This window comes from Lagopus muta, chromosome 1, assembly GCF_023343835.1.
Source record: "Lagopus muta isolate bLagMut1 chromosome 1, bLagMut1 primary, whole genome shotgun sequence".
In the NCBI taxonomy this organism is placed as follows: Eukaryota; Metazoa; Chordata; class Aves; order Galliformes; family Phasianidae; genus Lagopus; species Lagopus muta.
The window spans coordinates 64508159-65622046 of NC_064433.1; the positions used below are offsets into that span (position 1 = coordinate 64508159).

Genomic DNA, 1113888 nt, shown 5'->3' on the forward strand with positions numbered 1-1113888 from the left:
CTTCCCTTCCCTTCCCTTCCCTTCCCTTCCCTTCCCTTCCCTTCCCTTCCCTTCCCTTCCCTTCCCTTCCCTTCCCTTCCCTTCCCTTCCCTTCCCTTCCCTTCCCTTCCCTTCCCTTCCCTTCCCTTCCCTTCCCTTCCCTTCCCTTCCCTTCCCTTCCCTTCCCTTCCCTTCCCTTCCCTTCTTTCTCTTTTTCTCTTTCTCTTCCATTCCATTCCTTTTCAGCTCCATTAGTTGATGCATATAGGGGCTGTGACCAATCCTTCCAAAATAATTAAATGTAAGAAAGTAGTACATTTGAAGAAACTTTAAACTCTGGAGATAAACTCCTGCTCTATGCAAATAAATTATCTTTTGTTTTTGATTCTGTGAGGGACAGATGAAATTCCAAGCACATACACAGATAGTGTTAATAAGATACCCCAAGGCACAACAAAATATAAACTAACATAAATACTTTGAGAAAATGTAATTCCTGCTATTCTATGGCTTAAGAAGGTCCCAGATAGATGAAATGGCAGTGAATCCTTCTCACATGGGCTAAATGGGCAGGAAATTACCGGAGTTTTAGTGTATGGTATAGACCAATTGGTCTATAGCATGGAATACATATCAAGAAACTCCCTTTGTGCCCTATGCAGTAGGGAATAATAATCAGGGCTGGGGTTTGGGTTTTTTTTCCTTGTTTGTTTGGTTTGGTTAGTTGATTTGTTTTTTGGGCTTCCAGCAGCTATAATCAAATGGCTTAAGAAGCTCTTTCTTGGTTGTCTGCAGACAAACCTAAGGTCCTCTGCACTGGACCAAATATTCAGCTAAACTGAATACATTGTACTCAACCAAATATACACATAGTGTGACATATGCCCTGCAGCAAGGTCTTCCGAATGGGTTTACTCTTGAGATATTTAAGATAACTCAGAGCAGTGGCTCACTGATGCTTAACACCAAATCGATACTACATTCCTTATAGCATCTGATCTGACAGAAATAAAAGTTGAACAAAGACAACTACTGCTTAGTGTCGTTCAAGTAATAATTTGACTAGACATGAGAAGGTATGAGATTTAGCGGACATCAGTGTGGTGGGCAAAATACTTTCAAGTACCGTTTTTTACTGTCTATGTACAACTTACCTACTAGAGTGAATGCAACATAAGTGACAAATCCTGGTAATTTTTCCTTGTCCATGCTCCATGCAAAACTTAAAATATCATGATAGTACAGCATTTTTTTAATTAAGTTTTTTATTTGTATTTGTTGTTATTACTGCAGCACATGACATAAACTAAGTTCCCAGTATATTGACTACCTATAGTGTGTAGAATACCATACAGTCCTTACTTGAAAAGACTGACAGCTTAAGTTCATGAAAAACTCAGGCCCAATAAAGCTTCACATCTTGTCTACAGTCAACAAGAGAGATTGTGGCAGAAGCCATTGAAGAATTCGAGGGCAAAATCTAGCATCACTGGAGTCAGTTGCAAAACTCTCACTACCTTCAGCGAAACCAGGATTGAAACTGTATGCTTCTGCTTTGTACTCCTTTGCTCAGATGAATCAAATCTGGCATTTTGTCGTATTTCTACTCTTTGTACCTTTGCACCAAACACGTTTTTCCTGTAACTCCTGTTTATGAACTGATAATAATATGAGAATATAATTAGGATGTAACTTTGTGAAAATCTATTAATCTCTGTCCAGAAACTCACTAATTAAAATAAGAAATCTTTTACAAAGATATGTCCAAAATTTACATTGTGATGTTTTTTCACAATATATCCTGCTTTGAAATGCTACTTCAACACTTATTGTCCTTTATCCTGCAATTCTACTGGTGCATTTAATGAGACATTTCTTTCAGATGTAAGTTGCTTCTTTAAAATAAAGAGAGTTAATAAACCTGGAATAAAGGACAGTCCACGTAACAATGCTGGCAGGCCAAGGTAGATCCACCTGAAATAAAAGATGTGCTTTGTGAAATATGAGTATTCATGAAAAAATAGCTAAATTTGTCACCTACATCTTATTGTGATAATTGCCCAGATGCTCTAAAGCTGGTGCCCTGATCCTGGATCTCAAGGAAGATGAACCAATAGTAGAAAAAGGAATGTATCAGTGGCAGTGAAGTGGCTATTTACATCACTCAGTTTCAGGCAACTAATTTAACTAGATAAGTCAGCCACTGTTACCTAGCCACAGTCTCCTTGCAGCTTTCTCTGTAGGGAAAAAGAGAAAGAGACCTGAAAAGGGCAGCTTAGACAAGAGTAAAACTTCTGGATAGTCATGTGTTAGCCTTCTTTCAAAACCAACCTCTTTACATAGTATTATACAGAACCAGTCTGAGACATTAGTTGAACGATTCCTGCAGTGCTTCCTGAAGGACTAAAAAAGGTATGAAATGTAGTCGTTTAGATCAAATTCCAACTTGTGTAACTATATAACATCTAAATTTCCCCTAGAAGTTCAATTCAAGTACTATTTCAACAGGTTGGTTTTTTTCAGATATACAGTATAAAGAGACAAAAATATGCCTGACATTTTTTCCACGAGAGTTTACTGATTTTAGATCTTTTCATCAGAATTTAGCATTTAAAGGTGTGTTCTCCTGAAAGATTGTGAGTGAATGTAATTATGGTTCCAGAGAATTCCTGGCTAAAGGATATTCCAGCATCTGTGACAAAGGCTGCACTCAACAAATGAAGCCAGTACAAAGAAATGTGTTGTGTCAAATTTATAACATAGGAACAGTTTGTCTACTAGAAGTATAAGGAGAGCACACAATTGCACCTATGTGCATTTAATAATACAGCAAGGAGGAGAAAATAGTATGAAGTAGGAAATATACCTGTATTTGACTATGTCGTATATTCTACATGCTCCTTCTCCGCCACAAGACTTAGTACCCCATTTCATGCATGTGGTATCTATCAAAGCTCCAAAAAAAATGGGAGATGGAATTCCAGCTAGAAAGGATATTAGCAATGTTTTAGTGAATAGCACTTTTTTTTCTGATTAGCAAATGCACCAAAGATCCTACACTGTTTCTTATCTACTCCATCTGCCCTGTCATCTTCCAGTAAGAGCCATGTTTTCTTATTCACCTATCTTGAACAAAAGATTGTATTTCCTGTTGCATGTTATCGAATGTATTCATTAAAATATGGACTGTGACTAAGAACAAAACTCAGTATTTACTCTCATCAGTGACCATACTGCTGTGTTCAATGAACACTTGGTAAGAGCAAAAAAATGTAGATGACTCTCAGATGAGTGCCAGATCTAGACAGCCTATTCCACAGTATATGAAGGCTGCTCTGAAAATAATACCTCCTGTTTTATTCTGTTGGCCCACAAGGCTAGAGCTGGATGCTGGTGGTATGGCAGTAGAGGCTGAACCTTCCCACCAGTATCCCCTTAGATTTTATTGCTATGTGACAGATGGCGGCAGAGGGGCAATCTGACAAAATGGTGTCTGACATGGAATTGCATGAAACAACGGTGTGTCACTGAATTCTTCCAAGGAAAAAAATGACACCCACTGACATCCACTGACTCCTGCTGAACATTTATAGAGAGCAGAGTGGATGTGAGCACAGTGAGGTGGTGATCAGTACATTTCAGCAATGGTGACAGATGTGAAATGCAAAAGACAAGTCGTGTTCCAAATGGCCACGCAGATGTTTACAAGCGTGGTGTGCAAGGGTCTCGTTCATCGCTGGTGAAAACGCATAGTTAACAGTGATGACTGTGTTGAAAAACAGTGCTCTGTATTCGAGAATTTGCTCTATCAGTGTTACTGCATTCTTTGGATCTGTTGTAGTTTCCATGGAAATACATAGGAGGCATTACTTTTGGAACTATCCATGTAAATAAATGACTGTTCTCATTTCCAGTGTTGCCTAGATCCATAAAAAAGGAAAAAACATTTTCTGTTCAAAGGCATTATACTGAAGTATACTCCTGTGTCATGCTCTTATGGGTCCTGGTGTGATCCATATAGCTGCTGCAGACTAACCATGCTTCTGAAGTGTGTTAGAGCTTTTCTTACCAAATACTCTTGCAGCTAGTTCATGGACACCCACTCCAAATGACTTTTCTTCAGGCTTTAGAGACCTGTATTGTGATTATATTGTAAATAGATTAACAGAGGTGACCTTAAAAATATAAATACTTTTCCATTTTTTTCTTTTCAATCAAAATCTTCATCACATTAGGTCCAAACCATTCCTATTAGACGAGTGTTTGAAAGAGTTCATTATCTTCATTAGATGAAATTCCTAAACTAGGACTGCCAAATCACAAAACGAAAAGCCATTTTCCCAGTATTATTCACTTGGACAGAAGCCAGCATGAAGTCCAAGAATGTACAGTGGCTTTATCAACATCATGTTGATGTAATCAATACAGAAATTGGTATTACACACCCCTATATTCATTCAGGGTAAAGCTGATAGCCAAAGCAACCAAATCTAGCACAACACCAAACCTTAATAAAGCACAGAAATGACATAATAGTTTTTCTTTTCTTCCTCCCTCAGTGCACAAACCAAAAACTTTTATTTCCTGGGGTATCTGACTAAGAGTAAAAAGTCCTGTAGTTTTTCTAAGGTATGGACATTATACTGTACCTTATTAAGACCATGAACCCAGGCATTGCTGCTAAGGAAAAAATGAAGCTGCCAACTAATTGCAGTATTAAAAAATATTGAAGCATCTTGTCACAGTTTTTTCCTTTGTCACATTGGCCCAGAACTGCAGAGGCATTTTGAAATGGAAATTCTGAGGCTGCAACACAGGTGCAATTTTCAAATACCTGCCAAAAGAGTATTTTAATCACACAGACTTGTCAGAACTCACACACTGAGAATGACATTCATGCATTTGGCACCTAGCTCACTCTTCCTGCTCCTGAGTATTTTGCACACATGCAGCACTGTACTGTGGCCTCTTAACCAGTCTGCCAGGCACAGGTCCAACTTGTGCTGTGTGGGGTTAGAGGCAGGGAGGGAGCTGTGTTGTTTTTACATAGCTGGCACTACACTTCCTCAAGAATGCCACGATCAAATGAGCTGTTACATTCCCAGCACTGCCTGCTTACATGGTTCTTCCAGCACCATTAGATTTGATTCTCTTTTTCACAACCAATATTTGTGGGGTTTTTTGTGTTTTTTTGTTTTTTTTTTAATTTATAGGAGAAAAATAGAATTAAATCCATGCTATAGACTTTCATTTTGAACAAAATGTTCTTGTGCACTCAAGATTCCAATTTGCCATACTTTGAAAACAATTTCTCACACTATTTTAAGTTTTTTAATTTCCTTTTAGTTGAAAAAAAAAAAAAAAAAGAAAAAAAGAAAAAAAAGACTCTTCTTCACTATATTCTTTAATTTACATTTAATATAATTTTCATATTCTATTTGGAATTTCTGATTCTATCCAATGAATTTGTCCAACTCTACTTATTACCTTAATCCAAGTAAAAGTACATCCCCTTATACTGATATGGCTATTTCTCACCTACTGTGTTTCATAGCTACACCATAATAGAACTGATGCTTTACCACACTTTTTCCAGTTCCTGTTGAGGCCTTACACCCAGCCAGACAAGATGACACATAAGTGATTCCATTGTTCGCACAAACTGGGTCCCACACTTTAAGTGTGCAATTACAATCTCTGTTGCAGTCAGCAAGTAGAGTATTTTCTGCATATGACAATTGATCTATTCTGAAATACATTTAGAAGATGAGGAAATATTTTAGTAGTGAAATAACTATAGTAACTCTTTGAAGTTTTGTTCTATTCTATTATTATTCTATTCTAGCTTGAAGGTTGAACCAACATACACAATCCTACATGCTTCTGTCCTGGACTCGGAATGCAGAATTATGCCTTTCTGTCTTTCTACTGGCTGTTATTTCATATTACTCACAGTATATCATATTACATTATGTTATGCTATCTATTAATAGGTGGGTATGCATAAGCTACAGATTTTTTCTCATCTGTGACATGTATGTTCTTGATTGTCTCTAAATATTAAATAAAAGTGCATGTTCATTTTCCAGACACATGGCTCACCCATAATGATTAATAGCAGGCTTCAAATCAAGAAACTGCAGGTAAGATACCCTCTTACAATTCCTTAGAAATAAAAGTTCTGTTGAATTAAAGGAAGATATTGTTTCCCTCTGTAATTCTGAAACTGCATTGATGTATATTTGATTTGACACATATATTTAACCTGCTGTTACTTTGCTTGAATGTATAATTAAATTAGCCAAAGAATTAATTTGAATGTGCTGCTGTATGAGAGTGGAAACTAAAATGTACCTGGCTCTGTTTCTCAAAACTGTGGAGTTCCTGGTTAATTCCTGGCAAGAAAAATCCAGGTTGCACCTTAAAGAACGTACCCTTCATAGGAGACCGTTAGGCCGGCAACTGGTGAAGTGTCACAGATAGTCCAAAAGGCAGTAAAGTACAGAAGGTAATCCAGAAAAGTTACCCAACATGCTATATGTGCAGCCTGGTAGGTATTTATCTTGAATTTCTTCATAAATAAGCCTCCAAAAAAGTACCCAAGGCATATAATTGGTATGTTGTAAACACCTATTTTAAAAATTAAAATGTCCATGTTAAAATAAAGAAGGACAACATCAAAGCTACTTGTAAAGGGTGACTGTTTTGCAATGACTCATATAGCTCCTGTGACTGAGTAGTTTAACTAAAGTTGGACATGATGCTCTACTAGTTCTCTTGCACACCCAAAACGTCTGTGGAAGTCAACAGCAGCTGTGAACTGCTAGGAGAGCTGGAGGGTAGAACTAAAATGATTCAGTGGAAAATTGCTGTCTGCAGTTGCAATGTAATTCCAGCACACATACAAAACAGGGTTTTGGTACAGCCTTCCTAATTGTGAGAGAAACCCAGTGGGAACAGGCCTTGAAGCACACTGAGCATCATGGATAGAAGGAACACAGATTAAATTTCGGTACGGGTTTGTTGAATGTGCTCTCATTCTTCTCAGCTGTTAGATACCTTAATGAGGAAAATAGTGACTGAAGGACATTTAGGAACTAGTTTAACATCATCACCATATGGTTTTGTTGGCATTGCTCAAGGCAGTGTTGGTTCTCTAACAATCTTTGACTGTCAGTGAGCATGGAGGATGCGAGGAAAGGGGAAGACTATTGAATGTGACAAAGGATTCTCTCAAAGAACTATATACGTAGATACAGAAAGGAGCTTGTCTTTAAAAAAAATCCAACAATGTAATGTCAGCGCAAAAAAGAAAGGATGATATTTACATGCCTTTGAATGAACAATTTCAAAACACTGGCAACAGAGAATTATAGTAATACTTATACAGTCTGGGACATTGTGTTTTCCTGGGATTAAAGAAATTATGTGGCTGCTGTGGAGATAAGCACTAAGTTAAGGAACAGAAGTATGGCTAGATGTATTTTAAGATTTTCCTTCTGTGGTGATGCAATAAATTCTAATCTAATTAAGCCAGAGCAGTTAAACAAGAGAACACTGAGAATTTAAGAATTGAAAAAGAGGAGCTGTAAGAAGGCTCTGACACTTTCAGGGTATTTGCTTTGTGCCACAACCACTTGCCATTACTGTTTCCAAATGTACACAGCCTTCTTGTCCCTGCTCATAGAAAAAAGACATGCTCATAAAGAGACATAAAAAAACATTTGGTCAGTGCTTTCTTCCCATGGAGTTCTGCGTGTGAAAGAGGATTTGTTGGTTTCAGAAGACTCAAGAACATTTGAAGAGTAGAGATGACGGGAAGTATTGAATTGGCAATTTTAACTACACGTACACTCAACCCATCTGTGTCTTAAGAGTGTTAAAAGCATTGTTTCCATGAACATGAAATATACCCTCTACTTTAAAGAATTAGTTTTAAACAAAGATGATATAAGCATTGATCTCTCACACATTCTTAATGTGAACTAAAATAACCTCTCTGAAATCAGTGGTTCAAGTTTTACATCAGCTGAACTTTTGTAGAATCATAGAATCACAAGGTTGGAAAGGACCCACAAGATCATCTAGTCCAGCCATCCTCTTATCACCATTACTACCACTAAGCTACTAAACTATATCTCGTAGCTCCTCATCCAGCCTCTTGAACAACAGAATCATAGAATCACAAGGTTGGAGAAGACCTACAAGATCATCTTTCTGACACAATTCAACTGACGAAAAGGGGATTATTAAATTTTTGACAGAAAAACAGAAGATTCTTAACAGAAAATGCATGGCTATTTAGAAATTTTTTTAGTGTGGAATTTGTCATTTATAGAAGCATTTTCCCTTATGTGTATGTGTGCATACGTACATTAATATACATTCACGTGTGTATATATATACAGGGAGTTTTAACAGAGGTATGGTAGAACAGAATGAAGCAACTTTACCAATTAAAAAGATGGCATCTGATGCAGATTTTCCAAATTGCTGTTCCAGATATTTAGGCATGAAGGATATCATGCCAAGGAAGGCGCTGAACTGTAGCACACTTATAACTATAAATAACATATAAACTGGGTTGCGAAGTAAAGCCTTGAGGAACGGGAAGAAATCTGAAATGAAATAATGTAATGAGTTAGCATGATCCTTTATGAAATGAATCATACGTTGTTCAGTGTTGCTAAGAGGAAAAAGAGAGGATGGTGGTTCTTAAGTGGATCAGGATAATTCTTGTGCTTTGCAGACACCATATTTCAAAGATTTATTGGTTATTTCAGGCTACCCTGACATGTTTCTTCTACACAGAGACAGCCTCTCACACACTTATCCTCGGTAAGGCTACTGCTTATGCAAATCATAGTGATAATTTGATCATGAAAATTTCAGGAGACTTTTAGCTTTTCAGTGTCTGAACTTTGCACTTGCGGACTGACAGCAGCAGCTACTCCACTATCTTTCCTACTACTTACCTTAGCCCATGCCCTAAAGCGTTCACAAAAATCCTTTTTCTGCAACTGCCAGGCAAAGGGAGTACAAAGAGGAAGGGGTGCAAACACACTAGGCACTTATGATTACATGCACCAGACATGCGATTACAGAATCAGAATGGCCAGGGTTGGAAGGGACCTCAAGGATCATGAATCTCCAACCCCCTGCCACATGCAGGGCCACCAACCTCCCCATTTAATACTAGACCAGGCTGCCCAGGGCCCCATCCAACCTGGCCTTGAACACCTCCAGGGACGGGGCATCCACCTCTCTGGGCAGCCTGTTCCAGTACCTCACCACTCTCTCGGTAAAGAACTTCCCCCTGACACAACCTAAATCTCCCCTCCCTCAACTTAAAACCATTCCCCTTGTCCTGCCGTTATCAACCCTTTCAAAGAGTTGATTCCCCTCCTGTTTGTGGGTTCCCTTTAGGTATTGAAGGGCTGCAATGAGGTCACCCCGCAGCCTTCTTTTCTCCAGGCTGAACAAGCCCAGCTCCCTTCATAGGGTCTTCATAGGGGAGGTGCTCCATTCCCCTGATCATCTTTGTGGCTCTCCTCTGGACCCTCTCCAACAGCTCTCTGTCTTTCTCGTACTGAGGGCTCCAGACCTGGACACAGTACTCCAGCTGGGGCCTCACAAGAGCAGAGCAGAGGGGGACAATCACCTCCCTGTTCCTGCTGGCCACCCCTCTTTTGATGGAGCCCAGGATACCATTTGCCTTCCGAGCCACAAGAGCACACTGCTGGCTCATGTTAAGTTTTTCATCCATCATGACCCCCAGGTTCTTCTCCACAGTGCTGCTCTCAAGGATCGCTCGGTTATGACAACTATTAGCAATGTGGTAGAAAAGGCCTGAAAAGGGAAGTGCTTTCAGTCATTCCCATCAAATGCTCAAAGTCTGCATTTTCCAGTCTTCAGCTAAGTAAAACAATGAGAAACTAATTTATACTTGTAATGTTTTGTAATGTCTTTTCTATGTGCAATGTCTATTAATTATTGAAACAATAAAAGAAATTTAAAAAAAACAAAAAACAAAAAAAGAAATAAAAACAATAAAAGAAATAAAGAAAATACAAAAAACAACAATAAAAATCATCATTTTATAATGTTCTCTATTATCTAATGTGCTGAGCTGACATCAGGAAACTACAGGAAAACGTGAACTTGTGTACAACAGTGATAGTTCATCTATGCACTTATATTTCCAACTAACACAAAAATACTAGATTTTTAAAAGCAGCTTCCTGCAGGTATATAGTTTCTCAGGCCTGCAGATCTGAAAAACCACAGATGTGAACACTGCTAACAGTAACATGAATAAATGTAAATGAAATAGATTTTTGCTTAACAGTCATTCAATGTTTATGAGACTTTTAAGCATCTGTCTATTCCCTTTGTGGCATTAAGTTGGACTCAAGAAATGCACCAGCCTTGTGCTGCTTTCCAGCTTTTCTACCCAGTGAATGTGAGGTACAAGCATCTAACATCTGCTACTTGTCCAAAGTTGCACTCACCGAGGTGTAGTATTCTTAACTAGATTTCAGTGCATTAATCCCAGCAGGAAGAAAAGCTACAAATCCATATACATCTGAAGTGTCGCAGGGAGAAAGGGGTGAATTCTGATCCTGAATCTATGAAACCTTCTGCCTCTGTGAAGAGACATTCTAAATTCTAGCTCAAATTCTTTGTACTACAGAGAGTAGAAAATCATAGTATGCATTTTGTACCTTGGACATATTTGTTTTTTTAAAAATGCATATTGTTCACACCTTAAGGACAAAACTAAGACAAAAATAAAAGATGGTATAACTTGCCTTTAGCAATTTCATACATGGTCTGTTTGGTTTCCTTTTGCTCATTTTCTTCCAATAGTACTCCTTCTTTTTTATGTGTCTCAGACTCATTTGTTTCCCCTTCCTTCACAAGTGACCTGGGCAAAAACCAAAAAGGTAGTCCTGCAAGAAGATTCACTAATCCACAAATCAAAATGCCCAGCCACCATGCTCCAACCCAGCGGACATCAGTAGGTGTTATAGTTAGCTCCCCTAAAAAGGAAACAAACAAACAAAAAAAGCAATGGCATCTCAATTAGTTTATAAATAATTTTTCTTTCATTCTTTGTTTTTCTGATCACCTCTGATGTATTTTATTAAAAGCACTTTAAACATTTAAACTGAAACTGACAAAAGAGAACAATTCTCCAATCTTCTACTTATTCATCTAGCAAATTTCATCATTTCAGCCGTTTGTGCTAAATTCATTTTAGCCTTTTCCTATCTTAACCCAGATGATGCAATCATTCATCAAATAATTTATATTCAGATTCATTCATGTGTGTGTGAACTCAGGGCTTTTATTGGATTGAATATCACATTGGCTTTTTTCATTCTAAAATACCAGCAAATTAAAATGAATATACTTCATATTTGAAGTTAATTCAGAACTTCATATTGCTGGTTGATAGACCATTATGCCTACTGATTTACATAAAAGATTTTATATATTCAGTGTAAGATTTTACATATTAATCCATCACCTGCATCTACAGATTCCAGATCAACAAACAGTTTTGCACAGAATGATGCCAACAAGAAACCAAGAAAGGGGCCAATTACTGTTGCAGTATGTAGACAACCTAGAATATGAAAAGAGAAAACATGCAAAATCAAAACACAGACATAAATACTTTCCTGAAGTAATTCTAGATGCTTAGGATAGCTGTACTGGATAAACATTTAGAGCAAAAAATGACATTATTTCAACAAATAGTTAAATTACAAGTTCTACACTACTACTGCTTCAATTCAATTTAATTCAAACTGCACTGTTTAAATGCAGTAATGTCTTTCTTCTCTCTTCTTCACTTTTGTTTACTTTCATGTTTGTTTGGGGGAGGGCAATTAGCATGATAGGATAGGTTTACCCTGGTAGAAAGGTGAATTCTCTGTTTTGGCAAAATCTTCCAAATACGAAATGCCTAAAGGCATGATGGGAGTTTCACCCATTCCTCGTATTAAGTTTCCAACCATCACAAATATCCACAGCAATGACCCAGACTCCTTCTCACACTCTGTGAATAGAAAAGAAACCAGAATTAATGCTTTGATTCTACCAGTTACGTTCTAGAGATGTAGACAACAGCTAACTGACAGTTTAAACTGTGATTAGTAGATCAGTCCTCTAAGAGATGGATATAAATAGTTGCTATACTCAAAAGGCTCCAGAATAAAAAGAAGCTATTGCGCTTCCTGGAGTAGAGTTCAAATCCCTTCTGTCTCCATGCCACATCTTGTCTAAACACCTGTCAGTCCAATCACTGCATAAACTAGGACTCTTCCTGTACTCGTCTCCCTCATCAAAGCTACCATTTCTCTGACAGATGTAAGAAAAATACCCCTGAACAACAGTGATATAGGGATAAATTTATCTTGTCTTACAGATGAAGGTCTTTCCAACATCCTTTTCTGTTTCAAGATCAGTGCTAACTTGTCTTAAGGTGAGGCAGGTCTCCAAAAATTTAATGCAATGCAAGCAAATCTTGGAATGGCAAAAATAATTTACATTTGCTAGGTACAACTGCTATTTTTATCTTACACTAATATTATGCCATATGTTTCATATCAAATTAAACAGCAACATGGACACTTATACCTACATTTTTCATTTAGAAAAAAGCTATTTTTAAAAGGTTTTCTTGCCAGTTCATAGCATGTCTCTGCATGTATCAATTTACTATGGTCAAACTGCTGAGATCTCATATGGGACATGTGTAGGATACTGGAAATAAAACACTTTGTTTCAAACTTTCTTAATTAAAAAAAAAATAAATTGCTAGAATTGATTTCTTAAATGAGAACAGTTTACTTAAAAAAAAAAAAAAGAAAAGAACAATAAGAATGTATGCCTTTTCATATTCTTCTACAATATTCCAAAGAAAGGTTTTTCAACTTTCTTCAAGTTTATGCCATAATTAGTGATGTAGTAAAGACCGAGCTTTCAGTGGTCTCCCTTAGAATAGAATTATATTCTGTGAGAGGTCTCCCTCTCATAGAATTAAGGTTGGAAATGACCTCTAAGGTCATCTAGTCCAACCATCCTCTTACCACCAATATTGGCTGCTGTACCACATCCCTCACTGTGACATCTACCCATTTCTTGAACACCTCCAGGAACAGCGACTCCACCACCTCCCCAGACAGCCTGTTCCAGAGCCTGACTTCTCTGTTTGAAAATAGGCTATTCCTAATATCCAAACGGAGCCTTCCCTGATGAAACTTAAGGCTATTACCTTTCATCATATCAGCAGTCACATGGGAGAAGAAGCCAAACCCTACCTCGCTACAACCTCCTTTCAGGTTGTACACTTGGCCACCTGGGCACACTCCTGTCTCATGTTCAGCTGAGCACTGACTAGCACCCCCAGATCCTTTTCCTCCAAGAAAGTGAGAGCAGTGCAGAAGTAGTGTTGTTCTACACTTGCATTAAACAAAATTCCTGAAATTTCTAGCTTCTTTGTCTTCTTTCAAACTGATAGCTGGATTCAGATTGATCACTTCTAATTTTCTGAAGTTGATAAGCCTCCAGAAAAGCACATAGAGAATAAATTCCTCTGAGAATTTAGCAAAGCCTTTGTAGCCTCCCAAGACAAGCTACCAAGGAAGCCCAGGCAGTTCAGACTAAATGCTTCCCTCTGAGGTAGTTGAATACCAGAGAGATTAATCCCATCCTCAGTGTGAGGATTTCATGTTGTCTCTGTCACTTTTGACTTCACAGTAGTTACTTTTATGCATATACTATTGCTAGTGAACATGCATGTTTCAGTCACCCAGGTAAGTGTCAGCCTAGTTTATGTTATTTCATCTGTTCTTTAAAAAGATTTGGGAGCTCCTTTTTTTGTTCCATCTCTGTTTTGCATTACTTTATATCTTGTGTGGTACAGTAAAAAAAAAAAAAAAAAAAAAAAAAAAAGAACTTAGTTCCTTCCACCCATTGTCCAATTAATAATTTCTCACCTCCTTACAGTGTCATAGTATTTCGAGTTTTAAAAAAGGAACGTTTCTAAGAAAAATCTCATGTTATATGTCTCTGAAGTGGAATGATAAGGATATTAACCAAGCTGTTCGGATGCTGTGGAAAAATGCATGAAACGGAGCTACAGCTGTGGAGTCACAGGCTAAGAGAGAACAAGGCAAAAACTAAAAAATATAAATAAAAGCGAGCTAATAAAAAAATACTATTTACTTAAACACTGTAAAAACTGAGGGAGAAGAAGTTGTAGACATAGGAAAAGTCATACCCGTTGATGGTTCCTCTGTAGGTAAAGAGAACAAGCTTTGGTTAAGATGGCACAGAGGCACAACTGAAGAATTCTCCTGTGGTGAAATGCTGCTTTCAATATGATACCTGTTTGAGTCAAAGTAAAACACGTACAGACAGAGAACAAATATATGAGTGAGGAGCCTCATAAATCTGTTTCATGAAGCTACCTGAAAGAGGGGCATGCAGCTATAGCAAGAAGGAAATGCACTTCAAAAGTTAACTCAGAATTTATAACAAATCAGACTAGGAACAAAAGAAACCAGTGCAGTGTTTGATCCGGACAGTTACCTAGTCTCTGGCATAATTTTGTAACAGATGTTTCAGAGAAGATGATGAAATACCTTAATGAAGTCTCTCATATCATCTTTTCCCCTCTTCTCCCTACATTCTAATCCAATTTACACCTTAAGCAGAGGGTGCCACCGGGGCTGTCAGAGCCATACCACATTGGGTGTAACTAGAGGGCCTTCTTTTCTCCAAAATAAATCTCACTGATTAGAAATTAGACAAGCCTAAATGATCATTTTGTTAAGTCAAGAAAAAAAAAAGTGAGAAAGGGGCTAAAAAGTCATTATGGTCCGTAAAGGCCTTGCCAATGCAGCGTTCAAGTTTGATCTCTCAGCCAGGGTCCAGACCAAAGGCATCTGAAAAATCATCTTGGATTGCATGTTCAAGTAGATAAGATGCAGTGTGACTGCATTGTATTTTCAGAAAGTCCATGCACGTGGTAGTACAAGAAGTAAGACAAGGAACAGCAAGGCAAGACAAGGCAAGATGCCCAGCAGAGTGGTGACAGTCCTCAGAAATGATGGCTGACTTTTGAAGCCATCTCATAAGCAAAACAATCAAAGTTGCTCTGCAACTGTTTCATCACCCTCATGCTCAGCAATTCCTCACTCATTAAGTAATCACATTCCAGTAGGAGGAGTTGCATATTAAAGCATGTAAGGATCACAAGAAACTGTTGTGATTTAACCAAATATGGCAGCTCCAGCCCAGGGCTGCTCCCTAAGGGTTCTTTAAGGTCTGAAGCTCCTTCAGACCTCATCCTCTGCTTCACCACAGTCTGCTCCATGTTTCCATGGGCAAACCTGCTCCCTGGTGCCCATAGGCTGCAGGGAGACTGCCTACTCCACTGTGGGCCTCTACAGGGCTGTAGGGAGTTTCTGCTCCTCACCTCAAACACCTCTCACCTTCCTTGATGCCTGTAGGGCTGCTTCTCTCCCATTTCTCACTCCTCTTTCCCAGCTGCTGTTGCACAGCAGTTTTCCCTGTCCTTAACTCTGCTCCCTCAGGGACACAACTAGAGCAATTCCTGGCTCAGCTCTGGCAGTGGCAGGTCCCTTTTGGAGCAACTGGAGCTGTATGAGATGGGGCAGCTCCTGTTATATTCTCACAGAGGCCATCCTGCAGCCCTCCCTCTGCTAACAAAGCCTTGGCCTGTGAGCCCAGTATACCAAAATACTCACCTTCCAAATAGGAAATGAGGAAATGATGTCAAAAGACAGCCAAATGCAAAAACCGTGCAGCCCAAAGCAATTACTTTGGGTCTGTGAAACTTTCCTCCAAAGTAACTGACAAATGCTATCAGCAGCAGGTTACCTGCAAAAACAACCTGGTTTGTATTTACAAACAAAGGCATTCTTTTACCTTTTAAATCCAAGAGCAATTCTCATTATATGTTGTTAGCTCAACATCCATTCCTTCTCCTATAAACCTATAAAGACTGTAACTAGACAGGGAACTGGTTAAGTGGTGCAGTTATACCCTTCTATCTGTGATATTCTTCTGAAAGACTTAACACCACATGAGAAGAACTTGAAAATTGGAGACAGAATAGAAAAGCCATTATGGTGAAAGAGGAGGTTTTTGACCACACCTGTGTAGAGAAGAAATTTCTCACAACTTTATGTAGAGATTAGGCCAAGGACTACAAAATAAGAGCTGCTTTGGAAAGTTACTCTCCTGGGATACTCTATTTAGCAATGTGTGGGAAAGTATATATTCAGAGATACATATTCAAGTGTTTCTGTACTGAAAATGTTAAACATGAGATGACATTCCAAGAAAAGAGGAATAATAAATTGATATTAATTTTAGTAATAATTTAAGAGGAATAAAAAGATTTTGTAACTAGTGCCATTTCAAAATTCAAATGAGATTAAAAAAACTGGAATGTCTTAAGTCCTTCAACAGTAAAAATTTGCTAACTGTTCAACTTCTAATTTTGTGATCGTTTTATCAAAACAATGAAACCTTATCAATGACTGGTGAGCATAATGTTCTGAAAAAAACAGCATCTTTTTTATGTACAATTGCTAAACTGACTGCATTGAACCAGTAGCTTGAATGAAAGTTGAATAGATGTATTTGTACAGTCCTAATAAGATCTTATATCTACACTTGCACAGTCTTAATAAATACTTCATGCCTGGCACATACACTGATCTTTAATCATTTTAAATGTTAATATGATGATTCGTAGTTACTTTACATTCCTGGAAATATGAACACCACAACTTGCTATAGAAAAATGCATACGAAAGATGATCTATTTAAAATAATAAGTTTTTACTTAATTGATCATATTTTTATATAATTAATCTCGGTGATTTAATATTTCTTAAACTCTCCTTTTCAAAAGCAAGAATATATTCTGGGTATTCAGTCTCAGTCATAACATCGAGTTGCCTGATAAGACTGCTTTGCAGGCAGCAACATGGTGTCACAGTTTCTCCTACTTGAATGTGCTGAAAAGGGCCTTGTGTCTCCTACTCACCTGGGTGTACTAGCCTCTGCAGGTCATTTCCTCAGCTGAGCCAGGGATCATAAAGATCCAGACTCCAATTTTAAGAGTGTAAAACATGCTTTGACGATCTCCTCCGAATTGGGTCTGAGGTCAAAAGTCTTTTGTTTAGCTTTTGTGGCAGTGGCAAGACTTAAGCCTGTCACTGTGCAGTGAAGCTCACTGATAGATTTGAGGGGCACTAACAGTAGAAACCTTATTTACAATTACATGGGTGTAAAAACTTAAAATACTATTGAGTTTGAGTAAGGAGACAATCCACTTCAACCAACTTTGAGGTCACTGATTAAAAAGAACTGTAAAAATACTGACATGAACTTACATTCAAACTGGGTCTATGCAATCATTCTGTTTTTGTTATTTATTTATTTAGTATAAAGCTTATTAAATAGTTCTGGTTTGTTAGTTGCTCTGTCATAGTGTGAGAGTGTACAAGTTAGCTAAACAACCTCTAATCCTAAACATCCTCATATAAGTTGTTGTGTTATTTTCCAAGATACTCATATGTAAGTGCTAACACAGGCAGTAGAAGAAAGTTGGTCACTATGCTGTCGCAAACATCCACTGACAGATTGCTGATGGGCATGAGAGTCACTAATACATAGTCAGCCAACATTTTACATATTCAAGGAAAAATAAATATTAAAATGAGTAATTACCAATTTCAAAGCTTCCGTTAATGATCCCCACTAAAGATGCAGGAATATTGAATTGCTTCTCTATCTGTGTGAACATGCTGTTCAAGTAAGCACCAGTCATCGTTTTACCAATAAATGCAAGTGACAGCGCCAGCAGAAATAACTAGGAAGGGAAGAGTAGATTGGATGAATTCAAAATTATATATTTAGGAATTTACATGGTTGTTTTCCCACCAGAGATGTGCTTCTAAGTAAAACAATTCAATACTTTCTGATCTACTTATAGAGGAATACAATGTGAACTCAAATCCCATTAATTAGCTTTGTCCACAGAGTTACGGCTTCACTGAAGCAAAAAGGAAAATGAGGACATAATTTGTTCTTCACCTGCTCCCAGTTACCAAGACTCCAAAAACCTTAATCCCCACTTGTCCAGCCAAGTCAGGCGCAGTGCAGCCTCACCCAACGGGACCCTGCTGCAAGATTTCCCTCTGCAGGACTGTGGAAAACCTGCAGCCTGAGGACATAAGGTTTCCTGCTCTGGGTGCAAAGCTCTTGGCACTACGCTTAAGGCAGCAGTTGGTAGGATTCTTGCAGAATTAAGATCGTTGCCTTTGATAGAATTACTGGATTAAGTAGCTGTTCTGTCTCATCAGTAGAGGTTATGAGCCAATTTCAAATATAGACAGTAAAAAGTGTGTCCTTTCTGACAAGAATCTGGTAGTAAGTGACCATGAGAAAAAAAAAAAAAAAAAAGAGAGAGAAAATAAAATTATATATATATACTGCAGCATTCAAATGCTTTAAATTTTAGGGTTATTAATAAACATTATTTGTGAAATGAAATCAATAGCATTTTTAAATACATCTACTACGATAGCTAAAAAGCATGGGTAATGTATTTGGGCTTTGAATCCTTCTTACATCAAGCTATTTTTTATCTCTTTATAGTGCTTCTTGACAAGCTGAATAGTCTGGGGTTACAACCACAGCCATTTTTTACTTCCATGTCACTACTGGCTCATTTCACAAGTCTATAAACAAATGGTAATCGTGCCAGACTAGAGGGATCACACAAGTTCAGAGGTGGAAATTCAAAGGAGCAATCAGGCATATCTCTAACACATCACAGAGTTCAGGGACGTAAAAAGCAACGTATTTGGTTTCAAGTTTGCTTGACCTCAGTGTTCAAAGCATTAACGATAAGAAACAGAATGTTCATTCATTCTAGATTTTAACTCCTACTGAATGACTGTAAGTGCAAGTACCTGTGGCTCTGCTCATACAAAATTGTGAAAATATTTCTGTACCGTAAGCCTGGAAATGCCGCAGAATTTGTCGTCTGCACGTGGTTTCCGAGTTTCTTTCATGTTGCCTTTTTGAGTCAATCCTGATGTCTGAATCTGCCTACTGATCCCTTTATAGTGTTAAAAAAGACAAAAGAAAAAAAAAATTGGCCTACGTTTGCAAAAAGTAAAAAATAAAAACAGCATTTCTCCTGAGATACCTCATATTTGATCACCTTGTTCAAATAATTGTAAACCAGTCTAACAGTAGTGGATTCCAACAGAACCTATAAGCATATGCATGTACATTTTCTAATTGAGAAAATTTGACCAAAAAAAACATTGACAAACAGCGAACTATTTCACATCAGATGCTCAATGCTATCAGCACTATACAATCAATGCTTTCAGCATTGTCTCACAGCATGTAATGATGAACTCAAAGTATGGTGAGATGACACCTGAAGGAAGATAAAAGTATGAGAAGATCAATGAGACAGATGCATGAAACTGTATAAAAATGGTGAAAAATGGCCACAGGCCAACCAGAAGGTAAAGAATGGAGAAAAGAATCTTAGGAAGGCAAAGTAGTTTGTAACTGTCCATACTGCTTCTCAATCTTCTTCACAAGCATTTGGATTGAACACTGTGGGAGATAACACTCTGAACATTTGTATGCCTGGCTGACACCTGTCTTCTGTGGTCTTTCGCACCATCCCTGTCCCTGCTAGCCATACAAAAGACATTTAGTTCTGCTCTGCACATTCTGTTGAGTTATCAGCTCTTCCACTTGAACCAATGTAAGTTCATTAATTTTAGTAAAAATTGGACTGAGGCCTAGTTTCTTGGCATTAAAAGCATTAGAACAACAGAAGTAGAAGTAGAACAACAGAAAACCACAAACACACACACAAAAAGAAAAAAACAACCACACCATAACAATTTATCCCAAGTTATGAAAAAAAAATTCCTCCCTGTCTACATTTAGTCATCTCCACCTTAGGTTCACGGTTAGAGCTTCTCATACTGCTAAGCCACGTGCTTTCTTACACATTTTACCAATTTCCCAAAACTTTATTTAAAGAAGGAGCAATATATTCCAGGTACTTGGAATATAGTGACCTCTAAAAGCCACTCCACATCTGCTGCATTCCACAGAGAGTTAAAGAACATCAGTCAAAGGATCCTAAGGACTACCAGAAGGAATTCATCAAATCCAGTTATTCACTACAGTTCCCTACTGCCTGATGATGTAAGCTGAAGAAAACCAGAGAAAGTCAGAGCCCTACCTTACAGCTGGAACAGATAGAGGCTCATTTCCCCTTTTTCCTCTTAGATGCGCTTTCAAAGTTCTACCTTGCAACAACTGTTCTTCTTAATGTGTTCCACTTCATGGCTAGGAAGCAAGCTGCCCTTGACAAGTCTGCCAATAGAACTCAATTGCCCTTTTACATTCTTCAGCCCAACACCCTCTCAGCCAATCTTTTCACACACTAATTTCTACAACAATGTTAATCCTCTCAAATGTATTTCTTCATTAACTTGATTCTTGGCAAATTCACGGGCATGAACTCCTTCCATAGCCACCCGTACATTTCCAGTCTTCAAAAGAGTAACACATTATTGTACTGTTCCTGGAAATAATTAAAAATTAAGTGTAGTTGATCAGCAACTGAGACAATTGATTCTGTTTTATAGTTTGTACTTCTGCTTTGTTTACGGGTGTTTACTTGTGCTGTGTTTTGTCATTAGTATTAAAATGTTTGTGGAACAAGCAGGGAATAAGGCCTAGCCCATAAATATCCACAAAAGACTGGTCCTGCTTGACCAACCTCATTTCCTTCTATGATCAGGTGACTGCCTTATGGGTGAGGGAAAGGCTGTGGATATAGTCTACCAAGACTTCAGCAAAGCCTTTGTACCCTGTCTTCCACGGTATTCTCCTGGAGAAGCTGGCAGCCTGTAGCTAGTATGGGTACAGTCTTTGCTGGGTAAAGAACTGGCTGGATGGCTGGGCCTAGAAAATAGTGTTGAATAGAGTTAAATTCAGCTGGCGACCAGTCACAAGTGGTGCTCCCCAGGGGTCAGTACTGGGGCTGGCTCTGTTTAAGATCTTTATTGATGACCTGGATAAGGGAATTGGGTGCACCCTCAGTAAGTTTGCAAATGACACCAAGCTGGGAGGAAGTGTTGATCTTCCATGGGGTAGGAAAGCCCTACAGAAGGATCTGGACATTCGATCAATGGGCTGAGGCCAATGGGATGAGCTTCAACAAGACCAACTGTCGGGTCCCACACTTTGGTTCCATGCAGCGCTACAGGTTTCAGGCAGACTGCCTGGGGTATTAGTCAACAGCCAGCTGAACAAGAGCCATTAATGTGCCCAAGTGGCCAAGAAGGCCAATGGCATCCTGGCTTGAATGTACATATCATGTGCTGCCAGGAGCAAGGAAGTAATAGTTCCTCTGTACTCGGCCCTGGTGAGGCCACACCTTGAGTACTGTGTTCACTTTTGGGCCACATCACTGCAAGAAAGACACTGAAGCCCTGGAGCATGTCCAGAGAACAATAAAAATGGCGAAGGGTCTGGAGTGCAAGTCTTGTGAACCAGGATCTTTCAGACTGGAGAAGAGGAGGCTCAGGGGAGACCTTATTACTCTCTACAACTGCCTAAAAGGAGGTTATAGTGAGGTGGGGGTTCTTGTAGGTAACTGGTGATAGGAAGAGAGGTAATGGCCTTAAGTTGCACGAGAGGAGGCTCTGTTCAGATATTTTAAAGTTATTCTTAGAAAGAGAAGTTGAGCACTGGAACGGGCAGTCCAGGGAAGTGGTGGAATCACTATTCCTGAAAGTGTTCAAGAAAAGGATAGATGTGGAATCAAGGGGCATGGTTTAGTGGGCATGGTGGCTGCAGGTTGACTAAATGATCTTAGAGGTCTTTTCCAACCTTAATAATTTGATGATTTCACAGCAAAATATGCTTATACAACTTTGCATCTTCTCAGAAATTTTGCATTCGACTTTAGATCCCAATGAATCTTTTATGCCTTTTCTTAATATTAATGTGCTTTATTCAGACTGTAGTACACATGACATGTCAAAAGATGAGCAGCGGGCAAAGAACGCAGTCCCTATTATCTGTCTTCTTCTGCTCCTCAGAGTTGGCAATAGGATTCTGTTGCTTATTGTACCAGTCCCTGCATTTCACTAGTGCTTATGGGACACATCATCTGGCTTTACAAGATTATTAAGTGTGTGAACTGATTAACAAAATAGACAGAATGATGAATACCAGTTGTGTTCCTGAGGTTGCTTTCCTCAACTTTAAAATATTTTTTGTCACATTTGGTCAAGCAGAACTGAAGGCAACATAATCCAAGATTCTACATCAAGGAGATATACATGTATAAATCTTTTAGTTTAGGTGTATTTTTATTACAGTTTAAAACCACTTTACAACTCACACTGCAGTTTCTGCAACTAAAGATGAGCCAATAGTGTTCTCTATCCTGTCTCCCATCTCTCTGCTGTGCACTCCCATTGCTTATTTTTTACTTCCTGGATCTTCTGCAAACCTCTAGCTCGTTAAATAGGCAGAAAAAAAAACAACAGATTTCCAGGTAGTGAACTGATTTGGCCCACTGAGTGGTTCAGCAAGTGTCAAGAAAAAGTAGGAATGTGGAGCAAAGAACTTGAGAAGAAAGGAGAAAGTGAGGATGAAAGCAAAGTAGGAAAGGGTGAAGAGTACCTATCTGAGCACCAGTGATGCATTATGTCACCTCAAATATTTGTAGAGGAATGATCGCAAGCCCTAACCTTAGCTGCCCAGGCCAGCCCTGAACACAACCCTAGAATCAGCACAGTTGTAAGGAAATTATCTCCTTCAGTGAGCATCTGTCAGCATTTCTTTAGCCAACAGCAAGATGAGAGACAGCTTATGCTGCAAGGATATTCACACAGGGGGCTAAATTTTGTAACAAATCGCTTGGGAAGTTTGTGTGGGCCAGGTGAGACTGTATTTATCCAAAAGTTTGCCCTCAGGTTCCAATTCACCTACCAGCTATAATGTAAAAACCTGTCCCTGCATTCTACTCCTAAGTCTGCAATATCCGCTGAACTTTCAGGGAAGAGGTCAATAAAATCCCTTTTACAAGAACTTACTCCTTCCTTTTCTGCACTGAGTTTGGAATACATTTATGCGGGCTAAGAATAAGTTAGAGGTAAGTTACAGGTAACATCACAACTTTTCCAGCCACCTCCACTACAGAACAGAATTTCCTTTCTCTCATCACAAGCAGGTCAAGAAAGACCAACAGAAATCAGCCCATCTGCAGAAGGCAGCCACTTTGCATGAAAAGCTAAAGAGCACAATGCAGATGGTTCCGCTACAGGCTGCATTTATAAATTAAATGTGTGAAGGATAGTGGATATAATTTAGCCTAAAATATAAAAGCATACATCTTGTGTGGATCAGAGTAGGCATAGGCTGTGTGGCTGACAGCAGACAGGCTACAGTTGAGAGGTGGGAATTTAGGCCTGTTTGTACTGTTTGTACACTAAATCCATAATCATGTTGCAGTTTTAAACAACATTTCACCTTAATGAACAAATAAAAAGGAGGGGATAAAAAAAGGATACATGTGGATTTCAAAGTCTTGGAAGTAATATTCTGCCAGTTGCCCTCCCTGAGTCCCAGTGGACCATCTTATTTTCAGTGTAAAACACATCCTTCATTTAACTCAGCTTAGTCAATTGGGTAAACAGATAAGTTCACATCTTGTTTACAAGTTGGACTAAAAAATAATGAAGTAACTAATTATTAGCAGAGAGCAAATAGAGTATCTGTCGGGACTTTTAACTAATTTATCGTGGCAGTTGCAAAAAGCACTTTAAAATGTTGTTTCACTAAGCACAGTTCAAACTGTTACCCAAATGTAAATACACTAATGCTGGATTGAAACAAAGGAAAGGAAAAGATTCTCAGGGCAAAACAATCAGGTACTTACAGTTTTGAGAAGATTTTCAGAAGAAATGACTGATATTGTACACTTAAACTTTTGCTTTTATTCTGAACAGTTAAAAATTAACCCAAGTATAATTTACTGCAGAATTTTTTCTTTTGGCAGTTACAGATGTACACTTCGGAGAACCCACACAGATACAAAAGACACAGGCTTAAAGAGTGTACAGAACTATGTACATTTACAGGATGAGGCAATGTCTGAGCAAAGGATAACGAGAGGTCAGACTGAAAGACAGCAGTGAATCTGAGTTTCTCACATTTAGGGAGGTTGTTTAAGATGAGTTACTAGATGGAAAGCAGAACAACCATAATCACTGGCTATGTTTTGCTTTCTTGGAATTATTTGGAAGAGAGTGTAGCTCTTTCCAGGTGACATAAAGCACTTGCCTCTGAAGCACAGTGGCATAATACTACTCTCCCTAACATCTCCAGCTGCAAGTCTTGTTGTGTTTCTTCTTAGTATAACATCTTCCTGGATCAATTTTTGAAGCATTTAATTTTAACTACGTACTGAATAACGTAGGCATTGTCAGTTCTCAAAAGGGGCAAAGATCCTCATGACTAGGCACTGCAATATTCACTAGGGTCACCCTCGCTTTTAGGACAGTAGTTGGGTGACGTCAGTGCACTGTGCAGAAGAGAGGTACAAAAGCTGCCCATGGTCACACACCGCTGGGGCAGTGCTGCACACTGGGTGCTGCTAGTTATTGATTAGCGGATGTTACAAAACCAAAGAGTGGAAAGTCATTGTGACTGTGATCAAAGCAGGCAGACATCAGACATGGGACTCAGGAGAGAGACTCAACTACTGGTGCTGAAGCATGCTTCACCTGTGACCCTAAGTGTCTTGATGGCACACATTCATGTATGTTTCTCACACAGGAATGCACATGAAAAAGCCTAAATGCAAGGTCTACAAAGTTTGGTGAGGGTGGGATTGGGATGAATGAGCACCTGGCTCTGAGCACAACATCCTTGGACAAGGCTTCTCAGATTTATTCTAGCTGAAGGAGCACCCAGCTTTGCACCCTGGACTACAGTATGCCCCTTAAGGTTTGTCAGCTTGATGTGGGGAAATAGCAGACCAGCAAAGTCTCATGTACTTAGCAGTATACTGCTGTACTGTAAAACATTTTAATTCAAGTTACTAATAACAGTCTCTGCCTTTAGGCCATCTAGGCCTTAGGCACCATACAGCCATTTTTTAGAAGTTCTGCTGATGACCACCAGTGACTGAGAACCCCAGTCTGCTCAGTGCTGCACCACAGCAAGAGGTGAGGCACTGTTCTCCATTGTTTCTTAGAATAAAAACTGACAAAGGTAAATGACTGAAGGCATACCTTCTCAGTTGTCACACACTAGAAAATATCTCAAGAAAAAATCTTTTAACATTCCTCCACTGTGAGAAAACCTTCTTCCTCAGAAGACATACATTTCACAAAAGTTACAGCCCTGCTTTCTGTTCTTTCTTCATGATGGCCTCCAAATTATACCTGATGACTACCTGTACTGAAATTTTGCTTATATAGTATAACTAAAATTCAAAATTCTGTTTCTATCATTCATTTCCTTACAACAAAATCTGAGGTAAAATATTATTTCCCATTTCCCATTAATTTGAAGGTTTTCTTGCATTTTATGTTTTCCTCACATACCTATTGTTTCCAATGGAAAATACTGCTTTTTGTTTGCAGAACAAAGTACAATGATAAAGCAAGACTGAACAGTGATAGAAAATGGCTTAGTATAAATCTGCCTTAACTCAGTATGATCATCCTTTCTTCCCTAATACAGCATCTAAAGATGATGAAGGATGAGGACACTGCCCATCCAAAGAAAAGTTCTTCAACAGAGTAAGTCAGTGGCTTTGTAGTATTCATTCAGCTGCAAAGTGAGTTCTCTCTTGTATCATCACTGGGTGCAGAAGCCCTCTGCTCATAACTATGTCTTGTTTTATGTAAAACAGAAGTCCTAGCATCATTAAAGCATTACTCCTGCTTTTACATTAAAAATACCAAAACCTCAGTAGTCTAATTGGAATAATTAGCTATGAAAATCTGACTGCAAGTAATCAAGAGAATTGGTTAGGAAAGTGCACTTAGAACTTGATACCTATTTATTGTAACTGATCGGAAAGCAGAACATTAGATCCCAGTGTAGCTGATCTTTTCCCCATGCTTACAAAGGTTAGTATTCCTTTCTTCCATCTCTAATTCCATCCATTTTTAAATATTTCATCTCACATATATTGGTAGGATATATTCTACATAAGTTTCATATTTTAAGCAATGTTTGCAGAGAGTAAAGTGGCCATGATTTTGACTATAGAGATCCCTATTTTCAAATAATGTTATCCGTCATACCTATTTAAAAGTATCTAGGTGACAACAAGTGCTCTCTTTCCTTTAGAAATAATAATAATTAAAAAAAGATAAAGCAGCAGCAGAAGAAAATACTATCTTGTCAAAAGCTGAAGTACTCCTCATGATGGTAGCTTTAATTATTGCATACTTCATCTCAATTGACTTCTGTAGTTTAACGATTCACATTTTCCAATATTCATATTGCCCATTCCAGAAGATTTCTTTTTGTATGTGCTACCCAATTTGATCAGTTCAAACGACCATACCTGCAAAGAGCTTATGGACCTATGTGCTGAACCATCTAAAAAGTCAAAGAAATTTAACTTACTGATGGGATTGGGTATGAACTGAGTTTATATTTATATGAAAAATTAAGAGAGAGATGTTTCAAGGGCATAATCCTCTGGATATGTACATGAGCACATAAGCACATACACTAATGAATCTTAACAAGAACAGTTTGCATTCATGAAAGATTAATACAGACTTTACTCTTCGGTAGTGTTCTGTTTTTCTGTGGCACCATGAGAAGGGAAGTACTGAATTATATGAATCCTGGCTTCATAGACCAAGGATCTTAGAGACTGCTGCTTACAAATCAACAAATGCTATATATCCATATTATTAGCTCTACAACCCTAGAGGAAGGCAAGTGCCTTTTACTCAAAAAACCACATAGATTATTCCACTGAAAATAGTGTTTTCCCAGAAAAGAAAAATAGACTAAAATATATATATTTATTTGATTTTTTAGCTACCTGTGGGTGCTACAGAGCTTTTGCATTTTCTCAAGCATTTTGAAAGCTGAAGGATATCAAGGGAACATTTTTATGGTAAGTGCACGTTCTCATTTTTAAAGTAGATAATTGTAGCCTACTTTATATGGTCTGTGTGTATAAAAACGAGTCTGAAGTAACAAATCTCTAGGGACCATACTTGAGCACTTTGGTGGGTGGACTCCTTCAGTTTCTGAACATTTTCAGTGGTTGGATGTGCTTAGGTACCACTGAGAGGCACTCACTGTGCATATCTTGACCTTTATAACTTGCTTTTATTTCACCTCAGAGGATTCAGCAGGGGGACTGAGACGTTGTCTGAAGGTGAGAAGTCACTCCCAGTTCTTTCCCAGGTGTCAGCAACATGCACACATAAAATTCCACTCCAAAAAAGATCGGAGCAGAGATTTGAAATTCACATGAGTTCATAAATGTACACTGTTTAATATTCACTGAGTTCATGTAAAATTCAGTAAGCATGGAATTAAGTATTTTTCTCTACTGTGACTAATTTACAGATAATACAGTATTACAGAGCATCTCTGATGTCCTGGAGTATTGAATTTTCATCTATCCCTATCTCATTTGCACCGAGTTCACTCCTTCCTGCATTATTAGTCTACCACTTGAGAAATTGAGAATTTACATATTTTCTTGTATCTGTGGACAGATTTTGAGGGACACTCGTCATTCCAGTGCTCCAATAAAAGGAAAATACCTTGAAAGAGTAAAATATTTGTATAGAATCAGGTATACTCTATTCTTAGCAAGTAGTTTCGTTGAAGATCCTCATATAGACTCTCTCAATAAGTGCTAGAGACAGATATTTCCAGAGAGCAATTTATCTTATCTTGAGACAGCTGTCTAAAATGAGTGGGACAAAATGGTCTCTGGAGGTGCTTCCTTTCAATTTGAAAGCCTGAAGAACTAGCTTAGCTTAGGTAACTAAGTTTTAGACAAGTAAAAATAGGTCAAATGACACCTATCCTTGATCTCTCTGCTCCTTATGTCATTCTAGACCTACTTGTCTTGGCCAAGGAACAAAAAAGGCTGCCAGCAAGTAACTCCCTAAGATCAGAACCTCTTTACAATTGCTTGTGGAGCTCAATTGAAAATGCAGATTTGCTCTAAATTTTCAATTAAAAAGCAAAAACAACTATTGGTCTTAAACAAATGTTAGAAATAATGATTAATTATCTATTCAAGATACACAGGTGACTTTTGGCCTCAGCCTAAGTATGACACTGAGGATTAAACCGCTCTTTTCTAGCAGTGTGGTAGCATCCAACCACAGTTGAATATTATTTGGGAAAAACTAGACATATGAGCTATGTCTCCACAGAACTAAACACTACAGCAATCGTGGGTTTCACATCCTACAGGACGTAGTATAATAAGATGGGTAAGGATGTTGTGACACAGATTATTTTCCCGGTCATCTCCCCCACCAGCTCTGAGCTGGACTGAATCCAAACAATGCCTTTCTCAGTTGTGTCTCCTGAGATCTTCTTCCCTACTGCAAGCTTATCAGGGGACACAGTAGAGCTTAAAACGTTAGTCCTCACTTGTACTGACTGGGACACTGGCCATCTAGCACTGTTCTAGTTGCACAGCCATTTTCAGTCAGATGGAGGCTAACAGAGACAACTTCTAACAGGGACAACGTGGGATTTTCTTTGTTGTCCTCTGGTCTTGGTGCACACTCCAAAAGCTTCATTGCAAAATTAAACTTTTGAACAGAACAGCCAAACTGAACCTGAAAACCTCAAAATGTTGTTTTTGCTTTCAGCTGCTCAAATGGGCCACAACATCTGCTCAGACCAAATAAACCTCCTCCCAGTATTTTGGAAACCTACTTCCTCAGAAGATAGAGATGAAGAATGCAAAAAATAAAGAAAGATACAATAATTTAACAGTGCATTCTTTAATCAACAATGTATTTATTCTAGCAGTGGTTATACTAGACTGGGGTATGCTGTGGGAGCCAAAGGATCTCACTGCACTGGCCTATGAAAAGATCTACAAATGAGAGCTTGATTTACCCAAGCTAGGCAGAAAAGAACCCAGCTGTATTTAAAAAGTGGAGCGTTGTTGGTTTTTTTCCCTGCAAATGCAGAAATACAGAAACATACAAGTCCTTCTGTTCATTTTGTACCTAAGTTCAGAATTAGTTTGAACATAATATGCCGCTTTCTTTTCTCTCACCTCATCGGAGCACATTTGTCAGCTAGAGACGAGGTGAAGATTCAGATCTGCCTTTCATCCTTGACTCTAACATGAACTCTGTGCATTCCTCTTAAAACCAACATCATCTCAGTTTTTTCTCCTGTAATACAAGAAAAACAGAAAGAAGTCATTTATAGCATGCACTGATACCTACATGGAGATAATCCTGTCTATGTGCAAAACACTAATGGTTGTTTGTTTTCATAATGAACTATATTTATTTAAACTAAATACTGTCATAACACTGTTTCTTTCTTAAGAAAGCAGTTTACCACATTGATTTCTACACGTATGAATGCGTTGTTTCTTGGTTTTGGTTTCGCAAAACAGGCTCAGGTCTTTCAGGCTTGCGGCAAACTTTAAAAGGACATAAAATTCTTCATTCTCCAGAAAATCTGCCACAAGGCTGGAAGACATTCTGTTACACAAACTTCTATTTTTAAATGTTAGAAAACATTAATGTTCCAACTGTCAAAACAGCTTTTCAGAATAAATTAACTACTTAAAACAAAATGTTGAATAGCTAATGATATCCTTTTGGGCAGTACCTCCTTTTAAAAGTACAGATGGATTTGTTTTGTGTTCAGCTTGTCAGCTTTCCACTAACAAGGCATATTGGCTCATGAACCTGCTTTAAGAGAAGTTAAAGGAACAAATGTACTGTAGGTTGACTGGCAGTTCAAAGGCTTCAAAGACTCTCTGGAGCCTTTTCCTCCAAAAAAAAAAAAAAAAAAAAGACATTAACTATGATTCATCAATCAGTGGTTTATGTAACCTGAAAGCATTTCACTTTTGCTATTCATCAAGTCCCCAAGTTTCTTGGTGTGTGATAATACTCTTTGTGTGCAGAGATGCCATCACACAACTGGTTAGATACCGGTTACTAGAAAATGCTTACAGGTGATACACCTGGCCTTTCTAAGAGAACTCTGAATGTGGACTTCAGCCTTAAAAGGTGAGAAATATCCTCATCTAAGAGGGGAATACGAGTGACATTTCTGTGAATTGGGCACATAGCTCTGCACGTACATTTGAGCACAACTTTCTAACTACAGACACCTCATTTCTTTTACATGGGTGATTTTCATAGGATCTCCCTTTCTTGCTCAGAAAGGTTTAAGTTGCATCAATTATACCTCCTCTTTTGACAAGGGAAATTAACTGACTTCAGAAAACTGTATTTTTCAGATTTCATCATTAAAAAAATACTTCACCTCCATGGTAGCCACTTATTTATGGTTCTTTTAACAGTTGTTTAATCAACCAGTGCAAACTATTGCAAGCATTATAAAAGGCAACAGGACAATACATAACCTAGAGTAGTAGTCCGTAACGATTCATTACACCACGGAGCATACTATGAGAGTTTATAACTACTGCTTATAAAATACTTTAAGAATGTCTTGAACTTTTGTTGACGTGAAATTATATGAACTTATGTTATGTTGATGTGGAATTACATATAAAGCTGCCAAAGTTGCTCATTTTTTCACACAATATCAATAAGCATGAACAGTGTGGCAATTCGAAAGTTTCTGGAAATGAAATTAGCAATTTCCAGCCTGGAGAAATGCATCAGGAAGGGCTGTAGTGCTTCTGAAAAGGGTAAAAAAAGGAAGCCCACAGTCACTAGAATCATAGCCATAGCCAGAAGTTTATCACTGGCTATGAAGACCATCAATCTAGGCAACAGCTTACACAATACAAAAGGTTCGAACCCAAAAGAAGAGTTCATGCTATGCATTCTAAATAATGTTTAGTAAGTACTCGGCACTCATAGATTTAAAAGATTTAAAATCTTTAAGTGTGTGCTTCTCTGCTGTTCTGCACAGGGTTCTTTTTTGTATCAAATGCTATGAAAACATATTTTCATCTTAGTCCCATGAAAACTGTAGCATTTGTTGGCACAAAACGCATTAATATGAAATTATTTTAATGTGTTGACAACATAAAATTTCCAGAGCCTAATTTTCTTGCAGTAATATAGTGTGTTCAGTTCTGCACTGGGTATTTGATTCAGTGACAGTTTCTTGCAGAAGGCATCACCTTTTGAATCAGCCACATCACTTGTGGTATGTCTTCTGTTGTCAGGGAAGATCTCAGCCAAAAATGGAGTGGTGGGTAATCAGATGGAAACAAGCAATATTTGTTGTAAGAGACACGACTGTAAAAGAGCCAAAATGCACTAATCCTGGTACATATGCTGAATTTCTAATGAATTTTTAATGACTTCTTTTGGTAGAGAGACAATTTAATGTACTGATTCATGTTCCCTGTGCATATCAAAATCTTTTCTCATCTCCAAGTAGAATGAAAAGGTCAGGTCTTCTGCTCACATACACAACAATGCAGGAATACAGTAAATGTAGCCCTATTGCACTTCTCTTTGAAGGAGGGCTATCTTCTTTTACAGCTACATGTGTTGACGTACCATAAATAAGTTAATTTATGTTTCATACTGTTGTCAACGAAAATCCTCCTACGTAAACTAGTACTCTGCATTTGCCCCTACAAAAAAATTATTACTTACGTGACTGATTCCCAGTTCAGCACAACTCTCTCTTTAAAACAGGAGAAAAAATGCCACTATTAATGGCAGAGCTGTCAAGACAGCATCATCTGAAAGACTCAGAGTGTTTCAAGACAAAGCCAAATTGTCAATCTCTACTGCAGCTTGCAGAGGGAGGAAAAAAAGAGTCTGATTGTTGAAAGTGAAATAATGTAAAAGAAAACTTAGTTCAAACTTATGCACTGTATCAGGTAAGAAGGGCTGATGTGATTCTGTGTAGATTTACTTTGAAAACCATCGGTTTCTCTTACTGATGAATGACTCCATTTGCTCTGTACTTTTTAGGTATGGAGAGTAGCTCCTGGTCTCACAGAATCTTCTATAATTGCCTGTGCTCTTTATAAGTTGTTGGGGTGCAGAAGAGGGATAGGGATTTCTCACAGTAACACTTGGTAAATCAGAAACAGTACTTCTTCACACACCTAATTCCTTAATCTTTTTTGAGGTGCCCATGCAAGTTTGCCTATTAATAAGAATCCATATACTACTGTACTGTGGTATGTACCATATTACAGCAATATATCTAAAAGCTGAATAGCTTTCTATAGATGAATTCTTATAGATAGCTATGTTAGTTAATGGCTGTAGCAGATAGCAGTGGATAGCTTAGGTTACAAGAAAGGAAGAAGGGCAGTAATATTTTATGTTACCTAGTCACCTTTAGCACTGTCTAGAGCCTTAGTAGGTGACATTGATAACCAAAGGAGAATTCAGCTTTTTCTTCCATTTCTGGAAATGAGTTGAAGGACAGGGAAAAAAAATGTCAAGAACTTAAACTATTTGTTGTATTCAGAGGTGAATTGTTAGATGCAAGCCAGTAGGAGCCTTGCAACTAAAGCTCTATAAAATGTAAGCAGGACTGGCATTAGGAAATATAACTCACCAATTGTGCTGTCAATTCTGACTTTTCTGATCTAAACACAGGATTTATTCTGCTTGCTTGGGAAATTCCCAGCTATAGGAACTGATTCAGCACAACTCTCTTGAACTTATGCTCTGAGCAATCATTTGCAACAGCCTTTGTAGCTACATCATTGTTCTGTCCATGATGTGAGCTGAGTAGCATAACACAACATAAAGGCCAGATTTAAGGTTCTGCTACATATCCAAATTACTTCATTCCATTTGCTAGTCGGTTCCATGAATGGCCACCATTTCTGAATTACCTCAGGTGGGCAGTTGGACTTGATGATTTTAGAGTTTTTTTCCAACTTTGGTGATTCCGTTATTCTATGATTCTACGATTAACTTTGTCTCCATTAGCTCTTCTGCTGCTGCTGCTTCCAGTACTCTTCAACAGAGTTAACTCCAGTTTAGGGACCAACAAGAAGAGCTGTTTGAGTTTCTGTCACTGCTTAAATGGCCCATACCAAGTAGGAGTAACGAATGTTAACCTCAGATTAATGCCTAAAGCTTTTCATTTTCTGTTTTAATACAGTAGGCAAACTAAACTGTGAGTTATTCATTCATGTCTAGTTCCTGGCAACTGAGAAACAGTGTAATTTACTGAAGACAGCCAACTTATACAGCAGAACGGCATCTGGAAAAGTGCACATAACAGCTAATAAGGTTTTTTTCTGACTCTCACAAATAGAAAGAGTGTGCTGTTAACATTACTAAGCAAATATGAAATGCAGAAATTAAAAAACAGTCATTAAAAATGGAAAATGGCTGTCCGGAAGAGGATCAAGAATGGCCAAAAAAAAGCAGTAAATGAGAAAGAGAGGCAGACAACCTTAAATGTCAGGTTATTGAGAACTTAGGAAGCTAATGCACCCATGATGGAACTCCTTTCACATACCTTTAGACACCATCTACAAAGGAGCAAGCTTATAGTCAACAAGGAGAAACAGGCACAAATCTGAGCTGTTTTAGACTCCCACATTAGAAACACACACCAGAGCACTCTATACAGCTCACTTTAGTTAGAAAAATCCCACACCCTGGTACATAAGAGCAGCAAACGCTTGAGACAGGACTGACTCCCTGTTCCTCTGCTGCCAGTGCACTACATCGCAGAGCAGGTTCATCCTCTTTCAAGTCAAGATGTTTACCCAGGAAGTTTCCAGAAAGGACTGGAGTATTGACATATCATATCCTCTGGGTTCTCTGTAAACCTCAGATCTGGTGTCTTCTTACCCTCATATAGGCCCAATATTTTAGACAATTATTTTTATGCAGGCTTAAATGCCAGTACAAATACATACAATTATCATGTAACTACCCAGGGTAGAGTCTGCCCTGTGTTTCTTTCCTAAGAATACTCAATACTTTCCTTAGCAAGATAACATTTGTTATGCACAGAATTAAGGTGGTGTTTTGTTTTGAGATCAGGGTTATTGAACTTCATCAGTGTTAAAGACAGATTTGAAACCACTTCAGTTAAATGGTACTAACTGCACGGTACTTTGGGCCAGGTTCTTGACATTTCAGTCATGAATATTTCTGCTGTAAGAGATATTCTCTGATTTCAGATTTCATTCTTGTTTGTGTGCAAAAGCACTATTTCTGCTTCAAAGAACGTGCAACAGAAGAAGTAATGTCTTTGATTTGTTAACATTACACCTGAACAAAAAGCCGGAGAGACTTGTCACTAATTCTGGCAAAATGAAATCCAACCCAGGAGAAAATGTAAGGGTCCTGGGGCATCATGAGCACAGTTTCATTTCTACAATACAATCAAGAATACCTCCTTTCCATAAAACATTAGGTGCTCCCCATGGCAGCTGGAATTGGGATCTGAGATTTAATGCTTCTTTGAAAATCTTGTTTAACTTTTCTTATGTCCCATAGCTTGATTCAGTCTTGGTACATCCCTTACATGCCTTAAAAAGTATCTGATTCTGAATAACAAAACCAATCTTCTCACATCTCAGATCAGAACTGCATCTGATATATCTACACTTTATCAGGAGCTGGAATAACCTGTGGCTGCTTTTTCACAAGCACTGAGCGTGCAAGCCACTCCTGAGAGCCAGAGGAACCCGGACCTCTTCCTGCTCCATTGCACTAAGGTATTCAAATTCAATGTTTAAGCTGTGAATATGAGCTGCTGTTAATTATTAGCCAGATTATTGGCATAATTATTTTTTGGCACAATTCTATCTCTGTAAAATGGGTCTAATCATGTTTTCAGTTCAGGGGAGTGAAATGACTGCAGTGATACAAAATGCCACAGCATTTTGAAAATGACAGCAGAATGTTTTTCATTCCAGTCAAATGCTATAGTGAACACATCAATAAGAACTCCGTGGAGAGATAAACTTGTCTCTGAGTTGCACAGTACACACTGTCATGGTGAAGACATAGCAGAACTATTCTTACTTCTTACACACTGGGACTGTCCATCCAGGACGGAAGGAAAGGAATCTAGGGGGGGAAAAAAAAAAAGTATGTGATCATATCATTAAAAACAGACAGCAGTATATTCAAAAGCAGAATCCCACTTTTTATAACAACATTTTATCACTTGCAATAATCTTATTGACAAACTAGCTACTATATTCACTGTGAGAGGATTATATCCTAGCTAAATGTCCTTTCTGCATACAGCCCAAGTAGCACAGATGACCAAAGAGAGGCAACAGTGGAGCTTTGGTTATTTCAGTACAAAATCTGCTGCTGCAGACTAAACTGACAAAGGTGGCTTCCAGTTAAGACAATGCACTTGGCACAGAGGCAGTTAGGAATTAACTCCTGTTGTCTGGCAGTACAGAAGATGCATGTGACAATTTCCTAGCACAGAAAACTTCAGCTGTGCTTCTTAGCCCCCATAAGTAACTGAAAGACCAGTTTTCCAAATGCATTTGGGCACCTAAAGGTACACCTGAGGACAATCATTGTCACCTGCCTAATTCCCACTGAAAAATATGCAGTCAGGTAATTAATTTTAATTTTCATTATCTAAAAGAAAAAAAATAAACCTAGTCTCTTAAAAGCTGTGTATTTTTTCTCTGAACCACGCTGTGTGGACACTAGAACTAAATGTACACAGGCAGCCTTTGTTTCGGCGTTTCCTAGCTTTTTAATATTAGTCTTTCACTTCCTAAGAATACCATCTGAAACAATTTCCATGCATGAAACAATGAATCTACCAGTATTAACAAAAGATTTTACATTAATAATGAGAGAATTTTCATTCATATTCATAGTTAACCAAAAAATGAACATGATTTCTATGTTGTAACTCTCACACTATCTGTCAATTTCAATCATTTCCCCTCTTTTTGTATGCTTCACTTAGCTTTCATCCCCTTGAACACGTTTTTCTATTTTGATCATCGCATCCTTCTACAAGAAACCTCTTCAACGTTGTCTGTTTTCTAATAAGTCTGTTTTCTTATATTTCAGTGATCCGTTGCCTCATTTACTCCAGCTTTCCCTATAACTTATGTTACCTTATTTAGCCCTTGAAAACACCCACGGGGAATATTACCTCAGCATCTTATCACAACTGTAAAGCTGAAGCTACGATTCTGATGTGCAATATGCTATTATCTTCAGGAAGGCATCCTGCATATACTAGGCTAATATTTACCAGTGTGCTAATGTAACGATGACCAAGCTGCCTCTGCTCCTCTCCGGGGCACCTTCTATCGATACGGATGGGAATTAATGACAGTCTCTCTCTCTGCTGCCTGATGTCAGAGCTGAGAAAGGTGTGAAGGGTATATAAGAGCTGTATTGTCAGCAAGGAAGTGGGGAAAAGGGATACTCCAGAGCCAGGTGCAAGCGTGGAACTGTGGCATGCACCCTTCTCGCTAACGCAGGTGTGCTTCTCCAGTTAGCTCCCTGACCATTACAAGGTAAACACTTTCCTTTTTTCTTATTTAAGATGCAATGCAATAGATGTGCTTTTAGGAAAACGTGTTCCAATGATTAATCAACAGCATTTTTTCAGGAAAAGGCTAAAATGACTTCAAGGTAAATTGCACTTGGGACCAAAATTTGAGATCAGAACACGCCAGGAAATGCAAACTCGAGATATGGGAAAGGATTGACACTATTAGATGAAAAATAAATGCTTACTGTTGAGAGATTTCTCTCTGAATTTGCCTGTCACTAAACTTGTGGGAATCATTTTTTCACTCTAGCCTATGAAAAAGAGCAGCTACTGTTGATTTAGGACAGAATGGTCATCAGTCACAGGATATGCTGAGGAATATTTGGCATTGCTCTCAATTCTCAATCATTTTTCTTTTCAGAAAGTTTGGAAGCAAAGATGTGTAACCTAAAGCTGTCAGTTTTCTTCATTGTACTTTCTGTCACCCTGAGCTGTTTGGAAGCTACATCTATTGAGAAGTGAGTAATAAGTAATCATATTTATTTCTGTATAGGGGTAGCTTTCCAATTATTGCATGAATTGTTTTTACTTTCATGTCTAAAATAACATGAGCAGAAATAGAGCTATTCAGTATCACAGAGTATTTTATCGTTTAAAGATTATTATCTGTGAGTGACGATCTCTCTGATGGGACTTCCAAGAGGCAAGAGTGGATACTGCCCATAATGTCACAGAACACACTCTCAGGACTTAGTGAGAAAATGCCGGGACAGCCAGCAGCAAAGACAAAAAGGTATTGATTTCTCATGCTTCTTCTTGATGTATCACAAGTAAAATGAAGTAAAATGAAGTAAAATGAAGTAAAATTTAAACCGGTGATATTCTGTTGAGATTCTTCATGCCTCTTATTTCTCGTAAAATACTCTTCCTGTAAACAGAGCCACTCCATAAGCAGGATAAAATGTAAATCCAGAGAAAAAAGTGGCACATCATTTGTTACTTCACAATTACAGCCCTTCCACAAATGAAAAAAGCTTGCAAATACTACATTACCTTGAGAAGTAAAGTCTATCTTTTTTAATTTTTTTTTTTTTTTTTTAATTTAAACATCAAATCTCCAAGCCTAAAGGAGAAATAAAAAGAAAACATATCCTGCTTAATAACACAAGTGCTTTGACAGAATAGAATTCTTTTAAAATTTAACTACTTCCTGACATTGAATAATATTTCATTAGTGTTACATGCCAATTTAATCATGGGAAGAATGAAGAAAAGAAACTGGCTCTGATAGAGTTTAAGTAGTCTGAAATACATACATTCATGTTTATAGAGCCCTAAATCCAATTTCAGGTAATGTTTTGACTATAAAATAACATTTCAAAAAGTACTTGCAATTTCTGCTGAATGATAAACAGCACTGAATGCTCAGTCTTGCCTTTTGAACAGTACTCTTTCAATGACAGTTCTGCTATAGATAGACTCGGTAAATATATGTAGAGTTATCTGTTTCTTTCAATTAAATAAATATTACCATATAACAATTTGGCTCCCTTCCAAAATAATAATGGAGACTACCTGCATTTATACAGTTCTTGCTTTTTAAAAATCAATATATATATATATGTATATTGTAGTAATCAAACACAGGGCATCGCCTCTATGAGTGTGGTATGCCTTACCTGCTTTTTTGAGATGTTTGTATACAATCTTACTGGGTGAAGTGTTTCAAAGCACATATTCAATTAAAGGCTATAGATCAGAAAGCTAAAAAGCTAATAGACATAATGGTTTCAGCCAGTCTTGACACTGGTTAGAAATCTGGTAACTTCCTGTAAGAACTGAGGTTTTAAACTTGGAGTGGCAGGGTCTGATTTGATACCATTAAAGAAAAGGAGAATTCTGCCTCCACTAACAAATGAGGATTTTCATTATAAACAGTTGCTGTTTGAACCCCATATGTTAAGGGCTTCATTAAACTCTTTTTAAATAATAGAAATACCAAGAAAAATCTATGAGGAGCTATATCAAACCCTATGCAAACATTTAGTTAAAATATTGATTGCTTAAAAATTGCTGCCTATTTGCTGATCAAAACTGGTATGCTACAGACATTTCTCTCATAATTGCTATTCCATTTGCATTCTTAGATTAGCACAACTAACTCTCAAAGAATAGATGACATTTGAGATAATGGATTTAGTCAATCAACAGGAAAAAGTATTCATTGGTAATTGCTCAGAGTTTGAAACTAAAATTGGAACTCTTCACAGTGAATTTCTACTGAAAACTGCAGTCTACTCTATGCCATGTTAATGTGAAGAAACCAAAGAAAATTAACAATAATTCTGTAAGCAAGTGGCCATCAAATATTTATGTGTGGAGGAGAAGCAGAGTAGTTTCAGAAGTTGTAAAGCCTGTGCTCTTTCAAGCCAATCATTGTATTGTGTTTAAAACAAAGATCTAATGCTGCTTAAGTCCTACACAGCATTTGTAAATGGTTGGTTCAGAGCATTAAATATTATTTTTAGGTAAGGACTCTTCCACAGGAACTCTTTAAAGCCTTATCCAGAAAATGATGACCTCCTACACAATTGCAGATGTTTTAACAAAGATGTGGCCCCTTTTCACTATTGAAGAAATCCCTATTAAGACAGAACTAAATCCTCAGTGGTACTGAAGCCAGCAGCGGTCGGCAATATCTGCCACCTCTCACATTAGATGGCACAGCTGGGAGAGCCTTCTGGCTCAATCCATTTAACATGGACTGAAAGATCACTGTTTGGTGAGAGCAGGGTATGATTTGGAGGGAAGAAGAGAACTAAATACATGTTAGTGGTTGCCATTACATTAGTAATCCTCATGATATCAGCAAGAGCTCTGAATAGACTCAGAAGTTCAGCTTAAAGGTAAACATTTAGTCATTGTTTTCACTTACTGTCTTAACTATACTATCATTGGAGGTTTTCTAGATGTCATAAACTGCTATTCTGAATATCAATAAAAATGACATATGACTGTTAAGGTTAGCATTTAAATAACCCCCATCATTAAAACTGATAATAGCATACAGTGCAAAAAAGAAAAATTCAGGCACAAAGTAGGTGGAAGGAAGATTGTAATGTTCCTGTATTTGTGCACATATTAAAAGAACTCTCACATTAGCACAGTTCAAAAGCCTTTTAGAAGCAGCACACCTGATTGCTCATCATTTGACTTCATTACCTCATCTTGGTTCTTTTTTTTTTTTACATTAGTGGTCACCACCTGGAGAAACGGAAGTGCAACACTGCTACATGTGTGACACAACGCTTGGCTGACTTCTTAGTTCGTTCCAGCAGCAACATCGGAGCAATTTATTCACCTACTAATGTGGGGTCCAATACATATGGAAAGAGGGACACAGCTGGGCTTTTAAGCAGAAAATCCCAAAACAATACAAATCTTTAGGGTGTTGTAATGACTATCAATACAGTTTTAGTTAGGAGCTCAGTTTCTAATGTAATCTTTTGGTCAATTATTACTTGTACAGTCTTAACAGTGCCTTGTTTTCTTTGTGTACGTGTATGTAATTTATGCATGTGTAACATCATGCATAGGCTATTTCAAATCCTTTAGAACTCCAGAAATCTGCTTGTCAAATTTCTTTGTAAAAAACAAGAAACAAAAAACTATAATAAATGGCAGAATAATTCCAACTTTTTTATTATTTTATTATTATTATTAAAAGGCTAAAAAGATAAACATGATGTGTATGTCTTTATAGTCACAGTTTGGTGAGAAGAAACCATTCATCTTAATTAAGACCAACAAAAAACAGAACACTAAAAGAAGTTATTTCCTAATTTAGGTAAAACAGAAGAATCTTCTGGTTTGGAAATGGTTACAGAGCCTTTTTTTTTCCCAGGTGAAAGAACAATTAGATGAGATATTATGGTTGTACAGTCTGATTATTAGACTAATTAACTGCCTTGTCTCCCTCCACCATTAAGAGCCTGAAAATAGCAGAAGTAGCCTTGCAGTGTAGGTTTCCACACAGTGAGGATAGGATATTAAGAGTTTATTACTCTTACTATAAGATGGTATCAGCAAAAGTAAGCATCACAAGCATATCTTCATTTCAAACTGGTAGAAATACTTCTCTTTGAGTATTCCTTTCCTTGAACTTAAGTAATAAAGAGAAAAAAACAAATGGCAATTCAGGTATCAAAACATACCATAGATGTAAAGTAAATCTGCCTTCTGGCATACAAATATTTCTACCAACATTCAAGAAAACTAGAGATGGGCAGATCATAATGGAATTCTGACAGTGTCATTTTGTCCTACCACAGTCCAGTATCAGTGCATGCTAAATAACCATATTTGTTCCTTTAAAATGCTAAGTGAACTTTCACAGAGATAACATCAGTGGTTGTTTAATCCAGTACTTTCTCATTGGGACTTCACTATCAGCTGGAAAATATGACTGTTCAATTAAGAAAAACATTCAGTAGAAGCTCAGGGCTGGAGAAGCAAGTGAAATCTTAATTGTCATTGTTTCATTTGCCTCTGTCATAAAGAATGCCTCAAAATACAAAAGACACATTGCAGAGTTTAATATTACATGGTACTTTTCCTTCATTCCACAAATATCACATGGGAATAAAATTTACTGAACAATTTTTCTGCTGTAAAACTGTTACCGATTACTCTGTTGAGAAAAGTTTCACTCTTCAGCAATGTTCTAATGAATATTTATTCTTAAAGTTACTGAGAAAATCATTCAGATGGTATTAAACTTGTATCATATTTCTACCAGCTTGAAACGCTTTCCATTCAAGCTATTTTTGAGATATGTTAGGCAGTGGGTTTAAATTGTTTTCCAGCTAGAATATTCACTTTTCAGTAAGCAAACAAGAAAATGACAGGATAGCTTTCAAATGTCACCATGACATTGTTTGTACAGAGGAGTAACTAGGAATCCTCACTGCAAGTGGGTGCTGATTTCTAGGCTAATCCCAGCCTGAAATATGTACAATGCGTTAAGCATCAACTTTTGCTCTTCAAGCTGCCATATGACAAAACAAAGCATAGACTATCTATGCTTAGTTGCAAGGGAATTGTATACACTACTTTCTGCCCTATGCCCTTCCAAACCTGAAAGGTTCAACACTAAAATCTATTTATCGTGTTTGCCTCCATTTGACAAAATATTTAAAAACATTACTCATCTCCCAAACCAGTGAACCATCTCACGTAACTTCAACTAGCCTGTCGTCAGCTCACTCCTGCTACTTGCTGGAGAAAGGTAGCTACTTCCAATTTAGACACAGCTTAGACACCTATTTTAGGATGGGATGAATCATGCCCTTGAAGAGCCTCTGTTTCTTCACTGACAATATAAAGTGTCTAGACAATTAGCTAAAATGGGTACTTTGACTGCAGTTAGATGGCATGAATCCAACTTTCAGTTGATATGAACAGTTCAACTTAAAAAAATGTTTGGTACAGCGAAACACACAAAAAAAACTTTCAGGCTCCAAATCATCAGAGTGACCAAATTTCCCATTCTGAACTAGAGTAATAAATTCATCCATTCGGAGCACCTTGAGGAACTGCCTGCAGAGTTGTATCCTCATACGTATCTTTGAGAATGCAACTCTGCTACCCTTCCTGCTCCTGCGTAGTTACCACCAGTTGCACCTAGACTAGTTAAAGAAGAAGGATCTAATCATGGTAAGCCTGGATAAAATACTTAGCACAATAGTTAGAGATTAAGTCAGTATAAGAGATGGATTTAAAAAGAAAAAAAATGCATGTAATCATAAAGCCCCTAAACAGCATAATTTCAGACACTGCAGAACATGAAGACTGTTGGGTGAAGCCTAAATAAAAAATAAATAAATAAATAAATAAAAAATTCCTCTAAACACGTCTTAAAATCCCAATATGTATTCATCTGGACCTCTGGGAAGATAAATATTTGCTGAGAATCAAGTCTCTGCTCTTTTTCATCTGGACACTCCACAGCTTTCAGAGAAGAGGAAAAAAAAGAAAAATCATAAAAGATGAAAATCAATAATGTAAATTATGTGACAAATAAGGCCATTTTCTGTTGAAAAAATAAAAGTATTAGATATCTGCTTTCTAGTGGCTCCTGCTGAGTTCTCCTTAAAAGAAACAAAATAGGAAGATAGTATTTATTCTCATCAAATTAAAGGGGGAAGAATAAAAATCATCAAACAAGAAAAAGCAACGTTAAGAAAAAAAAGATTATATGAATATCAGAAAAGAATGAAATGATGAAATGTCCCTTAGAGTCTAATATTTCTAAGGAAATACGGCAGTTTCATAAAAGGTAGGTTCATCATTTTTGATGATAAATTGAGTTGTGGTAAGAACTCAATTTGTCTCCAAAAATTAAGAAAGCACACGATATTTGTGCAACATAAAATTCACTTCTATTGAATAATAACTTTTGGATGATTAGATTCTATTTGTATTTAGGAAATATCAGTATTTTTCATATACATAATCTGGGAGATAGCTTCAAACACTGTGCTGGGAAAGCTTCCATTCCCTTCCAATGGGACAGTGTGATTAGCAAGCCGTTTGGATTCTACTGAATGATTTTCTAAAACTATTTAGAGATTCATACATTGACAGTATGAGTAAAATCCACTTCCTGTAATGAACTACTGAACATCTTCACTAGCAGTTGTCTTCATTTTCTAGACTTGTGCTGTGTTTAATTCAAGCAGCTCACATACCAATATAGTTTGATAGTTATGGTAGAATCCTTTTCTTTAGAGTAACAAGATAAAGAACTTCTGCTGTCTAGCTTCATTATCACATAGAGAAAGGACTGCTCTACATGGCTTTTATAATGCAACTAGCAAAAAGCTGTAGTTATGTATGACACATCTTGCTGTATACTGAATATAAAAATAATGGTTGAAGTAACTTGAAATAGAAGTTTCCTGAGGGAAATGACAACTTCTGTTCCAAACATCTTACAGTTACTTCTATTTTTCCAACCTAATAAGAAAAAAAACAAAAAAACAAAAAAAAAACCTCTACAGAAAAATAAAATACATTTGAATTATTTTTGAGGTCTTTGTATGCTTCAATAACCAGACTCAAACACAGACCTGAAACCCACAGTTTAAACTAGGCTTCAGTTTAAGAACAAAGTCCATCAAATCTGGATTCTGAGAACTATATAAATTGGTTTCCAGCTTCAACTGCAACAAAAATAAAATATTTTTAATTTGGTCAATTAAAGAAGTGTTTCCCTAACTAAAAACTGTCTTTGAATAAAATTGTTAAAAATAATTCTCAAACTAGGAATTTACATTATGCATGCCATCAAAAGTTGAAACTCATGGCATCAGAAGCTGACCAAAGAATGAAACAATGGTGATGAGACAATAGTTAGAACTGCTCTTCATCATACCACATATTTTCACTTTGAATGCTGAAAAAATTGAACTGAAAGAACACATTTACATGTATTTAGTCCCTAACAACAGGCTTGATCTGAATAACAACTATGCCATAAAGTAACCAATTTCTAGATATGATTTTATAAGTACAAAATCCATTTAATTATTCAAATTAAGGATCTTGGACCTAATTCTTCTTTAATAACATTTTTACCTCTATATTAAAATACTTGATTTGATCTAGCATTACAAATAGTGAAACTGTTTCTTACCATCTATTTTACAATATTCTTAGCATAAAAGATTACTGAACAGACAGCCTGAGACCAGTGTAGAACAACTGATGACACCAAGGTTGATAGAACCTGGTTACATTTGTTCATTCCCAAGTTTTGATTAGGGTGTCATCTATGGACTGCACTGTATTTTTGTCACATTTTGTATTTTTGTCATTTTTTTCTATTTTTGTTGCTGTTTTCAAAAGGAATTAAAATAACTGGAATGTATTAAAATAATTGCATTAAAATGTAAGTATCTACCCTAAAGCATCTGCAAGAATAGATTTTTATTTATGTGGATTGAAACAGCTGGAATAATATTGAAATTAAATGTTGCTCAATATAATTCATATAATAATTAAAACCAGCAGAAGCTCCTTTATTTACACTGCCAACAGAAGCAGATCATGGTAGTCAAACAGGATAATTTCTCATTCAATAAGCAGCCCATGTGGAAGAGGTCGAGGTGGGACCTCCCTTCATTTTGTAAGGGGAATTGTGTAAGAATTTGATCAGTCTATAATTGTCAGTCCAGCACTGAAGAAGCTGAGGTACTCAACTGTCAGAATACAGGTCATTTTTAAAAACCGTTCTTGGATGAGCACATTACTTACGCTGCATACGGAACTAGCCACTGAGGATTTAGAAGAAGAAGGAAAAATCTTTTAAATGTCAATTGGCAGATATTATCTAATGAGGTTCAACACAGCCAAGTGCAAGGTTTTGCACTTAGGCTGCAGGAATCCCAGGCTTATATACAGACTGGGAGGAGCAGTCCTTGAGAGCAGCCCTGCAGAGAAGGACCTGGAGGTCCTGGTCGATGAAAAACTTAACATGAGCCAGCAGTGTGCTCTTGCAGCTTGGGAAGCAAATGGTATCCTGGGCTCCATCAAAAGAGGGTTGGCCAGCAGGGACAGGGAGGTGATTGTCCCCCTCTGCTCTGCTCTTGTGAGGCCTCAGCTGGAGTACTGTGTTCAGGTGTCTAGGTCTGGAGCCCCCAGTACAAGAAAGACAGGGTGCTGTTGGAGAGGGTTGAGAGGAGGGCCACAAAGATGATCAGAGTGCTGGAGCACTTGCCCTATGAGGACTGGCTGAGGGAGCCAGGCTTGTTCAGCCTGGAGAAGAGAAGGCTGTGGGGTGACCTTCTTGCAGCTTTTCAGTACCTAAAGGAAGCCTATAAGCAGGAGGGGAATCAACTCTTTACAGGGTAAATAAGGGTAGATAATGGCAGGACAAGGGGAAATGGCTTTAATTTGAGGGAGGGAAGATTTAGGTTGGATCTGAGGGGGAAGTTCTTTACCAAGAGAGTGGTGAGGTGCTGCCCTGCCCCTGGAGGTGTTCAAGGCCAGGTTGGATGGGACCTGGGCAGACTGGTCTAGCATTTGATATGGAGGTTGGTGCCCTGCATGTGGCAGGGGAGTTGAAGCTTGTTAAATCTTGTGAGATTCACTTGGGTCTCTCTGGCTGGCATCTTGTCCCTCGGGAGTGTTGACCACACCACACAGCTTGGTGTCATCCACAAACTTGCTGAGAGTGCACTCAATCCCACTGTCAATGTCATTGATTAAGATGTTAAAAAGAACCAGTTTCAGTACAGATCCCTGAGGGGCACCACTCAACACCAATCAACAATTGGACACTGAGTCATTGACTACCACTTTCTGAGTATGATCTTGTAACGAGTTCCTCATCCTTCAAACAATTCACTTGTCAAATTAATATCTTTCTAATTTGGAGAGAAGGATGTTATGTGATCATGTCAAAGGCCTAACTGAAGTCCAGACAGATGATGTAAGTGGCTCTTCCCTTGTCCACTGACTCATAAAAACCCACAGGGTTGGTCAGGCAGGACCTGACCTTGGTGAAGCCATGCCGCTTACCCCATATCACCTCCATGTACCTTAACACAGTTTCCAGGAGGATGTACACCATGATCTTCCCTGGCACAGAAGTGAGGCTGATAGGTGAGTATTCCTTGGGTCATCCTTTCTACCCTTCTTAAAAAATGGGGGTAATATTGACTTTTTTCCAGTCACAAGGTACTCTACCTGACTGCCATGTCTTTTCAAATGTCATTGAGAGTGACTTGGTGACTACATCAGTTGATTCCCTCAGGATTCTGAGATGAATCTCATTGGAACCCATAGACTTACGGAAGTTCGGGTTTCTCAGGCGGTCAAGAACCTGATTTTGCTGGGGGCATCCCTCCCCCTGTTCCCACATTTCAAATCATCCACTTGAGGGCTGTATGTAGAGCAGTTGCTAGTGAAGACTGAGGCCAAAAAAAAAGTTGTTGAGTACCTCCACCTTCTCTTTGTCTGTTGCTACCAGACTGTCTGTATTGCTCACAGGGGGGATACTTCCTCCTGGATTTTTAGTTTTCTGGTTGATGTACCTTTCTTATTCTTCATTGCACCCCTTGCCGAAGTCCAGTTCCAGTTGAGCCTTGGCTTTTCGGACTGCATCCCTACACAGCCTTGCAGCATCTCAACACTCCTCCTAAGGTACATGTCCCTGCTTCCACTGCCTGTGCATTTTCTTCTTGCTCTTCAGTTTGATCAGCAGGTCCCAGTTCAGCCATGCTGGGCTCTTGCCTTCCTTTCCAGTCTTCCTCCACCTAGAGATGGAGAGCACTTGTGCCCTAAGGAATGCTACTCTAAGGTCTGCCAGCTCTGCTCTACTGCCTTGTCCTTGAGAACAGATTCCCAGGGGGTGTGGAGCCAGGAGCTGGACTCACTGATACTTATGGATACCTTCCAACTCGGGATATTAAACGATTTTATGCTTATTGAGAAAAGACATTCTAAAAACATTCTTCAGTCCACAGATACTTGTTGTTAACTCCCTTTTCTTTAGGAAGCCTTTTCCAAAAATCAAAAAAGCAGATGTTACCACTATTTTTCCTACTAATTCTTGTCTATCATACAGTAAAGCTTGCCAAGAGGCTTTGTGTGCACTCCACCAGATAATGTACAGCTAACAGACCAGATATAAGTATTGGAAAAGACCTAATCACAGAATCACAGAATTGTAGGGGTTGGAAGGGACCTCCAGAGATGATCGAGTCCAACCCCCCTGCCAAAGCAGGTTCCCTACACCAGGTCTCACATGTAGGTGACCAGGCAGGTCTTGAATACCTCCAGAGAAGGAGACTCCACCACCTCCCTGGGCAGCCTGTTCCAGTGCTCTGTCATCCTCACCGTAAAGAAGTCCTTGAGCACATTTGTGCAGAACTTCCTATGCTGCAGTTTCCGGCCATTTCCCCTTGTCCTGTCTCCACACACTGTTGAAAATCAAAATATCATTTCATGAACCCAGAGAGTATAAACAGTAAATAAACAGCATGGTCCCTCAATTTATTTCTGGAAAGGAAGAAGTTTTTCTCATTATTTATTCAGTGTTTTCCAAGCTCAAATTAAGGCAAATGAAACACAGCACTGACAACATTAATACAAGCTCACAACCATGTACATACTGAGCGCTGTAATGTAAAGCCACTAGACCATGATATTTGGAATTAAATAACTAAAGAAATCTATTTCATCCTAATATTCATCCTCTTCATTCCACACCTTAGCAATATAACTTCTGTGAGTCACCACTCCAAGCAGCAAACTAATTTAAAAACAATTCTTTCCACACTTTCAATATTGAACAATTGGTTCTGGAGACAGATGACTTCACAGATGATTACAGTCACCATCACCCTCAGTATCACTTTGAGCTGGGTCAGTCTTAGTGTCTGAAAGGAAGCTAACATAACTAGCCACATAACTAGTCATTGTCCAACTCAACAGCAATGGGTGAGACAGTGGTTTTCCAGAACAGCATACTGCAAAACTTGCTCCATAAAATCAAAAGAGAAATCACTCTATCTCTAGAAGTGTGTTCAGGTCTCAGTCCAGCAGATGTAAAAATAATTTTATTCAATTTTTCCTTATAGAACACATGGGAATGAAAGAAAGAAGGAAGATCAGTAAATAACTAACTACGGCTTTAGAAGAGTACAGCACAGTCAGCAAAACCTTCTAGAGAAGAGATATTTGCATGTTTTTTGAGGTTGTAGGCAGACACCACTTCAAACATACAATAACTTATCAGTCAGAAAACTGATTTGAATGTATGGCCCAAGTGGCTGTGCAGAAACAATGCAGATTGATTCAATGACCACACAAGGTAACAGGAGAAAGAAGCAGAGATTTCCAACATTAAGGTAAAACTGAAATCTTGAAACAAAATGGTGAATATATTATTGTTGCTTAAAATAATAACTTTTGCCCTGAATTCACAGAGAATTTCAGAGACTTCTCTTGAAGCCATCAACTTTAATGTATCTGTATTCTTCTTCAAAAATATTCCATCTCACATTCTGGTAACTAGCTTTATAAAACATCAGCAAATTATGGGCACATCTCATTTCTGATGTGATTTTCCACAAAGCTATCATTCATGTTAAAACCACTTCCAGGTCTGGCAAGACAAAATTTGACCACAAGAAGAAATACTAATAAACTAGGAAATATCTCGAGTCAATTTCAGGCTCAAAAGAGAATAAGAAGAATGTCTGAATTTGAGATTTCACATAATTTCCTTTACTATAAAAGCGAAGTGGAAATTCTGTGGAAGCTCTGCAGCAAGGAGCCTTGGCACACAGATCATTTCATTGACACTATGTGCACGCACACATACATACATGCATATACAGCACAGAGAAAAATTCTGCAATTTCAGGTAAATAGGTTTTTTGCATTCTCAGTTGTGGGATAAAAAACTGAATTTCCCAATTTCTGCTTAGTTTCAGCATTTCATTATTTGAGGGCTGGAACATCTCCCCTGCAGGGACCAGCTGAGAGAGCTGGGGCTCTTCAATCTGGACAAGAGAAGGAGGGACCTTATAGAAGCCTTTAAGTACCTGAAGGAGACCTACAGGAAAATTGAGAGGGACTTTTTATAAGGGCAGGCAGGCAGGCAAGAGGGGAAATGGCTTTAAACTGGAAGAGTGTAGGTTTAGACTAGATATTAGGAAGAAATTATTCACTGTAAAGGTGAAACACTGGAACATGTTGCCAAGAGAGGTTGTGAATGCCCTCTCCTTGGAAACATTCAAGGCCAGCTAGATGAGGCTTTGAGAAACCTGGTCAAGAGGAAGGTGTCTTTGCCTATAGCAGGGGGTTGGAACCAGATGGTCTTAAATGTCCTTTCCAACCCAAATCATTCTATGATTCTGATTTATTATAGTATTGCCAGAACTAATATCAATTCTTATCTTTCTGATAATTTATTTTGTCAAAATTCTTTATGACAAATGTAAAAAAGATACAAATATCAAGAGCTTGAAATCAACACACATTATTACATGGTCTGCGAAGTGGGGATGAATTTAGAAAGCATAAATTAGTAGTATTGTGTTTGCTGGCTTTGTAGGTAAAGTCCAAAAAAAGGTAAGGATAGCATGCTGAAACTCAGGAGGTAAGTAATGAGCAGTCTAGAGAAAAAAAAAATGGAAATCTCGGAGATGCAAGTATAAATAGAAAACAGTTATGGTGAAGGGAACCATGGAGGAGATAGAACTAACTTTCTGCATCTCCAGAGACCAAAATGCATTCCTACAGAATCATGTCAACACAGGAACTAAACAATTTTGTCTGACTCTCAGGGACTCAAAGAAAATGGAGAGCTCTCCCACACAAGAGCTAGTTTCATGCTAGAGCTGAAACCCATAGTTTCTTCATTTAATCATCATATTAAGCAACAGATTTTACTGCATAAAGACTCTGGGATTTAATCTACTGCAACTACATGCCTGTGAAAATAACCAAGATTTGTATGTCTTAGGAAATTCTGCTCTGTACCCTCTGTGTAGAAATGCAAACAGGAGACTCTTGCAAGATCAATCATAATCATAAATTTTACTGCTCTGTTATTATACTTTATTTATTTATATATCCTGAAAGGACTGGAGATTGGGTATCTGACTAATGCTAGGGTGATAAATTGCTCAGAGAAGAAATCTAAACCTAACTGTGAGCTTCTTCCTCATCTAAACACATCCATCACATTCTAATAATTTGAAGAACAGTTCTAATCAAAAGCAGTCTGGACTTTTTTTAATCCAGACAACAGCATTCAATGCAGATTCGTTGCCCAAAATAAGATTTAGTTTGTTGGTCTGCATTACCATTAGAACTACAGAACTAGAACAAATCACTGCAACAGAAGCTTTTCTATTTCCTACAAAATCTTTTTTTTCCTCGAAGTTTGCATAATGATGTCTTATAACTGAAATCAAAATACTCACCAAATGAGCTGGCACAGAGTGTGCACTCATTTTACATGCTGGGTATGCACGATGCCCTGTGCCTCGAAACCTATTAAATATCTCTTCAAACAAATGCCTGTTATTTTGGACTGACAGAGGCATAAAGAAAGCATGTATTTGCCCTACCATTTTCCATTGTGGTTTGCTACGAAATATAAACACTGCTCATACATGAACACTGTTAACTATTTCACTGTAGCTAGAGGCTGGCAAGTGAGTAGACCTGAAAATCACACTGGTGATCTGCCAATCTGTTGATAAAACCATTTCATCTGGGAAAAAAAAATATGGTACCTTTAGCAATTTGGATTGTCAAGGTATTGTGGATTTCTCCTTTGCAAACAGTGTAAGTTTGATACTCCTATCCATGCAAGTCTACAGGGGTTATTTAGCCTGACCAATTTTTCAAAGTAAAGCTAACTTAGAAGACCTTACAAACAAAACTCAGGTACATCACATACCAGGTGAAACTTCAGCACAAAATATGTCTCAATAAAACCCAAATGCACAACCATAAATAATGATTATATTTTCTACGGATATATCACCCTTTGCCACCCAGTATCATTTTCTGTTCTTCTTGTTGTACCTGCTTGTGTTACTCACTTACAGATGCACTCTTTAAGCCCATGAATTTTTCTGTACCTTCTGTGTAAAGCTTTTACTTTTCAGTGTATCAAAGAGTATTGTTGAAGCCACAGAACTCTCCCTGTGCAGTTATCTTTTCCCAGTTTGCAACTAATAGTATTAAATCATATGGTAAATTCTTCTAGACATGTCCCACATTCTGAGCTGGCACAGCTTCTACTCTCCTGTCCCTCTTGCCTCATAGCCCCCAGGTTGTTCTAGAGGCTTATGGCAGCTATCTTACTATGCTGTAACTGAGCACAGGTAGAGTACTTGAAAGATGGAAATCACTGCTACTGGGAATAGGATCCTGCTGCAATCTGATACTACTACCTAAGAAATCAAAATAAAACAGAAGCAGCTGCCCACGTGAGCACAGTTAGGCAGCTGAAGCCATACAACAGAAAAGACTGTTATACCTTAACAAAACAAAACAAAAACAATTACCAGTGCTTCTAGTGAAGTACAGAATAGCAGCAAATTCCACAAATGAGACTAAGTTATAATCAAACAAGGAAAGACTGCTCCAAGTCTACACTATGATAAGAATATGAAAACCAGTTCTGATGGCAGTGCAAAAGGACCCAGTGCCCCCATTGTACCTCCTCTATGAGAATGGATCCCTTCCTCCCTTTTAACTCCATATCATTAGCACACAGACAGTTCCCAGTTGGCAAGCCATAGGGTATTGATTACCATTCCCACTCACCTTTGGTCCAGGCTGTACGTGATAGATGAGTGAGAGCTGTTGGCTCAAGAGAAGCAGCCCCACGCTGACTCCTAACAGCCCCAGAACTGCAGAGTTTGTCTCTGCTCCCCCACCCAAGTCTACCCTCTCCAGCAAAGCAGCAACATCCAAGTTCTGTGTTCAAGCTGCTCTCTCCTCTTTCAAAGAAAACTTACAAAAGCAGCTGCAAGCCCAGGAAGACAGCCAAGTTTGTTTGCCCTTGAAAGCAGGTGGTCATACGAGGCAAAAGACAAAAGGAACCGAAAACTCCTAAGGAAAAAAATATTCACTGCCCTCTAAGCATTATTTGGAAACTCGAGAAGCTGGGCAACAAAATGCTGTTTTCACAATCCCTATGTGAAGATTTGGTGGTTTGTTTTGTTTTTCTCCTTAGTTCACCACAAATAAAGAAATTACTAATGCAAGAACACACATATCGTCAAGGAAAAAACACCATATTGATGAGTTGAGGTTCACTCTCGTTAACATAATGTTTTAAAGAGACAAGTAGTTCCTTTACACAGTGCCGGAAATCCCCTTAGAATTAGAGTTACAGCCTCTATAAACCCAGGGTTAGCAAAGAAGGTAAAGGTCCGTATTTAAATAAGTTTCACAAAGGCAGACCTGAGATTATGAATGATCTCATACATACACACATATGTATATGTATCCATCTGGCCCAATTGCAATAATGTCCACAGGTGACTTTTACAAGTCAGCCAAAGGGCATTTCTACAGAATAAAACTTTCACGAAATAGAGGAGACAAGGACCAGCTACTTGGAGAGCAGGCCTTACTGAGATCTCCCCAAAGGTGGTGAAAAAGGAGACGGAGAAGCCTGCTTAGCCACCTCTTTCACATGAGAATTTCAAATGATGGCAGTATTGCAGCTGGCAGCATTTCATTGTGTGCTATGAAACCTCTGAAAACTACAACATAAATGACAAAGCAGAGAGTAAAGTATGCTCTAGTTCACAGCATGCTGTTCAATGGCCAGAGTGCAATGAATCCCTCTCTCCCTTGCCTGCTTCCCTTTTTCTGGAGAGCACTTTGGGCTGTACGCTGTCTTTACATCCCCTCATTTGTACTGATGGCAGAGGTAACCATGACCCAGGTGCAACACCTTGCACTTGGATTTGTTGAAACTCATGAGGCTCTCCTGGGCCTACTGCTCAATCCTGTCTAGGTCTCTCTGGATGGCATCCCATCCCTTGGCATGTCAACTGCTTGGTGTTATCCACAAACATGAAGAGGGTGCACTCAATCCCCCTGTCCATGTCACTGATGATGTTAAAGGGCACTTTAACCTCTTGATACTCACCCATGAGGGACAACACTCATCACTGATCTCCATCCAGTCATTGAGCCACTGACCATTAGTCACTAAATGTGATCTCGTAATTAGTTCCTTGTCCATCAAACAGTCCACCCATCAAATCCGTATCTTTCCAATTTGGAGAGAAGGAGGTCTTCTTTAGACTTGGCCAGGTAATAAATCTCTTCGAAGCTTTCAATGCTTAATGCATCTTATGCTCTTCAGCCACATATAAACTTCACGCATTCATAACACGTGTTGAACTTCTGTTCTATCTAGATGTAGGAGGAAACTGTCCAAACAGAAAATGTTCTAAATCTTTTACAAAATACGGTAATGAACCATGACCGATAATTTAAGATGAAATTTCTCCTGCCCCTAAACGCAGTTACCTGGACTCTAATTACTTGGCAGTAATATTAACTGCCCGTATTTGAGGTGTCAGTGCTTATGACAGTTTCATTGGGGCATTAAATGAAAAAGTGAGCAGTGACAATGGCTTTGCTTTCTGCTCAAAGGAAAAACTAAGGTGAAAAATCCTGGATACTGCTAAATTCACAACTGAAATTCACAGGAGATGTGGATGCTGGGCACCTCCCAGAAAAATGTGCAATATGTTAAAAATTGCATATCACTTAAGAAATTAATAATTCACACTCTTTAACATAGGCCAATTACCCACCTGCTTAAAGTCAACATGTGCTTCTGAGAAGTCAATATTTTTCCCATATTCATTCTGCCTTCAGTTCTTTTTCAGCTACAACCTTACTATCCCTGATGCTCCTGATGCTCCTCAATCTCAATGCCACTCCCTTTTGCACACTCTTTTCCCATACATGTTGAAGTCTGCATGTGATTCCATCTTTAACTTTTACCTGGCTAAAAAGGAAAAGTACACAGAACAATAACAAAATAATACAATTAAATAAAGATGTTATTTTCCACTCCTCTACACTGAAGCCTTTTTACAGGAATGTAGGAATAATGGTGCAATCCTTCAGTTTTGAGACAAGAGATGAGCAGTGTACAAGTACGAAAGGATTTCTTTTTGACAACCTAGAATTTACTTGTGGGCATGAATTTTCTTCCTATTCACAAGCTAGCTCCAGCCTTCAACAAACTTCTGTGTCACTTGGGGAAAAACAGAAGGCAAGAACTACTGCATCCCACTAACAATCTCATGAAGTGCTACTGAGTCAAAATTTTACACCAAACACTCAAACATCAAGTGAGATAGATAATATATGGCAGTGTAATTATGATTACACATTAACCAAAACAGTAACAATTTGTTTATTTTTTCTTTTTTCTTTTTTTAACAAAATGCCTTTAATTAAGGAAATTGAGAAATGAGAATGCTCCTAACATTATTTCTAGAGCTCACCAACTGGCTGAATTTGCTGGAAAAGATACAAAAATACTAGTCAGAACAAAGCAATGAAACTGAACAGCCATGCCTTCGGTGTTAAAACAACCTTTGAAGGAATCTTGCAGCGTTAGCTAACCCTAACACCAGATCAACTAGCTAAAACTCAACTCCTACTCACAGAAGACAGAAACTCATTTCCCTCTGTAGTTGCAGAGGGTAAGCCAAACCTCTGAGCTTTCCACCTGTCATTCCTAGGGAATCCTCTCACTGTCAGCTTTATACTCTCATTTCTCCAATTTTCCTCCAGTTAAGCTGAACAGCCAATAGATATATAAGATTCACATAAATAAATACCTGCTCCCTATTTAAGCATCGGCAGATGCAGCTGAATTTGGGCCCTGCTATGTATTTCTTTATACACTTGTTATCAGTATGAACTTCACAGATATTATTTGAAAATTGGAGTTGAGGGTTTTTCTGGTCCAGAAGAGCAAGACAGAAAGAAAAGTTAAAAGTAACAACAAATTAAAGGCATTCTTCTTCAACTCTTTTTGCCAATTACTAGGTGTCCTTGCCTCCTTTTTTTACGTCCAAAATCTGAAAGAGCTACATGATGCATAAACAGTGCTGCAAACTTTGTAACACTGCAGTGTCATTTACAGCTAGAAATACTCTTTCCTGCTTGAGATTTTGAGCAGGATTCATATAGCCATATACATGCTGCAGGAGAGTAAGAGCTGAATTTTCATCAGTGAATTCATTACACTGCTTGTTTAATCATAGTTACCTTTGAGTAAACTGTCATTACCAGACATACACGTGAAATTACAACCTTCAGGTCCATATGGTTTGCAATAAACAATCACTGGCTTTAATAATGTAATAATATAAATGTTTCATTTATTCATTTACTGGTATAATTATCTGTCTTTATTGCTTATTATCTCTGACACACTACTTAAAAAAAAATTCTATGAATATATGCTTTGGTATGTCTGAATTCTGAATTGATGTAGATTTAATAGATTATTGCAATATGAAAAATCTTTTACAGAATGTGATGAAATCCTGCTTGGAAAAACGTGTTTATTAGCAAGGGCTTTAGAGTGCCCATTAATGCAGACCAGAGACTCTTAAATCATTTAATGCAAAATATTATCTTACTCTTTTAAAGAGATATTATCTTATCTCTTTAGTTACCCTGTTAACACTAAAAAGGACTTGCTTGCTTTGTCAACTTACTAAATGTTCAACAAGAAATACTGGAGTGTATGAAAAGGCACTTTTTTTTTTTTTTTTTTTTGTTAAAATACCTTAAGGAGAAAGACTTATTTATGAATGAACCGAAAAAAAGATTAGGGAACTTTGGGGAGTTGGATTTAATGACCTTGAAAGGTCCCTTCCTACTTAAACAATTCTATGATGACAGTTTTTCCCAGTTTTATTTGGGCAAATGTAAATGCTACTTAACATAGTTATGGTAAACAATGTCAGAATCTGGCCAGGAAATATTGTTACATATTACAGAATTATATAATGCCTTGGGTTGTAAGGGACCTTAAAGCCTGGTCTAGTGGTTGGCGACCCTGCACGTAGCAGGGGGATTGAAACTAGATGATTATTGTGGTCCTTTTCAACCCAGGCCATTCCATGATTCTATAATCCAGTTCCAACCCCGTGCTGTGGGCAGGGCTGCCACCCACCAGCTCAGGCTGCCCAGGGCCCCATCCAACCTGGCCCTGAGCACCTCCAGGGATGGGGCACCCACAGCTTCTCTGGGCAGACTGTACTGGTCCCTCACTGCCCTCTCAGTAAAAAATTTCTTCCTAACTCCTAACCGAAATCCCTCTCTTATAGTTTGAAACCAGTTCCCCTTGTCCTATCACTATTAAACTGCAAGAAATTCATTTCCCTCCTGCTTATAAGCTCTCTTCATGTACTGGAAGGTTGCAATGAGATGCCAGAGCCTTCTCTTTCTCCAAGCCAAACAAGCACAGCTCCCTCAACTTTTCTTACATATTGTAAAACAGTATGTATATAAAAATAGAGATGTATTGTTATGGATCTTTTTAAACAAGAAATCTACTCCTTGACTTTGTAAACTGAGATGGCTTAAAGTCAAAAGAACTGTGCTGATTCACACTCCTGGTTCAGTCACAAATGAATACACAGGAATTCTGTATTTACTTAGGAAAAAATCCAAAAGTATTAAAAAAGGAAAAGGGAAACAAAAACAAAAACCAACAAACAGAATGTATCTTGAAAGATACTGGTCAGATGTGGATTTTTGAAGGCAATGTCCTTATTATCTTTACTTACTTAAGGCTCCGTTTTCTGGTCCCAGTAAAATGATTGTTAAGATCATGGTTATTCTATCAAAACAGGTTTTGATTTTAAACCTTGACCACTAAATTTAAAATGCTATAAATTCTACCCAGAAGATAGGACCATGCTGACCTTTTCAAAGAAATTATATGACAAAGGAGAAACCAATTCTGATAGCTTTCTGCTATTAGAAAAAAATTACATGTTGAGCCTCTGATGCACCAGCAGAGTTAAATGACAGCATCTGTGTTAAAATGAATCATCAAAAGGGACCAGTGTAAAAAACATTGCGGAAGAGTTTCTCCCTCTGCAAATGATTCATGTATCTAATCTTAGGGAGGGGAAAAAAAAGATAGGAAGTTAGAAAACTCTGCAGTTGGAAAATGAGAGGCCAGAAGAAAGGAAGCAGGCTTATTGGCTTTTTTGATAGGTAATTGTATACTGACTATACCTGCACAGAAAATGAAATATTGCTTGTTATATGGATTATTGCCGAGTTGTACAAAAAGTGTTGCAACATTCACAATTATTTGTCTCAACTTAATACTATTCATAGTTTGAGGAGATTAGTTAGGTATAGGTTATCTAAGATGGCAGACTCTAAAAGTCTTCCCACAAGCACTAAAGATGCACTTGACATTTTCCTCTGCATCAGATGTGCAAGAAACATCATACAGCCAAATGGTCACCATTCCTCTGCTCTTATTCATACTGGAATTAATGTTACATAGTGGCACAATAAAATAACAAGATGAGAAGCAAAACCCTTAAGGCCTAGCATGGAATAAATCTCAGAGTTAACAGCAGAACTTTCAGAGCACAGGAAGGAAGATGCACTTGACTTGCTAAGGAAAATACACACTAGTCTAGACATTTATGCAATACAGAATTCTGAAACTCAGCATTTCAAAAATAAGTTTTTTCTAAATATTTTATGAAGTTACTCAGCCTAATTTTCCTTGCAGCCTCAGTCTTGTGCTGCTGGAATCATGATCTGTAAGACTTTAATGGAACATTTTTAAAGTAATGGGATGTTTTTATTTTATCTGTGAGAGCATCCAATTTTTCTATTGGGATCTCTGTGCTAAAGACAAAGATGTTACAAGTAAGTTACGGCCCATCCAAATCCCTGCAATTAAAGCCTCCAGGTATTTCCTTATAGTTGAAGTGCTAGATTTTTCTAAGCCCATAGTTCCAAAGATGTAAGGGAGGTAAGTGGAATATATTTCTAGCTGCAAAGATCACTCAACCAGTACATCTGATGAGTAATCTCCTGGCCTGCATTTGTAAAAATAGTGATATATCTCCTACAATTTCATTTATTTCCACAAAGGGTTATTTCTGAGGTTACTCTATCCTCCCAGAAGAATGAGATTTGAGCTGCACATGATACTTGCAGAGGTTTCCTGCCTTAAAAACTTCTCAATTGCTCAGCATTTACACTGCCATTGCTGTCAGAAAACATGGTCAGAGAAGGAAGATCAGTCCTCAGAGAGGATGACCAAATGTCATTGAAGTTTTGGATATCAAAGGAAAACATACATATCTACTTAGGGAGTAAGAGCAATTCCCTAAACGTGGCAACATTTATTCAATCTGCTTTGTATCCAACATCAGCCAGCACTGTTTTTTCAGGTGCAAGCTTCAAATTTATCCAGAGCTACATGTTGGCAAAACAAAGCATGCAAAAAGAAAAAATGAAAAAGAAACATCCCAAAAAACAATTTTCTTTTCTGGAATTCAAGAGTTGAGCCCTTTAAATAAAGAATAATGTGTTCTGTAACTGTGAAAAAAAAAAATTACAGCCACTAAAGAATACTTCCTATCATTTCTATGTCTCTGCAGACAGCCCAAAGCATGTGGTGTCAATTTCACAAAGTCCTCCATTACAGCAAGTTGAAATAATCTTACCATTTCTGTACAGATGAAAAGAAAGTCACACACAAATATTATCTTTTTCAACCCCCTAGTCTGAAGACTTAGGATGACCAACGTCCATTTCCAGAACTACAAATCACAGTGTGACTTGCTGTCACCTGTCCACCTGTGAAAATGTGTAAAGCCTATTGAGAACCTGAAAGTGGCTACAATATACCACGAAGTAACACACACAGAACACTATAAAAAGCAGAAAAATAAACGAGTTAAGTAAAGAAACTTAAATCTATTTTATACTCGTGAGCCTACTAAACAGTCTAGATTGTAAACATTATCTCTGCAAGATTCTTAACCAGAGACCGTGAGAGCCTGAAAGAATGTTCCCAAGGAAATTCACTTTGTGTCCTTTCTAAGTTTATGTAATTTTTAGACACTGGAAGAGCCTTTGATCCAAGACTGTATTACTGAACACGTACACACACAGAGGAAGTACACTGTATTTCATTTCTGTTGCACAGGATATTTTTAAACTTACAGTCAGAGCTTTAAAAACAACCACATACATAGAATTACCTGCATATACCCCAATTTGCCATACTTTACAGACGTCACACGTTACTACCTTGTAACAAATTTAATATTTCAGTGTTTTAAAATACCACATAGAAATTATGCACCAAATTAGATTAGTAAAGGCAAAGTATCTGTGAAAGCAAAGCAGGAAATAAATACAATGTGCAATATACACTACAGTTGTTCATCATAAGGCCCTGAAGAAATGATTAAAGATAACGCAGTTCACAGAAGAAATTTCTGTCTTTGACGGTTCCATTTATCAACAAACAAGTTTAGCTCCATGACAAGACTACATTAAAAGAACTATTAAGTTAAATGTTACCAAATGCTGTTTTGTTTTTGCTATCAAAACTTGTTGCTGTCAGAACCGCTAGCAATGTCACAGGCTTGTACAGATAGAATCAAAACTGGTTGTTTTAAGCTATTATTAAAACACTGTTTACACACAGCATGGATAGAAGTTATTTTCCATTATCTTCTGCCTCTAAGACAAGCCAGGGAATAGAAAAAACCTTCAAAAATTAAAGGTTAAGTCTTTATCATAGATGAAAATCACCCTGAGGAGGATCATTTGTACTGGACTAAATCACTGGTGAACAACTTGTGTATATTCTGTTGATATGCTGAGCTGTCTGGTCACATCAACAGAACAACAATGCTAGGACCAGTTGCAGCAATACTGCTAGGATGGACACCTGAAACTGATCTGTGGAAGCAAAATGTTCAAAACACCTGGTTAAGTATTGTCCATAGAATTAACTTACGTATTATTTATCATTTCTTCCAGGTCAACAAAGTAAAAAAAACAATTGATCTATTGGCAGAAGGGATAAATGGGCATCTCTGACTGCCTTTAATCTACCAGTAGCCTCCTGGGTTGACACTAGTGGACTTTGTCGAAAGAAAGCTGCAAACTCATTGGAAGGTCAGCTCATATCCTCTGTTCAGCAGTCCCTGCAGCAAGCTAATTTCAGCACTGCACCTGGACTTGACTTCAGCAGGAACTCATTGCCTGACTCCAAAAGGTAGCCCAGAAGGAAATTAACCTTAGCAAAACAGATAACCAGGGGACCAGGAGATGAGTAAGAAGTGGGAAGAACTGAGAATGAACTAAAACATGCAGATTGGTTGTACTAATATTTCTGTCAGGCTTAATTTCCATGTCTGGCCTCACCTGGGACACCCTCTGCACAGGAGCCCTATTGACAATATTGCCTTTGTTTTGGTGCACCTGGTTCCTGGCTGATTCTCAGGTTTCTGCTGCAGTCACGCCTCATGATGGACACACATGGACTGCCTGAACGGACCTGGCTCATCACCACTCCTAGCCAACCTCTCCACAGTGACTATCTTGTAGAGCTGTGGCTGTGGGTGAGAGAAAAGCCTACCTGTGGTCTCCCATGAGATCTCATTCAATACTTTGCTGCTGACTTGCTAATCGAGTATTTCCGTCAGCTTTGAATGCTAGTTAAAAATAAATAAATAAATAAAAAGTTTGGATAAAATGTTGTTCTGAAAACATTATTTCTAAGGCGGTCGGGAGACCAGAAAACAGAGAGTGATATTTGTGATACTTGCTGTCTAGCCGCTGCTAGAATGCAAGAGAGGAATGAATAAACACACATACAAAAATAATGCTATGGAAAAAAAAAAAAAATTTCTTTCCTGAAAGAAAATAATTTCCCAAAGCTAAATTACAAGCCAGACAATTTGCTGAGGTGGTGCTGTTCTTGACCTAGCTGGAAACAGCCTTCGCCTCAGCCATCACGCTCTGTCCAGGGGCAGTGCAGGTGACAAACAGAAGCCAGTGGTTGTCAACTGAGCAGCATCAAAACCTCTGATACTGTAAATTGCCCCTACAGAACTAATCCAGCCTTACGTATGCAGGCATAATTAATGTGAAGTGACACAACTGTGATCTGATAATGAGGTAACAGAAGTGTCAGAGTGCTTTCCGGTGCAGAGATAAATGATGTCATTTCTATTTCAGGAGGTTTGAGGTAGAAGAAAGCTTCAACCGCACATAGTGCCAAAGAGAAAAGGTATTATATCCAAGAATAAGAAAAAATATTAAGCTACAGCTATATTGTAAATTACCCACACAAACATTTGGGCTTGTATTCTTGTGCTATGCTATTTCATTGTGCATACACTGTCTACACCTCTATTCTTTGTATGGATCCTGTCTGAGACCACAAGTGATACCTAGGTATATGGGCATCCCAACTATTGTTTCACCCTCAACACGGTTGTTTCACAAAGTGTTTACAAGGTGGCTGGGCACTACAGGACTTGGATAGTCCTTCAACAGCATTCAGGAAGTTTACTGTACACCGTATCCGGATCTTCTTTGACTCCAGTACGTGCTTTCCTATTGTCTTCTACTACCCAAGCATTTGGTAGCTTGACCAACAGATTGTTGAAGACTACCAGGAAAGATTCTAGACTGCAGCTCATCCCTGCTCTGCCAAGTCAAAGATGTTTCTGGTATGCAGTTGGCTAAGAAGCCAAATGCATGAATTGCTGGTGACAGCAAGAGGTAGGTTTTAGGCCTCACAAATGAAAAGTAAATTACAGTTCTAGCAGGGCTTATGCCCTGATAAAGAGGTACATTTTCCTCCTGAGGAAAGGGTCCATGCCAGTGCTGACTAGACCAAGCACCAGTAAGGGTGACTGTGTATGTATGGGCAGACAGACGTTCACATGCCTCTTGCAACTTGATCCTCAATAAGCCATGCCAGAAATTTGATAATTCCAGCTTTTACCATCAGAACTCACACACTGTCTGAGAATTCATGAATTCACTTGCATTTTCCTCCAAAACTACATGGGACAAATAATTAACCATTGCATTATTCAACCACAAGTACCAGAAAAGGTAATAAGGAGAAAAGATGATGAACTAGCAGTAAGCCCCCATGTTTTCTCATTGTGCAGGTTACAAGTTTCAAGAATGCTTGATAGAGGATAAGAAAGAATATTGTCTGTGTCTAGCAGTCAGTAAATCCAGTTAAAGTGTTCATATGTTTCTCCTCCTATGTTTAGAAATTCTATTTGCGTAGGTATTCCATAGAATCATAGAATCATGAAATCATTGAAGTTGGAAAGAATCCTTAAAGGCCATCTAGTCCAACCCCCCTGCAATGATCAGGGACACCTGCAGCAGATCAGGCTGCTCAAGAGCCCCATCCAACCTGACCTTGAATGTCTCCAAGGACAGGGCATCCACCATTTCCCTGGGCAATCTGTGCCAGTGCCTCAACACCATTACTGTAAGGAACTTTTTCCTTATTTCCAACATAAATCTCCCCTCTTTTAGTTTGAAATCATTTCCTTTTGTCCTATCCCATCAGACCCTACTAAAGAATCTGTCCCCTTCTTTTTTAAAACCTCCCTTTACATACTGAATGGTTGCTATCAGTCTCCCCAGTGCATCCTCTTCTCCACCTCTCTCACAGGCTCTCCTCACAGGGGAAGTGTTCCATCCCTTGGATCATTTCCTGTTGTCCAGTCAGTTCTAAAGAACTGGGAAGCTGCCAATTTTTCATTTTTAAAAGTTAGCATTTGCACAAGGCAAAGAAACAATAACCCGGTCACCCACAGGGTGTTATATTAATATTTTATTTGGCAAATACATCAATCCTTACCCCAGAACAAATCATACTATTAATGAAGTAAAATATTCCCCATGCAGATCAGCAGCTCCTTCATACCAGGAGCTTAAAAATAAGTGCATTGTCTACTTAAAGAACAAAAAATACGCCTTGCAAAATAGTACAAAAGCTCTCACGGTGTTTCATACCCCAAATTAGCTACAAGCGCCTAACAAACAAAGCATTAAAAGGGTTTTATCTGGCATAAATGAGTACACAGTGCATTACTAACTTCCTATCTCTCTCAGGACTCTAGGGCATTATTGATAACGAAAGCATTCTCTGTCTGGAATTAATTAAAGACACCATCAGGATCACAGGTCCTCTCAGCCATGTCTCATGAAAAACATGGGACTCATGCTCCTGTTCTTCCACTTCATGCCTCTCACTGCAGTGTCAACACTTTTCTATCACTGTAATGTCCACTTTTCTTTGTCCTCCAGGCACTTGATGGTGTAGTACAGGTGATCAATGCACCTCTAAAGGAGAAAGTGAATGAAACAGTGCAGTAGTTGGAGCGACATAATCAACTGCAGAGGAGTGCTTCTGCCACGTGAGTTAATGAGCAGCTATACAGTAACCATTTGACTGGCATCTGTCTCCAGCATGCAGTTTGCCAGAAGAATTCCACCCACTGGGTTTGTTTCCCACTTGCCATACACTGTGCAGAACACAGCAAGCTGCATCATGCAGGTGCCATATGCAGTGCATGCATCCGAGCAGCTGTGCACATTTCACCAGTTCTTGTTTTCCAATAACTGCAGTTACAGCAACTGCCGTGAATGGGACTGGTCCTGGACATGTTACTGTACTATTAATTTATTTTTGAGTATAATAGGTCAAAATGATAATGCTTGGCACAAAAGCATTTCCTGGAAGAAAATTATAGTAGTAATCACTTAAAAAAATACAGAAAACATATTAAACTTGGATATATTGTAACAGAGAGGTGGAAAATAATGTTTTGGGATCCCACTGTTGGTGTTTCCATTGTGGATTAGCTGTGGCAACAGTTTTGTAACGTGTACCAGCAGCAAGTGGTTCTGAAGACTTTAGCTCACATCAAGGTAGAAATCAATGAAAAGCTGCCTAATAAATGCACTTGCAGCAGTTGTATGACACAAAACAGGCAATGGTCACCATGAACTGAGAAAACAGTTAAAGAGAGAACTTGGGTGGGGCAGTTCCAAATATGATACAGACTAGGAGAAGAGCTCATTGAGAGCAGCCCAGTGGAGAAGGACTTGGGGGTCCTGATGGATGAAAAGCTGGAAATGAGCCAGCAGTGTGTATTTGCAGCCTGGAAGGCCAACATTATGAAGAGCCCTCACAGAAGTCCCATCTAATACTGTACAACTTTGGGATTCCACTGGAGAGATGTTCTAAGATTTTCTATTCTATCCTTTGTTTCTTTATAGTGTTAGCTCCAATAAATGGCATTTTGAGTCATACTTTACAGAGCCTGAGTGCCTTTGCTACTGGAATCGTAATGAACCAGCACCTCCTAGTGCCAAAACATTCAGATGTTATCCCAGAAGCAAGTCTATAGTTTTAAAAATAAATCAGATTTACAGCATTATTATTTCAGTAATATTATATCTTCTGTCTTTCATGTGAAGCAAGTACTAACTGACAACAAAATTGTCTTGGAATCTTTAATGTCACTGAGCCTATAAAATGTTTTGTGGTCTCTTATGGCTTTATCACTTCTCTGATTCCCTACCGAAGGCCACTCAAATAATGTGTGATTTTCAGTTCATCTTTATCATTCTGTCAGTGGACTGAGCGCTTCTTGCCTCCCTCTGCTGTTTCACTCTGAACAACCTTTCCATCTGTTTGAGGAACTGAAGACAATGAAAGAAAAGAATTCCTTGTAGTATTTAGTGCTATCAAGATTTTACTGTCATGATCCATACTTTAATTCATTATTTGTGACTGGTACATTAGTCATATCCCCTGACAAAGCCTGCCTAAATCGAGAAAAGCCCAAACACGCTTACAGAAAAGGGCAGACGATGGAAATATGAAATGCATCCCCACTGGCAGGCAGCACAGTCTGCTTTTCACAATTAGAGCTGTGATAGATGGACTTGCACTGTTCTAAAGTGTGATGGCAATTTAGCAGAGGACAGGGTAGCAGTGACCCAGTCAACCTGTTACTGCATGTCATTTTATAGAAAATAGGGACATAGAAAAATCATTTTGCTTTACAGACAAATGGATTTCTTCCAGTTTTTTTACAGACTCCTCCAAGTAAATAACTTACCCATTTATGCACTGGAGAGAAGTTTACAATGCCCATCCCCACTATTCAAGTAAGCAAACCTCTGGAGAAGGGAAAAGATGGGAGTTGGCGAGAAAGGCTCCTGTCCCACTTAAGTTGCTTGCATCTATAGAAAAGGTTCACAGTCCTCAAAGCTGAAAAAGAGTCAGATGTGCCTATAAGCAAAGATCTGGTCCATTTAACTCTACATCGTGCAAAATCTTCAGCAAGAAAGAGCAGGTTTCTGCAGTGGGTGTGCACAGGCACCTCCATGTGCAGTGGATATGCACAAGGTGCACAGGCACCTCCACCTGTTGACCTGATCTATCAACTACATGTCTGTGATGTCTGCTAGGGTACCAGACCTGGGATATGGTGGAAGGACTGCCAAAGTTTGTCTGACTACTGCCTCCTGCTTTTATTTCATATTCAATATCTTTGATCATGATCTGGATGACGGGACAGAGCATACACTCAACCAATTTTCTGATGACATGAGACTGGGAGGAGAAGCCGATACATCAGAGGGTTGTGGTGCCATCCAGAGGCATGTTAACAGCCTAATGAAATAGGGTGACAGGAATTTCATGAAGGCCAGCAAGTACAGTGTCCTGCACATGGGTAGGAACAATTCCAGGTGCCAAGAAACGCTGGAGGTGACCTAGATGGAAAGAAGCTTTGAAGAAAAGGATCTGGGGATCCTAGTGTACACCAAATTGAATATGAGTCAGCACAATGCCTTCGACACAAAGAAGACCAAAGGTATTTGAAGCTGCATTATGCAAAGTATTGCCAGCAGACTGAGGGAAGTGATCCTTCCCCTCCAGCACTGGTGAAACTGTATCTGGAGTCTTGCGTCCAGTTTTGTGCGCCCCAGCACAACAAAGACATGAACACTCTGGGAAGAGTCCAACAAAGGGCAATGAAGATGATTAAGGAGTGCATTTCATCCATAAAAGGAGGCTGAGAGATCTGGAACTTCAGCCAAGAGAAGAGATGGCTCAGGGGAGATATCATGGATTTGTTAAATATCTGAAGGGAGAGCACAAGCTGGAAAGCAGAAGGTTCGCTCTGAACACCAGGAAACACTTCTGTGCTATGTGGGTGATGGAGCACTGGCACAGGTAGTTCAGAGAGGCTGTGGAGTCTTATCATTTGAGACCTTTAGAAACTGTCTGGACATGGTCCTGAGCAACCTGCTCTGGGTGACACTTCTTGAGCAGCAATTTGGATCAGATGGACCCAAAAGTTCTTTCCAAGAGCAGCCATTCTTTGTGAAGGCTTATGCAGTGACATGGGCACGTGATGGGTGCACAGTGACTCCTCAGAATATTAGGAGTCCTAGTTTAACAAATAATAAAACCTGCTTAATAGCAGTCATCTACTTGCATAGTCTTACATCCTCTGCTATTCCTCTTACACATATGCACTAAGAAGCTTGGCAAAAAGTCGCATGAATGCATTTGCAATATGTTACTGATACTAAAGACAAATTAATTGTATTCCCTATACAAATTAAATACTAGCACATCTCATAAAGTTTTCTACATTTAACATCCATGTTCTGTCAGTTAGGAACTAAGGACTTTGTTCACTAATTGTGAACAAATATTTTCAGTCCTAATTTGCCTCATTGTCTGAAATGGTTTTTTACATTTTTTCATGAATAGAAGCAATGACTTTTTTTAGTTTGCTCAAGCAAATGCTCTAAGTAAAATGAGTTATCTTGTCATTTATCATAAACTGGAAATGAAATCCTTGGAGGGTACGCTTTTACTTGGTGACGCAAGTCTGTCCAATTTTTTTTTTGTACTGTTTGGGTCAGGTCATCTACTCAAGTAATTTATAGTGGAATGGGATGTATTCAGAGAACAAAACCTAGTTTGTGATCAAAATGGTCAGCAATTGCCTGAACTATGATATTACCTCCAGTGCTACATAAAAGTGTCTTTTTTAAAAAGACAAAATGAAAGTATTTGTAACTAACTACCATCAGGAAGTCACTGTTTGGAGGACTGATTAAAGTCCTGATAGAAACAGCCTGAAAAGACAACAGCTTTGAAATAGTGTCACTTCCGTGGTGTACACAATGAGTAGTCTCATCTTTTCTTCCAAGAGAGAAAAAAATAAGTGTTGAAAATTTGTATTAAAATTAAGAATGGACTTATATGCTGAAAAGTCCAAGATAAACTGGATTGTATAAGCTTGAATCCATTTTAAGTAAATAATATACAACAATTGGCACTGCTGGGCAGTTTACCTGCCCAAAAATAAAAAATAACAAAAATAAATAAATAAATTAATAATAATAATAAAAAAAAAACGAAAGAAAACCAAAGTCAGCCTCTCTGATCTCCACAGAGCAAACTGCAAGTTTACCCCCACCAGCCCCCTGCAGGCTCCTTCTAGCTGTCTCCTTTCTGAACAGCAGTGGATGCTTGCAGAGGAAGCACCATATCCTGCAGCACTGCTGCATGTTTGAATAGAGGACTGGTTGGCCTCTAGAGTCCTAAGTCTCTGGACACGAGCGTCTCAAAAATGATAAATAGCTCTCTAACTGCTTGTTATGCTCTATTTCCAGTCTCTTAGAAGTACACAGAATCAAAGAATCGCAGAATATTCTGAGTTGGAAGGAGCCCATAAGAATCAGAGTCAACTCCACCCTCCACAGGGGAGCACTCAAAAATCAGACCATGTGTCTGAGAGCACTGAGGTAATGTCCTGCCTTCGAGATGCCACTGGAGGTAGCCTACGAGATAAAGAATCATAGAATCATAGAATCGCTCAGGTTGGAAAAGACCTTAAAGATCATTGAGTCCAACCACCACCTAACCATACTACCCTAACAAGCCTCCACCCAAAGTCTCACATCTTCATCTTCCTGCTTTCCGGTTAAGAAATGCAGAGAGGCTTGGGTGTTTGTTCGTTTGTTTTGTTTTTCACTCTTTGTCTTAATTGCTGGCCCTCTACTCCACGATCCGCCGACAAAGTCCGGCTAAGAGCGGAAGCCAGGGCCGAGCTGCGCGAGCTGAGGAAGTTTGGGTGCCACCGCACACCGTAGGCAGAGCGCCGCCGCCACCTTCCGCGTCTGGGCGAGGAAGCGGCAGTGCTTTTCTCCCTCCTTGCCGCTCTCGGGAGAGGCGGGAAAATGGCGACAGTCCCCGGCGTCGCGCGGAGCCGCTTTGTGGTGGTGGGCGGAGGCATCGCCGGAGTTACCTGCGCCGAGAAGGTACGGGCTGTGGGACCACTGCCCGCCGAGCGCATGCGCGCCCTCCGCCGGCTGGCGGCCCGTGGGTTCGTTGCGGTCAGCGCCAAGAGGGGATTTGGGTCCGTGTTTAATATTCCAGGAGACTATTTGCCTGAAATAGAACTATACGTAGTTGCTGTGGCCCCATCTCACAATTAACGTTTATGATCATTAAGACTGCTTTAAAAGAGATCAAAATTTATTGCTTTCCTGATATTTTCTTCCAAATCTCACAGCGAGTGCCTCTTTTTCATTTATACATGTTTCCCGATCAGATTCTTATGTGATGACTGAGACTTGCTGCTTTTGCTCATTCTTCCTGCATCAAGGAGATGGAATTTGATGATCTTTGAGGTCCTTTCCAACACAAACCATTCTGTGATTCTGTTTCCCAGCCACACAGGAAACACAGTTGGAATGAGTATTAGCAGTCTAATAGCATGTGTTTTAATTCATGGAATCACAAAGTTGCAGGGGTTGGAAGGGTTCTCTAGAGATCATCAGGTCCAGCCCCATGCTAAAGCACATCCCCACAGCAGGTTGCACAGGTAGACATCCAGACAGGTGTTGAATATCTCCAGAGGACACTCCGCAGCCTCTCTGAGCAGCCTGTTCCTGTACTCCATCCCTCTGACAGTGAAGAAGCTGCAACCCTGATGCTTTCTCACACAGACTTTTAGGACAATCTCCTCCTTCCAGGCAGTATTGCAAGGGTTAAGATTCAGTGCAAGTTTTCACTGAGCACCACGTGTAATTCCATCCTCATGTACAGTGTTTTCTGTACATGCCTGGAAAGGGTCTTTTCAGAGAGCAGCACCTTCATTGCCATATTAATGTATTCATTAACCCCATCAAAAATGGCCTCATGTGTTCTGGAGAGCTTTCTATTCTATGCTCTACATGTGTAGCTGCTGGCATGCATGAAATAATAAACCAGAAACATTGAATACAATCTTTCTCAGTCTTGAGACTAAGGGTATAATTCTCTGGAATGAACACCTTGTCCATCATACTGCATTTTGGGTATGCACTTCGGGCTTCTCAGGCTGCTCTCTGATAGCAACCATTGCTTCAGCTCTAACTTAAAAAAAATGCACAGTCAGGTAATTTTCAAGTACATTTAAAACAGCCTGACTGAATACCTTTTTCTTTTTTCTTTTTTTTTTGAGGTTAAATTTATTTCCTATGTTATGAAATGTTTCATGTCTCAACCTAATTTCAACCTTCCCTATTTAGTTGCAACATTTCTTTCAGGTTTGTCATTTTCAGGTTTATGTTTTTCTTTACACCCACATCCATATGTTTGGATAAACTTAATATCTTGTGTGGCAGATTTCTAGTACTTAAAAAGATAAAGGAGTGGAACAACATCAAGGGGACTGAACGAACATTTCAAACAACCATTCAGTCTGAGTAAAAAGAGAGGGATAAACATTAGAGCGTGTGTAAGTGGTACAAAGTATGTGATGTTGGTGTAAAAAGGTCTTAAATGCATCCGATGGTTATTATCTGATCCCGTGCTTTCTATGGCATTCTGTAGGTTTTTTGGAGACTTTTTTATAAGGTACACCTGGGAGCAGCTGCAGGGGCACACTGTGCTGCTCTGTTGCATGAACTTGTCAACCATTTTCTTTTCTGTCAACATAAAGCATACAGCTACAATGGGTGTGAAATACATATTAGGGAGTCATGCTATACAGGGTGTATTACATGACGTTTTTCACATATCCTCATTAAATGCATTTGTATTTTATGCCAGAAATGTGGCTATGTGGATCTCCCTTAAACCAAAGTCTTGGTACTTTGACCTTCAGGTTCTTCCCATCTGAAGTACCATCATAAATGCCCATTTGGTCATGTATAAGACAGAACATGCTTCCTGGTGGTTTTTACAACCGTCTTGTTCATCTGTAGGATACTGGTGATAAGGAACCTGGGTTCTACTGTGGCTGAGCAATGCAGCACTTAAGGTGGAAATTCTTCAGTTGCTTGCAGCTTGTAAGAGTCTTGTACTGTACTGCTTACCAGCATTCTGAAGATGATCCACTTATCGGTTTACTAAATTACATTTAAATTAACCAACAGGAATCAGTATTTCCTCTGTCAAAATGAAGTCTATTAAAAATCATAACAGAAATGCAGGGAATCTCCATAAATTGTGATGAGAGTCTTCCAGCAGCCAGCCTTTAGAATACAGTGAAAATATTCTTTTGAGTAGTCTTTCTTACAGTGGCTGCAGTAGTTGAAGTTGTATGACATAAGTCTTGGCTTTCCCAATTTGATTCATTTCAGTTATGTCCTTCTTCCGTAGCCTTGAAACACTGTTTACCTGATCCACATTTAGGTAATGTAGTGATGTATATTACTTTACTCCAGTAATTTTATTGTGTTTAATTCAAATTCTGTTGATGACTACTTGCTCATCATGTTTTCTGTTTCTTTACAAGCTGGCCATGGACTTCCCGTCAGAAGACATTTTTTTAGTGACAGCTTCTCCAATCATAAAAGCTGTAACAAATTTCAAACAGGTAAGAAAGCTTTAATTTTTGTTACAGTAAGACATCTTCAGAAGTCTGTCCTTGTACAGATAACTTTAGAGTCTAATCTTGAAAGTGATTGTGACTGTGTGTTATTTTGTAGTGATTCATAATCATTACTAAGTTCTCAGTGAATATATTTACAATATTAGTAAATGACCAAAGATTAAATTGGGTGCTTACACGATATAAGTGTTTAATACATTTCTACTGAAGCATCATTTCACTGCTTAGCTAATGGGAATGCTCCATCTTAAGCTCCAAAATGATATCTTTGGAATAAATTATTTAAGAAATTTAGCCTTGCTAGTAGATCTCAGATTGCCCACCATTCTTATAGTAGTAATACGTTAGAATCTCAGGCAGAATCAGACTTCTGACATGTAACAGAAAAGGAATATCCTTCTGTGAAACTGTGCTCAATTTCATCTTCCATAGCTGGTGATTCTTTGCTGCTGTTTTTAAAAATAAAATAATTCCATACTTGAGTTCAAATTTCTGGCTTATAGGTTCATTAGCCAGAGGTACTCAGATCTTACAAGGCACTGCTCTTTTTCCCACCACTTGGGAACAGATTCTACAGTAGGTCATGGGAAGAGTTGGGCTTGGATTGCCCAGAATTCAGGATGAAAAGCTGCAAGCCACTTAAGCTAGTCCATAGCAAGTTAGGTTTTACCACCTGGGGAAAGTTACCAGCCTTCTGCTTGGTATTTGTGTTTTTCTGAGAAATGGTACATAATACAAATATATCATAGTACAGGTATGTCTTAGGACTAGTAAAAAAAAGTTATTATTTCTTTTAGGTCTGCAGGTCTCAGAATCAGTTTTCCTGATGTATTGATGCTTATATTCAAATTTCAGAAGGGGGAAATTTAGGCATAGAGATTTAAACAAAAGTTTTTGCTGTTAGTAGCTGTAACTGGCTGCCAGTATCTGAAGGCTCTTTGTGAGAATGCAAGGTAACACCCAACTAATGAATCTCGAGCACAGATACAGATTGGTCAGAGAATGGCTTGAGAGCAGTCCTGACACGAAGGATGTGGGAGTGTCTGTTGATGAAAGATTCAACATGAGCCAGCAATGTGTGCTTGCAGCCCGGAAGGCCAACCGTATCCTGGGTTGGATCAAGAGAAGTGTAACCAGCAGGTCGAGGGAGGGGATTCTGCCTCTCTACTCTGCTCTCGTGAGACCCCACCTGGAGTACTGGGTCCAGTTCTGGGACCTCCAACACAAAAAGAACATAAAGCTGTTGGAGCGGGTCCAGATGAGGGCTATGAGGATGATCAGAGGGCTGGAGCACCTCCCCTATAGGGACAGGCTGAGGGAGCCAGGGCTCTTCAGCCTGGAAAAGAGAAGGCTCTGGGAGACTTTATAGCAGCCTTTCATTACATGAAGGGGGCCTATGGGAAAGCTGGGGAGGGACCTTTTATAAGGGCATGTAGCAACAGGATGAGGGAAAATGACTTTAAAATGGAAGAGGGTAGGTTTAAATTAGATATTAGGAAAAAATTATTTACTGTGAAGTTGGAGAGACAGTGGAACAGGTTGCCCGTTGTGGTTGTGAATGTCCTCTCCCAGGGAGCACTTAAGGCCAGTCTGGATGGGGCTTTGAGCAACCTGGTGTAGAGGGAGAGCCCTCCCTGCCTGGAGCAGGGGATTGGAACCAAAAGATCTTAAAGGTCCCTTCCAGCCCAAACCATTCTATGATTCTGAGTTCTCACAATGCTGACTCTGGTGGTCGTGGGTATCCAGGACAGGCATTTACATATTGCAGAGATGTAAAGTCTGTAATTTGTATCAGCAGAAGTTTTGGCAAGTGAAGTGTAAGGGAATAAATAAGCACTGTTTGAAGGCAGAGCATCTAAGTTTTGGACATGTATACCTTAAGTTCTCTTTGAATTGCAGAGGTGTTCAGTTCCTAGCTGTGCACGAGATTGTTTAAATACCCTACAAAGTAGAAGGCCTGAAGGTTCCTATGCAGCTGTTTCCTTCTGGAACAGACCTCAGTTCTGTTACTGAGGTCATAACTTACTGGGGTGTTTTCCAAGTTCTGTTGTTTGTTTGTTTTTTCACTAGTCTCTAAAATATCTGATAGTGACTACATATGTGCTGCTGAGTAAATGCTCTGAGGAGATCTTGAATCTGTTTTGCATGAACATTTACCTTACACATCTTACTTACAAGTTGGACAAAAGTAAGCACTTTTTCTGACATAAGGACCAAATTACCTGCAGCATGAGGTTGAACTGTTGAATGTTAGAAGAAAATATCACTGGGTACTTAATTTTTTAAGAAGGGAAAAACATAGATGCCCTTTTGTCTAGAATGAATGATTCTCTGTGCTGTTTTGAACAAAATGTTCTTCCTCCAGAATACTAAAGAAAGATGCTTGCATGGGAGACCATGTAACATCATTGAGTTACTATATGAGAGTTTTACCAAACAGGTCAACAGGGTCTTAGAAACGCATCCAGTAGATTAAAAATGCAATGTTGCTAAGTCTAATTTTATATATATATATAAATATATATTTTATATATATATATATATAAAATATATATAAAATAAAACATTATAGCAGTTAATGTATCCATCAGGGTAAATAGCTTTAGAACTACAATTCTCTGTATTACTTTGATCCTTTACCAAGGACATGCACAAAAGGTTTCTATGCATAAAAATGTACTTTTGGCAGTGACGGTAACATGATTCAAGACAATATGGTCTTTATATTATTAGAAATTCACTTAATACTTTTTTGTTGGTTGTTTTTTTTTTTTTTTTTTTTTTACAAACTTCAGAAATTAAAATGGATTATTCTTATTTTTAAATCTCTTTCTGCTTCTTCCAGGTCTCAAAAACACTTGAGGAATTTGATGTAGAAGAGCAACCAAGTTCTCTATTAGAACAACGATATCCTAATATTAAAGTTATCCACTCTGCTGTAAAACAATTGAAAAGTGATGAGCATGTAAGATAATGTTTTCTCTTTTTAACTTATCATGATTTTGGAGGTAAAAAAAAAAAAAAAATCTGAGAAACCATTGAATGATTTTGGCATGAAATTCTGTTCAGCAACGTTCTGTTTATTAAAATGTAATTTACTAAAAATTACCAGAGAGTACCTCTGTAATAGACATGTGAAGTTACAGCCTGAACCAGTGTTTGAGCACCTGGTGGGAAGGCAGGGCCAACCCAGGGGAGCTCAGGTGTATGCAGTGCACCTAGTGACTGGAAGAGGTGGAGCCAGGATCCATCCCTTCCCAGACCTCGTGTAAGGGTTGGAAGTGAAAGTAAGGGGTCTCTTACTGGAGATCCCTGCCTGCTTGAGGCATCCCAAAGATAAGCAGCTTTTATCCTTTGTTTTTGTGTCCACAGTTGCTGCATTTGTGCTTGTCTTCATTTGCTGCAGCTGAAGACTGTGCCAGCCTGCTATTATCACTGTACTCTTCTTTTAATAGATATTTATGGTGGTGTTCTCGTAGACTGTGGCTGCTTGTTAAATGATTATAGATCAAAATTTAGTTGTTAATCAACAAACTGTGCCCTTTTGATTCATATTTTCAATACCTTGGATTTGTGGTATTGAATACCTGGTTGGAACAGGAGGGAAAACAGTCAATTAAACCTATATAGTTTATCAGTGTAGATGTCAGAAAAGTTCTGTAACCCTTAACTGTGTGTCTTTGTGATTCCTGAATTACAACTTGTTGATATAAAGGCCAAAATTTTAACAACTTTATGATGTATAAAAAACTAGTTCTCAAAAGAAGCAGCATTTCTACCTTTCCTTTGTTCTTTTTAACAAAAGAAACGTTGCAGGCAGGAGCAATGCACAGTACATACATGTCCTCTTTACTGTCCAAGTCAGCTTGATATGCTTGCTTTGTTTTAATTCAATGATTATCAGAAATTCATGTTCAGGTCTCAAACTGTTCTTGCTCATTTTAAGTTGCAGAGCTGTGACTTCAGTTAGATTATAAGGCTGCTTGTATTGTGACCTAAACTGTTGACTTGTAGCTTCACTCCTGTAGGGTTATAGTTTAGTCTAAGTGGATTCCAGTAGCTCATGTAAATGGATTTTGAAGGATCTTTTTCCTCTGTTATCTCAAAATCTTTAAACCTCCCTTTGTGTGAAACCGCTGTAAACTATTTGGCTTCTAGTTTGGAAAGCATCAAACAATACTTTAAATTTAATGTGACTTCGTTGCAGAGTGATGTAGCTTGTTTAGCACCTACCCTTGTCTTCAGCAAAGAACTAAATGTGCAATCTTTCTAAACTTTATTCTGGGTAGCACTTAGTTAATACACTACTGCAGTTCTTAAGGTAAGAGAAGTCAAAGAGTGTAGTGTCAGTCTCCAATTGTGTGTGTGATTATTCATCTATTAAAAATCATAAAAGACCCAAAAATGTGTTGGTGTCATAAAGCCGTACTTATTTTTTCCTAATAAAGCCAAAGATCTGGATTGCACAGTGTTTTGCTCTTACAGCTATCTTACTACTATCTAGAAGTGTTATGAGTGGGATTCTTATTTGCTAATACAGAGTAGTGCACAGGTCTACATCTGTTGCTGGGGTGGGGGGACACTAACAGATAGGAAATGGATTCTTTCAACACAGATGGTGAGTACAGGGTGCCACCAAGAGGTAATATTTAGATTCCATCTGTTTGAAGTGTACGTGTTCCATTTCATCAGTCACACCATATCACATATTTAGGCCTGTCAGTGTGTGGTGAGGTAACATGAATGAAATAAGTCATAATGAGAGAGTGAAAGCTTGCTTGTTTTTAAGAAGCCAGTGCAACCTTTTAATACCTGCAAAATACACCAAGAAAAAAAAAGAAGCCAGTGTTGTTTTATGTGTCTCCAATTACTTCTTTTTTCCCCTTAATTTTTAACAGAAAATTTTCACTGAAGATGGGAGAGAATATACATATGAGAAACTTTGCCTGTGTGCTGGAGCAAAACCTAAATTAATTTTTGAAGGAAACCCATATGTATTAGGAATTCGGGATACTGACAGTGCACAGGTAAATGCATTTTGGACTTGTATGTGTGTAATATATTCATCTTTCTGATGGGAGTTGCTAAAAATGGTTGCAGGGTGAAACAGAGGAACATCAAATGCTATTTATTATTTTATGTCCTTAAATAGAACGTTTTCAATAGCAGAGAAAGCCTTCAGAAACATTAAATAATTGGTGACTAAGTTTATCAAGTTAATAAATGGTTCATAGATTGTGTTTCTAACAGAAGAGTCCAGAATAAAAGGTGTTCTTTTGCTCTCTGGGCAGAAGCCAACCTGAAAATGCAGACAGGAAGTAGGAACTTCCCTGAAAAGGTGCACCCAGTACATTGTGTGAAGGGCTGCTTCATAGTGACAAGCAACCATGGGTGGACTTCTTTTGGTTGTACAGAAAATAATTACTATTGTAATCCAGGATGTGAACTGCAAGATGTTTTTGTGTGTTGCTGTTTGTTTTGGATATTAAAACTTTACCTGAGGTTACAAAATGGAGAACTAAAAATAGAAGCTATATTGGCTTGTTTCTTTTATTTCTCTCACCACTAAGATTGGATTTGGAGACTTATTTCTTTCTAAAAATTTTTGGGGGCAAATAAAAATAACTTCTCAGATTTTCTACAGATCGTTTATTTTGCTCCTGAATTCTAATCAGGAATTCTTACTTTCCTAAATGTCTGTATCTTTGCTCTCTTAATGCTGTAAAAATCACCTTGAAAATTATACTTACTGTGATAAAATTTGACTAAGAGATCATACAATGCTAATGGTCTCTGGGACATAAAGCTTTTATGGATTCTATTATGGGTTCTGTCAGTTTGGCTTAAATGTAATTACTTAACATTCTCCTGGCTCAGCTTGAGACTTACAGTGCTGCAGAAACAATTTCATCCCTTAATGTGATAGAACTTCATGGGTTCCATTGGCTTCTTTAACAGATTCTTAGCATAAGTAAACGTTTATCAGTAGTTTGAGAAAATGAAACTAAAACCACTGAGAGAAAGTATAGGAAAGGATATATTTTATCAATGTTCCTTCAATTGTTTTCTTTTCTGACACAGGCTTTTCAGAAGAACTTGGCTCGAGCTGAGAGAATAGTAGTGGTTGGTAATGGTGGGATTGCACTTGAATTAGTGTAAGTCAACAACTAAGTTATAAATTCACATATGCAGATAAAATCTTTAATAGTTTGATGTTCAATCATGTGTGCATGAGTTTGGAAGAAGGTTGACTTATAAAGAGCTCTTAATCAATTTTTCTACTAAATGCCTTAAGAATTGTTTTTCACCACATAGTGAAGGGTGTTGTCACAAAATTCAGACAGCTTTATAAGAAGCTTTGACATACAGATATGAAGAATATACAGCATTTTTCTAATCTGGCACCGACAGATTTCTGCTTATGCTAATAACAGTGATATTTATGTTACAAAACTTCTCTACTTTCTAGAGATAGGAGATGTAACAATGAAACAGCTGTTCTTGCATCCAGCCTGATTTAAGTTGATAGAGCTTCTGAACTGTCTGATATGGCTTTTGTTGTAGGGAAGATACAGTCTGACAGATTGTGAAACCATTTATATTATACAATTATGTAGTCTTGTTTTGCAATGTAGGGAACTGTTTTTTAAATTGGACATATACAAACTTGATGCTGGTTGGACTTGATGATCTTGAAGGTCTTCCAGCCTACATGATGCTATGATTCTGTAAATCCTCCTCTGCGTTGCAGTCCGTGTTCCATCTGATAGCATCTTTGATGGACAGGAACGGTTCCAAATACCAGTTGTCAGCAGTGGGCAGTTTGGAGAAAATGGCTGGGTTTTTTCATTGTGAGGAACAGGAAATACTAAGCATTATTACTACAGACTTGATCTACCTTTCCCTCCTGCCATAACAACAGTTGTTTGTAGTCATGAGAAAGTGGAAGAAGAAAGGTGTCTCTTCTTTCTTTTGTGGCTTCCTGAAGTAAATATATAAAGGGCTGTAGTGAATTTGATAGGTTTGGAAGTCTTGTTCCTTATTTCTAGCTTCTGGAATAGAAACTTGCAGACTTCTTGTTGTCTTATTCAGAGTCATAGATCCTTTTTTGGGTACTGTCTAATTTTATCTGTTGTTTAAATGCTCACAGGTATGAAATTGAAGGCTGCGAAGTAATCTGGGCTATCAAAGACAAAGCCATTGGAAACACTTTTTTTGATGCAGGAGCAGCTGAATTTCTTATTCCAAAACTGACTGCTGAAAAACAAGAGACTCCAATTGAATGTAAAAGAACCAAGTATACAATGGAAGGTATTGTGCTTCAGTCCCCTAGCACTACAGCAATGCTGAATATTAAAAATAGCCCTGAAAACAGTTAATTTAGCAGGCTGTAATCATGGTTTACTATTATAAGCTATTGCAGTCTTTCTAGCTCTTAAGAGCCCATTCTGATGCCTAGCAATAGCATGGTTGTTTCAGAGGCAAGTGCAGTAATAAAAGGCATAACACTGAAAAGTGATAAATGCTTGTTTGGGTTTGATTTAGGTATTACTTAGGTATTAGGAAGAAGTTTTTTACACAGAGGGTGGTGACGCAGTGGAACAGGTTGCCCAAGGAAGTTGTGGATGCCCATCCCTGGAGGCATTCAAGGCCAGGCTGGATGTGGCTCTGGGCAGCCTGGTCTGGTGGTTGGCGACCCTGCACATAGCAGGGGGGTTGAAACTGGATGATCTTTGAGGTCCTTTTCAACCCAGGCCATTCTATGGTTCTATGATTTGTCTGCAAACTAATGATGTTTGGGATTTTGCCTTACCTTACCTTGTTTGTTCCATGTTTCTCCCCCTCTTTTCGTAACCAGATCGTATTCCTCTTGATTCATAATTGTTGGTCTGAATTCAGCAGGCAGTGAAGTATGTGTGCTGAATCTGATATTCTCCATCTCTCTGTCATCAGGAAGTGAGAAGAAAGAAAGGGCCGCAGCAGCATCTGACAAACTGGGCAGTGCTTTGGGCCCCGACTGGCATGAAGGCCTACAGCTGAAAGGAACCAAAGAGGTATGTTTGTGATCTTGCTTGCATTTGTTTAATTGCTGTTTTATGATGATAGCATTACAGAACTTATGATGATGAAATGTAACTTTCAGGATTATTAGGATGAGAAAAATGAAATGTGTTTGAACTGGTTCACTTACCAGAATTACAGAGAAAAATGTGTTAACAGAAGTCGAATTGCTTTCTATTTCAAGAGGGAGGTGGCAAACCAGATCCACTGAATGGTTTCATCAATTTCCTATTCAGATTAAACATAAATGATGGTTTGCACACCTCTCCAGGACTGGTGTCAATCCTACCATTAAACAGAAGCAGTAATACGTCCACTCTCTTCTAGCTGCTTTAGATATATTTTCCTATGTGAAAAATAGGACAGTATAACTTGCACAGGGGTATAGAGGTATTATCTTTATCATAAATTATGATAGAAAGTGGAAGGACTTAAAGTTCTGCAAGACAGTGTAAGGGAACTATTGTGTCATAGTCTGAACTATAACTGGTCACCTGGGAAAAGGACTCAGCCTTGGGAGCACAGGTGAAGGCAATTCATCTGTGTGACTGGAAGAGTAGAGCCTGACTTCACCTCTCTTAGACCCCATTTAAAGGCTGATTGCCACTGGGGAAGGATCTCTTTCTGGAGATTCCTGCCTTGTGGAGTTTTCCCCTGTGATCCCAGATCTTCAGAGACAGGTGAGCACCTTTCTTTTTCCTTTGTAACACCATTCCATTTATGCCAGTCCCTTTGTTTCTACGCTCCTGTATCACCATTCCACTGTGACCTTTCTGATTGTAACGGAGAGAGAATTTTTTTGTTGTTGTTCTGTTAAGTTCTGGATTTCCCTCTTGTAATGAAAAGCACCAGTACTTTTGCATAAGGTTTCCTGATCCCAAATAAAGTATGCAGAGGCAAGCTAATACTCATCTATTCAATAGAGATACTAACATCAATGGGAGGCAGCTGGCCAGTAGAGTGTCTGCCCCGGGGTTACCCCAGCAGATAACATCTCACCAGCAGGCTGCTACTGGTCACTTAACTCCCTTAGTACTGTGGCCATATATATAACAGCAGGAGACAATAAAGCACCGTGAATCAGAATGAACCAGGTCCTTCACAGAAAGCAAGGAGACCTGTACAGCTGCACAACAGTTTCTCACAAACACATTTCTTCTAGCTGTGTGCAGAAGGTAGAGGCAGATTACTTGCATTCCCAAGGTAACAGACTAGTCACCTGTTCAGGCTGTGATCTGTAGCTGGCTAATATGCCTTGTGATAGGATGGGATATATGGTAATTGTTTTTTGTTTAGTAACACCTCAATTTGGAGGAGGTGTTACTAAATTACTAAATAATACTCTATTATTTGCTATAATATTGCCAATTAATTAAAAATTTTGACAATCTTTCTTTAGTTTTCTCATAAAATACATATTGAAATACTATGTGAAGTGAAGAAAATACACTCACAGCAAGAATTTATACAACTGCAACAGAATTCCTTGGCTTTTCCTAAGGAGGGGAAGAATGTAGAACCAGATGAAGGTAGGTGTGACCAAAAAAAAAAGTGAGTGCCGGTGCTGATTAGGAAAGCATGCTGAAGTAATGTTGGAGCATGTTTGAGCTTGATTGCTTTGTACTAAAGAAAATGCAGATTTGAAAGAACAGACCTTTACTTCTGTAAATTAAATGGTGTTCTAGCAGTTTTCGTAGAATCATAGAATGGTTTGGGTTGGAAGGGACCTTTAAGATCATCAAGTTCCAACTCCCTGCTATAGGCAGGGACACCTCCATCTAGACCAGGTTGCTCAAAGCCTCATCCAGCCTGGCCTTGAATGCCCCATTTGTAGGAGTTGAGGATTTATGGGCTATATTTACTTTACAAAATGCTATGAGACAGGCTTATTTTTCAAGAGAGTCACCTAAATATTGTGTGTAAAATATTTGTTCCTGTGGTGATTCAATAAAAGGATTTGATTCAGGAAAATTCAGAGAAAGCTGCTAGTGTGACTGGCTCAGCTCCAGATCTCATTTTTTTTTTGGTCCCAAATGAAATGAAAAGGTTTTATAGGTAATCTCTATATTTGGAAAATATTTTTTCCTATCTAATCAACCAGATATCTCAAATTATTTTCATTTCACTTCCTGTAATAAGACATTATTAGAATATCTTCTGTTGGTTATATTCTCAGGGCAATTTTTTCCCCTTTTTCAGTTCAGTGGCCTGTATATGTGGAATTAACTAATGGAAAAATTTATGGCTGCAATTTCATTGTCAGTGCAACTGGAGTTGTGCCAAATGTGAAACCATTTCTTGATAGCAATAATGTAAGTATTTACTGATTTACTTCAAAGTTTGAGCTGTTTGGGTTTGGTGTTTTTTTTTTTTCCTTCTTTATTTGTACAGGAAAATGAGCTCTTTCAAATGGTTTATGCTTCTCTTGACGTGAAACATTGATGTACAGCATTTCAATATAAGGCTGGTATGCTGAATTCTGAAATGCAGTACTGATCTGTTCTGAAACACAGTGAGAAGAAAGTGTGGGTTGGTAAGAAATTCTACTTTTGCTAATTTTATTGCTCGTTTGAAGGGTTTGACAAGATTCAGGTAAGTTCAGCAGGGGGTTGGGTTGCATTATAATATGGCATGGTAATTCTGCATGTGTAAGTGATTGCAAAAGTACTTTGTTCTGATGCTCTTCAGGGAAATCTGTTATATTCCCTTAAAAACAAAGTTCCCTTAAGATTGGGATGTTTGAATGTGTTTCTGCCTTTTAATCAGTCTTCTCTAATTGAGTCACATTAGATGAGCTTGAACAGTCATAAGTTGTTTACGCTGTATTAGCTTTTCTCTGTTGTTAAATGGAGTCCATAAGAGCACCTTGCTGAGTATGAATCCCTATCTTCAAATGATTAAGTAGAAATTTTAAAGGAGAGTCTGCAATTAAAAAGTAGCAAATGAGGCGACCACCTAAGATAGATAAAGAAAATTACTCAGTTAAAATTACTGTTATTCTTCTGTGCTGAGCTGTGCAAATCCTTAAGTTTGCTATAGGTGAAGATGGAGGCCTTAAAGTAGACAAACACATGCACACATCCCTGCCAGACATCTATGCAGCTGGGGATATCTGCAGTGCGGCGTGGGAACACAGCCCTGTGTGGCATCAGGTAAAACAAACGGTACAGCTGTGTGCTCAGTAGTAATCTGTGAAGTAAAATACACAGTTCCTTAGATGTGAGGAAAAGCATTATTGAGAGGAAACCATTGGGTTAGTAGATAATCCTGGGTGTGCTGATAACAGATAACTTTATCTATGTGGCTAAAAGCCAAGTTGTTCATCTTTCTATGAAGAAAATACGCTCTGTGCTTTCATTGCATGCCGACAAGTATCGTGTACCTTCCCTTTTCAGATGAGACTGTGGACTCAAGCTAGGCAGATGGGATGGTATGCAGCAAAATGCATGGCAGCAGATGCTTTGGGGGAGTCTGTTGATCAAGATTTCTGCTTTGAATTGTTTGCTCATGTAACAAAATTCTTCAACTACAAGGTAAGTGTATCTGTTTTTAATCACTGAGTAACATGCATTGCTTGTTTACATTCAATTGCTAATGCTGAACAGTTGGTTTAATATTGATGAAACAGTGTTCTCTGTATAATTAAGATTTTCTCTGTTCATGCTGGCTGAATGCTGAAACTGAAAGGGACAAAGGTATCCGTTTTATTTCATTAAGATTCTGTTCATGAAGAAATTCAATACAATCAAGCATGGGAATTAGCTCATTATTGCTTTTACTATCATATTTCAAGGTGAAGGTTTTTAATTACACTGTGGCTCCCAGAACCAATGGAAGGCAGACTTTCTTTTTACTGTTGGGGCAAATCCCTGTTTACATCTTTCTTTTGAAGCTTAGAATGTTAATGGTGAGAACACTAAAAGCCGCTGCAATGTTCTTATGAGTGGTTTTTCTTTTTTCCTTCTGCTAGGTGGTGGTTTTGGGAAAATTCAATGCTCAAGGCTTGGGTTTAGACCATGAACTAATGCTGAGATGTACCAAGGGACAAGAGTATGTTAAAGTGGTGATGCAGAATGGACGAATGATGGGAGCAGTGCTGATCGGTGAAACGGACTTGGAAGAAACTTTTGAGAACTTGATTTTAAATCAAATGGACCTTTCAGCTTATGGTGAAGATCTCCTGAATCCAGATATTGATATAGAAGATTATTTTGATTGAATGAAAACCAATTTCTATTTTGTATACAGTTTTAATACTATTTGTCTTCTGAAATGTCTTCTGGGGTTTACCAGAAAACAGGGAGAAGCGCGATTCTTTATTGAGATCTTAGAGTTGATGTCAAATTAGTAGAAGGCAAATAAGGTAGATCTGTGTAGAAATGCAGCAGTAAAAGCAAGCTGATTAATGTTAGCAGTGATTTGATCTAGATTAGATGAGAATATGGAAGCAGGGCTATTGTATTCCTGAAAAGCAGGCTTTGCTGTGCTGTTAAGATAGCACTGCATTCAGTTCAGGGTGGTCTTCACTGTTAGAAAGAATGTAAATAAAGCACTACATAATGCATGTTAAATCCAGTGCCTTCCTACTGGGGGAAGAGCCATGTGTAATGTTCTACAATCCATTCCATTTGCATCCTTCTGCTGCTAATAACTTCAAGGACTTGGCTCAGGTTCTAAGTCTCCTGTTCCAGCTAACAGCACCATCACTTTCAAGCTGGCACTTAAAGCTTTTGCCATCTGCAATGTAGTTTGCAAATACAGAACAAACTGGATGCTTTATGTTTGTTTCAGGTATTGTGGTAAAGCTGAACTGATGCCATCCTGTGTGATTTTCAACAGGAGCAGTGTGAAGCCACTCCAAAGAAGGGTTGGCACAACACCACTGGTGGCTGTCACCTGCAGAGATCTTATCAGATATGTAGAGCAGACTGCTGGATGTATCTTATTAGGTAGATGGTACTGGGTGCCATTCTGAGTGCTGGAAAGAGAGTGGCCCTGTGCACAAAGCTGATATTGGAAGTTTTGCATTTTCAATACCAATTGTTTTGCTGTGTGTTTTGAAGATTTTTCTTAAGCTTTTCTGTGATTTCCATTATGCTGATGGGGTTCAAGCAGAGAACTATTGCAGTCAGATAAAGAAGTCATTCAGGAGGTTCTTTGTCCTTGCAGCTTTCTGCCCTCTCCTTGCTTATGATCATGTGTGTTGGTTCCAGGAAGGAATTTCTGGAGGTAAGAAATTCAAATTTGACTTTTGGTCACTAATATAAGCCCCCTTCCTGCAACTTAGCAGAATGTTTTAAGATTTATTTTTTTATTTAAATTATTTTAAATATAAGTCTTGAATTATAACACACTTCCTGGATGTATGTTTAGTTATGGAAGATGTACTGTAGTCATCATGATACATATGCATGGGTTTGCATATGTTACTTTCTTTGTGACAAGTAATAATAATTACACTAAGTGCCTCATTTCCTAGTGATAAAATCCAACTATTTAAGCTATTCCTTCGCATTGTCTTTGTATTCATGGACACAAATTGTTTCATACTTGATTTTGATCTGCAGTTGAGTTACTATTTAGGATTGAACTATGAGTATTTCTTTGTACAAAGTTGGCATTATATGCTGGGACTTCTCCCAGAAAACTACTCTAATTATTTTGAAGAGAATGACTGTTTAATTAAATGAATTAATTCTATTTTTGGCAAAGCTTTCAATTTATTGATGCATGAAAACTCTAAGCTTCAGTCATGGAGTTCTATCAGAAAAATAAAGCTGAAGAGCTTTACTTGAGTAACATGGAGTATTTTTTGTGTGTGGAATTTGAAGTTGATACACAGCTGAGTGCCTACAAAAACGTAGCAGATCAAGCATTCAAACACATATGTGCCTAACTAGCTCTTGCAGTCAGTAGTAGCTGTGTCTTTCCCCCTGTGGTAGCACAGTTACCTTCTTCTGACAATACTGGTGTACGTGTGCGTCTAAGGAAGCCAACTTTTTATGTGCAGTAGAAATACATACATTCTTCTGGCATCTGCAGCTCCTCTGTGAAGGAAGCAAAAAGATCCTGTAGCTAAAGATTTCCTCAAATCCATAGGGATTGCTGAGGAGAGATCATGACCCATAAAAAATGCCACAGTTGAGCCAGGAGGGTGGTACAGGTCACTGCATTCCCATGTTAACAGTGAAGTTAGGCTTGAAAAGAGAGAGGCTTCCTGGCACTCAATTATATAACAAAGAAGGTAGAGTTAAGCAAATAGAACAATACTGTCACACTTTAAATAATCAAATTCAGAAGATTGCTATATAAACACATCATTCAGGACTGAGGAAAGTAGAAATGGAAAGAAAACTTGTAGTAACCCCACCGCTGCAGAAAGAACTGAAGCTCTTAACATACCCCAGCATTTGTGGGTGCTAAAAAGCATCAGCTTTTTTTCTTCAAGAGCTATTTCATGTCTGTGAAACAATGCTAAGCTACAGATTTTGCTCCTTGTTTGGAAAGGAGTATTACTTTCCTCATCTTCACTTACTGTATGAAAATGAACCTTCCCAAAATTTATGGTAATTAGTCAGATGTAAATAGTTATATAGCAAGAATGTTGTGTTTAACAGCAGCTCCTCCATAAAGCTTTGGTGAAATAGATTTAAATCATTTGTTAGGAAGCTGCACATCTTTTTCAGCTAATTTTACTTAGTAGGTGGCAAAGCTTTTGCTGATAACAGTTTAAGGATAGGGTTTGTTTAGTAAGAAAGAGGTTGCAAATGCTATGACTAGCTTTATAAGGAAAGAGCTCTAAAGGAGAAGTTAAGCTGAATGTTGTTTTCAAACCAGATATTGCTGGTGGTAACAATGTACTGTGCAGTGACCACTTGCATTTAAGACTAGCAGAAAAACAGAAATTTGTGATCAAAGCTGCAAGCACAGTTCAGCCTAAGGCATAAAAGCTTGTGAAAGGCTAACTGCTGTAGGTTCCCTTAAATAAAGGTAAGAGAAGAATGGTCATTTGGTTCTAGGTTGAGTTCAGTCTCAAAGGAGTTGATGAAAGTAATATCCTGGTTATTGAGTTTATCCAGCAGCAATTTGTAATCCTGATACTAGCGAGTTGATGTATGAGGACTGCTGTCAAAGTAAAGCTTCCTGTTGGCCTACAATGTCAGAGACAGATATTGGTGGGATGGCAGTGAAAGTTGAACCTTCCCCCCAATATTCTGTTACATTTTGTTCCAGTGTGACAGATGGAAGCATCTGACACAGAAGTGCATGTGAAGCCAAGGTGTGTCACTGAATTCCACCACGTGGAAAAAAATGGTATCCACTGACATCTGTTGATGCTTGCTGAATGTTTACAGAGACCAAACAAGGCTGTGAGCATAGGGACATAGTGGGTGGTGCATTTCAGCAACGGCAACAGCGGGTCACAGGGGCTGGTGCAGTTTTCACAAGCATGGCATTCAGGTTCTGGTTCAGTGCTGGAGAAAAGGAATAGCTAATTGTGGGGACTGTGTTGGAAAAGTGTTTTGTAGCTGAGAATTTGCGCTATCAAACAGTGTTAGTGTGCTCTTTGTATCTATCGTGATTCTCTTTAAAATAAACACTAGGCATTACTTTTGGAGCACCCTACATTAGGTCAATGTACATTTATGTTCTAGTTTCTGAGAAGGGGGAAATCCAGAGCCCTTAATCAAGGAATGGACTAAACTTCACTTGAAAAAAGCTGAGTGCTAAGGTTTATAACCTGGTGGGGGCATAACATTTACTTATCTGCTCAGGTGCAGTCCACCAGGTGACTGAAAAACCCATTTTTAAGTAGGGGAGAAGAAAGGATAACCCAGGGAAATACCAACCTGTTAGCTTCACCTCTGTGCCAGGGAAGATCATGGAACAGATCCTCCTGGAAGCCATGCTAAGGCACATGGAGGAGATGGAGATTATATAGGATAATCAGCATGGCTTCACTAAGGGTAGGTCCTGCCTGAGCACCCTTATGGCTTTTTCTGGTGGCGTAACTGACTCAGTGGACAAGGAAAGAGCCAGTGGTGTCATCTGTCTGGACTGCAGTAAGGCCTTTGACAAGGTCCTCCAAAACATCCTTCTTTCCAACTTGGAAAGAATTTGACGGGTGAGGAACTGGTTCTGAGATTGTACCCAGAGAGTGGTGGTCAGTGGCTCAGTGTCCAGATGGAGCTGGATGATGAGTGGTGTCCTGCAGGGGTCTGTGCTGAGGCTGGTTCTTTTTAACATCTTCTCAGTGTCATCAGCAGGGGCATCAAGTGCATGCTCAGCAAGTTTGTAGATGACACCAAGCTGTGAGGTGCAGTTGACATGCCTGAGGGATGGGATGCCATTCTGAGAAACTCAAGCAGTGGGCCCAGGTGATCCTCATGAGGTTCAACAAATCCAATTACAAGCTGTTGCACCTGAGTTGTGGTAACCTCTGCCACCAGTACAGGCTGGGGGATGTGAGGATAGAGTGGAGGCTCTGGCAGATGCTGAGATGGGCATGAGCTAGCAATGTGCCCTCACAGCCCAGAAAGCCAGCTGTATCCTGGGCTGCATCATAAGAATCATGGCCAGCAGGGTGAGGGAAGTGATTCTGCCCCCCTGCATTGGTGAGACCTCAGCTGCAATATTGATTCTAGATGTGGAGTTCTCATTACAGAACATAAACCTGTAGGGGTTTGTCGAGGAAGGGGCCACAAAAACGATCCAAGGGATGGAATGCCTCCCCCATGAGGTCAGGCAGAAAGAGATGGGGCTATTCAGCCTGGGGAAGAGAAGGCTTAGGAGAGACTGATAGATACCGAAAGGCCTCTAAAGGGGGGTTATAAGAAAAAAAGGGACAGACTCTTTAGCAAGATCTGTTGGAACAGGACAAGGGGAAATGGTTTCAAACTAAAAGACAGGAGATTTAGATTAGATGAAAGGAAGAAGCTTTTTGGTGTTTTTTATTCTTCCCCCCCCACAGTAATGGTGGTGAAGGACTCAACAGGTTGTTCAGAGAGGTGGTGGATGTCCTTGCCCTGGAGACATTCAAGGTCAGGCTGGAACAGACTCTGAGCAACTTGATTGAGGTGGAGCTGTCTCTGTTCAGTGCAGGGGAGTTGAACTACTTTAAAAGGGTCCCTTCCAACTCAAACAATTCTGGATTCTATGATTCGACTTCTCAGTCATTATCTCTAAGCGAACATTCTAGTTTACATGCTTACTGAAGCTCTTAAAAACTTTGAAACAAAGCAGTAATCTTCCAATAAATACAGGGTGTAGTTCTTTAACAGTAGCTGCAGAACAGAGAGGATCAGTACAATCCTTTGTGATACGATAGCTGGAGTTCTGGGTTCATTTTTAGACTTCCTTGTTAAAGAAACTGATGCAATATACTGAGTCCAGCAAAATGCTTCTAAACTTTCTTGTGGCTTGAAGATAACTGGATTTGTTCCACATTAAGAAAAAGGCTGGATGGCATGGGAGTGTTGTCATCTTGTCTTTAACTGTCTCCTGGTAGAGCACAGTATGAGGTCCAGCTTGAGCACAGTAAGAGGTAGGACATGAGGCAAGAGACAAGTCACAATAGGAAATAAAAGCTCTAAGAAATTTCCGTTTTTGTTTTTTATTTGTCGTTGTTATGAGCTGGTAAAACACCACAACAAGTGCTGAGAAGGGTTGTGATATCTCTGTCCTGGGGGAGCAACGAAACTCAGTGAGATGTAGCCCAGAGCACGCTGTTCTTAGAGAACTGAATTTGAGCAGTGAAGTTGCGTTGGACAAGCTGAAGTCCCCTTCTAACATGTGTGATTCTGCAACATTTACTATAGTTGTTATTACCAGCTACATTTTCTGAAGAGTTAAGAAAGGCAACATGATCAATATTTATATATTATAGTTGTCACTGTATTGTAAGATACACACCTGTTATTTGATATCAAGCATTCTTCTCTTGACCAGAAGATCTTTGCTAGATTTGAGGATTTTAAAGATACTTGGTTCCCTTTTTCTAACTTAAATTATTTTTAAAAAAATCATATACAAAACTCGGTTACTAAAATACAAAGTGAGCTTACATGCTGGACTGTCCATGGAGAGGTAAACATCATAATGAGATCCTAAATGCAGTCTGTGTTACTCAGTCAAGTTCTACAGGTTGGTCAGCTCCCCCTGCTTGAAGCTTAGGCTTCTTTGCTTTTAAGTTAGTTCCACAGTTATGCCGCTTACGTTCTTGTGACTTCTTCACCGCTGAATCTTGGGTAGTCTTTGGAACAGTCTGAGCATTTTCACTGCTTCCTTCTGAATTTGAAGACTCGGATGGTTTGTTCTGTAAGTCATAAACAATTCTGTTAAAATTCTAAGTTTTCTTCTTTTCTAGTGTTCTCATGCAAAAGAGATGACAGCTATCTTAAATAAATTGAACAGATGCCAACCTCTTAAAATAAGCTCTATGTAAATACAGATATAAATACCCGGTAAACGCTTTTCTTGCTGGCTGTCCCTTGTATTGTGATGATGTGTGCCTCATTTTTCAACAGACTTGCTTTTGGTCCTATCTTCAGGTAGGATATTGTAGCAAATGCCGTGAAGCTGAAGTCTTCCCTGAGTAAATTAAAATGGTTTCATTTGAGAAGGTTGGAGACAAAGTCAGTGTGCAGGGGAAAAACAGGACACATACAGTAATTGTTCTGATTGATGTTCGAGGTGGCAGCAACTTGATTCTGCTTCACTTAGCCAAGTAGATAGTCACTGCATCTGGTCAGTAGTTAACACAGTTTAGTTTGCGGACTTTTATACATATACAAACACCCCCCCCAACATAGAGCCATGTTAGAAAAGGAGCACTTTTTCACTATGCTTTCTTAAAATTTGAGTGCCGCTTCCCACATTAATCAGCCTGTCCTATCTTACATTCTATGTGGTAACCCAACTTACTTTGCTTATCCATGGCATATAAATAAGACTCACTATAAATAGCAGACTTCTCCAACACAAAGCTTCCTGCAGATCTAAAGGTTCCACTTACAGAACTGCAGAAGCCCCCAGATTTTTTTAAAATTGAGAGAGTGTTTCAAATGTTCCTACAACTTGTTTTAACTTACTCAAATAGAAACATGGTAATCCCCTGTTTGTTTGCTAAATACATTAAATGATTCTGAAGGAGATGACAGAACATCCATTAATATTATATGGAAGCAACATGACCATAATTAAAAATGGCTATGAATTGTAAGAGAAGAAAGTAATAATCTTCCTACCTCAGATACTGCTGCAGCAGTAAATGGGCAATAATTCTCTCCAGTTCTTCTCGAGGGAGCTTTGGTGGAGTTACTTCAGCCACCCTGAGTTTTGATAAACCTTTTCCAGACCAAGCATCAATTAACTTCAGTGGAGTGAGCTTCTCACTCATGTTTTCTGCTTGCTCAAGTATCTTGATTAGATCCCTGCAGTATTCTGTGATATCCTTTTGCTCAAGTGCTACAAAAAAATCAATAGTATTTAAAATGCAAATCATTTATAGTTAGTTTCCGTATGCAAAGTAGGTGCATATATAAGTACTTCTGTATGAAAAGATAAATCTACAAATACATGTATCTATGTGCCATATAATGCCAATGCTTTCAGTGCTTTGTTTTGTTTTTTGAACTGTAACTTAAACTGATCTGTAACTTCTCCTCTGTCCATGTGGGACTTTTTCTACTCACACTTACATTTCTAGTTCATTATAAAAACTCTGATCCTGCAAATATTTTTAGGTGTTTGTATTACAAACCACATAAATTATTTCAAAGCCTTATTTACAAGGCATAATATTTGTACAGTAGCTATTACATTGTTCTGCAACTGGATTCCTTTTCCTTACCTATAACATTTATTATAGAAAGATTAGAGAGCAAAGAGGAACTGAGGAACATGCTCAAGGCATGTTTCTTTTCTCAAGGCACTTACAAAATAAGAGATAAAAATATATTTAATTGTACAAATCAGCTTCATCATGTAAAATTTTTCAAGTACTCATCACTACATTATGCAATGCTTCACAACAGATAGAAGACAATGAGTTGGTATTTTCCACGTTTTATACAAATTATCTAGCATTCAAAAAATGTTAAGGTGTTTTTGTGTGTCTCAGAGATCCCCAAGACTAATTATTTCTCAACATTCTTCTGAAAGATTTCTCAGCTTTATAGGGCATTTCCTATCTCTAAGATATGGATTCCACTTTGTAAGCATGACAAAAAATACTCTGTAATTTTCAGAGACTCGCAGCTTTCTGGATGGGCACAAAAAGTGACAGTTAAAACAGCAACAATTACCACAACAGTGTATTTTAAGCTAGCTACCCAACAGTGCTTAGGATGCTTGCTGGCAAAGTAATAAAAGAAATTAAGTACCAGAACTGCATTCTACTGAAGACATCCTCTTTTACCACACTGCAGGACTTGTTTCAGCTCCTCTACCAACCTCCCTGCACGTCTGGCCCATATGGTCCCACTTATAAACCCAACTTCCCTCCAAAGGAAAAGCATACTCCAAACCAACACTGTGCTATTATGGCTGACATCCAGGATTTTGCTACATTAGTGTGCTCAGCTGTCACATGCACAGTGCTGATACAGGCAGGACTCATGAGCACGCAGTACTGAAATCCCTAGAGATTTTACCAGACAAGTTGTAAAAGCACAAACTGTGCCTTCTCAGAGCCAAAGTGTGAACAGGTTGATGGGGAAGGAGCAGGACAATTCCTGGAAATGCAGCTTTTGCACCCCTAAGAAAACCCTTAAACAAAACAGGACCCAAACCGATCTCCCCTAAGTCTCATATTCACTTCTGGAAGCAGATGAACTGCTAAGCCTGAAAGATATCTCAGGCAAAAAGCTGTACAAAGATGTATCCTGCTAAATATTCCATAATTGGCAACAAAAAGTCAATGAAAACTGATCTCCATAACAGAAGTTGCAACTGGGTAACAGGCAATACATCAAGCATACTTTACAGAAGTTGCTCACAGTCACTCTAAACTAGATTATTTTTAAGCCAACCTTTTCCATGTGCTCTGTCTTTATTTGTAAAAACAAATTACTTACAGTTTTCTCTACAGCAGTTATCACACATTCTGTTGCAACTTGCAGACTCCCATACTTCATCAAAATGACGGGCTATGAGCACCCGGCGGCACCTGAAAGAACAGAAGAGCAAAGAAGGGCTATAGAATACAAATTTATATGCAAGCATTACAAATCATGGAAGTAGTGAAAAGAAATTATCCTGGTAAGCTTTTATCTCTAAGCAAGCATAAAGAAGTGTCTCAGGAAAATCAAAAGATAAATACCACAACACGGTATTCTCTGTCAGTTACGCTAAGAGAAGTAATTAGCTTTCACTAATATAAAAACTAGTCTGTAAACAGCATGGTTAAGGCAGGAGAATAAGTATGATTTGCAATTCCAATAGAATGAAATAAATCTTTTAATATAAGCTAATTCTTAGACTGAGCCCAAGAAAGGCTGCTCTGAATGCCATTTAAAAACAAAGCGATCAAGCAACTGAAGTAACTCACTTGCTCGTATTCTGGCAGTAAGACACCATATCATACAGCTTCTCTTGCCCCACATTTTCCATCACTACCATTGAGCTGATTCTGAATATATCTCCAAAACCATAATACAAGATGCAGTCAGCTTTTTGGTCATCCCTACCTGCAATACAGTAAGACAAACAAAAGATGTAGACTTTAAGCACAGTCCGGTACAAATTCTAATCACATTTTCTTTGGCTTCTGTAGCCTCACATAGAGTACACCACTGTAACAGACTACTAAGTGTAACATCAGCCAATAGAACACAACGTGATACAGACTAGAAACAAAATAGATGTAGAACAGTCTTTTACAGCTACACAAGCAAACTGAAAAGTCTGTGGAAGGAAGGTTCTGAGTCTTGAACTACTAAAAATAACACTGATGTGATACAGAAATTGAATGCAATCACCATTTTCTCACCTTACATCTCTTGGAAAATCCTATCCAAATATATTCTGAAGCCTAATTCATACTCTATTAAAAGATACTGTGACCTTCAAATACCTTATTAGGTATTCATAATGAATTGAGAATTACGATTAAACAAAATATTCCATTTAAAACCAACTGTGACTTCTACAGCTGAACTCAGATAATCTTTCTGTTGGCCACTCCTCCTGATGATGCGATGGGTACTCTCCTACTGTTTGCAAGATCCAAAGAGCAGAAAGGGTCTAAAGAGCCTATGCTTGATAAGAGTTTAACATAAAAAAAAGAGAGGAACTACTTCACTTGGGCAGCCAACTGGGAGGAGAAAGGAAAGTTTCATAAACTAAGTGATATGTTGAGGCAAATGAGTAGCAGTACTTAAAGAATCCCCCTCAGAAAAATCCCATTTAAATTAAGTAATGGAAAACATATAAAAGCCTACTGTAATCACCCTGAGCTGATAAAGACTGTGAAACAACTACTTAGCACCTGTAAGACCCCTGACTTTACAATATTTATAATTCACGTTAACTCCTGCACTATCTAGAATGAAACAGGTTCTAGTGTAAGCAGAGGTCATCATTTAGCGTGATATGGAAAGACAGCCATCAGAAAGAACTGATCAGAGTTCTGTACAATCTTCCTACTCTGAACTGGGACTCTACAGATGGGTAATATGAAGACCTGAAAATTCTAATAATGGAAAATGAATTATTCAAGTAAAAATATGACATGGTATTCAAGGCTACTGAGAAAATTATTTTGATTTTAGACTATCAGAGATTTCTGAAAATAAAAACATCCTTTTATTTAAATAGAAGTATTTTTTAGTACAATTAAATATTCTCAAGTCATTATAGCATTTATGTGAAGTATAAACTCATGGAGTGAAGCAGCTGACAGATGCATATGTACTTAATTGAGTTTGAAATTTGAATCCAGAGAAAAACATTTCACTTTTGCTACATGGACAGTAACAGTGTATGAAGAAAAGTCCCAGAAGATATTTCTCCATAATGACTCCACAAACAAGTATGAACACATAGCTTAATACTGTTTGGCTGATTCATGCAAACAGCTTTGCTCCACTAATAGCCAGGTTTAACTAGCTTTAGTTCAGCACAGTAAGTACAGAAGCAGAACAACAAGAACAAACTCCCGCAACTTTGACGGCTCTTATCTTTTAGGCCAGCATGTTCTACCATGGAGAGAGTTAAAATCTCAACCAACTGCCCTTTTGGGCCCTTAGAAAAAAATAAAAGCTTTCCTCCACATACACTGAAATCTGTTTTTGAAAAAAGAACATAAAGCTAATAACTAAACAGGAAACAAACAAACCAAAAAGCATTTTTTTAAAGCTCTTCCAGCTATTTAATCCTGCTGTACAATTTAGTGATTAATCCTTAAAATTCATTGCCCCAGGCCCCCTGTTCCACTTTTATTTCTGTGGCCAGCAAAATTCAGACAGAGATCACACATCATCTAGAGATTCTGAGCAGATTACACATCCTAGTTGCTGTGCTAAGGAAAAAAAAAAACTGCTGTGACAAGTCTGATCAATGTCATTTTGCTCTGGTAGGCCACAGATGCCAGAAAAATCAAGTAACTCAACAAAAATCTGCCTGAAGGGCTGGACACTCAGCTATTTTTGCTACTCTGCAGTACAGAGGTTTGACATCCAAGAATGTAGTTTGTATCTGCTTTACAACATCTTTATGAAGGGCAGAGTGGTGGAATACTTTGGAATTAAAATCAAAGACAAAATACTGCATGTAGGTCTGAAATGAAAGCATAATTTTATTAGCCAAACAGATGTTAATGGATGCTTTGCTGTTTCCTACAATACCTGCACGTCCGCTCTCTTGGTAGTAATTCTCCATTGACTTGCTCATTGAATGATGAATTACAAACCTCACATCAGGTTTATCAATTCCCATGCCGAAAGCAACAGTTGCCACTACAACCTGAAATAAGGTTAAGAAACCATCAAGGTACCAAGTTACAATTTGTTTTAATGAGACAGAAATCTGTGAGAAATATCTGTTTAACCTGAATTTGATTTGCTGCCCATCCTTTATGAACTTTGGTCTTATATTTAGCATCCATGTTTGCATGGTAAGTTCCTGCCTTTATTCCTAGTTTCTGCAAACTGATGGTAACTTGTTCAGAGTCCTTCTGAGAAAAACAGTAAACAATTCCTGCATAAAAGAAAAAGATGCCTTATTATAATGCCATAAAAAACAAACACACCCTACGATCCCCAATGCTTAAGAAGAAAGAAATTGTGAAAGTTTTATTCATTTACAAATAACTAGTCAGTAAATAGTCTTTGTACCTATTCAGTATGCAGAATTGGTAGCCACAAGAGGAATTTAAATAATCAATCTGAAAAAGACAGAATAGGTCAAAAGCAACACAGAAGCTCTCCTATCAAGCTTCTTAAATTTAGGAAAAAAAATTGGCTTACCTACCTTTTGGGGGCTTTTTCCTACCGTACAGGAAAACAGTTCAACTTACAGCTTTAGCTTGTAGGTTAAAGAGAAAAAATGGATTCCAATCTGCATAATCGTGGCAGCGATTATGATCAAGGAAGACAATGCTTTTTAGTCCTCATGTGAAGTAGTCCTTTACTAAAGGGACCCATTAAGTCTCCTACGGCATCTGACATCTCATCTGAGATTTCAGATAAATCAACTTCTTGTCAATTCGGACTAAACCTAAGATGACACACTAAGTCATGCTGTTTTTCATCTTCTTAGTACAGTTCTGTATACAGAGAGCTGCCCTGTATACACAGGTGCAAAGTTATACATCAAGGACAAGCAAAGACTGCTGCTCCAGAAAACTGGGATCTGTTGCTCTTGTAAATATATTACTTTTGATGTGCTATATATCTATATATGTAGGGTGCTCCAAAAGTAATTTCTCCTACTTATTACCATGGAAACTACAACAGATACAAAGAGCACAATAACACTATTTGATAGGTTGAATTCTCCAATACAAAACACTATTTTTCAAAGTAGTCCTCACCATTAGCTGTGCATTTTCTCCAGTGTTGAACAAGAACCAGATGGCGCACTCATAAAAATGAGCACGGTCATTCAGAACATGGTTTGTTCATGCCACTGTCACCACTGCTGAAACACACCATCTCCACTGTGCTCACACCCATTCTTTGGTCTCAATAAATGTTCAGCAAGCATTGATGAATGTCAACAGGTGCCATTTTTTTTCCACATGGAAGAATTCAGTGTCACACCTCTGCTTTATACACACTTCCAAGTCAGACACCATTCTATCAGACTGCCCCTCTGCTGCCATCTGCTTTAGGGCAACAAAATGTGACAAGATATTGGTGGGAAAGTTCAACTTCAGCTGCCATACCAATGCCTCAGATGTCATGGGCCAACATAATAGAATAGGAGGCATTACTTTTGGAGCAGCCTTCATAATGTACTGAATGCACAAAGTCCAGCTTTTACAGTTTTGCCTTCATCACAACAAGTGCATTTCCCCATTCATCCATCCATTCTGGGCACTGGGTAATACATGAATCTTATGATCAAACACAAAAAAGAATTGTTAAATTGTTACTAAGTGTATTAACACAAAATACATGGGAAATATATGAATTCAAAGCATAAATTCAAACCTCTTTTCTGACTTGTTTTTACAGTCTTAAAAATTATTATTATTCTTACCTGCGTAAGCACTGTTCTACATACATCAACACTGTATCTTCTGAAGTATTAAAACAGACATTAATTGTAAGAAAAATAAAACAGTACTGAATGGAATGAGTGATTATTCAAGGTACAGATCTTACTAAATTTGGAATTTCTCTGTAAGTTTAAGGATCACTCGAAACAATTCATGTAATGCTAAATGCTATTTATAATAGTACGGTTTTATATCGTTTACCTGAGAGCCCTTTGTATCTTCCATTAATGATCTTAACAATGTCCTCAATGAAATCTTCATTATTTGAAGGTTTATGCCGAACCTCAAAAACATAATACACACATGCCAGAGAGGTTGGCAAGCAAGCTGTTAAAACAATGCTTTTATCCTACTTCTCCAAGCACTGTAAATACAACTGTTCTGTCATTTAACCAAAACGGCTACACTCTCATTACTAAGAGTCAGATTACATCTGAAAAGCTCACAGGATGAAAAGGAAAACTAAGATGCCATGAAGAACAGTAAGTCACTGTCATACAGTGCAGTACAACACACTAATTCATGCCTTTTGTAATGATAGGACGTTTCCCAACAGATTGCAGCAGCCTGAAACTGCTCATCTACCCCTCCCCTGTATATGGTCCTATATGGTAAGCCTTGCTCAGAAAGATCAGGGCAGCCCACATTCCTATGCAAATGACAGCAGATCCAGATAAAGACATTAAAGAGCACTGCCACTCAGTTGCAGGCTAGATATGAATAATACACGTAACTGGCAATCTATCCCGAAATTCATCAGCTGTAAGTTACAGAAGATAATATGGCTGTGATGCACTTAAGCAGACATACCTCATAGTAAAGATTAGGCCGGTTGAAAGACGCAGTAAAGGTAATGCATTTCCAAATGTGTAAAATATTCTGAGCATCCTTTAAAACATGATTTGTAGCAGTTGCAGTTAATCCAATCAAGGGAGCAAGGGGAAACTGTCTTTTCAAGATACCAAGGGATTTGTAGTCTGAGCAAGAATAAAAAAAAGAATATTAAAATATTATTACACTGCATTAAACAACATACAGATTACTTTGCAGGTATTTTTAAAACCTGTTGGTTGGGTTTTGTTTTGTTTTTGTAAACACAGCTTTGCTAATAAACAAGAAATGTGGAATTTGGATAAACAGAACAGAGTATACTAAGGAAAGATTCAAACTTCTTTATGAGCAATTAAAATGTATTTTATCAATTCCAAAGGCATTATCATCACCTAACTATCTTAACAGAACACGAGACTTTGCATCCCAGAATGAGATCCTTTACCTCATCTAGAGTGCTAAAGACTGGTCTACAAAATTGCACATTTTTCCTGTAGCAGAAGACTAGAGATGACTGCATGGGCTTTATTAAAGATGATATCCAAAAACAGTTTCAATAGCAGTCTTTTCAGAATACTAACACCAAAAAGGACATTGAAATAGCCCCAGCTTGAATGAATCTAGCTACTGGACAAGGATAGAGTCGCTTATGAACAGAAGTTCTTGAGCTAACACACATTCCTGTTATACCTAACTATGGAATTATTTACTTAACATATGAAGAAAGCACTTAACTTTATTTCAGGCCTAACTTACTATTTATTGATGCCTGAACAACCCCGCAAATTGGATTTCTAAGGAGCATACCTGGTCTGAAGTCATGGCCCCACTGACTGCAACAGTGGACCTCATCTACAGCAATGCGAGCAAGACATCCTGCTTGATAAGCTTTCTCTAGCTTTGACATGAACATTTTGCTCTTTGCAATCTTCTCTGGGGTCACATAAAGGAGCTTCAGTTGTGAATTTCTGTCTAGCATCTGCGTATGAACCCACTTCACATGTTCCTGTTCAAAACAAAAGGAGAAATCAGGCGTGGGGAAACTAGGACAACACACTGAAGTTGTTTATTGCTGGGATTCTTAAGAGGTTATTGACAATTTGCATAAGGTAAACAACAGAGAGATAAACCGTTACACAGTATTTACCACTAGTGCAAGTCTTGCAAAAGACCACTATATATATAAAACACTAATTTTAATACTTGGAAAATCTTTCACATAAGTCTGAAAAACAAAACTATTCAATTTTTGTTTTTGCTTCAGCATCTGTTGTCAGTATTTTCCCATTAAACTATAATGTATCAAGCAAGCCTGTGATACTACAAGGATAAAATAATTATTTATATGCAACAAGGACTCCCAGCTGTAACCTGTATTACTGCATTTTCAATATGCTCCACCTGAAAGCTGGCTGCAAGTCTGGCAAGTAGCATCAGGCCACTAAGCCATCAAATTCATTGTCATGTGCAATTTAATGACCATGGCCTCCTGGTAGTCAGGAAAAAAAAAAAATCACTGCAAAAAGTAATTGACTAATAACACACTGGGAAATAAAATACTTCTTGCCCTTGGTATTAAACATTTACCATCCCAAGGGAAGACAAAATGCTGCATGTAAAAGCCTGCACTGCTCAAGAAGTCACTGGCAGACAAAATCACCTCCTCCAATCTTCTTTCATGTCTAGAAATGCAGTAGAGACAGAAAATAAACACCAGCCAAAGGTCTGCACATCCTTTAAATAACCCCACATAATCTACCTATTCCATGAAAGCTGTTGGTCTCAATTGTGCCCTTGTTATTAAAACAAGAATGCTATAAATTCATTCATGTTACCCATACCACAGCACACAGCTAACAAGATTCTGCTGATAGCACTGGCTGCTAAAACTGTGCCATTCAGTGTTCATAAATAACCAACAGAGGAAAGATGCGAGCTTGGGCATAAAATCTTAACAGATGAACATACCTTACTGCTTGAAGCATTTAATAAAGTTGCAGAAATGCCAAGCTGTTCCAAAACCATGAGCTGATCTTCCATAAGTGATATCAAAGGACATATCACAAGTGTAAAACCTGTAATAATAAATTATCTGTGACATCTGAACCATTAAGTTTGCATGCTGTCACTTCTAACACTTTTTTTTTTTAAATAATGCATCAATCCTGTCCTGTTAGAACTGCCTAACAGGAGCTTAAACTTTACATAGCTAGTAGCTGATTCCTCTCCTAGATAGCTGATAAGTGCATGGTCACACATGTCAGGGACATTTGATCAACTGACTATAACATGCACCTTCTCTTAAAATCTAGAACTAAGATGCAAAAAGCAGAGTATAAGGACTAACATACAAAACAAAGCAAGTTAAATTCACAGCTGTGTCATGAGGTGACGTGTAATTAAGCAATGCTAGATAGTGATAGGCTTGATCTTTGTAAATAAAGAAACTTCCACGCAGTCAGAAGGGTTATTTTTTCCAAAAGAAGTTTAAAAACTACAGCTGGATACTTGTTTTTTGTTGTTTTTTTTGTTTGTTTTATATATGCACAAAGCCTCTCTCAAATAATCTGGAGCTAAAATACAGAAAAATAACAGTTACTGATATTTGAATGATTTATAATCACAGAATCACAGAATTGTAGGGGTTGGAAGGGACCTCCAGAGATCATCGAGTCCAACCCCCCTGCCAAAGCAGGTTCCCTACAGCAGGTCGCACAGGTAGGCATCCAGGCAGGTCTTGAACATCTCCAGAGAAGGAGACTCCACCACCTCCCTGGGCAGCCTGTTCCAGTGCTCCGTCACCTCACTGTAAAGAAGTTCTTGCGCATGTTTGTGCGGAACTTCCTATGCTGCAGTTTCCAGCCGTTTCCCCTTGTCCTGTCTCCACTCACCACTGAAGTAATGATAATACAAAGTAATCTGTATATTAAATTAAAAGCTTAAGAAAAAAATATAGTGACAAACATTAAAAAACTTCTTCCAGTGTTTAAAAATATGAAGTAATGACAGGAACATATGCAAATGATTTGACTCACATCTAAAAGGCTCATCTATTTTAAGGCTGCTCCTTTAAAAAAAAAAAAAAAAAAAAAAAAAAGAAAAAAGAGCAACGCAAATATTTCCAGTAAATCTCTCTTATCTTTGCTCTTTTTTCTCTTGCTTAATGTCAGGTATCAGGGCAGGTTCAGGTTGGATGTTAAGAGAAAATTTCTTCTCAGAAAGAGTGGTGATGCATTGGCACAGGCTGCACAAGAAGGTGGAGTCACCATCCCTGGAAGTGTTCAAGAGCCGTGTTGACGCGGCACTGAGGGATGTGGTCAGTGGGTTGGTGGGGATGGGCTGATGACTGGATGATCTTTGCAGTCTTTTCCAACATTCATGATTCTATGATCAGACACCAATGCAACACGCATTCTCCAAAGAACTTCGTAAGGGGGAAGCTAAATTCAGTTGTTTATACATGGCCCCTCCTCCTCATACGTACCATCAGAACAGACAGCAGGCAACTGATAACAGAGGCTCTTCCCGCCACCTGTAGGCATGACAAGAAATATATCCTTTCCTGCCATTGTAGCATTTACTGTTTCAAGTTGCAAGGATCTAAACTTCTGGAGTTTAAACTTGTTTTGCAGTGCGGTTTTTATCTTCTCATACCATGGAAAATCTGTAAAGGACAAAAAATGCATTTTTATCCATTGTCCTAAAATACAAGGGTAACTTACATATACAGTAACTAGAGTAGAAAGTGACACACCTTTTGATGCAAGAGTTTTCAAAGACTCAATAAGGGTACAAAAACCAAGTCTGTATAAACTAATTTCTAGTTGGTGTACCTTTGAAAACCCTATGTAAATGCAAACTGATCCACCTCCAGACTAAGGGCTTTCATTTACATATTAATACTAAAAACTCATGAACAGATGAAGCACTTTAAAATGCTAGTGATTAAGTCAATTGGTTACTACAAAATTAAAGGGAAACAAGAAGCCCATCCTGAAAATAAACAAAAGCAGACATGGAGTCCTACAATAGCCTTACTACATGGTTGCCCAAATGCCTCCTTCATACAAATGCAGTCATTGCAAGTAAGATAATAAAGGTAGGTTTATCATTTGTTCCATATATTCCAGAGATAATAAGCTCTGGGACTTGAGGTAGCATTGCTTCCTTAATTTACAGAGATCACAGCCAAGTCCCAGGGCTCTATGAGAAAAAGGAAAGCCTCCCGTTGATTTCAATAGGCTCTATACTGAGAACAAATTCTGCTATACAGTACATACAAACACAGCACTTGATTGAAAAAAACGTTAAGTTTTAAAGCACAGGAGAAAAGACCCCCAAAATATATCATTTTGTTCAATAGCACTGATCTGAAATTACACAGTATCAGTATTAAAAGTTAAAGAGGAGGAAAATGATAGAGAAAAGATTTAATTGAATTTGCTAGTCATAACACGGTCTAAACCAACCAGCCATCCAGATCTTCAATTCATGTTCACTTGAAAAACAGCACTTCCAAAAGAACAGCAGCCCTCACACCACCATGGGACATTTGTAACTTGAACTAAGTCTACAGTACTAACATTTTCTACAATATATATATTTCTAAGTCAGCATCTATCAAATTTGCATCATTAGGCAAGATAGTGGGGGTATAAAACCAACACTAAAACCACTGGTGTCCTACCCATTCAAGCAAAAAGAAACAGAGACAGTAAGAAGCAACTTTAAGAATGCAAGATTGTTACCAATAAAACCTGAAAACATCCAGAGTAATTATTTCCTGTTTATTTTTTATCAAAAAACAAGCACTGCAATGTATCCAGGTTTACTCTTGGATTATTATTGCAAATACAATTAAGCTGTGACTTTGCATCAAGGAAAGAATAAGAGTAGTTGCTGTGGTTTAACCCAACAGACAGCTCAGCACCACACAGTTGCTCACTCACTTCCTTATTGCAGTAGGATGGGGGAGAGGATTGGGGAAAAAAAGCAAAGTAGAACTTGTGGGTTGAGATAAAAACTATTTACTAAGAAGAAAAGCAACAGAAAAGGAGAATTATAATAGAAATGATAACAATGTAATACATATTTACAAAACAAGTGATTTACAAAACAATTGCTCGCCATCTGCCAACAGCTGTGCAGCCAGCCCCTGAACAGCAGCATCCCTCACCCCAGCCAACTCCCCTCAGTTTCATAATTTCCTCACATGATGTCATGTGGTATGAAATATCCCTTTGGTCCCCTCCCCACTTCTTGTGCAGCTTCAGCCCTCTTTCCTAGCAGGACAATATAAGAAATTGAAACTCTCTTGGCTGTTTATAGCACTGTTCAGCAACAACTAAACACTGGTGAGTTATCAATATTGTTTTTCTTTCGAAGACAAACCATGGCATCCTACCAGACAGGGAAAAAAAAACCAAACAAACAACAAAACAACTCTGCCCCAGCTGAAACCAGGACAATAGTTATTAAAGGCCATTCTTCTACACTAGAACTCAGCCTAGAAGAACTCAGATTAGTGTTAAATGCCCAGTAAAGTAAGCACAAGATTATCCTGTGTAAGATGGTAGGCCACCCAGCCGAACAAAATAGAATGGAACAGTATCACTATCCAAACAGAGCTCTGTACAACACATTGTACCCCTACTAAATTAAATGGTTTCTATGTTAGAATATTTGCAAACCTGTTTTGTTCCACGCCTCAACTGAGGTTTCGGTCTCTTTACTTCCCCCTGCTGCTGACTCTCCCGAGGACTGTTTTATCAGCTTTTTCAACGTCATCTTCTTTTGAATGAGTTCTTGCTGTTTATCCAGCAGCTCCTGAATCTGCATCTCCACTGCCTGCAGCTCATTTTCAATGGAAAGCAATTCATCCTCTAGCACTGATGACAAAAACAAGGCAGAGGCAAAAATATTAATACGAATAACGTATTTCACATGTTGATTGAGAACAATCAAAATTAAACACAAACCAAGAGCATCTAGAGAAAAAGACAGCACGCTAAACCCACTGGTAAGATTACAACATCTTAATTTTTGTATGTACCATGTAAAAATTTTTCACAATGCTTAATGAGGTATTTCATATACTAGCAGGCTGTATGAAAGCACTTATGTACTCTACATTGTCACCTCTGATACAGTGTATGAGATATGCAACACTTGCACTGGCTACACTGATTAATAGAGAAAAAGTACATCACAATCTTATGTTTCAGAAGTGGATTTTCTCTAGAGAAGTACTTGCCATCATTTTCTTTTCTGCAGATACAGGTTGGGAAATGAAAATTGCATCTGCCTGATAATGAAGCTGAAAGAGTTACAATGAACACAGAAGTACTCCAGCTAGTTTCAGTGTGAGCTCAGTGTTAAAACATTTTTAGTAGACTGCATTTACACATAAGAATCAACTTTAACCTCACAAAGCAAAAGTCTTCTGAAGATGGAAATAGAGACATTAGCAGGAATGTTTCATGCTATGTTTTATGCACTCACATCTTATCTTTTGTGCAGATCCAGAGCATTTGCTAAATGTCAAGGTTTGAACATGGAGGACAAAAGCTTTCTGTGAACACAAGCCATTCTTCAAATCTGAAAGAGCTGAAGCAAACAATCCCCAAATGCCTGACTCAGATAAGCGAAACTTCGGCAGGAATTTGTCTATACATCCTTATGTGCCTCTATGTGAATTACAGCTTGTATTATTAGGAATGGTGCAGCGAGCAGGACTAGGGAAGTAATCCTGCCCCTGTGCTTGGCACTGGTGAGGCCACACTTTCAGTACTGTATTCAGTTTGTGCACCTCAGTACAGAAAGGACATTGAGGTGCTGGAGCAGGTTCAAAGAAGGGCAACAAGGCTTGTGAAGGGGCAGCTGAACAAACTGGGGTCATTTAGTCTGAGGAAAAGGAGGCTGAGGGGAGACTTGCTGCTCTCTTCCAATATCAGCAAGAGCAGGGTTAGTCTCTTCTCACTGGTGACAGGACGAGGGGAAATGGCCTCAAGTTGTGCCAGGGTAAGTTTAGGTTGGATATCAGGAAAAACTTCTTTACAGAAAGGGTTGTGAAGGTCGTGTTGGAACAGGCTCCCCAGGGAGGTGGTTGAATCAGCACCCATGGATGTGTTTACAAACAGTTTGGATGTGGTGCTCAGGTACGTGATTTAGCAGAAGGCTGTTAGAGTTAGGGTAGTATGGGTAAGTTGTGGTTGGACTCGATGATTTTCAAGGTCTTTTCCAGCCTGAGCAATTATATGATTCTATGGGCTGTGCTCTAGAACTCAACCCCATAAAACGAAAAAGTAATAACACAGTATGTCAATCATGTACCATCATTTTCAAGCCAGGCTAAAAAAGCATAAAAAATATTTTTTCTTTTTCCTCCAAAATACTAGGCTTGGTCCAAACATAGCAGATATGATGAATTGCTTACAGGAAAAAAAATGTTTCACATGCAAAAAGCTTTACAAATGGCACAAAATCAGGATATTTGTCTTTCAAAAAGTCCACTGTTACTCAGCAGGAAGGAGCTGAAAGTGTTTTATAATACAAAGCTTATTTTCAATACACTTAAAGCTAAGTACTTCCCTTGGAAAATCAACTTCAATTTTAGTTTTTATTCCAAGAAACAAAAACATTATGCAGTTTAAAAACAAGAAACCAACAAAAAACACAAACATGGCAGGGTGGTTGGACCAGATCATCTTGAAAGGTCCCTTCCCAAACTATTCTATTACTCTATGAAGACATCTTTCTCTTCGAATCTGAAGTATAACAACATAGATCTAATACTCTTTTCTGCATACGTCAAATTCCTATAAATAACAATCAATAAATCAGGTGATCATGTTTGTTAACCAAAAGACAGCAAAATGAACACAAAGTGCTAATTTTGGATTACCTTCCACAGCTGTCATCTCTAGAGAATACAGAGGGCTATCCTCAGGAGAATTTACTTAACCAAGTAACTGTCACTAAGAATAAAACAAAGAAGAACAGTTTCATTAGTAATCCTTCTAAAGTTAGAGCATAGTTACTGCAAGCAATTTGTCAATATATGAGGTGCTAATAGAACAGGTTAAGCACTGGTACATTTGACCCAACCATAATAAATAAACTAAACTATACGACAACACACTTTTTCCCCTGCTGCTAAAGGTGCAGGGGACTTCACACAGATGTGAAGTTATAAACAGCTCTTAAGGTTACACAGAGCCTTAAGCTATAAAGATCCTCCAAATGGAATTGAGAGACTTTTGACCAAGACTAAAATTTTATGGAAGTCTTCCTCATCCCTTTAACAGATGCATGGTGTAATTTAGACAGGTCATTCACCCACATTAGAACTACCTTTTTTCAGTTCTGTTTGAAGACTACTTTACATAAAAATCAGAACAAATTACAATGCATCCATTAAAAAAATACCCACAATAACACTTAGAGGATCTTCCAGGAGAAAGTAGAAAGACAGTTTGGTTCAGAGGAGAGTGATTAGGTCATAAATGAGACAAACTTAGAAACCTAATTGCTGGCTTAACATTTGAATGACACCCTTTGTTGTAGTATATACTAGCAATATAAATCTTAAGAAGCTTAATATTCTCTAAACCTCGGGTAATTCTCAACGATTTATTGTATATATGCAGAAGTCAAATCTGAGGGAAGGTGTAACAGAATTCAGAAGATCTTCACTAAAGCTAATCCTAAAGCAAGAGATATTTTACTCAGTTCCTACAAATAGGACAGAAATGTATTTAAAAAAATATGCAAATAAAGGACTGAATTTGTCAGATGATGTTGTATTTTAGAAGTTGAAGGCCCACACTTCACAGAGAAGCTGACAGTACTCAGCAGCGTGTCCACATCTCCTACAAAATCCAAGTCATACAGTCCTCTCTCCATCACCTGCCACTTGTACAAAAGTATTTGGAAATGTTAGCTTCTTCCAAGCACGGGGCAAGTAGGGACATGCAGAAAATAAGTAGCTATGGAACTGACACCCTGTAAATGTAATATACTTCTATTCTCCAAAAATAAATGCAATCATCACAAACAACACTATGCTGATAGCTCATTAAGCATAAGACATCTTCTTATCAAAAGAGTGGGAAGTGAATGAAAGTGACCGAGGAAAGTAACCCCTTGTGCTGCTAAAGCTTTACAAGTCTTTAGTTCAGCTCCTACCTCTAAAAGAAGCATTCAGTATACCTTATAATTGATTCTGTACCAACGCTGCCAGCAAAGAACCCATTTGACTCTCAAATATGCAGCTCTTAAGACAATGAATAAAGACAAACTCATATCACACAAGCCATAAGCAAACAAAACACAAGTGGAAGCATTCTACCCTGTAGGCAGTTGTACCCTACTGTAAAAACAGAAAAATTACTACAATCATCCCATTATACCCTTACTTAAACAGCCCTCTGGAATGGAGAAAGGCTGCTAAGCCATGCCCAAGGCATGTTAGTGATATGTGTCACTTGTGGCCCTGAAGATTTAAATCAGTGTCCCATCACTGGCAATTTTCCTACCCCACCTTCTATACAGCCTCAAATAAAAGCCCCTCAGTCCAACTCTAAGAGAGCAATGCTAATAAGATGCTATCAAGGAAAGCATCCCTACAGTTACCCTGGGCTGCATCAAGAGGGGTGGCCAGCAGAGCAAGGGAAGGGATTGTTTGAACACTGGGCTGTGCATGGAACAGGGATGTAGTAGAGCTCCTGTTGGGAATGGCACTGTGCATGAGACGGGGCTGTGCATGGATTGAGGCTCTACATGAGCACTACAAAGCTGAGGGATGAGCATGGGATTGTGCATGACTTTATGGTATGGGTAGTAATGGAAATGGAGATGGGTTGTGTTGGAGCTAGAGATGGAAACAAGAACAGGACAGAGCTCCAATGTTCCCACCCACACATCCACCAAGGTCAAGGATGGTGCCAAAGCTGCAGCCCCCAAAACCTGCTGTGCTCCACAATGGGGCTCTGTCTCTTCTCCCCTTTCTTTTGCCACCTTTGTACCCACAAAACCAATGATAAGAATCAAACAAATACATGCATGTATTTTCTCATGCATGCACATATAAGTACCCAGAAGAGCTCTGTAAAGGGATCTCCTTATCTTGCCCCATAGAAATAGCAGATCTGCTCTAAAAGATAATAATGTATTATAATATAATACTATTATTAATAATATTATTATTAACTATAACAAAAAAGGATGGGAAGAAAACTGTTTCTCAATCAGCTTGCAGCTGCTGTGAATGCAGGGCTCAGGTACAGCAGTGGCGTTTCTGGTGTGCCCTGGTCCAGTTTCTTGTTAGAGGGGAAAAGAATAAACCATGTCTTTCAGAACTCATTCATCTCCCCCCACAACTCTTCTTTAAATAAAAAAATAAATTTAATTCACACCTGGTATATGCAATCACTGACAGAAATAGTGCAAGTCTGTGTTTGAGCATTGGATCCACCACATTGGATCAGTTGTGTTTGAGTCAATGAACCCTATTGGTCCCTTACAACTCAGATATACTAAGATTCTATGACTGTTCTCCTGTACTCTGCCCTCACGAGGCCCCTATGGAGTACTGCATCGAGGCTCAGAGCCCCCAGCACAGGAAAGACACAGAGCTGTTGGAACAGATCCGGAGGAGGCCATGAAGATGACCAGAGGGTTGGAGCACCTCTCCTATGAAGAAAAGCTGAGGGAGCTGGGCTTGTTCAGCCTGGAGAAAAGAAGGCTGTGAGGTGACTTCATTGCAGCCTTTCAGTACCTAAAGGGAGCCTACAAACAGGAGAGGAATCAACTCTTTGAAAGGGTAGATAACCGCAGGACAAGGGGAAATAGCTTTAAGTTGAAGGAGGGAAGATTTAGAATGGGCATCAGGAGGAAATTTTTTACTATGAGAATGGTGAGGTACTGGAACAGGCTGCCCAAAGTGGATACCCCATCCCTAGAGATGTTCAAGGCCAGTCTGGATGGGGCCCTGTGCAGCCTGAGCTGGTAGGCAGCAGCCCTATCCGTGACGGGGGTTAGAACTTCCAGCCCAAGGCACTCTGTGGTTGCAAATACGAAGGGAATAAAACCCACAATAACACCCTTCCTTAGAGACAGCTCCCTCACTCAGCAATAAAACCCCAACACGTACGCCCATAACATCTCATTGTGAGAAAAATAAGTAAATAAGCAGAAAAATACCTGAACTCACAGGGAAAAGCGTGCACCACCTGCGGGCAGAGCATTCCGCAGACACGCGGGCAGCGCCCACCTCAGCGTAGCGAGTCCCGCAGCTCCCGAGGCCCGTGACGGAACCGCAGCGACCACGCGTGCAACCTCTGGCCGCGCCTCGCTACGCCCGCTCCCACGCGGCCACAGGCACCCCACGGCTGCCGCGCCCTCCCACCTGCCGGCCGGCTCCCAAGTTCCACCCCTCCCCTGCGTCCCCTACTTCCGCTGCCGGCTCCCCTCAGCCAATCACCTACAGCGAGACGAGCGCGAGTATCACCACGCGCTGCCCTCTCCCCCAATCCACGCCGACGTTACGAGCCTCCCGCTCGGCGGAACGAAGGCGGAGGGGCGGAGCCACTCGAACAAAGCGGCTGCTAATTGGGCGCCGGCCCGCCAATCGGCGCTGTCCTTTCAGCCGGCGGCGAGGCGAAGGGGGCTGCGTGTTTCCGGAAGACGTGGCCGTTGTCGCCCTGCTCCTGCCGTTCGGCTCTTTCTCCTTCCCCGCCGTCGCCCCGCCGCCACCATGATCTCCCTCTCGGACACGCAGAGTGAGCGCCGCGCCCTCGCCCCGTTGGCTCCCGGTGGGAGGGGAACGCGGGTCTCCCGCCGCGGCGGAGTGGCCGTCGGAGTGCTGGCGGGAGGGCTGAGTGAGCCCGGCATAGGGCCGCACGTGACGGACCCACCCCAGCGCCGCGCCCTTTGTTGGCGCTTCTCGCTTTCGGAGTATGGGCGAAGCACGGGGCCGGGTGGTGCGGTGGAGTCGCTGGGAGGGTCCGGCTCAGGCGGTGATTGCCGGCGGTAGGGGTGTGGGGGCCGAGAGGGAGCTCAGCTGCTGCTGTCAGCATCGCTGTGCTTTGAGGGACGCTATGGATGCGCTCATACCTTGGGGCGGCGGTACTGATGGGGCTCGTGGGGTGAAGCTGAAAGCGAGGGGGGTGTGAGCTTAGAATAGAGCCTTTCGGGGCCCTCCCAGCATCTTCAGGTGGGCGTTGGTCAACAGCTCTGCTGCTGCCGGCGTCTGCTTTGGGATGTGAGGTGTTTCGAGGTGGTGGTGTTGCTGCCTGGCGGTAATGGCAAGAAGAGAATGAATGAAAACTGACACTGGTACACAAAAGTGAGAATTGGCAGATGTCTGTTATCCCGTATGCCTCCATGTGGACGTTAATGGTTTTGAGTAAATACATATCAGTGTCTTTACTGTTCCTTTTAACTTTGTTACTGAATGGAGTGTTTGCAGGTGACATAGAAGGGGTTTTAAGGTGAGCAGCAGGCACTCAGTCTGAAGCAAATGAAGAACAGCTTGGACCTGATAGTAGTTTTGCTTTCCCTGACTAGGAATAGCTGGGGTTAAAGATGCTGAAAGGGAAAATTGAAAGAAATCAGAGGGCTTATAGGCATTGAAACTGCAAAGAAAAGGAGAATGTCATTCTTTTATTTAAGTTAATGCATCATAGAATCACAGAATCACAAGGTTGGAAACGACCTGCAAGATCATCTAGTCCAACCACCCTCCCATTCCTATCAGTGCCACAAGCTACTAAACCATACTAAACCATCATGCATGATGCATTCTCAGTATAGTTGTCATAAAAGGAAATGAGTGTTGTAATGTTGCTCGAAGGAGGACAAGTGTGAAAGCTGTAGGGAAAGGAAGTTTAACTTGATAGCAGAGCACTGAAAACACTGGTGAACCAACTGAGGCAAAGGATGTAAATGGGCAGTAAAGCGGGTTAGCAACACACAAGGTTAATGACTTCCTGAGAAATTCAGGTGCTATGCTCTGCTACTGGAATGGGTGTTAAATTTTAGAGCTAATTCTTACGTATATAATTTGTTAAAACCTTGTAGGCTTCACTTTTGCCCATTCCTCCGTTGTCCCATCCAAAGTATTCATTGGGAAAAAGAGCTCTGTTCACTGTTTGTACTTGTCTTAATTTCTTTTTGGGACACTGAGCTGTTAGCTTTAACTCAGAGCTGCGAGTAGTAGATGTAGTGTGAGGCTTTTGAATTTCAGCATTTTTCTAAGATATTTCTTCAGATGTTTTGAAACTCACTTCTGTTTGGGAAAATACAGAATTGTAACACAAAAAATAATTACTTTTATAAAAAAGGTAGTGTGTAGTACCGTCCCTTAACTTTCGTAACCAGTCTATCTTAAGACTTAGTATTTGCTAAGATTTTGGTGCTTTGCTGCACTACTCACACAATTCATGGGGTTTCTGTAGGAACACTGGGAATGTGTTGATCCCTCCCCTCTGCAAATTGCAGTTATTAAAGGATAGCTGTCACATGGCTGGAATGTGTATCTGCATTTCTAGACACTGAAAAAGTTGTATTTGAGTGATATATAGGAAGGCTTTTATGTCATGGGAGAAAGCATTCTAACAGTAGTTTATGCCCATCACAAAACTTCCTAGCTTGTTGTTTGCCAAGACTACAAAATGACAGGGCCAGACATACTTGACTTGATGTTCTTTGGAGGAAAAAAAAAACAGAACTAACACAGTTCTGATGTGATTGGATTGGTAACATTTACTTGAAATGAATCCAGAACTACTGCCCTCCATTGCCAGTATCTCATCTGCTTTCAGCAGTAACTTTGGGATGATGAGAATGGTGGGCATTTTTTTTCCTGTGCTAACCAGAGAGTATGGTTGATTTCTAAAGGGAAACTGAACCCACTGTGGCAGTAAGTGGTTACAAATGGTTTTCAAGTGAATCCAGAAGTGTTAGAGCTGTAATTGCAGCAGCTGTTGGGAGTTAGCTTCTGTTTCTTGCTCGCACCCCACTTTGTACTGTGTCTGAAGAAGGAATGAGTACTCGCTTCCCCTGGCAGCATATTTATCTTATTGGCAGCTGGTAATTCCTTTGGAATCCTGCCTCAGAGTGTTTTCTTTCCAGAATACAGATTGTTTCTGCTCTTCTAAAGTAAAGAGCACTAGAAGAAAGGGCAGACTACAATTCCTATGTTAGTTTCAGTCAGTTGATTCAGTGGAGATGCAATTTGCAATTCACTGTTTATTGCAGTTCATTGTAAGAAAGTACTGTAAATGTCTGCAGAGAGGTAATTGTCTTGTAATGATTTTAATACAGAGCGGTTAAAATGCTCATAGTAAAGCTTTAATGTGGCAGACTTAATACCATGATTTAACACCATGCGGTCAGCAGCCTTGCTGAAAGGAGAAGTTGGGGAATCTGGACGTTGCTGTAACAAATCTCTTTACTCTGAGCTGTTTGGGAATTTTTTGTTGTAAATTAAGCATCTGAAGTTGACAGTGTTATGATCCTTCATTCCTGAGCTCTTCAGGCAATGTTAAATGGTATGTTTTGCAGTCAAAAGAGCAAATAAAAATACGTTTAGATATCTCTTCCAGATTTAATTTGGCTAGTGGTATCAGTGAAGGGCTTTTTGTTTGTTAGGCCTAGGCCACACAAAAATACTGACATCTTTAAAGTATACTGGATTGCCAGCCTGCCTGTATTAATACTGTTAGTTAATGTTGTTTTTGCTAGCTGTGTGTTTGTCCAGTATATTTCTAAATTCTCCAGTCATGATGGTGAGTGCGTGGATAAACACCAAAGCTTTTACAGCTAAGATTGCTTCTGTTCCTGTTATTTCTTGTATTCGGTCTGTGTGAGAGTGACAGGAAGGCCATAGGCATTTAATTTTAAAGGTGTGATGTACTTCTGTGTATATTCTTCAAAATACCTCAGAGGCTATTGTCAAATGATGGTTTTAATCGTAGCCTGACATTTCCAGGCAAATGAATCTTCCATCCTGCTCTTGCCTATCCAATATTTCTTGAACAACCTTGACCGACAGGCAGAGCTCAGAGATAGATACCGCCTACGAGTCCTGTGAAAACTGACAGCTGGCAGGAGACCCAAGCTAATGTTTAACAGCCATCAGCATGTGTTATATGGAAGCAGCCTGCAGCATTAATCTGTGTTGCATTTAATCCGGAAGTTGGGAAAATGGGATTGCCATGCATGTAACATGGAACGTGAGGTCTCAGGAGGACGAGGTACTTGTGTGTTTGCAATAAGCATTATGGGATAAGAGTTGCAAATAGAAAACAAGGTTTTATTATCTGTTCCCAAAATAGTCCTTGCTAGCAGTAAATCAAAAGGGATGTTTGCCATATGTGTATATCCATACATGCTTTTGTTGCATTCAATTTCAGTACATTGTTAAATTGATCCTTTTTATGATAAGCAGTTCCCAAACATCTCTTTTTCTGGTATTGAAATAACTGGTTTATACAGGACTAGCTTTATTTGTACGTTCAGGGAAATTTTTAAGTAGTCATGAAATAGTCTGTGAGCTTGTCTATGAATTTAAACTTCCTGTGTGTTGCATCTTCCAAGTTTGTATCAATTTCTAAGCATGAGTTTTTCCTGTTACCATGTTATGTAATATACTTAATTTTATTTCTCCTTGCAGAGATCGGAATGGGTTTAACAGGTTTTGGAGTGTTTTTCCTTTTCTTTGGAATGATACTCTTCTTTGACAAAGCTCTTCTTGCTATTGGAAATGTAAGTGTGTATCTTTTAAGTATATATTATAATTAAAAATAAACTTAGAAGATTATATATTTTCAATTAGAAACTGGGTCATAACAGGTACTGTGGTAACTTAGTGTAAAGGAAGAGTTATGCGCAGTGATCTGAGTGAATCATTTTCTCTGATTAACATTAGAGAAGCTCACATCAGTCTTAATGTTGTATCTCCAGGTCAGGCCTGTGGTATGTTGGTCTGACAAGCAGCAGCTTGTCCTACAGTTATGCTGATGCAAATAAGACTTCTAGATTAGCTATCATTACTAACACTTTCTTTTTATGGTCTTGTAAGGTAACTGTAAAAGCTAGGTATCTATTTGAATAAGAATGCTGATGGTGTGTTCTGTGCATTCTGTTAAATGCTGTTTTGCTGTGCTTTATTAGGATGGAGAGAAGCATGAATTGCTGGTAATGGCTTAGGAGAGCAGATCACCACAACAGAAAGCTGAAATATCTTCAGTTTTTACCAAAATGAAATTTTTGCTTAAGCAGGATAGAAAATAAATCCTAGGTCAGGTACATAAAATAACATGGTGTTTTCTAAATCTGATACTGCTGTGCCCCAGCTGTTGTCAGCTTTGCCAGCCAGCGAGCCCAGCTTGATAGAGATTTGTGTCCTCCTTTGATTACCAAAAGTCTGTGGACAAAATGGACCAGTTTCAATCTGTGACAGCAGTATCAACTACTGCGGTTTGTTGGATGGAAACTCTATAAATGTTCTTCGAATTTGGGTGCACACTGAAAAAGTAGAGAATAAAACAGTGCTTATATTGCTGTGTTTCTAAGATAAGGTGGAAATGCAAGATCCAGTTTGGGGAAAATAATGAGAATGTAGGTAGGAAGAGACGGTTAAAAGCAGTGTGGTAACCAGAGATAACACAAGAAAAGTTACTATATATCATTAGAGGAAAGTTTAATTATAAAAGAGAAGGGGTAAAAGGCGGTAAGGAAGTAGCTTCATGTTTGTGGTTTGTGTTTGTTTTCTGGTGTTTTTTTTTTTTTTTTTACATAACATAAACTTGAATTTCATCTGTTAGTTATGAGTAAAATCTGAGATGTAATCTCTTTCCAGAAAAGATGTTGCCCAGATGTATGCTTACAGATTAAAGTAATGCTCTGCTGCTGAAGGATACTCAAAACAGTTTTAGCTAGGCTAGACTGCTGTGATGATGGTCAGCCTACACTGGAACTAGTGAATAGTAGTAGCCTGTTACACAGACAAAATTAAGGAAGATAGCTGATAATGCCCTTCAGCTTTTTTCTTGTTTTGCCTTTGCAATGATCGGCACAAGCTATTGAAGATGACCATCATAGGGTGCTTCTGAGCATGTCTGTTCCCAGTTATAGGAGTCTTAGCTGTTAGTGATACTAATCTTCAGTACTGACTGCAGGTAACGACTGTATTTATATTACAGGAAAGACAGCTGTTGTCACCAGGTCTTCTGACATGATTATGCTTGTTAGAGGCCACGAAGGTAGACTCTTAAAATCACTAATAAGTTCTCTCATTGTTAATCTCCATATTAAAATAAGTTGTGCAAAAATGCAGTCTAATTTTGTAGATTAATAATATGTGCTTCCATTCTAAACTTAGGAATGTATTTAGCTGTGTTCTTTATTTGGTTGGTTTTTGTCTCTTCTAGGTTTTATTTGTGGCTGGCTTGGCTTTTGTTATTGGTTTAGAAAGAACATTTAGATTCTTCTTCCAAAAACACAAAATGAAAGCAACGGGCTTTTTCCTGGGTGGTGTGCTGATAGTTCTGATTGGTTGGCCTTTAATAGGAATGATTCTTGAAATTTATGGGTTCTTCCTATTATTCAGGTAAGACTTGCTTCAAAATTGCTTTCTATATTGATGTATTGAGGAGCACATGTACTTGCTTAGTGTACTTATTACAACTGGGAAAACATTCTTTGAGTGTTCACTTCTGCTGGATTTTGTTTAAAGCTGTTGGGTTATATTTGCAAGAAGTGAAAAGGTTCCAGGACTCAAATTTGCTGATGTTGGTGAGGCAGATATCAAACTGACTTCTGGCAATGTAGCTTATATCTAATCCAATAACTGTACAGCTTCAAAATATTTGGGAGATCAAATTGTTGTAAGTGCCAAGTTTTAAGTATTTCCATATAAAAGAAAACTAAAATGCCTATATTTTCTTGGTTTTGTTGGTTGAGTTGTTGGTCGTTCGGCTTTTTTGGTGGAGAGTTTGTTCTTTGAATTAATAAATGAGGCAAAATATGTGCTTACAAACATCTTAGCCTCCAAACCTTGCAGGTGAGGAGGTGGCTTCTGTGATGTGCTGTTGTGCCCTGTTTGCAATGTATGAGATGCTGGTTTTGGTTACTGATGTCTGAAACGACTTAAGCATTTGTTTCTCCTCTATGTAGATGTTACATACTTAATAACATTACAACAGGTATGTTGCATCTGTTACAACATGTCATTTAACTTACAATTAATTGTAAGGGTGAAAGAACCTGGGTTGTTGCAACATACCATTTATTTCCGTGGTTGAAGTTCCATACTTCAGAAAACAAAGTAAGAAAGTGTGTTAATATAAGTAAGAAGGGAAGATTTTGTTGGTTCCTGGACTTCTCTTTTAAAGACAAAATTCCATCTAATGCTTATTTATTTAACATAAGGCCCACTGAATTGTTATCTCAAAGTCACTAGGACTACATCTTACCCTGAAAAGTGTCAACAACTGATAAATAATTCCAAATGAATTTTTAAACTTGCCTCTAAACAACTTTTCCTACTTCTTGATACTTGCTAAGAATTGTATCTCTTGTTACAGTGCTAGCAAGTTACTACTTCAAGCAAAGCTCTTTGTTTTGCTTCAGATTTGTCAGTATCAACTGTAATTATGTTTTTGGGAACTTTTTGTGTGGTAGGTGCACTGTATTATACTTTATTTGGTCTCTTTATTTATTTATTTATTTTAGACCACTAAAACAATTCCACCAGAATTTTTGTGTGTAGACAGTTCTCTTGTCCAATTAGACTTCTTGTATGAAGTCATCTTTCATACTCTGTAGAAGAAATTGCACGAAGCAAAGCTTTTAGGTACTGGTAGCCAGGAACACTTAAACAGTTAATAATGATAATACATGTTTTACTGCAGTGAGAGAGATGCAGTTGTGATTTTACTCTGGATTATATCCAGAATGTCCTTCCCTTTATTTAGCGTACTGCCAGAAGTTTCCTATCAGAGGTTCAGTTCTTTGCCTTTACACATTCAAATTGCATTCCCTGGAGACAGCTATTACAGTACAGTCTCTTTTCTCATAGTCTAAACTGCTCTCAGAGCCTTGTTCAGATCAAAGATATCTGAAGTTCTTGTTAAAGATGCTATCCTAACTATAATGGCTATTTTGCATTCTTGGCTACACCAATTACACGTCTGTCTGTTAGAAGTGGTTTTTGTGCCCTGCATCATGGTACGTAGGTTCAGTGTAATGATCTGGTCTTTAAAAAAGAATAATAATATATGGATAGCCCAGGGAGGAGGGAGGACTTATTGGTATTGATATGATCCAACAAAATTGTTTTTACCAGCAAGAGGATGGTGAATAGTGAAATTCCTCTGGTCAGACATGACAGGTGGATTTAGATGCCAATCCTTATTCTATGCTGGGAAGTGTATAGCTCAGCTAGAGAACATACAATGCCAGTACCAGCTGAATTGCTGCAGTTGACTTCAGACAGCTGAGATACTGCCACAGAAAATCCTTCTTCCTGCTGCAGGGACAAACAGGTAGTGCAGGGGCTAGACCCTGCCAGCTGTAAAAGGCAGCAACTCCTGGCTCGTCATTCAAATTTCTGACACTACATGTATTTGTCAATTATGTGAGTGCACAAACATGTTGTGCTTAATTTTCTTTAATCGATTAAACGCTGCCATATCTGGTTTCAAAGTGGATTACCTAGAATTACCTTCCAAGTGTTTTTACATTGGATATAGGAAGATGAGTGATATTGCAAGAATGTATTTCCTATAAGGTTAAAAAAAAGTTATCTCAATGTTTATAATAATTTTGAGAAAGTAGATGAGAACATCAGTTCTCTTGACTAAGTTGGATATTCATCTCTTAGTTAATTCTCTGAACAGCTGATTCTGAGGGTTGCCAACTATGAGGAAAATGTTTACCTCAATTTAAAATAATCTTTCTGTTTGTTTGTTTTTTCTTTGCTAAATGTCTGTTCATGTACTTGGTGAAGTAATTTTCAGTGAAGGAATGACAGCACTTGAATTTCCAGTTCTTCAGAGCAACGTTAGAATAGTTTGTTTATAAAAACTAATACAATATTTTTATCTAACCTAAAGGGGGTTCTTTCCTGTGGTGATTGGCTTTATTAGAAGAGTTCCAGTCCTTGGTTCTCTCTTGAATTTACCTGGTATAAGCTCGGTAAGTGTTTGGCACTTAATGTAAAATGCAAGGCTTTTGCTATTATTCCTATTTCATTACTATTGCAGTAGCACAAATGCATTGGGAGTAAATAAGATACAGCTTTTTGTAACAATGAATTTGAATGTATTACTGCATAGTTTTTGAACGGTACAAATAACCCTCAAATAACCCTCGTTCCCAGTGAGAGGCTTTCAAATGTAAAAGAAACAACACCTTTGCAGAAGCTGCCCCTGCTTAAGCCTTGTGAAGGGGAAAAAGCCCTGGATTGTGAGTCAGGATTGTGACTATGAATACTGGTTCCTGCCTCACTGCTGGCCCTAGGTGACCACAGACAGGCAAACCGTGCAACTGTTCTGTTGTGCCTCTTCTGTTCTGTGCCTCTTCTCCTGCCTGTCAGAGAGAGGCATTTCTCCTCTTTGTGCAGCATCTGGATGTATCTAAGAAAAGTAGTCTGTAGTAACAAAGAGGTTTGCACAGTGTTAATTTGCAGCTTGCATGGTGAATCCAGAAACTCTCATTATGCATAATCATTCATCAAGTACAACATTTATTCAGGCCTGCTGTAACGGATTGATTCTTGGCTATTTACTAAGCTCTGTACTTCTTCAAATGCAGTTTTCCATTTTCTTAACTAAGTAACCAGGGATTCTTATCTAAGTAGCCAGTAAATGGGTGCCAGAAAGATGGTAATCTAGGTAGGGTATTTTGGTCAACTGCTTTTACTGTGATAATTTCTGTATGTATTTTAACACAAATGTTTTTAACCCTGGTTTTGAAAGCTACAGTTTTAATAGCTACTGCTTAAAAATTTATAGGGGACGTAACTAAGAGATATATCAGTCTGTATTTTAAAAATCAGTTTTCAAGATCATGTGTTCCAATTGTACAGCTTAGGCCACGTTCTGGCTCATCGTTCATGATCAATTGAATGTTTTACTTGTCAATTGATCTTGTCTACTCACGTTTAATTTGATCATAATGGGGTTAAATCTTCTTTTAAAAAGATAATTGTTAATGTTTTATTCAAAGCCTACGTAGGCTCAGAAGAGAATCCACAGTAATGGTCAGTTGAAATATCTTACTTGGTCTTCTAATGCATGTGTGGCTGATACCGCATTGTTTTGTTTTAATCATTAAGCTAGCAGTGGTATCTGTATTCTTCTATTTCCTTTTTCATTCTCTTGCATCTTCATGTTGCACTGTTAATGTCTTATATAAGAAAACATGTCATCTAGAAACACAGTTGCAATGCAAGATTTTTAATTTCACAAACTTAAATCATGAAACCTTGGTGAGTACTACTCTCATTTTCAGTTACATACCAACTGTGCAAACAGCAAGTTGCATCTGAGACTAATTAAATTGTACATAAGTGTATTGTAGCTTAAAGCTTCTTTTGTTTCTTTTTTGCAGCTTGTAGATAAAGTTGGAGAAAGCAACAACATGGTATAATGACAAGAGGGCAGAAGACTGATTCTAAACTTATTGTATTATTTATAAAATCCTTTTGAAGAATACTCAGCACAAAGATTAAGTTGTGTACAAAGGAAAGGCTTGTAACATTCTTTACATAACAGTTTAAATTAAAACGTATAGTCGACAGTATACATTAGAAGCTGGGCAAGTATGCTTCTAGGAAAAGTAACTCCAGAGTTCAGGAAGTAAACTGAAGAGGTGAAAGTCATGGAATAACTCACATTACAACTGTTCAAGACTGTGTTTGTTGGTTTTGGAAAAGGTAATGAACCCTTCCGGATTTAAAGGTGCCTGTACTTTACCTCCTCATTGTGAAGGTGCAGTAGAGCAAACAGGCCTCCATTTTTAAGGTCACTCCAACTTCTCCAACCTTCCTCTTGTTACCCTCAGAATGCAAAACAAACAAACCAAAAAAAAAAAAAAAATAAGCAGAGTACAGAGAACTTGTGTAACAGGAGATGCACCTTTGCATGAAAGTTGAGATGACTGTTCATCTCTAAGTATATCATGACTAAAAAGGAAATCCTGCACACTTCTGTTGTATGCATTTCTGTAAATATGTGGTTGAAATAAAACATTAAGATAATGTTTCAAAGCCAAATGTAAGTTGACTGTATTTGCCTTCCATTTTGGAATATGCAGAAGGTCAGTCTTCAGTAACTTCAGTCTTAAGTGTTGATTCCGAACATGTAGAGTTCAACAGGGAACTCTAGAAACTGACTTACACTCCTTCCAGTTTGTTCTTCTTGAGTCATGTTATGTCTGCATCCAGGTGAGAATGTAGCCCCTTCTCACTAACGTGGAAACTTCAAAATGTGTTTGGTTAAAAAAAAAAAAAGCACTTGGTTACGGTGCTGACATGGATCTTGTGAAATGTATCTTATCAACATATGAACCTTTTGTTTTTAAATGGTTTGAAGCTAAGGTTTCTTTGTTTATTCTGGAACTACAAGTTGACGTTTATTTTTTACAGTAATAAAATGAAAACTTAAAACTCTGTGTATGTGAGTCTCTGGGGAGCAAATTTAGTGAATGGGCTAATTAACAATCAAGTGCCAATCTCAGCGTTACATAACTTGTTCCTTGAGTTATCTTCAAACCTTCAAATAACTCAAAACTTGTATCTGTCATAACAACAACTTAGCCGTTGCCTGGAGTATGTGTCCCCCACTAATGCAAAGGTCACGTTTCTGCTTCTCTTGGAATGTTAAACATTGTGTACTTTCAATAGATACAGCTATAGATACCTAACAAAAAGTGATCATTAAGTGATCACTGCATTTGTGAAGGTTTTGGGGATTTTCTGTTTTAATGTTCTTTTTCCCTTCAAATGTAATCCTGAAAACTTACTGAAATGCAATGATAGTATTTCACCTAGCTATGTAGTCTTAAAGGCCTAATGACTGATCTTATTATTATGCAGTTAAAATTGGTATTTTTTTCAAAACATCTTTTAAGAATTCTCAGATACTGTTTTGGAAGTTGCTACAAAGCTTTTTGTATAAGGCACCAGTGTTTTCTCATTGCAGCTGCATTAATGTTAATGGAATGGCTGTGACCTAGTATTTCTAACTCCTATATTTAATTAGTTTCCTTCTCAAACAGGCACAAAATGATTCACTGGGAGGAAAAAATGCCATGACAGTTAGTGAACAGTATCTGAGAAGACACATCAGTGTTTTCTTGAATGTTTATATGAAAAAGTTGGCTATATTTGCCTGATAGCATGTGTTACATATGGACTAAATGTGACTTGTGGCTCCTACCTCAAGAGATGAACCAGTTTTAACTGTTCCTGCGGATCTGTTGTGTGTTAAATGACTAGAAATAACACTACAGCTGTTCAGCAAACTCATCACGTTTGCTTTGGTAGAGCAGTAGTCTGTACTGTGGGAATCAAGTGCTGTTTAAAGCAGTGTTCATCATTTACATTACAAGTCAGCTACCTGAAGATTTTTCTTGTCTTTTGAAAAGTAAGCTGATGGGACAGGTGGATCACGCCATGTGACTGGAGCTCTAACTGAAAGCAGATAGCTTGGTAAGCCGAAGTTCTTTCATCGACAAGAAATCTGACATCTTTCAGTGGTAATGAATGCATTACTGTGTATTATCTTTTAGCCCTCTGGAATTGAGATGTAGTCAGTTCATCTTGCTCCTGTTTAATTTTTTGTTTTAAATGAAAAGTCAATTTTTGTCAGTTTTGAACTGTTGTGAAATGCATCTGAGGGAACAAAAGGGTATGCTGAGTTTCACAGAGTCTTAATCCCTCAAGGTAATGTTGTCTTTTAGATGGTTTTGCCAAGATAAATGTGGGTGGCAGCAATGGTCTAAACTACTTAGCCTTAAATGTTTCTGTTGTTTAAAAAAAAAAAATCTCTAACAGAAACATATTTGGAACGTTTCCTCTTTCATATGTAATTTATAATTGCTGCTTTAAAAAAAAATTGTAAGGGTGGATTTCATTCTGAGCAAATGGATACTGTAAATATACTTGTCATATCTTGAATAAATGGTTACCTTTTTCTATAATTTGTCTTTGTGTCTCTTTACACCTGAATGCTGAGAAAACGTTTTGACAGGTATTCCTTTCCAAAGGTTAAGGAGTATGTGCTTTTCCATCTTATGGTGATTTTACTTTCATAGTGAATAGTCTTTGATTAATCTTAATTTAAAAGTTTGTCTCTTACAATAAGTATTCTTTTACATAAGCATCTGCCCCTTGCTTTTGTAGGCATCTTCCTGTACATAATAGGGTGCTGCTTGATCCCAGGGGCAATCCACTGACAATGCATAGCTTCCAGGTGAATAGGACATTCTCAATTGCAGTGTATGATGTTTTCCATTGCTTTGTTGCTCACTACTGTGTAATCCTGAGCACCTTGAGCTTTAGTACTTTGGTCAAAATCTATTTCTGAAGACAAGAGCTACAATCGCAGTCACAATCCCAGCTGTTTTTCATGTTCTAGTTTCAAACATCACAACGTGAAAATCACAATTAGATTGGAAACTTTGCTAAACTACCATGTCCTCTTCATGCAAGAAGAGAGGAAATAAGTGAAAGTTTAGGAGAAAAAAAGATGTGTCTAGAACTTATGTCAGGTTCTTATCCCTCTATTTCAAGCACACAAGTGTGATCTCTGTATCCCAGAGAGTGGCCTGATAAGCAGGCTTTGTTATTCTGTAGTGATGTGCAAGCTTGCATCCCACTGCTGTGGATTTTCATAGAGAAAGTAGAATACCAAAGCAGGAATTTAAATTTGTTGTTGAGGTGTGCTTGTTCTAAGTACTAGGTGGTGCTCTAAAAACTTAGTTTGACTGAAGTTTTAGCCTTTCTACTAGCTTTGGTAAAGTTGGTTATATCCTAAGAAGGTGGTTGTATCCAAGGAGTTAATGCTTCCTGGTTTAAAAAAGAAAAAAAAACTCCGAGTACACCTAGTTGTATCTGTTAAACTGTGAGAGATATAATCTAAATCTTTGTATAGTTTATGGCCAATTACTTTTGGGGAGCCGTTGCCATTTATTAACCAAGAATACTTTGACATTGTTATTGCTCACAATATGGTACTGCTATTTTAAGAGACTATCAGCAAGGTTATAAAAGACATCTCTGCAGAAGATGTCACAAGGCAAGACTTTATTTGATTACTTTAAAGCAATCTCCTTGCCAAGTTTCAAGCTAATTTCAAGATATAGGCTATTCTAGCTGCCACCTTTCTGGTTTGCTTAATTATAAAGCTGAAAAAGTAAAGTTCACTTCCCTATAATGACTGTAGGTTTCCCTGCAGTCCCTTTTAATATGTTGCTACCAGCCCTTGGTCTCCATCTCTGGCTGCTGTGTCCTGGCTTCCTTTGGCTATTACTTCTACTCTTCATGTTACCATTATCAGCTCTGACAGCACCAGTGTGCCATTTCCAGTCTTTTTTAATAAACAGTTTTGGCTTTTGTGGCCCCCTATTGTTCTCAGCTTTATCCCTGCAGTATTGGTCTTGGCACATTAAAACATTTCAGAAAATCTGCAACTCGTGCTTAGTCTAACAGGGATTCTGAAGTTACCGTAATCCCCGTCCAAGCAAATTTCAACACATTTTTAATATGCTAATGCATCCCCCTCAACTACGTGATAATTTGCAGAAAAAAAATGACAGAAGTGATGCGGAGTAATTTAGTGTGAAACTCATGATGCCGAAGTCGGGATTTGTAAACAGATCTTGAGATATATCTCCAAGATGCACGCGTGTGATAGAGCCATCCTTAGCAGCTAGTTTATCTGCTCGCTGAAAGCTGTGTATCTGCCACCCTGCAGCGGGGCCGCCAGGGGGAGCTGCGAGGAAGAGAAACGTCGGTGCTTCCCAGAAACGCTTCTTGGAAATTTTTGGTCAGTCTGCAGTATTTCTGTGGAGTCTCTGTAAATTTCAATTTAGACTTGGTGAACTGCCTTGTAGTTTTAAACCGCCAAATGAGTGTTGAACTTTTTACAGAGAGCCACTCACTGTGAAACGCGTGGAGCTGGCCTGTCTCTCAGCTGGCAGCGTTCAAAGCAGTCATGCTGAAATTCGAGGATGAATGAGGACAGTCAGCATTCAGCTTGCGACAATGCAGTTGCCTGACCGTCTTCCTTTCTCCAGTCACTCAAAAGCTCTTCCACTAAAATCAGAAAAAGCATGATTTGCAGTTTATACTGTTTTAGTGTGAAGGACATTTTTGGTAAAAAAAAAAAATTGTCCCCCTCCTTCCATCCCATTATGTCTGTCTTTCAAAATATATGTCATTTTCCTCTTCAAACAGAATCACAGAGTCATTGTGGTTGGAAGGTGTTTCTGGAGATCATCCAGCACAAACCCCCTGCTAAAAAAGGTTCCCTACCATAAATTGCACAGGAAAGTGTCCAGGAGAATTTAGACTATCTCCAGAGAAGATAACCCCACTACCTCTCTGGGCAGCCTGTTCCAGTGCTCTGTCATCCTCAAAGTAAAGAATTTCTTATGCTCAGCTCAAACTTCTCCTGTTCCAGTTTGTGCCCACTGCCACTTGTCCTGTCACTGGCCACCACCCAGAACAGCCTGGCTCTATTCACCTGACTCCCGCCCATTAGATATTTGTAAGCATTGACAAAACCCCCTTCTCTGTCTTCTCTAGTCCGAACAACCCCATGTCTCTCAGCCTTTCCTTTAAAGGAGATGCTTCAAGCTCCTCATCATCTTTATGACCCTCCACTGGATTCTCCCCAGCAGTTCCCTGTTTTTCTTGAATAGGGGAGCCCAAAACTGGATGCAGTACTTCAGACATGGCCTCAGCAGTTCTGGAAAGGGGGAGGATTGCCTCCCTTGACCTGCTGGCCACACTCTTTTCAAGGATACCGCTGGTATTCTTGGCCACACGAGCACACTACTGTTTCATATCACTGTTGTGTACATGCATGAGGATGTGCACGTGTGTTTCCATGGGACATACGTCATGCCTCGTTACCGGCTGAACTTGGAAAGGTGGGAGCTGCAGCTGCACCTATGGGTGTGAGACAGAGACATCCAGATCCCCTGGACATCCCCTCCAGGGGGAACCAAGATGGGTTCCAGTAGACAAGCGGCAGAAATCAAATCCCCAAGTTCTTGAGCTTATCAAAGGCAGCAGCATTATAATATCCCTTAATCCTGTCCCTCCAGTATGAGGAAATGTGGGAACTACCGAGTCTTCCAGTGGCCTGGCTGGCTGCCTGTTATGTTGAACTATCTAGTGTATGTGAAAGATTATCCTAAAATTGCAGCCTCCTTTCTTTCCCAACCTCCCCAAATAAAAAGACAATAGCTTCATTTCCCTTCTTCCATTTTTTCCAGCAGGCGGGGCAGGGGAAGAAGCAGCTCAGCAGTTATGGCATCTTAGGAATTACATCAGGTATGGGAAAATGGGCTGACTGGGAATCATCTCCCTTCCCTGAAAAGGTGGAAGATTGGATCGGTTTTGACAAACGCTCTGGAATCACTAAGGATGCATTCGGTGGCGCCAGCTGAGGTGGGTTCTGCTGTGTGCTGGGCCTCTGCCCCTATGCACAGCTTGCAGTGGCTCCCACACCATGCTTTCTGCCTCCGGTAGCACCTAACTTCCACCAAAAAGTCTCCTTGAAGCCCTCAGTCCATCAGCATTGTGCATGGCAGGCAGCAGCTGAGGCAGGGTTGTCAGAACCTTCTGGAAGAGGCGGGAGGAACCTGCAAGCCACCCATGGCCATGGCCGGGGAGGCTGTGAGGAGAGGCAGAAGGTGAGTGGCTGTAAATTGAGCTGGAATCAACACTGGCAACAAACTCTGTTCCTGATTAACTCTTGGGTTGTTTTTCTTGACTCTTGGGGTAGAAATAAGTGACAGGCTCACAAAGTGCTTATTGTGTAAAAATGCTGTTTTCCCAATGCAGGAGGCATGGTGTTTGTTCCCAATTTCCATTACCCTTGCACAGAAAAACTTTTCCCCTTCAGCCTTTTTCTTGGTGTTCTCCTGGTTGTCAGGTGCTCTGTTACCACGTTCATCTCTTTTTATGATATTTTTAGATGTTTCTTTCTCTGAATTGATTGTGCAATCTGTAGTCCTTTACTGTGATGCCAGCTTAAGCACTTTCCACCCTTCAGCACCTACAACAATTTACTTCCTCCTCCTACGCTTTTTATCAGGGATTTTTTAAACCCAGATCGCTCCAGTAATCCATTTTACACAACACAGCCCACACACAGTCAAGTTGGTGCATCTGAGGAGGTGGCAGAATGGCATGAAGATAGGCACGAAGAAACAAGCACTGGGGAAAGGTGCTACTACAAATAGATCTGCCCTGCAGATTACACTAAAACCTTACATCTCACTCAAGCACTTCTTCAGAGCGGTGATAGGAGCTCGTAACTGAGAGGGGCTCCCGCACCTCCATCTTCTCATTTCTGCGAAGAACCCCATTTGTTTCTTTTCCAAAATGGAGACCAGGAGTTGGTGCCACCAGTTTCTGTTTATTATTTCAGCTTCTCTTATTATTTGATTGTACGCCCAAGATACTAAATGACCTATCCCCTGAAATACAAGGACTGCTCTGAAAGGAAAGCCTCCTATTTTATTATGTTAGTCCATGATGTCAGAGGCAGATCTTGGTGGTATGGCAATGGAAGTTGAACCTTCCCACCAATATCCCTTTGCATTTTGTTGCTGTGTGAAAGATGGCAGCAAAGAGGCAGTCTGACAGTATGGCATCTGACATGGAAGTGCATATGAAGCAAAGGTGTGGCACTGAATGCAAAAAATGGCACCCACTGACCTTCCTTGACACTTACAGAAGATTAATGGAGACCGAACAGTGAATGTGAGCATAGTGAGGCAGTGGATGGTGCATTTCAGCGGCGGTGACAGAGTTGTGAAAGACAAGACACATTCTGGATGGAAATGCATAGTTGTTACACCACAAAATGAAGAACTCTTGTTCATTGCTGGCCAAAATGCATATCTAATGGTGGTGGCTATATGGAAAAATAGCATCTTGTAGCTGAGAATTTATTCTATCGAATAGTTTTATTGTGCACTTCGTATCTATTGTAGTGTCCACAGAAATAAATAGGAGGCATGACTTCTGGTGCAACCTACCTAATTAAACCAACACAATTTTTTACTCTAATGTCTTGTATATATGCAGACATTCACACGTGCACACACACAAATTACAATTGGTATAATACATGGTTGTTTCTTGGACGTTTCCTACATGCTAGGAAACTTCTGCAGCACCGACCTTATTCGCATCCAGAGGTTTGTCTTTCCCTCAGTTACTTCACAATTTTAAGAGCTCTCCAGAGCCATACTTACAGTCCTGCAAGGCAGCTATACTGAAATTGCGTCCTGCACTTACTCCCTTAATTCTTAATGGATTTAGTTTTGTGACTGAAATTGGCCACAGATCTTCCCTGACACATATATTCTAAATGGAAGATTATTTGGGGGGGGGAGGGGGAGTAGTAAGAAGCAGCAGAAGGACTTTCTTGCAACCACAGAAACTAAGGAAGCTTTATTAGAAAAGCTAAGGAGAAGAAAAGTATTTAGAAAGATCAAAATACATCATTATGGTATTTTTGAAAGCGATGCATTTTGACATTTGAATAGCTTTGGAACACATTTCAAAAGAGCACAATTTACAAAACAAAAACAAAAACAAAAAAACTTCCAAAATTGAAGAAGTTCAAATTCAAATTGAAACAGTGATTTTGTCAAAATTACACCTTTTGATTGGATAATAATTTTCCCACACTTTACCATAGAAAATTCTAAAATCTTTTGTTCTCATTCCATTTCAAAAGGAAAAACAAAACAAAACAAAACAAAACAAACAAAAAAAACCCCACAGAATCCCAGATTTTTGTTAAATGAAAAAAACACAATTTCTACCCAGCTGCACCCTATCCTCTTTGGACAGACAAGAGTTATAAAAGGAAACCTTTGAGAATGTATCAGGCTATGGGTTTCTGCCTTTCATTCACTGTAGAACTGTGCAATTACATAAGCTGCCTCCTTCAGATTTCCCCATATGGTTTTTATAAAGCTTTTTCATTTTCCAGACTGTAGTTCCTCATATTTCTGTGTCTAAAATGTAAGTTTATTCAGTTCTCATTTAAATAATGTGCATGAGTGAAACCCCTTTGGCCAACTGCAAAACAAAATCTACTCATGAACCCAAAGCAAACTGGAGGAATGCTGTGCTCATCTGCCCACCAACAAAATGAGTGGGATGTACTAATTGCAGGGTTTCTGGCTGTTTACATACATCATCTGTGTGTAGGGACCCAGGTGTCATAGCTCATGTTCACCTTGTGGATGTCTCAAACTTGTGAAAAGTCTTTGCAATGGAAGCATATAAATTACTGAATTCTCTATAGCTGTGAACAACTTATTCATTAAAACTTCTAAAGTTTAACAGCACTGTCATGCATTCACAGAATGCCTTGCATTAATGGAAAATCTAGCATAGAAATGAACAATGTCCTCAATCAATGTTTGAGGGAAGCTGCGTAGCTTCTCATTGTTTCGGTCTCATTTTTCTGATTTTTATTTCAGTTCAGGGCCATCTCAACTATAAATGAAAATAACACTTCTTCATGGTATGTCTGAAGAATTTGATGTTTTGACTTTGCAGTAGCAAACATTGTCTGCAGCTCAGATAACATTTCTCCTTTCCCTTTATTTTCTGGAGGAACTGTAGAAGTTGTAGTAAGGAATGAAAAAAGATGTTTGGGTAAATATGCATCAAAGGGCAAACTCAGTATGACTTGTGTAAAAGGAAGTCCTGCCTACCTAGTCCAGGAATTTCTTTAAAGGATTCCATGAGCGTGCAGACAGTAGAGGTCTCAGTGGCTGAATTTACAAAAGACTTGACAAGGATCCTTACGAAAGCCTTCTGGAAGATAAGCTCTCAGGAAAAGATGCTCTCATGGCTACCCTCGTTGATTGGTTAAAAGATGAGAAATAGATGAGAGGGTGCAACTGAGAAAATGATATGGAAATGGAGGCAAATGGAGTAGAGACAACATTTTCTGATGAGATTAAATCCTTCAGGATAATAGTCTTAAAGAATTCAACAAAACAAGACTTATTTACAAAGAGATATAGAAGGACTTTCTGCAGTTGAGTACAGGTATGTCAAAATAGCAGGTAATTATGTCTGTAAATATCATGGAATCATATAATGCTTAGAGTTGCAAGGGACCTGTAAAGGTCATCTAGTCCAACTGCCCTGCAGTGAACAGGTACTGGGTCTGATCCAGCCTTGCCTGAAAGTCTCCAGGGATGCACCAACTGCATCTTTGGGCAACATGTACCAGTGCCTCACTGCTCTCACTGTAAAAGACTTCTTTCTTGCATACAAAGATATAAGTAAAGGATATAAGGATACAAAGGAAGTAAGGGTATAAAAGGATGCACATAGTTAAAAAAAAAAAAGGAAAAGAAACAAAAAAGCAAAAACTAAATTTATAGAAACACTGATGGATTATGAATGACCTTGGATGACCTTGGAATTGTTTTTAATTATTTTTGTAAAAATATCAGTTCAGCTCAGTGCTCAGGAACAGTCAGATTAGGAAACAGAACATCATTAGGAAAATAAATAGAAAGGAAAACATGAAGAGAAAACCTGGTGACCTGCAATTTCAATTTGCATCTAGTTCATGTGCCCAACCTAAAGAATGATCAAAGCATGTAACTATTCCTATATCTAGACTAAAATGACTGGGACACTTCATCTGGCAAAAGAGATGACTAACAGTGGATTCAGGAGCAGCCTGAAAAATCACAAATGGCACAGAGGAAATGAATATTTTCAGCTTATTTTCTGTTGATAGTACTTCTCACAATATCAGAAGGGAGCAGGGAGTTTCTCATGAAATTTTCCAGTGGGTAGATGAAAACAAAGCAAAATGAAGTATTTTTTCCTCAAAACAGAGGCAAGCTGTGAAACTCGTTAACACTAGATATCATAGATACCAAATTTTACATGTGTTCAAAGAAAAATGGATAAATTAACAGAAGGAAAACCCATGTGCAACCATTAAGCATGAATCCATCTTTTAGGAAACTGCTATGGCACAAACATCTTGAGGCTAGAAGAGTACAATGAAATACTCCTAGATGTCTGTTCTGTTCATGCAGCTCCTCTAGGCCTTGATCCTGTGCATCACCAGAGGCAGCATACTTGATTAAACACACTTTTGGACTGCCACAGCATTGCTGTTTCTACGTCGTGTTTGGAATCTGAAGTTAATTGATGGTGAATGGATTGAATTGCCTCATGAGCACTGAACAGCAGTTATCACAGAATCATAGAATCGTTTGAGTTGGAAGGGACTTTCAAAGGCCATCCAGTCCAACTCCCCTGCAGTGAACAGGGACACCTGCAGCAGATCAGGCTGCTCAGAACCCCCTCCAGCCTGACCTTGAGCATCTCCATGGGTGGAGATCCGCCACTTCTCTGGGCAACCTGTGCCAGTGCTTCACTACTCTTACAGTAAAAAACTTTTTTTGTTCAATCTAATCCAAATCTCCCCTCTTTTAGCTTGAAATCATTTCCTTTCTCTTATCCCAACAGACCCTGCTAAATAGTCTGTCCTTCTCTTTCTCACATCCTTCCCTGAGATACTGAAAGTTCTCCTGACTCCTCTCCAGGCTGCACAGCCCCAGCTCTCTGCCTGTCCTCACAGGGGGAGGTGTGCCATCCCTTGGGTCATTTCTGTGGCCCTCCACTGGATGATATGCATCTGTTTGATGCTTCCTTACCGCTTCACCTTTCTGCTTTGCATCTTTAACTCCATCTTTCTTTTCTCCTAAACAGCCATCACTATTCCCATGAGCTTTTATTTTGGGTGGCATCATTTACCTGTTCCTTTGGAACCCAAATGATTGTAATTCTGCTGAATGGCGCTTTCTTACCTGGCTGAAAAGAAGTGGTAGACATGAGATTTACTGCTGTTTCTATAATCTGTCTCCAGTGCCACACAAGAGAGAATTCCTATGCATCACACCAGGCACAACCTGACACTTCTGACAGCAGAACTGAAACGAACAGCATTCTACAACTACTCTCAGGCAGATCAGAGGGAGAAAACGTTTATGAAAACAGTAATGGATGAAAAGACTGAACTGCAAGATCAGTAGAGATGAAAGGAAGCGCACTGTGAACATTATGCTGGGGTTTTCTCTCAAAAGCTCCCTGTGGTACAGGTGCCCTAGCAGTAGGTTGGCCTCTGCCATTCGCTGCCCTGCCTGCAGCTGCTGGCGACCTGCCTGACGGGTGCCAGAGCAGAAAGGGCAGCGCTGGTAGAGCTGTAGTGAGGCACAGGGCGGCGGGAGGAGGCCGCAAGGTACACGCTGGGACGCGTGGCGATGCCGTTTGGCTGTAACCAAGGCGGGCCCGTGGGTCCTCGCGGGGTTCCCCGCCAGTGGGAAGCGGAAGGCCGGGGGAGCTGCCGTGCGGTGCCGGCTGCGAGGTGCTCGTTGTCAGCGAGAACGGGAGGAAATGACTCAGAGCGCGAATTTCTCAATGCTTGCTGAGGGAGAGGGGACAAAACGACGGCACTGCCCGCGGCACACGCGTCCATTCAGCCGCTCGGCTGCCTGCTCTCGGTGAGCGCAGCAGGGCCGGGCCGGGCGGGGCGGCCGGGAGGTGTGCGCGCCTGAGGCGGCAGCGAGGCGGGGCGGTCGCGGCCCCTCGCCGCTCTCCAGCGCCCGCCGCCGCGCGCGCCTCCCTCCGCCCGCTGATGCAATCGGAGCCCGCGAGCGGCGGCGGCGGCCCCGGCAGCAGCAGTCCCAGCCTCGGCGGAGCCCGGGCGGGGATCGGGCGGCGCGCGGTCCGCATCGCATCGCGCGGGGAGCGGCGCCGTTCGGCAGCACCATGAAGGTAAGCGGGACCGCTTCTCCGCGATCCCTTCGTCCGTCCTGCGGGAGATACGGAGTGGCAGAGGGACTTTCCTCGGCGAACAAAGGAAGCGGTGGTTCACGTTTCTGACGCTCTGATGTTGCTTTGCGGAGGAGAATTCTGTCCCCGAGATTTATCGTTTGAGACTGGGAGGCAGGATGCGGTGTGATTCGCTTTCCATGCTGTTTCATTGCAGGCAGCGTACGTGGAAAAGAAATAATGAGTAAGGAGGGGGGAGGGAGAGCGTATCATTCCCTCCGGGGGATTTCTTACACTTTATTCGTACTGTGGGAGTCTTAATGACTGAAAATAAGAGAACCATCAAGGGCACGATCTGCCGGCAGGCACTGTGCCTTCTTATGCCCACGAGGTCTTTATAAGTCTCGGGGCTGCCCTGCTACTAAAATAGACCATGGGTAAAACCCGGTGACGTGTTCAGAGGTTTTGAGTAATTTCGGGGACAGCTTCAGATAACGGAAGAGCTGTTGGGAGCGAATGCTAACGTGAGAGATGAGAATCTGTGGGAACTCTTCTTTTACCAGTCATGCTTATGTTCTGCTTAGCGAGGCTGATCTGAGGATTAAATGGAAGCCTTGCTTGTCAAGGCAAAGGGCATGGAGGTGGCAGGGTGCTTCCCACACCCAGGGAACATCACAGCTCCTTTATACTCTGTGGGGCAGCTTCATGAATGAAAGTCCTAGGGTTTTGAAGAAGGTCTATGCTGGGCTGACTGTGAACTTCACAGCTACAGCCTGCTCCCAAAGTTATCAGGTGAGGAGAACAAGACTGGCTTATTTGCTATCCTTGGTTAGCTCTAACAGATGGAATGTGGGTACAACAGGTATGTGACTAGCAGGGATCTTCAGCTGTTTTGCTGCTGCTGACAAGCGTTACTCTCATCCCACCCGAGGGCTTGCTAGCATTTCTCTTCCCTGGGTGGGTCTGGCAGTGATGCAATGCTCCAACAATGGCAGGTCTGGAGCAGGTGAGTGCTTTGGAGGAGCGTGAGAAGCCCTGATGAGTCCCAGCTGCACTTTCTGCATTTGGAGAGAGTGGTGAACCAACGGTAGCAGAAGAGTGATCTGGAACTGCTCAGGGAAAACTACCAAGTAGCTTCTCCCTGCCAGTGTGAGCAGGGCCAGAATACAAGCCTGCCAAAGAGTGAGACATGTCACATTTTCTACCTCTTATGTTGTACTTGCTGTGTGTTGAGGAAAGAGGGCTTGATCCTGGTTTCTTGGGGCATTATGCAGCACCTGACAGTAATGTTTTGGCATGCCCATGCAAAAAACAAGTAGCAAACAAGCCATAGACCTGCTTGCTTTCTCACAGCAGTGCTAACTGTGCTATGTATTTTTACTGTGGAGAATACAATACGAAGCAACAGCCGCAGCAGAAAAAGATCTGTACAGTCCATCACTCTCAAGTCGTGTAGCCTTGGGCAAGTCAGCTCTGTCTGAGCCCTTTACCCTTTATTTGCCTCATCTGTTCAGACTGCAAGCTCTTCAGGGCTATGGCTGTCAGTGTGTATTTGTAAAGCATGCATCAAAGGTGCAGAAAATTACCATTTGATTATCAGTTCTTGAAAAAGAAAAATGAAAAAACCCAACCCAGTACATTTATAAAGGTACCAGTAAACAACAGTATTGTTAAACTGCTAATCCCTTCACCTTATTTATCATTTCCTGTCTTTAGTCTCATCCATTCCTTGCTCCATTTCCACCCTTAACTCTCTTTTTCAGTCCTGCTTGAAGGAATCTTATGTATAAGAAATGAATTGTGCTGATGGTTTCTGCAGCCCTGCCTTGTCCACTTATTGCACTGATTGCTGCTGACAGGCCTAGTTCTCCTAGCACTGTGCAATCCAGTGGATGCTCTGATTTTTTCCATAGAAACTGAATGTTGAAATTTGCTAGAAAGTCACATGCAAAACAGAAGATTACAAAATTAGAGGACAGGTTTAACACAGTTAAAGCAAGGACCTCTACTGCTGATGATAGAATGAAGGAACTAAAGGGGTAGCTCTGTTTACAGAATTTGCACAATTTGCCTTCGTAGGCCGTGCTCCTGGGAACTGGCATCTTCATGTCACTACAGTGACATAGTGTGCACCCTACAATGTTTGACAGTCTCATAGGACTGTAGAATGATTCAAGTTGGATGGGCCCTTAAAGACCATTCAGTTCCAACCCCTTGTCATGAGCAGGGCTGCCAACCACTAGACCAGGCTATCAGGAGACCCATCCAATCTGGCCTTTAATGCATGCAGGGAATGGACATCTGCGGCCTTTCTGGGCAACCTGTTCCAGTTCCTCACCACCCTCACAGTGAAGACTTTCCCACTAACATCTAATCTAAATCTCATGTCTTTCTTAAAACCACTCCCCCTTGTCTTGTCACTGTGTGCCATTGTCAAAAGTTGGTCTCCATCTTGTTCCTAAGATCCCTGTAGGTAGTGGAAGGCTGCCACGAAGCGTCCTTAAAGCCTTCTCCAGACTGAACAAGCCCAGCTCCTTCAGCCATTCTTCACAGGATAGGTGCTCCAGCCCTCTGATCATCTTTGCGGCCTCCCCAGGACCTGCTCTAAAAGCTCCACGGCTTTCTTGTGCTGAGTGCCCAGGCCTGAATGCAGTACTCCAGATGAGGACAGAGCAGACAGCAACAATCACCTCCCTCTCCCTGCTGGCCACCCCTCTTTTGATGCAGCCTAGGACACAGTTGGCCTTCTGTGATGCAGGTGTGCACTGCTGGCTCATGTCCAACTTTTCGACCACCAGGACCCCCAAGTCCTTCTTCTCAGGGCTGCCTGAATGAGTTTTTCTCCCAGTCTATACACATGGATGGAATTGTAGCAACCCAAGTGCAGTATCTTGCACTTGGCCTTTTTGAACCTCATTAGGTTCTCCTGGGCTCACTTCTCAAGCTTGTCGATGTCCCTTTGGATGTCATCCCTTCCTTCTTTGGTAAAAAAAAAAAAAAAAGAAAATAAATTATATGTATATATTTAGTCCACATGTGAGCCACACACAGGCCACGAGCCAGCCGCATGCAAGCCATGCACCAGGCATTCAAGCCACTCCATACTGATTGTGACATCTGATAATAAATCATGGGTTCTCAACTGTCTTGATGCCTGTGATGCAGAGATTAATTGTGTGACCTTTTCCTTAAATGTCTAAATTCTGGTGACACTTGGGCATAAATCAAAGTAGTGCGTGACCATAATTTGTTAGTCACTGATACACCTGCAATTTGATATTTCCACATTTTACATTGCGATTAAATGGATGGGTGGTCCCATTTACCTTGGAAACAATTTTATTACTTTATGACTTTGTCCATTAAAGGGGCAGGTAGCGTTACCTCGTAGAAAAGAGCACCTGTTGTAGAATGACAATTTAGCAAACATTACCGTATGCTCCTGCAAATGAAAATCCAGTGTTATGCTTATGGAAAGGCATTTAATGTTGCCCGTTGGTGTGTACTAAACAATCCAAATGAGTTAGTTTCAATTGCTTAATTCATGTTGCCTTTAACGCAATCAAGAAGTTTCACCTATCTGCTTTTTGTACATCTTGGCCCATAGTTTATTGTTGTTTCCACAAATTAATGCCGTAATGCCCTACAAGAGAGTTGCTCATTTACTTATCTTCCCTTGAGGACTGAAGTTTGATCCAAGTTTTATTTTGGAATATACCCCATGCATTAATGAAGTGCACCATGTGAATTCTAGTTAGGTACACAGCTCCTGCTTGTTCAGTTTCCTTGGTAGACCATTTCAAACACCGTTTGATAAAAGGGCTCACTGTAAGCACAGAAGATAGACTGCTTTTTTCTGGCTTATGAGCTGAGGTTTAATTCCATCAGGTACTAATGTTCACTGAGATCAGGGCCACACAAACTATGTATGCTTGTTTAATTATTAAGTTATTGTCTTACATGTCATCACTTCTGGAATAAATACTTGAATTTGTGTTATTCTTACAGAGAATTACCTTTTTTAAACTTTGATGTTGAAGGGCTGAGAGAACTGAACTTCTTCGATCAGAAGAAGAAACTTTGGGAAGACCTAACAGCTGCCTTTCAGAATGTCTAGGGAAGTATAGAGATGGAGCTGGGCTCAGCAATGATACGTGGCAGGAAAACAAGCAACTACAGCTTAAACTGAAACAAAAGAGACTCAGGGTAGAAAATACTCTGCCCATAATGACAGTCAAGCAGTAGAATGGGTTGCCAAGAGAAACTGTGGTCTCCATCCTTGGATCTCTCAAAACCCAGCTGGCTAAAGCCCTGAGAAGGCTCATGTGAGCTCAGAGCAGAGTCAACTCTGGGAGCGTTGGACTGGAGACCTCTGCAATCAGGTCTTGCTGTGATCTTGGGCTCTGGAAGGAGTTCCTCAGTAGAAAAGCTTATCGACTAAGAGATATGTGTATTTTTTTAATCCAGTCTTAGTCTTTCACACAGTAGTTTAGGTCAGTACGTGTTTCTCCAGGGCTCTACTTGCTAGCCTTTTCATAGTTTACAATGAACTCTGCACATAGATGGTCTTGAAAGTCACCAATATAGAGACTTTTTTTTCAGAAGGTCATTTCTTTAACATGTCAACACAGTAGTAATAATTTGTTCTTCTGTAATACTTCTCTTCACAAGATTACTACCTTATTTCGACCTTTTTTTCCCCTTATTATCTTAATTACCGTTTTAGGACCTGTGGTACAGTTGATAAGTACTCCCAGAAGTGTGCCTGCCACTGAGGCAGGGAAGAGGAATGTACCTCTCTCTTACATTGCTAACACCTTTCCTCGAATTGCTTGTGATTTTTTCTCCCATCAACTTTCAATAGCCAAGGTGGTACTTTTTCATAGAAGCAGAATAAATTTTGTTTTTGCTAGATGCTTTTTTATTGCAGTAATTCTGTAAAGAAGAATCATTATAGGAAATGGCCATAAGAAGGGAAGAAGTATAACAAAACTTCCAAGAAAGCTGGTACTGACTTTATGGGAATAGCTAAGAGATTCAAAGGTCTTCCTCTTAGGGCTGATTGATTTATTGCTGCTGGCTTTTTAAATGTACCTTCTTGTTGAAATAAATTATTGACCAAATTATATGAAGCACCTAAAAGATTAAGATACCTTCTTGGATTCTTCAGAGTATGAAATCTAAACTATTAGATCCTAAATATAATACACAAATATGCCGTATAAAATTGCATTCTTTTCAATAAAATAATTCACAAGGCTTTATATAACTGCCTATCATTATACAATATATAGAAAATTGTATGAAGTTCGCTTGAAATTAGCAGCAATAGTATAATTCCTGTTGAAGTGTGCAGCTTCTCACCCTAATCTAAGCAGTAAAACAATAGCTAGCTTTAGTCAAAAGTCAGTCTTTCTGAATCCAGCCCTATGCTGTGGCATTAAACTTGGAGAACAAAACCAAAAAAACCCTTAAAACTGCAAAAAAGTATTGCCTGAAGCATAGTGGTGAAAGGAATACTGTGGTTGTGTAATATTGTGAGTGTAATGTGAGCCAAGTTTACTTCTTCCCTAGAATGCAGCAGTTGCCGCATAGGGCGTTACAGCACACAGTGACTGCATGGCTCTGGTTTCTGCCACAGCTGTACAGATCCATGCACGCAGAAAAAAAATGATGTTGTATTCACGTGCTTTTGTATTAGAGACACTTATGTGTCATTGTATAGCATTTGCTTTCTAAGCAAGGAGATGTGCTAGTTACCTATTTATATGTACATGGGAACTAAATTGCAGACTACCGTAAACTGGATTAACCATCTTCAGAAACAGCAGCGCAGTTTGTGAGACAAGCAGAAGTAATTTTTCCATCCTAGGAAGTCTCTTGTTTTTGTAACTGTAAGGGAAGTCTGTTCCGTTGCTCAGCTGTACTGGGTTTGGTTCAACTCTTTCTGTATCTTCCTAACTTTTTCTGAATCAGTGTTTTTTTCTCAATCTGATCCTGTGCTATGGCCCAGTCTGTGGCCATAGCTTAGTTCTCAGCATTTCACAGGGCTCTGTTGAATACAAAGCCAACTTCTGCAGTCTGTGCCTTTTTCGTATTAACAGGTGCCTGTGCCAGTAGATGATTTGAACATTTATAGGTTGATGCTCTTCTTGAACCCAGAAACAGCTCAGTAACATCAGCGTTCATTTCTAGTTCTCCAGTGAAGTGAAAATGCTGCATTTACAATTGTTTCCTTTCAGTTCTTCTTTTAAGTGGTTCTCACACAGCCAGTGGTGTTTTCCTCTTGTCAGTTGGCCAAAACACTTATTGTGAAAGATGCATGAAATTAATGTTCTGTTCTGCCATTCCTAAGTGAGTTGGATTCCAGCAGGACAAATCAGACCCCATCTGAAAGTGTTTTAAGATACCTTTTAGTTTCATAAATTCAGAAGTAATGGAGACGTTCCAAGTCAAGAGCACTGATACTCATGTAGGTTGGACAAAATCCTTGGTTCCTGGAGTTGTTTTAAGTCATTTATCAATTTATAGCATGGGAAGTTGATTGTTGATACAGATGTTGAATCATAAGAGGACAAGCTTAAAAGAATTCCAATAAAAAGAATAAGTCTTCTTACCTTTGAAATATTAAGAAATGGAACTAGTACTACAGTTATTTTTTCTAATAGAAGCTTTATCACTCTTAACTTGTGATGACCATGCCATAGTTTTGGCAAAGGGCTGGTTGCTTTGTGTTCCTAATGTGAGCTTAATGCTGACACCTCTACAAATACCTCATCTGTGACCAGACTGTTTCAAGGACACTTTTAATGTGCTGAGTGTTATTTTGTTCTTGAGTTTCTCTGGGCACAATCCAGTTTGCTCCGGGCACTGTCAAAAAATAATAAGTGATTTCAGATAAAGTACTTGCTCAGAGAGTGTTTAGAAAGGACATGTAGGGTAACCTTATTGCTAAAGCATGACAGCTAGAATTTTGGAGTGCTGTGAAGCATGATTCTTCCATATCTTTGAGTTGTTACATAGAGGAATATGCACTAAACAGGTGGAGTATCTGACTTTTCTCTAGTCGAGAAGATTTTTACTTCTTTTGAGCTGACATCATCAATGAAATCATCTTTTTGTGGCTTTTTTATGTTGTTCATGCTGTGTTTTTCCACGTTCAAGCAGTACTGTAGTTTTGCCTTTTTTGGATTGTTATAATCTTCTATATGACAATTTACATTTGCTTAATGTGGTGGGCTAGACTTACTGCCTCTTACTGAACTCAAAGACTGTAGAACAAGAGAAGTTCCGAGCATATTCTGAGCTGGGTGACTATGGTGCAAACACACATTCCCACTCTGCAGGTTGTTGTTGATTTGAATAAGAAAGCAAACATCAGCATGGATACCGTCTTTAAGCATGTTCCCAGGACTTCTCTGCAGGTTAACTCTGTTCCTAATGCCCTTCATGCAAAGAGAAAGGCTTCAACTTTCTTCCCGTTTTGTTTTGTCCTGTTAATTGAAAATTTAGTCAGTGTTTGAGCACACAGCAAAAGACAATCACAAAGATATAACCCGGGCTTTGTTAATAGCCAGGGAGAGATCTCCCATTCCTACAAACCAGTTATGCTCTGTTTAAAACCCAGCTGTGCTAGTAGAGACAGGACGTCAGCCGCCATTACCTGTGTGCTCTTACACAAGAAGCATTAGCTTCAAGTGAGGAGTGCACAGCCAAAACCACATCAGTAACTCCTGCTTGTTCTTCCCTGGGAAGAGCTGCAATGGATGTGATGGGTATGTCTGCTTAAGGAAGAGGAGCTGTGGATTCAGTTCCTGGGGAGCTGTGCACGCCCTGTGCCGTCATCTGTCAGCCTCCCCAGGAATTCTCTGAAGCAACTGCCAGCACGTGTTGAGGTGTGCCAACAGGGCAAGCTATGTCTAATTTTTCTACCTGTATAAGAGTTCCTTCATTTAAGTGTTCTGGCTATGAAACCACTATTCATTTGTTAGGCTGCATTTTTTATCTGGAACAAGCATAGAATGATTGCAGGCATTGTGGAGACTAGCCTACCATCAGAATTCAAGAAAAAGCACAGTATTTGCAACACCTTAAGCCAAAGTCTGCTGGATTTCTCTTTTTCAGTTTTTTGGGGGTTGTGAGGTTTAGCTTTCATTGTGCATCTCATGTACCTCAGTCCACTGCAAGCTTTGGAAGTTCAATCCAGGGTCTTCCTGCAGCATGTGGCAGCCTTCTAGGCAGAGCAGAGATGTAGGTGTTTGCAGTTCTGCCTGCAAGCCCAAAGCAGGGACTCTGCTCAGCTATTTCAAAAGACCACTCAGGTGCGTAAGGAGGCAGATTAATAACAAATTCTCCTCTGAGTAGATGTGTGGTTTTGAACTCATTCAGATCCTAGGTGAGATAGCTGCTGCTATGCTTTATCAACTTCATCTGCTGGACACATAACAGCCAAACAAACTGCTTGGGGAGCAAGGAATGGGCAACACTGCACCACAGGGTTAATGCAATTCAGAAATCATGCTTCTTATGCTTTTGCACTGGTGGTATTCGATACTTGGTGATGAATTAAATAGGCTGTGCAAAGTTATCAGGGCAAGATGTGATATCAAGCCATCGTATGTCTGCCCTTTACAGACCAGCAACCACATGCACTGTTGCATAACATTTTATTGTGCTTAGAGTTACTCGAAAGCCAGCTGCATAAGTTACTGGTTTATTATTTCTAGTGGGAGTGTATGCTGGATTTAAAAAGTTGCTCCAAGAGTTTTGTTTGTGGTTTTTTTTTTTTTAATTATTTCCCCAGAGCTTCTGTTTTCAGTGTGGTATTCAGCATTGCTCTGCGTCTTACATAAACCTTTATTCCAGTGCAAAATGGACTTAAATGGGACACGGTCTAAGCACTCAGAGAATAGCTACAAATGACCCTTACACAGGCCAGAGATTTAGGCCAGACCCTGTATTTCTTTTGATTCCTCAGTAGTTATAAGCAAGCTAAGCAAGCCTGGAAAAAACAGTATTGTGACCTTAAGAACAGGATTTCATCTGCTGGATTTTTCTTTAATCATGTCAGTTCTCATATTGGAATTCATTGCTGTATCTGCTGTGTTGTTTTGTTTTTTCTTTTTTTTTTCTTATTGGTTTTTTTTGTTGCTTGTTTGTTTTTCCACCCTTACAGTCTACAGTGATTTATTTTCAAGATACAGAAGCCTTGGTTTCCCCCACTAAATTATCTGCTTCCAGTTCTGTACCCTCAGTAGCTCTTCAGACAATGAATTTGTTTGTTTCCTCTGTGAATGCATTCATCTTATTCACATTATCGTTTGGTAATTACATCAAGCCACTTGCTCTGGTAATCAGCTGCAAATCTGTGTGTGTTTTCTACCATCAGAGAACTCATAAATAAATTTTAAGCTGTATTTCATGCATCTTTAAATCAGAGCTGTACTTGACCTTTTCAGCTGTACCAGAATACAAAATATGGGCAGTACAATTTATGCTGAATCCCTGAGGAAAATAAGCAGAATACATTTCATTGTGCTTAGGCTCATCTTTGCTGGTATAACAGTGCAGTTAATATATCCCGTAGATCTGATCAGTATTACTATTAAATCTTATGGCGCTAATTTAATACCTGGTGGTGTGGAAAGATGATGAAAGGAGAATACTAGAGAAAAGGTAATGAACACAAGTTTCTTCATGGTTAACAGCAAAGCTCATCAACTGTGGTAGCGAAGAGTATAAGGTGGCATTTATGCTCTTTCCTGTTGACAGTATGATGTGAAAGATCCCCTATCAATGGGAATGGGGCCTGAACACCATAAAACCATGATGACTGAGGATTTTTGTTTTGTTTGAGCAGTAACCGTATCACATAGCCATAAGATGCTATCTGTTTAGAAAACAGATGCATTAATTTATAGGCCAAAAAGATCCAGCTAGCTGCTTTAATATGCTTTTCTCTATGCCATTCTAGCAAACAATGCACTCGTTAAAAACCTAATTAATGCTAGAGCAGGCAAACAAACCAACAAAAGAGGCACTTAGAGGCACTGTTCATAGGAGTTAGAGATGGAAGAGATCCATTAGGTCATCTGCCTATTCTCATAACAGGAGAACAGGGCTGTTTTCTGAAATCAGAAGAGGGTAGTGAACTGAGCAAGGGGGTGAGGAAACAGAGAGGAGGAAATGGTCCTGAAGACCGATAGCAATAGGAGGGTCATAAGAAGGAAAACCAGCAAGGATGGGATGGGCTTAGAAAACAAGGTTAAAGCAGATTGCATTTGGAGGTTATTTGCAAAGAGGATTTCTTTAGAGTGCTTACCTGTTTCTGTAAAGAAAGTAGGATTGTTATGATTGTGCAGAAGATGTGTCAGGACAGCACTAACCACGGAAAAAGGGTCACTGAACACAGATGTACAGCAGCTTTGTGTTCTGTATTGACCTGTGTTGATGGTAAGCCTTCTGTACTTTCCAAACAGGAACGATCACGCCGTACTGCATAATTTACAGCTCATTTTGTTAATTTTCTGAAGTATCTGGTAATTTTATCCTGAGGATTAATAGATTCCTACTCAGGTTCTGCTATCTAAGCTGTGAGATAATAGACTATATTAATTTCCAAGTTAGTTTGTATTTCTGTTGAGGTCTTTTCTCTGCACTAGCCTTCTTGATAAACCAGTTTGTCCAGTGTGCATTTTTTTGGAGTTGCAGAAGTAGTTCTCCTTCACCTTGGGTAGTCTTCCTGCCTTTCAGGTAAACAGATGCAGACTTTCTTGTACAATGAACTGGGCATTACTGAGCTCATGCAAATATTAATTTAAGCACTGAGTCAAAGAACTGGCATTCTCTCCTGGACAGGTTTCTCCCTAAAGTGCTGACAGCAGTGACTCTACATTGGCAACATACTCTTGCTTTTATTTAATCTCATGACACCAAATTAATCTGCTTTTAAAATTGTGACATAACTAGTAATGTTACTAAATATGACTCTTGGGCAGATTATCCAAATATTTCCATTGTTTTCTGGTCACTGTTTATAGGTTTTTCTAGCCAATAAGTTGTGTTCAAACAATCTCCATTATTTTATTTAAACATAATAAAAACAGTGGTGCTTGTTTTGAGAGAAACACTTTTCAGTTTATTTAAGCTACTTAAAATGCTTTCTATTAAAGCAAACAAACTACTCAAGCCAGAAGATAAGCCTGCATAGTCTTTTGGAGTACTTCAATGATAATCTATTTAAATTCAACTTTAATTTATATAGTGCAGCTGTCTTGACTAAAAAAAAAAAATTCTTATGTGTTCTAAATTCTGATACTCTCCCACTAATGCAAAATCATAAAGGTCATCATTAAATTGTGTGGAAACTTTATTCTTCTGCTCTGCTGGATGCCTCATATCCAATGTACATTGTGTTACCAACATTAATGCCAGCTCAAAGAGAAGGATTGAAAGCAGCCATGGTAAGGTGATAACGCTCAGCTATCAGAAGACATCAGTGCAGATATGTCAGATAAGAGTACTCCTTTTCCATTCCTTTCCTTGGAAGTGCAGAAAGCAATGCAAACAAGAATTCTTGGTGAACTAAGTAAAAAGCTAAGCACCAAAGTTGCTCATGCTGAATTGTCTGTTCTTTTCTTTGGTTGGATTTTGGTGGGGGTTTTTGTTTGTTTGTTTGTTTGTTTGCTTATCTTTTTGCTTTCCCATGATGCTGAACTGTGTATATATTGAGGCGTATCAATGGAGCTGCTCTGGGATTTGTGCTGTGTGTGTTGTTTGAATACATTATTGAAGACTGTCAAGCCAAGAATGCTCCAACCTAAGATACCTCAAAGGTGTCAGTTTGGCTTAATAAGTGGTTAGAAATACAAGTTAAGAATTAGTCTTCTTGCTCCTTCTGTCTTGTTGATTTTGAAAAGTGTAGATTTAAAGGAAGTGAGAGGAAGCTTCTCTGTGGTAGTGTGTAGTAAGACATGCTAACATGTAAATGACTCAGCCTGATGAACCTACATGGTGATACTGGCTGAGTAACACATACCTGTATGTGCATGTTCATGTACATGCATGAGACAGAAATACACTTAAAAATATATTTATATCGTGCAACTGTCCTATGACGGCTGAGGTAAAAATGCCTGTCTGTTAGATTCCAGGAATGAGCTTCCCCAAGCTCTGGAAGTCTTTAATCATGGTCATTAAGTAAATATCTTTTTAGTTGGTATTAAAAATGGTGTGATGTGACTCAGTGCTACAGTAGTATCCAGAATTTCTCTCAGATAGTGAATGGATCTTATTTTTAGATCTATGAATATCTATTCATATCTATTTAGAGCTATGAGCATCGTTAATGTTGTTTGTTGTTGTTTTTGTTTCTTTTTTCCCTGCAAATTCATCTTCTGTGTGTTGTGGCTGCCAAATCATGTTAGCATTTTCTGGGGGTAGATGAAAACTGTTTTAAAGACACAGAGACACACTGTATGACTGTAGCAGTACACAGAATGGGTGTCATTTCTGTGTGTTGGACTCTTTTACATCTGGAACAGAAGGAAAACTCCAATCTTTATGGCTTGGAATGCAGGGATACCTGTCATCAGACACTTGATTTGGCTTGCCTTAGGCAGTACTATACTGTAAGATGTATATTAAATTTATTGATCTACTAGATTTCTGGAATCTGATAAGTATTTTAATTTCACTGTTCTCACTGTGTAAATCAGAGCATGAAAGATTTCTTAGACGCTTAATAACCAGAAGCAAGCAAGGGGAAAAGCAGTCAGAAAATGTTTTAGCTTGGAGAAATGTCTCAGAAAGGTCTTTATTGACAACTGTTTTTCATATGACATTTGACTGAGAAGAATTTTCTTTTCCATCTTCACTGGGGCCTGATGACTGTACAGGACATTCTTGCTTCTCAGTTTCCCTGCATGGCAGGAGATGGGGCCACCTTTGCAGAAGGAACCAGACATAACTGCAGCTGTGTATCTCTGCTTATTTGCTTCTTTGTGTTCTTGCCTTCCATGATGAGCCAAGAACTGCCAACAAATGCCTACCTCCAGTTCCTTCCTAGGCAGCAGCATGTTCGGTTTCTGGTGTCCCTGTCCCTGGCACTCCTCTGTCCTGGATGCTGGTGCTGTTGATGAAATTCTGACCCTGCAGAGATGTTGGAGCTGCTTGTGGTTTGTCGATATTTACAGTGGTTTTTGCACAGAATTTGAGATTAAATGCTTACAATCATTTTATCAAGAAAGCTGATCTAATACTTGGAGTCTTCCATTTTGTAATTCTGGAGAAAATACCTGAGAACACTGCCAAAAACAGAATGAACAATGATGAAGATTGGCAACACATGAGCTCAGTGGGGAGGTGGAACCAAAAAGACAATGAAGGAGTTTGTGAAAGTGCAGATCTTAGATATTAGAGCTGTTTGGAAAAGCTGCCAGTAACAATTTCCTAGCTGAAAATGTGAACTCTATAGAAGTTACATGCAATATATTTATTTGCTCCTGCCTTCCACTCGAGAAAGTTTTCTGTTCCCCAGTGGTGAGTAGAGTTAGCAAACATCATAGAAAAATAAGCACAGTACTGATAAAAGAATCCTTTGAAAAAAAAAAAGATAAAGTACATATTGAGGCAACTGTAATTTTTTTTTTTTTTGGTGAACCAGTGCCAGTTTTTTTATTAAATGATGTGTAATACACTGCAGGCTAATTTGCAATTTGCAGCTTGAGTTGAAATCATCTTCAGTTCGTATTTCATAAGTGAGAACTAGCGTATGGGATAATGGGGTAGCTAAATCCTAAGAACAACAGTTTGACACAATCACAGTTTATAGATTAAGTGATCCTAAATGAGAATGTTGTCATTGGTTCTACCACTGGGTCTCAAAAGCCACCTAGTGTGAGGGTGTAGGAGGAACTTGGACTCATGTGGTCTGGCTCTAGGAGTATTTAGGCAGTATATCCTTTCAGGTAGGGGTTTGGTGACCTGACTGCATAAAAAAGTAGGTTCTCAGATTTGAAGAAGCCATGAGCAGCAGGAGGACACCATAAAAGATGAGCATAACTAGAGACATGGAAAAATTGAAATAGTGAAGTTGATTGCAAGTCAGTATTTTGGTTACAGGGTCTCATGTCTGTAACAGCCGAGAAGCGTTGATTGGAACATCCTAATACTAAAAGATATTGGAAACTCTTATGTCTGATGGACCAAATGCAAGGAGTGAATGTTTGGGTTTGGAGACAATCTAACGGGTGAAAACTTTAAAGTATGAAAAATGCTGGTAAGTGTTACACAGGAACAGCAGTCCTTTGCATGTTGGGATGAGACTAATGCCTATAATCATGGAATCATGCAATGGCTTCTGTTGGAAGGGACCACTAAGATCATCCAGTTCAACCTCCCTGCCATGGGCAGGGCTGCCATCCACCAGTTCAAGCTGCCCACGGCCCCATCCAACCTGGCCTTGAACACCTCCAGGGATGGGACATCCACAGCTTTGCTGAGCAGCCTGTGCCAGGATTTCACCACCCTCTGAGTAAAAAATTTCTTCCCAACATTCAACCTAAATATCCCCTTTTTTTAGTTTAAAAGAACAACTACATATGCTATGAAATGTTGCTAGCTCTGTACAACTTCATGTGACACCTTAGGAGCTATCTTCATCCTTATGTAATGCCTTGATACTTCAGGCTGACACAGGTTTTAGACAGCTGAATCATTTTGAGGACGCATTGACCCAGTGGTTTAAATGTATCTTTAGGATAACATCAGTGTTGTAATGGATGCAGTTTTAAATCTACCATGCTATTAAACACAGAGGGCATATTTATGCTTGGCACATCTCTCTTGGCAGTGTTGGCACTAAACCAGGGAGCAATTTTCTCTATTGTATTTAACAACATGTTTCATATTTAAAAGCCATGCATGGAGCCATTAAAATATGACTCCATCTATTAGAAAGCAATTGTGGTATGCCTTTCTACTACTGTGGGATTAACTCAACATAATCTCAGTGTGGTTAACAAAGGCAATTAGCTACTTGCTTTAAATGTAAGTTACATCTGTGAAACTGAATGACTTAATGGAGAATGGGATTGGCCCCATGGCACACGCTCAAAAAATGAGCTGTTGACTTCATTGAGTTCAGTGAGAGCTGTGAACTAAATGGCTGAGCCCCTAAAGACCATTCCCATAGGCAATCCACACTTGAAATTCACCTACAAGCTTTAAAGATGAAAGAGAAGATGAAACAACACCCAGCTGCTGTCTCTTCTGTCAGACACTTTCTTTACGATGACTTTGTGAAGCAGAGATGGGAAGAAACTGAAGAATCAGGACTGAGTACTTATTTTAATGGCGTACCATGAGTACCGTGATTGCTATTGCCGGTAATTATTAGAAAATCCAATTTTATGTTCTAGATATTAGACAGATGTCACAAATGGAGCTAAGGCTGCTTGAGAAGTTTGTGCTTATCCTGCTGGCAGTTGATGTAAACACAGCCTCCATTCTGATTCACTGCAGCACAAATAAAATTCAGTTGGCTTAATTAGTCCTATCTTAGTATTAAGTACCATCTTAATTGTTTGATCTCCTTCTATGTTAAGGTCACCTGCTTAATGGATTAAGGGAAGGCTGTAGATGTAATCTTTCTGTATGTTAATGAGGTCTTTGATAGTTTCCATGCATCCTTCCTGACAAACTGTCCAGCTAGGAGAGCTCATGAACAAGCTCACACTATGCTGGGTGATCAGCTGGCTGAATGGCAGAGCTTGGAGGATTGTAGTGAATGGGGCTGCATCTGCTTGGTGATGGTTCACCAAATGTTCTAGAGCCAGTCCTGTTCAGCATTTTTATCAGTGATCAGTGAGCACAAATGGAGTGCATTCTCAGCAAATTGGATGATGACACGGATCTGGGAGGTGCTGTTGAATTCCTGGAGGAACAAGAGGGTATTTCTTGAAATTAATAGTTGGTATTTTGTTGTTATTTATTTGTGTATCTCTGCAGATAAAAGTCTAGAGATCTAGAGCTTGGTTCTTACCGAAGATCATTAAATTGATATTAGAGCCATTGCTTCTACTTTCTTTTGAGAGATAAAATTCGATCTGAGATTTCACCATTAAAATAAGTGAATGAATGATGAAAAGAACATGACAACTAAAAAGATTAATTATTAAAACATTTAATTTCCAAAGCCATTAAATAAATAAAAAAAACTAGACAACAGAGAAGGTTTATTACTTAAACATCTTTTCAGAACTATCTATGACCTCTCAACTTACGAATCCTGTAAGTGATGCTGCTGTTCCCGCTGTCTGCAGTGGGTTCTGTGCTAGGGTGCCCAGCCCATCATCTGCACGTGCCCTGTGAGAGCTGCAGGTGCAATTTGGGCAGTATGGGACTGCCCATAAGGTGACATCGGCATGGCTGCCACCAGTGTTGCTGTTGTTGATGAGGTAAGGAGAGGCAGGGCTCAAGGAGCCTGCAGCTTTGGTGTTTGTGGGTGCCAGGAGGTTTCTGCTGCAGTAAGCCGGTTGTAGAACTGGGTACTGTGTAAGGTGGCGGAGCACAAAATGGCACCTGAGGTCTGGCTGCTGCTTGGTGACAGCAGGGAGTGGGCCAAAGTGTGGCACTTTATCCTCCCTGCTGCTGCAGCAGGGTATGGCAGGGTTGGAGCCGTGCTGGATTGGGTGGTGGCTTCCTTATGGTGCTTCAGTGCCGCTGTCTCTGTGCCTTCTTCCTTTGCCACTGCCAGTAGGCTTTTCTCTTGCCCTCTTTTAAGGTAAGGTTTTAGCAGAAATTATGTTGGTGCATCATAAAGACATTTATGATTTCTTTCAGCAGATCCTCCTTTAGTTAATGAAGAGAAGTCTGTAGTTGTGATTGCATGCCTCACTATAGAAGGTTGAGCGGGAAAAACAAAAAAGGAAGAACAACAGAGGAACAGAAGGGCTGAAGCTGATGGAATGAAAAGTCCGGAGGGTCATGATGGCCTCTCTGGGATTTTGGGAACAGAGAGAGAAGGAAGTGAGATCTGTAGCTGGGTGTTTGCTTTATCTTCTGTTGGTAGCAAGCCTGCTATCCATTAAAGGCCCGATGGAGATACCACTCTTTTCTCCTGTCTGCCGTACTCCTATGGTCTGCAGAAAGGGGGAAAATCATGCAGTTTGCTTTGTGTGCGTCCTGCTTTGCATCCCATGCAGCTCCAGCTCCTAGGATGTGGTGGCTGCTACAGATTCTGGGGGCCAGGTCTCCCTGGCACTGCCACCCACCTTGCATCCTTGGAGTGAAGTCTGCTCCCTGGAAAGCCCTTGAGGCACCAATATCAGACTGACCACAGGTTTCCAGTGTGCTTTTCCTTTAAAGAAATGAACTTTCGACATGGAGCTTCCTGGGCAGGGGCTTCCCAGCTGAGGCACAACACAGCTGATCAATGAGACTGTCAGAGGCAGCTACCAAATGATGAGGAGCCCAGACCCTTTTCTTGCAGAGCTGATGCCTTTCAGCCTTGGCATCATCATCCCTTAGTGCCTCTGTCCTTCCTCACTGTTTCAGACAGCCCTGTGACCAGCCTGACTGTCCCCATGCTCACCCATCCCCTGCCACATCTCAGCATCTAGCTCACCCTTCCGCCACCCTCTCTCAGCAGTGGCACTTCCCTCTAGTCATTCTCCACCTTCCCTTTGTGGCCCATCCCCCAGGCATCAAAGATGCTGCTCCGAAACAAGAAATGCTGTCAAGCTGTATTTGTCTCCTTCCATGCATGCTGTTGGTTTTAATATCACTGGCAAGGAAGGTGGTCCTCATGCAGGAGGGCCCACAAAGGCTGATGCTTTGAAAACAGGATTTTCGTTGTAGATAGATGGCTTGCACCTGTGCTTTTTGACCTTCTGTTGCTGAACAGAACAACTGTCACTTCTTTTCTTGTAGTTTTTTATTTTAATGTGATCAGTGGCAGGACAGTGAAGTTCAACATAATAGGTAACTCAAAATACTTTGAGTATGTATTTTTATAGATGAGCGTTCCTTATCACTGCCTTTGTTTAATAAAATCTTTTTCCTCTCTCTTCTGTTCTCCTAGTCAGGCATTTCTGAGAAAAAGGAAAACCAAATCTTCTGGGATGAATGCCTTAGTAGAGGCAATGTGATCTGATGAAAATGTGTAAAAACATAATGTATTTATTCAGCTTTGAATAAAAGGTGTATGATGCTGTCTATAGCCTTACTGCACTTCAGATTAATAATCCAGTCTAAAATGTTGTCACTCCTGCTAAAACTCAGCTGTGCAAAGTAATGCAACTGAAGTAAAACTGTAAGCGTGGAAGACGGAAAATTATGCTAAGAAACTACAAAGAATGATCTTTCCAATATATTTACTGATAATTCATTCTATACAGTCTCAAAAATAATTAATTGAATGTGTATCAACCTTTCTGCAACACAAATTGAATTTGATTTGTATTCCTTCTAGGGCTGTCAGAACAAGTGCATGGCCGGAGGATGTTCAGAGGAAGCAACAAAGCACATGACTGAATCTTTCAAGGTATGTTGTTTGCTAGAACTTGAGTGCCTGAGGGATTTCAGTTGGTGTCAGAGAGCATCCACAATGTGGCTGTGACTGTTTTGCAGGTGTTCTTTGTGTTGGTTTCTTTAAATATTATAATTCTGTAAGAAATTCTGTAAGTTTTTTTTTTTCTTTTTTTTTTTTTCCCCCCAAAGTCTACGTAACACTTTATTATTTGATAAACTTTAGCATCATAAATGGTTTTCAAAAGTAGTTTTTTTCCATCTGGTCTCAAAATTGCAGACCTACAGATCTCAGGACGGTAAAGCGCACCACAGCTCTGGCACGTTTTCAGCACTCAGCTAGCAAACAGTGCTATGACAGTAAGGAATGCTGAGCAGCTGCCAGGAACTGATGTGAAAATGAATCTATTTTTCTTTAATCTTATGCTTCAAACTGGGCTCAGTTAAGATACCATGGTTTTCCTTTGCCTTCTTACTGAACGTAGTGCTGTTAACTAGCAATTAATTTTAGACAATGTATGGGCACAGATGTCAACTTAAAATTTTCTGTTGGAAATATAAAGTCAATCAAAATGTGTCCTTCTGAATTCTGCCTTATGTTCTTATTCCTTTTTATTCTCCCCTCTCCTTTATACTTCTTGTCTTTATTCCTTGTGTCACGCACGTAATTTTTCGTCCCCTTGCTTTGCCTGTTCTACAGTCTTTTAAAAACCTCATCTATCTTTTGCATGTGTTTAAAAATAATACTCCAAAACTGTTGACCTCTCTTGTGCTTTTTCAGCAGTTCCTTTCCAGTTATTCCTGTTATTGTCAGCAGTAAATGAGATGAAATTCTAACAATACACTTTGTAACTGTAAAGTTCTTCCTGACTTTTTGGGCAGTGTCATGCTGTGTAGTCTTCTGAATTATGCTTAAGTAGTTATTTCCTTTTTAGCTGTCATGCTTTAACCAGTATGGAAAATAAATGCTGCAGAATATGTGTTGACCTCCTTGATAAGATTTATTCTGCTGCTAATCTCATCAAAAACAGCAAAGAAAACTTTAGAGCCCATGACTACAGGATTAAGACATGCAGCAACACGCCATCTAATTTTTTTCCCCTATTCTCAACCTTTCTCAGTTCCTCACTTCCTCATTCGTTTGTATTGTGTCTCTCTGGGAGTTTTGCACAAGGTTAGTTTTGTTGGTTTTTTTTTTTTTGGCATGACTTTTTAGCCCAAATATCTGCTTTGGCAAGTGGTAACATAAACAGGCATCCATCTAGTTTCGAAACCCCAAGATTGCACCTGTATAGAGTGCAGAATTTTGTGGATTTGCCTTTAGCAAACAGACAAGATAGATCTCAGTAGGTTCATTCAGTAGAGTGTACTAGTGTATTTAAAAGACAGAAGTTGCTTTACAGAAAGGAGAGTCTTGTGTAACTCTACTGTTTCCTCTCAGTGGTTGGCTGAGTCCAGAAGGAGCATAGGCAGAGTGACAGCAATCTCTGCTAGTGTTTGGGTCATAGGTGAAGTGGGCATAAATTGAAGTAGACTTGAGACAGATTTAAATTTTACTGGCAGTCAAGAAGGTCCTTTTCCAAAGCTCCAAGTATTGAGTGGCACAAAGTTGGATTTAATCCAGTTCATTTTCCATCTATGCTCGTATGTCAGCCAGCACGGCAAATCATTTTACTATCCTGTGTGAGGGGAAGTATATACTAGCAGGTGGGACAGATGGTCATAAAAGGAATAGAGCTAGAAAAACAGCTGGCCTAGGCTGAAGTCTAATTTGTAAGTCCATTCCTGCCTTCTGACTGTGTTTCTGCAGATTAGCTGCAGTCACCAGAAAGGGGTTTCAGAAAATATTGTACCGCAGGGCACGTGTGTGTAAAAGTTAGGGACTATTGCAGCTGCTTGCTGTGTCATACGGAATTGTTTGCAGACTGTTTAGCTTCATTATCAGATTATAAAGAAAAAAACTTCATAAAGGAAAAGTAACATCAGACAAAAACAAAATAGCCTGGATTAATTCTAGGGAATTTCACAAGCACATCTGGGAAAGAAGGTTGTTTACAACTTAACAAACGATACATAGCGGTATTTCAAAAGAATCAAGTTGGCCCATGAAGCTGACTGTGCTAAAGCAAGCATCCAGTAACTGAGATAATCCAAGTTTCTGAGAATGGAAATGCAGTTAAAAGGGTATGGTATTGTTTTATGCTTGTATAAAACATACTATTTAAAGTGGATGATGTGAGTGTTGGAATGCCACATTACCTCTCATTTCTTTTTAGAATGCAGTGCTGTGCTTTCTATGTAGAGAGAGCTTTCTTGACTTTTATTGTAGTTTCTATCTGACTTTAAAAGATGGAATCACAGTGTCCCTATATATTTGCAAAGGAAGGAAGGAATGTAACATATAGGATCTAGGGAGCAGTGAGTCACTATGCCAGTGGATTGCTGTTTTCAATTCTCATGGACTTCTATTAAGTCAGTAGGTCAGAACTGGCTTTGTTTGTATTAACTGTGACAGTAATTCCTTAAGTTGACTCACTTTTCCAGTTAAAAGTCTAATCTGGACTGCTCTGTGATTTCCAAGATACTGACGTATTAGAGTTGACATATGACCAGTGATCCTGGAACAGATAAAAAATGTTGAAAAAAACAGCATATGCTCTACAGTTTCCTGTATTGCATAAAACGTTCAATCTCCAGGAGTTACCTACCTAGCGCTTTCCTTCCACTAGGGTGAAATCTTCCTCTCTCCTTTCACATGTATGAAAATGCATACAAATGTGAAAGTACATATATAAACTGGTTGTGGTTTGTGACTGTAATCTAAGAAGCTATACTTGAAGCTTTTGTGCGTTGTGAGCACTTCTAGGAGGAGCATTGAAGCCTCTAACTGAACATGTAGTCATCCTTTGTACCACTGAATATATTTCAGAATGTTGAACTGAAAAATGCACGTATCTGGTTTTGCTATTGTACATCATTTTGTGTTCCTTGAAACAGCCATTTCTAAGGGACTTCACATCGATGATTCAAAATTTGATAAGCTCTTCAGTGCATTCATTCTTCTCATTGTATTACCACAAGGCAGAGAATGTTGTATGAGTAACGCAATGCTGTGTTTCCACATTCATTCTAATTTGCTTTCTCTCAATGTGTGTATGAACTCTGATTTTGAATTCATAATACCAAAAGCATCTTTGGTTGCCTTTTCTTTCTCTCGTGTTGTCAATCCCTAAGACGGAAAGATAATTTTTGTTTTTATGCAACTGTCATGGAATACCTTTTCTCTTTTGGGAAACTGATATATGAAATACGGTAAGGATGTATTATATAGTCTGTTTCCTTGTTTTGATTATCTGAAGCAATTTAAAATTAGCTGGAAATCTAATTAGCTTTTCATTGTGTTGCAGTTGTTAATGGTGCAAATCAGCTCTTTTAATTTTTAAAAGCAAAATGGCGCAGACCTTCCAGGGAATACTGGCTGTGCCAAAGCAGAATGAAGTAGCTGTACTTCATGAGTGGATCTGGATTGATTTGCTAATCTTAGGAGTTGTGGCAGTGTAATGAAATATGTGTAAGTGGAGTTTCTGTGTGTGAATGAATGGCTCCTCATGCTACTCCAAGTAACTACGAGCGTTCATGCACGGTCCCTGCAGGCAGAGCCAGTCCCAGGCTCCATGCCAGTGGGATGTGAGTCCGTGGCAGACTGAAGCTATGTGGGCCAGCCAGGACAGTGCTGGGCTCAAATAATCCCTGCTGAGATCTTGGACTTGCTAGGCTGAGAACAGTGCTATGCTAATATGTTTGCACGGCTTCCAGTTTGACACGAGCTGGTGTCTAACAATGCAAGACAGCAGATAGAGTAAATTTGCTGTAATGATGTATGCCTTAGTATTTATTCCTTGCATTGCTGTGACATTTTAGAGCCCAAGCTGTGATCTAACTGTTGCTGTGCTAAATATTTCACAACTTACAGCATGAAGATTATTTCCTCACTGTAGGTATAGCCTGCAGATAAATAGCCAAAATCATTGACAGTTTTTTCCACAGAGATCTAAAGCTGTAATGTATTTTACCTTTGAAAAATGAAGAAAATGAAAATGTAATTCCACAGAAGGCAGACGCTGCCAATTAAAGCTTTATGTACACTGATTTTTTTTTTACAGGGCTCTTAACACAGATGTAGCTGTTCCTTGTAACAGGACCTTCAGCTGCATGTTTTGAAACACGTAGCCTTTCACTGAATGACTGTGAGCTTGGATGGCTTTGTGCAAAACATTGTGCTGATTCTGTTTCTCTGCCTTGTTTCCCATTCTTGACAAATAATGTAATAGCACTGAAGATAAAGGTTGTATCTTCGTCTGGAAATATATTAAAATTGTAAATAAAGTCATATTACAGGACTAATCTAGGCGGTTGAGATTTAAGTTATATATTACTGCATTATGCAGCTTTTCTTGTTAACTACTATATGTTAGAAAGAGTTGGAAACATTCTTCTTTTTTCCTGCAGAGGAAGATATCCCTATTTTCAAAGCTGTATTTCAGTGGAAGCCTCCCTAACAGTAGCATTTCCTACGTTTGTATTAATTAGACTTCATTATTTATTGTGATTCACTGCCATGATTACACCACTCACTGAAACTCGAGTGACCCATCCATTCTGACATACCAAGCAGTTCAGCTTTTTTTTTTCTTTTTTTTTTTTTTTAGAAAAACATTGCCTTTATGAAAATGTTGCTGACAAATAAAGAATAAACAATTCTCCAAGGCTGTTGTTGTTCAAAGAAAAATGTTTCTCTGCCGAATGTGCTTCCTTCCCTTCCAATGCAGCAATTACAAGCATAAAATGTAACATTTAAAATTGTCGTTTGATGAAACATCTATATAAATTCTGAACTAATTGGCTGTGTCATGGTGGCATAGCACTGGGATATTGTGAGAGTTCCACTTCTTCAAGATGTTGGGAAGAATGTAGCACTTTTATTCTCGTGTTATTTTTTTAATGTGAGCCTATGGATCAAGAGAATGCTGAAATGTTTTTGGACTTAAGATGTACATGCACTGTAGTTAGCAAATCCTGTATAAGGCTAACAAACATAAAGCAGTTTTACGTGGTCTATATATTTTCATTTCTCTTCCTCTCTCCCTTGTTCTCAATTTGTCATGTTCTGCCAAAATCAATTAATTATTTACCTGTCAAAGCATATGGGCACTCAGTGATGCTTTTCATCATGTTGCAGTTGTTGATTCTTCTGTTACTTTTTTTTTTTTTTAAATGCCCCGTGTTTCCATTTTAAATACTATATTAGACCTCATTTTGAATGTTAATTGATCAGATGAAACCCAATGTGTTGTTTCTTAGAACGACATGTCAGCTAGTCCATTTTCCTTCCCACTCACAGTGGGACTGTCACTGGCACCTGATAAGGTCAGCTGTGATTTATCTGCTTAGTGCCCTGCTCCCCTTTTTTTTCTATGAAAAAAAATGTATTTTTTTTCATGACCAGTCTGAATCTCCTAAGCTGAAGCTCTATCAGTTATTGTAGACTGGGTCACGTTTGTGTAATTTCTGCGGCAGTGCACAGCTTTAGCCACTGTTGGCCAGGTTAGCAAGCTAAATGCCAAATCTGTTGTTGTAGCAGTCTTTAGGTTTGTAGCAGTATTTAGTGTTTGTGACGTGGCCGTTGGTTTAGAAAAGGTCCATCTGATTTTATCTTCAATCTGCTGACTTAGCTTTCCATCACTGGAAATAACGTTTGCCTTTTTTCATGCGTTGGATTGAAATGATTGGAGTGTAATAATATTATTAGACTGCAGTTTCTTAATGCATGCTTATGCACCCTAGCAGAGGATGTATGTGCTGCAGAATTTCTTCAGGAGGTTTACGATCAAATATACATCCTTCACTTTCACCTGCCAAGCAGGAAACCAGCTACAGCAGAGAGAAAATTAAGTACCAAATGGTTTCTGACATTCTGCATCCACACAGACATTGCACAAAGCTGAGCAGCGCAGACTGTGCACAGGTGGAGGATGCACTAATGTTGGTCAGTATTGCTGTTGTCATTTGAAGGCAGATTGATTTTTCTAAATCAAGACTGTTGTCATCCAGTAGTAGCAGTAGATAGTGTCACCAGAGTAGCCAAGAAATGCTGCTGAGCAATGGCAAGTATAATTCACCAAGATTTCTTCGTGGTAGGCTTAGGAATGATTTCCCAGCAGTCTACAGTTAGGTTTCTTTTGCTATGGGGCACCTCAACTCTACAGCAGCATTTGACAGCTGCCACAGCTTTATTCAGTTTTGGCTTGAATGGAGTTGGTGGCATGAAGGAGTTCTGTATTTGTCTTCAGATGTCTAACGACCCCCTAATCGCTACAGGCAAAAGCAAATAGGTTTTCTGAGCTGTAATAGAGAAACGGATATTCCCATTATCTGAAGTTGTAGGATTTGCAAATAAAGCTAATTGCCATCAGCAAAGAACAGGAGCTTTTAGCAAAGATAAAAGAAAAATGCTGGAAAAACAGCCAGAGAACAGTTTTGCTCAGTTAAGTCATAGCACAAAGAAAGAGATACTTTATCTTCTTTTAAGTAGGAGCTTAAGAGCACGGAGATTGTGCAAGGCTCTTAGATAATTCCTTTTGTTTGTGTACTTATTTTTTCCCAAGGTGTGAAAAATAGTTTTTAGAATGCAAAATTTTAGCAGGGATTCCTTACATATAACTATGAAATGCATACAATGTGTGTTGTTTGTACTCATTTCCAAGAAATCTTTATTTTCCCCCAGTCTCACTGTGTTATGAAGTCCCAGGTCTAACATTAAATCTTTTCATTGTTGAACACATATAAACAGGAACTGAGATTTAGGAAGAGAATTTATTTTGGGGGTTTTTCTTTTCTATCAGGCTCCACTGGCCTTTCTGCTTGCTCCTGAAATCATCCCTGTCATCTACCTTTCGTGAACTAATGGCCTACAAGGCTAAAAGAATTTTATCTTAATCTCATATGTAGTACCTGTTTGTAGGGAACTACTGAATAGAAGGAATTTGCAAAACAGGGCAGTTTCTGTGGCAGATCAAACTGTGAAATTTATTGCAATTTATAAAACTTACCTTCTGCCTACCAGCATGAGTAGATGGAGTAAGAGAAAAAGACAGGTATGGTTAACTGAGATTTAAAAATTATTCCTTCAATCTCTGCAGAAGAGACTGTATGTGAAAGTACTTTATATTCCCAAAAGAAGTTTTTATTTTGAAATTCCATAGGAAATGATCCTTGTAGTTCCTTTTCAGCTTAGGATATTCCATGGAATGCCTCCTTTCCATAAATCCACCTCCCTGCATGTTTGCAATCTTATTAAACTAGGGGTAAGAAGATTTAATTGTAACTGCCCATTACTTGGGCATATGAGATTATGATTCTATTCTTGGCTGTCCACATAACATGTTTGTGAGTGGCCAGGTCACTTAGGCCAAATATTTACAATTTCTTTGTCTGAAATTTAGGTTTGCAATTCATTTCTTCTATCAGTAAGGCTTCTTAAAACTAATGATGTATGAAATAGAAATTACAGTATTTCCAGAACCCAGGAACAGTAGCATCTCTAATTTTTGTGCACCAAATTTATACTTCTGTATTTTTCATGCAGCATTATTCAAACATCTGAAGCACTGCACTGCTCTACAAAATTGTGGTAGAAGTGAAATATCACAGATCTTGCTATTCCAGTTATGTGTCACAGGCCTCAGCTTGTGTTAGACTCAAACCTTCTTCTAGGCAAATGTTCTAAAAATGGAACATTGTGTTTATGCTACAATGCAGAAATACAGCAGTTGTAAGCAAGCAAAAGCACAGCAGCAGTAATAATGTTAACCAAAGTGCCAGAGGTTTTGAGGGAGCAGTATATGCTAATAGTAAATAACATGAATAATGTAAGTAGTTAATGTGCTCTTTTAGTAGGAAAGGGCCCTAGTCATTTATTTGTGGGAATGTTTGAATATGAATCTGAGAGGACTTCCTGTGGAAGGAATCGAGCTATTATGGAATTGCTGACTGTGATTTCACTTATCATTCTATATGGGATTGCTTCTTTCTGAGCAAAAGCTCCAGTATATCTACATTGTAGACATGAAGTGCTGTAAGTGCCAAAGAGGATTTTATGTAACTAAGCTGACCAGCAGTAGCAGTGAGCTGCAGCAAGTGGTCTTTCAGCCTAGACTGCATTAAAGCCTGCTCATACTCCTTTCCTGCCACCTGACAACTGTTAGTAAACAGTAATAGTTAACATGACCAAAATGTAATAAGGTGTCACTGTCTCATTTTTGTTACCATGAGTAATGGTCCAATGTTGTGGTTTACTTTTTAGGTACTAGTCATATTTTAAATGTTTTATGTAATTCTTTGAAAAATGAGATACTAGATGACTGTTTTTAGTAGATCCAAAAATACCATTAGCTGGAGATAGACCCAGTTAAAATGAAATAAGAGTTTTCTTTAAGATTACCTTGATATCAGGCAGAAGATTTCCTTGTGATCTGCAGAAGTTCCTTTTCTTCATCTTTCTTTAAAGATATAGTAGATTTATAATAGATTTCTACATGAAATAGTAGACATAGTAAACACAATAGTAAACATAGAAATAGTTGACTTCTGAAACTTGTATCAGTGGAGAACAAACTAATGAGCAAGGGACGAAGACTGTAACAAAAACTACAATGAACAAACAACAACAACAAAAAAAACAAGAAAGGATTCCTAATCCATTTAAGTTAACCAAAGGAATTGAAATGCATGTGGCTGTTAAGATTCAGGTAGTTTTGCCTCCCTTACAATCCAAACTTTTGCAAAGATGGAGGAAAGGGCCTTGGTTAGCTTAAATGACCTTTGGATCAGATCAAGGGGAGTTGGTGCAGGACAACATTTGAGTAAATATGGAAAAACTCAAAATGTAGTTAGTGCCATTGAAATCAATTGCATTTTGCTGTATCCATGTGCTTGTGTGTTTTGTAGGCCTATTTTTTCCTGTGCTTTCTCTACAAGCTAGCCTGACTGTAGCTTTCCAGCCCTTTAATATAACTTCTGATGCATTGTGGGAGCTTCAGATTGCATTTTAAGCTGTGCTGCGTGCCCTTTTCATCCTCCAAGGCAAGAAGTTTAAGTCAGTTCCAACCAAATATCTGTTACATCATTACAGCAAGACAGTTTTTTAGTGCCTGCCTACTATTGCAAATCAAACATTCCTGCATCAGAGATGGAGCATCCATCAGGTGAGGGGAAAGGTTATAGAAGTCAACAATGTGCTTCTTTCCCTCCTCCCTTTCTTCCTGTTGCTTGAGGGGCGCAGCAGAAGCTCGTCCTTTAGTTTGACAAATATTTGATAAATATCTCTTATGAATAGTTTAGATACATGCCTTGCAGAGGATGGCGTCCAGACAAAGCTAGACAAAGTCCTTCTGGCCATATTTTTGGTTGCTTCCATGACTGATTCACAAGTGATTCAGAGCCTTGCCTCCCTTTTGGTTTGTCACTTGTTCTGTTTTTTATTACCCAGTGTACTGTCAACCTGATGCAATATTTCCAGGCCCTAGTCCAATTACATGTGCTAACAAGTATTCCCAAATGGAGTTTCATGGAAGCCTTATGTTGAAAAATTTCTGGGTATTCTCCCTGAGGCTGCAGAATATAGTTTTATATTTTGGTTCTCTCTCTCCCTCTCTCTCCTTCTCTCTCTCTCTCTCTCTCTCTCTCTCTCTCTCTCTTTTTATAATAGGAAAATTAGAATTTTCTTCCTGCTTGGCATAAGTTCCATTTTCAAGCCTCAGGCTCTGCAATAATTTAAAATAAGTGATTGTAGGATAGTTTATTTTACTGTTTATACTTGTAAACTAGTAATAAATTCCTAAGAATTTATTTAACTGTCTTATTCTGTTTGGAGTTAATATAATCATTATTGATCTTATTGTTTATGCTGTAGACTTTATTACTGTGATCAGTCGTACCTGTCTTAGCTCTGTGCAGAAAGTGATGGTCTCTGCCCCAGAAAACAAGCAGTCTGTTTTAAAGAATGTGACATGAGAAAATAAACAAAAGCAAAGGGCAGTGGTTTGCCCAAGATCAGCACAGAAATCTCTCATTTTTTGCTTAAGTAGACTGTACTGCTGTCGTGTCTGCTAATGACTAGTGGATAGAGCTGAGAGATAGTAAGTCAGGCAAATTGAGAGCAAAATAAGAACTGCAAGAAGAGGTTGCCTCCACTGGAGCAGTATTCAGTGTTTCTATTTCTAAGGCAAGACGTAGGAATAGGCAAACAACTTAGTGTTTGTTTTCTCCCAGTGGAGGAGAAAATAACTGGTTACCCTAAAAAGATGCACAGCCCTTGTGACCATTTCCCACTTCCTGCAGCAGCACTGCGGCTGTCTGGTCTGATGCCCTGATGGAGGAGCTGGCGTGTCATCCCTGATTTCTCAAGTTTGGCAGTAGCTTGGTACAAGCTATGTTCGTTTGTTCAGTACTGGCTATTAAACATGATTCACAACATCAGCCTACAGAAAATAGGACTATGTGATGAGCACTCTTCTGGATCAGGTTGCTGTTCTCTGTGGCAGCTCAGAATAGCTGCTCTGTGGAAGCACTTCTGTGCTTCCATGGCTAGCCTGAACCCTGCCACAGGAGGCTGCTGGGCTGGTGCCCAGTGACAGAACAGGAGGCAATGGGTACAGACTGGAACATAGAAAGTTCCATCTGAACACAAGGACGATATCATTACTGTGAGGGCGACAGAGCACTAGAACAGTGCACAGAGAGGCTGTGGGCTCTTCTCTGGAGATATTCAGAACCTGCTTGGACACTTTCCTGTACAGCCTGCTGTAGGGAATCTGGCTTTAGCAGGGGAGCTGTGCTGGATGATCTCCAGAGGTCCCTTCTAAACCCTACAACTCTGTGATTCTGCAAGTATCCAATGGATGAGCCTTCTCAGCCTGCTGAGAAAATTGCTTAGGTCAGCAAGAAATAGGGGCAACATTCCGCCACCTGCACCTTGACATGTGGAAGGAGAAGGAGCTAAATGAGCTACAGAAGAAAGGTGGCGATCCGCTCCTTGACACAGCAAGGCCAAAAAAAAAAAACAACTTGCTAAGATAAGAGAGCATTTCAGATTCCAGAGGCTGTGGAAAGTGGCTTGTTGCTTTGCCTAGTTAGTATCCCAGCCTGCTTCCCCAGCACTGCTTCTCCATGCAGTACACATGTCCTCAGCCTGCCACACAGAGGCAGCCTCATGTTAAGGTGGACAGGCAGAAGGTGTTGAGGGAGGTAGCTCTTCCAGCAGGAAGAATGGATTCCTGAAACAGGGTGTGTGTCTTGGGAAGCGTCCAATAGAAGGCAATGATGAAGATGCAGCAGCCAGAAGGGCTGAAGGGCAGGAAAACAACATCCTCAGCTCTGGTGCTCTCCTCCTCATAACTATCCCGTTTTGTCCCCTGATCTGAAACCCTGAGCCTGGTTCTGCTCAGCTCCTCCAGCTACACTTTGTTGCCTCTCCCCTCTACAGTAACTCCTTGTGTTCTTTGTAATCTCTTCCTCAAAATCTGCTCTGTGTCTGCAATCACATTCACAGGAGCATAGCCAAAACAAGTTACTCAATTTTGTCTATGCTTCCTTATCTGTTACTGCATCAGAAGGCCCTAATCTTTCCTAAGATATGCTTAAAAACTCAGCATAACTAATTAATAATTAAAGTTGCTTTGTGATCTTAAATGATTCACTTTGACTAGCAGTCAGGGAGGTTACCTGTTTCACAAGAGATTAGTCTTATGGTGTGATGTCAGTGTTTTGAGGATGTCTGCTGAAACTTGCTATTAGGGTTAGGTACCGTGTAAGGCTGCATTACAGCTGAGACTGTTAGTTCTGTTTGTACTGTAAATGACTGTAAATGACTGAAATGTTTGGCCCAGAATAGTGCTTTGAAAAGTTCAGGTATGTGAAGTGAGTTACCCATTATACTCAGTACACTGCTCCTCAGTATACTGCTTATGGTCTAGTAGTTTCAGTGTGGTGAAAACAGCCACACCTAATGACATTTGGGAAAGAGTAGGATGAAATAAATAATCTCTCAACCTGGACATCTCTGTAGGGTTTAGCAATGGGCATAACAGCTCAGACTGTCCAGAGGCTGCTGTCAGCTCCAAATCCCCTTATGCCTATTGCAGAGGCTGGATAGAATGAACACCAAAGTGACATCTTGGCTACGGGCACAAGAATATCTTGCTACAGCTTTGGGTAAAATTGACACTGATCAGCATGTCAAGTTAATTTGACTTAGTTCATAATTTGCAAGATGTGTTTTGATCAAAAGATGAATTTTAGTTTCAGGAGGTCGTAATACATCTTCATTGTTTGGGCTGGTTAAAGCTTTGCTCTGGAAGTCATGTTGGTATCAGCAGGCACTTCTCAGATAAGAGGCCAAGGCTGCACTGTGCGAGGAAGGGATACCCCTAAGGATGGGCTCTCCAACCACTCCCAGCCTCACTGGTTTGATTGCTTGGCATGATGTTATTATCACTCACATAACAGAGACTCTTTCCGAGGATCTTTTGAACTCCAGGTCCATCAAGCTGGAGGAATACCTTTGGTGACAAAACTGGATCAAATAAATACCAAATGCACCTACAAAAGGATATTTGTGCTTATGGCTGCAGCTTGCTGTTCCCTCTGTGTGCGCTTGTGGGCCTGTTAGAAGAGCCACTTTAAAATCCTTCATTGCCCTTAAAGGATATTTGTTAATAGTTAAGCTTATCAAGCTGTATAAAAAGCTGTCTTACAACTAGCTGTGGTGCTGCAAATGAGGATGAAAGAAACTGTGGTAAAAATCAGCACATGGATGGGATTTGTAAAGGGTCAAGACTGCATACGATAATTCCCATCCTCAAACCAGTTCAGTGTAAAGATAATCACCTTAATGAAAGTGACCTGAGCTTAGACAGGAGTCCTGACTTCAGGGAGTGCCGTTAATTCCACTGGCAGTATGAATTCTTTAGAAGCTGAGATTCAAGCATCTTTGCCCTGAGATGAAGCCAATGATGTAATTGTGTTCTGATTTCTTACTAAAGCCCCATCAACAACCTACTCCTCCATAAGTGTTTTCCTCAACACAAAATTGCATTGTGTAGAACTCCAAACACTCCTTTGTGGCTTTAATTTTCATTCACAGTCTTCTGTGATATTTTTTTCAGAGTGCATAATAAGAGGTTATAAGGTAAGATTCATTTTTATTTTCAAGACATCGTTATTTCCTGCTTTTTCCATTGGAGCATTGACTGTCTGCAGGATAAAGGGTTTTAAGAGTATTTATATACTCTTGTAAAACTCAAGAGTTTTAAGAGTATTTGTTGTTTCCTCAGTTTATGCATTAGTTCAGCCAGGCTAATGCACTGTAATATCCACACAAGTCCTGTAATTGGAGACAGTTTGAAACAAGCTTTTAGCTACTCATGTGCTCCGGCTCTAAGTTAATTTCACATCTAAGCTATTAGAGAGAACAACAGCAACAAATACTGCCAATATGAAACAGGCCACTGTTCATTAAAGACCTCTCGAAAACCAGGTTATTTACAGAGAGGAGTGTGTGTGTGCTCTTTATCAAAAGTTTGAGACCAATCTTTTTGCATTTTGTAAAGTGCATGCTGGGTCTGAAAAGTCAAAATCAGTGGTATCTCTGGCAGACCTGTTTATTAGTGCTCATGCAAGTACTTGAACAAGTATCTGGTTACTTGCATTCTAGTCTATTCTTTATGAGCACAGAAGAGTAAGGTTTCTCGTGGGGGTCTGCAATGTGTTGTGAGTCTTGTTAGGAAAGAACATGGAGCTTCACATGGGATTGTTTCTTGAGTTCTCCCTTGCTCTCTGATTGGAACAGCTTAAATGTTTAGATATTGTAGAAAGGAGAAAGTGGATTGAGCTCTGTGCACTTCATAGCCTTCTCCAATTGTTTTACTCCTTTATGTGTATGAGGGAGAGTGACTTGCTAGAGATCTTGCTTTCCTTCTTCCCATTGTTCTCAACAATGACAAACACCATCCAAGCTTCTATAAAAAACTTTACTGTTTCCCCGCCTAAACCAGTTACAAAAATCTATGGTGTATTTCTGCGGCTAGTCACAGCTTGCAAGGGAAAGTTGCTACTGTTCATGCAGGGAAACATACAGCCTTCTTTCTAGGAAAATACAAATGTGGTAGACGTGCTAACATGACCCAAGTAATCTGCTGACTCTGATCTCTGTCATAGAAATTTTTGTCTGGTAATTTTCTGTTTATCTGTGTGTTTTGTTGTTTTTTCTTCACCTTGTACTGCTTCCTCTACTTAAGAGTGCTTCAGATAATGCTAACACCTTCCAGTCTAAGCAGCGCTCTACACATGCAGCCTTAGTACCAGTACCAGTTACTTAGAGGTAGCCACCGTTAACAGTTCTGTCAATTAATATATTTGCAGATTTGAAATATTATATTTGTCCATGTTCACTGATGTGGGCTCATTTTTAAATAAGTCTGATTTCATTATTTTGTATACATTTTGGTTTCATGTTCCTCCAGGCTTCAGACTTGATTATCACCCCAGCTACGACTCTCAAGGAAAAACCAGACCCAAGTGGTTTGGTATTTGGAACTGTGTTCACTGATAATATGCTGACAATTGAATGGTCCTTGTCTTCAGGATGGGAGAAACCTTGTATTAGACCACTTCAGAACCTCTCCTTGCATCCAGCCTGTTCATCTCTGCATTATGCTACTGAAGTGAGTACTGAGTCCTTTTGGAAACCTCACTTTGTTTCATTAGCTTCTGAAACCATAGCTTTGTAATACATGGACAGTTAATGCCTTAGTATCCAGTAACTTTTTGAGCTGTTAGTGATGTCCTTCCAGAATATTTCCCTTATTTATGATAGGATTATGTTTATGTTGATAAAACTCAGATTTAACTCTGGTGTGTGGATTCCAGCTCACTTAATTTCATAGCCTGCTTGAAGGTGAGAACTTTCTTATATGGTGTCGAATTCAATTGATGAGGAATTCGATCTCACTGTCAGAGGGTCAGTCTAGTTTCTGTCATTGATGTAACTTAGTGAAGCCCTGGATAAAACTGTTGAGATTCTAAGAGCAGCTTTAATGTGGGGACTGAATGTGCACTTTGTGAAGCTTATTTTAAGCTGTTTTGAAGGTCCATGGCTTGGATTGTAGGATAGACTAGGCAGATGCTTGTTTCCAAACAAGTCTGGAGAGTTCCAGACAAGATCTGAGGCATTCAGCATATCCAGCTATATTCAAGTAGAAAATATTCAACAAGGAACTTTGGAAAATGAAATGTTGAGTCGGAAACCAGCGTGGTTAATAGTTTCCATGCCTAGCTGCTTTCTGTCTAAAGCTGCCTTTTGTGTCTCCAGAGCAGCTTCGGCTGTACTCGCATCTATGTGAGAGCCTTGCTAGGATGCACTGAACTACATGTGAGCGTAGAGTGGAAATGGAAGCCTGCTTCTCCTTCCACCTATGAGTAGGTGGGGGTCTGATGTTAGTGGAGATGATTATGCATCTTTATTATTTTGTCTTTTTTTTTTAATTATTATTATTATTTTTTGGTAATGGAAGGGAAGGATCAAGCATTTCCCTTCTTTCCCTTCTTATTTGAGCTCCTACCTTCACCGTTTTTTTGCGTTTGCTGTTTTTTCTCACCTAGTCACCAAGCCTCCAGAAGTCCTATGTCAATTATAATAGGCCCTTGTCATTAATGGTGCAGCTCTTGATCTGCCCAAGGAGCAAGAAACCACGCTGGAGTCCCAAATCTATATTTCACTCTTAGTAGCATATTTAATGCTTGGCCTCTGGCCCAGTTTGAAATCATTGCTAATATGAATATGCTCTTATTTTTTTCCATTTTTTTATTCTTTTACCCTTACTGCATCACGTTTCCTCTAGACAAGAGGACAGACAGAGGAGAATCTGGTGCCAATGCTGTGGCTCAATGAATACGCAGTGGGTATAAAAAAAATGATGAATTTGGCATTCCCTCCCCTTTTTCCTTGCCCTTCATGATGCAGTGTGATAGACTGGATCTGCTGAACTTCAGATCCAGCTTCTGTGATGTACGGATGCCAGACAGTATTGTTTGCACACTACTGTAGTGACTAACCATCAAGCAACTGTAACAGTTGCTTTTATTCACGTTAGGCATTTCTGGAGCACATCACTGTCTCCCTTTGTAATGAGCAAGAGGTTTTGCTGAGCTCTGGAAGGTTAAAACTTTTTGGAACAAAAGATTTAACAGCTTGAGAATACTTTGTGTTTCAGTAATGAAGTAATTCTTATTTCTCTCAAACCATTGATCAAATCTTAGTAGTAACATTCCTTCCTTTTCCCTTTCATTAAAAGTTCTGTAAATGTTTTTGGGAGAAGGGTGGGGGGAAACAACTGTTCTGTGATAAGAACATGTAGCATTACGGAAATGTGGTATTAGCTAATAACACAATAAAAGTCATATCCAGGTATCAACCATTACACCAGCTATGCCATTGCTTACTAAGATAGATATTTGTTTTGTTTTGTTTCATTTATTATTTTTCTTGTAGCTGCAATCTTACGAACTGTTTAAATTTCAAAACAGTGTACAAAACTTTTAGTAAGCTTGGCATTAAGATAGAAAGGTGGTACAGATTGAAAACAAAAAGTGCTGGGTTCTAATTCTAGTTCTGCTGCATAACTGTATGTATCTAAGGAAATTTGCCGGGATTCCTGCAACCCAGTTACAACCCAGTTAAAATTTGTCATGTGGAAAGACCTAACTCTGTCATGGGAACATACAAAAGCATTCTGAACACTGCATTTCAGTGATCCTAATGGGAAAAGGTTGTAGAATTTGATAACAATGAAGAGTGTTGTATTAAAAGCACTATACAAAAATAGAGTTCTTTTTCCAGAATCAAAAATCTGCATATTCAGTCTTCCAACCATATAGAATGTATTTCCAGACATTTTGGGGGAAGCAAAAGAATAGAAGTGATGCAATTAAATTTATGGAACTTCTAGTGAAATTTACTGTACAAAGAAATGCTACAGAAAATAGGCTCTAAAAATCTAAAATCTGTAAGCATGAATGACCCTTCAATACTTAATCTAAATAGTAATTTTACATAAGTATGTATCACTGATCACATGGGTGATCTACCTATAATTAAAACTGAAAATTATCAGTCTATAACTGCAAATAACTCTGGATATTCTGTGGGCATTTGGGTGCCTTTGCTGTTGTTTGTATACAGGTAGAGTATTCTACTGGGAGGGCACTTTTGGGACGAGTTTCTGGTGAACTTTCTGTCAGTGCTAACCATTTGCATTCTACAGTTTGATGGGGTAATTGTGACAAAGCTTCCTTTGAAGTAGAGAAAAACCATTCATCTGCATTCTTCCTCTGGTACAAAGCTGGTGCACTTGTCTCACAAGCTAACTAAACCCCATTCTACAGCATAGGGACATATGGGGGAAATGAGTGACCAAGATTTCGCTGCAGCTACACTAAGATCTGCAACAGAACTTTTCTATAAGAAAGAGTATTGTTTTACTTCAGCCTTTGATATCAGTCAAGGTATGAGGGCACAGTTAAGTCAAACACATGCTACAAATTTTAATGGTGGTAACCAAATTATGAATTATCAGTAAGTTCCTTGACAGGAAGATGTATAAGAAGCATGGATAACTCATCTTTTTTGTACAAACATCATAATGCTGCTTTACAGGAGTGTGTTGCAAAGATTAAGTGGTTAGCATTTATGCTTTGAGTACTGTGAACAGGAAAGTGAAGTTCGTTCGTTTCCAAAAAACATGTCCTACTTTTACTTGGGTCATCATGGGATAGCATGCCTCAATTACTATTTGATTTCTTTTCCCTCCTTTTTGGCTTGGTAGTTGTTTGAAGGATTGAAGGCCTACCGTGGAGTGGATGGCAAAATCCGCCTGTTCCGGCCAGGCCTCAACATGGACAGGATGGCACGATCAGCAAGACGAATGACTCTGCCAGTACGTAGCTAAGGCATCTTACTCTCCTTAAGTCAGAGCATATGTTTATTTTCAGATTGCAAATCTACGAAATTTTATGGTAGTACACTTCTGAACTACACTAACTCTTGAATAGTTCTCTTAAACTTTAAGAGATCCTATTCAGTGAATGGTTTGAAATTATTTTTTCTGTTAAAAACGGTGTTTTCCTTTCTCCATTGTGCCTCAAATAAATACAGTCTTTTTTCTGGGGATGACCATTGTTCTGTAGGTACTTGCATGCAGACTATGATTAAATTGCCTCTGTCATGACTGTTGTTACTTTTCTTTTTACCTCAGTTAAACCCTTTCACATCTGAGTGCCTTTTTTGTTCGTACTGGAACTTGATGCTGCTTTTAGAAGTTGTATATTGGCCAATTAATTTCCTCCTATGCTTACTTGCTTTGCAGTAAGTCTGGGAGTCTTACTGTGCCCATTGGAGCCATAACCAAAGGGATTCTTCTGCTTTTTGCAGAAGAGTGGGTTCTGGAGCTCACAGCACCTCCTGGGAAGTGAAGGAGTTGGCTGCACAGGGAGTTCTCTCCGTGTGCTTTGAAGGCAAGAGGTATCAGTGGCTCCTTTTTTCTACCTCAGGAGGATGTTTTGTAGCATCAGGAGAACATTAAGGATAGTGTATAAAAAGGAACAGAGTCAAAGACAGTGGGATCTTAAATCTTTTAAGAAATTAATTTGAGGAAGTTATTGTTGTCTTCTAAAACCTATGGGCTGATGAGGTGTTCAACATAACATGTGGATCTATCAAGATGACAGTGTTTGGGTTGTATTCCTTAATTAGATTTTTTTGCTTTCTCTTTTCCTTCTTAGTGCTTTGACCAGAATGAACTGTTGGAGTGCATCCGGAAACTTGTGGAAGTGGAAAAGGAGTGGGTCCCATACTCAACTGCTGCTAGCCTGTATATCCGTCCTACCTTAATTGGAACTGAGGTTTAAACTTTCTTTTTTAATTTTTAAATTGAGTGTATTTAATCATTAGGCAAAAGCTTTCATCCATATAGGAAAATACACAGCAGTCACTAGGTAAGAGTATGACAGTTGGGGCACAAATGTTTCACCTGAGTTAGTCGCCTGTAGCGCTACTTAGCAAATTTATATTGACCACACCACCACCTAGTGGACGCACTGGTTCAGAACACAGAGCAAAGTGTTTCAATCGCCTCTTCTAAGCAATTACAGTAAAATTTAAATAAACTTCGTTTTTATACTAAAAGAACAAATGCCTTTTAAATTTTAAATGTTAATGTATGCCTTTAAAATGCTGATAGCACGGGGAATATGTGAGAGAACAGAAATTTGCTCTGTAGAGTTTTGAAAGATTCTTCTACAAGAAACTCGTAGCAGAACTAACAGTGTTAATTTGTTCTTGAATCCAGACTTTAGCTGAGACATCAGCTAATATCAGCTTGATATTAGCACGTGCTCTGTGAGCTGCATGTGAATATAAGTGAAGCGTGTGGTATTTATGAAGTTAATTAGAAACAATTTATTTTAGTTAAAACTTTACGTTTTTTCTTAGTAGAAAGAGAGAAAGCTATAACAGAAGAGTGTAGGACAAAGCTACTAAAGAATATATGATTCCCAGTTAAGCAGGTCACTCCTCTGCGATGTCTGTATCTATACACGGCTGGCCTACTTTAGCATTATGCATTTCACACGTGCTTTAGGACTTCATTAATTTAATCTCTGTAAAGTAGTTGCAAATTTTCACATAGATCACCATTCAGCAACTGTGTAAAGTATTAATGTTTTTTGTTTTTTTTTTCCTGTTTTGTTTTGGAAGTTCTTTTGCTGTTCAGCTTTCTTTCAGGTTAGCCAACTGGTCTTTCTACAGTGTCATGTTGTCTTTGAGTTGAAATACTTGGCTAAATATTTTTCAGATTAACCCATCTAGGAAAACTAATTGTTACAGCTACTGAATAGTTGCATTAGAATGAGGCAGTTCTCCATTGTTTAGTATTTGCCTTGTTAAAACTTTTGCTGGAAGATTAAGTTGGACAGAAATCAAAAGCACCCTCTGATACAACTGAGGAAGGCTTATTTGAATTTTCCAGTAGTTCCATGTTTACACTATTATTTCACCTCCCAGACTAGCTTCATGTACTTTGTGCAGAATATTTGCTTAGAGTTTTGGTCCTGTTAAATAACATTTTTTGTTTTAGTGGAGACCTAATCTAAGAAACCAAAGATGAGCTTGTAGTTTTCAGTGGACTAGTTCCTATGAGAGGAGAGGAAATAGTAAGTAGCCCATTTAGCTGCATTCAGCAACCCAAGAATTGCTTGTAGGGCAGGACCTCCACAGGTTCATTTCAACCTAAACCATTTTGTAGTCAGTTTTGACTCGGGCATGGGTGTCCAACTTTTTGACTTGCCTGGGCCACACTGAGTTGAAGCAGAATTGTCTTGAGCTGCATACAAAATATATAATACAGTTAATATATCTAAGTAGCAAAACTTCTTTTGTTTTTTTTTTGTATAGCCTGCAACAAGAATAGAAAACTAAGTGGATTAGATACATGGTCTAGAGCTTTGCTAAAATCACACAGCTAAAGAGAATTTTGACTTCGACGTATGTCAGACTTTTCACTTTCATCTTTAAATGTTGCTGATGATGACCTCAAGTGTGAGAAGCCATCAGAGGGGGTGCAGGAAACAGGTTATTTCCTGTCCTGTTTGAACCATTTACAACAGACAAATCATTTTAGGCTGTCACTCTGCACAGAGACATCACTTGACTCTCCAGCAGTTCCAGTTCTAATAGGCATTGGCTAATTCTTGTCACTAATGCTGACTGTGGTTTCTCCATTGTTGTTATTGCTAGTGGTGGTCTTTCCATCTGTCCTCACATGGCTTCACATGTCACTACTTTGATTAATTCATAGAATTACAAGTGGTTTTTTGAGGTAATTTCTGAATTCTTAAATAGCTTCAAGATTAATATATAAATAAGTAAAAAAGCCATAAGTGAATGGAATAAGTGAATGGAATTCTCAGCATGTAAAATTAGGTCTATATTACTTCAACTGGAAAGGAATTTAGGTAAATATTTCCTCTTCATTGCAGAACTTCGCATTGTTCTGGTAAAAGCACTCCCTGTTGTGGTTCACTGAAAGTGTTTCCAAAGGTAATTATACATCATCTAATGTTTGGAGCAAAGTTCTCCAGTAACTTGCCTTGCTTATATTTCTTATTTTTAGCCATCTCTTGGAGTGAAGAAGCCAACTAAAGCCCTACTGTATGTCATACTGAGTCCTGTGGGTGCTTACTTTTCAAGTGAATGCTTTGATCCAATATCATTATGGGCAGATCCGAAATATGTAAGAGCCTGGAAAGGAGGAACAGGAGATTGCAAACTGGGAGGGTAAGTAAACCTGATTCTGAATTTGTGTGGAATCTTCATATACTTCAAAAAAGAGATCATTTTTTTAGTGATGAATCTAAGCCAGCAAAAATAGAAGTATTAGATATAGTAGTTAAGCAAATAACGTACTATGACAAGCATTTCAAAACTGTATTTTCTTAATACTTCTTACACAATTCAATTGCATATTTTTTCTCTGGACTTTTTGGAGAGAGAATTATACATCACCTCAAGTTGAGAAATTGGGCCTGGAAAATGTCCATGCAATACTCTGACTGCTTCCCTTGCAGAAGTTGACACTGCAGACACAACTTCTGTGACACAGCATTCAGTATAGCAACCTGCTGCCAGCTGGTTGAACTTCTGCCTTAGCAGACTGTCTTTGAGAAGCCATCTGCAGTAAGCTGGTATACAAGTGTCTGTGGAAAATCAGGAGACAATTATCTGTGTGTACGTGACCATGGTCTGGCAGTTTTCTGCTGAACTAAGCCAAAGCACCACTTAACATAGTGGTTACTGTCCAGGTACTTGAGTTGTCTGAATGAAGCTGCTTAGGACCTGACCAGAGCAAGCAACTTGGATGTTGTTAGATAAAGTGATTCCATTATGTGTACTTGGTCATCGGTTTAAACAGAGATTCTGTTACCTTCCCAAGAGGTTTCTTTCTAGGCAAGATGTTAGTATTTGTCAAATGCTGCCTAGCTGAGCTAGTAGAATAATCAAGTGGCAAGAAAATTGCCTTCCTTTACATTCATTCTGATGTTTTGAGATTTTTAATGTCTACTTGTGGGGTTTTGTTTTGTTTTGGAAATGTATTATTTCCTGTACACTATTTTATCAGCTGTTTACAATGGGAATGCTCTGGAATGACTGCTGACTTGATTTGCAATTGTAGCCCACAGGGGAGATGTGAATTCAAGAGCAGTCAGAACTTCAGAGCTGCTGTCTTGAGCTTGTGATAGCCATTGAAGATCAGAAGTGATAGGGTTTGTGTTTTTTTCCCCTTTAGAGCAGGTACAGGGTAAACAGTAATTATGAAGTCAGGTTCACCAGGTAGGCAGCATTTTACAAAAACATTTGCCCCTCCAGGATAGAATTCATCAAGTCCAGTCTATAGCTTCTGGAGCTACTAGTTCAGTAAATGTCTTTTACTAGACAGGAAACAGCTCACCTTTGAAGATTCTGTATTCCAAGAGATCTAACTACCCATTTATTCACCTGACATGTTAGATGAGGTGGATAGTCTGAGTTTTGCTTTTTAAAAGCCATGAGCTGGATGGAAATTGTTCTCTCTCCAGGATCCCAACTGCTACATAAGGATAAATTATTTGCTAAGCTATCTTCTTGCAATGACTGAAGCATCCAGAAAATGGATAAAGATTTGTTTTTGAGAAAATTTGAATGAGTGTGTTTCAGCTGTTGATGCTGCTTAGCTCTTCACAGTTTTTGACTTGTAGATGCAAAATGATTTAGTAAAATACCAGGAAAGTACTTCCAGTAAAGTATCTCAGGGAGAAGCAGTGATTAAGTAGAGCACTTGTTCATAAAGGACATGTGTACTGAACCATCCATAGAAATAAACAAATACTCATCCAGACACTCATTATCTGTTTGCTCTTTCTTTTTGTTTCTGAAAGGAATTATGGTTCTTCTATTTGTGCTCAGCAAGAAGCCCTGGAGTTAGGCTGCCAGCAGGTTCTGTGGCTGTATGGAGAAGATCACCAAATAACCGAAGTTGGAACAATGAATCTATTTCTCTACTGGATAAATGAGGATGGAGGTACAGTAACACACAAAATGAAAACTATAATAGAATAGACAGTTGGGACAAGAGTACAGTTATTCATACTATGTGTACAAGGATTCTAGAAGTGAATTTGACCCCACAAATACTTAATAAATATTTAATAAATACTTAATAAATATTTAATAAATATTTTTTGTGGTAGTGGGATAGTTACCTTCTCCCGTAATTCATGAAATGATGGTTACGAGTGCAGATCATAAAATTTTTAATGAAAATGGCTTAACAAAATGAATGTCTATTCTGTTCTGAAAACTGGTAGGTGACTGTTAATCATACCATTATAAAAGAGATGACCTCAGAGCAGCTATGAGCAAAGCATGTTGATAACGTACTAATCTGCTGAAGCAGTCCACATGTTCAGGGTGTAGTCATACAAAGGATCACACTGCAATTCATTGTCAATTTTAGATGATGTTTCATCTTGGTGTCGTGTCAGAAACAATGCAGCCATGCTAAAGGTGCCTTATGGTTGTGCAACTCTCCAGATCCTGTCCCTTTCACATAAATGGTTCCCACTGTCACTTTCCAGCAAGTGATATGTTCCTGAAGCATGACCAAAAGTGCTTCAGCATCTGACTGATAAAGCAGTAATCTCTTTCTTTGAAGAATTTGAAATCTAGTGGAGGCAGACAGAAATATATCAATCAGCATTCCACATCACTAGTGTTCTGTTGATACTTTGAAGATATGCTATCATTCTTAAATATATTTTTTCCTTTTTGCATCCCCAGTCACCTGTGAGTGTTGTACATGTTGCTTAGAAAACTATCTAGTTAATGAAGAGCCATTTATTTTGGTGTCTCAGAGTTCAGCATCTCAGAAACACCCACAGTGGTTCAGAAGTGCTGGTTCAGAAGACTACATGAGTTTGAGTATTTGCAGAACTGAGCCAGTTTATCTGGTAGTGAATGGAAGAATGCTTCCTGACTTTTATGAGTTCTTGCCCTCCATGAAAATTGCTAATTTTTTCATGGCACCATATGCAGAGTTTAATTTCTGGTTTAGCCAGAGTGCCATGGCTACCTTTGAAAATTGACACTTTTCTGACTGTGCTCATTGGAATGCTGCTACCTGACTCTCATGCCCAGTTTCTTTTCTTGTTCTTCTACAAAATCTTTAGCATTTCTTTAAGAAGAGAAATTATGTTCCCTCCATGCTGAATGAGCCTGTGAAGTCTTGTGAATGAAACTGTAAATATGACAAATCTTGTTGTTATAGCAGCAGTGGACTTGTCAGTGTATTTAGATGCCTTGTGTAACTTTGCTAGAGAGACATGAAAATAGATACTGGCTCATTCTAGCCAGGGAAAGGACAGTGAAGGGGGTACATGATTAGAATTCAGTGTTCTTATTGTACTTAAACCAGGAATATGCTGGAATTACCCAGCTGCAGCACCGTTCTTTTCCAAAGATCTGCCAATCACTGTGTTACCAGTGTACAACTGAATAGTGCCATTGTGAGATGGCTGTAACAAACAACTTATAATTCATGCCACCCAAGCTAACTGTATACTGGCAAACCTGCCATTTCACACGACATGGTCATTAGCATTGTTGGAGCACTTTGCAGTCTTTCAGTGTGGTTACTAATGCTTAATTTGTGATATCTTTGATTGAAAAATCATTCCTGCTGACAATGTGTGCCATCATATACCTGCTTATAGCCTTACATTGTGATTTAAAGAGCATTTGCTATTATTTTCTCTTACTTTGCAACAGATTCTTAGGCAGTGCATTTGTTTTGTTATGCAAATTCTGCAGCTGAGAGAGTGATCTAACACAAAAATAGCGAGGCAGAAATTGCAAATGATCATCAAAAGGAAAATGCTCTTGTTTGTGTGTTCAAGGGTCACTGCAGGATAGTCTGAATGTGCTCTATGTGGTGTTGTAACAAACCAAGTTTCTAACTCAGTAAAGTCCAAACTAAGGAATGTCCATACTTCCAATGACAGCAGGCTTTTCTTCTTTCTTTTCTCTTCTTGTTTTTCTTGTTTCTTCTTTGCTGTATATTTTCAGTTATAGCATTGCCTCTAAACATGACAAGCTGGTTTGGAGACAAAACAACAGAGGAACCTGAAAAAAAAGTCTCATTTATAACATCGTGGAGGTAGTTGGAGGAAACTACTCAATTTCTTGTAAAATTGTATGCCATGCTTTGTGCTACTTATATGCCCACTGCTCCTCTGGCTGAGGCTTTCTACTGTTTCATAAATAAAGGAGCATGATATTCCATTCATCAATGACTGTTTGCAGTTTATGCTGACAAAATGAAAATTTTAGTCACCCAACCGTGCTTTCCACCTGCCTTTTCAGAGCACATAACAATCCCAAGAAGCTGTCGACATTGAAACTCCTGTTTCCTTTAATAATATCAGTTCTTCTGCCTAGAATTTAGGCTTGACTTTGTGAAAAAAATGTAGAATTTAAATATATGTCTAACCTGAAAGTTGCTAATTAGAAAAGTTCTGCATTTTCCCAAAATTGAATTTCTTAAGAATGATTTGGAACCATCTGGGCTCTACTTCTAGCTTTACTGATAAGACGTAAATAGCATTCAAGTATTATTTAATGTTCTTGTGCTGTTATTAAAATTGGGAGAAACAGTGCTCACTTCAAAATAGCACACATTAAGTTAAACTTTCTAAAGAATTCTCTAGTACATTCAGTTAAAATACCAGGCAACTTGATTTTTATGTTTAGTATTATTTAGATTATTAGTATTAGTTTAGATTATTTCTACTGCATGAACGTGTTTGAATCATATAATTTTTTGAGTTGGAAGGGACACTGAAATGTCCTTTAGACCAACTCCCTTGCAGTGAGCAGGGACACCTACAGCTCAGTCAGCTTGCACAGAGTCCTGTCCAGCCTGTCCTTGAATGTCTCTAAGGATGGGGAATCCACCAGCTCTCTGGGCAACCTATTCCCGTTATCAGGTAGGCTATAAAGAAGGTAATTATTGTGCCTTCTGCTGCATTAGAAGCTCATAGCAAAAGGATAGTGGAGAGAGCAGCTTGATCAAGGTGCTAGACAGAGAAAAGGAAGGAAAAGTAATTGAAGAATGTAAATCAGCTGAGAAGCAAAGATGAAGTGATTTCATGAGGGAAGAGTAGAAGAAAAGCCTAAGGGAAAAACAAGGAGGAGACAGAAATAGAAAGGGCCAGAACAAATTGGGAACAGAAATCAGCCATTTGTAATAGTGAAATTAGGGTTTCCTGGGTTCTCTTTGACCCTGAAGATCACATGGTATCTGTTATGATTTTGGTAAAAATATAGTATAGTATATTTCTCTGCATTGTTATGGTATGACTAGTACTGAAATCGTATTATCTCATATGTTCATAAATGAAAGTGTATAAAAATGGAAGCTTTGTAAAATGGAAGTCTTCATTTTAAAAGTACCTTTAAGCCCTCTGAGGGAGTTTCTTAGTTATGGCATTCTGTAGTAATTGGGCACATCAATATGACAGGAGGATTGATATGATAGAAAGGTGCTGTAAGGGAAGGGAAAAAGATTGCTTATTCATATCAGAAGATTCCAGGTTTGCAGAGGAAAGCTGCACCAGAGAAGGATCACCAGAAAGAGAGCCTTCCCCAGTGGCAGTCAGTCCTTAAATGAGTTCTAAGAGAGGTGCAGCCAGGCTCCACCCCTTCTGGTCACACAGCTGAATTGCCTTCATCTGTGCTCCCTGGGCTGACCAGGTCCTTTCCCCAGTGCTCAATCAGTGGTTCGGGCCATGACACAACAGTTCCCATACACATGCCTATACCATACCTGGTGCAATGGGACACCAGACTGAAAAGTGCTATTACTTGTGATACTATAGCAAGTAATAACAGTAGTCAAATGAAGAGAAACCTCAGCGTTTTCCTTCAGATGCCTTTTTTCCCTTTTCTTGTTGCTATAATTTTTTAGGCGTTTAGCCCATCAAAATAACTCAGAAGGCGAATTGAGCCTGTGAGCTCACAGTCTGTTTTCCTGGAGATGGACAATCTGATGTCATATGGAGACTGCTTTGGCATCAATTCACAGAGAGAACAAGCTTTTTGGCATGTGATGTTGTTTAGTATTATTATCTCTGCTGGGTACCAGGGGGAGCAGATGTTCCTTGCGTGGCCCCAGGCTGGTAGGCATCATATGTGGGCTTGACAAAATTAGGCAGAGCAGACTATCTGAAACATTAAGACTCCTGCATCCTGTCTGCTCAGTGCTGTTTAGGGGCTAGTTTGTCCTGGCATCTTTTCAAAATAGCTCATATCACTGAATATATATTGTTAAGCTTAAACAGGCTAAGATTTGTGGCAAAGTCACCACAAACAGAATGTTTTCAGGTGTGTAGGTACAAACTTTGGCATTACGGTCCATGCTATTCTAAGCTTTTTGCTAGAGGAATGCTCATATGTGGCTTGTGTCTGCAGAGTCCATAGCTGGTGAGCTGCAGAGCATCAGCTTTCTAGGGTTCAGAACTGAGGCCTGTGTCTCACTGAGAGTTTTAAATGTCTTCTTCACTTGATAGCTGTGTCAAAATAGGACCTGATAGGCATCGTGATTAGGAGTGAAGAACTTTGTGTTGCTCTTGACTGTGTGGTAAATAAGAGACAGCTGCTATATTTAGGAATTTGGGATAGGCTGGAGAATGACACTATTGGTGAGTCAAACCGGAGTAGAATATATAGCTCATTTTAGAGCAGCTCACTTAGACATTTTGGCATGATAGTTTGTCTATTACATGTGTGCATATAAGGGACATGGAAACAGGTCAGAGAATCTTGTAGTTATAATAAATCCATGACTGGTTGCATTAAAACTAACAGATATTTCCAAGAGAATGCACAATAAGTAACAAATTCAGTGAACAATTTTATTTATTATCCTTTGTTTCTCCTATTTCACCCCAGCTCCTGAAGTCTTGAGAAGGAGAGAGCCCATGCTGTAGTTGCCTTTAATCTGTATATGCAGTGGCTGCCAGGCAACGTTTGTGCGGATTATCCACCTGACAGTTGAAAACAGAGTCCTCAGCTGCTAAGTTCAGCTTGGTCTCTCTCAGTGCAAGGATGAACAGCATGTTTCTTCCTTCTCATTTCCCCGACCTACAGAAATTTTTTAAGACTGCTGCTTTTTCAATCTTGGTTCAAACAGCCTGGATTCAGTGATTGTTTGTTGGGACGAGTAAGGGTCATAATGGCAACATAAAGATGCATATCGTCTTCTTTGATTTGATCTCACCTAGGTGATGTAAAAAGCCTTCATGGCTTGTAAATTCTATAAAGAGCTTAATATCTTTAAGAGAATAGAAAAGATAGTGGATTCTTATTGGGAAGAAAAAATGGTTAGAAAAAAAATTATGAAGAGAATTACTGAAAGACCCACTGACTGTGAATTTAAGTATTTACCAAGTATGGATCACTGTATATTACTGCTAGTAATTAGCAAGTGTTGGATCAACATTTATGTAATGTTCTTTTTCTTGAAAGCAAAAACAAGCTAACAAACCAAACTGGCTGAACAGTTTTAGTTGTTGGTGATTTTGGAATTTTACTGGGACTGCTCTTTTTGAGTAAAGACAAAATTAGGAGAAAAAAAAAGACATCTAGACCAAGAGGAAAGATCATTAAGGTGTCTTCCCAAGAAGCGTTTACCAAAGTTTTTACTGGTTTGCTAGTTCAGTAAATAAGCCTCAAAATTCCCTGCAAATGTTTCATTTTAATGTTTGGAAGTAGAAATACTGAACCCCATGTACCTAAATAAAGTAAAGCAGTTCAGAGAGAGTCGTCATCTGCCCTGGCATTATTAAGTATGACTTTCTTTTGTGTCTCTGTAGTCTGAATTTGAAGACTGAGCTGTTCCGGTAACTGCACAGTGAATCCATTATACACTGAGGCATAAATTTTGCTACCAGGCTTTAGCCATATATTAATTAATTAATTAAATATATTTATTCACCATCCAGTCAGGTATATTTGAAAGGTTCCAAACACTCAACAACTTACTGTAGCTGAATTTGTGCGATTTGTGTTCATACAGAACTCTGAGAATTTTTCATATGACAGAGTTAAAATTTTAATTTTGATTTTTTTGTTGTTGTTGTTTATTTTGCTTTATTTCTCTTGTACGTAACAGAAAATGAACTGGCAACTCCACCTTTAGATGGCATCATCCTTCCAGGAGTGACAAGACAAAGCATTTTGGATTTGGCATGCAACTGGGTGAGTGCTTTGGCCATGCCAGTAGTGGTTTCAACTCTCGTAAAATCTACTAAAGTAAGCATTCCTGCTGCTCTTTTTCCAAAAGTTCTATCTATCACATGGAACAATACTGAACTTGTTAGCTCTGTATAGTATTTAACATGAACTTTCTCCTTAAGTCTACTATCACCACTAATATAAAGCAAGGATATAAATGATTACCATATATGATCACAGCTGTATTTTATTCATCAGCACCCTATATCTCCACTAATTTCTCATGGTTTCATTCAAAGTTGTGTTTGGGAAAGAATAACAGGAATAAGGCATGTTGTGATACTTTTGCTCTGGTATTCTCTAAGCTTCCAACCACATGTAAGCTGAAGGACTTCCTGAAACACAGTTCGTAGTTAAGTCATTTAAATCCAACTCATAATGAAGAGAGTTAAGCATAGAATACACAGACATACATAGAATCACTAAGGTTGGAAAAAGCCCACAGGATCACCCATTACCAATAGTTCTCACTAAACCATATCCCTCATCACAACGTCCAAACATTTCTTGAGCACCTCCAGAGTTGATGACTCCACCACCTCCATGGGCAGCTCATTCCAGTGCCTGCAGCCCATTCCAGTGCCTATGCTGCAAGGGGTAGGTACATTTTTTACTTGTTCATCTGCATTGAACTGTTACGCATCTTTACTCTTACTAGTACTCCTGCAGTCTGGAATAAACCTAGTGTAGATATGCATATGCAATTCTCAGTCATGTCTCCTTACAAGATAGACAGTTGTTCCCACTTGCTAGAACTCCTGTCTCCTTGTTTGTCTACTTTCTTCCTGACTTGTATTTCCTCACCTACCTGAGACCCTTCTTACATGGTGTCTGGTGTCCCAGCCCCTCTCTCCAAATGCTCTTCTATCCAGCACTAATAATATTTTTTGTTCTCTTAAGCACCTCTGTTCCATATTTAAAAGCATGCATTTAAAGCAGGGGCTAAGCTTTAGTTTGGCCTGCTAGGGCAATGAAGTCTAAATAAAACCATGAAATTGAAAGTTCAGTGTGTATTATTGTTCTTTAAAAGCTTCCCATCAGTAAGTTGCTATTCATTCTTCAGCCCTTACAGAAAGCAAAACATTTCCTTTCTGGAGACTGTGTCCCACATGAATTGCTTTACTAATACCTGCTATACAGTTAATTTTTGTGGATGACAGCTGCATACAAGCATGCATCTAGTTGGCATTACAGGTAGAATTAAAAAATGTATGTTGCTTAGGAATTGTCCAAGAGTATAATGCCAAGTTCTTACACAAAACCGAGTCAAACCTCACAATGTTTGAGATCAGAAGTTGTCAGGTCCTGTGTGATGTAATCCATGACAAATTAAGCTGTATTATTCCCTAATACAGTATTGATATTCTGTATCAAGTCAATGGAAAGTGCTGCTTAATCATCAGCATTGTACCTAGCAAACCATTGGCTTTCTTGAAGGCCATTTTTTTCGTTAGTCTATCTTGAATGTGAGGTTTGAAAAGATCGGAAGATCACAGCCAAAATTTGACTGATTGCAATTGGGCTACGTAAAAATACTAGATAGTTCTGTTAGAGATGTTTCAGCAATGAGAAACAAACAAAAAATATGTTTATTTTTTAAACATTTAAGGTTTTTTTTGCTTTTTTTTTTTTATTCTTCTTGTGCAGGGAGAATTTAAAGTGTCTGAGCGTTACATCACTATGAGTGACCTGACAGCTGCCTTGGAAGAGAACAGAGTGAAGGAGATGTTTGGGGCTGGAACAGCTTGCATTGTATGTCCTATCTCCAAAATTTTGTATAAGGGCAAGGTAAGATAATATCACTTTCCTTTCATCTCTAGAATTTTTTTCATAATTGTTTGCTGCTGGAAAAACAGACAAACAAGCTGCAATAACAGCAAAAATCACCATACAGGTGAGATAGAAAAGCAGTACTGTCTGAGGATCGTGGGAAGGCACAAGTATGTTGTTTGCTAAGTGAGTTGCTGGTATGTTGTGAGAAGAGAAGAATCCCTCTCATCTTCCGGTCTTTTTTTGTGTTTTTTTTCCTGCTTATAACTAAGCAAAGTCACAGAATCTCAGTTCCTGAAAATGTGTGTAATAGTTCCCAGTCTGATGCGAAATACAGAAAAATACATTTTTCTACCTTTCTTTTGTTGAAAGTTTTTTTCAAAAATACAAGGCTTCTAGAATAGGTAAGAGGAGAAAGACTTCTGTCTGGAGCCAAATTTGTGAGCCACTGCATTCATTCTTCCTTAGATATATCTGTTTTTCACCCCTCAATGCAGGGAATCCAGCTGTGGTACAGGAGTTGTGTCAGGAGAATCTGCTTCTACGTATTGTGCACCATATGGGAGATTTCTCTTGTAGAGATGAAAGTTCACAGGCATTTCTTTAGCCTGTTAGGCAGAGTTGATGCTATTAAATGAGCACAAAATTAATTCATAAGCCTGGAGAATTTCAGATGCATACATAGGTGCTTTGTTGCATCAAATATGACATGTACAGCAAAACTATGTAAAGTGATAGTTCTTGAATTAATAAGATGGAATAAATGTACTGATATTATGTGCTAAGATAATTTGAAAGACATCCAAGTGCTAATCTTATCAACTATAAATGTACTTGTTGCATTTCTGCACAATATACTCTGAAATGAAATACTATGTATAGGAGTTCTGTTCCAGCTTGTACAATTTATTGTCCATTTTGGACAGATCTTTTGGAAAGCTTGTATTGGCCTTTGTTTGAAAGCAGCAAAACAGTACAACTAATTTAACTTTTCACTGGCTGAGCATGCTCTCCTATAAAATCATTACAACAAACTTGGAAGTAGGACTAGAAAACTTGTTGCCTCTAAGGTATTTATGTGTATATAAAGTTATATGTTAGTTCATCTCTCTGTCTCTCTCTTTCTTTCTCTCTCTTGCTCTCTCTCTCTCTTTTCATCCCCGCTCCCCCTGACCCCCTCTCCTTCATTCAATGTCAGCATTTGCACATTCCAACTATGGAAAATGGACCTCAGTTAACCACCCGAATCCTGAATAAGCTGACTGATATCCAGGTAAGATATTTTATCTTCTTTAATCAGATAAAATGGTAAATGGTGACAATGTGAAAACCTTGAAACCTTGAAAATAAGTATTTTTTTTAATATTTCTGTAGACACTGTATTATGTCTTTGCTTGGTGTGGTTATTCTATCCATTTTTTTCATTATCTTGAAAAAATATGACGCAGATTTTTTCCTTGTTCATCTTCCAAACTGGATAACACTGTTACAAGTTTCTTTTTAAGGGAAATAAATAAATAAATAGATGAAATGTTATTATAACCACAATCATGAATGAATGTGGGCTAATCAATAAAGATAAACAAAAACATTCAGTAGGCACAATACTGTCTTCCTCATCACAGAATCATAGAATGATGTAGGTGGAAGGAACCTTAAAGACCACCTAGTTCCAATCTCCCTGCTTGTGGGCAGGTTTGTCAACCACTAAACTGGACAAAGGTTGTTGCCCAGGGCCGCATCCAACCTGATCTTGAGCACCTCCAAGGATGGGGCATCCATAACTTTTCTGGGCAGCACGTGCCAGTGCCACAGCACTCTCTGAATGGTGATATCTAATCTCAATCTCCCCTTTTTTAGTTTAAAACCTTTCCCCCTTACCCTGTCATTATCAGACTATGTAAAGAGTCTGTCTGCCTCCTATTTCTAAGCTCCTTTTAGGTACTGGAAGGCCACGGTTGGGTCTCCCCAGAGCCTTCTCTTCTCCAAGCCGAACAAGCCCAGCTCCCTCAGTCTTTCTTCATAAGTGAGGTGCTCCAGCCCTCCAGTAGTCTTTTTGACCTCCTGTGGACCCACTTCAACAGCTCCGCCATGTCTTTCTTGTGCTGAGTGCCCCAGGCCTGGATCCAGTACTCCAGATGGGACCTCGCAAAAAGAGAGCAGGGGGGACAAACACCTCCCTCTCCTTGCTGGCCGCCCTCTGTTGATGCAGTCCAGGTTACAGTTGGCCTTCTGGACTACAGGCGCACACTGCTGGTTCATGTCCAGCTTTTCAACCTCCAGGACCCCCAAGTCCTTCTCCTCAGGGCTGCTCTCAATTAGTTCTTCTCCCAGTCTGTACACCCTGTTACCATCAAACAGGAAGGAGATTAAGAGATGGGGAGGAATGGAAATAAGTCTCAGCTCGACTTCCTGGTCTGGTTCCACCCTCTGATTATTACCTTCTACTGAGAGTTCAGGCTGATGTTCAAAAAACGTGCAAATGTGGTACTAAGGAACATGGTTTACTGGGCAGTATTGGCAGTAGGTGAATGGTTGGACTAGGTGATCTCAGAGGCCTTTTCCAACCTTAATGATTCTGTGGTTCTACATATTTTGCTTTTCTACATATTTTTAACATTCATAAGTGTTGGTCTCCAGCACAACCATATTTTAACTTATATAATACTTTTTTTCCTAATACTGGTAACTCAAATTATGCAGCAAGACCAGCTGACTGTTCTTCACTAGGAGGATAAGACAAGATCAGTGTCCCTTATTCCTTAGGATAATATTGGACATTACAGGCTGCAACTCAGGGAGAAAATGAGTCTTAATATTCTTCTGTTACCTTTGTGTTGGTGGCTGAGTCAACTTTCACAGAGGCAGAAAGCAGCACTACTCCTGCACATTCATCTTTCAGCTGTGCTGACTTAGTGGCTTGAGATCTGGATCTTTCTCTAGGAAAAAACATAGAGATCTTTGGTTCTAACTTTTATTATTTGTTGAGGGGAGGGCTTAGTACTTCATGTTCCCAGGTAAATTACATGAAATGTTATGATCTTACTACATGAGATACATAATAGTTATGCTCTAGAATCCCATATGTACCACAGTTCTGTTTCCTCTTTCTTATCCCCAAGTGCCAGATACATCACATCTAAAATCTCTGTTGATGTCCATCGCTTTATGTATTGTCATTTGTCCAGTTTTATGTCAAGGATAGGCTATCTACCAGTTCTATCAGTATACTTTTCACTGTGATACAAAGCAATCACTGTTTCCATAGTGCTGTGCTCTGTGTTAAAGACATCTTCATTAGTATGTCAAGGATATATCTTTAAAAGCACTTGTATAACTCTTGTGTTACCTTCTGATGTCTAAGTGATGCTTCTGAAATCTGTGTTGGGGCCTTGAGCAATGCATGGTTAGTTTGAATCACCACAGAAATATTTCTAATTGCAGTCCTGAAACCGCTCAGCATCAAAAAGAGTTGAAGTCAGTACTAGCACGTTCTTGGATGTCTTATGTGACAGGCTAGGTACTGTTGGTATTACAAGACTAGTAAGTGCCTTCAGTAGAAAAATGGCTTTTGAAAATCCAGAATTGTTTTGTGAGACTGCACTGGAATGTGGGTCTTTCTCCCTTGATCTCCAATAGATAGTGAGTGGACTATCAAGACATATTTATGCAGCCTGTTCCCAGAGGCTGCCTTCCTTCTCTACTCCTCTTCCCACACGTGTCCCGCCTTCCCTCAAGATTCAGGAGGAGGCTGCAGTGTATACTGCTTCTAACCATTATGTTCCTTAGATCTTTATACCTTATAGCTGTGCATGCAAAATTGAGTGTATTTACATGTGTTCATTAGTTGCAGGTGAACAGTAAATCAATCACTCCTGAAATCTGCTGGGTTGTTACATACAGAGATATACTTGTATTTCTGTGTCTGCTTCTTTAAAAAGCTGAGGAAAATCTGCACACTTCATTGTTAGAAACTTTGTTTTAAAGGGCATCACAGCTGCTTCCCTCTAAGGGTCGATCAGTATTTGCTGGTTACATATCTGCACTTCCCTATTTGTGAAGAGATTAATTATATCCAAGTGGACCTCAGATTCTCATTCAGAAAACATTTCTGTAACACACAGAATGGAGTATATCATATTCCTGAAATCTCAAGAGATTTTTCAGGATTCTTGTGAAAGATATTTTATATATTCCACCAGGAAGGGGGAAACAAAAATCTCTTTGCAGCATCACGGGACTATTGTCATATCATTTGGCTCTTATTCCAAAGAATGTGCAGGTTCAGAAAAATAAAATGCCATGGAAATTACAGCCAGACAGAACTTTGGTCTCTGTACCGTGGTCTTGCCTAAACTAAGGCAAAGTATCCATTTCATGTTGGACAATGGGCATTTGTCAGACAGTGCTAACTATCAGTACCAACACTGTTGTGCATTTGCAAATGGCCAGGAGGTGCAGGAATCCATATCCAGTGTCATTTTACTGGTTGTCTTGTATACAATGCATGCTTGTTCAACATTTTCAGATAATCTCAATTATTGTGTTTTTAAGTCTGTTTCCGTGCTGCTCATTGTTCATTTGTAAGTCTCCCATGTTCAACAGGATTTCTCTGGATATGCACAGCTGTTCAGTGGGAACTAGAGCTAGAGTGACAAATTAGAAACTCATGGGCAGAACTGATTTCATTTCTCATGCCAGTTGAGAGAGACAGTAGTCATACTGTGATATACATTTACTTTCCTGTCATCAAGTGGAAATAGTGATTACTTAGGCTGATAAAGATTTTGGATTAAATAATTACGTTGTCTGCAGTAATAGTGTGTTTATAAATGATTTTGTCATAGAACACTGTCTTCTGCAACTGGTTGAGTTAGAAGATGTAGAGATGAGATTCTTTTCTCTAGGAATAAACTCACTGAAGTACCAATCCAGTGTTTTTGTGATTTTGCATTCCATACTTTGAGAATAAACAAATGTTCTGTGTAGTCTTTAAAGCAGAGATCATGATGTAACTTGGAAGGAGTGGAGAGAAGATAAAGTGTACTGTTCATACTACTGTGAGATATAACGCAATTAAACACCATAGTCAAACATAGCAGTGAAGTAAGATTTAGTTAAAAAACATAATCTTTTTCAAATTGCATCATCTAAATGGATAGGCCAGAGGAAAACAGCCAAAGAAGAGTTATGGATGTGTTAATTTCTATCTTTGACAGCGTCAGAAAAGGAAATTAAATCTTCTTTTGTTTTGAAAATGAAAGCATCTTGACAGTGATCTGAGCATCTTCACTCTCTCTTTCATTCTGGAATTGTGTTCAAACTGTTGTCAAATGGCCACTTAGACCACCCCTTGCAATTTCTGAAATTTTCATCAGAGCAAGATATGGTAGTACCTAAAGCTATCAAAACTTCCAAGTAATCTTCTAGCCTTTCTCTGCTTTCTGATTTATGAGGGCTAGGAGAGTGACTGAGAAGGAGTGTTGTGAAGGTCAAAGACGTCTCTTTTTTTTACTGTCATCCACATCAAAATTGCCTCACATTAGGATAATGCAGTGCTTTGTGGTTAAACTAGTGATACGTCTACTTCTTCTTAAGTACAGTTCACAGGGCTACCACACTGTTACCTGGGAACATAAGCTGGTGATCCTTTCAGCAAGTAATTTTAAATAAGGTCCTCAGTAGCACCATAGCCGTGTTTAATCAACTGCATCACAGACTGCAAAACTAGAAAAGCATTATTAGTGATGTAAAGAAGAAGTAGATATGATACATGCAGAGGTCTTTTAGAAGGTTTACTTGCTGGACTAAAGAATAAAACACAAGTAAGCTGAATGTCATTTCTTTGTGGATCTAGAATTGTTTTTTCCTGACTCGTTTTGATTTGGAGATGTTCTCCTTTGTCTGCTCTAATATGCCTTTTATCTCCTTTCCTGTTGATACATAACATGGATTTGAAGGAAATTCCTCTTGTTCTTGCTTGGAGGGATTATCATCAAGTGGTATTTTCAGCTTATGTGAAGCCTTTAGAAGCAGTACTTTATTCTTTGCTTGGAAGTGTTTTCAAGCTCACTGAACATGGTACTATAAAAGGTGAAGGGCTCCCAACCTACGTCTGCCACTAGTCTGTCCACCTCTGCTTTACTCAGACATGAGCCATATGTGCATTTCTGGGGCTCTCTGGAGTGTTGTGTGTAGGACTGGTGACGAAGAGCTTTAGAACACAAAGCCAATTCTATGATTCAAAGTGCTTCCTTGGGACTGCATCCTTCCACGGAAGTGAAACAGCTTCATGTAGTATTCTATTCTGCCTGGTATATGGGAAGACAACTTGTTTTATTTGGGTTGCAATTCTCTCTAACTGCACTCTGTGGTATTTGTGATTGGTTTTATTTCACATTCAGTCAGAATGTAATAAAAAGCCACCTTAAAAATAGAAAGAAAGAAAAAACAAATGTGTCTGTTTACTGGAGCTTGAGCAGGGGCATAGTTAAGAATAAATTAGTGAACTGACCTCTGGGAATAACTGTATTAAATTGATAGAAGGCTTTAACAAAGCAGGACTATTCTCTGTCATCTCTAGTTGTGTATTTCTGGTTCACTCATTGGGAGATGTAAAAAGCTGCAAGGTACCTTTAAGCTTTTCTGAAATAAAAGACAGAAGGCATACAAAATAATGTAAACTATTAGGGTGGTGGGTTTGGATCTTTCTGAAAGTAGATTTAAGAAGTTCACAGAATCATGGAATGGCTTGGAGGGAAGAGACCCACCCAATTGAACTCCTTGCTGTGGGCAGGGCTGCCATACAACAGCTCAGGCTGCCCAGGGCCCCATCCAACCTGACCTTGAGTACTTCTGGGGATGGGGCATCCACAGCTTCTCTGGGCAGCCTGTGCCAGAGCGTCACCACCCTCTCTGAGTAAAGAATTTCCTCCTAAGTTCTAATCTGAACTTTCCTTCTTTGTGTTTAAAATCAGTCCCCCTTTGTCCTATCACTATCTGCTTGTGTAAAAAGTCAGTCTTGTTCCTGTTTATAAGCTCCTTTTAGGTACTGCAGTGAGTTCTTCCCACAGCTTTCTCTTCTCTAGGCCAAACAAGCCCAGCTCCCTCAGCCTTTCTTCATAGGAGAGGTGCTCCAGTTCCCTGATAATCTTTGTGGCTTCTTCTAGACCTGCTCCAACAGTTCAATGTCTTTCATGTCCTGGAGGCCCAAATTATCATCATCCTCATCATTGTGCATTACTACTTTTAACTTCTAAAACTCCTTTTTTGGTTTCTTTCAGTATGGAAGAGAAGACAGCGATTGGACAGTGCTGGTGTCATGAAGGTGGAAGAGTTCAGACCCTCCCAACAGAATAAACACAAATAATGATAACTTCTGTAGCTGCCTGTGCGTAGCCTAGTTTCTGCATCAGTTTGCTCCCTGGGATGATTGTTTCCACAATCCAGTGAATATGAACACAATCGTTTTGTTTTCTACTGTAATCTTGTTAGTAGAAACCTGTCTTCTTGGTAGAGGTGCTTAATGTTAGCAATAGATCTTTCCTGATGGTTTTCTTAGTGCCTCCTTGTGTCTTATGTACAGTCTAAAAACTTGTAAAATGCTCTTCAACTGCTCTTCAGTTTATTTGGTTTATTTTAATTGCCATTGCCAGCAGAGCAAGTTGTATAAAGCAGAGAAATTGCCTGTTAGTTGTCCACAGGGTTCTATTGCCATTATTCTGCCTTTTGCTCTGTGTTCAAAAAACAATTAAGTTTAACTACATGCTCTGTCCTTTTCTAACCTGCTTGTATGGGAATTCCTGAATTTTTGTAGCCTCGCAGATTCCGTCATCCATATTCTGTCAGATAATGACTCCATCCTGTAGCCCAGATGCTTAGCATGGATCTAGCATGCAGCATCTACTTGCTGGCCTGCTACTTTTACCTCTGTGGAGATAAGCAGAGACTGGTAGGGCAGGACATACCTCACTAGCAGTTGAATACATCCTTCAGTACATGATGTCCAGAGCTGAGCCAGACCATGCTGACACCAGAATTGCCCTTTGTCTGGCATAGCGGAGATCTGGGAGCTGCTGACATAGTGTCGCCTTCTGGGTGAGTGCGTTGAAAACACAATTAAACAACTGTGGTTGTAGAAGTTGAACCACTCTTCATTTGGTTGAAGGGAGAGCAACCAAGCCTTTGGATTGGGGATCGATTAAATGGATTTTCCTTCAACATCCAGCCAATGTGATTTAGATCAGCAAAAAGTTTTCTTGTTCCCTTCACCACTCACAGGACCTTTCTGTTTAAGGAACAAGCCATGTTGTCAGCAGAAATTATCTAGCTCAAGGAGGAAAGGGATTTAATTCAAACTCTGTTTTTCATTTTGATTAAGTATGAAGTTATTCGTATTCTGCTGCTATTTGGGCTACATGCTCTATATTACTTCTGCAGTGAGGGAATTAACTTCTGCAAGGATTCACTAAGAAATAGCCTGTAATATTTATTAGCTTTCTTTTTTTGCACGCAGATTTGTCAAATAGCTTTAGGATATCTCTAGTCAAAAAGATCGCTATATTCTGTATCAATATTCCAAAGTGCTACTTCAATGTAAAACTGGTGGAACTTCACTGATACTAACAGAGTTCTGTAAGAAGTGAAAGTAAAACATTTATTTCCATGCTTTGTAGTAGGGGTGCACCAGTATTAAGGGAAATTCTTAGCACTTTATTTTACTTTTTTTTAAAGAAGATTCAACAGTATTTCTCATGCTTTATAGGTTCTTTGTAATTACTGACATTCATTAACATAATTTATAAAGGCAAAACATAATTTCTAATAGACCACCCATGCCTTATTACAGCTGTTGTAGGATCATAATGTATGGCTTTTATCTTTAGATTTTTTGGTGGGGGTTAAAGGCAACCCATACTTAGCGATCAGTTACTTTGCTTCCTCAAATCATGACTTTTGCTGTCTTTCACTGTGACCCAATCTGATTTTTTTTTAATGAAGAGCAGTTGGAGGTTCTCTCTGGTAATGTAACTACTGTTAAATTGTTGAACAGTTTTCTCTTTAGAATACAACTGCAAGCACAAAATTTTGTTTCACAGTAGCAATAGTACTGTGTGTTCACTTTTCTGACCATCCGAATCAGTATAGTGTGCTGGTCTTTGTTCAGTATCTTAATATGTGCTACAAGCTGCTAGTAGTTTTCCATTTTTCTTTAAGAAGATGGGTGGAAAAATATGTCAAGGTGCAGAGTGGGGTAGGGAGTTTTATCCAATGAGGCAAGTGTCGTAACTAAAGAGTGCCTTTAACTAAAGCATGGCATGGAGCTTTCTGTTACTGAAGTCTACAGTCCAAACCCTTACATTCATCTTGAATTCAGCAGCGTAACGAAAAGTTGTAATAATCTCACTTCAGATGTGTGGAAAAGTGGATGTATGATACCTTCACATCACGAAATCTTGATCGAGTTGATGGGTATCTCATATCAAAAATCCCCATGAAGGCATGATTGTACCAAGGTCACTCTATTCGCTAGTCAGAATGAGTAAGGACCAGTTTGAAGAATTATTTTACTGTGGTGCAGATCTTGAAAGTTAAGTAAAGCTCTTCTTAAATTGGATGCAAATAATTTAATGTGAGGAAACAAAACAGTTTCATTTATTTGGTGTGCACTGCTGCCTGTACTGACCAGGGAGACATCATTCCTTTTGTTGCACATACTGAACTGATGAAGACTTCAGAATAATAAAGTTGAACCTGGAATGACCCACAGAAATGCACAGGCTTTTCTAGCTGCAAGAATTGAAACATAGTGTATGTATAGTCAACTGTTCTTATCATTTGGTTACTTGCTTTATTCTGGCTGTCAACTCAGCATTGTGGTTGTTGCTAAATCCAAGTGGATAGATTCTAGATTTTAGACTTTAAAGCCTAAATAAAGGGAGATGTCAGGTCAGCATCATACAGGAAATTCTGATCTTGCGTGCTGTCCTATCCCACGTTCTGCCACTGTTTTTTATCCTGTTAACCAAAGGAAAGAAATAATACATGTAAATAATTGTGTTTGGTATTGTGTTCTTCCTATTTTTCCCTGTAAGATTTAGGAGGGAGCTGTGGAATTCCCTGAGCTAGTAATAGATTGTAAAAGAACATCTGCACATCTCTCTTCCATGTGCCCTATTTGTTTAATTGCAGCAAATTTACATAGAAAGTGAATAGTACATCATAACTAGGCAATTATCCATTCTTACTCAGTTAGTTATGGTTCTGTTAATTGATCATTTAAGATTTAAGATAATGTAACATTAGAATTTGAGATTGTTCAAAGAAGATCAACAAATTCATATTGTTGTCTGATGTTTGCATAATTGGTTGCAATTATTTAATGTCTAGCTGGATTGATCAATTGAGACTCAGCCTTTTCACATTTGTGCTTTACAAATTCTGATCCTTTAAAATGATAATGATGAACTCTAATTTTCATCTTTCTTTCCCCCTTCATTGTTTTGATTATTATTTTCAGTATTCAGAGTGACCTTAATTTTCAGTTTGGTGAGTATGATTTAGGCTTGGGAAAGAAGTCCTTCAAATGAGAGAACATCTCATAAAATTGGCATTTCATGCAGGCTGTTCTGATGGCCAAGAGTTATGGTATCAGCAACTGGTGTTACTTAACTAGAGCACTAATGAAGGTCCCTGCTTAGAATAGATAATCTGTTCAGCCCATAGTGGTGCAAAGCGAACATGACTTTTCTGGGGCGTAGAAAGGAAATCTGACAAGACAAAAGCCAAGACAGTGAGAGATCTCTCCAGCCACCTAGTTTACACCTGCCCGACTATCTCAATCCAAAAAGGAGTTGTCCTCCATTGCTCTTTCTTAGATAAACTCTTGTCTAGGGTGTACCTAATTCATTAGGGAGATATAAATTGATCACTCCCGTATACTTACTTTATACTTACTTTTCCACAGGCGTGAACACTGGTGGTTTGGAAAAAATGGGTATTTGCAAGGGTGATTTGGAATGTGAGTTCTTTGAAATATCTGTGTAATACATAGATTTCCAAGGAGAGAGAGAAACAGCTGGGATCACAGATGATCCCTTAGCAGCCTGTTTAAAGGAGAAACTCTCTTGAATTCAGTGTCCTCTCCAAAACAACGTACAGAATCTCAGCAGATTGCTTACAGTGAACTGTCTCTGGATGGTGCCCAGCTGCAAAGTAGATCACAAAGATGGTATCCCAGTCTTTTCGACTATGGCTACGTCAGACTTTTCTCTCTGTATGGGAATCACCGTACTAATAGTTGTGATGTCCCAGTGGCTTGTATACTGAGAGGTGGGCAGGCATAAATGTTGGCTGAGTACATCCTGAAATCAACCATTCTTTTCTGTCTTTTTCTCCTTTCCACATAGATTTGCAAACCCTTTTCCCCTTACTGTCCTATTGTACTGTCACATAATTTCATGGTTATAATGACCATTTAAGCAAATTGTGCGTTGGTTTTGTTTTTAGCAGTGGTGACAATTTACTAACAAAAAAAAAAGTGTTGTATTCATCTTGCAGGTGTGATCAGGGATCAGAATTGCGCTTTACAATCTGAATGTGTAATGATTGAACAGACTGACACTGACTCTGTGACCCTGAACAAAGAAGTTCTAATTTCTTTGTAAGTGCAGAGTAGTAGTAATACCAGTCATATTGCTTTTAACTCTAATCCAAAGTTATTTTATTACAGAACAAATAAGCTTCCCCAAAAGCTTTCTAAGCAGCAGAGAATGATGCAGTGTACAGTACAGTACTTCTAATGTAGAATCATTAAACTGCAGCTGTTCTGAAGGGACACCTTGTAGCATTGAGACAGACTTCTTTAATTATCTTGGCTACAAATTTTGTGAATTGCATTCTTCAGCAATTGGAAGATGTCAAGCCTCTGTTTTACTGTGTTTTATCACTACCTTCAAAATTTGGAAAAATAATTTATAAGTTTTGAATCATTGTTGAGCTGAGTCACTTCTTAATTAAATATATCGGTAGTTGTAGTCATAATAGCAAAATAGATTACTAATACTGCATTGGTGGAAAACCATGTTGCTGCTGTCATTCTGCTTATGCCTTGCTTTCAGCCTAATAGTTATTTGAAACTGTTTTCTCTTAACCATGCAAAATCTCAGTGCTGTCTATGGCAAAATTAGCAAATATGTCTAACTCCATTAACAAAACTTCTGCTTTACTTTGAGCTTCATCAGTCAAGTACATTAGGACCTAGGTGTGCAGCAATACTGAATTAGAGTAGTCAAGCCTTAGGCATATAACAAAATTAGCGTTAGTAGCTGAGATGGAAATAAATATCTTTGACCACACTAGCAAGGTTTACCATACCCAACATTTCTGAATAGTGATATTTAAAGTTACTAGTAGAAATAGAAATAGAATAGTAGAAATAGCTAAATTTTTGTGCCTGTCTTTGAACACGAGCTTACACTGTTTTTTGCTTATCACAAAACTTAATTTATTGTGTCTTATTTCTAGCACAATTCCTAATTCTCATGCCATGCTTTAAAAAAAAAAAAAAAGAAAGAAAGAAAGCGTTTCATGTGAACAGGAGGATGTTAAGGAGAATTTAAGACCTTTTGTAAAGAATTTTGAAACTCTTTAAAATATCTTCTGGGTAAAGTTAAGGTAGGAGAAGACAACTTTATAGAAATAAGTATACACTATAGTGTACCAAATGATTTTCCAGTGCTTTGTGGAGTCCTTCACATTATGTTTCATCCTCTTTTCCAGGATCTCTGTTGTTATTGACCAAAGAGGTGCGCAGGGAGAAGTAGATAAAGTAAGCTTAGTGCTTTTTTTCTTGCAAGCAAGAGTTGGGGAAGTTTCTAAGAGCTGGTTCTCTTGATATTGCTAACTCTTCAGGACTCGATTTTCTCATGCTTGTAGCAGTCATTTTAAGTGTGAGATGGAAGAGCACAGAAGTTATCTCAGGCAGTACTGTTGTGAGGGAGCAGATCTGTTTTCACTTTATGATCCCAGTGATCAAGATATGAACGGTAAGAATTTTGCACCTTTTTAATAAAAAATTTCATTTTAGGGCTGTGACACAGTGTTACTGAGCTATTATCTTACACTATTATATCTCAAGAGATTACAAGAAGAATGCAAGTGTTCTTTTTCTTTATGTGATCACCTTCCTTTATGCCAAATCTCTTCTTTATTATGATTTGGTCTCTGCTAGAATTGTGGTCTTTTGAGTGAAATACCAGATTTGTGGTGTTTTTATTTTCTCTCTACTGTCCAGTTTTAATGCCTGCTGGATTATTTTGATAAGTTTAAAGTACTGGCAGCAAATACCAGAGCAGAAAGTGAAGTGGAAGTCTTCTGCCTCAGAGTAGATGTGCTGGGAATTAGTAAAATTATCTGTCTCCTTACTTCGGTCAAAATAGGAGTTCAGAAGAGTATAATTACCATTCTCATTGAGTCCAAAACAGAGACTACCCAGGTATACCAAATGCCTAGCAGCATGCTAGATTTCTGTTCATGAATGCTCCTATTCAGTTGCTTAAATGCTTACATCTGTGCCTCTATTTTCATAATTTTACCCCTCGTAGCATAGCTGAAACCTGCAACACGCTTCTATATGCCGTGAAACCATAAAATAATAGATTAAAACAAACAAGTATTGCTCCAGACCATATAAAACCGAGACACTCTTTTCTACATGTCAGTGGCCTATTTTGTTCCTGTAATTTCTGTTTATCTTCTAATGGCCTAATAGCTGACAAGACCTACAAGTAGGAGACAAGTATATTATTTCCCATAGATGAGGATGTTGACAAAGAATGAACCTATTCCTTCTGTCTCCTGGAAGATGGCTTTTACGCTATCTGTTGTCGACAGTAAAGAGTGGCAGAATGTCAGATGTTCTTTGCCACAATGGAGACTTGAAGCTATTTTAAACTATTTCTATCAGGCCAGTACATTTGGAAAGATAAAAGTCCCGGTCTACCTGACCTTCAAGGCATTTAGAAGGATGCAGTAGTAGTTCTTGGAATGTAGCATGTAAGCAGTGGGAAATTAGCAACATAAGGGTGAGAAGTAAACACCTCTGAAGGGTCTCTGTTGTTTTAAATGTTAAAGTTAACAGGGTATTTTACAAGGATCTGAGCATATAAAAGCAGTAAAGGGCAGATGTGTGAGAAAATACTGGATAAACTAAAGGAAACTCTACCTCATTCTTCTCTAAAGGTTTTGTAGAAGCACAATTAAACACTCCTAACGGCATTGTTACATACAGACCATCTGGCATGAAAGAAACACTTTATATTTGTATGTCTATAAATCCTGTAATAACTGTATTTTGCTGGCAGTAGAAACAGTCTATACTATTTGCAGTTTTCCTCATCAAATCTGTAATTATGCAATGTTTCTGTCTCCAATAAAGGAATTTAATGGGCACCTGTTTGTAGCATGTTATGAAATCATCATTGTTGAGTACAGCTAACTAAGCATAATTATCTGGTAGACAGGAGCGGTTGCGGAATGCATCTCTTGAAGGCCGGATTGGAAGAAAAAAGGATTACTGAATGAAGTGTGGCCTTTAAGAACAGCTGAGCAAGATGCAAGTGGTGAGAGATAAGTCTACGGTCAAAATGCAAAGCCCACGTTCTGGCTTCCACTGAACTCCTTGGGTATGGCACTTAGAGGAAAGAACGAAGCCATAATAATGGCAGGCATCCACATAACCTTGCCAAGCCTTGAGGTTGAGACGGTTGTTTCACTAGAGTAAAATGTTGGACAAATCGAGTGGCAAATTACCTACCCACCAGCCATGTTGTCATGAAACAGCTTATAATGTGTCAGGACTATGTAGCAGTGATTGAATACAGCCCCCATTCTAAGGGTTTTGGGGCGTTGAACACAAGTGAGGGAAGAAAGCCAGAAAACAACTTAATACTTGGAGCACTTACTTCACAAGGCAGTTTTGATAGTCATTACTCTAAAGCATGTCAACCAGTGGGAAGCCCTTTGAAGGTGGAAAGCACTGAAAAGTGTGTCATTAAAATCTTGACATTTGCCATGTGTAGTAGCTATATTTACCAAAATACTTGACGTATTCCCCTCTTTTCAATGCAGGGAATACTGTGATTAAAGGTAGAACTGATCTATGCTGTGGTAAAATACACATCAGGGTACATTTTCCATCTGGCTGGTTCTGTGATTTCAAAGAAGGCTGGCATGGATACAGGACACTTTGAAGAAGCTGTAGACAGGTAAGTACTAAGAGTTGTTAATTACTGCTGGGAGAATAAGCCTAACATGTCAGAATCAAACTTTATTCCCATATTTTGACCTCTCCACTTCTATCCTAAGGGACCTTTTCATAACTATAAACTTGAGCTTCACTAAAATTTCAAAATTCACTTTTACCAAGTAGTAATAATTTGAGAACTGATCCTGAAAGGGGTTGAGTGGGCTTCAGGCACAGACAGACCCACATTTTTAGGTAAAATTTGGACAATCCCTTTTTCTTTCCCTTTTGAAAAGTCAAGTAATTGACAATTGTTTTATTTAATAAAACACTTATTGCAGTACTATCACCAGTACTGCACTCACACAGGTGGAGAGTATTGATTCCGAGGATGCTGTGATAGTCTCTTATACAGCCGATGTGACTAAAAGAGGTTTAAAAGTATTACAGGGGAAGGGTGAAGCAAAAACTGCGTACAGAACAGGACAAAGAATTCAGGTGAGAGATTCCAGCAAGGGCAGACAATGTAATAAACAGGCTAATTTAAAGGGTATATCAATGAAAACCTATGCAACCTGGTCTAGGGTGGCTGCTTTGTCAGAAGGGTTGGACTATAGATGATCTCTAGAGGTCCCTTCCAGCCCCTACAATTCTGTGATAAATTTTAAATTTCAAGGTTGTGTTTTTTCCTTCCTTTTGCTCCTTTTTTTGATATCCTGTAATTAGAATGCTATTCCTGATGGAGCTGCCGAAGAATTACTCTGTTGCCACAAAGAGCAACATATTCTGTAGTAGTATCTTCGTTATACTGGGTGCTTCTCCAGAGAGGAATTAATAAAGGACAAAAATGTGGGAAGTGTCACACCCTCTAACCTGAGGGTAAGAAAATGTAAGAAAATGTTTCTCCTGAATTCTACACATTTAGGACGTTAAATTTAAGATACTAAGCTCTCAGCAGTGCAAGTGCCAGGCTATACAAGACAAAACCGTTTGTCATAACTCGTAAGTGTTGTCATTCAAAGAAATTGTGATTTGAAAATAACATCAGACAGCCTCTGCTTTGTGATTTTTTTTTTTTCATCCTGCTCATGCAACGACTCTTTTCAAAGCTTAATTTCTTGACCAATTTGTACTATTAGTAATTTATAGGAAATGACTCTTTACTTTGGTGGCAGTGTAGGCCATTATTTTTGATAGAGTGAGGTAAAGGGAATCCTATACAAGTCAAATATCTAGCTAAACTCAGTGTTCATGTGGTAAATACCTGATGTTAAAGGATAAGCAGAAAAGCAAATGTTTTAAATCTATGAGTTCTAACCACTGTGTTAAATACATCCTTTAATTTTAGACACTTTACGTATCAAAGGGACTTGATAATGACATATCTTAAATAATCTTCTGATTGAGTGAGAAATCAATCACGTCCAAAGCACACGTGCATACTTGTGGTTTACAAAACAAGTGACTTTAGAAGAAGAAACTGCTCAAGTTGACACTGATGTGATACATGGCAATACTGACGAAGTAGGGATTTTTTATGTCCTTAGCAGGCACAGCACAGTGAGGATGTACAAAGTAAATAACATGCTGGGAGGATGTCACCAGCAAAAGCACTATCACCCATACAACAGCTAGGGCTGTTCTGACTTTCACTTTTTACAGGGAGGAAATTAATCTGATTTACTGCACGTGAGAAGAAAACCAAGACTGACTGACTTGCCTTTTAGTGAATTTTACGTAGCCCATCACCAGGCAAAGCCAGTGGAAACAGTACCATTCTATTCAACTGGCTCTGGCTCAGACCCTGACTTGAGGTGACTTTCATGCTTTGAGCTGCTGATGAGAATGGCTCTTCCTATTTCTTGCTGCTCAATGCCTGGTTTTCCCTCTGTGGCAGTATTGCTGCTGAAGCAGTTGCAGTCTGACCACAGAAAGGGAGGCATGTGCACAGAACCCACCTATGGGAAGAGCAGGACTGCCCTTTAGCTTTGGCTGAGTTTCTAAGGGGCCAAAGCCTGTTAAAAAGCCATACCCATATGAAATATTAGGACTTGATTATCTTCCAGGTGCAAGCTACTTTTATTATGGCTCTTAAACTTTTATGCACCAGACCTTGCTTAAGTCATTGCTGAATTCTGTGTTCGCTTTTTTTGTCTCGTTAGCTCATGCAAACCTTATTCCTGAGCAAGGACTGTAATATTTGCTTTACTGTAAGGTCCCAGGTTGGCAACTAAATGAAAATCTGAAGATGTTATGTCTTCATCATAAAGGTATGGATGAAAACTAATTAGAACAAACAGTGAAAAACACTTTAGTCTTTTTGGTAAATCTCAATGCCTGAAAATGTGAAGAAAAAAGCTACAGCTCAGACTGCTGACCCAGTATTTGTTTGCTCTTGTGATGGAGCTGTGACCACTCTGTTTCTCGGATCCAACCAGCTAGTACTCACGTTGCTCCCAAGTGCTTATAAACATCATTACCTTCCTCCACAGCAGGGTATGTTGTTTCTAATATACCACGCAAATAATGGAAAACCCAAGTGCTTTATCAGCTGCTGCTATTCGTGTCTGAAAATGCCCTCCCACAGACATCAGCCACTAAGCATCACTCGTAGCAGAAGATCCCTTTGGTATTCTCTCCATTACATGTGGAATATTTTATGGCTCTTGAGGAAAACCTGTTGTGCTTGAACTTGAGCTTGACTCAGGGTTATAGATCCTCCCTAATCCCTGCTGCCAGTCATTTTTACAGAGCTTTCTGCCCCTGAAGGGGTAGGGTCAGTGACTCACAGTCGAGGAGAGGCCTTATCTGTAATGACCTTGTTGTACTAAAATATTTACTTAGTTATCAGGTGGCAGCAATCCTCTATTATACAGGCTTGCAAAGTCATTATGAGTATTGGGTAGGTGAGACGAGAGTTGGTTATCTATGATAAATTGCCTTGCTGAGAGAAATTACATTTTCTCTCGCTCTGTTTCAGTATCTTAATCTACCAGTGGTGATAGTGTTGGGCTGGGAAGTACTAATAGCTGCTATCAGGTGAGTCATTAATCTCAAGGTCTTCAGATTTATCGGTAGCTGTGCCAAGAGCTTTTCGGACTGCAGAGCTTGTTGCCTGTGTGTTGTGTTACGGTGGAAAGCAGATAAAGATACCGGTACGTATGCTGTTCTGAAGGAGCAGACAGTTTGGGGAATGTGATTTTCATGGCAGGGATTCCTGAGTGATGACCCAACTTTCTGCAGTTTGGTCACACTTTGTTTTTAACAAATAAACAAAGTAAAGAAGTAATGTTACTTAATTGATTCCCCGTTTTTTTACTATCATGGAAGGAATTTGGAGAGACCCCGAATGATGCTGGACTTTCACCCTTGGGCAGTATGAGCTCCAAGGAAGCAAAGCATTACTTTGTTTATTTACTTGTTTGACTTCAGGGAGAACAGACTACAACCCATCAGCCCAGGCAGTTTTATGGAATGGTATATGTGGGAAAGCCTTGCAACTGCTGCTGGCATTATCACACAGAGTGTAACCAATCAGCAGACTTTTCTAAGTCAGATGGGTACTCTATATTTGTAAGATCAGTGTTGCTGTGTCCCTCCCTTACCACTCCTTACCTCTGCTAAGTTGAATCCTAAGAGCTCAGTTGCACTTTTTACAGCTGCTTGACTCTCAGAGTCCCTTGGAGGGATTCCCTTTGTTAATCCACGTGCTGCTTCATGAACCTGACACAAAAGAGGTATTATTCCATATTTAATTTCACATTTCAGCAGCAACAACAACAAAAGCCAACATGTACTATTGGTAGGCTTTTTCAGTAGTAGGACAACATCAAATCAGCATCTGAGACAGATGTTGATAAGAACATTTGTCCAAAAGTCCAAATTTTGGGAACATCTTTATGGAAACTACCAACATTTTACAGTATAGAATAATATTTAAACACAAGTTTTATTTTCTGAACATGCACGTATCTCTGCCAGACCTTGCAGCCTCCTAGTGGAAACTTTTTCCTGGAAAGAGAGAGTGACGTGAACAAGGGTTTATTATTATTATGTGATGGTGACTTAAGCAGCAGGAAGAAGAGCCAACATCATCTGACCCAGGGAGGCTATAATGAAGTTGTCTGTGAAGTTCAGGGCAAAATTCCTCTCTGCTGCGGAGATCCTTAACCTGCTTTAACTGCTATGTCATTTTCTTTTTCCTCTCTGATGATAAGACACGTACTGTCAGGAAAAAATAGTTTTGTGATTTTGTGGGGAAAAGAAGAAAAGCAATTTTCCACGGAAAAAGGAGAATTATGACTCACAGATCATCAGTAATCAACCAAGACTGTTGTAACAATTACTGTTTCATTCACTCATAAGATTATTCTTGAGACCTTTTTGCAGGAAAACTGAAAATCAAACTGAATTATGGTAAATTGCTAAAACCATGTTGGCTTTTAACGATTTATTTTTAAATGACACTGCTGCTTTTGGTTTCCTCTGCAGTGCATAATGTAAGTTTATCAGATAAGAAGTGATTTTTCGTTAGGGAAAAATTATAAGCAATCTGGAAAGGAAGAAAAGATTAGTGGTTATCCATGATCAATTCCTTTCAGTGCCTCTGAGCAAGGCAGGTAACTCTCTGATCTCCTATTTTCCAGCTGTAAGAAGGGGGTAATAGTTCTCAGCAAGTGAAGAGACTCCTGTGAGGATAAATGCATGAGAGCAGGCTGTGTGATCAATGAGCAGTGGAGGGCCATATGGAACCGAAGACAGATTCCACCATGGCTGCCTTCTCCACATTAATTTATAATAGCAAGCTTACTCTTTCAATTAAACCTTACAATCACATTTCTGCCAAGCTTGGTGTTGCTTCCAATTTCAGTGAAACTTCACAAGCTGGAACGCTGCCTACAGCTGACAGGGAAATTTAAATGCAAGAAAACCAAGCTTATGCATGGCCAAACCTTGTACAATTCCAGGCCTTGTCAGTCTCTGGTATCGATTCTGGTTTAAACAAATAAGCACCCAGTTCCTTGTCACCTAACCCTGGAAGAGTGTGCTTCACCTAAATGTTCTGCTCTGAATCCCAAGGGATTATGAGTGTCCAGTAGCAATTTATACTGACTAGGGGCATCCAAGCACAGTTGCTTCTCTTTGTGAAAGGGTGCTTTGCTTGGCCGACTCTTTTTCATGTAGACCAAACATAACCTGGACCTCAGTGGACAGAAACAGGTTGCAAGAGGAAAGTCTTTCTGTGCCTACTTGTTCAGTGGCTGTATATTTTTGCATATACGATTTTTAACTGAGGACCAGCTGTTTTGCAAGCATAGTTAACCAGCATAGAGTCAAAGGTTCTACACAGCTGAGACTTGAAACGTTTACTGTGTTTATTTTTGTGATCTTCACCCAAGCCCACAGAACTCAGAAACCCCATGGCCATCTGTGGAAAAAACTGCTTATTGCTTAGGAGAGAAAAGATGGACTAAAGTTGCAGTTCAGTGACTTAACCAAGACTTTTCTGGTCCAAAATTGCCTGGCTGCATGTGCAGGCCAGTCCATAGCCGCAAGAGCCTTTTGGTGCCTGTGTATTTTAGGGAAGAACGAAGCGTTGTGGCTGGTCGCCGAGCCAGGCCAGGCAGGATGTGGTCAGGCTGGCACTGCATCTATACCTGCAGCACAGTGCCCCCAACAAGGAGCCCATTCTGACACCACCTTCTGGCTCCTTTGTGTGATTCCTTTATTTAGCTGACCACAGCATCTCTGGGCGTTAAAGATGAGGTAAGCTGGCTGACGTGGAGAAAGTAAGACCAGTATTTGGCCTCTTCTTTCTTGCCCGCAAAGGAACTATTTTTGATACTTAAACTCACACTGTAGTCCTACTGGAAAAAAAAAAAAGAAAAAAAAAAGCAAAGAACTTGTTACCAAAAAGCCTTTTCCATGACCTCCACTGTAGAAGTAAGAGCTGACATCTGCCCTGGCAGCCCAGCAGTCAGCATCTGTTATGTTCATGTCTGTATCTTGTCCCTGCTTTGGCTCTTCTAGGTTAACCCAGTTCTCAGATTCCTGAACTGCAGGAACATTTGTTCCCTGATAAAACACAGAGCTCCCAACTTTTCTTCATTTAACTTCAGCCTAAAACTTATATGGTCTCCAAAGATCAGGCTGTGACCCCTCTGATTTCCACGGACATAATAATTCTAAGGTTGTTTATCACAATTTTAACTTCCTGGGCAAATTATAAGGAGAGGAGAGGAGAGGAGAGGAGAGGAGAGGAGAGGAGAGGAGAGGAGAGGAGAGGAGAGGAGAGGAGAGGAGAGGAGAGGAGAGGAGAGGAGAGGAGAGGAGAGGAGAGGAGAGGAGAGGAGAGGAGAGGAGAGGAGAGGAGAGGAGAGGAGAGGAGAGGAGAGGAGAGGAGGAGAAAGAGAGAAAAAGAAAGAAGGGAAGAAAGAAAGAAAAGAAAAAGAAAGAAAGAAAGAAAGAAAGAAAGAAAGAAAGAAAGAAAGAAAGAAAGAAAGAAAGAAAGAAAGAAAGAAAGAAAGAAAGAAAGAAAGAAAGAAAGAAAGAAAGAGAAAGAAAGAAAGAAAGAGAAAGAAAGAAAGAAAGAGAAAGAAAGAAAGAAAGAAAGAAAGAAAGAGAAAGAAAGAAAGAGAAAGAAAGAAAGAAAGAAAGAAAGAAAGAAAGAAAGAAAGAGAAAGAAAGAAAGAAAGAAAGAAAGAAAGAAAGAAAGAAAGAAAGAAAGAAAGAAAGAAAGAGAAAGAAAGAAAGAAAGAGAAAGAAAGAAAGAAAGAAAGAAAGAAAGAAAGAAAGAAAGAAAGAAAGAAAGAAAGAAAGAAAGAAAGAAAGAAAGAAAGAAAGAAAGAAAGAAAGAAAGAAAGAAAGAAAAGGAAGGAAGAAAGAAAGAAAAGGAAGGAAGAAAGAAAGAAAAGGAAGGAAGGAAGGAAAGAAGAAAGAAAGGAAGAAAGAAAGGAAGAAAAGAAAGAGAAAGAAAGAGAAGGAAAGAAGGAAAGAGAAGGAAAGAGAAGGAAAGAAGGAAAGTAGAAGGAAAGAAGGAAAGAAAATCGCTTGGCATGTTTTCTGTTCTCAGTAGCTTCCTCTGAGTAAACATGGTGCTGCAAAAGAGAACAGTGAAGCCTCTGTGAGGTAGCAGTGGGTTTTTAGACATGCTATGCATAATCAACCTCCAAGCCTGGTTACAACCTACGTATGATATACTGTGCTCTTATGTCTATGTTTAGGTGCATTTTATCAGTGTAGGCATACAGCCACAGCTCTACTCTGAAGCTGCAATTTTTGTTTATACTGTAAGCCCATACCTGGCCACAACCCCACACAGGAAAAGCTATACTGAGAAAAGCATACTTCTGCAAGAACAACAGAGTCATTTCGGGCTTCGGCTGGCACAGCTCTGCTGGGGAAATCACAATTCACCATGCTCCTAGTTGGCATTGCTGGTAGCAGAAGTTTGGAACAGAGTTGTAGTCTCACAGGACTTTCATAGCTCAGGAAGAACAGATTGCCTTTAAACTTACTGATCCCAGGAGGCTTAGGTCTTTGGTGTTTTCTTTACAGCCCAGGAAGCTTGTGTGAGCTAGAATAGGCTTTTGCAGAGCTTTTGTAATGCACTGTGATTTGTTTTAGACTAGAATATCCCTTCTTCACCCTTAACTACTTAGTTATCTACAGGAGCAGATTTGTATATTGTCCTCTCCAGGAGATTATCTGTAACCATTTTTACTCAGAACCTTTCTTTTTCCCTTTTTTACCCGATAAAAGAAGTTTGCCAAAAGATTGGAAAACTGGGTCTTGTTACTGTTAACTTTGTGGCTTTAAATCTTGTGCAGGAAAAAAACTAACCTTCCAGACAAAAGAGTATTCTCTTTATCCCCTGCCATCCAGTACCCTGCTGCAAAGGCAAAAAAAAAGCAAAAACACAGAACAGAGCTACAGAGTGTATTTAAACATGAAACCATCTGCATCCATCCTGCCAACAAAAACAACAGTATTAATCCATTTTGTACTAATTTGAAATTTTTAGTACTATGTTTCTTCCAAATCAAGCAAAAACTGAAATAAAATCCCTCTTATGCTGAAATAATGTACAAAAGGGAGCGTTTGAGAGAGCCTAATGGAGAATGGAGCACAGTCATCACCATCCAGTTATGAATGGGAATGGAATGGAATGGAATGGAATGGAATGGAATGGAATGGAATAGGGCAGAACAGTTCCCTTGAGAGGCCTACAAAGACCATGGAGTCAACTGCCTGACCATTTCAGGGCTAATCAAAAGTTAGTTTCATTCTCCCCTTTCTCTGGCAGAGCTGGTGAGCCAACCTGATTGCTGCCATTGCCTTTATGGCTGCAGACCCTCTGGAGCAGTGTTGCTTCAGTGATTTAAGGCTGGGCTGGATGGGGCCCTCGCAATCTGATCTAGCACTTGATCTAGCAGTTGTCAACCCTGCCTCTGACAGGGGGGTCGGAACTTGATGGTTCTTGAAGTCCTTTCTAACCCAAGCCATTATGTGGCTGATTCTTTTCTCAGTAATTCCATTATGTGGCTGATTCTTTTCTCAGTAATTTTTACATCCATATCTATTGAAGACATAACAGCTAGACTACACACTTCTTGTATTTGCAGGTGATCTATAGCAGAACCTTGGCTTAGTGTTTTCAAATGTCTACCCATCCATCTCCCTGATTTGAGTTGTCATTACTGTGAACAGCCTTCACTGTTGGCTTTTTTTTTTTTTGGGGGGGGGGTGGGGGGTGGGGGGGTGGGGGATGGGAAGGGAGGGCAGAACGTCACAATGTGATTCATTGATTACAGTGAGAAGCAGAGATTAGCAGCATTGTAACTTGGTGCTAACATGTCATGAAGCTAACACACATCAATTCAGATGTTTTCAAGTGTTACATATGGGACCGTGAAAAGACTCTTCTCCTGCCATGGAAATTGACACGCCCTAGTTTCTAACCCTTGTTTCTCTATAGGATTTTTCAGGGCTCTTGTCTTATTAGGGATACGCATTTGTCTCAATATCTCTGAAAAGAACACCATCAGTTTTATTAATGACTCTTCAGAAGCATGGTCCTCTCCTCACCAGCCAGCAGTGCTGAGCACTTGGACTTGGTCCCTTTACTTTGTGTTCCCCAGTAGGACAGGTGATAGAGGCCATGTTACCAAGGGTTGGGGCCTGCAAACTGAGCAGGGCCCAGCTTTGTGGTTGTCTGTGGTAGATGAGCAGGACAGAGGATTTTTACCAAGGTACAAATGGGATAATACATGGAGAAAGACATGAATGTCATAGTATTTCATGGCAAGTTTTAATCAAGAAATCTTATAAAGCTACAAGAAAGCTGTCTCTCACAGTAGATCTCCAAATGAAGAAATTTAAAAGGATCACAGCCCAGACCTATGGATGCCTTTTCAAGAAAACTGCAAGGCTTCACCTATGGGCTCAAAGCAGAAGAGCTCCAGGAGGACACGAGGGATGCTTTGGCTGCGCTGCTGAAATCCTACAGACAAGGCTACCGTCAGGAAAGGGCCTTTCTCGCTTTCTCACTATACTAGTGTTTCATTAGTTAACGATAGATGGCGCTAAATTTCCACCTGTCCAACTCTGTCAGCCAGAAAATGTATTTGAAGTAATTAGGCCTGCAAGATAACACTTAAAAGGGTTACTGCTGAAGTTGATGAAAGTGTGTGGGCATAGAGAGGCAGGAGCGCCAAGATGCTTCACCAGCTGGAGAAGTCTTAGGTGAGATAGTCTGGCTGCCAGAACAGGCTGCCAAGATAGTCAAAGGGAAGGAGCCAGGAACTGGAGAACGATTTGCAAATTCTTGAGAACAGCTATTGCGATCCTCTTGCTGGCTGGGTCAGGTAATGCCTGTCATTATCAGTGATTGAGGATCCTGGACCAGAAGTATTAAAATCCCACTAGAGATTCTCAGTCCAGTGGGTGGCTTGCCACAAGCCCTCTGGTTCTGGGATTAACCCACCCACAGCACTCAGGTTGTGTCTCAGTGATGTCTCTTGGAGTGAGGCCGTGCTGCAGGACCAGAGGGAAGGGCTTGGGGAACTCTCTGGCAGTCCTGATGGCTCATCCCGTATGGCTCCTGGTGAGGAGTGGGAAACAGGTGAAGTTATTTCTTGCTTGAAGCAAATAGGAGAAGAAAGAAGCTTCCCTATGGCATTTTGTACTCCTTTTCTGATGGTAGCAGGGAACACCCCCCTGAGTGTGGGGCTCGGTGCTTGCAGTTTTCATTGCACTGTTAATTTCTTTTGTACGACAGTCCAGCATCCTGGAGGGGGCAGGTACAGGTGAGGAAAAGGACAGGACAGCATACTGCAATAGCAATTCACTCTCATGCATGCTGTGGAAATGAGATTCATAGGAAAAGAGGTTGTCCTGCTGGGAGCTGGAGCACAGCTGGTGCCATATGGCCTTTTCCATACTGCTCGGTTCGCTATCCTCACCTGGCCACTCCGAGCAGCTGCCTGCTGCCCCCCAAGGCTTTCTTCCTGCTGCTCAGGCTGCCCTCATGCAGAATCAAGTCGAGAGCCTCGCCTTTTTAAAGTGCAGATGTGATGTTACTTAGTGAAGAGTGGAGTAGGGAGAGGAGGGGTGTTTGCCCTGCTTACTTGGGAGGAGTACATATCACACACTGCTGGGCACCTGTGGGTGTCATTAGCCTTCAGTACTTTCCCAGAGATGCATATCACAAAGACTGCTCACAAACTTGTTTTCCTAAACAGCTTTTCCCTCACAGACACACCTAAGCATAACTTGCAGGGCTTTTTTTCTTTCTTTCCTTTTTTTTTTTTTTTTTTTTCCTCCTCTGACAGATAATCTCTTCCTGCATTTCTCATATGGCTTTTCCTCAAAGCTGTTTTGCACAGTAGAGTTTTGTGGGTGATGGGTGCACTGAATTCACACTTTGTGGTATGCTTGTTTCTTTATGAGGAGGGCAAGGGCTGGCGCTGCTGGAGACAACACAAGTGAAGGTGTGCAGAAAGAAAAGGAAAAGCCCCAAAAATAAAATCCTGACCAAGGATGTGAATTGGGAATGAAAGATGCAGAGACACAGCAAAGAACATAGACACATTTTGCTCGGGGGCATATCGGTACCAAATGAGGAAGCTTTTATCTCCTCTGTTTTTGTTACTTGAAAATGAAACCTATCAACTTTGCAAAATAATCAATATTAGTTAGATCTGACCCTCAGTGCAGTGGCACCTCAGGAAGAAAAGCACCCACTTTTGCAGCCCAGCCATTCAGAATGTGACTTGCTTTGTGTACGAGGAAAAAGTTTACAAGGCTCATCTGGACTCAATCCTGCATCTTTCCAGCCAATTGCATTCTTCATGATCTAACTGTCCTCTTCCTAAATAATTCCTACTTGTTTAGAATGTTACTGTTTACCACTTTTGCACCATCAAAGCATATATATGTATAGTGAATCTGAGGCTTGCAGTGTGTAGCCCAGAGGGTTGAACATGGAAGCCAGTGGTGTGCTCTGCTCCTATCTTTGCCTCTTGTCCCTCAGTAGATCAGAGAGTCATAGAACCATAGAATGGCTTGGGTTGAAGATCGTCCAGTTCCAACCTCCTGCTGTGGGCAGGGCTGCCACTCACTAGATAAGGCTGCCCAGGCCCTCAGGCAATCTGGCCTTGAACGCCTCCAGGGATAGGGCATCTGGGCATCCATCTATCCACATCTTCTCAGATTCCTTCACTCAGGGCTTCAGTTCTCTCTCTCTGGCAGTACTCTCCTTGCAACAGTGGTGTGAAAATGATTGGTTGCATCTCTGTTCAAAGACCTAGTTAGAAGTATTATTATTATTGTTATTACTATGATGGTAGCTCTCTGAAATACTTTGTCAAGGTAAATATTGCCAGAAACTGAGGCTAGAGAGTTAAATGAGTCCTCCCGCCATTAGCACACAGTTTCCTGTCTGCGCTCACAAAACCATCCTGCAACAGCCTGTGGAAAGAGTCTCCTGTCTTTGGCAAAACCTTAAAAGCCCCAATGTAAAAGGTCCTTAAAGGCCCTCCAGCATCAAGGGATTTGTTTACAGGAAGGCTATGGTGCACGCTTTTGGGTGGTCATGTGTGGAGTCAGGAGCTGGATTTGATGATCTTTATAGGTCCCTTCCAACTCAGCATATTCCATGGTTCTGTCTAAGATGGAGAGAACTGCAGGCACTCAGCTGACTGCAAGTGAAGGCCGATGCTCTTGGGCTGCCTGCCGGTGGCTCTGGGAGCTCTACTTCAACATCAGGGTTAGGAGCACGGCTCTGGGCGCTGGTGGCTCGTGCTGCTCAGAGGGGACAAGAGGCGGCTGAGCCGCTGAGCGGCAGGGTGCTCCTCTGCTTTTTCATATCCTCAAACAAAGGGTGTATAGAGCGGAGACTAAGAGCCATAAACCCGGTGTAATCAAAATACTGAATGTTAACCGTTAAAAGCAGTGTGAGCAAAAAGACTCTGAAAGAGTTATTAAATAAAAAAAACAACAACACAGTTTTCAATTACTGCTAAATGAAGCAATAAATGCACGCACAGTTAGTGATGTATCTTAATTATTATTCCAAACTTCTGCATTATTAGTAATGCACTCTGGCGGGTGAGAGCAACAAGCTGCACAGGCAGCAATGTTCTCCAGTGCCCCCCGGCCTCCAGAAGGTGTTGCTGTTACACAGCTCTCTTCGAGACACTCAGTGCTGTGTAGAAAGCAGGGTGGAATTAAATGTGGTAAGGCTGGATAAAAAATGTAAACCATACTAAGTATATAGAATCCAGTCACAAGGATTTCTATTATGTGAGGGAAAAAGAGCCTTTAGTGTAATATGTGTCCGCAGTATAAATAGTTCAGCAAAATGTAAACACCAAATATTTCCACCAGAGATCTTTGCAACCTCACATACAGTAGCCCTACTTTTCTTTTTCGTTAAGGACTTCTTTTAATAAAGGGGCTTTTGTGGGCCGATTTGGGAAAAATAGCGGCCACCTGTAACTTTTTTTTTTTAACCTAGCAGTACATACAGTACATCTATCAAAAGCGAAGGAATTTGAAACCTGCAGACTTTTTAAAGAAGCGAGTTCCACACATGATATAAAACAAATGCCATGTGTGCACCAAGCCAAGCAAATTAACAAAAGGGCAGGGGCATTTCCAATATTGCTTAAATAACTCAGGCTTAATAATGGGCTCTTTTCACACATGCACACAAAAGCCGAAATGTGTTTAAGAAGAAAAACATGCATTTTCATTGTGTGCTAAGGCAAGAACCTCGATTTTTTTTTAGAAAAGCCATTAACCCTGAGCACACAAATTCTCTGTGGGCTTTCTTAGGGGGTGAAGGCAGCACCTTGATGTAGAGCTGTTCTCTGCAGGTAGAAGGGAAAGACCAGTTTGCTCAGACTGTTGTGCACTGCTTGCCTTCAGGAGTGCTCTCCTGAGGCCCCTTCCTCACATGGGAAGCATCACAGACATCCCCTGGTGCTGCTCTCAGTGATCAGAGAGATGTGGAGCGCTGTGTGGGTGAAGTGACTGACGTGGAGTTCGGTGTTCAGAGGAGCAGAACTCTGTTCCTGCTAGAGCTAGGTTGCTGGGTTTGGATGCTCAACATGTTAACCATAAAATGTTCCTAAAGGTGGCACCTTAAAGTAAGGGAAAGGGGGTTCAAGTTAAGCTACTTTTCCAAGCCAGTGCCTTATTTTCCACAACCCTGGATAAGTTATTCACCCTTCCCTCTGTGAGAGCGGTCACCTTCAGCTCCTGGTGGTCAGCATGCCAGTGGTGAATCTTGGTGGTTTCCTTCTGTTAGAATTTCCTGAAAAAGGAAAAAATATTTTTTAACACTGTGGTCCTCATGTTTTTCAGTCCAGTGGAGACTGAAGAGACAAAGAGATAGGACAAAAAGATACCAAAAATGTGACTCATGCAGGAAATTTAAAATTAAGCGTTGGTTGATATAAACAGCCTTTTGTATAGAACTGTTGTTCTCAATCTTCACTGGCTTTGAATAAGCATAGAGCATGCCACACTTTGCTTTTCCTGTTGGCCTCCATTTAAACTTCTCAATTTCCTGTGGCCGCAGCAACATTGAAAGGTCCTGTGAATAAAACCTTCACCCCCTCTCCATACAAAATACAAAGAGCCTCTACCACAGATCCAGTGGAGACGAACTCGGACTTCTCTGCCACAGTGATAGAGAACTCCCTGTGACCACAGCACTTACGAATTCCTGTCTTTGGACTTGAGCCCCGCAGATCTGATTGCACTCAGCCTGAGCCTAAGGAGTGAGGTGCCTCTGCATTTTGAAGGGTATCTGGAGTTGTCTGTGACTTTTACGTGTCTGAGGCATTATGGACTTTCTGAGCCAACTGCTTGTTGCAGCAATGCTCCAGAAGCTCCCCAGGCAGCATTCTGTCAGTGCTGAGGGGCATCAGTGTGAACAAGAGCCACCTACACCCACAGAGGTTATGTCACAGTAGGGGAACCCTGAGCAGTCAACTTGGGTTTATTATAGTCCCTTGTGCAGCCAAGATTTTCCCTCTAGCTAAAAGAACTTTGCAAACGTTATCAAATAGCTCTATGATTTAAGATTTTGTTCCCGTTTTGAAAACACAGAATTATGCCAGAGAAGCTAAGTTGTCAAGGAATCACAGAGAAAGTCACACCAGGGACGTGAACAGAAATGAGTGGATCCTCATTCCTCTTTTCTAGCCATTTTTATCCTGCAATTTTTTTTTCTCAGTGGTCTCCTATTGTCTTGCCATGAAATTAGATTTGGGGTTTTGAGATAGGGACCTCACCTTTCTTTTTGTCTGTTACAGACCTCACGAATTGTTACTCCCAGGGAAATAACGAGTCTCATGAGCATTATTGGTGGGTCAGACATTCGGCTGCTTAGTTATGTGATTTCAGTGCCCTTCAGTTAGATCCTGAACTCTAATTGAGCCTTGATTGCAACAGTTCATACACACATCCACATTACTGGGGATCAACAAGCTGCTGTGCATCAGCTGAACAATGGCAGCTTAGATGCTGAGGCCTGACACTGCACCAGCTTTTCAGTTTTACTGAGCAAATCCTCAGCTATAAAGCACTATTTTGCAACAGTCTCCACCATCAGTTATGCATTTTCACCTGTGATGAACAAGAGCCTGCATGACACACTTGCGAAAATCTGCACCAGCAGAGATGACACACCACACAGCTGCTATGATTGCATCATTGCTAGGAAAATGTTGCCCATGCAGTCCAAATTTCAGGGAATGTTTAGGTGTTGTGTTGAGGGACATGGTTAATAGAGAACTATTGATGATAGGTGGACAGTTGGACTGGATGTTCTTGTAGGTCTTTTCCAACCTTGGTGATTCTGTGATTCTATGAAATTTCTCTATGCTCATATCCAGTTGGTCTCTATAAATGTTCAGCAAACATCAGTGAATGCTAATTCATTCTTTCGATTTTTTTTCACACGGAGGAATTCAGTGACACACCTTTGCTTCATACCCACTTCCAGGTCAGATACCTTTTTATCAGACTGCCCCTCTGCTGCCATCTGTCACATGCCAATAAAACGTAGTGGGATATTGGTGGGAAAGTTCAACCTCTCCTACCATACCACCAACATCCAACTCTTATGTCATGGGCCAACATAATAAAGTAGGAGGCATTACTTTCAGAGCAACCCTTGTATAATATCCTAGTAAACATGAAACACAATTGCCTTCAGTGGACAGGTTCATGAATGTTTAACTTTATCCTGTACTTATGCACATATCCTGTGTGCACTGCCCTGAAATGGCTGATCACCAGCAGCCAAACTCTGCCAAACACCATCCTTAAAAAAGGAGACCTGTGCTCCCTGTCACCAGCTGCTCTGGCACAGTTGTTGTATACCAAGATGAAGCTCCTGGATAGGCGTATATTTGTTATGGTGTTCATTAATATCAAACAATATAGCTTAGTGTAACATCTATGCTTGTACATAAACCTATGTAATTAAAAGGAATGAGCCATTACAGTTTTCCATCACTTAAACCTTCTTCACTTGTTCTACTTTGAGTGGTACTGGGTTCTTTTTAGATCCAGTTGTGGCAAAGAGCTGGGTAACTACTATACTGTTCAAGAAACAAGATATCAGATTTTGGAAAGGACCTTTTGCTAGCTTCAAAAGAGTAAACTAGTTTGGCATTGGACTGTTTCATTCAGTACTCTAAAGTATAGCTAGTTGAAATTCAGTCATATTTTCCTTCATTTATTTCTTAAATTTGTTACTTTTTGAAATAAACAGACAAAAAAAAATAGGAGATGTTTGTCAATTTTAGTTGACATTTTTCTTTTTCAGTACAAAAAAAAAAAAAAAAAAAAAAAAAAAGAAAATGTGAAGAAAAAGAAAGGGAGGAAATTAAACAGAAAAAAAAACCAAAACCAACACTAAACCATGAAAGTGAAGAAATTTAAAAGGAGATGACACTTATTTGTAAAACAGTCATGTTTTTAATGAAAAACATATTTTTTTATATCAAAAAGGCCTTCAGAATAAAACAATGCAGCAGCTTTACTACACAGTTACCTGCATTGGTGCTGATTTCCCTGACGGGATTCTCCATTACTTGCTATTGTGATGAACATTCAAACTGTCTTTGGTGGGTACAGTTTTCCCAATGTGGCTGCCTATGTTCTTGACCTGGTGTTTGGTCTGCATGAATCTGAGATAGCTGAAAATAGTGACTGTTGCAGAGCTGCAGTAACCTCCTCCTGATCTGAGCCTGCTCCTCACTTCTCCTCAGCAGGCAAGTCCAGCCTCAAAAACCAATAGACTGAATATTTGAAAGGCCTCTAATGGGCAAATGGATCAGTCAGATTTCAAAGCAATCTCTAGACTGCCTGTAGCAATATAATGGACCTTCTTGAATAGCCCAGTAATAGAGCAATCCCCAGTCTCCAATATGACCAGCACAGGTCACTGCCATCTTTGGCAGCCTGCATGAATAAGGAAGGTCACAACGCTGCCAGCTGGCAAAGCCGAAGCAAAACAATTTCATCATATGGATATTTTTTGTCCTGTGCAGGAAGGAAGAGTTTGTGAGTAGTCATCAAGCTGCAATCTGTAAGGTTTTGGTTTGTTGTTTTTTTCAGTGCTGAGCAATCTGATCAGTCATCCATACTCAGTGACTGAACTCGGTGTGTCCCAGGGCCAGCTGCTTGTGGCCTCTGTGCCTCTCAACTAGTCATCAGTTAAGCAATGTGTTTTGTCCTTCTCCAGACCAGCTAGATTTTAACAGGCTGCCTTTGTGCTCTTCCCTCAGCAGTTTCAAATGTATCCCTTATGTATGAGGGCTGTGTGTGTGACATGTGTCCTTCTTCCTCCCTTACCCTACACACTTGCAGCACCTATTGCAGGATGCAAGCTGAACCTTGCTCCTGCTGTTGCTCTCCCTGGTACCAAAGAGCAGATTTTGGTGGGGAAATGACCCACACAGGGCTTTGCTGTGGGCTCTGCTGGCAGGCCTTTGCAGCAGAGGAGCCCACAGCTAATCAGCTCTGCCTTCACCACTGGATTTCACAGCAGCTGGAGCCATGACCCTGGGGAGGTAGGGATGATTCAGCTGTAGGACAAACAAGGAATTAGTATAATTACAGTAAGAAAGAAATATCATGAGCTCCTGTGTCTTAGCCCACTCCCCTTCTGTAAGGCTGTATTAAAAACAAGACCCTGTCCAGTGGTTTAGAGAGGAAAGTCTGATGTGTCAGGATGAAAAATAGTAAGAACTTGTAGTGGGGCTGCCTTTAGGCAGGGCACAGCAGTGAGGAGGCAGTGGAATTCCCCTGCACTGCATTGGCATTCATGCAATGCCAGAAGCCTGTCACCAGCAGCTCTTTGGCATACCTGGCCCTCTGGCCTACTGCAGGCAGCTACATCAGTTTTGGGGAGAGGCTGGGGGCAGCCTCTATAATGAGGGCTGAAGGGAGCACAGAGCAGGCTGCACAGGGCCTGTGGGAGAGCCCTGGCGGAAATGGCTCCTTCTCTCCGTTGGCCCAGCTCTTCATCCTTTGCAAGCAAAATGGCGGAAATCCATTCAAGGATGCAGCAGCTTTGGCGGGAAGGTGACAAACTTGCTGTCCATTCTCTGGCTTTTGAACTTTCAGTGCACCAGGAGTGCACGCTGATCTGTGAGAACCCTGAGAACCTTCTGTGGTTGATAAATAAATTAAGAATATCTCAGCCTGACAGCATAAAAAAAAAGACAGAAGAGAAACGTCTGGCACCGCTGCTCAATTCTCAGTCCTAGCATGTAAACGCCTGGTGAAGTACCTGGGATATTTCTTCATCCAACATGCCACAGGATCTGTTTGTTATCCGAATGATGAAACTGCCACCTGAGGGCGAGATCTTGTTGAGGCAGGAGCTTGAGATGGGGAACCCACTGACCAAGATAAGGCAGTGTCCCCAGCTGCTGGTCCCACCACGTTCAGGTCAGTGTGAAGCACCTGCACTGTGCTGAAAGCCCTCCTCACTCAGATAATACTGGAAAGTTTTAAAGTATGTATATGCTGTGCCAAGGGCCTTATGAAAACAAACAAATCATAGAAAAACCATCTCCAAACCAACTAAACTTACTAAAGTGGTAAAAAGAGAGGAGGATTGCAGTTGTCATCTGACTAAAAATGCCTAAAAGCACTCAGATGCAGTCATACGCTGGATATGATCTGTGTTTACATGGGTAGTTTCAAAGTGCCAGTCAGGAGTGACAAGGTGGGCACCTGAGGGGCATGCATTGCCTTCATAGTTGGAGGGAAATAATCTGTGATCCTAATTGTCCTTCATTATTGCTTAGCGTTATTTAATCCTTCTATTTCAATAATGCCCTGAGGCTTTGATTAAGAACTGGCAGTGAACTCAAGTGCAGTAAAACTGTTCTCACTGTTACTGCAGTTGTTCCCCATCATTGGAGGAATCATCTTTCCCTTAAGTACTCTCCTGTCAGCAGCTTGCCCTCTGAACAATGAGATATGCTTACTGGACGTTTAGCCATGGCCTTTTACAGATCAGTCACAGTACTTAATTTTGGTTTGTGTCTGCTTTTGGAGATGCAAAATGCTGAGCAGTCAGTGCAATTGCTGCCATCATTTGATTTCAGACAAGTTTGTGTTCGTGGCTCCCAGCTGTGGTTTCACTACTCCTGGTAGGTGACCTTAGGTTTCTCTGGAGTCTTACTCTGCCTTGTACAAGCAGGGGAGAAAAAATAGTATGGCTCTATATGTTAGCTTTGAATTTCAAAACTGCAATATATTTTTTGAATTTAACTCTTGTTCTTTAATACCTATCACAGGCGTATATGTTATGAACAGTAACAGCGTCTCGGGATTTGGGGATATGTTGCTTAGTTTAATTATTCTTGTCACATCTACTTTGTTTATAATGATTTGTAGTTCTCATGTCCAGTTTTTTTTCTGCTGAGTCACTGTTATTGAATGGAAATATCCCAACCCTTACCCTTGACTGTTTACTCAGTAAGTGCCCTAGTAAAGTGTGGGCAGCAGTAATTCAAGTTCATGCAGTTTCCATAAGAAAAAACTTCACTAGCCTCAATCAGTTTTAAATAAATAGATAGATAGATAGATAGATGGATAGATAGATAGATAAAACCCCACCATGTGAAATCATAAAATTAATCAAGGTATTTTAAAAGGTGAAAAGGTTGACCTAGTTTAGCTGAGTTTGACCACTTAGCATATCTCTTTGAATATCTGTATTTTCCTCATGAAATGATATCATGCAATTGAAAAACTATTGTTGGTAAGTTGGATATTTGGGCTTCAGGACTGGCTTAAGTTGCCATATGACATTCCCAACCCAAGAAACCTGGATAGATTCAGTCCCTATCAGAAGGCACTTAGTGGTTCATCTCTTAACATCTCTTAAAACAAGACATGTTGTCTTCTTTTTCCTCCACAGCCTACAGTTAATTAAACTAGGATAAAAGAAATACACCAATACCTGTGTCGTATCTACTTGTGAAAATCATTCTAGTGCAGACCTCTTGTCTTCACACTTAAGCACATTTCTACCATTAAAGAATAAGCAATCTTCAGTGTCCTTAGATATGGGCAGGTGACCTGCAACAAGTATACATTAAAAATCTGTTGAAAATAGAACAGTTACAAATAAATCTAGATGAAGAAAGGTATGATATATGATGAGAAGTGCAGGGTAAAGAGTTTGAACTGGAAAACAAATAAGGAGGTTGTTAGTATCAATTATAATGTCTTTATTTATCCTAAGAAAGAATTAATTGAGGATAATTATTATTAACTCACTTTTCTAAAAAAAAAAACAACTATAGCATAGGAGCCCTCTTTATCTATGAATTATTTTTTAAATTTATGAGGCAGTTGTGAAGCATACTACCACTCTGGAAATACAAACACCACCCACTAAGGAAAATAAGTGTTAAAATTTCCCATTTTCAAGGGGAGAAATGGAGACTGAGGGGATTAGTTTCAGAGTGGAGACTGAAAGCCAAGCATCTCAATTTCCTGTTTCTTTTTCTGTAGGCCTTAGCCCATCCAGTGAAGATGTCCTTGCTTGTACAGAAAATATGGGATGCTAAAAGCTTTCCTGAGAAGCCATTGATGACAGTTCAAAGAAAAAATACACAGATGCTGTAAGCAGTAAGTAGTTACACATCCAGTATTTTCCATATTTTGCTTTGTTCATAAATATTGATCCAGTCTCATGAATGTATGAAATGCTTCAATAATTTCTGATCTCCAAGTTTAGTTTCTTGAGTCAGTCGTAAGAAAAGTTTGGGATCTTAGCATCCCAGAAACTCTTTTTCTTTTTTATTTCTCTTTCCCTCTCAAGTAATACACTAAGGCTAGCCAAACTTGAAAACATTTTGAAGCTCAAGAAGCCAAGGGGTTAATTTAATTTTTCAAGCTAAGGATTTGCTTATCACTTACTTAGCATCTTAGCCATTTACGCTGCTATGACTGCATGAAAGTGTATTTAGATAGTCACTTTTTTCAGTTTTAAGTGATTATTGTAGTGAAAAATCAGATCTTCTGTCTTCTCCCAGCATTGCTAAGGAATGGATGACAACCCACTTAATAATTCAGTGTCACAGAGTGGTTGCTTTAGCTGAGTACATTCTAATCAATATTAGCATCAAAATAACTTTCTATTAAGTTAGATGTTCCTGAGTTTTGAGGATTGTTTTTTTGTTGTTTTTGTTGGGTTGGGGTTTTTTCAGTAAATGTTGGAAGAAATAGTATCCCATATTGGTTCTGTAATTAAGATATGCATATGTTGACTCCAAAGATCCCTAATTACATCTGCTTTAGGGATGCTATTTGAGAGAAGATAATTGTATACAGTTGCTGCAGAGACAGTAGAGGAGCTTAATCTGAAGTGTAGGAAAAATTTAGAAGAGTAGCTCTGGATCATCATTTATGGTATGAATTATTTTCTGCAGATATTACTGAAAACGTGCATTGTCCTGCACAGCGTGCATTGTCTGATATATTTTACTACAAAGTGATACTTAGATTTTAGATGTAGAATTTGAACTATCAGCTTCTTCTTGATTAAATAAATGACAAAATTTCCATAGATTTTAATGGTGCAATCTGAAGTCCCTGAATAATAGATGCACTAAAATGGCTTTCAGCAGGTACTTGGCTTTTTTTAAATCCAAATATTCCTGAACTGTCCTAAGCTTCATGAACCAAATTCAGCTCTACAAGCATATTCCTAAGTCTAAACATAAAACATAGTCAAAAAAAGACAGGCAGCTGTGTCAGGTGCATGCTAGAACTTTTCCATAGAAATTCTTCCTTTGCATTTGATGTAATAAAACAAAAGGTCTGAGAAGTGCATAGTTTGAGAATAAAAAGGAATAATGCTGCAGCACACTAGAGTCTTACGGCAGGCTGCAGAGAAAGAGAGGTGATGAACAGGAATTAGAGACAAGACAAAATGGCCACAGTCTGCATTGACTAGAAGAGTCATCTTGAAATGATCTGCGATTGGATGCTGCCTGGTGACATAGGCAGAATTTGAAGGAATGCTTCCCGCCTGGTCACTGGCAAACTTGCAAACAGCTAGAGTTAAAAATTAACAATCTGACAACAAGTCAAAACACACTGTCTGTAAATCAAAAAGTACTGCTTCAAACTCAGCCAAATCTGGCTGCTCCTTTATCCCCCACAACCACCATCATAATTACAGCAGCTGATTTTCCTCACACCCACCTCAGTGATTTCTGGGGGTTTTGGCCAGGTTTTCATCCCCATATGATTCAGCCTACTTTTACTTATGTTTAGCGCATTGTGTAATAAGCAAAGCTTACATAAGCTAGGCACTGTGGCTCCAGCTTCAAAAACCTTCATCAAAAATAGGAGATCAGAAGTGAGATAGCAACTCATGCAGTTGCCTTCTTTCAGCATGGATACAGATTTAGCTGTCTTTGGGCTAAGTGCTAGGCTGATTCAAATCTGTGTAGAATCGTTAATTCCTATCTAGTTAAGGTAATTTACATCCTGCTAAAGATCTGGCTTCTCATCAGGAAGTGTCCCAGTATTGAAACCTTGACACTAACTAGTTAAAAAAAAAAAAAAAGAAAGAAAGAAAACAACCTAGGATGAAATTTTGGCACGTTAAAGTGAGGGGGAATTTCCTCATTACCACCAGATAAGCCCCCCCCGTCTTACTCCAGAGCAGCCAACTCTTTGAAGTCAAGAACTGCCACTATGGTGTGCCTCTGTTCCTGCCATCTGTCCCTGTCAGAACAGGCCGCAGTTCTGCTCCAACTCACTTCTCTGGAAAAGGTAAGCAGAAGCAGCCAGTTCCTCACCAGAAGATATCTGATTATTGATGGAACTGATACAAACTGGATTCAGTGAGGTTTAGGTACACAGAACATTTTCATATGTCCAGACTGTAATAAAATTAATCATATTACTCTGCCATCTTAACAGCAGTGGATTAGGGTATTTTACAATAAGTACTGCAAAAATATAGAGTAGGAAAAGGTTATGGGGCAGTGGATATTATCTACACGATATCTAAAAGCCTGAATGTGCTCTTTTCCAAAGGTTAAGTTAATTCCACTGGTATCATTTTGAGTGATTTTTTTTCTAAAGAAAATACGTTTTCAGTTGTTGGGTAAGGCTGTGATCACTGCTACATTGATGCAGACCTAGAATTATGCTGCTAAAGTTAGTAGAGCTATTCAAATTTTGGCTGCAGTAGAGATCAATCTCTGCTCCTGTATTTTAGAATATCTGACTTCTTATAAAGCAGGTGTTCCATACTTTGTGTAAAATAAAATCATGAGGTACTGATAGCAATGAAGGAGTTAAATGAAAAAGCTCCCCTTAGAAAAAACGCTGAGTTACAACCCAGGAAATTTCTGTATTTAAGATTGGAGTTTTTTGTTTGTTTGTTCTCTTTGTCTTTTGTTGTTGTTTGGGTTTTTGCTGCCGTTAGTTCATTTCACTTTTACAGTCTAATCTTTCTCATAATGGGACAGACACATAGCCTTCGTTGGAAGACTCCCCCTAGCCTGTTGCAATATTCATAAGGCTGTGCTTTTTAAACATGCTGTAAGATAGTCTTAGTAAAACAAAATACATCATAATTTATTGTTCCAAGATTGTCGATTCAATAAACTAACAATAATTTCCATGGAGATTAAGAGTTCTGGGACTGTAAAAGTCTGTTTAACTGAGCTTTAACTAGCATTGATTCGAGTATTCAAATTGTCCCAGTACTATATAATTGCTCTTTATAGGTAAAATGCCCTCTGCTTTGCAGGGGACACTAAAATAAACATTCAGCCAGAAGTGAAAACGGTTCCTTTAAAAGGTAGGATTATTTTGTTTTATTTTTATTTTTAAGAGAGAAGAAAGAATTTGTGCAATGCTTTAAAAAATGCTTTAAAAAACAGCCAGCTTTGGCCAAAGTACCTTGTTAGACTGCAAGGACAGGCATGCAAAACGTTGCTATTGTTCTGAAAGGTGCAAGATATAAATATAATACTTACATCCTTGTATTTGACTATATCCAAATGAGAAAGCCTTTTTCTGTTGTTGTTCTCAAGTGCCTTTCCACATTGCACTGAAACAGCAGGTGGAAATTTTTGTTGCATGCACTTTTCCCTTTCTCCCTTTTGTTTCTGAAGTGCCCGTTGAACCTGTTCAAGGTAACTGTGAGCCCATGTTAATAATTCAAGCAAAACAAGCCATACATCCAGATTCACATTCACCATGCTGAGTTACCCAGAAAGGAACATTTTGCCACCAGGGTGAAAACAATTGATTTAGTCCACAAGCAATTGTTTTGTTTTAAAGTTGAATACGTAGGACAGTTACTTTCTTTTAGGCAGATTTATGGTACGTTTATCTTCTGATAAGTATGATAATGCTGCTTTTATTTTATCCACTGTTGATGCAAACAGATTAGCAGTACCTTTTCCCTCCTTTGGTTTTAATAAAGCATTCAGCTGCTAGAAATGTCACTTAGAACCATGAATTTGCAATAATTAAAACAAATTATGCATCTTAGTAACCCAAGGTAGATGATTAATGCAGGTTTTACATGATTGTTTGTATTAAATTGTTTCTCCAAATGCAATTCAGGAATTTGAAGTTGTCAGATTAACTGCTGTATTTACTGGTCTGTTTGATTAGGTGAGCATAGTTTTATATTCCCTCTTGGAGACCTAAATAGCAACCATTTCCTACCAAAACAGCACATGAAACAAAGGCCCCATTCAGAGGACTAGTCAGAGTGGGCAATGCTCTATAGCCCTTTGTATCCTGGAACAACACAGTTACTGAAGTGCCTCTAAAAGGTACAACAATTTTTTTCATTTTTATTTTGTTTTTAAGAAAGTAATAATGACTATTATAATAATAATAGTTGTAATATTACATTTTTGTCTAAAGGTAAATATTCCATCGTAAATTAATGGGTTAATTTCATTACTGAGCTTAAAGACATCTCTCAGAGGTCTGTATGATTAATACTGTAAAACAGGATTTAATGAATGCTGTTAAAAGAATGGCTAATATTCATTTGAAACTTTAATTCACGCTGCCAGAGTTTGTGTCCACTCTGAACTCTTTTCATGGACATTCATGCAGTTGAATTTTAATAAGCATTCTTAGGAAATGAATCCTAGGCTTGGATGTGTGATTTCTTAAGCAGAGTATATTATATTTTTTTCCTTTTGGAGCTTTTTGAACCAAAAACATTGTCATAAAAGCCAATCAAGGAAGAGAAAAAAATACCATGTGACTTCACCCACTCCCCTCCTTAAAAAACAAGTGCATAATAAGCACAGCTTGAACTTTGATTATCACAGTTCAAATATCAAGACAAATGAAGTGTTTACAGAAGGTTTTGATGAAAGCTGTTCAGTGCTTTTCTATGTCCAGAAGAGATACTACAAAGAGACTACATATTTTTCTCCTAGTTTTATGATAACTTTTTTTTTTTTTATCTTCTCAAGAGCAGCTTTGCTGGGACAGTGGAAAAAAACACTGAGGAATACTGACATATTGTTAATAACTTCTTGATATTTCTGGGCAAAGCCAACCTTACTGCCACGTCGTTCCTGAGAAGGGAGGGAAATGGGAGGAAACAACATCCTTGGCCTTCTTTTGATGCAGTCTCTTCTTCCTTTTGAAGGGTAACTTGTGATAACAACAGCCACAAACAGCAGTGGATGCCGGTTGGCTCTGCCTTCAGCATCTTGTTCTAATGGTCAGTAGCATGCCTGGAGGGAAGCCAGATATATATGGGAAGAGTTTGGTAGGAGCACATTTACGCACAAGTGGATTGCTTTAAGAAGCAAAAGGGACAAACTGTTAGGTTCATTGTTAGCTTTAAAGTGTGAAGACAGGACCAAGAGATTGCATTTTTGGAAGAGAGGACATAGTTTCATCAGAGCAGGAAGTTTCTGAGTGAAAAATTGTTGGAAGCTGGGAGAGCATTGTGGAGAAATATCCCTTTCTTGCTCTATTTTTATACTCTTTCCCAGGCATCCACTTCTGGCCACAGTTGGAAACAGGACTGTGAGCCAGATGGTCTGACCTACTGCAGCTTTTTGCTAGTTTTTTTTCTTGAGAATATCTACTCTGGAGAAATGTGGTCCCTTTGCCACTCGTGTGGCCATATATAGACTAAAGCTGCATTCACAACATGGGATTTCGAGACATCAGAAAATACCTGCTGTCACAGTGCTTTATTATTCTGGTTTGAAGGAGTGAATCATCATGTATGATAAATACCAGTGAAATTCAGATAAATTATTGTAGCTTTCCAGCTCAGGAAGCTGTGAAGTCTTCAGCAGCACTGAATCCAAGTAGCTTTGGTGAGGAGACTTGGCTACTTCTTTTTCCTCATCCTTATGCAGAGTTGCATGATGCTCTGCCTGGTTAGCAGGAGCGATGTACCTCTGGGAAGTTCATGCAGCTCGGTACTCTGGATTGCTAAAACTATTTTAAGGCAACAAACTGCTGGAAGAATAGAGTGAATATGTTCTCAGCTATGAAGACACATGCCTCTCCTCCATAGGCATTTACAGGAGATGCCACTGCAACATGTTGTTTTTCTTCTAGGATCCCAGGTAAACTTTAATAAGAGGCTGTCAAAAACGGGCACACTACACCCCAGTCTGTCTCCAAGTCATAAGCAGTAAAGGGGACACAGCTGGGATATTAGCTGCATCACTACACCAGGATTGAGACAAGGATACAAGGATACTAGATGCAAGGATACTAGATATATATTCCAACTGTAAGAATTGGAAAACCACTTGTTGGAGAATATCCATAAGGTCTCAAAAATTTCCTGGATGTTGGAGTAAATGAGGTGATCAGAGTCTCCTACTCTGAAATATGTAGTGGCTTGATTCAATACACTGTTACTCTGATAGTCTCTAGGACTAGATAGCTAATTACAAATATATAAACAAAAGGGGGAGTCTTCTTCAGCAAGTAGAAATGTTGGAACACTGGGGGAAAAAAAATAAATCTTTTAGTTCAATTTATTAAATTTCAATTAGGAATTTACAGCTCAGAAGGGCCCATACTCCTAATGAAGATATATTTCAGCTGGTAGCAAACTATTCCTCGTCCTTTTCTGCAGTGCTCTGGGAAAGCCACTTGTATAGCAGCCACGTACAGAAAAGTTGCCAGGGAAGCTGGACTGTGATTTTAGTTTGAAAGAAATACAGATGCTAGGAAACTGCTGTCACACCCAAAGATCATTAACTGTACAATGGTGCAGTATATTCCTGATGACCTTGGTGGCTCCATGGGATTTCAGTGACTTCAGAAAATCCATGACACAAACTCCAAGTGCCCCATCCAGATGAGCTTTACACCACCGCCACCGTTCTCCTAAGAAGCCTGTGGGAGCTACTTCAAATCCTGGAACAAGAGGCAAAACAGCTCTGGTTTGTCTTGTGCCACTCCCAGAAGGCACCACTGGGAAATGGAGTAACCAGTGTCAGTGGGACATTGTTTGACAAACTGGGACAGTTAGTAGGAACAGCAGCGAAATCTTCCATTCCTGCATGCATCTACCTTGAAGGCTTAACAAGCTTAAGATATGATTTGAAGCGAGGCATAAACTCACCAGTTGCAATCCTGCCAAGTCTTTCTCCTGTGGTGGTATTTTCTGGTATTTTTATTTAAATTCCAAGAACAATATTTCAGAACATGGGTATTTTTAGGAGTGCTTCAAGTTGAGCAGCTGAACATCACTTTTGCAGGAAAGCCTGGTTTGATCCCAAAAGGAACCCAGCCTGCTGGGTGATCTCAGGATCAGATCCTTGCCATACACCCACCCAACGTCTCCTTGGTCTTCTTGCAAAGTTTTTCTGAGCTTGTCTTTAGAGATGTCTGTCATCCACCTTTTTGTATTACACATAATGGCCTATTGATTAGTACACCTGTTTCCACTTCCTTCTGACTGATAGTCCTTTTCCTCACCTGATCACTGCATGTAAAACATTGTCCCTTATTGGGGACCAAATCCTAGCTCTCCTCTCTCTGGAGCAACTGCCCAGTTGCTAAGTCATTAACTCACTGAAAATGCTTTTCTTTACCAGAGCAAAACAAATCCATTAACGCCAAAGGCACTCAAACAATTTCTGAAGTCTGTTCCAGAAGAGCAATGAAACACTCAAATATATAGTTCAAAACCTGACAAAATAACTGCAAATATGATGCAGAAGTTGCACGGCCAATTAAGAGTATGCTATTTTGATTTTATTAGCATTGAAGCATCCACAGATGACATAAGAACTTTTGACAAAAAACAAGCAAAGAGAAAGAATGCAAAAAATGATAACAACAAAAAGAAACAAACAACAAAATCTAAAAAGTAAGGTGCTTTCTACTGAAGTTTTTCAGTTTTTCAGTGGACATTGATTTTTTTCACTGCACCACGAATCTCCAAAATGACTAAATTCCACAGAAGATGTCAATCTCTAGGTCACAGGTGGCAATTATTTTAACAGTGCTGAAAAAACATGTGTACTGAAAAGATATATATTCTTGAAATGGAATTCTCAGTGCTACCAAGTGAAGTTAGACTAATCTGCTGCTGCTGAATGTCACTGTATTTTGGAAGCTAATTTCCTTTGAAAATCCCAGCACAAAGGAACATCAAAGAGCAATGACTGAACATCATATTATTGTGAAATAAAAAGAAGGGAATAGATAGTGAAGAGCTTTTATTTGTTTGTTTGTTTTTCCTGTAAGACTCCATTGGCAATGGAAAACTTAGGGAAAATTACAGATGATAGAATCTATTAAATAGAGGTACTATCAAAATATTTGTGGCTTAAAAACTCAAGTGTTTTGTCTCAACAAGGTTCAGGGTTTTTTAAGGAAAAATAACTATTGCAAATGATGACTAGCAAAATCATCATCAAAAAATCAGTCTTCTAACAAACATTTCAGTGGAAATCTTTCAGCTATTTAAAGATTTGCTACTGTCTTAAGGCAGGGACAGGAGACTGTGTTGTTTCTGGCACTAGCTTGATCAACCATCAGCTGGAAGAGAGGGTCTATCTCTATGGGATGGATGAATTCCCAGAAAGAGGAAGTAACATGGGAGGTTTAGGAAAAGATGAGGAAGATTATTTTCCCTTTTCTGGTCTGCTGCAGGGTGAAAGGAAATGAGACACATCCCAGATCAAATCCTGCCCAGAACGAACAACCTGACTGCATTATCCTGGACACTTTATTCCAAAACAATCCACGCTGGAGAATGCTGTTGCTGATGGTGGCCTCATATGGCATAGAAATAGCTCAGCTCTCAACAGAAAGGCTGATTTTTGGAGGGTTAATAGGTTAAAAAAATCTATTACTGAGATTTACAAAAAGAGAGATTTTTGTTGTCTTTAGTTTGCTTCCAGTGCCTGCATGGAGTGAATTTTTTCCTTCCCAATTTTCATGGGATCAAAGGCGGGTCAGTATTGAGCATCTGGAGATCTTGTTCAGTATCATTGAAAGATGAAAGCATTTGGTAAAGAAATCGTTGAGTGTCTGTTTTTACCAAAGTATTAACAAGAGTACTGCCCCTAACATGAATCTTACTGACACAAAAGGCTCCTTAGCTATTAATATGAGCTGTCTGGCTGATTGTGGAAGAGAGGGGGAATTTGCTGTAGTTCACACACCTCATCTGTCGCTAACCCCGCAACAACTCAAGTACTATTTTTTGGCATGGCTATTCTCACTTTAGGCTTGCCTAGCTCTAGAGGCGAGTAGGCAATCTGAGCTAATTCTGGAACAAATGTATAACATGAGATGGCTAACTTTACTGAATTACTTTACAGTACAGCATCCTAAATAATAGCTCTTGTTGCATGAGCCCAGCTTTACACATATTTATTTAAAATACTAGAGCAAGCAGATCCCTCTGCACAGAACAGTTTTAAGAGGTTGTGAGGGACATATAATTAAGAGTTATGAATAAAGAAATGGTTATATCTCTATGGTGTCTAACCTTATGCTTAGAAGGGCAGAGTTTGAATGTCTGCTGGAATTTTTGTAGATAACCATAAACAATGGTTGTTGAGTGGATTAACATGCTGCCTTGTCTTTTGCTGTCTGTTACTGATGACCAAAAATGGTTTGCAATTGTGGAATGTTGTGGTATATACAGTCCTGGAGCTCAGAAGCTTTAGATGCGCTGGTAACGATTGAATCAGTGAGTTAATGAATCTGTGAGATCTGGCATTGGCATCCCTTAGTTCACAGCAGTCAATAATATATAGACTCAGTGTGTATACATGCCGAAGCTTAATTTGCAATCCTATTTAGAGTGGAAAAAAATGCCACACTTTAAAAAAAAAATTGCAAACAGAGTTCTTTTCACAGTGGACAGAGAACACTTTTAAACAGAGGAAGCACAATATCCCTTTTCATAGCAAGAGATCAAATGTCTGCAGAAGAGTTTAATTTATACTTCTTCATGTGCCAGAGCTGTGTCTGAGACATTGCAGCATTTCAGTTCCTTCAATCAGGTCATAGTTTCCAGCACAGATGACTTCATCCCTTTTAAAATAGAACAAATAGAATAAATGGAATTCCACATAATCATGGTAGGAGCTGGGATTATAGGAAATTAAAACACATATTTAAAAGCAGAGGTCTGTGCGGTAAATAATCACGACACAGAGTTTGGAAAGCAGTGCTTGGTCTCTTCTCAGCAGTTAATGGGCAACCGGGGTCTTTGGCTCAGAGCTTTCTGTAACGTGGGGGACGTGGGTGTTTCCTAGAGGAGGATGATGAACGAGAGTGATGGTGGATAATGTGCAGTATCACGTTTTTAAAAGTTGCTCCCTTTCCAGAAGTTATATTAAAATAATGCCACACGACTCTGACGCAACATGGACAAACACTGGCTGGTGTGAATTGGGTATGGGCTCCATAGCCCATGCACTGCCATGTGGGGAGCACTGTTTTCATTGCTTTCCCTAGTTAGGTCCTCTGTTCCTTAGCTGCTACAGAATATTTCACATCTCCCTGCCACGGCTCTGCGTTGGCAGTCGGAGAAAAGGTGTTGATGAATTCTGTCTCAAATTTCTGCCTGTCTGAAGAACGCCCTTATAAAGTACCAGCATATATTATACTGATGTCCCCCAAACAGACAAGTAGCTGACTGCATCCTGAATGCTTTGAACTGGTGCTGTAAGACAAGTGGTTTGTGTATTCATTACAACAGGAGAAAATGAAACTAGAAACATGTTGTCCTTAATTACAGAATTTGCCCAACACTGCCTTCATTGTGATCTATGTTTGGCATAAAAAAAGAGCTACCAGTAACTTACTTGTAATATGAAAAAATTGCATCAGAGCTATTTTATTAGGCAACATGCAAACACACAGTGAAGATGGTCCTTGACCCCAAAGGACTGTTTTGTCTGTGTAAGTGAAAGAGAGACTAGGCTATTACATGTATTATCTCCAGTCACAGAAGAATTCAGTAGCAAGGCTGGGAATCAAATTCTATTTTCTAGAGATGTAATCCCATGCCTTTAAAGATAGGATCACTCTTGTCATGGGTGTTTTATGCATGCGTATACAATAAACGTGAATACATTCACTTTTGTCTAGTATAACATTCAGGCAAGACTGAGAATCTGTATCTTGCATATTTATATCTTCTTTCTTTTTTTTTGTTTTTTTTGTTTTTGCATCATGTCTCACTGTGGTAAAGATTACACTGACAGACTAATTCCGTTTGGGAAGGTTTCTGCTTAAAAGCAAGTAAAACTCTGAAAGGAAAGGCAAATTCATCACTGGTGAGTTGGCTGAATCCAGTCACATGCTATATAATATAACTTATCCTTAGGAATTCATGCCTCCAGTGGGCCTGCCTACCAGATAAGCTACAAGATGAAAGTGAATTGCACAAGATTCTGGTGCCCAGAGCATGCACTTCAGTCTCTGTTACTCCTTTGTTCAAGCAGATGCTACACGAGAAACGACATTCTCTCTCTCTTTCAAAAAGGAGTTAATCGAAGGGAGATACACAGGTAAAAGTTTTATGCATGCCACTCTGCTAATGCTGCTGAACATTTCAAAAGTGTACTTTGAAGTAATTTGTGTTGTCTCAGCTTCTCTAAAAGTTTACCCTGGATTCCTTTAGTCGTGGAAAATAGAACTCTCTTGCTTGATTTTGGTAAATGTGGTCTTCAAAAATTATAGCAAACACAAGGCACTGGTTTGCTTTTGTAGCTCCAAGTTGATGAAAAGACTTTTAATGTATTCTTGTAGGTGTAACCATGTGTCATAAATATACCCACCAACAAGAGACAAACCCTAACTCAAAAATAACTGTTAATTGATTACTGAAAAAAAGAGAAAAAAGTTAAAAAAAAAAAAAGGACAAAACTGAAGTGAATAATGTTAAGAGGTGTTAATTTGTGGATTTCTGTAGGTTTTGAAAAGCCAAATTGAGACTGCATGGCATTACGGATGTGTAACATAGACTGTGGGTCATGTGCCTTATTTGTATAAATCAGCATCGTTACACTGAGAGTCAGGAAAACTGTGCTGTGGCCCAGCTGAGAAAGTGGCTCGTGACTCTGAACACGTGGTGATCAACAGCAGTTTTTGTTTGGTTTCATTTATTTGAGGAGTGGGGAGAGAAATGAAACTAATGGGAATTTGCTGGACTACTACTCAATCTGTAAGCATTTTCCTTTTCTGTGTGAAGGATACTGCTGCTCCTGAGTCGTGCAAACTGAGTAAGAGCAACGTTTCATGTCTGTACCGAACTCTAGACCCCTAAGCCTTGGGAGCCCTGGCAATGATGCTAGGAGATCATATGATCCCCAGCAAAGTGATTCCAAGTAGGCAGCAGACAGTAGCCAATATTGGCAGCCAAGAGGGGCAGTGCTGGCAGTTCTGTGCATTGTCCGAGCTTGCTAAATGGACCCTCTTGCCATGCAGAAATGCAAGCAAGTGCAACATGGCTTTTCAGAGGCAGGCAGAATTTTTTGCAGTACAGCTTCTTTCCAGCTCTGTATATTTAGCTCCAGAAGAAACAACTTCACAAATGTGTCAAAAAATTGAGATTTTGAAATTCCAGAAGAAACGTTTTGACATTTTTATTTGAAATGCTATGCTTTGTTTGTTAAATTTTACATACATTTATAATTTTAAAAATAATTATCTCAACAAATCCAAGAGCAAGATTTCTTTAGGTAGAATAAAATTCCTGGAATGTAAAATTAGATGAAAAAATTGCTTTTGGTCTGGGCAGAAAAGTGAAAGATCATTGTGGTTAAAAGCTTCTCAGCTTGCCTTTTCTTGCTCTGCTCTCCCCTGTGTGATTTGGCAATGCATACAGGGACACTCAATGAGGAACAAATTCAGAGAAGGGCCATTAAAGTATTTGTTGAGATGGATACAAGATGACAGCTGTCTCTAAACTACTGGCAATCTAATGGGAATGTGGAAAGTGAGGTGAAGTGTACCTTTGCCTTTGGATTTATGGCAGAACTGTAGCAGAGAATGGCAAAGGAAGAATTAAGTGAAGGAAAGTCAGAACCAGGATAGCTGTATGTATGTATATGTGTGTTATTTTCAGTACTTCAGGCCTGCTTTTGGGATATACCTGCTAGGCTTTAGTAGCTTTTTGCCTAGAGTTGGTAGAACAAAAGGTAGTTACCATTATGAACCATGGCAGCCATTGGAGTTAACACAGGGTATGCAATATAGTGTGCTACAAACACCAACTAACTGAAGCTCTTCCAACACACCACAAGTGCTCTAAAACAACAGCAAGCTCTGTGAGCATGGGGTATGACTTGGAGCAACAGAAAGCACCACTGTATCAAAGCCTTCACCTGTTGTAAGGGCTGTAGTCTTCCTTAGGGTGAAAGAACAGTACTTACTAGTAATCAACTGAAATTGCTATGCAGTTATGGAATCTGGTATGCAGGCAGGAACTGGTACATTTAAACCAGTGATTTCTTAAAGTGACAGCAGATGAAGCCGTTCGTGTAGCACCACTCAATCTCCACTTTTCATTTTGTAGATATGTCTAGTTCTCAACCTTATTGTCTACAAATATTTTCCTCCTAGCAGAGACCCAAGTTGTTGTATGGGGGAAAAAAAAGAATCCTACTACAACTGTTAGTTGATCTCAAGGTGCACTGCAAATTCAAACTTTGTAACTCAGGTTCTCTTTGGACCCTAATGTACTGAATATCTCCTTGACTATACAGACGTCACTTTGACATTTTCTCCATACTGTTCAATCAAGACATAGCATAGGAAAGGGTAAACTCACTTTTTACACATTAGTGTAAAAGACAAGGTATGTGCAATGTGTCTGAGTTAATTGTGCAGGAGTAACGTGGGGCCAGATGCACAGCGATTAATGATTGAACTGAAGCCAGAGATTCAGCCCTTAACTTTTCAGAACTCCGACTCCCTGATGTTGCCTCTCCCTCTATCGCACTGCATTAGCTTAAAGCATAGCTGGAGCGTTCCACGGTTGCTTACAAAAAAGGATCTGTGTGGGAAGGTGAAGGAGGCTGGTGGGGGCGACAGGCAATTCATGGGGAGGGAAAAAAACAGGGCTGGAAAAATCAAGAAATAGAACATAAGGGGGAATTGCATCTTTCCCTATAGCTGAGTGGGATACTCTTGGCATTTCTGCCACTATGAAGTGCTGTGTGAAGTTATATATTGGCTCACCTCTTATTCAAATCATTTAAGATGGCATTTCAGAGGCTGCAAACATTTTGTTATCCTGTCCCTAGTTACGTACTGCTGCTTCACAAATGGTGAAACGTGTCTTTTTAACTCCATGCAATGTTGTCCAAGAGTTCTGAAATATTCTGAAGTGTGGATAACATATTTTTGTTGTTGTTGTTATAATGAAGTTGGCCATTTAAGAACCCCTTGACCAATTTGCGTCACCTAGTTTTTTCATTGAGGACTATAAGAACTGAAGGAAATGGAGTCTGAAGTTTCTAATTCCAGACGTTTCTTAGAAAATGACATTTGAAACTTACAGCAAAAGTGTTTTCCATCCTATTCTGACAAAATGAAATGGTGACACAGACTTAAGACCAAACTTTCTATATGTTACTTTCCACGGAGACCACACATGGAAAATTTAAGTGCGGAATCCATTTCCGCACTCACAGTAACAAGAGATTAGAGTGGAATCTGAGAGTATTTAACTGAAGTGCCTACTCTTCTCCAGATTTATGTCCCTCTGACACACACACATATTCACACGCATAGAGATCTATTACAGCGATGCAAAAAACACAATTTGCTAACAAACAGGGCAAGCCATTTTCATATTAGAGCATATATTTCAGAGCAAGTGAGGGAAACAGGGGACTCTCAGACTCTACTGCATGATAAATAGTTGTTAGCTAACAAGATCTATTTTTCAACCGTCAGAGTGTGTGTGCATATACTCACAGAGGTGGTATGCCGCTGCATCTGCAGTGAATTTGGAAGCCATGCAGATAGATATATACCCATGGGCAGAGCCAGAAAGATAGGCAACTCCCAGAACATGTGTTCTTGGGGAATGGCTTCAGGGAGAACTGCTTTGATGCCCACTGTGGGTTTGCATAAGAGGTGGCTGCTGAGAGTGGGAGTACAGTAAGGACTGAGAATTCCGGATTTCTCTTTATAATCTCCTGAGAAGCATACAGCAAAAGATATATTATAACACGCAGTCCATCTCTGTGAAGTTGCTGGTTTACCTCCTCTCTAAAAACTTGTGAGTTTTAACTGATGTTTGTAAAACTTTCCATGCTGGCACAGCATGTGCTATGGTAATGTAAAAAAATAATTAGTGTAGCTGCCCCATGTTGGAGCTCTGAGTTATCTCTAGAGCTTGATCCAAAGCCCACTGGCTTGCCAAAATCTGGCACAGGTCAAATCATTTGTGAATGCTAAAGCGCACTGCAATGCCGCAAGGCCGAGCTGCCTCCCTGGTGTCTGACCCCCAGTTACACAGGGAGTTAATGAGGCTTTAGTCTGTGCAGCTGAACGTCTTGTAGGAAAATGTTGGATTTGGATGGGGCTGATGGTTGTCTGTGCAGCTTGCTATGTATCTCCATTAAGACACTTCTAAGCTGTGTCACAAAAAAAGCTGCGTGCCAGAATGGATTTGAACACAAGGGGAAACCTTTTGCTCTCTATGGCTCCCTGAAAGGAGATTGTGGCAAGGGGGAGGTCGCAGCGATAGGACACAAGAGTTAATGGCCTCATATTGCACCAGGAGAGGTTCAGGTTGGATGTTAGGAAAGATTTCTTCTCAGAACGTGTGGTGATGCACTGGAACAGGATGTCCAGGGAGGTGGTGGAGTCACTGTATGCAGACATGTTCAAGAGACATGGAGATGTGATACTTAGGGCCGTGGTTTAGTGAGCATGGAGGTGATGGATTAACAGTTGGACTAGGTGATCTTAGCGATCTTTCCCAACCTTAATGATTCTATGAGTCCATGATAACTGTGTCAGTACAGGCAGCGATGCTTGATCACAGCACCTGTGAGCGAGGTGCCAGCCACCAGGGCTGTGCCAGGGCCTGGCCCCAAGCACTGGCGCTGCCGCAGCACTTGCCAGACCCTGGCCTGCCAGGAGGACCTCTGCAAGGTGCAGCTGCTCCTCCCAGCCCTTTCCTGCCCTTCTGAGAGGTGTTAAGGCAAACATCGCCCTGGCCAAGCAAGTTGCGTTATTTATTGGGGGCAGCTTTTCTGGCAGCTGAGTCCCAGACTTCATTAGCTTTACCAGAGCCAAACAACTGGATGTATGTTTCCAAAGGTACCATAAAAGCTTGGGCAGTATGGCTATTGAGTCTGCATACACAGCACCTCATGAAAGTAATCTCTTGTGAGTGCCAGAGTCCTGCGTGCCAAAGGAAACAGAGAGAGCCTTCTCTGGAAAGAGGTGGTGACACTGACAGGTATTAGTGCATTGATTACAATGGAAACATTTATATGTTAATTTATATTAGTTGCAAACTCCTCTCTCCATCCCCCACCTTGTTTTGCTTTTTTAAAATTATTTTTATTTATTTATTTATTTTCAAGAAAAAGGTGGAGGAGGGAAGTTTTTATTATTGCTGATCAGGGAGTATTACTGCATCTCTCCCATGGCATATGTTCATATGCCTGTGGGCTCACACATACAGCGTTCTCATTTCAAAGCTAGAACAGCTCTCTTAGCTATTTTTCTTTTCCCTTCTTCAGGACTTCAAGGAGCGAGTAGGATGTAGTCTCAGAGTGAGGAGGCTTGGTTCTGTGCCAGGCACTACTGACTTACCATGCTGTCCCTGAATAAGTCACCTCACCTCTTTTATCCTTCATCTTGCCACCTGTAAAGGAAGGAGTGTGATATTTTCCTTCCTTTTATTAATTAACTAGCAGCACTTTAAAAATTCATAGACAGAAAGCTTTCACGTAATTTTTTTTTTTTTTTTTTTTTTTTTTAAATTAAAACCTGATTGACTTCAGGGCATTGTAGAAATCTCCAGAAATGTGCAGTATGAGTCTCATCTTACATGATTACTGCAGCCTTGTTGTTTAAAATAACTTGCATCGTATGAAATGCTACTCTGCCTATTGCAGGGGATGTGACATGGAGGCAGCCCTTATCCAGCAAGGTACATCGATGGGACAGCATTTAGATAAACCTCAGCTGAGCACTGGAATTCTGCTTCACTGAATGCCTGGATAATAAGATTTCACCTTAAGTGTCAAGAAATGGGCATCTTCTCAAAGTGGGGTTTGACTCTGTACTATACTGTAAAAGAATCCAAGTTGCAGGGAATGCGTGGGGAGAAAACCTCTGACATTTGCCCCAGCTTTCTGCTTGTTGCTCATCTTTTCACTTGTCTATATTTATATCATAGAGGCTTACAGATTAGGGATGGAAAGGGATACCTGGGCCATCCTACTTGTTTTTTTGTCGTTGCAAAGTTGTCTCAGAACGTATCTTATGTTTTGTGTGGCTGCACAAGTCAGAAAAAGCACAAAGATGAGAACAAAATGAGGGCAATTGCCCACCCAGAGCTCTCCATTCAGGCTTTCCGGCAAGCCCTTCTTTCAGATGGAAGAAGAATCAGATGCTGCGATTCCTGCTAATTTGAATATAAGCCATTTTTGTATGCAAAGGATTGCTGACACCAGCAAGTTTCACTGTAATGATTACTATGGAAACGTTTATCTATAAATATAAAATTCTTTAAAGCTTAGCCTTTTATCTTTATAGAAAAAGGCCTGTTTATGTCACTTCTAAGCTTCCAGCTTTAATGTAGACATGAGCTGTTCTCATGCCAAACAAGATAACCTCAGTGTTAGAGCTGTGTGAGCTTTGAAACATGGGAATTTGAGCTAAAACTATTATTTTTTTTTTAATATAATATTAATAGCTGAATGGAAAGCATTTTAAAATGCCTTTCTAAGCCCAAAGCTGTAGTTCACTAGCATTCTTCTCTTCTGTAGGTTATATTGTAATGCTGCTTTTATGGAAAACCTGCTTTCAGCTGCCAGTCAGTCCTTCCTTAAACTCCATGTGTGTGTGTGCATGCACACACGTCTGTATTTGCGCTGTGATGAGGCTTGTGGAAGTAGAGAAAAACTGGAGAAGTCACTTAGTCATTAACCTTTTTTCTTTGGACTGTTTTTCAGATGTTGCCTTTCAAAATCTATGTAAAAAAATACGGATTCTAAGTTTAGGCCCCCAGAAGTCTTTTTTTTTCTTTATTTTTCCTTTCATTCGTCCTTGATTTTTTTTATAATTATAATTTTATATATATATATATATATACTGGGTTTTTTTGTTTGTTTGCTAATGTCAAGAGATACAATTGTAAGTGAATAAGTTAGAGATTTTTGTTTTTTAAAGCTTACACTGTAAAGGGTGCATTAAGTAAAATGGGAAGTATTATCTTTTCCTTCACATTTCTAAGATTTTTTTACAATAATTTTCCTTTATTTCTTGATTTACTCTTGAGAAATACATGTATTTCTTATTTTATTTTTTAAAACATACACACATTCTGCAAGTACTCACATTTGCGGATATTCTAAATGAACTCCATTAAAGGTACTCTCAAATTGGATGAACTCATAGAGTTTGAGCAATATATGTTAAAGGGTGTTTCACTGAACACCCTACATTTTGAAGACAAAATTTGAAACGTTCATAATGTTTTCAGGACTAGATCCCCACTGACTTTGGGAACAGGATTAATGGCAGGGACAGAGTAGAATTGTATCTGATGATCATCAGAAGGTTAATTTGTTACTGCCAGGGAGCAATTGGTAGCAGCAACCTTGTCTACAAGGGCACAATTCGTATATATGTATTAAACTTCCTCTTTGTGTAGGTTTTGATTATTAATGCTGATGATTTTTTCCCCTCTACATTTGAGTGAATTGAGAAAATGGACAATTAAATCGTTTATTTAAAATTCAGCACTATCCAGATGAACAAAGTTAAGTTCAAGCATAAAGGGGGCTTGAAGTATCTTTTGTTCTTCCAGTTTTGTAGGAGGAATGGGCAGATCATTGGCATAATTTAGACACTGGGGAAAGTCATTTTTTAGGCTACAGTCTCTTTCCTGGGTTGCTGTAGGGACTGCAGTCCTAACCGTAGTCCTTTCTGCACCAGTGTTTGAGAGGAGGGGATCTGTTCTACGGCACCGAAGAAGCTGCTGGTGGTGATCAGTCTGATCTTGCTGCTTTATTCGCCCCTTGTTCATTTTTCTTCAGGTACTCTCACCAGTGGACTGTTACTGAAGTTCTTTGAGATCTTAAATGGAAGGGCAGCTGAAGCACACACACTCCCAAACTCAACTGGAATGTAGATACCTCTGTCATCCACGCTCTGCTCTTCCAACTTTGTTTCCTCTTTCTTGCTCTGAGCACAGCAGCAAAGGGGCCAACTGGACGCTGTTAGTTAATTGAACAGATTGCCTGCAAGTAAAAGATATAAGAGCCAGCATTAAACCGTTAAATAGGACGTGCAGTAAAAACACAACAATATACGGTGGCTCGTATAGGGCTGAGGGAAATGCAAATGTTAAGATCTCATGTTGGATTCAGAGAGGTACTCCCAAATTTAGAAGCTTATTTGAATCCTATCCCAATAATTCAAACTCGTTAGATCTGTAAAATTAGTCTGTAAATCTCACAGGAAAGGCCGTGGGGTGTTTCAGCACTTTCATTTCTGCTCCTGGCAGGAACATGAGTATTAGTACAAAAACATAAAAATGGCCATGAAAGTAACTTTTAAAGCAGTAGCAGCTTTTTATTCTCTTTCAAATCCTACTGAAAGGATTAAAGTTGTAGGAAAAGATTGAGCTTACTTTCTATTCAGTCCTAATTGGCTTGCCCAGCCTTAATATATTAAACCATACATTGTTAATGTCTTTATCAAATCTTTATTTCTTGTCCCATTTCAAGGTTCAGATCACGGTCATCAGTCCTCACCAGAAAACAGCCTCCTTTCCTAGAGCTCTGCATTGTAAACGCAGCAGTGATTAAACTAGGAGCCCTGAGGGTGGGATGCCAGTACCTGGAAGGGCTCTGGGGGAAGTTCCCCAAAGTCAAGATAGGAATATCACTGAGAGGGACTTGCATCTGTAGTGTTATGCACATCCTCATGCTGTTGGACTTTCCTTCATTCTTCTTCTTCTAACCATTCTCACTGTGGTGCTCCAGAAGCACCATGGCCAAGATGAATGTGACGGGGGAATGGGCAGTGTGCTAGCTGGTTAATGCTGGTTAGCATTTTGGGACATTAAGTAAATGACATTAACACCAACCATTTGCACATACAGTGATGCAAGTAGGGCACCTTTTCCCTCCTCCAGAAGATAAAGAGTACCCTGCATGAAGTGAGGAAAAGTCCAACAGATTTTACCTTCACTGGCAGAAATAGCTAATACTGCAAGGCAGCAATATTGCAAGGGGTAATATTGCATGGTTGGTGTTCTATGTTTGTTCATATTGGAATTCTCTGGCTCTGCATTCTGAGGAGGTACACGTGTTTCACGCACCTTGAAGATGTCCACCCTTCTATTTCCAGCACAGTTTTTGCAAATGTAATGCAAAAAGAAGACATACACATATTGCATGTGTATCTACATGTATATGAATATCAGACCAGAGGTTTCAATAAAGAAGTCAGTTAAGACTTGGTAACCCAGTTCAGTCAACATCTTCTTTGCTGGGGTACATCGTTGTGATGTGATAGCACACGCCATCCCTCCTGACATACATGAACATGGAGGCCTTTAGTCTTCTGAACTGAGTACATCACAGAAGGACATGAAGGTACTGTTAACTACTAGATGCATCTAAGTAACTAACCCATCAGGGCAGGCAGATGTAATATTAAACAGCTACAAAGTGCTCTTTTCAAGCCAAATGTATTGCTGTGTTTCTTTGTGTTCTGTTTCCATATAGTTTGCAATGCAAGTACCTGTTTCCATTCACAAATGGATAAGCATAAGTATGCATTTACTCTTCCAACTCTGGGAAAAAGATTGCTAACAGGCTGACATTGAGGGGGCCCAATGTACCTGGAATAATATGAAACACCTTTTTTGTATGTATTAGTTTACATACAGTGTTCGGGAAACAGGGTGCAGAAACTTCCTTCAAACTCCAAGAACAATAGCTATTGTTGGTTGTTGATACGGCATGAGCTCATATCCAGGATACCGAGAAAGGAACTCCTGACTACAACAAATAATATATTTCTTAACTCCTGGCATGAAAGAATGTATTTATTGTTTTTGTGAAGAGAGGTGGGGAAATACAGCTCCAAAAAGAGGTGGCTTGCATGGCAGGATAAAGGCTCTGATTTCTTTTTTTTTCTCTTTTATTTCTGTTAAAAGTGTAATTAAGGAATTTCTTATGGGAGAAAAAAGTTCCACAGTTGGGTTCCCAACAGCCTGGATCAAAACCTATATGAATTTGACTGCATTATAGGAAAATGTTAAGATTAGTGTGACAAGTCTGTAAAGCTATTCTTTCTAACTGCTTTTTTTCTTGCCTACGTCTCAGTAGGGGTGGGAAACAACTCTTCACAGAGCTCAGAGCTCTTGGCCAAAGTTATACAGGAATACATTTCTTTGGATTTTTAACGAGTTTATTAGGGTAGAGGAGCTTCTTTAATGCTCTGTCCATCAGTCCTTTAGGAGCATGGCCTTAAGTTGTTTGAAAAAGAAATGTGCAGAGCCCTGGCTGTTCTATCTCAAACTGACACGCTAGATTTAGTGGATACTCATGGCTAAATTGTGCACTACAAAAGGAAAGGACTTGAAGGGAGCCTAATCTGTAAGTGGTATGCGCCAGTTAAAACACAGGAGTGGGAGTTCGGGGGCTCTGCAGCGTTTCTGATAGTGTGGCACCAGTCACGTCACTTAGTGGAGGAAAAAAGGAAGCAGCTCCTTTCTGCCCAGCATATCCTCCACCTCCCTGGAGCATTACCTCTTTTCATCCCTTAATGCTTCCATAGAGCCATCTGGAGAATTTTGAAGAAGCAAAACTTTGTCAAAATATATCATTTCATTGATACATGTTAGTCTCTGCATAGCTTTGCTCGGGTGGCATTTGGGTTCAGAGGGAGCACTTGCTTGTCTTGCTGGAGGTCTGGACTGTGTAATGCTGAAGCTGAATCCCTACTACTCTCTCCAAGATGAGCTCTAAGCAGTAACTTGGAGTGTGAGCTCCTTTGCCAAAAACACCCAGCCAAAACCAACATGCATGAGACAGTGTCCCCTGGGAAACAGGCTCGTTTTTCCTTGTCCTGAGACAAAAGCAATGGGCACTCAGAACTATTATCATTTTTTTTAATGTCTTCTGCACTGACATTTAATTTTAACTGCTCAAATGGCTATTTCAGAGGTTCTGTACATTTATGTTGCTATATAGATGTCTTGTAAGGGCAAGTATTAAGCCTTGAAGCGACGCTTTTCAAATGAAGTGGTGAATTTTTAAGGATAAGCTCAATCAATATTATAAACCCAATAAATTCTAGGCTCTGGTGTCTAGCAGTGGGTTCTTTTATACTATACATGGTTTGAGGCACCAGTTTCTTGTAGAACTATATACTATTGGCAATTGTGCTGTATAGATGTCACAGAAATAAGACTACAGCTTTAAAGGCTCCATATAAGAGGTGAAAAATAGTGAGTGCCCACTGATGTGTAATTTTTTCTCATTCCCTTTTAATTACTTGCCCCTGCTAAACTGAACGATTTTCAAAATACCGAAGTCTTTCACTAACTTTCAGTGAATGATTCTTAGCAAAAACTCAGAGTAGTTTTTAATATGTGCACTTTACATTTGCTACAAAGGAACATGGCTCTCTTTTCGTTCTCTTCTTTTCATTCTCTCTTCTCGTTCCACGGTTGCAAGACTTTAAAAATAAACTAGTGCAACATTGCAAATGAGATAAGATGCATACTTTGACATTTACTTTTGTTTCTCCAAATTTTGATGAGAAATTTAAATAACTTATTCCAAGACATGCCTAGGAAGTGGTAAAGCTGTGCAGCGTGTGGCTTCGAGGCAAAATGGGTCTTGTTCAAGTCAGTCTGTAGGAAGAGGCCAATATTTGCTCAGCCTGGAGCTGCTGACACACTTAGGCCTAACTCTTGATTTTCTAAGTGAAAAGCAAGGAATTTTGGATGACGCTTGTTCTGTGTTTTTACATTTACTCTTTTTAAGTACACACAGGAAAAGAATGCAAAAGAAAGCTAAATGCCTGGAAGGCAAATTTAAGTGAAACTGCCACCTAGCTCTAAGGTCCCAGGGCTGTGATGCTGGAGGGACATTGGGCAGATGTTTGGCACCCAGCCCAAGCCCCTGCACACACAGTACTCGCCTCCAGTCTACCAGTAGCAAGGTCAAAGCCCTCTATTATGTCCTACATTTAACTGTGCTGACAAACCCCAGTCAGCTCTCCCTCTGTAAAAATTAACACATATGGTATTAAAACCACTTAGCAGAGGAACAGCATCCTTCCCAAAGCTCCTTACATGTGCCAGCAAAGATGCACGTAACCCACAATCTATCAGAAATATGGCTTTGTTCTGATAGTGGAAAGACAAACTCCTTTAAAATTAGCTTGGGTTTAATGTGAGTGCTACTGTATTTAAAGAATAAGAATACTTGTCTCCTATTGGTTAAGCAAGAGCAAGTACCTTATAGGATTTTCTTCTAGAGAATAAGGATGTCTTGCTGTAGTTTTGTGCTGAAATGCTGACGACATTGTATCTAGTCATAGAACATTCTTCGGCATTACTGTTGTTTCCTTGTAATAATGTTTGTAATTCATTTACAGTGCTGAGAAAAGCTGTCTAGTTTGAAAAAATAAAGCAGCTCACTTGACAGATAAATAATCTCTGAAATATGCAGAGACTTTGCTTTTATTTGAGAACACTTTTCCAAATGTTCATATTCCAAGGCAGCCAACTGGACGGTTCAGCTAGTATAAATCTGAGCAAGAAATAGCCTTACAACTACCTCAGTAGGGCTATTTTTGTCACTTTGGAAAACAACAGGGATTGTAGGTTAGCAAGTTTTGTCTTTGACAACAAGCTTACATAGTCTATGCTTTCCATTGTACAATCCAGCTACAAAAGCTGCTCTAAGGACTACCTTTTAAATGTTCAATTGTAACTTTGCCAAATTAGAAAAACTAAACATTCCTTCCTACGGGAAGAAATCTTGCCATCATATCTTTTGATGTGTCTGTATCTCCTCTGACTATTTTACAGCAAAAAATCTAAGTACAGACGATACTCAATCCTCCCATGCCAGTATTTTTCCTGTTGATCTTGCTGCCAGTTCCATATCAATGTTTATAGACATTCTCTTTCTCCCCCCCTTCATACTTAGATTCCTGTTAACGAATTGCAGGGAGTACAGCTGAGCAAGTAGGCAAACACTGGCTGCTGTGGGATGATACTGAGACAAGTAGCTTAGAGTTTTATTTTTAAACAAATGGATTAAGCATTTCTGTTAATACAAATAGTACCACAGTCTCCAGACACTATGCTTCTCCGCAAAGGACACTCATCATCTGGGGCTATGATTCAAACTTTGCAGTATTAGGACAAAGATGCTATGAAGTGCATCGTGAGAAGATATTTTTTTTTAGGTACCAAAGAGTAACGTCTTATTGCAAACATAATATTAGCAGTATATGGTTCCCATTCTATATTTGCAAGTCTCGAGGTAATTGTTATCCTCCAGATCCAGCAGCTCTCATGTCAGAGAGAAAAAATGTTTTCCTTCATTTAGCCCTCTCAGATCTTTAGATCTACCCCTTATCTATTTCCGTAAGCTTAAGTGAGGAGACTAAAAATTATTTCATGCTGATTCTATAGCAGAAGCAGCACTCCAGTTTCTGGCATCGGTTTGTAAAGTTCACAGAAAAAAATAGGGAAGAAATATGTAAAAACCTATGTAGTGTTTTGTCTTCCAGATTCTGGTACAAAGATAGGACTTAAAGAATTCTCCTGAAGGAAATTAAAAGTGTCATGGAGATTGGTGAGATTAAAATTCAGTCTTAGAGGTAGTTCAGAGTTCCCAGACTCATTCTACCATGCTGTCTATGCTAGTACTTGCAGAAGAATGGCCACATTCTTTCTTATAATGATTAGGGGCCATACCTCTCAATGAGAAAGCCATACGAGAAGGCTACATGTGAAGGAGATGGTGGAACCAGTCCCTCTGGTTCTTGTTAAAATAGCTACCTTTACAGGTAGGTGCTGAAAATATGTATTAGATAAAAGTATTTTTTCAGAGGTCATTCTGAAATCTTCTAAAACATCATGTTCTACCCATAAGGTGACAGACCTTTTAATTCACTTTCCCTTTTTGTCACTTGTAGCTTCATTTTTGTGACTATTGCAAATCCTTTTTATATACTTTGGATCTCTACTTGTATGAGTAACTCTTAATACAAGCATAATTCAACATCTCTGACTTTCCAAAGGCAAATTTATCTGAGCTACATTGCAGAATTTCAGGTTGTTTTTGTTTTGTTTCTTTGCTTTTCTAAAAACATGAGAGGCATGCTCAGGAAAAATTCCTCTGCTTAACCTGATGTACTCCAGAATAATACAGCTGTTATGGTTAAGAGTTTTAACCTATGTAAAGACAGAAGATGTATGTTAAGAAAATAAACATCAATATAAGATGCTATCTCTGTTACGTGATTTGCAAGAGAATCACCATTATGATGGCATAACTTTGATGGAATTGGAGGACTCCACAGAAAGTACTCACGTAACAGATAATGGGAGAACCAAAACATAAAATCCCAAGCTTCTTTGCCAGTCAATATAGATAAGGAAATGGAAAATTGATACTAGAGTGGAGGCTTCCAATCTGTTCTGTTCTTCCTAGAATATAACAGTCAGAATGTCACCTAAAGCAATTAAATGGTTTCACTTTCATCAAAGTATTGCAGTTCCTTCACAAAGCTGTAGGTGTGGACAAGTCAGCAAGACAAGGTAAATTCACATGGCTCTTAAAAGGACTCTACAACCAGATCTCTGCAGCAGCTGCCCCTCAAAGCTATCTCACAAAAATAGCTGTGATCTTGCCAGGACTGACAGATCTGGTATCCTCCAGTGCTCTTAGTTTTTAGTTTTATAGCTGATAGCAACTTTAAAAAAATATGTTTTCCTAACATAGGGAAGAGGCTTTATCTTGCTATGCCATGTGGATCTCTTTCCCACCCCCTTATGCTAAGTATTTGGAAGCCCTCCAGTATTTCCAATATTTGCACTCCTGCATCCCTCTCTACTGCTGTTATTTTACCATGCCGTATTTAAATTCATCAGATTATAACTCCTTTTCTCAATGAGTAACTGACTATATCTCAGGAGTGAGGGGTACTCTGGACATACGAGATCAAGTCTCTGATGTTATTAATGTTTCTATAATTATGGGAAAACCTGCCACAGCTTCAAAAGGAAAACCAAGTATTCCTTTCTCTAGCTTTGCTTCCGCCTGTAGTTCTGCATCCATATGCCGTAACAGACATGACCACAGTCTATCTAGAGGTACCTCATTAAAATTCTCCTCCAGGATGGGAGAGATCCAAAAACAGGCACCTGGATTTAATAATACAGAGGAAGGATGAAAATCCAAGGCTCTTCAAGTCTCATTTGACCGCTCAAATTCAGCAGCTATTATCTATACTGTATGGCTGAGGACATTCCTGGTTTTCAAAAGAAAGCTGTGATTGGGAACAAATTGAAAACTTCCAAGCTTACCTCAGTGAAGAGGCAAATGCAGTATTCTCTCACTTCAGTGTGAGATTTAGTCAGGAATCTGCTTTGGTGTGCTTGGTGGGCTTATATTCCCCAGCCTGCATATCTGTTGTCCGTGGTAGACACTTCTAATTAACAAGGAACAATACAAGAGCAGGATAGGCAATAAAGTGTCAGTTAAGTGAGAGGAATCTGATTTCTGATGGTATTTTCTGGCACGCCCAAATGGAGGAAGGAAAATGCTCTTCTGCAAGTTATGGGCTAGCTATATTATTCAGCACCAAAGCAGCAGCTTTGGCTAACGTTTTGTTTTTCATTAATGCTTGTCAAGGCCCTTCTTTTCTCAACTGTATTTTCCCCAAATGTAATCAAAGACATTGAGCAGAAAAAATAAAGCGTTATTTCAAATGGCAGAACCTAGCCCAAAACACTCTTTTTTGCTAAAAACTCCTACTAAAAGCAAGTTATAGCAACGCTCTTGAGTCTGGAAAATACCCACATCCATATGAGTAGCCATATGAGTTAGATAGAGCCAACCATTAAGGAAGCTGAGTTTACAAAGACCATAACATAAAGACTTACAAGTAACACCTGCCTGTTTTGCATCCAGCTGGTGTTCTTATCCTTTAGCTAAAATTGACTCAGGTGGTGCTGCTGCTGCTAGAGTGAACAGCTGAATGTGGGAGGGAGAAGAATCTTCTAATCCACTGTGATCAGACAGAAGAAAGGTGAGTGTGGGTCAAAGACACTGTTGTAGAGAGCAGGGTGTAAAACCTACAGCCAGTTCTCTGGTGGTGGGAATTAGTAGTTCCTGGGTACAAGAGAGTAATACAGTAACTTGTGTAGTGTGCTGCAAAACAGCTGTTAATTTGTTTGAATTCAGCCCTGGTAGCAATGACCTACTTGTAAGAGCACAGCTAGCAGGGGAAGGCTTGGGCGTGAACCTCTTGTTTCTGTTCTGCTTTACCTAGTCTCTTTTAAGTTTTCTCCACTTAGTGATAGCTGATTAGTTTATAACCTAATTAAATTTGGCTTTTTTTTTTATTTTTTTTTAATTTGGTCATCTTTAGGGATCTCACTAAGGAAAGACCGTAAAGATGTAGTTCAAAGCTTTGCCTGATGAAGAATCCCATCAGGTTTTCTGCTGCCTCATTCAGGGGAGACCCAACCTACAGGGTTTGCTGCTGGTTAGTGTTCAGGCAATGTTACAACCCTCTCCCTACCTCAAATAAGATATGGAAAAGTAAGGAGCTGGTGGAGGCCAGGAACTCCAAGCCTGCTGAGCTGAGTGATGCTCCTGTTCCTGCCCTGAGCATAACCAACAGCCCTGTAGTATGCTGTTTAACTCTGGCTGCACTCATAGATGCATCATTTTTGAGAGGTAAAACTTTTTTTTTTTTTTTCCCTCCTCCTTTTTGGGCTGTGATCATTGCATATAATGCAATCATAAAATAAATTATAATCTTCAGATAGGTTGATAATTATAAACGAATAACCAAATCATCTGCACTGCAGCTGGGCATAGGAGGGCCTGGCTAACATCTTAGAAAATGAAAAGGGGATTTTGAAGAAACATTTCCTATTAATTTGTGCTGCCAGTTGGTCTTGGAATTCCTGTGGATATTACTGGGAGTCAGTCATCTAATTACAAAGGGTCTTCAGTGACCTGTTTGATTCTTTTACACAATGATGGTTAGATTCACAAGTTTCAAGAGTGTTATTTTTAGTTCTGCCTCCCTGGAAACTTACTACTGTCCATACACCTTTTTGTAGGGACTGTTTTATATTAAATATAGACATTTATGCAAGTCTTATTGTTGGGCTTGCTGTTATTTATTTATTCGTAATGTAAATTCAAGGTTGGAATTGACTGCAGGCGCTGAAGTGATGATTTCTTACAGTAACTGGAATCTATGCAAAAACTCTCATTTCTTTCTGCTTTTGAAAAATCTTGGCCTTCAGATTTTATTGTGATGTCCTTACTTGGTCATCCAATCAATAGACTGACATATATTTGTTTTATTTCTCTTGCTATAGGTTAATTTTGACCTCTGGAATTCAGTAGAGAAATAAAACAAAATAATACTGCATGAGATAAAATAAACTCTTGCAGCATTAGTTGAAAAGCCGAAACTGAAGGGCAAAGGTGGCAGGAAAGGAGGCACGGTACATAATTTCTGATGGAAAAATTCACAACATCTCCCAGTAAATGCATTCAAATCCATTTCAAGCAACTAATAGTTATTTATTTTGATTTGGGGGGGAAGAGGGGGGAGGATTAGCAGTGGTAGGAGCTATGACTTTAAAGTTAAAACAGTATAATAGTCTGCTTAGGAAGGAGCATGGCTGCTTTTCAAGCCTTGCATGTTTATTGCTTTCTACTACGTTGGTATCAATATAGCAGACTGTATTTGTAGGCTGTAGAAATTTAACAAAGCAACAGCTACCACCTTCTTAAAGGATATTAAGTTTTGTTTACTTTATTCTTTTTTTTCCCTCTGAAAAGTAGATGCAGCTCTTTAGCCTATTTCCTGTCTAGTCTCTGGAAATAATACTCTAGGTCTTAGGCTAATACCTCACTGAGAGGAATCACCTGCCTTTGCTTAGTCCACAAACAGGACTAGTTAGGTATGCGGACTAGCTTGTGTTAGAGCTCATTTGGGCACCACAGGATTTAGAGCTGTAGCCATTCAGAGAGCATTAGCATTTTGAAAGGTTTAACCGACAAAAGCACGCTTGTGGCTCAGGGAATACAGATGCTGAGAAAATGTTTAAATTCATGTAATGATTTGAATCTTCAGGACCACTTGATTCACCCTTGCAACCTTGTCTCTAGACAGTGCCACAGGCTTAACTCACCTGCCAAGAAGTGTGAGCGTTCCTTCGAGTCTCTGTAAAATGCGTCTGTGTGCAACTTTGATAGCTTTTACAAGGCATAAAATTACTGTTCAGAGCAACTCCCTTCAGCTACTTTTAAGTCAAGTGAAGTAAGAGTAAATATTTCTCAGCAGGTTGGCATTCCAAATGCCACTTCTCTTTCTGTCTTTGGAGTCCCTTTATATTTTTGTATGCATTTATTTCATGCAGGCTCAAGCTGAGACATTTAGGGGTCAAGGGAAAGTGAGTGTGGAAAAATCACAGAATGCTCTCGATAAATATTCACCAATATGGTAAATTCCATGAAAGCATGGTTTGTATTCTTCCTTAGGAAATATGAATATAGTGAGAGAGAAATGCACATGAGGAATTTTGTTATGATAAATGAGAAAAATTTATTTTAATCTTGAGATTTTGTTGGTAATTTTAGTAAATACAGCTTCAATTAAACGTATCTATTACTGTTTTCTAAGGTGATAAATATTGATTTTTCTGAGAAAGAAACTACACGCTGGCATGATGAACATTGCCCTAACACTGATTTTTATTGCTAATGTAATTAGCAATGTTGTATTGGCCTTACAGGCAGTTGAGGCAGGTGCTCTGCTCCAGAGACACATTGCTCAGGAGCAGGGCTTGGCTCACCAAAGCATGCCAGTAGATGGTGGAGAGGCTTCCACTATGCTATGTTGCTCCAGACTTCCAAAAGGGAACCTAATACTGTGAGTTCTTGCCCCAATCAGAATAGAAACATCCTTGATCTAAATGGCATGTAGGTTTTGCCATGCTGCATGGGACACTGCTGTACCAACTAGTGCTGAAGCCTCAGGACTGCTATGATGAGTCCATGTCTCAAGTACTTGTGTATGGTTATACGTCTGCTCTAGCAGTAAGCTTGGGTTAAAGCTTGCTCTATCTTCTATGTGAGTATTTCTATTCTATTTACACCTTCTTCAAATAATCACAGAATGGCTTGGGTTGGAAAGGATATTAAAGATCACCTAGTTCCACCACCTCCTACCATGGGCAGCGTTGCCAACCACTAGATCAGGCTGCCTGGATCCTCATCCAACCTGGTCTTGAATACCTCCGAGGATGGGGCATCTACAGCTTCTCTGGACAGCCTGTGTCAGTGCCTCCCCGCCTTCTGAGTAAAGATTTTCTTCCTAAGATCTGAACTAAATTTGCAATTTTTTAGTTTAAAACTATCTCCTATAGTCTTAATCACTATCACTCCATGTATAATGTTGGTTCCGCCTCCTGCTCATAAGCTGTAAGAACTTGTAAGAGGCTGGAGACCTCTCTAAACCCAGCTCCCTCAGCCTTTCTTCATAGGAGAGGTGCTCCAGCACTCTGATCATCTTTGTGGCCCTCTGCTGGACTTGCTCCAACAGCTCCACATCTTTCTTGCTCAGGGAGCCTGGTCCTGGACGATGGGGTTTTACATGGGCAGAGTACAGAGGGACAGTCCTCTCCTTCGCTCTTCTGGCCAGCTTTCTTTTGAGGCACCCTTTTTTTGATGCAGCTCCTCCTTCTCATGTTAGCAGCTTCCACATGTCTGAAAAATATTGACTAGTTGTGTTTTCCACATTCATGGAACAGATTTTCATGGTAGCTAATCTCGGTTCTCCCAGTTCCACACATGCATTGGTGCATTGGGGTCTGCTGCGTTGATCTGGGTCAGATCTGTCTCAAAACGAGCAAAGCTTGCTCCTTCTCTGTTCTAATGGTGATGGTTCACAGCCTTGGAAGAGTACAACTAACTCAAAGCTTAAGTCTTTTTCAGTCCAATCTGCTTTCCTATAAAGCAGATAGGATGTTCTCTTGTGAGTTTGTTAGCTAGACCATATCTTACTTGAAAATGGGGGAAAAAATGGGCAGTCTCAGGGATGAGTCCTTTCCAGGCACAGGATCAAAGGATCGAGTGCGAGGTCTGTGAGTAGAGCACAGGTAAGTTAACTCTTTAGACAACCTTAGACATCTCAGGTTTCGCTGTGCCTCCAGCAAACACCGTCTCATCTGGAATCAGGATGATCAGTGCTCTGGAAGATGGATTTGTTGTTCTTTGTTCAAAAGATGTACTGGATTTGCCTCTTTCCCCCATCTTAAAAGGAATCTTTTTTATCTCACTATGCACACTCTGTTCTTACTCACATTTCAGATTCTGCTTACTTCCTTACAGTTCCTTAGATTTGTTTTCATTTTTTCTAAAATCATGTTATCACCTTGTTTTAACTGATTAGTGCAGAAAAGGGCTGGATGAATAATTCATTACGTATGATTTAATCAAAGAATTTACGTGTTCTTTTGTTTCATAAAACGGCTGCAAATATATCAAAGCTTTATTTCAGTTGTTTGTTTTTGCAAAGTTATTTTGCCAAATAATTGCGATAAATATTTCTTTGTGTTGAAACTGTAGCATCCTTTTTGCAAGAATTTGACGTGGGTACCTATCACTATTGCAATGTCAGTACAAACAAGGGGGAGTTTTAATAGGTTGTTTAATTTCTGCCTTTCCCTTCACTTGAAGATCCCAAGGATAGGTACGTTTTGGAAAGTGGGAGGGAGCCAGATTGCTTCTTTTCTAATCCTGTATTTGAAGATTTAGGAAGACGATCCCCTATTAGTTATACTTCAAATTCTAATTTTAATTCTTTTAGCTTAAATGAAGATATTGTACATTTGTCTTCCATTTTTACCTTTCTAAATTCTGATGCTTATCTTTCTGGGGTCCAGGTTATTAGGTATGCTTTCACCTAGGAAAGCAGTATTGCTATCTAATTTTTCTTCATGTATGTCTTGCATTTCATCTAAAAAAGTTAGAGAAGAAGATGGCGTTTATTATTTGCAAAGTTTCAGTCACTCTTTGAAATCCACAGACAAGTACTGCAGCTGGTACAAGCAGACATGAGATGGCAAAAGTGTATTTGGTGGAGGAAAAATTTAATAGCTCTGTGCAAGAAAGGTCTGGAATCTGGGGGCAGTGGATGGGCTCTCAGCACTTCTTTTGGTGTAAATGGCTAAACTGATAATGAAGCATTAGTATCTGGCAGTGCCTGTTATCTGGACACCAAAGCACCTTTGGCAACAATTACCACCTGCAGATTTAGAGACTTACAGGCACTTGTGTGTATATACATCATTTTTCTTTTTTCTTTTGTACTATATATGTATGAATGCGTGTGTTTATTTTTAATTTTAATAACCATTCCAGCAGAGACTGAGGGAAGATTTACCCTCTTAAAATAATGGCAGAGATAGCAAATCAGATGGTAGTGGGGGGAGGAACAGCCTTGAGGAGGCTGTTTATGAAGGCTTTCATTCCATCGTGTACCTTGGACATAGCTCAAGTGAGGGAGAATCTGCTATGCCAAATCTAAACTTGGCCCTGGAAGAGGCAGATAAGGACCTGTGCCTAGTGAGAGCCATGGGAAGAATCATATTTGGAGACAGGCACAGCTGATTGAATCAAAGATAGTGATAACCTGTGGATCAGACTATGCATCTTTTTGACAAGCATCAGCTGTTCGTTCCCAGCCTCTGGGTGACTCCTTTATACCAGATGCAGTATTTCAAAAAAACAATTGCTAGTGATGTGGATTAGAGAGAAAAAAATGTAAATTGGAAGCAACCCAAGTTCCAACTGTGCAAGGGTGTCCCATGGGTCAGATGAGAGAGACTGTTTCCCAGGAATCACAGGCCAGATGACATTTGCAGAAAATGTGGAGGCAAAGGCTATTAGAAATGGAATTGTCTGAATAGGGGGAGGCCACATAAGAGGAATTAAAATTTGCTAATGCAGTAAGGTCACAATTAGCAACAATTAGAATCCCCAGGGTGGGGAGCTACCTCTAAAGCGGTGCCAGTGTGTGTCTGGAGACACTGACCACAGACAAAGGATCCAACATTAGTGATCCCTGGAAAACAGCAAGAGTGGAAGACGTATGCTTTGACTGCAGGAGTTAAATAGATGGCTACTGCCCATCAGCTACTGCATGCAGCGGAAGTCCAGCTGCTTATCCGAACAAGGCTGCTGCCTAGCTACATGCTGTTTTAAGCTGGATGAAGCAAAAATAAAAGCAAATGTGATACAACTTACTGAGGTGCAGTTAGTGGAAAAATCGTACGTCTAGAGAAGAATTTCAAAGCCTCTCTCAAAAGAGAGAGTCAAGAGCTTTGAGAATGACTGGCCAGAAGGTTCTACCAATCACAGCTAATGGAAATATATAAGCAGTTGCTCATGTATTTTTTTTCACTGACATGGTGTTTGTAAGACTGCTCAAAAGAGGGAGTGTTCAGAGTGACAGTTTCATGTCCTGCTCCTCAGGAGCAGTGTGTAACATGTGCCCGGGTGTCAACATGAACTTGTGGTGGGTTTTGCAGTCTGAGATATGCTTTGTGCGTCTACATCTATTAGTACCAGCAACATCTGTTTAATAAGTTCAGAGAAAGCCTGAGTATATTTTTGGACCCCCTAGAATATATTCAGTGTCTGTGAATTGCAGCAAGATTTGTTCTTTCTCCCACACTCTGTCTCCTACACAAATGGATAGCCATCTACCTCTGACTTCCCCTCCAAGATGACTTCTGGAAAGTCTCAGTTCCACATGAGTTAGTGCATAGGCAGAAACAAGAGACTCCTACACAGCCATCTGCAAAGATGTGTGATAGTGCTGAGCTTTGGATCTGAGACCCAACTCAAGGGCTCATTTCCAGAAAGGTGAGGGACAAGTGAACACATGAAATGAAGCTAACTAGTTCCAGGCTACTAGGGAAAAGATGGAGAACCTGATGTCATGCAGAAAGAATGTATAGTTACAATATGAATAATAATATTTAGAATATCTGTGGGACATTATAGCTAGTCACTGAAAAACAAGACCTCATCGCATTGTGGCACGTTGAGAAGGGAGGATTATGAGCACTAGGCCTACCTGAGAAGCAGTCCTAGAGATCTGCAGGAGAGGACCTGCTAGGAACACTAGCAGGTTCCTCCAGCTTGTAGTTTGAACTCAGCTGTACAGAAGGCGTTGCTGATATGTTCTCAGGATGTCATACTTTTCCATTAATTTACCAGTGTTGAAGACATGACCAACGTCCTATCAATCAAAAGCTACCTTTGAATGGTGCCCTATGCAAATGGCTCACAGGGAAACCTGGGGTGGGCTGTAGCTGCTTGGGTATGGAAGGGCTGCAGTAGTGTCTGAACTTTCATTTGCCTTTTCACATTGGAGAAGTTTTTATGTCACGGAAGGAGAGGTTGGGAAAGAAGAAAATTAAGGCCTATGTTTACTAAAACAGTACTAGTAAAACAATTCAAATCAAGTGGTCGTTTGCTGCCTGGGCAAAAAAAAAGTAACATGTATTTTATGCTTCAATCTGCCCCAAAATGTGCATGTTTATCATTGAGGAAAATCAGGCCTGAGAATTCCAGCCCAATGTACACAGCAGCCTAGCAAACAAGCTGGGAGTAGGATTTCACTTTTGGTATTGTGATGTTTGTTATAAACTCCTGTGGAGATCTTCATGTGAATCAACCTCAACCACAAACTCTATTAACTCCAACCAACACAATTACTACAGCACCAGGATAGATGTAAGACCTCTGTTGCTAGATCCCCTAAACTCACAAATCCTTTCCTTCAGTGTTTAGTTTGGAAGGACAATAAACAAGATGCAAGATAACAAAGATTCAAAGTGATACAGGAAGATTAATAGACTGCTGTTTTTCTCATCATATTAGGGAGAATATCTATGACCCCTTTCAAAGACAGTAAAAAGAGGAAATGCTAGTTTTAATGTAACTCAGCCAACTGATGGGAGTCATTGCTCTGGGATACCTATCAGCCCTGAATTTTAATAGATTTTGAGAAAGAGAAGTGGGTATATTTAAAGGGATGGGAAGATTAGAAGATTTAAAGCAGAACCACAGAGTGTTGCACTCAGAGTTGTGAAGATGAAATCTAAGCACAGATTGATAGAATCAGGCAGATGTTTCTCTTTGGGGTAAATCTTCTTGTAATTGTCCACAAGGGTTTCCTTGCCCTTTCCTTTGAAGCTTTAAAGTATGACTGCTGTCAGAGATGGCAGAAGAGGTATCACTGTCAGCTCACCAGGCAGTTATGAAGCTAAAACCCAGTAGAATGGCTTAAGACAGCTTGTGATGCAAACATCAGAAAACAAAAGTTTGCAGGCATGAAGGCTGAGTAATTGTAAGCATTTGAAGAGTAAGGTAACTCAGTTTTATCCGAAGAGTCTACTTAAGTTTTCATTAGAAGGTTTAGGTCTTCTTCATCAGAGCTTATTGTCAGTTTGCACATCCATCTGCCATCTACACAGGACTTAAACTGTCAGTTTGAATTAACAGGACTCACTTTGGCCTGGAAAATGAGTACTTGCTGTTTGGAGGAAGAATTTTCAAGCCCTCTTACCCTGACTCAGAATACTTTAAGGCAGTGAGAAGTATACCACTCTTAAAGAGGAGGAATTAGTAAGGACAAGGTAGAGACACTTCCTGGAGTGTCAAGTGCTTCATGGCTGGACTGTGATAGGATAAATGAATAAAATTACAGACTTCCATTATGTGTGGGAAAATGTGTGTGTATGTGTATACAAGCATGTATATGTCTCTCTTTATATGGATGCTGTATGAGTGAACTGAACTGTGGACAAGATGTGCAGATGCTATGCCACATAATGCTGTGAAATACTGAGTTCAGAGCCAAGTGCTGCAGATTCTTTTGTTTCATTTATTTTCTTAGCATAGGAATAGTTGATCTGAAACCTGCAAGCAGTTTTATGTCCATAAGAGTATTAAGCAAGAAGTTTTGATATGAAATCATTATCTTCCCTCTTCTAAATCCAAATACTAATTGCAACCTTGCTGTGAGCCTACAATATTAAGGCTATCATAGCCATGGCAACCAAAAGCAACATTAAATGGAATACATATCCGCTGCACAGTATTGTTTTGTTGTTTTTGGGCAGTGGGCAAGCCTTTCTATTCAGCAGCCGTGATAAATAGGTCAAAAGAACTTTCAGTTCTTCAAACCTCTGAGCTATTTTGCCACATATGCTCTGCTATCATATTATTTTGTGTATCTGTATAATTAATTTCAACGCAGAACGGTTTGTTAGTCCACAGATGCAAATAAAAACGCAAATTAAAATTTCAGCATAGATTTTACAATAGCCCATTTACGTTTCAAGATTAAACTCATAATAAAAACTTTTGTGTAGTTATAATTGGACTGATTTTTCTTAAAACTGGGAGATAAAAATCTAGATAAATAGCCTCAAAAAGATATTGTGTTTAAGAAAAGAGCGCTTCAAATGAGCTGCTTAAAGTCACCTTCTGTGCTTTGCATGATAATTGTAATGCAAAATAACAAACAGAGCAGGGCACCAAGCACAACACTTCAAGGATGATATTGTGCCATTTATATAAAGATAATTAGGCACTTAAAAACAATCAATACCAGTTTAAGCCCCCCTCTCGCTCAAAAAAATGAAAGAAAAACGTGGGGTGTGCAAGGTAAGCTTACTGAAATAAGTTTCCATTTGCACGATACTCCTGAGGGCATACATCCCTAATGATCTGTCTGGCTCCAAAGCATATGAGTACACGCTGAAATTAATTGCTGGGGACTTGGCAGAACACAATAGTTCTGTAGGCCATGAGTGATATTTCAGATGTGGATATATTTTACCTGTTCCTGGGTATATATGAAGGTTAGTTTTACCTGGAAAAAATGCAGCTGTGCCCCGACTGTCACACAGCATAGAGGAAATCTTATATTAGTTAAATAACTTATTGCTTGAATTGCTTATTCCAGTTTTAAGAAGCAAGTGTGTGAAGAAAGCTGTATCAACACGGGTGTCTTTATGCAGGTACAACTGTATCCATGCTAATGAGATTTTTCTACCAGAAAACAAAACAAAACAAAACAAAACTCTAAAACATTGTACCTTAATTCAACGATATTCTGTCAGCAAAAAAAAAAAAAAAATCTATTCCATAATGTAATATTCAAGTGTGTATATAAATGGTTAAGAAAGGGCTAATATAATCAAATATCATTAGCAGGGGCAGAAACTACTGGGAGGTGTTAAGAGATTGGCTTATAGCAATAGTCCTGTTGGAAGCAGTAATTATCTAGCACATGATTGCTAGAATACTTTTTTAGCAAATTATTTATAAGCATGTTTTTCATCTAGATTATAGCAAAAGTTGTTCAGAAGAGAGCTTTGCATCAGTAAAAAATGTTATCAATACAAAGCTCTGAAAAATAATTTTCACTAAGTCTTGAAGTTTTGCTATTAATGGTAGAAATGTGTATTAACTGGTAGTTTGTGTATGAAACGACAAATAATGAGTCCATTTAATATGGAGTAATATATGAGTTTCCTACCATTGTGTTTAAAAGTAACGAGACTGGAGGTACAGTTTGACTGTACAGTCTCGAGAGAAGGCAGGACCTGGCCTGAAAATCAGCTGGGATCCTGCCATTTTGTGGAAAATCTCTCTGTAGCTCTTCCACTTGGCAGGACTCCCAAACATCTCCTCTGCTGCTTGCAGAGGGCAGCAATGGTGCCAGCTGGTTGCTGCTGCTTAGCCTTGCTCAGAGTGCAGTGTGCTGAACCCAGTGCCCTCGAGGTGCATGTTAGTCCTGTCTGAGTGCCTCCTGAGCACCTGAAGTTGCAGCTCTTCCCCAGATGGGGTATGCCATGAACTGCTATAGTGTCTGTGCCACAGGCAACTCATCCAGCTACTCTTTCTTGGCCACAAGATCATTTCAGGCCTCCATTTCCCACTTGTAGAGAAGAAATACTATTCACCAGTGCATCAGTAAACACTGTAAGGATGAAGGCACTGAGGATACTCTTGCAGTTACATCAGAAGTTCCAGTCACAATTTTTGAAAAGACTATTTGGCTTTAGTTGTTAGTGAGATAATGTAAATCAGAAACCTCTACAATGCTCTGAGTACTCTGACACATTACTGAACAGCTTAGATGGAAGTGAAATTGTATCTCTGCACTTTGCACATGTTCCTTGCATGGGAAGGAATACTTGTCTTTTCAGGTCAGCATGATTGGCAATTCTTTTCTGAGCAATAATTCAGAAAAGGATTTCTGTGATGTACTGTAAAGCTGAACAAGGAATTGTAGACTTGACAGTTATTAGTTGGTCTGAAAAGATAGATTATCTCATCTCACAAGCTGCATCTACCATTATCCTTGGACTACCATGCTACAATTATACCATAGTTAATACTCAGAAATCAGCTTGTTTACTGAGAAGACATAGCATTTTAATTTACTCCATTAGGGCTCAGTGTACTGCTCAGCAGAGTTACTGTAAGTCTTCCATTTATCCTGGGCATACTCAGAATCTTAACAGGAGATTCATGAAGCTGCTCGCTGTACTTCTTTAGATTCAATCTTGCTCATCCAGATTTTCCCATGATACCAGCATTGACCCTCGACTTTGTGTCACTGCTGTAGGAGCAAGAGTAAAGGTAACGCTCATAAATTAAAATATCCTTAAACTGTTTTGAAAAAAACATGGAAAAATTAAAAAGCTGATTGCACTTCCAATAGCAATCCTGTCAGTAATTTTTGAAGAGATAAATCCCGAGAATTCTAAAGGCACAGATTACCTTAACTGACGGAAAGAAGCTTCAAAGGATCAATAATTAAAATCAGTAATATGTACTGTGTATGTACAGAATTTAAAATTTTGAGCTCAATTCAAGAGATTATTTTCTTCATATAGTACCTAAGAAGATATTCAGATACATCGATATCAGTATTGTAAAATACATTGCCCAGTTGCAATATACTCAATGACATTAGTCTTTTTCTTCTCTTTTTAATAAATATTAATTAAAGATAACTGTAATCCCTGCTAGTGCTTGCCAGGGGCCGGCTTCTTGCAGGGCTGCTGTGGGTCCGGGTCACTGCCAGCCCTCCTCTTACGGGGCCGCCGGGCCCTCGCAGGCGAGTGGCCAGGAGCGGAGGGGCTGCTGCCCTGGGCAGAGGGGCCTGATGCTGCCGCCTCTCGTTCCATGGGGCTGTGTGCAGCCAGGCTGTGACTGGGATCCTCGCAGATGACAGCCTCTGGTGTACTGAGCTGCTCCTCTCTGTTGGCACTTTCAGTGTTGCTGTTGGATCCTGGGACTGATGTAACAGCCCCAAATGGGGCTGCTGTAGGACCAGGGGCAGCCATAGACCTGTCCTGCCCCCTGGCCGCAGGGCCCTCCTCCTGCCCTCCGGACACGTGGAAGCCCTGGAGGCCCCGCTGCCTGTGGGCCTCCTCACCCCACCGGCTCACGAGGGCGTCCACAAGGCCCCGGATGAGCGTCTCCGCTCGGTCCCCCAGGGCAGGCCGCAGCAGCTGGATCAGGGCCTCGCTGTCCAGGCCGATGTGACACAGGGCGTTCAGGATGAAGCTCTCCGCCGCCATTGCCTCCCACCACTGTGCCCCAAAGACGGCTCGCAGCTCCTGGCGCAGCCATGGCAGCACAGGGTCGAGCATCTCCCGGTGCTGCCTGAACAGGGCTGCCCAGACCTCCAGCAGGAGACCGCCCACCATAGGCCTCTCCTCTGCCTCCACAGCCTCCTGCTCCTCTGGCAGCAGCAGAAAGGCTGGAGGGGATGGCGCATCGTGCTGGGGGCTGTAGATGTGGGTGACGCCTGCCTGGAAGCAGGCAGGAACTGGTGGTGCTGGGGGACAGATGACGAAGTCCAGGTCGTCGTCGTCGTCCAGCTCAGCAAGCTTAACGACTGCCATGACTCTCCTGCAGAGCGGGCAGGTCTCTTTCTGCTTGGCCCATCGCAGGATGCAGCTGAGGCAGAACTCGTGACGGCACGGTACTGCGTAGGCAATGTCCTTTCGCACGTCACGGCAGATGGGACATGTCCACGCCTCCTCTGCTGCCATGGTCTTCACGCCGTGGCCTGATGGGGAGTGAAGATGAGTCGCTCTCCCTCACCAGCGCCTCAGCAGTGGAAGATGAGCACTGCAAGAGGGAGAGAGCCACAGTCATTCCCTGTCCCAGAGACAGACAGAAGAAACGTCCTGCTCCCTCAGCAGGAAACCCTCCAGACCCCACGCCTGTGCTGCCCTGTGCCCCACGCCCTCACAGGGTCAGACTGCAGCCCCGGCCCTGGCAGTTCCCCCATCCCAGAGCTCGCCCCATGGCCACCCTGGGGGACGTGTCCCCACGCAGCTCACCTGTGCTGCTGCACGTGCACCCCGTGGGGCCCCGGCTGCCTGAGCCAGGCAGGCCAGGGGACTACAGGTGAAGGCTGTACGGATGGGCACTGAGAGCAGCTGCCAGCAGTCCCCAGAGCACAGCCCAACACACAAACCAAATCCTCGCTGCGCCTCCAAGCCGCACACACTCGCTCGGCAGGAGTCCAGGCACGAGAGTGACTGGGCCAGGCCCTGCCAGCGCCCAAAGCTTGGTGGCGTCACAGCCTGTTGCTCAGTGATGTCAGTGCCTCGTCCTTGTGCCATCGCAGCACTCCCCCCGGCAGCGCTGCACTCATGTGTCTGCACACGGGGAGCTGCACTGTGCATTTGTATGCCTGCACATGGAGCATCGCTCACATGAGGGAAGGATAAGAGACCCGGGACTCCTCAGCACTGAGGAGCCGGAGGGGGGGGAATCTTACTTCTGCTTATAAATACGCAGTGGAAGAGAGTCAAGTGGGTGTGGCCAGCCTCCATTCAGCGGTTCCCAGGGAGAGAACAAGGGGCAATGGGCACAAAATGGAACGCGGGAAGTTCCATCTGAACACGAGGGAAAACTTTGTAATGTGTGCATTACAGAAGAATGGAAGAGGCTGTCCAGAGGGGCTGTGGGGAGTGATGTCTCCTTGCGTGCAGATATTCAGAACTTGCCGGGACATCTTTCAGGGCAACCTACGGTGGGAAACCTGCTTTAGGACAAGGGTGGGATTGAACGTGATGATCTCTGTAGAGGTCCCTTCCAACCCGAAAAATCCCCAGGCTCTGTGTCATGTGTAGTTTTTTTTCCACTTTATTGTTTTGATTAAAGGGAAGTGCAATCCCTGCTAGTGCTTGCCAGGGGCCGGCTTCTTGCAGGGCTGCTGTGGGTCCGGGTCACTGCCAGCCCTCCTCTTACGGGGCCGCCGGGCCCTCGCAGGCGAGTGGCCAGGAGCGGAGGGGCTGCTGCCCTGGGCAGAGGGGCCTGATGCTGCCGCCTCTCGTTCCATGGGGCTGTGTGCAGCCAGGCTGTGACTGGGATCCTCGCAGATGACAGCCTCTGGTGTACTGAGCTGCTCCTCTCTGTTGGCACTTTCAGTGTTGCTGTTGGATCCTGGGACTGATGTAACAGCCCCAAATGGGGCTGCTGTAGGACCAGGGGCAGCCATAGACCTGTCCTGCCCCCTGGCCGCAGGGCCCTCCTCCTGCCCTCCGGACACGTGGAAGCCCTGGAGGCCCCGCTGCCTGTGGGCCTCCTCACCCCACCGGCTCACGAGGGCGTCCACAAGGCCCCGGATGAGCGTCTCCGCTCGGTCCCCCAGGGCAGGCCGCAGCAGCTGGATCAGGGCCTCGCTGTCCAGGCCGATGTGACACAGGGCGTTCAGGATGAAGCTCTCCGCCGCCATTGCCTCCCACCACTGTGCCCCAAAGACGGCTCGCAGCTCCTGGCGCAGCCATGGCAGCACAGGGTCGAGCATCTCCCGGTGCTGCCTGAACAGGGCTGCCCAGACCTCCAGCAGGAGACCGCCCACCATAGGCCTCTCCTCTGCCTCCACAGCCTCCTGCTCCTCTGGCAGCAGCAGAAAGGCTGGAGGGGATGGCGCATCGTGCTGGGGGCTGTAGATGTGGGTGACGCCTGCCTGGAAGCAGGCAGGAACTGGTGGTGCTGGGGGACAGATGACAAAGTCCAGGTCGTCGTCGTCGTCCAGCTCAGCAAGCTTAACGACTGCCATGACTCTCCTGCAGAGCGGGCAGGTCTCTTTCTGCTTGGCCCATCGCAGGATGCAGCCGAGGCAGAACTCGTGACGGCACGGTACTGCGTAGGCAATGTCCTTTCGCACGTCACGGCAGATGGGACATGTCCACGCCTCCTCTGCTGCCATGGTCTTCACGCCGTGGCCTGATGGGGAGTGAAGATGAGTCGCTCTCCCTCACCAGCGCCTCAGCAGTGGAAGATGAGCACTGCAAGAGGGAGAGAGCCACAGTCATTCCCTGTCCCAGAGACAGACAGAAGAAACGTCCTGCTCCCTCAGCAGGAAACCCTCCAGACCCCACGCCTGTGCTGCCCTGTGCCCCACGCCCTCACAGGGTCAGACTGCAGCCCCGGCCCTGGCAGTTCCCCCATCCCAGAGCTCGCCCCATGGCCACCCTGGGGGACGTGTCCCCACGCAGCTCACCTGTGCTGCTGCACGTGCACCCCGTGGGGCCCCGGCTGCCTGAGCCAGGCAGGCCAGGGGACTACAGGTGAAGGCTGTACGGATGGGCACTGAGAGCAGCTGCCAGCAGTCCCCAGAGCACAGCCCAACACACAAACCAAATCCTCGCTGCGCCTCCAAGCCGCACACACTCGCTCGGCGGGAGTCCAGGCACGAGAGTGACTGGGCCAGGCCCTGCCAGCGCCCAAAGCTTGGTGGCATCACAGCCTGTTGCTCTGTGATGTCACCGCACTCCTTGTGCCACCGCAGCACTCTCCCCAGCAGCACCTTCTCCTGGGTACAGCTCTTTCACAGAGTCTCCAAGGACTTAGCTGTGCCTTCTAGAGGCCTGTCATGTATCGTCCTACCTCCCTTTGTCATTTCCAAAATACTTCTTCCCCTCCCCTTCTCCCCCTTTTTTTTCTTTTTAAACATGTTTGTAAAGTCCTCAACTTCATATTAATGTATTTTTCAGATATTGCCTCTTTTTCTTTCCTTAATTTGCTCTACCTTTTCTTCTTGCCCTCCTTTTACTGGACTATTCATTTGATGCACAGATCTTATTTTTTCTCTGATTAAATTACTTCTAGTCTTGAGGTTATGTTTCTTCTGCTTCTGCATCAGCAAACTGTAAATTTTTCACTAATATGTTATGCGGAAACATTGTTCCTCTTTAAACAAGTTTTTGTTTCCTTGCTTTGGGAATGTTTGGGAAATTCTTTCCTCATTTCCTGTTCCGCAAGCTTGTTGTTGTGTCCTTGTGTTGTTGGATTTTGTTGGTTTTCTTTTTAACCTTTCCCTCTGTCAGTTTGGGAATATCTTTCTTCCTAGGATGAGTAGTTTTCACTGGTAATCACTCTTACATTTCCCAAGGGGAGCAGAGGGGTTGGAACTAGATGGTCCTTAAAGGTCCTTTCCAACCACACCATTCTGTGATTAATTCTGTGATTGTCTTCTTTGATGACCATCCCTGTTGAAGGCTAGCTTCCCTGTCTGCAGGCTGAGCGCTGCATGCGGGACGATATGCCATTGTACCATCCCAGGAGACATGCTGGCAAAGAAATGTGTCTCAGTCACAATACCATTCCATTCTCCTCTCTTGGTCCAGAGAAAACATAATAAAGGTGCAGTTTACTTCCCCCTGCCTGTCTATGGTTCCCTTGGCAAGTGTGGTGTGAGCAAATTCCTCTCCGTCTCCATTCATTTGCAAAGGCACAAAAGAAAAGAACAATATCTGCATTTTCCACTGTAACTCACACAATATGTTGGTAGGCAGTGTGGCTAGACGGGGATTTGGGGAATTGTTCTCCTGCTCAGGACTGAATGACAAACTCTTCTTGCAAAAGCAGTCTGCTGGTGTCATTATACTGAGCTGTCAGTGACACACCTGGAGCTGCCTGAGGATGAAAGGCACTTGATAACCAAAATGTGTGCCCTTCAAAAGGAATTAGGAACCATTCGAGCAACAGTGTAAATTCAACAGTGCTGCCGATAAGCTTTTCATGATTTCACTGTGTGTTATATATGCAGAAGAATGGAGGATTAACCTCTCCTTAATGTTTTGCAATTTAGATAACAGAAAACAGCTCTTCTTTAACCATCTGCAACCTCTTTCTTTCTTCCCATTCCCCACAAGCTAAGAAGCTCACTGTGGCAACATCTACCTTGGGTGTATCACAGGAAACTTCACCTGCAGAAGTGGCTTCAATCCTCTAACTTACCTAAATGTTCTTTAATTTTTTTTCTTTGATATTCCAATCTTTATCCTTATTCTATTATTAATACTAATTCTGTGGAGCATTTTTTCATAACTAACTTTTTGTATGAAAATGGGAACAAGGAAAGACATGAGAATGTGTCAGCCTTTCATCATCTACTGTCCTCCTTCATTAAATAATTAAACCATTCTTTTCATGGCTTTCTACTTTTGTTGTCATATATATTAAAAGTAGTGAGAAATAAATGATATTCTTCTTTCTCTAGAAGTTGGTCACTTAAAAGTTGAATTATAGTATTCATTGTGGAGACGAGTTTTAGATTTTTTTTTTATTTTCAATAAATCTAATTTTCAGAACTGATCATCGTCTGTACTAAGGGAGCTTTAAGAAGCTCATTTTTAATATAGCTTTGAATAAGAAAGTTCTGAAAGCAGAATAGGTTCCCTTGAACTGTCAGCACTGAGTTGTTTGAAATAGAGAGACAAAATAGTTTTGGTGTCCTGTTGTCTATTTATTTAGAGATTGAATTCTCCCTTTCTCCTGGGTATGAGGATTCAGAGCTGGAGCCATCAGGTCTGTTAGAAGTTAGGAGTAAAGGAGCAAATCTGAATCCTCTCTTTTTTTCATTCATCGTGAGCAATGGAAAGATAATACCTTACTGCTAGAACTGTTAGCTGTAGGTAGAAGGGAAGAGTGTGTAAAGAGAGTAGTAAAAAAGAATATTTGGATATAAATATTCATGTTTCAGGGTAAATTCAATGATATTAGGAATAAATTACCAGCTAAAGATACACTTGATTGATTTTGTCTGAATTTGTTTTATAATATTTTCACATAATTTCATTTATTCTTTCCTTTTACTGCACTAGAGGAAAAAAGAAAAAAAAAATTACAGCATATGAGAAGAACATGGGGAAGTTTTTAATATAATGTTAATAATAGTTGGTATTTAATTGAGATCCTATCTTTAATCTTTTCTTCTTTTCCCCTACCAGTGTTTCATCTATATTCTTATTATCTTGTTTTCAGTACAGAATTATCACCCACTGGTTTTCAATTACAGCGATGCCCATATTGATTCTCCCCTTGATTTTAACTCGAAGCTGAAAAATTACTCACTTAAGCCAATAAACGTAGATGATGTGGTTAGACTCGAGTTCCTTTTATAAAATAATAAATGAATAAAGAAGAATGATAAGCTTAGAACGATTCTGAGTTACAACAAACTGGTGTGGAAATTCGTTTAAATCATTTGAATTCAGAACAGTGTTATAAATTTATGTTTATCTTCGTGGTGTGGTAAGTGATCCCTAAGGACACAAAACCTATGTCTATAATTCTAAATTACATTTGTCTGCTAGTATTTGGGAGCTGAGAGCACCTGGCAGATAATGGGTTCTGCCTGTTCTTCAAGAGAAGCTTCCAAAAACAGGGTGTCTCTATGCAAAGTGCCTACTGGGAATGGTCCCTGGTCCATGCTAGCTCCCAGAATGCAGCCAGGAATTGTCTGGTTGAATGCCAGCTGGCATGGGCTGAAATCACCACTCTTTTAGTTAAATAGCAGAGATGAGCACATTCCCGGGCTTGGGAAAGTTCCCAGGCACTGCTAAATTTACTAACACAGATGTAGCCAGAGAGCATTGTCCCATCTAGAAATTACATCTCTTCTCCAAATGCTTGTGTGCCTACCTATCTTTTAACACACCAATAGTCCTATGATGCAGTGATAACAAACTACAAGCTTACTACAAGCTTGGCTGTGGCAAGTACATTCCAAATGAATTCAGAAGCTGAACAGAAGGGGTAAAAACAGTTAAAAGTCATTAATTTCACACACACAGTCAAAAATACAGATTGAAAAGGGGAAGTTTCCAAACTAGATAAATAGAGATCTTTCATAATCTCAACATTGGATATAACAACTAATTTCAAAAAATTTTGGCAGCATGGTTTCTAGTGGAACCCACTCAGATGCACACACCAAAGAATTGATAGGTATGAGTGTAGGTGGGATTTCTCCACAGGAGATGAGAAAGACAGTACGACTCAACTGGAGGAAGATGTTGAGTATCTTTAGAAGAAAATCACCTTAATTAACTACAGCCACAGTGATCTGGTGTTGGTAATCCCAGCTGCATCCAATTCGTGCATTGTTAGTACTGCCTTTGTGCACACATGCTTTGTGTTGCCAGTGCTTGGATTTCTACATGTAATCTCTCCTTTTTCTTGAGGGTGTTCATTGTTCTTGCTCATTTGTTACTATGAATTTAATAAATCCAAGACTGCCAATCAGTAATGACGGTTACAAATATGTGGGTCAAGGTTTTCTGGCATCTTCTTGTAGTCCTAGAAAAGCTAGAGCACCCTCACCAAAGAGGCCTTTATTGAGGAGCAGGTCCCTGATGAAAGTTTTGGTGCCATCACGCTGCTAGGTGTCTGTTCTGCCCGAGTCTCTAGCTGAGTTGTGCTTCTCAGAGGGGTTCTCCCAACAGACAGTCCTGCTTTTTCATGGGTCCAGGTGTATTTGCCCCATTTCAACGTCCATCTCTCATGCTTAAAATTAAATATTTGCTTTAACAAATGCAAAGTTTCCCTAGATTTGGCAGCGCACAGGGTTCTTTTTATACACATAATTTCTCTACTTCTCATGCATTGTAGCAGCTTTCCCCTCTTTGGAAACATTCCAGAAAGCACCTGTATGCACTTGCTGATTTGTGAAATGCCAGGATGGTAGGTTGTAATTTGCCAGTTCATTTCTTCTCTGAGAGTAAATTAATTGAATTGATAGCAGTATAATTTATGATTTTATACAGGCAACATATATCTCCTGTGGTACTATTTTAGCATTAGGATGGGGTAAATGAGTCATAACTAATTATGGAGCGATTACTGTCTAGGTAGAGATAGGAAATGAAGGCTTCTCTTTCCATTCTTTCTGGGAGACCTGCCTCATGAGAAAGGTACCTCAAACTGTTGCCAGTCTCCCCTGTGTGTGTTTGTTTTGCACTTTGTGTAGCTCAGTGTTTGGGCTGGAGTCTTTATAGGGTTTGAGAAATAGCAGAAGACAATTTTCGTGAAGTAACTCACGATTACATGCGAGTAACATGTATTGCAGCCTTTTGTGATGGAGCAGGCATGCTGGTGAAGGGTTCAGGCTTGTTGGCTACTTCTGCATATCATACATATTTTCATTTTTCTTCCTCCTCTGACAGTTTCTTACCTGGAATTTATTTTTCCTTTTTAGGGTTACACCAGGAGGTCTGTGACTCTATCTGAGCCTGCACAGAGGCTCTCCTCTCGCCCCACCCACCTCATGCTAAAACATTTATTTAGACTATAGTACCCTCTACACCATCAGAAGCCTGTTGTCGTTTCCTGTGAAACACCTCAGATGCCAAACACAACCCCAGTGCAGCCTGAGGAAATGGTGTCTCCCACTGGGGATGCTGAGCATACATAAAAGAGGACTGTGTTTTTCCAAGGCACCTGCCAGAACCTCACTGACATTTTCAGCACAGGAAAATATTTGGCATTGGACAACTGTTCAGAAGCTTTTCCCCTTATAGGTAGTAGAGAATGTTCCCTTCTTTAAATATATTTATATAATTCTTTTGGGCCTACCCATACCTGAAAGATTTCGTTTTTTTCACAGCTGTGAAAGCCAGGGAGTTTACCTTCTCAGTTCCTATTTGTTCTCTCACTCCTCGCAGTGAACATATCCAGTTCTTTTTAACCTGTCTTTCCAGCAACTTGTGCTGCAGGATGCTGTTTGTTTTTGCTCTGTCTTCCAAGAAGTCCCCTTAGAAGCGTAACATCGCCTCTATTTATCAGACATACATTCTTCTAAGTGCACCTCGCAGCATGCGTATTCTTTCTCTTCCATCTTTATCAGTCATAAAATGCATGGAGATAGGATCATTCCTGCCAGTGCACAGGTATTTCAATTTTCCATCTTTTCTGTCAACCGGCAGTTCGAAGTCATGATGTTCAATTGGCTCACTTGTATTTAGTGTAAAATTGCCAAACTTCCAATTTGCTTTGAAATTTTAGTGAAGGGTAAGCTGATGGTTTAACTCCTGCTTATACAAAGAATTCCTGAAAGCTAGCTGGCCCTGTGTTTGTCACCTTTCAGTCCCACTCAGTTTGCTGACATTAGTAAAAATACAATCCAGTGCAGTTGCAAATGCTAGGAAGTATCTTAACTTATGGCCATGCCTTTGTGCCTTGGTCTGTGGGTGGTTTTTTTTTTTCTGCATTTTGTATTTTCCATTAAGTCTACTGAAGAGGTAACATAAATTTCATCCACATCCTCATAAATGATGGCCACATATTCTGTGCACCTTGCTATTAACCTTGCTCTTCACACTGCAACGTATGGTTGTTCTGTTAAGATTTTCTATACTTCAAGGATTTCCAACAGTCTCTCTTAAGTGAACTGGAGTTCTTAATCTATCGTCTCACACCTATCCTTCAGCTCTGCATCATTTACAGATTGATCCATCCCTACTCCTGTTTTATACCTTGTTCTAAGACACGTGTAGATAAAATTAGAATGCAATATTCAAATGCCTCTAATGCAGTTTTGTTTTTTTCAGAACCAGTCATTGTCAGAAATAAATTAGTCTTGGTATCTATATATATTTACATAACGTGCTTTGTTTGTAAATCCAACATTGTACGTGGAGAGTTTGATATAGGCTGTTATCACCTTTCATTTTTCTGGACAGTTTCAACAAACAAGGGTTGTCTATCTGGCTCTTAAGCAATTGACCAGAGTCCAAGATTTGCTTTCCTTCACTACTGAATTCTCATTGATTGTAAGTCTTTGCGTAGTACGGAAGACAGTGTATTTCAGCAAATACATTATGGTGGGTTGCAAAAGGGAAGGAGATACTACCATAGTCATGAACTGTGTTGTCAGGACATGCTCCTTCATCTTATCTCATTCTATACAAAAATGCAGATAGAATATAATTAGCTACTTCTGAGGGGAAATAAGGGCCATGTTCTAGGGAGATGAAGTGCTAAGCAGACGTATATAGAAAGTGTTAGACTATTCTTAAGTACTATGGACTAGGGGAAAAAAACAGCACAGAAAAGTAAGTCTTAGTCAGAACAGTTTCTTCAGTACTCAGGTTCACTAATTCTGTGACCTAACATGCTTTCTGCACTCAAGAAATAGCTATACCTCTAGTTTGATAAAATTGTACAAGATAACATAAAATTGAACTGCACCATTTGTCTACTATTCATCAAAATGGGACTTAGAGTGTCAGCAAGTGGTGAGCTGTACAGTGCAAACGACCATTACCAGTTTCAATCTATTGTCCTAAAGGAAGGAACAAATAACGAGATCACGATGTATGTTTTTCAAGGGTTGAGGCATTTGTTAGGAAGTACAAATTGGAAATCAAGTCTGAAGTGAAACTGAAACAACCATCAGACAACAAGAAATTTCCTTTTAAAGAGAGAGCTGGAAAATGAACGCACAAAGGGGTTATTTATAAGGAAGTTTCCTCCCCATAGACTGGATTACTAATAGTCTGTGGTTTAAATAAATGCAGTAAACCAGTTATAAATATTAATATGTTGCTCCACAAAGTTTTAAACTTTTAGAACTCTGTTTTACAAACTGGCCTTTTCTTTTGAGGGGAAAAAGTTTTTCCTTTAACACAGGGCAAGGGGAAACCAAGAATTACTGAATGAAGGTTTCTTTTAATATATTCAGTAAAGATTCCTGGCAGGTAAAACTCGTTTAAAGGAAACACATTTTTTTCATGATCTTCTGAATTCCCATCTGTACTCAGACAGTTGTATTTACACTCTTACATTCTTCAGGAGCAAAAATTCTCTGATGTGAAACTCTAAACGAGTTGTGCATGAATGCTGTTGAAAAATGTCTGTGTGCAGGATATTTGTTGAAAATGACAGTGGTGTTCACCATGATAGCCTCATGTAATCAGACTCCCAGGGTACCATATGTACTGATCTAATAAGTTGTTGCAGCCCTAGCTAAGGAGACAGGGCTCTTTTCATGAAGTTATAACGGCTCAGAAGGTCCTCAGTTTCTTTACTGATCTGTCAAACTCATGGCAGCTAAGATAACTGTGTTAAAGATTTCTGTGCCTGGGAAATTTAAGTATACCAAACCAAAGCAAGGAAGGAGGGGAACTGAGAGCAAGAGAGATATCCAGTAAATGCGATTAATAGGAATTCGAAGTTGCCTAAATGGCTTGGAAAAAAACAAAACAAACAAAACAAAACCAACCTAACAAAAAAACCCCTAACTCCCAACTTGCTGGCACTTCAAATGCATCAAAGTGCAATTTTGGATTTGACAGATTTAAAATCTTGGACTTCTTAACAAACCTCTTCTGTCCATGATCTTTGCCATGGAGTTTGCCTCCCACTTAGGTACTGACTTCAGTGCTGCAGTAGGGTTTCTCTCTTCAGAGACTCTGATCAACTTCACAGGCTGACAAATCCAGGTGGTCTTTGGAAAGTCCAAAGTAATAAGCTGTTTTCAGATATCAGTAAAAATGCAGTAAACATTCACTATATCAGTAACATCAGCAGCATTACATCAAAGTAATTCACTTGCAGCAGTTAATTTTGCAATATTTTCTGCAAGACAGTAGAACTGCACTTCAGGAACAAAAAACATATGTAGCAATTCTCCAGGCATTGTTTTTGACTTTTTGGATGGCACCATATGCAGGTTGTCAAGATTTCAAACTTGTCATATTGTCACTGTCTTTGTGTTGCAACTTCTGAAATACCAGAAAATAAGTTATCATTGCTTCTTGTACCCACAGAGCATCAGACAGTGACTTCATGATTCAAATTGTCAGCATATGCTCTTATGTCAGCATATGTTCTTAAAGTATCCTTAGAAGATTAACAAATCTAAAGGTTTTCTTTGTAGCAGATAATCAATTTATAGCAGTGTGGGGAATCTCAGGACTTCCAACACGTTTGTATCTATACGTGAATAAGGAGTGGAAATGTGTGCATGACAATTTCAGTAGCGGAGAGTGCATAGAGAAGGATGCATCAAAATACTTGAAAATACGAAGCCTGGCGCATTTCAAAGCAAACACAGGAATCATACTGGTGCTGGATGTTTATGCAAAGCTTTTTATGTGGACATACAGAAGCAGTGCAGTATAAGGGTTCACAACAACAAGCTTAGGAAGTTTCTGCAGTTAAGTCCCAGCCAGTCAACGACAGACAGCCGTGATATGCAGACTGCCTCCCTTCTCCGAGTTGTTTTAGGTATTTGCTTGTTTATAAGGACTGACAAGAAACTGTGTGGTGTCTGTCTCCTGTTTGGGTGGCTGGGAAACAGATTCCTTGCATGCAATACCAGCCGCTCTCAATTGCCTGGTATGGAATTCCAGAAGCTGTAATTACAGATAATGTAACTCAATTTTCCTGTCAGGAATCTGCTATTTGTAGTACCAGCAGAACCAGAGTGTGTCACATCCCTGCTCCACTCCAGCCAAAGCAGAAGCAGTTGTCAGGGTTGCCAAGCATCCTTGCACAAGAGGGATGTAGAGGAAGAATATTTTGTATGTTATCTGGTGATCAGCATGCCTAAAGGATTACCTTGTGCCACCCCACGTGTTGATACTGCAGTGCACGCATTCTGCAACTTGGTAGAAGTAAAAAAGCAGCTCATCTGCTGTGATGTAATCTGTAAAATAAAATAATAAAACCAAAAACAAATAGCCCACTCAGAATGAAAAGATCTACTCTGCTTCGTATGTTGTGCCCCACACACTGGTGTTCTTCTTCCTATATAGAGTAAGAAGTTCTATTTGAGTGAAGAGGTATAGTTGGTCAGGCCTTCAGAATCAAAGCTACATGCAGATTCTAAATGAAAGCTGTTACATTCCAGGGTGTTGCATTTGTTCTAATTCATGCATTTAGCAAACTAGGCCTCTGGCTCTTCCCTCTCCTTGCAGTTAAGTATTGCCTTGGTACCATTAGGGCCCATAAGAAAAGACACAATACAAAATTCTGGGGAGGTGCTGAACTCTGAACTGTGTTGCCTGGGACTAAACACTGAAGCTCAGAAGTAAAATGTCATCATTAAAACAAGTGGAAATAACAACTGGACTTCTGTTTAAAAGTGAACATCCAGATGCCTGCTGTCAGGGAATAACCGCTATCGAAGCTTTTTTCATTGATTGAAGGTCATCTTTTCTTTTCAACTGACTCTTGAAAAAGAAAATTGATTTTCCCCCTCCATGCATAAAGGAATTTAACATACATGGTAAAACAAAGAACCTTTACTCATGTTCCAGAAATCCAGTGGTTACTTATGACTCTCTTTAGTTTAATTCAGGTTAGAACAACTGGCCATTGAATCTGCCTCTGACAATCTTTCCTACTTATTCAATTCATATATCCACCGCACAGTTATGTGAAGCAGAGACATCTTTATGTGCAGTCACCTGAAAAGTGTCCACTGTCCTCTTCCGGTCTTACTCTGAATTTTGGTTCTTAACAGAGATTAAAAACAACTTAGTGGAACATGGGAGTAATATTTTAGCACATGCGGATGAAGTGGCTCTGAAGTAGCTCTAAAAACATTGTGATGAGTACTTGGTAACTTCTAGAGATGTCAGGGATTCCATTCACTGCCCTGTTTTAGTCAGACTGGAAGCAAGGCATAGGATGTTAAAACTGTTGCATGCTTGAGTGGAAATCAGGACAGATTTTCTTGGGAAGACTGGAGCAAGAAAATTGGAACAAATGAGGTTATAAGGGACCTCTGGAGGTCATTTAGTTTAATCTCCTGCTTGATGCAAGGCCAGCTTGGTCAGGTTTTCAGGAATGTAAATAAGTTTTGAAAATCTCCTATGATGGAGCTCTTACAGTTCCTCTGCACCTCTCCCACTTCTGCACCACCTTCATAAGGGAGATGTTTTTCCATTAGTTCCTTGGTGCCACTTGCTATCCATCGCCTCCAGTCCTTCCTTTTCTGTAAGCCTCCGGGAATTTCTTCTTGATTCCCTCCCTGTCAGACAGATAGCCTGCTATTAGGAGCTCCAAAGCCTGAACCAGCCCAATTCTCTCAGCCTCTCCACAAGGGCAGGTGTTCCAGGACATGACCACCCTGGGGGCCCATTGGCGATTTTCTCCTGTTGTTGGTACCCAAAGCAGGACATCAAATCCCAGCTATTTCACAAACACCAAGTAGAAGAGAATAGCCATATCACTTGACCTGTTAGCTGCAGTCTTACTAATGCAGCTGCTGAGACATGTAACTTGTATTGTCAACTGATTAATTTTGCCTTCATGCTATGCTGAAAAGCATGCTATGATTAGAGATAACATTTATGGAGGCAAGGAGGTCAAAGAAATATTCTTGTGTCAGACTATGAGAAGCATCCCTTCCAGCAAATTTACCACTGTGCAAGACATTTAGCATGAAAGATGAAGAAAGGGGCAGTGATGTAAACAGAAAAAATATGAGCATGAACCAAAGAGAGCTCACAATGAAAACACACAAACACAAAGAAGGAATCAGTGCATGGATGCTGGATCTCCTTACCAGAAATGGAGATCATTTCAAACTGATACAGTGACTTCATGACTCTCATGAAACTAAAAGCTCAAGTACAACGCTTATGTATTATGAAATACATAAATTTAGTCTTGAGCTTTACTTCTTGAATTCCACATGGTTGAGCTACATGGATAGGCATTCAGTAAATTAACAATCTACACAACTGTACGCAATTGTGGATAGATGTGTGTCTAGGCTTCCCAAGAATTAAAAAGAGGAATCTTGCTGTAATTCATGTTGATTTGATAGTTTCTGCTGCCTCAAATTCATCAGGCTTATTCTGTGCTCTACCCATTTTGCTGCAGGATACCAAATCAAATTCAGGATCTTGCTCTCAACTTTTTGTCTGCAAGTCTGAGCTTGCCCTGTTGAAGAGGCTACCAGAAGCTCCAATTTAAATAACCAAATCAATAACTTTTCTCCTTGTGTAGAACTTAACCCTAAAGCAATTAAGCTCTCATTGGCCATTATCTTGAACTGGGCAAAGACACCAAGTTTCAATGACTTGAAGTCATCACAGGGCTCGTCTTGGCTACCAAGCTTTCTCCAGAACAAAGCCACAGAAGCATCCAGGGCTGTGTACCTTCCCTGCAAAGTCCTTCAGCTCTTTGGGTGGACAACAGAAGAGGAGGAGACTTGCTGAGGTGGGCAGCACTGCCTGAGGGATAAGTGTACGGGCCCACTTGGTCAGTGCACTGAGCTACTGCTCCAATGCACTGAGCTACTGGAGGACAGACACGTAAATGAAAACAAGTGTAGAGCTGATTGCTTGTAAGTGTTGCCAGGATTACAAAACAGAAGCTTCACCATAGAATGGAGAGATTCTCTTACAGTGATAAACTTGTAGTACGCACAGTGATCTCTTCCTTTCAGGAAACGCGTGTGTTCAGCCAAAAGGAAAAACCACATGATTTGAAGCATTCATCTACTCAGCGACCAGCACAACTTGCTTTTCCATGAATATTAAGAAAATATCATAAGGCAATAATGCCTGAAAAAATGCACAAAATTTTCTAGCAGGTACCTTCACTGCCTTCAAATCCTTGCTCAACATACTTATTTTCCTCCCTTTCTGCAGACTTTCAGTTTTCAATCAAAAGTTAAGTAAATGTGTTTTCAGGTACTAGTGTTTATATAAAATGTTTTCATATTTCTAAGATGCCACTTCGTACAAAGTTATATAGAAAAAACAAGTTTCTTTGCAGTGGCATCATACTATAAACTTGACCATCACTATATTTTTTCCCCCTTTACCATTGTCTGTCTATTTTGCAGTATTTATGTAATGGAATTAATGACATAAGTGAAGTAAGTAGGGAACGTATTAGACTTACTTCACACTTCAGTTTATGAGTATAAAAATAAGAAGGGCTTGTTAAGAAAATGTTCATATTTTTAGGTTTGTGTCCCGTGGAAGGAAAAGTACTGGCAAGAAGAACAAACATTTTGAAAGTACATAGTAGTACTGAGTTAAATGTGAGGACTTGAGAAGTAGGGGGAAATTTGCAATTATTCCCACCTGTTAGTCTTTAAAAACTGAAAGTGCAAGTGCATTGCAGTCACAATACATTTATTTTTAAGCCTAGTGTTCCTGAAGTAGCTCACCTTGTATTGTAATTCTGCCAGGAAACCTTTCCCAGGAATATTTACTTCTCTAGGTGCTGAGCAAATGCAATCAGAAGACTTTTACCAGCACATTCCACTTCAATTTATTAGCAACTGTGAATAGATGTAACTGCAAGCTCTGACATCAGAGAATAAAAAATGAGCAGTGAATGATCTTCATTCTGCATTTGACTTTGGATGAATGGAAGTGCCCCAGATTCGGAGTTTGCTGTAATAGTATGGCAAGCCCTGTGAGCCATTCGGTTCACTGGCTATTGTGTTTCTGTGTGTCTAAGGAGTTAATGGTGGTAGAGGTCCCTATTCTTTCTTCTGCTTCACTCCAAGTCTCATTTGTTCTTTATGCTTTTTCCAAATGAAAAGGTACCTGTTGTGCTCTCCATCTCTCTGCTCAACACCAGCAATATGTAAATGCAGTTGTCAGTGCATGTTTTTCTTCTCTCGTACTACAGCAGTCAAAGAAATACAACTTTTCCATGTAGTAAAGGAGTTAGAAAAATGAAGCTTATTCATCTTTGAGGTGTGGATGATCCCCTCTTAGGTCAGTTGATGGCCCAGCATGATTTTATATATTTCTCGAGGCCCCTTTACCTTTGAAACATCAGGGAGAATGATCTACTGATGTGTTTTACAAAGGTCAAACCAAAAAGGTTGCTTTAGCAGTGTGTGAACATGCAAAATGCAGCTGGCCAATAATTTCTGACATGAGTACACTGTGACTGTAAGAGGACATGCCTTTGGTGGTGTGACAGTAAAAGGAGTATGCTGTAACATATGAAAACACCTACATGATGCTTATCTTGGGTAGGGATCCCCACTGTATTTTGAGTGGATGTGTGAGTCTCAAGCAACAATGATCTAAATAATACTTAGTGGCCTTGCTGCCACCCATCTGATCATGGCTAAGAGAATTCCATTGTAAGAGCTTGCTGGGGCTCGTGCTTAGATATACAGAATGAGCAAATTCCACTTATACCTCTGTGGACTGTTGGTATGCTTATTTTAAAATCCAGAAGATTTGGTACAAAGATTGCATGGCATTGGCTGCCACAAGCCAGGTCAGTGAAAGACTGACATGAAGTGCTCTATCAGCAGCAGTTTTCCATAACTGCATGCAAAAGAATTATTTTCAAGTGATACAGTAAGTGCTACAAGATGTGAAGATCGGTGGAACATGCTAGAGATGTGGTTCTGTCCCCCAGGATGCAATTGCTTTTATCTGAAGCACTGGATGCTCAGCAGAAGAACACGAATTCATGGGATGATTACAGGACAAGATATGTCTGAAGTGTTTGTCAACTGCTCTCAAAATAAGCCTGCAAGAGATGGCAGAGTACTTATGGAAATCTACTTCATTCTGAAGCAGTGAACCAGCTCACGTTTTTTCCAAGCAGTTCAGTTCATGACAAGAGCTTCAAAGAACATTCTGAAAACTAACAGTTACACTGAACCTAAAATATTAACACTTTTAAAGGCATTAAAAACAATAAACTGATTATTGTATCCGAAGACCTGAATGTGCATCTCTAAAGGGGGGAGGAAAAAAGGCATACACAACAATACAGTGCCTTCACTGCCAGGAGAAGAATGCCAATTTGGGTTGTGAAATCATTAAAAAAATCATCTGTTTTCTGTGATGCATTATCCAACACTTAACATCTTAAAACTGCTTTCTCTGAATGTATTTTTCTTCCAGTTCAGCGTTGTACCTTTATGTTTTGCTACTCATTAACAGGAAAAGAATTTAACATTTCACTTTTGTTCTCCTTTTTTACTTAATTTTGGTTTAGTCATTTGGAAGAAGAAGATGCAGAGATAAACAGAGACTCTGTAAATTGTGCATCCATTGTTGAACCTACCCATCGCTAACCTTCACCCTAGGAGACGTGATGGACACTAAGGCACCATATCCAGTATTTCAAAGACCATGCACAGCATATCCGAAAAATGGCTGTGTCATTATTTATGTTGTACAGAACGAATGAGTGATTCAGAAAACGTCACGGATGATTAAAAAAGGAAAAAATGGATTCTGTTCTCCATACTGCCCATAATTTTTTTCTATGTCCTCATACAGGTTTCATCTTACAAACTGCTAAGTATATGCTTTTTGGGTGACCCAACTCACTCCAATGAGATTCTTCTAATATATACAAGCACTATATATTCAATATATGAAACTGATTTCAGGAAGAAAGAAGGCCTTCAATTTTGCATGCTTCATTTCCCATATTCTCAACAACAAGAGGATATGTTTATTAGTTTTGTGAGTACATATAATTGTTTGAGATCTGAAAGGGAAGGTTTCAGCAAATGAGATGAAGATAGAGGTAGCCAAAAGACTAGGATATAAGGTACAAGTGTAGCTGAAATGATGTAATGAAAGGTACCCATTTCATGGATAAATCCCTAAAAATTCCATAATTTTATCAAAACATTTCATCATCAAATAATTTTAAGCTCTAAAACAAAAGAGTATTTTAAGGAAGGCTGCCTGCTAGAAGGAAAAAGGACATCAGAAGAAAAATATTTATAAAATTTGGGATGATGGGCTTTTTGTTCAACATTTTTTCTAAAAGGTTGTCCATCCTTAAGCATATCTGTAGATGAAAATGAATTATCTAGTTTGACACATTGGTATCATTCAGAATTCTTATTTAATTTGGAGTTTGTTAGGTAGATACACAACTACAGTAGTTACAACTGGCCCTTGCAGAGACATCCTTTGTCACACAAAGTAGGAGAAAGCTGAATGTAAAGTAAATACCAGGTTCATTCCACTTTATTGCTTAAAAGGATATCAATTTTTTTGACCACTGTAGTGGGTGGTGGTTATTGTTGGTTTGTTTCAGAGTAGTTTATCTGCGAGGTGTCAGCCTAAAAATCTTCCATGTAGCGATCCTGATATGAGTAACTGTACCGAGTGTGCAAAGAGAGCAGAAGTTTTACTTGGAGATGTGCACTACTGAAAAGGGGGTTTGTTGGCTTAAATGACTGGAATTTTGCTTTTTTTTTTTGCTTATCTCACATCATAGTTGTGTACTTTACAATTCCACAATAGAAACTAAAACATTCCCTCAATACATTTTTAGTTACAATAACCTATTACAGTACACTTGCCATACAACAAAAAATAATCAAAGCAATAGGGATGAAGCTAAAATCTATGTTAAAAATAAAATATCTATCCATAAATATGAAAAATAATTTTCCTTCAGTCCACAGAATTTCTTTTCTTTGTAGCAGTATTGATACCTGCAGTGAAATCCTTAACTTGACTTCATGTTGCCCAAAAGAGAACCAGTGAACAGCTGCAATTTGGTCACTTGGTCATTCCAACTAACTTTACATTGAAGTTATTCTAAGTAAGTTCATACCAAAATGTTTTGGAGGAACTTGGCATAATTATCTAGTCTACATAGCTAATGCAAATGTGAAAATATAAAAAACCCTTGGTGTCTTGCTACTGCTTTAACTGTGTTGCTCATAGAAAATGTTTTGCCTAGACCCATTCTACTGTGAAAAGGGAGTTCACCAGTCACCTTGCAGTAGGAACATCCTGAGGTCTCCCTACTAAACTGCTGAATTATGTAATGCTATCAGTATTTTTGTATTCTGAAAAATGTATAAAAATATATATTTTGCCTCTGAAATACTGGGGTATTTTTCTCCAGCCTTTGTTTCAGGAAAACATGAAGAAGATAATAGTAAATAGCTGCTGGAGGATATTTTGTTCATCACTAGGAATCCTCTACTGGAAGGATCTTCTTTGTTGGCTTTTCAGGTTGTTTTCATCTTAGGCCAGATGTCACCAAACAGAAGCAGACGGGAGGCAAGAGGGGCGCGCCACTTTTACCTGATCATTCAGTTCATAAAATAGAGCCATTGCACTCTGTTGTTCATCCATGGAAGGAAAACACTTTCTGTCTTTCCTGAGTTACTAAAGCTTCTCTCCGAAGCTGTAGTTTTCTTCCACTTAGTCCCTTTTATTTTGTAACTAGATAAAATACAATGAGTTTAAAACAAAAACAACCTTTTAATTTACATACTAGTATGCTGCCGCAAAATCATTCCCTATGAATAGACTCTTCAAAGGTCTTTGAAGTGAATAATGATAAATTCAGTGGTGCATTTGGTTGAACTCCATGCTCTGCTTGTAGGCTTTGGGTAGTTTCTTCCTCCTCAATCTCTCATGGCAGCTTTCAAAATAATCTTGTTTTTTTTTTTAACATGTACTGTTAAAGTACACATGAAGATCTAGGCCTTTTGAAGAAAAAAAAGGCTTTATTTATAGGATTGATTTTCTTAACTTATCAACCCCAAATGAGTACGTCATGCATGCTTATTGCTCCTGACCATGCATAAAATCCACAAGAATAAAAGGAAAATGGAAGAATTCCTACCCATTCTTACGTACACATGGTTTTTGGTTGAGTCTGGCACTTGCTCATCTGCTGTTACCTGTCTGAAGGCAGACAAGTTTTGGAACTGGATAAAATGAAGAAGCTGGCAGTGGTACAGCTGTGTCAGACAGCAGGCACAGCAGCTCTGAGTTCTGTTGTTTGCTGGCTGGACTTCCCTCTAGATAGGCTAATCTGTCCTGACTATGGAGCTCTGAGTCAAGGGGTAAGTAGGTCAGTCCTGTGGAGGTGGACTCTATTTTGGGGGAAAGGAACAGCAAAATTAATCACAGATACATCTTCTCCAGCATACAATTCACAGAGATTAAATGTTCTACATTATAGCTACAGATAAGGTGAGTTTGGGGACATTTGCAGCACAGAGCCAGGAGCAGCTGCTTTCATTTTTACTGCCAATACCAAAAACCCTGGTGGTAAGGATATCTTGGTGAATTTCAACTTCATGAAATTATGGGCAACATAGATAAGACAATGGATGAGAGGAATGTACATGTATACATATAGGAAGCACAGACTGAATAGCATATATGGTATGATACATATAAACAGCATAAATATTACATAATTGTATGTACAATTAACTGTATGAAGAAAAGTTGTGCTTTGCCTCAGGCGTATGGGAAATTGATGGTAAAGCTAGAAATTGAACAAAACCTTATGTGTTATATGGAAGTTCATTCTACTCTAACTGCAGCAAAAAGCTAAAGGAAGGTTTATTCCTGTATTAATTCTCATTTTTCAGGCAATGTTGCCCTTCTAAAGATATCCCTTCAAAAGATGGACCTTTTAAGACTGTCTGCAGATCTGGACTCCCTCAGATTAACTGAGGGCACACATTTCAAAGGGAAGTGGTGTTCATGGGGAATTCTCTGCCAGCAGCCCAGATCTCAGCCACAGAAGTAAAGGATAAGTAGTAAAGGAGTTTAAATTTCCTCAAGCTGCCTTCTGTTGTGCTTCAGCTTTGATCTGCCAGGATTACCTTGAGAGGTGGGAAAAGGAGTTAATTTTCCACTTTTACTTGACACTGCCCCTTTCTCTAGGGACTGCTGTTAGTGCCCTCTACCAGCTAGGTGAGCTGAATGCAGTGCCAGAACCCAAATTTCTGTGGTGTTGACTGATTTGAAGTGCTCTCAGATAAGAGAAGCATCTGATGATTGTCATCAGCTGCAGTATAGCTGTTAGCCAACTACAACCAGCGAGCAGTCTTTCTAGTCCAAACAATCTGTGATGTCACCTTCTTTATCTCGTCTTTTCCCATGGACCCCTTGTGGCCCAGCAGAGACTTGGTCATTAGGGATCGCCCTTGAAATAACCACCTAATTACCTCTTTGTCTTTTTCCAGGTGTGCTTAGGCGACTTATACTCTGCTTATAAAGTTAAATCAGTTGTCTTACCATGTTCTTTTATTCCCTTATATTTTGTCTTTGGAGTCATATTTAGCTTTTTTAAAAAAATACTGTTATCATACACCACCCTTTGGTTCTGCTCTTGTAGCACTTGAACAAATGGATTCTCAGCCATGGTATAGGCTCATGACTTCTTCATTAATACAAATATTTGGTTACAGAGTACAGTCTCTCTGTTTTTAAACAACTGTCAAATGGGAGCTCTCATGTACTTTCACTGTTGTCAGCTGCTACAAAGGACAGAATAGCAGATGGTAAAATGGACTAGAAAAAATGACTAACCATGACTTGAGCTCTACTTCTGTGTAAGCAGAAAGAGGGATCAGAAATAATCCTGTTCCTGCCTCCTGGCTCCATCTTTTTTACAAACCTACTGCCCCCAGTACCCTGGTTGTCTGCATGCTCAACACAGGATCAGGCTGGTCTCAGTGCTGTGGCAGGCGAACCAGCCTGGCTCGCAGTGGCTGTCATGGAAGGAGAGAGCTGGCAGAGGAGCATGAGCCAGGGTGTGTGTGACCTGGTAGTACCTCACTTTCAGAGATGCCTTGCTGAGGTTTGCTCCTTGACTGCAGTGTCCTGTAGTAGACACTCAGGTACCATGGTACCATGTGCTATTCATCTGTGTATTTACACCTCAGAACATCAGACATACATTGCAGACTGTGCCTCAAGCAATATAAAGGATGAAAACAGAGATATATTTTTTTCATCTGTGGCAGGAAGCCCATCTGCCCATCAGAGCTAAAAGCCCAGGCAGTCAGATGATCACAACTATCTTTGAACTTATATAGGTATTTGTGATAACCTCCAGGACTTTCAGTGTGCCTTGACTCTCATAGCAATATGCATTCAGATCAAGAACATCTTTAAATCAAGTGTGTAAAAAGCCAAATACAGCTTCTCCACCAGAACCAAATCCTTTTGGCAGAGACCAGCCAAGCCTAGCACGGTCTGTGCTTGGGGTAAGCTTCCTTAGCTCTGCTCCCAAGACCCAGAGGGCAGATAAAATAGCATCATGGCAATTCCTAATAAATGCAATGAGTCAGTTCCTGTTAATGATGAGACCCATGTGAGCCTGAGTGAGATCATTATCACTGATTTCCATTTTCATTGCTCTTGCTGGTGATTTAAGAAAAGGGGATATCTTCATTTTATTGTTGTTGTTTTTGTTTTTTAAGCTGTTGTCCTAGGGAAATAGGACTTAAACAGTGATGATCTTTGCTTCTCTCTTCCTTTTCCCTCTCAGGAATTTTCATGCGCATTAACAAGGTTTAGTAGAAAGACAGCAATTTCAAAGTTGCTATGTTCATCCAAGCTCCATGAAAATGGGTGACTGGATGGGAGAAACAGGCCTTGTTAGTGCTGTGAAGGTCAGAAAGGCAACCCTCTATTAGTCACCAGAGAATCCACACCTCCTGATGGCAGAAAAACCTTCAGAGTTTGCATGTTATTAGATGTCATCTACAGAGATACATCCATTGGAAACAAAAAATAATCTTGCTGCTATCAGAAAAAAAAAAAAAGAAGAAGAAGGAAAAAAAAGCCCTAATTTTTAATTGTATGAAATCCGTCCTATAACAGAAATATCTGTATTTTGCTCTGTAGGTTCATATGCTCCCATTTCTCTGTACACATTAAGATCTAAGGTACTCACTAGTGGGAAATATGTATTATCTCCCACAGGACTACAGTTTCTCCTTCAGTACTAACATATTAAAACTAGACTTCTTAAACATTCATATTAATTAGTCTGTAAGGAACCATTATCAAAATATGGTGTGAATACATAATTATGAGGGTGTGTTGTCTGGCAGGAAAATGAGACTCTTATCCTGCCTCCTCCAAAGTAAATGGCAGCTTCACTGCTAATTTTGTTGTAAGCATTAATGAGCCCTAAGGCAGCAGAAACAGGAGATGTTTTCCCCTTCCTGCCTCTCTGGAAGCACTGTCCCACCCTTGCTGAGAAAGCACTTCGCTCCTCCTGGGAGGAGAGATGGAAAGAGAAGTATTTGGAGGCTGTTATCAATATTCATGTACAGCTGGAACTCACAGGCCCCATTCCCTGCTGAAATGCACCCCTCACTTCAGCAGGTCTCAACCTGCTGAGGCCAGACCTCCTCAGCGGTCCTCAGGCCAGACTGGAGCTGGATGTGCTCACTTGAGGTGCATCTTGTTTTCGAAGCCACAGACTCTTCTCCAGCATAATGGTTGCTTCCATCACCTCTCCTGTGGCCTGTGAGATGAGTAGGAGACCACTTCAGCTTAGGCTGAAACTTCTGGGCAGTCCCAGAAGTTCAGACTGTGCCATTTTGCTGGGCTTACAACAGGCAAAACATCACTTGTCACAGGTTAGTGCAGTGCCGGCACATAGAAGATGCAGCAAGCAACGTGTTAACTTTCAAATAGCAAGCCCACAGTTCATCTCAGATTAAGATCTCTTCTTATTTGGATTTTCTTGTTTGTTTATTTTCCCTTAGGTAAAAAATAACATAGTCTAGGAGATGCAGCATGGGACTGGAAAACTGCAAAGAGATTTTAGATCTTTTCTGTCATTTATCTGTTTGCAGCTTTGGGAGAACATTAAGATATTATTTCTCCAGCCCCAACTACTGCCTTGTCTATAATTTGCTGGAAAAGCTTTCACTCCTGTTTCCTGTCCCCAGGTTTTCCTTCTAGTTGACTTAGCCACATGAAAAAACAATGGGTTTTGCTAGCACAGGAACATCTCCCCCATGTAGCCAGCATTTCTTTCTGTCCTGCAGCTCCCGTGTTTCCCATTCAAAGTAGCAAAGTTGCACTGCAATGGGAGGAGCAAAGGCAGAAGGTGGACTTGTTCCCAGATGCTGTTTTGCTGCTCTATCTGAGTGCTGTTGGTAGCAAGTGCCAATAGAGTTTGCAGTATGTCCAAAAACCTGGGTGCTCCATCTCCCAACTGCTGCCCCGCTGCTTTGCAGAAAGATGCTCTGGCAAGAATCTCAAAGTTGATTACATTTAGCATGTACTCTGTGCTGACCTAACTGGACCAGCATGCTTAAAATCATCATCAGAAGTTTTTCAGTCTTGAGGCATTACTGACTACTGTTGCAAGGCAGGCAGCCTTGGGGATGAAAGTTCCATGTAGTTGTGTAATTGTGTATTTAATTGTGTACATAATCTTGACGGGGGCAGTACAGACCTCCCTTGAATGCTTTGCTTAACAAGTTCTCACAGTGATCAACATCAATGACCCTGGTGGTTGTTGGACAGTAGAGGCTGGATTGGAAAACTGTGGTTTTTTTTTTTTTTTACCAGACCATCATTGCATATCATTAATAGTGAAGGACATTTGTTATTTTAAGAAAGCTGAGTGTGCAGCAGGGTTTTCCACAGGGCGTGCTGTGGAATTTTCTCTGCATTTGCAATGAGTTTTTAGAACACCCTTGTAACACAGGGGCTTAACTTGTCTTTTTTTGCACCTAAGTTACCTATGAAAACTTACTTGTCCTTTAGTCGCCAGTCACTAAAGCTGAACTGCACTTTTGAGCAAGTGGAGAGAAAGAATCTATATCTAGTCAGCAGCCTCTTAACACTCGAGTATCACCCCTTTTTCATTAGAATTTACTACACTTGAACATTTTGTTGGCTTTTAGGAGAGTGAGAAGTTGGAATATGTTAGGAGTTGAGGGAAAAGCTTATTTTCACCCTCTGTCTAAATGTTATATATCCTTGGGATAGAAGTCTCCTGAAACTCCCAGTGCCAAGAGTTCGGTTGAGATGTACATAGCCAGAAGCAAATTCTCAAACATGGGCTGCATTCACCAGCTTTCCCTTTACCAAGCAATATTATTTCTGTGAAATTAAACAGCTAACAGTGCCTACAAAATGAACATTTCCTAATCAAATGCAGTGAAGTCAGGACTGCATGTTGATGTGCTCAATAAAGTGCTTAAACTTGGGACCTAGCACAGGATTTGACTATGGCAGTGATTATTTAACTAGAAAATGTCATTAAAGCTGCAAGTGGAGCAGGCTGCTATACTGACTGTACCTAGCCACTAGAGAGAGACATTATCCCATGTAGTAAACTGCAGTGTTTCACTCTGAACGTCCAGGGACCTCTTCTCAGAGTTAAATATCCTGTTCCTCTGGAGTGGATGACACACTGACTATGGGAAGGCTGCGGCTGGGAGCTCGCTGTATGTGTGTGTACAAGGAGGTCATTCTGAAACACCCTAACGGCGACAGAGTAGAGAAGGTGTTAAATACACATCTAGGTATTTTTCAGTCAAATCAGCTCACACCTGAGGTGAGATGAGGAAGGAGCAAGTTAACTTGTTCTTTGAAGGAGCAGGCAGTACAGCTGCGCTGTAAGTGCAGCTAGCTTCTTGCAGCACAACACTCAGGCACATAACAGAGTTCTCAGGTTTTATAGACAGACCAATAGCCAGAGCTTGTAAAACATGCACTGAGCTTGCTTAAGTCTATATAGTTCTGCACACGTTGTTGTAGATCCTTCAGCACCAGAGGTGCTCTATGGTGTTTGCTGAAAATAAGTAATGCTGGCCTTGCTTTGACCAGATATGTTATCAACCTTGCTTTCTCTTCTGGATGTTGCCTGCCCTCTTCCACATGTAAACAGGGTGGATTGCAGCTGGCTGGGCACAGTGCCTTTTGCACTTACACACCTGTTTTTCTCACCTCTTCAGGTGCTGGCACCAGCTTTGTGTGGCTCCTGTGTTGATAGCTGTTTTGTGATGGCTGCGTGGAGCTTTGCTGTGCTGTGGGCCACAGGCTGTGTATCTGCTCTGGTGAGCAAGTCCTCAACATGGGCTGCCCAGCCCTGAGACCAGCAGGTGTTCATCCGATCAGAAACTGGGCAGAGAACTGGGCAGGCTGGAAATTCACAGGAATCAATAGCGGAAATGTTCATAAAACTAACGCTATGTTCAGGTAGCTGATAAATGTCTGCTGCAGACTCGGATAATGCCCGGAGGTCAAAAGCAGCACATTTGTTTGTAAAGTCTGCCAAAACATTCAAGCTTCCAAGCACAGGAAAATGTAGTTGAAATAGTGGGCATGGCTACTGGTGGCAAATGTAGGAAGTCTGCTCATGCAAAGAATGCATCTGGGTACAAAAAGGGCCCGTCCTGTGCACAGGCAGGATAGCGCCTGATGCAGAGTGGACTTGGGTCTTTAACCTCAGTAATTTTCTGCCATTGGGTGCCAGCTTTGATTCTGAGAAGGAATTCCTTGAGAGGGCAGCAAGCACTGCCTCCTTGATTTGATCTTTGAGTGCTGAGCAAGGATCTGAGAGTAGGATCAAGTGGTGGTTGTTTCCCACATGATTAGTTTTATTTTAATGTGAGGCAATGAGTGACACCAGCAAGGTATGAGCTTTTGTGCATGCTATTTAAAAGTCATTAAGAAATTACACAGTTCTGCTTTTTGCTGAACATTTAAACACTAGATAACAGGCATTTGATTTATGACTTCTAATTAGATTATTTTGTATCAGTTCTTCAACTTTTAGCTAGAGTTATATTAACATAAGCTCTATTTATTTGCACCTGTACTTCCTCTTAAATTCTCAAAATAGAGATTCACATGTGAAAATCCCACTGCTTCACAGACTGCCTTGAAAATCTGAGTAGTAGCACTTCACTGCTATGAAGGTACAGATTCAGCTAAATGCAAACATTCACAGAGAAGTCTCAGCTATGGGTTTCCACTAGGACTTAACTAGGTGTGTGTTGAAAGTGATTATTCTTTTTTTTTTTTGTCTTGCAAATTAGCAAGCATTCAACTGAGAGAAGTCCTCAATCATCATGCAGATAATAAACTGTAAAATCCCCTTTTTTCTTCGTTTTATAAAACAGCACACCCTTTAGCACATCTTCAGAATTAATCAGTTTTAAGGTTTGATTACGGTAAGGCGCTGTAATCTGCTGCAGCATTAAAACATTAAAATGAAACCTCTTAAACCTCCCCCTCTTTTGAAAAGCTAACCAAGCGTTGTTGCAGGCAGGACTGCTGGGGGTGTTTCCTGGCCAGATGTGCTGATTCTGAGAAACTTTTCTAGAATTTGGCACCATACTTTCTAGCATCTTAAACTGTTTCACACTTCTACTTTTACCACGTTTTCTGACTACTGGAAAATTACCTATAAACGTGAATGTTTAAATTAAAAAAACAACAACAACAACACACCACCCGTGTTATATATATGTATCACACGGATGGTGCAGACAGCACTCCAAAACCATGGAAATCAGTAGAGTTTTGACATTATGCACTGAGTGAAGAATGTAGAATTACATATACAAAACTACCATCTTGACTGCTGATATTAATCTCCCAAGATGAGAAAACAATTCTGAACAAATGTAAAAGAGAAATGCTACCCTCAGCTTATGTGAGAACAGAAAATGTACAGGATGGATTTTCAGCAGAGAGAAACGTTTTCTGCTTCTCCTCAGCCTTTGGAACATGGAAGAGGACATGGCTTTCTGCTTCCCCATCTAGGCAGTTGTCCAGCTCTAGGCCGTATTTCCATTTCCATTTTCAGTATGCATCCGTCATCCCACCCTAAAACTCAGTAGGTCTGTACTGTAATGCAAAGGGAAAGGGAGGAGGTTCAGGAGCTTTCTGAAGATTTGAAGAGCTAAGCTGCGAGGGCACTTCAGTTTTCTCATTGTGAAAGAAGCCTGTGACAAAGTTCCAGCATTTCTGTCTACCAGCTAAATCTAGCTTCATTACAGACATGCATAGGCACTACATAATTAACCTGACTGGCAGAGTGGTCTTTGACAATCTACTTTTTGCCAAATGAAAGAAAAAATACATTTTTGAGCCCTCATCAAAATACAAATGACATCTTTTGGACCTTCAGGCACTTTTCCGGAGCGTGCTTAAAAAGTGACTGCCTGTTTTCATTTAGCTATGGAAGTGACAAAATATTGAAAGAGCAGCTGTCTTGGCAACACGGACTCCTGCCCAGGACAAGAAGCACACATGAGTAAGCAGCCACTGCTCTGTGTACTCAGGGCAGTTTTCATCCGCGTGCCAAGGAGGGGATGCTGGGAACTGAGGTGGCCAGTGCTGTGTGCTTATACACTCATGCTGTGTATATATACTTAATCAATTTCCTTTGCTGCTGAGTGTGCACTTCACCTTTGAGGAACTCTGAGGGTAAGCATTTTCACTGTTTTGAAGATGGGGAAATTGAGATGGGAGAACGTCAGGGGCTTGCCTGAAGAGGGAAATCCTGGTTAGACCAGGACAATGCTTACAGGCCTATGCTCACACTGTGCCAGCGCAGCACTGTGCAACACAAACACATTTCAGCTCATTCCCCTTTGGGGAGGGGAACAAGATCATCCAAACGAACAAGCAAATTGTCCCATTTCCCAGAACGGGAGTGCATACCATTAAGAGATCTGTCATAAAACAGAAAGGTAGGCTAGGCTTGTACCTGTCATCCTTTTTTTTCCTTTCTGTTAATTATGTTGTTTCAGAACCCACTTTCTAAAGAACTTCCTTACTGAAGTGGCTGTTTGTTAAAAGGAAACTTCTTAGGGTGGCACAGCTGAATTGTGTTCTTGTTGAAGTAGAACAGGATGCTTGGCCCGAACCTGATTTCCTTCATTTCACTGTGTTCTGTTACCAGCACTTTCCTGCCTCCTGCACTACAAAGACAGCGACACTGCATCTCTTCCAGCACGAGGCTCTCGCAGGGATGCGCGATCAAGGAGATTTTCCTTTATCAGGCACAGAGGGAGTGGGGATGCCCGTAGCTCACCGTGGGCAATTCTTTTGAGGCACAGTTTTTCCCTTTTCCCACTAGAGGGGGTTACACGTTCTGACTCCGAGCGCTACGACAGCCCCGGATAAGATAGAGCTGCCTCTTGCCCACCTATATTTTTTAGCTGATAGTTACCTCATAAATACAATAATGAGCTGGCAGCACTAGGACTCGAGACCTTAATAACCATTAAAGAAATCTTTAATTACAAGGAAATTAGAGAGGTGTCTGTTAAGTGCTTGAATTTGCAACCTTCTGTCCACAAAAAAGAAATCCGAATGCTTGCCTGAATCATAGCTAACTTCCCACACACTGCTTATAAGCTATATCTTGTTTATTTCTGCATACATTACTCTCAGTAAATGATTAGATTTGTCACCCATGACCCACTATGCTGTTTGCAATTATTTCTTATATTAAATTAATCACTATATATTTACTTTGAGAAATTATGTATATCGATGCACGCGTGTGTACAAGTGCACGTGAACACATGAACTCTCCTAACTGCCTCTACTCGTGTATGGCAAATTGGAAATAAGTGAAGTAACTGCGTTCAAGCCAGAGGAGCTGTGCTGATGGGAGACTATCAAAAAGAGTGGGGGAAAACCGCTATGCAAAGTTTGATTTCCTATTTTAACCATTTCTGCTAACTTTCTGAATTTTGGGGGTATGGGAAGTCTAATCTCCATCAGCAGAGGTGCGAACACTTCTATGTTTTGAGGTCTCTGAGGTGGATTGTACTTGCTTTGCTTCTTCCACCTCCCTTGTCTGGGTGGAGTACAGTATAGTTCAATAGAGATTCTTGCAGCACAGACTGTCCTTGTACCTTTGGGGCTCTGTGTGGTAGTAATACTTCCCAGACAACTACTTAGCAGAGTCAGATCCTTCGTGAAATATTTACTTGGTGAAAATAATTCCCATGGCTTGTGGCGTTTTCAAGGGTAATGTAAAGCCTTTCTCTTATGCAGTGAGTTTAAATTTGTAGTAGCTAATTTTCAAGGAAAACGAAAGCTTTCACTATCTATATAGAAACAGAACTTCCTGCTGTTTGGGTCCCTTCGTTTTTTTGGGTTTCTTTTTTTTTTGCTTGTTTGCGTGTGTGGTTTTTGTTTGTTTTGTTTGTAAGAATTTCTATCTCTAGTTTCCATCTGATCTTCAAAATTTGTCGCTCTCTTGGCTTTCTGCTCTGCGCTGTGTTTTGCCTTTCATTGCAAGGGTTTCTCCATCTTTTCTGGTCGTCATTAATTCTCAGCAGAACACATCCCCAACAACTTTCAAGCTGGAGTTGAATTTACAGATCCATTGTGTCTGAGTTCAAATTGAGACAGAAATACTCACTTCTAATCTGTTAGATTTCTGAGGTGCTAATTACTTTACCACCTTGCATTTGCCTCCCAGTGCAAATTGGCAACCTGAATGCTATGAGGAAGTCTTTTAATAATCTTTTAAGAAAATTATATGGAGTAATTTATTTCTGCAGTGAGCAACTTGATTGAGGAGGGGATCACTGGGGCCCAGACAGTTGTGACAGTGGGGATTTCCAGCCATGAGCACTTCAGCTGGACAACAAACCAGAATTGTACATATTCGCAACACAGCGTTAAATAATCTTGTGCATTTCTGTACTTTTGTCTGTAAGTATAGTGTTCTTTATCCACGTATATAAAAGGAGGTAGACTGGAGCTTCCAATATGTACACATTTGACATCCTATCTTGACTTTTTGATTCTTTTCCTTGCCCTGCTTATAATAAATTCAGGGACACTGTGTTTTACGTAAGCACTGTGGATGATGATCTCAGTTACACCTTGTTGCAAAAAAGCAAGGCAAGATGGGAGGAAAGCAGTGCTGCATTGAAAGAAACCACCCCGTACCTTCATGGAATGTGTACACAAACCCTTACTGGCACGCAAATGAAATGTGTTTTTTGAATTATTACATTGTTTTGTCTTCTGGGCTGCCTGGAGTTCTTCCAAGTGCAGCTGACAAAGGATTGAAGAAAGGATTCAAAACATCATGGGGAAAAAAAGTCTTTGCTACGGACTAGAATGGCTTCTGGTGTGTTGCCAGGTACGCAGGGGAGGGTGTGCCAAGCTAATGCAGTGGCAGCAGTGAGCCCCACACAGATGCCACACAGTCCTCTCTACCCAAACTGGGGAGGCTGAGCAAGGTGCAACAGAGCAACAGGCTGGGGAGGAGGCAGCAGCGTCCCTTCTGTGCAATGCTTTGTGTGCGCAGTTTGAGACTTTTCCTCGTGTTTTCTCTTGGTTGCTTCTGCTTGCCTTCCTCCCCTCTGCTGCCAACCAAAAATACGGTTAATCATGAAGAGAAAGATTTGTCCAGTTAGACATCAGTAAACCATCTGGACTTACAGACAGCAGACGGATAGCTGTACCAAGTAGAACTGATTTTCTTTCTTTACATAGACAGAAGAACCTCAGTAGTGAACTGGCTTGCCTCCAGAAATCAAACCGACCCAAACAGTGATAATACCCACAGAGCCCTGCTTTTCATACCACCATATCCAGGTTTGTGATTTTGATCATATCTTCAGTTCAAGTTCTGTATCGGGTTGCTTTCACTTTGGGAATCAATGAAGGTCGCTCTGGGCAGCTCTAATTGTAGGTTTCATTGTACAGATACAAGTATTCAGTGGCTGCAGCTTTCATTGTATAGATAGAAGTGTTCAATGGCTGCTCCCACACGGAAACACATAGTTTAACTAAAATTATTTTAACAGTACCTGAACCTTAAAGCCCCTTGGCTGTTCTTTTATAGACATTTTAGCTGGTTTTGTCAGAAAGGGTGTGTTAATGATAAAGCAAAATACCACATGATCATGCGTGTGCTTACTTTCCTTCCTCGAAGCTTATGAACCTTTCATTAAAAAAAGAAACCAGACAGATATACTTTGTCTCTCAGTCTCTCAGTCTCACAAGGACTCGACCTGTGGACTGAGTTTATAGTGGGTACAGTTTACCCGTGTACTGCCTCCAGCAGCCACCGCCGCTTCCTACCTAGAAGCTTCTCAGTTGCATTGAGCACGTGGAACAAGTGAGGAGATGCACAAGCATGTGGAAAGCCCAGCTGCCACCCTGCCAGGTGACAGCCCTAACTGTGGACATGTGGCATTTTCACATGCCCCCACCAGCCTCCTGAACAGGCTTCTTGGGAGAACTACCCCCACCAGCATTACGAGTACCAGTGGCCAATACGTGAGGAAGGCCCATGAGCACTTCTAGCTGCTGTCCATCAGACCCCACTGATCTCAGCTACCAGAATGATAATAATTTTCAACCAGTGATATTTTTCATGAACGCTACAGTTTGAGAGGAGCATATTTTCTGATCTGCTGTCCTTCTCTCCCCTATCTGCCATAAGATGATTATAATCAATTGGCACTCATACAGCACATTTGCTAACCAGCCAAGGATCTTTAAAATAGCTTTACCTACTTCTGTTCTCCTTTTTCGAAGCAGGGAAGTTGAAGATGGGGGAGCTGACAAGCCTCTCTCCAGGTCACATGGGAATCAGTGATAGAGATGCATCTATCCTATCCTAGATGAATCCTGAACTGGTTAGTTTCATGTGCTGGGTTTTCCTCTGTGCTTAACTTAAGCACTTTCTCTCCTCCCATTTCTGTCTGACATCTTTTACCAGATATTTGCTAATCTCAGGATTATGCAGGGAGCATATTTTCAGTCATAGGATGCTCACATGCTTCCCAACAGGGAGAACGCAAGCACTCTGTTGCATGCTTGTTGCTGATACACTCACACACACACACACACACGAGCAATGGTCGGGAACTGATCAACAGGGAATTGATTAGGCCAAGAGGGTGAAGATATGAGCTGGTAAATTACAGTAACAAGCAGGATTGCACTTACCATCTCTGTTGAATGAATCTGTTCAAAACCCATCGTTCCTCTCCCTGCAAAAATAACGTTCATCTGTGTGCATTCTTCTCTGATGAGCTGTGTCACCACTGAAATGGTAATCCTGCCACTTAGCAGTGAGATGGTTTTTAGGAAAACAGCGGGTGAGGAGGGTAAACAGGTTGTAGTGGAAGGTAACATGAGAGTAGGAAGGGTGATTAGCTTTCAGTGTCATTCCAACAATTCAGCAACTAAATAGACTGTAACTCTGAACAAAGGGAACTGAAATAGGAAAAGATAGCTTTTCCAACTCCTGCATGCTTGAGAGATGCTGTCTGCTCCAGTGTAAAACACAGTAACCTGCTACAAGCTAAATATTAATTATCTTATTATCCTGAAAGTCATGAGCCTTTCAAAGCCCCAAAAGGCTGGGAAGATTCAAACGACCACAAGTGAAAGTTTGCTGCTTTAAGGTTGAGCCTGTATGAGGCTCCTCCAAACCTACTTCTGAGATCTCTTTCCTCTTGTTCCAGGGATTTTGTCAGCCCCTTTTTTTTCTCTCTAGTCAGTCTCTGCTTCCCTATGGTTGCTGCTTATCTCACAGTCACCTTTGTCTTTGAAAGCCTTCTTGCCCCAGAAGGAAATTGAATTAACCAGTAGTGGGTGCCTGCTAGCTGAGAGAAGGGGTAAAAATGCTGGAGGTGAGTCAATCCTGCTTGGCTATCAGGTTGGATATTAGGAAAATCATCTTCTCAGAAAGAGTGGTGATGCACTGGAACAGGCTGTGCAGGGAGGTGGTGGAGTCACTGTCCCTACAGGAGTTCAAGTAACATGGAGATGTGGCACTGAGGGACGTGGTTAGTGGGCGTAGTTGGTATGGGCTGATGGTTGGACTGGATGATCTTTGAGGTCTTTTCAACCTTTAGTGATTCCATGATTCTTTGAGTAGGCACGGTGAGGATGAGCTGATGATTGGATTTGATCTTAGTGGTCTTTTCCAATCTTAATGATTTTATGAATCTATGGTACTTTGCTATTAAAGTACTGCTGTTATTTAAGAAAGAGAAAAGAATATTCCAGATATAAGCAGCTGGATTCTGGGTGGGAAGGACTACAGCAATATTATGTTTGGAGAGCCCTTGCTAAAAACTCTTGGATTTTCTCTTTGTCTACAAGTCTGGTTTCTAATCCCAGCTTCAGGTTGACAAGGAACAGGCCTGCTTCTGGCTTGGAGGGGTAGATTTTTGCAGAACATTTTCCAAAGAGAAATGTTTGTCCCAAACTTTTCAGTTTGCTCTGAAGTCAGTAATAAACAGATAAATAAATAAATAGGAACTAACTCCTCACCTTCCCCATCAGGCATTTCAATTACACTGTCAGAAGAGAAAATAAGTTCATTTAAACCAATCCAAAACAAGAGCTGTCTTTTTCATTCATTGTCAGGTTGTCAGTAACAGTTTTTCACATAAACATTTTTGGAAATAGGGCATTGGTTTATTTTCCTCTTTACTTCATTATTATTGGAGATAAATAGTTCTACATGAATTAAAAAAAAAGATAAAAAAACTCCAAACACTTTGCTTACTGACCTTTATTTTTTTAACAGTAGACTTGCAATTGAGACATAAGTGTTAGAATGACTAAGAGTGAATGGCTGATGGGACAGACGCTCTCCTTGAAAGCTTCTACATTCTGGAAGCAGGACCACCAGTATACAGCATGTGATGAAAAATATTGCTGAAACAAACCTTTTTTTTTTCTTAATAAAAGATATACAGTAGTGTAAGGATATTTTTACGACTGCATGTATGTTTCGTTTGTGGGTGGTTGGTGGGGTTTTTTTTTTGACTGAAGTTATTTAGGGACACATAGAAGTGTCGTTGCTTCCAGTCAGATAGCAGGTATGTAATTGCTTTTAAGCAGTTGCATCACCTTTGTGACAATTAGGATCTGTGTTTTCAGTGCGTGCACTGGAAGTTTTGCTCTCCTTCAGACAGAAGGGTTTAGATGGCTTTGATGCTAAAATTAGAATGCTGAAATGTTTTAGGAATACCCGTGCCTTTGATTTGATTAGCTGCGCTCTGATTCTCATTGAGGTTCAGTATGGGAAACCTGTAAATGACTTGCATAGCTTCATATGTTTATATGTTTTTGCTACCTTGTGTTGCTGATATCTGGCACTTCCTATAGCTAGATGGTATTTGCATATTGTATATAATTATTGTTTATGTACATTATGTTACATTTCTGACTTAAATGGATCATTACAAAAGCTGTTAAGTTCCACAAAGTAGCTCTGCGGTATAAAATGCCACGATGTAAATTACAGCATAATTATCATGTGTTTCTTATACTGTGGACTATTTGTTTGTACCACAGAAGTGTAGGAAAACAGTAAGAAAGTAATGTGTTTGTTTGTTTGTTTGTTTGTTTGTTTGTTTGTTTCTCATGTCATTATTTGTAATTTCTAATGCCGCCTTCTACAACCTGTTTCCCAACCAGTCAGGCACTTGTTGAAATGGTAAGGAAGTCTGAACAATTTGATCACAGCTGAGGACAGTTCTGATTAGACACACTAAGAAAATGAAAGACAAAAACCAGTCTCCTCTTCTGGATGCAAGCTGGCTACCAGAGCAGTTCTGACAGTACTACCCAGATAGCTCAGTTCATTTTGGAGCATCCAGCTGTGAGGTGACACACTTAATGCACCAGCGATCTGATCCAGTATAGAAAATCTTTGGGGCTTGATTCTCCTGTGCCTCTCACCTTGTGCAGTCATTTGTAGAGAGCAGCCCGAATGCTTACACACTGTAAAGCCAGAATACGAAATATTTTGCACTCCTTATCCTTCTCCTCATATGAAGTAAGACAAGCTTCAAGCTCCAAAGAGAATTCCATTTCTGTGGAATTGTACCACTGTTTGTTCTCTTGACTGGTAAAACATAGAGGAGCACGAGCCTTCTGGACAGCAACCTCGAGAGCATTACTGTAGGACAGGTTGAGAGCAACAGAACGCGTGCGTATTTAAAAATGTGCAGGTCTTATAATCAAAACACAGCTTATGACAAGTATTAAACCTGAGCTTTTCTCCAGAAATTCAGATGTTGCTTGTTGGTTTAAAGTGTTGTTTTCCTAACCTAGTAATCATTTCAGAAGAGGAGTTTCAACGGCAATTTTAAATCAACGATTGCCCCGTTCCAAATACAAATGACATCTCATTGCATTTCAGCCTCCTCTCCTCTTTGTTTTTATGATAGTAATTCAGAAATATCAGAAGCTGTGTTACTCTATGAAGGATGGGAATGCAAGAAAACGGCTTTGCATTAAAAATGTTGTAACAAAAACAGTCCGTGCTCTACGATTTTTCAACCCATCATCGCCGATTAACAGAATGAACTTTGCATTCATTCAGCATCTTTGGCTGGGGAATTTGCCACTTCCTTATTTTATTTTATTTTTATATTTGTTTGCTTTTCTCGAGGGTGCTATTTACATGCTGGATCATAAACCTATGGAGAACGTGCTGCTTTTAAAAGGATCACACCATGTTTTTCAGATTCATTTTACTATTAATTACTGCACATTAATAGAGAAAAAAAAAAAACCCTCTATATTACAGCAATTGATTGTGTTCAAAATTAGTGACTTTTGGCAGTAACTGGGAATTGAGTCATTTTTCTGTCCTTTTCCAACATTTTTTCTTTTGTTTTCATGTAAGAACTGTAGAAATACGAATCTTTATAAAACAGTATACATAAATTCCTGTTCCTGCACTAATGAGAAGACACTAAACACTCATTCCTGCTAAATCTTCCTTACAGGAACTGGCCTCTATTTTCAGATGACTTGATTACCTCCTTTCTTTAGTTGATCATCAGTTTTAGAAAATGGGACTAGGTTTAAAAAGACCCAAGTACATCTGCCCTCGGAAAACTCTGTGCCATCTGAGTCTCCTCAACATGGAGAGCTTTCCTCAACCCCAAAATGCTGATCACCTTGAAGACTTCATGTCACAGTCCTTACTTGTGTACACTGTGCACAGTGCTGCACAACACTGGTGTACCCGCATTGTTTGGGGTGCTGCAAGTACCATACTTGCACTGCCCTAATGGTCTGCCCTGACTAATTAGTGCTAAATGACCCCCGGAGCTGCACAGGACACATTCCTAGTGGTGCCCAGATATCAGCTGGCATCCTGGGCTGGTTCTCTGGCTTTGGTAGGCACAGAGATGAAGCTCTGAAGGTATGGGGATTTCTGTGCCTTAAGGTACAGTATTTCTTCTCCCTTTGCACCACAGCATGAAACTATGGTCTAGGGATGCTATTACTTGGTTGCAGTGCCAAGAAAGGTCTAATTTTCTATTCTGCTGTGGTTGGAGGAGGCATAAGATGCTTTCCTGGTCTTTGTAGCAGTATGGCAGCACAGGTAGGCTGAAAAGTTGGGTTTGGAAATTGAATATATGATGGGTTTGGAAATGGAATATCTGATGCTACATGCATTTATTAATCTGTTGGAATTTAAGGGAAAATTGAGATAATTTCCAGCATGAAAGGAAACTAAAGTTGGAATAAGAAATCAGGTACTTTGCAACTGTGTGACTAGGAAAGAAGCAAATCTAAATGAAATGTTTGGGGGTTTAGGTCCTCCTTCCTATTCTGGGGGAAAGGTTGAGATGTGAGCTCATTTGGGAGGGATTCGGGAGGATCTGCTCTAAACTGGAGCTCTGTAATCCCTGCATCGGGCCCAGTTGACTGCTTGACATGTGAAAATATTTTGTTAATGAAGTTCCAGCCTGCTTCTTAAATCCATCCTTGTGACCGCCTTTATTCATCTGTGTGTCCTGGGAGATTATGCTTGTTTTTATATATGTGAGTGATCTCACTGAAATCTAAGAGTTACTGATGGTAGAACGGGAGATGAGGGTTGCTTAGGCAGCTCTTCTCTTTTTGAAAGAGAATTCTTTTAACATTTAATTTTTGCTCAGCATGGACAACTAAAAGCAACTGGTTGCCTTTTCTGACCGGCTTCTTTTTATCTTTTTATTTCACGCACCTGCTACAGTTTAAATTACAGAAGACCTAATCAGCATTTAATTTAATCAACATTTCCTGTTTCTTTTGGATTTCGTATCCACCTTCTACTAAAAATTAACATATTCCTTATTTAGTTGGTAAGATCTAAATGTGGTATCCAAACTGCATTTAAGCACAAATCCATCATTTTCAGTTTGAGGAACCAGCTGACTAGAAAACGTATAGAGCCCCATGGAGGGACACCACAGCAGCACACTCCATGCTCCCTGGGAAAATGCTTGGATGTCTTTATGAAATATCATAACTGGGTCTCTCTGTTGCCTCTAGGGAAAGGAGTTGGGACCCACAGAGAGGCAGATTGCTTCTATGTCACTGGCAGAAGCTCTTCCTTCTGGCGGAAATCAGTGCAGGTAACACCCTGACTGTGGTACAGAGAGCGGATAAAACACCCCAAAGTCAAAGATAACAGTGATGCTTTGATAAGGGCCGCAGAAGGGAGTTCTAGGACTGACACGTTCTGACATGGAAACAGAGGTTTTTAAGTTCCAAAGTGGTTTCTTCATTTTGATAGGGCTTCACTGTTATCACAGTTGCTCAATAATTTGATTAATGTGGCATAAGGATAACACTGTTCTGTAGGACTTGGGCTTTGGAGCAGTCATGTATACATCTGAGCAGCGGTGACAAATAATTTCCATAGGAGAAAAGTTGCAGTTTACATCAGTTCTTGTGAAAATGAGTGAGCTAAGACTTACTGTATGAGAATGTGGGAATTGTCTGAGTTTCCTTAGGAAGATGGGGCTTGAAGGCATGTGTGGCAGCTTGCAGAGAACGGTAGCAAAGAGGTGAAGTCAGGAGGAACCGGAGACTGCTCAGCACAAGCAGAGATCTACCTCCGTGTTTTTTCTCTATGGAGTCAGCACTAAAGATATAACTGATAACCTTCCAAGCACAGGGGTTGGGGGTAAGTTAGTGAAAGGGGACCTGAGTACAAACCACCATCACTAAGAAGGCACAAATTGATTTATTGGTGCACACCGCTTGTTGTACAGACAGGCGATACCTGTTATTTAAACACAGCTGCGTTCCATGAGTTCAGCTAGAACAGGCCCAGACTCCAGCTGTGCTTCCCTGGCGTTCAGAAAGCAGAAGTTAGCTGGAGCTGTGCAAATTTCCCATCGACAATCCGTAGCAGCCTTTGTACGGTAGCTCCTCTCGTTGGGTAAGTCACGCCGAAAATGTTCTTTTGTGCTTTCTGCAGTTATTCAGGGTGGAACAGTGGCTTGAAGCTGTGCTCCCAGCTGTGTCCAACCCGCGTGCACTAACATTCAACATCTTGTGTTCTCAGCTACGCACAGCTAAATAAGGGTATGTCTTTGGGTTCTACTGAAAAGCATTTGGTTGACTGACAATTTTGAAATGAGTCAATACAGAGATGGTAACATCCTTCCTTTATTTAAAAAAAGAAATAAAATGAACAGCAGAACGTTTCTTCAACAATAAATAGTGAAGGGGAAAAAAAAAAAAAAAGAAGGATTATTGGCATTCACAATTACTGTTTTTAAAAGTGGTTTGAAATGGGATGATAGACTCCTCGAGGGCTGAAACATCTTCCTTATTTAAGGAAACCTCAAATCGAGCTGGTATCGGGCCAATGGGGCTTTTTTTCTTTTCTTTTTTTCTTTTTTTTTTTTTTTTTTTCTTTTCTTTTCTTTTCTTTTTTTTTTTTTTTTTTTTTTTGTAATTCTCTTTCCCACTGAACACCTTAATCCTATTGTAGAAGTAGAAAAACACAGCTCCCGTGGAGAGCATAATACAATCTCGCACCATTGTGCTTTTGATCTGAAATAAAATGCACCCACATTGAGCTTTTTCTCTCCGCTCCAGATTAGTTTTGGACCCAACCACCCTCATTCCTTTCTTGTGCTGAACTGCAAGCAACTTCGGTGTGATGTAGGGAGGAGTTGGCACAGAGCACGAAGGGAGGGGGGCAGCACTTATCAGTGGGATCCATTGCAACAGGGAAGTGTTCTGAAAGGTGTGGGCAGGACACAGCTACCTCTGCCAGCCTGGCTGCCAGTGGAGACCAAACAGATGTGACTGCCGGTGTCGGTGGCCGGGGGTGCCACCATCACAGGGGGGGCTGGCAGAAAGCAGTGGGGACTCGATACAAAGCACTCAGAGAGCCGTATGAGAGCAAAGGGGCCGGCGCGGGGCAGAACTCTGCCATTCAGGTACCTTTCTCCTGTCTGATCCTGGTGCAGGTGGGGCAGGCTTGGGGCGGTGCTGGGGGCACGCTGTGCTGACGCAGCCTGGCCTGCCTCACCGAGCATTCCAAAACACTACAGCGATCCCTCTTCTTTTCTCCCCCTCAAAGTTCCTGCCCTCTCCACGCCTACGGAGAAGTCTGAGGTCTCCCTGAATCAGCACTTGGGAGGAATCTCTCTGCCGTTAATGGTTTGCATCTTTTTGCATCAAAGGGTAAAAAATCACCGAGGGACACACGCACACAGTGGAAAGATCACACACAGCAACGCATCCAAGCAGGGGAAAAAAAAAAAGAAAAAAAAAGAAAAAAAAAAAAAGGTTGTAACGCTCATGAATTCCAGATGATGACTTTTTAAATCCCCGAGAAGGCAGCGAGATTGTTTGATTGTTCCCGTTAATTACTGGACGTGTCCCAGGATCACATATTTGTAGGAGATAAGGCCGCCCTCGCGGAGATGAACGCAGCCCCGCTCTCCCCGCTGCCCACGGGCCGCCGCGGGCGGCCGCAGGTATCGAGGGGCGAGCGCCGCTCCCGCGCCCAACGGGGCCGCTTCCCCTCGGCGGTCCGAACGGAGAGGCGGCGGGGAGCAGAGCGCGGAGCCCCGAGCGCGGCGGGACGGGCCCCGCGACGAGCGGCGGGGGGAGAAGGCGGCCAAGAGGTAACGCGGAGCTGCGGGGCAGCACGGGGGGCGCTGCGGGACCCCGGCGGCGGCCGTCAGAGGAAGCCGTTCGGAGCGGCCCCGAAGTTCGAGCTCCGCTCCGTTCCCCGGCGCTCGGCCCGCACGTGCGCCCGGCGCGGGATGCCGGAAACCGGGGGTGGAAGCCGCGAGCGGGCAGCGGGGCGAGGCGGCCGGCGGGCACCCCCGAGGCTCCCGCCGCGCGCTGCTCTCCGATAGCTCCGCGCCAAGTTCCCGGGGCGGGGGAGGCTCCGAGGCGCCGCGCTCCGCCCGCCCCCCGCCCGAGGGATGGGGACGGCAGCGGCCGCGAGCGGGGACGGCGCGCGTCACTCCGGCGGCCGCGCGGGGAGGGGGCGCGGGGCGGCTGCGAGGGAGCCCCGGCGTGCGGCGGGACCGCCGCCTGCCTCCTCCTCCTTCTTCTCCTCCTCGGGGTGCCGGGGGCGGCCAGACACCGCGCCGAGAGCCTCTCCTCCCCCATTGTTCCCGGTCTCTCTTCTTTTTTCTTTCTTTCTTTTTTTTTTTTTTTTTTTTTTTTGCCTTTTGTTATTGGCACTCGCATTGTGTTGTTTGTCTCTGAAGCCGCCTCATGACCAGCAAAGGGATTTCACCTCGTCCTTGAGAGAGAGAGAGACACACACAGAACGAGGGAAGGGGGGGAAGGAGCGCGGGGGGAAGGAGGGCAGCACGCGGCCGAGCGCCCGTCCCCCGGTCCCAGCCGCGCCCGGAGGACACTCGGCGGACCGCGGGTAGGTGCGCGCCCAGCGCCGCTGCAACCCGGGGCTGCCGGCGGGGCCGGGCGGGCGGCGCGGGCGGGGGGCGGCTGTCAGCGCGGCCCCGCGCCTCGTGCCCGAAGTTGGGCGCAACTCGTCCCGCCCGCGCCCGGCGGCTGAGGCTGGGAGTCGGCAGCCCGGACGGCGGCAGAGCGGGGCGTCGGGAAAGTTATGGGGTTCGTTTTGAGCCCGGAGTGAGCGGAGCCGTCCGTCGGGAGGAACGTGACCGGCTTTTCCCCGGGGATGGCATGCTGCGCGGCGCTGTACTTTGGTCAGGGGTAGAGCCAATGGGAAGCTGTGGGATTTTGAGTAATAAGTGTGGGAATCTGCGAGAGGAGTAGGTCTAAGAGCGATTTGTTTTCTTGCTGCTGATGAATAATGGCCCCTAGGCATTTTTTATTTATTTATTTTTTTATAAGCCAGCAGGCCAACGAAATAGGCACGTGGGAGATCTGTAGGCGTCCGACATCGCAGCCATCCGCACGGCAGCGGTGCGGTGGGGCGGGCGGGAGCGCCGGGCACGGGGGAGCGCCGCTCCGGGGCGGGAGACCCCCGCGCAGCGCCAGGGATACCCCGCGGTGAGAGGGGGAAGAGGGATCGAGCTGCAGAGACGCGTTCTGCTCCATCTCTGTCAAAGAATGGAGTACGAAGCAGAAGTCAGCTGGAAAAAACGTGAAGTTTTATTCTGGTTGCGCTACTGGAATTAAAGTAAGGCGGTGTGTCCCGGCTTCCCTCATCCCCATGCAAAGAAAGCTGGCAGCCTGCAGCCCTGCCGAAGTGAATCTCTCAGGTCAGAAGGCAGTTTTTCTCACACGAGGGGCTGTACCAAGTTCTTCGCAGCCTTTATCACTTGGAGGCACCTGAAAGCAGCTGCTTGCACCCACTGCTGCTCCGTATCCCCTCGGTCCCACCCGGTACTGAGAAGTATGGCACTGCTGCGGAAGTGGACTTCTTGGCCTGAAAATAGAGTTCACAGCTGCGGAACCGGGAGCTTTTTGTTACTGTTAGCTATCCCATTTGACAAGGCTGTTCCCAGCTTTGCTTCATGAGGCTTTCCAGCTGAAATGGGAAAGGCTGGCATCGATTCGGTGCGTTCCGTGAATGGGTAGCGCGGCTATTCTGACATAATTCAAACACGAGAACCCGATAAACACGTGGCCATTATGTGTGGAAACCCTGCAGCAGAGCCTTCCGGTTGAACGTAAACTGTTTTGGTTGAGAATTACACTAGAAGGAGCACAAGACTTGAAAGCCACAAGTGTCTTTTGTAAACAGATGGACGTTCGGGATGTATCGACTGCCTCAAGTTAATTCAGTTAACATGTGTGTGCACATGTATCTCATTTTGCCTACTCCGTGTTTTTATAAGGGATGGAAGCTATGTGTGCTTTTTAGAAGGAAAAGCATGCGAGTTCTGTCGGCATCTGCCCGAGCTCCAGCTGTAGGGGCTCTTAAGGACTGCAGCTGTGCTGCTGTGATCCTGTGGTAGCAGCTCACTGCTGCCCTGTTAGGTGGGCAGGTACTTTGCTCGTGAGTTTAGAAATGGTAAGATCCATTTCAAGTGTCAGTATGATGAGAATACAGAGGAGGGCTTAAACATGCATCTTGCTGTGTGCTTCTGCCCTGCGTGCTGCCTGCCAAAACCGGTTAGGTGGAGCAATCCTATTAAGCTCTGCATTGTGTGCAGTGGGGTAGTTCCTTGGTGCTCAGGAGCAGCAGCTTTCTGTTACTTGTGGTGAAAATACACTGCTGTGCTGCAGGAAGGTTTGTGAGCTAGCTGTCACCACATGAAGCACAGGAGGAGATGGAGACTTGGCATCTCTGAGGCGCTGCTGTGTGCAGTGTGTGTGCAGGAGCCCTGTCTCTGCCTGCTGCTCGTCCTTACCCTGGGATGCACACTGAGATGTTGGCATATAGATGCGCCGACAAACAGGGCGTTTGGTGAAAAACAAGAATTCCAGCATTTAGGAGAAAGTAAATGAACAGTCCTTCTAAAAATACAACAGTCTGCTGCAGTATTGCCAGAGCGCTGCTGTGATGCCGTTGTAGGCTGTCATATTTTTTGACCATTGTAAACAGATACTTTAAATATTATTACTGTAAGGATTTTTCCCGTTAGCAAAGAGGATTTTTCACTGTTTCCTACGTAAGAATCCTCTCCTGTTCTTTGAAGGGCACAGCCCAGCTTGCACTGAAGGCAGTGGAAAAGTTGCCTGTGAAGGAAGCGGGCAGTGGGGCCTTAGGCCAAAAGAGTGGCCTTTGTGGAGTCTGTGAAGTCTTCTGTCCTGGAAACTCCTTTTTTTATAATTTCAATTTTGTTGATGCATTTATTCAAAACAGTAGGAATGGTCTAATTAATCAGGATCCATTATCTGGATACAGATCTGGTCTAGGCAGTGTACTAACGTAAGCCTGAAACAAGAACACAATCCTGCCTGGTTGTGCTGAAGCGCTGTGAGCTTTTGGGAGCTTTTTTCCTCTTTCATGGCATGCTTAGTTCAGATTAGGAAAACTTCCTTTTAGATCCGTGACCAAACTGTGGGACTGTGGGAATTTAAAGCAAGAGCTGTTTCCGTTTGTGAAATTTAACAACAGATAAGAATATTCAGGTCAAGACCAAAGCTCTGCAGTCACTCCCACTTGTCGTTATGATGCAATTGCTCCTTCATTGGCATTTTGTGGAGAGTGGAGGCTGCAGACACAGTGGATTTCAGAATGCATGTGTGCAGTCTGTTAAAGTAGCTCAAGTTTGCGTGACGCTTGCTCTGGTGATGGACATCATGAAGAAGTGTAAGACTGTCATTCTTGCAGACCCTTTGCCTGTGTTTCTGGCCTCTTCAGGAACATAGTGGACACAAGGCACGCACACAGTACGTTCTGTAAATGGAAGTGTGTTGTTCAAACGAGTTTTTATTGCTTGTAGAGTGCACATCCTTTGTAGTTGCACACGTTTCCAGATGAGGAGACTGTATGCTTCATGACAGCTTGAGGAGGGTCTCCTCTAATATTTCTGACAGCTTTATTTTCCGTCCACTTCAGCCTTTTCCTTTCTATTTGAGCTGCAAACGTAGATTGAGACTCAGGTAATACATAAGAGGATCCTTTAATGTTGGCTATTTTCAGAGGCACAAAGGACAATTACTTTCTCTTCCTACTAACCTCCTGCTGGCTTACTAGCTGCTTGGGAGGCTGGTGATTTTAAGAATACCACTTACCCAGTGCATCAAATACCAAGTAAATCTTTGCTCACCAAGATTCCAGTTCCTACACCCCGTGGTAACACCAAAAATTGAACTTGAGTGGCCCGGAGCGCCAGCTCCTACTGTGATGACTCATACAACCATCAGCACTTTTTAGACTTAAATTTGATCCATTGGCCCTGAGCAATGCTGACAATTGCCAGCTAAAAGACCCTTCAGAGAATTGTCCTTTAACAGAAGTCTTTTTTTTCCCCTTGTCCCATTTCCTGTTGTTCTTTTAAATAAAAAGAAATCCTGGTGACAAAGCTAACGTGTATTCTCTGATTATTGTTTTTCAAAAAAGAGTATTTACCTATATTTCAAGGAAAAGAATTGCCTGAAAACTACAGGTCAAAGTTATTTTATAAAGGCAGTACTCTTTACTACTGCACAGCTTCCTCAAGCAAAAAAAAACTCATACAGTTTAAAATCATATTTCTGTGCATGAGTACTCAATCCTTCGAATGGCTTTTGTTGAAATACAGGGGGAAGCCTGTACTGTGTTAATGCTCTGTTAATAGTCTGATAAAGGACACACTGAACACTTAACACCTGCTTTTTTTGGTTGTGAGTGTGTCCTGCTCGAAACCCAGCAGGCTCAGCTGTCCATTGCACTGTGTTATTGTGAGTATCACTGATTGACAGCATGCAACCCACATAAAACCACATCCCTTGGGAGAGGTGATTTCCATTTTGTACTCTGCTGGTCTATGGAGGAGTGGTCCAGGTTCTACTTGAAATGAGTCTAAAGGCTCTTGGAAAGCTCTTCATTAGGCTTAGGTTTGCTGCCTAGAACACTTGCCCCTACTGGTTCGTTCCCAGTGATGGCTGCCTGCTTCGAGAAGTTGTTTTGTTAACATCTTTGAGGAGTGGGGGCAAAATCCAGTTTTACTCACGCTGCTTGGAAGCCTTGAGCTGGTTGTCATACAGGTACAAATAGGGTTTGTGGTTTCTGTAGGGGGTGAGTGTATAGTGCAGGTTCAAATTCAACTGAGCGCCATGCTGGGTCTTTTAGCAGTCTGTCTAAACACATATTTAATTAAACTGGTTCAAACTCTAAACTAGGGCTGTGGAATCATCCTTTTACATTGCTATAAAGTCTTTCTGTATGAGTAAGCTTTTAGCTTCATGAAGAGGGCTGGGGGACACAGTTGTAATCCTCAGCTAACCAATTAAATACTTAATAAGGAACTAAAAGTTAATTTTACAGTCTGTTTAAAAAAAACAACAACAGGCAAAATAAGAGTTGTGGGGCTAAAGTTGTGTCTCTGGTCAGTGGATGGAAGAGCTGCTTCTCTTAGCCAGCAACACCATTTTCATGTTACAACCGACTTTGCAGGAGATCAGGCCTAATGGAACAGATTTATACGTAGAAAAAGTCAGAAACCATTAGAAATCAGAAGAAAATTAGGAGCGGTGTAGTTTTTGGGAAGTGCAATAGATTTCAGAGCAGCCTGGATTAAAAACAGATACTGACTTCTGTATTGAAAAACTATTTAAAAGCACAGAGGAAATACCTGTTCTGTAGCAGCGATTCATCCAGCAGCTCACACTGATGGAGTCTCTTGTGCACCTGCTTTGTAGGGAGCTTGGGGACAGGAAGGTTCCATGCAAGGACACCCATTGTGGCCATTCCACATGCCTGCTGTGCACGTACAGCCAGTAAGATACAAGTGTGTTTTCCCTGAAATAGGATCTTTCCTTATGCCATGGTGTTAAAGATGAGGCTTTTCATGCCAAAATATAGGCAAATGCATAGATGATGAGAAGAAATGAAATATATGCGTCGATTACACTTCCATGCAATGATAGAGTGGACGCATCTGCTCTGAAGGATATGCAAAATAGATATCTAAGTTTGTGGAACCACAGGAAAGTGGGTGTGTTAATGCAATATTCTGGTTCATGATTCAAGTGTGGGAGAAGTTTGTGTTTTATATGAGAGACTGAGCTCTTTTCTGTGCTTCTGGTTGATTTTATGTTTGTCATTATATGCAGCTGGCTGCCAGAAGCAGGGCAGTCTGATTCTGAGCAAAATAAATGATTTGTTCTGACGACCGAGCATTTGCATTGAGGCACCGCGGCACGTGAAGTGCATTGTGGTTGAGATTAACAGATCTGGGACAATTCATTAGTTCAGGTTTGCGAGCCAAGCATAGATTACTCAATCAGTACTCACACGTGTAGGGAGAGTTTTGTAATTCTCCCTGGAACCTGTTGCTGCCATCGGCTTTGTGCCTTCTGCTGGTAGTTGGAAGTGGCAGAGCTGGAACAGAATTTACTGAGGTGCTCGTCACTTCTGTGAAACAGTTTCCAGATGACAACTGAAATATAAGGAGGCATTCCTCCAGACAGGGTTGCCGTAGGTAAGTAATGGTGTGGATGCGATGATGGAAGTTTCGTAAGTGTAGAGGAATAATATTAACTCTCATGAGAGACTGCAAATGAGTAAATGCTGATGAATGTGTGCAACTACGTACGTGTGAATTTAGTGTGTGAGAAAGGCAACTGACAGTTGTGAAACCAAAGGCCTCTCTCCATCAGGGCAGTGATTGACTAGGGGGATGTTTGCCCCCTGTCACTAAATGCCATTAGGCCAATGTCTCGCTTACTGAGACAGGGTAGCAAAATCCATGTTTTTACAATAAGAAATGGGGCAGAGGAAGAGTAAGATACAGCCTTACACCTTCTATTGTGTTTTTCCCTGTTCTTTTAGTGACTGGTGCATTGTGCTGGTACAGAAAGTGGTTCCTAGTGAGAAGTATCAAACTGAAATGAGGAGGGAAATGGAGAAACCAAGAGACTCTGATCCTTAAAAATGTATTGGAGGTTAAGGTGATCCACTGCAGACAAAGCAGCACAAATACCAGCAGCAGTCTGGCACCTGAGCACCCCTGCAGTGCACACAAATACAGCATAAAGAAATAGCAGTAAGAGGTTATAACTGTTGCACAATTGTGCCAAGATTTAGGAATTCATACAATATTTTACTTTCTGCCTTCGTTGGGTTTAAACTGTTTTTGTGTATAAGAAGGAAAATTTTATTCGTATAACCATGCAGCTTCAATATAATTAATTTTATCAATCACTACGTCTTGTTCCTTCTGATCTTAGGGTGTTTGGAAATGTCTCTGTCTTTTCATTTCCCTTTTCTAATTCACTCAGAATATTTGAATTGGAAAGCTGTCTTATATGGCCCCAATGAGGAAGAGTATGTAAGTCTATACTTAACTTGAGGGATATGGCTTAGTTCAGTTAAACTCTGCAGAATGTGAGTATTTGCATAAGTGCAATGCTTGGTTAGAAAACTCAGATTTCAGTGCAGCCAGAATCCTGTTTTGAAGGTAGCTTGAATGGTAGGCACCCTTTTGACCTTTTGGGAGATTGAGGTGCTGAAGTCATTCATATGAAAGGAAAAAAGGAAAAAAAGTTTGTTTCCTAAATTCTCCCTGCGTTGTTAAACATTAACATTAACTCCCTGTTCTAAAAATCTGTGTAGACTGTGGGAAGTGTGTCTTAGGGATGCTCTTCAGAAGCTTCAGAGAGTGCAAAATGGATTTCAGTTCTGAGCAGTGATACTGTGGGCAGGGATGGGCTCCCCCTGTCCCTTGTACAGCACATCAGGCCAGATGGGGCTTCATCTAGCTGGTGGTTGGAAGCCTTCAGGGATGGAGGTGCCATAGCCTCTCCACACAGCTTTTGGGTTGTTCCGCTGTGTCGTCTATCTCTAATTGCATTTCATTTTGTGTTGTGTTGCTGTTGAATACATGCATTTGTTTTTTAATGCTTGTAGGCTTTTTTTTCCTGATTCAATACCAGGACAATAATGTGGATACTTACAAGGTACATTGCAGAGATTAGGACATGGGAGGTAAGCGTTATGGGCCTAGTTCTGTACCTGCTGCCGTCAGAGCAGACTGTTATTTGTTTTAGATGACTGATGCTAAAACCCAGAGGTGGTGACCCTTTGGAAGGTACATCCACTCAAGCATGTGTCCACATGGGACCTCAAGAGAAGTGGAAGGAAGTTCAGCGATCAGCCTTCTCTGGTGTTCAATGGGCTTGGGAACACAGCTGTTTCAAAAAAAACAGCTGTTTCGAAAAAACACCTTTTATAAATCTGAGTGAAACACTGGTGGTCTTGCTATTAATTTCCTTTATCTAGAGGTATAAGATTTTGCCCTGGTTTTGCTGTTCAGAAGGTTTGGAGTCCTTTCAGTGATTTGATAGGTTTTGGTTCAGCCTGCTGTGCAGTTTCCCATTTGGAGCTTATGCTTCTTCCAGCTCTCTTCCCCTCTCCTGCTTTGGAGAGGAACAAGTGGGGTGTTTCTGTGGAGCTGCAGACTTTTTTTTTAATTGAATGAAATGCATCACTTAAAGAAAATGGGCATGCGTGTGTGGGGGGAAGTGAAAGTATGTTAGTTTGTTTTTTTTTTATATAAAATATCACCTGCAAAGTGCTTTTAAATAAACCCCTATGTAACCATGTATGTTTTTTTTTTTCACTTGAAAGACACTATCTCCTTCTTCTAAACATTTGCACAGCAAAGTAATGCATTATTGCATTTTCATAAATAATTGAAAAGCAACTTAAAAGAAAGTAGGCCAACAGAAAAAAAAAAAGAGTGTCTGTTTCAAATTTGAGAGAAGAAAAATATGTTTCCTTCTTGATAGCAAGTCAGTTAAATGTTATTAAATCCCACTCTCCCACCCCAACATGACCAAAGACAAATCTGACAATTGACAGTTTTAATCTAAAAGAGAGAGAGAAATGGGGAAAAAGGCTATAGAATGCTGAGCTGGTTTTGTTTTCTTTTTTTTGTTGTTAAGAAGAGCAGTTGTGACCCCCTTATCAGTTTGCAAGTGACTGAGGAGCAAATCTCTGGAGGTCTGCTGGTTGGATTTTTAGTACATTTCTCAATGCTGTGCTGTAATAATGCAAGCTATTTTAGAACTGTGCATACGTTAGTGTTCTGGCGCGGCATGATACAATAATGTGTGAAAAAGCATAAGATCACACCTTGGTGAAACTTGCAGATTTCCTGCATAATCCGACAGTGAGCTCTTGTCAGGTTTTGACTATATGTAAAGTGAGAATAAAGTTTCCAGAAGCAAGCGCAGGCCTTGGATGCATTTCTATGGCTGCTCAAGGATTTTGGCCCTGACGTGGTTATGAGTGTGCCTGACTTGAAGCGCTTGAGTCTTGCTGTAGCCAACGGGCCTCCTTCTGTGCTTCAGATTTGGCACACGCCTTCAGGCCTTCGCCGAATGGGAGCCTCGTTTTTGCTAGTGCTGAGAAAGATCAAAGAGCCAGTGTAAATAATTTCTTTAAAAAAAAAAAAGCAATCAGTCGCTGGGAGCTGTTTCCAAGTAACACAGCGATGCGTTTTATCTGGTGGCAGAACCAGGGGCTGTGTGTGGTAAGAGCCCAAAGCTTTTCTGGCTGTGCCTGAAGCAGGTGGGAGGCCAAACCTCCTTCATCACTCATGGGCTTGCTGCAAGGCGAAGACCAGGGCCTGAGTCTCAGCCTGGTCATCGTGGTGGTTCCTGGCTGTTCATTTATGCTGTATCTGGAGGTACATACGTGTTGCAGGAATTGCTGAGGCTCTGAGGCTTCTGTCAGGTTGTGAAGCGTCGCTAGGAGGGTGTAATGGTAATTCTCTGTAGCCTTGAGATCTCTGTTGCCAGCATTAACATGTTGCTGTGCAGTTTCTTAAGATTAGAGCTCCTCAGTGAGTTCACCCCGATCAGATGAATGGAGGCTGCAAAGATAATCAGTGTGTGTGCATTCTCCCCCACTTTCCTCCCAGATTCACTCAGTCTCCTTTGTTTTTTTTTTTTTATAGCCAGCACGGCTGTGTTTGAAGTCACTGCCCACCATTTCCAAACGGTGTGATGCATTTGTCAAGGATCTGGAATTTGGGATACTTTGATATAACTTGGTGCAGGCTTTGTAGAAACACCTGACGTGTTTGTTTAGTTCTTAAACACCTTCTGTGCTTGATTTATCCTCGCAGGTTGTCAAGGTATTCAGATGACCTGAAAGTGAGGAAGTATGAGGGAGCTCAGCTGGCAAAAATCCGACATTGAGTCTGACTGTGTCTCAAAGTTTCTTTGCAGTATTGAGCCCAGGCTGTGTAGGAAGTGAAGAAAACCTTCCTCACCTTCGCCATTGTATCCAAAAGGCTCTGAGCAACATATTTTTTTCCAGGTGATGAGCAACCTAGTTAGCTCACATTGTTTAAACCCAGTGCCAGCTCTCCTTTGTTGAAGTCACAGTGGGAATTGGTGAAGTCCTCATGTTCCACTCTCAGCAGGCTCAGTGCTAGAGGTGCTCTGGTGGTTTGGTAGGTTTCCTCAGCCTGAGGAGCCACAGTCAACCGTCTGCAATGAACTCCTGTACACTAGCATTATCCAGCCTTTATTGGAAGTTCCTCACGTTAGACACTACCGTTTAATATGGTTCTGAAGGCTAGCTTCTGGTGCAGTAGGCTTGCAAATGTTAACTTTGCTGGATGTTTCCAAGGTCCTTTGTTATTTGTGATCACCAGAGATTCGTGGATCTTGAGGTTAAGGATGCGGAGGATGCTGAGAAAGCGGTGTTATTTTCTGTTGGGAATTTCTTTTTCTTTGGCTGTCCCAGTGGGTATCTTGTGAGAGTAAGGCCAGGCCTATCTGTCTTGTAGAGGCTGAAAGATAGTTTTTTGGGCATAAAACAAAGTCATTTTGTTGACACAGAACAGTATGCATCACTGTTACTGTTTTACATTTTTGTATTTGTAAGAACAGCATATTGATGGCTGTGTGTTAAAACTCTGTCTTTTAGTGGCTTGTTTTCTTTCCGAAAAAGGAAGAAGACTACATTCTTACTGAGAAAGAACCCGAAACGATACTGGAACAAGTACAAGGGCTGTGTTCATACATGATCAGATTCAGGAAGATTAGGGCACTGTGTATAAATTGCTTTCATGTTCGTTGGGTTAGCAGCTGTCAAATAAGTGATTATAGATGTTGGCAAACCTTTTCTTTCCGTAATCACTGTGAAGCAGGGATAGAAATGTAACAGATGCCATTTAATATGGACCAGCACCTAGGTTCTGTTTCGGGGTCTGGCTTTTTACAGCTTTGTGGCCAAAGTTTTGGAGTGTCTTTAATTCCTTACTACCTGAAAGTGGAGGTGATAGTTTCTTACTTTACAGGAGATATCTGAAGCTCTTTGTTAAATAGTTTGAGAGCCTTTGATGAAAGGTATGAAATACATGCAATAGCATTAAGGATAAGATTAAACAGAACAATTGTGCTCTGTCTGAAGATGATTATTACTCCCGTACAAGTGTTAACTTTCTGCAAGAAATAACGTGTCCTTTTTTTAATTTGTTAATTGACAAGGCTTTTGGATACATGGCACCATACTTGCAGTCCTGTTGAAGAGCAAATGAAGCGTTGTGATTCTATTTTTTACAGCATAGGAGTCTTCAGTGACTCATTTAGTGTTTGTAATGCCTGTGACAGATTAAAAAAATCGAATCAGTTACTCCCAGTGAGACGGATACACTCAGCCAGACCCTATTTGAGAGTTACTTGCAGCACTGTTAAGACCAAAGTACGCATCTTCCCCTTCCCCCCCGAAAGAATCCAGCTTATCATGAAATGTTTATCAGAGCCATATAAACATTTCTTGACTGCTGAATTTTGAAGGGAAATTCTTTTGGTCTAACATATGTATCGCAAGCAAAACTCTTCACAGCTTAGAGAAGAAATAATTAGCTTGGTTACAGCCCTACTTATTACCAAGCATGCCAGCATCTGGCAAGGGTAGGGCGATCTGGGAATTCGCTGCTTGAAGCCATGGAACAAAGTGTTCTGATCCGACCCCAGCAAGCGAGTCCAGGACTTGAACTGGAATCTTCAGGAGCAGAAAAGTCTTAAGTGTCTGGAAAATTGGCCTGTTGAGTCACCACGCAGGCACTAAAACAAAACTAATTTTAAGCAGGTCAGAGTTCAGTGATTCCCTCTGGAATCTAATTTTTTTTTCCCCTTAAAAAAAAAGTCTCATGTTTTAAGTGAAAAGGGTCAAAGTTGATGCACTGCTACAATTTTTGAATGCTTTCCCTTAAGAACAGCCACCCAGGCTAGGATTAGCATGAAGGGCTTCTAGGCTGGCACTTCACTGTCTGGGTTAAAAATATTTTAAAGCAGTAAGTGCAGTCAGAACAGAGAGAGAGATCCCTGGGAGCCTTCCTGTTCAAAAATGTGCGAGCTCAGGGCAGCAACTGCAATGTAATTTAGGACAGTATATGCTTCATAGCTTTAAAGAATATTGTCTCTTGTTAATGTTACATTGGAGGACAGTGGGATAGTGGTAATTTTAGGGAGGTGGTATTCCTGTTTGTTTTACATTGAAAACTTCAGGATAAATAAAAAGAAGCATGAATTGAGGAAGAAATGTGACTGCTGAAACCCAGCAATGAATCCACTCTGAGCAGACTGTAGAAACAACAGGGGAAGGTGGGCATACAAACATTTTCGTGGGAATGCAGCTTCGAAAAGAGCTTAGGAGACAAAGGCGAAATCAGGTACGTACTTTAAAAGGCATGTGGGCAAACTTTTGTCTGTGAGCCCAGTGAGGAGCCTCTCACATGAAATTACAAAATGTTTGGGGGGATCGAATGACAAAAAGCTTGTATTGCTTTTCCATTGCTGAAGAAATGGGGCTGTCTATAAGCAGAAGTGATTCAAATAGCTCTTTTCAAAAAAGTGCTCTGGAAAGTGAGGGAGATTTTTCATTTCCATTCCTTTACGAAGATTATTTCCTTCTTTTCCCCTTCATGTCTCACAGAGTTCCCTTTAAATCTGCAAGTGAAAAGGATGGTCTGAGCTACCTAGGGAGGCTCGAATCTGAATTCTGTTTGTGTCAGGCTCTGTGAGCTTGGTGATCTCTGTTTATCTCTTAGGAAATAGTTGTGCTTGCACAACACTGCAAATGCAATGTGCAGATGTCAGGACAGCTAAAACAAAGAAGGCTGTCTAGGAAAAGCAATGCCAGACCTAATGGCAGAGCGGAGAAGCAGCGGTGGGGACTTGTGCCTTCTTTTCTTCCTTGTGTCTCTGCGTGGCCGTAGGTAAATCTCCAGGGCAGACTGCAAGCTCCTTATGCTCAGTAGCGTGTTGCAGCTCGTGCAAACCGTGCTGTTGATACGGGGTGTTTGTGGGAATGGTTGCCCACCTGGGCACCAAAGTTTGCACTCTGGTTATCAGTTCAGGAGTTGTCTTGTGAGTGACACCTGTCCCATGGGACTTCCTCTCGGATGTGCAGTGTCTGTTTGATGTCGGGCATTTTGAATGGAGGCGCTATGAAGTGTAATGTTTATTAGGAGAGCCTCAGTCCGCCTTGAAGTCCGACATGAAGTCACTGGAACACTTTCCCTCCGTGTCCATACAGGTGCGCAGTGTGTGAGGATTTGCATGGGAGGATGTGTGAAGCTCTGAGATCCTATTTGTCTTCCAGGATATAGCAAGGTTCAGCTTTTGTCAGGCTTATCGACCATAGTTTACTGAAATATTTATTTCAGTTTAGGGGAAACTTAGTGACATGCAGTTGCTTTTGCATTTAAGATCACGGTTTATAGCCCTTTGAAGTCATTATGTTTGAAGGGAAAAGAAGTGCTTAAGGATAAGCTGAACTTGAATTAAATTGCGTAGGCTGATAACAGATTGAATTTGTGGTACGGCTCGTTTCGCTAAGGAAGTAAGTCAAGCAATGAGTAATGCTGGGTCGACTCGTATCATAACAGGAGGTGGTGTAGTGCATGGCAGCGGAGTTTGCTGGATCTGAACGATGGAACTGGTTCTTCTGACTTCAGGGATGGTGGTGGAAGGTAGAAAGTTAATCTGTGACTTGTATAACTTTGTGATTCACAAGCATAAAGCTGAAATAAATTGGGCTGGTTTCCAGGTCCAGTACTTTCATTTCCAGTGATTGAGTACTTCCAAACTACAAATTGTTTTTTTTTGCTAATGGGTGACCCAGTGGAAACTTTGCGACAGGGCAGACTTTTAGGGAACCATGAGACAGAATGTCTTTTAGATAGTTCCCAGGTATAATGCTGATTAGTATTTTTTTGATCTTTACATTAGGAATTCCACAGTTGTCCTTCTATCCAGCCACCCTTTAAACCTTACCCCAGCATAAAAGGGTAGCAGTATGCACATGCTGTGCTGATCCTTTTTGTTTAACTGGCAATGCTTTTACACTCAAACTAGCTATCAGGGTATGATGGGTCAACAGGATCGTTCTCTTATCGTGAGGCACACCTGAAATATCTGCTTAGGCAGTGCTTGTGATTTCTCAGCAAATGTTCAGCCCAGTGGGGAGCTGCAGGACTCACCTCCATCTCCCAAGGGTTAACAGTAACCTATAATAATAATCTTGTGGCACAAAAATGCTTCTTTTTATGCATTACCTACTTCCAGAGGCCTAATTTAGGTTTTGTATCAAAATGGATATCACAAACCTCTGAGCTTCCTGCTGAGAAGGAAAGTGCTACCGAGAGACATCGTTCTCCGTTATTCTTCTGGTGTCCGGGAGGGGTGAGGAGGCAAGGAAACAATTGCTGATATCTCTAGCAGTAAGTATAAATAGTGCCAGGGTGGGCTGCGAAAGTAAAACAGTTGGAGGGCATTGTTCCTGTGAGAGCCTGACCCTTGCTCTTTGTCAGAAACGTATGCGCGTGTGTGCTTCTTCATTTATGAGGCAATTTACAGATCAACAAGAAATCAGTTGCATTTTGTACCTGCACAAAACTTTCACCTGTCATTAAAAGAAAAGAATATTGAGTAAAATGAGAGCGTGTTCTCCTGCTTCAGTGTGCAGGCAGCGATGTTCAAGGATCGGCGTGCATGTGTCCCTGCTCTCTCTGTGCACGTTTCGTGCCAGATTCTGCTGCAGATCCAGTTGAACTGTTTTCATCAGTTGCTTTCCTCAAGAATTTGTTTGTTGAATGTTTTCATATACAAAAAGTTATGTTTGCATTTTTGTTTCTTTGCTGTAAGAAGTGCAAACAGGGAAAACAAAAGCTGTTTTTTAAAATGAAAAGGTTTTGGAAATCAGAAACGCTTGCTGAGCGCCCAGATAGTTTCTTCCTATTTAGTATTGATTTTTCCATTGGAAACACACGTGAGAGGAAAGGACAGATTTTAACAAAACATGAAAAATGCTCGTGTTTCACAGTTTCCAAGCAGTTGCTGTTTTTCCCTGCTTTTTCTGTACGGAATTTTGTTGTGTGGAGCTTGTCCCAAACCTGTCCTCCTTCTCCTGCCCCATGGGTTGAGCAGCCCCTGCCTCACAGCCCACTGGCATATGTCCCTTCCCCTCTCTCCACCTCCTGTGTTGGCGGTGCCCAGAGGGAAGATGGCGTGACATTGCTGCTCAGCTGTTGGATAGGGGAGTTCCTGGTGCTCCTGGCTCCTTGTGTCTGGCAGTCTCAGGTGCCAAAACATGGATGTGGTCGGCCATGGGTACAGCAGAGTGCTCTACCTCCTGATAGGGTTTATTCCATTGACTTCATTGACGCTCCTGTTGGGCTGTATTGGCTTTGGCCCTCTGTTGCCTGGCTGAGGCCAGAAGTAGTCGTGAAGCAAACAGTGCTCACCAACCTGAGCTTAGAGGAGTGAATGCATGGTGGAGAGCGTGGTGGGTGTGAGCTGTGGTCGTGCTCTGCCACAGCCTGGGCAAGTCCTGCGATGCTTTCTTCCTCAGTTCTCATGTGTTCAAGGACACACAGGCTTACCATCGCACTTGGGTGTTGCAAAAATTAATTAATAGCTATTTGCACGATTTTAAAGTAATTTTATTTTTATAACCCTAAGTAAACAGGAGCTTAATCAGTTATTTTTTCTTCATATTTGTGCTATAGGAAAAACCTACTAATTTATTTCCAAGCGCATGACACACAGAAACTATCTTCACACTTCTAAGTGGAGCTGGGGCTCAATGCCAACACTTTTTTTTCCTAGTGAATCTGGTATACTTGTACACTCATATAGAACGGTACAACCTTACAGTTTCACTCAAGAGGTGGAATTTTTTTCTTCTGCATTTTTGTACTTATAAGCTGTAAATACCAGGCGCTTTTCGTGGGTTAGATTATTTGGTCCTCACAACTGCACGCATTGCCAATGTCCTTTAGCATTTCTTTGGAGTAGTTCTGACTAGTAAACAGTAAAAATGTGTGGTTTTTTTTTTCTCCCATGTGTTCTGCAGTCTCCTTATACATTAATTATTGCATTTTAGGTATCTGGGGATTCAGGAAGGAGAATGGAGACAAATATAATTGGGAAGCTTGTCACCTCTTATCCTCTCTCATGTGTGCATGAGGGGAAGCCCCCTCGTAAACTGATTTGGGAAAGAGGACCAAGTCATGTCTTGCACCTGATGCGATGCTGGAAATGTTATGCAGAGCACTGGTTTAGCGTGGAACATCTATGTGCAGTAAGGCAAAGGAAGTCAGAGTTCGTGCCTGTGTCTGCATTTGCTGTCATAAGAGGGTTAAATAACACCTAAGTGGTTTTTTTCCTTTTTTCTTTTTAATATTTTTACTTTATTTTTAAAAATTTCCTTTGTTTTAATAAAGTATTTTTTTTTCTTCAATGAAGTGAGAGAGGAGAGTAATATGCCACTGACATGCTTTGGGATCTGAAGCTCCTGTGGACCCCATAGGATGTCAATGGACTCATTAAGATTTAGCCCAGTTGTATGCATTATTCATAATATACATTCACAGCATGCACCCTAAAGACTGTCTCCTGTGAATGCTTAGTCAGAATCATTTGCATTCTGTATTATGGATCCATAATATAGAATACATTTAGTGTATTATGCTTTACACATATTTGCAGCCTTTACTGTTCTGGAATATGCAGAAAATGTGCTTAAAGAATAGAATGCAGTTGTGTTTTGTTGCTCCATAAAAACTAATGTATAATAAGGACCCCGATGGAAATTAATTATTGTGTATGAGCAGTGGACAGTTGTTTTGTTTTGGTTTTTTTTCCTCTTTATTTTCAGTGACGTTTTGAATTTACTTTTCTAACATGTTGAAGAGGTGTTTTAAATTCTGGGCTGATATCTTGTTTTTGTTTTGTTTCAAATACATACAAATATCATTTTTGATGTGGAAAGTTGGCAGATGATGAAGCATCAAATTGAAGCTGAGATGCTTAATAATAGTAAGAGTTGTTTGCTCTGAGTTTGCTCTAATCCTACAAACATTATTTCTGCTGTACATGACAAGACGAAGGAATCAACAAAACACCACATCAGAAGATTAATTCTCTTCCTGTCATTTGCAATGTTGAAGCTCTTATCTTTTCACTTTTCCTCAGCTGCCATTACATCATGGTTATTGATCTGATCTCTTTAGAAGAGATCTAGAATAACCCAGGCGTGTTCCTAAGGATACTTCTGTGCTAGTTTCCTCGGCTATTACACAGAAATGACAGAAATGGTACTCCTTAAAGTCCTCTGTAGCAACTGTTTGCATAGATTTACTCCTTTGGTACCCTGTCAATGCTGACAAAAAGTATTCCTTTGGATAATTTTGTTATTACAAGAAAACTGCATTTTTTGGGTACCCGAAGAGTGAAGTTGTGGAGATATATGGATTACTTTCTTTGTGCAGAATCTTTAAGAGATCATTATTCATTATTATGAAGTGTTTTGCAGTTTGGGGACCACAAAAATATTTCCAGCTGCTAGGCTGTGCAGAGGAAACTGCAGACAGCAGAAAGAAGTAAAAGGATGGGAGTTGTGAAGCCAGGGCAAAAGCCAAGATCTTGCAGCATCTTTTGCATGCCCATTGTCTTTTGAAAAGCAGCCCCTGTGCAGCTTCAGAAAGAGACAGTGAATGTAAGACTTCAGTCTCTTTTTCAGGGCTGTGCAATTGAGTTCTAAGATGAAACAAAGGGGCAGATGGTGAGATCCGTGTCTCAGAAGCCAGGCACACGATGGGCAAAAGTAGTTTTCCAAGCTTAGGTGTATACAGTGCCGAAGGACATCGCATGCCTTTCTGTGTAGCTTTTTTCCTAAATGTTGTAATGCTTGATAAAAAGCCAATGCTTATCAAAATAATTAAAGCAAACAGTCCTAATATCACGAAAGACTGAGAGGGTTTTTCCCATCATTGGCTAAACACAGGTGAGTGTTTTGGCAAAGTTGGGAATTTGGGATAAAATGATTTCAAGCTCTTAGAAGTATTTATATTAACTTTTTTTCCCAGTCGTTTTTCCTGTTTACCTTTAGGCAGTGTTCGTACACACATGCCCTGAAGGAACAATAGAGTCTTCGCTGTGTCCAGCAAACTGGGAACTTATCCTTTGGTCCAAAAGCAACTGTTGAGTTTGTGATGAAATAGCATCTTAAATACACACATGTCATTGCTTTTTTGATGTGAAGGGATAGCCAGTATTCGATCAGAAGTTTTCACAATTGAGAATTTTCAGTTTGTTTATAAATACGTATCTTGCAGCATGCCATTGCTGTTACTTGTTCCTTTTGCTTAGCAATTGACAGTTCAAGATGTTTAAGTCCTGTTGCATAAAAGCAACATGTTTCTTTTTCTTTTATACAAGATGTAGTGCAGTGGAATTCTGCTCTGTGAGTATGGCAGTATAAAAGCAATCACTGTAGAAGTGGTAACCGTATTGTTTTGGAAGTGAACGTTGTTGGAACCATTGCCAAATGGCTTACTGTCCAGGAGAGCAAAGCTGCCCTTCCATCTAAGCAGCTTGTGTTACTGGTGCATACATGGGGCGAGGGATAGAAAAGAAAGATAGAAGTTATGGAAATTAAATCCAGATTTCTCTTAGCTTAGTACTCAAATTTTTCCTATCATCTCCCTTGAGTCCTAAGCTCTACTTCTTTATGCTCTCCTATTCCCTCTACTCCCCAGCCCTTGGTGCTGCCCTGGCACTTCTGTGCTGCACTCTTTCTTCCTTGCTGTGCTCTGAAAGCTCCAACATAAGTATATGCAGAAGAGATTATTAGTTTGGTCCCTGATTCGTACTTTCAACACTTGCATTGTTGATCCATCTCGTTAGTTGGATGCAAGGATCTGAGACCTGTGTGAACATATTTTTTCCCATTGCAAGTGAAGGAAATGAGAACTTAAGTAGCGCTTGAAAAACAAGACATCAAAATACCCCTTTCAGATTGACAAATATGCTTTGTATGCTGAACTTCTGGCATTTTCTTTTATTGTCTTCACAAATACCACTTGCATTTCAGCAAATGTATCGTCATCTTTGATAATTCTGAGAGCTGCTTCGGGAAAATGAGTAGAACATGCCTTTTAGCTCATCTCAGCTCAGAATACAGTGCTGTGTCTATGACACCATGATCTCCAGAGCATTTTGCAGTTCTTCTCCTTCTGTTTTTCTCTTGAGAAATCTATATTCCTACTGTAAGATGTGTAGTAGTGCAATGAACGTGGGTTTTTTTATTGTTATTAGGCTTACAATGTGGAAAATGAAGAGTTTGATTCCAACTGTTTTATGAAATTTCTAGGAAACTCTGAGCAGCTTTATTTAATATTTGCAATATATGGTTTTACTTTTGTAAATGATTTTAAACGGTGTAGCAGAAATACTAAGTCATGGCCTAAAAAATTGATTGAGCACCTGGTGGGAAGGCAGGGCCAACCCAGGGGAGCTCAGGTCATGCAACATACCTGAGTGACCAGAAGGGGTGGAGCCAGGATCCACCCCCTTCCCAGACCTCATTTAAGGGCTTGCAGTGGAAGCAAGGGCATTTTGCTAGAGATTCCTGTGTACCTGAGATCTTCTGAAGGTAAGCTTTATTTCTGTGCCCTACTGTGGCTGCTGTATTTGAGCAGATCTTTGCTTGCTGCAGCCTAAAACCTTGCTGCTCTGCTGTTGTTGCTTTCCATTGCATTACGAATAGTCTTTCTGCAATAAACAAGTGTTTAAGTACGAGCTAGAGTAATGAGCACTGTATGTTAGCCAGACTCACGAGGAATGGCAAGAAGTGTCTACTTGTATTGTGGTAGTCTTTGTGCCTTCGTATTAGTAACTTGCTGAACAGAGTACCTCCATAGCAGGCTTCAATTCAAGACTCTTCAAGTACTACATTATCTTTATTAAAATTATGCTATGGAAAGTAATTGTTTGCATGGATAGATCTTAAAGAGTTTTTGCTGGGTGACCTACCACATTGATACTCCATTTTGCAGGTGGAAAGGGTTTGTGTTTTGACTTTGGATTCTTTTCTCCAGTAGGAAAGATGGCCTGTCCAGTTATCTGACATTGTTCTCTGCTTTATTCTCTTGGAATTGTCTGTCTTTTGTCCAAAATCATCTGCGATGTATTTCTGTCTATCCACCATGTTAAAAAAATCTACTGGCAGAATTCTCTCATCATGGAATTTCAAAAATAGTAAATTTCGATTTTCCTTTTATCAGCCTTTCTAGTTCAGAATCTGTGACTTTGAAACAGTACGATTCAGTGCTTTAAAAAAGAATCTAAGATTTTCATAAGATCACAGGAGGCAAGGCTTTAAGGATAACACCAGGGATTCCAAGACAAAAGAGAAAATTCCAGGGTATTTGCAACCCCGGAGCTTCTTGGTACGTATGATCAAAAAGGGCCACAAAGACTCAGGTTGCGTGCTCCTACTGTGCAGAAGATCTTTCACGTTGTGATGCTTCATGGAAGTGTAATATTCAAAGAAAAAAGTTAAGATTGTCTCTCTCAGACTCTGGTCCCCACACAGTAGAATAGGAGTGGAGGAATAATGCTGAGACCAATGGAAAGTTGGCATTCAGAAAAAAAAAACTGGTAATGCCAACTTCCCTTTCTGCTTAGGCAGAACTATTGAAGAAATATTTTTTTCCCCCAAAGTATCATTGAAGAGGAGGTACAGATTTGCACATAATTCTGTGCTTGGCAACTTTGCCTTGTGCTCTTTGCTTCATTGTTTGTATCATCAGGAGGGCAAGGTCTTCCACTTTGTCCTCTCCTTCTTTACAAGAACTGCGAAAGTCAGCCATGTTCAGCCAGTATTTCAGCTCCCAGGGTGGGCAAGGCACCATCTTGTGTGTTCTGGGTTTTGTTACCAACCTAAAATACTCTGGCCTCTGATATAACTGTAGAAATAATTTCATCTGGTGTTTTTGGTGTGTGCATGCAAATTTCTTCTAGAGATAATACCACTAAATGACTGCTTTGTTTTGTTGTGTTTTCAGGCTATTGCTAGTAAAGCTTGAATTCAGGCTAGAACTTGTTGCCAGGCTGTCCCTTCCCTGCTACTGCATCTCATCCTCAGCCCAATTAGCAAGGTGTACAGTAGCATGCCTGTTATTTGTTCCTGATCTTAAAACTCTAAAGTTGCTTTTCACTGTTTTCTCACTTTTGCTGGCTTTACAGCAGTGGTGCTGATCTGTTCTTACTGATGCATCTGAGTGTTCAAACTATTTTTATAGCAGCAAAGGAAGAAGCAAAGATGAGACTTTAGAGCTACATTCGTTCGTGTCTGTGTTATTTTAGTACTAAATCTCAATGATAAATATTAGTATTATTGTTGATTAAAATATGCAAGGAGAGGTTTTAGTTCTCTTTTGAAGATCAGCTTAATACTTAATAGGGGAGACAATACTTAATAGGGGAGACAAGAGCCCTTGTAGAAGGGTAAAAGCTGAGAAGCCTAGTAGATATGTGCATTTTAAATGTGTGCCATGTGTGCTGAGGGTGACTTGGTTCACACAGAATATTTGTAGTCAAGTCAAAAATAGAACTCATAACTTGCATGCTTGTGCTTCCTTAGTCCAGTTCCTTCAGAAACAAATCTCCACATTACTTAAAAAGAACAGAACTGAAACATGACTGCTGGAGTCTGCGTCTATTGCCTGTTGATGTGGAAGTGAGAGTCAGGAAGAAGACGGAGAGGTGGTGGGAATTAGGATATTGTATTGGGAAGCTCCTATGGATGTTCTGAACACTGTACCTGCCCTGCATGTAGTGGTTTTGGCTTCATGGCTGTTTGTCCAACATCTTATGTACTGACTTGCAACAAATATTTCCAGACCAGTGCTGGTGCAGTGATAATGTATTACTGTTGTTCACCAAAACCAGAGATTACATGCAGAAAATAAACTGCAGACAATTGCAGTCTTGTTTGCAGCTGGCTTGTTTCCTAAATATTAATACTAATACTACACTAAAAAAGTAAAACAATTTGAAATAAGTGGTTGGAAAATCTGTACAGGTGTAAAAGTTAAGCATATGGCAGAGCAGAGATTGCCAATGAAAATGACAGATGATTAACATTCATTAAAACTTTCAATTAACACCTTGAAAAATTCCATAAAATAATACCACATATAAATAATGTGTGATGTCTCCGTGCACTTTTAACCAGTTTTTAAGGGAAGGGAAGAGAGGGAGTGAAAGATGGGAAATGTATTGTAAAAGTACTTAATATAATGACTTTTTACCCTCCTTTTCCCCCTTCTTCCCCCCCCTTTTTTTTTTCTTTTAGGAGTTCAGTGGTCTGTTGTTGAATAAACTGAGTTTAAGCTATCAGTATTTGAAAAGATTTGGCCTGGGTTGCAGTTAGTTCTTTTTCTTCCTAAGATGAGTAAAGATTTTTTTCTTATCCTTTTCTTTTCTTTTCTTTTTCTTTTTTCACTCTGAGCATGAGAGAACCTGCAAGAAACTGTATGGCAGTGTGAAAGATGCTCTAATCAGTTAGCTAATTACAGAGATCAGTACATGACAGTAGCTGCAGTCCTGTCTTCACAGCCCTCATCATCCACATGCCTCCTAGCTTCAGCAGGATCTCTCCACATTATGGAGGATTCTAGGTCTGAGCCTTTTCTTGTTGATGCACGCACATGAACTGAGGATTTGTCTCATCTAAGTAAGCTTTGAGACAGTGAATTAAAAAGTAAACATTAAGAAGCTGACTTAGATGTCAATTCTTATGTCAACTGTTAATTATACTGGAACAAGCTTCCAGAACCAGACATGCCCTGGCTGCCTTGTCCAGATCTGTAATTCTGGAAGGAATGAAATGTCTTGGTCTTGCCAAAGCATGTGAGTGGTCTAGACACACTGTAAGTGAATTCATATGAGTATTCTTTGAATCTTGGGATTTGAGTGCTTTATTTCCAAAGAGTCCGTTGACACTGAGGCTTGCATTCTTTTTCTCAGCTCTGGAGGACTTACTGTGTGTATGACTGAGTACTTCTGTAGACCTGGCTAGGCTCAAGTGTAGCTGAACTATGCGGTTCTGGAGATCTATACTTGAGATGAGATCTGCTCTGTTCCATTCCTATTGGATGTTCTTGCTCTTTTTCCTTAACCATCTTAATATGTTCTTTGTAATTGGATCCAGTAAAGGAACGTGTAGCAATTTAAAATGTTTACAACCTTCTTCCTTCTTAAAATGCTGTTTCGTAGTGCTAAGATGCATGCCTCAGTGTCATGTTTTCATGCTGTTCTGTTAGAGCTCTGCCCGAGGTAGTTAAGGAATCGGGCAGAATGTATTGATGGCTTGTCAAAAACACTATGAAATTGTAAAGTTTCATTGGTAAAACCATTTGCCTTTGGTGTTGTGAGAGGGATGGCGGGATAAATAAGAAGGTTGCTTTCTAAAATGCCAATTAAAATGCTCAGTACCCACGTGGGCTGTTGTTGTATACATGTGGTTAAGAATTATTTTGCCCTATTTTGAACTAAGTTGTTACTTTCAATCAAATGCTGGAAATACTGAGAAGACAGCATGGTGGACTTGAGGGGTGGAGTGATGCTTCCTTCCAGAATGTAGCATTAGGGTTGTATTTCATATGCTAGGTTGTTGGGTTTTTTGGGTACTTGAGGATGAAATGTCTGCTGGAAAGACTGAAGGAGACAAATTGGGCATTACATGTAGACAAACTCTTTGTGTAGCATGCATGTATGCATGCCTGACAGTTTCCTCCTAGAGGGGACCTCAGTTTTGTTCTAGAAGAAAATGAGGGAGAAAATGTTTTGAGCAGTGTTGGTGATGAGGGCACCTCAATGCAGGAGTAGAATAGGAAGTGAAGTCAGTCAGCTGTAAGGGTGTGTGTATGTACATGGTGAGGACTAAATGGATGAGCTGACTTGAGAGAAGTGGCATCAATTTAAGCGTATCTGAAAGGATCTTTAGCTCTACATACAGACTTGGGAACTCCTTCCTGAAATAGCAGGCAGATTATGGAGTATAATTAAATAAAATTGTAAGTAGAAGCATCAGGTGAAGAATGGCAGAGACAGCAAATCAGTAGAATGTAGTATCTGAGTGCTCTTGGATTTCTGTTTTCAGAAGCGATCAGCAGTGGTATCTCTTGGCTTCCAGAAGGGCAATGGGAATTTTGTAGCTGACGTCAATGGGAGTGGAATGAGGCTGATGTTAAGTGCTTTTTTTAAAATCCCGTCCCTGGTGTACAGGCAGTTTCAATTGTTTTCCCTGATATTTTTGTGGGGCTTGAGCAGATCAAGGAGGAAAAAATAGTGCTTAAGACAACAAGTTGTGGTTGTGAAACTACAGTGATGACTCGAAGAAAGGCTTTGAGGGCAGCTGTAAGTATTGAGACTGCTGTTAATTAATGTTATGGATTTGACTAGATTTTTAGTATCAAAGCTGATGCCTCTCTGCTTCACAAAGGTCATCTTTGATAAAGCCCACCCTCCCTGAAACAAGAAAATCCACTGCGGTTCCACCCATTAGCTCCTGATTTGCTGTAAATAGGGAGAATTTTGCCCTTTGGATTCTTCTGTGTTGGCCAGCTGAAGCCCTTACACATTCATGTGTTTGGTGTGGGACATAGAGCATGTCTTTTTCCTACAGCATTTTGAAAGGCTGGTTCACAGTGGAGGCTTTGCACTGTGATGTCTGGTCTTCATTGATCCACGTGTCTGATACTGACTGACTCAAATGACCAATATGTAGCTTGTGGAAGGGCTGTTCAGGCCTGAGCCTTAATTTACTCTAGCAATCTAGGTTAATCTCTCACTCTGCTAAGGCCAGTGTTGAAAGATGACTCCAAGGAGCAAAGGAGGGGAGGACAGGTTTGAAAATGGGTGCAGAGTGCACTCACAAAATGCGTGTCTGGAAATGCTGAATTGTAATCTCTTCATTCCTCTCTTGCCATCATTTTTGATTTCCATATCCCAAACTATTCATTAAGTATTGAAACATATAACAATAAGAATTTTTATAACAGGAGAAGTGTTGACTTTAAAAGTGTTTTTAGTTAAGCAATGGGTGATGCACTTAGACTTGGAAATCTTGTAGTTGGACAACTGAGGGTGAGGTCAGGAGTTACCTCTGCAGGCATTGTCCACATGTTGGAATGCGCTCTTATATGCTGTGATAGTGGTGTTCTCGAGGTATGTGGGGGAAAAGCTGGGAGTTTATGGGTCAAAAACCGATTAAGGCGATCAGCCTTTGTCCCATCTCCAGGGGACTGCTTCAGGAGAAATCTTTGTGGAATGTAATGGCATTTGTTGAGCAATGAAAAATTTACCCTTGAGCCTACAGGCTGCTCTTGTGGTATTTAACACGCACAAAAAGAAAGATAACCTATGTTGTTCCCCCCCACCCAAGGCAAAAAAATAACTGTTCAATTCTGGAAAGAGTGTGTTATACTGTACTTAAATTGTTGATTTTCAATTGGGTGGTTTAAAAAAATTGAGAGAATAGTCTTGGTGCATGTAAACTCAGGGATGCAGTTACCCTATTGTTCAGCAGTTGTGTACCAGTGCATGCAATGCAGTATTTTTTTAAATTATAGCTGTGGTATAGCATGAACAAATTGAGCCTTTCATTGATTTCACTGATGTATATATTTCCATGGTTTATATTCTTTTAATAACACTAGCCAAAACAAACGTGCTCTTTGCCTCAATTTCTTGTTAGTAAGAAATTATGAGGTTTACATGTGTAGGTTTATCCCTTTTGTACCCATTCAAATCCTTACCTACTCTGAAATCCCTGCATATAAAGAGCACTGAAATCACGATGAAGTGCAGTAGATTTATAAAAGTGGACTCCTTAAGACGTTGAAGTCTGTGAGATGAGATAACTTCCTGCTCATTCAATCACACACATGAGCTCTTGGTGTAAGGAGAGTGGCAGAAGCCTTCTATATGGCAAAGGCAGCAGTCATGTCAGACATGTGCATTCCCTCACTGAGTTGCTTCTGTTTTCTACCTGTGGTGTGGTGTTTTTTTTTACTCAAAGTGAAATACTCATTCATTAAAGTACCAATTGTGCAGATTTTTCTGCAAGAGGACCTTTATGCCTGCTCTTGAAACAGTGTGGAAGCTGATGAGGCTTTGCATGCGGCGGGCTGCACATGTGTCTGACAGGACTGTGGCCAAAGTTCTCTGGCTCGTGATCTGAGAAGAAAGTGTTCATCCTTCAAATGGGAAGACGCTGTTTTTTTTCTGCTGATGTGTATATATAAAGCCAGAGATGGTCTTTTGTTGGAGAAGAATTTTGGTATTTCTTTAGTTCGGAGCATATCATGTCATAGTGTCATCTGAGTTTAGCACAGCATTTGCTTTCAGTGTTGGAAAGCCAAAGCTCTCGTAAAGATTTTAAATTGTCTGGTATTTAATCAGTTCATAGACTGTGCGTGCTTGAATAGTAAGCACTTCTGAAGAGCTTGCACCTTTAAAAAAAAGTGAAGTACACTGATAATACTGCAGAGCGTAGAGAGGTTTAAAATTATTGGAGCACTTAATTTTTTCTATAATTGCTTCAATTTGAAGGGAACTAGGCAAAATACCAAGCTGAAAATGAGTTGCATTAATTGAAAAATTCATCAGTCAGAAAGTAGGATTTAAACCAAAATGCCCAATTAAAGTGAAAACCACACTAACACTGTTAGAGCTGAAGCCTTAAAGTGATGAGGCTTGTATTCCTCTGTGCTGGCTGTTGACTTCTGAGGATTTGGGAGCAGCCTCGTGCATTCGTCTTACTGAAGGCAGCCAAGGAGTTGAGGGAGAGCCTGAGGCACGCTGCTTAGAGCAGAAAGCAGAGCACAGGGGAACCTTCTTGCTATGCACCACAGTGGGTAACCAGTGTGAGCATAGATCAGCTCGAGGTTAAAATTCTTTTGTTGTAAGCCGACAATAAGCTGAAATATTTAACACCACTGTGCATAGCTTATGTTGGGTGTAGGGTTTTTTGGCACTCCACAATTATATTTCATAATGATTTAATGATCCTTATTTAAAACGAGAATGGTATAAAAAGTTGCATCACTTGAGAGAATACCACAAACTAAAACAAAAATCGGGCATATTGCTGCGGTTCATGGCTCTTCTTAAATTCTCAAGTCAATAAGTTTACCATTAAAGTCTACTTTGGCTGATAGATAGTCTGTTTTTTTTCTGGTCTGTCTTAAATTTAGCATAAGCGCTGGCTGTTACTAAACAAGGGAAAGCTAGAAAGAAATTGTTTGTTTTTGAAAGAGGATGACTTATTAGTGTGCATATTCTACATCACTGGAACATAGTTGATCCTGGCAAATGAGGCTGGACCACATATGGTTCCAGTACATCATGTGGTAGATTTTCATATGCTAGGTATTACAAGGTTGTAGCAAGTGAGTAGTGACAAATGTGAGAGGAAGGAACTTGGGGTGCTCTGTGTTCTGTATGGAATCTGAGAACAGGTGATGTGTTGGTCACTGCTGGCTTGCCATGAGGGCAGCACCATTTGTGTTTTGCCTGTGATCCCTGGGATGGCAGCAGTGATGTGGGCAACGGCAATTTCTCTGCCTCGGCTCCTCACTTCTCTGCATGGTTGTTGCTGGATGCTGCTTCTCTGCATCCTTTGCTTCCCTGTGTTCTTTCTGTGTTGTACACATCTTCAGTTTTATGCTTGAGGAGCATTTCAGCTCAGGTCTAGCCTGCTACAGGTAGTTTTCAGCTACTGACCTGAGGTTGTATTCTGTGAAATGCTTTTTACGGGTATGTGCGTTTTATTCCAGTAATGTGTGCAATAAACACTAAAAATTTCAGCACCTAAAGTACTCAATAGCAACGTTAGATGACAATTGCATACCAGATGTTTATGAATGATATTCTACTTCCATTCTTTTATTTCCCTTTCTTTTTCACCCCTCTATTGCTGGTGGTATTATTAATCATCCTCAGGAGCATATATATTCTACAAGTTGCTATGCTGGAGGTTAATACTTTAAATAGGGAAAAATAACAAACTTGTGACTTTCTCACCTGCACCTAAGCTTATCCTCATTGCAAAATGAAAAAAGTGAGAGGAACAGCAGCGATGGTTAGCTATTTTGTAATTCCACTGCATTTTGATTAGCCTATGCTCAGTTTGCTTGGGTTTGTATTTCACTCAACGAGGTGGATGCCAATTCAGAGAAATGTAACTCCAGCTGTGTTTCTGGAGGAATTTCACCATTCTTTTTTTTATATTGGAAACCAAATTCCTGCTATTAAGCAGTGGCAATGAGAGAGGGGTAAAAATAAGCTGGTCCATTTTGAAACTGTCTGTTTTTTGAAGGGTGTTTTTATTCTTCCATTGTTTTGTAACCGATAGTATTGTAACGAATTGTGGTCCAGTGTGCCTATTTATCAATAAAGGTTATTTATTTATTTATTTTACTTTTTATTTCTTATTTGCCTTAAAGAGGTACAAAGCTGCCTTGTGTGATCTCGCACTGTTCCCCCCAGTACTTTTATTCCTTTAATGTGTATCAGTGAATATCTGTGAATGTTCCCTAAGATGGTGTTTGTGGATGTGTTTAAGAGCTGTTTGGATGTGGTGCTCAGATATATGATGTAGCAGAGGGTTGTTAGAGTTAGGGTACTATGGTTAGGCTGTGGTTGGACTTGATGATCCTTGAAGTCCTTTCCAACCTGAGTAATTCTATGATTCTATGATTTGATTGTTTTGAGAATAACTATTTTGGCGCAGGTACGAGAATGGGTCACAAACATTACAATCATTAATCCTTCAGTACCCCACATCAACATGTGGAATACATTGGGTTTTTTTTGGCTTTAACAATCTTTTTTTTTTTTTTTGCTTCCTCATAGGATCACAGTATGTTAGGGACCTGTGCAGGGCACGTGGCACAACTCTATACTGAAAAGACTGACTGGCTTTGAAGTCAGATCTTGTTTTTGAAGTTAAATCAAGTTGCTCAAGTCATGAGTCACACCAAGCTCCTATGAGGATTAGGCACCAAGCTGGTAAAGTATGGTTGTACAGATTTCCTCCTTGTAGCTTGGCCATATGCACTTCCACAGCCACCCCTCACATCAAGGCCCTGGCAAGAGATATGTAGACAGGCTGGGTGCTCCCTGCACCTTCTGTATAAGGACCAAGAACCTCCTGCATCCGATCTCACAGTGCTGAGTGGCTGATGGCCACTGGTACCCGGCCTCTGAAGAGGCTTCATGGAGTACAGGCTCCACAGCTGAAATGAGTGGTCTTACTTGTAGGGAGGAGACTTTATTTTTAATGCAAATATGGATGTTCTCATCCACACACTCATTAATCTTTTCAAATCCTGCCAAGCTCTTTTAGATGGTTTCTTAAGTTAATTGTATGTTACAGAGTGTTTGGATCTTTTTATGTTTCTTGAAAAAGTGTTTTAAATGTTATATGCCACTTAACTGAATGCCTTGCAATAGGAAAAAGAAGTAAACATCAGCAAATGATCTCTGCACCATTTACCATTTCTCAGTAATGCCCTCTATGAACTGCAGAGCATTTTTATCAGAATGTCATGTAAAAATATTTTATGCTTCTGAGTATGGAGGTAAGAGGAAAAAGGTTCCTCCTGATTTAAGCATTTTAAGACAGAGTAATAATCAGTGCAACTCCCTGGTAAACACTTGTTAAAACATGGGGCTTAATACATCATTATTGACTCAATCCACTGAAGATCTGATCGGAAGATCCATCTATCCTGTGTTACCAAGGTATGGTCTTGTTATGGGAGTTGTTTTTCCAGTGTTTTCAACTGATAATACTCAATGGTTGTGGACTACTCCAAGAGTATGGTAGCGGTGAAAAGTAAGTGAATTAGTTATCCTGAGGTTTGTTTTTATTGGGACTTTGTGAGATTTCTACAAAGCAACAATATCTTAACATAGTTGCCAACTACTAGTCTGTCTTACAATCAATGAACTAAAAGGAAGGACTCAAACAGTGCCTGTGTAATGACCTCAGTGATACCAGAGCGGGCTGTCATGGTGTGTAGAGTGGTCACACCTCCTTTTTAGTGCTTGATAGTTGTGTGGGGAGCCAGAGCAAAGCACTGACTGGCTGCAGCTTAGTTTACTTTTCATTGGCACAGTCTGTCACACAAGCATCAGTAACTGTCCTAAAAACTTAGAAAGAACATGAGGCTGAGGTTCAAAAGGAGTAAACTCTTTCAGGTATACTGGCTTTTGCTTTGGGTCCCTGCTTGCCCTGCTTTGGTCTGAGCTACCGTGCTTTGAGCACAGTGGGACCACCTATCTTCTGACTGGAATTTTTTGTGATCCTATGGAAGGAATTGTGGAAATGAAGCATCTTTATGAAGTACCTTAGTAATGAGTTAGTTTTTTTTCCTAATTCCAGTGTGTGAGGTAACCGGAGGAGATATTTTTGCTTGGAAGTCAGTTGGATGGAAACTTGGGTTCTGGCTGTAGGATGCAGTTCCTGGGAAAGGCAGCCACATGGATGAACTGGCTCTGTGCATCTTAGTGGCTGATGAGGAGTATGTGGAGCCTGTAGCTGGTGGTGGTGGGAGGAACTGCCCAGCAGGAGCTGTGAGTGCCATCTTTTGGACTGACATACAAAAAAGACATTTTGGGGAAGCACCATTAAGGGGGTTTATTCTGTCTGTAATGGCACAGATGTAGTTGTCTGCTTTGAAGCCCCATAGGGGCAAGAATTTTTTTACATGATTGTGAAACACTGTGCTGCAGAAGGATATGGATATAGAATGTATTGCAAAACAATAAAACAAGTGAATGGAAGAAAAGTCCCTCAGGGTTGTTGAATACTCAGATGCAGACAAGCTCTGCTTTGGGACACTTGCGAAGTCTGCGAGCTATAGGTTGTAAGAAGCTGGGAGTCTACACTGGACAACATACTGTATTTCACTCTTGGAGTTGCTTTCTGGGTATGGCCTCCCAGTTATCACCAGAGGATGAGGAATGGATGGGCCCTTTCTCAGCTTTCCTGTGACTCTTCATGCAGCCCCTTGAAGTTTTTTTTTGAAATCTGTTTCACATAACTGTGTGAAATACAGAGTGTAGTGGAACTGCTGATGCTCTGCGTGATAAGAATATGCCACTTAAAGATGAACAAACTTTGAACTGCCTGATAACTTGCACTGCCATTAAAAAGTAAGTAAATGTGCTAAATATCATCATTGTATTTTATTATTAGGCTTCTGTTTGCAGGAACAACAGTCATCATAAAGTTAATAGAGTTCTTGATTGCTGAAGATAGAGCCTGCTTTAGAGTGAATCCATCCTACGCTGGGCTGCTGACTTGTACTGAAGTGTGTGCAGGTTGTGTTGTATGAGAGCTGTTCCTCTGAGACCTTCATAAAAACTAGGTGAGGCTTCATGAAGCTCTCCTACTGTTTAAAGCTGACACACAAGACTAACAGAAAAGCAGGGAATACTGACAAAGGATTTATGATGTGGGTTGAGATGCAGTTTGTAAATGACAAGGAATAAAGCTAAATGCTTTTAAAAATAAATTCTCCTTAATGTTCCTTATTTTAAAACAGTTCTTATGATATTTATTAGGAATTACAGGTCTGAGCCACGCACTGAGGTCTCTGTGCCTTTGCAGAACCCAGAGCAACAGAGTTCCACGGCAGCATAGAGCTTTGTCCACCGAGGTGCAGCTGCAGTCCTGGATGCAGCTGCTGTTTGTATGCTGCTCTGAGCTGCCCTGGATTGGAGCCCCAGTTTCACCTCTGCTTCAGGGCAGGGCTGTGCTCTGATATGCTCTCTGCTCGTGCAAAGGGCTGTTCTGTGTGGATCCAGAGTCTAAGGCCTGTAGTGCAAAATTGGTTAGTAACCCTAATGTTGTATTAGCTCTTGGACTTTTCCTCCTGAAGCCTGGTCATATTTGCATTAAAGCTCATACTCATATTGAAGATGGTAACAAAACCCTTCTTTTCTGTGAGCAGGACCTGATTTTTAAGAGGCATCATTAGAGTTGCCTGTGTACTTCTTTTATGGACTGTAGAATTTGCATAGTTTCATTTAATCTTATAGACTAGCTACGGGCTTACATTCTTTTTCAGTGTCTTGCTGGTTTGTTTTCTCAAAGTGATGGGCAGGCCTTTCCCAAACAACTCTGATCCTCTAATTGATCTGGTTTTGGAGCTCCCATTGAATGTAATAGATGTCCTGATCCTGTAATTGTTCCACGCTCAGAACAGCATCTATTTAAGCTCAGTCAAGTCATATAAAAGTGTCTTTTTTCATCCCTTCCAGCACAAAATTGATTTCATGCTTTTCAGTCTCTTGGGGTATTTATTAAACCATTATTTATTCATTTAGCTAGTTTATTATTTAATTTTATACTCAGATGTAACTTTGGTCTCCTGAAGGAAAAGTAGGAAACGTTTCTACACTTTCATCAAAAAGTACTGATGTTCTTGCCTCTTTTTAAGGTACAACACCACTGTGCACGTTGGAACAACAGCAGCTAACAGCTCTTAACAAGAGGCAGGAATAAAGGCAGGGGGTAGCCAAGACATGAGTGTTGAAAGGCAATGTTCTTCAATGTTGGAAAAGTAATAAAAGGTCAGAGTGAAGCTCAATAGAAGAGCCATTATGAAGGGAGTGGGCAGAATTCTGGTTTTATGTTGCTGTCAAGAGTTTGGATTTGTTTTCTTTCCATGCTGACGAATTTTAATTAGTTTAATTGGTATTATTATTATTTGCTTTAGCCCATGTAGCTTTACTAAATGTGATTTTAAATATTCACAACTGTAAAAGGCTACATTTAGACTTTTTCTCCTTTTGTTTTATTTTGAACCTTCTGTATAATGAATTGTGAACCAGGAATTATTGTTTAGTATTTGCTCAGAGCCAGACTGTGCTACTGTAATACAAATGGAATGGCAACACATGCTGTTGTTAACTCCCTAACCCCTGTAGGACTGCTTAGAGAAGGGTAACTGTTTCATGTACTGTTCAAAAGTCCTTGTCATCCATTGAAATCCACAGTGTCTGCAGCTCGTATTGAAATCTCCATTGACCTCCATGCCAGCAAACTTAAATCAGCTGTGACAGCTTTTGATAACATTATCTCAGAATTTACTTTCTTGCCTTTAATGAATTTGAAAGATATTTCTGCCTCCATTAGTTATGGCAAAAGTATGGTTTGAAAATAGGACCATTAGAAGAAAACATGTATGGTGTAAAGATATACCTACTGGGTATTGATGTTAAAATGAATCACAGAGCCACAGAATGGCCAGGGTTGGAAGGGACCTCAAGGACCATCTCCAACTCCCCTGCTGCAGGTGGGGCCACCAACCTCTCCATTTAATGCTAGACCAGGCTGCCCAGGGCCCCATCCAACCTGGCCTTGAACACCTCCAGGGATGGGGCATGCACAGCCTCTCTGGGCAGCCTGTTTCAGCACCTCACCACTCTCTCTATAAAGAACTTCCCCCTGACGTCCAACCTAAATCTTCCTTCCTTCAACATAAAATAATTTCCCCTTGTCCTGCAGTTATCTATCCTGTCAAAGAGTTGACTCCCCTCCTGTGTGTAGGCTCCCTTTAGGTATTGAAGGGCTGCAATGAAGTCACACCACAGCCTTCTTTTCTCCAGGCTGAAGAGTTCCCTCAGTCTGTCTTTGTAGGGAAGGTATCATCTTTGTGGCCCTCCACCCTCCTCTGGACCCTCTCCAACAGCTCTCTGTCTTTCTTGTACTGGGGGCTCCACACCTGGACACAGTACTCCAGCTGGGGCCTCACAAGAGCAGAGTAGAGAGGGAAAATCACCTCCCTGTCTCTGCTGGCCACCCGTCTTCTGATGGAGCCCAGGATACCGTTTGCTTTCTGAGCTGCAAGAGCACACTGCTGGCTCATGTTAAGCTTTTCATCCACCAGGATCCCCAGGTCCTTCTCTGCAGGGCTGCTCTCAAGGACTGCTCCTTCCAGATGCCTGGGATTCCTCTGGCCCAAGTGCAAAACCTTGCACTTTGCTGTGTTGAACCTCATTAATGCATCAATAATTAATGCATCCTCATTTTACTTTGGTTTTAAGCTAAGAAAGCAATTCTGTATGATGGAGTGCCTGTGTAAAGCACAGCCTTCTCTTTCCTCCAGAATTCACAAAAATTTTCTCTGCTGCTATGGAATTAAACACTACAGCTCTCATTTACCTCAGAAGCAGATGATCTGTGCCAAAGGCTGAATGCGTGGAAATCCCCAGCTTGAAAGTCTTACGATGAGCCCCACATGCAATCTACTGCTGCCTTAGCAGAGGTTAGTCTTGAATGTAAGTGGCGAGTACCACAGCTGACAGGAAGATGCTCAAAAGATGCAGGTCCCCAAATAAGCAACTTATTCCTTCACCATTTCCTCTTCCATTATGCATGGGGAGGAGTTTTCTGTTTCCTTTTGTTTTCATTTGTTTTTGCCAAATGCAGTTGACAGAGGAAAACCCTTCCTTGCCTTCTCTGGATATCAGCATTCTGAAAAATGATAGTGAAATGCATTTGGACTCCCCTTCAGGTCCAGAGGTTGAAGTTTTAAGCAAGATTGCAATTTTCAATTCTTTACATTTTCAATTAAGTTTGCCTTTTTCCTTCTGCTTTTTAAATTTATTTAAATTCAAGACGGTTAGACTGGCATGTTTTGTGAAATTTGTTTTGTCATTGGGAGAAGGAAATGTTTTTCAATATTTAAATCTAATTGAAGGCTGGCATATCCTTTTTTGTTCTTTTTTTAACCACTCCAAACATGTACTTTTCAGATTCTTTCTTCGCTGTGTAAATTTCCCCTATGCCCTTTCTGGTTGATTTTGTTAGCATGGTACATTCCTTTTATGGAATTCTGCATTTGAAATTTTTTGTTCTTCTGTGGTTTCTTAAGATGGGAGTCATGGCTGCTTACATCTGTCTCCCTTTGGGTACTGCATATTGTCTTATAAGTGGGAAATTGGTCTTGTTTCCTTCTTTTCCTAGCGAAGAATCAAAGCTTCCAAGTTGTCCCTTGCCTTAACTGGAGCTGCTGGTAGAAGTTTGCCAGAGAAAACTTCTTTACACATTGTGGTACTTGATAGTGCTGCTCAGTACACATGCAGTGAGTGGGAGCCCTGAGCACACCTCTTTGCAAGCTGCTTTGGGATTATGATCCCTCTGTGGTCTTTAAGTAGTGTACTGGTCCTTGCTTGAGGAGTTTACAGCCATGTTCTGGAAGATGTATTCTTTGCACGCATCTGCTATGTTTTCATAGAAGCTATGTGTATTTCCTAACAAGATACAAATGATGGACTTGGTATTCTTAGTGCTTTATCCCTCTGTCTTCAATCCATTCTCCTGCATGTCTTTTTGCTTTCCTTACACTGCTCTCACGTTAACTGTGTACTGTAGCCATTGCTGTCCATGATGTATTTGCTTCAAAGCATTTTATTTGTTAAGAGAGAGTTGGATAATAAGTAATTAAAAAAATTCCAAGCATGTGACCATTTGATTGGTAAGTTTTGAGTGCAGTCCTACCATCATAATGAATGAGCAGATCCCACAGAATAATACAGTGGAAAAATTATCTTTGCACAGGGAAACTCTTCCAAACAAAATCAATCTTGATGGCTGTTTCTGTGAAATGAAATTAATAGGCCAAGGTTGGAGATCTAATCCCATGTTAACATTTTTCATGGCACCATGAGCTGTGTATCATGCTTTCCTCATGCAGTTGTGACCATTTTTCATTTCACTATGACGTACGCAGAAACCAAAAATGTAGATGAAATTTTAGGGCTGTTACTGAAAGCTGGGGTTACTTATGTAGTTAAGTATTTTTTGTGGTTGTTTTTTATCTGTTCTTCTACTAAGATGATACTGTTTTGTCTCTATCACAGGTTTACTTCTGTGTTTAAGTAAATTGCTATTCTGCAGGGCCTACTTTAAGGATTACAGGAAAATTTAGCTTGGGTATTTAATACAATGAAATGACTTTTTTTAAATCTAATTGCAGTTTGTTGTCCAGCTTAGAGCTTTAAACTTCTTGTAAAACACTGCATAAAGTACTGGGAGTTCTTGTACTTCCTAATTCTGTCTGGCATTTACAATAATTCTTTCACTATCTGTGAGGGTATGGCTCCTAGCTCTGCCAAGACAGACTTGAAGGCCAATCTTCTCCATTGATATGAATAGGAGACTTGCTGTTGATTTGGGGGGAGTTGATTCAGACTCTTTATTGCTTTATTGTTTCACCTTTGCAAGCTGAATTCCAGGCAGTTCTCCATGGTAAAAATCTTCGTGCTGCTGAAGTCAGTCGGGTATTTCCTGTGAAATTCAAAGGAGTCCAGATTTTAACTAGAATGCTTAATACTCACAGTTTAAGATAAACCCTAGAGCTGGAAATAGGTTGACTTGGACATTCTGCTTTGAAACAGACACAGGAGATTAAGATGGAAGAAAATTTCCATACTGAAGCTTGATTAAGGTCAGAGTTACTATTAGATGCTTGGTGTTAACTACAGCTGTATAGGACAGAATTTATCAAAGTCTATTAGCCTATTAAAGGAAAGCCTGCTATGTGTCTGAGTAGTACTTTACATCTTGTTTTGTGGATAATTAATTTTGACTAATTAAACTACATATATTGAAGAAAGGACACAGTAGACAGTATGTGCATATGAATGAACATACGATTAAGTTTCACTTAGTTGTAAACTTAATTTTATGTTCATTCATATGAAGTATTTTAAGAGGCAGTATTTCATGTATCTGTGAGCCAGCCCAATCAAAAGAAAACTGTTGAATCTGATGATTGACTTGTAGAAGCAATGGAGGCCCTGGGAGATTCTCCATCTGTGAGCTGCGTAATTCTCTTGTAGCTTTCACACCCACCACCAAAATCAGAACAGGAATCACATCTACATAGGTATCCAGAAAAGTCTATAAGGTAGTTCATGCATCTAATAAAGAATTTAACTCATATGGTCTCTGTATGAAAGTATGCACAGGCACATTCTAATATATATATTCATTTATTTCTTTAGTCTACATGTGTGATATTCTCCACTTAGAAAGGCCAAGGTTGATCTGTATTTCACAAACTTTTAATTTTTATTTTTTAAAATCCTTTTAACAATTACCAAGTAACTAAACTCTTAAACTGGTTTTGTCTGCCCCAGGGGTTTTTTGTCTTCCTCTAGTTGTTGAAGGGAAATCTGAACCTAAGAACACTAAAGAGGAAAAACATGTCTTATCTACTTGTCACGGCATCTCTACTTTGCCATTCTTTGCCACCCAAATGTGACAGGGCAGCACAAAAATGTGTGAAGTCTGTCACAAATGGCAGCCAGAGCTGGGAATTCAGGAAAATGAGCTTTGCCTTTTTAGGCTTTCGCGTTTAAATCCTGTAAAGTGCTGAGTGCCTTCTGAAAGCTTCTACTGCGCCTGCTCAGCATTATTACACTGGAAACGTGCACCTTTTGGGATTCAGTCTGTAAAATACTCATCTTTTATGTGGAACCCCTTGTCAGGTATCTGGCATTGGAGCATGGTGGCATGTTCCCTGCACTCACATGCATGTTGTGTAGTTGATGCATCATATGTCCCAAATTGCACCCTTTGTTCTACATGGTCAGAACAGCATCGCCCAATGCAATGGAATTATTTCCTTGGAACTGAAAAGGCGTTCATGATTCCATGATGTATGTACCCTTGATTCTTCTCCGAAGTGCTGTCTTGTGTCTAGTTGTGTCCCACATCTGCAGGAGCTCACAAAACGCTTTGACTGAAGAGTCTTGATAGTGTGATAACAGCAAGCATCACTGAACAGGATCACTGCACTGATCCTGTTCTGGCACCTAAGAGAGAGCATCTGGGCACTAGCAGAGGTGGGCTGTTTTAAATTACTAAGTGACACTCAGGTGTTTTGCCAGTCTGCAGCCATTCAATGGGTTACACTTCAGTTTCCAGTCAATCTACACATCTATGTGTCTGTCATGTACATGTGATTTTGATTTCACTGGCAGTACCCCAGCAGCACCAACCCTCCCCCAGTTGCAGCTAGGCTCTTCTAAGAGAAGCACCTGCATGTGACCCCAAGAAGCTCTGTTTAGGCAAGACAGCATTGTTGTAGGTTTTGAAAATGATAACTATCTGCCCTGCTGTGTCCTGTCTTCTAGAGCACACAGTAGCATCTGCTCCTTTCCTTCCAGGAGACAGGGGTGGCTCTGACATCTTCCCTCCCTTTTTTTCGCCCCCTCACAAGGCACTACCTTTCAGTTGCTTGGAGGGCAAGCTGCTTGTCTTTCATGTTGAGTGTCATGGGTAGGGTGAGCTATTGCATTTGGAAGGGAGGGGGCTGAGGGGAGGGGGGAGAGTGAAATGCAAACATCACCACTATCCTCAGTAAGAGATTTAGATCTCAGTGTTGGCATAAAAAGGTCGTCTTGGGCCTGAGGGTTTTGACATTGTTCCTTTAAGTTAGACCCACAACATAAACTATTTTCAACACTTGCCATGAAGAACAAATGACCTTTAGTAACTTGCCTAGAAGACAAATAGTATGTTAACACAATAAATATACTTTGCTATTATCATGCTTCTTGCCTTAATCTTCAATTAGAAATCTTACCTTCTTTCTTTCACGCAAAGGACTGCATTTTCATGCTTTAATTATATAACAGTTATTTATTTGCCATTTATGGGATTGGTAATATACCATGTTAAATCTAACTATACAGTAATTTTTTTTTTTGTTCAGGGATAGCATTTTGTACACGTTGCTCAAAGTGAGCTGGATGAAGTGTGTGTGTGAAGGGGGGGATAGCAAACAAGCATCGTAATGTGGGTCTACTGTAAGAGCAAAGGAAGGGAGTCAAATGAGCAGACAGTTCAGATCTGGTGCTGGGCGGAGTTTTGGCATCATATAAAATGATCTGTGAGATTGGAAATAAAAGACAACATTTTCTTGATTTACATCATTTACGGTAGGTGGTATGGACATGAGCGTGCTGACTTCTGTTCTGGAAAATGAAGGGCTGGCATCATCCTTGTGCTCGTTTTTTATTTCAGAGTTAGGTTTCCAAGCTGTGTTGTTATGAAACTGTTAACTCACTGAAGGACCAGAAGATGTGTCATAAGTTGTCCAAGGATGAGAACACCAGGTAGTCTGCTAGGGATGTTCAGACTGTGACTTGGTCATCTCAACTCTCTGCTCAAGGCAGTGAAGTGCAAGGAAGAGAAGTCTGCAGTATGCACATGGAAGGGAAGAGCACCTTGAGAGAGAAAAGGAGAAAAGAGATGAGTGTATCAGCTGTACCAGTGCAGTGCTGCTGCATTCCTAAAGTAGTGGAGAAAGGAGGGAGGCATTAGATGCTTATGAGGAGCTGAGTAAAGTTTCTGTCAAGAAGAAGACATAGAGGATGTCGCTGCCACTCAGATAATACCTTGAAGAAGGGAGAAGATGTTAGTAGTAGGAAAACAGATGATGAAAGGATGGCATTGAATGTGGTCAGGAACTACTTAGAAAAAGAAGAATGAATTGTCAGTCACAGAAGGAGTTCCCTTAATATTAGTAGGGCTTAGAGGCTGGAATGATCTAACGTGTAATGTGGAGGCTTGTTTGACATTCCTGAAATTCTGGTTAATTATTTCTAGGGTTGATACAGGGCTCTTCACCCTAAAGAAATCCAGAGCACTTTATGGAAAGGTAGATTTTTCAGTTTGCTGATTAATTGGGGATTATAGTTGTTTCACACCAGATAAAGATATTTTGGAGGAAGATTTTTGAGGGGGTTGGAAAAGAGAAATCATTTGTTTCAGCTGAGCAGAAGTTATTTAGCAGAACCAAAATTAAAAGCTTTGTGTTGAGGATCTTCTATCTTTTGCAAACTTACTGAATAGGTTAGTAAAGAACTTATAAGAAAAGCCTTTGGAAATGAACTAATGAAATACCTGGAGTTGCAATAGCATTTTTTGCATCTCCAGAAATTTTTATTTCTTCTTTTTCGATTAGATTTCTAGCTGAATCTGGTTTTATACATAAATTGGTTGTCCTTGTTTTTAATCATCAGCTGTAATAATTTCACTTTTTCCTTATATGTTTATGCCCTTTTGTGATCATTGAAGTGGGACTTAAGTAGAGCTGGAGAAATGTGCTGCTGTAAGGCAGTTTTATTAGGGGAAAGCTGAGCTGGGGAGAAGGACCTTAAAGTGGAAGGAATCAAGGGATGAACTGAAAATGAGTGAGGACTGAAAAGAGTTGGACAGTGTAATGGTGACAGTTACTTCCTAGAGTAAAAATAAGATTAAGAAAGTGAGGATTAAGGATATGAAGAAGAGGGAGTCAAGAGGAAAAATGGCTTACTATAAAGTCAAAAATAGGACACTCCACCTTTATTTCAGTGAATACTTTATTTCTCCTTTTCCCTGAGAAATACTGTATATTTCTAATTTTGGAAAGGAGAATAAGATATCTATTTTTAGGAATTCTAATGTTTCTGGCTGCTCAAGATTCTGCACTTAAATACAGGAGAAAAATACAGCAGTGTAAAAGCTAGTGGAACTTAAGAAAATACTTTTGAAAAACACGACCTTAGTAATATCTAAACTTTCATGTCATCCTACTTCTGAAGGGACAACACAAGGCCGTTATTGCTTAAAAATTTCGTATGAACTACAGCCTTAGTCCTACAAACACTCAGAGGTCATTGGCAATTTTGTTTCTTTTAATGGAAACTGATACTCCCATGCAATCAGGTGACACTCGAAGCTAAAGAGTTGAGGAAAAGACTCAATCTTGCTAGACTTGTGATAAGAAATGATGAAAGTTGGGTCTGCTTTTTCATTCTGGTCTTTGGCCTCAAGAGAGAATTTGCCCTTAAAAGGCTTTTTGAGTGATTTTTCTTGAGACATTACAACTGTATGTGCCTGGGCCCTGGTTTAGGAAGCCTGGGTTCCATTTATTTAGTAGACAAGACTATTAGAAACTGAAAATTCCTTCTAGCAATTTTCAGTCTCGCATTTGTTTTTTTTTTTTAATTTTTACTGAAAATTAATCAGTTAGAGCAGGATAGTCATCTTATTGGCCCTTGGGTAACTCCTGAGGCGGGTTTTGCTGATCTGTCTTTTGATTGTTCATCCTTTTATAGAACAACACTAGGAGCCTTGAGGATATGTCTGACTAGCAACCACAGTCAAGCATTCTCTGTGTGAGAAGGGGAAAGGTTTATTAAAAAAAAAAAAGCAGACCTGGGTCAGCAGTACAAATGGGGAAATGACACCAGCGTGGTGGTGAGACTGAGGATTTCTGCTTCACTGGTAACTTCTAACTTTCTTTTTTAAATGAGTTTTAGACGTGGATTTTCAGATGAGCTCTTTGAAGTGGAGACACAGCTATGCAAATTTCTCTTTTACAAGAAAATAATACGAGGGAAAATTAAAATGATCCCTGCTTTCACTCCTCTTTACTCTTTCCTTTTTTTCTCTACCAGTGCTGTATACTGAGAGGGATGTGGTGTTTGACTATTATGTCAATGGTCCAGCAGCAGTCAAGCAGAAAGCGTGTCATTGTTCTTATTAGCACCCCACAGCCTCATCAAACCAGTGCTCCTGTGTTGGTCAGTTGTCTTTTAATGACATACTGGGCCGTAATCCTAAGCCCAATTTGCTAATGTCATTTATATTTTGCAGCTGAATTAGTGAAAATGAAGTCTGTGCCAGGTATTTCAAGGGTTATTCTGTTCTGTTCTTACTTGAACAAATAAGTGGTATTGAGTTTGGGGTCTCTGTGTCATAAGTTCTTGTTCTTAGGAATCATTTTTTTATAGAACATGTTATTTGCATTTGAATATCTTTTCATTAAATTCATATTTCTGTCTCTGTGATATTATTTATAAATCTGGAAATCTTGCATTCTTATAGGTCACTAATGAGTTATTTCAAACTCTCAATTTTAGTTGGTTGTTCTGGGTAACACTAGGTAAAAACTGTATTCATTCTATTTAAGAAAAGTTTATGGAAGTTTTAAACAGAGCTGAAGTCCTGCATATTGAAATTCATTTTCATATATGAGTAATAAATAAAGAAACATTGGTGGAGGCATGACAGACACATTTATAAGTTTGATTTATAAATGAAAACTTGGAGGAAAAAGACATGTTTCCTTCTGTACGTCAATTTGGGGAGCAGATATCTCTTTCAAGTACTATAAAAAATAATAGGCTGGCAGCTCAACCTCTGAGCAGACCTAGAGCAGCAGGATCCACAGAAGTTTAAGCTCTAGGAAGCTGACACAAGGAATAGCATTGCTAGTGCAAGAAGAGGTAATTCTCAGAAATACCCAAGTGGCTGAGTATTTAAAACCAAACAGCGGTATCAAGAATCCTAAGGAAAAAGAAAAAACACAGGAGTACAGGCAGTGTGAATCAGGTATACATCAAGCATATGAGAAGCTGGAAGAGGGCAGGAGGGAGTTGCTGAGGAGGAACACGAGATGAATGAAAATTCTCCTCTTCTGGAGGAAATAGACGGTAGGTAAATAGTGAAATGCTGGTTATAAAGTATCGCTATCTGCAGAGGACTGTTTCTCCATTGCTACTGTAGAATTGCTTTAGTCATTCAGAGCAGAGCAAAGTGTGTACATAGCCCCAGTTTGTAAATTTAGCGGAGTCCCAATGTGTTTGCATATGTGCAAAGTGGTAAATATGCCTTTGCTCTCGGTCCTCTGGCCAAGTAGTCTGCATTATGCCCCTGGCAGCCAGAAGCCATGTAACTGACCACGGCATGGCTCTTTGCCCTGCTTCATGGCTATGGATACAGAATGCTTTGCTGGGAATAGTTCTGGGATGTGACGCATATGACTATATTTTCTTATTTAACTAGACTGAACAGTTAGTGTAAGACAAAGCAGTTATACAGGGTAGATTAACGTGAGTGATCTTTCTCCTAGTTTATTAAATTTCTAAGATGTCTATGAAAGATGAGAACCAAAAACATGGAACACAGCTAGGGTTGTTGGACTTCTGTGACCTACTGTATGGGAACTGCGGAGTCAGGGCCTGAACCTCTGATCACCTGAGGTGAGCCATGAGTCAGCCAGAGGAGCACAGGTGAAGGCAATTCACCTGTGCTGCCAGAATGGGTTGGAGCCTGGCTGCACCCCTCCTAGACCTATTGAAGAGCTGGCTACCAGTAGGGAGGGATCTCTTCTGGAGATCTGCTCTGCTGGAGTTTTGTGAGTGAGCCCAGGATAGGGGTAAGCCTTCTATTTATTCTCTTTTATTATCATAATCTGCTTTGCCTAACTCTCTTGTTTATTTTGTGATTATAGCATCCTAATATTCTTTGATTATACACCTACAGAGTGAATTATTTGGTGTACAGTTGGTGTACTTAGAGTAAGCTGGAGTTGAGAACAGCAGTAGTAGAATGGTAGGTTGGAATTTTATGAGTCAGAAGATTTAAGTTCATTGAGAGGCTTCAGGAGTTTTGTTGATTGTGGGAAGAAACTGAAAGTTGATGACACTTGTTTGGTAGAAATACTGGAAGTGCCTCAAAATCTTGAGCTTGAGGAAAAGGAAGTCAGAAGCAAGAAAGTAAATCCAGTATGAGCACTCAGGAGAAGAGGGAGCTCAGTTCTCCAGTATGAGCTTATGCTCTGAGGAACATAAGGCAAATCTGGTTCTTGCAGCCACAACTTGGTTGTGCCAGCACAGGATTAAATAGAATGAGTGTGGAAAATGGGACCGTCACCTTGAATATAGAGGTTGGAAAGTGAAACTGCACTTCTGAGAGGAAGTAACTCAGAATACTAATTGGCCTAATGGGTTTCTCAGGTTTTGTATTTTTCTTAGCTTAAACAGAAAAAAAAAAAAAAACACGTTTCTATTGAAGAGATCAAATTGGAAGTAGATAACATGACAGTAATACTACCTGGTCTTATTGCCTGGTTTAAGTATAGTGCCAAATCAGAAAGGCAATGAGGACCTCCAAAAGCACAGAAGTGTATGGCAGGAACTGCAGAGCTTTCAGTATGGCCTTTCTGTGTAGGAGAATGTCATGTTGGCTGGCAGGTATCAGCTTCAGTAGAGTTGCAGTAGAAAGTCTAGCCTACAGAAATAAACTAGTAGGGCTCTTCAGCAAAAACACTGTCACTACTGCTTAAAGATTAAACTTGCACAGAATCTGGGCTACTCTTATCCAGGTAAAGAAGAGCCTTAAACATGAGCTGGTGCCAGGAGCTAACAGCTGCTTTGTCTGCAAAAACATCTTCGCCCCCCACTAAAACTTTATTAACAGTTGTGTAGCTTCATCAGTGGGAGTAGTGGCAGGAGGCGGCCTAATGTAAACACAGCACAGGTGGCTGTGTGGGGATTTTATCACAAGGGCATCTGGCCCTGTTGTGAACAAAGCTACATGTATAAGCAATCCCATGATTTCTACCACTGGGGGGAACAGAGCTGGCTTTAATAATGGTGGGAATGGCTAGAGAAAACAAGTCAGTGTCGCGTGTGAGAGCGATGGAGCCTTGTCCTCACTGTGTGTAAACCCTTCTTTGTGTCTCATTCCCAGCTGGCCAGGTCAGGCTGCTCCTTACTGAGATACAGAATACTGTTCACAGATCACAAATGGTTTTTAATTTTAGTAGTGGGGAATTGTTGCTGTTCCTCATTTAGCTCAAAGGTAAGATCTGAGAGGCTGAAGCTCTTTCAGCCAGGCAGGCTGAAGCCCCAGTTTGGCTGCAGAGGAAATCTATTACTCATTTCCTGCCTTTACTTAAAATAGAGAACACCTTGCTGCCCTGCTGTGTCTAAGAAGACACATCATCGCTAATCTTTTTGTCAGAATAATAAAAGTGTCAGAAGGGGATTCCCCCGAACATTTGATGATTTTCTGCTGCACTGCTCTGGCAGTCCCAGAATAGCCCTGCAAGAATCTGCACTGAAACGGGAAGTTGAAGAGTGCGAGCCAGGCTCACACATGCCTCTTCTGCTCTGGGCTTACTGGAAACTTGTGTCTTTGTTTCAAGAAATGAGCGAGAGGGCAAGGTAGGAGAGGGGCGATGGACTTCTGTCCAGAGAAAAATGTCATTAAGGAAAGGAAGAGGAACTGCTCCTTCTCGAAGAAGAACTTGAGGGGAAGGTAGTGAAATGGACCATGCACAGATTCACTCTGACTCCTTACCCATAACACAGGCCAGTTCTCCAATATGCTTAAGATATGCATGGCTTTCATATTTGTATTGCAATTCTAGATAAACGTGTACGGTTATGCAGCATGAGAGCTACTACCGTGGACTAAAATAATTAGTGCTATGGGGGGCTTGTACAAACTGAGCTTACAGATGTGGTATGCTGGCCTGGAGACAGTTGTGTGAACAAAGTCATTTCTGCACTCACAGGAAGGTGAGCAATAGATCAGTGGACATACTGGAATTTGTATCTTTCACTCTGTTGGTACAGATAAATAGCACAGTTTTTATATGTTGAGAAGATAGAAACTTTGCCAACATATGCTAACAGCGTTCTAACTTGAAGGCATTCAGCTCTCCTTGGCTGATATTTGCAGTTCTTAAATTTGGCCTGCTTGTGAGCGGAATCTGGCATTGGTGCTGAGGCTGGATTTAAGAAGCATGTGTTCAGGCATGGAGTCTTCATGACTCCAGGCACAGGAGTGATGGTGCACAATGGAACTCTTGAGCACAGAGAGGAATCGAAGATCTTAGCCTTGTCTAAGTGCCTGTGCAGACCCCTCCAAGAACCTTGCTTAAAATAGCGGTATTGAGCACTGAAGATTCTGGGCCTGGTGTCCATTGTTATAGTTACCTAAATTTTATTTCTGAGTAAGTGAAACTTTGCAGTGGAGAGGACATACCAGAGAAGTCCTGGAGATCAGGAGCATGCCTTTTAAAAGCTTTGCATTGAGCATGGGGCCTGCCTGAGCAGTTGCTGGCGGAGAAATAAATACACTGATTACCTGGTATAAGAAAAAAAATCTTCAAAATTCATTCAAAACTTGTGGTATGCTTCAAAGGGGTGTTATTTCTACACCCTAATGTTAGTTTACAGATAACAGACCACCACTCAGTCAATTCTGAGTACACTAGTGTAGTGGAATTTCTGAGTCATGGCTTGAACCAGTGATTGAGCACCTGGTGGGAAGGCAGGGTCAGCTCAGGTGCATGCAGTGCACCTGAATGATTAGAAGGGGTGGAGGCAAGATCCATCCCTTCCCAGAGCTCATTTAAGGGTTGGCAGTGGAGGTGACGGTATGTTGCTGGAGTTTCCTGTATATCTGAGGCCTTCCAAATGTAAGTAGCTTCTTTGCTTTATTTCTGTGCTGTATTTGGGCGAATTCTCATTTCTTGTAGTCTAGTACCTTGTTGCTCGGCTGTTGTTGCTTTGCTTTCCATTGCATCACAATTAGTGTTACTGCTATCCTCATGTTGACAGCTGAAATACCATTTGCTAATAATTGAAATGGAAAATAAAAACCCAGATCCATAATTAATATAAATCATATTAGTTCTACAAGCTTCAGTGAAACTTAGTAACTTGATGTCATGCCCTGTGCTGATTTGTGGACAGTGTTTGAAGTGAATAAGAGTGATGTGGTGTCACAATATCTCATACTACCCGTTAGCATTTACTGCTGTTCTCCAAATACCACTTGCATACCATTTAAAATAAATTTAACAGTGTTGAAAGGAATAGACCAGTGTGCCCCTGCAGTGTAGCATTGCTGCTCCAGACAGGAATAAGGAGGCTTGGTGGAGGAGCGTTTGTCACACTGTGTTCTCTGACAGGTGTGCATTGTATGCACTGTCATGGAGGAAAGCCCTGGCTGCAAGGCTTTGCCAGGGGCCCTCACTTCTGGCTTATGTGCAGCTCCTGCCCCTTGCCTGTTTTCTGTACTCTCAAAGGAGACTGCATAGGGCTTTCTGGAGGTGGCGAGACCATGGCCCTGCACTCCAGGTGTGGGAGATGCTGGTTAGCAATGAGCAAGCATAAAGAAGGAACCAGTTGCATGTCTTGTGTACACCATGTAATACTTAGCAATGTCTCCTGTGGGCTAAAACATGCATGAAGGTATCGCAACATCTGTGTTTTTACACCTCGTTTGCCCTGCTGTTCTTGATTAACAGCAGCTGAGTTGTAAGAGGCTACCATCCCTTTAGACTTAGTAGAAGTAATTAATAAGTGAATAAGTACAGGGAGAAAGAGAAGACAGACAGATTTTTAGCTCTTTGTGTTTTGAATGAGAAGAAGAAAAAGCTGTTTTTTTTTTTGGTTTTTTTTTGCAAATGGTGCACTGTAATACTGCCTACAATAAGTGGTGCTTGAATGCATTAAGGGTCTGAAGTAAGCCTATGAGTGTCAGTAATTCTAAGTAATTCTAGAGTTCAGGCTGTGTTAACATCTTGAATATGTCTTCCACTCAGAAGAATACTTATGCGTACATATGTGTATGTGTAAGCATATAGAGTGCAGCGTTATGTGTTACACTTCTAGAGTATGAACTACATGGACATTGCAGCTTCCTTTTAATGTTCTTCTCTTGCAGAAACACCATTAAAATGACTAAACCGTGAGTTCTGTAGTTCTCATTTTTGTTGGAGAGTCTCTCAGGGGGAGGAACTTTTTCTTGCGTGATTTCAACACTCTGAACACTGAGTTTTCAACGAGCTTCCTTCATCTCTCTGATAATGAGCAGTGCAGAAGGTTGAATTCTGCCCTCAGCTGTGCCGAAGCAGCTGCCATTGGCTTCAGTGGGAGCTGCATGTGCACGTTCAAGGGCAGAACATGGCGTGTCATTCTTAGGTGCACGTAAATGCTGTTGGAGGCCGTGCTGAGGTCACATAGTGTTGCTGGCATAGAGCCTTAGGAGATAAAGTGGGCTGTGTTTTATCTTTCTCAGGATGCTTGCTTTTAAGGCCTCTTGTGTTTTCAGAGATGAGGGTGTAGACTTAGAGTCTCTTCAGTTGGTGAATATTTTTTTTTAAATTATAGCTAATGTGTTAATTTCTTGCTGTGAACTGTGCTGTAACACTGTTGTGTGCTGTTGATCAGCTCCTGGATTCCTCTCCAGAAGTGGCTGCATTTTTAGAGATGAAACACTATGAAAATTCTACAACCTGGGAGATGAATATATAATTGCAATCAATAATTTTTAGCCTAAAATATATGTATTTTTTTAATACAATGCATATTATGCCCTGGAATGAGATCAGGAGAAAGAGCAGTCTGTAGAGCTTGGGTATTTTGCCGTTCTGTGTAGCCAGAATGGTATTGAGGAAGCACTACTGAAAAGTCAGTGCCTTTTCTTATTGCTTCATGTATGGTGAAAGTATGGAAATTAAATTGGGCTCCACACTGAGTGATTCCATGTGCTGGAGTCTCCTCCTATGTTGTATGTTCAGGTTCTCTTCAAAGAAAAGAATGAGTTAAGAATGAGTTTTCAATTTGCCTGAGTGCTGTTCAGGTGAACTTAAGAGCACTGTGATTACGCCTCTTAATAAATCTTTAAAAACTAAATCAGCTTCTGAAATTAGTGAATGTCTCATGGGACAGTGGTCCAGAAACCTGTGTGTGTATAGTATGTGCATTTGTCAGTGCATACATACAAGTGTATATATGTCCATTTACACACACTGACAGATGTGTTATTTTGGTGTTTGTAATTTTAATGAGGTTATTTTGTGTGAGGCAGAGGTCCTGAAACTGTAGAATAAAGCTATAAAAATAAAGAATAAAAGCTAATTCTGTGGCATTATGGTGTGTTCTAAGGACTACGGGTATAAATCTTCTTGTGTTTCAGTTTTTTTAATCCAAATGATGAATATCTGAAATGCCAAAATGTTTAGGCATTCTCATCCAAATGATATGAGTAAGAGGGATAAGTATTCTTCATTTGAGGAAAAAATTACATAGTTGCAATGAACAGAAAAACCCAGGGCTAAACCTGTTGTTCTTCACTAAAAATATAGTATTTTGTCCAAAGTCTCTCTTAAAGCCACCTGTGATGCTAGACGAGGCCCCAAAGACATATTCTTGGCAAAGAACATTTCCTTGACTATGTACTTTGATTTCTTTTTTTTTTTTTTTTTTTTTTTTTTAATTTTCTCCAGAAAAGAACAGCTTACTGAAGCAATTCCATTTTCAGGCTTTTTTTTTTTTCACTTGCTTGAATGATGGGTGGAAAAATTCCATACTGAACTTGACTTACTAAGAGCCACATCTCCAGGAAAGCAGGAGACCAATATTCAAGTAATTCAAACTGCTGTAGAGAACATGAAGTGGAAAGGACACGGAGCAAAAGCTGCTGTAGTGGTGCTGGTTTAGTTAGCTCAGCGGAGAGGAATCTAGTTAGTGTTGTATTAAAAATTCAGAACATTGAAAGCTAAGGAAAATTGTGAGTGATTTAAACTTATTTTTACAGTTTGGGTCTGATTCAGTGATACTCTTTTTTTTTTTTTTCCTGAATCCAGCTACCAGAAATGTTTTTGTTGTTCCTTTTGCTCTGTGTACTGCATGTGAGCTTCTGAGTGCGGCTACAATAGGACACTGCTCTGCAGTGTAAGATGTCTTCAAAGGGATTCATGGAAGACTGTTTTGAATTTTTCTTCTGAAAAATGCCTGCTCACTAAGCAATCATGAGCTGGAAAGTAACTTCAGTAGAGGATTTACAGTGAAATTGCCCCTTCTGTTACTCCATGGTCTGCATGCCTTATTTGCAAATGGAATGTGCTGTTCCAGTTCTGCCCCTGTTACAGTGAAAGAATTTAATATGAAGCTCACTGTTTCTTTTCTTCTGTCCTTTTGTCAAAAGCTCACGCTTACTGGAAAATACAGCACGGGTGGTGTGTCTGAAGAATGTGCATTAATGATAGCAATTATTGCCAGTACAATAAGGTATACTTCCACCAGCAATGTAAGTGGCAATGCAGAGATGCGGGGTTAGTAAGATGTGAAGAAGGAGCTCAGTCACTGCTGTGGATAGGTTCCTTTTGGCTGGTTGCATGCCTAATGCCATGTGGTGGTGCTCATACGATCCAACAAGGATGGCTTGGTCTTTGAGTCTGTGCAGGGTTGTTCTCTGCTGCAGAGCCATAACTAGTGACAGTGCATGTCTTGGTGTTGTGCCATAGCATCACTCAGGTGCTTCTGTTGATGAATGCAGAATACAGGATGTGGAGGCTGGATAGATGGGAGGTATTGTTCCTTCACTTCTCTCTGCACTAATAACTTACATGTTATAGATCATCATGGCTCAGTAATCATCCGGCTGTATTTCTGGTATGAAAATTGGTTTTCCTCATGACAGAAATTGGTGCACTAATTTAGTTTTATTCCTTTTCTTGAGACGGTACTGTGAAGAGTTTGTCATCCAGATGGATTTATTCAAGCACTGTATGAAAATGGCCATTACAAAAAATAGGCACAGTCCTGCAAGTCATGATGTAAAACTTGACAGGGACAATGCCGTAGTCACATAAAATAGCATTTGCTGTTCTGCATTCAATAAAGTGCTCTTATTTAGGTATTAGAATTGAAAACACAATTTACTACTTTGGGGTTTGGATGAAAACTAAAACCAAAATCTTTTCCAATGGAGAAAAACTAAGTATGAAAGATCCACTGGTATTCTATAGGGCTTCCAAATTCCAGCATATGAAATTTCTGCAATGTTCCAAGCGTGTTTATACAGTCTCTTTTGTAAGTAGCCAAAGAGCGTTTCTGCTGCTGCTTTAAGAATTCTTTTGGTTAAAAACCACATCACCACACTGTGATATTCGTTGTTGCTTATTTATTGCCTCTAGTTTGTCTTACTCTCATCCTACTTGTGATTTTATTCCCAGTTATTGCTGCTGTTCTTAATAAGGTAAGTTTTTATTTGGTTTTAGCGAGAGTTCCTAAGACAGAATTACAGTGAAGTGCTACTTGGGGCTTCAATTCTAAAGTACTTTAAAATAATTTTGTTGGTAGGTTACTTACATGTTTCTTCTGGAAGGAGCCTGATAATTAACAAGGGCAGTCAGATCATTGAAGGAAAGTTGTTTACATCATCTGTTGTGTTGTGCTGTGTAAAAATGTTGCTGAAAGCTTTGCTACTGACTTAGCTAATAGGAGGGCAGGAGTAGTAGTTAGAATTTAACATCTATTTTTAGTGCAGAACTGTCCCTTAAAACATCTAGAAGACAGGAGTATGGAGTGGGGGCAGGAATGGAGGAGGGAATACGTGAGAGTTTAGATTTAAATTGTGTTTATTCTTTGGGCTTTGATTCTTTCTGCTAAAATTGTTGCTTTAGGTAATGTGAAATACTGAGATTGTTTTGAAGAGCTAAAACTTGATGGAATATAAATACATATTTGTCTGATATGACTTAGGCATGAGGAACTAAACTCAAATTGTGAAGTTAATAGGTTCTAGATTCAGAAGTCAAACAGCTACTTTTGAAAATTAACAGCTGTGGTTGTAATTTTAGCTGTTTGAAACAATTTTCATACAGACCAGAAGAAAGCCAAATTATTGTTTCCCTGTGTGAGTAATCTTTTGGTACAAAAGTCATGGCAGATTTTACCAGGCGTGTTACTAAAGTAATTGCCACCATTAAAAATCAGCAAAAACAAAACACCTGGTGATATGTAAGTGTGGACTGATTGTAAACATATCCCTTATCCACAGTGAGCCGATAATACTGCTGCACGTATATCACTTGCTGCTATCTGATGTGGCTGCTGACATGATGCTAGCAGTAGGCTACTGCTACTATCCAGCTTTTCTGACGTATTTTCCTTTTCGTATCTTATTTCCCACAGCATAATTCTTGTAGGCATATTTTGGTGGCTTTGGCTTGTAGTTCTTGGAAAGCTGCTCTATCTTTGTCCTTTTTCAGGCAACAACACCATTGCTGTTTTATGGCAGTACGGGGTTTTAATGTTTGAAAACCAATGATATGGCCTCTTCTAAATTGAATTAGCCCAGCTGTAGTCTGTTGTAGCTGCTGATCTGAACGCTGAAGTCATTCAGTCTGAGATTCCCAGCCTGCAGCACAATACATTGTGCTGTTTTGGTAGTCATGAAATTCCCCTAAAGTATATACTGATGCTTGTTTTTGATGGAGAATGTCTGATGTTCGCAGTTATATTAACAAAATATTTGAAGGCCAAAGAGATTGTACTTGTGAAGAAGTTATTCTCTGATGTTGTTATCATTAAAGCTGACTGAAAATGTTCCATTTCAACTGATTTTCGGAAAGCTGAGTTCTGAGAAATGTATGTAGGATAATTTTTGCTTTCCAGTTTCAGCAGAAAACAGGAAACTCTTTGTACGTGGATGCTGCTGTGGTGTCTCACTGGAGTTTTGGGTAAACTGTACCCTGCAGATCTGTGCCTGGGCTTTGCTGTGCTTCCCTGAGTACCCATAACCACTTCGGTAGGGTCAGCACTAAGCACAGCGTTGGTCACTGAGCAAGATGTGGACTCTTCTGTCAGTTCTGTACCATATTTCACACTGTAGAATCTAGATTTCTTTCAGCAGAACATTCATCATGTGACCAGCACCTGTTACATCTTGAGTATCCAAAAGAATATTGTGAGTCCAGTGCAAGTCTTTGGGTCCTTTGTTTTACATATGACACATGTTTTACATAATAAGACTGGGGAAAGCCGAAGAAGTTCACTCATCAGGTAGCATGAGAATTATGAGGCTTTTCATAGACTCTTATTTCACTGAGAGCTGATGCCATCTTATGATCAGCTCCTGTAAAAATCCTGCCTTCTGCTATAGCATTACCATGATGATATAAAAGCCTGCAGTGCTAAGTGGAAAACAATGGACTGTGATCCTGAAATTTTAAATGACATTTGAATATGATAGGAATGTGCTGTCTAGTGTCCCAAAGGACCTTGGTATTATATCTGAAATTCTGTGGAAGTCAGAGGTGGGTCAGAGCATGTGGTTTATGATTCTGAGTGTGCTGCATCTTGCTGTGCTGGAGGACTTACTAAGAAGAGTGTGGGGACATGGAACACTTGAATTGGAGGGAAGTGTTTCTGAATTGTGGTTTTCTTGCTTGCAGCTTGAATTTCATTTTTTTTTTTTTTTTTTCATGTAATGAGACTGTTTTTGCTTTGTTGCCTTACTCTGCAATGGTATGTGTTTTCATGCAAATAAGTGATTTTTGTAAGCTCTGTTTGAAAAGGAGTTATTGGGATTTGTCTAAAAACCTGCTTCTAGTATCCTGCTTCTGTAGGTTCTTCATGATGCTTCTGTGGTCCATTTTTACAGAGCTGATAGCTAGATGAAGATTTAGACTTCAACCATTGCTGTGTGATAGTAGCTGTGATGTGGGTACCATACCACACCACATGACATTTTGCACTACATTACTGCAAAAAGAAAAAAAAACCAAACCCACATTATTTTCACTGCAACTCCAGGTTGGATTTCAGGCTCACTGGCAATGGCTGGAGAACCTTTTTTGTAGTTTTTTTTTTTAAACTTCATTTCCTTTAAAACTTCATTTTATTTTGTTCTCAGACTCTGTACTAAATTCACTGAGTCATGTGAAGATTTCACAGAATGGGATGCCACTGGTGTGTGTGTTTGGCCCTGCAGAAAATTAAAATCAGAGTCATTAAGGTTGGAAAGGATGTTGTTAAGTCCAGCTGTCACCCTCTTCTTAACATGTTCACTAACTGTAACCCTCAGTGCTACTCTCCATGTTTCTTGATCACCTGCAGGGGCAGTGACTCCACCACCTCTTTGGGCAGCCTGTTCCAACGCATCACCACTCTTGCTGAGAAGGAATTTTTCAGCATCTTTCTTCTGAGAGGGCCCAAAACTGAACACAGAACCCATGGTCCAGCCTCACCATGGCTGAGTACAGGGAAATGATCACCTCCTTAGTCCTGCTGATTATGCTATTTCTAATACAAGCCAGAATTCCATTGGCCTTCTTGGCCACCTGGGCACACTGCTGGCTCGTGTTCAGCTGGCTGTTGACTAATAACCCCAGGTCCTTTTGCTCTGCTCAGTCTTGCATCCACTGTGCCCTGAGATTGTAGCATTGCCTGGTGTGGTTGTGGCCATAGTGCAGGACCTGGCACTTGGTATTGTTGAACCTCAGCCCAGTGACTCAGCCTGTTCACATCCCCTTGTAGGGCCTTCCTACTCTAAAGCAGATCAGTGTGTCTTCCCAGCTTGATATCATCTGCAAACTCAATGAGAATGCCCTCAATCCCTTCTTTCAGGTAATCAGTAAAGATACTGAACCCCAATAGTGATCCTGGGGAACACCACATGTGACCAGTTGACAGCTGGATTTAACTCCATTCACTGCTGCTCTCTGGGCCCAGCTGTCCAGCCAGTTCTTTACCCAGCAAAGACCGTATCTGTCCAAGCTATGAGCTGCCACTTTCTCCAGGACAGTGGTGTCCAGACAGTGTCAAAGGCTTTACTGGAGTCTAGGCAGACTATATCCATAGTCTTTTGTGCATCTACCAAGTGGGTTACCTGGTCATAGAAGGAGATGAGGTTATTTAAGCAAGACCTGGCTTTCATGGAAGAACCCACGGTAGCTGGGCCAGGTTCCCTAGTTGTCCTGCACATGCTGCGTGATCTCACTTGACAACCTGCTTTGTGACCTTCCCCAATATGAAGGTTAGGCTGACCAGGCATGTAGCTTCCCTCCTTGGAGGCAGATGCTCAGAGGGTGGGGAGTCTGGAAAAAGCAAGGATAGGAAGTACAGTGTTTTTCCAATGGACTGAACTGTAGCCATGCCTGCTCACCTCCAGAAAGCATCTATTCTCCTGCTTTGCTGTCTCCTGCTGTCAATCCAGAGAGTGTCTCAAACTTCATTTGCGCTCATTTCACACAGAGTTTGCTTATCAGTCTGAAAGGCGAGTGTCTGATCTTCCCGTTTGCATGCTTTCACTTTTAAGATCTTCCCTTTCTTATGTAAAAAAGGCAATTAGAGTCGTATCTGTTTATTTTAAACAAAATGGCTGTTAATTAGTGTGATCAAAAACCCTGCCATTGTAGACTATGGGTTTCACTTTGTAGTTGCACTAAATTGCGTACAGTTTGGTGCCAGCTGACATGATAGCAACACAAAGTCTAGCTTTTTTTTAACTTAATGAACAAACAGATTTATGAGGCTTTGTTATCTTCTGGTTTAGATCTATAGGTTCTGAATGCATTATTTAGAGTTCTTGTTCCTTAATGACTAATGTCATGTTGTTACTTATTAAGAGTGCTTTAACTTGCTGAAGAAGTTTCCATCTCTTTTGTATCCCTTTTTTGTTTTTTGTTTTTTTTTTTTTTGATGGCTTAATTAAACAATGTCTGTTGTACACAAAACAGTTCAGATGTACCTCTCTGGTTGCATTCAGATTTTCAGTCACAAACTTTGTAATGCCGTCGTCCTTGTGAGAAGACTGGATGTTGTCATCCCTTAAAATGAGAGTAAGGGCAGTTCCCTATCTCTTGCCCTCTGTTGCTTCCTGCTATTCCTTCATACACCTGAAGAGCGATCACCACAACAGTCCACATGGTTCCAGAAGGTGTTTTAAGGAAGAAATGACATTTTATAAAAGATTTGCTTGCCTTCTTTTTTTTTTTTTATTACTGTTTTATTGGAGAGAAGGTGTTCATTTCAGATATTTTAAGTCTTTTTTTTTAATCTGGTGTTGTAACTTCTAATTGTCATTGAAACAGTGACTAAAACTGGCTAAATGCTGGATTTTGCTCAGGAGATCATCTGCTCTTTTCACCACGGGAGAACTGGGAACTGCAGTATATCTTCTGGAACTTACTTTTGTATGACTGTATATATCCCCATCGCTGAAGTTTCCATTGCTTCATTAGCTAACCGTTTTGATGTTAACTTTGTCTGTATGCTGATAGAAGGCCTGAGTTGACCCAGAATTTCTAAAAGTAGCTGATTATTCAGGTATGTCATTATTTCTATGCCTTTTTATCTGTTGGTCATTATTGAAGGATTCGAGTGAAATCCTTATTTGCATAGGGAAAATCAAAATTGAAGTCAAGTCATAAGCAAAGTCAGTGAGCTGGCATAAATTTCTTTACAAGAAGGTATAATCAGATCATTTTACAGGTTTTGCTTTCACTTAAAACTTTGCGTTATGTGTAATTCTTGATTATAATTCTCATAAAGTGGATGTTTAATTTAAATATGCAAGACAATTGGTACTTTTGCATATGGTTATATTTGAATATTAAGCCATACGCTATTTCATACAGCAAAACTGAAGAAAATGTGATTGCTAATAAAGAAGTTCCACAGACTAGACAGTCTGTATTGACTTGAGGACAGAAAGAGAAGAAAAAAACCAAACACTTCAGAAGGTTGATAAGAAAACAAATTGACAGTACTAAAAATGTTAGTTTCTTTTTCCTTTTTTTTTTTTTTTTTTTTTTTTGGTAATTGTTGCATTTTTCATTTCCAAATTAAAGAGAAAAGAAAAAAAATTGGAGAAGCCTTTTCACAGAGGTTTTTTATTTGAGTCAGTGGAAGCAATGTATTGAAATAAAATAAAGCATTCTTTTCCTGTTTTAGCACTATGAAGCACTGAGAAGCATCAGGTAAAATAAACTTTCAGACACTAATTTATCTTTGCATGACAAATTTGTTTTCAGGGCTGAAGATTTAAATGGAAAATTTTCAACTTCATCAATTAATTGTTTTCTACGTATTTCAAAATGAAATGAAAAAACTGGTGTACTTATTGAAAACGTTCTCTATAAATTAAACAGTAATTTACAACAGTAGTCTTATTTGGAACTTTTTTGACCATATCAACCTTAATTCAAGAACAAGAGATTGGCCATTGAAAAGGACAAGGAAGAAATGTAGAAAAAGTAAGCATATTAGACATTAAATGCAAATAACTTGTGGATCTATTTTAATAAAATTTATTTTCATAAAAATCAAGGCTTACTAATTAAGCTTCTTTGTGAATGCTTGAAGTGTGAAGATATGGATGTGTTTCCTGTCTCCTTATTTTGTCACTTATGCCATGATCTACGTAGTTAGGAGACTGTATTTGAAGAAAAGTCTCTTCAGACAAATAATTTCATAATTGTTCAGTTCAGAGAATTCTTTACCTTTTGATGAAATGGCTGGTATTATCAGTTCTCCATACTGGTAAACTGGAATATTCTATTAATACAAATTGTACAGAGCTATAAAAATTGATGCAAGTGTATTTTTCATGTGGCACTTAATTTACATATGTTTTACGTTTAATTATCATATATAATATTTTTTTCCATAGAGGTGATAGAAATGGGGCTTTGATCCATTGGAGTTCTTCAGCAGATGCTTAACCTTAAGCACATGAATAATCCCATTGTTTTCAGTGTCTTTAATCTATGCCCTTAAGTGCTTTGCTGGATTGTGGCCTAGTATAATTATATGTTTGCAGTAACAGTTGCTTATTAAAAGCAGTTGTTAGATCTCAAAAATAGTATAAAAGAAATGCATGAAAAAATATTAAACAGTATTGCAGAAATACACAAAGATAGTTCCAGAATCCTTACTTGTTTGTCATCGCCCATCACAGTGCAGATTGTGCTTTTTTAAATACTCCATTAATTCATGAGGCCAAAACCAAGACATTAAATAAGATTCTACAGATCATTTATGTAAAAATTCAGGATATGCTTAGAAAAATTTTGTTATTAATTCTGGATTCTGTCACAAAGGCGCAGTTTTGTTCAATGTCTGTGTTATGTGTCATTCTAAACAATTCAGAAAGACTAATCATTAGCTGCAGTTTTCTGCAAGACCTTGGTTCTTTGTCAGATAAGAAAGACTGAGTAAAAGTGATGTTCCTCTGTTAGACATCCTGGTCTCTATTTCCAGTGTTTCATCTCTGTATGCAGTTACTGCTTTTCCCATTTCCTCTCTTTTTGATCCTGGATCTGTTCTGTAATGTTCCATGCTGTTTACAGCCTGTGTAGTGTTCTCTAACCCAAAGCAAACATTAAAGACTTAGGTTAAATATGGTATTACACCCTGATAATATATTCTGATGGTGTGTGAGTGACACTGTCCTAATAGCCACCCCAGCTGCATTTCACAGGTGCCTGCTATGAGAATGCTTTGATTTCAAATGAGAAATGCTCTGAAGTTTAGGGTGACAGAGATGCATGAGGTTTACACTGACATGTTGAGGAAACCACTTGCGTGGGTCAAACACAGTTCTACATGCCAGTGCTTATACCTGCAGCTTTGTGCTGAGATCTCCTCTATCTAGAAGTCAATTTATTTACTTTTTTCCTGATCAACCTGCCCTCTGAAGCACTTGTTGTGTTTATTTCACCATGAAAGGCCACAAAAGTAGTTGCTTACACACAGTTTTGCCTGGCCTCTTGTATTTCAGAGCCGAAGCTTTGGGTGTATGTTAGGGATTTGTCCTCCTGCCCTTAGAACATGAGCGGCTTGTCTGGACTGCCTGCCAAGTTCTGTGTTTTCCAGTAATGGAAGCATGTGTGAGTGAGCATGCAGCAGCACTTAAAGGGTAAAGGCAATGTGAAATGATCTGTAAATATCACTGTTGTGTGTGATAAAAAGCAACTCTTCTCATGGCTGCCCAAAGAGTCCAGCAGTACTGAGCAAGTGCCATGCCTCTCTGAGTAAACTCAGGGAAAACGTATTCCCTTCCATAGGACTGAGGTGGGGCTGTATATAGGCAGGGTCACTCACATCTGACCTGGCAGGGGCACCTCTCCTTCCTATTAGCTCTGCAGTGCCTGCATGGGTGCCTTGTGGGAAATGTTCCCCAGCTCCCCATCCCCTGCCATTTATGACAGTGCTGTGTGTCGTAGCTGTGTGAAGTTGTGCTGCTTGAAAAAGGTGAAAACGCAGCGAAAACTTGTAAGAAAAACCCAGTCCCTTCTGGTTGAAGTAGCAGAGTCGTCTCCTCCCCCACCCACTTGGGAAGTAACAATCTCCCCCTAGAAATTAGTTCATTAGTGTGTATTGCTATTCATGCAGGAAGGTGTGTGATGTCCTGCGGCTGTATGTATTTGAGTAGAAAATGTCACCTCCTATCAGATTCGTAATACTCCCAGCCTGTGCTGGCCCAGGGCATGCAATCTCTTGAGATCTTCTGTAATGCACAATGACTGCATCGCTACAGCTGAATCAAAACTTGACTGCGTTCAAGGAGAGGATAATGGTTGCCACCTTATGCAGCTCAGATAAATGACAGTCTGTGGAAGGTCACCGCTTGCTGCGCAAAGTCTTCCACATCTTGCGAGAGGAAGTAGAATCCCACTTTCTGCTTGGTGCCTTTGCTGCTCTCCTTGCTCACACAGGTGGAAGCATTAAGATGAAATGGGCACTCAGCAGTGTGAGTGTGCGGCTGTACGATTTGGACGTGGTTCTTAAATTGCCCTTCATTGTCAGAAGCTGTTAAGCTGAGGAGTGAAATATGTGTCATGAGTGGCAGTCGAGATCACTAATTATCTCTAATTCTCTACGGGGGCATGTGGAGGTGAGGCTTTTGCCCGTACATTGGTTGGAACTGGAGGAGAGGGAATGGGTATGCATGTGACGCCAGGGTGCACAGTGGACAAACTGGGTTTCTGTTGTCTTCTTTTTCCATGAGTAGGCCGAGGTGTAGCTGATAGGAGCTCTGTGCTGGAGCTCCCAGCCCTGGGCAACCCCATTGCAAGGGTCAGTGCGCATGCAGGTGGGAGCATCCTTCGTTATTTCAACAGGGCTGATCAGCCCTTTGCCATTTCAGGCATCATCCTCTTGCTTCACAGAAAGGCAGAGAGTGAAGGAGGTGTGTGCTGAGGCTGGGCGGGGTGATCCAAGCCATTGGCAATCTGCGCTAGGAGTTGCTCTCAGCCATGGTTAAATGCATTTGCAGTGATACAGGAAAATTTTTGCAGCCACCAGCCCTCCAGTTGAAGCAAGACTGAAAAATGTAACACAGCATGCCCTAATTCGCTTAATATGGTCTCTGTCCGTAGCTCCCCACTTGCTGTCTTACAGTAAAGCTGTTCGGTTTTTCTACGTCCAAGCAGAACGGGAAGATTAAGCATGCTGTTGTGCTGTGTAGTTTCTGGCAGAACTTCTTTGCTGCACAGGCTGTAAGATGCGTTTTGTTTTATTTTCTCTTTTTTTTTTTTTTTTTAGAAAGGTACAAAGTACAGTGACAGGAACTATCATATTCAATTGGACATGCTTTCTACAGATTTGTTAAGGATTTACTCTACACATTTGTAGCATTTAGTTGCCATGGCAATGACCTCGGTGCAAGAGGGAACAGCCTTTAGGTTGGACCTCAGATTTTCCTTTCATTTCCATTTAATTTGATTTGACTGCGAAATGTCACTTCCATTGCATTGATTAAGCTTCATTGCGGCCACCAGCTCTGTTAGAAAGGTTAAAGGGCAGGCCAGTGGCTGTCATTTTTCTTCCCCCACCCTTTTCTGATATCAATATAGATGGTTTTTTTTCTGAGAAAGAATAAGGTTTTACCCCATGGTGCTCAGCAGTAAAAGCAAAACTAATGCAGCAACAGTTTGAAGCTATGCTAACCTGCAGCTTCCTCATACCGGTACTGTAGCATTTTAAAAAGCCACGGATTTGTTTCCTTTTTTTCTTTCTGACATATGCCCCCACCCTGAATAAATAACAATGAATGTGCCTTCCAACTCCAACCACCATATTTGAAGAAGGATAGCCGTCTCTTTTTCAAAATCTCTGTTATCTGTGGGGTGTATAATAGCTTCCTGCTGACTGCTTTGAGGCCAGTAATTAGTGTGAGCAGGACTCGGAGGATTCCCCTTTGGATGGGCTCTTTTGAGTCTGTTTGGTATTTGCTGAGTGAGCACCAAGTGTAAAAAAGCATGCGTTGGGATGGGAGGCTCAGAAGTACACCTCGACCGAAGCGGGGACTGCTTAAATAAGCAATTCTGTTAGTGGCAAACAAAATGAGCACTATCATGGTATTCTTCAGGAAATGTTGCAGTGTTTTTGCTTTGAAAGTGATACTGCCCTTCTGCTGAATACAAAGATATAAAAATTGTTCTATGTTTATACAGAGTTCCTCCTCTTGGTGTGCCTTAAGACCTCTGTCTCGTACTGCGTGGGCTATCGAGGACGTAGATAAATTAGTATGTTTGTTTAGGTACTGCAGAGCCTAGGTTACCTCCTTCATATGCTTCTCTGTAATACCAGGGACACAAACCACACCAACAAGCTGGCTTTCTGCTCTCAGCCAAGTTTTCTGCCACGTGCTCCATCAGCTAGAATATCATCTCAACGTGTGCGTATTGCATGATATCTGAAGTTAAGAATCCTCCTGCATAGTTTGGTCAAAACTTGAGGTTGAGAGTTCTACGGTTGTAATGAATCATGTATCCGATGTTCACGTTGAAAGCATTGAGAAACTTTGTTTTGATCTTAGTAGAGCTAAAAACAGTTCTGTTACTGGATTTCAAAGTTTGTGCAGTTGGATAGAAATTAATAAAAATAAATCAATTATTAGAACAGCTGGTAGGGTAGGAAAGAATGTAACAATGACTTGTTAAAGCAGGCACTGTGAGTGTAAGCAATTAGGGTAGTGAGGTTGTGGCACTCAGAAGACAATGGAGAGAATCCAGCCACGTAATATATGATACAAGGAAAAAACAAACAAAAAAAAGTAGCGTGCAGAGCTTAAAATACTTGGCAGCTGAAGGGCTGTTTGTCTGTCCTGACTGAGCAGAGCTCCAAGACCCTTCATTTTTGGAATAGAGGGCTCAGCTGGTGTGAAGGCAGCTCTAGCCCTGTATGGGCAGGTGTGGAGAATCTCCTGGCCTGTGATTGGCACACACTTCAGAGCAGGGAAATACAGTCATATTCCTTTTCTTTTTCTTATGTCTGCTTTCTTTTCTAAGCCACGCAGCACCTGGGGTGAGGGCCACCCTCTGAGGGAGCTGCTTTCCTGTCAGTGGTGACCAGGGCCAGGTGTGGGAGCATGCAAATGCCTGAGGTCGTGCATCCATTCTTGTTCCATTCGAAGGCGGAGTGGGCCTGACCTAGAGGAGAGACTTCAGAAGGAAAATACTTCTTTGTGCACCCAGATGTGTTGTGAGGAAGAGGAGGACTTGACCAGGCAGCCTTGAAGCTCAGAGCTTCATTAGCAATAAAGAGGAAGGAGCAAATCAGCTGGCTGTGCCTGCCAGAAGAGGGATGCACAGGCCTCACACTGAGGGTATCAGCCATTCTCTCCTCCTGTGAGCACCCAGTCACTTTGACTCCTCTGCTTGCTTCCAAAAAGCTGAAAGGTGAGAGGGAGAAGGAAGGAAGGGAGGGAGAGAAAGTAGCAACTTTCTGTATTAAAGAATGAGAAGGAAAACATAAGGTAAAGCTGCAATAACTCACTGCAGCCCAGTTGGTAGCCTGCAGGATGATGCTGTCCGACCTCCTTGCTTTTCTGCTGTGGCCTTGTGCTGGGACATGAGAGGTGAAGGAGGGAAACCAGGTGTGAAATCCAGCAGCTGCTGAATAGTTTTGCTTAACAATGCAACTTGTCACCACGCCACACAGGGAGAAAGAGTTTGGCACTGCTTGAGCTTGCCAAGGTGTCTCAGACACCAGGATCCAGCTCACATGTTTAGTAGTGTTCTCTTGGCCTGGCTTTGGAAGAGGCAATGTTAGCTTTCAGTTGTGTATGTATCTTTTTGATAAGATGTTGCTGACATTTTCGGTTCAGCTTACCATTATTTGGAAAGAACATCAGTTTTAGAAGGGAGGTGATAGCTTTTCCTTTTGAAAAGAATAGTGTCAATATTCAAAATATAAATGCAGACACTGTAGCCTTTCCCAGAAGGTGGGTTTGTCTGTGGAAATTCAAAAAAGTTTCAAAAGCTCCAAATCTCAAACATACTTAGAGCATGAAATATTGGCTGAAAAGACTTGACAGTTTCTCTTCGTGGTGTCTTAATCATAGAATCATAGTATGGTTTGGGTTGAAGGGATCTTTAAGATCAGTGTTCAACTGACCTGCTATAGGCAGGGACACATCCCTCTAGAAGAGGTTGCTCAAAGCCCCATTCAGGCTGGCCTTGAGTGCTTCCAGGGTGAAGGCATTCACAGTGCTTGTATGTGGATTGTGGTACTTAATTTCCTGTGCAAAAAACCCTTTGTAGATTATCAGTGTTGGTATTGTTAATTTTTTGCTGTTATTTATGAAATATTCTTGAGTAAACTGGTTTTATGACTAAATACGGTGTTTGGTTCTTGCTCTTAGTGGTTTGGTACTACAGCATCGAACGGCATCATTCACACGCCTCTGTGTCATCCTCTCAGTTATAAGCAGTGTATAAAAAAAAAATAAATGAAGCAGGTGCAAAAGTTAGAAGCTCAATTCTGAAAATCCCTTTTATACTGTAACTCAAATCTTTGTCCAAAGATTTATTTTGTATTTATTTAAATATTTTATTTTTAAAATTTAATTTAATTTTTTTTTTTTTTAGAGTGCAAAATTAGAATGCTCCTTCTGTCACCTGAAGCCTATGGGTCAGGCTGGGAGTGATGCAGATGCTGCTCCCTGAGGCAGGTGTGTAGGGGCTCACCAGCCACCAATTCTCACTTCCTTTGGAAAAGCCCAGAGCAGTAGTAGAGATTAATTGACATGTTGCTCTCTACCTTAATTTGATTCTGAGTTTTTACATTATGCCACTGTGAAAGATGCTGTCCCACTCAGATAAACCATATTTGTCCTATTTACTCACTGAAGGAGAGGCTGTTTAATTCCACTGCTAAATGTGAGCAGGATCCGGCAGTTCCAGCTTCAACACTTTTTTTTTTTTCTTCTCAGCAGGAGCCGAGTATTGGCATTTCTCCCACATTATTGCTCCTTGTTGGTTTTTTTTTCTCAAGTAAAAAAAGCAAAAAGGAAGATTAAAAGGAAGAGGGAGACAGATTTGAAAAAGGATCGTTAGCTCTGAGGTCTGGTGGGACCTTCTTGGAAGTATTCACAGCCCTGTGTCACCTATGCCAAAGTCATACTGCAGTTTTCAGAACCTTTTATAAACCCCAGCATCTAAGAGCTCTGCATCTTTCTTGTTTTCTGTTTGTTTGCTGTTTAACAGGAACAGCTCATAGTAAATTTTGCCTTTATCTTTCCTCACTGGAGTTTAACAATTACCTTGTCACGTTCCCTTTTTTCAAGTCACAGGTTGCTATTAATACCTTGGCTTTTACTGTTTCACAAAACATTTGTATAGAGGCATAAAAGAGGAGTCTCCCCTTGTTTCAAGTTTTATTACTAATTTGAATGCAATGCCAGGTTCTTAAAAATTTCCAAAATAGGTGAGAGCTATAAATAAAGCTGAATGTGTTACTGTTTTGGGGGAGAACTGTGGAACTCTCAGTTTCTTCTTCCAGCTCGGCCCTAGAATAGATGCATGCTGTTAGTTTTTCACTTGGGGCTTTTAGATTCCATCAGACCTCAAACTTAGAAAAAAAGATAAGAAAAATTTTGCGAACTGAAGATTGAGTTTCATGCAGATATGAATCAGCCCTGATACCTTGGCTACGGTCATCATGTGAGTATGCTGTCATTGAAGCACATATGATAAATCCAGGAATCAAACCGAACAGACTTGTCCACTGTGCCTGTGAGGCAAAGCAGAACAAAAGAAAATTTTTGCAAATGTCAGAATTAATATTTTCAGACAAAAATATTTTTTAACCGTAGTCTCTTGACTACTCCATTCAGATTTTGAGATGCAAGAGGACTACTAGGGTTCTTAGGCAGCAAGCCAGTATAAATACTAAAAATAAGAGGAAATTATAGAGCTGTTTTCTTATTGTTAATATTATAACACATCTTCTGTTGGGTTTCCTCTCTGCAGGGCTCTGTGCTGCAGTAGGTCTGTTTACCTCTGTCTCCTGTTATAAACATAATTCCAAAGACTCTGTACTGCAGAGCTGCTTCCACAGGCTGTGCTAAAACCTTGCACACAATTGAGCAAATCTGAGTGAGCAAGTAAACTCAATTCCCAATGACAACAGAAAAATTAAGTCAAGCATTTAGAGAGATGTGATTTGAGGGAGTTTATAATGCTTGTCTATGAGTCTTTAATGTCTGAAGGATCCGAGTCTGTGTTTATAAAGAACTCTTTTCACGTTGCCACCACTTGCTTTCCTTTCTGCTTGCAGAGATCTTAAAAAGATCTCGAGTCTTTGTACTTCAGATTGCTTTTGTTCAGAGTTGTCCAGTGTTTCTCCCCTTTTATGTTTTTGCACTGTTTGCTTTGCTGTGTGCGAGCATGCAGCCTGGGCTGTGAGTACTTTGTGGGTTTTAATGTAAAATTCTGATGGGTGAAATTGTGCATATCCTTCTATTCCAGCCTCACTTTTTTCTCTGCAAAGGAGCCAGCAAAGGTAAAATGCTGCTACTAAAGATATAAATAAATCATAGAGTGGTAGTTTTGTAATCAGTTTAGCAGATCTTATTCTAGCTGATATATAATGTTGTGTTTGGCGAAAAAGAAGAGAAAGTAAAAATGAAATTATATTTATCATCAATTTTATTAATTATGAGAAACTAGTTCACAAATACACAGGAGTACTATCTTCAGCAAATCCTTTGTCGTCTTGTTTGTTTAATAAATTAGATGGATGTACCAAATAGCATGCTGCTGGGACAACATTAATTTTATTATAGAATAAAAAGTAGAACTATTAGTCTCTGTTTCTGGCATGTTTGTAAGCTGTCTGACCTATTTTCTTCTCCTACCCCTTTCCTGATGCTTACCAAACTCCCCTTTCCTATGCCTAACATAAAATTCTTACAACTAAACTGGCCGATAGTCAGCCCTGGAGACATTACCCAGTATCCTGGCAAATGGATAAGATATATTGTTTTATATATTTGTGCAACAGGGAGAGACAGCTTCATCACTTTAAGCAAGGGAATAATCTGTTTACACTAGAGGAATAGGCTCACTTGTTTTTCTTGCCTTCAGTTGTGGAGATATTTTCAAGAGGCGATAGCTACCTCATTTTTACCAACAGAAATAGCTGGATGGTTTGTCTGAAATTTATTCTATTTCAAAAGAAGAGTAAGCCAGGAAACTGCGCTCCTCAGCATCCTCAAGACTTATATAATGCCTAATATGGACTTTTAAAATTAAAACACTGTCTTTGTGGTTAGGTTTTTACTACTGCTTGTATTCAAGAGTTGGAAGAGTATCTGGACTGTTTTTAAATTAGATTCCTTGCAAAAAACACTTGGAATTGTGTTGTCACCGGGAAGGAAAAACGGGCCTTTAAGATTGAAGGAATGTTTTGATAATGGTATTGATGTTCCACATCTTCAGAAATCATGAGTATGGTGACAAGAATCTGTCTCAACTAAGGAATCTTAGATGCATGGCAAAAGTAATGAATCTTGTTGTTCCTTTGCTTTCTCGTTTTGTGCAATTGGTGATGACTTTCTGGGGTCAGTGCTTTGAAAGAAGTAATGTTATTTATAGTTTGAGATGTGAAAATAAAAATAATCAGTTATGCTTAACATTACACAGCTTGGAAATTTCTGTCATTTTTTACTATGGGGAATGGCTGCAGGGAAGGGCAAGGTCAGGCCAGTTTGGAAGTTCCCGAAACTTAAGTCACCGTGTCCCTGAGGCTGAGTTATTGTACCCTTCTCTGAAGGTGGGCAGAGCATCCCACTAGGGTGCCCACGTGGACTGGCATGGATTTCAGTTGAACAGGTGCAGGGGAATGGCTCAGTCCACACCTTGAATGGGCATTCCTGCAGTCTTCAGCTTGGCTTGACTGTCTTTGTACGTGGCCCAAGGAAAAGAAGCACCTTAGTAGCAGAGTTAGAAATGCGGCCCCATGTTGTCTGATACCCAGTTCAATGCCTTAACCAGCAGACTGTGCTGTTTCCTCATTTCAGTCATCATCAACCCCTATTTCTCAGTATTGTCTATACTTCTGAATCTTTTTCTTACATTACCAAGGCCAGTGTGAAATATTTGGATGCTGAGGAATTCAAGTTCTGAGGGATGATTGTTTCATTTTTGTGCATAATTGTAGTAATACTTGTTTTTATGTCCTCTGTAGTTTTCCTTTTGGAAGCACACTGTGAACTTCTTCTGATTAATAGTCAATAATGCATTTATAGTGGATTTGTGATGATAGTGGATCATTTGAGAAAGCTGAGGTTGTAAAATACGATACTGTCTACCATTCCAGTGGTTCATACTTTCTTTTAAATGTGCCAAAAGAAATCTTAATCTTTGTCTTTGAGATACTGTATTTTAGGGTGTGTTTCAGCCTTGCTAAGCTATCTGGGATGAATTTTCATTACAGTGCAAGGTGCTGTTATTGTTCCTGTACAGCAATGGTGAAAATACTGATTTTTCATTTGTATTCTTTGAGCTTTGTATATACCCTAGAGGTAAATAAAGAGTTTATGAAGAAAGGTTATATTTAAGAGAAATGGATATCAGTGCTATGAGATTATACCCGTGACAGATGGTTGTAACTAAAGCTACATCTTTGTGCTGAAAAGCTGAATGAAACAGTATTCAGATTTTGAAGTAATGTTGGCTTCATTTCAGTGGGACTTTTGCCTGAGTAAGAACAGACTAAAACTCACTAATGACTCTAATTTTTCTTATCAGTTTTGAGTAGATTTAAAAAATGGAAAATCTTTTTTTTTTTTTTTTTTTTAATTTTTAATTTTGGATTGATACGATTCCAGCAGAAAGCACGGAGGGGTTGTTTGTTTATTTAGGAAAATGTGTGCAACATTATGCCTTTGTTCCTCTGTTTGACAGGATATAAAACAACATGGTTTTATTTGTACTGAAAGACAAAATGTCTTACTCTGGAATTCATGGAAGACTTATTTAAATCATTTCTTTGGCTCGTGGTTTCAGAGTTGGTCACGAACCTCAGAAATTCTTGAGGTTCAGTCTGGATAGTTACATAAAAGTTCAGATGCTAACCTTAAGCACATCCAAATATCTTTAGGCTGGAAATCTCTACAAGAGCATATTTCCCCTTGACTTGTCTAATACAATGAGTTCAGTAAGGCTACACCCTGGGGAGTTTCGGCCCACCATGTAGTGTGTGTGCTTTAAGTGCTCACGCTCAGCCACAAGGGTATTTTTAATTTCATCTTGAGAAACTAAACTGAGGGACTTCACAAATGAAACCATCAGGAAGACAAGGTTAATTCCGACCGCTGTTTGTGGGAGTATGGTGCCTTCAAATACCAACACATTTTTTTTTCAGTGGTGGCATTTGGAAGAATAAATGAAGTGTGACTCCCGGCATCTCTTTAGTTGCCCTGAAAATGGAATGTCAAACAGCATATAATCATCTTCCTTGTTTAAAGAAAGAAGAGCAAGTGAGAGACCTAGTTTTCTGTTTGTGTCAGTTTTTGGATGTCTTAATATCCTATCTTGTCTAATTTTCCAGAGAGTGATAATAGAGTTCCTGTCAAATTAGAGGTTACAGACTTTTTAACCTATGTCACAAAAAAAAACCAAACACCCTACATTACTTGTTATTACCATGAATATAATCCAAATAAAAATTTGGTTTTTACTGCTGTTATGCTGAAGGTTGCATTCCAAGCATATAATTTTATTCATTATAAATTCAGTCTGATATTGGCCTCCTCCCCTCAGTCCTTTAAAAGAAAGGCTGAATATGATTTGGAGCAAACCTATCGCCGATTGGTCTGGTGAGTACAAGTTGGGGCTCAGCCCCTGCGCCGCCGGACTGAGCAGGAATTACTGCCGTGCTGTGGCCTGTGGCTCGAGGGTTTAATGGATGCAGCAGAGAGGCTATTTCAAACAGGCTGACCTGCTGTCACCATCTGGGAGGGAGAAGGGATGAGCCAGGAGGGTGAATTAAAAGGAGCTTAGGTGCCCCACGTTGTTGCTTTGCTATGATAGAAGCCTGACGTGGCGATGCTGATTTGCGTCCAGCACAGTGCTAATGTGGCACTTTGCCTTAAGCGCTGGGGGAGCCGCTGCTGAAATATAGAGAGCGGGCAAAGGCTGCAGCTGATTTAAAATTACAAAAGCCTTGTCCTTTCCAATGGGAGTACAGCAAGCGTGACTTACCGTTTGGCCAAGTTTTATTCTGATTTGCATGAGTTCCTACAAGTGTAAGGCCCTATTTTCAAGCTTATAGCAAATGAGGGATGAATAGAAGTATCTCATTATTGCCTGTTTTTGGATCAACCTCCAAATTCCCCCGGGACTTCTGCATCAAACTCTGTAGCACCCGGTGTTCACAAAGATGCAAATCCAAAACTGTGTTTTTCTGGTTTTGTTTTAAATCAGGTGAGCATCACATGCTTCGGTTTTGTGATGAGAGTTTTTGTACTGTCCTAATTAATACAGTGTGCCTGTCCTGGACCTTTGAAGTAAGTGGGAGTTCTGCCACCAATTTAAATAGGAGAAGGATTTGAGCCAATTTGAACAGAAGTTTTCACTTATCTTAGTGCCTAATCTTCTTTTTAAAGGGATGTGGGAGTATCAGCACCTCCTACGTAACGCTCAGCAGCGTGCAGAAGTAGACTAGTCTGGTCACTTATGGAGGCCCACTTAAAACCAGTAGGATTACTCAGGTGAGTGACAAGGCTTTAAGAACAGATTTCAGGGAAGTTAATTCAGAGTGCTAAGTGACATTTAACCCATCTGTGTGAATATTACCAGTTGAAGCAGGCCACAAAATGATTTATAAATTGTAAGATTAAAAAAAAAAATCCTCTCAGTATTTTTCATGCTGAGTTGTCAGGGTTCACACTTTCAAGGGTGCTGCTTCTTTTTTACATGTGTATATATATATATTTTAGCATAAGCTAGTAGCTCTGTGTCTTTGTTAAATTGGAGCTCATCTTCCTCAGGAAGCAGAGCAGAACTTTAAGAGAAATGCCAATTATGAATCTTATGATAAAATCACAATATTTGACAACATTGGCTCTGTGTAAATGTGCTTGTAGCTTTATAGTACTTTTTCCCTGGAGAAAAACAGTCATCTTTATTCTGTCTCCTGGAGTTCTGATGTAGCTCCAGAGTGGCTGACGGGAATATGGCTGATTTACCAGAAAGCTGGCAGCCTCTTACCGTTGTCTTAGGAGGGTATCACAAAAAGGCAAGCTGCTGGAAGGTTTCTGCACTTCACTGGAATATTTCAAATATCCATAAATTGAAGACAGTGGAAGACTGATGTTCCCATTGTGTTTTTTCTCTTTTTTTTCCCCGAGTGCAGAAGGAGCTCATAGAAACTGACTTGCTCTAGTCTGCCACATCAACCCTGCTTTTTCCTGAATTACCAGAAAAATGGTGCATTGGAATTTGTGTACTTCACACATCACTTTAGTCTTCATGCACCATTCACCTGACTAAAGCCTTGCTGCCAGCAACATTCAAGTCTTTGTATACTGTGTTAGCTTTGGGGAAGACTTGGTCCTCTAGTCCAAGTCCTTGGTCCTCAATCTGTAATGGCAGATTACAGCAGATAATGGACAAAGTTCCATTCATTTTTAATTTAAAGGGTGTCTCTTCCCTTAGACATCAATTTTCACACAGAAGAAGAAGGTAACCAACACTGTAGGTATTGCTATGCAGGGACAGAACTGGGGGATAAAAAACACAAACATTTCCTTGGTGCATCTCCGGCTGCCACTTATTCTAAAACAGGCCTGCATTTTAGAAAACAAAACATCTTTATGGGATTTTAAATAAAATGTAAAAGATAATTTTATACATTATTTGAAGCAACTGCAGTGAGGTTTTTAGTGTAAAGTTTTTGTTTTTCTCTGTTGCATTGAAGCCAGCTGATCTGCTAGTTTGAGTGACCTCACATTCCTTAAACGTGCTCATAAATCAAACCAAGGCCATATATTAAAAGCTAAACTCTGATATTAATTCAAAGGAGGGAAAGTTTTATACATAGCGGGATAAATACATAGCTGAACTCCTAGGGCAAACCTTTTGAGTTCTTACTTATATGTAGCAAAACTATATTCTTCTAAGAGTCTTTTAGAGTACCTGAAAGTCAGCTGGATGCTATGGTACTTGAGGTGAATATAGTTTGGAAAGACGTGCCCTAGAGAACCAGTAATTATTTTAATTAGTGCAAACATGCAGATTAAAAGAAAAAAAATATTACTTGAAAGTTATTCTTGTGATAGTCTCTAATAACGGCAGTTTGTCAACATTGTTCAATGGCATCGTCTCAATGGAACATTTTGCGTGTGATTTAGTGGGAAAGACACAAGGCATCAGGTTTGCGTTAGTAAGTTAACATGTCATTTTAATTTTGGAAAGTAGTGATGTTTCTGGGTCATACGTGGATTTTGGTCTCTACAAATACTTTGAAAACCCAAGAAATAGTTAGCAAAGTTGTGTTCACTTTACGAGCAGAAAAACAACGATAATCAGAAATACAGTGGTAAAAGATATACTTACTTTTTATACTTCTGGGGTGGGAGTGGGTGGTTCAGCAGTGGGTAACTACTTAATATCCACTTTAAATATTATCATTTATTGTTATTTACAAGAACAGCTCCATAGAAAATGCAAAACAAAAAAAAAATACCCTAATTTTCCAAGAATTCAAAGCGTATTGTTGCTGTCTGCTTATAACTAAGTGTGCTGAATGAGCAAGTCCTAATCCTCTTTAGCACAGAGCCACTGGTCATTTCTCTTGGTATGAGTGAAGGCAGACTCAGTATATAAAGGCCTTAAGTAAGCATAAGTAGCAGGTGTCTCCAGGAATATATATTTAAAAAAAAAATCATAGTCTGCAATTGGATGCAAATCAATACCTTTCAAAGCTGAAATGCTTCTACTTTGAAGAATCAGTAAAGCGTTTTTGATGGCAAGTCGAAATGAAATGTTAAAAATTGAGATTTGGGACTCACAGTTCAAAACAGAACAGCGTATTTTAAACCCTCTGGTTAAAGAGTTTATGTATAGGAGAACACTGTTCACAAATGAGTTATTCAGAAAGGCGAGCTCAAGGCTACCTTTCATCTGTTCCTTTCTGAGTGAGGAAGGACCTGAGTAGAGGATGATTCAGAGATAGCGTTTAGTTTAGATGCTCTGAATTATTCCTTGAGTAAGCTTTTATCTCTCTACTGGTTAGCACTTACCAAGAAGATTGGCTTCTTGGTGCTTGAAGTTACTTTTGTTACTTTTCCTCATTACTTGCTGATTTTTCAGAAGTCTTCACATCTTGCATTTAACAAACAGTAACAACAGAATTCAAGTCTTCCTAATTACGGTCCTATTAGACCTGAAACAAGATGTTAGCCTTTTTTTATTCTTACTAAACACTTTCAATGTTGTCCTTATCAAACATATTGTCACTTCCAAATAATTGTTTCACATTCAATACAGAATGTAGCTGGGTGTACTCAACTCAATTATAGAAGTTATCTGTTCCTTCAAAAGGTAGGATAAGCCTTAAAACAGACTTTATATCAGTAGTTAAAATGGCCTCTCTTAGATAATAAGTTGGAAGATAAAATGTGCTAACAAACAATGACAAAAAAGAAAAAGAAAAATTATTAACACTAGTATTTAGGTGCATAATGGTTAACAAAATCAGTTTTGCTGTACAGACTCTGAACAAAATTCTTCAGTCTAGTATTAGCATATAATTAAAGATCTTGTGACAGGAACCACATCATGGAGGAACACTTGACTGTATTTAGTACTGTCTAGGAAGTTTACCATGTTAGACCAGTCCAAACTAAAATGACAGATCTGGTTTAAAATGATGAGCAGCTGATGCTTCTTTCTGCCTTTGCACCTTCTGTATTTCCACTTTAGCTTTTATCATTATAGCTGCTTTTGAGTCCTTGTAAACTCCATCCGGGAGCAGTCTTCACAGAATGACCTCGCCAACAAAACCTTATGTGGTACAAAGCTTGAACATACATTGGAAGATTAGGAAAAACAGAACATAACAGGTTATGGCTAAGGAGATAGAGCAAATGCAGACACACACACACACACACACACACACACACACACACACACACACACAAAAAAAAAAAGAGAAAGATGGCAGTAGTCTGGATTAGTTGTGCATATATTAGGCTTTTGGTTTTGGAGCAGTAGTGAGATTTTGAAGCAGATCTTCCTGATCGCTTTTACTTTCCTTGGTAGCTTGAACAGTTTGGTGTGTGTTGATCTAGATTCTGCAGGAGGAAATTTAAAGTTTTCCTTTCAGAAACAAACTGCAAGTACTCTGGACATCAATGGAGATGGAATGGTCTAAACCAGTGCTGTTTCCCTTGAAACTAATTAATGATGAAAACAGTGAGTACAGATGATGAGGCTGAATGCAGTTGGTAGTAACTCTGAGCCCCAGATAATGCAGGTGTGGGTACCCCAGCATAAACTGCTGTGGTCTGGTTTTCTACTTCTGTTGCACCAAATTGCTTGCTGATGTGGACACATCTGAAACATGTTCCTTAGTGCACCAGCTGCCTGGTAGTTAATATGTCCTTTGTCAGTATATCCTCTGTAGGCACCAAGGCAAGGAAGGAGCCCTGATAGAGGATTTGTAGGAGGACAGAGCTTTAATTAATCACAGAATCAGAATCACAGAAAGGCCTGGGTTGGAAGGGACCTCAAGGATCATGAATCTCCAACCCCCCTGCCACATGCAGGGCCACCAACCTTCCCATTTAATACTAGACCAGGCTGCCCAGGGCCCCATCTAACCTGGCCTTGAACACCTTAAAAGAAAAAATTATCTCTTATTTAGACATTAAACTTATTGGTCTAAGCTTAGACTAAAGGAGTATATGGCTTGCCCAGTTTGACATAAGCAGACTGAAATTAGTGCAAGTTCTGAGTGCCTAGCTCTCTATTTATTCTTCATTATTTTGCTACCATTCCTGAATGCTGGGCTCAGGCCTTCTCTATTTGCAGCTGAAGTTTGAAATGGATTTTGAATTAATTGGAAATAGATTAGCCATGTCCATGTAACTTCTCTCTCACTCTCAAGTGAGCCATTCCCTCACTTCTCTTAGCTGCTTTCCTTAGAATTTTTGTTTCTGCCCATGCCGCAATTTTTCACACCTTGTTTAGACTTGTGTTTTCTGCAGCTCTACTGTTTCAAGTTTCCTACCTCCTTTAGACCACAAAGCACTTCAAGAAAGGATTTCCATGTATTATATTTTGTTCTGAAAGCCTTATCTCATAGGGACATATTTGCCATTTTCTTTTTTTTATATATATATACATAAAAATTATGTTTCAGAATCATTATATATGCAGCATTCTGCTTCCATAGCCTGGGTTAAGATCTCTTTCTGAAACTACAGACAATAAAGCATTTTCCTTAAGAAGAGTTAACAATGTGATAAATACCAATGCAGTGTTTCAACACACTTAATTATTTCTTTTTTTTATTGTTTATCATCATTTTGTCAACTTTCCATATCATTCCCCACAATGCTTTGTGCTAGATTTTCTTTGAAAATTTCTTTCCTCTGAACTTACTGTGAACTTGTCTGTAAAATACAGCCATAAAATGCCACTGACAAAACAAAACCAAAATGCTCTATTCACTAATAAAAGAACAACACTCAAGCTTCTCTCTCATCCCTCACAAAAAAAAAGAAAAAAAAAAAAAGAAAAAGACAAAATTCATACAGAGAAATAGTTTCTAATTGCAGGTATGAAGCAGATTGTGAAGGTAGAGTAGAAAACAAGTCATCAGTCAGGAGGATGTAGTTTAAACCAATGCGGAATTCGAGCTTCATTATATTTGTTGTCCCTACAGTGATGGCAATTGATTGTCAGCAGTGTTGGGATTAAGCTTCGTGTGATTGAAGAGGAGGAGGAGGACTGTGTTCCCTGAGATGTTCTGTGGGAGGAGAAGGATTATGCATGTGCATTATGTAATGAGGAAGAGGCTGGAGAACTTGAATGTGTACAAGGAGGAGGTGGGAAGATTATCTTTTGATATGAAGGAGAGAGGGAGGCTGTGGTTCTGATCCTTGAGGAAGCATCAAAGATGCATTACCTACTTGTATCGCCTGCTTTTCATATTAGAGGAGGTGTTTGTTTGTTTGTTTGTTTGTTTCTTGATGTGGAAGAAAGATAGGTTATGGAAGAGGTTGGAAGGCAGAGGGTGATGTCAAGAGGCTGAATTGTGCTAATCTATTAGCCCTGACAGAGGGCTGGAGTTTAAACAGAGTCAGTTGAGTTACCTGGAATGCTAATCACTGAATATGGGATGTCCTTGTTGTCTTCCAGAGGACCAGAGAAAGGGGATAAAGAAGTCTCAAACACTGGTTTGGGATGATGCCCTGTGATGAGCGTTGGGCTGCTGCCAGGGCAGGGAAGTTTCTCTAGGGACTTCTATGCAGAGAGAGAGAGAGAGGGAGGGGGAGGGAGAGAGAGGGAGGGAGAAAAGACAGGAAGGGGGAACCAAGTTGGCAACATACCAAATTTTTGGTATTTGGGAAGGACAGGGTCATAAGAGTGAGACCCCCTCCAGTGATCACCTCTCCAGTGAGATGTTTCATGTGCAAGGTGGGAGTGAGATGGCATTAGTAGCACGTCTTCCTTCACACTCTCAGCCTTCATCATGTGTACGCCTTGAAGCTGCTGATGGCTCGCATGGAGAGCCCAGGGCTGTGCCACAGCCATGGAGCCAGGCATGCTGTTTTCTGTTCTGGCACATTGTTGGGAGTTGGTAGCGTAGTTTTGGCTGTGCGTCAACAGCTTTCCCCCAACAGGTCTTAGAAGTGGTTTGGGAGTTAGCACAGGCAGGCCAGGTACTGGTCCTGGTGATCCTGCCCTGTTGAAGGACAGGAAGGAGAATTCAGCCCCATGGTTGCTAACCAAGGCTCTGTTTACCAGTCATGGCAGGGCCAGTACTGGCTACAGATGGCTCCTCCGTCCTTGCTCAGACAGCTTCTGTCCTTTTCCCCATGCTAGTGGGAAGAGCATTTGAGGAGGCTAAGCAGCCAGTATGGAGTGAGAGGGGGTGTTCTGCCCCCTGCTTCTTGCTGTCTCCTGACTCAGGGAAACCAACACAGGGAAATCTAAGCAGAGTCCTGGGAAGCAGTATGGGGAAATGTGGAAGGCTTTTTAATTTTAACTTTTCACATACCAACAAAAAGTCTATTCTGACTTCATTTGAAAGGACAAGTAGAGGCTGAATTGCGTCTGTCCCAGAAGAACCATGAATTAAGTCTCTGCAATCAATGACAATTCTAACTTTGGAAACAGGCACGAGCTGGTTTTTCCAAGTGATTGAGTTACCACAGTTTAAAAGATTTTCAAAAGCAATTGCAACAGCCTAAGAGCATCCACACAGGAAGTTACAGCTCAGCTGGCGCATGGCAAACCGTGAAGCTGTGGTAAGTCTGTCTTACCATCATGTCTGTGAATGCTTTGTAGATGCATTTATCCTGAGTGCATTAACATTCATTTTCTGTAATGTTGGGCTTAGGCGTAGCGCAACTGAGTGAAGAAGGCAAAGATAGTCTTACAGACTATTCCCAAGAACTATGTAACAATAAATCAGAGCTTGGATGCTTTTATATTCTCTTTATTTTTTTTTCCAAATACTACTTAGACTGTAATAACACCTAATTATGAAATTCAGCTGTTGTGTAGTGCTTTTTACTCACAGATTTCAGTGCTTTTTGCTCACAAATTTCAAAGTACTTTATCAAAGAGGTAAGTTATGATTATTGCTATTTTCTGGGTGGAAACATGACAACAGAAGAGGTTAAGATCACTCACCCTAACAAAGATCAAGCTGGAATAATATGTGTGTATGCTTTTATTCTGGGTCCAGTATGTTGTCCATTGAATCTTAACATCATTTTTATGAGCGTGAAATACTGAAGAGTTCTTAGTAAAGGATTAAGTGGAGGGTTTGCTGGTTGCTCGGAGGATCAGTGCTGAACCTTGAGGTCTCCAAGAGTCAGAGTCCAAGTGTAGATGCACAGGGGGAGATAGGCCCGTCGCCTTGTCCGATCTGCTATATTCTCTCTCCTCTATCGGGAAATGTGGCTGTGGGAGCATATGCCATGTTTCCCCTTTTTTCTTGGCTCTGCTTTTGGTCTGAGAAAAAATGGTGGAGGTAGAAACTCTACTTAGGCCCACTCCCAGTTCCTGACCTGGTCTGGAGTACTTAGAAATTTCTGCACAAGATTCTGTCCTGCTCTTTGTGGAAGCCAAACAAGGCCCTAAGGGAAATGTACATTACATAAGGAGGTATCTCCCGTGTTTCTGAGTGTCTTGTTTTTATGTTTGGACCAAGGTTTGGAATGATTTTTATTTTCTGCATAAAATCAATAATTCTTCCACATGTTGTCATGTTGTGGAAGGTGCCTGTTTAAAGACTGGGGGAGAAGTTACCCCACTGGCTTTGTAAAGCAGCCCCTCTTAGAAAAGGTGGAATTATTTCTGGAGAGCTGTCATAAAGAAAGCAGAGCTTTAATGCATGATTTATGTAACTCAGAGAAGGTGCCGTAAGTAGTCAGGTGCAAGGTGAGGTCAGTGGTAGGACAAAGAGTTTACAAAGCCTGCTCTATGCTCTTCAAAGCCTGTGGATTTACAGTAGCTTTTGTTTCTCAATGCCTTTGTTTTTTAGAAGTATGATCATTTCCATACACTCGAATGAAAAAAAAAAAAATTACAAAAGGTTTCAATATACAGTAGTTAATTACTATATTACAAGTTCTAATTAAATTCTTGGAGATTCTGTAGAGTATGATGTTCATGCCAAGAGGGACATATCCTGTCCTTAAGTGAATACATGTTCTTGTCAAGTTAACTTATCTGCATTTTACTCACATGAAATATTCCTCATCCCTTGCTTCTTGACACACGTGACTGATAAATGTTTTAGAGGCACATTTAACATTGATATTTTTGTCATAGGAAATGACAATGACTTCAATAATTCCCAGACTTTATTTTATATAAAGTGACACACCATGTGATGGCAGACTCCCCAGACCTTAATGTAAGCCACACGCTGGTAAGAATATATACTGCATCAACACTTGGTCTTAGACTTGGTCTTAGTGTGGTGCAGACTTGCACTTCCAGTGTTCTTGACATGTGTTAGTTGTTAAATGTAAAGAGTGTTAATATTAAAACAGAGCTTTTGGATGCTACAGAGGTTGAAAAAAGTCTGTCACCATTCAGTTGTGTTTGAGACATTTAAGGAAGAAGGTTTTTTTTTTTTTTTACTTTCTTGTAATCAAGTCATCTGAGAAGGCAGATACAGTCGAAAGATATCTAGATCATTATCATGTCATTTGCAGATTTAAATGAAGTGTTAAATAGAATTTTATGAATTCTTTTACACTTTCTATCACAGATCTGTCAGGGTCATGGGTAGGTTTATTGTTTTTTGTAATTCATATTTCTAGATAAAGATATAAGTCCTAGTTACGTGTGTGGACAAATCTATCTCAAACATCTTTACTCCTGAGAGAACTTCTGTATTCAAAAACCAATAATTTTCTTTTCACGTTGAAATAGATGGGAACAATCATTCTGCTTGACCTTAGAGTTCTGTTAGATCGGTTGTCTCTGGGAATTATACGTGTGTGTGTAGCTTAATGACAGCAAAACTCAGCTGAATGAGCTTTGTGTTGGCCTCATTATTCATTTAATATTAAACGTTTATATTATACCATGTCAACACTCCTTCTGAATTTGGCCCCAATTCAACTTAAACACCTGGCTACTTTTAAGGACTTTATTGAGCACTTACTCAAATGATTACAGCTATGCACTTGCTGAATATGGGCCTGTTCATGTCACAATTAAACACTAATGCAATATTTAAAAAGTGTGTTATACTGGCAGGAAGCAAATGGATTTGCATGTACAGTAGCAACATCTATCTGATAAACTGCATCTTCATTTGAAAACACTACAGAGCACGGCTGGGCAGCCAAGTGTCAGGTATTGATTATGCCCACGTTAGGTGAGAAGTCGTTTGTGTGCTTAGCACAGCCTATCCCAGGCTTGGTTAAAAATGTTGTCGTGTTCTTTGATGCTTCATTTTGACTTGTTACATGGATCAGAAGTGAGCTTTGAACTTAAATTGCTGCTCAGAGCTGCTTGAAATTGCTTTGTTCAGTTTATGATGGTGCACAGTGCTGAGCAGAGCGTTAGTGAGAACCATGTACAGTCTGTGTGATTACAGGATTGTTTATTTATGTGTTTTATTTGGTAGGTCTTTCTTTTCCCATACTGTACAGGTTTTTGGTTTATTTCAGTATTTTTTTTCTATATGGCACGGTTCACAAGAGACAAGTTCTACCTGTGAAGTTAGTTTTGATGACAATGTCTTGTTTTATAATACATTGCCTTCCATGCCGGTGGCAGTAGGCCAAATAGGCTTACCTTATGACTGTGAGTAGATAAGTGGCATTCTGTCATGAGCAAATGAAGCAGAGTTTGACCTGTTCTAACATACGCAGTATTTATGCAGTGAAATGTCCTCATAGGTGTGGAAAAGCTATTGCAGAAATCTCATGAATCAATGAGAATTAGCTAAGGATATGTCTATAGCTTTGCACAGATAAATGCTTCAAAGAATTGAATGCCTGCTTTTTACAGGGGACTTACTTTTTGCCTTTTTCTGATGTAGGGCAAGAATTTTGGAGAAATGAATTGCTCTCTTCTGTTCATCAGATTCACTTCATAGTTTTTATTGAACGCAAAAAGCCTTACATCATTTCTGTTTCTGTTGGGTCAAGCTGAAAGCAAGCCAAGTCAAGAGGGTTATGCTGATTTAAATGCCGGCGTGTTGATTTGTGGAAGTTGAAGTGGTGGCCCGTTGTACTTTTCAATAACCTTTCTAAACCAGCCCACCATTCTTGTCTTTTTCTGATCAGAACGAAAAGAGAAGCTTTCAGAAATTTTCATGTTAAAAAAAAAAAAAAGCAAAAAAGCCCACCCTCCCAGAAGTCAAGTCTAACCTTGAGAGAAAGACAGCACTCCAGAGCAGTTCATAGCCCTGAGGTTAAGGTGCTCCCTTCAGACATGTGGAATTGTGGTTCAGGCTCTGATCTGAGGCGGGGATTTGAACTCACAGCTTGGGTGAGCATCGCTTTGTTGGCCTGTGGCATGTTTGGTGGTTGGCTTATTCTGTTTCCTTCAACTCAGTTATTAGGGACTTCTGCAATCTTGCTAGTGAAGCTAGTCAGTTTCCATTAACAACGTTTTCAATTAAAATGCATTTAACTGAAGAAGTTGGAATAAGTACTACAGCTGGGTAAATTCTGGTTAGTGTAGAAAATGCAGCAGAGACGGAAGTACAGCAGCAGCTGAACAAGTAAATCATTTTAGGCTGTGAGGAGCGGACTCTTACACCCACTGGGAATCCTTTGAACTTCAGTAGAAGGGGTTGGGATCTACACTAGCAAACTGCCTTGCAGTGCTGTCATCTGCAAATTGAATTTTTGCTGTAGGGAAGAATCAGCACTAGAAACATATGTAACATGTGACCTTTGATTTTATTATTTCTTGTTACACTTCCATAGACTTTTTTGTTACTGATTTTATTTGGAAGGAAGGATTTTCCCTGGTTTTCCAGTTCAAATGATTTGTAATTTCACTGCAAATGTAGTATTGCTTCCTAGTTGTTTGCAGAATAATTTTTTCCCCCTTAAAAATGGAAGTTGTTTGCCCCAGCAGAGTGAAATGCCACTGTCAGAATTAGCGATCCTCTGTGTTCTTTCATAATACAGCATCAAAAAGATCAGTTCCTTTTGCTTGGAGTCATCTGTGTTGAAGAAGAGTGGAGCAAGGTGGCATGACTTGGAGGTTTCAGTGGAAGAGAACAGCTCATTTTTTTTCAGACAAGATCTGGGGTTTAGCTTTTTCATTAGTCAAAGCACATTGGAAGATTTTGACCAATTTTTGTACTTCTTAAATCAAACCCTATGCTACTGGCCTTTACTGATGATGATAATCCTGATTTACAGTTGTATCTGGTCAGCCGTCCATGGGTGGTGGTGTTTCTTTATTGTGTGTGCAGAGTCTCATGTGGTAGGGCTCTGGTATTGCCTGAGGACTCTTAAGAAGTAATGAAATACAAATGATGTCCAGGAGTAGTGATTTACACTCCTGTTATAATACCTGTGAAATTGTTGGACCAAACTGGGAGCTTTGGCATAGCTGCCTTAAGTTATGGCAGACATAATCAGAAGCTTTTCCTTTCCGTTCTCATTTATCTCTCCTTTCTCCTTTTCCCTTCCACTTTCAATATTTCTTTATTGAAATGAATTACTGCCATACTCCAATCCTTTTTTAGTTTTGTTTTTCAAACCTATTGTTCCCTGTTTCAAGTAAAGCATTTCACATGAGATCTATATTCAAAGTGAACACATACGATAAAACAAATTGTTTCAACACTTGCTTGCAAGGCCAAGAAAAGGAGATGCTGTAGTGCAAATTACCCTTGCAAATGCTCTCTAAAAAGCTAATAACATTTTTCCCCCGAAAGGATAGTTCCCAGCCATAAGGAGAGTTTCTCTTTCATGTTCATTTGCCACACAGATTTATAAAATGATCCCAAATCCTTGCATAGGCTGTGAGGGATTGCAGCTTTGAACTGCTGAATTGGAAAAGCTATTAATGGAAGAGGAGAAGTTTTCAATTTCAGTCAGATGGTCAGGATGGTATAAGCTCATCCCTCTAAGTTTTGGTGTATGATGGAAGGCTGGTTCTTCTTTGTTGATAATTTTCATAGCAAGATTCACAAGGTTTTCTGTTTAAAGGAATTAAATGAGATGATAAGAATGTAAGGAAAAATCATTAACATGTTCATTGCTTCCCTCCCCCTCCCCCCCCCCCCCCAAGTATAAATAGTCATTTTAATTTACTTTCTGTAGAACATGGTGTAATTGGAAACTTTTCAAAAACAGAATATTAGGCAAGTGGTCAAAATCTTCAGAAAAAAGGTCCAAACATTCTGCATTGGAGCTTGTCTTCCACGCAGGCCTGTGGGCAGCACCAGGGATGTTCATTTCCCTGCCAGATTTGGGTGCTGGTGTGTGATATTTTCCCTCTGTACAATCCAGCACAGCATGCAGAGACAGCCCAACAGCTTTTACTTGCATTTAGCCCTGTAGCAGCTAAGGGTGGGAGCCAGGTGCCTGGCCGCTAGTATAAGCAAACTGTATTTCCAACCCTACAAAGACTCTGGAATTCTTCTTCCTTGCAATGTTTTCCAGCTATGCACATCTCTCCTTTATCATTGGACTCGTGATGGCTCAGTGATTATACAGTATTTCAGAAATCGGAACTTGGCCAAATTACTTTTCCTTCGTGCCATTTAGACAGAAGGCTTTCATAAAAATTAAACAGTAAGTAACTCGTGTGAAATTGCACCTTGCACTTACTGCTTTTAGTGGTGCTGGGGTGCACGATACTCTGAAAATCAGTAATTGGAATGTGTATGAATGAATGGCTATCACCAACTTCTCTCGTAGTTCCCTTGCATGCCTGGGATAGGCTTGAAGAAGGGTTCCTTCCATGGGCAGAGTTTTGCACGCTCTCCTCTTCTGCCTGGCCTTCCCCAGTGGCTCAGAAGTGCACTGGCTGCCAAGCACAAGGCTTGCAGCACTAAATGACGTTGTACAGGCTCCAATCAGGTACCCAGGGGTGGCAGCACTCTTGCTTCCAACCTCTCTTGGATTTGAAGCAGATACTGAAGACTTGCCAGTAAGAAGCTCTATAGACTCACCTTGTGTACACTGAGATAGATGAAACTGGCAAGGGTAGCTGCTGTTTCCCCTCTCTTAACAGTTTATGACATCCTTTTGAAGCATAACATGTGGCGCTGTGTTCTTCTGCAGGAGCCAGTCCTATCTCCTTCCCCCACTTCCTTTCTGCTGTTGTTCTGGTAACTGACCACTTATCGCATTTATGATCTTTGTAATTGAAACTGAGAAAGCCTGTGGCAGGTAAGCCCTGCGTCTGTGTGTGCTTGCTCTGATTTCTTCCCCCAGCCCTAAAACCACAACCCTTCCCCCTCTCCCAGTAACAGCAAACCCTAAGCCCAAATAATTCGCAGAAGCCTTATGCTAGTGTGTATTTGATTTTGTTTGCAAGCTTGTCTTGTGACCGGCTCTCAGCGTGGGAAGAAGCAGGGAGTGGGGGAGATGGAGAGAGAGTTGTTGCAACATATTTTAACATATGTGCTTTAGGCCTCTTGGTGGACTCCCTCTTGGGAAGAGGGGAGGGAGCATGCCCCTAAGCAGTTGGTTGGCTTTGCTTGTTTCTATAGCAGCCTGAATGAGAAAAATCATGTTTTAACACTAATATATTCAACCCAAAAAAAAAAAACCCCGTAACAATTACAGGAAGAGTCTTTTTTATTATTATTAAAGAAATTGCATTAAAGATGAATGAGCATATATTGGAATAATTATGTTTTAAGGTGTGTAACGTTAAAAAGTACTGAATGGAATATCGACTGTTTTGTAGGAACAGTAATAATGAGATTTCTGTCACCTAATCTTACAATAATTGGGTTATTACTATGCAAATGAAGGTATTACTTAAAAATAAAAAAAAAAAGAAGAGGTAAGACAGATCCTCGAGGCAGGCATTTATCTATCCTTAAAGCTATGCTGTCGATTCTCTTCAACCTGAAGATTTTTTTATTTTTTTATTTTTTTAACAGTTTGGAGATGCTAATTTCATTATTTTTTTCACCTATGTTTCCTATGAGAATGTTTTTTGTTCTCCCCAGGTAGCAAATGGGGACTAGTGGGTTTTGTATATTTTCCAGTCTCTTAAGGATTCCTTTAGGAATAATTTGATCAAATAGCTATGATTATTACCTTTTTTGTCTCCTCTTTGAAATAAAATAATGGCTTGTATATTTTACTGGAGATCTTTATGGCAGAATCACAGAGAATATACATAAATTATTTTTATCCTACTTTCCCTTTGGCGAAGAATAACTGAGCGGCTTGTTGTGATGTTCTTGATTTCTATTAGTTAGGAAAGTTTACTTACTGGCAGGTTACTGGCCTTGAAGAGGAACTGGGGAGTGCTCGGCATTTGCGTTTATGAGTTTGAGATTCACAGAATCACAAAAGGAAAAGACCACTAAGATCAACGAGTCCAACCATCAACCCACTGACTCTACCATCTCCCCGATCAGTCTGTTCTAATGCATTACTGCTCTTCCTGAGAATTTTTTTTTTTTTCCTAATATCCAACCTGAACCTTCCCTGGTACAACTTAAGGCCATTACCTCTTTTCCTACTGCTGTTACCTGGGAGAAGGGGCTGATCCCCACCTCACTGCAACCTCCTTTCAGGGAGCTGTAGAGAGCGATTATGTCTCCCCTGAGCTCCTCCAAGCTGAACAATTCCAGTTGCCTCAGCCACTCCCTTTAAGTCTTGTGCTGCAAACCCTTCACCAGCCTCTTTGCCCTTCTCTGGACATGCTCCAGGGCGTCAGTGTCTTACTTATTACTGGATCTGCCAGAGGCCTGATGGTATTTGCTCCGTCCCTGGTTGTTAGAGGTAATATTTAAGATTGGGCCGCTGAAGGGAATTTTCTTGTCTCACTGTATTAGTTTCTTTGTAATGCATAATATCTGTAGAAACTTTGTTTGTAGGAAAAAATGTGCTCATGAAGTCCTTCTGAAGAGTCTGTTGCTGCACCGTGAATGCTGTGTTTATCTGTGTAAGTTCAGACCATCCTTGCACAGTTCTGCCTAGACGTGCTACAGTCACACTTCTGATGGCAGAGTATACATCCCTTAGGAGGTGCTGAACACTTGGAACTCCCGCTGACTTCAGTGCTCCCAGTTTTCAGTTTATGTCAGCTGTGCAGATGTGTTGCTTCACATACCAGTAACATTCAACCAGAATGTTACTTCTTCTGTTAGCAATTTACTCTGGAAAGCAATGAAAGATTTAGCAGTTGGATTTCAGGTAATTACAGTGTATTACTCCATTGTAAACTCTTTTGTATTGCCTCCCTTGATGTTCTTCTCTATGAGTTCATGGTGACTCTTACTTTCTTTCTTTTGGGTTCACTCTGTACTGGAGCCCGTTTTTAATTATACTTAATTTTAACACTATCAGCCTTTTTTTTTTTTTTTCCCAATGCTTGACTTCCAAGAAAGGTGGAGGAGTGTAGTCAACCAATATGGGCACAGAGTTACCACCCGGGTTCCTAGGCAGACAGCAGCTTAATCTCCCCTAATTTTCTGTCTTTAGTACAAGTGGGAGGTAATTGCATCTAAATTTTACCTATTTCATAGGTAGTTGATGGAAGTGATATTACCTCATTATATACCTACTCATAGTACGGGGTGAACATCAGCATACTGAGGGCGCACTTATTGATTAGCAGACATAAATTAATCAGGATTTTTTAGGTGATTGGTTTCATGAATTAGTAACATGGTGCTGTATAATTTTACAAAAATGTGCTTTGATAAGCCTCTAGGTCTTTCAACACTGAAATATTTCACATTACTTGTAAACTTTCACACTGAAATAAAAACAGTAGTTTTGAGTTAATGCCCGCGAAAGGGGAGGCATCTGTGTGATACAAGTTACTGCCTGTCCATACCTCATGCCACCAATAACTCCCTCTGCATGTGCTGCCGGTATCATTTGTAAAGGAGAAATGTTGGTGAAAGCTGTGAACTTCCACAATGTCCTTGAACACAAAAACAACTGACTACACATTAACAGCAGTGTGAGGTCACACATAGATGTTCCTGGGTACCTGCCATCCATCCAAGAGAAAGCTGTTAAGCTAATAGGGGTTCACAAAGAGATAAGTCCTTTTATTGACTCTTAACTGACAAATTTTCCTATGCTCAGTGTATTAATTCTGGTTTGATTAACAGCTCTGAAACAAACTGAGCTATTGACCTCATGGACCACAGGTTGTTTAACTTAGTGATCAGGAAAACCCTTAGCTGGGTGTACCTGAAAACAAAATCCCGCAACAGTGATCTTAGTTTACATTCGAGTTGCAACAGCATTGTGTAAAAGAAAATTCACTATAATAGAAATAGCAAGATGTTCAGAAAAGAGGACTTGTGTAATTTCTTACTGGAAGGGTCCTATAAAATGTCCACTTGGCAACCCCTAATCCTTTGCTTCACCATTGCTCCTTAGAAGGGTCATGGTTGGACTAGCTGCAGAGAAACGATACGAAACCATTTTCCAGAATTCACAGTTTAAAAAAAAAAAAAAAAAGTTTGAAGCTCAAAAAGATGATTCTGTTTAAAATTTCATTTTAACACATATGCATCCTGCCCTGGTGATTGCTGGTGGTTGCCAGGAAGTTCTCAAAGAAATCTGCAAAATGTCTAGGCTGTGTAACAGACGGGAGTGCTGGAAAAACAAAAAGTCCAGGGAGTTTTAGGTTTCTTTCTCTGTTTTTTTCCAGGAGTTCTGGACTGTTCACATAATACGTGTGAAGCTTAAATTCTTGCTTTATACCCATTTGAATAAAACCTCCAAACCTTTACTGAGTGTGTTCTTCCCTTGCAGTTGCAGGTTGCAAACAGGTCAAAGTGCCTCAGAAAGCTGTATACTGCAGAACTGAGGAGTGGACAAAATAAGAATTCCTTAGAAAGGAGTTGAAATTTAAGCGACTACTTATGTATGCTTTGGTTAGTACTGCCAGTGTGAAAGTCCTATGGGATAACCAGGTAGACAGGACCATCTTCTGGCCCTGGAACCCTGGCCCAACTGGGAGTGCTGGGGCATCCCGCCCAGAAAAGGGATTGCGTTTCTTTTTTTGCCAGGTGGCAGTTACTGCTCTAAATGGGACCATGAATTCCCATGCTCATGTCAGAGCGGAGGGAAGGAGAGACAAATTCTATATTTGGCCCACATTCCCACGTGTGCTTTAGCAACTGGCTGCACCCATGTCACTTTTTTAACTCCACCTTTACCAAGCCTCCTTTGACAAGCCACCACATTCCTCTGGAAAATTCAGAACAGCATGGAAAGCAGTTAGGAATTACTGAGAGGGCTGCAGGCTGGCACCAGAGCTGCATGAGATTGAACATCCATATGGAGAATGGGAGGTCTTCCAGGAAGTATGGGCCTTGGGGAGCAGAGAGGTGAATATGGAAGATAGTAGAAAAGGTAGCTCAAGGACCTATGCAGGTACTTAAGTTTGTTGTTGATTTTCTTATTTTAACTTGATATTGGTTTCTTGAAGGTTGTTGTATAGCATTTGATGACCGTTATTGCTAGCAGGTGTAAATGTGGTCTATAACAAACCAAACTTGTCAGCAGTTTTAACATCTATGCAGAAGAAGTGGCATTTCACTGTTTTTATGTTAAAACCCATGCTGATTTTTGTGAATCTGGTGTTGAGGAGTCCATGTGCCCAAACAGATTTTATGGTCTTTTCTAGTGCCTTTAGCTGTTGCTACTCAACAATTCTATTAGCTATTTTATAGTCCGTCTCTTTTTTCAAAGGCAAGTGAAGAAAAAAAGAAAAAGTCCCCAAATGTCCCATCAGCATGTCTAAAGTCACTGCTGTTGAGTCTTCAGAAGCAGACGGAAAAAAGGTTTTACCGGTTTTAAGATGAAGTAAAACTGGCTGAATTGTGTTTAGATAGAACAAGATTGGTTGGGAATGAGATGTGGGAGTCATCAGCACAGAGGTGGTGAATTGAAGCCATCATTCCTCAATGGTGTGAAAATAGAGAACTATAATGCATATAATTGCTCAGATACTACAGGGACATTAAAAATACACGGTATTTTATGTAGCATAGCAATTTATAAGAATGCAGTAGCAGTTAGTGCGAGGGTAGTGGGGAAACCCTGTAATTATTTGGGACGTGATGTTAATAGATCCAATAGTAAGCTGACATGCAACTCTAAATAATTCATTTTGTTTTACTTTTTGCTGGTTTTGTTGGCTTCCCTCTTTTGTCTCCCTCTGTGTTTTTCATTTTAAACTCCATCTTCCCTTTCCCTTACTGTTGGGTGATTTCACCCTCTTGTGTGGTGGCAGGCAGATGGCTCTCTCTGCAAATAATATTTAATGTTCTTCTGTCACTTGGCCACTGAGCACTGTTGTAGCAGTAGGGCAGTTGAACTTGCTGTGTGACGAGTATTAACACACTTGGCCTCTTCTGGTGTAGAGTTTGTGATTCCAGCCTTGCTTATCATCATGCTTTTTCCCAGGAGACCGTGCAAAACACTTGCTGAGGCACCAGGTCAGCTGTTAAAAGCTAATTCTCAAATGGGTTCAGCTCTCAGTCCATATGTGGCTAACCTATAAGTGGGAGTAATTTAGACATTTAACCAGATAAAAATCCATGCTGCAAACCAAATGAAGATGTTATTATAGATTCATGATGCATTGTTTTTATGTGTAGCCAAAGATATTGGTACATTTCAAAGGGAGGAGATATGTAAAGGTATAAAAGTTTGTAGATGTAACCTAAATAAAATGCTGTTATTTTAATTTCAACATCTGGTTGAAAATATTTATAGATGGTGTAGGATAATGTCCTTCCAACTAAAATTCTGGAAGGCGTAATGAGTGGAAAGTAATTTCTGTCAACTTTGGATTTCTCTGAACTGAGCAAAGTGTAAGGAATGACTCGCCAGGGATACTGAGAGAGATAATCAAGTTAGCATTGTAAGTGTGGTGAATTTTTTGCTCCTGTTTATTGGTTGGGGCTTTTGTCCTTCTCCCCACTTCACGAAACTGGCGTCTTCTTGTAAGTATTCATGCAAAACTTATTTCAGTTTCACGCTGTGTCGTTTCATGTCCCTTTAGTTTCCCTTAGACTTCAGTCTATGAATAAAACCCAAGCCCCTGAACGAAACTCAGCTGAAACCATGACATTTTGCATAGTTTCCACCAAAAACCATAAATTTGACCTAAGTTCACTCTACATTTGGCCTGGATACACCTAAATGTTACTGTAGCCCTAATGAATTTTTCTGTAAAACTGTTCCTGGATGACTTAGATTTCTCTATGCTCTGACTTCTGGGGGCACAGGGTTTTGGTGTTGACCTACAAAATTGATTAGCCTCCCCTGAAACATCTGTCTAAAGTGCATCTTTCTTTATTGTGTGATTTGTGAAGAAATACAATAAACAGAAAAACAAACCCTGCTATGCCTCTGTGACAGGAAAGGCTGTAAATGCAGATTGTGTTAAATGTCCCTCTGGGCATAAGTAGTGTGGGTTTTTTTTCTTTTTTAACATGGGAGGAGCCTGAGGGACATAGCATGGTTGTTGGAGTTGTTCATTGCATCAGCAGTACTTCAGTCTCTGGGAGTCCATTTTTACATTAACGGTTCTATAATCTGGGAATTCATTTTTATAATTTGACAAGTGAAAATCACTCTCATGGTACTTGAGCTTGAACCACCCCTTCTCCCTGAATTGCATCTTTCAATTGCCGCCAAGCTGCAGGTAGTTTGGGATGACTGTTCTGCCAGGAGCATGAATGGAGATGCACTCCCTATGTGTACAATTAGGTGCTGCTGTATTTCTTGCAAGCTACGTTGAATGCTTTGATCCATAAGATCCAGATCTTTACCTTTATACAGCTTCCAGAGGTTCCCCCCACTGACGCTGCTGTTGGATCAAGGAGTTGCACTTGTGGCTGAGCTGAGCTTCTCTGATTTTATTTTGGTTTGGCTTGTGACCCCAATTGTCAGGGCTTTCACCTCTGATTTGGGAGCCACTGGCTCAGGCAGTTTGTGCTGTGTTCTGGCAAGTTGCCATTTGGGTAATTATATACTGTTTACTTTTTGTATCTTCTTTGACTTCCAATCTGGGAGTCATTCCACTTCATTTCTTCTTGTGAAGTGGTGCTGTTGCTGGGTTGTTACGGTCTTTTTTAGGAGTGGGCTGCTTCTGAGTAGCTGGGGGACGCGGTGGCTATTTGTATCCGCAAATAATTGCTGGGTGCTTTGGATTGCAAGGAAGTCAGCCTCTGTGTCTGTGGATGCATATGTTCATGTGCATGTGTTTATATATAGCTGTTGGACTCGGCCAAGCAATGGTCTTAACGAAGCTAGTAACATCAGGGTGCAACAGCTCTGATCTTCGTTAAATATCAGCTAATTCGTATGGGAGTTTCTCTTTTTGCGTCTCCACATATGACTGTGGGATGCTGTGTGGGGGCCCAAGGTTTCTAGTCAGGTTCTAAACCGGAAGCTTAATATGTGGTGTGTATTTCAGGTTACATTTGTTTTCTTTCAGTAAACGTTAGTCCAATTTATTTCTTCATCTTTCAGAGTAGTGGTGATGCCATGCATCCACTGGTGGCCTTTTCTCTTTGTTCTGGAATAAAATAGCTTTACCAGTGTTGTTGGGTGATTTTTTTTTGGCAGTAATTCAGTAGATGACAGTATTACAGTCCAAAGTCAGAACTTTAATCCTAGCCTGTTCCTTGCGTAGGGAATTAGTACCATTTTCATTTGAACTCTGTTAGAAGCCTTACCTCTGCTGTTTTCTTCAAACCAGAGAACCAGCTTATAATACAGACTGGATTTACGGTTTAGGAAAGGTGAGTATCGCATTTGACTCGTACAAAACATCAGTATCTGCACCTTGATGTTAGGTGGGAACAGCAGCCTAAGAGCTGAAATCCTCCTCCTGACCCATTTGCCTCTATTACGTTAATAACTGTCATTTATGTAACATCTTTCATCACGCTGAATATCCAAGCAATTTACAAACACGTGCCTCGATTCCTCAGAGAAATCTGCAGTTAGTCAGGTTTAAATTTGTCTGGGGTCACTGAGGTTAATAACTCAATTCCTTCAAAAGGTGCCGTGGTTTTAATGACTGCGGCTCTCAGGACCTCTGAGACTGCCGTGCCGAGCCGACCACCTCTGCCTGCAGGGTGCCTGCAGCAATGTGCTGGCATGCTGACCGGCACCATGCAGCCCAGTGGGAAGAGGGCTACGTAGAGAATTAGCCACACTTGCTGCAAGAGCTTCCCCCGTTTACAGTGACCATCCACCTCCACATTGACCCATCTGATGCTGCTTTCTGAGATGTGGGTGGGTCAGGTATTGTGGTAACTGGGTATGTTTGTGTGCTGTGGGTTTTTATTAGGAAAACAAAGAAAGTGAGAGAGGAGAGAAACTTACAGAACCATCGTACTTCCTAAACTGAGCTTTAGACGTAACTTACCTGTTTGGCCTTACTGTAATAGTTCCAGGGAATTATGATTTTAAATTAGTGGAAAGACTGAGGGCATTTATGAGCCACGGTGACTTTGAAAATAGATATTTATGCAGATGAGTACAATGTGTGCATGCTGCAATTCACCACTGCCTAACTCCAGATGTCAAGCACTTCACTGTTCCCAGTACGTAGACCTAAAATATGCGCTTGTGCATAACATAAACTTGGTTTTAAAGCCACTCGCATCTAGACTGATGATAAGAGCTGGGTTACATCAGTGTACTACTTGCATGACTTCTTGTTCTGGGAAGTATCAAAAAAGATTGCTAAAAGGAGTATGTCTTGCACTGTTTCTGAGATTTAAAAGGTTAATCTTAAAGAAATAGATGTCATAACATGTAGGACTTTGTTTCATTGTGACGGATACACATTATTTATTGCGGAATTCAGATCCTAATGTATTAAATAATATCCAAGGATCGTCTTGAATTGAGCTTTAATTTTAAACAAACAGAGCCTTTTGGTGTCAGTTAAATATACTCTGCAAGAGAGAAAATCAAAAGAGAAAAAAAATGTTAGCAATTAAGCAGTGTGTACAGTGATTACATTTGAGATATCATGTTTAATGTTTACATTCTCCTATTAATTTATCTGCATTCATAAGCCATTCAAAGATAGCTGCATATTTATCCAAATGACTAGTAAAGTAAATGCAATTGATGAGACTTTGACTATCGAAATCATTATAATGATTGCTGGCATTTCATCCGATATATGCAAGTAAAGAGTATTAGTGTAAGTGCTCTTACAGAGTATTCTCATATGAACTGTGCAGTAGAATGTCATAGTAACATGTTGCTGCAAGGCTACTCACAATTAGTCATTTAGGTAATATAAATATTACTTTACAGGATTTATCCATGTATCGGTGCTTCTCAGTTCTGTCGTGTGCTACGGAAGTGCCTTAGGGGTAGATAAAGACTAGTATCTACGTACAGTTTGATCTCCTGGGGAGGAGCAGGGAAGGACTTGGAGTTAGGACCTCAGCTGTGCTCTGGTGTGGAAGTACTTCGTTGGTTGTCTTCTGTGGTATCACTGCGGTTTGCATAACTACTGATGTTTTTAATAGATGCAGTTTTTCTTTGGGCAATTTAGTACAAAACACAGATCAAAGGCAGAAATTGGTACAGTACTTGTCACTGTGATTATAAGAAAACTTGTCACCTGCGCTTGAGCTGTTGTCTTAAAATAACAAAGAATGTCATTAAAAATAAAACATTATTACCCTAAATATTCCTGTTACATAACAGTACTACTTAACAAATAGTGTATTTTGAGCTGTTACCAGTACTTGTGCCAAAAATATTGTACGGCTTGATTCGAATTCCATGCTGTGCTCGGTAACTTCGGCCCTTTAGCAAGAGTCAGCGCTCAGTGCAGTATGTCCATGGCAAATCTGGAGCCTGATTTGGAAGCTTACACCCAGGGAACCCATCTCCCGTTTGGGGGCATGGAGCCTTATGTGCTTGAGGATTCACCGTTCCTCCTGTAATGGCCATTTGCCACAGAAAGCTGCTGGGGGTTGTTCTCTGACCGCCGGCATCAGCCCTGCACAGCAGCCGAGACATTCACCAAGTAGTTTTCTGAATAGCTGTAGGCGAGCTGCCCCGTGGCTTCAGCGTGCTCAGAGCTCTGGGCTGCAGTGCTTTAGATAGCCACGGACTGTCTGCACACATCAGTAACAGCTCAGCACTCGCAGCATTATTGGCCATTTCTTTTCCTTACCTAGACTTGGCGTCTACTTGCGCAGTTTGGGGGGCTGAGGGAATAATTCTCCATGAGCAGAAGTTCACAGAATGCCCAGGGTGAACCTGAGGTTGGAAGGGCTTCAGACTTGTGAGGAATTGAGTGCCAGGCTGTGGTTCATGGGAGCTGTCTTCCTGCCTGCATGAAGTACTTGGAATACCCTTGACCACTGCTGGGTGTTGTTTCTCTTCTCTACAGAGTGCAGACGTGGTGAGAGTATGAAGAGTTGACTTTAGTTATCCTTAAAGTTTACTAATTGGAGAAAATACAGTGACTATCGTCTGGCTGACCTTTGAAATGCGCCTGAGCGTTCTGGGCCTCGCTTTGTGTGCAGACGAGCAGAGGGCCAGCGAGTGAGCAGCTGCTGTGCAGGCACCAACAAGGGTTAATCGGCCTCACAGCCGAACAATGGAGACGGGGCAGCTTTAAACGAAATGAGCTGAATATTTCATTCGGCCACTCGGCTGCCTGCTCCAATTGCCTCCTTTGCTAAAACGAGAGCTTAATCTAAAGTGACAACAACATCAGTTTCTGTGTGCTCCAGTCACACAGAACATGACTTCCTTAACATAAACACTATTTACATGGACCGTCTGGATATAGCAGGGAATCAGGAGCGTGCCCAGCAAAGACAGAGGCTACAATGAAGGACGAATAACAGGCAGCTGAGAATTAACATCAGCAAATGAAAGCCTGACCCTCACAGGGCATGTCCCTGTTACATTTTAAAGCTAGAAAGCCTTGCACCGGTAACCTTCCTTCCAGTAAAGACTATATAATTTAAAAGAAAATAGTACCTTTTCAGCTTAGATACTTAACCAAATGCATTATGTCTGACCCATTTTCCTACTCGATCTGACACAAGATGAAGGACCCCCAGCTGCAATTACTGGTCTTCTGAACAGCTGTAACCGATAAGCCCTCCTTCTGCTCCCATCTCAAAGAGCTCCCACTTTTAGGCAGAAGAGGGAAGATGCTGCCAAAAGGAAGCTGGGGGCCTAGCCCAGTTTCACCCCCAGCTGCTTGGAGCAGGCCTGTGTGCTGCTGGATGCCACCTGAAGATGCTGCCTTTGACCACCTGGCTGCTGTGATGCTCCTGGTAGGGAAGGTTATGCTCCAGCTTGGGGTAGCGAGGCCAGTATAGCTTCTTCCCATAGGCTCCATGGGGCATGTTCTCAAGATGTAAATGCTCATGGCTCTCAGCTCGACTGGGGAGCTCTGTCCCAAAATCGAGGGCTTGTCCTCCTCTGATCCTTGTATAACTTCAATGCTGCTTCATTTACTCCAGCAGTATCTTGGTTTGTTTGTTCTTGTTTTTTATTGGAGGAGGGTGGGGATAGAAAGGAGTTGGGGAGGTATGGAGAGAAATTGTTGTGTATTTAGTTGATTGTTTTTTGTTTTTTTGTTGTTGTTGTTGTTGTTTGTTAGTTTAATATGCCAATGGAGTAGTGAAGCATTCATAGTCCTCAATGTGGTGTCAAGCATTTGAAAAGGCCTCCTTTCTGAGAACTGCAGAAAATGCAGTGAGGGAGGGCAGTGTGAGAGGGAGTTTGGTTTAGTGTGATGCTCATTATTGCTAAGGCCAGGAGAGGTGCAACATCTTTTCACTCTGGTGGCTTGATCTTGCTCCAAGAAGGAGCTCTGCTTCTCTATCTCCCTTTCAGTGGATGCTGGAGCTGCCGAAGCAGTGGTGTGAATATGATGGTGAGCGCCTTCTTCACCCCAATCTCTCTGCGGCCCTGTTATTCCCTCCTTTCTTCTCCTCTTCCTCCTTCGCCTGGGCTTGCTGTTCACACATAGTCTCTTGTTCAGCTGGACAGGCAGGGCATTGTGCAACAGAAGGTCTGTCAATTCCCCTTTGGGAAGAATTTGGAAATTCACTTTTCTTGACAGCTACTTTATGCTGTCAGTGGCTCAAGCAGACATTATTCAGGATGGTTTTTTTTTTTTTTTTTTTTTTTTCAGTTTTTTTTTTTTTGCAGTTTTTGCTGTCTTCAAATTAGAAGTTAATCTTAGAAAAATAAAAAAGGAAATGTGGGATAATTTGGTGATGTGTTGAGCTCAGCAGCATGATCATAGGGTATCTAGATCTTAATCACACCCTGCAGTTAGCCTTGAGAAACAGGGCAAGATGGTGTATTTGGATGCAGTTTTGTTCTCCATGTGGACAGATATATTCCCTCCTTTCACTTAAGGAGGGACAATAATCTATCCAATTGAAGAAGAAATTTTAGTTCCAGTCATTGAGTTAACAGAAGAATTTACAAAGGTTATTGATGCCAAAGTAGTTTTTTTTGTCTTGTTGGAACATTTGCTATATTGGAAGACTGGAACATGCTGGTACTTACAGCATCACTTAATCTTTACCATCTTTTATTACTGATTTTTAATTATTATAATGTAGGAAGATAGTGAGTTGGAGAAGATGAATATTTGCATGAAAATATGAGAGGTCCTGCATGTACAATCCCAAAACTGAAATCCTGAGCAGTTCTTCTTTCATATTAAAGACTAATTACAGTTGCAAAGTTAAGTGGACTATGTGGCACTAGTTATTTTCTTTAAAACATACTGTAGTTAACTTTGAGGTGCTGTAGCTTCACTTTAAAGAAAGAACACAGATCACTTATGGTGTCAATACAAGACTTAAAATAGTAGCCAAAATCTGTGCTTTTTGATTCTGTCTGACTACCATCTTTCCTTTTTCCTCACTTTCAGTTCCAGAATGGAGCGTAAGCAGTCACAGACTTACAGAATTACAGATGTATTCTTTACACCATCAAAAAACAAGGTCTACTGTTCTTGAGATGCAATGTGCTGGCATTGGTTCAAGAGCTAACACTTCTTTGAAGAGAGCAGTCACTAAAATCAGCTCATTGTTGAAGTGCAAGGGAAAAAGATGAGACAGAAAAGGGACGATGGAGATTTTTAAGGGTCATCTGAACCACCATCTCTGAAGTCACCTTTGTTACATAACGTTGCTGGCCACCAGCTGGAATGAGGGACTTCCAGAGGTGCAGAACGTGAGTTGATACTCCTGTTTCATGAGACTGCTTCAGCTGAAGGATTAGTGATCATGTTATTAAGTTTGCTTCCTAAAAAGGCCGCTCAGAGCTTGATCCTTGCACTGTAAATAGCTCTCACAGTTTTATCCCTAGAAACAGGCATCATGACTCTCTGCCTTGGTCTGGTGGCTGGCTGGAGATGGCTATTAGATGAATAGGAGATGCATGTCTCCCTGTAACCATTTTTTGAAAGAGGCGCCGAAAGGATATATAAGAAATAAAACTGTAAGAAAAGCATCTCTGTACAGCTTTATGTGTATTCAGTATTATTCCATGGGAACAGGCAGTTCCAGAGAGTTCTCTGTTCTCAGGGGGATGTATGTATGGTATGGCATGCCCTTACAGCTTCCAGTCCAAATCTTCTGCCTTGAAAAGAAGAGTGATTTGGCGATGTCATGTAGTTGATGTTAGGAAGGCTGAGCTTCTTTCTGCAGGGGCATAAACTTGGATGCTTCAAGGGAGTGTGTGTGCTGAAGGCAAGTAAGCTTCTTCAGGCTCTTACATCCTCTACATGGGGCCGAAGAGTGTGGTTCAGGGAGTGTAAGCCCTTTGGCCTGCATTTCTGCAGGTAGGGGAGCATAACGTGCTGGCCTTTGTGTTGGAAAGTCACTCTTGGATATTAATACAAGTGATTGCTAAAAAAAAAAAAAAAATTCCTTTTCTAAGGATTACTAATCTGTCCATTAGTTGTATGCTTATTACATAGTTATTAAACATAATGAATGTATTTTTTAACATGCAATAATTATCTAATTAAATATAAAGCATTAGTTTAAGTAGGCTAGCTCTCATACTGAAATGCTGTCTATTACAAGTAGATTTATTGAGGATTAGCAACTACATAATAGAGCTGTATCTATTTCACGATTGTTAATCCTCAATGAATGTTTTTAATAATTAATTGGCACTTAACTGAAGGATTATGTTCATTGTGACAGAGTTTATGAAGCAGTAGAGCTTTTTTTTTTTTCTTTTTTTTTTGGCGGACAGTTAGGTGCCAAAGGAAATATTCCTTTAATAATCATTATTAAATAATCATTTTTTAAAAAACAAATATAAAAACACACTATGGGGGGGGGGGGGGTGTTAATATGTTACATTTAGTAGCAGAATTTTATTTTTGTTCTTACTGGAGCTTGAAAGTTTTGTTTGCCTTATGTAGGAGAAGAGGCTGAAGTAAACAGCTGCTTAGGCAGCAAGATTTTTTATGCTGGAAAATAGTTAAATTGGGAGTGTTGCGGTTAAAGATGTGAAATAATACAGTGTGACTGATAAAGGTTCTTCGGTGTTTAAATGTTGTTCCTAGAATCTTTATTATGCATTTGATCTAGTAAATTAGAACATAAATGGAAGACAACATAGAATTGTGACTCAGTGTGTTCCAGGAACATGTCCTTGTTTCATCTATTATAGAGGATACAGAACAAAGTTATATGTTCTTACTTGAGCACAAGGAAGCACTGTGAATTTTTCATAGAGTCATTTATGGAGGCAAACAGGAGCAAACGTATGTCCTGTCCATTTAGTTAGGAGACACTAGTCCTGACATCCATTTAAGATTTCAGCTGTTAACAACTATGATGTCTGAGTCAGTGGGATTAATTGCCAGCCATTACCTTGCACTACTCCTGAAGATTTTACATAGAAAGAAAAATTGTAATGCAACCATGAGGTTTTCTTGTGAATACTTAATGAATTCCTGTCATTAGTCCACGTACATGCATCTGTACCCAGGTACATGCAATGTGTGGCTTCAGAAATAGGTTGATCTTTATGCTGTGTGTTTTCAAATGGAAACTGATTGATCAAAACAAATAACAGATAATTTTAGCTGTTAACGCAGGCTATTGATAAGTATGTATTCTGCTGACATTATAGAAGACCTTTAGGAGAAATACACTGAACTTTGTGCAAGTTTCAACTCCTTTTCTGAAGAACTGGGTGGGAGAAAGGGTGAGTTTGTCTGTGAATGTAAACATCCATGCATGTATCTTTTTTCTATTTTTACAGCATAGATTAAATTTTCCATCTTTTTAAGTGAAGCCATACTACAATTTGCAGAAGTTACTGGGGGGGAGTTGCTAGCAGACTTTGAAATCTGCGCTTTTTGAAAGAGATGATTTGTTGAGTGCTGTTAAAATGTGATCTTTCTGGATTGGAGTGTGGTTGAATCGGGATGTTTTTTTTCCCGATGAGTTTTGGAAGTGATAATGATAGCATTGTCTCTTTTTGATAGTGTTGGAAATGCCATTGGTCTGTGGGGCTCAGAACAGTTTGGAGTGGTGTTGGAGGGGAGCGAGGTGGTTTGTAGTTACTTTAATAGAGAGAAATTTTAGGAATTAAGATGAGGCAGAATTTAGAGCCAGTCTAAGGCAAAGTGCTGGTGTCTTCATCAAGCTTAAGGTTTCTGAGCTCGTTTTAATTGGAGAGACCCTGACAGCTGCTAAGGCCCTGGATGTGCAAGTTCTGTAGGATCACAAGACTTCATTGTGTGTCATGTGGGTGACAATCGCTGTCATACGCAGCTCTGCAGGCCTTAAAAAAAAAATAAAAATAATAACATTTACAAAAAAATCTTGTTGGCGTGTTAATTGCATTTTCCAAAGGGTGGCAACCCTGGCTGCCCACAGGACTTGGCAGAGTGCAAGACAAAGCCAGGCTTTCCCCCTAAAGCTTAACAGCAGTCATGTTGCAGCAGCAGCTGCTGCAGAAGGTGAATGTAGTGACGATATTGATGAGATTACTAATTTGTTTAGTAGACAGGGAATGAAGATTCGTCTGTTGGCTGTCATCATCCATCAGCCGTATGTTGCCCCAGGCAGCGGGTATATGCTGTTAGCCTGTTACTAATTTTACTTTGTTTTTTCTCAGCTTAGTTCTTTTCTTTGGTTCATTTCATTCATTTGTTGTGACTGAAGACTAAACAAGAAGGAAAAAAGCCCACTGCTACCTCTCTTTGTTTGTCAGAGCAGGTACCCTACAGCACCTGCCTGCAGCCTCTTCCGTGCCAGTTAGCTGAAAGCTGGCGGCGAGAGGAGCATTGGCCTACAAGGGAAATAAATGCCTTCCAGGGCATACGACGTTTTCTCTAGGAACTGCAGTGGTATCTGTATTTACCCTTCAAAGTCACTAGGTGAGAAATACTTTGTCGTGAGTCAGTGCTGCACCAGCCTGCAAATGAACTGGTGATGTCTTGGCATTTTTGTATGTGTTGATGCACTGCGTCATTGCGTGTGCTGTGACGGTGTTTGCCATGGCTGCTTGCTTGCGTTTGAGGCTTCCTCAGTCATTCTCGTTGGACTTCTAGCAATGGGCAGGAAGTTTGTGCAGAGGAATCTGGGGGGCAGTAGTATTAGTTGAGAGTTAGTGGATGTTTTTTATCCTGTAAAACTTGAATCTGGTTATAATTTTGCAGCAGACCAATTCTAGTGGAAGTCCTTTTATCTGTGCATTATTTGACTTGGATTAAGCTTTCCAAATTGAGCATCCATGTCAGAAGTGATGTTGACTATTATAGCTAAGGAGTCAGTTCCTACTCTTGTCATTAAATCTGTCCCATAACATTGTCAAACTTTTCATACTCAATATAGGCTTACTGTTGTGTTTATGAACAACTTCCGGATCTATCTGAGGTAGAGATAAAAGAGGAGTAAAGGTTTTTAAGGCAGCTTAGTTGCAATGTCTCTATTTAAAACATATTTATTTATTACATTAATATACTGCTGATTTTTAGTGGCACTTTTCACAGCTGTAGGTATTTGCTGAGTTTTGCAGCAACTCTGGGAAGTACTAAAGAGCCATCCACAGGGAAATTGGAGGTACTGTTGTTATGGAAGTCATTGTATGACCTTGAAAGATTTAGTAAAAAAAAAAAACCAAAAAAAACCCAAAAAAAAACAGTAGGTGATGGTGAATTGTTCGTTTGTTTTTATTTTTTTTCTGGCTACGTCACTAGCTTTGTCTCTTCCTTGCCTTTCCTCCTGTCTATTTCTTCTCCCAGTAAATACCAATTTGTGGCCCACATCCTTTGTTCTTCACTCATTCATAGTAAGCAAATTCTGATGATGACAATACCATTAAATGGGATTAGTCTTGTGGCCAGCAGTATGTGCTTCCTACCTGGAGGGCTGGCAGAAGTGGGATGCCTGTAACCAGCTTGTTGTTGTTGGCTTTGCTGGGCCCTCTTGAGCTTCCACTTTGAGGCCATTCTCCTGCATGCTCTTTATCCAGCATCAGTTCCTGGGCTCAGCAGAGTTCCACATCCCATGGAAGGACCTTGAGTGGCAGCTTCCTGGCACCTTCCTGCCTGCATTCAGATGCTGCATCCAAGGAGAGACGAGGTATCCTTCTTGCTGGGCCTTGGAAGAGGTTGAAGATCTCCAACATGTGTGGCTTTCAGTGGTGCCTCCTGGGCAGCATGGCTCTGGCTGATGAGGGATCTCTTAATGTCTGTGTTGACAGCTTAGTAGAAACTATGTACTGATCCAAAAACATCTGAGTTTATTTACATCATCACATAGGAATAGCTGAGTATTGCCGTGTAATGTCAACATTTTATGAAGTTACAAAGGGAATAAGATAGGCTCAAGGGAATTTTAGGGAATAGATAGATTTGTAAGTCTTGATAGTCGCACTTATTTTTATATATATATATATATATATATATATATATAATTATTATTTCATTATAATTATATTATATATAAATTATATATTATATATAAATATAAGTATAATATATATATATATAATATATATATATAAATAATATATATATTTATATATATATATAAAATACATATATATATATATGTATTTTAAAGTGCTGTTTGCTAGGTAGACCTTTGAATCAGGCTTGTGGCTAAAAAGCCACAAGTTTAGCGGAGGGGCAACTTTAGGCAGACTTGGGAATATTGAGATCCCAGTTTTGGAACTTGGTTCATTAAATCAGCTTTCTGTGTGTAAACAGCTTCAGCATGCTTTCTGGCTGTCTTTTTTATTAAATTTATTATCAATTTTTCAGTGCAATTGTTGATACATGTCTAACATAGTTTTATTTTGCTATTTTTAACTACTGGTTTTGCTTTCATGAGAATTGCTTGCTGCTACCTATCTACAATATTAGAATAGATTTATTTCATTCTTACTGAGCCCTATGTGGGGGCAAAAGTGGCTGCAGAGAAGGTTTCTAGAAGCAGCCAGGCAGGAAATATTCTCAAGGATTAGTGGTGCAAAGAAGAGCGCAGAAGGAGTGCTGAGGATGGCAGCAAAAACAAGGTTGTAGCTCACAGCTTGGCATTGGTGGTCAGTGAAATGTTCTTCACTGCTGAAGTTGTCGGTGGGATGAGATATACAACATGGTCTTCCTTGAGCAAAAAGAAAAACTCCCTGTGTGTCCTCTGGCCCTGGATTTGGGAGAGATGGATGCAATGCTCAAGCTTTCTCTCAAAAGCAATCACTACAGAGTCTTGATCTTTATTTTTATTTGCTGAATAGATAGCAGAAGGAGTCTGATACATTTGCGTGTTACATGTGCTTGTGTTTATACTATTGAAATCTGAAATGGAAAAGCACTTTTCCAGCATGCCATAAGGGTAAACAGTATTGTTGGACTATATGGGGGAAATTGCTGGCTGTTGAGTTTTGAAACCTTTTTTTTCATATGTAGTCATGAAGTGTCCAGGTGCATTGTGAATTTCTGGTCCAAAGCTTCAAATAGAACTTTTTTTCTGCTGAAAGTGTGGTGATGATTATGATGAGATCCTTTGTGAGGTGAATTATAAATTCCTGAGGTGAAAAGGGGTTTTGCTGCCTAGGAATGCTCTCTGGTAACTTGTTAAATAGGCAGGAGTAAAGTTGGTGTTTCTCCTTTTGAACTGACTTCTGTGGGGAAAAAACCTATCAAGAATTGATGAGAAACGCACGAACCCTTTCTGTGAAATACCACCGTTAAAGGATGGCAATATTTTGAGTACTTCCAGCTAGTTACAAGTCTTTTATCAAAGTGTTGTTTTTGCAAATTGTTTCTGTGCATTGCGTGTGTGTGTGTACTTAAATAGAACAAATTATAGCAGCGAGGGAGGAAAGGCATCCTTCAGTAGGTAGCAGTGCAGCGCTTTCTGTATGTACACACTGGGGACTGTGGGGTCACATCCTGTGGCACACAGGGATGAGAGGGGAGAGGAAGGCAAGGCAAGTCAGTAAAAGGGGGGAAAAAGTAAAATCAAAGGGAGAGAAGCAACGTGGGGGGATTTTGCCCCTGTTAGCGATGCCTTTAGCAGCAGTGTGTGTACCCCGAGGATCTCAAGAAGGGGCAATGTCGCTTTAAAAGCAGTAGGGGGTTGGAGCTGGGGGAGTGCTCACAGCAGTAAGTATAACACAGCTGTGCTCTGTTTATGCTTAGGCTACAATAAAAAAGCTATAAAATGTGAGATGTCATAGCTCCACTTTGCTTTATTTATACTATTTCCTCTGAGCACTGTCACACTGCACATTCATCTGCTAAGTTGCAGCAAGAATGGAGATTAAAATATCACAGCTCAAAATAGGAGTCAAGCGGAAGGAGATTCATCATGGCCCTATTAAAAATATGTAAATATGGGAATGAAGTCATTTTAAAGCTGTATGGCTCTCCTCCTCGGTGGGCTGAGGAGAGCTGTGAGTGATGCGCTATGCGAGTGACAGATTTATGGAACTTGTTCTTCTTTCTATTTTTCACTTCATTCCACCAAAATACTTTTAAGATTAAAAATATCAATTTGAATTGCAAATTTTATCTGTGCTATATATATGCATACATATATATATATATATATATATACACACACACACACACACACACACGTACATGTTTTTAAAAGGTTTTCTTCCTAACTGTTGCCTAAACTAATAGTGGGAACAAATATTGTTCCCGACTAAAAGGGGTTGGAAGCATGGTTTGATGTTGAGCTTGCCAAAGATGAGATTTGCCCTCCTTGAGGGCTTTTCATCTGGGGTCCCTGGAGCACTCTGGCATCGTGATGTCAAGCTTCTTATACCCTCAGAGACAGAGGCCTCCTTTGCCCTCCTTCTGCAAAAAGTACATAGAATACTTGCAGCTGCAGTTCTCAGAGATGCCCTGTAGCTCCCAAACCATGGTATTTTTAATGGACGTCTGTTCTTTTTCTCCCCTGCAGCTACTTTGAAAATGGAGCTGGGGGAAGAACTCAGAAGTCCCCGTTTCTGATTGCTTTCCATAAGCACTGTGCAAAGAGAGCAACCTCCACTAGCAGGAGCTACGCTCTTTTGAACTTTGCAGCGTGCATGTGGTCTTTGATGTGGTCAAATATAGGTATGAGTTTTCCCCTGGAAGAATGAGGCACAGATGTTACAAGGTATTTGAGAAACGAGGGGTTTTAATTAATACCCCAAAGATAGTAGGACACCACCTAGATATTTCACCTGAGTTCAGTTCTGCAATCTAGTTTTGAATAAAGAAGGTGAAATGTGCTGCCTCTGTATAGATTTGTGTTTTGTAGGTCCGTGTGGGTGGGGTATAAGGAGAAGAAAGCCAAGGGGAAACCAATGGCTGCTATGTTAGTGCTGTCTCCTGGAATTGCGCTGTGAGCTGGGGTTGTAAGAAAAGCTGGGAACTGCTTGGTGCACCTTGACCAAGGCAAAGCAGGTATTAGCTCTGTAACCTCTGCAGTCATTGATCTGGTTTGCCTTTGAAGAATTTTACGCATCTATTCATCTAAGCAGAATCACTGTTCGGCATTTATTCGACATCTAAACATATGGAGAAATTTCATCCAAGCGAGGGATTCAAAATTATCATTGGAGATTGTTGAGAAGAAACAGCTTTCCTTTTTTTCTCAAGAAGATGGTATTAAAAAAAAAAAATCCAGGAGAAGTAACTGAACAACTATTACAGTTTGTTACTGTAGCGTTAACTTCCATCCTTAGAAGGTGGAACTTTGTGGATAAATAGAGATTCAGGTGCACCTCTGTCCTGTAAGCACATTAGGTGTAGCACTGAGATCTGAAGGTGTCAAACTACAGTTTAGTCTCTGAACAGTCATGCTGCTGGGGCTGCCAGGAGTGACCCTTTCCCAAAGTACTTGTCTTTTTCTTCCCCTTCTGTTTTGATTTGCTTCAATCAGATGATGGATTATTTGGATGAGGAACCAAGACTGAAATTTTTCAAGTCCCTGTTCGAAAGTCATTTTCAAAAATAAACTTGGGAGTAGTTTGGGAAGCTGCATCTCATTGGAAAACCATGGATGTGTACACAAAAAAAAGTGCTTTGTAATCTTTTGTACTGTATCTCTGGCCTTATATTATTGCATAGACTATAAATTTTCAGGGTGAATGCTTTTCATTTAGCTAATGTTTTTGCTTGATCTATGTTTCTTGAAAGAAGGCTACTGATATATGATGAGAAAAGGTTGTAATTTCAATATTGTGATCTCTGATGAGCAATAGGTCTTGTGGTGGGGATCATAGTAAGTGCTGCTGTACTTCAAGATCCAGATAGGTTTGGAAAAGCATCAGTCCTTTTGCTGAGATGGTATTGGGGTGGAGAAAGCTCATGAACTCAGATTACATTTCAGTGGAGTTCTTGTCAGTCTCTGAAAAATCACACTCTTTTCATGCTTCAAGTCAGTGACAGTCATGGTTCTTTTCAAAATCTTATCCCTTGCATTCCTGAAGTAAATGTCTGACTATATACATAACCTGAAGTGTTGTATCTCTTCCATACGCAATGCTGCGAAGCTTCATGTTTAAAAACCACAACTTTTTTTTCCCTATAGTTAATTATTTCTTAGGAGGAAAATGCTGATGCTATATTAATGTAACTGGTAATGAATTTTATTCCAAAATTTTAAGACTAAAAGCCTTAATCTTAAGGAGTAATTAATAGTAAATTATAAATATACTAACCAGTGGGCTCTCTGACTCTTAGGTCTAAGTTGTATACTTCTGCATACGTATATAGCTTCATAGAGATGTCTTATTGGTTGATTGAATTTCCATATGAAACGGTCCAAATATTATGCAAAGTTTAGCAAGCGCAGCTATGCGACATTTGGTTAAAATAAGAAATTAACTTTGGAATTATTTCTTCAATTTGAACATCTTAGCCAAGACAGGAATTTGATCTAATTATTTGGGAGTGTCTTTAAGAACATCTTAGCACTCTGCGTTCAGTTGGTTATGAGAACCTAACTTGAGACTGAGCTATATTGGCAGTTTCTGTGATATGAGTTCTTGGTTGCCCGCAGTAATCCGTCCAGTTGATATAACCTGCAGCTGTTGTTGTTTCTTTGAACCCAAGTGAGGAAATATTAGGTAAGAAGTCAGTGTTGCTATGTTTCTCATCCTCACAAGCAATGCCAATTTTAAGTGAAATGTCATACAGCTGGGCTGTGCTGAATAATGAAATACAGGTAATCCAATGAATCCACTGAAGGATTGATATTTGCAAAACATAGGGCTTTCCCAGGCACACTGTATCAGCTTAGCTAAATATGAAAGACTATTAAAGCTTGAAAATACAACAGGGTAAGCCATTCACTGTGCTACATTTTAATGAGAGTTTCCTAATGGCAGTTGGTTGACACTCATGCTTCACAGCCTTTATAGCATTCCTTCAGTCTATTTAGGAACAGTCTTAGTGCTTACTAGGCCGAGCCTCGACATTTCAGTGAATGCTGCCCTGATTATTATTTTTTTTTAAAGGAATACAATATTTTGAAGTATTCTTAAATGTTAAAGTATTCTCCAAAACATTATGTTTGTACACTGCTGTTCATGCTGTGGAAGTCTTTATGTGGACAGTTAGATGTTTTTATCCATGTCAGTGTTTTCTCTGTAAAGGAGTAGGACTTTAAAACTATCTGAACTAAGCGAATGATTATCAAAATGATTGCTCTGGTGAAAAGCGTATGAGAAGTTTAGTACAAAAAAAGTATAAGGCTTTCTCTTTATTGACCTTTTTGAGGCAATTCACTGTTTTGTTTTGTTTTTAATCAAATAAATGCAATTGTATCAAAGGGTGTAGAAGAAATACATGGAATAAATGTTATGATCATTTTGAAATAGCTATGTTGGTAATTAAAAAGGCCAACTTTTTTTTTTTTTTTACTTTCTCAAAATATGCCCCAATCAGTTACTTCTACAATGCTCCAGAGTTTTGATAGCACAAATTATTTTTTCCCCATTGTTGTGTTTTTAAGATTGTAAGATTTCCTATTACCATTCCATGTGTATCTTTTCTTAAATCAGTAGTATGTGGTATAAGGCTGTTGGTGTGGGTACACTTTTTGCTCTGAAGAGCTAAAATACCTGTGTTAACTGGTTAGTGCTCTAGTCCTGTTACAGGATTAAATGTAAAGTCAAAACAAGCTCTTTTCCTGTGAGTCACCAGCACTTCTGCCACCTCAGAGGGGGGAGAAAGGAGGGTTGTTTTTTGTTGTCATTCTCTGCCCCTAGGAATGCAGGTAATGGATGTACTTCAGTTTAGGTCCATAGTATATTTAGCTAGTGACTAAGTAAGACCATGCTCTGTTTTCAGTTCGTTTGTATCTCGTGCATCACACATTGCAAGGCAGCAGATCTTTGTTTCTTCTTGAAGTCTTCAGTGATTTCATAGGTGGCCTTTTGTACTTCAAGTCATTAGCCATGTCTTTTCTGAAGGGCAGTTTATTTCATCCTCTTCTGTTTGGTCCACCTTCGGTTGTATTCATTAGTAACTTATACCTTTGTGTTTGCTCAGTTGCACTGGGACCCTTTCCCTCTTCTGTTCTACCAACCTCTGCAGATGAGAGGCTGTCCCATCACTGCCCAGCTTCTGATTCCCCCAGGACTTCCATATGCAGCTTAGGCACAGACTGGTCAATGAGGGACTGTAAGTTTTTCCTGAGCTGTGTGGTGTGGCCCAGTCCCATGTGTTTCTGCATCTTGTGTTCTAATGCCGTAATTACTTCCACCGTATATATTTTAATGTGGCTCTCTGCTGACTACCCACAAAAAATAACTGAATAATAAGAGCAAGCAAAGAAGCTGAACTGGAAGCTTCAGGCTTAATGCAGAGTTGGCATCCAAGTTAATAAAAGGGTCAATTTTCTTTTTTTTTTTGTTTTTTGATGTATTTGCGGCTCCCATAAGCAGGAAAGAACATGCCTCCCTCGTTAGCTTTTGAGGTAGGCTTGCTAGCCATAATTGAGGAACTGCAGGCAGTGGTGGAGCAACTGGTAATAAAAATGGATGGAATACATTCCTCTGGTGCCTGAAGCTGCCTGGCTGCTGTCCCACCGCTGCCCAGGAGCACATCTGTATAAATTACAAGATTCTGCAGTGACCACACATCATTTTGGGGGACCACACAGATGTGGGTTGCTTGGATGAAGCAAGTGATCATCCTGGCCAAACCAGAGGGGTTACAGAGCAGATTCAAGCACTTAGCAGTTAGTGAGGATGATTTAGACGACAGGAAAAATCTTTTTAAAGTACAGTTCTACAAAATTCAGTAGAGAGAATGGAGTAAATGACATTACATACCGCTCACCTGCAACCCCTGCAGAGACAATGAGTTTACACTTAAATTTACAGCTTCCAAGGATAATGAGGAGCTGTAACTACATGACTGTGCCCTGGAGAAAGAAAGAAAACTAAAGATAATGTACTACTTACTAGCTAGCCTAATGATGACTATGAGACACTGTACTATTAGTGCTACCATGTGAAACAGTTTATTGAAAGAGAGAAGCTTTCTGCCTCTCCTCTCCTTCTCAATAGAGTTGCAGTTACATTTTCTCATTAACTAATACAGCATAGATAGGAAGACAGATCCTTCCTTGGGATGTGTTTTTTTTTTTTGTTGTTGTTGTTTTTTTTTCCTTGTCCAGCAAACATCACAGTTATGTTTCAGGGAATAAATAGAGTGAGAGTAAATCTCAACTGATTTTTTTTTTTGGCAGAAGTTTTCACTAACAGTATGGGAATGCAGTGTCAAGCTGTAGAAATAAATAAATAAAAAGAAAGCCTCTACTTTAGAACAACAGCGATATTAAAAAAGAAAAAGAATGTCAGTGTTTAACACTTAAATATTTTATTGATTTCTTTTCATTGCAGCTTTTCTGGTATGAAAATTAATAGGGAAAGTATTGGGTAAGCAATAGTTAGAAATTCTGTTTTTTGCAGAACATGTTTTATCAGAATGTTGTGATGTCAGGTTGTCATGTTAATGTACTTCTTAAATTAGACTGGTTACTTGGTTTTAATACCTTTATTCATGGAATCCTTATTGTATTAAGAGTGGTGTAAATAAAATATTTATATTGCAGGAATGACTTGACATCGTTTTCTTTTATTAATTAAAGTCCAAAGAATTGTAACGTCTGTAGAAATATTTTCACAAACTCCAGAGACCTGAACCCTGCCCTCTAAGAATATTCAGATATATCCTCAATGCTGTTGGTTATGCTACTGTTCATTTGGGTAATCAGCATAACTTACAGATTCATCATACTTGCCTATAATTAAACTTTATTTTCAGAAATATGATGATAATTGGATTTCTCAGTCAAGACAACTGCTGACACTGGTGTAAGAATAACTGCACTGAGAGGGTCCTTGAAGTCTGACGTGTGGTGAGCATAGTGTTACCCCACATGGCTAGGATGGCACCTGGGGACTGAACTGCCTCAGGAGAGGAGCTGCTGAGCAGGGAGCCGTCTGCAGTGAGGTAATACAGACAGTGTGGGGCATAACCACCCTTTGCTGGGGTGTATTTCTCTTTTGTAGGAGCAGAATATTTGTCATGGCAAAGAAAAGTAGATGCAGTAGATGCTTAGTAGAAATCAGCAATATTCCAAGGGTGATGTGTTGTGCAGTAATTTTTCTCACAGAATTGCAGGTTAAACACCCAAAGGGCAATAGCAGAGCTCACTGTGGAAGTTCATGGGGATACATGTCCCTACCTCTTGCAGATGCCATCCGTCTGGTGCAATGGTGCTTGCACTGAGCTAGGGTTTTGCAGGCCCAACGGGAGGGAGCCTGTACCCCTTCTCGCTACCATCTAGACAGGTTCCAGCAGGCTGCTAAAGGTTGTTGCTCTGCCTGGAGTGCCGTCTGTGATGGGTGGTGGATGAATGCGTCCCTTCAGGGCTCAGCTTTTAGCTTCCATGGCTGAGTTTCCTCTAAATCTCATGTGAGAGGCCTGAATGCTCTTTGGGCCTGACCTACACCTTCCTGAGGCAAGCAGGCACTGTGGCATAGCAATGGTAAGGGATGTTCAGCTTTTCCAGAATAAGCACTGACTGAAGCCAAAATCCAGATTTCTTGCATGAATGGAGTGCACGCAGTACAACTTCTAAAATGTTTATTGAACCAGTACAAACTGAAGCCACGTCATCATTACCGCTGTCGTGACTGCGATCTCCCCACTTGGCTGCACGGGGACTGCTGGCAAGATCTGCCCCTGATACTGATCTCTGCTGCTTTTGTGAAGAAACAGGTGGCACCAAATTTTTCCTTTTCCTACTGGAACTATCAAATTTAGGGAATGGTAAATTGCATTCACTCAGAACTGCTGTAAATATCTTCTTTTATCTATCTCTAGAGTTTCCTGGGACAAGACAGCTTTGTGCCACCCATAAGGAGTGCAGATTCAGTGTAAAAGATGCTGCTGATTGGAGAGGCACTCTGCTTATTGGACGACTGGAAAAAAGAGTAGAATGATTGAATGAAGTTGCTATACCTTGATTAAGAGAAATATATTGAAAATAGTACTGTAACAATTGCTTTTTAAAGTAGAGGTTTAAATACAAAGGGATAAAATACAGTTGTCAACTTTTCTGTATACTATGTATGAAGCAATCCATGTGCGTTGTACCAGTTTTATTATTGACACAATAAGCTCCTTAGGCTTTAAGTGGCACATTCCTTATAGTGTAAGGCTTTTTCTCTGCCCTTATATGGTATACGTGTAAATATAAAACAATAAAAAGAGGTCCATGTAGACAAGTACTGTATTTTTAGGGGTAACCAGGTTAAGAAAGAATTAAGCATTCACATAAATCATGTTGGACAGAGATTTATAAGGTATGTGTTTCATGGAATATGCCAGCCACTAGCTGCCTACAGTCTGAAAGAAATTTCCTGTATGACAGGTAGTTACATTTCAATAGTCTGCATGATGCCTTGTACTTCTGAGCTGTCAGGTTCTGACTACTGCAAGGATACTGGATGGAGAGCTACTCGATCGAGCTACTCGATCTGGTAATAAAAAGAGCATATCTTTTTCAACTTTTATTTTTCATATCTGCAATTACAGTATTGTTTCAGGAGTTCAAAAGAGAAATATTTTTTAGCACTAGTGTTATGTAAGATCTAAATGGTATCATTATCGTGAGTTCTTTTTATTCTGTTTTGTGTGTTTTTCTCTGCTTCCCTTTGCTCTCAACCTCATGCTAAGGTACAAACAATGATAGTGTCAAGACTGTTTGCACTTGCCTGTGTGGATGTGCCAAATATGTACTGAAGAGTGATGCTTCTGCAAATGCTTCCCTTGTATTGTTTCATTAGGTAGCATCTGGGACAATTTCTTTAGTCTCCAGATGCTAATTACTTGCTTTTAAAAAAGAGATGAGTATTACAGATTGAGTAAAAGCTGTCCTGAGCCAGACAGTGGGATGTAGGCATGCAAGTCTGTCTGTAAGCTTGCAATCAGAGCTCCTAAATCTCTTTGACTTTGTTATAATTTTGTCTCTAACTCCTTATGAAGTACAAAGCCCTCACATAGTAGGGGTGTAATAGCAGTGGTTATTTTGTTTCAAGTTTGCAAACAGACCTCAAGGTGTCCTTGCCTTCTGATTATGTCCACTGTTACTGTGGTACAGGCTAGATTGCATTTTGGCTATTCCCTGAGCACTCTAAGTCTGTAATGTTTCATTAATAACAAATGACATGATATAGAAATATCTTCATTAAGAATGCTGAGGAGCCAGCTTTGTATATTAGGGTACAGTCATAAGGAAAGTAGCATCCTCACCCTGCCTGTATTTCCTAGCCCCTGGTTCTTACCGCTTGAGGTGCTTCTCAAAACTTGACTCTTGTTGTTGCCCTTCACCACATTCCTGGACAGGAATACATGCATTACGAAATACATGTTTTGTTATAAACCATGCGTATGTTCCATCACAGTGCTTCCTTCACTGATATATTACATGTTTCTCTGGTACAGGAAAGCATAGTGTAAAACCAGAAGTAGGCAAACTGGTTTGTTTAAATCAGTAATTTGAAACTTTATGATGTGGCCAGAATATCAGGTTAAAAACAATTCCAGGCCTTTCACTTTAACATGTACTTCTGTATTTGAATGTCTTCAGGAACAGAAGAAAAGATGTCAAAGTTAGAACTGATTATTACGTTAACTATTGCAACCCAGGGCCAAGTGCATGCTGTTGGTCCTGGTCTCTGTGCTGCGTAAAGTAGACAGAGAGAAGAGAGAGCCTCATGCAAAGGACTCTGGGCTCTTTTGCTCAATCCATGGCGGCTTGCAGTGGTCTCTGGCCCAGTCCCCAGTGTGTTGGCCAAGAGAGCAGCTGTCATGCTAACTTGAGGCAACAGCAGCCTCTCGTGCAGTTTCTGCCTGGAAACGAAGAGAGAATATTTGAAATCTCCTGAGAGCGAGTTTGTCCTTAGAAGCTCTCCTCTGTTAGGAAGATGTGATAGTTGAGTGAACTATGGGAATGGATGGGCAGCCTTCTGCAGAAAGCCTGGGAGCAGAAAGCTTCTGTGTTCAGCAGTGAATTTAAGTTTGTAAGCAAGTGGTGGTCACGTAAAACCTGTATTGCTCAGAGGAATTGAACCAGGCTCTTAGAAACTTTGCTGAGATTGTGTAATGAGAAAATACCAAGAAAAGGCTGTAGTGGGGATAGAAATATGTCTTTCTGAATTCAGCCTCTGGGAACTGAGAAACAGGCAGACCCTGAGTGCCCAGTGAGTCCCAGCCTGGCCTGTGGCTGCTTCCTTGGGTACGGTGCCTGGGAGGGCTGGCCTTCTCCAGCCGTGGCGTGGTCTTGGCTATGAGGTTTGTGCGGGGCAGAGCTTTGGTGAAATGGTCTGGTCATATGGGCCAAAGTTTTGGTCATTTGGGCCAAATGCTGCAACTTTTGGAACATATTTTGTTGTGGCTGCATGCTTGCTATGAGTTGGGGGGCTTTTGTGTCCCTTGATGGGGGGCAGAAATGAGGGCAGCTTACCTGTGTGGGTTTATGAACAGCCAAGTCTGTTGTGCACCTCTGCATTTGGGTTGCATAGGGACGAGCTGCACATTTGGGTGTGCAGTTGTCTGTCTGTACTTTTTCCTGAGACCTTTTTCAGAAGCTGTTAATTGAGAGTGACAGAGAAGGACAAGAATATATTCTCTTCCACTGAACCACCTTTCCTATCAGTACATCAGAAGACTGGCAAGATATTAAATGCAATAGGATTCTCCCTACAAGGGGATATATTTTTCTTCCTCAATTAGTTCTTCTGTGGGAATAAGTAAGTATAATGCTAAAAATGAAAATAGTTCTGGATGTGTGCCATGCTTTCAGGTTAATTTAAAAATGGTTTCGTGATGAGGAGAATTTAAACTTCTTGGAGCCCTGCTGCAGACACTATTACTCAAACAAGTGCGTGTTTTCAAAATCAGGAAAGGGCTGAATGCTGAGGAGCCTTCTCTTGCTTTTGCTCTTAAAGCACAGTGCGTTCAGCATGTGGAATATTGTGGGAAAGTCGGTTTTCATCCATTGACAGTGTTTAATGTTCAGGATTTATGGTAGCTTCTGTGTGTATACACAATAGGCATTTTATAAATTAGATTTTTCATAGAGTAATACAATACATAAAGGGTATTACTACAAGTGCAGCAGCTGGCTATATATTTTATATAGTGTAACCAGTAGGAATGCAGAGGCCTGCTATGTTATCTTTCCTTTAAATGCTGTAGGCTAGGTGCATCACTTATGTAACTTCATTTACTCCAAATATTATTGCATATAGTGGCTATGAAAAGGGCCATCTAAATTTTGCAATACTGAAGGCTGTAATGGCAGTTTTCCAGAAGCCCTGAGCTCTGCATGTGATTTGCATAAAATATAGCATGTTTTTTCATCACAGATAAATGTATGCTAATAAGATATATATTAACTAGATGGATGTGTACTAATATTATGTGTTTTACCAATAATAACTCGGTGATTTGTGCTTTCTTTACAACATGCCTTTGTTTTCAATCATCGTGTAAGATTTAATTTAGAAATTATTTTTTGGGAGACTGTGATGGGAAGGGATGTGTTTCCTCAGGTATTTTTTTATTTTTTTAAATAAGTAGCAAATACATATTTGTTCAACCAGGAAAATCTGATCTGTAGCATTCCTCTGTGAGGAACACATGACTAAAAAGATGATGAGGGTATAGATGCCACCAGTGTGTGTGAAAGAATCTCTTTCCTGTAGCGCAAAGCGGAAAGGGCATTATCTGGCCTTTCTAAAGGGCATTTTAGCACGATCCCTGTGTTTCAAATCCTGGATGAGGACTGGATCAACAAGCAGTAATCAGCAGACGTGGATTCCAGGGAACAGGCATAGTGTCTAATGACTAAGTGCAATGATTAGTGAAGGTAGGATCAAGACAGGACCATAATCCCCAGAACAACCGATATTTCTTTTTTCTTCTTCTTTTTTCTTTTTTTTTCCTTTCAAAGCTAGTTAATACTTTGCCCTTTTAATTATCTTAGCGTCAGCGAGAAGTGCCATATTCTACCTGGTTCTCATTATTCCAGCAAAAGCTTTAATTTAAATACTTGTGAACACATAAAACAGGCTTCTGAACACGAGGCTTTTTTTTGTTGTTGTTTAATATATATACACTTTTTTCTCTTTTTTTTTTTTTTTTTTTTTACATCTCTGGGTTTTTATCCATTTTATAATAAATTGAGAAATGTGCAGGTCTCTGAAGCAATGCAGTGTGCAGAGCTCTGCTCGTGATGCCCAGGGTGGATGTTGCAGCTCTTGCTCCAGGTGCCGCAGCCCCAGGGGCACCAAATTATGAGCGGATCCCCACCAGCAGTTGCTGTGACCTCCGAGGTCTGGGACAGAAAACTCCATAGCTTCACCTCTTTGCTTCTTCTCTCTATTCAAAACTTTTGCCATGTAAAGAGAATAGAAGGAGTTGACTGGTCGTACTTGACTCTTTCAATTCTAATCAGCAATTTGAGCAGCCTTGAGGTAAATAGAAGAGAAAGAGAGAGTATGAAGTGGTAAGGATGAGCTGTGGAAAGAAGGAGTGAAATAGAGTTGAGAAAAATTGTATATAATTAGTGAAAGAAATACATGCTCGTTATTGAAACTGTGATCACCAAAAAAAAGCTCAGAGACCCCATCCTCTAAGAGCTGTTTTACTTTTGAGCACTGATAACCCAAACTGTGTGGGTTTTGTTCTTCCAGGTCTTCCAGCAGTAGTAGTTATGATTAATGCTGTGAGTGGTTGCGGCAAGAAGTAATGCTAATTTCAGCAGGGATTGTAATGCCTTGTTTCATTTTGCTTACTGTTTTGATTTTGAAAATTCATTTGGAATTCATAATGCAAGCAGAGCATTTTTGCAGTGGTTAGAGAACATCGACCTTTCTGAGTTATTGGCTGTTAGGAATGGTTCTTTCTGAATTTAACATTGTTTTGACTTATCAAAATGACTTGCTATTGTGAAAAGTTTACTTGTATAGCTCTTCCTAATCAAATCTTAAGCAGGTAATTACAGTGCTTTTATTTATCTTTGCTGGCCTGTCTTTTGTTCTTATCCATGGAAAGATAGAACAGGGAAGGAAGATGGAATGGGGCCATTCTACAAAGCCTAGGCAATGCAGACATGACAGTCTGATGCACCATGGAAGCTGTAGTCTCTTTAGGGATCCCAGCATTTAAAGGAAATTGAGAACATGAGGAACACAAATGACAGTTTTGCTGAGAAGCTATGGAAGTGTTTTGAAGTTTAACTTTGATTTTCTGCCCCTTGGAGGATGTATTTCTGGGGCTTTTTCTTTTAAAGATCCCAGTAACTTCTAGATTGTTGGGAACTGCTTGAACAGTTTTTGCAACAAATATTCTTCCATAAATAATAAATTCAAGTAGGAAGCTTCTTTGCAGGCAGTGGGAGCTGGTGCATGCAGGGGAGCAGGGCTGTCACTTCATGCTTATCGTGACTACTGGAAGATAGCTGTTAAGCACATGTTAAAAAGTTAAAAAGAAGGCATTGGTGTAAGCTGGTCTCTGTACAGAATGACTGTTTCTTTTTAATAATGCCCTTTTGGATGTGGTTCCATTTTTTTTTTTTTTCAGATTGTGGTGCTATTTTACATAGTTCATCTGTAGAAGGATTGAAACAAGCAAAGACAGACAGAAGATGGTCTGAACCATTCGAAATGTGCCTGTTTCTGATACTCTGCATATTGATACAGAAATAATCTGAAAGTACTTCCTTGACCACAGCAGCAAGTGAAAGAAATTGACTTTAGTTAGGCTTTTTCTCAGCATGTACTGTAGATGCATTGTGTACAATGAGACAACCATGCAATAGCTTTTGGTGATGAACTGCTACCAGATAGGCACTGGAAATCAGGATAGGTGATTCTATGGAGCATCATTTATTACGGGTGGCTTTAGTCTCTCTTTCGCCCGTGACACTGCTCTGAGCTGTGGTCTACCCTGCTGATGGAAGGAACTCCTTGTTACTTCTACCTTCTTGCTCTCAATTCTTTTTTATATTTTCAGATCACCTTTGAAACATGGTGATAGCAATTGTTTTTTCTTGAGCTCATGTTTGGTAATTTGCAGGTGACTGAAGAGCAGCTGTATTTGATTTCTCTGCCCCTGAAGATACTTTCCAAAAACAGGAACATGAAAGGCATGTTCTTTTTTCCTTTGTTCTTTCCCCGATGTCTGATATTTTTCTTTGTCTCTTATTTTTCTGTACTCACTGCTCAATATTTACTTGCGTTATCCACTTAGGATAATCATATGTTGATATCTAGTATGCAAATTGAATTTAAACAACGGAGGACTCAGGGTTACTTTAGAAGCTTTTTGCGTACACTGCACTCTTTTGAAGCTTCTGTACCAGTGAGTATTATGCTCAAGAAACTTTGGGGAAAATGAATGATGAGCTAAACCCCAAGTTTATCCGGTTTGGTGATATCATGCAAAAGGACACAGTACAAGAATTTCAGGTTTTTTTTTTATAAACACTTTTTCCTACAAGAACATGGAAGAACTCTGGTAACCATAATAGAGGGCAGAGGTCCCACAGAGACCTTCTTTACAGTGGATACCAAGCCTTTGCTTTGTTATGTGGTGAAGGGGGAACCTACTATCTTGCAGGTCAGAGGTGAGGTTTGCTGGATGTGGCTAGCTGCATCCCCACAGGTGAGCTGTCGCTATCACTTTACACCTCCGAACTAATTTATTGTCAGAGCAGTCCCTAGATTTACAGGGAGATGATGATTTAACTGATTGTGATAATCACATGTTTGTGGCTTTCAGTTCAGGTGAGTGTCCACTGTTTCAAACAAATATTGTCCTATGCTATGCAGATTTTAAAGCAGAAGAGTTTCCAGACAGATTCAGAAATAGCAGCAGGCTGTCTTTTTATTAGCAAGGTGCAAAAACCAAACTTTGAGGGGGATGACAAGGTGGTTCAGCAATGGAAAATTATACTGTTCTACTACTCTCCAGCAAAAAAAGAAAAAAAACATGTTGAGTAAAATTAGCAATGGTTGTTGTTCCTTAGAAAAACTATTGAAAGAAACAAAAATATTTTACTGGTGCTTTAAGGATTTTTCCTCCCACACTACCTATATATTTTTTGATATAACATGTTCATTTTCAGTTATGGTTTCTCTTCAGCTTTTAGCTTTTCCTTTCTTCTACGGGGAAAAGAGCAAGAGGGAAAAATGAATGGAGGAAGGGAAAGATGGATATTCAGAAAACTAAATATATTCCAATACTAAGTAAGAATTTGAAAATTTTTACTGAATGTAGAAATTTTCTTAGTCTGAAAAGCTGCACTTCAAAAATATATATATATATGTTTTAATCTCATTTCCACCCATTATTTTTGATTATTTTATTCTATCAGTAAAATACAGACAAATGCAAGACTATGGGTAGAAAAACTTGTTGTGTGCTAGGAACTGTGAAGTAACAACATATGCATCTGTGAAATGACAGAGGAAATTTTAAAGAGTAGTGGCTAGCTGAACTGAAACTTCAGCAATATGCAAAGATCAGTTGCTAACAACTGAGAAGAAGTTGTGAAAATGTCTTTGGATTGGTAATGATGTCAAGTGGGTGGAATCGTTCCTTCTCCAAGAGTATGGAATAGGTTGGTGCCTTCTGTCAGTGAGCTGGGAGCTGCTTATGCTATCCAATGACTGGAAAAAAAAATCAGCCTTTGGTATTTTTAGCAAGTTCCATGCATGCTGTCAGTAAAGAGTTAACAGTAGTTTGTGGTTGACTGCCTCTTTTATATGCTTGTGTGAAGGAAGTAGTAAGGAACTTGTTTCCTCTTGCTTTATTGATGTTTTCTTTCATTTTCATTCATGAAATTCAAAACCTCTCAGTTAAATAATGGCAAATAACAGGCTGTTGCTTTTATTAATGCACATTTGGAGAATAACGAAAGGGATGTGTAACCGGTTGAAATACTGCACTTGGACAGTCAATATTGCAAGACAACAGCAAAGCCCTTGCTATCTCCAGATGAACAAATGGATTACTTTTCCACTTGGGCTCTGCTAGCTCTTCAGGGTGATTGAATTTGAAACCTCTTTCCCGCTTAAAAGAAACTCATGGAAACAGAAAAATATCGTAGAATCATAGAATATCCCAAGTTTGAAGGGATCCAAAATGACAAAATCTTGACATCACCACCTATACAGTCTTTTCCTTTTGAATATTTTTGTTGTGGTCATTTTCCATCCTAATTCCAATTAAATTTTCAAGAGGAAAGGTCTCAGATCTGGGATTTTAGTATTTTATTTATCACAGCTTCTCTTCTTGGAGATGGTGAAGCTATGAAGTCGGCTTGCCCTGCGATGGGTGTCAGCCACCAGGCATCCCTGGGAGGCTGTATGAGCAGCACTGCGCTGCACTGCACTGCATGGCTCTTGGGAGCAGCCTGAAATTGCGAAAGGAAGGCTTGGCTCCATCACAGCCCTACACCAGCACAGCTGATGAAGAAGGAAGCGTTTGTGCTTATCTAACCGGTATGGAAGATGGTCATAAATGGCAAGGCAGTGCAATGATTTAGTTTCTGACCAACTTTGTTTTTTTCTGTTTGTATGGATCAGGCGAACTTTCCAGACGTGGGACATGTTTACTAGCTTCTGTAGTACTTTTTTCTTTTACCCTGAGTTTTTTCCCATAGGCTTGTTCACAGCAGCACCCACTGGAGGTAATGAGCAGTGACAGTATCACTGCGGCTTTCTCCCTGGGGAGCCAAGCAATGTTGGCTCCCATAAGCCAGCGCTGCAAGCAGTGAGGTTTTATATAAAGGGTGGGATGCCTCAAGTCTCCAGCAGCATGCTTGCTGTCAACTAGGAGAAAATGCTTAAATGAAGAAGCTTAATTAACCTGGTCAAAGCAAAGCCAGGTTTTGGTTTACTCAGCTACTGTAATGGCTTCTGAGAATGACACAAAGCTTAGTGCAATCTAGTTTGTTTAATTCCTGAAGTAGTTCCATTGTAATCCAGGCCAGAAGTAGAGCTGTCACGATAATGTGAGCATATTCAGCGGAAGGAGCATGAGAGTCTCTTTTTAGCAGAAATTCCAGCCTAGGCGTATGAAAATGTGGTATTAAGAGTATAAGAAGTTCCTGCCTAAAGATGTGGAAATGGCACTGGCATGGCCTTCTGACTGGGAGACGGCTCAAGTGAATGTGTGAGACCTGAGAGTTGTGCTGCTGTGCAAGCTGGGCTATAATTTAGCAAGCTGACAGGAGGAGTGAAGTATCTCCTCAATATCTGTGTTTGGCAGAGGAGATGAATGCATACATCAGGAAACAATGTTTAAGTGTTTTATTTCCTTATTTCAGCCTGTCAAACTGTCAGCATAGTTAATGGCCACCAAGAGAGAGTGAGGGGAAGGGAGGGAGGGGAGGAGGAGGATAAATGGAAAGAAACAAAGGTGCTGCGGAGGCTGGAAGAAAGGAGAGTGGGGAAGGATTAGCAGGGTGCTGAGGCTTAATGCTCGCTTGTACACAAATGTCCAAGCAACCTCCGTCAGCGCCGACGTCCTCTCCCCTCCAGCCCCCCAGGAAATCTGTAAGGATAATGGATGGCCCAGTATGCCGAGCATGGTAACTTGATTTTGCAACATTAATTTTGTTGCAGTAGTACTTGGGCCCGCAGCCAGCGCGGCATTTAAATCTGGTATGAAACCCTGCCCAAGTGGGTTCCAGGCAGTGAGCTTGAGTTGGCTTGTCCAGAATCAGAAATACTGAGATTCAAGCAATTTCTCTGTAGCATTTTACAGGCTGTCTGTAGCTGGACTTCTTTTTTTTTTTTTTTTTTTTTTAAACAAACAGGGTTTGAATTGTTACTTTATTAAATATAGGGAGAGATATAAGTGTCTTGGGACTTAATTCTTGTTTTTGACACACCCTCTAAAGTCAGTACAAATGGAATGCTTTTCATAAAAGAAGTATTTTTAAGATGAAGCCAATATTATGTATTATGTTCATTGCATGGAAACAGAACCAGAGTAACTTTTTTTTTTAGTACATCAAAGAATATTTGGTTCAGCAACTGCAGGGAGGAGGAGAACACAAATTGTTCCTGTGCTTTATTCAATGACGACAGTTTTTCACTGCCTTGTTAAAGCACATGGATTGGCAGGAATAGAACTATGGTGCTGCCACAAAAGGTGGAGTTGGCTTTCCACACCCTGCCTGATGGAGCAGCTTCCAGACTGTGTTTCAGAGGTACGGAGCCCAGACAGTACATGTTCCATGCCGCTAGATGGACAAGCTGTACAAGGCACTGTGGGGAGCACATGCCTGGTTTATGGCTTTACTCCCAAGCAACAAAGCCATCCCTTTGCTCCAGTGCTTGTGCCTCAACTTGGATCTTGTATCAGGAAGGGAAATAGGTATTTGGAGTAGCCTCAGGATGTATAGTAGGGATCTTGAGGGAAGGACTGAGTATTGCCTGTGTCAGTAGAGTTAAAGGACTGCAACCTCTTCCACATGAACCCATTATCATGTCATGCAGCGTTGTAAGGGTTGAGTTTGATCTGGGCACAGTCAAAATGTATTTTTCTTTGGCACAGTATTGTTGTAAAGTGTTGTGGGTGTTCTACCCAAATACACAACTCTTGTTGATTATTCCAGCAAAACTCAGATTAATTCTGTCATTGTTTGTTTTGCCTATCTACTGCTTTTAAAAATCTGCTTAAGTCAATCAAGCATGGGTAAAATAAGGAAAGGGTGATGCAATTGTTACCAACATATTCTAGTGTTTTTGTTACACTAATGGTCACAGATTTGTGACCCTTTTTCAGTAGTCATTTTGTTGGAGTGGAGTCTTAAGAGTAGCTTTGGAAGAGAATAAAGTTTATGGAGTTTTACAGGAAGTTTTTGGTTACAAGTTTTGGAAATGGAGAAACACTTGGTGTATGTTTTTGATAATGGTTAATGAGTGACAGAGCCCATTGAGCAGTGACTAAGTCAGATCTAGTGATGTTGGGCTGAGGGGGAGCCTTGGGATTCAGGACAAGCAGCCAGGGGCTCAGTGCAATGGAGAAGGGGTGCCGAGGAAAATTGGAAAGGTGGGTATGTGTTAAGGAAGGAAAGGGATGAGGATGATTTCTGCTGTGGCAAGCGAGTAAGGACGAGAGTGCTTTTATGAACACGTGCCCTTAGATCAAGTTTCTGATGGCTTTATAGTGACACTCAATTTGAACTCTTCATGGTATTAGAAGTGCTTTGGTTTAGCACCCTTAGAATGAGATCTTGTTTATCGTCACAGAGGTAATTGAAAGGATAAAGCCAGGGCCTAGCCCACAGACTTCAGAAACATTGTCAGTGAAATAAAGTAATGCTTTTTAAAAAACGCAATTGTTATCCAGCCCATGGGCCTTGGCACATGTACAATCATGTCCCCAGGCACTGTGGTCTCAGGAGATGGAGCAGGTTAAGAGAACAACATCTACTCAAAACCTGACTGTGAGGGGTTTCCAGTGACTCAGGGCAGATGGGCAGTGATTCAGCAGTGTGCAACCTGGCCGGGTCAGCCCTGCACTGCTGGGAGAGCTGAGCTGCCCCTGAGACTCTGCTTCCAGTAAGACAGAACATCCATGCTTCATTTAAAAAGTGCATGCTTCATTTCAGACCTGTAGCAGCATTACTAATATCTGTCTGAACATGAAGACAACTCTATCTGCATATTTAAATTTTACATATGATTTGATGCAGGCTTGAGTAACCTTCTATGCTAAGCTATCATAGGAGCTCAGTGTTAGTTGATAGCTGTGTTTCACCCTTGCGTTGAGGTTCTGTGCTTTAAGTAGACAAACGACTGCAGAGTGCAGGTTTGTATGGCTGGAAGGACTGAAGAACTCGGAGAGGAAGAGCCGTGGTTAGTCAGCCTGTTCTCTAAAGGAAACAGTTAATGTGCTTCACTGGAAACTGCTTCACATTGTTCTCATTCAGGAATATACATAGGAGACATTTTTGCCAATAAAAGCATTAATTCCTGGATAATGAGGAGTCCTTGCCATTCCCATGTGAAAGCTCTGCCAGATTGGTTCAGATGACTCCACCTACTAAAACTATGTATGCTTATGACATGCACTGCTTTAAGCCATAAATAAATCCGTGGCATTGTGCCTGTAATAATCTTTCTGTAGAGCTGTACAGCCTGCTACTACCCATTAGCTGATGTATTTATTGTGCTTACTGTTCTTTTCCATTATTTCTGTAGCATGAGTGTGATGGTATCTGGTAAAGTAATTTTAAAAACATTGTTGAAAGAACAAAATAGAGATCATGTGAAGCACCCCTAAAGGTAATGCAGCTTTGTGTGGGCACACAAGTCATTATTGTAGATCAGCTCGTTGCTCATATCATTGAAGTTCTTCATCCGTACACACACACTGTATGTATGTAAATCCAAAAACAGTATTTATTTGTGATATTTTTAAGCTCATGCATTTACATAGCTGACTGTTGTAACAGTAAAGTGAATACAAATGCATGGGGTTCTACATGTGGAGATGTTCATAGGGAGAAGTTATTTTAGTATATAGAAGAATGTGAATTGAAGATGCCGTTGTAATAGTTTCAGGACTATAGCCTCTGAAACTGTAGTTTCAGAAAGGGGCACAGGTAATCTTGTATACTTATATAATGAGGTGTTCAGAAGTAAGGAAATACCAGCTGTATGATACTGTTCTATTGTTTTTATATGTTGTTTTTTAATAGTACTAAAAGAAGAGTTCTACAACAAAAGCTTTTTTTTCTTTTTTGTAATTGTGTTAAAATCTTGCAATTAACAATTAGGATTTTAAAAATAAAGGGTTTCCTCATTAAGCACAAGTGACCGGAAGACTGATATCATAAATCCCAATTTCTTTTATCTGTGACTGTTTACAGAGCACTTCTGCTGGTTCTTAGGATTAAACAAACAAAAAACCTTTCCATTCAGGTTCCAAACTGTCTTGAAGACTTCCTACTTTGCAGCTCTTTCTGGTTCTGTTTTTAATTCTGTTTTTAAGGCTCTGGGAGAAAAAGAGAATCTACCGCCTGTGGAAAGAGGGACAGGCCACTCAAAATGAATACAGGGAAGTTGTTAGGATGTGTAGAGGTGAAATCAGAAAGGCAAAAGCCCAGCTTGAATTTAACCTAGCCGCTGGTGTGAAAAGGAATAAGAAACTCTTTTATAAATACATTAACAGTAAGAGGAGGACAAAGGAGAATATCCACTCTTTGCTGGATGAGGCTGGGAATGTGACCACTGAGGATAAGGAAAAGGCAGAGGTTCTGAATGCCTTCTTTACGTCTGTCTTTAAAAGTCAGACCAGTTATCCTCAGGATACCCCTCTCTCTGACCTGGTAATATCGGCCGGGGAGCACACTAACCCCCCTGTGATTCTGAAAGAAACAGTCAGAGACCTACTGCTCCAGCTGGACTGTCACAAGTCGATGGGGCCAGATGAGATCCACCCGAGAGTGCTGAGGGAACTGGCGGAGGTGATAGCCGAGCCGCTTTCCATCATCTGTCAGTGCTCCTTGTTGACTGGTGAGGTCCCAGAAGACTGGAGGCTTGCCAATGTGACTCCCATTTACAAGAAAGGTCGTAAGGAGGATCCAGGGAACTACAGGCCTGTCAGCCTGACCTCGGTGCCAGGGAAGGTTATGGAGCAGATTGTCTTGAGGGAGATCATGCGGCATGTGCAGGGTGACCGGGGGATCAGGCCTAGCGAGCATGGGTTCATGAAGGGCAGGTCCTGTTTGACCAAACTGATCTCCTTCTATGATCTAGTGACCCATCTGGTGGATGAGGGAAAGGCTGTTGATGTGGTCTACCTAGACTTCAGCAAAGCCTTTGACACTGTCTCCCACAGCATTCTCCTGCAGAAGCTGGCAGCCAGAGGCTTGGATGGGTACACTCTTGGCTGGGTAAGGAGCTGGCTGGAGGGCCGGGCACAGAGAGTGGTGGTGAATGGAGTCAAATCCAGCTGGCGACCAGTTGCGAGTGGTGTTCCCCAGGGGTCGGTGCTGGGGCCTGTCCTCTTCAATATCTTTATTGATGACCTCAATGAGGGCATCGAGTGCACCCTCAGTAAATTTGCAGATGACACCAAATTGGCTGGAAGTGTGGATCTGCCTGGGGGTAGCGAGGCCCTACAGAGGGATCTGGACAGGCTGGAGAGCTGGGCTGGAGCCAATGGGATGAGTTTCAACAAGGCCAAATGCCGGGTCCTGCACTTTGGCCACAACAACCCCAGGCGATGCTACAGGCTTGGGGCGGTGTGGCTGGAGGACTGCGTAGAGGAAATGGACCTGGGGGTATTGATTGATGCTCGGCTGAACATGAACCGACAGTGTGCCCAGGTGGCCAAGAAGGCCAATGGCATCCTGGCTTGCATCAGAAACAGTGTTGCAAGCAGGAGCAGAGAGGTGATTGTTCCCCTATATTCAGCACTAGTGAGGCTGCACCTCGAGTACTGTGTCCAGTTTTGGGCCCCTCACTGCAAGAAAGATATTGAGGCCCTGGAACTTGTTCAAAGAAGGGCAACGAAGCTGGTGAGGGGTCTGGAACACAGGCCATATGAGGAGAGGCTGAAGGAGCTGGGAATGTTCAGCCTGGAGAAGAGGAGGCTCAGGGGAGACCTCATTGCTCTCTATAACTTCCTGAAGGGAGGTTGTAGTGGGTTGTAGTGAGCTGGGGGTCGGCCTCTTCTCTCGTGTCATTAGTGATAGGACCAGAGGGAATGGTTTCAAGCTACGGCAGGGGAGATTCAGGCTGGACATGAGGAAGTATTACTTTTCAGAAAGGGTGGTCAGGCACTGGAATGGACTGCCCAGGGAGGTGGTGGAATCACCGACCCTGGGGGTGTTCAAGGAAAGACTGGATGTTGCGTTGAGGGACATGGTTTAGTAGGAGCTATTGGGAATAGGTGAACGGTTGGACTGGGTGATCTTTTAGGTCTTTTCCAACCTTGGTGATTCTATGATTCTATGATTCTAATTGGGAACAAGAACTTTCTCTGGCGCTTCTGTGCTAAGCACTGGTAAAGGTGAACTATTTAAGTATTTATTCAGTTAAAGTAGAGATTCTTATGTTGCTGTTCACTGCAAAAGCAAATATTCTATGATTTGTAGTAAGATGGTCTGTGTTCTCAGTGGGCGTTGTAGGTATATTTCACAACTACCTGGTGAAACATAGGCAAAATATTTTTTCATGTTAAGCTTAACTGAGGAGTTGTTTGTATGGGTGCAGACATTTGAAAAGGGAGGTGTTTTTTGTTTATTTTTTTGAGGTGTTTATGAAATAGCAACAACACACAAAGAACTGCGTACTGAGGATATACATTAACCTGCACTGGGTGCACGTGATTTGCTGAGGCACTGTTAACAATTGCTGGGTTTCTGATAAGGCTTCACAGCCTTTCTGGAAGTAGATGTTGGGCTCTGTAGTAATGCTCAATTATTTGATCTTGAACTGGAAAAAGCATAGGAGCATTGTTGCATCTAGGTATTTACAGCGTGGCATTTGGGCATCTCTTCCAGAAACTAAATACTGTTAATTCCAAAGTAAATAAAGGTTTTGGTGCCTGCGTGGGACTTTGCTGAAGTCAGAGCAGCTCAGTGCAATGAGGCTGGAGGGCTTAGAGGGCAAAATCCGCTGTCAGCCAGCTAACACTGCAGTGAACACGGGCAGTTCTTGGCAAACACTGTGATACTGTGCCCACATCCCCAAGTTGTTGACATAGAAGTATTATATGTTTACTGGGAGAATAACTTCTCTTGTTTGGATGTATTCTCTTATGGAATTAAGAAAAAAACATAGCCGAGGGAACCTTTTTCATTTTTGATCTAGATGCATCTGGGGATAATTTTGTACAATAGGAAAATGCTGATATATCAGTCTTCTGAGAGACATTGTGTCTACATAAAGGCTGAATCCTAACCTATCCTCTATGTACTTTGTGATGAAAACTTTCGTTTCTTGTGCCTTAGGAATTTTGTCAATTGTATTTCACACACAGTGCTTTCTATTCAAAACAGAAAGTATATCACATACTGGCAAATGCACACCCTCTTTTAATTTTACATTCACTAAAATGACTTAGTTACTGAGGGCTTTGGATTCATTGTCTGCCATTCTGAGACATTTTTACCTTTTAACACCATTGTACTTTCACACCATATTGCTTTTTTTACAGATAGGGAGGGAAGTATGGTCAGAGAGCAGGGATTCTTACAATTATCACCCTTTCTGGAAACACCATGATGTTAGGTTTCAGCTATGCCCACTGTTTTCAAGCCCCTCTACATTTCTTCCCTCAAGGGTGTTATTGAACAAATAACTTCAGCAGGAGCTGCTGCAAGAGCTTTTTTCAGTCAAGCATTCTAGGAGTCCAGATTCTTGGTTTCCTGTTTTGATTCTGCTACAGAACCACTGTTATTTATTTGTCCCTTGACTTACCTATCTGTAAAATTGTAATGCCGGTATTTATCTTCAAATTTGGTGGAGACTTACAGCCTGCCAGGAACTAAAGTCGATGGGAACTATTTGTCCCCCTGTACGTTTGAACCAGACCTCTGGTGCACTGGGGTTTGCTGAGTCCTTGGAGATCCTCAGATGAAACCAGCTGTTAACTATGAAGGATTACTTCTATTTGCACAGTGTTATGGTCATAAGATAAATTCAGATGAAGAGTTCTTGATCTTGGCTGTGAATAGTCTGAATTAGACATAGCACAACAAGAATAGGGATTTTTATTTTTAATGTGTGGGGCTATCTATATAAATATATATGTACAGTTCTCTGGAAGTGCATCAATAGGATGCTTTACATTCTCAACTTTTCTCATCATTTTACAGCATTCTGGTCATTTCTGCAACTGGAAACAAAAAGTACAGAACAAATGAGCAACGACAGCAAAAACAACAACAACAAAAAAACCCCAAACACCCAGAGATCAAAAGATGTACAGCTGCAAATCTCTTAGTAGATCTGCCTGCTGCTCTGGGTTGTTGGAGTGGCTGTTAGTGCTGATCGGATTTCTGTACCAGAGTCTGGGCACTGTGACCCTTTCCACTGGCACTGGTCCAGTAAAATTCTACTGGTGCAGGGGTTCCCATTCACTTGCTTTGGATTTGGCCTCAATTACAGGAATGGGAGGAGAGGAGGAAAAAAAAAAAAAGGCAGAGAAAAAAAACCTGCCAAGAGGAGCTTCCTTTCTGGTTATTAAAACAACAACAGAATTTATCCCTGTTTAGTGTAGATTTTGAGATTGCTTTAGCGACAGGAGTTCTGCCACCTGTTCCCAACAGGATATTGTGCAAATAAGTAGAAAACTGGTAATTGCTGAGTAATAAAATACACACGTGCATTTACAAAGTGAATGTAGGTAATCTTTTCAGTAAAGGAGATAAGCTGTCTCAGCTCTACTGATCACTCAGAGAATGGGCATCTTTAGTGCAGACAAGACAGTCAATAAATACTTGTTTTCATTCACTTAAAGGAACCTCAGCAGGCAGGTTTGAACAGAAAGTCTTGAGCTTGTTTTGAAAAGAAAAAACAAACAACTGAGTAAAATGTCTGCAGTGTATCCTCTCCTTTTTTTTTTTTTTTTTTTAATATATATATATATAATTTTTATTCTGCTTGTGCTACTGCTTGCAAATGGGATAGTGAAGTTTTGCCCAGAAGTGATGCTAACTAGCCAGGCTTCTTCATGCTAAGATAAAAATTGGAGTAGAAGAAGTTCAGTCTGTGTGCTGTACAGATCAGAGTAACTCCATGCGCATGGTGTGCATGGATGGTGGTTCTGTGGCCTCAAGGATCTTACCTCCTGGGTGGTGTGGCAGCAGAAGCAAATATTTATTACCATTAATAAATTAGGTTGCACCTTCAGCGAAACCTAAGTAAGGAAAAAACACCTCAACAGCTGGGAGTTGTGCAGGGTCGTCAGCAGGAAGGTGGACTTCCCAAAGGCATTTTCCCATTCTTTCCTCCCCAGGCAGCTGTTCTGCCAGACCCCTTCTTAAACAGAGGAAGGCTCCAGAGGAAGCATGGAACTGACTCTTGGCTTACAAGACGCTCTTCTTCTCACAGCTGATAACTAGTGATCAGGAAGATACTACCTGAAAAAAAAACCCAACACATTTTCATTTGCTGTAACCTGGGGTGTCAGAGACTTCAGAGATAAAATCCTGCTGTTTAAAATCTATATTTTACAATATCCCTCTAGATCGATACACCGTTAGAACAGCAACAGTGCAGTCTTTGATTCTGGTAGCCATAAAGGGGTTAAATCATTTTTGGCAGCCCGTTGATCATGTAAAACCATAAAGCAATTCCAGTAGAAAGAGATGTGTAGAGGTAGAAAATATCGGACCGAGTGCATGCTCTCTGCGGATAATAAAAATTACCCACTTTCTCACAGATGTCGAATCTGGCTGTTTTCCACTAAAAATTTGGATTGCATATCAACTATCCAAATTATTTTAGTGTCTGTTGAAGAGTGTGTTTGGCAGGCTTTCCAGTAGGAAAATAGGAAGTCGATTTGAAAACATTAATGCTATTTGAATACAACTGCTTAAGCCGATTGTTCTTTAGATGAACTCCCGTGGAAACACACTCTGCCCTGAGAGTCCCCAGTAAAAGTCTCCAGGTGGAGAAAGGGGAGATGTGAAATCTCTGTTTGAGGGGGCTGCCTCAAGGCAGGGTTTACCTCCCTTTTGTCAAGCAGGAATGCAGAAACAGTTGCAGGCAGCCTCCTTAAAGAACAGTATATGACAAGTGGACAAGCATTTGAAAGGAGCAAGAAGTAAGAAGGGAAGTGTGGTCATTGAAGAGAGCAAACATACAAAGTACCTGTCTAGCTTTTTGGGCTCTGAATAAACTGCACTGATTTGGGAAAGGAGGGTGAATCATGGAGGGCTCCACAGCTAAGATACAATGGGCAGATACCATTAAAGTTGTGAGATGGGAATTAAACTGGGAAGACAGGACAGCATAGGAAGCAGTCACAGGTACACCCTATTTAAAATGGGGTGTCTGCCTCAAGCCCATCCATCTCAGAACCACGTGGGATTTTGATGTTCTGACTGACCTGTGAGAGAAGCACTCAGCTGTTTAGCACAAAGTTCTTTGCATCTTTCTCTGAAGCAGAAGCAGGGTAATAAATCCCTGCATGTGTGGCAATGCTTCTATTCTTAGGCTGCAATTGGGACACAATAGGATGAAGTTAAAGTGGGGAATGTATCAGAAGAACAGACTGAAAATTTCCCGATGCTGAGTTTGGCAAAAAATTAACTTAAACACATGGGTCATGGATATCATAAAATAGCTGAAAACTAAATAACAGGACACTGATGCACTTCTGAGAGGAAGTGATGGAAGTGATGTTCTGGCAGGCGCTTCCACTGGCTTTGACAAGCTGTTTTGAAGCCAGCAAAAGTTAATATTTCTAGCAGGGGATATAGTCAGAGTAAGGTTTTACTGAGTTATTCACAGAACAAAATGTGAATGGGAAAAATAACCAAACCCACCGCTCTGATTGTCCCAGTACTGTTCTAAGCTCGTTCTGTCAAATCTGGACAATGCCTCATTCCACTGGGCGTCATGATGGATGCTGGTTGTCTGGCATGGACTGGGAGTAGAAGCAGCAGAACAGAGCTGTTGTACAAAGTTGCCTTGATTTAAAATCAGTGCAGTGCTGACAGTGCAGCAGAATATTCAAACTCCTGTGGCTCTTCTGTTTGCATCTCCTATCTTTTTCCTCTTACTGAATGCAAATATGCCATGACAGAAGAGTGAAGTCCTGCACTCCTGGTTATTGTCATTACAGTGTTGTCAGGAAGATCAGTGTTTCACTATTCTATATACTATATGCTATATACTATATGCTATATACTATATGCTATATACTATATATACTATATACTATATATACTATATACTATATACTATAGTAATCACTATTGCTCTAGTATGAAATGTGCATGAGAGAGGGAGTTACCACTGCAGTAAGCTTGTGCTCCTCCAGCCAAGTGCTGCTTCTGCCACTGATCTGTCACCACACTGATACTTCTAAAACACTCCACTTAAAAATCTATGACTTTTAGTAAATTTGATCTTTTGATCTATTTTTTTTTTTTTTAAGTTCTTGACATAGTGAAATTGCTAGAAATCTATTGCTGCATTTCAGAGAGGAAATCAGCATTTCACCTTTCAGAAGACTATGGAGACTCCTCCAGTAGAGGGATCAGGCCAGCTGTTCCTATTTGACCCAGGCCAAATGAGGTTTGCTGAGGTTGTGTCCTCAGGAACTACCTACTGAGCAGCTTCATGCCTGTGCAAGAAGTCTGGGGTCCTTGAGCTGGAATGGGTCATGGAACATGTTATAGAGGATCGAAAATTCACTTGAATTGTTAGTCTGGAAAAGAAAAAAGAGTGATAGATGTCTGACATTTTTACAGAGGATGGAGGGGTGGGAGGTGTATTCATCAGGTTATGATTAGATTTATTTTTTTCTGTTTCTTGCCCATCCTTTAGCTTTTGAGTAAAAAAATGTATTCTCAGATACTTAGATGGCCCACTGGAAGTCATGAATGATCTGTGGAGTATTTGAAAGGCTTTATGACGTGTCTTATAAAATTATGACCACTGTGCCTTTGTGGATAGGTACAGTCTGTTATCTGTATGCCTTACAGCATTGTCTACTATATTCATTTGTTGTTGTGGCGCATAAGGTGTTTATTGTAGAATTCCTGCAACAGAACTTTGGCAAAAGGCGTTCAATTTTTGTTGCACTGTCCATGGTAGAGAATGCCACCAGCCTGAGTGCCATATTCAGTTGAGTTTTTCCTCTTTTTTGTCAGGCTATCGCGCAGAGAATAGGTGAGATAATTCAGCATGTGTATGTGAAACTTCCAAAGTTGCTGCAACACGTAGATAAATTTAGGTCAAACCCAAAGCAAAGCTATCCCTGATCATCCAGGCCTCAAACAGGAAAATATTGTCGTTATCAAGTTGGACATCTGGTAAAATAGCTTTTGGGCCTCTTAATATATGTTCACAGGCTCAAAACCACAACAATTTTTCAGTTCTGTCTTATGTAGTAAAGGTTGTTCATGCATAATTTCAGGCTGTTTAGTGTGTATCTTGTGCTGCTTACCCATCTGAAAGGGACGGGTGAGCCAATTTGACTTTAAAAAGTCCCTCAATTTCTTACCAATATTCAGTGTCAAATGAGGCTGCCAAATGTGCAAGTCTTTTTGTCAAGATGGTTTGCTTGGATCTGTCCATGGGCCTATCTGTTAAAGACCTCCATTACATACCATTTTACATTCTTTCATTATTTTTTTGTTAATAGATTTCAGGCAGATTTCAATATTTAACTGCTTTCTAAGCTTTCTTTATTTGGAAATTGAGAAAGTAAGACAGCATCAAATCCTGATGCTGTGGTGGAGTCCAGGTCCAAATCCAGTGTTTGGCTTTGTGCTCTTGCCCAAAGATTATATGGGAAACTGCTTTTGTCGTTCCTATCGTTTGAAAACAGGAAGTTTCAGAAATTTCATGAAGGAGTCAGTTTTCAGGTCTTTCAACCTCAGTCCCAGAACCTCAGTTTTTGATGGTTGACTTAAGACTATAATGAGACTTTGAATTTTTTTTCAGTGATCTAGCAGAACCAAGGCAATTTGAACAAAACACTAAACAACAACCCAGTGCTCAAATTTACACAGTCCTTTAACTTTTGGGCATACTTTTTATATGTAAATTAGAATGATTAGATTGCATTTCTTCTAGCAGGCTAGGCATAAATGTCCTTGATCTTCACAAACATACAGCTGGTGGGTGTTATAACACTCGGCTCGCTGAGAGAAGTCTCTAAAACTAAAAACTATTTTCCGATGTGGATAATAAAATGCCTTCCTGCTCCTTCATATGGTTTTAACAGAGTATCAGGGTTCCAATTCATCTTAACCTGCTTTCCAGATTGCTTGAGAAATCAGAGTTGAGAGCACAACTAGCTTAGAGCAGTCTAGATTCTACAGGTTGTAATCAATCAAAGCAGATCAGGGCTTTAGATTGTTCTCAAACTATATGGAAGCCTATTATTTGAGATACTTTTGCCATCAAAGCTTGAACTCATCTCTCAAGGATTAGTAATGGAAATCTCATGATCTCTTCCTTTTTGATCTCACTCTGTGAGATCTGTGGCTTGGCCAGAGGTCTGATTGTCAGAATTTTCAATTTGTTTCATATTTCATCTTAACATGGGTTGGTGTATCTTTTTTTTTTTTTTTGTTTTGTTTTGTTTTTGTTTTTGTTAACCTTCAGTTGAAAACATTATAGCAAGTTGGTTGGTGTATGGGAGCTGCTGAGTCAGGGCCTGAACCTCTGATTGATCACCTGAGGTGAGCCATGAGTCAGCCAGAGGAGCACAGGTGGAGGCAATTCACCTGTGCTGCCAGAATGGGGTGGAGCCTGGCTGCACCCCTCCTACACCTATTGAAGAGCTGGCTACCAGTGGGGAAGGATCTCTTCTGGAGATCTGCTCTGCTGGTTTTTTGTGAGTGAGCCCAGGATAGGGGTAAGCCTTCTATTTATTCTCTTTTGTTATCATAGTCTGCTCTGCCTAACTCTCTTGTTTATTCTGTGATTGTAAAATCCTAATATTCTTTGATTATACAGTTGGAAAAGTTATCACTGGTCAGTCCTAAAATAAGAAAATAATATGATATTACAGAATTAGCAAAGTGAGGCATTAGCAAGTGTATGAAGGCAGTACATAATTTTATGATTATTTCTCTCTCACTCTGCTCATCCAGCTCTAAGTGAATGTGATAATAAGACAGGCACTTAAACTGAGGCTTTCTCTTGATGCTCAGTATTTCTCTAGTTAAATTTTTTGTGTTTAGATACACTACAGTCTCAATAAGGCTTGTCTTGGTGATTATCTGTTATTTTAGCAGGGATTTCTGCTTTCCTTTTTTGGTTGAGCGTTGTTCAGAACATTTTTTGTCTGTCTGTTTTTTCAGGATGTTGCTATTTGTTTGGTGGCTTGGATTTTGCAAATGTGTTCTGCATTGCAAAATAGAAGTGACTTGCCAAACCCATATGTTGTGGTGTTACATGTATCCTTAATGATAGAGGTGAGGCCTTCCTGTTGTTCACCGGATTGACCACCTCTTCATAACTTGGAATTTGAAAATCTCACATCTCCGATCAGTATGGATTTAAAAATAGTTGTTTTGACTCTCAGACCAGTTTTTGCAATTAGGTGGCAAAATCAGATCCATATCAGGCCATTGAGCAGCCAGATCAGTAGAGCTTGCTGGTGACCGTTGGCTGAGTTGATTTACATCATTTCAAAATATGTACTCTTTAAAAGTATGCTTGCTTTTACAAGAAGTATCTCACTAAAAGAATGCCAGCATGAAGATGACACCTGCAACTACCCAGCTACCTTTGAGAGGAGGAGATAAACTTTTGCCAGTTCCTTTGTCTGTAGTTCTTTGTAACTGGAAAGTAGAACTATATTTTCATTTATGATACTTTGCAGGTAACTTTTAGTTTATTTAAGTACTTACTGGAAAAGGAACTCTGTCCTTTGAGGCCTTTTTTAGGTGGGATGATCCTTGCTAGCTTTTGAACAAGATTTGTCCAAGAAAATAAAGCAACTTAACAGAAACAAATAATAAAGCAGCACATTTTAAATGAGCTGTGTTCTAAAGGCAAATGTTTTTACCCGCACCCACATATATGTTAACATACAGAATTAGTCCTAACCTGCCAAAAGAAGAAGATACCTCACACCTTTCAAAGATGCAAATTGTCAATTAACAAAACAATGGAGTTCTAGCCTTCCTTTGCTGAGGTGCAAATTGATAATAAGATTGCAAGGAAAAGCTGGTGGTTTTCCATTTAAAATTTAGTTGAAGATGATGGCTCCCCAAGGAAGAAGGGGAGGGAAAGCGGTGAAGTTCTACAACCAGTTCTACACTGGGAAAAACCTGCATGAGGAGCACTGGGATATCACAATGACTGCTATAAGCGGTCTAGTTTGCATACAATTAATTGTGACAACAGTAATGAAAGCGACATGGTAAAATTTAGTTATGTTGTCGAGTTGTGAAAAGTAGAATCTGAGAGGTAGAAACCACTTTTTAATCCCATACGTATCATGTGCCCTACAGTGAAGATGATGATGAGAGAAACTGCAAATGCTGTGTGTGATAATGTACCATCAGCAGTCTCATCCTCATTCTACCCGTTAAGCTCTGTTGTGTATTTATCCTAATGTTTCACGCACCCCTGAGCTGCTACCAGTTTGTTGTATCCCAACTTGCCTCAGATATATTTAAATCTTTCCAAATATGAAATTTTGCATAATGACTTCTACTTGTGTTTAAGAGCAAATAAGTAGTGAGAGCTACCACCAGCTTTTCTACTAATAAGTTTAGTGTCCGATGCTCAGGAGACTGTAAAGTAGGGTTGTGTACACCGGGATTGCAGGAAGTTCCCGTGTTAAAAGTTAGAGAGGGCTCAAGGAAATGGAGATCTGCTTGGAATTATCATTTGAATCAAAATCTGAAGAAGGGATCATAAATTTCTTCTACTTCCTACTGTCTGGTGTTTTTTGGCTAAGTAAGGAGATTGGTGCCTCGTCATGTCCCTTTGTGGTATGTATGAGTTTGCTGTTAGGTACTAATGAGTATTGCTGGCTTTTACTGGAAGTTTTGTTTCAATTTCATTTACCAATGACTGATTCCAGACATTGTCTACATTTTAACATTGGCTTTCTCTCAAAAAATCAGCATTATATTCAGTCACCTTCCACGATTGAGAAAAGAATCAGATGCTTAATTTGGATAGATTCAGTAGGGCTTGTATATATTCATTTTAATTTTGTTCTTCTGAATTCTTTTCACTTGAAGTTTTGTTACTATGGGAGCTGAATTTTGGAAGTAGAAGAGTAATTTAAGGATAAGACTTTTTTTTAATAATCTGAATAATTTGCGACATTTGACAAATATATCTATGTATAGCCTGGGATTCTAAGACTGGTTGGAGTATTTGAGACTGTTAATTTGAATCCTAGCTGTGTGATTAAATGCCCTAGATATCTTGGAAAGTTTCAGCCATAATTATACAATTTTAATGAATTTGTTGCTCTTGAAAGTATCGAGTTGACAGCTGCTGAGGATGAAGCCCTGGCTGGCTGCAGACATGATAGGTAGTGCACTGCGGAGCTCCGAGCACAGTACTCAGTTCACAACTAGACTGCAGAGCACTCTGTAAATGCGAAACTGAGCTTCCCATCCTGTCAACAGAGGAACCAGATTTTATTTGGGGGCAGCAGGCTAGCAGCAAACACCTGACATCTTTCCCTCATTTCTGGTCAGTGTTTGATGGTGCATAGCAGTCCAGCAGGGTGTTGTCACAGCCCTCGTCATGCGAGGAGGGCCGGAGGCATACTGGACGCTGGCACTACTAGTGAGAGAGCTCTTTAGTCTGCATTCAGGGAGCGTACTAATCCCTCTTTCAGGTGTCCAGTTTTGGTATCTCTTATGTATCTTGATTAGGGCTGAATAGGAGATTTTTATTCTTAGTGATGTAGTGGCTTGTTGCATTTAGCTACCATTTATTATGAACTAGGCCTGGACCTTGAATGTTATCTGACTTCTCTGAAAGCAAGCCCTCTTGAGTGAATGTGGTGTTTGACAAGTAAATAATAGTGTATGGTGCCATTTGAACGTGTTTTAACCTGCTCTGCATAAGTTTCCTCAGCTCTGGTGCATGTATTTAAAGTATGTAGGATGCAGGACGTGTGAGGATGTGGCCGTTTGTTTATGCATGCAAGGATTTCTTAGACGAGATTTGTGTTGATACCGCTCTGCGTAGCACTTTATCATCCTGCCTCAGGTACAAAGGAGTATGGAATCTGAAGTTTGGGGGTGGACTTATTTTTCAAATAAAATCCACTGGGGCCAGCACTTTTGTGCCTTTTTGTGTCTTGTGAAGCATGTGACATCTAACCCTTTATATCCTTTTTTTTTTCTTTTTTTTTCCTAAGCTATTCATGTTGGCTGTCGGGCAGGGCAAATCAATCTTCTCTAAGTACTCTTTAATCATAAATCTAGATGTATTAAGTTAGCTATTACCTAGCCAGTGGTAGCCAGAAAGGGAAAAAGGCAGGAGGGAGCAGTTCAGTCATCATGACTGAGCTGTGACTGGGATCACAGGACTGCTTGCTCTGTGCACCTTAACTTCAATGATAGTTTTAGTTTTCTTGGGGAGCTCCTTTTTTTTCTTCCCTCTTTTTTTTTTTTTTTTTTTTTCTTTTTAAAGAAAGAAACTACTTTAGAATTCTGTCTAATTAGCATGCTTTGCAATGTCTGTCTTGTGTGCTCCGAATGTTCATTTCCTTCAGCTTACATTTCCCCTCTGGTTTTCAATAAATCTTGGGGCACCTTTGTATCCTGCCATCTTTTCTGCTCTTTTTCCCTAGAGTGTTAATTCCCACCCCCTGAATATCTGTAAAATCAGCATTTTATTTTTACCTCCCAAGCAGCTATTGCCATCAGCTGTTTTAAAATAATGGCTTTAGATGTATCCCTTATAGTACACTGACCCTTCTATCTGGTTTATCATTAATTTCCAGAGATTTGTTCCAGCCTTGAGCTAATTCCTTCCCCCCCCAGGGTCTTGAGTTAGAAAACACACTGGAACTCACCTCCTTGTTCTTTTGTACCTGGGATATCAGTCATATTGCCAGCCTCCCTGGCACATGGATGCATTCCAGTATGGCTGAAGATATGCTGAATGTCCTTGGTTGGCTTCTGTTTTGCATATATGTGTATATATATGTACATTATATATTCAAGCTTCTTATTTCTGAGCTTGTATCCTGGTTGCATGATTCTGCTTCATTCAGGTGGTGGAGACTGCCTAGTGTGGCTGGAGTGCACCTGAAGAGCTGAGTGGGAGTCAAAGATGTCAGCAGCATCACTGAGTGTGAAACACCTAAGTATGCCCGTGGCAGTGGGCATCATGAAGGCAATGGGATGTCAAAAGGCTTGTAAGCCACCAGAGCAAGCAGCTCTCCTGTTGCCTGTGCTAGAAAGCTGGTTTTTTTTTTCCTCTTGAAAGTTAAAATAGTCAATATGACTAGTCCTTTGGAGGTGTCTCCCATGCCCGGGTCCATTTATGATTATGATATTCTATTCTTTCCTAAAATCTTAAAATTACAACCAACTTTTTCCAGGAAAAGGACTGAAAAGGTTGCTGTGTTGGAAACCATTCTATTGTAGCTGAGGTTCACTGCAACCCTCTGCTTCTTCCCCTTTACTGCATTGTGCACACTACTGTTTAGACTATGGTTGCAAGTATAATGTACCCATATCTCTGCCTCTGAAAGCAACTTGGGCTGTCAGTGCTGTCACCCCACTGTATTTATGAATTATAGCCCACCTGACACTAAAAAAAAAAAAATAATAATAATAGGGGGAGGAAAATACAAAGTTCAAAAGAGTGAAAGTCTTGATACTGATTTAAATACTTTTAGAATTGCTTTGTACAGTTACTAGAGTGGTTTAGTCACCTTTGATCACATACACAAAGTGCATCTATGTATATGAGGTTAGAAATAATGAAGTGTGTGTTCTATATTGCTTCTTGTTTGCAAATCTGATGCTAACTAAATTCAGTTGTAATCTGTGAGGATCTGCAGGCACTTCAGCTGGCAGAGCTAATATGTAACAACAATACAGACAAATAAACATTTTGAAGGGAAAACATCAGTTCTGTACTCCTTACAGTATTTGTTGAGTTCGAGCCTTCAAACACTGGGGCTGCAGCTTAAGTACAACTTAATCCCTGTGTCAGTTTTGGAAGGATCACACTACTTATGATGCTTGGGAAAAACTTGCCCAAGTATGTCTTGGAAATTTTGTTTCCTGCATGGATCTGTGTATGGAAACTCCTTTTGGGAGACAGAAGAAGCCACAAATCGTGTGGTGTCTTATGGTAAACATGTAACAATGAGAGCTGTGGAAAGGTCAGCACCGTGCTTACAGGTCTGCATGCCGCTGTGGGGCATACATGGAGTCATCGCTGTACATTCCTTCGCACTTGTGCCCCATATCCTTGAATGTTTATACCTGCAATCTCAAATTACTTAGAGCTACTATCTACTAATGCAACACTAGAATACAAATGTACAGAATTTAAAAGAGCCTTGACTAAAATAATTCTAGGACTGACTTAAAAATGTTAGGGTTAATAAAAAATACGTGAGCGATCTCAGATTTTGCTGATGTCTCACCTTCAACTTGCTGGTTGGGATTTGCCACACTGGAGCTGGGGCGAGATGTGTGGTGGCAGCATGGAAACAAGGCATTGTGGCAACCATGTTTTTGGTGGGGAACTGGCACATCGTCTCTGCAGATGGTGAGATGCTGAGCTGGAATATGTATGTGAAGCAGCACCAGCCTGCGTTGGAAAGAGAGGTTTAGTGTAGGCTGCAGGAACAGTATTTAAAACCCCACAGCAGCAAAGACACCTGATAACTTTTTGGCGCTGTTTTGAGACCACTGAAAATCAGAGTATTCCTGTGGGATTTGTATTTAAAAGAGAGGAATTTCCAAATCGTTTCGGGGTGGTGATGGGTAAATTCTACTGGAATGCTGCAATTTCTGCCTATTTTTGTTAACTGATTCAGCCTTTCGAGGTCATTTAGGGTGGATTGATATGTTCTCATTCTCCTTATGTGCGGCTGTGCAAGGATGCTGCAGATTGCAATAAATGGGGAAAGGGAAGGAGCAGATTGTCCTACCGGAAAGTAAAAGACTCTTTCAGGATTGTGTAGGTTGTGTAATTTGAAGATCAACATTGCTTATAGTGAACAGATGGAGAGGATGATTAGAAGATACAAGTGCCCTCCTATGCTATAAGCCCAATGTCAGATAAACTACCTCTACAGAAAATTATCACTTTCTGAAATTCTGGGACAACTGTAGGTTGCATTCTATGAAATCAAGAGAGAGAACTGGTGCGAAGAGGAGGAAAGGATCTAGACTGTTAACTGTGTGAGACAGGATGCTTAGATTCAAGGTGGTTTTAGTGTCTGGGAACGTGTGGCATTGTTTTTATGAAACTGAGCATTCGGAAGTTGCCATTATTTCAATCCTGGAGTTCACTGTGGCTATCATTAGTACAAACCAGTGTGTTTTTTGGTTTGTTTTTTTTTTTCCTCCTATCATTGAGGGCATGCTCACCTGCCTCATGAGGTCTGAAAATACTGTTTTTATCACGCATCAGAACACGTACGTTAAAGTTTAAGCAAATTATGCATTTTGTGACATATGGCTCTAGTGAAAGTATCTGAGAACCTCTGGTTGAGAGTGGTTTGCCAGTGTGTATACAGCGTAACACTGCACAGCATGTAGTTGGCTTTCAAGGTTATGTATTGTAGGGTTAGGTGTTATTTGTCTGTGTGCATGTTATTTTTTGTTGTTGTTTTAAAGATCACAGAAACACCAAGGTTGGAAAAGACCTACAAGATCATCCAGTCTAACCATCCACCTATCACCAATAGTTCTCACTAAACCATGTCCCTCAACACAAAATCCAAACGTTCCTTGATCACCTCCAAGGTAGGTGACTCCACCACCTCCCTGGGCAGCCCATTCCAGTGCCTGACCACTCTTTCAGAAAAGTAGTATTTCCTAACGTGCAGCCTGAATCTCTCCTGGTGCAGCTTGAAGCCATTCCCTCTAGTCCTATCACCAGTTACATGAGAGAAGAGGCTGAATCCAGCTCACTACAGCCTCCCTTCAAGTAGTTACAGAGAGCAGTAAGGTCTCCCCTGAGCCTCCTCTTCTCCACACTGAACCACAGCTCCTTCTGCCATTCCTCATAAGCCCTGTGCTCCAGACCCCTCACTGGCTTTGTTGCCCTTTGAACCCACTCCAGGGCTTCAATGTCTTTCTTGCAGTGTGGGGCCGAAAACTGGACGCAGTACTTGAGGTGCGGCCTCACCACAGCTGAGTACAGGGGAGCAATCACTTTCCTGTTCTTGAGGCAACACCATTGCTGATGCAAGTCAGGATGCCATTGGCCTTCTTGGCCACCTGGGCACACTGCTGGCTAATGTTCAGCCGAGCATCAATCAATACCCCCAGGTCCATTTCCTCTAAACAGTCTTCCAGTCACTCTGCTCCAAGCCTGTGGCATTGCCTGGGATTGTTGTGGCCGAAGTCCAGGACCTGGCATTTGGTCTTGTTGAACCTCATCCCATCCTCTGTAGGGCCTCGCGACCCCCAGGCAGATTGACACTTGCAGAAGATGCATTTACATAGTGGGTGACAGTGTTGTAAAGCAATGGGCAGCAACTGGAGAATAAATGATGGGTATTTACTGAGTTGGCATAAATCTCCTGACTGAGACTGAGGCATCTTTCTCTGGGCTTTCTTGGCAAAACTATATACTCGTCACCAGGATCCTGGTTGGAATCACTACTGTGAGAATTAGAAGCACATAAAATGTAAAGGTGGAAAATCCCATAACTGAGTAAATACATGCCAGTGTCTGACCAGCACTTGGTAGGCAAAACAGTCATTGTCAGAGCATGTATGGCAAAGTTCTTAATGTAGCTCTTTCTTCAAGATCCGTAAGGGCTGGAATGAGGATTCTGCTCGATAAGCACAAAAAATATTGAAATCAGGAGTGAAAGCCACGTTAGCAAGTTAAGAGTTCCCTAACGCCAATGGAAAGTCTTATGTCACAGCCCTAGAAGCCAAAGTCATCTCTGGCAAGTGCGTAGGACAAAGTCAAAAGCAATATCTGCTCTAGTCCCACCTTCTTAAAAAGCCAAGAAGTGATCATCCCTCAAGCTCTTACTAACAGGAGAGCCTCTGTTCAGGGCCCAGTGCAGGAGCACCACGTATTTGTGCACGTGTGCTCCAATCCACAAATGGCTCATACACAGTAGATGCTATTTAAAATGTTTCTTACCAGCGGGTAAGAAGCTGGAGGTGTTGACACATACTCTGTGTACTTAAAAGAACATTTTAACTGCTGGCAACTTTTGCAGCTTATTCTGGGTGTTGGGAAGTATAATGGCAAGAATATTTTGCACAAGGAGAAGAGGGAAAGGGGTGAAACATGATGGCATAATATTCTGTTTTAGCAGTACGTATGTATGTTCATATGTGTGTAAACATACCCTTCAGAATCAGAGTATGCAGCAATATGAAAGATGTTACTGACACGTGTATAATGTATGGTATTACATACAGAAACTGTTAAATGAACACTAAGATTGTGAAGTCAGGCACTCAAAGCATGGGAAATGCCAGAATTAGATTTGCCTGCACAACCTTAATTCAGCCCCTTTGTGCATATGCATTATGATAGTCTTTAATTACATGATCTCATATCAGACCACTGAAATGATGGTGCTGACATAAGAAGGTATTCAATATTGTTTTAATCGTTATTGTTCACGTGGCCCTGTGGCAGGCATATTCTGCTCACATTCAAACCCTGTCTTTAAAACAGCTATTCCATAATATAATGCTTATAATAAATACAAGTGAAAATTGCTAACTTCCTGAAGTACTTCTCTGTGATTTTTATCAGTGAATTACCTGAACATTATATAGATACTGATTGGTTTTCACAGTATCTACCTTGGAGGTATTGGATCCTTTTTACAGATGGGAGGATGAAAACTTCTCAATTAGCTCGGGTTCTATGTAGTTGGCTACAATGGACCTAAACCCTGGCGGCAATCCAGTTCATTTCTTAATCTGTGGACAACCTTAGTCTGTTTTGATGTATGAGGCCTGTTCTGAAAGTAATGCCTCCTATTTTATGATGTTGGCCCATGTCAGAAGAGGCTGCTGGTGGTATGGCAGTGGTGGTTGAACCTTCCTACGTGAAGCGGGAAGTGCATGAAGCAAAGGTGTGTCATTGAATTCCTCCATGCAGAAAAAATAGCGCCCACAGACATTCATTGACACTTGCTGAACTTTGCAGAGTGCGAACAGTTCATATGAGCACAGTGAGGCAACGATTGGTGCATTTACAGCAACATGAAAAACAAGCCATGTTCCTCACAGTCATGAAGATTTTTCTGAGCACGGCTTGTGTGAACAGACTGTTGTTTGTCGCTAGCAAAGCACATAGCTAATGGTGGTGACTATGTCGCAAAATTGTGATTTGTAGCTGAGAATTTGCTCTATCAAACAGTGTTTCTGTACTTTTTGTTGTAGCTTCTGTTGAAATAAATAGGAGGCATTACTTTTGGAGCAACTTACGTATATTCTAATTTGTCAGCAGGCTTCCCCCACCACCTCAAAGTGTTTGAACCCACATCCCTTGGAAAAACGCCCTTCCCACTTGGCCTGGAGAAACAGTGAAAGAAAGCATTTTCTGAAGCTGAACTGCTCTGTGTCCCACATAGCAAGAGCCACGAGGCAAGCCAGAGACTGAGCTGGCCTGGCAATGCTATAGAATAGATGGCAGGCTCTTGGAGGGACTGAATTTTCAGCATGGTGATTTGATGCCATGGAGATACAGGCACAGGAGGAGGTTCTAAGTAGAAAAGAATCCTTGCTGGAGGTGAAGTTCTCTTGGAGTGCTCAGAGCAGAGGAGCTGAGGGCAGGCCTGATGGCGGCTGCAGCTCCTGACAGGGAGCGGAGGGGCAGCGCTGAGCTCTGCTGTGTGACAGCGACAGGGCCAAGGGAACGGCATGGAGATGTCAGGGGAGGGCAGCTGGGGGTCAGGGACAGGGGCTGCAGCACAGGGCGGTGGGCAAGGCCCCAAGCTGATGGAATTTTCAAGGGGCGTTTGGACAGCACTCTCAAATACAAGTTTTGAATTTTTGGTGGTCCTGTGAACAGCCAGGAAGTGGACTTGGTGGGTCCCCACCTGCCTGTGATTCTAGGCCTCTGTTCTATCGGTGTATACACAAAACTGTTTTGTTTGAGCAGAATTCATCCTGCCACTCAGCCTCCATTGGATGTAGAGGGGAAGCCAATCACGTCTGGGCCAGATCTGAGTTTTTGAAGTGTTTTTTTTTCACTGCATTGTAACTGTTTGCATCAATTTACTCCAGAAAACACCGTCTACAAGTATATGTTTGGGTGCATTAGGTCAGAAAGTGGGGTATGTATGTAAACTGCAAAGGTTTTGGTTTCCTGCAAAATCGTCCTCATTTAGCTTGTGAATCTCTGCTCTCTTCAATTCTCACATTCCTGTACCTAAAATTAATGAGTTAATGGTCCAGCAGGCAACTTTAAGTATTCAATTCATGTTCATTCCTAGAGCTGGCTCTTCTTGGGTGATATCCATTTGGAAAAAATTGGAATGTGATTGTGTAATTAGAGAGTACTGCGATGCTTATGCACGAAGACTGAAAGCCCATCCTTTTTATGAGTAAATTAGGAATGATTGTACGATCTTAAGTCTAGTATTTTGCAACTGTTGAATGTTCACTTTTATTTAGCCTTTTTTTTTTTAACAAGAATATTTTTGTAATGTAAAACTGGGAAATAAGAAGGTCCACTGCCCTTTCCCTTGACTGAGGTCATCACAGAGCTGTTACTTACAGATACTCAATAGAGAGCTCTGCCACTTGAGCTGGTGGAGTAATTGCTGCTACTAGGCTGTTTGTGCTGCAAGCATCGCCACCAAGAGATGCTTCTGTTAGTAGTTTTGCCCAGCAGAAAATGGAGTGTGCTGGCCACAAATCCAACATGTACCCCAGACTCTGGGCTTAGAGTACCCTGGCAGTGTTGACCCATTCTGCAACACACACTGAATTAGCTTTCTTCTTCACCTGTGCTCCTCAGCTCCAGCTGACCACATTACTCCCTTTTTCTCAATATTTTTTTTTCTTTTGTGTGTGTGAGCTTCACGTCTTTTCATCAAGTCAAATTGCTTCATCTGTCTTTACTACTTGGAATCAAGCAGTGGGACATGAAGTTTACCTCTTCCTAGTGCTGGTCTAGTGCTAACATCTGGGAACTTGCTGGAAAGAGCATTTGGAGGAAAGGCTTGTGAAGCCTTTGGGATGAAGCAGTTTGGCTGGCATGACAGGGATCGATGCCCAGTGTAACAGGCTCATGCATCTATTAATGCTGATTTTCAGCAGATCTTTTCTGCAGATGTGCAAACTGAGAGCTTTGTCTTCCTGAGACTTACAAATCATTCAGGTGGGCGATAGCAAAGGGCATGTCTTGAAAATGTCATATTGATGAGATAAATTTCAAGGACAACGGTGCTGTAAACAGTGGTGTGAACTACGTCATTTGGCAGCCAGGGCAACCTAGGAAAAGGCATGTGTCTCAAGTCATAAATGGTACTGCATCTAGCCATGGGAATTCAGATTTTTAATTTGAATACTCACTGTCGTGGTATTAGCTGCTACGTTTATTATCTATAAAATATGTATTTTATTAGGATATCCCCATGTAGGAGTGGGGCGTTTCTGTTGAGATGATAGTAAAGCTTAGATCAAGTCGCAGTATGCTTCCTGCTGATACTTAGAACAGGTATTTGTAGAGAGATGCAAACCACATCACAGGGCTTTTACAGTGAGGACAATCATAGAGACATAATGAATTACTCCAGATTTTACTTTATGTTGTACTATGGATCTAGTTGGGCTGACTGGCTGTATGCACCACAGCTGCTAAAGTAAGAAATACTGCTTTGCATTCAAGGAAGCAGATTTTCATGGTTGCTTCTGAAATAAGCCAAAATGTAGCAACATTATCAGCGGTATCAGTTTTCAAAATAATTCATATTAAACCCCTATAATTCAAGTTTTGAGGGTGTGCAGTGCAGCCGTATTTGGAGGTTCTAGTCAGTCTGTTGTGTTGGTGATTATATACTGTGAGAAAGGATGAGGATTTGCTACTTTGCCAGCTTTAATAGAGGCGAGGTAACTAATTTGATTCTGGAGACTCTCATCATGAGTTGCTTGAAGGTGTTCAAATTTGCTTATGAAATAGTCCCTTCTGAGCTAAGGAGATGGAAATGAGACACTAAAAGGCTTTCTTGAAGTGCTTCCATGTTTCTCAGCTCAGAACATCACATTTGATATTAATATTAGGTACTGAGGCAAAGTCATCAGGTAGAAAAGGGAGGAAATGTAGAAACAGTCATTTTCTTACGTTTCCTCAGGACGCTATTTTGAAGCTTTAAAAAAAATTCATGCTTTGCTGATGAGGCTGCTGTAAACTGGGGAAGTGGCAGATGTAATTTAAGTCCCAGGGCCCTGCCCTAGATGAGGTCCAATACTGGCAGCATACATATTGCTTATACGAAAGCGAACAGATGGATACATTTGGTCAATTCTGCTGGGTTCATATGGAAACCTTCAGCATTTTTCTTACTATTTTCAGTAGAATACTTAAATCTGTTATCTGCGGAGAGTCTGTAGTTGCCCATAGTGGGTGCTTTTGTAGCTTTGACAGGGAGCGTTTCTTACTGAGGATTTCAGGTCAGATATGTTGTCTCCCTTTGTGAAAGTTGTCCCTCCCCAGCTGTTCCCTCCTCACCATGCTCAAGGACCACCTCAGCTACTGGAGGAGTGAGCTGGATTTTTCTCAGCTTCTGTGCCAGGAGAACTGTCAGCTGAGTCTTAATCATGGAGTTATTACTGGTAGTGAAAAGGCAGGAAAGAGAAATCCAGCTTGCTTTTCAGATGCTAGATTGATTGCAGAGTTTTGGTTTGGGTTATTGTTGACGAGGGGGAGAGGAAGGAGGAGATAGGGAGAACAAAAACATTGTATTTCTGTTAATTAAGAAAAACACTAATTTTCTGATACTAATTCATGTTAAATTCTTGCTGGCAGTTTTTGATGGCTCTCAATTCAAAACAACTGAAAGCAATCAAATGAAAGGAGAAGAACAGAGAATCGAAGAGGAGGGGTGAAGCTCTGTTAGAAGAATACAGCTTGTTAGTATTTAGTCTGGGGAAAAAAAGGTGAGATTAATCAGTAACTTGTATTTTGAGGGTCCTTGTAGGTTAGTAGGTGTGCACATACTTAATTATCTAATAATACATGCTATCTATTGCATCATGGAAATAATTGAGCCTATCATACTGGTGTGCCATCACTGCATTATTGTCCAGCTGTCTTTTCTCAAGGGTATAGCATGTAAAAATATATAAATTGAGTTTCAAGACACTATCAGTGACAGCTCTGTTTAGCATTACAGTTCTTAAAGGAAATTATTCTTGCATTTGGAATCGCATAAAAGATGGGATACTTTTATCAGAAAGTTTCAGTTTGAAGCTTTTCAGGAAAGCTGTAAACAAAACAGAGTAAAAAATGAAATCCCTGATATTAAAAGCATGCTTCTACGAAGATTGCAGTTACGTGAGTGCTTCTTTCTTTTTCTTCTTCTTTTTTTTTTTTTTTTGTAATGAGACAATTTAGACATTATGGACAATTTTTTTTTTTATTTATTGAAAATGGGGATTAGAAAAGAGGAGTAGAAGCTGAGCTCAGTGGGGGAGAGAGAGAGGGCTTGATTTTGACAAAGTAACTTCTCTATACCCACCTCATCCTCTTGAGCTACGCGCTTCTCACAACAACAACTCTACCCGTGTTGGAGAAATTGGCCATCTCTCCATATCTGTTCTGCACATTTTGTTTTGATGATAGTGGGTTTGGGGATTAACATGGGTACCCTCATCAGAGCGCAAGACACAGTCCAATACAGAGAGATCCATCTATACTACTTTAAATACACTTGTTAACAAAGATATAGTAGTCATTCTCTGCTATTCATCATATTCACACATGTGGGATGGGCATTAACAGATTGAGCTACATCTTTTCATTTCAATTCTGTAGCAGTGTCTCTATGCAGTAATATTCTATGTAGTAATAATTTTTTTCCTATTACAGATTTTCTAACTGTGTTAATGGCAACAGGCTGGCCACAGAGACATTCGTGAGAACTACCTTTGCAGTGACATTTAAACAATTTATTTGATCTTGCTTTTGCATATCTGCTCATGCCTTTTTTTACTCTGTTGTCGACCTTAGGAGAAGGCTGTATATAATTGTGGGTCTTTCAATCACATTTAAGTTTACAAAAAGCTATGCAAATTTCTGCAGCGTGTTATTTCTGAAGTCTTTGGTATTTGCAGTGTGTACATGGTCAGGTGGATACCCCTTGACTGCAAGGGTCTGTTTAAGTAGAAGCTGCCCAGCAGCTCCAAGGCTGGTTGCTGAGAGCAGCTGTGACTTAGCTGAGGATGCTGTCTGATAAGGGTGTGCAGCTGCTGGAAATCTACCTTGGCTTGCTTACCTAAAGCAGGAGGTGCTGTCAATATTCACTTTCTGTGTATGCTAATAGAAAAAAATAGAGCAGAAAAGGATTGATGGCATGGAGATTTTATGTATCTCACAGTTTACCATGTTTTAATAATTATCAGTTGTAATTTAGAGAAACTGAAATGTACAGATTTGTGGCTGAAGGTTGTTTTTGATGTGGGAGTGCTGTTGGCTAAAAGCCTAAAATGAGGACTTTTGTTTTGTGAGGACATATTTCATCCTGTGCTTGATGTAGCTTCACCCATACTTGACCATTTGCAGGAGAGCTCTTGGAATGAGCATGGTTAAAACCAATTACTGGTACTATTGTTGCTATGACCTGCATCTGTTTCTATCAGAATAAAACATTCTAGTCTAAAGAGTTGTTATAAAACCGTGTGAGCCACAAAACAAGCAGAGTGAAAAGCAAGAAGTTATCTCAGTTAATTGGAAAAAATACATTTGTCAGTTAATTGATTTGCATAAGTCATAGGACTGATTTTACAGAAGTTTTTGTTCTATGGAAGTGATTGGGTAGGGAAAAATTTAGGAAAGTTGCTGAATTTTTATGTCAACAATAACATTCCCCTTCATTAAAATATGTATTAAAAACATTGGATGCTAGTATCTTCGAAATGTCTATACATGGTTTATACTGTTATATTATGGCCCTTATATGGCAAACCACTTGAAGCATATGATTAACCTCTTTAATTTCTGTTGAAATAATTAGTTTTCACTAAAAGATAAGCTCCTGTGTTTTAAGTTTGTCATAAATGTTTGTAGGATGAAGTACAACTTTATTTACTGTATTTCATGCCTATCTTCATTTCCCTCTCCTAGCTGTGAAAAGCAGAGTTACTGCCTCAGAAAGTAAAGTAAAAAGAAAGCTGGTCACTTCAGTGGGTCAAGCAGCTGTCCTTAGCTTGTGTTGTCACACAACGTGTTGTTACTGAATTACGGAACTGGTTTCTTTGTCCATGTGTAATAGCCTGTCTACAAACGATAATAATCACGGTATGTGTCACATTTGGTTCTCTGAAGCACTGAAGCTTCTCTGTTGAAGGGGAAAATTCAAAGCAATCATCAGTTCTCCTAAAATTGTCGGTTTTGGTTTCCACGTTCATACCAATTTAGTGCCTGGGTCTGATTTTTCCATTATCCCACATCTTATATGCAGCCATGGTTTGCTGTCTGAAATGAGTAGTCCAACGATAAGACAAGGGAAAATCAAGCTTTCTATCCTAAGGGTAAAGAAAATTATATGTAGTTCAACTTTCTCAAGTGACAACATTCATTAGGCTGCTACTACAGACAATTGTATGTAGGCACTGATAATTTGGTATTTTCAGGGCACTTCCAGTAGAAAAATCACAAATTAATGTTTGCAGGATATGTTTTCTTGGTGATTCTTTCATGTGTAGCTTTTAAAAAATCATCTGTGGAAATGTAAACTCACAGAAAGCTAAACCAATGGGCCACTCGGACTTTTCTCAGATTTACTATTTCTTTTGCCTCCTTCCTTTGGACGTGTGTTGCCTAAAGCTTGCCTGACTCGTGCCTATATTGTGTGCAGTCCCATCTGGTGTCTCCATGAGGACCAGTCTGACTGTTGCAGAGCAAAGAGTATCCTAGCCATCTCTAGAGCAAAAAGAAAAGAGATAAAATGCGGAGTTGAAGATACTGAGTGCATCAGGAACACATTACTGATTATTTTTTTTTCCCTCATGATTTTTTTTTTTTTTTAGTTTGGTTTCATTTGTTCGGGCAAGTTTCTTGCCATTTACCTTTGCATTTACATCTCCTATTGATTGGCAATTTTTAAACTGTTTATTGTGCTCTTTTGTTTAGCTTTTCAAGAGCTAAAACAAAAGCCACCAGGCCCTGTGAGGGACACATTTGCATGCGGCGAGCGTTGCCCGAGGAAAAAGTAATTGCTAATGCATATTTATGTGGCACAAATTTGCCATTTGTTTATGCATAAAATTATCAATAGTGCAGGGCGGCCCAGCCGTAGAAAATGGTGACCTTTTTAGCTTAATAAATAGAAATCAGCTGTTATTGTGAAGAGATCAGCCATTTATTCTGTGTTGAGGGACACTGTCGGGAAAATGTAGATTGGTGCCGGCAATATCATTAAATGGAAGGCCAGTGACCCTTTCGGTATAGTCTATTATACTTTATCTAATAGGGGATAAATGACTCTGGTTGGCAAATAGATTAAAAAAAACAAAACAAAACAAAAAAACAAAAAAAAAAACCCTCTAGACTTCTCTTATTCCTCAGCCGTACGAACAGGTAACAGGTAGTAAGTACTGAGGAGGTAATGTTGCACAAGCTTGCTGGTGGTATTTTTCTAACAGAAATGTAACTTAAGAAAAATAGTAACAAAACCTGGGAAAAAATAAACCACTATCAACACACGCAAACACAAAAACAACCCACAAACTCACTCTACTTAAACCAGTTTTGACCATTTTGGTTTGGAGTAGGTACAGTGACTGAAGTCAGCCTATGATTCTTCCACGTTTGCATCACTAGAATTTGCCAGATTATAACTCAAGATACTGAAGGCCTTGTTTGCTAAAAGGTTGCTCAGGAGCTGTAGCAAAAATCTTGTGCTTCTCCCCTAATAGATTTCAACCTCAGGAAGTTCATGTGAAAATGAAAGTGCATGCTAAAGCCCCTGTGTTTCTCTTGTTCTGCTCTCTGTAGTGTGCTACACCATACATAACTGGAAGCAGGTTTATCCACCCCACAGGTGAAACTTGGAGAGAAGTGAGTCACAGTAACTGTAATTGGTTGTATTTTCTGTGCCTTTGTGTGATGGGCTGGACATTTGATTTTTTTACCCCTGAGTAATATCCAGTAGTGTCTGTGATGGCAGTATTTTATTTCTGAAGTTCTCTGTTAGATGATGAGATAACCAGACTGACTATGTAGATGAGGGTATGGTACATAAGATGAGATCCCACCCGTTATCAGTGTAGGACTGCCTGCCTCCAGCTCCTGCTTTCGGAAACTCCTGCTGTTATCTTGTGCTGGGAAAAGGGCAGATCAGAGATCTTTGCTCTATCTGCTTCCTAAAGACCTATCACAAGCTAGGCTCATCATTGCAGGAAAGCCACCACAACATTGGTTCTTCAGTGGCATCTTCCTGATGGCTTCAGTAAAGCTGCAAGGAGGTGAACAGGACACAGAAATCTGCCAGCTGCATCTCTTGTGGTTGGGCTTGGAGGCACAAGCCTTGAAGGCTGTGTCAAGTCTGTTGTTTTCATCACTATCCAAGTTCAGGAACAGTTGTTGTTTTTTGTTGTTGTTTTTTGCTAAAAATGAATAGTACATAATATGGAAGATAAAACACAGTATAGGATATATTACAGAGTATATAATATAGTACACTGTAAAACCATGACAGAAGACTTTGTTGAGAATGTGTGCTTCTGTTCTAGTTTTCTTCATGCCAACAGTTTTCCCTTGTACCAGGACAGTTCTTGTGTCTCCTGTTTGTGTTTCTTGGTGCATTTAACTCCTGTGCACAGAGCTCTTGCCTCTTTCTGGAATGCTGCTCTTGCAGTCATCCCAAGATAACAGTCCCCAAACCATGCTGCAGAAACAAAGGTACAGTCAGATGTGTTATGGAAACAGAGAGAAAGTCAAAGGAATGGTTGGAAGTATACATCTTCCTGGATGTGTCCTACGGAAACCACAGTTACGGTGAAATGAAAATTAATTGCAGAGTAGGACATAGCTTTCTCTGTATGGTGACAGATCCTCTTTTTGCTGGTTTTGTCACTCCACTCAGAACCATAATCAACAACCAAAGTTTCTGAAATCTCTGTAAGCATTTGGAGACTGCATTGTCTTCTTGTTAATAAACTGCTATAATTAGATGGTATTTTTACCACTATGAACAGATTTTTATTACTACTTAAATTGATCTTATTGGCTTATTCCAAGTTTGTGGGTTTTTTCCCCCCCACAAAGGGTCCTTTCCCATACAGATATCCCCAGCTCTGGCCCTGTAAAAACTCTTTGGCTGTACATCAAGGCTCACAGCCTGTCATTAGCCTCAGTTTTACTTTCTCTTTTTGAACAGTCATAAAATAACCCCTTTGAAGTATGGGTTTTTGATAAAACTAGATATATTTACATAGATAAAATTAACAAGTAGAATATTCTTAAGTGCATTGTGTGGAAAGAAATGGGGGACCCACACTGTTATCAACTAACCTGGCTGTGTCTGAAATTCTAGCTCAGGACATTATTACTGTTTCTACAGTTAAAGTGGTAGTAGTTGTTATGACTACTTGGTTTTTTGTCATAGCTGTGCCTGCTGAGGTGCTTAGGCCTACTTTTGGTACTTTGAGGTGCTGGTAGGGCCTGCTATCTGGTAGGTCCTGCAGATCCTTCGTGTTTTTTTTTTTAAATATATATTATTATTTATTTTCAAAGAAAATTTTGCTGACTTATCTTCACTGAGGACTGATTTTTTTTTTCTCCCTCTTCTTTAATATAATTTATTTGAAAAGCCCATAGAGATACTCATCTTACCAAGAGCAAAATTCATGTTTGAGGAAACTTCTGTGCAAAACATTGAGAAAACATTTTTGTTTTGCTCGCCTGACTGCTCATAAACAAAATAGGAAATGGAGGTTTATCTTCAGAAAGTCTTCCTGCGTGGAGAAGTCAGCACTGAACAAGGAATCTTTTGAAACCTCTTCCACTAATCTACCCTTGGTGCCTCTTGTGTTCCCTGAGTGCCATTGGAGCTGTAGGGTTGGCAAAGTAATTACATGCATTTAAAACAATAGAGAAGAAAGTGCTTGGGTTTAGATATGGTTACTGACTTCACAATTTGGTTGTGGGTTTCTGGACGTTTGGTTTTTTTTTTTTCCTTTTTTTTAAACTTTATTCATCAATGTTTTTTATTCCAAAACTGCTCTTTCAGTTAGACTAGATTGATATTAATACATAATTATAAGATGGCTTCAGAATGCAAGCCCTGACTGCCCTGCCCTGGCCTCCTGAGGTGGTATGTGGGGTGGACTTGGTCATGTGAATGCTTTTTGGTCGCAAAGATGGTCTCAGAGTGGCTGGTGTGAATATGTTCTTGTCATCTGGTTAAATAGCAGCAGTTCCAAGTAGTCTCTATTTTCAAACCCCTGTTCTGATGTGCACTTGGGAGGTCTGTGTCCTTTCTTCTGCCTTGAACAAACTGAGAATAAAACAGCAGCAGCCACAGCTACGGCAGGTGCTTGGAGTCATCTGGGGTGCACTGCGCATCTGAGGTGGGGATGAGGTGGGGTTTGGGATGTCACACTACCCAGCTTTAGTGGTTGAAGTGTTGGCCTTTCAGTTGCACTTGGGGAAGATGCCATCTCAGGAAGCTCAAGTGTGACTCAGAAACCCATAGTGTGTGAGTAACCCATAGTGTGTGAATAACCTCCTAGCCACTGAGTGACAGCTCAAAGTAAAGGCAAATGCAGAGGACTTTGAGCTCCCAGTCTCATCCTTGCATCGCTAACCATGCAAAACAGTCTAATCATGCAGGCATCTTATACTGGTGATATAAAAACAGAATCAGCAAGTGTTGGTTAGGTATTTAAACACTTCAGAAGAACAGGAATATGTAATTCTGTCTTCCTCCTAGTTTGAGCTTCGTATTGATTTATCATGAGAAGAGGTGCCACTTGAGTTCTAATAATGTCTAGTTTTCTTTTCTTTCTTTTTTTTTTCCCTTTTGCTATTACATATTTCTATGGCAGCTTTTACATGTGATATATTTTGGGTCACACATTAATTTACACCAGTCTCTGTTCTGCAAAAAAGAGCTCGCAAACTAAACAAAAAGGAATGAGGAGGGGGAAGTCTAGCAGAGCCCAGGCTTTTGTTTCATGTTTTGGATGCATTTTCTTTTTAAAATAAAATTGTTGATATGCATTTGCTTTTATTTTTCTAGCCTTCCTCTTGCTGATGACCGGGTTCCTGTTTGATCCTGTTTGTAAGCTTCCGAAGACTGAAAATAACCTGAACTCCTCTGCATCGGGTAGGAAAACAAAATCCTACAGAGACATACTGCAATTCCTCTGGAGGGCTAGCAATATGGAAGATGGGTGTGAAGGTAGAGCTTGTGGGGAAAAAAAAAAGGAGAGGGGTTCCTAGGTTACCACAAAAGACATGAGCGTACACAATTTTTCTCACCCACTTTTTCGGACTGGGGAGGAGTGGGCATATCTATAAATGAGAAAGACTGTTCCTCATGATGTGTATTTCAAGTATAGATGCCTGAAGTTTATCTGTACTGTTACTCATTCAAGCAAGGGCTGTCATTCTATTTGAATGTATTCAAAAAATATAATTTTGAAAGATTTAGCGGAGTTGAGTATCACATAGAAATTTACTGGTGAGATTAAAAAAAAAAAAAGAATCCCTACATTATTATAAATTTTTGCGTATGTATGTTTGTGTGTGTATATATGTATATGTATATATAAAACATTGGTCTTGATGCCTAAGTAGACATATAAGCACTAGATTTTTTAGAAATGCTTTATAAAATGACATACCTTTCAGTTAGGGAGAGTGGGTGGAAGAGAATTCAGTAAAATGTTACTGTTGGCCTGACAGGAGCTCCAGGTAATTCCACAGTTAGAACATCATCTTGATCCCGTAGTAGTCTGTGCTTTACCTGGCTGCCATGAATAGTAAATATTTGCAGAATTATGGGTTGATGGTCAAGAACCTCCTTAGGGTGTGTTTTGGTTTTGTTTTGTTGTTCTTTATCTTGCTGTCAGGAAGAGTGGAACGTGTGAAGTGCTTCTGAGTGCAGGGAGATTATCCCAGGGTTAGGCTTCACCTAGTCTGATCATGTTGCTGTCATAGTCACATGTTCTTGCATAATTTGTCCACATGCAGAGGGCTGTTCGTGGTTCTTGTTGGGTCAAAATTTGTAATTAACTCCAAATGGTGGGTTTGTGAGAATAACTGATAATATTCTGGTGTAAATCACTAGTTTTATGTTTTGTAGTGGGGCCTACGGCATGTACCTGAGGTGACAATCCAAGTTGTGGCATTTTAAAATGAGCGATTTAACACCAAAAAGTTTTGTGATTCACTTTTCTAACTGTCAGAAGTCAGTTGTGACATTCATGTATTTCTTCCTCTCCTAAGTAGTATTATCAAAGAAGAAATCGCTAATTTACCAACCAATGATTAATAATCAAGGAAGTAAAACTTCTTCTTGAGAGGGAAAAAAAAGTAATTCTTTGCTGAGTTGCTGAACAATTTTAAATAATGTAAGCTCTCCACGTACTGAGCAAATGATCGGTTTTTTTAAGGCTTTCATTCTGAGAAGGGGTCACCAGCCTTTGAGAATGAGCCACTTTGTTGACAAATTTGTCCTCTAAACCGAATGGCATTAATTAGAACGTTAAGCTGCAGATCCTTACTTTTTGATGTGGGTGGGGTTATCAACAAAAAAATCATAATAAATTTGATTGAAGATGATTTTAAAAGGTCTGCCACCTGTAGATAAAAATGTGCATTACTACACATGATAATTACCAAGACTGAAAGCCGTGACATGATCCATTGACCTTTTGAAATCAAAACACTTACTATAAAGAAAAAAAAAGGCACCAATTTCTCCAGCTATGTTAAAATAGGACATGTCTATATATTCAACTGTATTGGTGCACTGTAATATATCTAGGGAAAAAGACACTTTGGATTATCTGTTGGGCTCAAGTTTCCCGTCTTCTCCTCTGCGGGTTTATAAATCTCTGACTGATTTTGTATGTGTTGAGAGATCTTTTTTTGATCTAATGAAATCGCTAAAAATATTCAGGTGTCTGAGACGGGAGCAAAACATCTCTGAGCCACCCTACAAAAATAAACTAGTTTTGTGTGTGCAGGATGAAAGAGTACAGAAACAGATTTCAGCTTCAGGCTTTCTAGAGGGGCATTTGCGGTGAGGGAGGGGAGAAATAACCCAGCAACTATCATTGTAAAAATTATGAAAAGCATTTTGATGGTCCTTTTTAAAGTCAGTTCACTAAATGGGGGCCAAAGCAAAAGCCTGAAAGGCAACTCGTAGCTTGCCATTAACAGCATAATCCCATCGCTGCTGTTTGTGGTTGAGAATGAGTGTTACTGCGTGCAGTAATGGTGAGAAAAACTAAAGGGAAATAAAGGATGTGAATGAAGGATTCTCTGTTTTCATATGAGTGCTTGGAACACCAAGCAAGCGAAGAAGCAGCAATTTTCGCTCAGCTTAATGTAATAGAAGACCACTGCACCCAAACTGTCTCAGCAGAACTTCCTGCATAATTAGATTGTAAATCTTCTCAACTGAGGAAGTTTTGCCCAGGGTCAGATTGTCTAAGTAATAATCCATTCTACATAAATTAGAAGATTTGAACTGCTGGGATACCTTATTACATTAGTTTTGTTTTTATTCTTAATATAACTGAGGAGAACAAATGCAACAATTCTTTTTCCTCTTCTTCTTTTTAATTATGTTTCATCTCTTTAACTTTCAATTACCTCAAAAGGCCTTTCCTTGTAGGTTTTGGATTTTTCCTGGGCAATGATGATGAAGCTGCCATCTAGGCAAATTAATATATTTTTAATATACTTTAGAAAGTGATACCAGTGAATCTTTTGGCCACCAGATTGTGTGATATCACTTCCTTTGTGAAGTATTTACCGAGAGATGCTGCTGCTCCCTTATTGTGCTTGTGTTTTCTGTGATGCTGAAGTTTTACCTCACACTGTGACTCCTTTGTTCTGCAAAGAATAGAATTGCCATCTTGAGGGTAAGAATTAATGGACATCAATTTACCAACAGTTAAGTTTTTAATTCAATTATTTTCTTTGAGGAAAATGAGACTGTGGGTACTTGACTTGCATATACAGCTGTATGTAAAAGAGGCAGGGGGCTAAATCCTGAGGTCATTTTTCAGTCAAAATTCACCCGTGGGATTTCAGTGTTTGACTTACGCAAAGGGAACAATTTGCAGTGTAACATCAATTAATGTGTCTTGTTAGTGGTGGGTTTTTTTGTTCTATATATGACTTACCCTACAAAATGGAGGAGTGGACAACAATTCAAGAAAACCTGTACTTTTACAGTAGCTCTAGAGGTTGTTATTGTATTTCAAAAAATTAGAGGGTCATTTGAGTTGGAAGGGACCCTTAAAGGCCATTTAGTCCAACTCCCCTGCAGTGAACAGGGACATCTACAAGCTCAATCAGGTTTCTCAGAGCCTGGTCTAACCTGACCTTGAGTGTCTCCACGGAGGAGCATCCATCACCTCTCTGGGCAACCTGTGCCAGTGCTTTACTACTGTCATCATTAAAAACTTCTTCATTATATCCAGTTTAAATCTCTCCTCTTATAGTTTGAAACCATTTTCCTTTCTATCACGACAGACCCCGCTGAAGAGTCTGCACCCTTCTTTCTTTTGTATTTTTATTATTACATTTTACGTTTTATTTTTGTTTTCACTCTTCCTTTTTACATAGTTAAAGCCATATTGAAGAATCAGGCATATTAAAACTTTGGGACTAGATCCTCTAGATGTCTGTGTGCACTGCATCATTCCCAAAAACAGGAGAGGAGATGTAGAGGGACTTCTGAAAGGGCTTGTGAAGGTGCAGACTGGAGTATTGTGGACTGTTATGTGTATGCACAAGGTCTAGACCTGGTAGAAGGATTGCAGAACTGGTCTGATCATGATGGGGATTCTTGGAGATTTTTTTTTTTGTGCAAGAGTTGAAGCAGTTTACAGAAAAGGAAAAACCTATATGACAAGGAGGTCAGCTTCTGTTGTTAATGATATTTTAAGAAGTGTTAGTGAAAATCCATGTGTAACATTATAATATAAATAAACAAAGAAATGAATATATATATATATATATATATATACACACTTTTTTTCAGAGAAAATGGAAGCAGTCTTGGGAGGGGGAAGTATGAATTCCATATTTTCAATCCCTATGCCCAAGGGTAGAAAAATTGAAAAACTGAATTGGGTAATTTTTGGATTTGAAAATACAGGAATGCTTTGATTGCCTGATTCTGTCTGCTCAGCTCCCTGCTAATTCTGTGCTCGGCTTACTGGCAGAGCATTGGCAGCTGAAGGCAAAGTCTAAGTTCTGCTGGGGACATAAAGGGGTCCTGAAAACAGATATATTCCCAGACCAGAGTCACCCTTCTCTCAACAGTTGTGCAAGAAACAGCACGTTTTTAATTTTTCTCTATTGCTGTGAGACCCTGGTGGCTGTAGGAAAGCAATACCACTTAGAAGACATGAAGGAAAGAAACTAAGGATCTGTGAAAGGCCTTTGAAACTGGTATTTTGGGAAGACATCACAGTGTTCAGGTCCCCCTGGAAGCACATGTGAGGAATGGAAGTTGGGAGATAGGTCCAAATAAAAAATAATGTCTTAAAATCCAAACTCGCTGCCATTACTGCCATTTTAATCCTTATAGAATTACTTCTATGTGTTTAAGTTGTTTATAATTATTATTTAAGAGCAAGTAGCACTGTCTTTTCTCAGGAACTCCAGAGATAAAGAAAATCAGAAATCAGACCTCCAGACTACTTTTGAGGCAGAAATAATCCAACCATTATTTCTGGTGTAAAAGGTTTGTGAATAGCATCATTTGCCTAGAAGCTGTTTTCCAACCTAATAACTCCCAGAATAATGACCTAAAACTGTTTCCAAGAGGATTAAGGCCCATATAACTATTAGGAAATATAAGTTTTTGAAAAAGGCTATTTCTGATTGGCTGAGAGGTGAGTTTTGATTTAAGTTAAAGCCGCTTGCTTGGGAGCATCAGTTTCAATCTCTCTGAAGTCAAAAGTGGTGAAGTAATCCTCTAGAGAAGGATTGTCTGAGGGTTATTTTATATATATATGTATATAGAATATGTGTGTATGGAGATATTACTTATTGCTGTAATGACCTCAAAGATGGTCATTTAACCGGGTTTTTAATCCGTTTGGGAGGGAGGTTTTAATCTTGGGCTTTAGTTTGCCTTGGGGGAAAGAAAAGCATTCAAAATGGGCTGAGATAGCAGCTGGACACTTAGCTTGTTGGGTAATCATCACCTGAACACTCTTCCTTGGAGAAACCGAAACAGAGAATTGACTGTCTCCTATGGTATGGGTGTAGTTTTAAGGTTGCACACTCGCTGTGTGTGCCTTACTCCTGTTAATTGCTTTTTTAGCTACTGTGATCTGTTAAGAGGGGGGAGGAGAAAATGTGGGCTCAGAGTGACTTGGGAATATATGCAGCACAGGGGTCAGGCATTAACAGTTAGAGGAAAGCATGGATTTGCGGCTGAATCCCTTTGATAGAAGTACAACTCAGTGAGCAGCTCTTTAAATTGGCAAAACTTCCCAACTGTGCATCAAAATACTGGTGACAGACTTTTGCAGAAGAAAGCACGTGAATTCTCACTGAAATGGTAGTCAACCACTTTTTTTTCTTTTACCTTTTTGAAATAATTGGAGCTAGTGCCATAGCTTCTATTGGGATCCCCAGAGTTTCAGCGGATCTTACTCAACTCCCTGAAACTACCAGGGAGTTCAGGCGGCTTTCTCACTGAGTGCTTTCACTGCCCACACTCAGGATTGTTTTGTGTACGTCCCACAGTCACATAAAGAGCTGAAAGCAAGATATCTGGCATTAGCAGGGAAAAATAAAATTGGTTTAGTTCCATAAGCAATGAGTGTCACCTGTCATCCGGGAATTTGTAATAATGTGCTTGTGCTGGATTAAATCTGGCCTTGGGTAAGGTTGGTCTTATGTGCAACGTAAAGGTGAGTTAGCAAACCTTTTCACTGGGGAAAAAAAAAAAAGCCAAATTTGAGAGAGTCTGAAATCAACATTTAAGAAAGCAAGGAAAATATTTTATCAGTGGTGATATTTAACAAATAGCTGAACTGGAGTCTGTTTGGAAAATCTCGCTCTAATAATTTTTTGCATTAGTTGATTGTAGCCACAATAGGGACAGGCAAAGAAATGTTTGCTGATCAGATCTATGGCCAAATTCTTACTTCTAATGCAAGATGCACAGTGCCAAAAATCTGATGCATATGCTTATGAAAGATTTTTCTGGTTCTATATGTACTATAAATATATCCCACATGGCTTTATACAAAGCTCTCTGTTATTTCAGTAAATCACAAGATACTAAGCCAAATCCAAAAAAGGTGAAGCTCCATATAAAATTCTGTAACATTTTATGACTTGAAACTCTCTTTTAGAATATATTTGTTTCATTACTTTGTGGCTTTGATGGTCTCAATAAGCTTGGGTAAGCTTGAAAGAGGCAAAAAATCTTTTCACAAAGTTGTCTTGTTGCGATAGGCTAGCAGACAAGGAGAAAAAAAAATCCTGGTATGTTTTTTTTTTTTCCCCAGTAGTCTGGATTTCAGATTAAATTAAGGAAAATATAGTTTCTAATTAAAATAAATTAAGAAATACTGCTGCTGAAGATGTTGCTTGGTGTCATTGAGTTTTGCTAAACTGTTTGCCTACTTTGAATATAAGTCTTTCCTGGGTTTTCACAGTAAAAATCTGTGCTTCCTCTATTCCCTAGTGGTCCCCAAAAAGCATGTTTTGCAGCTTTGTCTCTCTAAACCTGTAGACAGGTCTGTATGGTGGCCCTGTACCTCCTCAGCATCTCCCCATGCAACCATGAAATTAAACCTAGCAGTTGTCTAGATGGTTTATCTTTTTAATTTAAGAACATTGAATTCCAGCATTGGAGTCTAGAAAGATTAGAAAAGAGAGTGGAAGTGGAGGAACAGAGTTTGGTAAACCTGTGCAGTAGAATTGCAGTTATTTTCCTGCTACAAGCAACAAGTCACTCCTGTTCTTCCCATTTAATCTCTACCCCCTGCTGTATCAGAGGCAAAGGAATTTGAATTCCTTTTCTTTTTATTGTTCTTGTTGTTGCTGTTTTGTTGTTTTATTTTTCTGTTGATATTTAGTTTTATTTTCCAGCAGCAGCTTTATGTTTCCAACGTAAGGAGCTGTCATGATTGGTGACACGGATAGACTATCGTATGATCAGTTGATTGCTTGTCCCTTGCCCATAATCAGAATTACACCTTCTTTACTGCATTTTTTTCCACATACACAAGCTTGTGTTCTTTCTGTAGCTGAAAATTTGAGCTACTAAACAGTCTGCTCCCTGCCATGCATTGTCTGGTGCAGATGCTAAGAAAAAGCCAAGGATAAACCAGGCTGATGTTGTTACTTATACTTGTGACGCCGCGGTGGTGATTACTGGGTTTGGGAAAATTTCAGGACAGAGGTATTGCACCATGCAGTCAAGGGGAGTATCACTGGAGGTGTAGGGCTAGGTAAGCAACGAGGGCAGTACCAGTGAAGCTGGGCTTTTGGGTCTCACAGGCAGGTTTCAGCAGTATCTGTAAGAACAGTGCTCTGCATCTTTCCGAGCTCCTGCCTCACTGCACATCTCCATTGGGATGCCTATAGGGCAGCACCCTAGGGCTGCTCCTGGGCAGTGGGCTGGGAACCTCCATGGTGGGAGAGCCAGGGCTCCAGCAGAGCCAACCTGGGAGACAGGAGGGCTGACGGCTTCGAATTCTGCGCCTTTCAAAGGGTTAAAGCCAAGGTGCTCTATTGTATTAATGATGGTTGTCTCTCTGCAGAGCCCATTGGGCTCTTTCAGGGGCCTCTCAAAACAATGAGTGCAGTGAGGCTGTTCTGTCTAATTACTCCAAGACAGGGATGCTAAAGAGGAATTAATGACAGTTGACAAGTGCAATTAATAATTATAGCAAAGCCGGGAGTCATGCAGCAGGCAGATGACAATAACAGGGTAACTGTACATGACAGCTTTCATCCGTTCCCCCCCTCCTTTCTTTCTTTTACCCTTTAATGTGAGCTGCTGCATGCACCCAGGCCTTGCTGCGCGCTGACAAGGAGGGAAAAGGCGCCGAGATCTGGTCACTTGGCTTTGGCTGAGTTCTCACTTCCCCTCAGTCGCTCCCTCTTAAAATAAATAATAAAAATGAAGAAAAAAAATAAAATAACGGACAGCAGCAACTTAACGGCACAGGCTTCTGTTAGCTTTCACGGTCAGGTGTTGACAAGACTGCTTAAAATTCATGTTGGGAGATTGGAAGGAGAAGGGGACAGGGAAAGGCAGCAGCAAGCTGGAGTTGAAGTGGGATTTCCATATCAAAGGCCAGGCCTTTGGCTCTGAATGGTAATTAAAGTACCCAGATTTCATCTCCTTGGTCAGCTCATGAAAAGGAAAAAAAAATTAGAGAGAGGATTTTTTCACTCCCTTTAGACTACAGTACAGCAAGCAGTAAATTAAATGAAAGTTGAGCTAAAAGGTGCCTAACGCTTCAATCTTTTGCATCTAATAGAAGCTATGATGTTTTTAAAGCATTTATTCAGTTCACATCTTCATCTTGCTGTGATTATAAAGGATATCATGTCTGCTTACATTTATTGGGCACACATCTTGGCCATCCCAGGGTTGTAAAAGGATTTCACTTTGCATTATGTTGCTGTTGTGTTATGGCCTTTCGGTTAATTAAAAAAAAAAAAAAAAAAAAAGAAAAAAGCCCCAAAAAACCAACACGTGGGGAAGGAGAAAGGAGGCACATTTCTCTGTAATTCCTGGCTGGTCATTGAAAGAACCACCAACACTGGGAACCAAATAAATGCAAATTTAATGAAGCATGGGGAACCGGTAATGAGATACAACAGCCTCTCACCTTGAGTTTGCTGGTTCAGATCTAGACCAGGGCGCTAGGAGAAGTGGCCACAAACCAGCAGCCACGTGGCAGTAAATGTGCAGTGTTTTGTCACCTCAGTGCAGTTCCCAGTGGCACATAGCGATGAAATGAAAACTTGCCTTTGCTAAGGGTGCCTCTTCAGGGACAAGGGCTGTGTGAGCTCTGGATTTTTCTTGCCGCTCGCTTGAATCCTGTTCAAGTCACACTGAGCTGTAAAGTGGGGCACCCAACACAACGGTCTCCCCTGGCTCTGGGTTCCAAGGTCTCTGAAGCCATGGATTTCACCTTTTGCAGGCAGTGGGTAAGCGCCTGAAGCATGAGAGTTGCACAAATGTTGCTGGCATCCTGTTTTGCCCTCCAGTTTCTCTTTAGGTCTGGGCTTGCCAAGTGGCCTCTCAACTCCTTGGCCTCCTGCCCCTGGGTTTGCACCTCAGTAGGCCCACGATCGCACCCTCAGGCCTTGAGGGAAAAACCAAGTTCAGATCTTCTCACTTCTGCTCTGTTGCTACAGCAGGCGGAAAGTATCCCAACCTTGAGTTTCAGAGTTGTGTGTGTCTAATTAAAGGTGACCAGACTGGGTCTCGTTTACCTGCAGGCTGAGTCAGAGCCTGCCATAACTCACTGGAAATGCATCTCCTAGCCCTATTGGATGCTGGATCAGTTCCCTGAGTTGAAACCCTGCCGCCTGAATGTTTTGCTTCATCTTCCTGTAGTTACATCTCAGCTATTACAAATGTAGGCCTTCTGACATGACCATTTTATTATGGTATGTTATAGATGTAGGTAGTGCAAGTGGTGTCCCTTCTGTATTAACATAGCCGCTGTGATAGAAGGTGTGGAAAGAAGTTGAAACAAAACTTTTGATAATTAAGATCAAAATGTGAAAAGACACAACAAATGGTAAGAACGTAAAAATGAGCCAAACTAAATTCTAGCTGAACTTAAAGCCACCTTGAACTTCAGAGGTTTACAAACGCAGACTTCTGTTCTAAATACTGGGACTATTTTTCTTCTTTCCCTCCTCTTTTTCTTCCTTTCTTGCTCTTTTACTTCTCTTTACCTCTCTAAGGCACTCTCTCCTTCCCCTCCCTCCCCCCCTTCTGTTCAAGTGCATCATTTTCTGCTATTGTGTTTAAAAAACTCTGCTGCAGGGGCTCTGACATGAATAAAAACGTAATCCTCAATGTGCCCATTGTGCACTCTCATTTGTTTTTGCTGTATCGATTTATCAGCGGAGGGAAATTACTTGCTGGAAGAGAGGATGCCAGTCAGAATGACATTTATTTCATAGTACAAGGAGGCTCTCCAGCGTGTTTCCATGTAACCCAGATATTGGAGCTGTAAAAGGGCTTGTAACAAGGTTTAGTGCTATGATTAGATCGTGTGGAGCACCTTGCTTTCATAACAACAGGCACTTGGCTGGAGCCAAGGCCTCAGGTTATGGTCAATTTTTTTTTTTAATTCCTTTTTTCTTAATACAGAGTATGTAGCTTGCACCCCACAATACCTCTCTGTTCAAAACTCAACCATGTAAACTTGTGAAATGTGATTTCATATTTATAAAGGGTCTTTATAAAGAAGCCTTTGTGTCACAGAGCTAAAAGGCGAAAAAGATAACATATTTACTTATTAATCTCTTTAGCATTGTGCTTCCTTGCATTTCTGGTGAAATAACCCCGTGATTTTAATTCACCAAAGCAAATCTTTTCCTCCAGAGGTTGTAAGCTATAGTTGCTCAAGGCTAATAATTACCTGTAAAGATGAAGCGTATTCCTTGTCCTAAACTATGACAGTCATATACATGTTGCAAATAAAGATAGGGTTCAAGAAACTGAATCCTGGCCACAGTGTTGGTGTTCAGCTGCTGTTCCTGGACAGTTTATACCAAGGGCTTTGCTGTGCTTTCTTGCAGCCAGTGTCTGTCGAGCTCAGAAGCCCTTTTTCTACAGCATCCAGCATCAGGTGGCTTCAAGGGAGACCCCGGAGCCCAGAACAGGCTGTCCTCCGATGGGCTGCCTTTCAGCAAATTGATATTGGCTTATCCTGTGCAGCATTTCATGTACATTTGGATACTCTCTCTTAGAAGACATTCTTAAAAGGCTTGACATATTTATGGCTCTTTAAGAACCTGGGCCTGGAAATAACCTTCTGCGTTGTCAAGCTCTTCCTCCTAGCAGGGATATTGATAGCATATAACCTTCATTAATTTCCTGTGATTTTATTTATTGGCATAGATGTGAAGTTGTTGCTCATTTCTTCAAGTCCGTGGCTCTCTCTCTTTGGCTTACCCCAGGTCAGGAGCTCCTGCAGTGCATATGGCATGGGGCTTTGGGGTGAGATGTGCCTTGTCATCTGGGGGCTGTTCCTGCCCTGAGCTGTGATTTTGGCAGAGAGTCCACAGCACCTGGCTATGGTTGCAGCGTATGGAAGCTGGCAGTAAGGAGCAGGGAGTTGTGTCTGCAGTGAAGGTTGCTCAACACATTCCATCCTAAAATTCTTCTGAGCTGTTTTTAGCTTTGCCAAATGATTTCAGCTTTGGCTTATATTTTCCATTTGGGGTGATTGCTTCAGACATTAAAAAAAAAAAAAAAAAATTAAAAAAATTAAAAGGAATTTTCAGCCAAAATAACTCAGCAGTTCCAAAAATGAGAGAAAAAAAAAAAGTTGTTTTGCTTTTTATTAAGAATATTCTTCTCACTGTCTTGACAGGAAGCTCAGCTCCCAGGTTACAAAGCTCTAAAATGCCAGATTTTTTTTATCCAGCAATTTCTTGTAACTTGTTCAACTAACCTGGGGACCTCCTTGCTGGACTGGAACCAGGCGGGTGCTCACCCAGTGTGGGTGAGCTGAGCTAGATCAAGTCAGCCAATCTGACTACATGGCTTTTTCCCACTTTATACAGAGGATAATGCCGTTGCCACGACGCTATCCAGCTGAGCTCTGACTGGGGCTGCATTTGAGCTGCAGTTAGCTGGGGATCTGTGCTAGCTAAGCTTGACCTGACCTGAACTGCTTCTTTCTAGTCTAGATGAGATGTGTTATTTTCCTCCTAAAGTTCAGGTCAGACATGCAGCGAGAGTAAAAGAGAAAGAGTAATAGTGAACTGTAGAAAAGAAATAAGATGGAATAAGTGCCTAGCAGAAGCAGAGGATGGTACTCTCGCTTTTGGTATATTTGGGAGCACGCACGCAAATCTGCCTGATGGAACTTGTTGCAGCACTAGGAGTGTGGCTCTCCTCTGCAGCAACAGGCCAGGGGTATTTGCTGGAGTGCTGGAGGCTTCCACTTCTGCAGGCGGGCAGTGACACTGCACTGAGGTAGCAAAAGACTGGCGAGAGGAAGTAATACTCATCTGGGGAGTAGGACATGGAGTTTGTGGGTACATGGTTCTGGTGAAGGAAATGTTAGCATACCAAGGACTGAGGAGGATGTGAAGTAGGTTGTAATAGCCAGAAAACCATCTTGGTAGTGTGCTGGTTTGCACTGGGGAAATTTGGTATTGTTTAGGAGTGGTCTCTTCCATCAGTGCAGTAGGCAATGGGAAGGTTGACTAGTTTGTTTTCTGCATAGCCAGCCAGCTATATTTTGAATGAGATGTGGGTATTGGTAACAAACTAATACAAGGAAAAACTAAGTCAAAATGGTGTTGTTTAAAAATAACTCCTTTGGTACCACAAAGTCTAAAATTATTTAGGCATATGGAAATGTATGTAAAATCAATACACTACTATGTCATTTTTTGCGTCAGAATCAGTGTGTGTCGGTGCTGACAAAATGGCATGCACTACCTTTCCCCATCTGTTCCAAGCACATTTAGTGTAGTGCCTTGAAAAGCTTTTGCAAGTCATGACATAAATACACAACTGGATGGTGAAACAGAGTAGCAATCTAGTGAAACCTCCTTTGAAGGAAATTGTTTTAATCCTTTTCAGGCAAAAATATTAATTAAAAAAATAAAACAAAAAAGAAAAAGAAAGGTTTTAATGTAAGAGTTTGAGTGTAGTAACATTTACCAGCCATATCCATGTTAAACATTTCTCACCACCACCACTACTATATCAGAAAATAGCTTCCAACGTGGATAAAATCCAAAATCAATTAGTTCAGTTTCACTTTTTTTTTTTTCAAATTTCATTGTTAGTTTTTTAAAGAACATCTTCCAGATTGTCTCTAAACTTTGCATGAAAATTAATTTAGTTAGAAGTTTCTTGCCATTTGCATATTCCAGCCTAGAGGAGCTGCAGATTTGCAGAGACTGCTGGTAAAAATAGTAGCATGAATTCCCACACAGTAGTACCTGTGTAGATCTTCAAATGTCATTCTTGTTAAGTATTTACATCTTATTGTTTTTTTTAGGCAGAACTGTGCTTGAACCATGATGTGCAGTATAACCATATCACTCTCCCTTACCGGATGAGTATTAGATGTCCATTCATGTGACTTTAATAGTGATTTTACATTTGTACAAAAATGTTCTTCTCAGAAATACACAGAAATGAAAATATCTTCTAATAGACATGAAGAAGGCTTAGGCAGGTATCTCACTATCTGTACCTTATCCTGAAATAGGACTCTCTTTACATGCCCCAGGGTCATTGCCATTTCTAGGGCAGAGTATTCACAATTCTCTAGGCAACCTGTAGGACATGGTTTCCAAAAGATTCTCATCTGAGGTTTTCTTTTTTATCTATGTAACTTGACTATAATTACTTCTGTCTACTTCATAGTTAACTGGGAGCACTGCTGGTACAACTGCTGCTAGTATGCACTTTTCTTGTCCTCTTGTCCATCACTGTTATCAGAAGGAGCTGCAGATGTGCAGAAGTGAGTGTCTGAAATGAGAGCAGAGTAGGGAGTTTAAAACCACCTTTGTTTTGTTCAGTGTGGTGCAAGCTGGCAGAAACTTAGTGGGACAAACACCTCAGGGATTAGATAAATAAATGCTTGTAATTGTCTTTGTAACAGGAGTAACTGTCTATGTAATACCAATGAAAGACTAGGAGAAGGTAATGGAAGTATGAATAAGTACATTATTGTGGTAGGTTTCTCTTTAAGTCCTTTTGTGGTTTGAGAACCTCCAGATTATTAACAGATTCTGGGGCCAAAGGGAATGCATGTAGTCTGGTTCCTCCTATGGCAGTTTTTAAAAATAGATCTCTAATTTTCTGCATCAAAATGAATGAAATTAAAAGTATTGTACAGGTGCAGTTTCACACTAGTTATTATTGTGATTTTTATCTCATTATTTTTTGCTTACTATAACATTAACTTTGGAAGATATTTGGAGCAAGAGCCAAAAGCAATGGGAAGACCTGCCTTTTGGCACAGCTAAAACAATTAGTTAGAAGATCTTGCACTGTGATGTTTGTTCATCTCTTCACCATTGCTGAATTTTGCTTTCACTTACAAGTGTGAAGCAGCAGATTAGACACTTCCAAAGACTCATTCACTGTGAGGTTTTGCAGGTGATTTCAGTTTAATGCAACCAGATAATTGTAGCTGTGGGGCTTGGCTAGGTTATAAAGCTGCTAATCCAGACAATATTATCTGATCACATGTTGTGCTTATATGAGAGACCTCTGCCTTTAATAGTCTCTCCCCGTGCTTGTAAGTGTTTTTTTTTTTTTAGTTTCAGCAGCCCTATAAAAATGAGACACAGGCTAAGATTAAGCTCTGAAACAAGTCACTGAAGTTATCCAGTGCTTGATTATATTCACTCTGTACATGTAATGCACACAGTGTGTGTCATCTAGCTCATCATGCTAACATGTACATTTTCTTCCCAGTTTTAAAAGCGTGCAAGGTGGTGGGCACTGACAACTCTGAAAAAGAAGTATTTGGCTAGAGGCCTACACGCAGCTGTAGCAGATACATGGTATTGCTTTGTAGGCAGTTCTATTAATTTGCACGGTCAGAAACCAAGTATTTTTATAAGTAAATGTGTAATTGTCAAAATTGTGGCATAACACTGATTTGAAATAAGGTTTTTGGGGGGAGAGAAAGAAGAGTGAAATGGCTTATCAGCCTCAAATCTAGTCCTGTCATTTGGCAATGTTGTTTGCACACCTTTAGTGAAACTTCCCAAGAATGGGCTCTCCCATTGTTGTTAACTATGTGATCGAGATAGAAAGTGGACAGTGTCTGAATTCCTTCTGAAATAGCCAACACAATATGTCCCCTAGGCTTGGTAGAATTGCTCTGGCTGGAATTCTGAATTTGAGAAGAGCACTGGTATAATATTCCAGTGATTTGGTATGTGAGTGAAGGAGATTTGTAGACTGCTAAACCTATGAAGTTCAATAGCTTCCAATTACTCTTCTGCATGCCTCTTTCTTCAAGCCCATGAAAAGCCTGGCTGAGCACCCCTGTGTTCTGAGGAATAACGCTGGCTTCTCAGCTTCTTCAAGAAAGTGATCAGACTGCATGGCATGCTCCTAAGAATAGAAGTGCCAGGCCATTCCCTTGGAAAACTGGCCATGTTATTGTGCTCTTCTTTGTATTCTTATTACAAGATACAGTGTACTCATGTGGCTGCTTTGAACTCCTTATCAACAAGTCTTTGTAAGAGGCAAACTCTCAGAATTAAATGAAGTAATTAATCCACTTACACTTGGTCAAACTTGGGTGAAAAAAAAACCCACAGCACTAACCACCATAAAGCCCCCCACAAAACAACAACTGAAAGAAAACCACACTACCACAACCCACCAACTGGAGCTGCTCTTCTTGCTTGAACGTGCTGGGCTGCTTTTGACTGTGCACTGTGTGGACACACCTCACTTTCAGCCCTTGACCTAGCATCAAGCCTTGTTCTCCCTCCTGCTCCCACAGTAAACAGGCAAAGTGCTGTTTAAAATGCACTGAATCAAGTTGCTGTTGTCTCAAGAAATCGTGATGGCAGCAGAGAGTTAGCCTCAAATAGCAGAAGTCAACTCACTGTATATTTTTGGTCTAATTCTCAGCTTGAATTAACTTCAAGGAAGCAAATGAAATACAAAATTGGGATTTTGCAGTACTCAAGTCTTTGGCCATCAATTTCAGTAATTTCTTTTGGGGAACAAGAAAGACCCAACACTTACCCCATAAAATTTCAGCTAAATGTATTCCGTTAAAAATTTTATTTAGTTTTAGGCAGTATTTGGCTCTGAGTTAGCAAAGACTTAGCAAGTTTATATGTGTATAAATAGTTATTTCAGCTTCAGTGTGCCTACTGATGTGTGTAGAGTTGACACTTGTTGAAGTCTCTGGAAGATGTATGCCTAACAAATAGCACCGGGGAACAGTAATGTCAAATTTGTAATTAAAAATCTTCAGGACCAGCAAATTTCTGAGATGTTCAGTATCCTTTTTGTGAACCTCAGAATATCAGCTGGTTTTGGTGAAAATCGTAGTAAGCAATTAGCTTGCATCATAGAGGCTAATAGTAACTGAACCTCTTGGCAGATTTTGTGATGGGATGATTTCCTGTCTGTGATAAAAGCCAAATTAATTAATAAGAGACTTCTTTTTTTTTTTAAGATCACTTACAGACACAGTCATTTCACTGTCAGAGTGTATAAAAGTGAAGAATTTGATGCCTGTGCTCTGTTACCTTACACTTTGGATTTTTTTTGTAAGAATCAATCTGATGCTGTTCTGTAAGTAATGCCTTCTGTTTTATGATGTTGGCCAACAATGTCAGAGGCAGATGGTGGTATGGCAGTACAGGTTGAACCTTTCCACCAATATTTCACTAGATTTTGTTGCCATGCTGTTGCAGGCAGCAGAGGGACAGTCTGACAGAATGGTGTCTGACATGGAAGTGCGTTTTGAGCAAAAAATATCACTGAAGTCCTCCGTGTAGAAAAAAAGGCATCCATTGACATTCACTGACTCTTTGTGAGTGTTTATGGAGACTGAACAGTGGATGTGAGCACATTGAAGTGGCATGTGATGTGCTTCAGCAGTGGCAACAATGTCATGGAAGACAAGCCATTTTCCAGACGGCAACACACAGCTGTCACAAAATGAAGAGCATCTCAATCAACTCATCTGTGTGAATTGGCAGATTGTGACCAGGGAACTACGTACAGAGCTAAATATTGGCTTCATTCTATTGAGAAAGATGGTGGTAGCATGGGAATATCACAGAGTTTGTGCCGGTTGGGTCCCATGAATGCTTGCACAGGAAAAAGAAGAACATCGTATGCAAGTTTGTCAGAACCTACTGAACCCATATAAGGCTGAAGGTAACAGTTTTCTGAATCACATCATTACTGATGGTGAGTCATGGTGTAACCACTATAAGCTGGAGTCAAATCAGCAGTCCAAGAGTGGGGACATGAATTCTCCTTCAAAGAAAAAGTTCAAGACACAGTTCTCAGTGGGTAAAGTGATGTGCACTCTCTTTTAGGATAGGAAAGGAGTGATCCTTGTGGATTTCCTGGAAGCTGGACAAACCATCAGCTCTGGTCACTACATTGTAACAGTGTCTAAGCTGAAGGTTTGAACTTCCTGAGTCAGACAGTAGAAGAAGACAACCTTTCTCTTGCAACATAATAATGCCAGGCTCCATATCAACTGGAAAACTGGAGCACATTGCCAATCTCAGCTAGACTGTCCTACCCAGTGTATAGTTCAGATTTGGTGCTTTCTGACTTCCATCTGTTTGGACCAGAGAAAGATGAACTGTGTGAGCAATGTTTTCTTAGGAGTGACACCATCATAACAACTGTGAAACAGCGGGTCACCTCCGCTGGTGCAGATTGTTAGTGTATGGCATGCAGGCTCTTGTTCATTGCTGATGAAAATACATAGCTAATGGTAGTATGTTGCAAAACAGTGTTTTGTACCTGAGAGTTTGCTCTAGTGTTATTGTGGTCTTTGTTGCAGTTTCCATGGAAATAAATAGGAGGCATTACTTTTGGAGCAGCATGCATATTTGCACCCTGCTAAAGCAGCTTTTATTTTGAGAAAGAAGTCGGTGTTCTGCTTGAGACTTGAACAAATCTTATGAACACAGTTCCTTTTATTTGCTCTTTTTATAAAATTTAAAGATTTTTCTTCCATTTCAGAAGGTCCAAATGGTTCTGTTTGGATAAGCAAGATTAGCAAGATTTGGTTCTAAGTTGCATTGCGTTGGATGATGCTGCTGCTTGCTCTCAAAATCGTTGATGTTTGTTTTCCTGTAGAAGATGATGATTGTAAGCAGGTTTACTGCTGGCTGCACTTCCAATGTGCTTTAGCTCTGACCTCATTGCTGCGGAACTCATTTAGTTCCTGTTATTGGTCAGCCTTTATGGCTTTCCTGAGCATCTCCAGATTCAGCAAGGTAACCAGAATGCTGCAGTAGTGGCCTCAGCCACAAATGATATTGGCTACCCCTGGGGTGTAGTTGAGTGTCTGCGCCTCATGGTGAGAAACGGTGTAATCACACAAGCAAATTGTGGTAGTGATAGTGAGCAGCACTTCTTGGGGCAAGAAATGAGTTGCTGAAAGAGAGAAGAGTGAAAGAGCAAAGAAATACTCTCCTAGGTGTTTTAGTTGCATTTAAGCGATGGGACTGATATCTCCATGACATGAAAATTCAGCTGTCTAGCACTGCAGTGAGATGTGTCTGGAAGAGAAGACATTGCTTTCCCGTTTGAAAGTGTAGCTTAATAATGCATCCAGAAGGATGGAAAGTCTCCAGACCCTTCTTCCAGTTTATGCCCATTTTTTCTAACATGAGACACCGCTGAGGCGCTGGCCACGATACCAAAGGGCTTTCCCTCCCTGTCCCTTGTCCTTGTTGTACAGTGAGTAGCAGCCACTCAGGGCTCAGTGCCCTGCGCAGGATGACAGAGGAGTTTTCTGTGCTTCTCTCCCACGTAGCTAAACATGCCTGGTGTGCAATGGGCTCTTTAGCTGTTGTTTTGCTCTTGTTAATTTTAAACGTGGAAGGCTTTGTCTCTTTTGCTGAACTGTGAAACACATGCTGATCCTTCTGAACAGGTGGCCTAGAAACCGAATGTTTATGCGTCTTAGTTTTAAAGCACATGCATACAATAGTATCGTTTGATCTTACCTTTGAAAAGCTCCCCTCATCATTCTTCTGAGCAACCAGAAAATACTGTAAATGCTTCATCCTTACCTGGGGCCCATACCCAGCCTTAGGACTCCTTTACCTCTGTTCCTGTTCCCATTCCCTATCAGGAGCAGTGATGTGCGAAATGTGGGCTGAAACTGTTGCTGCCTAAGGCCGCTGTCTAGGCTGAGAATAAATTTGATCAGCTACACAGTTGTATTTTTCAATGGAGCCTCCATTTCTTCTGTTCCTTTTCCAAGAGAAACAGAAGTCCAAGCAAATGTGCACAGAGTGCCTCTGGCTTTGTTAGGCTTCCACAAGGAGACTCGCTCTGTTCCCTTGAGTTTCTTGTGCTTCACCCACTGTTGGGGTATCTGGGGTCTTGGGTAGAGCTCAGTAGGGCTCTTCCGTGCTTTCTCGAGTCTTACAATGGAAATGCAGTGCTGCTTGGCATCCCGATTTTATGCTCTGTGGAACTAGCCATTTGACAAGAAGGTAAGGTAAACATAAAAGGCAGCTTAGGTGCTCCAAGGTATTCTGTCCTGCATCCAGTTGCCTTTTCAGTAAGGTGCCAGTCTGGAGCCGTTCCCTTGTATCAGAGGGGTGGGCACAATTCAGCAACAGCTGGATTTTCAGCTCATTGTGGTTTGGGCAGTGTTTGTGGTTTGTTAGTGCTTGCTGTCACCTCATCCATTTCTTTCTGCCCTATCATCATTCCTTTTTGATTTCATACCCAATGCAAGCCTTACTACCAGCAGCATTGTATCCTACCTGGAGCTCCCAAAGAATAACAGCCTGAGTGGAAATCAGTTCATGAAAAGTCAGAGATCAACATAACCTTTGGCTCCTCTCTGCCCATGAGCGGCTTTGAAGAGGAAACATGTCCTCTTCTGCTGCCCTGTTGCCACACTCCTCCTTGCTGTTGGGGAGCAAATGAGATCTTACATGTATTAACACCATGCTCCTGGGCATGCTCCATGTGCAAGTCCCCGGCAGCCGTAAATTAATTAAAAGTAGACAGAAACCATAGAAAAAAGCAAGTTCCCTTCCCCCTCCCCCCGCCCCTCTTTTCCTTTCTTTCTCTGTGGGTAAATAGCTAATTCCTTTGTTCCTTGCCGCACTATTTCATTTCTGCCATCATTGTCCTCATTGTTCTCTGAAACAGGAGGGGTCTGGGCCAGGAGCAGCCAAGGTCTTGGCTAATGACGGGAAGTCTTTAAAGTTTGCGCTGCATTTCATCTTCTCTGTGGGAGTTTTAGGACGCATCCAGTGTTTGATCCCCACCGTGCAACTTTGCTTCTAGTTAATTAACAGATCCCCATTACACTCTCTCATCTGCAAGCACATGGGAGGCCTATCAGGAGGTAATTCAAGGCCAATCTGAGTGATGGCAGAAATTAGAGAAAATGGTTGTTTTAGGGTTCTAACATTCAGAATAAAGCTCTCCCTTTGCAGAGGTGCCCTGTAAATTTGGGCTTGTTTGTTTCCTTGTATCACTTTAAGTCTTTAAGTGATCTCCTATGCAATCAGGTCTCTTTCGGGGGTTTGGTTTTTAGGAAGGGTGGCTGGGAAGGCAGTTTATTTGTTTTGCTGCCGCTTTGCTGTGCTGGCAGCCTGTGTGCCGTGCAGTTTTGAGGGCCAGTTGAAACGAACCACACTGTTATTAGCGAGATGTTTTCACCTTCCTTTCATTCCCTGCTTCCTCGTTCCCACCAAGCCTATTATACAGGTTACAAATGTCTTATGGCAACTTTTTTAGTGTTGAGTAAAACCTCCACAGGCCTCCCAGCTGCAGAGCTTTGTGAGGCTTTCGACTAAATATGACATCTCTCAGGAGTGCAACCTTCTGTCGACTTTGAATGTTTGGAGTTGTCTGATATGGTTTTTCCCCCCTCTTTTCGCTTCCCCTCCCTCTTCCCCACCCTATGAGCAATGACCCCCTTTAACTAATGAATTAGGAACTGCTCCTGCAGTTGCAATTCTCAGTTCAGCACTTGGCAATGGGAATCAAACCAGGGCTATTTAGTGCAGCGTTAAATGGCCCACCACATTAGCCCCCTGGCATGCAAAGCTATTAGGTTGTTTTACTGTTGTTAAAGTTACATTTGTTAGGTAGAGTTGCTGCTCCAACAAACTTCGCAGTGTGGGAAGAGGCATACAGCCCAGTGTCTGGTGGATGTATTGTGCAGATAGAAGACTTTGAAATTTTCCACCTCTCTACAAGGCCATTGGAGGGGAAACTTTGAAGGCTTGTTGCCACAGAACAGTCTTGACTGACCGTTACGCTGTGGCAGGGAGTGGTGAACCTCCAGCAGTTCAGGAGCCCCAGGTGGCACCAGATCTTGCACGCTCTGTCCTCAGCATCATGGAATATCGCTGGTCCACTCGTGTCTCAGAGGACGAGCTGTGCACAAGCTCTTTCTCCACTCTTTGATGTTGGGCTCACGTCAGGACCTCTTGAACAACTGTGATGTGCAGCGTTCGCCAAATGGCTCTGCTAGGCCCTCAACTGCAGCGCAGAGCAGCTCACAATCTGAGAAATGCTCTTGAAAGCCCTTGAGGCAGAGGCTGTCACAAACAAGGGATTCACCGTTTTCTGTTACCAGTGAAAGAGGGGTGTTATTTTGATCTTACCATCAGAGCCATTTTGAAGATCCTGGGCACAGCTCCTGCAACTGCAGAGGATGTGTATCACCCAGCGAGGCGAGATTCACCACTTACCATGATCTTAATGTACACGTACAGAACACTAACTAGAAGGTATGTGCACCTTTAGATCTGTTCATCATGCTTAACTTTTCCAGCCCTCATTCTGGCTCTCTGTCTAAAAATAGTAATACATGTCTGCTCATTCACGGAGCCTGCTGCCTTTATTCTCTGAATGAATGTCTAACTAAAATCTTAAAATACATTAAAAAAAAAAAAGGAGTTGTGCCATGGGTTAGAGCGACACACAGAGGAAAAAATATTTCAGGAAGGGCAGCAAAGGCCATGTTTTAATATTTGAGCCTCCAGCTCTCTAGGTTGAATCCTGACAGCCTTCCACGTTCCCATTTTCTCTCCAACTCACTGAAGCTTTTATGGACAAGAGATGAACGATGCATGCTTTTGCTCCACTCTAGAAAACTCAGTTCCCTGAAGCCAATTTTGGTGCATGTGTTGGTTCCACTCATGGACTATGTTCCTTTTGTGTTCTTGCTTATTTTGCACTGATTCGCATCCTCTCTTTTCACAGCAGCAATACTTCTCCATTGCTGATTGATTTTAAGATATTATAAAGCTCTGATGAATTTTTTTTGGGATGAGAGGTGAAGATCCCAATACAAAGTGCTGTTGTTTGATTTAAATGTAATGAAATGGACTGGTGCACTGATAGTCAGGACACCCTGTTGCTGACATGGCTGGGGTAGACAGGGTCCTCAGCTGCTAAATAGGGATGCTTGGATGTGCCACAGGGTTTCAGAGAGAATCCCCCTGAAAAGGAAGCCCGTGCCAGTATTGTAGGGTGCTTGTGCCAGCCAGCTTGCAGGGTTGATTTGGCATTTGGCGTAGTGGTAGCGGCTGCCAGTGTGTGTGGTGGAAGAGAAGGGAATAGACAAGAAAAACACACAGGGGTTTAAAACAAAAATGTAAAATTATTTGCTTTGTGCCATATGTTCTCCAATATTTTGACAAAACTAAGGCCAAAATTAATCATGCCAGGTTAGAGTTTTAGTTCAAAAACATATGTATAACTGTCCCCTAGAGTGTGTGTTTGAGTTACCATTTTCATATGAAAAACCTTAACCTTTTCAGCTTCTAGTTCTCTGCTCCACAACCAATTGCTCTACACTGCTGAACATTTCCTATTGTGTGAAATTTTTCTTTTCTTTTCTTTTCTTTTTTTCTTTTTTTTTTTTTTTTTTTTTTTTTTTTGGCAATGGACTTTTTTAGTTAAATGTCAAAGACATTGTGGATTTGAATTTTATAATTTTGTTTGGGGGAGTTTATTTTCTTTCTCATGGGACTAAATGAATTCTAAAAAACTTTGCCTTGTGTTTAGGCTGGTTTATTAGGCCTAAAAGGAAGAGGGAAGGGTATAGAGAATGAAGGAGAAGGAGGAACCAGAACCAATAGTAAGAGCTGGAGATCCATTACTGGAAGTCCATCATGCAAATGCTGCTTTCTTCAAGAATATTCAATGTTCAGTGCACCTGTAGCACGGGTATTTGTAAGTGTGGGATTTAAATCTAGAAATATGGAATTAGTTTTTACTGAACGTGCACAGTAATCTGATCTTCTGCAAACCTTTGAACTTTTCTCTGTAATTTTTTCATCAAACACCCAGCACCTTGTTATAATGAAGCATGTTATACAGGTTTACCCTGTATTACATTATTGAACAAGCTTGCATATGTGTTGAAAGCACAATTGCATTCTGCACTAGTTTCTGTTGTGGGCACTTTTCTTCTCCACTAGAAGTGCCATATGGAGTCTGGCTTAATCCACTTCAAAACAAAGCTAAACCATACAAAAGCTCTCCTGAAATGGAATAAGGATGACTGGGGAGAGGAGCTGATCTGCATTCATTTTTCAAGGCTGGTTCATTATGTAGACAGGCCCACAGGACAGGATCAAATCCTGAAAGATACTGTTTTTATGGAGCTCAGGTGTGATTGAACCAGATATTTTTGTTCAACCCACTATAGAGATGTGAGATAGAGATCTATATTTGAATTTCATAGCTGTCTTGAAGTTTGGAAATGCTTAGAGGCAGGATTTAGGCAATCTTTAATTCATATGAATGTCAGCAATACTACGACTATCTGAAGACAGTAAATATATATCAATCAGTAACTGATCTCAAGATCAGCCAATCTATTATTGTGAAGCCCCTCCTTTTAGGAGGGGGAAGATGTGAGCAGAAATCTGAAAGAACAAATTTAAGCAACTGGTTTCCTTTCACTTTTAAAACCAAATAGTAAGAGAAGCATAAAAGAGCCCCAGTTTGGATGATAAGGAAACGTTACTTTGAAGTTCTAACTAAATTGCATTTCTTGTTCTCTGCTGTCGCCTGTAAGACTCAGAAAAATTGGACAAGCAGTGATTAGTATATAATAATGTATGTTCAAATAGCTTATGGTATTATGAAAACAAAAATTCAAAAGGCCAATATACTGACAGTTAAAATCTGTCTAAGGGGCAATAGGGGGGAACCTTCACAAAAACAATATGCTGATTGCATGCAGCCACCCTGCCGAGTCAAATCTTAAATAAATTATACATACATAGCTGTACTGAAGCTGAGAAATGAAGCAGTTTAAAATGTTCCTGTTCTGTGCTTTAGGCAATGCCTATATCCACTCTGTGTCCTCAGTGCATTAGATGTTTGGTCTGTTGGTTTGGGTACCCTGCCACAAGGACTGGGCGGTAGCTGGCGCTTCAGAGACCAGCGGAAAAATCCAGCTTTGTGACAGTCAGCTGTAGGGAGAAGTCTGGATGATAATTTCTTTCTGATTCTTTGACAAGGATTCTCTTTCAGGTGCCTCCACCCCACCTTTAACTCTTCCTGACCCACTTGTAAGAAATCCTGAAGTACTGAAAAGGGGTATATTTGGGTAGTCGCTCTTTTTTTCCTTGTCTTTTTAATGTGGTTTTATTTTATTTTATTTTTCACCCACGGGAATACATTTAAGCAGATGAAGTTCTTCAGAAATTTGGGTCAAATCTGATGAGTAATTTCAGCCAAAATAAAGATGAAAATAAATTCTGAACATCAAAATTATTCATTCCAGTACGCACAAAACAAAACATTTTGCTTTCTTGCTATTTTCAAGAAGACTGGGTGACTGAGCAGACTAGGGACAAGGGCTGCTAACCAGTATGCAGGAGGTCAATGTTCTTATCCCCTTTCTTCTCAAATTGAAAAAAGGTCTTGAACATAATTTTTCCTCCTTTCATATTCCATTCTTAATCCATGCATACATATACTCTTGCATGCACATTCGTTAAGGTTGAAAAGTATAATTCTGTAGGTTTGTGAGCAAGCTGATCACTGTGAAAACTAGTAAGCGGGATCCACTCCCTGTGCCAAAGGATGTGTAAGTGCTAGTGGAGAGCTTCAACTAGAAGGGCTGATAGGAAGATGTCAGGAGGAAGTTCTTCACAGAGAGAGTGGTGAGGTGCTGGAACAGGCTGCCCAAAGAGGCTGTGGATGCCCCATCCTTGGGGGTGTTCAAGGCCAGGTTGGATGGGGCCCTGGGCAGCCTGGTCTGGTATTAAATGGGGAGGTTGGCGGCCCTGCATGTGGCAGGGGATTGGAGATGCATGATGCTTGAGGTCCCTTCCAACCCCAGTCATTCCGTGATTCTGTGATTCTATGAAGATCTTGATATATACCTCTGCTGAGGGCAGATGCTTAGGAGATGGTGCGTGTGCAAATCCTTGCTCTAAATCACATTTAATTTAAATTGAGCTGCTCCATATCTTGTTTAATACATCAGTTCCTAAAATGCAATGGGATGGAAAGTTTGACAGCAGGATCTTGGAGACAGGATTTACTTCAGACTGCTGGCAGTGCTTTCTCTTGCCCACCAAAGGTATCCTTAGCCATACTTGTTTGTGCAGCTCTATTTTTGACAGTAAGGCTGCAGCTTTAGCTTAAGCTAGTAGAAATAGTTCAAGATTATTTAATGAACTTTAACAGATTTTGCCAAGTTCTCAGGATCAAATCGCACTTGCTAAACTTTTGTCCAAATGCTGCACTAAAAAAGAGAAGAAATAAAACTTCCTATATTACTCAGGAGATAATGCATTCCTGATCTTTGACTGGCAGAATCCATCAAATCCTTAGGAGTAAGCCTAGAATAAAATGACAGGCATGGTGCTCTGAGTCTCAGCGCTATGTGAAAGTGTACTGTTATGGAACTCTTGCAGTTCTACCAAAAACACCTTCTGGAATGTCAATGTTAAATCAGTAGATAAGAGCAAAATTTGGTCCCTCTCTTTTGGCATAGTCTTGATTGCTTGCTATCTTTTTGCTAGATAGAATAGATAGTATTTGAATTTATTTTTAAAAGTGTATTTCAACCTTGCTTAGGCACAAACAGAGGCTAATGTGTCTAGCTTTCAGATAGCTTATTACCATTCGAATACTTTGTAGATAAATTATATTAAAAGAAAAAAAAAACCTGTTTCAGCTTCTGACTCATTCTAAATGGAGACTTAGCTCTAAGTAATCAAAATTGCTTTGGTTGTGCATAGCAGCATTAAAAGCCTTGTCCACTAATTGAGTGAAGCGGCTCCAGTGAAGCAGCCTTGCCCCCTCATTATGTGATCTTGCAAGTGCTGTTTGTCATCGGTGCTTGCTGGTCTCAATCTAACTGTACTGCTGGTGCAAATTAACGGTAATTCGTTATGACATGCTGTGTCCTTCCAGTGCAACAACAATATGGATCTTGTACCACCCCCACCTTTCTGTCCTTTCCTTCCTACACCTCCCAGATCCTTTTCCCACTTCAGGATATCACTGATGCCTTGGCCTTCTAAATCCTTCCCGCTAACTGCTGTGTCAGGGTGTGTTGTGGCTTGGCTGATGGACAATACTCAGTGCTCTTCCCCTGACACGTTCCAAAGAGATGCATGTCAAACAAAAGACAGCTCGGGGAGTCACTGTGCTGATGGAGGACTTGTGCTTTGGGTGAAGCTCTGTGGCCACATGATTACTGGCATCCACCATCTGCAGTTCAGGAGCTGCACCAGCAGCACGCTCCAGGGAGCAGGAGAGATCACTGGATAACCCTTCAAAATGCGAGGCCTTGATATTATACTGTTGCTACTATTCATAAACACTATTGTTTATTATTATTATTTTTTTTTTCTTTCACTTTCACCTTGAGTGCAGGAAACGGTCTCAAGAAGCTCAGAACTCAAGATATTTCTGCTTTATGTCAACACATTTCTTTGTTGCTTTGCAGCAGACACTTGCTGTTGCTTTAATAATTATCTCCACTTCTCACCTTTTTGTTAGGCTGTCCTTTTAAATTACAAACTATATTGCAAGGGCTGTCTCCTGCTTTGCATGTACAGAGAGGTTCCTGCAAGGAGTCCTGATTTCAGCTGCGGCTTCTGTCCCAGATTCTCAGCTGGTGGCAGCTGGCTGAGCTCCACTGAAGTCATTAAATGCATGTGAGAGGTCTATGGCAAATCATCGTTGTTGTTATTTGCATTGCTGGAGAGAGGGATCTTCAGCAAGTTAGCCCCATTAAAGTCCAGCTCTCACAGATATGCAGTCTTTTTTCATTGATTTCTCTTATTTTCATTCAAATGAAAGTGAATTATTTTCAACTAAAATTGAGTATTTTTGTTTTTACGTATCAGCTTTGAAACAAAATATTTTCCCCTGATACTTCTGGTGGGGAAATTTGCAGAAGTTAATGTGTTCTAGTAGAATTTTTATTTAAGCCTCTGTCACTTCTCAATTAAAAAAATATTTTTATGAAGATGCAAGAGAGGGAGAGAAGCTCAGATCGAGCTCTAGATTTTTCAAGGAAATTGTGGAAGAATTCAGTACTGGTCAAAATCAAGGTTGTAGCTCTGAGTTCCTCCTAACTAACATTAGACACTTATCTGAGATCACCCGATCATGGAGATTGTGATCTGAACCTTTCTCTGTAGTCAGTGCAGAGAGATGTTTCTCACTATAAGTGATTCAGCCCCCATCAGGGCTTTACTGTTCATCTTTGCCAGAGAGTTCTCTGACAAAGTCTTGATGGTGTTCTTAACCTGTGCAGTTGAACCTCACTTGCTAACAGATCGTTGATACTAGAAAGATTTTTTTTTACTGATACTAAAAGATCCACCAGATGATCTCTTATCATTGTAATATAATGTAGACGCATCTACAATGCTATTCATTAGTAACGAGGTTAATGCCATTACCTCTGTTCCACAGATGAGAAACCTGAAGCAAGGGAAATGACTTAACAAAGGTCAGCTACAAAAGATGTGTTTCTGCTCCTACCCGCCCCTTCAGTCTCACATTATTAAGAGAGAACAAAAGCAAGGTTTTCTTTACCCTTAAGTCCCAGTGCTGTGTTTTTTTATGTTAAGACTTTCAGCTAAATTAGATCTTTCCCTGTAGATTCAAAGCTTGAAAATGGGATTTTTAACAATCCAAAGCCAAGTAAATAATCTTCTACAAGATTTCTTGTATAAAATGTCATTGAACCTTATTCGTGATTATGTTATTTTGGGGCTTTGAATCTACCACATGCTAAAATTTTTCTTATTGTTGTGAAAATTATTTCATGTGCAAGAGTTGAGGTAAATATTTCGGAGACTTTGTCCTTGCAGATGTGTCACAGAAGAAGCCAAGGTGAGGACTTCTGACTGCAGAGGAGGGGGTTATCTTCCTTAGATTCGTTGGGTGCCTCATTTGTAGCACCAATGCAAAGTATCTCCTGTGCTATGGGAAATAACCTCTTATATGTGCACAGTGCAACCATTATCTGTGATACAGACAAAATGATGGTTAGAGACACTTCGAGACCAGTCAAGAGATAAGGATGAGGACTCTTACAAATAATTTTTTGGGGGAAAAAAAAAAGAAAAATCTTAATTTTGCTGCTTCAGAAGGGCAGACTTCTCAAGATATGCAACTCTTTGCCAACTGTCGTATCACCTTGCCATTGAAAGCAACAACAGAAGTCCTACTGATTTCACTATTGCAGGTTCAAGCTTCAGGTTTTGGAGAGAGCTTGCATACTCAATGCAAAGAACTTTGGGTCTTTGAACTGGGAAAAAAATATCTTTAATTTAGATTATATATAATCGTTCTTTATTAGAGCTTTAACTTGGTTAAGTATAATCAGGTAGCTGTTCTATAATTTAAATGGCCAGTGATTGTTATTTGATAATAACAACTTACAATTATTTAGTGCTGTATATCCCAAAGGGATCCCAGAGGACTTTAAAGACTCAACAATAAAATGCACAACAAAGTAAACATTAATTACAATTACACCATTACTATAAAGTATGAGGATATTAAAAATCTGGCAGTCTGTGGTTTGCTTCTGCTCTCATTTGAATTCATTAGCCAAGCTCACCCAGAGTGCAAATGGATTATTAGTGGTTCTGCCACATTCGATTTAAGAAATGTTCTGTACAAGTATTTCAGTTAGAGCAGGGAAGGGCAGAAAAGGGTGTAAATACTCTTCAGAGGTTGCCTACAAATGAGCTCCACTCATACGAGTTGTTTGAGTGGGATGTTATTTCTGAACTCTGTCAAGACCCTTGAACTCATCTCTCTTGTGTTCAGGTGATCATTTTACTGCTGTAATCTTTGCTAGACTGGCTCCTTGTCAGTGGGAAGGAGGGTAAACAGGCTATCTTGCAAATGTCACATGATTATAATGCCAGAATGAAAAGTCATTGTGCTCTGTACAAAATACTGTCTTGTACATAATCTATGAAATAATTTGAACTTCAATCATCTTATTGTTGTCCTTGCGTTATCAACATTGACACCTCGCTGAGGTGAACAGAACAGTTTATGCCTCTTGAGGTGCTCTTCCACTTCTTTTGTAGATTCAGGTATCCAGCTTTGCACTTTATTTGCTTGAAAACATATTGTCAACGCCGAAGAAAAAGATAAAAGCTTGAGGGCTGGTAATATGTTACGCTGCAGCATCCCAGATGTCCTAATAGTTCCTAAATCTGCAATGGGAGCTGGAGATCCACTTCAGTGGCTGCTTCATGCAAAAGGTGGATGAAAGTAGCCCCTGCCTTTGAGAGTTCACTGTCTAGGACCTGCAGAACATTCAGAATCAGAATCACAGAACTGTTTGGGAGGAAAACAATGAATGAAGTAATGAAGTAATGGGGCTGCTTTTAGAGTAAAGTGTTGCTGACCACAGAAATACAGCCAGGAAGCCTGATGCTGTTTCTTTGGGTGGATAATATAGGTGGTTTGCTTTCTATTTTTCTTTTCTGATGTATAGTGAAGTGTAGCCTATTCCTGAAAGACTCCTAAAACCCTGTGAAATCCTCATGAATTATGAAGTTTTTCAGCAGTCAAGACAAGTTGTTTGCACCAGAAGATAAAGATAGACCACTTGTAAAACAAGTATTGGGATGTCAGAGAGAATATGTAAATTATTTTTTAAAAACTGGTTCGCAAGATTTCTCGTCCATCAAGATGGTTTTTAGTTTCTGAAAATATTAATCTTCCTTGGCTTTTGGCCACAGCATATGAAAACACTTCATTTCTTCTTAAAATCCTTCTTCTTTCTTCATCTCAGAACCCTCTTTCAGTTTCTGTTTTTCTTTTAACACTCTTAATCATTGTGTGAAGGTTGTTCACTGATAGACTCTTGTTTTTCAGATTTGTAATGAAGCATGAGGGATTTTTACATTTCTGTGGTGAAAGTTTTGCATGAGTTTTACTGTAAACCTTTTATGTTTTAATTTGCTTATTTTGGGGAGATGGAAGAAAGGGAAATGGTGGCTTGCAGATAAGTTTTCTGCTCAATTTCCTCTATGCAGCGGGTGATAACCCTCCTGTACAGATGCTGCTATGATCAAGAAACTGAGTCTAATTTATGGTCATATGTAGATCCACTCGTGGCCTATTTGTAATCTGCAAGAAACTGATTATAATATGATTAGGAGTCTCATCTCTGAGTGAAGTAGAACAAAAACGCTTAAGGAAATATCCAGGTAGAACCTACAGAAGCTCCCACTCTTTTCTGCACAGATTTGCAGATCCCAGCTCTCAAAGTAAACATGGATTTTGAATCATATTGTTCTGATATCCTCTGGAGCCAGGTGCTGGGAATCCAACACTACTAACCATACTGTAAAAATGTTTTTCTATACATCCAATCTAAATCTTCAATTTTTTAGACTGAAACCATTTCCCCCTGTTCTGTCACAGCAGATTTTGCTGAAAAGTCTTTCTTATGACCTCTAAACTGAAAAGCCACTGTCAGGTTTCCCTGGAGCCTTCTTTTCTCCAGGCTGAGCAGTACCAGCTCTCTCAGACTGTCTTCATAGTGAAGGTGTTCTGTCCCTCCTCTGGATGTGCTCCACCAGGTCCATGTCTCTCCTGTACTGAGAATTCCATATCTGGGCGCAATGTTCCAGGTAAGGTCTCATCTCACAGCACCAGTTGGTGTCATCCACAAACTTGGAGTGCTGAGGATGCACTTGATCCCACTGTTGGCATCATTGATGAAGATACTAAAGAGCGTGTGTCCCACTACTGATTTCTAAGGGACGCTGATCCCCATCCAGGCATCGAGACATTGACCACCACACTCTAGGTACAATTGTGCAGCCAGTTCCTCATCCATTGAGCAGTTCCACCTATCAAAACTTTCCAATTCAGAGAGAAGGATATTATAGGGGACCATGTCAAAAGCCTTACTGAAATTCAGATAGATGTCATCAGTGGCTCTTGCCTTATCCACTGGTGCAATTATGCCACCACTGAAGGCCACTGGGTTGGTCAGGAAGAATTTGCCCTTGGTGAAGCCATGCTTGTTGCCTCGTATCATCCCCCTCTCTTTCATGTGCATTAGCATAGCTTCCAGGAGGATCTGTTTTTCATGATCTTCCCTGACACAGAGATAAGGCAGACAGGTCAGTAGTTCCCTGGGTTGTCCTTCCTACCCTTCTTAAAAATGAGTGTGATATTGCCTTTTTTCCAGTCACCAGGAACTTAATCTGACTGCCATGGTTTTTCAGATACTGTTGAGAGTGGTTTGGTGACTGCACCAGCCTATTCCCTCTGGACTTGAAATGGTGTGATTCCTAATTTGAATATAGAGACTGAAGTTACGATTGTCAAAGTCTGCGTTGGGGAGCAGGAAGAGAACTTCTTCTTTCACTTTTATAAACACAAATCTCTACAGTTTGAGATTAAATAGATTTCTCTAGGTTACTAGAGTAGTACTACCTTCACTGTGTCCAGAGATCATTTACTAAGAAGTGAGAAAATGCCTGTAGAAGTAGGTAACAAAGATGTCACAAAACGTGACTAGCTTTGCTGCGAGAATTTGCATCAGAAGTGCTGGGACTTTGTGGCATAAATGTGGAAATTAAAGGGAAACTGGATGGAATTGGTTTTTATTTACAATAAAAGCTGATAATATTCAAGTCAGTTGAAGTCATGGTGGTTATGGCATAGACACAATGTGATAAGTGCACAGATTCTATAAATAAATAAGGAAAATGTAAGAAAGGTGAGCTCAGGTCAGAGCTTTAATTTTTATCGAAGTTTATGTTTTCAGAACATGGACAACGTGCACTGTATGTAAGTAAAGACAATGCATTAGTGAAAGGAGGTGTCTGAAAAGTAGTCTTCATTTATGAAAGCATGAAACCTGAAAAGAAACTGCTACTTTCACATAATCATTTACAAAACTCATGTTGAGAAAGTGTCAGTTGTTGGTCCAGGAAAAGTACTGCATGACTTCTAGTATAAATGGCTCTGGGCATAATCTTGTACCGTTTGGTATTAGTTTGTCAGATTTAAAGAGAGAGAAATACAAGTGAACAGGAAAGTTCTGGGGTTTTGTTATGGAAGCTTTTTTTTTTTCTTTTTTTTTTTTCCAAAATTGTTTTACAAAATACCTTTAAAACGTTGAAGTTGTGGATTAGAACTCATATTGAGTGTGGGATGTAATTGGGAATTATTATTACTGGTATGTTCTATACAGCATCTTCTTTGCATGTTTATAGTGTGTAGAAAATAGCTGAATAGTAGTCCTGACTTAGAGCACTCTGTTTCTTCTCCATATTGGATAAATCTCCTACTGATAGATCAATCATTTAATCAATCTGCTACTGTGGCCTTCAGCACTATAGTATCTGAGTGCCTCCCAGTGTTGGAACACTCAATAATGCTTAGTTTTTCTCCAGTTACTCTGCACTCTTTAATTTGATTTTGTTCCTCGTTACATGGATGTAAATCTAAAACTACCCCATTGATTTTGATGGAAGAAGCGAGGGTTCGGGATCTCAAAGGAGCAGAATCTAACCCTCTGCTTGAAATTCTCCAGCTGTACTTCAGTTGCTTTAATAACATTTCTGGGATTTATTAAGCTAGTCTCTCATTTATTCTCTCTATTCCTGCTGTATCTTTTTTTCTTCTCCTGCTTTAGGTACAATGCAAAGTTGTCTGAATTTACTGTCTCTTTTTCTATTGAGTTCAGTGGACAGTGATTCAATTTCCCACTTGCTCCTCTCCTTTTTTTCCCTCTGTAGACCCTGAAGGTTCCTGTGTGAGTTTTTATTCACCTCAGTAGCAATTTAGAATTGCATGCATCCCTGAAGTTCTGTAACTAAGCATCTCACTGTACTGTTGTGCTAATCCCCATCTTTTCACCTTTGACCTTCAGCTTTTTTTTCCATTTGGGTAGATTCCCCTCTCTTCCACATACTGTGGGTCTTGCTCTCAAAGCAGACTTACTTTTTTGAGAATTTTACTGAGGATAAAACAAGGTAGTGAATATAAGAAAGATTCTGAATGAGATAATCGTGGCTCTTCCTTTGATATTTTTTTCTTTTCTTTTCTCTCCCCTTCAGTGCTGCAAGTAGAAGAAAATAGAAAGAAGAGAAGCTAAGATTTTAAACTGAGAGACTTGGCAGGTAAGAGGTGTGTTTTGCCTTTGCTGGGCAGGGTGTCTCTGGAAGTGCTGTTGAGAGCTGGCAGCAGGTTGGCTCAGCTCTGAGAGATGAGACTGGCCAGGACCTGCAAAAGTTTGGACTGAGTTTCCTGCTCCTTGGTAGGCTTCTGTGTGTTACTGTGGGCAAGCTCTTTGTTTCAGTGGATCCTCACCTGCAATGAAGCAGAACCACTTTCTTGTTTCAGGAGGGTGGGTTGGGGAGCTATGAGTAATTGAGAGAAAGGAGAAAAGTTTAATGAGAGACTACAATAGATGATGGTGCACGAGATGTACTTGGACAGAGTTGCCTGGGTCAAGGGTGATGACTACATGGTGTGGCATAGAGGGTTGTGGTTTGAAGCCTTTTAAGAAATGTTTTAGTAAGTTCCTTCTGTGATATCTGCAATTTTATTGCATTTGCTTACTGGAAGACTCATTTGGTTACTTCAGTCTCGCTTCCTGTTCTACATGGTTTTTAAATAGAGTGGAGGTGAAATACGGTATAATCAAGATGCAATGTTTTTCATATAAGAAGTTGTATTGAAAGCACGATAACAACTTTGGAAAGCCAAGGTCTTGGTGAACCTCAGTTCTGTCAGTGCTCACTCCAGGCAGATCTGAGGACAAAAAGCTTTTGTCCCTGATAAAATCCCTAGTCAGGCTGCCAGATCTCCAGCCTTCCTCCACAGCTTCAAGTGCTGGAGCTCTTACAGAGAACCAGCTCGAAGAATTTTAAGCATCATATCCTTTAACCTTGTTCTTGGAAAAAAGTTGTACCATTTCCAAAACATTCAGCCTGAGGCAGTCATGCTTCGTAGATAAATCAGACAAAATGGTAAAATATTGGCTGAGAACGAACAACTGCAGGTAGTTGTTTAATCACTTGTGTCGAGTGATCTTAATAACAGGTGTAGCTACTGCTCCAGTCGGTTACACAAATTGTCCTGCACTCTTTCCTGGGTTCTTACTGAGGCAAAGCTATTGATATGCAAGATCTGCCTGAGTGAAGTTTGAAGTTTTGGCCTTATCACTGTCTTAAAAGATAGAGCTTAAACAAGCAGTGAGTGACGTATTCGTGCTTTTATGCCTTTTCTGCATATCCCACAGTAGCAAGAATTTTTGGTTTGCCTTCCCCAACAAACCTGTGAGAATATATATTTAATTTCAATATTAGACATCTAACACCAAAACGACTGTTGCTCTGTTTGAAATTCCCTGCTGGGTCCACCTATCCTGCTTTCTCTGATGCGGGGACAACAAGATCTGTGGGCAGCAAGTGCCTCTGCCTCTACTGTGCACAGCACTATGTGTTGCAGCACTATGCTGCTTTTTGGAGGAGGCTTCCAGGAACACGTGATGTGAAAAATACCTCACTCCTGGGAGTGGAAGCCCCCAAGCACAGAGAGCAAGCTTGGCATAAAGTCAGAGGGCAAAAACATTCAGATAAATACATCCTGTATATTAATATATACATTGTGCAGCTGTCATGCATAATAACATCTCAATAAATCATTTGCTTATTTGAAATAATTTGGTCCCTAAAGATTGTGAGAAAACTACAGCATTATAAAGACAGATTTTTAGTTGCAAAAGTTTTGGTCTGAGAACGAAGTATTTGTGTTGTCACTGTGGATGTCATTAATAGGCTCTAACAAGCTGTACATGAAGATGATTAGGCCTGTATTGTTTGGCTTAGAAGAATTTATTTTCGGGGTTTGGATGTTTGTTTGTTGTGTTTTGTAGTTGTTTGGTTTTGCTTTTTTTTTTTAATTTGTGAGTGGTTTCTTGGTTTCTTGACATTTTCAAAACCATATAATGGCATCTGGTTTTTGCTGTGAAGTTACATCATTTCAGCACAAACCAGTGTACTGCATCAGGCTGGCTCCCTGTGTATGCTGGGTCATATGTTTAGCATTAAGGATCAGTTTCTGTGCTTTCTTCATTACAGTTTAGATGTCTGTAAGGAACTGGTAGTTAAAGTATGGCAGACTTCAGATAATTCTTCAGCCTCAGCCTCTGTTTCCACTGCCTTTGATCAGAGTATATTCAACTCAAATATTTATAAATTACCTTTTCACGTGCTCCTTTTGATTTTCATAGATATGCTTATCCATGCAACTAGAGAAGTAGATTTCTTATTATAGTTCCTGAGGATGTAACTGTCGTTATTGTAAACACTAATCAATTTTTGACTGTATAGTGTGAGGAAATACAAATACATGGATCTTAAAACAAAGAAAGTGCAATTCAAGTGATAACGAGCGGCATGGAAAGGGTGAAGAAGACAGCTGTCAAATACATCATGTTCAGTACATAGAAAGGTACATATATATATATCCATGTTTATTCCTGCAGTTTAATTCAACATCCTTTCTTTGTCATATTAAAAATATGACTGTAGAAAAAATAATCTCAAAACAATTTGAACCATGTGGCTGAACCTGTCTTACTGATGAGAGTGAAAAGCAGCCAGCAATTGAGAGGGGGTGAAGGGGGTAATATTTTTTCTGGATAAATTGTCTTAAAGTCATTAAAAACAAATTATTCAACCTTTTTACTAAAGAAAGTATATTTTTTATGACTCCCCCCCCCCCCCTTTTTTTTTTTTTTTTTCTTTTTTTTTGAGAAAAAGGGGTTAGAAGAGCTGCAGAAACTCTCTCCATGCAGATGTGGTAAGTTACATTAAAACTGCAGTCTGCCAATGGAACAGTCATTGTAGGCTGGAGACTGTAACTTCATGCAGAAACAAAAAGGAGTTAGTCTGAGATTGCTTTCTTGCCTCAGTTTGTTTCTGGTTTGGTAAATAACGTAGGTGTGCTCAGGGAAATTCTCATCTTGATCCCACTTTATTTTGTAGCTATGGTTTTGGTTAACCTGAAAATCCAAGTCTGTGTGGCACTGGTGGGAAGTGAATTGGGAGGAATTGCTGTTACTGTATTACTTCCCCTCCAAAAATGTCTCAGAATGAAACCAACTGCTAAATTGGTAATCTGCAAACTCACAATATTTGCATGCATTTCTAAGCGTGGGTATGAGAGGGAAGAAGCTCCTGTTCTTGTGCACTTTTTGTTTTCTATGTCATCCAAAGCTTTGAAATCTCAATCTTTTATTTACATGGAGAGCTTTAGTTTTTTGTTTGCACTGGTTTTTATTAAAGCTCATGAATGAGACTTGCTGGTGAAAGTGTATCTCTGTGACCCACCGGGTCTAGAAATATTTATGTGAGAGAAGTAAGCCCAAATTGTATTGTGATATTTTGTTGGTGTGTTTGTGTGTAGGATGGTTACTGTTAAATCATTGTGGATTTCAACTGCAGGAGCCTCTGTGTTGCCTAAAGAGGAATGAGGATGCTTTCGCAGTGCCGAAGGGATCCAAGAGAATGTTTTTTCTTGTACCTTCATTTTGCACCAGGCAGCCAACCAGGTGGCTGGGAGTTAGTGGATGGCTTTTCCAAAGTAACAAGTTGAAATCGTGTATGTCCTCCAATGATACAGCTGTGAGAAGCTGTGAGAAAACCAAAGAGAATTGCACAAGAAGTTGAGGGCACAAAAAATGGTGCATGAAACGATCCTTGCATGTGTCCTGCTCTGCAAAGCAGAAGCTATTGTTTTCTTCTAAAAAAGTTTCCCATGAAACCAGGATCAGATTTTTAAAGCAATCTTTATCGGTTTGGGGGATCACATTAGGCAGGGCTGCTGGTGATCTCTTGTCTAAATACTATGAATAATGAAAATCGTGTGGCTCTAAGAAACATTGGGCTTGATGCTGATCAAATGTGGCATCAATCTAAAAGCAGTGCTGCTAGATCAGGTTAGATGAGATGGGGAATGAGATGGTGGCATTGATCTTGAGGAACTGTCATAAAACTGGAGATGCCTTGGAACAACTTGCTTGGGATCTGAAAGTGTAATCCAGCTGTTTGTACCAATATTTTTGATTTCTTCTTATCAGTGATCTGGTTTTATGTCTACAGCTGGATTCCTTATTAGATAACCTTTTTAGTTTAGGTGAGTGTTGCTCTCCATTTACTTTCCTAATAGCAAATTTACTTGCTTTATAGAAACACTTTAAAAAAGGGAAATAAATAAACCCAAAAGTGACTAAGAAAAGAAATGCAATGATTATAAAAGCATTCCTCAGTAGCAACTGAAGACAAGTTATTCCTCTGCCTTCCTCCTATGAGCAAGTGGTGTGCTTTTTTTAAACCTCTGTGTCCTAGACATGGGTACGCTTTGTGGTAAGAGCATGATTCCATTTCTGCAAACCAGATAAGGGGAATAAGTGAATCAGTGTATTTAAAAGCTCACTTATTTCATTGGCACCTATATCTGCTGCCCTGGTGGGGCAGGGTTTCTAAGAAGGTTTGCCTTTCTTGGGCTTTGAGGCTTATGTGTGGGTGTCAATGCGTTCTTTTCTTTCTTTTTTTTTTTTTTTAAAGCAGAAATGCTTTTATTTATGAAAAACTAAGAGTCAAGAACTTCATCTGTCTCTCTTGCTTTCCATATATGTTTGATAATGTTGGTCTCTGCTGTCAGTCCAATTTACCTGGAAGCAATGTATGTCCAGATTGCTTTTCAGAAGTGGTGAGTAGGTCTCCTTCTGAGGCTGACATGGATGTGTGGGCACCTCAGAACCTGTGAAAATCAACTAGTGAAAATTCTTCACGGTTTTCCTTAAGCATCATATTAAAAAGTTAGTTAAAATTCCAAAAAGTGTCAGCTTTATGGAGATGCTGATTTTCTCTGAAATACAGGATCAGTGCAGTGCATTCATTCTGCTTTCTGATCTAGCCTATACTGTGATCATTTGTAAAACTCCAGGAAGGAGGGTGTAAACGAGTCTCCCTTTCTGCTTGCAGCAAGTTATCTGTTTGATGAAGGAAGGAGGCTGCCTTATTTGCCAAATTCAGTTCTGAACTTTCAAGTAGCATTTGATTTTAATGTGAAAAATCATGGATATTCATATCTAGAGTTTAAATCAAATAAAGAAAAATATGTTAAACGTAGATTAATTGAACCAAGCGAATAAACCTAGAATGATTTCATCATGCAAGTTACTTTGCTTAGTATGTGTGTGCAATAGGCAAACAGTTTTTATACAGAAGGTTTCATGGCTGCAAAGACAAGGCAGCAGTGATGCCCGATGCTCCTATCCCTGCAGAGCGGGAGGGACCTGCTTTGGGGATTTTGGCTGCAGTGACAGCTGTGGGTGTTTGATTGTTGAGGTCCTTCCAGACAGAGGAGGTCAGTTCTTAGCACTTAGGCTTTGTGGAGCCTGCTGCACCCTGACTGTGGCTTCCTCTGTGGGAAACAAGATCTACCAGAAGGTCATCTGGGTGACTCGTGTGGGTTTTCTGCTCGTAAAATCACCACAGAGTGGCTTGCTGCTGTTGTGCTATTCTCTGATATGGTACAGGGAATATTGAGTGCTGGTATGGGCCCTTTTATTTGAGGCTGAGCACAAGAGAATGGGAGAGAAATGCTGGTCAAAAGCTTACCAAATGACTTCCATTCCAAGGGCTTGATACATAGTGAAACGGCCGTAGAAGGGATTTCTGGATTGTTGGGTTTGTTGTTGCTGTTGTTGTAAGCATAATTAGAAACATTCCAGTTCAAGCCTGACCCATCACTTTACTGCTACCACCAGTATCATTAGCAAGCAAAGTGTTGCTAACAAAGTCAAATGTGCAGAAGAGTTCTTGCTCTTTAAGTGTCTGGGCTGACTCCCAGTTTAAGGAACAGGAGTCAAACTGCCATCACTTCTCCTGTGCTAACACACACCCCGCCATTAGCAGTCTGAAGGCAATTTTAATAAAATACATAGCCCTGCTGAGCTGGTTTTGGAAGATAAATAAGCAATGCAGAAAAGAAGCTTTTGTTTAAAAGTAATTATTTAAACTATGCATTACAGGTAATTTTCCTTTAACAGTATAGCAAATGCTATCAGAATTTCAATAATAGCTTTGTGTTACTTATCTAGATAACATGATATTGTCATTTCCAGGAGCTTAAAATGCTGTTTTGTTTTCATTTGTGTCAAATACAAGGGTAACTGGGACCTGAGTGAATATATATAAATATGTGTTTTCTATAATTTTCTGTGAGCACTATTTTATTTTCTTATTATTTATTTTATTTTCCAACATTTTATGGCAGTATAACCATCTAATGATAGTTTCATAAACTGCAGGCTTGATTTATTGGCCCAGCTTAAAACAGTAGGGTGAGGAGCATCTTATTTTTTGTTTTGTGTAAGCATGCCACAATTCACAGTTGACAGAAACACGATTCTTTGAAGAGCTCTGTCAATAACAACTGCTGCAGCATGGGAACTTCGTAGTGTAGAAGCAGACTTAGCCAAACACTGTGTGCTTCAGCCCATATGTAGCTCAGAAAAAGCAGAGGTGTAATTTTTACCTGTGAAATTTTTTGTTTTCAACAAAACTTGTATTTTCTTTCTCCCGGTATTATTCTGTAGTGCCAACGTTTCAAATACAAGATATGTAGTTTACCAAAAGGAAGATGATGACTGAAGGTGACTAAAGGAAGAAAGCAATTTCTAAGTTTTCTTGAAAAAGCAGCCTCTGAATCTGATCTTCAACTGGAAGGATTGGCATCTGGTTTCAACAAAAATATTCTTATTTCTTCTAATTCCTATTAAGGGCATTTGTATGTTTTCTCTTTCAGTTATGAATGAAGTTAGGGTTGTTGCTCAGACTGTGCTTCTGGGAGGCTGTCACTCATACCACTGGGCTGCAACCTGGCTTCCAGCTCAGAGACCCATGGTATTTTTGCTGCAGGGACTTATAGCAGAAAAGGTACATGAGTGCATTAAATACAGTTTCAGCCCAAATTCAGACCTAAGTTGTGCCTAAGCCCCAACTGAGAGCTGTCCTACAAGATGTCACAGTATCACAGAATCACAGAATTGTAGGGATTGGAAGGGACCTCCAGAGATCATGGAGTCCAACCCCCCTGCCAAAGCATATACATGTTTACACACATTTCTACACAACACCTCTTAATTACAAGATCTGGAACTTTTAATTCTGTAGCTCTGTGACCCATTGATGAAAGCTGCAGAAGCTGGTGTTTCAGCAGGATTAGCAACCACTCAATCGCTAGTGCACGCTTCATACAGCACAGAATTGCTCAGATTGAAAATCTGATGCCTTGATGCCTTTGAAGGCCAAAATGTCTATGGCCTTTAGAAATGCCTGGCCAGTAGCAAGCGGAGTCCCAGAGATTAGGTAGATTTTTAGATTACTTACATGTGGCTATAGTCTGTCTGGGCCAGAGTTTCCACTTACCCAAAATAGAGAAAATAGCATTTCACTATTTCTCTACCTCACAGAAGATCTGTGAGGACGAATGTGTTCAAAATTGTGTTAGTAGCATGATGGCTGCTCTATAAGTAATGCCTCCTATTTTATTATGTTGCCCCATGATGTCAAAGGTGAATGCTGGTGATATGGCAGTATAGGATGTACCTTCCACTAATGTTCCATTACATCTTGTTGCTGTGTGACAGATGGCAGCAGAGGGGAAATTTGACAAAATGATATCCCACTAGGAAGCGTGTGTAAAGCAAAGGTGTGGCAAGATGTGTGGCACTGAATTCCTCCATGTGGAAAAAATGGCACCCACTGATGTTCATCAAAATCTGATGGACCAAACAGTGGATGTGAGCACAGTGAGGCAGGGGGTGGTATGCTTGAGCAATAGTGACGGCGGTGTGAAAGACAAACCACGAATGGTTGTGCACAGCTGTCACACCACAAAATGGGGAATGTCTTGATCCATAGATTGTAAATCAGCAGATTGCAACTGGGGAACTCTATACAGAGATGAATTTTGGCTTTAGCATGTTGGAAAAGATGATAATGTTGGAATATCACAGAGTTTATCCAGACTTTTTGAAATAATATGTGGCTCAAGGTGACAACTTCCTGGATTGAATCATAACTGATTATTAGACGTCTCCACTTGAAGCCAGAATCAAAATGACAGTCCAAAATGGAGTAGAGACATGTGAATTCTCCGTCAAAGAAAAAATTAAAAGCACTTTTATACTATCACTGCACATGTGCACTGCCTTTTGGGATAGGAAAGGGGTGATCTTTCTGGATTTCCTGAAAACTAGACAAACCACCAGCTGTGACCACTACTGCATTGTGACACTAATGAAGCTAAGGAATGGAACTTACAGACTCAGGCTGGAGAAGAATCACAGAATCATAGAAACACCAAGATTGGAAAAGGCCTCCAAGATCATCCAGTCCAACCATCCACCTATCACCAATAGTTCTCACTAAACCATGTCCCTAAACACAAAATCCAAACATTCCTTGAATACCTTCAGGGTTGGTGACTCCACCACCTCCCTGGGCAGCCCATTCCAGTGCCTGACCACTCTTTCAGCAAAGTAGTATTTCCTAACATGCAGCCTGAATCTCTCCTGGTGCAGCTTGAAGCCATTTGCTCTAGTCCTATGACCAGTTACACAAGAGAAGAGGCTGACCCTGAGCTCACTGTAGAGCTCACTACAACCTTGCTTGAGGTAGCTGTAGAGAGCAGTAAGGTCTCCCCTGAGCCTCCTCTTCTCCAGACCTAACAACCCCAGCTCCTTCGGCCATTCCTCATAAAGCCTGTGCTCCAGGCCCCTCACCGGCTTTGTTGCGCTTCTTTGTACCTTTCCAGGAAGGAGACAACCTTTCTCTTGCAATAGGGTAATGCCAGGCCCGGAGCCAACAAGACCATGGAGCACATTGCCAATCTTGGCTGGACTGTCCTTCCACACCCACTGTATAGTTCAGATCTGGCATTTTCTAACTTCCATCTGAAAAATAGTCTGTGTGGACAACATTTTCCTAGCAATAACACTGTAGAAGCTGTGAAACAGTGAGTCATCTCTGCTGGTGCAGATTTATATGAGCATGTCATCACTGGCAAAAATGCATAGCTAATGGTGGTGACTGTGTTGCAAAAGTGTTTTGTAGCTGAGAATTTGTTCTATCAGATAGTGTTATCGTGCTTGTTGTTTCTGTTGTAATATCAATGGAAATAAATAGGAGGCATTATTTTCATAGTTAGGTATATATCTGCAGCTTACATAGGAAATAGATCAAATTAAATACTTTTATTAAAAGTGGATACGATAATTTATTGCTCTGTCACAGCAATGCTGTGATGCTTAGTGTTGGTAATACATGTGAAAAAGGTTAAGATCTTTTGATTAAAAAGTGATATCTTACAAACCACACATTGAGGGATGAAGAGGCTAAATGGGCAGAATAAGATTACTTCAAGGTTTCGCTTAATTGTTTTCTTCCTTTAACTAAAGAGCACCGAATGAATGTTGTTAATACCAAGCTGGGAGTATTTCTTTTGCGTATGCGTGTGTGTACTGGAGGCTGTGACGGGTGCAGCGAGAACTTGGAGCTCTAATGGCTTAAGGGTTTGTCCATTTGAAACCTTTGGTTTAGACCTGGGAGCCAGGGGGGCTGTGGTAGAGGAAGAAGGAATAGAGTGAAGAACATAACTTGAGTTCGCTGTGTGGATTTACTTGTATTCGAATACATTTGTTTACATAGCTTTTCTTGCTGTTTCTGAGTGCTTCAAAGGTAGAAAATGCAAGAAAATTGAAAGCAATCAGAGATGCTAAAGAAATGTCTTGAGAGATTCGGAGCTCTCCAAAAGCAGCAAACAATAATAATGCTAATAAAATAAAAAGCCAATTGTGTCACACACCAGTTTCCTCACATTGAAGGATGTTTGAGTCATGTTTCAAAAAACTGTTTGCAAATTTTCATTGTTGGAGCAGTTCAGAGCCACAAAGGCAAAGGTGCTATAGCAGGGGATTGGTTAAGATGATCTCAGTTATATTCGTGTAATTGAGCCTGTGCCTGCCACTCAGGATGCTAGAAAAGAAAATGCGGTGAGAGCCCATGCTCACCATGTTTATTTGCACAAATAGTTCCATTAAAAAAAAAAAAAAAAAAAAAAGCAGTGAGAGAGAATAGGGGAGAAAGGAGTAGTAGATTTACGTTGCAGGATCAGGCCCAGTGCTTTGGCTTCCTATGGTGCATTACACTGGATATGACTATTAAGGAGAAAGGCTAATGTTTAAGGTCCAGATCTCCAATTGGTGAATGTACCATATTCAATTTATGTCTGTGCCTGCAGTATCAGATGGAGCACAGTGATTGTGGGAAACTAGCTCTTTTGCACTGAATTAGGTTCACAGGTGGAAAGCCATTTTCTTGACTTTCCTGCTTTTTTGTTACATATTGCCTGATCATATGGCTACTTTTGGTAAGTTACCAGCTCCTGTGTATGGGGAGAAGTCAATGGGAGAAGAGCATGCTCAGTACTTCTTGGAGTATGGCTTCCTTACTGGCAATTCGAGTACCCTCCACATAGTTGTTTTTCAGAACTAGTTTTTATGCTCTCATGCTGAACAACATTCTGCAAATACTGCTATTGAATCTAACTTTGCACAGGGAGAATAGTATTACGTATGAGTCAGTACATCAAATGACCAACAATCACTTATTCTTATTTTTCCTTCCATGTGAAGACCAAATGCTTCACATTTGTCCACCTTTTTCTCTTGTTTCCTAGGAATCAGCAGACCACAGTGTTTAAAGAATGCAATTCCAGAATTGACGCCTATGCTGAGTGTCATTCTGTCTTAAATCTGTGTGCTTCTGCCCTCCGGACATGTGGAAGCCCTGGAGGCCCCGCTGCCTGTGGGCCTCCTCACCCCATGGGTTCACAATGGCGTCCACAAGGCCCCGGATGAGCGTCTCCGCTCGGTGCCCCAGGGCAGGCCGCAGCAGCTGGATCACGGCCTCACTGTCCAGCCTGATGTGACACAGGGCGTTCAGGATGAGGCTCTCTGCCGCCATTGCCGCTCACCACTGTGTATCACAGATGGCTTGCAGCTCCTGGCGCTTTGGAGCTTTGGTTTCTTCTATTTCTATTGTTGGGATCGACATCACCTTTTGGTGCTCAGGTGGATGAGTACTGAGCTTTTGTTGGAGTTGCTGCAGGGTGGGAGCTGCTGCTGTCAGGGAGCTCAGCTACCAAGGTGGCACTGCTATTTGGGACTGGCAGGCAGAGACCAAAATGCCACCCCTTGGCTGCTGAAATAGCTGAAGATTTGTCTCCAGCAAGTGACAGGAGCCAAGGTGCTGTCGCCTGCATTCTAATTTAAGTGGGAGCACTGGCAGGGATGCTACCTAGACAGACAAGCGCCGTTCCTGCCCAACCCAACCTCCTGCTGCCGGTTCTGGTCCAAGTTACTCAGCTCAATTTGTCTTCTGTTTTCAGGAAATGGTGTGCTGGAGGGAGAAGGGAAACCCCTGCCTTTTTTTAAGGTTTGTGACGCTTCTGAGGATATTTCAAGGCAGTTAAACTCATACCTTGTACTGGATGCCTGAACAAGAAGTATTTATGAGGATGTTATTAGTAAGGCAGCAATTGTTTTATAAAGCCCGTTTGATATAAAAGGTGCCTGCCTCAGTGCTTATGATAGATGCATATGAGAAGTTCCTGTGCTTCCTGTGGCTTGGGTGTGGTTCCAGCACAGAAGCAGAAGTGGTTAAAGGAGTCCGCTGAAGGGGAAGGAGTGGGTCTTTTCCCCCTTCGAAGTGACTAAGACGTGTGTGATCATTATACGGCATTTTAGATTGTTCTGGTTTTGAGTTTCACTTTTTGGAAAGAAGTGGTTAGAAAAAGGTGTAAAGAAATGTTTTGAAATAGTTGTTGGTCATCTTTGCAGCTAGAGGCTGTGCTGCGTTCACTGAGGCAGAGTGGCATGATGATCAGGGCGTTGCTAGCAGCATCTTCAGCAGGGAGCTAATAATCCAGTTCCAGGTCAGGTTTTATTGTTACTTGAACTAGTTGTTTCATTGATCTCTGAGCACTTTATAAACGTAAATGTGGTTCAATATACCTTTTTTGCCTCTAGAAATCAAGGCACAAAGGGGAGACTGCAGAAGGTTCCATTAACAGAGTGAGAAGATATTTCTCCCCAGAGTGCAGCCCACTTCTGGGATGTATTTTGGTGATGTCTGTACCCACATATGCTGCTTAAGGAAAGAGGCAACTCTGCTCTTTTGCCCTTCTATCTTGGCCACGTGCTTTTGCAGTTTCCCTCTGCATTGGTCTCTCCTGCCTCACCAGGAGCCTGGTCAGCAACTAAAACTGGCAGAAACCTGACTTTTGGAAACAGTGAAGTATTTTTGGCTGATTTAGCTCCCAGAATGAGTTCCTAGTGAGAGATTCCAACAAGATGCTGTTTTTTTGCATCGTCTTAAACAAACACTAAGTGTTCTGTCAGATTTTGAAAATGTCTGCAAGGACCCTGCAACTGGTAGCATAGCCGTACCTTTCTTCTAATAGCCTGTACTCAGATACAGTCTTAAACTGAAGAGAGCCTATTGATGTACGTTACTATTAGCATTAGCTTTTATTAATGTGTTTTTCATTCTTGTAACAACAACACACCAAGTATTTAAGTGTTCTGGATTGTGTAAATACTAATCAAAAGTCTCCTTTTGTCTAACATGGCTGGAAATGGACAACACGGAGCAGTTCACATTTGTCACGTATCTCAAAGGTCATTTCAGCCTTCTACACTCAAAAGCTGTACTTGCTCCATCTTGCTTGATGGAGGATAAGTTCTGCCATTTTGAGAGGGGTAGTTTTTATTTATAATTGTGAATGTGTTTAGCCACATGGGGCTGTCAATCAGTGAGACGAAAGCCCAGTAGGATTGTTTCTGTAAGTGGCCTATTTCCCCCACCCTTTTCCTCCAAATCAAGGACAGATGAAAGGTCATGATTAAAACAGTGATTTTTTCCTTAATTGTAAGTAACAGTTTGCAACTGTTTTTTTTTTACCAAGATGTCAAAACTGCATTTTGTCTTGGGGAAGGGTTGTGGGGGAAAAGAAAATTACAAGTTCTTGAAAATTTTGGCAATTTTCCAAATGGTTGTGTTCAAATTTATTTTAATTATTGTACTTGTGTCAGTTCCTAGCAAGGGGTAAGAGGGGGAAAATAATTCAGTGCAATATTATGCAGCTACGGATTAAACAATTAATGGTGAACCTCTGTATCCTATTAGTATATTTGAATTCATTATTCCAACAAATTGTTTTATGAGCCAGTAACCAGTGGATTTAACCATTTATTTTATAGTCAAAGTAGAACAGAAGAATAATTGTTGCACTGAAACACATCTTTATCTGTAGGAATCTATCCAAGGAATTAACCTGAGACAGTCAGATAATGCAGAATATTATTGGAAAGTTATTTTGTCCCAAGGGTTTGGGTTCCTCATGTGTGGTTCAGTAACTCACCGTTAGAGAGGATTTGGGCAGTTGTCCGCTGATCATCACGACATCCCTGAAGATATTGAGGATTTGGGCACATTCAGCGGTTTCCTGGAAGGTATCTGGCATTGTATGTAGTGTTTTTCTTTAGAGTATGTGATAGCTACTCATGAGTCCAAAATAACACTGACTGACTGATGGTGGCACATACTTAATTGCTAAATACTTTTGTGAGCAATCTGTGTGCTCAATTTTGTATGCAAGATATACAATTACACTGACCAAATAAAAAGATGTTGTGAGGAGGCCAAAAAGGCAAATTATCTAAGTGCACAAGGATGAACATTTGATTTGACATTACTAGCGTTTCTCCTTGTAGCTAATGTTAGAAGTAAGCTAAGACCCTCATGTACCCTAATGGAATTTTGGCTAGATGTATCTTTGTGAATTTTGTATATGTTCAGTATTTTTTCCTCAAATTAAAATGAAATCTTTTAATGAAATCAACGTGCTGTCTTTCTATATTGTTGGGTAACACATCTTGGTAAAGAAGGTAAAAGGGTAATCTAAATAGTTCCTGGTTTTATTTTTAGCGCTTTTTCCATAATTTCATTATTTCTTTTTTGGTCTTGAAGAATCTGGTGCTTTTGTAATGTGTGATAAAATGTGTTTTGTGTTTCACCACTGCAAGGGGTGTATGATCAGATGATTACTGTGTCACTGGTGATGCACTCAGTGCCAGTAAAACTGGGTGACTTCAGCCATCTTTGGGCTACCATACAGTTGATCCCTTAAATGTGATAATGCACAGGGCCCATGAATCAAGTTGAGCTGGGACTGTATTTTAAAGATGGACAGAGTCATGTCTGCATATGTTTTATAACTGTCAAAGTCCTTACAAAGAATGGTCCTCTGTTATGTATGTAAACCTCCTGACTGTTTTTTTGCCACTTCCTTTCATTCTCCTGTGCTGAGCTTTTGCGAGTTTTAAATTTAAGTGAAGAGCTTCCTTTTTTCTTTTTTTTTTTCCTTTTTTTCTTTTTTTTCTTTTTTTCTATGTGGGCAGGTGAGCAGAAGATGATGCTACTACTACCCTGCTTACAAACTATCAGGTTGGCTGAGAAAATTGACTGTTCTTCTTGTGTGTGTGTGTTGTGTTGCTGTTGTTGCTGTTATGTTTAATAGGCAAACATTTCTTCAGTAGCCAGCTTAAATTGTAGGCAAATGCTGAGGCAAGCTGCTGGATGCCCTCAGTGCTGCAGTGGTCAGTGCCATTGACTCTGTGTTCTGCCACATATCTGCTGCACACTTTTATCTTACTTTCCAGTTCTGGGCGAGAAAGACATAACTGTCTACTGCCAAGGTATAGAACTAGGAAGGAAGCATGAGAAAACTTTTCTCAGGGCTTCTCCAAAACATCAGGAGTAGGATGTGATGCTATGAGCTGCTTGTCACTGAGTACATTGTTGGGGTGCAGAGGTGGAAGCAGTGTTGATAATCCTGATTCTGAAGAAGTGTGCTCCGTCCTACTTTGGTAGCCTGAACTCACTAAAACTAAGGCATTTTTAGCTTGGCTTTTTTAAACTTTGTTTATTTGATGACCTCTTTTCAAGTAGCAGAGTGAAATTAGGGGGATGTGGAAAGGAAGAAGGTTTGGTTGCCAGTTGAGAATAACATTTTAAGGGCCCTAATTTTTCACTGTACACAGATAATGCAAGACAATTGATGTGAAGAGAAGCGTATGTGAATATGATGTTGGAAACACATGCAAAGTGTGCCTGTATTGAAGTATTAACACCAGAGTACTTATAGGGATTAAAAGAGGTAGGGAAAAAAAGTAATTTTTGTATGCAAGACTCTTTCCTTCTCTTCTGCTACAGGAGAGGAGGAAAAAAACCTTCCATTTGTTTCAAGCCTTTGCTGGAACTCTGTGAAATAATTTATAGATGAGGTGTGCTATATACAAGGGCTTTTTACTGGCTACCTTGCCAATGAATTAGGGCTCTATTCTATAAAAAAAAAGTTAGCACTTTCTTTGCAGCCATCCTGGGCTTCCATAGTGCGGCAGTCAAATGTAAATTCTTGCTGAATTGGGCCCTTATGGAGGTGGTGTTCAAACAGCCTGTGAGGAGAAGAGAAGCCATTCAGCCTGTGGGCTGCTGCGTGCTTCAGAGTCCTCCGATCATTACTATAATTCTCTGAAAGCAAACTAATAAAACTTCCTATTGACTTGCACTCGTGTGTGCTTTGAGCATTTATTTACAGTCTACCATCAGCAGATTAAAAATCAATTAAAATCCATAGAAACAGCTAACGTTACAGACTCCTCTTTGCTGGTAAAGATTTTTAAAAAGATTTTACATTAATACTTGCTGCTTTGTATTACTGAAAATAATGAATCAGATTCAGACAGAGCCTGTGCATCTTTAGCTCCACAGATACATGTATCTTTAGCTTTAGAGAAGCACTGCTAGGAACCTCTTATCTCTTGCGCTTCTCTCCCTCTGTAGAAATAGGGGAATTTATGCAATTCATTTAACTGAAATTGAGACGTTGAAAGCTCTCCAATAGTATCATGATGGATGCTATTGCAAATGCTTAGGGAAAACAATAATCTTAATGATAAAATGATAAGTTTAATACCAGTACATTAAAATGGAAAGTGAATTTTAGTACTGCAGATACAATAAAATAAAGGAGACTTTGATTTGTATTCCTGATTTTCCCTGAAAGCCTCAGAGATTAATTTGGGACCGTGCTGTGATTCAGAGGGAGACCTTCATGGTCCCAGGGACACAGCTGTGGGACTGGGACGTGAGACTCTGACAGTGACCTGCTATGGGGGGTTCTAATTGTGGGTTGTTTTTTTCTTAGGTTTCCTCTCCGTCTGTTTGCCCCTCATTCTTTGTGAGTCTAATGTGTTTATATCGTTAAACTGTCAGATATACTGCTGCTTTCACATTTTTTATAGGTATGTGTTCCAAAGACTATTATGCCACTGAATAGCTGTGATAATTGTTCTAATATGTTATTTACATGTAGATCAGAACAATACAGTCAAAACTGAGAATTTCTGTATTTATTTGTGTTTTCTGTTTCATTTCTCAATGCAATGTTAATTTTCAACAAAGTTTACAGAAGCTAGAGATGCCATGTCTTTTGTGCTTTCTAAGTGTCGTTCAAGTATCAACCACAAAAGGCAACGCTGATCATGCTAGGAAGACAGAAAGCCAAATACTGAGAAATGGAGGGGAAAAAGCAAGAATGGAAGTAACTGTGAAACCTGAGTTTGATCCTGTTGTAGTGATGAGTGTTGGTAGACTGCTGTATTTATAGAGCATTATGATTCTACTAGAAGACTAAAAAAGATCCTTCCTCTTCAGAGAAGGGTCTGAATATCATAAAAGTAAACGAGGCCAGGCTTTTACACCAAATGCTGAAAGTAAACAAAACATAGAATGACTGTTCATTAAGCAAGCTGAATTTATCCTGTGGATGACATTTTATGGCAAAAAGACTGGTGTGGTGTATTTATAGACTTCCGTGATGCATACACACAAGGCACGTACACAACTTGAATTCTGCAGTTCTTTTTCGGGTCTTTACTTTGCAACCTGAATAGTGTTTATGGGGAGTGGGATGGCGCCAGAAGTGCCTTGCTGTCCATCCTACTGACTCCACATGCCTTGATGTCCTCGTGAGAACCTTGCGTCCAGCTGCACAGGCTTCTGCCCTTCTCTGCCTACAGGACTGTAACTGCAGGTTCCTCCCTCACATCATGCTGTGAAAGGGGGAAGAACTGTCAGAATGCTGCTCAGAATGTTTCCAGTTTTTCCAAAGCCATTTTCCCTGTTTCCCATCTCCTCCAGTTAATTCATGGCTTGTCCACACTGTTGATGGTTTTCTTCCCTTATGGTGTTTCCCCAGTAAATCAACTCTGGTCATTGCTTTTTAGTGGATGTTGGCAGTCCCAGCTTGTCCTTATGCTCTTTTGTACTGTCAGTTTTCCATAGTCCCTGTTTGCCCCCACAACTGTCCGGCAACAGCCCTCCATTACCTGCTTGAGTTAATTATCTCCCCTACTCCAGAGCTCAGAAATCCTTCTCTGTCCTGGTTCTACAGGCTCGTCCTCGTATCTCCCCAGTTCTTCATTCCACTGTTGTTTCTACCAAGCTAGTAACTGTCTTATTAATTTTAATACTTTTTTTTTTTTCAGCTGAAATTTTTTGCGTACTTTTTGCTGTATTTGCAAAGATTCCAATATTTCCTGATGTTTGCCTACCTCTATCTCCAAATTTATATTATTAATGCTAACAAATTAATCTGCTGAAGTTCATATAATAAGATCCCGAGGTCCTTCTGTTTTCATTATTATGTATACCTCCTAAAATCTGTCAAAAATGTCTTTTTGAAAATGCGTAAAAACACCATTCCAAAATCATTCCTTTGACTAGTGCTACCATTTCATACTCGGACTATCATACAGCTTTACAGCTTTAAGGGTGGATTTGGTTACCTTTTTCTACGCTGAGCCCTGACTCATAACCAATTAGCATTACATATGTGCTGAACTGATTTCTCAAATAGAGATGCTTTCCTGAGAGGGAATTTACATCACAGACATTCTCGCCAACTGAGACTGCTCATGTGCTGAGATATTTGATAATGGGGTCACAGTCTGTCCTCCGATACAATCCCATTGAAAAAGAAACAAAGCCAAAACTGAAGACATTTTCAGTATTTTACTTGACTCCAAAGTGCTATACTTCATGGTAAAGTTAAGTTTCCTCTATTTCTAAGTTACTGTAAAATAACATATTAACTTCCCTATTAGAGCAATACACTCTTTCAGTTCTTTCTCAGCGAATCATTTCTCTTTTTCAGATAGCTGACCTTTCTGTAATTCTTCTGATCTATGGATTAGTGCAATTTATCTGTTCTTTACACAACGTCTTAGGATGGCTGAAGGGAAGGGAGAATGGGGGTGATGGAGGGGATGCATGTATCTCATTATTTATTTTCTGACTCAGTGGTTTGTCATTATTTTCAGTATCATTTATTCTGTGGAAAGTTTTCCCATATGTTAGGCATATTTTAAACATATAGCCAAGATCTACAATTCTTTACCAGATATGATGCTTAACAAAAGGTTATCTACAGAGCTTATGGGAGTGAAGCTTTTTGAAACATTATTATTTCTACAAATACCAAAACCAAATATTCCTGTTCTGTTGAACATGTAAATCAGACTTCCCTATGCATCTATTTCCCTTTTTTTGTGTGTTGTCTACAGAAACATTCAGAATTACTAGGCGTGCCAGGTTTTCTCATACTGTGAATTTGGTGCTCTCAGTGTCAGGATATTGTAAGCATTAAAAATTCTTGCAAGAATCCATTAAGTGCTGCTAGGTATGGAGAGACGGCTCACGGTTCTGAAAGTTCCCGTATCAGCCATCCCCTCATGTCTTGTAGATGGGACATTGAGTTTATCCTCTTCAAACAGCCACTACTCTATTCTGGTAAAGGCAGGACGCTGGACTGGAAAGACCTTTGGCTTTCCCTTCAAAAGTTATGAAATCAGTGCAGTTGGGTATGTCTACAGTTGTCGAATAGATAATTTCATTTCATACTCACCCTTTGTTTTTCATATGTATGTAAATGTGTCCTGTCAGATCTGTTGTCCAGATTCCACAATTGTACATGCATACATATGTACAAGAGTCTTTCTATGAATGTCTAATGCATTATAAGCCGAGGAGGTCCTGACTAAGGATGCACGCCGTTTATCATACTTTTCTCCCCAATTTCAGAATTGATTGAACTTCAGACTAATTAATAATTATTTTAAAGGCATGGGATCCAGAAAAGAGATCTTAGAAAAACACAGCAAGCAACTGTAATAAAGCTCTGAAAATGGTCTTACTAAAGCTCTGATTTTGAAATTTCTTCCTGCAGAAGTTTGCTACTCATTGCCAGTTCATTGAGAATGTTGGACCTAACAGTACTTAGGCTTTTTTACCAAATATGTTTGGATGTTTAATGGAATGTAGTGGGTTGGTTTTTTTAATGCTAATGGATGGAGATTATAGGAGAATAGTGAGGTTGGTCTCTTCTTATTGGTGACAGGTGACTGGATGAGGGGAAATGGCCTCAAGTTGTGCCAGGGTAAGTTTAGGTTGGAGATCAAGGAAAGCTTCTTTTCAGAAGGGGTTGTGAAGCAGTGGAATAGGCTCCCCAGGGAGGTGGTTGAGTCACCATCCCTGACTGTGTTTAAAAACAGTTTGGATGTGGTGTTCAGGGACATGATTTAGTGGAGGGTTGTTAGAGTTAGGGTACTATGGTTAGGTTGTGGTTGGACTCAGTGATCTTTAAGGCCTTTTCCAACCTGAGTGATTCTGTGATTCTATGATTCTGTGATTCTTAACCTCTGCTGTAATTACTGAATAATGCTGCTTATGTTAAGGTTGTGTATATGTATGTCTTAAGAGTAGGGTGAGGAAAAAAAGTGGAATTCCTTTTCACAGGGAATTAGAACTCTTATTCAAGACTTGCTAATTTAAATATTGCTGGCTGCACAGACTTTTATAGAGCATTAATTGTTATTATGTTTTGTGAATACTAAATATGTTTTCTTAAAGTATTTCCCCTTGGTTTTCTTGCCTCCCTCTTGCTATTATTTGGACTTGGTCATAACTGATCCTCTATGCACCAGAGATCAGGGACTCCTGAGACTGCCCCAATGTCTTTTTAGCAATGGTTTTGGTTTTAGCAATAGTGCTCCCCTCTGCTGTGGCTTTTACGTCCTCATGAGCAGTAGCTGTTCTGTTCACCATGTCAACTGATTCAGCATCAGGCAGCCAGCTGGCAATGAGTTTGTAGCAATCTTGTATCCTTGGTGATAATGGAGACCTTATTGGTACCCCAGCAGCTGGGAACCTGGATCTTGCTGAATTTCAAAAACCTGGTAGCTAGCTCTACCTAAACCACAAAGACCAATGCAGAAAAGTGATGAGAGGAAAACAGCTACTCTTGGATTTTTAGGCAAAACCAAGTGTTCAGCTCCAGGGACTGATATACCTCAGTCTGTTGGACATGTACCGTCAAGGCTAGGTGCCCAAAGAAGAAGTTGACCTTTTGTTATTATAATTAATTATTATTTTATGTTGGAGGATGTGGAGAAAAGAGTCAAAGTCAGTTGAAATTTGTTTTAGATCTCCAGTGCCTACCAGCCTGAAAAGTTGGAATTTGATCATAACTATTAGTCTGTGGGGAGGCTTCTACTGCAGTTTTTCTCATTAGAGATTTTTAAGCTGAGATGATTCTTGGGCAAACCGTCATGGCAAAAAGTTGTGCATATGAAGAAAAATGTACTGTAAAATTGACCACTGCAGCTGGTGCATGTCTTCATGTTAAACAGTACTGTAGGCATTGCTCCATCCATGCAGGATTTAAAAAGTTTGAAAGAAATATGAGTGTAATCTTGAACATTGGTTATATAGCTCCTATTAACTTATATGGGCTACTGATTATGCTATTTCTGAGCTGGTCACTTCGATTAGCTTTGATCATTTGAAAAAAATCAATTCACTCTCCCGGTTTTAATTTTGATAATTCAAATTCACAGTGTTCTTCATCTGCTTTGTTTGATGCTATACATAAATCAAGGTTATAGACGAAACCAATTCATGAATGAAAAGTTTCAATTTTCTTTTCTTTTTTGGCTACAACTACGCAAAGAAATCATCATTTGGGCAACTAATATGCCTAAGTATCCTTCAAAAGGAACTGTGATATATTAGAGCTGTTCAAATGTCCTCACAAATCATTTTGCCTTACAGCTTTGATCCTGAAATATGTGAAATGATGTCTGATTTATGCCGCTGATCCTTCTTTTAGATAGTTAAGTGTTCTTGCTTAATGTTATTAAATAAGTTCAAAGCAGCAAATAGGCCATCCTAGACTGAGGACATTTGAAAAATAGCATTCTCAGCAAGCTACATATGCCATATATGTTCTTCAGCTATTTTCTTTGCATTTTTTGTGTACTGCAAGCTACTGGAAATTTCTTCTGCTCACATCCTTATTTACAATGGCATTGATTTCCTCCTGATAACCTTCCTCTGGGCTTTGTTTTCTTTTCAGGTGATCGTGGGAAACAAGCTTGGGACAGTATGGGAAAAGGGGAAAGATACCACAGTCTCCCTTAGCTGGGATGTTGATAATGTGCTAACAGGGCCATGGAACAAGTTGTGTGACTCAGCTGAAGCAGTAAGAGGAAAACTGTGAGGGTGTACGTAAGCAGGTCAAAATCACACTCTAAGGGACAAAGTAAATTTGACAACTTCTAAAGAAGAACTATCAATATGTTGTGAATTCTGTTGTAGCAGGTAAAAGGAAGGAGAGAGATGAGAAAAACTCCTGATTCTAAAATATTTATCAGTAGAAATATTCCAGACTTGCATCAGATTTTCTCAAGTGCAAATCCCTACTGGCGTAAGGGCTGCATAGAAATCACATCAGCTCTAAATTTAGAAAACCTTCTAATGGAAATGTCACACGGTTCAGGCACTAGATTTAGGGATTTCAAGATGTTATATGAGCTTTATAACCAATATTATTCTTAAGAATTTTCAGTAGGAAATATTAAATCAGCATTTCCAGTCCTTGGTGAAGCAATGAGAACTATTTCAGCTACAAACCACTGAAGAAGAGCTACTACATAGAGATATCTTCCCAACAGTAAGCTTTCATTAATGCCAGCCCCTAACCATCAAGTTTTCATATGTAAAACTGGGAAAAAATATTATAAGTAATTCAAGCATGAAACATAATCCTAGCACCCCTCTACTAGTTGTGTAGACTTTCATGTCTAGATTTGGGAGTTGAAGGTTGACAAGATCATCTTGTCCTGGCTTGCCTGGCTTCTCAATTGATTTTATGCCACTCCTAGTTTATATTCTCCTGGATTGCAAATGCAGCTGTGTGCAGTGGCTTTTCTGGAGTCAGCCTTCTTTGGTTTATAACAGTGGGGTTTTGTTATTCATAATTCTTTGTTGGTGGACTGTGTAAACTATTAGAGGATCTTTCTGGAGCTGGCTGCTCTGGACAAATCGGGGTTATTTCCCCTATGGCTTTATCAGGCCAGTGGACTGTTCCCATCTTAAATCGTGTTCTAGAGATTTCTGATAACACTGTGATAAAATAAAATTCCAGTTGCTGGTTACTCATGTATTTAGGTTTTTGATTCCTGTTATCTGGCAAGCTTTTCACAAAGATCACAGAAATGCCATGCAAGTAGTACAAAAGAGAAAGTGTGCAATTTCCTACCAGTTTAAACAGCTGCTACTCTTGTTGGTAAGATGATGAGGCAGTGCCCAGACCTGGTTGATGTGTCCACACATAGTTGGGCCATCTTCTCCTAATGCTGCTGCTCTCTGTAATTTTTAACTCGAACATTCCTTTGACCTATGGTGTTAGCTCTTGAGTCCAATGGTTTTAGGTTTTGTTCTTTTTTTCTTAAGTAGGGTTACACTGCTAGCCATTTTCTTGTCAAGAAGTTGTGAAAAATAATCTATATGAATGCTTTCTTCTTCACTTTTCTGAAGAAAAAAAAAGTGCCATTTATTCACTATAGAGCTTCCCTGTAGGTTCAGTCTTCAAAAATATGACCATCAGATTGTTGTGGAGAGAAGGCCAGACATCTTGCTGCTAGGTGTGGTATTAAAGTCATTGCTTGTTAGTGCTGACCAAATCCAAGATTAGTCTGCTCCCCAGATGCAGTAGTGTTGCAGTAGTCAATGAGAAGCAGAGGCTTGGTGGAATCAAGAGGGCATCTGGCTGAAGTCTGTCATGATAACATTATAAATTCCCCATTTTTTCTTTATTTAGCATTTTTGGCATGGATATTACTTATGAAGTTTGCGGTCTTCAAGTGATTTGTCTGCTTAGCTTCTACTTAAAAAAAAAAAAAAAACGAGGAATCAAAAGTAATAATGCAAATATTTAAATGTTACATGAATGCAAAAATATTATTAATAAATATGTATATTTCTACATACTTGTACTGTATTTCTAAATAATTTCCTGAGGAAATCTATGTGAATTGGATAGCAGTTAGAAGCTCATTGGTTGATTATTTTGGAGTCTATATCTGCTCTTCTTCATGCCAACCATCTAATTTTCCTTTCACTTGCTTCAAAGAAGTTATTAACTTGTTACTCAGGATGTCTGGATTGATAGTCATTCAAAAAAGTGTAATCAATGTTAAATCATTTGATGTCTGTGTCACTTAGAGCCATACAGCGAGGCTAAAATCACAACTCTTACTTCTGCCCTTGTACCTCTGATAAGGGCAGGAAAGTTTCTGGTATCACCACAGCTTGAAAAAGAGGGGCAAGACAAGAGGTGCTTTGAGGGATTAAAACAAATGCTTCCCTCTCTGACTTGGTGCAAAATAGCACAGTAATTTGGCTATGTTCCCAGTGGGTGCAGTATGCAATTGTGATTTCACAAAGTTTCAGTCCCTTGTTTTCATGGAAAGATATTGCATCGTGTTTCACGTTTGCTTTATATATACATTTTAAGGATGGAACTCTATAGTAATGAATGGGAGCACAAGAGACAGCGAGAAATGGGGTCTGTGGTGTTTTCTGACATTGAGAAGCTGTGTTTCTACCACCGCTATGACTGTGAGCGTTGGGCTTTGGCTGTATGTGGGCAGCCAGAGCCAGTCATTAGTGAGTGCTGGATAGCAGGCGAGCTGGGCAAACAAGCAGGAGCTTACTTTATTTCTGTGGTGTCACATCAATCTGCCCGGCTAAGTGATTGAAGGGGAGAAACGCAGGCTGCAAAAGAAACTGGGCCCTGATTTGTTCAGGGTCACCAGCAGTGGTTTGAAACCATCTTGTTTGCAGATACCTCTTTCATGTTATTAGGCTGTCAGTTGAGTGACTTTGTAAGATTTATGGCTGGGAGCTGGGGCGCGTGCGTGCGCGCAGCGACAGCAGTGATGGGCGGCGGGGCGGGGGGAAGAGAGATGTTATTGAGAAGACAGCGATCCATGCCTGCCTTGATTGAGCTCTGCAGCCTTTTGTCTAGTCCTAGTTAACCTCCCCGTGCGTTTTTTTCACAGGCACGTAAGCAGCTCAAGCAGAAGGTGAAGCGACAAGTGGTAAAGGGCTGCTCTTAACAGCCTTGTGCCGTGCAGGCTAACGATGGAATAAAGCTGCTCCCTAGGAAGGTCCCAGGCTGGATTTACAGACGCCTTTCAGAGAGCTTTATTTATTTTAATGTTGCCAAAGCCGGGGGCTGATGGTTCCCTTTTCACCATTGACCTCCTGTCTTTGAGACAGTATTTAGAGGCATCACTGTATTGAAAGTGAAAATATGGTGATTTGTTTGTTTTTGTGTTGTTGTTGTGTTGTGTTGTTTTTTTTTTTTGTTTTTGTTTTGTTTTGTTTTGTTAATAATAAAGGATGGGGGAAGCTTGATCAAAGTGACATTTAACTTAAATCAATTTCATATGTGCATCAAATAGTAATCAATTTTGTTTTGTGTAAGTATGAAACTTCTAGAATACTTTTGAGGACTTTCAACTTTATTTTTTAATTTTGCTAAAATTCCTAAAATGAAAATTCCTTCTCTTTATACAGTTCCAAGTTGTGCCAAGATCAAGGCAGGAAATATTTTTAACGATGAATAAGAAGCTTTTCAGAACTGAACACAGTTTCACATGTGGTGAGAATCAGTCAATAGGGTGCAACAGAAAACCTTTCTGAAACAAATTGTCGCAGGCTTCTCTTACTTGGATGTTTAGAGCTGGAAGAATTTGTTTCTAATTAGTCATCCTTCGGTTAAAGGAGTAAATAAAAATTGCTATTTCTGTTTTCAAACTAGTAAAGTTAATTAACTTAGAAGAACAGCTGTAAATGCTTTGTAAGGGCCTGCCAGTGCTTTTGGGATCGCACTAGGTTTTGTGTACCTGACCATGAAATGCAGGTGCTGCTTCGTAAAGGTATTCTATCAAGCTGTTATTTGCTAATTGATGTAGTCGTGTGAAAGCTTACAGTAGGTCTACAGAAATGAAAACAAAGTTAATATTCTTCTACAGGATTATTTCTTCAGTGATGAGTTTGAAAATGAGCCCCATAGCAAAGCAGCCTTCCTAGGCAGTTGTTGTTTCCATGTTGAGTGACATCAGTAAGAATACAACGTTAGTCCTGCACGGAAAAGCATTTAGCTGCCTGCTTTCCCTCCTCCATATCACTGCAAGAATTATCTACAGCATCAGATTTACAGCCTTTAGACATTGCAAATGACAGTGCATCATTTTCAGCTGACATTTAAAAATACCTCAGAAATTGAATTTTTTGTTGTTCTTTTTCTTAAAAAAATACATGTATTTATATATATTCCTTTATATTTTTTAAGTCACCCAGAAAGCACCTGTTCTTTTCATCTGTGATAACTGCACATTTTGACCCTGTAGCAATCTGTTTAGTGTAATTGGGATCTAGGCTGCAGAGATATAGTGATGCCATTTCTTCTCTATTTATGAAAGGATATTGATGAAAACATGAACTTCTTAGGCTGAATAAAATGCTGCTTTCAGTAGAAAACTCTATAACAAAGTTCTGCCATAATCCCTGGAGAGAAGATGAACCTGTCTTTAACTCACAGAAACAGGAATTGGCAGATCAGCACCTTGTCCCATAACTAGCTTTGCCCTGCCTGAGGAAGGGAAGACCTTTGGGGTACTGACAGTAGCTGCCTGGCCCTTCAGTAAGATGGTAAGATATCTGGCCCAGATAGGGCCTGTCTTCAGGGTCGGGCACCACAGGAGAGAAAAAGGCAGTGGGCATGAATGGAAGCCAGGGAGATTCAGACTGCATATGAGAAAACACTTTTTGTGCTGGGTGGTCAGGCAGTGGGCAGAACAGCTGTGCAGTTTCCTCCGTGGGGGCAAGACCCAACAGGATGAGGATTGGACTGCCTGGTCCAAGCTCTCGTAGCTGGCCCAAGACCTCCTGACATCCCTTCCAGCCCAAGGTATTCTTAGAGCGGTGCTGCAGACTCTTTAGAAGCATGAGTATAGATTTATTTTTCTGCATCTCAAATCTGTAACTTTAAGAAATTGTGCAGAGAATGTTACAGTTGTAGTTATTCATTGTGCTGACTAGCAGTTACAATTTCTGGAGTAAATAACAGTGTTTCCTGTCTGTTAAGAGACATTAAATGTAGAGTTTGGTAGAGTGTATGGGAGTACTCATATGCTTCTTAAACAGAGAAAACTGTTTTAAAGGCAATGTGTTAGAGAAAGAGGCAGAGGGGAAAGTCGCCGACTTTTGGGGGAATTCTTGTTTTTCCTTTTTCACTTGGTTCAGTCCAGTCTTGAAAGCAGTCCTGTCTTCTTTAAATCCATGGTGGCAGGTATGGTATTGCTTTGTTCCTCATTTTAAATGCTTTCTGCCTCTACTTTTCAGACTCTCACACTTAGGTGAAATTAAGAAGTCTAACTGTTGGGTATTACCTTTTAGACTTGCTGAAATAGGTCTTCCTGCTTGCATCCTTATGGTCTCATTAAGAGGATACTCACAGCATGCCTGACTCTAGTGAATATTTGCAGACCTCATTTGCCTACATTAGAGACAAAAAGCCTAAAAAAAAAATCCTCCTTGAGCCTTAAATGGTTGAGTTTGTCAGTACCCGTGATCTGTGTAATGCGGTCCTCCCAGTGTCAGTGTCTCACATGGCAAGGGCTGAATGCTGTCCTAGCATTGAGTAACCACTGAAGTGGTTTATCCAAGCCTTCTTAGCTTCTGTGTTATGCTTGGTCTATGGCTTTGAGTAGTGGTTGTAAAGCAAAAGGGCTGTCAACATTAGTGAGCGGTTCAGGTATGTGTTACTGTTGCAGCAAGCCCTGTATGTTGAGGATGAACACGGGTGACATCTTCCCCATTCCTGCTTTTTTACACCAATTACAGAATGCAGGAGTTATTTTATTTTATTTTATTTTATTTTAATTAGTTCTGTTTTTTTGTTGTCATTGTTGAGTCAATTTGTGCCATTTATCATACATACAATTTATCATACAGCAAGATCCAAAATCTTTGGAGCAAAACCCAGATTCCAACAGTCATCTTTGTGATTTACTTATACATCTGGGACTCCACTGTTTTGTTTTGTGCGCTCAGACTTTAAGGCTGAGACTTCAGTTCTCTGGAGATTTAAAAAAAATCCTTGGCCTATTCTGTAAGATTGAAGTCATACTTTAATGCCAGGCAAAATTTCCTTCTTGTTCTTCGTTAGTGTGTTGTGCTTCAGCTGTTCGCCTGCCCACAATGGGTGGCTTATTTCATTGTTGAGCTGATAAAGATATATAATGGATATATTTTTAAAGCGTGTTAGAATAACTTTGCAATGAAAGATGTCTTAATAGTATGAAGTAGTACTGATGTTAAATTTCCATTCAATGAAATGGAACAATTAGGATTAATTTTAAAAAGTGTTAATCACAAGTGATGTAGCTGCCATGTTAATGAGCACAGTTGAACTCTGCTGCAAATAGATAGTAATATCATTGATTTCCAACCACTGCTTGCTTGGTTGCAAGGATCTCCAGCTCTTTATGCTATTTAAATCTCATGATCCCGAAGAACTGGGCTAGAAAAATGAGTTTTTTCCCTTAGAACTATTGAAAGCAGTTTTTAGAGAACTCTCTCAGTTTACATATGCATACTATGAAAATAACCTTCTTCAGTATATTTCAATCATTTTACTGCTTACTCTCATGTGAATGTAGAAATGAGAAGCCATTGAAAATGGCAGTCTTTGCTAGAGGAATATTTTTCTTGTTGAAATGTCAAAATAGAATCATTAGTTTTTCAGAGAAAGTTTAGGGTTTTGTTTTGTTTTTGTTTGTTTGTTTGTTTGTTTTTGTGATGGAATCACTGATGGAAGTGGACAAAGGAAAGTAAAAATGGTTTTTCTTCTTGTAAGGATGAGTAAAGTGCATTTTGGCTGATTTTATATTTTTTCCCCCTTGCTGTTCATGTTACAAAGTTTCGAGCGATAGGAATCCAAACCATTCATAATTTTGTGCAAAAATGTTTCTTTTCTACCTCAGTTTTTTTCTGTTCTTTTAGAAAGTTCACCCAAGATATTGTGGAGAATAGAGCTAGGGAAAAATAATTTGTCTGTGTTCCATTTTAGAAAGTTTTTGTTTGTTTGGACAGTTGTCATCCTTGCCAGTAACTTGAAATGTAGTAGTTGTGGGTCTGCGCATGGATGTGTTGATTCTATGTCAGGGATGTTCTTTCTTCTCTTGTATGAACATTTCAATTCATATTTAGACATATTTCATAACTCCTATTTAATCATCCTAGAAAGATAGATTTAGAAATACTCATTGAATTTTTCCATTTTTAAATATCAGTCTCCAGTGAATCCACACTTAAAATGCATGCCCAGGTCTTGCCGAGGTCCTAGAAATGACATTTTTTATCAGCCTCCAAGGACAATAGATTGTGAGTAATCCCACTGCGAGTTCCAATAAGTAACCAAAATGCAAACATGTAATTCCCAGGCAGTAGTTAAAAATATTCAGATTGTTTTATCTCTTCCACTTGTTTCTGGACTATTGCTGGTTATGCACACCGTCCACATGAAGTGAAATTGCACTATTTCCTGATTTTTGAGAAACTGATCTTGCAATGCTTATCTTTATCTTTTCTTCTTCTGCCTTCAGTTTTAGCCTGCAGTTTTCATGTGTGACAGACATCACTTAAGTAATCCTGTGGAGCTACCCAATCACTTTTTGTTTAATTTCATTTGCTGGAAAAGCTGCTGAAGATAACGGGGTGGTGGGGCACTTCTTTTGAATTTAGTAGGTTTTAGTACATGTTGGATTGTGTGATCTGTGTTGACAAAGCTGCTACTTCCAATTTTGACAAGGGATCTGGTACCTCGTTCAGAGAACAGTGGGGTCTGAGACTGTCTGGCTCATGAGATAATCAAAGGAAGAGAGGGAGCACCAGCCTAGTTTTTGATGTTTTCTTGTTGCTTAAATGATCAGGAATGCCACAAGCATAGGCAGCATCCAGATTAGGATGAGAACAATATGTGTTTATGCTAGAGGCAGGTGCTACAGAAGAAACTAGAGAAAGCTTTACTTACAGCTTTCCTCTAAGAGTGTGCAGGCATTTCCCAAACTACTGAGCAGGATAATAGAGCTGTTATGACTTGCATTATGAAAAAAAAACTAGTCACAAGTGAACAGTGCAGACTATTTTTGCTCTGTCAGTAGCAGAGTTAGCTTGTCTAAGGACACACACAGCCTTCCATGACAATTTGTGTTACCCATGGTCCTCATTGCTGAGCTGATTATGGGCTGAATGAGGTATTGCAGTGGTGATAGCTGTCATGAAACATAAGAGACCTGTGGCATATAGCCCCATGACCTTTATGGGAAAAGGCTCAGCCACTTACACAGCTGCAAAATTGAGCAGTGCTGATTCAAAAGATAAATTTTGGGGCAAAAGACTTTCTAGCTTGCCAGAGTTACGTTTTCCCACTTTGCGTCTGAATTTTGGTCACACTTTAAGTGATTTTTTGGTATTAACTGAGGCATGTAGCCATAGAGAGTGCTTCATCTTTGGCTGTGTGTTTATAGTCCATGACATAGTGATCACAAAATTGGATAATTCTTCTGTAATTTGCTATCTACACTCACTGAATATTACAATTTGCCTTATTCCTCACCTTCTTTTCAGGTAGCTTTTATCAAGTTATGATAGACTGCTTTCGTATCACCTAACACTTCTAATTTATTCAGTATATCGATACAGATATCATCACTGTGGCATTCGTGTTTACCACAGTATGAGGTTAAAGTTTAGAGTGAGTTACCGTATTTTTCATCTCTAAAACACATTTTCCTCTGGAATTTTTCTAATGAAACTGTACCTTTTTGTTGGAATATGTCAAGTCCAACAAAACTTATGTGGAGAAAGGTTTCTTACCTCCAGCTTGTATGGTCTCATCAACTTCAGATTCCCCAGCTCCATGCCCACTGCTCTTCCCCTGAAAAAAATCAGCATAATTAAAGATGGGAGAACTCACTTGTGAGTTTTCTGATCTGAACGAATTCTTACTCTGCCTGATTAAATCTTAAGACTTGTTTCTCAGCTTCCTTTGCAACAGATGAAAACCTGTACTACTCACTTGTTTTGCTGTCTGGCTTAACGGGAGTGACCAAGAGTCTCAGTGCACATAGAGAAGCACGCAACATGTGAGAAACTTCATCCAAATTGTTTACTATAGGAATTTGAAGCTTGTGTCCTACATTCAAAGTGAAATGCTCTAACTGCTGGTGTCAGTGCTGTTGATTTACCCATTTGCTTAGGTATGTTGTACCAGCGTAGTGCTGATACTGTCCCTTTTTGAAACTGGAAAGCAATTTGAAATTGCAGTTTTTTCATGGGAAAACTATTCCCTCCTTGGCTAAATTTGAGAATCTTGAGAAAAATTGCATGCGGGTTTTTTATGTGCAGTAGTAATGCATGGACCTACTAAACAGGAGAGATGTGCTTTTTTCATTTGTTGCCAGTATAAACAGGTGTTTAGTCCATGGAGGATTGTGATAAGAGAGCTGGCTGCTATAAAGCTTTCAGATCTTGCTATTTTATATGCAATCATTATCAGTCATGTCTTTTCTCATAGGATTTTTGGTAGCAGTTGTAGTGGGCAAGTCGTCTAGAGGTCTCCAGTTGTGCCCCAGTAGGAGTTTAGAAGTCTTATAAATCTTAAGGTATTTCTTTTGGATTTAATGTTAGTGTTTCCATAATATCAAGCTTTTATATATTGCACCATTCATTCTATAGCATCCCAAAGCTATGTGTAGACTTATAGATAGAAAAAGACTCCCTCCCTGTCCCTTTCTGCCTCCCCCTCCACTTCCAAAAAAATTAAAGCAAAGACATAAATAAAATTAAATAAAGAAAAAACAAAGCACAAACCATTGGGCAGTGATTATTTCCTTCTCCAAAGGAGAGCTGTTATGCTGGAGGGTAAAAGCAGAAACTATTTGGCAGCATACAGCAACCTACAGAATACAGCGAGAATCTGCGATGAATAAAAATTAATTATGGCCCCTGCCTTTTGTCATCCTTCTGGGTTGTTAACCCTTGTTTGGTACAATCAGAATCTTCATTTTAAGTTTAATTATGAAAAAGCAAGATACACAGCAATGCACTGCCTCTGGTCAGTACATAGTGAATTAATTCCATTTGCTTCAGTTCCCCTCTGTCACAGTTTCCCTGTATCAGACTTCCTGGAAGAGAGCAAGGACGTGGAAATAGGTCTCAGAAAGTTCCATGAAGGAAGCAGAATTAATGTAGTGGAATCCCTTGTGTTCTTAGGTTTCCAGACACCTTCCTATCCCTAGTCCGTTTGCATAAAGCTTTGTGGATTTGCAAGGACCGTGAAGGGAAAAGCCTGAAGGACTCATTCCAGCAAATATTTTTTCTCAATACCATCCATATATCTAAACAGGATTTAATGCTTGTGAAAAACAGAATTCTCCCCTGTGATGTGTAAGGGCTTTCAGAAAAGGAAGCGTGTAAGGAGGAAAAAAAAAGCTTTGGTAAGCAGCCACTTTTTAGGCAAGGAATCCCAAAGGAAGATTTCAAATATATAGCCTGCCTGGCCAATAAATAAACAATAGTAAATTACTTTGAAGTGTTAGGATGCTATACAGGTTTACATCTGCCAGGGTGTATACACATGTATGTCATTTAACATACAAGTAAATAATCAGGTGGTCTAACCTTCATTGGAAGTAGCAGTAAAATATGCCAAGTAAACCACTCACTTTTGGAGCTATTAGGAATTGTGCACAGAACCTAAAAGAATTCAATTGCATGTGAAATATTTCCATAATCTCTCTAAGTGGCAGAAGACCAATCTGTTTCACATTTTGTGATTAGATTACAGAATTATAGAGTAATCTAGATTGGAAGCCTCACCTAGGGATTACTTTGTCCAACTTCCTACTCAAAGCAGGGTCACCTGCAACAGGTTAAACAGGACCGGATCCACTTGGGTTTTGAATGTCTCCAAGTATGGAGACTCCGTAACCACTCCAAGTACCTTTGCCAGCATCTGGCCCTCTTCCTGTTTCAAACAGAAGTCATACCTGGCTGGCATTCTCATTGCCTACAGTCATGTTCCTGTGAGGCTCTGAGAAAACTCTGGCTTTGTTCCCTTGGCATTGGGAAGTTTCAGACAGCTATTCTGCCTTTGAGTTTCCCTCCGCTTTCTCTTCTTAATGCAGAGCGTCTTCTCTAGTTGGCTTGTCCATTTCTCCATTAGTTCTTTGGATATTTTGCAAAGAGTTTCATAGCATGTCACTAGCAGTATGTACATTCCCAAGGGAATCAAGAACTTTGGTTGTGTTTAAATGATTTAATATTTGCATTGTGTTAGTTGTTGTAAAGTTAATCAGTACAATAAGGCACAACCTCCATGCATGGCAGTGCTAGAATGACTGACAGATAATTAAGTTCAGCAGAACAGTGTGAAAGGTTTTGGTTACTGGAGAGGTTTTTTTGTTTTGTTTTGTTTTGTTTTGTTTTTCTTTTGCAGGGAGAAAAAAAAAATGACCTTGGTAGGCAAACCCTTTTTGTCTTTCTTTGATGAGTAGTCTCTCTTGAGTTTTCAGACCTCTCTGTTTAAGTATATAGAAGTAAAATAATATCAAACATATATTATGTACATCCAGGCGTAAATGTGAAAAGCATCTTTTGTTATGTGGGAGTCAGCACCTTGGTATCCTACAAAAGCTGATTCACAATAGCCACACGGTTAGACCCTCTACTAATAACTCTGCCACTGCAGATTGCCTTCTCCCAAGCATAGCTGCTTTTCATGCGGTGTCTTTGATGTACTCGTGCTGTGTTGGTCAACCACCTCATCCATATAGCATGTGGGAGCCTTAGCATTGTTGAATATGCCAAGGTTTTAGGTCGCTGCTATTGTACTAATGTTTGCTTTGTTTTTTTCCTACATAATCTTTTTTTGCATCCACTGCCCGCTAATCTGATAACAACCGTGTGCCAACAAAATTACGTAGTTGGTGATTAGCAAAGGTGTCCGTTTTACACTCTGTTCCCTCTTTATGCTTTATGAAATAGGATTTTAGTACAGATGCTGGTTTTTTCCTCCGCTTCCTCCCACACCAATAACAGAATTTCAGCCTGTGAAGTCTTTGTTATTACATGAATATAGACAAGGGCATTCCTCTTCTTGAAATTAACTGAAGAAATAAACATGTAAAGAAGCATCTTTCTCCTAGAGTTTTAGCTGAGAGTACAGGCTTTCAGGGAGACTGACTAGGACTGTGCAAATAGGTAAGGGTTCTATATTCAGGGATAGCTCAAGAAAGCGAAGAAGATTCTAATCCAGTTCTTCAGAGTTTGAAGTATGCTGGTAGAAATCTTATGCCAAAATTTTCTGTCACAGGAAATCTCTTGTTCCAGTTTTGGAAACTGAGAGTGAAAAATGCTGTAACCAAACATTTCAAGGTTTAAAAACTAGTACTGGCTGCAAAAGTTTATTAATTTATTTTGCTAATGTAAACCAATGAATGCGTCTTCACTGTTTGTGTTCTTGAGAAGAAATATTATTTTAGCTCAGTCCTTGTGCAGCCAAAACTCTGAATTATTCTAGTAACTTTTAGCTGTTGCTAGCTTGCTGGGCAAAAGCTCATTCTCATTATTTCTTTACAGTGATTTCATCTCTGTGTGCTAATGAGGGGTTAAACTGTCAGCAAATTTTCCATTCTCTGGCCATCCCTGTTGTTAAAGGGATTTAAATTGTATTGTGAAGCAAACTTGTCTAAAACTGGCACATGGCAAGAGAACAACACTGCTTGTAAGACACTACAGCTTTTGAACAGGAACTCGGAAGAAATAGTGAAGTTTTAGATATTTTAACATTTTGACCTTTTTCAGAAAATGAACATATTCTCCAAAGCACAGAATATGTTGAATCAGCAGCAGGCGATGCGAAACCAGATTGTGATGTAATCTTCAAGAAAACCATATTTGTAATAAGGTTAATTAAATTTGCTGCAAGCTTGTGACAAGCATGCTGTAAGTTTGCCAGTAAATCTGGTCTTGCTTTATCAAACTGAAGGGCAAGAATTAAAAAAAAAAAAAAAAAAAAGGAAAAAAAGAAAAAGCTTTCCTGCTCCTTCTCCAGAACAAGTAGTGTGTTGCCAGAGGACATGCAGACTGGCAACAATAACTAATACGTTATGAGAGGTTGAGCAAGTTTAAATGGGATTTGTCTCTGAACTGAAAGGCATATTGTAAGAAATTTCTTTGTCTCCTTGTGATGCTGTTAAATTGAAAGCGCAATGGGAGGCTTCAGTAGAGGCAACAAAGGTTGAAACGATAGCCTGCTGTTTGCAGCAAGCATCATGGTTCCGCTGATGGTCCAGACATCTGGTAACAACAGCCACTCCTTGTCAGGTTTTGCCCCACACTGGGCGCCTGAGCACTTTGCACTGTTTAACTCATCAGACTCTTCTAGCTCAGTATGCTCTGCATCAAGAATGTTTATGTAATAAAACAGAGCTAATTAAACATTTCAAAGGGAAACATTATTTTAACTCTAATTAGGTATGATTACAGTTTCCTTATGCCTATGCTGGGTTGGTACTGAAGCTCTCTTGTTTTCTTTCCTTACTGGCTTCTGCAGCATTGTTGTTTCAAAATGCATCTGCTTAAAGAGGTTTTGTGTTCCTGTAGCCTGGAAACAAAATCTTTGCTCAAAGATCTGTGTGTTTAAAATTATACTATATGACTCTGAGGCATGGGGTTGGCTGGATATATTGTCAGGGGGATGGGAAGAGCCCCCTCACTTTGAGGTGCTGAGGTTTTCCAGCAGCCAGGGGTGCTGGCAGGAGGGTGCAAGCGACGTCTGCTTTCCAGCACCTTGTGCTATGATTCTAACTTTTTGTAATTATTCAATCTAGCCTCAGTGGAAACCATCAGATACTGCAGAGCTGTTATTGAGTAAACAGATGGACACAGGTTCTGTGACCTTCCTGGAAGTCCATTAAGAAACAAGGCACTTGTCACAGGCAAATATAAGGCATACCCTTCTGTATGTATTTCATCTAGAAGATAGCATCTGACAAGGCTTTGGAGACACATCATGTCAGGATTCTAAACATCCAAAATGCTGAGAAACAAATACATAGGGAAATCAAAAAGAACAGGCTAATGGCAATAATAATCAGTGAATATTTTGTCAGTTAAGCAAATGCTGTATAACTTGTTTAGTGTTTTGTAGCTTTTATGACAGAGCCAGTCTGCAGATCATATGGGAGAAGCAGACTGAATATAAGAACCCATCCTTTCTTTGTCATCCCTAAATCCAAGCTTTTAGAGGGAATTTCTTCCGCTGTAGGACCTTCAAATGCAAGTTTGCTTCACATTTTCACTTGGTTTTCACCCCTACCCAAGATTTTTTTTTATTTTTTTTTTTAAGTCTAGCTTGGGTTTCAGAAAGGAGAGGGGAAAAAAATACAGGCTTTCATTCAAACTGGTTCTCTGCAGTCCTAATTAAAATAGACTTCAATGAGAAGTTTTCTTTTCCTCTTCCAACCGAAGCTTAAGGGCATAGTTCTAGCTGGAAAGTATATTGTGCTCATTTTACTGTTTGAGTGGTTTGGTAGAGAAGCTGTCTTTCAAACGCAGAGCGACTACTACGATGCCTCAGGACTCAGCTGTCACATCAAGGCTGTTTTCCACATATATGTATTATATAATGTGCATATATCATCACCATCAGGTAGCTGAAGTTTGTACATCTTACATGGAAACAACTTTTTCTCACCTTTAGGAAGTTCTCTCTATAATGGGATTAGAGGTAAATGTATCATATACATAGAGGAAATAATGTCATGAATTATCTCTTTAAAAAGAAAATAACATGCAAATTGAAAGACAAATGTATAAATCTTTCTCCCTCATGAGTTGAGCTGCAGCACTATTGCAGTATTCTTTCTTTTGTGCTAGGAAAACCAAAGGGGGGAATTATTTCTTTTAAATGTTACTGTCAACTTATATGACTGCAAGAGTTGGTAGACCGAGAGCACTAGAAAAAGAAACCTCCCATTTAGCCACAGAGGAAATCTTTCATTTAGTCACTTAATTAAATAGGAAATGGCAGCACATAGCCCAGGCATTGTCTCAGCACTCGTGGAGAGGATCAGAAGAAGGTCAGGAGCTTGTTCATTTTCCATGCCCACAGCCTCTATCCTGAGACCACCAGCAAGCATGGCCAGTTAATACCAAGGGCTGTAAGGGGTTTTGGGTTGGGTGGGTGCTGGTTTTTTTTTTATCAGCTAGGATCTAGATTGAGGTTGCAAATTCATTTCAGGGGAGCTGCTACACGGCTGGTGACAAGCAACGAAAAACGAAAAACTCGTGCCTTGTTTTTTGTGGCTGGCACTGACACATCACCAGAAGACTCCCTCTCACAAGCTCCTGCAAAGTTTGGTTTCAGACATTAGTCTCCTGCCCAATGCACTGAAGGTACAACGTGAAAATACAATGCGGAAACCCCCCAATTTTTTCTCCTTCAAGGAGCTACTTTTAAAATGTTAGTGACTGACTTTTTCTGTCAATCACAATACTGTTGCTGCTTGCTGATTAAATTTTTAAACCTTACCAAAGCTCCAGTACTTTGCTGGACTCTCCTTCACCCTATCCACATTATCTCTTACTATTAAAGACTTACTGCAGTTAAATTCTGGCAAATATGATCACTGGGATTATCCACAAGCCCAGGCAGCATGCAGTCACCGACGGTGTGAGTAACACCTGTATCAGTCTGCTTGAGATACTGTATACGGTGATGCTCCTAGAAATTAGGCTGACAGCCCCAATTAGCGTTGCTTGCCATTAAGTCACCTGGCAGATTTCAAAGTGCAATATTTTATTGCTTACAATTGACCTAGCCTGGATTCAGCCTCTTTCTGAGAAGCACAAGTCTCCGAGTGCTGCTCCTGAGGAAGGATGCCTGTGTTTTGCAGGCTGCTGGCTTCATCTTACCCATTCCAGGCGCCCGTGCTGGTGCACACGCTGCCTGCTGCATCCATGCCTGCCCGCTCTGATGCCATGCTCCAGGGCTGGCTCATTCCCTAGCAGGTCGCACAGACCTGAATACTAGGGGCTGGTGGTCTGGAAATCAGTGAAGTATCAAGCAGATAATTGATAATTTAGGAACCGATCCAACTCCCACAGCAGTCACTGAGAATTTTCTGCTGACTTTGGTGGGAGATGGGTTTTCAGCGCTGTTTCCAAAATGCTGTATGATTTCAGTTTGTAAGTGTTGACTGCTTGTGACTGTATGTTATGGTGTGTGTAAGGATCTGGGTAATACTTACATCATAAATTTATTTTAAAGTACTGTACCAAGTCTTTTGAAGAGTCAGATTGCCTTCCATCCTGCCTGATTTATTGGAAGCGTGTGGCTTTGCATATATATGTATATATACACATACTTTGTATAGATATATTCTCAGTTTCACTGTTAGTGAACAAAGGTTTGAAGATAACTGGGATTTTAAAAAAAATGAATTAAGATTTTAAAGAATCATCTGACTCTTTGTGGAAGGAAGGCAGAGACAGTGTGTGGTAGTTTAATCTGAGAAGACGTAAGGTTAACTGTTATCTTTCATTGCCCACATTTAAAAACTGGTTCCTGGAGCCCGTCTTTACGGCTAACCTTTATAATACATTTAAATTCCCTGTTGGGAAACTGCTTCACTTCTGAACATATCTAAATGATAAATCACTGGAAATATAGAAAAGAGTGAGCACCAAGGAGGCACCCGTTTTACTTGCACGCTTGTAATTTGAAGGCAGTCTTGGCTGATGGAGCATATGCATAGGTCAGGCTCATATGGGTCCAGCCTGCAAGGAGATCCAGGATCAGTTTGGTTTGGTTTTATGGGGATGGTCTTTGTGATATGATAAGTTGATGGTGAGCCATTGTGCACTTCTTCACTTTTCCTGAGTGAGCAAATGAAGGAGTAGTGGACAGCCTCCCCAGAGGATGCGGGGCCAAGTGCTGCGCTGGCAGCAATGGTGGAATTGCCATCCCTTTCTTCCACCCTACCCACATGTTTCATTTCAGAGTTGGCTGCTGTTGGGGGCCCCGTGCTGAGGGCCGGGGCAGGTGGGCGCTCTGTGGGCATCCAGCTGGAGACTGGGGAAAGAGGACACAGGGATGAGCCTTGCTTGTGCTTGTCTGCTTCAGGACAGAAATGCAGCCTGATGAGTAGAGGCCGTATATAGAAAGAGACACATAAACTCTGTTAACCTCAGAAGCAGGTTTTAAATACATTAAAATATTTTATCCCATTATTTGTTTTGACCAATTGACCACAATATTAAAAATTCAATCATGGAGCAGCTGACAAGTGCAGTTGCCTAATTTTATTTAAGGGTTCTTTTTTTTCCCCCCCTCTTTCCATTTTTCCATCCTGTTAACGCTGCTGCCTGTGCCCAGACAGTAATGGGCTTCTTGTATGCCCACGACTGTTATGATCATGTAAATTTATTGGTGCTTAGAAGAAGCGAGCTATTAAAACATTACAACAACCATTACAGCCAGGCTCGTGTTGGCTTTCGCTCCCAATGAACATATGCTTCCGAGTGAATGCCTAAACTCTTATTTATGGATTTAATTTAATATGCGGAAAGAATTCAAAATTAAATTTTGTGTCTGCCTCCAGAGAGTGTCAGTGTATAATAACATGGTAATTTTTACACATCTTTATGAGAAATGGGAAAATTAATTCTTTCTGACAAGTTGTAATTATTCGACTTGGAACAGTTGCAGCTGAGCAGTTTGCATGCCTGTTGTCTGTTGTTGCACAGCGTAAGGGGAAAACGTGGGGATGGAGATATATTGTGTGTCTGAGAGTTTCTAATAGCTTCTGACATTTTAGCCCTGCGTATTATCAGGGTGCTTTTTAAAGGAGCGGGGAGTATAATCTGCTACCTGGCTGGGGATGCGCACGCAGCGGTGGACCCAGTGTCAGAAGACAGGGTGGGAATTACTGTGGTCTGTCTGAGGCTGAGGAATGGATTCTCTGCATTACTTGCAAATTGTTCTAGCTGAAAGTGCAGTAATGTTATTTGTACTCTTTGGCCTCACTTATTTTTTTCCCCTTTAATGAAAATACAGGTGGAGGAAAAGTGTTCATTTTTAGTGCCACACAGGCAGGGTTCTCCTGTTCAGAAGTACTCTCCTTCTCACCAAAATAAACAATTGTTGAAGGCACTTAGCACTTCTCAGTGACTAGGGGATGGCCCCTCAAAAAGTTAATGGCATTTTACAATGAGGATATTCAAAAAATAAAATACCTCTCCTGTTGAAATGTGGGTTTTCAGGACTGATAGTTTCATGAGGGTGACTTTGTTCTTAGCTAACTCAACTTCTGTTTCAGACTTTCTCCTGAAAGGTAGGACATGTTCATCAAGCACGAGCCTGAAGCACCACTGGATATATTAGATAAAAATGAAATTTATTCAAGTGAATGAAATATGTATTCATGACTTTGAAGGCAAACCTGGCAATAGTGGGTGCTGCATTTTTTGTCCTCGTGGAATGGTCCCTTTGGGATAAACACATACTAAAGGCAACGCTTAGAAAACGTTTTATCAGACGCACATTAAAGGAAATAGAAGCGCCAGAAACAAAGCAGCTCTGTGCTTACTTTTATTCCCAGTGACTTATCATCGTTGCACTAGCTTGCAGGGTGCTAATGGTTTAGAAGGTGCTACCCCTTCCTCTAGGAAACTGAAGAGATTTGTTGATGCTGGTACTTGGTGTATGAAGATACCATGGTTTAGGAATATTTATTTCTCTAAAATGTAGAGTGCTATGATAAATGTCCTGGTTACAATCCAGGCTATTGCTGAAGATAGGTAAGTAGTGCAGAAACCTGCTTGGTTTTCATAGAATTATAGAATAGCTTGAGCTGGAAGGGACCTCAAAGGCCATCTAGTTCCAAACCCCTGCTGTGGACAGGGCTGCCACACACCAGATCAGGCAGCTGAGGGCCCCATCCAGCCTGGCCTTGAGCACCTCCAGGGACAGGGCATCCATTTCGTGTCTGGGTGACCTGTTCCAGCACCTCACAACCCTCTCAATGCTGGCATTTGCCTGGAACCAGAGAATAACTGAACTCTCAAGGTCTCAGGAGTCCCTTTTTATGCAGCGCACACCTTGGCCTGGTAAGACCCCAGGACCTCTGTGGGAGGATTCTGAGAGCCACTGCAGAAAAGAGGTGCTCCATTAGAACCAAGAAGCTACTGGGAGGTGGTGGAAAATTGCAGCTGGTTTCATTCCAGCAAGTAGCTTTAGGGAGACTTTGAGGTTTTTTTCGTGAATGAATGGGACCAAGGAGATCATACCAAGGTAGCAAGCTCTTAGTAGAGGTGGTATAAATCAGATGTAATTGAGAACAATTTGTGTCCAGAGATCCTGAACTCTTTGCGTATTGCTTTTTACAGTTAGACCTTCACAGTGGTCTCACCGAGCCAAAGCTGGAGTTAGGGATGGTAATGAAACAAATGCTTCCCAGCTGGCACAGTAAGAGCACTGCTTCCCCAGCAAGCTCACTGCTGGGCTCACCAGTGAGCATGGGAAAACAGAGCTGGCAGTACACCCTGGGCCTCTCATGCCCTGGATTCTTGGTGCCTTTCTTGCAAATTCAGCAGCGGGAACATTGACTCTGAACTGGCTGGCAGAACTTTCAATGGGGAAAACAATTCTCAAATTCTTCTTGTCAGTGTTAGATGCTAGAATAGCCCAGGTGAATTGTATGCCAGAAGTGCATCTACCATTGAAATCTCCATGGATTTTTTTTTTTTTTTTAACTGTCTCAGATACAGAAATCGATGTTACAGAAATCTACAGATCGGATGGATTCTGTCCTTAGGGAACAGAGAGAACAGAGGAAGTTGAATCTTCCCCATGAGGATGCATCCTCCTTTTTTTTTTTTGAAGCCGTGAAGGTGTTTGGTTTTTTTTTCAAGAATTGCATGAGTAATTTCTGTTACAATAAGCATAATAAATAATCTCAAGAATAATCTAACTTAGTATGGGGATTACCCTTTGGTCAAGAACCCATCCAGCTGTTACGGTATGCCTTCAGGTCTTCATGTTTTTCTCTACTACGAAGGTTGCAGTTCGGTCCTGCTTTGAAGAAGGCTGTCCTGAGTACTATTATCTGTCACCCTGAGCCCTTTCGTTCACTCTTTCCTGCTTGCAAGGGACTGCTCAGACCTCTTTCTGGTAAATGTGTTCTTCTCATGCATTACTGATCTACTGCATTCAGGAAGGCAAGAGTACCAAGAGATTGTCTGTTTTCTTCCAGTTCATTTTGAACCACAACAAGAAACAAATTTAATGGTAATACGAAGTCTGGATTTATTCAGTAAGACTTAACAGCGGTCTTGTAATTACAAATTTGAAACAGAAAATCATTTTAAAAAACAAATGCTGCAATTCTGTCTGAACAGCTGGATATACTTATTCATTGGCTAAGTGGAATTTACGCAGTACATACATACATTTCTGTAGCTGATTGACTTCTTGCCTTACCTGGAAGCGTCTAGAGAGGTTCAAAGTTGTGGTGAACTCAAGAGTATCAGTAATATCCCATGATCTGTGAGTGTTTTCTACCGTTTTCACTGGCCTCATCTTTTATTTCTTTCTCCCTTCTTACTGCTCTTTGAAATTAAATGTTGGGCTACCACTCTGGGATTCGTGCTATCTAATAGTCCTAAGCATTTTGCTCTGGTTTCTGCTGGTTCGCACGTACTATCCAAGGATATCTGTGAACTATGCAAATGTAAGAACACTTTGATCACATTTAGCTTGTAGCTGACCAGCTGCTATCCACCTATTCCTACCTATTCCCACTGTAGGTCTGTAAATTCATTCATATTAAGGATGTACATGAAAAGAAAAAAGATGTTTTCTTATGGTATTTTGAAGATTATATTATACAGTTCTTATCAGTGAGATGGAGTAGCTGGTAGGTGAGTTCACTGTCTGGCTACGTTTGAGAAGAGATGCATTGTCACGCTGCACTACTGTGACAGCTCAGCCCTGTTTCTAGCACTCTTTGCACATTTTGGGGATGACTGAGGAGGCTGTGTCAGGTTCTGTGATTTCCCTTTGGCTAAAGACTGTGCTGGCTGCACTGCCAGAGAGATGTAAAGAGAATGGTTGTGCTGTGCCCTCATTTGTCAGGGGGCATTTGGAGCCCACAGAGCATTTGTAATGCCACCCTAATAAAAGCTTGGTCAGCTTAGATTTTATCTCTTTACCACTGCTCTCATGAGTCTTGCACTGGACAGTTTTTCTTTCCAACCTTAACAAAAAAATACCCCAAACATAAAAGCGAAACTGAACTGAAACTGAACTCCTGCTAGATGCCAGCTTGAATGATGATCTTGTTACAGTAAGGCACATACAGTTTCTGGAGAGGTCACTGCTCATTAAATAAGATATGTTTTTTCTTTAAATTGGGGCAGCTTGTCCTTCACAACTGAATATGAGTGAGGAGAAACACTTTGAGAAGTCTCCAGGCCATTCTGCAAAGCTCACTCTAGAAAATACTTCCACACTTGTTACCTCCGGTTTGGGTATAAAAGACGGAGAAGTAGGCAAAGGCAAATCAGATGTGCTTGATCTTATTTAATTCCCAGCCACCATCAAACCCAATTTGAAATATATTCATGCACTTTGATCAGTAAAGCAATCTTATGCTTACAAAAAAGAAAAAGAATTCAAAGGAAAAGTGGGAAGAATAAGGATTGTTTTTCTTCTATTCACCTAACTTCCCAAACTATCAGCCACGCCATATTTATTCTGCTCCTGATAATAAAATGGTGCTGTTCTTTTTGGTGCACTGAGGGAGTTTTCAAACATTATTTGTTATATCTAGAACTTTGTCTCATAAATGCAAATTTTGAAAAATGGTGGTGGTGACAGCCTTTGTTGTTTGAATTTAAGTGATTTGGAGAACAGACCACTGGTTTAGAATAAGATGTGGGGGCTTTGTAACTATTCATAGTTCATATAATGTAGAAATTTCTATTTAAATATAAGTGGACTTTTATCTGTAGTAATATCACCCTACAGTGGGGCATTTTCCACCAACCCAGTTTCTCTGCACCACTTCTCTCTTTACAGATGGCAAAATGAGACTCAGAGAACTTAATTACGCCAAGACTCACAGGAAGATTGCAGCAGATTAAGAAATAAATCATGTTTCTTAAGTTGCAGTCCGGTGTTTGAAAATAACAGTATGTTTCCTTACTATGCTAGATCGGGCTTAGTGATGAGTGAGTAAGGTATCCACCAGTAGAATAAATGGATCTGGTTCAAAGACACAGTTATAAATCTGGATTTATTTATTTTTTTGGAAGTTGCTGCACTTGTCAGAGACGCTTACGCCACCAACCTCAGGCTTGTGCTCTTCTGGAGCTATTCCCTTTGGAGGTGTTCTTGTGCTAACAACATCCAATAAAAATAAAAAAAAAAGATTTGTGTTGCAGGATCTGGCTGTCTTCTGGTAGTTTTGCTGATGGAGCAGCAAAATTGCTCGAGAAGCTGGGCATGCAGCTGATCATGGCTACTGATTGTCCTGTGGCTTTTGGCTGCTGAATTCATCTCTGTGTCAGCTTTCCTTCTGTAAAACAGAAAATATCACTTATTTCTTTGGTGTGTGGAGTTTAATGAGTTGTATTGTGTTTGATGAGGTAAGACACTGTAAAAGTTTTATCACGGTGCATCTGCTTCCAGTTTAAGTGAGAGTCAGGCACGCTGGAGGGAAGTTGAGCTGTGTGATAGCAGTTGTGGGGAAGTTATTGAGAAACTTTTGCATGTGCTGGTAGTCCCCAGTGCAGGCTTAGAGGAGCAGATGTGTGCCTCCTCTTCTATTGAAACACCAAGCAAAATCCTGGCTCCTTCCTAGTCCGAAGCTTGTAACTTGACCAGAATTTGTGCTGCTCAAACGCCTGCAGATTTGGGCCTGCTGACGATTTTGGCACACCAAACCCACCCTACTCCTCCTCAGCCGTAGGCAGCATTTCTGCACTGAGCCTCCGCGCTGCCCAGATTGCTTTTCCTTCTCTGCCTTTCAGTTCTGCATATCAGAACGTGCTTCTAATCATTATATCCCTATCTATATCTTGCTGTCTGTTTTCCTTTTAATTAGGTTGTAAAACAATTAGTTACCACCGTGTCTCTCTCGATCTCTCTCCCCTCTCTTTTTGCAGGTCCCCCAGTGTGCCCAGAGCTGTTTGTTCTCCCCGGGCTGGGAGGAGGGGGCCCTCTCCTCTTGCTTTATTTACAGCAGGGTGAAGGTCAGATATAAACAGTTTTTGTTCTTGTGCTGTTGCTTTCTTTTGTGACCTATCCTGCATTGTTTGGCTTTTTTCCTCCCCCGTGCTTTGAAGTGCCGCACACCAGGTGTTCCTGTTCTGAATTACACATGAAAGGACCACATCCCTGGACTAATTAACTAGTAAACTGCACCCGCCTCCCCTGGGTTTAATTGATGCTGCTCTTAAAAGGGGAAGCCGGTTTCTTATTCCTCCTGATTTCACACCATAGTCATCTCCTCTTTATCTTCCTAAATATAGGAGATACTCTTGAATTTCTCACTCCTGGGCCACACAGTGCTTAATACATCTTCTCATTTCACAATTAATAAAACAATTATCCTGTACGACGTTTTTCGCAAGAAATCCGCCCTGTCTTTTTTCCCCCTTCGCTCCTGATTTCTTTGTGTCTGCTGGTTACAGCCACTCTCCGAGGAGCACAGCCTGCAGAACAGAACCGCTTCCTTCGAGCGGGACGATCCAGCATCTCGCTGCTAATTTCTTGACTTGATTGTCTTGGCCCACCAAAGGCGTTGGGGTATACCGACACGTTCCCTGGCTGGCAGTGCTTTTCCTGGGGCGGCCTCCCTTGTGGTGTGGTGGGACGGAGCCTTTGGGTTTCTGTTGGGCTGTGTGGCAGGATGCTGGTGGTGATCTGCGGGGCAGGCCTTGCCAGTGGAGTGAAATCATGCCCGACCATCACAACCAGTGATGAAAGCAAGCTTTGGTGAACTTTAGGTTTTCTTGCCCTTCAATGCAGTGTTTATGCCTTGCCAATGTTTTGACATTTTGAGGTGCTAGGGAATGACTTCATTCCCTCTTTTTTCCTTACCCCCAAATACATTTATTCAAGTGTTCTGATTTAGGTTTATAGTCGTGCTATACTTGTCTGTCTGCCGTACATCCTTATTCTCTCCTCATGAGCAGCCTACATCCTCCTTTAACTGAACTCCTTGAGAAGTCCGATGAAGTTTTCAATTGACTTTAGTAGGAGCCAGTCCCTATCCACTTGAGTTGAGTTGTTTTCAGTTTGAAGTGTATTTTCAAACTTGCCAGTCTTATGAAATAGAGGAAAGATTCAGGATGTTCCCAGAGAGTGTGTGGGATGCTGCAACATTTTTACTCACTCAAAAGACATTTTTCCTGTCTGGATAGATGCCACAGTGTTGGTGTATCACATACCTGCATCTTTCTTGAATACCTGTGAATTACTTTGCTGTCTCTTGACATTTGGTTTCAGTGGTAGGACCTGAATATTAGTCAGATGAATATTTCTTCAGGGCAAAAGATGTTCCTTGAATGGAACCTCTACTTAGGAGCAGCTTGGGGCCAGATTTTGAGGCCCCTAGAGAAATGGGAACTTGGCTGTTAATGCCATGGAGATGTGTATTATAGATTCAGCACTGTTGATGTGTGGAAAGATAAACGCACTGCTTTCTTCTGTAATCACGACTTTTTAACGAGTTAAGACTACAGTGGGGCTGCCATTGCTTTCTGTTGTAGAAGATTTGATAAAATACAATCTGTATCTCTCTTCCCCTTCTCTCTTCCCACTGTGCAGAAGTTCCTTGCTCTTGGAAAATAATTTTTGGCTGCCAAGAATCAGCAAAATCATCACTGTTCTCCCTGACGACAGTAAATTTTGCACTCTTGTATGGTGCAAAGTGAATTTTGTGGATCATGCCATTTTACAGAGCACATTTGGACCTTAGGCTTTAGAGTATGCCAGATAACTGATAACAGATAACAGAACTGAGTGTGATTAATTGTAACCTGACTGAAGCTTATATATAGTCAGAGACAGACTGGACTTTAATTAATGTGAATCTTAAGATGGGCATTTTTATACTCTGGAATTGCTACGTTAAAACAAAACAAAATGCAGTTAATTCACAGAATTTAACAGACTATAAAGGCAGAACTTTGACCTTTATAAGCTTCATAGCTCTGCTGAAATGCATGCCATGTTATATTGATTTAAATAGCTTAAAATCTGGAGCTTATTTTGCATTGTATTTGATTGTTTAGATTTAGTATTTCCTGAATTCTTAAATTTATTTTAATCAATTTTTGCTAACATTTGCAATAAATCCCTTTTAAGGGGAATTTTGCTTTAAAAATACCTTCAACCTCTTTTTGCTTATTTCCTATCTTATTTTCTAGAAAAGATACTTTCAGCTTAGGGCAGATACAAATGAACTTTCCCCCCCCCCCCCCCCCCAAAAAAAAAAACCCACACAAAAAAAAAGAAAAAAAAATATTTTATTGCCAAAAAGCACTGGTATAATTCAAAAGCACCTCTTGCTAAATCATTTGTGAGTGTCTCATCAAAAGCATAGGATTTGGTTTTGTTAGCGCAGATCAGGTCTCTGAGAATAGTTGACATACACTTTCTTAATCTTAGTCCTTTTAACCCTTTAACAGTTCTTTCTGACTTTCCTTCCAGGCTCTGATGTTTCGTATTTTTTTTTTCTGCCTTTCTTTTAAATGAAATGTTTTCTGGTGTTTTTGTGATTAATTTTATATGTCTGACTTTTTCAAAACACTCTGAGGTTATAACAAACTGTTTTAAAGCCCAAACTCGTCTTTTTTATTAATACTGCTTTTTTTTAATCAAAACTGAAAGTCTTGTAATGTTGTGTTTACATTTTAGTTTTTGATAAAGAGGCAGAGCATGAAATTTTTAGAGAACATACAAGAAAATTTGCACTGTCCCCTGTCGTTCTTGCAATTTAGTAGCTAGCTCGGTTAGCCTACTTCATTTCAAAGAAATGGCAGTCATGGCTAGCTTATTTTCCTAGCTGTTTTATGTCTCCTTATCTCTCAATGGTAATATCTAGAGATAAAATGCAGTGGTATTAAAAACATAAAGGAAAAGGATATATGGAATTTGCTGTTGTTGTTTAAAGAATGTACTGATGATGTTCCTGCTCGTAAAACACATGGAGCATTTTATTTAAAAAAACTTCCCTTGTTCTATAGGTTTGGATGTTGGGCTCGAAAGTGTTTGGCAGCATCATTTTTATGATGGTTGCAGGCCAGGTTAAGTCAATACAACTGAACATTGTAAACGTTGCAAAGCAGAGTTTGTTGGGTTGCTAGATTTAAATATGGATAGGAGTTAACATGTTAAATATAATTATACCTAACAGTGTCCTACCTCATCATTCCTGCTCTCTCCCAGCTGCCCTCCACCAGACCTGTGGGCAGTGGGATATCATGAGCAGGACGCACTGAGCTCTCACATTCACTTGAGCGAAAGAACCGATTTGTTAATCTGATCTCTTTTCAAAAATAAGACCAATTTAAGTATTATTTTAATCAGCAATAAAATATATTCTTTCAATTACTTGTTTCTCTGGCTCTAAATAGTTTCAGTGAGTATTGTTGTAATTGTTTCCTCCTTTGATTTTCATTTCCTTAGTTGTCATCATCTCCTGGCAGCGGCAGCAGCTGTAAAGCAGATCTTTCAACAGCCTTGTTAATTGTGTAGAAATTAATCTGATTTTAAAAACCTTATTGATATACGGATTCATGTGCCTTAATGTGCATGTGCATATGCCTGCTCACCTCTTCTACCCAATGTATTCTTCTGCATCTCATGTCGACCTAATGTGCAGGTTGGGTCATTATCTCCGCTTACCCATGAGGACTAACACGTTCCGGTGGGGTCAGACTTCATTTCAGCATTCCTATCGAGTGCACTGGATCCCTCTATGGAAATACAGAAGCATATGTGAAATATACTCGTGGCTTTTATGTCTGTAAGAAACGTTGTTTTTCAGCTAGTCTCTCTTTCTTTTATTTAATTCTGTTCTGTACATGAAAGGAGAGCTAACGTAAATTATGCATATTCAGCCTCATCAAATTTACTGCTATTGTCTTGTTCATTTACCCCTTGCCTTAAACCAGGCACACACACATCCCCTGAAATACTGACCAACTAGTGGCCAAAGGATATTACCAAAACAGATGGGAGGTTTCATTTTTGAGAGGCTTCTAGGTGATGTGAATCTGTAACGTTCAGTATTCATGTGGTGCAGGAAGCCCTCTATGGGTTTCGTTCCTTTATGGAGTAAAAATAAATAAATCATAAAAATAAGTTTAAACCATCTTTCATAACAAGGAAAAAATATTGTGATAACTTTCCACAAACCCTCAGAGAATACAGAAAAAAAGTTTTTCTCTAGTTTGTACTTGATGGCATGCTCTACTACGCAAGGGAGGTTATTGCTAAATAGTACAAGTATTCATTCCAAGTTGTATAGGATTGAACTAGACTTTTGTGGTCCTACTTGTGGTCATTGCTATTTCTGTGGTACTGGTTCTTAATTTTTTCTGAAGTCCTAGACTGTGATCTCTGTACTTTGCACTGCCTGCAACAGAAGGTTACCTTCCTGTTCTGTGTAGCGGTACTCTTGTACACTCAGTGGTATGGAGTGGCATCCTCTCAGCACATTGGTGAAATAACTTATCCATCGTTATGTAAAGTGCTGCAAAGTGCTGTGCACTTCTTTAGGATAAGCAGTGACATAGAGGGATGCAATTTTATCATTTTAAAGACTGTAAAACAACTGGTTCTCTGTGCCAATAGAACTGACAGAGGCAGTGTCGCATTTCAACTTCAGTGAGATTTGGGTCAAGTTCTTAAAGAAATTCAGATCGAAGCTGTCCTTTCTACATGTGTATCTGTCAGTAAAATGAGCAGCGATTCTGTGTATGAAGGAACGTCAGGCGTGGAGCCCCTGCACTGGCTGGCTGATGGCTGGAGCCTGATGAATGTTTTTGTTCCTTAAAGCCGCTATTCAGTGCCTGTTAGTCCAATGGGAGATGAAGGCTGAGTGTTTTCTTCCTCTTGTGCTGTCACGTAACGTCAAGAATCCAGGAAAGAAACTTCACAAGTGCAGTTCAGGCTTGTGAATACCTAAAAATAAGTTATTACAGTGATTTTGTTTGTGGAGTTGCTCTTTATCTCATTGCTTGCCGTGCCAAGCAACAATGTAAGAAAAAAAATACCAAAAAAATGCAGTGAAAATGCTGTTTGAAAGTCGTAAATAAACTCTGCATGAAAATCCTAGCAGAATAGACTTATCCTTTCATCCTTATGAGACAGATAAATGGAGTAGCATGCAGCCTACTGCTTGTCTTTCTTCTGGATGAGAGTTATAAATCAAGGTCCTATCTTCTGTGCGTTGATGCCAGGCAGCTTGATATTTTAACAATGATGATTTTTATTTGGGGGACTAACAGCTTTTCTCCCTTACACTAGTTGAATTTTATTTCAGTGGTTGTATATGTGCTGTATATATTTGCAGAAAGACTTCACATTTCTTCAGATGGAAAGATATGCTGTAATATTAGATTATATATATAAAACATGAGACCAATTGGAAATTCATTTCTTTTGTGAAATGCATTCTTCTGCCAGTGACTGCTCGTTTAAGCTCTGCACATCTAACTTAAACAGACACAAGAAAATGGAGAACAACCCTTTGCAAAGACAGCTCTTCAGTCACTGTAGTGAAATACTGTACCTATTTCAAGCAAGCTTTATATTAATTAGTTCAGCACTGGTTACAGTGGTGGTGTGGCAGCAATCTGATGTATAAAGAGGCGACTTTCTTTTAGAAGTGCTAAGGGAATATAGGGCAGTCCTGGAGTATTAAGCTCCAGGTGAGAAGGTTACCATAGGTGAAAAGATTAAAGGAATATGTGTGTATGTTGCTCCAAAAATAATGCCTCCTGTTTATTTCCATGGAAACTACAACAGATACAAAGATAACAATAACACTGTTTTGATAGAGCTACGAGGTGCTCAGCTTGGCTACAAAATACTGTTTTGCACAAGAGTCACCACCATTAGCCAATTCCTTCTAGTGAACTGATTGAGGTGCACTCCGTTTTGTGGTGTGACAGCTGTTCATGGCTGTCCAGAACATGGCTTGTCTTTCAGCTTGTTGGCATTACTGCTGAAACACACTGCCCATGCTTCACTGTGCTCACATCATAGAATCACAGAATCACTGAGGTTGGAAAAGACCCACAGATCACCCAGTCCAAACATCCACCTATCACCAATAGTTCTCACTAAACCATGTCCCTCAACACAACATCCAAACGTTCCTTGAACACCTCCAGGGTCAGTGACCACCACCTCCCTGGGCAGCCCATTCCAGTGCCTCCATCCAGTGCCTGCATCCACTGGTTGGTCTCCATAAACATTCAGAAGGCATCAATAAATGTCAGTGGGTGTCATTTTTTCTATACGGAGGACTTCAGTGCCACACCTTTGCATCATACGCACTTCCATGTCCATCACCATTCTGTCAGACTGCCCCTCTGCTGCATTCTGTCTCACGGCAACAACATGTAACAGAATATTGGTGTGAAGGTTCAACATCTACTGCCATCCCACCAACATTTGCTTCGTGGACCAACATAAAATAGGAGGCATTATGTTTGGGGTGGTCTTTATATGTATGCATATGCCCTTATGTATATATGTATGTATGTACATGATGGCTTAAGGCTGTTTCTAGGAGGCTTGGGCTGTGGGACTTTTTTCCATTATGTGTTTGGGGTTGATGAAAATGCTACATGGCAGAGTGATAAGCATCTTTTCTTCAACTTCAGGAAATTCTCTCCTGTATGAACTGAAGATATTATTAGACTTGTGTTTATGATGCTTTAAGGTGAAAGAAATGCAGAGATGTTCCAGGGTGTCACCTCCGTGTCAGTTCTGTGGTCATTATTTGTCAGGTGGGATTCACCTTTTCTCGATTTAGCAACTTCTACTTTAGGTGCTTGAGATAAGTTTGTCGTTGAAACTTACTTTATAGTGAGCAGATGTAAATAGACAAGTGTATTAAGTGAACAGTTTTTCCAGTCTATTTTGGGTGGCTTGTTTTCTCGGATGCACTTCTTTCTCCATTTATTAAAGAGCTGACTGGTTTGAGCTAGGCACTAACTTCCAGATGTCTGAATTTTTGATAGAAAGATAAAATCTTTGAACATCTTCAAATCTGTATTGAAACAAGCTCATAGCTGCCATATTTATATTGCATCACAGAGTCTAAGACAGGTTTTTTATTGTATTTTCATATCAGAAATATTTTCTTTTTTTGCCACTTTCCCATGGAGCTTTCCACAAAATCAGAATTGCAGAGCTACACACAGCAAGTCTACTCAGACAACATCTTTGTGGAAAGGCAAGGTGATTTTCCGAGACTGAACCACACTGTGGGGCTTGGAGAAGGGCAGAAGTCCAGCTCCTTGGATACTTTGAAGCTCCTTCAGTACTTTGATAGTTTGGAACTCTTGTGTAAGCTGAATTTATCAACAACAGCATAAGTTAATACATCACTTCTTCCTTGCAAATGCCTGCTTAGTGTCTCTGCGGAACACTTGGAAAATGCAAAATATCTTTGAAGAGATTGTGAGGGCTGCCAGATGATATCAGATGAGTCAGAGGTCTGTTACTTAAAAGGAATCCTGCAGGACTCTTGTTTCACTGGTTTCCATTCTCCTCTGGTCTCCACTGGAGACTAATGGACTAATTGGGCTAAAATATTGCTCAAATGAAGCTGCTGCCCTTTCCTAAACTAAAAGGGGTTACTGAGCCTCTGTTGTAATTTAGTTATTCAATGCAGAAGAAATGAAGAATAAATTAGTTATAAATATGCGTGGGATGGCTTTTTAATAGACAGTCTGCTCAATGTTATTTTGCAGTAGGTGCTCTGCTGAAAACGAAGGAACTTTGTGAAGTAGAGCTGGTGCAAAGTAGCAAACTAGGATCTGCAAGATAAAACTTGCAGAGTTTTAAGATTTTCCAGTGAGTGCTGATATCTTGCATAGAGCATGCTTGCCTTTTTCAAAAAGCAGGAGTCATTTTCAGATTTGAATTTTTATGCCTAGGCTTAGATTTTGAGCAGTCAGTTTTGGTTTTGCTTGTATAAAGGAAGGACTTAGTTCATCTAAGTGTGTCTGGGCTGCACCCAGTCAGGCTCTACAGTAGGATCGTATGGACACAAATCTGCTTGTACTGCTGGCAGAAATGCCCTGGATGTTGTCATCTGTAGCTCTTCTTTACTGAGGTAAATGAGGGATGGGGGGGAGGTCAGGAGATCTGACTTACCTTCAAGTGCTGGTAGAACAGAGCGAATGAACAAAATGTGGAGTATTGAATTGCCAGGACTAGAGAGCATTCATCTTCAAGTTCTAAAGAATTCAAATGGGAAATAGACACCATAACAGACCATTTGGAAGAGGCGGCGATGAAGAACAGGGTTAGTAAACACAAAGATAAATATGTTATATTGCTGAAGGGTTAATGGGGTTTCTGTTAACAGAAGTCATGTTTCACAGATTGCTACAGTTCTGTAGAGGAGTCAGGGAGAGATCCCAGTGTTATCATCTCCTTTGATTTGAGAAGGCATTCAACAGGTCCCTCGACAGAGGCTCCTGGAAAAACTTAGCTGTCATGAGATAAGAAGCAAGAGTCTCTATGGATAAATAATTGGCTAAAGGGTAGGAAACAAAGGGCAAGAATAAATAGACAGTTTGGACAGTGTAGGGAAGCCCGTAGTGTAGTCTCATAGGATGTCTGTGCTGCTAGGGTATCTGTTGCTTGAAATATTGTAGAAGATCTGGAGAAAAAAAAAAAGAAATAAAGGTTGCAACTGCTAATAGGTTATTCAGAGAGTTAAAAATAGATTGCAGAGAAATGCCTCACCGTAGTGACTAATTGAATAGATAAATAGCAGGTGAAAAATCCACGTGTATAAACTGTAAAGTAATGCATAAGGGAAAAAATCATCTGATCTTTGTGTATAAAATGGTTAAACCAGCAGAGAGAGGTGGTAGATATCTGTAAAATCAGGAGTGGCTCCAGAGATAGTAAATAGGAAATGCTTGTTCAAACTTTCTTCAAGTACAAGACTAGGTGAAAACAAAAAGGATCCACCACATTGTGGATAAAGAGTCTTTCCCCTTTCCCCCCTTTTTTTTTCCTCCCTTCCCCTACATGTAGTTAAACAGTAGAACTCAATGGCTCAGCAGCTGGATGGCCGTCAGGGCAGGGGATTATTACACAGAAGGTCGGCCCTACCAATACATGATGCCTAAGATACAAAGGGAGTCATCAGATTTCCGTTCATCATCCTCTCGATAGTTTCTCAGTGGAGATAGACCCCTGAGCTTGCTGAAAACAGTGACCTTTTCCCAGTTGATGTCAATTGAGAAGGGATAGCTAGATTTTCTTCTACCTCGAGTGTCATCTAATTTGTTCAAATAGAAGTTGTGTTTTATATTACCCCTATACTACTATTTCTTTCTAGGGTGGACAGTGATAGGACATGGGGGAATGATTTTAAACTGAGAGGGAGGGAGGTTTAGGTTAGATATTAGTAGAAAGGTTTTCACACAGAGGGTGGTGACGCAGTGGAGCAGGTTGCCCAAGGAGATTGTGGACGCCCCATCCCTGGAGGCATTCAAGGCCTGGAGGCATTCAAGCTGGATGTGGCTCTGGGCAGCCTGGTCTGGTGTTTGATGACCCTGCACATAGCAGGGGGGTTGAAACTCGATGATCATTGTGGTCCTTTTCAACCCAGGTCCTTCTATGTTTCTGTGATTCTTTGAGCAAGGACTGGAATTCTTGGAGGAACCTGGAGTCTAAAAACTGTCTTTATCAGGGAGACTGTGTATCTAACTCCATTGAGTTCCTTCCCTAAGCCCTTGCCAATGGGCTACAATTATCAGATTACTTAGTGTTGTTAATGTACCTACATGTGTGTAGTCAGAGCAGCACCACTGGTTTATAGCTAGTGCAGCCTATTAGGTAAAAGTAATTTGTTGGGCTAGGTTGTGTTTCAGCTTCTGATGCATCCTAATTTATTTGGAAGGTTAGATGTTTCAAACACAGTGTGACACACTGACTAAAAGTTAAATGACTTATTTTTGGTGGCTGGATTTGTTATAATAGCCACAGTCAAGGAATATGAACTAAGCAAGGTTTGTATCCAAGAGATTGTTAGAGCACCAGAAATAAATGACCAGGAGATCTGAGAGAGATCTAAGCTGAAGGAGGCCAGGTACAAGTAAAATAGCTCATTAAAACATTTGTGTTAATATGACATCTCATTGCCTATCTGAAAATGTTTCTTTTATATTTTACTTAGTCATTAACTCTGTTTTTCATGATTCTGCTCATGGTGTTACAGGGACTTTTAATAGCTTATTTTTGGAGGGGATATCTTTCACATTTTCTTCACATAATATAATAAGCCTCATAATGTTGTTGATGTATTGTCATGCTTAAAAGACAAAATGTTGAAACTGTGTATGAAAATACAAGAATGGAAGGATCCTTGTAGGATCCTGGCATATAGCGAATCTTATTTTCTACTCCTTGAGCACACAGACTGTAAATGGTGGAGGCTCTATAGAGGCTTTTGAATGCCCAAATGCAGCGTAGTTGGTTCTGATACAGTTGGTCCCAAGCTGAGGCAAGGGGTGATGTTCAGAAAGATTTTTCAAGGAATAAAGTGCCTAGATCCTTTTCATTCTAATACAAGATATCTGACAGGTCTCAACTGCAGGACTGTTGGTTAATTACAAAACATATATAAGCAGTTTTTAGCACTAATTAATCTTATTTTAGTCTGGTATCCTTTGCATACAGTTATTTTAGTACTGCAGCTTGAAGAAGATGCAAGAAATCACACAAATAATTACTGAAACTGTAGGGAAATAGAAAAGGACCCACATCTCTGTGGACAAAACTGTTGTCAGTGCTGATAATGCAAAAAGTACTTCAAGAGGAAGTGGGAAATACAGGGAGCGCAGCTGTCTGTAATTAATTGAAGGAATAATGTAATAACTATTATTAGAACAAATCAAACAATAGTTTTGGCAAATATTTTTGTAGCGCTTCAAATCAGCAATAAAGATTAGGAGCAATCATTGTCGCAGGGGCAGCGTTTGTGTGCTAATGATGACGGAAGGCAGCAGCCTGCAGCGGGTGGCAGGCAGCAAGCAGAATGGAAACCTGCCTCACCACATCCCACCTCCTGCTCCAGACGGGACATCCCCTCTTCCATGTCACGGAGGGCTCCTGCCACCATGCCTCGACAAGGGGCTGCCTTGGCCTGCGCTGCGCCCCTACCTGCTCTGCTCCCAGCTGGTGCCACTCGGCGGCCAGGTCCAGTTGCACGGTATTTTAATGTTTCCATAGTGATGAGCAGTGGACACTGCCGCCTTTCTCTTTTTTAATTAAAGAACAGATGCAGAGAAGGCTGATCTCCGGGTGACCCTCTTTAAGCTGACATCAACACGCTAATTGTTTTCAATTCTTTTCTCCCCCCAGCAGCCGCAGCTCTGTCCTTCGTTCCTATCAAGGTCTCGCCTCCGGTTAGGCTAAAGCAGCAGTGACTCCTCGCAGAGGCTCCCTTTGGGGACTGCTTCAGAGCGACTAAACTCTGCTCTCCATTAGCGGGTACGGAGAGACGAATGTTCCCGCTGTGATGGGAAAGTTTTGTTTTGCCCTCTCTCTCAACAGGCTCAGCAGCAGCACTGAGTCAGACTTTGCTCACGGAAAGCGTACACTTACAAAGCGTAGGCATGCGTATTTCCACCTCCTGTCACCTTGCACCACTTAAGTGCAACACAATTGTTGCTAAGCGAATGTGGCAGCAGTGGCTGGGGTGCATTTGGCTCGAGGAAGAAGTCTCGTTCCTTTTTATCCCACTTCAGCCCTTGACTGAAAGAGCAGCCTCAACTTTCTGCCTCAGTTTCCTCTTTTTTCAAATCACCTGTTGTGTAAAATAATTGTGCCTCATTTGGGTATTTTAGTGCAGATGATGTTTTATAAAGACGAACTACTGCTGGAGCAGTCAGTCTTCATCAGCAATTGCAGTATGCCGATGTTAGAGATTGTTATGTTTTCTCTTTGGGAATTGAAATTGCACGTGGTATTCATGCTAATGATAGGCAAAAATACATTATTTAATGCTTTCTGCTGTATTATATGCCCTTTTTCCTTAGCTTCAGGCTAGAGTCAATAGGCAATTTAACTTGAGAGAAACAGCCACCAAAGAAGAAAAGGGATATTTATTCATCTCATGCAGGTGTAAGTAAAACAAAAATAGTCTCAGATATCCAAATCAGACTTTCAGAAAGCATTTGTATTGTGTAAGTTAACTGGTGGTTGCCACTGGATGTCCTCATTGCTGAAGTGAAGAGTTCGGCTACAAGATCCTAAAGATAGTCAGTGACAAGAACCCTTGAAATGCATGAGGCTATTCAAACTGTTTATACAGCGAGATGGAAGGGCTGATATTCTTTGTTGTTGTTGTCTCCTTTATCTCTGGGCTTGCTGGAGCTGGAGCAAGATCTCATTTTCATGATAACCTTACAAGGCAGGAGGTAATTTATACATATGAAATACATCATTCTAACACATTCACAACACTCAAAAAAATAATTACTTTAACTGTAGAGCCAAGCTATCTGATGAGGCAAGATTTACATTTGGGGTTATGAATTGCTTTGTATATAGTGCACATGGTTTCTTTTCTTAGCATTTTTCCTATTGAAATGTAACACAGAAACACTCAATTTGTCAGATAGTCCGTGAAGTTCCTATCGTTTTGACCGTCATGTAAATACTCCTCTGGCAGTTTTTGCTGTCTGTTGTATAAGGGGAAGACAATGCCAACTAAAGTGCTGCTAAATATTTTGTTGTTCCTGGAAGGAAAGGTAGATTTTATTTTTTTCTTTGCTATTACCAACTTCAACCAAGAATTGAAGTTGAGGAATAAGATTCACTGACCCTATCAAAGACCACCTATCTGCTGCTCTGCTACCCACAAACAGGTACAGTCCTTTTTATGAGTAAAATACATCAACAGCACAACCTCGCATAGTGTTTTAAACAGATGCAGTCTACGTATGTATTTCCTTCATATGGAGTAGGCAGAAATGGCATAGCTTTGTTGAGCTGCACAGTACAAGCTGTAGCGAGCTTCCCCAGTTTGCTGAACTTTAGGATGTAGGACTGTATTTCGCTGCCTCGTGAGGATGAAGTGAAGGTGTGAAGTTCATATCTGAATGTCAACATCCCAATCTTTTGATACATTATTCTCTTACATCGATCTGTAGGCATTTGAATTTTCTATATCAAGTCAGGGAAAGCTGGCAGAGCCAAAAATGCCTGTTTGGCCTTCCATTCAAATGAGACAATGTGGGGTTTCCTTTCCCAGCGGAAGTTGGAGTCTCAATTGTTTGACTGTAGCTGACAAATGGCAGAGTATTCATTTAAAAGCCCTAATAAGAATGCTGTTGCAGAAAGACCTTTAATAATTTTAAACAGTAGCCATTTGTGATTTCATTTTGCCTAGAACACGGCCATGAAGAGAAGTGCTGCTTTGCTATAATAACTTGCAAAATGTGCTTGGTTTAAGCAAGGGCTAAGTGCCTGGTAGATCAGTATGTTGTGGCTTGATTAGAGCACATCCACTGTAAGCACTTTTTGTAAGATATACATCTGAAAGGGCAAGGCTTCTTGTGTCTGTGACAGAGAAAGCATCTCTGTGCTTCTGGGATTTTACTTGAAGTTATCTACTGCTGGATGCTTGCTCCATTATGGCAGCAATTTGAACAATATTTTGGAAAGAAAATAATTTGAGTAGGTTAGTAATTGGACCACCGATTTCCTCAGCATCAGGAGGCCAATTTCCTTTTGAGAATTGTCAACTGTTAAACCACAATGCTTGAAAATTTATCCTAAGTTACAAAATCAATTGTGTTTAATTTCTTTCCTCCAAATACTGCTTTGATTTTACCTTTATAGTTGACAGTATTCAAGCTAAGGAAATGAGGCTGCGGCTTATACTTGTTCCTCAGGTTTTCTTATGTTTTCTGTAAGGTCACTTCTTTTAGATGTATTTTTTGCCATGTGCAGAAGTCCTCAAGTCAGGTATAATACACCTCATATTTAAAGACTACAAAGAACATGTTTGTCACTTTAGCAGCCCTTGCCCATCTGACCATGGCCACTGGCAGCTTTATTTCCTGGCATGCCTTCAACACCCACAATTTGCATCCATCCCAGCACCCTTATCCTGACTCACCACATTATGTGTGAAGTCTCATTCAGAAGTAGGAAGGAAACGTGGAAACCAAGCTTCTCTTTTCACCACTGGGGATCTGTTTATCTGTTGGCCATGAGCCAGCAGTGTGCCCTGAAGGCCAATAAGGCCAATGGTATTCTGGGGTGCATTAAAAGAGCGTGGCCAGCAGGTCGAGGGAGGTGATCCTCCCCCTTGCCTTTGCTCTGGTGAGGCCACTTTTAGACTACTGTGCCCAGTTTAGGCTCCTCAGTTCAAAAAAGACAGGGATGTCCTAGAAGTAGTCCAGCAGAGGGCCACAAAGATGATAAAGGGCCTGAAGCATTTCCCCTATGAGGAAAGGCTGAGTAACCTGGGTCTGTTCAGCCTGGAGAAGAGAAGATTGAGAGGAGATCTGATAAATGTTTCTAAATATCTAAAGGGAGGTAGAAGGCAAATGTATGTGGCCAGGCTCTTCTCAGTGGTGCACAGTGGTAGGACAAGGAATAATGGCCTAAAACTTGAACATGGTAAGTTCCGTTCTAACATGTGGAAGAAATGCTTTATGGTAAGGGTGACAGAGCACTGGAACAGGTTGCCCAAAGAGGTTGTGGAGTTTCCTTCTATGGAGATATTCAAGACTCAGCTGCACACCTATCTGTGTGACCTATTGTAGTGTGCCTGCTTTAGCAGTGGGGTCGGACTTGATCTCTGCAGGTCCCTTCCAACCCCTGTGATTCTGTGATTCTATAATTTCTGGACAACTTAATTCTTCAGAGACATATAAAGCTGTTTAAAATGTTGCTCTGACTTTCTGGGAAACCATTGGATGCCTGGAGTCTTGAGAGTTACACTGGACAGTGGAACTGTGAACTGGACTTTATGCCATGCCTTAGAAAATACTGCGGTATTGTACTTCCATGTTGTCCAGCTCACTTCTGTGTTTGAAAAGGGAGCCTGCAGAAGCACAGGGGGAACAAGCTCTTATTGTTTATCATAAAGTATTATCCTGGCCAGCATACAGGCAGGAGTGCAGAGATCCTTTGCCAAAAATAGGTTGGTGTAATGAAGGGCACTGTTCAGGATAACTGCTGGAGATTGTCTGCATGAGGTTGGTTTGCCGTGGGATGTATAGAGTGATTTACCATCATCTGTCAATATTGGAAGCAGGAATCTCAGTTAGGAAACAGACATTATGCAAGTATGTGGCAAAAAGAGAGAAACTCATAAAGCTGCAAGGGTCCTTTTGTAAAATGTGTGTGAGTAGCCAAGTGGGACAATAGTAACACTGCTAATTCATTTAATTAATATGTAATTTACTTAGAGTAGTGTTCATTCTAGTCTGTCTTTCTTCAGAAAGATGTTTTCTGCTGTGGTGAAGCTGTGATTCATTTCCATTTCACTACTTTAATTTTCATGGTTTCTTTGTTAATTGTCAAGGCCTGTTTGATGATTACAGCAGCTAGTAAATGCATTGCTAAATTATGGGCATAAACAACAATGGAAAAAAAAATACCCATTCATTTAGACTTTTTTTCTTTTTCTTTTTTTTCCCCCAAGCAAAAGACTGTGTACTGGATTCTAACAAAAACAAACAGTGTAGTATTTCTCCTGTTTGCACTGCAGCTTCCTTGTTGTTTTTTGTTTCATACACTTTTCTATAAGGTTATGTAGATGTACTGTATAGCAGCCTGGGTCATACAATGTAAAACATAAGAGTTTGTGTACTCAACGAGTGTACAAGTAACTTGGTGTTCCTTGGGGCTGCAAATCTCTCATCATCTCATTGGTCCTAGTGTGTGCTGCCCCAGGAAGTTCCTCTGAGGATGGCTTCACATTAGGCTTAAAAGATGCTAGTGAGCAAAACAGGTAGTTTTGAAACCTTATCTGCTCTGTTTTGAAACCAGCAGAAGGGAGGGATGTCACTCAGCGCACTTTGCTCCTGCTCAGCAACAGTAAGTATGAAAACCCCCCCCTTCAGTCTGGCTCTAATTTCAGTCCTCTTTCTGCAGAATCATGGTATCTTGCGTTTAAAACCATCTTCACTCCAGATTACATAAGACTTTGTGCCCAACCAAATGTGAAAGATTGTTTCTGGCACGTCTTCAGAACATAGTTCAATCCTCTGTACCCCATGAAACTAGAATGAGTTTAAATGTTACATAGGTGGCTTTCCTGGTGACATGGCTTTTCCTGTTAGAGATAGAATCTGAAACTCTTTCAGGTAATTTGGTGTTTTGCCTGCTTTAGACACGTTGTAGTTTGAAAATATACCCCTTTGTGGCAGGGCTTATGTCATTCATTCTACAGAGCAGCACAGTATTGGCTAAATTTTTGAAGTTATAGTTTAGGAGTTGGGTTCTTAAATGTAACAATCTTTGTGCTCTCTATGAAATGTGGTTCTTATTGAGTCAACCAGAGTGATTTGCTTATTGTGCCCTACCTGTGTTATCCAAACATTTGTCAGGTATTTTATTTCATTTTATTTCATACATCTCAAACTACCAAGGCAACCCTGTCATTGCAATTTTCACACCCTTTCTTTTTCTTTGTTCTATATGTCAGTGAAATCTTATCTCTGCAGTCCTCTGTCATAGGTTAATAGTCTGGAACAAACTTCATTTAAGACTCTTACATAGGAAAAATGGGGAGAGATTATATAAAAGAAAGTTGGAGGCTACAGCCCACTATCAGATAGATAGATAGTATCTCAGAGACTCAGATAGTTTTGAAATACCAACCAAAACTGTGGAAGGCAGAGAAGAGCTGACCTCTGAAGATTGACTCATTTGGTTCAGGTGCCAAGCTGAACCGTGGGACATACCTTCACATCACAGAGCTCAGGTTTTGTCTTAGAAAAAACAGAAATTGCTCAGATCTTTCATTGTTTTGTTTGTAAGGATGGGACAAAGCCACAAAGGCCAGGCTTGGTTTATATTTCTTCAGTGCTGTTGTGCCTATGGATGTGCAGAAGTATATGTAAGCTCCTTGAAAATCTACAGAATGAAGCTTTCTTATTTCAGTTTCACAGAAGGACCTGTGCTTGTTTTTATTCAGTACATCCTTCACTGACACGTCCAGATACCTCTTTTAAATAAGGAACTGTCTTGTTTACATGCCCCTCTATTTCTCCTGTTGCCAGCTGAGGTTTCTGCTTAAATGTCTCAGAACAGCTTCTAAAAAGCAAAGTATTGCTTTTGCATGGAAAGGTAAAATATAAGCAGACAAACAAGTTAAAAAGAGAAAGTCTGAGGTAAAGCCCAGCTGACCTACAATCCCTGTGTTTTCCCTGAAAGAAGCAGGAATCCCATAGTGATACTTTATCTCCTTCCAATATCTTCTTGACTTCAATCTGTTAAGGCTGTGGGCTTCCACTGTCCCTTTTGACCCTATGTTCAGACATGGAACAAATAAACTTTGCAGGCTTAGATTCAGACAGTGAGTAGGCATTCTCCAATTAATAACTTTTCTACTGTTCCCTCCAGGACACTGTCATTGTTTTCAACAAATAATCTTTACTCTTGCTTCATTTCCTGTTTGTCTCCTTGTCAGTTCCCTTTGATTAATTGTTTGCAGTTAACTAGCATAATAATGACACTGTAATCTACATCAGATACATAAAACACAACATGATTCTGCTTTCATAAGATATATTGTAGACAATAGGCTCAAAACACTCAGAGTCCCTGGTGCCATTCATTCAGATCCTGATGGAAGAGTCTTCAGATTTTCCTGCTTTAAAAATGAATACAACACAATTTGCTGCTGAAACCGCTTGGTTAATATTTATTTAAAAAAAAAACAAAAAACAAAAAACAAAGAAAACTTCACCTGCTAATAGGATTAGGTGATATATAATTTGGTAAGGAAATCAGTTATATTGCTTCCTGAAATAATGGGCCAAAATGTGCTGCACTACAGTGATGAATTTAGGAAGCTCTGTTAGCTGCAAAGCCTGAACAGTGCTTGTAATTATGGAATCACAGGATCGCAGGGGTTTGGAAGGTACCTCTGGAGATCATCAACTTCAACCCCCTGCTAAAGCAGGTTCCATACAGTAGGTTGCAGAGGAAAGCATCCAGGAGGGTCTTGTGTATCTCCAGTGATGGAGATTTCGCAGCTTCTCTGGGCAGCCTGTTCAAGTGCCCTGTCACTAATCTGTTCTTTCTCACATTTGTATAGAATTTCTTGTGCTCCAGTTTGCGCCTGTTCATCCACATCCTGTTGCTGGGCACCACCAATAAAAGCTTGGCCCCATTTGCTTGATTCCCATTCTTTAATTATGTATAAGCATTGGTAAGATCTCCTCTCATTCTTCTCTTCTTCAGGATGAACAGACCCAGGTATTGCAGCATTTCTTCATAGGAGAGATGCTCCAGCCACCTAATTGTCTTTGTAATCCTCTAATGTGGATCCACAGCGGCTCTGTACTGGGTGGGCAGCCATGATGTCAGGGAGAACTGCGGCCATAGGTGGGAGCTCAGCAGCCTGAATTCTGCTAAAAAATAGAGCCTGGGACTGTATATCAACAGGTCCCATGTAGGAGGCCTGGGAAAGTGGAAACAAAGCTTCTTTTTCAAGGGATGTTTCACCTTTTCCGTAAGACAATGACCATAGCCTTCAAAAAACATTGTGTTAACAGCAGAATAGGTGCTAGGTGACACCCTTGATTTGTGAACATCTGCTTTTTGCCATGCTTAGCCTCCCTGTTCAGATATTTCTAGCCTTCTCTCCTTTGAGACCTGGAGCAGTATGGCTGCTGCTTGCCAGCATGGTACCAAACACCGGTGTGCCGTTGCTGTGCCACATCTTACAAAGGCCGTGAGCTTGCAGTCTGTGCCAGTGGATGAGCAGCCACAGGGAAGGAGAGCGCAATGCTGCTGAGACAACAGATGCTTTATTTTGATTCTGACCACTCTGTTTTATTTTATCTATAGTTCCTCTTTTTTTTTTTTCTTTTTTTTCCCCTTATCACCTTCCTTTTCACTCCATTTTTTCCTTATTACTGATGATTTTAAACAAGATTTCATAGTTTATGGTGAATGTTGAAAAATATTTGAGGTGAAGAAACAGCTGTCCTCTCCCAGCTTTGTCGCTTTGCTTTCTAGTATTCATTTTTGTTGGGCAATTTTTGTGTTTTGTGGCTAGATTGGCAGCATAACAGAGAATTGACAGGCCAGAGTCATACAGAAATCAGTGTGGGTTAACCAAGATCTGGGGGCCTTTGGGACCTGTCTAACAGCAGCAGTTGCTCAAGCTTGCAATTACAGTGCTTTACCAACGTGGGTGAGTTTGCGTCTTCCACAGAACACATCATGTAAAACCACAAGAAAGCCTCTTCTGTTGGAGAACAGGTCTTTTCCTTAAAACCAGGTGTGCATGACATATATGTGGGAGCAGAAAGGTGACAGGGAAGACTGTGTGTTTTCGGGAGGCAAAACATAAGATCTCATGTAAGTGAACTTCTTACCAGCATATTCTGCACGAGCAGAGAAAATGACAGTAAGGAGGATGGTGTACCACAAGCATTATTGGTCATATTCTGTCTGTTTTCTCCTGTTGCACATTATTATCTGGTCTCAACAATTGTGGTCCCTTAAGTGGAAGTTTGTGAATGTAACTAAGATTTATAGGGGCTGCAATAGAAAAATATTTTTGATGTTGTCAAACACTTCTTGTTCTAAGACTGTAAAGTGTTGAATATCTGCCTCAGGCAGATATATTGATTTATTTAAATTTGCTGATCCCCAGACATCTGTTTTGGTCACTCTTGTAGAGCAGATGCCAGGCAAGATGGACCTTTGGTCTGACCTCACAGTCATTCTTGTTTGTTTACTGTTCTTAGATTGAATGATATGAGAGAAGAAAAAAAAAAAAAGAAAAAACAAAACAACTTTATTCACCCATTTTAAAATTAAAAAAAAATAAAATAAAAAAGAGATAGAAGGTGATAGTCCTTTATTGTTACAGTTTTAATACCCTAAAGAGATGAAGCAAAGACTTCAAATTTCCCGAGTAGATATCTGTGAGTCAGGGATGTGCCTTTGTCATGCTCTTCACTCTGTTCCTATATGTGTCTACTTCATCTGCTTTTGAGATATGCTGAGGTAGAGAACTAAGGGAACGGTTAGGACTTGGACAGTGAGGATGGTGTTAATTTTAATAGACAAGACCTATAGGACTGAACTGAAAGAGGACTAGAGAAAGAAAATACAGAGGTAGATAAAGTGGGAAGGATTTAAGGAATGGAGCAGGACAAGCACACTTTTATCAGGAGCCTGGAATAAGTTCCTTTCTTTTGTTACCATCAAATGTCTCTGGAACTCTGTCAGAAGATGTGCTGTGTAAAGGCCAGGCAGCAGTGAGTTTATTTTGGCCTGTTGTCACTGATGTTAACAGAAGGTAGAGGTGGAGAAGCAGAGCTGCAGGTTCTGGGGCAGAGGGTGAATGTGTTGTTGGCAGTGTGATAAATGTAGTGAATCTCCTGTTTTCTCCCTTTGCCTTTTTGAGAAACGTGGGAAATTAGACGCACAAAAGCCGTGTTAAAATAACATTGCTTGTAGAGTCAAACACTCTAATTACATTGCTTGACACTATTGCTCGTGTAATTTCATCCTGTCTGTGCATATGATACAGTCTGAAATTATATGATTGTGCACAGTTTTTTTCTGCACAGGGCCCATTCAGCTTGCAGGATGAAGGTGGTCATTTAATGAGTGACTGTTCAGTGTCGTATTATTCCTTATTGTACAGAGTATAGCACTGTACCGTTCAGTCACATATCACTCTTGCTCTGAAGATAGAATAGTTTTTTCATGGCTCTGCTTATGGCACTGTTCTAGAGACTACCAGAGTACATCACAAACTTTTGGTTTACCCTCACAATAGGTGTGTTGGGGAGCTAAAGAAGGGGGATATCTTCATTTCAAAGATGGGAAGTTAGGAAGCAGAGGTTTTGCTAACGTGACACATCTGGGGCAGTTTAGGATTCTAAAAAATCACCTGATTTTGTGTATTCCTTTTCAATAGTAAATCTTGTCTGGGACTTACTGTGTTCAGAATAATATATCAAATGGTGTGGGTTGCATATGCAAATGCTCAGTAGTGTTGCATATTGGTTTTGAGTCCTACACCCAGAAAATTAGGAACAGAGAAAAGAAGGAAAACAGAGTTAGGAGTACCCGGGAAAGACGGTTTACATGGCTGACCTTGTGTAAGCCATAGCAGGGAGAGGATCCAACCTCCTGTTGCTGTCTGCTAATGTGAGATTTTATTTCCTTCCTGCCATCCTTTGCCTCATTCACAGCACATCTTCAAAACCTCCATCAAATGAATCAAAAACCCAAAAACACATCCTAAGTAACAACCAATACTCGATTTATTCCATAACAAGATTTATTCTGTGTGCTAGTACAAAGATATTGCTGAAAAATAATCTGTGGTCCTGTAATTACTGTATTGTTACTTGTCTACCTAATGCAGCCAAATAGAAGCTATATGGGCAGTTATCTTCTGGAATGCCTTAACTTTTGAGAACTGAATTTTGAAGCCTTTGTTGTATTTTGCATTTTGTATTATTATGTCTTTTTTAGACTAGGCATGGTGTGTAACACAAAACTTTCTTTCTGTTCCATCTTTCCATCTTCCTTTTTCCTCCACTGCCAGGGTCAGGTGATTTTTTTTTTTATTTTGTTGGGTTTTTTTTTCAATCTTTTACAACTCTAGTACAGATATTTCAATGCCCTGTAATTTATTCTCTCTCTAAATGTCAATTTCCTTGCTTCTGATGATTTGCTTTCAGATATAAAGCCTAAAGCAGACTGTCAGCCATTCTGAAAGTATATGATTCTTCTTTCAATATCACAGAAGCCAAGTCTGGCTGGAAGAACAGGGGAAAACTAAATTGTTCTCATAAAAAAGAAAACATAGCACTAATATATCTTTATACTTATGTTCAGGTATCCCTTTTGTGTTATTAAGGGGACTTGAGATCTCATGTGTTTTCTCTACAGGGGATCACATTAATTTATATTTATAAGGTCTCCCATAATAGATGCTTTCCAGAAACATAAAAGTGAGTCCAAAAGTTCTTTGGATGCCATCAAACCAGAAATAAGCAAAAACCTCCTCAGGATCCAAAAAATGAACTGATAAAGATTAAGCAAAGGCTGGTCTATTACTCTTGTGGAGCTCCTATGAGTTCAGTGTGAGGGAGCATTGTTGTCAAGCATCTTGGTGCTTGATCTCCCTGTCATTGTAAGCTTTCAGGATCGTGGTCTTGATGTGGAAGTGCTTTAAAGGACTTTATGAGAGAGGGGAGAGACTGAACCATCAGCTGCAGAAAGCAGTATCCATAAATACCTAGCTGCATCTCATCAGGCTTCTGGGCTGAGCTAACCCCCTTGTGAAGGTTGTTGTTGGTCTCTGGGCATGGCAGCCCGCTCCAGCTGCAAGGGAGCAAAACTTCATGGAGTGAAAGCAGTTTAAATTTAAACTAAGTTTAATTTCCTTGCAGTTGTGGAAATTTGCAAGTCATATTGCTTCAGCTTAGCTGGTAGACTTACGTACCCAGAATCCCTTAGAAGGTTGATTGCACTTTAACAATCTTAAATATGTTTTCAGTTCAGAAAATACTAGTTTTTAGTTTAGAATATACCTTTCTTCATTTCTCAATCAGTATTGTCCATGTGGGATTTTAAAGGTGTCTTAGTGACCCTTACAACGTTCGCTTTATGGATATAAGCATTTAAAAAAATACCCATCTCTCAATCAGTTTGTCTGCCTGTCTGTCTATCATGGTAGTAGTGATGCTTGACATCCTCTTAGATTTTAGTGACTTTTTTAAACAAAATGGTGTTTTTTTTTTTTGTTTTTTTTTTTTTTTTGTCTGCTTTTTTTTTTTTTTTAGGAAACAATGTGCCCGAATCCTGTAACAGTGAAACAGTAATTTCAGTGGTTTTCAAAGTGTCTCTAAATAGATTATGGTCAACTTAAAGCAAATATTGTTCTGTTTCTGGTGTCTTCCCCTCCCCTACCTGTTTCTACATAGAGTCATAGAATGGTTTGGGTTGGAAGGACCTTTAATATCATCTAGTTCTAACCCCTTGCTATAGGCAGGGACACCTCCTTCTAGACCAGGTTGTTCAAAGCCCCATCCAGCCTGGCCATGAATGCTTTTAGGAAGGAGGTATCCACAACCTCTCTGGGCAACTTTCTCCACTCTCTTGCCACCCTCACAGTAAAGAATTTTTTCCTGATACCATCTAAATCTGCTCTCTTCCCATTTAAATCCTTTTCCCCTCATCCTACATGCCGTTATAAAAAGTCCTTCCTGTACATCTGAAATAGGATGTGTTTTTTCATATGTTATTGGTTATTCTTCTGTTGGTGCTCTTCTCTCTTTTTTCCTTCCAGTGAGTGATCCCTACTGCAAAATGAATAATTGGCCTACAGTGGTTCTATCGAGCAACCTTAATCACAAGGCATAAATAGCATTCACTGCAATGCTGCTATAGGTCAGCTGGGTGCCTGTACACATTGTACCTGCTTGAAGGGCATCAGAGTTCACCCACTGTTATTGGCAACGACAGAAAAGCCTGTGACTTCTCTTGTGGCAAACTGTCTACAGTTGAGCCTGAGACACCAGGATAAGCCACTTTCCATCACCCGTGGAATCTGGATAAGCATTATCTGAGTTCCTGAGCCCAACTAGGATGCTGCTTCTGTTTGAGACTCCCCAGTAGCTGCACACACATACTCAGTCCCCTCTCTTCTCTCTTGCCCCCTTGCTCTACCTCTGCATGGAAGGACAAGAGAGGCAAAAGTGACCTTTCTTCCTTGCTGCTGCCCAGGCCCAGCCTTTTTCAAAGAAGCGCAACTGAGCAAGCACCCAGCCTGCGATCCTTCAGATAGCTGTAGGAGATGAGCTGTAAAGGATGGAGGGATTATTCCAGCAATGCTTTAATTAGCTCGCATATGTGCAGCTACAGAAAGCCCTGAAAAATTTTGGCCTAAAGATCATCAGTGCCTGTGTCCTCACATCAGATGTTCATTCAAGCAGCCAGTTCTGTTGCAGAGTTAATGATGTGCACTTCAGGTGGTGGAAAAAATTGAGCATGAAGGGAGATTTCCTACCAGAAGGTAAAGATGGACTTCTCCCTCCTGTCTCCTCCCACTTGTTAAGTGCTGTTGTATAATGGAGAGAAGAGTTGAATCTAAAACGAGAGAATTTAAATATGAGATCTAAAAACAGTTGCAATGCTGAGGGGCTGTATACTTTATTTAGTTCAGTCGTAATTGGTTTTAATTTGTTGCATATTTTTTAAAAATGTGTGATTTGAATATGAATGTGGTTCACATTAACTTTTGATTATAAGGATAAATAATATCTGATCCAATAGATTCAGCAGTTTCTTTAAGAGTGGTGCTTCCTTGTGCCACCCAACGGTGTGTTTTTCCAGGGAGAAACACTTCAGCTTGTCAAGCCATAGCCAGAGGCTATCACCTGGAATGCTGAAGTAATCTTCAGGGCAAAGAGCATGCACAGCTGCAGCAATAGGCAGGAAAACATGCATCTCTCACCTGTTGTGTCAGCTCACCTTCCACCACTGATAACTAGCAGGGAGAGACTTAGCTGTTGCCCATGGCTCATTGTAAAAGGACTGGTTGTTTCTCCTCCCCTCCCTTCCCCTCGCCATTTTCTTCCCTCCATGCCCACATTTTCAAATAATCAATGTTACATTACAGGGAAAAGTTTTTTTCAGGACCTAGATTATCCTGCTGGAGTAGAACATGTCTTTCTCATAAGCACAGTAGATTCAGAAACAGATTAAATCATAAAGAGTAGCAGTAAGTAATTATGGTTTTGCCATGTGATTTTGGCATTCAGAGGAAATTTCAAAATCGATTTGTTTCCTAGGTAGCAAGCAAAAGCCCTTGGTGTTTAAAATACAGCCTAATTTAGAAACTCTAGAAATGAAGTTTTCAAGAAGTATAGTTCAAGAGGTGGACCATACTTACATATGTCCTTCTTTTTTATTGCAGAAAGTAAGGTATCTCAAGATTTTAAGAAAACAATTTTAAGAGAACATTTTAAGAAAACACCTGAACATGTATTTGCCTTGCTGAGCAATTTCAAAGTGTTGTTCAATACAATAGATGCATGCATTAAATGTTGTTACCACATGCTTTCAAAGGTTTTCTACTCTTGCGTTCCCCAGTTGGAGTGTATCTTTTACTTAATGTCTTTTTTTTTTTTCCTTTTAACAGAAAAATAATTCTGTAGATGAGCAAACTTTCAAGAAATCTTCTCTTCAACCTTTCAATTTGTTTCTGCAGTTTGGCATGGGCTGCCATTTGTAGGCAGAAAGCCTTGGCCACCAGCCTACAGATGACGCTCACATGCAATCAGATCGCTAAGTTTTACTCTATCAGATAAGAATGCACTGGTGGTACTGACTCACCCTTTTCTGGGTCTGTGTACAATCGAAATGCGGGGAGCAAATTTGGAAGTAACTTGGTGGTATTAAAATGTTGGCTGTCTTTTCTACATGTCTGGAACCCATGAGTCAGTACTCCAACACATACATTTTTGCTGTTTAAATATAAAATGCTATAGGTTTTTTTTATATATATTAACATTAACAATATGGTTTATCATTCTATAGAACTTTTCATCCATAGTTCTCAAGTAGATTTACCAGCTGAGTAACTCATTCCTGATGGATCCTGAGAATCTCCTACAGTTATACGCCATTAGTTTCTGCATGAATTACACATTTCCCATCTGACTCAGATGACTGTTCACATTGGTGAGGATTCTTAAATTAAGCCCATACTTACAGGATTTCCTAGAGTCAGTTGGAATTAAGTATTTGTTTGTTTTCCTTGTGAGTGACAGCAGAATGTTGTCCCTAGCATCATGCTAGTTCCTTGAGAAAACTGCTCCAGGCACACTAAGTATTGTAATTCATTTTAAGTATATTTGATCCTGGTCAAAATAGCGATAATAATAAAACAAAACTCAGCCATCGAGTTGATGCCCTTGTTGCGTGGTTGCTTTCTCTGCTGGGTGCCCATATATTGCAAGTAGGGCTGACTGGCAGCATTATGGCACATGGCTGGGAGGTGGTTTTTGGGGAAGGAAGACAGGAGTGTGTGGCTTGGTGAAAACAGCGTAGAGCAAAATGAAGGGAAAAAATTCTTGCCGTAAGGGTCAGGAAGAGAAATGAAGAAAAAAGTGAAGTCTCATTGTAGGGTTTCTCTGAGATTATTTCCTAACGAAGAGATTAATGGCATTTGACTGTCAGCAGGTGAGGTTGCTGTGCTCCTTGTTGACAGGCGGGGGGGGGGGGGGGAGTTCATGATTCCCGATTAACTAAAAAAAGATGTGCATGTTTTGAAGGCGTGGGTGAGGCCGTGGAAATGTCATGTTAAGCACTGGTTATAAACGCTCTTTAAGCAGCGGCACATTTTCATTCAGATATTTGTGAAGAATTCTGTATCTCTAACGCGTATGTAAAATAAAAAATCTTCCTGGCAGCAAGCTCGCCAAATCTAACACAGTGTTCTCACTCTGTCTCTCTCTGCTTTTCATCTGCTCAAAGGAATAAAACTTTGGCGGTACGACTTCAGGAATAGCAGCAGTGGTGCAGCGATGGATTTGCTGCTGCGGCTGTGACGGACGCTGTTAAACCTTTTCCAGCAAAACTAAACGGTGCACACAAGCTTCCATGTTGCTATTCCAACAGTGAATTTTGCAACGTTGCTAACGGCAAACAATGCAATGAGAAATAACAGCTCCTGTTCTATCATTCATTTTCATTTTGCGCTAAACTCTACGCTCAGCCATGCATAGGCAGGTTGTAATGTAGCGTATTTAATCTTCCCCTTGTCTCTGCTGCTTTTCTCCGTGCACCAAAATAGCAGGGACTGGAGTAGTTACTCTCTCAGGCAGCACTTGCTGTTCTTTGGCGGGCTTTTTGTTGTTTTTAGAGTTTTCCTTTTTTAATCCAAACTAAGTTCGAACAACTGTAATGGTGGGAAAATCTATCCAGGCTTCATTCTTTTTCAAGGCGGAATTGGCGAACCAGGAAGAATAGACTTTGTCATGTGCAAATATGGTGACCATAAATGGCGCTGGAGGCTTTTTCCATTGTCCTGTGACTTCGCCACGAGAGAAAGCGCGCGCGAGGAAGAAAGACACGTTTGATAGAGTTGTGAGGACTGCCTGAATGGCTGCTGGGCGCGGGGCATTGTCTGGCGGTGACCTCAATTCGGTACAGTAGGGACCCTTGAAAGCACTGTCTGAAGTCACAATGCCACCATTCTCCTCCCTTCAGCAAAGGGGATTAGTGAAAAGGGTGACGTTCCGTGCAGAGAGTTCCAAGTATTCCCTGAAACAAAGGGCCCCGAAATGTTTTTGAAGTTATTTTTAATTGAGTTGAACTAATTTAATAAAGGTCCTAAGAGGGAGGGGAAAAAAAAAATATAAAGGAATGTGATTGTTTTATGATTCCTCACAGATGGAATGGACATTTATAGCATACTTCTTCTTTAGTCTTCGGGAGAACAGTAGCCCCATTTACAGCTACTGTTAGCAATTTAAAACTGCTCCAAAATGAAGTCTTTCAAGAAGTTGACAGCTTATAAATAAATCTGTCTGATAAAATTGAACATAAACTGCATCTGTGGTTAGTTTGCCAAAATTAATTCTACATTTAATTAGAGATAGCAGTCAAACATATTTAATAAAAAACAGTCTTGGAGAGTAAATCAAATGAAGTCAGATTTTAGCAGACGCTTTGCTTTTTCCCCCTCTTTTTTTTTTTTTTTTTTCCTTTTATTTTTTCCCCCCTCCAAAGAGTGATGAAACAACCTCACCTCTGTGACCCCCAGATATGTAGAGGGGAGGGCTGAGGGGCGGCCTGGGCAGCCCAGGGGTGATGTGGGAGAAGCCATTAGCAGCTTGGCTCAGGCAGAGGGAGTCAACCACTGTGCTGTCATTTTTGTTGATTCTATCATTAGGATTTTCAGCAGCACTGCTGGGTTTGCTTTAAACGGTGAAACAAATTAATATGCTGATTAGTAACCAAACTGCAAAATTTGGGTTTCGGTCTAGGCTTAATCTCTCCGCAACCCCGTAGTTGAGGAGTGTTGGCAGGGCTGTCCTGGAAGTTGGCCTGGGCTGTAATTGTTAACTACCAGCACTGGGAGTAAAGTTACATTGTTATATCTTCAAATGGAGGAACCAGGTCCCTGCATGCAAAATTTATATTCGCTACTTCGCATTCTTTTTCATGTGCAGCTCATTCACATCTCTTCAGAAATGTTATTAGATAGATTCCTTAGCTGGTGTAAATAGGTACAGCTCCCACTCCATAAAGGGAGTCTGGCTCTTGGCAACAATTTAAAAAATATGAGATAATAAAATAATTCAGTGTCCCAGATCACCAAATAAAGTCAGACAAGCTGTATCAGAAGCATTTGATCCATTGCATTTTAAAATTAAGTGAAACGTTTTTCTTCTATAATTCTCCCTCTCAGTGCAGCTATATCTCTACCACCAAAAACAAACCAAACTTTATTTAAAGCTCAGACCTTGCATAGGAGATTTAAGCCCACGCTGTAAAGATGTTCAAAACTTGTTAAGGTTACTAGAGAAATTCTGTCTGCTTGGCTTTATTTTATTTTATTTTTTTTTAAGATGTAGAAAACATGAATTTTAGGCATAAAGTTTAGTACATGAGCTGATAATAGACTACTGTTTTTCAGGACTCTAGATTGCTTTTGTATGTTTTGCATCCCAAAATAAATATTGCAGGAACTCCCTGTTTCCCTTGTAGAAAGTATTGACTAACCATAAATGCAGCACTTTTCCTTCTCCCCCTTTTTTATTGTTCTTGTTTTGTTTTTTTTTTAATCATTTTTCAGAACAGTGTTAACTTTGTAGAAGGAAAAAGGAAAGAAAAAAAAGACATACAGGAAACGCTGATAGGTAGCACGGGTTAGACGCTCCCGAAGGTCATGATTAAAACAGTATTTAGTTAACCCCATTAAAGATCCACTGCTACCAAACTCCAAAAGGACCCAAGTGTACTTTAGGACCCCTTAACTGAGAAATGCACAACATTTTTTTGTGTGTTTTTTCGTGACGTGCTGTTGAGACAGCACAGTAACTTGTGGACTGAAATAAATGTTTGTTCCTGCTGTGAACTGCCAAAGAAAGGGATCTCCTCACTTTCCTTTTCGCTCTTAAATTATGAATGGTGATGTTGTTCAGCAGGGACTGTTGTTTAATCTCATTTATGAGGATATCGTGTGTGCTTATTTCTGTTCAATTTAGGGAGTTGCAACTTGCAAATCTAACAAATCACAGTGTGTCCAGTGCCTTAGAACCAACCATACTGTTATTGACTTCAACTCTTCTAGGAACTGTGGCTGAAATTTCTAGAGTCATCTGAGACATCTGAAGTCGGAGACCTTTTTAGAATTACATGGGATATAGATACATAATCCTGCAGGCAATTCTGAAAAACTCCGCTCCTTATATTCAAGTAGTGAAGAGCTGCTTTCTTATTTCCAAAATGCTTCTTATTATCTAGACCCTGAATCCCTAGAGGTAGCTAGTCAACTTATATTTATGTGTATATATGAATATTTATGTTCATGTACAACAAATATATACATATATATATAGGATTTGATCCTAGTGACATCTGCGTGAGATTCTTGTAGCTGTTGTCAGTAGTGCTCCTGGAGTGGGATGGTTGACTCAAGCAGGATGTCAGATGGTTTGTTATACTGAAACAAAAGCTCTTTGCTAATTCAGAGGCTTTAGCAGCTATTGCTATGTGAGCATGTTCCTTATGGGAATTACAGTTACCTGCAACAGACAGACAGAAATACAAGTCTTTTTCAAAATAACTGATTCTCCAAGTTCTATTATATTTCTGTGAATACAGCCTAGTGATGATATATATCATTCTTTTCTTTAGCCTGCATAATTACTTATTCAAATATTTCCTACTTACCCACATTTTGAAGTTTTCAAAGGCTTATCTTCCTAATGTAATGTTCAAAAGTGCTATGTGAAGGTCATTAAGACTTAAAATTGCCATTTTGAATCCAAGCTGGAGATTTTACTCTTCACTTAACACAGAGCTACGGTTTGAATTTGGAAGAAAAAAATACTGCTTACATAAAGATGTCTTTAAAAGTAGAGCACCTCCGTACAGAAATTAGCTCTTTCTTTTAATTGCATATCAGGGCTCAAATCTGATGTGGATTTCTGAAGTAATAGGAGGCTTTGATGTTTTATTAAATAATTTTTAAAAGGTGGGACTTTCAGAGAATTAAGTGTTCGTATTGTATTTTGTGTACCAAGAGCATGGTGATTTCTCTTGTGTTGCCAGTGCTAATATGGGACTGGTTTTGTTTGGTTTTAGTTCCTTTTTCGTTTAGTTTTAACACCTGAGGTATAATACTGTTTTTCAAAATGGTTAATTTAATGTAAATAAAAGATAAGGAGATCCTTTATGTAAAAGAAAGCAAAGATATTCTTTCTTTTTGTTCCTCCAAAATGCAAAAGACTGTCATAGAATCGTGGAATTGTACAGTCCTTAGAATTGGAAGGGACCTTTAAAGGCCATCTAGTCCAACTCCCCTGCAATGAACAGGGACGTGCACAGATAAATCAGGTTGCCCAGGGCTTGATTCAGCCTCTCCTCGAAAGTCTCCAGGGACAGGACATCAACCAGATATCCTACAGAGAATGCTTTCTGTGCAGGCTGCAAGTTGAGGCAGAGTGGAAAATCTCAATGTCTCGGTCATCCCTTTGCAGAGGAGGGATATCTCAAAATCTTAGCATGTTCTCATCCTCTGTCATGAGAATGTGACTGGAAGTTTCAGACTTTTTATTATTTTTTAAAATATCTGGTGGTTGTTGATTGCATCCAGCATGGAAACAATGCACACAGACTTTCCATTCAGTGCAGGGAGCTGAGCGCTGTGAACAGCCGTGTTGCCAGCCCTGTACTGATCTTGCAACAGCTTTGGAGGAATGGCCCCATTACCACATTTCCTTTACCTGTTCCATTCTGTTTTTGTGAAATGGAATAATTGGTCTGTTAATCTAATCTGAAAGGAGATATTAATTGTTGCTTATCTTTCATTGGTGTGGTCGTGATATGTTCGGCTTGGAATAAGCAGTAAGACCATCTGAAGACTGGGATTTGAATTTTGGATGAATCTTCAGGTTGTGTTTGCATTTCTCAAACGTGTGTGCAGGGGACTACTACACCACCAAATGGAACTGAATTGAAAGTGTGTGAGGCTGCCCATAAAATCATTTCCTATGTAGAGACTGCTGTGATGAAGGCAAAGTAGGATGATGGGTTATTCTAAAAGAAGCATGGAAAATGTGCACTAAAGCAGAGGATGTGATTCCTCTATACTAGAGCTCAGTTAGGATATTTTGATAATAGATGGAGTGGAGTTTGTAAAATCATTTTCAGGGCAGATGGTGCTGTAGTTGGGGACAAGGGTCCCTAATCTACGAAGCTTTTCAGTGAGCTACACTTCAGGAAAATGTGCATGCAGGTGCAACAGAGCTTGAACCTGATTGCTGTGTTATTCTCTCCAGAAAACTCATATTGAGCCTTTCCACTGTCTTAATATCTTTTCTTCCCTGATTGACATATCTGAAAAAAGTTGGCAGAAGGGAAGAAGATTATTTATGGAAAAGAAGGAAAATCTGCTCTTATGCCATTTTAGCCACAACGCAAACTTTTGTCACATTTGCAAGCGCTCTTGTCTTACAAAAAGAAAAATAAATAAAATGAATAATAAACACCGTGGGTAGAGTGATTGGGGTGAAGGTACTGAATGAGCATCAGCAAACAGATTGGATTGGATTAGTTTGCTCCTCACAGAAGATATGGGTTTCCGTGAGCAGAGAGAAATTACAGGAGAAGATAGAGTAGCATGTGCAAGTTTTTTATATTGTGCTCCTTTTACCATGTTAATTCTTGTTTATTTTTTACCTTGTGCTTAGTAGGGAAAAAAAAAAGTGCTTTGTGTGGAGGGCTGTACTCTTTAATTCTTTTCATTTCTACAGAAATGAGCTAAGGGAGTGATTTCAAGTCTGGATGGAGCCAGAGGTTTAGCGTACCACAAGAGTTGTGCTGATTTTGAGCTGAAAAAAAGCAGGATTTTTGACTCAGGCTGACTGAAGAGCATCAAGAATACCAATTTTAATTTAATTTCTGCAGTTTGGGGAAGCTTTTTCTTCTTCTGTAGCAGAGCTGGAAAATGAGCCTGTGCTGATCTCGACTATAATCCACATTCACTACACCAGCAAAGAGTAATGGGATCACGTCAGCCACTGGGCTTGAGTTTTCCATGGAATCATCAGAGATGCCTCTGAAAGCAAAACAGACTGGCAGCCGCTTTCCATGAGGTAGCTGAAGGCTTACTTTGTATGTAAGCACTTTTGATTGCATCTGTGTGTCCCATGCCTTCAAGAGAACCTGCCCCTTGAAGTATCAGTCCCAGTGCAAACATCCACAGCCAAATGAGCTTCTGTTCGTCTGCTGAATCCTCCTCTGGTTACTGCCACTGGAGCCAGGGGGGAAGAAGGGGTGGGAGAGCAGAACAATTTATCCTTTTAAAAAATGTTATTTTAATTGTCTAAAACTTGTTTGTGATACTGCCATTTTTCCCACAACAAAGAATACCAAAGAAGCTCGATAATTTTTTTTTTTAGTTGTTATTTGTTTCTTTCTTTAAAAAACAACAACAAAACATTCCACTTCTGAAGAAGGCTGTTTCAGAACCAACCCCAGGCCTGGATCTTTCTGAAGATTTCAGAGATTTATACGGTTTGACTGAAGGTTGCCTCAGACTCCACATTTTGGGCTTCCTTCTTTGAACTGACAAGAGCTTTCTGAGGTTTGCTCATCACACCTGGAAGCCAGACAAATTTCCCTCCTCTGAGCTGGAAACTCCTATGCTTTTGGCTTCTCTCCCACTCTGCATTTAATTATTTCCAATTCCAGCACACCAAGCCAAGTTTAACTGCTACTTTCCTGCAAGTATGCTTTATTCTCTGGCTGTGGTGCTGCCCAGTCTATTGTGATCTGCAAGTGAGCAGCAGCATTGTGACAGGAGAGAAGGTTTGTTAAATTAAGACCCTCTTAGTCCCAAAGGAAAAGGGTTACTCGCTCTTCCATAGATGAAAAATGACCTCTTCCTCTCCCCTTGCCCCCGAGGGATATTTTCTTGATATAACAACATGAAAACTTGGCAGGCTCCATGTGTTAGATGACACTGTATGCTGATGAAGAACATTTCTGTGATATCTCAGCAGGGGCAGACAAGATGGTATTTGGAGAGCAACAAGAAAAGGAATCAGATGGGGGTAGAAGTGGATTTGCACAGGTCATGCCGTCTGCTGGTTGTAACTCATAACCTGCCAAGGCCCAAATGTGTGATACGGACCTTTAAAAATGTGTGACAAATGCCTCAGATGAGGGACAGGACACAAAGCGCAGTGGGGGCAAGAAACTTAGAATGAACAGGAAATAATGTCTGCCCATAATGTAGAGAATTTGTAACCTTAAAGAAGTGTTTCTGATTACTTTAAGCTTGAGAGATTTAGAAGTAAGAGTGCCAGCATGAGGGGCATACAGGTGAATTGTCATACTGAATTATTTATTTGTTAGGAAATTATGCTTGGCTACAAACAAGGATCAAATCCATTTGTGTTGTGCAGTGTACACTCAGAAGCAAAGAAAATGTGGCACAATAACCACAATGCAGCTGAGCAAAGCTGGTTGTAAAGTCACTGATGTGCTTTATGATGAGGGAGCACAGGGCTGCTTGGGCCCCACGAGCAGCGAATAAGGCTACCAACAGCAATTATGGACGAGATAGTGGAATTTTTCTTCCTTTTTGTGGAAGGATAAATGAGAGATTGAGAGAGAGATTCAGATTTTAATATACATTTAACAGCTAGATTCATTCCTGGCACAGGCCCATTTACGTCACGTTTTACCCAGCAGTTTTTCTTATTCCACATTTGTGTCTCTGCAGAACGTTCTGCCACTTGGGTCCAATATATTGCATCAGTCTGATCACTAACAAACGCTGATTCCCCAGCACCTGCAGTACGGGCGGGCCGTTGTCACTCAACCACGGCTCTGGGTCACGCATCACTTTTCACACTCTTCCATTGCATTTTGGAGGGAAATCGTCAGAGCAAGGGACAAAAATGTATCTAAGGCTCTGGTTTAGAAGTGGCCCCTTGACAGTGGGCATCCCCCGCCATGTGCTGTAACCCTGGGGCACGTGCCGCCCTCTGAACCTCTGCTATCCACTCTTGCTTGGAGAGACACAGCATGTTCCCATTTTTTTTGTCATTTTATTTATGAAAACAGCCCTCTCCAGATCTTATAGAGCTACCACTGATGCAGATCCAGTCTGTCCTGTCTGGTGAGAGGCTTACCCCACAGTTGCACATCCCTGGTGGGAACAGGTTGAGAAATCTCATCGCTGAGTGAAGGGAGAAAAATTCCAAATGCAGTTTACGTGAATTTCACAAGCTGAGGAAACCACTCTTGGTTAGTAGTTGCTTTAACAGATGTTGATAAAGGATTTTGTCCTGTGAGGCTCCTTCTGACCTGGGTAAGCAATTGGAAGCCGAGGTTTACACATTAGGACTTTCCCCAGATTCCTGGCATTTATCAAACACTTTTGACATGATAATGGCAAATTGAGTTTTATTTTAAATGTGGTTGAAAACCAGATGAACTCTTGCTATCCAACTACATCTGTTGTTTGCTCCTTCCAGAATAAATATTGCAGTTCCTGATGCTGAAACAGCTGGAAATCTTGCATTCATTTGTTTTCCTTGAGATGAAGTCTGTCCTGTGGGTTTACCTGATGACACTGCTTATGAGCTATTTAAGATGACTGGCTATGAAAAAAATCCTACTCCATGCAAGGCTTCTAATGCTAGTATTTTCCAGCCTGGACATTTAGAGTAATACGTCTTGATCACTTTTACTTAAATGTCTCCAAGTGGATTCAACTCTTGTAGGTGGTGACTGTTTCTGGTGCCAGTGAATTTCTGCGGGAGACAAATGAGAGACCTCTGACCAAATGAGCTGCTCCTGACATGAAGGAGCACAATGGGAGTTTGGTCGAGGTGCCACTTCAGAATGGCTAACTGAAATAAAGTGCAGCAGAGAGAAAGGGAAAGTTGGGGTTGAAACACACTCCAGACCTACAGGTTTGTTGTGTTTTTTTTGTTGTTGTTGTTTGTTCTGATAATACTGCTTTTGGTGAGATGTTTTTTTTCCCCTCTGACATGACAAACACTGGTATAATTTGCTGCCACAAAGTATAATGCATCCATTCCAGTTGTGTAGTGGGTGGGAACGTGGGATAAAGGTGGAGGGACAGAGGTGGAGTGGCACAAACATTTAAATAGTACACAGCAATGAAGAAAGGCATCTTTTGTGTGCCTGGTCCCTGCAGAAGTTCTTGCTTGTGCTGCTGAAGATAGTCGGAGGAGATTAGAGGAGGCTCAGCTGGGGCAAGACAAAGGCAGGCTGTGTAAAGCGGGATCAAGCTGTTTGCTTAGCAGAGCTCTCTGTCTTCTTGCTGACAGATGTAGCTGGTGCCCTATCGGAGCTTGCAGGCTCCTCCTCTAGGTTGTCAAGTGACAATGGTTGCAGTGGTAAATGACAGTGTAAAGTACTCCATGAATCCTTTATTTGTTTGGCAGTTGTAGCCCAGGATGGGGATTTAATATTGAATGGACTCCAGATTGTCTAAATTGCAATCACAGTGTTTATTTAAGCAGCCTGTGGGGACTGCTAAAGCATGTTAACTTTTGCTTCTATCCTTTTCATGTTGCAAAGTACTGAGGTGGAAGAGAGGACGAAGGGGACTGGAAAGGAAAAGTTAGTGCAGCAGGAGCAGGAGGATGCTGAAGGCTCTCCATAGCTGCTGAGGGATCACCAGAGTTTCATTTCTCCAAACTAACATGGTGTATGACGGACTGCAGCCTGCTGTGTTACATAAGTGGAGCTTTCCCTTTTGTAGGCACAGTGGTCTGTCACAGAGTGCGTGCCACTATTTCAGCTCACTTAAGTGGCTTTCGGTGCCAGAGATCGCAGCTTGTGGCGTTAGCAAATAGCATGTTTGGTACTTTGTGCTTTGAAAGCACTGTAGCCCCTAGAAGTATCCAGAACAAGTTCACAAAGCAAAGCAAGAGTCTCTGTGCTGCAGTCATCAAAAATCACCAAAATTATTCAAAATTTCTTGATTCCCATTTCAAAATGTAAAGGAAAACTTGATTCCTTCAGGAGCCAAAAGTACCCCGAATATATCCTTGCAACTAAGTGAGCCAGAAAAAGGTTAGGAAAAAACAGGCCGATGTAATGAATCCTAACCACAGAAAGAAAGTGTTATTGCAAATTCTGGGACAGAGAAGGGTTTTCTTTAGCAGAAAGGGCCCTTTATTTCCTGTCATGGCTCAAGACACACGATCACGTTGGAAGTGCTAACAAACACATTCAGTAACAGGTCACCACTTGTTCAGTCAATAAAGAACCTTTCTTGCTCCATGTTTTGCAGGATCCTAAGCCTCAGGTATCTTTGGCTGAGCTGTAAACAATTATATGTGGCTATGTGTTTGCACAGTCTGATAAAGAGGACTTAAATAACCTTGATGCCACATCTGGAGCACAATCCATCTTTACTGCATCGGGATCCAAAGCAGTTGCTCTCTAATCACATCATTTAATTCAGCTACTCTTCTCCAGACACATAGTGATCTGCAGCTTCTGGTTCCAAAAATAAGCTTTGAGTTCATGTGCTGAGCACAGTTCCTTTTCTGACCTGTTTGGGGCAGGGCAAAGCTCTGAAAGTAACATTTTCCCCACATAGAATCATAGAATTGTCTGAATTTGAAGGGACTGTTAAAGGCCATCCAGTCCAACTCTCGCCCTGCGACGAACAGGAACACCTACAGCATGATAAGGTTGCTCAGAGCACCGTGCAGCCTGACCTTGAGTGTCTCCAAGGACAGGGATTTCCACCACCTCCCTGGGCAACCTGTGCTAGCGCCTTGCCACTCTTATTGTAAAAAACTTTTTTCTTATAATCTATTTAAACCTCCCCTCTCTTAGTTTGAAACCATTTCCCCTTGTCCCATCGCAGCAGACCCTGCTAAAGAGTCTGTTTCCTGTAGCCCCCCTTTAGATATTGAAAGGCTGCCGTCAGGTCTCCCCAGAGCCTTCTCTTCTCTAGGCTGAACAGTCCCAGCTCTCTCAGCCTGTCCTCACAAGAGAGGTGTTCCATCCCTTGGATCATTTTTGTGGCCGTTCTCTGGATGCAGTCCAACAGGTCCATGTCTCTCCTGTGCTGAGGACTCCACATCTGTATGCAGCACTCCAGGTGAGGTCTCACCAGCTCAGAGAAGGAGGGCAGGATCACCTCCCTCACCCTGCTGGCCATGCTTCTTTTGATGCCTAGGGTACAGTTGGTTTTCTGGGCTGCGAGGGCACACTGTCCAGCTTACTGTATGTACATAATATGTAGTTGTTGAATTGCAGAAGCAGCTGCTTGCTGCAGAGAGAGGGGCACACGACACTGGTCTGTGTTCACCCTAGCATGGAGAGAATGCACTCATTCTCAGGAGTTTTCTCAGAGCATTTGGTTCTCCCTTAGAGCAATCATCCTTTTCAAAGTTATGAAGTTTTTCAATGGAAAAGAGATTAGCAATAATGCTTTGGTGTCTCAAGTGGGATAGGACCATCATGTTTTCATCAAAACAAACAAACAAACAAAACACAAAAACAAGTGATATTTTACTCATAATTTCAGAATGAATTTAATTTTTACTTGTTACTCATAGATTTAAAGTGTCAGCTACAGTTCTTGACTGGATATGTAAATATACAATCCAAAAACTGACCACGTGATAAGTTTTTAAGGCTTGGTATTTGTCACATCACCCATATTTCTACCAGAATCACAGTTTTCAGTGGACACTGGTAGCTTCTCCTCTGAGAAACTGAGACCCTAGTTCAGAGAAATGCTTCTCTGAGTACATGTCTAAATGCTTTGCATGGCACGAATACATATAGGCATGTCCTGGGGTGCCTTCCCTACTCAAGGAATAAGGAGCAATTGGACTTACTAGGTGAAAATAAAATCTTCAGGTATGACACAGACTGTGCTTGAAGTTTGGTAGGATTGCAACAGCTTCAGTCCTGTTAGTTCCTGAGTTGTTGTCTTCTCGTAGCAGCCTGAAATAGCTGTTTAATGACAGACCAGAGCTCTTATAATCATGTTGTACTTGCCTTTAGAGTTGTATATTTCTAGTGCTTGAGCAAGGATTAAGTCAACTCTTCTGTCTGATTATTTGTTTTCGTAATTACTGTTGCCATCATGGATATGAAAGTCTGACACCCAGCATGGAGTATTTTTGAGGTCCACACCCTGGCTTCTCTGACATCCAAATTACCCCTTCTTTTTTTCTTTTTCATTTTTCAATTTTCTCTCTCCTGTGATATCCTTTTCTCTGATTAATGAGAGAAACAAATCTTCTTGTTCTCTACCACAGATCTTTTCTTTGTTGTTATTATTATTTTTTTAATCCTGAAATGCAAGTATTCTAGGCTAGTTAGCTCCCCAGTTCCTTCATTCAGCCCCATAGCAACATTTGTGAGCAGGAAAAAATCTCCCTACCAAGCTGAGCAGTCATTGCTCATCCTCAAAAATAACCATTGTAGATGTTTTCTAGAGGTTCCTGAACATTACAGAGGAGAGTTGCTCCTGAGTGTGCTTGCCGCTCGTTCTGTGCAGCATTTTCACCCAGGTTTTGCAGGCTGTTTCCCAACTCCTCCTCTCTGCAGGGTGAGGGACTTCTCAGCACCTTACTACGAAAGTGGCACCATCACAGAAAGCAACGGGTCTGGTCAGCAGCTCTGCTCCATCCTCACCCAACCCACTCTCTTAAAAAAAAAAAAGTATGTCATTGGAATATCTGAAACCACATCTTAATATGTGAGGATGCTGCTGCTCTATTATTGCCAATAGTGGGATGGATGGCATGGTATCAATTTTAAACAAAGAATGTACCTAGCATGTTCAGCAGCAGAGCAATTTTAGGAAATGCTCAGTGCTAAGATCCTGACTCAGCAAAAGATGCAAATCCTTTCTTCACTTAGCTGGAGTCAAGCTAAGCATGTGTTTGCGTGCTTTGCTGGTCACAAGTAACTAAATGGCTCCGAGTTCTGTGTGGCTTTGGTTTGCTCCCTTTTATTTTTCCTTTTTTAACTGATACTTTTCAAGTGTTGTGTCAAAGAGACAGTAGTGCCAGCTATGGCTTTTTAATGTACAGATGATTGACTCAGTAGACCACAAACACTTCTTTGGAGCTGTTACAATCCAGTGCATTAAAGCCTGCTCAGGGATGGAGGGATGCTGTATTTCCCACATTCCCTATACAGTAGCCCTATTGTGCTGCAGTGCCTGTTGCGCATGTGTATCATTTCCATCTGTCTGCTGAGACTCCTTAGGAAACTTGTGATGAGAACTAGTTACTGGGCTTGTGCGGCTGCTGGATCTGAAATTCTTGCTTCTGAAAACCGTGGAAGAGCTCAAATCACAAGACTGCAAAGAAAGAGCATCTATAATATGCAAGTCAGCCCTGACCTTCACTATCCTTTCCCTTCACACACACTTATTATTTTATTGAAATGTGCTCTCCTCCCCACAAAAAAAAAAAAAAAAGAAAACTTAAAGCATTTTTAAAGTAGCCCAACATCCGGAACATTTTTATTAATGGTGTTATGCTTCAAATGCTGTTTGTTTGATCTTTTTTGGATATTGCGTTGACCCTGTGTTAATCATTTGGATATAAGGATCTCAAGAGATGCATGCAGAGCCATAAGGAGCCACTGTGTTGTCTAGCCTTATCTACTTGCAAGAGGCCATGCAATTTCAGATTGTCTTTTTATCATCAAGCCTAGAATCATTCTCTCAGTTCCAATATGCATTTGAGAGACCCACTGTGTAGAAAAGAGTGTGTTTCACAGCGTTATGAGAAGCATTGGTAAAGTTGTTGAGGAATAGTATCTTGCACGTTATTTAGAGAGAAAATAATGCATGTTTTAAAGCTGTGATCTCTCGTACAGTGCTGACCTTTGGCAAAGCCAATTGCCTGATTGGGAACTGCAATTTTCAGTTGTTTGTTTGTTTATTTATTTATTTATTTTGCCTCACATTGTCAGCTTTGAACGTGTTCAATCAATATAAACCTTTCACGGGGGTTAAAAGGAATAAACAACCCACCAGTCTGTGAGAGGGTTGGGTTGTGACAGGTACAGAATTAATAACTCCAAACTTCGTGCTGTTGGTTTTTGTTCCTGTTCAGTTTTTTTAAATTGTGATTTGTACCATGATTGTTGTTATTCTGTATAAACCTAAGTAAGAGGGAAAAGGAGAACCAATAAAGAATAAACTCTAATTGCTCTACGGCTTCTTTTAAGCAGAAGCCAACCATGCAAATTTGAGAGGCTGTGTCGTTATAGGGCAGGATCCCAATGCCACAATAAAGAATTAAACAACTTTGAGGAACAGAGGATTAACAGATAAAGCTTCACAGCGTAACCACGAAGGTCACTTAGTTAAGAACTAACAATCGGAATGTTTGTTACATCTGTTAATTTCCTCAGTTCAAAAGACTGAGGGGAGAAACCTGGACATGTCATGGCATTCCTTTGGAACGTCAGTTGTGACAATGTGAAAAAGGCAATAAATGTGTAGAAATGTATCTGGTTTGGTATTTCCAGGAAAGTCACTGTACAGGGTGTCTAGAATATTGTGTACATCTCTGTTTACTTGTGTGTTAAAGGGATTAATTTAGACTGGAAGCAGTTGAAAAGTGGCTACAAAAATAATCTGTGGAACTGAGAGCGAGTCTGTGTAATGAAAAAGGATAAAAGGCTTGATTTGTTTAACCAGGCAAGATCAAGTTGATTACATGTTTTATCTGCTATTAATACACCAAGAGAGAAAAGAACAACTTAACAGAACAATTAATAATGTATTATCTATAATAACATATGGCTTTCCTGTCTACCCCTACGATAGTTCCAGCAAGGCCATGTTTCTTGAAGATCATGTGGTGTACTTCTCTGGAGGTGTAATGTCAGACAGTTTCAAAAACTGAACTAAAATGCAGGTCTGGCAGCTACTCCATGTTGGGCACAGAACTATAAGCAACAGAAAGAATCAGAAATCATTTAACATGATATTTTATTGACACGTCAGTACTGATGTGTGTACTATTTACCTCCTTGTCCGAATGCTTGCAAAGTTTTTTTATTCCAGACCTTTTATTGCAGATTTTCTGGTAATTGAGGATAAACTGAAATGTATAGTTCCCAGTTTTTAATTTCTGTAAAATCATATATATATATATATATATATATATGTTTACTTATACTTTCCTTGTACTCCTTAAGTTCTACACTAACTGCTCCTTACTTGCCTCATTTGCTTACAAAAATGCATTAGGAAAAATGCCATCAGCTATAGCTGATGATCTGAAATATACTGAAAGGTTTCAAACTGACCTGATTTTGCCTCAAAATATTTAATTTCATTACGAGATTTTGAAACAGTCCAATTTCTCGTGTTGAACTGTTTGATTTAGTGAAGACTTTTTTCATCCAAAAAAAACTAACAGAAAGTTCCTGAGCATCCCTACTTAAGAAAGGTGGAGAGTATGGCAGCTTTTGAGCACCTATAATTTAAGATCTATAGAAAATATTTCTGATATCGATGCTAGTATTAAACTCTCCTAAAACACACTTAGTAAATATATGCTGGAACATGAACTGATGCACTGCTCAGCATTAGGATCTTTTCATTAACCCTTCCAATGAACAGCCAGTCTGCCTAACCAGTGGTGCCACAAACATGGTGGGACATCTCCTAGCAGTAAGTCCTGTACTTAGTCTCTGAGCTGAGACTTTTGGAGTGAGGGCCAACTGCTTTTATTTGTAAAAAGGTGGTTTTTGTTGTGTTAGTTCAGTACCAGTGGTTTTGTGTTACCATTATCAGCTCCTACCCCATGGTTTGGGCTGTTTTGACTTTCACTGTGTCCTGAGTGCTGACCAACATCATACACATCCTATAATCAATCCTTGGAGATATCCATCCTCAATCTTACTGTGTCAAAAAGAAATGCAGAGTTGAGGTTAATAAGCATGTAGATAAAAGAGAAGCTTTCTCAAGAAGGTTTTGAGGACTTCTAATTGTTGCTGTTGCTCTTATCAGACAATGAATTCCCACCTGAGGAGCCTGCAGCTGGTCCTTGAAAGTTTAGCACTGAGATGACTGTCTTTTGGGGTTGCAGAGTTCAGGGAGGCTGCATATCATCCTGGCTGGCTGTTGTGATGTGATAATATTGATTTCTGTTCAAAGTACACACAGATGCCTATGGGTGTATTCTGTGTCCATTAGGGTCTGAATGCAGAGCTTTTAATTCTTGGTAAGTAGAAGCACAGCGCGTGGGAAAGCTTTAGCTTGTTGTGTTGTTTTAACAGTACCTAGAAATAATACTGTGTACATCCATTTAAAATGACTTGACCTTTTTTCAGAGTGGGGTTTGTGCGTTACTTGTTATCGGGTGGTTCCATTTATCCGTGTAAATGGGTGCAAAACAGGGATTATTTCGGACTACTGCAAACTGAGAGGTAGTTTGGATTTAATGGAAACATCAGTCATTAACTCTTTTACAGCAGCTTGCTAGGGAAGTCCTCACGGATGAAAGTTGTGCTGTGTTTTCTTACCTAACTCTGTTGAGCTGTGAAAGAGTGGTGAGCCTAATGCACGTACTCTGTCTAGCAGAGCTTGCTTCGGAGCTCTGCAAGGAGACAAACATAGGCCTTTTCTTTCCACAGAATATGAATCAATTAAGGCTGCTGAGTTCCAGGCTTTTATCATTACTCATGGTCCTGCTGCTTTTCCACTGCTGTGCCAAGACTGTGGGGATTAGGTATGGGGTAGGCAAAGGCGCATAACGGGAATCACAATGTTAACATACAGTGCCTTTTCTGAGCGTAAAAATGAACAGTTTCTTGAAATCGCAATTATAACTGAAAAGAGTCTGCATTTTTCACAAGCTGTTGGGATTTCCATGCTTCCTTGTGATTTGCACAACTACAGTAATAAATACGAGGACATGAATAAGATGAATTTAAAAAGCGAAATGATTGTTCATTTCAAAATGACAGTAGCTCTTAAAAACAAATAGTTTCAAATAAGTAATAGCTAGAGTGAATAGTATTTTAAAATATTACCCTCATGATTATTTTGCTACAGCACAGAAGCAGGCATGATCCCTGCCCCCAAAAGCTTGCAAATTCTACTCAACAGAATTAATCAGTTTGTTAGAGTTAGGTCAGAGCTAAGGGCTGGACCAAGGAGCAGTCTAAGTCAAGTCTCATCTTGAGTGATGCTAAAATTAGAAGCTTGAACTCCGACCTTTGTTGAGTGGGAAAGCATGGCCTGTTTATCCCCCGAATTTTGATGCAAAGTTGGTTTCACATTTTCGGTCTTCTATACTTGTAGTATTAAGTGGAGTGTTACAATGCATGGAAACTAAAAGCACTGATTGTAAGTTGTAGGAAAGTAGAGGTTTTCTGTAAGCACTCCCACCCATCTGGAACTTGCTGCTCCCTTGTAATCAGTCACAGATTGTTAAATAAAGTAGACTTTACTTCACCCTGAACTCAAGCTTTATTCTTCTGTTAGTTGTCCAAAATAAGTATCCCTTAATTAGAACTGAATAACCAATTGGCTTGCATTACCTGCTGGCCTTCAGAGGTCTGTAGCCACTTTTGTATTTCCTTCTGATCATATTGTACTTAATGAAGGGGTTTGCTGGCCAGCTTCCACATGGGGTGCTTGTGTTCTTAGTGACTGCAGTTAGTGTTTTTATTTATAATTTCTACGGTGCTGCTTTAAATATTTTATTATCCAAAATGCAAATGATCTCCTTTATCTTCCCTTTGTGGACGAACCTGTTTGCTTGACTTTCTGTATATGTGTCATATTTCCAACTGACATGTAGCAGTGTGGGATCTCACATTTGGATACTTCTCACTTGGCGCCGTGCTCATCCTTCCACTTACATTCTGAAGAGTAATTTCATATTTTCTTCTCTATCATTTTGTTTGCCAGCATGGATGAGAGCCATTCCTGGAAGGGGGGTGTGCGTTGGAGCTGGCACCGAGTGAACCACTGGCATAGGGAAGAGAAGCTGTTCCTGTGTCAAGAAGGCTTGGGCATGTCTAGGTTGTGCAGCCTATTCCACTCTCAGCTTGTTGCCAAAATTCTGTGTGCTCCCTTATGCCAAGACCTATTGAGAGAAAGACTGTCTGTGAGTGTGTGAATTTATAGATATTTAATTAATAGTCGAGCAGATGATTTTCATAGTAATTGCTTACCTAGGGTGAGGGAAAAAGGAAAGATATGCTTGTCTTGACCCTCAGCTCTAGCCATGGGTTGCTTTCTAACCTGTGACAGGTGAAGAATTTGTTTGTTTGTTTCTGCTTCAGTTTTTGTTTGGGGGAAAATTTGTGAGGGGTTGTTTGTTTTGCCTAATTGATGCAACACAGGGTTCTTCCAAACCAGCCCCCTCATCAGAAATCTTTGTTATGAGGAGCCTGCTGTAATAAGAATTTATTGCACGTAGCTCTGTTAATGTGACACGTTGGTGAGTGTGCCACAGATACTCCTCTGCGTTTGATCTGCCTATGAATCTCACAGCTCTAGCTGGGGAGCTTTGGCTGTTTAGATTGAGCTGAAGCAGCTTGTGTTTTCAGCTGTAGCTCTTCATTACTCATTATGAATGTTAGTTATTGCAGTGGCTAAATCTAGGCTCTGGGTTTGGCTGAGAGAAGGTGAGGCAGAGCAAAACGTTAGCTGCAGGCATTCTGGCTGTATTGGGCTAATACTTAGTGCAGAGTTACTGGGTTAGTGTGTACTGGTGTTAGATGAATTTCCTGAAGGTGCTGATTTTAATGTCAGCAGGAGAAGCACTGCCTCCTGCTGAGCAGGCTGGGAGCTGTGCACCATCTCATCAGCCAAGACCCACAGCAGTGCACCGGGCCTCCTGGGGGGACCCAGAGACATGGGATCTGCAGGTGAAGCTAAGTGGCATCACGTGGCCAAGGTCTTAGCACGTTCCAGAGAAAGGTAACTTAGTCTGGATGACCTGAGGAGCAGTGATCTACAAAGTTCTTCGCTGTTCATATTTGTTGTTCTTCCAGCAATCAGAAGTTACTATTTTTTCTTGTGGAATTTTTAGGTAGGCTTCAAAACAGGTAAACAGTTTTGATGTTGTTGCTGTCTTTCTATGCCATATTGGTACTTATAAGCCAGAAGACTCAGTCAATCTCCATCTTGTCGCAGTGTTTTCTACTGTTGTAGCAGAAGGAGGGATGAGCAAAGACTTTTCTTGTTCTTGGAGTGCTTTCCGTCTGACTAAAAACCACTGTACCTCTGCATTTCTAAGATATCCGTGCAAGATGGAGCTGCTGTGCTGACCCTGTGTCAGCTGGGAATGCAGCACATGACAGAGCTCACCAGGGCTGCAAGGCGGAGGCAGAGGTACAAAGTGGCTGTTTCACCGAGCGCTGCATGTGTGTGCAGCGGTGTCTTCGCCATCCAGACCGGGGACACCAGGCAAGCCACTGCAAAGGAAGAACCCCCCAGACTCCATCCAGACCTCAAGGGCAAGGGAAGAGCAGCTGAGAGGTGGACTGCGGCATGTTCGCGTTTTGCAGAACTTCAAAGTGATTTTGAACAGTTGTAGTCTAGTCACTGACTCATCCCCTCCTCCCCCTTTTCACTTTTCCTGCCACTCCATGAACAGCATGTGAAAGCACTGAAAGAAAATAAGAATCTTAAACTCATAAACATACCTGCCTCCCATCTGGCATTCATCCTAACAGCCTGGTGATCTCCTTAGTTGTCCAGCAGATAGTCGAAAAACAAGAGTCCTGTGAAGATTCGCATGTCACCATATCCCTGCCAGATGGCGGTTAGTAAAACATAGGCAAATTGCATTGGCTCTGCTTCCATCATGACAATCACAACAGAAACACTACAGTGTTGCAACATCGCTATTTTTTAAGCTAGGAAAATGAAGGGACTGTAAAGTAGGGCAATCGTGGAACGTTAAACACCACTAAAACCTAATTGCAATGAAGTAAGTAGGCTCTGAAGGGCACAATGCATGGCAGAAGGCAACCTGCAGGTTTCAGTCGCTCACTCTAGGAATGCTGGGGTGAGCTTTGGGAAGCTCGGCATGTTTGCCTCAGCACCCTGTTGCAAAGCTCGTGCCAACTTCAATTCCATTTTTAATCCCATTTTTACTAAATGGCCATTCTTGATTCGGTAAACTTTTCAGTCTTCTGACCTCAGCAAAAAGATAACAAAACCAAGCTATAAGGTTTGATTATGTGTTTTTAAGCCAGAACACTGAGAGACTTGCCATTTCAAAAGGATGAGCAGTTTGGGGAAAAAATGGCATAGAAAAGGAGGTCATCTTCAGGGTACAGGAGGAAGTCAGGCTGCTGCAGTAAAGCAATGCCTAGGCACTTTGGCTAGAGATTTGGAAGTGATTTAATTAGCTCCCAGAATGCAAAGGACAATCCCTACCTACCTTGTTATGCAGTGGTGCAAGCAGCACGTGGCTGGGTCCATATAACATCCTCCTCCTGCTGAAGGGAGAGGCCTCGCTCTTCACTGCTTAGTCTTATTAATGCCCATTTAGGCCGTTTGAAGAGCCACCCTTCCCTTCTCCTCCCACGTCACGTACTTGTCCTAAAGAATTTGTTTTGACTGGTTTCAGCAAAATGTCACAAAAGCCTCAGGCACTGCAATTATCCAAAGATGCTTCCATAGTCTTGCTACGAAGTAGCTGATTTGGGACTGAGGCCTTTCGGCAGGAATGTGAGTTCCTTCTGAACCTCCATGGTAAAAACCTGTGTAGGATGACTTTGTCAGAAGTATCTTACAAAACAAAATTCAAGATCAGCCTAAAATATAGAATTCTATTGGGAAAAGGTACTTATCCCGTGGTCTGAGTGTGTCGTATTTAAAACTGCCCATCACCCCTATGCTTATTGGAAAAACCGTTTGGATGTGGTGCTCAGAGACATGATTTAGCAGAGGGTTGTTAGAGTTGGGGTAGTATGGTTAGGTTGCAGTTGGGCTTGATCTTTAAGGACTTTCCCAACCTAAGCAATTCTATGATTCTATGATTCTAAGTGGGCAGGTTGAAGTTGTGATCCCTACTATATTGAATACACTACAGGTTGGGGTGCTGGCAAAGTGTCTCTGCTGACCTGACAGCTGTGCCTGTTCCTTTAGATTCATTTTAGGTCAGGTAAATGCAGAGAAATGTTATTTAGCCCTTTAATGAGTTAAACAAAAAGCAGTTTGGCAGATGCAAAACAGTGCCGTGCTTTAGGGGAGCTTGAGTGCCATGGATGTCTGCAGGGCTGTAATGCCCAGCACAGACCTCGTCCCAGCTTTTGCAAGTTAATTCACTCTGTACTTAGTGATACTGGGTGAAGATTTACAAAGCTGCCTACAAGTGCCAGATGAATTCTTTCTTTCCTTTTAACCAGGGATTACTTCACATTGCTGCACTGCCTGTTCTCACAAGTGACTAGAGGAAGACTGAAAATGCTTCAGCAATGTCTTTGAAATTCTTGTATCAATTTTGGTAATTGCTCTTTCTCCTTGAATTTACAATCTAAATGACCTGATTGTGATAGCATTGGAATTGCTGGCTTGTCTTGAAGCAGAACCCAGAAGTGAGCTTACAGCTGGCTGAAGAAAAGAGGAGGATCTCCTTCAAACCAAACTGATTGCATCATAACTTTATTTCTTTCCCCTTCTCTCCCTCCCTCTGCCTTTTATTCTCTCCTCCCCTCAAACCTTCTCCCCTTCTTTCACCGTTGCCCTTAATTATGCCTGCTACCCTTGGGCTCTGACCTCATGAAGGCAGTGAGCACGGAGTTGTGTTAGTTGGAGTGAAGTAACACCAGTAGTCAGGAAGGAACAATGTAGTTCAGGCCAGATAAAATAAATCTCGCATTTCCTGTCAAGAAACTGGGCCAAGAGCAATGATGAGAGACAGAGGGGGCAAACCACGCGACTCAAAACTAGAGACATATGGGTTAGGAACTACCACAACCCTCGCTTGCAAACAGAAAACAAAAAGCAGAGCCATTGGGTGAGAGAGAAATAATATCAGCTACTCAACAATACAAACCTCACACCATGAGGTCCAGCCACGTCCAAGCCCATCGCCTGCACAGCACAAGCGGCATCTGGATTTCCTGCTACTGTACAGGATATTAATTGTCCTTTAATTATTTTATTTAATTGATGTTTTGTGTTGTAAATTAGAGAGCTGATCTTATTCCCACTTCCTTGTTTCTGTACCAAACTCCCTTTCAGAGAGGACTCAGTGATTAGGAGTTGTTGCTGCTTTTGTTTCTGTTTGCTTTGTTTTAATCACTCTTGGGCTGGTTTGCATAATGGCAAAAAATTCAAAGTTACATCAGCTTTATGATGTGACACCGCTATCACAGCAGTGAGTCCTTCGTCCAGCACTGCTGAGGGAAGGGAGTATGAATGAGTCCATGAATAAAGGCTTCAGGGTCTGTCCTCAGAGTGTATTTATGTATTGAGTTTATTTATGTAAAAAAGTCTGTAGGATGCAGCCAAGCTACAAAGTTAGGATTTGGAGTCTTTTTGGATTTTATTTCTGGAAAGGATATCGATGTGTGTATGTGGGGAGTGATGTCATCCGTGGATCATCCTAACAGGTTGGGAAGCCGGGGTTCTTTGGGATGCTGCCCACGAGGGCTCTTTGGGGGTTTCCAATTGGATCCTCATCAGTTTGTGGGGGGAGCTGAAAGCAACACACCAGATATTGCAATAATGTTTAAACAGACCTAGCACTTCTCAAATTACTCTGCAAATATTAACTAATTAGATTGTTTTTCCTCCTTAGGAACAGTTAGCAAAATAGTGGCTGGGGAGCGACTGGGAATATGATTTATTTAAGCGTTGAAATGCTTTGTATAAGTCCCTCACAGGAGGTCGTTAGGAAAATGTGGTTAGTTTAGGATGTGCAGAAAAATCTTTTACTATGAGGAGAGGGGAAGCAAAGAGCAGTAGTTGTTTTATTATGGACAAAGTTAATCTTTGAGCACCTCAGTTGTAAATGCTGAGAGTTCAAAATGGGTCTTGACAACCTATTTGAGAGGCGACGTTTTCTATCGTGAACTGTGTTTGAATGATTTTGGTAAAGTGCTTGGACGAATTCAGTGTAGAAGAAGGAGATTTGCGAGCCCCCCAGAACAACCTGTTCTTTTTTTTCAGGAGTGGAGAGGAAGCATTATCACTTAGTTGGACTGAATGGGTCCAGAGGTAAACAGCAGGATGGGGCTCCATCTCTCTTCTGGTGGGAGGATGTTAGGGAATGGCTCGAGGAAAGCATTTATGCACCTGATGACTGATGGAAAAAATGAAATGAAAGCCCCCAGGAATAGGGAACACAAGGAAAGGGGACCATCTGGAGCTGGAGTAACTGAGGTCAGCATCAAGTGTAAGCAGTGCATGCACATGTAGCAGACAAGTCCCTGTACTCTGTGCTGCTCTGCAGAGGTGGCATGGGAGTCAGGTGGGCACAGCTTGCTGCCCCAGATGATGAGGGGCTGCTTGTGTCTGGGAAAGGGCAAGCAATGTGCAAATGCACCTTATGGTCATCTTGCAGAGATGCACCCTATAGTGGGCCTGCCTGTGCAGACAGAACTCTGGGTTTGATCCTCAGTGAAGTGAACATCCTGACAGAAAGCTTTACTGATCTGATGCAGAATTCCAGCTACAGAGTTGTCTAGCAGGATATCAAATATCAATATATTCAACCAGGGAAGCACTGCATTAGAATAGCACATCTTCAAAACAAACTGAGCACGCCCTGCAGGTATCCTTGTTTCTGGGTGTTTCTGAGTGCTCTCCTCACTGCCTGAACTCTTTCAGGTGCTGTGAATCCAGTGCAGGTGCAGAGCTCGCACTTAGGCATGCCCTTTGCCTGATGCAGCATGACAACCATGGTGCTGGTAGAATTTGCTTTGCATCTGGAACAGGATGCATTTGTCGACTCATTTCCCCATGCTGTGCTGTGAGCTGAGGGGGAAGAAGGAAGAGAAGTAACGCTTTACTGGGGAGTGATATGCAAATGTCATGTATGGGATTGTACCTCTGTAAAGTTCTCTGACATTTGTGAAGTATGTTAAAGCAGTTCAGTACTTACGAATTATTTTGGAGCGCTCCAAAATAGGTACTTTAGCATGACAGCTCATTGGTACAAACAAATCAGGAATTTTTGGTCATTGGACTTATAGCTTGTTTTAGAAAAGATAACCCAAGTCCAAATTTCCAGCAGAAGCTGTAGGTAGACCAAAGAGATTTGCATCTAAAATAGGACCTTTCCTTAGTTAGCCTTGATGGCATTTAGACCTGCACTTACTTAGATCCATTTTTAGATAAAACCTTATTTTAATCCAGACTCATTTGGAACTGAGTTAGCTTCTGACTGACTTGCCTGTGTGTATGCATGCATGCCACAATGGGGCTTGAGGATGAAAATTTTGCACCATATAACCTCATCAAATTTAGATACATAAAGAAGGGGCCAAAGCCATGTGTACAGTTCATATATACAGGTGGGCTGTCCTGAACAGCTCTGCTAGGAGCCTCATTGACTGTGGCCAGGCCAGCGGGGTGCCTGAAGTGAGTACCCTCCTGGGTGCCTGGGGAGAGATCGTGGTCCTTTGAGTTCAGTTTTCAAAAGACCAGAACAATGTGAGAAGCCCTGCACTTGCACTTGAATCAGGAATCAAAGAAACTGATGCTCTAAGCGCAAGATTCCCTTTGATTTTAAATCCAGGAAAGATGCTGGGTAATAATTCTGAATTTCAGTGTTGCCTATAGCAGAGCTCAATATGCATTCCTGATCTAATTAAGAATTAAATTCTCATCTTCATTGCACACATCTGTTAAAGTATTAACTCACTGTACATCAGAATTTTTCAGAGATCCAGCAAGCAGTACTCAAGGTCTTTGCAAGTATGTGTATTCGTTAATATTGTCTCTGTTCTCAACATCCTTAAAATATTAGGGAAAAAAATAATCCAGGTCTACTGTTGTGCCATGGACTTTTGGTGATGATAGAAGTCTCTGGAAATCACCATTTCACTTCCACTGTCATGGTCTAGGGAAGTGTGACTCACTGTGTTGTGACACGGACCGAAAAGGGGCACTGCAAGACTCCCAGTGCCAGGAGCCCTGCAACCTGCCCAAGCAGCTGCAAGAGAATGGGAGCAGGCACACTCACAGCCTCCTCCCTGGACACCGAATTGCCCACTTTTCTCCCTCCCTGGACTGACATTTGCTGGATGTCAGTAATTTTTCCCCTTAGAAAACACATAAAAAAATAAAATGTTGAGGTCTCTTGGCTGCAAACCAGGATGTACCTTTATTCTGTGATAAATTTACTGCAGACTCCAGCTCATACCACGAAGCTCACATGGTGGACTTCTGTGCAAGAGGGTCCGAGTTTAGAGAAGCTAGAGAAGCTTGATTTGGAAAGTTTCAGTGATTGTATGTAGTATATTTAGTTTTTATCTTTTTTTTTTTTTTTCCTTTCCTTTAGAAACAGAGGAAAGTTCATGAAATGAAACTATGGTTAAAGCAAATTGCCAAGCCAAACATTTACAATTAGGGGCAGGTTAAGGTTGTCCCTCCAATCACACTTCTGCCCTCTTGTGTGAATGCCCTGAGATACACTTTTCAATTGCAAGAACCTGGACTCATTTTCCACCTTCAGTGCAGAGAATGGGCACACAACTGGACAGAATGGATGAGCAATGGATGGGTATTTCCTAGCTTGGAAACGCCTGACTTTAACCATTTTTTTCTACTGTTCTTGAATGTACACTCTATTATTGATTTCAGAATAAACACTCGACTACATTTGAAGAGAGATATTTTTCTCTTGTTCAGCTTCTCTGAAGCTCCACAGTTTCATCAGTGCTGAATTTGGCCCATTATATATAATGAATCTGATATTCCAAAATCAATATTAATAATGCCAGGTGCTCTTTTTGAAGAGGTTGAAGACATTCATATAGTCTGTGTAAAGTTCATATGAAATGATACTACTCTATTCTTTATTCATCCTTTTGGTTAATAAATAATCCTTCAGCTTTTTGGTAGTTGGTTACTGGGATCCTCTTGAACATCTGTATTTATCGTTTAGGAAACCATCACCAGTAAATCTTTCTCCATTCCAGTTTTTGACAGGAAGCCCAGGCTTTCTAGGATCATTGGCTACTTGTCGTTTTGTTCTTTTTAAATATATATAAACTGCTCTACTGGTGAGCTGCAGTCTATCAGTGAAGAAATTGTTTAGCAAAAATACTGCATCGGTGAGGCACTAAGAAGGAAAATCAAGCATCCACTTGCAGAATCTGTGCGTTTGCTGAGACGCACCATTTCATCTGGGAATATGAGTGACTCACAGAGGTTGGAGGGACTCATAATTTCCATACTATAGCACTGTTCACTAGGATTTTCGGACTTTTGTATTTATCATTAGAGGCAACGCTACACAGTGCCAAAGAAAAAAATCCAGCCTTCATAATGTGCTTTCCTGATTGTAAATGGAGCTGGATATCCTGTACTGAAATGTCAGGTTAGATCCTTTGTAAACTCTGAAGCCTATTCTCAGAATAGAACACTTCTGGAGTGTATTAAATTGGTGTTAATTGAGAAACGCATATGCCAATGACATTTTAAGCTACGCTAAATAAAACCAAACCTTTAGCAGGTCCCTATCACAGAGAGATCCTGAGATTTCACTGAACCTGCTGCTGCCGTCATCTTTTTTCCATCTATGCATATGTTGCTTGCAATGATATATGGTAGCTCCTGATGCAAATACCACTCATGCTGTTACAGCTTAAAAGGCCCAGAAATAGCATGCAAACACAATGTCTGTTTTTTTCTATTTCACATTATAAAAACCTATGACCAAACAGCTGAAAGTTTGATTCATTTTCCCTGCAGTTTTCTCGCTAGCTGACTTAAAACATTCATTTAGCGCTGCAAGTAATAAAAAATTCATCATCTCTTTTTTGGGGGGGCTAACTTGGCAAGTGTCTTAGAGTTCTTTGGCTCCTGCTGAAGCCAAGCCACAGGCCCACAGCTCATGACCCGTCCTCGCACGACCCACTGCCCAGTTATACCCACTGAGTCCGCTTCCCTGACACAGCTGGCCTGTCAGGCTTTAAGCGTATCGGTAAAGTACACGTGCTTTATCTGAAGATAAATAAAGCCATTTGAAAAACACAAAGCAAAATTGGGGTTGAAGTCCCAATTGTGTCAATATACTCATGAGATGTGGCAATATTTTGTTGCACATTTGATTTGTTACCGAAGAGAAAGGGCAACCTGGAAGCTGCCTAGGGCTGGGTCTGGCAGCAGGCAGCTCAGCAGAGCGGTGATGAAATCCTGCTCTAGTATTGATACACACAATCTTATAGGATTGCTCTCATTAGAGCAGCTGTCTTCTGCTGCAAGTTAAGGCAAGAGGTCAAGAGCCATTTATGAAGGATCTGGTGCCCTTATGCTGGCATGATTTAGCTAGGAGTGAAGCTCACCCTGGTAGCTCATTGATTGCCAAATGACAAATCTCCCTGCAGCTTTACTGCTAAGTAACTTTTTACCTTTGAACAAAAACTCTGAATTTTTTCCTCAAATAACTCATGTGGCTCTTACTTGGAGAAGCAGGAATACATTTGAAGATGCATTGTATTGTAAATGTTCAGTGCACTGTAGTGCCTCTTTTGGTGGGAAGACAATTTGTGCCCTTCTCCTGAACGTTACTGGAGGTGCTGAGACTTATTTCCAACTTAGTGCATTTACAGGCAAGATTAAATAAACAGTAAATCCTTGGAAGGAATTTGGGGTCTATAAAACACAGACTTGTAGGTTCCTGGCTCCTTAGTTTTGGGGAACAAGAGCCTCTTTCCTGGTTGTTTCCCCACGTTGTGGAAAAATGCCTACTTGATGTAGAGCTGGGGGGGGGCTGCTCCTCTCGTGGTGGGTGCAAGAAGTGCTAAGATGGTGCAGGGCCCAACTTATTCTCTCCTGTGCATCCTCCATAAATCTTGGTTTCTTTTCTGTGCGCTTTAAGAAGCTTATTGTATGTGCTGGAAATCTTCCCAGATCAAATGGATTTCTGATGGTTCAGGTAGAGCCTCGGTGTGTGGGAACTCTGAAACCAGTAGGAATGTGTTGTTGCCTAGGCCAAGGTCAACCTGTAGCAGTGCTCCAGGTTGCAGGAAGCTGAACCCTGGCCTGTCAGGAAACATAGATTCACAGAACCATTGAATATCCCAAGTTGGAAGGGATTCACGCAGGGATCATCGAGTCCAACCCCCAGCTCCACATAGCACTGTCCAAACCCTGTGTCTGAGAGCATTGTCCAAATACCCCTTGAACTCCAGCACTTGTTGCTGTGCCCACAGCCCTGTGCAGCCCGTTCCATGCCCACAGCCCTGTGCTGCAGCCCCTGTCCCTGACCCCCAGCTGCCCTCCCCTGACATCTCCATGCCGTTCCCTTGGCCCTGTCGCTGTCACACAGCAGAGCTCAGCGCTGCCCCTCCGCTCCCTGTGAGGAGCTGCAGCCGCCATCAGGCCTGCCCTCAGCTCCTCTGCTCTGCACTGAGCAAACCCAGAAATGAACAAAGCCATATATTTTTAATAGAAATATCACCCTTCCAAATCTTGTGTTAGATTGAGTGTTTGGGGGGTTTCTAATTCAGAATATGTGTTTTTCCTGTCAGCCTATTTGTTCTGTTCTTGTTTGTTATATGCAGTACAACACATGGATTTAAGCTGAACAAGTGCCTAAAATGTTCTGCAGGGAAGTTAGTATCTTTATTTGGATGAGAAATCACAGAGCAATCAAGTGGTTTTCTAGGGCCAGGCAGGCACACTGAGGCAGGAGAGAGACTTCTCCATTGCCTGTCCAGGCTGTCTGTCTGCCTGTCCTCATGTTGCAGTGTCCCACCAGCAGCCACTGCAGTATATCTGGAGACTCACGTGCTTTAGTTACTAGCTGTCTGTTTGCCCTGTAAAAGACTTTTCACAGGATAGTTATACAGGATTAGGTTATAACACACTTAATTGTGAACTTCCTTGTCATTTTTCTTGGTGCCTTGCTCTCCCGTTAATGGTGTCTCTATGTTTGAAAGCCTGGCAAGGTTATGCTATCAGGAGGAGTTGTTCTTTTCTCCCTGTGCAGGGATGATAGCTGCCTTGAAGCCAGCATACAACCAGGGAGTTACATGTTTGAGCACACTGCTATTAACCCTGGGCTGGGGACTCCTTCAGTGATAACACTGTAGATTCAGGACTTGGGCTGTGTAGAATTTAACATAAAATATTATGATCGCTCTGTCTGTTTGCCCATCTGTCTATCTGTCCATCTATCTAATTGACCTGTGCACATGTTGGAATCGCATGAGGAAGGTCAGTGGGAGTTCAGAATGACAGAAAAAAGGTCGGTTTTTGCTTGTGTGCATGTGTTTCTCAAGCTAACTGATGAGGCGTCTTGGCACAGTGTTCCCGTTTAAAGAGACAGCTCTGTCCATTCGGAGGATGTGAATGCCCCTCTTGTGAAACAGTAAAGTTATTCGTGAGAGGTAACTGTTTTATGGCCGTTCTAGTGATAATGTTGCCTTGCCGGTATCTCCTGTGATTCTGCTGAACTTGTCAGAGATAAGGCTGGAATGTGTGGCAGGGTCCAAGATTTTGTTTGTGCTTAATTAGGACATCTGTACGTTCACACATGATGTCAAATAGAGGAAGGGAGAAGCCTTCTCACCCTGCAAAGGGGCTGCGTGATCACGATGAGCTCCAGGCAGCATGTCTAGGAGGCTGTGAGATGCCACAGAATTGCTTGGAAACACTTCGCTCTGCAACTGTCTTTTTTTTAATTCGGTACCAGTGCTCTTTTTTAAACTTCATTTTTTTGTAGGTGAGCCCAAGACACGGAGCTGAAGGCTGAGTCCCTGTGCAGGGTCGGTCCCGTCCCGCACTCCAGAGCTGCCTGATTTACGGCAGCAGCAGCAGCTCACAAAGAGCCCATTAGGCAGGCGGAAGTCCCTCGCAGGGTTACGAACCAGACAGTCTACACCAAGGCAGGTCAAAGGGTGAGCTTTCTGTTTACCGAATCTGTAAATAGCTAATTATTCAGCTCGGCAACAGGGCAAAGCCCCACATAGGATATAAATCCCCGGCAATTCAATGTTATCTGGCGCTGAGCTGATTTTAGGTCCAAGTATCCCTTGCAGTAGCGGAGGGGAGCTCTCTGCACTTTAAAACCTTTCAGGGCCGTGGTACAATGCCGTGGGACCATTAAGGAGCCCTCACGTGCCAGAAGCAGTTTAACAGGCCCAGTGTTGGGCACTTAATTGTGTCAATAATTATTCACGCATTAGCACCAGCTCCTCCTTAAAGTGTGGACTGCAGTGACTCATTAAGTTATTACTGGGATTCATTACCAGTAAAATTAGCCTTTTTTCAAAGTGCAAAATTTATGTTTTGTAGAAAAATACTGTTAGGAGTGCATCAGCTTTTCTCTACTCCCTGCTTGGTGTGGATGAAAACAAGACTGTATGGAGATGAAGTGATATTTTTGTCCAAAAAGAGGCCATCAAAATTAAGAGGCAGTCAAATGGGAAAGAGCCTCACATTTTTCTTCTTTTTTCTTTCTTTTTTTTTTTTTTTTTTTTTTTTTTGCATGGGAAGGTTTATGTGCTTAAAAAGGGGGGTAGGGAAGAAGTCGCATTCCTGCCTGCCTTTGGCTGTCAGTGCTGTGTGTACTGTTTTCTCCTACTGAGACTGAGCAAGATACACAGTGTCTTTTGATGAATAAAGTGTTAATATATATGCAGCTGTCTTTACATTAAGTGCTGCCTGGTGCACTTTGTTTCTTTAAATGCTGATCATTTACAGTGAGCGTGTACAGTATATATGCCTGGAGGGAGAGCAATTGTTATACAACTCTTTAATCCGAACCGTGATTAAAACCCCTTTTGTTCCTCCCTCCCTGCATTACTCCAGCCTATCATCTTCTCGGAGAAATCATTTGGCAAGTAGATACGTGTATATTTTAAGAGAATAACTCCTTTAGAGAATCAGTTTTGCTTTTGTTCTGCTTTTGGAACTTAGTTTTTTGCATTTCAATATGCAGCACTGTTCAAAAGACGTAGGAGGGTCATACCCAATTTTTATGTGAATAAGGTATAATTCAAATATGATGTATGCAGATATCATCACTTCTACAACAATTATCCAGATTGTTTGTTTAGTGGGAACATACTTTCGAGCAGGGGTTGGTCAGCGGCAATCACGAAGCGTGACATAGCCGGGAGAAACGACAAAGAACATGTGAAGCCTCACACTGTGAAACGCCGCGTTGTGCCGAGACTGTCTGCTCGGGGAATCATTAGGAGTTTGGAAGGTGAGGGCCACAGCGGTTTCAGAGAGAAATGTAAAGCAGGATTGGGAGGCTCGTGCTCAGATCTTCGAGAGAGGCTGGGGTTTAGCATTCTGTTTCATGTGGAGACCAGCAGTTAATATGGTCCTTGTTGAAACTTGAAACAGCTCTATTAGGAACTTGATTGGGGAGAGGAGAAGAGACTGAGAGTAAACAGAAATTTGTGGTTTAAAGATGGGCTTAATTGTACACAACGCGTCTTGCCTCTGTGCGGCTTATTCTAATCACTCCAAATGGCAGCGCGCACGCACGCACACACACAAATTTGATCTGCTCAAGCAGATAAAACTGCTATGTGTGTAATATTGCCAGGCTGGAAGGAAAAAAAAAAAATGGACATCTGTTTAACAATTCTCTATTGTAGACAGGATCATAGGAACACTGTTGCCTGCCTGTCGTGTTCAATCAAAATGAATAAAATGCTGATTTATATAAAAAAAAAATCAGGCGGAAGAGAGCCTTAAAGTATTTACTTACACTTTTTTGTTTTAATTTCAGCAGCACGATGAGGAGGGGGAATCCCAGGGGCAGGGGGAGGTTTCAGTAACAGTGAAGGGAAGATTTTGTTTTGGTTTGGTTTTTTATCCTCAGTACAGCCGGGAGAGGCGAACAGCAGTCGGAACTAATTGTAGCTCGCTCAGGAAAGTCTTCATTAGCACTTGCCACACATGGTTACCAGATGTGCCGAAGAAGGGTGGGAGTAGGGGGGAAGGGTTATGTGGAGAATGGGCTACACACTTAAACCTAATAATCTGTCTTTTGTTTTCGGGTCTATTGTGTTGGGGAGGGGAAGAATGGCAAGAGGGAGAAATCCTGGCTGCTTTTTGATGCAGCCAGACCCTGTTAGCTGAATGGCATTCCTTGTCTTGCAGCCTCCTCCAAGGAAGGAGAAAACCCTCAATCACGGCCAAGTAAAGAGGGATTAAAATTATTTATTTATTTATTTATTTAATTTCAGACTATCAGTGAACTATTATTCTACTGAGCCCAGCTGAAAGTATTTGGATAACCAAGCTGGTAAACCACAACCTTTCTGGGCAACTCTGAATTTGAGTTGGGTTTCTTGGTGGGTTAGCTGGGCTCCCCGAGTGCTGATGGGGCTGTCGAACTTTCAGTTCATGCTCACTGTGCAGTGAGTGCAAGTTGTGGACAGCGAAGCTGAGTCCAGAAGAATGATAAGAGCTCTGTGGTCCTGTTGGTGGGCCCTGAGGTTGTCACTATAGTCAGACTTCTAATCTTCTATCTATTGTTATGAAAAGAACACTACCCCCAGAACCCATCTCCTACACATAGTGACTGTTACTGCTGCAGACCAGCAGTCTTGTGACCCACATAGCTGATTTTTGTGGGAAACGGTGTTAATTTTACTGCAGACGTTACTACAAATGTTGCTCATTCTTCCCTGGAAGAAGAGCTCCCCTTCCTCCTCCTCCTCACTTCATGGTGAGCTCCGGGGGAGCATGGAATGGGGAATCCTGTGCAGCCCTTCCTACCTTATCCCTGTTCTGCAGCACTGCAGCCCCTCTCCCCTATTTCTGAAGCCTTCCCATAAGGAAGTAGTTTTCCATATTGTCCCTGTATGTGCTTGGATGTCCTCTTTCTCTCAGGACTCCCCTCTTCATCTCAGTGACAAGGGAGCTTCGCAGCACTTGGATGACAAGGCACTGATGATTCTTTGAGTTCTAAATAATCAGGACCGAAGGTTTAATTATGGCACTACACATGATATGCGCAAGATTTATCACTCTGGTCATGTGAGAGAACAGCACTAGATGAACTTCTTTCTACTAATTAAGCACTGTTTCCCTTCCTCCTCAAAAGGAGGTATAAACGTGGAAAATTACTTACGTTAGAGTGAAATGAAGACATTTTTGGAATCTTAAATAATCTCAGTTGAACCTAAATCTTGTGGGCCCATCCTTGTTTTATCCAGCTCAGTTTGCTGGTTTGTAATCCCTTCCTGCTTTGGAGCCTGGAAATGTTCTTGCTCACAATCTCAAAGCAGAGCAGATGTTGCATAAACAGAAAATAGGTTCTGTGCACAACCTAATCTAAGCACAAAGCACAGAAAAAGGTTTGAATGAATGCACGCTAATCATGGCACAAATGTTCTGTACTTTGGGACTTCTGATCAGACTTTTTCCAGATATGTTCTGCCTAGCAGATCCCAGATATGCCATTCACTTTTTCTGAATGGCAGCTCCCAACCGCAGCTTTCTGTAGGTCACTCCAAAAGTAATGCCTCCTACTTATTTCTATGGAAACTACAACAGATACAAAGACCACAGTAACGCTGTTTGATAAATTCTCAACTACAAAACACTACTTTGAAACATAATCACCACCATTAGCTAGTTGCCCACACAGTCCATCTTCCATCAGCCCAAAAAGATAGTAGTCAGAAGGCACCAAATCTGGACTATACAGTGGGTGTGGTAAGACAATCCAGCCAAAATTGGTAGTGTGCTCCACGGTCTTCCTGGTATGGGACCTGGTGTTACCATGTTGCGAGAGAAAGGTTGTCCTCTTCTCTAGAAGTTTCTTCACTGGAAGTTGGAGACTTCAGCTCAATCAGTGTCACAGTGTAGTGGTCGGATGGTGGATGGTTTGTCCAGGTTCCAGGAAATCCTTTCCTATCCCAAAAGAGAGTGCACATCACTTAAACCTGTGAAGACTTTGTCTCAAACTTTTTGTTTGATTTGGAATTCCAATGTTGCCACTCCATGGACTGCTGTTTTGTCTCTGATTTCTAGTGATGACACCATGTTTTGTCACCACTAATGATGCAATCCAAGAAACTCATCTTCAGCCACATATTGGTCCAAAGGGTCCTGACAAACCTCTGACATTGCAGGCCAACATAATGAAACAGGAGGCAGTACTCTTGGAGTAACCCTCATATTTTTTTTCAGAATAAGGTAATGCCTGTGAGCTCAAGCTCACCAAAGCAAATGACTGGTAAGAGTTAATCTATTCCATTCTTTCTTGCATGTGTGAACGACTTCATTCAGTGATCTTGTTTTTCCAGGTTTAAATTCATCAAAGTCTAGGAATCTATCTTTCAGGTTCCCCCAAGGGAAATAATGAAGCTTAATTACTGATAATCTCCTTCACCCTGTTGGAATTGGTCGGATAAAGATAACTAACATATGCAGAGTCATTGAGTGTATGGTTTCCCAACAATAGCTTAATAAACTGCCAGGTATGCCCCGTGAAAAGTTTAATAAAATTGACCTATTTACCATCCTAATTTTGCTGTAGCTGCTATTCCATCCATTGTTTCCATTAATAAAAGTAAGTGTCATATTTGCAATTTCTAGATATCGCATTGTTTACGAAAGAATGAATTGTGGTTGTGCCAACATGCAGTATGCAGAGACAGTATCTCCACTTACAGTAATCTTCTGTTAGAGAAACCAACACTGCATGTTGAATATCTTTATTAAGTTCTGCTGGAGAAATGGGCACATGTTTTTTTCAACCGTTACCCACAGAGCGTGTATGGCATGTATGTACTCTTGCATAGGTGGTAAAATCACAGCAGTACACAATAGATATCATTGTAGCTGATTTTTCTTTTAACATATTCCACAGAGATATTAAGCAGAATTGTAAATGGCTCTCTGGCTCAGGTGCTTGTGCTCTCAAGTCAATGGGTTTTCAGCTACTATGGGCTTTGGTAGAACTTAGTGCTTTCAGAAATATGACGCGCTGAATGTAACTTTCAGGCTTTCTTCACGTTATTGGCTTCATCTTTAATTATTATATGTTAATTATTTAAGCATTCTATTAACTTGGAAATGGAAAGCAGAATGATCAGTTTTGCTTCCTGCTTTTTGTGCATTTCCATGATGAAGTCAAGGTGTCAGGCAAGAAGGCAAATATTTTTATGCAGATGCAAAACTAATCAGCCAAACATGAAAATATTCCTACGGGATTTCCTGGAGGCCTTGCTGGGGATACTGCAATGCAAATAACATATAATGCAAATAATAAATAATTTGGCTTGAGTATTGTACAGCAGTAGGATTCAGGTTAGGGACCAGAAGTAGCGGGTAATCCACATGAAATAGCACTGCCATCCTTTTTATGATGCTCAGAATAGCATGATTTTGCTGCCTGGATCTCCTAGCATGCTTTTTTCTTTGCCCTCACAGTATTCTTCTATAATGTACTCCATCAAAATGCATGCTTCCACACAGATGATGTCATTTAAGCGGAAAAGAATTGTAAATCCTTCTTTGCCCTCCTGTAGTTTCTCCTGGGTAGCCAACTGAGCTCAAGCTACTTTTCTTTCCTGCATGATACATAAGCAATCAATATGATTTATTTTCGATATGCATATCAACAGTACTCTGTGTAATTAGAGAGTAGCCAGCTCCAGTCTAATGGTACGCAGCAATTACGTATGGCAAAGCTTTTGGTCTCCGTGATCTGCAATTTCACCAGTGCAAGACACGTGACTGAGATGACAGGCCGGGAAGGTTCGCTGTAGTGTCAGGAAAATGCAGAAAAGCAAGTTTACTGGGGAGACTACAAATAGCTTTTCTGTTTGCCAGGGTAATGACTTGCAGATAGGCAGCACAGCAACATGATGCTTGCTCTTGTACCCTCCCAACGGATGTGTTCAGGGGAGCTCATGAGCTGCTTGGGACCCATGCTGGCATGAAGATTGCCACCTACTTCTGTGGGTGGCACGGTGGGGAGTGGAGGGGGGGGCGGCACAGCTCTCAGTCTCTGCCAAATTCCAGTGAGTTTCCAGTTGTTACAGTTGTGCAGGTGTTGGCTCTGACAGTAAAGGTTTGGGATGCAGCTGTTTGTTTCTTCTCAGCTACAGTTGAGATCAGAAAGGAGGCTAGGCTCATGCTTTTTTCTTAGGTGTAAAGGAAAGTGTTGGTAGGGGATAAACATTATGATGTGAATACTTCCCCTTTTTTTTTTTTGTCTTCTACAACCTTAGGTCTACAGTTTTATCATACACGTGAGAAGAAATAACTGCAAAATAGGCATTCTTGACAAAAATTATTTTTAATTTTGTTTGACTCAATTCTATTTCAGTGGTGAAATAGAGAAATTCCCCAACACCATGTCTACAAATTTATCATGCAGTCTTGCAACACATAATGTCTTTTAAAGCCCTATTCTGAGAATACGTCCATGTGTCAGAGTCTTGATCTCCTCTTGCATAAAAGTGTGCTTTTACTCCAATGAATTGCAAAGAAAACTTGAAAATAATGTGGGGGCACCCTGAAGAAGTAAGAGAAAGTTAAAAGGGTCTTAAATGCATCAGAAGATATCTGTACATTTTAGGGTCATTTGTTTTTTAAACATCACTGTGGCAAATCCTAGGACTTCACTACACCGATAACTTCTGTGTGGTTGCAACTAGTGGTACTAAATATATTTTTCAGACTATCCGTCTTCTCCTCAAGTATTTTATTTTGTCCTATCCTAGAACTATGTGCATCATCCAGGACACAGGGTCTTGTCCTTTCCCAGTGCTCTCCAGTCCCAGGCTGGGGCGGTGCCCTTGCTTGGTCCTGGCTTCCCTCTGATCTCAGCTGAACCCAAGAGGGAACGCCGGGGTGGGTGACAGAGTGGAGCGCTTCCAGCCCTGCCTCCCCACAACACTGGGCTCAACCTCTATCGCCTCTCCACGTGCCAAGTGCCTTCATTTTGATTCAGCCCCAGGAAAAGTGAGTTGTGGTTAAATGCCAGCCGTCCCTTCCTTAAACTTTTGAGAACAGAAAGCAAATGATATAAAGCATGAAGTAAGTACTTAAGTAAATGTTTTAATCTCACTTGGGGCAGTTTAAGAAAACAACAAAAACATACCACGTGTGTTTCTGCACATAATCATTGTTGATGTCATTTGCCTTTGTTGTCAGCAAAATTAAGCAGCATAATGTTTTCAGAAATGTGCTTGAGATTCAGCAGTAAGCCTCAGCTCATGGCATGGGCACTCAGCCTTGGCTAAGGCAGCCTGCAGCACCTGAGCTGCCCTGTGGAGCCCACTGGTTTTAAGAACAGCCTCTGCATGCTGAACAATCACCCAATCTTGCCCAAAATGTGAATTGAGATCACGAATGCTAATTCTTCAATTTCATCTGAAAGTACAGCTTGCCAAATTTTAGCCTGTTTCCTATTCACAAGGGAATGGAAATGATGTAGGATCACTCACTGTATTGCTTTCTAGTGATAACGTACTGTTATCCAAAACGGAAAGAGAAAAAAGAAATTCTGTCTCAAATCGGCTTGTATTCAAAATTCTGTGCAAAAGTTTGAGTGTTTGAGTAGAATTTTGTTTCACCAGACAGTGTAGCTATGGTCTTCTTCATTAAATGGAAAAAAGCAGCAGCAGCATGTCGGTGCATTATCAACTAATACTGTTTAAAGAAAAATAAAAATAACCAATTGACAGCAATTTGCAATTCATTTCTTGCCTTCTGTAACCAAATTTCTTGCAGTTTAGGAAATTCAGGATTATTTTCATTTTTATAAGAAAGGAACATCCATTCAGCAGACAATAAAAGCTTTTTTAAACCTGTTAAATGCTGTGAAATAGATGTGTACAGCTAATTAAGGTATGTGTTGAATAGTAATTATGTCATCCTGAGGGATTTACAAATAGAGTCTAGTTAAAATTTGATTCAATCTTCTATCATTCACAGAAGGTACAAATTATTATTCATTTAATGTTCTCTGATTTCAGTTCTAAAGGTAATCCAGAAAAAAGAGAGAGGGATTTCTGTTTTATCAGCATTGTTTAAGAGCTAAGATCCCTTAATTATCACACTGTACCAATAATCTGCTACCAACTTACTGAAGCAGTCACTCAGCTTTGAAACTAACAATTTACCCTGCAAGCAGAGAAAGATAGAAGAAAAAAGTGTTTAGTCAGCAAGCGAATATACCAAATTGTATGTTTTGTCTTTTGTTGGTGCTGATGTTTCTGAGATGTGCAAACGTGAGTCACTTACACAATACCTTTCAATCAAAGGCATCAAAGCAAAGGAGACAGATATCACAAAAGAAAAAAAAAGGCAAAGGTGACACAAAGCTATGCAGGATCCCATTGTTTCCAGCTCTGGAGCCTTTTTTCAGGCTCTTACTTCTTAAGAAACACTAGTTTGCTTTACTCACTTGTGTAATTTCTTATCATTGTAACAAAGAGTTCTGATCACCTTATGAAAGCAGTATAGATTCTTTTACAAGAAAGTTATTTATAATGACAGTAATAGAAAAACTTCACCACGTTTCCTAATTACAGTAATTGGCAATCCCAGTAGTTACATTTAAACCAGCCTAAAATGAAACAAAATGTTTTATGAAATATTTCTACATCTTGAAATGAAAACTGTAGGTTTCAAGGGAACTGTGAGAATTCTCTGGAGACCAGAAGACTCCAGGAGCCAATGGTGGTACGGTAGAAACATGTTACGTGTCTGTGCTGCTCAGTTCGGAGGCCCAGCCTTTATCTGCTCTGACTTCTGTTCTTTGCATCTGAGCTGTCAGGAAAGTTTTGTCAAAATAGTAGTTCTTTCTTGATTTTGTTTTGTTTTGTTGCACTTCGACTTTTTAAGCTTTTGCCACAAAATTTCCATGCTGAACCGAATCACTTTCCTTTAAAAAACAAACAAACAAACAAACAAAAAACCAGCCAGTACTCTAACTACCAAAGACATCAGATACTACAGGAGGTTTTCCATGTGAGCTGAAAGTACATAATCCATGTGGTTATCCTAGCAGTTGTTTGGGCTTCTGTGTAAGTAACTTCCAGTGTATTTAGAATGGATATGTTTCTTGTGCAGTTTTATTACACATGGACAGATGTTCTCCTGCACTATTTGTACAGCACATTTTCATATTGATATCACTGTGTCTAATTTTGTATGTTTAACTACTTTATGAAGTTGAACGCTTTTTGAGAAGCAGTTCAGATGTAAAACGTAATCAGCAATGTTCTCATGTCTCTAGCCTAAGTGGCATTTTGGTAAGGTGAATAGAAGTATTTGTGGTTGGTTGGGTTGGGTTGAGCGTCTTGGAGGGAGACAAATGGCTTTGACACTTCCAATTTTCTCTGCATTTCCCATCCAGTTTGATTTTCTGACACAGCTGCTTGCTTAAGGTCTGGAGAACTGTCCGTTGGAAAACCAGAGTCCTAATTGTCCCTTGGAGTTTGGATATTTAGAATATTTAGAACATTTAGACATTTTTTCATATAGACCCTTAGAATGCTCTACAGAAGTAGGAAATATTGTATTGCGATCAGGGTTTCCAGGTCTTAGCAAGATAAAAAAATGTTGCTTCTTATCTGTGATTTGAAAAGAGATGAAGGGTCAGTGAGTTAGAGATATATGAAATCTATTGCACATTTAGTAGGAGCTGCAGGGGAGGAGTGTTTTTCACTGGTGGGTTGTTTGAGTGGAAGGGGAGAGAAAGAGGCAGCTTCTAAGTGAAGGGGAAAGACTGGAAAAAAATGTCAAGTAAAATCAGATAAATCTTTAAATCTTAAAGAAGCAGCCACACAGCTTTGAGATGGCTACTGAAAAGAAGAGAGCACACCAAATTGTCTGAGGGCAGATGTAAACATTTTCCTGTTGCTGATGCTTTGGGACTTTAAAAAATCATGTCCTTTTGTACCTTTCAGGTTAGCTGAGGGAAGAGAAAGGGCCTCTTAAAGCATCTGTGATTTTGGAGTATTGTACAGAAATGTAAGTCAGTCTGCTGGGCTCTAAGCATAGCTCAGCTAGGGCTCACCTTGTCTTCCCAAATGCCTCAGGGAACTAGAAGTGTACTGGAGTTGGTCAGAGAAGTTGTGTTAGAAACTGGAAATCTATTGGAAGTGGTCTGGGGAAGATTTCAGGCTGCACCTGCCCCCAGCCCCAGTTATTCATTTGGAAACTTTTCTTCTCAGCAGCAAGTGTTTGATTTCAGAATCCACCTATGCCAAACTTGGTGGTAGTGGCTAGTTGGTCTTCAACCAGAGAAATCAGTACTCCTCCTCGTCTTTCTCAGCATATTCATATCTGACTTCCATGTGATGTAAATTGAAGGAGCTGCTGGCTCACTGCTGGTGCTCAGGCTGGGGTGGAGAAGATGACTGTTGCTGCCTGACCTGCCATCTTCTGTGGAAGGCAGAAGAAAGCTGTCTCAAGTACCTTTTCTATATCCCAGTGGCAGTGGATGTATTTGGTCACCACAGTAAGCTGTGCTGATCTTAATTGGCACACCAGCATTTGTATCACCTTTATTCACAATTCATTCACAGCAGTCCGAGGCAGGTAAGGAGTATGATTTGAGTCAGTGAGAGGTGCATGTCTTATATAGAGAAGAGTGATGTACATCTCACAGGTCTGAGAGTCAGATCTGTGAAATTAGACCCTAATATTCAAAAGTTTTTACTAACTGTTGGAGAAAAATTTGTTAGTTTTCTTTTTCTGTATTTAGAGGGCATTGAGAATGAGTGCATGACCTGTCTTTCCTCCAATAGACTGAAAGCTTCAAAGTTGCTGTTTTGCACACTAATGTTGAAGGTCTTCTATATCAATAGTCTCAAGTTGCACAAGGGAAGGTTTAGGTTAGATGTTAGGATGAATATCTTCACAGAGAGGGTGGTCAAGCATTGAAATGGGCTGCCTAAAGAAGTGATGGGGTTCCCATCCCTGCTGGTATTGAAGAGATGTGTGGATGTGTCACTGAGGAACACGTTTTAGTGATGGATGCAGCAGTTTGGGTTGGTGGTTGTACTTAGTCACGTTGAAAGTCTTTTCCAACCTAGACAGTTCTGTGATTCTGTGTTTAACTGACTCAAGAATATGAAGCTCTCTGTAAAACAGCATGGCAAGTCCCTTTAGACTTTGTGGAAGTCCAGATTTGTTTGCCGTAAAGCAGTAATGTGAATGAATATGAATATTGGACAGTCCATTTTCCAGAAGGTGCTGAAGAGTGCTTCCTAGTGAAGATTTTTACAGTGAAATTAAGCACCATGAAGTCTTCGACTATACTCAAGCTGCTGTCACTTACATATGGGCAATGAGTTATTGTTTTGCATCAAAAAGTAATAACAGCTTCTGCTTCAGAATTTATTATACAGGAGGATTTCTTTGAGAGCAAAATGTCTTTTTTGGAGACAAAGAGATGAAGCACTGCTCAGTTGAACTTGTATTCTTGTAACAGAAATAGTGGAAAGATTACCTTCTCAATTCTTGAATGCAAGCACAGATTTTCCTCTTTTACAGGCTAGTTATTTTGCTAAAGTTTTGGACTTGCACAGGTCAAACTTACTTTTGCACAATAGAGTGTGAGTGTCTGCAATAGCTGCTAATGCTATCATTTGTTGCTGAGCCTCTAATACTAAGAGATTTCAAAAATCATGCTTGTACTTTAGAGCTGGTGGAATGGTTGAGGAATTTACATCTAGCAGAATATGCATTCCATGTAATTTGGATTTAATGACTTAATATTACGCAGGCAAAAGTGTTTCTGAGGACGTGAGTTTTCCATGACAGTCCACATTCCATGACAGCAGGCATTTCATCTTAATTTTTGGTGGCATGCTAAGAAATCAATGTGTAAAGCAAAAGTGAGCAGATACTGAAAAGAAAAGCATCAGAGAAGCTGAATAGTCATTTAGTGGGTTGGCATTTAAAACTGGCATATGTTCCTGAGTGTGAAAGGGCTTTAGAACTGGGGCAATTCACAAATCACTTCTTCCCTTTCAACAGCTAATTCAGAGGCAGAAGTCGTGTGAGCAGCCCCCTGGAAAGAGGAGCAAAGGCAATTTGTGACAGAATTGAGTGGAGATGATCCCAAGCTGAAAGCCAAAACAGAATCTTCATTTAAGTTCATCAAGTGATCTGGAATTTTATTCCAGCACCTAATACAGGTAAGAAACTTCCACAGAGTGTGGGCTTGCATTTCCCAAGGCATTAGAATGTGTGAATTCATCAAGAGTTTCATGTTTTGAAACTGGGAATGTGATGCCAGTTACCAATACCAGTCTTTTTTGTAGTTTTGATAGACCTTTAGGTATCTCTGTCAGCTAAATCAGGTCACAGAGCCGTGGTGCGTTTGTCAGCAATCCTGCAATAGTAAATATAGAACAAATATCTGTGACCAGAATTTAAGATTTTGAATTGACTCACGTTGAATCTGAAACATGTCCAAGGACATGTCCAAGAGAAAAACGGCGTCTGAAATGTCATTTCCATGTAAGAGAAATTCCATTCCAGGAGAAAAATGAGCTGAACAAGAGGTCTACATGGAGGTGGTAACTATTGTTAGTTCTTTTCCTGGAGAAAATAAATTTGGTCCTGAACTGTGTTGCTGTTATGCAAATATATATATATATATATATATATATAAAAAAAATAAATAAAAAAGCCAACAAAAACAAAACAAAGCCTTGAAATATCGTGAGAGATTTGACCAAGTGAGAGACGGCTCACGCCGTCCGGGCTGGGTCAGCTGCAGACAGCTGTGTGGCAAAATGATTTTTCTGGGCTGATGAGAAGAAGCCTTCAGGAAGGAAATGAGGGCTGCGATTAACTCCATGTTTAAGGTTCTTACACTGAAGCTTCTTCCTTGCTCTTTTTCAGTCTCTTAAAGCTTTCGTATTTGCTCTTGGGTATGAGCTGCTGGATTCCTAGGCAGATCTGGGCTTTCCTTGTTCCTTTACGGAGTTAAGAACTGTGGAGTCCATGTAAAAAGCCCTGCCATGCTGGTTACTTGAGAAGTCATGTTCAGTGGGAGTGAGGGATAAACTCAGTACATACTCACTGGAGGGACAGTATATTTTGGATCATTGAAACTGATGGCACCTTTTCTCCAATCATATTTTATCAGGAGTGAACAACACAGTATGTGCTTGTATTCTCTGCAGCTCAGTTTCAGAGGTAGGTCTTCAGGGCAGCAATTTTCTTCCTCAGTTGACATACCCTCAGGAACTTTCTTTGAGGTGTGGGCTGTGCAGTGAATGTGTACAGAATGTGTCCTGTTCTGCCCCTGCCTTTCTCAAGTGCTGCTTCTTGTAAGTGCATGATGCTTAAACATAGCACTACATGGATTCTGCTGTCGGAGAAGACCCACCCTGGAAATGGGGAGCTGCTTCTGCAGCTGCATGGGCAGCAGGAGCCAGGGTGCTTCCTTGGTGCAGCAGTCAACAAAACAGCTTTTTTGGTAGATAGCATCCTCATTCTTTAATCATTAGCCCTAATGAAGGCGTTTTGTTATATTAAAAGAAAAAAAGAAAGAAAAAAAAAAGAAGGAAAAAAGAGACTGAGAAAGAAAAGAAAAAAAGATGCAGCCAAAAATGAGAAAAGATCAGGAATACTTGGGATTATCTCTGTGCCGTCTCTCAGGTCCAGTGACAACACGACTACAATGGGTAGCTTTCAGGACTGCATATGGTCTTCCTTCCGAGGGAGTTGATTAAGCGACTCCGGATGAAATTGAAATCCTGTGATTTGACCTTTGTCTGGCCTGGGAGGGCTGCAATTCGCATAACAATTTCCTTTTGTTCTTTGTTTGGAGTTATTAATCCAACATGAGCCTCGAATTAATCAGGGGTAGTGCGTTGTTACATTTCTAATTCACAGCTCCACTGCTTGTGTCTTTTTTAATTAAGGCCGAATGATAGCAGGCCTTAGCCCCTGATTGCAACACTTACTAACCACACATTGAGGGATGAAGAGGCTAAATAGGCAGAATGAGATTACTTCAAGGTTTCACTTAATTGTTTTCTTCCTTTAAGTAAAGAGCATTGAATGAATGTTGTTAATGCCAAGCTGGGAGTATTTCTTTTATATGTGTGTTATGTGTGTATGTCTGTGTGTACTGGAGTGGGGGAGGCTGTAACGGGTGCAGCGAGGACTCAGAGCTCTAATGGCTTAAAGGGTTTGTAAAATTGAAGCCTTTGGTTATTGATTTATACCATTCCTCCCATCCATCTCCCCTGAGGGGGGGGGGGGGGGGGAGTTAGGGGGCAGTGTGTGGAGCCATAAGGGAAGAAGAAAAAGAGTGAAATCATTAAACTTGAGTTTCCTGCATGGATTTGCTCGTATCATGTTTGAACCCATTTGTTTACATAGCTTTTCTTGCTGTTTCTGAGTGCTTCAAAGGTAGAAAATGCAAGAAAATTCAAGTCAATCAGAGATGCTAAAGAAATGACTTGAAAGATGCAAAGCTCTCCAAAGGCAGGAAACAGTAATAATGCTAATAACATAAAAAGCCAGTTGTGTCACACACCAGAGTTTATTCACACTGCAGGATGTTTGAGTCATGTTTCAAAAGCTGTTTGCAAAATTTCATTGTTGGAGCAGTTCAGGGCCACAAAGGCTCAGGTGCTATAGCAGAGAAATGGTGTAGGTGATCTCAGTTAGATTCATTTATCTTAGCCTGTGCCAGCCACTCAGAATACTGGAGAAGAAAGTGCAGTGGGTGCTCAGTCTCAGCATGTTTATTTGCACAAATAGTTCCATTTGAAAAAAAAAAACAAAGGTGGCGAGGGAAAATGGGGTAGAAAGGAGTAATGGATTTACATTTCAGGATCAGGTCCAGTGCTTTGGTTTCCTATGGTGAATTACATTGGATATGACTGTTAAGGAGAAAGGTTAATGTTTAAGGTCCCAGATCTCCAATTGGTGAACGCACCATATTCAGTTTGCATTCTTGTGCCTGCAGGATCAGATAGAGCACAGTGATTGTGGGAAACTAACTATTTCTGAGTTGCTTCATCCATCCAGAGAGCTGGATGGTTGGGGGAAGTGCTTGTGTGGAAGAGTTCATGTTTCTGTGTAGCATGGTAAGCCAGTGGTAATCATAGCAGGCTGCCCAAATACAGAGCTGCTGTTCTGACTCTGGCATGGGATGCACAGAGCAGCAGCGCAACTCTTGCCTGTCTGAATTCTCAGTGTGCTGTGCCTGTTCCATGCAGGATTCTCTAAGAATGCAATGAAGAAGCCTCTAGATAAATTAGGCAAAAGTAGAGTACAACCTCTGAAGGAGAAAAACGCTCTAGGTAAGAGCTTCTTTCTGTGTTTGGAAATGTAAGTTGTGAATCAAGTTTACTTTTTTAGATGAGCCTGAAAAGAGCAGGCTATCTATTCAAACTTCCATAGAAATATATCAACTATTTGGAAACAAAACCAAACATACAAATCTATATTGGCATGCACTTGGCACAGAGAAGCATGAAGAGCTCTACTTTGCATCCTCAGTCATGTCAGCACAGGATTCACACTGAATTAGGTTCACGGGTTTTCCAGCCGTTTTCTTGACTTTCCTGCTCTTTTCTTACGTATTGCCTGAACCTGTTTCAGCTACTTCTGTTAGGTTGCCAGCTCCTGTGCACAGGGGGAAGTCAATGGGAGAAGAGCATGCTCAGCACTTGCTAGAGTATGGCTTCCTTGCTGGTAATTCGAGTACCTTCCACATAGTTGTTTTTCAGAACCAGTTTTGATGTTTTCATGCTGAATAACATTCTGCAAGCACTGCTATTGAATCTGACTTTGCACAGAGAGAATAGCATTAAGTATGAGTAAGCACATCAGAGTCTGACCAACAATCATTTATTATTTTCTTTTCCTTTCTATGTAAAGATTGAACACTTTATGTTTATCCACCTTGTTCTCTTTTTTTCTTAGAAATCTCTCCAGACCAGAGTATGTCTGTTTAGCAGATGCAATTCCAGAATTGATGCCTACTTTGCCTGTTGATTTTGTCTTATATCTGCATGCTTCTTTTTTTAACTGTTATCTGAAGATTCACTATAGTTGATTTAAAGCTGTCACATTACACTTTGAAAGGGTTTCAGGATGAAAGGGTTCACACATATTTCGTGTGAGTATTTCATATAAGATCTTAAAATCCAGTCCCCAATCTAAATATACCCATCTAATGACAGTGGTAATTAGAATGGGTATATTTGTAAGTGCTTCTAAAATCTCCTTTGCCTTGTTCTTATAGAGGAAAGTGTTCATCATTAATCTATTCTAAGCCTCTCCTAAGCAAAACCAAACCATTCAAGTGCAATCCCTCCTAGTGCTTCTGAGGGGACGGCTTCTTGCAGGGCTGCTGTGGGTCCAGGTCATTGCCTGCCCTCCTCTTATGGGACCACCAGGCCCTCACAGGCCAGGAGCGGAGGGGCTGCTGCCCTGGGCAGAGGGGCCTGATGCTGCTGCCTGCTCCGTCTCCTCGTGGGGCTCCTCATGTTCCGTGAGCATGTATACAACAGGGCTGTGACTGGGATCCCTGTGGAGGACAGCCTCTGGTGTGCTGGGCTGCTCCTTGCTGTTGGCAGTTTTGGTGCTGTCATTGGGTCCAGGCATTGATGTAACGGTCTCCTGTGGGGAATTTGCGGGGCCAGGGGCAGCCACCATGCTGTCCTCCTGCCCCCTGGCTGCAGGGCCCTCCTCCTGTGCTCCAGACACGTGGAGGCCCCGCTGCCTGTGGGCCTCCTCGCCCCACCGGCTCACGAGGGCGTCCACAAGGCCCCGGATGAGCGTCTCCGCTCGGTCCCCCAGGGCAGGCCGCAGCAGCTGGATCAGGGCCTCGCTGTCCAGGCCGATGTGACACAGGGCGTTCAGGATGACGCTCTCCGCCGCCATTGCCTCCCACCTCTGTGCCCCAAAGACGGCTCGCAGCTCCTGGCGCAGCCATGGCAGCACAGGGTCGAGCATCTCCCGGTGCTGCCTGAACAGGGCTGCCCAGACCTCCAGCAGGAGACCGCCCACCATAGGCCTCTCCTCTGCCTCCACAGCCTCCTGCTCCTCTGGCAGCAGCAGAAAGGCTGGAGGGGATGGCGCATCGTGCTGGGGGCTGTAGATGTGGGTGACGCCTGCCTGGAAGCAGGCAGGAACTGGTGGTGCTGGGGGACAGATGACGAAGTCCAGGTCGTCGTCGTCGTCCAGCTCAGCAAGCTTAACGACTGCCATGACTCTCCTGCAGAGCGGGCAGGTCTCTTTCTGCTTGGCCCATCGCAGGATGCAGCCGAGGCAGAACTCGTGACGGCACGGTACTGCGTAGGCAATGTCCTTTCGCACGTCACGGCAGATGGGACATGTCCACGCCTCCTCTGCTGCCATGGTCTTCACGCCGTGGCCTGATGGGGAGTGAAGATGAGTCGCTCTCCCTCACCAGCACCTCAGTGTTAAAAATTGAGCACTGTAAGAGGGAGAGAGCAGAGGGGCTGCTGCACTGGGCAGAGGGCCTTGCTGCTGCCACGTGCTAAATTTTTCACTAACACATCGTGCAGAAACAGTTTTCCTCATTGTCCAAGTTTTTGTCTTCTTCCTTTGGGAATGCTTGGTCAATTCTTCCCTCATTTCCTGTTGTGTAAGTATCACCTTTGTCTTTTTTTTTTTTTAATCTCTTCCAGCGTCAGTTTGGAAATATCTTTCTTCCCAGAATGGGCATTTTTCACTGGTAATCACATTTCACTCTTGTCATATCTCTCAAGTCCTCAAACCTCAGGGCAATGACTGGGAAACAAAGTCTCTGTCACTGTAAGAGATCAGGTTTGAGACCAGCTGAGAAACTTGAACATACACACATACAAGGGACCCAATAAAAAGCATGTTGAGAAAATTGGCAGATTTTGTTGCTAAATCATTCTCCATCACATTTGAAAAGTCGTGGCAGTCAGGTGAAATTCCCAGTGATTAGCAAAACAGGAGTATCACTCTTACTTTTTAAAAAAGGTGATCCTGGAAACTACTTAGTTCCTTGTAAGACCGTAGAAGAGATCCTTTGGTAGTTATATTGAAACATGCAGTGATTAGTGGCAGACATTGTAGCTTCAGCAAGAACAAATTTTTCCTCACCAATCTAGTGGCCTTCTGTGGTGGAGTGACAGCATCAGTGCACAAGGTGAGATCAACTGATAACCATATACTTTGTCTTTTGTAAACTCTTTCACATTGTCCCCCACAATACTTTCTTCCCTCTGAATTATGGAGATTTATGGTTTTGATTGATGGACTATTAAATGGGTAAGGAATTGGCTGGATAGTTACATCCAAAAATCTACAGTCAGCAGCTCATATCTAAATGGAAACCGTTGACAAATAGTGTCCTTAATGCTTGTACCATGTCTTTTTAATAACTTCATTAAAGACATATATAGTGGGATTAGGTCCCCCTCAGAAAGTTTGTAAATGGTACCAAGCTGAATGGTGTAACTGATACTCAAGAGTGAAGGAGTACCAGCTAACTTGTGGGACATTGGCAAGTTTGAGCAGTTGACCCATGTGAATATCAATAAAGTTCAGCAAGGTCCTGCACATGGCTCAGTGTGATGCCCAATTTCAGTTGAGACCGGTTGATGAACTGATTGAGACCAGCCCTGAAGCTAAGTGCTTGGATATGGTGGTGGGTGAAGAACTGGACAGGAGTCAGCAGCATATACTTTGCTGCCCAGACCACCAAACGTATCCTGATCTGCATAAAAAGAAGCATGGCCAGCAAGTCACAAGAAGCCGCCTTATTGTGCGCTTTCAATGCCTAAAGGTGGTTCATAAGAAAAAAGGAGAGAGACTTTTTAGCAGAGCTTGCAGTGACAGGACAAGGGGCATGTTTTTCAGCTCAAAGCAGGTAGATTTAGGTTGGCTGTAAGAAATCAACTGTTTGTGTTGGGAGTGGTGAGAATAGTTTGCCCAGAGGAGCTGTAGATGCCTCATCACAGTAAGTGTTCAAGTTTGGCTGAGGCTTTCCACACCTGATCTAGTGAAAAATAATGCTGCCCATGGCAGAGGGGTTGGAATGATGATTTTTAAAGGTTCCTTCCGACCAAACTATTCTGTGATTTATTCTATGATAGCAGCATTAAAACACTTCCTTGTATGGTTAACTGCATTTGTGAACTGTTTTGCAGGACCTTCCTGTACAGCTAAAACAAACAGCCTGTCAGTAGTTTTCAGTAGTTGGTTTGCTTTCTCTATTGTATTGCATTTTAAATGACCTGTGAGGGAGGTCCTCCTCCTCTCCTCTCCTCTCCTCTCCTCTCCTCTCCTCTCCTCTCCTCTCCTCTCCTCTCCTCTCCTCTCCTCTCCTCTCCTCTCCTCTCCTCTCCTCTCCTCTCCTCTCCTCTCCTCTCCTCTCCTCTCCTCTCCTCTCCTCTCCTCTCCTCTCCTCTCCTCTCTCTTACTGAGCCTGCTCTCCCCTCTTGGACATGAGGTAGATATTACTCTTAGTGGTTCTTTGAGCTCCTCTGCGCTCCTCCCTCCATGCTGTCTCCCCGCGATCCCCTCCCCGCGCCCTCCCTCTCCTCCTCAATGGGAGCCTTTGATGTCGCACAAGGAAGGCTGTTGGCTAACAGTCTGGAGGCTGCTGCGCTTGAGCTAACCACCAGATGAAAACAAATGCGATCCATCATATTTCATTAACTAGCTGCCCCCCGTTCAGGTGCCCTTTTTTGATGTCAGAGCGCATCCTGACAGAAATCAGGAAGATATGTGTGATTAAGGCCAGTAATAATGTGTTCTGCATTGTATTGTAAATTACCTTTCTGGGCCCTGGTGCTTTATCAGCCCCACTGGCCTTGGCTTGGGTACATTTTTGACTACTCTGTATATACAGTGTATTAGCGCAATGGAGATCATTATGTGGCCTGTATTTGAGTCATTTTTATTTAAGATGCCAAACAATAAGCTGTTGATTGGGGGAACAAGAGGCGAACAATAATGTTCTGTGTCACATAATACACCACCATTTTCCAGCTTTGCTTTAGAAGGGCCCTCTTTATTGTTTTTGTATAAAAATGGTTCTTAGGAGGAGGAATATTTTGCTGAGGTATGTCATTATTTTGCAAATTTCTATTATCTCATCATGTTGTCTTCATTGTAAATTGCAGCTAATTAGGAACCTAGTTAGAGCCCCAGCTTTGAGGCTGGCTTTTTTGTGAAAAGAGCCCACCGATTACCGCACTACAAGAGAGGAAGGGAGAGAAAAAGGAGATTAATCTGGTTACCTAGGCGACACTCGCTTCCATCTGCGAGGAACAATACATTTTTGTTTCCTTGGCTCAGTTCAGATCTGTTTTGTTTAGGGGGAGAAAAGAGAGAGAGAGAGGGAGAGGGAGAGAAGGAGAGAGGGAGAGGGAGAGAACGCGGCCCCACAACAATGCCGGACTCTGTCTGGCCCCGGCTTACCGGCTGCGCTCCTCGGCAAGTTCGGGGTCTCGGGGGAGTGGGAAGATGAAAGAGATAAGCTCTGAAGTTGTCAAAGGTCGTAACCTTGCCACACAAAGCCAGCAGTTTTACTTCTAAATCCCCTTCTCCCGAAAAGCACTTAATGAAATAATATACTGTGCTTCTCAACACCCTGTAGTCTTTATTAAGCAGCAAGGCCCCGAGATTGCGAATTTAAGGACTCCTTTAAAACTTCTGACTAAACAGCGGTGACTTGGAGTGTCTGCAGTGATGTGCTGCAGCTTCCTGAGCAGGCGAGACAACTTTTCTTCCTCTGGCTCTTGTCAGTGGCTTCCCTGACGCGTGTTTTACAACAGCCTTCTCGCAAAAGGCAGAGGTCTGTGAAGGCAGGGCAGTCTGATTTTTTAATTTACTATTTTTTTTTAATTTCTTTTCAGTTACCCTTGCCAGGTCACAGCTGGTAATTTTCCTGTTGTGCACCAAAGTGTTAAGCGTTCGCATGGCTTTTGCACAGGACAGACAATGCAGCCACGTTTTTTGCTTCTTATTATGTAGTAGCTTGCCAGAAATAGGACGGAGGTAATAACCAGAGCTGATAGAGCCTGGCTAAAAGCTCAGAAATGCTCACGAGCTCTTGAGCTGAATTGGCTAAATCCGCAGCCTTTTGAAAGCATAATGCTTTCTCCAGGTGTTGTGTCATCACATATAATGTTTTGCTATTTGGTAGCGTTATGGATGATGACATAAAGTCACAAAAAATATCAAAGTTACCAATTTTGGATTATCTGAGCTTTCCAAACCTGGACTGTGCTGATCAAATCAGTACAAGTATCAGGTTAACAACCCTAAACCCCTATTCTGCATTGCTCTGAAGTATTTTGTATTTTCTCCCTCTAAAGAAGCTTCTAAGAGCTGCTTCACCAAAAGTGCATTGCTCCCTCTGACTGAAAATGACAGTCATGGTGCTTAAAAATTACAAATATTCAGGAGGAAGGAAAGAAGTTGTGGCAGCTCTTTGGTGTGGGGTGTGAGGGGTCTTGGAATTGAAGGTCTTTGAATTTCTGGCTCTTGCCACGTGTTTTCTGTGGGATCTTAGCCAATTCATTTGGCCTATTTCTGCCACAGACCTTGATCTGTAAAGTGGGTAAAGATATATTTCTCTACCACAACGGATAGCATGAGGCTTAATTAATTAAGGAATTACAAAGAGTTTGAGATCCTTGGATGCAAGGTTCTGTGTAAACACAGAACATTTGGTCCCTACCTATTCTGTTTCTATAAGTGGCTTACTGGGGACACCTGAACCAGTTCTGAGAAGAACTCTTCAGTGAAAATTAAATCAATCATACTTGACTGTGTTAATTGAAGAGACTTGCTGAGCTGTTTTGCAGACATTTGGATGGAGCAGTTGTCACCTCACAGACAATTAGCCCAGGTTCTGGAATGATTCTGGGGGGAGGGAGGGGGAGAGGTGTGAAAAGCTTTGCTGAGTCCTGAAGCTGCAGAGATAGAAGGATTGTCCTGGGGTATCCTAAAAGTTTTAGGAAAGATCCATGTCTCTTCAGCCCTATTAGAAAAGCTTTTTGGGAATTCTGTGCCGCTGTCATAATAACAAAGAATTCCGTTTCTGTATAGATTATGATTCTGTATAGATTATGTATTGTCAGATGAAAAGTGAAAATGCTTCCACTTGAAGTGGAGGACATCTGTTATTCTGAGGAAGGGAATGGCACAAGACCATTTCCTCTCATGTCCTGCTACCATTACTAATGTATGTATTATTATAAGCTTATCTAAATAGATGGGCTTTACTGTAGAGAGTTCTTAGTACCCCAGCCAGCAGGTGTTTTTGAGATGGTGAGCATGAGATGCTCTGCACTGCAGCTTGCAACCTCACAAGCTGCAGCATCAGTAGAGTCTTCTCAGAAAACCAAAATGTGCTGCCACCTATCACAGACCTGATGCCTGGGACAGGGGCACATTTCCAGAGATGAGTTCATAGGTGTTACTTCTGGAGGCTCTGATGCTTCCCAGGAAGGTCTTCTATTTTGGCTGCCACTTGTTATAAAGTCTGCTTGGATCTGCCAAAACTAGCAAAATAAGACTCAGAAGGGAGTTGCAGCCTCATGCAACTTTTGTGTTTCATTCTGGAGCAACACAGGGTGTTGTTTTGAGCTGTTAATCTGAAGGTTTCTCAGAGGGCTTGTGTTCAGATCAGTTCCTCATCATAGCCAGTGTAAGAAGTTTAGCTCTTAAATTCCATTTATTTTGAATTTTTATTTTTATTTTTTCTTTTCCCATGTGTTGTGTAATGGTTTCCCTGCATTTCCAATCCATTATTGTCAGTTCTTTTGGGGAATGTCAGATTGCATAAAAGTTGATATAAACATTCAGCAGAGCTTGAAGCAGGCCCTGAATGAATTCTGTCTTGGCAAGCCTACTCTGTTGCCAAAATAATTTCTGAATGATAACTGCAGGAACAAAGATCTGTGTAATTTCTGTGATATTCTATAGTAAAGAATTGGTAATTATTTTTCATATAGGAATCTGAGAAGACGGAAAGACATCGGAAGGACAGAATACGTCAATTTATGTTTCTTGGTACAACGCTTCTTTAGACCAATTCACCTTCTCTTTTAAGTTAATGAAAAGTTTCTCTGGGAAAATAATTATTATTCTATGGCTTAGGTAGCAGACACAGTGTAAAAGATGAGAATGTTAAATAAACAAGCTGTAAATACCTGTTTGGTTTCTCCTTTTCTGGGCACACCATTTTAATAGCTTGGCTGGTACTAACTGGAGAAGAGTTAAAGGAAATGGTTGCTAATCCCTTTTACTTCTCCTTACTTTGTTTTTATCCATGGTTATCTTGTGCCAAAATGAGAGGACTCCTTTTGTGTGTCATTTACATCTGTGTATGGAGAGCTACATTTAGATTCTCGTGACTGAATAAACTTCCTACAGATAAATGCTTTCTTTAAGTCAAGCTCTATCATGTGGGCACACTGTAAGACTGTTTCTCCATTCTCCATCAACCCCTTTGTGCTCCTTGAATAGTGGAAAGGACCAGCAGAAACAGATTTTGAGAAAACATCCTTGGTATAAAGGGTTTCCCAGGTTAATGTGGAACCATCGGAGTAACTGTGCCTTCCTCTGCAAATGAAATTGCCCTTGATTAGCTCTTGAGAGAAGCTGACAGATACACCCTCAATTTCTTCATGAAACGTATGTTAGAGGTCTTTGAAGAGGACTTTAGCACAGAGCACAGAGATTTGATTGGCTGTTTTGATAATGCGGTTTGGTTCATCAGTCCATTGAATTAAATAGAAATGTTGCCAGAAAAGACAATTCAAAAATCATAAATTAAGTCCCCAGAAAACATGGCATAGTAGTCGTAGTATTATGAACTAGTATTTCATGCTTCCCTTTTTCTTTGCCTTTTTACTGCGATCATCTTACGTGCATTCAGCTGATGTATTTGAGGCATTAAAGTCTCAAATTTTAAGAAGCCTGATGTGATCTAATGTGATCACTTGATTCCAAGATTTCCAACTTTGAGAGATGCTCGGAAATCGTGGAAGATTTCTGAATGGAGAAGGATGAATCTCAGAAAGCTCAGAAAGTCACTTCTCTGTCTGTAGAGGTCAAGCAGTCAAATGAGTTTCCCTATGAGCTTGCTAGGATCAGGTCTCCTCCGAAGTGTTTACCAGCGTGCACATTCCTTCTGTGATAAATGGTGACAAGAGAAAGGGCTCATTTTTGTGGAAGCACTTTAAAAAGTTAGCAAGAAAAGTAGCAGTCAATTGACTTTCTTGCAGTACATATTTTGTGGCGCTCTGTTACGGCCCCTCTCACCGTGGTTCTCCATGGGCAGGTTTATGGAGCCCTCTCTCAGTTGCAAATCATTTTTTTCCAGTTGCAGTGTTGCACCTGTTAAAATTAATGTACAGTGAATAACTGAGTTAACAGAAAAAAGAGTCTGTTAATTGGTGTTAGTTATATGTGTTTTTTAGAGATGTTATTCCCCTCCTTATTCTGCAAAAATTAATTTCGTGCTTGCCTGTGTGTAGGTCAATAGTTTACAGGTATGGGGTACCAGTTAATGGCACTATTGATGAAAAGACCACTAGAAACAAGAAAAAGGGATTGCAAAAGTAGCAAAAAAGAAGGGGAAAAAAAAAAAAAAGAATACCCTGCACAGTGTATAAATGTATGCAACATTTGCCAGCCACTCAATTTGAAACATTTTATAACATTGAGCCCTTGAAAAATGTCACATTGACTGGTTTCCTTTCAGAAGAACATTGGGTGGTATTTTCTTTACTAGTGCCCTCTGTAGACCTGTGTATGCTGATTACTCTCTTCCTTCAAGCATTCAGTTTGGAAGTTTTCATCACATTGATGAGCAGTAATTTAAAAAAAAAAAATAAATGAAGGGAAATGAAAGGATTGATGGTCTTTGCTTTGAAAGCTGGCACTGTAAGTCAGGTATAAACAGAAAAAGACAAGGAAATTAAGACGTCTCAAGACTTTTTCTTCCTTATCTGTGCTTGTGTATAGTGTTAAAAAATTCCCCAAGTGGGGCTGATGGCATGTGTTGGATGACTGAATGCTTTGATAATTTACTGTAAAAAGCCAGTACACTGTATGCTGTTCTCTGTACTTACTCAACGAGTTTTCTTCTCTCTCCTGTATATTCTGACCTTTAAAGACAGGTCTTCTATAGACAGTGCTTTGTAGTATGTAAATGTTTCAGCAGCTAGATGAAGTCTTTGGCCAGCAAGTCAATAAAGCTTGCTGTGAATCTGCACATTTTCTATTGCATTCAACTTTTATGCTTCCAGAGTGAAGATGATTAAGTTTTAAAAAGTTTGGAGAACTTGACTTTAAACATTGTTGACAGTTTCAGGAATCATTGGGCAGCCTGACATAATGTTATTCATGATGAGAGAGCTGTCAGCATAGATCAGGAGTGGCACCAGAGAGAAATGTAAGGCGATATTTTCAGTTTAGTATGTGGGGATTTAGCTGCGCCACTTCCATTAATAATGGGAGTTTTGCAGTTAAATCCCCAAGCATCATCCTGAAAAAAATGCCCTATAGTGTAGCTTGAATTAATTTTTTTTGTTGGCTGTGGTTTGGACATTGAAGATCATCATGTCTGAGCAGTGGCTCTGGTTCAGTTTCCTTTAGGTGCTGCTGAACAGTAGGAAACTGCAGCAGTGGATGCACAGGGAGAAGCCGCATGACCAATTTGTGATCTCTGTCTCTTTTTGTGCATTTGAGCAGCAGCAGATACATCCGTCTTCCAACAAAAGTGCCATCTTTGGGCAAATCTGCTCTATCAGTTTTTATATACATTATGACTGGTCCATCAGGATTATGTAGTTGCATGGCAGTGCCTATAGTCACATTTGTCAGAATTTCTAAGTGAGATTCTGTCTGGACCTTTCTTTTCCTGGGTTATATTCATGCTGAGTTTCCAGCCTACCGAATAGTAAATTGCTCCAGATGATGCACGTGAAATTAATAACTGGCCTGGAAAAGTCATTGTGAGCAGAAGAATGAGGTCTTCTCAATAATATTCTCTCTCTTTCAAAATAACCAAGGTGATGCAAGGCTTAGAATGTCAGGCAAAGGAGAAAGCAGTCAGGGCAAGGAATATCCAGCTAGTAAAGGCTGCTTGTTTTGTTATTTGTTGTTCTACTGTTGGCTTTTGGAGAGGGACTGGAATGACTGACAAGACTGTCAGAGTAATCCACAGACTAAAATGTTCACAATCGCTCTTTATTTAGTTTATTACTGTTCCTGTATATGAACTATGGAAATGCAGGGACTCTGGGAGCTTTCCTCTCTCTTGGAAGAAAACAAACCTTTTCAAAAATATATTGTAACTGGCATTGTGTATCTGAGTTTAAGCCATAACATCGTGGCTGCATACCATTAGAAAGCTCACTTGTTTGGCTGCACAGCTGACTGGTGAATGAAGCCACAGATGTTGAGTAGGAACCCAGCCCAGCAGGTTGTCTTGCAAGGAGATAAAGGTGTTCAACTTTCCTTGTCTTTAGAAGTAAACTTTTGAGGACAGAGATTATATCCCTTTATTTGTAAAGTGCACCATTATATTTTGAATACTAATTTGATGTGAACAGTAATAAGAACAACTTAAATTCAGGATTTTTATGGCCGGTAAATCTTTGTTGTCTAAATGATTCCATAACTGTTCTTTGTTTTCCTTGCATTTTCTTGCTCATTAAATTTTGATATAACTCTATGGGGAAAAAAAAAAAAAAGAAGAGGAAGCATAATGTATTAATCCATCAAAAACAATGCTCAAAATGTTTACATGCTTCTACTAAAAAGTCTCCCACCTCAGTTCTAAGCCACAGCCTCAATCCACTCCTGTTTCTGTTTACCTTTAAAGTATTTTCAGTCATTGTATACTTATAAAATAATTAGCATACTTGAAAAACCACTATTTTATAAAGCCAAGGTTTCTATGGTATGAATTCTTCCCAGCTGTGATAAAACACTCTTGAAATTAGCAGTAGCTTGATGAGATCTATATGTGACTTAATAAATAGGGGCAACCTTTGTGCTGCTTTAGTTGAAGTTACCACAGCACTTCCCACAGCAACTTGAGTTTCCATGTGATTGTTTCAGCCGTCCACGCTTCCTCTGCAATGATGTTTACTGTACAATATTTAGGGGTTTAAGCATGTATTGTCTCTCAGATTTAAAAACATAGCGTTTGATTGTCTTTTCTAATTATTCACCCTCGAGTGTTGCTTTGCCTCTTCATGTAATTACAAAGACTTATTTTAAAGTAATTCCATAGACTGCCTGGTTATTCCTGATGTCAGTTACCTTTGGTTTTGTATGCATGTCTTTTAAATATTTAATGGAGGCTTGATCTTGCAAGGTCCAGAGTACTTACATGATTAAGTGTAAGTATGTGCTTCGTAGGCTCCCCAGCTAGAGTGCTGGAGAAAAGCCCCATTGCAGAACAAGGGTGAGCTTTTGTCTGAGGACAGGCAGTTCTTGGACCCTGGACCTCCGTCAATGTTAGGGCTTTACTTCATTGTAGAGTGGATGTGGGAACATTTCTGGGATTTCTTTCGTCTAATCAACTGAACCTTGAAAAAAATCTCAGTGCTTTAGAGAGAAGTCCCTCATATGTATGTTTTCACTTTGCATATGTGTGTTTATAAGCATGCAAAATATGTATTTATTCCAATTTGATGTAGTTGTAGTGGCAACTTGGAAGTTTTATCCCATGGATGAACCTGCTAATTGATTGAGAAAGCCTTTGTAATGCATCAGACACACTGCAGTGTGGAATCTGTGCCCCATTCTGTAAGTCGATTCAATGCTAAAGTTTGGAATGTTTGTAGATTGCAAGGCAGAGATCTTCTTTGCCTGTATATGTGGGTTTAAAGCAGATATCCATGTATATGCTTATTTGGATCAGTTCTGGTCTTATGACCAGTGTTTCAGTGTAGAAGCCTTCTGTGACAGACTTAATGTGTCTTAGAAATACCAATACAGAAGAACTTACCATCCCATAAGTGCTACAGTGCTGGTGTCTCCATACAACAGGGCTGGGTCAGCAGTGATTCTTGAAAAGCTGAAGCATGACTCTCATGCCTAAACAGTATCATGAGATCAGCCACAAGTGCATGCTCTCACAAGGCCTGAGGGCAGTATAAATCTGGCATTACCAGGTGTCATTGATGTTACAGCACATGCTGTACTGGCTCTATACTGGCATGGGATGTGTGCTGGGATTCCTGGGGGATGTTAGCCATCACCTGCCTGTGAGTTTCTTCTCTCTTTGGCTCTCAAGCTATGTGACATGAGCCCTGGGGATCCTGGACAGAGAAGACTGTGTTGTATGGTTCTGTGGGACAAGATTCCAGGTGCCCTTGCAATGATGTGTGTCACAAGCAGGGTAAGTTTCCATTTATTTTCAAGGAGCACTGGAATTCTGATTTGTTAAAGAAGGGAGCAGCACATGTATTTCTTTTGAGTACTTTGTTGTGGCCTGTGTAGCTGATCTCAGTTTTCCTGTGTATAAGAGAAAAGAAGATAATAGAGATCTTCTGACCGCATGGAGGCCCTGGGCTATGGCGTTTGGCTTGTTACATTACTTCTCTATAGTGGTTTAGCTCCCGTGTGATGAACAGACTGCCAAGACAGCCTTAAGCGTAGTGAGACATTCTCAAATTTCATGTACCTGGTTTTAATTCTATTAGTCAACAGCGTAGTTAGATTCCTGACTTTATTTTGGTTGGTGTCCAGGGGAACAAGGCGTTTGATTCTTCCATCTGCATCATGGTGGGTTACAGGACAAGGTTTGTGTTCTGTGAGTCTTTCTTCCCTCCAGCAGAACTCTGCTGGTGTACGTGAATTGGCTCTTTGGCATGGGTGGGTTACTTGCGTCTGGGCAGTGGTGTGATGTTTGAAGGCAATTCTGTGTGGCTAGGCCATTTGCAGTCATTTCACTCAGACTGGGTGTATCTTGCTTTGTCAAAGGAGGTACAATAACTCTTCTGTTTTCCTCAGAGACCAAATGACTCTCTGGCTGTCTGAAAAAACTGAAAATTCTAGGGAAACACGAGGATCTTTCTAACAATTAGAAGTTACAATGCGTAAAGTAACAAGGGTTTTCTGATGTTGGTTATCTCCTCTGTAGCTTTTGATTCTTTTCCGCTGACACTCTTGTTACCAAATTTATTCTGATACTGACTGGATTTGTCCAGGTAGATGGAGCACTGAGGTGAGAAGTCTTCTATTGTGGAGGGACTCGCTTAGCATCTCAGTCACTAAGTACTTGGTGGTATGAACCTTTTCATACCATGGATGTTCATTTCCTTTGAGACCTGCTTTTAGTCCAACTTGCATCCAACTAATAATTCAACAGGCAATAATTGCTGTAATGTGGATAAGAAAAGTACATACACAAGGCTGGTTTTTAGTATTCAGTCCATTTTGGTGTACATGAAAGATAACCCCCACAGGGACTCTGTCTACAAGCACCAGAGACTTCTCAATGCAAAATGTACTGACAGATCTCAGGTCAATACCATAATCATCCCTCACAGAGATTGATTCTAGACATACCATAGGTAATGGATATATTTTTGTTCTGTTGGGATTTATGTCACTTTGTGGTCCAATTCTTCTAGACATTTTGTCTATCAAAGTAGGAGCGTCTCCACAGAGCAATAAAATAACAGCTTGTCTTCTTGGATCTAACAAACAAACAAAAAATGCTTTCTGATCATTCAGGCTTTTCCATATCTGTCGCACTTAAAAAAAAAAATCATTGCAGTAGCTTTTGTTGGCAAGAGTTAACTGCTATGGACTTTCTTCAGCAAGAATGAATACCTTTATGTAGTGTTTTATCTCTAAATGGGCATCTGGAAGAAAGTAGCCTTTTTACCTAGCTTTTTGATTGTAAATCCCTTTCCTCCATAGCACTTCCGGCCCTTTAGTGACTGATGCATTACTAAAAAGTGGCTGTAGAAGTCTGACAGTGGAGCAAGAAGACAAGCTCTTCCGGGTCCAGTATGAAAGGAAACCTCTCAAAGAGAGGTGGGTGTGCATCCACAAAAGGGATCTTGGATGGCTTCAGTGGTTCTGAAAGTAGAGCTGGGATCTCTTCAGGGAGAGAGCAGAGAGAGCTGCACATGTTTAAGTATGAATTAAAGTAGTGAGTGATTGAAAATTTGAGAGGTTTGTGTATAAACTCAATCACACACAGCTCTGATTCTTTCCTTGTCCTCCCTTGTTACCTACATGTTCTCTGGTCTTATTTAACACCTTTCTTCCTTACTTTCCATTTCACCTCCTTCTAGCGTCCCCTCCTGCATGTCCATTCTTCTTCGTCTTTCACTGATTCTTTCATCTACTTTATTTTCTGCAGGGGAAACATTTTTCTTGTAACCGTTATCTAGCCAGCAGGAAGAGCTGCTTCTAATGCTGAAGCTTTCTCTGACGCTGGGGTCACTGAGTCTGGCCCATAGAGGTATCTAGGAGAAACGCTTGGTATGTTGACATACTAAGATGAAGTTGTCATGATGGCTGCTTGGAACACTGTCTGATCCGACAGTATTTACTCTCTCTGCAGTTTCGGTTGAAAAGAAAAACAGTGCATCTAGGGAGTAAAGCTGCAATGTGTAGCTTGGACCTGGTGCTCTTAAGGAAAGTGTTATTTTAAAAACATAGTGAAATCGTTAGCCATCGTAGAAGACAACGCTATTGATCTGCAATAATTTCCTCGGGCTGTTAAATTTCCAGGCATCATGAAAGTGATCTTCTCTTGCTAAGCTGGTACTTTTTTGAGGAGGGAAGAATATTTTTCATCTTAAATGTTCCCTGTTAATAGCCAGATATTCAACTAAAATATATGAATGTTGTATGTTTTATTATGTTGGACATATGCATGGAACCAATAATACTTGTGAAATAGTTCCATTCTTCCTGTCTTTCAAAGAGGTAAAGTTCATGCTTGTGCAGGCTAATGAATTGAGCTCTAGGGACTGAAATTCTCTGTTCATTCACAGAGCTGCTATACCGCAGTCAGCAGCAAAGTTCAGCCACAATGTATTACAGAAATGCCCTGGTTTTATGATGGATTTCTACTATAATCAAATAAGTACTTCTCCATCTGATTTATTACTTGGCTTCTTTAGGTCCTTGGACAAAATCAGGATTTTCAGTCTCAATCTTGCATTTAATTTGCTGAATTTTGCAAATGAGCAACAGTCCTATTGAAATCATCACTCAGAATTAGCAGTGATAGAGAAGTACATGCTTTGGTATGTTTCCATTATCTAGAAGTATTCTTAGCTGAGTTTTCTCCCAGTCCGATCATTTGTACTGGGTAGCATCAAGAAGAGGAAAGGCTGGGTCACATCTCAATTTCCAGCAGAAGACATGCTTCTTTTCTCTGTCCTGAAAAAGCAATTATTTGAACAGGAGGAATATCTGGTTAAAGTAATGTTTGTAGATAATACTAACCCTTAAATGGTATGAATTCCTATCTAATTTGATGTGTTACTTAGGCATAAAGTACTTAGGCATTAAATTAAAGCTAGGAAGAAAACAAAAAACAAAAAACAAAAAACAGGAAAGGGTCAAATTGTGTCCTTACAGGCAAATCCAAAGGCATTTACATTTAAATATACAATTAGGTTGTAACAAATCACTTGATCAGGCAGTTTTCTGCCTGGCAATCAAAGGGCAGAATCTGGTACACATTTATTATAAGTAGCCAAATTGTTTACAACATTAACTGATTCACAAGAACTTTAATTTGAAAAAAAAAATTATTAGTTTCCATTTTGAGTAGAGCCCATAGTGCCTGCAAAACATGAGTTCTCAGACCTGAGTATTGGAACGGTGCTTGAGTTCTGGCACTCCACAGTGTACCATGTGGATATAAAAAGTAGCCAGAACTGTAGCCTTGGGCAGTAATACCAAAATCTTATGGTGTAAAAAATGTATCCCTGAAATTCCCATGATTAGCTCATACAGCTCTATAGTGATCCCAGTTCCAGCGGCAGTTGCAGAGGTTTTCCAAAGCTCTGTTGATTCTTCTGTCAACTGCTAACTGTACAGATGGTGACAGTGCCTTTCTACTCCAGTTCCTATTCAAACCAGAACTTAATAATACATTTTCAAAACTTCTCTGACAGAGAAATCTGCAGAGTGTGGTCAGAAAACGAGGGACACCTTGTCCTCACAAACCTGCAGGAGTGCCTGCTACTAGTTTGCTATGTGTTGTTCTAAACTTCTCTGTGTTTTACTGTCTCTTCACCTGTATGGTCTCCTGTGATCTGCAAGCATTAAGTATTTGCATTAAAATATAATGCATATCACAGGAATAGGAGAGAAAGAAGCGTTTTTAAACTCCTCAGAACTAATGACATGAAATGGTTTGGAGACCTCGGAGAGTGCAATAATTACAGAGTCTTTCTTTCTGCCTTATAATTGAGACCGAGTGAATTGGCCAGATCAGTAGTGTGCTGCGCATGTCAAGCAGGCACACAACTGTGAGCTATGTGAAAAGTTATCTGCTGCATAAGTAGGCTTACCTTGTGCTGTTGGGATGCACCCGAATTTAGCTTGGAAACTGGATGGCTTGCCTGTATTGTTTGAGGCTATTGGGACTGGTTTTGGTGACTATCATTATTTGGAATTGAAAGGGCCAGCTTCTGGAGCATATCACTTATTCCAATAAGCAAATACTGTTCAGAACAAGCGTTCAAAAGCATAGCTAACTATACCCCTTCCTCACCTTTCTACCTTTTCTTTTCTTGAGTGGTCCATTGTGAAGTACTGCACACCAGTGTGAGCTCTGTGAACACGTTTGCCCTTATTTCCACGTTTTAATAATATTAACCATCTCTCCGATTGAGATCATATGACGCTTTTGGAATGTGATGCTCTTAATTTGCTGTGTTTTATATCTAAACTATTGTGCATTGGCCACTGACCTGCCATCAATCAACTCAAATGCCTCAGTGCCCTTTCCATCCATTTGTGTTTTCTCTGTGTGTGCCGAGAATTAGATTTAAAGCAATGTGCCAGTGATTAAACAATTACTCTGTCCTCTCTCTTACATATCAATAATTTGAAAGAGAGAAAACCCGGCTATTCTTTTGTGTGTTTGACTGGCCTCTAGCTTTGAATCTAGTATATGATGACAAAGTGATGGCTGCTTAAAAAAATAATAATTGTAACACATGTGGCCTTTTCAATTCCATTTGGGGACCTCTAACCATCGTAAAACAAAGACAGCAATTTAACGCAGGCTTTGATAATGTCATTTTCAGTCACCTTTTAATTAATAAACATGCAAAGCCTGAAATTGGATAGATCTCTGAACTAACAATGGCAGAAATGTGAACTCGATTTCAAAGACAATTTTAAGGGTGTTTGAAGGTGGGCATTACTATTTAGGGAAAGGGCTGGGATGACAAACTACCAATTAGCAGCCACTATCTGCTATATATATATCTGGGCTGAGGCTGCAGGACATTGATATTATACTGCTCTGCACGTGAGCAACTGTTTTATGCTGCGTCAGAACTAAACATGGTGAGGTTCATTCTGTGGAACACGAGGGAGGTGCCAAGTGACTGACTTCCCTACCAGCTTGGCTGAGGGCTTGCTGCAGGCCTGAGATGTGCCTCATGCGTGTTTTCTCTGCCTGCACATGCCTTGCTGAAGGGTACGGCTTCTCCACGTGAAGACAGAGGCATAAACTCTGCTACTGTAGCCCGTATCAGTATATACAGCAGCCTTCTGGATGCTGTAAAAATAATCGCTCTAAGTGGATAAAAGTCCACAGAGACTGTGTGCTGTTTACTAGACTCCAGGGCTTCTGTTTTGTTTCCTGATATTTCTGGGCTCCGTAGCAGCACTGCCTCTTCAGGAGGCCTGTTCTGAGCCTTCCCCTTTCCAGGAGCTCATAAAACAGAGGAGGAAAGGCAAGAGGAGAGGCATGCGGACAGTGGCACTGCAAGCAGTTCTGCTTCCTATCTTCTCGTTGCATTTTCATTTCTCTTTCATGAACATGTGATTACACATGCAGGGCATAATCTGCAGCCAGAGCTTAACTCCTGGCGTTTTGACAAAACCAAGTTTACTCCAGATTATTGTTCTGAGCTAGAATACACAAATGAACAATAATACTATTAAAAAAGTGACAGTATTCTGTTTCAATTTATATATTCCCAAAGTGTGATGTCCAGTAGCATTAATTGGAACCTCAGGTGCTGATTACAATTATCAAGGAAATGTACCTGTCGGCAATGGAGATATGGTAACAAGAAGACTCCTTCTTTTCCCTATTCAGTCTATTACTCATGATCAGTTTTGCTATGTGCCATTTTAAGTTATGCATGTCTGTAGGTTACTTCTAAATGCTTCTTACTGCTTTCAGTTCATAAAATTCAATTGTTTTAGTTACAGAACAAAAAATCCATCGTGGTTGATGGATTGGACTAAGTGATCTTAGTGGTCTTTTATAAGCTTAATGATTAGTGTTGAATTTGAATCCATCTGCTGATCAGAGCCACTGAAATGGAGGTGTCCACATGCCACATATCAAGATGTTCATCATAAATACAAAGATGCTCCTGCTAAGTCATCAGAGATTCACCAGCTCTAGGTAAAATATAGATGATGTGGAGACCTTTTTGTAAAGTAAGCGCGAATATTCTCTGATTCCTGTTTGCCACCTCCTTTCAAAGCATAAGATCTTTAGAATTCATTATGTAGACTAACTCCCCAGTAGCTAAAGAGATTTAAATTCCTAAATTTCATTGATTTGGGTGGAAGTTAACACCTCCTCTAGTATAAGCATAGATTTCCAAGTGACTATAGATATTTATAGTGCAGATTTCATTTGAAATGAAAGATTGTATTTTATTAGGGAAAAATGAAAAATAAGTGCCACAGAGAGAACTCAAAGAATGTGCTCCCGTAAGAGCATCTTCAGTTTCCACTAAAATAAGGGTGCTCTGTATCCCACAGCCTTGCGCTGAAAATGCTTCACAGATTGGAGGACTGGGATTGGGCATAGCCACTAATGAAATACAGAAGTGAAGACCGGAGGAAAAGACTATATCAATTTGCAGTAGCAGGGATAAATTAAAACCCATGGCTATCTAGATTTTTTTCTCAGCAGCCTTTCAGTGTTTCTCCTGTTACTACCTGCTCTCATACTGGTGAAATTTAGAAGAACACATCCCAGAGTAATTCATTTGCAAGCATCTTTTCTGAACTAAAAAGAAGAGCAGTTAATACATATGCAGAAAGGAAAATATTCTTATCTCATTAACAGACTTTCTTTAAGCTTGCTAAGATTAGAATACTTAGTTATTTCAAATTGGTAAAACATGCATTCATTATAAACATGATTATAATGATAACTTTGTAGATAATAATCAATTATTTAAATATGAATTATTTCCCTACATTAGAGTCATGTTTTCAGCTATAATCATCTCGGGTGCTCAATTTCTCCCTCTTTTACAGCACCTCTGGCTGTGTGTGGAGCATTAACCATTTGCTTCCAGATAGACTGGGAGAGTGCTGAATCCAGAATCAAAATGTATTGTGTTGTCCTTGCTAATAACATAAGCACGTGTCTCCTTTGGGCTCCTTTAGGTTGGGGAAAAATAAAAAAAATAATTAAAAAAAAAGCCATGCAAATGGCCATCTTAGCCCTCCTTTTTTTCCCCTTACATTTACATAAGACCCTTGCAGAAATGTACTGGGAGCAATGCTCGAGGGCTTAGTAAATCAATAACTGATGCCCTGACTGTTTGCAAGTAGATGCAATCATCCATTTTTAATAAGAGTTCTGAGAAGATTAGCACCCTGCAACAAGAGCTTCATTTACACTGTTACAAGGCTTAGCAGCACAATAAACTCTCCTAGCTTCTGCGCGCTCCGTAACTCTAGATGACAATTTAACCAAGTTCCCTGCTTCTCATAGCATGGAGAAAATCCACCTTGAAATATTAGATCTCTTGAGCATGTGCAACATGCTAAACATTTGTAAGATAGACTATTCACAACGTTTATGTGCAGTGAGTGGAATTTAATCTCTTTTATTCCTTGCTCCAAGACTTGTCAGTTGTTTTCCCCATTCTTTAGTAGTCTCTTTAATATGGTTTGCACATATTTAATATATCCCCTCTGAGGTTCTCAACACACTTTCAAGAGCTAGTTTTGCTTTGCTATGACTCTGCAGCCTATCCAGAGTGTAACAGCACTACAATATACCTTTTTTATAGATACATAAACTGAAACATTGAGAAGTTAAATGATTTGCTGCTGGTTATGTTTAATGACAGAAAGGAAGGAATTCATAAAGCTGGACTATCAACATCCTGCTTTAACCTCCAGACACAGTGCTGCAATTCTTCTCACCTAAGTTCACGTGTCTTCAGGATAGATACTGCACTGGAGTCCATTCTTTCTTTCTGGTCAGTGCAGAGATACAGTGCAATTCACCAAATCCTTTAGTACCTATTTAGAATGGGTCAAATCAGTCTTCTCCTACGACACCCTGCTTTTCCCTGCTGACTGTGAATGGAGCCCAGCTCAGACATTAACAGCTATGTGGAAGATGTGTACTGTTAGGTGAAACAAATACCATCCAAACTTTCTTTCCCATAAATTTTAATTCTGAGTGCTAAGTGGCTCTTTATCAAGGCTTCAAGAAGAATACTCTGGCAATAAGATTAATTAAATACTTAAAGGAAAAACTTGGCTGCCACCACATTTAACCCAGAAAGAAAAAGGTTTATTATTGCCACAGAGCACTGAGCTATCTATGGGAAGAGAAGGAAGTTTTGACCCATCAGGAGAAAAAAAAATGACATTTGTTCAAATGCCCAAGATATTTAGTCATGGAAACATTCATCCATGTCAGCTGAAATTCTCAAAGGTGCCTAAGCAGTACTTCTGTAAGCAGTTTTGAATACTACAGAGTGATCTTCTAGTTATATTTTAAGGCATTTTTGAGAATCTGTCCCTAAGTACTTCAGAAAAAATCCACTGGTATCATAAGGGAAGGGGAACAAGAGAAATTGATATTTGAGACGGGGAGTAAAATATACTTGAGAAACTGTACTGTGCTTGGTCATGGCGATATATATGCTTGTAGGGATTAATAACTTCTTTACTTTATAACTGCTTCATAGCACAGCTGTGTCTTTTAGTCTGTACTCTCAGCTTTCAAAGTAGCAATGACAGCTACGGGTGAAAGTCCATTACTGCAGAAGCTGAAATGGTACAGTTGAGCCATTCTCAAGCGTAAACCACAGAACAATGGTAATCTCTGCAGAAGTGGACAGTGAGTCGTGTGAAGTTGTTGAAGCTGTGGCTGGGCTGATGATTTGTCTTAATATCTAAAAAAAACTTGATAGGTCTCTGCAACCAGGGCATAATTATCTTGAGCAAATACATTTCATTGCTTCCATGCTGCTCCTGTCTAACTGCTGTCTCCTGTTTCATGACTTGCAAACTGCCGGGAGCAGGAACTCTGTGCTTATGCAGCACCTACCTTCCACTGGTGACTGAGGTTCCTAGGCACTATTGTTATATTACAGTAATTCTGTCCTGATAATTGCATTGGTGCAGAGGCAGATGTTTAAAGCATCCAGCATTTCTTGGTGCCTCACTAAATCAGAGGAACACAGAGAAGACAAAGAGGAGAAAAGAAGAAAAAAAAAAAAGAAAAAAAGAGAGCATGATTTTTTGCATGATGTCTCATTTTTTTTTAAACATTAGTTCCTAAAAATATGCTCTCCTGCTTATATTTTTTTGGATTTGTACAAATTATGGAAAGATCCCATATTGAGGTCTGACAGTGTTTTTTTCAAATGGAATTTGGCTTGCTTCATCAGAATACAATGATAGGTGTGTTTATTTTGAGCAGAAAAAGAAGATAAGAATTTCATTATGTATATCTTTGTAAATAGATCATTAATCATCAGACTGTATATAAATTCTGAAACAAGGCATAGCTGGCAAGCACACTCCTTAAGCGAATCTAACCTGAACTTAATAAAGAAATGCCAAACTAAGTGCAAAACACTATTCTGCCAAGTTTCAGACTCTAGTCAATCATCCTGCTAGGTGACAGCATGTTTAATGATAGGACAATATATCACCAACAATTTCAGCTGCTACCAGCTCAGCAGAATCAGACTATTTACTGAGCAAAGCCCCATGAAGTAATGCCAGTGGCACAAATGGTGGACCACTGGTGTTCTCAGAGAAAGATTGTGAAATACAGCCCCCATAGAGAAGGATGTAGGGAGACTGGAAGTAGCCAGCAGTGCTTTTAGACATCCTGAAGAGGATATGGTGGCAGTTCTATCAACTGCATTGCTGCTCAGTTTGGCAGGAAGGTTTAGAATTGAGGAGAGCATGGTTCCATGCTCAGATCCAACCTCTGCAAAGCACTTCTCAGCAGCACCACTGGTTGTGTACATCATTTGCACTCTTTTAAAATGTGGCACGACTTGCTAAAAAACTGAAAGAGATGGGAAGACTGTCCTCCTTTTACAATTTTTGGGAAAAAAAAGTGGAGGTGAGCTATGTTTCTAGGTAAGATAATTCTGTCTCACAGAAACATCTTGAAAAAGAACCATTTGTTTTCTCAAGTATTTTTCATTCTAAAATGGGCAGAGTTGCTTGCAGAGATCTCTTCTGCCCTAGCCAGTATGTTACCTGTGCGTTTATTTCCTCTTTCAATGAAAATGTATGGGGAGTCCTGAAAATGAAAGAGAGATGTGAATTTGATGAAAATACGGGGGCACGTGTAAGCATTGTGATTTTTTTCTCTAAAATGTGTTAGGGCATCACCCATGTGTCCCATGACAGAAACTCAAAGCTACAAACTTGGACAACTGAGAACATTTGTGTTATTTCTCATGGCTTTGCAGGCTTCTGGGAGCACTACCTTCTATTTTATTTTTGTCCTTTGTCTTTGCCCTAGAACCAGTGCTCAAGCTGGGATGTGGCCTTGAATTCTGGGCAGATTTTTAGGGTAAAAGCCGGGACCTGGCCACATATGGCATCAGCGCCACAGAGTAGATTTATAACAACACGTAGGAAGGCCAGTGCGGGAGGCCTCTCTGAGAGGCACTGGCTCCTACCAGGATCCTGATTCCCTGAGAATCCAGAGCCCCTGCCTCTCACAGAGGCAGATACTGCCAATCAGCTGATTGGCAGCATGTTGCCTCTCTGAGAGGCAGCGTCTGTTGGCTCCTTCAAAGTTCCTGCCAGCATTCTTAAACTCTAATTTGGGAAAGAAAATTACAATCTGGCACATCACCGTTGGAAGGTTGCCGACCCCTGCTCTACACTGTATGAGCGGCAGCTTCACAGAACAGTAGTATGAAACTTCCTTTGTTTGGTGCATCAGGAGCAGACGTCTGAACGTAGCTCTTCGGCAAGGCAGTATTCTGACTAAACCGTACAATCCCACTGAAGACTGCAAAGGCAATGGAGTTATCCACGTGTTGACAGTGAACAAATTGTCTATTCCTATTGTTGCTGGATGAGCCACTAGGTAACCAGATTGATTTTATGATCCCTTACTGAGTGTTCAGGACTGGTGCTTGAAAAAGACATCTTTTATCTGTCAGCCAGTAAATCTCACATTGAGCTGCAAACATACTGGAAAGCTAGAATTCAGCAAGACTGTTTTTATGAATAGAAACATTTTCAGAATAGACACTCTCCTGAACACACAGTTGTTTTACAGGAACTAAAGAAGTCCTTATGGTGGATGGATAAGCCAACTAAAAGATAAAATAAGAACCAGTCTATACTTTGAACTGCTGCTTGAGCAGAACCTTTTTGAAGAACTTTAAAAGTTCTGAGTTTTGTTGGTGTTTTGCTTTCTTTTTCCTCTGCTTTTTGCTTTTCTTCCTGCCTATTTGGAAGCAAATAGTGTACAATATGAGATGAGAGGGCTTTTTTTTCCCCAGCATTGTTTATATGCAATATAACAAACTTGTAACAATTTTTCTTCTGTTCTATTCATATTATTCAAGATCCTGGATATTTGTGTAAAATCCTCGATTGACCTAAATCCAAATACTGCACTGAACAGCATGTCGGGTATAATGGCTACCACTGTCAGCCTCACCTCTTTAGAGCAGCCATAAATCCAAAAGAAAACATGAAATTTTCTTCAAATTAATGTTCAGTATGTTTCCCGATCATCCAGTAAGTAGTATTCCATCCCTTGCACTATCTCTGCCTGTTTAGTAATGGATGATTGATGAGAAGACACCAGAGCAGGTTGCGGACTATAGCCCCAGTGAGATCCACCTGTGTGCTGAACTTTTGTCTTGGCTTCCACAAATCCTTGCCATCTACTCAGAGAAGTTAATAACAGGCTAGCAGTGATTCAAGGAAAATAGAATCTCCATGAGAGGAATTGTGGATGTCAAGCAACCGTTTCACCGAAGAAAGTTTCCAGATTCGTTGTCGGGTTTTTAAGCAATTCTGTGCTCTTACACAGTACTCTATATTTTGAAAGTGTTGTAAAAACATTAACTAGATGATTCTCCTGGAAACCCCACAAAATAGATGCTAACTATTTTTTAGAACTGGTATACTCGTGTGAGACTTGACAGAACATTGCCTAAAGATCTGAAAGAAGCTAGACCAACACTGGCACTAAAAACTTGGAAATTCCTACTCTACAGTTGCCTGTGCATACTATTAGGCAATTTATCTTTACCTCAATTACATTTTCTATACCTAGAGATTTTATATACATGTATTTAGTGATGTATATTGAAATAAAAAAAAGGGCTAGTTTTGTAGCCAAAATTGCTTGGAAAGTAAGTATCTTTAGAGAGTCCATTTGAGAGAGTGTCCTGATGATAAAATAGTACTTAACTCATACTGTAGTGCTGCTATCTTGTTCTGTCTTGGCTGAGTGTGTTGTTTAACTGTACTGGAAGAGTCATGTGACAAATTCTGAATATATCCTAGTGTGATTTGACAGTAACACTTAAAAAAAATTAACTGTTGCCACTCCTTGAACTTTTCAATGACTCTAAGCAGGTATTAAGGCTATAGAAATTGTGTATTTTTAGAAAGATTCTGATTTTAAGAGATTGTTAAATATCAGGTTCAAACTCCTGCGTTTATGTGTATTTCCAGCCTCTTTCCTGTCTGGCGGTTTTATTCCAACCACATCCATTTTCTTTACATAGGGAATGTCTTGTTCTCTTTAATTGAAGCTGCACTTACACTCAGATCTGAGAACGTTTAAAGTGGAATATGACAGAATGTAAGTGCCTAAATGAAATCTTGTGATCCCAAGAACCTCTTCTTAGCTTCTGTCTGCCCTGATTGTGCCTAAGCTTCCCAATTGCATGATTTTTTTTTAATTAAAATAAAGTTTGCACAGAAATGCTGCTGGTATAAATGAACAGTAGCAGCTCTTCTCTTCAGAGGTCTCTCAAAATGCTGTTCTGTGTGGATCGGTCTCTCCTCTTACTGAAGAGAGTACAGGTTTGTATTTCTCACTTTTTAGGAGAATAGCCCAAGCATCAGAATGCAGAATAATCTAGGACTGGCTGAGATCTGCAGTTCTCTTAATGAAATGGTTCAAATTGTCTAGAAAGAATAAAAGATTAATTTGGCTGCAGAAAGAGAATTCTGTACTAGTAGAATGGGTTAAGTAGTGAAACAATCCTAATATTTTATCCATGGCTGTTTAATATAAAATGAAGGAAGAGGCTGTAGAACAGGTTCTGGAATCCTGTGCACCATTTTCTAGGCTGGGCATCTCCCCTGCTGTGTTAGTGTATCATCTTTGTGTCCTTTCCTATCAAAGCAAGCTTCTCACATCTTGTAGCAGCTTCTAGGGAGACTCACTGCATTTGACTAGTCTGTAGTCACAGCTTTAATGCCTGGCAAGTTGTTAGGAACAACAAGGTGTGAATCTGTAGCCTTCAGGTAGAGGAAGGCTAACCCCAGTTTCTGAGGTGTATTCAGTTACTCTTCATCGTTGAACTGTTGTGAATACATGGCACAGAGAGACATTTTTTGCAGCCCTCCCTTCTTCCTTCTGTGTCTGTGTTTCAGAGGAACTAAGTTCTCCCTTCTCTACTCCTGACAGAAGTGGCCTGGGAAGATCCAAAGACAGAAGGTAGCTTTGAACGGTGGTTACCCAGAAGAAAGAGCAGTTCCTCAGTAGCACTGAATTCAAACACCAGCAGGGGATGTTATTTGAATTCTGTCCCTCCTACTTCTTTATCAATTGTCACAGATCAGTCTATTAAGCCACCTAGTTCTATACACAAGGGCTGCTCTGAAAATAATGCCTCCTGTTTTATGATGTTGCCCCATGACATCAGAGGTGGATGCTGGTGTTATGGCAGTAGAGGGTTGAACCACCAATATTTCATTACATTTTATTGCTCTGTGACAGATGGCAGAAGAGGGCAGCCTGACAAAATGGTATCTGACATGGAAGTGCATATGAAGCAAAGGTGTGTCACTGAATTCCTTCACATGGAAAAAATTGCACCCATTCACATCTGTTGATGCTTTCTGAATACTGATGGAGACCAAATAATGGATGTGAGCACAAGAGAAGCAATAAGTGGTGTATTTCAGCATTGGTGACAGCAACATTAAAGACAAACCACTTTCTGGATCACTATGAAGATTTTTATGTGTGCAGCATGAAGGCTCTTGGTCATCACTGATGAAAATACCTAGTTAGTGGTGTGACTGTCTTACAGAAGTGTTTTGTAGCTGAGAATTTGCTCTATCAGGTAGTCTTGTGCTCTTTGAATTGGTTATATTTTTCATAGAAATAAATAGGAGGCATTACTTTTGGAGTAACCTACAGAGTGCATAGAGAATTAATGCATATAGCTGAGAACAGCACATTAGAAGTGTGTATGTCGTGGTTCACATCTCACCTCTGTAAGGAAAGTGGGAAGATGCACCTTATTGCATCTTATTATTATTATTATTATTATTATACCTTGATTTTTGTTTGATTTAGGTATTGGGAGCTGTTGTTGCATGGGTCTCATTACTGGCATTTGGTTATCAGTTGTGTTATGGGTGGGTTGCATCGTAGAGTCTATCGTCATGGTAGACATAGGGCTGGCTGTTCTCCAGGGGCCGCTAGGTGGGGAACACGAGGGCTCTCCAGGGTGGCCGAGCAGGGCCTGTCAGCCAATACCCATTCCACCACCCCAGCCAGGGTCGCTCCCACAGCACCAGGGCAGCCCCAGGCATCAGGCACCTCCCTGAGGTTGGGTCCGGGATGAGGCCAGGTGGGGAGGTGGGCCTGTGGGTGGGCAGGACTGTGAGGAGCTGGATCCAACCCTGCTGAAATCTCCCTGGGGCAGGGGCTGATGGCTCTGGGAATTGACATGGAGCCCTAGGCTCCGGGCAGGTGTAGTGGGCCTGGGGGTGGGCAGGGGCAGTCGGGGCCTGATAGTGTCCCCAGGAGCTTGGCACCTCTTGCTGCACAGCCAGTTAGGCCTTCATTCAACGCTCGTTTCTTCCTGTTTTACATTTTCTGAGAAGTCTAACGATAGATTTGTTCTCACATTGTTTGAGATTATTCCTTTTTTCAGACAATGCTTTCAACACTAAAAGGGTCATAAAAATAGACAGTTCCTGAAGAGCTTAGAAAGAAAAACCACTCGTCTCCCACCCTTCTCCCTCCCCCAAATTATTTGATAATGGAATGGGAAGCTTTCCCATAATCTTTCACTTGATTTTTGCTAATATGAACCTGTCAAAGATCATGGCATTTCCTCACTGTGTGATGTGGAGCCAGCTGGAACCAAATAATCCACCCACATTTTCCATCATCTTTGTATCCTAATAGGAGCTTCTGCTTAGCAGAAATGAGAAAATACCTGTTGTTTCTTTCTTGCTGTCATGGTGGCCATACTGCAGCAGTTCCCCACGTGGCTGAAGTGTTACCAGATCTGAATAACTGTGACTAGACCAAAATTAATGGATTTTCTGTCTGGAACCCACACCCTATTCTTATAGTAGTTCAAGAGGAAAGTACTTTAAGAAATGACACTTTCCTTTCCACTCACTGCCCCAAAGCAATACTTTCAAGGATGAATTAGGAACATTCCTCCTTTGGCTTGAAGATGCAGGGATTTAGGTCCGTAAAAATACCTTTCTTCATCCTCACTCTTACTCCTACATAAAGGAGAATTACCATTTTTATGGAAGCGTGTGGACTTGCTGACCAGAGAACGCGAGCAACTTCTGTTCATTTGAATTGTAGTCTTCCTCACTGAAGCATCCACAGGGATAGGCAGCAATGCGGAATACAGCCCCCTGGTTTCAAGGCCTGATGGCTCTGCAGCTGGAGGAAAGAATCTCTCCCATTTCATTTTCTGGTTTCCTGTTTCCAGACTCTCTTTTGGTCTGTATTGCGTCTGTTTTAAGCATTAATGTTTTGTGTGTAACATCTCTCGAAGTCTAATCCATTGCTATGGACCCACCTAGTGACGGCTTTATAGATTCTTTATATTCATAAAGGCACTTTACACTTATCTCTTCGTGATTTTTGTTTGTTTTGTATTTTTTGTAATGTTTGAAAATGTTTGAAATGCATCACAGTAGCCGATCTGAGTCCTTTCTATGAATAGTTCCTTCAGCTCTGTGTATTTAAACACATGCGAAAAAAGAAGTTTACCTGGTGGTTACTTGTGACACGTAAGTAGAAGGATTATGGTCAGGGAAATGACTTCAATATTACAGATGTATTTTGGATTACCAGAAATAAGAATTGTCAGTAATCTAAGTGTAAGGAAACTTTTACTTACTGGTAAGGAAGTGCCACTGTATTAGGCTCCAGATTAAAATGATGGCACAAGGCTTGTATGTGTTTCTTATAGTGATTCTCTTCTGTCTTACAGTTGACTCGGTGAACATGAGAAGTCTGAAAGCTTCTGTAGGTGTGCAAAATGTAAGGAATTGGGCAATAGGCTGTGGCTTTTAGTGATAATCTACTGCCTTGTTGCTTTGTGCAGTGATCTGTGAGATTTTTGGATGGCCAGCAATGGCTCAGCAACATCTGACTCTTCAACAACAGATGCTGAATATCTAAAAATCCTAGACAGGTGTTCCTGATTTATGCAAAGAGTGACTGTGTGCAGTCAGGCTAAAACAACAAAGATGCATGGGACTCACTGTCCTCATGATGTGGAACCCGGTAAAGCATATGTAATTTGTCTATTGCCTTTGTACTGCCCATGAAGGTGGGGATGATCCTTCTTTCTGTTATTTCCCATGTTTGGTCAACCTGTGAATTGAAATTGTCTAACAAACTGTTTCTAAGAGGTTTTCTGGCTGCAGTCCCGCCCATACTGTGTATTCACTCTACTGTATTAATAGCTGAGTAGTCACATATGAACAACCATTTTGGTACACAGAGATTGTGTGTAGCAACCTTTAAAAATGCAGTGCTAAAAACTTCTTGTTGAATATTCTGTATTTTAGAGATAGGTCACATTACACATCCTGTATGGATATCAGAGAGAATGGCAGGGAGACTGCATATAGTTACCAATGATCCAATAATGAAAGCAGTGTTCACAACTAAAATTCTAATGCAAGCAAACATTTAATAAGCTTCGTTAAAAAAATAATAATAATAATTATATATATATATATATTTTTTTTTTTTTAAGAAAAAAAACAGATTTAGACTTTAGCTAGATTTTAGCTGAAACCCATCTGTGAAAACAGTGCGAGCACTGCACAAAACTCTGCAATCAGATTTGTTAATGCAGATCACTGGATCACTGCTAAAAACACTGTATTTTTCCTTGTAAGGACTAGTTCAACTGTATGCAGAGACTATTAAAACTCTTATATAATGGCTTAATTTCACCAAATCACCGGCCCAATAGCATGATGCAGAAAGCTATAGTTCCTTCTCAGCTTTTGAGAACTGATGCCATTTCATACCTCCTTGACAAAGAGAATTTCTTAGTGCAGCAGTTGTATGGTGAAAGGTTGTCAACCTCTGAAGGCTTAGCAAGTCTAGAAGATAGACTAGGTTCCAAGTTCTTTGAACACTTGGTTTGCATTGCCTAGTATACAGTATATTGTAATAGGTGTCACTTAAAACTGGAGGATTTTGTGATTATAGCTAGCTTGAAGTGCTAGCTTCAAAACAGTAGTGTGGTGTCTTGAGAATGGATTGGCTTGTTGAAACTGCAGGGAGTAAATTCAGATATTTTCTAGAAGACTTTCCACGTCACATTTGCAAATCATTTTTTTCCCTCAGCAGCGCAGCATAGAAGAAAAGTTAAGAACTTTTTTCTTCAGTATTTAACACAGAATAATAGGTAAGGAGGATAAGGATTTTGCTGAAAAACCAAATTATTTCCTTGTCATATTCCATCACAGAAGACTTAAGAGGGAAATCTAACCCATAGCCATTCTTTTGCAATATTAAGGATTAGCTACTGTCACAGACAAGAATGAAGGGAAAGGAGGTGCTAAACCCATCAAATGAAGAGCAACAGAATACCAGGTACAGTGAGATATACCAAAATGTGCTGCTAAAATTGATAGGGCTGCTAACTTAATATGTAGTCTTTCCTTTAATACTGGCTTCTAAGCTCTGAGGTTGGAGAAAGCAATTTTTCTGCTTCTCTTTAATTGAACAGTAGAATTGATGCTGAGAATTAGTCTAATGAATTTTTGTTCCTTACTTGATAAATGGGTTGAAGTAGTAATAAGAAGTGAAATTAAGAGACGTATAGACAGCATTGTGATATTATGGCTATCAATCAGCAGGGCTTTTGTAAAGAAAAATGTTGTCTAATGATATTCCTTGAGCTCGTCAACAAATAGTAGAGGACAGTCATTAGGTGTTTTTTCTCAGAAAGTTTTCTTTCAAAAACATCTTCACAAGAGCCTGTTGGAAAAACAGTTGTACTTTTGAGAATTAGACAGCCTTCTAAGGGATGCAGGACAAAACCAGAAGTATATGATTGATATTTGGTGTAGGAAAACACTGCGGTGGGGGTACTCTGAATCTGAGTGTAATAGGTGTTTTGTCTTATCTGTACTAATGAATTGAAAATGCTTGTGACCACTGTAGTGAAACAGTGAAGAAACGTTTGCATCTGAGGCAGAAACCATCAAGTCAGAGTGGGAGACGGCAGAGGATTCTTCTTGCAGCGTAGGAGGATGGGTAGGTTAGCTACATAATTGTGGTGTTAATAAAAACATAGTATTACATATTGGCTAGAAAAAGGGATGTTGTGATACACCTTTCCCTTTTCTAGTACGACTGTGACTACAAAGAAGCGGAAAGGAAGCAGACCTATGTTTTCCTATGAAATAACATTCTGAAAGGCACTTCAGGTTAGCCATGACATGCTAGGCACCCAACTTGGGGTGCCTAGCAGCTGCCAGCAATGGTCCTCAGAGCTCATGGAGTATTGTGGGGACAAGCTGTATCTTGGCTCCTAAGTCATGGTACCTTACTCAGTGACACACTTGTACTTGTTTCCCACTGTTTGCCCTCCTGGAGCCACCTGCTGCCATTCTATTGCTAGCTCAGAATTCTTTAGGAAACAAGGTTCACCTGTGACATTCCCACATATGAAATCTTTGTGCAGAATTTGAACCATGTTGCTCTCGGGAAAAGGCAGTGACTACATGCAAAAACCAGGAGAAATGATTCATTGGATTGATCGTATGGGGTCAGGTACTAAAAACCATATGTAAGAATATGGTTGTGTTTCTTGCAGAAGTGTTGAGAGGATATTGGTGTGGTGGCATTCATTGTTTTTGCATTTTGAGATTTTTATCCGCGAGGCTAAGGTTGTTAACAGGCAGAAGTTATCTAATTTGTTTTATTTTATTTATTGGACAAGGGTCAGGCACTTGTAAATTATGGACTGCATTCTCAGTGAATCAAAATATTTAGGTTGCTTGTGAGGTTCAGTTCTTGGCATCGTGTCACTAATTACTTTTACACAACTCTGAAATAATGACAAAAGGAAAATGCATCAACAAAGAAAGAGAAATTAAACTTTGTAAAACAAAACAAAAGCAGCATCAGAAATAGAAAGTGTTATTTAAGGAGAAAAACGGGTGAGCAAATGTGCGGTCTGGATTCAGCGCAGTGTTAGATGGCAAGAGAAGAGACACTCAGCCTTGGATCTTCTCCAGGAAAAGAAAAATTTATGATGTAAGTTTTCTTTGATAAACATTCCTGAGAAACTACTTTGTGCTTTAATCTAAATGAGTGTTGGTCTCAATCCAGCTATCTTTTTTGTTGTTGTTTTGGTTGGCTTTTTTTTTTTTTTAATATTTCCTTCCTGATTGTTTTATACTCTCACTACGCTTCAGTGCCACCTGTTGAGAATCTGTCTTGCTTCCAAGCTAAATGGTAACAGAAGGTCGACCCCTCTGTACCTGGATGGCATTAGAGCTCTTAAAAAGCATCCCTAGATATTCCAATGTTCTCACACTTACGCTTCAAAATACCATAGCAGTACTTGCTCCGTTTCTGCAACAAAGTGTGGACGCATTCCCAGGGGCACTTACCATGGCACCCAGCAATGCTGCCAGCCTCTAGCTGTCCCATATAACAAAAGGAGCAAGAGTTAGTCTCTATAGAACTAACAGTAAAGCAGTCAATCTGTTTTATACCATACTTGCCTATTTATTTTGCTGTAATAGTGGCTGAATTGGGGGTTTTGTGTTGGAAGTGGAAGCTTAGCTTTTTGTTTCAACAGAACCAAATGGCATTCGTTCTGCTTTTACCCCAAAGTGGAAAATCAGTCATAAAATGGCATCGGAGCTGCATTAAAATAAATGAATGCATATAGTACACTTTTGTTGCTTCAGAAATGTAACATAACTCTACATCCTCAGCGACTGCTGTTTCAGCATGCAAGGTGTAAGATGGCAACATTTTATGACTCCTTCCAGAGATGCATTTAATGTCATTAGAATCATAACTTAATTTACAGCTTGATCTTCCCAGTGACATGTATAACAAGTTAAATATCAGTAGAGTGCATTTAATAAACACTAATTTGTATTAATCTTATCACAGACTGTATATGTTATGCAGCAAACGTGTGTGGTACATTAGAAAGGGGATGTATTTACAAATCTGTTCTGAATTTAAAAACCGCACATTTCAGCATCTATGTTTTTTTTTTGAAACATTTGCTGTATAGTGGTTACATGAATACTTGTGGTTATACAGACTAAAAAGGAGTAATGTAGATAAACAATTTACAGCATGTAAGAATTTTATCTCTTCTGTGTTCTTTGTTTGATTACAGTTAGTCTAAAATGTAAACTGGTTTTGATAGAAGGTATTTCTTGCAGAAGACCTTATTCTTCATAGGTCTTCTAATACAAAGTGAAAAGAAAATGGTAAAATTATTTGGAAGTATTTTACATTTTCTCTTCTAATCCAAATGAGTATGTAAAATGGAGGGCATCCATGAACTGAGCTATATGTGCGTCATGCCCACACAGAAGAGCCCAGGCTGGTTAGCTGAAGGTGGCTGATAGCCTTACGGTAAACATGTAAGAAATGATCCCAATGGCACTGGAAGATGGTGTAGAGAAGCAGACAATGCAGGTACGTGTGGGCTTGGAGAATTTTGATTGCAAACACCAGAGCAAACCACAGGGCTGCAAAATGAAGGAACGCCTTTAGAAAGTACACAGAACTAGCTGTGGTAGATTATTACAAATCACTCTTGAGCTTTTAATTGCATGATGCTTGTTTGATATCAGACAATCAATGGGAGCAAATCCATTTGTTTTAAACCCAGCCTCCTTGGTGCATAGGTTAGGAAGAGATTATAGTGGAAAATGCAGCCAGGTTAGGAACACAGAGACAAAATATAATGCTCATAGCCCTTGTCAGTGGATGAGTTTGTATAGTATTGCTGTTGGGGAAATGTCAATTCTGTGGTGATAAACTCTGCAGGCATTGTGTTGAGGGAGACTCAGGAAGACCCACTGGGTTAAGTGGAAAGATCTCGATTTCAGTGCAATTTGAGTCATGCTCAACACTTACTATCTAGTTTTATAAATAGATCAAAGTTGTGCCATTAGGCTATGTGGGCTCAAAGGCTTATGTTTGACTTTAAAACTGAGGTTGCTGGTTCAAAAGAGACTCGATCTCTCCCAGCCACTCCTCCACGCACACACCAGGGGAAAAGGGAGTCATTTCCTTCCGATGGGAGTTGGCTGTCTGTATAAAATGAGCAAAGTTCATCATCTGGTGTATTGTGGCAGGCATTTACATGTTGGTAACAGTCATCCCAAATGACACTGAGGAGGGATGTTCCTGGTGGCATTGTCATCCCCAGGGGCTGAAGGTGGGCTGGGCCCTGGCAGTGGCTGGGCGGTCCCTTGGATGTGATCGGCCTGAGCAGGACAGGGTGGGTGAGGTGTGGCTGCAGGCTTTGACAGGGATGGCACTTGTGTGCAAAACAGTCATACTTAAAAAAGAAGTTAGGAAAAAGACTGAGAGCAACAGGTTCTTACTCTAGTAATGCTTTGTGTTCAGAGCCTTGATGAGAAACTGTAGATTTGAAATCCTGTTAGCTTCTTAAATAGCTGTAAAGACGGTTCCTATCCATGGATATGTTCCCTATCTTTTTATGGGTTTTTTGTTGTTGTTGTTGTTGTTTGTTTATCTGTTTGTATTGAGGGTTTTTTTGTTTTGTTTTGGTTTGGTTTTTCTTGTGTTTTTTGTTGTTGTTGTTTTTGCATCTGTTTACATATCATTTTGTTTCTAAGAATGTGCAGTTGTTTACAGTTCTGTATGAATTTTGAGTTACCTTTACCTCGGCCGATGTGGAGTGGACGGAATCGAAGAGAGCAGAGCCAATGTTAATAAAGGGATGAGAACTCTGTAATCATTTTTAGTGGTCCTTAAGGAAGTTTAAATTCCAATTTTTGATGAAGGTTCAGATTTCTCCTTAAGGGTACTGTCAGTACTGCTTTATGGGGAGTGTTGCAGATGATAGGCCCCCACTGAAACTGCAGGTAAATATCTGATAAATGAGGGCTTCTCGCTTGCAAGTGAGATGGTTTTACTTTTCCTTGAAGAAATTCAGTAAATTGAAAAACTCTAAATAGCACAGAAATTTCAGTCCTCCAGACCGCCTTCTCCTTCTCAGATTTTGCGATCCTATATTCAGCGCTCCGTTTTGCCAACACCAAACATGCCTGATGTGGCATTTACATTCTTTTAAAAAAAGCGTAGATTAGTTATATTTCTAAGAGTTAACTTCTTCTCTTGACACATGTACTTAATTCCCGTTAATGGAAATGGCAGTTAGGCATGCACACTGAAAGGAAAAATCTGTTCCGAAGCATATGATCCAAACTGCATTGTAGCTAAACATTTCCATACTCTGAAATAAGCACTCATTATTTGCAAGATATTCTTCATAGTAAATGCATGAACCCCACTCTGTTCTCCTTTCTCTCTCTTAACCTATTCCAAAAACCCTTTCTTAGAAATGTTAGAGTTTCGTTCCTAATGCTGTAGTTGTTTTGGATATATGCCTAAAAAAGAAAATCCATGTAGGATCTTCAGAGTTTTGCATATTTTCTATGAGAATTTTCCAGTAAATCATTCTGTGGAATATCTTACATTTCCTTGGACTTTGTAGGTCTCTATTATTAAAACCTACAGTGGAAACAACAAAACATGAAAAACTCACTTTATTTTCCAGCACTTCCTTTACTTACAATATTGCAGCAGCTGCCAAAGGCACCGGGCTGAAGTGTTATCATTTGATGGTTTTTACTGTTATTTTTTTAAATCATCTCCTTAGTTTAAGGCTTTCTTTCTGCCCATTTGCTTGTATATAAAGACCTGTGGATTCCGTCTGTGTAATATTCCAGAGTTATGGCATTTCTAACTTGAGCTGGGTGGATAATTGATTTTTTGGTTCACCTCTTGAACTGGAGGACCACGATAGCAACCAAAAAATCACTAACGCACAAAAATTCAGATAAGAGTTTATAATTCGAGTTGTTTCCCTCACCTAAATGAAAGTCAGAGCCTTTTGGTTCAGTTCAACTCCAATTGCTCTATTTCGCCTGAACCTTTTTCTTTTGGGCACTCCTGAGAGGAACGGAGCAAGAGAAATGCAAGGGGAAGGGCTAGCAGGGGGAGACTTCATTTTTCTCATCCCATAGAGGTATTTGGACTTACACCCTGATTCTTAGCTGGAGAAGAACTGAACAAGGTTTGTGGTTATGTATTGTCTTAGTTTCAGCTGCAGCATGTTCGTCATTGATCCCAAATTCCTCTTTTTCTCCAGATTCTGATAAGACAGCAGTTTTAATTCTGTGTCCTGGCAATTTCTACAAAGCAAGGATTCAAGATGACCGTAGGAAGGTTTCAAAGGTTCCCTCAAACTGTTTGTTTGGCTTGCTGCTTCTTGCATTTGTAGTTGAACTTACTGCAAGAACATAACTTTACAGATGAGTCTATGACACAATGATATCCATACACTAATGCAGTAATACAATATTAATACTGCAATAAGGGTAACATTTTTTTCTCCTTTTTGGACCCAACCATGCTTCCTCTCACCAAGCTGGGGGCTCAGAAAAGCATCAGATGAAGGAAACCAGGGAGAAGGAGATAAATGCTAAGCAGCAAATAGAGTACAGTAAGAGTAAGTGCTGTAAGCTAGGGCTAGGGTAAGGGAAAAGAAAGGTTTATGTCAGAAGCATTCACAGCAACGATCTCTGCTTCCTTTCTTTCTTCCTTCCATTTCCTCTCTCCTTCTCAGCACTCCCTCTTGCTTGTTTATCTTTGTTTTCTCCCCCAGCATTTCTTGTATGTGTTGTTTTTGTTCTTTTTTTTTCCTTTTATTATGGTTCAGGTCTGGCCGATGTCCTGTTCCATAGTTCTTGATGTAGATGGCAATTGCTCTGGTTCATAATCATAGTAGCAGAGAGCTGACTGAGGAGCCTCAGCATGCTGGGCATGACACAGACTTGGACTCAGAGGGGATTGTGCTCATTGTTTTGAAGATGCTTAAACAGGAGGGAAAATGGAGATAAACATACATGAACAGAGGAGGGCAGTTGTGTGGAGCTGAGCTGTAAAAAGGACACAAGGTTAGAGAGCTGGATGTGGCTAATGTACAGCTGGAATACAGTAGTCCTAGAGCTGTTGTAGACTCTTTGAATAAAGGGTCATCTTCATGTCCTTATAGTTGGATCTCCTGACCAGCTCCTGTCTATAGGCAGCTCCTAGGGCCAAGGGCAAGCGGGCTGGAGAAGAGCATGGAATGGCAGAGGAGGAGCAGCATTTGCTGAGGGTACAGTCAAAGGGAAAAGGCTGGGGGCCCTCACAAGTATGAGCAGAGGGGTGAAGCGTGCTTTAACCACGTGTAAAAAGTCACGCCTTTCAGAGGAGAGCAGCAAAAACACACAGCGTGTTTCAGCAGCGTGAGGGCTGCTGCGTGCTGAGGCGCGTGGATCTTTGTTTCCCATCCCGTTGCTGCAGTTGGCTAACGGTGTCAGCCTGGGCAAGCTGCTAAGCCTGTCTGCATCTCAGTTTCCTTATTTGAGGCCAAATTCTCCTACTAAGTAGCCTCCTACTCCACACAGAGATTTGCTGATTTGAATGGAGCCCCTGTGGAGCGAGATACTTTTCAATACAAATAAAGTTTTGGAATCAGCCCTAATTATATTTATTACCTGCAGAGGAGTAATGTGAGACTTAACGTGGTTTGAGACACTCAGATGAAAGAGAAAGTATGTGGAATTGTTCTTTTTAATCATCCGCTGCCTTTTCAGTGTCTACCTCACAGCTGTCCTAAAAGGGCTAGCTACTAAATAACAAATAAAAATCCTTGTACATAGTAACGAGGTTTGTCAGGCTCCCATGAATGAACCTCTGTGGAAAATATTATTAGCCAGGGGCTACTGCAGGAAATCGGCAGAGCTGCCCCACGGCGAGGAGCCATTAGGTCTCCCTCCTGCCAGCAGCTGGCAGAGCCCCGGGGATGGACTCAGGGAGGACATGCCGAGGGTAGCCTGGGGGATCCTCCTGTGTGCTGGGCCCTGCACCCGTCCCCAGTAGGGCTGTGCTCCTTGGGGTGACAGAAGCGTTCATCCGGGGGTGAAGCCAATGGTGCGGCGCTGGACTGAGCGGCCCCAGCCTGAGCCTGCTGGCTTATAACGTGTGCATGGAGGGGCCGGGAGAGATTAAATAGGGTAGCTGTTCAGTATTAATAAAAATAACACGCTCTGGGGGGATTTCTTTCGGCCGGTGGGCACAACAATACTGAGTGCTTCGTGGCTGCTCCGTGTGGATGTGCCCATACACTGGTGCAGCCAAGTTGTGTTCTGCGTGCCGCCAGGAGGTGTGGGTGATGGGGCGGTGGGGGGGGGGGGGGAAGCGGACCTCATCCCACCGCTGTGGGGTCAGAGCCTCGTGGGCTTTAAAGGCCTTTAATGTTGTCCAGCTGCAAATTAAAGCAGAGAGAGAGAGGGAAAGAAAGGAATTAGGGCTGGGGAACTGGAAAGAATGGAGGATAGCTCCGTGGGTGTGTGTGCTGGGGAGCAGTAGACCGGTGTGTTGTGCTCTGTGGGGTTTTTTTTCCCTTTCTCTCATTTTTTCCCGCTCTCAGCTCGGTGCCGGCCGGGCCCGGCGTCGTGCCGCCGCTCTCGTCGCTGGGGCGGACGCTGCCCCGCGGTCCCGGTTCCCACCCTCCGTTCCCTCCGTCCGCGCGTCTCCCCGGGGAGCGCGTTTGGGAACGGGCCGGGGAAAAAGGGTGCGGGGAGGAATCGAGCGTCTCCAGGGGAAGGGCCCCAGCGGAGGAGGGCAGAGCCGCGTTTGTTGTTGTTTGCGCGTGTGCGCGCCGCTCCGCACGCCGCTACCTTTCCCCCGGCGCACGGCGGGGCCGTCTGATGGAGTTTGGAGAGGAGGCAACTCCGGGTGCGCTGCCAGGGCGGCTCGCGGCGCTGCGCGGAGCGGCAGTGAGTGACAAGTTGTTTACAGGTTTCCTTGAAGGGGCCTCTGCTATATTTCAATCTGTCAAAGTTGCTTTTCTTCCCGCGGAACAATGCCTGATTGTTGTGTTTTTTTTCCTCCCCTCCCCAAAGAGGGAGAAAGAGGGAGAGGAGTGGAGAGATCGGGGCTTGGGGAGGGGGGGGGCGGAGGGGGGGGAAGGCGGGGGGGAGTAAAGGAGTGGAAATTCTTCCGAGCACAAATGCCTTTGGTAACATTTTTCTGCGCCCAATCCTTTCTCCCCCGTCGCAACTCGCAGAGAGTTGGTAACTGGTTCCATTTAATCACTCCGCTCTCGTTTTATCTCCTCTCCCCGCTGATCTTCCTCAGCGCAGGGGATTTACTCCCGGTTTAGGTGGATTGTCAGGCTTTTTTTTTTTTTTTAATTATTATTTTATTCTTTTCCGCTCTCCCCACCCCCCACCTCTTTATTTTTCTTTTTCCTCCGCTCTCGGGGCCGCGGGTGCGCAGCGCCGCGCCGCCGCGGGGGGAGCCCGGCGAGCGGGGCTGCGGCGGCGCGGCCCCTTTAAGAGCCTGGTCAAGGAGCCCTCGCTCAGAGCAGCGCGCCGGGAGGGAGGCGGGAGGAGGGAGAAAATCCATCGGTGTGGAGGGCTCGGGCTCACTTGACAGGTTCAGTCGGAGGCGACCATAGGTGGCTGCTGTGACAAAGGGAAACTGCGCTTTTCCAGCATGCTCACTGACCCTGATTTACCTCAGGAGTTTGAAAGGTGAGGTGACTTGGTGGGGCGGGGGGCGGGATGCGATGGGTTTGGCGTTCGTTGTTTTGTTTTTTTGTTTTTTGTTTTTGTTTTTTTGTTTTGTTTTTTGTTTTGTTTTTTTTTTTGTATTTTTTTTCCTGGGGGTTGGTGATGGTGGTGGTGTGTTTCTCTCTCTTTTCCTGTATTTCCCTCACTGTTCGCTGCGAGATGCTCGGCGCGATGCCCCCGCTCCCCCACCCCGCCCCGCGTCACCTCGCCGCTGTCACGATGGGGGGGAAGCGGGGGATGCGGGGATGCTCCGCTCCGCGCGGCTCCGTCCCGCCGGGGTGGGGGTGGGGGGGATCCCCGCCCGGCGCGGTGCCCTCCCGGCAAAGTTTGGGGCCGCCGCGCCGGGAGCGCTCCGCTCCGTTCCTCTCCGTGCGACCTTTGTTGGCCGCGCCGCCGCCGGGCCCGGCCCTCCGCCGCGGGGCCGGGAAACTTGCTGCCAACTTGCGGCCCCCCGGGATGCGGGCAGCCCCCACGCAGCTCCGAGTCCGTCGTCCCCGGCCGCGGGCGGGAGGGATGCGCTGCCGGGGGGGGGGGTGGGGGGGTGGGGGGCTCGTCTCGGTGCGAGCTCCCTCCTGTATAAACATTTGGTTGTATCCGGCGGTGCGGTGCGAGCTAGGTGCTAGACCAGCTGGGTACAAATATGCTCAGGCAAGCTGTTCGCCGCTCGGAGCGCTCCGGAGGGGAGGCAGGGAGGGAACGGGTGGGAGCGGGCAGGGGAGGACGGGAAGGAGCGCCCGAACTGAGGCATCGGAGAGAAACGAAATTGGGAAGTGCCGAAAAGAACTATTTTAACGCTTTCTGCCCTCTTTCTGCAAGCAGAATGCTTTTCTGCCAGAAGTGGGGTTGGTGTGTTGCACTGCTCCCCGCGCTGCCCTCCTACCGCCGATTTTCCAGACTTATGTGGAATATTGGGCATTTTTCTTTGCTTTGTTACCATTGCAATAACAGAGGAAGATGCTTTTGTACACGTGCGTCCTACCAACTTAGTGCAACTACCTGAGGAAACTGCTGGTACTGCTGTGCTGAAGCGGTGCGGCATCGCAGCAGTGCCTCTGTCCCTACGATGGACAGATGAAAGTGCTCCGTCGGCCCCACCGAGGTCCTATCCAGACGTGTCCGAGCGAGCGGGTTGGGTTATTCTTTGAACTTTGTGGTGAGCAGCATGCATGCAGAGCCTGCCAGGCAGAATGGGTCCTTTCATTTCCCTGCTGGTGGACTTTTCTTCCTCTGAAGTCTCTCTGCGTTTATATCAATTCGATATACAAACAAATCGTTCCGGACAAAACATCTCATGTAGAAATAAAGCGAGCGGCTCCACTCCATTTTTGTAGGCGTCTGTCTTGTTTTCAGGGATCCCAGAGCTGCTCCTGTGCACATTCCACTTAAAATAGTCAATACACCGCTCTCCGTTTGCTGCACAGACAACAACAAGCGGTAGGAATGGGAAGCAATAAAAGCTAACCTCGGGACACATCACTTATTTTTTTTTTATTTTCTTTCAATTTTCCCCCTGCAGTTGAAATTGGTGATCCCAACCAATACCTCTGTTAATCATTACCGTTTGTTTACACGGCGTGTGTTTGACTGGAGTTGCACAGGCACACAGAGCAGCCCCTGCCCATGTCACAGATGTGCGTTTGACGGAGCCGGCCGTGAGGACGCGCTTCCTCTCCCCCACGGATGCTCAGACACACGTGGGCTTGTGGGGTGCATGTGTGTACATGGGCACGGTGTGCAGAGGATGGGGTTTCAGGCAGTTGTCGCAGGTTGTTAGCCAACGTCGGTGGCAGACGCTGCTCCTGGAGCACAGTTGTGCAGCCACTGGGGTCCCACATGTCATATCTGCATGACCGATCTGCTCGTGCTGATGCTGTCCTTCTCCCACCGTTCCCCGGTAAACTGGAGCACGAGCTACAGGGCTGTCTGGCACAGTGCTTGTAGTGCAGCTCTCAGTGCCTGCACATCACTCAGGGGTCCCTCTGCTTCCCCTCTCACCCCTCTGTGATGTCTGGGCGCATCCTGGCGAACTGCAGGCAGCACCGAAACTTCAGGACACCTCAACTTGGGGAATCTGAAGCGATGGGGCTGCTTTGGAGGCTGTGGTCATTACCGTGGGCATTCATGGTACACACTTGGAATGAAAATTATCCCGAGTGTCAGACGGATAAACACTCATTAATTCATTCAGCATCAGTAGTAAATTGCACTACATTTTGTGAACCGGCATGTATAATTAATTGTCGTGCCAAAAACATGAGGACTGTCGTGCTTTCCCAAGAAGTTCCTCGATTCTTTATTCCTGTTTGTGACAGCTCTGTTGCCTGGTGCAGGGGAGCACCACAGTGCACGCGGGGGATGAGGTCTGCAGGAGGGGTGTAGGGAGGAATCGTAACTGGAAACTGCTCTGCTTGTTTCATGGGGCAGGGGTATTCCCGGGGTGCGCATTGGGCATTTCCTGTGGCACTCTGAATGGGCTTAAATGTCTCAAAAATGACAACTCTTCTGTTGCTTTGTATATTTTTAAAGGTGGGCTGTTATGCTTAAATATACCAGGTACGGCCACAACAGAAAGAAAGTTTGCTCTGTGGAAATGTAGAGAGAATTTGGAACCTTCGCAGACAGCTGTGAAATGTACCGAATGATGCGATCTCGGAAATGCCCAACATAAAGTTTTAATGTCTTAATAAAATCTAGTAAATGAAAAATAGATAAAGCGACCGCTTAACAATGTCCCCAGTGTAGGGAATGTTCTTAAACCCCAATTAATTACTGCATATTTACATTTCTCTGTAGACTGAGAGAGAGGCTCCCGCTAGGCATCAGGACCAAGTGACGTCCTCTCCCTTTCTCTCTTTCATTCTTTTCTGTTTTCTTTCCTTTCTTTTGACATGCTAGTTCGAGGTAAGGAAGTATGTGTAGAAGAGGGAAGGTTAGTGCTTCCTCAGGAGAAAGGCAGAGCTGGCAGACAAAAGGCACGGACCAAGCAGTGGGATGGGGACAGCAGAACAAGTTCAGCATCGCCAGTCAGTGGTTCTGTGCCCTGGAAGCATTCTGTGTGCTGGTGAGCGGCACGTAGAAGGGAGAGGCGAGGATGTAAAGCAAGCCTCTGCTGGGAGGAGAGAAATATACTTAGCTGCTGCGCCGCTTTGCTGCACGAGTCATTTCAGACTCCCACTGAATTTATTTTGGGGTTGTACCAACACTGTCAAATGGAGAAATCATTTTCCTAAAAGGAAACTTTGCGTATTCCTAAGTGCTTTTCTTAGCTAAAGTTACCCTAAAAGCTTTCTTCTTTCTACTGTGTTTGCTGAGAGTTTTGGAGAAAGAATAATGCCTTTCTATCAGCCGCCTTGCTCAGAATGATGTCCCACTCTCCTAAAACCTACCTGTAGATGTAAGAGTGATTACTTCTTCATTTAAAGTAAGCCAGTGAGATTTCTTTAGTATTGGGCTAAGTAGCATTTACCTTTTGCTGAGGTGCTTTCAGAAGGTGACTCTGTGGCTTGTGTGTTCAGGTCTGGGGTCTGGAGAGTGAATGCAGTGCCAAATGGAGGTTTCAGCCGGTGGTTCTTCGCCGTGACAGAAATGGGCGCGATTTCATTTCTCTGAGATGACTCTGAAGGAATTAATGCCGGCTACTCGTTAGCGTCCTGCGTGTGTTCATTTCACTTGCTGTGCTCACGCTTGCCGAGGAAGAAGTTGACTGTTACAGATTATAGATTTTAATGACCATCTCCCCAATTTACCAATTGCTGCGATTGTGACCCGGTCTTGGAGAGCAAAAAAAGCCCAAGCGGGAGAAGGCTGAGTGACACGCCAGCCCGCACAATCCCACTGTTGTGCTCACTGTGTTCGAGTCAAATCGGGAATTTGGCACTGCTAATTCTGGGTGGCTGGCTCATCATATGCATTCAAGGAGTTAATTAAAACACACACAAACACATACACACACTCTCCCACCACGCATCTTGCAGTGTCTGTGTGCGTGGTGTTTGTGATTGGTACCTTTAGGAAGGAGAGGAATTGTTGTTCCTCCTCTTGCTGTCCGGAGAGCTGAAATACAGAAATAGTTTACAAAATATTTATTGCTTCTTGGGGAGCTCTTAACAAGCACTTATGGCTTTATGCTGTAAGAGGCACATAGTGCTTTGCTGAGGTATGTGAACGTGGAGCCCCGATGATGGAATGGTGTATTTGTGTGATGTGATATCCTGATGCTCGGTAGGATACCTTCAAGTTGATGTGTGCCTCTGCCTTGCAGAAGTGAGTCTGACATCCTCTCGGCTCTGTTTGTTCTGTTGATGTCCTGCACGGGCCTGGTTTGCTGTAATGAGCTCGGCAGCGGAGGGGAGAAGCAGGGTCGCGTACCTGCGCACTCTGCCAGCGTGCAGTGCTTACGAGTTCTGCTCCCCCGGTGCTCGCAGCGCTTCGTTGGTGGCTGCGGTGCATCCCTGCTGATGCTAAGCAGGCAGCATCCCGAGCAGCCAGGCGCTTTTCCCTTTGAAAATACTGGCGGCTCTTCATCCATCTCGGAGAGCGCACGACGCTCCGGTGCTTGATAGGCGCGGAAAAGCTGCGTCTCGCTGCCTGCCTGCCTCGGGAACTGCCAGCGGATCGGCTCCGTCCCGCTCTCGCACCGCCTCGCCCGGCGGAGTGACTTCGGGAGCTCCGGGCCGCGTTCCCCTCCCCACCGCGCTGAGGCGGCACCCGGCGGGCCTCGTCCCCGGGCGGCCGGGCCTGCGCTGCGGGCCGCCGCTCCCCGCTGGGCCGCCAGGGGGGCGCCTGAGGGCGGCGAACGGGGACCCCGTCGCGGGGTCGGGACAGGACGGGGTCGGCCGGAGAGAGGCCCCTCCGGAGGCCCGGCCCCTCCGGGCTGCTCCCGCTGCGGGGAGCGCTGCTCATGGCACTTAGCGCAGTGGGTGGGGATGGAGGGACGCGTGAGAGTAATTCGCTGCGTTACGGGTTGGTTTTATTATTTCTTTGGAGAGTGGCTGCAGTGTTTATTTATTCTTAAGGTTTTATATATATATACATACATATATATATATATATATATATATAATAAAAGGAAGGAGGGAAGAACGTGTGTTGCCGGCCGTGCCAGGTGCTGCGGGCAGCGGAGGAGCGGCGAGGCGCTGCCCGTGGTGCGGGGCTGCCATGCTGCGCGCTGGCGGGGGAGGGCTGCTGCGAGGAGACGGGAGAGCGTTCTCCTGCCCCCTCCGCTGGGTCCGTCCAGGCACTTCTCTCCGGCTTGTCCTTTCGTCACTTTAAGGAAAAAAAAAAAGCCACTTGTTCAGCGCGGTGGTACAATGTTTGACTTGTAGAACGCAGTCGGAGTGAACATGAGAACAAGCTCGGGGCTCACTCCGAAAGTTTGACGTTGGCGTTGACTTTGTTTCCCTTAAAAGTGGTGTGGGATCGATCAGGTAACATTTCTCAGTCGTTGCGTTCGTAACTATAAAGGCTGTGCTGTAATTGTATGAAAGCTATATTGTAATTGTATTGCCATTCTTAAAATTGGTGTTTGATGTGTTTCCCGATTGCCTTTTTATACTTTTCATTTTGGTTGTTTGGAACAGCCAGTGTGGAACTTCACATTGGCGGCTCTTCTTTGAGATCTGTAATAATTTTATTTTATTCCTGTTTTACCGGCACTTTGCTGTCATGTTTTCTCAACTTCATACTGACTGACTTTGTCGCTTTTTCTTTTTTTTTCCATAGGATGCAGGTGCCTTAGTGCTATTTGATCTCAGTACATCTTAAAGTGTTACCTTAGTGCTAATTTTTCTACGTGGTTGTATTGTAATGTTACTGTTGCGTATTTGTTATGTCTTCATAGAATCTTACTTAGTCTTAACATAATTCCACTACTTTGGGGACAAAAATATATGGGGGCAACTGAATACAAATTGAATTTTCTTGTGGGAATAATCGTTTTTTTTGTAGCGGTGAGGAATGCTGTGCCAGGGGCATGCTTTAATTTTGAGTAGTAAAGACTTTTGTCTACATCTAATGTACTTCAGCACCTCTGTAGCTCTGGAGAAAAAAGACTTGGGAAAGTAGTCTATGTAAAGTGAAAGCCATACAACTTGTCATCCTCTTGGCTTCCTTGGTGCTGAGCTTGTCATTTTCTTGATTTTAAAAATGTGGGAGTGAAAAAAAGGTCCCAGCTTCCATCCATTCACCTTGCAGGTTGGGCATAGGCAGAGATGATCTGTCTGACGGTGAGCCAGAGCTGTGTGCCAGCTCCACAGACAGCGTAGGACCCGGGGGAAGGAAGATGGTGGAACCATTCAGAACTTTGTACTTACTTTTGTAGCCTGGTTATAACTGAAAAGCTTTCGTTTCTCCTGTTTGGCCAACTAAAAGTGTGAGCCTGGAAAAGCACACAGCCGCTCTGTGTTTCCGACAGTGCACTGTATGCCACCACTGGGTTGCTTTAGGCTATGTTCCTTGCCGTTTGCTGGGTGCCCCAAAGGGGCTATGCTTCTATGGAGTGGGAAGCCACCAAAGCCCATCGCAGCCCGAAAGATGCACAGGCAGCTTTGCATATGGTTTTTATAATACGGTCATTCTGGGGGCATCCCTTGCTTCAGAACAAGGTTGAACGATGGGCACAAGGTGCTGTGTCCCATCTCTACTGGAGTTGGCTCTCCTGTGTTAGGGTTGGGGCACCTTGGTAGGGCCGGGTACTGGGAGCGGGCGTTTCTTACTGCAGTATCTGCACTCTCCAACTGCAGGAAAATTGTCTGCTTCTGTAGAGATTCCCTCAGCGGCCTCTTTGCAGGCACATTGTAAAGCAAGACTTGGAAACATTTTCTCCGAAGGTTTTGTCAGGTTTCTATTCATAGGGTTTTCTCCCTAAATTTTGATGCTGTGGCCTCGCTGGGGCAGAAGCTTTTTTGGATAGGGATGAGATGTGTGGGAAGGTGATGGTTGGTAAGGGCGGAGGGAAGGATGTTCTTACCCGTTTGGCATGTCTATTAACAAACTGGGTCGTTTTGTTGTGTTGTGTTTACATGACTTGTTCCTGTGCTGGTGTGAAATGTGAATCACCAAAATATGATGATGATTTAAAATAAAAAAAGAAAAGCTAAATGAAACAAAACTGAAATAGAACTGAAAGGCTAAATGAAATGAAGTGAAAACAGAACATGCAACACAGTTCTCTTGGTACTGTTTCCTTCTGCAGTTGCTGAGTAAAGCCAAATAGATTTCTTTTCCACTTCCATTAAGAGTATCCAGGTTTCAGAGTTTGAAATGCACAGAGCTATAGAAAATACAGCTGTCTTTTCAGGTTCAGACTTTGGTTTGTCTTTTGCTCGCAGGTTCTGGAGATGTAAGGAGCTATTTATGGGCAGTGTATCGTAGAGTTGGCTATTGATTCTCATCTTTGTTGAAACTGTATGAACATCGGGCTGGTTCTGATTTTGTGGCTGAGGGGAATGTGGCAGCGTTTCTCAGTGGAAAACTCTCATCCTTTGCTTCTAATTTGTACATTATACTCAGTTTTGCTCTTCTTGCCCAAACTCTCAACCTAATTGTGTGACTCATAAAACATATTAGGTTTTGGTGTTTACCTGAAATGCCATGAAAGGTTTAGGAAGAATACTGTGCTGCTGTCCTGCATGCCACGTATTTACTTCATAGATAATCTGCATGTGTATTAGTGTCATTGATGTAGTCTGTTTTTGTAGAGTGCAAGCATCCTGAATCAGGACCCCATTATGCTCGTCACTGTACAAACACAAAAAAGAAGGTTTCTTGCCATTCCACAGAGCAGCCTTTGTGCTTGGAGCTTAGACTAATATCAATGTGTCTTTGTATGGGAAAAATTCAGAAACGGAGGGTAGGTAAGAGATCCCTAGCATAGCTTATGAATGAGATTTCAGTCCTGGAAACCATGCTTTGGAGTTTATAAATCGAGTGATATATGTGCATGCGTATTCTGTGTCTGTATTTTTTTTTCCATATATATGTTTATATACATAGAAGTTGCTTTACTATTAGAAGTACCGATAATGTTAATAGTTCCAATAATGTCTTTTGATTAGGAATTCAGGGCATTCTGGAAAACATCACTACACAAGTCATGAAGATTTTTGTGCTCTTTCAGCAGAGAAGCAGGATTAGCCTCAGCCTATAGATGAGAAAGCAGAGGGACAGTGCCACAAAATGGTTTGCACGGGTGGGTTTAGAAGCCAGAGGTACTGACTGCCAGTCCTGTTTTTTAACCTCGGGACCATCCTTTCCATTCCTGAGCTCCAAAGAACTGCAAATTACAGATTTCTGTCAGCCCAATTATAATTTCTAAAGGTCTCCTTCTAGTGAGATGAAAATGTAATATTGAAATTACTTAAATATGTAAAACAGGGACTTTGGAGTATAATTAATGGTGTGAAGTACAGAAATATTTACAGCCTGAGCTGTGCAGTGAGGGCTGGCAGAGAATGCAGTCTCTGGACCCCCCTCAGCTTTTGGGCAAGATTTGGTGCTATCTCCCTACCTGGGGACAGCTGGGGAGTGCAGGCAGCGGTTAGGAGTCAGTGGGGAACCAACGTGTGCAGCTGACAGTCCAGAAAGGTTTCATCCTGGAGAACAATTAACATCTTCAGCCACACGTACAGGAGCTGTCATATGTTTTATAACCAAGGACTGGGCACTGGGGGTGTCCAGGAAAAATTCTTCTCATGGAGATTATTAATGAGAGGAGCAGACACCACTGAACGCAGCGATGTAGGCAACCGCTGCGAGAAACCAACTTACTGAAAAGCAAAAACCACGGCACGGAGCACAAAATGCACCGTGATCCCTGCCTGCAGATTTGACATCTGTTTTTTACATGTGCCACAGAGATCTGAAATGAAGGAAATGAGACAAGCTTATTAAAAAGGAAGAGTTACTTTGTTATTCATACTAAAAGTTTTTCTAATCCGTTTCAGTGTTTTTTTTCCATTTCCAGCCATGCTCAGTAAGAGTAGGGCCGAATCGGGGAGGTCTGCAAGTGGGTTTGGGTCCAGTCTCCACATTGCCTCTCTTACCCACTCTCTCAGCAGCATGCAGAATAAACTGAAGAGTGCTGGGCAGATTTGATCTGTGTTGCCTATGAGTATTATGACTGAGCTATTAAGTTATTTTCTTTGATAAGATTTTTAAGAGGGAGACTACTTTCAAGATAATGGATTATAATCAGGCACGTTCTGTAGTATTTCACTAGAAGTTATTCAGCAGTATGTTCACAAAGCCCTACTTTGTGGTAGGGCCAGGCAAGGCATCATTTTAAAAGGTGTTCATTCACACCGTGTGTTTGGACTCACCGCGCTGAAGCTCAGTGTTGGGTCCTAAACTGTGAGCCTAGTTAATGAATGTTCTGCTCAACTCTGCGAAGAAGGATGGTGTTTTTCACCAGTGAGGCATGGAGCGCTGAGCAGTGAGGAGGTGATGGAGCAGAAGCCTGGCTTTCCTCAACCTGCAGCTGACTTGCATCAGTTGCAGCGCAGTCAGACTTTTTCAAGTGCTGGGAGAGGTTTCGGCAAGCTTCTACAGACCTCTCCATCTCAGAAGTTCTGTACGGGTGTGCTTTGAAGAGATGCTAAGTAACCACTCATCCCAAACAACTCTGTATCTGGCAGATAGATGCGAGCAGGCTGACGGTGATGAAAATTCACCTGAATTCCGTCAGGGCTAACATCTGGGCCTTTGTGGGCTTGGCACTGTATGCAGAATTAATCTTTGCTTCAAAAACTGTGTGCTTTCGAAAGTAGCGGCTCCCAGTTGTGCCCAGTGAGGTCTGAAGCGAGACCGCTGTGCAAAAAACGCTGTCTCCATTTGTTTGATAACCTCGGTTGTCAAAACGGTGACCTCTGTTAATTTGTCACCAGGCAAATTATTGTCTGCAGCTCCCAGATTCCACGAGAACCTTGGGCAGACAACAGGGGTTCGAAATGCTGGGGAGCATTTTGGATCTGCTGTTGGTGACGGTGAACAGCCTGCTCTCGGGTTGAGCTGGGAGAGGTAACTGATCTGGCGGTACCGTGCCACAGGCTGCCCAGTGTGCATCAGCAGCACTGGGGGCTCACGGCCCTTGTTGGAGACAGACCCCTCCAGAAAGCCTATCGTGTGTTGTTATGTTAGATCAATTAAAATGAGTAAAGCATATCATTTAATAAATGGTCGTCAAATAAGAAAGACAGATCATTGTTATTAAAGTAATGTAGGGAATTTCCTTCTCGGAAAGGCAAAAAGGAGATGAATGAAGTTGCTGTTGTTGTACTTGTGAAGAGTCTGATATGGAACCCTGTGTTTTTAAGGGTGGCTATAAACGATTAGGGTGTAATAGAAGTTAGAACATTATTTAAAAAGAAGGTAAATAAAATAGCTTTTTACATTCATATGCAGTCTATTGAAAGGCCGTCCAAAGCATTGATACCAATTTAAAAAGATGATCTTTTGCCTTAATTATACATGTGGGAGATATTAGCTGAACGTTTTGTGGAGAACAGTGAATACCTTAGTTGCCAGTTGCCTAAAATGCTGCTAATGATTGCTTCGGTGCCAGTGTTTTGATGGCTAGAACCTAGGCCTGAGTATGAATACAAAGAACTGGATCTAAAAAAACTGCATGTGCGCACACTTTTTATACAAAACAGATTTCAACCATCTGCTTGGCACTTAGCTTTGCGACTATAGGCTCTGATATGAAAGGGAGCACTGTCCAGGTTATGAATGGTATCGCTTTTATTGGTACCTTAGAAAAATCAGTGTTTTCAGAAAGCTTCTGTATCCAGTGGTTTTCTTCAGCAGAATAATGAAAACAACCGCCTCAGCCAAAATTTTGCTCCTTCCATCGTTCCTCCGACAGCAGTGCTTTCTTATTCCTGCAAAAGGGATTTTGCTGTGGAGAAAAGTTTCTGTTCTGCACCTCAGCATTTCCAGACGTATCAGAGGAGTTTGGATGAGTGGCCCTTGGAGCTGACACCCCAGATGGTTTATGACACAAAGCACTGTTTGCTTAGGAATACGTTGTGTAGCAGAGTCTGTTGCCCAAGCACTGCAGAGCGTGTCAAATCAGCATGGAAGTTAATGGACCAAAAGCCCTTCTGAATTTAACACTTTCCCATTTGATCTGAATTTACTGCTTTAAATCGGGACCACGGTTTTCCTTTAGCAATGCAGCGGAAGAAACAAAGTTGATAGTGTGGATTACGCAATGATTTTGACCCAAATCATCTGTAGACAAGATTTGGAATGAATGAGACAGTATGAAATCTTTGGTAAAAAGCTATCTGCAAAATATATGAAAAATTGGAAGTTAGGAGAGGATTTGAGTGTGTATTAATTTGATACTCAGACCAGCCTGCATTAGCTCTTTATAGGTTAAGCAGAAGAAAATTCACTGTGCAAAAAAAAAATAAAATAAAATAAAAATAAAATAAAATTTAAAAATTTGGAACATCCATTGTTAGCAATTTAGGTATTCTTCCCTTGCCATTCTAGATTTATCCAAAAATATGCGGGACAAAATGTGTTTCTACGTTGCTTCTGATGCTTTTAATGGAAAGGTTAGTGAGTGTTTTCCTTAGGTACACGCTTGGAAAAAGATGATGAAAATGCAACCTCCTGCATGTAACAAAGCCTCTGTGTTTGGCCATCCATTTAGTGCCGTGTCACATTAGTACTGCATTGTTAACACCTTTGGACAGGGCTAAAGGTTTCTTGCTGCTGTATCTAGAGAGCTGCTCATGTCAGATCATAACACTGCTGAATGCTGTTCTCAATAAATGTACTTTTAAATGAAAAGTAGGGCTGGATTGTTTGCTTCTGAGATGTCAGGAGGATGAATAAAAGGACTAATTGTTATTTACGTTCTCATTTTATGAAGATTTCCTTTTCTCTCTGTTACGTGATCTTGAGAAAATGCTGTTTTAACTACTACATTTTATTTGCCTAAGCCTGTCTTTAGTAGAGAACATCTGAGATGATGAAAGAAATATAAAGTTGGATCTCTAAAGATAAAATGATGATAACGCTGGAAACTTAAAAGCTTCCCCGTAGTTTTAAATGAAACATAATGTATGGACAGCAAAAATCCAACTTTTTTAAAGTATGCGTGTGAAATAATACTCCTAAGGCCTAAGGTTACAGCCCCAACCAGCCAGTAGGCTCAGTCCTGTATATTATTCCCGTCCTGACTCTTCCTCCCTCAGCTCTTCTTTCACTCCTCTCCCATGAGCATACTTTCTGCATTTTTATGGGGAGCACCACGATTCTCACAAGTGGAGATGAGAACAACAAGCCTGTTAAGCTAAAGAAAATTCCATACCCATTTAAATGGGGATCCTAATGGAAAGCAAAACCAAAGAAATGAGTTCTCAAGACAGCGTGTCTTCCCCTAGTGACTGTACTGAAGTTATTTGAACGTCTTCTTAGTGGAACAGTTTTACGCCTTGCATGCCATAAAGCGGGTTTCTTCAGGAGTGTGAAAGAGCAGCTGATCCGCCCTTCAGCATTAATGGTCACACAAGAATGAGCTCCTGTGTTCTGGTATGGGCAAGCAGAAATTCCGTAACGAGTGGATGCATAAACCTTTACTATTCGGTCCTATGTTTGTGGAAATTTTAGAAGTCTTCTTGACTAATGTCAACAATCTGGCCATTTTTCTTGCTTCCTCCTGCTCCGTCTCTAAGTAATATAGTCATATTTATTGTCACTTTATTTTCTGTAGATTCCTCCAACCCACTGTGGTTTGCAGGAAGCTGCTGGGCGGGTGCATGGCAGGTTATGGTGGGAAGGCTGCTGGTAAGGGAGTGTGACTGCGCCTGGAAACAGCCTGCCGTTGTCCCCTTTTCATGTAAATGGTAGCTTGCAAGCTGGATCCCTAAGCTCTTTTATTTGATTCACACTGTTAACCCAAGTTCCCTCATGTTGTTAGCAAAAACTGAGCAAATAGCTGACTCTTTCCTTTTCTTTCCCCCACTGTTTCTTTTCCCTGCTATAACTCCGGATGTGTCGCGTGCTGTTGGTTTTACGCAAACTGCTGCATCGTGTCACCCTTCCCAGTAAATTCAAACATATGATTTAGAAACAGCATAAGATGGAGAGAGAGCAGAAGAGTATGCAGTTGGTGGATCTGGTGTGGCTCCTTCTGGGCTGTGGTCAGTTCCCCCTTGTCATCAGGCTCCAGTCACATTTGCACTGAGGCTGGGGGTGAGTGACCGGTTGCAGAGATTGAACCTCAACTTTCTTTGCTGCCTGTCATTGTCCAAAAGAAAATGAAGTTGACAGTGTGCATGCACCACATTGCTACGGTGCATCAGATTCTGTGACCATCTCCAGCGCATGGGGGAAAGTGAGGTCAGAACAGAACTCTGGAAATCCCTTGAAGCACCATGTGCTGCTTGTGCCTTCCAGGAAGCCCTCGCTGCAGTTCTGAATATCTCCACAGTGAAGTTGGCTCCTACATTTCAAAGGCTCTGTAACATTTGTATTTTCAAAGATTCTGATGTATTATTTAACACTGAAAGCAGGAGGAAAGGACAAACATGTTGAGGAAGACTGCATATTTTTGGTAAAGAAATAAAAACTAGCGTGTGAAAGAATTTCATGTGAGCCAGCTAATACAAAAAATCTGCGTGTCCTTTTAGAATGTAGGGGTAATTCAATGTTTTTAATAGTTCGGATCATACTTCTAATCTATTAAGAACTGTACCACTTCCAGGGGTGCCTGGGGGCAAATCAGAGTTTATTTTTCCTCTGCCCTTACTTTTAGCCATATAAAACATCAAAGTGAGTGCCTGAAATAAACTGATCTATGTTTTCAGAGCCATTCATCAGGTAGAGTTCAGTAAAACAATATACATACATTGTAACTGTTCACAGTTACCCTTGTGAGGATGACTTATTCTTTCTTTGCAATGAAAATAGGCCTGATGAACTGGAGGGTCCATGTAGTGGTGGATCTTTTATACTTGTTTCAAATTTTTGGAACACTTCAGGAGAGTAATTGCAAGAATTTGCTTCTTGCCATGCACTGAGCATCTTGTGTCAGTCTGGTTTTCAGAAAATGAAAGCTTGCATCATGTTTGACAGAGCTCGGTGTGCTCATTGGTGGTCTTAGAAAAGAGGACAAGGACTGAGTAAGTGCAGAGATCAGCATTTGCCCTCACCTCCAAAGCTTTTGTAGCTTGCTCCTATGCGGCTTTGGGCTCAAGCATCACGGGGAAGTTTGTTCTTCTGCCTTTGTAGTACTGTGATGTGAACAGACAGAGGGCTGCTCGTCATTCTGCCTCCTTTCACAAGCCCCCACATGATCATAGGGCTCTGTCCAGCTCCTACTGAAAACAATTATAAAGCTCTCATTGACTTAACTTGGATGTTGGATTGGGCCCATTAAATGGGATGAGAATAAAGTGAAAGCGTTGCTAATGATTTCTATTGATGCTTTTCCTGGCACAAAGTACCGCACATAATTGTTTTTAGATGAAATACAGTTACATTTAAGTCTTACATTTATTAGTTTTTTAAAGGAGGAATAACCAAACTGGACATATGGAGTGTTTGAAGTGTGATTGTGTGAGACTAAGATAATTTCAGGAGAATAGCTTAATTTGCAGGATATGTGTGATGCCCTTTGTATACAAAATGTGGGATTGTGGAATTTATTTTGCATGCACTGGCTTTAACTGAGAAAGAATCCAGAATGCAAATACACAGTCATATTTATAATATATAAGAAACAAAGCCTAGCTGCTGTAGACTTCAGGAATCATTAATCAGGCCTGATGCTGATGCGATCCCTGAAATGCTTTAATTAAATTGTTTTAATCCTTATTAACAGTAAGATGATTGACACCATATTGAGTAGGATCTGATGAGGAGCAAGGTAGCTAGAACACACAAATACTGGCTGGTCCTGTTAGTCTCTGAGTGGCTTCGATGCCTCTGAAGTTCTGTAGGTTTTATATCTGCTATAAGCTCGGGACACAATGGGAAGAACTTCCACTTATCTTCATACTGTTTTCCATGTACAAATGGAGTAATTGCCACATTAAAATGGGGGTATTACTTATGCATTTGGTGTAATTCAGGCTTCGCTCCAGAGCACCCCACGACTCAGGTACCGAATGTGGTATAGGCACAGGTCAAATTACAAATGTAATTTCTCCACATTTTGGAATATTTCCTGTTGACTTCAGTGTGACTTAGCAGTGGATGACTCTGATTCAGGTCCTTTTATGAACAAAATACAGAAGAGAGCACTGGTTGTTTCACTGCTTTCTTTCATTTGTCAAGAGGGTGGAGGGAAGAGATGAAGCACCAGAGCTTTTGTTGCTACAGCGTTTTGGGAAATGTGTTCAAAGAATTATTTTGGAAGATGATGGTGAAATTGTGTCTAGTATTTGCAGTGCATTGCCAAAACATGGTGCCCTTGTGTGAGGTAATAGCTGCGGTTTATGGCGACATTATGAAAACATTGGTTTGTTATTATGATTGCAGAAAAATCCCAGATACATGGTAACGTATTTGTAATATTTATTGAAACGAAAAATGGAAAATACAGCATAGCTTTGAGTCCCCTTGGACTGACTTCATGTTTCAGGAATGAAGAAGCAATTGTGCAAAACTTCAGTGGGGGTACGTGACATCAATTAAATAACAGATTTGGGCTCATTTTAGTACAGCTTAGTTTCATTATTATTTTTTAGTATCATTATTATGCGTTACATTTTGTTGGCAGTGGGATGTACGTTACAATGCTAATAGTCCACGTTTGAATGTCTGTTTTCCTTTTGTCGTGTGCGTTGCTAAAAGATACTATTACAATGGATGATGATGTGGAATAAGGAATAGGACATAAGTAGTGTCTTACAGGTTATATACTGCAGTCATTGAAAGTTGTCTAAGTAACTGGGTAGGAAGCAGACAACAGACTCTTTCCTCTTACCATCTAATCCTGAGGTAAGGCACTCATCCTAAAAAGGCAGAGGAGATTCCTACTGTCCTTTTACACACCTGAGTCAGAGAAGCTGGCCTGCTGCATTTTCCCATTGTGCTGACTGAGAGATTTTAAATTAACTTTTAAACTTTTGATTACATACATCTTCCTTTATGTAACCTATTTTTATTTCTTCTTTAATTCCTTTTTAATTAATGAGCATTGATTATTAAGGGAATGAAATTAAAGCAATACGATAATGACCATGAGTCTCCACAGCTCCAGGTACTTACAACTGCTTCTTACCCAAAACAGTTTTGCATGCCTGTTAGTAATGTGGGTCCTTCAGTTCAGAAGCTCTGCTTCATGAATGTGCCTTGGTGACTTCCATCAGAGTCAGAAAATCAAGCCTCTAAGGACCTCTAAGCATGAGTAAGTAGCACAAGAGTACTAGTAACACATGTTGTCAGATGGTAGAAAACAAAACAAAAACAAAACAAAACAAAAAGTCCCAAAACAACTGCATTAAAACAGTGTGTTACTGTACCAGCAAACCAGAACTGTTGCTTTCTTCATTCTCCTTTGTTCTCATTACTGTTGTCATCTCCTTTTTATCACTTGCAAAAGACTACTTCAATATATTTATCTTTCAGAGAGATGAAACTTTAGCAGAATTTTCCTAATGCCTGTTGTTATGACATTTCTCTTATAAAGGAGAGCAGGATCTATGGCAGAGATAGAATGAATGACCACAGTCACTTAATGGGATGGGAAATTGATTTCTGATTTTTGAGTGCATAATAGTTATTCATCTAGCTGAAATATTCTGTTCTTTCTTTTAACATGAGTTGTATACAGAAAGAAAGTGGCATGATACATGTTGTTACTCATATAGCTGTGTCACTAGTGATGTAAGCAATGTAGATATGACAAATTGACTATAATAAATAATGGCAAAGAACTGAAATGAACTATTTTGCTTTAGGTAAATCCTGGCTCTTTTTGGTGTATTAAAAAAGCTGGACTACAAGCAAAATACAGTATCAGAACAGATTCATCAATGTTTCAGAGATGATTAGCCCAGCCAGTAGGGTACTTCTTCTACTGTCCCTTTTCCAAATTAATTTGATGAATCATCTAAACATACAGCATAATATTTATTTAGAGATACTTAGGATCATACAATTGTGGACTATCCTGAGTTGGAAGGGATGTACTTTTTGTACCTGAACATCTTTTTTATAACATGATAGGTAGTATTAAACTAACAGATTGGAATGGATAGGCTTACAGGGTGTAGAAAGGTCTGTAGAAAATAGGCACAGCTCGATCAAAAATTAAGTAATAGCAACTTATTAGCCTGATATTTTAAAGCTCAAAATAGAGTGTTCAAAGTTTCTGTTGGAATCAGTGGCAGCTGAAGATGCTGAGAACTCTTCAAGGTCAGGCGTCCTCCTCACAGGCTTCAGAAAGTGCCAAAAAGGAGCTTGTAACTCCTTGAGGTGTTAGGGCTCCGACTGGGGAGTGCTCATCTGCGGAACAACCACTGTCTTGTGGTGGGGTGAAAAAGGGCATGGGAGAGAGAATGATAAGGGAAACACACTTATGTTTATAAATTTGCATGAGAGAGACAGCTAGCATTCTTCTGTCCTATTTCTTGTGCTTTAAATGACTGGTAGTTGTTCTTGGAATTTTTTTTCTCTCTTATTTTTTCGGAGTGGTGGAGGTCATTCTTTTGGCTTTGCTTCATTCTGTTCTGTAACCAGACTGAACAGGAGGGTTTGGTTGGCAATTTTTAGGCTGGGGAGGGTGCAGATGGAAATACAAGGGAGTGGCAGAAAGGAAGAAGAAAAGCGGGTGGATGGAACAAAGGCTGTTTTAGCCCTTTCTGAGGTTGATGGTCATACGGGTTTATGGATTCATCATCCAGTGGAAAAAAGAAAAAAAAAAGTGAGCAACAGACCAAGGGAAGTTGTCCTGTTTGTTTGATGAGGCCTTCCCTGGCCTCAGTATGCTATAATCAGCTTTATGCTTGTTGTCTCTCACAGTATAATTAGCCTGGAAGCGAATGTGGGTGGCATGGAGAAGAATTTCTTCAGAAAAAAATAAATAAGAAAGGAATGGTCTGGAGACAAAAAAATCTTGTGTAGCTTCCCAGTTTTTTGGTTTGGAGAAAGCATGTGTACTTTCAGAAGCCAAAGATGTCCTGAGTTGAAGTCCTGAGAGTTCAGTACAGTCTGACTGGAACACACCGTGATTTATTGCAGTAGTGACACTACTTACCTTGTGCCCTCTGTGCTAAGATCTCAAGGTGCTTTGCAAATATGAGGGGATTAAACTTGCCCGATGCCACTGGCAAATAGGTGTTATTGCCAACTCCTCTTATTGCTGAAACACCGAGTGCCACAGCAGCTCAGTTGTGAATCCCTTTTGCCTAGAATTAAGAATTTAGGTTAAGTCACCGCAATGCAGGCAAAGCTTTGAGTACAACAAGAGAAAAACTCAGTTCCTCTGTCTCCTGCAGTGTTTGCAGCCATCCACATAGCTGAACTCAGCTTTATTTTGGTGGACAAACGTGCAACCTTAGAGGGACAGGAGGCAAAGTTGTAATTAATCCCTCTGTAATTGGCATAGCAGTAAGTAATTCTGCTTAATCCATTCCTTACTGTGAGGATGAAGTAAGGCTAAACAGCTGAACTGTGGAGGGACAGGGGGAAGAGGGACAGCAGGCAGTGGAACATGTGCAGATAGACATTTCTCATGCTATTGTGAGAAATTCCAACATAGATAAAACACCTTTCTTATTTTTCCCGTGGACTGCCTCTTGATTTAATGAGGTGAAATTCAACAAAGTAGGTGATTAACTTTGGAAAAACTCCCTAATTTTTTTTTTTTTCTTCCCTATCCCTTCTTGTCTTTCATTCCGTCCGTAAGAGTCTCTGGAGTGTGAAATGTGAAAACACCAAATTGGAATTAATTTTGCTTTTTCATTTAACAGATTGTGTTACATTAACACCACACCATTGCCAAGCAGCAAACCTTTCCTTTCCTCAGATGTTAGCTGCTAATACAGACTGAGGACTGCTGAAAGCAAGCGGTGGTACAGGAGAGCTTTAGATAACTTTCCCTCCCTGGTGGCTCAAGTGGGCCCCGGTTCTGCTGAGATGCACTCACAGGAACAGTTTCCTTGATGCTTTTATTGTTTCCTGGCAAGTGAGCTGAAATTGGTTTCGTGGAACATCAGCGGGGCTGGGATTTCAAAGCTTGTGCAGTTCTCAGAGAGACCTCTGTGGGACTGTTCCTCTCCATCTACACAGCATAAGCACGAGCAGAGCACAAGTGAATTAATCAAGGCTAACATGTATGCAAAATCACCAGGGCTCCATTTAAGAGATGACAACTTTGATATCATACTGTTCATTAGCAGCCAAGGAATTGTTGCTGCTTCTCTAACTGGGTTATTAAATTGTTTACTGATGTTACATCTCGTTTCCAATACTAAACATGCATTGATAGTACTTAGTGTGGTTCTACTGAAAAGAGCTAGCTAGAACTGACATCATAGGATTTATTTTCTCTCCTTAAATTGTTTTTTGTTTGCATTTCTGAGGACGTTCTTTAATTTTTGGTCCAACAATATCAGCCCAGGATCCAGCAGCCACACTGAGATTCCTCATGCTCTCAGATGGAGACTGCCATACAAACTCTGCATCTTGAGTTCTCCTTGTGGTAGTACCTGCCTTTCTGCAAAATGTTTATTTTGTGTCCTTTCACAGTCAGAGTGGACCCTAGAAGTAAGTTATGCAAATCCAGGGGGGAAGGGGAGGGGGCTAAATCTGATCTGCAATTAGCACATTATTCTCTGCTATGCGACAAGAATAAAATGCTGCTCATTGGCCTATAGAGTAATCGGTTCTGCAAGGCCTAGGAAAGTAGCAGTAAGAGGGCCTCAAATCACACAAGGAAACAAAACTAGATGATGTATATGACTCTTAAAGCATCCCGTGCTCGGGGCTGGTTAGTGAGGAGGCACCAGGTGTTGTGACCCCTGTTGGGTTGGGGGGATTGATTGCCCCATGCTAACTCAGGTCACCATGTTAGCCTGCTAAACAGGGCAGGGCTTAAAGTTCAAGCTCCCTCAAGAGCTGTGCTGCGTTCATTGGCACTGAAGAAAAAGCAAGTCCATTCCTTTGCTTTTTAGCAAAATGGTGTCTCTTCTGTCTGTAAGAGACTATTCCATTTCAATTTTTCTACCCTTTGAATTAAAATTTTCATATGCATCCTTTAAGAAGCCTGTACTACAATTGCAAGCCTAAATTACATGAATTTGAGAGAATGTGAGCAAAGCTGCCTTTGAGGGATGGTTCTTCTTTCAGCTCTGGTACTGTTGTCTTTTTCCATCTTCACAACTGTAGTCCGCTTGCATTTAACATCATCTGGAATCGATGTGGTGGTGCTGCTAATGGACTGGGTAAGGAGCGTCAGTCATCTCTGGTGTGAACAGGGCTCCTGTACTCCGTGCCTGCATGTGCTGAAGATAACATGGTTGCACATATGTAGAATTATCCTGTATTGCTTCTATTACAAAAACAGTGCAGTGTGTTACAGTGCTGCTAGGAGCACCATTCTCAAATACAATAGGCTTCAGCCACTGCTGTGTTGTACCTAGAACCCAGGGTTGTGGGCTAACCTACAGACCATTTTTAAAGGTTTTTGCAAGTTTTTTATTATCTGTGTCTATCTTCCACTTAATGGTTATTTCTCATTTCCTTAAGCTATGATGTTAATGACAAAGCATGAAGAAATAGTCACCAGGCTTGCAGTTTATTGGTGTTGTGGTTGTTTTCATAGTTGATGAGCAAGTTTTTCAAAATGTGGCTTGTGCGTTTGATGCCACTGGAGATGCAAGGTGTGTGACATCCAGAAGTGTCCTCTGGAGATTATCCATTAAATTCAGTGGAGTTGGATTAGAAAACGTGAGAATGCTGGATGCCATGCTCTTTGTCATAGAATAGACCAGAATCCTTCTAAACTGTGTATCGTGCCCGACAGTTCTAGAAATGTTGCTCACAGCTTTTTATATCACATTGCAATTGCAATTGTGTTGAGCAGTCTCTTGTCCAAAATAGGCCAGCATGAGAGTGACAAGCATCTATCTGCTGTGCTTCCAGCTCTTGCTCCTTGATTTCTATTTCACAGAAGCGTGGATTTTAGATTTTTGCTTTTGGATTTTCAGTGTTCATTTCCAGTAGATGTAAATCAGAAAACTGCAAAAAGACGAAGTTTCTCTACATCAGCCCTAGTTTGTCAGTGCAAATCAGTATGTATTTTATGATACACAATCAAACAGCTCTAAATTAATTGCAATTACTAATATATGCACAGAGGTATAGAATATAAAATAGAACATCCATAATGGACTCCTTCCTGTTTAAAAATAAGCAATTTTTAAACTGCCCAGGAAACATGGACAGGACAGGATCCACTTGGCTGGACTGCAGCCTCCCTGGGACTGCATTGTTGATGGCTGACAACCCAGGCTGTGACAACAATAGCAGGATTTCTGGGGAATGCATTATGTTCACAGTGCCACCGGTGGAAGAAACGCTTGGTAGCAGCTGATAATTAATGATCAATTTGGAGATTATCACAAACAATTTACAAAGGTTGACTTTTCCTTTAGAAGTCCCTTTGGATAGACTGGATGTTAAATTACCTGCCTAAGGCTTTTACTTTACTTGTGCTAATAAGATGAAAATGACTGTGTTTGAAGAGCTCTGAACTGAACTTTTCAGACTGTCTGATAATCCATACAACTCTTCTTTAAACATCTTAAGTGAGTGAGCAAATAAAGGCTATAATAAAATTGAAAACCATCATACGGGCACATGTTACCGCCCAGTCTAAGTAATGGGGCATGACAAATAAGAGGCACTGTGCTAGAGTTCATGTTTTCATTTTATGACATACATTAAATATCTGATCATCAACCAGCAGATAGAAAGAGTTGCGCTGGGAGTATCATTTGCAAGCGGAAGGATAAGATTTAGACTGCCGTGGCCTGAGCACAGGATGGAGAACTTCTGTATCTTAATCCATGCTTCAGTATTGTCTCTCTACATCATGGTGTACAGACCACTTAAAATCCTCTCCTCCATTCCTCAGTCTGTAAAAAGGAGTTAGTAATCCTTGTTTACTTCAGAGGGGATAATAATCCTTATTTACTTCACAGAAGGGATACGTGAAAAGTAATTAGTATTTCTAAGTGCTTTTAAGGATGAAGAGTAGTGCAAGTACAAAAAGCTCTCCAGTGTAAAGGAGAGGAGAGAAGTGGGATGAGGTTGGTAGAAGCATGAGGCTATTGCAAGGCATAGATGTGCTCCTGGCCAGAATTTCAGAAGTTCTTGGGCATCGTTCTACTGGAAGCATATTTGAAGATCTCTTGCAGCGAGATAATCTCTCCTCTTTTATTTTTATTGTTATTGTTATTGTTATTTTATTTATTTATTTATTGGTGACACTTTTGTCAATATGCTCAATATCCATGACATCCGGGGTGGGAGAGGGGACCATAGTGAAAGGGATGTAAAGGCCCAGTAGTAGCTGCACTGCTCATCTGCCCCCTTTAAAACAAGGATGGAGATGAGCAGGAGGAGAGTGGGAGACGAGGGGAGAAAAAAGCCTTGGGGTATTCATTGGGTTCCTTTGTAAGAAATGGGGGGATTTGCAGCCAGCACACAGTTGGCTTGGTCCATGCTGAGGACAGGTTAGCAGAGCCCAAAGTGTACTGTCAGATAGGAATGTTCCCCTAGCATTTGTTTTGCATTTTAGAGTCTTCTTGTTACAGTTGAAATTCTTAAAGCTTAAAACCTGACAGACTTGTGTGAGCCTTTTCTAAGAGAAAGAGAGGCTCAATAAGAGAGTCTTTGCCTTCAGTTTGTGATTGAAGAAGGTAGGTATAAGTTATAGTGATAGAGAAGCTGCCCTCCCTAGGGAATTGTGTAATTTTAGTGTGCTTTGGAATTATTTACCAAGGCAGAGGTTGGAAAGGGGACATGTTTTGGCTCTCCACTGTTACCTTGCTGGCACATTTGATTGACTGAGTTGTTCCTCATTTTTGCTGTATGAATTCTCATCACAGCTGTTGAGTAACAGAAAAATTTGGAAACCAGAGCTGGTGGACTGCTGCCCAAGCTGGGCCCTGGATCCCTGTGGGAGTGTGGCTGGGTCTCAGGCTTCGACTTGTGTGCCATACTGGGCATCTTGCAAAGTAGACAAGAACCAAACTGGTACAGTGAGTTATCTGTGGAATGGGCATTGTCAGCAGTACTGTATGATGCCAGAAATGAGATTTTTTTCAGTCAGTTGTTCTGAGAAAAAAGCACTCAGTAATTGTAAATTGCCATGGCATTACCTGGCAAGGGGTAAGCTTTAATCTTGTGTGAAGGACGGAGAAGGGGATCCAGGGAAACAGAATGGGGCAGTGGAGAGGACTCAATGAGATTCTTCTGCTAAATGCTACTATGTGGTGTTCTTGTTAATGGTTTTCGTTGTTGTTTGATTGTTTTGGTATTGGTTTTTGTTTGTTTGTTTGTTTGTTTGTTTGCATTATCACTGTCCAGAGGAGAAAGATTAATAGATTTCTAGATAGATATGGCCAGTGTATTAAAAAGAAAAAAGATTCTTAAGTTCTGTTGTCAGACTGGATAAAGAAACTTAGTTTTGCAGTTACAAGAAACAGTAGCTGAATAGGGTACTTAATTTTTCCCCTTGCTCATGCAAAACTATCATCTAGGTTAATGATACAAGCTAGTAACACAAACAGCGGTCACCAATAAAGTATGTTCTTTCAAAAAAAAAAAAAAAAGAAGAAGAAGAAGAAAAAGAAAATCAGAGCTTGCAAAGCTTAATATAAAGGTAGTTAAACATTCTTATTTCTTCTGTAGAAATAGGGAAACTGGGAGCCAGAAAGATTCAATAAATTATGCAGGGTCACAGAGGCAGCTGCTGATAAGTGGGCAGTGAATAACAGCCCTCTGAGTTCCGTACGCTGTGTTTCAGTAGCCCACATGCAGTCAGTGACGTGCTCAAGGTTTCCGTGTTTGTGCTTCTTCAACAATGATCCCTGTACTGCGGAATTACATTTCTGTGGCATACTTCAGTTGTCAACCAATCCTCTATCCAAGGTGTCATTCAAACAATTGTAGAGCTCACCAAATGACTGTTCACCCAAACCAAGGCTGTTTATTACTTTTTTGATATTAAAGATGGAACAGTAGACCTTTGGTATTGTGTTTGGTATCAATTCCTGCTGTTCAGCTTGAAAGCATAACTGGTCATCTGCCTGTGATCGAACTAGGAGGTTTTTTGGCAGATGCAAATGAATCTGTGTTTTTTCTTGTTGTCTTATAGGCAGCCCATGCTGTACTGGATGTTCTCTTCCATATGATCAATGCTCTTCCTCGTGCCACCTTCAGGTGCTTCAGCTAGTTTGCTAGGAGATCTGTTTTCTGTTGCATATACAGCACCTTTTTATGGGGATACAGGGCAAATACATCTGATCATTTTTGAGTTGTTCTTAGTGCCAAAGCCGTCTGCTTAGAAAAAGAAAAAAAGAGAAGGAAGGTGTTGAAAATTGGAAAAAAGCGGCAACTAAGAAAGTTTGGTGGTCCTCTTTTGTTTAATACGTAAGTTGTTTTTTTCAAGATAGTCTGCAGCTATCTCCTTGCATGAAGGATTCTGAATCATCCCTTCAGTACAGAGGCCGAAGGTGCCCTTTGAATTCCTCCTTCTTGTAATAACCATAACAAACATTTCAGATTTGAACATCTGGATTCAGATTCACTCCTAATATAATTAGGTGTATTCCCAATGGGGAGTAGGTCTTTTCAAGAAAGCTGTTATACCACTTGTTATGGCAATCACAGCCAGGTTTACTTTACTGTAATGTGTGTATATATATATATATATATATATATATATATATATATATATATATTTTTTTTTTTTCAGAAGACTCTAACTCCCTTCTGAAATCAGACCACCATGACAACCCATGCCTTAAACTGCTAAGTTGTTTTACTGCATCCTGACAAAAGCAGTGGTATGCAAGCGCACTTTATTGGTGATTTTTTAAAGCACGTTTGAAGGCAGCTTGTAGATGGTGTGATGCGGGAAGAGTCCAGTGTTTATTTTAGGATGTGTCTGAATGAATCTGCCTACTTAAACTTGCTGGAGCTAAGGAAGAGGGGCTGTGCCCCATGTAGATCACAAAGACCTCTCCGAGGGGGGAGGTTTTGGTAATGGAAAAAAACAAACAAAAAAAAAAAGGATCCAGTGTGTGGTGGAGGAAGTAAAATAAACAAACAGCACTGTCTGATTGCTTCTCCCCACCAAGGCTCCTTTATCCTCACAGGCTCGGTCAGTGGTCAGCCTGTTAGACACCCTCCCTGTTCTCGCCATTCCATAGCGGTGTGTCTTGGCAGTGCTGGTTTGTACAGCTGGGGCTTTGTGGAGCTCCACAGGAGTCCTGCTGAACAATGCGCCCTAAAGGTGGACAAAGCACCTCTGGTGGGCTGGGAAGCTCCTTCTGCTGAGGCCCATAGGGGAAAAGATGCCGCTTTCAGGATTTCTCGCCTCCTTCCCACCCAAATCCCAAAGATCTGGAGTGTGGGCACTTTCTTACAGCTGTGATTCAATGCCTGCCACTGTGCCATCCCAAAATTATATTCCAGACTCCTTATGGTCCTAAAGGTATGTTGTCTCCTTGGAACAGTCTCTCATTCTTTCATCTGTGAGTTTGGTTTTGTTTATGATATGTAATATGCATTTGTCTGTGCATGGGTATCCATGCTGTATGGATAATAGCTGTGTTCCAATGATGTAGCTGCTTCAGCAGCATTTAGGGTTAACGTGTCTTAGGATGGGTAATTATCAAATATTGTGCCTTGTAATAAATCTTGTCCTTTCTCTTGAGATTCAGAGGCATTTTTGGAATCAGATATAGAAAAAGATCAACTGAAGTCTGTGCACTTCCTGAGGTATGCGGTCCCAGCAGTGGGGAAATGCTCCGCGCCTGCCATTGGCGCTTGAGAGGGGCTCAGTAGCGCCTTAAACCAAACAATATAACAGCTCTCAGCCTCACAGCGTGAATGAAGGCGGCTTGACTGTGCATTGCCCTGAGGAGTGAAGCCAGAGCCTCGCAGCAGCCCACAAACTTTCCTGTTCTACCCCTTGTGCAGTGCATTTGTAGGAGCAGAGGTGATGTGGCTCTGTGGGTGCTCTGCAGCTCTTTGGTGGATGCAGTGCCACCTGAACACTTGGAAAAAAAAATCATCTTCTCTTTTGGAATATCGTCAGAACGTCTGAGTAAAATTATTTAACCAATTTTTGTTTTATTCTATTTGTGTTTCAGAGTAGTTTTCAGAGGCAGCAATTTTCACTGGTTTCTGAAAGGCAACATCTGGGCTTTGGAACAATCTCTTTTCAGCTTTGGAAATTCTACCTCAAATTGCTTAGACATTATAGATGTTCAAATTTTTTTTTGTTTGTTTTTTTGTTTTTAGCATAATAGAAAAGCAGTAATGTACTTATTCCCTGTCATTTTGTCTTCAAGTTCAGTTTGATTCTTCTTTTTCAGGGTTATTTGTTCCTAGGCTAAGAATGCACCTGTCATGTACAAACCCCCCCAAAGGAAGGGGGGGACAGGCAGATACATGCATGTGAACAAAACCTAACAGAAGTACCAGGCAGCTGGAATTAACCTGTTGGAAAGAAAATGTTTGTATCCGTTGGAGATATTGCTCTGCCTCAGTATGTTTTTGCATACGCACAGAGAAAACTTTTCACTGTGCATTCAGTTCTTACTGGTACACAGACGCTCTCTGAGGCCCCAGTTCTGCTCCCACTGAAGTTATTTAGAGGCCCAGTATTTCCCCAATAAAGGTTCAAGCCATGAATGTATATGCAGACATACTTCACTAGCATTATCAGTTTGACCAACAGATGTACAGTAAGCATATGGATCTGTGTGTGTAGGTGTTTCTGTGTTTATTTGCGTTTTTGTTATAAAGCTGTGTGCTTGATGCAAACTTGTAACCAAGTCAAGATTGAAGAAAGAGTTTATGTAAGAATGGCAGAACAATAAGGTCAAATGCATAAGCATCAGAAGGTATATTGAAAACAATTTTGAAAGTGCTGTTATTTATGTGTCGATGAGAATCAAACACGCGTGCAACATAAGCTTCTTAGTCTGAACTACCTGTATGTAGGGAAATTCAGAATGAAGCAGAGGAGAAAAAAAAGAGATGTCTGTTAATTTTCCATTTTCTGATTTTTGTTTCTACTTCGTTTGTGGTTATACACAAACTCTGGTGATGTGGGAGTTTAGAAAGACTGGGAAAAAATCAGTTTGTTGAGTTAGATATGTGAATAGGGAAAGTAAGGGGGGCTTGCTGCTGGCTGGCTGTTCACTCGGAGCCAGCATTGTCAGGCCATGGCCTGATAGAAGAGTGGGAAATGTTGTATCATAACGTAGCTAAGTCTCAGTCAGAAGCATGGCTTCTCATGCTGAATTCTGTGCATCTTCTGGGAGAGAGTTTTAATATGAATATTGATTCCATTGAAAATAATTCATCATTCAGTAAGAATTTAGTAAGAATTTAGCTGGAAGAAAATCTTGTGTTCAACTTCATTCAACAAAAAATAGGAATGACCAAGAATAAGCCCCCTTACATTGCAAAAATTTTAGTATTAGCTAACTTCTCAGAATGAGCCTGAGCTTCCTCAGATGTCTTTGTAAGTAGTCATTCATAATTATCATAACTTAAAAGCGTTTTCATCTCTTTGCCTTCAGTTCACTCACTGCCAGTGGAAGTTCGGTATGCATGTCTGCGTGTGATGTAGGGGTTTCTCGCAGCACACAACACTGCTCTCCCACTCAGCAGCTGGAGACCGATTGCATGCTTCTCTGTCGTTTTCAAGAATTGGTTTGTACAGGGAAGTTTCAAGGCCCAAAATCTTAAATTATTTGATTAGACTCCAGTTGGTGGTTCGGCAGGCAGTGATGGTTAACTAATGCCGCAGTGACGGGGGTAGTTCTTATTGGTGACCACTTCTAGAACTTTGCATGAAAATAAAACCAGAATTCCACTAATTCTACTGTAATGTTAGGGCAAATACTAAAATATAAGTAAAGAAAAGTATAAAAAGCTAAAGGCATGAGGAGCTGAAGAGCAGGTTCATTTCTAAAGGGTAGGGGAGGAGGGTTGGAAGCCAGAATTAATTTGAGGATGCACTGGAAAATAAATGAGCTTGTGGATTTAATTCAAAATCATCCAAGCAGAGTCTTTTGCATTAAAGAGGCCAATGATCAGGCTCAGTTTACTTGAAACATCAACAGTGACTGCATCCTGCTGTTTCAGAGTTTGTGCTGATAGATGCTCAGTGTCTTGACACTGCACCGCTATGTTTGTGCACTGCACACTAACCACATTTTTACTGCATGGCTCAAAATTTCCATTTGGAGAAGTTCTTTAAAAATCCACATTTTGAAGTTTGGTCTTTTAGAATCATGCTTTTCAGCAGAATTAAAATCAGATTCTTTTTCTGATTTGGACATGCTCTGCAAGATTTTTGGGCTCTTTGAATCAGCATACAAGCTTGTGAAGAACAAAAGGCTTAGGAATTGACAGGTATGAAACAAAAGCAGGATGCAAGGTTCTCGTGCCACAGCTGAGTTTGCAGTGTGCCAGGGGAAAATGGCTAAACTTCCCTGCTCTGCACCTGCGTTGCACAAAACAGGGCTGGCAATGCAAAGTCCTGTTTGGGATCTGCAAAAGAATTGTGCAGCGTTCTTTGCAGAGATAGAATATAGCATGTTAGTAGGAGTTGCTTGATCAGCTTTCAGATTTGATAGTGATGAAGGCTTGGTTTGTTTCAGACTAGTCTATTTCACCAAATAACTTCAGTGCACATGAAAGATCTTTCCTACTTACCTGCTTGGGAACTTTCAATGTGAATTTTCTTCACATTGTAGTTTTCTTGAACCTGATTTTTCATTGTTTTTTGTTTGTTTGTTTGTTTGTTTTTGTTTTTTTGGCGTGAATTCTTTGCAAGTGAAAAAATTATTGAGGCAGTGAATTTTTATTTTAGAGCTTAGATTTCATGGAAAGCTTTTATTTAAGTTTTTCTAATGAAAAGAAAAAAGATTTACAGGATTTTTATTTAATGTTTTATTGAGAGACACTTACAGTGACTTTCTTATTAGAGGGCTTTGAGTCTTATTGTAGAATCAAAGAATCATAGAATGGCCTGGGTTGAAAAGGACCACAAAGATCATCCAGTTTCAACCCCCCTGCTGTGTGCAGGGTCGCCATCCAGCAGACCAGGCTGCCCAGAGCCACATCCAGCCTGGCCTTGAATGCCTCCAGGGACGGGGCAGCCACAGCCTCCTTGGGCAACCTGTTCTAGTGCATCACCACCCTCTGAGTAAAAAGTGTACTCCTAATATCTAACCTAAACCTTCCCTGAATTAAACCATTTACCCCTGGAATTTTACAAAGTATCTTTTCTCAGTTTCCATAGAACATAGGATATCAGGTTAGTCAGTTGCCCTGCCATGAAGATACAGTACTGTACTTCACAGCGCAAACTTTAAAATGGAGGATAGCATTCCCTGCCCATTTTATATTCAGAATCTCTACACTGATTGTACTAAAAGATCTTTGTCAATGTTACACTCCATTCATGGAGAAAATGTGAAAAGCAAAAGGGAGGGGAAAACTGAGAAAGTGAGGTGCGAATTCTGGTGTAGCCTTAGCACAAGGAGGTTCTGGTGGCAACTATGGGGGTAGAGAAATGCTCAGAGGTACTGCACAGGTTATGCCACTGTGATCTCATTACTTATTAGCCAATGTAATTTATTCACCAAAAACTTATTTGAACAGTGCAACTTATTTGTAGCATACGTGCATTTTTAAAGATGGCTGATGGGTATGATCTCTGAAAGTAATAATTAACAGCTTATTGCATCTCATTGCAAGTGACAGCCGAGGGTATGCATGAAGCACATACATTTATTGATTAGCAGATTAGGAATGTTTGCTGCTTACTTTTTTTATTTTTTAACCGTGAAATTACTTCAGTAAAGAATTCCAAACCAGGCTGCAAATGACTCAAAGACATTGCCAAGTGAAGTCTGTTTTTAGTGGTATGTGTAGAAACAAGTCAGGCTTGCAGTTTCCAGTGGGACAGAGTGTGGGAGTCTGCCACCCTTACTCATGTTGAGTAATACCTCGTTACACAAGGGATCCTGTCAAAATGAATGGCGTCTGTTTTTTAGAGGTACCAGTTATTCAGCATGCATAAACAGTCTGGGGCCAGCATGGGATGGAGATGGTCATTTGTGTTAATTGGCATCTTTTGGTCAGGCTTCTTGTGGAAACCATGGCTTCAGTAAGTCCAGGAGTATGAGCTGTGTCGTTTGTGCTAAACATGATCGGAGATGGGGCAGATACATTTATGATAGCATGAGTAAGCTTGTGACTGCCCACCTATTATTCCGTGTAGGAGCAGAAACTACAGGATTTCCCATGTATAAATTAAAGGGAAATATCCCTGCAGATCAGGAAGAGTCAGAAATCCCACTGCAGTATGTGGACTAGTTTAATTTACAGCATTTGGCTTGAAATCAAACCGTCTTAGCGAGTAAATTCACGGTGCAGTTGTTGGTCCGAATCAACCTCGTACTGTGGCTGAGGGATCCGAGCTGCCCATTGTGTCCGTATGTCTGTCTGCTCGATATGCGTCCCTCTGCCTGCCTGCTCCCTGCAGAGCTGAGCAAGCCCAGCCCTGCCCATGGGAAGGAAGGATCCCATGGCTGCCCACGAAACCCAAGAGGTGAGCGTTTTCATGCTGATTCCAGAGCTGGCTCTGCGACGCCAGGCTGTCACGCCTGGTTATGGTGAGAACACAACAAGGCCTCCCTGGAGAAGGGCAAAAAGAAATCTCGCACAGTCAAAAATTTGACATACAATTTAAATCATCTCTCTACATCCTGTGGACTTGGAGCTGTCAAAAAGGCAAAGCCTGCATTTGAATGGAAAAGCTTTTTATTTCTTTAAAAAGTGTACCAACTATAATTATCCATAACTATGCAGGCCTGTTTTAATGCTGTTTTATAATTACAGGTCTTAATGCTAGATTATACAAAGTCATTTATAAATAGTCAGAACAGAGGGACTTTGGGAGTTTTTAACCTGTAGATTGCTGTGGGTTGTGGCAGCTGACGGGATTTTGCCTGTGTATGCATGGTGTTAGCTGTGCAGTGATTGATGAATCCCTTAATTAACTCCCAACAAGTTAAGATTTATGGCCTCATATCTTTTTCTCCTGACACATCTGTGTTTGTCACTTTTGAAGACATGGATAAGCCATTTCTCCAAAAGCTTTTGTGGGTATCTGAAATGTTTCTGAGGTATTTTGCTTAATGTAACAAGATTAGAGTTTTATGACATAAAATTGATGAAATTTTATGGCGTGAGCAATCAAACTGGGATGGATGCTGGTTGTATGCTAGAGGGCACTATCTCCTCGAATACTGGATGCTGCTCTAGACTTACTTGGGGTGTGCAGCCATGTATCAAATGAACCAAAACCAATGAAGAAATGTAGTAGAGACATCTTAATGAGGCTCTGTTAGAAGTAGCAATAAAAAAGTAGACCTGTGAAGAGATCACTTTTTGAGGTAGTTAACTCAAGGGAAAAACCAAACTGATGTTATTTGGTGGACTGAAATTTTTGGGGTGGATACTTGTGCGTGGCACGAAGAAAAGATTCATGTGGATGCTGCTCATCTCTTTATCTTCAGTGGGAAAATCCCACCGTGCTGCACTCAGTCTGAAAGCACTGAGATCAGTAGGCACAGTTTAAGCCTGCAAAGAGTCAGCTGTAAATCGAAAGGGAATAAAAAAAGATATGGAGAGCCATCTTCTATTGTAAAATGAATCACATCAAGAATTTGTGGGCTAAGAGTGTGTTAGAAGGGTGAGATTTTATCTCCCAGCAAAAAGCCACGCTTTTGCTATCAGAAAGGACATGTATTTAATGAAAATTTAACACAATTCTGCATATCAGGAAGCCTTTCTGAAAACAGGACAGTATCCCTTTACAAAATGTAGGGTTCATCACCATATTTTTTGAACTCACCACCAGATCTAAATCTTCAGTTCCATCCTAACCTTTGATCAAAATCAAGTCTGGGCTAAGGGTTTATATTTCAGATAGTAGGATGAGTTTTGCTGCTTCCCACTACATTTAAACTTTGCAGATTTAAATTGTCTAAAAAAAATTAATAGTCAGGTATTGGATTTGTGTTCAATAGAGATGATTAATGGCAATTCCAAATTCAGCTCTTCTTGCAAGACTTAAGAGGCTGGATTCCACCTGCAGGGATGTCCTATTAGATTCAGTTTCTGGACAGCTGTGTTCTAAATTCTCTGAAAGTTATGTCTTGTTTTTATGTGTGTGTGACTTTTTTTTAAGGTTTTTGTTTGTTTGTTTGTTTGTTTTCCCCCCATTATTTATTGACGTTTGAGGAAACTGACATTTATTCTTTAGATACACTCTTTCATTGTTATTGTTAGAGAGTGATGAGGTGCTGGAACAGGTTGCCCAGAGAGATTGTGGATGCCTCTCATTCCTGGAGGTGTTCAAGGCCAGGTTGGATGGGGCTCTGGGCAACCTGGTCGAGTATTTGCTCTAGCAGCTGGCAGTCCTGCCTGTGGCAAGGTAGTTGGGACTTGATGATCCTTGAGGTCCCTTCCAACCCAAGCCATTCTATGACTCTATTCTATGATTCTGTGATCGTTAAACCTTCTTCCAGAGTAATTGAAAATCCTTTTGAGTTTAAACTAATTTGTGGAAAAGATCTTCAGTCTATGTAAGTTGTAAACCATTGTGTTATCCCTGAATGTAGGTCCAAGGCATTTGGCAGGCCTTTGTTAAAATGGTATAATCCTAGTAACTTCATAAATAGATAGACCTGCTTAAAAGTGCTCAATTTCAGATAACATTGTTACTTATAATGTAGCTGTTTCTCTTTGCTTATTGTTTATAGTGGGAACTCTACTTGCATCTCAGATATAGACTCTTTTAATACCTGGTATTAGCTCCATAGGAAAGTAAAGAGGTGTGAAAAGGATATGGACTGAGGGAGAGAGCATTTAGAACTCAGAAGAGGAACCGATAAAGCTGCAGAAATAATGAGTGAATTTACGTTGTGTCATGTTTTCTTATTCATGTGAACTTCTGGGTGATTTGATCTTTTGCTGCCATACTCTTTGGTATTTACTGTCCTTTTGGAAGTCATTTCCAATTGAAGTATTTAGTTATTTTTAAAAAATCTTACATTTTCTTGTGGAAATTTCCCAGATGTTCCTAAGGAATAATTTCCACGAATGCGTGATGTTTGTGTCTGGTGTTAAAGGTGATGATGGGATTTCTAAAAGCATAGATTTTGCCTGGCTCAGGTTGGCTCTGGATAGAACTAGCTAGAAAGCAAATTGCGGTCATTGCCTGGGCTGCGTGACCCTCATCTGGTGCTGTGCCACTGCTTCTTCAAGTGTCCTGGTCACCTGGGAAGCAAATTGGATCAGTAACTTGGCTTTTTAGACACTTTAGCAATTTCTCAGCCCTCTAGCATTATGATGGCCATATGGTTTGTAATATAAGCAGGATCTTTTAAGAACTGTGTGAGGAAGGAGAAAGCTGCTGCTTCCCTGCTTCCTTTGCTGGTTTTTACTATGACCTGCAGACCCATAGGTTTTACTTCTAGATCATAAACATAATCGTCTCGTTTTCCCCTGTAAAAATGTCTGTCATTTTGGGAACAGGTGATGAGCAGAAGGTGATGACAATCTGGAGCGCATTTACTGAACGCTGTATGGGAAACCATATATGCACTGATAAAGATAGCAGAAGAGTTTTGCTTTAACGAGGTGGTCAAACTCCTCTTGTGAAGCCACGTGGCAGAATCTGTGGTTGTTTGGGGTTCTCAACTCAAACAGCAACTCAACTCTCAACTTCTCAACTTGGGTACAGAGTATATCCAAGGGCTGCTCCAAAAGTAATGCCTCCTACCTTATTCTGTTGGCTCACAACACCAGAGGCGGTGGCATGGCAGTAGAAATTGAACCTTCCCACCAATATCCCATTACATTTTGTTGCCATGTGACAGATGGCAGCAGAGGGGCAGTCTGACAGAATGACGCCTGATATGGAAGTGCATGTGAAGCAAAGGGATGTCACTATATTCCTCCATGTGAAAAAAAAATGGCACCCACTGACACTCATCAACACTTGCTGAATGTTGATGGAGTCCAAACAGTGGATGTGTGCACAAGTAGGTGGTGGGTGATGGCTTTCAGCAGTGGTGACAGCAAAGTGAAAGACAAGACACATTCTGGACACCCCTGCACAACAGTCACAACATGAAACGAAGAGTATCTTGATCAGTTCATCCATGCAAACCAGCTAATGGTGGTGTCTATGTTGCAAAAGAGTGTTCTGTAGCTGAGAATTTGCTCTATCGAATAGTGTTATTGTGCTTTTTGTATCTCTTGTAGCTTCCATGGAAATAAATGCAAGGCATTATTTTCAGAGTGACCTACGTACAAGTCTTCAGTACCACAGAGGGCATCCTTTCTCTTTGTTTCATTGTCAGAGTGAATTGCAGTGAAGGATTTGGTAGATAGCTTACAATGCTTTTAGACATCTTATCAAATATAAGTGTCTTAAAATATAGAACATAACTATGCAATAATTGACTAATGATTTTGTGTCTCTCCCTTTTTGTTTGCCAAAATTGAGACAACTGTTTAGTGCTGATTTTGTAAAAATCCAAGCCAGTGTTGAAATGAGTAACCAAAATGTTATACTCAAAATTAATAGAAAATGTGTTTCTTGGTGCAGTGCAATGCAGAATGTGAATAATTCATGTTAACTTCAGGGTGGTGTTCTATGTTTTCTGCAATAGAAAAGCTTGGGATCTGTCATGCCAAACATTAGCTGTAAAATGCTGAATTCAGTGGGCTAGTAGAGAACTGCCAGTAAGAGCGTATCTGTGATCTCTGTCTTTATACATATGCTTCTCTGCAGACACGTAGGTGGGGAAGCCTAGAAGACAGAATTCAGGTAGGATGTATGAAGTGTTAGTCTGTTGGACTAAGTCAAACATTAATAGAAAATACAGATTGCTTCTCTCGGTACAGGCAAAAGGTGGTGTTCAGAAGAACAGGCGATGTGCAGCTGAGTTTAGGTTCTGGTAGAGATTTTTTTTTATTATTTTCTTTTTTTTTTTTTCCCTCTTTTTTTTTTTTTTAATATAATCTAACTTGGCTCGGGAGGCAAAGCACAAAATGAGATCATTAGAAACAAAATAAGTCCTAACAAAGGGCTGTTTAAAGTCACTGTTTGTTTTCAGACCCAGTTGACTGCTGCTAAGAACCATTTCGTGCTCAATATGCCAAATCGTATGGACATGCTCCACCTCACAGCAGCCCCACACATGGTTCAAGAGGCTGCTGGGCTTTTGAAATGCAGCCCTTTAACTGTGAAGTGGAAAATCAAAATGGGGTAATTAGAATCATAAATGCTAGATTTTTGAGGAGGAACAGTATTACTTCAGCCTGCCTTTTCAGCTTTTATGTACAATAGTCTTCAGTTTCCTTGTTCATAACCTCTTCTTTTCCATTGAATATTTCTCATTTTTCTTTCTTTTCTTCTATTGACTACGTCTGCAGGATTTCTTACTTTTCATTCCACTCCTTATTGCAGATGCCCCAGCTTAGCACAGAGGCCCATTATGCCATCCGTGCACATACCCCGATTTTCATGAACAATGTTGCTGTAATTAATCCCAGAAGTCTCTTGCATTTTAATACCTCACTGGACCCCTCTGTTTTGAAACCCAAGCAGGAAGTGTTCCGGGTTGTCTTGTAAGATTTTCAGTGGTTCTTGGTTTGGGTGAAAACTTTTTCCGATAAGGATTCTATCAGTGCTCCTGAAAGGTGAATGTTCCCAGACAATCTCAACAAATGTGGACAAGGGGCTTGAATTTTGAGCCAAGATCTTTGTGTGATTTTTATTACGCGTGCTCTGTGCATCTCCCTTGTGTGTCCTTTTATATATATATGGATTACTGTTCCGTGTGTGTTTTTCTGATCTGACTATGGGTAGGAAGTCCCAGATATCTTGACAAGTCCTCATTCACTCAGTAGAGCCCTGAATTTGTGTTGTCAAAAAGCTTAGATTATTAATGTCCAAATGTTTAATTGCTTAATTATCCCAGATCCGTGAACCTGAAAAGATTCTTTCAATGTGATTATAACACTCCACCGTTCACACGAGTGAATTTTTATAAACACAGACATTTTGACTTGACAGCAAGCTATTTTATCTTATTTAGTTACATTGTTTTATTTCTTAATTTTATTTTATTTTGATATTTTATTTTTTAAGTTAAATATATGCAGAGGGTTATTCCATTAAAGCTAAGTTGACAATAGCTTGTGTCTTACAGTCTCTTGCAAATGCAAAACCAGATGGGTATTTTTTTAAAAGGAATTGCATTTCATTATGCAGTCTTCTTAGGTGAATTTTCATGTTTAAGAAGCCAGAATACAGGAGAGTGCTATATTAGTGTATTATTCTCACAACAAACAAGCCACTGTTCAGTTGCTACCTGCTTGGCCATTGTTCCCAATTGTGTATGCTTTGCAGTGGTATTTGGATGGTTTCCTGCTCTCTGCCAGCACAAAAAAGGCATTTCTGTTACAATGGCCCCTAACCACACAATGATGGCATTAAGGATTTATTTGGAGGTTTCATTATTTTCTCCTCTTTTGTTCCTTCCAGGATGTCTTCCAAGCGACCAGCCTCTCCGTATGGGGAAGCAGATGGAGAGGTAGCCATGGTGACAAGCAGACAGAAAGTGGGAGAAGAGGAGAGTGACGGGCTCCCAGCCTTTCACCTTCCCTTGCATGTGAGTTTTCCCAACAAGCCTCACTCTGAGGAATTTCAGCCAGTTTCTCTGCTGACGCAAGAGAACTGTGGCCATAGGACTCCCACTTCTCAGCACAACACAATGGTAGGTTTGCTAATGGTCTATTGTGCTTACATCCATTCTTTGAATTCTGCCTCTACAGTAGTTTGGCATCCAGCTCTGAACTTTATGGAGTATACAATGCATAGTTACACATAGAGAACACGCTACAATTATGTGAAAGCTCTGACCTAGCTGGACTGTCTTACCCTCTGCTACAAATGCCAAATCTCTCTGCTTTTCCTCACCTTTGCCTGCTGGCATTTAGAGTGCTAAAATTTTTTAGCTACATCAATGTGAATTTGAAGTGTGTGTGTTCAGCAAACAGTAAATGGTTTTGGAACACTGTAAGTGAGAGTCATGTTTGGCATGGTGTCTGAAATATCACCCCAGTGCCAAGTTGATGCAATAGTAAGGCACAAAAGTCTGTAAAAGGGTAAGAAAAAAAGAAACTTTGGATTTTGTTGTTTTTAAAAAATTAAGTCTGATAGGTATTTTACAAGCAACACATACAAGAAAATTGGTGATGTTTACAGAAGTAAATCAGCCTACCACTGCTTCATGTGTGAGTTACCAGCATTTTTGTGCACTTTACAAGTGACACTGTGGACTTAAGTCACTACATTTAGCAGCCTGCTGGAAGTCTAGAGCTGGCTTTATCTAAAAGCAAACAAGAAGGATGAGAAAGCAATACCACGTTCCCCTTTGGTAGGGCAGCGTCACTACTGCAAGGTGTTGTGTTAGACCTCTAATGTCGCGTACTGTGATACATTTTAATAAGGTTGAAAAGTGTAGGGAAAGGAATTGAAACTCCAGGACTTAGGCACCTTAACCGAGATAACCTGTATGAACACACTTATGCAGCTCTTGTCTGTTTCCAGATTGACTGCAACTTTTCTGTTAGTCCCCTACTTCAACAAGGGCACTGACAATTTCATTTTAAGTGAAGATAATGAATGGACCTGCATATTTGAAGGCTTTTAACAAGGCATCACCAAATAGGTGATGGTCTGTTCTCATAAAAGCCTGCAACAGCTCCATAGTGGTATTTAAGCCCTTACAGCTCGTTATGCATCTGTAAAGGCCCTATGTAAAAAGCCTTAGAGATTTTCTCTCATAGGACCAAGCCAGTGGATATTCAATGAAGCGGCTCTTCTAGACAAAATAATTCACTCATCTCAATCCATTTTTCTTCCTCTTTGGTACAGTGCTTAAGTTCAAACAATGGCTTAGAGTAGATTTTTTTCTTATTTTTTGGTGTTATTGTAACTTCATATGAATAAAGAACACTGTTCGGAAAATTACTCATGGACAGATGTCATTATCTTTCTCTAACTTTCTTGCTTCTGATCCTTTATCAAGTGTTTTATGGAGATGTAATTTGTAAATACACAATTCAAGCCACTGAGGTGTTGGAATATGTAATTGGTACATGAGCTTTGCTGTATTTTGGCCTGTTTTAAGAGAGTATTTTAGAGGCCGTTCCTGTAAGCACTTAAGTCAATAGAAGAACTTTTCATGACAACAGGAGGGTAGAATCAGATCCTAATGAGATAAAACTTCATTGTCTGCTAAGGAGGCGTATTCTAGCTATGCCTCAGTGAAACATTTAACTACTCTTTAACTGATTTTAACCAGCTTTTCTGTTCATTTATAGTTTTTAAGACCAAGAAGTTTAGCTGATCATCTAGTGTGAAGACTATATTTTATGTGATGTTAAAACAGCGCACTGTGTCTCTTTGTAATACAAAACACTGTATTATTGCATGTTTTAGACAGTTTAACCATGGTGGTGTAATATTGTAAGCTCACGTGAAGCATTTTTTTGGCATTGTAAGGACTGCTTTTGTCTTCATACATGCTTGAGAAAATTGTTTGTACAAATGTGACGTTTTGATAGTATTTCTTTTTTTAAAAAGAAGTGTCTTGTGAAAATCATCATCCAGGTAGGCCAGAAAAGATGTAGCCCGTGTGTGTCCAGAAACAAGAATGTGATCAGCATAAATGAGTAAAATACATAAAATCCTTCCCTTGGCCATTGTGGTATGTATATCTTGTAAGAAGGAAGTGGTTAAAACTAGTCCTTGGATAACTTGTAGATGACTTCAGTTTGTGTGATTAGCAGTTAGAAAAGTCTCTCACCTTCATAGCAAGACAAAGGTTGTTTTTATGCCATTTAATCTGACATTCTGGGCTCTTCTACTCTCTCTAGGAAGCAAATCCACATATGCACACACCACCACACAGTGCAGTCCAATACAGTTTTATTGACAAAGCTCCAGCAGTGTGTTTCACACTTCTTAATAGCTTGTCAGCTGTACTGCTACACCTACTGACCGAGTCTGCAAGTGACTATGGAGTTCTCATTTTGCAGCCACATGCCGCCCTTAGCAGGGTACACCCTTGCAGATTTCCCCAAAGACCCCATGAGACATACAGCCTGTCTGCAATCATGCACAGTATCACTCTGCTGCACCCCTCTTGGCCATACTGCTTTAGGCATGGTTGTTGGCTACAGGTCTTCTCTTGAGGGGTTCCTAGACAGACATGGTATAGATCCACACAGGCCTTTCATTGCTAGCTGCCCCATACGACACCCATTTGGCTTAGGGACATTAGGAAGTATTACTTTTCAGAAAGGGTGGTCAGGCACTGCAGTGGGCTGCCCAGGGAGGTGGTGGAGTCACCGAGCCTGGGGGTGTTCAAGGAAAGGCTGGATGTTGTGTTGAGGGACATGGTTTAGTGGGAGCTATTGGGAATGGGTGAACGGTTGGACTGGATGATCTTTTAGGTCTTTTCCAACCTTGGTGATTCTGTGATTCTATGATTCCATGAAACAATCTCAGTTGATGAAATGCACAGACAAGGGATCTGCAGAAGATACACAATTACAAAGTATTGTCTCGTCAGTAGGCTGCATAGCTGTATTCCTCTTGTCACCACAGCCAGCCCTGTCTTCTCACATTTTGCCTCAGCAATGTGTCTTGAAGAGACAGTTAGAAAAACAATTTCAACCTTGAGAATCAATTTCTTGGCCTCACTTTTCTAGCTGTCAATTGACCCCCTGTTTCATAGGTTATTTCCAGCTGTGCTTCCTTTCACAAGTCCTGCCAGCTGGGACGTCCTAGGATCCTCAAAGTAAACGGCTGATTGCAATAGAGTGATAACTCAAGAGTTTGCCCAACTTAGACTTTCCAAGATTTACTTTGTAATTTACCAAGTCATAACAACTCCTGTCTTTGTCTGCCAGCGTAGACACAGCTCTGAATGCTAGCTGGGTTTTGATAAAAACAGGGCAGAAATTTCAAGAAAGAAATCTTCCAACATCACCAAATCAGCAAAAAGCTGCAAAGCTGCATCCTCCATCTTTCTATGGATGGAAGATGCTGGAACTACAGCTAGGGAAAGACTATACGAAAGACTCAGCCTGAAACACAGAACATCCCATCTGAACACCAGAAAACCCCTTTTTTTTACAATAAGGCTGACTGAGCACTAGTGAAGATTGCCCCAAGGAGGTTGCAAGTTCTCCATCTACTCAAAAGCTGCCCACACATGATCCTAGGCAGCTGGCTCTGTGTGGCCCTTCTTGAAGTTGGACCAGATGAATGTCAGGGGTCCCTTCTAACCTCAGCATTTCTGTGGTTCCATGAAAGGCAATTGTATCCCAAACTTGCTTCCTCTTAACAGAAGAAGTGAAATATTTCTTTTCGGTAGGAAAGCTCTTCCACTAGTAAGAAAAGAAACAGTGAGTTATCAGACTTAAACCGAAAGCTTGGAAGAAAATATGAGACAAATCATTTGCTGTAGGATGCGCATTATCTGGCTGCCCTTGGAATGCTCATAGCAGGCCATAACCTTAGTAGGGAGACACTTGAGGATTACAGCACCTGTCAATACCTTTTTCTATTAAGCCTGTTGAAGCTACAGTATTTGGATAGTCCAGATAGTTGTTAACTCACTGAAGTTCTGAGTTAATTCTATTTGTTTGACTTATTGTATTGCTTAATGCTTTGTGCTTTTGCCACCTCTCAGGGCAGCTGATGTCACCAGCAGTTTGTGTGCTAATTGCTGAACATAAAAGATACCAATGCTAAAAGCACTGATTAAAGTACATTACAGACATTGTATACCGTGGTCAACTTTGGCTGTTCTTCATAACTGTAGAATATCACTGAAACACTGGACAAGATGAAAAAGAAAAGTTCTGACCAAAGAACAAACTGGTAAAGTGTAATTGTGACAGTGTCCAAACCTTCCATGCTGCGTGACTGCATTTGCTCTCCTGCACTTGTCTTGCACTTTCAGTGGGATTTAAAATTCATTTCCAGCTGTGCTTTAAACTGGTATGAATTATTTCAGTGCACTGTTAAAGGGCTTTATTGCTTCATACGAGCAAATGCTGCATTTCTGTGGTGGATGAAGTTACTGCTCTGTAACTTGGGAATAATATTAAGAAATTTTGGCTGTATTAACAATAACAGTTCTGCTGCTCAAAGAGCTTACCGACACATTGTCTCATGCTTTCCCTCCACTTGTCCAAAACAAAAGATTGCTTAAAACTGCATTTGAGTTTTGTCAATGCATATGTCCTGGCTTGCACTTCACCTGTTGGTCTGGGGTCATCAGTTTGTGAATAGCATTGGACCAGAACAACATGTGACTGGAGCGCTTAGCTGCTGTTCAGAAGTTGTGAAGGGAATGGAAATCTGAATGTATGTAGCTTTTAAAAAAGTCAAAAAGAACTCTAATTACACTAAGCTAAAGAATGCCTATTAAAAAAACCAACCCAGTGGTTTTAGAGAAATTTTAATTTCCAGTGTACCTTTGTGCATCAAGCTTAGGATAAGTTATTGTGATGCTACAATGCACAGTGTTGTGAACACCAGTGCCGTTATTGTGCCAGCTCTAATAATGAGAATTTCATTGTTTGGGGAGAGCAGTCTCCTACACTCTAGACAAAAGTGTAATTACTTTTGAACGATGTGGAATGTGCTCAGTTTAATAGCATGGAGAATAGATTCACAAAGATTCAGATAAAGCTAGCTTGGAAGCCATATGTGCAGTGTGGCAGTATGAAATTGTTAGCAGGCACCATCATTACAACACACACACACACATGCACACACAATTTCACAGTTTAAACTATAAACTGTTGTTTTTGTTATGGATAGACAGGCTTATCTGAACATGACTAGTTTAATTAAAGCAAAAATGGTGGTAAGTTTGCATTTGTCTGTTTCCAACGTTCCTTCCTTCCTCCCTTAATGGTAAACTGATATTTATAAGATGATGAAATTGCATTGTTAGAAACATTGCATTATAAATGTCATCACAAAAGTAGCACATGAAAGGAGTTTCCACAGATATAATTTCAGCCTTATGTCAGAATTAGATCTTTTCAATCTTTACACTTGCACCATTGCAGAGGATGACTGTGCTGGTTATTAGGAAAGGGAATAAATAAGGAAAATCAGCCTGAACCCATCAAACAGCCATGGAAGCTGCCTACTGTATTATTTAGTGCCCAGAAAACAGGGCCCTATCCTTGAGAAGCAGTTGTGGCAGAGCAAGAAAAAGCTCTGGCTATTATCAGAGTGACTCTGTATCTTCCGTTTAAGTTATTATAACTTACATTTAAGTTAATATAACTTATTTGTCCTTTTTACTGTAATTCTTTTCTCTCCAACGTTGTCCCATTTATGTATTTAAGTAATGTTTTCAGTATTTAACAAGTATTTGCGAACTCCTTGTTGTACAGATCCTGTATGGGGCATGTAAACCAAATAAAATACTTTCATTCTTCAGATGATACAGAGCACAATTCAGGAGCTGTGAATACAGTGAATTTCATTTACCTATGGCCCTGGAAAACCAGAATGGATATTTATTCCAGCTGAAATAAATGGGCAGAAAGGCCAGCTGAAGTTTGAGATGGCCTGTTGGTGTTTTGATCAGACTCTGAAAGGTCCAAAGGTTGGTTAGGGGATAATAAATAAGTAATAAAGTAGGAAAACATTTCTTTTTCTTAAGCAGGAGAGCTAGGGCAGTATTTAAAACAATAAATGAACAAATCAAGACCAGACTTATCATTTATAAATTGCCTGAAATACAGGGTGCGGATCACTGTAGTTTTTAAAGGCCATGAAGAGAAGTGGAAACAGCAGTTGTTTGTTTTTGCTGAAGATCATCTTACTGTGAAGCAGTCACATTTTTAATGGATTCATTTGAATGCAGTTAAGCAGAAAATAATCAACAGAAAAGTAAACACCTTTGTTTTATAGAAGTGCTGGGAACTGTATGTATCCATTGTTTGCAAGTGATTATATGCCTAAGAATCAATTCATTGACTTCATACTGGAAAATATCTTCATTTAAGCTTCTTTTATAAATACTAGCAAAATCTAATTCAAGTGAATAGCTGAAAAACTGCATGGGGAAAAAAAAAGATAGGTAAAAACATAAACCCCATGGTCCTTATGAATATTTGAACCAGATGGTCTCTCTTATGAGGAAGGGAAAAGAACTATCAAGTGCACGAGCAAAAAAATACTTAAGCCTTAAATGAAAAAAAAACTTGGTCGTCTTTCTAAGTAAATCTGCCTCTGTTTTCTACATTGGACACAGTGGCTTCACTCCTAATTAGTATCACAATTCAGACTGCTTTTAGTAGATTGCTCAGCTTGGGATTACACACACACACAAAGATTTAACAGGTAGTTTCACTGAGATTGTACATTTTTTCTGGAAATACTGGATTGGCATCAGCTCTGCCTGGCCAGCTTAGAGGTACATGCAGCTTTCATGGCTCCCAGTTGTGGTAGCATGCCTGCAGCAGCACTTAACAGCCAGTACCCAACATATTGGGGCAATGATGGGAAGAAACGAGATCTTCCAGAGGGAAGTAAAAGATGCCACAGATTGAAACAAAATTTTGATACTCTCAATTGAGGAGCCTTGACGAAGATGAAGGCTAGCGTATAGAAGAAGCCCTAGCAGGAGAGCAAGATTAGTTTACAGCAGCAATGTAGGGATTAAATATTTCAGCGTTGCTTCTTCTTGATTTGGTTTTTGCTTACAACAGTCAATCACTAGTGATGATACAACCTAGGTAGCATCGGTGGTATCTCTATCAAAATATGGACTTTGTATAATTTCTCCAGTCCAGATCCATCACTTCTTGCACTCAGATTTATTCTGAAGTTTTGTTTCTTTCTCTAGTTATAATGAATCTTTACAGTACTGCAATGAGCTGAAGACTTTCTTCTGCTAAGGAAACACTCAGTTCTTCATAGTTCTAGAAAGAGAAGGCAGCAGAAACGTAGTTCTCATGTTTCTCATTCAGCTGAGGGATTTACCTCCTTTGGCCAAGCTTCTACACTTTCAAGAGTATGGCCTTGGGCTGGCAGTATAACTGCTATCAAAATACAGACAACAACGCACCAGGCTTTCATGCCCTTATCTGACATGTCACAAGGCACACGTGAATCTAACTTGATGATATTTTGCATGATGCATAGTTCTATTTCTGCATACCATCTTGAATAATTTTTACTTCAGAAGTTGCCTGTTGATTTTGGAACTTCTGGAGCGTAGTTGTGCTTTCTGTTCTGATCCATACACTTTTTATGTACACCTTGCTTCCTCCTACCAGCTGGTATGGCATTCTCTTTTCATTGCAGGTGAGAAAGCCTCCTCCTCTAGTTGCAGCTTTATAAGAACACTATTACTGTGTCACTTTTTATCTGGATGCAGTGGTCCTCTGAAAACTTTTTTCTCCCTTGTTCATTTCTTTCCTCTTCCTGTAGTCATTATTTAATATAGTCATTTTTACTATATAAACAATTTAAAGCTTTTTAGTAAATAGTTCATATGAAGACATTGCATAATAAAATAAAGTATAGTGCTGTTTATTTGGACAGAATGTCAATAAGCAATGGTTGTTTTTTGATATGTGGCATACTTTCAGTGGAAATACACCAAAACTGAAATGCATTATGAAACATTGGTTTTTAGACTGTCAGGTTTGTAAGGAATGTCTGTTATTATCAGCTCTGGCTCTAAGAAGTGCAGATTTTTCTGCTATGCTAAATACCATCATGTTTTATGCCTCCTTCTCTCACTGTCAGATGTTTGTGTCCATAGTTAGGATGATACCCAACTGTAATGACATTTTGAAATATTTATTTATTTACTGTCCTTTTAATGGCTGAGTGAAAAGCTCCATTGTGTTTTTTGCCTTGTCTGTTTAGGTACATCTTTTCATGTTATACAAATGTTAAACAACAGTTGCATTAGGTTGTGCCAAGGTCAGCCTTCTTTCTCTAATTTTTCTTGCCACTGCTAAAACTTTTGTAGGATCACCAGAAATAGTGGTGGTTGGAGCAGTAATGAAAATGTGGCTGCATGCAGTTGCTAGCATTCGGTGTCATGTCATCCAGTCATGGCTTTTTTCTTTCATGGTGCTTGGATTAAGTGGGTTTGTTAATTTTCTTTGGAGATGCATGGCTAGAGAAGGGCCTGTGGAATAACTGATACTATGAATTTCAGCAAGGAGTTGGTCAAGTATGGGCATCTAACATAGGTAGGGTATTTCCTGAGGCACATACAGGAACCTACCTGTGGGAAAACTGGCAAACTATGATGTTATTGAAACAACCTTGTTCCGAAGCAATGAAATGGAGGGAAAAGCCCTCTTAAGTAAAAAGAACCTTGCATAGTTTGTGTAGCAAAATAGTGGATAGCTTGGCCAGCCTCGTTTGCAGATTTACTTTAATACTGTTAAGTTCTTTATTTCTTTTTCTAGTCTATGTACGTTTGTGTAACCAGATAACACATTTTTGCCCTTTGCGAAGGAGTGGACTCAGTGAATCCTGTGAGTTTATCATCACTATATAAAACAATAGACATAAGTGAGTGGAGATTGTGCCCATTTTAACTGAAGATAATGTTTTGCCAGAGCACCGTAAGCAATACTGTCATTATGTATGGAAATAGTCTGCTTCAGCATCCTTTTGTATGCTTTTAAATCGAGTCCACACCAAAGAAAAAGAAGGACTATAAAGATTAACTTTTTGTAGATCGTGCAGGCAAATTATATAGATTGTCCAAAACACAGACCAATAAAATCTAACATCAGACTGTTATTATCTTTATTTATATTGTGCCCAGAGCATGATTTATTTTTATAGAGACAGAAAAAAGAAACATTCCTGCCCTAGAATGCTTAGCTTATGACCCTGTTCCTGCAAAATAATCTGGTTGATTGGAACCTAATGCCGATGGTAGCAAGAGGGAGGGAAGGAGAGGTCACCGCCTGTAACTCCTTCTTCACAAAGCTTTTTGTAGGATTGGAGTATGATGACAGAAAATAAGAAATATTACAGCAAAAGGTAAGAATCCTTCTGACATCTTGAGTCTGAATTACTCTGATAGATTGTGTATCTATACACTAAGTCATATCAAAAGTGGAAGCTTACAATGCTTGTTAATATTGCTAGCCAGTAGTAATACAAAATATCTGTGCTTCAGGCCTTCTGTGTTGATTTCCAGATTGAATTTACAGTGTGAGTTTCATCTCTGAAACCCTGAGTTAAGCTTCCTTCTTTCTATGATTCTTTCCATTTTAAACTGCTTTTGTCATAATCACGAAAGCTGCTCAGGTTTGGATCCTTCTGTGTTCAAAAACAATAACATTCTCTGAGATTAGCATCTGGCTTTGTAGAATCTTCAGGCCTCCAAAAAACAACCAGATACAAAGACATAGCTCAGTGGATATAAGATTCGTTTGGAGAGTGTTATTTTCCTGCAAAATTTTTCTATCTTCCCTTTCCCCTTCCCTTCCCTTCCCTTCCCTTCCCTTCCCTTCCCTTCCCTTCCCTTCCCTTCCCTTCCCTTCCCTTCCCTTCCCTTCTGATATCTCACAGCAGTCTTAATAGTAAATTTCTTTTGACTATGGTTTCTTGGAGCAGTGAGAAAACATTTTTGCTTTCTCTTATGAGAAAAGGAAGTCAGCATTTAAGGTGGTCACTAACAATGCAATGCAATTGGGCATGGGAGTTGACAGTGAGGACCGAATTCATTAAATGCTTGCAAAGGACATTCCTAGTGGTAAGGTAGTAACTTTCGGCTTAACTTTATGGTTAATTGAAGTAAACATGGAATAGCAGAGTATGTTTCATTTTGCTCTAGCAGAGCTTCTAAGTAGGTCAGATAAATCACATCCTAAGAGCGCCTATTTTTCCTTACAGGTTGCAACTGGAGCTTAGAATGATAAGCTCAGCTGTTGATACCTATAGTTGAGACATCTGTAGCTAAATAACTTCAACCAGATAAGCCTTGAGTGAGAAGTAATTGCCTGGCAAGAGAATTTACCTCTTTGTAAATAAGTATTTGTTATACAAAGCTTACTTCTTCTGGGAATATCGAACATTCTGCATCTCAGAGCTCAAAGCCCTCATCTCTTTCAAGTTTACATCCCGAGTCAGAGTACAATTCCATGGCATATTCTTTAATTGCATGAATTTAAAATTTACAAATACTTTTTTTATTCTTAAGTTTATATTCTCTTGATACAGATGGCAATGCAGGTAGAGAGGGAAGGAGAGATCAGTCATAGTAGTTTTAAATCTTTTTTAAACCAATTTGATAAATTCTATTGGGAAACAGTTTTCAGGGTCTACAAACAGAACTGAAAACAGAGTGATTCAGTCCTGCAAAGAATACTTCTGCGGTAGATGATGTACTTTTCCTGTTTGCTTGTGGCCAGTGTAAACTTAGCTTTTGGACAGAGAGTATAGCTTCAGTTTTGAAGTTGTCAACATGAGTATTGTGTAATATATTGACACAGAGCCACAGTGAATTTGCTGGTTTTCCATGCGGATAAGCTAGTTTGACCAAAATCTCACTTTATTTTGTTATGCAAAATACTGCAAACAGTTGTTGGTTTCCACACTTGTAATTTTATAAATATTATCAAAAACTGTACTGTTTTTTTTTTTTGTTTGTTTGTTTGCTTTTTACTGTCTGAAATTTGACTATATTTCCAGTTTCTCATTTGATGGGGTTTTTTTTTGTTAGCAGTTCACTTCTATTGTCTGTACACGATAGTACAATCAAAATTAAACTTGCCCTTCAGCCATTGGTCTGTCAGTGTTTCCAAACTCAAGGGGAGTTGTGACTGCCATACATTTGAGATTGGGGTTCAGCTCAGCAGGATTTAGGCACACAAACGTTAGGTGTTTAGCATCTCTTCACAGTTTGGAAAAAGATAACCACCCTCCTGGAACAACCTTTCCAATCTTTAAATAAGCATCCAAGACAAGAAAGATGAATTGCCCTCTGAAAGTACTTGTCTATTGACTATAGAGGGAGCCTTGATGACTAGTTTAGACTAGATGTCTAATTTGGGGCTAAAATTAGGTGATAGTAATTCCATTCACAGTACATGGTGGATTTAAAGGAATAACACACAGTACTCTGTAAATATTCTTTCATGTTTTTGTAGAAGTAACGGTGTTCAAGCTCATCTTGGTGTTTTGTTGGTATTTTTTTTTGTGAATTTTCTAGCAAATTTGTTTTTTAAACAGTGCTGATGGTATTTAGTGGGATTTTGAGAGAAAGGTATGCCCTACAAACAAACTGCTGGATGTATATCCAGTCAGCAAAGTTAAGTTCAAATAGTAAATTTTACATTTATTGGTTAAAGAACAGAAGCAATTCAGTGTGCCTTCAAAAGGCTATTTTGAAAAGGTTTTCTGAGTATTGAAAAATGACATTGATTCCAGTGTTTTTCCTTATTTTAAAATTGGTAAATTACTTCTGAGTTGCTGTTAGAAATTGATGTGCTTAATAAAGCATTTGCCATTCTTTCTGTAAACAGCAACGAGTGTCAAATTTTATTTTTATATTTAATTCAGAAAAGAGAACAGTGTATTTAACCTGTTGTGTTTGAGAGACTTGATTTAGCCTGGCTCAGTCATTTGTATGGCCGTTCTGGAAGTCTAAATGCCCTACAGAGGCTTAGTAGATAGACCTAGCAACATTAGTTAAGTCTCAGCCTTATTTTGCAGAAATCTGTCTGCTTGACTTAATTCTATTTGTGTCGTCTTATGTGTTTAATCCAGAAAGTGGGTATGTATACATGTGTGCAGTTTCCCTTTTTGGCACCGAATTTGGTAAATTGTGTGCTGCAACTCGTATCATGCCTGCAGGCCACGGGAAAACGACGCAAATTAAATGCGAAATAGAGAGGAGACGTAATTTAAAACTTGCATCTTCTCGAGATGCAGTATGGCATATGAGAGTTGCAGCATATTGTAAAAAATCCCTTCTATTTCCCCAACAAGCATGCGGTGTTTTCAGCTGTCGGGCTGCTGGGGGTGCCGGCGGACCCGTAGGTGCCCGATGGCTGTGGCTGGGCTCTATCCAAGGCAGCACCTGGCCATGCTACACACGCTCCGTCATCTTGTCGTCTCCTTTCTGCCGAGCTGCACAGGTCGGCATTCTCCCCTGCCCTCCTCCGTCATTCTGTAATCATATTTATTTTACACAGGCACGCGGGTTCTCTCTTCCCTTTTACATATGTTGTTTTGCTTCATGCAGAGAAAACTCCAGAGCCTGACAGGGCTTTTTTTCTTCTTCTTCTTCTTCTTTTTTTTTTTAAGCACTCCAAATTCTATCCAGCTTTAAACTCTTATGTTTATAACCCTGAATATCTCTAAAATGTCTTTACCTAAAACACTTTATGGTTTTATTACCAGGTTTATGCCAGTAATAATATTCACATCAGCTTTCTTAGGGATAATCTTTAAGCAGAACCTAGCAAGAAAGGCTTTGAAAACTATCATTCCCAGGAACGCAAATCTCGGAACATGAAACATCGGTTTAATCGCCCTCTCTGACAACTTAACACGACAGATTGAAAAATACAAGCCGATATGGAAGTGGGATCAATGGATTATCAAAGTCCTAAACATCTCCTCCTGGGGGAGGGGGTGCCGGGCCCGCCGGGCGAGGTTGGTGCAGCTTACGGGCCTGACTGGCAGCGGAGCGGGGAGGCAGATTTACATGCGGCAACTCAGGGGGCTTTGTCACGGCAATTGTATAAAGTGATATACAGTGCAAATCGACTCGAGCATGTCCCTGGATAGCAGGCGGTTTACAGCCTCTTCGAGCAGAGATTACTGCTTTATCTTGTCATACTAAATTAACGTGGCAGCACACTGTTAAACAGTGGTGACCTCTTCATCTGTGGAAATTGCTGCCTAGAGGAGAGATGGTATTTAAGACTCTCTCCCTCTGCCTCCCCTCCCCACTTTCTCCCCCTCCCTCCCTCTCTTTCTCTTTCCCTCCCTTTATCTTGTCTTTTTTTTTTTTTTTTTTTTTTTTTTTTTTCCCTGTAGGGCCCTCAGGCGTTTTTGGGTTAGGTTGTAACATTAAAGACAAAAAGAAAGAAAGAAGGGGGGAAGGGAAAGGCTTTTAACATCAAGGTGACAACAGCTATGTGTTAATTGGGCCTTTGTTGTTTGATTAATAGCCACTTTGGTGTAGAATATGAAGACGGTTGTTTGGACAACTTTCTAAAAATGACATGTCCTTTCAGTAAACTGGGATTAAACAGTGTTCTCTGGTCTGCACATTTTAACTCCTTATTGTTACGGCACTCAGCCCTACACGTGCTGTTATTCAGGATCAAGCTGGCTCTTCCAGCACTTTCCTCACCTGGCGCACCTGGAGGTGGCTCACCAGGGGGGCTGTCCAGGTAGCCGCCCTCCTGCCCGAGGGTTGATGTGATGAGGATATCTCTGAAATGTTATTTCAACTCCTGTTTCAGACTGTATCAGAGGATTTTTAGTATTCAACAATTCTAGAGATACTGCTAAGCAGGAAAAGGGCTGCAGGCCTTTCATTAGACTGGCAGTGTGATACAGAAAACCAGGAGGAGTAACTCTCATGTCCTTTTCAGTGAACTGAGGCAATGAAGGAGTGTATCATCTCCTCCTTTGATCGGGTATTCTGTTCCCAATTTTTCTCTTTACTGTGCAGTGACTCATTATGGGTCCAATCCAAAGCTCTTAGAAGTCAATATAAAGACTGCTTTGTCTATTAAAGCGTTTGGATCAAGACCCCCGTGACCTTAGGCAAATTGTTGCCAGTCTGCATTACACAGGGACTGCTCCAAAAGTAATGTCTCTATTTTATTATGTTGGCCCACAACACCACAGGCAGTTGTTGGTGGTATGGCAGCAGAGGTTGAACCTTCTCACCAATATTCCACTAAGTTCTGTTGCCACGCAACAGATGGCAGCAGAGAGGCAGTCAGAAAAAATGGCATCTGACATGGAAGTGAGTATGCAGCAAAAGTGTGTCATTTAATTCCGCCATGCAGAAAAAATGGCACCCATTGGCATTTGTTGATGCTTGCTGAATGTTGATGGAGACCAAACAGTGCATGTATGAGAACACTGAAGTGGAGGATTGCACATATCAGCATGGGGAAAGGGTGGTGAAAGACTAGCCGAGTTCCAGACAGCCATGTTGATTTTTACTGCTGGTGACTGTGCTGCAAAAGAGTGTGTTGTAACAGAGAGTTTGCCCTATCAAATAGCGTTATCGTGCTCTTTGTATCTGATGTAGTTTCCATGGAAATAAATAGGAGGCATTACTTTCAGAGCTACGTGAAGTGTTTTGAAATTTGCGGGCATAGGATTCCAAAGGACTAATTTCTGCTGTAGTTTTTATAAGTAGTTGAGAGGCCAGGTAAAGTCCAGTTGGCAGTGTAGTATTGGAGATAGTTGTATGTACTGAAAATTGTAGTGTTATGGCTGCATCTTTGAGATAAGGACTCCTTCTCTACTCTTCCTTTGCTGGATCTTTTAGTGTTTAGCATGTTCTGTTCCCCTGTTGTTGAGGTTCTAGGTGATGAGATAAGGTGCTTTTACTTCAGAAACTCAGCACTGATTCTGGGCCGCCATGGGTCTTCCATTACTTCAGTCCTCTGAAGAAGGTTATGTAAGTGTAATGATCTGAGATGAAAAAGGGCTTGGAGATCATCTAGCTTGGATTTTCACTTGCTATAGACAGTTGTTTCTTACTGTGAATTTCTTGAGCTGCCACCTACACAGATTCATGAAAAATTCTGTGCATTTTGTATTGTACATTTTGTATGTAACATTTTCAGAGGCAAGCTTTTATTCACTTCTTTGAGATGCCAAAGGAACTTATTTTTGCAGCAGAATATTTGCCATTTGAGATGCGATGTATCTGTGAGCACTGATGTTATCATTGTTTTCTTTGGATGAATTCTGAAGGCCATTGAGCTAAGCACTTATAATAGAGATATGTTGCAGACTTCTTGATTTATTATTTTTAGAAATCGATGCATTTGATAATTTATGTACAGCTTACAGAGGCCACGTAAGTGGCTCATCAATCAATCAACAGCCAGCAAAAATGAAAGCTAATGAGCTCATTTCAGTAGCAAGTTGCTCATTAGCAGGTGGGCTCACTGATCTTTCAGGTTTTCCAGTTCAAATTCACATGTTCTTGTAAGGATTAGCTTCCTTGAAAAGAACGAAACAGAAAAAGAAGGCATGGCAAGCTTTTGAATGTTCTCTCGTTGCTTTTGGCATATACATTCATGGTAAATGCCTGATATTGGGCAGCCAACTAGCTGTCTGCTGGGCTAAATCTTTACTGTGGTACCAACAACTTCCACCAGCTGAATGCTGAATTTACTGGTGCATTTACAAGATATGTGGGAAGAAGAATATGGAGGTCTCTTCTCCGCTTTTGCGTAGGAATCTCTACATTCTCAGCACAGCACTATTCTCAGCACAGTATTTTCAGTCCAAGCTTTCTCCAGCTCAGTGTCCAATGAGGGATGCTAGAAACTGCCTCACTGTGCAGAGCTAGACAGGATGTGTTTCCCCCATTCACAGTCCACACAGTGGCCATTCTGGTCAGGTAGCACAAGGCCTATGTCCTTCCCTCTCCAAATCAAATTTATTTGATTCCTTTTTTGATACATTTTGGTCATTCCAGTATGGGTTTTGGAGGTTGCACACAAAAGTGAGCTTGTTTGGCCCAGTTATTATCCTTATCAATAGAGATACCAGGAGATGGTTAGACTTGGGAATTAACCTTCCCCTTGTGAGTACTCTAAGTGGCAACATTAAGCAGTACTGTGGGTCTGTGTGCTAGGACGCTTAACTGAGCAGGGAACTGTTTTTAGCTTTGTGCGCTAATATTGTACATTGCTGAGCAGCCTTACCATTGCTTTTTTTTCCTTTTACTAAATAAATTCATTATTCATCTTTTTGAAAAGCAAAAACACTAGTTTAGTTACCAAACTTTTGATGTAAAATGCAATTTTTTTTCGTTTTTTATGTTACCTTTATACATTAAAAATAATGTATAAATATAAATATACGTATATATATATTAACTATCTCCTATAGACATGAGAAATATTGTGCTCTCGATCAGAGAGGAAAAAAATGATTCTTGACAGGCGGTTGCCTGCCTTTCCAAAGTATTCTGCAAAACGACTCTTGAAATGTTTTTAAAATACATATATTTTTAGGACAGATTTTCCAAATCTCAGGAATAGATTTTCAACTGCCCGATTTGGCTTTAAATGAGTTGGCTGAATCAGTTTCTTTTTCTTTTAAGTAAGTCTATAAAGCTTTGATGAATTTGGCTCATTGTTTAGCACTTATCTCATGAGTAAAGCTTGAGAGGTTTGGCTTGAAACTTACCAAATCACATCTCTGGAAAATGGCCCAAGCCTATTGATTTATTTGGGAAAAAAAAAAAAAAAATCCAAAGCAAAACATGACCAAAAAAAACCCTGATCCAGCTTCGTGAATAAGTCCCTTACAGATCTGTATAGCCCCTATTGAATCAATCTGTTTCTCACAATATATGAGCCCTACATTTTATAGAATTGCAGGGCTGAGAAAGGACTGCAAGAAGTCATCCGATCCCACCTTCAGTCCAGGGATCAACTGCACTAATGTCATTTCCACCAGGTAATAGTCTGATTTCCTTAAGTTACTTAGTGTAGGAGAGTTACTACTGTCTGTCCAGCGTATTGCTATATTTACCATTAGAAAGTTATTTCCAGTGTGTAACTCAAATATTTTCTGTCAGTTTTATCTCATTAACTTCTGTTCCTGTCACTATGGCAGGAATAACTGCGTTCCTCTTTGTAGCAAATGTTTTGTGTTTGAAGTTTGAAATCACATATCCTTTTCTGAAGCTTTTCTTTTGGTATGTGGAAGTCATCTCCACCATATTTTTCTTAAAAACTTTACTATTTTGTTGTTTCTGTGACACGAGTGGTAGTGGAAATTGTAAGAACAGATAATTTTACATTAATGGCGGTGACATCCATCTGCAGCAGGTGCATCTGAGATGCTACCAGAAAAGTCCAGTAAAAATTCCAAGTAAAACCAGACTCGAGATGGCTCCGTCACTGCTTCATAAACTGTACTGAGTAGTGTTGTTCTATTAACTTGCAGCTAAATCCTCTCTGGTCCTGCCCTGTCTATTCAGCTGTGGTTAAATTTTGTAATGGAAGGAAGGCTTTGTGTGTCACTGTCTTTTGCTTAGTTCCCTGGCAGAAGCCATGTTCTAGGGCTTCTTAGCTTTGCCGAGCTATGACTGCAGAGCTGCAGAATAGCAAAACGGATTATAGAGCCTCTTGCATATCAAAAGAACTGCCAGTGAAGGCTGACTGCTGGAGCTTTTCATACAGGGAGGAATAGGGAATGTTGAGTCTCAAGTCCCAGAGTGAGTTTCCAAGACAAGGAATCAGCAGGGAGGAAATCTTTTAAATTTAAGACATTTGATCTGTAAGTCAATGGGGAAAAAATAAACATCAGACCTCATGATATCAATTATCTGAGTCACATTTAAAAAGTACTCACTCCTCTGAGCATAATTGTTTTCATATGAACAAGATAAAGTGTATGACAGATTTAAAAATCAAAATACATTTCCTTTTATGATCTTCAAGAAATTCACTGTTTGTACAAGCTGAAATAAGAAGGTAACGGCTATAATGAGGGTTGTACTTTTCTATATTTCATGGATTTAATAAATCCCCTACTAAATGGAATTATCAACTCGATCTTCTCACTTTATTACAAGACACTTAGTAGAAATTGACTCTAGTATCAGTCAACAGTTCTCTTTTTACTGTGTTTTGGGCTACTTGCTTGTGGGAAAGCCACGTTCCTCTTCAAGGCAATTTCTTCTGCCTTGTCTCTCTGTTTTTACATTTTGAGATTTTGTCTCGTGACATATGCATTTGAGCCGTCTTGACATGATAGCTGTTTGTGCTCATGGAACTTGTGTTTCACAAAGCTGTGAAACTAGTACTGAACTAAAGGAAGAGCACAGACTAGATTGTTTGGTGCCTACCACAGGTTTTCTGGAGATCTGCTACGGTAACTACTACGGGAGTGGTGAATAGTTGGTCAGTACTTCCCATCTGTGCTCTCGAGAGAGGCTGGAGATAAGTCTGGGTTGCCGTGGAAAAAAGGAGTATGCTTAACTGCCAAAGGAAAAAAGAAGCATATGAGACAAGATGGCAGATGGATGAAATTTCCAGTTGATCACGAATTCATCTTCATGCAGGGCATACTTACTAGAGGCATGAGTGAGCGAGCAGAAGTTGGTTGTGTAATGTGTGCACATCTTGTGATGTGCTGCTAAGCCCCTTCCACCTCTGCAGTAGCTAAATCAGACTTTCAGACTTGTATTCTTCCCTTCCCCCTCAGTGTTAGGATAAACAGTTGAACATTTGAAATTGAAACAAAATGAGTATATTTCACGGAAAATAGACAAATAGTCAAAATTGACTCTGCTTTGCCTGTTCTCTCCTGACTGTTTTTGGTGATGGATTTTGGGCAAACTCCCTTCTTTTTTGAAAATGTGGAGAGCTATTGCAAAGAGTCAAAGTAATTGATGGCAGATGACAGCTGCTGATAAGCAGCTCAACCTCATGCCTCAGTCAGATAAAATTTCACAACATAAGGATATAGAATTTTTTCAGAATTAACAAAATTTGAAGACCACATGGATATAAACCGCTCTAGGTTCTGTAATAAAACAAGTCAAGTTTATGCAATGGTAGGAATTTTACAATCAGCTCACCAAATAGGAATGTCTTGAACAGGTACAGTTGTCATGATGAAGCAAAAAGCACAAAATAGTATGTGTGACCATATGTGTCAGAACTCTTCTGAATTTTCTATATGTGTTTCCGAGGGAAGTCTTTGAAGCTGCTTATAAATAGAGGAGGATATTAGCATATATTACTTTCAGAAAAGAAGATGGAAATTAAGAAAAAAGAAAAAAAAATCTCTGACATTTTGTCGAAACCAACTTGAGTTAAGGGACAGTCCTTTAAAATGAATAGCTGTGTTAAAAACTGACTTGAAGACTTGCCCCAGGAATAGTAGGAAATAGCTCTTCCTCACTGGCAAAGGATCAGTTTGTGCTCTTACAGTTTCGTTTTTCACTTCCAGAATTATCAGTTCTCTGTCGGGTACTCTTTTGAACTGTTTTGATAAATAATTGTACTTGTGAAGGTTAATGGAGTGTCAGTCCCTTATTTACTCTCAAGTCAAATGTGGTGCATGCTAGTCAGAAGTGTAGCTCATGCTTCATGACCGGTTGACCTTAACGCTGTAAAGTGTGGTTATAGTCAGATAAATGACTGTAAAAATGACATTAAAGGGTCCCACATTTTCTGTCTTGCTGTGGCTTTAGAGGTCATATTTAGTTGCATAAAAATATGATATTTTTATTAATTGCATATAATACTAACTTAACCTGAGGTTTAAAAATAAAGCAATGTCCTTTTTGCCTCATGTCATCCTTAGTAATAAACATTCTGCAAATTGTACTTAACTGACTATTTTGTTGATGATATGTCTGCAGAGTAGAGACCAGTTCCTTCTTTCGTAGCTGCATCAACTTTTTTTAGAGCTAATGGTAGCAAAAAAAATATAGTCAGTAAGGCAGGCATATAGACATGAGTCAGAAAATACGTGGAGAGTAAATACGTTGAATAACGATGACATTTAAAAGCTACTGTTATGCTTATCCCCATATATTGTTGGAGGTTCACGTTACTGAAGCAGAACACGTAAATGTAAATTTCCACGTAAATTTCCATGTAAAATTCTAGTAATCTGTGCCAATCTAAAATTAATGCAATCCTTGCAGTCACAAGGATGGCTAGGAGTTTACAAAGACTGCTGTGTGTTTTCCAGTTTATTTTCATGGGTATCCTCTGTGCTGCTCTAAGAGAGTGCTTATTCTCATCAGTGCTTGAGCAAAAGAGAAAAAAAACAACAGAAACGACTATTTCTTTTAAGAAATTTTCATAGCTAATTCTGGTCACATTTTATAAAGCTTGCAGCATGCAGTAGCTGACCTCTCTGGTACTAAGCCTAATTCTGGTAGTTTCAAGGAAGAAAGTCATGCTTGTCACTGAAGTGAATAATAACCGTGATGAAAAATTAATAAATTTGCACACAAAGACTTAAACCAAAATGTGTTCTGGAAGTGAGACTTCTTGACTGCTTAGTCTTCTGAACAAGTCAACCCATGGTCACTGAAAATAATCTGTGGAGGTAAACGCAATTTGCTGGTGGAGATCTTATGAAACTCTTGCTAGCCAGTCAATATTCTAGCTAGCTTCTTTAGATAATTATGTGCTGAAATCAGGAGAATCAGGCTGATGATAAGTGTTTTAGTAGAATAATGATTACAAAAGGATGTTGTTTTACAGTTCTAAGGAATTCCTATTTAGTCACTGAATTTCTAAAAGATATAACTACACCCCCAGTTCTATTCCATGAGCCTTCCTAATCCTAGTTTTTCTCCTTTGAAGGTGATATTTTGATTGATTAGGGTGTCTGTGATTTCCATATCCTTTAATCTTTTCACATGATCAACAGCTTATGTGATAACATTATCTTGATTTATATAGGCCTGGAGCGAGTTTGAACCACCATCGTAGGGATTTCTGTATTTTTATAAATCCAGTTTCTAAGTCATCAGGGAAAACATTGTGTCATGATAAAGTTGTATAAAACAGAGTTGAAAAACGAGACTGGGAGAGTACCAAAGTTTTTAACTTAGCTTTTATATAAGGCCTGGATGGAAGGAAAAAAGTATTTTGCATTTTTAAGAATGACATAAACATGCATGCCAATTAACACAGGATACTGATGAAAGAAACAAAGCTGTCATATCACAGCCATTACTAGCATTAATAGCTGTGAGCATACCTATGATGATAGTGTATGAACTATTCAAGAAAGCAACCCATGACCAGATTTAACTCATGTTGCAGCGTAGTGTCATCATAACATCTCCCTACTGCATGCTTCAAAAATGTCTTTGAACCTCAAGTTGCAAGACAGTGTGTGGTATTTGAACAACAGAAATGTAACACCAAAACATACTGAGATGGGCTTTATTAAAATATGTAAGTGCAACTTGTAGTAATGTTAAAGATACTGTAAGAAGGACTGGATGTCTTTCAGATGGACTGGCCTTGCCGGAAAATACCTTCTGCTTGTTTGTACCTTGTAGCATAGTTTCTCCTTATCATAGAATTTGCATGGGATTTGCACTACTGTTTCACGTAACTGAATTTAGGGAAAGTATTTCTCAAGTGTGTAGTCTCCACACGTGTGTACATCTGAAGATTTTAAAAACCTATGTCAAGAATATTTATATAACTCTTCTGTGACGTCTAATTTCATATGCTGAAGAATAGAAACACATAGACCAGAATAGAAGGAAGAAAAACAAGTAAACTCTCTGAAATGTAATGTAAATGTTTTATATATTTATATATACGTGTGTATGTGTGTGTAAATTTAGATATGTTTGAGGGCTGCTCTGAAAGTAATATCTTTTATTTTATTATATTGGCCCACAATGCCAGTCGGATGTTGGTGGAACGGTAGAAGAGGCTGAACCTTCTGCCAGTATTAGGTTACATGTTGTTGCTGTGTGACAGATGGCAGCAGAGGGACAGTCTGACAAAATGGCGTCTGGCATGGAAGTGTGTATGAAGCAAGGGTGTGTAGTTAAAGTCCTCCATGTGAAGAAAAAATGCACCCACTGACATTCATCAACACTTACTGAACATTTATGGAGACCTAACAGTGGATGCAAGCACAGTGAGGCGGTTGGTGGTGTGTTTCAGCAGTGCCAACAGGAATGTGAAGACAAACCACATTATGGATTGCCATGCAGGTTTTTACAGGCACAACATATAGGCTCTTTTCCATTGCTGGCAAAAATGTATAGCTAATGGTGGTGTCTGTATTGCAAGAGTGTTTTGTAGCTGTACTCTAAAATAGTATTATTGTGCTCTTTTTATCTGTTGTAGTTTCCATATAAATAAATAAGAGGCATTACTTTTGGAGTGATGTACGTATATTTTAAAAGAAGGAATTTGACTCTTACAACCAAACAGCTTGCCTTTGTGTTCACCCCCTTTCTGTGCTTAAGGTCTCACATGCTCAATAGGAGCTTTTTAATTATGTTTCCCTGATTGATATTGCTAAATATAATGATATAAATAAATAAAATGTAATGCAGAGAACATTTTATTATAATTCTCCTGTACCTCAGCTCACTGTGCTGGCAAGCATAGTGACACCTGGCTGGGTTGTGTCCTGGGACTCATTCTTGACATATTTAAGGCGGGGGGGGGGGGGTGGGGGAAGAAGCAGATTTTGCAAAATCATTCTCTATTAGTCAACCAATGCTTCGTCATTCCAAAGTAGGCGTACATTCTTTCCAGTCAAAGTGGAGAAACTTCAGTTTTTCTTGTTTGGATTGGGCAGTTCTATGAGTTTTCCAGCATCACTTCATGATGACTGAAAACTACAGGGAATACTCAGAAATCAGTGATTCAAAGAATAGCTTCGAGAAGAAGGGCTAATTCCAGCAAAATGTTATTCCTTCTCTGCTAACGGTGGGTTTTAATTATGACTGTAGAGGACTAGATGTTCTTTGGGTTATTTTGCTTGTTTGTGAACACTGTATATAACAGTGGGCTAGACTGATTGGTAAAGGAAATGTATAGTGGGCCTAATATACTACAGGGATATTATTATAATTTAAAAAAAAAAAAAAAAAAGGAGAGACAATGAGAATGAACTACTTTAAAGCTAATAAAGCTTATTTGTATTAGTCAGATTAATTTAGGTAGGTGATAAGAAAGGGGAGGAAAACCAGCTGTTCTGTACAGTTTGATTACCGTATAATTCTTAATCAGGAGTCTCACGACATCTCCTGATATCATCTTATCACAAAGGTCTTTTCATAGTGGGCAATATAGACCACTGTCTGCAGTTTAAAGGAACAGGAGAAAGAATAACTGATCCCCGGAGTGAGAGGAACTGTGAATCCATCATGAGTTAGAGTTTGTCTGTCTTTTTCACATCAATCAAACACAGTCTAATCTTGCTCCAGGGGTGGGAGTGTCTATGTGCATTTTAAATCTTGTTTAAATTGTGCTTGAATGAACTTTAGAATAAGTCTTAAATGACTTAAATGGAGTTACGCTGTTCCCTGCACAGGACACAGTATTGACATCTGAGGTATACTAAGAGCCAGAAGAGTGAATAGAGAACTGGTATGCAGGAACCTTTGAATGTTGAATTAGCTTGTTTTGGAACCTGGCAAGTCAGTACATGTCATTTCCAAGTTTACCCTGTATGTAATATCACAAAGATATGTTATGGGGATTAACTTACAAGTTTTGGAGTCTTATACATACTACTGTGTATCAATGCTACGTGAATTGACTTCTATCATTAATTTTTATTATTTACTCTGATATATGTGGCATTCTCTGATCAAACACTGTCTTCTCTTGGGAGTGCATAAGGTTCAAATAAGATTGGTTTCTCCTCTGAAACATCTTCTGTGGAAAAGACTTCGTGTGAAGGTTTTTATTCTGTTTTATCAACACAGAATTTCTCTCTATCTTCCTTCCTTCCTTCCTTCCTGTCTGTCTGTCTGTCTTTTTTCTCGTGCAGTCTTCCTTCCGAAGCTAAGAGAACTATTTTGGTTTATATCAGAATTCCAAACTCTGTTTCACTAAAATGATGGAACAGTGACTGATAGAAAGAGAATCAAGTAACAAAGGACATGAACAGAAGAGCAGGTGAAATAAGTGTAGGAGAGAAAATAAATCTTTTAATAATCGGTGAAGAGGATGAAAATGGTTATTCCCTGGAAAATTCCATAAATTATTGTTTTTGTAGACATTGCTTAACAAGAATTTTATGAGATTAAGCAGAAGACAGAAAGTAATTGGTCTAGAAAAAGCAGGTAAGATAGTGGGGACCTAGCATAAAAGCAGATCCATGAGCCCATGAGCCATCTGCTGGGTGGTGTGCATTTCAAAAAATGACGAGGACATACATTTTTCTGAACCAGTAGGACTAATTTTGAAAATTTATATTCTACGTGTGGTGTCCTATACAGCAGTGAATTCCAGTGGAGACACTGGGGCTGCTTCTCAAGTACCTATTTGATGTTGATAATTGTTTCTGGTCCTTCTAGAATATGGCAACTTACAGGAGATTGTTTTCAAGAAAAGGGCTAGTTTGATACTAATGTCTATGGGGGAGAAGTTGATTTTGATAGTTAAGATGCTCTAAAGGTCGAATTGTAGTGTTCTGACAAGCAAAAGAACAATACGTAATAGAAATAAATAAATAGATGGGAAATATGTAGAGCAGAACACGATTATTTGAAGACCATAGGGGATGTAGTCACACACCTGCCCTTCATGTTGGATATATGCAAAAGTCCTAAATACTAATACTATAGTATATTGGTATTTGATATATTGATACTAAATGTGTAGGCAAAGATCTTCTAAAGTATAAAGAACAAGTAATGCAAAAGAGTTGATTATTGGACATGGCATGAAATTCAGACTGCAAGTGTGTGTGCATTAGAAGAGACTTCCTTCATAGGACGTTTCATGCATGTCACCCGTTAGCCTTGACGTCAGTGTTGTTTCATTAATTAAAACAGATGAAGTAACTATAAAAAGAGAAAGATAGTAATGAAATAAGTTGCTGGGAGGTAGGTAGAATTATGTTGTAAATATGGTTTTATTTTGCTACTAGAAAGAGGAAGATATGGTGAACGCCAGAAAAAGGTGAATATCTGTGAAGTCACAATCACAGATATCATCAGAATTCCTTCTGGAGGAATGATAGAAGTTCCTAGGACAGCATATTCTTTGCAGATATCCTTCATTATAGTATGTTTTACCTCACCTTAGTTTGCTAGCAGCATCTGTCTCTTGCATTATTCTAAGGTGGCTGGTAAAAAATGAACTGAAAGCAATGTACTTGTAGTAGTCCTTTGCCTGCTGGAAGCTTGCTGGTTCTGGGTATGGTATGCACAAGGCAGCAAGCACTAATGGCATTTTAGAAAGATGGAGAAGCAGATATGTTATTCTAGAAGTTTGAACAAGTGAAGTATAAAAAAAAGTAAAATTTCCAGTGGTGCACCAGGGAGAATAGAGCCATAATATCACAGAAATCAAGAGGAGAACTGCGTGGCAGGAAATAATCAGATGTAATGTTACAAACTGATGCAGCCGGATAAAGCAATCCAAAACACAGATAATCAATGGGACTAAGGCACTCAGAAAACAGTGATGCTGAAAAAGATTTGTGTGTTTAAAAAAAAAAAATAAAAAAATAAAAAATTAGATATGAGCTTATAATGCAGCAAGGTAGCAAAAAAGGCAGCAACAAGGAAGTAATTGCTCTTCTTGTAACTGTGCTAAGATTACATGTGAAATGTTGTGTTCATTTCTAGCCACGTTGCAGAAGTCAGCAAATTGGAGGGGTTTCAGATGCAAGAAACAAATGATTAAAGAGTTGTAGGACCTGATTTGTGAGGGAAGTCTGAAAGAAGGGGGGCTAAATATGGGCTAGTAATAGGAAAGTAAAAATATGCAAAGTGGTGCAAAGGCTCTCACAGAGAAATGAAATGGACCACAGCACTGGAAGAAGCAGCTGTGCAAGAAGAGTTGGGGTGAAAGGAAGCAAACATGAGGCAGTGTTTGAGAGTAGTGAGAATTTCTGGTTTGTTTTTTAAACTGTGTACAGTATTAATAGTGAGAATGGGAAACCTCACTGTCTGAGGCATTTTACTAGAGCAAATGCCATCTTCCAAACTGTTCTCAGCACAGAGGACCCAATTTTGACCAAACTCTAAATGGTGTGTGAGTAGAGTTCTTCACTCCCTTCTCTTCTCAGCCACCCACACCAAGGAATGAGGTGAAATACAGCTGCTTGGTATGATTCTCTGTGGGCTGTCAGAGAACATATGAGATGATCTTACATTCATTTCCTAGCTGTAGATTGTGGTGAATCATTGTATGGAAGACAGATAGCTGGAGACACCCATGAAGTCATTGCTAGCCTATTACTTCTATTTTATTTTATTACTAAGTACTATTCAGATGGTCCCCTTATTTGAAGGAGTTAGCACAGACAGTGAGTTTGTTTCATAGTAAGAAAGCAGGTGATGAAATTGTTGTTGATGCTCAGTGTAGTTTTCTAGCACTTTGAAAAATGGAATTGTTGTATGTGGCTAGTAAGCGTGGATTTTTACAGAGATAATTGTTTTATACTGCATGATTTCCAAACTATTAGAAGGATTTAATGTATGCTGAAGATTCTACCAAGCTGTTTCGATAAGTAGTCTTATTTTTTGTTTAGCAAGGTCTTAAGGGTGATCTTTAGTCCCCCAGGGAAGACATCATAAAAGTCTTAAAAGTGCTTTTACAGAGTTTTATTTATTATTTTTTAAGCATAAAGATTACTAGCAAGAAGATAACAAGGCCATCATAGTACAACATGTTCTTTGTTTTTGCAGGTTATAGCTAACATATTAGGAGTTCTCAAAATACCACTTTTGTTTGTTAAGTATTTTGAGAGCAAATAGATGTAATCCTGTGTTACATTCTTAAAATGGATTTTGCTGGAGGAAGAAATGGTAGGAGAGATCTGGTCTGAGGATGTGTTGTCAGGAATTAGGGTGCTAACTACGTTTACCCAATATAAAGTGATTGTTAATATTTTACCATTCTTAATACCTTCAATCTGTAGAAAGATTTGCAGGCCTTTTGGATATAAGAATGCTTCATTGCAAGAGGTGGGCTAAAAACAGAACCAAAATCTGAAGCACAAAATAAGTAAATGAATTGTTAGATATCCAGTGTAAAAAGGCTCTAAAATTTACCTCATAATATTTTCTGATTTTTTTTTTTACACTTCAGACTTACACAGGTTGGATATCATTCTTTGATTTGCAATAAATTGAGTAGAAATGGTGGGATAAGCAGTGAAAAATACTAAACTTCTGATGTATAATTGGGGATGGGCTGGAATGAAGATCTGCAAAAGCAGAAGAAATGTTTGTCTTAAAGCACTGTTTATCAGATTGTGCTCTGTGCTATAGATAACCTGATAGTGGTATGTTGAAGATGTGCAGAGGGTCAGTCATTCACACTGTGCTGGTTCCAAGTCTTGTTTTCAGGGACCTGTAATGAAATCTGTGGGAATTAATTGAATATATATTGTATATTTTCAAAAATTCTCTTTGGCACCTCCTTTTTCTTTTGATACTGAAACTCCTTATGTCCCTGCTCCTGTGTGCTGTATATTACAGAGGGTGAAGTTAGAAATAAATTGTGAAACAAATTAAAAGTTATTCCTTCTGTGTGAATGCAGCCAATCAGTTTCTAACAGCCCATCTCCAAAGCTTGGAATTGTTTGAAATCTTCCCCTGCTCATACAGTTTTGACAGCTGAGTGTCATGGAATTTGGTTAAAAAAAAAAAAAAAAAAACCAACAAAAAAAACATAAAAAACCCAAAGTGTTTCAGCCTTAATGTTGATTATTGTGGGGTGCTGCTTGATACATGAGAGCTCCCAGTTTTGGTTTCAATTGATTGGCTGCAGTTCACTGCGGAGTAATGTAAGAACTGAGTATTTATTGTATAAAGATGAAAATACAGCTGCCATGAGGCTTTTGCCCAATAATCTCTATGCTTTTTGCCTCAGTTATAGAAACTGTCCTAATCTGCAGGAAATGTATATTATTGTCTCAGTTCCACACGTGGAGGAAAATTGTAGGAGAAAAGAAAACATGATATGGCAGAGTCTGTAGAAGAGATGGTCTTTTTGAGCTTCAACTAATTTTCAGTAAGGTTCATAGATGTCAAACACTGGAAATACCTGCTAGTCTTCTCACTGAAATCTCTGCGGGATATCTCCTGCCTTATCAAAAGGAGGTCATTAATCAGATACAGAACTTGGCGTCAAATAAATACCACCTGAGAGATTACCACCAAGAAGTAGTGATCATTGCTGGGAAAAAAAAAACCAATAATAATAAGGGTGGTACCAAGCCATTAGCATTTTAAATGGAGATGTGGATGGGACCAGGCTTTTGTAAGTCTGGTGGTTGATAAAAATTCCAAAATATGGAACTTGGAGACTCAAATGGATCCTAGTAGTAAAACCAAAACAAAATTTAACTGGAGTGTATTTCATTGGACGCTAGCATGATCAGTGCCAAAAGAAAAAAAAAAGTGTCTCTGTTTAGTGTGTTCAGTCTCCCTGATTCAGGTAAAATGCTTACTTCTCTGCCATGATGACCTCTTCAGGTGACTCTTCAGCCCCATTCATCAACTTCTTCACTCTCCATTACATTTCAGTACCTCCTCATTAAAATCTCTGTCCTAAGGAAAAAAAAAAAAAGAACACCCACATAAGAATAGCTATCAGTTTGCATGGCTCTGGTTGCAGAACCACAGCCTGAGGATGTTCTAGGTTTGATTATGTGACACCTTTCAACATCTCCTTTATGCCTCCTCAGATTGTGCACTTGTCAGTTCCTAATTCCTAATGGTGTATTTATCTCCTCCTGAGTTGTTTTATTTTTTCTTTTTTTTTCTGTTTATTTCAGTGTCTGTGCCCTTTTACATGCTGTCTCCTCTTCCTCTCCATATTCTCCGTTGTTTCTTTTACATCTCCTTGGGGATCATTCTTTTCAATCACTGATGAGCAACTTTGCTCTATGAAGTAAGCAAATAGACACAAGACCTATTTAAATGTAAGGTAGAAGCATAGAAATTCTACAGTTAGAAGGAACTGTGTCCACTGGGGTGCTTTGAGGAACATACATTTCATCTTCCTGAAGGTGCCAGGTTGCCAGCCACCACAAACCACATAGGATTATGATAATATCTGCACAACAGCCCTATGGCACAGAACACAGGAGGGAAGAATTTTCAGAGTCACTTAAGTGATTTAGAGATATGATGCCCATTGAAAGCTGATGGTACTTGTGCTGCTAAAGTTAATTACTTTAATTAAGGCAAAAATCCTAAATAGAAGGGTAAAAGAAAATAAAAGATCATTCTTGCATTGTGAATATTGTATGTGTGTTTTGTATCTTTTAAACCTTTTTAAAAATAGTGGAAATGTCAAGTTTTGTTTTTCCCTTAATTACTGGTGGACCTCCTGTGGGCACTAGGAGTGTTTTATAGCTTTCAGATTTTCACCTGAAGTGGTTACATTGCTGGATCTTTAATATAAGCTTTTAGGGAATTAATATCTATTAACTAAAACAAAAATAAATAGCAAGTGGAACAAATCTGCTTAAGAATCATTTGTTTTCAAAAGTGTGAAGCATTCTGGTTTTTGATTGTCTTATGTCACACTCTTATCAGCTTTCTGGTCACTATGGAGACTATAAAACTGTGTAATGTAAAAAGCAGAGCAAAAAAAAAAAGAAATTTGCTTTCATGTCTTCTTTACACATTATAAAAGAGCAAAGATTGGGCAAAATTCCAGCTTTGAAAAAAGAACCTGTTAGGTAGCTTCTGGGATCACAGGCTTCTTAAAATCAGACAATATCAGTGTTAGTTTTAAAGACTCAAGTATTTTATTCCAGGTGTTCTTGGTTGCAAAGCCAAGAGCCTGATTCTCATACTTTTTTTTTTTTTTTTTTGCTGCAGATGCTGTCTCCTTGCATACCATATGGTGATAATTAACAGTTTCAGACTTAGTTTAGGGTTGTCTTCTGCTTCGAATATCGGTTGGTTTGGGACAAAAATTTACTGTCAGAGAAACACAGTTGGCTTGAGTGTAATTGCAGACTGCAATAAAGTGCTTGTCTAGATGGGATGGAGAAGCTGAGATCAATTTGGAGCATTAAGTGATGCTTTGGAAATCTCACTGAGAACAACCTATTTCTTTTTGTTAGGCATTTTGCTGTCCCTTTTTAGAGTTGGAATTGGTCTCTGCTGGACCCAGAGAAAATCTGAAAGATACAGTTGGAATGAATAGGAACCTTTAACAGCAAAATGTTTGCACTTTTTATGAGAGCAAGGGTAACATTGTGTAATCTTTAAAAAAGATATTGCTCAGTGAGGATAAGTCCATTGTCCAGTGACATGACTTTTCCTGTCAATCACAAAGGTGACAAGGGGGCTAGATTAAGTAAAGCTTGCTCAAGATTAACAAAGGAAGATTATTGACCTCATCCCAAAAGGGCAGAAGCCTGTTTTATCATTAAACCTTGGAAGAGTTATTTCCTTCATAGGTGGAAAGCTGTTTGGCGATACAACGGCAACTCTCTTGCAACCGAGCAGGTCTTCCTCTGGGTTCTAGCTTGAGAGGGAAGCAGAAGACAGAACGCGTGGTCTGGTCCTTTTTGTTATTGTGGGGAAAGAAGGTACTGGGTTATCTCAGCCAGCAGGATCTCTCTAGGTCTGTCGGCCATTCCGAAGTGGGAAAACCAAGAAGCAGCAGCATCAGGTGTGGGTGAGTATAGTCCCAGGGCAGGGTTTTGGGACATGTAGTGCCAGCTCGCATTAGCAGAGAAATTTGCAGCATAAATAAGCAACCGTCCCTATCCATGGAGCAGCTGCTGACTGCATCAAACCACTCTGGGATTAACAGAGCCAGAGGCTGCAGTGTAATCACACTTGAACAGGTGAAATGGTTGCAGCTGAGGGAGGAGTGATGGTTTTTTTTTACCCCTTTTGGTGTTTGAGCTTTGTGTGGCTTTATGGAATCCACTTTAACATGCCGCTAGTAGATACTCACGTCCTTAATACCATTTGTTACAGCGTTGTTGCTTTCCTCCCAGGTAACTAAAAAAAAGTTGTGTAAATGTGTTCTATCAAAAAAGGAAACTGTTAAATCTCACTTGTTACGGGGACCTGCGTTCTAGGGGATAAAGGTTGGGCTGTTGCTGGGATAGCTTTCCTGCCGTTAAGGATTTCTCGGGATGTTTTCAGGGAGATGGTTAAACTCATGTCCATCATTTCAGAGGAGTTTCCTTGCTGAACGTTTTTTTATATAACTATAAGATGAGTAAGTTTTTTATTTGGAAGTATACTGTTCTGTTGCATTGTTTTTTGGTTTGGTTTGGTTTGGTTTTTGTTGTTACAGTCCAGAATCCCTGAAATTCCTTTTTCACTACCTCCAATAATGACTTAAGAAAGAACAAAATGAACCAAGGGGATGTAAAGTGAAAGCCAATAAAATAGCTGAGCATTTCAGATGACTGTTCTGAATGACAATAAAAGAACCATGGACAAGTGGGGAAGGCACGTTCTTGAGCTGATACACCAGAAGTGTACATGTTGGACTCTCATCACCACCAGTAGCTGATGTGCACACTCATCCCCTGCTAAGGAAAGGAGAGGATTCCTCTTAGATTGCAAATCACGCAATGAATGTGTGATTGCTACAGATCTTCTTGAATGAATAATTCACTGGTGTACTGTAATTTAGCCCACTGAGATGTGATTGCAGCTGTTCCCCTACTGTATATGTTTTGATTAAGTGGAGTGTATGTTAAATCTCACAAGTGTATAAATAGCCCACATATGTGATACGCAGGCACTGCATACATGCGCACATAACAGCAGTCTAGGAAAATAATTTGCTTTGGAGTTGACTACTTTAGATATATTGTTGAATCTATCATTTATCTTCTAAAAAGTGCTCAGGGCACTTCCCTTTCCTATCCATCCAGCTATAGAGTCTTCCTAATGGTGATTCTGTGTAAATGCTTTGAGTTTGCGATTTCAAGACCTTTACTATGTAAGGAAATAGTTGCTTTGTGCCTATTTCACAGGTAGGAAATGGAAATGCAGAAACAAAAGTGACTTTTCACGTGGTTGCAGAGAACAGTTCAAAAAACAAGAAGCTGAGTGTAACTCACAGACTGCACTTCTGTCCTTGCCCTGCACATTTCCTCTTCCTCAGAATGGAGACAGCAAATTTTTAGAGATCCTAGAAGTACTGACGGGGTCCATTTCAAAGCCAAGCAGTTTGAGAGTTCAAAGATCACCTTCTATTAACTTGCATGTCCCTCTAGATCTTACGTGCTTATCTTTCTTCTCTTATAATGAACTTGTCGTATACACAGAATAGATTTCTACGTATGAAAACACTTACCTGTACTCAAAATGTGCATAGAAACCACAGTGATAATTTCTGAGATTTAGACAGCTGTTGTAATTCCTTTGTGTTTGTGTCCGGAGTGTGACATATAGAGAAGCACAAGTGTGTGTCTTCGGTGCCCATTCTGAGAGCTGATAGCTGGGAAAACAAGGAACTATATTTTTTCTATAAATAACTGATGGTACAGGTGGATTTAAGTACTGTAACTAAGGATGGTATTTGGCTTATGTGTCTTTGAAGTGTGAACCAGAAAGCAGCTTTCAGGATATTTCCTCTTTTGGAGTTGTTCATTGGAAAAAAAGTACTGCTTGATGAAAATGGGTTTGAATGTTAAATAAGGTCTGAACAGATCCTCTAGTCCACTGTTTTGCTCATCTAGACCAGGATTAAAAAACATTGTTTCCTCAGGTTTATACATTAAACCAACACAACCACCACCAACATTCAACTACGACTCACTTTTGACATCCCCTGTTCACAACTAATAATATTTCAACTGCGTGACAAAAGCGGAGGGAGTTTTGAGAAAAAGAAGAGCATTTCTGTTGAGTTGGAAATTTTTGGGGGGCCTGGTCAAAAGCTCATTGACGTCAGTAGAAAGTCTCTCATTAACATCACTGGGTTTGGCTTTTGGGGCATATGACGGCCCAGATTGTAATCTCAGCTAAATCCGATTCTGTTAGGGAATTTATTCACTAGTATAACACATTCAAGCTGCTCAAAATTGTTTGCACTAAAAGTTTTCTTAACCAGCGATAATCTTTTTGCCATTCTTAACCAGCAGTCATCTGGTCAGTCTTTTTGACAAAATGAAGTAATCTTTGAAAAACAAATGCATTGTTTGTATCTTCCATGTTGCTTTATTCAGATGTTATTAAGATCTTTTTTTAGCAATTTACATTCTACTCATGAAAGATCTCTTTTTTTTTTTTTTTTTTTTTTAACTGTAATATTGAGGCTTAGGAAACCAGAGATAATAAAAATTAGTCAGGAAAAAAAAAAAAGGTAAAAAGGTAAAAATGTAATGCGAATCACTAAAAATGGAAAATGCCTCTCCTTCATACTCTGTAAAATAAAAACAAGGTGAAAATTACTGAGACACTTTCAACCAACTCTGTGATTCAGATCAGAGATGATCCAATGACTTTTTCAGAAATAATATTAATTAAACATCTGGAATGCAAAGGTGTAAGGAAATAAGATAAAATAATGAAAAAAACAAAAGTCTTGAGAATCTGATCAAAATAAAATCTGTTAATGTTTGCAGTCTTGTGTTATGCAGTGAGCTTTGTTTAGAGACACTGGCCTAAGTTTTGCAAGATAGATGGCATATGTTAGCAGAGGGGGGAAAAAAAGGAGTTTAGAAATGTGTACAAAAGGATATGAGAGATAAAAGGGAAAAGGAATATGGGCAGAGAATATTGCTTTATGTTGGAGGGGGACACTCTCACGTTAATGAAGGCGAGTTTGAAGATCTGGAACCAGTTTTGGTTTCCATTAAAATTAATGAGTAGACCTCTGTGGACTCGCACGTGAGGAGGATTGTGTGTATATTCTGGGAAGCCATAGAGTTTTGTCACTGTGCCGCCAGTGCAAGTCATTAGGCCACCTTTGTGAAAAATATTGTCTCTACAAGAAATAAAGGTGTAAGAAGAAAGAGAGAAATAGAAAATCAGAAGACAGAAAACAATTGCTTCATCCCTTAGAGATAGGAGAACTACTTGAACTGTGTGTTAAAATAAATCATATGATGAAGGGCATTTAATATTTGATTACTGTTTCATTTCTTACAGCAGCTAGCCATCATGGCATTAAGTACTTTATAAAGTCAGGAAATTAATGGTCCTTGTAAGAATTGAAGATTTTTTCCAAAGAAAGCTGTAAAAGAACAAACAATTAAAGGTAATCAATATCATTGTTATTAGGAAACCTACAAGTACAACACTTCTTGTCAATTAGGGAAAAACTGTATTTTATGTTTCTCTCTTGCAAGCTGATCTTTGTTCACTTCAGCCTGTAATCTTGGTTTATGCTTTATGGATAGGCTTTGTTCTGGGTGTTTTTGAAGCATTGCATGCTTTTTTAAAGGTTTCAACAGAAGAACAAACAGCAATGAACTCGAAGAACAAAGGACTGTTCTTTCTTACCATCTTTTTTTTTTTTTTTTTAATCTTTTCTTAAGAAAAGAAAGAAATGTTTCATCTCATTTTTCTCTTCTTTCAGGAAGTTGATGGCAATAAAGTGATGTCTTCATTTGCCCCGCACAACTCATCTACCTCACCCTTGAAGGCAGAAGAAGGTGGGCGTCAGAGTGGAGAATCATTGTCCAGCACAGCCCTGGGAACCCCTGAAAGGCGCAAAGGGAGCCTAGCGGATGTTGTAGACACCCTTAAGCAAAGAAAAATGGAAGAGCTCATCAAAAATGAACCAGAAGGTAAGGCCTGGGAAACTGGCCAAAATTTTCTGTTTTGTTTTCTCCAGATTCTCTGGATATGTACACTTTTTAATCTTCCTATTTTCTGCTCCATTTACTTCTTCTTGCTAGCAGAATTGAAATAAAGAACTCATAGTACTTGTCTACATTAGAGATAAATTTTAACTGTATCCCATCATAGCTAATATTTTTAGCTTTTCCCAAATGGGAGGCTTTGTCTGACATACGGTCTTTTTGTCACAGATGCAATAGACACAGTATCCTGTTAACCTCCTCAATATGGGTACAGTGAACATTTTAATTTTAACAGTTTGGAGGTCATTTACATCGCTCCACACCCTCTACCCCCCTACCATTTTTAGAGCAAAAACGGTGTTATCTGCAATGTCATGTGTGTGTGTGTGTGTGTGTGTGTGTGTGTAAAAATATCTGGTAGGCATGTCATTATTTGAAAGGTAAGAAGTTAAATTTGGAATTTCTGCATCATGTCGTTCTCTATTTATCTGTAGTGCAGGGTACAATACAAACAAGCACAGCACAGGTTTTCTCTGTGTTGCTTCCAGCCAGCAAATTTCAACCCAGGCACATAGGAGTCACTGCTTGAGAATCAGTTTCTTTTTGGAAGTCCAGTCAGTTTTAACGCCGTTTGTGCTCTGTGCACTGAGACTAAGACCCAGCATTTTCTCTCTGAGAAGCTACAGAGCAACTTTAAATAAGATTTTCAGTTCCTGTCCTTTTGAGGTAGAATCAAACCCCTGACTGGATGGCGAGGTTCTCATATAACTTCCATAAGTATCTAGCATGCATATTTACAGCTGGATTCCCAAGAGTCTTTAGACCAGTTAGTGTTCTGTGAACTCACTGAGCCTTATTCCCTAATGCACAATAATAACAATTAGTTTTCATTCACACCTGCCTGTCTTGTTGTAGAAATGTATTTCAAATGTTTAAAAGCATGGCCCTCAAAGCCACCTCTGTGTTTAAGTATGAATTGGCAGCACCCACTAGGAAAATCTGCGTTCTGGAGTGAAAATAAGATTGCCACACTGTGACGAAATGAGCATGACGGATTGTAAATTAATCTCTTCTTGACTGGAACACACAGTTTGGCTCTGCTGGGAAACAAAGTCTTCATCTGAGCTATTTTTTTGGAATATCACGTAGAATCATAGCATTTCATTTTGAGTTTATGCTGACTTAATGGCCAGTGCCATGACCCATCTTGTGCTTTTGATTTGAAAGGTTCTGAATATAGTATAGAGAGGGAAAGGGAGACCAGACTTCTATTTGAGAGAGGAAAGATCAGAGGCTTTCGTGTTGAGTATGAGGTTGTACCAGCTGCACAGCCTCCATTGAGGAAAGGCCGCAGACAGCCATGAGAATGGTTACAGAGCTTGTGCATTATCTCAGCTTTACTAAAATGAAAATATACAGTACAAACAAAAGATCTACAGCTTTGTGAAGAGATTGGAAGAGAGGGGAGGGGGAGCAACCAAATGTTGGGCTTTGTAAATGCATGCAACAGAAAATCTTTTCTTCCCCCTGGCCATTGTTCTATTGTCTTTCAAAGGCCATTAAAATGAACAGCAGGTTGTGATGAAAATTTCATTAAGCCCTAGTTAAATCATTATGAGGGTGCCATATTCATGTCTACTTACTCTCCATCCAGGAAAAAAATGAATAGGAAAGGTTGATTTGTTGTTTTTTTTTTTTTTCCTTTTCTCCTTAAAAGAGAACTAACAAAAGTTCAGAACTTAGAAGAGAATGGGAAGTGGAACATGAAACAAAAGGAGGCCAGAGAGGTGAGCTGGCTAGGAAGAAAATTATACTTGCATAAGAGCATTGAAAGGTGGTGAGGGACAAATACATCATTTTGACAAGTCTCCCTCCCCCTTCTCTTCAGTCAACATGATTGTTTTCAGAGTGGCTAATTAAAAAATATACTTCTGGGTACAGATGGCAAGACTGTTCTTAAGAGACTCTCATATCTCCATTGATAGGAGTCTCTTTCCCTAAAAGAATTATGTACTACTACAAGTACAATGATTTTTTAACTCTAGTTCATCTCTACTTCTCATGTCTTCCTCATGTAGTGCTGTAATACAGGTGTCAGTCATCACTGTTCGCTGGTCAGGTGATTAGCACATTAGTGAATTTCCCTTTGAGTAAGATAAGGTACGAGTGGAAGCCTTTGGCAGTACACATAGGTAATAGTTCAAAATGTGTGTTTCAGTAATAATTTTTAGTCTTGCTTGATTGTGTGGCTTTGTAGGATAAGACCAAAAAGGTTGGTTAAGCTTTGCTGCATTACATCAACAACAATAATACAATATTTTATTTCTCTTTGGGAAGAAAAGGGAACATTTACACCAGCAACTGAGATTTAATTAAATCAATTTCCCATGGATCCTTCAAAGACCAGATAAGAGCCAGATTCCCATTCCTCTATGTACTCAGAAGTTTATATATTATTTAACTTGTACAATGGTCTGTGTTTGCTCTGTTTTTATTGTTTGAAATTGACTTCTGAATTACAGTGGGAAATGTGCTTTTGAAGCATTCTTTCAAATGTTTCTTCAAAACTGAAAAAGAAAAAAAAGAAAAAAAAAGAAAAAAAAAGTGCTGGGTAGACAGCTTTAGGTCTTGATCCAAACTTCCCATCAATCAGTGGAAGAACTTCTCTTTTCTTAAATGGCTTTTGAGGAAAAGTGAAATACTCCAAAATATTGATTCAGGTCTGACTGTTTCAATAAACTTTATTAACGTAAGGCAAATGGTTTTATTAAATTATGTTTGTTAGAAAGTAAGTTGACACTTTAATTCTTTTTATCAATAAATGATGAGCATTTTTACAGTGTTATGAAACATACTGCTCAGGGTGCATAAATACATACGTGTATGTATGCACATATGTGAGTACACACATGAGCCCACAGGTGCATTGAGAAAGGGAATCATCACTGTTCAAATAAGTGGTTTCCATGTTGTTTTGTTGTTTATAAGCCCTCAGGTCACGTTCCCTGTAGGAAGCCGTGCTACCTACTAATTCCTAAGAACTTTCCAAAAGCTTGTCACTTCCTTTTCTTCCCTGCATGTGCGTATGGTTTTGGTTTTCATAGGGATTTATACTTAGCTCTTAAGCCCATGCTCCTCTTTTTTTCCTGTAAACTTGCCATTTTACTTTTGCTTTATGAAAGTACATGATTGACAATGAGTCATGCTGACACACAGGCATGGAGTGTTTCAGTGAATCTAAAACTTGTGGAATTTTACTCATTGCTAATACAGCATTCATTTTTATTCTCTCAAATTCTGCAGAAAATCCTTATATGCAGCTTTAGTATTTAGGCCCCCAAAGGCATAAACCTATTACTGAAGTCACACAATGTTATTTTAAATGAAACATTCTGTCCTTTCTAACTTGAACTTCAGAAGAGGAGTCAGTCCCCTTTTATTCCTGGTATACAATAATGAAGATAATGGAGTGGGTTTGGAGAAGCCTTATATACTGTGACAGACCTCAAGCCCTTGCCCTGAGGGTCGTCTGCCGACCATGGGATTCTTTTTGCAGCTAAAATCATTAGGCGAATGAGATACAGGCATGTTTTTCTTCTGTTTTCTTAAGGCATCAGAGGATGGCAGAGACTCTCTGTCTGTCTGTTCTCTTCATTTGTAGAAATGAAATGGAAATCTCTTTGAAGTCACTGAGCTTGACACAAGTTCATGAAAGCAAAGACCAAAGCAGCCACTTAGCTTTTTCTTGCACTATTAATGGGATTGGATAGCTGTATATTAATTCATGGCTTGTGCTTCTGGAAAATTAAATCTCTGAAATCTCTGTAGCCTTTGCTCTGAACGTAGGACTTGGCTTCTGGAAAAAAACAAAAAAATATAGGCAAACAAGTAAGCTGTCTCCTATTTTAGGAGTGCTCACTGGCTCTTTCCATCTAAACTTTTAATTAGAAATCAGTTGTCTTTTTCAATTTTGTTCAAAATGTTTTCAAAAGGTTATATATCTGTCTGTTTGTCTTTAAAATGCCTGAGCTGTGACTTCTGAAGCAAGATCCATATTACTGTACAGAGTATGGAGAATTCTGGATAAAAAGGATCATATGGACATCTGCTTGACCACAGAGATTGTGCATACGAGTTTGTGCATTCATTCATCTGTACAGCTCATTCTTCTATAATAAGAATCTCTGACAATTCTGTTTTGCTGTTTAAATGAATACTTGGATTTTTTTTCTATAAATACATATGCACAGACATACATGTAAAGTGTATATTTATAAGTAAATATTTATATCAACACTCACACACAATAATTATGTATATATAGTGTTTAATATTGTTCCTACTCCAGAATTTCCATCTGCTAGTCCTTAGGTCTTCTGAGCAGGAACAATTAATCTCAAGTGTTTAGAAAGCAGATAGTATATGTGTATATACAGGGCTTCAACAAGCTGTGTGAGTATTAGATCCTCATCTATAGTAGTATACTGTAACACTGTAAGTAATCATTTTGTTGGAAAGAAAGTGATAAGAAAGATCTCTTGGGCCTGATTTTTGTCTTCTGAGCATCCTCTAAAGCCTATTTGTGTTTGATGTTTAAGTTTACATTATAAATCACAACACCTGTTCCTATGGTAATTTAAATGGCTGTTGTTTAAGCAGTTCTGTCTATGAAAGTGAGCCATATTGAATTCAAACTCTCTACTTGAAATAAGATCCCAGAATATCTCCTAATATTATCAAACTTTTAATCATCATATCTTGTAAAGAAGTCAAGAGATCTCCCTCTTCTTAAGCCATAAATTCTCGAGCAGACCATTAATGGACACAAGAAGAGAGTCCTTTGAAAGCAGACTCCAGTTTTTAAATCATGTCTGGTGAGATGGGAAGAAATAAAGTGAATGAATCCAGGAGAAAAGCCTCAGGATACTCTTATTGGTTGAGGTCTGAGTCTCTCTCATTTGGTTCTTCACTGTCCCTTTGACAAAGAACACGTCAAAGAGGCTTTGTAATGCTGCTTTACTGAAGGACGAATGAGGATAATTTTCAGTTGAGTACTTTTAAGTTTTGCTCATACACTCCTGCTGCTGTGGAAGGATGTTTCAAGTGCATCCATTGTGGTTCCATGTTCATCTACGCAGTCTGTCACCAGAAAATATGTCTTATCTTGAAGAGCGTGCCAGCATTAAACTTCCATGCCTTTCTTTCAAAGACACTGCCATATGGAAATGTGCATTCATATACTTCTGATTAAAAAAAAAAAAAGAAAGAAAAAAAAAAAAGATGACATTTATGAAATAGTCCTCTGCAAAGAAATTGCACTCTTAAATGCTGTGGTGGCTTGAACCTTTATTAACAAATGCTTTAACTCTGGAACAGAGGTAGCGTAGTTTGAAGTCCTGCCAGCTCTTGCTTGCTCAAAGTGAAGTTTGCTCATTTATCACCTTCAGTTTAAGTGTTTTCTTTCCTGATACTTTAGCCGATACTCATAGTGTCTTTCTATGGATATTTTCAAAATTGGCTTAGAATTTCTTCTACGTCTCTCTCATGCTTACATCCTCAAAGGCTTGGAGCTTTTGGATTTTTCTTTTCTCTTTTCAGAAAGGCGCCTGAGTTGCTGATACAGCATCTTAAACATAGAAGAAAGCATTGTAGTCAAGTGAGATGCAGGAAACTTATGCTTTTGGAGACAAGATGCAGTCCCACTCCCTCTCTTGCTTTAGAATGAAAGTCTTCTCTGATGGGCCTCTGTAATTAAATTTTTTTTGCAGGATGCATTCACTCCAGAATATTAGACAAGCAGCAGCAAAGCAAAATGCTTTTTCTCTCACTTCCTGAATTCTATAGTGTAGCACACAAATGGTTCACTAAGACCACAGTGATAATGTGAGCTCCTGTTTACCCCTGACTCCTCCAGTCAGGCAGATTCTTTAATAGTCCTTATGCATTTCAGTGGGTGTTTTCAAAGCTCACTACCAATCTTACCCCCACTTCATTTTGGTTTGCCTTTTGCATTGTATTCCAGCTAGATCACTCTGCAGTCTGCCTTCTCTCTCTTTTCTTTCTTTTTTTTTTTTTTTCTTTTCCCCCTCACTGGAAAAGTCATTAACTTTCTGAGCTTCATACAGCCCGTGGATCACTGCAGGAGAAACCTCTGACCCAGTCGGGTAATATACAAATATACATGAGGGATTGTGCTGGCTGTCTCTGCATGCCTCTGTGCCACAGCTTTGGGGATGTCATTTATTTGGGAATGAAGAGCGAGCCACCTGTTTCTCAGGCCTCTTGTCCCCCATATTAAGGGTTCAAGCCCTTGCTGAATAGTAACATCCTAATCTGGGCAACATGCACAGCATTTAGCTGAAACCTATTTGTTGAGCTAGCGGGGTTTGTGAGATTTTTTTTCCCTCTCTTACCCCCGAGGCGCTTGTCACAACCGTGCATATTAAAATTAATCAGACCTCCCAGGCTTGTGTGACTGTGTGGTTTAACGTGAAGAAGTGGATTTCAAGCGCTTGCCCTAATTAAATAGGCCTGCTTGGTTTTGTTCTAGTGGATACTTGGTCTTTTTTTTTTAATAAGAGCTGCTCGTGGAGGAGGCACGGCTGGCACTAGAGGTACTGGAGAGCTCACTTCAGGCTTCTCCCACCACCTGCGCCCAAAGGACGGAGACTTGGAGGGCTCCTGATGTGCTGGCTTAACTGTGTGATGTGGGGAGAAAGCAGAAAATGTGGCCAAATGATGTGAGAGTGATCGGGGAGGGAGCGGCTGTGAGCGGTGGCCAGCGTGTGGGTTGGCTTATTGAAGCTGATTAAGATGAGTGATCGTATGGGCTGCCTGGCTTCAGATGGCAGTCTGTGCCATGAGCTGTTCACACGGCTGTCTCATGTCTTCTGTTTACCAGAAGCAAGGGAAAGCCTCTAGTACAGCAAGGAGCAGCATTCACAGCAACTCCCACTTGCTTGTTTAGCTAATGAAGTAGCCTTGTAAAAACACTCTGAAGTTTGAAGCCCTTGGCTAGTTTCATTAGTTGCGTGTCTACTTAACATCAGTGTTTTTAAGGTGGTTTGAGCGCTGCCACTTTTGCACAAATATGTATGTCTCCCATGCAGTAAATAAGCTGTGCTGCAAAGATAGAGCTCCGCTCATTATCTTTTCTTCTCCTACAGTTTCACTATATTGTGATTTCTGTATTGCTCGAGGAGGAAACGTGCTGCATGTGTGTGATTCCTTTACTGGAACGTAAAAGCTCAAGAAGCATTCAAGCTAAAGGAGAGGTGCAGTGAAAAAAAAAAAAAAAAGGAAATTAAAAAAAGAGTATTATATCACAATCAAGAGCTGATACCATTTAGCAACTCAATAAGTTAATTTTAGCCAAAAATTTTAGAAAAGTTGGAACGGTCAACATTTTTAGACAAAATGTTTCATTGGAAATGATATTTTTTGTTTTTAGATGTTTAGGATGATTAATCAGAAAGAGAAATGAAAACATTTCAATTAAGATTAAATAAAACATTTTGGGTCAGGTGGAAACAGCTTTTCCTTTGATTTGCTTGGGCAGCTGAAACAAAAGAAAATACCAGTCGAATGAGAATGACTTTCAAAGCCTGGAAAGATTTTGGGGTGGTTTTGTATCTAATAACCTAAGGAGAACAAATGAGCAGTTGCTATAAAAACACATAAATGCATCTGAATGTTATGCATTATGGTCTTGAGGGTAAACTGTAATCTTTTAGTCAGAAAAGCTTTCAAAATTTGATTTCCTCCAAATGTGCAAATTTCCATGTCTTCTGAAAGTCTCTGTCAGAAAAGTTCTGCAGCATCTCCTAGGGCATTTTACTTTGAAACAGATTTTGGAAGTTTATCATACTTCATATGCTAGACATAACTTGGCATGCCTTTACAGCGGAAACCTATGGGTGAATTCTGGAGGGCTTAAAAATCTGCAGTCATTACACCCCCAGAATTTGATTTTGCTTTCTATTAAAATTGTTGCACTCCAAGACACAGGCAAAAAGCAAAGCTTTATTTATCTGTTTCCAGAACGGTTCAAATTGCTGAAGTAAAACCCAGCAGGTAGGATGGTACTCCATTGAGTAAAATTTTTTTTTTTTTTTTTGCATGTCTGTGCAATAACTCGTTGCCATCTTTGTCTTTATTCAAGTAATACTATGATTCCTATTTTATTTTTCATTTCAAATCTTGGCACAACCCAAATGTAAAGAACCATATTGACGCTGCCAAGCATCTGTCTGGTGCTTGACAGCATCATAGAAACCCTTCCACTGTTTCATCTGGGTTGCTATTGGTTATTTAACAACACAATGCAAACCTTGCAGTGTGGGTGTAGATGAAATGGAAAGAAAGGTTGAGGGGGGGGGGAAGGAGCCCTGTACAAGTAAATATGTCTTTCATCATACCTTTTGTTTGGTCTGTTTGCTGTGTGCTGTTCGGTCGTCAATAGAAGTTCTTTGACAGTTCTGCAAAAGGATAAGAAACCTTTTTTGAAACTTCTATTCTTCTGCGTTTGTCTCAGCACAGAAAGTTTTCTGCTTTTGTTTCTCTAGTGGTGTTTTGTTGTCACCTGTCTATTGTGGAGGGATTTTTGTTACTGCTGTAACACTGATATGACGTAGGTTGATAGTTGTGAAACACTGCTTACTGATCGCTGAGCTTGTATAGGTGAAGTAGACATTCAGAGCTTATGAAAGGTTTTCTGTGGCACCCTTTGGGGCAACAGAGTTCTTTCAAGCTCACATTTTATTTATTGATTTACTCAGAGGATGAAGGTGAAAAGGGAATGAAGAAAAAAAAATGGGTCTGTGCTTTCTTCTAAGAATGCTCTGTTAGCACTTGTGCGACTCTGAAATGTTTAGCCTTGATTTAATTCGTATTTAAGATCTCTCCTCCCAGCACATTAATATAATGTCAATGTAGAATGCATTGCATGGTGTAATTACTGAAGAGAGCAGTAGTTGGGAAAACAGACGGTAATTGAACACATGGCTGTTTATTACAACAGGACAGTGCTCCTACGCTGGTATTTAGGGCATTAATAGGGAAGAATTGATTTGTTGTTTTAAGATGAATTCAATCACTGTTGCTTGGGCCTTTGTTTGTTCAGGCCGAGTTATGCTTTGTTTGTGTTATGTGCCCAAGAGGTTTACACACCACAGCGTGGCATTAGTCATGCCAAGGGCTTGGGAGCAGAAAGCTATTTAACCGAACAAAGGACATTTTTCTTTTTGGCTTTGTTTATCTTCCTCTCCAGTTTTGTTATCCTCTAATCTATCTCTATCTCTCATTCCTTTTTTTCTTGCCCTGCTTCCCACCCCAAATGTTTGTGATCAGTGCAGAGGTCCACCTGCTTTCTTCCTCCCCCTCCTCTTCACACACCTCCCCAGGACAAAAGGGCCTCCAGCAGACAGACAGTGCATAGGACAAGTTGCTCTGAAGTTGTGCTAGAAAGAAGTGATGTGCATAGGGGGAGAATGGTCAACTTTGGGGAAAATGTTTGATTTCAAAGCAAACAGAGCAGGCATTTGATGTGCCACTGCGTATCTCAGCCCTAATGCTGGGAAAGAGGGAAATCGCGCATCTTCAGAAGCTCTTCGGGGTTTCTCTCCAGCTGACTCCATGCAGGCCCCATCCTGCAGCCTAATGTTCTCACTGCACTTTTCTCCTTTCTACCATTGTGAGTCAGAGGGAGGAAGAGAGAACCACATGAGTGAACTTGAATTTCTTGTTTACCTGTTGTGAGCACTATGGTTTGTGCTTGAGAGGAATCTCATCTTGATTTGCTTCTGCGCATGGGAGAATTATCAGACTCTTCAAAATACAGTGGGCTCTCAAATACAAGGCCACAACTTCTGCTGAATACAGCAAAAGCTTGAAGAAGGCAACATTTGATCTGATACAGGATTTGTAAAGAACCTGGCATGAACTGTGTTTTTATCCCTAAACAGGCAGGGATTGTACTTGTTCTAGGAAGGGCATTAAGAGATGTGAAGAAAGGCAACAATAACAAAGTCTATGCAGTCATGAATTACCACAAACTTCCATTTCTTAGATGGTGAGATGCTTGTATCCAAGTAATACTGTGCATGATGGATTAGCACCCAGACTTACTTTTTGGAGGTACATGAAGTACTGCCTTCTACAGAGTGGGAGAGGAGATCCACAGGCCTTTGGGAAAGCTAGATATTCCCTGTTCCACAGAAACAGCAGTATTAAATGTGGAGGTTGGTGGCCCTGCCTGTGGCAAGCAGGTTGGAGATTCATGATCCTTGAAGTCTCTTCCAACCCTGTGATTCTGTGATCTTACATGGCAACACACAGGGAAGGATATGAACCTCAATTGTAGAGTTGAGCCTATTAACTGTAGTTAATTAAATTATTGAATCTCTGAAAAAATCATAGAGGCATGGGAACTGACAACAAAAAGAGAATCTGAAGTTCAGCAGTGTTTTCATCCATGCCTGTAGTCATAAGCAATTGGTTGTGTGCAGGACATGCTACATGGCCATTATACATAAGCCCTTTCTAAATCTCTGTCAAGTGCAGTTTCAAAAACCCAGCCCATGTGCACAAGGGGAAATTTTGTTCCCACCTCAAAAAACAAAATAGTTATTCCACTTCCCTGCAAGAATGATCACAGCTAAAGCCCTAAAGCCCCAAAGTTACTACTACTGGTGTCCAACTCATTTATCAGAAAGGAAAGTATCTCTCCTAACTTGGAAGTGGTTATCCAAGTGTTCTGTTTTTCCAGCACAGTTTGGAATGCTACATTAGCTTTGCGCTATAGATTAGGCCACACAATCTCAGGGTAAATAAATAGTCTAGAGACAAAGATCAAGAAGAAAAAGCCTCTTAGTTTTGTATGCATCCTTGATCTTTTTTTCTTGCTGAACCTTTTTTTTTTTTTTATCCTGTTTTTCCTACAACACACATCACATTTCAGTAACTGAGCACCCCCACAGAGTCAGGCACCAAGAAGGGGGAAAATAAAAAAAGGAAAGAAGGCAAAAACTAAGCAGAAAAACTGTTTTCAGCTCTACTCATCACTGCATATTCACACAAATCCTATAAGATCACTGTCTTGCTGCAAAGTGTAAAGCATGTTAATGTATTTTTGCTGAGATGTCTATAAACTGGGCTTAAATAAAGCAATGTATTGCCAAATAGTTCCTTTTCCTTCTATGTGAAATTAATATATGAAGATGAAACTAGAGGACAGCAGTATTTTGCTAATGATCTTCAGCTGCAACAGTTCTGGATTCCACACTGAGCTCATGTACAGCCTTAATCAGCATCACTGTTTAACTAAATATGGAGACATTTCACTGAAGATTATTTTATTTTAAGTCTTTTTTTATGCATTTCCTCTTGCTATGTCATCTAATTGATTCACAGCTCCTATGAAGCTTTGGGGTATGGGATTTACATCCAGGCAAAATGCATTTTTCTTTTGCAAGTTTGGCCAAGCCAATCTTATCTGAGTTCAGAGGAACTAGGAATCCGCCACTGGGAATCATTCTATTGCTAATCATAAAATAAGGAGATGAGTAATACACATGATAAAGGATATTAGGCTATAACCCAGTCTTCCTGCTGAAAAGCAATGCAGTTTTTTTGAGGTGCTGATCATATTGGTATGTTACCATTTTTTACCAGTATTTTGTTGGTAGACCAATTCTTGAAAGGGAGAATACAGTGCACAGAGGATTTTAACGTAGTATAAAGTATTGTAAGATCACGAATAAATAACAGAATTAGAGGTGCTTATCAGACGGCAAAATTTTCCCAACTTTTCTAATTTAAATTCTTTCTGTTGATTGTTGGATTTGTCCTGGCCTTATGCCGTAAATACAGTGTGGAACAAACTGCAGTGGAAGTGCTAGGGAGAGTTCACTTGCCAGTTCCATTTCATCCTTGGTTTCTCACATCTTTGCTAACAATTGATTTCCTTGTAGTGAGTATTATAAATGTTCATCAGAAACCAGACTAAATCTGCCAACCATTACAACCCTAAGTTTTGTCTGGAGCAAATGAGATGCAATGTATGACCATGTTTTAATTCATCTGCTTCAGCTCTTTTAGTAGACATAAAAACAGGTGAAAAAGCTGCAAGAGGAGAAGGAAGAAGATGCTTCCTGCATTTGAATCAGTGCATCAGCATGGGGGAAAGAAAGGGAGAGGAAGGCAACTTTTGGAAGATTTTCAGTGTAGCTCTTTACCAGAGGTGTTATTATTATTCAGACTTTTCCTTAGGATGCGCTCTTGGAATCAAATTAATTTTAGGACAGTGAATGAGGGTCTGTTTGACTCACTTATTATTTTCAAACTCACTATTATTATTCAGACTCACTATTATTATTTTCAAAATTTTGTTCCCTCTAGAAGGGGACATTGTGGTTGTTTAGGCAATCCCAGGTATCCTTCCTCACAGGCTGAGTGCATCCCATAAAGCTGTCAGCTCTTTAGCTTAATACTGGGTCTTAGTGTATTAATTCAAGGCTTCCAGTGATCTAGGACACCACATGTGCCAGGAGTAGGAACTAAAATTAGAGGAAGACTTTTGGCTGTGAGATCTGCTTGAGGCTACTTGGGGTGAAGGAGGAGGGAAGAGGCCTGATGTGGGTCACAGAACAAGGACTGCAAGTGAGCCTACAGATCCAGGATTTTTTGCAACATGCACTGTAGTGAGTGACCCTTTTTTTTTTTTTTCCTCATTTCACTCACTCATACAGGACTCAGAAGTTCATTTCACACGCCAACTCCTTGTTGAGAGCTTTCATAGTTTGTTTCAGTGAAGTCTATTTGTTTGTATACACCAACACTAGCTAACGATAACGTGCACCTAAAATAAAAGTGAAACATTGTGAAACAGGGTAAAATCTTTATGAAGGATTCTAGGTTTCCATTTGTAGAAAACGGCTCTTGATGATTTAAGGTAGAAGAAAGATCAAGTGAAACAGGACTGAGCAACAGGAAAACTGCTTCATCAGTGAATATATTCATCAGTGAATGTATTTTCTTGTGCAAAATTTTATCTTCTTGGCTGTGTGCAAGAATCATTCCCCTGCACATTTTTGTATGCTGTACTTCTGTGAAGGACTGTGAATGAAGAATAATTAGGTATTATTGTTTCGTTATGTAGATTCTCTTGTGATCCCTTCTTGTTTACTTCATTTAAACTGTCGAAACTGTTATTGCCATGTAGAAATAATGACCATGTTACTTCATGAATATGAGATTGCAAGGACCTTGTTTTAAATTGCTGTGACATTTGTTCCTCCTCTGTGGTCATTTCAGGCCATCTGAAACATTCTTTCTTCCTCAAAAGAGAAATGTTCAGAAACACAAATTCAGAGACATTTAATCTTTACTGAAAGATCTTTAATCTTTACCTTATCCTGCCTCATTTCTTTCTAATGAAATCATATGGCGTCACTTTGGCATTGGTGTGGGATTCACACAAGCAGTGTGGGCCCTTGTCTAAATAAGATGCCATTCCACAGTTCAAGAATTTTACCTTCTGTTCAAACTTAGAAAGATTTGTAAGTTTTTATTGTTAGTGAAAAAAATTCTCCTTGAAAGTCAGTACTGTGAATCTAAACTGTGATATTTTGTTCCTCTTCGTGCGCAGTGCTTTCTTTGATGACTGCTGGAGTTCTGATCTCACAGGGAGAGGAGAATATTGGAGTTGAGATTCCTTATACACAGGGCTTAGAGAATAATACTGCATTTAGTTTGTTTCACTAGGTGCAAGCTAATCAGGGAATAATTAACAGTCAAAATGCCAAGGTACTTGTTAATGTAAAGGATCTGGTATTGAAGTCCTCAATAAAGTAACACATTAAATTCAATGAGATTTTAAACTGAACAAATGCTTCAGGATTCGTCCCCGGCTAGTTTCTCCCTGTCAGTTTTTAATGAGCATCCCATAAAGGTGTTTAACAATTGTACTGGCTTTGATTTGTCAAGGTTTTGGAGAAAATTGCTTTCTCAGGTGGTGAGAAAACGTTGAAACAAAAAAAAGCAGCACTTTTTTTTTTTTGTCATGATGTCTATCAGACTGCTGGCAAATTCAAAGACTGTCTCACCTCATGCTACTGATAGGCAGTACATTAAGAATTTTTTAAAAGAGTATTGTACAGAAATTGCCAGGAGGAAGATAGATAGGTAGGTATATTTTAGACTTGATCTTAAATTCTTGGGATTGAGATAGAATGCAGATAGAAAGGTAGTTATAGATGCCTGTGTTTTGTTTGTTTGTTTTATAAATTAAAGGGAAAAAAATGCCACTGTGAAGTTCACCACGCAGAGCCTGGTGTTTAAATGCCATGATGCTGTGTGAGAAGCAGCAGCTAGTGTATCTGGATCCATCCTTTGCCTTTCTTTCCTCAGTTGTCACTGAGAGCTCTCAGGCTGAGACAGATGGCTGCTGGTTTAGTTGTGTGCGTGGGAGACAGGAACTTCCACATGTGATTTTTTTACCATTTGGTAGTAATTAGTTTGTTGTATAAATTAACATTAACTGAGCCATTCTTCAGGCATTGTTTGTAATTATCTTCTTTGATCCTCTGAGTTGTGTAAAGAAATAAAAAGCGGAGAAGAAACTGCTTCTTATTTTGTGTGGGGAAAGGACTCTATCATTAAGCAGAACAGAACAGCAATTATCATCGTATGCCCAGTAGACTGAAAACTTTGAAAAACCCTTTAAAAAGCAAGATTTTTTTTTTTTTCCTGGTAGTATTTTTGGAAATGAATGATTTAGAAATGTGGACAGATTTTTATTTTTTTTTTAATTTATAAGAATAAAATAAGAATAAAAGCAACAGTGATGATGCTTTTGTGACATCATCGTAATTAATATTTCCACTACTATTTCTACCACTGCTACTATTTCATTTGGTGTTTGCTTGCAAGGAGTAGAGGGCTGTGTCTTTATTTTTCAGACATGCATTCTCTCAATTTTATTCCTTTGTTTTTCTTCCACCTTTCAGATATTTCCCAATTTTATTTGTTTATTTATTTATTTATTTATTGTAGACAGTAAGGTTCTTGTTTCTGTATATTCAGGAGCAAGCTATCCTTAATACTAGTTTTCTCAGGGGATTTCTGTCAATTCCAACCACCAGCCAAATTGGAATTGTCAGGAGAGCAGCCTCTCGCATGTTACTTGGCAGTTCTGTTTCCAGATTTGGCCAGAGTCCAGAGATGCAGAGGTTCGTGGACGTGAAAAATAACTGGGAAAATGCCCTCTGATATTAGCCCGATATTTCAGTAATGTACCAGGGATCCCTGTGTTCATTTGCAGAAAACTTTCAGCGCTTGAGAAGGTAATAGCCTTTTCTGTTTTCTCAGACTTAAGTTCTTTGCTCTCCTCCCTAGCAGTCAGTGCAAACTGGTGTAGTTGTCCTTTTAGAATGGCTCTCCTGGAATAGGTATAAGGTTGGCAAAATTGGCAACAGGCATTCTGGTGGTGCAGCGAATCATATATAAGCTAGGTTACAATAGTAAAACTCAGATGCAGTCCATCATGAGGCATTCCATATCTTCATTGAAATTGATTTAGTATCCCATGTGTACCGTCTGAAGAAAAGTTTACGTGACCTAGGTTTTAAAGTGTTGGCATTTTCTTGTGGAACAAAATGAAGACAATTTTCAGGCCAAGCTTGTACTTGTCTGGGCAAATCATTGCTGACTGCAGATTTGCCTACGTTCATTACGTATAGGGTCTGCTCTTGAGACAGTATTAAGGTCTTCCTTCTCCTGGCAGAATTTCCATAAATATTTACATTTGCCCAGGTAAATGGTTTGACCTGGATGATAACTTCTAAAAGAGGACTAGAGATTCTGATATGAATACATATAGATGCAGTGTATTTCAGACTTGGTCTGTTTCTTTTGGCACAGTGCATTAACCTATGTGGATCACTGGGCTGTCTGGGGAAAAGGGAGTTAGAAGCTCTGGCGCTGTTGGGCTACAGGAGAATATGGGCTGAGGAGGGAGCTACCATGGGTTGTTTTCTTTCTTTTCTTTCTGGCAAGGGTTAATGCTGTATCCAAGACTATCTCTGATTCTCCTAGCTTTTGATATCAACAAATCAAACATTTTCTGAAGCATTCTTACTGAACACTTTCTTTTCTACTATGAAAACTGAAGGTGCCAGCTGTGCTTTGATACTGCAATGGCAGCCCAGAGGACAGGCATACTGTGAGCCAGCAAGTGAGCACCTGAGCTCTTTGCTTTACCTTCCTTCTGCTGAGGACTTACAGAGCAAGAGGGAAGAGCGGTTGTATGAAGTATCACCATTATACTGACTATATGGCAGTTTTTTTTTATCCCTAGAGGAATACAAGAAGAAAAGTTTAGTGTTGCAGCTATGTCAAAGTACTGCATTTTTAAATCATGGTTGATAATAGCAACTGATCACTGCTTGGGAGATGCAGCCTGACAGCAGTCCTGGTTATCAGAGAGGACTAGGTCTGGAGATACAAGCTTGCTGGACATATACATCTCTTTCAGCTCAGCCTTGTTTGTCTGCCTAAACAAGAAGGAGATGGCAGGTTTAATCAGAAGCTTCTGGCCTGGGTTCAGTGGCTTCCCCATCATCAGGTCTCTCACTTCCACATCAACAAGATTTCTGCCTGTGATGCATTTGCAGGCCTGGGCCTGTAGGGTTGTGGTGCAGCTGGCTTCACAGCTGGTTATGCTGCTAAGGAGAGAGGCCTGGTGTACATATCTCCTCCAAGATTCTCCTTTCCAAGAGAAGGCAATTCACCTTGCTGAATGCCCTTCTTCCCAGCTGGGAAGTGGTGGTGCGGCGGTCCGGTGGAAGGGCCATGCCCCGTCCTCTAGCCTGTGAGGTGCAGAGGTAGACCTAGTGTCACCCTCTCTTCCCCTGCTGCACAAAAACCTTCTTGTGCTTAGCAGGCTTTTTGCCACCTGCCTTGTCAAAAAATTGTTAAATGGATATGAAGGTTATGAGCTTTGGCACAGGAGGAAGGTGAGGAATTTTTTTTTGTTTTTGGTCTGGGGAAGCGTAGGGTGGGAGGTAGCATGTGGGAGCACTGGTGATGAGGAGCTCAGAGTGAGTGCACTAATTAACCTAGGAGGATCGCAGGGCCACTGGAGTGAGAAACTGCAGCTTTAGCACCTAGTGATCTTTGTCCATTGCTGGATTTGGGTCAGGGACCTTGCATAAGAGAAAGGGAAGGAGAGTGGGCACGATGGAAACCAGATGTGCTGGACCCAGGAGTCAGCCTTCGCACTATAGGGCAGTAAGCCCTGCACTGTCTGCACACAGCACCCACGGGAATCATGTCCTTCACATCCAGCATCCTCCTGGCCTCCTTGGAGCCTGGACAGGCACCCACATACATACACATGCATATACGTGCGTGCACACATGCTCCCACAGACAGTCCTGGCTCTGCATTTTTCCTTTGGCCTACCTTGTCGAATGGCCCTGGAAGACTAAACAGGTGTTATCTACTTTTGATTTCAGTGCATTTAAATTAATCCTGTCAGCTCAGCTGTTAAAACAACTGTCATCTCCAGCTGTTAGTAATTTTCGACTGGGCACTTTTACAGGTTGCCAAGTTCTGAGCCTGCATTGTGAATCTCTCTCTTTCTCTCAAAGCGCTATAGTAACAATTTGTATTTTTTTTTAAAGGGGACTTGCTTTACACTGTTTTTATATCAGACCCCGTTTATTATATATCGAAATAATAATATCACAAAACCCAACATCGTCATGCCAGACTTTGGAATAAAGAGCTAAGCCGTGTGTGGAGTGCAATGCATATCAATCTTCTGTGGGTTTGTTGCAGCCTCTCTGTGCATTTTAAATTTGAATGAGAGATGAATCAACCTGAGGCTTTGGGAGAGAGGGAGAGGGTGGCTCTAAATTTTTATTGCCAAAAATAAAACCCACTTTTCAGAAGTACTCATCTCCTTTTTTTTCCCTTTGCCTTGGTATACATTTAATCTTAATAATGAGTATTAACAGGAGGGACCTCGTAATGAAAATATCTAAAATACCTTTGCATTAGATTAATGGCATACACATGGTAGCCTTAAGAACTGTAGGGAAATAAAAAATCATAAATTTGATACATGTTATTGATTTCGATAGGCACTCTCTAACATGACATATTCCTATGGGGTCAGGATCTATAGTCCATTACCAGTGCTTCAGAGGCAGATAGCACTTGTGGATTACACACATGTGCATCCTGACAAGGAAGGCTTTCTGTGCCTTTACAGTTTCCGCTCATTACAGTATTCTGGCTTTCAACTGGTATAGAACTGACACTGCTCCACTGACTTATTTTGCAAGCTGTCCTTACAACACTCTGAAGGATTATTCTGGCTATAGGTAGTCTGTTTTTCAGTAGATTGCAGATGAATTGCTAGGTTTCAGGTAGGGTTTCATTTTAAAAAGCATGCTTTGTATTGGCTATCTCTTACATAAAAAAAGGTGCTGCTTTTATGTCTTGCAGTAGAATAAAGACTTCAAATTAGATGCCACATTCCTTACAATTTTCATTGTCTTTTATCAAGAGAAAAAGGAAGCCAAAAACTTCAGTAATTATATGAAAGATTAAAGGGAAATGACAGATATTGAAGTACCATCTAGTTCAGCAGGCCAGGTACAGATCCCATCTCCACTTTTACAATGTATCTGCTTTTTGGTGTGTTCAGCCAGTAAGACGGTGTTGCTGCTACCTGAGCAGCATCCCAGACTCCAGTACAGTTGTGGCTTTTTTCGGAGACCTCACAATAATGCCTTTCTAGAGAAATTTTGAAATCTGTATGCAGTATACATCAGTATTTACTATGCCATCACTATAACCTTCTCAAACAGCACCATGACTTAAGTAAGGAGAAGCAACTTTCTTAAATTTCCCATCCTGTACTAAACAATCGTAGTGTTTTTTACTTAAATATGAAGTGATTATTGAAGGTCTCATTTAATATTAAAACCTAGAATACTAGTAGTGAAATAGGCTTCTCTACCAGTGCACACAGTAGTCTGTGGATATGTAGGACCAGATTACATACATGTGTACACACACCTAATGTTGCTACTAGCAAGAGCAGAAGCGACAGTGGCTTATCTTGAATTCTGATGCATCTCATGCTTCTTTAACAAATAATGGAGCTACAGCTACTCTAAAACAACTTAAAGTAAGAAAGAATTTAGTCAGTAATATATTAATGTAAAATTCTGATTTCACAGAAGCTGCTGCTAAGCAGGAACATAGTTAGATCAAAGCAAGTAAATCCTACATATGAGGCTGCTCTGAAAGTGATGCCTTCTATTTTATTTTGTTGCCCTGTGACATCAGAGGAGGACGTTGGTGGTATGGCAGTAGAGGTTGAACCTTCCCACCAATATTTCATTAAGTTTTGTTGCCATGTGACAGATGGCAGCAGAGGGGAAGTCTAACAAAATGGCGTCTGACATGGAAATGTATATGAAGCAGTGGTGTGGCATTGAATTCCTCCATGCAGAAAAAATGGCCGTTTGACATTCATCCGTGTTTGCTGAACACTGATGGGGACCAAACAGTGGATGTGAGCACAATGAGGTGGTGCACGGTGCACTTGAGCAGTGGCAACAAGGCTGTGAAAGGCAAACCGCATTCCAGATAGCCATGCACAGCTGTCACACCACAGAACATTTCAGTCAGATCATCCATGTTTTGTGACCAGGAAACTGTGTATGGAGATGAATATCAGCTTCAGTGGTGGCAACACTAGAATATGACAGAGGCTCCAAGTAGGCCCCACAGAGGCTCACACAGGAACAGAAAGAGCACAATGTGCAAGTTTGTCAGGACCTGCTGAACAAGTAAGAGGCAGAAGGTAATAGTTTCCTGGATTGCACTGTTACCAGTAACGATGTGATATCACAACTATGTGCCAAAGTAAAAATGGTAGTCCATGGAGTGATAGCATGGCACTTCTCCATTGAAGAAAAAGTTCGAGGTGCAGTCCTCAGTAGGTAAAGTACACTGTCTTTTGGAATAGGAAAAAGGTGATCCTTCTGGATTTCTGGATTGTTTGTTAAAACCATCAACTAACCACTACATCACAAAGATGACTAAACTGAAGTCTCGGACTTCCAGAGTTATGGCAGTGTAGACAACCTTTCTCTTCCAGCACAAGAATGCCAGGCCCCATAGCAGTTGGGAAACAATGAAGCACACTGCCAGTCTCGACGGGACTGTCCTACCACACCCACCATATAGTCTGTTTGGGCTGATGAAGGATGGACAACATTTTCCTAGCAATGACACCATCATAGCAGCTGTGAAGCAGTGGGTCACCTCTGCTGGCACAGATTTTTATGAGCGTGGCATCCAGGTTCTTGTTCATCACTGGCAAAAATACTTAGTTAATGGTAGTGACTGTGTTGAAGAAGTGTTTTGTAGCTGAGAATCAGCTCTGTCAAATAGTGTTATTGTGTTCTTTATTGTAGTTTCCATGGCAACTGGAAATGCCTATGGGGGGGCATTTCTTTCAGAGCAACCTTTGTAATACTGCTTTTTTGAAAAACAAACAGAAGTGATGGAAAATTCAAAAGAAAAAGGAAGGATGCACTGTTGTGGAAACTTTGTTTCTATCCCAATTTTTATTTATTTATTTATTTATTTATTTAATTTTTATTAACGTTAGTGAGATTAAAAATTTGAGACTGTGATTCAGTTCTATATGGTTATTTATAGTCTATGTGATAGTTTGTTGTTTAAACCTGCACCAAACTCTCCTGGAACGTGCAGTGTGAAATGATCCTTCTAACTGGGGTTTATCAATATAGGTTTAGCTTTTGCTTTGCAAGATGCACTCAGCTGTTTATAAAACTGCTGAACTTGGAGGTCAGACTTGCTTAAGTTTCCTGAAGTGGATTGCTGTTTCCTTATTCCTTCTGTTTCCACATCTGGTCCCCACCAGCCATTTACAGCAGAATTGACCTTTGACTCATGGCTTCTGCTACAAACTCTCACCCTCTCCTTTTGCCAAATAGTGTTGATACTGGTTAACTTAATGCTGTAAAAGCTAATTTATTTGTATTTTTCTCCTTGTATTTTCTCTTTTGCAAATTCCTTTCTTTGCAGATACATATCTTGAATCTCCTTTGGCATGGCACTAGTGTAAAAGACAAGTAATAAGTGACATCAGTGAAGTTATCTATGTGCAAAATTCATGCAAGGAAACAGATCAGACCCCTGTTCCTACAATGTACAAATCTATGTCTGCTTTGCTTACTCAAATTCAAAGGTACTTCCAAACCTTTGAGGTTTTTGTGCAACCTGAAAGGTTCTATTAATCTTATCTATGTTTAGTAAAACCTTGTCAATTCACAGTAATGATTCTGGGAGTTGACAGGTAAGCACATTTTTCAGCTCGCTTCCATTTGAGTGATGGACTGAACCTAAACTCTTGACCCTGAACATCTAAATTTAGGAGGTATTCAAAATCTGAATTTTGCAACTCAAGTCAATATTTAAATTTCTTTGACTTTGCATTTAGTAGTTTTGGCCAACTGATTTATGTTTGACAATCCAAAGGTGTACAAGATACCTACACAGGCTATTATCTCGCAGAAGATAGAACATATATAAGAAGGGTGGGGGCTGTGGAATGCTCCAGTGTCACTGAGGAGTCTGCAGGTGCACAAACACTCATGCTGCTGAATTCATAAAACACTCAGGGACCAAGGAGGCTCTTTCATGGCTTCAAACTCCAGGGACCTGTGATAGTTAAAAGTGTGCACACCCTTCCATCTGTATCTTACTTATGTGACTGGAGCAACTAAAGGAAGATTTACCTGAAGGCTGCTTTTTGTGAGGAGAATAAAAGATTGCTTCATCACTTTTTTTTTGTCATTGACTGAAAAATGTATAACACAAGGAAAAACACACTAGTTATTTTTTCCTCTTTTCTTTCAGTGTTCATCTTTCAGTTCTGTGTTTATTTTGCCTTTCTGCTTGCTTTCTCTTCCTATCTTTCTTGAACAAGCTCATTAACATCCATTAACTAGATTTGACAAGCATGAGCAAGCTTCTCTAAGGCAAGCAAGAAAACTGGCAATAATAGCAAAAAATAATAGTGAAAATTTGATATCAACAGGACATGGTCATGTAAAGTGCAATGCAATGTCATTGTATTGTAGGGTATTGCTAGGCTCTTAATTAAACAGTGATTTGTTATATGAGATATAATCCAATTCTTGACTGCTCTTGTGGATCTCTAACCCCAATATATGCAAAGTTATGCTTCAGAAGTTTCTCTATTTGGAAAAGTGAAAATTTACAATTATCAGTATACTACCATGACCTCCCTGTGTAGTTCTTATTTTGGTAGAAGAGTGACATTTTCAGTTTAGTCTGTCATTTAAGAAGGACCATAAGCTAAGATGAAAAAATACTCATTTGCATTCAGACATAGTGGTAAATTCATTGCTTAAATTAATAAAACTTCCCCAGGCAAGCAAACCAAAAATTCTGCATCCTGCTACTATTGTCAACTGTCTGTGATAGGTACAACTCCAAATGAGTACATTCAAACAGCAATACCTGTTGTGTCCTGATGCAGGACAGTTAAGTATTTTTCTCTAGCTGGACTTCTTGTCCAACTAGACCATGTCTCTGGGTCTGTCTGATTCCATTAAGATCATGGAAAATTATACATTCCAGTGCTAGTTTTAGTTCTAGTTCTAATTTTCTGATAGAAAAACACAGGTGAAATAAGTATATGAGTGTGACATGGATAGGCTGTCTTGAATGAAGTCAACAGAGCTAAGATTAAGACTGTGTATTTCTATGCTTGTGTGTGTTTTTATTCCTGCAATAAATTAATATAAACTGATGCTTATTTCTGCTTTTCTAAGGGAGACAAGAAAGACAAAACACCGTGTCACACTTTTTTTCACAGTGTGATATATTCTAAAGTCACTGAGGCACACTGGCCTGATTTTAAGTTTTCTGTACCGGTAGCTGTTATTAATATTTAGCAATTTCTTATGAAAAAAAAAAAAAAAAAGAAAAAAAATAGCTCACCTCACCTAACTTAGAGTAGTATTTCTTTGTGATTTTCTTCAAAGTTTTGATTTACAATCTCCAAAATGTTTGTGCTTCCTAGCCAGTTTATGTGACAAAGAAGAAATGGATTTCCATCTTGGATATTGTCTTTTTAAGTGGGTTTTATTTTCCAGTTGTGAAAAAACAAGAAGATACCTAATTGACTTTTCTCCCATCCAATTTCCTTCTACCTTTTTCCATACCCTTAAACTCTGGGCCTATCCATAGCGTATTTTTCAAAATGAGAAATGCCTGTAAATACTAGAGCTTCAGTGAAAACAATTAGAGCAGATATCTAAGCAGGAATCTATCTATACTAAGGTAGAAGAGCTTTTACAGTCTTTTTTTCTGATCAGCAAAACTATTTTAAAGCAAACTTTTTATATAATTGCTGCTTTTTTTTTTTCTGCATTTACAGAATATGGTCATGAGCAAATTATGAGGTAAACAAAAGTTAAGAACTTGCAGCTTGCTGTTTACTTCTAGCTCCTGCTTGCGTAATTTGTCTTCTCTTGTAGTAAACTGCTACAGCATTGTCTTCTTTCACTGGTCATAAGTTAACACACAGGCTGTGGATTAAGAGTGGGTGTACAAGCAGATACCAATGCATGGCCAGTGTGCTGCGAGTTTGGGTCTCAGCTTGTCTTACAAGCAGAAGGTTGGTTGTTGTTTTAGGGGTATTCCCCTTGGGATTGCTGAGTGGTACGAATACAGGCTGATGTCCTAGAAAGGAGAGAGACAGTCAACTGTATGAACCTTTTGGGATTGCTCTTTAACGCACAATATTTATTTTGATTTTCTCCTGTTAGAGAATCAGCTGATTAGCTTAGTTCTCCTGCATTAATGATTTTATTTTCTTTCACTGCTGCTTTTTATGTTGTCGCATCTTTTTTTTAAACATATCTGTTGAACCTACTGAGAATGTTTTGATATTTTTCACCATGTACAACTACAGGTAATGTGGCTAGAACATAGTTTTAGGAGGCTGAGTTAATTGTCATGGTTAGAAATCTCCTTCAGTGCTCTCAGAGGAATGTCAGTGGAAGGAACTCATGCGAATGGGAAGGTTCATCTGCAACTGTGAAATACAGGAAATATAAACTGCGGGAACGTTACTTTGATCATATTCCCTGAACTCTGTAACAGTCTGCAAACTATCTTGTCGGAATTCCCTCTCCGCTTTGTTGAGCTTAGCTTAAAAAAGTGTAATGGTAAATAAAAAAAAAACTAATTGTGGGACTTTTTCTAGATGTAGATTCCTTCCTGGGAAACTCAGTGCTTTTTCACTGCTTCCATTATATTGAATCAAAGTGATGCTACTTGCTTCTGTGGTTTACGAGAAGCCATTTGGCCCCTGTCCTGAAGAATAAAAGTCTGTATTATAAGCTGGAAACGCTTCATGGAAAAATTCTGACTGTTTGCCTTCCATAGTTTAAAAAGGATATTTATACTACCAGGTATCAGACTTAGGTGGGCTAATTCCAACTCTGACAACATCCATCCCCCTCGATCAGCTTGAGATACCTTAAAACCAGCTCAGTCTCAAGAAGTCTAAAGGCCATAGTCTAACCATGCTTCTCCACATTCAGCAAACTTTTTTGTATCATAACTATGATTCTGAACTTCACGTATGTCCTGTGTGTGCCTGATAAATGCAGATTATATCAAGCAGACTAGATAATTTTGGCCAAATGCAGATGAAAGATCTAGAAACAATTTCAGAATCAGCATAATGCATTGTGCCATGACATCTCATTGTGATGAGACAATATTATGAGGCAGGCAGCTGGACTTCTAAGTTTCACCTGCAGGACAAACTAAACTTGGTACAACTTCCCCTCCCATATCTCCAGTGGTAGTTGCAGGACACAATCACCCAAACTCCTTTGGGTAAAAATCTGAGCTGGCAGTGCTCCCAAAACCAGAGCACTACAGCTAGTGCATGTATTTCCAGCCCGTGCTCAGAGGATTAGAGACTTTGACTTTTGGATTAAATTTCTAGAGTTCTTCTTTCCTAACCAGCTTTTCTGTGTAGACTGTGACATGAAATTAATGCCTGGAGGACATGTTGAAACTTCTTGGTAGAATACAGTAGTTGAAAGTCCAGAAATAATCTCTTTTTAGGATGTGTGTAAATATGAATTAATACTGTCTTTTCTGTGACAGGTAACTGCAGCTTTTTTTTTTTCTTACTATTTTCCTAGAGTCAAAAGAACCCAAAAAGATTTAGTCCTATTCTTGAATCACCAAAAGATGCAGGGAGTTGGTTGTGTTGGTATTCTATCATATGTCATGGAACAATGGCCTTATGCTGTTTCATGGCACTAAAAGAGAGTAGCTATGTTAAAATGTAACAGTCCAGCCTGTTTGGCATACTTGTTGGCAACTCAGCAGCATCTTCTCTCTGAGTGCTCTGTTTGGAAACTGCTGAGTCACGGCCTGAACCTCTGATTGATCACCTGAGGCGAGCCATGAGTCAGCCAGAGGAGCACAGCTGAAGGCAATTCACCTGTGCTGCCTGGCTGCACCCCTCCTAGACCTATTTAAGAGCTGGCTATGAGTAGGGAAGGATCTCTTCTGGAGATTGCCCCTGCTGGTGTTTTGTGAGTGAGCCCAGGATAGGGGTAAGCCTTCTATTTATTCTCTTTGGTTATCATAGTCTGCTTTGCCTAAGTCTCTTGTTTGTTTTGTGATAACATCCTAATATGTTTTGATTATACACTCTCCTTCAGAGAAACTCAGTGCATAAATTTATGATGGTGTTAGATTGATTCTTCTGATGAATAAAATGGAGAGTTTTATTCTCTGACGCTTTCAGGATTTAAGCAAAGCCAAATTCAGTAATCTTATTTAACGATCATCAAAATCTGCTGAAGTCAGTAGAGATCTGTGAACTTCAGATGAGAACCCCAGATCATTGCCCATTGCAACTTGTGTTACATGAAGAACTCCTTTATTGCTTAAGCTGTTGATGGTTTTTTTCCCTCTTTGGTAAGAGCTTCTCTATGTCAGGAGTATAGTCTTCAAGCAGTGGAGCTCATGAAGTATTTGAGTTATACCTGTGTAAAGCCTTCTGTGGTGATGCTCATTTGGTGAAGTTGGCAGACTTGGAGAATAGTGTTAAAAGGCAATACTTGATAATAAAAATTGTCCATGCTTTTTCAAACTTGATGAGTTCCAGACAGTACAGGACTCAACAAAAATGAGTTGTGGTTAAAAGGATTTGATGTCCCATTGGGTACAGACAGCTAACAGTTTGGGGTTTGTAAGGTTTCCTTTAATGTGGCTATTACACTTAGACTGTATGTTATCAGGCAGCTTCAGGGTTTCAAATGACACTCTTCTTGCTGGCACTCATTTCTCAGATTCTAGAATATCTTCCTTTCTGTCTGTGGTTTAGTTAAACACCTCTGCAATTCAGATGCCAAAGGGAACCTTTCTCCAGAATGATTTCAGGGGAGGGTAGCGTTCATCCTGTAGTATATCACAACATTTTATTTTGTTTTGTTTTTTTTTCTTGAGTTTTCCCTCTGTTTTGTTTCTATCTAGTTGTGCAGTGCAGAAAGTCCCAGTTGTGTATGCTGAGACTTGTTTTTTCCTTTGTTCGGTATCTGCTTGTAGCCAGACTTCCAGGTCTGATCCACTTTATTCATTCCACATTGCAAGATACAGAAAGAAATAGGTTGACTGGTCACCTTTTCCTTTTAAGCAGTTCTAGGAAAGAAAATTAAACGGTGCATATTTACTGTAAGACTGGTCAAATGTTTGAAAATGACATCCTCAGAACAGCTTGGAGCACTACATTATTCCAGCATTGTTGTGCAGATCTCGTGTGTTGTGGGACTGTGCTAATTTACTGTACTGCTGCAGACAGGTACAAAAGGACTCGTTGTCAACTTGCAGCAGGGTAATGTTTCTACTGAAAGTGCAACGTCTATAATGTGAGTGGCTTGTTTTCACCCTCACTGAAAAACCAGCAGAGAAAACCACAGCCTCACAGATTGGAAAACAAAATAAATGAGAAGTTTAAAAAGCACACCTTGCATGATCTTGATTAAGTTTTTTGGAAGTCCATGATTTGAAAGGTGTTATCTAATGGAGGCTGACAGAATTAATGAAGCTGTATCAACTTTCAATGCAATTTAGAACCATGAGCACCTACTTTACCTTGAAATTGGACTTAATCTCTCATATGGTTTAAGCATTCAAATGTTGTGTTCTATTAGTTCTTCAGTGTGTATCAAGCAAATGTGTACCCAGCGTGTCTTTCACTTGAAGAATAAACAAATCTAAAATGTTTATTTTAAAAAGCTTTTTTTAAATTGGCATTATTTTAGAAAAGCCATTTTGTCATTTTAAGAAGCCAGTAATAGAACATATCCTGGACCACTGCAGTGTTTCAGGTCTATGCTATTTCATCTCAGAGAAGAAGCAACTGTTGCCTAACCTCAGCATTGTCTGTATTACTGTTTAATCCCCATGAGATGCAAACTCATCGTGGGATCCTCTGTGTGAGGCTTTGTATAAGCAAACTGTGAAAGCAGATCTTGCCTCAGAGACCTTAGTCTAAAAGTAGCCTGACAGAGAAGCAGTGGGGCCTGTGCCTGCATCGCCCCATCTGCACCCAGCATGCTGGCCACTGCTCTGAATTTGCAGGTACAGGCCTGAACCTCCCAGCCTGGGCCCACATCTAATTAAGTTTGAACGCAGCAGAGTGAATTGCTGTGTGGGTGTACATGGCACGTGTGTACCAGGGGTATCGTTCCATGCTACGCTAATTAACCGAGTTTATGTGAGAGGTGATGAAACCAAACGCTGGTATTTCTGCCTTTGCTGTGGTTGTAATGGAAGTGAGAGAAGTGAGATTTATTTTTAGTTGTGGGTCACATTTCTCTTATAAAAACCCTTTGTCTATGGTATTTGGTTAACGAGACAAGAGCTGAACTGTGACATGATGGGTATAAATAACCCATACCGGTTCTGCTCTTGTGTTTCCCTCAGTAGTCCCATTTGGAATCAAGAGAAGGGAATATTTAACTAACTAAATATATAAATAAAGCAGAATTTGCCCAATTTCCTGATATGATGAACTGAAAAACGTGTTCACATCATTGTCTTCATTTTTTACCTCTGTAAATTTTAAGAATGTTTCTGTAGAACTCCCAAATTCTTCTTTACAAATATACTGCGCTTTTACAAGTGGAGCTTCTTAAAACACTAGCACAGTGCATTTCACACTACTTCATAATGAATAGATTTTTATCATTGTTTTCATGTTTTCAAGAAGCACCTTCCTATGACAGTCTTAGCTTAGCCCAAAATTTGCTTAAGCTAGAGGCACTTAGGCAATGCTTAATAAAGTTGGATTTAAGTGAATATTTAAAGTTTAAATGCGGACCAAATGAATTTCTGAATTAGAGCTGGGAATACTTTTCAGTACTAAGAAGAGTGGTGGAACCTATTTTCATTTGGTTTGATACTGAAGAATTAAAAGCTGAGCTGTTTAGCTTTGAGTCAGTGAATGCCTTAAACATATGTCTTGATCACTTTGAGCTTAGCATATATCCCAAAATATTACTCTGCATCAAAATATTACTCTGGATCAAAAGATGTTCCTAGATGCTATGGATAGCCTCACAGCTGCAGTACTTTACTGACAAGGTATTTGAAAGTAGAAACAAGGGTGAGGTGCCAAATGACCTGAACAAGGAAAATAAAATCTGAAGTTGAAATCTATGTTCAAAATCCAAAGCTGCAAGATGCACATACTCGTACACATTTCCTTTTTATGTTTATAAAACAGATTAAGGCCTGCATGTCAAGTTTAAATTTGCAGACTTCTGGTGGTATATATGTAAACACCAAAGTAACATTAGCTTTGCTCTAAGTGTAGTTTTGTTTGCTTTAATGTCCTATAAATTTTACTCTGACATCAAATGTGTTGCTGAGTGTGATGAAGCTGGGGGTAATATTTCATTCAAGTGCAATTTTTGCCATCGTTCAAAACTATGGTAATGCATTTAATGATTCTTATCTATTCTTCAATATATGTGGTTATCTTTCTTATTTTCATTCTCATACATATCTATAGCACTGTCTAGATCTGGAAGATTTGATTTGGTATATATGTTCAAAGAATAGAAAAACTGATCCTGTGTTTTTATTATATTTTTCTGCAGTTTTCTCATAGACCTTTAAATTGAAGCTGTCACGTTTTGTAAATGTGATTTTTCTTTCTTGAATCTTTGGAAAGTTGATTTTCTCTGTAGGTAAATTAACGTGTGATTCTAATAGTGACTTTAGCAAAATCAGCACAGTGGGATATGGATACAGGGATTCATCAGAGCTCTGAATTAATAATTCCATTCTGCCCTGTACATGATTCTGTCATCCAGTTAATTGTATTTAAAGTAACTGACAAAGAACTAGCTTCACTTGGTACAAGCATGGAGAAATCATGACAGAGGATTCACTGTTTGGGTAAGAACTGAATGAAGAAATGCTCAACCCATCCCTGATAAGTGAATTTAATTGATCAGCTGCCTGTCTGTCTCTAGGAGTTTTTTCACTCCATTACAAAGGCAGATAAAAAAAAAAAGCTAAAAAGGAACATTTTCAGCCATCATTATTTTATTCTAAAATGTTCCTTTGTTCAAAGCCATGTGCTCTATATGCTCTGCTTGAGTTTTGAAGTCGTTGTATAAAGTTTTTTCCATATACGTGTACATAGTTAGTGATGTCCTTTGAGGTCTCAGTATATGAAAAAACCATAAAAGAAAATGTGCTTTCATTTTTCCCTCTTGTGCACATGGAATGATTATTATTGCTCTGCAAAGGCTGTGCGTTTTGTGTTTATTAAACTCTTCATGTCAGAATACAAGTGCAAGTTAGTGTTATATATCATAGTTACATATTTTTTTTATTCTTAGTAATAAACAATAATGCCTCAGAAACGTGCATGCAAATTTTGGACAGAATAATAGCATGAACCATTCTGGAAATCGAATAAGCTTAGGAATGAATGGTAAAAAGCTTCCACTCTGGACTAAGCGTTGAATTTGTTTCTGCTTGTATCCTAGCAGTGTATCCATACATCATACTACATATCCAGTACAAGCATTTGTTTCTGTCCCTGACATGTTTTCACGTGCGTATTGTTATGCTTGAATCTTGCCATGCAGTCATAGGATGGTCATCAAGCATTTCATTTAATTAATTAGAAACTTAATATATCCTGTCTGTTTAGTTGAAAGCTGAAGGTAACTCATGAGCCAAACTGCCTAGGTCTATGTATTAACTAGCTGTGGTTTCTCCCTTCCATTCTTCTTATAAGCTAGTTGACTTTCTCTCCAGATGTTTCAAGGATGGGGCAGGCTTACACTGAAGTACTGATTCTGTTAACAGCTTGGATACAGCTGGGTTTAGGTCTGTAAGGCTTGAGCCCAGATTTGAGAAAGATGTAGCCTCAGATACCATAATGTTTACCAGGCATATTTCTGCTTGGTTGCAGTAGAATTATGTTAAAATCCTACAGAAATAGGGACCTTTCATAAAACTTCAGTAGGCTGGACAGGCTTCATTGTAATACAGTGACACTCACTACAAGAATTGATTGGAAATCTTAAAATATTTTTACAACATTCTTATATAATGAATAATGTTTCACTGTCTTTTCATCAGAAGATGTCATCATCCTGCAGTATTTTCCCCAACTCTATTACTTTTATTAAACATGTAATCTTTCAAGTACAGTAGGCAGGTAGGTTCACACTCAAAATACTTCAGCGAGTGACCATGTTAAGCACCTGTCAGCATTTCCAGTGTTGTCTTGAGTGTGCCCTTGGGAAACTCCTAGAGCACACATGTAGCTAAGCCTCTGGCAACCTTTCAAATTCAGCCATCATTAATTCCATAGCCCCTCTCAGCTTCTAAACCTATTCACCAGCTCCAAGCATGTCAGTGCCACTTCTGCTGCTTACCAGACTTAGCCAAGCCATCGTTCATCTGGCAAACAACAGGACATGCACCTTTGCAGCTGGCAACTGCCACATCGAATGTGGTCTCCTTGCTCTCCCTTCCCATTGAGAAGCCTGCCAGCTGTCAGACCACCTTTCTTCCATCCTCAGTTCACTGCCGCTTAGCTTTGAGCATCCTTCATCTTTGTCTGCAGAACATTTTACCAGATGTTCCTTGCCCAACCACACTAAATTCCCAACTAGCTGCTTCTTCCTCCATCAAAAGTTTTGGCCTGACAGTCCTGTTTGTTTGTTTTGTAGCTTATACCTTGTGTTTTAGGATTTGGAATGCATTTTCATTTGTTTAGGAAAAGCAAAAAAGCCTTTTCTTTCTATTATCACAACTGAAAATACTGGGTAAAAACAAAGACTCAGTTCTGTTGCCTGTGCCTTGTTATATCTAATACTGTACACTGCATCCACAGTTCTCTAAATAGGATGGGGAATGGAAGCTAAATGAAGCTAAACATCTATTGAGATAACACGAATAATAGTTACAAAACTATTATATAAATAGTTACTGAATCATTAAAAAAATAAAGATCTCTGTTTTGTTTTCAGTTGGAAAACACATTTTGCAGACTAATGGATAAATGTCAATGGAGGGTTTTTTATGAAATGTTTGGTTACTGAGCTGACTCCTCCTTTTACAAACAATGTTTGTAAAAGCTAAAGAATGCTATCTCAAATGCTGACTGTTTTTAGTGGATGTGGGCAAACATCTTTTTTTATTGTACGTGATAGTGGCTCTAAAACAAGGAAAACTGGCTATCAATAAAAGTGGTCTGGAAATTAGGATTTTGTCACAGAGTTCTACATCGGGGCTTTCATCAGCATCTTGGTGCAAAAACCAACAGACTATTTTACAGAAGAGCTCTGTTAGCTAAAGAGCATCACATGCCATGCTGACTGTAGTAGAGGGGCAAACCTGATGACCTGGAAGGTCCTTGTAGCAGTTGTATCCAGTGATGAAGAGAAAAAAAATCAACAAGCCTTGAGATTATTGCTTCCAAAGGGCTGTTACAAGTCCTAGGGATTAATAGGAATATAGGATATTAAGGTATGCATTACAGATAGTGTCTCAATCACCTGCATTCTTCTGACTCTCTCTGGAAACCTCTGAGAAGTCTCTACTAATTCACTAGACAGAATTATGCATCACTGTTACTTATAAAAGAGCCAAAGGAAATTAGATGCTAAAAATCTATGGTAAAAATTACTTAGAAATGGCATCTTAAACTGTCGGATACCAGAGAAATAATAATGCCCTTGTTCTGCCTCTGTTTTCATTTTTTTTTTTTTTTTCCCTAGCTCAGAGGCTAAACATCTTAGTCAGGACAGTTGAAGTTTGCAAAGTTAAAAGCAATCAAAAACAGAAGGATGAAAGAGGAATTTTAGGCAGTCCAATTACTATGAATTATTTCCAGCATCTTGTGTAGCATAAATTATGTTTTACTTTTGTTGGCACTTGTGGGGAAAAAATAACAGCTATTGATCAGGCCTGTCAAGCCCTCATGGCCTGACAAGATATCTTTACCGTGGTCATGTGGGCAAAAGATTGAAATGATGCTGAGAGAGTGAGATCCTCTACAATCATCTCCTCTCATTGTTATTTTTAGTGGGCTTTTTTTTTTTTTTTTTTTTTTTTTTAGCTGTGCTGTATACAGTAGAACCTTATTAAAGCCTCACTTAAGATCCTCAGATAATCACCCTCACCAGGCTGCTTCTAGGAGATTTTCAGCAAACCATTTTTAAACACAGCAATATATTGATTCCTGAGAGGGGACAAGTGGGAGGTTGCTAATCTGAGCATTTGGGTCAAAGTCAGTGTTCGTGTCCCTGATTCCTTATTTTAGTGGGAGTGGGCAGCAAACACAGGCATGTCTCTTGGTTCTTAGCTTTTGGTTCTGGCAATCTGAAAAACTGTATGTTGTAACTGAAATGTAGAGCAGAAGTAGATTTTTACTCTGGTGAAATGGGGGACCAACGCTGACAGTGGTATGAGGAACAATTTTAAAGGTGACAGTGGGAGAGCAAGGGGATATAGCTGTTTGTTTCCATTTTCATATCTGAGCTGAGGAATAAGTTTAGTAATGGATGCAGCACTCCTGTATTTTGGGGCTGTGTGTAAGCATACTAGAGGGATATGGGCAAATCTTTAGACTTCATTTATACAGGTGGGAGGGACAGGTTGTTGAGCAATTTGGCTTCCTGAGATTTCCTTGTCTCCATTAGTTTAGTGTCAAGATGCAGTGTAGTAACTCCATTCCTCACTATCTAGCCTGACTTGAGTGTCTTTTTTTTTAAACCACCACTGTCCTTGTCTATATCTAACAGCAGTTTTTGGTACCAGAGCAGCAAATATTGCTAAATAATCTGTGATCCTTTCCTGAGGTGGATACTATCACTCTGGAGAGCATTTATGGATGTAGAGGTCAGTTGGGTGACAGAGGCCATGAATTTCTTCATGTTTATCTACTTGGAGTGCATTGGTCCGTGAACCAACTTCCTACCATGGGTAGAAAGTATATGTCAACAGCCATAATATGCAGTCAGTGATCATCAAAATATTGGTAGGTGGGAGCATTTGTGATACTGTTCCTGATTTTCTTCATTGGGGCTCAAAATGTTGTCAAGATCTCCCTGATTTGAGTGAGGCAAAGTTTGAGTAGTAGTGAGAGGCCAGATAGCAGTAGTGCTGGGACACATTGTCTCTGGTCAAGTGGCATATGGAATTAAAAACAAATTCCTAAAAATAGTTCAAATGAGAAAGGTGTGTCAGATATTAAGAATGGATTGAAGTGTGGTGAAGGGTGCTTGCCATCTCTCTCCCTCATTGGTGCAGCCTTTGTATCTCCTCTGCCTAGCAGTTCATACTTGGAGCTGTCTCTGATCTGTCATCTGTTCTTGGAGTTTCAGGTGGCATTATTAGATAAAATTCCCTTTGCTTGTTTGTGCTTGGCTGGGGGATTGCAGCCTTTCCTTTCATATCTGGACTGTAATCCCCATCACTGATTCGTAACTAAGATTATTACAACACGTTGAGCATAAAACTGCTATCTGGAAACCACAAAGAAGATAATCACTCTTGCAAAATACGTTTCTGATTTTTTTTTTTTTTTTTTTTTTGTGGATGACATTAGCTACCACGGATGTACCAAACCTGTTTTTTGATACCTTCACTGGCTTCTTCACTGCCAGGTGCAACTTAGCCAGGTGCAAGAGGCTGACAGCAAGTGATGGTTGTTTGGACATCTGGTTCTGCACTAGCATGAGAGAGCTCAGCTCTGCCACTGGGCCTTCTGGAGTGACCTTGTGCCAGCAACTTCTTTTTCTGCCTTATTTTCCCCACTTGGGCATAACAGTGTCTTTGTAACTAAAGTTGGTAAATTGCACAGCCATGAAGATCTACCAAGTCTTCATCTGTTCTGAAGGGAGCAAGTGAACATTGTCCACATCAGCTGATCTAATGGAGTATTCTACTTTTCCCTACAGGTCTTACTTCTACCAGATACCCATAAACTGCGCAGTTATGGCACTGTAATGATAATGACCCCTTTTGTAAAGCACTGAGATGTAAAAGGACCGTACAAGAGATTGGTATTAGTGTTATTCTCTCTCAGACTGCTTGATTGTTCTAATTGGGACCCTTAGAGTAACAGCCCTCAAAGTAACTGTCTTGAATATGCCAGGAAGACATTTTGGTACTTGGCAATTTATGTCTCTCAGCTTCCCTGAATCTGAGTGTACAGATTATTTGAGGTATGGTGCAAAGCCTAATTCTTAGTTTTTCCTATCAAGAGAGTTATTAGGGTACATCATTTTGCTTTGTGGCTTTTCAGAAGTATAGTAAGAAACTGAGCTGCAATCCTAGGAGTTATATGTCACAACAGTTAAAATGCATTTATCACTAACGCTCTTGGTTTAATTGCTGTCACTATTACATGTGAGATTTGTGTCCTTTGCATCCTTACAACTACTTCTCAAAATATTGTATCCATGTTTCTGCTGCTGAGGTTTTTTTTCTTTATTCCTGTCTTCTGATAATTTTCAAGCTCTTTCAAGGACTAGGTTTAATCCAAAAGGCTTGTCTTTGACTTTAATAAGCTTTAAATAAAATCTGAGGGGAAAAAAAATGCCACCAACACCCCTACAAGAGCGATTTTTGTGAGGTTTTGGCTCCCTGTTCTAACTCCACAAGACCCCATATTCTTGGTACTGCTTCTCTACACACCTGGCCATCATTAAGTAGTCTTTGTTTTTCTTTTGGTCTTAACCTTGTTTTAGCAAACATAGTGTAATGTAGTACTGGGGGGATCTTATAAAATAATTAACTTCAAGTAAAGACTGACTGCTTGGTAAACATGCCACCCAGTAAGGCTTATTTATTTCAAGTCAAGCTTAAACATACTGACTGTTTTGAAGCCCTGGCTATCTTGTTTTACAGTGGAATCATTAGTTTTCTTTTTCCTTTTCTATTTTCTGTGATGTTCTCTGCTCAGATTTTTTGTTGTTGTTGTTTTAATGGAAAGTTACAAGTATGTGAGGATTTTCTCAGAGTCCTAGAAAAACCTGGTGGTGTCAAGTTGAATGGCAGATTAAGTGGTTAATATGAACAGTTCTCCCAAATTAAATCATTTCAATGGGTTTTGAATTGAAAAGGGAAACAGGAAAGAGAAACTGAAGGGAATGCAATATGGACATCATGCATGATCTTTCTCTCCTTTCAGGTAGGAGCTAGCACAGCAGTTTTTAACAATTAGCCCTTGTGTGTTTGTGTGCTTTCCTTCCTTCCATGCTGTTTCACAGTTATCTGTTAGTAACAGCAGTATTATTACACACAGATTAAAAGACAGGCGGCTTTTAGACTCCCTGACAGTTGGCCAGAGCAGAGATTAGAGATAAAAGTTAATCCCGTGAGGTAATAGCAAAAAAAGAGTACAAAGACATGAGATGAGCTGATAATGGTTTGTTTAGGTAAGAAGGCTTCCCCTTCCTTGGTGATTGGCTCTTGCTCAGTGGTGCTCCGAGGGACAGCTTCCCAAATCCTTCCGAAGGTTTATAGCTGCTAGCAGTGGTCAGTGACAGCGCTGGGGGAAAAATATGGCAGCCAGCAGTGGTAAAAAATAATGAAATCATTCTAGCCATAAATGGAAGGTGCTGGACCATGGGGGAGATGAGAGATGTTTTCTTCCACAGCTGCAGAGCTATTAGTCAGTTAACACTTGAACAGAGTGAGGTTAAAACAGTTTCGAAGTTGGGCTTGAAAATATCAAAGAAAAGTATGTTTATGTTTCTCGTAAAGGGAAAATAATTTGAAAATGAAATGAGACTTGAGTGTGATAGAGAGTGGTTAAAACGTTAATAGTCTGATAGGTTTTAAGTCTTACTTCTCCAAGTTTCACTGTTCCTGACAGTTTGATTAAACCTATTGCATGTTCAGATAAAAAAAGTTTTCAAAGATTTTCTTGTATTCTATGTATTTAGGAATGCTCTTAAATCTGTGTGGCTTCAAAAATGAAATTCAAACAAAGCCATCCCTTTATAGTCAAGTTATGAAGGAATATTCAGAGGAAGATTAGAAACATGAGACAAGTGAATCTTTACTTTTGTACAGCCCTATCATTTTGCAGCTAGTGCAGATAAATGTGTTTGAAATAGAAGCTATCTACCAACCACTGGCAATCCAGCACTTTGGGTGCAGTCTCAAAATTGAAGAGGTGGAAATTCGTATCTTTGTTTTGTTTGTTTGTTTTTTGTAATAATGATTCGTGAAAGCAGTAGCATTAAGATTCTTGAGAATAGTAATAATATGATCCCAAAATGATGAATTAGCAAGCTGGAATTATTCAGTTTGCCTTAAAGCTGGCTATTGCAAACACTAAGCTAAGAAGTGAACTGTAATAGAAACAAAAGAGTGCTGTATTAGGGCATCTTGCTATCAGAATTGATGTGAAAAAATTGCTATCAGATTAGCTTCTTTGTACTTCTCTTTTTGAGGACAAGAAAGCAAAGTGAGTATCAAAACGCACAATTATAAATAGAAGAACCTCAGAGTGACCATAAAAAAAAAAAAAAATGAGTTCCTTAAGATGTAATTTATTCTGATTTCTGAATTTCTTTAGTTCCTCTATGAATCTGCTTCAAGAAGTCAGTAAATCAAACTCTGATATTTTTCTTTTCTGTCAAGGATTGAATATCTGGATATTAATTAATATCTCACTTGGAATATTAATGAAATTTATTTGTGTGATCACAGTAAGTAGGCATTTGAAGAAGAACTGATGAGAAGATTGGAAACTAACTAGTCAAAATTTCTCCCTAAACTTAGGAGAAAGTAAAACTATTAAAATTAAGGTATTCTTATTATTATTTTAACATAGTGTTATGATTATTCACTGTAGTGTTTCCCACTCCTTCTGGGTTCTTCGGTTGTGGGACAGATTCAACTAGCAACATTTATAGATCAGTGTTAAAACTCCTGAAATCTGAATATTTCATATTCATGATTCTAGAGACCTTCTTTAGGTTTCAGGCAGAAAATATTAATTATTATAGTACTGAGCCCTTTTTTCTGTACTTATGCTTAAGTACTTGTGAGAAGCCATCTAACTGTGGAATGAAAACATGGCTCCATATATCAGTAGAATGATGGGTTTATTTAAGGGGCTCACCATCTTTCAGGAAATACTAGTTTCCTCCAAAAACAGAAGCACAGACTGCTGCAGATACATTATAGAGCCACAGACAATATATTATCTTTCGATGTGTCATATCGTAGCATTGCTACAGTAATGCTGAGGCAAGGTTTCCACATGAAGTGGTAGTATATCCTCCTATAGAACAGTACCCCTGGGAGGGTCTTGTGTGGTTACCAGAGCTGCAGATACTTACAAGATACTAGTTTTGGAATAAAAAAGGAACGATACGCAGGAATTTTCACTTCAAAGCTTCCTGATGGGAAAAATAGAACATTTCTACATTTTAAATTTGAGCCTTTCCTTATTGCAAGCCTTTGTTCAAATATGATGTAGTTTTGCATCCATCCCAGTTTCAGCTCCTGTGAACTCGCCAAGGTGTGTTGTGTCCTGTTTTGTTTCAGCCCCATTTTCTCCTTTTTGTGCCTGAACAAGCAGGAAAGAGAAGTCAGGGTCCAGGGACTGTCCTTTTCCAAAGGGACTCAGCTGTGTTCCTCTTCCTTATGTAATTCCGAAGCTCCTTGCTTCAGGCTTAATTAGATTAGGACAGAAGTCAGAGTATGAAGTTGTAAGGAACTGTGGTAACAAAATTTAGCCTCACTTTTTTTTCTTTAGAACAATTAGACAACAAAAGGAAATGGAAGGAAAAATACCAGCCTCTCCACTTGCCGAAAGAACTCACATTCCTCTCTACTGTTCAGATGTAATTCACATTTTTGGGTAACAACCCACCATAGCTTTCATAAACAGTGCTAATATAATTTGCTTCTAATAGAATTTCATGGTGTACATAGCTTGCAGATAATTGGTTTAGGAGTAAACTGATGGGAGGGCTTTTCTGCAGTCTCTCTTTTTGTCATTTGCTACTACTATATGTCATTCAGAGTCCAACTCAATCAAGAGTCTATTACTGATAGCTGAACAATGTGGTGCCTACAGGTCTTTTATGATGCAAAAGTGGTCAGTTGTATTGTGCTTGTTTCAAAAGGCATGACGGGGGTGGGGGGGGGGGGGGGGGGGGGGAAAGAACAAAAGAAAGAACTTCACACACCAGCTTTTAGACAGGAAAGAAAATCACTAGAAATAGTTGGTTATTTTTTTGGCTACACATTTCTTGTTTAAAATTCTAAGTTGAGTAACAGAGCTTCAATATTTTCTTTTTTTTTTAATGAATGTCAAATAAGTGTTGTGAAGTTGTACTGTCACTCCATTAAGTATGTCAGGGCTGTCATTAGCTTCACGGATACAGGATACCAAATATTCCTCTCTGCTCTTAATTTTCTTTTTGCAGTTACTTCTCACCTAAGAATGCGTCTCAGTGCTCCACATCTTCCTGAGTTTTCCCAGTCTGAGAAATGAGGGAATAAGATCATTTAAGCTCCGTGCATCACAGATTGGTGCTATTAGATTTGCTGTTCTGTATGAGTATTGGGCACTGGAGTGAGGAGTCTTAGCCCTCGTCAGAAGGGAAATGCAGATAATCCAAAACCCATGTGATTATTATTATTATTATTATTATTATTTTTAAAGTAAACCACATAGTTTCTGGAATGTCTTCCTTTTGAGTGAGTTTGTTCCTTTTAGGTCTAGTGTACTATATGCCTGAATTGTATCTATCATTTTCTCTTGAAGTGAGAAAGATTGGGAAAAATCTTCCATGTTCCCTTACTTTGGTCAAATTTCACTTAAGGACAATGAGATGATATGATTCTCAGTTTAGATGATATTCAGATCTTTGTTCGCTTTTTTTGACTGTGATAACCTGTAAATTAATATGTAGACTCCACTAAATTAATATTTTTTTAAAAACATCTCCTCTGTATCCCTTGATATATGTGATCCTGCATGCCAGAGAAATAGCTGCTTTTTTGTTCCATTGGTCTGGACCAAAAAGATGAAGTCTCAAGCTCCAGGAAAGTCAGAGAGAATTTAAAAAAAAAAAAAATAAAAAAAAAAATCCATAACTTTTTGTATGTCAGGATCAAAGTGTTTTATCTGAACTGCCATATTTCCTAACTGTAAAAAAGCCGCACTGTCAAATGAAAATCAGGTTTTGAATTCAGAGATCAAATTCTAATTGCAGTAGCTTCACTTTGGTACCATCAGAGATCCCCTGCCACACTGCTCAGATTAAGAAATTGTGTTTTTCCCACGTGATATCATTGTGCAGGTAAACAGCAGTGATTCGTGCTGCTATTGTACAGCCCTTCACAAGACTACGTGCCTGGAGGTGCAGTATTACCACTGATGAAATGCCTTCACTCTGCATCAAACAGCTTTCATACACTGTATAATATAAAATCAAAAGGTAAAAGTTTGTCTGTGGCTGCTCATACTGTTTTGTGTTAATAGGGCAGTAGGAAATGAATAAAATCCCTTTATCTCAAAAGTGAACCCACATAAGATTTTAAGTCATTTTATTTTCTTGCTGTTTTCAGAAACAAACTTCTATACAGAGTTGATCAATCTGATCTCAAAAAAGTCTTTTACAAAAGAAGCTTTAAGCAAGATCTCCATCAGTCATTCACAGGAAGATATAGGGGATTTTGGTTCTACTTTTTTTTTTTTTTTTGCAGTCTTTTCCAACCTCCTACGCGTCTGGGTTATAGGTGGGATCAAGATGGGAAGCATTAAAAATCAGAGAAGAACAATTTTTGGTATGCTTAGCATTTATCCAAATGTAAGAAAAAGCTTTCCAAAGGCTTTCAAGTGAACTTTCACAATGGTTCGGTAAATCTAGTTGATTTGGAGAATCTCGGCAGTGTTTATGATTTTAAGGAATTATCTGCACTTTCAAAGTTTCAATAGCTATCCCCATCACTAACAGTATAGGTCTTGCATGACTGGCAACGTCAGTGAGCCTACAGCTTTCCTTCCATTGGCTCTTGGCTACTGTTTCGCTTGTACGCTGCTTGGTGTTATTGAGGGCAAATAGATTTCACTTGTAGCTTGAAAGCTTTGGTGAATGTGTGTGCATGTGTGTGCACGTGTGTGCCAGGGGAGGGGAGAGGGAGAATCGCACCTGTATGAAATGTGCGGGGGAGAGAGAGGCGAGGATACTGAATGGCAACATTTAGGCATTGACTGTGACATTGTATTAACCTTTTTAATGGATGTATGTAATAAAGTGACATGTAAATGGAGCACAAGGGGAGATATGACACTATATCTGGAAAAGGATAAAACAGCCAGTGAATACTGGGCTATTATAGCAGTTTGCAAACCTTGGATAAACTCAGTCAGCGGTTGTATAATTGGTTATTCAATCCCGACCCTTGTTCACAGCTCAAAGCCAGGAACACTGAGACCTGTTGCCAATTTGAGTGAATGCAGTGACTGTGCTCGGCCGGGGCCTAGCGCTGGAGCCAGGCCTTTTCCTGTGGGCTGGTTTCCACCATGTCTGGGACTGGCGCGGTGACAGTAGCCCTTTTGTTGTGAAAGGCTGGCTGGTACTCCCCTCCTTTGCAAAATGTCTAACAGCTACACAAATATAAGAAAATAGGAAAAGGGACTTACTGTAGCCTTTCTCTCACCGAGTTAAATGTAGAGGCTGTGAAAAGGAGGCAAAGTCCAAGCAATAAGGGAAACCGAAGCGTGCTCTGAGAAGCCATGGCTAGATAAGGAAAGCAGCATGTTCCTCCGGTGTACAACGTGAACTGTGGAGAAAACGAGGCTGTCTTAAATAGCGTGAAATGCAAACTGTGCATACAGAGAAGGGTTCTCCTCTTGCAGAGCATTCTCTCCTGCACACGCGGTTGCCCCCTGGGTTGCACCGAGCAACCCAAGAACCCTGAGGGAGAAGGAGGCCCTGTGGGGCCACTGCGGTGCTGAGCACAGGGACTTCTGCATGGAAGCACTGCACAAAAAGGCTCGGAAGCACCAGCACTGCTGTCGTGGGCTGGTGTGGAGATTGCCTTCATGGAGGCAGCGTGGTACAAGGCAGCTGGGGACATGCAGGAGAGTGCTGCGAGTAGCCCAGTGCCCTCCACTCACATCCCTGCACACACGGCTTCCCAGCAAAGGCAAGGAGATATTTATGGAATGTCCTGACTCAGAGGCCAGCTGTTTCTCTTCTAGTAAAATGGTAGTTAGAAACAAATCAGAAGAAGGTTTGATTTTTCGTTGATGAAATAATGAATATTCAGTAATATATATAGAAGATGAGCCTAGATGAGCTAATGGTCCCTTCTGTTTTCCAGCTTTTTGTGAATGAGTCTGCAGTGCTATGAATCTCAGCTTCTCTTTTCCCTCCCTTCTCCCCCGTTCTCTCAGCTGCCAGCAGTAGGATCTTGCTCCTTTGTAAGCATTATAGTTTCCAAATGTGCTAGGTTACACAGTATTGTTTTTGTCACCTCGTGGAACTGCATCACCACAGAGAGAAGGGAGTTGTTGATTGTGCACAATCTTTTAAAGTTACAAAATAACATCGAGGTAATGGTTAAAACTTGCCTCTATAACACAAAGGGATGGGTTTGGGAGCTAATCTCTTTGCCGTTCTGATTTAGTCTAGTTCAGAGAAAATAATACAGAGTGCCCGATTTAATGAAAGGCTGCAATTCAATCAAGAGGTTCTGCTGAGGTCATATAATATAAATGGCTACTGCACCTCTTGACTGAGTTACAGCCTTGATAATTCAGTACTTTGTTGTTATTTATGAGGGTAACTTTTCAAAGTAATCTGCATATCTCCCGCTAAAACCTGCTTTGAAAATTTTGTGCCATGATGTCATTGTAAAAGAATTTTTTTTCTTTTAGTAAGAAAAGAAAGAAAGAGGAAAAAAAAAAAAAACCACAGCAAAGTGAGGGGGGGAAAGGAATGCATTGTTTTAGAATAGAAAATTAATCACTTGGAAATGGACTAGTTATTGTGAAGCAAATGCAGAAAGAGTATTGAACTTGTAATACATAAGAAAAACTGCAGACACTCCTGCCGAGGCTTTTAATGGAAAATACACCACACCATCTCATTATAAACACAGCTATGGGCATGAAGAGTTGTAACAGTGGAATAAAAGTGGCATTATGGAAATGTATATATTTTTATAATGATAATGTTGCTCAACCTTAATTGAAATATTGTATGAGTTAGCAGAAATTCATTGTAGTAGGAACTCCTGGAATTTGGGTGTTTTAGGTGTTTACATGAAGGACGTAGTATTGTATCTTGCTGGTGTAAATGGTATGGTTTAATGGTCAGAAGTCCAGTACACTCAGTCCATTGAAGCCTATCCCTACTGACGTTGCGAAATCCACTCAACATACACCACATTTTCTTAACCTCTCAAATTTTATCTGTTTTACATTACAATGCAATACTGCATGTGAGGATAAAGCACTGATGTCTCCCTTAGGTCAGTGTTTTCAATTTAGTGAATTGTAGGTGTCTGACTGGAGAGTCTACAGAGAGTGTAGAAGAATAAATGCTTGAGATGCCTCATTAATTTAATGTAGCTAAGAGAGTAGTGGGTTTAAAAGATTTTGTAGTAGCCCTACGGAGAACTACCCAAATGTAATTTAAATAGAATGGAGGAAAGTTTTTATTTCTCTATTTTCTGCAAGTTAGAAATGCTCAAAGTTGTAATAGCTGCTTCTAGATGTTATAAACATACAAAAAGAATCTGAAATGCATATGGAAGCAAACATTTCAATGAAGCTCAGATCAAGGCTGTGCAGAGGCTCAGCTTTAGAGCAGAGGACAGGTAAATGGGAGAAGGAAGAGGGGAAAGAAATATAATGCACTGCCTACCAAGTAAACGATAAATCACAGTGATCTACACCTCTTCAACTCTGAAGTACTGAAAAGCAAAATAATTTTCTTTGAATGAATTTTTGGAATTGAAAATCATTCATGGAATTCACTAAGAATGGAAGAATTCCTGTTGCCAAATTTAGAACCCACTTCATAGGTATCGTCTAGCTGTAGTAGGAATTTGCAAATTCAGAGGCTAAGATTATTAAAAATCTGGAAAAAGTTTCATTTTGGAATTGCTGCATTACATTTCACCATTTCATTTCTCTGCTTGAGCTTGAATGAGAGCAAGATGGTTTTTGTTTTTTTGTTTTTTCTTTTTTTCCTTTTTTTTTTTTTTTTTTCAAATAAGAATCTATTATTTCCATGGGGAAAAAAAAAATATCCCAGTTGATTGAGAAGTACTTTTTTTCACTTTTCTGTGAAAAGCAGTCATTTTACATTTTCCTAAATACCTTGGCCATGGAAGAAATGAAATACTGGTTCTTCTGTTATAGATAAAGTAAAAGCTGATGGTGTCATTTTTAGCACTGTTCCATTTTCCACTACCTACCCACTAAGCCTTGCATAGGCATAACATGTTCTATATTGTTTTGTGCGGCGTGACCTTAACTTTTTAAAATTAGGCTGCCTTTTATATATGCCTGATTCAGCTTCTGTTGAAATAACTAGAAAGATGTAACAGGAATTAGATGGGACCCTCCAGGTCCATCATCTGCTGTAACAGGGATCAAGAAATACATGAACAAATGGGGAAGTTTCCCAAAGACAGGTGATGGTCTGTGAGAGATTTGGGAGGGGAGCTTCTGTTTTACACCAAGTGTCTATTAAGGCACTTTCATTTGTTCAGCAAGGTAGTGGGAAGCCAAGTAAATTGGTGGCATAGTGCTTAATGGCTGTGTTCATGTAACCAGGAGGCTCCAAGTTTAGTTCGGTGGTTAGAACATAGGAGAGAAGGGAAGCCAGCACAGAATAATTCTCCCTTTCTTTTCTGTTCTTCTCTGTAACCATTGTATTTTACATGGCATTTGACCATGTCTATTTGTCATTCATGTGGCTTATTCCACCACCACCACCCCCAGCTCTGAGTACATTGGAAAATGCTGTTAAAGAGGGAGATGGGAGGGCACGATTGTGCAGTTTTTGCCAATTGCAACTCTTAAGACTTTGCTGAAAGCTGCAGTCGTCAGTGTGGTTATGCGATACAGAAATTTATTCCATCTGCTTTCAAGGTATAGACTGCTTTCATTTATGCCATAGCATCCCCCCAGGATTAAGTCATTTGTTGCTCTGGCATTCTCTTAAATCCTGGTCACAAAAGAGAACTTTGTGAACAATGGACCTGTTATCCTATTCAGCCCTTTCTGATCTATTAAATTCCCTGTTACACCATTCTGCAATTACTCCACACCCCACCTTCCCAGACCCCCTGTTCTCAAGCAATCTGGGAATTTGCCCTTGTCATTTGCCTCACTCCACAGGAGCCCCGCATCCCTCTGTTTCCTCCCTCCCACTGTTGATACTGACTCTGTTCTTTTCTGTGCTTGGCATACTCATGCAGTTTTTGGTTTTGGTTTGACTCTCCTTCGTATCTTCTTACCAGAGAAAAATTTAATATCTATTCAAAGAGTTCTCCATCCTTTTCAGGTAGATATAGGTTTTTATAGAAAATATTCCAGTTTTATTTCAAAGTTGAAAAAGAAAAACGGAATTACTTGTGGTTCCTTTTCCAAACGTTTCTTAATAGATGCAAAATAAATTTATATGTAAACTGCATATTGTTGAACACTGTATCTGCAGGAGAGGAAGGCACCACATGTGAGAGGTCAATTTTAGCCACAAAATTAAATCACAAAAGGTATGATTCTGTATAACAGTTTGGTACTGCTATCATTCAAACAGAGTTTATTAACTCTGTATTTCATATGAAATGATAAATGTAAGGGAATGGTAAAATTGAGGTAAAGTTGCCAGTGGGCTTAGATTCATTTATTTTTTTTTACACAACACCAACAGTTTTCTGACTGAATTTTTTTTCAGAGCAAGCATTAAAACTTAGCTGAGTTTCCTAGAGACTTGGAGTTTGTTTGAATCAAAGTTCTAAGTTACCCCAGAAAGACAAACAAGAAGATCGACTCAGGAAACCCAGCAGTCAAGCTGCACAGCCCTATTCACAGATCAGTTCTTTAGTTTAATACTCCTCATTTACAGATTTGCCTTAATTTAAAGGAGCTATTGCTACCAAAAAAACACCCTCTTTTATTGTCAGGAGGACTGGGTTTAGGTCTTTCAAGATCGTATTCCAGCTCCTCATAAAGGTTTGTTTCACTAATTCTCAGACCATGCATTATGGTTTCTGTGTTCTAGTTCTTTATTCCACTACAACCTAAGTGATGTTTGAGATCATAGTCACAGAAGGAGGCTTGTTTAACAGATAGATCCTATTGTGGGTTTTGAGTACAAGATCAGGCTTGGGAAAGATGGTGCAAAGGTTAGAAGTGTGGGTTCATAAAGAACCATGTTGGTGGCCCAGGTGATTTGCTGCCTTCTGGACCAGTTGGAGCTTTTCAGAGGACACCTTGACTAGTTCCTAGTGATGGAAAGTAGAAATAAGACAAGAGGATATGAATACGAACAACTGATACCAGTTTTCTGTGTGTTAAAAACAAAGTGATGCTTCTGCCCATTCACAGAAGATATCTAATGTGTTTCATCCACATACCTAGGAAGCAAAGAATGAATAGGATCCTGAACTAGAGATGTTGCAGGGAAGGTAGACCTTTCCAAGTGATTCTCTCCTCCTCTGAACAATTTCATTCTGCTTCAGTTCACTTTAAGCCTACTCTTCAGTGATCTTGTGGGACATGACGTGAATGCCTTGGAATTGCAAAAGAAATTGGCTTTGTTTATGAGAAAGGCCTCATTTCAGTCATCCAAAGAATTACCTAGGAGCAGGTCTCTTCAAACAGGTAGTTTGAGATATCTGGGAGAATGAGTATAAGTACACCTCTCTTGGTTTTTTTCCGTGAAACAAATTAGCTCCCAGGGAAACAAGGACAAGTTTATTGGACAAAACAGCAGAAAGCTAACTATAGGTTGCAGATCATGTGGGTGGTAGCGCAGAGGTGACAGGATTTTTTTTTTTAATTTATTTTAAAGTAACTTCCCTTCATCAGAGGAAATGTTGACTTTCTCCATATTTATGGGGTCTGTGTTCATTTGTTTGTTTTTTTTATTTGCCACGAGGAATCTAGCACATCTTATGTTGTCATCCTTCTGTAAAGAACAGAACAGTGAAAGGCTTTAACTCTTGGAAAGGTGTTCTGTTTCTACCCAGTATTCCCCTTCTTGGTCCTTGGTGATTCATGAATGCGGATGATCTTTCTTATGGAAACAGCTACTTACAGAGGGGGCTGTAGTGAACTGAGGTAGTCCTAAGCTTCTTGAAATACTCTGAAACAAAGTTCTGCTGCAGAGTATAAGTAAGATTCCTCCTTGATTTAAAATAAAATAAAATAAAATGAAAGATTTTGTCTTTTATCCCTTTAGATTAGTATCAATGTTTTGGAGGCATGGTTTATGCTTGAATTTAAATCCTCCTGTCTTTTCTGACAAGCAGAAATAAATTCATGTTACTTTTCTATTCCTCTTCTGTCTCACGTTTGCCTGGACCACCGCAATTACATTGTGAATGAGTAGGCAGGAGGAGAAGGCCATGTTTGGGTCCATTTTCAATAGTCTCAGGCAGTGGCCATAGAGTTGCGCTGACTGTCCTACTCCTTCAGTGCATTGCATAATATAAGTGCATCTTGGTTAAACCACTTATGTATCTTGATGCTATTCCCTGGCTCAGGAAGAAAAATGCTAGATCAAAAGGAAACCCAATGTATTTCCTCTCCTTATTTACACTGAAAATAACAGAGTCCAAGAAATCCATGAATGGAGACAAGTGAGAACAAACAGAGCAAGTTGTCAAGGCAGATGGGATGCTGTACTTTGGTGGAGAAGCCTGTGTGCAAATCATGGAAAATTATTTTAAGCAAGTCCAATGACACTAACTTCAATAATTTTCACTGAATTCAACATAACGTTTCCACATAAATATCATTTACATCACAACTAGCATTCTGACTTGCTGCAAAACTACCTCCATTTCAGAAGCTCTGCTTTATATTGTAAATCCTTTTGTTATTATTATTATTGTTCATATATTTCTGGCATCTGGCAATCAGTGGTTGAGATTTTGTTTTCACATATGTTGTGCAAGAGGAGTTCAGGATGTGTAGTTGTTTAGCATCAGGCGTATGTGCTTTAATTCTCACTTCCAGTAGTAAAACAGTCTGTCATATTTTAAAAGAGAACAGAGATCTGAGCCTATTGTATGCTTTCCTGGTTGTTTCGGAAGGGGATATCCTTTCTAGTTCTCTATTTTCTATATTTTAAATCCTTTCAGTGGTTTTATTAACATCAATGAGTATTTTACGGTTCTTTCAGTGTCATCATTAAGTTCATATTATAATAGTACACATTTACTCTAAGAAGTACACAGCAGATCTGATGACTGTAGCCCTTTCACTACAGAATTATGGCAACTTGTAATTTAAATAAATAGGTCCAGATGATCGAAAGATACATATGTTCTTACCTCAGTTTGATTGATAACACATAATTTTAAACCTGCTAGTTCCACATGTCAATATTTTGATGGGTTTTAGCATTGTATTTTCAACTTTCAAGCATATTTGTGCTTCAGGTGACTTACTTGCTCATTTGCTAATTTTGTCAGGACATGGTATTGCCTGATTTGCTTTCACAGTCACTAGTTTTCCAGCACAGAGGCAGTACAAGGTTTACATTTGATGAAGGTTATCTGTCACAGAAAGCTTACTAATTGAGTCACCTCAACTAGTAAATATAAGCATGTGAATGCACGTATTCATTATTAGGACAAGAAAACATTTTGGCACATTTTTCTGTCCTAGTGGTAAATGGATACGGTCACTTTCAGTTAAGGGAAAATTAACTTTTCTTCCATCTGCCATTGTTCTCCAAAGGGGATTATAACACAGTTGGTGAAATGCTAAGAATGGTAAAGAAAAATTATGTTAACCTTAAAAGAGGGAATGTCTTATTTGTTACCTAAGCTTGTAATTATCTTGCGAAAACAAGTACTGAGGGTGAGCCCTTCTCTCTGTCCGACTTGCAAGTCCCTTACCTTTTCTGTCACTTCTCACAGTTTAACTAATGGTCATATCTTGATTCACCCCTCCCCACCTCCCCTCCACTGACATCATAAATTATCCAGATCTAAATGGACAACATTCATTAGCTGTGCACTTTACAGAAAGAGCTAGCTCAGGAGCTAAGCACTCGCCTATTTTTATTAAAAGTTAAAAAGCTCCTTGCTGTCATGGAAAGGGGAGGTTGGGGGAGGTACAATAGAGGACAGTGCCGCAGAGCTAATAAATAAAAATAATAACTATTACCATTGGTTGAGTGACCTGGGGAGAAGAGCACTACCGAGCCATTTGTTGTTCCCTTTCACTTGTCAACAGCAGTGGCTTAAAAGCCTTAGCCATTGTTCAGGGCCTAATAGCACCTGTTGGGAAGATAGGAAGACAGCTGTCAAAAAAAAAAAAAAGAGGTTGGGGGGGGAGGATGGAAGCCAGTGATTAGTTCAGTAACGTGTATGTTGATGCAGCTGCAGTAGGACATTTCATGGCTTGGGTTCAGAGGTGAGGTCTCATCCCTTCCCGTGTCTCTAGACTCTTCCTCTTTTAACAGTGGGTCTCATCCCAGAGCTCACTGGTAAGGCCTCAGAGCCCAAGTCAAACACTTACCAGGCTGCTAGCAAGAGGAACTGATCTGTGCATGCTGTTTTCTGAGGAAGTGAGAGAAAAAGAACAACACCAACAAAACCCCAAAACCAAGCCCCCAAACCAAGCTGCAGTGGCAGAAGTTGTGGCTCTTTGACCAGATCACTTGTTGCAGTTTTCTTATTATCCCTCTCTTATGTTGGCAAATAAGGCTCTTCTTTGTCAAAATGAAGGTGACATGTAAGAAAGACCTGGAGGTAATAAGCTTCAAGTACCAACAGCTCCCTTTATGGTTGATAATCTAGGAGCCAACGTTCCGTACATTTTGATGTTGGGAAGTAAAGGCTATGGCATGAGCTGAAGGATAGGCTATTTAGAAAATGGTTTTCTCAGCTTCATCACTTACAGTCCTCGCTTTTGTCATTTTGGTGGAAATTACAAGGACTTCAGACCTCATTTTTTTCGTATTTTAAGAAGCTACTTTGAAGCTTTCAGGTTAAAAAAAAAAAAACCTACAGTAGTAACTGTGTGTAAAGTGCGACGTTGCTATTGAATTTCAGTATTTGGATAGTTGAAAATCTTGGAACTTCTAGCCGAACACTGCAGTTCTCAATTTACATTTAATGGTTATTCAGATGAACATTTTGGCTACTTTTTGTTTTAGGATCTGAGGCTTTTTTTTTTTTTTTTGAGGAAGATTTTCATATGCTTAACAAAATAGATTGACACGAGATCATTTCTGTTAAGGGATAAACTGTGGACTTCCATAGAACATCTTTCATGACAATTATCAATACCCATAAAAAGTTAGTCTATAATGATGTCAGTAAATGCGTGTTTTTTTTTTGTTTTTTTTTTTTTAGGCCTTTGTGCTTATTAAGAATGTACTAAGATGATAAAAATTAGCAGACTAAAACCACTGCCCTCTCATAATATTAACAAGGTATTATGGCCCTTTAATCAGACAAAGACTCTATTGGTAACACAATACAAAAATGTATTTCAAAGGAATATGTGTTTCAGTGAAGTATCTCTTTCTAATTGAGACAGAAAAGTAAAACTGATGTGAAATTGAAAGGCATTTATTTCCAGATGTCTCTGTTCTTATGTTGTTACTCTTGAAATAGCTTCTGGAAATATTAAAACATCTTTGGTTTCTGAACTTCAGTGAATCTCAGGCTTGGTATAGTGCCTCCTTCTGTCAACTGACAGGTTTTTTTGGTGGGTGGACCACTCTTGGAAAAAATCAATTCCTTCTTTCATTTAGAGATGCTTGGAATTAAAGAGGTGTTAGAAAGTTTAAAAACATATCAAGGAAATAAATATTCCCTTTATTTTATTTTGCTGTTGCTTTTTTCCTAAGGATTTCTACTGGTGTAATTGGAACATCAATGAAAAGAAAAAGGTTACCCTTCAGCTGTTTGAAAGTCAATTGCTCTGATTAATACTTTTTGAATTAGGAAAGTGCGGGGGACAAAATCAGTATTTTTTTAAATTTGGTAACGTTAGATACTTGCTTCCTTCTTGTCTGTTAATTTAACTAGGGGCGAAGAGGATGGTGGCAGTGGGGAGCTGGGGGCAGTCTAGAGATTGTGTATACTGAAAAGGACGTTCCAGCAGAAGTTCTGCCAGTGAAATGCCACACTTGGCGGAATGCGTTCACCACCAGCTTTTTTGGCCAGCTCACTGGCCTGGATCTCCAGAGGCAGTCAGGAGCCTAATTCCTTTCTGGAATGAGATTTATACTCCTGAATGCCTTTAGGAATCTGAAGCACCAACAAATCTCAGTGACAAAAGGTATATTGTGCAGCGCGTGGTATTCGTACCTTTCACAGTGCCTCAGTGTGCTCTTCTCTGGGGGATGCGGTTGCTCTGCTGCAGGACTAGAAAGACAGAGCTGAATGAATCCACCACTGGCCATATACTGCCATTGTGTCTGCAAGAACAAGGACTTAAGTGGAGGGAAATGTAGGTAGCAGTGACTACAAACCATGCTGTTCCTGTGATTACGTGGAATGATTAAGTTCTCATGGTTTCCTGAGTATCAAGGTGTACTCAGTAGCCTTGATAGCATCCGTTGTCACTAAGATATGCAAGGCAATTGAGTCTGTACTCCAGAAGTTAGCACGCTGGAAATAATGGATTGAACAACCTGGGATTTCTTGTTATTCTGAGCTGATAATGGGGATGCAAGCGCGTTCTCTGTCTCAGCACTCTGCTAATGAAAGAGGTGTTTCTATCGAGTATGCAGTCCTCAGAAAGGCTTGGTGGAAATTTTATTGACGTGCACATTGGCAGCCCAGAAGAGTGTGTGACAGGCAGAATTTTAGAAGTACTCAAGTTTCTCATATTCTGAAAGCAAACTGCTGTGACGCTTTATACCAATAAAAAGGACGAAAGCTGAGAAAATCTGAACTATTGCTTATGTAACTCCAAAATAAATATACACTGCTGCTGGGAGACTGAAGGGCTGCAGGATGGTATTACCTGACAAGCTTGATTTCTTTGTATTGTATATGTCATGCCTAGAGTGTGACGCTGCTTCCAAAGTGAATGAGTGAGATGACCATTTGTTGAAATGAGGCGGTCTGAAAAGTACACAGTGAATAATACAACTGCCAGTACGTTCAGGTGATGGAAACTATAACAATTTCAGACAATAGCCTGACTGTTCCTGAATGAGATGCTGGTTTTGGATGCAAACCGAGCTTAAGAAGTCCTGGTGCCTTCTGCCTGTCCTGCTTAGCCATGTATTCCTGCCTTGTGCTGTTGTTTGCTGGCTCCTCACTTACATTCTAGGGCGTAATTAGTTCAGCAATTGGTAGTGTAGTGTATCTGAAGACTGCTCTAGCTCCTTTCCTTCTAACAGACATATTTGTGTTTTTAGGTAACTTTCTTGTAAAACTGGCAGTATGAATTGGTGAGCAGTCAGAAAAAAAAGAATCAGTTTGCATTTTTGCAGATATAATAAAATTATACTTTAATGGCATTTCTAGATTACTAATTCTGATTTTTAAAATCTCTATTTATTGTGCTATGGAACCTTTTCTGGCTATGTGCATTTTTTTTTTTTTTTTTTTAGCACAAGAAGCAGTCTTTTGTGCCAGAAATCACAATAAAAATGTCTTATCATTCATATGGTGTAAATTTCACTTAGGTCAGCTGTGGATAGAGAAGTTGATTTTGTCCTCTGAGATAAAACGCTATGGAACTAACATGTGGCTGGGGTGAAACTGGCAATTCCAAGAGCAGTAATGCTGGTTATCCCTGCCAGCGAAGGGAGCTTTTAGTAGGCTTGGAAGCCACCCATGGACATATGTAGTCCAGCTGTTTTCTGCATGGTGGTTGTGATGGAGTGGTGTAGTAGGAATCATACCATGATGTACTGGCCAGAGTACTGTAGCTTCACATTATCTCATCAAAACTTGAATATTTCATTCAGCTCTGTGAATTCATGCAGAGGACCAAAAAGAATCTTGCATGCATAAAAAAAAACAACCCAACAGCATACTATTTCTTGTCCAGGCATGGAAGCCCCAGAGTCCTATTTTACCTACTGCCACATTTTACCTAGTGCTTATTACACCTGTTTGTTTGTTTGCTTTTTCTTTTCTTTCTTTTATTTCTATTTATTTATTTATTGCAATCAGGCTGTTTTCCTGCTTGGCAACTAAGTCATACATTTGAACAATTTACACGTATAGAGGTGTTTCCTCCTGTATACTCCATAAGTTTAAAATGCTTTTAGACCACTAAAAAATTGCAGTGCTTGCTTCCTGGAAGGAAACAGAAAAAAAATGTATGTTGTGTGGTTTTTGATTTCCAAATTTAAATTGATTCAGTGTTGTGCCTGCTCATGATTCATAATGTCTTGCCTAGCTGCAAGTAGTTTCCTAGAAGCATGATTCTGTTGATGGAGAACCATATGTGTATGCAGATGCTGTATGTCTATGTAACCTGCTGATATCAACTATTTCTTCATATTGATGTTTTGTTTTCTTCACTATAAAAATTGTTGCTTTGTATAGGTAAGACCTTCATACCAACAGGGGTACGTTTTGTGTCTATTTGTGCTTGCCTGTACTTTCAAAGGAGCAGTAGAAATCTGCCCTTTGTCTTGTCTCCTGCCTTGAACCAGAAAGAGTTTCATTGGGGTGCATAAATGCAGAACAGAATGCCAGAAGAATGGTGTGTCAGTAGGTGAGGGCTGTAGAAACCGTGGATGGAACTGTAGCCAACAGGTGTAACGTATTTATGACCGTGACAGAAAAGAAGGGTGAATAATGGATGGAGGGTATTTGCTAGCTCTTTCATAACATAAAGGAAGATGCTTGCCAGAAGCATAGGGTATATCAGCCAATGCTAAAGTTTATTCATGATCATTTGTGCCGACCAAATACTCCTGCCTCTAGTAATGACACATGTTGGCAGGAAATGTCTGGTGGTCTGGCTGGGTACTGAGCAACTCCTGGCTTCTCTCCACCCTGCTACAGTTCATGTCATCATCCGTGTCGAGGCCAAACATCTTTCTTTTACTTTTTTCTGAGGAATCTTTCATCACAGGACAAGAACTGCTTGCAGTAATTACGGAGGAGAGAGCACTTGGGGCATCTCCTTGGGAGAGTATCATGCAAGCAGGAGGTTGCAGGACTTGCATTGTTCCTCTAACTAGTAGTTGACTTACATCAGCCTCCCTCCCTTCTATAACAGTTATCACTTCTTTGTCATGCCAGAGCTTTGCTACCTTCTGTCTTCCTCAGATACAATTTTTCTGGAAGTGCCTCATGTGAACAGCAGCTGTCCTGCACCTTGTTATAGCATGATGGAATTGCATTCCTTTCCCTAGAAGCAGGCAGCCTTTAGACAGAGGTCGGAGTTTTCCTTTTAGTAAATAATCAGCAAGAGCAGAAAGAGGTAACAGGAAGAGATTTGGCAGTGAAGATCATTCTAAGCTTTTGTAAGTAGATTTCCAAGACTGTGACCCTGAAGGATGGATTGAAAAGAGCCACTGGAGAGGCTGGGCCTGAAGGGAACATGGTGCTGTGCAACCGTTTTGGAAGGCAGGTTCATGTACACATGCACTTGCACCGCCACTTAACTTGAGAGTAGGACTAGGTTCTTCCCAAAGGGAAGCTGCAATGCCTGAGAACAAACAAACAAAACTTCTGGAAGTAGACTAAATTAAATTCAAGACTCCCCGACAGTACTAAAAGTGGTTACTCTTACTAGAGCTTTGTGGTTCAGGCCACTTTCTGGAAACAAACTGGTCCCTTCTTAATGTGAAACCTTTTGTCTTTTAAGCAAATGAGTCAGTGAAGCCACGTGTAAAAGGTCAAATGCTGAAGGAGAGAGACAGCAGTATGCTTGTTAGAGTATAAAAAGTTAGGTTAAAAGTTATGTGAATTTACTGAGATACATTGCTTTTCAGTACCATCAGAATTTCAACATATATTTATATGTATGCTCAACATGTATAAATACACACGTGCCTGTGGATATGTGAACTGGAGCAGTCAATGTGGGACTACTACACTACTGAGAAGGGAGCTTGGTAACATTGCACTGGAGGTCTGTGCGAGGACTGGCTGCTGGCATCAGCCTTCAGGTCTCATTGTTGTGGAGGAGGGAGTCAGTATGTTGAGCCCTTGGCAGGGGAGGAGGGAGAGCGCTGGGGTGTGGGGCGCCGAGAAGCAGCGTGCTGCTGCAACAATGGCTGGCACAGTTGGAGGGCTGTTCTCCAGTGGGTATTGCCATACGCACTGATGCAAAGAACCATATGCAAGCCACAGAGGCAAGGGGTGAAACAAGGAAAGCAAAAGGCACTGTAAATATAGATAGAAAGGGCTAGTGACTGATGAATGTGCTATTAGAGAGCAGAAATCGTTTTTTGTGGATTAATCTGTATCTCTATTAATTCAGTTGGTCTCCTCTGCTCCAATATTTGCTTAGTGCTCCTGTTACTCTTTCCATCTCAGTCTTTTTCTTTGGTGCCCTACTCGTAATCCTCTTTTACTTACCACTTCACATAGCCTTTTTGGAACTAAAATATTTCCCAAACATTAATGAATGACTGTAACAAACAACCTGTGAACAACTCTTTTGTAGATGTATTATTCATACTGTGCTGTGGATAAACTGGCAGTTGTTTTACCCTGTGCCATAGTCCTACACTGCAACTGGGTAATGGAAGGTTTTAGCTCAAGTGGGGCTAAGAAGTGGGGCTAATCCCGGATTCCTCTCAAGGTTGGAATTAGGCAGTGTGAATAGTCGTGATACTCAGAATGGCAGAGTGCACTGTCCATTGCTTTTTGGAAATGCAAATATAGACTGTAATAATACATAATGGTCCTGACGCATGTCCAAAATCTCTCCCAGTGTAAGTCAGCTTTTGGATGTAGTGAAATCCTTCTGTTAAATCTCGGAGGAAAATGAGCACTGGAGAGGGGGCTAGGAAGGCTCCTGTGTGCAGACCACCTTTTCTGATTTCAAATTGCACATTGTATGTGCAAGCATTAAAGTTCTATTGACTTTCTAATGAATCTTGAGTACTTCACAAGCAAGATAACAGTGTTTCTTATTTTGTGAGCATCACCCTCCCAGGAAAGTCTAAAAAAAAGCTGAACAGAAGCTCAGGTTCTGTCTATGTAATTCATGGAAGCTCTACAGCTGTAACATTTTAAACAGCTACTTTTATTTAAGATGTTTAAATTTCAGATTTTTTTTTTTTTTTTTTTAGTGGGGTACATAAACGGCATAGTAAATGTTTGTTTCCAAGATATGATGCAGAATGTATTTCACAAGCAGTTACTGAAATGTGAGAGGTTGAGTGTGTGAATAGCATATTTTATTCAAGTACAGTATGTTAACACAGTATAAATGGAATTAAACAAGCTGTTATTTAATATAGCTCTTTAGATTTAATATAGCTCTTTAGCTCTGCTAAGCTATAGGGGTGGGGAAGCTATTGTCTTCAAGAATTAAAGTTCTATTTAAGTACGAGCAGGACAATTATTTGCTGATTCTATATCAAAATTCTATTTAAGTGCCTTTCAGTAAAAATTGCAGTTGGAGTCAAGAGAGGTTTGAAACTGAGTTAGTACATCAATTAAATACAATTACATGTTTTGTTTTTAAGGGGGGGAAAAAAAAGTCCATATAATATTATTTTAAATAGTTAACGTACAGTATTTCAACAGGGGAGACGCTTATTAGATCAGCGCAATCTCTTTCATGCCATCGGGATTGCTGCGGGGCTTATAATCGCGTTAAATTTTCATATTACTCATATTCTCACAGTAATGAGCAGATGCATTGTTACCATTGGGATTTTGCCATTCGGCCTTTCACATCTCCAATCACCATCTCCTCCCGCGCTCTTCCCCATCCGCGCGAAAGCCGCTCCCTGACGCGCGGCGTTCATCTCCCGCCGTCTCTGCCACCGAGGCAGAGGTAGGGACGCTCGGGACCGCCCCACCGGCACAAGGTCGCGGAGCCGCTCACCGGCGGCAGCGCCCCTCGCAGCCCCGGCGCCGCGCTCTCGGCCCGGGCAGGGCCGGCCCAGCCTCCCCCCTTCGCCGGGGCGGGCCGGGGCGGGGCGGGCGGCGGCGGTTCGGCCGGGGCGGCGGGAGCGCTCGCAGCCGGCGCGGCTGTTGCTTTAACGCGGGGAGTTAGACGGAAGACTTCTGTTCCTTGACGAGCGCGCTACAGAGAGTATTTTGTCTAGCCGCAGGGGAAAAGCTTTGTCACGGACTTGGCTGACAATAGACTTAAAAGTAAGACGGGCTGCTTTTGGTGCCTACAGGCTCTGGAGCCTATTGTCAGCGCACAATGGATTTCTCTTGCCGCATTCCTGCTTTGCAAAGGTTTGTTAGCTTTTCATGACTGACAGTCCTCTACTGCAAATACCGCATTTGCTCCGGCCTGTTTACACGCTGCTCGAGAATTTGTGAAAAGCTCAGGATTAAAAAAAAAAAAAAAAAAAAAAATCGGCACCGTTTATTTGACTGACTCAGAAATGTTTTGAAAAAAATGGGTGTTTACAGGCGACGCACAAACTTGGGCAGTAGGCGTGCGAGCGCCTGCAGCGCGGCGCAGCCGCCCCAGCCCCGCACGGGAGTGAGAATCGCAGTGCAACTCCCGACAGCAATCCGCTCCGATTTCGTCGCACATCCAGAGCTTGCAGCCGTGGTTCGGAATCCTCGTGAATTTTTCCCTCCTAGAGGGGAGAATCCTTCCCCGCCGAGCGGGAAGCATCCCGTTGCATAGGGAACACGGGAGAGTGAGCGTTGCAGCGTGTCTAAAAACGTCGCGGGAAGGGAGTGGGGAGGGGGGAATACTGCTGCACGGGAGACGTTGGCGGTGCGGCTCCCTTTATGGGGTGGGAGCGGGGCTCCGTCGCTGCCCCGTGGGACGGCCGCTCGAGAGAGGCCTGCTGAGGGGAGCCGCCGTGCGGGGCCCCCGCTCGCATCTTCCCTCCCGCACCGCCGCTCGCGAAGTTGGGGCTTGAAGAAAGTAGGCAGAATTAGCCAAACGAGATAATGAAGGTTCCCCGTAATGGTTTTTACTGTGGGGAAAATTAACCAGTTGCTAATAATTGTATGGTCTCTAGGCCAGACGGTCCCTTTGATAAGTTAACATGTACTCCCTTTATGCTCCTGGTAGGGGGTAAACAAACGCCTGAACAAATACAAATACACATAAACACGAATGTGGAGAATAGCAGTATATGTCTTAGATCCAGATAATAAGTGTGGGTATTGTTATTTAGATGGCGCATACTGGGACACTTATCTTTTAGTACACTCCATTTTCTAACTGAATGCAGTGCTAATCGTAGGATTGAAAGCTATTGTAATTGTGTACCCATCTAAATGCTGACAAGAATATACAATTACATTGTTTGGAATTGAGTTTAATGTCCTCTGAATTTTATTAGCATTTATATTTACTTATGCATTAAAATTCTACACAAAAAGAGGTCAGAATACGAGAGTTACAGACATAAATAGCAGACCCGTCCATACCCTTGCTGCATTTTTGCTGAAAATACCGAAGGAATATATTTTAGTCTATTTTATTTTTAAAGGAAGTGATAGAATCTGAAATGAGCAAATAATGGGTTTCCATTCTAAGCGATGCCTTTTCTCCCTCTGGATTTTGCACTCTTTTAAGGCTTTTTTTTTTTTTCATACTCAACTTTTTATTATTATTTATAATGTGCGTGCTACTGGAAAATCTTTCCACAGTATGCTTACCACCACACGATGTTTAAACACACATTATAAAGTGGATGTAATTGTAAACACTCAGAGGGATATAATTACATGTAGCAGATTTAGGAGCTAATTCTTTGCTTCTCTCTCTCCCTCTCTCTCTCTTTTTACTCTGCATTTTATCAACATAATTATTTTTTGACTACAGACTAACACTCAGAAATTGACAGGCATCCATTATAAGCAGCAACTTGTTCACCAAATTGAAAAACAATGAACTGCAGGTTTATATGTGCCCATTGTCATACGAAATTACTATGGCTTTGTTCCACGAGAGGAAAAAGCTAATGGTTTTGAAACAGCAGGTGACAAAACACATTTTTTTTTCCTCCCCTCTTATCAGTTTGTTGATGAAGTCATTACGACTGGGGCCCAGAATAGGGTTGGCCTTATTTTTAGCAGATAGACTTTTAATGAGTTCTATTGTGGAGACAGTCATGTTGATTTGCTTACATTTTTTTTTCCCCCCCTTCACTCAGAAACTCCCAGTATTGAAAAGCTACTATCAAAGGACTGGAAAGACAAGCTTCTTGCCATGGGATCAGGGAACTTTGGAGAAATAAAAGGTAATGCTCTTTCTGTGCTAAAACGAACTGAGAATGAATATACATTTATCACGGGCTTTTTGCAACTTTGTTTGTTTGTTCCTCTTCCCTTCCCTCATCTTGAAGCGTAGTAATTCGAGGCTGAAATAAAGTGTATGCCCTGTGTCTGTATGTAAATACACGAATCAGTGTTGTATTGCCATAAGTGAATGAACTTATATAAAGCCATTGTTGCACATATCATTCTCTGTTTTAAGAAGATAGATGCTACAGCTGAACAAAAAAAAAAAATGTAAATTCGCTTATCAAATGCAGGCTTATGTGTGGGATCAGAGCGTAGCAGCACTTGGCTTCTGAGTGTACTGAGGGTACTCAGAATTCCTTGTTCATGTTTGTACAGATTTTGGTGATGGAGATTTTTTTTTTTACTTTTCTGAATGTACTGAAAAAAGAAAAAAAAAAACCCACCAAAGTTAGTGTTACGATATTTCTAGGTACTGAAATCAGCCAGTGCAGATTTGAAAAGACAGCGTACAACATCTGTGTGCTAAAGCATGTTCTTTTAATGCCATGCTCCAGAAGGAAAATGACAAAATTTGACCACTCTCCAGCAGCAGTAGCCTCTGCTTTGCCAAAATGTTTCCCCATTTTATATATGTGAGGTCATGTTGGGGAACCTGTCGTTGTTTGTTGTCATGTAATTTAATATTTTTATAGTTCTTCCTGAATGCCTGTGATGAGGAACTGACTCAGAATACCTGCGTGTCAAAAATTTCAGTTTTCAGAGCAGGTGTTGTGGTTCTGAAAAGAAACAGTGGGTCTGATTCTTCTCCCATTCCTATCACTGTACATCTATAGTAGCAAAATCCAAGCCAGTGTTGTTTTGGGAATGTGGAAGTAGATTGAGATTAAAACGAAGCCTTTCTTTTATGTTTTAAACGAGATTTCATTCCTCTCCATTATTTTTGGTTTGTTTGTTTACTGACGTCCCCAGTGCAGAGATCCTCATTCAAACAGGCTCCCAGACCTCGTGCTTGGCTGGTTTATGGACCGTCTGCTCTAGAAATGGGCAGTATTCAGTAAAGACTGCCACATGACGTGCTCAGATAGGTTAACACATTGGTCAATGTGCAAAGATAGTGTTAATTTAATTATGTGCCTTCCAGCTTGTCACAAATAAGCCATCAGCGTTAGTGTGCTCTAGCCCGCTGACTTACACAAGTAGGAAAGTATGCCACTTGCTTCCCCTAGCTTCTCCCTAGGAGGCTGTAATTCAGAAAATGTATATTCACTACATATGTAGGATAACTTTAGAATAGAATATAGTGCTTCGGCTCCGAACGGGCTGTGATATTATCGTTATAACAGAGGGCCAAACCCTGAGTCCTTCATTCCCACTGAGCACATTTTCTCCAGGCGCACAGAGCAGGGTAGCCACTGGGCGTACCTGGGATTTCTGTTGTTTGGAAGCACATTGTTTTAAAGTAACAACGTTGGCTGCCATGGACTGACGAATCTTCAAAATGTTTTAGGTCTGAAGTACCGAGGCAGCTTTCATAGCCACTTTTGGGTGTGTTTCGGTGGTTCTCACAGGATTTCTGGAGCCTCTTTTAACTCTTGTTGCGCTGGAGCTGGAGGAGTCCGCACAGTGGTTCTGCTCTCCCCCTGCACTCAGTGAAGCTGCACTGAGAAGTGCAGTGCACCGTGAAGTAGTCTGCTCTCCATCCCCCCCCCCACCCTCCCCCCGGTCCCTGTGATCTCGTTCTCTTGGAGGGCAATCTTTTTTTCTCCCTTCCTCTCTCTCACAAGTTAAACTTGAAAGCAGCGGAGGCAGCTCTGTGCTAGCACGAAAGAAATTCAGCAGTCCTTTCAGTCTCGCCCGGGGGGAGGATGGGGAGCAACAGCACAGCCTCAAAGAAGAGTTTGCTTTGCTTTAATTTTTGTTTTTTAGCTTCATATTTTGAACACAAGTCGAGTTATTGTTCTGCAGCTCTGTTCAAAAGCCTCACATCTGACGCTTTTTAGTGCAACTGTGGTGCTGTGGTTGGGGGCATGGTTATTAGGTGTTTGGATCAGGTTTGGCAGTAAGCTGTGAAAACAGGCACTGGTTTATTTTTCCTACTGACTGCCGTGACAGTTGCAATTATTGTCCATTGTTCCTAGGTGGCTGGAAAGGAGGGAGGATACAATAGAGCATTGCCCTCTGGGGGTAAATGAATTTGACTTACAGGTTCTTGGGGGGTCACGAAGGCTGATTATTTAGTGCCCAGGAATGTGGTTTTCATGGCACCGCCAGCCATGAGCTGCAAACGAACAATGGCTCAGCTGTATTGCAGCTGTATTTAGTGAGATAGCATGAAAGGTGTGCAAGTGAAGCTGGTCTGTAGTCACGTATGCGTGTACAATCACACATGTATTAGGCTAGAGAAGGTTTTGTCCTTCTATACAAATGTGCAGTTATTAAGGTTTCCAGTTGTGAGTTTTTAATTAACTTCTCTCTATATTTGTCTTGGCAGTTGCATTTTTTTCTTTCATTTCTATATTAGTGATATTTGGAAACACTGCACAACTAGTGTCTTATTGTTAATACACCCTGGAATGTGGACAGCACTTAGAATCTGCACTGCCCAACTGTCTTATGCGCTGAATAGTTTTTTCCACATAACTGTTCAAAATTTCATTGTGTTTTTCATTAAATCTGGGGGAGTTTTAGTATGTCATGTGCTAAAGTCTCAGTGCTGGACTACATATTGCTAATGCCCAAGTTTGTGTACTCACACTGAATTTTATTCACTGGTAGAGGTTAAGAGAAAGGAAGATGAGTTTATGTTCTGTTAGTGTTACTTCTTATAAGTTAGAAAGCAATAGTGTTTTATTAAAGATAAGGAAGTCTGTGGATGGTTAGAGTAAGTTGCCAGACTCCTTAGTTTTGTATTCAGTTCTTCCTCTTCACTTGCTTTGTTACTTTCAGCAGCCACTTGAAGCCCCTTTTCTTCAGCTGCACACTTCTAAAAATGGGAAAAAGCGAGAGTATCTGCAGAAGCTTAGTTACAAACTTCAAGATCTTAGTTAGAAGGATCTACATATGTCGAGGGACTAAAGTACTAATAGTACTAATAGTACGTTCCAGGGCTTGATTAAAAGGTACAGGAAGGGAATGCCCTTACAATTGAGCAAAGAACCTGTCATATCTGGAAATTTAGTTTGAATGGCTCTGTTTGCTTAGAGAGGCAGTATAGGGCTGCCTCTCACTTTAGAAATGGAGATTTCTTAAGAAATCTTGTTGTAGTAAAGCATACAAAACATGTAATTGAGTGGATATATATTAAGATAAAACCATAAAACTGTATAGTGAATTGGTTAAAGTATGTTCGAACTTACTTACACCCGTCGTATTCAAGAAAGGGGCTCAAAAAGCCTCTGAGTTGCTCATGGCTAACGCAGTTTATTGGAGTCAGTGAGGCAGAGAGAGCTTCAGTGCTCTCCAGGAAAGAGAATTACAGCCCTCCCTGCTCTCAGCAGAGCCTGCTGCTGTTTGGGAACTGCGAGGTAACAGTAGTTGCTTTCCTCCAAAGCGAAGTTACTGACTGCAGGAGGTGCAACGTGCAGGGTGGACCACTGAGAGATGGCTCTTTGCTATCAGTGGCCATACCCATAGTTAGAAACAACTGTGGAATTTGAGTTTCACTGCTCAGACAAGGCCCAAGAGCAAGCTTTGGAGAAGGCTGCTGGCCTCTGGGTACATGGCGAGATGTGCAGCCTGGCCTGGCTGCTGTGGATGTGAGTGAGACAGTTTCAGCCACGAGGAGAAATCTCGTTAAAACTTCCCCAGTGTACACAAAGCCCTTCTGCTAATCTTGTTCATCTCCCACTTATCAAGGGTTGTCAAGAAATATAAATACGTATTTTGTATGCACCCCACTTAGCTAATTTTGAATAGGTGTGTGGAACAAAAGGCTGAACTGACTTTTGTCACTAATCTTTCAGAGTTGGTTTGCTGTTGAAGTGAAGGCATTGTTCATAGTGATTGCGCCTGAACCTTTCAAGAAAGACTGGGCAAGCCTGAACTTGATTTTTTTGTTGTTTAAAAATCCCTCTCAGTTGTACAGGTTACTTCCTAACCAAGCCTGGCAAACTGTTTTCTGCGTTCAATGTTAAAGGGTTTGTCTTTAGGGTAAACTCAGCTCTTCTTTGTATCCACTTAAATCTGAAAGACTTTACTGGAGTAACTCCAGATTTATGAGTGTAATTGAAAGCAAGATTAGCCTACCAATCCTAATCTTTAATGCATGATAACACAGATACTTGTTTTGTTCGAGAACCTGTGCTCCAAGTAACATGAAGTATCGGCGCAGGTATTACATCCCGCTGTGTCTGATGGATGATGGGGCCATGTTTGCCCAGGCTCTAATCTTACTCTATGTTGGGAAGATGGGGCACGAGAGAGTATGCAGTCAATGGTTTTAGGGCTGCCAATAATGGATAAAGAGAAATAATCCATTCAGTGATACTATAGCTCGTCAGAGCCTGTGAATTAAAGACATATGTTATGTAGATTCAATGTATGGATTAAAACGGATAATCTGGTAGGTGACACACAGAATCTTGAGATAAGTGGGCTATGCAGATTCGCTATATGGATTGTGATGGATAATTCCATTTAAGTAACGCTGGACAAGTTGAAGACAAGTAAGCTTCGAGTAGTGCTCAGGTTATGTGCAGTAATCCAGTGAGTGACATGTTGGATCTCATAATCTGTAAACTGAAGGCAAGAAAGCTAAGAATTTTGCATTTAGATGTGGACAGGAAGGAGCCGGGGAGAAGGGAGAGAGATTATTCGTGGGGAATGCTCTGGGTTTAAACCTTTGACTAATAAAACAGAGATCCCTGGGAGATGTGTGAAAGCCGAACACTTTCATGGGAGCTATGTAAATTTTCCATCTGCAAATTAATGATTGAAAAATATTTGCAAACTTCTGTCAGATATGGATGTGTTGATTTTTATTTTTTTATTTTTTTTTAATTTTTGTGGGTAGTGTAGCATTGTATTTGGAGTGGGGAGAGAAGGAGGGTGAGAAAGTCATAAGTGAAGGAGGTAAGACATGCGTGGTCGTTGGCATTTAACTGCGATAAATTCAATATTTATTCCAACCTTCTTCTTTGTGCGTATTTTTGGGGGGTGTTTAATAGTTGGCAATTTGCTGACAGAGGGCTTTAGTCCTTTGCTAATATCTCAAAAGTGCTGGAGGGGGAACCTGCCCAGTGGCACACAGGGGAACCTACGTTTCGAGAGGAAATTTGGCAGCTGCTGAAATTAGTGGAGGTTGATCACACTGCAATATGATACTCTCAGACTGCAGAGCAGCAGACAGTGCCAACTGAGCCACACCAACGCAGAATTCAGGCCAAATGAAAGTCTGAAATGGAGACTGTGACTGGATGAAGCTGCTCCTATTTGACCCTAGGATGGGAGTTTAGTTGGGGGCAGCATCTGTGGAAGAGGAGGGCTGGAGGAAAGCATCTAAAATGCAAAAAATGAGAATTTGTAGCAAAGCAAGATTGTTGTTTTTTTTTTTTTTTGTGTGTGGGTTTTTTTTTTGTTTGGTTGTTGTTGTTGTTGTTTCTTTTTTCTTACAGATGCTCAGTTTGATCAGGAAAAAGATTAGGTTCTATTCAGAACAATTACAACTTTTATTTTTAAAAGTATTACTAATAGAGAAAACAGAATAAAATTGAACTAATTAAAGTAGCAAATGCCAGTGGCTTTATTTTGTTTGAACATGTGGAGGCCAAACCACTATATTTAAACATCATGCAGAGTGCTGGATGACAAAAGGGAATTAAACCAGTTCTTCTTTGTACTAAAATTACCTCAAAGATGTGCTGATGGAGATGAATGTTGCTGAGCTACAATTACCAGTTTGTCAAAATAAAGCAAATACACATACATATTTCTTACTGTTTATACTGCTACTGCATACAATTCCTCTAGCAAATGCTGTTTCTCTAGCCGAGTCCTAGCTTCTTGTCTAGGCAATCCAACAAAGAAAAGCCTCTGAGAAATAATCTCAACACAAACATTGTCTATTCCTTTTATAACCTTGACAGTAAGTTACTAACCTGGTTGAATACCAAGCTTTGTTTGCAGTCTACTGTACCAAAACTTTTTATGACAGCAAATGAAGAATGCTCACTGACATCTTTTTCCAGCATTGCGAAACAGTAATGTGTTGGGCTGTTACAGAGCAGACAGCTAAGTTTTTGTTCCCACAGAATATTAATTCTTGAGGGTAGTAATGGCAAAATACGGTAATTGTTCATCATTTGTTTTTATTCATTCTGCAAAGTCTTCCATTGAAACTTAAAATATTACATCCACAGGCTGAAATATGTAACTTCGTTTGAACTTGCTGTTCTAAAAAGGACTTCTATTTGCAAGCAAAAAAGATTCATTACATAAATCTGTGGGTACAGGCAAACAGGTTTGAATTCTGGGCTTTTTCTTTATTTGTTTGTTCTGGTAGTGGCAGCCTGCTGAGTAAAAAGCAGTCAGAAAGTTTTCTTTTATTAAGCTGACTTCCCATATCAATCACATGAAGTCATTTAATTTAGCAAGGTAGGTAGCTCTAAGTGATGGCAGTCATTGTGTAGCGAAGTTGGCTTAAATGCTTAATGAAAAATGCCAGTTTTCAAATGTTTACATCCTGGCAGCCCCAAGATTTACTGGCTTGAAAAGCTGTGTGCCAGTCTTTAATAAAACATTCCTTGAAGTATTGATTAGGGAAGCACTGAGGGAGTTTGCACGTGTGCAAATGTCCATTTGCCCGTGTCCACCCACAAATACACCCGCCCATAGTACCATATCGATACAGAACTTCAAGTACGTACTCACTGCTTGGTCATAAACATCTGACATTACTGTTGCAAGACAGAGAAAAGAAGAGTTTAAATTCGGAACTTACCTCAGCTGCTTACATCTGTTATCAGACCACCTTTTCCAAAAGCGCGTAACAGGAGCTCCCCATTGCCTCACATATACAACTCCAGGTGACGTCAGCAGCGGGTCCGCCTGTGCAGCAAGGGGAGAATATTCCTCTTTAAAATTAATATCATGTTCTAAGTAGGTCTTTCAGGGAAGGTGTGACAAAGATTAGTTTGCTTTTCATTAGAAGAGGCAGCCTCTCTATTTTACTTTCCTGATCTTCTTATGGGACGGAATATTAGTGCGTTTGGATTCCTAATGTGACAGAGCAGAAGTAAAATTGGGGTGAGGGAAGACAAAGAGTTGACAATGGGATGAGAATGAAAATCTCAAGAAAATATACTGGAATAAAACCCTCAAGAGAAGATACTCGCTTTATGGACAACTGCCTGGATGTATTTATTTATTTTTCAGATATAATAATGTTATTGCTAGGAGAACTTTAACTCTTCTGAGAGCATCTTCATCAATAGGCTGTTCAGTTGGAGAGAGATCATTCTTGACTCCTTCAATTTTGTATTGAGACTGTTACATCTCTGGCCTTAAAAATCTCACTGGAAAATACATCACTGCAGTAAATGCCTGGAGATGGCTCAGCTTTTGGCTGGTTTATGGGCTGTACTTATGTCTTCATCAGAGCAACATCAGAGCTAAGTTGGCAGCACAGTCCCATTGCTTGGTTAGAGTGTTAGAGTGAGTTCTTCATTCCCAAGGCTCTTTTAGGTAGGACCCTGGCTGCTATCAAGGGTCAAGCAGAGATGCAAGTATTTATATACTGTGCATAAAGAAATTTGTGGCCTTTCTGAAGAAGGCCAGCAGTAGAACAGCTTACAGTCCCTGAAGTTAAGAATGGCTTCAGGCAATTTTCTAAAACTTAAAGCTTCTGTTTTCTCATACGTAAAGGTAATGCATACCTTTCTACCTGCTGACAGTCTTGAAGAAAATCAATTAGCTAATGCTTTGAAATTAAAAAATGCTCTGTACTGTGTGCTCTAGTTATTATTATACATTTTATCATTATTTGAACATGGAGTACTTCAAAATATTCTTATTTCCATTTAATTTTTTTTCTTCTGCAAAGCTTTGTAGATACAGGAGGATTTTTTTTTCCTTTTGTAACTATAGTTAATGATACGAACATAATACAATATTACTGTGTCTTCCAGGCTTTCTACTCGCACATTGTTTTCTTTGATTTTTCTTTGGAAGACAGATGCTGACAGTTCAAAAGCTATTTATGTAATTACCTCGATAGTAAACTGACTGGGGGGATGAATTTCACTGTCTGTGTGTGTGCGGGGAAGCCTCTGATTGATAACATTCCTGGATGTTTAATTGTGATGTGGCTCAGAGAATGGGGAGCGCCTGGCCATGTCTTTGCCCCTTGTAGAATGTGCTGGGAGCTGCATGGCTGTGAGCAGATCTGTGGGCTGGCTGTGAGCAAACAGCCTGATCACTTCAGCATTTGCAGCAAATGCTTTGAGTGCCTGTTAAAGAAAATATTGGCTTTCCCAAATTCTCATTTACATTCTCATTCTGTCTAATAAATTACGATAAAGTATTTACTGTTTGGATTGCAAAAGGAGTTTCTCTGCCTTTTTTTTTTTTTTTTCCTTTGGTTCTGTTATGGATGAATATGCCAAGGTTTCTCCTGTTCGTTTTCTCACTTTAAGTGTGTCATTTGGTCATATTGGTGTCTTCATTCTAATGTTTATTAAAATGTTACTGTCACTGCCAGTCTGAGACTGTGAATCAGAACTAAGAATGTGTAATAGCTTATTTCACATTTGAGTAAATTTCTTTTCCTACTGAAACACTATTATGGGTAGTGTTGATCTGAGATGAAGTTTAGGTTTGGCGATACAGAATGCCACTAATTTGAGTCGTCTTTTATTGCCATCTGCTGCGGGTGTTGTATCCACAAACACTTTTTTTTTTTCTGGATCTCTTTTTGTGGTGGTAGAGAATGGTGCATCTGGTATAAGATGGTGCATCTGGAAAGCGTCTTCTCCTGGGCCATTCCCATTGTAGTGCATACGATGATGCCTGTTGTCTGTTGTTTTGCTATGTTGTGAGAAACTCCCATTTTGCCATTGCAGTGGTGGAGTACAGAGAAAATGGAACAAGTGCCTACAGCAACCTCTGAAAGGCAGGGTGGCCGGCTGGGTGAAACATTTGTTAAACACAAAATATGCAATATCTACTCATTGCGCATCTGATGATAGTCAGGAGTAATTATTGAGGCAGCCATTGGTATGCGCCACTCTCCTTGCTCAGTACTTGTGTGAAGTGATCTAGCTTGCTGTCAAGCTGTACACTGCAGTGATAGGCACTTGTTTTACCTCCCAGTCATACTGCAATGCAGAGTATAAGTGCTGCAGTTGTACAAATAGTGGTGCAGAGCAAAGAGCAGCTCCAGAACCAACCCCAGCTCCATGCTGCAGAGAGCAGCTCTCAGTTTAGTGACAAAGGGACCAGAGGCAGCTGCTGGGGCTGTGACTTGTCCTTGCTGAGCTCTGCACCACCTCCAAGGATCTGGCAGGTTGGCAGCATGGGATAGCTTGTAGCTTCCTGGGCAGCATCTATTAAGCACCTGTTTTCACTCAACTGTTGTTTTGGTTGCTCAAAATGCTGATGTATTTTGCTGCGTAACTTGCATAATCTTCAAAATGGAAATCCCTTGAGTGCCAGGACACTTCAAATGGTGAAAGTTTGGATCTTCTCATACTTGCTAAGAGAGAGAACAGAGTGGTGACAGGACAGAAGCATGCTCTTCTTGTCTACCTATAATTTACAGCAATGAGAAATGGACATAAAAATGGCAGCTAGTGCATGGTAGTGCATTTTAGTTCATACTCATAGTCTTGTAGTGATCAAAGCTGTTCACCACTGTGTATATAACTTTTGGGTATTGTTTGGTCTTCATTTGTTATGCAAACAAAGTCGTTTATATACGGCAATTTTAAATTGCAGTTTCGTTAGCTCCTTCCACAAAAGAAATTATAGAAAAGGTGCTAGATAGGGCAAAATGCAAAATATCAAACACTTTACATTAGGACCAAGACAGTCAGATTCAAATACTCTTCTTCTTTTTAACTTTCACACTTCTATAAGCCACTAGCAAAAAAAACCTTCAAAACTAACTGTGGTAGTAGTTTTGATCTTTTCCAATGTGCTGCTTGTTTGGCAATATGGCTGAGTACTGCTTTGCAAGGAAAGGTACCTTGAAGACTCAATATTACAATTTAATGTTATTAAAGTTATTGGAAAGGTAATCACATAAAAGTGGCTAAGCTGTGTTTTCCACAAAGTATTCTCCAAAGAAGTATTTTCTTAAAAGCTGACAGTGATAAATTCTCCCTTCCAGCTTATTAATGGTCTCAGATTGTTCAACAAAAACAATGGTTCTGCCAGACTACTCCCACTCCAGCTGATAAGCCAAAAGACTTGGTACTGTACATACCAAGTTAGTACATGAAGCATCCCCTCTGGGCATTTCAAACTTGCTCCAATAGATAGTAACAATGAGGAGATCAGCTCCTCTGTGTTTCTCTGTGGGAGTACAGCCATGGTACGCCTATAGCTTGGGCTTGGCTGTCAGCAGCATTCCATGGCTACTTGTTACTCACCCAAACCTTCTCCCTTGTTCCTGTAGCATAGGTCTAGCTGTTGTGTTCCAGGGAAGCAAGCAGCTTTTTGCTCCTCCATAGGAGCAAGATGACAGAAGAGCTGTGCTAGCAGGTTGCCCATGCAGTTTGGTTGTGCCAAGTTGCTGCTGGGGTGCGCGTGGAGAGCTTTTGCATGTGGGAGCTGGAGAGGATGGCACTGACTACTGAGGTGTCTTCTGCTGCTGCTGTGAGGAGCTCTGTGACCCATCTGTCTGTCAGTCCACACACGTGGAAGTGTTTTTCCACCCATCAAATTAATTTAGCTTTACAGAATAAGTTTTGACTTCCATCCGAAAGCTACTATGGGATCTCAGAATGGACTGTTGAGCCAGTACTGGCTAAGTATCTTCAGTGTGCATCACTGCATTTCTCAAATGAATTACTTGAGAGCAATTGCACTTTTCTAACCCTACTAAGGGTTATAACTAGCAACCTGTTGTATTCTTTCTCTTTGTATTTTCTTCTCCCTCACACTCATGAATCCTCATAGAAGTTGAGAAGAAAATATTTTCTTTTTTCAGGTATCTCAGTGTGGTACACTGTGCTGTACTGCGAGAATATACTGATAATTGTCGTTAGATGAATATTACAATGAAGTGAACTGCTAGCAGTTGATAGGGCAAGGAAGGAGCTGTCTTTTCAAGTAGTTCTGCTGTGCAACTTGGGAACTCTGTACCCTTTTTCCTAGAGAAGAATGTATGAAGGGTAGAAGAGTGGCAGTAGCACTGCTAACTAATTATACATCCAGGTGGCAAGTGCATCACTTAAATCAATTCTCTCCAATTATTGAAATTAAAAAAAAAAGTGCTTTCTTTGCCTGCATTAGTATTTTAGCCGTTTTCTAATTCTCCCAGCCTTCAACAGAAGAGTTTTAAGTCCTGTGGTTGCTATTTCCATTCAACTCTCAACTTTCCAGCTCCTACTACAGAGAATGTTCTGCTGCAGCCCTCTGTTTTGTAATAGGGATATTTCTACCTAGATTCATTTGTTATTAAGATGTTGGAGATCAAGTTACATTTCCTTTATATGAAAATATGTATTCTTAGTGTTTTCCCAAATGTATATAATTATCTAGAAATGTGTGAAAAGGATTTTGCTTAAGTAGGAAATGGGATGCTGCTTGGGAGTGCAAAGATGAAATTCAGTGAATATAAATGAAACTAAATATCAAGTGAATAACCCTACCGGTGGCACCTGTAGGGCTGTGGACCAGTCTTCCAAAGTGTGAAGTAGATGATTCAGTCTTTTAGACTTTTCAATCCTGTGTCGAAAGCTGTAGTAAATATATTGTAGAGAACATTCCTGCACTGGCAGGGGGGTAGACTAAATGAGCTATTACAAGTAGCTCTTTTCCATGTCTGACTGATAGTTGGCTAGGAGCATGTTTAGTGTAGTCGCCAAATTTTTGTCTCTCTCTTTTTTTTTTTTTTTTTTTTTTTTTTTTTTTTTTTTTTTTTGTTTGTTTGTTTTCCTCTTGGAGAGCATTGGTGACATTGGCAGAAGAGCATTTCCTGCATTTTAGAAAGGTTTGTGTGGCAGGGTTGTCCCCAAAAGCAGATTATTTTCAGAGGAGGCATAGAGATAGGTGGTCCTAATCCTTTCCTGAGGGTTTTTTGAAAAAGGTTTCGTGGCTCTGACTCATATGAGAGGGTGTGGTGGTACTGGAGAATCTGTGGATTAGCTGCTACGCATATTTTCTGGTCTTTTAAATTTGTAGTATAATGATACTAGAAATACTAATAGTGCATTTTTTTTGTTTCTAGTGTGTGATTCATAGCTTTTTTTCTTGGAATTTTTTCTTCCCTTCCCTTATAATCACTGTCATTCTGGGTGGAAGGAGGGCTTTTTACTGAATGATTTAGAGATAGAGGTTAGTCAGTTCCTGTGTCTGTGTCCTCCTTTATGTGTCTGTGTCCTCCTTTAAAAAGCATCTAGTGACAGTAAACATGAGAGATGGTGAGTTGCACTTAAGTCAGTTTTTCTGATATGTTTCTGCAAGGCTTTTTCCTTTAAAAATATTAATTGATGGTGAGGGCAGCAGTACTCATCCTTAACAGTTTAAATACTTTATCACTTCATCCTCATCAGGACATATGGGAATGATGTAGTGGCTGTGTGCTGTGGGAGTACCAGCGAGGAGGCTGAGAGGTCCCACCCCAAGGGGACCCCCCCTGCTTTCCACTAAATATACAAGAGAGGTTAATGTGGACCTTACAGTTTCTGCAAGTGTCTTAGTTATAAGTTTCTGCTGAAAACTCAGTAGTTTATAAGAACTGGAAATGTTAATTTTGATCCCTGTGAAATGTAAACAAGGTTTAAAATTTGAAACTCAGAGCAGGCAGTATTTTTTCCCCTACTGAGCTGATAGGCAGCAGAAAGTAGATGAATGGGCAAGAGAATATTGAAGGGGGACACTGGATCAAAGTCTGCATATGGAATTATCCTTCATGGTTCATTTTCCTGAGAAAGGACAGGCCATAATGTGCCATAAATTGCAGTGGGCTGCAGCTCTTTGGTTCAGCTAAAACTTTGCTTACACTGAACCTGCAAAACCTAACTAGCTCTGAATTTCCTCTCTTCTCTTTCCATTTTTTTTTTTTCCCCCCACCATATGATGCCCAGGGACTCCAGAAAGCCTCGCTGAGAAGGAAAGGCAGCTCATGGGTATGATCAATCAGCTGACCAGTTTGCGAGAACAGCTGCTAGCAGCTCACGATGAACAGAAGAAACTGGCTGCCTCACAGATCGAGAAGCAACGCCAGCAAATGGAGCTGGCTAAGCAGCAACAAGAACAGGTGAGTGATTATTATGGTGGCTTTTTTCTAGAAGGTCTCCCCAGCAGATTATCTTTTAGGATTTATACTTCCTAAGGTTGTTATTCACCTCTTTTTTTTTTCTTTAATATTTGTTTTCTTAGGTGAAGAAATGTGAACAAAAATAGATTGGAATGCTGCTTTAATTTGCAATATGCAATACTGTGTCTTTCAAAGATGCATATATATATATATATACATATATATACATACATACATACATACATACATATATTCCAGTTCAGGGATATTCTCTTCCAGTAGTTTTTGTTGTTGTTGTTGTTTTTTCTTTTAAGTATGTGTAAATAAGTGTGCAAATTCAGTACTCCTACAAAATCTCAAGTGCTACTTGTATTCAGTGGTGTTCAATAGGTAGCATTTGGGTTGTAATGAGGCAAATGAAATGATTGTGTTGCCAATTGTGGGGAAAAAAACTGGGGAATAATATGAAGTCAGTAAAGAAATTTGACGTTTTTTCTTCTACACTTGAGAGGCTTGATTTTCAGTTCTTGCAAATATTCCCTCCACTGAAAACATAAACATGCCTTTGGACATGAACAGTTCCATTACGAACACACTGACACATTTTATTTTATGCAAAACCACAACTTTTCTAACAAATCTGTACCATGTGAATTTTAATGGAAATGGATGCCCATTTCTTTACCTGAACAGAGAATACTTGGACACCTTTAAAATTTTGTCAGTAGTCTACTCTACTACCTCCTATCTGGAAGCATTTGATCTATCTGAGCACGTATCTCAGCTTGTAATAAAACTAATGGTACTCTGCACATTCAGTCATGGTTGTCATACTTCAATATTGGTATGTTAGCTAACAAATCTTAAGATTCTAAAGCACTGCTGACATCTTTAGATATTCTGGCTCTGTTTTTCCCTTTTTTTCTCTATTAAAAGTTTTATCTTAAATGCTTTGTATTTTGGCCTCGCACCTGAAATCCCACAGAGAGCAGAAAAAGTGACATACTTGTGAAACCAGCCAAGTTGTATCACACTGTTGTTTGCATGGAGAAAATGGAGGAAGGCGTGAGGGTGTAAATGGCAGAATCCCCCCATTAGGAGGCATCCTGCAGGAGGTATTCCCTTTGCCCTAACTATTAAAGAAATCACTGCTACGGGATGACTGAACGACCCCAGAGTGAAAAAGAAAATGGAGGAAATGGAAAAATGCTTCAGGGTTTTTATTAGGATTTATTTTAATTTGAGAAAATGTGTATAATTCTGTTGCATAGAATTCAAAATGAACTCTTAAAAATATATTGATAAAATCTATTTGGTTACTTAAAAAGATGCTCTAGAAAGAGAACAATCTTTTAGATGTGGAGTTAGCTATGAACGAGTGTTTCTTACGTTAATAGTTTAATAACAGAAATGAAAGAAAGCACCTAAGAGGAAGAATGCACAAAATTCCTCCCAGTAAGTGTATATAAGTTCCCATCTGACCCTGAGATGTGTACACATTCCACAGGAGAATAGCAATACTCCTTAATGTTTGTACTGCTGTGCTAGCTATTCATGAGAGCAGAGCTTTTGTGATGACTCAGATGAAAATTTTCAGAGTTTGCTTTTTCAATTTGAGACATATCATGGTTTATGTTTGTTCATCCTCTAAGAACTCTGATTTGATTACATTATTGCCTGCTTTTTCCTTCACTGTATGCAAAATATATCTATGCTACAACTCCTAGTCATTTAGGCAACGGTTGGAAGTCCTTACGGAAAACACACATGACTTTGAGAGGAGGTGTGTAACTACCCCATCAACTTGTGTGAATCAGGTTCATTGTAGAGCCATGTAACTGGCTCTGCCCCTTAGGCTCCTTTCTGCTGACTGTCACAGTCATTATCCCAAACCCTGTTCCAGTCTCTTTGTGTCTGTTTCTACACCCATGAAATACACCAATGCCTCCTGAGTGTCCCATTTCCTCTCTTGGAAAATTTTGCATAGGTGCTACCAAGAATAAAAATAATTTTACTGTCCATCTTCCTTTTACTTGCCTTTTCTGCCTTCCCCTACTATTTTCCATCTTCTCTCCCAGTATTGTTCCTCCTTTCCTCCTTCAGCAGGGAGGAGCTGCTTCCATTCTCTCCTTTTTTTTTTTTTTTTTTTTTTTAAACTTAACAGCACCACTTCTGGTAATGAGAGAGATTTTTGTCAGTCCTCCTCCTAACATCCGTAACAGCATTTTTTTGTAAGATTTCCTTTCACACCAGTGTTTGCTATGAATGCTCCTGAGCATGAGCCCCTTGGCTCAGTGGCAGTCCAGGCTGCTGCCACCCACGCTTGAAGGTTTCTTAACTTAGCAGCTGATAGGACCAAGCAGGGTTGAAGTTTGCTGTGCAACAACTTTAGGAATGATGATGCATATCTCACATTACTTCTGTGCAATTTCTCCACAGATTGCAAGACAACAGCAGCAACTCCTGCAGCAGCAACACAAAATTAACCTTCTTCAGCAGCAGATCCAGGTCAGAGACTGTATCTCCACCCATATCCCTTTTATCCCTTCCTTTCTGTTCCCTCATGTTTTCCCTCGGGCATTATTGTCACAGTATCTTTAAGGATCTTTGCAGATGGCTTACATCTTATTTATGGAAACACATGATGATGTTACCTGTCATTAAGCGAAAAAAATTTCTGGGAGGCCTTGAGTGATTAACACTACTCCTACAGGAATCAGGAAGCAGATAGAGAGGAGCTGGTAGTGTGAGCAAGGATTTGCAGGATGAAATCCTCTGAAAGTGCTCTTCAGGTTTAAATCAGGAGTGGCAAAAAACATTGCTAAAGTGTATTGGATTGCAGTGATCTCTTCCAAATCTGTTTTTGAGGCTTTGCTGAATCAGTTCTTTTCAGTGATCTGTAATCAAGCCTCTCCTTCCCATTGCCTCAAGTTTCCTGAAAGTCAGGAAACTTTCAATATATTAGGTGAAGTGTGTGAGAAACTGGCCTAAAGGTTGGTTAGATTCTAGAGAGCAACTGGGCTCTCTAGGAGCGTAGGCATCTAAGTGTAGGTTCTAGGCATCTATGTGTTTACTCCTGGTAGGAGAAAAAAAAAATTCTAATGTAGTGTAACCAGTAAACTTTATTTAACTTTTTCTTCCCTTGACACATTTGGAGGTCTCTTTTCATGGCAATATTTCAGTACTTGTCTTCTGCATGTACCTATGCATAGCCTTGTTCTCTATGTAATGCAAATCAGTTTGTCTGTGAAGGTTTACAAGAAATAAGAAAGAAGGGGTCTGACATTTACAGCTATCTAGAGTCATGGTAGAATCTCTGCCTTTTTAAGTATGCAGTTATTTACAGAGCAATGCAATCAGTGTGGAAGCGGATGTTATGTTCTGTTTGTTCGGTAACATCAGGATCTTCCTTCCAAAATGCTTTAGAATTAGTTGCCTGAAATTATGAGCCATATCCTTAGCTGCTTTACAAAAGCATAATTCCAGCCAAATCAGAGGAGTTGCATAGCTTTGTGCTAGCAAAAAAGTGGCTAATATTTCAAATGATACTTTTTCAGTACCAGGACTTGTGTAACTGCGAAAAACTTCTGGTGAAGTTTCACTCCTATGTTACGGGGCAACATGTATACAAGATGTGGTTTGCTAAGAAGAGTTTTGATGTTAGAAGGCCTGGATTAGGTTTGACCTCTGTTTTTGTGGATTTTTTTTTTCCTCTTCTTTTTTCTCTTTTAAAATTGTGTGTGGGAGAATTTTTTTCATTTTAATTTCTTTTAATTGCATTGTCTGTAATGCTCATAAAGAACAATAGCAGAACCTCCACAATAGCAAGAAAAGTATTTATGTTTTTAGCATTTAGCTATGAGAGTGATAGAGGAAGTTGTTTTATAAGCAGTGAATATAAATAAATTGAAGTAACATAATTTGACCCCAACCCTTTTAAGTTTTAAGGTCTTGTAGATAAGAATGAAGTATGTCTTTTTTTAGGGTTGTGGAGAACACTGATTATTGATAATGAGATATAGAGCCTTTCATCTCTTGATCCCTGATCCAAGTTTGACCTAAGTCAGGAGTAAATGAAAGTCAGCTAGCTATCATCTGATACAAGCTGCAAGCCTAAGACATGATTTGGAGGACTGTCCCAAGGGATTTTGGATGAAATATCGACCCTGTCAAGGTCAGAATTTCACCTCCAGGGTCCACTTCACACAAAGCCCATCAAATTTGGGCACTCTCCTTTTGGATGGTCACATGATAAAGGTCAAGAATTAAACAGGCAGAGAGACAATACTGTCCTCTCACTCCCACAGAGATGATCCATTTGTAGTGAAATTTGGATTTTGCTGACTGCTTCTTGACAGTTGCACTGTATGTATGGTCTCGTGGTCTTTTGAACCCTGGTGGCAGTCCAACTATTGTCAAGTCTCTAAAAAAAGAAATCATTTAAAAATAATTTAAAAACTCCACCATCAGTGAATTCAATATAGTGCATTTCTTCTCAGTTGCATGTGTAGTTGTTTGTGGTCAGAGTAAAAAGTAGAAATCTGCGTTTATATATAAGTGGAGACAATGAAGTAACCCCAACATGCCTGTGTTTAAAATGGTTGGTGAGTTTACAATCAGGTTATGGTGGGTGGAACAAAACTCTGACATGAATGTAGCTGTGAGTTCAGGTTTTCTGACCTTGCCCTAATTAATCTAACGGGCTGCTGTCACATTGGCCCAGAGTTTTTAAATAGCGTTAGATTTATTGACAGGGAAATATTCCTACAAAGTCTGGATAACTATTTGACTTATGTGCAATTGAATGATTAGGCTGCAGTTATGAACACAACCTATTTATGACAAAGGATTCATTTTGCTTGAGCCAATTTTTTCTAAGCTTGTAAGAGTAGCCATAATTCCTGATAAATTATTACAGAGAAAAAAGCTATTGAAATATTGTATTGAAAACATAATACCCTAAGGTTAAAAGAAAGCACAACCTGACTGACCCCATGATTTATGACTCTTTTCTCTAAGTGCTCTAACTTGGAAACATTCCCCTTTCTCCCCACTCCAGCATATAGTCACCAGTACACACACAGTGCTGCAAATGCTGAGTTTAAGTACAGCTCAATTGCTTCTCTGCTTGTGAGGAAAGGATGCGTTAGCTACTTGAGCTTGGAAATGTGTACCTGGCACATGAGTGTCTAATTGACATTGCATCTTTTCCAAGTCCTTTTCTTCCAGAGTAGCTGGAAGGCAGTTCCACTAACATGGAAGACTAGCACGTTGTCTTCATGTAGAGAGTTAAGTAAAAGGTAATGCTAAATGGGGAAAAAGTTGCTGATTAGGCTGAAGTCAAGAATTTGTATAACCTCAATGCTAAAACATGATTTATGTTTTGGGATATTGTTAGAATAATTTTTGGCTACTTTTTTTTTTAAAAAAAAAAAAAAAGTTCTACACCTGGTTTGTGAGGGTGGGTGAGTTTCTCTGACTGAACTAAGCTTTCTCCCATCTTTTTGCCACTTTGGAATGCAGTTGCCCATGCACACTGCCTCCAGTTCTGATCTCTTTTTCTGTGTAGCTTCTGCCGGCAGAATATTTGGGATCTTCTGCCCTGTACACCTCAGTTTCATTATTTTACCAGAAATGAAATTGAAACTTTATTTCATTTGCTCTCATGTACCAACAGCCCTGAAGATTTCAGGCTGTGTTTCAGAACAGCTCTGTGCTGATATGCAGGCTGAGGAAAGAGCATGTAGACACAATTGACTGTCCAGCAAGTTCTTGGGCAAAATCTGGTTTAGTCCTTCAAGGCTTTAGGCGACCTCACAGTGTCATCTCCTGTCTTTTCTGGGAGCCCACAAGTGACTTTTAGTGCTCTTGTTCTTCAGTGAGTATCAGTTGGGGGATCTGTAGCTGCCCCATCAGGAGGGCTAGTTGTTCCTTTACTGTGGTGCTAAGGTGGTTCCAGAACACAGCCAGTGAGCACAGGTGGTCTTGTTGCCTTGAAGGGTATCCCCAAAGTGCAAAGTTTGGGGCCTTGGTACAATTTACATCTTCCACTTGCTCGCAGAAAAACTAGCCTAGGTTGATGAAGAAATGGTTTTGAAAATCAGTGACAAAAGTCACTTTAATTGAACTATAAATGAAATCCAGTTGTTAAAATTCATAAGGCAATTCATATTCAGTATGGCGTGGTTGGTAAAATAGGTCAACCTTGCAGCCTAACTTGTGATAAAACCAATGTTGCTAATCTTACAATTTTGTGGAGACCTGACAGTGTTTTATGTTTTTTCCTCAAACCCCAGCTTTTGAAGTCATGTGATGACAAAAATGCCAGCTTTCATTTATTCAAAATGTAAATTTCTAGCTCTCATATTTCCAGGCAAAACTTGAAACCATGAAACACTACAAGTTCCAAAATTAGAAGGCAAACAAAACAGAGGCCAAATGTTGTTTTTTAAACTGTTCTGATTTTTAGTCAAAATTTTTTTTGGAGAGCCCAGCTCAAGATCTTGCAACACTCCAGGTTGCCAATAATGTATAACTAAGATCTCGAAGCAGCATGTATAAGCAGCACCACTTTACAGTGTCTCTACACTGGGCCACAGTTGAATAGTGCCAGTACTCAGTTACTAATTTGTTTCAGTTCTGGATGATGCCCTTAGCCCAAGTACTGAGTGCTGTCTGAAATGTGTCCTGCCAGACAGCGATCATTTAATTACATGGGGTTTTAATATAGGATTTGTATGTTCCTTCAGAACCAGAGACTTGTCAGAAGATATTCTGATGGGAAACCTCTGATTAGGAAATGTGACTGAAGAGCCAGTGAATTCTGACTAAGCTCTGTTGCAAGTATTTGAAGGTGACCTCAGCACTCTGCCTGTCGGGCAGGCTGTAACTTCTGCTTGCCACCCAGATTGGTGTGCAGACAGTTCAGCACCCTGTAGCACTAGGCATGTATGCTTCTGCCCTCTGGAGTCTGGGGTGAATGCTTTACCAAACTTGCAGGGCCCTGGCAGCTCGTCTGAAATGGGCTGTGGGCACCACCACCCTCCAGACTGTGTGACTCTTCATATTACAGGCTTCCTGGCTTTTTGGCATCCCTCAACTGCTCTGGGTGTCCTCCCAGCTCCAAGGCCTTCCTGTTCATGTGTAGATCCAGATTTCCATCTTTCCCATCCACTGTCAGCTGACAGTATTCCTTTTCCCTTGAGTTGCATTGGTAGATGGAGAAGTCTGGCTGTGTTGATATGTTCCCAATTCAGAATATTCCCATTCTTATTAAACTGTGAGGTTTAAGGTGTTGTTCCAGTTTGGAATGTAATAAAATCTCAAACACTTGGAATTTCCTGCTAGATGGTTAACTGTAGCAAAATCTGTTTTTCAAAAGCTAGCTATATTTTTGGGTAAGGAAAGAGCGATTTGGTTTCTTTGTTACGCAGAAGTTCAGAAAAATATTTCTTATGCCTAACGTGCCAAGATAGAAATGACACAGTTGTTATTGTCAGAACTTTCCAAACACAAAGAGGCTTTGGTTTGATTCCAGCCTTCCAAAGCACCGGTAAGAGGGCCTGCCTCTAGAGTGCTTCAGATACCATAATTTTGTGCACACAGTTGTCTATGGAGACAATTTCTGTTGCTTTGACTTCTTGTTGCTTTTGAACTACTCAGGTTAATGATCATCTCTTACTGAGAGCTGGCTATTTGTTGTTCAGACCTGTTTGCATTCTCTTTGTTAGAGAAAACTTTGAGATTTTCATTAGCATGATAACAGATGAAATTTAGTTGTAGAAAGTACCTGTAGCTCCTTGTTGTAAGAAGACACTTGACTGTTTGAATGAGAAAATCTGGAAATTTATTCTCTGCTCCAACAGATTTGCACTCTAAATTGTACAGCACACTCATCCTTTCATTTTCTGTGTCCTTCTGGAAAGCAAACTCCAGCAAGGCCACTGTGTGAGCTAAATACTTGGAGTGGTTTGTGCCTATAGGGAGTAGAGAGTAGAGCTGCTCAGCACAGCTTTAAGGACTTGTGAGATCTCTTTCTTGGTTCCTAACTTCTTAGGTGATTGTAACCTAGATTTCTCTAGGAGGCTTTGAAGGGTCAATACATGATGAATCCTTCATTCAAGACACAAAAATGAGCAACCACTACACAAATGGTTGGTTACAAATTTAGTAATGTCTGTTACTTCTGTATCATCATTTGCCTGGGAATTCTGGTTTTCTCAGAAGTCAGTGACAGCAGAGCAATGCTTCGTGGTGCTACGACCTCTTTGCAAGCCATTGCACAGCAGAACAGTATTAATTCTTCTGTAATTAGAGTCCTTTTTGCATATCAGAGAGAGGTGAGGACAAAAGGTTTCCTTCCTAGACAATAAAGCTGTTGAAGTGAGGGCTTGATCCAACTCCCACTGAACTTAGTGAAAAGGCTCTTATTCATATTAGTGGGAGTTTAATGAGACCTTTCTTCAGGAGGAAACTGTGAGAAAGTGTCTTCCTTCTCATACTTCAAAATGTTTTCGGAACAGGCTCTGTCCACTGAGCCAGTTTTTTTTTTCTTGTGGGTTTTTTTTTTGTGTGTGTGTGTTTTGTTTTTGTTTTTTGCAAGTGTGGATATGACAAGCTGTGACTTCTCAGTCAAACCGACTGGGCTCATAGATAGGTTGGGGACATTTTGTCCAAATTCATCATGTGTCAGGAGCAGCTGTTTTCCAGCAACTTATAAACATGGGCATACTGAATTCAGTGAGACAGGCCCAAGAAGGAGTCACACTGCAGCTTTTCCCATGACTTTCCAACCTCTTCCCAAACAACCGAGGTTGCCGGCAAAGAGGCTAAACAATTGTTTCTCACAAAAGCTCTGCAGCTGATGTCCTATCAGTTATCAGAATAACTTGCCTGTCCCTTGAGCAGGGGAAAGCCCCTGGGAAATTAATTATTCAAAAAACAAAACAAAAAGGAAGAAAAGGGAGATGAGGTTGGAGGAGGAGATAGGGAAAGGGAGGAGTGAGAAGAAAAATCTAGGCTAGAAGTCGGAATGAGCTAATTGCTCTTGGAGTTCAGCAAATAACGTATGTGTTTTGCTGAAGGATATGATGCATGCGCTTTAGAGTAACCTTCGCTTCCTTCCATTACCCTAAAAGTTAGGTCACATAAAAGACTACACTTATTTATGTGCAGAGGAATGTTTTCTGCCAGTATACCATGCTCCCAAAGATGGCCTCTATAGCAGGCATCTTCTTCAGTCTCAGGCTTTTTGTACGTTCTTATGTAATCCAGACTTGCTGAATGGGGTAGTTGCACCAGTGCAGGCAAGGAGAATCTGTTTGAGATTTGTACAACTTGAATTTATTGGGATTGAAAGCATATGCTTTCATCAGATAAAACCAGTTTTTTGGCCTGTGCTGAGGTAGATGATTGAAACAGCACTTGCTGACAATGAAGCTTTCTCCAGCGTTACCAATCCTTGGTGTTACCAATCCTTGGCTTTTTTCAGACCCACTCTCCAATTTCAACATCTCCCTGAGGCACTCCACAGTTTGTACCCCTTTCTTCCATTTCCAGCTCCCTGACACTTTGATCTTTCATAGGCAGCTGCCCACCCTTTTCCTCATCAGCTACTCCTTTCTGCCAGCTTACTCCTTTTTTTTTTTTTTTTTTCAATTCCTTCCCAATCAATATTACCGAGGTCTTTTTACTGGTTTTCATCAGTGTTTTATTGGCTGTAGAGAGCATGCATGTCATTTTGTGAATGTTTTTGTTCAAAATATGTGGGGTTGTGGATGCATGTGTATGTGAGCTATGTTCATGTATCCATGCAGGTATTTACACAGCAGAGGTACAGGAGCAGAAAGCACCACAGCAGTTTGTATAAGTGGCTTGGGAAGCTGAATGTGAACTCTTTATGGCTGTGATCTTGGCCATATGGAGTGTGTGTAGTCATGAGCACTTTTGTTGTGAAGCCAAAAAAGGCTGCCACTGCTGCCTCTGCAGCAAGGTAAAGCAGAAGATAACAATAAATTTTTTACTGCTGGCTGGCGGAGGTGTTTAGGATGTGTTTTCTTTATATCTTCAACCGCCCCTAATTGAAGATGCTTTAAAATTGAATGACTAGCAGTCAAAACGTGTTTGCTTCAAGCTGAGAAGAAAAATGCTGGTGTCTCTGCTTCCAAACTGATTGCGCTTTGTACACAACTGACAGCCACAGTCACTTTGAGTGACTGATAAGTGGGAAGCTTTGCCACTTATCAAGGAATGCACGCTGAAAAGAAAGGACTGGAGCCGTTCAGATGCTTTGGCATGTTCAAAATAACATCTCACATCAGTCAGACTCAGAGGCACTAGGAGACATTTCAAAATAAACTTTATATCTATCTATCTATCTGGAGGCAAAGATTCAATTTAACAGACAAATCACTCTGTGGCATCACATTGGCTCTGAGAGAACATTGTTATGAGGGTCACCAGTTGCAAAATGACTCACCAACATAATTTGAGAGCATTTACTGTAGGCTCTCGTGCCCCCTCCCCAAACAAACCTAGATTTGAAAATTCACATCGGAGTATAATTCTAGTGATTTCTTTAAATTGAGGGGTTTCACTCCTCTTGGCCAAGGAATGTTTTGTTTACATATCGTGTGACATCCTGAAGGATCCCAAAGATAATGCAACTGCCAAATTCTGGTCTTGTTTGTTTCCTCTTCAGTGTTACGGAATACGTTTGGGATTGCCTAGCTTTAACTGAAATCAGAAATGGGTTATTTAGAGTTATTTAGCAGTTGCTATGCTTTTGAGTGATACATGGTATGAATAGAAAATGGAACTTTGGTATGTTTGTTGAGATACTGTTTGGTGGTAGTATTATATTATCAAATTGTGGCCTACAGGAACTGAGGTGTGAGGGTACATTTTCTTCTGCTGATTCTGGTCATGACAGAAGCAACAGCCAGTGCAGGGTTTGTCTGGTCCACTGGAGGCAATGATATTGCAACCTGCCTTAGGAAGCATCGTAGGAAGTAATATAGTAGAGCTTTCTCTGTAAACATTGTGCAAGTAACACAACCACATTGTTGTAGAGCTGAGGGGTTGTACAGGGTTAACCCATGTCCACTGGTAGTACTTAAACAAGAAGTGTTCTCATCACTGTTGCCAGGTTTGCAACTCTTGTCCTAGCAACGCTGGGAGTGTTGCTGTAAAGAATGTTGTCTATATGCTATGATTCTAAGCTCTGCATTAGGGCATCTAATTCTGCTCAGCTTCTTCTATCTGAAATGTTTCTTTCTGTAATCAGAGTGGCTGTATGTGAGAGATGTTTGGTACTCTGGAGTTGCTACTAGTTCCTATACCTGCATTATTAAGCGGCAGAAATTTGAGGAGCGTTTAGTTTCTACTGGCAATGCTTTGCTTTTCTGATTCATCTCTTGCCATGTTAAGTGGTCACGGCTTCATTTTGACAGCTCATTCTAAACAGAGTACTTCAAGCTTTGCCGGAATAATGGCTCAAAATGATTCATAGGGAAGAGTGTGGTTCCACCTACTGAATCAACACCACTGTCTTCATTACCTTGGATTTTCCTGAGACATCCGGCTGATTATGCCTTACCCTGCACAGTTCAGGAGACAAGATGAGCTCACCATTGGTGGTAATAGCATACAAGAGACTAGGGAATACTACTTTTTTTTTTTTTTTTTTAAACTCACTTTCTGCCAGGTATCAGAACTGTATTGTATAAAGTAAAGTGGAAGACAGTTACTTACAGTTGGTATTTGTAAGAACAGTAAATGAAATAGTTTAAGCACTTGAAGGGTAGTGGCTGAAGAGGCAATATGAGTAAAGCCTGACTTGAAGTCTGTACTGAACAAAGACGAACTCTAGAGTTGTGGATCTCATAAGTTTCAGTTTTGATTTCACATACTGTATTTAGTATCTATTTTAGGTCAACTTCCACATAAGAAAATCTAATAAAATGCATAGCAGGTAAATCTGAAGATTATTTTCAGATTTTTATTGAAATGGGTTTGAAATATGCTTTGGAGAGGCTAAAATATGTCAGTTTCTTGTCTTCAGAAGGAGGGGGGGAAAAAAAAAGAAATCTAAGTTCCGGAGCAAACAAAACAAAAAAAAGTTATAAAAAATACAAGACTTGTAAGAAGGGCAGTAATAAGAACTAAATGGGACATCTTTTATTCACAGTGCTCAGTTTACAAATATTTCACAGTGGGGAAGCTCATTTAGAATGTATGTATTACCACATTGTTTTTATTGAGTTTGACTACTTTGAAAGACAATTGACAGTTTTCAGCAAACCTTATAAGTTGAAATTTGGATCATTTCAACAAAATTGTTTCTAGATAGCAATTCAAAATGGGTTTAGGCTGAAATGATCAAGAGATTTCTGTACTTCTGTATGTTGTGAAAATTGCATACAAAGAAATACTGTAGTTAGGTAATGAAGTGAGGCCTTTGAAAGTCAGAAGTGCCAGAATCAGGTTAAATGAGTGTCTTTATTTTATTCCTGGTATCTCCATCATGCATACTGAATAAAAATTGGTATCTTGGGGAAGCAGAATTACATGATAATATAATTGTAGACTGCATTCACAAGAAGAAACATTAAAATTATGTGGACAACCTTAATTCTGGTATTTCCTAACTTTTAAGTCCTTGACATTTCATTCAAATAGCATTATTTAAACTGTGTTTCTGTGTGTTTTTGATGGTCCTAAAAGCATATAGTGCTGATATACCAATGACCTGTAATGTCATGTCAGCACCATTTAAACCCTTGAGCGTCTGCATGGGACAAATGCCAATGTCACTTGAGTTACAGGAGAAATGATATGTTCTCCTATGCTAATAGGGGAAAACAGTTATCTGGCCATGTGGATAGGAGCCCATACTATGATGCTCTTCTTCTGTATCATGTTTCCTCTCTCTCTCTGTCACCGTAAAATTAGGGAATACTTTTTTTCTGTTACTGTCCTCCTCAGAAATGAAGATGGATTACATAGGTGCTTTTGTTTTATTTGAGCAGTCTGTACTTTCTTTTCAGTGCTCTCTACTTGTTCCCCTTATTCTCCCTCACTGGAGTTGGAACCAGATTGGTTGTGATCACAGGCTACCACTAATGAATTTTTCCCTCTTAATTTACCACATTATTTATGTTTTACCAACGTAACGGAGGGTGAAGTTATAGAATTAAAACTCGCAGGTCTTTTAGTTGAGGTGTCTTTTGCTTTGACTGATGGAAGCCCCTTTAAGTGTTCAGCCCTCTGAAGCTCTACGTGGTTACAGTATGTTTTGTTGTCTTTCAGACTGCGTAGAATTGTGTGTATGGTTTAAATGTGACTGAGCTGCAGTCTGTCAGTGAGAGGTGTTTATATATACATAGATATATATGGGTATTATATATATATATATATGTATGTATACTACATACATATACATATATGTATGTATACTACATACATACATATATATATATATATATATATATACTACTAGGTAATGAGTTTGAAGTTCTTGGCATCCTCGGGAATCACTTGTGTAAATTAAGAATCATCTCTACTTTCTTTAACTCAGATATCAGAATTTATGGTCTAGGAACAAGTAAGCAGATGTAAAATAGCTGACTGATTGATACACTTGCACGTTATACGCAAAATCAGGCTACCTGAATAGTTACACACACATAGGTGCATATTTTCATGCATGGGTTTAGGCCATCCTCATTCATATACAAATTGCAAACATGATTGATTAACAGTGTGTGAACTTCCTATGTTGCTGAAGGATTTAGGGAGGAAGGAATCGGGATGTTTTCTATGTGGGTGCCACAGGTTGTTAATACTTATCAAATTATGGTTGATTGTGAACGTGAATTCTTCAAGGCTTTATAAATTCTTCAGCTCTTTTGACAGTTCCTTTTTAACTAAAATCATGGCGAATATATAGAACCCCTAATTTAGATGGAGGTGTTGAAGGCTGCAGTACTTCCCAGTGAGAGACTGATGCATTCGCTCAGAGATACAAAGTGGGCAGAAACAGATTCAAATTATTAGAAATTTAAAAACGTGAAGGAAATAAAACTGTCAAGCTCCTCACCTTCTGTGGTGATGGCTCTCTAACTAGAGTGTGTAAAGGATGCCTCTGTTTTTCTGCAGAACTTGGTTCTGGCAGAAGGAGTTTCCCTGGGTACAGTCGCAGTCACTCCATAAATGAGGTGGTGGTATGAAGCAAAGTTCTGGGGAGCCGATACTTGGTAGTGTCTGGAATTAGAGCGACTCTGTATTTCTGGTATTTCCTATTTACTTGAGATGAAAGGCAGAGTTGAAATGCCAATTTTGAAGAATTTCAACTTTCTGCGTCATGAGTTTCATGATGCTATTTAAGTCTACTTTTCTTATATTATTTCTTATTGCACAGTTAAGAAATTATTTTTGGTATAACTAGAATAAGAAAATTCAATTTGTAATCAATGTACTGTTTGTTCTGTGGAAATCATTTTAAGTTCTTACTTAAAAAATAAATGCATCAATTTAAGGTATTTTTGTCCTCTTTCAGTATCAAGGTGGATTTGTTGAAATCACAAGTTTGTTCTCAGTGTCTTTGTGAGTTTTGTTTGAGCTCAGTATCTTCTTAGCAGAAACTTGCTAGGGCCCCATGGGAGGAAAACTGTCCATTGTGTTCTTTTCAAAGCAGGCTATCTTTTTCCTGGGGCTGGGCTCAAGCAAGTTTATTCTTCCACTCAGGGCTATCTGAGGAGATTCCTGTCCTTTCCGGTGCCTAGGAAGCAGAACTCAGATACGTATATTGTATTTGTTGCCATCATATAATCTGTGCAACTTCCTTCAAATATGAAGAATTATGCTTTTCCCAGCTGTTCATTTGATAGGATTCTAGCCCTTCATTTAGAGAAAACTGTGCTTCTCCAATTCACATTGTTTGAACCATGGCCTCTCTTCTATACCTATTGTTTGTTTTGTCTTTTTTTGTTGTGCGTAACAGGTGTTTCTTTCATACAACCAAAGCAGCAAAGCAAGGGCTTCCTTTATGGCAGATCTCTTGAGACTTTGATTAAACTCTTCTTTGTGATAAAAATGCCACTGCCTTTAAATGAATTGCACATGTAATCTGTATTTGCACAAATGCCCTCCATCTCTCTGACCTCATTGCAAAAATCTTTTTCTCTTTTGGGACATGTATGTTTGCCTTTTCTCTTGTCTTTTGTCACAGACCTGATTCCTTTTTACCTTCCCAATGCTGCGCTCCCCTCTGAGCCTGGATGTAGCCATGGGAATGGTTTAAAAGGAATAAAATGTTTCTGCAAGAACTCCTTTTTTCCAGTGTCTCCTGTCACTCCCTCCACAAATGTCATTGCCAGATGGGTGGGAGAACCTTCCTCAGAGCTTTACAAGGGGAACCAAAGGCTTGAAGCTAGTCTATTGTTCTGCACCTACAGGAACAGGTCTCAGCTAAGCAGGTTTAATTAGCATAGATCTTGTCTGTCTCTTACATCTTACTGTTTTTCTTCACACGGTCTCTCCTGTGGTTGAGGAGGGTTCACCAGTAAGAAAAATTAAGTGCTTGTAGGGGGAAATTAAGAAATTAAGTTTTGTAGGGGGAAGGTATGTATATATCATACCAAATTGTGTCATATTTAATCCTGCTTTTAGTTTTTGAATAAAATGGGGCATACTCTTTTAGTATGATCCTCTGGGATCTCTGAATAAGACATTTTGGGCAAAAAAGGGGCAAGAAGCTGGTGCCATGTTTTCTGGTAGCTCAGCTGGCCCACGCTACTCAGGTGTCCTCAAGGAATGTTGCTCCCCTATAATGCTTTATTCTCATGCCCTTCTCTTTGCACCAGTACATTTACTGGTTACACGCCCTGGGGGTGAACAGATATAGATATGCAATAGTCAGAACAGATGTAATGTATGCCATGGGAGCCGTGCCAAGCAATTAAGGATATAGGCATAATGATTTACAGGGTAAGCAAAGCCTCCAGAGAATGCTATGTCTGTCTAGGCTGCCCTGTGAGTACACAAGAGAAGTAACTTGCATCACTTCAATCTACCCGAGGTAACACGTATCTAATATAGCTGGACTCCTGCTTTGTCTGAAACCCATCTTCTGCTGACAACTTTCTGTTGTTTTGATCAGCGGTTAGAACTTCCCAAATGTCATCTACAGCGCCTCTGAGAACCAAGCTATATAAAGTGTGTTTTTCCTCCCTGTACAGACACACCGGTAGTTAGAATGGCAGGGGTATCAGCACAGCCGAGACGTGACACTCGCATTGTATCTATTTTAGTGCCCAACTTCGTGGCAGTGGCAGCATCTGTGGAAAATATGAAGATAACTGTCAGAAAGAGTTTTTGAAGGGCGTTGTACTTAGAAATGTTAACCCTTCTTCTTGCTTTCTATTTGGTTTAGCATACAGTAGTTAGCGGTGGAAGATGAGACTTCAATAATGTCATATAATATGGTTTCCTAAATTGGTTCTTTCTCTTAAAACATATTAACATATTAACATATCTGTTAGCGTTTACTTACACAGTGCAATAAAGATGGCTAGTTATGTTATTTAACTCAAAACCCATGAAGTTTTACTTCAGTTTTTTTCTAAAAAACATCGTGGATGGCAGGTCCTGAAATTCCCTTGTCCTGTGCCAGTGTAAAGCATCATAAAATCAGAATACTAGCATTTACGGCCACTTTATGCTGGAATAAAAGTAAATCAACAGGATGCAGAAGAGACGATGATGTAACTGTTTTATCAAGTTCCACACGGGTTCTCCTTGTAATTTCCTCTGTGTTCAAGGAGCCTGAGCCACTGTTTTAATAAATAAATGCAAGAATTAGATTGTTTCTCTTAAAAACAAAAACAAAAAACAAACCACCCCCACCAAACAAACAATTCTAAAAGATCCATTTCTGAAATTCAGGCATGCAGACTTAGCTCTTGTTAGAGTCTGGGGGTGTTTTCTGGGAGCCTTGCACCCACACTGCTTTCAGCATCATCTCCCTGCCTGTTCCTTCATGAAGGGTCCTGCTGCACCGGGTTAAGCTTTCTTTCCACCAACAGGGGACTTGAGGAGGCTCCCTTGGAAGCCTGTCATTGCATTTTGTGGCTTTTGCAAGGCAGTGATGCTTCCAGAGACATGTATGAAGCTCACCTGCCCAGAAGGATTGCTGCTCAACAGTCTGCTTTAAGACGGCTTTGCATGTGAAAGAGTGATTTGCTTCGTTTTGGGACTATGGCTCAATGGAGATGTCAGAAATATGGAGGGATAAATACCGAGTTACATTAAAAAGAGAAAAAAAAGCGCTCTGAAATTATCTCTTGGTTCCATGTTTTCTGAGGTTTTGCATTAGCGGGGACGAAGTCACGGTGTGTTGACACAGTCTAATGTGCAATGACATAATACCTGGAATATGGAGACAGCAAAAGGCGCAAAATCAAACTTATCTGAGTTTTTGCAGGAAAAGAAGGGATTAAACTTTGCTGGTTAAAATATGGATTTTTTTTATTTTATTTTTTATTTTTTTAATAAAAACTATCCTAGTTCAGTTGAGATAAACCTACTCAGATCTAATTCTTTCCAGTCCCTAGGAAAAGTGGGCCTTAAGATTTTGAGCCTATTTGCCCAATCCCTTTTTTTAGAAATAAAGATTAGGGTAGGAAGTTTGGTCCTTATCTCTAAGGTTCTTACTGCTTCAGAAGGAAATTGAAATACTTACATGAAGGACACTTTCTTGAACTTCTGATTTGTCTTCACTCTGATTATTTCAGAAAGCTTTGGCAATGTAGATTTCCCACAATGCTTGGCTGTTTTGTTTTTATGTAGAGGACCTATGATGAATTGCTGTTTTTGCCTATGAAATAGTAGAAAGCATTGTCAAAATAGTGACTTAATATTCAAATTTTTCTGCACGTGCGTGGAAACTTTGCTCTGGAAGCATCACTACCAGGTGTAACTCCTCACTACCTTTTCATCCCATTTGATTAGTTACAGTTGTTCCACAAAATAGCATTCAATCACCGTGTCTCAGTGGCATTTCATTCCTCATTTGCATGGATATTATTAGTAGTATATGATACACGTCTTATATAGTAATGTCATGTCTGTATGCGTAATGGTTGGGACTTTCCTTTTTTTCCTTTTTCCTCTTTCCTTTCTTCCTTCTCTCTTTCTGTCTCTTTCCCTGTCTATTATTTTTTTATTTTTTAAACATCCTGTTTTTGAGGCCAGGGGAGTTGAGGACTGAGGGGAAGCAGCTTGTACATTGTAATACTGTACCTTATTGCCAGAACCAGGAACAGAACCCAGATTGTCAGTCATCTCCCATTGGACCACAGTGCAAAATGTGAATTGAAGTGCAGAGCTAGCACTAGAGATTCAGACCTTTTTTCTCTCCTGTCTCCATTTTTTTTTTTTACTGTTTTTCTACGAATTTTCCAATTTCAGTGATAGAAATTGAACAGTTGCTGTAATGATACTGGGGGTGAGGATGAGCAGAGAAACACACAGAAGGCAGTCCGTGTTGGATTCAGAGTCAGATTTGTGTTCTTCATTCCACTGACATCAGTAAATTTAATGTGTAATTAATTACATGTTTACTGATGTATCAGTAAAAAGATAGCAAATAATGGATAAAGAGTTTGTAAGGATCATGTTCTGTTCTCTTCAAGGTGAGAAAACAATGCTTTGCATTTTCAGTATTTTGTTTTCATATTTTTCTCAATCTACTCGTTGTTACAAGATAAGACTTTGTAAGCCCATAGGTTTCTTTGCCAAGCATCCTGATTCCATGAAAACTGCCTAGGCAAATCTTGCTGTAAAGCACTTAACAGTTCTTAACAGTTATTACGCATGAGCCCTCTCCTTACCTTGACCACTGGTCGGTATTTATTCTGATCTGGCTGCACTAAGATGTGCTAAATATCAGTGAGATGCCTCTTATAGTTTGCTTTGTTTTGTTGTTGTTTGTTTGTTTTGTCCTGGATTGATCTGCCACAACTTGGAGAGCTTCACTCACTGACTTTCTTTCCGGTTTCTGGATGCTTAACCAGCTTTCCTGCCAGTCTCAGGGCTCTGGTTACCCACGGCCATCGTGTTTTATTTAACAGGGACAAATGGCTGTGCCTCCAGCCTGCTTTTCCTTTCTCTCCCCCTTCTTCGTCTATTTTTCATTTAATGGCTTGCTAATAACAAAACCACAAAGGCAACAGTAGGGGCGGCATAAACACATGCTCACCTACGGGGGAGTTGCTGATGTTTTAGAATTAAAAACCAAAACCAGATTATTATGATAATAAAAGCCAAGACAGGTGCTGGGCACTTTGTTTATTCACTGATTAGAGCAGTCACAGTGTGACATCTTTTTATATAATAAACTAAAGGGCGAGGTGGATTATTGCATTGCCAAGACTTTGAGTATACCTTAACAGAAAATATTTGAGAAGATCCATCTGATTTAAAGGGTCACTGTGTATTGCTGCATATCAGGAATATACCTGTTTTGTAAGGAGGTGGGCAAGAAGTCAAATATTCAGAATAATTAGTCAGCTGTCAGAGCATTCATTTCCTTATAATTTGGCATAATCCCTCGCTAAGTCCCCCAGAAATAAGAGGGAGGACTGTCTAAATCTGTGCCTCTGCCACTGAATAGGATGTCAAATAGTGGAGGCAAGACGTGTTGCCTTCCTTATTTCTCTTCTCTCTATAGCAAGATGCCCAGTTTCTGTTAGGTGATTTTGAGCCCTTATCCTTTCTTAAACCAATATCAAGGTGTTTTGGATTGAATTTTAAAAATACTTAATCCAGTTCATCCTCCTCTGAACATATTGTGCTTGTATTTTTGTAAAAAGATTCTTCTGGATTTGGCTTTTCTATTTCATTGTATTTTTAATAAAAGGAATTAGTTTTATCAAGCTCATTTTTCATATGAAGTTCCTTCATATCAGGCAGAATTTTATGTGGAAATAGCAAACAGGTTTTAGCAAAAACATCCTCATGTTCTGTCCTTCAGGCTGTTTACACTTGCATAAAGTTCTTGGCGTAGCAAAGTTTGCTATGTTGGGAGTACCACCTTTACACTTCTATGTGTGTGTCATGTGAATTGTCTCCATTGTGCAATCAACAGTTTCTTCTCATGCCTGATGCTCTAAATCTGCAAGTGCAGTACGCAGATAGTTTTTTTCTTTGTCACTCTGCTTCAGGCTAAACGTTTAGACTGCTACTCTGTGTTAATTAAACACCTATTTGAAGTTAAGCTGTTGAATGGCAAACAAAGTAATATAGTTGTTCCAGCTCTATGCAATTGAGTTTGACAAAACACTTTCTGCTTTGTCCCATTCTACTTTCCAGTTTCCTTTCCTGCCTCCTGTATTGCTTTACCAGATGGGGACATAAGATTTGACAGACAAGAAGCTACATTTAGCAAAGAGGCTAGCTGATATTTCAGAAAGTATGCATGCAGACATAATGGTGGTAATCCTTCTCAAAGTTCTAGACTTTGCAAGTGAGACAAACTTTTTATGAGGAGTAATTTCATCTCTGCTTACTCCAAGAAAAAATAGTGTTACTGATCAGAAAAGGCAACCCAAACTCCAGATAAAACTGTTAACTTCTGGAATAAAAGAATATAATAGGCTTAGCTTTTTTCCTCTCTTCACTTCATGTTTGTACCATTGTTCTACTCTCTTGCTACCAAGGGAAGTGGGTGTTCATAGGTAGGCAGGTCTCTTCTCACAAGGTAGTTGTCTGCCTCTTGTGGAAACACCAGGTTTTCATAGGTAAATGTGTTTCACTGAACTTGTGAGGAAACTAAGGGATTTAGAATTGGGTGCTAAGCGGGCTAAGGCATGAAAACTTACTGTACTCATTACCTATGAACATCTTAAGTGCAAAGTCTTAGAAAACAGGGAATTGTTAAAGCACTCGTTAAAAGCAGTAATAAAATCCTTCAGCAGATATTGTTTTCGGAGAATACATTTCTCTAAGTGGCCAGTATAGAAGCCTCTGGGAGTTTGTTAATTATTCCTTAATAAAAATTATTCCTTTGCATGTTCTTTGCCTTTCCCTCCATATATAATTTCCTCCAAACATAATATAAATTATAAAACAAAAATATATTATAAAAATATGTAATATTCCCTCCAAATGTAATTCTTTGCATATCAGGAGTTCACTTGTTGCGTGGAACTCTGTAAAGGCAAAACTATTTTTTAACTCCCAGGATGTCTTTGCACATAAGCATTATCCTCCTTGTACACAATGAAGGTGAAATGTGTAGGAGTTAATCATTTAAATCAATACATACAAACCTGATTCTTACAGCTAAGCGAGACAAGGCCATGTCTTTCCTAAGGCATAATCACTAGGAAGATCTAAAAGATCTCTGAAGAAGCTATTTTACTTAAACTAAAACTGTCATTTTTACTCAAGTAATATCATTGTATCAGAAAGAAATGGGGTAAGGGTTAGAAAGCATAATGCAAGAAATAGAAAGCAAAATATAAGACAATTCCTCCTGTTTTATTAGTTCCATCTTTTATTTCTAAAGGTGTAAGGAATTGATACATCTTCCCTTTCTTTCTTGAAATACATAAGATGATTCCGATGTTTTTTATTACTATTGCAGTCCTGACCAGTATCCAGTATATTGTTTATGGCACATTATATCCTCTATAGTATCTCAAACCTTCTGAACTCTTAATTACTCAATGAGATTTAAATTAAACCAATAGGATTGTGTACTGGGTAAGATGCCAGCTTAGTCCCATCCTTACAAAGCAGAACATACATTTTTATATATTTTTATATTTTTTATATAAACATAAAGTTTATATGGTACAGAGTTGATCTGGATGTTGAAGTGTTCTTCAAATAGTTTCCGCAGACAGCTCTTGGGCTTCAGTATAGGGTTCCAGTCTGGAATACCAGGTGGCTCTCCATAGCCAACAAGCAAGAAGGGTGATAAATCAGTTGTGATTCAGTGTGCCTTAATCTCTCACTAGAAGGGGCATCAGTCTTAGAGACACTAACCTCAAACAAACTCATTAGCTCTTTTCCCAGAGCTTCTCTGCTTCCTCTATTCTTTATTATCAATGGCACCATCATCTTCCTCCTTCCAAGAGTCTGGTTTGACTTTTCCTTCTCCATCAGCTTCCTTTCCCAAAACTTCTTGATTATTTTCATGTAGTATTTCTAAAATCCCACCTTTTTTTTTTTTTTTACACCTAAAACTCTCGTCTATTTCTTTGTCAGTGAGTTAATTGCTGAGTCTTCTGCTGTCATTACACTTCAGCTGTTTTCTTGATTCTCTGGCAGGACATTAATGCTAACCATCATGGTTTCCATATATCTTATTGCGCTCTACTCCTTCCTTCAGCCTAAACATCAGCTCCTTGTTTCTGTAACATCAAACTGAATTCCTATGTTCTTCCTCCAAGGGTCTTCACAGATCTGTCACTTGTAATTTTTTCTCTAACATTTTATTTTGATCTTTTTCTGTTCTGTTGATGATGCTCACCCCATTGTTTTGTTTTTCCTGTCCTGTCCTACACTTCATTCCAAAATGCACCAAATGTGTAGAGTATCATTTTCAAAATGGTCCAATTGTCCATATTGTCCAAATTATTCCTCAGATTTTAATGCTACTGTTACCTGGAGGCAATTAGTAAAGCCTTGAAATCTAGACTGGAGCCAAGCACAGCACCCTGAACAGTTTTGTTTCACATTTACTCCTTTCTTTCCTACCATGTTCCACATTTATGTTAACTTGTCTTAAAAAAGAAAAAAATAATAAATCTAAGTATGTGTAGGTCACTCTTTCATCATGTGTAGTCGGATGCTGGACTTCTGCTGTCCTTTGAACTTTCTCACAATAAAGCTAGTAAATCATGACAGTAACAGGAATGTTTACTTAATATTCTTACTTCTCTCTCTGAATTTACCTGGACTCAGAGAACAGAATCATGTGACAGAGCTTTGTGTGAAAAAGCCTTGGCTTGTGTGGGATATTGTTGTAATGATGATAGTAATCTGCTACAAATTAACTTATTCCTGAAGCTCAATTGTCAAAATGAATTCTGTCAATCTGTACATTCACGTGAAAGGTTTTTGACACTCAGAAGGATGAGGATGGCTATGACATATGTACCCAAATTTGGTTTCACAGCATCATTTTCTCTCTGTTTCTCGCAGTTTGCCCAACGGGCTTTTAAGTTGTTCCTAATGCCAGGACTTGGGGATCACAGGGAGTGGTTTGGTTTGGATGGGACTTTAAAGATTTTCTAGTTCCACTTTCCCCACTGTGGACAGGGTTGCCAACCACTAAATCAGGCACTAGATCATGTGAAGTAGCACACCATCCAACCTGGCCTTGAACATCTCCAGTGTTGGGCTGTCCTCAGTTTCTCTGGGCACCCTGTGCCACTGCTTCACTACTGTTAGAATAGAAAAATTTCCACCTAACATCTAATATAGATTTCTCTTTTAGTTTAAAACCTTTCCCCCTTTTCCTAACACTATCAGACCACGTAAAAAGTTGGCTTTCCTCTTGCTTATAAGCTCATTTTATGTACTGCAATGCTGCGCAGTGTGGTGTCCCTGGAGCCTCCTCCTCTCCTGTCTGAACAAGTCCAGCTCCCTCAATCCTTTTTCATAGGAGAGATGCTCCAGCCTTCTGATAATCTTTGTGGCCTCCTCTGGACCCACTCCAACAGTTCTATATCTTTCTTGCATTGGGGGCCCCAGGCCTGGACACAGTACTACAAGTGAGGCCTCACAAGGGCAGAGTAGGGGATCCCAATCACCTCTCTCACCTTGCTGGCCACTCCACTTTTTATGCAGTCCAAGATGCCACTGGCCTTCTGAGCTGTAAGTGCACACTGCTGGCTCAAGTGTCCAGCCCTCAAGTCCTTCTCTGCAGGGCTGCTCTCAGTGAGTTCTTCTCCCGGTCTGCCTTCATACCTAGGATTGCCATGACACAGCTGCAGCACTTTGAGCTTGATCTTGTTGAACCTTGTTAGGTTCACCTGGGCCCACTCTTCAAGCTTATCAAGGTCTCTTTGGACACTATGCCTTCCATGTATCATATCAACCGCACCACTCAGCTTGGTGTCATCCACAAACTTGCTGAGGGTGCACTCGATCCCATTATCTAGGTCAGTGATAAAGGTGTTGAAGAAAACTAGCCCCAGGATGGGCCCCTGGGGGAAACCACTTGTCACCGACCTCTATCTGGATGTAGAGCCATTGACCACAACGTTATGGTTGCAACCATCCAACCAATTCCAAACAGGGATGCTACGGACTGAAGGAAGCTTCCTGAATTGGAGAAGATGTGATTAAATTGAAACTTATTTGCCCAATTCTCATTCAGCGCTATCCTCATTGAAAGTGTGCTTTGAATGGTAGTCTGTATTACGCCCAGCATTCATTCCTTTTATGCCACGGAAAGCAAACAGTGGTAAAAGGCAAGCTACAATAAAACCAAAAAGCACCTGGTGTTATCTATTCCCTCTTGAGAGCTCCTGCTGCTTTCAGTATGTCTGTGTGCAGCTGAGTAAAAGAAGGATAGCAGTGGGATTATTAGTGGAGAGAGGAGTTTAGGGGAGACATGAAAAGGGGACCAGTTCTTATTCTGGTTCCCTTTTTTCCCATGCAGTTAAAAAGAGAGAAATGTTAAAACATGTTGCTGTCAAACTCCTTTCATTGGTCTCTTTTTCTCAGAAAAGTTACCAGTGGTTTCATTCATAAGATGATCTTGAAGGTTGTTTCACTATCACTGGGATATAGTTAAAGTATTTTGTAAAGAGTACCACTCAAGTGTAAAGAGATGCCTGGTAGGAAAAATAAGGCCCTTGCAGAAAAAGAACAGCAGCCCATCAGATCTTGCTTTTTCAAACCAGGCAGGTTTCCCCATGGAAAGATTAATTACAGTCAGGTTTGGAAGACAGCCTTGCTGTGTTTTTTTCTTCTAACATTAGAAAAGATAAAGGGGGTGATTAGTGTGCACAAAGCCTCTGATCAAACCAGCACTGAGGTTTGTGACAGGAGGTTCAAACACTTTATGGATCACTGGTGCTGACAGGTAGATCACACAGGCCTTAAACAGATGTTTAGTGAGAAGATGAATGTGTGAGATCTCAAACATGCAGGGCTCCTATGCCAGGCCATAATAGCCTGTGAAGCATTTATAAAGCCTTTTTTTTAAAAAAAAAAACCTGTCCTACTAAAAAGGAGAAATTAAATTTTGGATTTTTTTTTTTTTAATTGGAGTTATATATGGCTAGTATTCAAAGTTGTTAAACTTTTTCTTTAGGAGATGAAGGCTATTCTTTTGGAATGTATGACCACAATTTGCCCTCTCTATAAAACTGTTTCTGTGAACCAATGAGTGTGTGTGCTCTAACGAGGTGCATATGAGATGCTCAGATGGAATAGAGATGTGTTCAAATTAAATTACAAAGGTCTTTGTACCAGACAGCTTCAGAGACAGGGTGCTTTTTATTGGCTACGTATACTGTGTAGGATATACTGCATCAACTCAGTGATTTAAAAATACAACAATTATTTAAGGCTTGCTAACAAACTGTATTTACTAGACCTCTCCAAGTCTCAGACAGAGTCTTGTATCAGTGCCATTTATTATGAAATTTTAGAAGTTCCGGGCTTCATTTTTTGTACCTTCTCAAGAGAAATTTGATTTGCACTTTATAAGCTCAGAGTCCTCACATTTAGAGGTGAGAATGTCCCGAGTGGGGGACCAGTGGAAACCCTCCTTATCTGGCAATATATTAAGACCTTAGCAGAATGTATGATGAATGTCAGACACCTGGAGGGATCTATTCAATTTAGAAATGGGCTCAAGCCAAAAAAAAAAAAAAAAAAATCAGAACCCTGTCTTAGATTTGAGCACTCGGGGTTTCAGGGATTTGTAGACAAAGGGTTTAAACTATGTTGTATAAATAATCAAATTACAGTATTTGGTCTGGGCGTGGATTATAAGAACCCCCCAAAACTATGAGTATCATTTAGGGTTTGATTTAGTTGGTCTGGAAAGCCCTCATCCACACTTTGAAATCTGTGCCATCAACCTTGACAGTAATTGGTTCATGAGGATTTCTTGCTTATTTTTCCCACATTTACTGATTTTTAGGTCTTTTTAAAGAAATGTGAAAGAAAAGGTGTTTGTAAGCAACTTCCCAAGTTTGTGTTGGCTTTTTTTTTTTTTTTCCTTCTATGAGAGTAGGGCTGCCTGTTTGAATGTTTCCAAGAAAGTATTGTTCTTATGTGACAACAGGTCAGAAAGACTCTGCATTAATTACACTAACATATGGTTATTAACAGATTCTAGCTCAGGGAGCAATACTTTACAATGTTATCTTCCACATAGTCAGATGTTAGCCATATTGTCAGTGCTGGCAGCTATTGTTTCACTCATTTACTTCACAGAGCTAATTACTCCCTAATAATAACTTTACCTTGGAGTTTTTCACTTGCTTGTGCCAGCAAACCTGTTCACACTACATATGCTAATTATTGGCACTTATTCATTATGTTAAGATAGCTTTAAGTTCAAGCTGTGCAGCCTGGCTTTCGGTATGGAGCCAGCTGGCTGCAAAGTTCCACCTTTTTTTTTTTTTTTTTAATTTTAAACTAAAGTCATTAAAAGTTTTAATATGGGCCTATCTGGTTCACTTTACAAGATTCAGTCTTTAAGGAATTCAGACACGTACTCGGGTACTTGCGGACAATTACAAGTTTTGAAGGAGTTCCCGGTTTTCTTGAATTATTTTTCAGAGCTTGCGCCGAAGCCTTTTCTGTTAAGTGGATTGTAAATTCATTTGTAATTTAAACTGCAAGAAAATTTACCAGAATTGTTCTTCATTTTCCTCCTTCTTCTACCCAATTCATATTCTTTGCCTACTTCATTCAATCCATATACTTTCTTCACTGGGAGTCTCAGCCTTTTCAGTCGCTGATGGGGATGCTCTACGTTGATTTTGCTCCTCAATGTTCAAGGGTCTAAAGCATGAGCTTTGTATGGATGGATTGACTGATTTGTCCTGGACTCAGTGTAAGTACAGAAAATCAGATCATTTAGATTTGCAGCCTAAAACAGACACATTTCAGGGGATTCAGTCTCTTACTGAGACTGAAAATTGTCAGTGATCCTTTTTCACACTCTAGTATAGTGCATATTCTCATAAAACCCAGAGAAATGTGGTGTCTTCTGAAAATAAAATACTGTCTTTGATTTGCATGAAGCATTTTATGAATACCAACTAAACATCTACATGGGAATCAAGGACAATTGATTGCTGCTGCTGGTTAATGTTGTATTTACAGCATGGGGTATTACAGAACTGACTTACAGCTCTGGCTCTTGAAAGTCCTCTGTCAGATCCTCATCTAGTGTAAATCAACGTAAGTACATTTTCACTATCTGCTGAACTGGTCCTACATTTTTGAAGTTTCTTAAATGTTTGTTTTCCAAGATGAGGTGAATTTATGTAACATCCTATTCACTTTTATCAGTAGGAAGAGGTGACTGAAATTTTCCATCTGTTCTTACATGTACATTACATAAATATACATACATTCATTCAGTTTTGGAAAAAGAAGATCCATTTCTGCCTCTTCATGAGTGAAAAGCTTTGAATTCTATAAGCTTTTGAGCTACCCTGACATTAAAGGTTTATTTTGAATTGTGATCTAGCTAACTTTATTAAAAAAAAAAAAACAAACACGCACCCAGAAAACTGCTGTCTGGCCACCTTTTTGGTGTCCACATTACATACGTTAGGATTTATAAAAATATTTGTTGCCACAACATCCTGTGTATTGTTTTGCAGCCCTGGAGCATTAGATTCTGTTTTACTGCAGTTCTGCCTCAGTACAACTCCAGTGACAGCAATGAATAGTTGGAATACAATTCTTAAGGACAAACTTTTAGTTAATCTGTAATAACTGATTGTTATGGACATCTCTAATCTATGTTATAGAAAGGCCAGAGCTTGGGATGGGGGTATTTATCCTGTCCTGAACCAACCCAGAGCTATGAAGACAAGTGATATGCAGGAGGTCAGATAGCAAGGACTCCAAACTCTGCTCCTGGCACTCTGCTCATGCTGTCAGTGACTGCTTTGCCTAAGGGAAGGCCGATAGAGTAAATCTAGCAGTAGTTCACACTAGGTCAGAGATGGGCTTCAATTGGAAAGAAACTACAAATGAGTTTTAAAAGCTGTTTCTCAGCTTTGACCCATAAAGATCATAGAATCATGAAGTTATTCAGGTTGAAAAAGGCCTTTAAGATCATTAAGGCCAACCATCTACCTAACGCTACAACAGATGACTGTTTGGTGCATCATCAGGTGAGGTTCCAGCTCACTTAAACCAAGGGGAGTATGGGGTGCTGTATCTATCACAGAACTCATTGAAAGGAAAGAATCAATCATTTTTAGAGAAAGCTTGAACTCAAACTTCCACCTGTGGTACAGCTTGTATGGGAGTAGACTTTAACCTGCTGTCCAAAAAGTGGAACCTGAAAGCTGGATCTGAATCCACTGTAGATATTTGTATCACCAACAAAATATTCATATTTTATGTGAGGAACTAAAGTGAGATAGGGCTGCAGAACCTGTATTGGGAAGCCCTTGTAACATTATAGGGCTGTTGCTGGAAATGCTAGTTTTGAGAATAGTGTGAAAGAGAACCTGGACAGCCTGTGCTGACAGTTAGATTGATCTTCTAGTTAGTTTTCCAGGATTAGAGATGGTACTTCAAGCCTGGTGAATGATGACAGGGGAAAGCCAAGCATTCCTGCTTTTCCTTCCTAACTGCTGTGTGTCTGTGCTGAAAGTTATTTTCCCATCCTGTTTCCATAACTGTAATTAAAAAAAAAAAACAACAGTTGTGGAATTCACTGAAAGGGGAAGTAGGTGTCTAAATGGGAATTTCTGGAGGTAATATTAGTATCAGTGTACATCTGGCTGTGAGAAAAAATAGGAGGCTGCAGGTTATTCTGTCAGGTGCTTTTATGTCTGATGAAACGGGGAAAATCTACAGCAGCTGATATGGAGAGATGAGAATAAAATCAACTTGTTAGCAATCAAGGAAAACTTCATCCAGCAAAAATGCTGTGAGAAAAATCTTAGGAAATTGTTTATATTTTTTAAGGCAGTTTCCTCGAGGAAAATTATGAGAAAACACTTTTTTATTTTTTCTTCTTTTTTTTTTTTATTTTTTAAATAACATCTTAGCTCCTCAGATATTTGGCACTCTTTGAAATTTTCTGGAACCCAACAAACTATTCTGATGTTCTTAATGCACCTGAGAGTAGCTTTCCAAACATGCCTTTCCTCGTGTTAGATCTTGCCAAGATCTTCCAGATAAACTTTGTTTGAAATTTCTAGGACACAGCAATATGGAAGTTAAGGAGCCCATAAAGGAACACGGGAAGTACTTCCGAAGTATGATTAGCCCCTATTTCTAAGTCTCATATCAGAAAAAGATCTTGGCCAAATCTGCAAGTCAGCTGGAAGAATGCTCTCTGGCAGCTGACCACCTGGAAAGACTTTGGAGGATAAACAACCTCTTGTGAGATGAGGGAACCAGTCAGAAAGTGTAATGTAAGCATTTATCTGTGCTTTGAGTCACGTGCTTTGAATTCTTGGGTTTACAGCAGAAAAGTTGCTCTGAACTATGGACAGCCTATCTGTGTTCTCATTCGTGTTTGTGAGAAAGGAGTAAGCTGTAGACTGAAACAGTAGGGAGGGCTTGTTAAATAGTACGTTTAGGAGAGGATTGCTACCTGCCACCTGTGTGTTATAAGTTATTCTCAGCTGATAGCACTAAAAGGTTTACGCTACCAGATATTGTAAAATATTGCATGAAAGTTGTGTTTTAGAAAAAAAAAAAACACAACAAAACATCAAAAAATAACACAGTAGCTTAAGTATGTTTTGGAGCCTTTTAGAAGAAATGTTGGTATATATTTTTGAGTCCCTCTCTCTGTGAAAGTGCTTCATGTCTTTCCAATAAAACTGCAAAACACACCTGAGACAGCTTTTCTGTAAATAAGGTTGTGATTGGAGTCTTCAGTAGCTTCATGGCTTCATGCAGGTGTTGTGGGTCACATTAGGAAACTGTGAATCCTCTCCTGTTCATTAAAAAAAATATATAAAAATTACATTGTCCTTCCTGGGTTACAAAAGACAGAACCTCAGAATTCCCTCTGTGCTAGGACTGAGTGTGGATACTACATCTTAATAATGCAATCAGGAAAGTTGAGAGGGAAAAGGCACATATCTATTTGCAGAAAAAATGTGTTTCTCAGAGATGGGGGTTGTACAGTTCTATCCCTGCACAGGCAGGAGAGAGTATACAGTGCAAGTGAAGCTATCAGAGGTGGTGATAAGTACTGTTTATATTCTATTTTAATTTTCCCTTGGGTATCACCATCTCTTGTATGGTGCATGCCTATATGCTTGCATATGTGTGTGGACTCCTGGGTGTGGGGCATATGTTTCGTGGGTACTGTGTGTATATATATATGTGTAAATATCAGTACACGTGCACATACACATTTACATTTTAAAATAAATACCAGAAATGAGATACATAGATAGCTTCCCTCGCTTGTGTGCTGTGTGAGACGTGTGCACTCATGTCTACTGCAGAAATGTGTGTTTATGATTCTTCATGGGTACAGATGATGCATGTGTGTATACAGACCAACGTACACTCACGTTGCAAAGCATTAGTCCTGTGTGCTTAGACCACAGGACTCACTGTTGGCTTTTGTTAGAATATCAGCATAGATTTCTTGTAAGAGACTTAATCTTTCTTCTCTTCTGAGGATGTATTTCTGGTTTGAAGTGAGATGTAAAGGAGATTCATTCCAGTGGTTGACTGAGGAAAGGCAGGTCCCTGGAAAAAGCAAAGTACGCAGCCCGATCAACCTGTGGGTGAGCTCTGCTGGCCCTACCTTTCACTCTGTCATTTCAAGCTGTGGCAGGTGCTGTCAGGTCATTCTCTGCAATATATGCCATTCCGGGAGAGTGCCAAACCACAGCAGTTCTTCGGGCAGGCTTCTGAGCAAAGTGTAGGCATCCAGCATTAAAGTAAACCGTTTGATTAACTGAAGATGTTTCTACATGACTACTGAGTGACACAGCGGCAGTTTGAATCTTGTCATTCATATTATCATTTGTCTAAAAAATGCCTTTGGAATGCTGCTTGCCACTAATATCACTCAGCACAGTGTTGTAGTCTGAGTCCGGGTCTGGATCAGTGCACTGTTAGATTTGGAGTGTTGGGACACTGCCTTGCAGCCCCAGGGGATCCCAGGACAGCATCTGCAAGCGGAGGACTTACAGACACCCAGCCTGCAACTAATGGCAGCCGGTGGCTCCAGAAGTGGCTGCGCACCGAGTCAGAACGTCCAGCTGTTCCAGGAAGGATTACCAGGGCTTTAATGGAGAGCACAGATGGAATCAGTACTATTGTCCAGAGCATTCCGGGGCAGGGGCTAAAATGGGAGGAATGATCAGCAGAGACCTGACTGGAAAGAAAAAGGAGAGAAAAAAGAGTAAGAAAGAAAGAAGGGGGAAGAAAAATCCCCTTGTTCTTTAAAAAGCAATGGGATTGATGCTGTCCAATGGTGAGGTGCAGAGGAAATAGTTCCCAAAGCTTCCTTTCATGGTTAGCAGGCATTGTAAAGATGGCACAGGTCATGTGCTGTATGCAGCTGTTTAGAGGGTCTTACAGAACTCTTAGGGACTTAGCAAGACCCATTATTCAGGGCTCTAAGGCAGTTTTACTGGATATGGACTACTGCAATTGTATAAGCTCTCCATTGTGTGAGTACTAATTTAGAGTGCTACCATAAGCCAGCCATACAATCCACGCTTCCCGTGAATGAATGAGTCATCTTGATGAAAGGGCTCAGAGCACACAGCCCTGACTTTTAGTCTTAAAGGGACCTGATGTGTTCAGGACGTATCACATTTTAATGAAGAAACTCACTGGCAAAATATTTTCATTTCAAATTTCTAAAATAATCCTTTTCTTTTTAGGGAAAGATATCATACCGAAAGATTTCAGATAGGTTTTCATTTACTGTATCACGTTAGACTATTTGTAGTTAACCATTTGTTATGGGATATTAAAGTGTTACTAATATGATCATGAACACATAGCAGGTTTCTAGGCCTCTCAGTAAGCCAGCAGTTCACGTCCTAAATCATTACTTTAGGTGCCAAGGAGTCCCATGATTGTTTTATCAAAACTATTTGGTTGCGGGAATGCAGCTGTTTTTCATTAATGATGTCCTTGCACATACATAAGCAACATGTTGTTATACCACTGTTGGCTTTTTACTTCCATGCAGAGAATATTGAGAGTGCCACTAGGTCCGCCAATGCACTTGCACTGTTGCTTGCTAAAGTCATTCTCTGTAGAGTTCTTATCTGGATGACTTATCTGACCAGACCAGGTCCAAAAAAGGAGCATTTGCTTTCTGATACCAGGAGACTTAGCTTTTGGGAATATCTAAACTGAGGGATGCAAGAGCTTTCCGAGTTCATATGCACATCTTATCCAACCACTACTCCTAGAGATCTTGGAGGAGCCTTCGTTCCAATAGATGGTCTGAAGCTCTGAGGGCACCTAAACAGCACCTGGTGGTTTGGTCTGAAAGTTTCCTGTAGTTCACTTCTGCATCTGCCCTGGAACTGCTCCAGTGTAAACGCTTAAACTCTTAGTGCCTGCATGAGGCTCATTCCAGTACAGAATAAGGCAGAGCAATGTCAGCACCACCTGAAAGGCTCATCCAGCAGACATGGTGCCTGAATCACATTGCAGCATCATAAATGCAGCTCTCCCTTTCTAACATGCAGCAGGGTAGTCCTTGCTTTTTTTGTGCAGTAGCCTCATGAAAGTTTAGCAGTTTCCCAAGAACTGGAAAGAACTGGAGCAGGGCTTCCGTTACCTTAGTGCAGTTCACATTGTCTCTCCCACATCTCAGAAGAGAACTCTTTAACCCAATGTTAGTTGGGGGACAAGACCTTTCCTTATGTGTGCTGAAACTTGCCTTCATGCAAAAGATTTACTATTAATGTCATAAATGGAGCAAAAAAGTATTATCACAGATCACTATCAAGCTGGGTATGGCATTTGAGCCTGTATTCTACTCCATAGATCCCTGGCTGCGTACTTTAAAAAAAATAATAATTAATGTTATCTTTTTAAAGTTATTTCTGCCATATACCATTGGGATTGATTTTGTATTAACTTCAACACAAAGTTTCATCATAGAACATTGGAATCATAGACTGGCTTGGGTTGGAAGGAACCTCAGGGATCATCAAACTCCAACTCCCTGCTGCAGGCTGGGCCGACAGCCTCCACATTTAATACTAGACCAGGCTGCCCAGGGCCCCATCCAACCTGGCCTTGAACACCTCCAGAGACGGGCATCCAGCCTGTTCCAGCACCTCACCGCTGTCATACAAAAGAACTTCTAAAGGTTTTGCCCTTAAGAGAATAATTCTTATTAGAAAGTCCCTTTCCTGAGTAGAATACTACTTAAAAGCTAAAGGCATTAATAAACAAACAAACAAACAAACAAATAAATAAACAATTTTGTTTTCATCATGTTTACTGCTGGTTTCCTCCTTCTTTGCTCTCTGTATCAAATTAAGTTTATTGAGTCAGCTTTGTTTAATTAGTTTAATTTTACTTGTTCAGCAGCACTGTCAGGGTTGTACTTTCCAGATTCACAGCTTTGAGTGTAAATATTCCCCGTGACTGGCAAGAGGTAACACAAACAAAAATGGAAGAGACATTATTAAAGTGTTTTCATTTTCCGAAATAAAATGCTTCCAGATCTTAAATTTGGAAAAGAAAATTTATAAGGAAGTTGACAGTTAACTAACTTAAATCTGTTCTTATTGAAGTGTCAGAATTTTCATCTTTTTTGCAAGTCAGGTCTACCACCTCAAGCATATCGAGTATTAGTGCCTAATTTTATATATATACTTTTTTTTTAAATGCCCACTCATGGTAAATGTTTACACAATTGTTTATCTGACAAAAATAATGGGGATTTCAAATAAATCTTCATATCATAGTCATGTCCATGAGCAAGTAAAGACTATTCAGAGGCTTTTCCTGCACTGCAACCCAATTCTGTGGCATCGGGTGCTCTCAGTTCAGACGTGATCTGAACCACGGGGCTTATCAGGTTCCACAGTTCTCTTGGACCTGTGCTTGTCCCATGCTACTATGAAATAATACTGCCAGTTTGCATCAGTGAACCTGAGCAGAAAGCCTGTGATTTCTAGTTGCACCTAATGTCCAGCTCCAGAAACTGTGTTCTGGACTAAAACTTTATTCTCATTGTTGAATAGTGCTTAAAGGGAACTCAGGGATAATTTATAGCCAATAGTGTTTCAGAATAGACAATATTAAGAATAAATCAATTTATTAAATTTCTTTTATTGCGAAGCAGAAGTGGATAGAAGTTAACTTCAGAATGACCATGATTTATGCTTAAAGGTGGGTAACACCACCGTAGTATTTTTGAAGCTTTTTACAGTACTGTTATATCCTGCTTTCCCAGACTCAGTACTTCTACCTTTCTCTTTAGTATGCAAATGCACAATTAAAAGCATTCAACAGATAGAGATGAATAAGCTAATAAATTGTGCCGCCAGTAATTTATTTTCATTAACTGGGGGTATGTGGAAGAACCTCAAAGAGAGAAGTGATGCTGGAAAGTTGTAATAGATATGAATCTACTAACCGCCTTTATGTAAGACAATAGATGTTGTGAATATTCTGCTTCCTCTCCAGGCAGTGAGCTAGTATGGTTAACCAAAATTGTTGAGTAATTGTTCTGTGGTTGAGAACAAAATGCTGAATTAAACTGTTCCCAGCACAATAATTGTGTGATTACAGCATTTATGTTGCTGGCCAAAAGAACAGTCATTAGGTTTGGAAGACTTACCAAAACCACAGGCTCAAAAAAAAAAAAAAAAATGCAAATCACATATAAATTGTCCTGTAATACCTACAGTGGCTTACAAATTGTACTAGCAGTAGCAGTGTGGTATGTGTATATTTAAAGGCAAGCAATCCAGAAAAAAAATAAATGATTGTGCATTCAAGAACTACTTCAGACTAGGAAGAAAATGCACAAAGATTATTTATTTTCATTATGTTGTACGTCTCCCTGTTTTGTGAGATCCCGCACTTTATATATTACGCGTATATTCTGCTCTGTGAATGCTGTTATGTTCTTCCCCGCTACATACCAATCAGATATTGTCTGGGAGTTGCAAGGTTGGTTGGACTCCCACACCTAACTAAATCTTGGGCCAAACCAGTTCAAAGAGCAACATGCAAGGAAGGCAGGCAGCAAGTGTTTATCTGATCGCTATAATCTACCAGTAATATTAAAAATTGATTTATGGTGATAGGTGCTCTTGTGGGGTAGACGATTTTCTTCTCCACTGCACAGTCCTTATCTAGAAATGCCAAAGAAACATGTGTGCCTAATCTTTTCTTTTTTGCCTCATGTTGTTTTTTTCCTCATACTTCAAATATTAAAGGTGGAGGAGGAAGGTAAAGAGGAACTGAAGGAGACAGCTAAAAAAAAAAACACAAAAAAACCCAACAAAATAAAGCAATCGATCACAGCTTTTGTACCTGTGATTTAGTGTGGTAACAAGCTGCAGGATTTGGATAGCTGACTACCTGGCTGTGCACAAAAATGGAATGGTCAGATATCTATACTCTCATACTGTATCTACAGTTAATTGTACTTCAAATTAGATTCCTATCGCAAAGCTGCAGGCCCAAGATGAGAGACTGTCTTCAGACCTATTAAAAAATGCTCTCAAATAAAACTTCTGAAAAACATTTTTGCATGAGTATTTTGGTAATGAGGAAAAAAAGAAGCATTGGGACATGAAAGAAAGAGCGACTGTGTATACACTTAAATGCTCTTTCTTCTGCATCTTGATTCCTTTTTACTTTTAAAATTGAACATGATGGTGAAACTAAACTCTATTAAAGAACAATTCCACTGGCAAAAGGGACAGTCAGAAACAAGTCCAAACAGCTGAAAGATTGAAAACAGGTCTTTATTGTGCATGTCCCTGGGCAGTGATTAGCAGCTATCCAACACTAGAGAAGTATTTTCCATAGAGATTTCTACTAACATTTGGTATTAGTTTTCTTGGCCATTTGTCCATCTTATTTAAGTGCAGGAGTTCATAAGATCATGTAGAAAGCAGTAAAATGCAATAGAAAATAATAATGATAGTAAAATATCCTCTTTAGGAAAGAAATACATTGAGTTGTTGTAGCAACTAGTGCTCTGAAGCTGATGTCACTGGGGACCAGCCATACATCGAAACATGTATGTGATTTAGTAATAATAAAAAAAAAAAGTGGAAAAAAGAGGACACATTGAGAGGGTTTAATCAGTGATTTAAGTGTCAGATTCCCTGAGCAGACCCGTTTCTGCCAAAGACTACACTGATCAGGCCATAAGGAATATTTCTTTCCCTCTACAATATTAGATTGTACATTAGAGTGTATACTGTTTTATTAACTGTGTCCCTCAGTCTTTCAACTTAAAGAAACCAAGAGTGTACAGACTTAACATGTGGAATATACTTCCTGAGTCCTTTATATGCATTTTTTCTCTCTACATAGTATTACTTTAAGTAAATGACTTTGATAAGGCTTTTGTGTTTATTTATACCATTGCACCATTCAGGAACTGAATAGTTTTTGAATTCTGCCCACTACATGATATTAAAGAACCCATTTCTTGCCCACTGCCTATGCATTAAAATTGTTATGTATGCTTCAATTAATGACATTCCACTTGTCAAAGAGGTAATGAGTGAAAAATATATTGTGAAATCTTAAGATTTTGATTGAAAGAATACCTTTTCCTCTCTGTATAGCAATATTATCTTAAATCATATTAAGGAAATGGACACAGAAACCCCACAACCAAAGAAATAGCTGTTAGAAGGCAGAGTTATGGTTATCTCCTTGTCTTCTGAGCCAACTAATTTGAGTAAGCAAGATTTCTGTGCTCAGAATTATGAAAGTAGAATTGTTTTATATTATTTGATGTGACTTAAATATCCTCCTGTAATTATATGTAGAATAGTTACACGAAATGTGTCATGGCTTATAATGAGTGGAAATGAAAGAGCTGAAATAGAAGACCATATAGTATCAATTCTGTGGTGCAAGAGCATTACAGGGGGAGCATCCCTAGAGGGAGAAAGGAAAGCTGTAGAGAGCTATTGCTTGCTGTTTGTCACAGTAGGGATGAAGGAAGACCAGGGGGAGAGATGGGCTGGCCTTTTAAGTCCTCTCCATTCCAGGGAAGTACCACAGCACACCCACCAACTTCCTGTTTTATCCTCACACACTTTATAGTCCCTCATTCCATTAAGCTGTATTTGAACCATGAGATGATTACTGCTTTTGATTCACAGCTTTTTTGCAGGAGTGGCCTGGGTCATTAATAAAATAATGAGTTCTTTAATGAAGGCAGTTCACTATTAAGTGGTTTAGGCCTTAGATATTGATCTGTTCATGAATTTGTGTCAAAAATGAGGTCATAACACTTGCCTTCATCTGTACATCTTTTTAAAGCCAGTGGTTTTCATATTAGATCTGTTCTATTTCAGAGATTAAAAAATATTACTGCAAGTTATGCATATAAATGATTTTTACTTGGATTTTAATATTCAGACATGGAAAAAACAACAGGTAAAGGAAAGAGTGTAAAGATGCATCTGAACAACCTCATATGAGAAAAAATATCAGTTAGTCAGTATGTACAAGTAGTCAGTAATTAGTATGTACAATGGCATCAGCCTTGCTCTTGCCATCCATTTCTTCATCTTCTGGGGAAAAGGACTAATGAAATCTTTGAATTAAGCAATACATTAAATACAGTTCTGCTTCTGATTCTGCAGGAGCCGACACTTAGTCAGTGAAGTGGCCAGTGCAGTGAATGGAGCTCACACCCCAACAGCAGCTGCACTACTTCAGCCTAAGAGCAGGAACTACAGATAGAATAAATGTTTCTTTCCTAACCTGGAAATGGCCTTGGGCAGCTTTATAGGCAAATGTTTTGTGAGAATACAGTGAAGTTGGTCAAGTTGGCATCCTTTGCATGAAAAAATTCACAGGAGTACCTCTGGTGTCAGAATAAGTCCAAAGGTACCTCGAAAGCACTGAGGAGAGCAGGGTGGGGCATTCCTTCTAGCTAGCAGGATTTATCTGTCAAGGGGGAGGAAGGCTTGCTGCCCATCATGAGGTGCCATACTACAATTTATTTCTGTGCCCAAATCCATCAACTTACAGCATTCACAGAAGTTATTAGAAAGGCAGTTTGGGATGATTCTTATTCCTTTCCTGCCCTGTTCCTACTTCCCATGCACTAGTGCTGTGCTGTGCTTCCCTTTCTTTCTTGTTCTCGTAGTGTATGCAATGGTTAATAATGTTAAGATTTGCAAAGTAACCATGCATACATTAAAAAAAAATCTGCTCTTACCAGAAAAATCCTCTAGATCCTGCACACTTCTTCTTACTGTCATACTTGTCACTCCCATTTCCAACAGTCTGAAAAAAGAAGGAGCTCCTACGTAACTCAGAGCTGACACAAACTGTTCTATTTGCTGCTCCCTTGTCTTCTGCAGCTGTAGTTAATATTGGACTTTCCTTCCAGAGTTCTTTTGATGGCAGTCTTTGATAATGTTGCAGAAAGAATTTTTATCTGGTAGAACATGAGCATTGGGTATACCAAAGTAATTTTGAGAGAGAGGTGGGCTAGCACAAACTCAGTGAATGCAGCCACTCTATTGCCTTTAAACAGAATGTGGAAAATCAGGAGGAAAATATATACAACATATACAAAATATATACAGGTAACTTCTGGAATGCTGATACAAAAAACGCTAAGGGAAGCAGACTTATTTTCGTCTCTGATTTCTTTATTGCGTGTGAAAAGAAAAAGTTCTTTATAATTTGAATAATGACACTAATATATAACAGATCAGCTAACTGCAAAAAGCAGTCCACATGTGCAGCTCAAGAAATTATCCTACACGCTGTCTTTTAAAACACATCAGGAAATCTCACACCTGTTTTCTTTTCACTGACAAATGTTTCACTGAATAGCTTACTGCTACAGCGATCAGCTCTTGTCCTGAGCTCATTGGGAAAAGCATAAAACAAGCATCTGGGAACGGTATGCTCCATCATATGCTGTGAGGCAGCATCAGTAATTAATGTAAGTTTGTAGGCTTTTCATTTTGAAGGGTGTGACTTTGCAGATAACTCTTGGTACGTAGCAGTGACATTTGGGAGCAAGTTGCTATTAGCCAGCAAATACACTGAGTACAATATGTCATGTAAATCATTAGTTGTGACAGTCACAGGTTGGTGGCAGCTTTCTGCTGTAGTCCTTGCTTGTCTAGGAAAGGTACTATACAAGATGACTGGGTACTTATAGGCTGTGGCATAAGAAACATAGTATTTATGTGAACTTTAACTAAGGTGAAATACGATAGTCTGGCCCAGACATTGGTCAGCCTACCTCTCAAGCCAATTTTCTGTCCTCTGCTGACATTATTGTCATCGTGGAACATATGGCTCAATCAACCTAACAGTGGATCTTTTTTTTCTTAAAAAAAAATTAAAAAAAAAAAAAAAAAAAAAGAAGGAGTAAATTATTTTGAGTTTTGCTCCTGAGCTGCAACTATCTTTGATTAGAAAGGATTCTTTTGAGAGTGGTCTTCAGTCTTCCAATGTAGCTGCCACCTGAATTACAGTGGCTTGCCCTTAAAGTTCTGTTTCTGCTGTACGACCCCAACTAACGGATTGTTGCTGAGCCTGCAGCAGCCATTCTTGCATGAACTCTTAGACTTTTGTCTTAAAAAAAATACTGGAGTGAATTTCAGTTTGTGTTCTTTTTCTTTCAGATGGCCTCTTCCTTTTTTAGTTGGGCTGTTTGTGCAAATGACTTCATGGCAGAATTGCCGTGTAAATAATTTCCATGCTAAGTGGCATAAGCCAGAGTACTCCTCATTGTACATCATCCTCAATGGGCAAAACTCATGTTATTGCTTTCCCCTTCTCTGCATGCTTTTTCTGTGATAAATCAAATATAAAATAAGTGTTCTAAAGTTATTTTAATATTTATTTTTGAATAATACTGCTTTTTTTCCCCTCACAAGTCCCATCCAAGAGATGTTCTGTAATGCAAAAGGTCCTTTGGACTCATACCCTTCCAAGTGCTGCTGAAGGTGTTTGTTTCTCACCAGTGCATTTTGTTCTGTAGTATGTGGTAGAGCAGGAAAGCCTTCAGAAGCACGTTATTGACATGAAAACAGCTACCGTCTGTATTACTTGGCAGTTTAAGGCACTTCTCTGCACTTAGTTTAAAAGGCTAAACGTGTGTTCAATTTGGTAATACTTAAAGACTTTATGATGAGATAAATTTGAGACAGGTGCTGGTAGTGACACCTGGATTCTCTTGCAAGACTGAGCAAAGACAGAACGCTTTCAGCCCAGAAAAGCCTTGCTTTGTAATAATATGAAAAAATGTTTATACAGTTCTCTGAGCCGCAGTTGAGTTTTCCTCAAAGTTTGTTCCTGATGTTTTCTGCAAGGCAAGGAGCGTTCATACCAACTATTAACTTGTTAGGGATTCTGTATTCTGTATTCTGTCTGTGTATTATAGCAAGTTTTTCTAGACTATAATTCCAAATAAAGCTTTCTTCTGCTTTAGTTAAAGCAGTACATTAGTGGAGTTAAAGTAATACATTTTTGTTGTTGTTGTTTCTCTGCCTAAATAACCTTTCTTATTCTTCTTAAAAGATTGCCGGTATGAGGGCATCCTTTTCTGTGATAGGTATCAGTGTTTATACACAGCTATGAGCAGTGAGTTATTACTGTGGAATTAGCTGGTGTGTTCAGGCAGGATGAATTTTGATACATACTGCTATTGATTGTGTGAGCCTCTTGCATAGTAAAGGGAAGAGTAATATAGGGCTGATATAATTCACTGCAGAAAAAATCTCAGGTAGAGATCAAGAAGAAACATCAGTCAAAAAATCTTGTGTCAGAACCGCTCTACCACGACGTCTGGCACTTCAGTGAGCTCAGCAGTGAAGGCAAAGCATTTGGTCTTCAGAGCAGGGGGTAGGACAAGTGTGCTGTCTGTCTCCTCTGCGACTCTTTTCCTTGGCATGCATCTTCTGTTTTTGCTTCTTAAGCACTCTCCAAGCACCCCATAAAAAGCCACCTCAAACTCACTGGGAAGGTGATCCCTGTATTACCTGGCTAGGCAGATCTCTTTGCTGTATAAATTTAGGACATGCCAGTGTCAATTTAAGGAACTGATTTAGAGAATGAGAACAACATTTTCTTTTCTTATTTTAAACGTCACTGTAAGGGAAAATAGCAGATTGTAGTTATATGAGGACATATATTTTTACTTCCCTTAAGATAGATGTGGGGAGGGGTGGGAGAGAGAGAAAGAAATGGCCAACACATGTGCTAATTGAGGAATCCAATCCCTCAGCAGAGTGTGTACCACCAGGAGCCAAGTTTTTCTCGAGGAAGAGGGACTGATGCAATTAAACATGTCATTTTTGAAGGACATATTTATGTCACTGCGTGGCAAAAGTACTTTACATTCTTATACACAAAGCAGAAGAGGTACTTCTAAAAAAGTCATGGGCAAGAAGCTACTCATACAACAGTTGAAAGTTAATGGAATCATTCAAGCACATCCATGGTTCTAGAAATGTAAAACTCAAACGTCTTTGAGCAGTTGACATTAACTCCATGGAAAATAAAAATTAGCCACACTTCTACTTGAGAAGCCACGTAGGAGATCATTTCAGTAAAGATGCTCATACAGTTCCTGAAGAACATCCTTTAAACAGCTCAAAGGTAGAGAACTGCTCAGAGTTTTGTCAGTTTGCAGGGAAGGGAGTGTTGCTTTTTGCTGCCGTCTTATTTCACACTGAGTAATTTGTTCCTCCGTCACCAGTCTCACTGAAATTGATAGAACTGCTTCTGAAGTACTAGAGGTGGGTGGAAGATCAGCATTCACCCCTCAGCGTGAAGTGTTATACATGGATGCCAGGAAATGTAATGAAATACTTTGGAGAGAGTAAAACTTACATGAAAGTTTATGATAATAAACATTTAATGAGCAGCAGCAGAAATGAAACTGGTATACATGTATGAGAATAAAATAACTAAAAATAATAGCAAATATGCTAGGGGCTTGTACTCGTTGAAAGTATGGGTTTGTATTACTTGAGAAATATTATGAGCCTGCTGGATTAAGCAAGAATCATGTGAGGGGGAAAACTTTGAACTCTTAATTAATGACTGTGTCAAGATGCATGGGCATCAAGGGCCAAAATAAGGTTATGCGTGTTATCTCATTTCTGAGATTTCATAAGGTTTCAATGCTCACCTTTGCAACCTACATGTTTCCTTAACTTTTTTTTTTTTTTTTTGTAGCTATTTATATAGTGCCATTTTACAGAAAATGGAGTGGAACTGCAATTCAGTTGTTTGCGATCTCAATTTACACAAGTCACAGCAGGAGCTAGTAGCAAACAGTAGGGGTAACTGTTAAAATCTTAGTGCTTAGGTAGCTGTGGTAACCATAGTACGTTCCTAGGAGTAGGTAGGAGACCACAATTTAAGCAGAAGTGTTAATTACACTTATAATGAATCTAGGAATGTTGGGAATCCCGCCTTAGCTACACGGAGTGCGCTTGTTTGTGTGACTGCATTTGTTATGGTCTGGTCACAAAGGAATCATACAGATCTGTGAAGATGCTGGCCTGCGTTTCCCCATCTTGATTCTGTTCCAAGTTTAACAGCAAATTACTTTTGATAAGGATAAGTCATTTAATGTCAGATTTTCAAGGATGCAGAAACGAGAAGAGACTCAGAGAGGCACCTCCCCCAAACTGAAAATCTCTACAGGCAGCTCTGGATGCCTCAGTTTCTCACTTGCACAGTACATTCCATAGATTTTGATTTTGGTTTGGACTCCAGGTAAAACTTAGTTACAATTCTGGCTACTCCTAAAATACTTTGCCATTACAAAAGATGATTAAATGTATTCCTTGGGATTAAGAGAAGTTTTGCTTTCTTGGCCTGTTTGAACTCTTGTTTATCGTCTTCCTTAAGGGAAGAATTTCTCATAAGCTAAATATCAAGTGGTATGGTTTTACTTCCTTCCTTGCAGCATGGTCTTCCTTGTTGCCCCAAATTATTTGTCAGAGATACGTGAATGAAAGTACAAATTCCTTGAGCAGTGAACTGATTGTATAGAGTGCTGCAGCTCTCGTAACATTCTGCTTATTTCTTTGTTATTTTGTATATGTCAGATTCCTTTTCTTTGCATAACATGCCTCACAGTTTGTCGTGCAGTACAAGAGTACTTCTGGTTAATCTGATATGTGGTGTTGACATTCAAATTGAAAGTAAGAGCAGGGCACTGTGTGATCAGTTGACATCACGACAATAATATGTGTAGTGAAAAAACAGCCCCTGGGAAGATCATATCTGTATTATCCAGTCTAACATAATAAAGTATTTAAGAAGTTATGAGGTGAGATTGTAGCTCATTAAATCTATTGAATCTATTGTGAGGATTTAAATTAGAATCTTTACCTTCAGGAAATTACAACTCAGGATAGATAATCATGCAGAGAGACTTGCGAGTGGAAGAGTCTTGACAACTGTGTGCATTTTTAGATTGCTTCAGATGTATTTTGTCTACATATATATGTCCATTAGCAGAACAAACCAAAAGGGCCAAAAGTAACTCTAATTTGTAGTCTATTACATTGAAATTAAAAATGAAGAAGTTACTATTAGGGAAACTTTGGCAAATATGTAAACCATGTAGCAAAAAAAAAAAAAAAATCATTTGTGAGAGATGTTAACTGATGCAGTAATAGCTAAAAATAAAAGAAAGGAAAATACCTTTTGCATAAAACACAGAAGGAGGGCCTTCTGTATCCTGTGCCACTTGAAATGGTTGTATCCTAGCAATTTTAGGTAATAATAATAAACATACCAAAAGTTAAAATGTGGTAGTTAAATAAGCCGTAAAAATACGAGTAATTTGTATTGATTGTGTCAGGTAATAGGATTAAAATAAAATAATAATTGCACTTATTTGTATTTGGAAGAAAATGAAGTGTAGCTGTTCGAGTGGTGCTACATACATTCCATCCTGGAATGAAAATCATATTGTTTTGACTGCGTTATTTCTGTATCCATGCAAACGATCCTCATCACTCTATAGTTCTTACCTCCTTAACACAACTGGGGTTGTGTTATTGAAATTAGTGGGTCTGAAGGCTCTATGGAGAGAGAAAGGGGAGCAGTGATTTGAAAAAAATGAAAGTGCAACAGTCAGATTTAAGAAAGGGCATTTTTTCCTGGTAAATGTTTTCCTAAATGGGAAATTTTCAGTGTGGTGTTTTGTTCGTGTGTTTGGCAGTCACTTGGAATCAAGTGCAGACTTGTGCTACATTGTGGGCTTGGCAATGACAATTTGTGTGTGTGTGGTGCTTTAGTTATATTAGCCCTGGAGGCAGAGTTAACACTTGCAGTGGGACAAGAGTATTTGCAGTCATCAGAGAACTTTGCAGTCAGCTTCAATAACATCATTTCATTTTTTTTTCACTTTTTTTAACATTTTTTTTGGCAGCAAAGCTCTTAGTAGAACCATCTGTCTTTCTATTAGTGTTTTTGAGTCCTGTTTTGAAGCTTCTTTGCTTGGCAAAGTCACTTTCATCCTTGGAAACCATTTAAAAAAAAGTTATGTGGCTTTTTGCCGAAGAAGAGTACTATGCAAAAATTCCACACGGCTGTTCATTTTTGTTCTAAAAGAATACAGTTACTTTGTCTTCGTCTTTAAAAAAAAAACAAAAAACTCTCAAACAGGAAAAGAAAAGAAGAAAAAGCAGACATTGAACAGTTAGTTCTAGGGTAACAATGTTTATAGAGAAGAAGTCATATTTTGTATGTTTTTTATCTTCTGCAATACAGTTAAAGTGCGTGTGCCTTCTAGTCAACAGGATGAGAATAGAAAGAAGAACATGGAAGAAACAAAAAATGGATTGAGTTCAGTGAGCGGAGCTGTATCTACTCTAGCTTTGGTCCCAGTCTTTATCTCCCACTGCAAATATTTCCATCAACAGCACTCTTGAAGTCCATCTTTGCAAATTGCTTCAGGCCATAAGGATGCAGGCAGCACGCACATAGGCGTTGACAGGTCCTGCAATAAATTAAGAGGTCACTATCCCGAATTTCTTACCACTTTTCCTCTTTGTGGCAGTATTGGCTGAAGTGAGACATCTTCTAGATATTCAAGAGATTGGATTAAAATAAAATTAAGTTAAGATGCTCTAATCTGAACTGTGGCAGTCAAGGAGCTAGTTCTGCTCTGCAAACAATAATGAAGGGAGTAATACCTGCCTTTGGCTAAAACTACTTGTCTATCAATACCCTAATTTTGTTTGTTCAGACAACCAGCCACAAACTACATTTTAGTCTTTGATAATGGATCTATACCTCCAATGTCTCAGCTTTGCAGCGCCATTGCAAATCTAAGATGACCTCTCTTAAAAATGACTAATTCTCTGCTGACTGATCTCCAGAAAAGTTATATTTGTCAGCGTGGTGTTTTTAAAAAGAAATGAAAACCAGCTATTTAACAGTTTAATCTAGCAAACCTTGTGTTCCTCATCTGTGTGAAATACAAAGACAATGTCCAGTTCTGCTAGTTAAAACCCCTGCAAAATTTGGTAATAGCAATAATATTAGATGCCGTGCTATGGCATCCTTCCAGTTTTGATGACTAATTTCTGCATGTCTTAAGTCCCCTGCAGTATCCACTTACAACATAATATTTTCCATTTCCTGGCTTACATGGTTGTGTACAGTTGCTGTGCAAAGTTGAACAGCTAACACTTCAGACATAGCTGTGTTGTGTTTGTGAATAAAGTTTTTTTCTCCACTTTTTTTCTTACCATCTGAGATATTATTTTTTTGCACATACCTGTGAGTGCACACATATGGGAAAAAAAAAAAAAAGTAAAGACAGTGCTGTACATTAGTTTTTCACATACTCTTACTTCTGTGTGCTTGGATGTTTGCGTTTGGGCTCAGTCAGGACAAAACCTACTATTTGAGACAAAGATATTGTTACACAATACAATAAGAAAAGAAGAAAAGGCCACCTTGCAGTCAAAGAGAAGAAAAGGAAGTATTGTGGAGTGTGGGGGCAGTAATTAACTGGGATGTAGGCATGCATCAGTGGAATCTTTTGATTTGTTTTGGATTGATGTGATTCATATGAAGTGCTTTGATAATGAAGATGAGTTTAAATAGTTGATGCATTGGAACAGCCCATTATGGAAGAGCGTGTCCAAATCTGACTTCTCAGAAAAGAAGCGAGAGAAAGCACATAAGGAGATATTTTCCCCCTGAAAAAATTCCACGTTTGATTTTCCCTCTCCTGTTCAGCAGGTCCAGGGTCAGCTGCCTCCATTAATGATTCCCGTATTCCCTCCAGACCAACGAACCCTAGCAGCAGCTGCTCAGCAAGGATTCCTTCTTCCTCCTGGTTTCAGCTACAAAGCGGGATGCAGTAAGTCCTGTAGACTTTTTTAGTTGGAAGTGGGTACAAGACACAATTTAATGCCAGCCTGTATAAGGTTCTAGTCTGATGGAGAAAGCCAACAACTTGCACAGATGAGTTTAAAATGCAGAAGTAGTCTGTGTTGAATGAGGAAAGATTGTCAGAGATGAAATATGTTTCAGTGTAACAGCAAAACATTTCACAAGAAAAGTAGATTTGTGCACCTTCTTTCTGACAGATCTTTTTGACAAGTGAATGCTCATGACCACACACACGCACATAGATCTGAAGAGAAGCTATTTGAAAGTTCCTGATAAATTTCAACGCTGTTGTAAGAAAATATGTTTTTTCCTGAAGCAGCCTGCTTACTATTTGTGAACTGAGGGCCTATTCTAGTCTCTTTCTTCACACAGAATGCACATTAATCTCAACAGGGGTTCTGCACAGAGATCAAAGAGAGCATATGCCTTTCAGTTTGATGGACTAGCACAAACTATATTTATGGGAGACTAACACAAAAAAATATAGCATCTACATTTTTTTTAATCTTTGAAAGATTTGTATTGTTCTCTACCTCCAGATATTTTTTTGAAATTTTGTTTAAGCCTTCCATAGAATCTCATGTTCCTGTCAGCAAGATGGAACAAATGCAAGTTAAAGATTAACTGAGGATCTCCATTTCCATGAATAGACTTAGCTACAGCATGAATTTCAGTCTTGTTTTCTTGTATTTGTGCTTCTGTAACTCTTCTGACTCCAGTTTCCTACCAAGTTATCTAAGACTTGCTTGCTCTACCATTTTCTGTCTCTGTTATGTGTGCTTAGCCTTATTATATCCATGTCAGTGTATCCATCTGCATCATTCACCAACCCACAAATTCATCAGTTGTTTGAGTTACTCAGCAATTGCCACTGCAGCAGTTTCATAAAATTAGTACTTAAAAAGATTCCTTTATTTAACTGGCTTAACCAATGATTTTAGATTTCTTTCAGTTCCCATAACATTATAGATGCTGTACTTGAGTGAAAAAGTTGAGTTGCTTTGGCCACAACTGCTTTTTCCTAATATTTTACAGACTAGGACCACTACTGAAAGTTACTGTTCAAAACACTACACGTCCCTCAGCAGCTGCAGTGCCAAAGCATAGACTCATTCAGTTCTTCCAGTGATTTTACACTCATTCTTTCTTAAATGGGAGAAGCAGTGATTCACATTACAGAATGTTTAACTGAAAGCTGCACTGAATATGATGCTAGCAAAACTGTAGGCCTGGAAATGGTCAAGAAAGCATCCTGTTAGATTTATCTGGCATACTGAATCATCTCCATGTTAAAGCAATTGGATTTGGATAGAAAGAGTTGAGGTTGGTTTCTTCCTTCTTTTTACTGCATGTGCATTAACTGTAAGGCTGTCATATAATACCTCACATCCATGAAGTACATATGACATCACGTATTTGTGTAACCTTGAAAATGAAAAACAAAAAAGAGCAAAGTGGCTGCTGCTCTTGGCAGTAAGGCTTGGAATTAACAGCATGCCAAGGTCTAGGACTGAGCAGAAGCCAGTGGAAAAAGGCAGCTCTGTGTTTGGTGATTCCCTGGCATGTTTGACTGAATTTAACTGAGAAGCTGAGGAAAAGTGATAAGTAGTCCAAAGGATTTTTCTTTTCACTCACAGTTTAGTGTAAACAAAAGCATATACGGATTTAGCTACACCTAGAAAGCTTGTAGCAGGGAAGAAAAAGGAAGTGCCTTAAAACTATAACATGTTCACATCAAGTAATGTTTTTGACAAGCCATTAAAACATATTTCTCCCACTTCTCTGCTTGCCCTTCTGTTTATCAGGACTCTTGGCAAAGATGTGGGAGATTGAAAAACAAAGAGGTTTGGATAGCATTTTCTAAAGTACCTGAGTGATTTTGGAGGCTAAGTCTCTATTTGAAAAGTCACTGGGATCTAAGTCTCAAGGATATTTAGCAAATGTTTATACTGTTTATACTCTGAGCTTCAATACAGTTACCTATGCTAGCTTGAAATGAACTAAAGTTGGTACCAGGGTCATCGGAGAACTTAGAGGAGATCAATTTGCGCAACTTTTCAGCACATTAAATACCTAACTTTCACAAAGTTCACTTTTGCAAGAAAAGCCTTTGTATGAACTTCTGAGTATCTCATTACCTGCATCTTTGTCTGACTGCTTATTAACTGCACACAGGGACAACAAAAATCTCTATGAGACAATTCATTTCCAGTCACAAATAACTAAGACTCATGAGAATCAGTTCTTAGAGAAATTCAGATGCTGTTTCTCCATAAAAGAGATGAAAGTCTGAAGGAAAAGGAAAGGGAAATTGCCATGACAAATAACCTGTATTTTCATAAATAATTATTGATGTTCAATACCTTGGTTATGGATAACTAAGATGTCTGCTTGGCTGGGAACACCTTCAAAGGGTCTAAGTGTTTATATTGTTGTGTGCCCTGCCTCTTTGAAAAATAACTTCTCCAAAATTGTGTCTCAAATGAAAGAGCAGGTCATCTGTGGCACTCAGGCCTCTAGTCAGTTGAGCTGTTTCACACATCATGGGTTCTCTGATCTGCCTCCTTCTTCCTGCAGGCCAAGTGACTGGAGAGATAACTGCCTCTTGTTGCTCATCTCTGTGCCTCTAATTTCTGGCAGTCTGGCCTAGCTTTAGCACTCAGTAACCTCCTTCTGCCCAAACTGGGATAGCAGTTGAAATTCTGTTAAAATTGCTTAAACTAAGCTGGCTAGTTTTAATGGAAACATGTTGGGAAGCAACTAACCAAGCTGTGGTCACAATAGTAACCTTTGGCAGAGGGCTGTGAGTTGAGACGGTGGCCTCTTCAGCCAGCACAGCTGCAGCTGGAAGGGAAGGTGTGATCAAGCCTTGAGGTTAGCGAAAGAGAAAAAATAGTGGTATAACTAGGTACATCATTTTTGCCTCATTCAGCTTAGGTAATGAAGCCAAATTCATTTATTCAATGCCTTTTGATTTGCCTGTCCATCTTAGAGCAACAGAGGATCAGATGTGTGTTTCCCAGTGCTTTCAAAGAGTATGTGTGGTAGGGTTCCTCACTCCTTGTTTCCCAATTAAGTAATAGCTTAATGAGAGAGAGACTGTGGAATGGAAGAGTACTGTTTTCACCATGCATACTTCCTTTTATGAAGGCTGGACTGCAGATAGGGCAAAAATAATCACAGCAGGTCATAATGGGTCCATTTAAATTTCTGTCATGACTAATACCCAAAGAATAGGAGAACAGGGCAAGATCGTACCAATAATTTGTACCTATGTACTTTGCCAGATTACAGTTGTTTGGCACTCAGGGATCTTCTGATGCAGTGGTTTATCCACTTAGGTTCCTATCTGACTGGAAATATTTTATAAGGCTGAAATTCTAAAGAGAATACAGCAGTATCAATCTCTAATACGTACTCAGTAAATTAGTCACTTCTCAAAATATTTTCAAAATTGGATAAATATAGGGAGGAGATGGGTAAACATTTTTTTCTGTGGCTACATGGCAGGTCATGATTTTCAGCTTCCAACGCAGTGTAGTAAATTTTCTTTCTTTTTAACCATAGCAGATCATGCTTGGGAGTGGCTTGGTTTTTCATTTTGTTTTGTTTTTGAAACAGATGGTTTGCATTACATAAGAGACACTTTACACAAGTTGACACTTCCCCTTTTTTCTCTATGGCATATTGTGTAGTGGTAAAGTTGGCACAGAAAAAGGGAGGAACTTCTATTAGGATTACATTTATATTTGAGAAAAATATGTATGATCTGTGGTTCCAGTTAATTCTTAATCTCCATACCTAGACAGAATTGCATGTAAAATATTAAATAATATTATAAAATACTGAATGCTGTTATTTACAACTACAGCCTTTTTTCATGTGAAAAAATAAGTTGGAAGTATGTGATGTGGCTATATTGTCCATTATCAACAAGAAAAAACACCAGTTACCTATCTGTTTGCTACGTATCTATTCACTGTGCTATTTGGAATTTAAGTATTTTAGCTTTTATGCAAACCTCTTTGTATATTATTATACGCACAATATATAATATTTATATATTTTTAGATTTAATTAATATTTATATTATATGTAATCATGTATGTCAGATAGAAATCTCTCAATAAAGAGTGGATGCTTCAAAGTGAAGTATTAACTGAGTGACCTGTGCCGTGTGCAGTTGTTAAGAATTAACCCCAGTACCGTACGTATATTAATAGATGGGGTTTTACCGGCAGTGAGCTCCTCCCATTTCAGCTGATGCTGAAACCAAACAGCCTGAATACTGCATTTCCCAAACTGTTGTGAAGCTTCTCCCACATTTAAACTATGCAGATTAACTCAGGTAACACTTCTCATTTGTTCTCAGGAAGCAGTGCTTAACTCCATTGTTTGTTACTGCTGCTGTTGCTAGTTAGCTCCACTTGTGATAACTTGCTAGATAATTCATGACTCCCAGCATTTTCACTATGGTGACTGAAATGTCAGTTCGACTGTGGTCTGAGGAGCTGTTGCTGTTGACTTCACCAAAGTCAGATTTCACACCAGATGATACAGATCTTCTAGGGCCACTCTTAGAAATAATTAAAATTTATTTAGAACTAATTAATATTTGTGAAGTGCTTCGAAAGCATTAAAACAGTGTTAAGTGATAGAGGATAAGTTTTGCAGTGTGTCCTCGAAAGAAAGCATAGTTCCAACTCAGAAGGAGCTGCTCCACACTTGTAGATAGCATGATCCTTTCATGAATGTCCATGTATAGGTTTGTATGTGGAACATTAAAGTGAGATCGTCTCCTGTATAAGTGGTAATAAAGGGAAGGAAATAAAAAGTTGTGAAAATGAAGAGGCTTCTTTGGAGAACTATTTACAGGAAAGGCAGAAGGGGTTAAGTTGGGAACAGTGATAAATTTGTTATTCTTCACCCAATGTCAGCAGCAGAATGCATGGAGGCAGAATGCTTCCCCATGCCTTCTCTGTGAGTACGCATTTGCAGCACTGTTTACTATTAGTTTTCCACTAAAAGACACTGAATGATCCAAACTTCATAAAGAAGATGTGTTCCCCCAAGTCAAAGATGTTAAGTAACATTTATTTTGGAAAGTGTGCTCCATTGCTTCTTTAAGTATTTGATGAAGCCTTTAAAAGTGTGTGAAATGCTGACTAGCTACTTAGCATAGTGGGCATGGTATATCCTTCTTGGGATTTTTCAGTATGATTTCAGCTGTAGAATGGCAGACAGTTTCTTCTTTGGACAATAAAAAACATCACTGTTGGTTTTCTACAAAGAGGTGTGCAAGAAATTGAATTAAATGAGGATTTTAGGATCTGTTCTCTTTTCCCAAGAAACAACAGTTAGTAATACTGTATTTCAGAATGTTCTTAAAGTGGTATTTAGACCAAATATGTTTTCCAAGTTGTTCACAAATTCTCATGAAAACTTCTAGGTAGTCCTTTGTTTGCTGATACCTAAGTTATTTTTATGGAAATATGCCAGATTTTAGAAACAAGAACTGTTTTTACTTACCCATTTCTCCTCTCCCCTGTGCATAATTTGTTGTAACAAATCATATTGTGTTCCCGGTCAGATGTCATCAACAAGGGGCTTTCTGAAAACACTTTAATCACTATTTCAACCATATCCAATTAGGGGGGAAAAATGTGAATATACAATAGGTACATTGTATGTTTCTTACATATCAGCTTATTGCTGCTGGAAGTGCTCTAAGTAAAATAAAGCATACAAAGTTATTGATGAAGTATCTAATTACCTTTTAAATCGGCAAAAATGTGTGAGGTGAACGAGCCAAGACTAATACAATTAAAATACGCTGAATTTACTGTTCATCTATATTCTGAGCAGTATTTCCTTGTCTGATAAAAATGAAACTCTCAGTTAATTGGTTCCTCATACAGTACAATAAAATTAATGTTTAGGAGTTAAATACCATAAACTTCCTCAGGGAAATTTGCTGATGTATCTCTGTTTTTTAGTTAGTCACGTTTCATTGTTTAATGGACTATCATGTGGACTGTCTTATAATTTTTTATGTACTCAGTGTCCATGTGTCTGGCTTCTGAAGAGGCTGAGTGCTAATTTCTGGTTTAACTGTGTCAGCTGTATCAGCTGACATACAGGTCATTGACAATCACCAAATCACAAGAAAAAATATTGACATTGCTATGCTTTTATCAGAATGACAAAAATAGGAACCATGTGTTGTGAAGACCACATACTGTAGCTTCTTTATAAAGATGCTAGTCATCTTTCAGGGCTACTGTTTATGCCTTAGAAAAGACTGAACATATGACTAAACCCTCATCTTCCCCCCAGGATAAGAAAAGAATAATAGCATTGTGGATAGAAACAGCGAGAATGGGGAATTTTTGGTAACAACTTTGTCTTTTAACATACATGAAAATGTGTCAGTTTTGTAATGCTGTAAATGCAACTGCAAGTATCAAAACTGCAAAAAAATAACACAGCTGAAGACTATTTCTAACTGAAAGCTTCCCATAACCCCTAAACCTATGTGTGACTTCTCACAATAATGCTAATAAAAACAAAAAGGACAGGCAAAATAGTGGTCCTGTGAAAACAGGCTGATGGTTTCAGCTTAGTTTCTTCTAGGCCATAATAGATAACCTGATGTTTTGGCTGTATTATCCAATCGTTAGGCAACAATAAAAAAAGTCCTGATTTTTAAATTTATGGGCATGTACAAATCTTGCTGGAAATACAGTGGTTTTCCTTAGTAGTCAGACCTTTTGAATAGGTGTTGTTTATTAAACAGGTTTAAGACAGGTATTTGTGAATCCTGGAAATCATGAGATCACAGGGTTATTCTGGTTGGAAGGGATCTCAGGAGGTCTCCATTTCAACCTCCTACTCCTGTACAACCTACTATACCAGCTAACCTCTTGTAGTTAGCTGTTGATCAATACTCTCAGAACTCTGCTCAGAGAAAGCCAGGAAACTGGTTTGGATTTCATTTTGGAAGGCACTAGTGTTATCTTCTACATAGTCTTATTATCTATCTAAATCCCTAATGCCTAGAGCCAGAAGCTGGGGAACACTGCCAGTATTGCTCTTACTGCATGTTCACCACTGCACCAAAAAAAACCAAAACCAAGAGGAAAGTAGTGATGAGGATGAGAGTGAAAGAGTGGTGAGAAGAGATGCACTGACTTACCTGTCAGCTACCCGTCAGCTGTGGTTATTCATTATAAATATATTTCAGTAATAAATTCAGTCTAAAATTTTTGTGGCTTTATGTGGAGATTATAAAAAAACAGGGAGAAGATAATGTAGGTTCTTTTTCATTCAATAGAATGTACTATAAGGAAATGTTTATTCTGGTACATTTCATAGAATTTAGATTAGCATTCCAGTTTTAGAATATAAAGATTTGTTTTTGCTTCTTGCTTGTTATGTTCTTTAAGTGGCTTTTTTTTTCGTTTCTTCTTCTTTTATGAACCTCTGACTTCTTTCACTTTCTGTTCCTGAAAGTAAGGTAGGAGGAAAACAATAGTAAAATAAATAAAAAAATAAAAGGAAATAAATTCTGCTTGTCCTTTTCTAGTTGTTTTTTGTTTTTGTCGTTGTCTTTTTTTTTTTTTTTTTTTTTTTTTTTAAGAAGAAAATTTCAGGATAAAATTGGAGAGCTCCATTGTTTCATATAATAAGGTTCAACCTAAAAATCTTGTCAAAACATTATAATTTAACGTTAGCATGTAACTTGATTTATATAGCAAGTAAGACAATTGTGCCTGCTCTGCAACACTTGCAGCCTGTCAGGAGATTAGACAAGACACTAGGGGGGATTACACCTTGAAGGAGAATAAATGAGATGAGTGACAGAAAAAAAATGTCTTGTGAATTTAGGTGAATGGTGCAACACACATAATGTTAGCTCGTATGTTTTCCTTTCCCTTTAACTGAAACTATTAATTTTTTTTACTTACTAAACTCTTTTGATAAAATTTTGCAAAACACATAAATTCTTTAAGAGCCCCTGTTGTACTTCTGCAAGTACAGAAATCATTTAATATCCGTGAGCTTGATAGCTAGTCAATTGAAAATTAAGTTCCTAAACACAAGGTTGTTATTTTGTGTTTTAGGACATGATGTCCACTTGGCTCGGTACCACAGTTTTCTTTTGCAGAGTGTTTTCAGTGGAGTACGATGGAGAGTTCATAGGAAGAGTGTTTTAAAAGTGAATGTACTTCATGAAAAATGCTCTTGTAAGCAAGATCTTAGAAGATTATTTTGGGCAAGGATGAAGGTGTGATTTGAAATTGAAAGAAGTTGCAGTGCATAAATTATCAAGAAAGAAGCTCTGGGTATGTTAGCAGAAGATGGACCAGAGGAGGGATAGAGAAATAAAGAATTGGACAGAATAGAGGATTCAGCCTTGCCTTCTTTCTTCCAAAAGTGATGGCTGGCCCATGGAATTCTCCTTTGCTTACAGTGTGCACCAGTACCTCTCATACACCCTGTCAGCTCAGCCAACCTGACGTATCCCATTTGAGTCATTACATGCTGTATTGCCTGTACAAACTTATTTCTGTGCTCTTTTTCACGTAGTCAGACTTGAATAATTCTGTTCTTCAAAGTGAAGTCTGAGAGTAGCTAGGAAGAAACTGCATATTAGAGAAGAATTTGTAAGGCGTTGAAATAATTTTTGTCTTCTTCTTTGAATAAAAGTCGCAGCCTTTAACCTGCTCCAGATTTTACCATAAAGGAAAAAACAACAACAAAACTCTCTGTGCTTTGTTCATAACAAAAGACCACTCTTAATAAGAGATGGAACTTGAAAAAAATGTACAATATGTTTATTTCGATTGCTGAAAGATTCAGAAAGGTGTTCTTCTGCCTGTGTGTGTTAGTGTATTTATTAACAGAGAATTTTGTGAATTGAAACGTAATATAGTTGTTTGAGAATTTACCTATCTTTTCAGTGGTAGAAGCTGGTGATTGGCTTGGAAAATAGATATTTCTAATAATGATTTCTAAGATAACTGTATATCTTACCTCACATTGCTGACAAATTCCCAGAGCTTGGGGAAAAAAACCCCCACAACTTAGCACTTTTGTAAATGTAAAAATAAGACATTTACCGAAGTATTAAGCAAATAGTTAAGAAGCATGTTTCTCAGACTTAGAAATTAACTACAACCAGACAAAACTGTGTATGATATGGGAATAAATTTAAGGACATCCAAAGAGGTATCTTGTTCTGAAGTAGTGGCAGAGAGCATGCAGATATATTTATTAGAGGAGGCTTCAAGCCTTAGTACACTGAAAAGTGGTGATTCTCCTGCATTATGTGATATCTTTGAGTGCTTGACCCCCATGTTTATACAGGGCCTGGCTCCTTCCTTGGGAAGAGCACTGGCTGATGAGTTACCTGTGAGTTTTCCACTGGGCTATTTCATGATGTCAGGCAAGGCACAGCATTCGAGCATATTTTTGACTCTTGTGTTTTGTCTCTTGTGAATGGTGAGCTCTTCTGGACAGAGGTGATCTTTATTAGAAGGCAAACAGAGTGGAACACAAACCCTGATGGTGCCTCTGCTCATCACTGGGCCTTGCTCCAGCTCCATTGCTGCTGCTGTGGTGTCTGGACTGTGGGAGCAGTGATGCACTTGTGAAAAAATTGGAGCACAGATGGGTGTTCTTCTCTTCATAAGAACAATTGCTAAAGATAAGCACAAGATAGCAGAGAATGTTACCAAAGCATAATTATAGGCTTTTATAATATTCGTAATAGGCAACAGAAGCCTTTCAGACTTGTTTTATGGTTTTGTTTGTTAAAAAGATTTTGGAGCACTGGAAATATGTGAAACCCATTAAAGAGTGAACTGACAAACAACCTGCCCAGTAGATGAAATAGCCTAACTCTACACAGTTACGATTTGGTTTTACGATGAATTTGAGACTTTTCTTTAGAATTGTACTTCTGAGAAACTATATTCTGTGATTCTGTGTGCTTGATCTAACAGTTGGCAACCCTGCCTGTGGCAGTGGGATTGGAACTACATGATAGGTGAGGTTCCTTCCAACCCAAACCATTCTATGATTCTACATAAGCACACATTAGTGTAATAGAGATGTGCTTTCTAGGCTAGTCTGTTAGGAGTCCGAGAGGCGTTCCCTAAGCCACCAAAGCCAGTGGGTCTGAGTATATGTGCATAGTCATGTGGTCTTTAGTATGTTCTTCTCTCATGAACCAAGCTCGATACATCTACCAAACACACCCCAAAGGATAGGAAATACCACAGCAGATTAGGGTATGAGAATCTGCCAGGCTGTTCAGGGAGTTGAGAATAGTGGGATTTATGAATTGTGCATGAGGTTGTGGGAGGGTGGGCTGAAGCTTATATAGAGTGTGGAGAAATGAGGAATGTGAGACAGCACATGGAAGCTAATCTTTTAATATCTGTGTTTTAGTATGTATTATTTGTAACTGAAATTTTTACTGTAAAATAATATGCTAGTGAGCATCATTTCCCTTGTTCTTTTTGGAATTAAGAAAGTAATCATGTCATATTCTTCTGCAACTGGTACTTTAACAAAATGTCCTCTTCTAGAGAGGAGCCTTTCAGAAAGATATTTAGATTAGCCTTTGAGCTACTAGTGGCATGGTAGGAGTTGAACATCATTCACTTTAAGTCTTGAATCTCCATCTGTTTCTTTTCCATGATTTCACATCATTGCATCAAGGCCCATTGCTTGGGTCACAGGATAATAACTCTCAAGAAAATTTCATGTCAGAGAAATGTTTCATTCAATCCATGATATGAAATGGAAAGTGTACATCTCAGTTAAAGCAAAAGAGAAGAGTAAAATAATGAAAAATCTTCAGGGGGAAAAAAAAAAGCAACCAACAATCTACAAACAAAAGAAAGCACACTACTAATCAGGAAATCTGTGCCCGTTGTTAATAAATAAAGAAGTATGGCCTGATGTTGATGCCAGGGACATTTGTGAATGAAGGTACCTGTGTTGAACTTTGGATTCCTGTTACTTGGCTTCCTAGCCTTGAAGAAGACTGTGGGGCTTCAGCAAAGCATTACTGAAGATATTCTTACATATAAGTAGACATGCTTGCAGTTAAGTATCTATTAAAATGCTTTCCTAGTCCAGTTCTTTTTTCTGGACCTCCATCTCTAGAAGTTGTGGTATTTAATTTGTAACAGGAGAGAGAAATGAATAAAATGAATGAAAAGACTTCTGTAAAGAGCATAGTGTTATAAAAGGGAGAAAATAATAACATTTTTCCTGAAGAAGTATGCACCAGCACAGATTATTTCTGACATTTTTCAAATATGAGATATATTAGATACATATTAGATATATGAGATACAGCCTGTATCACCTTCTTTATTTGTCTTTTTCCACATTTCACTTAAATGAAAATGAGGAGAACTTTTAAGCTACCTATCTAATAAAACATGCTGAAACATTTAGCTAGATTTTCTTGATAAAGCATCATCACTTTTTCTGTAGACTCAATTCAAGAAGCTTTTTTGGTGTTGCAGGAATCAGACATGCTAACAAAACATAGGAACAAACACAAGGGCTCTGTTGATCCTTATTTGCGTGGAAACTACTTAAACATTTTACCACTTGGAGAAGCAGTATAATGCATGTAGCTTTTAAAATGTTTTTTATAATTATTTTTTTACCAGTTTTCTTAATAGATCTTTTGTTGAGATGGTAAAAAGTTTATTATAACGAATAAAAGTAAGTGACTGAAAGTGAATGTCCTATAACATTAAAAAAATGCCTGTCACTATCTAAACTTTTGCCGTCTTGTAAGATTCTCCTTAATAAAAGCCTGCACCTTTTTTGTTAAGCTTTTACGGGGTCCCTTTATCTCATTCTGCACAACGCAGCCCTTACTAAGCTGAAACAGTTTTCTTTCAGAAGCAAAACTGAACCACAAGTCGTGGGGTGGAGTTGACGCAGGGATTTCAGGGGCTCGTCTCTGATGCACTCCACATGATTTTTCCTGTTACAGGATCAAACCCTGAAAGTGCAAAGCAAGGGTTTTTTTCTTGCCTGAAAGCAAAGCCGGTACTGCGGGGAGTGCCACTTGTGATCCGTGCGGGGCTCGGTTTGCTAACAGTGACCGGAGTTTGGTTAACTCCATATTGCAGACAAGCTTGTAAATTTGTCCCCTTCTAATGCTGTGATCTTATCAAGGCTGCACTGTTTTCCTTTTCTTCTCCTCCACCCCATCTTCTTTCTTTCTTCCCTCTTTTTTTTTTTTCTTTTTTTTTGAAGTGCAGCCTTCTGATCAATGTGCACTTTTTTTTTTCCATTTCCCTAAATACATCATGAAAAAGGATGAGGTTTCCGCCTTAATTGCTTGTGCCTTTTATTCACATTCCTCTCTCAGCCAGAATTGTGAAAAGAGTGTTAGTAAAAGGCTGCACAATAGAGCTTTTCATTAGGCCTCAACAAGGCACACAAAAGAAGGCTTTTGGAAGGAGTGAATGCAGGACTTTAATTTGCAGGTGGAGAGCAGATAAAAGGTGCTGACGCCTCTATTATTCTCTTACTTAGGTGACCCCTACCCCGTTCAGCTGATCCCGACTACCATGGCAGCTGCTGCCGCAGCAACACCAGGCCTAGGTCCGCTCCAACTGCAGGTAAGTGGCAGCAGGCTGCAGGTGGGCTGCATGTGGAGTGAGCAGGGCTGCTGGGCCGCGCTCTCCATGCAGAATTTCCATCAGGAACCAAACAACTGTCAGCCCGTGTTCATTTTCCTTTCGCTGTCATGGAACTTTTTGTTAGCTTTTTTAGTATTTAGTTAGTATTGTCACCAATCTAACTGTGGTTATGTTGGTGCTACAAGTCCGGTGTGTTAGCTGGCCCCATCCGTCAGATTGTTTTGGGATGGGTTGTGCAGCCTGGCTGGGTGTAGACACGTGCTGTGCCACAGAAAAACTCTGTCCTGATGAGCACTTCTAAACTGCTTAAAAGTCACTTAGCAAGATTATGGCGTTTTAAGCTGTAAGCTCTCAGTGCAACAACTGGCCCCTCCCGCCATGTTTCGTGGGCTCATCACGTTTTGGGTACTGCTATTGTACAGATAGTTAAAAATTATGCTATTTTAACGTAGGCAGTTATAAAACAGGTTAAAGGATACTACAGAATCTTTTTTTTTTTTTTTTAACTGTGTTTTCTGGATGTATGAGATTCATATCTCCCAATATTGCTCTAGATTTTGGAGATATTAGTGTGCTGTCCATGTGCCTCAGTGGTGCAGATATTCCTCAGCTGTTTGTGATCAGCCTTCCTACCCTCATCAAACTCTTGGAACTTAGAAAATTTGATGTCCATGTCTGCACATCTGCTTTGCTGGTAGGGTGACTGTAGTCAAAATTGGAGACTAAATTAAATCAGGATTTAAATCATCTTCACTCCTGCACAGTCCTGATTGACACTCATTTATAAAAACGAAACAAAAAAACGCAACTCTCAATTGCTAATTTGTTTCCCTACTTATGATTATTTGCCAAGTCACATGAAACATAGAGCTTTATACCTACTAGGAAATGCTCTACATTTTGTAAACAGTGCATGTAAAGTGCCTTCTCAAACTCAGTTTGGCCAGCATCAGTATGAAGTAGGCTCTCTATGACATCAGATATTTTAGTTGTTTGACCAGTAAGTGAGAGCATGGGACATAATTGTGGGGAAGATTTTATTTTATTTTAACACTGACAGCGGAAGTTAACAGTTTCACAGAAATAGCTGCCAGTGTGTAAGCTGACACATTCCATGCACCACAGAGGTTAATACATTCATTCCTATTGTGCCTTTGTATGAAAAGCTACACTGTCTGTGTGTTAGCTTCTGATTCTGTGAGTTACAAATACCGTAGGCGGCTTAAGAATCATGGGAGCCATAAAAGTCAACCCTTTGAGATGGATTTTGAGGAGTAACGTCAGTATTGACAATATGCTTATAATAGCCAAACACATATTGAAGGAAGAAGGAAAAAATGGAAACAAAAAATGGAGCTAGCTAGGAATGAGCGTAGTCTAATTCTCCTCATTTATACACTCATTCAATCTGCTCCTAAAAGAATGCATCAGTGATCCAGTAAGTTTGGAGGATTGTGTACTTTCATTTCAGGACCAGCTTTGGGCTGTATCTCTGCATGTGGCAGGCTGAAGCATTCTAAATAAAATGAGCTTTATCACAGTAATAGTTTCTTTATAAAAAGATGGCTGTGTGCTAATGTCACTGACTTTATAAATATCTTAAGATGAGTTTAGATGATGAAGAATTTGCAAACCTCAGAGGCTTTGTGTTTCTGTGTAAATGAGAATATTAAAAGGAACGTATTGACGAAATTAACCTGTGTTTTTTTACTACAAGTTATTTAGTCTGGAATTGGAGGGAAAGTTTGGTAGCTAGGCAGGCTGAGAGGTTCAACATACTAACTGTAGATTCTTTCATGTTTGATCTTTAAGGTTGTGAATATGCTACAAAAAATAATCCACTCATATATTTCTCATGTCTAACTGATTTTGGCTATCACTATAAACTGGTAGAAATTGGACATGCCTCTTTGTTTCTGCTGCGATTTGAAAGAGTTAGACAGACTACATACGTTTTGAGAAAGATTTTACAATAAAACATTCAGAATGGACTTTCACCCTTTCTAACATGAGTGGAGCTGAATCTGAGGGAAAATCATGTGAAGATTATTTTGATCTCATTTGAGGAACCTTCCTGATGCAGAATGTAGCCGCTGGCCTAAAAGCATTGTGCTTTCCAAATTGTGTTCAAATTCAGTTTTGGTTTTTGGTGATTGTTCCTTCAGTATGTTTGTCATGAATAACTGATGCAAAGCCACCTATAAGTAGTGTGAGTGAACGTGTAGGCATTACAGTTTCTTTCCAAGAGGAACTCTTCTTGCTTTAGAAATTCATGTATATTATATACAACCACAGTGTTCCCAGAAACACTTTGTCCTCTGGTCATCTGAGAGTAGAAGGTCAGAAAAACACAGTGTTCCTTCTTTTATTCTTTTTTTTTTTTTTTTTTTTTTTAATCCTCCCTATCACTTACTTTTCATGTTTTGTATACTAAAAGCAGTACTTTTTAGAACAGATCAAAGAACCTGGCACAATAAGCGTTTTGTTGCTCCCAGCAAAACTTGGTAAATGGCGATATCTTAGGGGAGACAAAAACAAGAATTTTTTCTTGTTTATTTGTATGGTGATCATAAACATACCTCTGCTATTTCATTAGAGAATTTTAAGTCAGAGCGTGGCTTTAGTAGCAAACTGTAGAGCGAGCAGGAAGTACTTTTCTATTCCTCATTGTCAAAATTGAATTTTCTCTGTATAAATGAAATGCGGAGTGTATTTTTAGAAGGACAGCTAACATCTGATTGTTTTCCTGTGGCAGAGGAACCCTTTGTCAGTTAAAATGTAATGCCTCATTTTGAAATGCCCTGTTGATTCCCACTGACAGGTTTGTAATCTGAGGCCCTCCACTTCTCTCCCTGCCTTTGAGACCTTGCTGGGGTATACAGATTCTGTCATCTGATATCTGCCACAATTAGCCATACGTGATTACATTCATTTCCAGTATCCGTAGAGAGCCTAATGACTCAATAAGAATGGAAGCTAAAACTTACATTGTTAGGTGTTAAGAAAGGAGGAGCTGGATGGAGCCATGTTGGAGAAGCTGCAATTAATGTGATGCGTTTGAATATCTTCGTGATAAAGAGCTGTCTGTCAGCCCATCACATTCATTTATTCCAACATTTAATGACACCAACGTTTTTGGGGAGAAAAAAAAAAAAAAGTTTTTAGCTTTTCTCTTTCAATGGTAAAGTTCACTCCTAAACTTTGTGAAGTGTCATTTTAAAAGATACTCTCATTGCTGTAAAATTCCTGTTGGTTAGCAGGTGGGTTTCTGATGCTGATTTTCCCCCTTGTAAATTCCATATGGCCTTGTTCCTAAGGAGTGTTGCAGTGTAGTGATTTTGTACAAGTTGATCAAAAATAAAACTGAATGAGGCTGACAAATCGAAAGATCTGCTGTATGCCTTATCTAAACATGATTTAGATAGATAGTTTTTCTACGTGGTTCAGCAGATGAGGGAATTAAATTTCCCTGTCTCGATCAAATTTATAGCTAAAAGCCTAGATGCCACGTGACAAGTTTTATACAAAGTAAATATTAAGTTAGTATTAAATTGATTAATATCATTTGTTGAGTGTACTCAGAACGAACAGACATTTGCAGAAGTCTAAGAAAATTCAATGTAAAATTATATCTGATGTGGGTTCTTTCTCCTAAGAAGAATGGCTCCTCGGTGCTTTTCCAAGCATTACAAAATATGGGACCTGATAGCTTGATCTAAAAATTGAGAGGGGTATGCAACAGAAGGTGTGCAGACAGTTCACGTCTCCCAGATTTTTAGCTTGATAGAGAGGTAGCAACAACAGCAGATTAGTAGACAGTCATACAAATATTGTATGTACTGTACTGAAAGATAATGCTGGTTATATTCTGACAACTGCCATTGTAGTGTTACTGTACAGACTTTTTGTGTTCATTAAGAATAGAGCAACCTGATACAATACAGACTTTCTTCAAACTCCTGCTCTTCAGAAATACACCCTAAAAAGTTCAGAGTGACCGCATCCAAACTTTTTTCCTTCTTCATCTTAGCATGAAACAAACCTAAAATCTTAATTATTGGGGTTTGCGTTCAACATTATGACCACAGCTGTCTTTACTTGGATGACGGTGGCCTACAAAAAAGATGAGGGAATCTGTCAGGGAATGATGTGACAGGACACAGTGTAATGGTTTTAAATTAAAAAGAGGTATTTTTAGACTATATAGAAAGAAGGAATTAATTCTTCACTAAGAGGGTGATGAGGCACAGAAACAGGCTGCCCAGAGAAGCTATAGATGTCCCATTCCTGGAGGTGTTCAAAGTCAGAATGGATGTGCCCTTGGCAACCTGATCTAATGGAGGCTGTGCCTGCCATTGCAGAGGGGCTGGAATTAGATGGTCTTTAACGACTCTTCCAATGCAAGCCCTTCTGTGATTCTATGATTAAATAGAATCTTGTGTCAGTTTACTGATGTGAAGGTATTTTAGCTGGGTCTCAATTCTGAAGAATCCTGATTGATTCTTCATATCAATTTGGATGATGATGATGATGAGCAGATTTAACCTCAAGCAAATAATTCCGCCAAGATTTTTGCCCTGCATTTTCCTTGCTATGTAAAGACTTCAGATTCTTTTCTTTTCCTTTTTTACAAAATTCTTTTCAATGGTGTGGAGAGATGCACGTACCAAGGACAGAATTTCAATGGAATTGAGCATAAATAGTTTGGACCACATTTTCAGAAAAAATTAAACCTATTTGAAGTTTGTGTGCTTCTCAGAGTTGTTCATCTTGATGTTATTTAGGTGTCTGACCTTTCTAAATTTTCTTTTGAAAAAAATTACCTCTGAGTACCTTAAGGGCCACATAATTGTCTTTGATATCTATGTTTGCTTCACTTGAAGGAAACAGAAATGATAGAGCTATTTAACAAGTATACGATGAATGATTAGAAGATAGACTGTTTCAGTGTTCATATGAGTATTACATAAAACATCTGGAACCTATGAAGCAAAAATGAAGCACAAAGACTGCCTGCTCAGTCAGATACCATCTTCTCTTCCAGGCTAGCTGCCTTTTGGCTTCTGCACCACTGCAGGGATGAGCTACATTTCTCCACTTGCCAGTTCAGATTATTTCACTGAACAATCTCCTTAAGTTTCATTTGAAATATTGCTGATGGTAGAACTTCCCCTCTTGCTTTAAAGAGTTGGCACTGTATTTTCATGCACTAATTGTCAAACACATTTATTTTCTGCTTTGCATATCTCTTTCTGATTTCTCACTATAATCTGTAAATGTAAGCAGTTTTGGCCAGATTAAGCTTGACCTTCTAGTATTACAAGAACTCAAATATGTCAAAGAAAACCCTAAAAAAAAAAAAAAAAAAAAAAAAAAAAAAAAAAAAAAAGCTTTATAAATACTGTAGTGATACATCTGAATACTGAAAGCTTGATTCCTTCCTTATGTTGGGGAGCCAACTTACCAGAGCTGAGGTGACCTATCAGAAAACCACAGAATGGCTGAAGTTCAGAAGACCTCTGGAGGCCATCTAGTCTTGGGCCATCTAGAACCCCCTGCTCACCCAGGTAAACACAGAGCAGATTGCCCAGGACCATATGAATCATTTCTGATAGAGAAGAAAGGGCTGATGTCCCATTACTGTCCCTGCTGAATGTAGCAAAGAGTTGGCAGTACTTTATCCATTATTCATCTACTCTGCAGAGATCTTTTTTGGCTATTACTTTAGTTCAGTCCTTTGTCTGTGAGAAGGTAAACCACTTTTTAGCACTGCAAAGTTATTCCTTCTATTACCTGGGCAGTTTAACTTTAAACACCTTATAAGCTTTTCGGCATTCTTTCATGTTTGCTTTTCTACTTTACTGTTTTCATTAATAGGACTCTGGCTTAATTTGTAGGGAATGAGTCATTAGTGTAAAGTTTAATTACAATATTATAAAATTCATGCAATCCACTTATGCATAAAAAAGTTGAATTAGGTTTTCACTGTGAGCACCCACATCTGGGGAAAAAAAAAAACCAGCTAAGTACATGAAAAGCACTATTTCTCATTAGCATAACCAAAAGATGGCAATCGTCCATCTACCATTAGTTCACTGTATTGCTGTGCTGTTTCTGATGGCCATCACAAATAATGATAATAATAGGAATAATAAAACAAGATATTTTGTATACGTTTTTGTTGAATGTCCAATTTAAATAGTTTTTAAAATTGTTGTGGTCATGCAGATTCTATACTCCCAAGTTCTGTCCTCAGTTTGTTTCTGACTTTGTAAGTGAGTATGTGGCCCATGAGATATTTGCCTCATATTCCTTAAATAAGTAATCAAATGGCCATTTAAAAAAGAGATTACTGAAGACCAACTTCCAGTTCTTCAGGCAGAGAAATGGAACATAGTGCTCCTGGTATAAGTGAGGCTACAGCCGTCTAAACTGGATGAAGATCTCTGTGTGGTTGTGGGGAAAATTGTGTTGAAGAATTTGAACTTTCCAATATTTTTTTTAAATTAAGTCTTAGCAATGATTATAAAATATTTGTTAAGATGTATAAGCGAGGTTTGGGTTGAGGAGCTAGTGATAGTCAATGAGTATTTATGAGGAATCCCTGTGCTTTTAAATGGAAAAGTTCCTACCAGTTAACTCAAAGGCACGACTCACAACACCAGGATGCAACTAGTCCTCACCCTTAGGATACTTTCTCAGAGTTAGGAACTGTGATGGATTGTATAGAGTATTAACTGCAGAGCATACGAGCTCAAATAAGTAGTCTTCATGATAGAAAAAATGTACTCCATACTTGCCTTTGATACATACCTAAAATTTTACAAAAGGAAAAGTCAGTGTATTTTGTCAAAATGGATTTGAATGAAAAGCTTGATCACATTAGACTCCAACTAGTTTCTTAAATGCAATCGTTATAACAGAATTTACATAGTTTGTTCTGAAAGTAATGTGTCCGATGGAAGCTACAACAAATACAAAGAGCACAATAACACTATTTGATGGAGCAAATTCTCAGCTACAAAACAGTATTTTGCAACATAGTCACTACCCGTTAGTTGTGTGTTTTTTGCCAGTGATAAACAAGAGCCTCCATGCCACGCTCATGAAAAATTTGCACTAGTAGAGGAGACCCACTGTGGCTGTTGCCACTGCTGAAATGCACTACCGACCTGCTCACTGTGCTCACATCCACCGTTTGGTTTCCGGAAAAATTCAGCAAGCATCAGTGGATGTCAGTGGGTGTCATTTTTTTTCCATGTGGAGGAATTCAGTGCCATGTTTGCTTCACCCTCACTTCCATGTCAGATGCAATTTTGTCAGACTACCCCTCTGCTGCCATGTGTCACACAGCAACAAAATGTAACAGAATATTGATGGGAAGGTTCAACCTCTGCTGCCCTACCACCAACATCCAACTCTGATGTCGTGTGGCTACATAATAAAATGGGAAGCATTACTTTTGGAAAAGCCTTTGTATGTGAAGACTCTATAAAGGCTTTGTCATTTACTGTGCACTGTGAGTGTCTGAACATATGCACGGTGAACACTTACAGGCAGTAAATACACATGGTAAAACAATAGCATGACTACTCTGTGGGCTGTCAGGATTTAACTCCCTCCCCAGCCCTCCAGGGGAAAGAATTAGCTGTGATGGCTTATTCATTTTATCTAGATTAACAGTCCTTTCTGCATAACTTTCAGATTCCATCCATATCTATGAAATATGAAAAAGACTGAAAAATGACCAGCGTGTCTTCCTTTCGGTTATAACTCAGGCCCGCTGTTTGCTAGCAGACCTCTATCTGCATGAGTGAGTTTTCTTGTAGGTTAGAGACTGAATTCCCTCTTCCCCCTCCCTCCAACCCTGAGCCTGCAGGGCAGACAGACAGAAGCACACATATGATTAATACAGCACAGCTGCAGTAGTGGCTCATTTGCATATGTATTAATAGAGGCAAAAACAACAATTCAATTATATACAGAGACATTCTGCATACTAAAGAACATATGCAAATAGGCCTGGAAGAAGTGCAGCCAGCGTTTTCTCTGACTTTCCTGAGCACATATGGGCTAGCATCAGAGCCCAGCAGTTTTCAAGAAATCCCCTTTAGGAAGAACCTGTTACAAGATGCTCATAAAGCTATTTACTCCTCCTCCCCCAATTCTACCCCACCCTGGCTTCCCAGAAGGAGTTTGACATTTGGACAATGGAAATAGCACAAGCAATGTCTTATCCGTGTTATTTCATACTTACTAGCCTTCAGATTCCCGTTGCTGTCTCTTTCCGTCTAAAGCCCTGCATGCAGAACCCCATCCTTTTGCCTCATCTTCAACATGCACATGTTTATTCTATTTTTCTTTCTCCTTATCTCTTGGGGTGGGGGGTCATTTCCTTTGTCTTTCTCTGCTTCAAGCTTTCTCTTATCTCCTTGACTTCTATGAATTGACAAAAAGATGGCCATTTCCATACCTTTTTTCTTGCAGTGACCTTAAATGTCTCGTAATAGTATAATTCAGTATTTTTCTGCTAGGGGGCCATTAAATAATTTTAATGGGTCTGAAAAGTGACTCAGAAAAGTTAACCTGTTGTAAATAGGCTTTTATGTCATGATACATTGGTCCTTGACTCCTGTAAGAAGATTGTGGAGGTCTCAAACCAAAAGGGCTGAAAATCACAAGTACTAAATAGCTCATACTACAGGTGATGTGATTACCATCTTGAAAATTGGTACAGACTGATTCTCCTAGTGGGAAGCAGATGTTCTCTAAATCCGATGGGAATTTAACAGGCAATAGTTTTGAGCAGCTTTCAAAATCAGGTTGAAAGTATTCCAGCATTGAAATTTAGGCTGTAAGAAGGCTTACTTAAGCTATAAATACTTTCATTAACTGTAAGTTATTCCTTATGTTTGTGTTATAACTAAAACATCTAGTATGTCAACAGTGTGTATTAAATGTATGTATTCAGTATACTTCACACAGTCCATTCACACCCTATGATCCACAACAAAATATTAGGCCGTGATAACTACCCAGTACACTAATTTCTGGAAAAGAGTGGAAAAATGTGACATTTGACATAGTCCTTTATGGACTGATAAACAGAGCTCTGTTTCAACTTGAAAAGAGAGACTAAAAACTTTTGGAAACCTGGCAAAGGCATTAAGATGCCCAGCTGTAGTGTTTGGGTAGCAACTCCTGTGTTTTAAGCAGCCTAAATTGCTGGCCATTTGTTTGAAATGTCTCTGTGGTGTGAGCAGGGAAAAATAGGTCAGGCAAGAAAGCGTGCGTAACTGTCTGGCAAGCATACTTGCAAGGTCAGGTCATCCTTAATTTCTTTTCTCTTGTAAAATGGTTACACTTCTTTCTTTTTGGGGTTAGACTGACAGACAGAAGCAGATTACTCCTTGATTATTTATAAGGCATTAATTTTAGATGAATATTGCTGAAGTGACATCATAAGTAGTTTTAGCACCCTGCAGAGGAGTGTGTCTGCACACTGGAATATGACAGTCTTCACTTAACACAGCGTCCTGTCTAGGACAACATCTGAAGTATTTGAAAGGAGAGAAAGCTCAAAGAATGGAGGCATATAGATCAGCAAAAACTTCATTTATTCTTTCATGTGAAATAACTAGGAATTTGGTGGGTTGGAGTGATGTCGATAGTGGTCTGAGCTCAACAAGCTGCAGTACAAAACCTGTGTCAGAATAGCAGCAAAGGCAACAACACCTGACTGCCAGAGTCTCAGACCAGGGAAAAAGCTGAGAAGTGTCTCACAGTGCCCAAAAGTAAGTTCTGTTGAGAAAGAGGAAATAGCCACCTTCGTTTGTATACCTTGGGATAACCTAAAAACTGTGACCACACAATGACAACAGAACAAACTTGTGAAGTATTTGTGTTTTACTAAGTGCAGCGTTCAGTGGTGGCTAGCATTCTTTTTGAATTAATTCTCCCTGGAAAGGTCTGGATTAAAAATCTCAAAACAAAACCAAAAAAACATTATTTTTTTTTTCTACTTTGCGCCCTTTGCACATTCCAGACACTGGGTTTTGAAACAGTTGGCTTACACTACTGGTTTTCCTATTATGTTGTTTGCTCTTCAGAGGGATGTTGCTGAAAAGAAGATTATATAATCATGCAAATAAGATTGTATAATCCTGAGCAAACTGTCTGTGCAGGGGGAGGAACGCAAAGCCACACAGTGGGGTTTGGCTGTCTGGGGGTACTTGCTCTGAAATCACAAACTGGGGGCTTTTTAGGCCTCCTATAAAACATGAAAGCTGCACTCAGACTAATAAATTTTTTCTGGATATTTTTGGACTTTTTGTGTTCACACTGAGCTTTGCTAACTGTGTATTTGCAATGTCTCAGCAGAACCTTGTGACAGACAAACAGACAGAAAAACCGCAGATCACTCACATGCACACTCTTCAAAGCTTGCAGGATAACGTTATCGATAACAAATAGCAACAGTGAGAAAAACAGACTTACAGAAAGCTAACTCACTCCTTTGTGTCCACAAATCAGCAAACTAGATTTTATGCATCCTAACAGTTAACACAGGAAAAAGTTATCTCTTAAAATCTTGCTTGCTTTTTATGTACCTAGGTCTTACAGCACAGTGTGTTGTTAGGTGCAGATTGGTACATACAACATACAAGTGTGTAAAAATTCAGATTTATATCTTCATTCTAACTAATTTGTGATGGCTCTTTTTTTCTCTGAAGTTTTAGGTCATTTCAAATTGACAAGGCAGAATGGGATAGAAACATACATAGTAAATTTATACACAGATTATCTCTGATAAATTGCAGACAAGAGAAACATTGCAGTCCATTAGAAGTTCTTGGACTCTTAAGTTGTTTTTCTCGCATCTGATTCCTTTCCATGGCTAGCAGTTACCAGTGAGGATATTTCAGCATCTCTTAAGGATGGAAATTAGTACTAGGCACAGTTTGAATTTGTGAAATATCTAGTTACTGTAAACTGTGGATCTATGCATTAAACAACAAAACACGTAGGTCAAGATACTTGTTCTGATTGTTCTCTTTCTGAAGTCAGCAACTGAACTTACCTCTGTAGCAGACACCGTAGTATTTGGAGATGTAACTTTCAGCGTTGAACCTATTTGTTCTGGTGTGCCTGGATAGTGTAAACCTGTTCCTGAGGTCAAGTCAGAGTGCAATTATTTCCCCAATACTTAGGCTCAGTTTCCTCAAATTCCTTTCCTTCTGTCAGAGGTGCTTATTTTTTCTCCCTCCAGTGAATTTTGTAAGATCAATCTGAACACAACAATTTTGAGTCAGTAGTGTTTGTAGCTCCTAGTGGTCCACAGGGAAAGTTTTTATGTTTGTAAACCACACAAACTCTTGAATCTGTGTCTAATTCCTAGACTAGCTTACACTTTACAGAACTGATTTATTTGCTTGCTGTTTTTACCTGTTGTCTGTTTCATTTCTTGCCCATTCATTGATAGCTAAGGAGAAATGTATTGGAAACTACAGGATTTGCATACCTAAACCTCTTAGCCATAGAGGCCAGTCACGTTACAGGCAACCTAACCAGCCAGAAACATACTGGAAATTTGCTAAGTCATCTCAGAAGTTTACAAACTCTAGAATTACAGAGTTCAGGTCTGTCAGCACAACCCACTTCGTGAGCTGTCTTTCCTAATTGTACCAAAAAATAAATTGGACTAATATATAAATTAAACAAAGCAAAATCATAATTAAAAAAAGCAGATGTACAGGAAAGAAAAGCACAAAAAGTCACTGTGTGTTTCTAAGCTGGGAGTAAGTTTGATAATGATACGATACTGATTTCAACAGAACAGAAAGAAAGAAAAAACATCTGTCCAGGGCACTTGGAGGGAGTCATATTCTGTCTGGGGACTGTTGTGTGGCTTTTTTTCAGCTCCCTCCTATGGGTACAGGATTAATTTCTCCCTAACAGGCTCAGGACTATTAGTTTGTGTGCAAGGGAATGAGGTTAATCCATTGGAGATGTAGGGTGTCTTGAGGGGCGGTTCCAGTCCCCCACTATGCACTCAGGGGTCTGATAAGCAGTCCCTGTCTGCATCCCCATGGATACTGTGCTGGGGAAGGCAGCATGTCGCCCAGGACATCTGCACAGTTAGGCCAGCATCACCAGTGCCCTTCTGAAGGCAATGCATCTATTCTTCAACTTACACTTCTCTCCACAGTATAGTATAAAAATAACATCTGGCAACAAAACCCTTCCTTCGTTTCCCAATTTTTCTTTTCCCTTTCATGGCTCAAAATACTCTTCACAAATTATAACAGTGTGTTCTCTGTTAATGCACCAAAACATTACAGCTTGTGAGAGTGTTATTAAAGTATTTTGGGCCATTACCATAAAATACAGCAGCATATTTATTTCATTAAAGGGACCAAATGAATCTAGTTGAATTTGGCAAAAGAGCAGGACTCAAGTCCTATTCCATCTCTGATGTTGATTTTACAGTTAAACCCTGAACTTCTGAAACACTAATAGACACATTTTCTACTCGTAGTAAATTAAACTGACCTTAAGTATCTGTTACTTTCTTCACGGTAGCGGTGCTACAATGCTATTTGTTCAATATTCTGATACTTATTTGCAGACCTGGGGCTTACTGAAAGGCAATATGCAGTATCACAGAATCCCAGAAGAACTGAGGTTGCCAGAGACCCCTGGGTCCATCTGCTTCAACCTCTGCCCAATCTGGGACTCCCAGAGCAGGGTATCCATCCAGGCAGCCTTTGAAGGTCTCCAAGGCAGAGACTTTGCAATGTCACTGATAACCTGTGCCCCTGTTCTGTTATCCATACGGCAGAGAAGGGATTTCTGGTGTTTGAAGGGAACCTCCTGTGCCCATTGCCTCTTTCCCTGGCGCTGCTCATGTCACACATGTATAACTTACTTCCTGTTCCTGTTAGGTTAATCAACTCTATTCATCCTACTCCCTTTGGCCTGGCAGTTATGCTTCTTCCTATATGCTAGTGTGATATATTGGTGGCAAAAGTAACTTCGACAGTGTGTATCAGTGTTTATTTGGGAAAGTTATTTAAAGAGGCCCAAAAGGATTTGGAAACAGCTGTTACTTTCTTATGGAGGGTTTGAAAATGAGATGCGCAGTGTTTGCACTGAATCCTTCTCCTTTCCATAGCTCTTCTGTTTTTCCTGTGATTAGTTTGTGGAAAGGAAACAATCATCACATTTTGTAACTCAGTTTTCAGAGGCTGCACTGAAAGATGTGAGTACTCCATGCTTCCTGCCTCTAGGCAAGGCCGTCACATTCATGTGGTAGCTTGCGTTTTGGTTTGTGGTGCATGCTGCACTTTCAGAAGGGAAAAAGAGAAGTAGTATAATTTCCTAGCATTGTGTATTTTGTACTAGGATGCCATACCCCATATGCTGTTGCATTAGGTTATTACCAGTGCATGGATATGAGATGAACTAAGTTAAGTGTTACCCCCAGATCAAGGTTGGGTACCCTGACTTATATGGGTATGGGTAGATGAATTTGTGCATATGACCTGAGCTCAGACAGAAAAAGTTAAAAGAAGAGATTCAAAAATGAGCCAAAGCCTTTCTAGTTAACGTGTTATGGTTAAATTTAAGCATATTTTTAAGTCTGATTATTTCTCTTTGCATCAGTTCACATTCGTAATTCCATTGCAGTTCACTTTAGCTACTGTTCTGAATCGGGTCCTTAATGTATGTAGGACGTAGGTTGCACGTCAAATGTTCTTTTCATATCACAATGGGTGGCATTACAGGTTTGATTTCACTAAGAGGTATTGTTGTTCATGGTCAAGTGTGGCAAGGAATGAATACTATAAAAAGTTAGAAATGTTAGATTAAAAAAAAGCTGATATGTCACTTTGCTCATTGACTATGAACTGAATAGACTTCTAACCCTTAAAATACTTTCTCCCCCCTTTCCTTTTTATTGCCTGGAATCTTAAGAGCTTTATCATTTGCAGTCATAAAATGAAAATATACACCAAACCCTCAAAGGGCAAGTATGAAATTAAATTATATTTGGGCAGCTGTAACCTTTTAAAACGATCAGATTCCAGTTAATGTATTTCTTCCTGTTCCGAGTGCTGCCATGGTGTTTGATGGTGGGAAGCAGTCCAAAGGGCATTGGGAGATAATAAATTCACTGGAAATTTCACCCTCAGGCGAGCCTCGATACACCAAGGCTTCCATTTAGCAGGACTGACCTAAAAATCTTGTCACATCCAAAGGTCACTTAGGTTGGGGTTGGTGTGTCCCATCTATCTTTCCCTGGTGCAAAGAATGACAGCTGAGCTCATAAACAGTCATCAGAATATGGAAGACAAGCAGGGGGAGAGTGAGGAGACTGTGGAAGGATAATGCAGCTGACAACTTCTTAGATTTCCTCTAGGCCAACGAGAATAGATAGCATCTTTGGAGTTGCTTGCATCTGCTACTGCAGAAATGGCAATTCAGTTTTAAGAGGTTACATTTAACTGTGGAAATCTAAAGCAAGCAATTCTTTTCATATCTGCAAATGCCATGTAATTCTGTAAACACACCTTGCAACATCTCTAAATATTTTTTGCCTGTTATCAGTCTTGTTATTCAAAGTAATTTACAGTTTATACAATGCTTTACTTTCGAGGAGGGTCAAAAACATGAAAAACCATCACTGATGACTCTGATAGATATCGTATCATAGAATCTCATCATCTTCAAGAACAATTATTTTAAGGGAAACAATCTGAAGAATTGGGCTAGTTATGAATAGTGCTGGAAGATAAGATTTAGGAGAAAATCTGTGACATCCTTTATGATGTTACTTATCCTAAGCTCATTACATTTGCTACAGTCCTTCTACACAGTAAGTTTTAAGAAAAGGCATTTCAGAGTGATTATTTGTTATCTTCCAATCACAGTTCTTACTTCTGCAGTGGGAAGCTCTTGGTTGATATTTCATAAGCTTGCAGTATATTAAATATTGAGGATAGGGCTTAGAGTTAAATAATAGAAGTAAATATGAAGAATAAAGATCTTATCATATTTGTTCCTACTTAATGGGGAATGTTCCATACAGAATATGTTTATTGTATTCTAATGGTGTGAATCTCCTCAAAATTAAGAGGAGGATTAGAGAGTCTTCTTGTCATTGTTGGGAGGCCGGGAGCAAAGATTGCTTCTTTTATTTTCTGTCTTGGTTGGAAAAATACATGTGAGTTACTCCAAAAGTAATGCCTTCTTTTTATTTCCATGAAAATTGCAACAGATACAAAGCACAGAATAGCACTGTTTGGTGGAGCAAATTTTCAGCTGCAAAAAATTATTTTTCAACATAGTCGCCATCATCAGCTATGCATTTTCGCCAGTAATGAACAAGAGCCTGCATGCCACCACTAACATCCAACTCTGACATCCTGGGGAAACATAGTAAAACAGGAGGCATTGCTTTTGGAGTAGCCCTCATATTATAGTCATCAGTTTCCTTCTGGAACTAACACCACATACCACAGTGGTATAACCATTGGTCTGATTCTTTTTTGAACAATTTGAAGGTAAAATTAATAAAAATAAAGATATAAAATGAGTATAACCTTGAGCATATGAGGAAAAAAAGTCATAACGAAGAGCCCATGTTCCAAAATTTACCAGGTATTCAATCAGTTGGGTATCTTAACTCCCACTGGGAATTTGCTGAAGTTCCCCTCTGAATTTTAATAAATTAAATCTTTCTGAAGAAGACTGTAAACTGTATGTTCCTTTGCTTGTTAAAACTGAAATAGAGAGTAACTGTTATTTTCAGAAGTATTTCACACATTCTTACAAACACACTATATTTGAGGCAAACACAGTAAAGAAGGGCAAGATTGGCCAGCTGTCGATGTTTGTCATCATTTTCCTTGGGTTCACACTCTACTTTATGTTAACATATATGTTCTCTACGCAAATCCCAAGTAGTCTGGAGGCAACTTTTGGGGAGGTACCCGCCCTACTCTGAGGGCTCTAAGTATGTCTGTATGCTTTATCAGTTGTAAGTTCCGAGAAAGATAAAGTCACTTTTCATCTTACTTATGTAACAAGAGAAAAGGAAATTTGTATTTTTTATGAACTTCTGAGAGAATGGATTTATTACATTTTTAAGAATTCAGCTGCTAGCATAAAACTTAAAAGTGGCACAGATGCCGAGCTCAGAGTAGTTTCTTCCTGGCTTTTATACAGAAGTTAGGATGAGAATCATCTTCAGCAATGGATGCCTAGAATGTACAATTCATCTGGCCAGAAATTGTTTGTTCCATTCACTTCTTTTCTAAAAGGAGTTCAGAGTGATTACCTCAGACCTAGTCAGATCAATGCCCTGCTTACTCCTTACTCCCCACTTGCTTCGTGCTTTCCTACTGTGGTTCATTTCCCTTCTTTTCATTTGCCCAGGCAATTCCAATTAGTAAGCACGTAACAGGACAGTAAAGTAAGAATATTTCTGTGATTTCTGTGTAGGACATGAATCTCAAGCTCAAAGGATTTCATATTTCTGTAGAGGTTAGAATTTGTGAAAGACATTGCATTGGAGTCACTGTGGGCAACTTTTTAACCACCGGTACACATAGCTGCTGTGTGTGGATTGAGTTTTCTGTCCTTGGGAAGAGGAGATACCTCACTGTGCTCATCAGTGCATTGGTTCTCTATGTTTTCATAGAATTATTCACTCCTTTTCTTGCCAAATGTCTTTGAACAATTTGCTGTGGTTGTGCAGCATGCTAGTGCTGTTAAATACATGATGGAAAGACAGATGGTGAGAGTAAGGGAAGTATTCAATGCCTGCAAAATTGCACAGTGCTTTGAAGTTACCTAGATGCTCCTTCAATAAAAGCGAGTGTGTTCACTTTGACCAAAAACCTGTGTTATGCCATGATATGAGCTGGAGAAGTTGAGAGATATTTTACAGTTGCTGACTTTGGCAAAAACAAGATGTGTCCCTGCGTAATGGAGGACTGTGCTGTTTCTTGCATTATTCATGCTTCCCACGCTGGAGTCACAAACACCGGGTAATGTTAATACTTGCAATGGAAAAATGTTATTGGCACAAATGTTTAATATATTAGTGATAGATGGGAGGGCCAACAAGGGACCTTCCCTGTTCTGGACTGAAAAGTGACATATTATTAGTGATCAAGTAGAGCACTGTATGGAGCTGATCACTGCTAAATATGGAGAAGTGAGCAAGACTCAGTATTCCCAGTCTTTCTTGAAATTGAGATATATTTACCAGTCACTCACTGAAGATGTAATGAGTACTGTTCAACCTCCCACTATAAAGAACAGCCAGTCTTGGAGCAGCATAAAAAGGGTCAATCAAATAGGCCGTATGAGGAGGCAGATGTTGGAATGTATTGTAATGGAGTGCTGCACAGTATGGGAAGATGGCTTGCAGAGTACAAGGATGGGTGGGGAAAGAGACTATTGGTGATATTTTCCGCTGTGGAAACTGTAAATATCCAAAAATTTTGGGAAAACTTCTGAATGTAAGAAATCAAAGCATTAGCATTCCTGCTGTGTTAGACTTTTGGGTAAAGTGATGGAGGGAAAAAAGAAATAGAAACATGAGTCTGTCTGTAGTACTCTACGTAATATGAATATGTCTAGGCCTTGTCCTTACTCTGCCAAAGTTACTGTAAGCCTTGGAACGTGCAAGTATTTTACCTGAAAAAAAAAAAAAAAATTACTGAGCTTGAGACTATATTAAACACAGAACTGTAAAAATAGCTTCTATTTTAGCAGTGCCCCTAATTCACACCCACTCAAACACCTCTTCTCTCATTAACCCCATCATCAGACTCAAGTAACTCAAGTGAAATGGGATGGCATTAAGAATGAGGTAATGAACAAAGATTTCTGGATAATGTTATTACTTCATGATAGCAGCTCTTGCTGGTGTGAGTACAGTTAAGAGCATCTTGGTATTTCCATTGCACACTCTTTGGTACTCCACCTCTTCTGCTTTACAGACAACTATTCAGCCAAAAGCAATTTAAAAACTGATTTTACATCAATTTTGGCTGTTGGCGTGAATTGAAAATAGTTTAATGTTTTGATACTGCTTTCTAGAACATAAAATCATTTTTTTTCCCCTCATAATCCAAATTTCCAGATTTGAATAATTTAAAATGTGGGTTAGCTCTTTTTATAACCACATTTTTAGCAATTGAAAGATATCTCCTAATCTTCCACAGTAACTTCAGTATTTAATGTTTCTGGACAAGCAGATCCGTTTTTGTGTTATAGAAAGTTCCACATAAGAAATTGGCACGAAGTGAAAAAATTTCAGAACTCCCCACTTTTACTTAGGAATCTACATGCTATGTTTGTTTTAAAAATTTATCCAGTGCCTCACCACAACAATTATAAAAAACAATTCTAATAAGGTGTCATTGATGCATCAGGTGTAATAATGAATTATAGACCTTTTGTAAACATACTATGCATTAGTGGTTGCAGAATGGAAGATCCTCCTGCCTACTGAAGATTCTTAAGAGACCAGTTAGTATTGCAGCCCTATAAATGACAGTTGTCAATAAATGACATCGTTTTTTCCCTGAAAAACAGAAGAGAGGAGGGTATATCTTCATTTGTGCCATTTATTTTTAGGGGCAAAAGATGTGTAGTTAAAAGACAGTGAGGATGCTTCCATGGAGTTGTACAGGTAAACTGGACTTAGCAGCTTTTGACAAGGTGAAAGGTGCCAGTGGAAAAAAAAACAGAGAAGCTTGCGTTGTTTGATTATCATTGAAGTGCTTGTTAGACAACTGCATGGAGATCCTCTGGTCACAAGAGTTTCTGATCTGGCACACTTCTTTAGAACTATATATAGTTTCCCTTGGTCAGCTTGATACTGAAAAGTAGAATGCGCACTATTGTTAAAGGAACATGAGGTTTTAACAGATATTTTTATCCACGTGAATTGGTGAGACTAGAATTAGCCATCCAATCCCTCTGAGCTAAATGTGAAGTTCCAAAGTTTGTATAAACTTTCTACTTTTGGGTGATACACAGCATGTGAGGAAAACAAAAGTTAAAGATTTAATTCCCTTTGACCTTCAGTCATGTTATGTTATGCCTACAACTTCTTAAACTTTAGTACAGAATGTGCCAGAAGAGACGTATTAGAGTGAGTTCCAGGCTAGATTTAAGGCTTTTCATGTGTGGGCTGAAATCTGACCATGCAGTGTCATTGGACCTTAGTGACTGTGCTTTGACTTTGCTGAGAGTCAGAAACTGAATCCTAAAGGAGTTCAGAATTTTTCAGAGACCACTTTTGGGGAAACAAGATCTCTGAGAATTAAGAATTAAATTTCTGTATGTGTCCTAATGGAATATGTAAAGTGTCACTCTTCCCGTTACATTAGTAATGGGAAGCATGGAAATAATGAGATGAAACAGAAAACAGTTTCTGATGTTATTTCCTGACAAGTTTGTGCCAAAGCTTCACAGAAGTTTTTAAGCTCTCTGGAGTTTTATGGGCTCCATTGGAGGGGGAGTTTTACAGACCAAACCCATTTTTATCATAAAATCAAAGAATTAAAAGATTTAACAGCTTTTCAGTTCTGTTTCTACTACTTCATTTCATTAAATGGGTACTTCTATATGATGAAGAGACTCCAAAATAAGGAACTAATTGCTTTTATATTCTCTCAGCTCTTCTGTACGGACTGCAGCATTTCCTTCTCGTAGCTTTCCGTCTTCTAATCTCAAGCATCCTTCAACAAACATCCATTTGTTTTTAAGCATCCAAGTTGTCCAGCTTATAGCAATAGAGGTAGTTTAAAGTTAGGCATTTCTTTGAGTTTAAAAGTGCATAGAACTCACTGATGAAAACCAGAGCAGAATTCAGCTGATTTTCTCATTTGAAACACAGATCACACTTGCTCTGATTCGGTGAGGTTCTAGATCGAAGTTGGGCCAATTGATTGGAATTATGGTTTTCTTACTGATTTAGTAAGTGCAGTTTACCTTTTCTACGAGCTTTGACTTAAGTCATAGCTAGAAATCTTAGAGAAGAGGGGAGTCAAGCTGGAGGAAATGTAGATATGAGATAGAACTTTCCAAAATTGTTTTGTATTACGCTGTTGGGAAAGTGAGCTGCTGCCCCATATTGACTTCACAATAGGATCCCATAGGACAAGGTGACTTCTCAGCTTTCTGGAGCTCCTTGCTGGTGAGCATGTAAGGCAATGAACATGAACAAAAATTGCATGAAAGGTAGGTGGATCCTTCACCTCCAAAAATAACATAAAAATAAAAATAACTACTTCAGCTGAATAAAGAGGCCACGACAGATCCTATTAGCGCTCCCTGATAAGGAAGAAGGCAAAGGGAAAAAATATGTATCTTCTAAACTATTCTAGGAATCAGTTTGCTTTTGTTCAGCTCTTAGAATAAGTATGTTTTCTTCTGCAGCTCAGATGCTCTATTCACCACCAGTCCCTCCATTTCAGTGTTGTTCGTCTACCCGTACTTCCTCCTTTATCTATTCTTTTCAGGGAGACTTGGTACAAGGGAAGCAGCTCAAATGCAGTAAGTCCTCAGTTCGCCTTCAAGGCACAGATGTCACAATCTTTCGTCTCTACCCAAAATGGAAGAGAGTAGCTGTGGCTTTCTGAGCCTGCGAAAGTGAGCTGTGTTGAAAGTTGCTGATGATGGATTAAGAGTTTGTCAGTTTCTCTTCTGTGCCTTTTTCCAGGCCCTTTGACTAGATAATACAGCTCAGTTCAAAAGAGCAAATTAAGCTTTTGAATGATCTGAATGGATGTCACTGAGCTTCTGTACACATCAGAATGAAGGAACAATGTTAATTTATACTTTCAAGGACAACAGATATGATTGCATGGTTCTCCAGGCTCAGAAATATTTATGTCACTGGGGAAACAGTAGAAAGAATACATTTTGCATTTCAGTATTTGATACTGTCATTAACAAATGAGTATATCCATGGAGAACCTTTAGGAAGGACACAGGCAAAAATATCCATGTGAATTTTTTCAAATTATTTTTATTTAATTTATTCTTCATCTCCTGTCCCAAATTACATTTCGATAACATGGCTCTGGTGCTTTTGGTAGCTGATTATCATCCTTTTTTCAGTATTGCAGAAATCTTATCACAGCGTCTCATAAGAGGTTTTCTAGAGCAGGGTGAGTGCTGTGCTCAGTATGTACTGCAAAATTCGTACTGCTCAACTTTATTTCTGAAGAAGAGGGGAGACAGTTCATGGAGAAATTTTATAATCATCAGACAATAAGGACCTGATGCCACATCAACATTCCAGTGAACATATTCATGCTATCAAAATAAGGAATGCGATTGACCTTAATCTTTCCACTATGAGCTCTGCATTCAGGAGAAACTTTTCAGATCTGAAGTAAATCAGTATCAGTCTTAAAGCAGGCACAGAGTTTTCTTGACTTAATTCCCTGTTGAATACAACAACTTAAAATGCAAACAGAAAGTGTATAAATAACATTGGAGAAATAGTTGCTTAGGAGATGTGCGTAAAATAGTGAAATGCCTTAATTATAGCTCAGCAATCTGAAATATATAGAACCTTATTTACAGTAATTCTGCTAGCAGTGTTTGCTTATTAACTACTTTAGTCACTTAATGGATAACAATGAATGATTATATACAATACCAGTCAAGTGAAGCAATGTAATATGAAATAATTTTGTCAAATGGCCACTCACAGAATTTTACTCTCTCAAATGGGAAAATACGTTTACAGAAATCAGGTGCTCAGAGGTAGTTGCCAAAAATCTGGATATATCAAATAATAAGCTCTTGGGAAATACACCTGTGGTAAATAAATAGGCAGTAGGGAGTTTTTTTTCCAACAAAAATATAATATCTGTGCCACTTTGCTCATTTCAAGCTTCTAATTTGGAAAAGCTGTACTGGGATAGAAGTCTCCATGTGGAACCCTCGTACAAACACTTCATCTTCATTACCGAATAGTCAGCTTGTGATAAAGGGACTGCAGTTTACAAAACAAATGCCTATTCTTAAGTTACGCAGCCTGGTTGTTTGTTGGTCTTCTGGATTGCTGCTGCCCATCTGACTGTATTCTCCTTACTAAATATGCTGACAAAAGTATGTCCTTACTTCAGAGAAATGCTTTTATCTTTGTTTTAACAAAAAAAAGTTCTCTTGACATGGAAATATGTAATAGCAGTAGCAGTAAGTGTAACATTCTGCTGATGCACAGCACACTACAACTAAAAATAAATTGTTGGCCAGTTATTTTTTTTTTTAATATACAATATTAATTACTTTCATTGAAGGGAACACTGTTCATCTGCAAAGTTTCATCCAACAAGCTTTTTCCAGAAGATGTTATTCAGTTTCCTCTCCAGCATGCATTCCTTATAGTCACTCTATTTCAATTACTGTCATGTGGTGTGAACATGATATATATGAATAAGTAGGCCACTTGGGCAGTTTTCCAGTTTAAAAAAAATAAAAATCTTCATTTGTAAAGAGCAGGCAATCTTAAAACACACAATTTAAAATTATATTTTATCACAGAAGCTAATAGATTTTACTAGCCTCTGATAGGAAGTGTTTATAGATAAATTCCTACAGTTACATCCTGTGGAAGGATTGTCTTCTTGTTGAGGCACAGGACAAAGGAGCCATGAGGTCTAGGCTCTAATCACGAGTTTCCTACAGCCTTCCTGTGACCAGGAATGGTCAGTTGATGTTCTGAGTGCTGGTTCTTATCTTGTTAGAATTTGACTAGCATTACCATTGACAGAATTAATAAATACTTTTCAGAGAATACTGAATTTATTAGCATATTTAGAGTGCCGTAGAATGGTTACTGTTTTTCCTATAAAAGCTCCTATAAATACAAATATAGCTGTACTTTGCCTAAAATGATTGCCCTACACATGGAAATTTATTTCTAACAAAACTGAGAGACGCCACAAATTGTACCTATATTTCTGACTTTATCCACGGTTTCACCAACAAAGCAGACATATTGGAAAGTACTGCAGTGATGGTAGAAGTCTTTATTAGTGTAAATTGAGACTTAAAGTTCATTCAATTTTTCAGTGTCCTGGACTCTATCCTGTTTCTGAATGCCAGGGATCCCCAGCTGGTCATGCCATGGAAGTTTCAAATTTAAAAAAGAGCCAGCACATTCAGCATGGCATGGGCTGAGCAATCCTATTGACTACAGTGGGATTATTCTCAGGAACAAGGACTCAGGGCCTGGAACCAGAGAGATCAGCTACCGGAATCATATTTTATGGAGACTTGTGGTTACTGATTCTAAAAGTAATGTTCTTCTAATATGAGAGACATGGTAGTTACAAGGCTGTGTTTGTAACTTGCATGCAGTAAGCGTATAAATGAAGCCTTGTTCAGTTTGTGAATGCTTTACAGTTTTTCTAATGAGAACTTGTTTTTCTTAACATTTCTTTCTAAGGAAGTCTCAGATTTTCTAAGGCCGAAGAGACTATTGGATTGTCTAGTCTGACTAAACAAGATGTAGAATATTACTGAGCATAATTAATTCTTTGTTTAAAGTTTATCTTCCAGAATAACATCTGATTCTGACTGAAGCATCAAGAGTCAGAATCCACCATTTCTCTAGGCAATTCTGCTAAGTGTTAACAACTCCTGACTAAAAGGAGCACATTACTTATCAATTAATTTGCTCAGTCTTAACGTTCAAATATTTATTGTTCTTTCATGATTCATGATTTGCTTACCTCTCTTCCTTCCCTAGACTAAGTGGCGAGCATGGTTAGAATGGAAGCTTTCAGAAGTTGACTGGTTAATGTGGCCTCAGAGAAGAACAGTTAAGCTTTTCAACATTTAGTACATCTTCTTTAGTCCCTGTCTGGTTCACAGGTTTTGGGCAAATTCATCCAGCTTGCTATTTTTCGTCCGGTGAATGAAGGAAAAGCTAGTTCAGGCAGGGTCCTCTACCATTAAGGGTCTGTATCAGACGGGTGCACACCTCAGCACTGTGAGCCAGGGCAATTTCTTATAGGGAGTGGATATGGTAAAGATATTCAGTAGGTAGAACAATAGTAATTATCCAACTCTATTCAGGATTCTAATGAAGAAAAAAATAAAAACAGAACAAGTTCATTTCAGGATCTCAAGTTACATTGTCATAAGGTGAAAATACTCCAATGTAAAAGCTACATCAAGCACTGAACTGAGTAAAATCTACTTCACAGTGTTTTTTGGTGGGTTACATTTTAAAGCAGCATATTAGATTTGTGTTTCTATGTCATCTCTGTTTTCTGAAAATCTCCCAGTTGATGCAAAAAAAATGAGATTTAAAGCTTTTGCCAAAGTCTTGAACATACAAATTAGTGTGTTCCTTTGAAATGTTGAACTGAGAATCTTCGAAGGAAACTCAGACACAGAAAAGATGAGAATTTGGCATTTGTACCTTTTAGTTATATAATGAAGAGAGAGATGAAGAACTTTTTTTTATAGATCCAAAAATAATTGCTACTGACCATTGCTGAGGAGAGCTTTAATTCTAAATTTCTATAGTTATCTTTTTTCTACATTGCTTCTACTTTTAAAAATCTTACCGTAGGATATGTGTCAATTGCTCAAGTGAATTCTTCTTCTAATTCCTTATGACCTTTTTTAATTAAAGAAAAATCAACAGAAATAAAACAAAACTGAACAGATCCAAAATTAATTCTTTCTGCCATAATCAAACACTTTGCATGCCTTATATAAGCACAAAATTTAAGGTGAGGAAAATTAAATTAGTGCATTCTGAATGAGAGAATCTCAATTTATACCATTTTTTTCCCTGAGATTATGCAAAAATCAAAGCCATCAGGGCTGTGAAGTCAAAACAGGGCCATTCATGTGTATATTTTTAATGATAGGTCTTAGAATGACACAGAAATTGAAGTAGTGGATCAGTCAACAGTTCAAATATTTAAGCACAGTGGTTTGTAAATTCATCACTGTGCTAACTCCACTGAGGAATTAGTTTATATCATAAACAAACTCACAGTAACCAATTTGATTTCAAGTATCACCTGTCTTTCTCTCTCTCTCTCTCTCTCTCTCCCTTTTTTAATATCAGCTCTTAATCTCTAGTGTTCACTAATAAAAATATTTTAATAAGAGATAATACAGTAAACTAAATGTCTATAGGTGCTTGAATCAGCTATCTCTGTCTGTGTAATTGCTAACACTTTGTTCAACCCTTTTTAAAATTGCTATTAAATCTCATTCTCATTTTCTGTATTAATAGAACAAGAATTCATTTTTAGTGTAACCTCAAAGCAGTAATGAGCATTGTTAACATGTAACAACAATGCCCAAGGGGAAAGTTTTCAAAGCCGGTCTAACCTTAAGGCTTTTGCTATTGATGTACTACAGAGTCATCAAGCCAAGAGCTGTTAGAGCTAGTCCATTTGGAGAGTTCGGCTGAATATTTCTGTTTAATATATTGGAAAAAATATAAATGGTTTTGGTGGTGACCTAGGGAGAATAGGAAATTTTTGTTTAATAGCTGAAGAGCAGAGGGGCAATTTATAAAAATAACTGTACCTCCTGCTCATTGTAAAGTGTATCTTATCATGCTTTTGTTCTGATGATTTTGCTTCCATACAGATTTTCATAAGAGGTTAATGAGAAAACATTAACAAGGCATGCAATATTACATATGGGCAGGGGAGCCGAAGCATAGTTATGTAGTTATAAGCAAACAATAGATGTTACTTTTTAATTGCTTTTTCAGAAACCCAGTTCTGCCTCCTTGAAGACATATTATCTATCTTATTAAAAGCAGACTATAATCCTTGTTTATGTAGAGTAGGGGAAAAAAAAAAAAAAGTTGTCTAAAGCTATAGTGCTTCATTGATTTCAGCTAGTTTCAGCTAAATACCTCAGTAACAGCGAACCAGTCAACAGCCTACAGTTTGCAAGTCCTGTATGAATTGTAGTGGAGCAAAATGACTCCTTCAATGCTGGAATTTGAGACTGGGTCTTTAGGTTAGCTGTAGGTTGTGTAAGTGGTTTGAGGAGGTCCTCTTTGGTGTACATTTGGAGAGGTTCGAGAACATTGTATTACAGCAGTGATATGCAATAACTTCATTTCACTTTTTGCAATCTTGGTTTTGTTACTGTGAAAAATAGATGGATATATTTTAGGCAATGCTCAGGTACTTTAAGAGAGACTGATTCCTACACTGTTGAAATCCTGATGGTGAGGTAGAAATGCTCTTTTGTTTCAGTTTGATTTGTTTGTGAAATGAATGCACAGATTCTTGTCACTTAGCTGTCTTGATTCACAGCGTTTGGTCACACCAGTGCACTTTCCTTGGGTATAAGTTAAAGGTCATCATGTCCTATAGCAGTTAACTAGTAGCAGAGAAGTTCAATAATGTCAAAGCTCAAAAATATTGACAGTTTAAGAAATGTACCGCATGTTATATGTTTCTGTCTTTTCTTTTTTTTAATGGTTGGAGCAATTCTAATGTTAAATAGAAATCAGACCATTAGAGCTTTGTAAGATAGATGTCTTTTTGATTCAGAGCTGGGCCTGATGTTGCTTTTCAGTAGAATAGTTGCTTTGTGTACTAGGAAGGGACTTCATAAGAGGTTACTCTAACAAGAGACCTTTTATAAGGTTTTATTTAATGTTTTTTTTTAATTTTCTAAATCAATTAAATAGAGGTGAGATGTTGAACCTGATAGCAGGAGGACTAAGTTTGCAAAAAGCATGAATGAAGGCTTTATAGGTTTTCTTCCAAGTCTCTTTCCAAATTACTCCATTCAACTCTTGTAAGAAAATCTGTCTTGAGGAATGTTCCCTTAACTGAGTATATGAAGTGATTTGAATTTCCATATATTCCACTTATCTCCTAAAAAGATAGTTTTTGTCCTGGACTGTTGCACAGGGAAATCCATCCCTCATCCCTATTCAGTCATCATCTTGTTTGTAAATGTTGTCAAAAAGGTGATTGATGGCGGTACTGGAAGGAGGAGCAACGTATTTCTCAGTGAGCTCTGGTGTTAGATGGTACTCTTGTTGTTAAGAGTCTTACTATGTTATGCAACTATTTCATGTGACTTAGTTCTAATTACTCATTTTCTGGACCTCATATGAAGGCTGAAAGCTACTTGGGATAGATATTTTCTTTATTTTTTGAAAATTCTGCCCCAGAGGCTTGCAGAAATTTCTGGGAGACTGTTCTCAATAGGTATGGCCCTGTATGACCTATCAGTGTTGGTTCAAGGTCTCAAAATGTCTGAACTAATGTTGTTGGTTTTACTTCTATTTCCATGCTACACTTATTGTCCGATACCTAATTTATAGATTCTCGACAAACTCGAACCTTTTCTGCTCAGTAGTCATTCTAATTTCTTTTATCTTTTCTTTTTTTCCATAGTTGCCTCAATTTGTTTTGTCAACTCATGAATAGGGAGCAAAACAAAGGCAAAATCTTGATCTACTCTATCCTGACCAGAGTCTGATTATATTGAGATATTCCCAAGACATGCACCCTATTTCTTAAACAACTGTTGCCCTTCTGATATATTAATTTGTACGTATCGCTGAGTTGATTTTCCTTGAACTGCCTGCTGCAGATCTCCTCTGGTTCGCACAAACCCTTGTTCCTTTCTCCCTGTTGTATTTATTCTTCTTTTGAAAGAATGAATGGATATGAACATCCACTGATAAATACATGCATTTGAATCTGTGACTGATTTGTGGCTGGATTGTTTTTGATGACTTTTATCTGTAGTTGATTTGCATCTATTTGGCTCTGGCTGGCTGAGGGTAACATGGAATAAATGAATAAATAAATTTGAGGAAGAGGCAGGGAGAGAACAGATGAATGAAGGGTGATATGGGAGGAGAGTGAGACTAAGCAGAGAGATGGATAAATGGTGATTAAGAAGTAAGAAAAATAGGGAACAAGCAGTGATCAGAGTAGAAGAAGAGATTCAAAGGATTCAAAACTGAAAGGAATAGGAAGTCTGAAAAGAATAGAATGAGTGAAAAATAAGTAAGAACTTGGTGCCTGATTACACTTACCGGAGTAGAAATGAGATGCTATTAATTGCGTGAAAGGGTTAAGATTGTTTACCAGTGAAGAGAAGAGTTTGTACAGGAAACCATGGAACAAAGTCCAGAGCAGAGATGATGTACATGCATTACTCATTTCTTCTCCGCTGAGTTGTCCTAGCCTTGGAACAGTAAATCTTCCTCATTTGATCGAGTTAAGTCTTTGCTACAGGACCTACATACTCTGAACTGACATGAGCAGTGTTTCTTTACCTTTTGCACAGTTCTATGTGGAATACTCCCATTAAGCTTATTACACTGAATCCTCATTTTCAAACTTGCTGGGATTGGTTAGTGTTCCACTGTGTCCTCCATTCTGACCTTCATTCTTTTATCAGCATATGCAATTAATTAAAAAACAACAGCAGAACAACTAAGCAGCACAAACAAGACTGTTTTAGACTAGACATATTGAAGATCTTAACATTTTTCAAGTCCACTTCCATGTTCCTGCATGTTATCTCTTGACACATTGTATCTCAGAAGCTCTGTTAGCACCTGCAGGCAGAGTGCACCACTGCTCAGTGTTGCACATTACAGGTGTACTGCCCAGTACCAATAATACATAGCATGAGTCATTGAGTCTGAGGACTCAAGGTCTTTGCAGTTACATTACCTGCTCTCTCAGGTATCCAACTTCTATTTGGCTTCATGTGAATTTCTTGCTATTCACAAAGCATCAACAATTGCTGCCCACTGTGTTTTATTTTCTCCACTTTTTACTGAGAAGTCAACAAAGCTTCCAGGCATTGCCTGTTGTCTCTCTGCTTTTGACCACTGAGAAACTTTTAATGTAGAGCTTAACTTTAAACAGGTGACTGTGTTTGTAATTATTCACATGCTAATATTCAAGTGGAGTGCCTCACTGGTTTGGTTTTAAGGGAGTAAAACGTTACCATTCCATATATATTTTCCATTTTCCACTAAAAGAGTTCTTAATCTTGACTGGAGCTTCCAATTGCTAATTGACAGCATGTAACCAACAGTATTTTTATATTTATATGTATTGGTGCTCCAGGACCCATCTGAGAGGACTTTTACAATAAATGCAGAACAAAATTTTGTCATTCCCAGCCCCTAACACGTTATAGCCTATGCATACAAGACAATCACAGAAATAAATGTAAAGAAATGTAAAATGGTAGCACAGTGACTGACATATTAAACATGGTGTGAATTTCACACCATGAAAATAATGCATATTATTGTTGGAGATGCTGTCACAGCTGAGGCCTCTCAGGAAAGTAAGGATTGCCCAGTGGTTCAGGCAAGGCACGAAGGTTAGCTTTTGTTACTTGTTTTGAAACCCTGCACACACGTGAAAGCTGGGACACTTCTCATAGTGATGTCTGTCATTCATTCCCTGAGGAATGAATTACAAAATTTGAGATAACGATTCTTGACTTGGAATATGCCAGTATGCCAAATAAAAAAAATAGCCATCAGAATGTAAAGATAAAGTCTACAGTAGGAGAAGTTTTTGGAAAATGACTTATTGATTATTTTTTTTCTCTCTCTTTCTTTGTCTCTTTTTGTGTGCATGTTTGTTTTTGTTTTTACAGCAGTTGTATGCTGCCCAACTTGCTGCAATGCAAGTATCTCCAGGAGGCAAGATACCTGGCATATCCCAGGGTAACCTCGGTGCTGCTGTATCGCCTACCAGCATCCACACAGACAAGAGCACAAACAGCCCTCCACCCAAAAGCAAGGTACTGTACCAGGCCCTGTGGCATAGTGTTCCGGGCAGTATTGAGACTTGCATGTACATTTTTTTCTGATTGTTCTCTGTGTGTCTCTCAGCTTTATTTTCATGATGCCTGTGTGAAATAAGAGAATAGCCTTAGTGAGTTCCCTTGCAGTACCCTAGCTATCACATTGTGATTCCCTCCATCTTCAGTAATGGATAGTGTACAGGGTGACAGGCCTCCTGTGCCAGCACACAACAGCCATTTCCTTTCAGGACTCCAAACTACAGTCAGATCAGCAATTTAGAAACCAGTAGGGTATCTCAAAGGTAGTCAGATCCTGTCCTGGGGCCCACTGGGAGTTTATGGAAGAATAAGTCTCTGAGGTAGTGTGTGTTATGTTGCAGACTAAGCTGAGATCTGCTTAGACAGCAAAGGGGTCTGATGAATAGTCTTAGCCATAGCTGGGCAATCAGGTCTGCACTCATTTAAGAGGTCGAGTTAGCAGCTTGCAGTCACAACTGCATAACGCTGACAGTGCTTAGCCAGTTTTGTAGTTATAAAAAAACACTACATGCAAGGGAAGACATGCTCAGCATACACCTCAGCTAAGCAAAAGTAACCAGTCAAAACTGAATGGCACTTGTTAGTTATTGCAAAATAGTTAGGAAGAATTTAGCTTAGGAACGCAGGGAAGAAGCACTCTCATTTGGATGACAGCAAGAGCTTGATAAAATTTGTCCTTTCAATTTTTTACTGTCCTCTAGCACACTGTCCATGTCCTTTATCATGTCAGGAAAGATTCCTTGAATTGACAATAGTGTCTTGTTTTTTATACCCTAACAGTAAAGTAGCCCAGATTAAAAATAACCAGACAATTGCATAATACCATTGTCAGCTCAGTGAGTCCAAGGATAAAGTAGATGGTGTGGAACCAGGGGCTGTTGTGTTAAATAAATCAGTCTTTAGGTCAACATTTCTTCCTTTGCTCCTCTGTAGAGACTTTCTGGATTCCCGAAGTTTATCCTTGGCTTGGCCTTTTATGTTCTGTAGAGCTGGGATCACAAAGCCATACAGTGCCTGATGGTCCTTTTTTTCCCGAATGTTGTGTCTATGGTTAACAAGATTTTTGTGCATTTCACGTGGGTTTTTGTGTGTGGCTAGTGGCTTGCTAGACCCACTGCACTTAACATCCCTGTGTTGATTTTGGATCTTGTGTGCATGCAGGACTTCTGGTGAGATCTAAGGGGACACAGTATTTATTTTGTGGCAATTGTGGAATTTTAAAGCCTTCTGTATCTAAGGTTAACGTCAAGCACAACCGTCTTGCTGGCAGCTGTCAAGATCAGCTATGTTCTCTCTTGTGTTTTATTGCTTTCTCGTACTCCTAGGTGTCCCAGTGCCTTTGGCTTGCAGTCTTGTAGGACACAAACAAAACTTACTTGCAGATTGCTGAAAAAAAAAGAGTGGGCCACGAGGAAAGGAAGGGGGCTCCAAAAGGCTGTAAAATTGTGCAGCGTGAGCCCTGTGATGCATGCTGTTTTCAATCTGCTGTGTGCCAGTTGGAGGCTCAGAGAGAGAGCGAGAGAAAGAGAAAGGATAATGCTGAGAAATGATAGAGTGGCTGTGACCTCCAAGCTCAGCCTGGAAATCCAAGACATTGATTTCACTTAGCATTCCTGCTGAGAAATCCGGCGGAGTTCAGTTGTAATAAAAGAACAAGATTCTGTTCTAATGGTAATGGCGTATGACAGACATACCACTTTGTCTGTCCTCAGCACCAGAGAGAGGAGAATTGGAGAAAGGTCACCTGACCCGCCTGTGGTGTTGTGCGAATGCTGTACTGAGCTTTGAACTCCAGCCTAGAAGCACAATTATTTATAATACTAAATGATAAAGGAACCTTTATAAAGCCTACAATAATTAGAATAAAGCTTATACAATAGTGCCATGGCCTGGCTCAGAAAACACGCTGGCAAATCCCTCATAGTGGCAGAAACTGAAGCTTATATGTTGAAACTAAACACCTCTGTGTCTTTGTGGGTCTTCCTTGGCTTTTGCAGAGCATGTTAGTATTTAACATTTTCATAAACATAATGTTTGTTCTTATTTTTTTATTAATATATTTTTTTAATCTGTTACCAGGCCATATCTGTCTGTTTAACAGCCTTTTTTTTTTTAATTAACGCCAGCATCGACTTGGTTCACAAAGTAAGTTCGTGGTGGTCTTTTTCACTGTTACGGCATGTCAGACCTCCACAATGAACAGTTAATGCTTTAGACAAGCTCTCATTAGATGCTGTTTGCTGAATCTTTATTTTCAGCCCGCAGTTTACACTGGCGCAGCATTGAAAATACACTCAAGTGTTTGGAGACAAGGAGACAGCCTTACCTGAGAGTGTGTCAAGCTCCTGGCAAACATCTAGGTCACTCTGAAAAGCTGTGTTTTTTCCCTCTTGAATAGTGTTAAAGTTAGTATGCTGCTCTTTGCAAGGATTCTTCAAAGTCGGCTTCAGCAGCAGATGGAACAACTGCTGGCTCTAGAAATGCTGAGAAGCATCAGAGGGAGTTTGCCAAGGATCATCCTTTAAATCTAGTAAGACTTGAACACATCCCCAAAACTCCTTTAAGATCTTGGCAACTCCCATTTTGGCAAACCTTTTATCAGCAGCCCTCACCAGTGTTTGAACACTATGCTGGGCAGGCTAACCTGGTGTCTTCTCTTCTCTCACCCGCCTTTCGACAGATGTGACCTGGAATAGTCAAATTCACTTCCTAGGTTTCTGTACTGTAACTTTTAGGAAACCATAAAGCAGAGAGATGCCATTATGCCGTGCTGTACACATTCTGTCAAGTTTTGGTTAGGAAACTGAACTGGTGTCGTACATTCTTCCAAGAAGAAATCTCCGTGCCAGAAAAATTGATTTAAGAAACAGAGCTGTGGACTCCATCCAAAAGAAAATGCGTGTGTCTTGCGGAAATGGATTTTAACACAGCTTCTTCTTGAGCAGTTTTAAAAACAGCCGGTATGCTAATCATACCATTCAAATTTACCAAGGCCTCCTCCACAACCCATTTGAAAAGCAACTATCTTTTAAGTTTGCCAAATTGTGCTGGATTTCCAAAGTCTGTCTTAAGCACATTTTGCCTTTGATCCTGTAAATGCTTGCATGCTGCTCAGCTTGGGTGTTTGAGGTGGTTGCACGCTCACAAATAAGTAGGAGATGACAGACAAAGGTGAAGATAATGACTAGGCAGGATAACTTAACCAACCCATATTGTGATGAACTTCAAGCCTCTTGCTTGAACAGAAGTACCCAAGGTGGGAGGAGGGGAGGCACTGTTATAGTAAATAAGTTTATCTGAGCAGTGACCCTTACCATGGTACCTGGATCATCGCCTAACAATTGCCATCTTCACTGAAATCAGGTGAGGTACATCATGCTCTTGAATAAGAAGAGCAACATTACTCTCACTTGTAAACAGCCAGGGCCCTGTTCAGTCCTACTCATTTTTTTATGTTGCAGGTATAAATATAGCATCCTAGTGCCTATGCGATGTACTGTCCTAGCCCTTTCCATGTAGCCTCTCAAGTACAGTATTTCAGGAGTGAATTTTCAGTGTAGCTCATAAATGTAGCTAAATGATTCCCAGTACTTCATAGAGCACAGTGCACTGTCTGTAGCATCTGCTGAAAAAAGGAGCACTTCAGTGTGAAATGCGACAGGAGAGAATTCCTGGGCAAATTCCTTTTAACCTCGTTATGACCTCAACCGTAACCTTACTCACAGTTGTGTCTCCATCAGTGGCAACAACACATGGATTGTCCAAATCAATTTTTTTGTTCTTTTCAAATACTTCTGGCAGTGATGCTACTATTTGCTCAGCAGTAGCACCTGGGAGTTGTGACAAGGAAAGGAAATGGGTTTCAGTCAAGCCAGAAACAGCACTACGCAGTTGGATATACACAGTCAGATTCTACTCAGCTGCAATATCCAGACAAATATCAGTATGAATAATTAATTGAAGATGATTTATTGTCATATTATTTTATATAAATAAACACTGGATTGAAAAGTTTTCATGTCACCTGTAGTCAGCGGTAGAATCTCATTTGAAAGACTTGGAGCTTGTCTCTATACCACAGGACAGATTGGCTCTAAAATGTCCAGAGATTCTCTAGGGGAAGTTCTTCCAATTTGAGGAATATCTTGTGACATTTTCTGCCACATGCATCAGCTGTGTCTCGCATCCTTCTTGTAGTGTAGGAAGGACAGAAAGGGATGAGCAGCATGTTTGCTCATTTCTTACCAGTCAAGGCAAGCCTGGATGTAAAACTTCAGCTGAGTCACTGTTGATTTGATTACCAGCTATAGGTCACTCTGAAAGTAATGCCTCCTAGTTCACTTCTGTGGAAATTAAAACAGATACAAAGAGCACATTACCATTATTTGATAGAGCAAAATAGTGTGAAAACACTGTATGTCAACATAGTCACCACCATTAACTATGTATTTTCACCAGTGATGAAAAGGAGTCTGCATGCCTTGCTTGTAAAAGTCTGTCTGGCCATCCAGAATGTAGCTTGTCTTTCATGTTGTTGTCATGTTGTTGTCATGTTGTCTGGAGAAGAGGAGGCTCAGAGGAGACCTTATAACACTCTACAACTTCCTGAAGGGAGGTTGTGGTGAAGAGGGATTTGGCCTCTTCGCCCAGGCAATGAGCAGGACCCGAGGAAATGGCCGCAAGTTGTACCAGAGGAGGTTTAGGTTAGACATAAAGAAGAACTTTTTCTCTCAGAGAGTGGTCAGGCACTGGAATGGCTGCCCAGGGAGGTGGTGGAGTCACAGTCCCTGGCAGTGTTTAAGAGGCATCTGGGTGAGGAGCCACGAGATATGGGTTGGTGCTTGTGGTAGCAATGGTGATGGGAGGACGGTTGGACTAGATGATCTTGCAGATCCTTTCCAACCTTGCAATTCTATGATTCTGTGATTCATCACTGCTGAAGCACATCAGCCATCATCCACTGTTTGATTCCCATAAACATTCAGCAAGCATTGAAGAATGTCAGTGGGTGCCATTTTTTTTCTGCATGAAGGAATTCAGTGCCACACTTCTGCTTCATACACATTTCCATGTCAGACACCACTTTGTCAGACTGCCCCTCTCCTGCCATCTGTTACACGGCAACAATATGTAGCAGAACATTGGTGGGAAGGTCCAACCTGTACTGCCATACCACTAACATCCACCTCTGACACTTCATACACTTCATGTATAAAATACATAAAACAGGAGGCATTATACATTTGATACCAGGGACGAAAAAAAAGGATAGGAGCCCTTGGATATGAGAATTTTAATTCAAATACACTGTAGACGGTGTTATTAGGAAAAAATAAGTAAGCTGTAGGGAGCTGTTTGGGGATTTTCTTGTCCTAGTCCAAATTGGGGGATGAGACTGTACTTTCCAGTTTGAGTAGAAAATCTCTTGACTCAGAATAAGAATACAAAGGAAAAAAAAGGTATCTGAAGGGAGGGAGAAGGAAAACAGCCATAAAACTGCCTAGTAATAAAAACACTCATCTGGATGATATTTCTGATTCTACTTCAAACAAATTGTTGACTTGAACTTCATTTTAGCTGACTATCCTAAGCCCTGTCAGCTGAGTATATTTCTCTCTTTTGTATGATAGCACAGAATTTGAAAATTTGTCCTAGGGAGATGTTGGAGAAAAGAATTAGGCTCCATTATGTACATGGTAAGTTGCATCAGCTTGCTTGACACATCAAGCTATGGCTATTGCACAAGGCTAGCTGATAAGTAGACACACAGCTTTCTTGTATCCTCACATTTCCCAGTCCTGATCACATTATTTTTCATGATGTTGCAAAAAAGTATTCAATTTCAGCTCTGGAAATAATAGCTACATTACTGTTAAAATGCAGAAGGATAACCGTGTTTGCTTTTTGTAACATTTCCCTTTGTTTAGTATTACCAAATATTTTTGGAGACATGAACTAGATGTTCTGCTATGAAGAGGACAACTGTATCTTTATAAGGACAGTTGATCATTGCTGTGGACAGGTGATCAAATGGTGTCGCTTCCTGTGTTAGATGGGGCTAAACTCTTTTTCTTGTCTGCAAACGGGTTCAAAAATAAGATCCTGTCTGAAACTTCTCCTTTGCACCTTGCATACTGTTGGCAATTACTGTCCTCTATCAGTTGAAGAGCTCAGTAGCTGCTGAATGCTTATCTAAGCAGCAGGAAATTAAGGCATTTTTATTTTCAGTAAAAGGAGTACTGGGGTATTTTAGTGTGAAGAACAAAGTTCTTGTTAAAGTTTGTAAGAGGCATTGTTCCTGCTACAACATGGAGGTTACGTAAACAAAAGGTTTATCTGGCAGATTTGCAAGGCACTTGTGTTTCTGAGAACTCCTGGGCTGTTCATAATTCTTTCTATGCTCTTGATTAAAAATAAAAATCTCCTTGTAAGTCAATCTATTAAGCTTTTCTGCGCAAGAATAGCAGTCAGCACTAAAATATTATGTATCGCTACATTTGAAACATTATTCAGTGCTTGTATTTCTCAATCCCCTTGTCAGTCCATCCAACAGGTTAGAAGTAGCTGTAAGATAATTAAGGAAAACATTATCATGGATGCAGCAGTGTATAGGGAGCTGGAAACTGAGACCTCATCTGCATTATCTGTGCTATGCTACTTGTTGCTGTGCTGTTTGTTTAACATCAGTGTCCATTCTTAATGGAGAGCTTTGTAGCCAAATATCTCTTTACCTGGAAGCCTTTTTCTTTTGCTGCTATGCTTTTAATCCCATACAAATAAGATGTAGAATTGATGACAGAATCTTTAAGACTATTCTCGTCTTTGCTCTCCTTCCTGTATATGATGTTCAGGCATAGAAACAATGACTTTAAACCATTTGCCAGAGCACAATGAAGTGATGTGTGTTAATGGAACTTCTTAAGATGCTCTTCTAAAATAGTAAGTGCGTTCCAAACAGTAAGAACAGCGTTAATAGTGGTATCTAAAAAGCAGCAGCAGCAACAGTAGAGACTTGCGCAGAATTCTCTCCGCATCCCACACCCCCTACTTCCCTAAAAATAAATACATGGAGGGGCTTCTAGGATGCTTTTTTAGATTAACTCTCCACAGCTATATTTCCTGATACTATGTCTCTCTGGCAGGAGCCTGTTTCTCAAGTTGAGTTGGTAGAAAATCAGCCCTCACTCGGGCTCAGTTGGTGTTTTTTGTAAGGAAAACTCAGAAGAAAACATAATGAAGAGAAAAGGGGTGGAGGGGGGGAGAAACACGCTCTGAAATCTGCACTTAGAAAACAAAGGCAAGTTACATGAATTAAGCAATACCACAGCATTTCTCTAAGAGATCTTCAGAAATCAGATGGGGAGCAACAAAGATGTAAAGCAAAGTGGTAATGACAAATCTGCAATGTGTGCTTCTTACTAATTCATTACTGTTCTTTCCTGCTAATGCCTTCCTTTACTTGCTGTAAATAAAGTGGAAAGGTGGGAGTATAGGGCAGGTAGATTTTTTCTTTTATGGTTAAATGATCCACAACAGTGGCTTAATGCTGAAGATATAGCTATTGTACTGTGCACTGTTACTTTCAGTCCAGTTCAATTTCAGAATCCTTCAGCATTCAGCAGAGCTGGGACATAATATTTGGTTCCAGATCTTTGTCTTATTCTGGAAATCAGCATTGTCTTCTGCGAAAGCTGTATGGCAGTTCTGCCCATCCTAGAAAAGAATACTTGAGTGAGAAAGAGCAGTATTTTGTGAGGCTGAGGGGCTCCCAAACAAATATCATACATTTGAGTTTTTTTAATGCCACCAGGTTAGCTGTTGCATGGATGTTCATGGTTGGTCATGCCATCTCAAGAATAGCAGTAAAAGTGTTTAAGGAAAGTGTGGAACATGGAGTTGCATAACGAAAAAAGGAAAAGTTAGATTTTTCTGGCTGCAGTGTTTTTGTTGAACATCCTCACCTTTTGGTAGCTGGAAAATATTTAAAACAGATTATTCCTGCTGTGGAAGGGGTACTAACCTTGAGGAGAAATATGTGAAGTTCATCTTGGGAGGTAGCATTTGTTATTAATTTGAATTCTAATACGATCAGTCTAGCTGCTTCTGGAAGCTGCTTGCTTTGTCTGCAGAAGAGTCATTTGCTTCCATGTTAAGTACTAAATTTGAAATTAATTCCTCTTTACATATTCAGGCAGAATGCAATTCAAGCTAGGCATTAAAGAAATACATTTTCTGATACTCCTATACCCGGTGTTGAATGATTACCATAGCTCTACAGCTATTTTTTTTAGGCTGAAACATGTTAATCTGTAATCCCTGATAGCAATGGATAGTTGAATAGAAGCAACGCTAGCAGCAGAGTAGAGGAGTCCATTTTATTTTCAGAGGCAGTTTATTATGGGTTAGTATTAGCTCTGGAGTGGTATGAAGTGCTTGGCAAATATTTCAGTGAAGCTTCTGAGAACAACGTGTTTGTTCTACAAAGTTCATTTTGACTTGTTTAGTGTTAAATGAAATGGTGGGGAAAAGGGTTTCAGAGAAACTGTGTGCAAATCAGCAATTTGGAACGTACTCATTTCTCAGAGCAGTGTAACTACATGTTGTGACTTTATAACAGGTAGTTTCCTTGAAGTCCTAGCTCCTGGAGTCGTATGAATAAAAAGCTTCAGGCTATCATGGGTGAAACTTAATCTATCTCAGAGGCTTCAAGAGTACCAAATAAAACATTATCTTTGAGTTATTATTTGAATCAAGTGGCATTCATTTGCAGTCCAAAGTCATAGAAGACCTTCATGCTGGCAATTCTACTGACTCATAATCATTTCTCAGCAAAATTACACTTTCTACCATAGTATCTCCTGGTAAAAATGCTTTAGTAGTATCCAGAGAGAACATCTGAGAACATCCAAGGAACATTAGAGGCAGGCAAACTGAGGCAGCAAATACTGTGGTTTTTGAGGTAATTTGGTATAAGCTAATATATGAAACAGTTAAAATATTTTGATCTCAATCATGTGTTTTTATTCACTAATGATGCCAAATGACAAATTCAAATGTGTACTTTTAGTACTAATGATGAGTTTAGTTTCTGTTCATTTCATTTCGGTTGCTACATTTTTCCCTGCTGCTTTCAAAGGAAAGATAGGCTAATGCCATGACGGGCATATGTGGAAAAAATAAATTATTAAGAAAAAAAGTCCTTGATAAAAGGTTGCTCAATGTCTTGACATGCTGAGTATATGAGAGAAAGACCTTGTCACTTAGGAGACCGCTGCAGAGAAGGCTTTCCAATTTCCAATCATGATGCTACAGAAAGAATATACCTTGGAGTGTCTCATTAAGTGATTAGTGCTTCTTAAACTTTTTTGAGTGGATGTGCCAGCACCTGCTAGTACATTTAAAATAAGAGGCCATTTCTAAGAGCTAAGTGTGTGTGGAGATGTAACACATGGATTTGTATGGGCTTTCAACTGACATGCTAGGCAGTGACATGTCACGTCATGAATCAGCCACATCGTGTTACAGGATTTCAGGCTAACAGAACACAACAGGAGTTATGCAGTGACAAACACAACTCAATGTGACATATCCACAGGAAAACTGGCACAAAAAGCTTCTTAAAGTTGAGTTTCAGGGGTACATTTATTCCTCCAAAATGCTCCAGAGAAAACTGTGAGGCACTGTAGCAGAAAAGGGAGGCATACAGTGACAGAATTACTGAGGTCGTTTTAATTCAGTGTCCAATTAGGAAGAAAACATACATATATGTAACTATTCTGGAGAGTATTTTTTAATGTAAGATCCTTGTGATTTTTCTTTCTTTCCAAAGGTAGCTCTCTAAGGGCTGCAGTCATTCCAGGTCAGTGATTATTTTTATCCTGAACCATGCTAAGAGCTGTGCAGACTTTAGGTTACCACTGTAAGTTAATATATTTTGAGTTTTGCTCTTGGTTGCCTCAGTTTTGAGCCCTTCTGGTCTGAACTCCGTTGTTTTTTACTGCTTTGCTTGTGGGTCGAAACGAACCCTTTTGTGCCTGTTTCTAATAGCCTGAGTCTTCTTTGAAATAACCTTCCCCTTTCTGGATACTCTTATCTTATTCTAATGTCTGCTGAAAATAGAGCCAGCAATTAAAACTCTGGGATGAAGTAATTCATCTCTGTTTGCTTTTTTATTGATTATAAATGTATAGATAGCCTGTGCTTTCGATGTTCTCTGTAAAAGGCATGGCCTAATTTGGGGTCAGGGAAATGCAACACATACATTTGGCTGAGAAGTGCATGTCAAGTAGCATTTCATTTGCGATATCAGAAGCTAAAATGGTGTCACATGACTGTTTGACCACTACATTTTACATCTGGATTTACTGTTCTTAATTTCACAGCCTTGGTAATAAGAATTTGTCTACCCAAAATGAGTTCTTCCAGTGAACTTCAACTCATAAGCAGGATGATGTGGTGTTGTAATACCCAGGAGAATCACCAATGTACCAAACAAGTAAAGTTTATTGGGGCTGGCTTGTGAAAAAAGATGACAACCACAACATTTTGGCTAGACTAAGTGAGAAAATTGCACAGACATTCAGAGGCCTATGGACCAGAACAAACTGAACAGATACTTTTTCTTCTGTGTTCATTGCAAAATGAGCAAAATGTTCAAAGAGTGCCAGAAACCTGGTTTCATTTGTGAAGTCTCACAATATTTAGACCCTGGCTGGAGATGCAAAGTACCTCTCTGGGGGATCCTGTGATGTCTTTTAACATGTGGGTAAGCATTGGAGGCTTCTCCTGACATGAGAGGTTTAGAGCATACCCCTCCACTATCCCATTGTATCTTCATGCAGTTGATGCAGGACCTTTGATGGCTTCATTCCATCATCAAACCTGGAGAAGACTGGCTGGTGCTCTCAAGATAGAGATTAAGGCTGCCCAGCATGCATGTGTGCATGCTGATCTTGTGTACACTCACACAAGAGTACACACACACCAAATTTTGAGGCTAAAAATAATAATCCCTAAGTTGAAAAACTTTAAAGGCTATACAGGCATGACATCTAGAATTTCAAAGAGATGCAGGATGTCTTGCTGCAGCTTCTTCTGCACTATTGTTCTTCACCACCAAAAGATTACAGTCTAGAGCTGGGAAGGATTCTTGTGATAGTATCATTTGGGACTCACTTTGTAAATTGTTCTGGGCTCAAACAGAAGAAAATAAGGCTATATAAGTATCTGTTGTTACTAATGAAGCGATGAAATTATACTATGTTATTGTTTTGTCTTGAACATAATTAACTGGTGATACACACGTTGACTCAGTGCTCTTAGGATCGGTGCCCAGAATAAATCAGAAAACATAGCAGCTTTAGTACTGGAGAAAAAAGAGCAGGGGGAAGGTCTTTTTTTTCCCTCCCGTTCTTTCCTCTGGATAAGATATAAAAACTGCCCAGAGCTGGCCCTGCTCAGAAATAGTGAATCAGCCTCTTGGAATTTTTTTTTTTTTAAGATGTCAGCTTCCCTCTCATACACTTCTGTGAAGACAAAGAATGTCTTAACGTCTGTATTGAAGTTATCATTAAAATAAGAAGAGATCTGTAGACATCAGCTATAAATCATCTAGAAATAGCTTGTGGGTAACCTTTGACACAATTGAACCTACTTGAAATGAGCTGGGGCTGGATTCATTGCCTTTAGTGAAGCCAGTAGGTGGACTAAAGGTCTCCTCTCTCCCTCTCTCCCTCTCTCTTTCCATATCTTACAGTGTTAGCTTCTGGGAGGTGAATGTGTTCTGGCTGAGTGATGGAAATGCATGTGGATGTGTTCTTAAATAGACATTTGTTTTATGTCTGAAAAGAATAGGCCAATCTTAACAGTGTGATGCTGGGGCTATTTGAAAGGTATTTTTTAAGGCAGTTGTCTTCTTTCAGCATCACAAGAACTATTTTAACCAATTGTTTAGGCTTGAGGAACAGCATGGAATATCTATTGTGTAGAGATGCATGCAAGTTCTACAGAATTAACAGGAAAATGGTTGATAAAAATCTGCCTAATTTTACATAATAGATTTTTGGCATTCTTGTGATCTGACTTCAAATCCATGCTGAGCTTCTACAGTGTAACAGAAATACTAGTTTGCAGTTGTTAATTTTAATTTATAAGATGCTAGGTTTTAAAAGGAGCTGAAAGTGTTCAGCATCTCATGGGGACAAACTATGAGTCTTACTAATGAATCCAGCAATTAGTGGTTCATTGTGCCTGCCAGCAATTTGGCCCTGATATCGGTCCTGATGGTGATTTCATTTTTGCTGGTGTGAATCAGGAATAGGATCTGAAGTCTGTTCACCAAGGGGGGCTCAGTACTTCTTCAGCACTGTTATGCTTGTAATCTGCATTCAGTACTGACAGCAGCAAACAAACAAAAAAAAGAACGTATAATATATTTCACTTTTAATTGTGATTATTTAGGCTGATTAATACGTTTGTTCAATTTACTGTGTAATATCAGTAGTACTCATTACATTCAAAGAGTTTGAAGTACTGGTGTCCCTATGCAGTTAGATGAACATATATGATGTATGTCAATGCTGCTTAGAAGAAACCCTTTTCATAGACAAAGATACATTTTTTCCAAGTGTAAAAGTAGAGAATTGAAACAAAATAGGTGGCCCTTTACTTTTTGTAGCCATTTGCATGAGTGCAAACCAATATCATTCGTATTTGGTAATACTCTCCAGTAATTTTACAAAGATGTCAGTGACTGTGCAAAAGAAGATTAGATAATGAGAAAGTTTGTTGGAAAACCACGAATTGAAGTGCAGTCTCTTTCGGTTCCTGTGCATGACACAAATGAAGATGTGACTGTGTCATAAGAAAAGGAATGACCTTTGCCAAGGTACTCTCAAGTAGTTAAGCCCCACATATGCAATTATGGGTAGGGTATAAATATTAAGCAAAAAAACCCCTTATTTTTCTGTGAGGGTAGTACTCAATGATGGAGAACGTATTTGTTTTGAACATTCTATACAGTATGTCAAACTCTGTCCCGTTTCTGGAACTGCTGATTAGATTTCTTACCACTAAAAGGAGGTGAAATGAAAAAATATCGAGCAACATGGAGTTGTAAAATCATTTTGATTTTAGCGATCTGGGATGTCGTTAATAACATGCAAACATTAAAGATGGATGAGTTTTATGTTGATAGTTTCCCTTTGAAAACCTATTAGTTTGAAAAACAAATCGTCAGGCAGGTCATATCCATACTTACAAAACATATTTTGACACTTTTCATACAGTTGTATTTATCTATAAATAAGAACAGTCCATCTTATCTTTGCACTGCTTATTTGTAGTGCTGCATACATTCCTGCCTCTTGGCGAGGACTAGAAACCTACGCTATGTGAGATACCCAAAGTCAGAGAAAGCACAGGTGGTTTTTGTAAAGATTTTCTTAGACCACTGTCAGCTGTCCAAGCTGTTTGAAATCTCTTTTCTTTTAAGCTTTTTTACACGTTTCTTCTAAAGTTTTCAGCAGCTGGGTTGTTTTTGTTTGTTTGTTTGTTTTGTTTTGTCTTTTTTCCCCCTGAATCTTACAATCCATGCAGCATTTTTGCTTCTCTTGCCTGACCACAGCAGGAAGAGGGGGCTGTTGCTAATTTGTTTTGATATGGTACGCTTTGGTCTGTATTCTTTTTGAAATTAATTCCTTTTGCAGGTGTGGGGTTAGAGGTGGTGGTGTGCTCCCAGCGAAGGTGTCATCCACCACAGAGAGGAGGTGGGAGGCTTTGATCAGTGTGGCTTTTGTTTTCTTGTTGTTCATTTAAAATGTACCAGTTTGTAATGCTGTTTGGCTTTGCAGGTCCTTGTTTTATTTCCTTCCAAGTCCTTCCCTGTCCTTTTAGGTTTTGTTGTTTTCATTGCTGTTCATTCTGCTTAACATTTACTGGGGATTATTTACTGAAAGGTGATGACTCTAAGTTCAATTTCAGCAGCAAACAAAATCCAGTCTAATGTCTATCTCCATATTTTAAACAGCTTTTTATGAGAAAGGGAGGGCATTATTAAAGACAACACATGTTGAGGCTTCTGGGTTTTATAGGGAATTCTGTAGCAAGGACTTTGAAAAATAAAAATCAAACCAAAGACCAAGCTGCAAGGCATCATGCCTTGCATGGACCACTTCAGTTTCTGCCCAGCACGAGTTCACAAATACACGCCACAGATCAAATTATCTGACAGCTATCTACTTCATTTGAAGCACATGGACGTTTGGGGGCGATTCGATGCAGTATCCAAACAAAACAGGCAAACAAAAAATGTGGAACACCAAACATTGGTCAAAATGGGAGCGGCAGTTGCTCTGTTCTTATGACTCAGCTATTTGCTCGCTATGTGAGATTAGGCAAATTACTTTGCCACTTTGTGTCTTATTCTTCCCATTTGTAAAATAAGGCAGAAACTCTCAAGGTAATTATGAGCTTTAATTAAATACTTTTCCTTTCAAGCACTGGAGCAGTGATTTTTATTTATTTATTTATTTATTTATTTTCTCTTGACTACTTACCATATATTTCAATGGGAGCAGTTTGAAAGAATCACTAGTGACAACCTTTCTCTTGTCCATCACAGCTTCTTGATCCTCTCTAGTGATTTTTGCCTCTGGTGAAGTAATGTACATGGTTTAAAGTATGAAAAATTGGTTGTTAGCTTCCCCTATAGATTTGTTCTATTTGCATCATTCCCTGTTGGCCTGTGCCTGAGTCACCCTTTCTGCTCAGAGGCTGACTTGAGCTGTCTTAGAATGCTTCATTACTAGCATTATGCCAAATAAATAGGTGCAGTAGTGATGCAAGAAATACAGCTGAACAATATTTATTAGAAGCAAAAAGCTAGAAAAACTCAAATATGGTCATAAGTATAGACCAATAGAATTCCGAATGGCTTTTCTATATATTGACTCCTGTGTCTTTACTAACTATGGACCCTTCTCATTTCAAGCCAAACATGGCAGGATTTGCTCAAAATGAGCTTTGCTGAAGGGTTTTGTTTGTTTATTTTGCAAATGAAGCTACTGAGTTAAATTTCCACTCACTCAGAGATGCAGAAAAAGAAGGAGGTGCAAGCAAGTGCTGAAAGCCCTTTGTTCCTGCAGTTTTGTTTTGTGCTGTACTAAAAATCCATGCACTGGGTCCTGAGCAGCACTCACTTCAGCTTGTTTTGGTCCAGCTGAAGAACAAGTGCCTGAACAGCAGAATAATGATAATAGGAGTAAGTCAATTAATTTTGTATGGATTAAAATGCAAGTCTAAATTTTGTTTCTGATTTGGGATAAGCAACCATAAGTCAGGTTTCTCGTAGAGATCAGTGTAAGTGAAAACTCACGATCAAGAAAAAATAGCCCAGAAATCTTGTACAAACCACTTTTCTCCAACACATTGTACTATTTGTCTATGGAGATTACAGGGAAACTTCACAAGGATGGTGGGCGTTTTGGCAATCCAAAACCAGCCAGAAGCTGCAAGTATGGTCTGGAGGATGCATCTCTGAGGATTTTAGAAACTAAATGAATGAGTTTTGAGTAAACACACACAAGTCTGCTCATTTTGCTGAATTGTGTGCCCTGATGCATTCTGTTGGCCAAACAGCCTGTCTTGAACCCAAGGAGCCCCCAGAGGACTAGGCCTCATTGCAGCACTTGCCTTTCCTGAAGTTTTTAGAGTTGCTATTAGAGTTCTGTGCATGCAGTCCTGTCTGTCCAGATAGTACATAGTATTCTGATCGTGTTTGGGTGTAGAATTTGAGGAGGATTTAGATAGCTCCCTCCACAGACCTGGGTTTTAGGCTGCTGTACAGCTACAACAGCCTATACTTTTCCATGCCTGAGCTAGCTGGAGGACTTAAGTGGTCCTAGGCTTGCTGGCATTTGGCTTTCAGTTATTTCTGCATCTGTATTCTGTGTGTCAGAGATAATGATACTACAAAGTAATTGCTGTGCATTCAAAGTTGTGGGGAGGAGAGGGATTTATGTAGCTCTTACAGACTTCCATCTGTAGAGCCAGGTCATTTTGCATGTTCCTCTCTTGTTTCTCCAGAGTCTGTTTGTGGATCCTACATACAGTTTCTGGGAACAGTGGTGCCAAATACAAAGAGAAAACCACCCAACATTTCTCATTTGACTGTGACAACACGTGGACTGGACAAAATTGAATCTTGGGGTTTCCAGGGCAGCAAATTAGTCCGTGTAGCTACAGACTTCACTCCTGGCAGTGAGCTTCCAGTAAAGAAAAAATGAAAAGGGAAGAAGTTAAGGATCTTTCTGAAAGGACCAAGTCCCCAGACAGTATCCTCATTGGTGTTACAGAAAACAATCCCATGTGTCCCTTGTACTATAAAACAGAAGAGACGAAGTTTGTGTTCCCAAACTTCTTTGGCCCATGAGCAGCAGTGAAGGCTGTGCATGAATACTCTAATGCACAAATCTGAATTTGGGAGTAATTTATTTCTTGAGTAGTCTCCTAAAAGGAGCAGCTGAGAGAACAAAAACAGTTTCTCATAAATGTAAAGCAGCTCAGCTCCTCCATTTGGTTTGAGTCCTATGAGTATTATTCCAGCCATATCATTGAAGAGTGGAAGCACCTAAGTGTGGCTGGGTAACTCTTGCTAAGACCAGGAATTGCCCAACTTTTGAGAGCATCACATTCGGGGAAAGATACAGCAAAGCAATATCATAAAAAATCTGCTCTGCGTAAAGACAGAAAATCAGGCTGAGATGTTTTTGTCACTGTTATGGAACAAAAGATCCGTACACTTTGGAGGACCATAAAGGAGGGAGACAGTTCTTTCTAGTATTTGCCTTCGGTCTTATCTTTGGTGTCTTTTCCTTTTTGAAAAGTCTGGTTGTGCCTTCTACATTTTGTGCTAAAACTCATGAGTAAGAGATACTATAAGATAAAGTGAATTGTCTGAACCTGAAGAATAATTCTGTTGTGTTTATCATGATGTAATGACTGAGATGCCTGTTTATTTGCTTGCATCTCTTTCTTTCTGGGTAGTTACAGAAATTTCCACCTTTGCAGGAAGGGACACATTATTCTTAATCAAAACTTGAGAATGTGGCAGGAGGAGGTGCAGCTGCAGATGAGCATTATCTAATTCACCCATCCTGTCATGTGAACATCCCTGCTTAATTTAATACAATTATTTCATCAGTGAGGATAATATCAGCAGCATGGCTCATTTATACAACACGTTTCACAACTGCCGTTACCTCTTGGCTTCTTATCATCACTACTGATAATTTCACCATGAGTGGCTTCGGAGGAAGGGGGGGGACGTGAAGAAAGATGCCAGTATCTTTGTGTGAGTGTGTGCACAACTGTAGTCTAGAAGGGACAGAAATGGATTTTATTTGCTTATATGCTGTTACACTTCTGTTTCTGACACGTGTTGGTTAGAGGTTTCTATGGATGAGCAAGAGACGGAATGGATAAACCACTGGTGAGCTGCCTACTTCATTGTGCAACAACAGCATCATTGTCTTCTGCCCCAGCCACGCCAGTGAGTGCTCTGTATTTTGTATTTCTATTGAAATGAACATCTCCAAGAAACAGAAGCAAGGTTGGGGAACGAGGCTTTGGTTTTGATGAGACAACAGACATTTTTTTTAGAACCCCCCTCTCCAGCTCGTTATTTATAACTCATTTGGCTGTATTTTGTACTACCAAGGTCATTTAAATAGGTCATCAAGGTCATTTAAGATGTGGTAAACGTATTCCCTGAAGTCAGGAAAGCCTCTTTAATAGAGCATGCTAGGCTGTGCTTATGCCAGGTCATTTAAGCACATCTGTATTGACAGTGAGATGATACACAGAGTATTTTGTAATTTTGTAATAAACTGACAACCTGGGCCTTCAGTGTGTGCCACAGTGGGATACAGCACTTGGATTTAAATTACACTACGGTAATTTAGTAACAGTATTTTTAATAGTGTTCTAATCATTAAAGTATGTGAAAAGAAGTGAGATTATAAAATTAAGTGAATCATCTGAGTTCTTCCTCCCAACACACCTTTTCATTCTTCGAGACTGCTTCATTCATCTGGGCTATTGGCCTTCTATTCAATTCTTGGTGTTAAAATAGTGCAATTTTTAATAAATGATTTAGAGACATTCTCAAAATCAGATTTCAGCCCCTCTTAATGTTCAGATATACATTAATTTTTTATCTTAGGAAGTGGTAAATAGAGACAGCTTAACTGAAACATTAAAAAAGACACCAATTCAGCCAACTACTTGTAACACTGATGCAGACTCAGCTTACCAGAAGTATTTCTGCTTAAACCTCGCTTGTTAAACACTGTGGGGATTTCTCATGTCTAATGCTTAAATATGAAGGCTTAAAGTTACACAAATCTAGGCGGAATGAAGCAACGAAATTCAGTTTCTGAATATTTGTGTATCTTCAAATTTTAATGTAGATGAAGAGTTTTTCTTTCCTTTTATATCTGGAATAAAAATCTAGATCAAATCAAGGATCTGATGTTCCCTGAGCTTTGAATTTTTGGTTGAAGACAGCCTTTCAGTCCTGGAAAGCAAACCACCAGCTTGTTCTAAACTTTCAACTATCCTGACACTGCTGTGATACAGGGGACGAGAATCTCTTACCAGCAGTTTCTTCCTGGTGTGGGTTCTTCATATTACCAGCCCTCCATCATATGTTTTTGCTTATGCTTTATTCTCTACATTTATTTTGTGTGTGTATGTGTTTTGTTTTGCTTGACAAATACGCTACTTTAAAGAAACTATTTCATTATCTTTAATTGAGGTCATGTTCTACTTTCATCATATCTGTGTTTATATTATTACAAGACTTTCAATGTTCTCTGCTCTAAGTGTTAATCATTTTGGTTGATACATAAACAAATTTTTTTGACTTTGTCTAACTCTTTAAACAGTGCCGTCTTAAAAGTCCTCATCAGTGGCATGGAAGAAAAAGGCGGGGATCAATCAATGCCAAGCTTTCTTTAATAAAAACTAAGTGCAGGAGGTAGTTCTAGGTTCTGTGATGTCTCTGCGTAATATGGAATCTCCTGACTCTTTTAAAGATACTGTCTACCTAAAGTGAAGTGAAAATAAGTGCCACACTTATTTTTCAGTGTTGTTGTTGCTCTTTCTTGCCCTAGCTGTCTTTGTGCTAGAACTATGCACAGCCTTGACGCAACTGAGAGTGATGCCTGCTAATTTGTAATGACAGAATGCTAACTGGAAGATTTTGTAGTCAAACACTCATTTCTTCTCTGGATTATGCAGCTGCAAATCAGGAATGAAGACGATGCAGTTCTTGGTTTAAACTGGAAAAGCAGCGAATAGGAGCTTATCCAGAGAATTCTGAATTTATGTCTGCAGAGAGGATAAAGAGTAAAATGCCTCACTGAGTACCAAAGCGAAGATCCTAACTGTTATCTTCTTCACATTTAACACAATAGTGTATTATTACCTGTATCTCCCAGATATTTTTCAGTCTCATAAGGAATAAACTGCTCCACTGTGGTAGAGTCTCAAATTATGATCAGCTCAAGATGCAACATAGGATTTCTAAGCCCTCTGACTAAATTTTTAATACATTTGAATTCTAGTGAGGATTTCAGAATGTTCTTTAAAATAATAGAAATAAAATTATTATGAAGACCAAACGGTGAAGTAATATCATTTTGTAAATACATATAAATATCAGAAACTTGTTTCTTTTTTCTCTCATATGAGAAGCAAGCTTCTGTGATCTCTGATTAATTTACCATTAGCCTGAACACACAGTGAAAGTGAATGAAGGGGCAATTTGGAATGACATTTATCAGCTCTGGAACTGTCGGCTTCTATTATTTCCACGAGGCCTTATACTTCTTGGCTCCAGAGAAGCTGTGCTGACTTGAATGAAGAAGAGCATTCTTACTACCAAGAATAGTTACAGCACAGAGACAGCTTCATCACTGGGTGCCTGTGGTGGAGAAAATGCTTCCCCCATTTCTAACTAGCAAGACTTTGTCTTCACACCAGGGTGTAAGAGTGGAACAGAAGAACTGAGGAAGGAGAGTGGGAATGAGATAAGGGAAGGAAATAAACTTTATAGGAACAGGATAGCCCAGGGATTTAGTAAAGGATGAGTCTGAAAAAAATGTTTTAGTGCAAAGATGCAGATGAGAATCCAAGCTGACTTGGTAGTGAGAGTCCTTGCCATCCATGACTTTGTTGGAACCGAAGTGCTGCTCTCAGCCAGATTTTCTGTGGCCAAAGAGTATGCTCCAGCTTTTACTACCATATCTGAAACTAATCAGCCCCTTTTGTTGACACTTGCAATAGAGGTTGGGAATTGAGTATACATGGAAAATAACGCCTCTTGAATTGACCTAGAACAAGTCTGTGGGCAGGTTTTCATTGCTTCTAATACTGTCTTCTAAACATATGACTTTGCTCTTCAGGTCACTGTTTTGTTGGTTCAGTGGTTAGCTTGAACTTAGGCTTTTATGCAACTGTCTCATTTCTGGCTTTGTTGTTGCACTGTTGTGGGATTTTTTAAATTGAAATCAATGGAACAGCAGAGCAAGTCTACTTTGATTTAACGTATGTTAATCTATTTTATTCTAATACACATGAACTTGTACTTCTGTAAGGGAATGATTACCATCTTAGAGTGTAAAATATTGACTGATCTAGGCAACATTTTAAATCCAGTGGCGGAAGATTAACAGAAATAGTCAAACATAACAAAAGCGTCTAGCTCAGAACTTGCTTCTTTAAGGTAATTGAAAAGTTGTATCACAGTACTTGGCAAAATGGTCTTGCGTTTGGAGTCATGCATCTACATCATGTGTGTACATCTGCTTGTGTGGCAGCTAAGTATGAAATTCCTACTTTACTGCAGCATACCACCTTCTGTAGAAAAGATTCAGTTCTATATGACAATAGTTACAGATACCTTAGCAGCAGCAGTAAAATCCTCAAACCTTATGAGCCTAATTCTAGTCAGCGTTGAATTGCTGTAACTCAGGAATAATTCTTTTAACAGGAAATGTACTTAGAACATAAGGAGATAAGAATCAACTTATCCAGTGCCTGGAGCTGAAGGTGTGTTGTAGCACTTCTTTAGCTAAGTGGTGGTTTTCCTAGGTCACGTGGGCAGAGGAAAGCTAGACTAATACATGATGGTTGGATCTAATACTACATACATTATTTCTGGCTAGTTAAAGACACTTAAAATCATTTCTAAAGTATCCCCTTTTCTGAAAAAACTATTTATCTCTTGCCTGTTGTTTTTTTCCCTTCCTATTACATATTATGGTCAAATAAAAACATATGCCTTTGGATTTTAACATGTTTTGCAGCAGTGTCTGTTACTACGTGTAATCAAGCTAGGTTTAGGAATAATTCCAATTATCCTGCAAAAAATGTCACCTAAAATTTCTATTTTTGCATTGTAATGATTAATGAAATCTTGAAGCGCAGCTAAGAAAATAGGAGAAAATCTAGGGGCTTAAACAAAACTGTCCAGGTTATTATTTCAAATCTTGTTGGAAGAAATGGCAGGATCTTCTTGCTCTCTTGTTGTAGTGAAAAAGAAGTGTATGTTTCCTGTGATACTTTTGTACCTGAAATTCTAAGCTTAGGAAGTTCAGAGGAATGCATATGTTGGAAAACAAAAAACAAAAAAACAACACCAAAACCACCAAAATAACAACAACAAAGTCCAATAAGTCGAACAGATTTGCCTAGTTTGGATTGTAGTGGTTGAATTTTAAGTGAGAATTCTTTTCATCCACGTCAGATTTACAACAAAATAATAATAAAGTCTGACTGTAAAAATAATCTTTGTCTTCACTGTGGAAGCATATGTCTTGTTAATGTGAATAATTTCTTCAGGGACAATTCCTACATGAAAAGTGCAAATGGAGAGTGTTCTCTGATTACATCATGCTCATTTTCCAGTCCATCAGTCATTTCAGTTCCAAGCAGGAATGACAAGGTGGTATCACATTTGATCTTAATACATATCGTACAACCTTACCAGTTTAGGGGTTTATATGAGCTGAAAAAAGCCTGTTTTTGCTTAGATGGTGGTATGCCAACAGCAGTTTATTGATAATGTTCTTTTATTTTCTGCTTATCGTAGGATGAAGTGGCCCAGCCTCTGAACCTTTCAGCCAAACCCAAGACATCTGATGGCAAGTCTCCCACGTCACCCACCTCTCCTCATATGCCAACTCTGAGAATAAACAGTGGGGCCAGTTCACTAAAATCCTCTGTGCCAGCAACATTAGCTAGTCCTTCAGCCAGAGCTAACACAATAGGTAAGATCACTTTCACTTGACCCTCCTCATAACAGTTAATAGGTGCTATTCAAAACTGGGCATTTATCAGACAGTGGTGTATGAGATGTCAGAGATTGAACATAACACTGCATGTATTGATGTCAATAAACAAACTGTCATGGACTTACTATTTCAGAAAGAGTATGTTAATACAGACTCATAGAACAAAGGCCTGTGTTATTTCAGATACTGCTTTATCAATAACAGTCAATAAATGCTGTTTGTTTAACTGCAGGCACTAAAAATAGACACCTGTCTAATGGCAGGCATTGAAGATACAAGGTTTTCTACTTTGTCAGCTAAAAAAAAAAGCAGATGATGAATCACTGTTTTTTAAAAAATCCCTTTAAGTTAAAAATCTACATATGCAAATATATATTTGCAAAAAATCACATTTATGTTTAGTTCACTAAACAGCTGTATAGAGTATTATCTTAGTCTCATTAGCAATGCAATTGCTAGGTTCATTCAAAAAAACACAAGGTTGGTGTTGTATCTTTAGAACAGTCTTAACTGACTGCTTTTAACATTGTGGCAGAAAATAATGTAAATTTGTCCTCCTGTCAAAATTAGCTCTTTGCCTAAGGACCATCTAGATAAGAATGGTCTCATTGGTGATGTAAATTTACAAGTCCAGTGTGTCAAAGGGACTTCTGTTTGTGTGTGTGTGAGTAATATATGTGAGCACCTTATTCTTCAGCCTTCTAACTAAAACATTATATTCCAAGAAGTGATTTAATGTAACGTGAACTAAGATCTCAGTGTATAAATCAAGTTGTGTTTAGGCAGTTGAGGAAGATTGTTGTAGCTTAATTCATAGAGATGTGAAACATCTCTGGTTGACCATTTTCAGAGATGGCACAGAGAACAAAAGGAAACATAGGCCAGACCAATCAGAAGCAAATCCTGTGATATCTCAGCACTGTGTATTGAAATCATTTTGCATCTCAATGGGTTTCTCCCAAGATCCCTGTAGCCTGTATTCTACCTCAGTAGATACCAGGAAGACGCATACTTACATCCAGTGTTCAAAACATATCTAGCTCCCGCTGTATTATCCTTCCACTCTGCATACACAATTAGTGCTGATGTTGATGAGGGTTACAAATATCAGACAGTAAATATGCTTCTATATTCTATAGAAAAGAGGACAACTTTATTTAGTATGACAAGTTACAACTGTGTAAATATTTCATAAGTATCCCACTGTTAATTATTAACGCATATATTATTCTTATTAGCCTTTTACTGTTTAATGTTGTTAGTTAATAATGTATTTCATCTTTAATTTGGTTGACCCTACTAATCTCCATGTACAATGCCCCAAATTTCAGTTTTTTCACTTTGGATTTTTTGTCCTAAGTAGAGTGATATGGTATCATGCATCTAACCTGCCTCTCAGTGGCAGGACATCTCTTGTTCTCTCTTTTCCAATCTTTTTTCCGTACACACCTGATATTTTTCGTAGGTTTGAGACCCCTGCAATTTACTTCTTTTAACAAAATACGGATTTTGAAATGCTGTACCTATAATGAGTGATAATGTAATTGGATAAAAGCTGTGAGGATGAATGGAGCTTTAAAGGTCATTCTTGTAAGAAGAATTAATGTGTTATACCATTAATAAACCATGGAAAACTGTGGAGCAAAATATAACATACTTAAGTTATTGTTAATGACATAGAGTTCACTGCTGTATATCTCCTAGCTACAAATATAGAAAGTGACTTTTTGAGGTTGCTGAGCAGTATAACTTTGCATACTGTATATATAAGATAAGCAGTCTTTAACTGTGGTGCAGGAGCTGGACAGCACAGCCTACAACTAACACAGATCTATCGTGGGGAACTACAAGAGGAAAGAGCTTTTGAACATTTTACAGGTCATTTCATGCTAATTGCTAGGCTAGGTACAACCAAAGGTATAAAGCTCATTACCATATTGAAATCATTTGGTGACATTAGAAAAAGCATACACAACATTTCAGGTCTTCCTCCACTAGGAGCTATGCCACCAAAAAAAAAAAAAAAAACAAACCAGAAAAAACAACCAAACAAAACTTGATAACATTTTAACAAAGGAACTAAGAGAGACTAGTATACTTTTTTATCTTGTGAGATAGGTTTTTCCTGGGAAGGTCTTTGGGAAGCATGCAGTCATTTGCCAGAGAGTTACTTCCTCCATTTAAATGATCAGGGCTGTCAATGAAAGAAACAAGCTGTTTGATGTAGATGTGCATGGCTCACCTTGCTGAGATGTAGCTGAGCTGCCACCTTGCACTGCACCAGCAGTGCACAGGCTGCATCTTGGGCACATAAACTTACAGCTTCCTGTGGCTGAGAGTATGGCTACACTTGGGCATACAGCTACATAATCCTTTTCTAGAGCTCTCCTTATAGTGTATAAATTATGCTACAGACTGAGCAGTCACAAATGTCATGGCTTCATGTATGACTTTAAATCCAAGCATTTCTTTTTGGGAATAGGCGTATGTCCGTGTACTAAAAACAGAAACAACTTCTCTCTGCCCTTTGCCTTTATCTTCAACATCTCTATGTTAGTTTGGCAATCCTTGCAACTAAATGCATTTTACGTAATGCAGTTCCCCTCTCTGTCAATAATTCACCACCTACCCTAAACAACAATAATTTACATTCAACTCGCTTCTATATTAATCATTTCCCTGCACACCAGCATCTTGGCAGCTACTGAAAAACATAAGGAGTGCTTGCTTTTATTCACTGTCATGTGCCAAACTGTCTCAAAGATAGCAGTATTCAGGAAAAGCCAAATAGTCTGGAGGAGGGCATGAATTCCAGTTCCTAGGCAAATTCAGCTTTTACAGATTGAAAGTATTATACCTAGCCCAATCAAGAGCACAAGCAGAAGCAATACTACTGTTTGTTTGTTTGTTTGCTTCCTTTCTAATTTATTCTGACTACACGCAAGCTTCATCAGTAACAGATGCAAAGAGGGGAAGAAACCAAGCAAGTTCTTAAAATGGAGGTGAAAAAAAAATCAACCAGTAGCGCTGTGTTGGTGCAGGCTGCATGCTTTCTTACGCTGGGAAAGGTGGAATTGCTGGAATTCTTTTGGCTTGGAATTGCTGACCAGGAACAGCTGATAAAAGCAGTGTGGATTGAGTTATTTCATATAAAACTCTCAAGATTTGGGATAGTTAGCCAATGCTACCTGTTAGTACAATTAGCAACAGTCAAACTGCACAGAAACTTTTTTTCCAGTTCTTGCCCAGAAGACCAGTCCCATTGTGTCTGTAATCTAAAACACCAACAATCAAACCCAAAACCAAAATGAAATCCTCCTAGCAGTGCAGCACTGAACTAATCTGACATCAGCTTCTTCCCCTGAAATGTTATAAGCAGCAAGACAATGTCCTACGTTTTTTGGCAATCAGTGGATCAGATAGAAGAGTCTAGCAATACAACAAGGATGTGTAATCTGACATGATTAGACAAGGCTCTTTAGGAACAGAACATTCATAATTGAGACAAAGAAAGAGTATTAATAACACTTTCCTAACACGGCAGTTAGCCATTTTATATTTCCTTTCTTTAATCTTAGTGTTTTTCAACAAATCATGGGATTTAATAGCGTGTTTTGGCAGATTAGAGGATTTATGGCCCAGATGTTTTTTGTTCTAAAAATGGATTAGGGTGTAAAGTTTGCTGGAATCCATGGAACATGTTGAGGCAAGCCGGTCATTTTGTGTGTGATTAGTGCCTGCCTTCTGTCTCACAGTCCCTCCATCTGTCACAATTCACCAATGGATCTGGTTAGATTTAGCCTCATGTCACAAACAGAAGTCCCTTTTCTGGGCAATTTCATATTACAGATTCATTTTATGCCATTTTTATGCCCTAGTTAAAAGACAGAAAAAAGTGTGTGTGTGTATGCGTATATATGGAGAGGGGGAGGGAGATGGCTAGATATTAGCCTCTCCTTTAATGCTGGAAAAATAGACTGGAGCTTGGAGTCTCCCATCAGTATTCTATCCTGCAAATCACATGCAGATCATAATAAGTATAATCTACAGTACGCCAAAGAAAAAAAAAATGACAAAGTGTCACATTTAAAATGAAATAGTATTAGCTGTGCCGGTGATGCCTGTAACATTTTTAAAGGAAATAATTCCACGACTACGAAGGCTAAGCCCCAGGCTGCGAATTTGCAGCAAAACAGTGGACATTTGACCTGCTATTAGGGGCATGAATGGGAGTGGGCATGCAGGCCCGTGTGGCTGTGGGTTCTTGTGCAGTGCTGAGTGACAGGTGGTGGTAGGGAGCAGGCAGGGGATGAGGCTTCTCTTCCCAGCCATTATGTGTGTCATATCTATAGCAAACCACCGCCACCTGTGGTTTATTTTAATGTATTCACAAGTTTTAAGACAGGGAAGAATAAAACGGTCTATTTTTCAGAGTTTGGGATTGCTGGCATGATCAAAGCTTCCCTTAACTCCTATCCGGTTACATCCTGCGGCATGCAAACCATGGGGCTAACCAGTATTGAAGCTAATGGGATCAAATGTCGGGACAATGATTCTGGCACTGATGTTCCTCATGCTTTATATCCAGGTGGCTCTACCTAACAGTAATAGAATTACAAAGCATAGGCAGGCAGGTTTATGGTCAGTGCCTTTTAACTGTTTCTGATGAATAATGAAAAAATATTGATGAATACTTTACCGATGAAAGCTAAAGTATTTTCTTGTAACTTTCTTTTTTTAAGACATCCTTTCTTCTATCACGTCGTCAGGTTATTTAAATGACCATGATGCTGTTACCAAGGCAATCCAGGAGGCTCGGCAGATGAAGGAGCAACTTCGGAGGGAACAACAGGTGCTGGACGGGAAGGTGGCTGTTGTGAATAGTCTGGGTCTCAATAACTGCAGGACAGAAAAGGTCAGTGGCTGTGAGTGCTTCTGCAAATCCCCAGAGGTTGCATGTGCTTCTACTTACATAGTCCCTTCCTCCTTTTTTTCCTCTTTTTATTTGCTGTATTTTCTTCTTCCCATTTTTTAAACAAAATAGTTGCCGCTTTCAAAATAGTGAAAGGCAAAATGAAAAACACAGCCAAAAGCTGACATGAGAGAAAGACCTGGAGAGACATGGGGGAGAGGGAGGAGGCAGCAGAGATGAGAACTTTGGAGGCCTCTAATTCTCTGATCCAGACTGTCAGCATGCATTATGAGAAGGTGATCTAGGAAATCTCTGGGCCTAAGTGGAAATCTTGCTTTATGGAAATGCTTACATGTGTTTGTGAGATGAGCTGGATTTGAAAATATTCAAGCTTCTTTAGGAGCATAAGCTTTGCTGATAGTCAGGCTCAGCTTCTGGGTATTTAGCCTTGTGAAGTTATCATATATGATATTTTGTGACCATTGCAATGTAGCACTGTCATGTCACGTTAGGTGACTTAACAGAATTGAAAACATGGAGAATTGACAACATGAACTGCACCAAATATTTTCAGTGAAATGTAGAAGCAGCGGAATGTATGGGCCTGTGAAGTTGTGCTGTAACAACACAGCAGCAAAGTGAATACCTGTAGAAAACACGTATATGCTCTAACTGTGGAGTATGCTGAAGAGTTTGTGATTTCCTGCTTTTCTCTGGAAGCACTTGATATCCTTGCATGCACTGCCCTGGCTTATGGAGGGTAAATAAATCAGCTAGTCCTTGCTGCCACATCTGTAAGTTGTCCTTACAGTTCTGCCACATGAGATTTACATGCAGCTCAGCACCTACATGTCTCTCAATATCATATGCATAGGAACACTTTTGCCTTAGTTTCTCCTCTTTCCCCTGTAGTGTTTTCTGAGATGGCACAGCCTTTATTGTTCTACAGAGCTAAAATTACTGTTGCTGCATTTAGTACAAACTGAATTTTACTGAGACCTCTGCTAGTGGCTTTTCACTATAAGGTCTTGTGTGAGACACACAGAAAAAAAAGAATTCCTTAAAATCATCAGCTATTTAGCAGAAACCTGAAAGTCAGTCACCCTAGGAAGCTTGTGAGTCAAACAATATTGTCCAGAATTAGCAGATAGCTAATTTGGATAGCTTTTCATTTTCCGTGGATTTAGATTGAGTTCAATCAATAAGCTTTGAGAATCAAGAAGTCTGGGTAATGAATTTTAAATGTACACGTGTATCTCTCACTACTGTACTTTTTTCAGCAGTCTGTGCTGGATGTAAGTGATGTAGAAATGGCTCCAATTTTATGCACTTTCTGGAGAGGAAGGGGAAGGAAAAAAGAGGTCAGTGTAATAGGTATCCTGGGGTAACTACGGTCTCTCTTAGAAGAGTAAGAGCATTGGTATGGGGAGAGAAAGAAAGAGAGGGATGGAGCATGTTTATGGCATTTCACATAGAGGAGTACCAGAAGGAGAAAGGGAAAAGCAGAGTGTCAGATATAAGAAGAGGTGATCACAAGCACAAAGGAATTTATATTCAAATATTTAAGCATTCTTGAAAGGATGCTCGGAGCAGAAATTTCTTTTCTCTGCTCCCCATGTAGAAATGACTTTAACACTCAGCCAGATGCTAATGCAAAGTGACTCAAGCTATTCCTTGCAAGCATAGCTAAATTGCCGTTATTTGTTAAGCGCATTGAATTCAGCTGTGGATACAGCAGTTGGTTGCATTCAGAAAGCATCTGTACCCTTTTTTTTTTTTTTTTTTTTTCTTTTTTTTTTAATCCTCCAAAGCAGAGACAACTCTACCTATCTCCCCCCTCTCCTCCCTTGTGCTGGCTGGGAATTGTCAAGTGACAACCGACCAAATCCTTTTGGACAGGAAGCCTTCATCCTGAGTTCTATATACTTGCAAAGCAGGCCTTGTGGTTGGATCAGGAAGCCCATTAAAAGCACTTTGATGGTATGGAAATTCATCTTCATGAAGCACCCAGGCCCCTAAGCAGCATGCTGTTTAGCTGTGGTTACAGATCAGTCATTCACATCGGAGGGCAGTAATTGTGCTGACGGCTTGTTCGGCAATGGAAGTACATAAAATAATCCCAGGCCCTCCACCATGGCATTGCGAGTTAATCTTCTTTAATACAGATCAGCTGTTGTTCTAACACATGACTTTATGCTGGCTCTAGTGACTCTGCACAGCCTTTTGATTAAGTAACAGGAGTGGAACCATCTGCATTCACTTTATTCTGTTACTTTCCTATTGTTGGGATTCTTCTTACCCTTCTGTTTTCACTTCTCACCCTCAACCGGGTTGAAGTTTATTTTCCTCTCTAATGTGTGCCTCCTGGTGGGCTTGTGGAAGGCAAGGAGGAGTTCCTTTACATGGTAGCAGGAAGAAAAAAATGTCTGCTCAGTTGAAGGATTTTTTAAAGCAACTGTAGGATTTGGTTTATTTTATATAATAAATGCCCAAACTTTCTCAGGGCCATGCAAATGCATTTTATTTTATTTTATTTTATTTTATTTTATTTTATTTTATTTTATTTTATTTTATGCAGAGACAAGAAATGACAGAACCAAATTTGAGATTTCCTTGGGTTGACCCAATAAGCACTAGTTAAGTTGCACTGAACTTGTTATAGGGTCTCCTGAACTTTCTCTTGCATCTGATGCAACAGAAGGAAAGAGGGCATGAAGTTTAGGAACCTGTTCTCCTTTCCTCTTAATGCTCTAGGCCATCTACTAACCATCCAGCTATGAAATTCAGGTCCATACCCCAGCTTCTCTGAAGTTTTTGGCTGTTTGTCCTTGGATTTGAGTTGAAGTTTTCTGTCTTGGTAAAAGCAGGATTTGTTTTCATTTTGCATCAAATTTGATACTGTTTGTTGTTGTTTGTTTGCTTATGAGGAAAAGAAAAAGAGTTGGGAAAGTGGGTAGCAACAAATAGAAATGCTGCATTGTTACCACTGAGGGTTTCCCTTCACAAGCCCAGGACAGCCCCTGAGCTTCTGCAATGTTGTGTGCCCTTTGTTCCCTTGTTTACAAGTGAGATTTTGGAGTGAGGGGCAGAATTGAAGAGGTTCAGCTAAGACACCTGTGTGTACATGGACATACTTGTACTTTGAAATGTATACCTATAGTTCTGTGCAGTTCTTCCTCCTTCAGAGTGATCTCAATCTTTAACACTGGCCTGGGCTATTCCAAATATTCTTTGCTTTGCTGCAGTGGCTAATGTAGCTTTGGAGACTTATGGTTCTTTGAGACCTCTGGCATTTTTGTTGTATTAATTGCTATTGCAGCCTACCACTGAAGGTAGGTCCTTTATAGCTCAGGAGATGCAAGTTATACTGTTGGTAGGGATTTATCTTTCAGGACTGGAAATCACCTTTGGGATTCTGTTAAAACTCCCAAGGCTTTTCTCCACACATGTCCATGACCTGTTATCTCACTTCCATTCCCAGGTGGGTTGATCCTCACAGACAAGCGGACCTGCTAGCTGAAAGGCAATAGTCAGACAGGAATTCTGTAGAACTGGAGAGGCGCTGTATAAAAGCTGTCATAAATGAGGAAAGATTTTTAAAGAATGGCTAGGATGATTTGCTTGAGTCACTTTATGGGCATCCAACTTGGACCATCTTGAGGGATTTGATTTTCAGAGGATTACAGTAAAAACCATGAACATCATGATGAACATGGATTTTAGTAAAACCTATTTTAATTGCAAATGCAATAAAGCATATTTTTACTTTACTTTTCTTGGAAACATTTCTGTGTATAAATGAGAAGTGTGTGTATATGTTTTTCTGGTTTCTTGGAAACCCAGAAGCATAGTTTTATTTGTAATTGTCATCTCCGGTTAATTATAGCTTGATAGGTACTATACATAAACAGTGATACCTTTTATACATGCAACTGAGAGCGTAGATTGTCATGCAGTACAAACACCACAATGGGCGGCATCGGAAAGTGGACTCTGCTATGTTTGATCTGCCCCCAAACTGACTGCTCCTTTGCAAACAAGACATACACAAACACACGGAGCCAGCATCTGTGTGCATGCATGCAAACCTACAGCGTGCTCTTGCACAGATACACAGCACAAACATGTCTAGGGCTTGCCAATGATTTTCAGACTGTAGCCAGAGTTTCAAACATCCATGTGTGCACTCGGGTAACTGAAAAAGGAGGGGACACATAAGCAGGTTTTTGAGCTCTTCGTGTTCACTGGTAAACACACAGTGCTGGAGCTTGCTGCAGAAGGTTTGGGCAGCTGGCACTGCTGTATAAGTACACGTAGCCACGCAAGCATGTTGAACATGCATGAGCACTCATAGCATGCTCTGAGATGAGAACATTCACACATGTAAACATCCCATGCTCAAACGTGGCTTAACTCGCGGTACAAATTTTCTCAGTTGCTGTGAGGAGTGTGCCCTTCTGAAAGGCTCTGACATGTACTTGTCTGCTGGGCTGTAGCTAAAGAGCTATTTGTAACAATATTTATTCCTGTTTTGTAAGCAAGAGCCTATATATTACCCATGGTTGTGGACCATCAGGTTCAAGATGCCTTCCCTCCCATTCTATCCTTCCACTCCTATCTCCAGCTCTCCCTCCTTCCCCTTAAGAGAGTGCCAAACATGAAATGACAGTGACCAATGTTGACTTAATGTGGATGTTTAATAATGAAAAAAGTGTGTCAGTTCCAGCGTTAGTTACAAATGGCAGTAAGTATATCGGGTGGCAGCCCTGTAATAATTTTACATCCATCATTCCTTTCTGATGCCTCGCTGGCTGCCTGATGGATGGGGAGAGCAGAGTTAACTCTTAAGAAACTGCTGTGATCTGCTGAGCTGAAATGAATTCTGTCCCTGCTACCCCCTCGGGGAGGAGGGGGATATTAAGAATCTCAAACCCGCAGATCCTGCTGTCTTTGAGAAATAAAACACTACAGCTCACTTTACTGAGGGCATAAGAAGAAGCTTTTTTAACACATGGGATTTAAATTTCTCTTGCAGTAAAGGATTTTCTTTCAATAATGGATTTATTTTCTTATGCCCCTAATGGTTAAATTTGAACCAGAAAGTTGATAAAAAGATGGAGTGGAGAAGGACAGGAAGGAGGAAAAAAGGAAAGGATTGGTAAAACTGAGCATGACCCAAAGCTTGCTGCAAACACAGGGAGCCTGTGGCTCAGACTGGAGTAAGTTGAAATGACTGTAACTGGAGAAAATGGGACCTGGTGTGAGCTGGGCTCCCCAAACAGAAGAAACACCCTGGAAGTAAGTACAGAGGTGCAGTACAAACATCATAAAGCAAATCTCTCTGTTAAAGTTAAAACCTGCCCATTTTCATAATCTGTGCAGAATTTATTGGCAAAATACTTTGACATTTCCAGTGACTAGCAAAGGCTGTCTTACCCACAAACATTACATACATGCAGACTTAGCCCTGCACATTCTGCAGACTGCTAATATATATGTCCTGTAATTTGTAGCTGCTCTATTCCTTGCTGGCCTATAAAACACTAGGAAAGATGATCATTGTGATGTTCTTGTTCTTCTCTCTCAGTGTGAAAAAAGATTCTTCTGTTCGGATAGTTATTATGCAGTATGGGAACTAGTGAATATATCCTGTGGACAATGGGCCAGCACAGGCTCTAAATCACCTTACAGCACAAAGATTAACATATCCCAACAACTGTATGTTCACTTCTTATCCCCCTTTTCCCTACTGTCTTCCTAATTTTATCTTACTGAGTTCCTTTGCCAACAGAAATTCTTGTATGCGTTTTGCAGTCCTCTTTGTTAATGCTATCAACACAGAGCAGACAGTTTTCGAAAAGCATGACAACAAGGCAAGCAGGTATTATGTCATCACCCATCCATCACCCTGTATGTCAGCCTTTCAGTAAGTCCAATCAGCAGTCTCAACAGGATCGCTCGTATCAGGGGAGTCCTCTATTCAACAGGGCTACTGTATCCATTGTAATGTCTCCTAAAACTTTTCTCAAATTTAATTAAAGACATACGTCAAGCTTTCATGCTGCAAAAATCAAAACTGCTTTTGCACAGCCTTGGTAACTAAGCATTAGGCATTTTTATTCAACTGAAAGTTTATATATAGTTTTTCTTTTCCTTGTTCCCCACCATCACTTTTTTGCCATTTGCTTTGTGGAGCTTGTGTATATTTATATTTACAGCCTCTGCATTTAATGGCCACATGCCTTATTTTCACAGATGGCCAGTGGAAGATTTCCCCTCCCCCTTTTCTTTTAGTAAAGCCTGCTTTTGGTTTTGCTACTTTTGTCACAGTGCCACTACTCTCAGTTAGCAAGTGCCTACGCATGAGAGGGAGAGATTCTGCAATGAGGATTTTTTTTTAATTCCCGCAAGGATTTTAGCTCTTTATTTGAAATGCCTTTTCTTTTCCCTGATTGACCATCATCTACTTGATGTTCAGATGTGTTTCTCAAAGGAAAATTAAGTGTGCATGTGTGTGTTTAGAACATCATTATGGTGGAAATACATGGGCAGGGTTAGCTAATAAAAATTGAAAAATGCAGAGGGAAGGACAAATGCTGCCCACAGATGTGTGTGTGAGGTCAGGGAGAAGGTCATCTGGAGGCAAGAAGAAAACCATGGATTCTTGCAGTTGTCAAAATCTGAATGGGAACTTCAGTCTTCATTCGCCCCAAAGAGCAAAGATTGGAAGTATTCTCATGCTGGTGTAGATAGATGAGGACTGCAGCTGTTTATACCTTAGTGGAAATTTTATTAAGACCAACAAAGATGGATTAACTTCCTTCTGAAAAAGAATCATACAATTGATTTGAGTTCCTTGTATTCGTTTTGAGGTTTTTGAGCTTTTCAGGTTAAGTTCTAAACTTTGCCCTGCAGCCGCAAGAGCTAGTTACTTCCTGAAATGTTGTTATTATGTTTGCATAGTCACATGCCCCTAGTAGGTTGGGTTTTAAGCACTTACATACATGGGCACCAGCATCAGTACAGTACCTCCCTCCGGTGTAACAGAGGTTGGACCCTTCAGTGAACCATGTTTCCCAAGGCCCCTTGGAGGCCAGCCTGTCCTGTTCTGTCCATCATAGCCTGCAGGTCCTCAACCCACTGACAAACCCATTTGTCTTTGGGGTGCTGAACTTTGCCTTGGGCAGTATTGATGCTAATGCTAGGGAGGAGACAAACTAATAAGCCTTAACTCTTGGCTAGCAAAATGTGGCAGTTTCTTTCTTAGGAGATGACCTAGGTACTATGTCAATGTTTTCATTACGACTACAAGAAATGTAACTAAAGGTACAGTAGCCTTCATGATTTTAATACCTTCTAGGGAGAAATGGAAGAGAATGGTATGCATGTCTGTAAGGCTACTGCACTGTTGACCTGCCTGTTGTTTAATACAATTGCAGGAAAGTAGAGACTGTTGTTGCTTTCTCTTTACATGTATGCAGACACTCTTTCTAAGGATACCCTGCATGGATTGCGATTTTCATCTAGCTTTGTTTTTGCTCTACAACCTCTGTTCCCCAGTTAGCCCTTCCTTGCCTCCAATGCCAGCTATAGCAGCTCTGTCTGACCTGCTGTGAAATCTTTCATTGGAGTTTACATGGCACATTTCACGCAGAGATCTCAAAACTCTTCACAATGGCAGGAATATATCATGATCGCTATCCTGCTCAGTTTTGTGCAGAACAGCTGAACAATGCAGGCAAACTTAACAGAGCATGTAAGCGCAGAAAGCAGTCTAGATGAGAAACTGGGTCATACAACTCTTAACCTATTTGCAGTCAGTGGATTACAGCTGGATTTGGTTGAGGTCAATGCCTATGTCTGCACTGTGAAAACTTCTGTAGGAAGGAAGCAGCATCATTCTGCTTTGCTTTTGCTTTCCTTTTGTTTCTTCCTTAAAGAAACTGACTGATCCAACCTTACCTGCATTTTCATTTAAAAGTCCTGGCTTACACTATCTCTCAGAACTCATGACCAAAGTGAAGGAGGACCTCAGTGTCCTAATTTCCTGTAGAACTGCTACTTTCCATAAATTTGTTTCCAAGTCAAATACAGTATTTTGCCAAGGAAGTCATTCTTCCTAGAATAAAGAATTTGAAACATATAGCTTAGGGAGCTGACCCTTAGAGGCTGCCAATTTATTGAGAATTTTTCCCCTTTTATTTAATTGGACTCTGTCTTACTTCCAGAGCTTTGAAAGGTACTGACTAAGAACCTCTTAGAAAGCAAAGACCCACAACCAACAGAGTATGACAAAGAAAATGGCTATTACAAATTTTAGTGAATTCTCCCAGTGGTTCAGTGTATGTTCCTGAGAAGACTGGTTAAGTGCTTGGGCCTGTTCAATCTCTCAGATGTTTTTTTTCCTATAGTGCCTAATAGCTTACCTATTCATTGAGTCCATATAGTACTTCATATATATTACAAATTAGATACAATGATTTTCAGGCAGTATTGGACCAATCTGTGAATATCTGTCCTAAAGCAAATATGTTGTTCCTTTACCAAATATTGTAATTCCAGTTAAGACTAAATGTAAAGTTCTGAAACAAGTACCATAAAATCAGAAGGAGCTACAAATAAGGAAAGATATTTTATTTTCTGTCTTCTAATGCTGTTTTTAGATTCTGTGGGTGGATTATTCTGTGAAAGAGAGATTTCAGATAAGCAAGACTGCAAAAGCTGAGGGGGTGGTGAATGCATTGTTTCTTCATACTCAACTTGGATGCAACAACAACAACAAAAAAATCTCCCAAATGATGAATTGCCACGACATTATAAATAATCTTTCATCTTCTTTGGTGGTCCACAGAGTTTATATAATTGGAAGGCTAAACCCTTTCTTTGTTGTTTCTTCCCTTTTCATTAGTACAGTAGAAGACTATAAAATTGTGCAGCCAGAAGGGGTTTAACAATTACTGAGTCAACATTTGAAAGTCTCACTCTATTTTATCATTTCATGCATGTGCTTTTTATGAGTTTTACAGCCCTGCAAGCGTTACTTAAGCAAGGTCTATTGTAATGGTGGATCTGTCACTGCTCATATTTTATTTCACTTTCCCTAGTAACATGTGCCATCAGCAAGAATCACAGTTCCACACACACAAAGAAATGAGAAGCTTGAGGTTACAAGTTTTAGATAAGATTCAGGAGTGCAGTTCCTAAACCACCAGTCTTACTGTAGAACTTTTGAAAATTCATTTAATATGTGACTTAGTTTCTCATCTGGTAAAAAGGGATAATAACACCACTTTTCTTTGTGAAATTATGTGGCTAAATTCACTGATGAGTGCAGCACAATTGGGCAACGTGATCTATTACACCTTAATCTAAGCAGAAGATCCCTCCAAAAAAGTCAGAACTTCTTTTACGGCAATTACAGGTATAACATGACCTGGATTGTAACTTGAAATTGGACATAAGCAATGTGCACAGTATTCATTTTGAAGATGCATGGCATTAATATGCAGGAGCAGAGCCTGAACTGCAAATAATTCATGTTGTGTAGACTTCTGGGCACACCTCACAAGTTTTTCCCTCTCTCTGTCACCCGTAATGCCTACCTTCCTCCAGTTTTCCGTATTTTTTAGACAGTGGATGAAGATTTTATAACACAGACTATTCTGATGTTTATTATTGCAAGATGCAGAGGAATTGCACAAAAAGATTAGTTCTGCAAAGTTTTCATTCGTGTCAGATGTAGGATAACACTCTTCACCTTTTAGGGGAGCTAAGAAAAATGCCATAATGTTGAATGTATAATACCTGGCACCACCAGTGTGTCTGATATTTAAAAATATTTTTATGTAGTAAACAGAAGTGAACTTTCATTGCCTGATCATAGTCTAGCAGTTTATCTGCTCAGTACTTTAAGATTTTGTGCAAGGTTTGTGTCTGAGTGATTGGTATTTACTGGAGCTTGCTCAGAGAAGCACATTCACTCGTGCCACCAGACCTGCTCACAATCTAAGATAAAAACTAGCGTATTAAAACTCAGACTATTTGAAAATACCACCTTTAGAGTTTAAGTTTTATTATTTTTATTACTCCCTCAGTGCAGGATGTTGAATATCTGAGCAAGCTGCACTTGGGGCAGGAGAAATGGGACAGTAAAAAGGACAATACTGGGCAGCTGCCTGTTTTTTTTTACTTGTTGGCACCAAAGAGAACAAAGATACCAGCCACTCTGTCCATCAGTGTGTTTCTAATTCTTAGGTGCAAGAACTAAGGAGCAAGTTTCTCCTTGCAGTCCACATTTTTTTAGACTGGTCCTTCAGTTCACTTGGAAAAAGAAAGGCAAGAATATGAAAAGATGTGCCTGAGCACTACTCCTCTGCTGTTCTACACAGGCTCTATCTCTGCAGGCATCAAACTTAAAGGGAAAATATTCATATCAGGGGAAATGGGGGTAGGGCTAGGGGAGCAGAAGACTGAAGAGTGGACTGCTTCAGTAAAACTGCTAACCTTGAATTACGCAATCGGAAAAACAGCTCTTGCCAAAATGCAATTCTAACTGAGTTCAGAGGGCTGTCAGTGGTTTCCAAATACCCCAGCCAAAAGGATGTCTCCAAGAGGGGAGGAAAGGTTCACTGCCATATGCCCAGCATTCAAAGCAGTGTGGAGGAACCGCGAGTCCTTCAGGAGTGGAGGTGTATCCAGGGTCTCAGGTGTACCCTTTGGGTTGTAACCCAGATCCAATGCAAAACAGAGGCGGTGAGGTCCGAGGGCATCGGGCAGATGTGTCGGTATGTCTTCATTTCTCAGGCCTTCCAGTATTTTACTTCACGTTTGTGTAGTAGCAGGAGGAGTTCTGGCAAAGATTATCAAGCTGCTCTACATATGTTTTGACTCTTCTTGTTTTATGTTTCTTCCATGGAGGAGGCTGCAACCAAGTTCTTGTCATTTTTAGATCAATGTATTGTTAAACTATGACAGCTATCCCTGACAGAGAGCCAAGTAACTTTTGCAGCTGACCACAAAACTGACTCTGACTTGCAGTGCTTAGTCATTTATTATATATATAATTTTTTTTTCCTACATGACACATTCCATGTGTGTATATGTTTGTTTTTCTTTTTATTGTTATTATCCTTTTAAACATAACTAGAACATTGCTAGGAGCAGAACTACAGATCTGTCTTCTCTATCAGATTACTTTCTTTGGTTAATGACGTTTTAGAAACTTCTCATTGCATTGTGACTATTGATGAAAACTGTCTGGTTATGCTTTCAACCATTGGGCTATTGTGGGATTGCTCTCTGCAGTATTATCTTCTCTGTTTTGCATGTTAGTGTTTTAGATAATTCAGACAACTAGACTTGCTGCCTCTACAGACTCCCTCCTACGGTCCCAGCAGAAATTAGGTTAGTTTGTCTCAACATCTGCCTGAGTTCTTCACTGAGGTTAAAGAGGAAAAAAGATGTTCATAAGATATCTAGTCACTCTTCTGGGGCCAGATACAAAATTCGGAAATTTAGAAGGGGAAGAAATACTTTATCTTGAACAAGGCATCCCCATATTTCTTCGCCTGCAAAAGCAGAAGCATTTCTTACTGTTTGTTTCCCTTGCTTAATGCAGTGTAATTTTTAGCAGGTCTCACAAGGAGGTGTTGCAGCACTCCCCTGGGTTTGGACCAGCCTTGCCTTTTCTTCCCAGCATGATTGTGTCTAAGGCTGCATTTGATGCCACTCATGCAATAATCATGGGGTGAATTGCAATCAATACCTTTGAAGTGTGGGACGAACCTGAAGAGTAGGGATTATCATTGGTTATTTCCCTGCAGCTTTTAAAACCTGCAAGCACGTAGACTTTCACCAGCTGAACTCTCTTTTCCCCATTACACCCTACGCATGGCAGAGCAAACATCTGTGGGGCTTGAGACAATGATAAACAAGTTTAAGGCAGAGTCCAGTAAAATGCTTTGTCAAAACTCTTTTATTAACATGTGCTGCCAAAACCAACATGCCTGTATCCCACCTGTTATCTCTGGATGGTACCGCAGCTTCGTTACTGTTTACACAGCTATTCCCAGCATAGCAGAGTGGTGGCAGTTGTAAGGACATGTAATTTGATATCAGTTCCAGGTAGTGATGATAAATATGTGTGCTTTCTATATGAATTTGAAAATCCTCATGTATCTCTGTCTGAAGTTATTATGTTCTCTGAGACGAGACCGTGCCAGAATTGCCAACAGGTTGCCATTTTATTTGTGACCTGTGCATCTTTTGTTACTTTGGAGCTTCCATGAATACTTCCTCCATGAAATGGAAGGCTCTGTAGAAAAGTGGTGAGATGCTTCTATCAAACTGGAAGTAGTAACCTATCAACTGAGCACTTGGAAACAAAATAACATGGGAATGTCACCTGGCCCCTTTCAGATATTTTGTAATTTTAAAAGTGCTTTTATATGTTGGGATTGGGCAAAATCAAGTGCAGTGTATTTTATAGGAAGAGCATAGGCCAGGAAATGAGCACACTACTCACATTAGCTGGGCTTTTGCATCTTTACAGAGCATCACTGCTGTCTTTCTGTTCTTCTGATGTTGTTGCAGAGGTTTAGAAAAGAGCAGGCCTTATATTTATCTTTGCTTGATTTTTTTGTTTTTTGAACTTCAACCTTTTTAAACATTAACGCAGAAGAGTGCAGCTAGCTGTTTCAGCGTCCTCCATTTCAAGAGCAACATCATGCGGAAGTTCTTTTTATCTGCAAGCTTGCAGTTAGGGATTGAATACGTTATCATATTATATATTTAAGGAGCAAGGAGTAAATTGGAGCCGTGCTGAGAAGGTGAGCTCCCTGCTTCTCTATTCCAGATGCCTGGAGAGCACCTCCAAGTGCAGCAGCCCAGTAGTGCAGCAGCACCAAATGGCATCCCTGCCCTTCTCTTCTTCCATCATGCCCTCCCTCACACACTTCATCAGATGTGGCTGTACCTCAGAATGCAAACTTAGCACAAGATGGATAGCAGTGGAGCATCTGTAGGCTTGTTAAGTCAAACTCTGATAAACGAGCAGTACCCAGTGTGTACCTTGCAGACAGCATGCCGGAGTATTTGCTGACCTTAAGACTCAATCAGATCATGTAGGGAGAGTGCGGTTCTGAATGTGACTGCCTCCAACTTCAACAGCTGAGCTTACTGCATAAAGTAAGAGCTGTTAAGTCTGTGCCCTTTGCGCTCTCAGCTCTGTTTCTCTAAGAGGTTTATACATCATTCAAGAAAAAATCTGCAACAGAATGGCTCCCTTCCCCACTGGTGTACCAAACAAGAGGAAATGTTCTTTTACATCTGAGACTGGTGGCAGCATTTTTAAATGATAACTAAAATACACATTTGTGAACTCCATTGTTGTGATTTTGATGATAAATTGGTTTTTTTTTTTTTTTTTTTTTTTGGGGGGGGAAAAACTGTTCATGTGCATCATAGAACCGTTTGGATGAGATAGTCAACTTATTCCTGATATTTTATCTGCACACAGGCTGCTTTGGAAATGAGAGCTAAGTTAAAACCAGCAAACCAAAGAGTTTGGTAAAGCTAAGTACTGGAAAAGTTCAAGTGCTTATTCAAGCTCTCCAAGCTTTTGGGATCTGCTGTGCCTAGGAAGTGTTGCAGAACCCCCGCTTGCTTGTGGTAGACTGGCTCAGCCACATGGGATTTTCCTGCAAAACCCAAGACGATAATCCATCTTGCATTGTTTTCAGTGGTGATACATCTGGTTATGGACAGGGCACAGAATTGATTCATAATGAATGTTAGAGAAGAGAAATTTAACCTAACGTTCCCTAAAGTGTGAGTGTACCCAGTTGAGCAGATTAGCTTCATTTCTAAATCTCTCAAGAAAATCTTGAAATGGGAAAATGACTTACGTGAATTTGAACTGTTCTTTGAATTGCAGATGCGGGGACATCACATTGAGGGAAACATTTCTGTATTCATATTGTTCTCTTTTCTGTTTTCTTCTATAATACAATCCAGTGACATTATTAGGCTACACAGAATAATTGTAAAGTCTCTGGTTGCCATGTGAAATCTGAGAGTTTTTTAGTTTGTTGATCTTTTACAGTCTTTGAGTGTGGAACAGATCAACAAAACAGCAATCTTTCTTTCAGGAAGACGCTCAAAAGATTTTTTTTCAACTGGAGCCACTTTATTATAATTCAGCATCATGTCATTTTCCCAGCTTCGCAAAAGGCAGAGTGCCTAACATTTTGAAATGTTAGTATTGCTTTCCTGAAAGATTTATTTTTAAACATATGATTGTCAGGAAGATAGAATGTTTATGAGTAATATGCACAGGGAAAACAAAAACAATTGGAAAATGGAACACCTTTGTATTTGCAAAGTCCAACGATTCAGAAGGAAGAGAGATATTTCGAAGAGAACATTGGAATTAATTGCCCTGGCATCTTGTTCTGGCAATGTCTGTAGACACCGCTGCAACCTGACAGATTAATTGGCAGCACACACTAGCCTGTTGCAATCCTGGGTTCACAGATAGTTCTGAGTATGTGAATGACGGACGGGCTGTTAGGAAGGTTGGGTAAACAGTCCAGACAGGAACGCAAACCACTGCCCAAGTATCATATCAGTCCAGTCTGATCCTTTCCTAAGGCCTGAATAAGTTCAATCTAAAGTTTTCCCTTTTTTCCCCTGTGTCTGCTTCTCAGAACACTGCCTTTTAAGACAGAAAAAAGGGCAAAGTTGCCCATGTCTCTGCACTATGAGTTCAGGCGGGAAGTAGAGTAAAGCAATTATTATATTGAGCAAGAGCGTGTATCATCTAAACTTCCAGTCCAGCTATGCTGTCCCAGGGACATAGGGAATTGAAGTATTCTTCAGATGTGCATCCAGTTTTATTATGCTCAACTAAAGTAATCTTTTCAACACTGTGGACTTAGCTCATCACTAGATAATAAGTATGTTTTAAAAAAGACTTGAGAGTCTGCAACTGTACTGCTTCCAAAAAAAATAATATTATGTATTTTTTAATAACTGACTCAGTAAACTGTTGTGAATTAATTGTTACACATCTTTTCTATCAGCCCTTTAAATTACCCGCAAACTTTGCATTTACAGTATTTAATGGTTTTCCTGATCTTCCCCATGTAGGACAAAACGACACTGGAGACCCTGACTCAGCAACTGGCAGTAAAACAGAGTGAAGACGGGAAGTTTAGCCACGCAATGATGGATTTCAACATGAGTGGAGATTCTGATGGTCAGTACAAATGGCTTCTCCTTGTTTCTAGTGTTGTGTATATGTATCTTTGTCATCTGGAGGACAATCCGAGTGTTTGAGAGGTCTGTGAGGGGTTACTGATATGTGGTTAGGCAGGAAAAAATGATTCATCTTCTGGCGTTTTAAGTCTGTGGAGTTGATTTTTAGCCTTCTCTTTTCTATGCTCTACATCTCAGGGAGGAAACAAAAATGCATTTCTGATGGTGAAAATGAATTAAAGAAGCAATTAGGTGTGGGATGAGATCACACAGGAAGTCCGTGAATTACGGACTTGGTCATCTTCAGATGGTGCACACTCTGCCTCTGTAGGAACTTGTCTGGGTTTGATGAAGCAATCTTAATGTTCTTTTCTTTCTCTGCCATTGCTTGTGTTGTTATGGAGAAGTAGGCATTAAAACAGATGTTCAAATGTCCACTTGGTAGCCAGAAGCTTGATTAAGAGGAAATACCTGATGTTGCTTTATATCACACCATTGGCATCACATTCTGTAACAAGAAAGGAAGAAAGTAAAAAGAAAATCTACACTGATAAGTGTTGATTTTAAGTTATTAAGTGGTAAAAGATGTTTTCAAAAAGCAGTCTAATGCTTTATGTTGACAAAAATGGAATGCTTCATCAAGTGTGTGTTATGTGATGCTGAGTCAATAGAAGAGCTAAAAATTAGACATTATACACTATATGGTATTTCCTACCGCTTCAAGTAAAAGAAACAGCACTTCACTTAGGCTGCTCATGGCAGAAGCAGCCGTATAATGAAACACAAGTTGGGAGTGATTTTCTTTCTCTTTTTAGGAAGTGCAGGAGTTTCAGAATCAAGAATTTATCGGGAATCCAGAGGGCGTGGCAGTAACGAGCCCCATATCAAGCGCCCAATGAATGCATTCATGGTGTGGGCTAAAGATGAACGGAGGAAGATCCTTCAAGCCTTCCCTGACATGCACAACTCCAATATCAGCAAGATACTAGGTACGTTTGACATCATTTATTTTTCTTGTCACAGAACTCAGCACTTTTGATGGAATAAAGCGGGGCACCTGACACAACTGAATAACTATCTTTAGGTTGTCTGTTTAGCTTCTTGGGTATTGCATCAAGGACAGCAGCTATACAAACTGCCACCATGCTGCCCAGTGCTATATATTGATCGTAACCTGAAGTGCTCTTGTATCTTTGTAATTACTCAGGTTGTGGTGTGGATTTTGGTGCAAAAATGTGAAGTAAAGGATTCATTTTATTAAGCTGTTGAACAAGCACAGAATGACTGCTATCATGTATTTGCCCATGTATTTCATCTAACCAGAAGCACACCACACTATTTGATTTGTGCCTTAGCGCTGTCTGTTCAAAGCAGTGGACATAGGGAAAAGATCCTAAAATACATCCTTTTATTTTATACCCTAACAGTTTTAAATTATTCTTATTTTGTTCCTATTACATTAAATTTTCACTTAGCGCACAATCTCTATAGCAAGCTGCTTTTATTCTAAATATTCTGAGAAGAATCCTGAAATCTAAAAAGAAATATCAGAATTAATTTCCATATCCTCTAGTCTTCGTATCCCAAGCAATATTTGTCATGAGCATCACTTACCAAATTTCATGCCATAGTCTTCAAATTTTTCAGTTCTTACTTAAATTCCCAGGACTGTATTCTGTCTGAAGTTACTCTTGTTTGAGACACTGAATGATACAGAAGGTGAATAAATGGAGATTTATGAGGCCAGTGAATTACTCTTCTGCAAAAAAAAAAAAATATATGTGACCAACTCAGAGATGGTGCGTTTTTACTGATATAAACTGTGTTACAGAATCTAAGCATACGTCCTGCCAGTGGGTAAAAGCTTAACCAGGGACCTTGATTAGCTGGGCTACATGTCTGGCTGGTTTGGCAGACAAGAGACATGAACGTGATGGTAATGGCACCATTAACCAGGTGCAGGGCTGGTAAATATGCTGAGCTTAGTCTGGTCAAAGATTTGATATTCAGCTTGATTAGGGTGGTGTTGTAAGAAGTTAGCAGAACGCAAGTGGAAATTAGATAAAATTGCTTGGAGAGGCAGAATGCATTGGCTGTGGATGACAGACATGATGAAATTAACCCATGATTAAAAGGGTAGTACATGATGATTAGATTAGTTTTAGGAGCAGAATTTGAAGGGTAAATTGTTTATGTTGATGTTAAAATAGCCATATACTGGTTAAAAGGGATTATACTGGTTACAGGTGTATGATGTGATTAGGCTGAGAACAGAGCAGTAATGGTTTTGGTCTGTTTCTAAATTGAGAGAGGGCCTGGTTAAACCTGTTTTTAAATAATCAGCTTCAGAAATCTACAAGATCATTCTGAATGACCCTTTTCATATAGAAAGTACAAAGAGAGCTTGATGTTTTCCCTCTTAACTGATTGTTTTGGATAACAACCTCCGACAGCACGCTGCTAATTCATTCTGCTTAAAACAGGCGTTTGAGCTGGGCTGACATTTTACGCAGTCTCTGGGGATCCTGGTTGACATTTTAAAGGGCTTCTAAGCATTTTATAATACCCTAAAATCTGGTTTTAATAAGCCATTCTGCTGAAATTGTTAACATAAGGAATCACCTTTTACTATTTGGCGCTAGATCAGGGAGATATGGGGACATCTTTTTCTGATTAGATATACAGTAGTTGGAGTAAAATGTGCAAATTCATTACAGATCCTGTTGAGGTGACAGACAGTATAGCTGACTCCAAACTCTTTACTGTTTCGCTGTCAGATATGGGGAAAAGCAAGGTTTAAAGTAGGAAGAAATGATGTTTCTATTTCCTTCCAGCATCATTGTTTGATTTTTTTTTTTTTATTCCTCCTCTGCAATAAAGAGGGATGCCCAATGCCTTCTTCCCTGGCAGGAATGTTGCAAAGGTCTTCCCTCAATTGCAAAAGGCCAGTCTTTTGAAGTCAGCAGGGAGCTCTCTGTTAACTAGCGTAGGGTGAGCAGACAGAAACTTACAGTTCAGACAAGTACTAGGGGCTCTTTATTAGAACTCTGCCATTTTTCCTTGCCATTTTTTAAGCAGTGCTGTTGCCGTTGAGGTCAGAGAGCTTGCTGTCACCACGAATGGCTTAGACGGGTTGTCACCCATCCAGGGTCATTTTTATAGTAAAATGAGAGGAGAAGCCCTTCCCAGCACTTGCATTCTCTGGGGATTATGTTTGACACTGTGGTATTATGTTTTGAGCATAAAAATTAGATACATGGATTTGTCACTAAATTCATCTGTGCATACGTTTGTCATCCATCTGTTCATTGCAACTTAAACTTGTGGATAATGATTTTTTTTTAGTAAATTGTTTAAAAGAAGTGCTAAAACGGTCTGCTGGACCCTATCAATTTAATAATGCATTGTTTAGATATTTCTGTAAATATTTTAATTAATTTCACTGAAAAATTTATGTAAGGAGATTTGAAGGAAATTATTACCTTCAGAAATCTTTTCATGGATGTTCACGTGTGTGAATGCAGACATATATGCATACCTATAATGCATACGTATGCATTGTATACGTGCTTGTGTGTACACCTGTATTTTTTAAATGTAAAATCAGCCTGCTGCAGATACCCAGATTGAAAGATGTCAGTCCCATAGACTAAAAGTTAGGCAGTGTTACAAGCAGCTGAAAATTCTCAGTGGAGAAATTTGGCTTGAAATTGGCAGTCAGCAGAGCTATGAGCCCCACTGAAATACAGGCACGTGTGCAGAGATGGGTGTCTGTCTGTCTCTACTGCCGATCCCTGTTCAGCTGGCTGACTGTCCTCACTGTCACCAGAAATGCCTCACGTGGGCACAGCTCTGAACTGCCCTAGCTTGTGCTGGTGCTGCAAAGTCTAGTGATTTTATCGTTTATTTTCTAAACACTTCAGGCACCAGATCGGGGAGTGCAGTGTGAGAATCCTACCCGTCGTTATGTATGTGTGTAGGGAGGGGACGGGCTCTTGTTTTCATACTCACAGAGAAAAGCCTTGCATACTTGACCCACTCGGAGCTTTCCAACACAGATGGTGAGCAGAAAGCTCACCAACGAGTGTAAATCTTCCCTTAAAAAGAAACATTTTTTCAAGATTCTTCAATTACACCTTATCTGGGCTTGGGCTGGCACTTGGCATAGGTTCCTGCGCCTGCATGTGTGTGTTTATTGACATATAAAAAACTGCAGATAAATGTATTACAGATATATTTTGTTCAAACACAAGGTACTATCAACCAGTTTAGCGTGCTGATTGATGATCCTGATTCATACCTTATCCTACAAGTGCAAGGCTCAGAGTAATAGATTGTTCAGAATTTCAAAAGTTTCATTAAGACCAGTTAGAGAGCTGCTTGGATGTTGCATATTAGCAAGGAAACAAGTGAAAATGCTCGAATGTAAAAACCTGGAGTTTATCATCAGAAAATATGCCCATTATCACATTTATTTTGACATCGCTGTTTGCTTAATTATTTATGATACTTCAAAACACACTAGTAAATGATATTAAATGTATTCTGTAAAAACAATAAAATCAGAGTAAGAGGAGATATCCCTGCAGAAAGCAGCTATTAAAAATTTGCTAGGAAGAGAGGTGAGACTGCCAGGATTTTTGTTGTATTGAGTTTACAGCTTAGGAAGGAAAAACATAATGAGTGACATTTATGTATAAATATTGTATGTGTAACTGCATGTACAAATATTATGCATCAAAATTTCAATTTTTATGGCCCCGATCCTGCAAAGACTTATGTGTTTGCCTAACTGCACCCAGTATTTACAGAACTTTTCACGTGAGGGGTAGGAATCTGTCTGCTCAGGTCTGAGTTTAGGATTGCAGCGAGATAGCACAGTGAAAAAAGAATTATGCCTGTGCAGAAAAAGAAATCACGACAATTTTGCAACTACTGATTTTAATTTCTATCTTTCTCTACGTCAGTCTCAAAATACACCTGACTATTAAGCAGCCCCTGAGCTGCAGGTCCCCTCACAGTACGTAAAGCGAATGTCAAGATTTGTTTAAGATCTGTGAGGTTTTTAGCTTTGTTATTCATAAATAAAAACTGTTTCATTGACAGGAACTGGGGCTGGAGTTTTCTAAGGCACCAGGGCTGCGGCATGTTCATGGTTAGAGGGCGTTACTAAAATTCATTATTTTCTTCATATGCTAAGAAGCCAGTTTGCAGATGTCCAAGAGGCAGAATTTCAAAGTAGACCTCTTCCTATAAAAGCTATGTAAGCTTTGCCCTTAATTTTTGACATCATTCAATCCTATCTATACTTCCATCTCGTGCGCTAAACCAGCATTTCAGTGTTTTGGCAGTCTCCACATGTTTACCACTGTGTCATTTAGTCCAAAATCTAAGAGGCACTATGAGTGGAAAGTTGGTGTCACTTTTTCTAGTTACTTCCTCTGCCAGAAAAAACATGGGATAATTTCTCTGCAGGAGACAAAGCTGCTGACCACGATTCTGTAGGCAGTTTGGCTGCCCCATGTAACACAGTGCCGTGTCAGGGATGTTCATACTGAGCTTCTGGATTTGTGTGGCATACAAGTGCCATGTAGCAGTTTCAGATCAAATCCTAGAAACCATCTACTCACATATTCAGATGGAACCACAGAAACACAGAATGGTTTGGTTTGGAAGGGATCTTAAAGGTCATAAGCTATTAACAGTTTTTAAACAGTGAACTGTCTCTCATTCCAGAACTAGCTGGGGAATCTCTGTGTCTTATATGTAAAAAACCTGACATTTTTTACTCCACTGGAATGTTTGCTAAGAAAGGACTATCCACTGCTCCTCCTCCTCCAAACAAAGACGCCATGATTTCCCACTGCTTGTCACCAGGTGTGATGCCAGCCTGGGTCACTGCCAGCCTACCGGCCTTTTACTCAAGGCAGCTTGAAATACTTAAGCTCAAACGGCAGCTTGAAATAAAGATTCAAAGATTGATGGGGAAAATGGTGTGTCGGTGGTCTGAAGGGGGCTTTCCAGAGGGAACCAAACTGTCTTCTTCCATTGGAAGGGATAGCTGTGCTCTCTATATTGAGAGTCTTGGGGGCACAGTGAGCTAAGACAGACCTGACTAAGAGCATGAGCTAAGTGCAGTATGAATAACCATGAGAAATGAAGAACAAGAGGAAGTCAATATGACATATGACATTGTAGACCCATTAAATCAAGAAACTATTCAAACTTTTTTTTTCCCCCCAACAGGAAAGTGGTCTATTTTCCAGTAAAATTTTCCTTCTATGCCACATGTTTCACAGCTTGGACCGTTCCTGTTCTTTGAAATGTATCTTACCCTGAAGCACTTCTGTAGTCCATGGAAAAATAAAATAGGATAGCTAACTCAAGAAATTTTACTTTCTGTTCCCATACTATGTCTTTTAAGCAATATTAGTTTGTAATTTTCAGGAGGTATTCGAAAAAAATTATTCAGTCTTCATTATTTCCGTAGCTCAAATATCCACATTAGCATAGGCAGAATGTCAGAAACTGGGCTGCCAGCAATCAAGCCGTAGTGCAGCTCTGTGGAGAGGTGTTCCAGTATCCCAGTGCTCTTCCCTTCATGACACATACTAAATTCTTTGTTAAGTTGGAGCTGGCAGTGCTCACCGGGACTTGCTCTTGGAGTTAACACCCTGCTGAGACATATGGGATAGCTTATAGCTGTTAAAGGCATTGCTTCAGGGTCTTTGCAGGTTCTTGTGCCCAGCAGCATACTATTTATGATCAATTCAGATTCTGCTTTTCACAAACGTAGTAGCTAGAAAGATGTTATTTGTTATGAAAGACTGAGCTGTTAGACATGCAAGTATCCAGAGTAGATCCAGCCATAGTGCAGCATGGCAGTCAAATCACAGCATCTGGGAATGCTGCCTCCCCTGTTAGAGGAGGGGAAAGCTGTCGCCAAAAGAAGCTCTTAGCAGAGCAGACTTGACATACCTAAGGGGTTTCTCACAGTTCACTAACATACAGTGCTCCTCAGTTTTCTAGTGTCATGGATTGCTCATTATCTGATGCTTTTATTGATTACCTGAAAAAAACCCCATAATAATAGAGAAAAGTTTCCATAAAACAGTGAAAGCTTCCAGTATCATCTCTCTCTGCCTCATGGCCATACTCAAGAGGTTTACAAGTGAAATGCAAACAAGACCTGACCCTTGTCTGGAAGCTCTGACAGATTCCCAGCCCAAAGCGATATGACCGTCGGTATCTTGTTCCAAGTGACCTACTTGCTTCTCTGCCTTTCAGTGCTTGTGAGTGAGCAGAACCTCATTTCTTGTTTTTTTTTTTGTGACAGGATCTCGCTGGAAAGCTATGACAAACCTAGAGAAGCAGCCATACTACGAGGAACAGGCCCGACTCAGCAAACAGCACCTGGAGAAATACCCAGACTACAAATACAAGCCAAGGCCGAAGCGTACCTGCCTTGTAGATGGCAAAAAACTACGCATTGGCGAGTACAAGGCTATCATGCGCAACAGACGTCAGGAGATGAGGCAGTATTTTAATGTTGGGTATGGGACCTTTAAAAACTACCATTCATTTCATTAAAAAAAAAAAAAAACAAACACATTTTCAGAGAGAATTCTTAATTCACTGTGGTAAATGATATATTTTATTGGCAAGAACATTATATATTGCTAACGGAATGTGAAGCTTATACTTTCAAACAGTGCATTCCAGGAGGAAGTTAGGCAGCTAGGGATTTTTTGTTGGCTCTGCTATATGTTCATCTCACAGCTTCAGCCAACTGTCTCATTTCCACTCCGATCATGCAAAAGAAAAAGAAAGAAAGAAAAAAAAAGCTTAAGAGTTTCCAATGAAATGTAAGTTTTCTAATAAAATCTTGTAAATATTACATTATTATGGGGCCTCAGAGGTTGTATCTGTATAAATCAGTGGTAGTGCCTGTTGATCCAAAAGCCAAAAATACTAGTTTGCAGTCAGTATGATCTGTAGCAAGTGGTCTGTAAAAGGACTGCTGTACATATTGAACTTCAGCTGGAATACAGACTTGGCTCATTTAATTCGTATCAGGCACGAAGTTGCATCCATTGTCCATCACGATGGCATGTATCAGAGTAGGAAGTAGATGTCTTCCAATTCAATAAGCTAAATGCTTTATGCTGAGTATAAATTTCAAGAAGATTGGTTTTGATAAACACTTAATAGATCAGTTTGATCGGCTCTGTGTGATCAGGCTGAAATCTATCTGGAAAACTCATGTCTTTTCCTTCTGCAAATGCTCCTTAGTTTTGGTTAAAGCAGATTAAAAGAATCAGAAATGTTCTGTAATATTTCACTCCAGTAATTGGTAAAAAAATAATAATTTAAAAAAAAAAAAAAAAAAAAGGAAAAGTAGCAAAACCAAAACAAGCCTCACAAATAATGGAATTTATGTTCTGTTTCATCTCAGGCTGAATTTGGAAACATATTAACTGAACTGAGTTGCACATCTCCCTAGTTAATGACTAGAAGTAGCAATAAAGGAGAGAATATCTGTCCAGCAACTGTTAAGTGTCATCAGACTGTGTTTTAAACAGCTACAGTGTGCATTGTTATAATAAGCCGCTCAGCAGAGAAATTTGAGCTGCTTAACCCTGTGGTGCTGGCAGGTCCAGTGATCCCAATGGTAAGCACTGAAACAAACACAGGGAAGTCAGCCAACATTTGGCATCAAGAGATTAAAAAAAGAGGAGGGGTGCTTTCTGGAAAAAGAATAGGTGCAGCAGAGCCCCCAAAACACTGCTTATCTGGTTAACATGCATGCTTCATCATGGGAAAAAAATTAACCTTGTAACGCTCTGCATATTATTTAGCTTTCCAAACAAGGCTGACATTGAAATCAAGACATTTCTGTAGATAATTTGTAGTGAGGCAATTAGAGCACAGAATCTGGGGTGAAATCTCTGTAGGAGCTACTGACGAAGCGGCCAGTGACCGCAGTGGGGTCAGTGTTCTATGCTGGGAGTCCCAGCACTGCAGCTGAATTCCTGGTTTTGGTTCCTAATCTGCTGCATCGCCCTGGGCAGGTCATTTGGGGCTGAACACAAATACAACTCCTAATTGCGCCCAAAAATAAGTGATGGGGTTTTTTTAAGAGCTCTCACTGTGCAAGCTGCTGGGGCATCCTGAAAACCTGCCTGAAAACAGCACAATGGGAAGGACTGAGCATTTTTTGCAACTCCAGTACTTAATGCTTTCATGTCTTAATGACCTCATCTTTAATGGTGGTGTGGTAAACTCACCTCATCCTCCAGAGTGGACATCCTATAGAAGTGGAAAAATGCTATTCTTAAATTATTTAATATTTGGAAAGCACTCTGAAAAGCGTCATTTACGTGCGAAGTATTCCTATTGTTAAATATTAAAAGCAATTTAAGTGTGCTGAATCTTGTTAGAGAAATGCTGACTCCAGAAAACAAAGCCTTCCTATTGAATTAGGAATAAAATGCAAATTAGATCCGCTACCTTCTTTAAGAGCTGTGTCTTCAGCTGAGACAAACTTGTTTCAGCAACAGGGAAATAACAATTGTACTGACAGTGGCCTTGTTTGAATGGCAGGCAGGAAGTAACTGAAAACACAGCTAGCAATTCCAAACAAATGTAAAGCTCTTTGGCTGAGGAGAGTCTTTCAGGATCACTGTACTGTGCAGGGCTTACTGTACAGCCAGGGCACAGCCAGGCAGGGGAACAGGGAAAGGTTTCATTCTTAATTACGAATGTTCATCTCAAGAGACTCTGCCCTGTCTCCTGTGGCAAGGCTTTTCAGTACAGATGGACACACCGCTGATGACATTACAATGTGCAGCATGTACTGAAGAGTATTACTGCAATGGAATTACTTCATGCAGCAAGGAAACAAAAGGAGCATGAATTTTAAACCTCTAGGCTTGTTGGGACCCTGAAGCTTCTCAGGGAAACAAACACTGGTATAACACAGCTAGTGTTCTTGCTGCAAAGGGAATTTCTGTGGCCTGGAATAATTCGTCTTTCATTGCTGCAGACAGGTTTCCAAGGCTTAGATGCTATATAAAGGCATCTTATAGAGGATTTGCTCAAATGCTCATGTTGCTCTCTTGCTTTTTATTTATTTTTAAATAATGCATGCTTCCACTTCAAGTCTGGCTTTTCCCAGTTTTATCCACCCTGCTTCAAAGTTTCTGTTTTTCACCAGTGTCACTCACTTTGGAAACTGTCACCTTTCAAAGGGAGGCCGTTAGCGATCATCCTGTAAGCCCATGTTGGCCCTGGAATGCCCACTGCCCTTCTCCTTAATAAGGGCCAGGTCCATGTGTTAGCATAGAGTACTCTCACCGAGAGGCCTTTGCTTTCTCCTCTTCCAGTGTTAGTTCCCTTTGCTTTGCAGGCTACCCAGCTTTAGCTTCATTTCTCCTGTTAGCAAATTTTTATTTCCAGTCCTGTCAGCCGCTTGGGATTCAGAAGATTTTTAAAATACGTGGTTTTTGAGGTAGTCCACGATTAAAAGGGTGCTTGCTTCTTTCTGGCAGCTCAATAAAGAAATTTGCATCACAGGCAGGCATGCTGAAGCTGTGTGGTTCAGGTGCAACTGCAGAAGTTCACAAAAGTTAAATTTCCTTAGCAGTGAAGTTGAATGCCCTCTGTATGCCCAAGAGCACATGCTAATGGGTTTGCCAAGCGCTGTCATACATGCTCTCTCTCTGCTTCTTCCAGTATTCAGACTTCCTCTTCCTTCTTCTCCATTGCAGGCAACAAGCACAGATTCCCATTGCCACCGCAGGTGTCGTTTACCCAGGAGCCATCGCCATGGCAGGAATGCCTTCCCCACACCTGCCCTCAGAGCACTCAAGTGTGTCCAGCAGCCCCGAGCCCGGGATGCCCGTCATCCAGAGCACTTACGGCATCAAAGGTGAGGAGCCCCATATCAAGGAAGAGATGCAGACCGATGACGTCAATGGAGAAATCTATGATGAGTATGATGAGGAAGAGGATGACCCCGATGTGGACTATGGCAGTGACAGTGAAAATCACATTGCGGGGCAAGCCAACTGATCAGGGTCCAAATATCACATGACCTGCAGGACTTCAAGGAGAAAAGAAAAAATAAATAAAGCCCCATCTGGTTTATCCTTACCAGTGGCCAAGCACATTAACTTTCTCATACACTGACTGTTACTTTAACTGTTAGTCTTAACTAGTTGGGACATCAGCTGACTAATAGACATCAGCCTGCATCAGAAGAAAAAAGGCTCAGAAGAAAGGAAACAAAGACAACGACAACAACAACAGAATAATATAAGCTATGGGTAAAATAATGCCAGTAATTCAGCTGCTATACCCAAGCACTGAAGTCTTACCCGTCGACCTTTTATTATTATTATTTTTTTTTCAAATAAACTTTATGGCTGTTTGTTCTACAATGTTCTAGAAATTCTCACTCAGGTACACAGTGCCAACAAGTGGCTTGTGAATGTGTTTTGTTGTTTTGTGCTACAGTTTAAAGAGAAATAATTCTTTTTTTTTTTTCTTTTCTTTTTTTTTTTTCTTTTTTTTTTTTTCTTTTTTTTTTTTGGTAATGCACCTGACAGGAAAGAAGAAAAAGATAAAATTCCTTTTTCCCCTTCTGTCACCTCCTTCTCCTCCTCCCTGGCACGTTTGGGTCTGAAGCGTGTGTGCGTGTGTGTGTACGCGTGGCTGGCAAGGAAGGAAGTGGGGAGCCTGTTTCTGTTAACCCCAACAAGCAATTATTTCCTTTCAAGAGAGAACTTCTCTTCATCAGTTGCACATCATACTGAGTCTTTGAGCAAGTGCCAAATTTGTACTACAGCGCTGAACTAGTCCAATTTGCTTATTTTTTTGGTTGGTCTCTGTTTCTGTTTTTCTTTGGGTTTCCTATCTCTTTCCGCTCTATCTCAAGTTAGGACAGTGTTGTATCTTAGACAATCCCTTAAAGAACCTGATATACCAGCAGCTGGTGAGATTAGATTTATATTTTTGGTTTTGCTTTTGCTTTTTAAAGGAAACTGTAGGTGCCATTCTCAGGTGAAAAAAGAGAGAAAGAGAGAGAGAGCATAAGAAATTTAGAGAAAAAATATTTTATGATCTTGGATTTTCATGTGTGCGTGTTTATGGTACTAATAAGAATAATATTGGACTATTGTGAGCAAAAAGCATGTTCCAGAATGAAATCCCACACTCTCCAAAGGACTTGGTCTGCAAGGAGCTTTTGCTTTTCATTTACACTTCAAGTGGCAGCATGTAGGACATAAAGAAAAGATTGTTCAAAATAGGATTTGTCCAACACACGACAGGGCAGCTGGAGATGTTAACTTCTCACTGAGTGTAATTAGACTACCATGATGTCCAGTGTTAACGAACTCGTACTTACAGGGCTGCTGAGTACTGATCTCTGATTCAAAAGGCAATTGATTGTGTTGTGTTTCTTTAATTGGCTTTTTTTTTTTTCCTCCTTTGTACCTGCAGAAATCCATTTTTATCAGTGGGATGTTTTTGTAGGAAGAGAGACTAATAGTTACAGAGAGATTTTTGTTTTCGAAGTTGAGAACAGAGAACCCAAACCCTTATGGTGCTGATTTTCTCTAGATGCTGCCTCTCACAGGTGAAAAATTGTCTCCCAATTCCAGCGTCATCCTAGAGCCCCTAGGTATGTTGTGCAGCTTTGCCTTCCTTGGACAACAGCAGTCAGAGGCAAAGAGGAAACAGCAGGCAAAGATTTACACAAATGTAATGCTGAGCATATGTTAGCCTGTTGTAATTTCAACAAGGTAACTGAGTATTCTGCTTTATTTTGGAAGAATAGCATAAATACAAGTGAGTTACAGAATCTCTTTTCATCTCTGCGCTTTCATCTTCCACTAGAAAGAAAGCATCCATGTTCATGTAGCAAAATAGAAGCATTAGATCTAAACCGATCAACCAACCAAAAAGGCTACCTCTTGGTTTTAATAAGCAGCTGTCCAGTAGATCTGCAAAGTCCCAGGGTCATACAGAGAAAATGAGTCTTCTTCTGGGTCAGTTTTCTAATACCACCTTCTTGTTGCTCACTGGTAAACTGTAGGCTCGTTGCCAGCATTCCCGTAGCCTTGTGGAAATAGCCCTGTGAATCTTAGTATCAGCCAGATCTCAGCCCGAGGGTTTGCCAGAACCAGCATGTTCAGTACTTGGCAATGCTGATTTTACAAATTTACCTTCACGACATGAATTTCGACCTCATGGTAGCAGCCATTTAATCCATATGCAGGGCAGAAGTGGCAGGCAGCAGGAGGGGCTGGGGAGGATGATGTGGGGGTCTTTTCTGCTGGATCACCACTTGAAGTGTAACTTGAGCTGTGCAGACCTTGCACAAAGCAAACAAGCAAATGTCATTGAAGAGTAGGAGAGTACTCCAACGAGCAGTTTGGATGTGTGATACTTCTACCCAGCAACATCTGTTTTGTTTTTCTCCTTGTTTTCCCTTTTTGATGTCCACCTCTGCCTCACAAAAATTCTTTTCTATTTTCTCTCTCTCAGAAGATTTGCTCTGAAGTTATGCTAGGAGTAGCTGATCATATCCTCCATGTCAGAGAGGGTTCCTTTTGTTTGTGTTTTATGACTGCTTTTTTTTTTTGGTTGGTTGGTTGGTTGTTTTTTTTTTGGTTGGTTGTTTTGGTTTTTTTTTTCAGTTAAACTGCCTCTTCTTGCTAGTGTTGTAATGGTAATTATAATAATAATAATAATGGTCAGCTGTTCCCAGATTAGTAAATTATGTATAATTTATTTTATTTCCCCCCCTCCTTTTTTAACTTTATTTTATTCTGTTCTAATTTGGCAGTGCAGCAAATGAAGCTGTTAGGCTATTTAAAATGGATACCCCTCCCCACCTTGCCTTTTTATATATATATAAATATATATATATACATATGAAAACAAATAGCTTCTTCTTCTGCTCACACCATTCCTCTTTCTGTTATTTTAATTTTGGCCCCAGCCATGTCAACTTCTGATGTTTATTATGATGGAGTGAATTAATGGGAGTGTTGTTTTCAATCTTAATTAACTTCTGCTCTCTCATCACTCATTTTAGTTATTTAATTACACCAGTCATCTAGAGCCAATTTTTTTGAAGCACTCTGTTTAGATAAGAAGTTAAAAAAAAAAAAAAATAGGCAATTGTTTTTATATCATCATTATGTACAATGTGAAAACAGATATTTGCTCCTTTTTTTTTTGTTTGTTTTGTTTTTTTTGTTTTTTTAACTTTTAAATTTGTTCCCTGTCTTTGTGAACAAATTACTTCTGACTCTTGTGGGTTCACCTCACATTTGCTGGATGCTTAATTTCTACCACGCTATAGAGACTCTCTGGTTTAATGGTGTAACGTTGGGCTACCAGAATACTTTGTTTTAGCTCCAGGTAGGTGCCACTGCAGCAAGCATGACTGGAGCAAGCCTTGGACGTGTGGGTTAGAAAGCCAGCCTTGGTGGAGTCTATGGGACAAAGGTCCCTTCACTTCAGCCAGGCCAAATTTCAGCCCCTGACTATGGGCAGTGCTGCAGGAGATGCTCTGGAGATGCTCTGGAGGTAGCCCCTTCTCGGTCCGGTGCTGGAGCAAGGCTGGTGTCAGGGCAGCAGAATGAGTTCTGTGCTTGCTGCTCACTGTGTAGGCCTGGGCTAAGGCTCGGGCCAATGCTGGTTTTGTCATCTGCATATTTCTGTCTGAGGGACTGTGCTTGAGCCTGCGTTTGGTCAGGCTGGTTGAAGAGGTAGCTGGAGCGACCTGTCTGCCACCTGCGTTTCAATACTGAGCCTGATGCAGCAATGATAAAATGAAAAAAAGAAAACAAACAAACAAAAAAGGCTCTGGGGTCCCAAACCAGCAAAACACTTGTGCCTGTGCTAAGGTTGTGTTGGGCCAAAGTATGAGCGCCCATATATCCTTCAAGTAGAAGACCAGATTTGAAGACGAGGCCCTGTTTGTCCCCCTTTCATTTATCAGAAAAAACAAACAAACAAACAAAATAATAGCAGAACGCATAAAAACAGACCTTCTTGTCTTGTTTCTTTTTTTTTTTTTTTTTCCTGGGTTCTGTGCCCTAGAGCATGTAGGCAAACCAGGTTCGAAGAGGTTAGGCTTGTATTAACCGACACGCGTGTGGAGGCCATTCTGTTGTAGCAGCCTCGCTCTCGTCTGACATCGGGGAGCCTCTTGAGTCAGTGTGCTCGGTAGCTTAGAGCAGAAAAATACCAGCAGTGGAGAAAAGGGGAAAAAGAAGAGAAAAACTGAGACACTTGCTTCTAAGCTCAATTAAATAACACAGAGTATATCCTTTTTCAATTTATTCATGCCTTATATTAGTAAAATAGGATTTTTAAGTGCATTTAACATCTTTATTTAACCGTTCCGCTGTATTAATCAGGCCCCCAGAAAAGAACACTGGCTATTATTATAGCATTTAATTAGTTTTGTAACCAAATCCTCTTATTACAAATGCATATGGAAGAAATTCTTTCTTCGAAGACATTATTTCAAAGATTTGGTTACTGCAGTAGACTCTCTCTTTAATTAAATCATTTTTTAGAAAGTAAATTGTCTTTAACCTTTTTACAGCACATTTTCAGAGCTTTTTCTTTTTAATCCAAAGAGATGAGCTGTTATTGTCCCCGAAGAAGCCTCTGACATCACGTTTGTAACATCAAAAATAATTATACTCCGTGGAAACGTAGACCTTACTTAGCAAGAATTCATCTGCTGGAATGAATGGCAACTACATAATATCCTGTGCATTTAAGGGCATGATTTATCAGATAGGAAGTATTTTTGTCTGCCCACTTCTTGATAGAATCATATCTTCAGTTTTGCAAAGAAATGTGTGTAATTCACTGGATGTGGATTCAAGTGTATCCTCAATTCACAGGGCATGGGCTGGATGTTTAGCTTGGTTTATATTTACATTTTTTCAACTTTATCTTAACTTGTCAGTTTCCCAGATAGAAGAACATGTCAAGTTCATTTTTTTCTACTGACTGATTTCTCTACTCCCCAGTGTTTTTGTCACTGGTTTGCTGAAACAGTATTTATATAGCTCCGTTGGCTCTAAAGCTCTTACTCCCTTAATGTTTTGGATTTTACAAGTGAAATGAAAATAGAAAAGAAATAGAGACAATCAAATGCCTGGAGCTTAAAACAAAGTATGCGCAACCTACCATCTCACTTGAAATTTAATAAAAGAAATAATTATGTAAATATAACATAGAGTTATAGATTTATATTTTGTTCATAACACATAGTGTAATATAAGTTGTATATTTTCATGTTTTGGTTTTATGTTATCATTCATGCCACAATAAATGAAAAAAACAGGAGTTGATGTACTCTTTAAAAAAAAATACAATGTGGGTTGCCACCATCCTGGGTTTTTGGGCTTTTTGTTTTTGTTTTTGTTTTTTGTTTTTTTGGGTTTTTTTTTTTGTTGTTGTTGTTGTTTTGTTTCTTTTGCATTCCCCTTTTTCAGTATTATTGCCCTGCAAGGCACCAATAAAACAGCAAATGTGTTCTTTACCTATACTGTGTTCTGTTTCCCACTTATTGTAGTGAAGATTGTGCTATTAATTTTGTTGCCAGGAGAGCAAAATAGCTGGGCTCAAGGAGCAAAAAAAAAAAAAAAAGATTTAGGTTCAGGTTCACTTTTCCTGTCCATTCCAGAATTCAATCTTTTCAACTTTCACGGGAAAAAAAAAAGTCACCCTGTCTTTAAAATACCAATATTAAACTAGAAGAAAAAGCTGATTCCTCAACAGTGCAGCACAGAACTATGATGACAGGTGCCACTCACTGAGCAATTTCCAGTTCAGAGTCAAAGCTCTTCCTACGTGGAGGGGTTTGAATCCAGAGGTTGAGCACATGCCCACCTTCCCAGCTTATGTTTGCTTTCTGCAGATTTACCTGTTAAGAGACCAAAGCAAATGCTCAATTACAAACACCGGTGACACAAAGCTAGGAAAAAAAATAGCTCTGCTCATAGTCGTAATGTCCCAACATGCTGCCTAAACAGTTCATAGAGTTTTGACAGCAGCATATGGCACAAAGTGGGATGAAATGAATTTGTACCTGTTTTTGACAGTAAGTTATTCTGATGGGCGCTTACTCTTGAGTGCCTACGGCTTGACAGATGCCATTCTATGGTTCCAGATTTCCCAAAGGGGAAAGGCAATATTTGGGAAAGCAAAAGGGAGCACCTGGTGATGGAGGTCCTGCAAACCTTTCCACACTTCCGTTACTTGCCAGGTTGCCCTCCACACTCCTCTTGGGAGCAGGATGGCACTTAAAAACAGCAGCCCATTGGCAAACCAGAGATCTGTTTTGGCAGCTTTGTTACAGTCTGTCACGGGAAGCTCAGCCCAGCATCCTTTAGCCCCTTCAAATCCCTTTGTCAGAATCGTAGACCATCTAGAATTCACACCATATCCTTTGCATGTACATCAGTACAGTGATAAAGAGAGCACCTGTACAGGCCAGAAAAACAACCATGGCCATGCTGGGTAGCGTGGCTGTCAAGTTATGTCATGCTGTATGCTCAGCATACCTACTGACTCTTCACCTGCTACTTGAACCAAGATATTTTGCTTCTTTGCCCTTTTAATAACCATCACCCTGTACAAAACCCCCCGTGTCGTTGCCCACCAAGCCCTGGAATGTCCATGAGTACTTGGACCTTCTCACTGAGATGGAGGTGCACAGGTTTTTAACATGAGTGGGCAAGGCCAAGTACTACGAAAACTGGAATAAAGACCAGTTAGACCTCAAAAGTCCAGCAAATTTTTTTAAAAGGTTTCTAGAAGTGGCATCATGGCCTATACTTGGCAGGGTAACAATTATAACCCTAGCCAAACTGTGGGATTTTTTTTTTTCCTATTCTTATTTCTTCTTTTTTTTTTTCTTTTTTTTTTTTTTTTTTCCCCTTCAAAAAATGCTAAAGCATTCCAGCAGTTGCCTGTAGCAGGAAGGAAGAAAATGAGGATAATTATGGCATTAATCTATTTAAAAAAGAGAGACGTGTGACAATTAGCGCATTCCTACCAAGAAAGCAACATACAGAGAGATGCGTGTAGGAAAGTGCAAAGCCCCCCCCACCCCGAGAAGCCACGAAAGGTTAAGCAAAAGTGTGTGTTCCCTGCGAGGAAGTGCAGTGCTGCAACTCTGGGAGCTCTCACTGCTAAGTCTCCAATTGGTATACGTTCAACAGTATTGCAGAAAAGCGGCATGGGAGAGATTGAAGCAGTGGCTGAGAGGACAGACAGTGGAAAACACACTCTGAAATGGTCTAAGGTCTGGGTGCCTCCAAAATGGCTGCCAGGGGGAGAACCCGGCCTGCCCTGTGTAGGCCAACTCATTCAGTGGGAGGTTACCATGCCATAGCAATACACTTCTACCTGTTCTAGTGGGTGAAAACACTGCCCACAGGAACCAGATGGGCTTTATGTCCCTTCCAACACAAACCACTCTGTGATTCTGTGGTTCTATGAAATACAGGAGCTACACTGGCACGGGACTGAGCGTGTGTGCAAGATGGCAAGGCTCAAACTAAGCTCTGCAAAGCCCCTTCTGTCCCCCCGCCAGAGCATCCCCACACACAGGGATTTGTGTCGGTTTAGCTTCATATTATCAGTGCAACTTTCACAGGCAGTGAATGCCTAACCCACCAAGCATAAATCGATGCCTCCTGTTGTATTTAGCAGAGATACGACTTAAATACAGTAAGTAAATCAAAGTAATTATTTAAAATTAAAATGATTTATGAGACTTAGTCGGGGAGAGTGGAGCGGTGGTAGAAGCAGGGCAGAGAGGCGCAGGGCTTCAGCAGGCGATTCCTGACTCTGTCAGAAACTTGCTCTACAACTTCAGGAAAATTACGCAGCCCATCTCCAAGACTGCCATAATAATACCTACTTCAAAGGGGTGTTAGGAGGCTTAATTCATTAATGCCTGCAAAGCACTCTGAGATCTTTGGATTAAAGGCGCTACAGCAGTGCAAAGTATTATTAGCTACAGGAAAAAGCTCTCAGGCAAGCACAACATTCAATGTCTGCAGCTTAAAAAAAAAAAAAAAGGAAGGAAAAAACCATAAAGATGGGCAAATTGTGGGTGGTTTGGTGCTTTTTTTTCCCCCTGTAGCCAGGTTTCCTTTAAGCAGCCCTGGACTTTGCTGAACCAAGGCAAAGGTGATGAGTTCAGGGCTCCTGGCGCTGCCTGGCTGGACTCTCAAATGCTTTGAATCTGGGATTCTTTTTATCAAAGAATTCTGAGTTTGTGACTCAAAATCATGTTCTTTCTAATATCATGCTTACCTGCCGAATTAAGCAAGGTGAAAATAATTTTGCCGTGTACAGGATATCTGCATTTAAAAAATTCAATTTAAGCTTTCATTCTCTCAAAGAAAAATCTTTTCCTTTTGACATGAAAAGGGTAAGATTTTCACCACTTGTAATTATTCTGATTCCAGAGGGAGTCAAAATACACAAAGTAAGGCCTTTTATGATTATACCTCCATACAGTTGCTCTACCTACTGTGAGCACAATTAGAAATGGACAAATTGTACTAAGATTTTACTAGACTAAATGGAAGAACATTCTAAGCAAGTGTCTTGGTTCCAGCTATTCTTTTCTTTCCAATGTTAATAAGTTTTGAAAGCAAACACCAAAACAAAGCTGACTTTTGTGTACGTCCAGTTTTGTCTGGTCTTCCTCTGCCCTTGGTGCCCACAGCCACATCTGTGCTGAGGGCATAGGAACAGTGTGGGCAGAGGTGAGCAGAGTTTGGTACTGACACAAGCAGGTCTCACTTGCTGTCATGTTTACCTAATTGACCAGTTCAATATGGACTGCAAATTTTTTATTCTTCCTGTCTTTGAAACTTTCAAAGTACAACTTAATGACTTAAAAATAAACATGATCAACAGCTCCCCAAAGAAAAGAATGTAACTTAACTGTCTACATATATATGTATATATATTTTTTTTAATGTTTCTGACTTCATAACTTCACTTTGTTTCCAGGACCCACTGAAAGAAAACACAAGGGAAGTGAAGTATAAGTGATTCTGGCTCCCGGAGATGCTTTGTTTCTCTGCTGATAGAATACGAAACTTCATGTAGGTGGTGGGTAGAGCCATCATAACCCACTTTCTTCTGACTGAATAAGGGAGGTCAATATATTATCGTATCAAGGAAGAAGAAATTACATAGGCAATTCCCCAACAGACAATAAAGACAATTCTGACAGCATGATCAAAACAACTGTATAACTTTTCTTTTCTCTTCCTGCAGACACACCAGTGTTTAAATGACAGCTGAAAGAGGATGATGGACTAAACACATTATTCCCTGTTCCATCTACTTTTTTATAATAGAAATATATCTTGAAGACTATATTCAAGTTGATCAAATAATAAGTCAATTTGTCAATAAAACAGATTAGGCAACCTGTCTGCAGAGATGATATCTGTCAAACAACATATTTTGTTAATACAGTCTGGAAGCAAATGCCTTCACAAAAGACAATACAAAGGAAACACAGTGCCATTTTTGAGTTTATTGAAACACAGCTCTGACTTTGATTTCACTCAGTAATAGATGGTTAGACTTTTTTTCTTCCTAAGTTCTAGTTGTTAGTTAACAAACTACAATTTGGAAAAGACTGAAAACTAGAGTTAATGGTTGGCTTAGCCTGAGTAGGCACTGACATATTTCCAAACTTCTCATTGCTGCCTGCCCTGCTCCTGGCTATTCCTACCTTTGAGAGACCAACCTGCTGGATACAAGCCATCAGTATTGTGGGTACATTGAGGTACCTCTATTTCCTCATGCTCTGTTTGTCCTTCCCCACTCGTTACTTCTGTTACCAATCACTGTCTAGACATGCACAGCATCGGCTGATCTGCCTTGTCACATCATGAGCCCTGTCACCATGCCTGCTGGATTTAGCCATGATGCTTTGATGCACTCTGTACTCTGATGCAAATCATCCCTTGGAGATGCTGGGCACGAACTGGCCTCAGACACATGTGGGGGTCTCTCAATTTTCCCCATGTGAAGGAACAGAGGGAATACTAGCATACACAAATACACAGAATGATCAAATGCGAATAATGTGGGCCCAAATAGTATAACAATCTAACTCTAAGGATCTTATGATTCTATGATAAGATTGAAGATATTTGCCCAAAGTATAGATTCATGATTCACATAAAGCTTGAGTTATTCCATATAGAGTAAAATCAGTGGCTGGAAAAGGCAGGCACACGAACTTCAAAAAGGTTCATTTTGAGCTCTGGAAATTTAGATTAACCAGACTTGTATATTAGCAGAAGTTTTGCCAGGTGAAGTTAGAACCAGTTGTTGTACTTGAGTGGTTCTCTCCTTCTTCCTCCCTCTACTAACATCATGCAATCCTCAGGTAAGTGACTGATTCAGAAACTCATATTCTTCTTTCTTGGTTGGGAAGAAACATGTGGTATATGCTAATTATTTGAAAAGGTAAAATGAGTTGTCTGGGGTTTTATTTTTTAATTATTTTTATTTTTTTAACATAGAACTTGAGAACTGAACTATATGGTGCAAAATTTGCATTCTAAAGAAAACTGAAGCTACTAAAACATGTGACCAAAAGGATCAGCTGTAGTGGTTGAAAACAAAGCAAACAACAACAAAAAGTTCTGCCAGAGATTGAAGGGCTTTTACCCACTCAAACTTAGCTCTGCAGTCCCAGGCTGCTGTTCAGAATTAATGAGACAATTTGCTTTTACTTTCAATACTGCATTGACACATTCTGGGATGGAAGATCTTTCGTTCAACAAGTCTTAACAAAAACTTAAAATGTGGAAACTGCATTATGAAAGGTATAGATTGATTAAAAAAATAAATCTCCTTGGCAAAGTAGGTGAGTGGATATAAAGGCTGCACGAAAGAGGGAGTTGTAAAAAAACGCAAATGTCAAACTAACTCTGTCAAGAATTTATGTCAAAACATTAATTTTTGTAGGGAAATTTCAATAATAGTCAAAGACATTCTCGTAAAGTATACTGTGCAGTTCATTCAACTTCATGTAGTGGAAATCACAGTTTACAAATCTGGACGGCACACCCAGTAGGAACCTGAGCTTCCACCATTAATTTCTCCAGCCCTCTGAGCTTATGCGGCCACATGGCAATGTCAAGAATGCTTAATTATCCACCCAGCCCTACAAACCTTGAAGCACAAGATAGCCAGCAATCCACTCTCATTCAGAATAGTTTGGCATGTCTCCACATTGTAACTAACCAGTGTTACCCCTAGCAATTGCTCTTTGAAGCAAAAACATGTGCAAAATGTCTTCATTCAGCCTAGTAGTATCATATGTCAATCAGATTCAGGATGCAGAACTGGCCAGCAATATCCTAAAAAAAAATCGTCTTTCTAGTTTGAATCACTTTGAATTAACTTGACTCTGTCATGTTACTGGCAAGAACATTCTCTCTTGAGCATCTGATTTCTAATTTTTTCCTCTTTTTTTTTTTCTTTCGGTCTTTGGATTTGTCTGCAAGTTCCAAGGATCTGGTATAAGCTTTACAAGACCAACTTAGCCTGGGGCTTTGGCAAGTGGTTTAATATTGTCTACATTGCACTGAAGTTTATTAACACCTTTCAAAAACCTCTGCAAGTTTGTAAATCAACCAGTGGTTCGCTCTCCAGAAATAATAAGGGCTTGATTTCATTAATGTATACAAACACAGATGACATATATGCGTCAGACACGTGTACATGGATGATGTTTTGTGTATCTGTATTTACATTACACTAGGTATTTGTGTCGCAATGACAGCATTGAGACTGATGAAGTTAAAGCCACAGCACAACAGAACCTATCGGACTTCAATGGTCTATGAGATCCTCAGTTTTTGTAATTGCTGTTGTTTTTGTTGTTGACCTGACTTTTGAAAGGGAATGACAGCACTGACACCTGATGCTAACATGAAGCAAGTACTGATTATCTACAGTGTGGCATCACTGTCATTTTCATCTAGTTCCCTGAAGAGTTACTCTGCTCTCAGAGATTAATTTATTCTTTTATCTTTTGTTGTAGTCCTAGGTGGCTTTATAATGATTCACAGATGCAGAGAGGATAATTCCAATTTTCTAGTGTTTCTTCCTGATCTAGAGGAAAAGAAACTGCTTTATATTGAAGTTCCATTAAGATAACCCCTTCCAGCAGAGAGGGGGAAGCCATGTGTAACCCATACAGGGAAATTAATGCTGCTACAGCTTACAGTAAATCAGTAAACGGTTCTTTCATTATCCTTCCTTCAGCCTCCATGGATTTTATGTCATTGGACCAACTTATGTTGGGAGTCATCTCCTATGCAGCCACCACAGAAATGAGTCAAAAAGTGCAACTCCAGTAAGTGCAGAGTAATACTGTGTAAATATCAATGTGCCATAGGCACACTGGCACATGTGGATTGTGTAACGTCACTAAACACGACACTGTGAGGATATCCTTAAATTTACAGTGGTTTCAAATATTACACTATCTTTGCAAACCTATGTAGCCCTCTTTGTGCATCATACTCTAGTCTCTAACTACATGATTTGATTATTCGCTCTTTTTTCTTCTTGGGTCCTTGAGTTATGGCAAAGCACAGGCCCTACTGATCTCAGCACAAGCCAGCACTCCCCTTCACCCTCACTGCCCTGAGTGTTGTTTTCACAGCCCAACACGTGAGTCCTGCCACAAAGGCAGATTTATTCACCCACGCTGGCACATATTATTGTATTGTTTGAATTCCTAATGATTTGCTAGCTTCATCAGATCTCTGGAAGGTCAGAGGGTAGGAAAAGCATCATTTTGTTCTCGAGCACTGAAGGTACGATGAAGCTAAGGTCACATAACTCTACTCATTTCAAGGATACAAATGGATAAGGCTCAACCTGCCTGATCATTAGTACAGCTTGTGAGTGTCAGCCTGCTTTTTTCAGACTTGGTGCCAAACACCGAGACTTTCCACCAGGCCGATTAAGCCCCAGGCTAGCAAATAGACAATGAGAACTACACAACTGGTGGAAAACTGTGAATATTTTTGTAAGAATAGCCTAGGTAGGGAATTCATGTATCCACTTTTTTTAATTCTTTCAGCCAGTGAGATCCCATTCTTCCTATATCCTCCCACAACCACCTTCTGTAACATACTAGAGAGACGCCTAACCCTTGACTATATTGCTCCCCAGGGCAAAGCAGAGCTGCTGCAGTGAAATGAGACACACCCTGACTGGGCACAGTCATGCACACCAGAACCAGCAGATGAAATTTACACTGAAACTTGATTGATAAAAGCTGGCATTTCTGAATTGCAGAAAGCTTTGATGTGGCAAGTGTTGTCACTGTGCTTCTTAGTGCAGCTACTTCTCCATAGTCTCAAAGACACAGACAGAAACATATGTATCGACACAGTATTCTCTCTCTGGATGGTTTCTAAACTGTTGCTCATGCTGGTTTTTGTTTTCCCTCAAAATGTCTTCCTTCTACCTGCAGCTGCTAGAAGTGGCAGGCAGATGCTCTCGCCCAGAAGGATCTCCAGGCCCAGCATTGCCATCTGATGTCAGCATCAGCGTAAATCCTTCCTTCGACCTCAGCTGGCAACAGATCAACCCTTTGGCTTTCAGGGGCATTTCTAGGGGTGGAGGAAGATTATTTATTTTTAAAAGGCGAGAGTTATTGAATTTGCTGTACCTGGATGCTGCACAACTCTTTGTAATCGTTACCAAAAGGTGATGTCACTGAAACTTATTTTTATGTCATTCTCCTCACCCAAGGTAAATATGGAGTGCTGTCATGCCATTACGTGATGTAAATATGTCATCTTAATTTGTCTTTACACATCATAAATATTTTATTATATGACATTATTACACCTCCAGATATCTTTTTCCATATGAATAGTAATTACTCAAAGTATTTACTGTAATTATGTCACTTGATGAAATTACAGTAATTACATCGAAAAATGATAGCCCATGACTAATGAATTAAAATAGCATGGAAATTCACATAAAAATGACATTAAAAATGTTAAGGATCTGAGGCAAACTCACAAAAGCAAGGAAATTCATAATTAAGAACTTAATCTCCAATAACATTGCAGGGTGCCACATTTTTAGATTATATCACAGGAAAAAAAGAAAAAAGAGAGAGAGTTATTACCTGAACAGGAATATGGTACAACTCAAAAGTGAACTGCCACAAAGCACAACCTGGCATTTTTGTATAGGTGTGTGAAGCAATGTATGCAAGTGCTATCTAGCAGAATTCAATGACATTTAATCAAAAACAAAAGACAGTGGGCCAAAGTCAGAGGCAGAGTGAGGCACTGCCAATTGGGTGGAAGTTTCTAAGAGCTATTAGTGACAATAATTTTTCAGTAGGTCAGGAGAGAGACAGCAGAGGACTTCAGACCTGAAGAGTGAGAGGCCTAGCATAGCTCAGAAACATCTGTGAGTCATATGGTAAATGTGAGGATATGGCACCCAACCTGTGCTCACAGCTTTTGCAGTGCCACTTACAGCACATCTGCAAGCAAACAATCGTTTTCATAAATCTAGCTTTAGTACTTGCATAGCGTTTTCACTTCCACTTGTGTCCATGGAGGTTTCTATCTGACTAGAAAGGTAGAAGGCTCTCTATTGATAAGAAAATTAATGAACAAATACTATCTGAAACAGACCTTCAATTGAGTGAGATGATTTATCGTTATATTCATCATAGAGATATTAGCTGTAATCTGCATGTTGTCCTAGGCACCCTGCTCTATATGGCTCTGCTTGAGCATGGGGAGATTGACCAGATTGCCTCAATCATTATGATTCTTTGAGTTCTCATTCTGTACTCATTTTCTGCATGAAAAGAAATAGATCTCTGGTACTGAAAAAAAAAAGTCCAAACAGTGATGTTGCCTAAGAAGCAGAGAAGAGCCACAGGTTCCATTCTTGCTCATTTTCTGCCACACTCAGGAGCTGAGCATTGAACCGATGAATGCAAAAAACTCTAGGTTGTTCATCTCCTCTCACAGCTGTCCCTTTTGTAGATCCCAGTTTGGCTAAGGTATTCCATTGGACTTCACTGTTTTTTGCAGTTTTCTGTAGGATGTTTTCAGACTTTGATAGACTAGAGGAAGAAACCATAATAAGCTGAAAAAGCTTTCCACCAAACATGAGAAAGCTGAGTTTCTAATTAAATCAAGGAGATTAAAGAAAGGAAGGGAGAAAGGACAGAAAGGAAAAAGGAAAAGAAAAAGAAATAGAAAAAGAAAAAAGGGAGAGGCAAAAATGAAAGGGAGAGAAAGAGAGAATGAAAAAGAAGACAGAAAGAAAGAGAGAAAGAGAAATTCTGTTTCCAGTTAGAATATCCAGTAATAATTTAATATATGGTGCCATTTTAGAAAATGTGCTATTCATATTTATGAAAGGCTTAATAGATGCAGCTGCATCCTTTAACAAATTATTATAAGGCATGGTATGAAATGCATTAGTAAGAAATGCTTAACAGATGATGCTGTGACAAGCTGTTACAACGCGTGTTATAAGACGTCAATATTATTAAATCTATGGGCTTGGTTAGCACATGAATATAAATAATTTTTATGCATGCTACAAATTGCCATGCTTTATTAATAATGAAGTGTTTATAAATGGAACCTTACTGTAAAGCATTATTAAATGCAGCTACTCAGAAGACCTTAGAGTAATACTGTAGTAGCATTATCATGCTGAGAAGCAGACTAGAAAGGCTGCTTTATTTTACTTCGTCAACATGGGTTCAAATACACAGGGCTTTGATTCCAGAAAACCCATGTGGTAGGGGCCACCAATATGCACGGTTGAAAGCTGCTGTTGTCACATTCTTTGTTACGCTGAAATCACTCTGGCCTCACTTACATAGGATTTACACCAATGTAAGTACCCGCAGCACAGGGGTAACTTCTGATTAACCCTGTTGTAAGTGATACAAGCTGCAGGCCACATTTTCCTTCTCAAATGAGAGATGCCTGAAATGTAACTGCGCATTGCAAGGCATTCTTCTTGGGGGAAAAAAAAGAAAAAGGAAAAAGGAAAACAAGTACATACATGTGAAATGTACATTTCTCTGTACCTCAGATTCTTCCCTTCCAAATATCTTCCAAAATGTTACTTCTGCATTAAAAATTAGCTTTATTTTTAATTTTCTTGAACAGAGCACTTCGACACAAAACACTGTGTTGTTCCTGAAGTTACTGTGACTCAATAACACACAGGAGTGGCTCAGTTTATCTGGCCCAAGCATCTTGTGAAAAGCAAGGCTTACTGCTCTTATTTTAACCATTTCATGACTTTGTGATTGATGTTGTTCGTGTTTTTAGAGCCTCATTGCATTAGACTGACACACTTACAGATATCTGCCACAAATATATGCCTTGTGTTGCAGAGATCTAAGCTAATTAATAAAGATGTAACAACACTAGGACCATACAGGCAAGAAATGCTCATTATGTGATGGCACACAAAGTCTTGGAAAATTTTTGCTCTTTTTTTTTTCCAAAATTGTAGGGCTTAATTGCTTCCTAAAAAGGTCAGTATCCATGTTACTGATTTGGGACAATCACTTTGGAGGCTCTGGCCTTTTCTGTATCAAGCACAGCCTCTCCCACAATCCAGCCCATTCCCCTTGCAATACCAGCCAGCACATACAGGTTTCAATACAAGGCAGTGCAGTTTTCTGCGGATGAGGGTGGGCAGTCATTAGAAACCACCACGACGGCAAACTGCTAGAATAGGAGCAATATCCTCATCTATGGGATAAAGTTACACAGTGTTATCAGTATCATCAGCAGAATTCACTCTGAAAGGGAGGCTACCTTTTGAGAGGGCAAAGAGATTTACATGTCTGTATGTGTGTGAGCACATGTTTGTCGGCACATCACTGTTCTCATCATTCACGTATAGTATTTTTGTAGCCACTGATCCTGCATTATCTGAACACTTTGGCACAGGACAGAAGAGCTTTAGCTCAACTTTTCAAGGGGAACTGATGGCCAGGCGTGGAGAGGTGCATAGGGGTTCACAGCAGGTGGTATCAATGGTGGCAGGAAAACTCAGCTCGCCTGGTATCACATCTCAGATACCTTGGGAACCTGCTGGGAGAAGAAAGATGTGACCCTGTATTGCTCAGGCCACAGCAGCGGGGCAATCCAACTTCTCTTCCGGATCTTCCCCCTTCAATACCAACAGCCGGAGAAAGCATCTTCCCAAGTGATGCAGCCCACCTCATTTATCACCTCAATTATCACCCAGGAATTGGAAAATAAAGCAGAAATATTACCTAACTTCTCGAAGCTCATAAATGTTGCAGATGGGTTCATTCTAAGTTCTGGGCAAATGTTCAAGTTGACTTTTTTCATAGATAATATACTTAAACTGACCAAAGCCTCATTCTTGACTGTTCCATTCCTTTTTTTTTTTTTTTTTTTCCCTACAGTGTTTCATGGCACACATAGATTAATGTCAAGCAAGCATGCTGAAGGACTCATATTGTATTTATCTGTTAGCCTTGATGTGATTGCAATCTTCTGTATTTTTGTGCATTAGTTTCTACTCGAGTTTATAGTTAGTCCTGTTATAATTCATCACGTATCACTTCTATTCTTTGTTTTCCCATTCTTCATCATTAATTTCTGAGCCAACTTTTTACTTATTCCATGACTCCTGCGCCCAAAACATTAGTATTAACCTTCGATGTGGAACTTTGTCAAAAATCCTTTCCGAAGTGTAAACAGTTTTGTCATTTCATTACAAAATCTGCCATTGTGTTCCAAAACTCCTTACTATGTGTTCCAAAACTCCTTACTATAAATTTCAAGGTCACTCTTCCTCTTGTAAAGTCTCAGCTCCAGGTGGACCCCCCTCTATCAAGCTGGAGTTGGGAAATGCAGATGCTGAAACCATAGGAGTCAGCACTTCAGAAACTGCACCCAGCCATACAGCTAGGCCACAGGGCTTTGTTTGAGGGAACTCAGAGCAGGATTTCCACACTGCACTGTTTTGTGGGCACAAAGCAAAAAGCAAGTGCTGCTTGGGGTCGGGTCACATCCTTTCCTCTCAAGGTTTTCCAAAAGCCATACGGGGACCCATGTGGGTATGAGGGATGGGCAAAAGCAAGAAGCCTCAGACTACTTTGAGGTTGATGGCATAATGCTGACATCTGATAGCCATGGGCCCTGCAAGTTTTGCACACCATGGAGGCATCCCAAACTTGTGAACGAAGGGCTGGATTCAGCAAGTGGCTCCTTACATGCCATACTGTGGTGCAAGAGATGAGCCAGCAGGGAAGGACTGTCGGTGTTCCCACTTAGCCTTTATTTACATGCTTCATACAGTCTGCATTGGTGTTTTATACGTTTCTCTATTTACATGATGTGTGAATCCCATGTACACTTTTTTTCCTCAGAGTCATGCAGCGAGTGTTTGTTTGTGCATCTGTATTGTGCTCTACTTTTCCTCATGTTCACAGATTTTTATTAAAATATTTCCATGAAACAGGTTGTTACCAGAAATAAATGAACACATACAAATTAATACATAAAAACAGATGAGTTATATAGAATATTTACAAACAATGGCATGGAATTCAAAGCTCCTTGTAAACACAGCATATAAATAAGTATATACATACCCCATATTTACTACTATTTATTTTAAAAGCTACTTAGTAGATCTGAGATAGGCAAAGGCTGACAGGCAAGCTTTTTCCCATTCTAGATTGTGGATGCATCAAAAACTTCTCATATAATAGCCAAATCAAAAGGATTTCATTTTTTGCTCAGCTTGTGGTTCCTCAGTCTGCAGAAATGCACATATGCAGTGTAAAACTTGGGTTTATGAGTAATGCTGAGGTGACTAAGCCTCATGAAGCACAGAGTTTCAAAGTGAACTGGACAAAGTAGTGCAGCATGGATATGGCACTGATTCGTTGCTGAGGAGCAGAAAAGTGGCTTGGGACCCAGCTTCTCTCCAGGAGTGTGCTTTCATGATGGTCAGGGCTCAAGTAACATGCCCAGTTACTCCTTCAGCATTGCCGAGCTTCTTGGGTATGAGGTGAACAAGACTATAATTGCATACAAGCTAACTCAGCCTTCTACACAAGCTGATATGAGCAAATATTTGCACTTAATAATCTCAAGTTGCAGAAGCAAAACTGTATGGATCTTAATGATGTTACCCATCATGGCAGTGCAAGATCACTGTGTGCACCCTTTTACGAACAGGAGGCTTATTAAGAGATACAAGAGGCAGGGTTGACTTTTCCTCTCTTTTTGAGAAGAGGCTGTTTTGTCAACGTTTTGCCAGATTCTAGGAGTGTGAAATTGGCTGTTCATGTGCAGCCTGCACAAGTACTGTAGTTTGAAAGCGAAGGCAATTAATTTTAGTTGTTGACTTAAACTGCTGTTGAGAGGTACTTCATTTCCCGATTCTTCCTCCTATAAATAGATTAAGGGTTACATGAAAGTCAAGTTGTGCTCGTTTGTCCTCCCTCCAGATAGATTTCCCATGACTGCTTATCTATCAGCTCCCCGCCCTTAACACAATTTGTTTCTCAAATTAATTTAGCTCACTCACTCTCATTGGTCTACAGCCAAAAAATTGTCTCCTGTTCCTTTCTTTTTTTTTTTTTTCTTTTTTTCTTTCAATTAAAAAAAAAAAGGAAACAAAACAAAACACTCTGGAATTAATATTTTCTGGAAGAGAGATTGAGAAATGTGCAGCTTGTACTTATGAGTGAGAAAGCTACAGAAAATCTATCTTTTAGAAGGAGATTTGTGTTACCAGCCTGTTACCAACTGGTGTTGGAAAGTGGTGTTGGAGAATGGAGGCTACACAGAACACTGCAACATCTTCCTGCGTTCAGTTTTCATCAATCACATAGTATTTGGCAAATCTAGTTACTTATTCATTTGCTGGTTGTAGTCTTTCCTTGCTTTCTGGTATGACCCATAAAGACAATCACCTTATCTACAGAAGTAAATTATTTCTCATCTGAGCTTATTTGCAAGAAGAAATGTTACCAGTGCTGAAGATATTTAAAGTGTCTGACATGAACACATGCATGCAAGCTAGAGAAAAATGATGCACATTGATGCGCCTGGAGATGTTCAGGCTCCATCCTGTTGTTTAATGCAAATCAAAGTCAAACTGCTTGCCCATGGGCTACTTCATGTCTCTACTCCAAAAGACTTCCAGTTCCACAATCCAAAACTTAAAGCAAATACAGTAGATAGCTAGTGAGAGAGTTCAAAGAACAGTCATATTTTCTGATGAAGATAAGGATGTCTGGAAAAGTCTGAATCACCATTTTGAGGGCAGCATTTGTTTTTTTCATGGAATGCATATTTAAAGAAAAAGAATTCCTTGATCTAAATATTCTGTATTTGTCTTAGTGCGGCTCGTCTGATCTGTGATCTGGAGCTGCAAAATTAATTTACTTTTTACCACATAATACAGAGTTGAACAGAATTAGGAAAGGTCTGTGTTTTATCAGTGGAGATGCCAAATCATTATCTGTTAACTGCACTGCGTAATTCTTGCCAAAAGAGGAGGAGAAAACAGAAGTAATTTTAGATAAGAGTAGATATCTGGAGATATTTAGAAAGACTAGATCTTCTGAGAATGATGTTATGGTATGTAGCTCCTGTGAGCCAGGCACTTCCAAGAAGTCTCCTACTCCTACTATGCACTGTGATAGGTCTGACACTTACCACAAAGACCCATTTAGGTTGATGTGCTTCCATGTATAACTTGGTTGTTCAATGAGTTGTTCAAAGTTCCATCTCCCAGAAATACTGAGTTGGTCATGCAAAGGGGAATATCTCCGTCTGGGGGATTCCCAGCAAAACACATGGATGATCCATTTCACGTAGGGTTACCTTCTGCATGCATCCAGTGATAGGAAGCTTGTATGCCTTTGAAGTGCAATGATCTTGAAGGTCCACAGAAAGCAGTAACAAAATCATTGTGGAGTTTGGCAGTGAGATGAAATGAAATACAAATGTTGATTAAGTACTCTAGAAGACAATAAATAGAAGGCAAAATGACGGGCATGATTTTATGCCATTACTTTTCCTGAAATATCTTGATAGAACAACAAAATTCTAAGCAGATGAGAATTTAATCAGTGAAATGTGTATGCAGATACATATTTGTAATCTTGTGCTCCAGATTTAAGATTAGGCATTTGACGGGAAGCCAATGAATAAGTCTGATAAAACTACCTATGAGCTAAATTGGTGTCATTACAGCACAGCATTGCCATTAGAACAACAGGGTAAAACTAATGCCCATTTTAAGTACTGAGCTCTGTTAAACATGCCAGGCAGCTGTTACACGACTAGAGATCCAGGTTAGAGCATGGATTCAAGGAGATGCTGAGTGTAACAACTGCTTTAAACAGAAATAATGTGAAAAGCACTTTTTTTTTCTTCAGTAAAGTCTCTTCAAGATAATAAACAAACAAAACTACCATTTAGCTGTCACATTGCATCATTTTACATCTCACCCGATGCTCCTGTAATTGTTGCTAGTGATTCTATGCATGAATTGCATAGCGAGGCACATAAAACTATTAAGGTAATAGGTCGGGGTACATCATTGCTATCATAGGTTTCAGGAGCTCTCAAACCCTATTCAGCAGAAGTATGCTTTTAAATTGTACTATCACTGCATTTCAGAAAATCCTGAAAGGACTTAACTGTTGCTTGGTCAAAACCTACAACACAGAAGAAAAAAAAATCTCAAGAATTGAAAGCAATTATATATTTAAGACATGTTCATTTGTTTTTGGGGGTTATATAGGTTTTAGGTGTGCAGAAGTTCTCACTGCCCTTTGCTTCTGTGAGTTGTATGCTAATCTATTCTGTAATAACAAATACAATATTGCTGCTTCTCTACTTTGTTTTCCTTCCTTCCTTCCTTCCTTCCTTCCTTCCTTCCTTCCTTCCTTCCTTCCTTCCTTCCTTCCTTCCTTCCTTCCTTCCTTCCTTCCTTCCTTCCTTCCTTCCTTCCTTCCTTCCTTCCTTCCTTCCTTCCTTCCTTCCTTCCTTCCTCCTTTCCTTCCTTCCTTCCTTCCTCCTTCCTTCCTTCCTTTGTATTGCTCTTTTATTCTCTTTCACTCTCCCTTAATTACCCGTGATAAAGTGACATTTCTGTGGAGGTGGTGGTTTGGAATCTTGCCCTGGTATCATAGCTAACTTCTCTGCCCTGCAGACAGGCATGCTGCAGCACCCAACTTTCACCTCATCCTCTTGGCCCTTAGCTGCTCCCCCAGCACTTGGCTTTATAACAGCAATGACCGAAGGTTCCTGCCTTCCTCTTTTGTGTGGTCTGAACTCAGATTCAATCTGTCTTGTCTGAGCTTCAATGCAAAGATAATTGTTGCATTAAAGTTACATCTGATGGGTTGTAGACTATGCTAATGGCGGAGAGGATTTTATACCTGGCTCTTTATTCCTTCGGTTGATTTCCTTCTGACTGCAGCACCATATGAGCAGCTGCAGATTGCAGTCAAATTTTTAACAGATGCATTTGCTGAGAAAATTTCATATTGAACCTTATTGCCCTGCTCTCTTTTCCATCAAAGGAAGAAGAAATCCTATTAATTGGTGCTAGGAAGTTATTGTAAACTTTCAGTGTCTTTCCAGTATTGCCTACACTTGAGGACAAGTCAGATAGAACCATACATTTCTACACTCAGGGTAATGTAGCCCAGAGAAACATGCCTTGCTTTGACTTGAGTTAGCTCTTTCAGGGAAGTACAACACATTAGTGGCAAAAGAACCTGTAGAGGTCCTGTATGGGAAAGATGTCTGTACTTTTATCCAGCCTTTCTGCAGAGTTTTGTCGTCCAGGCTGACCATTAGGCTTTGAGCAGTTTTGCTCCTAGCAGAACTAACTGGAAAGTTTGAATGATAATTGGGCAGAGATACCCAATGTGTGTGTGTGCGTATGATGTGTAGGCATATCTAAAACTACATGATATATTCATACAAGAAACATGCATCTATTTATGCATTCATATATGTTATATGCACACACATGAACATATATAAAATCAACAGCTTTTCTCCCACCTTTTCATTGTTTTGTCAGGTTCAGCTCAAGCTGAAGGGTAACTATTGATCCCAGGGGCTACATCAAGGTGCATTTCAGATCTCCTAAACACACTGCTTACATAGCACACTAGATCCAACAATGTAATGTGCTAACAAGCAAAGCAAATAAATCTTTTCAATACTTTTTTCAAATTTTGGAGGTTATTGAAAGGTTTCATGGCTTTGGTAAGTCTGCAGTGTTAGCAAAGTCATGCATTTTTCTTCTGGGTTGCACAGCAAGTGCTGTAGTGATGTATAGCATCAATTAATATAGCATTCACGTAGTATAATATAATACCCATTGTCACAATACAAAGTAATATGATGTGATTTTATTAGCTTCTATTAGTAAACACAGATTGCATTAAAAGCTGTTTCAGTTTTATTTTTTAAATGTTTATATATGAAAGAATAGCCTGAACTACAGAAGTCGATGATTTTCTGACACTACAAAAATTAGCCGCCTGCAGATCAGCTTAATTTAAAGGCTTTCTGTCTTCTTTGAAAAGGTTAATAAAACTGTGGCTAAAGAAGACCCTGTGAACCTACTTATTAGGATTTCAAAAGCTTTTTGACAAGTTCTCACAAGATGAGAGTATGAAATAAAATAATTACGAATGAGATGATAGACAAAGCTCATAAAGAAATTAAAACCCACTTTAAAGTCTGACAGTTCCACTTTGTTTTAATCGCTTTCTGCCACAATCACATGTGGCCGCATTTTAAAAAGTGACTGCTGTACAATGTTTCCGTATCTGGGCTTCGTCTAATATTGTATTGAAAAGTTCCTTTAAATCTTTCTTCTCCATGTTAAAAATAGAACTTGAAGGGAATGATCTTACTAATGATAACATTGAAAAGCAAACAAGGCACACACACAAAACCACAAAACCACCACCAACAAAAATCCTTAGTTGTAACTACAAGCTGACTTCATTTGTATTAATGATGGATACTAATACCAAGTGATACTTGTAACCACAATCAAACAACTGCATTCACAAACTCTGCAGAGCAGTGGCACTTGATCCTGGTTCAAGATTTGGGCCAACAGATCTACAACTGTCACATGAATCTACACAGATATGGGAAGAGCCTGAATAGAATATGTTGCATGTTTGTTGCCGGTATGCTGAATGGAGATTTGCCCTATGGATTTTATATATTTCAACAGATAATTTCTTTTACAAGCATTTCCATTTTGGCATCAGTATTCTATATGACGAATTTTTATTTTGCTGCTTGTGATCATCATGCTCCAGACTGCATTGCGCTTTATGGGAGCAAAATATCTCCAGCATAATGATGACCATTCTGTCTCAGCAGACAATGGACAGGTACAGCGTTCACAAAGCACAGTGATATATTAAAATATGAAGGTGATACTAATGATGCTCTTAAAGGTAGGCAAAGCACATTTCATTGTATTCACTGTGGGCTTTTTCATTAGCTTTATCCAGAAACAATGAAAATGTATACAAACATGCAGACACACAATTACTCTCTACACAGTCACAGTTTTACCACAGGGACAATGGCCTTGGCATGGAAATCACCTTGACAGAAGCAAATAAATGGTCTCTGTACCTTGGAAAGGCTTCTGTGCTTGGAGAAAATAAAAAGAAGTAACTTTCAGTTTACTGGATAGAATGAATGCATTATCAAAACCTAGAAGACTTTAAAGAAAAAATAGTATTGGGTTGTTTGGGTTTTGTTAAGTCATGGATGCAGACATCTCTGAACCATGATAATACTTCATATATATATCAAATAACAAAAACAGGGCAAGTTCACAAGACAGCATCATTGAATTCCCTGAAATAATCTTTCCAATATTACCTCATTTACAATGGGTATTTCACAAAGGGTGTCAAGGATGCCAGAAATATCGGAGCATGGTGACATAATCTGGTGTGAATCTCCTTCCACTTGCAGTATCACCAATAAATCTGTTTGTTTTTTTTTATTATTTATTTAGGTATGCCGATGAAAACTGAAATTTGTTTAAAAATTTGAGAACTGTTAAATAATGAAAAGCACAATTATATGTATATAAACTCTATCCAAACAAGGAACACTTCGATATAAATGAGAATGTAAGGGATCAGTGTAGATCTAAGTGAATGGAGAAGGGTCCTGTCCCTCAACGCTTTACAGAGGCAGGTGAAGGAGATGCATGCTGAAGGCTGAACCCACCTGCACCAGCTCTGCTGACTCCCACACGGAAGTGCACTGAAACCAGGGCTCTCCACCTGCAGAGCTCTTTCTGAAAGATTTCCTGTTACAATCTGGGCACAGGAGAGGACAGCACTGCTACAGCAACCGATACATCGTTGATCCAGACAGTGGTGAGATGAGACCATGTGAATATGAAGCAAAATGTGCAGGTCTGGAGCGTCTGCAACCTGCTTCCCTGGCTGACCAAAATTTTAGAAACCCATAATAAGAGCTGGAAGAATCTGGAAACCTCCATCAGGAAACAAAAGCCAATCCACTGTACTAGAGCACTCTGGAGCCCAAATACAACTTTTAATAACTGGGGTAAAATCTCACAGAATTCTGCTGAGCTGGAACATAAAGAAATGCCAGACAATGTCAGTGTGAGTCTATAGTGGAAAATATAGGCAAAACAATGTCACTGGATGTCTGTGTAGACAATGTTATGATTTGAGGAGAGGCAAAATGCTGTCAATGGAAGACTATATGCTGTAGATAGCAGTACCACAGTATGCGAATAAAGGCAAAATGATGTCAGGGCAATACACAATATGCTCAAGACAGAATATATTTAGTCTGAATAGAAAATCTGTCATGTAAAATAGTTGCATTGATTCTCATCTTCTGCAGTGATGTGTTGTCATTTTTTATTCTGTCTGTCTTTTTTATTTAGATTTACCCTATACTCTAATCTGCTTTTTCCCCACATTAACACTTCCTTTACTTGCTTTTTTGAATTCACTGCCATTGACTTCATTGCTTTTTGATTATTTGATTTTAAAGAAAAACAAAGTTGGGCCAAAAGTTCCACCAAAAAAAACCCAACAGCTATATCCACACTAGAATCAGCAGGACCAAGGTTTAGATGTCTATCATTTAACTGAATTTCACAAACAGAAATACAGTATAGTTGCCTATAAAATACATGTTTAGATGTACTCACGCATATGTGCCCAGGTAAAATTGTATTCACCTTTGATCAGGGGAAGTATTGTTTATGAGATACAAGAAGATTACTATTTTTTTCCCATAACTGTATGGAATTTCTGCCTCAAGTCGCAGGTGGTGACTTCGCACTTTACAGTTACATAAAATGGAGGCCTCGTGTCCAAATTAATTTAATTTGTATACACTCCATTATTTTTCGTAAGTCTAAGATTATCAGACTCTGAGTCCAAAAAATTACTAGATTTTTCTTCAGTCCTAATTTCAACCAAACCTTCATGTCCCAGGTGGTAGGCTAATTTCTGCAAGGATAGTCATAGTTGAGTTGCAAAGGGAAATGAAATGTTTCCTGTGTATTTTGGGCCTACTTTGCCCCCTTGTCTGTGTCACTTCAACTTCCAGCAGCCCCAGTGTTGTAAAGGTGAAATTTCCCCACAAACCCTGCTTTGAAAAGCACTTATTGATGAAAGGCTCTAAAATACAGCATGTAATTATCTAAATTATAATCAAGGAAAGCACTGAAGCTCTCTGCTTGTTCAGTCCAGTTACAGCTGACATCACTGCATTCAGTGTTCTTTTCTCAAGAGTATTTTGACTGGACACTGCAAGTCTAGCTACATTTGTATTATCAAGCTGTTTGGCATAAGCAGAGCAGATTGACAGACAGAAGCAGCCAATGCTCAAGTGCATGTATCGATGCTAGGTGTGGTGGTTGATTTTACTTTGGATAAAATTTAGTCTGGTCCCATTGTTCAAAAGACCCATCCACACATGTGGTTCACAGCCTCTCCACTGCCTGGTCATTTATATGGATCTTCGGAATTTGTACAACAAAATGTTGACACTTGACATTTATTGTGTGTACCTGGAGCATCTAGATTAGCTTCTTCCCCATGGGATCCCATGTGGACATTTGGACATCAAAGATTTTGTCTTCTAAATGCCTGTTTTCATGCTGACTCCAAACTATTATCTTAGAACTGCAGAGAAAAAAGGTCCCAAAGTCCAGGTTGCTCAGTCTGGACATGCAGACTTTAAAACATCATCTCCCCATCGTAAGGACATAAGTACAGGCTCTCTGAAGGAACAAAAGGACGTATTTCCAGGAACTGTGAAGTGGCTCCTTTTCCTCCCTACTGAAACACTTAAGAACCAGAGTTTTGAAAGCTTGGCTTGTAGTAAGATTAGGGTCTGCTGAGTCATTAAGGTGCAAAAGTGGCATAATTTCAGAAGAAACTGGCAAGAGAAGTAGATGTGAACTTGGGAGCCAGATCACCCAAGCTGTCTTATTAAGTGGTGGGAAAACAAATTATCAAGGAAGAAGGCAAATTTTAGACAGAATCTTGACTCCACCTTTCCTGCAAAGCATTTTTATTTTCATGATCAGCATCCTTTGAAAAAGATAAATTCTTGTCTCTTTTCAAGAGTGCTCCAGCATGTTAAAAAATACGAACTCAGAACAAGTTCCCATAGCCTTTAAGTTGTTATATAGAGTCTTAGCTCAGATTTTTCTTGATCTTTCTGCTTTGCATTTCAACCTCTATGTTATGTTAGCATGGTGTTCCCATGCTTAATTTGCCTCTCATCTGGATAATGATAATGAGCTGTTATTGACTAGCATTTCCAGTTCAGTGCAGTGAACATTGGGTAGTATTCATAAAATGTTCCTCTTATGCCAACTGAAATCGGTAGTGGTTTTGAGGCAAAAGGCCAGATTCATCAAAAGGATAATGGGCAGATATATTTTTTGTTTGGTTTTTCTTTTCTTTTCTATTTTTCTTTTTTTTCTTTCTTTTTTTTTTTTTTTTTAATGACTGAATTGCACTGCTATTCTTTGTTTACCTATTTTTGAATTCCATCAGATAGCTTTAGAGATGACTATACTATTCTGTATTTGTAGAAAACTGGCACAAACTGAGAAAACAGAACAATTCCATGTTTATGAAGCATGAATTCTGACAGTAAATGTCAATATATTGCACATTAATACACAGGAACTCTACAGTAAAGCACATATATATTAAATTTGTGTTCCTTCTGCACAGAGCCTTCAGCCTGGCTATTTTATATGGCAGTGGTTCACACCAGAGTCCTCCTGGGGAGCATAAGATGCAGCTGTACCACTGTTGTTTATCTGCAGGAGGATTCTCTGTCCTGCAGTGCCTCCCCCAACATGAAACCCTGCTGATGGACAGCCTTGGACAGGGACAAACCTTGCACCTCCCAGATGCTGCCATGAGGATTTGGGCCCAGAAAGGCCCTGCTAAGGCAGGAGGGGGGAAGAATGGGACTGGAGAGTGAGGATTCTGCCTGCTGCTGCTCAAGGAATATTCAGAAAGGGGGAAGTTCCTTCCATTTGAGGATGCAGGAATTATATTTTCTGTGCTGCCTTTGTGGGGAAGTTTGATTGGGTTTGTAATACATCATGCACACATTTATTTTTAAGGGAGTTCTATGGCTCGTATGTGGCATGGTTGCCAGATCATTACAGAAAATAAGGAATGGATCTTATTTCAGCAGTTTGAAAAATACATCTGTGGTATGTGCATCTTCTGTCAGTGCCCACTTATGCTTAAATTTAGCATGGAATCTCTTCTCCTGGTGAATGACTTGGAAATATGAGAAAACCTGTTTTTTCTCACACTGAAATTGGTTGGGAAACATCCCAGATTAGGCAAGAAGAAGCCTTCCTCTGTTCAGGTGCAGCATCAACAAGGAGTGGTGCCTGCCAAACCATACTCATGTACACAGACTAGCCTGCTCTTTGGAGGTCATGAAGGCACTGAAAAAGATCCTGTTCAAAAGAAAAAAAAGAGACAGACATTCAACAAACAAACAAACCAAACTCACAAATCATCTTTCTACCAGCATGGTAGCATGAAAATCCAAGAAAAAAAAAAAGTCAAACCTTGGCAGTGGGCAACAGGACTGGATGGAAAGGGAGGGCCAACCCACAGCCTTTGCAGAGCTGCACACAGGTCTTGGTCAGGCAAGTCAGCCACCTTTCCAGCTTTACTCAAGACAATATCCTTGTTTGTATTTATGGAGTTTTGCTTGGAGGGGCATGGTGATATCAAGCAGCAGTACATGAAAACAAAGTAGGAACTCATGGAGGGGATCCTTGTTTCAAGGCACAGAAAATGCCATTTTCAGAGAAGCATCTCCTACCGCTGTTTTGTGATGCCTTTCATCACTGATAATGCTGGTTCTACTCAAGAAAACAATTCTTTCAGCATTTGCATTTTATCCCTGAAGTGTGGCAGTCCAAACAAGTGTTCTACAGATGTGTAAGAGGAGTCCTCACAGATAAGGAGGAAAGGTACTGCCATTTAAAACACTATCTGGGGTCAGTGGATAGATCCTACAGAAACTTTGCATCATTTGATCTCTTAGTGCTGTGAGAGGGGTTAGCATGGATATTTGGAGGCTCCTAGAGGCAGATTTTAAGCTGTTAATTTGACTCTATGCAGTAGTGTAGTGAATCAGGACTTGGGCTTCTGCAAGCCGAAAAATGAGTATTAGAGGGTAGGTCATCCAGTGAGTTGGACCTTCACTTATTCATACTTAGCCTTGGTTCATTAAAGTCAAAATCCTCTCTTCAGAGTTGATGTGAAGCAAGCCCTTAATGACCTGTTTCTTCTGCTTCATGGAAACATGGCCTCTTCAAACTCCTCTGCATCCCAAATAGAAGCAGAAATGATGCTTTGCTCATAGAAATATCCCAGAAAACATCTACTCAGGCCAAAGTCTGGCACATTTATCTCACAGCATATATGTGACTTCTACTCTCTTGAGCTCTGTTGAAATGAAGACCATGTCAGGCAGAAAAAATATTCCGCCCCTTAGGTATAGCAATGGATGTGCATAAGCCACCTCAGATGAAGGGACATGAGTTGTGTCATGTTCTCTCCTCCTCCTTGATGTGCATGCGGCGTGCTGCAAACACTGCACCCTCCACTACTCACCCTCAGATGCTAAATTACTGATGACAATGAACATGTTGTGACAAACAGAGGATCTATGGGAAGAGTAATGTGAAGGTTGGTCTGTCTGCAATGCAGAGCATTTTTCTTTTTGGAAACTTTGAGATAATTTACTGTGAAGCAATCTGCTGGATTAACTGTTATGATCTTAGGTCCTCCTGTACAAACTGATGTTTGTAGCATCTGAAGTAGGGATGCTGCACTTCAGAGTCATCTTTGGGGTGGAAGAGTACAGGAGCAAAATTTGTGCTTGCAAAGAATACTGGTTTATCTTGATGAAAGAATAGACATGACTTGTAAGTAATCATACAGCAGCTAATCTGGCCCTTCAAGTCAGAAAACTTGGAGATGACACGCTGCACGACTCTGCTCCACAAGCTGCTTAATTTGCTTGCACTTCAGTCTTTCACAGGCACCTGCAAAGCATGACTAGTAATATTCCTAATTCCCGTCCCTTATTATGGGGATAATGAGCAATAATTCTCAAAAACTGAAAAATGCTTTTTGGAAAAACACTTTGGTTGTTGGTGTGCAGTTAGCTGAACACAAGAACTGGGCATCTGTATGAAATGCCTGCTCATGGCTCCATTCATCAAAGCTCACCAATGTTTCAGGAATACGGTAATTCAGAACAAGGGTGTGCAAACATGTTTAACCTAGTTTGAAACTCAGTGGAAGACTGCAGAGTTTAAGTATTGCTCAGTCAATACTGAACTCTCAGACTTCTTAGAAGAGGTTCGGGAAGACAAACAGGAAGAGAAAATAAGCTGATCATGAGAAGGTCATGTTAAGCACAGCAAGAATAGTTCCTTTACAAAGACCCATCCCTCTCAAAATATTTATCATTTGTAAGGGATATTTGTTCTACAACACAGAGATGTGCAGCTCTGAGTTAACTTGATGAAGTTTAAAGGCATTATTTAAATTTTTCTTCTGTAATTAATTAATCCTTGGAAAGACATCCAGGGAAAATATTTCTTAAGTAGACTCAAAGATTCATAAAACCTTGTCCTTCATTATGATGTTTACCTTTTCTTAATTTGAAGTAAGCTCTTCTTAGTAAACCTTTCTGCATGTTGAAGTACAAATGTGAGGGTAAACACATCTTCCTGAAATGAGGAGCTGACTTCAGTGGAATGAAAGGCTGACCCATACACAGGCTTTTTGCTCTACTTGTTATAAAATAATAACAAAAACATAACCCTACTTCAGGATAAAGGACTTTGAAGGTGTTTTAAGAAACATAAATTCTTTATCAAGGTTTTGAATAATAATTGTGGGAAACAGTTCAGTTATTTGGTTAATTATCCTTTTTGCTCTCAGCTCTTAACGTGATGATGTCCATTTCATTTCTATAGAGGTGCTAACTGGATATGACTAATAAACTGTTATAAAGAGAAAAGCTTCAGAAATAGAGTCTTCTGAGCTATTTTAACCTCTGCCATGTTTACACTGTAGTTTTTTGTAACTAATTGGTATGTACTGAGACAGAGCTATTGCTCTGATCAAACATTATTAGCTGTTGTTTCCTTTTCCTGTATATATCATCCAGGGTCTCATGGAAAACTTTGAAAAACTATATAGTTTGATAAAGCTTTGCCTTGGTGCCAAACACCTTCCTTATTTATTCTCCCAAGTATGTCATTGGGAGGAAGACGTTCGTGCTTATGGCACAGTTTCCCATTTCCACAACAAGGCTCCACCCCACTGTTCTTGCAGCATTGTTTGCATCTATATGGGCATTCCTAGCCACTGCCAGAACTGGATTTGCACAGATGAGAATCACACTTCCATTTCAACCTTTGTGATATCCTGCTACCTTCCTCCCTCAATACTGTGTGAAAATGCTAGTTATCTGCTATTTGTGATGCTTTGCTTTCTGAACACCAACTGTGACTCTTTGTATTAAATAAGGTCCAGATCCTAAAAATCATTATTTTTGTTCATATTTTGGACGTTTGAACTGCTGCACTTGGTGAAATTGTCAATCAGAAGTACAACTCTTTACCTTTTGGTTTGGAAACATTTTTGAGAGGCTTGTCAGGGGTTATGGATTGGATCCCGACCTAATTTGCTGTGGAGACTTCACTGTGCAATACATTTATTTTGTTGTTGAAAAGAGGTTAAGATGTAAAGCACAACATGCAGATCTTAGATACTAAGTCTCCGCAGTTTTAATTCAAACCTCTTTCAGGTGTACACTTTGAAATAGCATTTCTATATATGATCAGATTCCAGTTTTTTTTTCTAAATTCATACTCTGACCAATTGGCACTGGTGTTTTCCATTGAGCCATCCGGTTAAATGCCTCTTAAATTTTTCCTTCTTCTGGCAAGGACAGAGGCAACATCTAAATCTCCAGGAAGGTTCAGCTACACAAAGTGCAAGTAATTTTTCCTCTTTCTTAATTTTCATGCCTACTTCTCCTATGTGGTTGCCTTTCAGATTCTGCAAACAAATGAGCCCTTCTTCGCTGCAGGCTGCGCAGGTCCATCCTGTGCGCTGCGTGAGGCTGGGTCCGGTGGGGAAAAAGCCTGTATGTGATCATGCAATTAAATATAGTATGCTAGGGCTTACACACAAGGTGGTGGTCTAATTAAGACTACAGAAGCAAGCTCAATTCTGGAATTTTCTAATTTTTTCCACTCCAGTCCCTACTGTGTCAGAGAATTTAGTTGCCAAAGTCTAACAATTCTTCATTAAGTGTAAGTTTAAGTAAGGGATTTTTTTTTTTTTTTTTTTTTTTTGAGGGGGGGGGGGGGTTCTGTGGGGTAGAGTGTGGGGAGGATAAGCTGACAATTTTATGAAAATGCAGATAGAGGTGAATTCCAGGTGAAAAGCAAGGAATTTATTGTCTCCTTGAAATCTCTGCTCCAACATACAGAGCTGGTAGTGTTTTTCAACAAAGTGCCTGTAAGAATTCTTTCAAATGGCTAAAACATGGCATTTTTCCTTAATTGCGTTTTCAGAACTGTCTAAATCATTCTAGGTGAAACTTTCCAGAAAAATTTTGCTTGAGACACCTGGCATGGAAAAATTCAGTCCAAGTAATTTAAGGCTGCAAAATTATAAGCAACTAAAAACAAAATCTTGTAATGGGAAATGTCAGGCAATTTTAGCTACTGATGATACTACCAGCTCTGTCTGTTACAACACGAAAAATAAAGAGAGACAAGAAGAGAAAAAAAGACAGACAGAATTATAAATGATAAAAGGAGAAAGCTTGCTTACTGGAAGAGGTGGGTTTTAAAGACATTTTTGGAAGTGAATAAAAGGACGTTTGACAGATGAGGTCATGGAGACCATTTAACGTGTTAGGAAGCAGCATGACTGAAGGCATAAAGCTGAGAGTGAGTAAGGGGGAGAAAAGAGCAAGGTAAGCCTATTCGAGGGTGTTCTGAGAAGGCAGATGGGTGACAACATTACAAAACAGATAGTGTTGAAGTTCCATTGTTATGACCATTCAATTAAAATAATAGAATTATCTGGCTTCACTTGGGATGCTCAGGTGCTTCAGTGACAGATAGGTGGAGGAGAATGCCTGCTGGAGACATCCTATTTTAATGTAAATGCTTGTAAAATAGTGGGAGGTTAGGAGGAGGGGAACTGCCTTACCTCATTAATCCTCGTATTTGGTAGCTTCAGCTCATTTCTAAATAAAATTTTTCCCTTATTCCTACGATTTCTGCTGACTTCAGTGAAATTCGGTAAGAGACAGAAAACATCTCAAAGGCAGAATCTGACTTCCACTGAATTTTTTAGATCACAGTGCTCAATCCCAAATTCCTTGACTTCTTTGGGGACTTGTGAACATCTGCATACTGCAGAACCAGTGCCAGCTGTAACTCCAAAAGGTGCACTCCTTCAACATTTGAGAAGTCCTCTTGACTGAGATCACTCATTTTTGGTTTTGTGTCAGAAGGTCTCAAGAATTAACCTTTATTCTCCTTTGTTTTGCAAGTATATGGACATTAGTCCTAATGATAGTATTCAGTCTCCTACTAGTTTTCATGGTGCAACATTCACTCTTAACTCTTCTACTTGCAAGCTATCTCAGGGCTCAGAAAACAAAAACTGATGAAAGTATTTCTCTCCACTTACATGCTAGAATCATGTTTATTTGGGAACTGCTTGGAAATCTGTCAGTATGGTGTTTGTGACAGCTTGTCAAGACCTGTTGCCATGGAAAAGCTTTGTGATGTTGTATAAATATATTCCTAGGTCAAAAGTTTTATGTATTCTTTGGACATGGATGCTAAAGGAAAAAAAAAAAAAAAAAAAGAATGACTAAACATTAAAAAAGCAGAATAATAAAAATAACAATAACTAGCATTTGATATTATATTTCTGCCTAGTAACCAAACAGTTTCTCAAAGTATTTAGTTTTTGCTGGATCCATCCAGTTAGCAATGAAAGTTCATTTATTTCTAAGATTCATCCCCATCCTTAAAATATTTTATTACCAGTCCTTTTGCAATATTGATGGTCCCTCTATTAATAGACTAGCAGACAAGGGAGCTATTATTCTTGCCCTCTACCTGTTTTTCCACTAGGTATGGCTGTCTCTGACTGCTTGCTGTTCTATAACCTATCATGTGCTTGGGCCACTCACTAAAACTCATCCTCACATGTTGTTTTTGGTGAAAATTATGACTAGACAGGAAAAGAGACAACAAAACCATGCAGAAAAGTATGAGAAAAAGCTCAATATAGGTTTGCATCCAAAATAGTGATGTTTTTTGGATTCAGACAGAAATGAGGAAGTGTCGGCACAGCGATGTGGAAAGTCATCTGAGAATGTCTTTGAAGTTTGTCTGCATTAATGACCAATGCCCTGCGTTTTAGTTCCACCGTACCTTTGCACTGACATAGAGGCAGACTTTTTGCTTCCTATAACACAATATCTATGTATTTTTTGAGGGGATTCTTAGGCATGGACAACTTTGGGCTATCCTGATCCAGTGTGATCCTTGGGCATTAGTTTGCTGCTTTTTTGTGTGCCAGCAGAGTCAAGAGAAGCCACTTCTCCCTCAGATTCCTTTCTCATTCTCTCTACCTATGTTTGAAAGCAGAAATTTTGCAAGCCTATTTCTCATGACAACATACTTCTGCAAAAAATTGAAGTGGGGAGCTGAGGGTAGGTTTTAATCACAATGTTGTGAAAGTCTAAGGCTTATGTACAGGCTAGGCCATGAACTGGAGACCTGTGAAGAACTGTGGGCCAAGACTGTTTTCTCTCACTGGAGTAAAACACTCCCAAAAAGAGAGGCTTGGTTTTGTCCTTATGGGAGGTGGTATCTCTGATGTCAGCTGGCTCAATAGGGTTTGCAGAAAACTAGTGTGAGCAGTTGGCTGCATGTATCTGGCCTTCATGCAAGGCAGAAACTTGAGCTGAGTTTCTCCTGCCCTCCTTGATACTGACATTACCAAAAAAAACAAGGATGATGTTGAAGGTCAAGACAAAATGATGGTGGTGTGACATGGCAATGTGCCATTGTGATCTGAGCCTGACTCAGGAGCATGCACTGAACTAGACAAATATTTGACCAGCTTTCCTCTTATCTGCTACCTTCCCTAGCTGTGCCGGGGCAAGGCAATACCTTTGGAACATTAGCCAAAACTGAGGTCTTATCAGGCTTCTTCTCTCAAGACATAAAATGTTTGCAAAAGTAGTGTTATACTCCCTTTTTTAAAAAATCATGAAAACTTTTCCAATCCTCCAAATTCTCTCATTTTCCTTGACTTTGTTAGCCAATTCTTTTACCACCGTGGGATGTCTCTGTGTTCTATTTCTTCCATACAGGCTTTGGCTTCTATTTGTCTTGTTTGCTTAATTATCTCCCATCAAACTATGAGGTACTGCTTCTGAGATCCTTAAGCATTAAAATGCCACGTATTTTGATTTGGAGTTCCCTGCCATTTGATCCTTATTTTTCTTAATCAGAGTGTTAACTTAAAAGAGTGGGAAAATGGCTGGAAGCAGTGAAATGAGAATCAATCTATAGTTTGAATGCAAGCCACAAATATGCCACAAGAACATAGACACATGCACATAGTGCCATCAGGAAAAATATCCCAGCCCTCCTACACTTTTTACACATTACAACATATTAAATTTTTTTTCTGGTCATAGTGAAATATGTTAAAATAAAAAGCTACAAAGTTGTCGGTACCTCTGACAAGATAGAGGTGCAGAATTAAAAACAACTCACAAAAACTTTCCTGACAGTTCATTAGCCTAACCCTTGTTTTGATAATTTGTAATCTCCCAAATAGGATGGGAGTAAAAGGAAAGGAATTCAGCTGTGAATAGTGTAGCTGCTACCTTCTGCTGTTGTAGATGGTGATGAATAGGAACACTGGCTAAATAGTATTACTGACCATGAATATGGGATTTTCCATACAGACATATGCACATATGTATCAAAATCTTGAAACAGAAGCATCACTAAATCAGTCAAAATAGTCTGGGAAACTGAGGCACAGGATGATGTGTTCTACCCAATGCAGGACATCAATAGTAGAGCTGTAACTATGAGGATGCAATCCGTGGTCCTGTGGCCCATGGAGTAAGGGTGATGTCCCCTTTGGAGAACTGTTGTTATGTAGAACATGGTTCTGCAAAGACACCGGAAACCTCCTCCAGTAATTTACCTTTCAGCTTGCTGTATGTGAAAGCTTTTAAGGAGAGGATGCTAAATAAGGAACAAAAAAAATGTTGCTGTTTCTCACCATAATTGTAAACTGAAAATAAGCACTTATACAACCTAGCCCAAATATTTAGTTAAAGAACAAGTTTATAACTAAGGATATCTTAAAACGTGTTTGAATTATTATATACACTACTTAAACAGTTAAACTGTCAGCTTAGAGTTTTGTATATCTACCTCATTAGCCTGCCTCCAGGGCCTGTGTTAGGTGAATCTGCATCTTAAAATTTTGTATTTTTCCATGCTTTATGCATCCTGTAAAATGCCTTGAGAACTTTATGAGGGATGTTGCATTAAAATGTGTGATTATAAATATGATTTAAATATCTGAAACATTACAGAGTGATTATTGTTCAATAAGGCAGCGTGCATAAAAGGGTTATCTGCATGCTGTGCTTAGGTTTCGACAATATAATGTAATGAATTGTTCAATATAGTTTCTATGCTATTTGTCTCTATTTCTTCCCATACTCCAGAGATGCCTGATATGCAGTCCTCTAACAAGGCTATCATAAATTGCTGAACAATAAACAGCCCTTGAGATTTTTAGATAGTATGTGGTTAGTATGTAATCCATCTTGAGGAACTTGATTTAGTGCCACAAAGGAACATCCTTGACAATGCTCAACGTTGTTTTAAACTGCTGCTAAATCAATTACTGCATTTGGGAATGGCACGCTTCTGCTCCCTGCTCCATGTTGGTGGCCTGGCTGCTCTGGGAGAGATTTAGGGAGCCCCACTACAGAGACAGATGGGTCCCCTAGAAATTGCCAAAGCAAACCAGCCTGAAACAGTGATAGGTAAGGCCTTCTAAAATCTGCATGAAACTGCACAGCTCAAATATCATTTGTCTGAATTGTCCTAGCAATGAATGAATTGCAAAAGAAACAGAAGTGTTCCCTTTCAGATTGGTATTGTGTCATGGAATAGTAATACCCACACATGTGGTGTTTAGACAAAGGTTTTCAAGTTTAATGTGCTATGTACATTGATTAATTTCCCCTTGTGATGTCCCAGAGAGTTTGAGAAGTGTTATTACCCCTTTCTTAAGAGAAATAATAAGACACACAGATACACCAATTACTTTAGTACAAGGCTGTGAGTAGGGGGACTCATGGACCAAAGATGAACGCTCTCTTCATTATAAAGATGTTACAAAGGGTGATCCAAAAGTTAAACAAGACCAAGGCCAATTGTTTAATGTTTTCTTCTACTCATCTGATGAGGCAATTGCTGGGGGCTCTGAAGGCAAAAGGAAATGGGCACTTCATGTGTCAAAGCTGTAAGAGGGCTGTAACCTTGCCCTTCTGCTTTGGAGACATAAATAAGAATTCCTAGGCCGTATTTTATATATCCCAAGAGACTGCACAGGAGGAATATTGAGATGCAGTTATTACAACAAGAATGTTCTGACATGTTTCAGGGGCTCTGACTGTCTCAGAAATATCACTCTTTTAGAGTGAGAAAAGACAACTTGAGGGAGGGAAAAAAGATGCTGAGATCAAGGTAGAACAAGACAAATTGTGCAGGATTCATTACTGAGAGTTACATGATCTAGTTTCTGAAGGATTAATATCCTTTCATCTCACAGTCTATATGTTACTGGCATCACATCACTTGCCAGTAGGACCTCGTCAGCTTTCCTTCACGTTCAGTATTCCCTCCAGGTTCTGGAGTTTCATTCCACTCTCTCCCTCCAACTTGTGTCCTCAGAGGCAGTGGCGTGGCAGTCTCCTTTTCCCCTAAATAGCCCTATGTCCCACAGTGCTTCTCACAAGGTCAGTCTGATCAGGTATTGATCTTTCATTTCAGCATTGCTGGAAATGGCAGCCAGCTGTAGCACTGAAGAACAACAACTGGCAGACACTCTGGGTAGTGTTGGCACTGGCTCTCTCCTACGAGATCCAAATTCCTGGGAACCAAATGTTCCTATGATTCTGGCTTTCTGCTGCCAATAAAGCTTATGATACAAAGCTAAATGGCTTGTAACTTTTCTTGGAAATCTGAAAGGGAAATTGATAGGTTGCCTCTATTTATACACTGATATGCTGAGAATATGCATTAAGATAAGGGGAAAAATATATAGCAGTAGCCGTAAAAAAGACAGTGTTTACCCATCTTCACTATGAAGTGGTTTCTGAGACACATAAGCAGTTTTTATTTCAAATAAGCTTAACCATATTGTAGTTTTTTTCCCCTCTATTATATATGTGAAGAATAAGGACAGGAGGAGCTCATTGCATTAGAGAACTTTTATAGGCTCCTTCAGAGAGGGAATTCATTTGGGATTTGTGTTCACTGTACATCAAAATTGTGGCCAGTCATCACGCAGAAAATGAGAGCTAAAGCCTGCTGTGAGAAGGATGTTTGTGGAAGCTTCCCTTCACTCAGCAACTGATGATTCATATCTCCATTGACATGTATGTAAGGGATGAGTTTATGGCTGAAGAATATTTTTTTCATCTTCCCATGCTTCCCCCTAGCCAGTGTACTGCTATCAGTTCACAGCTGACAGAAATGGTAGTAAAATTCACATCTTCCAGAGATTAGAGGAGAGGAACTCTTCCAGCCATAGAAAAGTTGCTTTAGATTTGGCTATCATGTTAATATTGGCTTTTGTTTAAAAAAAAAAACAACCAAACAACCAAACAGAAAAAAACATGAAAGTCATTTAATTTTGAGTGCTTTAAAAAGCATTTCAAGGATTGTAGTCGTGGAAATATAGCCCCCAGTCAAGTGTAAAATAAATAAATATATAAATTTTAAAATAATTTAAAAATTCCTGTGGGATAGAAGGAATTAAGTTTAAAATTGTGGTGGAGCATTTGTGCCAAAATCCAAGCATGCTACTACTGAAAGTGCATGAGTGAAAAAGCTCTTTTCCTATGAAATGGTTCCTTCTGCTACGGGCCAGATCCTGTTTTCACCCACATAACTGCATGTAAGAGCAGTGCTTGGAACCAGCTCAGCAGACTTTGTTTTAAGGGTCTTCTTGGAACAAGAAGAAAAGTACTTATTTTGGGCAAGAACAGCTCTTTCTTTGATCTGTCTTCCTGAAACTGTTTCATAAGGCCCATTGACCAGACTGAGAAGGCCAGAGGAGCTATGTCCAAAACAGAGCTGGAAGAACATACCTAGGTATAAATCATAGAGGGACACAAAAGAAGTTAGGATCAAGCTTCAAACATTTCCTGCCCCTCCGCCTGTTCAAAAAATACTACTGTTCTTACACTGTTACTACTGTGCCTCTTTCTAAAGCAACAGGAAGAAACTACTCTTCTGCAGAGTGTGGGACTAAAGGGGTTAAAGTTACAAAATTCTATCATTTCTGATGGATCTTTTTATTTTCCTTCAGTTCATCTTTCCCTCAAAAGAATACACACATTGTTTTTACCTTAGGTGTATCTGCTTCACTTGTTTTACTTTTCAGACAGTTACCTGGCTGTAAGCCAGCACTGCAAAATCAAATCCTGCCATTTATTTTAGGATTTGTTTTTATTATTCTTGCCTGAATTTCATATTTTTTCATTTCTTATTACTTTATGTCATGCAGGTTTAGTGGTGTTTCTTTTTTTTCCCCTTTTTCTTTGTTAGCTTTGTTTGCTTCCTGTCACTCACTGTTTGGTAGCTCAACTATCAGAGCAGAATGAAAAAGCTACATGCTAGCCCAGGTTATATATATTACTGTCACTTTCCCTATGACTGAAAAATGCAAGTAGCAACCAGAAAGCAGCAGATCTGAGGTAGGTCAGTAACTTAGACTACAGCTCTTTGAGTTATGCCAAGTCAGAAGGAATCTTGAATTGCAGATACGAGGGTTGAGCTTTTAAAAAAATCATTCTGTTTATTGAAGATGAAAGCAATACAATAACAATGAGAATAAGCATGAACATGATGAAAAGCAAACAAGAAGCAGCCCGAGTCTCAGTCTGAGTGTAATGTACACATAGATTCTTTTTTATTCCTAAAAAGAGCAAAAATGTATTTGTAAGTCGGTATCAACCCAAAAGTTTGTTTGGATCACTGAATCCTTCCCTCACGCTGTTTAGGACTATACATAGCTGTCACTGAAATGCTCCTGGAAAAATCCCCAGCTACTGGTTAGACTTTTTTCTAGACTTTCTTGAGGTTAAGCACATTTTCTTGCTAAAGATGTATGGGGAAATGAAATAATGGTGGAAAAACAAAGGCCAAAGTTCTCACAGTGGAAACTTCCAAGTTTCGTACACTTTTCCCCATGAGCTGGGCATCTGTCACTTCAGCATTCTTGGAGGTGAGGCAGAGAAAGCCTGGTGAGTGCCATCATGCTGCCTGGAAGAGCTGGACTGAGGCTGCTCTCCCTGATCATGCTGGGTTGAGGATTAAGGACAAATCCCAGTTAAAGCTTGCACTTTGAAAACTTTTGCCCCAGTTTTTCCTGTAACCCAGTACCCTACCAGGTACCTATCCCTTTTTTTAGCACTGACCTGCATTTGGCAGAGTAAACAAACTCTGTAAGAGCACCAGCTCAGAATGACTGCGTGGTGTTACAGCAGTATCCCTCAGGAAGTGAGGGCACACATTCTGAGAGTATCTTAATTTCTGATATCCCTATATTTATCCTTAGCTTCCTTTGATCTCTCATTACTCTTCTTGTCATGCTAAGGTGCTTTCTTCTCTCTACTTGTAAATCTTTTGCACAGCAGAAGTGGTAACTATCTTTCATACCCCTTCCCTAATGATGTAATTCCCCACCTGCATGGAAGGAATGAAAGATCTTAGTGGTGTGGCTTTGTTATTTAGGCCTATCAACGTTTGATTCCTCTCTCTGGTGCCCTTTCTCTTTGACACCACCAATCTCAACCACATGCACTGCAGCTTTAGAGTGGAATGAAAACTGGTTTATGTGAAAGTGTGCAAGGCAAAAAGTGAGGATAGCTTAGCCACTTTGCTGTCAGACTGGTGGAAACTTGATTATGGAAATGGAACTAGTGCCCTTCGCCATAAGAGAGCATTGCAGCTGGGGGTAGAAATACAGCCAGCGCTATTATCATGAGAAGCAGCCCATCTGCCACAGCATTTCCTAGCCACTAGGGAATCCCATGCTAACAGGGGCCTTATTCCCAAGCATCCCATGCAGTGGCAACAAGCTGTGCTGTTGTGGCATCCCAGCTGCTCTTCAGGGACTGCTGCTACCCACCCCGAGGAGCAGCGCCACTGAGATGTGGCACTCAGCACAGTGCTGCCTTTGGGTTATCGACTCATAACTCCCTTAATCGCTGCAGTCTGCTTTCGGTCAGTTTTGTAAGCATGGTGCCTTCTGTCCCACACTTCCTGACCTTATGTATTAGTGTAATATGCAGAAGTATGTCAAATGCCATTTAATCTTCATAATCCGAGCAGATTATGTTCATAACTTCACCTCTATCTGCTCACAGCTTTATCTCCTTTCAAAAATGTTACAGCATTTTTTAGACAAGATTCATCCCTTACAAGATGGATTTATTTTTAGCAGCCAGGTCTCATTTTCTTATGTCCTACCTGTGCCATTGTATCCTAACACAGGACTCCACAGCACTGCTACATTCTTCTGAAAGCGGCAATAATATTTACAGATCTGAACTTGCCTTTCTGAAATCTGTGATAGTTGAAAGTAGCAGTGCAAAAGAGTAATTATGCTACAGATTATTGTTATTACAAAGTAGAATATTTGCATTATTATTTAGAGAGGTTACAGCCTAGCTCCAGGCCCCGGCTGCTCATCCCTGCAGCAGTGAGATGAGGCCACAACAATAGGCTGCAGTTACACAAACAGATGATTTACGTTTGGCATAACTGAGAGTGTGAAAATCCTCGTCAGAGTGGGAGAGGTCAGAAAATGAGTGGCTGATGGGGAGGGAGGCTGTATGCTGCCTGCAAATGGGAGAGGAGTTGGTGGCTTGGCAGCAGAGCCATGCTTGAAGGTCACCACCCACCCCTGGCCCCTGGCCACATCTCCCTGTACTTCCTCCAGAGTTTCTGCCTCCTCAGTTGGGCCCAGTGTCAAATCGACTGTCTGTGTGGCTTGCTTTAATTGAGGAGGCAAATAACTCCAGCAGAGGAGACAGGAAAGCAGCAGGAGCAGGAAGGATAATAAGTCCCCCCCCAGTATCTTTGTTTTGTTCCAACTGATTGCTAGTCATGCTTCCATAATAAAATTAACATTCCTGCTTAAGAACATTTCTGGGGTGAAGTCTTGAAAAGTTTTGTCATTAAGTTCAGTTGAAGCAAGCCCCAGCTCTGAAAACTCTCTTATCCTATTCCTTTTGGTTTTTTACATACTTAATCCTTGCTGTGAACCGAATGAGGCAATGATCCTACACAAAATTACGTATTATCACATAATTGCAGATTGCATTATATGGTGTAGTCATTATGGGGGCTAAACTGAGGTTACATAGATGGCCTTAATTCTGGCCTCTCCTAGCTTTTTAATGTTTGACTTTCTCTTATGGTGGCTTTTGAATGAAGTTTGCAGTTGTAAGTAATGATTAATTTTAATGTAATTATTACAACTTTGCTTTACATTAGTATCTAATAGAGAATTTCACAGCTGTGTCCTTCATAAACAAAGAGGATTAGGTCTGCATGCTTAAGTTGATGAGTTTTCCTCAAAATTTTTTAAAGACCTTTGATGACTTTGGACACCTCTCTGTCACTGTAATTTTTCTGTTGTGATTCAGTAATATACTGCATTTTCAAAATATGAACTTTGTAACTGATTTCAGTGGACCAGGATTGGAATGTGCCCTTCGTGAACTTGATAAATCATGTATTTATATGTATTTATAAATACTTGTATCTGCACACTGTATAATTTTACTTCTTTCACGATGGATACTTGCACCAAATCTACTGTTGAAGCACTGAGAATTGAATTTGCCTGATACTTCCTCTGTTCTTATGAATAATTATAATTTTAACAAAAAGATCAGGTCTGCTTTCAAAACACAGAAAGCATCAGGGATTTCAAATGAAGCACTTTTCAGGTTTGGATCTAAATGTGACTGTGGGCATGAAAGTCATTGTGCTGACTTTAAGATTTTTGAAGGGAAGTAAAGTTACTCTAGATGTAATATTGGCAGGTCTGGAACCCTAATATGGAATCACATCAAGGGAATCTAACTTGAGGTCATACCATATCCCTTTCATTTCTTTATTTTGCAGTAAAAAATTGTAATAAACACTGTTACAAAATTTATAATGTAGGATAATTATGTGCATACGTATGAGGCATGAAGCAAAGTATCTTGGGTATGTAACTATCACACTCAGCTTCCTGCTCTGCCTCTATTGTCTCCTATTCTCACAGTTCTTAAATAAAAATAAAACCTAGAACATCAGAAGTGTTCATGTTTATATCATATTAAGTTACAAACTTGCTATTTTTAGTTCATAGTGCATAGTGTTACAGAAGACGATAATTTCACCACCTGCTGTAGAAAGTAATTAAAGGAAAGTAGTATTCAACAGCTGTTTTTGTTAACAAGACATATCTTCATTGATGATACATTAGACTGTGTTGCTGCTTATTTTGAAAGAAACACGAAATGAACCTTAGAAAATTCAAATTACTCTAGTTTCAGGTACAGTAAAATTCAAGAAGAAATTCTAAGTTGATGCACTTTATGGTAGCTCAAAGAATTGTTCAGCAAAAACAAAATAAATTCTTGAAGTAGACTAAAGATGACTTAAAAGGTTCATTTTTGTATTTGTACATACATGGTAAAAATGATGGTAATCTATTAGTATTAAACTGTTTAGAATAATTTTGCCTGTAGATCATCTCAAGTGACAAAACATTTGTATTCTCAGCATTTTCATTATTGCTTTTGAGCCAAATTTCCAGTGATATTAAAATGTATCCATAGTAGCATTACTTCAGGTTAGACAAGAATGCAGAATCTCCCCTTCCTGCACTCTTCAGACATTGTTGCCATTGAAACTGGTAGCGTTGTCCTCAAAAAGTAGTGGTCAAACCTCTGTCTGTCTACTTTGGGATATAACAGAAATCTTACATTTCCATTCCAATTTTTATAATAGATCACTGTTAGTGCTCAACCTAATTCAGGAATGTTCTAAAAGGAATAAATATTTCTCTTATCACTAGACTATCAGTTCAAATCTGGCAAACTTCAGAGTGACCAGAAGTAAATCACAAATCAATTTTGGGGAAATTTAAAATATGGATTCAGATTCTGCATCAGAATGTGAAAATGGTTTTTCACTATATTTGTTCATTTTATGGAATATTTCAATGACTTCTTCCAGGAGGAGTCGCCTCTAATTTATTTAGTGGTCTGTGATAAGTTCATTGAGAAAGTGGGGACTCCAGAATACCATTAGTTAAATTATTGTTGGTTTTGAATGAGCAGTGGATGAAACCACAGCCAAACCTTCCTTGTACTGAAATGCTGGGCCAGATTTTCAAAGCATAGCTCAGACACCTGGCTCTGGGCACTGTTCAAGCCTTGACTACCATTATGTGAGTCATGGAAAAACTTTATTATGAGGGAGTGCATGTGGAAATGAAACCACCTAAGTTTTAACAAAGCATCCCCTAAGAAGTTTTCCTTGGTCCATGATACAGGAAAAGGAGGAGTGGGAGAGGAAGGGGGTAAAAAAATCCAAATTCCTTTTGACAGCAGCCACTGTACTGTTTATTGGAGTGTTTTCTAGGGATACAGGATACCAAAATTCAGGCTCTGAGTATTGTCCTCAGACATGTTGCGTGTAGGATCTATGGCAGCCTCTTACAAATATGTATGTATTTTCAATTTAAAATCATTTCATTTTGATGCACATTGAAGATGTATTTTGAAATCCATCCAGGTTTCAAGAAGTGACATCCCTTTTAATTTAAACTTTCCTGAGGTATTTTACTTCTCTCCCTTAAGTATTGCACCACTGTAAGAAAAAAAAATTAAAAAAATAAAAAAATATTTTTTCCTGAAAGAAATAGGAATATGCAATTGCCTTTGAGAAAACCCTACTAAATAAGCCTATGAACAGAGCTAGGAGTCTTGTTGCTGTCATCTTCCTGTTGCCATGAAAGGTGGCAAAATGTAATACTTTTTGAAGGCATCTATACACATTTACTTTTATTTAGATACTGTAATCTTCAGTGACTGGTAGCTCAGTAGCTGTAATTTTGTTCTTTATGACTGTCCAGCAATTATATGTCTATTTATAATTTATTTTGCATAGTAAGAGTTCACCTATCTATTATTGAGAATATTTTTAATAAAACCATGGAAAAAAAAAGTAGTGAATAAAGGGGAGAGTATTTTCCTTTCATTAAGAGTGCAAGCTGTACTGTACAACAAAACATTGATCTTGCTCACTTAAATTCTTGTTGGAACCTTTGTGGAGATCTTCTTCAGTCTTCTTTGGTACAACTTTGCTACTGACACAGCCCATGCCTGTGAGGTCATTCTCACTACTTACACATGCTTTGGTGTGGCATGGGCCAGGTGGAGTATCGTTCCCCAGGCTTCAGGACTGCTCTGGATGATTCAGATTGCCTTTGGCATCAGTTGTCTGGCCAATGCTCCAGTGAGGATATTATCTCCAAATTCCTGCTTGAGATTTGCACACAGTGCCTTTTGGAAAAGATAGTCTATACGTGGGGAAGCTGGCTGGAAAATGCTCAACCCTAGCTGGCACTGAAATGTTGGTAACTAAATTCACTAAAATTGCTTGTTGCACTTTTAGGGACAGACAGCATATGAATTTTTTAATTGCTGGAAGAAATCTGGTTACCGTGTGATTTTCCAGGCTCAGATCTGTTAATAACTATACTCTCTGAGTGTGATTTAAGTCTCTTAGGTTTCCCAACACTAAAACTATGTGCAGACTTTGTGCACTCTTTTTTTGCATACTTATGCTGTATTGCACTTCACTGAGTGAAGTAAAGGGTCTAGGGACTAGTTCACACCCACATTCCATATATTAGACAAGATAAGGTTATCTGTTGAAGTAGGAATACAAATAAATTTGTCTTGAGAAATGATGTCTGACCTGTCCTCACCAGCTGAAACACTGAGTGTGTAGGGAACAAATTTCAGAGGAAATGGAGAACATTTGTTGCACAAGTTTCCTTTATCACCAATCCTCAGCAATGAATTCAAATGTTTTCTGCATTGTTGGGTACTATGCCCAGCTTTATGCTTTTAAGATCAATTCCTGCACTGTCTCTTCTGCTGTTTCTCTCAGATCTTTTATGGCATTTTCCAGGTTATCACAAAAAAGTGCATCCATTCTGTTTCTTCCTGCACCATCAAGGAGGGGTAGTTGTAGGACATGTTCCACAAGTCCTGCAAACATCATATTAACTGTTCAATTCACAGAAACACAGACAGACGTCTGGAAGATGGTTTCAGCAGGATACACATTTTATTTTTCCTCTAGCGAAAGTTACCAGGTTTTTTTTCCTCATAGTTTTTCCAAGTTGCACACTCTCAGGAAACAAGATCTACGTGGGCATGACATTATTTGTCTGATCTCTAATTCTCTGATTCAAGCAACAGTCAAGTTTTGAGATGAATTCCTGTCTGCTCAGATGAAGCACACTTCTCCTGAAATCATAGTGATACCTTTCCATTCACTGATGTCTGAAACTATCAAAACTTCTGTTGGGACAACTGGTCACAACCTTTTTATCAAGACAAGTCAATAATTAATACAGTTGCTCCTTGAAAAGAGTGTATGCTTGCTTCTTGGTAAGCCTTGAGAACTGGCTGACTGGCAGAGCGCAGAGGGTCGTCGTTGGTGGTGCAGTCTGGCTGGAGACCTGTAACCAGCGGTGTCCCCTGGGGGTCGGTGCTGGGTCCGATCTTGTTCAACATCTTCATCAATGACCTTGATGAGGGGATAGTGGCCACCCTCAGCAAGTTTGCCGATGATACAAAGTTGGGAGGATTGGCTGACACGCCTGAAGGCTGTGCTGCCATTCAGCAAGACCTGGAAAGGCTGGAGAGCTGGGCGGTAAGAAACCGGGTGAGGTCAACAAAAGCAAGTATAGAGTCTTACACCTAGGGAGGAATAATTGCATGCACCAATACAGGCTGGGGGATGAGCTGCTGGAGGGGAGCTCTGCAGAGAGGGACCTGAACGTCCTGGTGGACGACAGGTTGGCCATGAGCCAGCAGTGTGCCCTCGTGGCCAAAAAGGCCAATGGCATCCTGGGATGCATGAAAAAGAGCGTGGCCATATATTTAAAATATGCTTGAGTTGAATTGCTTTGGAAAGTTGTATTACATCTCTCCATTATAGCAGCTACTGACTGCCCTTGATTTGATAGTAAATACATTTACATCTTTGAATTCAAGTATTGTTATTCACTGCCTCCTTGATGATCATGTATACTATCTTTTTCCCCAAGAACTGTTAGAAAACCAGTCTTAACCAAGAATTCTTCATTTATTTCTTCATTTCTTCAATTTTTGATAGAGCTGAATAAATAAATAGCAAGTAATTAAAAGACTACCTTTTACATGGTGGATTTGCAAACATACGTAGGAGTCTACATGCACAAACAGCATATCAAGGTAGTTTCGAAGTGCTGAGGGGCTGTTTTGGTACATGAACAAGGAAGTATCCAAACTGGGCTCTGCAAGCACAGCAATGCTTTCAGTACTTCACCTGACTCCATGTCTTCACCAGGAGAAAAGGTAATTGCTTCCTGCTGCTCTTCAAAGCATTAACCAGGGGTCTTTCTTGCTGTAACCTAGTGAACAGAGGCTGAAAACAGAGATGCATCTTTTCTGCATACTGTCTCCTCAAGTCTGTCAGCACAATCACAAGCCAGTACACTATACACATGGCAGACAACGTATGGTGACAGTACCAGCTCTCCCTCTGAGGCTGATTCTAGCTTGTAGATAAAAAGGCCTGCATCAGCCTCTTTAGTTTGAAATCTGCTGCATCAGAGTCAAATAAGCTCCACATTGCCTCTTAAAGACTGAACAATAAATAGCAACAAAATGTGCTTTGGTAAATGGCTTTCTTTCAGCAGGTGACTACATAAACTAAATCTTGGCACTAAAACTTCAAGTGAGTGAAGAATTGTGTCTGATGGTCTTAAATCTTTCTTCTGCTAACGCTGTGCAGGAAAGACTGCGACTGAAATAGGTATAATTAGTGAACCGTGATTGAATTGTCATCATCAAGAAGACAACAACTCTTTCACAGTTTCTACTTTGATGTCATCTCTCATCTGTAAAGCTGTTCTACTCAAAACCACTTGAAGGTATTTTTCTTTTGAATTGGCTGCTTTAGACCGTCTTTAGTGCTAGATTATCGCTGTCAGGTTTATCACAAGCTGTCTGGATAGAGGATGATTTCTCTTTTCATGATAAAACATAGCACTCCTCTAAATTCAGCTTCCAGCTCAAGATGAAGGTGTTTCACAGCTGAGTCTTCTGTTGCTGGTTTCCAAATATCCAGAATCTGGATCAACAATCTCACAATCCTCTGTGGCGCTATTTTTGTTTTATTTACACTTCACAGTAACAACTTGGGTGATAATGACTTGATACAGTTACTGTCTCTCTGCTGACAAGAGCAAAGATCTGTCATCATCTTCTATACAGTAGCATTTTGCACTTTTGAATCTGCATGAAGTGTATTACACTTAACCAGCACTTCGCAGGGCCTCAGTCCTTATTTTTTTCCTGAAAAAGACACTATTTACCTTATACATTTTTCCTCCACTTGGAGCTTTTCTTGGTGACTTCCAAAGTGTCTTCTGGATCAGGGAACACTATTGTATTCTTTTGATGTAATAATTAATATGCAAACAATTTTCCTCATAACCATGCTGCAGAATTGCTGATAACATATGTGGGACTTCGCCAGCATATAAGTGTCTGTCAGAAAACTGTTCCATGAGTTTATTTGCCTTCAAATGATATTAGATTGTCAATTGGGTCCTGCAACATTTTGAATTGCACATTGTGCATGCTTAAAAAGGTGCTGACTGGTACCTTCTTATTTTCTAGTCCTCCCCACTCTTGCTTCAGAACTATAATGAAAACTGTGTGCATTTGTGCATTATGAAGAAAAATTCAGCAACATTAAAGAAGTAGAAGCACTTGTAGCAGACATATAGAATGACTGATACTCTGGTACGCAATTCTCATTTCAGCAATCATCCTGGGAAAGCTATTTGCTCAGAAAAATGACATCAAAAGAAAAAAGGTACAGTAAGCCATAAAAATATCCACGTCATTCTCAGATTTTGTCCCTCTTTAATACAACCTAGCCTGGCTGATGGATAAAATGGCTAGATTCTGAGTGGATATATGGATTAGAAGCACATAGTTAATAGGATAAACCTCCTGTTTGCCTTTGCATCTGTGTAAAATCCCTCTATGTTTTTCCCACTGAGCACTTTTAAAATAAAGCTTTGACATCTAATTAGTTATTTTCTTTTTAGACATCATCTTTTGTCTTTGAGTATCCCATTGTCCCTGTGAAATGCAAGAAGTCTTGCAGATCTAGGAGCTTAGTGAACGAAGAAAATAATTAAATGGGGTCACCATGTTGATGTTTTGTAGCATGACACAGAACTAACACCCGCTTCTTGTTTTTTTAAGTACTAAAAAATCCTCAACATAATTAGTTTCTTTAATCTGGTAAGCAAAGATACCTCTAATGCTTTCTTGTAAATGCAACACCTTGAAGATCAGAAATATTTGGTGAGGAATTGTATTAGAACAGCTAATTGAAAAAACTAAGACAACCTGGAATCTGTCCATCTGTCTGCTGCTAGCAGGGGTTTGCATGTAAGACTTCTTGCACTGGCACATCTGCATCAGTCACTTATGCATAAAGCAAAATGCCAACAAATGACAGTGACTTTGGGTAAACTAATACACTGTCTCTGTAGTTTAGTATGATACAAGTTACTAAGCACTGAAAGGAGGAAAGAGCTGTTTGGGTCAGGACATGGAAAAGCCTGAAGGCAAATTTGCATGAGGTTTCCACATAATTCTATAAAACCAGCATTAGACATCACACACACTCGTGAAATGAAGTCTCTGTTTTAATTTCAAGTCTCAGCACTTTAGGAGGGACTGTCATCAGGTGAAAAACAGAAAACATCTTTTCCTGATTGGTGCAGCTCCCTTCACCCTACATGCTGAGCTCTGGTGCTCTCATCACCTCTTCCTTCTTCCCTTCCTTTGATTACTTTAGTCCAGCTTTTGTCCTTTTTCTTCCAATGTTCCCTTTCATGGGCCAATTTTATGACTGGAGGGGAAGATGAACTCATGGATGAGGGAAAGCTCTTCATGCAGTCAACCAGGTGTGTTCTCAACTTTACACAGGTCATAGGACAGCAAAGGGATCAAGTGTACAGAAGAGAGGAGCAGGCAGTGCAGGGGTTGAATCCCAGAGCACCATCTGGCAGCTGGGCACAGAGCAGGAAGCCCTGCTGCAGGGCTGGGGATTTGGCAATCAAGTGAAAAAAGGCTAAGAGTTTTTCTCAGCACTACACACACCTGTGAAAGGGACGCAGCCAGTACCTTTAAATGTACCCGTAATGTTAAGATAAGCATTTATCAACTCCATTTGCATTTATCAGTTGTGACTAAAACCTGGATGGTTGAGAATAAGTATTTCGCCCCCCCCCCCCCCCCTTCCCGCCTGGCCAGGAGAATTTGATACATAATCTAAAATTCCACTAAAAGCATCCAAATTTAATATGAATTTCCATTATTAATGACATTGAGTTTTTCTTCTCCTACAGGATGAAATTCATCTCCCCCCAGAACCCCACCAAATCCCAAATTTGTTCACACATTCAGTGCCAAGAAAACATAGATTATGGTTAAGAGGCTGGAATGTAGCTTGCAGTGCCATTAAAGCACCGAACTGAGCGCAGAAGTTTTACAGCTTGAGATGAGGCTACTGATTCAAACACAGTGTTAATACAGAGCTTCAAAAGCACGCATCTGCAAAATCCAAAATCCACAGCTGACCTTTGCTCACACCAAACCCATTCTTCCTACTGATCCACACAGATGTCTCACAGTAAAGGTCATGGTAGAGGAACAGGGACAAAGCCAGTTTCTCAGACCTCCAAAGTAAAAGAAAGGAGAAGTAACAGTTAAAAAAAAAAAAAAAAGAATATAAGCAAACATTTCCTACCTCTAGACACTCACCAACCACTGTGCCCTCTGCTTCTCCACCCCATTCCTTCCCCTGAGGACACAGTGCCAAGCATTGCCTCAGTAATGGAGACTCAGCATCTCCCTGGGAACTGCTTCTGTGCAGGCGCCCACTGCATCACATTTGGGAGCCACAGAACTACTGCAACATGGAAGGATGGGTATGAAATAACAGATTCCTCCTGCTGCTCTGGTGGCTGTCACATTTCACACCATACCTCTCTCCTTTTCACAGGCACTCTGGCTGGATTAAATGGATTAAGAACCAGTTGATAAATATGAATGGAGTTGCAAGTTGATGTGGAAAAAGGTTCTTACTGTTTATTTCTCTATGAATGAATCATGAACACAAATTTCTTCAAGTGCATCAGAAATTAATTCCTAGAGACTCGTTGGGCTGACAAACTGAAGAGCCAGATTTTTCAAGAAAAAGAATATTTCTATTTATTTGAGAATCTCTCAACTCAAACCCTTATTTCTGAGTGCAGTATTCACTATGAAGATTATTCCCATAAAACAACATAACATTACAATCCATCTCAAGTTAAAGGATTTACTTACATTAGAAGACTTTAGATTTGGCAGGATGTCTTTGCTGTATCAAATGACTGCAACTGATCAAGTCTCCCCAGTGTAGCTCTGCACACTTTAGGTGGTCTAAATGTGAGAAGAATTGATGCTGAGGAATTTGCTAGGGTTATTTTGGTAGTGGTGGTGATGGTACTGTTTTAATTTTATTTTATTTTGCAATACCAGGCTGCTGTTCCAAAATTTGGAAATGGTGTTTTATGTTATTCATAAATTGACAGTAGAACTTACATACACAGGTATATATGTACACATATATAGAGAGATGTGTAAAATTCAGATCTAATTTTAGATTTAAAGCACCTTGAAAATTTGTATTTTTTTATGTGTGCCTGATGCCATGTTTAGGCTGGGTACTCACTATAAATACATTTCAGCATGAAATTTTTCCACTTGCCTCACATGGATAATGTATTTCAATGTATGGCTAAAAATAAAAATACAGAGGTTGTACGCATAGACTTCTGAAGCAAAGAACAAAATCTTGCAAACATTTTTTTTCCTGATCTTTTAAGAATATTAGGTTTATCACTGTTGCATATGCGACTCCATTCAGATGTTGTCTGTCACTATCCTCATGTCTTTCCCCAGTAAGGTCAGAATATGTTACCTACTGTCAGCCTAATCTGTCAAAAGTCTTTAACATTGTGCAATAGTGAAAATTACAGGTGGAGTAAAGGAGCCATCAGCAGATAAAGCAAACTCTTTTCTGTGCCCTTTGGCTTCTAAGAGGCAACAATAAGCAAAACAAAGGTTAATACCCCTAAAGGCAAAGCACACTTTGAAGTTGATGGTCCTTTGAGTGGCAAGAGAAGAGGAAAATAAAAAAAGGAGGAGGAGACCTGGAGGTAACTGTGGACACTATGCATACCTGGCCACAGAGCTCGACTAGACAGTCCATCTTTGAACTCCCTAGTTCTGCCATCTCCAGGCTTCATTGGCCTGGAAGTGTGCTCCAGGCTATTTTAGTCCTGATTAGAAACCAGCATTTTGACAACTTCATATGAAATCCTTCCGTGAGGCTTCCAGTTGAAACAGCAGCCATGAAAAACTGAATTAATTCAGTAGCAACTACAAATGGTATGAGTCTGAAATGCTGTTGTGCTTAGGCTGAAGAAAGATAGGAACCTGATTAGTGTTTGCCTCCAACCGCACTCATGAGCACTTGCCACTTTCCTGAACCAATAAAGCTGGAAGCCAGAACAGATGCCATGTCTGGAGTATTGTAGATTAGTACATGATATCCAGCTGGAATTACCTGAACAGATATCCTTTGAAGTTTGCTCAAACCGGTTAGGCATTTTGGAAGAATCAAACCCACAGCAAGGACAAAGCATTGGTGTTGAACAAGACCCTCATGCAATCTGTTCTGAAAAACTGAAGATACTGATCAGTAAATGCATACTGAATTGTACCTTGGGAAGGGATGAATCTATACATGTCTCTCTTCCATCTGGTGCCACACAGAAGGGAATTAGAAGTGCACAGAGCAAGTAAGCTGCTTCATAATCTGAAGTATGATGCATGATATGGATCAACAATTCCTTGAAAAGGCCAGCTCAGGTTGCGAACAGAATTAGTCTACAGCAAGTCTATCTTGGACACTCAGGGCTCTGTCACATTACTCCAAGAAAGGAGCATTCACCAAGGCAATTCAAGCATAGCAGCTAGTGCCATAGAGAGTAGTAAACCCTTATCCTCACTTTCTTCCTAGTAACGAGCCTGCGTAGTTATATCCCTAATGTTCTTTAGATAGAGTAAGCCACGATGCAATTAGGATGTCCATATGGAGAGTCAGTGCAGCATAGCTAGTACACTGTAAATTCATATTCTTGCTTACTGAGAATTAATTATCTCGTAGACAAGCCATGTGTCAGTGAAATCCATTTATTACTTTATAGGATATATGGCCTTCTAGGGAGGCTGGCCCAAAAGAGATCGGAATTGAAGCTCTGATTGGCAAAGCAAAAGCATTGGTAGGAAATGTAGTTTTATGCCAAGTCAGTTGATTTAAAACAATCTGGCTCAGTTTTCAACACCCCTCCCCCATACCCTTATTTGGGTCAAACAAAGACAAACTGAAATGCGTTGGTTTGGATTTCTATGGGAAAAACAATAAAGTTTAAAAAAAAAAAAAAAGAGGAAATCAATATTTTTTACACTAAATTTGTTCATTTGCTTTTATGGAAATTACTTCTTGGTTAAAATAATATTTCTATGGGAATTTTTTATTTGTTTCCACAAACTTATTTGTCCAAACTTCTTTCTGGTCTACGCTCACACAAATCAATGATGTTGAACCAGAGTGAATAATCCTCTTACAGAGCTTGTTTTGCTGGAATGGCAGCCTTTTTTCCTCCTTGTAATCAAAATATCACTGGAAGTAAGTCTATGTTGCCCTTGTGCCTATATAACAAAGTCTTAAGATTGTGATTTGAAAACTAGGTTAGTGGATTGACCAAGGCACATTATTAAAACAAAAAATTGGGGAAATACTGTTGGAAAAAAAAATAAAAATCCATACTTGAAATTTCAGTAAGGCTGCTCTTTATGCAGTCACGCTTGGTTATGGTTAACAAACCTTTGAGATGGAGATTGGGTTGTGTGCCTCATATCTTCATTTCATGTGACTAGAAAAACATATGCATGTGTCATGGCACCTCGTTGTTCCTCTGATGATTTATCGTATCTTTGTGGGATGGTTTGTTTCACACTATGAAATGTAAATTTATCTTGCAGTGCTCCTGCTGCCTGTATAAAGGTTAAAAAGATATATAGATATACATTTAATGCTATACTTGCTACTTTTAGAACATAATTTGAATGATTATTCTAGCACCATAAAAGCTTTTCAATGTCTACATTTTCTGATCTTAGGTATTTTGTTTTAAATGCCTTTTTTAAAAGGCTTTGCAGGTCAGATTATATAATTACTGACTGGTTGCTGACAGACTAACTCACAGAACATGGTTGATGCCAAGAAATTGAAGTTCCCCACACTGCAAACATTCAAATGTTGCTTTAGGGCATCTTAAAGGGAATAACTGCAAATACTCTTCCCCTAGAAATAAAAATAACCTCATATATATTCAGGGTTGCAGGTACAGTTGACATGGAAAGGTTTATAGTTCTTATGTGAGTAATCAGCTGAACTGTTGAAAGTACCTCAAGCTTTCTATGTGTCAGTGAAACTCATGCACAATGGAAAGGTTGGCTGTTATCCTTGAGCCTCTCTTACAATTCAAGATTCACCCATACAGATCGCTATAATGAAACATCATTCCCAAAAAACATGGAGACTCTCTGACATGACTGAGCATCTACTTGAGGTTCATCTCCTCTCTTATACATCTGTACAGTGAATACACATAAGACTTCAAATAAACTTGTAGGCCTAACCTTCTTCACTACTATTATTCCTAAATAGCAACCCTCTGTTTCACTGAAGTGAAGGCTAATTTAGAAGAAAGCATGCAGTTCCCACTATCACTTATTTTCTTTTCTCATGCAAGTTATTGAACAGGTGGTTTTGCTGACAACTGTATCTAATATCTCATCTGTATCAGTTGGGTACACCACAACCTTCTTGTTTGCTACAAAAACAGCAAGTGAAATTCCAGACATTACACAAAAAAGGAGATTCAATACATCATACAATTATACTATAGACTCACCTGTGTGCAGTCCTCATATATCTGCTGGTAACACACGTTCGACATTTTTCCCTTCTACTCCTTATAGGCTCCTTGCTGATGAACAGGGTTGTTTTGTTTGTTTGTTTGTTTTTTGTTTGTTTGTTTTGTTTTTGTGTTTGTTTTTAGTTTTCTTGATTTCCATTGCTCCAGAATGGGTTTCACACCAGCCTTGCTTTTCACACCAGCTTTGTCTTCTCTACATATAAAGGCAAAAACTGCTTACCACTTTCTCTCACAAGATGTCTACTGGTAGCTAGCATTAATTATGTATCTTTTTTTTTTCTAGTCTTCTTTCCCTCTGACTCATTTTAACACTTATCAGCTTGAAATCATGGCTCTCACAAAAACCTTGAGAATGCAGATAAAATTTCATTACTTCTAAAACCCCTTGCTTTCTAACTTGTAATAAAAATAGTATACATGACAATGTGAGCTAGGAGGGAAAGTGCATTTGCAGAGACTAGAGTATCTCTCTACTATTTGGGGTTGGCATTAACAGCGCTGAACTCAAATGCAAAACCTGGCCTTGTCTTAGTTTGCTATCATGCTTATGACAGTCACCCTAGGCAGCATTTTACCACTAACAAGCATAAAACTGTACATCTACTGGCAATAATCAACATCAAGTGAAATCCAGTTGTACACCTTATTTTCAGCAGTTCTTAAGACTTTCACCAACCAATTTTACAGTTTGCCCAACCCCAAATAAAAGTCTCAGTCCATCTATACTGCAACGAGAATGAAATTAGGATTGCATTAAGAGGCAATCAAGCACACCTATCAGCTGAGAAGAGGTAGGTAGGAAAGGAGAAAACTTTAATTCTACATACCAGCTGATTCAGCAGCAGGAACGATGCTTCTTTGAAGCATACTAAGCTGTCTGACTTCGCAGTAGAACTGCGATAGGAGGAAGAGAAAAAATGCTCACAAAATTGGGCATTAATCCCATCTGTAAAGGAGAAAGAGGTAGCCAAGTCATTGGTTGCTACTGGTGCTTTCCTGGGAAGGCCAAGCCTCTTGTTGGCTTTCAAAGCAGAGATGATTCCTGCAGAGGAAAGCAGAGTGGTTTAGGTGGTCAGAAAATCTTAGTTCTCATTTGGACAGAAGCTTGGTTCTAAATAACATTGTGTGAACATACACCAAGTCAGTTTTCAGCATCATTCTGCTTGATTAAAGGCTTCTATCCCTCATTTCTTACTAGTGTCTTCATTTTTCTTGAAATCAAGGCTTCCTAAATGAGTTTTATTTTCAACAGTGGCTGTTACTTAGCTTACGTGCCAGGATATGACAAAGATGTGAAACAAAAATGAAAATACTTTTAACTGTGAACTGAAAAAGAAAAAAAAGAAACAAAACACAATTTTTTTTAGAACCATTTATATTATAACCAGAATCATTTAGCTATTCTTGAAGTCTAAGTTCAGATAAGATAAATACATCCATCTAATTTTGCAGAATTTTGCCTCCCGTAAAAGCAGGTCAGCTAGAAGAGCTTAAACTGAGGAGAACTTGAGTGTCTGATGTAAAGAACCGTATTTGCATCTTTTTCTCCTGGCAGTGTAAATAATTTTTCAGAGAATAAACATAGGTATTCATTAGAACCAGTCCCTTCCAAAGGGTTGCTCCTTGGAAAAGTACCAAGAGTGCATGACTATTAATTCAGATCAATATGTGACTCTAACAGAGAATGCAAAGCATACCTAACCCAACTAACTATGCCCCTGATAAATGTTGTGAGAGTACTGTGTCACCCGTGCCTTTCCTTTCTTTATTTCCATTATCCATCAGGACAGGCCATGAGGGAATGCCTGGGAACTGTGTCGTTCTCTGCAATAAGCCACAATGCTAATGAGGCATAACAAATTGAGGAAGTATCATGTATAATCCTGATCCCTCATTGACACTATTACCAGTATAGATTTCAATTCACCATTTGTTACATGCTTAATACAGACAAAGTGGGAGGGTGCAGAAGAATTACTCCTTCAGTCACTGCATTTTTTAAACAGTTGTCATCATCCAAGTCAAAACTCTCTGGTAATATCCTCCGTTTTTGCTACTGCTGTTTCTCAGCAGGATTTGCTGCTTATTCTTGTAGGGGGTCAGCCAGACTTTGTCTTTCTCACAGTTTCAGTTTCCTACTGGGATTAAGGGTCTAACATATTTCTGCAACAAAACAACGAACCCAAGATAAACAAATGTACTGAACAAGATGGCTTTGGTACGTGCCTGCATTTTAGGAGTCAGCTGCAAAGTTTGTTTTTTTTCATAAGGTGCTCCAGAAGGAAACCAAGGTGAACATATGATTTTAATGAGTTTTGATGGCACATTTTGTAGTTTGGTGGGGTTAGAATTAAAATGCTAACTGTTTCTTCAGATGTGTTGTTTTAAGTCAAGCACTCTGTCATCCTTTTCAGAAATGGTATTTTGCACTACTTCGAAGGATCCCAGGCTGCCCTGCAGACAATGAATAATGCTTCATTACATAGTTATGATGGAAAATGGTAAAGATTTATCAATGGATTGAAAACTGGACCAGGCTTTTTTTTAAAGCCATTTTATTTTTGACACTAGGAGCCCAATTGCAGGTTCTTCTAAACTATGGAGGGACTCCCACCAGGATGCTTATTCCCTGCAGCCTTCCTCGTGGGTCCTTCTGATGGTGGAAGTGGACAGGAGAAACATCCCATGCTCCTGAACACCTAAGTATGGTGGTCTGTGCCCCTGCCATGACCAAAGGGATGCAAAGAACCAACTTCTCTCACAAAAACAGACTTGAATTGGGGTTACTCAAGCCAAGGGGACCCTAGCTGCCAGGAAATCCACTCCCGACCTAGCAGTCCAATAGAATAACCAAAAGCAGGTGCAACAATGTTCACTGTTTTCAAACTGGTACTTCATTCACAATTGAACCTTCAAACTGATGACCTCCCAAAAAGGTTAACCTCTGTTTTGGACTTTTATTAAAAAGCATTCACAACAGTGCTACAGCAATATTCATCTAGGTTTGAGTCTGGCACCTCTATGCATTTAATTTAAGTGACACATTTAAGTGGCACATTTAAACTGCTGCTTAATCAATAAATAAAGAACTTTCCAAAGTGAAGCAGAATTTTTTTCCACAGCATTGAATGCATTTTAAACTGTGAATAAAGTGAGACTTTCACAGAGATTTGACAAAATAGAAGACTGATAACAGAATGAGGGTATTTGACAATGAGGTATAAAGTTATTATCACCACTTGATTAGGAAGATTTTTATTAGTCCCCTCTGATTGCTCCTCATAAATAGTGAGACAACCTAATATCCCTGTAATGATGGCCACTGTGCATGAGTATTGTGATAGTCATAGTGAAGGCACTATGTAAAAGAAAGAATACTTGAAACTCTTTATAAAACCAGACCTGATTAGGAATTGTGCACCAGATGTGCCTATGTTAAACTATGTATAACTTTCAGGCCACATATTCATTGTGCTGAGCGTTTACAGCTTTGGGATGAAGAATTAGTTCCTGTTCCATTCAGTATTTTATTTTCTGGATAAATGCGGTGGCTTTCGAGAAAAGGTATTCATTTTGGCTCCAATATGACTATTTCCATAAAAATGTATTTGAAAGGTCTTTGATTTAAGTTCTTGACATGCTTTCAAATGATCAAGTGTCACAAAAAAGTGGTAACTTTTGATCTCATTAATAAGCTAACTGAACGATAGTTTAAATGTAGCATAGCATTTTCATGATTTAAATTTTTATCAGGCTATTTTAAATGGAAAGAGTGATTAATTTTAATAGGATTTCTATCATAAATGGGAAAACTGTCCAAATTTTGTAACCAATACATTTTTCACTTAAACACTCTAAAGTGAAAAGCTACTTAATCAGGTGACTGAAGCCAATATAGGGCAGATCTACAATGTTAGCTGCTGTCTCATTTGTAGATTTCCCATACAATTCATTTTCAAGTGTTTATGGCAAAATGGAGATGTTTAGCATAAAATGGCTAAATTCAAATTATTTCTTTAGTTATATTAGCTATATATAATTATATTTGATGTTCTGTTTGCAAAACAGAGAGAGACCTAAAGAAATCAGTTCAGGAAGGACAGCATCCTGTGGGTTGTTGTAGAAGAAGAGACGGACCATGACAGAGAGGCACAGACAAGGCATTATAGACTGACTCCAACCCACACTTCCCTACACTGCTTGAGGGGAGGAGGTAGAAGAGTGTGGGTGGGGGCAAGGTATTTTCAGATTGCCTTTAGTTCTCACTGCTCTATCAGTTACGCAATAAATTATACCAATCTTTCTCACACTGAGTTTGTTTAACCCATGATGGCAACTGGTGAGACATCCCCCTGTCCTTATCTCAATTCATGAGGGTTTTTTTTGTTTGTTTGTTTGTTTGTTTGTTTTCATTATATTTTATCCCACTGTCCTTCTGAGGCTTGGGAATGGGAGAGAGGCTTAGAGGTTCTTGCTGCCCACCAGCGTAAAACCAGTACAGTGTCACATTATTATCAGCTTGGCTTTATTCACTTATTGATGATTATTGCTGCTTTTCTCCCTACTGCCATCTCCTTCTCCTTATTTCAGTGTTTTATTGTGAGAAATAACTGAAATTTACACTCTTCAGTATGATTCAATACTCATGTACCTAAATGAAATACCTGACATTTTTTAAATTGAAAAGAATGGTTTGTGGGTTTCATTGTGTTCTATGTTAAAACAACAATAGAACATTAATAATAAAACTTAAAAGGAAGGTAACAGATAGCTAGTATGTTTTGTTTTGTGAGACAATGAAGTTGATTAGCTTTTTATAATGATTTTTATTACTGACATCCGGTAGCAATAAATGATCAAATCTATTACACATAAGTAACCATCATTTATTATTGTATCCACTATTTATAATTCAACAGATAATTTCCCATTCATTATATAATACATTAGACATTCAGTAACAGTAGTATCAGCATGTAAATACAGTTACACCACATAGATAAGCTAAGTAGACTAGAAAACTAGGATTCTTCAGTTTATGGTAGAGTTTACATTGCACTCAAGATTAATCCACATAAATCATGTGCCTCGGTTTCCTCATCTGTGCCCTGGAAGTAACAAAGCCTGCCTTTATGAACTGTTTTGATGGCCTTGCATGAAAGGCTCTAAGTACAAATTATTATCTGTTCTAGATGCAGCTTTTCTAAATCTTTGCAAGTTAATAATGCAGTGTGAGTTGCTGAAAATTGAGAATATTTTCTTGCTAGTAACAAAGGATTCCTGCTTTACTCATCTCCCTTTTGTTATTCCAACAGAAACTATGAATATGCATCTTTGTTGCACTATTGCAAGAGGCTTCTGAAAAAGCCACGGATCACACTTCAAAGTTAAATGAAGAAGGCATTTTTCTCCCTTTATGGTTTTTTTTTTTTTTTTTTTTTAAATGTGTTTGAGAAAACTGTGAGATTAGCTCACAAGATTTCTGGGCATTAAATTCTATGGGGAACCAATACAAATAAAACTAGGGAAGCCAGAAATTCTCTCCAATAAACTGTGGAGCTTCTCAATGAAATTCCAAAACTTTAGCTATTGCAAACATGGATTACTACAGAAAGGTCAAAGGAAAAAATATTCAAAATGAAAATTGTAAAGAGAAGACCAAATCATTATAGATTGCTCTACATGTGGAGGTATGCTAGTTGTATTTATTTCATGCAAGAAGTCTGGATATCAAGAAAAATGACTATACAAGATTAACACACAATTCTTATAAGCACACCAAATGTAATACAGACACACCCTGGAAAAGTTAGAAAAGGCCACTGAATCACAGAATCACAGAATTGTAGGGGTTGGAAGGGACCTCCAGAGATCATCGAGTCCAACCCCAACTTGAGCTCCAAGATAGGATGCTCACAGGAGAAGTACTAGACAAGAAGAAGCTATCACCTTCAGCAAGACAGCCCAACTACTGACACATTTAATACTTTCTAGCAGGTGGAGATGTTGCCTTTCCCACTGCTGCCTGGTCCGTAGTGCAGGCACAGTGTGCTTCCCCCATATAGTGGCAAATGTGGGGCTCCCACATTTCCAGCAAGAACAAAGTAAGAGTCTGAGATAGATGCCGTGAAGTTCAGATGATACTTTCAATGATAATTTTCCCATGCAGTCAATGGAGTTTAATGGAGCATAAATGCAATGGAAAAGAACATATGTTTTATGCAGTATTCTGATAAGTTTTTTGATATTATATCAATATTAAGAAAATCAATTTTTTTAAAAGAAAGCTAGCGTAATGACAAGAAATGGTACTGTGAGACATACAGGAGCATTTGTAAATTTGGGATTGTCAGACTGTGCCTAATCATTTTTGCTGTCTTGGGAGAGAAACTATCCAAAAACAAGGAATGGTCCTGAGAGAATTGTCAAGTAAGAAAGTATCAATTACATACTGACATTTAGATATAAGCAAATGTAAAGGAACTTTACTTTGTCCACCCAATGTAATTTGCATTTTGCTAAAGGTATGAACTGATAATAAACATACATGAAGCTTCAACAGAGACTTGAAGGCCTAACTTAGCCAAACTTGCACAAGCAAGACCATAAATGAGGCAGGTGCTGAGTGACTCAGAACTGTCAGTCACAGCTAGTGTAAGATTTTATGGGTTATTTCTCCATGCTAACCAACAGAACAAGAGCTTTCAAAAATTCAGAAGACGTGGATTTCCCTTTTGTCAGCTCCCTGTTGTGGCTTTTGTGGTACCCAGCACTCCAGTACTTAGCACTTCAGAGAAAGAAACCCATAATGTTGCAGCAGAAAGTGCAATACCTTAGGGGAAAAGATCTCGTCTCCTGGCCATTTTCTTCTACTCTGAAACATGAAATATGATTGGCCTTGCTCTATTTCAGTGCTCTAAATTTGGCAAGAGTCCTATAAAAGTAAAGCATCGTTTTCTTTTTTTGAGTCCTGAAAGCAGACTTACGGGTACCATGCAAAGAGTTAGCTGCACAATTGGTATTAACATTAATGAGAGACATGGGTGTAACTTCCATGCTGCATTTAGAAAATGTTTCTCTAAGTGACATTTTTTCAGCTTTTATTTAAAGTACGTTTCTACATCATTTGGCTAAGAGAAGTATGCACCACGCATTGATCGCATATATTTGAATGAGAAGACCGTGAGCAAGTAAGTTATTTGGACATGTTTTTAAACCATACTCAACACTAGTAAGTCAAGGGAAAGGGGTTTGAAGTGCAGGTGCCTTTAGAGCCTATACTTACATAGATAATTCTGCTCCTGTTCTCATTGTTTCAAAATAGTGTATGGCAAATCATTTGAAATCCTTCTCTTTTACTGGTACTTCCCTAACACAGCTTTCTAAGTAACTGGCCAGCTTCAGCCCAGGTATTCCTTCTAGTCAGGGGAAAAAAAAAAAAAAAAAAGATGGCATATGGATGTGAATGGCATATGGATGTGAATGATTTAAAAATGAGATGCTTTCATCTCTTGAAACATTTCAAGTGTGTTGAAAAATAGATTACAATACTAAAAAAATCAAGATTTGAAAATGTTTAAAATAAGTTGGTTTTCTTCACACTTGAATTACTCCACAAAACTTGCTGAGGCCCCAAACTCCTTAAAGCAATTGCACTGTAATTTCTTATCCATATAACTTCAAATGAAATTCCATTTTCACTTCGCATGTGTCAGTCAAACATTAATCTGGAAAGAGCTAGAACACCTGTTTCAAGAAGCACAAGGATATGCAAACATTTTAGTTTGCTTTTTCTTTTAATTTAGATCAAAAATTTCACCAAGAGCACATCAAAATACCCATTTCAACATCTCTGTCCAGCTCTAGTTGTATTTTAAAGAGTAAGCTCAACAATGCAAAACAAAAATTATGTACTTCTTTAATTCACATTTTCTGAGTGCTCCTTTTCCCACATAAAGATTGCAACATAAGTCACTCTTCTCATGCTACCTTAGAAGCCACATCTTTTATTTTTAATAATTTTTCTACAGACAGTATGTTTTATATATATACCTTCTCCCAAGACTTCAAAAGTGGAATAAATCAGATAAGAAGGCCATACTGAAAGGTGTAGGTTAATAATCACAGTGGACAGGAACTTGGAAAATCAAGATTTATGGTGGCTTCAATTCATACTTTGATCTGACTATTGGAGCAGGCTGGATATGCTTAGACTTTTCCTTGTGTCCTTAAATGTACAGCAGGAGGTGTGGAATGGACAGGCTCCTAAGGTACAGTACAAGAAATGATAGGTGCTTAAAGATCAGAGATACAGTGGCTAGAGTGAAGGACCGATGACATTTTGTCAGTTTGATTTTAATACCTGGAACATCTGTGGCATCATCAAACAGCCTATGATTTAGCTAAAACATCATAAAGATATTCAGTGTCATAAAAGTAGCATTTTATTTAACCTTCCTGTAACAACTTTAAAAACAGTAATCTGTTAGAGTAGGCTGCATGTCTGGCACATGATAGTGGAAGAGAATGAGTAATCAAATCTTAAATATGTATTTGTAGCAATATTGCTTCAAAGTTTTTGCAAATATTGCTAAAAAGTGTGTGATGGGAAGAAATAAGAAGAGCTACAGCAAGCAAAATAAAATTCATTGTCCTTAACTGGGAGTTGGCAGAATAGTTTCTCAGTACATCAACACAGTTTTTATTCATTGCTTTGTGTCACTTTATGCCAATCCCGTGATGGCTTTTTTCCTCTCCCTGCCACATGCAATGGACATAAATGATGTATTTCCACAAAGAAAAACATTCCAAAATGGTTCCTGGACTCTTTCTTCTTTGTGACTCTGATTAGAGACCTCAGCCTGACACTCAGCACACTGTGCCTGAGAACAGTCCTGAGATGCAGGCGCACAGCGCATCCGGATGCCTGACCAGGGACCAGGCATTGGGATCCTGCTATCAGCCAGGCCCACCTGAGTTGCCCCAGAAGGGGAAGAGACATTTCCTTGTTCTTTCTCTTTTGCTCAGCTTTCTAGGCATGTCTTGGTCTGTGTTGTCCTAAAGAAGTTTGCAAGACATTTGCAAGAAAACAAGCAGGCTGGGACTAAAGCATGTGAGGGGTGACAGATGATGTACAAATGAGATCACTGGTTGTATCAGAGAAGGGTTTCCAAGAGATACAGGGAACTATGGACATCAGAGGAGGCAATAAGGCTCTTCTACAAAGACAGGCTGAGGGAAATGGGCTTGCTTAGGTGGGAGAAGAGAAAGCTCCAGGGAGACCTTATTGTGGCCTTCCAGTACTTAAAAGGAGCTTATAATCAAGAGGGAGACCAACTGTTCATGTAGTCTTACAGTGATAGGACGAGGGGGGTTGGTTTTAAACTAAAAGGGAAGATACAGATTAGATGTTAGGGGGGAAATTTTTCACTCAGAGCATAGTGAGGCATAGGAATGGGCTGCCCAGACAAGCTGTGGATGCCCCATTGCTGGAGGAGTTCAGTGTCAGGTTGGATGGCGCCCTGGGCAGACTGATCTGGTGAGTGGCAACCCTGCCCATGGCAAGGGCGTGGAACTGGATGGGCTGTAAGGCCCCTTCCAATTCACAACATTCTGTGATTCTGACTCCATTAGGATTACAGAACACATCTAACTGACAAAGTTCTGCAGAGATGAACTAAAGCACAAGCAAGGTAGGACTGACAGGAAGATAAGGAAATGAAGAGCACGTTGTATGAGCTGAGACTAAGGTCTTCATTCTTTTACACTGAGAAATAATTCTGTGAGGGTGATGACTTCTTTTTTGTCTACATCTAAGGATAAATACTAGGAGGGAGAAGAGCTCATTAGGGAAATGATAAAACTGATACAGTAAAAAGTTACTATCATCTGGCCTGAATAATTTTGGGCTGAGAATGAGAAAAGATTATTAACTGTCAGAGCAGTAAGACTCTGGGTGCATTTCTGAAAGAAACTATGGAAAGTGAACACTTGCTCTCCTAGAAAAGCCAGTTCATGAGCCTGGGGACCCTTAGCCTTTGTTACTTTGCTACTAACATACTTTATGATAATGGTGAGAGAACTAAAATGAAAAATTATGTAAAGGTAAAGCGCTTCATTATTTTTATCTGTAAATATGCCTCAGCCTCCATTCACAGAATAAAATAAAAAGAATACAAAATGCATAAAATTAAGGCAGTATCAATTCATGATAGAATTTCATGAAAGAAATAAGGAGCAAAAAGATGATCAGAAACAGGACCATGTTTTCATCTAGTTACCCCTGTATGATGCTCAATTTCTTGTTTGTATGTTAACTGCATGTTACGTGGGGTGAACTCCTGTGCCATCTCATACCAGTTGACTTTAATAGGGTTGTTTTTATCTTGCCCAGTCTTTTTTAGAACTTCAAATTAGGTCCTTAGAATTCTAGGAATCACTCACTGAAATGCTATACAAATGCGATCCACTTTTCAAAGTGATGACTGGATTTCTGTGACACTTGTAAAAACATATGTATCTAAAATCAAGAGATGTTGCATGTCCTTGGAATAAGAGTGTTGCTGTTTACGACTGCACAAGTCTTGTCTGTGTGACTACTTCTGCTGAGGAATTAATGGAGTCCAGTGATGAAGATAGTGTGTTGCGTGGTTACAAGAAGTCCTGGTATTCTGCTTTCCCAGATTCTGCACTGATTCAGTGTTGCAGGCTCTAGTACTTACAGCTATTGTCTATGTAGATCCATCTTCATTTCTGTAAAATGGATTTGTATTTATCAACCACACATTCTATTTCAATACAACGTCATTAGTACTTGTGCAGGAATTTGCACTGCAACAATACAATGTAATACTGCGTATACACCAAAAGGCAAACATGCACTTGTGATAACAGGGAAGAAAACCTGTAATAGCCTAGGTTTGGGTTTTAATTAAAAGAAATCCAAAAGAAAAATAGTGAAATCAAACCACTATTTAAAATTTACTGTTAGCATATTAATTTAACAAAGAATCTAGAATATTAATAAATAATGACATAAATAGCAACTACAGAATTAAGCAATTAGTGAGTTCTTTTTACTACGCTGTATGTCCTGATACAGACCCTTTAGCTCTTGCTAATGAGAAAACCAGACAGTTGCTCCCACAGGCAGTCTGTGAGCTTTCTTCAAGCATTTCATGAATTTTGCTCAGAGCATCCATGGCTTATATTGGACTTAGACCGAGGGTGGCCAGGAGTCCAAAACGTTGCTTCATGGTTCATCAAACTTAGGCAAAAGAGGAAAGCTTGCAGAGTGTATAGAAACATAATTATTTGTCCTTACAATTCCTTTATATGAACTTCTCTTTCTTTTCCACGTTAATTCACTTCATGAGAACAGACATGAGCTGAAGAAAGCCAATTATTTGACAATTTAAAAGGTGTGGGGGGGAGTTGAAACAGTCACTAAATAATAATGGAACTAATGTTGAATGGCATTCAATTAATATTTATAACAAGCAGCAATATTAACAGTAGAATTAACTTATTTTTGTATGTCTGACAGCTCTCTGGTTGATTAAGAACTGCATGATATTTTGCATATTTCTCATGCAAATGCTGTATTATTTACAGAATATTTTTTTAATTGAAGTTTTATTTTGAAATCACTGTTTTCTGTTGTAATAAAGCTTTGTAAGTGATCTTATTAGAGATTTGATTTTTTTTTCTTTCATCTTCTCATGCAAATCTACATTCTACCTAGGCCACTCTGAAAACAATGCCACCTATTTGTTTCCATGGAAAATACAACAGATACAAATAACAATGACACTACTCAGTAGAGCAAATTCTCAGCCACAAAACACAATTTTTCAGCATGTGCTCCACCGTTAGCTATACATCCTTTTGCATGAAAAAGAACCTGCATGCTACACTCATAAAAATCTGCACCAGTGGAGGTGATCCACTAGTGTTACATAACTTCTATGATACTGTCATTTCAAGGAAAATATTGCCCACCCAGTCCATCTTTTGTAGGCCTTCATAGTGGAAGTCAGAAGGAACCAAATTCGGACTATCTGGTGGCTGTGGCTGAACAGCTCAGCCAAGATTGGCAAATGCACTCCACAGTCTTCAAACTTGTACAGGGTCTGGCGTTACTGCAAGAGGAAGGTTGCCTTCTGTAGAGCAAACAAAGAATCTTTATTTGAGAAATAGATGCTATAGGAAAAGATATCAAAGAGCAATTAACTCACCCGTCCCAGTAACAGTGTGAAGAAAGGGGCGAGCTGAGGGGCAGTCTTCTCAATTTGTACTTGCTTTACAGGAGAAGGGCGGGAGGAAGGGGAACCCAAGCAGGCTCAGACTGCACATGCACTCCCAGAAGTTTATTTTTATTTGAGAGTAGCTAGCATTTTCATATGCACCAGTCCAATTTTATATGTATATGGAAAGGAGCAAGCCAGGAGTTGGGTTTCTTGCACTGAAAATCATGGGAAATAAGTGTCTAGCTTAGTTTCCATTAGATGTCTACTACATCTCAACACAGATAAGAAATTCTCTATATATGAGGGCAAGCAGCTTTGTAAAAGGATAAAAGAAATGAAAACAAAGTAAGTGTTTGAAGCACTCACCTTAGCTCCTCATAATTTACATGAAACGTTGTGATCACCCCGCGAGAGTGTACGCAGTAAAATAAATGCAAAACTGGTAGTTTTTTACATGCAGTGTGATGGGCTTTTGTCAGTACAGCTTGAAACTGTGAGGAGGGTGTGCCAAAACACAGAAGGACCTTTTGCACTGATGGCCATCCATACAATTTTGTGAATTTCACTTCCTTCATGGAATAATTTCCACCAGTTTTTGGTCAGACTAATTCTGGTTTCAGTTCTAAAATAATGTAGAGATTTTACTGAGCTATTGAGTTGGGACAATGGAGGCAAAGACTTAATTGAAATATGGCCCTAATAGTACAAACAACAAAGAAAAACAACTTAGTCCATCCAAAATATAATGTCAGAGGAAGGGTGGAAGCCTCTGTGACATGAGCCATTTAAAATTTCCCTGGCAAAGGCATTAGGCAATAGACAGTCTCAGTCCTGTACTGATTCAGTATAATGATACAGCAAACTTTTCCTTCTCCCACATTCTGTGATTCCATGCTAAAAGTCTGCACTGAGAGTTATTTCTCTGAACTGCTGTAAGAGAGAGGAAAGGACAGAAGTGAAGGGAGACGGAATGAACAGGTTTTGCTTGTGTATTTAAACTCTTTTCCACTCATAAATTTTCCCCTTATAACCCTGCTCTGCTTTAAACAAGAAAGAAATAAAGAATGAATGTGGCAGCAAGAATTTATCTCCTTCTCTAATTCCTTCCCTTCTAGTTTGAATGACTTTCAGATACCAGGCACTGAATAAAAGCATCTTCCAGTTGTCATCTTTTCATGTACTCCATGGACAGTCAGCATGATAAGTTTGGAGATACACCTGTATCTTCATGCTGTTTTGCCATTCCTTTTCTTCTGAGTAATTTATATTTGAGATGCTCTAGAAACACCTATCAATTCATTCAGAAAGCTCAATTAAAGAATAATAATCAGATCTTCTATAAATCACAGAAAGAAAAAAAAATGTAAAAAGGAAAAAAGGAAATGGATCACGTTGTCTTAACGGGTAAGTACAAACTCAAAAGACTTGAATTAATGCCTTTCTCTGCCAGAAACTTCATCCATGACACTGGGCAAACACAGACTATCTCTACCTCTACTCCCAAACTGCAGGATAGGAAAACTATGGACATTTTACTTCTACATTAGTAGAAAACATACACGAAATTGTGAGACAACTGCAGAATACTGTAATGACAATATGTAAGTACCAAATTAAATTACTGGTCTAGGCTGTACCTGTCTGAGCTGCAGAGTATACTAAAGCACATCTGAAAATACCATGCATACATTCCTTGCTTGGATTAAGTGAAGTGATACCTTACATGAAAAATATGGAGGAGGTGGCTTGCTCTTAAGAAGCCATAATGAAACCTTCCCCTGTACCTACCAGCTTAAATTTGCTCAATATATAAACATATTTTTAAAGTTCTTTTATTTTAGCAGTTGTACAAACTTCCCTACAAATGAAAAAGTTAAGCTAAAAAATGGTAAAAAATTGGAGGTCAAATTCAACTTTCACCAGTATCTGGGAAAACGTAGGTGGTATTTTCAAAGGAACAGAAAAAGAACACAGCTAGAAGCACCTCTCACCTTTCTTCTTTTTCTTGAGTAATAGCAGATCAACTCCTGCAGGAGTTATCACAGCAGGTGCAAATACACCTTCCCAGTGCACAGCCTGGATCCCTGCTGTGGAGCTAGGTATGCACTCTGGCTGCCTTTGCCAAAAAAAGAACAGGGAAGACTATCTTATCCAACACAAGTGAGGAGGATGAAGGGCCTCCTCTGTTTAGCAGTTAGACTGGGAAAGCAGGAAAATCCAGGACAGCTACCTGCAGCCCCTCACCTGTAGGTATGAATGACTCTGATCTCTAAAGGCAGCTCTGACCACCAGACTAAAGTGTATTTGGGAATGAGAAAAGCTAAGCAGTTCCATCTTGCTAGGGTTTTTTTCTACTGTTTTCTGTATTTGAAGACTCACTGGGTCATACCATAAGAAAGGGATGGAAATTATTTCAACTGTTTAGACAAGCAGACAGGAGCTTCTGGATTCCAATCCCTACTCCATTGACTGCATAATCATCTTTTCAATAATAATTTACTGCTGAATTAAGTATAGAACTACTCCAGGGAGCAGGGAGTTATTCTTTCCATCCATACGTCCTAGCCTTCAGGCTATATTCTCATATATAATATTATTCTTTTTAGTTCCTATAATAAGAATATATGTATAATACGATGCTCATTCAGAGGCATTCTCTGTTTCTCAGTTGCTTTTATTCTTACTATTCCTTGACTATCTTTAAACTGCCCAAAGACAAGCACTTATTGTGATGTCGGGACCTCTCTTTAGAAGTGGGAACTGTGGGCTTGAATTGCTTGAGAATAAAAGCAAAAATGAAGATAAATTTGCCACACCAGGACTGAGTGCCCTAGATCCTGACCCAAGGAATGAAAGAAGAGGAAGGGAAGGCATCTCCTTTAGTGGCATTTCATGAGAAAGAAGCCTCTGTGGTTGAGCCCTGCATCCATCTTTCCTCTCCAGTTGTTTGCTGGGAATGTCCATATGCATTCATTTCAATTCAACTCAATTTAGGAAGGAAATAGCCAGGCCAGACCCACCCAATCTGATGAGGCCTCTAGCCTGAGCAAACCCCAGAATTTTAGATCTTGGGATCTCTGGTTAATGGTGAAAAGTAAAGCATCTCCAAGCATATGAGGTTAGTGATGGGTTTAGAAAACTTTAAAATGCTACTGAGGAGACTGAGTCCCACCACTGGTACGTCTAACAGGTTTGAAGAAAGGCTAGTTTGCGCTAGCCATTGACAGCTCTACCACTGAGGTTACTTAAGATGTCATCACAACAGAGTATAAAAATTCCCACCAGATAGTTAGCTTTCCTTTCACCTACATGGAGGCTCTGGGAGATCTTCTCAGGAAGTTCTGGACATGGAAGGAGATTCCCAGAGACCTCTCAGAGACTCACAGTCCAGCTTCGTCAGCCAACTGCAGCAAAGAATCAAGGCATAGGGATGTTTATTTGAACTACATCAGATACAAACTTTCAAGTTTCCCTCACCCTGCTACAGCCTGAGGCCAACACAGACTTCTTTTTTCATTGGAGAGGAGACGTGGGAGGAAAGGCAGTGGGCAGTAAGCAATAACAAGTACAAGAGAAATGTTCATTTCAAGTAATTGAAGAAAACAGTTAGATCCCTTTTTGGTCATGTTTTGAAAGAGAAATGAAAGGGGCAACCTTCTGATTTAAATTGTTTAAGAAAAAAAAAGAAAAATAATAAGAAAAGCACACTGTGTATACAAAAAAATCTAAAATTTGCCTGAGTATAAGAGTGCTGAATGCAGAGTTCTCCAAATATGGACTCAGTGTGCATCAGAGGGGAATGAGCCAGGTCTCATGAGTAAACAAAATAAAAATACCAGAGGGAATGTTTTAATAGCTTCTTTTAATTCCCAGTTTGAATAGATTCCTTGCTTAATTTATTGAAGTATGAAGCGGTGTTGATTCGGTGGTTGTTACCATTTTGTTTCACCAAATATGCTGGGGCCCAATCCTGAGCTGTTTTGGGGTGAGTTCACACCAGCAAAACTGAGCTGGAGCCTGGAGAAAAGACCCTGCACAAAGCAAAGGACTAGAACTATCTTTGCTAATATGTTGTTTTGCAAATAAGCCCTTTAACCAATGGAAAACCACCATTCTTCTGACTACTGTAAAAGCACAAGATTTAAAGTTTTGCTGAGACCATGCAAATCTAGTAGGTTGAACTTTCCCAGAAAAGCATATTAATCTGTCAGCTGAAAGAGTTTCTAAAAGAAATAATGACAGAGTATTGAACTGGGATTTGGGAAACTTGTATGCAGTTCCTGGCCTGTCTCTACCACTTGGCTGTTTGACAGCCTTAGACTTGTCTTCCCTGCATGGTGCTTTGGCTGCACACTTGGAAACTGGGGATGATGAAGCCATCTACAGTAATTAAAGATCTACCAGTAGTAGTAAACTTATCAATAGTTGCAAAGCCTGGGAATTACTGCTTTCTGGAATCTTCACTGCTGCTGCATCATCAGATGCCTGCATGCAAATCACTGATCTTCTCTGCTCCTCCATTTATTTGTATGCCATTTGGACACAAGACATTTTACCCACTGTACAGAGGATTAATAATAACAAATCACATTTTCAAAGTCTCTTGGAAGCAATAATTATTAAACATGGTCACCTGAATTTGTCTGAAGTATCAGAAAATCGCCCAAGTGCAGCAAGAACTTGAGGTAAAGATTCTCATTCAAATAACTGCCCTTTCTATTGAATTAATTTTAGTGATCAAAGCCTGATTGAAAAACTTTTAGTTGTGAATACCAACAACACCTACAGTTTTAAAACCTGATGCCTTTCTTTTATCTTCAAACTGATGGAAATAACTTTCATTTTCAGTTAAATGACTCTAGACAGCCATTATTTCCATCTGGCCCAGTGACTACTGTCCAGTTGAACAGAAAGGCATTTAGATAGTTAAACTCAGTGCCATTCCTTTGAGATTTTTGAGGAAGGGTATTATGTAGAAAAGAAGAAAATTGGCCCAGTGCCATGAACTACTGCTCAAAACTCATAAATAATATCTTCTACAGGAGCAATAATTTGAGGAGGGAGATTAGCTAGGGTACTATGAATTATTATATTTTTGTCTCCACCCCATTCTCATATGCTTTGCTCCTCAGACACATTTTTACCAGGTGGACAGGCAGGTTTTTAATGCAAGCAGAGTTCTGGCTGAGATCTCGGTTTTACCTCCAGAGCTGGATGAATGTGATCAATTTATCCCTTTCCTGCTCTGATTTGTCTGCTGGCAAATCACCAAGCAATTCCCAGCTAAGAAAATGTCACTGTAAGATGATATACAGGGTGAAATGGAGAGCAGTTCCTTCCTCAATATAGCTGCAGATGATATAGTCAATGATAGTCATTTTAGGTTGAGAATAAAATTCAGTCATCTAGAAGGCAGACTTCCATCTTGTTTATACATTCTGAAAATGTTGTTACACTGGAAACATTTTATTTGCATGGCCAATGAAAGCTATTTTAGACATAAAACAAAGTTCAGTCTTGTGGAAGGCAGAACTTCATTTTTTAATTTATCCTGAAGCAGTGCTTACACTGAAAACATCTTACTTGCACAAATACACAGTCAAGAGGATCCTGTGTTACTAAGAAAGTGGAAGAAAAAAGTGTGTGTTTGCTGAAGGTGACTGGACTTGTTTTGCAAATGGAGCTCAGGCTCTCTGCTAGATCTTCCTATCTGTGGGTGCCCTGAGCCCCAAGGGTGCACCCCCAAGCAGTGGTGGGGAAATCAACATTTGCTGAGCAAACAACGCCTAAATCAGGTCATAGAAAACTTGTGTCTTAAACTACTGACACCTGTGTGAATAATTCCAGCTGTTAGGGAATAAGTACCAGTATAAACATGAGTATTAAACTGAGATTTTGGGGGATGGGTTTTAATTTCAGACACAAGCCCTAAGGTTGTAGTTGGACATCTGGGCTCCCAGCTAATCTAACCCCTGTTTTCAAACTCCTGGTTGAAGTCTGTTGAGAAAAACTATCAAGTTTGCTCAAGGTGCAATAGATACACCTAAGTTTCAGAGCAGTTCTTTCATCTAAGCACTGCAGAATTCAGCAAACCGGTTATTTCAAGAATGCATGAGTAAGTCAAAGTCATGCAGATAATACTTTCTGTCTTTTTTTTGAAGGAGTTAAGGAGCCAATTCTTGGTAGAGACTGCTGCTGTTTCCTTTTCTAGTGATTGTGGCTTTGCACATTTACTTGCTGAAGAGCAAACCTAATCCAGTAAAAACCTTTGGATCAGAAGAAGAGACTGAAAGAAAAGTGAGGGAACAATTTGTCCTCAGACCATGAAGAGACAGAGTCCTAGGGATATTTATGGTAGGAACAGCAAAGAAAAGAAGACCCAAACATTGTGGAATTGCTTTTTGCAGAGATCACAGATTATGTTTTCTCTCTTTGCTTTCCTTCACTATTGTCTGGACAAGTGGGCTCCCCCCGCCCAACTCTGCCTGATGATATGATTGTAGAAAACAGTTTGGAAGCAACGTGATTTTCCCAGATGTCAGAAGCTGCTGAACAAGCACAAAAGAAAGCTAGGAGGGAAGAGTCATGAGGACATGAGTCATGAATTTCTTTCAATCCTCATTTCAATTACTTCCTGTCTCTTAACAAGAAAATAGCTACCACAAAGTGAGTGCAGGAACATCCATAGACATGAAGAAAGCTTGGAACACAAGAGATATTATTTAAGAAGTAGCTGCTGATTTAAAGAAATGACATACTATTTCTTCCCTATTACTTATAAAACATCATAAAGAAAAGCTCTATGCCAGCTTTGTTAATTCTTCTCAGTTCAGTTAATTTGATTACCTGGGTTTGCCTGGTGTCCAGTAAATCCTGTAGCACATTCTTTTTTCCTGACCCACCCCACTGGTGCTGACAGGAGAAGGACTGATTCTTTTCTCTCCTTACCATGAGGAATTCCTCACAGAGCTGAGGATTAAATGTGGCTGTTTTAAACAGATTGTCTTCTCCTCAAAGTGATGTTAGTTAAACAAAGCTATCGTTTCCTATCACAATATTTACGCTTGCTACTAGCTCTTCTGTCTCCAAGTTACTTGCTAGTGCAAGGTGGTGATCAGAAAAGAGGAAAGTCTGTATTTGGGGCCTTTTTTATTTATGAAACACTGGAAGAAAGATTAAGTAGCATTAATTCATCTTACAATGTTTTCACAGCAGAAAAAAAAAAAAATTGGCAAGAAATGTATTATACAAGCTCAGTCAGCCAGCTCCCAGAGTTGTACTGCTATTTGCCCTGGGCCAATTATATTTTACATGATCAACACACCCAATAATTAAATAATTAAATAATGAATTGGTTTCTCTTGGAAACTCTATAAAATGTCATGGACCAGAGAATATTTATCTTGCCTCTGTGATTCCTGCTGAAGAAACATCTGGTTCTTTTTTCTTCAATCAACATGAAGCCCGAAGGGGCCCAAATTCAAAAGCAATTATATTTTATGCCATTTATGTGCATTACGGGCTGACAAATTTAACTTGTTGGAATATGTGATCCCACCCTCCCTATGCAATTTACGCTGATCACATTTTCAGACAGCCATGCAAGGGAAGGGCAGATTGATAAAAGTTGTTGATCTATCAACTCCTATAACTTCATCATCAGAGTTTACAATAACAAGGTTGTTGTTTGAACATAAAAGCGACCACTAGACTGTCTTTTCCTTCAACAAGGATCACTGCCAGTAAAAAAGCCCAGAAAATATCTCTGTATACAACTTGTAGTAGGTCCTTCAAGAGCTTTCATCCTTCATTCATTTTTGAATGAGAGGCAGTTTTTTTTTTTTTTTTTTTTTTTTTTTAATGGCTTCTTTAATTTGAAAAAGAGAAGATTTGAATAAAAGAAGACTGCAGTTGCATGTTCTGGATGGGATAGTTTTTTGCCTATCTTAGATGATCTATTATGAAACTCAGTGTTTCAAGCTTCATTTCAGTGTTTCAGATGCTGCATGGAAAATGGAATGAATCTCACAGAGCAGTAGTCCCTATAATATTTGTTCATAACAAATAGGGCAGATGTATTTGAGCACTTTGCCCCCACATGGTGTCATCCTAACAGAGCTCAGAAGCTAAGATGGTGAGAAGACTCTGAAGTACTTCTCATCTCACAGTGCAGGATGTTGGAGAATTAATATATGGTAATATTTCTTGCAAGATTTATTTGAATCAAAATCCCTTGGACCGTTCTAGGAAGCTTAAATAGCAACCATGACAATACTCTCAGGAACATCTGATGTGGGTGGATTAAATGTCAGGCTGCTAGAAGTACTGCCTTTGAGAAGAATAGAGAAGCAAACACACATCTTCTGTAAGTACTGTTATGCATTCAAAAAAGACAACCTTCGCCTCCTCCAACTTAGAGAGTTGATCTTGAAACTCATAAGATTTAAAAACAACAACAATAACAACAAAAGACTAATACATTTTGCATGAGCTATCGGTATCACTTTGAATTTTCTCCCAGCTCATGAGAAACTAACTTGAAACTAGCTTACAATTTTATGCACTTTCCACTGTATGCAGAAGTGTGAAACAATACAGTAAGATCTCACCATCTTGTAAAAGGGCTACTCTGCTGGAAGTTGGAAAAACTATCTTATGAGTCTCTTTATGGGACATATAAGTCAGTTCCAATATCAGTAAGTATGTTTACCATTGTAATACCCATTTTCAGTTTCTGATGGGCCTTTTCTCCTTTCTGGTATTTTCAGCTGTTTTAGAATAGAGAGAATGTAGTGGGGAAGATATGGATTTGGATGGCTGAATTCAGATAAATGCGTAAAGTCAGTTTCTTGGCTTTGGAATGTATTCTAGGATCTCTTGACAACTTTTCTTCACTGTGCATATATTCAGATCACTTCTGTAAATTGATATTAAAACATGATTTTGCTACAGCTAACCTTCCAGAGCTCAAACTACCTGCACAGGAGTGATCTGTAGCTAGGCCTCACTTGGAAAAAAAAAGCATGACTGGCTTGTTCCAGCGATTTGCCCTTCCTCACAGGTTCTGAAGATGCCACATCTATTGCATTGTCCTAAAGATTAAAAGATGGTTTAGAGAAGCAAATGTTCAGAGGCTGCTAAAAGGATAAGGATTGCAACAAGCTGGGATTACAACAGTGTGGGGGTGGAGGACAAAGATAGAAGTTTAGAGAACAGCTCAAGGACATTTGATAAGTAAGTGATAAGATGTCCACAAGGCAAGTTAGAGCTTGATCGGTGGCTACCCCTCCTGCAGGGCCAGAAGTTTACAGTGGGGAAGACTATGAGCCTTCACGAGGAAGACGATGAGCCTTCATCCCACGACCACCAGGAGCAGACCCCCACTTCTCACAACGCACGCACAATGGGGAGGGACTGTATGCTAAGGGATTCTCAGAAATATAATGAATATGTATGTGAATTCTGGGAAAATCATTGATTATGTATGAGTTTGGCCTATATCTGTACCAAGCTTTTGCTCTATGGTGTGCAAGTTAGGGGCAGCTATCCCCCTTGCACCAGGGCTATTGTATGTGCATTGCTAATAAACATACCTGCTCCATATCCTTATTCAGGCTGTAGGGCTTGATTTTCACACGTCAGTCCCTCTCCCTTGGCTGCTTGTTACTTCCTTTCCACTCCTTCCACATCTGCGGTCTGCCGCAACAGCTCATGACCAAACGCACCCACTGACACTCTCCAAAGCTGCTGGGGCAAGTTGGCACTCCATTTCTCCTCTGGGAGCCATGGGTGAGACCCATGTTCATGCTGGGTGGAGGCACAATGGGTCAGGCTGGGTCCAGCCCTGTGCCCCCACTGCAGTGTGCTCATGCTTCCCGCCTCACTGACTGGAAACTACTTTGCTGGTAAATAACTAGAGATGAGGCCTGCCTGAGGAGCTTGGCCACCTCCGCCTACTTGCAGCTGCATGGCTATACATCAGCTCCTAGCATTATATAGCTAGACCACAGTGCTCCTTCTTTCTAGCTTCTAAGCTGTATGAAAAGGCAGCTAAAAATACCTTAAATACTTTCCTAATGTTTCTTTTTAATGTAAGCAACTGCTGTGGGAGGAAGTGGCTTGTTCATTTTTGTCTGGTCGGGGTGATTCACTCAGAAAATGTTTAAGAATGTCTATAAGAGACCACGCTATCTGATGAACTTATCAATTGCCAAAATTACGTTATAAAGAGAAGAAAAAAAAAGCCTTGTATAGCTTCTCAAGTTCAGAAAGCTCCTTGAACTTCTAAAGTAACTTTTAGGCTGTCCTAAAACTGCTTAACTGATGTTTTCATAAATAATCCTTCACAGGCATACAGCAACTGACTGTGTTGACAAGTGGCAACTTCTTGAGCCAAAACTTTGGCATTAGGTTTTTTTCTTCTGGAAGCCTAGGCAGCAGAGTTTCTCTGGCCCAGCTGAAAAATCAAAACATTTACCAGTCCAGTCTTCCACTTCTGATATATTTCTAATGTCATGAAAATGTCACAAATTCAGAGTCAGACAATTACCAATGGAGGTAAATGTTCCATGGACGCTTTTCTCAGATACAGTATCTGTCCTGCCACCTTTGCCCCACAGAGCTGGTGTTCCACATCCTGTGGTTAACCTGCATTCCCAATGACTGCTGCACTACCTGTGATTTTCTGCAAGATCTTTTCAAGCACGGTAATGCATATTTCTTGTTTACAGCTTGAAGCGAGAGAGAACTGTCTGCCAGTTGGCGTATAGAGCCCTGAGTGCTGACTGATGCAGTAACTCCTGAGTCAGTGCTGAACCACTGCCCTCACACAGCTCAAGGAGGAATGGGTATACCTTGATTGGGAAAAGGTGTAAGTTTACACCTGTGAGAGTGGTAAGACACTGGAACAGATTGCCCAGTGAGGTTGTGAATACATCCTCCTTGGAAGCATTCAAGGTCAGGCTGGATGGGGCTTTGAGCAACCTGGTCTAGAGGGAGGTGTCCCTGCCTATAGCAGGGGTCTGAAAGCAGATGATCTTAAAGACCCCTTCCATCCCAAGCCATTCTATGATTCTATGATTCTGTGATTCTATGATTCTATGATTCTATGATTCCATGATTATGAACACTTCCTCATGTCATTGTCCTTCCAGCAATGGTAGTTATAAGTCCTCTGGTATTTTTTCATAAGAAAAGGGCTATTAGCTTAAGCTGTCCTGGCCAGAACTTCACTTCAGGCCACTTCCTTTCTCCTCTCACATTCTCTGCCTCTGTAATTTAGATTTGATATTCATTCTCCTAAACTCTGTACTGTTCTTTTTCTCTGACCTAGTTAAATGGCGGGTCTGTTGCAATGAGAAATTTGTCTTCAGAACAAGCATCAAAGCAGTTGCATCTTCCTTACATGTTCATAACACCTTGGACAGAAAAGTAAAATAGAATTTGGGCCTGATTTCATTAAGCTAAATTGTCTGATTGTTGCAAAATTCTCAGTAGTTACAGCAGATTTGCAATACTGTAGTTTGAGAAGAGACATGTATGGAGGTAAGTGCTCAAGCAACTATTGCCTCTTGAGGTTCTCAGCACCTACTGCTCATACAGGATAGCAGGTACTGATGAGTGTCTCAGCTTCTTCGAAATCAGACCCAGTGTATCTCAAGCTGGAACACCAAAAGCAGAAACAATTTCTGAAATTTTGGGCTTGCACAAATACAAGTCTCCCCACTGAGCTACTGTAAGCAGAGATGAATGAGGCAGTCCTTCATACAGGAAAGTTGCAGTTATAGAAACAAAGGCAGCTCATTAAGCTAGCATTCATATTACCTTCGAAGTATTTCTTATCTCACCCTTGTGCCATATGTTTCAGCTAGTCCCAGTTAGCATTGAAAGACTGTTGAATAATCTCAGCAAATACCTAAAATAATGCAGAACTCTAAAACAGTAACATTTTCTGTAAGCATTTTGTATCAGCCAGAATTTTTGCTACTGTTAATCCATAATACATACAAACTACCAGGTCCTTCATTGAAATCACTTACCACATGCTTCTTGATTTTAATTAGACTGTGCCTATTCAAAGTAAGAGAGAGATTTGGTTTTATTTTTCACTTAGGACCTTGATTTCATGGGGCTGTTGGGACCACTCATCTACCCTGCTATATTTAGATTTATTTAGATTTATTATTATATTTAAAGATATTGCAGGTTGACTCATTATTCTGGAATAGCCAAGCATGTTCTAGCATCACTCATTCACAAGAGTAGTTCTTCCAGAACAGCTGGGCTAGGAAACTTCACTTGTAGCAGTTCAAAGTGACTGCAGCTCTCAATCATTTGGTGGTTCTTGGGAGCCCACCAGAAACAAGCATCTCCCTTGTTTCTTGTCTTGGTGGATACTCATCCACAGCTCAGCTGGCTGTAAATAGACATCTTCATAGAAGCAGCAGTATACTGAACTGTTTTTAGCATCTTAGGAGGGATTACTACACTAAACCTCTGACTCACAGTAGAAATCTAGGTGGGGAAAGCTTGTCCTACTGATGCCTGTGTTGTAACTGTTCTATATGGAGGAAAAAAGCCTCCACAAAACACAATGTTGTTCCCAATGAAAAAAGTCTCTGTTAATGCTGTCAGAGTCTCAATGCATTTATTTTACATATCTGCAAAAAGTAAAGGAAATAACAAAGGTATATGATACTGTTTTGAAAATGAAGTACAGTAAGGTTCTAGACAGTCAGTGTCTTCCTAATTCGGATGTGTTGTAGTACAATATTCCAGCACCTCTCAAACACACCAGATCCCAAAGTTGCTACTGACTGACTGGTTTTTCACAACTCAACTCCTGTGGCACTTAGTCTGAGTTGCACTATCTGAAACCATTTTAAGCTCTATAAGATGAATTTTCTCTTTCAGATTAAAAAGTGCTCACAGAAAGTAATGAGGGTAGCAATACTGGCAAAGGGTAAAAGCAAACAGGTGAATGGTGGCAATTTGTTAAAGCCACTAGTTGTTCAGTAAATTAATGTCTAACCATGGCAGAATGGCAGACTTTCAACAGGATTTAGCTGCTGAATACTTGCCTCATTGACTCTGAATGATGAAGTCCCTATCCACAAAATCCCCCCTTGGCTACTAGTCTTTTCATAGTTTAAAGTGCAGAGAATGCCTGTATTACTCCCAGCAACTTATCTAAAAGATTGTTTTGGATTTTCCCAGGACTTCCCAGATTTTCACAGTGCCACATAAATAGGCCCACCACGAGACTGAAGGAGACTTCCATTTCCTGCCTGTGGAGCACTGAATTGGTATGTGGTTTTGGGGCACTCCTCCTGGAACTGACCTTTCCACATATTGCCCACAGAAGGTCCAGAAGAAAACTTGCCCTGACCTCTTCCCCAAACACACTGTAACACTGGTTAAGAGTATTCACCAAGACTCTTTAGGCTAAGATTTAATTGTACTCTCTGTTTGGGAAGATTTGAACCCACATTTCCCATTGTACATTCTCTAAACACAAGACCATGTTATATACACAAGGAGGGCTTTTGCAAATCTCTTTTGAAGTGGTTCCACTGTGCTTGGACTAATGGAGTATTCATTGAGCCAGAGAGAGTACAAGTGAGAAAATAAGTATGACTCCACTGCCTTGTGATTAGAGCTTTCCCCTAGGGGTAGAACTAGGTTTTGTCACTGCTCTAATAGCTTTCAATGCTGTATCATTCAGTTATACCATATTGTTTCAGTATATTGTATGTGCACATGTACTAAAGAGAAATAGCCATTACAGTGGGACTGGGACCCAGATTTCTTCCTCTAACCTCTTCATCAGGAGGTGCCAAAATTACTGGACTGAGAATTTATTATTCTCTCACTCTCACTTTCTCTGGTCAATTAATGTTTAATTATTCCAGCCCAAGTGAAAGACTTGTGATGGGAGAATTTCAAACCCTGTAGTCCACTGCATCCTAGTGGCTAGAGCTGGAGTGTGTTTAGTGCCTAGTGCCTTCGGGTCAAGGAGGGATGGAGCTTGCTGCAGTCAGCCATTGTCCACACCCCAATGGCCCCTGCTCAGTGGTACTGCTGGATAGCCTTGCCCTTGAGCTGACATTTCTGTTTCCCATCCTCAAACATCTAACTCTCCTCACATAGCTTATAGTGCTGCATGGGAGTCTAATGCAGAACTGCAGATTAAATATCATTAAATAAGAGTTGGATTCTGTGTTGCCCGAATTCTTTTCTGCATCCAACTCAAAATGACCTGCTGAAGCCCAGTCTTTCAAGTCAAGCAGCATCCTAAATCCTGGACAATTCTTCCTTCTTTTCTTTATTTCTCAAGTAAGGCAGATCTGTGTCTAGCTAATAAGCAGATGGGTGAGTTCAGAGGAAAACTGAAGTGATAACGTTGCTAGGAGTTTCAAAATTATTTCATAGTGGTTGCAGTGTTTTAGGGAGGGGTATCTGTAACCATGCAGCTTATGAATCATGGTTGATATTATGAGGTTGTCAGTCTGAAAGATATCCAGCCTTTGACCTACCATGGACTTATATGCATGTGTAAGCTGGGAACTGATTGACAACAGGGAGAGACCTTTAGATAGTGGACTAGCTGTTACACATTTGTGATAACTAACAAGAGCAGAACAAAGATATACAGTGGTGAGTACAGCTTTAAAATAAATACCAAAGGCCAGGCGAGATGAACAAAACACTTAACGGAGTAAAAGCAAACCTTCAAATTAAGAATGCAAAAAGAAATGCAAGGTCCCTCAGTGGGCAACTACTGCATTGCTATAGAGAATAGAGGCACTCTGGTAATGCTATCCTAAAGAAAATCTCGTCATGTTGCAGGGCCAGAAGTGGTGAAGCATATTCATGGGTATATATCTTGTATTATCTGTGTCAATAAGCCATGCAAATGAGTTTTATTCAGGCTTTGCTTTCTTGTACCTACTTTATTCTGGCTAAAGGGAGCCTGTATCAGAAAGTTTGCATCTTTTGGAAGTTCTAGAATGTCTGGGTTAGAAGTTGATAATGGTTTGAGGTATACCCAGCAGGTACCCAGTCCAGCTGGAGCAGTGCCTATTCTCATAAAGAAAGTAGTAGTGGGTGCTCCTGCCTGGAGTATCTAGACCAGAGAACCAAAGCCAGAAGCAAGGACTGGACTTTGGTAGCAACTGCGAAACCTCAAAACTTCTGGGTGTCTGGTCACTAGATATCTTCAAACAGGCAGTGTAACTTCTTTTACAAACCTGTAAAAATGATACCTTGAATAAACTGCAGTTTGGGCAATGGCTACCCATATTTCCCTTGGTTGTGCTAGCACGCACTGTTCTATTTCATGTCTGAGCTTCGTGAGAGCTCTGAACCAGCCCTGCTGTGAATGCGATCTGACAAAGAGGCGGCTGTGTTTTGTTGGGCGGAAAAACATATGTCTGCCTACATCCTTCATGGTCAATGTTAACAACACTGCCTAATGCTAATAAAGATCTATAGATAGACAGAGAGAGGGAGGGGGGGAGAGAGAGAGAGAGAGACATCTTCTGTAATTATGCATGGTTATATAAAACTTCAGCTTTTAACAGCTCCTAGAAGTTTTATGTCCATTGCTTAACTCTTACTACTGAACCTGACTTATCTTTTGAAATGTAAAAAAAAACTTAAAATACTAAACCTTATCTCTACTCTCAGAGGATAACATTCTTTTTTCACTTCAGCAGATGTTGATCTTCTAAACTTTTGTCGTTACACCTCAGCAGAGCTAGACTTGGTGATTCTGCCCCTAACACCTGCAAATCAAAGGAAAGATGTGCAGGACTGTGCTGCTCTGACACTTCATCACGTCCCTGGTGGTCACATTTTCACCTTCTCATTGTGTGAACACCTGTGGCATGCTGGCAGTGCTGCTGGTCACAAGCTCAGTGACAAACTGAGCTGGGCACAGATTCTGTGTCCTTTCAGCACTGGTTTGTTTCCTGGCTCCCAGGTCACTTCTCTGGCCCTTTTCCTGCAGGGATTTTGATTTTGGACTAGAGCTTGAATTGTCCTTGGACCCACATCCATTTACACATCTTATTTTAAAAAACATGTGAAGCACGCATTTTAGTAAATATATTATTAGCTGAGATATAATAAAAACTTTCCTCTTCTTTTGGAAACCGCTTTAAAATATCACCTAGCAATTATTCCCTTTCGTTTAATGAAACTATTCATAAATGAAAAATTCTGGATCGTGGCACCCATAAAAAAGAACACTTTTTAATGGGGGAAAAACAGCTGTCTGACCTAATCTGAACTCATCATAGTCTGGAGCCCTTCTTTCTTGTGAATAAGCCCTATGTGCATCTTCAGAAAAGAATTTCAAACCTTTTTCAAACATTTTATATTTTATATCTCAAGCACACGTTCATACATGCATGTGCACACACACACATGTATAATACACATTTTTTAAAGCAAATTTCATGCTGTTTTACTCTAAAGGACTCATAACTCTGAAAGGATATGAAATGAGAGTTTGACATTCTGCCCCCTGTTCAGCCAATGAGGTTTTTTTTTTAATTATAACATATAACCACTAGGCCTTTGGCCAAAATAATTTAATGTTCTTTTTGTTCAGAGATTTTCTGTGCTTATCACAAGAGAAAATAAGTTACAGGCTGAGAAACCCTGCTTCCAAGAGCCTTCTACTCTTCTTTCACCTTGCTCACCTTCAACTCAGGGCAGATATAGCACAACATAGCACAGTCCTTTCTCCTACACGATGGCCACGTGCTGTGACATCTACATCTAGGGACAAACAACTTATTCCAGCCCCATACACATGGGAATTTCTTTGATTTCTTCATGTGGAAAGGAAAACAACTTGTCTCAAGTACTGTGGGACTCTTTAAAGCAGAAACATCTGTGTACCAGAATTTAAACCAAGAACAAAGCTCACTTATCGTAAGTTCTACCTACATCAGCAGCAAGCATATACCATGCTTCCTGTCAGGCTGACCTTTATCTCTGAGTAAGAGAACAGCAAAACAAGAAAAGAACAAATACAGAGTTCCAGAGGAGAGCACAACATGTCCTGCCCGTGCAACACAGTACACAAAAAAAGAATAAGAAGCCTTAAAGAAAGACATCACAAAGCCAAGTAAGATGGCAAGAGCAGACCAAACTAAAGGAAGAAATAGAAGCATTTAACCAACCATGCACTCTGGAACACCAGTTTTTCTCTTCCAATTGCAGTACTGGAACTTCCAGGAAGTTTTACAACTCTATTTGCAATAAACAACAGCCTTGCCACAGCTTAGTATTAGCAGATTTGTCTTTCTGGTGACTGTTGCTGTTGTTTAGGAAAACAAATGGGGAACTGATGAAACCATGTCCTGGGTCCACACTCACTGGAACAGAAGCGCAGAAGGAGGGAAATAAAGGAAAAATAGAGACGCAGAAAGCTGGAGAAGAGTTACAAAAATTCCAGACAAAAACAAGCTAGAAAATGGGAAGCAGATAGGAAAATGAAGTGGTATGCCTAAGCTAGATTTTACCATTTACCAATCTTTGGTAGTGGTGTTTTGTTTGTTTTGTTTTTAACTGATAATTATCTTTCTAGCAGAAAGTGCCCCAAATTCAGCCTGAGATGGAGAGTTTTATTTTAATGCTATTCTTTAAAAGAGGGAGATGTACTTCACTAACAAAAAGCTATGTCATCAGCTTGGTTAGGAGGCAATTTATCATGCCCTTTTGACAAAAGACAAGAAGTTGAAACGGCAATAAATGATGCTAGCAAGGCATGTCCTGCTGTGGCTAATACTTCTTCGTATGCCAACATACACAAATGTTTCTGTACAATAATATATATGAGCACTCGATGCACACAAGTTCTGCTCGCCAAGCCCACGTAATCCTACAGCTGCTTCCCAATTTCTGATGCTAGTTCAAGATCCAACATCTTCCCATGGAAACTCACTCCATGCTGGTTTTGGAAGAGGACATGCTGGAATTGTCACCAAATACTCTTTTCATGCCTGTCTAAACATGTCTGGATATGTTTACAGCAGAATTTCATTTCATATGGTTCCTGAAACACAGAGCTCAAACCTTCTACAGATGGGGGAGGGAGCAAAACGAGGCTACCAAGGCTCTTGATTTCCAGAAGTACCAACACCTGGAAACTGCTCCTTGCCATAATCAATTCAGAAATTCTGGAAAAAGCAGCTATGATTTTAGGTATCAAATTATGAACTCAGGATAGGCACTTCAGGATGCTTATCTTCTAACAAACTAGGTGCTGAGCCAATGAAAGCTAAATTATACCTTCAGTTATCACAGTGACCCCTCTGTGCTGGAGCATGTAACTGAACTGCATGTGCAGAACATCTGAAATGTACAAAATTGGGGCATTTCAAATTTCCTTCCATTTTGTAGATACAGCACCAGCTACAGACAGTCTCAAGGCTCAGCCAAAGCATATTCCTGCAGAAAAGTTGAAAGAGGGAGCTTTACATTCAGTTCTTAAAAACAAAAGAAAAACAAACAAACAAACAAAAAACCCCAAAATGCAAGCCCATAAAAGCCCTTATACTTTGATTGTCTTCTTTTCACACCTACTCAGTGTCAACACTTTAGCTGTAGGTTTTTGAAAAGCATTGACTTATTTTAATATTGGTACAAAACTATTTTATTTCTAAGCAAACGATTTATTTTGATTTTATTTCAGATTATTTAACATAAGTTATTCCTAGTATATATCTGTAACGTATTGTGGGTGGAAAAAGAATCTCTCATGAACACATACGCGTGAGCTGTAGAAAGGCAGATAATTTCCTTCACTTAATAATAGTTTTCTTTCCTCTTGGCTGCATACTCTCATAACTAGCACCATGCCAAACATTCAAAGATTGGATTATGGCCTGTCGTACTTGATTATTTTTGTCAGCATGCTGACCCAGGGTGCCCTTTTCTTGTGTTGTTCCTTCTGTTTCCATTTTTCATGTCATCCAGCTTTTCATCTTGTCAATCAGCTTTTGACTTCCTGATTAAAGTGTCTGTCACAGGAGCAGCCTGGTCTCCAGTCAGTTGTTTAATTTGTTCCTCATGGCATCCAATTGAGTTATTCATCTGGCCCAGCTGTTCCCAAGTGCTTCCAGCATCACTTTTTCATGTGTTTGGGTTTAACCTCTATATCTATGTACAACAGTGTGAATTGTTCCATTCATTCTGTTGACTATGGATTGCTTTGCCTTCTTCTAATGCCTTGACATTGCTAGGTCGGCTGCTACTGTACGCTGTGGCTGAACCAGCTGAGAGAGAAGCAGTATTTCACCGTGGTGTTATGGTAACAAGTACAACCAAACACATCAGTTCTCAAGTACTATAACAGGCCCGATTTTTAACAATTAGGAATGTGTAATGGAAAACTCTGCTCTCAGAGATTTGAATCCACCCAAAAAAATAATGTTGATGATGCTTGGCAGGAGGAGAGAAACACAAGTTTGCCAGGAATTTTTAGCATTCGCTCAAAATCGGTTCGCTTCATTTTCATGAGAAATGCTTTCTCCGTGCCAAGTCTAGGCCTGGTGTAGCCCAGCCATAACTCCCAGTGACTTCTGTGGGAGTTGCATAAGCTCACAGTAGGGCTAAATTTGGTGATGGGATTGAAGTTGTGCAGCATCCACTCAGGACAATGGAATTTGAAGCAATTCTGTGTTGTCGCAGCAAAATGCCCAAATCTCATTGTCTCACTTTAATCAATGCTTTTCAAAGAAAATTACAAAGTGGGATTACTATTACACCCTGATTCTGTTCCATGAGTTTTGCCCTCTGGGAGCAACAACTGGTATGCCTCAGTTTCTCTATTGAATAGAATAATGCACACGTAAATTACATCAAGACACAGGAATGATTGCTTATTAAAGAAGGTGAACCTGAAAATGACGACTGCTATTATTTACAATTACTGGCTATTCTACTTGGTAGAATGCCAGAATAGTTTTGAATGATGTGTCACCAAAAAGGAGAGCATTTTCTGAGAATGAAATGCCATTTTGACAAGCAGAGTCCATATTGCTGAGCACATGTTGATGGCTTTAGAGTTTGAGAAGAATCCCCTTCATCTCATTTGCACTACTAATTGAGTTTCTCTTCTGTCTTCTACTTCATCATCATTTGCTAATGACAGGATGACTTTCCTCACATAAAAAATAATCAGTTTCCATGTAAATGCACATTGCATGTGTATGTGTTTTATCTCATATAGTTATATGGTAAATAATTTGATCCTAAGATGGATAGATTTTCCACAAAGCGCAGCTTTTTTCCTATTGTGCTAGCATTCATTTCTCCATAGACGTATCAAGACTCACAGTGCACTGTGAGTTTTTAGTAGAATTTTATATACTAGAAGAATTTTATTAAAGCAATATTAACTCAGTCAAGTCCCTGTTGGATGTCTGTCCACATCATAGAAGCTGCTAGTTTGACTGGCACTGACTGGTACCCATATAGGAACTCTCAGTAGGGATGCCAATGACTAACGGACCAGGGTCCTGAAGTGCCCTTTAATCCCTACAGGTGGTCCTTGCAGCTGAGAGTTGAAGTACGTTCTTGGAGCAGTACCATACCTGTTCTAGGGCTAAACAAATGACTTCAGCTTTCATCACCTTCATGCCAAAACCGTTCAAAAGTCTTATTTCTTCTTCTCTCTTTTTTTTTTTTTTTTACTTTTTCCAAATAAAAGATCTAAAGTTTTGTTTCCTTGTTTAGGAAACTGCATTCTTTCCAGTTGCAGTTTTTGCACTGATTTAGAAAACAGAGGAATGCTTAACAGAGGATCAGAAAATATCTCCAGCAACATTTTTAGTTTTGTACCATGATATGTCTAATAAAGAAGAGATTTCTGCCTTCCTCTTCCTTTCTCACTGTAGAAGCAGCCACAGGACCCTTTTGCAGAATGCAATCTGGCTTTAATCACTGCTAAATGGTTTCCATCCTACTGGAGATTTGTTTGGACTGCTCCTGGAAAATACTGCTGTGAAATGCATGCTATTTGGAATGGGTTTGTATTTGAAATGCATTTGATTTGGAATGGGTTTGTGTTTTCTAACCTCATGATATTGTAAGATGGGTTAAAAAAATGTGGCAGAACAGAGTGAATACGTGCATTGAGCCTAATGTATGCACTTTCTATTAGTATCTGAGTCTCTCCTGGGTGTAAAAATGGAAAAGGAAGAATTAGTGCTGAAAAAATGCTGCATCTCACAGCTGTGTTCAGTGAGCCCATTTAAAACAGGCTGTGCTAGTACTGCTGGGCTTTCTTGGAAACCTTGCCCCAAGTCCCCTGAATTTTGTTATTCCGTGAAGTTGACTCTTTCTTAGTTAGTCAAGAAAATAATTGCACAATGTCTCAAACCTGCCCTTCCCCCAACTTCTTGTATCATAAAAAAACTCTAGGCGCAATATGTTATACAAGTCTGTGATCATCCCTCTAATTTCTTATAAAAGATATGACCTTGTTATCAATGAAGATATTTTTAATGTACTGATCATCTGAGCTAAAACCCCACAGACAGAAATGCAAAATACATTCTCAACTCCCTTAAAGCTCTACTTCGCATTGGCTAGATTCAGTTTAAATTCTACATGGTTTTCTTTGTAACCCAAACAAATTACACTGCTTTCAAGCTATACTGAGGATAAGCTAAATTTTGGGGTACGGTCATAATCCTAAGGGAGGCTATGCAGTGTTTGAGAGTGTAGGAGTGTACTGAATTTTTTTAATACCTGAGGATGAAATCTAGTTGCTAGCACATATTTATTACGATCATTCTAAAAATTTGTTCGCTATACAGATCAGGGCAAACTGTTCAACTGCATTTCATTATCGTAACCTGAGCTGATTCTTCTTACGCATAGAGAAAGATGTATGTAACTGTCAGATTGTGACCCCTCTTCTTATTTGTATATAATGCAGTGTACTTCTAATCAATTGGGAAGCCATTTTATTCTTAAAGCTCAAGATGGACTGCAAAGGAGATACATACTCCACACTTTTCCAAAGAGGTTTTATGTTTGTTCATCCTCTCTCTCTCTTTTTTTTCCTGACTGCTCTAAACCTAAAAAAAAAGTCACCTCAATTGATGCTATATATGTTGTGCTCTTTATGCATCTAATGGCAGAGTGCCTATGCTGTAAGAAGACAGAAGATCTGCAGTCCCTCCTTCCTTTTACCTTTGATGTCTTCAAGAGGTGACTGAAATATCAATATCTTTACTGAACATAGGGGAAATACTACTTCCCCCAGGGTGAGTAACTATGTTTACAACGGCTTACAAGACACTCTCCCCTGTAGGAGAGGACAAGCTTCAGGGCACATATAAATATGCATCATATATATGTAGTCACCCTCTCAGCCAGAAGAAATACATGTGTTTAACAAGCACATTTCGAATGCAACCTGGCTTAGCTTCTGTTGCACTAATAACTCCTGCAATTAAGCAATACTGGTAGCCAATTATCTCACATTTTTCTTCATGCCAAAGGAAATATAGGCAGGTATTTAAACCCTTTTGTGTCCTTGGGTCACCAGCATGAGGAAAATGTAACTGAAATCCTTTCAGATACAGTTTTTCTTCTGTTATATCAGGAGGTGATAAAACAAAGCAGCATGATTGAATATGGAAAAGGCTGGATAACTTTATGAGTGTTGCTACTACTAATAGCCACCTTATGTGTAAGTGAAATCTTTTGCATGGGAGGATCTAAAAACAATATGTATATAAGGACAATCTCATTTATCATTGAATTTTTCTGAGGCAACTCTGGTATGCGAAAGGAAGACACTGCTAGATGAACAGCAAGCTTAGCACTTAGTAGAAACACTGGTGCTGCTCCATAATCACTAGAGTCCAACCTTCTTTGTAACTGGAGGATATTACATTGTGTGATCATTTCAACCGAAAGCCACTGTTGTGGTTCGAGTAAATTTATCTCTAAAATTTAATTTAGTAGGTAGAGTCGTAAAGCCACGGTCTTATCCTCATGTCCATGTCAGTTTTTCTAAAGCTATATAGAAATATTGTAATATCAAACACATAGTATTCATTTATTTCCATCTTCTGCACATTCATCATCACATAAGTACCAATTGCAATGCTGGACTAGGTGAAATTTTAATTCACTCTCATTTCCATTTAAAAATCTACTGGAAAAGTGTGAAAAATCCTTTCTTGTGTGTGTGAATAGAGCCTTTAATGCTCAAGTTTAAATGAATGGTGTATTTTTTGGCGATGTGTCAAAGACTTAACAGAACTTGTACTATAGTCTTCTCACAGGAAAAAACAAATAGTTTCACACTGAGGTATTTGGAAACAGGTGTGCTGAACAATTACAGAATGTTACAGCTCTTGTAGTCAGCCCTCCAAGAAAGTAAGGTCTTAAAGTGCATAGTAACACTATTACATTGATAAAGTCTCTAGTACTGGATCCCATTGGATAGGAGAAGTACTGACTGGAACACAAAGAGAAGATGTAATCACTGTTATGTCAACGCATGAAGCAGCTACAGTTGGTGTCAGCAAGTCTGGAAAAAAAGCAGAGGTAAAGCTTCACTTGCAGTGTGGCTTGGAACACCAGGTCAACTCTGTCTGCTCCCATCCCACAGTCACCACCTTGCCACCAGCAGCAAAGCACTCCTGGCCACACTCAACAATGTGCCCAATGAGGTCATCTCTGCTTGTTTAGTACGCTGCTACATGGCTCTGCAAAATTGAACAGCCACACCATTTGCTGACGACTCTCCTACAGCACCAGTTCCATGTTTCAGTTTCACCTTAGCTCAATCTTGTTTTGGTTCTCTTCTGAAAGAATAAACTTTCCATGCTTCTCTTCCTTGGTTATGACATAGGTAAGTCAAACTCTCATAAAACTAGTAAACCCAAGGTTTCACTTCCACCTTCCAGTTTCTAATAAGCATCTAGAAACAACAGTAAACATTTCAAGGTTATTGTAAATCTGCAAAAAGGAGTCCAGTGTTCACCCCATTCTCGTGAAATGTTCCCCAGCTCTTATTAAAAAGTTTTAGATCCCCAAAACTTTATTACAATCTCTTATTTTGTGCTCTCCCACTTTGAGGCCAATATTCTCAGAAATTTGAAGCGATCTCCTCTATCACAGCTTATTTATTTGCTCTCCCCAGGCATGGTGACTCTGCATCTTCACCCCTCAAGTCCAGCAGCTCACATGAACAGTGTTTCCATGTTGTGTAAAGGGGAATTCCTTCCCGATTCTCACTGTATTCAGGTTATGGCCCTATCATTATTTTAGCATGTGTAGCTACACATTTTATTACTGGTCACAAAATTATTCCTCTCCTTTTCTAAACCCATCCATTCTATTTGACCTTGTGACCTCCTGTGGCAGCGGATTCCAGAGACAATTCTTTGCCTTTGCCAGGGCTGTAACAGACTGTTTAATGTTGAAGGATGAAAACACATTATCCCATCTTTGATGTTTAAAGAGAAGGAAGAGACCTCAAGACCTTTCTGCATATTATACAGTGTAGCACATTTGTATGCTCTCTGCAGATCTGGCATGTCTTATTCAAGGTCAGCTCTGCTCCACACTCTGGTCCTGCAACCTGCCTCCTAAGTTTTTATATTTCCATTACATGCTGAACTTCTGAATTGGGAAGACAAGGCTAAAAACAATGAGCACTCAAAAGGTGAACAGAAGAAATTCTAATGCTCCATGCTGCTGTTGTGTTTTTCTGAAAACGTCTATTCTCCAGCACCCTTGTCACTCTAATCCATTATAGGCAACTGCCTTTAGCTTCTGTATTGACACAGCTCTGAAACACATGCACACTCAAAGAATCACAGAACCACAGAAATCACAGAAACACCAAGGTTGGAGAAGACCTACAAGGTCATCCAGACCAAGTCCAAGAAAATGGGGTAAGAAGTACTTTTATTGAGATTAGTGCAGACGCAATGGGACGAATTCATCAATCACTTCAGGAGAATCAGGCTTTGAGAAAATAATAGATTTGGCCAACAGTCACAGAGCTGGTTAGCAGCACAGTGAAGAAGAGAACATGTCTCCTGCCTTTCAGTCCTTTCCTTGCTTGCTGTTGGCCAGTATTTCTATTGTTCCCATAGTAATTGTACTATGTACTTAATAAATTGTGTGAATGCTAGCAAAGACAACTTAGCTTAAGGATGCTCTTCAGGACCCATACAGCCCTTCTTTCTGTAACGCTGTATCAAGCTCAACAAGCCAAGACTGGATTGTCAGCCACTCGAAATGCCTATCAAGCAGAAAAAATCAACACTAAGTCAGACTTCAGGTCTCTTTATGATACAGTTTGGGCTTGTCAAGGCGCAGACGCTCACATACAAGTTCGGTGAGACTTCATGATCTTATTATGGCTTCTAGCAGGGCAAGAGATCTCCAAATTATTGCTTCATATTGTGAATCCTAGGCAGATTTCACTTAAAAAAAAAAAAAAAAGCATATATTTCCAGAGGAAATGGTGTCCTTTATTTCTAAAAGAAATTAAGAAAAAGAGAACCGTCATTCTGTTTTGGCTTAATTGAAATGCAGCAGACATACATTTCCTCAAATCAGTAAATAAATAAATTTAGGTCTCCTTCAAGTGACATCTACTGTGTACAGCACTTCCCCTGTTCATGAATGACATTTCATGATTTCTGTCCCCAAAATCTTTCAACTCTGAAAACTTAGAGCATACTGAAATCAGCATTGCATCTTTTCCTCACTTTCAGGTGTCTAAGAGTACAAAAACTACCAGCATACTTATGCTCAGAGAAAGCCTGTTTTTGGAGGCAGTAGCTCAGCCTTGCAAAGTCCCAGATTCTGCTTCTACTTCTGTATTTTCAGTTTGTGGTACAATACTAATGATCTGTCTTGCAAAGCAGTTTGAGATTAGTGCTGAAAAGCCAACTATTATCACACGTAGTATAAAAAACTGGATCTGCCATTCCAGTAGACCTCACATTTGGCTGGAAAAGTGCATGTTGGGCGTAGCTTGCCCACTGATTTTGTTGCTAGCATTTGTTTCTTTGATGGTATCAGAGGGGTGGTAAAGACAATGGAAAAAACTGTACCAATCTTAATGATGAAGTATAGACTGCCACATTATAACATTACATTACATATACATCTTCACACTAATATACACTCACACAACTCTGCCATATCAGTTCTTTAGCATTCCTTGTTGTATGTAAATGTAAGTCATTATAATCCCCATACGAAATTAATTACAGTCAGAAATTGCTACATTCTTGTTTTCAGAGGGGTACCAGTCATTCTTTTAATTCGGCTCCATCATCATGTCAAAATAAAAGCTTTTTGTCTAACATTTATGAGGCCTCTATGCTTAAATGCGTTCATCTTTATCAAGTCTTGAAACTGGCTGATGTATTTAAATGAGCTAAAATAAAAAGAGTTGAGGCAACTGAAGTCTCTTCAATAAACTGACGAAAAGTTTCCGAAAGACTATGGAAGCAATAGTGACTAGAGCTGTAAGGAAGAAAGATTTTAAAACTAATAAGTTGCCAAGTGGATCCTTTTCTTAATTAGTCTTCCTTTCAAAGAATTAGTGAGTAAAAGGCTTAAAGAAGATGAATTGAAATCCGAATGTTACCACAGTCTATAAATAAGACTTAAATTAGTCCTTCATTTGATCCATGATAATTCTATTATATCTCCTGCCATATTCTAATCTCTTTGTCTTCACCGCTTTCTCCACCAGAACATATTAATTTGACTATTGGAGATGACTGAATGTTTTAGAATGTAAAAAACAACCATTCTTCTCCAGTTGTTGTTGTTTTTGTTTGCTTCTTTGTTTCTGTTGGGCTTGTGTGTGTGTTTGTTTTCACTGTTAAATATTTATCTCTAAGTTTAGTGGAAATGACAGAGAGAGGTACCAGTTTGAGCTATCAACTCTGTTGTGGACATCCCGTGCAGCTCTATGAGATAACAGCAAGGGCCCACAGTAGTGAAAATGGCTATTCTTACTAGAGTCAGGTTTCTCAGAAGCTGGCACAGTCAAGCTGTGGTTTGTGGACCCCTGAGGGCCAGAGAGTCGAAGACAGATAGCAAAGAAGGACAAACACATGATCAGTTTGTATCAAAAGCAGCACCATCACTGGAAAAATGCTGGGGGACTCTGAAAAGAACCAAATTGTCTGTGGGTCAGTGAAAAGATGCTGCTTACCCAGAGAAATAATGTCTCTTGTTGAATAGCCTTCTGTGCTTGAAGATAATCTTATTTTTTCTGTGATTGATTTTCCAGCCAGGAATGTGATTGAGTAGTGGGAATACGGGGAATGTTTCCCACACATTCTTCTCAGTTTATTTTATAAATTTATATGCTCATGGGTTCTCTTTCTACAGTTTCTCCTGTTCCTGCAGGCAGTGTTTCTCTTTTATCTTCTGTAACGAGTAGTACTGAAGCAGTGATCACAGGTAAGCTACCTCTCCACAAAGGGGTCTTGACAGCCTGGTCTGCTGGTCTGAGTGGAGAGAAAAATTCTGTCCAACATCGCACGTGGGAACTTCTATTTTGGGCCATGAAAAGATGTGAAAATTTAGAATAAATGCAAAAGTTTCTGACCCTCAGGGCCTCTTCCTGCATTGTCTCCGACTTTTCTCTCAAGTAAATCCTGAGGTGGAGCACAGCTGGCTCGAGATGGTCTAGATTCACTGGTCTTTATTAGCTCACTTTTTGGAAGCCAGAACGTAACATCTACTTTATCACAGGATTTTGTATTGCTGTTGTCCACCACACGATGTGGTTGATAGTTTTGAAATTTATTCAGTGCCACAGAAGAAGGTGATGTAAAAAAATAGCTTTGATTTGTGACAAACTCACAGAAGAGCTGTGCTTCTCTAATGGTTGGAACAAGGAGATGCAAACTATGGCAGCTCAAGGCAGATTCTTGACAGAAGAAATGACTCACTATGTGACCATGGACAAGTCGTTCAATTTTCTTGTGCTTCAGTCAACAAAACTATAAAATTATTAAAAGACAAAAAACAAAAAGTCCCCTGATTTTACTGAAAAACAAAACCTTCCTCTGAACTCAGTGAATAAATGACAAAAACAACAAGATGAAACATGGGTGTAACCCACAGCCTCGCCAAATATACCACAAAAATATGGAGAGGGTACAGGGGAAGAGAAGATGGGGAAAAAATAATCAGCAATAACACTGAAATGCCTCAAAAAACATTAAATCATATTAACAGAAACAGCTTCAACAAAAGAGAGTATAGATGCCCACAGGGTGGTGAGGAGGGTGTATTCCAAAGAAAAATACAAACCAAATGATCTAATGCTTTTTTTCCTCACAAGCAGCATTTCAGACTGGTTATTGTCTCACCCTTTCATAGGGTACACTATGACAAATATTTAAATGTGTCTGGAAACAACATCAATCAGACTTCAGTAGAGTTATTGAAGGATGGTTTCTTCAGTACTGTTTTAGGGAGAAACATGGATACCCAAAGATGCATCTGCCTACCAGTGATGGTCTTCTATTTTAATCTGCACAGTGACACGTGCTTTGCCAGGAACACATGCATAAGCCAAAGGGGGTTATGCACCACGCAGGCTAAGTGAGCTGTTTGGAGTCCCCTGTACATGCAAGAGATATGGTATGCTGCACAGAGGCCTGATGCACCCTACAGAAACCCCACTTCATCCTGGCATCTGGCTTTCTTGGCCAACTTTATGGCTGAGGTCTCAGGTCCTTTTGTGCTTGCTGCAGTCCTGTACCTTCAATTCTTTTCTGGGTGAGACAATGTGAATAAAGAGTGATACTTCCTGAGACATCTACATTATTCCTAGGATTGTGCTGTCTGGACATATTTTACAAATTAGGGTTGCAACAGAAGGTACTGCTGCTTTATACTGCTCAGCATAAAGAAGGCGGGATGATACTTTGGTGCTAACTGCAGCATCCAAATGGCTGTAATGGAGTGAGAACATAAAACACAGAGGAAAACAATGTACAGTGGAAAAGTCAAAGTTAGGCCTGCAGCAGAAGAGAGGCTACAAAGATTTCTTCAAAGGGTTTTCTGGGGGGAAAAAAAGTAGCAGATACCATACATATTAATGAACCAGAAACAATATTGAATAACAACCTATTATCTTTACCAAGATCAAAAGAAAATGAAGATTAACACCTCAGACATCAGACCTCTGTGATAAGAGTGGGCTTAGAAACAAGTATGCTTCTCCCAGCCCTCCTTTGTTTTGTGGCTGGGCCAAGCAGAGAATGCACTGAATGGAGATTTACAAGTGAGCCTTCAAGTTGCACAGTGGAAGTTTTTGTTTTTATTTTGTGTGTGTGTGTGTTTTGTTTGTTCGTTTGTTTTTGTTTTTCTTTTTAAGCATTAAAACTGAGCAAATTCTCAGTAAAATCTGGACAGGAATGTAAAGAAAGTGAAGAGGAAAATTATCTGGGCTACAATGCAAAGACAAGAATTACTGTCTTGCCTTGGTTGAGGGGAGTGATGGAAGAAAGATTGCAGTATTATTTGCACACTCCTCACTGAACTTTCAGAAGGATTCCTGGTGGACATCCCTCCTCCCGCCCCTAGCCCTCTCGTCCTACACATTTGTGAGGCTCCCTGGCTTTCCAGGAGAAAGGTAGTCCTACTGTGCTCTCCCCTGGAAAGGCTTCTGCGGACTTCATACACTTACAATGGGAATGGCTCAATGATTGGACAAGACTTTTCCATAGTAAATTCTTTTGAGAGCCAAAATAGCAATTAGGCCATACAGTAATTTTCTCTTATTAATTTTCCACAGCACAAATTGTTTAAAGATGCCTGTCTGGTGCACAAGACCACTTCAGTGTGATAAGGGAATTTATGATAACAAAATGGGAAGACACACATTCATTCTCTGTCAGAGACTTCTTGACAAAAATCCCTCTTTCCACACACCTATTAGCAGCTCACACTTGAAGGGGATTTGAATTTTGGATCAGCCTCTTTCTGATTTTTGCACTCATGTTCATACATGCACTGATGATGAAACAGAATCGAAATAAAATAAAATAAAACAAAACAAAAGAAAACAGAATCCAGCATATATTTCTGCTACTCTGCTGCTTCATAAATTATGATTCAAACAAATAAACAAGAAAAAAAAAAAAAGAAAAACAAAATTATTCATTTTTGCCACAAATGTTGCTGAACAAAGTTTCAGCCTCCCTAATAACAGCAGAAGTTTTGCTGCTGATTTCAAGGGATTATCACACGATTTTACATGCAGGATTAATTAGATAGAAGTTAGCTATGCTATTTTTACTGCAGTTATTTTCATGATCCTAGGTATTTCAGAAAACGATCCAGACTTTTCACAGCTGTGACAGCATGACAGCCACTGGACACAAAGTGGACAATGAGAAATTGCTGTAAGATTTATGGAAAAAGATTTTCAAGATGGAAGTGGATAGCCACTGGAGAAATTGGTCAGAGATACTGCAGGATCTCCATCCTTTGAGGTCTTCAAAATTCAGCTAGGTACACCCCTGAGCAATTTGCTCTAAATGGAAGTGATTTGAGCAGGGTGTGGGATTAGATGGACTACAGAGGTCTCTCCTAGTCTAAACTATGCTGTGAATCCATGTATGAGAAGCGTAACAACTTACTATATAATTGCTCTGGGTAGATTGGAGCTCTGACCCTGCAGACACTAAAGAAAACAGTGTTGAACACTAAGAATAAAGCCAAGCATAGGATTCATGAATATTGAAATTAGAGCCATTTACAGGAAGATAAAGAATTTGGTGTAAAGTGCTGTTTTGCATAGTAAAAATGCTGTTGCTAACAGTCTTATGATTTAACCAGTCTCTTTTTACTGAAAGTTTGCATGGGTGGTACTAAACCCACTCCAATCTTTGCTTTCTACAGCAACAGTAAGATCACAGAAAACTGGTTTATCATCAAGAAAAGCAGGTCTAGTACTATATTGACTTATATTTTTTGCAACTCCTGTAGCAATACAATTTCAGAAATAGTGTAGTAGGACAGAACCTGCTGTAGATCTCTCCATAGTTAAAAAGCTTCATGCTCTTCAGACTGATCGGGAATTTTTGCAATAACAGGCTGATGCCTGACACTTCTAAGGCTTATTGGTTAGGCCAAACTTGAAATTCCAAAAATACTTCTCACGGGGTGCTTTTGTATTTGTATTTTCAATTTTCCCATTCTGCAGTTTTTCCTATCTTCTCTTTCCATATTTTCTCCCTCTGCCTTGCTCTTAAGAAAGTAAGAAGGAAAGATGTAGAAACACGTATTCTGTGTAGGTGGGAGGCATTAGCAAACCAGTTTTCAAATTTCCATTCCTGCTGCAACCAGGACTGTTCTAGTTTTATACACATAATCTGCAGATCCTGATTTCCTGTCTAGTATAGCACTAAGTAGGTTTCAGATGCCTACTGAAAGCCACTTTAACCACTGAAATTTTTATGGGTTAACTCATCATAAATTACTATTTATTCAATTATGAATAATGCCAAGCAAAAATATATAGTAACTATATAACTGTATGATGGAAAATAATGAATAATGATTTAAGCAGATGAGTCATAACACATCATTGTTTCCAAAAGTCTAAAACGTATCCCCCTGTGGGGCATGAAGAGCTAACAATGGGTCACAGAAGATGAATGCATTAAAATGGGGTGTATTTAGCAACACGGTAGAAACAAAATTATTTTTCCTTTAGCGCTTCAAGTCTTAATTTTCAAAAGTTTGGGAAACAATCTGGCACATTATAGTCTGATGCAGCATGTTCCTACCAGCCTAGATAAGCTGTTTTTTCAAGAGTTTCGGGCATCTTTTACATGTAATGGGAGCTTCCATTGTCACTGAATAATAGGACAAATATGTGACCACACTCATCCAATCCAATATGCAGTTAAGTTCTGAACTACTTATGAATTGCTATGAAAAAGAAAGAGGTTTAAATGATATATGGTAGAGGCGAGGTCTTAACATATTAAACTGAATGAAAATTCTTCCTAGACATGCATCCATCACTCAAGTGGTGTAGCTCACCAAAAAGATCCAACTGCAATTCTTCCATCTCTTGGCTATGGTTTCACAATGGGCCCAGAGGTTAAACGAGCAAGTCATTACTGCCCATGCATGAAACTCTGATATACCTTCATATTGGCCACATTCTAACAGGAGCTTAGATCCACCAGGGAAGAACTGTGGCTATCTTGTTTTTCCGAAAAGCAGCAGTACTCTGCAATTCTGTATAAAATACGCCGCCAGCTCCTGGTATCAGTCAGGAGTCAAAGTTTTCAGCTGTCACCTTAGAATGTATTTTCAAGAGTACCCATCCACAAATCAAAGCTTTTATCTCTACAACAATCAAAGCTTCTACATAGACAACAGAAAAAAGTCATTCAATTTCAAACAGAGGCAAGAACAGAGGGCAAAGTTTTCTCACAAATTAGGGTGCAACTCTCAGAAGAAAACTGCTGGGACAAAAGAGTTCTCCTGAAAATGTGGCTCCACAAAGAGATTAGTCTCAAACTTTAAGGACTTGAAGCTGAAATGTGCTTGCACACATATCAAATCTGTTTCAGGTACGTGTAGGCATTTACACATAACAGGCACTCCATTCCTCTTACTACCATCAAAAGAGGTGCCTCTATTCTTTGTTTTATGCCTAAGTGCAATTTTCAAAGCTCCTCAGCCAACTGAGGTCTAGGAAATATCAAGGCCAAATTGTGTTCACAATTATAGGCACATTTATTTCGAAAGAGAAATGTCCATCAGTTCATAGCTGAATTTGGTTGACCATAATAGTTCTCAAAATGCATTCCATTGGCTGTTAGCTGTCTGGAGGATCTGTCATGTAGCCTATGCTTTGTTTTTTCCTTTCCAGCTATGAAATACTTTACTAAAAAGATGTCTTCAAATTAATAGAGAGATACACCATTTTGGTCAGGTACTGGACTGGGATAAAAAAGGTTTGAGATTTGTTCTTTACCTCCTCTTTGCCTAGTTTGCTTTTCTCAGCTTACTTTTCTATATCTTGCCTAGCTAAAAAACAAAAGTTCAGTCAGCATGGATTTAGCAAGAGAAAATAATGTTTGGTCAATGCCATCGCTTTCTATGATAAAAGATTGGATCTGTATAAAAGGAAAGAAGTGTGAATATCCTTTACCTTGGCCACAACGAGGCTGTAAGCACTATCTCCTACAGTATCCAAGTTAAAATGTCACAGTCTGGAAGGGTGAGCAACTACATGAGTAAAATACTGATTGGATGTTTAGGATCAGAGGGTCGTGATTAATAGATCATATCTTATCCGGATGCCTGTACAAATGCAGTACCACAGGGGTCTACAATGGGACCGATCTAGTTTAATATACTTAAAAGTGACCTGGAGAAGATGATGGGCTTGCAGATGGCACTGATTTGGGGGAACACTCAAAAAACTTGAGGGTAAGGACTGGCATCCAGAGATACTCAGACAGGCTGGAGGCAGAGTCCAAAAGGATCTCCACGAAATTCAGCTCTGCGGAATGAACACTGGAGACAGTCCTCATCCTGGGGAAGGAAGAGCTCCCACCAGCACATAGAGTGGGGCAGGCCTGCCTGGCATCAACTCTGCAGAGAAGCTGCTAGGCCCTGGTTGGTGATGAGCTGAGCGTGAGCAGTAGGAACACTCAGAGCTTCTCAGGCTTATCAGATAGGGCAAGGCCTCTAGCTTGCAGTAAGGGATCTTCCTCCTTTTCTTAGCACTCATTAGACAGCTTCTAGAATATGAAACTGTTTTAGGGGTGTCTGTACAAGCAATGCGTTGATAAAGTGGCACGGGCCACCAAGATGGCTGGGACCTGGAGTACTGTCCCTATGATGAGAGCCTGAGGGAGTTGTGCTGGTTCACCCTGGGAAAGGAATAGGGCTTCTAGAGTTCTCATAGCAGCCCATCCGTCCCTACACAGAGGTGACTGAGAAACAGAGCTGGTCTCTTCAGAAGTACATGGTGTGTATGGTGGAAGGGTGAGAATTAATAGACTCACACTGAAGCAAGAGAATTTCAGACTACGTATGAGGAGAAACCTCCTCCCCATGAGGGCACTGCCCTCTGGGGCACTTTCCCAGTCAGACAAGACTGACCAAGAGACTATGCAGTATCTATCAAGGGTTTTTAATACCCAGCAGGGCAAAGTCTTGAGGAACCTGTTGTGAGCTCACAGCTAGCTCTGCTTTGAGGAGGAGGTTGGAGTAGAGACCCCCAGAGATCACTTCCAAGCCAGATTACTCTGTGGTTGCAGAAGGTCCAGTGAGTGTTGAATCAGACCCTCAGTCAAGGACCAGCACTGTATACTCTTGTCCTCCTTGGAGCTCCCACATTCCAGACTGCAACTGCAGGGGAGAAATCCTGGTGTACTTCTCAGGTGTGTTGGATTCACAGTGCAGATGTCATATACTTGCAAAGTACTTCCAGGTCCTTTCTTTGCAGACACTGAACATGTGAACAGGTCCAACATACCTGAGAACTAACACTACCGTGGACTGAGTCAATACAGAATTTGATCTGCCTCTTACACCTACTTTGCCACCGCTCCACGGGAAATTCAGGGAACTGGCTCTAAATCCTTCTTGGTACAGCTGTGCCATTTTATTGTGAAGCTGAAATACTATTAAGTGTCTAAGTAGTCACTGTGGCAGAGCAATGGAAAAAGGCTTTTTAGCCTCATGCCTGGGAGACAGACTTCCTTTCTCAAGAACTGGTATTCCAGTGAAGTGGGCATCCTCTCAGGAGATAGAGATTTGCATCAAGTGTGGATAGAAATTTATCTTTTAACTGCTGTGTTCTGGGCTCCAAGATAATTGAGAAGGGTCTTTTGTCCCTGAAAAAGCCTAATCTGGGCCTCCCGTCCCTATGCTGAGGTCATGTAATGAATCAAGGTCCATTCAAATAATGGTCATGTATATATACACAACATTCCACAGAGTTGCTAGGTAAAAAATGCCGCCTCCTCTGAAAACATTGCAAATCCCAGTACTTTATTTCTTTTACTTTTCCTCCTCATGCTTCAAAATGAACATTTTTGTTTTGGATTAAATTGAATGTATGTTTGCATTTTGCACTAAATAAATGTTTTCAGATTTCCATTTTGGCAAGAAAAACAAAAAATGAAGTTCCATTTGGTTTGACTCTAACTTATTTTTTCTCCCTCTTTTTTAGGTTCGGCACTCTAGCTGAAAAAAACAATTATTCTCACAGCCTTAGTCACACGTTTTCCAGGCAGTGCCTGAAATGTTTCCTTTCAGCTCTTTGCAAGCAGTTTCTAGGTTGTCATTTGCTGCCTCAAGAACAAGAGATGGCAGTTCTTCCAAGTGAACAGCTTCGATGACTTTCCTGACTGATGCAAATGTGTTATACTGTTGATAAATACTAACCATGAAAGTTGACTTGGCTACTGCAGTTTGCAGTATTTTCACTGAAAATTCTCCTCCCACCTATCAAATGGAGCATTCTGTTTTATCAAGTTAGTTTGTAATAATCTTTTTATACACCTTATCTATTATTTAGATAAATAAAAAGTAATCAATCTTTGGGAACTATAATTTGCCACTTTAATGGCTATAAACTATTCCCTGAGAAGAAGCCAGGCATTGAATGCATATGGAGACCTGACTATCCCCCACCACTGGAACTGATCTAAACTGAAACACATTGAGATGGTAACATGGGAAGTTTTGCCTATGTGCCTGTATCATTATTTCAGATTTGCAGACGAGAAGGAACAGAGAATGCAGAATAAGTGTTCTCGATACTTATAGTACACAACCACTGATGTGGCTCCTGTCCTGACGAACTTGAAGTGCCAAAACATATGGAGAGATGTAGTTGATTGTAGAGGCTGATATCTCAGGCCATACAAAGTGTAGTTCTGCCCTTGGTCTAAATTCTGCTGAGGAAGGCAAAGCGTCCAAAAGATAGATAAGCATCCATCTTCATGGACCCAAGTGCTGAACCAGCACTTAATATATATAAAAATGTAAGTACACATTAATAGGAAACTAATTATAGCATTTTGTTATTGTAAGTTGGCTGCTGGAGTTGGTGCTTACCAGCTCTAGGAGGCAGCTAATCTGGTGTGTGCTAACTCTGACACTGTGTTTAAAAATGTTTCTCCACATCAAAAAAATTACTAGAAGGAAAATAAAATAATAAGCAAATTACTTTTTATAACTACTAATCCACATGGATTAACAGCCACAAATCAATTTCAGAGAGATGAGGATTTTCATAACACATTCACACACACATGCAGAACAGGCAGCAGAATATTGGGGCTCAGTTAAATATTGTAAAAGGATCAAAATAAAATTAAAATAGTTTCTGTGTTTCATATTTGTATTTTTAATCGACTGGAAAGTGAAAAGAAAACATTGAAATACTGTGCTAATATCTATACTATCTCCACTGGCTACTGAAAGATTTGCTTCTGATTTTAAAGTTCCTCAGCTCAAGAAGATGTAGATTTTCTTGGCAACAGCAGCTGTGTAAAATATTCTGAGATAGAATTTTTTATCATAATTAATAATAGATGAAAATTTCTGCGTTTTTGATGTTCTAAACTCTATGCTGTTTGATTTACGATGTCTTTATAGTTGTTTTTCTAGTAATTCTATGCCTCTTTCTGCTGGTATAAGGCTGGTCGTCTCTTTTATTTCCCTAGTGGAGTTGGTACAGTACTCTCTTCTTTCTTTCCTCTCCTTTTTCTGTAAATATATTTCATAAAGTTCCCCTTTCTTCCTTAATGAGACTGATCCCTATGTTCTGTGAGTTTGTTGCTACAGATTTTTTTTTCTTTTTTTTCTTTTTTTTTTTTTTTAACTCTGCACAGGGTAGTAATAAAATCTTGGCACAAGCTATTGCAGCTTGGAGCATGTTCTATGTGTCTCTTGCAGAGCTGGCTATATTCTCTGTAATGAATGTTTTAAACTGGATGGTGACTGAAGAGGTATAGCCTGGTTTGGGGGTTGATTTTTTTGTCGTGAATTGTGATTTTTTTCATTTGGTGTTGGGGCTATATAGGAATGTATCTTGCAAAACTTACTGGATAATGTTTGGTAATTGCTACATGGTTTATGAGAAGTTTGATATAGGTGCTTATAGACTGTTATTACCGTTTCAGCACTCCTGCTCTTGGGGTAATAGAGGACTATATGTCATAGCTGAGACATTAGTGACAGCTGTAGTTAAAGCTGCCAAAAAGTTTCCTAAGAAACTTGTTTTCTGCTATTCACAGATTTCTTAGATTCTGCTATTTCTACAACACTTCAGCTGCAGAGTGCAAATTTTCCAGGAAACATTTATACCTCAAAAGGAAGGTTTCTGGATAAGCTCTGGTGGTTAGAAGTATGACTTCCATCATTTGTAAATACAGAGGACTCCAGAGAAAATGACTCTTGCACGCTCAGATCCCACCTGACAATCAAAGGCTCCTGTCCTGTCTGGTTTGGCCACAAGAGAATAAAACAAAACAAATATAAAGCCACCATATATCATGAAGCCAATAAAACAATTTTTCAAACACTCCATTTGTCAGGCTGCAAAAAGAGGGTTGGGAGCACCCCTCGTGGAAGAAGGAAGCTCCACTTGATTAGGTTGTAAAGCACTGACTTACAGCAAACTGTAGGAGACAAGAATTAGCACCAAAGCCGGATGGAGGTGAGCTGTTCCTCAGCCCATGTGGAACAGACTGGGCAGGGTGGATTCTCACATGGCTCCTTGTCAGCCCAGTGCCTGCCAGCCAGCTCTGCCCTCCCTTCTTCCTCTCTCCCTCCATCCTCCCTCCATTCTCTGCCACTCAACAAGCTGTGCTCAGGACAAGCTGCCTTTATGCACTTCTGGCATAGGCCGGTGTTTGCTTGGTGAAACAGTAGGGAGGTAAATATCAGGTGGCTTTACACAGCCTTTAGGGTATAGTAAAGGACAAGTTAATGGCCTGAATTAGTCCCCCCCATGGAGGTGGAAATTGCTCCTAGAAGAGCCAGCGCAAGGCCTAATGCACCATTTAGGTCTGATTTCAGGTCTGGTCTGAGGTCTCCAAGGGTGAACAAGGCTCTGGCAGGTCTGGGTGCATTTCACAGACCGGACCAAGGCCAAGAGAACAGGCGGCAAGGTGCAAGAGCAAGAAGATGTAAGAGGGTTTGTACTTTAGAGACTGCCTATGGTCAACATGGAGCGGAAGGGCCATGTGGGGAGGCAATGTGCCATAGCTCAGGCAGGTGACTTTCATTCATGCCTTGCCACCTCATGGGGCTCCCTACGTGCCTCCTTTCAAGCATTTGATCCATAGCCGAGTATTGCTCTAAATAGCAAAGGCAAGCTTGCTTATCCCTTGGTGTCAGGGGCAAAGGGAGGCTGTGTATGATTTCTCGTAGTACACAGGGCAGGAAGGCAGCAGCCCTCCAAGAGGTAGAAGTCTTGCTTACTTAGTGGGATCCCATCATGTGATAGTCCTTTTCTCTGGAGTCTGTTATACCTGTAAATGATGGAATTTCTACTCATAAACAAATGAACAAAAAAAGTTAATCAGCTCCAAATAAAAATATTATATACCATCTCCGTCTCTTTGTCAGTGTTACTGCAACACAAGAGTGAAATTTCAGCAAAGAAGTCATGGCTGCAAGTAAAAAGCAGCAGCAAGAAATCCTGTCTATTCTCCTCCACTGTCTGTTCCCATTTCAGTGTTCTGCAAATTTACAAGGCCACTTCCATTCCTGCTTTGCAGTACCATTTAAGCAGCATTTGTGCAGAATGACTGTCAACTACCTCATAAACATCTACAGCAACATGGCTGTTTGGATAGCTGGTCCTCAGCGTATGTCCTTACTGGAAGTATAAGCTTTGCCACTTAAATTATTCACTTTCTGTGGGAGGTTGGTGTTTTTTTTTTTCAGTAAAATCTATGTATTTGCCTATCCTGCAACATGCCATATGGGTGTACTCATGGTAGTGTGGCTTTTTCTACTGTCTGCATTTTTATTTGTAACACTGCACTTTCCATAAAAGATTTTGGCAAAGGCAATGGAGAATCATAGTTTAAATAAAATAATATTAATGTACCATCTTTTTTTCCCCTTTCATTTTCTATTGAAGTTTTAACTTAACAAATAGCCTCTAGTGCTGTATACTAATTTCTTCCTTGATAACCCCAGGAGATAACATTCTGGTATTCCTTAATAAAATGGGCCTTGTAAAAACTGCACCTGGGTGGTCCATGATTATCTTAACCAGGCTTTTCTCAATCATAATCATGATTTTTTTTTTTTAATAAAAAATTGCTCAATGAGAAATGTGTGTCCTTCAAATCAGTGTACTTCTAAATGCTGGCTGAGACATTAGACTTACTATACAGCACTGCACATTCATTTCTAAAATATCGTTATTGTCTTAGAAGCACAAATTGTCTCAAATCTGGGTACTGCATTAGTACCTCGTACGTCATCCTGTGGGACCGCTCCCCATCACCTAGAGCACATAGTCATCCCCAGGTGTGACCAGGCATTTCCTGAGTTGGATCCTGCACATAAGTTTTGCAACACGATCTGCGCTGGAGAAATATGAGGAAAACTAACAAATGTTTGTGTGGCAGTCTGAAATGTCAGAGACAGTGTAGTGGCAAATGTTGGCTAATAGCATAGTTAGCTGTATTAAAGCACTATGGGCTGCAGCTCTGCACATATGTCTAAATAGGACTAACACTGGTATGTGACCACACCTTCAGCAAGAGGACCACACAAAAGCAATCTAATAGTGGCAATTAAATATGCCAGACATGGATTTGGCCTCATCCTTTGTGGCAGGGAAAATACACGTATGCATCATACAAAATTATTTTGGATGTGGTGAGAGAAAATTAATTTTACATCTGACCATGGCCTCTAGTATTACAATAGCCTAATATCTCTAACAGTGGTATGTTTGGCAAAGCTTGATTCAAGTAGCCTGGAAAAGAAGATTTAAAAATAGGTATTAAACATTCTCCACTCTCACAGACTTGGTTCATTAACACCAGAAACTTTTCCTTCTCTTTCTTTTTTAGCTCAACAAAGAGGAGAAAAAATGAGTCTTTCTCTTCCTTTTACAGCTATTCTCAGTCTGATGGAGGACTCAAAAAGAATCAAGCAATAAAAACTGCCCTGTACTCCTGTAGGAGAGGCCACAGATGAAGGGGTCCATGTTGACGGACAATCCCAAAGATGCCCTGCAGTTGCATGGAGTGATAAACAGAACAGGAGAAGCAGCAGCAATAATAATAATGATAGTGATGATAATAATAATAAATTATTCAATTTAGAAAGTAAGAGATCAGCAACAAAAATGATACACATAATTACATCAAAAAGTAGTGAAAATATTTAAATGTATGAAATCTCTGACTGCTGCAGTCAATCGCAAATTACAGCCATCTTGTGAAAGAAAATAATCATTCCTTAGTAGTGCTAGCAATGCAATGCAACAGTTTTCTAACAGTGAATCTTAAGGTTTGAATAAGTGATTCACAAGCAGAATACAGACTCACAGTTGCCCCAGGGGTATTCTGAAACAACAACAAAAAAAAGTGTTTTTCTTAAAGGCAAATGCTTGTGGTATTATTAAGTCTGAGAAGTGCCTCTCTGGTCCAAAAAAACTTTATAGGCACTTGCTTAGGAGTTTCACATTACAGCTGAAACTACAGGAATATACACAGAATGATATTTCCCAATCAGATTGGTAGGATGTTGTAGCACCCCATGATTTTTAATAACCACAAAAAACAGAAGTCCATTTTATGTTTTATTTGGAAATGTACCTTCTTGGATGTTGCAGATCCATTGATATAATTTGTACAGCCAAACATTTGCTTATTACTGATTCAGAAGGCAAGCCAAAGATTCACTTGGCAATACTCTACATCCATTATCCAACTTCAGATTACACTCAGAATCATTCCATTTATGATCTCAGATGAGATAACAACCTGCAACACATGATGTGTGCCAGAAGAAGTCCAGAGGTGCTCACTTAGTCATAAACATTTTGGACATAATTTTTAGTTGGAGTTAATAATATTCTGACCATAATTCTAACAGTTCCATATTCTAGGGATAAGAATTGAAGAATTTATCAATAGGCAAGAAAGTCTCATTTGTTCTATTACTCCAACTGAAACCATTTGTCTTTGAAATATATACTTTTTATGTCTCCATTAATATAAGATTGGAAGGGATCCATTGCATCATCAAGACCAGCTAACCAACTATCATAAGCAGTCATATCACATCTTATTCAGAGACTGACTGAACTGTGTTTCACAAGCAATTCCATTTTTATTTCCACTACATCTCTTGAAGATGCTGATAAGAACCTTAGTCAATTAATGTTTGAGGACCTTCTGACTTTCTACACTTTTTGTTACTGATTAAATGTATTTTATCTTTTGTTTTGATATCTAGTTCAACTAGCTCTTCCCTCTGCCTGGCATATGCTCTCCTGACATGTTTATAGGTATTGCTTGGCTAAGTTAAAACAAGCAAAAATAAAAACAAACAAACATAAAAAAAGACAAAGTTGTTTTTAGTATCCTCTAAAAATATAGATTCTCTGTTGCTCTCCTGGGTGGAGAATCTTCTCTGAACCTGCCTTGCTCTGTGTCCACTCTTCTTCAGTCTGGATGACCTGAGATGTATACAGCATTTCAGGTGAGGTCTCAACTATCACTATCACATTAATACTTCCTTATTACCTCTAGGGTACTTGCAAGAGCCCACTTTTTATTCTCCCTACTGCACATATTGCCTGTCATCCCATTCAGCTTCTTGCAGTTGGTTTGCTGAAGTCTAAAGGCTGAAGTAAATATCTTTTCCAAGACACAATCTTCATGTTACTTACAGAGCTACTGGAGGACTTCACTGACCTCTGTTCAATTTTGTGCTCTTCTGTCAGGTTGTAACAAACTACTGCAAAGGTGTCCTGAGAAAAAGGACACCCTGTACATTTTTACTGGCTTCTCTCTAGTTTAAAAACAAACTGTACAACAACAGATAGGCTACATTTCATAACTGCCTTAGTTCAGTGTTTTATTTCTGTAATACAGAAATGGTGAGAGAGCACACAAGAAAAATATGCAGACCAAATAGGATCTACAAAGCTCTCCATCTCCCTTCCTTTTAAATACGAATGAAGAGGAGAACATAGCAGGGAGGAGTTCATTCATTCATCAGTTCAGTCAGTCTTGTGTTACTTCTGTGGCGCCCTTCATGCAGAATGATCACAAGAAACTTCACTTAAACTAAATTCAAACACCAAACTACAGCAGAAGAAAAGCAGAATAAAACAAATTAGTCTAGTCAAGACAAAGGCTTAAAATAGGGCCAAAGGCCTTATTAACTTTAAAAAGATTATAGCGTTTCTGTGTGTATGCACTTGCAAGCATAAGGGAGAAATTACATATATATACATGAAAAAAAAAGGACTTAGCAATCCAGGCTGCTTCAGAGAGATTGTGCACTTCATTCTGATTCACAAAGAAAACTTGCCTTAAAAGTGAATTACATTCAAGAATTCAAGACCTTCTTAGGATACCATCCAGATTAACATAGGTAACAAGGCTAGCCATGAGCAGCTGAAACCTCTCTCAATAATTCAATTAGGATACAGCACAGGGACATGTATTCCAGCACGGATTTAGCATAGGGCCTTATCCATTGGGATAGAAAGGCACAGCATTCCTTGTGCTCATAAATACTGGAAACATGCAAAGAACAAATTAGCTGGAATTAGCAGGACCGATATCTGTTACAGCATCAGATTAAAAGCCTGTGACTACTGGCAATTTTATGTAGCATGCTGTGTTAAAATTAAGTTTTGCTAGGGAAGTAGGGAAAATAATCGTAGGACTTCCCTACATAAAAGTGTACTTGCATCTTAACAGAAAGTTGGGAGAGAAAAGCAAGGAAAGAAGCAATACAATTTTATAGATGAGAAAACTGCTAAAAGCACTGAGGGTACAATCACATAATTACTGCCCTCCTTGTCTACTCCATATGCCATGGGCTGTTCTCCTAGAGCTTGAAACTAATAGAAAAGAGATTAAGTAGTCTTTCGTGGAAGAAAAGAAGTGCTCAGGTAAGGGTAGGTAACGGCTAAGAGGAACCACCTTCTGAACAATTGTTTCCCTCAGAGAAAAGAAGTTGTCTGAGGAGGGATGGTGTGACCAAGATATGCTGGGCAATGTGACAGGGGGACACAGCAGCTGTGCCAAGTCCAGAGAAGTATATCCTGGGGGTTGCAGGATGCTTACACTGGAAGAAATTTGGAAATCTTAGAGGAGAACGCACTTGGGAGTGGTAAGGTGGAGAGGTATTATAGCGGCATTGTTACAGAATTTAATATAGTTGAATTTGGCTAGTCAGAGTCTAAAGTTGCAGGACAGTAATTCTGTGGAGAAGTGGAAAACACTCAAATGTTAGTAAAACTTAGAGGTTGCCAAGAAGGCTTGTACTTCTTACTCACACATAAAGATCTCACCCAAAAATGGAGAGAGAGGCTAAAAAAAAATGGAAGCTTCCTTCAGTGATACTATCTCATTTTTACCTAACCAACATAACTTGTTTTACCTAAAATAAACCAGGTACGGTTTTAACAAAAGCTAAGAGGGCCTTGAATCATTGCATTCTTGGAGGAGGTCAGCACAAACACGCAGCACAATAATCATTGCTGGGCTCTTACTGCAAGCCAGCTGCCCTGTTTGGCCTGTCTGTGTGGACAAGGCTACTGTGCAGCACTGAGAACAAAGCTGATTAAAATACATCAAAGTGAACTAAGAAGTTCTGCCAGGGGAACATTTATTATGAAATATGAACATGCGTCTTCTAATATAAAAACAGGAAAAAAGAGCTTTTCAGTTTTAAAATTGTACTGCTTTTCTTCAGTAGATGGATTGTGCAGAACAGTCCTTACTGTGGCAAGATAACCGGAGAAAAAAAATAATCCTATTGAAATTTAATTTTAAATTGTGTCAGAAGGAATTTTGAAAAAGTTCTCCCAGTTGCAGGAAAGTAGTGAGGAAGTATTATCTCTAAATAGCACTTTTCTTTTACTGGGGAAAAAAAAATCTAGACTTCTAAAAAATCTATAGCTACAATATTCTTTGGTTTTGCTAGTTCAAAGCAATTTTGTGATTCAAAGATTTAAAGAGCAGGACAAATTTCAGATTTTTTACAAGTAAAAATTAGATTTTTCATCTGAAGGAATGCTTTTAGTTAAAATCTCCAAAGTCATTCTCTGTAGTCCCTTTCGATGTTTCTAGTCACTGAAAACTCAACTTTTGGAAAAAAAAGTAAAATACCAAAATATTCGGAAAAAAACCCATAACTTACATTATATCCCCTCAACAAATGATCAACAGAAGTAGTAAATACTGAATAGAAGCAAAGTGAATACAAAGAAATGTAAAATGACTTAATATGATTTGAACATTTTAGGATTATTGTTGAAAACGAAACTGACTGTATGACATAGGATGTATAATTTCACTCTGTTTCTTGAGTCACACAAATGAATTCAAACATACATATATGTAAATGTATAGATGTTTTTATAAACACATTCATTTGAATTTTAAGCCTTTAGTTAACAGAAAAGCTACAATATCTCTTGAATCATAATTTCACTGTTCACGTAGCATTTACACCTCATGAAGAAGAGGTAGAGTCAGTTCTTTTAGAAGAACTAAAATTTATAAGAAATTCTGCTTTAATTAATTGAAAGCCCTGATCAAAATAGGGGGAGAGGAAATTATAACAGTAGTCCAATTAAAAAATAAATAAAGAGTAACTACATAAATTTTAAGGCAGTGCAGGCGATGCTACATGTATTTGTCAATCAGAAAAAATATTCTGCATAAACTGCCAGTAGTAGAATGTCATTCCTAAAACATCTTGGCTACATCAGATTCCCGTAATAGAAGGATGAAACGTTTTTTGAAAACAAGATTTCTGCCTTCATTGCACCAAATTAAAATTTTCTGAAAACATATTGCTTCATAGTTATTAAAAATAAATCATAAAATGTACTATTTTCTCATATTGCAGATATACGCATGATAATAGCTTGTGCTGTGTTTCATCCAAGTCTTCAGGCTCAATTACATAATCCTTCAGCAGGGTGTCTACTTGTTCTTAAATGGAAGACACAGTGTACTTTTTTTCAGCTGAAGTTACATTCCACGAGAAGTGCCCAACTATTTTAAATTAAGACATTGTTTGGAAACATATCCCATCCTTTTATAGAAGCATGATTGCCAGCTAATGGCATGGATATAAATGTTAAAGAAGATGAAAAAAAAGCACATCTTCACGTAGATTTCCAAACGCATGTGTCCCCCTCCCCATACCTACAACTGGTTGGAAATCAGCAGCTCTACATTTTCCCAAAGTTCATTTCTTTAAAAATAAAGGTTACACCCAGGACCAAGTCCAACAGTGAAATCAGCCATGTAAACAGGATGGAAAAATCAGTTCTTCTCACACATGGAGAGTTATAAAAGGTATGTGACATATGGAATCTGTATTTTAGTTAGGTCACAATTTTGGTATAACACTTTCTTTCGCTTTTTTAACCCAGTAGGAAAATGGTTTGTAGTTAAGGAGGCAGAAATGAAAAAGAAAACCTATTAACTGTTGAACATGAAGCCCTATCAGGGCAGGATTTTGTACCCAAGAAAGATGTGTTAAATAACAACTATGTTATGGAGGATATATTAGATAAGCTTGTAATGGACTTGGTTTTAAAAGCAAACAAATAAAAACTTAGAAAAATTATTCTTTGTTTACTCTATTATGAGAAACTCCAGGTTCTTTAATATTCTGTATATTCATCAGAGTAGGAAAATATGAAAACTAAAATTCTTGTGGGATGGGAAAAACTGTTTCCTGCCCATCTTTGACCTCTCAGTGTAAAACTGCTAAGCGCTTTGGTTTACAGTACAAATATTTCTGGATATGTTAGCCATCTGTTATGTATTAGTGAAATGTTTCTGATATTCAGCATTCTTTTAAACAGCTCTATTACAATTTCATCGAGAAAGGTTAATAGCTAAGTAATAGTCTGACAGGTTTACAGTGGATGGTATTTCTGGAAAGAGTATTTGCTGTTTAGCATTTCTTAAGCAGAGCTGTTAAAATTTCAACCAAAGAGTTTTTGAAACTTCAGGATGATGTATCATATGGGGGGGTGATTACACAGAGCATGCTCTTAAATATTTTTCAAGGAAAATTGACTATTTTTAACACACAACGAAAGGCTTTAAATGGTATGCTTGAGTTTATCATAATTATCCGTAGAAATAACTTGGTATCAGTTCTTGAAATGTTCCTTGCCTTGGATATATCTTTATCATTGACCTTTATTTGGTCAATAAATTTTACAGGTATAACCTGCTTAGGGTGATGAAAGATACACTGTAATCCTCAGAAACTGAAGAACTTGGAGAACAAGAAAGGAATTGAAAAATCCCGTGTTGTAGACCAATAGGAAATGTCTGCTGAAAACAGTGGATGGACCCCATTTTCATTACAATAGCTTTTGAGTTGCGTGCAGCTACTGCGCTGAGTATTTGCTTGCGAGGCTTCCCAATAATATACATACAAATTATTGGGGAACTCTTTCCCCAGATACACATGTACCTGGATGAAAATAGTAGTGAGATGCAGAAAGCTATTCAGATACTCCTCACCACCTTCTGCCTGAGAGCTGAGTCAGAAATTCAGATACTTCTGAGTCTTTCTGTCAGGACAGTGGTCCCAGAAGCTTGACTCTGGCTTCCTGAGTTTCCTCTGAGATCTTTTTGTAATGTCTAGAAGACCCTTGTCTCCTTGGCATCATCATCAGATTTTGGCTCAATAAATCTCTTCCAAGCAGTCTCTCCCAGTACCACACAGTGATTCCACAGCTGTGGCATTTTCATTCCTTGGGGCCATGGGAAAGGAGAGATGGTCCCAGATTCCTTTCTAGCTTATGTACTGTGAGTGTGGCTCCACACTGGAAATTGTTGCTCAGAGAAGCTGAGGTCTCAGGTAGAGTCAGGATAAAGACTGCCAGGCAGAAGCCACATGAGAAACTGCAAAGAGGATCAAGGAGAAAGAAAGAGCAAGATCCTCAGCATCAGCACTGCTCTGCCAAAATATGTCCAGGCCTTTGTCTCCAGTGCTTAGTATTATATAGAAATTGATGATGTTGAGCTGCCTATTCTATATCAAGACAGTGAAAGAGTTCATAGCTATATAGTAGGGTTTTTTCTTAAAGGAGTACCTTTTCTTCCAGTCTTAGGTTTTGTTGAAAACGAAGCTGCTGTTAAAAGACTTCAGGAGCAGCTTTGATTGTTGAGCCACCCTCTGCAAACAGGCCTGTCTTTATGCAAAATAGCATTCACTTACTTTTCACAAGTTCTTCAGCAAAATGTTGGCAAGGCTGACAAACAAATGGGAAATCTCACATGCAGGATTTATATTTTAAACTAAAGAGAAACTTCGGTTTAAATGCACATATTTTTAACCTGGAAAGAAAATAAGCATCGATGGTAAAAAGCAGAATTTGGAGATAAACTGCAGTAAATAAACATTATGTACAGAGAAGTCTGCCAGGATAAAAATCACTCCAAATTTCACTGCTAGCTGCAGGACCAACACTCACTGTACTTACAGTAGCAGAAAGGAGACAAAAACAACCAGGCAGTGTTCTACAATCAAGTCAGAAGACCTGTTACACACAAAGAACCAGTTAATCAACCTAGACTGCAAAATGGTAGATCCAAGTATCAAATGTTGGTATTATGGGACTAACTGGGAAAGAAAATTCCAGCTGCAAACAAAATGTATTGTCTGCTCCATTATGTATGGTTAAATATAAGTTCCATGACAAAGCTTTAGAAGCATTGAAAAATATTGAAAAATGCTGAAAAACATTACGGCTACCATCTATACACCTGTGTCTGGCAGTAGCCAGCAAAGAACACCTTTGTTACTACAGGAAACAAATCATTTCTCAAAAAGGGATCACAACCCCAAGATTATTTCTTGTTACTGCTCCATTTCAGTTTCCACTTGCTAGAAAAAATTATTATGAAAAAGTTAATCGCCAAGTTCCTATCATCCTTGGATCCTGATAGCCAAGTCTGGATGCTGGCACAAGCCAGAGGTGGATGAACAGAAGACTGCAGACATTGCTCAGAAATGAAGGTGCACTGAAGAGCTCCAAAATAATATCTTCCCTGAAAAGGCTTCTTCCCCCACCCACCAGGGAATTGGAAGCCACATGGAACTTTTGAATCTTTATTAAGGCTGGAGATCCAGAAATACCTTCAATCAAGTTGAGGAGCTTGAAGGCTTGAAACCAACCCCCGGGGGGACTATTGCCTTACTTCACTCTAAGCTGGGTTGCCACCAGTAACTTCTAACCAAAATTGAAAATGAAAACAACACACTATTTTTTCCAGTAAGAAAAAAATGCTGCCTATCTTTTCCACATCACAAGCTACGCCAAGGCAGTTCCTGTCACCTTCAGTTGACTTCCATCATCTTCAGCTGGTTTCTGATGCCTATTTAATACTTTGGTCTCAGTCTTCAAAAGCATGACTTTCATGCATATGGATGCATTCTGACCCTTGAATCAGTGTGGTATATGTATTCCCCTTCAGCACTGCAGATCACAAAGCACAGAACAATACAAGAAGTGTGGTCAAAACATATTCTGATAAAGCCACTTATGAAGCCTTTCTCCAGAGTAAGCTCAGCATTATCTAGCACCTGACCATCTTGAGGAATGCTGGAAAACTTTCTTCTGTGAAAGTCCTCCTCTAAGGGATGCTTTTTTTCATATAAAGCATACTAGGTAGCATCATGAAATTACTGAATTTTTGTAGAGTGAGACAAGTTCTTTATGAAAATGACTTTCTATGGAAGGGCAGCAGATGAGCTTCACAGTCAGTATTTTTTGACTTCTTTTACCAGCTCTTGTATTGGAATCTTAACACTTTTTCCTCCTTCCACATCCCTATGAGCCTTTACTGAAGCCTTCCACAACACTACTCCTTTCCATCATAAGCAGCTCAGGATCGTTCTTGCAGATAGCAGTTTAGTGTGAAGAATTGAAACATACAGAGTCTACTTGTATTGATTTTATCCACCAAAATCGGTACGTACTATCATAAGAATGTCCAACAACATGAAATGTAGAATAACATTCTTGAAAGGTCTGCCTAGGTCACAGTTATACTTTCAAAACAGAAATGAAAGATAGGAAGTCACTATTGTTCTGATAATATTTTATTAATTATTTTTCAGTTTTAAATTAAAACATAATCCTATTCAGATACAGAAGATACAGATTCAGATACACTGTAGAGAAAGTCTCACTATTTACAAAGAATACACAGTGAAGTCATCTGTGAGATCCTGGTAGTGATGAAACAACAGACAAAAATCTGCAGTCCATTCTGGGACATCTTTGGCATGCACTACCTAAAAGTACTTTATCTCTCTTGTTATGACCATTGGATATATTCAATAATTATAATTTGATTTGACCCTCGTCCTTTTATTTGAAACATGAATGGCAGAACTTCAGACAAAAAGAAGATGGCAGTTGTTTTGAGTATCAAGATGTTCCACAAGTGTTTCTATCACATTTCTCAGTACACTTCTTAACAGGAAATGGTGATGCTAAATTTACATGAAAGCAGTAACAAATCAAATAATTCCAGTAATTTAAGAAAAAGTAACTTCACACAAACTTTTAAAGCTCAGGAAGCACCACGTATAAAGGCTCATGCCTGTAGCTGACAAGGTGAAGGTAAATAAAAATATTATTTTAATGGATTATTGTCTGAAATACCATAAAAGGAACTTGATTCAACCAAGCAGTCACACCTGCTATACAAAATAGTAACCCAAGGCATTTTTGTGGACAGAGAGTCAAGAGACAAGAAAGAATGAGAGTTGTTAGCAACTATTGTTCAAAGTAGATAGCATTGAAAATTCAGAATTATTAGATTGTTTCATTTTTTAATGAAATAATAGATTAAGTCCTTTAGGATTTCAGTTGAATAAATAAGTACACACTTTCAATTATTTTGTTTTCCTGTAAATCAAGCAAGCTGATGGCATAAACCCAGATTTCCTAGCACAATAACCATTCTTCCACAATTTGTGCTACTTTCCATTCTTAAGATGGACTTCTACCTTAAAACTGAGCTTCCGCTTAATAATTTATCTTATTGGAGTTTAAAAGGGTCTCAGAGCAATTCACAAAAAATTCCATTGTACTTTGATACTTTGATTGTGGATGTTCATTATTTATTTTGTGTACAATTTATTGGATATTCACATTTTCTCAGAGTGAGCAAAGTTGCATCAATAGCTGATTGAGGAAGGAAGAAGTGGAAACACAGGAGACAGGAGTGATAATAATCCAAACTTTTTTGTTAAATGATCTAATCACTCAGATCTTTGATGGAATAGACAGCTCTTCACAAACACATATGTTGCCTATACTTGGGTATACAGTGACACAACATCAACTCCCCCTTAACTTTCTTTCAATAAAATTTAAATTTTCTTGGAGATTTACTCTAGTTGTGAAGGATTTAAAAAACCACCTTCTACCTACTCAAATTTAACCAGTTACAATTCTGATAATAAAATTTTAGCCATTAATTCATGGTGTTTGTGAGGATAAAAGACACTGGGAGGTTTTTTTTTTTCACAAATGGTTCTATGCTGAACAAGGCACAGTAGGCAGAGGTGCTGGCTCTGAGAATTGCATCTCAGTCTTACAAGCTGCAAAAGATCTGTTATTCTTGCAGACCAAAGCTGTCAATCACAGGGGACATGTGAGAAATGATGCAGAGATTAGTGATGTGGACTAAAATACACAAGAGACCAACTGAACTGCTCTTGTGACCTAGAACAAATTTGAAATTCTGGTCTCCAGAGGTAAAAGGTTAATGGAATAACCTGATTTTTCATCTAGCTCTGTACTACAGAACAGGCTTTTAATTATTGCTATTATTTATTGATTTATTATGTACGCAGGTCGCTCCAAAAGTAATGCCTTCTATTTATTTCTGTGGAAACTACAATAGCTACAAAGAGCACAATAACACTATTTGACAGAGCAAATTCTCAGCTACAAAAAACACCATTTTGCAAGATAATCACCACCATTAGCTGCGCATTTTTGCCGCTGATGAACAAGAGCCTGTATGCCACACATAAAATTCTGCACCAGTGGAGGTGACACACTGCTGCTATTACCACTGCTGAAACTCACCTCACTGTGCTCACAGTCACTGTTTGGTCTCCATAAACATTCACCAAGCATCGATGAATGTCAGTGGGTACCATTTTTTACCCATGGAAGAATTCAGTAACATATCTCTGCTTCATATGCACTTCCATGTCAGACACCATTTTGTCAGACTGCCCCTTTGCTGCCAGCTGTTGCAAAACAACAAAATGGAATAGAATGTTGGTGGGAAGGTTTGACCTCTACTACCCTACCTCCAGTGTCTCCCTCTGACATCGTGGGCCAACATAATAAAATAGGGGACATTACTTTGAGAGCAGCCCTCATAACATGTAAGATAAGGTGCTCAGTGAGAAGATTATGAAGCATATAAAATACAGTTACAGTGATCAAGAAGATGTCTGATCTGAAGGGATCTGTGATGACAAATACAGAAAAGCACTTCTCCAACTTGAAGACAAATATCAACTTCTCTACATCTAGCATTGCATTCACAGAAAATGAAAAGAAAAAAAAGGCTGGGGGAGATATCCATCTGTAAGTAAAGAAAGAAAAGGGATTTAAAAACATACAACTTGCTTCAAAAATGTGAAGATCATCATACTAAAAGCTCAAATAATTTAGAACATGTATTTCAATTCTCACTGTAAGACAAATAATTGCTCAGGGATCCTGGCTTCTTTCAGTGTCCAAAGGATGAATTTTGATTAATTTAATGTAGCAATATATGAAGCAGGATTTCAAGCAATATTGTTCTGAAATACTATGTAGGGAAGCAAACCCAACTTTTCCCTGTGCCTGACTAGAGTCAGATGTTATATTATAATGCTCTGACCTATAGCAAGTCTCCTGAAGTGTACAAGGGTGTCCTGAGAAGCTGCAAGAACTGGAAAACATCAAGGTTGTTGATGTGTTCTCAATGCATTGTCAGTAGGAAATTGGAACATGCAAAAGAGAAGAGTAGGCTGAGATGGAGACCTGCTGTTGTGTCCCTTTCCACTCAGCTGCCACAGGAGCATTAGGTGGCCACCCGGCCCAGTGTGCAAACACAACATACTACCAGCTTCCACATGCACTGCTCAGGCTGCATTTGATGCTGTGCTAATGCAGCCTGGAGCCAGGAACTTCAAAGGAGCACATCAAAGCTGTTATTCACAGCGGAGAAGAGAGTGTGAAGCCGGGTGGCATGTTTTTTCTCCCCAGCGAATATGAAACTTTAGGGGGCTTCCCAAAGGACATATGTGTGATTAAAAAAAAGGAAAACTCTCCTTCGAATCCTAGGGAAATGGGGGTAGAGGCTCCATAAAGGCAGATGGATGGAGAAATGAAAATTTCTCTCTATTAATACATCTCCTAGGTAGCCCTGCTATGCTGCAAAGTGGGGGGAGGGCAAGAGAAAAAAGAACGAAGTTCCATCTTTGTTTCATTGGTCTTTTTTTTTTTTTTTTTTTTTAAATCCAAGTCACAAAAGCTTAAAATGATGAAATGAGCATGTGCAGTCTGACTGAGATAGGAGACAGGCAATTACTGAAACTCTGGACCACAATATCAGCTGCCTGCTGACTTCTGCGATTGAATTAAAACTATCATAAGAATAATGCAAGGACTTGCCCTTGTCCTGCTTGTCTATGTGTTTATTTAATTTTCTGTCCAACTGACTCTCAAATAAATTGGAAACAGCTGCCATTTTTTTGATTCAGTAGCTCCATTACCCCCCAATGACATCATTCTGGGCACGCTCACCAACAATAGGTCATTATACAGCAATTACTTTATTGATTTATGGAAGTTTTTAAGCTCCACCAGGAATATGCACATTCAAGGAAAAAAGGACTTTTCCTTCTGTGCTCTTGTAGGTAGTAAGTCGCTGCGCGAGGCAGGGATAGCATTACAGACACAATATTGGAATGTATATTACAAAGGGAAAAGGAGGAACCCCTTTTGCTATTGGTCACATTACCGAAGAAAAAATAATATGATTTCAGAGACAGATCCAGCTGTGAACTGATGTTTAGAAACCATGATTTAATGCGGTAATTAAGCCTGTGACGCAAGTAAAACTGCTACGTAATAAGCTGGCAATAAAAACATGCAACATTTGCTATAATCCACCCCAATGGAAGTGAGGGTGATGCATGGGTTCTTTGAGGTAGTGCAAAGCACATTTAAGAATTATTATCACATGGAAACATTTGCTTTCTTCTGTTCCTATCAATATATTAGATCAGCCATCATTTATACATTATACACAATTCTAAGGGAGGAATGCAAAAATCACATAGTGCAGATCTGATTCATTATGGTCTTTCAGCCTTTAATCATCTGCTCTGTTTGAAAGCATGATATTTTGAAGAAGACTGACACTGCAAATTAAGACAATTTGTCATTTTCTGTATTCAAAAAACTGTTGGGATATGCAGGAAAAAAGTATTTCTGTATTTAATAGTGATATGCAGTGCAAGAATTTTTTGAAATAGAATGGGCATTAAACTATAAGAAACGTAATAGATATCTCCTTTATGAAGAATTTAGAAGTGGAAAACTACCTGCAAAAACTGCCTTATTTGAACATATGAACATGGCTTATGTTTATACCTCTTAAAATTCACATTCAAAACTTCTGTAGGTTGTTTTTGTGTTAATTTTTGCAGATTAAAATTCTGCAATAATCAGTAGATAACTAGTATTTTCAAAAATGTAGAGGAATTGGGTGCCTCAATTGCACAGCATTTATCAAGAGCTGGGTACATTACTGGTATTCAAACTTCACTCCTAATTTTCTTCCTGTTCCTGACTTTGATGCTTACAATGTTTCAGTCATCCACTGGGAGTAAAGAAGCTGAGCCATGTGTTTTAGGTGACTCGTCCGAGTTGTGCAACTGAGACTCTGATCTTCAATGGCAAATAGGTGATGGCAGCAAGCTCTTAATTCAAAGGCTGATACATACAAAATGCCAGCATTTCTGCAGTGTTTCCAGTGCCTTTGAAGACCTGGCCATACTGGATAACTGAAATGAAAACTAAGGATCATCACACAGTCAGATATTGCTTCACACTAACTTTTCTAGACCAGTTGCAAAAAAGCAAGTACACAGAAACTTACCCCAGCTTGTCAGTGATACACAGGAGAAAAAAATGTTTAGATAAGCCAATTATTGAAGAAAAAAAATGGAGGTTTCTAGCAAGTACCTAAGGGAAGTGTCTTCAGATTTGCGATCAGCACTATGTGGGTATACAACCACCCACAGAAGACTCTCAATTTATGACTTGCAGAACTGGAGCTTGGCTGTAGATTGCCATTGCAAATGCTTTCAGAAAATACCAGAATAATCTTTGTGATTCTTTTTCTAAATCTTATGGCTGTGTTTTACAGTCAAGACATTTCATTTGTTCTAATATGTCCAGTGTCCATTTTCATATCAAATGCATGTTAATATTTGAAAAGTTGGACGTTTTTCAGCAAAATGATCCTGGATGAAAGAAATATCCTAATTTTTAGGAGGTCATGCTTTGAAATGCAAAAAAATCCTAAACAGCTCATTAGATCTGCTGGTATCACATTAGAGTGAACTACATAAAATGAAGTAAGATATTATGATTAAAATAATAACATATCTGTATTTGATCATATTTTTGCATTTCGCACATTAAAATAAAAATGCCTGCATGATCAGGGCATTCCAACGGCATAAGCTTAACTCTTATTTCTGCTTGTCACACGCCACCAATTGCATTTGATTCAAAACCATGGAATGACCTGAGTCGCCTTCTCTGCAGTCTCATCATACTTTTATATTTCTCTTACACAGCTACTGTGTCTCACCCTCATAATCTTGAAGACTGTGTTATAAAGTCAGATACAGTACACTTTTCATGATGTGTCTGTGAAATACTGAAATACAGGCCAGCACTCTCCAAAATCCAAGCAGCAGCCATATCTTTTCAAGACCTGGCTTTGTGCTGATGCCATTTTTAACCACGTTCAGCACAAACGTGATAGCTCTGCATGGCTCAGGTGTTATGTTAATAAAGCCACACCAGGAGTTTGCATTGTTCTGACCTTTCTTGTTTTGTTAACTTTGTTGGACTCCTTCCATTCATAATAGCAACCTATGAGAAAAGACCTATTAAAATTGACTAGTTGCTTATTACAATAATTAGCATTTAATTCATTTAAGTAGCTTTTTCAATAACAGAACAATGCATAGGAGTTAAAAAGCCAAAACAGCAGGAGAGATTTTCACACCATTAACAAGGGACCTTGGCCTCCTTTCCCTCCTTCTGTGGGAGATTTTCTTGCATCTGGATGCTGCAGTTAGACATCAGGTATCGCAATGCAGATTGCTTCTTCTGGTCACAAAGCTTGTCAGGAATACAGAAAAATAGTACAGCAGGCATTGGTTCTTGTGGTAGCAAATGAAAATATGTGAGGAAGAGTACAAACTGAGCATCTCTCAGTCCTGCCCTGTGGTTCTGTTTTGAAGGTCAAACCTGGCCCTGCTGACAACATTTGGTGGGGCCAGCTGGCAGTGGGGCCGCCAATAGGTCCAGGACACTGCAAGAGAAAAGAGCAAACTCACTGCTCACCCAGGAAATGGAACGTGGGTAGGGTGGCACAGGGTGCTAAAAATCCCCCTTGGCTGCTGGAAATCCTTCAAAGCCAGCACACTATTGTACAACCAAACCAATGGCTGCTGCCAGAACACTTTTCTATGGTGAATCAAGCCACAGTTTTGCAGTCGTAACGTGAAGAGTGCAGCTTCTTCTCATTGAGTTGAAATATAGTTCTACTGAAATTAATAGTGCTGCCTTGATTTATGGCAGCTCAAAATGTGGTTCAGTGTGTTAATATCTCCATTGACAGCTTCTGCTTTTAAGTTATAGCTCCACCGTTTAGAAATTCCACCGGGAGTTATTTGTAATAAAAAGGAAATTCCTCTCTATCATCATCCCACCTTGCTAGTATTGAGAAGACTGTGGTCATTACAAATCTACTCATTTTGTGCCTTTATGATAATATAAACAGGTTTTCCATTAAGCAGATTTTCCTCGTGGCAGTAGGGTGACCAAAGCTCCATGCTTTCCTCAAGCAATAATTATACTTTAGTCAATGGAAAAGTTTGAAGCATCTGTTATATTCTCTGGCATTTTTCTGTCTCAAAACACGAGGTAAACAGTCCTGTTTGTCATTATTTATCTCTAAAAGGCACAGAAGGTAAGTAAGGCAGCAGTTAAATGAACTGCCTGCTGCTGCAGATGATCAGTGCCAGAGGTACAATCAAAAGCCATGAATTTCTGAATCTGCTAACCAAACTTCTCTGTGTAATTATACTCACCATTTAGAGATATTGAAGAAACATAGATACTGAAAAGCATCAGGAAAAAAAAAAAAAAAGAACTTCTGTAATGGTGTCTGTGTCTGTCCCATTGTGTGTACAGACTTTTCAGGAAAATATATGAAGATTTGAAGGTAAACAGCCAGTTAGCTAGATAGTTACAGATACAGCCAAGGGATGCATTAGCAAAAATAATCACTGGTTATCCTCAACAACTGAAGAATTTAATTTTGCTCTTTGGCCTGGGCAGCCTGGCTTTCAGTCCTATGTCTTTTTTTTTTTTTTCCTCTGTACAATTTACATTTTTCTCTGGATACTTTGATTACCTTTATGAGTGGGGTTTTATCTTCACAGCAGCCTGTGTGCCAAATCTAGCTTCAAGATTGAGAAACTAAGGCACTGCCTTTTTTTAAGCATACACACTAGGGAAGCTGAGCTGCAAGGGATTTTTTCTCGTGATGAGGCGGCGCTCTTTGCACAAGATCATCTCTTGAAGCCCAAGAGTGAAAGGTTTTTTCACACAGGAGCGGAGAGAGCCATGCAGTACCCAACTGAGTCCCCACAGATGTGCAGCAGGATCCTGTCTTTGTGCTCCCACTGCATTTTGTACACAAGGAAGGTATCTGCAAGATGGCACCCCAGTTGCATTTCACTATCTGCAAAAGCAAACTTGAGGTTGCAGCTGTGGGCAAGGAATTCTGTCCATCCTGCTCCAAAATGGAACATCATGGGGAAAGGTTGTGACAGCCTCTCCCAGAAGAATGGTGCTGGCTGCCGCTGCCTCACCCCAACATGGGATCAGGCACCAAGCCATACCGAGTTGTGTTTCTCCCTTGAACGACCTGCTCTGCAGCCGTTCCTCTGGTTGAGGTATCTCAGAAGTCATAATAAAAACTGATATATGCAAATTGGCCACGGGTATTTGCTTTTTATCTTAAATATAGTTTTTCAGCTGAACTTTGCATTCTGTGGAGATGCATTTTTGAAAACCAGAACTGAGCATAAAATTCCATTATTTAAGTGGCATATACTAGGTAGGTATGGTCTAAGAAACCTGGCAGTAACTTACTCTGTTTGTGGTTTCCACTTTGTTAGACTCTGTGGAGCCATGAATCTATCTTGTCCTTAAAAAACTGAAAGAGGGGGCCTTTAAAATGAATATAATGCTAAATTTATGTGCCACAGGAGCAGCATATCAAGGCCTCTGTGCTGATTAGACCCAGATGTTGGTAACAATGTTAGTGTTATGGACCAACTGCAGGTGTGGGAATAAATCCCTTTCCCTGGGACCCTCAGCAATCAGACCAGTGGTTTCTTCTGGCTCTCAGCTCACAGTTTTCAATTAGCACTACAATGGCATTGTTGTTCTCCAGCATTAGATCATATGTCATGTAAATGAAGTTGAGTATACACTTTAACTCGACAAGGTGATTAAGGCCAAGGATACATATGTTCACTATTATAACACAATCAAGGTTAAAAAATAATAATAAAAAAATAGCTCTGACATGCCATAAAGGTTTTATTATTTTGGCTTATCAGTAGATTTTCACATTTTACTTTCATAAAAAAAGAACATAGTGTAAAGCAGGGTTAGAACAGGAATTATAATAAAAGGCAGACAAAAATATTGCAGGTGTAAAACTACATGCATCTCCATGTGTGAGTATGATGCTTGATTTTGGATTTTGTTTTTATGTGACAATCTGACGTCTGACAACTTGAATTGCTCTTGATTTCCTTTTCCAATTTTCTGTCCACTCTCCTTACCCTCTTCTCTTTCATGTCAATGTGTAATGCATGCACAACTACTTCCAGAGGAGAAGAAACTGGGATATTCCTGAAAAGCCATCCACCTCAGAGCAATGAATCTAGCTCATCAGTGCCAGAAGCTGTTTTCTCTGTCTCCTTTGGGTTTCATGATATTTAGAACACCACCATGGCTCACTAAAACATATTAAGGGCTCTATTAAGTAAAGGGGCCATACTCCTCTTCCACACATGCATAATTCCCATTAATGTCAATGGCCATTACCTCTGCAATGAAGAGTGCAGCCACTAATATTTTTCTTATATGTTCACTTTCATCAGGTTCTCTGTGCCAGCGCTGTGGGGCTGCATATTATTTGATGGTAGCAAAACAAAAATAAAAGGCAAAGCCATAGAAAAGTAAAATAGAAGAGTGGTACAAACCAGCACAGCTACAAGTTCTGATTTACTGTGCATAGGAAAGCAAGGTGATTTCTCTTTTCTGGCAGTATATGAAAACTGCAAACACAAACCCATCAGGAATACAGGACTTGCAAGAGGTCCAAGTGTTTTCAAGTCTTACCACGGGTTATCAAGCACCAATCTCTTGTCACCACTAGTCATCACAGAATAGATATGGGACCTATTCTGAATTCAGAACAAATCACAGAATGATGGGACTGATGGCACTGACATATCCCTCTCATTCACTCTTAGAGAATGAAGCTCATAGTTTATAATTTTCTTACTGATGACCACAGAACGAACTAGCAATTTGTCTGTTAAGAGGCTCTGACAGTGTATGTTCCCTTGAGTGTTCTTTGACAATTTAACATAAAATCACAAAGAAAATGTCCTGAGAGGAGGCGCATCTTGATGTGAGAGCAAGCAACTCCAAGTCTTAGATGCTACATTGTACTCTGATCCTTAGTTATTCTGCACATCTGTGCCTTGCCTTCCAATAAAATGGGTACAATAGCTAGTGAACAAGCAATATCTAGATTTACTTTTGGCTAGCATATACATATTTTTCAGTCTGGAAGCCAGAGAAAACTGCATAGCACAGCCTATAAAATAGTCAATAAATAAAAACAATTATGTCATTATTTATCAGTAATAAATATGTTCTATACATTGCTTACTCCACAGTAATTCTACAACATCTGTTGTGTCCGCCTGTCCCAGGTGTCTCCCTATTCCTGCCTTTAACTTTTCATGCAAAGTTTGGAAGAGAGACTGCTGTTGTGCATCCTGAGGCTGAGACATGATGAGGAGTGAAGTGCAGAGTCTCTAGGTGTTGGTGTTATATAGCTAAGTACTGTGGCTACTATCCATAAATTTGTGGTTTTGCATCTCAACTCTGTTTCAACAGCGTTAAGAAACATGTTCTATCTCTATGAGGAGTAATAATCTAAGATAACTAGAGAAAAGTAAATCTATTTCATGTAGGATTTCTTTTCTGCACAGATTTGAGAAAAAAAAAAAAAAAGTGCAGTGAAAACTCATATTTTTCCTATGTGAAGGAGTTGCAGATCCTGGAAAATCAGATTCCTGACTCAGAGGCAGCACAGAACTGGTGAAATTAAAAGAACAACGAAAAGTCCAGAAAGAGACCCAAGTCAGAATACTACCTGGGGTTCACTAGAATTTACAGTTCTCCCCTGTGAAGCCTTTGAATTTCCAAGAGTTAAGGTTTATTCCAATGACAAATAAAAGAAAAAGAATGTTTGTCTGACCAGCTTCAACTATTTCTGGCTATAAAAATAGCAAGCACTCAAGAGTTATTCTGTAGAAATGAAGCTACCTGAAAACTTACCTCATACCACTATGCTAATCTCAGCACACTGTAAAATCTAAGAATAGTTAAACTGGGGGAAAAAAAAAAAAAAGAAAGAAAAAAAAAAAAAGAAAGAAAGAAAGAAAGAAAGAAAAATAAAATTCTAGCATTAATTACAAATAAATATGGCAGCCCAGCCAACTCTGGTGTGCTCATTCACAGGTCTCAAAAAGGTTTTCTGTCACTCAACCCTTTCAATGTCCTGTTTGTTGCTCGTATGCAGGAGATGCCTTGCAAAAAAGTAATTCAGTCCTGTTAAGCAGTACTGCCTTTGTAGCAATGACACTGTAGTATACATTAACTTCAGCAGAAGTGTAACACAATTTAGCAACAATATGTATATTTTAACTTATAAAAGGGCTTCAGAAGTTTGTAGATTTTCTGGTAGGAAACCATAAATGTATTCTAAAGACAAGATCCTCCCTCCAGGCTTTATCATCTGATGTTCCCTCCAGTGTTGTGCTCTGTATGGCCAACAATTCTGAACAACAATTAATCCATGCTGACAAGTTTGTCAGATGTATTGGAGTTATCAACTAAGGTTTCAACAGGTTATTCCCAAGTTCCATCAACAGGGGCTTTTATGTGCAGTTGTAACACTAAATCATCATAATGAAAGTGCTCATACTCCAATATAAAAATAGCATTAATAAAATCTAACTCCTATATGGAACTCTTAAGGTTGTCCAGAAGTTTCAGGGGAAAAATACTGTTTGAGATGGAGGGAGGAACTTGCCATACAGATTCAAGATTTTCACTTAATATGAGCAAAATAAAGGAGGGCTTATAGGAAACTAGTTTAGGAAACAAACACAACAATCAAAGACTAGTCAAACTTACTAAAATAAATGCATTATTCAGGGAAACAAAACATTCAACAATGTTTTGAACCAATTTTTTTATGCTCATTTTATCTAGTGACTAGAAGCGTTCTATGACACTTGCCTAAATAATTTTTCCTAAAATAAAATTTTAGAGAATGATACAACAAGGTAAGGTGCAAAATAAAACTTTCCTCTGGCTCATTTCCTCTGAAAATGCCTTCAGATCAGTGACCACACATCCTGTATGTGTGTGGAGGAGAAAATGGGACAGAGACCTGGTCTCAATCCAAGGTAAAGAATTTGACTCTCTGCTGTAAATGAAGATGGGATTGTTCCAAGAACTGTATTTCCAAAGATGTGAGGATGGTGTCACCCCTTATGTGCCTAACTGTACTATTTGAAAATGGGAATAATAAAGGAATTTCTACAGAAAATTTGTCTCCTGCAAGGATTTCTCAAGTAGAAGGAGTCCCCTGGGACTTCATTCTGCCAGCCTTAGGATCACACTCAGGGTCAGAGGAGGTGGTACAGAAGATACATATGTCAAGATCAAATGTACTAGTAAGGTAGCCACAGGGAAAGACAGAGAAACCAAGCTAGAAATATTAGAAGATAATTTCTACTCTTCATCTCCAACCATTCCTTTGTTATTATACTCATTATCCTAAATATTGATCCCTATTTTAAACTCAGAAAACAGTGTCAGCAAAGTCAAAGCTGTTCTCACGTAAAGTAGAAGCATGAAACTAGTAAAGGCCAAGTTAACAGAAGCTTATTGCAGCAGACAATGTTTCTTAGTTGTTAACCACTGTGACAAAATATAGACAACAAGTGTGCCACTTAAACTGACTAGGTGTGCCGTTTACCCATTGACTGGGGAGAATGAAATCAATGCTGCAGGCTCTGCTCTATGGCAATCACACCACAGATAAGGGAGTGTATTTCAGCAAGGGATCAATTAAATGGATTCTTCTGTTACAGACCCATCATGATCCAAATCATTCTGGTTCTGAGTAAAAGCAACAGGCCCATGTAATCACAACCCACTAATAAAGTGCCATTCTGTAATTTAAATCATTTCAGTGAAGGAGTCAAAGCACAAAAGTGAATATGAACTCAGGATATGTAATAAACTTAGGCTATGATAGTTATGTGGAGTTATTTCTCCTACCTCTGCCTCTTGTTACCAAGGCAAGCACTGAAGAGCAACGCCAACCCCTGTATCTGGAGGAGGACAAAAGGCAGGAGAAATTGAGACGAGACTATTACCCTACTGTTTGCTTTCTGGTGACACGAGCTTAAGGAGTTCAAAGGGAAGTCTGAAGAGACAAAGTTCATTTCTCTCGTTATGAGGAACTCCCAGATCCTTCCCACCCATTTGCCAGTGGTTTATAATGAAAAATGTAAGAGTGGTTTAGGCACTTAAGGACTTCTTCTAAGCTTAGGCAAAATACCTTTCAAATTAAATACAAGTACTCAGATGCAAGCCACCAGCACAGCAAGCACTGTAAACAATACTTACATAGAGTGGGTTTAATGAGTCATATATCAAAGAACTAGAAATACCCACCTCAAACAGACCCCTCACAGTAATCACCAAGCTCAATGGCTGAGCTGTTTACACTAAAGGCCATTCGTTATGCATGCCCTAGCAGTGAACAATAGGAATATTATGCTGAAAAGTTGAGTAAATCTATCCCACCTTTCATCAATACATTTATGAACCAATGATTCTGTGGGAATGAATGGCATTATTCCACCAAATATTGTGAAAACAGATGCCATTGTTAGACCCACAATACATTACTGATAACCAAATAGAGGCAGAGCATAAAGGAGCATATCATTACTGCAGGTGAAGAAAAGAGAAGTGTTCTGCAAACACATGTAGAGGAAAGAATATGCTTTTTGTACTTCTCACTCATAGTTAAAGTATAACTGATTTTCACATTTAAGCAACAGCTTCCTAAATGTAGCCTTGACAAACATCTGCCTTTCCTTCACTTTCCTGGCTGTTTTGGGGACAAATTCTGAACAAAGAGGAATGAGGAATTTAAAAATAAATGTAGCATACTTGAAAAACTGGATGTTTTTCGAAGCTCTTTCTTACTTGTATTAGGAGATCTAGCCTGAAGGCCCACAGTGGCCAGGTTGGAGGGGTAGAAAACAAAGGTGAAGGAGAGAGGGTAGTGATGAAGAGAGAGAGGATGAGATTTACAGTCCCTGCATGAATGTCTCGTTAGTGCAAGAGCATCCCTCACTGGCCAAGAGGAGGCAATGACCTAGAACAGATTTTTGCATCTCTTCTGGATGAAAAACTAGTCCTGAAGTCACCAACAAAAGGAGCACCTTGAGGTGTAAGAAAATGTGTTAGAAAAGCATGGGTGATGTCTGAGTGAATAGAGACAATGAAGGACTTCTCCGCATCCTATTCTTGCCTCACACATTGCATGTATTTATGCCTATATTAAACAGAAAAACACATGAATAGATTATTTCCATACAGATAGCAATTGCGTTTCTAGAAAGAGTGTGAGCATACAGCTATTTCTAATTCATCCAATTTATGGAAAATTCTTTAAAATTTTTGTATTTAACTTCAGTCAATTAATCAGGTAAGGATGTAGTAAGGTATAGATTTCATCAGTTCCCCTGGGATGAACATTAAAGCAGTTAAAGCAGCTGTAACACCAGTTCTCATGTTTTAGTGCAACTGCTCTAGAGATAAGCCATATACAATCCCACACTGTCTGTTTCTACTCCAAAGGAGGTATTGGAGTATGAAATGTAGATAAACAGGGCTTCACTGTCCAGTCATGCTAGGCACCCTACAAGCACATGAAAAAGCAAAGTCCCTGGACAAAGGAGTTTACAATCTCATTTAGGACTCAACATAACTTACAGTAGACCTCTTGACTGCAGTAGCCCCCACTGTCATTTATATCTATTAGACATATGTGCTGAAAGTGAACATAAAGTAACCACATCTTACTCAAATGTCATACATTCCTTAAGTGAAAATTAACTAGACCCTGTGTTTATTACAGTGGAGCTTGCTAGACCTCCTTAGGTTCAGGGTCAGTTGGTGTTTCTTTATGAACCCCTTTATGAAAGTTTTCAGTGCTTTATAGCTCAGCCATTAAATTTTGCTCCAGGCAGAAGCTTCTAACAAAAGGTTTAATTCTAAGAGGTTCTTTTTTTCTTTCTGGTAATATATTTTCAAAGAAATCTCTTTGGTCATTTTTAAAACATAAAAAGGAAGAAAAAAAAAAGTTAATTGGTTTTAGGACTTCTTTAGTGTTCAACATAATACAGAAACAACAAACAACATTTTTGCTGTTTGAAACCTGTCTACTGAATTTGTACTGGGACTTTTATTGCATTTCAGATACGCATTTCTATAAATAAGCAGTCCTACACTTTTTAATGGTTATTACAGTGTGCTTTTCCCCTGAATGGACTGGAATCCTGCTTGTCTGACTAATGCAAAGTAATCCACACTGAGCAGCAGTTCTAGGCCTCTGTTTTCAGCAATGAAATTCCAGAGAACTTAATTTTTGCTCTGTTCAAATATGCACTTTTTGGATGTTCCTTAGATTTCTGATTTTCAGTACTGTTGAATATTCCATGGCACTTTCATGTTTGTTGAAGTGCTTCCTGCTTTGGCCACTCTGCTGGTTTTATCCCAGGTCTAGGAAGATGAGCTTGTCTGCAGTGCTACCTAAAACTAATCCTGTTCAAATTTCCCTGCCAAGATTGATGTTTGTGTGTTCTCAGCTCCTAGAGCCAGGGACAGCTGAGGATTGATGACTTCCCCCTCACAACAAACCAAGTGGCACAGCACATCCTTGTCCTGTGAGCTTCACAGGCAGGTTACTTGGACTAGCATTTGGATCAAGGCTGTGTGAGCCACCCTAGGTGATTTATTCTGCAGAACTATTGATGAAATCTTTTACAATATTGTCTGTACAAATATCCACACTGAGCAACTCAAGAGCGCAAAGTGCTAAGAAGTGTATCAGAAACCCAGCATGGCTGTTTTTTGGCCAGGGATCTTGACAGCTGTGAAATCCCAGCAGCACACTCTGCTGCCATAGTCCTGGCATGGCCTGTACATCCCTCCCTTGCCAGCTATATTATGATCCTAAGTAAGTTTTAGTGTTGAGGTGCTTCTTTAAAAATGCTTTGAAGTTCCTTTTTTGCTCATTGGAAGTCAACTAAAGCACATCTTCAACCTAGCTATCCACCTGGACCCAGCTCCTTTCACTACAACCAATGCCCCAGCCAAATCCATATGTCCCCCAGGCCTCTTCACTCTTCCTACCACCTCCACATCACTTCCCAAGACATCTACTGTCTTTCCAACCACTCTTGTACCTATTCCCCCAAGAATCTCTGCTGGAAAAATCAGCATACTACCATTTTAATTGCTGATACAGACAGTATTTCGTAGAATCATAGAATCACAGAACCACCAAAGCTGGAAAAGATCTCTGAGATCATTCACTCCAACCACCCGCATATCACCAATATTTCTCACTAAACCATGTCCCGCAACACAGTGTCTAAATGTTTCTTCAAGTGGTTCCAACTGATAAGTAGAAACTGCAGCACATCGTGTCTTTGTGCCTATGGTTATCATTGATCCCATTGCACTTATCATGTAGAAACTGATATGCGACATGCAGAGCATATGCCTGGTGCATCCTGCCAGACCTGTGACACGGCAGCTTAATGGGAGAAGAGATGTCCTTCAAGCATGAATCCAAGGTTCATGGACAAGTTGCATCTACCTAAGGGTGACCCTGAGCTAAGAGGGTTATGCTTATGTTAATTAACACTGCTGTACACATTATGTGATTAATACAACACGAGTGATGTGGAATTAAAGGAGAGGGAGCAAAGAAAAGATCCTTCTAATTTATGATAAAAGGAGAAGCAGATGATTGTAGAAAGACAAATGAAACAAAAAAAAGAAGGAAAAAACTTTCATATGCTCTAATTCTTGTAAACCTCAGGGGCAAAACTAAGGTTTGTGCCGGAAAGAATATCTGTTGCATATTAAACTAAGATTTATTAGGAGTTGTAGGACAAGAAGCACAAATACAAACCTATACTTTACCTTTTATTAGATGGTCTCATCTCAGACCTGAATCTCTCTCTGTAACCACCCCTTCAGGCTATGCCTACATCCAGTAGATTTTTTTTGCAAAACAGCTCAAATATATAGCTCTTCCTATCCACTAATCATGGCATATCTTAATTACTTCTACATTCTTTTCTCTGGCCTTGACAAAAGTGATCATTCTCATGTCCATTAAGAATATGTCTGGCAAAAAATTATATTCCAGACTGTTTCTTTTAACCATTTCACTCCTCTTTTCATATTTTTCTGTTAATATACAAAACTATTGTTATTTTAAAGGAACCTCATAACTGATCTCACTCACACTTTCCATCAGCTTTTCTTCATTAATGAGTTGTTTACTCCTGTCTGGCCTATTAAAATTTCAAACAAACACTTTCATAGTTTATTCCACAGGTTCTCCTCACAATCTTCAAAACAAAAGCTTTTCAGGGTCATAAATAAATGCCATTTCAATGTTCTTCAAATTTCTTAAAACATTCCTCCTTTGTGAAATCTAAAAAAAATCATCAATGGCTAAACACATAGTGTGCCAAGACCACCGTCTACCACACTGACCATTACAGTCTATTGGTTTCCTTGAAATACCCTCAGTTATGTCTGCAGCCATATGTCATCTCTTGTCTTGGGCTCAGATGTGTAATCAAATTCCCACAGCTTAATGAGTACCACGTGTTAGCTGAGCCAAAGTAGTCATTTGCATAGTTCTAAGCCACAGCACATGCGAGCTGAAATGCACTAACTTAAACTTCAGTGAAGTGGATTTAAGATAATGAGTTTACATTATGACAGCTAAGAGTATGCATCCAGCAAGTCATCATGGCAACTTTAGATCAGTGCATCTTCTTCATGCATCTGGAGTGTTAAACATTTAATTGGTTTTGGAGCAAATCTATTGTTTGGTGTTTGTTTGTTTGTTTTGTTTTGTTTTGTTTTCCCATATCTCCTTTTAGTTTTAGTTTCCAAAGTCTCACAAGATGATGCGACCAAGTTTATGCAGATAAATAAATGTACGCTCCTTCACTTGTGATACAGGAGAGGATGCAGGGAGTAGCTGAGGACAAGTCTCAACAAGAGCTGCTGAAACATTTGGAAATACTAGAAGAGAGTTCTTCTGTTAGTAAGAAAGAGATAATTGTCATTAGGCTTCCATTTCATCATACCCCAAGTGCTACCTGACTGCACCTTTGCCCAGTATCTCTCTCTCCTCTGCTTGCTGAAGCTTCACAATTACCTGCAGCAGGAATCCCAGACTGCAGCAGTATAGGTGGTATATCCTTATACATTATCCTGGTGGCCAGGAAGATATGAGAAAGTTAATGATTCATCCCTTGATGAGCTGGAGAAGATATGAACTGGCATATTCTTTTATAAATAAAGAATTCCCTCCATCAGCAATACAGGCTAGAACAAGCAGCTATCAAATATAATTCTCAGAATTGCTCAAGTGTCTTCAGAATACAAGTCTAGCTGAAAAGTATTATTATAACACATACTTTCTTAAATTGTTTAGCTAGCAAATGCAACCAGAGTTTCCTAATGCCTAAGGAAAAAAGCACAGACATGTTCAATTTCAAACATCTCAGAGACAAAATAATTAATTTGCTCTGCAATCCGGTGAGGCAAGACTTTTACCCTCTGGAAAAAAAAAAAAAAAAAAAAAAAAAAAAAAAAAGGAGCAGGGGAGGAGGGAAAAAGGACAGAACAAAAGAGGAAAGGAGTCATCCTGACATGATTAAGTGATTTGTGTGATGTGTAAACAAGATCTGCAGAATTAAAGAATGATCCAGTCTCCAGTGAGTTTCACAGAATGAACTTAGAAGTTCCAAACAGCATTCTACAGACACAGAAATAAAGGAATATGTGATCCTGACATACTTGTGAAATTGTTAAGCAGTCTTTTACACAGTACACATAGCTTAGGCCAAGATCACGAGACTATGTCTTTTGTTATTGAGGATATTTTTCCTACATTACAGTCTAAAAATGATAACAATGCAAACTTTTCAAGAAGACAAATTAAACCATCACCTCCTCTGCAGAAAGTATGGTTGAAAATTGCCACTATGGATTCCTCCGTTTAAACTAACAAATAAAACCTAAACTAAAATAAAATGTTTTGTGAGCATGTGGTTGGCTCTTTTCTAGATCTGGAATTGTAAACAGAGCCAGGCTAAATTCAGGGATCATTTGCAGCTAACTTTTGGTTAATGTTTGCAGCAAGAAAAGAGACGTTACAACATAAAAAACATCTGTAGGGAGGTTACAAGGTACAGCAATCCCCTTTACTCATTTTTCTACTTACCAATATCAAAAATACACTTGGTCTTCTTAAGATTTCTCATAAACAGATTGCTGTCATGCTAACTCTGCTGTTTGAGTTGTGTTAGCTCATTGAAGATGCTTCAGGGAAGCATATTACACAGAAGACCCACCTCTTCAGCTTGTCTAGTTCCCTCTGGATGGTATCCCTTCCTTCTGTCGTATCACCTTTCAGCTTGGTGTCATCTGCAAACTTACTGAGGGTACATTCAATCCAATTATGTAGTGTCATTGATATTAAAAAGCATCAGTACCAGGAAAAACCCATGAGGGACACCACATATTACCAGCCTCCACCTGGACACTGAGACATTGACCACAACAAGTCGACTTGCAACCATCCAACCAATTCCTTATCTACTGAATCACCCTTCAAATCCATCTTTCTCCAATCTAGAAATACAGATGACACGTGGGAACGTGTCAAAAGTGTTACAGAACTTCGGATAGATTATATTGGTCTGTTTCCCTTGTCAATTGGTGCAGTCAGTCCATCATAGGCCACAAGACTGATCTGCACATTTTACCTAAGTGAACAGTTCGGCCTGCAATCTGCAGGACATGAGTTGTTTTTACTTGTTGATATATAACATGGAACTAGTCTCTTTCTTTGTTGTTCCCAAATTACAATTGCCATCCCAGCTAAAAGTTGGATATAAAATTAAATGATTTGAACATTTTGAAACCTGAGAAATAAATGTGCTTGGGCCCTGCATTTCTGAGTTTCAATAATGCATATATTTAGATATTTATTAGTAATCTGGGAGACATTCTCAGATCTGAAGGACCCCAGTCACTAGAAACATTGATATCTAGATCCTTCCAAATTTACCAGTATTTACCAGAGGAGAAGGATAAGATGGTTTTGACTTTTTCAGTGGCTGATTTCTTTTCTGAGGTGAGGGAACTATTATTTTCCACACCAGTTCACCTAGATCTGTTTGTAGCATAAGAGACAACCCCTCTAATTGCATGTTTTATATTTTTCTAAGATTCTGGGCCAATTTATTTCTGCAGAAAACTGTATCTTTAAATTGTGAAAATCACTCCATAAATTCTGAGTTAGAACAGTCAAGGTCTGATACCTTATCTGTGCTCTTACTGTGTACAAGGTCACATCATCAGCATGTAGATGTACAGAATATTTCATGAACTATACAGCGTCGACAGGTCATTAATAAAAACTGCAAAAGTAAAAGCCCTCTAATTAGCTCCTGAGGTAACTTCGCATGCAACATTTTCACCTCAGATTCAACACCATTAAGCAAAATGACTGGTGTTTGCTCTCTAATGTAGCCAGGAAACCATTCTACTGTAGTTAAACTCAGCCAAATTGAGGGAAACTTAGATGGCAATATGTTGTGATTTATTGGATCAAAGGCCACAGTCAAATCAATATAGATAGTTCCAGCACAAAAAATTATAATGTATGTCTATAACAATATCAAGGTTACCTTGAAAAGAGCAAAGTAACAGGCCAAAAAACACAACTAAAATAGGGTCAATACATTATCTTTGAATGGAATGCTCATTAATAATTGAGCAATTTGGAGAAAACAGAGAAAACACAAATAGGTTATAATTAGGTCAGTACAACAGAGTTACTACTGAATCATTTCAAATGGTTGGTTATCTCAAATTAGAAAGTAGACATTTTAATAAAGATCCAGCTGCAGGTTTGAGAAGAGATTGTGGAAAGTATTTAGAAAAACACAGGGTAATGTTTCTAATGTCTGGCATACTGACTGGAAGGTGGGTTGGCCATTTAGGTTTCATTGCCCATCTCAGAGCAGTAAGGCCCCCTTTTTTTTTTTTTGTGGACTCAGTTTCCCTACTGTAGTATGGATGGCTGAAATGACATTTTCATGAGCATTTTATAAGCTAAGGTGAAGCTAAGCACATAGGTGCTGTCAAACACAAAGGAATGCAGAAGGCAAAATAAGAGATTAAGCCATTAACTCTTTTTACCTATTAATTACCTATTTAAAAAAATGCTTTTTAATATAAAAAGAGAGGAATGCAAGATGAAGTGGGTGACACCGGCCAGGAGTAAATTCCTCTTCCTGCATTGACATGCAATTGGGAACAACTTGTTAATTAGAAGTGAATTGCTCTGCAGTCCCCAAGGCTGCAGCTCTGCCAGGAAACAAAACAGGGCAAAGGTGTGCTTGAAACAACAGCAGCCAACGTGCTCTGCTGCTAGCCACAACTTTGGCCCATGCCTATTAGTATCTCCCAGTCAGTATGTAGGTACACTTCATGAGACAACAGATGTCAGGACTATTCCCTGTTGGCCCTGTGGCCTGTTACATTTAACAGTTTGCAGCCCTTGAGCCCAATCAAGCTAAATGGACAGAGCAACATGTTCCCTAGTGGTAGCAGGAAGAACTCCCTCTTGCAAACAGTCTTTGGTAAATGTTACTCTTTTTTCTGTTTGCAAATTACCACAGACTGATTTTTCATTAACATGTTAGTTATTTGATCCTGTTTGATAAATAGATTGTGAAAAAAAAAAACCTAGTCTATGATCTACATTTTTTTTGTGAGATTATTTTTCTTGACTGTTTGCTATTCAATATTTATAGTGGTTGGTCACCCAAACTACACTTGCATTGCTTCTGCTTTCTGGATTATTTAAATGAGAAAGAGATTAATAAAAATTTGAGATGGCCAGACAAACTAATCAAAGTGTGAAGAGATTAGCACGCACAGCCATGAGTTGCATTCTGTGATCAACTGGTAAACTTTGTATAAGTCCTTCGTGTAAAAGATTTACAATGCCTTTTACATCAATATCTAATACCTAGCTGGAAACTGGAGCATAGGAAGTTCCGCACAAACATGCGCAAGAACTTCTTTACAGTGAGGTGACAGAGCACTGGAACAGGCTGCCCAGGGAGGTGGTGGAGTCTCCTTCTCTGGAGATGTTCAAGACCCACCTGGATGCCTACCTGTGCGACCTGCTGTAGGGAACCTGCTTTGGCAGGGGGGTTGGACTCAATGATCTCTGGAGGTCCCTTCCAACCCCTACAATTCTGTGATTCTGTGATTCTGTAAAGTTGAACGATATATTAACAATCAAAAAAGTATAGAACTTAGTTTAAAGCTCTCCAGAAACCTGGTAACCTGACTCATTACTGATAAAATGCAGATGTTAAAATTGAAATGAATTCATTTGCATCAGTTAATAACACTAGTAAATTGCAACATCTTTCCACAAATTAACCCAACAATGTGAGGTTTTATGTTTTGAATTCTTTTTAATTCATTCTTAAGTGTAACATGAAAGTGCCTCAGATTCAACGTTTTGACATTCCTTCACAGGGACAAGTTACCAGTCTTTAAATGAGACTCTCACTAAAATCAGACCCAGCTGCTTCTTCTGCCATCTCTCACATTCAAAACAGGTTATTTCCACAGAGGTATGGTGGTCTTGAGCATGGAGCAAACAAATGGGACCCTCCAGTCTTATGCTGAGTGATGCCCACCCATCACTGGCAAAACAGATGAAGGAAGGACAACTTTCCTTTTCATTGCAGTCAGGCAAACTTACCTGAAGGATTTTTCAAAGGTAGAAAAGTCATTGCTTGATCGTGGGCAAAGTACAGTAACAGACAGTGTATTCCCTGGAATCATTTCTGCAGTGGTCCATAGCGGGTTCACTGCAAGACCTAATGGTTATCTAACCAACTGTACTGTGCTTTCTTTCTACTCAGCCTTAATAACTTTCTTTGTGCAACTATATATGAAGCTGTTGCTTTCCAAAATGGTAGTTTTCCTAAATATCCTGGTACAGAGCTATTGTCACTACTGGTGCAGTTGTTCCCATTGACCCTAAGCAGAAGATTGCAATAGTAACCCAAGAGAGCGCAGATCCTAAGTGCTCTGACTATGCCTAGAAGCCAATAGAACTTCTTATTCTACCTATGGATCTATCTATGGATTTGCCAGGAGGTGGTCTTTGTCTTCTGCTCCCCAGTTTGTAAATGGATAACAGACTTCCAGATCTTTTTTTGAGAACAGCTGTATTTCTCCTATGTGTATATCATTATTGGGCCCATACAATTGCACAAAAGGAAAATAAACTTGGAATTTATAAATGTGTAGTCTAAATAGCAAACATGGAATAATAGCACTGTAGTAGAAATTCCTTATGGTGATAATTCAAGTAGTTGAACTTTCTCCAGGTATTTTTGAAAAATAATTAGTGAGGAAAATGCTGAAAACACGGGGAAGAAAAATCAAGATAATGTAGTATCTGACAAGAAATGATTTCTGCATTATTACAGCATCAACTTGCTAACCATATTAACTATTTTCGATTACATTTGATGTGTTGTAAATCCTGTGATGATTCAGTTCTTAATGTTGTCTGTGGCAGGCATAAGAATTACCAACACCTGGAAGTAACAGTAGAAAGCGAGTGGATAAATTTAACTTTAGGTAGAGATTATACAACTGATTAGTTACTTCTTGACACACTGAAGTCTTTTCTTACTAAATTCCATTTAAATAGTGACTAATTCAGAGGTAGTGGTACTAGCCTTTTCACAAGCAAATGAGAAAGGACTATCTGTATGCTGCAGTCAGCTCCTGTTCATGTGTTTGTCAATGCAGAGGCCTGCATTTCCATGTCTTCGTAACTATAGTAGCCCTTCCAGATCTGGCAGAACTCCATCTGTATCTATATGAGGGCAATCTCCAAGGTACCACTCCATGAACATGATGTAACTTGCAACATAACCAGATGACTGGTCGTGGTCTCTGTCTCTAGGTACTGTAAATTGGCACTCCAGTTAACTGAGGGGAAAAGACTTACAAATTTCAGTCCATCAAACATCCCTGTTTTATTTCATATTTTATAGACCTGTTTTGATTTTTGGTGGCTGTCTAATGAATGTGCACCTGTATTTACTCCAGATTCATAGCTGCATGTTATTTAATAAACACTTCCAACACCCTCTATTTAAATGAGTACACTTTTTTATAAAACTAAACTGAATGTCAACTCAAATAATGATGGAAAATGGTGTTGAATTGTAAATTGTTAACGAAGAACAAGAGACAGGTGCTAGAACTATAATATCTTCCACTGAACAACATGTTTTCCTTCTGGAGCTGCTTACATCCAGTGATCTTCAGTCTAACTGCTTTACTTACAAAAAGAGATGTTCTTTCATGCTGTACTTTCAGTTGTCCAAACTGGACCTCTGATAGATTGCCAGGGCTCTTCTTTCTGCTTTAATTGCTAACAGCAGAATGCAAGCAAAGTTAAGCAAAATTAGACAACAATCAAAAAAGCACCTGAGAGTGGCCTATTCAACAGCTTGCATTGCTCTTCCCAGCAACACATTTGACAGTGAACTCAAGATCTCATACATGGAGATGATTACAGAAGATCTCCATGGATTTGAAATAATTTGAGCAAGAAAAACGTGTATGGAACAGATGCAGATACATCGCTACAATGAGATTTAGCAACAGGAGGCACCAAACCAAACGGTAATGTTAGGTGGAAAAGGAGTTAAACCAGTTTCATCTCAGCTGGCATTTGTTCCTTTTTTCGCAGTTTATAGCTGAAGGCAAAGTACTGCAGTTATTGAACACAAGGGGCCAATTCTCTGACTGAAAGAGTCGAGCCCAAGTAAAAAGTAAAGCATTTGATCCAACAGAAATACGCAAATAAAGAACTACATTCTAATACATAGAAGAAAATATTGTGTTGCTTTCTTCACCTGAATCTAAGCCTTCACAGAAATCTGATGATCTTATTTAGTCCATAGATTAAGATCTGAGTAGAAATGTAATAAAATTACAATAAAGGTTATGTATCAGTAAGGTGTCAGTTGTGCATAGGGATGAAGTATTCTAGTCATAATTAAATTTCAAATCTAATTATAATTTGAGGAGTCCTTTTAATTACATCGCAATATTTTGCTTTTGTAGGAAGACGATTGGTATAGCATCTTTTATCTGTAATTTTCTTTTAATTAAAAAATGTAAACAAATCAAAACCGCCTACTTAAAATATTTACATCTTAAATGAAAACAACAAAAAAAGTAGGAATTTCTCCATCCATGTTTTATCTACCAAATCACATCTAGGTCTGCTTTTTTTTTCCTGATGAAATGGTGAATTTTACATTATTTATTTCACATAACCAGAATAGCTGAGGACTTTGGAGAAATGACAAAAAAGAGCTTCCTCAAAGTAAAGCCTGTAGGACAAGAGAGATATTCAACCTTTTTTCTAAAGATACTGGGACTGCAGGACATCTGTGAAAAGCTGGTAGACATTTCTCTACCCTTCACTCCTCCAACCAGTCCCACCAGATTCAACTGTTCAACAGCACAGCAATTTGGGGTGCCTGTCTTTATTAATACAAATCCTTCTGTGCTTGCATTCTTTGTTTTCCTTGCATTTCTATGAAGTACTTAGTCACAGTCAGTCTGTGTTACCAGTCTGTAAGCTAACACTATGAGATTGTTTGAGCAATTCCTTTTTCTCCCTGCCATTAGGCTTCCTGATGGCTTGATTTTAAAATTAGTTCTTTTTCCTTGTGGTAATCTGGATGAGCTTGAGAGGTGGGTGCATGCCAACCTCATGAAGTTCAGCAAGGCCAAATACAAGGTCCTGCATCTGGTTCAGAGCAATCCCAAGCACAGACAGATACAGGCTGGATGGAGAATGGCTTGAGAATAGCCCTGAGGAGAAGGATTTGGGGTTGTTGGTTGATGAAGAAATCAACATGAGACAGGAGTGTGCACTTGCAGCCCAGAAGGCAAACTACATCTTGGGTTGCATCAAGAGAAGTGTGACCAGCAGGTCGAGGGAGGGGATTCTGACCATCATGACTCTGCCCTCATGAGACAGCACCTGCAGTACTGCGTCCAGCTCTGGGGCCCCTAACACAAGAAGGACACTGAGCTGTTGAAGTGGGTCCAGAAGAGGGACACAAAGATGATCAGAGCTGGAGCACCTACTCTACAGGGGCTGGCTGAGAGAGTTAGGACTCTTCAGCCCAGAGAAAAGAAGCCTCTGGGTGGACCTTACAGCAGCTTTCCAGTACCTGAAGGGGGCCTACAGGAAAGCTGGGAAAGGACTTCTTAGAAGAGCGACTAGTGAAGGACAAGTGGGAATGGCTTTAGACTGGAAAGGGGTAGATTTAGACTAGATATTAGGAAGAAATTCTTTACAGTGAGGGTCATGATACAGCGGAGCAGACTGCCCAGAGAGGCTGTGGATGCCCCTTTCCTGGAAGCATTCAAGGCCAGGATGGAGGGGCTTTGAGCAACCTGGTCTAGAGGGAGATGTCTCTGCCTATTGCAGGGGGTTGGAACTAGATAATCTTAAATGTCCCTTCCAACCAAACCATTCTATGACTTTGTGACTCTGCCTTTATCTGACTGAGCAAAACAGACAACCATCTTTTGCTCTTCTAAGACAGGGTCTCAGTTTCCATGTGCATCTGCTCCACTTTGAGTTACTCTTTCCTCAGTAGAGACAAAAGAGCATAAGGCGCTCCAGGTTGAGATTCCCCAGAGCCTCAGCTGTGGAATAAATCCTTTGCTGTTCCTATGGCAAACACTACTCTTATTATGTGTTAAAATCATTTTTACCTTTTGTATAAACTCTCTATACAGATGGTTTGTAGTCCACAGGTGTTTCCACATGACAGCTGGGACACCTTTTATGAGCTTACATTTTCTAGTGTTCAGCTTTATTCCATCTCTAGCTACCGTAGCCTTCAAGACCTTGTTCTGGCTGTAAGATGTTTCCATTTTTTTTCATCAACAAGTTTCACTGCAACATTTTTTGTTGGGATTATTTATTGTTTCCTTCAACCTCCATCGCTTTTATTTCTCGTGCACTGAATCCCTTACTTTATTTTTTTTCTTTTTTAAGTTTACTGTTCTATTGTTAGTCCACCTTTCTCGAGCTGAAAAAAAGAAAAAAAAAATTCAACAATTTTAATGAAGACATAATAATTTACTGCAGTACTATGTATCAGTCCAAACAAATTGGATATACCACTTTTTCTTTGTTTGGAATACCAGCTATCAGTTTAATATGGCTAATCTTTTGTAAGTTGTATTCTATGTTATTTTCCTTTTATCCCATCCATTTACTGAATTTTACAAACTTTGCTTTTAAGCCTTCCTCAAAACTAATTGCAAAGAAGCATGTTTATAGTTGCTCAAATACTTTTCCAACTCTTAAAAACACATATATTTCAAACCTATATGTAATCATATATGTATATGTAAATCTACCAGTATAAGTGTGTGATTGTTTGTGTACAGTTATTCTATTCTCACACAGTACTATCTTCACTTGGTAGCTGTGTCTGCCACATCACATCAGGAATCAGACACTAGAATGAGTTAAACTCTTTGAGCATTGTTGTTGCCCTTGCCTGTGATAATTATTTCCACTTTAATTTACATATTTTATTCCTATTAGCTGACCTGTCTTTGCTTTCTGTATTCAATATCACTATGTTAATGGCAAAAGGCAAACTTAGTAACCCCACTTTTCTTCTCTATCCCATGCTATTATAGTTATATTTGCTCCTTCCTTAGTTTTCTCCTATCTATGAAGAGGAAAAAAAAAAAACAAAGGAAAAAAAAAAAAAAAACAAAGCCTGAGGAAAAGAAAAACAACAAAGAAACAAAATAAAAAGTCCTGCTTTTCTACTATCCTTTGCGAAGCATGCAGTAGCTTTACTGATGGCAATTCTTGTTTTACCAATACAACTCCCGAACTTTAAAGAAATAGTTTTCTTGCCTGCTCATTCCTTTTCAATCCTTTTAGTTTTTTTCCCTATTTCTTCTATGTGAGTATTTTCAGTACATTTTTTGTTGGATATTTCCCCTGTCAATGAGATACAAATTTTTCATCAAGTTTTGAAATGTGGATTAAAGAAACTCTAAAGTTCTTCTGTATTCAAGTCCATTGTTTTTCATCGCAATCTATTTCAAAAACTACATTTATTTGAGTTTGTCTTTTTGAACTCAACCTTTGAACATTTATTCTACCATTTAATTTAAGTGGGAGCAACTAATGGTCACTCTTTCCAAGGGTTATTTTCCACCATCCTGTTTCCCTCAAACAAGTCTAAATTACTACTGATTCTCAGTTGTTCGGTGAATTTTGTTGAAAGAAACAATCTTTCTCTCAGTGTAGTCAGTCATGACTTTACCATTAATCCCAGGATTTGATCTGCAAACTACAGTTATCTGTTAGCCCCTGATCACTACAATGAAAATGAACATAAGCACCACTTTGGAAAGGATTGGGCACAGAAATTAAATATGCCCTTTAAATTCAAGTAGACTATTTACATGTACATGGTTAGTCATACGTGTGTTTTACTCCTGGATTGTGGCAGTCTTGTGAACTGGACCGAACCAATTATTTAAAGTGTTCTTGAATCTACAAAAATGCATGATAAAAAGTGAATCAGCATTTGCTAGTGCATTCAGAGAGGTCCTTAGTTCATTCAAAATTAATAAAATAGTATTCGATCCTTAACCACAAGCTGTCTTCACTATTAATAGTAATGGAGAATGCTTCTTCACTTTCATGATCTGTAGTTTCTCTGCAGATGAAAAAGAGTGGCTGGCAAAGAACAGGTATTTGCATTGCCTAATCTATATACTTGCCCACAGGAGAGCACAGAGGAAGCTGACCAATCTGTTCCCCATCCCTGACAGCTTCTCAGATATAAGGAGGGTGCAAAGTAGCAAGTAGAGGAGACAGATGGCATAATCCACATTGAACTCTGTATATTCAGAGAGGGTCATCAGTACACATGGCTGTTGTACAGAAATTCCTTAGGCTATGTCTTGACACAATTTATCAATGTCAGTGACACTTAAGATGTTAATGCTCCCTACCTTCTTGTTGCCATTATTCTTCTAGTGATGACCAATCCCACAGCAGATCCGGTGGTAGGAAGTATATGAGCAGTTATTTGGTTCAGCACTAAATTACACAGATTAGTTTAATCTGCTGATGAAGACAGTTTGAGCTGACCTTGCTGAATCTGCACTAAGGCTGACTTGGGTGCATTCACAAATTGGCTCCTCCATGCAGCACTACAAACATGAGAGCTTACAGACGGTCGTCAGCCTCCCAAGCTGCTGGGAAGCCTGTAATGTATTCACCACACAGGTGTTAGCAAAATAAGTATCTATCTATGGGTTTATTTTCCTGAGGAATCAATTGCAGGATGCACATACTATCGCCATGCCCCTTCTCTGCAAATTAGACCCTTAAATGTACGAGATATTGCACCCAAAATGAAAGAGAACATGAGTACCTGTACGTCACCTCATCACTGGACTACAGCGTATATATGCTCCAAGGAAACGTAAAACAACTACAAGAAGCTGGTTTAGCACACAGTCTTCACTAGGTACTGCAGCAATCCAGGCTTGGCTTCTTTCCTCAGTCTCAGATTTGGAGTTAGGAGAGCATACCCTACATTGGATAACTGCAGTGCTCTTCTTAAATAAATAAAGTTCTGGCTCAATGCCTATTAGCATTACCTAACAAAATCTTAATTAGTCTAGTATTGAAAATACTGTTAAAATTCCTATTAGCACATCAAGTGACTATAGCCAGACAGGTTTTTTTTAATCAGTGTCCCAGCATTCCTGTTAACAGTTTTGGCTTGTTGGTCTTTACGTTTAACTTTACCACTCACAATTTCTAATTTTCAAATTTATTTAATGTGCATGGAGCACTCGTAAACCATCGGATCACACAAGGACTTTAAAAACTCCTCTCATCTCAAACTAATCATAAATTAAAATTTTCATATTGACAAAGTCATCTCCAACCAGCAAAAACCTTAGTAACTGCAACAGATGTATAGCAGAACAGAAGGAGGAAAATAACTCAAACATTTAAATGTATTTTGTATATGTTGATAATATTCGGCCTTAGAGGGAGAAAATAATAAGCCAAACAGAAAGATTCTAAGTCAGATTCTAAAAGTAAAAGCAATACTAAATTCTTCAAAAAGCTCAAATATCTGATTCTGTATTGCTCCCTTGGTTAGAAGCAAAATGATAATGGTGGTCAGACTCAAACAGCTACAGCAGCACATCCTTCCTCAACACATCATAGGAAAAAACAGATCACAATTATTTTTGGACTGGATGCTGCCAAAGCAGTTGCCACCGCTGCCAGACATACCCCTTGCCAAAGGTCACCAGCCACCAAGGAGCCTGCAGGATACGTGCTCCTCATCCATGGCAGCTCACAGCCTGGTGTGCTAATGGAAAATGCTATCATCTTCCTCTTGCCTCCGCACATTTTGATGCAAGCTATGATGTTGTAAGGGTGACTCCAAGGTCCTTTCCACTAGACTGACCCCCACGGAGCTGGGGAAGGAAGGCGTTTTGCTGCCATAGCCAACTTCAGATGAGCTGCCTAATTGGAGTCCAGAAGCAAACGTAGCCAAATGAGACATCTCTCAGTACCAATGTGACTTTTGAAGGAATAGAGATGCCATGAAAGCTTTAATAGATGGTTTATGGCTCAAATGATTTGGAGTGATGTCTATTAAAAACGTGCTATGCTTTCCCTTCAAAAATCATAGTAAGATTTCATGTGACTTCAGAACCAGGCCAACGGCAAATGCCTTTGAAACCATGTCCTTTGCACATGCTGAACAGGGCAGGGGAGGGAGAGGAACAGTGTTTTTCATTTAGCATGGCTGTGTAAGTGCCAGTTTTCTAACAGGGTTTTCTCTCTAAGCCATCTTTATGGAGCTGAGCTTGCTTCCCTTTTTTATTTTTTTTCTGGTTTATTTTGTGTTTTTTTTTTTAATGTGACTTTTTTGGCCTGCAGAAGTAGTTACTGGAGTGCTCTTTTGCGACTTGGCTGTGGCCAGCGTCTCTGGGCAATCGCAAAAGCTTACGCTATTTTGCAATAACTCCCATCTCGATGCACAGTTCCAGAGCGGCCCTCTCACAGAGCAGCTCAGGAGTTTCCTTCATGAATTGTATCCCTGCCAGTTGCTGATCTCCCCACAGCAGCACAAGCCAGATTTTCTTACAGGCTGTTAATATTTTCCACGCCAGTCTCCAGTGCCAAATTCTCCCACAGCTCACTACAAGTTTCCTGATGAGATGGGTTTTTCACAGTCCATGCGGGGGACTCACACAAGCTGCTCTGGCCAGGCCCCTGGTGCCCTGCCAACACCTGTTGTGTGTGCCCCTTGAGGGAAGGCCCATGCAGCAAGGTGGGGCTCAGTCTCACATACAGGGGAGAGATCCTGAGTGAAGCCTGAGATTTGGGTAGGCAGATGCCAGCATCTCCAGAATGAAAGTGCGGCCTGCTTGGGCCCACAGCCATTGTTCCTCCAGCACAAGGGCAGGAGGTTTCCTCCTGGGTTTCCCAGGGAAAACAGGCATGGTGCCTCCAGCAGCTGGGAAAGCAGCTGGGCATGGCTCCAGGCAAGCAGTGGTGACTAAGCTGTGCCAGGCCCAGAGGAGTCTGGGGAACGTGGTGACTCAGAAGCACACCTCTGGCTCTCTGTCCTTCCCAGGCATGGATGGTGTGCTGTCTGGATGCTCATCCCCATAGTGTCTGCATCCCCAAATCCCTCATCTTGCACATCCACACTACAGGGCATGTCCCCACCATTGGTGAAGCCACATGGGGAGCTCAGAGCTGCCCTAGCCAAGGGATCTCCTGATTAAAAACTGACCTGTCAGGAGCAAGGAGACAACAGACATGGGGCCTGTGCTGGCCAGGACACAGAAGAGAAGGAAGATGCATCTGAGAGACAAACAGGCCCAATATTGCGTTGGTCATGTGGTGCTCAGAAGAATGTCCTGCAAGGACTGTATGGCTGCAGACGCAAGGGACAAGTGGTATGAGTAACTTCAGTCCACTCATTCTTACTGTAAAACAGAAAGAAAAAAAAAACAACTTCACATCTGTTTTTGGAAGCTGTGTTGTTATTTTCTTGGCAAGACTAGGCAAAGCAGGGATATGACTGGCTATTGGCGGGGGAAAGCAGCCAGGGGCAGGTGTGGGAGCTAAAAGGGACAGAGAGCTGTGTGCCAGCCACCTCTGCATTGCCCTGCAGCAGTGTCCAGCACAACATGGCCACAGCAGGCAGGACATCCCCAGGAAGGGCATAAGTTTTTCTGACGATGCTTTTGATGTAAAACTTCAAGCTCTGCATCCTGGAAAACAATACAAAGATCTATGCTTTCTTTCCTTTTTTTTTTTTTTTAAAAAAAAATTATTATTAATGCTAAATTTTTAGCTCTAAATAGACCAAAAGACTACAAGTGTGATCTAAAAGAATGCTGAAAATTATACACAAGGAAGACAAATACACAAAAATCCTGAGCTAACAATGTGAAACACTCATGATGTTTTTAAATTAGCCTTGAAATTTTTAGGTGGGTCAGCTTCCAGTTCTGACTTGCAGCACTATGATTGCTTGAGTTAGTGACACTGCATACCAAAGAAACATTTCAGAAAAAACTGCAGCATATACTCCCTTCATTTCTTTTCTAGTAGACAGTGTGTTCATTTTTAATAAAAGCATCGAGGAAGAGAAGCACATCATGATGAAATCAACAGATTTGCACCACTATGTGTACCTTTTCTTAAGACACTACCTTCTTTCTCTTGGTCTGTTCTTGGTACAGGTGCCCTGCTCTGTGTGTACTCAGTTTGCCCCTTCCATGTTCAAGCTGGGACTACAGGGGTCCACTATATCAGCATTTAGTTGGAAAAGAATGCAGTCCTGATACTATAAAGATAACCTCTCCTAAACAAATGTAGCTGAGAAGTACCCAGGAGATAGTGCATATGGTTTATTGCATATTTCCAAAAATGTTTACATCTCTTTCTGCACTGCAGAGCAGTTTAATCAGCACAGAGCTTTTTCTTGTTCTGCTGCAGACTGCTTGGTTCAGTAGTTCCCACAATACCATAGGTGTCAGTTTATCTTTGCTGGCTACAACTCTCTCAGTTGCCTGCTCCTTACCCTGCTTGCACAGACCCCTTTCTCTGACAGCTACTATTTTCCATGCAGCAGAAGCAGACACAGTCTCTCAAACATACTATAATTTTTCTCAGTACCATTGTCTCTTTGTATGCTGCTGCTTAGGATGGACATGGGTTCTCCCAGCTTGCTGATTTCCCTTCAGTCTTCCAGACATCATCTCACATAATTTTACCATGACTTTACTGTCCAATCACTTGCCAAACTACTTGTAACTTTTTTTTTTTTTCCTTTGAGCAGCTCTGCAGAGATTCTATGCTTTGGTTCTGTACATGCCTCTCAGTGTCAAGTTACTCTACCAGCCAAAAATTATCCATATAAAGTAGTGTAAAATATACCATTAGAAGGCCTCCTCGCCATAGTGTTCCCGGTTAGTTTAGCTTTAGGCTTCTGTCCTGGGTTACTATAATATTTCTTTAAGTTCATTTTCTCCAAGATCAAGTCCAAAAATACCTGATCTGACAGGCTTTGGTAGAACATTGCAAAAACATGTCCACAAAGCTGAGGAGTGTCACCAGCTTGACAGCTGAGGCTAGCTGCTTTCGGAGCTGTCCCAGCCACAACCGCAGCGACTGACTGCCAGGTACCCGGAGGCTTCGGCCGGTACCCCCACCCAGGGATCCCCGAGACTACATAGCAGCCGGGCAAATCTCGCGAGAGCGGCTGACGTGAGCATGGCGTTGCCATGGCAACGGCTCTGCATCACACCCCCTGCCAAGAAGAAGCCTGTGGACGCACCGCTGCCCACCAGAGACACAAAGGAGGAGTCGGGGTGTGTGAATCACCTGGGCTGTTTAAACGAGAAGACACTATAAGCCACCCATTCATGGGACTACACAGCAAGGAGGGTTATCACTGTCAAGTGAGAGACAAGTGTGGGGGCTCCTGTTAACAACCCGGCATAAACCTGCTGGTTTGGTATGGCTGCACCCTGGCGAAAGGCTACCATCACAAAAGTTGTGGAGACCCAGACATAGGTCCCATGTTCACGCAAAAGGAAAACTGCAGCCAAGAATAATGTGGAGACTCAGACTGAGGTCCCAACACAAGATGCTAGTACACAAGTCACTGGCTGTGATGAGTGTTAGAGCCTGGCCCTTGCCAGGCAATGGAGGCAGCATTTGTGTAAGATGTGACCAGCTAAATGACTCAGGCTTGTGGTTGGACTGAAGGAGGTGGAGAGGCTGAGGACCATAAAGAAATGTGAGAGGGAGGTTGATTGGTGGTGCCAGTCCCTATCAGCCCCAACATCTTGGCACACAGCTGAGGCTCCACATGGAGCATGTCATCCCCTGCTGCCTTGCAAACAGGTGGAGAGGAGAAATGGCAGGCAGACGGTGAGACAGACAGCTGCAGTGAGCTCCCTGTCCTCTCCTTCACTTAGCAACAGTTTGAGAGAGGAGGAGGAGATCCAAGACAGCCAGCATGGCTTCACCAGGGGAAGGTCATGCTTGACCAATCTGGTGGCCTTCTATGATTGAGTGACAGCATTGGTGGACAAGGGGAGGGTGACCGATATCATCTACCTGGACTTGAGCAAGGCCTTTGACATGGTCCCCCACCACATCCTTATCTCCAAATTGGAGGGATGTGGATTGGATGGGTGGACTACTGGATGGATAAGAAATTGGTTGAAAGGCCACAGACAGAGGGTGGTGATTAATTGTTCTATGTCAAGGTGGAGGCCAGTAACAAGCAGCATTCCCCAGGGGTCTGTCTTGGGATCGGTGCTCTTTAACATCTTTATCAATGACATCGATGACAGAATCAAGTGCACCCTCAGCAAGTTTGTTGATGACACCAACCTGAGTGGTGCGGTTGGTGGAAGGAAGGGATGCCATTCAGAGGGACCTCAACAGACTTGAAAGGTGGGCCCGGGTGAAACTAATCAAGTTCAACACAGCAAAGTGCAAGGTTTTGCACTTGAGCCAGAGGAATGCCAGGCATCCATACAGACTGGAAGGAGTGGTCCTTGAGAGCAGCCCTGCAGAGAAGGACCTGGGGGTCGTGATGGATGAAAAACTTAACATGAGCCAGCAGTGTGCTCTTGCAGCTTGGAAAGCAAATGATATCCTGGGCATCATCAGAAAAGTGGTGGCCAGCAGGGACAAAAAGATGACTGTCCCTCTCTCTTCTGCTCTTCTGAGGCTTCATCTGGAGTACTGTGTCCAGAACTGAAGCCCCCAGTACAAGAAAGACAGAGAGCTGTTGGATAGGGTCCAGAGGAGAGTGACAAAGATGATTAGAGGGCTGGAGCACCTCCCCTATGAAGACAGGCTGCGGGAGCTGGGCTTGTTCAGCCTGGAGAAAAGAAGGCTGCGGGGTAACCTAATTGCAGCCTTTCAGTACCTAAAGGGAGCCTATAAGCAGGAAGAGAATCAATTCTTTGAAAGGGTAGATAACAGCATGACAAGGGGAAATGGTTTTAAGTTGAGGGAGGGAAGATTTATGTTGGATGTCAGGGGGAAGTTCTTTACAGAGAGAGTGGTGAGGTGCTGGAACAGGCTGTCCAGAGAGGCTGTGGATGCCCTGTCCCTGGAGGTGTTCAAGGCTGGATCAGATGGGGCCCTGGGCAGCCTGGTCTAGTATTAAATGGGGAGGTTGGTGGCCCTGCATGTGGCAGGGGGGTTGGAGATTCATGATCCTCGAGGTCCCTTCCAATCTGGGCCTTTCTGTGATTCTGTGAGTGTATGCTTGATTTACAGCTTTTGTGCCCTTTTTAGTTCAAAGTTTAGAAATTCTGAGATCTAAGCATTTGAGCCGTCAGTTTTCTCTAATTCAGTTTACAGGGTTTTTTGGCAGAGACCATCTTCTCATTTCAAAAGAGCTAATGACTGGTTCTTTAAACAACTGAAAGTCACAAGCATCCACAGAAATCTCATTACTCAGCACTTAAAAATATTTCAGTAATAGAATGTAGTAGCAATGGTTTGGGTCTGGGCAACATCTCTTTCAAGCCCCTAAAAAATAGATGCTAGCATGAGGATGGAATAATGGTTGGAGTTAAGAAGTAGTAAGGTTACTTAGACTGTTCAACAGAAAGTTTTACAAGACCTTGAGCTAAATCTAGCACCAAAAGCAATGCTGATGCCTTGGAGTGTTGTGCTGTCAAGATGATTAACACTGTTGGTGGTAATGTTGCTTTCCAAAATGCTCTGCACCAAGACATGTGAGTGCATCACTTCTAGCTTTGCTAGCCTAGAACTGCACAATGCATCACCCAAACTCTCCTCAGATCACATTAAGATGAGATGATTTAATGAGACCCATATATTTAGTTAATGACTAGAGTTAGATTGTTCCTGCTCATGAAGCACAGGTGTAGAAAGCTGGGGCAGTATGGGTGGAAGAAGGAATGAATTGAGATTATATTATTTTGATTTTCTCAGGAATAAAGATTTTTTAATGAAACAGAATGAGAAAGGTGGAGATATGTGCCATTCTGTGAATGTAGGACAGAGCTCTGGGCAAATGGCAACATTTTCATTTCAGAGCTATTAGAGTTCTGGTCTTCAATGATAGGAAGCACACAAGACCTACAATATATTTCAGTATCAAGTAACAAAAACTATTAAACTCCATTAATAAGCAATCTCTAGAGTGAAAAAATTCAGCATAAGGTCATGGACAAGGATTTTATTGGAATGTAGGAACATTGAGGAGCATTTTTTAAATCTTGATTAATTTTTTTAAACTCCAAGTGTGGATTCTATTTCTTTTGGCATATGTAGTTTGCACCTATGAATAGGTAATATGACATATTTATGTGTGAGATTATCAGTTACTGTGTGATGAGTGATTAAATTTATATGTTCAAAACCTGATTGACTTTCACTGGCTGTTTTTCATTTAAAGAAACCTCTGCTTATATGAAAGCATAAATCATCAACCTATTCTTAAAAGGTAATGATTGCAGAATAATAATTTATAATAGCAACATTAATATCAATTATTCTGCCTTTATAATCAGTTCCTACATACATTAAAATCTGAATGTAAAAGAGGTAATAACTTACAAAGATTATACATTCTGTTAGTTGTTACTGTATTTTTTGCAAAGATTCCAGTATTAGCATGCATGAAAGGGGAAAAATCTTTCTATAGTCCCATCTAGCAACACTTCCAACAAGGCATAGGTTACTCACTTAGAAATGTTATCAGCAGCAGCACTAAAATCAACATATTGTTTGTTCCCTTCCAGTAACTCTTCTGGAACTGGAGCAAAACCAGAGACAGACTCCAGCAAAGAACTCTGGACAGGAAAAATGCAACAGAAGGTCCCAGATAATGTATTAAATCCTTTGTTTTTGGAGCAACAGGTAAAAGGTGTATATATAGACATTTCATTAGGACTTCATCATTCTTGCTGTTAAGACTGACAAAATACTTTGGGTCAACCTGATAATTATCACAGAGTTTTCTGACACTGAGGGAGCAGTGGGGTTTTCTCCAAGGACACAAGAGACCTAAGACATAAACCAAGACTCCTTCAGATGGGTTGAGTTCAAAGGCACTGTTATATCAGTAGGTTTAGTCAGTCATGTCCAACTCATGGCCTCCAGATTGCATATAGCCCAGCATGGCCAGTTGCCATTATGATAAAGGAATTTGAGAACAGGTTTCAAGATTGCAAAAAAATTATCCATTTCTGGTATATTTGCAACTCCACTTTCAGTCAACAGTAAATACATTATCTGCAGATTTTCAAATGGAATGTTCAGAGTTGCAATTATTCAACTCAGAAATCTCTTTAGTGGACTTTTATGTCTCTTTAATGGACTTTTATAAGCCCTATACCAGAAAGAAATATCCCACCCTTCACAGTCACACCTTATCTGTGTCATTACTTTTTGGCAGTATGTACATTTGTGAACAACTGTTTTCAAGGATGAAGTACAGGATGAGTAAAATTTAATCAAAAATCTCTGACAATCACCCTGAGAACTCATTAAGAATTGCAACCACTGCCATCAGACCAGACTGATGAGCTAGTTTCACAAAAACAAGATAAAATACTTTTATGGCTTTGTTGCTCTTCTTTTTTATGTTTTAATAATAATTTAAAAAATCAATTAAAATGTATTGTTACTTATATACATTATCTAAATTATGTATTTTAAGAGGACTGCTCCAAAAGAAATGCCCCCTATTTTATTATATCGGCCCACAACATCAGAGGCAGACGTTGGCAGTATGGAAGTAGAGGTTGAACATTTCCACTAATATTGCACTACATTTTGTTGTTCTGTGACAGATGGCAGCAGAAGGACAGTCTGACAAAATGGCATCTGACATGGAAGTGCATATGAAACAAAGGTGTGTCACTGAATTTCTTCATGCGGGAAAAAATGGTATACATTGGCATTTATCAGTGCCATGAGAACATTTATGGAGACCAAACAGTGAATGTGAGCACAGTGAGGTGGTGAGTAGTGCATTTCAGCACCAGCAACAGCTGGTCACCTCTGTTGGGATTGATGAGTGAGGCATGGAGGCTTTCATGACAAGCGAAAGGCTTTTGCAGACACAAATGCAGAGCTAATGATGGTGACTACCATCATTGCTGAAGAATAGATTTTTGTATTTGAAAATTTCCTCTATCAAAGTATTACTGAGTTCATTGTAGATGTTGTAGTTTCTATGGAAATAAATAGGAGACATTACTTTTGGAGTGACCAACATAAATGCACCCCAAAACAATTCCTCTTTCCTCTGTGTGGCCAGGCAAGCCAAAATATTGGACACTCATGGCCTAAGTCATTTCAGTGTCTCACATGAGTGTTATATTTGCGATTTCAATCCTGACAATTTTGAATGAAAGTTGAAAACAAGAGCCACTCGTATGACATTTGCCATATTCCCATCTACAAAGAGCCCTAAACAACTGCACAAAAGGCCTTGTATCACATGGATCTTAGTTGGAAGTCTCACATGATCTCCACCAACATTTTCACAGCAGAAGCTGTTGGTAGGGTCCTCTGTGATGACAGTAGAGAAGACCTGGCTAGACATTGTCTATCCAAAACAGAAACATCTCAGGAACACAGGGAAGTAAAATGTCTCACCTTTGTGTATTAGAAATCCACAATTAGAAGTCCTCTTACCATTCTTCTCTTCCTTCATTGATGTCACAAGAGTATAAATCTAGGTCTTAAAGAAGATAGAAAATGATCCAAGGCTGCTGAGAACTTAATCTTGCAGAAAGCCTTCTTGGGTAAAAGAAATGGCCACAACAGAACAGGATGGGCTACACAGCTTGGAAAGCTTTAGTACATCTGTTACTTCAAATGGCCTAAATGCCTATAAATTACCACACACAAAGCCTGTGGCCATTATTTAGACCCTCTTCAAGTAAAGCTATCCTTGACTTGAAGGAAGAAGTGTTCTGTGGTGAATCGAAGGTATCTAAGAGAATATTCACCCTTGGTTTATTATGATCACATCAGACACTAACTTGGCAAATATGTTCAGCTAGTTTTCGCAATAGAAAAGTACAGCCAAGATCCATGTTGGCTTACGAAATCAGTATGTTCACATAAAATAAGAGCTGACCTAAACTCAATCATGATATTTTCTGAGATTTGTAAAGAAAAAAAAAAAAAAAGAATAATAAAAATTGTTTTGTATGTCTCTGCACTTTAACACTCACTGTAGAGACTGCAGTTATAGGTTCTTTGGAAATGCAAATTAGACAACAGTGCCTGATTTTGCCTGGCACAAGGAAGGGAAGCGCTAAAATATTTTCTGATGGGTCTGAGCCAGAAGTCTAGAGACTAGATTTAAAGCTAGAGGTTTAGATAGATATTTAAAAGAAAAACTATTGTCACAGATTTCTTATCCCCACTGAATTCAGGACATACTCCTGACAACTGATAGTCTCTTGAGATTTTCCACCTCCCCCTTTTCATTGAGTTTGTACAAAAGCACTACTTCATTTCGTGGTTAGTGATGAAAACTTGCATAAGAAATGTGAGATCAAACCACAAATTTTGGATAGTGATGTGCACTTTTTGCGAGTTTGTAGGGGATATTAGTATCCCAACTGCTCTACTTTGAATAACTCCCATTAGGTGTGAACTGAAAAATAAAATAAAGCATGTCTGCAAACACTGATACAAATTCTGATCCAAGTTACATCCAACAAAAAGAGAACGAGGAGAAGGAGAAGTTGGCCTGTTTTCCTCTTTGGACTACTTAGTAGATACATATCTATCCCATTCCTAGACATCTGCAAATTGATGTCCATCCATTTTGTAATGCTCTTCTATCTCTGCCCTGTACTTTTACATCAATATACATATTTCTATTCAAGAGATCATTATTATTATTTTAAAACAGATGGTTTGAACATAATCCACATAAATAGTAGATTGGCACTGCCAGTCATGATGGCATGTGTAGAAAAGAGCTGGCGGATATGACAGTATTTAAAGATTAGCAGTCTGGGACACTAAAAAAATGACAGTGTCTCTTGCCACTGAACCTAATGCTTGTGCTATGGCATTCAAATAAAGCCATAGCAGTCATCATGCCAAGAGACTGGATAAACTTGCTATTTAAAAAAAACAAGTTTTGCTGTAGCTATGTATGGATACAGTGGGGGGTGGCATAGACTCTTCTGTAATAAGGAGGTATGAAACTCACACTCCTTCCTGTACTTTTGCTGGGATCAACAGATGGAGGTCTCACAACAATCTGTGCTCTGACCACTTCTGTGAACATGCCAGGCATGGCTTCAGTTTTTTCTCTGGGACACTAGGAATCTACCATTAATATAAAATATATAATTGTTTAAAATTACCTATAATCAGTGTCCAGTCAAACCTGTGAAAACAGTGCATATTTTAGAAGCATTCTAAGTGTACGCATGCCCTGCAGCTGACCTACCACAGCTGTAACTATCTTAAGTTGCTGCTGATGAGAGGAATGTATCATCACTCCAAGCTGGAAATTGTGTGCTTGACACTTCATCAAAATACCCATTTAATAGCCCACATCTCTGCTGTTTGGCCAGTTTATTTCCTCTGCTTGGGTTATCATGCTGACTCATCTCCCACTCCTAATTTTGTGCATATTAAGGTTGTGTAACACGATGGAAAGCATAACAAAATGGCAGGGCAGCAAGGTCTTCAGCCACAGAGAGTGAAGATCTGCTTAGATCTAACAGCCCAAAGCACAGAAATAAAGGAAAGAAGCTGCTTCCCTTTGGAAGGCCTCAGGTACACAAGGATCTCCAGATAGATGCCCTCATCTCGAGTGCCAATCCTTAAATGAGATCTGGGAAGGGGTGGATCCTGGCTCCACCCCTTCTAGTCACTCAGATGCACTGCATGCATCTGAACCCTCTTGGATTGCTTCTGCCCTCCTACCAGGTCTTCAGTCACTGTTTTAAGCTGTGAATTAGTGTTTCCACTACAGGCTTGCACATTAATTCAGACAGTTCTCTTAGGTTCACCTTGCTTGAAGGCTTGTTCAAACTTCTTGACCAATCTAGGTCCAGCCTTCTCTTAGCTACAAGAACATCTAGGACCTGATCACATTTGTCAATGGGTAGGGGGTGCACGTCTTTCTTATTATTTTGACACGAGTCCTTATTTTGGCTCTAAGGACAACATTTTCACTAAGGTGAGTGAGAGGAGAATGGAGACCCACACAGCACTCCATAAATTCTAAGAAATGGTGAAAAACAACAAGGCTCTTAGTGTGACTTCCATTGCTGGTAGAAGGATAACGTGTGAGCTCAGACAACAGAAGCTAATAAAGGACACATTTTGAATTTTAGTATCTAGTTGAAAGACCAAAAGCTTCAAGGATATGTTAAACCCTTTGAGGGTGTATGCATGATGCAATTCACAAGTCATGCCCACCACGCTTGTGTAACCACATGACACTTCAGTAGAGCAGCCAGACACATGTTCAAAGTGCCACTGCTGCCTTCCTGGCCACACACCAAAATGCCTCAAGGGTACAGAGGAGAATTATCCACAACCCAGGGAAAAAAAAAAGAGAGATTGGTGTACTGGTTGAAGACTTAGCATTCAGATTCCAAAGACCATTATAGCATATATGGAGATGTGAAAGTTTGTTGTGCAAGCTGTAACACACCACTTAAAACATCTTCAAACTATCAAAGTCAGAGATGATTTGATAGAACCTCACAAATCCCATAATCTACTGTAAGTAGTAGCTAAGACTTTGGCTTCACCCATGAGTCTGCAACTGGGGAAGAAGCAGGAGGACAATTTATCCAAGTCTGGGGTAATGAAGTGTTAACAAAAACCATATGAAGTTATTACTACAACCACAGGCCGCAGAATGTGAAGGAAGGAGGATCTCAGGAGACCTACCTATTTTCAATCATATCCTGCTTCATAGTTCACAAAAGGTGTTCAGCAAAACAGGAGGCAAGCAACAGAAATTAACTGATTCATTAGGCCTAATGAACAATGCTGGTCATATCATCTCAAAAATACAGTCAGCCAACATTGATAAATACATACTTTAACTCATTCTTCCCAACTTTATTAGGTACATATGTCTACAGCAGACACAAATGAAACATTCTACAACTAGGCTGCAAGCCAAAAACTAATTTATTCTTTAATGTGGTAGTGATTACTTGGTGGTTCCTTGAGCAGAGATGACAGGTCTGAGCTAATGGAGTTGTACTGTAAGTTAATATAAATCATGACAGAGCAATTAATTACAGAAACCACTGCAAATCCCTTTGTTAGTTTTCCCCATCACCAGAAGGATTTAATAATGTTCATTTTGCTAAGTTCCAGTGACATTTACAAGTCTTAAACCATTTTTAATCAAATCAATATCTCTGGCTGCTAAATTTAGTTGTGCTTTGCTAGCAAGTCCTGGAATGCATCAATACTAATGTTTCCTACCTTCTGTTCAAGTAAATCATACTGAAACCCCATACTTCCTCTTCATTTGTTTACATTGAATAATTGGGATTTTTTTTTTAATGAGCAACATATGAAATAAATGCATTCAAAGAAGTTAGGAGACAGCAAGCTAGACAGATATACAAATATCAGTGCTTATGATGCATATCATGTAGTTGAAAAATTTAAGGAAATTTTCTTAATTGGCTGAAAGTGCTTCAAACCAAAGAAGCAGGGTTTGCTTGGAAACTGGGATGCTCAGAGCTATGGTTAAGTCTTCATGGTTAACAGAAGATAGAGGGCACACAGGTCTTTTCCTGTTCCTGTGTGCTCTTGGATCTCTTGGATTTTTTACTTAAGTGTCCAAAATACTTGAACGACAGCAAATTTCCATTTATCTCAACATGAGCTGAACACATACCTAAATACCTTTGAGGACTGTGAGTGATGATCTCACATATTGTTTTGCATGGGAGAGTCTCGCTTTCTTTGTACCTCATGTTTATAGATACATTCTAGGCATAATCACACTCCTTCTGTTTGCTATATCCACTTAGATTTTAAGTCCTTTGGGGCACATGTTGTCTGTAAACTTATGCACATGCTAAGCCTAACGTAAAGTGAGTTCTGAGGCCAGCTGCACCACAAGGAAATTAGCAGAAATATCAATAAAAATAGTGTATGCTTGTATTTAGTAACCTTTTCCAGATAAGTACAACATGGAATATTTGCAAAGCAGTTTGACAAATACTATTACAAACATCTGGAATAATTAGGTCCAGTCTGTATTTTCCTGAAATGATTCTAGTTTTGAAATGGATTGGATCCATTATCTTCTGGTATGATTTTTTTTTTTTTTTTTTTTAATGTTTATATGCTTCTGTTGCCATCAAAACCAAAATCATTCTGGTTTCTCAATTGTTCAGAAAAGACATTCTATTTTCCTCTGCAGAAAGTAAAATGCAAAAATTTACCAGTTCTGAATTGTTATTCTGCTCTGTCCTTAACAGCAGCAACAACAAAATCTGCAACAGTTGGACATTCTGCTGCATTGGATAAGTATCTTTTTTTTTTTTCATACCTAATGAATACATGCACAAGAATGATTCTCAGATCTCTGACATTCTCAAGGGACTGCACATAGGTCACTGACTCAGAACACCAGCATATCAGCACAGAATAATAATAATAATAACAAAACAGGAAGTAAAACTTCAAAGTCACTGCCAGTTGCAGGGTTTCCTCCTTGGAAAACTTATAGCAAGTTCTACGCTATTTACTTCATTTCAAGTACTTATTTAATTAATTTTGCTGAGATTTAGCAATAATGTAGTAATACAGATCCTTCGTCTATGAACTGCATGCTGTTCCCCATAGAAGGGAGAGAGTTGTAGCTTTTTTATTTTTCTTTTTTTTCTGCAAGCATAAAACAAAACAGGAAGATCTAAAGAAGAACGGGAGAGAAAAAAGTAAAATCTGAACTTTAAAAATAGAATTACTTCTACTGCAGTTCAAAGGTTGAGAAGAGCCAGAGTTCCTCATCTGCACTTTCCATTAATGTTGGATCTGTGTGAAAATAGTATGGATTGGTAACTAGAGTTTCATTTCTTTTGTTCTTCCTCTGGACAATTGCTTTCCATTTTACCTCAGATGACACCAAGTTGTTGTGACAGAGGCCCCCAAGACCTTGCTGTGATTCTGTAATGACATAAATTCCCCACTTTCCCAGAGTGCACTAAGACATCAGGCTTTTATGTCTTGAGCTGCTGCATTAAGTCCTAATTGAAAATTTCTCCCCCAACTTAAGAACTACCTTATCCCCCATGAATCAACAGCATACAGATCAAGAATGACCTCTGATACGTTTGTCTTTAATAGAAGAATCACTGTAAAAATTGATTTCCTTTCACCCTCAAGCAAAAAGGTCTTCTCAGTGCCAAATTAAACACATACAAAACATAAGATATATTCAAATGCAGTGCTGCAAGTAGAGGCATTTCATTTAATATGCAGGTATGCTGGAGGCTTAGACCAATCTGAGATTCAATTTGTATTATAATTCTAAAAATAATTCTCTAATGAGAATATTTGAGTGTAAGTGTGCACACATAAAATTCACTCTAGGAAAAAAAAGAAAAAAAAAGTCCAAACACAGTTTGTTTTCTGGCAGGTAAGAATTTAGGAGCTTAAAGGAATCTCAAAATAAAGAAAAATCTACAGAAGATCATAAGCTGTCCTTTTTAGAAATTTGCTTAGATGACTGCGTGTTTTCTGAGGTAAACACTAAAAGACATCTGAGAAGGGAATGTCTTCCCTTTTGTAGAAGGACAATATACATGGCATGAGCATGACTTTGCTATTATAGATATGGAAAAGTGATGCTTAGCATGTTGCTGGCTAAACACAACCTTTATGATCCATGTTACCATGTGCATGTTAATTATGAACAGTATTTCTCCAAATCCACCCTAAAACCAGTATGAATCCTGGACCGAATCAGCTAAGCTCATATCTCCAATATCTCATCCACAATTTTTGAAGCTGTTACAATTTGCCTACGGTGCGCAGGATGCACAGGACTGCCTATTGTCTAAGTACTGCACATACTAAGGGATAACTATTAACAGACTCAATATTTGGTTATTAGATATTGCAAGATAATGATTTTTAGTTTTCTAATGCTAAAATTATTGTTGTTGTTGCCGTTGTTTTCCCTTCAGTAAGGAAAAATGTGGGAAAAAAAGTTAATCCAAATACTATAATCTATTAATCATCTATTCATAGTCTTTTTTTTTTTTTTTTCCTGGATGTAAAACAGAACAAAAAGCAAAAATTACTGCATTTTCTGGATGTAAACAGTTACCAATAATGACATTAAATACTTTGTCCTTCTGTACTGCATTTTTTTTCCTTACCACTATCTATCAACACCTTGTAAAAAAAAAATAAATCATAGAGTAATTACTTCTGAATTATTAATGTACTAACATAATTATTAATGTACTAACAAGGACTAGTATGCTTTAGCTGCTTTTCTAGGATTTGGCCCTCAAAATACTGTGGAGTATAGTCTCAGGCAATACTACAAATTATTTATATTATATCTTCTTTGTCTAATAATGACTTGTAATTTAATTCAGGCTTTATACATGTGTGCTGAGAGAACATGATATCTATACTAAAAGAAGAAAATGCAAAGTGTGCTATTTTAACAAAACTTAGGAACATATGCAGATTTTACATGTGGCCACTCCCCAGAGCGGTATTCCCAGTTCAACACTGAATTTTTAAGTTAAATATTTAACTTGATAAAGGATATATATGTATGAGTTAGCACAGGAGGTAGAGAGAGATTTGCTTTATCCTCTATATAAGGAGAAATGCATTGGATTTGAAGATGCTCTAATGACAGAACACAGCTTTTCAACAGTATGGGGATTTTCTTGCCCCAATGATTTGTTTCTAGGAAGATGCATGAGCAAAGCCTTTCTCTTTTCTCACCCTATAAGCTGCAATAGAGCAGGCGGCTTTACAAAGAAAGACATCCTGCCACCCGCACAGATGTTTTGTTTCTAGACACAAGGAATAAACTGTATAGTTGTTCTTCCAGTGGCAAAATCTTACTGACACTGCTTCACAGATACACCAAAGAACACAACCGGGCATCTGGTCGTTGCTGTCACTGACGTCTACAAATATTCCCCACCCTACCTCCTCAGGCTCCTGCCCCAGACTGTGTGAACTCTCTGCTCCCTACTGGAGTCCTGGCTCATCTCTTGCTCCTTCTAGCAGCATTGTTAGCACAAAAATGGGAAAAAAAGATTTTGTGGTTGCTCAACCATCCTGAGTTTTCTTGACTGCCTGAGCAAGCTGAGCAGAGCATAGCCTTGGGTGCCATCGAGGACTCTGGGCTATAAATATTGCAAAGTATGTATGGAAGACTTCATCAGTGTATAAAAAAAAAGAGATAAAAGCATTAACATACAGACCAGATATCAGCCAAATAAACTCAGACTGTATTCATGAAGGATTCATATAGCCACATCTGGGTTGAAAAAGGCAGCCAACACAGCGTGTATCTGAAAGGAAAAAGCAGTATCACCTGACTTCTTTTTTTCTTCCTTGCTTCTTGCAGTGTATTTACTTTTCATACTGCTTCTTTGAACAGAATAGTAGCTGATTTGGGTAGCAAAACTGGGAAGTATTTTGAAGGTGTTAATTTTTGTAGCCTCTTCATTATTCAATACTTACTTGTGTTGTAGAATTAAAGAAAAAAAAAAAAAAGAAAAAAAGCAAGTTCTCTACTGTCTGTATTTCCAGAGTAACAACAGCACTATCTGTATTTGAACTTAACTTCTGTATCAGCAGTTCCCAGATATCATATCTTCCACTCTTCAAGGGAAGCTAAGTATCAGATTTACCAGGTTGATAGTCTTATTTCTAGATGCTGCTTGGATGCCATAGAAATGGGAGTAACATGGCCACTTATATGCCTTTAAGTTCTTTGTGGCAATATCTGTCATTTACCTTGTATTTGTACAGCGCAGAGCACAGTGGGCTCCCAGCCTGAGATCAGGTCCTAGCAGAGAAGTCCATAACTAGAAATCAGTATATGTTTGTCAGGTGAAGTGCTAGCTATCCCTGAAATCCAAAGGGATTCAAATTTGGCATGCAGCTCCACCTGGCTTCACTGCAAACAGCAGAGCTGGGTGCAGGTGCTCAGTAAGAAAGGGGTCTTTGCAAAAATACATCCATATGCTCACGATGCAATTGTGAACATGTACCCTACTGAAGATAATCTTGCATTTTCCTCACAGGAGGAAAGGTACAATGCTCCATTGTTCCACACCAAAGAAATCATTGGAAACTTTCTGCAGAAGCACTCACCACAATATGGGATTATGAGTTAAACTGATACAGATCTGATTTCAAACCCCATTTGACACCCTTTTATTTCAGCACACTTTGGCTACAGGAAAAAATATGGCAAGGAAGTGTCATAAAGACAAACACTCAAAAAAGGAAGAAATTGAAGTACTCCCTGCTGCTAGGTCAACCCAATTCACTTATTCACCACTGCATCTCTCCCTCAGCATTGCAAACTGTAAACTCTAAATTACAGCATTTTAACATCTGACTAATAAGTTTTCCCTCAAATAATAATATTTCCTACCTTTATAAGTGGCTTGTAAAGGGGTTTACATTTTAACCTTACAATGTCTTTTCTACTTCAAATAGTGCTGACCACTGAAGGGAGTTGAAGAATTCACATATTGTAGAAGATGGTTTGATTAGAAGTGGTTGTTAAATTTTAAGATCAGAGTGATTCCTTCTGCTCCTCACTCATTCTCCTGTATTCTTGCTTTACAGGAAGCTCATTAATAGATCAGTTTGCCCAGTTTGTCATCTGTTTCATTATGCAAAATACATACGTTTCATTTACCTTTCTTGTGGAAAAAATCAGTTATCTTCAGCTAGATAAAATGACTTCTTTTGGGTTTCTTTTCAACTCTTGAATGGCTCAAAATCTCTAAAATCTCAACTGGTGGTAGAAAACCGGGAACCCTGATGTGTGCCAATTGCAATGTAATGATCTTTATGTTCACATTTAAATGGGAAGTGTAATAGCTTAGAAAGCTGACCACTAGGCAAAACTTACATTGACCTGAAAGGAAAATAAAATAATTTAAAAGCTCTTTGAACATTATCAAAAGATCTGACATACAAATTAAAGAAGGAATTCCTGAAACAGAGTTTTTGTCACCAAGTCTTCAGTTTTACAACATCTATGATAATTAAGTACAAAAAGTTTTTTAGTTGCTTATTTCTTGACTTTTCTTAGTAAAGTTCAGTCTTTCTCTTCACTAAATGATAAATTAATACTTGTAATTGATCATAATTTAAGTGCTCAGTTCAACCAGGCATTTGAACATGTGGTTAATTTTATGCAAGCATCTTTCATCCTTTCACTTCATAGAAACTAGAAGGGACTACCAAAGTGATGAAGTGTGGTCCTTGCCTGTAAGCCTAGTGGCAAGGTGGCTTTGATGCTTTTACCACCTGAGAGAAGGTGGGTGTAGCTTTAACAGGTTTGTCATTTAAATTCTTGGTGATGTTAATAAGTATGCAGGAGGCCATCTCTTCTTGCAAATGTTCACTGAATTCAGCACGAAATACTTGCCCAACTTGCAAGACTAAGGTTGAAATGAGTATGGCAATAACTGAAAGCCAGAAGACTGAAGTGGAGAAGTAGAATAAAAGACATGCACTACAGAGACAAATAATGATAAAATCATAACTTGTGTAAGGAAAGTAAACTCAAAGTATACTGCTGCAGGACAAAAATGGTGAGTGAGAAAATATCAAACTGAGTTCTATTCTCATCACTAAACCATTAGATTACTTTCACTTGACTGTGATTTCACTCTCAATCTAGAGCAAGGTATGTTTTATAGAACAGCATTGCAAAAAAAAACTTTGCCTTTCTGGGATGTTTCAGCCATACACAGTTATGCACTACGCAGAGACACCAGAACAAACTTTTAGTGAGTTCCTTTAGGTAGCAAACAGATTAGCAATTATTGTGAAGCTCTACCAAGAAGGACATGTTCAATTTCCATATAGGTAATGGGCCAGTGGCACATATAAAAAGGCTTCTTTGTCCACACTCCTGATACCTCATGTGTTATTTTAGTGTTATCTTAACTATCTCCATGCTGGAACATATAGGCATACTCCATAGGTTCATACAATTAAAGCAACCTGTATGTGACTTTTTCCACTTACATAGCTTTTAAATGCAATCACAAAACCTGAGCAACACCTTATTAGCAGGAGAGAAGGCAAACAAATCACTGTCTTGTTTTTGTTTCCCTCTTCTAACCAAGAAAAACTTCAGAAGAAATTTTGTCTGATAGCTTCCTCACTTCAGTGGATTGAAGTTCTAAGCTAAAAGCTGTGATTGCTTACTGGAATTTTAAAGACAAGAGAGAGATATACTAGATAAATAAAAGAAAAAACATCATTTATTTTTATATGAGAATGTGCATTGCTTCTCTGAGATTTTTATGATCCATATAACTTCTGGGTTTTCAGAATGCCTCTTTTTAAGCAATTATAATAGAGGAAGAAGAAAATACATCCCTTGTTTAAGACTTCAACTACAGGCAGACTTGGGTTAATCAAGATTTGGATGAAAGAGGCTGAGTTTTGAGAAGGCTTTATCATTGAAACTAAATCAGTACAAGATTAGTGTTGGGATTAGTCTTCCAAAAGACTTTGAAACAAAGTCAAATGCTTTGAGGTGCAATTTCCTCATCTTTTTTCTAAGGAGAGAAGATGCCATCATGACCTCTGGAATTGCACAGATCTCAGAAACTTGCTCAGTAAACTGTTAATGTAAGTTATAAATATAGAAACATCCATGACTGAAAAGCTTCCAGTGACTATAAAGAACTATTATATCCTTGTGCACAGTGCTCCAACAGCTGACCCTCCACTTTATAAATGTCCTTATTACTTGGTCTGAATTTCAAAACTACTGGATTTTACAGTACCTTTTGTTGGGATATTTTCTTTTGTTTTAGTAGACTAAACAGGTATCTCCTAGAAGTCCTTTCCTAATATGGCTTCTTAAAGCCAACAGGCATCCCCTACCTTTTCTGAAACACACTGAAAGTTTATGTTTCTGAAAGCTCTCACCAAAAGGACTGCTTTTCAAACCACTTTTTGATTTCTTTTTTTCATTTTACAGCATTCCACCTCACACAATTTCCTTTAAATAGTCTCAGTAGTTCCTAATACAATGCAAATTTTACATTGCTACTCCAATATCACGGCCTCTGCACAAAAAGCTGAAGATCACTTTGTCTTCTTTATTCAAGTTTCATACTAGGACCTAATTTTCAATTATTAATTTTAAGAACTTCTCACTGCTGTTGCATCTTGCATACAAACCCTTAAGATGTAAACATTGTTTACATTAGTTTTGGACAAGTGAACATATATTTAACCACGTTAAATGGTATGTTTGTTTAAATGTGCCCATTACATCAAGCAATCTAGACCTCTGTATAACAGGTGACCTGCATCCATTACAACCTTTCACTTCACAACCATTTCTATTACTAATAGTTTCAGCCAACAGCTGTTTTACACTTTCTAGACAAAAGATACTGCCTTACTGGATATGATCTTAAAAATGGCTTCTGTAAGCAATGATTCCTCTTTATAATTCCTTTTGATTTTAATTAATTTAATATGGATGCAGTCAATTCAATTGAAAAATTTTACATTTTCACCATGTTTTTTTTTCTTCAGCACTATGTCAAATACTTAAAATAATTTTAATTATATCAACAGAGCTATGTATTAATACATACAATTAGAGATTCTATCTGAAGATGACATCTGGTATTTCTGAAAGAGTACTGTCATACAAAATCATTCTGACAGTAATAAGTCACCCATTATTCCACTCTTTAAGGGCAATGCTCACTTCAACTTTTCTACTTTTTTTTCCAGGTTCCCTATTGTAACTGACCTGCCTAGGTAGTCCCATTTTATACATATATTTTTATTACTGGAGTGGCATTACTTTTTTTCCAGTACTCTAACAATTTTGCCGTCTTAAAAGATTATTTTAGTGTTCATAAACTTGGTGCACCTTCTTGGCCTATTCATTCCATAGAATTATTAACTTATTCAGTTCTGAAGATTTTGAAACAGTTGATTTAAACCTTTGTTGTTTAATCTCCTTGTATTAGCTACAGGAATTAAGGGCATTTCAGTATCAGAAAAAAATAGCATTCTGTATAAAATATCATTATCAGAAGGCTGGAACATTTCTCCAACGATGAAAGGTTGAGGGAGTTTGGATTGTTTAGCTCGGAAAACAGAAGGCTCCAGGGAAACCTCATTGCAGCTTTCCAGTACTTGAAGGGAACTTACAAACACGAGACTGAATTTTTGTGCAGGTAGGGATAGGACAAGGGAGAATGACTTTAAATTAGAAGAGGGGAGGTTTAGGTTAGATATTAAAAAGATATTCTTCACTTAGAAGGTGGTGATGCGCTGGCACAGGCTGCCCAGAGAGGCTGTGGTGCCCCATCCCTGGAGGTGTTGTAGGCCAGGCTTGATGGGTTCCTGGGTAGTCTGATCTAGTGGCTGGCAACCCTGACCATGGCACGGGGGTTGGAATGAGATGATCTTTGAGGTCTCTTCCAAACCAAGGCATTTTATGAATCTTTTCAAATAAAAAATATAACCTCCATTCATAACATCTGTATATAAATATTGTCAGAAAACGTGGTCAACTTTATCCAAAATTGTACATACAATGTTACTGAGATCTAATTTGTTCTTCATGGGCTTTAAAGAATGCTTTCTTATTTTTTGTGCCCTCTTCAGCATGGATGTTCTTTTATTGATGTATTTAGTTTTTTTCTACTAGGTGATTTTATTTCTTGAATGCAGTTTTTTGTTCACTATGATCAGCTTCCCCTGTTTTCACTTGCTTCAAACTGTTTTTATTTTCGGAGGGGGTTTGCAACTGTCTTTATTTCGCTTTTCAGCAGGTCTTTTTCCAGTAATAGAAAAGTTTCTTAATTGCAGAGCTAGTGTTTTTTTGGTTTGGTTTGGTTTGGTTGTGGGTTTGTGGTTTTTTTGGGATTGCTTTTTTTTTTTTTTTTTTTTTGCATCTAATAAAGCATTCTTAAACAATTCCTAATTATCATGCACATTCCTGTGTTTAAATTTTTCCTCCCACTCCATTTTGCTCACGATTGTTTTCCACTTTGGGAAATTGGCCTTTTACAAGCACGAAGAATATCATACTGTTTGCACAAAACAAATAAAATTAGATCATGATTGCTTGCACCTAGGCAACCACCTAGTTCAGTGATCAGTTCATCTTTATCTGTCAGAATATGTAATTAGGAGGTTGGCTACAGTACCAAAACAAAGTTTTAGAAAGTTACCTTTTTCAAGTAGCAGAATGAAACTTCTACCACACATGCCAAGATCTAACTGCACAGTTTTTCAAAGGACAAGGTAGTGTTTAAAAAATTGTTTTGAAAACTTCCTTTCTTTCTCATGGTCTCATGGTCTGTAACAATTCCTTTTTTCTGCATGATCATCAGTAAGGCCCTCACTTATTAGTAGTTTTTCCATTTTGTGCCAGAAGCTAGCAATCATTAACAGGACACAATGAAGTAATATCAAAACTGGAACTGTCATCAGAAAATATGCCCATTTTGGTTTTGATTCAGGACATGAGCTAAATCTCTTGGGTATGTATCCTTGAACAGGGAACTGATCCAGCCCCTCTAAACATAGGGTTCAACATTCTGGCTTTTATCCATCATTTATTTTGCCTCCAAATATGAGAACAAATGCAGCAAGTTTCCTTTGTCATCTTGAAGCATAGACTGAAAACTGAAATGAAGGATGTTCTTAGACATTTGTCTGCTCTCAGGGTTTTGCAGGACTTCCTAATCCCTCAGAAAGACTGATTTATGCATTCCAAGACTGTCATTGTGTGGTTAATATTCATTATATTTTAATGGAATCAAGTCAAGGCAGAATACAAAACTCCCATTTTCCACAGAAAATCTAAAAATTGATACATTCCTAACTGCCAGCTTGGGGTTTTTCAGAGAAACTTTAATAACATGTTAGAGAGATTACCATCTGCAGCATCACCTATTTTACAAAATATTACATATGTACTTTTATGGGCAAAATCAAAGGACACTAGATGAAGAAATTCTGATTGTTCTTCTAGTTTTAGTTCTTGATTTTCTCCTATGTCTGTGTTTCCAAGACACAAATAATTAAACCACAGAGATTACATGAAAATGGAACTTCCAACTCCAGAAAATTGCTGAAAAAGCAAAAAGTAACTTTTTTTCTTATTCTTTTTTCTTTCAAATACAGATGCACAGTTTGGAAAATCCAAAGTGTTCCCAAGGCAGGAACAATCTAAAAGAAATACGCTCCTCAGATTTTTTGGCTCCTGCTCACCCAGCTGGCAGGACGCTCAGCCCTCAAAATTTGGGGAAACACAGAACCCTTGTACCAAGGTTACTGGAGAAACTAGTGGATCATAAGAAGGGAAACAGGAAGCTCCCCAGCGTAGACTGCAGGCCTAAGCCAGTGGGATGCTAGTTATACTGGGCTAGGGGAAGTTGCAAGCAGGGTAGTCAGTCTCATAAGCTGTAAGGTCCATGACAGATTTTATCTGGAAATCTGGATACAATACAATACGTGGGCTTTAAGGTTGGTGAAAATCTTCCAGTCTGTCAAAAACTGCAGCGGGGATATAGGCTTGCCAGCCCACATGTATGGATTATGTTAGACATTGTAAAGATTGACTGTTGAGACAACTCTTGTTTTAAAGTACTGGTAAGCAGAGAAAATCTTCTACCAGCGACCTAACAAAATATAATCTTTTATATTTGCCTGAAATGTATTTATTACATACACATAGGTGTATAGCAATACTGTGGTCTGTCTGACATCTGCCACCCTCTCAAATGTCTTTTTATCATAGAAATCACTTGGAGTTCATCACTGTTGGGAAGCCTGTTCATTGAAACTCATTATTGTTCTAATGAATTACACACGAGAGCTGTAAGTGATTGCATTATAATAGTCAAACTCAGCTATTCAATGAAAATTAAATTACAGAGTACAGAGACATGACAAAAAATCCATGTGTGTGTTCCGGAATGCAACCTCCCTGGCCCCAGCTGGCTACTGAAAGCCTTTATGAAATTATGCATTCTCTTAATCACAACCATTTTTTAAGAAATGAATCAGGAAGGGAAGCATTTCGTAGCTCTAGCAGCTCCTCTGCCTGCCCCTTCCCTGGCAATTCTGAAGGTCTTTTCTTTGCTTTTTGGTTGATCCACACACCCAAAATACGGCAAGCATTTCTGAGAACATTCTATACCCAGTAAGTAGGAAGGATAGGATCTGGCAAAGCTGACATAAAATAATGTAGCAGTTACATCAGTTAAATGCAGATGAGGATCCTTTCTTTATGGTCACAGTAAAAGATTCAAAACCATCCTAATGGTTATACTTTAAAGCACCACTGTAGAGGTCTCCTACTGCTGTAAAATAACACATAAAGCAATGTATTACTATAAGCAGTTAGTAGGTTGTTTTTTCAGGTGGCTTCGTGCTAACTCATATATCTTAGTCCTAACAATATGGTGCCTGATGGGAATGACTCCCAGATATGAACGTGGGGCTTACGTTGCTCTGAAGGAGCACAAAGTCTTCCTGAAGGACTTTTTGTCGGTCTTCTTTTCATCTGCCAATTCCATTTTACAAGCTATGAAAAAACTCCCATCTGTGCTGCAATAATTGGATTATAAAGCAACGCAACCAGATCATCAGCCACAGGATCCTCTTAGCAGGCAGCACTGCGCTGAAGAGTACAACCACAGCACCACATCCTCCTTACTTAATGACATGAAGAGACTGAAAAATGAGAGATCTAGCACCTCGATAACAATCACTGAACATCTTTATGATGCAACTGTGAAAGAATAAAAGTTCCTAAAAGTTTCTGAACATTTTCAACAGATTTTTTACATTCCTGTGGAAGACTTACGGAAGGTCTTGCTGGAGAAGTTTAAGAACAGCGTTGTCCTGAAATCCACATCGTCCTTTCTTCAGCAGTCCTTATAAAATAAATAACTTTAGCTTCTACTTGAAAAGCTTAAAAGAAAGATTTTCTTTTTCTTTTTTTTTTTTTTTTGTACATGAGGCAGGAGATGGAGGACTAGTGTTAATTATAAAAGAAGAGACCCAACTGTTCTCTTTGGTGAATCATCTAAGAGTCAGAATTTCTTCTCTTCCCTTAAAAAATTTCCCCTCACAAACTCAGACTGAGGCTAAAGTTATACTGCAGTCTAATGAGATAACATAATTGCTAACACATGCCTCCAAATCATATGCTGTGATTAAAGCTGTGCATGTTGTATGAGTGTGTTATGGATTATACATCTGATATAAGCGTTATAAGTATTATTAAAATAAAGAGGTTATCACCTGCCAACATATCCTCTCTGCTGTTTTCAGTTGATTCCCTTTTACGTATGCACAGAAATGCCATCCTGCACAGAGAGTTCACATTAGCTATTTCTATAGGCATATGAATGGTTAGAGTATTTGACAACACATGTTCACAACAGGGACATTTCCCATTGGTGTATCAATTATTCTCAAAATTAAATCACATCTGTTAAATGTTTCACTTGTCATAACCTGCAAACTGCAAATACAAATCTACTGAATTAAAGTTGCTATGGTCTTACCTAAAGAAATGGGCACATCAGAAAACACCTGTAACCATGAGTGACAGGATAGAGAGCATCTGGAAATGGGGACAGTGTTACTGATGCACCACATCATCAAATCTCACTGGAAGAGGCTTTTATGTTTTGTACTAAAGTAGGAAAAATCCTGTTTCCATTCTTTCTGTAGTTATAGATCATGTGTTACTTTAAATATCAGAATTTTGAAATGATGTGGTTTTACAAATTAGTTTCCAATACCAACTGGATGTCAGAAGTACATTGCTAAAATCAAGACTGGCACCATCCTAATCAGCTAAGAGCTGCTTTAACACAGACTAGAGGTGCTTGGGCTTCAGCTGAAGCTTTGCTGTAATCACAACTGTCAAATGATATAGATGGAGGAGGAGAAGGATTTTTTTAATTACTATTTCAAAGTGCAAGTATTCATGAAAAAAACAGTTGGCACAATATTCTTGCTTTGAGAGAAGGGCCTGGTCCAATCTGGGGTACTCCTAGAGATAGGGCTAGTGTATAGTAATGGCTGATCTGAGGTGAACTTTGCACAGATTAAAACATTACAGATAAACCTTGGTCCTGTCATGTTAGCCCAGTCACCTTCTGCACTTGCTTTTTGGAGCTCAACTCCCCACAGGCCCCCCAAGCTCTCATATGCTGCTGAAAAGAAAGAGAGAGTGAGTGGCTGGGGTGAAGAAAGAGTGTGAGCAGTGAAAGTGAAAGGAAGCTGGAAGGTACGCAGGAGTCCACAGATGAGAGTTGGCAAGAAGTTGAGCTGACTATCAAACTGCTACCAGGACTGCAATCCTATCAAGACCTGGTAGCTTCATCATTACACATATAAATCTCTGCAGTGTTGTTATGGCATAGATTTAATACCCATCGTGATTCCTTTGTAAGAAACCTCAGATGAAAGAAATTAAACCACAGTGCTAGATACACGTGTCTGGAAAAATACCAGTCACACCCTGAACAGGCAACTGGCCCAGGTGAGAGGGCATATGCTATCTTGGGAACACAAGTAAACTGCCTCTAGCTTCTGCATGTAGATAGAAGAAACTTATTTGCCAGGAACTGCTCTGCAGCTGCAAGTATCCTTTCTTCCTGTGAATAACCTTGTTTATCCTGATATGGGATGCTTTACTGTTACCTGCTGTTATACATATGACCACGGTACTAACGGGGTGGTGCAGACACTCTACCAGCTGGCTGCCACCAGTATCTGTGGGGGAAAATCCCAGGTCGGACCAGCCAGCCCCTGCTGGCAATGAGGGCTTGGTGGGGACTCTACCAGCCACCCACCCATGAAACATGTGTACCTCTCTATTAAAATTATGAATATTAACTTGCCTACATGTACTTTATTTGGGATCAGTAAACCTTACACAGAAGCACTGGTACTCTTGTGTAACAATTATTAAAGTTTCTCTCAGCGCTGTGAAGGAAAAAAGGCGATTTGTCAAATGTGCAGCCCTTCTGTAATGTTCTGGGAATGCACTTTCTTTCATCAAGGTTAAAAAGTGGTCTCCTGCAGTACCCCAAGATTCATCAGAACGCTTCCTGTCTTTGTAATCTCTATTTACATCTACTGCCTTCCCCATAACTCTGACATAGATAGCGTGGGATTTTGATTTGCTTTGAGAACTCTATCTAAAGAAAATCTGCAGTGACACATGGGCTTGTACTGTTTGGGTCTGTGCACAGTAATATCAACCTTGGGCAATGCATTTTTAAAAGTCCACGGTGGAGTTCATCATGTACTTCAGTTTCTCCTGCATGGAGCATACAGCAAAACTGAGATTCATTAAGTGCTTTGCTTATCAGAAAGAGGACAGACTAAAAGAAAACAGGGCACCCTCCATCCACAGTGTGTTGTCTGTGCAGTGATGATGCCGTACTTGCAGAAGAGATTTATGTCTGCACTTGTGTTGTTTGGCACTGGCATCTGATGCTCCTGATGTAGGTCACCTCTGCAAAATGAAGCGTGTACATCCTCAACCTGTGGGTGAACACTGCTGGTGCACATGATGGGCTCTGTTATATGCAACAACTGGTATCTGGGCGCTGGGAAGGCTCTTCAGCCTTCTGAGCACACATCATCCCCATGCCATCAGCTTATTTTTCACACTGCAGTTCTACACATCTCATTAAGCTTCTTCTGAAACAACCTCCTTCATTAAAAGGTACAACAAAATGTGGAGTGGTCTTGCCCTGTGTTACTTAAATGGGATAAATGTAAATAGGGGATTTACATGTGTGAAAATTGTGAACTGTAGCAAATACGCATGATCTTATCTCTATAAGGTGCAGATTTCTCTCTTTAAAAACGCTGGTTTTTCCTACAGTGTCCAAATAAGGACACTGAGGATGCGTGTGAAGGACTGAATGGGACAACTTTACACAAAGTCTATCCTCACAGTGCCTGGATCCACTTCGGGGTGGTGGACACCCAGTCAGCTTGTAAAGGAATCGATATTGCTAGCCTTGGAAATGAAACTTCATAAATTCATAAATCCACAACACAGAATATGTGGCTGAAAACATTACTTTCGTGCTGCACTCCCAATTTGTCTTAAAACTGCCCCCAGGATTTCCATGCAGTCTCTTCTGTGGTGCGGGGTCTGCTACCAGCATCACATGAAATAGTGGCTTCTCTTCTAGGGCCTAGACTGAGCCTCAGGAATGAGTTCCATGCAGGGTGTAATCTGCTCTGTAACAGCATCTGGGTCACAGCCATCCACTTTGCTGACATACAGGTGTGAGCCTTTGCAATCAAATCCCATGCAGTAAATGAGGAAAAAAAGGTATCAGGAGAGACTGTCTGCTCCATCATCTCTCTAACAGTATTCCAGGGTATCATTTGATCCCGAGTTCTTCCAGACAACCTGAATGCACTGAAGAGAATGTCAACATTAATTCTGCTCAAGTATGCTGACAATTGTCTGCGTGCCAGTGCCCAGCTTGTTTGCATTGTTTCTATTGCATTGCTTAAAAAAGATAAAGCCTCAGAACATAACAATAGCTAAAGCAGGAGAACCAAACAGAAAGGCAAGAGGATTGCCTGTCAGCCACAGGACCCTGCTGACATGAAATTTAGATATAAAATGTATCTGCACCATTTTGCCAGGATTCCTCATGGGAAAGAATGGTGGTGAAAGAATGTGATGGAGGAGAAAGGGACAGGTCAGATGGCATCTCCTTCTTCTCAGCTCCCACAATGCACACGCTGCTTTCTTCTCGTGATTGAAGCAGAGAGCTGCACTTCTAATCTGGCCTTATCAAGTTCACTTCTCAAACAGGCTATGCTTTGCCCATGCTTATTTGAAATAGAAATGGTCACCCTTCCATTCAGAATAAAAAGATATGTTTTCATGATTTATCTTCAAATGCAAACCCTCCTGATTTCTGAAATCAGGATTTCTGTACATGCAATATTGTGAAAAATCCAATTCAAGGGCAGCAGAAATTGCAGCAGGAGGTGCTTAGCAGCAAAGGTGGAGAAAGAGATGAATGTTTTTCAGGACTGCAAAAAGTACCAAGCAACATGCTATTTTTATTTGTCTTTTTCTTTGTGCTTAGTAACCAGACTAATGCCTCTTCTCCTGTTTTGAGAAGCTGGAGGTCCAGCAAGAGACAAAAAGATGCCCTGTTGCTGTGTCTCCTCTCTAGCAGCTAGTGACCAGAGACCACACCCCAAGAAATGCTGCTGTTCCATAGATACGTACTTCTTCTTCCTACAGAAAAGTAAAACTGTAGCTCATATTAAGATGTGAACATCTCTCTGAGATGGGCTGAACTGGGTAGGCAATGAGATCCCTACAGGTAACATTTTTAAAGTAATTTTTAAAAGTGTGGGGTCACTGCAAGTTTCCTCGTTCCATCCCAACATAGGGTACTACCATGTTGCCTGAAAAGAGCCTCCAGCAGCCAGAAGGGTCAGCTATTTGCCCTTTACCACTTCATTTTGGGGCATTTTTTTGGTTGTCTACCAAGTCAGCAAACCAAGCAAAATCACTTATTGTGTTGGCAGCTACTATCTATTGAGAGTTGGGAGGAGGTTCACAGCTCCCCTCCATACCAGATTTCAGAGGGAAATCAGGAATTTCATGTCATTATTAAATCCCCTGATCCCAGTTCATCTGCACACACACTCCTCAACACAGAATATACAGCAAAGGACATGTTGTATACAAGATACTTTCTGAAGGTCTTTACTGATGTATTATTTGTGGAATAACTGTTTTTTTTAACTGTAGTTGTAGCTATACACAGAAGTCGTTCTGATTTAGCTGCTTCTATAGACATTCGCTGTTGTTTAGTGTAGCAGGAGTGTAGTAGAGAGGACTGTGGGCAGTTCCCCCATCTGTCAGCAAATTCCCTTTGGTTTTCACGAGAAGCATTGGGAGACATTCTGTGTGTGTGTGCACCACTCTGTGGCTGAAGGGGGCCCCATGCAACGGGGTTGCCCTTCTTTGAGTCCGCTGCACTCAGTTCCACATCTTGAAGCAATGTTGAGTTCATGAACTGGATTCTTCTTAAATGAAACAGACCCAGAAAATGTTCTCCAAAGTCACACCTCAAGCATTCTGGCTGCAAATTGGTGTTCAGATAGAAGCGACTTAATCATATAATAGAATCACATAATGGTTTGAATGGGAAGGAACGTTAATGGCCAGCCAGCTCCAACTCCCTGCCGTGGGCAGGATTGCTGTCCACCAAATCAGGCTGATCAGGGCTTCATCCTACCCATCCTTGAATGCCCCCAGGGATGGGGCACCCACAGCTTCTCTGGGTAGCTTGTGTCAGCATCTCGCTGACCTTTGAATAAAGATCTTCCTACTGAAATCTAACACTTTGGAGCAGTCCACTGGTGAAACGCCTTTTTCCCAGCATATTGATCTGCCCAATTGCTACAGATCTGTCCATTGCTGCAGAGCATGGAGGTATGTTATCTGTGTTATTAGTCCTAAAATGTGTCAGAAAATCCACCCCACTGCCACTGTGTGCTCTGTCAACTCCTGAACTCACCTGGCACCAAGCCTGCCTGTATGAACTGCTGCTGTCATTCCATAGGGTTAGTGGTCTGCCCAGGGAGAAGTGACAGTGGGTGGGAGAGTTTGGACTTTGCACCAGGAACTATAATGACGGCACACAGATGCAATGGTCTTTTTTCCTTGTAAACAGAAATTCAATTAAGTTTTCTGTGTATATTTCATAGAATCATAGATAGGCTGAGGTTCCAAGGGACCCTAAAGATCATAAAGCTCCAATCCCTGCAGCAGACAGAGCGGCCATCCACCAGGTCTGGCTGCCCAGGGCAGCTGCCCAAGTGAGACACATCCTACATCTACAGTGAGTCAATAATGGGTTCAGTTAAACCACGTAAATATATGCTATTTTCATAGAAACATAGTGATATGAAGCAAAATCCATTTGAAGCATTTAAGGACACACACATCCCACACTTCTGATTCTCAATTTTAGTTTGGTTATTACACACTGAGTTCCTCACATCACAGGAAGGGCATCAAGAATCAAGTTGTGGGGGGGTCCAGTTCAAGGTGACTGGAAGACACCAGTATCCGTACGTCTATGAACTTTGTCTATGGGCTTCAAAAACTTTTGATGTATCTCTGCTACACAGAGCAGATGTGAAAGATGGCGCTGCTCAGGTTGAGAGGCACTATGTATCTTATCCCCTACATTGCTCAGGGACCAGGACTGCATTCCTGTTGGCCTCACAAACGGGCTGAATTACTGCATAACACCCAGCAGAGGCACAGTTCCACAGGTGAAGGCAAAACAGCAACAGGAGATACTAACAGAACGTTTCTAATACTGCCTTCTCAACCTGCCTTCAGCCTACACCCGGGGAGAGCTGCTGAGGTGAGCTGTTCTAAAGCCCCTGAGACAGGCTGAGGGGGCAGGGAGAGTCCTGGGTTCAGCTAAGAGGTGCTAACACCACACCCGTTCCTGCTGAGTGACTGAAGCAGAGCCTGGCCAATCACAGCTGCTGGTTCGGGTGGAGCCGCTGCAATGATGGGCAAAAGCAGGAGTGGGGCGGGGCCAAGGGCAGTGCTGCCATTGGTCAGGGGCCGTTCCAAACCATTGTGATGTCACAAAGGCACTGTGAAGCTGTGGGCAGGGGCAAAGGCAGCCCCTCTCTGGCAGTTAGTTGGTCAGTGGTGGCCCTGCAGTGCGCAGCATTTGGCAAGCACTGGAATTTATGGCATGCATTGGTCGGTGAGTGGTGAGTAATTGCGTTGTGGCTACGGTTGCTGTTGTGTTTTTGATGCTGTTTTCTTCTGCTATCATGGTATTGAACTCTTTCTCAACCTATGGGGTTTATCGCATTTCCAGGTGGCTTGTTCACCCCACTGGGGGAGACTGAGCAGCTGTGGGGTTACAGGGCAGCTCAGAGCCACTAGGGCCCAACCGTGGCTGTGCTGGGTATCCTTGTGTATAGGAAAGAGGCAGTAGTGCAAAATAAGGTGCATCTCAGGCCCAGTCCTTAAAAGCTGAGCTGCTAAACAGATTTGTAATGGCGGGTAGTTTCTTGAAATAGAAAATAACCCCTCCAGTAAAAACTTAAAATGGAAGATGCCAGAGTGTATGGCAGAACTGTAGGACATGGATGAAGAGCTAATAGAAAATCTATGCTAAACCATTCTCTGGGATGAGGATTTTCAGGGAAGTCTGAAATATATAACAGTGTTCTGTAAGAAGTACAAGTAGAATGACGCTTTTTAATTCTGTCCTGAATGTAGTTGTAATCAGTGCGCTGCCCTCTTGCTGCAAGTCTCCATCTACTGTAATATTGTAACAGTATGTAGTCTAACATGACTGGATAAGGAACTGCTATGACACAAGGGACTAAAAAAAAAAAAAAAAAAAAAAAAAGTACTTAGATTGCTTCTGCCTTGATTTCTGACAGATGGAAACAAAGAGAAGGGGCACCAAGAGGCCTGGGATCCATGATGGATATCTGCCCAGAGTTGTCCTCTCACAGAGCAAAAGTGCCAATTATGAAGAAAAGTAACTCGATGATGACAACACAGTTGTGTCACAATGAGCATGTGCTCATTGTCGATGTGGCAATGATGCAGAGTACTGCTAAACCAATCAGTTCTACAATGGGGAGAGACTGAGGGCCTCACAGCCTTGCTTCCAGCTTCCTCTTCATCAGGGGAATACAACCTCCTGCTTCGCTGTCTTCATCCACTCAGGGAATACCTAGTCCTGATGCTGCTACACCAGCATCATCCGTCGGGGGAGTGCAGCGTCCTGATGATTCTCCAGCATCATCCGTAACGTAGCATATCATCCTGCTTCTTCAGCTTCATGACCTGCAGGATGCTGCCTCTCCAGTATGGTCCGACGTGGGAGTGCCATCTCCTTCTGCTTCTAAAGCATCGTCCATTGTGAGAGCACCCACTCCTTATGCTCCTCCAGCGTCATCCGTCGTGGGAGCGCCCACTCCTTCTGCTTCTCCAGCATCGTCCTTTGTGGGAGCACCCTCTCCTTACGCTTCTACAGCATCATCTATCACAGAAGCACCCACTCCATTGCCCTCTTCAGCATTGTCCATTCCCAGAGCTCCCTTCTCTGTTGCCCTCTAGAGAGTCATCCATTGCAGTAGGGCCATCTCTGTAGTCCTTTCCAGCATCGTACATCATAGGAGTTTCCACTCCCATTTCTCCAATGTCATAGTGTCCTCTCTTTCTGCTTCTCCAGCATCATCCTTTGCAGGAGTGCCCTCTCCTTATAATTATACAGTGTCATTCATCTTGAGGGCGCCCCCTCCATTGCCCAATTCAGCATTGTCTATTGCCCAAGCAATGTTGCCGTACCCCGTTACAGCAACATCCACTGTGGGAGCAATAGATTATCCTTATTGTGAGCAGCATCTTTTGTAGAGCCACTGGCAATGACTATCTGGTGAACACCATCTCCTGCACTGCTTCAGTTTAATTGTTCTGATTAGAGGTTTTGGAACTGCCTCCTCAGGCATTGTCCATTGGCTAAGTGTATTCTACAGCAACATCTACAGCATCATCTATCATGGGAGCTCCTTTCAGTGCAGCTTGTCAGCATCATCCACCAGACGAGCGCCGCTTTCTGTTTCTCCAGCATTGTCTGTTGGCAGACTGCCCTCTCCAGCACCACCCGTCGTGGGAGCAACCATCTCCAGTGCCTTCACCAGTGTCGCCTGTCACAGGAGCGCCCTCTCCATTGCATCTCCAGCATCATCCATCACGGCAGTACCCGCTCCATTTTCCTCTCAAGCTACGTCTGCAGACGTGTCCAAAGCTTGCGCTTTTCCAGCGTCGCCTGTGGTGGTGCGCTGTCTTTTTAGGCTTCTCCAGTGTCATCCTTCATGGGAGCAGCCTCTTGATTGCCCTCTTCAGCATTCTCCATCGTGTGATCACCCTCTCCGTTGCCATCTCCAGCGCCATGCGTTGCAGGAGCACTCTCTTGGTTGAGCTCTCCAGCACCATGTGTCATGGTTGCTCCGTCTTCATTGCCTTCCCTTCGAGTGTG

General features: G+C 39.9%; 7 protein-coding genes across 29 annotated transcripts; 5 read left to right on the top strand and 2 right to left on the bottom strand.

Annotated features, from left to right (window-relative positions):
* Positions 1–1229: 1229 nt before the first annotated feature.
* On the bottom strand, positions 1230–52308 carry SLCO1A2 (solute carrier organic anion transporter family member 1A2). Of its 4 annotated transcripts, none has more exons than XM_048962201.1 (17): positions 52123–52308; positions 35307–35351; positions 29393–29513; positions 19050–19156; positions 17761–17902; positions 15765–15897; positions 14273–14379; positions 11900–12046; positions 11513–11611; positions 10791–11021; positions 8433–8597; positions 6414–6609; positions 5562–5727; positions 4629–4813; positions 4049–4113; positions 2846–2963; positions 1230–1953 (listed from the first exon to the last, which is right to left on the bottom strand). In XM_048962201.1, exons 4-17 carry the CDS (start codon positions 19107–19109, stop codon positions 1806–1808), a joined length of 1962 nt encoding a protein of 653 aa, XP_048818158.1. In that variant the 5' UTR covers positions 19110–19156; positions 29393–29513; positions 35307–35351; positions 52123–52308; the 3' UTR covers positions 1230–1805. The 4 variants fall into 4 exon arrangements, with proteins under 4 accessions (XP_048818158.1, XP_048818168.1, XP_048818179.1 ...); XM_048962211.1 differs by lacking the exon at positions 52123–52308 and adding an exon at positions 37819–37838; XM_048962222.1 differs by lacking the exon at positions 35307–35351.
* On the top strand, positions 35628–40969 carry LOC125700922 (islet amyloid polypeptide). Its single transcript, XM_048962240.1, has 4 exons — positions 35628–36787; positions 37187–37283; positions 37424–37558; positions 40020–40969. The coding sequence occupies exons 2-4, from the start codon at positions 37204–37206 to the stop codon at positions 40210–40212; spliced, it is 408 nt and encodes a 135-aa protein (XP_048818197.1). The 5' UTR covers positions 35628–36787; positions 37187–37203; the 3' UTR covers positions 40213–40969.
* Positions 52309–68573: 16265 nt separating the features above from the next.
* On the top strand, positions 68574–85108 carry PYROXD1 (pyridine nucleotide-disulphide oxidoreductase domain 1). The gene is made up of 12 exons (XM_048933379.1): positions 68574–68748; positions 71214–71294; positions 74155–74274; positions 76208–76336; positions 77391–77464; positions 78460–78620; positions 79263–79363; positions 80770–80899; positions 81570–81682; positions 82400–82522; positions 82766–82903; positions 83341–85108. The coding sequence occupies exons 1-12, from the start codon at positions 68668–68670 to the stop codon at positions 83587–83589; spliced, it is 1500 nt and encodes a 499-aa protein (XP_048789336.1). The 5' UTR covers positions 68574–68667; the 3' UTR covers positions 83590–85108.
* Positions 85109–87345: 2237 nt separating this feature from the next.
* Positions 87346–109245, bottom strand: RECQL (RecQ like helicase). 3 transcript variants are annotated; one of them, XM_048933377.1, is made up of 15 exons: positions 109136–109245; positions 105827–105899; positions 103614–103811; positions 101408–101587; positions 99892–99998; positions 98731–98929; positions 97903–98069; positions 97294–97375; positions 95419–95567; positions 95216–95333; positions 92920–93058; positions 92447–92538; positions 90617–90836; positions 89831–89960; positions 87346–89685 (listed from the first exon to the last, which is right to left on the bottom strand). In XM_048933377.1, the coding sequence occupies exons 2-15, from the start codon at positions 105840–105842 to the stop codon at positions 89497–89499; spliced, it is 1986 nt and encodes a 661-aa protein (XP_048789334.1). In that variant the 5' UTR covers positions 105843–105899; positions 109136–109245; the 3' UTR covers positions 87346–89496. The 3 variants fall into 3 exon arrangements, with proteins under 3 accessions (XP_048789334.1, XP_048789333.1, XP_048789335.1); XM_048933376.1 differs by having other exon boundaries at positions 109126–109234; XM_048933378.1 differs by lacking the exons at positions 105827–105899; positions 109136–109245 and having other exon boundaries at positions 103630–103741.
* Positions 109246–109550: 305 nt separating this feature from the next.
* GOLT1B (golgi transport 1B) lies at positions 109551–120032 on the top strand. Of its 2 annotated transcripts, XM_048933381.1 has the most exons (6): positions 109592–109703; positions 112916–113180; positions 113600–113691; positions 115359–115537; positions 118044–118125; positions 119542–120032. In XM_048933381.1, exons 2-6 carry the CDS (start codon positions 113153–113155, stop codon positions 119578–119580), a joined length of 420 nt encoding a protein of 139 aa, XP_048789338.1. In that variant the 5' UTR covers positions 109592–109703; positions 112916–113152; the 3' UTR covers positions 119581–120032. The 2 variants fall into 2 exon arrangements, with proteins under 2 accessions (XP_048789339.1, XP_048789338.1); XM_048933382.1 differs by lacking the exon at positions 112916–113180 and having other exon boundaries at positions 109551–109703.
* An 11782-nt stretch (positions 120033–131814) lies between these two features.
* Positions 131815–194374, top strand: BCAT1 (branched chain amino acid transaminase 1). Its single transcript, XM_048933380.1, has 11 exons — positions 131815–132004; positions 150474–150545; positions 165109–165309; positions 168469–168579; positions 169424–169543; positions 171811–171974; positions 173612–173754; positions 179902–179987; positions 181671–181811; positions 182992–183066; positions 189077–194374. Exons 1-11 carry the CDS (start codon positions 131999–132001, stop codon positions 189116–189118), a joined length of 1161 nt encoding a protein of 386 aa, XP_048789337.1. The 5' UTR covers positions 131815–131998; the 3' UTR covers positions 189119–194374.
* A 104566-nt stretch (positions 194375–298940) lies between these two features.
* SOX5 (SRY-box transcription factor 5) lies at positions 298941–936252 on the top strand. 17 transcript variants are annotated; one of them, XM_048933366.1, is made up of 19 exons: positions 431698–431718; positions 444999–445129; positions 452434–452520; positions 485886–485948; positions 599360–599520; positions 679992–680223; positions 714971–715181; positions 774323–774409; positions 787661–787833; positions 790273–790341; positions 834469–834592; positions 847201–847286; positions 876996–877142; positions 899338–899515; positions 904282–904454; positions 919599–919707; positions 920522–920695; positions 927043–927259; positions 930476–936252. In XM_048933366.1, the coding sequence occupies exons 6-19, from the start codon at positions 679993–679995 to the stop codon at positions 930777–930779; spliced, it is 2283 nt and encodes a 760-aa protein (XP_048789323.1). In that variant the 5' UTR covers positions 431698–431718; positions 444999–445129; positions 452434–452520; positions 485886–485948; positions 599360–599520; position 679992; the 3' UTR covers positions 930780–936252. The 17 variants fall into 17 exon arrangements, with proteins under 17 accessions (XP_048789324.1, XP_048789320.1, XP_048789325.1 ...); XM_048933367.1 differs by lacking the exons at positions 431698–431718; positions 444999–445129 and adding an exon at positions 298941–299034; XM_048933363.1 differs by lacking the exons at positions 431698–431718; positions 444999–445129 and adding an exon at positions 299592–299798.
* Positions 936253–1113888: the final 177636 nt, after the last annotated feature.

Coding starts and splice junctions, on each gene's coding strand:
- BCAT1 (XM_048933380.1), top strand. Junction 169,544..171,810: donor CTACCTTAATTGGAACTGAG/GTTTAAACTTTC, acceptor TCTTATTTTTAG/CCATCTCTTGGAGTGAAGAA. Junction 183,067..189,076: donor ATAAGCTGACTGATATCCAG/GTAAGATATTTT, acceptor GGTTTCTTTCAG/TATGGAAGAGAAGACAGCGA.
- GOLT1B (XM_048933381.1), top strand. CDS start 113,153: ATGGAACGTGAGGTCTCAGGAGGACGAG. Junction 113,692..115,358: donor CTCTTCTTGCTATTGGAAAT/GTAAGTGTGTAT, acceptor TGTCTCTTCTAG/GTTTTATTTGTGGCTGGCTT. Junction 115,538..118,043: donor GGGTTCTTCCTATTATTCAG/GTAAGACTTGCT, acceptor TCTAACCTAAAG/GGGGTTCTTTCCTGTGGTGA.
- LOC125700922 (XM_048962240.1), top strand. CDS start 37,204: ATGTGTAACCTAAAGCTGTCAGTTTTCTTCATTGTACTTTCTGTCACC. Junction 37,284..37,423: donor GAAGCTACATCTATTGAGAA/GTGAGTAATAAG, acceptor TATCGTTTAAAG/ATTATTATCTGTGAGTGACG. Junction 37,559..40,019: donor CCAGCAGCAAAGACAAAAAG/GTATTGATTTCT, acceptor TTTTTACATTAG/TGGTCACCACCTGGAGAAAC.
- SOX5 (XM_048933357.1), top strand. CDS start 643,068: ATGCTCACTGACCCTGATTTACCTCAGGAGTTTGAAAG. Junction 643,106..679,991: donor TTACCTCAGGAGTTTGAAAG/GTGAGGTGACTT, acceptor TGTTCCTTCCAG/GATGTCTTCCAAGCGACCAG. Junction 899,516..904,281: donor AGCCAGAGCTAACACAATAG/GTAAGATCACTT, acceptor TCTTTTTTTAAG/ACATCCTTTCTTCTATCACG.
- PYROXD1 (XM_048933379.1), top strand. CDS start 68,668: ATGGCGACAGTCCCCGGCGTCGCGCGGAGCCGCTTTGTGGTGGTGGGC. Junction 78,621..79,262: donor AACCAAGTATACAATGGAAG/GTATTGTGCTTC, acceptor CTCTGTCATCAG/GAAGTGAGAAGAAAGAAAGG. Junction 79,364..80,769: donor AGCTGAAAGGAACCAAAGAG/GTATGTTTGTGA, acceptor ATCTTTCTTTAG/TTTTCTCATAAAATACATAT.
- SLCO1A2 (XM_048962222.1), bottom strand. CDS start 19,109: ATGAAAGAAACTCGGAAACCACGTGCAGACGACAAATTCTGCGGCATT. Junction 15,898..17,760: donor TAACGGAAGCTTTGAAATTG/GTAATTACTCAT, acceptor TTGTTTTTGCAG/GTAACCTGCTGCTGATAGCA. Junction 2,964..4,048: donor ACTAGCTGCAAGAGTATTTG/GTAAGAAAAGCT, acceptor TATCCTTTCTAG/CTGGAATTCCATCTCCCATT.
- RECQL (XM_048933377.1), bottom strand. Junction 98,930..99,891: donor TAAATGCTTCAAGCAGTAAG/GTATGTTCATCT, acceptor TGTTTTGAACAG/GAACATGTGAAGTGGGTTCA. Junction 98,070..98,730: donor GGGCCATGACTTCAGACCAG/GTATGCTCCTTA, acceptor ATTCTTGCTCAG/ACTACAAATCCCTTGGTATC.